The sequence below is a fragment of the Mustela lutreola genome, chromosome 9, assembly GCF_030435805.1.
Source record: "Mustela lutreola isolate mMusLut2 chromosome 9, mMusLut2.pri, whole genome shotgun sequence".
Taxonomy (NCBI): Eukaryota; Metazoa; Chordata; class Mammalia; order Carnivora; family Mustelidae; genus Mustela; species Mustela lutreola.
In genome coordinates this window covers 68,906,095-70,036,416 of record NC_081298.1, presented here as the reverse complement: position 1 = coordinate 70,036,416, position 1,130,322 = coordinate 68,906,095, and the positions used below count along the sequence as shown (strand labels likewise).

General features: G+C 43.9%; 11 protein-coding genes, 11 long non-coding RNA genes, 2 other non-coding genes and 1 pseudogene across 57 annotated transcripts; 13 read left to right on the top strand and 12 right to left on the bottom strand.

The window, feature by feature from the left end:
• The first annotated feature begins 9,859 nt into the window (after positions 1-9,859).
• Positions 9,860-53,201, top strand: KANSL3 (KAT8 regulatory NSL complex subunit 3). Of its 12 annotated transcripts, none has more exons than XM_059134633.1 (22): positions 9,860-9,951; positions 10,971-11,235; positions 14,513-14,683; positions 23,671-23,761; positions 23,904-24,089; positions 31,347-31,478; positions 31,724-31,840; positions 32,088-32,189; positions 32,292-32,363; positions 33,624-33,698; positions 33,876-34,033; positions 36,287-36,350; positions 36,746-36,946; positions 37,169-37,325; positions 38,840-38,917; positions 40,475-40,525; positions 41,324-41,408; positions 41,816-41,943; positions 42,800-42,909; positions 43,329-43,551; positions 43,884-44,017; positions 50,648-53,201. In XM_059134633.1, exons 2-22 carry the CDS (start codon positions 11,021-11,023, stop codon positions 50,666-50,668), a joined length of 2,571 nt encoding a protein of 856 aa, XP_058990616.1. In that variant the 5' UTR covers positions 9,860-9,951; positions 10,971-11,020; the 3' UTR covers positions 50,669-53,201. The 12 variants fall into 12 exon arrangements, with proteins under 12 accessions (XP_058990616.1, XP_058990613.1, XP_058990618.1 ...); XM_059134630.1 differs by having other exon boundaries at positions 40,334-40,525; XM_059134636.1 differs by having other exon boundaries at positions 9,873-9,951; positions 11,093-11,235; positions 40,334-40,525.
• A 4,265-nt stretch (positions 53,202-57,466) lies between these two features.
• On the bottom strand, positions 57,467-59,203 carry OXER1 (oxoeicosanoid receptor 1). The gene has a single exon (XM_059134629.1). The coding sequence runs from the start codon at positions 59,008-59,010 to the stop codon at positions 57,883-57,885; it is 1,128 nt and encodes a 375-aa protein (XP_058990612.1). The 5' UTR covers positions 59,011-59,203; the 3' UTR covers positions 57,467-57,882.
• A 2,160-nt stretch (positions 59,204-61,363) lies between these two features.
• On the bottom strand, positions 61,364-73,574 carry HAAO (3-hydroxyanthranilate 3,4-dioxygenase). Its single transcript, XM_059134627.1, has 10 exons — positions 73,416-73,574; positions 70,696-70,774; positions 68,997-69,080; positions 68,595-68,701; positions 64,623-64,712; positions 64,271-64,314; positions 63,856-64,001; positions 62,163-62,235; positions 61,875-61,953; positions 61,364-61,769 (listed from the first exon to the last, which is right to left on the bottom strand). Exons 1-10 carry the CDS (start codon positions 73,493-73,495, stop codon positions 61,691-61,693), a joined length of 861 nt encoding a protein of 286 aa, XP_058990610.1. The 5' UTR covers positions 73,496-73,574; the 3' UTR covers positions 61,364-61,690.
• A 22,797-nt stretch (positions 73,575-96,371) lies between these two features.
• On the top strand, positions 96,372-99,710 carry LOC131808371 (H/ACA ribonucleoprotein complex subunit 1-like; annotated as a pseudogene).
• A 3,558-nt stretch (positions 99,711-103,268) lies between these two features.
• Positions 103,269-105,364, bottom strand: LOC131808544 (uncharacterized). Its single transcript, XR_009344820.1, has 2 exons — positions 103,989-105,364; positions 103,269-103,449 (listed from the first exon to the last, which is right to left on the bottom strand). It is a non-coding gene; the product is annotated as an uncharacterized LOC131808544 (long non-coding RNA).
• On the top strand, positions 104,359-104,451 carry TRNAI-UAU (transfer RNA isoleucine (anticodon UAU)). Its single transcript is given in 2 exon segments — positions 104,359-104,396; positions 104,416-104,451. It is a non-coding gene; the product is annotated as a tRNA-Ile (tRNA).
• A 21,608-nt stretch (positions 105,365-126,972) lies between the features above and the next one.
• Positions 126,973-128,182, top strand: LOC131808549 (uncharacterized). The gene is made up of 2 exons (XR_009344824.1): positions 126,973-127,488; positions 127,619-128,182. It is a non-coding gene; the product is annotated as an uncharacterized LOC131808549 (long non-coding RNA).
• A 50,071-nt stretch (positions 128,183-178,253) lies between these two features.
• LOC131808548 (uncharacterized) lies at positions 178,254-209,963 on the top strand. The gene is made up of 3 exons (XR_009344823.1): positions 178,254-178,819; positions 178,933-178,997; positions 208,664-209,963. It is a non-coding gene; the product is annotated as an uncharacterized LOC131808548 (long non-coding RNA).
• Positions 209,964-226,840: 16,877 nt separating this feature from the next.
• On the bottom strand, positions 226,841-236,260 carry LOC131808551 (uncharacterized). Of its 2 annotated transcripts, none has more exons than XR_009344826.1 (3): positions 236,149-236,260; positions 235,384-235,521; positions 226,841-227,165 (listed from the first exon to the last, which is right to left on the bottom strand). It is a non-coding gene; the product is annotated as an uncharacterized LOC131808551 (long non-coding RNA). The 2 variants fall into 2 exon arrangements; XR_009344827.1 differs by having other exon boundaries at positions 235,405-235,521.
• Positions 229,403-238,588, top strand: LOC131808545 (uncharacterized). The gene is made up of 2 exons (XR_009344821.1): positions 229,403-231,067; positions 238,263-238,588. It is a non-coding gene; the product is annotated as an uncharacterized LOC131808545 (long non-coding RNA).
• A 24,582-nt stretch (positions 238,589-263,170) lies between these two features.
• Positions 263,171-263,274, bottom strand: LOC131808654 (U6 spliceosomal RNA). The gene has a single exon (XR_009344864.1). It is a non-coding gene; the product is annotated as a U6 spliceosomal RNA (small nuclear RNA).
• A 21,118-nt stretch (positions 263,275-284,392) lies between these two features.
• On the top strand, positions 284,393-286,666 carry LOC131808553 (uncharacterized). The gene is made up of 2 exons (XR_009344828.1): positions 284,393-284,706; positions 286,610-286,666. It is a non-coding gene; the product is annotated as an uncharacterized LOC131808553 (long non-coding RNA).
• Positions 286,667-339,092: 52,426 nt separating this feature from the next.
• LOC131808550 (uncharacterized) lies at positions 339,093-343,024 on the bottom strand. Its single transcript, XR_009344825.1, has 3 exons — positions 341,818-343,024; positions 340,109-340,325; positions 339,093-339,606 (listed from the first exon to the last, which is right to left on the bottom strand). It is a non-coding gene; the product is annotated as an uncharacterized LOC131808550 (long non-coding RNA).
• A 60,954-nt stretch (positions 343,025-403,978) lies between these two features.
• Positions 403,979-421,581, bottom strand: LOC131808547 (uncharacterized). Its single transcript, XR_009344822.1, has 3 exons — positions 417,561-421,581; positions 404,999-405,178; positions 403,979-404,459 (listed from the first exon to the last, which is right to left on the bottom strand). It is a non-coding gene; the product is annotated as an uncharacterized LOC131808547 (long non-coding RNA).
• Positions 421,582-426,946: 5,365 nt separating this feature from the next.
• ZFP36L2 (ZFP36 ring finger protein like 2) lies at positions 426,947-431,288 on the bottom strand. The gene is made up of 2 exons (XM_059134626.1): positions 430,918-431,288; positions 426,947-430,401 (listed from the first exon to the last, which is right to left on the bottom strand). Exons 1-2 carry the CDS (start codon positions 430,966-430,968, stop codon positions 428,950-428,952), a joined length of 1,503 nt encoding a protein of 500 aa, XP_058990609.1. The 5' UTR covers positions 430,969-431,288; the 3' UTR covers positions 426,947-428,949.
• Positions 431,289-434,822: 3,534 nt separating this feature from the next.
• THADA (THADA armadillo repeat containing) lies at positions 434,823-764,273 on the bottom strand. 8 transcript variants are annotated; one of them, XM_059134619.1, is made up of 39 exons: positions 764,129-764,273; positions 762,351-762,472; positions 761,813-761,907; positions 761,221-761,315; positions 760,342-760,472; positions 755,656-755,804; positions 755,511-755,543; positions 755,204-755,252; positions 753,067-753,254; positions 749,580-749,674; positions 747,890-748,110; positions 745,648-746,354; positions 743,167-743,318; positions 739,817-739,972; positions 738,759-738,881; positions 734,493-734,616; positions 728,274-728,425; positions 724,961-725,174; positions 720,622-720,757; positions 720,235-720,371; positions 716,640-716,801; positions 714,931-715,088; positions 706,553-706,662; positions 687,929-688,061; positions 685,604-685,717; positions 679,497-679,619; positions 667,705-667,796; positions 624,699-624,788; positions 623,279-623,410; positions 591,730-591,898; positions 542,145-542,260; positions 521,698-521,792; positions 491,987-492,366; positions 491,262-491,380; positions 490,845-490,917; positions 487,768-487,921; positions 484,751-484,882; positions 446,649-446,818; positions 434,823-435,915 (listed from the first exon to the last, which is right to left on the bottom strand). In XM_059134619.1, the coding sequence occupies exons 3-39, from the start codon at positions 761,886-761,888 to the stop codon at positions 435,523-435,525; spliced, it is 5,853 nt and encodes a 1,950-aa protein (XP_058990602.1). In that variant the 5' UTR covers positions 761,889-761,907; positions 762,351-762,472; positions 764,129-764,273; the 3' UTR covers positions 434,823-435,522. The 8 variants fall into 8 exon arrangements, 7 of the variants coding, with proteins under 7 accessions (XP_058990602.1, XP_058990603.1, XP_058990601.1 ...); XM_059134620.1 differs by having other exon boundaries at positions 762,351-762,469; XM_059134618.1 differs by lacking the exon at positions 762,351-762,472.
• On the top strand, positions 449,472-451,637 carry LOC131808542 (uncharacterized). The gene is made up of 2 exons (XR_009344819.1): positions 449,472-449,642; positions 449,866-451,637. It is a non-coding gene; the product is annotated as an uncharacterized LOC131808542 (long non-coding RNA).
• LOC131808541 (uncharacterized) lies at positions 585,627-592,242 on the top strand. The gene is made up of 5 exons (XR_009344818.1): positions 585,627-586,153; positions 586,258-586,334; positions 588,591-589,890; positions 591,229-591,320; positions 592,132-592,242. It is a non-coding gene; the product is annotated as an uncharacterized LOC131808541 (long non-coding RNA).
• Positions 764,274-772,883: 8,610 nt separating the features above from the next.
• Positions 772,884-790,354, top strand: LOC131808538 (uncharacterized). Of its 2 annotated transcripts, XR_009344816.1 has the most exons (5): positions 772,884-773,113; positions 779,028-779,210; positions 784,668-784,790; positions 785,494-785,678; positions 786,573-790,354. It is a non-coding gene; the product is annotated as an uncharacterized LOC131808538 (long non-coding RNA). The 2 variants fall into 2 exon arrangements; XR_009344815.1 differs by lacking the exon at positions 786,573-790,354 and having other exon boundaries at positions 785,494-786,281.
• Positions 790,355-792,493: 2,139 nt separating this feature from the next.
• Positions 792,494-916,605, top strand: PLEKHH2 (pleckstrin homology, MyTH4 and FERM domain containing H2). Of its 5 annotated transcripts, none has more exons than XM_059134613.1 (30): positions 792,494-792,625; positions 799,267-799,396; positions 828,700-828,762; positions 839,797-839,946; positions 841,365-841,448; positions 842,075-842,156; positions 845,837-846,022; positions 848,005-848,966; positions 851,735-851,810; positions 852,975-853,069; positions 853,697-853,838; positions 856,906-857,042; positions 857,150-857,260; positions 857,415-857,501; positions 859,492-859,650; positions 868,848-868,928; positions 872,550-872,729; positions 879,296-879,404; positions 880,259-880,371; positions 885,974-886,153; positions 888,058-888,155; positions 890,189-890,366; positions 891,680-891,835; positions 893,922-894,019; positions 901,511-901,652; positions 906,432-906,577; positions 907,699-907,828; positions 910,265-910,351; positions 913,391-913,528; positions 914,505-916,605. In XM_059134613.1, the coding sequence occupies exons 2-30, from the start codon at positions 799,274-799,276 to the stop codon at positions 914,688-914,690; spliced, it is 4,479 nt and encodes a 1,492-aa protein (XP_058990596.1). In that variant the 5' UTR covers positions 792,494-792,625; positions 799,267-799,273; the 3' UTR covers positions 914,691-916,605. The 5 variants fall into 5 exon arrangements, 4 of the variants coding, with proteins under 4 accessions (XP_058990596.1, XP_058990595.1, XP_058990597.1 ...); XM_059134612.1 differs by having other exon boundaries at positions 853,694-853,838; XM_059134614.1 differs by lacking the exon at positions 845,837-846,022 and having other exon boundaries at positions 853,694-853,838.
• C1GALT1C1L (C1GALT1 specific chaperone 1 like) lies at positions 826,749-827,618 on the bottom strand. Its single transcript, XM_059134617.1, is given in 5 exon segments — positions 826,749-826,807; positions 826,810-827,115; positions 827,118-827,431; positions 827,433-827,579; positions 827,581-827,618. Coding segments are annotated over 5 exon segments (864 nt in total).
• Positions 916,606-922,750: 6,145 nt separating the features above from the next.
• Positions 922,751-992,503, top strand: DYNC2LI1 (dynein cytoplasmic 2 light intermediate chain 1). Of its 5 annotated transcripts, XR_009344813.1 has the most exons (15): positions 922,751-922,910; positions 924,818-924,935; positions 937,109-937,143; positions 939,506-939,575; positions 941,428-941,516; positions 945,962-946,148; positions 947,073-947,141; positions 947,759-947,836; positions 951,779-951,855; positions 952,477-952,547; positions 955,686-955,783; positions 956,185-956,277; positions 964,661-964,775; positions 985,046-985,177; positions 989,024-992,503. XR_009344813.1 is itself a non-coding variant. In XM_059134609.1 (13 exons), the coding sequence occupies exons 1-13, from the start codon at positions 922,903-922,905 to the stop codon at positions 964,721-964,723; spliced, it is 1,056 nt and encodes a 351-aa protein (XP_058990592.1). In that variant the 5' UTR covers positions 922,751-922,902; the 3' UTR covers positions 964,724-964,952. The 5 variants fall into 5 exon arrangements, 3 of the variants coding, with proteins under 3 accessions (XP_058990592.1, XP_058990593.1, XP_058990594.1); XR_009344812.1 differs by having other exon boundaries at positions 985,046-992,503; XM_059134609.1 differs by lacking the exons at positions 985,046-985,177; positions 989,024-992,503 and having other exon boundaries at positions 964,661-964,952.
• ABCG5 (ATP binding cassette subfamily G member 5) lies at positions 941,547-997,918 on the bottom strand. Of its 4 annotated transcripts, none has more exons than XR_009344810.1 (15): positions 997,629-997,918; positions 996,878-996,999; positions 990,808-990,944; positions 990,625-990,723; positions 985,450-985,582; positions 981,853-981,992; positions 981,161-981,290; positions 980,260-980,473; positions 979,972-980,177; positions 979,045-979,183; positions 975,284-975,469; positions 970,927-971,039; positions 969,671-969,788; positions 963,035-963,184; positions 941,547-941,754 (listed from the first exon to the last, which is right to left on the bottom strand). XR_009344810.1 is itself a non-coding variant. In XM_059134608.1 (13 exons), exons 1-13 carry the CDS (start codon positions 997,772-997,774, stop codon positions 969,595-969,597), a joined length of 1,959 nt encoding a protein of 652 aa, XP_058990591.1. In that variant the 5' UTR covers positions 997,775-997,918; the 3' UTR covers positions 969,355-969,594. The 4 variants fall into 4 exon arrangements, 1 of the variants encoding a protein (XP_058990591.1); XR_009344809.1 differs by lacking the exon at positions 941,547-941,754 and adding an exon at positions 956,793-957,324; XR_009344811.1 differs by lacking the exons at positions 941,547-941,754; positions 996,878-996,999 and adding an exon at positions 956,793-957,324 and having other exon boundaries at positions 997,629-997,760.
• Positions 997,919-998,005: 87 nt separating this feature from the next.
• ABCG8 (ATP binding cassette subfamily G member 8) lies at positions 998,006-1,016,426 on the top strand. 3 transcript variants are annotated; one of them, XM_059134606.1, is made up of 13 exons: positions 998,006-998,232; positions 1,002,645-1,002,743; positions 1,004,186-1,004,336; positions 1,007,750-1,007,988; positions 1,008,727-1,008,859; positions 1,008,955-1,009,224; positions 1,011,640-1,011,802; positions 1,011,912-1,011,995; positions 1,012,868-1,013,067; positions 1,013,499-1,013,575; positions 1,014,326-1,014,593; positions 1,015,545-1,015,672; positions 1,015,755-1,016,426. In XM_059134606.1, exons 1-13 carry the CDS (start codon positions 998,170-998,172, stop codon positions 1,015,890-1,015,892), a joined length of 2,013 nt encoding a protein of 670 aa, XP_058990589.1. In that variant the 5' UTR covers positions 998,006-998,169; the 3' UTR covers positions 1,015,893-1,016,426. The 3 variants fall into 3 exon arrangements, with proteins under 3 accessions (XP_058990589.1, XP_058990588.1, XP_058990590.1); XM_059134605.1 differs by having other exon boundaries at positions 1,002,642-1,002,743; XM_059134607.1 differs by lacking the exon at positions 998,006-998,232 and having other exon boundaries at positions 1,002,695-1,002,819.
• Positions 1,016,427-1,024,476: 8,050 nt separating this feature from the next.
• On the bottom strand, positions 1,024,477-1,129,552 carry LRPPRC (leucine rich pentatricopeptide repeat containing). Its single transcript, XM_059134604.1, has 38 exons — positions 1,129,353-1,129,552; positions 1,115,169-1,115,368; positions 1,113,572-1,113,694; positions 1,110,311-1,110,432; positions 1,110,139-1,110,197; positions 1,109,024-1,109,110; positions 1,108,304-1,108,430; positions 1,107,798-1,107,942; positions 1,107,157-1,107,302; positions 1,106,800-1,106,905; positions 1,106,611-1,106,718; positions 1,100,106-1,100,224; positions 1,098,532-1,098,625; positions 1,095,727-1,095,793; positions 1,083,227-1,083,254; positions 1,081,426-1,081,483; positions 1,080,230-1,080,336; positions 1,079,928-1,080,005; positions 1,079,539-1,079,583; positions 1,079,083-1,079,196; positions 1,077,939-1,078,069; positions 1,077,150-1,077,235; positions 1,075,535-1,075,742; positions 1,066,270-1,066,394; positions 1,065,686-1,065,792; positions 1,055,298-1,055,366; positions 1,054,379-1,054,469; positions 1,049,316-1,049,458; positions 1,049,073-1,049,181; positions 1,045,233-1,045,359; positions 1,039,290-1,039,378; positions 1,035,659-1,035,863; positions 1,033,313-1,033,452; positions 1,033,082-1,033,197; positions 1,030,541-1,030,615; positions 1,029,312-1,029,396; positions 1,027,037-1,027,179; positions 1,024,477-1,024,636 (listed from the first exon to the last, which is right to left on the bottom strand). The coding sequence occupies exons 1-38, from the start codon at positions 1,129,499-1,129,501 to the stop codon at positions 1,024,580-1,024,582; spliced, it is 4,188 nt and encodes a 1,395-aa protein (XP_058990587.1). The 5' UTR covers positions 1,129,502-1,129,552; the 3' UTR covers positions 1,024,477-1,024,579.
• Between the last annotated feature and the right edge of the window lie 770 nt (positions 1,129,553-1,130,322).

The following is a 1,130,322-nucleotide window of genomic DNA, read 5'->3' as shown; positions in this document are numbered from 1 at the left end:
TAAATAAGCAAGTTATCTGGAGTGAATCATTGCCAAAGTCCCACAATTTAGATAAAAAAAATAAGAGAGGTGAGGTGATGTGAGGAAAGGAATAAGGAAATCAAAGACCATTTCAAGGACAATTCAGGAAAAGCTAATGCATAAGCAAACATGTAGGCCTCTTTTTTTTTTTTTTTTGAAGATTTATTTATTTATGTGAGAGAGAGAGAGAGAGTGAGCAGGGGTTTGGGGCAGAGGGGGAGAGAGAGAGTCTTAAGCAGACTTCATGCTGAGCATGGAGCCTGACAGAGGGCTCGATCTCATGACCCTGAGATCATGGCCTGAGCTAAAACCCAGAGTTGGACACTAATACCACTGAGCTCCCCAGGCCCCCCAGGCCTCCTTTTTCCTAAAGGAAGCCTAGGTCCAAATAGGAGTCTGTCTTTAACAAAGGGAAATGAATTTTTAATTGATGGGCTTTTATGCCAACTAATTTTAAGGTTTTAAAAAAATCTCAAGGTCAATACAATTTTGCTGTGGTATCTTGATAGCTCTCAAGACCCCTCATCATGGGGATGGAGCTGGGTCACTTGTTTTTGTCTCATCTACACTAAGGGTTTTTTTGTTTTGTTTTGCTTCAGTTTTTAATATTGTATAAATTACATCTTCTCCAATAGCAGGAAGATTAGCGGATGTTTTATTTTTTATTTTTTTTAAAGATTTTATTTATTCATCAGAGAGAGAGAGAGCGAGCACAGGCAGACAGAGGCAGAGGGAGAAGCAGGCTCCCTGCCAAGCAAGGAGCCCGATGCGGGACTCGATCCCAGGATGCTGGGATCATGACCTGAGCCCAAGGCAGCTGCTTAACCAACTGAGCCACCCAGGCATCCCTAGTGAATGTTTTAAAAATGTATATTAGTTGATGAAACAACAGAACAGTAAGCTTATTATGCCGCCTTTTTTTTTTTTTTTTTTTAAAGATTTTATTTATTTGAGAGGGAGAGAGACAGAGTGAAAGCACAAGCAGAGTGAGGGGCAGGGAGAGAAGCAGACTCCCCACTGAGCAGGGAGCCCAATCCAATGTCTGATGCAGGGCCCAAACCCAGGATCCCAGGATTATGACTTTAGCTGAAGGTAGACGCTTAACTGACTGAGCCACCTAGGTGCTCCACTTTTTATGCCTTCTAAAAGAAACATGGTCTTTAAAGAGCAAAAAGCCATCTCGGGATCTTGGTGGTACAGTTGCTTTCTGGTGCGGCAGATATAACAAGAAAATGCTCTCTCTGACAGTTTTTCTCAAAATCTAAACACAATACAAAGTTTTTGCTTTTGTTCATGATTTTCCAAACTAAGCATTATGACATAAAAGGCAAACTCTGGAAAGGGAACGGCTGATAGATTTGACTGCAGAATATTTAAAATTTTTGTGCAGAAAAATATACCTTTAAAGATAATACCAAAGTAGGGAACATATACCACATACCTAATGTCCAGAATATTAGCATTTTTAAAGTGAGAATTTTTTAAAAAGAAATTTTAAAAGCTTTTATCTATCTATCTATCTATCTTTTTTGGGAAGGGGGGGCAGAGGGAGAGGGAGAGAGAGTCTCAAGCTGTCTGTAAGCTTAGCACAGAGCCTGACACCAGTCTCAGTCCCACGACCCTGAGATCATGACCTGAACTGAAATCAAGAGTTGGACACTCAACCAACTGTGCCACACAGGTTCCCCTAAGATTTTATTTTTTTAAAGTAATCTCTATATCTAACACAGGGCTTGAATTTACAACCCCGAGATCAAGAGTTGCATGTTCTGCCGACTGAGCCAGCAAGGTGCCCCAACCACGAGCTTTTATAATTTAGAAAGGAAAAGATTAATAGTCTCAAGAAAGATGAGGGAAAGTTTATAACAGGTGAATGCTCAAATGGACAAACAAAATGAAAAAAAATCAGTTTCTTTAATAATCAAAGAAATTCAGCAAGATACAATTGATCACTTTGCCAAAATGGATTTAAAACCAAAAAAAGAAAAAAAAAAAAGTTAGAGACGGGCGCCTGGGTGGCTCAGTGGGTTAAGCCTCTGCCTTTGGCTTGGGTCATGATCTCAGGGTCCTGGGCGCTCTGCTCAGCGGGGAACCTGCTTCCCCCCCTCCCCACTCTCTGCCTGCCTCTCTGCCTACTTGTGATCTCTGTCTGTCAAATAAATAAAATCTTTTAAAAGAGAGAGAGAGAGAGATTAAATAAAAAATTCAAGTCCATTAATAAAGAAATGGGGGCGCCTGGGTGGCTCAGTTGTTAAGCATCTGCCTTTGGCTCAGTTCATAGTTCCAGGGTCCTGGATTGAGCTCCACATTGGGGCTCTCTGCTCAGCGAAGAGCCTGCTTCTCGCTCTCCCACTCCCCCTCCTTGTGTTCCCTCTTTGGCTGTCTCTCTCTGTCAAATAAATAAATAAAATCTTAAAAAACATAATCAAAGAAATGCAAGAAGATATCATTTATCCCCTCCCAAATAGAGAAGAATGAAAAATGGTAAGAGTGATGTGCTAAGGAAGGAACAGGGGCAGAGGGAAATTATGAATTCTTACAAAGCACTGATGGGAGAATAAATAGAAAAAGAACAGAAGCTTGGCTCGGGATATGTGCCAGAGAGAGAGAATAGACATTGGGATACATGTGGCAGGCACTCCTCATTCTGGGTCATTTCTTCTGGTATTAATCTCTGTTTCTAAACAGCATCCCTTGAATTTTGCAACTTCAGACACTGGCTCTTAAGTCAGCTCTTACCCCGTCCCTCCCTCCTTCCTGCCCCCCAGCTTCTCTCTCTCCAAATTCCCAATTCATCACTTTCAGACATTGCTACTGCTGTTTATTATGCACGTGGGGAGTTTAGCTTTCTCATACTCTGCCTTTGCCGCATCCTCTTCTCCCAGTACAATTACCCCTCATCTGGAGACTAAAACTACACTCAGTCTTTTCATTATGATGATGATGTATACTGTTTCACTGCAGATCAAGGAATATACAGTTGACCTCTGAACAACAGGGGTTTCTTTTCCCCTCCATGAAAAATTATTGTTCTTGTTCATACATGTCAAATTTCAACTTCCTTTTTTTTTTTTAAGATTATATTTATTTATTTGACAGAGATCACAAGTACGCAGAGAGGCAGGCAGAGAGAGAGGAGGAAGCAGGCTCCCCGCTGAGCAGAAAGCCCGATGTGGGGCTCAATCCCAGGACCCTGGGATCATGACCTGAGTGGAAGGCAGAGGCTTTAACCCACTGAGCCACCCAGGTGCCCCAAATTTCAACTTTCAATAATAAAATTCAATAAATCTGATTCCTCAATCATACAAACTTGCTTTACACATTTTTTTACATGTTGTCGAAGTCTGTAGCCACACAAAACATCACAAGGATTTGACTCTCTGCATGGTACCATCACACAGAAGGGAACTGATCAAACAACATACATTCAAAGATTAAACTGTAGGTACACGCAGTGTATTTGGCCCTTTTCTTTAACATTATAACACTTTCCTCTGAGAGACAGGTATTCTTTTTCCTTTATATTTTAAGAGAGAGAGAGAGAGTGGAGGTAGAGAGAGAGAGAGAGAGAATCATAAGCAGGCTCCATACTATGGAGCCTGTTGTAGGGCTTGATCTCAAGCCCTGAATCAGGACCTGAGCTGAAATCAAGAACTGAGCCACCCAGGCACACTGAGATAGGTACTCTTAAGCTACAGTATACCAGAATTTTGCTATTCTCATTATAAGAAGCTTTCAAACTTTGTGGTAACAGTGATCAATTTAAAGAAACAAGATACAACCAGAGTTGGGAATGGAATTAAAATACTTCAACTTTTTTCTGTGCTCCGGCTGCCATTTTTTTTTTTTTAAGATTTTATTTGTTTATTTGACAGAAAGAGATCACAAGTAGGCAGAGAGGCAGGCAGAGAGAAAGGGGGAAGTGGGCTCCCCTCTGAGCAGAGAGCCCGATGTGGGGCTCAATCCCAGGACCCTGAGATCATAACCTGAGCCGAAGGCAGAGGCTTAACCCACTAAGCCACCCAGGCATCCCCAGGCTGCCATTCTTTTGTAAATTTTTTTTTTTTTAAGATTTTATTTATTTGTCAGAGAGAGAGAGAGAGCGCGAGCACAGGCAGACAGAGTGGCAGAGGGAGAAGCAGGCTCCCTACAGAACAAGGAGCTTGATGTGGGACTCGATCCCAGGACGCTGGGATCATGACCTGAGCCGAAGGCAGCCGCCTAATGAACTGAGCCACCCAGGCGTCCCCCAGGCTGCCATTCTTAAAGTCAGTTTAATTGTATAATTTTTCCATTGTGAGCAACACAGGTTTGAACTGCATGGGTCCACTTGTATGTAGATTTTTTTCAATAAATACAGTGCAGTACTGTAAACTTATTTTCTCTTCATTATTTTCTTTTCTTCTTTTAAAGATTTATTTATTTGGGAGAGAGAAAGCATGCACAAGAGAGCATGAGCAGGGCAGGAGGAGCAGAGGGAAAGGGAGAAGCAGACTCCCCACTGAGCAGGGAGCCTGAAACAGGACTCTATCTCAGGACCCTGAGATCATGACCTGAGCTGAAGGCAGATGCTTAACTAACTGAGCCACCTAGATGTCCCAATCCTATGATTTTTTTTTTTTAACACCTTCTTTCCTCTAGTTTACTTTATTGTAAGACTATAGTTATATAACACATATAGAAAGTAAGAGTTAATTGACCATTTATGTTATTGGTAAGACTTCCGGTCAATAGTAGACTCTTAGTAGGTAAGTTTTGGGGAAGTCAAAAGTTATACATGGATTTTCTGACTGTGCAAAGTGGGGTGGTCGATGTCCCTGATCCCCGTGTTTTTCAAGGGTCAACTATACTCTAATTCCATATCCTTTCTCTCTCTCTCTTTTAATTTATTTATTTGAGAGAGAGAGAGCGAGAGCAAACATGTGTGAGTGGGCGGAGGGGCAGAGGGAGAGAATCTTCAAGTGGATTCCTCACTGAGCATGGAGCCCAACCTGGGGCTCCATCTCACCACCCATGAGATCACAATGTGAACTGAAACCAAGAGTCGGATGTTTAACCAACTGAGCCACCTGGGTGCCCCCATATCCTTTTTTCTGTAAGTTTGTGTTTTCCTCTAAGTTAAGATTTGCTTTGTTTTTTCTTTTGCTTGCATATCTTGGAATTCTGACCACATCTTCCGTCATCCTTCAGTAGCTCTGTGATATACCTGTTTTTTTTTTAACGTTTATTTCTTTATTTTTTTAGTAATCTCCTCACCCAACATGGGGCTCAATTTACAATCCCAAGATCAAGCTCTTCTGACTGAGCCAGCCAGGGTCTCTTACCATGTTTTTGGTGTCACCACTGAGTTTTTAGCCATCCTAGTGGATGTGAAGTGGCAAAGATTTATTTTTCATCTTGAACCATGTCTCTTGCCTTGGTGTCCTGATATCAGTCTACTAATCTATCAGTCATCAATCAGTCAATACAGAAACTACCCCCTATATCCTGGGCTATGTTCTCTGAAGGATACAAAGAAGGTTAATGCCCCTGACTTTGAGGATCTACTCTTTACCAAATACAGGAAAGTTAAGATAAGCAATCTATGGTCAGTACCAAAATTTATACTGGGACATATAGGGCCCTATAGGCTCTGGCTTATGTCTCTTTCTCTTCTTTCAACTTGCTGACCCACTGTTTCCTAATTACACTATTTTTCCTATTTTTTTTTTTAATGTTATCAAGCTTCTTTCTGTCTCTCAGGACATCCCCCCACCCCCGCCATTCCTTCTCCTAGAGATCTTCTCTCTCAGGGTCTACCATGTTACTTCTTTCTCCTCGTGGTTTCAGTTTCATATGTCACCTTCGCAGGCACATCTACTCTATCACCTAAGCCAAGGCTGGCTCACTGTTCTGTATGCTCATCAACTCGCCCTTTAACTAATCACAGTAGGTATGGTGGGGCGTAGAGTTGTGAGCAGTCAAATGCCTAGGTTCTGGAGCCAGACTGGTTTCCAGTTCTGCCTTTGATATTTACTAGCTATGTAACCCTGGGCAAAATACTTTTCCTCTCTGGATATAATAAAACCTACCATGTAAAGCCATTCAGAGTGTTAAATGAAGTAGGTCATTTATGTCCCTTAGAACTTGTTTGGCATTCTCTAAATGTTAGCCCTTATTTTCACAATTATAAATTAAACAATTATTAGATCAAAAAGAAGCGAGCCTCATCAGAGCTGTATCCTCAGGACCTAGCCAGTATTTATTGCATAGTAGGAATTGAAGACATATTTGTGAATGAATGAATACCAGGTGTATCCTCCAGGATATCAGAGGAAGGAAAGGGATTTTAGAAAGGAGATGGCCAAATCTAATCAATTGGTGGTGACAGCCTAGAGTCCTGTGTGGAGAAAATGATTTTGAAGTTGCATCTGGGGTCAGTGGACTGTGATTGATTAATCACGTCTGCCAAGACACTGGAAAAACCCCTGCAAAGCTAGCACTAAGGGTTTGACATCTCTGCTATAGAAAAGGCTCACTATCCTGTTGGAAGCAGTCCAGAATTGTGAAATGACCAGTTTACCTCCTTTCTCTCTTCTGCCTCCCCACTCCCCAAACTCCCATCTTTCTTCTGGGCACCAGGGGACTCTGTTGCATTGCACAGGCCCTCTGAAGTATTGTGTTTGTTTCTTTGGGCTAGTCTCTGCACCTACTTCTATCAGCATTATTTCAGTTGTCTCACTCCTGCCCTGAGAGGCAACCAAAATGAGTTGAAACAACTGACTAATCACCCTAGAATGACTGGACTTGACTCTTGATTTTGTTTTCCACCCCAGGAACACCGATGGTTACATCTAGCCTGGGGGTGGGGTGTGTGTGAATGTTTGTGGTATAGGGCTGGGTAATGAATCAAATGCCAGGGGGGCCAAGGATGCCTAGTGAAGGTGGCCAGAGTAAGGGGATAGGCAGCCCCCATGCCTACCACGCTGGAAGTCATACGCTGCCACAGCCTCCAACTTCTTAAGAGTGTCCAGAAATCTGGGTTTTTACATGAAATCACCCTAGCTTAAAAATGTTTGCAGGAGGGGCGCCTGGGTGGCTCAGTGGGTTAAAGCCTCTGCCTTCGGCTCAGGTCAGGATCCCAGGGTCCTGGGATCAAGCCTCGCATCAGGCTCTCTGCTCAGCAGGGAGCCTGCTTCCTCCTCTCTCTCTGTCTACTTGTGATCTTTTAAATCCTTTAAATCTTTTAAGATTTAAATAAAATCTTAAAAAAAAAAAGTTTGCTGGGATGCCTGGGTGGCTCAGTTGTACCTGCCTCTCTCTCCACCTCTGCCTGCCACTCTACCTGCTTGTGCGCGTACTCTTTCTCTCTCTCTGACAAATAAATAAATAAATAATAAATAAAATCTTTTAAAAAAAAGTTTACAATTAGGGGAACCTTGATGGCTCAGTCTGTTAAGTACCCAACTCTTGATTTTGGCTCAGGTCATGCCCTCAGGGTCTTGAGATCAAGCCCTGCCTGGTATCTGTGCCCAGCTGTGAGTCTGCTTAAGATTCTCTCTCCCTACAAATAATCCTAAAATCTATACGGAACCAGAAAAGACCCTGAATAGCCAAGGAATGTTGAAAAAGAAAACGAAAGTTGGTGGCATCACAATTTCAGACTTCAGGCTCTATTACAAAGCTGTCATCATCAAGACAGTATGGTACTGGCACAAAAACAGACACATAGATCAATGGAACAGAATAGAGAGCCCAGAAATGGAGCCTCAATTCTATGGTCAACTAATCTTTGACAAAGTAAGAAAGAATGTCCAATAGAAAAAAGATAGTCTCTTCAACAAATGGTGTTGGGAAAATTGGACAGCCACATGCAGAAGAATGAAGCTGGACAATTTCCTTACATTACATACAAAAATAGACTCAAAATGGATGAGAGAACTCAATGTGAGATAGGAATCCATCAAAATCCTTGAAGAGAACACAGGCAGCAAATTTTTCGACCTCAGCCGCAGCAACTTCTTCCTAGAAACACCACCAAAGGCAAGGGAAGCAAGGGCAAAAATGAACTATTGGGACTTCATCAATATCAAAAACTTGCGCAGCAAAGGAAACAGTCAACAAAACCAAAAGACAAGTGACGGAATGGAAGAAGATAATTGCAAAGGACATATCAGATAAAGGGCTAGCATCCAAAATCTATAAAGACTTTATCAAACTCAACACCCAAAGAACAAAGAATCTAATCAAGAAATGGGCAGAGGACATGAACAGACATTTCTGCAAAGAAGACATCCAGATGGCCAACAGACACATGAAAAAGTGCTCTATATCACTCGGCATCAGGGAAATACAAATCAAAACCACAATGAGATACCACCTCACACCAGTCAAAATGGCTAAAATTAACAAGTCAGGAAACGACAGGTGCTGGTGAGGATGCAGAGAAAGGGGAACCCTCCTACACTGTTGGTGGGAATGCAAGCTGGTGCAGCCACTCTGGAAAACACTATGGCCATTCATCAAAAATTTGAAAATAGAGCTACCCTACAACCCAGCAATCGCACTACCGGGTATTTACCCTAAAGATACAAACGTAGTGATCTGAAGGGGCACATGCACCCAAATGTTTTTAGCAGCAATGTCCACAATAGCCAAACTATGGAAAGAACCTAGATGTCCATCAGCAGATGAATGGATAAAGAAGAAGTAGTATATATATGTGTGTGTATGTACACACACACATATATATACATACACACATATACATACAATGGAATACTATGCAGACATCAAAAGTGAAATCTTGCCATTTGCAACCACGTGGATGGAACTAGAGGCTATTATGCTGAGTGAAATAAGTCAATCAGAGAAAGACAATTATCATATGATCTCTCTGACATGAGGAATTTTAGAGGCAGGGCGGGGACTTTGTGGGGTATGGAGGGAAAAAATGAAACAAGATGGGATTGGGAGGGAGACAAACCATGAGAGACTCTCAATCTCAGGAAAGAAACTGAGAGTTGCTGGGGGTGGGGGAGTAGGGATAGGGTGGTTGGGTGATGGACATTGGGGAGGATATGTGATATGGTAAGTGCTGTGAAATGTGTAAGACTGAGAATTCACAGACCTGTACCCCTGGGGCTAATAATACATTATATGTTAGTTAAAAAAAAAAAAATTCTGTCCCTCTCCCTCTGCCCCATGCCCCCGTGCGCACACACACTCTCTCTCTTTCTCTCTCAAAAAAAAAAAAAAAAAAAAAAAAAAGTTTGTAATTAATATTTTAAGAAAGCAGTGGGTAGACCAAAGAAAATGGTGTAGGGTTGTACTTGGCCTATTGGCTATCCCTATCTGGGTCCTTACTAACCTTTCCAATCCCTCTGTAATGACCTGGTCCTTCACAGACCAACCTTAGGTGACTCCCCCTTCATGAGAGCAACTCAGTCCCTTTGTGGTACATCTTTTTTCTTGTAGGACACTCTGGGGGTCCCTCATGGTAATGACCATCCTGAGATCTATTCGTGCTCCCATCAGGTCCCAGAATTATCCATTTCATTCTCTCAGCCGCCCGGTGAAGTATTGGCACATTTAGAGATGAGGGGTGGACGCTGAGATCTCGCTGGGGTCATAAAGCCGTGGAGTTATGCGTTGGAGCAGAAACTCCAACCCGCCAAGTCCGATCTCAACCTTGAGCTGTGCTGCCTCCTTAAACTCCTCAGCAGCAGCACGGTGATCTCAACTCTGGACTTAATGCTGACTTTCTACTCTCCTGTCGCTCCTCCTCCTGCCTTTGTGGTCGCAGCCACACCCTTTCCGGGTTTTGCCGCTCACCGCCCTCCACAGGAGATAATCCGCTTCCGCGTTTTGCGGGGCACCGGGCGTGGAGGCGGTAACGCGCACGCGCGCAGGGATCCGGCCCGGGCCGAGCGCGCGGCCGGGCGATTGCGGGTGAGGGAAGGCCGGCCCCGGCGCGGTGGCGGGTCCGACGGGTCGTGGCCCGGGTCGGGGCGAGCGGGGGTCTCGGGGAGGGATTCGGGACTCCCGGGGCATGCGGGGATCAGGGGCTGGAGTCCGGGGCCAGGGCAGCTGGGGTCGGACGGGCGCGTTGGGCCGGGGACGGACCTGGGCCGCCGTGACGCGGGAGCCGGGTCGGGCCGGGCCCGTGACGCGGGCGGGAGCCGGGTGCGAGGCGGCTCCTCGTCACGAACTCACCGTGACCTTGGCCAAGTCACTTCATCTCCCCCTGAGCAGGCGCCTCAGTCCGTACAGTGCGAATTATAAGCCCTGCTACTAGATGGGCGTTTCGAGGCTCAGTGGCGAGACCTCGGGATGGGTACGTGGAGGACGGGGCGGTTTGCGGGGGAATGCCCACCCTGGCGCGGGGAGAGGGGGCTTCCTGGAACAGCATTTTGCTGCAGCCTTTGGGCTGGAGCTCTCATTTGGACATTTTAAGGACTCCAGAATATTAAGAAGTAGTTGCAAAACTTTTAACATAAGAGTCATAAAGGGCTTCTTAGAGGCCCACGTCGCGCTGTTACTGGGGTGCTCCCGCTCTTAGGGAATGGTGTGAAGCAATGGAGCAAGGGACCCTCTTAGCTTTGGAAGAATGAATGTTTGTCATTCCTGTTTACCAAAACCTTCCTTGCCTGTATAGGAATTTGTGGTGCTGGCCAGGCAAGTTTTGTATGTGCCCATGTGAGGCCTTTGTGAAGAACAGTGGAATCAATCAGCTGTCCAGGAAACTTTTGTAGGCCTTGAGTATGGAGGAGCCTTTGGTGTCAGTAGCGTTTTTTGGGGGGTGGTGTGGGATCTCAGGAGCCCTTCCTATGGTGGGCAGGGGTCTGCGGTGTAATGGATACTCAATTATGAATGATAGAACGTCACAAAAGTAAGCGTATTCGATATTATTCTAGGTTGGAAGAAATTAAGATCTTTGAATTGACTTAAACCGGAACTTTTTACTGCAGGTGACTAGCATGCAGATACCCATTCTCTGACTTGCTGGTCCTCTACTGACATGGCCCACCGGGGTGGGGAGAGGGACTTCCAGACTTCAGCGCGGCGCATGGGCACCTCGCTGCTCTTTCAGCTTTCAGTGCACGAGCGGGAGCTGGACCTGGTTTTTCTGGATCATAGCTATGCCAAGCCATGGAGTGCCCACCCAGATGCCAGTAGTGCTCGCCCCACACGCATGCTCTTTGTTACTCCCCGGAGGCAACACGAAAGTACCATGTGAGTTTGGGCTTCTCTCTTAAGGGTTGCCCTTGCCCTCTAACTGCACAGTAATCAAGTGTGGGGATTAGAAAGGACTTTATTGTGGGAGATTGTATGGGGGCCTGGGATATTTACTTTCGGCATCTCTGTTAAGCAGTGTGAGGTTATCCCACCTATATGTTGACATCTGCATTCGAGACATCTAACAAGTTAGGAAAGCAGACAACATATTCCACATAGTTAATAGGACTTGTGTGGAAAGAGGATTCTTTAGCTGGTGATGAAAAAAGAAGAATTGATTTTTAAAAATTGCCTCTCAGGATTAGACTCATTTCCTTTACTCTGGTGCTCTGGCTTGCTCCAACACTGGCGATGATTTGAGGTAATGTGATTTCCTTTTCCTGGCTTCACGCAGTAACGTTTAGAAGCATATTGCAAGACATATTCTACCTTGCTTTCTCTCTTAGTTTGTCACCCATGGGTTGATATAAACCATTCCTAGGTCTAATTGTATTTTCAACTGGCCTACATTATAGGGGAAGGAATTTTTTCATAAACTTACTATGTAATATGTGATATAATTACATTTGGCCTAAATAAACTTGTTTAGTAGTTCTTTTGAGCTTTAAGGTATGCTAATTTTGTATCAGGATTGGTTGATATATTCTATTTTTTTTTTTTTTTAAGATTTATTTATTTATTTGACAGAGAGAGATTACAAGTAGGCAGAGAGGCAGGCAGAGAGAGAGAGGAGGAAGCAGGCTCCCTGCTGAGCAGAGAGCCCGATGCGGGACTCGATCCCAGGACCCTGAGATCATGACCTGAGCCGAAGGCAGCAGCTTAACCCACTGAGCCACCCAGGCGCCCGATATATTCTATTTTGATGATCGCATCATACCCTTAATTTTGTAAACTTTTTTTAGGGAGGGAAGAGATTTTTGTTTGTTGTTTGTTTTAATCTAATCAAATGTCTGATCTTTCCTCTAGGACAGGTTTTAGGTTTGTTGAATAGAGATCTTGTATTTTGTTTCTTTGCATCTCTCATTGAGCCTTAATGAGCTAGAGGTACCATGATGTGTGTTTAAACAGGAATATAATAGGGGGTTTTATTTCCTTTCCCAGTGAGGGCAGCATTTTGTTGGATGTTTTAGTTGTAACAGGGTGGGGATTATGACCTTTAAGGACAATCTTGATGCCTCTGGCCTGGGGCATAACTCCTAAGAGCTCCTTTAAAGCTTCTTGCTAACTTTTTTTTTTTTTTTTAAGATTTTATTTATTTATTTGACAGAGATCACAAGTAGGCAGAGAGGCAAGCAGGGAGAGAGAAAGGGAAGCAGGCTCCCTGCTGAGCAGAGAGCCTGAGGCTCCATCCCAGAACCCTGGGATCACGACCTGAGTTGAAGGCAGAGGCCCCAACCCACTGAGCCACCCAGGTGCCCCAGCTTCTTCCTAACTTTGAAACTCCTTTGTTCAGATCTTACGGTATCTTCTTAAAGTGAGATTCTGTGGACTTGCTCATTTCAGCACTTAGAAAATCATTTCCTTTTATACATTGTCACATATAGGTCCTAAAAGTGGGGATTAGCATGTTCTAGGGACTCTCTGTTGGTGGTTGTGTCAGGAATATTGTTGTAGTGAGGGTGTTAGTGGGAGCTAGGGAAGAAGTTAGTGGAGGCTGCCTTATGTAGGAATTTGATGCTAACTAAGAGTCATTGAAGGATTTTAAACTAGAGATTGAGTTTATATTTTTAAAAGATCACTTTGAATTTCTGTTGAATAGAGTTCAAGAGTGGAAATAGAAGACCTGCTAGGAGACCATTATAGTAGTGGGGGTCAGAGATCGCGATAGGTTGAGTAGAGGCGGGAATAGTACAGATGAAGAAAAAGGATGACCTTGATACACATTTCATAGGTGGAGCCAACGGCACCTTCTGTGATGAATTGGGAACACAGGCCAGGGTTAAAGGAAAAGGTGAAATTAGGATGAGTCAAATTATTGGCTTGAGTAGCTTAGTGGTACCTTGTCTTGAGGAAGACTGGGGATGGGGCGGTAGGGGGTAGGTTAGGAATGGTGAAATCTGGAGTTCTCTTTTAGGCATATAAGTCTAAATGCTGAGCCCAGTGTCTGGTCCAGAGAAGATAATTAGCTCTTTCACTCACCACCAAATCTAGCCACACATATTTCACTTCATTTCATAATGATGTAATTATTCCAGCCATTAGGAATAGATGCATTAAGATCATCATCAGGATCAAAAAGTTAAAGCAATGTTTGATAGATAGCCAGTAGACCATTTTGATTGGCATATTATTTTGAGTGACTAATTTGGTGCAGTGAAAACCCTTACGGCAGTAGGATTTCATTAATAACATTTTAAAATATGAAAGATCCATCACATATCCATTTCTGTTTGTTTCTGTTCTAGGCTTCTTATACAGTGAGTTAAATAACTAAGGTGTCTACATTCCAGGTGATCTGTCTTAGACAATCATAGGCTTTTATAGCATATAATTAGCTACCAGTTGACTTGCTAATGAAAGGAAAAGTTTGTGTGAATAATTTAAAACTAGCACTGAGTCCCAACAGAACTCTTTGCAATAAGAAAAACATACTGTATCTGTGCTGTCTAATATGGTAGCTGCTAGCCACATGTCTGTTGAGCACTTAAAATGTGGCTGAATTTTTAATTCTGCTTAATTTTTATGAATTTTAGGGCGCCTGGGTGGCTCAGTGGGTTAAGCCGCTGCCTTCGGCTCAGGTCATGATCTCAGAGTCCTGGGATCGAGTCCCACATCGGGCTCTCTGCTCAGTGGAGAGCCTGCTTCCCTCTCTCTCTCTCTCTGCCTGCCTCTCCATCTACTTGTGATTTCTCTCTGTCAAATAAATAAATAAATAAAAATCTTTAAAAAAAAAAAAAAAAAAAAAATTTTATGAATTTTAGCAGTTGCATGTGGCTTATAGTTACTGTATTGGAAAGTACATGTAGGCAGCCAGCTGTTTTCTAATGGAATTTTTTTTTTTTTTTGAAGAAAAATAGCTGTCATTTTTTATATGGACACATTTTAAAATGACTTTGTGTTCCCCCAGCACATAACAGCATGTCAAAGGGCAGAGATCTAGACAAGTGTTGGAAAGATGATTTTGGATCATAATTTTCTTGTGGGTATAATGTGCTTATGCATACTTTCAAGCTGATTATATTAAAGAGTCATTTTTTGGCAACCAGATGATCGTTAAACACCTGTGTTGTGTGAAGTACGTGTGGCCTGGTCCTATTTCCTCACCTGTTTACAGTGAATCAGACGTCCCAATAGATGTGGAGACAGTCACATCAACCCCTGTGCCGCTCTATGACAATCAGAAGGCACGCAGCGTGATGAATGAGTGTGAACGGCATGTCATCTTCGCCAGGACTGATGCAGATGCCCCTCCTCCACCAGAGGACTGGGAGGAGCATGTCAACAGGTAGGCCGCTGCTCAGGAGGACTGGTCACTATAGGGTTAATGGTCATTGCATTGTAAATATTTTGTATCATCATCTTCATTGAAACACGTCTGTTAGAAGTTTATTTCATTTGCAGCCATAGGAGTCAGAATGTTTTCTTAACTCTGTTATAACTCTCAGCCCAGGATGCAGTGAGATGCTTGAGAGGAGGGCTTGTCTCTCAGCCATCTTTGCATCCCTGACAACTGGGACACTGCCTGGCACATAGTAGGTATATAATAAATGTTTATTGAATAAGTAAATGAATTAAATATGATAGGTATGACTAGTTCTGTATCCTCTATATTGCAGGCTGTGCTATCAGAGTTACTCAGACTACAAACAAACAAGCCATTAAATAAGAGTACATTTGTAAGATACTGTGTTTATATAGTCTATAACTAGAGTAGTGAAAATGTTTTGGAGTTGCTTGGAAAGCTAACAGATGTTTAATTTGAGTGGGTTTTAAAAATAGATTTGCAGTCTGTGGGTTTTGAGGAAGTTTTCATGACTTTGTTGGCTGATTTTTTTCCCATGTTTCCTATTGACCCAGGGGACTCCATTCCTCTCCTCTCTGGCGCATTTGTCATTGTTGCTTTAGCATACGTTTATTTATCTTTTACTTACTGCATAGCAACTCCATGAAGGTAAACTTTACATGCCATGCAGTTTACCTGTTTAATGTGTACAGTCAGTGGTTTTTAGTATATGCACCACCACAATCAATTTAATGAGCATTTTTGTCCTCCACAAAAGAAACCCCGAACCCATTAGCAGTCATTTCCCATTTCCTGCTAACCCCTTCATCCCCTGGCAACCACCAGTCTACTTTCTATCTCTCTAAATTAGCTTATTCTGGACATTTCATTTAAATGGAATCATAAAAATATGTGGCCTTTTGTTTCTGGCTTTTTTTACCTAGCATAGTGTTTTCAAAGTTCATTCATACTGTAGCATGAGTCAGTACTTCATTCCCTTTTATTACTGAAATTCCATTGTGTGGATATACCACTTTTGTTTATCCATTCATCCATTAATGGATATTTGGGTTGCTAACACTCTTTGGCTACTTTGGATAATGTTGCTATGAACATTCATGTACTGATTTTTTTGTGGACATGTGTTTTCAGTTCTCTTGCATATATACCTAGGAGTGGAATTGCTGGGTCATATGGTAACTGTTTAACTTTTGAGGAATTTCCAGTTGCTTTCTACAAGGGCTTCACCATTCTACATTCCTCGTAGCAGTGTATGAGAGTTCCGGTTTTTCCACATCTTTGCCAACACTTGTTATTGTCTGCCTCTTTTTAAATTTTTACCATTCTAGTGGATGCAGAGTGACTTTTGATTGTGGCTTTAATTTGCATTTCCCTGATGGCTCATTTCTCTCTATCTGCTGTGCATAAGGGAATGTTAAAATCTTCACATCAGGAGTGTGTAGGTGATAAACTTGCCATACTTTTGGAGAGCTCTTGTTTTATAATAATGGAAGAGGTAATAAGATATAAAGAAGTGTAGGAAGGTTTGAGGCAGTTGGCCTGGTTTTTGAGTCTGGTCAGAAGGAGGGAATGAGATTGAACAGATCTGCTTGTGTGAATAAGGTAGTAGCTATGGAAGGAGGAGCAGTTCTGCAGCTGGGTCAAGAGCTTGTGAAGAAGTTGTTTGGGGGTCTTGAGTTGGAATTGCTGTTGTGCCCTAAGAAGGGGAAACGCTTTCCAGAGTTTCAGCTAAAGAGGGAAACTTCTGCTGTGAGTGAGGATCAACTACTAGAGTAGTCCCGGTGTCAGTGAATGCAGCAAAAATGGTTTCCTGCCATTGTAGCAGTTAATAATAATTAAAAAATGTGACAGTGCTAGTACCAAAAAAGAACTACCATTTGTTGAGTGCTTTCTAGGTGCCAGGCACTGTGCCACACGCTTCATATGCATTTTTTCTTTTAATCCTCACAATAACTCTCTGAGTTACATCCTTTCTTCGTCTCTGTTTTGTAAGATAAAGAAGCTGAGTTCGGGGAGATTAAGAAACCTTAGTTTAACAAGTCATGGAGCAGGAATTTGTTCAAAGCAAGCTGTCTGACTCCCAGAGCTCAGTGTTCTTGGCTATGTACCCTCTCTTGAAGGGCACATCTTTCAAAGAGGGACCAGCTAGTGGTAGCAGAACAAGGCGGCCTCACACCATTACGTGTCCCTTTGTGGTGTTACCAGTTGCCTTGCCACCAGTTTGCAATTTCCGAAACTGTGTGGGAGAACTGCATGAAGTTCTTTTTATCTGTTCACCCATGGTCATGATCAGGAGGTTTTTAGGGGCTCTTCATACTTAAGCAAAGTCATCGGAGACTTAATGCATATGAATATCTGATTCTTAATTTATAAGAAGAAAAATAACCTGTAAGACAGTTAAGACACTGGGGTGGCCTGGCCAGAGCATCAGTTATCAGTAGGAGAGTCTAGGAAGCTGTTCTGTTCCAGAAGTGGGTGGTGAGTGGACAGTCTGCCCTGGAGGCACCCTCCTTCAACAAGGCAGCTTGCTTCCTCAAAGCAAGATGGGCCCACAGAGTAGGCCGGGGCACACCATCACCTGCCCAGTCCTACAGAGAAATACCAACAGAGTCTTATCTTTGGCTTGTCTTTCTCCATGTGGACCTCCATCCTTCTGTTATGACATTGCCACAGATTGATATGATTAATTAGCGCTCAGTTTATCTCAGATTATTTGTTTTTTAGTGTCTGATGAGATTTTGGAGGAGTCCTCTCATTAGCAACAGGCTTACAAACCATCTCTTCAGGTAGGTCACGTTTGCACACAGCTAATTTCATTATTTGATGATACTTACTGGCTTCAATTTCAGAGGTCACCATTTTATGACCTTGTCCCTGAATTCTGGATATGTAGCCTGTGTAGAGCTTGCAGTTAGTTCCCTATGCTCTGATTGTAATCATCCTGTTGCCGTTCTTTCCCTTGACTTGATTGTTAAATTGCTGCTTCTTGTCTTCCTGTATAAAATCCTGTAAAATTACAGTTTCCCACATCAAGAGCTCATGGGCTATAGGACAGTGCCCTAGAAATCTGCTTTTCCTCAGAGCTTACTGATCTTTCAGTAGAGTCAGAAACTTAATTTTCTTTGTTAGAACCCTTTCCCCCCCTTCTTGAATTATTTCAGTAGAAACTGCCTTTAGATAGCTTTCTGTGTATAGATAATGAAGGCCCCCTCCTAATCCCAACTGACTCTGACTTTCTCTGGTAATGCCTGATATTTTGTGAAACAGTTTAAATATCCCTCTCTGCCTGATTTAATTGCCTAGATCAGGGGTTGGCAAACTATGGCCAATGTGCCAGCTTTGACCCATTGCTTGTTTTTGTATGGCCCATGAGCTAAGAAATGTTTTTACATTTTATTAGGTTGAAAAAAAGTCAGAAAACATGAAATCAGATTTCACTGTCCATAAATGTAGTTTCTTTGGAACGCAGCCATGCACATTACTTAGGTATTGTCCATGTCTGCTTTTGCTCTGTATGCATAGAGTTGTATAGTTGTGACCCAGACCATGAAGCCCACAAACTGAAATATATGCTATCCAGACTATGAAAGAAATAGTTTGCTGACCTCTGGTTTAGATCATGCTCTTGTGTCTGCATGTCAAAGTCATGTTGCTTATAGAGCCTTTGAAAATAATTTACATTTGCTGGTATGCACTGTTGTCCTGAGGAAGTTGGACCGGCTCCCCCGCCCCCAACCGATGTTTTATCAAATACCAAGTTTAATTAGGTACACAGCTTTTGAAAGAGATTTAACAAAATACTCCTGGCACATGGTATTTCTCAGCATGGTCAAATGGATTTAAGGGTATTTCCAATGTTTCAGTGAAAGAATCTAGTGTCTTTAAGCAGGTTGTTTTATCTTGAAATTTAGAACTTCTGAATTCAGCCAAAAGAAGTTTATTCTCCATTTTAAAATTTGCTCTAATTATACCTCTCAGTATTATATATACCTATCTGTGTATTAATCTTAGTTTGGATGTTTGAAATTTTGATCCCAAGATCTTTGAATTATTTTTCCCTCCCCCCACTTCTCTTTCCTCTTCTTTCTTCCTTTCTCTTAATGTCTAAGCAAAGAATTTTTATAATCTGAAAAAAATAAGTGTGGCCTACTCAGTCTCTGTGATGTTCTTTATCTCTCCCTGTCAGACTTCTGGTTAAAAAAATCCTTTAGACATTTTAATATTGAATTAGTCTCCCTTAAAACAGTATCAGAGAAAGTATAATTACCTTTGAAATCATGAGGCTTTTCTGGGACCAGTGTGACTTTGGCTGCTTTGGATAAGATGAGCCAGAGGTCAGACATCAGTTAGGTTCTATCAAAGTATGGGGAATATGAGATTATCTGATTTCATCAAAGAAATGAAGAAAAGGCACTTTTGCACTCATGAAAATTGAATTGGTTTAGGTAGGAGGAGCACATTGACTCACCACAGTTCCCATCAGCTATTTGACTGTTTAGACTTGTATTTAAATTCTGTCTCCTGTTTTTAAAATTTTCCTTAATTATATCTTTTGCATGCTCTTTATCTTAATCTCGGGTTAGATCATTTTTTCTCTGCCCACTTAATTTTCCAACCTCCCACGAAGCTGACAAAATATAGGGAACATGTTTGAGTTCTTGGAATCGCTTTGTTACCTATCCAGCAACAATCCTAAGAACTTTTTCTGGGATTTTAGACTCTCAACATTGTGGTTTTTCAGTTTAATTTCAGCTGTCGTTGGTGTATGGTAGTAATTTCTAAGTAGCTTTCTAGTCCCCTCCTCCCCTCCCGTTTTGTTCACATCATTTTTTCTTGCTTCCATCATTTTGGGTTTCAGAATAAATATAGAGTAAGAAAAACAAATAGAGAAAACATCCTGTTACATAATAAAGAACAGGATAATTTTGGAAATGCTGTTGGTGCCTTGTAAATAAATTATACCTCATTCTATGTCTTTGGAATTAAAGTTTGCAACATGACTGATAGACTTTGAGAAAACACAAGAGATTGTTGAACATGAAGAAATTGTATTCATTGCTTACCCTGTGTGATTAAAAGTGAGCAATATTACCTGGGATGAGACTACAGTGTAATTCCACTTTTGATGTTTTGCAGTTCTTTCGTTTTTTGTTCTTTGTTTTTTTCTCAGTTCAAGGTTAATAGAAACAACAGAAGATCAAAAGTGTTGCCCTACTACTGTACATCACAGTTGGCCTGCCCTGTAACACAGTTCAGGCCATTCTCTCCAGAGGAAGAAAGGCTGGACTCCCCAACCCCTGCAGTAAAGGCCTGTCCCATCCCATACCACATCTGCACAAAGTCTAAAGTCTTGTGTTTTAAGCATAACAATAGTACAAAAGAGATTTTGTTTTCATGGCCACCCACTACAGCCCAGCCCTAAAATGGCCCTGCGCTCACTTCTGCTTAGAGAAATACTCTTTGCTCTTCTGGACATCAGGCTTGATGGTATCACTGCCAGGCTTCCAGCCAGCTGGTTACACTTCCCCATGCTTGTCGGTAAACTGGAAGGCCTGAACCAGTCGCAGAGTCTCATCCACAGAGTGCAGTTTTTTTTTTTTACAGATAATACTTTCACAGAACTGGAAGTTGAAATTTTTGAGAGAAAGCTTTTGATCTTTCATTTCCACTTGAAGAAATTTATCTTACAGAGATGTTTGCATTCCTGTATAAAGATGTAGAAGATGTGTGTATTGGTATGGAAAGGAAGGGTGGTCACTGCAACTGTTCGTAATAGCAATAAAAGAGACACATCCTGAATGTCCACCAGTAGGGTAGAACCAGCCACTAAAAACAAGAGATGTAGGGCACCTGGGTGGCTCAGGTCATGATCCCAGGGATCGGTGCTGCATCGAGCTTGCTTGATGGGAAGCCTGCTTCTCCCTCTCCTACTCCTCCTGCTTGTGTTCCCTCTCTCGCTGTGTCTCTTTCTGTCAAATAAATGGATAAAATCTTTAAAAAATAAAATAAAACCAAAGAGATTTGTTGATCCAAGTTCACCCAAGAATTGCTATACATAAAAAAGTGACTTCTCATGTGAATGTACTTTGCGTTTAAATAATGTGGAGGAAAATGAGATTGTGAACCAATGGGCTGGAGCTGCTTTCCCACAAGCCTTCCTGGTCCCAAGGTATCCTGAGTTCCAAGGTTGAGTTGAAGTCTCTCCCCACCTCCCAAGTCAAAAATTTCTGAAATATCAAACCACAACAAAAACTGACTGGATCCTGATAAACTAGCAGGAATTAAGCCAAAAGAACTAGGGGGAAATAAAGGACAATTCCACAAAACCCAAGACGTCTTTTAGTACCCCACAAGGCGGTTATGGAGGAGTGGGAGGCTTGGGAAGTTAAGGGATTCAGCTGTAGCAAGGATAGCTGCTGAAGATAGAGGGTGCTTCTGAATTCTCCATCATGGATGTCAGCTGTTACCTTACAACTTGTGTTTCCATCAGTAATCATAGCTGAGTTTTGGTTGCTAGAAGCAGCCTTGGAGGCTGAGTAGTCCCCATCTATTTTATTGTCAAGGAGACTGAGGACACACAGCCAGCTCTGTATTGCGGAGCTGGTTAGAGTCCTTACTCCTAGTTAGTGTTCTCTTGGACTGTGTATACCTGTAGTCAGTTGTGAAACTGGAGATGTGGTAGGTGGAGATTTTATTTTACAGAAGAAATGAAGGCCCATAATTTTCTCCCTTTCTAGAAGGTATTTAAGGATAGTAAGATCATTGTAGAAAGCTAGTAACAAAGGGCAGTTTGTCCTCCATCTGCATATTTATTGGGCCTTGTTACAGTATTCTTAGATGACCTATAGAAAATAGGGTGTCTTGCTGGTGGTGTATGATGGAAAAGGTACTAGTTTGTTATAAAGTGAAAGGAATTGAGATTGTTGGAGTCGTTTCAAGCCCACCCAGGTATGACCCCCCACTCAGTTTACAGTTGAGCCTGAATCATGTCTCAGCGTTCCTCTCCTGCTCAGTGCTCAGTGTGTTGGGGAGTGTAGGGGTTGGTATTTGCACTCGGCTGTTCACAGGACTTGGAATGTAGTATACCTGCAGTTCATCCATTTATTCAGCAGATGTTCCAGTAGCTCTTGTGTGTCAGACACTGTTTTACATGCTGGGATATAACACTTAAGCAAAACTGACCAAAATCCCTGCCATGTTGCCCTTTACAGTCTAGCTGAGGGAGACACATTAAACAAAGAAGTAAAATGGGTAGAGCACAAGGTGGAGATATGGCTGGAAAGGGAACTAGGGATTCTGGGTGGGTATTGGTAGTTTTAAATAAGGGTGAGTCAGGGGAAGCATCAGTAGAACATAACGTTTGAGCAATGACCTGAAGGAGATTGGAGAGGGAGCCGTTGTGTCTGGTATATGGAATGGATGACCAGGGCCCAGTCTGTGATGTGGGAGCATGGAGGGTGTGTGTGTCAGGTGGGCTGGGGCAAATGTGGTGAAGCCCAATAAGTCAGGAGCAGTCATGTTATGATTTTCATTTGAATGTGTGATTTTGGAGGGAGTTGACTCCTTTTTTGCGTGAACTGCCTTTTCATGTTCTTTGCCCATTGTTTTTGTTTTGAGTATCTTATCATTTTCTTGCAAATTTTCTGGAGGTTTTTTTAATTTAATGAAATGACAGTTATTTTTCCATTGTGTTTTGACTTTAGGATATAGTTTAGTTTTTTCCTTTATAGAAGTTTGAAATTTTTATCTTTATATCTTTAATATTTATTTCTTTTGTAGCTTCTAGGTCTTAGGTCTTATTTATTTATTTATTTTTAAGATTTTATTTATTTTTTGACAGAGAGAGACACAGTGAGAGAGGGAATACAAGCAGGGGGAATGGGAGAAGGAGAAGCAGGCTTCCCGCGAAGCAAGGAGCCAGATGCAGGGCTCGATCCCAGAACTCCGGGATCATGACCCGAGCCGAAGGCAGATGCTCAAGGACTGAGCCACCCAGGTGCCCCTTAGGCCATATTTAGAAAGGTCCATATATATGTGTGTGTGCGTGCCAGGGAGAGTTGATAAATTACTAATTGGGCATCGTCTGTTACCTTTCTCTTAGTCTCTTTAGGAAGGTTACAGGCCAGAGTTGGAATATCAGAATCATTAAGATGCCAGGAATGGACTGAGGGGGGACTTAAATAAGCTCCTGGCCACTGTGCTGGGTATGATGTGGGAACAGCAACAGTAGGACTAGTTTCTAATTGTAGGAGTTTATTGCCGGAGTTGGAGGAGGACACACTAAGCCTTCCTTAATCAAAGTAAACGTGTGTATACCAGTGTCATATGGGGATGGTACAGCGTCAACTCATATGGAACAGACCATTCAAAAGGAAACTTGCTAATTGTGTAGTATACAGAAAAACGTAAAAAGTATACATGGAAAAGGGAGAGCGAGAGTGTGGGATGCAATATTGGGGAAAATTCATTTGTTATATTCCTGTTATAATCCTAAAGGTAATTTAAATAGGTCTCTTACCTTAGTCTGAGGTTTTAGTATACTGAAACACTTGCTCATTCTGTCTTTTTTTTTTTTTTTTTTTTTTTAAGATTTTATTTATTTGACAGAGATGACAAGTAGGCAGAGAGGCAGGTAGAGAGAGAGAGGAAGGCTTGATGAGCAGAGAGCCCGATGTCGGGCTCCATCCCAGGACCCTGGGATCATGACCTGAGCCAAAGGCAGAGGCTTTAACTCACTGAGCCACCTAGGTGCCCAGCTTGAGTGTATATATTAATACAAATGTATGCTGAGGTGACTTATGGGCAGTTTTGGAACCAGGTCTTGTGCTTTAGCTCAGTGGTCTTTAAACTGCTTTGAGTTATATTGTTTCATAGGGTGGACAAAAAACATGGCATAGTCTTTGTACAGTGTACATGCATGAGGAGTGTCCCCAGCGTTTGACTTTAATTCCTTGGAGTTTCTCTTATAGGACTGGCTGGACAATGGCCCAGAACAAGCTATTTAACAAGATCCTCAAAGCCCTGCAGTCTGACCGGCTTGCCCGTTTGGCCAATGAAGGGGTAAGACTCTAGAAATTGGCCCATTGATATTCTCTTCCTAGTACAGCCTTACTAGCTGACTAACTTTTTGGTCCCCATCCTACCTGCCCCATTTGCTAACATGGTGCCCCTCTTGTGTTATCACTTCACTTATATCTTCCAGGCTTGCAATGAGCCAGTGTTGCGCCGTGTTGCTGTGGACAAGTGTGCGAGGAGAGTGCGCCAGGCTCTGGCAAGTGTGAGCTGGGACACCAAGCTGATCCAGTGGCTGCATACCACCCTGGTGGAGACCTTGAGTCTGCCCATGCTGGCTGCCTATCTGGATGCTTTGCAGACACTGAAAGGGAAGGTGAGGCTATGACTGGCGTCTCCCCTGTCCTTGGTTGGCCAGCCTCTGCTGCGGGTTTAGGAAGTGGGGTTGGGCAGGGTCACTGCCTGGTCAGCCTGGAGGACATGACTGAAGAAAACAAGTTTGTTATTAAAAATGGGAGACATGGTATCATTTCACGTTTTGTCTGGTATCAACATCTTTATCCCTGCTATCTCCAGGATGAACTGTGAGACCTGAAAACCAGAATGTACTTTTAGCCTCTCCAGCCCTGCAGGTTGTGGTTTGAGTCACCTCTGAGGTGAGGTGAGAAAAGAATTACCATGGGGAAGACGAAGGGTTTACCAGGGAGATGTGCTGAGGAGGCAAGAAGCAGATTCGGGTGTTTGGAGTGGGGGGCTATGGAGTGGGGAAGAGTGCTGTCCATTCTAGGCTTGTGCTCTTAGCAGTGGTTTTTCTACTGACAGGCTCTTATTTTCTTAGACTGTCAGGATCGCAGTGTATACTTTGATTGTTTCTCTCTAAAACTTTTTGAATTTTTAAAAATTTTTATTATTTAAGAATAGTCAAGATACAGTGTTATGTTACTTTCCATATACGACGTAGTGATTTAACAAATCTGTACTATTACTCAGTGCTCACCATAGTAAGTGTAGTCACCATCTGTCACCAGAGAATTTTATTGCAATAATACTGACTGCTCCCTATTCTGTGCTTTTCATATCTGTGACTTACTTATTTTATAATTAGAAGTTTGTATCTCTTTACTGCCCTTTACTTATTTCACCCATCCCCAACCCTCTTTCTTCTGGTAACCACCAGTTTTTTTCTCTGAATTTATGGGTCTCTTTCTGTTTTTTAGTTTGTTCATTTATTTTATTTTTTAGATTCCTCATATAAGTGGAATCATGGTAATTTGTTTTTCTCTGACTTCATTCACTTAGCATAATATCCTCTAGGTTCATCTGTTTTGTTGCAAATGGTAGGGATTTCATTCTTTTTTGTGGCTGAGTAATATTCCTTTTTTTAAAAAGATTTTGTTTATTTGATAGAGACAGTGAAAGAGGGAACACAAGCAGGGGGAGTGGAGAGGGAGAAGAAGGCTTCCTGCTGAGCAGGGAACACAATGCAAGGCTCAATCCCAAGACCCCAGGATCATGACCTGAGCTGAAGGCAAACGCTTAACGACTGAGCCATTCATGTGCCCCACTGAGTAATATTCTGATTCCAATATTCACTAGTATTCTAATTCACTGTTCTATTCTAATTCACTAGTATTCACTAGTATTCTAATATTCACTAGTAATATTCTGTGTATATATACCACATCATCTTTATCCATTTATCTATGGATGGACACTTAGTTACTTCTGTATTTTAGCTATTATAAATAATGCTGCAATGAACATAGGGTGCATATATCTTTTTCAGATTTCTTTGGGTAAATGTTCTGTAGTGAGTTACTGGATCATATGGTAATTCTATTTTTAATTTTTTGAGGAACCGCCATACTTTTTCCCCAGTGGTTGCATTACATTCCCACCAAGAGTGCACAAGGGTTCCCTTATCTCCGTGTCCTCTCTGGTGCTTGATATTTCTTGTCTTTTTTATTTTAGCCATTCTGACTGGTATAAGGTGATAACTCCTTGTGGTTTTGATTTGCATTTCCCTGATGGTTAGTGATGTTGAGCGTCTTATCATGTGTCTATTGATTGTCTGTATGCCCTCTTGGGAAAAGTGTCTTTTCAGGTCCTCTGCACATTTTTTAAATTGGATTATTAATTTTTTGGTGTTGAGTGGCATAAGTTCTTTATATAATTTTAGATATTAACTCCTTATCAGATATATCATTGCAAATATCTTCTCCCATTCAGGAGGTTGCCTTTTCATTTTGCTGATAGTTTCCTTTGCTGTGCAAAAGCTTTTTGGTGTAGTCCCAATAGTCCTAATTTATTTTTGCTTTTGTTTCCCTTGCCCTAGGGAATAGATCCATAAACATATTGCCTAAGGCCAATGTCCAGGAGGTTACTGCATATGTTTTCTTTTAGGAGTTTTATGGTTTCAGATACCACATTTAGGTCTTTAATCCATTTTAAACTTTTTTATTTTTTTTTAAAGATTTTTTATTTATTTATTTGACAGAGAGAGAGATCACAAATAGGCAGAGAGACAGACAGAGAGATGAGGAGAGGCAGGCTCCCTGCTGAGCAGAGAGCCCAGTGCGGGACTCGATCCCAGGCCCCTGGGATCATGACCTGAGCCGAAGGCAGAGGCTTAACCCACTGAGCCACCCAGGCGCCCCCTAATCCATTTTAAATTTATTTTTGTGTATGGTGTAAGAAAGTGGTCCAGTTTTATTCTGTTGCATGTGGCTGTCCAGTTTTCCCAACACCCATTTTTTAAAGAGACTGTCCTTTCCCTGTTGTATATTCTTGCCTCCTTTGTCATGGATTAATTGACCATGTAAATGTGGGTTTATTTCTGGGTTTTCTATTCTGTTCCATTGATTTTTGTGTCTGTTTTTATGTTAGTACCATACTATTTGGATTACTGAAGCTTTGTAGTATATCTTGAAGTCTGAGATGGTGATATGTCCAGCTTTGTTCTTTCTCAAGATTGCTTTGGCTATTTGGGGTCTTTTGTGGTTCCATACAAATTTTTGGATTACTTGTTCTAGTTCTCTGAAAAATGGTATTGTAATTTTGATAGGGATTGCATTGAATCCGTAGATTGCTCTTGGTAGTATGGACATTTTAACAATATTAATTTTTCTAATCCATAAGCATGGAATATCTATTTCTTTGTGTCATCTTCAGTTCCTTTCATTAATGCCTTACAGTTTTTAAAGTAAAGGTCTTTTACCTCCTTTTAGTGTACCTGTTGGATGGAAATACAGGTGAATGGGATCATCTCTTGGCCCAGCTACTTTCAGCATTAGAGCCATTGTGAAGAGAGCAGAGAAGGTATACACCCTAGTCTCTGAATATTCTGTTGGGAGTGATGCAGTGTTGGAAAGACCGGCTAGGCTTGGTTGGCAGAGAAGTTGGTTACTGATTAATTATTTCTAAGTCTATATTGACAGTGATTTTCAAGGCTTTGTCGTTTCAGAGTTGTACTCTACTGCCAGATAAAAGCTTTTATTTATTTTTTAAATTAAATTTAAAAATTTTTTAAAGATTTTATTTATTCATTTAACAGAGAGAGAGAGAGAGCACAAGCAGGGAGAGAGGCAGAGGGAGAGGAAGAAGCAGGCTCCCTGCAAAGCAGGGGAAGCCAGATGTGGGACTCTATTCCAGGACTCGGGGATCATGACCTGAGGTGAAGGCTGTGGCTTACCCAACTGAGCCACCCAGGCATCCCCAGATAAAAGCTTTCAGAATTTTTTCGGATCAGATCCTCTGCCTCAAGGTGTTGAGTGGCTTGTAGTTACAGAGTAAGTTACAAAGAAATGGCCGTTTTGTAGTGAAGATCTTTTGCCTTTGTTACTGTCCTTATGTTCTCCCTGCTTCCATACTCAAATCCCTGACTCAGGTCATCTGTCTCTAGAATAGGCCCTACAGAGTCTTGCTTCTGTCTGGTGTCACTGATTGGAAAGCATTTTTCCCACGTTCTGTTGGAATTCGGCAGAACACATCTCACTTCACTTGCTACATCCTCAGATGAAAATTGCCTCGACTTCCTTCTCTATTGGATGATTTGAATCAGTAGTGTTGGGTTTCTTTATTTTTCTAGCAGTTATAAATAGCCTCTTTTGTTATTTGTGTGTTTGTCTTCCGTACCCCTTGTAGGTGCCTTGTAACTAACTGCAGCTGTGGCATAAACATTTGTTTCCTGAGTTAAACTGATACAGTCTCATGGTATATTCCCCTAATTTCTCAGGCAGAAATCTTAGTTTTGCTTTTTTAAAATTAGTGATACTGGGCGCCTGGGTGGCTCAGTGGGTTAAAGCCTCTGCCTTCAGCTCAGGTCATGATCCCAGGATCCTGGGATCAAGCCCTGCATCGAGCTTTCTGCTCAGCAGGGAGCCTGCTTCCTCCTCTCTCTCTGCCTGTCTCTCTGCCTACTTGTGATCACTGTCTGTCAAATAAATAAAAAATCTTTAAATAAATAAATAAATAAAATAAAATTAGTGATACTGTCCATGCTTGTCATTGCCTGATGCAGCGTATTTTCTTGTGTTGTCTTTGAACTTTGTGACTTACTTTATTAGTTTCAGCTGTACAGCATGATTTGATATTTGTATGTAATGTAAAATGATCACAGTAAGTTAATATGTGTTGTCATGCATAGTTACAAAATTCTTTTTCTTGTGATGAGAACTTTTAAGATCTACTCCCAACAGTTTTCAGATAGACAGTGCAGTATTAACTATAGTCACCATGCTGAACATTATATCCCCATGACTTAGTATTTTAGAACTATAAGATTGTACTTTTTGATCCCCTTCACCTATTTTGTCCACACCCAGTCCTCTGCCTCGCAGCCACCAATCTATTATCTATATCTGTGAGCTTTTTTTGTTGTTATTGTTTTGGTTTTTGCTTTGGATTCTACACATAAGTGAGATCATACAGTGTTTGTCTTTCTCTTAATCATTTCACTTAGCATAATGCTCTCAGGGTCCATCCATGTTGTGCCAAATGGCAAGATTTCCTTCCTTCTTTATGACTGATTTTGAGTTAGTGTTTTTATTTTCTTTGGGTAAATACCCATAAGTATAATTGCTGGATCATATAGTAGTTCTATTTTTAATATTTTGAGGAATCTCCATACTGTTTTCCATCGTGGCTGCACCAGTTTACATTCCCACCAGCGGTGCACAAGTGTTCCCATATCTCACATACTTGCCAACACTTGGTATTTGTCTTTTTCCTAATAGCCATTCTAACAGAGGTAAGATGATTTCTCACTGTAGTTTTGGTTTGCATTTCCCTAATGATGAGTGATGTTGAGCATCTTTTCATGTGTCTGTTGGCTGTCAGTATGTCTTCCTTGGAAAAATGTCTATTCTTCCTTGGAAAAATGTCTACACTTTAATTGGATTATTTTTTGCTATTGAGTTGTAAGAGTTCTTTATATATTTTAGATATTAACCCCTTATTGGATATATCATTTGTAGATATCTTCTGTTCAGTAGGTTACCTTTTCATTTTATTATTGTTTCCTTTGAAAAGACCCTGGGATTATGACCTGGGCCAAAGGCAGACGCTTAAGCCACTGAGCCACCCAGGCGTTCCTTCCCAAGGGATTCCCCTTCTGAGAACTGGAATATGTCATCTGCAAATAATGTCAGTTTTACTTGTTTTTAATTTGGATTCCTTTTACTTTCTTATCTAATTGCTCTAGCTAGGTCTAATAGTAATACAGTGTTGAATAGAAGTGGTAAGAGGGGCCATCCTTATCTTGTTCCTGAACTCAGAGGAAAAGCTCTTAGCTTTTCACTCTTGGGTATGGTGTTAGTTGTAGGCTGACTTTACAACCTGCATCACCATCGTACTTCTTATTTTCTGGTTTTTCAGAATGTTTTTGTTCTTGTTTTAAAGATTTTTCTTTCTCCAAGAGAGAGAAATCACGAGCAAGGGGGCAGGGTAGAGGGAGAAGCAGACTCTCTGCTGAACAGGGAGCCCAATGTGGGGCTCGATCCTAGGACCCTGCTATCACAACCTGAGCTGAAGGCAGATGCTTAACCATTTGAGCCACCCAAGTGCTCTGTGTTTGTTTTTTCTGAAGAGTACCTTTAACATTCAAAAATATTTCCTTTCCCCTAGGTCATTTTGACCTTTTGTGGGTAAGGTGGAATTCACAGAGGTACTTCTCAGTGTGAGCAATAGCATGTCCCAAACCTACACTTACACATCTGAGAGGTCACATTTCCTGGTGAATAGTGAAAAATAGGACATGGTATAAATCACAATATACACAACACATGTGTTACATTATTTGGGGCACAATTTTTTTAAATTTATAAAATCAACTGATGTTCATTGAGGAAGTTAGAACAAACAGAAATTTAAGGAAAAAAAATCTAAGAAAAAAGCTGTCCAGGGGCACCTGGGTGGCTCAGTGGGTTAAGCCGCTGCCTTCGGCTCAGGTCATGATCTCAGGGTCCTGGGATGGAGTCCTGCATCGGGCTCTCTGCTCAGCAGGGAGCCTGCTTCCCTCTCTCTCTCTGCCTGCCTCTCTGTCTACTGTGATCTCTCTCTGTCAAATAAATAAATAAAATCTTTAAAAAAAAAAAAAAAAGCTGTCCATAACTCCATAAAGATAATTGTTAATATTTTGGCATATTTTCTAATAGCATTTTTCTTAGTGGAGGTAATTTTTTATATTTTCTATTTTTTCTTTAGCATTTTAGTAGTTACTTCCTTATTACAAATTCTTTAAAATTTTTTTTTTTTAAGATTTTTTTATTTATTCATTTGACAGAGATCACAAGCAGGCTGAGAGGCAGGCAGAGAGAGGGGGGTAGGCAGGCTCCATGCTGAGCAGAGAGCCCAATGTGGGGCTTGATCCCAGGACCCTGGGACCATGACCTGAGCCGAAGGCAGAGGCCTTAACCCACTGAGCTACCCAGGCACCCCAAATTCTTTTAAATATTTTAAATTAACCCTTAATATCTAGTTATTTGGATAATTTGCTTAATCATTCTCTTATAGACATATTTAGTTTATTTCTTCTTTAAATCATTATCGAGAATGAATTTGTCTTTTATACATAACCCCCACCCTCACAAACACCATGTGTGTGTTTGTGTTTTTGATACATTTTGTTAGAAGTTTTCAGAAGTAGAATCCTTTGGGAAGGAATGCCTGGGTGGCTTGGTGGGTTAAGTGTCTGCCTTCAGCTCAGGTATGATCCCAGGGTCCTGGGATCAAGTCCCACACCGGGCTACTGGCTCAGCAGTATGCCTACTTCTGCCTCTCCCTCAGCCTGCTGCTCCCTGTGCTTGTGCTCGTTCACTGTCTCTGTCAATAAATTTAAAAACCTTAAAAAAAAAAAAAAAAGAATCCTTTGGGAAGGGGATAAGAATAAATTTAAGTCTCTTAATGCATTTCACCAAGTTTTCCCAAAGGATCGTACTTATTTACCTTTAATGATGGGAGGCATACTTTTCAGCCATCCTTTTATTTTTGCTTTTGCCCAAGTAACGTTTGAGAGGCTTAATTCAAGTCTGCCTGTGGCTCAGAGTTGGGGGGGTGGTTCTTTCTTCCCACCTGAATCCTGCTAGTGTGCAGGTCCCCTGCTTCACACTGGAGGGATCTTTGCTTTTGCTTCTAGATCCCTACTTTGATCGACCGGATGCTTGTGTCATCTAACACGAAGACTGGGGCTGCAGGAGCTGAGGCCTTGTCCCTCCTGCTGAAGAGGCCCTGGGATCCTGCTGTGGGGGTACTTTCTCATAACAAACCAGTAAGTCAGAGCAGCTCAAGACTTAACTATGACCCACAAAATTTTTAGAATCCACTCTCAGAACCTTAGCAAGAGGGTAATAAATGACTTAACTTTCCCAGTAATAACTGGTTGTGTATAGTGCTTAGCAGAGTTTCATAAAGAAATTGGCAGTGGCGGGGATTAAAAAAGGTATTATGATACTTGAGATTCTGTGGAGTGACATCTCACCCTCACTGGTTCTCTCTGGGGTTCTTCCTCCTTAGAGCAAGCTCCCCGGCTCTCCTCTCATTCTCATTGCCTCCTCTGGGCCTTCTAGCTCTGTGTTCCCCACGTCACGCCGCCACCGCTTCTGGCAGTCTCAGCTCTCCTGCTTAGGCAAGGTATGTGTGGGGCTAAGAGGAACTGTCTCCTGGATTGGAATAGAGTCTTGGAAGACTGAGCAGACAGAATGTGGGAGGGAGTCAAAATAGAGGACTTAAATGTTCGGCATTCCCCCACTGTCTTTTTGTTTTTAATTCTAAAGGTGCTTATCCAAGGTTGAAGGGATTTAGGGTAGGTTAAGCAGAATTGAGAGAAGATTTGAAACTTAAATCTCTGCTGGCATGACTGCCACTTTCTTTCCTTCAGGTCATCCCTGTAGCAACCCATCTGCTGAACAACGGTAGTGGGGTAGGAGTTCTGCAGTGTCTGGAGCATATGATTGGGGCAGTGAGAAGCAAAGTACTGGAGGTGAGAGTACCCTTGTTTCGGGTCGCTGTGGCACCCCCAGCATGCTGGGCTTGCTTTTGGCCCAGACTCCTGTCTTACTGTCTTCTTTCTCCTCCCACAAAGATTCACAGCCATTTCCCCCACAAACCCATTATCTTGATTGGCTGGAATACAGGAGCGCTGGTGGCCTGTCATGTAAGTAATTGCCATCTCATTTGGAGGCTGTCTTGGGATAGAATACTGATGCTGTTACTGCTGATTGCTACCATTGAGTCCTTTTTTTATGTTCTAGACACCGTGCTAGGTGATCTGCCTACATATATGCATTTTAAGGTATAGAAGACTAATTTTATTGTGGAAATTTTAAACAGAAAATTAAAGGGAGAACAGACCGATAATAAATCCTGTGGACTCCTCACAGTGATTTACCAGTGATTTACTCATGGTCAGACTTTTTCATCTTACCCCTGTCCACTTTCTGTCTTCTCCAATTATCTTGAAGAAAATCCCAAATATTGTTATCATTTGTGATATATATATATATATGTAATGTATATATATCACTTATGATAGATATGTAATATGTGTGTGTATATATATGAGTGTGTATATATATATGCATATGTACACACACACACACACACACATATATATATATATCAGTATGTATTTCTGAAAAAAAAATTTCCTCCCCCACCCCCAAATGTAAGTACTGTTCTCCACCTTAAAAAAAATACTAGCAGGCATAAATTTTAATAGCTTTGGAATTTGATGTTGTGTTGTGTTGATGTTGTGTTCATAGTCTGTCCCTTTGTAAACATTAAGGAATCTTCTGTTTATTATTTTACATACATTTGTGTGTACATTAGTTTATGTAAGTGTCCCTGACCTGCCCAAAGCCCCAGTTCTCAAGTGGATCAAATAAGTTGAGTCTCTGCTGCTTCGTGTGGTCTGGTCAGGTGTGACATCTAGGGCTGATAGAGGAAGGAGGCTGTCTCCTGACACTCCCTGGTCCTGGGAATGACAGAATTCAGTCAGCAACTGCTCAAACAAGTTTGAAGTGCCTGGGAGCTAAACATTAGATTCAAAAGGGAGAGATTTTCTTTGCTTATGGATGAAGAGCGACATTTGTGTCTTTCTGATTGTATTTGCTATTTGTGGAGGAGAAAGTGAATAGGAAAACTCAAGTTTGGGGAATTAATAGGATGAAAGCACTGAGTTTCCCGTCCTGTGGTTCAGCCCTCTGCTGCGGTTCTCTCAGGGCTCCATTTTGTGTGCTGGGATCTTGTGTCTTACGATCTTACTGCCGCCACTATAGCTGGTACTCCTATGGATTAGGACTGGGGAGATAGAGATGGGACAAGCTGGTAGATCTGGACCACCTCTGGACTCTGGGTAGGGTGTAGCTGCAGTAAAGTCAGTTGACCTTGAGACAAACTGTTGTATTATTTCCAGGTGTCAGTGATGGAGTATGTCACTGCAGTTGTCTGCCTTGGGTTTCCTTTACTTACCGTGGATGGTCCCAGAGGGGTAAGCATGGGGTGCAGCTGATTGCTGGGTCACAGGCTGGTGAGAATAAGGGGGTGCATGCATTACCCAAACTGGCACTCAGCGACTAGTTGCCCAGTTGACTCTGCTCAGCGGACTTGACAAGTCAGTCCTCAGTGAGTAGTAACTGGCTGATTATAAAACCTGTTCATGTTTTAGGATGTGGATGATCCCCTCTTGGATATGAAGACTCCAGTCCTCTTTGTCATTGGGCAGAATTCCTTGCAGTGTCATCCCGAAGCCATGGAAGATTTCCGGGAGAAGATTCGGGCTGAGAACAGCTTGGTGGTGGTTGGGGGAGCTGACGATAATCTCAGGTGTGTGTGGCTTCCCCCAGAGCTGTGAGAGAGTCAAGTTGTAGTGTTGGAGAGAGGCCTGCGAGGTGGTGATGTAACTACAGACTAAATCTGCTTCTGTGAAAGGGGGAACCATTTTACATTTTAAACTAGTTCAGATTTATAAAAAGTTGCAAAAATAGTACAGAAATTTCTTAAAGACTCTGAACTCAGATTTCCCAAATGTGAACATCTTAAATAACCAGAATATGATTATCAAAATGAGGACATTAATGTTGTATGATACTATTTTCTAATGTACAGTTGCAGATATTGTCAGTTGGCTCACTAATGTCCTTTTCCTGTCTGGTGTCCAGTCCTGAATCACGTGTAATATATTAGTTGCCTGTCTCGTCAGTCTCCTTGAGTTTGATAGTATTCTTTCGTCTTTCATGACCTTGACATTTTGAAGACTTCCAGCCACTTATTTTGTAGGCTGTCCCTCAATTTAGGTTTTTAACGTTTTTTGTGATTAGGTTGAGCATATGCATTTTTGGCAGGGCTACCAGTTGGTAAGCCCTCAGTGCATCCTCCCTGGGCCTACATGATGATGTTGATGTGTCTTATCACTGGTGACCTTAACCTTGACCACCTGGTGAAGGTGGCATCTTCCAGGTTTCTCTACTGTGAAGTTACTGTTTCCCTTTGCGATTAGTAGTTACCCAGTGGGAGGGAGATAATTTGAGACTCGGTGAATGCAGTCTTGGTCATTGTGCTTTGACTGGGGTAGACACTTCTTATATTTTGTTTCTTACTAAGGATGTACGTGAATGTAGATTTTATTTGTATTAACATCCTTTAATATATTTTGGAGTAAAAACAGCTGGAGTTTGGAAGGGGCACCTTAGCTCATTGAGATGGCCACTTCTCCCTTAAAAGACTGGCTGCTTATAAGGCCTTTAATTAGGCTTTCTTGAAATGTCCTGAAAAAGAGGTGTGTCATTTGTTGGGCTTCCTTTTTTTTTTTTTTTTAAATATTTTATTTATTAATTTGACAGAGAGAAATCACAAGTAGACAGAGAGGCAGCCAGAGAGAGAGAGAGAGGGAAGCAGGCTCCCTGCTGAGCAGAGAGCCCGATGCGGGACTCGATCCCAGGACCCTGAGATCATGACCTGAGCCGAAGGCAGTGGCTTAACCCACTGAGCCACCCAGGCGCCCCAGCTAGTTAGTTTAAAACAAGTACCTGCTCCCACCGGTCTTGTCAGTTTCTTAACCAGTGATGTTTTAGAGAGGTCCTTCTGGTTTTGTCATTTGGCTGTTTCTTGTGGGTCTAGAATCTAATCCTCTGGTGCTCAAAGCAATATTTTCTTGTAAATACATTTTGTTTGTTGGTTATTCAGACATTCTTATCTATAGGAGGGTAGCATGTATGTGGGGCTGTGTGTGTGTGTTGAGTAGCAGTGAGGAAACACAAAAGATAGGAACACTTCAGTGGGAGTTAAGTTGTGAGGCTGCTTTTGAGATGTGTTTGCAAAGTCCTCAAGTATTGGCCGGAGAATCAGGTGACTCAGTTCAGTCTTGGTTGCTTTGCTAAGAACCTTGGGTTAACTGCTTAACTTCTGGGACCCACTGTCCTCATATGTAAGATGAGGGTGCTACATAGGGTCAGAGGTCAATAGCCAGTAAATTGGGGTTCTCAGGATTTGGAAGTCCAGAATATTGTTCTCCACCCTGTCATTCGGAGTCTCTGCTGAGACCCTCAGTCAGAAGCCAGGGGTTTTAAAACTGGCTTCCAAAGAAGGGAATGTAGCCAGGTGACTATTTTCTCTTACCTTTATAGAAGTAACTTATGACCACCTTTTGTCTACTACTGATCTCATGCAACAGCATCCAGTAATCTCAGGGTTTGGGCCTTTATTGGGGGACTTCTAGATGAGGTCATAGAAGTCAGAGTTTATCTGGGAAGCCATAAGTGTAGGACTTTAGGAATGTACAGTCCTAGGCAATTTTCATATGTTCTCTGTTCTTTACATATATTATTTTTGTAATCCTCACAAGTCCATGAGCGAGGTATTATGATTCCATTTTTGCAGAACATGAGGTTTAGAGAAGTGGTGGAACATGAGGAACATGAGAAACATGAGGTTTAGAGAAGTGGTGATACCTGCCTGAGGGCTAACGTGGTCCTCCTTCCTGGGCTCAGAAAATAGCCAACACAGAAGAGAAATACATTCTCGCTTCCATATGATGCCATGGAATGTTTAAAATAAACATTTTTCCTCTCTGTCTTCTAGAATAAGCAAAGCAAAGAAGAAATCAGAGGGGCTGACTCAGAGCATGGTGGACAGATGCATTCAGGTATGCAGTTGCTTCATGTGTTTTTCTCAATGAGGCTTGTCTTTCTATAAGCTTTTAGGCTTGATCTTATTGACAGTAGTGTCTTTGGCTCTGAAGGGTGAAGGAGTGTCCAGTGGAGCCTCTGATAGAACTAAATCATAAGGAAAGGGGAAAGAGAGAGGGGAGGAAGCGGACATGTGTATGGAGGAGTGGGGTGCCATGCCACCCTACAGAGGCATCAGGGAGCAGGCTTCTGCTGGTCTTTGGCTGAGGCTGGGGTTTGTGCTTGGCTCGTAGTGCATGGAGAAGGACACATCCGATGCCAAAGCCGAGTTAGTTGAATTAACTTGAACCTGCCAGGGAGGTTCCTGTTCCCTAGACTGAGGACTGAGTGGCCTGGGCCCTCTTCACACTAGGATGAGATTGTGGACTTTCTGACTGGAGTGCTCACTCGTGCTGATGGGCACATGGGCTCTGAGCCTCGGGATCAGGATGCTGAGAAGAAGAAGAAGCCTCGGGATGCAGCCCGAAGAGACCTGGCCTTTGAGGTCCCCGAGCGGGGCAGTCGGCCTGCCTCACCAGCTGCCAAGCTGCCTGCCTCACCGTCAGGCTCGGAGGTAATGTAGGAAGGTGGGGAACAGAGGGAGCACTTCGGTTGGGTATGTAGGACTGTGGAGTTGGTTCCTTCACTTCTGGGGGTGCTTGTCTGCTTTGCCAGTGCTGTAGACCATTGAGTTCCTATGAGGAGAATTCCTGGGCAGGGAATTCCAGGGGGACGTGATCATTGGTGATCAGATCCAAGCAGCTGGCTCAGCTCTTACCCTTCTTGCCCTGCTTAGGATCTTTCCAGTGTGTCTAGCAGCCCCACTTCCAGTCCCAAGACCAAAGTGACTACAGTGACCTCTGTCCAGAAGTCCAGTCAGATCGGGAGCGCTCAGCTCCTGAAGAGACACGTGCAGCGGACGGAAGCTGTGCTGACCCACAAACAAGCTCAAGGTATCGGCTTCTTGGCCCAGTGGCCTCTTGGTTTATCTTTTGGAGTGAGGTCATGTGGGATTTGAGAAGTATTGGTATCTGTAGCTTCCTCTGGGGCATGCGAGAGGCACCCTTTCCCACATTTCTGTCCAGACAGAATTAGGTTGAAATGAATACCAGAGATTGTTTTCAAGGGTGAGACATCACAAAAGGTCGTGCATTAGTGGAGCTATATAGTTCCAGTAATTACAGCTTTGCTTTGGTGTTCTGGGGAGGTTAGGTTTTATGAGCTGATTATGTGTGTATTTGCCTCAAAATTTTTTCTGATTCCCAATTGGGGAAGCTACTTGTTCTGTTCTTCGCGCTGCCCAACCACTCCTGCAGTCAGGGCACTCTTCAGATCATGTGGACGAGGTGATGAGCTTTTTTCCTCAGATTCCAGGGCAGTGCAGCTGGCATCATGCCCTTTCTTTGTTTTGCCCTTGAAGAGTTAAGGTTCCCACACTGGGACCTTTCCGTGAGGTTTATTGGGGTTTCTGCAGATAGGCTTTAGATTAGGCTGGGAAATGTTTGTATGTACAATCTGGAGAACAGTGAGTGCTACTGTAGCTTATAGAAAAGGCATAGTGTTTTGGGTAGGGAGAAAAGAAACAGTGGCTTGTCCCCTGCCCCCACTTCAATCTGGTTGGGCAGCCCCAAGGTAAGGCTTTTTGCACATTGTGTTTGATGACGTATCCAAGAACATGTATTATCTGAAGTCTTGGGTACTTGGGAGGAGGCAGCACCAGAGCTGACTGTCAAGTGGAGAGACGCAGAGGTGACAGTGGGCTGATCTGCTCACTTCCCCTGTGTTTCTTTAGTGGAGCCAAAGGGTCAGGACTTAAACTCAGGCCTCTTATGAGGGTACCCTTAAGGAACATGTGTGAGTGATTGGTGAAGGCAAAAAGACAAAAAAGAAAAAACAAGCCAGGCCCCCTGGGGCCACATGGATGGTCTGTAACCTTATCTTAAGTGGTGGCCAGAGCCAAATTCTGGGTTGGTGGTGTTTGCTTAGGCTTTTGATGAAGAGAGAACCAGTGGTTGGCTGTGCTTCTGGAGGGGATAATTAGTTGAGAGTCTAGGGAGTTCTGGAAGGCTGATTGGTGATCTGGGTTTGAAATGGGCCCCAGAATATCATGGCACTGAGCAGCAGCCATCGCACCCTGGCTTTGGCAGGGCCTCATAGGCAAGAGGAAATGATTATAGATAAATTTTATGGAACCCTGACTATGTGTCATGCTGTTTTCCTGGCATTTGACTTGCTGTTGCTCACTGAATCTTGGCAATGGCCCATGAGGCAGGTACATTTATTATTTTCAGTTTATAGATGATTCCAGGAAGCTGCTAGGAGTCAGGTGTCAAACACATGCAGTAGTTCTGGAAAAAGCCCTTACCGACCATTTTCTAGAACATTTTCATATCTTTTTCTTACTCCCTCTCCTTTTTTCCTTTCTCTGGCTGGCTGTGATTCTGTAATTCTTTCTGATTCATTCCAGCACAGTTTGCTGCTTTTCTGAAACAAAATATGCTGGTGAGGAAAGCTCTTCCTCCCGGCACCTCCTCCTGTCTCTTTGGTGAGTATTGCTCTTCCTCTCACCTTTTCATGCTCTGCTCTCTGCTTCTCTCCATGTCTCCCTTGTTTTATTCCCGATCCTGCCTCTCTCTTTTGTCTCTGATTTCCTGCTGTTCTTTTCTCTCTTCCTTTTTCTGTCTCCTGATTCTTTCCTTGGTTGACTCCTTTCGCTTACTCCTCCATAGTATAGTGTTGGCTTTTTCTCCATACTTTCTGTTGGTTACTCTCATGGTTTTTCCTTTTTTGTCTCTTGTGATTCTTGGCTCTGCTTCTCCTATGTGTGCCTGTGGCCCATTGCCTGTGAACCTGAGTTTCCTTGTGTGTTTTTCTCCCTGCTTCTGGATTCCTGCTTCCATCCTGGCCGCTACAAGCACACCAGCCACTATCAGCATAAAACCTTTTGTCTCCTTTCCCTTTTACCATCCTTCCTATTCTGATTTTAGTCAATGCATTTATCCCCTCAGCGATCCTTCTAGCTGGTTATGTCCTGTGGCCCAGGCCAGCACCCCCATTCCTGCCTGCCTTCCTCATAGGACCACTGCTTTCCTCCCCATCCTGCCCCTGATTACCTATGCTAAGAAGAGGACCTGGGGTGGGCTTTTGTTTTAAAGAGAAGGGAATCTCTGAGGAAGTGTGAAAGGTAACTTCAGAGTCCAAGAGGTTTGGCCATGTGTAGGATGAGTCTGTTTGATTCAGCAGAGGGGGAATCCCATGTGTGAACAGGTGATCTTTCTCTGTACCTAGTACAAAGGACGTGGGGACTAGTTGTGACATGGGCTACTATTGCCCTTTTGCTTTTGGGCAGGAGCAGTTAAGTTGTCTTGGCTGAAATGCTTCCTTGCCTAGTAGCTACTCAAAGCCAGCCTTGATTCCGGCAATAAACCTTGTTGCCTTCATTTGGCAAGCAAACCTTCAACCCTGAGCTCTTAGGATATTTGGATGCTCAGAGCCTTGTGAAATTCTCCGTTTTAGAGAGAACTGCGTAGTGTGGTCCTTTACTGCTTCTTTGTGGAATGTTTACTGTCCCCCAGTGATGTGAGGGTGGGCTTAAGACAGGAGAATTATGACATTGAGTGCAGGAAGCACTGCTTAGATCCATTGTAGTGAATCCTCTGTTTTTTTGGTTGGCCTTTGCTAGGCAGGGTCAGGGTGTCATCTTTGTTTTTATTCCTACCAACTCAGAGCCCCCTTCCTTCTAACTCCAGAACAGGGTAAGGGCTGGGGATGGACCCATTCTCTGAGAGGGCAGGGAGGCCTTCTAACCACAGGTGGGACCTGAGTGAGATGGGACTGAAGCACTAGCAGTTGCCTTTGAGGTCTGACTTTGTGTATGACACAGTCATGCCAGTGCTGGTGCTGTCAGTGTCTCTCGGGCCGTTTTGGATTATGGAAGACCTTACCTCTGCTCCATCTTTAGTTCCCATTTCATCAGAACAAACAGAAGAGGCAGAGAAAGAGGATCTTAGGGTCCAGCTGAAGCGCCACCATCCTTCCAGTCCTCTTCCTGGCAGTAAGACCTCCAAGCGACCAAAAATTAAGGTGTCCCTTATTTCCCAAGGGGACCCAGCTGGAGGGCCTTGTACTCCTTCCCAAGGAGGAGCTCCAGAAGGTGAGTTTTTCTTAGCCTGTTTAAATAAAAACTGAGCTCTCTCAGACCACATAACATTGCTCTCTTGGTGACTACTTGCTGTACAGCTCAGTCTCTAATGCAAGGTGTGCCTGGCGCAAAGAGGGCACACGGTAGCACATTGGGCAGAAGTGGGCCATGACCTGATCTGAACCAGGAGCAAGGAGGCAGGATGAGGATCTGAGGGAGCTATGGGGTCACTCAAAGCATCATCACATTTTGTTCTTTTTTTTTCTTTTTTTTTTCTTTTTTTTTAAAGATTTTATTTATTTATTTGATAGACAGAGATGACAAGCAGGCAGAGAGACAGGAGGAAGCAGGCACTCCATGGAGCAGAGAGCCCGATGCGGGGCTCGATCCCAGGACCCTGGGATCATGACCTGAGCCGAAGGCAGAGGCTTTAACCCACTGAGCCACCCAGGCGCCCCACATTTCTTATCTTTAATTTCAATTAAAGATAAGAAATATTCCAGGGATGCCTGGCTGGCTCAGTCAGTAGAGCACGACTCTTGGTCTCAGGATTATGAGTGTGAACCCCATGTTGGATATAGAGACTACTTAAAAATAAAACCTTTAAAAAAAAAAAAAAAGGTAAAATATTCCAGAAAGTTTAAAAAATAGAAGAAAAGAATAATTCCCTATTCTGCTATACTTACTCTTTGTTTTTCTTCTTCGTCCAGTCTTTGTCCATAATATTTTGCATTTAGCCTGGGCTGTAAAACCCTGAAAAGTGTGGCCAGGCAGGACTGACCACTGGCCTTGGGGTTTTCTGTTTTGCAGCTGCAGGAGGGAAGCCCATCACCATGACACTGGGGCAGGCTTCAGCAGGGGCCAAGGAGCTCACAGGGCTTCTCACCACTACCAAGTGAGTCTTTTTCTTGGCTTTTCTAGCTCTGCTCCTTTCTTTTTCTTTACCTTTTCTCTGGTCCATTTAGTGCTTTGGAAAGATAGTCTAGATTCTGTCAGTTTTGTGAATATGACTTCTTTCTGAGTGGGATCTTTGTCTTTTTTGGGGTGGGGGTGGGTCAGTTCAGAGTTCTTTTTTAAAGTTCGCAAAGCATCCCATAGCTCTTGCTTCAGGGTTTGAAGTCTATTTTAGGACTGACCTTCAGAAGTACTAGAGGCCAGATTCAGAAGATGAGACAAAGAAACTCTAGATTCTAGTATCCATTGCTGAAAGCATTGCTGGGCCCCACCACGGACCCTCCCTGTGTTGCCAGGGTCTGCTGCCCTCTGACCTTTGGATAATAGAGCTCCTATCTTTGTCTCCAGGTCAAATGCTTCTGAAGGGGGTGTCTCGGCCAGCCCAGTGTCCTCAGTGTCCAGCAGCACCACACCCAGTGCCTTGCACACACTCCAGAGCCGTCTGGTGGCCACCTCTCCTGGCAACTCCCTCCCAGGTATCTGTACCCCAGCATTCCCCACCTCCCAGCAAAGTCTCTTTTGGGCTGCTGCTGGAAAGTGGTCCCAGGAAAGCAGCTGACTCTGGGGGATGCTCCTCTGAGTTGCAGGCTTTCATTGAGGCTTGATGGGAAGCTGGAATTAGCTTTGAGGTGAGGGAGTTTCTGGTCTCAGTATCTATAGTGAGTAAATATCCCAGTCTGCAGGTAGTGTCTCTTGTACTAGAAGGAGGAGAAATAGCTGGTGGAAGATGTGGGTATTGTGTTTTTGAACACATCTGATTGCAGGAAACTGGGAGGGAGATTGTGCTGTATGTACTAGCATTAGCAAAACGAGGCACCTTTCTGCCTCTGCTTATCTCTTCACTTTGGCCAGTCCACCCTGCATGGGAGAGCTGGTTGCCTGAGCCCAGCAGGCAAGGCTCTGCAGGTGTCCTCCTTCAGGAGGACCTCCCTCTTTGCTTTGTGGCCAAATATATATCAGGTATTTGGAATTATTTTTGCTTAATAAGCGTCCCTTTTCCCTGAAAAGGATGGAATTTAGATTTCTGAAAAGTGGGGTGGGATTGAAGCTCTCTTTGGTTTTCCTAAAACTTCAAAATGTAAGGTAGGTGGTTTGGAGCAGGTTGGGATATGTGGAACAAATCCAAGACAGTGTGTCTAGCAGAGTACCTTCCTCGTGTGAGCATGCAGCGTGCATGCTCGGGGAGCCCTTCCTGGCATCTTTCCAAGAGCACTGGGAATGTTCCAGGGAAAGAACATTGGCATTTTAGCTGGTTGTTGAGGGTAGATGGATTTGGCTGCTCTTGGGATAAGGGATTGGGCCTGTGCTGACATCTGTTCTACCCTCTCCTAGGGGCTACATCAGCCAGCAGCCTCCTTCAAGGCCTCAGCTTCAGCTTGCAGGATATCAGCAGCAAGACCTCTGGCCTCCCAGCAAATCCTTCCCCAGGGCCAGCCCCACAGGTGTACATCTGCCTTCCACTGGGCTGGGCAGCTTCGGGGAGGAGGCCCTCTCAGTTTAGTTGGTTTTGGCGGGGAAATTGGGTCTGGAGTCTGGGTCATGACAGACTGCTTTCTGACTTCATGCCTAGGAGCTACCAGAGGTTAAAGCTCCATCACTTAGAGTGTGGCCTTGGGCAAGTTTTTTTGACCTCTCTGTATCTTTGTTTCCTTGTCTGTAAAATTAGGATAATGATAGTATTTCTCTTAAAGGGTTGTTTTAGTATTAAATAAGATAGTATATAGAAAATGCATGGAAGAGTACCTTGCATGTAGTGGCTGTGCAGTACATGGTAGCCTTTAATGCTCTGGGTCCTCCATACTTGAACATTGCTTGCTGTTGGGCAGTAGCTTCTGATCACCTGGTCTTGTGTGTCCCACAGGCCACCAGTATGAAGTTACCCACCCCCATGCAGAGCCTGAGTGCCATCACCACGGGCACCAGCACCATTGTCCGTACCATTCCTGTGGCCACCACTCTCTCCTCCTTGGGTGCCACTCCTGGTGGGAAACCCACAGCCATCCACCAGCTGCTGACCAATGGGGGCCTTGCTAAGTTGGCAAGCAGCCTCCCTGGCCTGGCTCAGATCTCTAACCAAGCATCAGGTGAGTCTCTCATGACCGCTGTGGGGACTCTTAGGGGATCTTTCCCCAGGACCTTCCCTTCTCACATGAACAAGGGATATGGTTGAACCCAACTCAACAGGGTCCTGGTATTGACCCTCAAGGATTCATTTGTGTGGGTCCATCCACTGGTGAGGTCAGAAGAGCACAGCTATTTTCCTGTTTCTTTTACAATGACTGATAGGGGAGCTGACCCAGTTGGGAAGGGTACTGAGGTGGGAGGCTGAGGGGCTGGTGTGTGATGTGAAGAAAATCTTCGGGTGGAGACAGTGGAGGCTGTAACAAACAACCCTCCTTCCTCCTTTCTCTGTCAGGCTTGAAGGTCCCTACCACCATCACTTTGACACTGCGTGGCCAACCAAGCCGAATCACAACACTGAGCCCCATGGGCTCGGGAGCAGCCCCATCAGAGGAGCCCAGCTCCCAGCCTCTGCTGTCCAGCTCACAGGTGAGTACTGCCTGGGAAGACCGAGGACACAGGCTCTGATACTGGGAACTTTGGGGCTGGCCCACTGGCCTATTGGAGGAGCTGCCAGTGCGCTGGACTTTAGGCAGACTAGATTCAAATCCAGACCTGAGGCTTTGTCACTTTGTAACTTTGAGCAAGTCATGGACCTCTTTGAGTCTCCTCTTCGTAGCACTCACTGGGTTGTCTTGGGAATTAAATACATAACTGTGTTTGGGTGTGTAGCGTCCTTGGTGTTCCAAGTTTGTTTATGTTCCCTTTCCATTTGTTTTCTTTTCCCATTCTTGGCTTCAGCAATTGGAGATTGTGGTAGAGGCTAGTTAATTGATTAACACCCTTTCTTTGCTCAGCTTTCCAGCATTGTGCCATTCGAGCTCTTGGCATTCATTGTCATCTTTTTAGGACACACTAGGTTTCTATAGCTTTTACCCACGAAGTCACCACCCGTTCCTTGTAGCCAATCTGATTTCCATCATGCGCTTTTCATGTAAAACGTTTCTAATCTTAAATGGTCATCTGAGAGCCACTCAGAGATCAGAGGTGAAAAAAAAAAGTTGGGGGTCCAGTTTTGTTTGTGCTTTCCTTCACTGTGCACTGTTTCAGCCACAGCCTTCCTTGTGGGGGCTAAGATGCTGTGCAGACTGCCGTGCCTAAGGGACTGACCCTGTTCCCATCACTCCCACCACACCAATCCTGCCTGGGACCTGGAGGGCAGGCTCCTCCTTATTGGCACTTGACGATTCCCAACTGTTCCAAACCAACTTCTGCCTCCCCCTCTAGAGGGAAATACTGCAGGGATTGTTAACCTGGTATTCATTGGGATCATGGTTGGCCTTCCTGCCTTTTTTTTTTTTCTCCCAGAAAAGTGGAGGTGTTTTTATTTCTTTTATTCCTTTTTTTTTTTTTAAATTAGAAAAGTGATTGTGCTTGAATAATTCAAACATTACAGAAATACTGTAATTTATTTATTTATTTATTTATTTATTTTATTTTTAAAGATTTTATTTATTTATTTGACAGAGAGAGATCACAAGTAGGCAGAGAGGCAGGCAGAGAGAGAGAGAGGAGGAAACAGGCTCCCCGCCGAGCAGAGAGCCCGATGTGGGACTCGATCCCAGGACCCTGAGATCATGACCTGAGCCGAAGGCAGCGGCTTAACCCACTGAGCCACCCAGGCGCCCTTATTTATTTATTTTTAAAGAGTTTATTTATTTATTTGACAGAGAGAGATCACAAGTAGGTAGAGAGGCAGGCAGAGAGAGGAGGAAGCAGGCTCCCTGCCAAGCAGAGAACCCGATGCGGGACTCGATCCCAGGACCCTGATATCATGACCCGAGCTGAAGGCAGAGGCTTAACCCACTGAGCCACCCAGGCACCCCAGAAATGCTGTAATTTAGAAACTGAAAATTTCCCATGATACCACTTCCAGAGATGTGCAATATACATTCTTCTAGATCTTTCTTGCTATACTACGTACATTATTTTATTTTACTTTTTTTTTTTTTTACAAAAATGGAATCACAGAATGTGGACCATTTTTTAACTAGTCTTTGTTTACAACAGATGTTGTGACATGTTTCCTCATGAGTTATGTAGAGACTTACCTTGTCAGTCGCTGCCTCATGTTTTGCTGGGTGGATGTACGAAAGCATATTTCACCATCTTCTGTCAGAGAGTTGGGCTGTTTTGTTTTTGATACAGAAAATAGTGTTTCAGTGACAGCCTTGTTCCTGAGTTTTGTGTGCCTCCAGAGACCAGTAAGTGGAGGGTACGTGCGTCTGACATCTGGCTAAGTACTGGCTAATTGCCCTTTGAGGTTCGGCCAGTTTACACTTCAATCCATAGCAATGGTAATAGCTGTTCTCTCATGTTTTTGTCAGGTATGGAAATCAGTGTTCTAAAATGTTATTAATTAATGAGTAAAAAATGAAATTGTTTATGTTTTTTAAGATTTTATTTATTTGTCAGAGAGAGCAAACACAAGCAGGGCCAGTGGTAGGCAGAGGGAGTAAGTGAGGAGTCCAACACAGGACTCTATCCCAGGACCCTCGGGATCATGACCTTAGCCAAAAGCAGATGCTTAACCAACTGAGCCACTCAGGTGTCTCAGTGGAATTGTTTATGTGTGTGTTTTCCTGATTACTTATGAGATTGTATGTCTTTTTTTTTTTTTTTTTAAGATTTTATTTATTTATTTGACAGAGAGAGATCACAAGTAGGCAGAGAGGCAGGCAGAGAGAGAGGAGGAAGCAGGCTCTCTGCTGAGCAGAGAGCCTGATGTGGGACTCAATCCTAGGACCCTGAGATCATGACCTGAGCCAAAGGCAGCGGCTTAACCCACTGAGCCACCCAGGCGCCCCCCCCCCTTTTTTAAAAATATTTTATTTATTTGACAGAGAGAGAGATCACAACTAGGCCGAGAGGCAGGCAGAGAGAGAGAGGAGGAAGCAAGCTCCCCATGGAGCAGAGAGCCCGATGTGGGGCTTGATCCCAGGACCCTGGGATCATGACCTGAGCCAAAGGCAAAGGCTTTAACCCACTGAGCCACCTAGGAGCCCCCAAGGTTCATATTCTTGATGATTGCACACACTTGGGCCTTTTTTGTCCCCGTGACCATCTGTTCTCACATTAGTTTTATATAATTGTTTGATAATGTCAAGTATGTTTCTAGTTAACATGTTAAGATCATTGTTATTATTTTCATTTTTCTTGATAAGTAATGGGTTTTGAATTTTGTTCATAGCTTTTCTGAAATCAAATGAGATGAGTGAGCATAAGCATTTCTTCTGAATCCGTTAAATGATTAATTATTTTAATAATTCCTAATTATTTATTATATCCTAATTATTTGTTATTTCCGAATGTCAGATCGTCTAAATTCCAGATTCAGTAGCTTGTTCAGTATGTCCTATTCTCTCTTTTTTTTTCATATGCCCCAGTTTATTTGAATTGTGCACCCATAGAAAAGACCCAATCAAAAGAGAACAAAACAAAGAAGAAAGAAGCCAAGTGTTTCAGAGGGAAAGCACATTTACTCTTTCGATTTGCTTTTATTTTTACTTAGGATCTTGGCTTCTGTCTATTAGTGAAATTGGTATGTAGTTTTCCTCCCCATCCTCCCCTGCTTTTGTGTGTGTGCTTTCCTTGTCCATTTGTCTTGTCTATAAGGGTAGACCTTTCCTTGTAGAAAATTGTATTTATATAGACAATACTGTATTATTCATTTGTCTTGTCTATAAGGGTAGACCTTTCTTTGTAGACAATTGTATTTATATAGAAATACTGTATTATTCTATAGACCGTATGTCCAATGTCTATATCCTATAGACAATACAATTAATGCTATTGTAATTGAATTGTATCGTATTCTTATAGAATGAGATGGAGGCATTTTTTTTCTCATATTCTGAAACATACAGCACAGAAATTATGAGCTCCTTGATAGTTTGGTGGAAATTATCTATGAAGCCATTTGGGTCTATTTTCAGGCAGTCTTAACCTTTGCTGATACCATATTGATGCCCAGACAGAACGCATATCTCTACTGTGTGATGAAACCTATCTCCTCTATTAATCACCCTTTTCAGCTTGCTACAGCCTGGGGGAACTAGTTCATGCTGAGGAGAGGCTAGATAGAGCTCACCCGAGAATTGTTTTACAGGGCTAAATTGGAGCACAAAATAAAGATCAAGATCTAACTTCTGATCTGATGGTATTAACTTGAGAGGTTAGTTTTTATCTTAGTAAAATGAGTGTATAATTACTAGAAGGATTCTAGTGGTGATTGTTTCATTACAGAGCAAGGATGCATTGTTAGATTAAGACTTGCTGACTTGAAAGCTTCTAATGGTTACCTCAGTGTTCACACTTCCAGACAGTGTGGTATCAGGGAAGGGAGTGGGCTCTGGGGTTGGGCCCTTTGTCTTCAGCCCACTGTGTGATCCTGAGCAAAATCACCTAACCTTTCTCAATTTTGGTTTTCTTATCTGGTCTAGTGAGGAGGTTGGCCTAAGTTGGTGATTATTGGTAGGATTGATTAGTAGGGGCTGTCTCAGAATCTCCTCAGATTTTGGGAAGTTGAACTTTTATTTTATTTTTATTTTTAAGTAATCTCTACACCCATCGTGGGCCTCGAATTCACAATCCCAAGATCAAGAGTTGCATGCTCTTCCAACTGAGCCAGCCAGTCACTCTGGGAAGTTGAATTTTTGAATGTTCAGAAACAAACTGATGAAGTCCCAGAACCTAAGTCAGGTTCGGTGGGGTGAGGTTCGGAGCTGACGACTAAAGAAAGAATTCTTAAGACATCTTTGGTGCAAAATGGTGGTTTATTAAAGCACGGGGACAGGACCCGTGGGCAGGAAGAGCTGCTGCCCCGGGTTGTGAGGAGTGGCTGGTTATATACACAGGAGTTGGGTAGGTGAGGACAAAGGGGTGTTCAGAAGGACTATTGGGGCAAAGAATACTATCAGGATATTGAAGGCCTGGTTACTATCAAGTAAAGACAATTGAGAGTCTCCTGGTGGAATGTTACATTCCTGCTATCAAGCATCCTTGTTAATGAGATTTAGGTTTAGAAGAAATTTAACTTTATTTACTTTTCCTTCTACTTCCACCTCCTTTGGTTTTTTTATGGAGGGGAGGGTGACATTAGGCTTGAGGAACTGAGTTCTGTGTCTTTGGAAATTGGGCTATTGATAAGGTAACTTCTTTGTTGTAATCTCAAGGACATTTGCAAACCAAGGGAGACTCCTGTCTTGCAGGATTGTGATCTCAGCAAGTTAACTATTTATCATTTTATGGCAGTCAGGGGTACCTGAGGAATGCTACACATATGGAGGGGAGCGGATGAAAGGGGGTGCAAGGCGCCAGCTTTTGTTTTGTCCTCAGCCAGCCTCCTGCTCCCTCATCAAAACCACCCATTTATGATGTTTATGAAACAGTTGGAAATATAAACAGTGGGTAATTGCCAATATTAAGGAATTGTTAACTTTTTTTTTTTTAAAGATTTTATTTATTTATTTGACAGAGAGAAATCACAAGTAGGCAGAGAGGCAGGCAGAGAGAGAGAGAGGGAAGCAGGCTCCCTGCTGAGCAGAAAGCCCAATGCAGGACTCGATCCCAGGACCCTGAGATCATGACCTGAGCCGAAGGCAGCGGCTTAACCCACTGAGCCACCCAGGCGCCCCGGAATTGTTAACTTTTTTATGAGTGGTAATGATGTTTACATTGGAAAAAATAATACTTTTTTAGTTTTGGGTTTCGTACTACAATAGTTATGGATAGAATGAAAAAGAAAAAGATCGTAAACACTGGCTAGGCTTCTCTAAGGTCTGTGCAAGTACTTAATGATCTGTTTTGTTTCTGGCACTGATAAATATTAACTGTGAGTTTCTTTTATGGAACTGGACTCTTATGTACTCTTTACAGCTGAAAAGCTGTCAGAGGAAGAGGAGATACAGAGACCGTATTGTGCCCTGCATCAGAGTCCTGAGAATGGATTCCTTGCCTGTGGTCACAAGGTCTTTCTCCTCTCTGAGCCACACTGTGGTCTGCCCAGTGATCTGCCTAGCCAGGGGGCATCCTTACAACCCTCTCAGGGGCCCCTGGGTATAAAGACTCACTCTCTCAGTTGTATTCCTAATCAGGCCAGAGTAATCCTCTGTACACAGCCCTGCCTTTGGGCACGGTGAGCAAATGTAGGCAGATACTTTTAAGTTTTTTATTTTTTTTTTTTAAGATTTTATTTATTTATTTGACAGAGAGAGATTGCAAGTAGGCAGAGAGGAAGGCTCCCTGCTGAGCAGAGAGCCCGACCTGGAGCTCAATCCCAGGACCCTGGGATCATGACCTGAGCCGAAGGCAGAGGCCTTAACCCACTGAGCCACCCAGGTGCCCCCCTTTTAAGTTTTGATTGTCAAACCCTTCTTCATATCCCCTCTCCTATGCCTTCCACCTTCCCACGTTTTCTGCATCTCAGGGAACTCCTAGGAGTTTTCCAGAGGTGAAATCTATAAAAGTAGGGAAACCATGGTGAAAAAAAGGCCAACTCTTCTGCCTTGCTTTTTTCTTCCTAAGCTGCAAAGCTCAACAGTTTGTGGCATCCATCTTCATAACTAAAAAATGGTTAAGACCTGAAAACATGTATTGTCAGAACGATCATGGAAAACTTCCTTCAACTCTGTCACCCTTAATGTTCAGGCTTTCCTTTTCCCTGCTTTCCTTTCCTGCCCTTATGCATAATAATAAGAGCTAAGCTTTGTAGTTGAACTCCTTATACTGGAAGTACTTTACATACATTGTCTCATTTAATCTCACAGCATCCCTGGAGAGCAGGGGCTGTCAGTGTGTTTTACAGAGGAGGAAAAGAGGACTCAGAGAGCATTCATCACTTGCTCTAAAAAGTGGTTGAGGTGGGTCTCTGACTGCACAGTCCATATTCTGATAACCACTTGGCTGCTAGAACACATGCTCTTGTCCATCTAGCATTTTCCCCTATCAAGAATTAATTTTTTGGAATAAATTCTCAGGAGTTGGGGCAATTCGGTCAGAGGGTTGGGTATGTTAACCTGGCAAAGTTTTAACCCTTGCTCACTTGCTCTTCTGCCATAGCGTCTGCCTCCAGCACCCTGAAGATGCTGAGTGATATGTCCTCCTTCACCGGGTTGGTGATGGCTGCCATGCAGTGAGTCCTGGGCACACATGCTCTCCTGCTGAGCTGTCCACTTATCTGAAGACCTCTTAAGATCGCCATTTTTGCCTCCCTGCCAGCTGTCTTCAGAATGGGCCTCTGTGTTTTTGAAACCATTAGACTAGGTGATATGGCACCAGCAAGAGGAACGTTGTCCTCTGGCATCTATGGGTCTGGTTCCTGGACTCCCCAGGTTCCTCAGCAGATCTGGCTCTACCTGAATCAGAGACATTTCTTCTCCAGCATTAACTATGACTTGACCCAAGTAGCCATGTTGGACTACTCACTGCATTTAGTAAAGGAGTTCCTTTTGGAAGTCTCTGCTGCCCCTGCCAGTTTGGGAGGAGACGTCCATACGTCTTGGGCTTGTTAGGGAGTTAGGATTGAGAGCCTTTTGCTGAGGACTGGGATCATCCTGGCCTACCAACAGTTGTGCAGTGCCAGAGGGCTGGTTTTGGACATTGCTGTTGCTTTCACTTAGCAGTTATGGGAGAGCTGTTGCTTTCACTGAGCAGTTATGGGAGAGCATGTCCCATGCAACTCCTCCCTACTAAGAACCACATCGAATAATGAGTAGCCTGCTGAGACCTGGGAACTCCTAAGTTCAAACCCATGATAGGGTAAAGAGGACTGGGCTGTCATCTTTCAGTCCCTTTGGCCATTATAGATGGCAGGGAGCATCTGTTAACCAGGAGGTGAAAGCTGGCCCCTTTCTTTTTTTCATCCTGCTTCGGGCAGTTCCTGTATCCAGAAAATCCAAAAAGGCCAGAAAGGCCAAAGAAGAGGAATGGAACAAATGAAGTGGTTTGTTCGAAGGATGTGCCAGTAAGTCCTGTGGAGAAAATAATTTGCACCTATTACCTAAGGAACTGTTGATTTGACATGGAGATCTGAAGAATTTGCCAAATCACAGGGAAGAAACCCCAATACCCGAAATGTCAATTTCCAGTGCTTGGAAGTGAAACAGGGATAACCAGCTAAGTTAACATCTTGGCCGTCCCAGGAAGCTTAGGCATCAAGATGATGAAGAAGTTTGCTTCAGTGTTTGTATTTCCATTCCACGCAACTTCTGGTCTTCTTGCTTAGAATGGAAGGTTACTGGCATTGACTCTACTGTGTGGGGCTCTTGGTACCAACCCAAGCTCTGGAGCAGTGATCGCTGAAGACGGAGCTCTGAGCCCTTCCTTATGTCCTCACAATACTTGTGTGCCATGGTAGTTTTAGATTTGATGTCCTACCTGCCCTCCAGATCAGGTCCCTATCTTTCCATATGCTAGAATATTTCCAGCCAAGGTGACAATAAATAGAGCAACCCAGAGGTGACTCTGGCTCTGTTCAGTATCTATAGGCAGGAGGGTATACAGCATTCCGTGGCTGTGGTCCAGGGTCCTGACCCATGGTACAGCATAGATCCAAGTCAGGCTACCTGTCTGTAGTCAAGGAGCCTCGCCTGCCAGTCTAACTGGCAGCCAGGAGGGGGGTACCTAGTGTGTAGGAGTCTGAGACAAGGCAGAAAGGGGTGCTGTGGGCAGAGAGGGGGGCATGTGTGATAGGTATAGAGAGAGTATCTTGAACCCTAGGCCCTCCCTCCCTGACTTCCTGCAGAGCTGGTCTCAGCAGTGATTTGCACAGAATGAGGCTTCCTTCCTGAATTAGCTTGTAGGTAACTGCTTTTGGAAATTCATTTAGTAAGTTTGAGGAAGATATGAAATCTGAAAGAGGCATCCATAGGTCAGGGGTTTGGTAACTTTATAGGTAGGATTATATACCAATAGGCCCGAGGACAGTAAGACTGAGACTGTATATGAAGCTTTTAGGAATCGTTTAGGACAGGCAGAGAGTCCTGAACAACCCACTCGTGACTTACGAGTATGGCTTAGGCAGGGCTGGAGTGGTTGCTCCTAAAAGATGCTGGCCCAGTGTATGTTGGGGTCAAAGGAAAAACTGATACATTGTCCTGTGTTTGTGCAAACCCTAGTATGCTTCATGGTTGTACACCTTGAAGAAAGCCAAACCTGGAAAGGGGAGTTTCGAGAACACTGACTCTTTTTCACCTTGGAGGGACAGGCTAAAGGGGGGAGGTGGCTGAAGTCCTTAGAGTCATGTCCTTCAACTCCAGACTTCTGCCACCACTCTTCTCAAAATTTGGAAGGAAGCTTTCCTCTACCTATCACGTTATCAGACCTGGAGTCCATAACCTTAGAAGGCAATACTACCGGCTGAGAATGTAGAAGGATCAAGAAGGCTTTGGTTAAATTCTTGACATTCAACATGACAGGTGCATGTTGATGCTCTATAGAAGATGTCCTTGTGCTTGAAGAAGAGGTCACTAATGGAGGAAGATCATCTACCTGTTCTTGGCCCCACCACCGGAACAGTCTTGGGCTGGGTGGGTTATAGAGCTGAGCCGCTGTCACGGTTCTGTTCTTACATTAGCAAAAACAATTAAATAAAAGCAACTTTGGATTTCTTTAACTTTGTTTTTCCTGTCTATTCTGATAACCACTCAGTGAAAATAGCACAGAAAATAAAAGCTCAGATACTGTGGTAACGCTGGTGATTATCTCACTGATGCCCGGTGCCATGAGGTGGGTACTGTAATTCTGTCTTTACAGGTGAGGAAACAGAGGCACCGAGAAGTCAAACAGCAGGAAGTGGTAGAAGTAGGACTAGAACCAGGCAGTCTGCTGCCACTGTTCTCTGGACTGTGCTGGGGTTCTGAGATGGGACACAGGAGTGGACATTAGCCCAGGAGGTGAGATGATGGCTTTTCCTTCATGTGATCTTACTCTGTTCACTTCCCAACAAGCCAGAAGTGATCACTGCAGCCCCAGGTGGGGCTCTTGACTGGGACTGAGTCAGTAGGTGGGGTTTCTTGCCCTTGGTCCTGAGAGGTTGAAATCCTTTGCACATCCTGTACCTCCATCTGCTCTGATAAATAAAGACTTAGAGGTGAATGAATTCCAACATCCAGATTATTTGTGAACTTGTATCCATGAGGACCTTCCTTCCTGTCCTTGAATTCCAGGTCCCTCCATTTAGCACCGGGACCCTCTATAGGTGGAAGCCGTAGTTCTGGTAGACTACTTGGAGTATCCTAGTACATGTGAGCTTATCTTGCTACCAACCTTTGTAGAGACCAGGTGCATTCTTCCCCTTCCTGGTCTTCCGGTTTCAGTGACTTGGGAGAGTCAGAGGAAGTAAGAGACAAAGAGATTGTTCAAATGATAACTGTCAAATTTCAGAGGAGTATAGGAACCAGGGTCATAGCAAAATATACTGCAGAAGTATTTTCATTACGTTTTTATCTCCCTAAAGCATATGTTTTTGTCAGGATCAATGGATGCAAGAAGCAGAAACCATTCACCACCATCATTAGTTCTAAAGACCTCATATTATTTTCCTTTTGGTTTGAGAGAGAGAGAGAATGAGCAGAGAGGAAGGGCAGAGGGAAAAGGAGAAGCAGACTCCCCCCTGAGCAGGGAGCCTGATGTGGGACTCAGTCCCAGGACCCTGGAATCATGACCAGAGCCAAAGGCAGATGCTAAACAACTGAGCCACCCAGATGTTCAGCATCATACTCTTTCAATAGGCATTCTTAACAGGGAGCCTGACAGATCCTGCTACTTGCCTTGTGACCTCAACTGCTGTGCACCTGCCAGGGGCTGGTTTTGATCCTGCCACCACAGGATTTTGCAGCTGTGGAACCCTCTGTGGATGGCCAGTCCCTATCTTTTGGGTCATATTCTGAATGTGGTGAGCCTAGTTGGCTCAGCCTGTCTTCCCGCCTGTCCCCAACTCTGCCTAGGCCACCTCCGCTCACCTGAGCGACCTTATCCTTCCCTCCATGGCAGCTCTTCTCACAGTGCTGTGCCTTGTGCCAGAAATGCCGTTCCCTTTGCTGCTTTTCTCATCCTCCAGGCTTGAGCTTACATGCATCACTTCGCTGACACCAGGCAGTTAGCTTTTCTGTGCCCCCAGCCCTGCACTACTACTACCCAAACCTTAAATTATACTGGCTTGGGTTGCATTTGGTCCACTTGTAGATCAAACCTCTCCCAGACTTGGCCTGGAGGTCAGAGCCCGATCATCTGCCTGTGTAGCTTAGTGTGTGGCCCCCAATGGGAGCCCAGTAAATGCTGGATATGAGTGGCTATGGCGGGTCAGCCCAGCCGTTTCTGCTCTCCCCCAGCACAGAAGTCCACAGAGTGAAGTCAGGGATCCCATTTGCTGTCTTTTGGGATATTAGGAGAAAGAAGACAAAGCTCTGCTCCAGATTCACACTAAATAGTGTAACTCACGCAAAGGACCAAAATGCTGTTTGGAACCCAAATGTAGGAAACAGTGTCTTTACTCAACCCGCCTCCAGCCTACCATATATTGCCATGGGTGCCGCCCCCCCTACTCTCCTGGGTGTAGGGGGACAGTTCAACCAGTTTGCCTTCCTCTCCTCCCCCTGCATCCCGTTTCATTCCTTCTCCCCCTCCCTCACCATGTAAATAACTACCTTACTCAGCACTCTGGCATCTTCAGTTATTTCCATCTACACCTCTGGAGTTGGGTGAGAGCCTAATCACTGTTCCTATTTCACAGATGGAGAACGAGGGACCAAGATTAGGACCAGGGAGGCCTTCCATGCAGGGAGAATGTGGAGGCAGCCTAAGTCCCCACTTCTCTCCCCTGAGGGACATCCAGACTCCCTGTAGAGAGGGCTTTGTGAAGGGAGGGGTGGCCCAGCTTCTTGGAGAGGGGGCAGTCCTCAACATCAAGACGAGGGGCAAAGAGGATCCTGGGCAGGATAGGAGTGGGCGCAAACTGTGGCTAGTCTCTAGGACTCCTCAAGGGGAGGGGCAACACTGCACAGAAGCCATGGGAACCATTTAGGGAAATGGGGGCAAGGCAAGTGAGCCCAGTTGCTGAGAGAGTGGGTGGACATGATGGTGTGGTAGATGAGAAGGGGCCAGTGTAGAGAGAAGACGGAGGAAATGGTATATGGAACCCCATTTGCCCACAGAGCCACCCTGAGCCCACAAAAATGGGAAGAGATGGTACCAGATGGAACGTGCCTGACATTTGGCCCACAGTGCATTGTAGAGCCCTGGGGGTGGGGCTGCATGAGAAAGTGCTCAGTTCCCAGCCTCCAGTCTTACTTGGCATTATTGATCTCAGGCTGAGGGTGGGCTGGCCCAGACTTGGCCCACTCCTCCTCATGGCAGAGGGTGGAGAAGTGGGGAGTCTCTAGGAATGGCTCTACCAGAGTCAAAGAGTTAGCAACAAGAAGGGAGGCATGGAGCAGGGGGCCATGGAGGGCAGAGGCATGAGGAAGCTCCTTGCAGGGGCCCAGGCAGCACACCCTTGCTTTGAGAGAAGCTGGGGAGTTTTCAGAAAAGGAAAGCAGGCTGGAGACACACCCGGGAGATGGTTTCCAGTATCTGTTCAACCTATTGTCTCCCAGGCCACCTCCCTCCACCTGACGTGTTTTCCATCTCCCACCCCAACATCTGCACTACTTCTGAGTGCTTTCCTCCCAGGGCACCGGTGATTCCTAGGCCTTGGTCTCCATTCCTAAGAATTTTTAACAGAGGGAGAGTGTCCCTGTCTATGATATGAGAGGATTGGACTTGGATTCAAACTCCGAAGGGAGTTGGGGAAAGGGAATTTGGTCCTCTCATCAGACCCTGTACCTGAGGTCTAGAGGCCTGTGGCTGAGAGGATGAGTGGAGAACTAGTTCCAGCCTCTTCTGTCCTGCCAGTGGGGAAGGTATGTGTGTTCATTCTCCCGAGTTGGCACATGGGGTTCAAGTGGTGCTTATACAGGGCCTTACTAACCTCTTAGTAGCCCTTTGAAAAGCCTTGAAGGCTATACCAAACCCTCTCCCAACCCAGATTAGAAAACTTCTTGTTTTCCCAGGATACACTTAGGAGATTGGAGTAGAAAATACAGATTAGGTCTGCACAAATATTTAAGAAATCTGTCCTAAAAGAAGTTACCAGTCAGTGACTTCCCCTGTGGACAGAAGGACTAACCACTACCCCTTTGCCCCCAGGCCCCTCCCAACAAAAAACCCCCAAATTCATGTCAGGTATACACCTTGTGCCTGGGGGACCCAAGCCAACAGATGGGTTAACCTAGATGGTTGGACACTGACCACAGGCATACCGAGCAGAACAAAGGAATAGAGGTGGACAAGATGGCTTTGGTCCTGGGAGAGGGCTATGAGCCAGCCCTGTGACTCTGAGGCTCCTGTCCTTAGCTGGGGTCCTGTCCTGGTTAGGTTAACAGTCACCACAGGTTCCAAAGCCAGGGAAGGGTACTTGGGGCTGAGGAAAGCTATGGGTAGGATCCCGAGCTGAGCCAGGAGCCTGAGCTGGATGGAGCAGTTAACTTCCAAGGTGCAAGATCTCCTCATTATCCTAGGGGAGGGTGGGCCTGAGCCCTTGATGCACTGGGCAAGACCTCAAGGACTGCAGAAGGGGAGCTAAAGACCAGAACGGAGCCAGGGTCACCCAGGGATCCAGATGAGCTGCCCTCCTATGACCCAGAGAAGCATTTTTTCTGCCTAGAAGGATACTGCAGGGCTCCAGGAGCAATGTGGAAGGATGGTGTCCTGGGGGGCTTCCTTGCTCTGTCCCCAGAGTCTCCCTTCATCTTGGGGTACTCACTTGGAACCCTATTGACCCCAGGGCCAGATGAGCCAAAAGACATTTGTTTAGTTTTCCTTAGAACAGCTGAGGCAAACTTGCATTTTCAAAAGGCAGTTTATTAGCATTGAAAGGGACAAGCTGGAGATGACAAAAATGTGCACTGTCCAACCTCCAAAGCAAGACTTGTGCTTTCCCCCTGGACTGGGCAGCCGTATGGCCCTTTGTCTGGAGGGGAGCTGCTACAGCCTCTGTCTTGTCTCCACCCGCCATCAGTCTCTTTCCTGCACTCTGGGGATGTCATCTGGGACACACTGCTCTGGAAGGTCGAGACCCTTTCCTTCCCCTGCCACCCACCTGGCTCCTGCCAACATCCAGTTGGTTGAGGCACCTTATGCTGGCAACTTTCTCCCTCCAGGTCAGAGCCCAGCCGTCCTTCCTCTTGCAGCCTGGGGAACCCCTAGTCCCGAAAGGGACCTTCTTACTTGAGCAGGCCCTCCAGCGAGACCTCGGTCTACAGTTTCTCCACAGCCTGCATCTTCCGAGTGGCCTCCCGGCGCCGGGCAGATGGCTGGTAGGAACTCTCGTCACTGGCTGAGCCCTGCCGGCCCTCGGTGAGGCCCAGCAGGGCCCGGACCTGGCGGAGGAAGCTAGGGCTCGAGAAGCAGTAGAGCACAGGGTCTAGGGCGCTGTTGAGGTAGGTGAAGGCCAGGGAGCCATGGAAGAGCTGCGTGCAGAGGTCAAGGGCGGGGCAGGCACCCAGGCGGAAGGCCACTAAGGAAGCCATGCCGAAGACAACACTGGGCAAGAAGCAGACTGTGTAGACAGTCACCACCACGGCCAGCACGCGCACAGCTCTCCGCGGGCCCGCCTGCCCCCCAAGGCCACGACGTTGGATCTTGAGCCCGATGCTCACGATGGCAAATACGATGAGTGCCAGTGGTAGGAAGAACTCCAGCACGAACAGGGCCTGGTGCCAGCGGAGCAAAGCCGAGGGCTTGACCCCCAGCCTGTAGCTGAGGCAGGAGCCATCGGGATAGGCGGCCAGGAGCAGGTGTCCGTTGAGGAGCAGGATGCTGGCCCAGAGCCCCCCGGCCACCCAGGTGACCGCCCTCACGGAGGCCCGGCTCAGCGCGTGGTGGGGCCGCACCACCTTCAGGTAGCGGTGGAGGGCGATGGCCGTGAGGAAGACCACGCTGGCTGAGCGGTTGGTGGACAGCATGAAGAGGTTGAGCTTGCAGACGGTGGCCCCGAAACGCCAGCGCTCGTGCAGGAAGTAGTAATCCACACGAAAGGGCAGGTTGACGATCAGGAGAAAGTCGGCCACCACCAGGCTGACCAGGAGCACTGTGTTCGACATCCAGGGCCGCGTGCGGAAGCAGAAGATGAAGAGCGCCAAGCTGTTCCCTGCCAGCCCCAGGACAAACTCTATACCCAGGATCGGTGCCAGGAAGGCGGACACGGTCAGGGAGGAGGCTGGGAAGCAGGAACCTGAGGCCTCTCCTGCAGCGCCTGAATCTGTGGTGAAGGCCCAAGGAGAGGAGGAGAGGGTGGGAGGGAGGGAGGTGAGGAGGGAGCCAGGGAGAGCCGAAGGAGGGAGAGAAAGGAGGGGAGGGGAAGAGCTCAGGTTGTGAGATTCCATGGGCTGCTTGGGCCATGGACCTGAGAGAAGTCTCTATGCTTTCTACCCCTGAGAGAGTGTTTGGGGCAGGAGGAACGATGTTCACTGCCCGCTGGCCACCACGATGACTCAATATCCTGGTGTTCTCATCAGCACCCTTGTGGCCACTGAGAGACACCCAGCCAAAGCGGAACTCTGTAGCCTTCCCTCCTCTCCCCCTCCCCCCACACCAAGTGACCTGGCTGCAAGTTCTCTGAAGAAGGGTGGGGAGTCTGGGCCACCCCTGGCATGGGGAAGAGAGCAGGGCTCAGTAAGGGTGAGACAGAAGCCCAGGGAGACCCTGACGTGGGAGGAAGGCCCAGCTGGGGTGAGGAGGAGAAGAGTGTCTGCAGCCTTGAGGGCTCAGACGTTTGCTTGCCTGAAGGCCAGAGCTGGTCCTGGCAACCCATGGCTCTCAGATTCACGCAGACCACCCTGCACCCCACCCCCCCATTATCTGTACAGACTGGATAGCTGCCTCCCTGTCCCCATCAGCTCCGGCAGCAGGGAGTGTGGTGCCAACAGGATGTTGTTTCTGGAGAGGGAGGTGGGGAGTCTAGCTGATACCTTGACCACATGCTCATGGCCTTGTGGAATAAGCCTGTTTGTACCCCACGATCCCCGATTCCAGAGTGTCCAAAGTCCTTGTACCCTATGAACTACCTCCTACACGCAGAGGGCTCCCCTGCCAGTTTCTCCTGCCCTGGGACCTGGGGCTCCTCCCCCAGACAGAACAATACAGTAAGCCTTCAAGATGCCCTGTCCACTGTGTGCCCCATGCCATCCTGACTCTGCATTCACCACAGACGGGGCAGTAGAGGCCAGAGCTGTCCTCAGGCAAGGCGCAAGTCCTGTTCTACCTCTGCATGGTGTTCGCAGGGGTGCCTGGGGCCTCAGGCTCCTCATGACCTGGGACAGGGCCAAGGGAGGCTGTGGTTCTAGATGCCTGCCCTGGCCGTCTGGCTGCGGTCAGCAGTGGGCTAGGCACGCCCACTCGGCCAAGGCCTCAGGGCTTTCAGACACAGTGGCTGTTGGCCTCTCTCTCTCAAAGCCTCCAGGTCCCTCTCTCCTCTGTCCCAGGCTCCCATCTGGCCAAGGCTGAGGTAGACGGGCTCAAATAGGCTGTGACCAAGGGGTGCCAGGTGGCCTGAGCCTTGAATGCAGACAGGCCTTGTTTAGAACCAGAGCTGCTTGTTTGCTAAACCTCTTAGGGAGTTCCCTAGCACGGAGTCAATGTTCAGAAAAACAGATCTAATTTGCATTATTTTCTCAGAGTAGGTTTGCCCTGGGCACTAGGGGAAAGCTTGTCTTCTCCTAGCCCCCTGGCTCTGTGCAGGGGACATCCTTGGGACATTCCCCATGTCCTCTCCTCAGTTCCTGCAGAGTGCAAGGCTGTGCTGTAGCCCATGGTCACGCCAGCCTCTGCCTTCACCTCCTGGACTGTATGAGTTTGTAGGGGGAGGCAGCAGTGTTTCTTCTTGGCCTGTGGGAGAGGAAAGCCTTAGAGGTAGAGATGGGCACAGTCTCTGACATTCCTCGGGGGTGGAAACCCTTTTCAGCAAAGCCAGGTTCCCATCTGCCCTGCAGCATAGTGAATCCAAGGAGTGGGCTGCCAGGCCGCAGTGGGGGCAGGCAGGGTTGAGACCCCCTGTTTGAGGAAGCTATGACTCTCTCACCAGGAACCTGTTCCATCTAGATCCCACTTCACTTACGCCACCCGCAACCCCTTCTGGATTTCTCGCTGAAGTCCCAGGAAACTGAGTTCTGATCTCTGCTGTAGGTTCTGGGTTTTGTCTCTACCCACAGCTGCTTCTAGGGTTCCCAGCACTCCAGAACCCTGCAGAGCACCCAGGAGCCTTCTGGGTCTTTGGACATGGTGCCTGTACATAGCCGGGGAGCAGATACCGGCCCACTGCCAAGTTCCTGATATCACTTTGGTTACCATGACCGTCATGTGTTAACTGTGGTTTACTCCAGGTGGTGGATCCTGTGTTTTTAAGTATTTTTGCTTTCTACAATTAGTATACATCACTTGTTACTAGAGAGGAAAAAACCCAACAGATGCTGTTTTTAAAAGTCATCTGAAAATAAGTGGGAAAGACTAAGAGGCAGAGGGACAATAAGAGCTATGTCCCCGGGACGAGCCCCAGAACTGAATGGATGGGCCACACACACAGTGAAGTGAGCCCCTTTACAAGTAAGAACACACACTAACAGACTGTCCATACACCTACTTCACCTGGTGCCCCCCACACATCAGACAGACAGACACAGTCTCAGGAGCACAGGGGGCGGCCATCAATGATAGCCCGTGTGCTTGCAGACATACAGGCACTTGTCCACCAGGAAGCCTTTATTGAGGGCCCTCGGGGTGGCAGGCGAGTGCTGTCCTGAGCCTGGGAGGACAGAGGGATGGAGAGGCAGCCCGGCCTCAATCATGGAGCAGACTATGTAGGGCAGTGGGCAGAGGAATGATAGAAGAGAAGGGGTATGACTGTCCCCCCAAGAGCCTGGCTGAGAGGAGGAGGAGTCTGGATGGCAGTGTCCAGGACCCTGCTCCAGGGACACGCAGTATCTCGGCAGCAGTACACGCAGAAGCAGAGAGGGGAATTGGGTGGGGGAGGGAGGCACTGTGGCTCCTTGGGGGGCAGCAACCAGAGGATCAGCCCAGGGGCTTCTTGCGGGCGGGGTCCTGGGTCACAGCCAGGGCCACAGAGTCCCGTCCTCGGTCCCAGGTGTACCTGCGGAGACACAGGTGGGTGGGGGTCAGACAGGTGGGTCCTGAGCATCCCAGGGGAAGGAGGATGGTCCCGCAGCTTGAGGGCAAAGTCCTCCCATGTACTCACGCATTCCCAGCTGGCACCAGAAGGCTGTCATCCGGGGCCAGGCTCAGGTGCTCGTCCCCCATTGTCACCACAGAGGAACCTTCCTGGGAACGAGGAGCAGGAGAACAGGAATGGAGGCCGTTGGGCCTCGACACCTATCTAGGTGTCCCTGAGTCTGCCTTGGCAGGGAGGCCCTGGGAGCCATTTCTGGTTCTGGGCATCCAAGGCCCAGCAGCAGCCTGGTCCCCGGGGGCGAGAGGATGTCAGGATGTCATCCCCCCCCCTTCACCCCACCGTCAGGGGCCCCACTTGCCAATTGCCACAGCCACACATCCACGTCCTGTCTCGGGCCCTTGCTGCTGCCTTGTCCATGGACAATCACCTGGCAGGAAGCAACACACATCTTTCTGGTGCTTCTGCCCCACACAGGAGATGGCCTTGAACCTGCTCCCCAGACTGGGCCCACAGCAACAGGCATAGCCTTATCTTCATGTTTAGAGTCTAGACCAGGACTTAGAGAGGAAGGCTGCCAGGCCGAGGGCCTCCCCACTGCCTCCACAAGGAAAAGTGCTGCCTACCTGCTGTCCAGGATCACGCCAGCTTGCCCTTCACACATACACGTGCACATCGGATTCCTCAGCTGCCCATCCCCACAACTGCTGACCCGTATGAAGGCCTGACTGCCAGGGTACACTCGGCACCCAGGCACTCATGCACACACGGCTTAATGTGGACTCACATATCACACACATAGTTCCACAAACAGGGCCCACCTGCCTTCTTCCATGAGATTCTGGCCTGAGGAGGAGGAGAGGGGAGGGGACCAGCCTCTTTGACCTGCATCAGCCTGGCGGCTACTGGGCAAGCCTTGCTCCTGCTGGCCCAGAGCAGGACTCAGTAGATATTCTTTTGGCATAAACTGAAGCAGGGGGGAAGCAGGCGTGTGCATGAGGCAGAAGGCAGGACCGTGAGGCCAGCTTGGTAGCAAATGCCATTGCCGTGATGGGCTGGGAGGGGCTTCGTGGTGTGCGTCTGCTTGCAGGCCATAACTTTCGGGGCAGGTGTGCACCCAGGGAGCTTCCCTCCACGAGGGTGTCTGATCCAAACTGCGAGGGATGTGCCAGGGGCAAATTATAAAGCCCAAGCAAGCCCAAGCCTGGCACCTTGTCTAGCCCAGGATACCTGATAGGACCTGGGCACTGCCTGCTCCTCCTGGCATCCAGTCCTGGTGCCTGCAGCCCTCATTCCCCTAGCAGTGCCAGGCTATTTCAAGCTTCTACACCTTTACCTATGCTTCTCCCTTACTGGTAATGCTCTCTCAGCCTCCCTTTCTTCCTTTGACAAGCTCCTATATTTGCTTTAAAAAAATGTAGCTTACACATCACCTCCTCCAGGAAGTCTTTCCTGACTTCCCTCCAGCCTGGGTTTGTCCTTCATTGTCCTATGGCTTCCTGAAGCTTCTCTACCAAATAACATATCACCTGATTGTGGTAATTTTTGATTAACTTGTCTGTTTATCAGACCATACACTCTTTGAGGCAGTGACTCTTATCTTTTTTTCTACCAAAGCCTGAATCATAATAGCCATTCAATAAATGTTGAATGAAAGAAAGGCAGCTTTATTTGGGTGGGTCTGTCTCTGCCTCTCTCCATCCCCAGGCACTTCTCTTCCATCTGGCCCCCCAGGCTGAGACTGTCCAAAAGTTCAGGAATTCCTAGTAGAAAGATAACACTAGGCCCCTAGGAATCAGTCAGTGGATGGGGCAACCCCCTACTCTGAAGGCAAAGAAAGACTTGAGACCGTGTAGCCTCCACTCCTCACAGAGCCGTCACTCTCTGAGTCAGGGAGGAAACAGGAAGGCCTTTGTTTATGTCACAACTTCTGAAACTCTGTGTGTGTGTGTGTGTGCGCGCGCGCGCGCTCGTGTGTATGTGTGGGTGATTAGTTCCCATTTCCCAGGGCTGCTGGGTAGATGCCCTGGGTGGCACAGGGCCTCATTACCTGTGTCTCAAAGGAGTCCCCAAACAGGCTGAGGGGTGTGCCTGCCTGCAGCTGCCTGCGGTGCCCATCCAGCCAGGCCTCCAGGGACATGGGCTCCATGACAGATCGCGTGCTCAGGAGGAATGGTGGTTTCTGTCGCAGCTGGTCTGCACCCACAGCAGAGCTATGTCAGTGGCCTCCGGCACGCCCTGCCCAGAACCCCTGCAGGCCCAGGGGTCTCAGCTCTGAGTCACCAGAATGGGCTCTGGATCCAGCTTGAGGACCAAGCAGCCACATGGGGGACACTATTTGGGGCCATCATCTCATGCCTTTAGTACTGGCAAGAGTACTCAAAAGGAGACTGGTATTCTGAGGCAAGACCCATTCTACTCTGGGAAAGCAGAGAAGGGAGAAAGGCAGTTCCCAGGGGGCTCACCAGGGATGGGCTTTCCTGTTTTGTATTGCTCAGAGCTGAAGAACCTGCAGGGAGAAAGGGGGAGGACAAGTGGCCAGCATTCCCGAATGAGCAGTCCAGGGAGACACACAGATACACACACACTCATATGCTCTCGGGTGCAGGAGCCCACACACTCATCCGGTCCCTATACAATTCCATGTAGGTCCACCCTCCCCTCCCTTACCAGCCCAGGCCCTCCCCTCTGGAAGAGGCAGACATCCCCCTCCCCCGACACCCCAGGCACGCTGGCTCCAGCGCGGTGGGGACTGCTGGGTGGGTCAGAGCAAGGGGCCTCAGAGAACAAGGGGCGGGGACTGGGCTGAGGGCTCACTCCTGGATGATGGGAGCCAACTGTGTGCCAAGGTCCTCGCAGTAGAACCACTTCTCGAACAGGACGTCCGTAGTGTCCTCCACATAGTACCTGCCAGAGCAAAGGACAGGTAACCCAGCTCCCCACCTGGGCAGCCTGGGGGGGGGGGGGGAGCTACCTGTGGAGGTCTGGACAATGGCTAACCCTGGCCTCCAGAGCTGGATGCTTCTTCACCCCGTTTGCACAACCTAGTGGCTGATGCTCACTCGCCCACCCCTGGCTCTCCCAGAAGCATTATATGCCCCAAAGTCTGGTGGCGGGGTGGAGAGTGGGGGGAGCAGTGGCTATTATCGAATCTATTTGCATTCCTGATTGCCCAAGTTTGACCATTTAAGATGCTAGAACTCTGGGGCTCGGAGAAGGTGGGTAACTTGGCAGGGATTCCACAGCCTGTAAGTGGCAGGAACTGGACAGACTCGAGGCAGTCTTAGAAACACAGACAACATCAATAACAAGGGTCTTCATTTTCCCAGACAGGAAGCTGAAGCTGATCCTGAATACAGGGCCTGTGGCTGGGGAGTCTAGATCAGCTACAGCTCTAGATCAGAGTGCATGGAACCTTATGGAACCGACATGCAGGAGATACCCCCGGATGAGGTGTTCTTGGGGTCATGGATGCCTTTGAGAATTGGAGCAAAGGGCTGGGCCTCTTTTCCAGAGGCAAGACCACGTACGTGTACACCTAGCCTCTCCAAGACCAGTCCACCAAGCCTCAGACAGGCTCAGTGTGCTCCTCCGCTGGCTGATGGCGGTCGTGCCTCAGGCCCCTGGTGTGTGCTGTGCTTTTGTTGACCTAATGTCTAATTCTCAGGCTCTACTACTCCCAGGGCCAGGCCTGGTTCGTCCTTTCCAGCTCCTCCTGAGAAAGAGAAGTGGTCTTGCTTATGGGACATGGTTTATAGACACAGAGCTCATCTTACCTTCAATCCTGGGCTGGAGCTGGCCACCAGAAATCTTGCCTTCAGAGTAGCATTTGAATGCTGAGCCCCTAGCTTTTTTTTTTTTTTTTCTTAAGACTTTATTTTTCCATTTGAAAGAGAGAGTGAGGGAGCACAGCAGAAGCAGGGGAGGAGCAGGGGGAAGAACAGAGGGAGGAACAGGGGGAGGAGCAGACTTGCCACTGAGCTGGGAGCCCCATGCAGGAATTGATCCTAGGACTTCAGGATCATGACCTGAGCCGAAGGCAGACACTTAACCCACTGAGCCACCCAAGCTTCCCTTAAAAAATAAAGTCTAAAAAAAAAAAAAAAAAATTCAAAACAGGAAGATGAAATCTCTTATTGTAAAAATGTTATTGAAGATGGGGTGCCTGCGTGGTTCAGTCACCCGACTGAATCAACCGGCTCTTGATTTTAGCTCAGGTCATGATCTCAGGGTTGGGGAGATAGGGCCCTGCATTTGGCTCTGTGCTCAGTGTGGAGTCTGTCTCTCTCTCTTTGCCTCTTCCCCAACTCGCATGAGTGCAAGCTCGCTCTCTCTCTCAAATAAATAAACAAATAATTTTAAAAATGTTATTGAGGACACTATCCACTCTGTCACTAAAGACTTCTTTCATAAAGCCCGGTGAAAGATGTCTTTTGGAATCAAAGGACAGACCTCTGTTGCTGTAACAGTTGGTTAATATATCATTGTGTTTTTGAAAAGCATTGAATGGTATAAAGAAGGCTTATGAGTTTCTTAAGTAACAAAATCAAAACTCAACCCCATGCTTGCTAAGACTGCAATGCTGAAAGGTGTAGATATGAAAGAGGCAAGACAGAAGGTGAACAGCTTTGTGAGGTTTAACTGACGACAGGTTTGTTTGTTTGTTTGTTTTCTCTTTATTATTGTCCATTTGGTGTTACGGAGACATCATTCACATTCCATAACATTTTCCCTCTTCCTGAAAAAGTTTTAACTTTGTTTTCTTGCCTCCTTTTACTTTTCCTGACTTCAAGCCTGAATGTGTAGGACTTGGCTGATTAGAAAAAGGGGAAGTGGGGCACCTGGGTGGCTCAGTGGGTTAAAGCCTCTGCCTTCAGCTCAGGTTATGCTCCCAGGATCCTGGGATAGAGCCCCACCCTGCATCGGGCTCTCTGCTCAGCAGGGAACATGCTTCCCTTCCACTCTCCCTGCCTGCCTCGCTGCCTACTTGGGATCTCTGTCTGTCAAATAAATAAATAAAATCTTTTAAAAAGGGGGAGGAGTATTGGGTGCCTGGGTGGCTCAGTGGGTTAAGCCGCTGCCTTCGGCTCAGGTCATGATCTCAGAGTACTGGGATGGAGCCCTGCATCGGGCTCTCTGCTCCGCGGGGAGCCTGCTTCCTCCTCTCTCTCTCTCTGCCTGCCTCTCTGCCTACTTGTGATCTCTCTCTGTCAAATAAAAAATTAAAAAAAGGGGGGGTAGTATTAAAAAATACCATTGTGGGGGCGCCTGGGTGGCTCAGTGGGTTGGGTCGCTGCCTTCGGCTCAGGTCATGATCTCAGGGTCCTGGGATCGAGTCCCGCATCGGGCTCTCTGCTAAGCAGGGAGCCTGCTTCCTCCTCTCTCTCTCTCTGCCTGCCTCTCTGCCTACTTGTGATCTCTCTCTGTCAAATAAATAATAAAATCTTTAAAAAAAAAAATTAAAAAAAAAATAAATAAAAAATACCATTGTAACAGGAGATGGGGGGCAAAGGATCCCAATCTCAGGAACTTGGGGAGAAAGTGTCATTTTCTTATTTAAAAAAATACAGAAAAATAGTTTAGCTTTTGGAAAAACCTGTGTCCCTCAGAACCACAGGCTGCATCAGATAATAGATGGGTGACTGACTGGCGCCCACTGGGAGCTCAGCTCTGGAAAGAGTGGCTGCCCCCCACCCCACCCCAGTGTTTGTCTCCTCCTCTGTGCTGACTCACAGTCTTATCTAGATTGACCTGACCCTAATTTCCTATTTCTCTGTAATGCCCGCTCTGCTGCCTTCTAGCAAACTCAACTCCCCTGTGTCCACTCTTCTTCTTCTTCTTCTTTTTTTTAAGAAGATTTTATTTATTTATTTGACAGACAGAGATCGCCCCCCCCTCTTCAAGTAGGCAGAGAGGCAGGCAGAGAGAGAGGAGGAAGCAGGCTCCCCGTCAAGCAAAGAGCCTGATGCGGGGCTTGATCCCAGGACCCTGGGATCATGACCTGAGCCGAAGGGAGAGGCTTTAACCCACTGAGCCACCCAGGCGCCCCTTCTTTTTTTTTTTTTTTTAAGATTTTATTTATTTATTTGACAGAGAGAGGTCACAAATAGGCAGAGAGGCAGGCAGAGATAGAGGTGGAAGCAGGCTCACCGCTGAGCAGAGAGCCGGATGTGGGGCTCGATCCCAGGACCCTGGGATCATGACCTGAGCCGAAGACAGAGGCTTAACCCACTGAGACACCCAAGCGCTCCTGTGCCCAGTCTTCTTATCTGTAAAGTGGAGATGACAGCAGCCCCTGCCTCTCAGGATCTCCGGGCGGGTGAGATGGATAGATACACCTCAAGCATCTATCGGAGGCCCTAGCCAGTGTCATATGCATGTCAGCCCTGGCTGTGAAATGAGTTGGGGGAACAGAAACAAGCCGAGGCTGAAGGAGGGCATCGCTGGGAGGAGTGGCAGTGTTCCTGGCCGCCCACGCCAGGAAGGAAGGGCTGACTTTGGCATCCCCCCTACCCCCAACCCCCCGAAGACCTCGGTGCGGGAAGCGCAGGTTCTGGTCTTCAGGCTGAGTGGGCTCCCAGGGGGTCACAGAGGACATCTTTCCTAACCCCCATCATCAGACTCCCTCTCCCACTGCCTCTAACTCATCCCGTGAGCCAGCAAACACAGGATCTGCACTGCTTCTAACCCTCTCCGTGGTCAGCAAGCACTTCCCCGAGTCTATCTAGGGTCTTTCCTCTGCTGCTTGCCCCCATCTCCGCCCTGGATGCCTGGACGAGGCCCATTTACCTGAGCCCATCCAGCTCCGTTTGCAGCCGTGTCCGTTCAATGACCAGTCCCACGGTGTTGGCAAACCTCTGTGGAGAGTGGGGTACCCCGGCGGGAAGCAGGAATATCTGCAGTGGGGGAGACAAGGTGTCGCAAGGCAGCAACCCCCTCTGGAGACCTGGGCGCTCCCCCTGTAATGGCCTCCCCCGCTGGCCCACGGGGTCCAGCAACGCCCCCCCCCCTCTCTTCAAGCCTCCAGCCCGGAGCGGAGGCCTTGCTGAAGATGGGCAGCTCACAGGAGGAAAAGCCCAAGGTCTGGGAAGGGAGGCAGGACAAGGCAGGGAGGACACACTCCCAAAGCCAGAGCTCCCAAAGCCAGCACAAGAGGACCTTGGGTTCCTGCTCCTTGGAGCCCCGGCTCACCTCTCCCTGCCGAATGGTCACAGCCCGGTGTTTCCCTCGCTCCAGGACCTGGAGAACCATGTCGCCCTCTAGCTGGTAGAACACCTATGGGACAGGACAGCAGTCAGGCTCTGTCCCTGCCTCCTTCCTCTTCCAGGTGCTTGGCCTGAGTTCTGATCTGAACACCCGAGAAACTTCCTGAAGGCCTTTATGAGCAGTTCTGTCACTCCAGCTTTGAGGCCCCAGCCTCCCCTGACACGTGCTACAGACTGGAGCGCTGGAGCCGCCAGACGAACTATATCCCAGCTCAGGCAGATGTTAAATTAAATCTGGCCTCCAAGGCCTTACAGGGGCACAAACCCACTTCTAGTCAAATTCCTCCCAGCCACCTGAGTATCTGTCTTTCCTGAGAGGGACCACCTACCTGCTCAGACCAGCCCTCCTCATCTGTCAGCCACCAGCTGAGTCACTGCTTGGCCTGGGCCCCTCAGTGGACAGACACCCATCCACACTACCAGACAAGCTTGGGGAGGCCCAAAAGTGGGGTGTGGGGCAGAGACGCTCGGGGCCAAGGGAAGGAAAGAGGGAATGAGACAGGAAAGGTGGGCACTGACACCAGGGCTAACAGAGTGGAAGCCTCTGGAAGGCAAGCGGAGGGGCCTACGGTTGACTGAGGCAAGCAGAGAAAGCTGAAACCAGTCTAGTGTACCACTGTGCTCAGTGGCCATCCCTATCCAACCTGGTCTTCTCTCTGTGGCTTTGGATATTCCTGCTGATTTTTGCCACAGAGGAAAACGGTCTCCCGTGAGGTGCAGTGAGAATCTGGTGGCTGGGAGAGATGTGAGGGGTTATCTGGCCTATTCTGGGAGGCTGCTCCCTGTTGGCCTGGGGTCCTCACTCCTCTGCCTTGCCCCCTTCACCCCCAACTAGGTGCTCTGTAAATATTTGTTGAGTGAGTGATTCTCCTATGCTTCCTCCAGGCCCTGGCTGTGGCTGGGAGGCCTGGGGTGGCGGTGGAGGCTGGACTCTGGACCTTGAACCCTTGCATCAGGCCCCCCATGATCATCTTTTGTCACCAGAGATCCTGAAAGCTGGAAATCCACCAATGTCCCTCCTTCAAGGGGCCCACCTTTTTCTTTTTAATCCTACTTTTGTTTATTTACCTTGGGCTAGGGGAAGTACAGAGATGGTTCAAAATCCGAGTTACAAGAGGGTATTCAGTGCAAATTACCCCACCCACCCTCCCCCTCCATCAAACAGCCCCCAGGAACTCCTGTGTCTTGGGCCCTCTAGATAAGGAGGGAGCCTCTCCGTCCCAAACATCTCCGGAGAACTCAACTCCGGAGACCAGAGTAGAGCACCCAGGTCCCTGTCAGCATTTGGGGCTCATTTGGGAGGCCAGTCTTCCATATTCATATTTGAGGGGGAGGGAACCAAGCCATCGCACCTGGCACAGGATGCCCAAGGAATGATATGCAGCAGCTGGAGCCTCCCTCTCATACCCACAGAGCCTGGGCTCTTTCCTAGGGCCTCCCCCACAGAGCTGGAGGATGGAGCCATCCCTGTGCACCCACAATGTGCAGGCAGCCGTTCTGCCCTGGAATTTCATCCATCAGCCACCTGGCCACCCCCCACCCCTCCTGTCCACCGGCTCTGGCTCTTGCTTGGGCAGTTCCCCCTCCTCCAAGGCTATTAAAGAAGTGGGCAGTAGCAGGCGTACCTCCTCACCCTCCTCAATGTGGTAGTCCTTCCTGATGTTGGGGCCCCCGACAAACATGACTTTGAGCTGCTCCTGGTGCCTGCAATAGACAAAGGGGAAGAGGTCCTGAACCAGCTCACGGGACAAGACAGGAGGGGTGCAGGGGCCCATGGGGGGCCTGGAAGGAGACTGGCTACACTTGGGAGAGGTGACAGGGTTGTTTCTGTATCGTTGTCCCTACAGTCTTTACATTTCCTCCCTTCCCCTCTCATCTCAGTATAGTTGTGCCCATCCAAGTGTGTGTGCGCGTGCGTGTGTGTGTGTGTGTGTGTGTCTGAGACTATTTGTATACCTGTAGACTCTTTTTGTACCTGTATCTCAGTGGATTTGTGTGTGTGTCCCCAACATCCTCTGACCTAGTAGTGGGGGACTTACCGCTTCATCAACCAGGATCCCTGGTCCTGTTCAAGGTCTCCAATTACTTTTTTTTTTTTTTTTAGATTTTATTTATTTATTTGACAGACAGAGATCACAAGTAGGCAGAGAGGCAGGCAGAGAGGGGAAGAAGCAGACTCCCTGCTAAGCAGAAAGCCCAATGCGGGACTTGATCCCAGGACCCTGGGATCATGACCTGAGCTGAAGGCAGAGGCTTTAACCCACTGAGCCACCCAGGCGCCCCCATATGGAAAGTTCTTGAATGAGCCCACTCCATAACTATTTCCAGCCATTAACTGGAGTACCTCAGCCAGACCATGTCCCTCTTCTTCTGCTCACCCCTCCCCACTACAGTTTCACGTAACCCCCTCACCCCCAAATTCATATGTTGATGTCCTACCCCCAGGACCTCAGAATGTGATCCAATTTGGAAATCGAGTAATCGAAGACGTATGTAACTGGTTAAGCCATAGTGAAGTCACACTAATCCTTAGTAAAAGGGGAAATATAGGAGAACCTGGGTGGTCCAGTCATAAGCGTCTGCCTTTGGCTCAGGTCATGATCCTGGGGTCCTGGGATGGAGCCCCACATCAGGCTCCCTGTTCTACAGAGAGTTTGCTTCTCCCTCTCCCTCTGTACCACCCCCACTGTGCATGTTCTCTCTCTCACTCTCTCTCAAATAGATAAATAAAGAATTTTTTTAAAGGGGGGGGGTGGAATTTAGACCCAAACACACTGACAGGGAGAGTGCCCTGTGAAATGAGGACAGAGATCAGGTTGATGCAGCAGAAACCAAGGAAGGTCAAGATTGCCACCAAGCCCCCAGGAACTAGGAGAGGCCGGGGGCAGACTGTCCTTGGCAGCCCTAGCCAACAGGAGGTGGGGGGCCACAGCTCTGTTCCGTCCAAAGGCCCATTATGCTGGCCTGCCTCCACTCCGTGTCTCTTTTTCTATGTATTGGCCTCCTCCTCTCACCCAAATGTTAGCTCCCCAAGGAAGGGACTGTCAGCTTGTTTTCTGCTGTATCTCCAGTGTCCAGAACAGTGTCTGGCATGTACTGAGAGCTCAGCAAACACCTGCTGAATGAACAAAAGGCAGGGCCTGCATTTTGTGACCGTTATTATTGGGGCTGAGCCAGAGGCTTGGGTGGGGGGGCCTGGAGGCAGGGGCAGCCCACACCACCCAGGCTGGTGGTGACAACGGTGGCCGCAGAGCAGTGGCCAGAGGGCTGGAGAGGAGCAGAGTGATTCGAGATGCGGTTGGGGCCCCTTGGGGGACCGAGAACCAGCTGCACAGGGATGAAGAGGAGGAAAGGGTGAGGGCCACAATAGTGGTAGAATACAGGAAGCTCTGGGATGGGCGTAGGGGTTTGGCTGTGACTGGTGGTGGCAGTGCCACACGGTGACCAAGGGTGTGGACTTGCGAGTCACACTCTTACATGGTCTGGAGTCTAGACCAGGACTCATGCTAGCTTGTGGGACACTGGGAGAGTCCCTATTAGATTCCCACCTTAAGCAGCTAGTATGAGGACTAAGCCTTTGGCTTGTCAACGTGTGCCAGTACTGCTGTGTGGTTTGGGGTGCCAGGTCACCGGGAATGTTCTGCAGATATGACAATGTGAACCAGGAGCTGGGGAGCACACGAGGCCCAGCCATGGGGTAGAGGGCAGGGGAGGGAGGTGAAGGGGCCACGGAGGAGGCCCCAGGTCTGCTGGAGAAAGACTGGTGTGGAACACTATTGGCCCTGCTGGGTGCTGTGGGCAGTGGTGGCTAGGTGCCTCCTGGTGGGAGTGTGTATGCACACTTGTAAGGAGGGGCCTGGGGAAGGCACAAAATCGAGATCCTCCCGCAGGAGGTGACCTTCCGACTTGACACTCTAGCGTCAGGTTCTACTGCAATTCTGGGGCATCATTAAAACCACAGTCCCCAGACTTCTGAGAATCACTGGGGGGGTGGGGGCGTGGGAGAGCTATTTCTAAGTCCTGGGGACAGGGCGGTGACCTGCCATCTGTATCTCCACTAGTCTCAGTCACCCAACCATCTTCAGAAATAAAGGTCAAAATCTCCAGGGCAGAGTCTCGAAAGAGGAACAAATGAGGGTGGGGGAATCCAGAACAGCCTGCCCTCCCCCTCCCCCGCCGAAGGCACAAGAGGATGGCAGGCCCCTTCTTCAAATTCCTGGGTGAAGGAGCTGGGGGCTGGAGGGTGAGGGGTGAGGGGTGAGGAGGGCTGGAGGGTGAGGGGTGCGGACGGAGGAAGGGAGGTGGGGGCAGAAGACAGGAGGAGGGCAGCGTGCGTGGGACTCACAGGAGCTTGTTGCAAACCGGGGGCAGGAAGGAGGCCCGGTTCTCCTCCACCCAAGTCTTCACCCTCAAGGGACGCTCCATGGTAGCCCGGGAGCCGGCTCTGGAGCCTGTTGCCCTGGCGGGTGTAGAAGGGGTGCGGCTCCGCCCAGCCGCCCATTGGCCGCCTAGCGAATCCGCAACCCTGGGTGGGGGCAAAGGGCGAGGCAACGCCCCCCCCCGGCCCCCTGCCGCCTCCCGCTGCCCCCTGCCGCCCCCCGCCGCCCCCCGCCGCCCCCCGCCGCCCCCACGGCTGGGCAGTTGGCTGGGCTGCGGACCTCGAGGTAGCCCTTCCCGGACTTTGGTCCCGGGCTGCCCCTGATCAGCAGGGCGGCCTCCGCGCGCAGGAAGCGGGGGGGCGGGATGGGGGCGCCCCTCCTCTCCGCGGGGTTCGGGCTCAGCGCCCCTGCACATGCTTGGGCTCCCCGCAAACGTGCGTGGTCCCCTGTCCCCAGACTCTGCGCCCTGCACCCCGGGTGAGGCTCCAGAAGACGGACTGCGATGAGAGGAAGGCGAGTTTGGAAATCAGCACGTGCGTATGAGGTGCTGGCCCTGGAGGGAAGCCTCAGTGTCCTCATGCGAGAAATGGGAATGTCTACACAGCCATCCCAGGGTTGCACAGCGGCCGCCATCGGCCCCCAGATGGCTGTCAGTTCCTATCCGCGGAAGAGGACGGCGGTCAGGCGGGTGTCCCCAGGTTTAGCGAGGGTCGCTCGCCTGGCTCCGCCTCGGAGGGGACGGAGCACGACACGGGGACCCTGGCCCTCGCCTCCATTCGCAGGGGGCAGAGCACCGACGACGTAGCGCCCAGCGCTGTCTGAGCTCCTGATGTGTCTTAGGGACCTACTCAAGTCACACGACACTTGGGTGAGAGTTTTACCGACGAAGAACCAGGCACTCGGTATGCCAGCCCTCGGGGTTCCGGGGGTGAGGCGGGCTGCCACGCCTGTGCCCGCGCTTCCAGCCGGGTTACCCTGGGGTGAGTGGGGGCGACTGTGAAATCGGAGAACCGGGTGGGGGCGCGGAGGAGGGCAAGACTACCCGACACCTGTTTTCTTCTCTTCCTTCCGGACTCAGAATTCTTAGGAAAAATGTGGGTGTGTTGTTGGAGGGTCGGGTGGGGAGAAGGTAAACAGCTCGGGCTCTGACGCTGGAATCCAGACCACAGAGTTTGAGAAATTCAGCTCCCCCAACTCCTGCCCTCCCAGTCCCTCTTTCCCCTTCCCCGCTGCCCGGGGTGGGCTGGTTTTCTCAGCGCCTTCCCACACACAGACCCGCGCCCCCTCGCTCCCCCCACAACCCTGGGCAAGTCAGAATCCAGTCAGAGAGGCGAGAAGATTGCCACCCACCTCTGCTAGGACGACCCTCCTGTTTCCTCTCCACCCCCACCTCTATCCCCCCTTTCGCCAGGCCTTCGTTTTCTTTTTCCTTATTTATTTCCGACTTGTTCTGCGGAGTATTTCTTTCTGGAATATTGTTTGGCACCAAAACAACTCAAACCATATTCTTTGTAAGTAATCTAGAGGAGAGGTAAACAGCGACTGGTGAAGGAACAAAGATCCATGATAGCCTAGGTGTGTTTTGGGTGTTTGTTACCTGGTTGGATGGGTAGGTGGGTGGATGGAAGCATGAACGATGTTCCCTTACACAGTACAAAGGAAAGGATAGTTACATGTATTTTAATGTATGCAGTCAAATAGCGGGAGGAATTGAGGCCACAAGTAGGATGTTTGGGGTCTGAATTATCCAGGCAAACCCTAAGCACAGGCTAAATAATCTGCTGTCTGGTCGCTGTCTAATATGCCCTCTGGTTTTTGTTTAGATAAAAAAATCACATCTGTCCAACTGGCACCCTTCCTGGGTTGAGTGTCAGGCACCCTTTGACGTCAGTGTTCAGAAAAATGACAGTTCCCCTTTTATCCCAGTGTTTGGCCTCATTTAGTCACAGCCAACTGGAATCCTACACATGGAGCTATGGGCTCTTTCCAGTTTCTATAGTCCCCCTGCAGTAGCCTCCTCTGCCCTGGTGATGAAGTTCTAGAACCTAGGTGAGGTTTGGTGGGCTGAGGTCCGGAGCCGATGACCAAGAAAGAATTCTTGAGACATCTTTGGTGCAAAATGGTGGTTTATTAGAGCACGGGGACAGGGCCCGTGGGCAGGCAGAGATGCGGCTGCCCTGGGTTGTGAGGGGTGGTTGGTTATATACGCAGGAGTTGGGTAGGTGAGGACAACGGGGTATTCAGAAGGGCTATTGGGGCAAAGAATACTATCAGGATATTGAAGGCTTAGTTACTATCAAGTAAAGACAATTGAGAGTCTCCTGGTGGAATGTTACATTCCTGCCATCAAGCATCCTTGTTAATGAGATTTAGGTTTAGAAGAAATTTAACTTTATTTACTTTTCCTTCTACCTCCACCTCCTTCGGTTTTTATGGAGGGGAGGGTGACATTAGGCTTGAGAAACTGAGTTCTGTGTCTTTGGAATTTGGGCTATTGATAAGGTAACTTCTTTGTTTGTAAATCTCAAGGACATTTGCAAACCAAGGGAGACTCCTGTCTTGTAGGATTGTGATCTTAGCAAGTTAACTATTTATCATTTTATGGCAGTCAGGGGTGCCTGAGGAATGCTACACCTATGGAGGGGAGCGGATGAAAGGGGGGGTGCAAGGCGCCAGCTCTTGCTTTGTCCTCAGCCAGCCTCCTGCTCCCTCATCACTGGTGCCTTGCTCTGGCCTCCCCTGGATGGCAGTGACTCCCCTAAGTCACTCAGTTCAGTAGATGCTTGGAGGTTTTGGTGAACCTGAATGGTGAGAACTGTCAGATCCCTATAATCTCGCCATACCCAGAACACATTGGTTCAGCCAATCCCTTTCCCTGAGCTTCTGGGTCTGTCTTTGCCTCCCTGATTCTCCCCTTTCCCCGCACTTTGATGTAATTCAGCAAGTATTTAAGAGCAGATAGCTTTAGATGAGTAAGAGGGCTAGGTTATGAACTGAACTGGTTACTTGGAAATCTCTGCTTTGGTCCTGCTATCTCTTGAATTATTTAGAAGTCTGTTTTGAAATTTCTAGACATATGGTCTGTTTATTTTTGTTGTTGGTGTTGTTTGGCTATCATTGTGTTTTTCATTTCTAATTTTATTGCACTTTGGTGAGTGAAGATGGTCTGAGTATTATTTTTGGGTGGAGGGATATATTAATCCCTGAGACTTTGGTCGACTTTGTGAATGTGTATTCTTTCAGAATGTAGTTCTAAATGTTTCTGTTAGATCAACCTGTGCTGTCACCCAAATTATTGTTATTGTTATTTGAGAGATAGAGCAACTGAGCAGGGTGGTGGGTACAGAGGGAGAGGGAGAGAGAATCTTAGGCTCCCTGCCCAGCATGAAGCCAAGTGCAGGGCTCAATTTTATGACCCTGAGATCATGACCTGAGCCAAAATTAAGAGATGGTTGCTTAACCACCTGAGCCGCCCAGATGCCCCATCATTATTCTGATCTTAAAAAACTGATTAATATCTTGGTTTCTGAGAGTAACATGTTTTTGAGTCTCCACTGTAATTTTTGGTCAGTTTCTCCCTATTCTTTGAGCAGATTTCATTTTACATATTTTAAGTCTACATTTGCCGCTTCCAGTCGGCGACGGCGACGAGAGAAGAATTAGGCACAAACAAGTCAGCTGCAAAAGACTGGGAGCAGGGGACAACGGTCGAAAAAGACTGCTGCCCCAAGCAACTCCACAGTCTCACTTTTATTAGATAGAAAACAATAGCCAACAGAAGGATTGATGAAGGTCACAGTTAGTCACATCTTGCAGGTCAGCAAGGCGGAGGGTAATGTTTATAGTTAACCAAGCACATTCAAAGGACTCATCTAACAACGAGCACTTCTGGGAAGAGAAAGGAGCGATCACGAAAAAGGGAATCAGGCGGTTTTCGTTCCACCCTGAGCTGACCAGGCGTTCCCGGGTGCGCTCGGCTTTCCTGAAGCAGGTGGCGTTCCGCCCTGAGTGAGCCGGGCATCCCCAGCTGCCCAGCTTCTGTGAAGGGGTGGCATTCCCGCCCTGAGCGAGCCGGGCATCCCCAGCTGCCCAGCTTCACGGTCGTACATCGTCCTTCTCCCCAAAGACCTGTTGTCAGTATCAGTGTTTCTTTTTTTTTTTTTTTTTTTTTTTCTCTTCAAGATTTTATTTATTTATTTGACAGAGAGAAATCACAAGTAGATGGAGAGGCAGGCAGAGAGAGAGAGAGAGAGGGAAACAGGCTCCCTGCTGAGCAGAGAGCCCGATGTGGGACTCGATCCCAGGACCCCGAGATCATGACCCGAGCCGAAGGCAGCGGCCCAACCCACTGAGCCACCCAGGCGCCCAGTATCAGTGTTTCTTAAGGCCATATCTAAATGTGCTTGGCAACTAGTAAAATCCTCCAGGGGTTACAGTTTAAGTAACAAATTGTTCCGAGGGGCAGCAGCATACATTGTTAGATGTAAAAAGCCTCATGACTATTTTACCTTCTTGTTATAGTGTCTCTTGATCAATATGAGCTATTTCTTCTTTGGTTCTTTTCATCTTGACTTTGACAGCAATATTGCTATACCTTTGTGTGTTTGTTTATTTTCCAGGTGTTGTAAGTTGATCAAAAAGATGCCACGGGGCTCCTGGCTGGCTCAGTTAGTAGAGCATGCGGCTCTTGAGTTCAGGGTTGTGAATTTGAGCCCCATGTTGGGGGTAGAGATGACCTGAAAATAAAATCTTAAAAAAAAAAAAAAAAAGTCACAATAACTCCTCTTCTCAAATCCATATACTTTGCAGTGTGACTTTGCCACTCGTCCCATCAAAGGTGAGTGTGTTTCCACAACCATGGCACTGAAGGACCCCAGGTCAGAATTATACTATAGCCTATAAGTTTTAACATTCTTTTTATAACCAGCTTATGCTAACTGAGAAACTGTAGCTAGCTGATGATAGATAAGGGAGTCAGCAAGCAGCATAACAGGATAACGAATAGCGAAAATCTGTGTTTAACCCGGCTGTTTCTGGCTTCTGTATAATAATGCTTCTAATGCTTTGCTAAGAAATGAAAAATTGCTTAAACCCTCAACTCTAAGGAGCAAGAGGCTGGCTGAGGACAAAGCAAAAGCTGGCGCCTTGCACCCCCCCCTTCACCCGCTCCCCTCCATATGTGTAGCATTATAAATAGTTAACTTGCAGAAATCACAGTCCTGCAGGGTAGGAGTCTCCCTTGGTTTGCAAATGTCCTTGAGATTTACAACAAAGAAGTTACCTTACGTTTGATAGCAGGAATGTAACATTTCACCAGGAGAGACTCCCAATTGTCTTTATGTTAGGACCTCATTAAAGGGAAAATGGCCTTGGCTTGATAGTAACCAGGCCTTCAATATCCTGATAGTGCTTTCATTCGCATGCGTGGGCTAACCGGCCAGTTCTGCTTCTGTAAGATTGCTTTGTCTGCTTTCGCACGTGGGTCCCCTGATCCACTCCACTGACGCCAAGTATGCCTGTTCAAACTATCAATCAGTCAGCTCAGCCCCTCCCGAAACTTGTTTGTCCATAAAAATCCTGCACTACCCCAGCCTGGTGTGCTCAGCTAGCAGGAGCTGCTGACCACCCGCAGGCGCCTGCGGAAACAATAAAGAACCTCTTGCTCTTTGCATCCTGTGGCAGTGTTGAATTCTTGGGTAAGGGGATCTGCAGGTCTTTCATTTGGAGGTCCCACCGAGATCATCGGACTCCTGCCCAAGGATCCAACCGACTCCCACCGGGAGGTAAGCTGGCCAGCATTTAAGCTTTAATAACTGTGTTTTTGTCTTCTATCTCATGTTTTCGTCTGTCTTGCCTATACGCCTGTATAGGATTGTACAACAGCGTGCGTTGTTGCTTCGTATTTTGGGCAGCTTGAGAAGGAGTTGACGAATTCGGACTTCTCCCCTGCCACCCTGGGGGACGCCCCAGGGATTAGAGGGGCCCGCTTTTTCGGGGCCCCACAAGTATCCGAGGGATACATTTGTTTGTCCGCCACAGGGGAGCCTCTTGGTTCCCCTGGGCGGGTTTTGTCCACCACAGGGAGACCTCGAGGCTCCCTTGGGCCGGTTGAATTTGTACTTTCGGTTTTGTACCAAAATCGCGCAGCGTCCTTCTTGTTAATTGTTTTGTGTGTCTTACTTATTGTCCTTGGTGTTTTCTTTGACTCTAAAATGGGGCAAACACTTACCACCTTGGAGGCCAACAATGTATGTCTTCATGTATGTCTCCATGTTATGCCTTTAAATGTGGGTATATGTTCCTTGTACTGGTCATGAAGGTTACATTCTGTTTAATGGGAGGGTGTCTAACCCGTTTGAATCTGAGGAATGCCTGACTGTATGAATGTGTGTTTGTGTGGCTCCACCGCCTTCGGCTACGGAGTCTGTGTGGGCTGCACCCTGAGTCTCCCGGAGCGTCATACGGCATAACGGTCATCTACTCCATGGAGTAGCCTGGTCCGGGGTTTATACGGATAGACCTTAGCTAAGACGCTCCTAAGTTCCCGCGAGGGACGCGAGCAGGACAGCACCTGAAAGATCCCCCTCCCCTTGTCTGCAACATCGTACATATCGGGAGGGAATATAAGAGATAGGTATTAAGAGCTAAAACCAGATTCAATGAGTCAGCTAGTAAATTTCCTCCTGACATATTGGATGATAATTACGTAAATAAGCCTTCTTCTAGTAAACCCAGGTTGCTGGGCCATCCCTAGCAAAGGGGACTCTGGCTTTATTTCTCTCTGTTTCTCCTAATAGATGTGGGGGCTTCTCCCTCACTCACTTCCCGTGTAAATGGCTATAACTGGAGCCAACTGGGGTTGGTCTAACTCGAGACAGAGACTATAAGGAATATTCCCAAGCAGCTGCCGAAACTCTCTTTGTTTCGGGGAAGTTTCCCTGTGTTCTCTGGCCTGACTTGGACTGCATAACCCCTCCCCCCTCGCTGATGGGAAAGCATGGCATCTGCTCCTCTGTTGGGGCTTAGGAGCTCCAAAACTGGGAATCCTTTCTCTGCCTCCTGGCAGCACTTTGTTTCTTCTGTTTCCCTCTTCTCCTATTTCTGTACCAACGTGTGTGCAGCCTGCATGACTGGCCTCTAGATTATACACCACAGCTCCTTCTCTCTTCACTGTCAAGGAGCAAGAAGAACACCCCCTGGACCTAACACCCCCCCCTCCAGATCTTCCCAACCATGTCTCAGGTAAACATTAAAAGTGGAGTGGGTCCAGGTGGAACGTAAATCAGTGTTGGAACTAAGTTAAGTTTGTTGGTTTAATTAAGATAAGACCTGTCTTTTAAGTTATCAGCAGTAAATGTGAAACTTCGAAGTTTACTGAAGGTCAAATAAGCTCATGTTATTTATTAAAATTTGTTAGCAAAGAAATAACTAAACTGATGGTTAATTGTCTGTCTCAAAGTTCTAATGGGTAATTGCTGAAGTAACTTTCAAAGTCTTTGGTAACCTGAAAGTTTTAAAGTTTTGCTTGGATGACAAATGGAATTAAATTGTGGACATCTAGGTCCTAACCAAACAGGATAAAATGCTAAGTCATTAATTACTGGATGTAGGTTTGTGCTTTTGACTTCTTACTGTAAAGAAACTAAGAGTATTTAAATCTGTTGGTAAACTTGTTTGCCACTTAACTGATTCATAAATTTGCCACCTGAAGAATTCTGTTGTAACAGTTAATTGGTTAATAACTAAAGGTGTTTCTAAGAGTACAAGGTTCTGCTTAGTGTAACTAAGACTGATGGAAATAAAGGGAAACTTTATGTAGGAAAGTAGGAGATATGTAAGAAAGATTTAAGGAATGGGAATACATTTTGTTGAAGGTAAGGGAAGGTAATTTTGTCCTAAATGAGATGGTTGTTTGGAAGGAAATAGCTTGGGACAAAACCTGAATGCAAAGGAAAGTTGTAGAAGGTTTGTGAACGGAAATCTTCACAAAATAAATTTTAGATATGGTCAGGACAGACTAAAAAAAGAAAGAAAAACAGCCTCCAAGGTAATTTAGCACTCTCCTGACCTGCCTCCACACAGATTATACTTCCTAGTATAAGGGCCATTTGGCCTTGAGAGATTAAGGAAACAGCCCAACCTTGAGGGACTGCGAAACCACCCGGTTACCATCCTCCATTGCCTGTAACCATAGAAACTCACTCTAATCTGTAAAGAGTGAAACGGGAGTGATCACCTCCCATTAGCCAGAGATGCCCAAAAGGGGAAAGATCCCCCTCCTTTGTCTGCAACATCATTCATGATGGGAGGGAAACCCAGAAAACTCCTATCTTAAGACTGCACACTTAGAAATAAAATAAAAAAAGGGAAAGACACTGGTATAAAAAGCTGGTTTTCTTTCTGTTTAAAAGGGGCAAAGTTTTCTTAGCTAATTGATCTGTTAAAAAATGTAAATGGTTTCTCTTTGCCTGCCCGAAAAATTCAGTTCCTATGTTTTGTGTTATCAGGTGTTTAACATCCCTAATTATATTTAGGCATGTGTTTTTAAACTTTCTAAGGTTTTAGCAAATGTTGACAAGATTTAAATTGTAAATCTCTTTTAACTCAGGCTTTTCCTTGATACATGAAGTTGCTCATGAAGTACTACTGAACCAGTGATAAACCTTGGGTTACATTTGGGAAAATACTATAACTATTCTAGAGATTCTACGCACTTCCTAAAGTTTTAACGTTTTGAGAGATCATCGCTTGATACTGTAATTACCTGATTTCCTTGCAGCTAAATTGTAAATTCCCATGTCTCTTTAGCTCTAACCATATCCATTCTGAGTTTTTGTCATTTATAATTGTTTTAATTCTCTTGTAAAATGAGTTTTATCTTCAAGGAGATTCCTATAAAGGACTTTCAGGACAAATACAGATATTTGATATACTTGAAAATCCTAAAACTGAAATGGGTAAGAATTTCCAAAACTGACTAAAGCTGCAATTCACCAGAATTAGTAACATGGGACTAAATGGACTAAAAGATTATAGTGTTGTGTCTCTTAATGTTTTGTCTTGTTTTAGACATTGCTAGTTCTTTAATGTTTGCTCTTCCAGACTAGGGATACTTTTTCTTAAGTTATCTGTAACTTACAGAGATGTAAAAGTGCTCAAAGCATTCAAGCTTTTCTCTCTATCTGAACCCTCTGAAACCAAAAGGTCTCAGTAAGTATTCTTTCTTCCATGGCAATCAGTCATTTGCATAAGTTCAATAAGAATCTGTTCTCCTTTAACAGGACACCATTGAGAACTGGTTATTTTACCAAGGCTTTGACTGGGATGTCATATTTGAAAAGACTCAGATATGACCAGACAGTTTAAAGGAACTAAGGTTGACTTTATGAAACCTGGAGCCATAAAGCCCCTTGGGACTGTTGGCCTGATACCTTGCTTACAGAGTTCCCAGCAGCCTCACCAGGTGAGTAAAGAATGTCACTCTTTGGTAGGTGAGGAAACTCAGAAGAGGAGATCGCCCAAATCAACAGGTATTGCAGGCATGCCTGATGGCAAGTACAGGGCTTGGCTTCTGGCCCGGAGAGGCTACTAAAAGTTCAACCTAGAGATTCCTTATAAGAAGTTCCAGCAAAGCAGATTCTAAAAGATCTATATGATCACACTCAACTGTTCTTGCTGAGCTTATGTAAATAATGGGCCAAGTTTGTTAAAACTGGATTTGTTTCACAAGTGAATTAGTCCTGATTTGGCTATCTCTGTAAATGAGGGTTATTTTAGAGAGAAAAATTGTTTTAGTAACACACCTTTATGGATGTTAAATTCTAGATTTGATTGTCTTTAAATGTTTACCTAAGCTAAACAATTTGAGGTAAACTTCAGAGAAGTTGTACAATAGCTTCTTTAGTTGATCTTACTGTTTTGTGGGGATATTCACAGACCCCACGGCACATGATGAAACAACTGGAATAATGAAATTGCCTAAAAGCCAGCATACCGCACTCCATAGGATTAACTATGGACTTGTGGAGATAATGGATGACCCCACTTTCTTTATGAGTGGATTGTATGATGCATGGGGGACTCCCCTTATCTCTTGACAAGTTCTCCCACTTGACAATGATCCTCTGTAATCAGGATATTGTTAAGGCTGGACCACTCAAAGGTCTTCTTATTGGTTTCATCCCTTAGTCATATTTATCCTAAAGGCCACCTCTGTTGAGGTGCGATTGCAAACAGATGCTTTAGCTAAGCATAGAACTGCCCTCATAAAAGGAGCCTCAAAGCTCACTATGGAACAGTCCCTGACTGTAATGACTTAACATCAGGTCCAGATTTGTCTTAGAAGCCAAAGGCCACCAATGGATGATAGAGGCCAACTAATTAAATATTGGACTATACTTATAGATATGCCAGAATTAATACTTAAAACTTGTCAGACTTTAAACCTAGTTACCTGTATGCCTGAACCTGACCACTGTACTTCTTTCTCTATAGAGCAGAAAAGGTTATTGATCTTGCTTACTTTATTTGTCCAGATTTAAGATGCCCCTGTTAAAAATACGAATGACAGTTGGTTTTCTGATGACAGTAGTTTTCATAGAAAAAAAAATAATAAGAGAAGCTAGGTGTGCCATAGTGCTCACTAGCACTTTGCAATTGCCAAAGCCTAAGAATTAACATTTATACTGACTCCAAATGTGCTTTCCTGGTACTACATGCCCATGGAGCTATTTGGAAGAAAGGGGATTGCTATCAAGCCATAACTCCCCAATCAAATATGGGCCTAAGTTCCAAAACCCTCCTTATCGCTATACTAAGGATGGCATATATCAAATCTGAGATACATATCTGTGGCTTACACCCACGATTGGACAGCTCAGTCAGCAGGCAGTTTTATGCTGGGAACAAAGGAATCATACGAGTGGTACTCGGGCAAATAACACACGATGTCTAGAATGGCTCACTAGAAATGTGTTCCCAAGTAATAGTACTCCAGGCTACTGACTGGTTTGCTACTGACTGGGCAAGGCGACCTGGCATTAGATGGCCAGCTCCAAACGGAACCCACTGGATATGTGGAGCCAACCTGTGACCCTGGCTTCCTCCAGGGTGGATAGGACGCTGTACTTTAGGATTTTCCTGGATTCATGGGCATATTACTAAAACCATTACAACTCCAGCTAATCTCCCCAACTTGAAACAAAGATGGACGCGATCTGTTCTTAAATGGTATGATCACTTAGCATCCATCTTTGTTCCATCTGCGGGAATGTCATGTGGCATGTAGAAGCCCTTAATAAATATACTACAAAGGCACTCAATGATTCACTAAATGGCATCTCCCAGCTTAATACCGAAGTGTCACAGATACGCAAGGCAGTCCTACAAAATAGGTTGGCTTTAGATGTCCGGACAGCAGCCCAGGGTGGCACATGTGCAATTATCAAGACAGAATGTTGTGTGTACATCCCAGACTATCACAAAAATATCACAGGACTAATAAAGGATATGAATGCCCAGATTAAGGCTCTACAAGGTCCCTCTCTCTCTTTTAGTGATTGGTTAAGTTCCTGGTTTGAAGGAGGACTATGGCCAAATTTCCTTCTCGGGCTTCTCATTTTTATCGCCTCATTAACCTTAATATGTTGCTTTGTTCAGTGTTTCTCTACTTGGTGCCGAGACTCCATTGCTGCAATGACTTCACCACGACAGACGATCCTTGTCGCGTGAGAGGACGCCTCTTCACTGTCAGCGCTGGATTCAGCTGCCTCCGCCTTTCGTAACTCCCCTATACATTCCTCCACTGATCAATATTGACCCCAGTAGGTAGGGACAGCTCTACGCCCCTATTCAGCACGAAGAAGTTACAGAAGATGAGACCTTCCACCTTCAACCACCTTAAAGATTTAAGAGTCAAAATTGTTCAGGGGGAAATGATGAGCGAGCAGGAGGCTGGCTGAGGATGGAGAAGGGGCTGATGCCTTGCACCCCCTCTCCACCCACTCCCCTTGATAATATGTGTGACATTCCACAGGCACCCCTGACTGCCTTAAAAAAGAATGTTGCTTTTATGCAGATCAAACTGGAGTAGTCAGAGAAACTATGGATATACTCAGAGAAAGACTTGCTCAAAGAAAAAGGGATTTTCAGTCCTAGCAGGGATGGTTCAAAAACTGGTTCAACAGATCGCCTTGGCTTACTACTTTGTTGTCATCTATAACAGGCCCTCTCATCATTCTGTTATTAATTCTAACTTTTGGTCCTTGTGTCTTAAACAGGTTAGTACAGTTCATTAAAGATCGCCTGTCTGTTGTTCAGACTATGGTCTTGACTCAGCAATACCAACTACTTAAACAAGTAGAGTCCCAAAAGGACTCAGTTGAAGAACAAAACAGATGGATATAAGATTATATCCATGTTAAAGAAAAAGGGGAGAATGAAGGACCCCAGGTCAGAATTATACTATAGCCTATAAGTTTTAACATTCTTTTTATAACCAGCTTATGCTAACTGAGAAACTGTAGCTAGCTGACGATAGATAAGGGAGTCAGCAAGCAGCATAACAGGATAACAAATAGCGAACATCTGTGTTTAACCCAGCTGTTTCTGGCTTCTGTATAATAATGCTTCTAATGCTTTGCTAAGAAATGAAAAATTGCTTAAACCCTCAACTCTAAGGAGCAAGAGGCTGGCTGAGGACAAAGCAAAAGCTGGCGCCTTGCACCCCCCCCTTCACCCGCTCCCCTCCATATGTGTAGCATTATAAATAGTTAACTTGCAGAAATCACAGTCCTGCAGGGTAGGAGTCTCCCTTGGTTTGCAAATGTCCTTGAGATTTACAACAAAGAAGTTACCTTACGTTTGATAGCAGGAATGTAACATTTCACCAGGAGAGACTCCCAATTGTCTTTATGTTAGGACCTCATTAAAGGGAAAATGGCCTTGGCTTGATAGTAACCAGGCCTTCAATATCCTGATAGTGCTTTCATTCGCATGCGTGGGCTAACCGGCCAGTTCTGCTTCTGTAAGATTGCTTTGTCTGCTTTCGCACATGGGTCCCCTGATCCACTCCACTGACGCCAAGTATGCCTGTTCAAACTATCAATCAGTCAGCTCAGCCCCTCCCGAAACTTGTTTGTCCATAAAAATCCTGCACTACCCCAGCCTGGTGTGCTCAGCTAGCAGGAGCTGCTGACCACCCGCAGGCGCCTGCGGAAACAATAAAGAACCTCTTGCTCTTTGCATCCTGTGGCAGTGTTGAATTCTTGGGTAAGGGGATCCGCAGGTCTTTCAGCACATAGCTGGAGTTTGAAAATCTCCACTCTGAGAGCCCCTGTTTTTGAAAAAGAGATCAAGTCTTTTATGTTTCTGTAACTATTGCTATGTTAATACATACTCCTGACATCTTATTACCAATTTTCTTTTTTTTTTTTTTTAAAGATTTTATTTATTTATTTGACAGAGAGAGATTACAAGTAGACAGAGAGGCAGGCAGAGAGAGAGAGAGAGAGAGAGAGAGCCAAGCAGGCTCCCTGCTGAGCAGAGAGCCCGATGCGGGACTCGATCCCAGGACGCTGAGATCATGACCTGAGCCGAAGGCAGCGGCTTAACCCACTGAGCCACCCAGGCGCCCCTTATTACCAATTTTCTAATTGGCACGCTGTGTTAGTTCCCTATTGCTGTTAAAACAAATTACTACAAACTTAGCAGGGCTTACAATGACGTTTGTTATACTTCTGTCTGTCAGAAGTCTGAATGGGTCTTTCTGGCTAAAGTATTGTCTTCTGGGGGCTCGAGGAAAGAACCTGTTTTTCTTGTGTTTCCCAGCTTCTAGAAGCCACCTGCGTTCTTTAGGTCAAGTCCCTTCCTCCATTGCTTAAGGGCACCCCTCTTTATCACACTTCTCTCCTGCCTCCCTCTTTCCCTTATACGAACATTTGTGATTACATTGGGCCCATCTCTAATCAGGATATCCTTTCCTCTCTAAACTCTTAGTATAATCACACAGCACAAGTCCCTTTTATCATGTTAGGGTGACATAGTCACAGATTCTGGGGATTAGGACATGGAGGTCTTTGGAAAGGGGAGTGGATGGGCGGGCGCGGCATTATTCTGTCTACACACATCCCTCCTCCTTGTTTTCTTCTTTTTTTTCCTCCCTCTTTATTTCCGAGCCAGGATGCTCATGGCTATGAGTAACAGAAACCCCAGTTAAACAGTGGCTTAACCAATAGAAAGTTACAGGCTCGTTTACCTGGATATCTGATGGGAGAATGGTCCCTGATGGGACCAACCGTCTCATCATGGACTCTGATTCTTCCCATCCTCCAGATCTGCTATCTGCAGCATCAGCTTTATCCCAAGGCTGCTTCTTTGAGGGGTCAAGGGATGTAAAGTATCCGTAGCTTTTTCCTGTAGACCAGGGGTTCCTGACCTTGACACCCCTGATTTTGGGGGCTGAATGGTTTTTGCGGGAGGCTGTCCTTTGCATTCTAGGATATTTAGCACATCCATGGTTCCTCTCCCTTGGATGCCAGAGTTCTTTTCCATTTTGGACAATTGAAAATGTCTCCAGACATTGCCCAATGTCTGTGGGGGTCAAAATTGTTCCCCAGGGGATTCCTGGGTGGCTCAGCAGTTAAGCATCTGCCTTTGGCTCAGGTCATGATTCCAGCATCCTGGGATCGAGTCCCACATCAGGCTCCTTGCTTGGCTGGGAGCCTGCTTCTTCCTCTGCCTCTGCCTGCCACTCTGTCTGCCTGTGTTCTCTCTCTCTCTCTCTGACAAATACATAGATAAAATCTTTTTTTTTTTTTTTTTTTTTTTTTTTTTAGATTTATTTATTTGACAGAGAGAAATCACAAGTAGACAGAGAGGCAGCCAGAGAGAGAGAGAGAGAGGGAAGCAGGCTCCCCGCTGAGCAGAGAGCCCGATGCGGGACTCGATCCCAGGACCCTGAGATCATGACCTGAGCCGAAGGTGGCGGCTTAATCCACTGAGCCACCCAGGCGCCCTACATAGATAAAATCTTAAAAAAAAAAAAAAATTGCTCACCAAGTGAGAACTGGGTGCGTTTACTGGCAATTTAAGGCTCACATGACCATACCCGAACCAGTTATTGGGGCAAAGAGGGTGGGCCAATCTGATTTAGTCAAATTAAGATTTGTACTTGAAGCTGGAGGTGGGGTCGGTTTCTCCCAAAGTCTGTGGCCACGGAGAAGGAGTGAGATCCTTACACAAAACCCTGGCTCATGACTGGGAGGTAGGAAATGTTGTCTGGGAGGTAGCTAGTCATGTCCAGTATACCTGGCTTTTGATTACATTTTCTTTGATCCATTTTTCCTGCTGTATTCTATTCCCATGTATCTAGGGGCTATTCTCTAAACATATGCATCTATTTAAATTTGTACATTTCTAATAATGTGTATTGTTAAACAACATCTATATCCAGCCCTAGAACTTAAAGCAAGAACAAAGGAATGTGGGCAAGCTTTAGCTTCCTTCTGGAATCCCCTACTGACAACTTCCATATTGATTTTGTTTAGATTATTATTTAAAAATTTTATATGGGCAATACTTAGATATCTTCATATGTTTCCCTAATGTATTAACTTGCAATTACTTTTTTTTTTTAAGATTTTATTTATTTACTTGACAGGCAGAGAGATCACAAGTAGGCAGAGAGGCAGGCAGAGAGAGTGGGTGGAAGCAGGCTCCCTGCTGAGCAGAGAGCGCGATGTGGGGCTTGATTCCAGGACCCTGAGATCACGACCTGAGCCGAAGGCAGAGGCTTTAACCCACTGAGCCGCCCAGGCGCCCCTAACATGTAATTACTTCTTATATTCCATACATTTTGGGGGAATTATTCTGTGAGTCTGTGTGTGTCTTTCTTCGGATCCTGGAAATTCTTGGTTTTTATAAAAAAAATTGTTTCTCATCTATTCTATTATCTACTTCTAAAAAAAATTTTTTTTTTGATGGTTGCTAGAATTTTTAGATCTTATCGCATGTCATTGAACTTGCCTTTCTTTTCCCCATCTCTCTTTGCCCTGCCTTCTGGGACTATTCTTCGGCCTCATCTTCCAGCTTATCATTTTTCCACTGAGTTCAAGTCTTCTACGGTTCAGCCCATCTGATGAAGTCCCAGAACCTAAGTCAGGTTCTGTGGGGTGAGGAGGTTTGGAGCCGACGACTAAAGAAAGAATTCTTAAGACGTCGTTGGTGCAAAAGGTGATTTATTAGAGCACGGGGACAGGGCCGGTGGGCAGGCGGAGATGTGGCTGCCCCGGGTTGTGAGGAGTGGCTGGTTATATACACAGGAGTTGGGTAGGTGAGGATAAAGGGGTGTTCAGAAGGACTATTGGGGCAAAGAATACTATCAGGATATTGAAGGCCTGGTTACTATCAAGTAAAGACAATTGGGATTCTCCTGGTGGAATGTTACATTCCTGCTATCAAGCATCCTTGTTAATGAGATTTAGGTTTAGAAGAAATTTAACTTTATTTACTTTTCCTTCTACCTCCGCCTCCTTTGGTTTTTTATGGAGGGGAGGGTGGTTCAGCCAGCCTCCTGTTCCCTCATCACATCTACTGGGTTTTAAATGTCAGTGGTATCATATTTTTATTTATAAAGACTTTAATTGGCATCCTCCTACAACTGGTTGTCTTCATTTCATGGATGTGATACTCACCCTTATTTCTTTGAGGAAACTGTTGTCAGGTGTGAACTCTCTATCAGTGAAGGTAATATTAGTTGCTGTAACAGGTAAAGCCCACCCTAGAGTCAGTGGCTTAACACAATGACGGTTCATTCCTCATTCCTATGAGGCTCAGCCAGGGAGGCTGTTCTACCGCACACATTTGTGGATCTGATTTGACAGAATTTGACACAGGACCTTGCCTCCTTCATCAGGTAGCTGCTTCTCCATTTACAGGTTAGAAGGTTGAAGCTGAGAGTCTTAACTTGGGCCCCCCAAGGTGCACAGCTAGTAAGTAGAGGCACCTGAATATAATGAACTGGCATCAAGCCCCGTGCTTTTTCTTCCCTGCATAGTCTTTCTTTAAGATTTTACTTATTTAGAGAGAGAGAGAGCGCACGCATGAATGGGGGGGAAGGAGAAGAAGACTCCCCACTTCTTAAAGAGTTCTGCCTCTGATCCACTCCAGTGGGGATGGGGTATGGTGATGTTGAGGGGATTTGGTTCTAAAACTAGTAAGGCAAAAGTTGCATATGGGTAAAATCAAATTAGAGTATTTTTTATATCCCTTATAAAGCACAGTATGCGGTAATTCTTAGACATGAAAGCTTGGGAACCACTTAGCTAGAACCACCAAAGGGAGTCACAGAAGGAAAATCAATATGGCAGATGCTTGGACCTTTAGTCTCTTCTGCTCTTAAGATAACCCCTGTCTTTCTGAGTGAACAGAGGGTGGGTTGTTCTCAAACCGTTCCTGTTTGCCTGCAGGGTTACTCCATTCTTTGTGATAATGAAGCCCTTTGTGCCAGTAATTTAGTTATTGTCTCCCAGCTCCAAAAGCATGGTTTATATTCTGCATTGTGTTGCCAACTCTGCTGAAGCTTCCCCGCTGGTTCTACTGGGCCCTGCCAGTTGAGGTACGGGAGGGAGTCTGCAATGATGGGGCTGGGTTGTGTAAGGGGCTGGCTCCTCCCTTCTTGTTTTCTATCGTTGCCCTGCCTCCCTGTGGCTCCTGGGTGCTTCCCTTAGCTTCCCTGTCCTGTCCTCTGCAACTTGCAGTTTCCCTGTTCTTGCAGAATCAGCTTTAATATGACCGCATCAGAGATGTCAGCGAAGCTGTTGTGCCCCTTTGGAGGTCAGAGTGTCAATTCTGCACAAGTCCTCCCGGACCTGCCAAGTTTTTGTAATTGTTTCTTCTTTGATTCCCCTCAGCCCTAGGGGTGGTAGCTGCTGCTTCCAGCTTCTATGGCTTCTATGGTGGTGTCTGATACTGCAGAACTTTCTTTTCTTTTTTTTTTTTTTAAAGATTTTATTTATTTATTTGACAGAGAGAGAGAGTGTCACCAGAGAGAGGGGGGAAGCAGGCTCCCCGCTGACCCGCTGAGCGGAGAGCCTGATGCGGGGCTCGATCCCAGGACCCTGAGATCATGACCTGAGCCAAAGGCAGAGGCCACCGAGCCACCCAGGCGACCCCTGCAGAACGCTTTCTTTTTTTTGGCTTTTCAGTTACTTAGTTAACAGTTCTCTGTAATAGACTCTTTGTTAAGTAACTGACTTGGTTTCTGTCTACCAACTGGTATATTTTTATATGCTTAATTTTACATATTAAAAAAATTACTTGGGGAACCTGGGTGACTCACTTGGTTAGGCATCCAACCCTTGATTTTGGCCCAGGTCATGATCTTAGGGTCATGAGATCGAACCCTTCCCTGGGCTCTGCACTGTGTGAAGCCTGCTTAAGATTCTCTCTTCCTCTGCCTCTGCTTTTTGTTTATGGTTGTGATTTGTAACCCAGGGAGGGTTAGGTCTTAAAATTAGGGCATCAAATAATAAAAGTGGTTGGCCCTCCCATATATTGCCTCTAATATGATCATAGTTGGCTGTTGGCCCTGGGATGGAGCCGTCTGTGACCTCTGCTGATACCCTACCAGATAGTGCAGGGCAGGTTAGGAGAAAGCCCTTTGCACTGTGGTTACTGTTTGCTTTCCAGAGCTCTGTAAATAGAACAGGAAGCTTATGTCTCCCTGCTCCTCAGAGGTGGGAGATCCTTGGGGATATACTCATACTCATAGGCTAGCTCTGCTTTCAGTTTAGCTTATATATCTGCTCCATTTCCATTTTCTCTGGCTCCAGGGCCAGTGGGCTCTCCCCTACTCTTTCTTCCCTCCTCCCTCCCATGAAGATAGTCTACAGCTTCTCTTTGCCAGGGGCCACTGAATGCTCCCTCCCTTCAAATCACTGGTAGACACTCCCCACCACCTCAACCCTCCACCTCCCAAAAGCCTGTGGCATTCCCTTAATTTTTCCTGGCATGGGTCCTACATGCTTTGGGTGAGAGTGGGGACCCTTAAGAATTCTAGGACACTGTAGACAGTGGCCAACCGAGGCATTTCTTGTAGTACATGTGTCCTGGAGGAATTCACACCTGCTACCCACAGAGGAAGAAACTGAGATATAATCAGTGACTCCTACAACTTAAAGAATAGACCCAAACCATGCCCTCCAAAAAAGCCAACAGAGTGATGGGTGAAAGATTTGAACAAACATTTCACAAATAGCCAATAGGTATGATGAGGGAGCAGGAGACTGCCTGAAGACAAAGCAAAAGCTGGTGCCTTGCACCCCCCTCACCATTCGCTCCCCCTCAGTCATATGTGTAGCATCTCTCAGGCAGCCCTGAATGCCATGAACAATAAGCAAATAGTTAACTTGCAGAGCTCACAATCCTGCTAGACAGGAGTCTCCCTTGGCTTACAAATGTCCTAAATCTCACTAACAAAGACGATTGATAGCAGGATTGTGACACCCCACCAAAAAGTCTCCCAACTATCTTAATGTTAATGGCTGGTCTAAAGACAACATTGATCCAGCAGTAGGCCTGGGACTTCCTGGCACCTTGTAGGCCCTCTTTAGCATATGAAAACTCCGTTGAAACCTTCCTTCCCCTCCCCTTCCCCCCCAGCCGCAGGGTACATAACCTGCCATCCCTCACAACCCGGGGCAGCAGCTCTTCCTGCCCACGGGTCCTGTCCCCGTGCTTTAATAAACCACCATTTTGCACCAGAGATATCTCAAGAATTCTTTCTTGGTCATCGGCTCCAGACCTTAGCCCACCGAACCTCACCTAGGTTCTAGAACTTCATCAGGTACATCTAAAATGCTCAACACTGGGGCGCCTGGATGGCTCAGTGGGTTGAGCCTCTGCCTTTGCCTCAGGTCCTGATCTCAGGGTCCTGAGATCACGCCCTGCATCAGACTCTGCTCTGCGGGGAGCCTGCTTACCCCCCACCCCCCCGCCTGCCTCTCTGCCTACTTGTCATCTCTCTCTATATATCAAATAAATAAAAATAAAATCTTTTAAAAAAATGCTCAACACCGTTAGTCATCAAGGATATACAAATTAAATCTACAAAGAGATGATGTTAGCTATTACATACCTAGCAGAATGAATACAGTTAAAGACTAACAATATGAAGCACTGACAAGAATGTAGAGATTAGAAGATCCGACATCGCTGGTGAGAGTGTAAAATGGCACGACTACTTTGAAAATAAGGGTCTGGAAGTTTCTCATAAAATATAGAACTTCATCAAAGTTAAAAACTTTTGCCCATCAAAGCTCACTATCAAGAGAGGGAAAAGGCAACCCACAAAACGGAGAAAATATTTACAAATCATATTATCAAGTAAAGGATTACTATCCATATGTAAAGAACTCTTAAAACTCAACAGGGGCAAAGGATTTGAAGAACATTCTCCAAGGATAAACAAATGGCCCATCAGCACATGAAAAGATGCTCAATACCACTGATTAAGGAAAAGCAGATCAAGACCATATGAGGTACTACCTAATGCCCATTGGAATAACTCTCACTAAAAAACACCCAAATAGGAAATCTGTATTTGTGGGGAAACTGAAAGTCTTGTGCATTACTTGTGGGAATGTAAATGGTGCAGCTGCTGATAAAAACAGTATGGTAGTTTCTCAAAAAATTCAACAGAATTGGAATGCCTGGGTGGCTTAGTAGGTTAAGCATCTGCCTTCAGGTCAGATCATAATCTCAGGGTTCTGGGATTGAGTCCTGGGATCAAGCTCCAGGTTCTGGGATCGAGTGCTGGGAGAGAACTCTAGGACTGAGCCCCAGGATTGAATCCCAAATGGGGCTCCCTGCTCAGCGGTCTGCTTCTCCCTCTGCCCCTCCTCCCACTCATGCTTACACTCTCTCTCTGAAGTAAATAAAATATGTTTAAAAATTTAAACAGAATTATAATTCAGCAATTGCACTTCTGGGTGTAGATCTAAAAGTGAAATTAGGAACTTGAACAGATACCTGTGCACTTTTGTTCATAGTAGTAGTATTTGCAGCAACCCAAAGGTGGAAGCGACCTAAGTTTCCATTGACTGAAGAATGGATAAAGAAAATGTGACCTAGATACCACGTTTTATTTATATATATATAATCATATATATGATTATATATATATCATATATTAATATATATGATATATATATCTATATATCTATCTATGATGGGATATTACACTAACAAAAGGAATGAAATTTTGACACATGCTGTAATACGGATAAACCTTGAAAACATTATGCTAACTGAAATAAGCCAGACACCAAAGGACAAATTTAAAATTATTCCACTTATGAGATACCTAGAATAGTCAAGTTTGTAGAGATAGGAGGTAGAATAATGGTTGCTAGGGCCTGTGGAGAGGGGGAAGAGGTATTCTTTTTTTAACAGGCACAGATTTTCAGTTTAGGATAATGAAGAAGTTCTGGAGATGGATAGTGGTGACGGTTGTATAATGGTATAAATGTAATTAATGCCACTGAATTGTGCACTTAAAAATAGCTAAAATGGCAAATTTTATGTTTGTAAGTTTTGATATAAAAATTGCTTTTACGGGGTGCCTGGGTGGCTCATTTGGTTAAGTGTCTGCCTTTGGCTCAGGTCATGATCTTGGGGTCCTAGAATCGAGCCCCATGTCAGGCTCCCTGCTTAGCGGGGAGTCTATTTCTCCCTCTCCCTCTGCTGCTCCCCCAGCTTGTACTCTCCTTCTGTCCGTGTCAAATGAATAAATAAAATCTTTTTTAAAAATTTTTTTAAAAAATTCTTGGGGCGCCTGGGTGGCTCAGTGGGTTAAGCCGCTGCCTTCGGCTCAGGTCATGATCTCAGGGTCCTGGGATCGAGTCCCGCATCGGGCTCTCTGATCAGAAGGGAGCCTGCTTCCTCCTCTCTCTCTCTGCCTGCCTCTCTGCCTACTTGTAATCTCTCTCTCTGTCAAATAAACAAATAAAATCTTTAAAAAAAAAATTATTTTACAAAAACTATACATAATCCTACCCTATGATCCAGCAATTTCACTCCTGTATTTACCCGAAAGGAATGAAAACGAAAAGACGTGCACAAGAATGCTCTTGGCAGTTCTACTTATGAAAGCTCCAAGCCAGAAATAACCCGATACCTATTTATTTATTATTCTTTCCAAGATGTCCATTAATAGGAGAATGGCAAAATCATGGGTTGTTAACCTTCCAAGTAAAAATTGCCAGTTTATTTTATCAGCAAAAGATGGGTTTATTCAAGAATAAAAGAGAATAGCAATCTGGGATAAACAAGCTGGGACAAAACCGGAGACAAGTCTGGGGAACAAAGGAGAGGTACAAAGTTGCAAATTCAGAAACCATGACTGTGGATAAGAGTCTTATCAGCTAGTAGTTCAGATAAAAGACTTTTGTGAATTCTGAAACTTCTAGCCCTTCAGAAATACTCACAGGATCACAATGTGGTTGTTTCTGAAAAGGTCATAATCAGAGGAGGTTTCCTCCTTTTGCAAGGGATTGGGAAACGCAGACAAAGGGCATTTTCTTTCCCCAGTAGAGACGGAGAAGCAATGGACCTGATGCCTGGTCTGGACATCTTGGGAAAGCTGTCTGCTCAGATGTTCTCTGTTTCAGTTCCCAGAAATCTTTACTTTTAGGTCATCAGACGGTGTGCAGGTGCAGCCAGGGTGCCGCGCTTTCTTCAGATATGTCATGCGGATCCAAGGGTCTAGTCCCTTATTTATGATGTACATGTGTATAGCAGTGCCAAGAGGGTGGGGATTAGGATCCCCGTGTGTTCTGGTGTCCACGACAGTCACAGGTCATGGTCATTGATCCAGTATTATTGACAGTGCCCCTCTTGCTCTCAGAAACATCCCTGTTTGGAGGATGACTTACAGGATCATGTGCAAACTCTTGATGTATCTGAGGCAGTCTGGGTGTCAAGGGGCCACGATTCAGGGAGAAGAGAAGTGCCCTGAGGTAAGTGTGACACGAGGAGTGCAGTTCCTCCCTGATGAGTTGGCCCATAGGTAAGTGGGAGGGACAACGAGGAGGAAAAGCTGGGCAGAGAGTAGTACTTCTCAAGAGTAATATATGATTTAAAAAATACGTCTTTGGGTGGCTGGGTGGCTCAGTGGGTTAAAGCCTCTGCCTTCGGCTCGGGTGATGGTCCCAGGGTCCTGGGATCGAGCCCCACATCGGGCTCTCTGCTCTGTGGGGAGCCTGCTTCCTCCTCTCTCTGCCTGCCTCTCTGCCTAGTTGTGGTCTCTCTCTGTCAAATAAATAAATAAAATAAATTAAAAAATTAAAAAATTAAAAAATACTTCTGAGTCTAAAAGAGCATTTAAAAAAAAAGAGATTTTATTTATTTACGTGACAGACAGAGAGAGAGAGAGAGCACACAAGCAGGGGGAAACAACAGGCAGAGAGAGACAGGGAAGCAGTCTCTCTTGGAGCAGGGAGCCCAATTAGGGGCTCGATCCCAGGGCCCTGGAATCATGACCTGAGCTGAAGGCAGAGCTTAACTGACTGAGCCACCCAGGCATCTCTAAAAGAGCTTTTTAAATAAATTTATAATAAAAAGTCTAAGTAATATGAAAAGCACAGCATCATAGTTAAAATGGCAGCTATTTTTCTATCTTAATGGTACATAAAATAATGTATATTTCCCAGTTTAGGGATCTTAGAGTTGTTAAATATGGTATATTTGTTCTCATGTAGGAGTGTCTCTAAAGAACAGATTCTTAGAACCTGCTGGGTCAGAGGATAAGTGCATTGGACAGATTCTGCTGGCCTGTCTTAGAAACAAAGAACAACAGTGTCTGATTCCCCCACTCTTACGAGCATTGGGTGTTAGCAGTCTTTTAAGTTTCTCCTCATCTGATGGGGTCTTACCAGATCTTCATTTCGGCTTCAGTCCAGTGTGAAGGGATCTGTGTTTCCCCAAATTATCCTATCCTATCCTGAGTGTAGTCGGTTCAGTCCGCATCACATTTTCCTGGAGGTTAGGCCTTGGGACCCACACATCTTTCTCCTCCTTGAGGGAAAATAGAGGGTCATTTCTCCCACGTGGTGCTGGAGAGGACTGTGGACTAAATAGCATAGGAGGGGATTTCAGATGCTGCCTGATCCCGGGGGTTCTGAAAGGCATTCGAGGTGGTGCACCCTGTTACAGATGGCAGTGGTATCTTTCAAACTTCTAGTTTGAAAAAAGTAATGAAAGTAATTCTTCAGACAGCCTCTTGCTCTGTGAACATGGGATCCCTCTGGGAGCCTCCCATGCATTTCCCAGCACCCACAGTGGCACCCGGGTGTGTGCATAGGACTCAGGTTCTCCCCTGGATCCTCTGTGGGTTTTGATTACTCTATGGCAACTTTTTTTAGTCCTATACTGGTTAATATATGCTCACAACAGAATGCTGGCTAAAAATATAAAATGTGAAAAGTTTGCTGAAATAAAGCAAATGAAGACCGTAACATGAAAATTCTACACGATGACTTAAGATGATCTTCATTCAATAGGTGTGCAAATTGCCTTCAGCTGATCAAAATGTTTATCTGGCTAGTCCTGATATCTCTTCCATGTCAGATACCAAAGCCAAAAAAGAGAAAATAGAGAGGCCATTCTATCCAATATAGTCTTTCTTTATTAGAAATAAACATGAGCGAGATCCACTTCATATTATTTGCAGAATGATGTTTGCACAAAGCAGCCTGAACCCTTCTGTTTTATCTCATTGTTTGGACACAAAAACATGAAAGTAATAAAAATAGACCAGTTTTTTTTTTTTTTTTAAGGTGCAAAAAGCACAAATCCCAAGCATTCATTTAGAAAAGTGGTTTTTGTCTATTTTTTTTTTTAAGATTTTTATTTATCTATTTGATAGACAGAGAGAGATCACAAGAAGGCAGAGAGGCAGGGGGAAGCAGGCTCCCCGCTGAGCAGAGAGCCTGATGTGGGGCTTGATCCCAGGACCCTGAGATCATGACCTGAGCCGAAGGCAGAGGCTTAAACCACTGAGCCACCCAGGCGCCCCTGTCTATTTTTGATACTGTCAAGAGTCATTAAATTTCATACACTTTATCATACATTTGTCCCAATACCAAATATGATCAATGTTCTTTTTTAAAGATTTTATTTATTTATTTGACAGACAGAGATCACAAGTAGGCAGAGAGGCAGGCAGAGAGAGAGGAGAAAGCAGGCTCCTCATTGAGCAGAGAGCCGGATGCGGGGCTCGATCCCAGGACCCTGGGATCATGACCTGAGCTGAAGGCAGAGGCTTTAATCCACTGAGCTACCAAGGCGCCCCTGATCAATGTTCTTTTAAAAGTTATTTGTTAATAGCACTGTTGATGGGAATGCAAACTGGTGCAGCCACTCTGGAAAACAGTGTGGAAGTTCCTCAAGAAAATATTAAAAATAGAGAGGTGGCAGTGGCGGCCGAGGAGGATTTGGACGAGGAGGTGGCCGCGGAGGCTTTAACAAAGGCCAGGACCAAGGACCTCTGGAACATGTAGTTTTATTAGGAGAGTTCCTGCATCCCTGTGAAGATGACATAGTTTGTAAATGTACTGCAGATGAAAATAAGGTGCCTTCTTTCAATGCTCCAGTTTATTTAGAGAACAAAGAACAGATTGGTAAAGTGAATGAAATATTTGGACAACTTAGAGATTTTTATTTTTCTGTTAAATTGTCAGAAAATATGAAGGCATCTTCCTTTAAAAAACTGCAGAAATTTTATATACACCCATATAAACTGTTACCACTGCAGAGGTTTTTACCTCGACCTCCAGGTGAGAAGGGCCCTCCAAGAGGTGGTGGCAGGGGCGGTTGAGGAGGAGGAAGAGGCGGTGGTTTCAGAGGTGGAAGAGGAGGTGGAGGCTTCAGAGGAGGAAGGGGGGTGGTGGTTTCAGAGGGAGAGGACATTAAGTAGAACAGTTGGCAGAGAAACTTTCTACATGAACTACTTCTATGGATCAGAAACTTGTTTCTTGAGCAAGTCTTGAAGAACTGGTCGTTTTCTGACAGTGGAATTAAAATGTCAATGCCATGCAAAAATGAGTGCAACAGAATAGGTGATTTTGCTCTAAAAGAGTATGAACAAATGTTTTAATGTTTTGTACAATGCTTGGAACTCTGTGGGTGCTTAATAAACGGGCAGTTTCCATTTGAAGCATACTTGGAGTTTTTAAAATAAAATGTTTTATTTCTTTAAGTTGTAACAGAGCAGCTGTGTTTATTAAAACAGGGCTATTTTTGAAGCTAAAAGGTACAACTAAGCTTAAACTTAGTGGATTTCAGATAGAAAAAATTATTTGTTTACATATGTAATTGATCTTTAAAAAAGTAGGTTAGTGGAACAGTACTTTAATGTTTTTTATAAATTAACACCCCCTTTCAAAATCTTTGCCTTTTGTTTGTGAAAACAATACCTTTTATTGCATTTCACTTGTGTATGTAAGAGTTACTAAAGCATTTTCTTTAATTATGATTAATAATTGATTAGCAAATTTTTATTTTGATTATGAATCTATTAAAGTTGGAACAGCTCCGTTCACGTGAGAACTGAAGTTCAAGAAATTTCTGGAGACGTGTTCAGTTCTCATTCAACATAGAGGAATCTTGAAAGTTTTACTGAATGTTTTTGTTTTACATTTTAAAAGAAACTCTAAAGGTTTAAGATGTTATTTATCATTAAAAAAAAGATGTTATTCATTATATAAAAAAAGAAAATATTAAAAATAAAACTACCCTACGATTCAGCAATTCACCACTCCGTACTTACCCAAAGAAAACAAAAATACTAATTCAAAGGTTTACATGCACTCTGATGTTTATAGCAGCAATAACTACAATAGCTAAATTATGGAAACAGGGCGCCTGGGTGGCTCAGTGGGTTAAGCCACTGCCTTCGGCTCAGGTCATGATCTCAGGGTCTTGGGATAGAGTCCTGCATCAGGCTCTCTGCTCAGCAGGGAGCCTGCTTCCCTCTCTCTCTGTCTCTGCCTGCCTCTCCATCTACTTGTGATTTCTCTCTGTCAAATAAATAAATAAAATATTTAAATTATGGAAACAGCCCAAATGTCTATCAACTGATGAATGGATAAGGAAGATGCATGGTGTGTACAGACACACACACAAATATTACTCAGGCATAAACGAGAATGAAATTTTGCCATTTGCAATGACATGGCTGGAGCTAGAGAGTATTAGGCTAAGTGAAATAAGTCAGGCAGAGAAAGACAAATACCCACATGATTTCACTCATATGTGGAACTTAAGAAATAAAACAAATGAGCAAAGGGGAGGAAAAAAGGCGGGGGGGCAGAATCTTAACTACAGAGAACAAATTGATGGTTGCCAGAGGGGAGGCGGATGTGGGGATGGGTTAAAATAAGAGATGGGGTTTAAGGTTTGCACTTGCTTGATGAAAACCAGGTGTGGTATAGTGTTGAATCACTATCTTGTACACCTGAAACTAATATTACACTGTATTATGTTAACTAACTGGAATTTAAATAAAATTTAAAAAAATTTATTTGTTAACAAAGCACGATTTTCCCTTGCGTAAATAAAGTTAATGAAACATTCTGGACTACATGGTAAATGGAAATAGGTTGAGATTAGTCTTTATATTTTAGGCATTACTGGAGATTGTTTTAAAATTATACATATATCTAAAATAACTTTATTTTTAGAATTATTTACTTACTTTTTAAAAAAAGATTTTATTTATTTGATAGAGACACAGCAAGAGAGGGAGCACAAGCAGGGAGAGTGGGAGAGGGAGAGGCAAGCCTCTCACCAAGCAGGGAGCCCAATGCGGGGCTCAATCCCAGGACCCTGGGATCATGACCTGAGCCGAAGGCAGATGCTTAATGACTGAGCCACCCAGGAGCCCCAATAACTTTATTTTTAAAGTGACTTATACACATCATGAAAATTATTATGTGATTCAGTAATCTCAAGATGTTGGCAAGTATATACACGATGAAAAGAGTTCTCCAGGGGCTCCTGGGTGGCTCAGTGGGTTAAGCCGCTGCCTTCGGCTCCGGTCATGATCTCAGGGTCCTAGGATCGAGTCCTGCATCGGGCTCTCTGCTCCGCGGGGAGCCTGCTTCCCTCTCTCTCTCTGCCTGCCTCTCTGCCTACTTGTGATCTCTCTCTGTCAAATAAATAAATAAAATCTTTAAAAAAAAAAAGAAAAGAGTTCTCCAGTCAAGATAGGCGAGAGAGCTCTTATTTGGTCTCGATCCCTCAGATTATAGATGAAGAAGCTGACCTCCAGAGAGGGTAAGAGATTTACTTAAGGTCACACAACCAGGAAGAGTCACAGCTCAGACTCTTAATTCATGGCTCTTTAAAGGCAGTCCATATGAATTGATTGAAGGTCTTAGGAGACTTCTTGCTGGAAAATTCTCTCTGGTAGCAGAGGTTCTGACACTGTGCAACGCCTTCTCCCCCCCCCCCCCCCCCCAACATGTTCAGCATTGCCTTTAACCGGGTCCTTCCTTTTAGAGCCCTGTTTTCCTTGGGGACTAAGCTATTTTAGTTCTCCGTCTGTAGGGGATGCTGCCTTCCCCTCCCATGCAACCAGATGAGTTAATATCTCCACAACCAATGAAAGAGTAAATCCAGGATGGGAGGAGTGAGAGGGAAGTGGACCACCAGGGGCCAGCCTTGCTGCTCAGGGTTCACCAGGTGCGTTCTACCTGAGGGACTTGGAGGAAGAGCAGGCTCTGGAGATGCTACTGGATTTGAGACGACACTATATATAGGTCCACCATTTACTTTCTTGTTCATCAGGAAATAACCCCTTTCAATTTAAAATTTAAAAATTTGGGGGGCCTGGCGAACTCCGTTGGTGTAGCATGCAAGTCTTGATCTCATGCTTTGAGTTCAAGCCTCACACTGGGTGTAGAGATTACTCAAAAATAAGATCTTAAAGAAAAATCAAACCTTTAAAAATAAACATAAAAATTTTAAAAAGTATTACCATCTCAGAGAAACCATGTGATGACATTAGCAGCCTGTTCCAACTTATTTGTTTTAAAGTCTCATTCTCTGCTGCCCTCGAAGTACCCTGCACTTGGCCACGCATGCTCCAGGGAGCCCCAATCCTGGCGTGCTTGATGGGACCTTGCAGGGGTGTGTTGACCGTCCCCTTTTCTGAGTTCTTGCTCTGGGCTTATGTCTCTTACAGTTCAAAACTATCTGGAGAGTCTCACTTATTTCTTTTTCTGGGTGGATAACCCAGTAGGCACAGGGCACTGAGCTTCCTAAAAACACCATCTTTGGGAGCCCCCCTGCCTTCCTGCTACTGTCTCCTCATTGCCTGATCAGTCTAATCAATTCTGCTTTTATTTCAAGGCTTTATACAATCCTGCTGCTTGATACTGTCACCGTAACGCAATCTGTTACTTTGAGCAGTCACCATCAAAGTGACCACATACAGGACATTTTTTTCTGCCTCCCATCACTTGCTCATAGTTGTTCCCCCAAACTATTATCATATTGTTCTGTTGTTCGCTCTCCTGGCTCTGGTCAACCAAACGGTGACCAACAGACGTAGGGAAGCCCAGGAGCCTATGGAGAGAGGCAACCTGGAGGAAGACACTCAGTGTGGTGGGTAATTTGTGGAGTGGCCTGCAGCTAACCTTCCCTGGAGAGGCAGGTTCTGGGTGGTTACCAAGTGGGTACAGTAGGCACAGTGCCTAGAGCCCCCCAGAATGTTCACATTTTAAATTCTTCATAATCAGAAGAAAAAGTAAGTACGATAGTCATGTTGTCCCAATAAATCCAGCCTGGATTATATCTTTATTTTGCAGGAATAAAATACCATTAATTTTCTTTTCTTCTTCTTCTTCTTCTTTTTTTTAATGGAGGAGGGGGTCCACGAAGACAAAAGTGCCTGGGGCACCGGACAGTTACAATTTGGCCCAAAGTAGAGTGTGACATTGCCTGGTTTAAAAAAAAAAAAAAAAGAAAAGAAAAGAAAGAAAAAGAAAAAAAGAAAAAGAAATGGATATCCAGATATTTGTATGAAACTTCTTGATTTTAAATACCAGGAACTAGTTTTTTTAAAATTAAGCCAAACAAACATGTTGTGGCCCAACAAAACACGCGGGCTTAGCCGGCACTTTCTCGAAGGCCCGCGGCTTGACATGACTTCGGGGCCATGCCTTGTGCCTGCGCTCAGGACCGACGAGGGGCCCTCCGGGCTCCGATGCTGAAGTCCCCGCCCTGTCCGGTCCCGGAGGCCCGGCCGGGGGAGGCCACCCTCGGTCCGCCTCCGGCCCCGGGCGCCGCCTGGCTGCTCCACTGGACGGCTCCGCGGACATCTAGAGCGGCGCTGGGAGTCTAGGCCCGGGCCTCTCGCTCGCTGGTCACGCGGGGCGCGGGCAGGGGGCGGCCGCCGGCCAAGTGCGGCCGGTGAGCCGAGGCCAGCCCGCTCTGCCCCACCGCTCGGCCCCACCCCTCGGCCCGCGTCACCACCGCACCGAGGCCCACCTGCCGTCCGCCGCCCGCCCGACTCCTCGCGCTTCCGGCTCCCCAGACGAAACTCCCGAAGGACGCCGAACGCGGCGGCCGAGGCTCCTCCTCCCGCGCTGCTTGGGGAGGCGGGCTGCGCTCTTCTCAACGCCCCAGCGACCAGCCCATCACGGCCCTGCCAACCGGCCCTTCATCCCCGGGCGAGACCCTCGCAGGACGCCCCGCTCAGTCTTCCGGGGGTCGCGGGGCAGAGGCAGGCGACGCGGGGCCGGGATCCAGTCCCGCAGAGCCCGGAACCGCCAGTGCGCATGCTCCTCCGAAGCCCGCACCGGGCCTGGGTGAACCCTGATAGAGCCATCGCGAGGCCGGCTAAGCGGAGCTCCAGTGGCGCAATCGGTTAGCGCGCGGTACTTATACAGCAGTACATGCAGAGCAATGCCGAGGTTGTGAGTTCGAGCCTCACCTGGAGCACGACCCTTTTGGACATCCGCGGCCCCCTTTTATCTCCTTACCAAAGGAACCGGTTAGTCTCTCTTTAGCGTTCTCAGTTCCTGTCGCTGACTGCCTGCCTGCGCTTGTCGCTCCGCCGCTGGCAGGAAGCAGCTCGCCCCGGAGCTTCTTACCCGCTGTGCAAGCTACTTGTTGCACCCAGCCACTCGAATCCGGACCTCTTCATAAGGCTTCCGCTACTTCTCTTCCCAGGCCTTTCCTTTACCCGCATCCAGTCCCCGGCCACAAGTACCCGCTAGGTAGAAGAGAGATCCCGGCGCGCCGCACCGGTGGAGGGGCGCCGCCTGGGCTTAGACGTCGAAAACCTACCCGGTGTGCCCCAGCTCCCGGAGCCGGGACGAGGTCTGGCTTCCCGTCCACGGCCCCTAGCCCAGAGCCGCGTGGGGCGTGGCGCGGCGCAGCGCTCTGTAGGTGGCGGGTCGCCAGCCGGACGACCACTCCGGGGAGTTGCGGCCAAGGGGCTCAGCGCAGGGCGAAAGTGGAGCAGCTGCTCCCCTCCGTCCGAACTGCGGACACCCTGACACCGCGGGCCCTTCTCCCCTCTCCAGGCACACTGGCCTCCCTGGGCCGACGCACAGAGTTTGGGAAATGTGCGCGGGGCGTTTTCCTCTCCCCATCTTGCGCCTCCTCTCCCCGGGGTCGGTGTGCGGTGGTGCCAGTCGCCAGTAGACCCGGGAGCAGACGTTTTCTAGTGATGCCGAGTGGCGGCTGTCCTTTCACGCATGCCACAAATGCCAGGTTCAGAAGTCCTCCCGGGGCGAGGAGTAGGGGTGGGGGTTGTGGGGGGCAGGAAATCTGGTTTTTGCAGCCAGCACGGGAACACTTCTCTGAAGCGTGGGGGCTGCTTTGCCATGGGGGTGGATGGGTGCCCCACATCCCCAGGAGCTGTGGGCGGAGCAGGAAACAAGTTTAGTCAGGCGAGAGTCGTCCCCAACGCGTTGTCCACGAAGAGTGGTTTCTGCTGGTTTTTTTTGGACAGGGTGGTAGTAAAACCCTGGGATAGAATCTACCTGGAGCGCTGAGAAGCAAGATCTGGAAGGATTAGAGAAAGTGGAACCCCAGACCCAGACTGAGGTTGGAGAGCCTCAAGCCCACCCACCGAAGTGGAAGTCTGCCCTCCTCACCTAACCCGAGGCCAGGCCCTCCCCCAGTTAGAGCCTTTTGCTCACAGGCCCATACTCAGTGGATGCTGAGAAATCTAGCTCAGGCCTGGAGACAAGTGTCTATCCATTAAAATAATAATAGTAATAATAGTAAAGTAATAGTAAAGTTAAATAGTTAAAATAGTAAAGTTAAAAAGTTAAAATAGTAAAAAATAATAGTAAAGTTTGCCTAAGTTAAAAAAACAATTTTAAGAAATAATTCACATATCATTTTAAGGTGTACAATTCAGTGGGTTTTAGTATATTTATTTTATATATATATATATATATATATATATATATATAAAATACTATATATAGTTAGTATATCACCAAGGTATGTGACCATCACTAGTTTAATTTTAGAAAATTTTCAGCACCGCATCAAGAAACCCCATATCCTCTAGCTATCACTGACCTAACTCCCCAGTCCAGCCCTAAGCAACCACTAATCTACTTTCTCTATATAATCTACTTTGCTTCTGTATATTTCCCTACTGGGGACTCTCATCTGAATGGAATCATACAACTTATGTATGGTCTTTTGTGACTGGCTTCTTTTCCTTAATGCTTTCAAGATTTCCACATGTCCAACCCTGTATCAGTACCTGATTTCTTTTTATGGCTGATTAATATTCCATTGTATGGATTCTTCATTTTTGAGCAAGGTGAAACATTTGGCCTTTTTTTTTTTTCAAAGATTTTATTTATTTATTTGAAACAGAGAGATGACAAACAGGCAGAGAGGCAGGCAGAGAGAGAGGAGGAAGCAGGCTCCCTGCTGAGCGGAGAGCCCCATGCGGGGCTCCATCCCAGGACCCTGAGATCATGACCTGAGCCGAAGGCAGCGGCTTAACCCACTGAGCCACCCAGGCGCCCCACATTTGCCCTTTTTAAAGGAAAATTCACCAAAAACGTTTTTAAAATACACAAAGCATAAAATGATCAGACTTGCCAAGTGAATGTTTCTGACTGTCCGAGGGTACTGACTCCAAGAACTGGTCAGAAACTTCTGAGAGCTGAGCACAGAGCAGGTTCCCCACATGGACAGAAATAAATGAAGGTAGGATCATTCTGCACAACTTCACATCCATGTTGGAAACCCTTCTAGAAAACCCTAGCTCTTATTTGAAGACTTGTGGCACCAAAACGTGTTTTCACAAGGCAACCCGTTCCACTTCCTCTCAACTCTCAAGGCTAGAACTTTGTCTTAAACATTGCTTTTGTCCCTGTTGGGTATTGCTGGAGTGGTGGTGGTTTGGGGACCTATTTTTCTGGTTAAATGGTGAGGTGGGAGGGAAGGAAGTGAAATGAGTTGTCCTTTTTCTATTTACTCTAGAAATCCCCTGTTGGGAAATTAGGAGTGGGTTAGACACAAACAATAGACTAAAGATTTGTAGCCCCACATTTTAATGTGACACTGATTGGATTTTTCAAGATGGTGAGAGGTGACAAGGATCAACTCACGATATTATGGGAGAATGCTCTAAAAACCAAAGAGTACCATGCAGATAGGAGAAGGTGGCATTATTGAGGCCACGATAGGTGGATTAGGCCTGTGTATGGCGTAGGATGGCTTTAAGAAGGCAAATGTGTAAATACAAGGTAGATGAACTTGGAAGGGAGGGGTGAAGTTATGGGTGAACAGTTAGAGTTCTGTAGCAGAGAGAACCCTGACATACCCCAGGCTGACATTAGCTTTGTAGTTACTCTGGATGAAGACAGGCTTATTGTGCACCATACAAAATTGGACGGGAGTGCAAGTTCAATAGAATTTGGAGGACAAGCAGAGACAATCCAGAGACAAATGATTCTGACAACTGACAATATACAATTCGACAGAGATAATCTTGTGCCTGTGTTCAGTTCAGAGTTCAGTGTGGGGGGATGCCTGGCTTGACAGCTGTTTGCATGTAAAGGATCTGGTTGTTTCAGATGTATGCAGCCTCACTTGTCCCAGCGTGTGACCCAACCGGTAAAAATGTCAACAATTACTAATGCATCTCAGCTCTGTATAATGCATTACATGGTGTGGTGTCAGAGATCACAAAACAGCAGTCTGTGGAACAAATCTAGCCTCCTGAAAGGTTTTGTTTAGCTTTCTAGCACTGATTGGCCAAGTGTTTGAAACATTTGCAATAATTTGCCTACATCTTGGGAGATCTTACTGAACTGTCCAGATTTCAACTTTCTATGGAAAAATAAGAGAAGCTGGCCATCTGGGACCCTTATTCCCACATGGCAACATTAGCTGCCCCCTTTGGACTGGACATGGGATCTTTGGGTCATTAGGGTCCCCCCACTCCCCATGAATCCACAGCACGGAGGTACATGCCAGCTGCTGCTCCTTCCACCTGTTCGCTTTGCTGTTTTCTTAACCCCTGACTCATTTCTCTCCCGTGCGCCCCGCAGACACTGAGCATGTGGTCTCCGTGTGAATCAGGGAGGGAAAACTCTCCATAGGTCAGACCTCAGCTGGGATCTGTATGGATACAGCCTATTTAAAATTCAACAGAACAAAACCCCAGTTCTTTATTGCAGAAGATATATCCCAAAGTAGGGGAGATCGTATATTTACCCCAACCCTGTCTATCCATCCATTATTACTTCTTAAACTTGCCAGTGCTGTTTTGTCTATGCATTTCCACATTTTCCCCTACCCCTACACCGTGGTCACTGGACTGTTTTAAAGGAAAGTCAAGGTATGGTTTAGTATATATATCCAACAGCTAACCACTTAAAAAAAAAAAAAAAGCATAATCACGGTATCATTATTATACCTTGTAAGATTAGTAATAATAATGCTCCTGCTTCACCTCATTCCTAGACCATGTTCAAAATTCCACACTTACCCCTGAAAAGTATTTTTGCAGTTGGTTTGCTTGAATTTAGATGGAAACAAAGTCTACCCATTGCATTTGACCAACATATCTTTTAATTTTCTCTTAAGGTATACCCATTCATTCTTTCCTCACTCCCTTTTATGATATTTATTTATTTATTTATTTTAAAGATTTTGTTTATTTGACACAGAGAGAGAAATCACAAGTAGGCAGAGAGGCAGGCAGAGAGAGAGAGAGGAGGAAGCAGGCTCCCCACGGAGCAGAGAGCCCGATGTGGGGCTGGATCCCAGGACCCTGGGATCATGACCTGAGCCGAAGGCAGAGGCTTTAACCCACTGAGCCACCCAGGCGCCCCTATGATATTTATTTTTTGATCTGTATAATTTCCCAGAGAATTTGGCAAGCTGTACCCTCAAAACACCCCATAACAAGTTCTTTGATCCCTCCTGATAATACACTCTAGAAGCTTGATGATATTGATTCAATTTTTTTTGCAAAATTATGTTCTAGGTGGTACTATGTGCTATTGTATCATAGGAGAAAGTACATAATGTTCCACATTTCACGATATTAATTTTTTTTTTTTTAAAAGATTTTATTTATTTACTTGACAGAGAGAAATCACAAGTAGATGGAGAGGCAGGCAGAGAGAGCGAGGGAAGCAGGCTCCCTGCTGAGCAGAGAGCCCGATGCGGGCCTCGATCCCAGGACCCTGAGATCATGACCTGAGCCGAAGGCAGCGGCTTAACCCACTGAGCCACCCAGGCGCCCCACGATATTAATTTTATTGGTGACTTCAAATATAGTCAACCTAATCCATCCTTTATTAAATTCCACATCAGCCTCTAACCTAATGGTTTCAGCAACCATGGATGCTCTTTGTCTAGATTTATTATTTTATTAAGGATTACTCAATAGTGATTTTCTAATTCTGTTATTCGTTCCACATTAATGACTGTGATTCTAAGAAAAAGAAACCTTTTTCTTTTCTTTTTTAAAAAGATTTTATTTATTTATTTGGTAGAGAGAGAACAACACAAGCAGGGGGAGTGGGTGAGGGAGAAGCAGGCTTCCCGCCGAGCAGGGAGCCCAGTGCTCCAGGGCTCCAGCCCAGGACCCTGGGATCATGACCCTCATCGAAGGTAGCGCTTAACAACTGAGCCATCAAGGCGCCCCTCTTTATTTTTTTTTCCTATTGACTATTTGGTTCTCTAAAGCACAATTCACTTTAGAAAAGCCCGGATAATACTGTTTGATTCTTTTCCTTTTTCTACTAATCTTTAAGAATAATGAGTTGATATCCTCACAATTCCCAAAGGTGATCAATTAGTTTTTTATTTTACAGGGTTTTTTTTTTTTGAGCAATAATTTACATATAGTGAATTACATAATGGTATTGAGTAGCCTTTTGAGTACTTATTAAACATTCATATATCTTCTTTGTTGAATTGTCCATTCAAATCTTTTGCCATTTGTGTGTGTGTGTGTGTGGGGGGGTTGTTTGTCTCTTCATTATTTTTATTTATTTATCTTTTTAGGAGAGAGAGTGTGCTGAGGTGGGGGAGGGGCAAAAGTAGAGGGACAGAGAATCTCAGAGAATCTCAGTGAGATTCTCAGGACGCTGGGCTCCATCTTGCAACCCTGAGATCAGGACCTGAGCAGAAATCAGGAGTTGGACACTTAATCAACCAAGGAACCAGGCACCCCTGTCTTTTCATTTTTGAGTTGCAGATATAATTTCTTTATTGGATATATGCTTTGTAAATAGTTTCTCCTTTTTTTGGTGGCTTGGGTTTTCTTCTTCTTCTTCTTCTTTTTTTTAAAGTAAACTCCTTGGGGCGCCTGGGTGGCTCAGTGGGTTAAAGCCTCTGCCTTCGGCTTAGGTCATGATCCCAGGGTCCTGGGATCGAGCCCCATGTCGGGCTCTCTGCTCTGCAGGGAGCCTGCTACCTCCTCTCTCTCTCTGCCTGCCTCTCTGCCTACTTGTGATCTCTGTCTGTCAAATTAAAAAAAAAAAAAAAAAAAAAAAAAAGTAGACTCCTTGCCCCAGATGGGGCTTGAACTCTATACCCTGAGATCAAGAGTCACATGTTCCCCTGACTGAAGCAGCCACCTGCCTGGGTTTTTATTTTCTTAATGAAGTCTCCTCAAGAGGAAACTTTTAATATTTTTATGATATTCAATCTATCCATTTTTTTTTCCATTATGGATGGTAGTTTTGGTGTCATATCTGAGAAATTTTTGCCTAACTTGAGATCACCAAGATTTTATGCTGTTTTAGCTCTTACATTTAGGAGTTAATCTTTGTGTATGATGTAAGTAGAGGTCTAATTTGTGTGTGTGTGTGTGTGTGTGTATGGACATTTAATTCTGAAACCATTTATTGATATATTTATATAATATATAATATATGTATATGATATTATGACATAATACATTATAATATATATTATATTATATTATCCTTTCCTGATTAAATTGCTTTGACACTTTGTCAAAAGTGAATTGACCATAACAATGTGTTGGTCTTTTGCTGGACTATCATTCTGTTCTGTTGACCTATATGTCAGTGTGATGTTATGCCAATAACACAGCGTGTTGGTTACTCTAAGTTTGGAAACCAGACAGTGTAAGTCCTCCAGTTTTGTTCTTTTTCAAAACTGTTTAGGCCATTCTTGGTCCTTTACCTTTCCATATAAACTTTAGGATCGGCTTGAAAATTTTCTATGAAAATGTCCTGGGATTTCTACAAGAATTCCATTGAATTTGTTGATCAACTTGAGGAAAATTGTCCACTTAACAATATCGAGTCTTTGGATTCCATAAACAAAGTACATCTCTCCACTTATTTAGTCCTTTAATTCTTTCTTTCCTTCCTCTCTCCCTCCCTCCTTCCTATTTCTCCCTCCCTCCCTGTTTCTTTTTTCTTTTTAAAGATTTATTTATTTATTTGACAGAGAGAGAGATCACAAGTAGGCAGAGAGGCAGGCAGAGAGAGAGGGGAAAGCAGGCTCCCTGCTGAGCAGAGAGCCCGATGTGGGGCTCAATCCCTGGATGGTGAGATCACGACCAACCAACCGGAGCAGAAGGCATTGGCCCAACCCACTGAGCCACCCAGGTGCTTTCCTCACTCCCTCCCTCCTCCCTCCCTTTCTTTTTCTTTCTGTCTTTCTTTTTTTTTTTTTTTTTAAAGATTTTATTTATTTATTTGACAGAGAGAAATCACAAGTAGGCAGAGAGGCAGGCAGAGAGAGGGAAGGAGGCTCCCCGCTGAGCAGAGAGCCCGATGCGGGACTCGATCCCAGGACCCTGAGATCCTGACCTGAGCCGAAGGCAGCGGCTTAATCCACTGAGCCACCCAGGCGCCCCTCTTTCTGTCTTTCTTTTTCTTGCTCTCTCTCTCTCCTCCCTCCCCCCTTTCTTTCTTTCTATTTATTCATTTATTTGAGGAGGGGAGGGGCAGAGGGAGAGAGAAACTCAAGTAGACCTGTGCTGTGTATGGAGCCCCACAAGGGGCTCAGTCTCGTGACCCAGAGATCATGATCTGACCTGAAACCAAGAATTGGATGCTTAATCGACTGCTGCCCAGGTGCCTCTAGGCCTTGAATTTATTTCAGCAATGTTTTGTAGTTTTCAGAGTGTAAGTCCTGTATTATCACTTTGTTAAATATTTGGCAAAAGTCACTAGTAAAGTACTGTGGGTCTGCAGTTTTCTTTGTGGGAAGTTTTTTTTTTTTTAAACCTTATAAATTCAATTTATTTAGTAGATATGAGGTTATTCAAGTGAACTGTTCTTGAGTGACCTTTGCTATTTTGTGTTTTTCAAGAAATTTGTCTTTTTTGTTAAATTTGTTCAATTGATTGGCATCAAGTTATGCATAATATTCTCTTCTTGTCTTTAGGCTCTGTACTGATGTCTTTAAAATTCCCGATACTGGTAATTTCTGTCTTTTTTTCTTTTTCTTTCTGATCAGTCTGATAAGAGGTTTTTCATTTTCATTTATCTTTTTCAAATATGCAGTTTTCAGTTTCATTTCATTTCAGTTTCATTTCACTTTCTCTGTTGTTTTCGTGCTTTTCATTTGCTTTTTTACGGAGGTGAAGAGAGTGTGTATTGTGCTGTTGTCGGCCAGAGTGTTCTGTCAAGGTCGATGATATCAGGTTGGTTTCTAGTGTTGCTCAAAGCTTTAATAGCTTTGATTTTCTCTCTCCTTGTTCTGTTCTTGAGAGAAGGTTATGAAAATAACCAAATATAATCATAGATTTTTCAGTTTCTCCTTTTAGTTCTGCCTTTTCCTGCTTCGTGTAGTTTGTAGCTCTGATTTTTGGCTGCATCGGTGTTTAGGACCGTTACATTCTCATGGTTCATTAGCCCTGCTGTCACTGTTGATGCTTGATCTGTCTCGTGTTTGGCCAGAGAAAGTGCCATCAAGTTGGCTCGTGGGTCTTTCTGACATAATCTTAGATCTATGACAGTCTTCTTGTTCCTGCCATAACGAGATATTCCAGAACATTTTGTATTTTTCTCTCTTCAATCCTGGAATATGCCATTTCTCCTATGAGCCTGGTTCTAAAAGAACCAGAGAAATATTGTTATTTAGGAGATCACCTCCTCTGTGTGCTAGAGCAGATGATGGCTCCTCTATGGTTATCTTATTTCAAGGTCTTTTCAGGAGACAGAACTAGGAAATGCATACTTTTTAAAAAGAAAAAAATAAAGTCTGAGTTTATAGTGATATTTCCATTTCAAATTTAAAATTATAAAATTTATGCCATTAAATTTTATATTTGGATATCTTTTTTTCTTTTCTGAAAAGATTAGTTCTTTACAACTGTTACATAATTACTCAATTTACTCAGTCAGTTATATATCCAACTCCTGATTTTGGCTCAGGTCATGATCTCAGGGTTATGAGATGAAGCCCTGAATCATGCTCCACGCTGGGCATGAAGACTGCTTAAGATTTGCTCTCTCCCTCATCCTCTGCCCTTCTCATCCCCCCTCATTGTGCGCTCTCTCTCTCTAAAAAAAAAAAAAAAAAAAAAAAAAATTCTAACAATAAGATTATTAATTGCAGTTTAAGATTCCTTTGTGATTGATTCCTTTTGTCCTCAATTTATATTCCAAATGCAGTATTCAAAGTATTGAGTTTTAAAGTCAAAGTAATTTTTCCGTTATGGCTGTGTTACCAACTTTATAAATGGTGAGGGCCCTTTGATTCAGTTTGTTTTACATTTTCAGGGATCCTTTTCTTTTTCTTTTTCATTTATTTATCTAAAAAAATTTACCTGCTTCCAAAGTCAAAACTACAAAACAAGGTTTATTCAAAGAAGTCCCGCTTATCCAGGTTGTCCCTTAATCCTGTTTCCTCCTCCTCTCTATAGGTAGTAATTTAAAAATTACTTTTTTGGTTATCCTTGTATTGTTTCTCTTAAAAAAAGGTCAGCATATACACACGTATGCTTGTGTTACCCTTCCTTTCCTTCTTATTCAAAAGCTGTGCTATTCCTTACTGACCTACTAACAGTAGGTTAGGTTGTTTTTCTTTCTTATTTTAAGTGGGCTCTACACCCAACGTGGGGCTTGAACTCCAGACCTTGCGCTTGGAGAGTCACGGGCTCCACTGACTTAGCCAGGCAGCGAACCCTTAGTAACAGCATATTCTGAAGATCATTTTGCTGTGGCAGAGAGCACTCCTCCTCCTTGCTTAGTACAGCACATCCTCAACTTGCGTGGGTGTACCACTCCTCTACTGATGAACACTCGGATGGTTTTTAGCCTTCCAGTTGCAGAGATAGTGCTGCAATGAAGAGATTTGTTCACCTTGCTCTGAATTTTTGGCCAGTATACCTTTGAGATAGATTCTGGAGTGGGATTGCTGGTCCAAGGGGTAGATATGCATCTCTAAAGTATATACAATCATGTACATAATAATTTATATATGAGATAAGGTGATATATAATTTATGATGTTATATAGCATACCATTATATATAACATATTAGATATCTAGAAATATCTAATATTTCTGTATTTTATATACATGAAAATTTTGCAGCTGTGTGGAATTGCCTGTGAAGAGGGTTTCTGAGGTGGCAGTCCATGGGCGCAAGGCCTCTAGAATCCACCTCCCGCAGGCAGGCGCTGAGGGGCCTGGGTTGACTGAAGCTGATGGGGCATGTGCTTATTCTCCAGTTCCAGGGGAGGCCCCTGAGTGTTTTTCCTCAGTGGTGCTTCGAGGAGGGAGCATTTCCTGGGGGCGCTGACAAAAGGCATGGCTGGCACTTGTAGGGGTGACCTGAGGCAAGCCCAGACTCAGCAGAAGCCCAGGAGACTCCCCAGTCGGCCCTGCCTGGTGCTTCCCGTGCTTGACTCTGTCCTGTTGCCTTCAGCTTCACCTTCTAACCTTATAATGTTTAAAGTCACTTAAAAATATTTTTATTTAACTGATCGTTATTTTATTACCTGAATATTCCCTAATTATTCTTTTTTTTTTTTTTTTTTTTTTTTTTTTTTTTAAGATTTTATTTATTTATTTGTCAGAGAGAGAGAGAGTGAAAGCGAGCACAGGCAGACAGAGTGGAAGGCAGAGTGGAAGGCAGAGGCAGAGGGAGAAGCAGGCTCCCTGCGGAGCAAGGAGCCCGATGTGGGACTCGATCCCAGGACGCTGGGATCATGACCTGAGCCGAAGGCAGCTGCTTAACCAACTGAGCCACCCAGGCGTCCCTCCCTAATTATTCTTAATGTTTTAAAATTTTGTTCTGTCATAACCATTTCATTCCTTTACGCACCCTTTTGTTGATGAGGATGTGCTTTCCCTTTAAAACTGTGATACCACCTTTCCCTCTGTGGTTCTTTTATTTTCCTCCGAGCCTTCTTTTAATGTTGTCTTCTGAATTTATTTTTATCTCATCTATTTTCTTCTTCCTAACGTAAATGGTGAAACTGGATTCTCTTTAAGTGTTTTTATGCTGCCGCCTGACTAGGGGGCCCCTTTCCTCCCTACGTTTGTCCCCTGCATTTCCCCATCATGTCCTTGGTTCAACCAATCCTGGGCTCAGGGATCTGGGGGGATTAGATGACCCTCCTACTCCCGTCACAATGAGCCATCTGGGAAGACTATGTGGGAACCTCCAAGGAATCTGAATCCTGGAGAAGAGCGGGCTGGAGAAGGATGTATGTGCTGCTTTCAAATATCTGTGAAAGGAGTAGACGTACTCATGACTGACCTAGAGGAAAGAACAGGAAGTTCCAGAGTTACAGCCCAAGGGTGATGACAAGGAAGAACTTTTATTTTTGAAAGGATCAGCGCCATTGAGAAATGGGGTGGGTTGCCTGGTGAAAGACTAAGGGCCCCGCAGCAGGAGCTTGAAAGTTGTGTTGGTCGGGACAGGGCTGAGGCTTCCAAGATCTGTTTTGGCTAGAAGATTCTGTGGCTGTAAGATTCTGAGTTCTGTTTTCAGAAAAGCGACATTGTCCAATAAATCCTGTTCTTTATTACTTGGTTTCAAAGATACTGCGTCTCCAGGCACAGGCTGAGCACAAGCACAACTGCACGCTGGTTGGTTCAGAGATGACATGTGACCCCAAATGACCCAATCAGAGTTTCTATCTCCAGAGGGTTTTTTTTTTTTTTTTTTTTTAGAGGGAGCCAGCACCTGAACGTACTCAAACAGTGAGGAGGGGCAGAGGGAGAAGCATGGTCCCTGCTAGCAGGAAGCCCATGGGACTGGATCACGGGATCCTGACATCACGACTTGAGGTGAAGGCAGATACTTAACCGACTGAGACACCTGGCACCCTTCTCTCTTGCATTATGTGGGAAGAGTCCTTTCCTCTTTTTGTTTAGAAACATACAAAAGTATACGTCTAGAGCTTCTTGCTGTCCCCGGCAGGTCTCTTTTTAGTAGGCATCTTTCTAGCTGAGGATCTGGCCTGGGAGAATGAAGGCTACCTACCTGGAGAGGAGATAAAGAGGTCTGGAAGTGTTTGTGTCTCTGATTTTTTTTTTTTTTTTTGCTTTAGTTTTTATTTTTTAATAAACATATAATGTATTTTTATCCCCAGGGGTACAGGTCTGTGAATCATCTGGTTTACACACTTCACAGCACTCACCATAGCACATACCCTCTCCAATGTTCATAACCCCACCACCCTCTCCTGACCCTCCTCCCCCAGCAACCCTCAATTTGTTTTGTGAGATTAAAAGTCTTTTTTTTTTTTTTTTAAGATTTTATTTATTTATTTGACAGAGATCACAAGTAGCCAGAGAGGCAGGCAGAGAGAGAGGAGGAAGCAGGCTCTCCGCCGCGCAGAGAGCCCGACTCGGGGCTCATCCCAGGACCCTGGGACCATGACCTGAGCTGAAGGCAGAGGCTTTAACCCACTGAGCCACCTAGGTGCCCCAGATTAAGAGTCTTTTATGGTTTGTCTGTGTCTCTGATTCTTAAGATTAGCTTCACAAGTTCTCCTTCTGTGGTTTGATTGTGTGTGCCAGAAAAGTGCCTCCCCTTTCAAAGAGTATTCTTTTATTTATTTATTTTTTTATTATCATTATTATTTTTAGTTTTATTTATTTATTTGAAAGGGAGAGCAGGAGTGAGTGAGGGAGGGGCAGAGGAAGAAGGAGAGAGAGAATCCCAAGCAGACTTCACTGCAGAGCGGGGAGCTGGATGTGGGGTTCTGTTCCATGACCCTGAGATCATACCCAGAGCAGAAACCAAGAGTCCTGTGCTTAACCAACTGAGCCACACTGGTGTCCTGAAAAGTGTCCTTTTGCATTAGTCTGTCAGACTTGGGTTTCTGTCACTTGTAACCAAAAGGGGTTTTGACTGATGCCGTTGTTATTGTACAAAACATCATTTTACATTGATGGCCAATTCTTCAAATTTCTCTCTTTTTTTTAAAAAGATTTTATTTATTAATTTGACAGAGAGAAATCACAAGTAGATGGAGAGGCAGCCAGAGAGAGAGAGAGAGGGAAGCAGGCTCCCTGCCGAGCAGAGAGCCCGATGCGGGACTCAATCCCAGGACCCTGAGATCATGACCTGATCCGAAGACAGCGGCTTAACCCACTGAGCCACCCAGGTGCCCTTCTTCAAATTTCTTAATGAGAGTTCCTTTCAGAAGGGAAAGGCAGCATCTATTTCTAGCTGAATTAAAAATTACTGTAATCTTTCACATTATAAATCTGGCCTGGGGTAGAGTTAATAGATGTTTCCCCGTGTCTTTGTACAAAGCCCAGCCATCAGCACACTGGTTTCCTCCACTAAGATGACTCATTCAAAGCACAGCACAGGAGTTTTCCCCTCCCAAACCTGCTCCTCCCCTAGTCTTTCTTGTCCCACAAAATGCCTCTTTCATCCATTCACCTGGGTTTTAAGTGAAACACTTAGGAGGCAGTCTTCCTTGTTCCCGTTTGCTCCCCTATATATAATTCACCAGCAGGTCCTGTATCTCCCTCCAGCACTTCTGTCCATCTGCACTTCCTGCCATCTCCTGCTTGGACTATTGCAGTAGTCTCTTAACTGACTCCCTATTTCCACTTTTTTTTTTTTTTTTTTTTTTTTTTTTAGATTTTATTTATTTGTTAGAGAGAGAGAGAGGTGAAGAAGACAGAGGGAGAAGCAAATTCCCCACTGAGCAGGGAGGGACTCTAAGATCATGACCTGAGCCAAAGGCCCTCCCTACTTCCACTTTTTGTCCCTCTCCAGTCCCTTCTTTACACAGAAGCTCAAGTGAGCTTTTATTTTATTTTTAAAGAAAAATAAAATCTTAAAGATTTTTATTTTTTATTATTATTTTTTTAAGATTTTATTTATTTATCAGAGAGAGAGGGAGAGATCGAGCGCAGGCAGACAGAATGGCAGGCAGAGGCAGAGGGAGAAGCAGGCTCCCTGCCGAGCAAGGAGCCCGATGTGGGACTCGATCCCAGGACGCTGGGATCATGACCTGAGCCGAAGGCAGCTGCTTAACCAACTGAGCCACCCAGGCGTCCCAAGATTTTTATTTTTTAAGTAATCTCTACACCCAACATGGGTCTTGAACTCACAACCCCAAGATCAAGAGTCGCACACTCCACTGACCACCGTTTTCTTGCTTAAAATCACTGACAGTTTTCCATTGCATGCAGAATAAAATGCAAAGACCTGCAGTGGTCCAGAAGGACCCACATGCCTGAACTGGCCCCTGCACAACCCTTCCCCACCAGTCCTCAGCTCCTGTCTCTCTGTGCCTGCTTGCTACTCGCCAGTCACTGTAGTCTTTCTGTTCCTTGTTTCTGCTTCAGGGCTCTTCCTTCTCCTGGAATATCTTTGTCCAGATATCTAGGGGTGGCTAGCTCCTTATCCTTCAGGGCTCAGTCAGATATCATCTTCTCAGAGATGGCTTTGAATATTGTATAGTACAATTTACTATATATAGTATTTACTACTGCTAATTACTATCTAAAATTATTGTGCTTGTGCAAGTGGCTGATGCTTCTTTCCCACCACTAAGCAGGCCAACAGGTGCTCAACAAATCCTTAGTGAATGAATGGAAGGATCACAGAGGAACAACAAACAGGTGCAGCCTGTGAAGCTGAGTAGGAATGGGTTCTGCTCGTGTGATTTGCAGATCCAGGTCCAGAGCCTGGTTTCTAGGAAGTTCTTTGGAGTTTTTCCAAGGTCTTGTCACTGTGTGTCTGTCGTGCCTCAGGTGACTTCCTGTCTAGCTGGCGAGTAGTGTTCCCGCTGGAAGCCGATGTGAAAACAGAGAGAGCTGGGGTGGCCCCTGGTGTGGACAGCATCACCATGAGGAGTGTTAAAATGCAGATCCCTGGGGCGCCTGGGTGGCTCAGTGGGTTAGGCCTCTGCCTTCGGCTCAGGTCATGATCTCAGGATCCTGGGATCAAGCCCCGTATCGGGCCCTCTGCTCGGCAGGGACCCTGCTTCCCCTGCTCTCTCTGCCTACCTCTCTATTTTTTATTTTTTAAAGATTTTATGTATTTATTTGACAGAGAGAAATCGCAAGTAGATGGAGAGGCAGGCAGAGAGAGAGAGGGAAGCAGGCTCCCTGCTGAGCAGAGAGCCCGATGTGGGACTCGATCCCAGGACCCTGAGATCATGACCTGAGCCGAAGGCAGCGGCTTAACCCACTGAGCCACCCAGGCGCCCCATACCTCTCTGTCTGTTAATGATCTCTGTAAAATAAACAAATAAAATCTTTAAAAAAAACAATGCAGGTCCCTGGGCCTAGCCAACTGGACTGTGAAGAAAGGTAAGGAGGCGGCTACTGACTCATCCAGGTTGAACGAGGACATCCCCACCTTTAATGCTGACTGTCCCTCACTCTGAAAACCCCTAGCCTCTGGCAATGACCAGGCGGCTTGGTCACCCTAAACAAGGTGCTCAGAGAGAGGCAAAGAGCGTAAGACAAAGTAGCTCGGAATGGTTTTTTGAAGATGCTGAGGGGGAATCATTTCCTATCCTAGGCTTTGGGTTTTGGCTGTCCCCTCAACCCTGCCTTTGAGTAAGTCTGTGTTCTCTAGGTGCCAAGCCCGGACAGAAGGGAAAGGATTCTCGAACCCTTGCAGAGGGCCAGCTGCAGCTCTAGGGCCTTTATTAGCTAATACATTCCTTGGCAGCCTTTTTCCCCACTCCCATTTTAGAGGCTGGATAATGAGGCTCGTGAGGGTATGTAAGGCTTGTGAGGGTATGCACTTACAGTGCATCAGTCTGATGCCTGAGCTCAGACATCTGCCAAACAGGACACGGGAGCACCTGGTCTTTCTGACACATAAACCCAGGCCCTTTCTAGCTGTTTTGCTTTGTGTATGGGGGCGTGCATGTCAGAGGTGTGTCTGGGACCTCAGCTTGGCAGTTGTCCCTTAATTTTCAGGGATGGGGCTCTTCTGGGACCTAGGGAATACCCCAAGAACTGGAGTGAAATAGAAGACACCTATGGAGGAAGGTTCTTTGAGGCCGGGCTGCATGTGTGGCTGTCTACCACGAGGTGGCACTGTGGCTCTGCCTTAGAAGGCTCCCTCCGGCATATGGCTGGTGTGGGGCCAGCCATGGGACCAGCCACTGAGCCTTATTTAATCTTGCAGCCTGCAGGAGACCTGGGGTCTGTTTGTAGCTTTCTGCCTTGTCCGGACTCCAGCAGGCCAAGAAGAGAGGGGAGAAAAGGTCAGGAGGTCGATCAGGAGAGGAGGAGGCTTGGGCCAATGGAGAATCTTGGCAGTGAGGGTGACCGATGAGGACAGCTGTCAGAGGAGGGGTACAGACTGCTGTTACTGGAACTAATGGGTTTATAACACCAGCCTGAATCATCTCCCGGTGTGCACAAAACACATCAGGACAAGTGGACTCGCTCCCCCATGGTGGGAGTCGGAGGTGGGGCTTGGGCAGAGAAGAGGCACCTTTTCTGTCCTACGAACTGTTTTGACCAAGGGAAGCCCTCAGCTGGTAGGGCTGGGAGGCAGAGATGACCTGGGTGTCCCCAAGCTGGGGGCCTTCTCGGCCAGTCATCTGTCTATCTGCCCTCTGCTGACCACAGGACATCCTCAGTGGGGGCAGCCATAGCAACAGACCCCATCTGTCCTCCAGGAGCCCTTACTATTGGGGAAAATGGCTTCGAAGATGCTGGCCCTTCGAGGACGCTCATTACCTATTTTGTATATGAGGGGACTCAGGCTTTCTAGATCCTCATAAAAAAATGTTACCACAATAAACTTTTCACTTTCTTTCAAAGCCTGTGATCGCTCCAGGTGGTGACTTGCTGTGTGTGGACTGCCTAACAGTGGGCTTGGCCTGCGTGCTGATGTTGGCATGTGATATGGTGTCTGCTCGGTGAGGCCACGGATGTGTCCTCAGCACCTTGGCATGGGGGAGCTGAGCAAAGCTCACCCAAGGGCATGAGCAGAGCACCACTGTGGTGAGGGGGAGAGTGTGCAGGATGGCTTTAGGAGCAAGGGGTGCTTGGCAGTGAGATGGAAGCAGAGAGTGGGAGCTGCTAGATACAAATGTAGTTAGTTTTACAATTTTGCCTTTCTCTGGTCTCTGGGCTGAACACTGTGACAGAAATTCCCCTCGGGAATTTTTTTTTTTTTATATTAAATTTTCATTCGTCAGCTCTTCACATGGAATCAATTAAAATATTTTGTTTCATTTATATTTATAGTGCATTCCCCCTTCCTTTTATTTCGGTAGGTAATATACTCATAGATTCAAAATTCAGAGGGTTCAAAAGAAGTAACCTTTTCCTTTTTTTTTTTTTTTTAAAGATTTTATTTATTTATTTGACAGACAAAGATCACAAGTAGGCAGAGACAGGCAGAGAGAGGAGGAAGCAGGTTCCCTGCTGAGCAGAGAGCCCAATGCAGGGCTCGATTCCAAGACCCTGGAATCATGACCTGAGCCAAAGGCAGAGGCTTTAACCCACTGAGCCACCCAGGAGCCCAACCTTTTCCTTTATAACATAGAAAGAAACAGCCTGATCTTCCCAACAGAAAAGCAGCAAGGACATGAAAAGCAAGGAGAAAAAATGTGGTTAGGTGTTAACCTTATTGTCACAAAATTTCTTCCCCCAGCTCTGTTTGCCTTTGATTTCGAGATCTTTCTGACCTACAGAAGTTTCAACTTTTTGTTAGGCCATGTCTTTCCCTGTCTAATTGATTCTGTGCGTGGAAAAGTCCATGCCCATCCTGAGAGGAGTTAGACAGTCTTTTTTTTTTTTTTTTTTAATTTTTTTTATTTTTACTGTTCTTGGCTTCATGGTTTGCTCTCCGACCCCCTCAGAGCTGCTTCTCTTAGTGAATGCAATTATGAGGCAGAGAGGAGGTTTGGCATGGCTGCCTGAGGGTGGGACCTTTGGAGGCCTGTTGGCCTCAGACTCCAGCCCTGGGTCTGAACCCACTGTCATCTCCCCATGTGGCAGTTTTTCATGATGGGACGAGCAGGCTGCAACTGGGCGGCCTCTGAAAGTGGACCTTCCTCCTAAAGAAGAGGAGGAGCCTGGAGCTGACCTTACATGGGGACTTTGGATGGGGCAGACTCTGGGCACTTTCTAAGTGCTCTTGTCAGCTGTCTCTGGGCACAGGGAGCTGAATGTGGGCAATTCTGGAGGACAGCTTGTGACTTGAGGAGTCCTGCCCACCAGGATGCAGGGCAGAGCTGCAATCTGGGCCCTGGAGACTCAGGAAACAAGGAGGCCATAGCCTGAGAACCCTGAACAGGGACCAACGTAGGCAGGGGAGTGGGTTGGGCAGTCTGGGGGATGGAGGAGCCCTGTGAATCAGGACAGGCGTTGCTCAGGGTTGCCCTGCCCTGCCCTCCCTGCTCTTGTGGCATTTCAGAAAACAGAGCCAAAGCAGCCGAAATGATCTGTGCGGTAATGTATGTGTGAATCCTTCGGAAACAGAAGCACTATGGGCATATGTCAGGCCCCAGGGCAACTGCAGGGTTGCCATTACTGCCTGATATGTTGGTCCTAGCAGGAAGCGGTACATGCCCCCTCCCTCCCTCCTACCTTCTCCCTGGAGGTTGGAGATAGCCTCCTCAACCTTGTTCATACCGGGGCCCCTCTTGTTTCCTGGGGCATCCTAGTCTGAGCACTGAGAAGGGGACACAGCTCTTGGTTGGGAGGCCAGAGACCAAATGCCATCCTGGTCATGTGACTTCAGATGGCATTTGGCTCTCTCTTGGGCATCAGTTCCCTCATCTGTAAAATGGGATGGCGATCTTGTTCCAACCTGTAAACCAAATGGCTAAATGGAGGACTAGGTGGGATGCTGTTCTGGAAAAAGGAAGCAAATCATTTGACTGCAAGATTCAAGAGCTGGTTCCACAAGGCCCAGGGAACCTGGCTGCACAGCTGGACTGTCTCTCTCTTGGGCTCCAGCAGGTGGCAGCATTGCCCTCCCCATGTGTGGATCCCTTCTCCCCTGTCTGCCCCAACACCCACCCCAACACCTGGCACCCTTGGACCTCACTAAATTCACACCCCAAAGCCCCACCTCCCCCCACCTCCCCGGGGGAAGGAGGAATCTGAGCAACCTCTGAGACAGTGGCCCCGACGTGGAAGCCCAAATGCCACGGACAGGAAGGACCTGGAAAGAGAATTAGAAACTTCTTTCCCTCAAAAAAAAGCACAGATAAGCCAGGAGGAGGGGAGCTGGTGTGCATGAGCCCAGAAGGCTGATGGGTGCACTTGGGTGGAAGGGCGACCTTGTCCTGCTCTGCCATGACCCGTTCCACATGAGGCAACTTAGGATCCAGGGTCCAGGGCTTGTCATCTGCCTGGGTCATTGTTTTCAGCTGGAAAGGCCAATGGCAGAGCTGGGCGGCTCCTCTATTTTTGTGTGTGTCACAGGGTTGAAAATTTAACTCACACTTCAGTTCATCTGGGCGGAAAAGAAATAATTTATTTATTCATCTCTAATGAATTTGGCCTTTCTCCCAACACCTACCTGATGATTAGTGAGAAAACCAATGAAAGAGTCAACTTGATTTTTACCAGGACTTGATGGTTTAGCTTGTCCTGTTCGTTGGTGGTTTGTTTCTCTTGGAGAAAGTGCTCAGTTCTCAGACCACCTTCCCTAGCTTCTCCCGCTAAGACAGTGTCAGGGGCCATCCTTTGTGTCAAGGTGTATGGGCACACAAGGGAAGTTTGTGTGAGCTGCACCCAGGCCCCAGACATGTGTGGTCTGGGGAGCAGATTGTTTCCAGCGCAGGCCTGAAGAATTGAGACATAGGTGTGATCCTAGCCACACACCTCTGGCTCTCCTGGTCTTCAAGGAGACCCACAACTCCCACCACATCCTCAACTCAACCTCTCTGTCCCCTAGTCTCTTCTTCCCACTTGACACTTTGAGTGAAAATGTGCACAGATCTTTCCCACCTTAGTTTTGCAAAGAAAAAATGAAGGTTTTTCAGATATAATTCTTGGAAGGAAACTATGGGATAAAAAGGAAGCATAATTACCACTGTAAAAATGATTGGATGTAGAAAGCATGAATCTCAGATACTTGTTAGTAGAAAACTCTGACTCAGTTTGACTCTAGATCTCTCCTGGCCTAGCACTAGGCCCTGGGCCTGGATCTGGGGGCCTGGGAAGGATGGGAGGAACTCTAGAACAAGTCAGGTTTCGGGACAACTCTGGGGATGGGTTTAGCTCTGTGGTGTTCCCACACCTGGTCCTAGGTCAGGCCAGGCCATTTAAGTTTGGCCAATGGAGCAGTGATTGGCTCTGGAGATGGGGCAGGTGGGTTTCCCGGCACTGCACTTCACCCCACCCCACCTTACGCCTGCACCATGCTCATTTCTGGTCTTTTCTGGGGTGGTTGCTCAGGTGTTCCTTCTGGCCGAGTTAAGAATCCAAGTTCCCTTCTGGCTATAGCAGTACCTCTGATCACTCCCTCTTTTTTTTTTTTTTTTTTTTTTTAAAGATTTTATTTATTAATTTGACAGAGAGAAATCACAAGTAGACAGAGAGGCAGCCAGAGAGAGAGAGAGAGGGAAGCAGGCTCCCTGCTGAGCAGAGAGCCCGATGCGGGACTCGATCCCAGGACCCTGAGATCACGACCTGAGCCGAAGGCAGTGGCTAAACCCACTGAGCCACCCAGGCGCCCTGATCACTCCCTCTTGATCAGATACCTGTTATATTGGTTCTAGTGATATCCACTCCTGGGGGGAGGGGTGTAAGTATAGGTCCACAGATCATATGTCTAAATATTTAAAAGTTGTAAGTCAAGCTAACAAACTGTTTTCATTAGAGTATGTTCTATCCCTCAACCTTGACGAGTTTAAATTCAAATGATAAAATTGAAACTACATATATAGTTATGACTTTTATATGACTGAAAGTTTGCAAAATATTGAAGACAACCAAATTGAATTATTGTTGACTACATTAGGGGTTCTGTGGATGGGCTAGTGATGTTTGGGTGAATAATACAATAAAGACATTCACAATTAACAAATTAACATGTATTTATTCTGTGAAATTTATTTTCTTGTCTTAATTTCAGCAGAATCAGTCATCATGTTTTTATTTATTTATTTTTTTAAGATTTTATTTATTTATTTGACAGACATAGAGCACAAGTAGACAGAGAGGCAGGCAGAGAGAGAGGGAAGCAGGCTCCCTGCCCGAGCAGAGAGCCTGATGTGGGGCTCCATCCCAGGATCCTGGGATCACGACCTGAGCGGAAGACAGCAGCTTAACCCACGGAACCACCCAGGTGCCCAGTCATTATGCTTTTATAAGAGAGAACTCATAGTTTGTGTTCTAGGGAACAGTAATGACCTATAGGATTAAAAACAAAGTGTGATTGTATTCAAAGTTGTTTTAGCTAGCTATTGCCATGTAACAAAACACTCCAAAGCTTGGTGGTTTAAGCAATATTAAAGATGATTTTATTATCTCTCATGGTCTGTGGGTTGACCAGGCAGAGCTGAGTATCTCCTCTGCTGCTTTGCTTGGATATTCTCATGTGGTTGTGGCTGGCTGGTAGATGGGGCAGGAGTCATTAAGGGCTCCATTTGGGTGCTGGGACAGCTTGTCCTTTCCTTCTTTTCATATAATCCTTGGGTCCTTCTCTGTCCACGTGATCTCTCTACTAGGGTAACTAGATGTCCCAGATGGTAGCAGGATTCCCAGAAGCAAGTATTCCAAAAAAAAAGTGGAAGGGGAAGCTCAAGTCTATGTCTAAAACTTAGGCAACATATATTTACTGTGTCCCATGTATTAGCATGAGTCATAGCCATGCTTCAGTGTGGAGGGGACCACACAGGGTCCATAGACCACATAAATACCAGGAGGTTTGTTCATTGGGGCCTTCTTTGAAGACCAACTACCGCAGTGTGGGAAGGAAGTGTTGTAACAAAAACTTAAAACCTGTGGCATTTGCTTTGGGACAGAAAGCAAATGGGGAGCAGAAGCTGATGAACCTTGGGGAGAGTGTTATGGAAGTTTTGAAACACAGTAAGGAGATTGTTATTGGAGGCTGGAAAAATAGATAAAATAGGAAAAGGTCAAAATGAACGAAAGAAGTTTTGGAGCAAAATTAGTAAATCTAAGGAGGCCAGGTCTATATTCCAACCAGCAAAAAAGCTCAAAAATCAATGACTGGCCTCAGGGCAAAGAAAATCCAGGTGCAGCCAGTACAGTGTGGTAGAGTCAAGGGTATGGCTGTAAGACCCTTTGTGAAGGCCTCATATTTAAGGGCCTGTCTTTAGGCCCTTTGTGTACATACCAGGACTTCTAAGAATGTAAGTGTGTACCTCTTAGGTCCTCTCTGGAGACTGAGAATCTCACTGCAACCTCACAGGTGGCTTCAGGTGAGAGGGGCCTTTTCTCTCATGGAGTAGGCTTAATTTGGTATATAAGACACCCACATATTTAAAAAAATTTTTTTCAGCTTAGATTGAAAGGGGCAGAGACTGTTCAAAATGAAGAGTCCTTTTTTTTTTTTTATTTGACACAGAAGTAGGGGGGAGAGAGCACAAGCAGGGGGAGTGACAGGCAGAGAGAGAAGCAGGCTGCCCGCTGAGCAGGACCCTGGGATCATGACCTGAGCCAAAGGAAGATGCTTAATGGACTGAGCCACTCGGGCGCCCCTGAAGAATCCTTTATTATGGGCAAGAAAGAGGTTGAGAAGTCAATTTGGCCACAAACACTGACCATTTCTTCTAGAGAATGAAGGCTAACTCAGAGTAGGGCCAAGAACCACAGAGACCAACTTCCAGAGAATAGGATTAAGCGCTAATTAAGGAATTGGCTTGGTACCAGAATTGCTTTCTGCACTGGTTTCATCCCCTTTTTGAACGAGAGCATCTAATGCAGTTATCCTGTGCCTACCTCCTTACTATCTGTGGGGTTTGGAGGGGATGACAACTTGTCTCTTTTAGTCACAGACCTTTAATTAAGACAAGAAGGACCCTCTCAAAGCAACCACACCCAAGGGGCCTCCTCTTCTCAGGACCTGATGTAGATACTGAGGGCCTGGCCAAGACTTCAGGGGCCTTGGAGGGTGAGTGTACAGTCATTCGGATGTGTGAGGGACGTGACTCATTGGGGGGCCAGAGGGCAGCCTGTGGGAGCTAGTCTTCAAAGCTAGCCCGCAGTAAACCACCTCTCGTGGTGTTTATGATCTCGTGCAGGCCTTTGTCTGGAATCTGAGCTGTCCCTGTGACCCACTTTGGCCCACAGAAAGCAGTGACAGTGATACTGTGTGATTCCTGAGGAGAGGGCCCAGGGAGCCTTTCAGCCTCCACCTGGGTCTGTTACAACACTTGCTCTAGAACAAGGCAACCATCATGTAAGAAGCTGGATTCCTCTGAGACTGAGATGCTATGGAGAGGCCAAGCTAGCCATGGGGAAAATTCACAGGAGAAAGCAAGACAGTCAGCCAGACTGGGATTGTTCTTGCCATCCCAGCTGATACCAGCTATGAGGGTCAAGATGCTGCCATCTTGTTTGTACAAATGAACCTGCATTTGACTCTCGCCCTTTCCACCTTTTGACGGTAGCCATGTGAGACCCCTTCCACCGGCCACCAAGTGACCCCTGAGCCAGTCAATCCACAGAACTGTAATAAATAAAAAATGATTTCTTTTCGACAACTGAAATTTGGGCTTTGTTATACAGCAACAGATAACCGAAACGTAAAAAACATTGTGTGTTTTAATTTAAAAAAGTGCAAATTAAAATGTAAAAGATCAAAACTCTCATATAAGTTTTTGACAAGTTACTTTTCTTTTTTTTTTTTTTTTAACATTTTATTTATTAATTTGACAGAGAGAGAGAGAGATCATAAGTAGGCATAGAGGCAGGCAGAGAAGTGGGGGAAGCAGGCTCCGGGCTGAACAGAGAGCCTGACTCGGGGCTCGATCCCAGGACCCTGGGATCATGATCTGAGCCAAAGGCAGAGGCTTTAACCCACTGAGCCACCCAGGTGCCTGACAAGTTACTTTTCTTTAAAATATTCAAAATTATCTCTTAGAATTAAAAGGCACATATTAACCAGTAATATAGCCTATACATTTTATCTAATACTAAAATCTCAATTAAATATTTAAACAAAGCTGAATTTTTTAAAAAAAATTTTTAAAGATTTTTATTTATTTATTTGACAGATAGAGATCACAGGTAGGCAGAGAAGCAGGCAGAGAGAGGAGGAAGCAGGCTCCCTGCTGAGCAGAGAGCCCAATATGGGGCTCCATCCCAGGACCCTGGGATCATGACCCGAGCCAAAGGCAGAGGCTTAACCGATTGAGCCACCCAGGCGCTCCAAAGCTGAATTTTTAATTTAAGTCTTGCCAATTTATTAGATCTGATAAAAATTTTTATAAAAATAAAATCCTATAGTTGTTCCACATCTGTCTCATTGCCAATGTAAAGAATCAGGCTCACACTTTATACATGCTGTATCTTGACCTGCATAGGACCTGCAAATGTGGGAGAATTATGAGTGATTTACACTGGAAAGTGTTCTGTGGCTGCCCCACATACACCTGTAGCATTGCTAATTGGGGAGTACTACTGGAACCACAAAGAGAAGCAAGAAAATGCATGTTTGCTGCCCTCCTTCTATTGCCTTCTTGCTCTGCGAGAGGAAGGACTTAGTGAATTCATCTGGCTTCCCCCAAGTGCTTCCACCCCTCCGTCCTCCAGGGCGCAGGGCCCTGTCTGTGTCAGTAGCGACACGACCCGCATGTGTTTATAGCATTTGAACACAGTCTCCTCTTGATGCAAGGATGCAACTCAAACGTTGTGGAGAAGCATTTCCCTGGGGCCTGGACGGCGTTACCCATGAGCGTGGATGTTCAGGGTTAGAGATCATATTGTGCTCACGCTGAGGGCCCTCTCCACAAGGACTAGGGCCGTCATGTGTTTAACTGTGCATGTGTGTGCGTGTGTGCATTCGTGAGTGTGCGTGTGTGTGCATTTGTGTGTGTGTGTGTGTGTATGTGTGTGTGAGAAATGTGGGTCTCCTGAAGAGTGGGGCTCAGAACAGAGGTGGGTCGTGTCCACCTTTAAGGGTGCTACCGCTTCTGGCCGTCCTCTGCGGGTCTGGCAGCTGCCTCTATGTCTCTCTCCTGAAGTCCTATGGAACCCCGACCCTTGGGTGCCTCGTTCTTATTCTGATTTAGTTCTTTGGTTTGAAATGTTCCCTAGTCCATAATTAGTCTGGTGTATCAGCTGAGACATTAGCAGCAGCAAGCAACAGAAGACCAATCCAGGGGCACCTGGGTCGCTCAGTAGGTTAAGCCTCTGCCTTTGGCTCGGGTCATGATCTTAGGGTCCTGGGATGGAGCCCCGTATCGGGCTCTGTGCTCAGCGGGGTGCCTGCTTCTCCCCACCCCCCACTCCCCGGCTGCCTCTCTGCCTACTTGTGATCTCTCTCCGTGTGTCAAATAAATAAATAAAATCTTTAGAAGAAAATAAGACCAATCCAAATGGGCTTAAACAGAAAGGGAATATGGGGGCTCCCACAGTGAAGTCCAAGGGCACAGAGAGAGGGCTCAAACTTCGTTTTTAGGGGTGAGGCTTGGGGAAGAGCCCTGTGATGGACAAAGAACCCACTGGGACATCTAGTGCTGGGAGGATCGGGGACGCGTGCCCTGTTTCCCCAAGGATGGGAAGTCACCAGAATGCACCATGCCCTCCACACCTGGTTATAACCTTTTGCGAAATTCAGTTTTCCGTCTGTTGTACTGGGCACCTGGGGCTGATTTCTCAAGCAGCCCAGGTGGTAGGCACGGTTTTCCTGACACACACTGCTGCCTGAAGCAGATTCTTCTTTTTTTTTTTTTTAATATTTTAAAAAAAGATTTTATTTATTTATTTGACAGAGATCACAAGCAGACGGAGAGGCAGGCAGAGAGGGAGATAGAGGGAAGCAGGCTCCCTGCTGAGCAGAGAGCCCGATGTGGGACTCGATCCCAGGACCCCAAGATCATGACCTGAGCTGAAGGCAGCGGCTTAACCCACTGAGCCACCCAGCGCCCCTGAAGCAGATTCTTTACCCGCTGCTGATGCAAAGCTTTCCATCCCTGGCCAGGCCGCCGTGGAGGTGTGACCGCCCCAGCAGAGCACAAGTGACTGGGCCCAGTGAGGGCAGAGGCTTTCGGGGTGTAGATCCCCTTTTCCTCGGGTCTGCCTGAACACTCAGGGATTCCCTCAAGGATGGCTCCCCCAGAATCGTACCCCTGCAGTTGTGCATAGTAGAAACGCCTGCACAATAAAACATCAGAGATACCATTGCTGCCAGGCAGTTGGTGGGGGCGTTCCTCTCTCCCAGAGCCCTACTGACAGGCTCTCCATGGCTGGAGAGCCGGGGGACGGGCTCTCATGACATTTCACTTCACACCGCCATTCCTCCAGTGGAATCCCCCAGAATCCTGGTGAGTAGGACAGGTCACCCTTCCCAAGGCCCCAGAGGGGCCCATCCGCCTTGATTCGCTTTCCTCTCACCCTCCCAGCTGAATGTGGCTTCTGCCCCCTCCTCCCCGATCCCAGTGTTCTCTGACACCCGCTCTCATTGCTTCTTGGGGGCAGCTTCCCGCCCACCCGGAGAGCGAAACAAGGAAGGGCTGGGCGGCGGGGCTTCAGGGCTGGGCGGCAGGGCTTCGAGGCCCCTCACTCAACTCCAAACGGCAAGCTGTTAGCAGTGTGTCTGTGGTTGTGTGGGGGTCACGCCTGGGGCCAAGACCTCCTGGCCCCCTTGCTCTGGGCTGGTCCTCTTCCATCTTCTCTATCTCCCTCTCCTTTTCTCCTTTCTCCTTCTTACATCTCCTGCCTCTGCCCTTCTCTCTCCCTGAGCACACTCTTTCTCTCTGCAGACCAAATGAGGCCGATTGAACAAACCTTAGTACATCCAGACTATGAATATCGTAAACCAGATGATTTTATTATTTTTTAAAATTATTTATTTATTTATTTTTTTAAAGCTTTAAAAAAAATTTTTTTTTATTTGACAGACAGAGATCACAAGTAGGCAGAGAGGCAGGCAGAGAGAGAGGAAGAAGCAGGCTCCCCGCTGAGCAGAGAGCCCAATGCCGGGCTCCATTCCAGGACCCTGGGAACATGACCTGAGCTGAAGGCAGAGGCTTTAACCCACTGAGCCACCCAGGCGCCCCTATTTTTTATTTTTTAAAGATTTTATTTATTTATTTGACACAGAGAGAGAACACAAGCAGGCAGAGCTGCAGGCAGAGAGAGAAGGAGAAGCAGGTTCCCCAATGAGCCGGGAGCCCGAAGAGGGGCTTGATCCCAGAACCTCAGGATCATGACCCGAGCCGAAGGCAGACGCTTAACTGACTGAGCCAACCAAGCACCCCCAGATGATGTTTTTAAGAACGTTTGTTGGTAGTGACGGGTGGTGGGGGTGCATCTGGGTGTCTGAGTCCGTTAAGCGTCCAACTCTTGGTTTCAGCTCAGGTCATGATCTCTGGGTCTTGAGATCAAGCCCTGCGTTGGGCTGCATGCTGGGCATGGAGTCTGCTTCTCTCCCTCTGCCTTCCCCCGCTTCATGTAGGCATGCACACACACTTTCTCTCTCTCTCAAAAAAATAAATAAATCTTTAAAAAACAAGTTCTTTGGATGAGACTACCTGCGATATACTGTGCACAGAAAATCTCAAGGGTGTTTTACAGTCAGTATGAGCTCAGTTGTCCGATCTCCACACCCGGTCCCCAAAGATGGTACAAATCACTCAACACAGAGTCATCCATATAACACCGTAGTGTCCACTTCCTTTCACCGCTGTCCTTTGGGGTGTAGGCCCTGTCCCTGGGTCAAAGCCCTTTGAAGACCCACGGAATGGCAGGTCGGGCCAGAGCCAAGAATGCGTTTCAAAGGCTGGCCCATGGCTCCTCCCTCTTGCCCCAGTACGGTGTTTGTTACTTCCTCCCGTTGGGAGTATCCGGAGGCCCTGGCCTAGGGGAGAGATGAAGGCAGAATTGTTGGATCAAAGTCCAAACACATAATAAAGGCATCTCCCTGCCCCACCTAAGGACATGATAATGTGGGTTTACTTACACACAAACCCAGAGCAGCAGGGCTGGCCCGCCATAAACCTTCTCTTATTACAAAGCCGGAATCTTTTCCATCTGTGTTTGACTTGCAGCCTATGAAATAATGTCTATAAAAATAAGATTGGAAGCGAAAATATCGAATGCAATAAATTATGGCTACACTGTGTTCCCTCCCGAGGGATGTCCTGGCCAAGAAGCCTTCAATATTTCTATCTAGGGCTGTGCTTTGTATTTTCTCATAAAGCATTCCATTTGTTGATGGGAAGAAAGAGCCTGGACTGCTGAGCTCGATTCAATAGAGCGATGGTGTTTGGCTGTCTTTACCTGCCTGGCATCTTAATTTCTCTTCCAAAGCAACAACAGCTCTGTTCTTTGTGGAGCAGCAGAATGAAAGCCAAAAGGGAGGCTGCCCGGGGTGGATTTGTTGGCCAATTTCCATCACATACCCCCACCGCCATCACGACCACGAATCTAGACGCCGTCCCCATCTTCCTTCATGGATTTAACACATCTACCATGTCCCAGGCGCTGGTGAGGGCCTGGAAGGGTGGGAAACCTGAAGGATTAATAGGACACAGATCTGAAGGTTTAACTTCTTGTGGCAGATGGGCCAGACAGACCAATAACTTAGAAGAAGAGGGAAACTCAGCAACAAGGAACAGAGAAAATTCTCCCAGAGGTCAAAGGAGGGAGACCTAAAGAGGCGTTTCAGTTGAGTCTGGAAGGGTGGGCTGGAGTTGGACTTGCAGGACTGGAAAGAAAGGCTTTCATGGAAGAGCCACCGAGGTACAAGAAAGCACAAAATTCTAACACAGGGTTGAGGAGGGGAGGGATGAACTTGTCTGGCTGGACCACAAGGTGCATGAGGGTCAGTGAGGGAAGTCAAGTTGAAGGCTGGATGGATCCAGGTCAAGAAATAGGAGGGCTGAGGCGCCTGGGTGGCTCAGTGGGTTAAGCCTCTGCCTTCGGCTCAGGTCATGATCTCAGGATCAAGCCCCACATCAGGCTTTCTGCTCAGCGGGGCTCAGCGGGGATCCTGCTTCTCCCTCTCTCTCTGCCTGCCTCTCTGCCTACCTGTGATCTCTCTGTCAAATAAATAAATAAATAAATAAAATCTAAAAAAAAAGAAATAGGAGGGCTATAGGAGAAGGCTACTCAATCTAAGGATTTGGGCCTTTTATATGGTGGGATGTGAAGGATCAACAGGAAGTTACTGAGATGTGGTAGTGGAGCTGGTTTCGAAGCTAATCATTGTAGTGCCGTCTCGGAGCCAGTGGACATTCTCTTCTTTCTCTCCACACTCGCTTCCCTGAAAAGATCGCAATTCCTCCCCCTTCTTGGCTGATTCAAAAGTTCAGCAAAGATGATGAGTGTTAGCTATTTGCTTTAAATCCAGCCACTTCACACTCTGTCCCTCTGCCTTGAGCATCTGTGGCAGAGAAGAGAGGGGGAGGGATGAGAAGGGAGCACAGAGAGTGTTACTCATACCTCAGGACGAGTGAGTTAGTGCTTTGGATCCTTTCTAGAAAGTGGATTTGGCTTGGGAGAGGCATGATGGATGAGGGTACCAGGTGCTTGTTGGGTTGGCAGGTACCATAAGAGGAGTGGAGAGGACAGACGTGAGTCCACTCACATGGCCCGCTCTGCCCTAGATGTGGCTCTGAAGTGTTCGGCTCAGAGGAGAGAACCCCAGGGTGCGAGACAAGGACCAAGAGACCGTGGGAGGAAGCCCAGACTCTGCTTGTGGATGGTTGGACGAGGCAGGGGCCACTCTCTGTGGCCTATGTTCTTGGAGTTGGGGTGACGCTTCCCTCATCCCACTTTTCTGACGATTCTGATGGGCTCCAGGGGAGTCGTACTCAGTGGGCATTTCTGTACTTTCTAAATTCCTCACTTGGCTTTAGTGAATTCCTCACTCGGCCCCCAGGGCAATTATATCCCTTTATTCTCTTCTCTTCTTCTAGTCTGTGTAGAGGGAGGAAAGTGGACCGGTTGTCCCACTGGGGCTGGCCCTCGATTCTCATCCTCTGGCCCATGTTGACGATGGGGGCTTAGATCTCTCTTTCTACCCCACGGCACACGAGCATGAGTCTGAGGAGCTGGGACTGTGGGAGAAGAGGCGCCTGGGACCAGCCTCCGCCTCGCTGCCATATTGTGCTCTGAGGAAGAGGGGGGAGGGCTCTTCCAGGCCGCACTGGCAGCCGGGCCAGCGCTTGTGGTAGGCGGTGTTTATGAGAACGCACAAATGTTTATGCGAGATTGCCAACTGGTTATTTATGAGTCTCTCGGCCTTTCCCCAATAAAAGCTGTTCCCTCAATGTTCTGACAGGCCTTGCATCTGTAACTAATGTGTCACTCGCTCAGCTAATGCAGTTCACTTGTGTTTATTTTTGCAGAAAAGCAATTTATCCAGCCACTCTGGAAAAAAAAAAACAAAAAAACCCGGCTTGTCAGGAGCCTTCTTTGGAGCAGAGTGTTTTTCCTCAAAAGAAACCCCAAATGTCTCTTAGCACAGGGCAGACTTTTGGTGCGTCAGTGTGTCCGTGGGTCTGTCCTGTATGGGAGAGTGTGTGGCGTGGCTGGCGTGGGCCCCAGCTCTGTCCCTAGGATCCAGAGGTGTGTCTTTGTGCCTCCATCTGTCCGGGCCTGGGTGGGCTTGAGATAATTTTTTAAAAAGGTGCTGGGAGTGGGGCTGGATCTCACTATGCATTCCCTCTGGTGGAGATAAATCAAAGCTGGGAGAGTAGGTTGTTGGCCGTTGAAGGGCCTGGAGTTGGCAGTTGGGGGAAGGCTGGGAAGAGGGAGAAGGTTAAAAGGGAGGCTGGCTGGCTTCATGGCGGACAGAGCGTTAGCGCTGGCAGGCCAGGCTGGTGACTGTAAAGCCGCAGAGGAAGGCTGTCTTCCCGAGGTCGTTCATTTTCTCATTCCCACTCTGCTTTCCTTCAGGATTGGCAGTAAACCTTCGGAGGAGAAAGCCTGCTCTCCGGGCTTGTGTGGGATGTTGTGAGAAAGGGAGCCTGAGAGGTCATTTCCAGCTGCCCAAGCGGATTTCTGGAAAAAGGACCAGGAAGTGGAGTGTGTGTGTGTGTGTGTGTGTGACACACAGACACCCAGGGGACAGGAGTCTGGCTGAGCTGGTGGGGTCTGCGAGGAGGAAACAGGGACACCCACTTGGGCCAGGGAAGGTCCTGTCTATCTCTGTGGTCCTCATTATCATCCCATAGATTGTTCTTCTGACTCTGGCCTGTCAATGACCCAGCTTGGGCTGGGCGGGAGAGTCCAGAAGGCTCCTGGCAGACCCTGCCGGAGGCTGGATGAGCTCCTGGCTGCCTGTGGCCCGCCACGGCCGGTCGGCAGGAATGACGGCATACTAGGACGGTGGGGCCTGCGCCCTGCACCAGAGGGGACTTGGCACTTGAGAGCCCAAATAAGATGTCTTCTCACAGCTTAGACGAAATCTTCGCTGCCTCGTCCTGATTTGCAGGAAAATATGAAGTACATGGCTCAAAGTTTTCTCAACCTTGAGTTTTCTGCCAGTAAATTTTCATTAAACCTTTGGTGCCCGCCGAGTGATAAATCAGTCGACGTTTGTATACCCACCGAAAAATGGAGAGTTGTGCTCTGCCTGAAGCCTGTTTTTTACAGTCCTGGGTTTGTGGCAGTAGTAGTTCTGTCTGGCGTCCATAACCTGGCTGTGAAGTGGGACCCTACTCAAGGTTTCATTGGCTAGGTGACGTCCACATCACCCCTTTGTGTCTCTGTGACCAGAGTGAATTTGACTAAGGAGTCTGCTTTTCATTTTGGCAGTGGTGTGTGCTTGTAGGAGAAAAGTGAGGGGCGGAAAGATGTCAGGGCTGTACTCTAGTTTCCAGGGAGGGAATTCAAAGGGGACAGACAGAGTTGGTGGTCTGGGTAGTCGTGGAGGCAGTTGGACGGTTGGATTTGCTCTTTTGATCTTTCCATCTCCTTGTCCCTCGAGAAGCCCCCTGCCCCTCCCTTCAGGGCCCCCAGAGGGCATGTGCCCTTGGCCCCTGTCCCTAGAGAGGCCCCCTACCCCTGCCTTTCTTCTGCTTCAGCTTCCTCCCTCCCTCTGGTCACCATGGGGCTGAAAGCTCCTTGCCGCTGAAGTCCTTCCCACACTGGTGGCCTTTTCTCAGTGGTGAGCTGGAGATCTCTGGGGTGGGTGCAGGCATCAGTCCCACCCACACCTTTCCTGTCCGGTGGCACAGCCAATAGGTGGGGGGAACTCTGAGTCGGGGGGTGGGGACAGAAGGACCGAGCGGATGCTCTTGTACTAGGGAAAAGAACCTTGCTTTAGAATCTGTCAAGGAAAACACAAGCCCCCAATCCCCCTGGTTTGAGGGTCACCTCCCCTTCTAGCACAGCAGTCTGTTGGGCTCCCTGAGGCTCTCCCTCCTGCTCCACTGCAGGCTGTATGACAAAGCTGTCTTTTCTGCCGTGGCCCTCTCTTCTATCCCAGGCGGGCTGGCACCTTCCACCTTGGCTACTGCAGGCCAGGGATGGGCTGTCCTGTGAACAGACACATCATGGAGCCGTGTTAGTCCACGAGTAAGGTTATTCTCAGGTCCTAAAATGAGGATTCACCAACTCCAGCGTGCACAGGGACCCAGGAGGAAATGCAAGGGGAGGAGAGACAGGCCCCAGAACGAAGGTAAGGGCCCTGGGCCTGGCGGTTGGGAAGCAGGGGCAGTGGTAGGCACCGCAGCTACGGTGCTCCATGCACAGTGGCGACCCCGTCTGCAGCAGGGGGTGCTGCAGGGGGGCCATGACCACCCAGGGAAGCCGGCGGTCCTATTTTCAAATCTGGACTTTAAAGATTTTTTTTTTTTTTAATTTATTTATCAGAGAGAGAGAGGGGGAGAGAGCGAGCATAGGCAGGCAGAGGCAGAGGGAGAAGCAGGCTCTCCGCTGAGCAAGGAGCCCGATGTGGGACTCGATCCCAGGACGCTGGGATCATGACCCGAGCCGAAGGCAGCTGCTTAACCAACTGAGCCACCCAGGCGTCCCTCAAATCTGGACTTTAGTGTGAACTGTCCGAATGTTGTGTAGACAACAAACTTCAAACTAAAATGTGGTGTCGGCCCAGCAGTATGGGCCTCATGCCTGCTGGCTGGCTGTGGCTAGTCCTCCTCTCTGCTGTTGTGAAATAGGGCAGAGCTGTCATTCTGGGTGTTTTGAGATGTGTGCCCTGACTCCCCGGTCCTTGCCCCAAGCTAATTTCGGGATGCCTGCTTCAGGGAGCTACGACAGCTCGAGAGTTGAACACAGAGCTGGTTTGCTGAGAGCAGAGCTTTAACCGAAGCTGTCCTCTTTGGGGGACATAGGCTTGCTTTTTCTCCAGGCGGGGACACAGACCCCTGTTCTTTCACTGAGTATGATCCTATGGAAGGCCCTTTTGGACCTGGCCTCTGGGGAGCCGGGGGCAGGGAGGGCAGGCAATGGTCATCCTGGGTTAGGGCACCTTATCTGAGCAGGTGACAGATGGAGTGTCAAGGACGGTTTCTAGTTTGGGCGGTGGGGGATGTGGCACTTCCCCAGAGAGGGAATGCTAGAGAATCTCTGGGTTTGCGGGGGAAGATCTGGACATCTCTGGATTCTGCCCTGTCTTCCTAGTTTGGAAGTGGGGGAAGTGTGGGGCTTTTGGCCTCAGATGTGACATTGGAAGTATGGCCATATGGAGCCCTGGCTGGGGAACACGTTCTGGGCTCAGCTGGGCTCCCTAAGGACACAGCCTGGCAATGACCACCAAGCTCAGGAGGTCCACTCTTATTGGCCCCAGGGTCACTGGGGCTTCTGGGATCCTCTAGCGGCATGGAAAGTGTTCAGGTCTCAGCTCTGCACTTTCGAATGTGACCTTGGGAAATGATGTCACTTCCTGGATGTCCGTCCCTTGTCTGTAGAGGATCTGGCTGGATGATCTCCAGCATCCAAGCAGCCTGCAAGTTCTCTGACAATTACTCTGTTGCTGGCTGCTACCATAGCTCAATCTGGCCCATCTTTCAGAGTGAGGATGCTCACACCGCAGTCAGTGTCCTGCAAGGCACAAGGTAATAGGGGCTTAATGTATGTGGAATGAATGAGCAAGTGAGCTCCTTGGCAGCAGGGAGCTAATCCTGCACACAGGAAATAAGCAAGCAGGTGACCCCTGGGGCAGATATATTCTTACTGTGATTTCATCCTGGCTCCTGGTGGCCAGGGAGGGTGAGGGCACTATAGGCTGAGGGCCACTCAGGCCTTGAGGCTGGGGCCTGTCTCTCAGTCCAGCAATTTCTACAGACTGGCTGGTGGGTCCTGGGCCGCCCTACCCCAGAATTGCCTTTCCAAATCCTTCCATGTCTCCAGATTTTCAAAGCTTTTTTTTTTTTTTTTTTTTTAATGCTCATGTTTGGCAATGTCATGGGGGACCAGGCTGGTGTATTTGAAGATGAGGCAGCCTCTGGGCCACACCCGTGGCCAGTTCTGCTGCCGGAGGGCAGGAAGGGAGCCGGACCTAGGCCCAGACTCCTAGTTCTCAGAGGAGATGGAGCAGAAGCAGAAGCTGGGTCCATCTGTGTGGCTATGGGATTTGTGGCTGCAGCTGTGGCCCAGGCCTGACTAGACCCCTGTTTGGAGGAAGGGGAGAGTCTAGGGTGGGTGAGAGTTGGGCCATCTGGGAGAATCAGTCTACAGGGTGACAGCAGAGCTTTTGGAACTCAGGCAGGAATCTTGGGGTACATCCCTTCACCCTGGCCTTGAGCACATTGGGCGCTTTGTGATTGCTTGCTATCACCCCTCTGAGTGCCCTAGCCCCACTCCGGGGCAGCCAGAGGTCTCCCCCAAGTGCCTCACGAACCTCATCTCTGGGTGATGTAGGAGTGAAGTGAGGGATCCAGGTTTGGCTGTGGATGGAGGGCCCTAAGTATTTCCAGATCCCCTGGCACCAGGATCACTGGAGGGTTGGGGACGCTTGTGCAGCCAGGTGGGGGCCAGGTCTGTTAGTCGCCATTTTCAGGACCTCACTTGTCCCCCATCCTGATGGGTTTATTTGGAGAAAATCTCCAAATCTGTCTTGAGGATTAGTGTAACTGAGGAAGGGGCTCTGGGAGCTGGGGCTGACACTGACCCGGTGACTGAAAAAACAGATGTATTTGCTCAGGGTTCCAGAGGCTGGAAGTCCAAAGTCCAACTGCAGAGCTGGTTTCCTCAGAGGCCTCTCTCCTTGGCCCGCAGGCGGCCACCCTCTTGCTTCTCTTGCTGTCTTCTTCACGTGGCAGTCCCTCTATGCGTGCACCCCTGGTGTCTCCCTGTGTGTCAGAGTCTCCTCTTCCTGTCAGGACACCTGTCCCATTGGATTAGGGATCATCTAACAGCCTCATTTTACTTTAATCACCTCTTTAAGACCTCATCTCTGAATATAGCCATCTTCTAAGGTACCAGAAGTTGGGGCTTCAGTGTATGGATTTGGGGGGCACACAGTTCAGCCCATACTAGGGGGGATGGAGACCACAAGCAGGGCCAAGCACAAGATTGCACGAGGGCACTATAGTTAAGGGAGCGCTCTTCATATCATAGATACTGTTATTATTTGGAAATCTTTTTCATCTTTTTACAGTAATCATGTTAGCTCCGAAGGTGGTCAGTGTGTAATGCTTACTGCAGATTTCCTGCAGGTGGCAGTAGAGTGCCTGTTCTAACACGATCTGTATGTTACAAAAATTTCCTGACTAATAGAAATATTGAAGAAGGAGCACAGTTTTCTACATAGACATGTATGTTTGGACAGGTAGTGGCCAGGTCGCATGACTGTCCAGGGTTCCGGGGTGGCTTGTCCAGGGTTCCTCAGTTAGCCATACCGATTGAGTCTGAGCAGGGTCCTAAGAGTATCATGGTTCCATGGATTAAGTTTAAGGAGGGAGGTCATGTGACTCCAACCGCCTTATAGACTGGGCTAGTCACAAGACTACGGCTTCTCTTGATCTCATAATGACCCTGTTTCTTCAAATATCGATAGAATCTACTCTCAGAGCCTATGGAGGAAATATGGGTGGTCTTAAACTATCCCCATTCTCACCACCCAGGAGCAGTCTGGGACCCTTGTAGCCAAAGTTGGCATGACTACCCAATCCTCTTCACTGAAGGCTTCTGGGAGCCCCCTCCTTCTGTCTGAGAGCTCTGTCTCATGGCTCTGTGCACAGGGGGTTCCTGAGATTTCCCAAATGCAGGTCTGACTCAATCACATTTAGGCTCAAACACATACTCAGGCCTGATGTGATTCCCCAGACCACCATGCTCAATCCCCATAGCTTTCCTGTGAGCTGGATTCTAGCATCCTCTTTTCATGGACATGCAAACAAAGGCCTAGGGCGTTAGGTGGCTTGCTCCAGGTCTCATGGCCAAGTGGCAGAGCAAGATCGAGAGCCAGGTCCTTCTGATCCCAAAGCTGAGAGCAAGGCTGTTTGCTTGGTTCTGCACAGACAGAGCATATGTGACAAGTGTGACCATAATAACTGAGGGTGTCCCTGCTGCCCTGTGCCCTGGCCCCTCACTGGGACTGCTGGCCGCAGGGTGGTAGACAAAAGGGTCCTCCCACCTCTCTTCTGGTTCTCCCCTCTCCTGCTGTCCCGGGAGACAGCACCCCAACATTTTTAGCTCCAAGACTGGCATCTTTGAATCTATCTAACCAGCAGACAAGGTCAGGCTGCCGTCTCCATGTTCCAGAAGCCTGGAGATGTGTGGCAGCTTGACCTCTCCATTCCTTCCCTTCCCCACTCCCAGGTCTGTTTCCCCCACTGCAATCAGCCATAGGTGGGACTGGTGTGATGGGAACTCTTCTCTTTTGTCTTTGCTAACAGACACTCTGTCTCTGGGGCTGAGGCTCTTAGAGCATGAAAATAATCTCGCCATGCTTTGGATCATATTTTTGCCCTTTCTTGATGCTGTTTTGGGAAGAGGAAGGATGGGCTTTGGACAGAGGCCCAGCCTTGTGAGGGTGGCCAGGCTGCCCAGCCCACCTGTGGGGCCGTTGCGGAGGCAACATGTGTGTGTGTGTGTATGTCTCTGTATTTGCATCTAGGTGCATGTGTGCACCCTAGGTGTCCTGCAGGCTGGACACTAGGCGTGATGCTGTTGAGAGTAGAGTCTCAGGCTTTGTGTCCATTTTTCTCAGTGATCCTGGATGTGACCTTTCATCCTCCCCTGTGGCTGTTGGGGTCTTTGCCTTGAGACCAGAGAATTTTCCTTTGGAACCAAGTGGGCCTCGCTACCCTGGGGAGGGCAAAAAGTTACTTTCAAAAGCAAATGGGGGGCGCCTGGGTGGCTCAGTGGGTTAAGCCGCTGCCTTCGGCTCAGGTCATGATCCCAGCATCCTGGGATCGAGTCCCACATTGGGCTCTCTGCTCAGCGGGGAGCCTGCTTCCTCCTCTCTCTCTGCCTGCCTCTCCATCTACTTGTGATTTCTGTCTGTCAAATAAATAAATAAAATCTTAAAAAAAAAAAAAAAAAAAAGCAAATGGGAACATGGTGTTGCTGGGAGCCTGGAGCTGATGGGACCTTGTTTAATTCTGAAGGAATGTGCGCGGGTTCTGGCCCAGCAGAGCAGGCCCTGGCCTGACTGGGAGCCACAAAGCCCCTGGCCAGTGGGGGCTGCCTCTGGAACAGGGAGTTTGGTTGGTCAGAGGCAAGCTGTTACGGAGATGACAATCATACGATCAGGTATGGCTGGAATGGGCCAGGGCTGAGAGAAGCCCATGGTGCCTTCCTCAGAGCCTCTGGGTAAGTGTACCTAGCTCCGTGCTGGGGAGAAAAAGCAGGGAAGTTTGTACCTGTCCCCTCACAGCCCATTTCTACCCTTGAGGGAGTGTAGCATTTAGTAAAGAAGAGCAAAGCCCCCAACACGGTAAGAGGTGTATCAGGGACAGGGGTGGGGCAGCATATGGTGTAGAGAGGAGGAGAGAGGAACAATTTCTGTGGATTCTGATCATCAGGGAAGACTTCTTGGAGGAGGTGAAGGTTTAGCTGGGCCCTGAAGGATGGTGAGGATTTGGTGGTGGGGGGGGGGGAGGACATTCCAGGAATAGGAGAGGACTTTGCAAAAGATGCAGAGATGGAAAAGGGCAAGAACTTCTTGGAATAACGGTGCCCACATTGGCCTAGAGAGGGTCTGGGAAGAGAGGAGTGGCAGACGAACAGGAAGGTCAGTTCTGGTATATCAAGGGAGCTCTGGGTGCCAGCCAGAGTTCATCCTCAGGCGACAGGGAGCTACTGAAGGTTCTTGAGAGGAGTGACCTAATGAAAGGAGTGAGTTGTGTAGGAAGAGAGAGATGGGTGGGGTGATCAGGTCAGCTGCTGGGTGGGGGATGGAAGCTGCCAAGAGCAGAAAAGGGGAAGGCAGGGGCTATTTGGGATGAGGAAATGTAGGGCTAATGAGGGGTCAATAGCTGAGACCTGGGGAGCAAAGGGGGCAGAACGGAATTTACTCTGCATTTTATGACCCTTGGACATTCTTCAGGTCCCGTTTCTGCGTTGGGATCCCCCTGAGCAGACAACGTCATGTCAGCCTGAGACGGCTCCTTGCTCACAGGCCTGCGGAACCAGATGAGCCTGGGAGACCGAGACAGAGGCCGGGCCCTAACCCAGCCCACGACCCGGCCCATCCTTTGTCGTCTTGCCCAGAGTGGCCCTGGCCTCAGCAGTGGGCTTCTCGTATCTCATCCACTGACAACAACGAGCAGCATCTGTCACTGGAAGCCCGTGTTAATCCACAGGGGAGGAAGGGAGCCCTAGAGCGTGTGCATGCTGCAGGAGTGTGATCTCTGTTTAGGCCTTGGGGGGAGTTGGGGTGCAGGATATGGCCCAGCCTGGGTGTGTGCATACTGTGGTCTGTGTCCATCCAGCGCAGCGTGAGGGCACATGCAGTCTGGTTCTGCTGGCCCCAGGGCCTGGCCTATAGTGTGTGTCTGTTTGTTGAGGGAATAAGAGTGAACGTAGGCCCAACTGAGGCCCCTGGTGCAGATGGCCTTCCAGAAACGGCAGCCATAAACAGCTAAAGGTGTCCTCCCTAGAGGCCTGGGTCTCTTCAGTGTATCGACACCATCTTAGCTGTCACTCCCACCCTGCCCCAAACACCCAGGGCAAGCCTGATGGTGTCTGGCTGTGCCTGTGACTCCACCCTGTCCCTCCCCCATGTCCTTGGCCTCTGCAGGCTGGAACCGCAGCTCCCTTTGCCTATTCTGAGCTCAGTGCTTCCTGCGGTTATGAAGTAAAGCCTTGAGAACATCCCCGGAAAATGGGCTTGTCCTGGAGGTGGGGGCAGCTCCTGGCCTTGGGAAGGTCCTGGGTGATGGGGCAGGAGTCTGGCTAAGCAGATAGGCTTCCCTTCTGGAGGTGAAGGTGATTATAGTCTTGTGGAGTCAGCATTATCTGCTAGTTTGGAGTTTTCCAAGCTGGGGATAGTAAACCTCTCTGGCAGGCATGATGTCAGGGTCCCCAGTGACTGGCTGTGCCTGCAGGAGCCAGAGGCCTGATGAATCATGTGGACCAGGATCTGGGCTCCTACACTCATGGGCCAGGCTGTGGGGCTCCTTGGCCAGGGCCCGAGTGGGCTTGGGGGTACTGCTTGCCCTATGCCCTCCCCCAGCCTCTATATCCACTCCCTCACCCGTCTGCCTCTCCCTCCCTGGGCGCCCACACAGGCAGCTCTGCTTGTGCTTTCCCAGGTTCTGGAAGCTTTCTGGGCCCATCAGGGGACCTGAGCTCCTGTCTCCGATGGGTTTGCTGCACCCAAATAACTCGAGCCCCAGCAAAACGTACTGTTTGGCTGGTGGCAGTCTTCCTCAGAATGCCCTGAGCCGTACACCCCTTCATCCTCCTGGCACATTTGAGGAGTACCTTCCTTCCCGTGATTTCATCCTCACACATCCTCACACAGACCTAAAGCAATGCTGGGCCCCTCCACACTGCAGCCTGAGGCAAAAGGGAGCATCAGTAAGACCGGTCCTCTATTTAAAAATCTCGTATTTCCTTCAGCCATTATCAATATTTTGTGTGAGTTTTCATTTTAAAAAATATTGCATTCAAATCTGATTTTCTTGCCTGCTGAAGCCTCAGGTGAGCGCTTGGAGATCGACTCTGCTGCCGGTGTGAAACACCCCCCACATTTGCGCTCCTGCCAGTTTGGGGCCCCCCTTTGCTGCGAATGGCAGTTTCCCGCCCCTTGTCACATTCCATCTTCTGGCACAGCCTTCTGGAGTGCATTAGCCATCACTGGTTTCTCCTTCCCACAGCTGGGGAGCTGAAGCAGAAAGGTGAGACTTGTGTGAGGTGTTCCCTGTGTAGTCCCAGGAGGTGGCTGGACTGTCCCTAACCTGGGCCTCCTGAGACGCTCCCCTGCCCCCTCCCCCGCCCCCGGTGCTGGAGCCTGGGGCTGGGAGTCCCTTTGCTGGGATCCCAACCCTCAATGGGCTGTTTGCCTGCACGGTGGAACCCCTCTCCAGGCCCCTGGCTGCACACAGTCTTCCTTGTGGGGGTGGTCTTGCCCACCTCCTCAGGGACTCTGCAGGGTGAGTATAACATGTTCCCGCCTGGGGCCGAAGGAGGGGGCAGATTTCAACGGTGTGCCTCCTGGAAACCACATCAAATGGGGTAGCTAGGAATTAATAAATAAATTTGGGAGACAAGTCAATTACCCTCCCCTTGTGCCCCGTCCCTGGGGGCAAACAGCAGCCTGTGGTTCTCGGCCCGAACACGCCTTCCTGGGGGTAGGCCCAGTGAGCCAGGCAGCTGGCTTCTGTCAGATTAGCTGGGCGAGATGTGACAGGCCTCTGTCCTCTGGGGAAATGGCTCCCTTCCTGGGAGGCGGTGAGGACATTCCCAGGTTGCTATGTTCCTGCCCTCTCCCTGTACCCCTCCCTCTCTCCCTCCCCTCCTGGGTGGGTGTCCATATCGCAGCCCCTCCCACAGTCTCTTGCCCAGTTAGTCACAGGCCCCAAGTCCCACAGTGATAGCTGTCAGGTGTGGTTGCCATGGCTTCAGGAGATGCCTGCAAAATTCACGGACCAGCCGGAGCGCTGTCTCGTTAGTCTCTTCCAGACACATGGGCACTATTATTTCAAAGACGGGACTACTCATTGCCTCAGAAAACATTTATTCAGTCTGCAAATATTTTTAAATGCCATGCTTTGGGGCGGTATTTGCTACGTTGTGGAGATAGAGAAAAGAGACACACACTTGCCCTCTAGGAGCTTAGAGTTGTGCGAGGAGGTCAGACCCTGCATGGACAATCCACCATGCAGGGCACCAGGGGGGTACCTAGCCCAGCCTAGGGGGTGTCCCGGGGAGGGTTCCTGAGTAGATGGCACCTGGGCTACCTCCTAGAGGATGAGTTGTCATCCAGGAAAGAGGATGTAGAGTGCTGTTCCAGAAGGAGGGAACAGCATTTGCTAAGTCTCAGAGGCAGGGGAGGGCTGTGAGCTGCACGGTAGCATGTGGAGGGGCCAGGGAGAAGGGCCCAGTAGAGAGGCTGACTCAGGTGCGGCCTTGAGCTACACTTATTTGTGAACAAGGTTGCATGGGGCAGGGAGGGATGGCCTGTCAACTTTCTTCTTTCAGTCTTTTAAAAAGTGATTGGGTTATGAATTCTTTTCAGCTTTCTTTGTGCCTTGGGCAGGTCGGGTACTGGGTATTTTTCCTATTTAGGAACAACACACGACTCCATAGAACCCAGCAGACTGCAAAGAGAAAGGAATGATCCCCAAAATATGAGAGCAGTACCTTGAAAAAATGAGTCTCCCTTCAGACATACACTGCCCCGGAATGTTCTATGGTTGACTTATGGAGGCGTGCTCTATAGATGAAGGATTCTCAAGTCAAGATTTAGTAGGCACGATGATCGCTCGGAAAATTTATTAAAAGTGTGGGTGTTTGGGATCTGACTCAGTGGGGGTTCAGCGGTGTGCGTTTTTAGTAAACTTCGTGGTAAATCAGATGCAGTCAGAAGAACATGCTTTGAAAAACCCATTCCTAGAATCTGGAAGATTTTGTCCTGGGGAATTTGCTTGCAATTCAGAAGGATGCCACCAGATGGCAGTGGTATTCTGCAATGGCTCTATGCTAAGACCGCCCCTCCCTTTTTTTTCCATTGAGGCTATTGCCGGAGACACAGTTCTTTACCACAAAAATGTATCAATAACAGATAATTATTTTAGGTAATTTCTAGGACTATTGGTCACGAAATCTGAAATTTCACAGCTTAGTTTTAGATTTAAATGGACGCTTCAAACATTAGAGCTGCACTTTTGCAATTACAGTGGCCACTGGCCTCTTGTGGCTTTGAGCACCTGAAATGTGCTTAGTCTGAACGAGGATGTGCTGAAAATGTAAGAAACACACTGAATTCCAAAGACCAAAAAAAAAAACAACAACGAATGTATACATATATAACTAATAATTTCTATCATGATTACATGTTGAAGGTACACTATTTTGAGTTAAATAAAATTTTATTATTAAAATTAATTTCATTGTTTCTCTTTACTTTTTCAAAGGGAATACTAGAAGATGTAAAATTATATAGGTGGCACACGTTCTATTTCCGTTGGGCAGCACTGCCTTAGAAAAGGCCCAGACTTGAAGTCCAAAGACCTCCATTTAAGTTCCAGGCACTCATTGCGTGCCTTTGGGCAAGTCGTGTACCTTCACTTAGTCCCCATTTCATCATCTGTAAAAAAAGGCGTAATTACAGCAGGCCTACTTACTTAAAAGAGTTATTTAAAAGACCGAGTGAGATAATGGGACCGAAGGAGCTTGTGTAAACTCTAGAGCATCACAAAGGAATCAAATTACTATTGTGTGGTTACTGATAAACAGGAGAATCCGGGTCAGACCCTTCACCAAGGTTACTGGATTGGGCACTTCCGGATTCTTGAGAGTTTACGACCCACCCACCAAGTTAAGGAGTTACCGTATGCCCTTTTGAAATGCAAAATAACAATATAGGGTTAGAATATGATTCAAGTTAAGTAATGGGAAGCAACACAAGGCGTACAAATCTTCCTGGACTTAGGTCCTGATAAACCCATCATAAGTTTAAAATAGTAAATCAAAATACGTTGAATATGCTTCACCTCCTCAAGATGATAGCTTATGCCAGCCGACCTTACATGTGCTCAGAACACTTACGTTGGCCTATGGTTAGGTAAAATCCTCTAACACAAAGCTTGTTTTACAACAGTGTTGCCCATCTCATGTAACGGATCAGATACTCTCCTGAAAGTGAGACTCAAGCTTATTGCAGGGGTGTGGAGTGGATGTAAGGCAGTGGTCTGCTGACCTGGGTGATTCTCGAGGCTGCCTGGGAGTTGGGGCTGCCACTGCCCAGCGCCTCGAGAGAGGGTCGGACCGCATATTGCTAGCCTGGGAAAAGGTCCAAATTCCAAATTCCAAGTTTGGTTTCTACTGAATGGGCATTGCTTTTGCACCATCATCAAGTCAAAAACCAAAACCAAAACAAAACAAAAACATGAGCTGAACCACCATAAGTTAGGGACCATCTGTCTATAGTTAATAGTGAGTCATTTCTTTTTCTACTTGAAAATGCGCATTTATTGAACTGGGACTGTAGGATTGGAAGGTTGGGTTGGAGGGGAGAGTAGCGTTTTGTCTCTGTCTGCGAAGGGGTTTATCATCTGAGGGAACAGACACAGATGATAAGAAAGAGAGTGGAGACAACCGTGGAAGCCACCAGCCTGGGGGCCAGTAAAGGGAACATTGGTGTTAGGAATAAGAGACAGGACACCCAACTAACTCTCCCTTTTCTTCTCTTCCTTACTAACTAGAATCTTGACTTTTGCGGGGTTGGCAATTGGCCTAGCTTAAATACTACCTTTTGGGGCCTCTTTCGAAACTAGGCATCGCCACACAGTTTAGTTCTGGACAATGACCTATAAGCAGAAGTTGGATTGGGCTTCCACGAAATCTCTATAAAAGGGAGAGACATTCATCCAGGGTGCACACAAGAGCCTTTGGCCCTCCTTGCCCGGTCTGTGGGTGTGATGGTGGCGACTCCGGCAACCATTTTGTGATCGTGAATTTAAAAGTCTCACCCTCCAGTAGCAGAGGAGAAAGCTAGAATGAGCCTGGGACCTGGCTGACATCGTACGGATGCTAGACTGCTCTGAATTTCCAACCTTTGCTGTTCTTATTATGTGAGAGAGATGCTTCTCTCTCATTGTTTAGGCCACTGTTGTTGGGGTTTTCTGTTCTACGTGGCCAACCTGACTGCTGAATGAGCATCTCAGTGTTTATGTCAGTGCTCCCCGGCTCCATTCGCCTATGATTTTGTTGCAGTCTGGGGCCAGAAGGGCACATGGCACAGAGGGCCATTTTTAAGCCCTATTGTAGCAATCTGGGTGGTAGTGAAGTATCCTTTCCCTCTTCAGGAGGACTAAGAACCCCAGAGAAGGAGAAAAAAAGAAATACCATAAAGAGTCACATTTAATGGGTGCCTGGGTGGCTCAGTGGGTTAAGTCTCTGCCTTCAGCTGGGGTCATGATCTCGGGGTCCTGGGATCGAGTCCTGTGTCGGGCTCTCTGCTATGTGGGGAGCCCGCTTCCCCCTCTCTCTCTGCCTGCGTCTTTGCCTGCTTGTGACTTCTCTCTCTGTTAAATAAATAAATAAATAAAATCTTTTTTTTTTTTTTTTAAAGAGCCACATTTAAGAGAAGGGGATATTCAGGTGCTGACTGGTACCAGCCCACTCTATTTCATAATTGAAAAGTGTAAGGGGAAAATTAATCGGCAAAAGAGAGTTGAATCTGAACTTATATAAAAACAATTATAAAAACACATGGGGCGCCTGAGTGGCACAGTTGGTTGAACATCTAACTCTTGGTTTCAGCTCAGGTCATGCTCTGGGGTTGTGGGATCGAGCCCTATGTCAGGCTCCATGCTCAGTGTGGAATCTGCTTAAGATTCTCTCTCCCTCTCCCTCTGCCCCTCTGGCTCATGCTCTCTCTCTAATGAATGAATAAATCTTAAAAAAAAAAACCCCAAAACACATAATAGAAAACTTACCATCCTAACCCTTTGAACTGATTTCTTTTTAACCTTTTTTCCTACAGGTTTTCCTGCAGCTCCCACCTCAGAAGACCAGCCGTAGGAAAGAGGTAGGTTATCTTTGGTTTGGGGCTCAAGCTGACTGTCTTGACCTCTTTATTGAGATGACGGTCTGGACATCGAGGCTTTGCAGAAACGGAGTGTTTGTTAAAAGACCTTCCTTTAACATGTGTGGGGACAGGCTTGGTGGATTACATAGCAGAGTTTACCACTACCTGGATGGGAAGGGCTCAGGTAATCACAAAGAAGAGATTGAGAGCCACCCTTTCCAAGCCCAGGGCTGTGGAGGAAGCATAGTAGGAATAGCAAGGAGGGGGAGGTGTGTGCTCTGATGCTCCCCCTGCGATCCCCGCAACCCCGCCGTCAGCTCTTGCTAGGTAAGGCTGCAGTAACAAACAGCCCCACAGCTCTTTGTCTCAAAACAGCAGTGTCTCAGGGTGCCTGGGTGGCTCAGTCAGTTGAGTGTCTGCCTTTGGCTCAGGTCATGATCCCAGGGTCCTGGGATAGAGCCCTATATCGGTTTCCCTGCTCAGTAGGGAACCTGTGTCTCCCTCACCCTCTGCGATCTCTCTTGCTTTTGCTCTCTCTCAAATAAATAAATAAAATCTTAAAAACAGAACAGTGGCGTTTCTGTCATTCATGTCCCACGTTGATGGCTGTGGTCAGCTGGGCTCTGTCCTATGTCTTCTCAGTCTGGGGCCCTGACTGAAAGGATAGCCCCAGCGTGGAGCACACAGTTCTCAGGGCTGGAGAAACAGCAAGGGAGCTGGCAGACTCTGACACGAGCTCTCAGCACATCTGCTTGAAGGGAGCCCATGTCCTGCGTTCTCATGCCACTGGCCACGCCAGTTGCGTGGTGGCCACGTTGGTGGGGTGGGGAAGGAGGGTCCTCCCACTGAAGTCCCTAAAAGCTGCTCGGCCACGAATGGTGGGGTGACACCCTCTTTCAGGTGTCATTGCCTCTGCTGGCAGGATGGACCCATTGCAGGACGAAAGGGCTAATGGAGACCAGGCCATGGCAGAGAAAAGCAGTCGTGTCTTCCGTTCACCTGCGATCACAGCAGGACAGGCGGCTGCCCTCACAGACCGGGGCTTCCCTGTCACCCCTGCCCCCCTCCAAGAGAATGTAAACACAGACGCCCACCGACCTTTCTTTGGGGCAGGAGTTGTTTTCCTGAATCAGATGGGATCAACCTGTTCTGTGCTTCAGACCTGTTTTTTTTTTTTTTTTAAAGATTTTATTTATTTATTTGACAGAGGGAGAGAGATCACAAGTAGACAGAGAGACAGGCACAGAGAGGGGGGGAAGCAGGCTCCCTGCTGAGCAGAGAGCCCGATGCGGGACTCAATCCCAGGACCCTGAGATCATGACTTGAGCGGAAGGCAGAGGCTTTAACCCACTGAGCCACCCAGGCGCCCCTGGGACCTGTTTTTAAAAGGACTTTCCTGTTTGTTTGTTCCTTTTCTTTCTTGGATTGTCGAATGTTTTTATAACATACTTTGCACACAATCAACACAACCTAGGAAAACAGTTATTAAAGAGCCAGAAAAGGCTTTCTTCACACTTGTCCTCTTTTATTTCTTCCTCCTTCTGATAGGTTGCTCCTGGGTGGGGCTGTGGCCGGTGGGTGAACCTGGGGGAGTGAGCTGTGAATTCGGGACAGGACATCCAACAAGGGGCCTGGGGTTCACCCTACTTCTAAAGGACCTGGGACACCCCTTCCCTGAGCCCTCCAGGCAAATTCTTGCTCAGCCCCATTTTGTTAATTTACAGGCTGCAGAGCTCTCCCTTTTCAGCTCTTGGGGCTGCTGGGCTGGGCTGGTTTGACAACAGGGGCAAGTGGTGGCCACGCTCAGGGGACATGAGGGGAGAGGGAAGGCCTCTTTCCCATCACTTCAGATCCACCGTGTCGTCCTCGGCACCCCTTCCGAGGTGCCTAATACTCCATGTTGGAACTCCTGCCCTTGTGCCCAGCGCTGACATCAGGAAGGTCCCACGTTAAGCTGCGAAGGCCTCAGCACAATAAGTCCCTGGGGACCCCCAGAGCCAGGGCTGTAGGAAGGTCGTCGGGAACTCTGGGAAGCGAGTAGAAGTTCTTGAGGGGGGATGGGAGCTCAGAAAGGGGTGGAAAGAGGGACCCAGGTAAGAGACCTACCCGCATAGCTAGAAGCCACTTCTGTCTCCAGCTGGCCTTGGCTGCCACGGCAGGAAATGGAGGAATCAGCCTGGCTTATGTCCATGGGTGGGTGGAGAACAGGCATGGGAGCACCTGGGGGACAAGCGGGGTGTCCGTCCTCCCATCCCTCTGTGGACGGGTGGGGTTTCTGCACTGCTCCTATAAGGTGTCCCTGGTGTGGGCCCCGTGGTCAGCGGAAGGGCCCCAGGCGGCTCGACATGGGTGAGTGAGTGGGGCTGGGGATGTCTGGGGGACAGGAGAGCTCTTCCCTACTCTCTCTGTCAGCCCACTTCCCAGAACCCTCAGAGCGTGGAATCAAAAGGAAGGTGGCCAGGGGCGCCTGAAGACACCATTTTGACGATCTCCTGGGTGAAGTATCCTGTGGTGTTTGTGGAGGTGGGCCCTGGCCCCCTTCTGCTGTTAACTCTCCCCGCAGCCCTGGGTGTCTGATGGGCTCATTGGCTGGGAGGAACTCACGGCTGATACCGGTTAGAGGTGTGTCCCCTCCCAGGGGCATCTGGCCTTTACTAAAGAGGAAAGACGCAACTAGAGGCTGGATCACCAAGGGAAGAAAGGACAGGGAGATAATTTGAAGCAGGGAGTGCTTCTGCTCTCTCTTGTCATGACGGTAATACTGGACATCACTCATATTGGTAGAATATACTACAGTTTGCGAAGCCCTTTCACATATGGTGGCTTACTTGTGGCTCCATCAGCTGACAGAGGTAGGTATTTGTAAACGAAGACACTGAGGCCCAGGGAGATCAGGGATGTGTCTGTCCAAGGCCACACAGCCGCACGCTGGCAGAGCTGGGACAGGGAGTGGATTCTTCCCCTCTGATCTAGGTCCTCTCTGGGGTGACGGCCTGCAGGGGCTCTGCCTGGGAACAGGGGTGTGAAGACGGTAAAGCCCCAAGAGGCTCGTGGAGGTACTGGTGAGTGAGAGATTTGGACTCACAGGACCTGCCTTAGGATCCGAATTCCATCTCTTTCTCAGAAGTTACCTAACGGCCCGGAGCCTCAATTTCCTTACTAGTAAAGTGGGGGTACACCCCCTCCTCCAGCTTCCCCTGCCAGGGTTACTGTGAGGACCAGCAGTGAGATCCCGTGATTGAAGAATGGTTGCAAATGGCAAAGGGCCGCCCTCACGCTCGATTCCAGGAAGTGAGGGCTGGACTCTCTTTGCGCTGTTCACACCCTTCCTTTTGGGGGAAGCAGAAGGCTCAGAAATAGCCTTTGCTTCTGTCCTCCCTGCATCCCCGCCCCCCGGGAATTGGGGCTGAATGTTTTCTTCTTGAAATACAAAAAAATCAAAGCAGATGCAGAAAAACCAAAAGCTCATTCCTGCTTCCCCTCAGCTGCCCTTCTGCTCTCTGGGGCCAAGAAGAGAGGATGCTGCTGGAGGCCTGGATAGAGCTCGAGCCTTCCAGAGTCCTCCCTGCCCGGCAAGGGCTCCCGGCAGAGACCTGGGCACTGTTTGTCATCTGTCCGGAGCCTAGTGCTGGTGGACCCTGGTCTTCCTTGGGAGGTGGGGCACTGAGAGAGGAGCCTAGCTTTCTCAGACCAGGCTGGTCTTGCCTGAGAGCACCAAGGAGCCACCTGGACACACCAGAGAAATGGGTCCTGTCCTCCTAACCCAAAATAATGGACACCTTTTTGGCCATTTGCACACTGGTGTTCAGAATTCTGTGAGTCTCTTTTCCCCTCTGATGATCAGTGGATGAGTTTTCAGGGCATGTTTGTCTTTTTCTAGAAACAGGGAGAGACCAGTTGCAGCATACACATTGTGTGGGACAGCTAGATGACCAGTCCCAAATGGGAGAGGGCCACAGAGTGGGGGCTGCTGACACGCCCTCCCGCCCCAGACCAAGGGGCTTGCCCTGAGATGGTTAGGAGGGCTCACTGGTCTACCTGTGTCTCCTCAGCTGTATCTGACGGGGATCATTAATCAGAACTTGGTAACGGCAGCAAAAGGGATTCGCTGAGAGGAAGGTAACCTCTATACAGATGAGCCGTAAGACAGACAAGCTGTTTTCTAGACAGGCAGTCCTATCTGTGGCAATCTCAGACAATATGAGGTTTGTGTCTGGTGTTAAGTGCCAATCCCTCTTTAACAGGAGACTGAGAAAGGAATGTTCCAGGCCACATTCTCAATCAGGTTTCCAGCAGGTCCGGGTTCTGAACTTTCTTCTGGCCCTCCTCTTGCTCCAAACCATTCTGAATTTCTCTTGGTTCCATGCCAGCGGCTCCCTTTCTTCTTAGGGCTTACAGCCTAGGAAACTGTTAGTTTCCCTAACTTCTCAGCATTGGATTTACAATACAGAGTTCAGCAGGCCTATTTTCATAGCTCTGTTTTTTTGCTGTCTGTTCTCCCACAGGCTTACCCAGAGACTGGGGATGGTGGGTGGGGCTCCGGGCCAGCACACAGTCTGCTAACGAAGGGGGCTGTGCCTTTGAAGAATTTATTTATTCATCTGACACACAGAGAGAGAGAGATCACAAGTAGACAGAGAGGCAGGCAGAGAGAGAGGGGGGAGGCAGACTCCCCGCAGAGCAGAGAGACCGATGTGGGCCTCGGTCCCAGGACCCTGAGATCATGACCTGAGCCAAAGGCAGAGGCTTAACCCACTGAGCCACCCAGGTGACCCAACACAGGTAAAATCTTAAAAGTAGGCAGAGAGGGGTGCCTGGGTGGCTCAGTGGGTTAAGCCGATGCCTTCGCCAGGTCAGGATCTCAGGGTCCTGGGATCCAGCCCCACATCGGGCTCTCTGCTTGGCAGGGTGTCTGCTTCCCCCCCCCCCTCTGTCTGCCTCTCTGCCTACTTGTGATCTCTGTCTGTCAACTAAATAAATAAAAACATTTTAAAAAAAAAAAGGCAGGCAGAGAGAAAAGACCCAACAGACTGGCTACAGACTTCTCAATGAAACAGTGGGAGCCAGAAGGCAATAGAAAGATGTCTTCAAAGCTCTGAAAGAAATTAACTACCAAGTAGAAGCCTACGGATCACAACTATCCTTCCAAAATAAAGGGGAAATCAGGACACTTTTAGAGAAGCAGTATTTGACCAATCTCATCACCAGCTGATTTGCCCTAAAGGAAATACTAAACAGTATTCTTTAGGCAGAAGGAATTTTTATTTATTTTTTTTTAATTTTTTAAAATTTATTTTCAACATAACAGTATTCATTATTTTTGCACCATACCCAGTGCTCCATGCAATCTGTGCCCTCTCTAATACCCACCACCTGGTTCCCCCAACCACCCCCCCCCATAGGCAGAAGGAATTTAAACTCCAATGTAATCTGGGAGATGCAGGAAGGAATGAAGAATAGTAAAGGTAAATACATGTGTAAATGTAAATGAATATTGGCTACCTTTACAATAATGATGATATCTTGTGGAGTTTTAAATAGGTAGCAAATTAAAATACCTGAAATAACATAAATAACATTTGTTAGGGGATGATGGGAGAGGTCCTTGCATTATCCAAGAAAAAAAAGGGGTAGAAGTACTAATTTGTGGGGCACCTGGGTGGCTCAGTGGGTTAAGCATCTATCTGCCTTCGGCTCAGGTCATGATCTTAAGGTCCTGGGATCGAGTCGCACATTGGGCTGTCTGCTCAGCAGGGAGCCTGCTCCCCCCCCCCCCGCCTGCTGCTCTGCTTACTTGTGATTTCTTTGTGTCAAATAAATAAAAAAAACGTAAAAAAAAAGAAGTACTAATTTGTTATCACTTTGATTAGTCAAAGATAGATGTTGTAACCGTATGACATAAAATTTTAAAAAAGCAACAACACCCACTTGAAAGAGTGAGTCAGGTTGGCACTATAAAAATATCAAGTTGATAAAAAAGGGGCCAGAAAAGGATCATACAACAGGCAGGGCAAGTAGAAGGCAAAGAAGATGGGAGACTAAAACCCAATATAATAGTAATAACAATCAATATGGGGCACCTGGGTGGCTCAGTCGTTAAGCATCTGCCTTCAACTCAGGTCATGATTCCAGGGTCCTGGGATCGAGCCCCACATCGGGATCCTTGCTCAGCCAGAAGCCTACTTCTCCCTCTCCCACTCCCCCTGCTGGTGTTCCCTCTCTTGCTGTGTCTCTCTCTGTCAAATAAATAAGTACAATCTTTTTTTTTTTTTTTTTAAATTTTATTTGTTTATTTGACAGACAGAAATCACAAGTAGGCAGAGAGGCAGGCAGAGAGAGAAGGGGAGGCAGGCTCCCTGCTGAGCGGAGAGCCTGATGGGGGCTTGATCCCAGGACCCTGAGATCATGACCCGAGCTGAAGGCAGAGGCTTAACCCGCTGAGCCACCCAGGCGCCCCAATAAATACAATCTTTAAAAAACACAAAACAAAAAACAATCAATATAAGAAGGATTAAACACTCCACTTAAAATACATCATTGTCAGAGCAAATAACAAAACCAGACCTAACTACATCCTGTTTACAAGAGACATACTTTAAATATAAGTATACAGAAAGATAGGAAGGGAAAAAGTGATAAGCTGCACAAAGAAGTTAGGATAGCTACATTTATATCAGACGAAATCGATTTTAAGGCAAAAAGCTATTAGTAGAGTTAATGATACTCCATAATAATACAAGGTACAATTAAGTAGGAAGCTTAAGCAATTCTATAGTTGTATGAATATAATATATTATCCCCCAAGTAACCAAAGCAAAAATGAAAGAACTGAAGGAGAAATAGAGAAGCCACAGTCATATACTGGGGAGACGTTTTTTGGCCATCTCTCTTGGTTATTGATATCAAACAGAAAAATATGCAGTAAGGACACAGAAAATTTGAACAAGATGATTAATAAATTTGAATTAACTGATATAAACAGAAGACAGCTTTCAAACAACTTCAAATATACATTATTTGCAAGTGCAGATGGAATCTTTAAAAAAACTGGCCCAATGTGACACCACAAAGCAAGTCTCAACAAGTTTCACAAGATGAAATGAATATGTTGACTGAGTACACTGGAATTAAGTTTAAAATCAGCAACAACAACAAAAAACTTACTAAATCCTCAAATGTTTGGAAATTAAGCAATATTTTTCCTAAATAACTGATGGTCAAAGAAGAAATCACAATGGAAATTGGGAAATTTTTTAAACTAAATGATAGTAAAAAGAGTACATTGCAAAACGTGTATGATGTAGTTAATTCCAGACTTAGAAAAAAATATTTATTTATTTATTTATTTTTATCTTTTTTTTTTTTCCAGACTTAGAAGAAAATTTATAGCCTTACATGCTTAAATTAGAAAAGAAGGGCTGAAAACCAATGATTCAAACATCCAGCTCAAGAGGTTAGAAAAAGAAATTCAACCCAAATAAACAACACCCAAAGGAAATTAAACCCAAAGAAAGTAGAATGGTAAAAATAATGAAGATGTGAGCACGGATTAATAAAATAGAAAACAGACAAGCGATAGAAAGGAACCACAAATTTGGCCTTATGAAAATACCAGTAAAATGAACAAGCCCTTGGCAGATTCAATCATGGAGGGAGGAGGGGGGAGAGCGAGAGAGGGAGAGGGGCGGGGTGGGGGTGGGGGTAGAGGGAGAGAGAGAGAGAGGAAGGTGGAGGGAGAGGAAGAAAGAATGAATAACTGATACCAAAAATGAGGTAGGGAATTCAGATTCTATAATAATGGAATAATAATTCTATTATTAGACAGGAAGAAGATATGATGGACAATTTATGCCGATGTGTTTGGTAACTTAGATGAAATGGACCAATTGCTTGAAAAAACTACAATTGAAATTTCCCACAAGTAGAAATTCTGGAAACTCAAAACCCTTAGAGAAATTGAATCTTTAGGGGTACCTGGGTGGCTCAGTTGGTTAATTGTCTGCCTATCGCTCAGGTCATGATCTTGGGGGTCCTGGAATCTAGCCCATTGTCGGGCTCCCTGCTCAGTAGGGAGCCTGCTTCTGCCTCTCCCTCTGCCTGCCACTACCCCGATTGTGCTTTCTCTCTTTCTGTCAAGTAAATGAATAAATGAAATCTTTAAAAAGAGAGAGAGAGAGAAATTGAATCCTTACTCAATCCAATATGTGCTTTCTGCAAAGGGAACTCTAGACCCAAACACCTTCAGTAGCGAATCTTACCAAACATTAAAGGAAGAAATAATGGCAGGATTACACGATCTTTTGCAGAGAATAGGAAAAGGGGAAACATTTCTTAACCTGTTTTCTGAATCTCATAAACCCTTGCCACCTGACAAGGACATTACAAGAAGGAAAATTTTCAGGCCTATTTGTCTCATGAATACAGATGCAGAGTCCCCTAAAGAAATATTAACAAACCAAATCCAGAAGTAGACAAAAGATATTAGATTGTGACTAAATTTGGCTTATTACGGAAATGCAAGTTCGGTTTAGCATTGGAAAAACATTCAGTTTGGTTTATCGCATTAATGGGATAAAGGGAAAAAGCATAACATCATCCTAATTGGTGCAGGAACATTATTTAATAAAACTTGACATACATTAATTGAAAGCACTCTTAGGCAAGAAGAAACAGAACCATCAGGATATGTGTGTGTGTGTGTGTGTGTTTATGTGCGTGTGCATGTGTGTGCATAAAGAGAGAGAGAGATTTTAAGCAACTGGCGCATGGGTTCATGCAATTATGGAGGCTGATGCAACCCCAGTTTGTAGAGCAGACCAGCAGCTGGAGACCCGGGAGGAGCCGACGACATGTGGGGACTGGTAATGCGGAGCACAGGCGAGGACATGATGCTCCGAGAGCTCTTAAACATTGCTGATGGCGGCATAAGTTGAAAACTGTACGAACACGTGCATACCCTAGGCCCCAGCCAGCCCACACTTAGCTATACACCCCCTAGAAATGCATTCATAGGAATTCCAAAGACATGTATGACAATGGCCTTTGGGGCTTGATTTCAGATCCCGAAACCAAATGTCCATCATCAATAGAATGGCTAATACTAGTCAGCAATGAGAATGGTTATTTATTCCTGTCAAACAACACGGGTGAAACTCACAAACACACTATCGAGCAAAGAAGCCAGACACATGAGTATATGCAGCACGATTCAGATTATAGAATGCTGGACACCGGGCAAAACTCATGTACAGTGTCAGAGGTCAGGATGATGACATTTGGGAAGGTGGGAGAGGCTAGTGTTTGCAAAGGGCGTGGAGAGGGCTTCGGGGTTATTGCTTATGTGTTTCTGCTTTGTGGGAGGGTTGGCTGCATGACACAGCGTCTTTGGGAAATCCATCGTGTTTACATTAAAAAAATTAAAAAGCCAGAAAGAACAGGGGGACGTGATCTGGAGATTGCACGGAGAGACAGCTCTTTCCAGAAAGTTTGCTTTCAGGGTAAAAGGGGAGGCGAGTGGGCAAAAGGGATTTTTTTCGCTTCCATCTGGCTTTGGAATGCCGATGTGTTTGTGCAGTGGTGGAAATAAAGCGATCAAGGCTGGAGCATGGATGAAGATGGAGGGGGTCCTTGAGCCGTGAGGGTACAGGAGGAGAGCAGAGGCCAGAGGCACAGACTGCCCAGGCCCTCTGATCACCCTGTGAGGTGTGCAGGGAACTCACACACAGGCCCCTCCTTCCCAGGGCACCTCTTGTCCTCTTGCCCCGGCTTCCGGTCCTGCAGGGGGCCTGCCCCAAACTCACACCACCCAAGTGGAGTCTCTGCTTCCTGAAAGGGAGACAGGGACCGGAGGGTGCAAGCTAGTGGCCAGCAGCCTTTGGACAAGGTGCAGGAGGAGCTTATGGCTGTGCAGGAGGTGAAGGTCCCAGCCCAAAAGGGGCTTTGAGGGGTATTCTGCGGATTTCTGCCTCAGGAGCTCCTGTCCTGATTGGCTGGTTCTGGGTAACCCAGGGGCTGGCCACCAGGCCCTGGCCACCTGCGTCTCTGCCCTCTGTCCCATTCCTGACCTGCTTGGGGCAGTGGCTGTCTGGCCACTCACCACTTTCAGAGGACCCCAGGGCTCTCCCAGCAAGCAGGGGGAGGGAACCTTGGCTTCAGGAAGGACAGGAAGTCAGCTTGAAAAAGCACATTCCTTGGCAGGTTAAAAAACATTTTTTTTTTTTTTTTAAAGTGTAAAGGCTTAACCTTTGCTAGGAAATGGTTGTGGTATTTTCTTTAAATGAAAAGAGACCATTGTAAGTGGAACTTTGGAAAATATACAACGTCTTGGTGCCTTTCTTCAGGGCGGTCCTGGGCAATCCTTGTCAGGCCAACTCTGGCCTTTCCTCCAGATGGTCTCTCCTCGTACTGTGTGAAGAGCCTGGACCTGCAGACTGGTCCCTGGAAAGGCCACTGGAATGCCGAGCCGGCAGGAGACCCCACGCAGAAGGGGCTTCTTGCTTCCTGCAGTGGCCTCCACTCCGGGCCACGTGTTAATGTGTAGGCCAAGTGCAAAATAAAAATGCAGGGCCCCTGGTTCAAAAATGATTAAGACCTTTAGGCTGGTGACAGCGGAGCATTACATGGAGTGCAGACCCTTCTAGTGAAGGACCACTTGTGACCCCCAGGTCTAGGAGCCTAGCCTCCACTGGACTCTGATGGATCATATCACTCTCATTCCGTAGGCCAACTTGAGTTTTTGAAACTTGTCTCTTAGGGGGTACCCCCAGGGCCAGACAGGGATGCCAGAGAACACAGGGCAGGGCTCAGGGCTTTCTTCCGGGGTCCCACCCCCACTCCCTGCTTCCACATACCGCAGCTGGCAACAATTTCCCAAGCTGGCACCCTGCTCAGATTTCTTTTACATTTCATAAACTGCGTTCCTGGGTCGTGAGAACATTCTGGATTGAATCTGCACTTGCTGGTAACCTGGGAGTCTGGGATAATGGGGGAACACAACCAGCTGCATCCCATGAGTTCTGGGTTCCTTGATGCTCCTTGAACTGTTTGCAAGCCTTCCTACAGGGCCTATCGTAAATAGGAAAGGGCAAACACATGCCGACCTTGCTGCAAATGAAAACCATCTACTGCTTTCCCTGAATTTTAACACATACTCGTCTGTGTTGGTAGAGAAGGTATTACCTTGTATGCCACTTACAGACTTGTGTAGCTCTTGATGAGGTCAGGCCTAAGCATCTGGGTCTTCCTGGGTCTGGGAGACCCACCGTGCCCTACAGCCTGGTTCCCAGGGGTTGGGTTGACCTATAAGCCCAGACCCTCACCAGAGCTTCCCTGCCCTATGCAGTGGCCAGGAGCCACTCGTGGCTCCAGACCACTTAAAACGTGGCTAGCTTGAATTGAGATATATCATTCATGTACAATAGATAAAGGCTTAGTTCAAAAAAAAAAGGATGTAAGATGACTTGTTACTAATTTTTTTACATTGATTATATGTTGAACTTATTAAGATGACTTATATGATGGATAACGCAAATACGTTATTAAAGTTAATTTTGCATGTTTCTTTTTCCTTTTTTTTTTTTTTTTTTTTTTTTTTTTTTTTTTTTTTTAAAGATTTTATTTATTTATCTGACAGAGAGAAATTACAAGTACATTGAGAGGCAGGCAGAGAGAGAGAGAGAGAAGGAAGCAGGCTCCCTGCTGAGCAGAGAGCCCGATGCGGGACTCGATCCCAGGACCCTGAGATCATGGCCTGAGCCGAAGGCAGCGGCTTAACCCACTGAGCCACCCAGGCGCCCTCTTTTTCCTTTTTTAATGTAACTACTAGAGAATTTTAAATGATATTTGTGGCTTGCATGGTATTTCTATAGGCCAGTGCTTTTCTGAAGCCTCTTCTTGTGTATTTCTATATCCCAGTATATGCGAATTCCATACGCACACACCCCTGATCAATTGACAGAATCTTGGAAGGAGAACCAGGCCCAGTGAGAAGATGTTGGCCTGAGTGCTGCCTCCTCCAGGAAGACCTCTCAGAATGTCCTAGGGCCACATAACACTACGGAGCCAGGGGCCTTTATCTGGCCATGGGTGATCTGTCTGCCTTTTTCCATCATCCAACACACATCTATTGAACACCTACAGTTGTGAGGCCCTACAGCACAATGACATCAATGTGTAGGCTCTGGAGTCTACATGACCTGGATTCAAGGCCTGGCCCTATCACCTTTGAGCTGTGTGCCCTTGAATGAGTTACTTACCACTTCATGCCTTGGTCTTCTCATCTGTGAAATGAAACTTAGAGCATTGATGCAGAATCAGGATGGTGATCCAGGTGTCTCCCTCACAGGCTCCCTGGGAGGATGAATTAGAACAAGGCACAGAGAGAGCCATGGACCCATCTGGCACCTGGACTTTCCCAGGGCTCAGCTAACTCTGAGGAAGGAAGGGACAGGAGTGAGGGCTTCGGGTAAGAGTGGCACCTTTGATCCTGGTGAGGCTCTGAGGCAGAGCAGAGAGACCCTGCAGTGGCCAGGATGTGGTGCAAAAGGTGGAAATCCGGGGAGGCGTCTACCCAGGATGCCCACCTAGAGGGCCTAGCATAGGCAGGCTTTGGGTGGAGGGCTGGGTTGATGATGGGGAGCTGGAATGTGAGTGAGGAGTGGATAGTCCTGAATGCAGATCATTCCCCCAGCTGGAGTCAAGCTAATGGGCAGGGCTAAGGGAGTGGCCCCAGATCACACTCCAAATCCCACACTGGCAGATCTGTGGTGTTGAACCCCTCTTTTCCTTGCAGTCTTGCTCTTCTTAATTTGGCTAACTTAATTTGGGTAATGCTCATTGATAAAACTCATCTGAAAACATCAGTAGCTGATTGCAGTAAACTTTAACATCCCCCCACAAGGGGCTGAGGGGGTTGTTTGTGCTGGCTGGCAGGAGGCCTTCCATGCAGTGATTCGGGGATCTAGGCTCTGTGCGTCTGGTGGCTCTGCCCTTCCTTACGTCCCCAAGTTCTCTGCAGCTGTCCAATGGGCAGACAGGGAGGGGCAGGTGCAGCGATTGTGACCTCTTCTAATCAACCTGGCCTGATGGGACCACTCATGCTTCCACTCCAGCCCCGAGAACAAGTCACGCGGCCCCTCCTGGATGCAAGAAGGGCTGGAAAGTGAAGGCTCTACATGATGGAAGAGAGAGCCTCGGTTTCTGGTGGCCATCTCTGCCAGCTCCCACTCTGGGGAGAGCCAAGCCACGGGCCTCCTTTCCCCCCACCAGACCCCCACCCTTCTGCCACCTGCCAGTTGCTGTAGCTGAGTCCTGAGAGGGCTCCCAAAAAAGAGTAGAGGAAAATAACCTCGACCCTCTCTAGAGAGTGACCCAGGGAGACACACTCGAAGGGACAGTGCACCATGGGCTTATACTTAGCCCACTCCAACCAGCCAGGCTTGGCCTGGAGGAATAGAGCTCAGTGTGTAAGCCAGGCCTGCAGTCTGGATCTGGAGAGAGTGTGGGGAGATGGACCAGCTAAGGCTTCCTGGAGCTGAGAGTGATCTCAGAGGGATGTTGCAGGGTCCTGTGGACAGCTCTCCCCATGTGCCTCATCACTATGCTGGTGAAACCCAAAGTCCCTGATGATTAGGACTGGACTGAGGGAAAGAGGCATGGGTGGGACTGGGGCAGGACATGTCTTATTATCTGACCAGGCTTCTTTACACACCTGCTGGCCACTGAGGAAGATATGAAGGAGAACAAGGCCAGCTGGGCCTCAAGATATTTGTGAGTTTATGGAGAAAATGATCAAACTTCTGTACTTCGGTCTGAAGCAGGATATGCATCATGCCCTTCCAAGAGGAGGGGTAGATGGTGAAGGTCAGAGGGGAGGGGCTCACATGAGCAAGTCAGGCCTTCCCTTTGGGGCAATCGCAGAAGGCTTCCTAGAGGCTGAGGCTTGAAGGATGCAGACGGAAGAAATAGTGTTCCCACATGTGTGGTGCTTTATTATTTCCAAAGCCACAGAGGAAGGCAAGGTAGAGAGGGTGGCAGGGACAATGCCTTCTATTTGACAGGGGAAGAAGCAGAAGACCAGAGAGGCTAAGCTCTTGGCCTAAAGTTGCACAGGAGGTGATGAATGAGAAGGCAGGTGTCGGCCTAGCGGCTCTGGGCTTTTTACATGAGTCTGATAAGCACGTTTCTCCCTCAAGGCTGGTCAGGCTCGGTCTTCAGGTGTGGCTGGGCAACTCCCAAGCAGGGAGCCGATCCTCCCTGGGGGCTTCTCAGGGCTGGGTGCTCAGCCTCCCCTACAGAACATGTGTTTCCTGTTTTCCTTTTCCCCCTGGCTTAGGACAGAGAACAGGGTTTTCCTGAGCGGAAGACCCTCAGAGACCTGGCCTGCTACCAGCTAGCTCCGGCTGAACGGCTTGCTCATGGTTCTCATTACTCAGAATGTTGAACCCCCTCACCCTCCCTCCCAACGGTCTGTGTGGCCATTATGTACCCTCCCCTGCCCCACTCCCAAACTCCCAAGACCTGGAATTCAAATCCAGAGCGGGGACTCTCCCCTTTGTATTCTCAGAAGACCCTTCGCTGATCAGCCGAGTTTCTTGGGGAGACCTGGGGATTGCGCTGCTTTGGAACCTAGGAGCGGGAGCTCTGGGGCAGGGCTTGGCCCTGGGGTTTGGGCACTGAGCCAGGACTCTGGCCAATCCTACAGCCATTAGAAGTTCAGAGCCCCAAGAGCTCTCCCAACTCCTCACCCCCACACTGTTTCCCACTGTCCTGGGGCAGAGGCTAGGGCCAGTGGGTGACATGACCCAGCTGTCCAGCCTGTGTCACGTGAGGCGAGGCGGGGGAGACCTAGGGCTCACTCTGCTGAATCAGACTCGGCATCTTGTCCCACAGTAGGGTTCAGGGTGCCCCCCTGCTCCTCAGATGCAAGAGGGGTGCAGGATGAAAGCGGGAAGGGCAAGAGCACATTCCAGATCTGCAGAGCCTTGGCCCCTGGATGTGGGCGTGAGCTGTGAAGAAGAAAGGCAGGGTTTCACAGAAGCAGAATGCAATGCTGGCTACCATTCTGTTGGGAGGAGAAGCAAATGGGGGGGTGCGGGATGTAGGTCAAAGGGAACACTATTTTCAGTGATAAGAAGAGTAAGTTCTGAGGATCTAAGGTAGGGCAAGGTGATTAGTTCATAACATGGTTTTGCAGACTAGAAAGTTGCTGAGAGTAGATCCAAGTGTTCTTATCACACGAGCAGGAGTTCACTTACCTGTGCAAGGCCACGGCTTTATTAACTCTCTTGATCTTAGTACTAGCCCTACAATGTACATGTGTAACAAATCATCACATTGTATACCTTAAATCGATACAATTATGGTTGTCAAGTATTTCTCAATAAAGTTAAAAAAAAAAAAATCGGTATCGGCTACACTCCCCAGCATGGCTCCCACCCTGCCTCAGAGAAGAGGAGGAGAGGGTCTTCCCATTTCCTCGCCTGCCCCACCCACCCCACCTCACCCCTGTGCCTCCCCTACTCAGCACCACCTGCCCCTGCCCCTGCTGCTGCCCCTCAATCCCAGGAGACCCTGGTCCTGTGTTTGAGAATGGCTCTTGGGGAAGGTGGTGTGTGTTTCTTTCAGATGAGGTGCTGGGTTTGAGAGGACTTTAGGGGGGCAAAGGCGGGTCTGGGTACGTGGCTCAGTGTGGGTGCCTGTGGGGGCTGGTGAGATGTGACAGCCAGGCCCTGCCTTGGCCTATAGCTGGCAGTGGGGAAAACTGCCTCTGATGACCCGGCCTTGGGGCTTTGAAATCCCCCTTCCTCACCAGGGCTTTAGGCTCGTGGACAGCCCGGTTTATTAGGGACAGGTTTATCTGGGGCTGACTTAGCTTGTTAAGATAATTGTGGCAGAGGGAGGCTGCAGCCCTGGGGGCCCCGCCTCGGATAATTACTGTCCTTTCTCTTTCATCTCTGAGGGCTGTGCCCCTTCGTGCTTCCTGGGCCCTTTCGCTGGGGTCCCTCCAAGGCCTCAGGAGGGGCCCTGGAGATGCTTTCGTGTGGTCTCATGTTTTTGTTACACTTGCAAAAGCACGTTATTGCGACTACAGTCACCGGAGGCTGCTGTTCCTTTTCATCCCGACATCCCCTCTGTCCCGTGCTCCCTCCTGTCCCAGGGAGTGGGGTAACTGGTGGCATCTTGGGGACTCTTAGGGAACCTGGAGTTGGGGACGCATTTGAAGCAGGCCCAGGGCCTGTAAGTGTGTGGATGCAGCCCACGTGTGTGATAGTTCACGACGGAGGCTGTGGGTCCCTGCTGGGTAATGTGAAGGTTATTTGAGGAGGAATGGTTTCCAGGAACTCTCAGATGACCCCCAGTGCTAGCCCAGCTGCCGACGTGGGGCCTGGGTGGGTCCTATGGCTCTCAAGAGGGGAAGCATGTGGGAAGCGCTAGAGAAACAAGATTTGAAGTGTCCAGAGCCGGAAGCGAGTCCCTGGGGGAAGTTCTTTTCATCTTGCAACACATATGAAACCTGTTAAGGGTTTACCCCCAACTGACACCAATCTTAAGAATTCACACGACATCAGTCTTGAGGCTGAAACAAACTTTTCTAAACTCTGCATGACAAAGCACATATTTCCCTCAGCCATGGTAGAGAAAAGGCCATTCTGTACTCTCCATGGAAAATGGCATGAAATTGCGGGCATGTGGTGAGCCCATCAGAGAACACACAGCCAAAAATATAAAAGAGCATTGTAAAAGTGTGTCAGGGAGTTAATTTATTAAAATATTATTTTTCTCAGGTGCCTGGGTGGCTCAGTCCGATTAAGCATCTGCCTTCAGCTCAGGTCATGATCCTAGAGTTCTAGGATTGAGCCCTGCTTGGGGTTCCCTGCTCAGCGGGGAGCCTGCTTCTCTCTCTCCCTCTGCTGCTCCCACTGCTTATTTATTAAATAAATAAAATCTTTGAAAATAGATAGGGAGGGGTACCTGGGCGCCTCAGTCAGTAAGTAGCTGCCTTTGGGTCAGGTCATGATCCCAGAGTCCTGGGATCAAGTCCTGAGTTGGGCTCCTTGATCAGTGGGCGGCCCTCTTCTCGCTCTCCCTTTGCCTGCCACTCTGCCTGCTTGTTCTTTCTTTCTCTCTGTGTCAAATATATTAAAATATTTTAAAAAATAAATAAAAATAAATAGATAAAATATTATTTTTCTGGTGTTTGCTTATTTGTCACCTTTTAAAAATGAAGGAGTTGATGTGACTTCTAGAAAAGAATGAGAAGCATTTTAAAGAAATAAATGTTCACTTTAAAAAAAATTTTAAGAGGGAGTAAAAAAAAAAAAAAAAAAATTTTAAGAGAGGGAGAGAGAGAGAGAGAGATGGGGCGGGGCAGAGGGAGAGGGAGAGAGAGAATCCTAAGCAGGACCCATGCCCAGTGTAAAGCCGGGTGGTGGACTCGATCCCACGACTCTGAGATCATGATCAGAGCCCAAATCAAGAGTTGGATGCTTAACCCACTGAACCACCCTGGTACGTGCTCCATGAATGTTCACTTTTTAACCTAGTTTTGTAATTTTGTGTTTGACTTCTTAAGGAAAGCCCCCTAAACTGGGTAAGTTTCTGGCCCCACAAAACTTGGGTCCACCCTGGTACTGCCACCGTTTGTCTGTGGGATGAGGTGAGGGAAGGTGGGTTGCCTTGAGATTCCCCTGAGGGTGCCCTGAGTCAGAGAGGCAGGCATGAGGAAGGGCCTATTGAACTTGGCCATTGCCTACATACTCTCCATGGCCCCGGAGGACATGCTCAGACAGCTGGGCTCCTTTGCAAGGCCCCTTGGGCAGTGAGAATTTCCAGAAGGGAAGATCTGGTATCCTAAAGGCTCTTAGATTTCACTTCTTATGTATATGGAGGACCGCACAGAAAGGAAGGGCGTTTTTACCCATTGTCAAGTTCAACGGAGTGATTATTTTATCATGTTCATCTCTCCTACTACACTGTAAGCTCCTTGAGGACAGGGCTCTTGTTTGTCTCACTCACCACTGTATCCCCAGCACCTAGCACAACGGCATAGAGTGGTGCTTAATAAACCTCTAGCAAAACGATGCATTGAATAAATTAATAAATGCACCAGGGGAGAGGCACGCAGCCAGGCAGGACCCTCTCTCATCTCTAAGCCCCGAGCCACAGGAAGCCCTCTGCAGACTTGCAGATGGTGTCTATGTGTCCCTGAACGCATCCTTCTTGGGGATGTCTGTGCCCCCGATGGGGACTGTAGGGGCTGCAGCAGGTAGGGTCCAGGGGTGAGGCTTGATCAGTGCTGATGAGGAAGGAGGAGGGGTGAGGTGGTGAGGATGGATGGGAGAGCTAGCCATTGTCATGGAATCAGAGCCCTCACCCTAGAAACCAGGAGGAACTGAGAGGTTTTGATAAGGTTGGCATGAGCCCTGTGGCCAGAGTGACTGAGCCAGGACTTGCCTGACCTCGTTGAAGTTCAGAGCTGGAAAGCGCCCGGAGTTCACCTGGAATGCTGAGTTCCTGTCCACCAGAGCCCTTCAGGTATCACCCCCTCCTGTGTTAATGTGCATGAGTGTGTCTGTGGGACAGGGTCGTCTAAGGGAGGAGGAGAGTAGGGCCCTTGGTTCAAAAGGCCCGCTTTTGCTGGTATTCTGTATTCTAGTCCCTCAGTAGAGTGTCCCAACAGCAGAAAAGACTTGGAAACCACTTCCCTAGAACAAGTCATCTTGTTCTAATAAAGCCAGTTTTTGTTAGTCTCTGTGTTTTTAAGATATCACACATCTACAGTTTTTAGTGTCATACTGTTGGTTCATATTTTTAAGAATCTAATATCAGAGTCAGTTCTGTTTTGAAACCACCCAGGTAAGTAATATGCCACATTGCAATTTCAACTAGAACAAAGGGACACTCATTTAGAAAGCTTTGTGTGTGTTTCCATACTTCTCAAGAGGGGTAAGAAAATGCCAATCAGCATAGCAAACCTTCTTCTGAAGCTCTAGTTCTAGTTCAAAGAACCCAAGAGCATTGAGATGGACACAACCAATGGTGTGGCAGTCTCTGCCCATCACTGGTGAGCGTAAAGAAGGCTTTTATTAAAACAAATAAAAAATAAATGTTTACTATCAGTTAAAAGGTCTCATTCTTTGTCCACTTCTGCCAGAAAAAAAATTTGAAAAGCTTTTCTCAAACTTATTAAACAAGAGATAGATTCCTCCCCACCATGGTCATGGTGTCAAAAGAACATATTTGCTGTTAGTTTATAACTATCTCCGTGTACTGTTGCCCCAAATGGTATAGAGTCAGAAAAAGTTTGCAGTGGGAAAACTTTGCATGCAAATTGTTAATGTTCAGTTGTTAATGACATAACAAGGACATCTTCAATTTTTTTTTTTTTAGAGTAGTACTAAATGTTAGTAGTACTAACATTTAATTTTCACAGTTAATTACTTTATCCTGTTATCTTTTGAATAAGTCCTGTGAATAATTGTTTGGATAATTATTTAAAAGTTTTTGTCTCCTAATCATTTGTTCTGATATATTAAGTTTAATGTTTATATTTCTTCGAATGTTTCACTTAATGTTTTATATGTTCATTAATTTTTGAAATGAAGATAAATGTAACGTTTGGTTTCACTGATTTAAAAATGTATTAGTAATCTGAGCACTTAAAATACACATGTTCACTCAGTGTTTTGGGGTTATGCGAAAGCTAAGGACCGTTCATATTGTGATCACTATGTGAAAAATAGCCCTGTTGCACGCAAAGGACAGCACCAGTATTCAGAGAAATTAAGGGGACTTACTTCAAGGTCACAGGCCTCTTTAGTGAGTGGCAGAGGATGGCATACGAATCCAGCTCTTCCCATGCTAAGTCTCTAGTTTTTTTTTTTTTTTTTTTTAAAGATTTTATTTATTTATTTGACAGAGAGAAATCACAAGTAGGCAGAGAGGCAGGCAGAGAGAGAGAGAGGAGGAAGCAGGTTCCCTGCTGAGCAGAGAGCCCGATGCGGGACTCGATCCCAGGACCCTGAGATCATGACCTGAGCCGAAGGCAGCGGCTTAACCACTGAGCCACCCAGGCGCCCCTAAGTCTCTAGTTTTTGTCTGCCTCACTCTGCCTCTGACCCAGGAGAAACGGTGCAGGTTCTCCTCATCTGTGTCCTTGGTCATGTCTCTGTTGAAACCTCAACCCTCAGGTAGGAATGTGAGGCTGGTCCCACGGCTGTTAGAGATGCCGAAACCATAGGACCCAGTACCCACTCTCTTTTGCTCCCAGGGACTCTAAAGGCCACATGGAAGGGGGAAATGGCAGGGCCCAAGAAGAAGGAGAAAAGGGGGCTAAGATCCAGTAAGTCAGAGAGGCAGCCTTTGGCCTTGAGGGAGGAGGCCATGCACAAGCAGGTGGTCTCTGGTCTCCCCGCACATTGGAGTGTGTTTGTGGTTGTATCCCACACTCTGCTTGCTGTGGTCTTTGCTATGGGGTGAGGTGTTGCAGGGAGTGGAAGCCATCGCTCACTGCCCAGATCCTGGGCAGCATTGTGTGTCATGAGTGTCATGTGAAGGCCCCGCTTAGGATACTTTCCCAGAGAGACCTCAGGGTCCGTTCTGGGGACCCTGATACAGCCCATAGCTGCACACTGCGTCTGACTTGCTCACAAACATCTCGCCTTCCCCATCGGAAAGCGGAGGGCCCCACTCCTGGGCAGGCCCAGCTGCTGACCGCTCTGCTAATTAATGACTGCTGATTGGCTTGAGAGGCGCACTCATTATGCCCAGTAGAGATCAAAGCCAGGCCCAATAATCTGCTAAACGAGATGTCAGATTAGGGCATTCTTCTGGGCTATTAGAAAGATTTTTCTCCTTGGGTAAAGGCCTGTCAGGGTGTATGACCCCGTCACCCACCAGGAGCCAAGCCTCAGGGAAGCTCTGCAGCCTCCCTGCTCCTCTTACTTTGAATGTGGCCATTTAATGGGACAGTCCCCCACCCCTCCCCAGGGTCCTAGGGATGATCCCAGGGGGATGTCACAAAATGGGGAGCCGTCCCCCTAGGAAAGTCATGTTTGGGCACAGTCACTTCTGCTTCTTTGTCCTTGGGGGTTTTGGGTGATTAGGAAGGTCTAGCCCTCCTTGGGTCCCTGCCTTCAGCTGTATTAAGACATGCTACCTCAGTTTGCCTCCCAGGACTAGGCGGCTGGGGGTTGAGTTTTGTGTTGATGCCACCCCTTTTCCTCGGAAACCAGTCCCCAAGAACCCCAACCCAAATTTCTCACCCCAGGGGTGGGAATGGAGCCCTGCTTTTCAGGGTTAGTGCTAACAGCCATTCATACCTCCCACTGATAAATGCAGGGTTGACCACTGAGCTAAGTGAGTAAATACTAATTTTATTGACCGCCTGAAAGTATTACAAGTTAGGTATATTAACATCCTCTACAATATATGCGCAGAGAAGGCAACTCTGTAATCGTCCAATTTAATTTAACAACAGCTCCAGAGGGGAGTCCTGATTGGCTGAAGTCAATCGGCATGTTGATTGGGCTAGAGACAAACACATGACCTATTTTTGGCCAATGAGAGAACACTAAATGCTAGACTTGTAAAGGAGGCCTGGAGGGAAGGAGCTCTTTTTCTCCCTGGGGGTGTGGGTGAGAATGGAACGTGTGGAACTGATAAAGCCATTTCTCTTACCAGAGAAGAATCTGGAGCTGTTGGAGAGATGGGTAGCATAAGACCACATGGGGCCAATATTGTGCATCTTTGGAGCCATAATTGAAGTTGTGGGTTAGAATAAAGCTAAATGAGGGACTGTGTTTTCTTTATGGTTTAAACCAGTTTGAGGTGGCTTCCTGGAACTTGCAAACACAAGCCAGATTCCACATCACCTGTCCCAGAGGAACCAGACCTCCCCACTGGGTCTGGCCTCCACAAGATGAGCCCATTTGGAAAGCCAGGAGACTGTTGAAAGTAGTCAGGGCACTGGCTGCAGTCACCACTTCTCCTCCTGGCTACCGTCCAACCTGCCACCTCAGCCCAGCCTGGCTGTGACCTCACCTGTCATTTGTGCTTCTCAGAGACAGCTTCACCTGATCACCCATGAGACAGGCTCTCCTCCCTATCCCTCACCAACCTCATCCTGCCTGGCATAGTTGAGATGACCAGACACGTCCATGCCCAGCCTAGCCCTCTGGGTTGGTTGGGAATAGTTTCCATTGTGAGAAACAGACACCCAGAGTGACAGTGGCTTAAACAAGATAGAAGGCTATCTCTTTCCCACCTAACATTCTGGATACAGGGTCCACCACTGGTGTGGCAACTTGGTTCCACTAGTGTTCATTTGTACCTTCACTTTTTTTATGTTGATCAACTTTCCCAGAGAGTTATCTACTTTGTCAGTCTTTTCAAGGAACCAGTTTTTGCTTTTATTGATGCTCGCTATGCCCATTTTCTATTAGTGTCTGTCCTCATCTTTATTGCTTTCCTTCTACTTTACTTGGGTTTACTTTGTTGTTTCTCTCCTCTCTAATCTCTTGAGCTGATCACTTAATTCTTTATAGGTTGTGATGTTTACATCTGCTCTTACAGGAGCCATAAATGAAAATGGATTTTTCTCTTTAACATTCTTGTACCTGCATCAAGAAACTTCGAGATGTTGTTATTTTTAATTGTTAGGTTCTAAATATTTTCTCATTTCTCATTTCCTTATAATTTTTTCTTTAACGCATGAGTTATTAGGGGTGCATTTATAACTTGAAAGTATTTTTGCTATCATTTTCTAATTTCTAATTTGTGCATAACACATCGTCGGTTTTTATATATGTTCCAAGGGAAAAATATGAATACTACAATGACTGAGTGAAGGGCTCTATATTTGCCCATTAGACTAAGACTGTCAATTTAAGTCATTTCTAATTACATCTCCTTGATATGTCAGTTACAGAGAAATCTGCTATGATTGTGGAACTATCAGTTATTAGGGGTGAACTTTATATATTTCAAAGTCAAGTTATTAGTTATCTAAATGTTACAGATTTTCATCTCTTTCTGGAGAGTTTCCTTTCATACTATGTATTGAAACTCTATCTCTAATGATGCCTTTTGCCTTAAAGCCTATTTTCTCTATTACTGATACCACTTTTCTTTCAATTTTTATTTTTCTTGCTCTATCTAACTCCATCCTTTTACTTCACTTTTTCTGGGTCCTTGTATTTCAGTGTGTCTCTTATAAATAGCATATAGTTAGACTAAAAAATCTGATTTAACCATCTCTGGCTAAATTGGCTCATACACATTTATTGTGAGTTCTGTTGGATTTGTTTATCTGGGAATATCTTAATTTCTCTTTCAATTTTGAAGGATTGTCTTAATGGATATGAAATTCTTGATTGCCAGTTTCTTGTATATGATGAGTTATTTTTCTCTTGCTTCTTTCAATATTTTCTCCTTGCCTTTCAACAATTTGACTATGATGTAAATAATACAATGTGATAAGTCTGGAAATCAGATTCTCCTCTCCTTAAGGGGGTTATTGTTTTATTGTTGTGTCATTGCTGCTTTTTCTGTTTAGTGACTTTGCTGGACTAATTGTGTAAAGCCTGTATTCCCTGTATGCAACCACTGAAGTCTCTGCTTGGTCAGCCTAGTGCTCAAGTAATGATGGGTCAGAGATTTCCATATATGCTTTTTTTTTTTAAAGATTTTATTTATTTATTTGACAGACAGAGATCACAAGCAGGCAGAGAGGCAGGCAGAGAGAGAGGGGAGGAAACAGGCTCCCTGCTGAGCAGAGAGCCTGATGCGGGGCTTGATCCCAGGAACCCGGGATCATGACCTGAGCCGAAAGCAGAGGCTTAACCCACTGAGCCACCCAGGCACCCCTCCTTATATGCTTTGAACAGAGCTTTCTAGATTTTTCCACATTGATACACAAAGCTCTAGTACATTCACCTCCACCTATGTGTAATATTCCATTGTATGGATATATATCTCAATTTATGCATCCTTTTATCTGTTAGTGGACATTTAGGTCATTTCTAATTTTTGACATTACATAGAGAGTGGCATTGAATGTCTGGTTCATGTGTAAGAGGTTTTTTGGTTTGTTTTTTACCATGTATACTTGGATGTATAATTGCTGGGTGATGGAATGCATATCTTCAACCATAGGAGATCTTGCCATACTGTTTTCCAAATAACTGTTCTCATTCATGTATCCGTTATCATTGTAGCCTATTTGGTGTTTTGTTTTCTTAAATTAGCTTTAAAGGTTACCTCAAAAATCTCCTTCATAAAGCCTCTTGGGGTTTCTAGCTACAAGTAATCTTATTCTTTTGCACCAGTTCTGTTCCCTCTGTTCTTCACTTTACCTTGTGCCATTGTTAGTATGGGTGCTACCTCTCAACAACAAGATTCAATTTTCTGGGACCACATGGAGCCTGGCTGGATCCTCAGAGCATGTACCCCAGGAATCCCTGAACTGAAATATTCACGATTTCAATACCTGATTTCTGGATCTGATACAGGACCCGTCCCACAGGGGAGCCTTCAGCTCTTCCCCTTTCTCCCCTGCATAGTTCATCTCAGCTAAGTTCATCCACTATCGTTGAGCGCCAAAGTCTGGGGACGCTCCCTCTGAGATGGGCTGGGGCTGGGATCAAGGTTGCCTCCACGTGGAAGTTTTGGCTAAACTCCTCCTCCAGGCTTCCTTGTGAGGAAGTCTTTGCTGCCTACCACTCAGGCAAACATATTTGATTGTGAGGAACTATTCATCTGAGATTTGGAGTAATTTGGACAGGGCTGGGAGGAAGTTAGTCTTGGCTTAGGCAATCTGTCCTCATGGAAGTACAGAAAGATAGTGAGAAAACAATGTGGGGAGAGATACTCAAATAGGACATTTAAAATCACAGACACTCACCCATTCATGTATAAACAACTACTTTGCTGGTTAGAACTTATTCTTAGCTAGTTTTTGAAGCTGCTCCCCCATGGACCTCTCCTGGTCACACCTGGTTCCCATTACTGTATCTACTTGAAAGCAGTAAAGCTGCCTTTTCTTCGAAAGTACCGTGAAGCACGGTAATTCGCTCTGACCTGCCCCGGGGTTGTCCAGAGCGGCTCTTCTGACACTTTCATGGGATCGGTTATCCACAGCTCCTCATTGAGGCAACGTCTGTCTGTCCAGACGGAAACAAGGAATTGGCCCCCCAGTTGAAAATGCCATCGGGATTCAGCACATTGCGCCGTGGGCTTTCCACCTGCCCAGCACACTTGGTGGGCGGTCTTACCTCGTGCACCATGCTCTGTACGCGGCCGCTTTCGCCTTGGGCACAAATGAAGCTGTTCGTCCTTGCCTGGGCTCCTGGATGGAAGTCCCACACCCTCGGTCAATAAAAAAGGACCGGGGAGAGCTGGGGGTGGGTATGCAGCTCTCATAAAGAAAGGGGCTGTTCTTTCCCTTCCAATGGAGAAGAGAAGGCAGCTCTTTCTTGTCCTGAAAGCCTAAGGAGGGGGAAACCGAGTGGTCTGTTCTTATCCATGTTTCCTTGTTCATAGATCATTTGCTCACATTTGAGTCTCTTGCAAAAGTTAAAAAAAAAAAAATCTTTTGAAGGTACTTGCAAAATGCTTTTTAGATTTTGAAGGGGAAATGGGAGGACGGACTTGCTGGTGTGCCTTGTGTGAGCCGAGCAGGAGAGAGGAGACAGAGAGAATGCTGGCAGAATGGAGAGGAAGCAGCCCCTCTCCCCCAGTTTGGTAAGGCCAGGGCTCATGCGTTTTCTGTGGGTGGAGTGGATGCCGGATCAGGTAGCTGGAGTTGAGTCCCCTTGCGGTTAGCCCTCTTCCCGTCCCCTTCCTTCCTTCTTCCTATCCCTCCCCATACGAGTCTGCTGCCCACTGGGAGAGGCACCAGTGGTAGGAGGCCCTAGAGTCAACAGACTTGGGTCCTTGCAGGGCCCTTCTGAGGCACCCAGACCTGCACCATGGGGGCGCCAGCCCGTGGATGTCTGCCCCACCGAGGACACCAAAGGCCATTGGGCTTAACCAAATAATGAGCTGTAGCAACCACCCCTGAAAAGATTTCATTCTAGGTTAGAAGATGTTTGCCTTTCTCTCTGTCCGTCATCTTTGGGATGAGCTAGCCCTGGAGGGAGTGGTGGGAAGAAAGTATGTGAAGATTCGATCAGATTCCTTCTCCAGCTCGAGCCACCACAGCTCTGGCCTCTCCTGGGAAAGGAGGGAGAACAAACAAATTAATAAACAAGCAGAACTGAGTCCTAGATTGTGCTAGAAACTCAAGGAAATAGACAGTACGGACCGGGCCATGATGTAGACAAGGGGACTTTTAACCAAGGGTAAAAGGAACTTGTCATAGTATAGACAGGGGAAGAGAAAAGAAGTAAAACCATTTTTATGTTTATTTCCTATGGAGATTCTACAATAAACCAGCTGGATTAGGGAATTCTTTAAGGATCAGCCCCCAATTCTATTGATTCATCAGCCCCCGACTTGTTAACGGAGCCACAGAGGTGGAATACAGCCGAGAGTCAGGACAGTTTAGGGCTACACTTTAAAGATAAAGCTTCCAAAAGGAGACTTTGGACTGGGGAAACGATTTTTGAACCAGGAAACATGGATGCAACGAGACCGTTCGCAGTGCGCACTCCAGCAGAAATTGTCATCATTGTGGCAAAGGGCCAACGAGATGCTGCGGTGGTCACGGAAGGCTGTGGGCTACAGACATGGGTGCAAAGGAGCGGGAATGCCGAAGCACGAAGGAAACGAGGGGGTGAGTGGGAGGAAGAGGACATGACACGGAGGACAGCAAAGGTGTCTGGGAAGGAGGCTGGTCGCTGCGCCACATTCTTTCCGTCATCCACCCTGGCAAGGGGAATGCCCACAAAACAGTGACTCATGTGGTCCAGGCTCAGCGGCGCTGGTTCAAAAGAACAGAGTTTGGAAGCCAAATGTTATGTCATTATAACATTATAACTTCAGTTCTTTCTTTGCGTTTCTCAGTCATGAGACAGGGTACTTTCTAGCCTGCCCCCCGTTTCTCTAGCGGCCTGTGTGCCTTCCCCGGCGCGCAGTTCTCCTTTCTCCTCTGCCCGTAATTTCTCCTCACAGCTACCCCAGGCCTAGCCCAGTGCCTCTTGGATCTTCCTCTCTTCTCCCTTTTACTTCCAATTCTGCTTGTCAAAGTCCCAAAGAACCACTTTGCAGGCAGGGGTGTCCTCAAGGGTGGGAAGGAAAAGCAAAGACATGGGCCAGCGGGACCCCCCCACTAGCAGGAAAGGGGACGGGGGAGGCTTGGAACAGTCACTGGTGAGTTATTTTATCCTGTTAAACAATAAGTGTGTAGGTTCTTTACAGACAAATGACCTTGATGAGGACACTGTGAGACCCAGACTGAGTTATTTAACCTCTCTGAGCTGCAGGTTCTTTTAGATTCCTCTGGGTGTGATGATTTCTGCCTCATGGGGGTAGCTGGGAGAGTTGAATGGATGACCCGTGAGAAACACAGTGTCCCTTTGAACCCAGTGGCTAACCACATCTCTCTGTGGACCCCTGGGAACATGGGAGAACAGAGCCTACAGCTCAGGAGATATGATTTCCTCAGAGACCCCTAGGATTACGGGCTCCTCTAGGGCTATGGCCTTCTCTCAGCTCTCTCTCTGTGGGCTCTCTCTGACTCCCTGCTCTGCCCTCAAAACCTGCTCAGCTGTCAGGGGGCTTCTGTTTTCCTCTGACGTCAGAGGAAGCCTCCATTTTATCTGATTTCCTGGTTAGTGTGATTTGGTAACCAATGTGTGCACACTGAGCCTCAGACCTTGCTAGGGGAACCTCTGGCATTATTTTAGAGGTGTTGGTCTGGGGGGCTGATTGGGCAACATTCCTTCTTGGACACCCAGGCAGAAGGGCTTCCCTGTTTGGGCCAGCACCCTAAATCTCCAAGCCAACGCCCCTCTCTGGGCCCAGAGTCTCTTTACTTGCCTCATTCCCTTTTGCTGCTCTGACTGGGCTGAGTCCCCTGGGTCCTCTCAGATGGCTGAGACCTTCCCTCCTGCCCAGGATGGGGTTCCCAAGGCCAGCAGTCCTCCCCGCTTGCTCCTTCCCTCGGATTGTGTGGAAATGTGGTGTTGCGGACCAAAGGTGGACATCTGAGGGAAGGCAGGTGGACAAGATGGGGGTCTCTGCTCCGTCACTGTGGGCTGTGACATGAGGGGCCCCGAATTCTGTCCATGACAGGCAAGCACAGTGCTTGACACATAGTGAATGCTCCACAAAAGTGTGTCAGGTGGCTGTTGATCTACCATGTTGGGCTTTCTTCAGCCCTGGGAGTCACAAGGGGGAAAAGGCCTGCCTCACCTGCCTCCTTTGCTCTGTGACAGGCTGGGCACAACTGCGAGATAAACAGTCAAGGCTCAATGTCTCTGTGGGCGCTTACCCAGCCTGGGGGGGGCTGTTCTGACAGGGGGGGTAAGGGACATCGAGTCACCTGTCCATTATCTGTGGACAAAGCTGGGCCAGTGTCCACAGGACGGGAAGGGCTGAGGAGTGGGGAGGGAGAAGCTCTCTAACACACTTAGCCAGTCTGCTGCTTGGAAACACAAACAAATAACGACTGGCTTAATTACTAATGATAACAAGGTTCGAGGGTTTTCAGCACGTATCGGTTATTTCCTTCAGGTCTCCTGGCAGCCTGCCTGGGAGATGGGACCAGCATTTCTCCTGGATAAGTGGACTACGAGGCAGAGAGGTGGGGGAACCTGTGTAGGTTTAGCCAGCTGAACTCAGATCCAAACCCGGGCCTGAGTGTCACCACCTCCAGGCAGATTGCCCTTGTCCCTGCCCCGTTGGCTCCCTCCAGGATGGTGTGGGCCAGTGAGGAAGCTGGCGGTCACTCAGCGTGTCACTTTCTCCTGCTGGTAGAGAGGGGACCACACTCTTGGCACCTGTGGGAGGAGAGACTTGCCCCAGTTCTCTGAATTCCTCACTCTGGCCCTGGACAGGCCCTTTGGGCCCAGGAGACATTCTGCCTGCGAACTGGGAAGTGGGATGGGGTAGGGCAGGGGCATGGGCCTTGGAATGCGGTGGTGCTGGGGTTTCAAACCCAGGCACTAACATGCTGTGACTTCAGACAGATCATCTATATGCCTGGACTTCATTTCCTCCAACTGTAAGCAGGGGGTGGCGGACGGCTGGGGAGGGGCAAAAAAATTCTAATTTTTATTTGTGCTGTGAGTTTCTTATACTTGCCCTATATATGTTCTTCTATCTCTGTGGACACAGAAACCCCTCAAGACCAGCCAGGAAGAGGCCGTGCAGAGTGGGGGAGGCCTTACGGCCAATGGCAGGTGGGAGACATGACAAGGGGACTGGGGGTTGGAAAGGGACTAGTTTCTCGGCAGCCTCTGTGGCCACAGGCCTCTTGTATACTTCTAGAGGCCTTTGCAGTCTTCTGAGCACTCTACACACCTAACCATGGGGGTTGGCACCCCATTTTACGGCTGGCGAAGCTGAGGTCTGGAGGAGAAAGGAATGCTACTGAATTCCTAGTCCCTGCCCAGTTTGCTCAAGGCACTCTCGCGCCTTTTTTGCCCAATACAAACCCTATGGAGTCATCACGACTGTACCCATTCGCTGCTGAGGTAACTGAGGCTCCAAGAGCAGTAACTAGACCACAGTCATGCAGCTCCAAGGAGGCAGAACTAGGCTGATCCCTTGGGGGGATCTGATTACAACGCTTGTGCTTTGCTCACCACGAGGCCAGGCCAGGCACCTGCTCAAGGCCAGCCTCTGGACTCCCAGCCCAGTGCCCTTTCCTTGGCCTGCATTCCCCTTTTGCTCTGAGCCTTCAGGGGACGCTGTTAGGAGCTAGTAGCTCTGGGTTTGCCATCCGGTTCCTGTTGGTTCCCACTGGGCGCTGGCTTGGCTTCTTGGAAAGAGAGACCCGTGGGAAGTCCATGCCTGAGATCTGCCCTCGGGGCCGCTGAACTCCACCTTCCTCCTTCCCTTTTGGAAGAACCAGGTCCTGTTTGCATAGTCCTGCTTCCTGCCCAGGCGTCCTTGCCGTGGCAAGTGCTGTCAGGCTGGAGGACCCCGTATGGCACTGGGACTTACACCGGTGCAGGAGGCTCCCGACCTGTCCAGCCTGCCTGGGGAGGCCACGTGTCCCTCAGGGCCTGAGAGCCCCTTCTCCAAGGGGTGAAGTTGTTGCTTCCCTCGTCGGTCCCATGGTTCAGTGCTTATGTCTGTGGTCCGGGAAGCAGGGGGTGGTGGACAAAGGAGTAAGCAAGGGTTAACTTAATTTTGGCTGTTATTCCTCTTTGGCCTCTGCAAGTCAGCTTAATAGGATCTCAGCTTTCCTGTTGCCTCACCAATGAAACAGAAACCAGACCACAAGGGGGTCTGGAGATGGTTAAACGGCAATGCCTGCCGGTGGGCTGCTGGGCCTCCTTGGAGATATGGCTAGGAAATGACTGCTCCCCTGTTGGCAGGGTGAGCGAAGGGGCAGGGAGGTGGGGGCTCCCGTCAGAGGGAAGGAAGGTCGGTGTTGGGTCCACAGACCTCTACTGGGGCCCCCGGTCCACCACCTTGACATCTATGAGTCTCAGCATGCCTCTTGGGATTCCGTGTGTAAAAAAGTACTATGCTTGGTACAAAATCCACCTAACTCAATAATTGTCAGCCCTACTGAACTCCTGATTTTTCTCTCTCCCACTCCCCTACTTCCTGGGCCTTTGTAGTTCCTCTTCTTGCTTCCTGAAACAACCTTCCTTCTGCTCATTTCCCGGACAGCTCCCCCTTCAGGTATCAGTCCAAATGTCGCTTCCTCCAGGAAGCCCTCTGAAACTGGGCCTCATGGTGCCTGAACTTGCCCTTGGAGTCTCATCCCGGGCCCTCCCCGCCTGCATCACATGTCTCTCGTTTCCTCAGGGGGCCCGGTCATATGTGGCTCCTTCATCTTGGAGCCCTGGCAGTGGGCCCTGCGGAGGGTCTGAACCATTCACCAGCTTGAGAGGAAAAGAGGAATGGGCAGGGATTGGGGAGGGACAGGTCACCAGGGCTCTGACCCACTGGGGAGCCCTCTGGGAACCACGAGCAAGGGGATTTAGCCAATCCCGAGGTCGGTACTCTCCTGCCAGGATCGTATTGCTCTCCACAGTGGTTTTCATTATTTTTCATTTCCAGACTATTTTGGAAGCTGGCTGCCATGGGAACTGAGTCTTTGGAAAGCCCCAGCCTCTTTTCCCCTCCTGCCCCCACCCCTCCTTCTAGCTCCATTCCCTCTTAATTGGGTTTTAGTTCCCTGGCTTTCAGGCTGGTCTGTTTATTTTGATTGCAACTCCACAGAACAAATCTTTAATGAAGCAGGTTGTGGGGAGAGCCATTAGCAGCTGCCTGCCCCCAGGGAGCGGGGGAGTTGCGGGGGGGTGTGGCGGGGGGGAGGCAGCCTTGGCAGCCCAGGGAGGAGGCAGTGGCCAGGCGTGGGTGGCAGTGGGCGTTTGGGGCTGAGGATTCCTCCGGGTGTAGTCCGGAGATGAAGGGACAGATCTTGCTCTCTCCAGGCTGTCTGTAGCTTTAGCCAGGAGGACCCCACAGCCCTTCTCAACAACCCAGGGGCCTTCACAGGGCTCCCCCAGTCCTCCCAATGGGCCCAAGGGGGTGCACTCAGGGGATGCACTCTACAGATAAGGGGAGAGTGTTCAGATAGAATGAGAGACCCGGGTCACCTCTCGTCACGCCTATGGCTTTTTCCCTTGGAGACCCCCAGTTTCTAAGAAGTGGCACTCATCCTTACACCCGACTGGCAGCTGTGGTCCAGACCTGGGTTTTGTGGGACAAATGTCTCCTTGATTTGTGCCTTGGTTTCCCCATCGCTATGGCTCTAGTGTAGAGCAGTTTGGGCTTTTGACTACTTATAGGGCTGTTTCTGGGACTGGATGAGATCATGTGTGCCCAAGAGCCTGGCAGACAGGAAAACTTCACATAAATGTGAGTGGCTATTAGGAGCGCAGTGTAGAACAGTCCATATAGTTTTCTGAGCTGTAGCAAGCCCAGAGGAAGCCCCTGGGGCTTTGAGTGGCCTCATCTTCAATATGGCCTCCATGGACATAGGTAGTTTTCCCTTTCTCATTGACCTCATCCTGCCATTCATCTTAGAAGCAGAGACCGATGGGATGCTAGGGGGAAAGCCGCCTTAGAACCCAAGCCCAGTGTTTTCATACTGGTGGATTCTGTGACTGGGACTCTGAAGATGATAGGGCGGGGCTCCAGCCCTCTCCACATCCTTAACTTCAGCCCAAAACCCTCTGCCTTTATCTGCTCGGTATCATGGGGTTTCGGTAGCAAGGAGGGCTCCCTTTCTGTACTGGTCATGGTTGGCTCTGCAAAGTACGCTCCCAGCAGGTGGTGATCCTATTGTCCTTTTTGGTGACGGCTTGGAAATAAACACTTCTGGCCAATAAGAGGTAAAGGGAAATCTGATAGGGAAATGTGGGGAAATTTCCTTGTTCCTAAAAATGAAACAACAGAAAGATGGATTCTTGGGGCACTTGGGTGGCTCAGTGGTTAAGCGTTTGCCTTCAGCTCAGGTCATGATCTTGGGGTCCTGGGATCGAGTCCCACGTGGGACTCTCTGCTCAGCGGGGAGCCTGCTTTTCCCTTTGTCTCTGCCTAACTCCCTTGTGCATGTGTGTGCTCTCTTCTCTCTCTCTCTCTCTGTGTCATCGACCAATCAATCAAATCTTAGAAAGAAAGAAAGGTAGAAAGAAAGAAAGAAAGAAAGAAAGATGGATTCTTTTTGTTCTTGGCTGGTAGTGCGCCTGGTTATAATGACTTATACTGGGGTAGTCATCCCTGTGCCCCTGCAGGAAGTCAGAATGAGGACAAAACGAATCCCTGGAGAACTGCAGGGTATCTGATGACATGAGTGAGTGGCTGACCATACCATCCCTGGAATGGTCTCGACTTCCTTATTGTTGAAACCATTTGAATCTGCTCTTTTTGTGTTTTGTTGGTTTTCTCTTTTATAGCTTAACACAAGCTAATTTGATATACTGGCTCAGTCTCCCCATTTTATTTTATTTATTTTTTAAAGATTTTATTTATTTATTAGAGAGAGAGAGAGAGAGCATAAGAGGGAAGAAGGTCAGAGGGAGAAGCAGACTCCCTGCAGAGCTGGGAGCCCAATGTGGGACTCGATCCCAGGACTCTGGGATCATCGTCTGAGCCAAAGGCAGTCATTTAACCAACTGAGCCACCCAGGTGCCCAATCTCCCTATTTTAAAGAAGGGGTGACTAAAGTCCCGGGGGGAGTGGGGAATGACTGGGTCAGGGTCGTGCCCTGATTAGTAACAGAGGTCATCCTCCAGGGCCCCAGGACTCTTGATGGCTGGTCTAGGGCTCCTTCTTGGATTCATAGCTGGAGATCTGGTATGCTGGGCTTGTGCCAGCTGGCATTGCCCGCCGGTGTCTGGAGGGTCCAGGCAAGCCAGAGAAGCTTGCAAGCCTGAGAGAGTTGGAACCAACCAGGTAGTATAACCTGAGGGCATCTTTAGATGTTCCTGGGGGGCAGCCTCTGAAAAGCATGTAACAGATGCATTATTCATTCATGCACCAGGTTGTGGGACCATAGAAAGAGGGGGAAACTGAGCTATTCAGGTTGCCACATATACCTGTTAGAATTACACTGGGCTTCTTAAAATAAACCTTGAACAAGTAGGGGGTATTTTTCTCACATAATAAGGAGTCTGGAGAGAGGCAGTATGGGTTGGTAAGGGAGAAATTAAGAAATAAGTTTCTTGCTGTCTTCCTGCTCTGCCATCCTTGACCTGAAGCTTTTGTATTCACGGTCACAAACAGCTGTGCCACTTCCAGCCATCACATCTGAGTTCCAGGCCAGAATAAGGGAGTAGGGAAAAAGTTTGGCCTGCTGAACTTAAGTATCTTTTTATCAAGAAAACAATACCTTTGAAGAAGCCTCGCTATGAAATTCTTTGCACACCTCATTGACCAGAAATGGATTACATGGACATCTTTAGCTAGGTTTGGGGGAGGTGAATATTTTCAGCAGGGAATTTTGCTGCTCTAGATAAACTCCAGATTTTGTTAGAAAAGAGAGAGGGGGGAAAATGGGTTTTAGGAGGCAAGCAGCGGTCTTTTGTGGCCTGCCATGGATTTACACAGTCTTTACTTAGCAGGGCAACCAAAAGCCAGGAATAAAACTCAGAGGGTGTGAGCCCCTCTCTGAAGGATCTGAAGCCACTCATGTCTCTCAGTTTGCTGCTTCCAAGGTCTTGTTCTTCCCTCTCACGGATGCCAGAGTCATCTTCCCACTGCTCCTCAATGTGATCCAAATTCCTTAACCTGGTATTTATGGTGTAGTTTTTGAATATAGGTGAGGTTTGGTCGGGTCTGGAGCCCACCTCTTACACATAGAGAGTGCTTGACAAATATTCACTTTCCTTCAGAATGATTCATCTTGGGCAGTCTCAAGCCAGGGGTTCCAGGAGTGCCCTTGGGTTGATCATGGGTGGAGTTCCAAACACAGAGTGAGAATGTGCTCACCGTTATGCTCATGGTGACTTAGAAAGTTGACAAGTATGAGTTGGCTTGAATGGCTGTGCCCATTTGAGAGCCAGGGATCCTATCTGTCTTGTCCACCACGGGGTCCCCAGCTTACAGCATGGTCCCTGCGCCTCAGAGGCACTGAGCAAGTACCTGTTGGAAATGACGTAAGGAGGCATTTCAGAACAATTCACAATTGGATCAAATGTACTAGCTTCCTATTCTCCCCCCAGGACCTGTTCTGTAGCCTGGAAAAAGCTCTCTCATGTCTCAGTCCTAATGGGGGAGTTGAAAAAACAAACCCTCAAGGACAAGTCCTTTAGGAGAGGCCATCCAAGGTCTCTCTCTTGGTCCCAGCAGTTGTCCAGAATCAGAGTTCCAAGGATGACACTGCAATGTCCCCCAAAACACAAGTGCCCTCCCGTGCTTCTGTTCTCCCATCTTCCACACTCCCAAGGGTCACACACTCTTGCTCCAGCAACTGGAGAGGCTGGGAAGTCACAAAAGTGGTGTATTCAGCGGCAGTGGAAAGCAAAGAAGCAGGACGCATGACTTTGGAGTAGACCGTGACTAGCACCTGCTTCCATTCTCTTTGGAGATAAATGAATAGGAGTTTGGAGACATAAAGTGACTTGCCCAGTGCTCTGTCACAGATAAGCAGCAGATCTGGGGTCTGTCTGATTTTAAAGTCCTGTTACTACCAGACAATGACTTTGATGGTGCAAGACAAAGGTGGGTGCTGCAGAGTATGTGTGAGGCTGGGTAGGTTGATCAGACACTAGGAACCTCCACCCTAGGGACCGTGAGTATGGCATTTCTAACACAGTCCCTCTGGATTCATAACTCCTTCTCTTTGAAAATGGACCTTAATGGGATGCTAAGGAGGCGTTATATAAATTTATCTTTTTAAAACTTCTATAAGTATAATATACATTCAGAATAGCACACAAATTATATAAGAGTGCAGCTCAATTAATTTTTGTGAAGGGAACATACTTGTATTCAGCACCTAGATCAAGAAACAGAGCATTACCAGTACTTCACAAAACCTCTTCTTGTCTTTCCCAGTCTTTACAAGGCCCTGCTAAGGATACACAATATCTTGATCAAAACTGTTTTGATTGTCTGGGTACCTCTTATAAATGAAGTCATCCCATGCATATTCTTGTGTGTGAATTCTTTGTTCACAATTCTACACTTGACCTTAGCCAAAAGTCTGAGAAACAGTTTGTTCACTCTTCGGTTTGAGATTCAACCATGTGTTATGTGAGTTGTGGTTCATTTTCATTACTGCATATTCCATTTTGTGGGTATAGGGCAATGTATTTCTCCATTTTTACTGATGATGTGTATTTGGGGTAACTATTTTTAATTTTTAATTTTTTAAAGATTTTATTTACTTATTTGACACAGAGAGAGAGAGAGATCACAAGTAGGCAGAGAGGCAGGCAGAGAGAGAGAGGGGAAGCAGGATCCCTGCTGAGCAGAGAGCCTGACTCGGGGCTCAATCCCAGGACCTTAAGACCATGACCTGAGCTGAAGGCAGAGGCTTAATTCACTGAGCCACTCAGGCACCCACCTAGTAACTTTAAGTTTTTACTGCTCACAAATGGTTCTACTATGAACATTTTGAGCATATAGCCAGTTCTGTTGGAAATACATCTGGGAAGGTATGTATTTCATCTTAGCAGATGTTGCTAAAGAGTTTCCAAAGTGGTTATACCAATACACATCCCCACCATCTCATGAGTTCCAGTTGCTTCAAATTCTTGCCGACATTTGATTTTATCTGTGCTTTTAGTTTGAGCTCTTCTGTCTGCTTGGTATGTAATGGCGTCTCATTATGGTTTGGTATGCATCTGCATTTCTTGCTTGATTAATAAAATTGAGCACATTTTAGTGTATTTATTAGTCACCTACGTGTTTTTATTGTTTAACTTTGAGTGAGGAAGGTGAGAAATGGGGAGAGGCCTCTTGAATATGAAGGTGTGTGGGGATGGTCGAGGGGGACATCTCTGCTGTGTGCAGACCAAGTAGAAAGGGAATCCTGGGAACAAAGGCTGACGTGTCCACAGAGTGACAGTGCTAAGAGGAGCAGTGAGATGCTGATGTGAGAAAAGACAAGCTTTGGCTAAGGCATTTAGTAGCTGACACATTTGGGTAAGATCCCCAATGTCCACCTCTGTCAAATGGAAAGAAGAAGAATACAGACTAGATGGTGTTGCTGTGGAGGTTTAAACGAGAGCAAATGTGAACAGTGTCTGGCACATGGGTACGCAGAGATAAATTGTCTTCAGTGCCTGCCTGATAAGTGACAGCCATTATTCCTCTGATGGGGTAGTGAGGACCAGTACAAGTGCTCCATAGTTGTGGGAACAACAGCAGAACACCCAGTGACTTGTACAAGACTTGGTTCTTGCTGAGAATTCTTACATCTCATACATGGGCCCTCACCTTAAGAAATTAGCCAGTTTAGTGTTTGCCCTCTTCTGCTCTCCTGCCCTAAGAACTTGCGAACCCCACAAGGACGAATAAAATAAAAAGCATTCATTTCTCCTAATGATGTTATTAAAAAGAATGGTCAGTTTTGTGTTGTCCCATGCTTCTCTAAGTCATTAAGAGTCAGTTTTACTATAACAGCTTTCTCTAACTGAGCTGGGGCTTTTCCACAATTTAGATGTTATTCATCTAATCTCCCCTTGTCTTTTCCTGTTGTGTCATGAACTTTATTTGTCTGTAACAGGGGGGAAATGGACATAAAGTAATCAGCAGATGAATACCAATAAGGCCATGGCAAAAACCAGCCTCAAGGACCAACCAGTTTTAGGTCTGGCTTCGCTGGTGGCCTTCAGAGGATGAATTTTATCTGAAAACTTTACAAGCTCTGTTTTTCCTCTGTCCTGATTTTGTCAACCCAGAGAGTTGACTTGAGAGACACAATCTCCAAAACGGCTTTTGCTGAAGACTGCAGTTGTAGACAGTAACCTCTGATTGGGAGCCCAAGACAGGAGGTGCAGAAGCAACACGGGAGACCAACTGGGATCAACTTGCATGGGGTCACCTCGGTCCAAATCTACCCCTCACCAGACCGGTGGCCCACTCTTTTGTAGGATATTCACTGTAACCCAACTTCTTAGGCATACTTTGCAAAATGGCGTAACTCCACAGAGAATAGTCTGGATTTACAGTGGCCAGGTCGGGGAACTTTCAGCATGACCAAATGCCTTAGACTGGGGATTGACAAACATTTTCTGTAAAGAGCCAGATAGTCAATGTTTTAGGATCTGTGGGTCTCACAGTCTCTGTTGCAACTCTTCCTCTGTGCTGCTGGGTTGTAAAAGCAGTGATAGTCAGAACATAAACAAACAGGCATGACTGTGTTCCAGGAAAAACTTATTTACAAAAAGAGTCCACGAGCCAGATTTGGCCTGTGGGCTGTAGTTCACTGAACCTTGCTCTAGTGTATACCTCACCTGCCAACAATAAAATCTTGGCAAAACAGTAAAGACGGGGCATGGATGGGAATCAAGACCTCAAGGCCCATTTGAAAACCTCCAAATGAATGTTATACAATTATCCCCTGTGAGGGACTATGAATATATTTGGCTGTTTTTGTTTTTGTTTGTTGTTGGATTTTCTTGCATGGTTCCCCCCTACCAGGTTTGTTGAAGTCTTTTATTGTTGAAGAGCATTAAAACAAGCCATTCAATTTTACGTTTCTTACTGGAGCCCCAATCTACTGCTATAATGATGAGTAACCTTATTTTACTGAGAAGATCATTAAGGGGCTCTGTCCATGCCACCCAGATCCTTCACACAAAATAGAAGGGATGGATGCAATTTTCAAATTAAACCTAGCCCAGCTTTCAGAAACACTAGAATCTCCCTGGTCCCAAATCATTCCCTGGCCAGTTGCCATTCTCCTTTGAGAATATGTCGGTTCTCTACTCATGAGGGTAACGAGCCTACCCAAGCACCTAGGAATTTACCTCTCATCCTAGATTCTGCCCTGTTAGAAGCAATAATAAGCACATACCATAAGCGATCCATTCAATCTGCTAGTTTAATCCTTAATATCCTCCTAATCCATCCTTGTACAACCTACGACTTGGTTTTCTAGAAGAGATGTCCTGGAGAGACAGCCCATGGACCATGATGGAAAAAGACTTTATCAGTTATTGTTGACACCCAGTAAAGGAGTGAAACTTAAGGAGTTTGATTTTTTTGGATTTATGCTTCTCAATTAAAGGAACGCAAATCATCCCTGGCAACTGGAAGGCCATCCCAAACAGAAATTTCCCAGTGAGGACTCTTAAGAATCCTCCAGAAGCAGAAGATCATCAGGAGACTCTAGCCTGAGACCCTCATAAGCAGAAGACAGCATGGCATGGAGAGTTTATTCTTCCAAGTCTTCAGAAGAAGGGAGTCCAGATATCTCTGGAGCCACAGATGAACATATCCTCCTTTGTCTAATGCTCTTACTTTAATTTTTGCCTATTTCTTTCTACTTTACAGTCATGTTTCCCTGAGAGCATCACTGCTGCTCTGTAATGTAGGTCTTAGTGAGGATATGTCTTTGGTCACTGTCATGTCTTTTGTTCTTCTTCCCAAAGAGACTCTTTCGATCCACACCTACACCTTCAAGGCAGTCTATACTCCACTGGGGTACTATTTTTTTCTAATGTGGAAATCAAGCCTTAACATGTTCAAAATGTGTAGGTATTTAAGATCTCAACACCCTCCGTGAAACATATCTCACTGAAACATGCCTCCAGGAACTTACAAAATGAAACCACATAGGCTATTCTAGAAAATTACCTGGAGGAAATATTCTTTCACTTTTTATGTGGAACATCTAAATGGTGATTTCTATAATGAGGGCTATGCCATTGGAAAAGGATGAGAGAGATGTATTATTAATCTTAGCTGAAGTTATAAATAATCTCCCAAAGCTTTTGAGGTTTATCAGACAAATCTAAACTCTTTGGCCCAGTTGGAAATTGACAATCAGATAGCTTTAGATTTTCTGTCAGCTACTCAGGGAGTTATCTGTGCTGTTGCCAACATTTTGTGTGTTAGCCTTGGATAAATCTTTCTGACCAGATATGACAATCTCTTTCAAAGCTGAAAGAGATGGCCACTTTTCTCTCTGAGGTATATCCTAATGGACTCTGGAACACGATTTTTAACTTGGGTTCAGTGATGTGGGATCCTACAAAGTCTGAACATCACCCCGATTTTCATCTTCATGTGCATAATGGCTGCCAAGTGTAAGCTGTCCAGAGTCAGGAATGTGGGTACACAGGTACAGTCATATCACATGACTCAACAACCCATCACTTGACAGAGGGAACAGGGAGGCCAGGTTAGTCCAGCTCCAGACTGTTGTTTCTAAGATGAGATAATTCACCTAGAATTCTGACAATTATTTAGAGGCTGCCTTCGTGGCCTTTAGTTTGGCTAGGGAATGGCCGAAGAGGGAAGGGCCAGGAGGATAAGAACCCATGCTCCACCCGCACTCCCCCGCCCCGCCTCGCCCTGTCGCATCAACTGTGCAGTCCCCATCACAGCAGTCTTTGACTCCCCTAGCATTCGGTTCTTTTGCTCATCACCTTACCGCACTGGAATTGACCTTTGCCTTAAGAAACTAACTGGGCCAAGGACTGGCTCCAATTCTAATGTCTACCCTCTACTAGAACGTTAAAAGCCATGGCCTCATTTCTCCCAGTGGGACATCATGTCAGGGACCTCCATGTGGTGTCCTCCCCCATTGCAGTAAGTCAGGAAAATGCCGTTGGCTCATGTCAGCATGGGTTACTTTCCATGGAGGAGGCTTTTCATACGAGTGATGTTGGACCCATTTTAATATCGTACACATTTACCAATATCTGGCCTAGAGTCCTCCGAAAAAATTCACATTAGATGTTCTTAGAATAGAAATACATTTGAAAAGAGCTATTTGAATCCTTTTAGAGACCCAGCATGCATGTCCTTGTAACTGGTTAATTAATTCACCCATTTATTCAACAACCATTTTGGGTATCTGTTATGTCCAAGAACCCATGCTAGGTGACAGGAATAGCAGCAGTGAGCAGGACAGATGTGAAGCCACACTTGGGTAGCTCGCAAAGGTATTTCTCAAAGGCATGAGTAGCATTTGGCTTCCCTCATCAGTTCTGCCAGCTCTGCCCCACCTATGGCCCAAGATTACCTGAGGAGAATAGTCAGTATTTCATAGAATTAAGGAGCTAGAAGGGAACTTGGACATGGTCATCCAACCTTTTATTATGTAAATTATATTTACTATGTAAATTAATAAACTGAGGCCCAGAGATATTGAGAAACTTGTCCGGAATCACAGTGTGTGTGTGTGTGTGTGTGTGTGTGTGTGTGTGTGTGTGTGTATGAGAGAGAGAGAGAGAGAGAGAGAGAGAAAGATTGTGTGTAAAAAAGGGGCATAAACATCATATATTTTAAATAAAAAAGAGTCAGAATTAAGGCCTTTAAAAATGAGCTTTCTGGGGCACTTGGGTGGCTCAGTGGGTTAAAGCCTCTGCCTTCGGCTCAGGTCATGATCTTAGGGTGCTGGGATCAAGCCCCGCATCGGGCTCCTTGCTCAACAGGGAGCCTGCTTCCCCCTCTTCCTCTCTGCTTGCCTCTCTGCCTACTTGTAATCTCTGTCTGTCAAATAAATAAGTAAAATCTTTTTTTTACAAAAAAGGGCTTTCTGAGAGAACCGCCATTCATTATGAACTCTAAGAACTTTATTTTAAAAACAAAAGATTGTTCTGTTTGAATATTGAAGTATCGGTGTTTCCTCTGTTTTGGAACATCAGGATTTTTAAAACTTGGATTAAAAAATATCACATAAAGAGGTGCCTGGGTGGCTCAGTCGGTTAAGTGTCTGACTCTTGATTTCAGCTCATATCATGCTCTCAGGGTGGTGAGATCAAGGTCTGTGCTCAGTGGGAAGTCTGCTTGGGATTCTCTTTCCCTCGTCCCCTGCACCATACCCCTGCTCATGCACACACATGCCCTCTCTCTAAAATAAATAAGTAAGGGCTCCTGGTGGCTCAGCTGGTTAAGCAACTGTCTTCAGCTCAGGTCATGATCCCGGAGTCCCTGGATCGAGTCCCGTGTTGGACTCCTAGCTCCATGGGGAGTCTTATTCTCCCTCTGACCTTCTTGACTCTCTCATACTCTCTCTCAATTAAGTAAGTAAAATCTTTTTTAAAAAATAAAGTAAATAAGATCTTTTTTAAAAAATTGCATAAATTTCTCAAAAATTGCTCATCCACTCTTTATGTAAACATTCCCATCACTGCAGGAATCTTCTATTGCCATCAGTAGAAATGGCACCTTATAGCCCAAAGCTGGTTTCCTGGGTAGAGAGAGTAAGACCCTTTTGAGAAGCAGCAGCCCTATTTCCTGGGGCAGACAGACAGGCAATCCTGAGACAGAGGGGTCACTCAGAAACGGGGATCTCTCTGCCTACCTCTCCAGTGTGGAGCTGGGCTCTGTCCTCCCAGACTTGCTGACCTCTGTGTGACCCTTCCAAATCCACATAATCCTGTAAAGGTCAGCCCACAGACCCACCACCTGCTGCTCCATCATAGCCTGAAAACTTACTGGGCTGGGATGAGGGGACGCCGGGGCCCTTTGAAACCGTCCCCACTCCTTGCCAGTAGAGATGGTGTTTTAGGTCTGATGTGAGGGTCCCACACTCCAGGCCAGGAGTCAGGAGGCTCTCCTTTTCCTTCCCAAGCAGGAACTGTTGAAGGAAGAGGGAATTCAGTTAAAACAAGATTTGCTTTGTTCTCCTGGGATCTCTTCTGCTTTGCAAAGGTGTTCCAGGGGGACTGTTGAGCAGGATGCGAGGGGGTAATGGAAAGGGAATGGCATAGGGGGCAGATAAACCCGAGGGAATCTGAAGCTGGTTCCCAGACAGGAGAGTTGACCGGAGGGGGATCAACAGAGACAAACTTAATCCCTGTCCTCAGAGAGACCTGTGGACCAGGCTTTAGCAAAAGCTTTTTTTCTGTTCCTGGAGAATTTAGACAAAATAGCCCTGAGCCCCATGAGGCAGGGGAGCAAAAGGCCCTCCCCAAGCCGGATTGGGGCCTTCAGGGTTCTGATGAGTTCTGTGTCTGGAGTGACTGAGTGGGGCTGGCAACTGGGAACAGAGCCTAGTGTGGGAAGGAGACCTCAGTGTCTTCAGAGCTGGGGAGACTCTTAGGGATCCTCTAATTCAATTCCTTCTTTTGGGGGATGGACAATGATTAACAGAGAGGGAGCAAGATCAGCCCAGGTCACACAGCACCTGTTGCATTTCAAATGCGGAACTCCTGACTCCCAGTCTAACTCCTCCTGGATCCTTCGACCGAGTGGGAGTTCAGGCTGTGTCGTTCATTCATTCATTGGTTCGGTTCTTCGGCTTTGTGCCTTGCCTTGTGGAAGAGTCCGAGGAAACTCACCATATTATCTTTGCACTGCATGAACTTGAACTAGAAACACACATGCACACACACACACCTGCATGGGAACAGTTCATTGGAAATAGAGAGCAGTCCATAGTCTTTTCTGTATTGAACCACATGGACAGAAAGAGTTAGAGGAGATCAAAGCATGAGGAACTGGGGTGCCGAGGTGAGGCCACTCTAATTCTTAAAGAATTCTTACCCTCCACCTCAGTGACTGGCTGCCCACCTCCCCAGGCTTTGACTGGGACAGCGTCAGAATTGCTGGGATGCCATCGAATTGATTTGAATTGAGCTGACATGGGTCTTGTTTGGGGCAGAACTGGTTCTTTGTAGGTACGGGGCGAAGGCCATGGGGCCCTCTCTGCCTGATGCCTTGGAATTCAGGTTCTGCCTAGAAGGCTGAGGGCTTCCTCTGGGGCCCCCAGGCCCTGGTGAGCTTCTGGAGGGACTGAAAGATACAAATCCAACGGCGCCAATCTCTGTTCCCCCATGGTGGCGGGGCATCCAGCGATGGGTTTCTCCAGAGCACGGCAGAGCAGTAGGGGGGGAACAGGAAGTCCCTGCCCAGCCATCTGCAAGGTTCCCTTCCTGTTTGCCAAGTGCTTACTGAGCCCCGGGTCTCTCACGGAGCCCCGAGTACAGGAGGCAGATTTATTTCCCAGCTGGAAAGACAAAGACACCGTATCTGGCAGAGAAAGAGCAAGTTGGAGCTAACTCATGAAAAGAGCTTTGGCTTAGGGCATGGGCTGTGTGGAAGGTCAGTTGCAGCTCGACTTTTTGGCCAGAATGAGGTCATCTGCCTAGACTGACCACGGAGGAGCCACCAGGGATGTGGCCACCTCTTTACACAGTTTGGGACTCACCTTGGGGACTTGCCTTTTGAGACTCAGTGCACCCTTTCTCTAAAAAAAAAAAAAATATCTATCTATCTATCTCTATATCTCTATCTCTATCTATCTATCTATCTATATCTATCTATCTATATCTCAGAAAGAGAGAGAGCACAAGCAGGGGAAGCAGCAGAGAGAGGGAGAAGCAGGCTTCTTGTTGAGCAAGGAGCCAGATATGGGGCACAATCCCAGGACCCTGAGATCATGACCTGAGCAGAAGGCAGAAGCTTAACCAATGGAGCCACCCAGGTGCCCCAAGTCTCAGCATGCTCTTTTGATGATTCTCAGGGGAGCAAATCTCTACCATTTGTGGATGAATAAGATTTCTGGAAATAATAAAAAGTCACTCCACATAATGTAGAGAGAAATTTAATCATGACGTGGTACCCCAGAAACTGTCAACTGTAACTGTTGTGGGTCAACTCTACTCCAGGAAAAAAATTAAAAGGGAAAAAGTCATCCATTGTTGATGCTGGACATTCCATTCAGTTTAGTTCTATTCAACCAATGTTTCCTGGGTGTCTGCAGCCGGCAAGGCTCTGTACTAGGCTCTGGGAATTAGATAAACCCCAACCTTGCCCTCCCCTGCCTGGGAGCTGACAGCTTAGCGGGCAAGAGAGACACTAAATTTAAAGACAAATAATGACTGGGGTAGTGAGTGCATCAAAAAGGAGGTGGGGAAAGCACATCAGTAGGTGGGAAAGGGTAGCATTCTGGGCTGAAGGAACAGCAGAAAGGATTATAATATTAGCCATCATTTCTTGAGCCCCGGCTACGCATCAGACACTATACGAAGTAGTTTATATGGATGATCTCATTTAATTCCTAGAACAAAGGTCTGTGGTGGGTGCCATCATTATCCCCAAATTATAGATGTGAAAACAGGCATAGCCAGAATAAATAGCTTTCTCAATTAGTAAATAGCAGAGCCAACTCTGAACTGCTAAGCGAGAGAGCCTGTGTATGTTCAGACGGGCTGGCATTGTTTGAATAAAAAATAACAAGAATTCTCAAGAGGACGGGAGGGGAGAGCTTTGCAAACATAAATCGGGACAATCTCAGCAAAATGATGTGGCAACATGTGTCTAGAGAGTGTTAAGTTGTGCATTCTCTTGGTCTCCACATTCTGTCATCTAGAAACCTAGTCAAAGGAAATAATCAGGAATGTGCATAAAGGTGTACCAGGAGAAATAACTGAAATGGTCTTCCACAGGGATCGCTTAAATAAATTACAGCACAATTAGTGCAATAAAATATTACACAGAGTTTAGGGCACCTGGGTGGCTCGGTCGGCTAAGCATCTGCTTTTGGCTCAGGTTATGATCCCGGGGTCCTGGGATCGAGCTCGAGTTGGGGGATCCGTCCTCAGTGAGGAGTCTGCTTCTCTCTCTGCCTGTGTCCCTTCCCCTTGTTCATGCTCTTTCTCTCTCTCTCGCACACACACAAATAAATAAATAAAATCTTTTAAAAAATATTTCACATAGTTTAAACATTCAAAATTTTGTTTGTTCCTCTTGTTTGATCTCTTCAAGGTGCTTTGAAGAAGTGTGAGAGAAGTCTGCAAAAAGATGGAGTGGGTGGGCCCCTCTGTCCCGATAGCAAGGAACTGTAGCTGGGACCCCTGGGTAGTTCTGGAGGAATCAGGGAGGCCAGGCCGAGGTGAAGCCTGCTGGAGGGGAAGTGAGACTTGGCTCCGAGTAACCGTGACCCAGGGGAGGGGGTGCGGCCAGCCGGCGGCCTGCCTGAGTCCTGGCACTGGCTCCAGGCTCGGGGTTTAAAGAGCTTTAAAAGCTTATTAAAAAGGTTCCTTAGACATCAAATGGCTCTTAAAAATCAATATTTTGATGATTTAAGTGCAAGAGAATCAGAAACATATGGATTAAATTGCCCTCAAATTATACACACTTAAAAAAAAAATGTGTTGGTCTTTAGCAAGCCCCAAATATTTGAAAAACAGATAGAGATGTTTTCCTCATCTTCAGACAGAGCTCTGCTAGGTCAGCTTGAAGAGTCCAAAGAGGAGGTAAGTGGGAACGGGGCAGGGCTCAGAGGCCGACGTAAGGAAATGTCCCCAGCCAGAGTCTTCTCCTGTAGGCCGGGCTGTGCAGGGGTAATGAGGGATGGACTGCTTGTGTACGTGCCTGTGTGCATAGGCGTGTAAGGGAGAATGCAGGTGCACATTCTCCTCTGGGCCTGCTTGGACCCTCCTGAGCCCACTTCCCCCAGCCAGCCTCGTTCCTCTGTGTCCTGGGCATATGGATCTGGGTGTTCAGTGCTGCAGTCCATCCGAGGTTCAAGGGGAAGGTCCTTTGTTTCCACCCGCCCTCCATCCCCCAGCAGCCTGGGCCCTCCTGCAGCGGGTGCAGTGTGGCCCAGCCCTGGAAGGTTCGAGCGGGGATGGATGCAGGCATCACCCAGCCCAGACATGATCAAACTTTTCTCAGCTCTGGGCTTGTTCTTCAAATGAAACCTTAGGAATGAAGCCCCTGAATGAAGGCTGAAGACAGGGTGGCTCCTGAGGGTGGCTCTGAGCCCTGCCCCATCCCCTCAGGTGGCTCCTGAGGGGTGGGGGTAGCTGGTTCCTCCAGTGCCTCCAGTCTGTGATTAGGTTTCTGCCTTGCAGGTGCTGTCCCCCAACCTCTTCCCCACAACACTGTCCGAGGCAGAGTCTGGGTTTGCTGCCTGTAGGGCGGGTGAGAGATCAGTGCTTTGGAAGGGATGGTCGTGACTCAGAAGGCCCCTATGGGCGTCTCTTGGGCACCCCAACTCCCTGACAAGACCCATTTCTGGGCTGGGAGTTGACCTCTCTCCGTGCCTCCATTGCTCTCTCTCCAGGGAACATGCTGGGGGCCAGGCCTTGTGTCACCTCTGAAGGACAAGGGCTACTAATTCTTATTTCAGCCCCAAGAACAGCTTGGGGATCCCCGGCCTTTCTCTGGGTTCCTCACTGGCCCATGGAGCTGGCTCTGTTGTCTCCCTCCTATTCCTTTCACCCCCCGCCAGTGGCCTCCAAGGAGGGTTGTTAATTACCACAGTGATTTCCACCTCAATGGGCAGGTCTCAGTGGCCAGAATGGAGCTGTGGACACTCTTCCCACCCCATAGATGCAGGGGCAGGAGTATCAGAGGTGGGAATGAGGGTGAGGTGGATGGGGTGGGCAAGGGTCCCATGGGGCCCTCTGCTGGCATCGGAGGTTGGCTGGGCACAGGTCCCTGGGACAGAGGGGACCGCTAGTGGCTGGCCCCTGGCAACGTTGCTGTCATTAAGAGAGCCAGAGGAGAAAAACTGGCATGTCTGCTGGTCTTAAGTATTCTTCCCAGCCCTGTCCTCTGGGCCTTCTTCAGGGAGAGCCTGAGCCAGAGTGGGGGGACCAGGTAAAAGGTGGGGACACACTGGAGTCTGGATAGAGTGGGGGAGTAGGGAGTGAGCTGGGGTCCCAAGGCCTCACTTGACCTCAGGGAAAGGGGCCGAGGGCTGGTGAGGGATTCCTGAAGACCACGGCCACCTTGGCTGGGATAAGCTGGCGTGCAGCCCACCAAAGGCAGAGCGGAAAACGAGAAGGGAAGTAAAGCTCTCTCTTCAACACCACAGAAAGGGAAGGGAGTGGAAAATGACGCCCAGCTCAAGGTTCCTATTTCCGCATGTGCTGCTCCCTGTCACCTCAGTGTTTGGTCCCTGGAGATGTCCCATGGGAAGAAACAAGAGACTGGAGATCCCGCACCCTGAGTTGGACCAGGCAGGCCCTGGGCTAATAGTACCCTGGTGAGGCACTGACCCCACAGCCTCTGGCCACTAGGTCAGGTCGGGCTGGGTCTGTCCCCACCCGGAACCAAGGGAAACCACTGCAAGCATCCAGCCCCTGCACCTGGGATTCCCAGTGGGCTGCTGGGCCCTAGTTAGGCCTGGACCAGGGAGATACCTGTCTGGAACCTGGGCCTCATCCTGCCTCTGCCCCTTCGTTCCCCCACCTGAGGCCCTCCCTCTGTCTTAATCTGTTGCCCTCCCCCAGGCTGTCCCTAGCCAGCTCTCTCACACAAAGGATGGGTGGGAAGACAGGAAGTGGGTCTGGAGGGACCCTGAGCTTTGATCTGGCCCCAAGGCAGGGGCAGCTGTCTTTGGTCCTCTTTTCCTATTTGGCCCAATTTCCTTGCCTCATCCTCTACCTCTGTATATGGATGTCTGGGTTCAGACAGTTCCAGGGGCGCCTGGGTGGCTCATTTGGTTAAGTGTCTGCCTTCAGCTCAGGTCGTGATCCCAGAGTCCTGGGATCGAGCCCCACATTGGGCTCCCTGCTCAGAGGGGAGTCTGCTTCTCCTTCTGCCCCTCCTCCCGGCTCATGTTCTCTCTCACTGTCTTGATCTTGAGTTCTCTCTCTCTTTTTCAAATAAATAAACAAAATCTTAAGAAAGAAAGAAAGGAAGAAAGGAAGGAAGGAAGAAAGAAAAGAGAAGGCTCTAGGGCTCTAGGCCAGCACTTCCCCCCACCCTCCCTCTCCACACCCAGTCCCTAGTGGCCCATCAGGCACATGGCAAGGCCAGTACATCATCCTGTCCCCCAGATTTACTGCCTGACCCCTCCACCCAGCTGAGGAAACTAGAATCCTGGGGCTCACCTTTGACAACCCCTGTGCCCTTGGCTCCTCATGTCACTTCATCATAAGCCTCTCCCACTCCTCCCTAAATAGCTCTCACATCTGTCCCCTCACCTCTCTTCCTGCCCCCAACCCCCGGCCACTTGTGTGTTCACCTGGACGGTGGCCACAGCCCCTCAGCCTGCCCAGTTTTACTTCCCACCAGCCCTCTCCACAGGTCCCATAGAGCGAGCTTTCTAAAATGCAAAGCTGCTCACGTCTTTCCCTTCTTAGAAAACCGGGTGGGCTCCCATTGCCTATCCAGTGAAGCCCTGGTTTATTGCGCCAGCAGACCTTGCCCATTCCTCCCCAGCTCCTTCCCGGGCGCCTCCCTGCCTGAACCTTCTGATCCAAGCCTAGGGAACTCCTCATGTGTCCCAGGCCCACTAGGCACTCCCTTACTGCTGTGGCTTTGTGGATTCTATTCCTGGTGTCTGCCATGCCCATCCTGGTCAGTCCCTCTCTCAGCCCACACCTGATCTCCTCATGACATTGTCCCTGACCTCTCCAGCCCTGCTGTGACTCCTGGGGCCTCTCATGCTGGGCTGGGGCTGAGCACCATTCCTCAGTATTGTTCTTTGGTAGCTGGAAAATTCTAGGTGCTCTGAGGGCGGGCACGTGTCTCAGAATCCAGCTCAGCACCTGGTGGAAGTCCACGGACGGGAGGAGTGAACGAGCATGTCCAAATGGAACCCAACAGCCAGCCCCTGTCTGGCCCTCCTTCTGGGGGAGGCCCCATGGGGGTACAGGCCTCTGGCACCCTCTATGCCCCAGGTATATCTGGTCCTTGCAGAAGCAATATTCAGACCAGCTGTGGAATCAGATTTTTTTTTTTCCTTTTTAAAGTTTAAGCTGTTTTAGATACAGCCCCAGTGTGGAGGGGAGAGGCTCTGTGCCTCCCGCTCACCTCCACCCTTGAGGCAGTTGGAGAGAGGGAGAGAGGGAGAGAGACACAAATCCGAGGGGGGCCTAGACGTTGATCTGGCTCTACCTCCCTGACCTCAGAGCCACCCGCTTCTGTATTCATTCCACAAATGTTAACTGAGTACCTACTGTGTGTTCAGCACTCTCCCAGGTGCCGGGATATACGCAGTAAATAAAAGAGCCCATGTCCTTCCCTCCAGGAGTCAACAGTCTGTTGGGAGGAGAGACCTCAAAGAAACACATTTGGAACTGGCATGTTCCCTAGGCGGAAGGGACCAGACATGCTTCAGACATGGGTCAGACGGGCCCTCTCAGAGGGGCGAGGTTTAAGCTGAAATCTCAAAAATGAGAATAATCTTTTAAAAAGGTGGTGAGGGGGGGCATCTGGATGGCTCAGTGGGTTAAAGCCTCTGCCTTCGGCCCAGGTCATGATCCCAGGGTCCTGGGATCGAGCCCGCATCGGGCTCTCTGCTCAGCAGGGAGCCTGCTTCCTCCTCTCTCTCTCTCTGCCTGCCTCTCTGCCTACCTGTGATCTCTGTCTGTCAAATAAAAAAAAAAATAAAAAATAAAAAATAAAAAGGTGGTGGGGAGGTGTATGGGTGGCTCAGGCAGTAAAGGGTCTGCCTTTGGCCCAGGTCATGATCCTGGTGTCCTGAGACTGAGCCCCTCATCAAGCTCCCTGCTCAGAGGGGAGTCTGCTTGCCCCTCCTCCCCGCTCCTGGCTTGTGCTCTCTCTCTCAAATAAATAAATAAAATCTTAAAAAAAAAAAAAAGGAAATGAGTTGCTGGCTCGGAATGCTGAGGAGAGAGATCTAGGGAGGAGGCAGTCCAGGCAACGGCCTGAATGGGTCCCTGAATCCTTCTCCAGGCCTCAGTTTCCTTCTTTGTGGTGGGAAGCCTTCTTTCTCCCAGGGCTTTGTTGGGAATCAAAGGAGAGGGATGTGTTCAGACAGACTTCAGAGGCCATTTGATTCTATTCCTGTGTTTACAGCAAGATGGCTGCCCCCTCCTGTTCTTCCTCAGTGAGGCCCCACCACCTTTACCCTCCTCAAAAAGTACCTCACCCTGGCAGGGTCTGCTTCAGCCTTATCAGCCTCCTCATATCTCAGTGTGAATCCAATAATCAGACTCTATGAGGAGAGTGCTAGGATTTGAGACCGAGATGGGTAGAAGACACCACAGAGAGGGGTCCATGGGGAGACGAGGGCTTCCTGACCATGAGCCCCTCAAGGATAAGCCCAGAGCCTGACATGGTGCTCGGAGCACAGCAGGGACTCCTCCAGGTTTGCTGAGTGAGTCAACAAACGTCCAACCTCATCGTAGATGGGAACCTTTAGGGTAATGAGTTCTCTGGGCTGTGTTTCCTACCACAGTCCCCTTGCTTGCTTCCATTCTTCTTTCCAGCCTCCCCTGCTTGTCCTCCAGGCTTTGGGGGTATAAATGTTCTCACTTTCCCAGTGGACATTTGGCAGAGCCAGTGGGACCGCGTGTGCATGTGGGGGGAGGCATGCGGGCTGTGAGGGGGCTGGAGACAAAGGCCCTGGAGTGAGATTCAGGGCACAGCTGAACTGCCCTGAACTTTTCCTTTTTGTTTTCAAGGAAACGAATAATCCAAGAACCACCCACGGGCCTGGCGGGCCCTGCTAAGCAGGGTTGGAATGTGCTGCCTTTCCCGTTAGTAATTGTTTTTTCTGGTCAGCCTGTAACCCTTCCCCTGCCATTCCCCTGCCACTGGGGAGAGGTCCTCCCTTCAGGGCATCAGTGGAGCTGGGGAGGACACGGAGGCTGGTGTCCCCAAGGTTTCCCTGCACTTTCCCACTAGGCTGCCGCAGGGCATGGCCAGTGGGCTTCTGGATCTGACCTTGACATTGCATCACAGACCGTCTGCCTGCACCGTGATTCTTAACCCCACTCGGCTGTCAGCCTCTGCTCTCGCAAGAGGCACTGGGGGCTGCCAAGGACTGGGGTACGCCAGAAGGTGCCCAGTCTGGCATGGGTCCTGTAGGCCTTTGTTAGGGTGTCTGTGTCTGACTGTTGCTGCGTCTGTGACTGTGAACGGGGGTCAGCACGAGCCTGTGTTGGAATGTGATCTGGGACACTGAGGACCCATTTGTGGCCTCAGTGTGTGTGTGTGTGTGTACGCGCATGGGTGTGTACACAGTCAAGTGTGTCCTGGGAGGGAAAAGAGTCTTGTTCCTGAGCTGACTCAGCACCTCTCTCTTCCGCCCCACCTCCCTCAGCCGCACCCAGTTGAGGGCCTGAGCCTTTGCTCCATGGAGGAGGCAACACCCTCTGCCGCCATGTTTCTGTCATTGGCTGCCCATCCCCACCAACAGGAGGGAGCAAACATGGCACCCCGGGCCCTGTCCCAGTTAAACTCCTTGTCTTTAATCCATAGGAATTCAAGAGGTCAGAGGTTTGGACTATTTCCTGACACTCCCCCTACCAGCCCCCAGCCAGGCCCTATATTCTCCGGTTTTGGGGGGAATAATCTGGAGCACTCTGGTTACATTTCCTGGGGCGGCTGTAGCTCAAGGCAGGCTTAGGTTCAGATGGAGATGATTTCAGCAGAGTCAGGAGGAGCCCTGGGGGTGTCCCTCACTGTCCCTCTACATCACCCTCTCTCCACGTGGACCACAGCTGCCTCAGCCTCAGATAGGCCTGAGATGCAGCCTTTAGTTCTTAGAGTGAGTGCAGCCTCCCTGGTCAGGGAGTGGGTGCTGGGTGGGCTGGGTGCCCCCTTCTCTCAGGGAGGGGCCGGGAACTCAGGAGCCGGGGAGAGCCACTGGGCCTGCTGCCCCAGCCTCAGCTGACAAAGCTCTGGGTCCCAGGCTCCGGGGCAGAGGCCTGCCTATGTCCTGAGCAGTTGGCAAAAGAGGCCGTGCCAAGGCCCGGTCCAGTGTGGCCACTGAACATTTGGTGTGAATCAAAGGCTTTTCCAGCCTGGAGAGGAATGCTGCCGAGTGGGGTCTGGGAATGGGCCTGGCAGGGCAAACACTGCCCTAATTGAGGCCCTTCTAGACTTTTAATTACAAGCAGTGTTTTCCCAAGCTTCCTAAATTGACCGTGGAGACCTGCTGGTGTTATTGCCCATGCCAGGGACAGGAAAAAAAAATTGTTGTGAAAGCTTTTTCAGTAAGGTTTATTTTAGCCATGTTTTGAGGTGGAAAAGCTCACACAGTGGAGGCCGGAGCCATTTTCCTCTGAGGGCCTCCTTCAGACACAGCCATGGTCAGACGCTCAGCTCGAACACAGATAGACAGCTGCAGAGAAGGACACATGCACATCAGACACGGTCGTGGACGCGGCTGCCGGTGCTGTAAACAGCAGGCTGGAAACCCAGCCCAAGCCCCCGGAATGTTTTAGAGAGGAAAACAGGCCCTTGCCGGCTCCCCTCCTCCACCCATTATGCCCTTCAGAAAGGCTGGGCCCAGGGCCTGCTTCGGAGCCCCTGTCCCCTTCACAAGGCCTGTTCACAAGGCCCAGGACAGATTTCAACCCCCCAGCTAGGAGTTTCTTATGGCAGAAACCTTTGTCCTGCTCTTGTCCCAATCCCTGGGGAACGCGACTGTCTGGGAAGGAAGGCCATGCCCTTGTCTGTGGAAGAAAAGGCCCTGACGTTTGGCACCCCAGCTGAATCCTTGGGGGCCCTTTCTGACAGAAACTCCATAGGGTTCTGGGGAGTGGTTAGGGTACAGAGGCAGCAACCTGAGGTGTCTCTGGATGTCTGAGCACTGAGCCCTGCTTGTCCGTGAAAATCACCTGGATTCCAGGACTCTCTAAGGGCAAGAAAATCTGGATCCCCATGGCTTGGGCCCTGGGGTGTGTATGTCATACCACTGCTCACCGTTGTAGCTGGAACGCTGGAAGCACTCAGCACACGTTTGTTGAATCAGTGGGTGTTTAATGGCAGACTCTGGGCGCCCCATGCCTGCCCCCCACAGCTCTGAAAGACTGCAGTTTCCCCTCTTTTCCTCTTTCCCTTCCCTTGGTGCTCAGCGCCTGTGGATCCAGACACCCAGGCAGTGTCCAGAACCCTTACCCTGTGTCCAGCTGGGACCCAGGAATGGTGCACAGTAGAAATGGGCAGGGAGGGAGGCCAGACACAAGAATGCCTGCTCTGCCATTTGGCCAAGGGTTCCTTGGGCTTGGGCAGGACCCAGACTCAGAGCAGGAGACCAGAGGAGCTTGGGCAGGGTGAGCCTTGGTGGCCGTTACTGGCCGTTGCTATCATCCCTTATCTGGGGCTCCTGGCTCTTACACCACGTCCCTAACCGCCCCTGGAATCGGGGCCCCTGCTGCTCCCTCCCCAAACAGACCGTTACTGGGTTTCCGTTGTGTGGGGAGGGTGTGAGGGGCTGTCTGCTTAATTAATCATTTCAGGCCACCCTGGGAAACTCATTAAGCCACCTCACAGGGCTGGGAGCCGGATGCCACTCTCTGAGTTGGAACTTTCTGGTCTGCCACACTGGGGTCCATGTTTCCCTCCACCCATGTGCACACATGTGCATAAGAATGTGTGTGTGTGTGTGTGTGTGTGTGTGTCAGAGAGAGAGAGAGAAAGCGTGCGCGCCGTGCCCTCGTGTCTATGATTGTGTGTGTGTTTGCGTTTCCTAGATTCTGCAAGGAACTTCCCCTGATTCTTCTTAATTACCAGCCTAGAAGAAATCCAAGATGCTTAGAGCAAAGGTCAGACTCCACCTGTTTTCCCTGCACTTCATTTTCTGGCAGTTCCCACAATAGTACAGATAAGTACAAGATTCAGGCAATCTTTTCTAATTAAAGTAATTAAAAACCGGCGATGATTGCACCTTTCATCTGAACGGGAAAATATTTACTCATCCAAACTGCAGGCCCTTCAAAGCATTCAGGAGGTCTATTTTGACAAACAGATCCTCCCCCTCCCCCAGACCATTCTCTCTCCTCCAGGACACACACACACAAAGGCTGGTTTATTTGGCAAGAGATGGCTGCATGAGGCCCCGTGGAAGACGTGCGGGAGAGTGGGAGCCTGTGACAGGTTTTGAGCAAGTGCACACACTTCAGCCTAGTCCCTGCCAGGCCCTCCTGAGAGGGTTTCTGGGGCCTTTGGGATTTTGATTTGACCAGTGGATGCTTTGCTGTTGCTCTTTCTCCTTCTCCCAGGGCGCTCCCCCCAAGGACCCCCTGCCTTGCTGGTACAGCTCCCCTCTCTTTAGGCCTTGCCCTCTGAACCGGCTGGCATAGAACGTCAAATGGAAGAACGTGTTGGAGGCTCAGATCTAGCCCGTCCCACTGCCCATCTTCCCAGGCTTTGACCCAACTCACTCGTGTTAGGTTGCTATTTTGCAAAAGCCCGTGTGCTGGATACAAAAGCCCTTCATCAATGCTGAAAACCATTCTAAGAGCGTGGGGTACGGCCCCCTCCCCTCAAGAAACACAGTCACACAAACTTCTCGACAAACTGCCCTTGGCTCCCCCCGGGGAAATCAGACAGAATGCAGACTGCGCTATTTCACTTTGAACACTGGAGGCAAGTCTAATCACCCAGTTTCCTGGCAAATGGGGTTTGGTGTCACAAACTGCAACTTTTCCCTAACGAGGAGTTCCTCCTGTGACCCCTACCAGAGGTGCCCTGACATTCCAGGGCCAGGAGTCCAGGGGTTGGAGTCTTTGAGGGGGTGGGGGGTGTGAAGGCACAAAAGCCTGAGTGCCCAGTCCCATGGCCCGGAGCTGACCTGATCTCTGTCCCATATCACCCCCATCCCTGTCCCCACTGCCAGGAGACAGGACATGCTTTGGAGCTGGTGCAGCTAGAGCTTGAAGCAGTCTCAATGGGATTATCCACTTAGAGGCTGTTCCCAAATCCTCAGAATATGACATGAAGGAAAATTCTAGGAAACAGTTCCAGGAACACCCTGGCCCAGCTATCCCCCGAGAAGGGCCTGGTTGCCTCTGCCTGCCTAGGCCAGGCTGGACAGTGTCCTCATGATGACCCAGAGCCCTCAGCTGTCCTCCCTGCAGAGCCGTGGCCTCAAAGAGCCAGTGTGGGCAGATCTGTATCTGTAGGAAGCATGCTGTTCTAGGGGCTGGGTAAGAAAGAACAGTCAGCGTGGGTGCTGTGTGCTGGCCTGTTGGTAGATGGATGGGCTTACTCTGCGCCCAGAACAGCCTCATCAGAGAGTGGGGGTGAGCCTACGGGGTTCTCCCAGTCTGCAAGCTCACTCCGAGTCAACCATGTTTGGACTCTGGACTCCGGCAGAGCCATCCCCAAAACCCCTCCTTCCCAGCCTTGCCTCTCCAGTCCCCGGCTCTAGAGCCATAGTTCTCATCTGGGCCACTCCCAGAAACACACTGGCACAGCTAAAGCAAAGGGTCCCCGAGGCCCACCTCATATCTCAGGGGTCTTGATTCAGGCCTGACCCCTATTGGACTCTTCTTGCTGGTCCCAAACACTCTGGGAGGCCTGAAAGAAGCCATGGGACCGGGGGATTTGCCCCCAGTAACTCTATCAACCTGTGTGCGCTTGTGCCTGGCACACAAGGGCTCAAGTAGCCAGGGTTCCTGGGGTCCAGAAGCTCCTAGCCAGAGCCCAGGTGGGGAGCTTCCATCCCCCAGATGACCCACACCCTGTCCTCCTTCCAAGCTCAGTCTAACCCTCCTGCCCAGGAGGCCTGAGCCTGCAGGTGGCCCTCAGTGGGCCTGTGCTCCCTCAGTTGTACTCAGAGAATTGTGTTTGATCAAACCTAAGCATTGGGTGATTAACTTGCTTGGTGGAAACAGTCCCCAGGGGACTGGAACCCTTGTTGCAAAAATAAATTTTCCCTCTGGACCTAACTAGCTTTTGTAATCTTGCTTTCCTTTGCATTCTAGCTCCTTTTTTTTTTTTTTTTTTTTTTTTGTTCTTTCTAGTATCCCAACCGGCTTTTATCTTCTTCCTTTCCTCCCACGGAGACCCAAACAAACAGTCCCAGTAAACAAACTTTCAGGCCATGCTCTTAAAGAGACATTGCATGCTTATTGCCAGCTGGACTGTTCCCCCACCCCCGGGCTTGGGGGTGTCAAAGATCACCATGGGACACTCACAGGAAGAAGCTGGCTTAAGGCAGTTTACCAAAAAAATTTCCCTAGGAGACATTGCTCCTTTCCCACACCTCATTAGAAGACAGAACAAGAGGGAACACTTGGGTTTAGCAGAGGTCTCTGAGTGGTACTGGTGAGGTATGACTATGAGACTATTACTTTCTTTTGTCTCTAGAATCCGAAAGGATTTCTTTCTTTCCAAGCATGATTCAAAAAAAAAAAAAAAAAAAGGATTTTCCTGCCAAACTTCCTGCTCCCCCCACTACCAAGCCAACACATCTCCGAAGTGATAATATCGAACAAAAGGAAAATATGAGCCGAATCTAGTTTGCACACAACTTTCCTGGAACTTGGCTTCTTGTGACTCGGAGAGACTCTGGTCTTAATTTGTATTGTTTGTGCACAGCTGGGCTGATGCACTGAAGTCACTGTGGGGTGGGGGTAAGTGTGTGCGTGAGTCTACCCGTGTGCCAGGCTGCTGGCTGGAGGGTCTCTGCCTTGATGGGGGGGGTGGTCCTCCACAGCACTGCGTATGTGGACAAGGTGAGGACGTGGGTCACTTCCCACTTGAATCGTCTGGATTGAAAGGATCCGCAGTTCTTGGAGGGGCTGCGGGATGCTCTGGTCATGTCCATCCCCAAAGTGGCCCAGTCCAGCAAGGTGTGCGTCTAGGCCAGGATTCCACGCAAGGCAGGAGGCACCGCGGCTCTGGCTCTGCGTCTGTAATAGGTCCCTGGAATGCTGAACCGCTGCTCCCAAGCCAGGTCTGAACCAGGCGTGTGTGCGAGAGGGCTGTGGTCCTGCTGCCTGCCGTGAAGACAGGGCCCCCTGCACCCTTGCCTTGTCCCTGCTTCGAGGGCTGGCCTCCACCTGGCGCAGGCAGAACCCCCAACACCCCCAAACCACTGACTTCTGTGGAACAAAGCCTAACTAAGGTGGCTTTTCCCCTTTAAGAGAATACATTCCTCAGCGGGATAGTGGCCCCTGGGGCTCTCTCCCACTCCCACTTGGAAGCCAGGCAGAAAAATTGCCTGGTGGGCAGGATTATGGGATTAGTCAACTTTCCCAAAACAGGCCCAGAGGCTCTGGGTCCGAAATGAGTTTTGGTCTGAGCCTTTCCCTGTGATTAGTGACAGATGTGTCAGTGGGCCCTCCCTCCTCCCTCTGCCAGTCTCGCTTCTTCCCTCAGTGCTAGTAACACACTGTGTTACCTTAATCACAGGCTCCAGAAATCTGGGGAAAGCATGTTTCAGTGAAAATGAGCCCCATGGTTCAATGGCTCCAGGACCCAAAGAGGAAGATACTACTGACTGGACTGACAGTCTCTTTGCCAGTCCTTCCCTATCGCCGCCAGAGAGCAGTCCCCCAAGCCAGGCTGAGCTAGAGGAGCTGGAGCCAAGGGGGGTGGTTGGGCCTCGGTGGTCTGTAACCCCGTCTAGCTTCTGCCTCCCATTCCTGCTGGCCCTCTGTCCCCACCAGCTCTTTGGGCCCAGCTCCCAGGGTCCCCCTACACTCTGAGACAAGCTGCCTCCGAACACCCCGGCCCTCCTTGACCTAGGCCTGCCCTTCAGTCCATCTGTGAGCCGGCCTGCACTGTTTCCAGAGCTAGTGTGTCCCAGGAAACAAGCTCCAAAAGGCCAGTCAGTGGAGGCCACCATGTTGGGACAGTGGGATGTCCAAGGACGTCTCTGTGGCAGAAGCAGAGCCCGGGATCTAAGCTGGGGAGGGGTGCTCGTAACTCCCCCAGGGACCCCCATGGCCTTGCCTGCATTAGGAAGGTCCTTGCAGAGAAACTATATGCTGACAGCTGCTGTCCCTCTTTGGGGCACTCTCCCTGGGGCTTTAAGCTCTGTAAAGGCTAGATGTAAGGAAATCGAATTTTGGTTCTTTCACTGATGCCAACGGTCTCTAGAGCTTGCCTCAAAAACCTCCTGGTGGAGCTCACCTGGTGGTCTGGAGGTGAGCCTTTCCTGCCCTGTGCCAGCTGCTGGGGGCTGCCTGGCCTTGGCTTCTCTGGGTGGCTAACAGCCAGGCCACACCCGGGATCCAGAGTTCAGAGCCTGGGGCAGATTCCAGAGCACAAAAGGACCCAGGGCGGAGTTCCAGCGGAGCCCAGAGCTTGGGCAATGCTAACCCCTGACCAGACTGGAATGGGCAACAAGTCTGAGCTCTCCGTCTTTCTCAAAAGAAAGGCTGCCCCTTCTTTCAAGGGTATACTATAACCTGTGAATAGTTCTCCTGGGTAAAAGAAGTATGGCTCAGGAAAATGTTAGAGCAGACCGACATATATAGACCTAACATCAGTGGTCCCTGAGTCACAGATTTCTGGGTCCTGCCCAAGAGCCTCTGATCTAGTAGGGGTGGTGCCTGAGAATTTATATTCTCAGCTAGTTCTCAAGTGCTGCTGCTGCTGAAGGTAACACACTTTAGAACTGCGGTAATAGTCCTTCTGTCCCATTTTACAGATGCAGAAACTGAGGCCGATGGGAAGAATCAGCTTGAGGGAGGTCAGGATGATGGTGTCCCTGAGAGCGAAGGTCTCCTCTCTCCCTGGCAAGAGAACTTCCACTCTCCAGCCCTGCCTCGTGGCTGTAAGCCCAGGGCCACACAACTGGGAGCTGGCCCTCTCTGCTGGCTGCTGTGGCCCACTGGGCACAGTTCAGTGCTGGCTGTGACTTAGAAAATGTGCCTGTGGCCCCCCGTGGGTGCTGGAAATGGAAGTGGCATGTTTTGGCGTGTCTTGGCCTCCGGGCTGAAAACTGTTTATTTGGACTATTAAGAATACAACTTCAGCTGAACCACAAAATCAGCGGAAACCTTTATCTTGGGTGGCACGCTCTGGGCTTCCTCCCACTCTCCTGCGGGCTTGCAGAGTGGGGCCACATTGGACAAGGTGCCTCTGGGAATGATTCCAGGGCCTCTTAGTCTCTGCTCCAGAGAGATTAGTCAAGTGTATGGGGGGCTACTCTTCTCGGTTGCCTCTGTGCTGATGATGGGAAGGGAGGTATTAGGAGAGGACCCGAACTCTTTAATCAGAGACTGCAGGGCCTTTGGGGTCTCTTGAGTTGAGGGTGGGGCTTCTTCTGTAATTGGCCAAGACATATCTTCTGGGCCATCTTCTGCTACCCCAATGATCACTGTCTCAAATTATCTCCTTGTCCTTCTCCAGCCAAGAAATGGGTGAGTTCACAACACCCACTGCCCAGTCCAGCACACTGAGGGCTTGGCTCTGACACCACCCGATTACCCCTTTAGTCCTTACCCCTCTGGGCCTTCCTGGGCCTCCATAGTGGTAGTAGATAAATCAGGTGTGTGCTTATAACCCTCCTTGAAGTTTAAGCTTCTTGCCACACAAAACCCAAGCCTCGGCTTCCTCAAGTAGCTCCAAGAGGAGCCAGCCCTCTTGGCCTTAGCTGGTCATGGCTGGTCACTGTGTTGAGAAACGATCTCATGATTGGGTGCTCGGATGACCAAGATCACTCTTTCCTCCAGCTGCTCTCCCTCACCCACTCCCTGCATGGTTGCTGAACAGGCCCTGCTCTCACACCTTCCAGGGCTCTGCCAAGACACCCACTGGGCCCCTGCAAACACTGATAAGACCCGTTTCTAGAACCTCAGATTTTAAAATTCTACATCTTATTTTGTTTCTGAACGATTCCAGTTGGCAATCTTGTCTCCCTAGCTACACACTATAGACACTTATTGGGGTAGGAACTGAGTTTTCTGCCAATCACAAGCCCCCCACCCCCACCCCTGCCCCCATGACCCACCAGGAGTCTGGGTTGGAGCTGATGAGTGATTTTGGCATTCACCACCTTGGCTAATGACCTTGTCACAGAGTGTGCATACATAAGGGCGGGAGGAAGGGAGGCACTGGGACACATCTGACTTCCTTTGTCTGCCTCAGCAGCTACCTTGGGATGCACCCCTGACTCCAGCGGGACCCCCCCATCCCCAACACACACTGGAAATGGGGTGAAAGGGCCAAATGCCCAGGAGGCAAGCGGGTGATGTCTCCTTTTGGGAAATGCCTTCTCATACTCTGCCCAGAGTGGATTCTAGCAAAGGGGGTGGGTGGCCAGAGTGTCAATGGAAACTGAAATCTCTAATCTGTTTCTCCATCCTGGCTCCAATCCTTTTTTTTTTTTTTTTTTAAGGATGTACAGCAAAGAAAATAAACCTGCCTGGGACTGAGCTGGGGGTGGGAGAGGTCGGCAGTCCAGGGAGTTAAAAATTAACCAAGAGCATGAAGAATTCTACATCGTTTCACAATTGGTCCCTTGTTCCCGCATTCATATAGACCAGTAAAGAGGATGGGGAAAGCGGGATTATAATGATAGAGAAACAGCAGCAAAACACAACGTGAAGCTGGGGAGGAAGCTGGGGAGGACGCCGTGGGTTACCCATTAGCCTGCCAGGCCAGTGGCTCAGGGAGGCGAGGGCCCTGGCTACTCCGTCGCAGGCCTGCTGGTCCAGGTGGCCTGCCTCCAGCTCCACCTGGGCCGCTGGAAGTTTCTAACTGGGAGCAGGCCCTTTCCCGGGTTGGGCCCTCACTGGGCCCCGTTTCCTGGAGAGGCTGCAGCGGTTTTCTAAGCTGCTAGTTGGGGGGCCTGGGGCGATGAGGGAGGCCTGCGAGTGGAGGCTGCTCTTCCAGGCTGGGGAGGGAGGGCCTGGGGCTGAGGAAGGAGACAAATTGAGGGAGGTGGCTCAGCAGTTCTTGTCCTGGGACCTCACACTCAGCAGACATTGCTTTTCTCTCTATAGAACCGGGAACTGTCCCAGACCAAGGAGTTTGCTCAGGGTCACACAGTTCTTAATGGGTTGAGCTGGAGGTTGATGGAAAAGCCTTGCTCCCCAGGTCTCTGTGAGGCCACTGGGCCCCGGTTCTCCTGGGAGATGTGGCCTGCCTCACGGAGCCCAGGACAGACTGGGGCGCAGGATTGCCAGAGGCTTTGCCTCCATGTCTCCGGGTGGTGTGGAGGGGGTGGCCCCGGCTCAGAGGGTTGCCTGGCCTCCTTCAGTGGGTATTGCTGCTCCCCACAGAGCTGAGCCCACACGCTAATCATCTGGGCAGGCCTGACTCCTCACCAGAGGTGTGAACATGCCCCAATGTCGGGACCAGAATGAGGCACTTTCATAGACAAGTTGGAATCCGTCTGTGAGTAATAAATTGCTCTAGTCCCTGGGGCCATTTTCCATCGTAAATCTGAATGATTTGACGCTGCAGATCCTCTGGGCTGGAGCCATTTCCAGGGCTGGAGCCATTTCCAGGGCAACAAGAAAGCTTGTGGGGACTCTCCCAGGGCAGGGCCAGCAGGGAGCTGAACCCCTCATCTACCTCCTGCTCTCCTGTCCCCACCAGTTTTGGCAGCGGGGGTCCTGCCTTCCTCTTTGAGAGTCTGTTCTGGTCTTCCAGGATGTGCACATGCCTGGCTATCCTCAGATCCCTTAACCGGCTGCCTCCCAGCTCCTGGCTACTCCTTCTGTGGCTTCCTAGCAGGTTCTGGGCAAGGGTCTCTCCCGACGTGTCCTCTGTGCCCACAGCTTCAGGGAGCACACCGTGAATCTGACCTCAGAGCTGTGTTTCTAGTTCAGGCTACTTTTCCATGTTTCTGCTGGAAAGATTCTCCACCAGCATGTCCCAGGGGCCCCTCAAACTCATGCTGTCCAACCAGAACTCATCTTTCCCCTGTCCCCTACTCCACCCTCCCAGAAGGCACAGAATCTCTCTGGAATTGCCTTTGGCATCTCTCTCTCCTTCGTAACCCAGGCACCCCCGAGGTCTGCTTCTTGACCCCAAGAAGTCACATCTCCATCTTCCCTTCCCTAACACTCTTGAAATTCCATGTATTGGATTGTTTATTGTAGGAGACTCCCGACTGTCTTCCCCCTTCCAGTCACGTAGCTCATATTCCTGAGCCATCATCCCAAAGCCAGGCCCAGAGCATGTTCCTTCCTGATTCCAACACCCTCAATGGCTCCCCAGTGCCACCAAAATAACCCAAACTCTTTAGCATAGACTCACAGTCTCCACCCTGAACTGACTCTCAACCCCGCTTTCCAGTCTGGTTGCCCACTGTTGCTCCTTAGAAGCTATGTGTTACAACTGTTCCAGACCTCTCCCTCACCCCAAATCAGCCTTGCACTTACTGATGTGCCATGATGTGCCTGTCATGTGCCTTCTGCTTGGTGTGATCAGTCCTGCCTCTGCCCCACACAAAATCCTGCCCTTTGTTCAAGACTCAGCCCAGACACTGAACACCGAAACCCAAATGATGGTTAAGACCCTGGGAGCCCAACCCAGACTGACTGGGAAAATATGCACTTCTATTAATTCTAGTGTTGGACTTTTTGTCACTTAACCCCTTTGTGCCTTGGTTTGCCCATCTGTGAAATGGGTATAATAGCAGTAGTGGCTGCCTCATTGGGCATTGGAGGACTAAGTGAGACTATGTATAAAGCGGAAGAGTGTCTGGCATGTGGCCAGCACTTTATGTGTCTAGGAATAGCTACAATACCCCAGACTGTGAAGCTTCCTCTGATAGCCTAGGCCAGATCTCCAATCTTCATAGCATTTCCTTGACACTGGTAGCAGCACTTACCACATTTGGTTGTTGTGGAGTCAGAATCCTTTGATGTCAGGGACTCCTGGATGGCTCAGTCGGTTAAGTGTCTGCCTTCCGCTCAGGTCATAACCCCTGGGGGTCCTGGGATTGAGCCCCGCGTCTGGCTCCTTGCTCAGCGGGAAGTCTGCTTCTCCCTCCGCCCCTCCCTGCTGTGCACATGTGCGTGTGTATGTACAAATAAAATCTCTCACACATAAATAAATAAAATCTTAAAAAAAAAAACCTTTGATAACAATTGGGCAATTGTCAGAAACTGACAAGGGAACAAGGGAACTTTTATCACAGGCTTTGGGATGGGTCTTATAGCACCAAGGGATGGGTCACATTAGACAGAATTATTGCTGGGGTGCTTCACCATGGAAGAGGTAATGGAATTATGGGGATTCATACCACGAACTTCAAATTGGTCCCCCGAACCTGTTTCCCCACATTTCTTAGTCATACAACTCCCAATTTTTTTGCTGTCATGAATAAAGACTACATTTCCCAGCTTCTCCTGCAGCTGGATATGGTCACTTGACTAAGTTCTGGCCGAAGTGTCATTAAAGGGTAGGGAATGCCCTTCCTTGCTAGTAGCCGGATTCTGGAGCTAGACTGAGTTGAAATCCTGGCCCTGCCACCTGCCACCTAGTTGTGTGACCTTGGGCAAGTTACTTAATCCTCTCATGCCACAGCTTTTTTAGCAGTAAAACAGAAATGAAAATAATATTGACATAATAGGGCTATTGTCAGGATTCTAGAATTAATATTTGAAGAGTGATTTGAATGGCTCCTGGCACATGGTGTGTGCTCTCTAAGTGTGGCTCTGATGAAGAGAAAGGTGGCCAGACTTGAGGACCACGCGGGGCGATGAGGGAGACCCCTCCACTGGGGGCTCCCCGAACCCTTAACACTTAGTGGGCCTCCAAACCAGCCTGGAGTGCTTGTCTCTGACCGTGTTTATGGGCGAGAACAAGGAACTTCTGCCTTGGTGAAGCTACTGTCACTCAGGGTGATTCAGTTATTTGCTGCCGAATGGAATCCTAAATGATACGAGGCCATGTAGGTCCAGCATACAGCTCTGTCCACTGTTCCAAGTTGAAGTCTCTTGAGACTGTGTCTTTTTGTGCCCATTGAGGTACATCCTTTCAAGACAGGAGAGCTTTCTGTGCTATGCTAGTGTTTATATGTCTTGTAAAGTCCTACTCATGATAAGTGCTCAGTAAGTAAGTACGGAATGATGGGGAAAATGAAGCTAAAAAGTGTTGTTCTGGCTAGGCAGTCTTCGTCATAGTCTGAAACCTCCAAGGGAATCTTTGTTGGCTAGTTGCAGAAAATCGTGGTAATAAGGAAGAATAGTGCTTGATTTTTTACGGAGAAGTGCATTATATTGTTTAACCTGTATGACCACCCTGTGGAATAAGTCCTCCCATCAGCCTCACTTTACAAACGAGGAAACTGGGCTTCAGAGACATGGGGATCAAGGTCTCAGATCCAGACAGGAGAGCCAGGACTCAAACTCAGGCAGTTTCACTCCAGAGACTGGGATCTTAGCAATTCTGCCATGAAAGTGTCTCCAGGGCTTTTCTCTGTTGAGCCCTTTGTCGAGGAAGTTGAGATCACCGGGAACCCTTGCTTCTCTTTCTGCTTTGGAGGTTTGTCTGGAGGGTTGAGCTTCTAGGTGAAAAGGTCAGCATTTTCCTGAGGTCAGTGGGTGTGAAGATCCACACAGACCCTGACCCCCTACATGAACCCAACCTCTCTCTCTTCCCTTCTGTTTTTTTGTTTTTGTTTTTTTTTGTGGCCATGACCATGACCAACGGCCGGTCTGACCAGCTGATCTTTGGCAAATGGTGACAGTGATCGCTTGCTTCATTCTGCTCCTGCCTATTGTGTGATTTTCAGCGTCTTACGTGCTATTAGGCCCTTTCATGTTGTCTTGGCAAGAAAAGCTTCATTTTGAAAGATAAAAATAAAGAATGAAAGACTCTGTCTCCCCAAATGAAAATTTCAAGGTGAGATTTTAGGCAACAGAGATTTTGGGGTTGGAGAATTTCCTGCTCCCTCTCAAATCACTCCTTCTGCTTTCCCTCCTCCTCTTCCTCTTCCTCTCCTGGTCCTTCTTCTTCTTCTTCTTTTTTTTTTTTTAAAGATTTCATCCATCCATTTGACAGAGAGAGATCACAAGTAGGCAGAGAGGCAGAGAGAGAGAGAGAGAGAGGAGGAAGCAGGCTCCCCACCAAGCAGAGAGCCCGATGCTCTCTCGATCCCGGGACCCTGAGATCATGACAGGAGCCGAAGGCAGAGGCCTAACCCACTGAGCCACCCAGGCGCCCCCTCCTCCTCCTCCTCCTTGTTCTAACCACTTCACATTCCCCTCTCTTTTTTCCTGATCCCAGAGCCCACATGTCCTTCATGGCCCAATTTTAATCTCTGGTTCAGGAGGACCTCCCTGCTGGTTCCCATGCCTGTGGGCCACCCTGTGTCACTCAGGCCACCCCTGGCTCAGGGTCCCCTGGCACTTACAGTCTGGGCTGTTCACTTTAGCACTTCTTCATACACTGGACCAGTCCTCCAACTGCTGCTTATGTTTTTAGTTTTCTTACACAGCTTGCTCTCAGAGGACCAAGGTCACATTGAATTTAAATTTCCAAGGATATTGTTGCAGGAATTTCTCCCTTGGGAAGTCTTCTTCAGTCTCAGGGAAGTTCCATGACCTCTTCAGTCTCTTCCTGTCCTGAGTTTGAAAGATTCTCTATGCTTCTTTACATTCCTCCCTGGTGCCTGATTCAGTGCTGGGTAACAGGTGTTTAGGAAGGAATTACTGAGCTGTCTTCCTCTTCCTGGAAGCAAATGCAAAGGGCCATTGAGCAATGGTGCAAAAGCTCTCCTGCTTTCAAAGATCTCCCAACGAGGAGGTGACACAATTTCAGGCTTCGGGGATCAGTGCTTTTTTGAGACCACTTGGTCACGCTTGGTCATGCACCCACTGAAGCATCACCCCTCTGGTCTGGGCAGCCTTGACTGACATGCCTCTGGTCCAGTTTTTAGGCTGGAAACCACAGGTGGCCCTTCCTGAAAATGACTCAACAACCAACTTGGACTTAGCACCAGCCCCCTCCCTGGGCTCCAGGTAATGAGTCCCATAGGACCAGGCCAGGACTATAGAGGTCCCACCTTTTCTCAGAAAGATCCCATTGCCAACCAGAGACAGCCATGGCAAAAATTTGGCAAAATTCGAGCCCATGCACTTTTAAGCCACAGCTTCGTGGCTTCCTGTCGCCGTGGCCTCATTCCACCACACTTCATGGTACCCAGAGGGAGGGAGTTCATCTCAGACAGAAATATCTGTTTCCCCCAGTGACTTTGTCCAGGACTCAGGTCTACAGTACCCAGGAACCTTCTTGGAAAGGGGCTAAGAGAGGTGTATCTTACCCTGCTCGAACCTGGACCCCTGGAAAATGTGGCCCAACACAAGCCCATTCTAGACAAAGCCAGAGGAGGCATTTGGGCTTGGCTTTGAGTTTGCACTGTGACCAAGTGTTCAGAGGCCCTCTGACACCCTTAGAAATGGCACCCATGTTCCCAGCATTCAGCTCAGTACTTTCTTGCCTGCCTCTTTCTTTCCCGTAACACTCTGGGTCACAGGGTAGAATGAATGGAGTTGTGACTGAAGGCACAAGTGGGAACAAAGACCCTTTCCTTCACATTGCTTGAGACCCCAAGACTTTTGCATCTTGTCAAGCCTGAGTTAGCTGTCCCTAGGCCCTTTGTATCCACTCCTGGAATGGCCTTAACACCCTCACCACATCCACATGCTCCCCAACCGTCAGGGTGTGATTCAGTTCTGCCTTCACTACCTTCCTTTCTTCCTTCAGAGATCTCTTTTCATCCTTTGAACTCTTAACTCTTGACATGAGCACCACTCTTGAGTGGCATTCAACATTGTGACATTGTTTATTGCCTCATGTGGCTATGAAGTGTGTTGTGAGTTTATTTTCCATCCACTCTCTGCACACTTTAAACCAGCTCTGTCTAACAGACATATAAGGTAAGCTCCATATGTGACTTTAAAATATCCAGTAATCACTTTTAAAAAGTACAAAGAAACAGACCAAATTAGTTCTGATAATGTATTTTATTTAACTCAATGTATCAAAAATAAGTGGGGCCAATATAAAAAAAAAAATATTAATGAGATATTTTACCTTTTTCTGGTACAAACTCTTCAGAATCTGGTATGTATTTTATACACATAGCACATGTTAATTTAGCTGCTCTATTTCCACGGAAAACTCTTTATCTGTATTTAGATTTAATGATGACCTCTCCTCTTCCATTTGCCCAATATGGAACCAGGGACTCATCTTGGCAGCTCTAAGATGGAGCCATACAACCAAAGGAATTCTGGGAATTGTAGTTCCCAGCCTCTCTTGGTGAGACTGATGAGAACGGAGAAAAGGATGGTGGTGATACCTGAACGGACAATGGGCAATCTTTATTCCTTGGATGAGCACTCCTAGGAGTGAGTGGGAAGAGTTGCCAGTTGGGAGGAGCAGCAGCAGCAGATCAAACCCTGGGAGGGAAGGCAGTAAATCCAGAAGGGCTCCTGATTAAGCCCAGAGGAGAGGAGTCTCTGGTATTTGGGGGAGGGGGGAGCAGAGAAGGAGGAAAATGGAAGGAGAACAGTGGGCTTCTGGGAGGCTGTGAAAGTGTTCTGGGCATCCTGATACTCCACGGTCACAAGGTGGTCGGGGTTCTAGCTCACTGACATCCACAATGGGGGCTTTCACGTTTGTCTCTCTGCATGACTCTGGGCACTAAGATTTGCTGGGACAAAGGTGTACTCCCAAGGTCTCAGAAACTATGAATTCAGAGGCTGTGTGTATCCCCCTCCTCCAGGGAGGCTTCCCAGTTAACAACCCCCTTAGTCTGAACCCCTTATTTTGACACTTGCTCACCCACACAGTGCCATGGCTTGTTTTTGTGCACGTGCCGTGTCCCTCCAGGTAGCCCTTTGGGGACAGAGGCCCAGCCTATCTTCCGTATCCCACCCATCCTGGAATGTGCTCCACACAGTGGTGCTGGCCTGAGCTGGGGCAGAGGCCAGCAGGGAAGAACTCTGGCATCACCAGAGTCCCCAGGGCTGCTCCTGTCACCAATGGGCAAGGGTCTGGAAGAAGGGACAAAAGTCCATCGAAAGCCACTTTCCTTTATCCCGGGGCAGCCAATCTGACTGAAGACTTGGAGGAGCAAACTTGACTGAAGGAAACTAGAGAGTACTGGAATCAACCCTCAGGCTATTGAAAGGAGTAAGGCAAACAAAACCTGGGTGTGTTGGGGGTGGGGCCCAGTTGCCATGACACTGAGGGCACTGGGCCATAGTCACCAAGGCTGGGCCAAGCAGGGGTGAGGCTCTGTGGGGGAATCTCCCCTCAGCCACCAAGTCGTCTAGGGGAGGCTGGCAAAGCATTAGAACAACTACCTCATAAAGAGGAGACCCCCAAGTGAGGACACCAGCTTCTGACCAGTGAATGAGCCACTCACCTCTCTTCCTGGGCATCAACTCCAGATATTGGAAACATAGTAACTATGACCTTTCCGTTCCTTCTTAAGAACTTTAGGGCTGGGCTCAAGAGGGGCTAGAATCCATGTAGTCAGGGCCCTGATCTTGTGGATGAGGAAACCGAAGTGAATTTGCGATGAGGCTGGAGTTGGGGTTTAGTCTCCTGGCTCCTCCCCGAATGCTTTTCCTTCTTCCCTTCGTCCTTTCTACTTGCCTCACCTCAGATAGTCTCTCTTTTGTCCTCCCTCAGGACTGGGATCTTTTTTCTGATACTTCATCTTCTGAAGAAGAGATAGCATTCTCCATGTTGTTGATTTCAGAGCAAGCTTTGAGGGCCCGGTGCATTTGAGGACGTTATAAACGGTTCGTCAGTTCTCATCTAGTGATCTGGAGGCAGAAAGTCAAACCCCACGGGGCTGTTGAGGAATCCAGACAGCAAAAGTCAGATCATAGTGCTTTAAGCAACGAAACACGGAGGATTTGACAAGACTTGTCTTCAGAGACTCCCCACACTCTGAAACTAGCCATACTTTGTGCTTGCAATTCCAGTGTCTGGCACCAGATGGCAGTATTGTTCTGTTAGGAATTTAAGACAATTTGCTAGTCTGAGATAGGTTTTCAATTTCATCCGTTCCCTTCCGTTGGTTCCTTCGTTCATTCATTCATTCGACAATTATTTACTGAGTGCTTTCAATATGACAAGCACTTTCTAGGTACTGGGAATACAGCAGTGAACTAACAAAAAGCTGTGACCTCTTGGCCTTTATATTCTGGTACAGGCAGGGGATGAATAAATGAGAAAAGCAGTTGGTATATCATAGGTGCTATGAAGAAAGATAAAGCAGAGAAGGGGAAAGGAGGGCTTGGATGGGAGTACATTGTGAAGTTAAAGGGAAGGTCAGAGACGATAAGAGCGATAAGAGCGTAGAGACTGATAGCTGGGAAATGCTATGGGGCTTTTAGGCAGCAGGTGAAAGGCAGAAGCAGAAAACGTTTGCATAGGAAGGGGCTGTAGAGGGGGTTGTGTTATATTTGACAGATGGGGAGACTGAGGCTCAGAGAGGAAACCCAAGGACAGTCTGGAGGGCAGAGGCTGGCAGCCTTGGCTCCCAGGCCCCTCATACTCTTCCCTCCCTTCTCAAAACCAGTCCTGGTCCTATGGGAGCCTGCCCTCAATTTGGCAGAGACGATGAACTCATGAACTCACCAAATGCTGTTTGCTTCTCTTCCTGAGAACATTTTCCAGCCTACTTTACAGTTACCAAGTTCTGGTCAATGCATACTGGGCAGGGGTGATAAACACCAATTCCTGTGGACTTCCTGCGTGATCTTCCACGTGCTCCTCTCTCCCCATCTGTGCAGCTAGAAGCACAGGAGTCCAGAGCCTTGGAGGATGAGAAAGTCACTAAAAGGAGGGAGACTTGGGGGGCCTGGGTGGCCCAGCTGGTTAAGCATCTGCCTTCAGCTCAGGTCGTGACCTTAGGGTCCTGGGATTGAGCCCCGCATCAGTGGGGAGTCTGTTTCTCTCTCTCTCCCTCTGCCTGCCCCCCACCAAATAAATAAATAAAATCTTTAAAGATAAATAAAAAAAAGAAGGGAGACTGGGCCCCTGGATGACTGCATGAAGCCATGGCTGGATAACCCTGTTTTGGACTGTGGCATGAGCGAGTTTTGTGTGGACATCACCAGGGACAACCATGGACTGACAAGCCATTGAGATGTGGGGGTTGTTTGTTACAGCAGCGGGCTTACCCTAACTATTACACCCTCACGATTGAATTTAACTGAATATACGTCCCTCCCACCGTAGCTTCCTATGTTTTCCATAGGAGCCACCTTGCTATTTCTGCCTGCCTGTGCAGAGCCCTTTTCTCTCTGTTCATAGCTCCCATTTTCATCAGAGGAGCCATCCCTCTTCTTGGTGAAGCTTTCTCTCATGGAGCCTCTCTACCATCACCCTGAGGGCAACATGGGACCCAAGTGACCATTCCGAGTACACGGTCCTCTTGGCCAAGTAATTGGTTCAGGGGCAGATACATAATATGATAAATCTTGCCTGAGATGCAAACCATGGATGCTGGAAAGAGGGTCTCTCCTCCACTACGGTACTGAACAATGGGAGCCAAGAAAGCCCAAAGCTGCTGGAGCTGTTTGTTGTCCAAGGACACAATAAAGAAGCCAATGGAAGATGAAACCAACATAGAAAAAAAGAAGGCCAAAGAGCCAGAGAGAAAATCTGACTCAACCACATGATTCCAATCTTGCCAGAAGTCCTGCCGACCTTCAGTTTTCCTGGTTACAAGAGCCAATTACCTTAAATAAACAAACAATCAAAACACCCCCCAAAAACCCCAAAACTGATCAAGTTTTTATTTCTGTCACTTAGCACAGAAAGAGCACTGATTAATAAGTAATTATAGAATGAAGATGTATTGGGACCACTGCTCATGTTCAGAGCTACAGACTACGATCAGGTGGCAGGTAAGTCAACACCGGCCACGAGGACCTCCTGGTTCCACATACAGATGTATGTGGCAGGTGGGCTCGAAGTCTATGTGAAGAGCAGAAAGACCAGTTGACAAGCTGGGTCTTGTTTGTCCGCATTTGAGGTTGCTGGCTTATCAGGATATAAGAGGAAATGTGCACCTTTTCCTTTAACCTTCTGGAAAAGCTGGCTTTTCAGTTCTTGAGGTCTGAGCTTTCCTTATCATTGCGAGGGAAGTAACAGTCTTTGGTCTGTGTTTCCGGCCAAATGGAGAAGCTGTCAGGCAGGGGTGGGCTGCCCTGAGATTTGGGGGGCCCGTGCCCATCTGGTGGTTTAACAAGGTGTCTATCAGGAGGCCCAGGAGAGAAATAGGGCTTCGAGGGGACCAAAGGCGAGAAGTGTTGGAGATTCTATGGGGCCGGGGACATGGACAGCAGAGATTGGCCCCCATAGGATTGCTGAGGTGGGCAGGGGCTGCTCTGTGCCTGTGAGAATTGGACCGCAAGAGTGCAGGCTCAGAAACCTGGAGGAAGGTCTGCAGGTCAAGACCATGTCAGAGTAGAGGCTCCCCCTCAGCCTGGACCACGTGGGCAGTGCCAGGCTCTGGCACTGGGGTAGGTGGGTAGGCACTGTCCACACCAGAGAATTTAGAAGAACAATTCGTTAACTCAGTAAGAATGCAGGGGAAAGTCCTGACACCCCAAACATTGGATTTTTAACATTTTCACTTTTGTTGATTATTAAAATGCACGCTTAGTGGCAAAACACAAGAATATTGAGAAGGTGGGTGAAGAAAATGAAAACACCCAGAGTATAGACGAGACCCTGAGAGTTAGGGACTTGTCTGAAGCATCCTGACATGGAAAGGCATGCTTTCTGGGGGTAGCTGGGTGAAGAGTGGGCACGGGCGTGGGTGAGACTGAGGATGATCTAGAACACAGGAAAGGAGCAGGGAGCTTGAGGGCAGGGGAGCTTGTGGCCCGAGGAGTCACAGGGCGGGTTTGGGGCCCTTTGGCCAGAAAGTATGCATGCAGATTCACAGGCGAAACAACAAAGGGCAGCTGGCCTTCCAGCAGGGCCTTCCTCGTGCTGTCTCCAGACAGCCTGCAGGAAGGAAGGAAAGGCAGTGGCTAGGATTCAGTGTAGACCAAAAGGACCTAAATTTAGATCAGACGTCCAGGGAGGCGCTAGGAAATGCACTGGAGATTGTCTCGCCCTCTGCAGCATGGTCTTCCAGAAGCACATCCAGGAACAGCATCTTATGTGACACCCCCCACCCCCACCCCCAGGAGGCCTTGATGGTAGGCAGGGGTGAGAACATGTCATTTACAGGTGAGGCACCCAGGGCACAAAGCCATTCCTGGAGTAAAGTCTAGAACTCTGGTCTCCTGGGCCCTGATCTCAGCCATGTCTCCGGGAGGGGAAAGAAAAGTAGCATGGGCGAGTCTCCACATTATGAATGCTTCCCCTGTGGCTGATTTTGCCACAGCTCCCTGCCCCTGTTCCCTACCCACTAACTTGGTTCAGGCCCACAGGCCCCTCTTTCTGATGGCAGGCCGGCCCCTTTCCTGTCCTGCCCTCGGCTGTGGTGTTCCAGCTGTTGGCCCACAACCTGGGGCCGCCCATGTGTGTCCCTGACCTCATGTCTGGTTTGCCAACTCTGCTTTCCCCTAATCCTGAACCCAAATTCCTGTCCCTGGCCCCTGTGGGTAACCTGCTGGATGGTTTGTCATGGAACCCATTCCCCCCTACCTCAGCCACAGCTCCCCCTTGTCATTGCCAGCCCGTCTGGGCCTCATACTGGGGATGACAGCTGACCCCACAAGCTGGAAGTGGGCATCTGGATAAAAGGGGCCTGGACACTCACTCTGAATTTCTTCCATCTTCCAAATGTCACACCTTTCCCTCACAGGGCTCAGAGACCCTTTCAAAGCCTGAATTCCATCCTGTCCTCCTAAATTCACTTTCTCTCCTTCACTGAGCAAAAACACATGCCTCCAGTTGACCCACGGCTCCTCCGGCTCTGTCCTTCCAACCACTGCCCTGGATCCTGATGAGCTGGCTGGTGTCTGCTGCTTCTTCTGTTCTGTGCCTAAAACCTACTCCTCCACGCCATCTCTCTGCCTTCTATGAACGTCTTATCACTGTCGTACGATGCAACCCTAACCCCCAATGCCACAGTCGAGGTCAAGGCTCACCCTCCCACCCCTGATGTCTCCCTGCACTTCCGGCTGAGCTTCTCAGCCAGTGTGAGTATTACTTCCTCCAGGAAGCCTTCCCTGATCTCCACTCCCCTTTTTCTCAGGATTGCCAGTCTTATTGTTCTGCATCTAGAGAAAACCTTGATTGCAACACTCCTCCCACTGTGTTAGAGCTGTGTGTTTACTTGCTGGTCACACCCATTAGGCCCTGGTCTCTTGGGGAGAAGGAATAATGTCGTTCTGTCCTGGAGCCCAAAGGGTGCCTGGCAGGTGGCAGGTACCTGTAAACACAGGTTGCTCTGATGACTTTGGTGGCCATTTCTTGAGGATCATTCTAAAAGCACTTCCTGTTGGAGGGGCTCTCAGCTCCTCTACTAGACTGGAGGTTTCTGAAGGCTGGGAACCTGTCCTGTTCCTTGCGGTCCCTCTCAACACGGAGCTGCTGGCAGGTCCTGTGACTGGAACACAATACGGACTCGGAGGAGGACTGTGGGCAGAATGAGATGTGTGCCTCGTGTTTCTTCAGGCACACTCAGCTGTTGACTAATGTGTCCCCACAGGCAATTAAGTTTACGAGAGAGGTTTTTCACCTGCTTGCAAATCGTGACTACAAAGACCCTTGGAGAGTCCGGGGGCCGTGAGCTATCCGTGGAAGCTGGGGGGCCAGAGAGCCACTGTGAATGAAGGCAGAGGGCTGGGTGCTCAGCAGGTCAGTTTCCAAAGAACCCACTCCTGTCCTGTCCTGGAAGGCCAGAGGAGTGTCTGAATTCATCCGGGGGACTGGGGATGGTTCATGAGGGTGGGACAAACCCTCTACTCCACCGCTTTACCCACATGCCAGCCTCCTGAGCAGGGAATATGGACTCCGGCTCCCATCTGGAACCCCACTAGCAGAAATGTTCTTTTGGTTTTCCTGTTGGAATCCTTGGAGCAGGAATGTTCTCGTGGTTTTCCTGTTGGAATCCTTGGAGCAGGAATGTTCTCGTGGGTTTCCTGTTGGAATTCCATGAAAAGCGCTTTTATTCTTCCAGCCTCGTGCCCTTGAAGTTTCAGGGGCGCAGGGTCCTGGGGGATTCCCAGGCCTGGCCGCTCCAAAGCTTTGCCCGCAGTCTCTGGGCATCTAATTAGCATGGAAGCGTCCCAGAGGAGAGACTCTTTGCCCGAATGCAATGCCGCTGCTAGGCTTTCTGAGTTAAGCTCCGGTCATTGCTGTTCTGCTAATAAACAGAGTCCAGGCAAGAGGGCCGGCCCTGATGTGGGGTGGTGAGGATGACGGCGTTGTACTTGGATGGAGCCTCGCTGCCTGGGTCTGGATGGTGGCTCTTCCTCGGCTCGCTAAGGAATTATCCCAAACTCTCTGGGCGTCAGGGTCCTCAGCTGGATGGTAACCCAGTCTACGTCATGGAGTTGTTGTCAGGGCGGTAAAGGAGATGACCCTCCCCCTTTCCCTTCACAGAGCCTGGGACCTGGTCACCTTTGCTACAGCCTTGGCGTGGTCCAGCCACCCCGACTTTGCAGGGCAGAATCGCTCCTTTTCTTCTGCCCCATCTCACAACGCTGCATTCCTTGGGCCCCTTCCAGCTCTCAACAGCTCTGGCCAGATGTCAGGGGTCACACACAGGTCCCCATGGCCCTGCCCTTGGCCCCACCCATTTGTAGCCACCTCCCCTGTAGCCCTCGAAACCCTCTAGCAGGCTGAGGGGCCTCCTTTGCACCTGGGTGTGTAAGGAAAGAGTACAAGGCCAAGGCCAGAGTACATTGTCCAGGTGCCATGTTTAACTTTACTGAAGCTCAGCTCCTGGGACAATTGCTCTGTGATTCTCCTACGGAGCCCACGCAGGAATGAGTGACAGGGAGAGACCCCCCTATCCACCTCCTGTCCTCTTTATTCTGCTTCTTTCTCCTCCTCTTCTTTCTCTTCCTTCTCCTCATCCCAGCCTCTTTCTGTCTCGGGACATTTGCACATTCACTTTCTCTCTGAATCCCTACAGACCTTAGAAGGCAGGTGGAACATAGGACTCCATTCCTCACTTCGGAATGAAGTTCAGACAGAATAACAATATTAGTAGCTCCCGTTGCTCATGTTAACTAACGATTTTTTGGAATAAGAATTCGCTCACATGGTTGATGAATCAGAGTTATATGGCATGTGTAGTCAGAAGCCCTGCCCCACTGCATCCCCTCTCAGCTTCTCCCTTACAAGGTAACCCCGCTTACCAGTTTCTTAGGCATCTTTTCAGAATATTCTTAGGTAAATGCCAAGCAAATAGGGCACCTCGTCTGATTTCCCCACTCCTTGCCCAGATAGTAGCATGGGACACGGACTGTCATGCCATGCTTTCCTACTCAGCATGGATCTGGGCAGTTTCTCCCCCTCGGTTCCTGGACAGTCTTCCCATTGCACAGCACCTGCGCTGAGCATTTGTTGGAGCTGGGCCTTGTGCGAGAGGATCTGTGTGGCTCAATTTAATCATCACATCAAACTATATGCCTGGTGTGCTCTTATCATCCCCCGTTTACAGATAGGAGAACGGAGGTGGGCAGAGTTAACCTAGTCCGTCTGGTTCTCAGTCACGGTGCTGCCTCAAGGTTCTAGAAGACTCTAGAAGGGCCATCTTCTTGATTTTATCCACCCCTCCTTCAAGTGAGGGGTTTGAATGAAACGTTCACTGGTTCTGCTGGAAGCCATGGGCTAAGCTGCCAACAGAACACACTCGTGTGTGCTGTTCTCCCACCCATGAAGGGAACAGGTCTGAATGTCCTTCAAGTGGTTATATAGGTGCCATTTTCTTGTGGAGCCCCCACATGTACAAATTAGTATTCCCATTTTCTGGATGAGGAGACTGACGCTCTAAGAGTTCGAGGTTGACTTCTGTAAAGGACTCAAAGCCAGGATTACGGCTCAGGCCTCTGGGCTTCCTACCAGCAGCCCACACAGTCCAGGGCCCCTCTCTGGGATGGAGATGGGGGCTGCACCTGGCCCCCAAAATGACAGCTGTGGAGGCAGAGCAGGCTCTGGGCCATCCCAAGGGATGGAGAGGAGGTGCTTCCTGAAGACGGGTGAAAGGGAGGGAGCCCTGTCTTCTCAGTCCAACCTGAGTCTCCAGAGACAGAAGGACCAGATCCCATCCAGTGGTGCTGGGGGTGGCTAACACAGCTGCAGAGAGCAATTCTTCCCAAGGAGCTGGCTTCTCTGAGGAACCCAGGATGATGGCTTATCCTGTTGTATGTGTTGGGGGGCCAGTCTAGGTCCCGAGTCCCAGACTATTGGCCTATCTGGGTGCTTCTGTTCCTCTGCGCTCTTGGCTTTCCCAGATGTCACATTCAAGGAAAGACATGCCAGGGCAGGGCTGTTAGAGTTCAGTGGGAGGCTGAGCTGCTCTCATAGTGGGGGCCTGGAACCCAGGAAACGTGGCTGTCAGCAGCCCCCATCACAGGCCCTTCGTGGTGTTCCTGGTGGCTTCTGCTCCATGAGGCGCCCCTGCTGGGCCAAGGTCTCAAGGCCCATCCTGCTGGGGGCCTGTGCTTCTGTCAGCTCTGCACTGCCTTCCTCTGGCTCCTTCTTGCTACACTCTTCGCCCTCCCCCTCCTGCCTGCCCCTCTGCTCTCCTTCCCGGCATCTCCAGCCCTACTTCACCCCGAATATTAGCAACAGCAGCCAACGTTTACTGACTACACCCCACAATCATTTGAGATGCCCCTCACCACGTGCCTGGGGTAGGCACACAGCGTTTTACACACACGGTCAATTCATCTCCGCAGTACCCAACTGAGGAAGGTACAGTTACGATCTCCATTTTATTTAGATGAGAGAACAGAGGAAGAGACCCTTCCGAGGTCACTGGGTCAGCCCAGTGAGTGCAGGCAAGGCCTGTGTGGCTCGAGGCTGGCTCGTGCGGTATGGGCTGAGCCCAGAGCTTCACTTGTGCGGAAGGAGAGAGGTCACTAGGGCTGACGTCCGGGCAGCTGGAGGCCTTCCCCACTCTCTCGCCCGCCTTCAGGCCCTGGGCCATGGGGCTGATGGAGAAAAGAAATGGCTTGCTGTGGGTGTCCCTCTATTCTGGTCCTCTTGAGTGGTCACCCCTCCTTCTGTCCTGAGACCTGTGGGCTCTTATGGGATCAACAAAGAACCTTCTCAGTCTTCTTCCCACTTTGTGTTTCTGTCTCTCCGCACCTTTACGCTTTGGTTTCCTTCATCTCACTCACATCTCACTCACTCTCTCTCTCTTTCTCTCTCCATCCATGCGTCCAACCATTCAACCATCGAGTCATGCAACCAGCCAGCCATCTCTCTCTCTTTGTCCTGGCAGGAGGCCGGGGAGGCCTTTGAAGCCCAGGTACAGTCCTATCCTCATAGCTGAAAGCCTTTAGAAGTCCCGAGAACAGAAAATCTCCTGTTATTACAGTTAGACTCTTTCAGCCCAGAGTCCAGGCTCTTCCCCAGCCTGGGCAGACTTACCTGGGGGCTTCCTCTTAGCCCCTGGACACATCCATTGCATGCTTCCCAACTCATGGATTTGGGGATCTGCATGGTTATTGGGAAGCTGGTTTCTCTATGTGTGACTTTTCACCTTTTCCCATGAGGGGCCCCATCGCCCCGTGACACTGGCCCCCCAGGGCAGGTCCTGTGTCTCCCTCACCTGTTGGGGGGACCCTAGCCCTCCCTGATCGTAGCTCTCTCTCTTTCTCTCTCTCTTGCTCTTTCCTGTTTCAGTGGCTCTTCTTTGAGATCTCTGGGCCTAATTCCACTTGCCTGAGCCCTAGGCCTAGGGGTCTGTGCTAGCTTCCAACAGGCACTGAGCAGTGGGGGGGTTCCTTTCCCAGACACACCCGAGAGAGTATTCCCTGTAGGGCAGGAGGGTAAGCCAACCAAGCTTCACCCTTGGAGAGCATTGCTTTTTTGGCTTTTCTGGAAGTTTCAAAAATGTAGCTTTGTCTGAGCAAGTTTAAAAAAAAAAAAAAAAAAATCAATGCCACCTCCCACAAACGATACCATTTCTCAGGCCTGTGGAGCAGCGTTTGGTAGACAAATAAGACATTAAAAATAGCCTTGTGTTTCCCAATCTTAAGGCCTCTGGGGGCTGCAGGGAGAGGCCCATTGTCTGCCTGCCCTGTGTTAGGGGTGGGCGTGGGGGCTGTTTGTGAGGGAGGTAATTCCCGGTCAGAGAAGGGAGGAGAGGCCGTTCTTGGCCAGGATGAGCAAGATAGCGCCCACTTGAATGGAGTAGCTGTTTGGTGTTTATTTTTCCTTTCCCAGGCCAAGAAATAGAGCACACTCCATTTGGAACTTTGGTTTCCACCAACTTTTTTTTTCCCCTTCTGCTTTTTCTTTTTTTCAAAAGTGTGCAGGGGAGACTGAGATACAAGGTCTTATTTCCATCTGGGCTCTGGCCCAAGAGCCTCGACCAAAGAGTTATTAAGTCATATTTCCATCCTCTGCAGATGGCCGGGTATTTATTTCTCACCAAAGTAAAATCCCAAATGGACTGCAGATATATGCACAACTCAAAACTGCTTCCTCCTGGCAGGGCTGGGATGGGGCTTTGATCCTTCTGAGAAAACAGAAATGTTGGCCTCAACCTGGCAGCATTTGGGATTCCCAGAAGTACCCCAGAGCTTGGCCCTGACGGGGTGGGATGGGGGCCCTGGGGGCCCCAGGGGCCCTATACCAGAGATGGGTGCAGGAGTTTCAAGATGCAAAGAGGGCAGGAGTCAGAGCAGGTAGGGTCACGGAGCAGGTGACTGGCCCAGAATAACCCTCTGGGGGATGGCAGCCACCATACGAACTCTGTAAGCACAACTGTACGCAAAGGGAAAGGCAAACTGTGGAAAGTTACTCCGGGAGAAACTGCCACTCTTGGACACAGAGCCCTGCTGCTAGGCCTGTGTCAACTGGCCCCCATCTCTTTCTTTGCTCTCTCGGCCCCAGGGTGCTGAGCCGGGCATGGTAGCTTCCAACAGGCACTGAGCAGTGGGGGAGCTGCCCCTGTGGCCTGAGTGCCTGGCTGGTTCAGCCCTGGGTCTGAAGGGCCAGGAGGTGGCCACCACTGTGCATTATAAACCGTGGGTATGTCCCCAGGGCCATGTGAGGGTGGGCCTTCGAGTCCCAGGTGGGAGTGGAAGGCTCTGTAGAGGGACAGAGCTTAACCTGAAGGAGGCAGAAGATCTGCGAGTGCCTTCCTTTGTACCACTTCCAGAACTTTCCCGGCTGCCTCAGGGCTGTCCTTCACTCCACCCTTAGCCTAGGCCCATACCACATGGTCGTGGCCTGGGCACTCTTGGCACCACACGCTTCGGAGGCCTGAGCAGGACCACGTGCCCCAAGCTCTAACCTTTCTGGGGACACTGAGCACCCCTGCCCAGGGGGCTGGGCCTCAGGCCTCCACTTTGATTCTTCCCAGCTCATTTCTCTGGCTCCCTTGGGCTCCCCTCAGTCCTAGTCAGTCGCCGGGCCCATCCCCCTCCCTGAATCCTACCCCCCCACCACCCCAAACTTGGCTCAGCGCTCTGTTTTCCTTTGAGACTTTCTTTCAACAGAGCGCGGTGTTGGCCATCATAGTCTCTGGCCTGGCCCACCTCGAAGACTGACCCTGACTCATAATCCCGGGTCCCGACAGGACGTGGTTCACACTGGTTTAAAAAACTCTGGACGGCAAAGTCACAAGCCATCTGCACCCTCTTCTTCCGCTGGAGACGTTATTTATGTGTGTGGCTTTGTACTCGTTGCTAAATGCAGCCTGTGTGAAGGCTGTTAATTAACCCTTCGAGAAATGAGCTTCCCATCAGGGCAGGGACAGGAACCAGGAACGTGTTTGTAATCAAGTAGTTAAACGTGGAAGATTTATCCTTCTTCGGATTAACGAAGCCAGAGGGTAGAGGAGATACCCTCCGAAGTGGTTTAAAGAAAGCCCGTTTTGTGCACGTAGATTGTCAGAAGGGCAGGAAATTCTAAATCATCTGGGCTCCTGGGACTTGGTGAGGAGACAGGAGGTGTGGACGGAGGGATTGGGGGTGGCAGCCACCAAAGCCCGCCTGGGTGAGGTGTGGTGGCAGCAGCTGGCTGTCAGGAGACGCGGGGACAGGAGCTCCCCCAAGGGTGAATTGTGTGGCCACTTCCTCTGTTTGACCCTCTGTGAAATGGGAGCATGTCTTGCCTTCCCTTCCTCAAGGGACACTTGTGGAAGGGAGGGGATGAAGAAAAGTTAGAGGTGTTACCCAAACATAAGTAGCCATCCAAAGGGTCCTTATGTCGTGGCGCCATCCTGGGGGAGTGTCGTGGCGGGTGACAAAGTAGGAGGTGGGATTTTTGTTCCCGGTTGCGGGGGGTTTGTGTGGGAAGAGCACATTCAGAAATTTTCCACAGGGGGCCTCTATTCCCTCATCTGTGAAATGAGGGTCATTCTAGAATCTTCACAGCTGGCTATGTGATTATGGTTTCCCAATGCTGAAAACAGTCCTTCTCCCGAAAATAGGAGAGGCTAGGTTTTGGGTTTCACTCATCCTTAGTTTGCCAACTCAGGGTCCATAGTTCCCCACCCTTCCCAGATGAGCGAGGGCGGTGCTGGCTGGGGTCAGGGGGAGGTGGGATGTCCTGGCTGGGTGGCTGGGTGTGGGGCTTGGGGACTGAGTGGGCCACTAAGGCCTGTCAGTGTTTGTAACTGCGACTCTTTACATCCCGTGTAAAGGCATGCCTAAAAATCACCATTGAACGCCAGAGTTCAGCGGCCCGCACTCAGCCGAGCTTCCTGTCAAAGCCGAAGGAGCCCAGAAAACCAGAAAAAAAATTAAAAAAAGTATTCACAGCTCTGAGCCTTCCCCTCTTCCCAGGCTGATTTTGTTGGAAAATATTCGGAGTTGGAGAGAGGGAAAGAAAGAGAAACGGAGTGCAGCCTGGGTGTTTCGAGATCCCGTGTCCGCTGTGGGGTTGTTTAACTTCTTGGAGCCGCATATCCACACAACTTAGAAGGGCGTCATGAGGGTAGATGAGATAACGCACAGAAAGAACAACCTCGGTAAGGAGAAGCCCCCAAAGTGCTCCCTCCGTGCCCCTCCTCCTGCTTCCCTCTCCTCCCTCCTCCCCCACCCAGTCTTTCCCGGGGCTTGCCAGGTCCCCCTTCCGCTGCATCCTTTAAAACGTGCCTACCTGAAACCAAGCCAGCCTCTTTCAGTGATTTGAGCCAGATGGCCCCAAATGATAATGAACCTGAAGGTGAACAGAGCTCAAACACCTATGTTTCAACCTGACCTATAGACAGAGTAAATATGGACATGTGTAGAGTGTTCACTGAGTCAGCTGTGCTTAAGCAGGCTTCCAGGTGCTTCTGAGTAGGCTAGTTTGAAAGCCATTATTCTAGAGAGTGCGCGTGCTCCCCAACCCGGGATGTGAGGCAGGAAGGAGGGGTGACACATTAGTCTTCAGGAGCCCTTTTCTAAAGGAAGGGTACCTGCTTTGGCCACTGCCTTCCTCTTCTGGGGCCCAGAAGCCTGTGCTCCGCTGGGGACGTGGCTCCTCGCCCAGTGAAGTTTGGTTCCTGACTCCCCTTTATGGTGGGAGTTTGGTTTCTGGGCCCCCTTTATGGCTGGCCTGCCTTACTCGTGAAGTCCAGAGAGATTGAGAGTGCTTCTCAAACATTCCCTGTCCATGGCCCTCTCCCCCACCTCCCCACTGGGGGTCCCTAAAGGTACCTGTGTTCCCAGAACTCTGGCCTTCCCAGCTGGCAGGCACATCTCAACAGACCTTTAAATCAATCTGTATTGGTGCAGACGTTCTAGATTGGTGCTGTCCAATATGGCAGCCACAAGCTACGTGTTGCTCTTGAGTATGTGAGATGTGGCTAGAGTGGCCGAGGAACTAAACGCATGATTTTTCCTTCTTAAATGAATTTAGATTTAAATGGCCGCTGTACAGTGGAGTTCTAGAATCCCTTTCAATGCCTTGGTCTCTGAGATCTACCTTCCATGCACCTTTGGCATCTGTGCCAGCCCTACAGAATCCTGTCTTATGATGCAGAGGGACACTGAGGCCCAGGGGCAGGGGAGGGTCCTCTGCGATGCCTAGGAATCCATCCCTCGTCTGCCTTCCAGCCCCGGCCTTTGGCCAGCAGCTCCATCGGACCCTGGCCTCTGGCCGAGGTGTGGGAGGTTGAATGTGATGAAACCTTAGCCCCCTTGGCAGACACCCAGCTGTGGTTTCACACTTGAGCTGCCCAGCTGGGCGGAGGCGGCTAGAGAGAACCGTCAGAGGATGGGAATTTGAGTGGCCTGGCCAACAGGCCCTGGGAGCAGGAGCTGTCCCGAGGGGGTTTCCAGGGCAAGTCCACTTTCAGATTCTGTTGGTACATCCTGGTGGCTGAGGGCCTGTGGGACCCAAGGCGTCCCGGATGTCCTACTATGGGCAGGGACAGAGAGGGGGTAGTGGAGAAACAGGAAGTTTGTATGGCCAAGTGTAGTGAGTGGGGGTGAGCACGGTGGTGGTGGTACCAACATTTCTAAGGGAGGAAACCAGCCAGGTAGTACCTTCTCCACCCTGGCCGCAGGCTGGGTAGTTTGTGGGACCCAGGGCAAAATGAAAAGGCAGTGCCCCCTGTTTAAAACTTATCAAGAACTGCAAGGAGGTGACATCAGAGCCTTAAACCTTTCTGAGCTGAGGGCCTCGAGTGACTGCACAGGTTGTAAACTCATGAAGCTGGCCTTGCCACCAGTGCCTGAGACAGACCTGTGAAAGTCTCAAGAGAACAGAAGACCTGTGTTCTCCGGGCCAGGATTAGGGCAAAAGCTAGCCCATTCCTCTGTCCCCAGCCTTGCTGGGGTTTCTGGAAGCAGACCGAGGACTTTAAGCCTCCTCCAGCACTCTATCACACTTTCTCAAGTCTCCTTGTATGTGGGCTGGCTTCAGAGAGACCATCTTCTGATCAGTGCCTGTCCCCATCCATGCCTCAGCCCCCAGGAGAGGACCGGGTGGCAAGATGCCATAGGAGACCATGAAAGCAATGTATTTGCTCATCTTTATCAGGTGCTTGCTTCATGCCAGGCGCCTTGCAGAGTACCTTGCTGGTATCATCTCATTTGATTCTCCTAACACACCAGCAAGCAGAAATTCCTGCTTGCCCCTCTCACAGGTGGGAGAACCAAGCACAGAACCAGAAGGTTTCTGCAGTGCAGAAAATAGTTCTAGATCTCAACGCTGCATGCATGTGTGTATCTGTCAAAATTCATCAATCTAGCACTTAACCTGTGCGTTTATTTCTTGTAAATTATCACTCAGTGTGATTTAAAAAAACTCTAATTTAAAAAACCGAGGCACAGAGACTTGGAGAAGTTGCCCAAGGTCATACTGCTAGTAAGTGACAGAGCTAGAATTTTTCACCACAGGACTCAGGAAGACCACCATGCTGGGGCAGAGATCACAGGCTCAGGACGGTGAGGTTTCAGACCCACTGGCTGGTTCTTGAGCAAATTACAAAGTCTCTCTGAGCATCAGGAGCTCATCTGTAAAATGGGCTAACCCCGGTGCTGTCAGGGGTATGTCGGCAGGGTGAGGATCCCACAATGTCCCCAGAAGCTGCATGCAGTGCTCTTGTCCTGGGGATTGGGGGCAAAGCTAAGGGGCGTCTGTCAAGCCAGGCACCTTCTTTTTGTCTCCACCAGCCCTGCATGGCTTTCTGCTCAGGCCCGATTGCTTGGAAGCAGGAGGCATGGTAGGGCATGGCTTGTGCACGGCGAAGGTGGCAGGGTGGCACCAGGTGGCAGGGTGGCACCAGGGGTCTCTGAGCACCTCCCTCCATGGGGAGGTGTGTAGACCTCCCTCTGCTCGTCTCTGACAAGCTCCCACGGGGGAACGGATTGGAGGCTTAGAAATGTGGAAGATGAGAAATGGTGTCTGGAGGGTGTGTGCTAAGTTCCTTTTCTTTGTCAGAAGGAAGATGGAGTGTGTTGTAGGTTTTGTCAGAAAAAAAGTATCAAATTAAGAATGCCTTAAAAATTGGGGCGCCTGAGTGCCTCAGTCATTAAGCATCTGCCTTTGGCTCAGGTCATGATCCCAGGATCCTGGGATCAAGCCCTACATGGGGCTCTCTGCTCTGCAGGAAACCTGCCTCTCCCTCTCCCACTCCCCCAGCTTGTGTTCCCTCTCTGGTCGTCTGTCTCCCTGTCAAATAAGGAAATAAAATCTTCAAGGGGAGAAAAAAAAAAAGGAATGCCTTAAAAATTAAAGGTCTCCACTAAAAGACTAGAAATAGTATGTGTTACTTCTGGCCTCAGGCTGCACTCTGTCTACACCCACTCCACTGTGCTGGGCTGAAGTCCTGTTTATCACTTTGGTCTCCTGACCCCTGCTGGGGTCTGGACACATACTAGGGAGCTGCTGAGAGATGGAGGGCTGAGAACAGGGCTAAGACATGCCCCTGTGAGGACTGAGGTCCAAATTCTACCAAACCACAGACGGGAGGGCTCCACCCATCGCTCAGGGAGGAAAGTGGCTCCGGGTCCCCACCAGCTTCCTGACGTAGGCCAGTTCCCTGTCAGTTCTCTCTTCACGAAAATTCTGTTATTTCTGTCTCCAAAGAGCCACCTTAGTCCCCAAATCCTAACAATGCCTCCATCAATAGAGTGGATATGTCAATAGACGTTCCATGTCTTCCTCATGAGAAAGCAGAGAAAGCTGAGGCTCAGAGAGGCGAGGAGCTCCTCTAAGGACACAGAGCGAGGTCTTGACTGGGGCCAACCCAAGCACACAGGCCTCCCAGGTCCCATCCAGCCCCACAGCATACCATGCCGCCTCTAATGCTCTCTCAGCCTCCACCCCCACCCCAGTAATGGAACCCGGCTGGGTGGGGTTGGCCACTGAGAAGCTCCAGGCTTGGCTTGGGCCAGCGGCTCATGGAAATTGGGCCATTTTCCTGGGCCGGAAATGAGAAGCAGATGTGGTTCGGGAGCTGGGGTGCAGACTCATGCGGTGTCAGGGAGCTCAGGTTACATGAAGAATCACGTGACTATGGTTACAAAAGCAGCCTGAAACCCCCCATGCGAATGGGGGGGGGGTCCAGCTCAGGCCTGGGGAACCAAGCCCCACCCCCGACCCAGCACCTCCTTGGGAGCCCCTGAGATTCTGGAAGGGACAGGGTGAACCTGGAGGAGCCGGGGGCGAGCAGGTCCCTGGCTGCTATGCCTTCCCTCTTGCACGAGAAATGTGTGGAGTTTGGTTTCTGCTCTCAGCTCAGAGCCCTGCCCTTAGGAGGCTGCCCAGGCAGGACAAGGGGCCCTCTCCAGGGCGCTGAGACAGTCTTCTGCCCAGGGTGGGCCTGATACCCCCACCCAGGCCTGCAAATACCTTTACAGCCACACACCACACCTGATCCTCATCGCTCTGCTTCCTCTGTCCTTTGGGTGAAGGGATTGGCCCCTGGCGGCGACGCCCACCTTTTCCTGGGAAGCATCTGTTCTCACACACTGTTCAGACAGCAATCACCTGAGTGGAGATTAACCAATCAACTCCTTCCAAAGAGACAGCGACTGGAGGGAGGGAGATCCTGGCACAGGCGAGGAGCCGGGGAACAGTTTGGCAATGGCTGTGGCTGTGTGTGGAGGGGGGTCTCCCATCTGCTCAGGTCTCTGATTTTATACAATGGGCTGGGCCACATTCATTCATTCATTCATTCATTCATTCATAGGATAAATGGTTCTTGCCCACCCACTGTGGTCCCAGGGCAATGTGGGGGCTTGTGTCAGGAAGTGAGCCTGGAGGAGGAACTCGAAGCTGGCAAGGGAGATGAGAATGGGAATCTGGGGAGCGTCCAGAGGCCCAGAAGCAGGGGGCAGCCAAGGTATTCAGGGTCCCCGGGAAGGAGGCCAATGTGGCTCAGGCAGAGTGGGAGCAGAGTCCCGCAGGTAAGGGGCCTGGGCCAGGAAGATCGCATAGACCTCTGTGGGGTTGCAGCTTTTCCCGTGAGTGATTTGGGAAGTGCTGAAGGATTTTGAGCAGACAGATGTGTTATGATCAGCCTTATCAGATGGTCACTGGGCCGTTGTGTCCACAGCGGCCTGGAAGGGACAAGGACGAGGGCAAGGGCAAGGGGACCAGTTGGGAGACACGTACCGCTGTCCAGGTGGAGGGGCCGTGGTGCTGCAGCAGGGCGATGGCTGTGGAAGATAGGAGAAGCGCCCAGAAAGGAACCTGAATAGGAACCACAGTGACTCGGAGAAGGGAGTGATTAACTCTGACTAAGGATGCTTTCCCAGGGGAGGTGACTCAAGCAGGGTCTTGAAAAAAAATGAGCAGCTCAGTAGGCTCTGGAGGGTTGGAGTATTTTCCAGCATTGTGTGTGACAGGGGCCAAGCGAGCAAGCCAGGCCATCTGGGGAGCCGTGAAGTAGCCGAAGGAGCAGAAGGCCTGGGATGGCCAGGTGGGCCAGGCCAGATCAGAAAGGAGCTGGTCGCTCTGCCGTAGGGTGTCATCCTGTGGGCACTGGGAGGCTCTGAGGGCTTCCCAGCCAGGGCTGGGAATTCGTAATGCCCAATTTCTGGTTAAGAAAGGTCCTGCAGTGACCAGGAGGGGTTGGAGGGAGGTGGGGGAAGGAGGCCCAGGTGGGAAGTGGAGGCTCATGCCTGGTGCTCTGGGAGGAAGGGAGGGATGAGAGATGTTTAGGGAGAATGGAAGACAGTGCATGTCTGGCGAGGGAAGGGGGAGCAGGCCATCTGAGGAGGAGGAGGGGTCTGTCTGGGAAGTCACACAGAGAAGCCCCAGAGAGGCTGATGGAGCGGCTTGGAGCCTCCGGTTGTCCATCTGAGAGCCCTCGAGGGGCAGGAGACAGTTTTTGTCTACCAGCCTAAGTTTATCTCCAGATTTTTGTCCTTAGAAAGATCCGAGTAGGGGATCTTTGAGTGGCTCAGTGGGTTTAAGTCTCTGCCTTTGGCTCAGGTCATGATCCCAGGGTCCTGGGATTGAGCCCCGCATTGGGCTCTCTGCTCAGCAGGGAGCCTGCTTCCTCCTCTCTCTCTGCCTGCTTCTCTGCCTACTTGTGATCTCTGTCTGTCAAATAAATAAATAAAATCTTAAAAAAAAAATATATATATATATATATATAAAAGATCCGAGTAGAGGCATAGCTCCCTCCTCTTTGCCTCTCTCCCAAGGCCTTTGAGGGATAGGTTTAGAAAAATAATCTTGGGAGGGAAGAGAGAGGAAGCAGGAGGGGTATGTCCCCCTTAACCCCCCGCAAATGTTGGGAAATCACGGATGAGTTCTCCCTGAGCATGCACCCGTTCTCCCCCAGCGGGGGTCTTGTGGTGTATCAGCCTGTCTGTCTGCCTCTGTCTGCAGATGTACGAGGTTGGGGGGGGGCGGGGGGGGGAATCTTTCCTCCTCCCTGCGGTTCTCCTTCTCCTGCAGTCCCTTCCAGTAAAGTCTAAGGGTTGGCATAGGGCCCAGCGAAGTGGAGGGTGGATTTAAAGTAAGGCATCAAGGAGAGATGAAGTAAGATGGGATGTTCTCTGCTCTTGCAATAGGGCAGTAGGACAGGAATGGGGGCTCAGAGAAGAGGGAAGATGAGAACCGAAAAGGCAGTGCCATCCTTCACCCAGCCGGGGGGCCTTGGCAGGCCAGGTTTGGGAAGCCCCTGTCAGGTCCAAGGGGCTTGGACCAACTGTCATGGCCATGGGGCAAGTGGGGCTTGACTCTCAGATCGCAGCTGTGGGAAATGTTAGCGAATCCCCTTAGGAGAGCAGAGATTCAGGGCAGTGCCAGTGCAGTGAGGTGCTGGCCAGGTAAGGGGGTCTGGAATCGGCTACAGAGAACCCTGCCTCTTCTGGGGTGGCTGGGGAGAAGGAGGCTGGGTGGTCCCAGGTCCTCGGGGTCACAGCGGGGGAGACCTGCCCCAGCAGTCATGTTCAGGGACCACGTACTTCAGCAATACCTACTGCCTTCTCGCCAGCGAGCCTCAGGGGCCAGGCGGGACCAGCCCTGTCCCACGCATGTGTGTGGAAGAATGCAGAGACCTCCACACAGACCTTGGACCCCCTCCACAAGGTCACACGCACGTCTCTCTGGACCAGGAAATTATCTGGACTAGGAGGAGGGGCAGGAGGTGAGAAAACCCTGGAAAACTAAGCATCTAGGGCTCTAGGGAGACTAAGTTAACATTCAGAAATGGAGACATCGCTAATGGGCCAGTTAAAGATTTGTTTCTTTTCTTTTCCTTTCTTTCCTTCTAGTTTCTTTTCCTCCCTCCCTCCCTCTCTTCCTTCCTACCTTCATTGCTGCTCCCAGGAGGAGCATCTCATCAGATCTCATCAGATCAAGAAGAGAACAATACAAGAACCATCTGGAAAGATGCCGCTGTCTCCCATCTGAGTTGTAGCCCAGATTTCAACCTGGGCACACGTGTGTCTGTGCAACTTTGCCTGGACGGCTGGGGACTTTTGATTCTGGTTTTCAGACCTTTCTTCAAGATTCTACATTTTGCCTTGACCAGGATCAAAAAAATCATCAAAGCTGTATTAATTATCTATTGCTGCATATTAAATTTCTCCCAAACTTAGCAGCTGAAAACACATATTCTTTCACATGCTTTCTGAGGGTTAAACCTTTGGAGATGGTTTAGCAGGGGGTTTCTGGCTCAGAGCGTCTCACGAGGTTGTGGTCAAGACATCAGGGGGCACTGTGGGCATCTGAAGGCCCGACTGGGGCTGGTGGGGCTGATGCCAAGGCATGCCTGCCAGGCTGGTGCTGGTTATTGGCGGAGGTCTCCGTGCCTCACCTCAAGGATCTCTCTACTGCTCGAGTGTCCTCCTCACACCGGGGGGGCTTCCTCCGGAAGAATGTTTTTATAGTATCCTGGCCTCAGAAATCGTACTTTCCCAGGTGGTCCTCACTCTCAAAAAGGTTATGGTATCACAGGGTAGATGAAACACACCTACCAAAAAAAAATGTTTACACAAAGTGATCCGGCTTTCTGAGGACACAAAGAGTGACCTAGTCTGGCAGCAAGAGGATTCCTGAGAACCGGCAGAAAAACCCCCGTCCACAGTGGCTTCCCTATGGAAGGAAGCCTGCTGCCTGGGGACTGGTCGGATGTGAAAGCCTTTAGGGGCTCAGCCAAGTGAAGGGGCTAATCCCTGCCCACTGAACAACCTGGGGTATGTGGAGGCGGCTCTCCGAGACCGAGGAGAGGATGCCAGGGAACTTCTGTGGGGTAGGCAGGATAGGGCCCCTGAGGGACTTAGAGGTGAGGTGAGGAAGAGGGTGGTCAAGTGAGGGCCAGGGCTGGGGGGTGAGGCAGGGAACCCAGGGCTAGCCCACATGGTCCTTTTCCTGAAGTCTATGTCCTCTGGCCACAAACAGCCTGTGATCCTCCACCCCAAATTCTCAAACACCCTCAGTGGAGTTACCTATGCTGTTCTCTCCCCACAGCAGGTGGCGCCATCGTTCTGGGATTGGTGACAGGGGGCCAGAAAACCCAGCCAGAGCAGGAGAAGCCAGGAGGCATCACCCCACTGCAGTCCTACCTTCCGGAGGACCCTGGGCTCCTCCCTCGTTCCTACCTCTTCCATTCCCTCCTTGCCACCGGTTGGCCTCATCCCAGTCTCTTCCCATCTCTCCCCTCTGTCCCTGTTCCCCTTGCCATCTGCCTCCCCACCATTCCTGCTTTTTGCTGGGGTCCACTCTGAGGCAGCAGGGCAAGATGAGGGAACTCCAGGTCCAGGCCAGGGTAGTGCGTGTGGCAATGGGACTGTCACCTTGGGGGTCTAGTCTGAGTGGCTCCCAAAGTCTTGCCTACCTCTCACACCTTTAGGAAGTATTCCACACACCACCCCCCAACGCCCCCCGCTAGGGGAGATCCCAGTGGGGTCCCAGGAACATCTGGTAGTGACAAGAGGGGCAGGGTGGAGGGAGTATTTGCTCTGACAAAAGAAAATACAGCAGCTCCCAGGGTGGTGAGAACCCTTACTCCCCTAATCTGAGGACCTCAGTCAACCAGAAAAACCAGAGGATCCCCTTCTCTCCCCACTTCTTCCTTTCCTGGCCTTGGGCAGGTGGCCCACTCATGGCAGGGTGAATGACAGCTGGCCCAGGTGGGCTCCAGCGGGAAGTGGGCCACAGAAGCAGGATTCCCTTCTGAAGGAGCAAGTGAGGGCAGGCTGGCCCCCCAGGGAAACCCCCGAGGGACCCCGAGTCCCTAGGCTGAGGGTGTCAGGGCACAAGGGCCTGGGGGAGAAGAGCAGGAAGAGGAAGCACCCCCCCCCCCCCCCGGCCAATCTTCCCTGCATAGTCCCCAACTGGCCACTTCCTCAGCCTAGATTTTTAATGGATGGCTGCTGTGTCTTTTCAGATTCTAAATTGATGTATTGATTTGGTAAGGGTGAGGATACCTGGGAGATAGCAGGGCAGAATAATTTAAGGAAGAGCTACATGGTACCAAGAGGTGCCTGCTCTCTGGGCCTGCCTTGGACACCACCACTCCCCTGGCTGTCATCCCGGTCCTTACTTCCACTGGAGGTCCCTACATCCGGTTCTATTTCAGCCTTAAAAAAAAAAAAGCCAGTTTGCCATCTTCAGTCTTCCCAAGGATGGGGTACCCTCTCTAATCACTTCTGGTTCCCCTTGCACTTTGAGGTGGTTGGTGTGGTGGAGAGGGGAGTGAGGAGAGGGTATCTGAGAGGGGAGGCCTGCCAGGAAGGAGCCATGGTCACTGCTTGCGAGAGGATATGCACAGCATCTGGGGCAGTGGCCACGGGCCGTCGCGGGGAGGAAAGGGCCGGGAGGTGGTAGAGACTGCTCTAGAGGCTGGATTGGGTGGGCAGCCACAGGGTCAGCAGGAAATGTCCTCATCCACTCCAAAACCAGCGAGAGAGCGCACTGGGCTGGAAGTGGGGGAGGGAGGGGATGATGATCTGAGCCGTGGGCAGCGGCTGGGGGAGGTCTGGGCTGGCAAGGACGACTTTGGGAACTCCAATGCGTGTCTGGAATTTTCCGACTGATGTAGACGTTGTCTCCTTCCTTGTTGCTCGGCAAGAAAGTAACTTCTTGCTTGATTTGCGGCTGGAGGCAGTATTGATGAGAAACCTGCTAATTCTCCTCAGGGCCCACGGTGGGGGGAGGGGGACGTCAGGGTTCCTGGGCCCCAGAGAGCTCACGTTGCAGGTGGTGCAGCTGGTGAGATAAGCAGCAGCTGAGGAGCATCAGAGTAGGAGGGGGTGGGAAGGATGAGATCAGGGCCGGTTCCAGGAGGACTTCTTGGAGGGGGAATGAGATTCAGATGGGGAGAGGGGAAGTGTTTCTGAGATTGTAGCTGTGCCAACAAAGGCACGGAGAAGGGGTAGAAGTTTGGGTGGATGCGGAGAGTTGAGGGGACACCGAAGAAGGACCCGGCATACAGTAAATGACACTCAGATTTTTTAAAGAAGGAACGGAAGGTGGGGGGAGTGGATGGGGAGGAAGGAAAAAGGAGGGGCTGAGAGCTGCTCTAAGAGGCAGGCCCTCCCAGCCCATCGCTCTGTGGCAGACAGCTACAAAAGCACCCTACTTAGACGGCCCTAGGGCAGACCCTCATTTTACCAGCTCCCCTCCTGGGCTTGCTGGGAACATGAAGCTGAGGCTTATGAACAGGCATGTGGCCAAACCCCACCCGGGGGCCTCCTCCTATCTCCACCCCATTTCTTGCTGAGCCGCAGCTCCTCTAGTGTCCTGCTGGAGGCGCAGGTGTTTGTCACCCCCGGGGGTGACTGACCGGCCAGTAACCCCCCTACCAAGATGGCAGCTTAGCAAGACAGCAGGGCCTTTGTCTGGTCCTGACCCTGCTGGGAGGCCCGGCCAGCCTGAGTTTGCTCAGTGTTAATTATTGACCAGGTGCCCAGGGACAGTGCCCCTCTGGCCAGCTGGATGGAGGGTACTCAGGGGCTGAGGCCTTGGCCTCCCACAGAATCAGGTGGAGCTCACCTGGGTCCAGGGGAGGAGAGGACCTTGGCCTTGGAGGAGGATCGAGGAAACCCGAATGTTTCCCCCATGGCTCCCAGGGCCCAGTAGCAGGAAGGGCCCAGTCCAGAGTGGCTGAAAACTCCGTGTGTGGAACTTCCTTGCTCTGACCCTTCAGAAGGACAGGAGAGGATGGTAGAAACACCTTTACCCCCAGCAGATAGGAAACGGAGAGCGGATAGAGGGTGAAGGTGTGAAGTTCTCTGAGGAGGACATAACGGGGACCCTTCCACCCAGCGGCTCCTCCCGGGGCAGTGCATGACCACAGACCCTCTGATTGGAACCACTGGCCTGACAGTGTTTGGGGAGTTGATGCATTCTGGGCCAGAGGGAGGAGGGCTAAGGACCCCAGCCCTGGCTCCCAGAGTGAGAAAGGAGCATAGCCCTGGTGGTCTGGGCCCCTGGGGTGGAAGTGGGTGGGAATCCGGCTCTCCCCAGGAGAAGGAGGCCCCAGGCGGCTGTCCCCTGGGTATCAGGCAAGTGTGTCTCAGGCCCTGAAAGGAAAGGGCCACCAGCCTCACCCCCTCCTCAACCCCACCTCTCTTTCCCCTTCGGCTTCACCTGCGAGAAGTCAATATTGATGTTTTATGACCCAGGATAAACACACATTTTTTCCTCTCATGGAGGGGTTATCTGGTCTGGAGGGTTAATCAGTGACCGCTGGGGGTGGGGGAAGCACCTTTCCTCTCTGAGAAGAAAGCACCTATTCAATTCAATCCCTTCAGCGGGGGCTCCTTCCCCCCACCCCCCAGCCTTCCCCTTTCACCCTGCCCCTCCCATGCCCAGGGACTGACCCGGCCCAGCCAGTGGGGCCGGACAGGGCTTTTGGAGATCTGAGGCTGGAGTCTGAGTTTCAGGGGGTACCATTAGGTAGGGTGCGACCAAGGAGAGCATCGTTGATGGTGTTTGCCCTGAGCATGGTGATTTTCATGACGATGACCGTTTTAGTCTGTTGGCAGGACAGGAGGTACCTGCACGTGGCTGCCATGGGCCCAGACAGGTCAGGTGCTGTGAGAGGAAGCGAGCCCTGTCTCTTGGGAACTGCACAGAGGAAATACAGCCCATGTTGCAGAGCCCATAGAGATGACCCAAGATGGTGCTGTCTGCTTCCCAGTGTGCGCACCAGCCCTGATTCACCTGTGGAGGCTGGGTTGACTCCTCTGGGCCCCAGGTGCCTCACCTCTCTTTCCGAGCAGGGACGGCTGTTCAAAGATCAACTGAGACCCCATACTTAGAGTGGGGAGAAAATAAAGTGACTGTAATTCAAGCGGGTTGGAGCCTTCTCGCCTTCTACCCTGAGGGAGTAATTTACCTCTGGGTGTGATGGTCCTTTGGCTTAGGGAACTATCTCTTTTTTGGGGTGGGGGAAGTATCTCTTGATAGGCCCTTTGGGTTTGGAAGATGTAATGCCCCCTGAATATAGCCTGAGGGGCAAGCCGAGAGGAAGCAAGCCTGAACTGGCTGGTGAAACGTGAGGGGAGAGGAGTTGCTGTGGCAAAGGACAGCGGGGTACCCCTGGTACCCGGAAGGGGCAAGAATAGAGACAGCTGGCCACTTTCACAAGAAAGGTGAAAACCTCCATGTAGGGCAGACTAGGAAGGAAGGAGGCACACCTCTGAGGAGACATTCCTAGTGGCGGGGAACGACCAGCACACTCTGAGGAGGTACTACGTGACCTTCGATGGGAAGCCATTTTCCACCCTGTGCTGTCATCACTGACCATTAGTCCTGAACTTAAAGAACATCTGCCACCCACCCGAGCCTTGGTTCTTGGGACCCTGGGAGGGAGGAAGGAGACCAGCATAAGCTCAGCGCGATAGTTCTGAGAGGGGATGGCAGGCACAGGGCTGAGGACCATAAGACCTTGGAGAAGAGAAAGAAATTGCTGACCTGGAAAGCCCTCGGGAGCATGGGCACAGGAGATGATTGCACAAAGCTGGAGAGCTTGAAGACACACAAGTTAGGCATACCTGGGTCACACTGGCAAAGATGTCTTTTAAACAAAAATCATGCCATATATGTACCTTATGATGGGACAGGTCTGTGGTCTGGGAAAAGACAAGCAGAACCTATCTAGTCACTGGCCCTGGGCTCAGTACTTCGCTGGGCCTGTGGAGGATGAAGGTGGAGAGATAAGTTCCTTGCCCCTCAAAGAGTTCTCTCAAAGGAAGACGGGCTGTGATAGAGGGGAATAATTGCCCCCCTCTGTCACTTCTTCCTCTTCTCTCTCGCTGTGAGAGAGCTCTCTAGTTTTTAGCTGGGCACGTGGCAGCCCAGTAAAGCCCGCGTTTCTCAGCCTCACTTACAGCCAGACATAGCCAATGTCCCCACAGAGAGGCAGACTTTTAGACTGCATATTGCCCTGACCCTTTCCCTCTTCTGGGCCACTGGAAAGAGATGTTGGGGGGCAAGCCAGGTTGGACTGTGTGGATGGGGACACCCTCCCAGGATGGCAGAATAAGACTAAAGAAAGCCCAGCACCCTGATGACTTCGCAGAGCCGAGCCATCACACCTGCTCTCAGAAGAGAAGGATGTACTTCCATATTGCTTAAGCCGCTGTTAGATTAGTTAAGAGCTGCCAAAATCTATTCCTTGACTAAAATTGAGGCTACCCGGGATGTAGAGTAGTGTCATAGAAAATATTCATGTGCAGGCCACTGGCTTTCCAGTTAGGCGGTGCTGATGCAGATCTGCAGACTGGAAAGCTGGCGCCCCTTGCAAGGCTCTGGTAGACCAGTCTATGAGCGATACCGTGCTAGGAAGAGCACATGCGCCCTCTGAATGTTTGAGTGCTTATTGCTTCTTGCTTCTTTCTGCAGATTCCCAGAAAAGACAGATGGGCCTTTTCTGACTCAAAGTGACTTAGTTGGTAAGCAGCGATGGAACGCAGTACTAGTCTGTTAAGGGGGCCCCTCCTGCCTACTGCCTGCAGTCTGCGTTTGCTAACTTGGAGCCCTACAGAGTGCTGAAAGCTAACTGCTTCTCTACCCCAAATGGAAGGGGTGACCTAAGTTGGCTTTGAAAAGACAGCCTTAGTAGGAGTTAAGACTATGGCCCTGAGCCTTTCCCAAGCTTTTCTGGTGAAGAACTTGCACTCCGCCAGGCGATGGGAGCCTGCCCAGCAGCCAAGATCAGATTAAGGGTGTTCCCTTCCCACCCAAGCCTATTGTCTCAGATGGCCTGAAGATAGCAACCATTAAGCTAAGAGAGGGGTCTGGGCAGAGCCCAGAAGCCAGTAAAAATACAGCCAGAGTCTTCAGCCTGACAAACTCTGTCGGGACAAGACCTTTGGCTGGAGTTACCTGCACATGGAACCAACTAGAAGCAAATAGTCTGGAAACCTGAGAGAGGCATATTCTTTAATGCCCACTTCGGATGTGATGATGGAAGATTATGACCCTAGTAAGAGCCTTCCAGAGGGCACAGCCAGGAGCCAAGGAAGACAGTGACAAAGGGGGTTACTTCTAGAAAACAAGAAGTGTGGGAAGTCTTTATAATTTCTCACTGGCTTCGTTTGCTAATTGCTATGGACTCGTGCCATCTGCATAGTTTCCATTATTTTCTTTTCTGAGTAAGAGTTATTATTTTTTTTTTCTTTAATTGTGGTATGTGGTTCTTGTCCCACCATCGTGTATTGGAAGAGGCGGGGAGGGGGACAGGTAACTTTTTTTTGGTGTCGGGGCTGCAGGTAACCTCATCCAGACCTGATTGGGGTGCTGGGTGCAGGACAGCAGGGTACTTGGGGTTGTTGAACTCGAAAGGTGGGGTTTGAGTTTTTTATGTGAAGGAGAGGGTAATGACAAATAGTTGGGTTGCTAAAGGGGTGGACTGTGGCAGAGGTTGCCAGTGGAGCCCAAGACCCATTTTCCTTTTCCCTCTCATCATTACATAACACCTGACTTGTAGTGAAGCACATGGCCACTCAGGATAAAACTGTGTTTCCCAGTCTTGCTTGAAGTTACATGTGACAAAGCAACTAAGTTGTGGCCAATGGGATGTGAGTAGAGCATTGTACAAGTTCCAGGTGATACCGTGAGAGGCCGAAGGTGCTTTCCCCTCCATTTCCCCTGTCTGGTGGCTGGAAGGCAGAGACATTAGGCAGCCATGTTGGTCCACACACAGTTGGGCGGAACTTGAAGGGCGAGGGAACAAGAAGACAGCAAAAGCTTGGATCCCAACACTGGAGAGCTGAGCTGGCATGCCAGTTAAGACTTTTATGTGAGAGAGAAATAAACTTGCTCAAACCACTGGTATTTGGGTGGGGAAGGGGGGGGTTGGTTCTGTTTCTGTTTATTTGTTTTTGTTAGAGCAGTGGAGCCTCTAAGCTACTATGAATGCCCCTCAATCATTGCAGGACAATGGGATAAGTGATCCAGTAGAGGCAAGTGTAAGATGCCGTGACAGCGCAGTGGCAAAAGTCCTTATTTCTGTTTGGGGGAAATCTGGGAAGACTCCCAAGAGGGGGTGGTTGAAACAAGTCTTGAAGGATGACAGACTTTTTTGGATGCACGAGTGAGATGAAAGAGAAGGATATCCTTGGTAGTTGGACAGTTTGAGCAAAGGCTCAAAGTAGTGAAAGCACCAGACAAATGGTTCAGATATGTAAAGAGCGGGGAAATCTAGGGAGATGGGGCTGGTGAGGTAGATGGGGACAGCTGTGAAGGACCTTGAAAGCCAAGACGTCCTGAGGGTTTTAACAGGGAAGTACCACGATCTAATTTTTGTTTTGTTTTCAAAAAAAGATAAATCTGGCAACAGTATGTAAGATGGATTTAGAATAGAGAGCTTGGGGGCAGAAGGGAGGAACTTTGTAAATATAAATCAATTCTGATTTTCCCACAGAAACAGTATTATAATGGAGGATTATGCTCCTGGCCGAGGGCCTGATATACAAATTTTTATAGAACTGACTACAAGACCAAACGCAAATAGTGATAATGGTATACCCATAATCTGTACATTACCAGTTTCTAAATAGCCTAGGAAAAATTAAATAGGGCCGCACACTAACCGACCACATAGATGTGTACATATAATACAATGCAACGTCCTCAGTCTCATTTCTGCCTTTTAAGAAATTTATTGCGCCACAAAAGCAATCTCTGTTTATTTTTTAATGGATTTATTGAGGTATAATTGACTTGTGATAAACTGCACATTTTCAAAGTGTACAATGAGTTAAGTTTTGACATGTTTATATCCCCCTTGAAACCATCGCCATAATCAAGAAGACAAACATTTCTAACACTCTAGAAGCTTCCTCGTTTGTAATTCCTTCCTCCCACCCCTTCTCCATCTCCTCCATCCTTAGGAAATTGCCGATCTGCTTTCTGTCACTAGAGATTAGCTTGCATTCTTTGGAATTTTATATAAATGGAATCATACAATATGTCCTCTTTTTCTATCTCCTTTCTCTGAGCATAACTGAGACTTATCCATATTACAGTGTGTATCAATAGTGAATCCTTTCTTAATGCTGAGTCATGTTCCATTGTATAGATATACCACAGTTTATCTGCGCCCCTAGTGGTGGACATTTGACTATTACAAATAAAGCTGCTGTGTGCATTCATGAATAAGTCTTTGTATGGAACATGCTTTCATTCCTCTGGGTAAATATCTAGGAGTGGAACCGCTGAATCCCACGATAGGTGTATGTTTAACTTCTTAAGAAACTGCCAGCAAGTTTTCCTAGGTAGCTGTGCCATTCTGTATTCCCCACCAGCAGTGCAGGAAAGGTCCAGATGCCTGACATCTTGCTTAGCTGTTGGTGTTTGCAGCCATTCTAACTGGTACATAGTGGTGACTTTTTCGGGGTTTTTATTTGCATTTCCCTGATAACTAATGAGGTTGAGAATCATTTATGAGTTTACTTATTATCCATGTATCTTCTTTGATGATGAGTCTGTTCAAATTTTTGGCCTGTTTTTAAATTGGGCTGTTTATCTTCTTGCTAATGAGTCGTAAAAGTTTTCTATAAACTTTACCAGGGACTGTTCCCAGTACTGCTTTCATATTTGCTTTGCAAATGTTGACGAATTTAATTTTCTCAACACCCAGAGGATGTAGGAACTGTGATTTTCCTTTACTTACAGAGGAGAAAGCCATGGCACAAGAAGGCTGAATCACTGGCCCCAAGTTTGCTTCACCGGAAATTGATCTCCAGGATTGATCTTTGAGACTGACCTCTGAGAGTCTGACCCCAGAATAGCTGTGCTTTTGCTGTGATGTTTCACTGCCTCTCTATGTGCATATCCTGTTCTTGCTTTAGTCCCTCCATGATTCATAAGGTGTGAGATTACTACACCAGAGTGGTGGCATTTGGAAGTCCTCTTCTGGGCAGATTGTCATGGTGAACTTTTGAAGAGATTTTGAGGCCATGAGTCCCCATTGCTGGGTTGATGCACAGGCCCAGGCACACTGTCAAGGTTCTTTCAACTAAAATGCTCACTACTCTGTCTAACTGAATGCATTCCATTTTAAATCTTTTTTAATACTTTGTGATACAGCAATCTGAATGTCTACTCCAATTCATTTTGAGTCTTGGTATTCATGATGGCCATAGCTATAAGACATGACTACGAAGTGATGGGCATGCATCATGGGTCGTGGACATGAAATGACGACATTTATTGTTCACTCCTGTCCATCAATGGTGCAATTTAATTGACATTTGGCTGGTAAATTTCCACCTTTCCCAATATGAAACAGTTACTCTTGCAAAATAATTGGAAGGTTTTGTGTTTTCCTATTTGTAACAAACAGATTCAAAATTCTCTTAAATTCTTTATTTGAAAAATTTTCCAAACCTATTTCTTTAACTGTGTAGAGCGAATTTTTAATAGGTGACATATTTACAGAGTTTTCAGGAAAACATATGGTGGAAACCTTATGATGGAAACATTTCCATGCAATTATTTTCAAAGCACCCTCTTCTTAGCATACATTTGATTTGAAAAGCAGTTCCTCTCTTACTTACCGTTTAAATATTCCCTAAAGCTTGTTAGGGTGGATTAATGTTGTCTGAAATATCTGCTGAGGTCCCACATTACTAGTAGTCGCTTATGGTAGAAAAGGTCAGAGAAGCTAGGACCCACTCATATTTCTGTAAGAGAAAAGTGCCCAAGTCATCCTTAAATTTGATTCCCAGAAGACCTGTGGGCTAAGGAAGAATTTCCTATTTATACCCCTCTCACTTACAAGTATGCAAATATTCTTGTCTAAGGCATTGTTTTTATAAAACCAACCACGCTGATGAGGTGCGGGAGCACATACACAGTAATAAATGAAACCATTCATTGAACGTGGGCCCAAGGGGAAATGTGTCCCCAGACCCCCCACGCAGAGGCATTTGCCCTCATCCCCAGGATTCTTAGACAACCTTCCAGGACTCGGAACAGCATGAAACTGGGACTGAGGGAGGGCATTGTGTCAATCTACTTATTAAATATTTGATAAGTCTTAAATTTCCAGATTAAAAAAAAAAAACAAAAATACTTGACTCAGTATGTCTATGACTCACTTAAAGGATCGAATTGCACGCTTTCCTTTGGAGAACAAGATATAGGGAAGGAGTTTGCATGGGACCATCTGAAAGGTGCCTGCCTGCAGGTTGGACTGTGAAGGCAGGAGGGGCCCCTTCAAGGGACTCACAGCTTCTCCTTTGAATTAGAAGGAAAGCCCAGGCTCCCAAATTCCTTGACCCCCAGTGTCCCCTAATAGGGGCAGAGATCACCTTGTCCCCTGCCTCCTCCTTCTCTGGTGAGGAGAGATCACCAGGGGTGGGAAGGGGCTGCATGTGCTGTGGGGCATTTTCTCTGGGGGATTCCTGGGTGCACCTCTCCCCCCGAGGGGCCCCCAGTTCATGGCCAGGTGAGGGGTTTGGACTGAGCTGCAGGCAGCAGCTACGAGTGTTGATAGAGAGCAGAGCCCTATTGTGGGGCCTCATCGTGCTGAACCTGGAGCCAGCCCAGGAGGCAGGACTTGGCAAAGGGCTTCCGTCCACTGTGGCCAGCTCTGCAGAGCCTTGTACTTGGACGATCCTCTGTAAATATTTGTTGGATTTACTCGAATGGAGCTAAAATCTCATTTCCTGATTCCAGCAAGAATGGAAGTGCAGGCTGGGTGGGCTGGGCTCTGATTCTTGGGAGGTTGTGTTGTGGGGGGAGGGACGCAAGGCCCCTGGGGCAGCTAAGCCCTGGCGGGGGTGGGGGGCTGTTGGTGGGGGGCGGTGGTGTGTGTCCCAAATCTGGAAGAGCTTCAGCCATTCCTTCCTTTTGTTTGCCTTTGCTTGTCTGAGGGTGCCCAGCCCAGATGAGGGTCCCAAGTCATCTTGGACAGGGAAGCAGCAGGAGGGAGAGGCTGGGAGGATCAGGGAGGAGCCAAGTGAAGGGGACAGACATGCCCAGAGCCCTAGGGCACACCTGCGTGTGTGCGGAAGCTGAATTTCCACCAGACAGTCTTGGTCCCATCTTCCAGCATTCTCTTCCAGAGGAAGCTTCACAGCTGGTTCTGCCCTCCTTGGCCCTGTGCTTGGGGCAGGCACCCTATTTTGACAACGAGGGAGACCTAGGCACGTGTGCTCCTGCGTGCTCGGAAGCCTTACCTGCACTCCTGCACATACCTGCATCCATACTTGCAGACTTGCCCAGCCAGCCCCACCCCAGGCACATGTGAGTTACCACGTGCAGACATACACGCACACACGCCTGTCTGCACTCAGTCAGACCCACTGGTGTGAACACATGTATGCACACCTCCAGAGAGGGCCACCCCACAGGTCCCACTTGCAGGGCCATGAAACAGACGGGGTCCCCCGGGGCTGTGTGCTTCTCCCAGGCCGGTGTCCACCACAGTCAGAGCCACATACAGCTGCTGGCGTGACACAGGCTCCCATTGTGTGCCCAGGCTCAGGGGGACAATGAGGGCCTGTTTCCTCCAGCTCCCCACAACACTGCCTGGCAGCCAGGGTCCTTGGAGCCCAGCCGCCTGTCCCAGAGGCTTAGGGAAACTCCCCAGAGGCCATGTCCTGCAGGAAGACTTCTTAGGGAACCCCAGGCTGAGGGATGAGATGTAACCCCTGCCCTTGGGGACTTAGAGTGGGAAGGGAGATTTGGGATTTGCACTTGACCTGTCAGAGGTGGGGCACAGACCCTTGCATTTCCAGGAGGGGAGTTCCAATTGTAAAGTTCCAATTTTCTTCAGATCAGGATCTGGCCACTCTGTGTGAGTCCGAGTTTTGAGGGTGCGGAGGCTGCTGCTGCCTGCGGGCCACTGGATTCCCCCCAACCCTAAGGTCCCCATGACCAAAGCCACTGTCATCATTGCATTTTTGTTCGGACATCTTCATTACTTTTTCTGGCACTTCCTACCCCCCACCCCCAACAGGTATCCATCCATCCAGTCTCTCACCCCTGACGGAGTACTTCCCCAGGCACAAGGCCCTTCTCTGAGCACCTGGGCGCAGAGCTTCTCTCCTTTTAGCCTCTGTGATGTATTTGCAAAAGTCTTACATTCCCAGGCAGACTGATTTTTTTTTTTTTGAAATGTTTATTTTTTTAAAATTTTTTATTTTTTATAAACATATAATATATTTTTATCCCCAGGGGTACAGGTCTGTGAATTGCCAGGTTTACACACTTCACAGCACTCACCATAGCACATACCCTCCCCAATGTCCATAACCCCACCCCCCTTCTCCCAACCCCGCCCCCCAACAACCCTCAGTTTGTTTTGTCAGATTAAGAGTCACTTATGGGAGCGCCTGGGTGGCTCAGTGGGTTAAGCCGCTGCCTTCGGCTCAGGTCATGATCTCGGGGTCCTGGGATTGAGCCCCGCATCAGGCTCTCTGCTCAGTGGGGAGCCTACTTCCCTCTCTCTCTCTGCCTGCCTCTCTGCCTACTTGTGATCTCTACCTGTCAAATAAATAAATAAATAAAATCCTAAAAAAAAAAAAAAGAGTCACTTACGGTTTGTCTCCCTCCCAATCCCATCTTGTTTCATTTATTCTTCTCCTACCCCCTTAACCCCCCATGTTGCATCTCCACTTCCTCATATCAGGGAGATCATATGAGAGTTGCCTTTCTCTGCTTGACTTATTTCGCTAAGCATCATGCCCTCTAGTTCCATCCACGTCATCACCAATGGCAACATTTCATTTCTTTTGATGACTTCATAGTATTCCATTGTGTGTATATACCACATCTTCTTGATCCATTCCTCTGTTGACGGACATCTAGGTTCTTTCCATAGTTTGGCTATTGTGGACATTGCTGCTATAAACATTTGGGTACATGTGCCCCTTCGGATCACTACGTTTGTATCTTTAGGGTAAATACCCAGTAGTGCAATTGCTGGGTCATAGGGTAGTTCTATTTTCAACATTTTGAGGAACCTCCATGCTGTTTTCCAGAGTGGTTGCACCAGCTTGCATTCCCACCAACAGTGTAGGAGGGTTCCCCTTTCTCCGCATCCTCGCCAGCATCTGTCATTTCCTGACTTGGTAATAGCCATTCCCCAGGCAGACTGATTTTTTCTTGCTTTCTTGCAAGTACAATGCCTTTTCTTTTCTCCCTGCCTTTTGCTTATTCACATACTAACGAATGCAACAAAAACCTACAGAGGTTAGAGTTACAGACAAAATAATGCAGAATTCTTATTCATTATTATTAATACTCATTGTTTATCTGAAATTCACATTTAACCGGGCATACTGAATGTTTATTGGCTGAATTTGGGAACCCTACACGAGCACCAGCTGTGAGCCAAATCTGGGGTCTGCTCTCAGGGAGCTCCCTGTCTAACAGGGAAGACTGACAAGTAACACATCCATACCACAAGGAAGGGCGGAGCTCTCACAGGGAGATTTCAGGCTACCGTGGGTGCTCAGGGAAGGGGGACCCATCTGGCTTTGCGAGGTCCGAGAAGGCTTCCTGGAGGAAGGGCACTTGAATTAAATCTGTCTCAGTTCGTTCAGGCTGCTATAACAGAATACCAGAGACTGGGTGGTTTACACACAAGAGAAGTTTATTTCTTCCATTTCTAGAGGTGGGAAGTCCAAGCACGAGGCACCTGCAGGTTCGTGTCTGGTGACAGTCCCCTTGCTGGTTCATAAATGGCCATCTTCTTGCTGTGTCTTCACATGACAAGGGAGCTTTCTGGGCTCTCTTTTATTACAATTATAATAAAAGTATAAACTATAAATTATTACCCATATATAAATATGGGTACTAATCCCCTTTATGATGGCTCCATCCTCATGACCTAATCACGCCAGAGGCCCCGCCTCCTAATACCATCACTCTGGGGTTAGAATTTCAACATATGAATTTTGGAGGGACACAAACATCTGGTCTATAACAATTCTTAAAAATTAAGTGGGGAGAAAGCCACAGTGAGCCCCACAATGTGAGAGATGAGGCCCTATTCTGGGAAGTGGCCCAAGAAGACCCACCTTTCAATGGGCATCTACTGGGTATGGCCAACTGAGAACGGGCTGAAGGAGTCTGGAGGAGCCACAGTCAAGGCCAGCATGCCAGTGTGTAGGCCGGCGTGTGGTGCCTCCACTTTCTAGGAAAGCCTGAGGCAAAGGAGGACCCGTGCAGACAGATTGAGTGCTTGGTGCTAGGAAGGAGAAAGGGCATGTGTCACTTTGACCTTGGGCCAGGGACATCCTCCCTTCCACCGGATGTTTGGGTTTGCAGGGACTCCGGGCGTCAGCTTTGGAAACACCCGAATTTGAATCCTGACTCTGTTGCTTACTTAGCTGGATGATCTCCACAGAGTTCTGTAACCTCTGTGAGACTCAGCTTCCCTCTTCGTAAAATGGGGACAACTCCCCCTAACCTTACTTTAAAGCAAAACAAGCCAATGCTTTAACGGCACTTGGCTGATTTTGCAAGGTTGGTAAGATGAAATGACATGAGGTATATAAAAATCCAGGCGTGTAACCCATAAAGTTTTGATTTTCTTCCCCTCCTAGCACCACACCTGCTAAGTCACACAGCAGACACAGACGAATGACTACCACAACAACATTTATATAATGTAAACAGACTGGTGAAGATCTTCTGAGCTATTCTTCATTAAAAGACCCAATATGGTACTCTATTTTTCTATCTCCATGAGCTTTTTTTGTGATTACAGCTTTTCCTAAAAAACAAAACAGAACGGTTTTTCCTAAATGAGGAAGCGTGAAGACTTGTTACTCACTAGTGTTTAAGATTTACAGAAGTACAAATAAAATTAATTAATTAGCTAATTAATTAATTTTTTAAAAAGCAAACAAATACAAAGATCTGGGCACAGTCAGCATTTCCATCACGAAGTTTCTTCAGATAACCGATAACCACAGAAGCTCTTTCGCTTGTTCTGATGGAAGCCCTTCCCTGGGCACTGTGGTCCAAGACCCCAGGAAGCGGTGGGCCCTCTGTAGCTCCTCCCCGGCCTTCCACCTGAATTACCTGAAGAGGAGAACTGAACGTGGGAATCGGTTCTTCTAACCATAGGTAAACCTGGTTTCCCCGTGCACTTGCCCCTGCTCTGCACACTAACGACGTCCTCTGTTACAGACTCAAAGTTAGGGCCCCCCAAAATCACACACTGAAGCCCCTACCACCGGCTGTGGCTGTCCTTGGCAATGGGCCCCCTGAGGAAGGAATTAAGGTTCGGTGAGATCACCAGGGTGGGGCCCTCACCCAATAGGACTGATGTCCTTGCGAGAAGAGGCAGAGACGTCAGAGATGGATTTCTCCTGTTCGGTCCCTGCCCGGAGGAAAGACCACGCAGGCCGTGGTGCACGAGCCATGAAGGGAGCCTCTCTCAGTAGGAGCCGAATCAGCTGGCACCTTGATCTTGGATTTCCAGCCTCCAGAACGGGCAGAGATAAATGGCTGTTGTTCGAGCCACCCAGTGTGTTGGTGTTCTGTTCTGACGGCCGGAGGCGATTAATGAGCCTCTCTGTTTCTCCCCAGCCTCGCCCGCTTACAGCAGCTCCGTTTCAGGCCTGCGCAGGCGCACGGCATACATGCCTGGGACAGGAGTTCACCTCGCGGCCCTTTCTAATCAGTGGGTCTCCCCGGCCACCGGCCTCTGATCCTCGCTGAATGGGTTTCTTTACTCATTGCTCTGAGGACCTCAGATTCTACGAATTAACATTTTCTAGGGACTTTTCATCCTCAAACTGCTCTTTTCTTCCAAATCTCTATTTTAAGGCATGCCCCAAATGGCAGTTTCTATGGTGATCCCGGTTACCGCCTTATAATGGGGGAGATGGGGACGACGCCGCGGACCATCTCGCCCCGGGCAGTCTCCTCTGGGTGGCTGCTCCTTCGCTCACGCTCCTCCTCTGGCGCTGCCTTCCTGCCCGATCCTGACCTGCTAACCCAATCCTGGCCCACCACCCCTGCTTAGGCCCGTCCCACCTTTTCCTCGCCACCTACCCCGTTGGACAGCAGCCCCACCTGTGTGGCCGGGGGAACAAGGGCTCACTCTGTGCTCAGCACCTACCCTCCTTTTCTCTTTCCATCCTCAGTGGTAACCCCTTTGGGTAGTTTCTCTCATCATCCCCAGTTTTCAGGTGAGTAAACTGTGGCTCACCAAGAAAAAGTTCCTCTCCCAGAACCAGCCAGCAGAGGAAGGAGCTGGGTTCACACCAGGTCTCCTGCTAAAATCTGCGTCACTCCTCACCAGACCCCCGAGTGGTGCCTAGCCCTCTGTGCCTCTCCCGACCCATCACCCCAGAGCCATCTCCCCCTTGCTCTGTCTGGCCCACCATTTGCTTCCCTGGCTCCCGGTCTTCTGGACCCTTCATTTTCATTCCACAAGGACATCACCCGGGGAATCCCCAGCACCTACAGAAAGCCTGCACTCAAATATTTTCGGTGAAGAAATGAACTGTTTCAGGGCACCTGGGTTGGCTCTGTCCATTAACCATCCAACTCTTAATTTCACCTCGGGTCAGGATCTCAGGGTTGTGAGATCCAGCCCTACGCAGGGCTCTGAGCTGAATGTGGAACCTGCTTAAGATTCTCTCCCTCCTTCTCCCTCTGCCCCTTCCTCTCTTAAAAAAAAAAAATAAATAAAAAGAAGAAGAAGAAGAAGAAGAAAAGATAAGAAAAGAAAAGAAAAGACAACAACAATAAAAAAGAAATGAACTAGGAATTTCCCAACTAGGAAGCAGACTGTTCATGCCTGGCTTTGTCCCTACCCCACAACACCCAGCATGGGCCTGGGCACACTGTGGGACCTCCTCCCAACCCACTGGACACTCCGGAGGGTCCCACTCCTGCCTCCAGCTGCTTGTTACAAAACCCAGAGCTGACTCCCACTCCTGCTGCCGAGACTGACTTTTGCCGTGTTTGTTAATACTCCATTCCTTTTTTCCTTGGAATCAACACTAGCTTTGCTAGCTCCTGTCCCTGGGCCTGATAAGGATGGGCTAACAGCATCTGGACAAACTTGGGTGTGCTTTTCTCGCCTTGTCAGAACAGCAGCTCCTATCTAGCTGGCAATGGGCTGGGAGCCAGACCCCAACAATGGAGGCCTTGTGAGCTGGCCCCGGGGGTACACTGGGAGACCGCGGTTTAGCACACACACAACCCTTCCTGGTGCCGCCTTCTTATCTCCTGCCACCGAGCCCTTGCCAATGCCAAGGCTGCAACCCCACCCCTGGAATTGCGTGTCCCGATAAAGTATTCCTGGGCTCCGGCCACCGCTAAACATTGACCTAGGATGGGGGGGGGCAGTCACCACAGACTATGGGGGCTCTTAACTGGGGGCTCCCGCCTGGGTGTCCAACACTTCTCCTCCCAGGGGTCCTGGGTTGACTGAGAAAGCTTCAGCATGAGGCAGGTGGCCTTGGGTTCCCATACTTCTGAGTGAGTGTGTTGTGGGAGCCCCCGGAACCCATTCGGAAAGGAAGGTCCCCCCCTCCCCTTTCTTTCTTAGGCTCCCTCCCTACTTGGGCCCACCCTCTCTTCCCATCTTCCTCTTTCTCCCTGGGTCTTGTCCCATGGGGGGAGCTCAGGGGGAGGCTCTGCGGTCCCCTTCCCATCTAGGACTTATCCTCTCTGGGAAAGCTAAGGTGTGGTAGGGGAAGCCAGCAGCCCCAAACCCACTCCCACCTGTTCCAAGAGCACCCTCCTGGTTTCACCAGCCACCCCCCCCCCACCCCAGGGCTGTGTGCCCCAGACGGCAGCAAGGACTTGCTGGGATATGTAACTGGCAGACCCCTGCTATCCCAGGGCTTCCAGTTTAGAGGAGGACACAGGTACTCAACAAGCCTTCTGGTGGCCAGTGTCGTGGTAAGTGATGGGGGAGGGCTGATATGGGACTCACTCAGTGGGAATAAACATTGGATACTTTGCAGTGGGGCCCATTTGTTCCATGTACACCTCTGATCATTGTGTTATACGCTGCTTGCCTCTGCTTGCCGTGTGCAAAGGAGCAGCAGGAGGGAGAGTGAACACATTGAGCCGGGGCTGGGAGGGAGGTGGTGGTATCCTCCGAATAGCACAGAAAGAGGTGATGGGGGGGGCGCGCAACAGGCTAGCAGAGGAGACGATGGAGAAAAGGAACTGATTCCAAGTTGACTGGTTGGTGGACTCTGAAGGTGAGGGTAGGGAGGCTGGGTGGAAAGGGAGGAGGTTTCTGGCCTGAGCTGCAATATGGGAAGAGGGGAGACAGTACATCTTTGGGGAAGCCAAGGTGGAGGAAGCCAGGGGCTCGGGAGGGACAACCAAAGGGGACAATGGCCAGAGAGGGACATGGAATCAAGGGATATGTGCCCAGAACTCGCAAATGATTCCAATATTCTCTTTTGTTTTCTTTCTCGAGTTTTTAGCTGGGCACATGGCCCTTCCAGGTTAAGTGTTAACCCTTCCAGGTTAAGTGTAACCACGAGGCTAAGTCTGGTTGAAGAGACGTGCACACGAGTGTTGTGGGGCTCTCCATGGCCACTGGATGGTGAGAGACTTTGGAGCTCCAGTGCCCAGCATGGCAGTGGACACCGGTGGAGCCTACCCAGTACCCGGTCCAAAACCAAAACACCTCCTCCCCCATCACCAAGAGTGTTGTCTGCTCACACACAGTTCAGTTGAGTCTTTCCCTAGAAAGCACTTTGTCCAAATTTATGCCTCCTCCCTGAGGGACCCAATGGGGGTCTGCATCCAATGGGGTGGGATGACAAGCCCAGCTCTTGGCCTCTATGGAGGCATCCCAACTCCAAGTGCTCCCGAGAGGCTGGCTGGCTCCTGTGCTGGGGCTGCATCACCTTCGCCCAGTCTTGCTTCCATCCTCCCTTCCACGAGGGTTCATCCCAAGATCATCCCTAAAACACCTGTCTGCAAATGTCTGCCTCAGAGTCTGCTCCTGAGCAATCCAACTCAGGGTAGAAGCTGTCTTATGCTGTGATGGGAGCAGCCTGGGGACCACAGTGACGTGAATAGTACAAGAAGCCTGAGTTCTCCAAATCCACTAACGACTATGTTAGCCCTGAACCCTCAACTCCCACCGTACAGAAACAAACCTGCAGTGGAGTTTGAACTCTTTACCGTCTAAACACGTTCTGAGGACGTAGAATTCGTTATTAAGACGTAGAATGTTGACATGGCAAAACTGTGAGCACAAGGCACTGGGCAGCTGGCCGATACCTCAGGTGGCAAAGCTGAGGACCGTGTCATGCAGAACAACTGGAAACACCATCTTCTGTGGTCCAGTCACGTGTCTACAGAGCCTCTCATCCTAGAGCGAAGGGGTTGGAAAAGGTGCAAAGGCCGGTGGGGAGAGTCTTCCCCGCACATTTAGCAAGGCCTTTGTGAGACATGGGCTCAGAATAGAGACAGCCGTCTGCCAGCAGAGGGGAAAGGGGATGAAGCTCTGTTCATGCAGACCTGTCCTGCCTGTGGCTGGGTGTCTAAGCTGGTGAAGATACTGGAGTATTGGAAGCTTCCATGTGCTGAGAAAGCCAACTGCTCTTGTACCCCGAACTGCAGCGATGACATGAGGGGCCCCTCAAGAGGCGGCTTCCCCAGGAGATAAGACTGTGGTCTGAGCCTTTCCCGAGCAGCTCAGTGAAGAACGCCCCTCCAGATGAGAGCCAGTCCAGTGGTCCAGATCCCATGAAAGGTGCTGCTTCTCCCCTTGGGCCTACTGTGTTCAGTAACCCCATGAACCACCATTAAGTTAAGAGAGGGTAGGATGCACTTGGTGTGCCGGCTGGTAAGTAAAGATGCAGAAATGTGTCTTCAGGCTTAAGAACTGGGTCTAGATCAGCTTTCTGGGCGGGATTACGGGTGCATGGAACAGACTGGAACTAAACTAATTTTCTTAAAATAGTTTTATTGAGATCCAATTTATATGTGATAAAGTTCACCGTTTTGAAGTGTACAATTCAGTGGCTTTTAGTATATTCACAGAGTTGTGCAACCATCACCACCAGCTAGTTCTAGAACATTCCTATCCCTCCCAAAAGAAACCCTGTACCCACTGGCAGACATCCCCATTCCTCTCTCCCCCAAGTGCTGGCAACCACTAATCTACTTTCTGTCTCCATGGATCTGCCTATTTCTGGACGTTTCATGTAAACAGAAATCATACAAGATGTGGCCATTTGTGTCTGGCTTCTTTCAGTTAGCGTAATGTTTTCTAGTTTCAGCCAACCAGTAACACGTACCAGTATTTCATTCTTTTTTGTGTCACTATATAGATATATCACATTTTGTTTATCCATTCAACTACTGATAGAATTTTAGGTTGTTTCCACCTTTTGGCTATTATAAATAATCTTGCTATAAATATCCATGTGCAAAATTTTATGTAGATGTATATTTTCAGTTCTCTCTCATACATATCTAGTAGTGGAATTGCAGGGTCACAAGGTAATCCTGTATTTAAATTTTTGAAAAACTGCCAAACTGTTTTTCAACCATAGTATCTCACTGTGGTTTTATTTGAATGTCCTCCTCGTCTAATTATGTTGGGTTCTTTTTCATGCGCTTATTGGCCATTTGTATGTCTTCTTTAAAGAAATATCTATTCAAATTCTTTTTCCACTTTTAAATCAGATTATTTGTTCTTATTGTTGAATTGTAAGAGTTCTATATATATTCTAAATTCAAGTCCCTTATCAAATATAGAATCTGCCAACATTTTTTCTTCCAATCTATGGGATGTCTTTTTACTTTCTTGGTAGTGTTCTCTGAAACACAAAGGTTTTTGTTTTTGTTTTTTAAGATTTTATTTTTTTATTTGAGAGAGAGAGATCACATAGGTGGAGAGGCAGGCAGAGAGAGAGGAGGAAGCAGGCTTCCCGCTGAGCAGAGAGCCCGATGCGAGACTCGATCCCCGGACCCTGAGATCATGACCTGAGCCGAAGGCAGAGGCTTTAACCCACTGAGCCACCCAGGCACCCCTGAAACACAAAGGTTTTAATGTTGATGAAAGCCAATGATTTTCTTTCTTTCTTCCTCCCTCCCTCCCTCCTTCTCTCTTCTTTCTTTCTTTCCTTTTAAGATCTTTATTTATTTATTTGACAAAGAGAGTCAGAGAGCACAAGCTGGGGGAATTGCAGAGGGAAAGGAAGAAGCAGGCTCCCCACTGAGCAGGGACCCTGACTCAGGACTCAATCCCAGACCCCCAGGACCATAATCTGAACCTAAGGCTAATGCTTAAATGACTAAGCCACCCAGCCACCCCATCTTTCTTTCTCATTCTTTCTTTCTCTTTCTCTGTCTCTCTCTTTCTTCCTTTCTTCCTTTTTTTTTTTTTTTAAAGATTTTTTAATTTTTTATTTGACAGACAGAGATCACAAGTAGGCAGAGAGGCAGGCAGAGAGAGAGGGGGAAGCAGGTTCCCCAATGAGCAGAGAGCCCAATGCGGGGCTCAATCCCAGGACCCTGGGATCATGACCTGAGCCAAAGGCAGAGGCTTTAACCCACTGAGCCACCCAGGCGCCCCTCTTCCTTCCTTTTTTCCTTCTTTCCTTCCTTCTCCCCCCCTTTCCCTCCCTCCCTCCCTTCCATCCTTATTTCTTCTTCCTTCCTTCCTTCCTTCCTGTGCTCTTGGTGTCATATCTAAAACAAATAAACAAAAAGAAAAAGACCCTGAGATCATGACCTGAGCCAAAACCAAGAGTCAGACAGCTAATCAACTGAGCCGCCCAGATGCCCCTGGTCTTCTTTAATTTATTTTAAAGATATTTTGTAGTTTTCAATGTACAAGCCTGGAACTTCTTTTGTTCAATGTACTCCTATTTTATACTATTATATATGATTGTAAACAAAATTATTTTCTGTATTTTATTTTTGTAGTGTTACAATAAGGTTTTGCAAGGAATTAATTGACCAACATCTGCAAGCCTACTCTGTGCAACTTTGGGATTGCTCAATGCGTAAATAATACCATGAGCTCCCAAACCTGCAGCCCCAGGAAATGTTGTGAAAGCTATATCCTCACTTCCCCCCAGAAGAACATATTCCCCAAGGCCCTCTTCAGATGAGGCCCTAGAGACAAGGAAGGAACTTGCAGAAGGCAAAGCCAGGGGCCACGGAGAATAATAGATATAGGAATTAGTTTCAGGTAATCAGTAAGAAGGATCATACTCCTCAGGGATGCAGGAACCTTTGGAATTCTTGCCCCGGGGGAATCTACTAATTGCTATGCTCCTGCTTCGAGTTTTCTAATTTTTCCTTTCCACCAGGCAGTTTTAATTGTAGTTCTCCTGTTCTTACCTCCTCTTGCATATGCATCTTGCTGGTGGAAGGAGCAAACAGGTAACTTGCTTTTTGTTTATATGTCACTAGACTGATACCTGAATTTCATACCAAGATCTGACAGTCACCAAGAGGGCCTGGGCTCTGAGCGGGTTGCAATAAGGGACAGGACTGGGGTGCCTAGGTGGCTCAAGTCATGGTCACAGTCTTGGAGTCCTGGGATCAAACCCTGAGTCAGGCACTTGCTCAGCAGGAAGTCTGCTTCTCCCTCTCCCTCTATGCCTGCCCACCACTCGTGCTTTTTCTGTCTCTCTCTCAAATAAATAAACATCTTTAAAAAAATGGATGGGACCTAATGGGTCTAGGGCATGGGCAGGAGATTAACATGTTCTGTGTGGGGAAAAGAGTTTATTGTGTTTACTTGTGTGGCCAGAGATGCAGGCTATGGCAGGGAACGATAGCTTTTCTTTGACAGTCACTCTCCTCTTCTTGAATAGTAATGGGATGTTTATGTGGACACATTGCTGCCCAGCAAAAGACTATACTTCCTAACTTCCTTTGCAACTTGGTGTGCATTTTGATCAAGTCTGAGGGCAATGCAATGTGAATGGACATGATGCATGGCACTTTCAGGCTGTGCCCTTCAGTGGAATTGGGACTCTCTTCTCCTTCCCCTTTTCCCTCTCCTTCCAGCTGGGAGGTTGCAGTGCTGACAAGCCCCAGAGCCTCCATCCTGAGGGGGAACTGGGACTTAAGGATGGCAGAGCTACAGTGGGGCAGAGCGACCATATCTCCCCTACCCTGCCTTCCTAGCCTTTTCATGCAGGAGTGAAACTTCTCCTTACTTGATACACCATCTTTGGGGACTTCTTTGTTATAGCAGCCTAACAGTTAACCTGACTAATACAGGAAGTTTGTCTGGTTTTTTTTTTAATTTTTAAAATTTATTTTCAGCATAACAGTATTCATTGTTTTTGCACCACACCCAGTGCTCCATGCAATCCGTGCCCTCTCCAATACCCACCACCTGGTTCCCCCAACCTCCCACCCCCTGCCCCTTTAGACCCCTCAGATTGTTTTTCAGAGTCCATAGTCTCTCATGGTTCACCTCCCCTTCCAATTTCCCTCAACTCCCTTCTCTCTAACTCCCCTTGTCCTCCATGCTATTTGTTATGCTCCACAAATAAGTGAAACCATATTATAATTGACTCTCTCTGCTTGACTTATTTCACTCAGCATAAGCTCTTCCAGTCCCGTCCATGTTGATACAAAAGTTGGGTATTCATCCTTTCTGATGGAGGCATAATACTCCATAGTGTATATGGACCACATCGTCCTTATCCATTCGTCCGTTGAAGGGGATCTTGGTTCTTTCCACAGTTTGGCAACCATGGCCATTGCTGCTATAAACATTGGGGTACATATGGCCCTTCTTTTAAAAAATATGGAACGCTCCACGAATTTGTGTGTCATCCTTGCGCAGGGGCCATGCTAATCTTCTCTGTATCATTCCAATTTTATTTATTTTTTTTTTTTTAAAGATTTATTTATTTATTTGACAGAGAGAGAGATTACAGGCAGGCAGAGAGAGAGAGGAGGAAGCAGGCTCCCCGCTGAGCAGAGAGCCCGATATGGGGCTCGATCCCAGGACCCTGAGATCATGACCCGAGCCGAAGGCAGCGGCTCAACCCACTGAGCCACCCAGGCGCCCTGTATCATTCCAATTTTAGTATATGTGCTGCCGAAGCGAGCACAGTTTGTCTGTTTTTAAGATGGGAGAGACTACAGGATGTTTCTATGCTCCTGGAAATGACCGATTCGCGACAGGGATTGATAAGCAGAGACTGGGGGTTTAGCCAAGGAGCAAAATCCTTGAGGAGATGAGAAGGGACAGGATCTGGGGAATAGGGGATGAGATTCTTCTTGGGCGAAAGAAGCTGGGATGCTTGTTCCATTGTGACAGGAGGAATAAGAAAAATTGGTGTAGACCCAGAGATCTTTGTGGATTCGGTGGTGGGAGGATGAGAGAGATTCAATATATTTGCAAGCAAGTAATGTCATGATAACACATGGAATCTTTATTTTATTGGATTTATTGGCTCCACACAGCACTGGTTCCCTGACACACTCACCAAAGATCCACGCATGGTTTATTTTTATTTAATTAGTTATTTGGAATGATGTAATAGGCACCTGCAATATCACCACCCGAACAAAAGCCTTGGCAATGACCCACATCCTACATATGGTTCCTCTCCCTATCCCATCCCCCTGCCGCCCCTACCCACAGTCACTATCATCCTGAATCCTGTATACCACATTCTCTTGCTTTCCTTTTTATATAGTTTTATTATGCCTGTGTATATTTCCAAATATGATATACATATATTTTCTATTAACTGTAACCTCAATAAAAAATTATCATTCTCTATGTGATCTCTGGGGATTAACATTTTTCAGTTAATTGTGTATTGCTAAGATGTATCCATTTGCTTTATGTTGCCGTGGCTCTTTACTTACTGCTGTATGATATTCCATTGTGTGAATATACCACAGTTTATTCATCCACGAGCCAGGGAATCTGGGAAAAGAAAGTGAAGGCACTAGGGGACTACAGATTAATAGAGAGAAAGTGAAGGAATTGGCAAACTGGAGAGTTCTCTGAAGCCAGAGAACTATTTAGGGGCTCTTGGGCCAGGGAGCTGAGAGGCTCAGAGATGATGAGGGAGAGTGGGAGGTAGAATTTCTGATTTCAGAAGTGGTGAGGCTTTGGGCGACCATAAAGTCTTCAGGGATAAATGTGATGGAGAACAAAGGCAGCAATTATTGGAGATGAAGGTGAAGGAAGCGAGAGGTCAGGGTGTGGATATGTTTGAGGTTGCTGATGAGGATAATGGCAGGCTGGGGAGTGGAGAAAAAGATGAAGAAGTTGGACCTGGGGGTCTTCCAGGGGTGAGGGAGCACACCAAGAGTCTGGGAGATGACAAGGATGAGGAGGGAGGAGGGTGAAACTGGGAGCAGAAGGGCCCAAGGTGCAGGGTTTTTTGAGGGGCTGGAAATGACCATGAGGAATAATAAAGACAGACTCCACCTGTCAGCCCTCAGGTGCAGAGAATATGAGAATAAACAGCCTCCCTTGAGAGGGCTGCAGGGAGATCGTGGCTCAAGACCAGAAGAGGAGGAAACCTTCCAAGAAGAGTTTGAAAGCAGGGGAGTGTGCTGACTGGTGCAAGGGCTCCAGAGCATGCTGTTCAAGAGAAGAGGAGGGGGATGGCAGGCGAGGCCAGCAGGCAGGCGGGGCTCTAGGGAGACAGGCAAGCTGTGGTGGGAAGGGAGACCCTAGCTCTCACGGAAGGCCAGCCTTGGCTATCCCTCCCAAGCTAGGAGGAGGGTCATTGCTCAGCCTCATGCCCCCCATGCCACTGTGTCATCAGTCCTGTTTGTCCCTCAATCTTGATGTACCTCATGGGGGTGGTGATGGGGAACCAAAAGTTAGTATTTTTCCTTGGGTCCAATGCCGGGGTCAGGAGAAACCAGTGTGAACACCCTGGATTAGGATGTGGGACCAGAAGTCTTGCTTCCGCCTGTAAGGGGGTCCAGAGATGCAGCCTGAAGACCTCAAACCATCTTCCTGCCTGTTCATGTAGAGTCTGCTGGTTCCCATGCCCAGGGCTAGTCCAACTTGCCCTATGAGAAGTTTTCTGACCTAGTATGATGGTAGAGACTCCATCTTGGCTTTCAGGGAGGCCTCTCTGAGGGAGGAGGTTTGGAGGAAAGGAAGAAGGGGTAAAGCCAGCCGCTTGGGAGCCAACGACCGCTGTGAGAAAGACATGGGCCTGCCCGCCATTGTTCTTAAGCATAATCAGTACAGAAGAAAGTGAAAGAGCCCAGCCCAGCCCCTGCCTGTTTCTCTATAGTCTGAGACAGTGTTTCCTTCTGGACTTCCCACAATGGCTCACCTCCATTATCCTTCAAGTATAAAAGCTTGGCATGAGGGTGGGGGATCGTCAGACACAAAGTCCTCTGATTATTTTCTGTGCCTCAGCTCCTACCTTAACCTCAAATATGACCAGCTACTACCTCTTCGCCATCACAGAAGCCCAGAACCCTCCAAACTGATGCTTTCTTTTCCCTCCCTTGGGACCATGGGCTATTGGAGTTCCAAGTAGGAGCCCAAGGATGGAACGCTCCCATGTGGAAGGAGAGGAGGCAGTTAGGGGCAGTTTTTCCTGTGCCTCCATTGGTTTGCTCTCAGTAACTCTGTGCCCCCAGTTCTCCACCTCAGGGGGACATGGGCTATCTGCTGTTCTCACCCACCCTAAAGCAGGGCCGCAGCTCCAAGGAGACAGGGAGAGGCAGTGACTATATTTATCTGTGACTCTAGCTCTCAGAAGCCCCCAGTCTGATGAGGGAGCCATAACCTCCCCTCTATAGGAACCCCCTGGGCCAACACATTCTGGTCTAACCCACATGCAAAACACTTTGGAACATGGCCCTTGAAAATGGAGTCAGACTCTAGGGAGAAATAAAAAATAACTTTGTAGGCAGGAAGAGCAGATCTGGCCCCACAATGTGTCTTGTCACATTCTCAGCAAAGTATGGGCTGGTCACAGGCAATGTTTTTCTGGGTTTGGATGGAAGAATCTAGGTCAGGGGAAAAATTCAGTGCTGGACCCAGTGTGGGTACCAAGAAAAGGTCCGAAGACACGTTACTTCAAATACTTAGATGTTAACAGAGACTCAAAATAAGAGCAGCTCAAACAGGATAGATGTTCGTTTCCTCTTATGTAGCAGTCCAGGCGTAAACAGTTTTGGGCCAAAATTGTACTAAGGATTCAGGCTCCTCCTAACTAACTTGCTATGGTGCCGTCTCTATCGTCCTGTTCTCGCCAGAGGATCCAAGGTGGTTCACCAGCACAAGAGCTTCCAGAATATGGGAAGTAGCAGGGGAAAGGATCAAGAGGGACTGCTCCCATCTTTTTAAGAACAGCCTCTGGAAGTACCCACCTTGCTTTGCTCACACCCTACTGGTCAGAGCTCTTGGATAGTGGCTAGCCTTTGCTGCAAGGGAGCCTGGGAAATGTAGTTTTTATTACAGGCAGCCATGTATCCAGTATACATTTTTTGTTCTATTGGAGAAAAGGAAAATATTGTGATGGGGAGCCAACTAGCAGTTCTGCCACATGAGACCCCAAGTGCACGGTATTCCTATGTCTGTCTGTCCTGTCCCTGGTCACAGGGTTAGGCGAGTGACTCAGTCTGAGAAAATCATAGTAATGCATCACCCTGGCCTCAGCCATTGGTCCAAGACTGGGCACATGACTCAAGCAGAGCCAATCAGAGTTCTTCCTTGGGACTTTTTCCTATCCAAATCTGGTAGAAGGGTGCAATTTTCTTTCTGGTGGTGAGACCATGAGAAAGCAATCCTGAGCTGCCCAAGGAGAGCAAGGCGAAGCCTGTCTGCTGAAGAAATGGGGCCGCCAGCCTCTGAGAGACACAGGGAGGAGAGAATCACTGGGCAGGGGGATTGGGCCTTCTTCTAGACTTCCCTGGGGCCTACCTTTCATCCTTGCCCTGATGGAGCTGGCTGGTCATATACCACCTTTTCTTCAAGCTAATTCAATGTGGGTTTGGGCCATCTGCAACCCAGGGTCCTGACTTATCACAGTTCTGAAAGTGATGTTGGTTTTTTTTTTTTTTTTTTCCCTCCCTGGGAGGGATGGAAGGTAGACACAACTGAGATTGACAACCTGGAAGAAAAGTATGCGGTCTCCAGACAAGCCCTATCTTTCTCCTGCACATTTGCCTTAAAGCATCTTAAAGTTCTCACATAGCACCTCACAGCATTGGCTGCTGGGTTTCTTTGCATTTTCCAGTCAGTCCTGTTTCCTGTAAGGAGCCCGTGCAGCTGTGAGGAGGGGGCCTCAGGAGGGCAACCCTCACAAAGGGCCCTTTCTCAGCTGGTCTGGGCTGTTATCAGCCAAACCTAAACTCTGAATCACCTGAGTCTGTGGGCAGCGCCGTGGGTGGGGCTGATGAATCCCCCTCTGGGTCTTCCTGCGTCAGGACCTGTGAGTGGGGGCGGACTCTCAATAAAGGTTCATTGTTTTCTGTCCCTTCATGCTATCAAGGTTCTGTCCAAGACCTTCCTGAGCGCCCCCCCTTCTCTTCACTCATCCCCTGGCCCTGGTCCCTCTGGGCACTCACCCACCCCCACCCCACCTTGTAGACCAGCATTGACTCCTCAGGCCAGATGGGGTGGAGGCTGAGGAAGGACAGGAATGTGGATGAGGACCAAATCTGAGAATGCCTTGTGTTTCTGAACCTGTGACACGACCACCCTCTCCCGCCCCCAGTTCCCTGGGTCTCCTGAGTCCCCTACCCCTCAACAGACAGCAACAAAGCTGTCCTGGGCCTGTGGTGTCACCTGGTGGCCAGCCTCGGAACTGTCGGGCTCCCCACCTCTCCTCCACTTCCTTTTTTTTCTTTTGGGGGTTTTGTGGTGATAGGGACACATAAGGTGCCCTAATCTCCATTTTTCTCTCTGCTTTTGTTCTTTGGGGGTGTTTCTTTGTTTGTTTCTTTGTTTGTTTTGTTTTTACCACAGTTCAGTTCAGCTCATTTTCCCTCAGGCCTTCCTGAAAACCCAAATCACACACCCTTGAATCTGTTTCTTTCATCTCCTTTCTAACAGCTCTACCCCAGTTACCTCAGGAGCTCCTTTCCCTACCGTTTACTCTGTCTGCTCAAACAATCCCGGCTGAGTGTCAGGATGGAGCCAGGCCTGCCCCTGTGTCAAGAAAAAGGCAGACTGCCTGTCAGAAAGATTAATTAGAATGACGAAGAACAAAGGCTTTCAGCCTCTAAAGCCCTTGAAGTACAGCTCGAAGCTCCCTCAGAACGTCCCACCCATCTCCATATACTCCTGTTAAGAAACCTGCTTTCCCTCAAGCACCAGCTTTCAAGAGAAAATAAACAGACTTTTCTAGATCAGCATTATTGTTTTTCCATTTCTACCTACAGGTCTTGCAACAGTAGTCTTTTTTTTCTGCTTGTGGCAGCCCAGTTTTCTGATGGGCATTTACCACCTGACCTGGAAAACAGCCCTGTTCGTGCCTAAATCCTCAGTTTACTATTGGCTCATTGTCTGGAAAGCCATTCCATTTCACAGAAACGAAGTTTTGAAATTTAACTCATTGGTAAGCTGGGACTGCCTGATTGTAGACATTTAAGATCATGAGATACTTTCCAGGGCAAGATGGTGGCTGCTTACTATTGTTTTAGACAGGCTGATACAGGAGAAATATCTGATTTCCCAAGATATGGAAATCTTGACACCCGCCCCCCCCCCCAAGAAGCCTTGTGGCTTCCAGAGTGGGTTGGGCCAGTGGGTTACAGGAAAGGGTGTGGAGTGAAGAACTCAGCGATGCTGTGGGCACAAAGACCAGGTAGAGAGAATGTGAGAAGAGCTGAGCCGAGTGCAGGGTGCTGGAGAGAAGTCTTAAGACCGAGGACTGGAGAGACACACCCAACCAACACTTATCAAGCACCTGCCACACATCAGGAAGGACCCAGTGGGGAAACATGTGGGTGCCCCAAGCAGGCTATTAATTTTATGTCCCCTCAAAGTGATATTTTTTTTTTTACTATCAGTTCAATTTGAATGCAGTGGAATTGGCCTCTGCTTAGAAGAAGAGGGGCATGGACGGAGAAGGGGATCCCCGTTGGCAATACTCTATCTTCCCTGAGTGGTTCAGCTCTGACCCCAAACTTGCACGCTACAATTAGACCAAAAAAAAAAAAAAATCTTTTTAGAAACCCCACCCCACCCCCCTTAGGAAACAGCTTAGAGACCAACTGCTGTTATTCTAGCTTACTCTTTTTGAGGTCCACCCACCACCTCACTGAAGTAGCTCATTAAAACAGAGTATGCAACTATTCTTTAGAGGAGTTCCAGGCATGGTTTTCTTTGTCTCCTTACATTTCCAATGGTGTCTAGGTGCCTTGTAAAGATGGCACCCTAATTAGCTGCATGGCTGCCTGATCACCCCCCAACTTTTAAAAAAATTTTTATTTATTCATATGACAGAGATCACAAGTAGGCAGAGGCAGGCAGAGAGAAAGGGGAAAGCAGGCTCCCTGTTGAGCAGAGAGCCCGATGCGGGGCTCGATCCCAAGACCTGGAGATCATGACCTGAGCTGAAAGCAGAGGCTTAATCCACTGAGCCACCCAGGCGCCCCTACCCCCTCCCCAACTTTTTTGGAAAGATTATTTACTTATCTGTTTGTCAGAGAGAGACAGCACAAGCAGGGGGAGCTGCAGACAGAGGAAGGAGCAGGCTCCCTGCTGAGCAAGAAGCCCCATGAGGGAGTCCATCCCAGGATCCTGGGACCATGACCCAAGCTAAAGGCTGATGCTTAACTGACTGAGACACCTAGGCATCCCCCTGCCAGACTCCTTAAACCAACTCTAGTGCTGGATGCTGAGCATGCTCTCACCCTGCCATACAAGTCACATGATCTCCATTCTACCTGCCAAAACTGAGGCTGAGGGAGTTTAAGCCAGCCGCCCAAGATGCCCACAGCTGTAAGTCCCACCTTGGAGTTGAGATCTGAATTCAGGCTCACCCATGTTATTCCAAAGCCCAGATCTTCTTCACTTCCTCCCCTGCCCTAGGAGAAAATGGAAAGAAAAAGCCACTGAGAGCGAAGAATGGGCCCTCTGAGCAGAGTCAGGAGGCGGAGGTTTGAACAGGGAATTGTGAAAAGCAACCCAGTGGGTGCGAGGAAGCTGGGGGCCCAGCAGCACTGCCCGATGGCACAGGGTGGGGCGAGCACAGCCGGTGTGGGCTCCCAGGGTGGGAGAAGGTGAAGTAGGCTTGGGGGGGGGCGCGGGATGCAGCCAGACCAGGGTCTTTCCTGCACAGGCAGGCCCACTAGCACTGCCCACGGACAGGACAGAGCGAGCCTGGGGTCTGGAAGAAAGAGGCCAGAGCCCAGGGGGATTTTTTCAGGAGAAATCCCTCCTTCAGCCCTGTATCAGAGGCTGCAGAAGGTCATTTGATTCAAGTGGAGGTGAGATATCCAGCGCCCTGGGGCTGGCCCCCGTTGGTCCCTTTACCCCCCATCATTTCCCTTCCCTCCAAACCCCCAATGCAAGCGGGCACAGCTCCAGGACCTGGCAGTCTGTTCCTGGCCTCCCCAGCAGAGGGCTCCAGAGCAGAGCTCAGGAGGGTTGGGTGGGGAAGGGACTCTGGTCGCCCTCCCTTAACCAAGGTACAGGGAGCTCTGGGCCTTGCACTCTGCTCCAGGGCATCCAGGTGTCCATATCCGTGGGTGGTCTTTCCTTCTGCATGGCTGTGTCCGCACTTCTGTGCACCAGCGTGGGTGTCTGTAAGTGTGTCAAGGGCGTGTATCTGGGTTTGTATGTATCTGCCAAGGCGTGTGCACAAAAGCTTGTGTATATGTCTACTGCGTAGTTGGGTTATATGTGTGTGTTTGCTCATTTCCTTTTTGCACGTGCTGGCGCTGCACATGACCCCATGGGTCTGCAGGTGCACGTGTGATTTGTGCCTAGGTATCTACACTTGGTCTTGTAAGGAGAAAAGAGAAAAACAGGTGATGGGGATGTGCTGGGCAATCTCAACATTCTCTGGGACGGGGTGCCCTCTGTCCCATCCCAGTAGTCCCAGTGTGTCCACAGTCCCCTCTGGCTGGTGGAGTCCAGCCCTCCTCAGCTTTGCTCCCTGCCCAGGGAAAAATTAAAGAACCCCGGAGTAGGTGGGGTAGTTCATTTCTGTCTAGGACCCCCCAAGTCCATCCACATGGGTGCATGTACAGAACTGTGACTCTTTTTGGATAGAGATTGAGTTCTTTTTTCCTGAAGAGAAAAATGTTGACATGCCTTTGGAGAATCGTCTGCCCAGAAAATCCCCGGATGTAGGGGGAAGGCGTGTTCTTCCCGTCTCTCTAACACACACACACACACACACACACACACACACACACACCCCTCTCAGAGGCCTGGGATCTCACCAAGGGTGCTATTTGGGCCCCTCGCCGCCTCACCTGCACGGTTTGTCCAGTTCCGTCCAGAATGGGGCAAGGAATCCATAGAGCTGGGCCGCAGGAGGGGAGCACAGACTCAGTCATGTGTCTCCAGGCAAGCTTGATTTCCTGTGGTTGCTGGAACAAATCAACACAGACTAAGTGGCTTAAAACAAAACAAACGGATTCTCTTAGAGTTCTGTAGGTGAGATGTCCAGAATCAGTCTGAGCGGGGTAACTGTCAAGGGGTTGGCGGGGCCGGATTGTCCCAGAGGCTCTAGAAGACTCTCGGTCCCCTTGCCGAGCTCAGCTTTGAGAGGCTGCCTGCAACCTTTGGCTTGTGGCCCCTTCCTTCGTCTTCAGAGGGCCTCACTCTGGTCTCTGCTCTGTCAACACAAAGCTTTCTTCTGTTCTGAGCCTCCTGTGTCTCCTGTGCTTGTCATTACTTTGTGGCCCTCCTCCACCCCCCCTGGCTGAGCCCTTTCTCAGGAGCCTTAATTTCATCACACCTGCAAAGTTCCTCTTGCCGTAAGAGCATTCTCGGGTTCTGGGGATTACCTGGCCATGTTTGGGAGCCATTGTTCAGCATGTGGCCCTTAGTTGTAGCTCAGAGGGTCTGTCTCCATTGGCCTTTTTCACTCTGATGCCAGGACCGAGGCCTGGCCCACCTCTCCACTCATTCTTGAGTCTCTGGGACTTACTCTGTCTTGTCTGCTTTGTCAGAAAGGAAGCTCTGTCTACCCCACGTCTGGCAACCCAAGGGGATCTATACCTGAGGGCCATCCTTAACCCATGAAGAATTCCTCCAGCTCCAACGGAGTTTAAGATCTGAATTGTACCTTTCTGCAAGGCGGGGTCTTCGACTGTCCACCTGTGATGTGGAGACAAGAATCTTGGACCCAACTCAAGGACTCTGGGTCAGTTTCCAAAATGCCTGAGTGGTAGAGGCAGAGATGGGGGAACCCACCCCTTCCGTTGTCCTCACCGGACTCACCTCCCAGAGCTCAGGCCACCCCAGTCACAACCAGGACTTAAAAAGTTGAGAGAGGGACAAAGCTGAGCCAGCCCCAGCAGTCCCAGGGGACCCAGTGGGTCAGGCCAGTGCCCTCAGAGGCCTCCCAAGTGAAGTGCCACTTTGAGCCAGACCTTCCTTCCCTCCTTCCTTCCTTCCTTTCCCTGACATATGTCAGACACAAGATGCAGTGCTAGAAGTGGTCAGTCCCCCCTGCCTGTGAAAAGCCAGTGGGGAGACAGCCTTGCAAACACCCCCTTCCAAGTGGTGTGCTGGGCACTGGTGTCTGGAATTCCCCCCAGAGCCCTGGGGAAGCCAAAGGAGGCTGCCTAAAGTATCAGGAGAGCTTCTTGGGGCTGGTGGTGCTGCATTACACACCTCCAAACCCTGAGTCCCCCTGCACATACCAGGCACGGGAGAGGCAGCCACGGTTCGGCTCCTGCTATTCCCACTGCTTGCTATTTTTTTACTCCTCTCCTGGATAGCTGACTTAGGTGCCACCTCCTCCGGGAAGTCTTCTGTAAAGTCTGGGGAGGCTAAATCCCCTCCTTGATGCTCCCCACAGAGAGGCTTGTGGTATCTAGATGAAGGACTGATCTTATCCTATAGACAAGAAAAGGCCACTGCCCTAGAGGGGCTGAGAGTGGGAAAGGGACAGCATTAGGGAGATGGTGCTGGGCTCTGCAGACTGCTTTTGAAAAGCAGATGGGCCCCTACAGTTTGCCCAGTCCAGCCCTCTCTCTGCCGAGGGGATGCTGAGGCCACTTTCGCATTAGTAGGAGAGCAGGAGTAGAGTAGCGCTGGGAGTGGAAGTCCCCTCCCCTGCTTTTAGCTCAATGCTCTTTCCATGAGCCATCCTGTCCTGAGGGTGGTCATGTCGTGGCCCCCTCTGTGTCCACAAGGGCTTGGTGAACAGACACGAGGGAAAGAACACGGGGTACCTGATCCCACCAGACACAAGTGCCCAGAAAGCACATTGTGTTCATGTCACAGTTTAGTCTCATACTGGCCTAACTCCCAAGGGGGTGCCCATGTTTCCCAGGATTCCTTCCATGGCAGAGATGTTCAGAGAGAGATCTGGATCAGAGCCCTGGCTCTGCCTCTTCTGGAGCATATGACCTATGGAGCTCCCGTTTCCTCATCAGCAAAATGGGGACAGTAACCTGACTACCTTGGGTGATTCAGTCATTTAAGCATCTGCCTTCAGCTCAAGTCATGATCCTGGAGTCCTGGGATCAAGCCTCGCATCAGGATCCCCATTCAGTGAGGAGCCTGCTGCTACCTCTCCCTCTGCCCCTGCCCCTCACTCATGTTCTCTCTCTGTCTCAAATAAATAAATAAAATCTTCAGAAAAAAAATAAATAATTGGACATACCTTGTGGGTGTGTTTGGACCACTAAGTAAGATAACTGTGTGACAACGCTTTAGTGCCCTGGCTGGCACGCAGAGATCCCTGGGAATGGTGACTCTTCGTAGGATTCTCCATCATTGAACCCCCACCATTCCCTCACCATGCTCCCATTCTGTGGGTTCAGACTTTTGGACTGGAGGACAGTCTGATTAAACGGATTCCTGTGGTTTCTAGCCCGAGCCCAACCTAAAGAGATTCTGATTGATTAGGTCTGGGATGGATCCCCAAACTCATTATTTTAAACTAATCATTATTTTTTTTAATAAGCATCTGAGGTTTAGCCAAGTTTAGGCACCCATTAGAATAAGCAGTGATAGGATTTTATTTTAATAAAGCCCACACTGTGCCCTCGAAAATGGAGGGTTGGCTGAGAGATACTATCCCTGGCCCCTGGGACCCAGCAAGCGGGACAGTCTCCCTTCCCAGGGGTAGGGATGGCTCTTCTCCAGAGCAGCTCTGCTGGAAGGGGTGGGGACACGCCAGCTGTGTCCCCTCCTGCAGCTGTTCCAGTGCCCGGCCCAGTGGAAATGACTCTGAAATTCATTCTCCACGTCTCCTAGAGTTGAGCCAGGTGGCTTCCGGCTGGAGGGGCTGATCCCAGCTGACGAGAGAAACAGGCCCACCCCCCTCCACGTAGCCGGGCGCTCCCCCCCAAACTCTTCCTTCCCGGGCCAACAAGTGCCTTTTGTCCCAGATCAATCCATGCCTTCCCATGGGGAGACTCTCTTTACCCCATGTCCAGAAACACCCAGTCTTGCATTTCTGCAGGTTCCCTCATAACCATGTGGCTTTGGATGGCGTTTGTGCCTGGATCTCAATCCACCCTAGGGATGTCCTGAGGCCTGGGACAGAGCTAGCTGCTCTGGGAACGTGTGAAGGCAGGAGTGCTGCCTGTGAAGACGACAGTGGCCCCCACAGACTTGGCTCATTCCTGTGAGGGACAGCGAGGGACAGCGTGGGGGTGGCAGGGGGGAGCTCGCCTCGCGCTGGGGGAACTCAGCCTTCTTATTAGCTGTGGGGAGGTGCAGGAGCAAGGCTTTGGCCGAGGAAGAAGGGAAAGGCCCAGAATGAGAGCACTGTCCTCTGCCAAGGACACAGGACTGTTGACGTGGGAGAGATGGGTGCAGCCTCTGGATGGAGTCCATGGTGAGGAGGAAATGGTTTTCACTGAAAAACAAAGTTGAAAAACAGTTTACTAAAGGGAAGAGAAAGAGGAAAAAAAAAAAAAACCCTCAAACTGTCTGATCATCAAAATCACCTGGGTAGTTGGTTAAAAATATAAATTCCGAAACTGGTTCCAAGTCAATAAAATATTATTCTTGGTAGCTCTGCATTTCTTTTCCTTGTGGTTGAAAAATGTAGATCCCTTGTCAATGATCTCTCCGTCAAGCTGGGGAAAAAATGAAGTTACCCATAAAATCTGTAGAAGAACTAAAATCAGTTGCACAACAAGAAAACTTTTCAGAAGGCTGAATGGAAGGAGGAGGCTGGGAACGAAATCTTTACCTTTCTAAACTGGGCGTCGCTCCCTAAACTTGAACAATGCTGGTTGTAGGAAATACAAAGAGAACCAATCTTTTTATAAAGGTGGATTTCGACTCACGTAGCTTGGAAGGCACCATGGCAGGTGGGTGTCATGGTGAGGGGAAGCCATACTTTATAGAACTGACCATGTGAAGTACGTTTCTTAATCTCCCCATTGGGCTTGGGGGAGAAGGGAGGGAAGGAGACACAACAGGATCAGACAAAAATAAAATCCTAAAAGGAACTTGTCTCCAGCCAGGCTGGGTCTTCCTCTAGAAGCATCTGTCCTCCCCTCCTTCTAGTTCAAATTTCCCGCGTGTGTTGTCCCCCTCCTTCCCCAGTGCCCCCCTGCCTCACTGGCAGTGTGACTGTGTGCCCCAGCATCCTCTTCTCAATCTTCTCTTCCCATTGTCTGCTTTCCAGGACTGGTCCTGTCCCAGTGATAATCCCAAATCAAGGCCGTGGGCTCCACACCCCAATATCTAGGGGCCAGAGGGTCCCTCAGCAAGTCAGTATTTCTCTCTGAAGTGCATTTTTCACTTTCCCTGCCTGTTGACCACCTTTCATTTTTCAAGGCCCAGCTCAAATGTCACCTCCTCCAGGAAGTCTTCCCAGTCTGTCATGCCATATGCTTGATTTTTAGTTTCATTTTGCTTTTGATTAATGAACTTTATTCTTGAGAGTGGTTTTAGGTTCATAGCAAAATTAAGCTTAAAGTACAGAAAGTTCTTGTGTAGCACTTATTTTTCATAAAATGTTCTATGGGAGCACCTGGGTGGCTCAGTGAGTTAAAGCCTCTGCCTTCAGCTCAGGTCGTGATCCCAGGGTCCTGGGATTGAGCCCCGCATCGGGATCTCTGCTCAGTGGAGAGCCTGCTTCCTCCTCTCTCTCTCTCTGCCTGCCTCTCTGCCTACTTGTGACCTCTCTCTCTGTGTCAAAGAAATAAATAAAATCTTAAATAAAATAAAATGTTCTATGACCAGGTTTTATTATATTATTTATTTATATAAGATTTATTTATTTATTTGAGAGAGACCACAGGGACGGGCAGAGGGGGAGGGAGAGAGAAACTTTAGTAGACTCCTTGCTGAGCTCGGAGCCCAACATGGGGCTCGAGCTCATGACCCTGAGATCATGATCAGATGCTTGACTGTGCCACACCCCAACCAGCTTTTTTGGAAATCATCTTATTTCTTCTTCTCAACAACTCTGTGAGGTAGGGATGCAGTTTCTTGTCTTTTCTTTCTTTCCTTCTTTCTTCCTTTCTCCAGGTTTACTGAGATATAATTGAACAAATAAAAGTTACATATATTTAGGCATACAGTGTAATGTTTGCAGACGTGTAAACATTGTGAAACGATCGCAACAAAGCTAATTAACATATCCATCACCTCAAACAGTCTCCTTGTGTGTGTGTGTGTGAAAACAACTGAGATCTCCTCTCTTAGCAAATTTCAAGCATATGTCATATAGAATTATTAACTATAGTCACCAGGCTGTATGTTAGATCTCCAGAACCTATTCATCTTGCAACCAAATGTTAGTACCCTTTGACCGGCATCTCTCCATTTCCCTGCCCCACAGCCCTCGGCTTTTATGAGTTGGACTTTAACGATTCCACATCTAAGTAAGATCTGCAATATTTGTCTTCCTCGGCCTCTCTTATTTTACTTAGCATGTCGTCCTCCGGGTTGAGCTGTGTGGCCACAAGTGACGTGATTTCCTTGCCAGCTTGTTAGCTCCGCCCATCTGTTGGCCTCAGGAGTTTGTGACCCTCTAGGAGGCAGCGCTGTGCCCTGGTCAACCCTGGACACTCAGTACTCAGCACCGTGGGACAGAGCTCTAGAACGTACCCTCCTTCCTCACAGCCTTGAGAAGCCTGCCTTAGCCCTCTGCTATTCTCTCATCTTCCACCACAGCAAGGCCCCCCAACCTTGAAGGTCCATGACAAGAGATGACAGTTTCCTGCATAATGCCTGCGGCCCAGGGGGAGCTTCCGCAGCTAATGGGGACGCTGCTAGCTCTGTGGCCTCAGCCCCTACATTGTCCCTGGTTCACTCTGTTCCAGCCATATAAGCTTCTGATGTCTACTCAAAACATAACAATCTTTCTCCTGCCTCAGGACCTTTGTACTTGCTGTTCCCTCTGCCCCGAAGGGCTTCCTCCAGGTAACCCACAGGGCTTATTCCTTCTGTTCATTCAGGCCTTTGCTTAAATATCAACACAGAGAGATCTCTGTGGATTATCCTACCTCAAGGTCTCTCACCCTTCTGTGTCACTTTCTATCCATGTTAGCCTTCTTTGTTTTCTTCTCACCTCTTGACCCCATCGGACATGATTTTTGGGAGTTTATTACCTGTTTTCTCCACTAGCATGCTGTTTCTTGAGGGCAGTAGCTTTGCCTGTTGGGTTAATGCTATTTTCTCAGTGACTGATAGATACAAAAGAGATGCTCAATAAATCTTTGTTGAAAAGGATTCTAGCTCCTGCTAGAATTCTAGCTCCCAGCCTCCTTGCAAGGCATCCCTCCTTGGGATGCGCCCCAATGGGCAACATTGGTTGGTGGAGAGAGACCTAGAGCCATGTCTCCAAATCCCCAGTCCCGTCCTATCTCTTGCATCCTGCTGGCTTCTAGGCCTCAGAGGCCCCATATGAGGAGGGGGTGGGTGACCCTTACCCTGTATAATCCCCAGGGGACCATGGCAATGGGCCGAGAGGAAATGCTCAGAGAGGGGCTTTCTAGCGGTCGCCATCTGCTTGGCTTGTCAGGGATCCCCATGGGGTGTTTCTGAGATGCTGAGTAAAGTAACTGTGTAGCAGCAGCAGGGGCTGGGGCTAGCCAGGGAGCACCAAGGACCGCTCGCTTTAGCTCTGCTCGGGCTCCAAAGGACAGTCCCACAGGGTGGATGGAGGGAGTGCACCTGGCCCGCTGGAATCTTCCACTGGTCTCAGAACTTGTAGTGAACATGGTAAAATGCTGCTCTGGAGGGTTTTGTTTTTTTTTTTTTTTACTACTTTTGTTCCAATTCATGCGATTTAACAAGTATGCTTTGATTGGAGACACCAAGAACCCTGTAGACATTCACATCCTTGACTTGGCAATTCTATTCCTAGAAATGTATCCTAAAGAAATAACCAGAGGTGTATGCTAAGATATATGTATAATGATGTTATTTATTCTTTCTAATAGCAAACAATTTAGAAGTAACTTAAATATCAACAGGAGATTTGTTTGAGAATCTGTGTGCCAGTCAATGGGATAACATGAAGCCATTTAAAATTTGTTCTCAAAGACTACTTTATTTTTTTTTAAGATTTTTATTTATTTTACAGACAGATCACAAGTAGGCAGAGAGGCAGGCAGAGAGAGAGAGGAGGAGGAGGCAGGCTCCCTGCTGAGCCCAGGACCCTAGGATCATGACCTGAGCCGAAGGCAGAGGCTTTAACCACTGAGCCACCCAGGTGCCCCTCAAAGACTACTTTAATGATCCAGGAAAATTCTTAAAATGCAATTTAAATGGAATAAAATCAGAATTTTATATATTTATGTGTGTGCAAATGACTTTATATCTACATATAAAATCAGAATTTTATGTGTGTATATGAGTGTATATACACACATATACACACAATATTTTCCTGATTTTATTGAAATGTGTGTATATACCGCAATAATGTTTATTTCCATTCAGTGTGATGATTATGGGATATTCTAATTTTTAAATTTTTACATAGTTTTTATGATGAATCTATTCATATTACAAATGACTCTCCTAGAACACATTAAAAAAACAGATAAGCAAAATAAAATTAAAAACAAAAACCTAAAATTACCTTTTATCTTATAATCAGCCAGTGTTTTGGGGTATGATATTACAACATTTTTGATGAATCAATATATTTCCAAACCACATTATTTTATTTATTTATTTATTTATTTATTTATTTATTTATTAGCTTTTTATTTTTCTGCCTTCTATGCTATAGACTTATTTCCAAGTCCTGAAGTGTTCTTAAGCATCATTTTTTTTAATTAATTAATTTATATGAGGGAGTGTGCAAGGGATCAGGGGGTCAGAGGGAGAGGGAGAGGGAGACAGAATCCCAAGCCAACTCTGAACAGAGCACGGAGCCCAACAAGGGTGGTCAATCCCAGGACCCTGAGATCATGACCCAAGTCGAAATCAAGAGTAGGAGGCTCAAACATCTTAGCCACTCAGGCGCCCCTTAAGCATCCTCTTTTAAAGACTGCATTGTGTTTTATTTTCTGAATGGTTCAGAATTCATTTAACCAATCCCCTCTTATTGAACGTTTAAGTTGCTTCCAGTTTTTCAGGCTTATAAATAGCACAGAGCAGAGAAATACAACCCTATAGCTAAATCTTTACACATCCTTGTATATTTCCCCAGAATAAGCCTCAGAAATAGACTCCTTAAATTAAAGGATACTGGGTTTGGTTTCCATCCCTGTACACTCCCTGGGAAGGTGGGTCATTCTGAGGGTCTTAGGACTGAGCCTGGCACATCGAGCTCCAGGGCCCACTGGCCACCAAGTCTGCATGTCCCACGTGGGGACTGTCTGCATCTACCTCTCTCCGCTCCCCACCCCATCCCCAGGCTTGAGGCTCACCCCAGAGGATGAATGACACCTCCCTGCCAGACGTTGAGGCCATTTGTCTTGTGCTCCGGAATCCTGAAGAGATAAAATCTGGGCAGAGCACATTTATTTATTCAATGTAGTCTGGGCAGGTGAGCCCTACCCTTGGGGATCCCCTCCAGCTCGGGGTTAAGAGTTTACAGGGAGAAAGAGCAGGTCACGGGATACAGACTAGCTCCAGGGTATGCCCTATATGGCCCCGAGGAGGCCCCATTCCCCACCTGGGGCCCACCCTAATCCCAGCTCCAACCACTCAAATGGCCCCCTTGAGACCCCACAAAGATCCAAGTTCTCTTGTCTTCAGACAACCAGAGCACACGTCCTCATCACATCCCCTGCCCCCCGAACTGTGTGACATATCTCAGACTCTCCTCAGCTGTGGTGTCTCCCCAGATAGTGTGCAGAGCATACCTCTTCTATGCCAGGGCTCCTGACCCCTGACCCCCACCAGATCACCAGGGGAGCTGGGTAAATATTCAGATTCTGCAGGGCCGGAGAGGTGCCCAGGAACCTATATTCTCACAAAAACTGGTTCTCCCGACTCTTTCCACAGAGCTGTCTTCTTATCCCTCATCTCTGCTGATGTGAGGAGACAGGGCATTTGGCCCCTGGGTCAGGCAGGCCCCCGGCCTGCGAAGCAAGGGGAAACAGATGGCTTCAAGGCTGCTTTCTCAGGTAACATAAGTTCAGGAGGCTTGGCAGCCAAACTGGCCTCTCCTGGCAGGGAGACTTGGCAGGGCCAACCTGAATGGCCTCACAAAGCCATCCTCACAACCTCTCTGGCCATGAGTCCCCAGGCACTTGCTTGCTGGGATGCACAGGCACGTCTCTGGCCGGACAGGCCTGCAGGGGTTTGTGGCCAGAGAATCCAAGTATAGTCTCGGGCTCCTGTGGACGCTTCCTCTAGAACGTGCTGGCCGCAACAGCACACCAGGTCTGAGGAGAAAGGGCCTCTGTAGGCCAAAGGTGGGTCTGTTTAGACAGAAGCCCACACACGCCACCGCCTTCCTGGGCTCTGGGTCTCGTGGGCCAGCCTAGCGGACTCGGGAGGGTCAGACCCTTTCCCACCACCACTTCTCTTCCCCATACCAGACGCAAGAAGGTAAGCCTCCCTCTTTCTGTACCAGGGCCTCTTGGGAGCCCCTAGGCCTGCGGTGGGTGGTGTGATGAACCAGAGGTCCCTGTGGGCAGGGACCCGACAGATGCCCTGCTCAGTTCCAGCCATTCCCAATTCCTGGACTTTCATAATAAAAGCAATCTGTTAAATGTACAACAAAATGCATTCTTCGTCTCAGTCTGTGGTGACTTCAGCCCTTCTGTCGCTCTGACCAAAACCTCGGAGTGGTCCCTATGCCTTTTCTCTTAGATCCTATGCCCCATCATCCAGAGAATCCTGTCAGCTGGATTCCAACTTATTCTAGAACCCAACCACCTCTCTCAGCACAGGGGCCTGACAGGACCAGGTGGCGATGGGGCGGGACTGGTCTGGGGTCAAGCTACTGTCACTGACCTGCATATGTGCTCCGCCCTCTTCTGTCCGGACTCAATTTCATCATGACTATTCTTAGCAAGAAAAGCAGTTCTTCTGTCATATAGAAAATGTGGATTTTCTGTGTGTGTGTGTGTGTGTGTCTTTAATATGGTATCACAATCCCCCAAATTCTTCTTCAAATCTCTTGTCTGGTTGCAAAGTTCTCATGGAGCATACAGAGCCAGATTAAGACACCCAAATATCTGGGATCCCCTCTGAGATGCTGAGGCCAGGGCCAGTGGAGCCCCAACCCCACAGCAGCCTGCCCTGCTTGGACTCTGCCGTGGGACGATTCTGCCACCACCACAGATACGATGATGCGACAGATACGCACGGATGACATGGAAAGTTGGGTCCCATCCCCCAGGGGACACTTCTTTTTTTTTTTTTTTTTTTTTTTAAAGATTTTATTTATTTATTTGACAGACAGAAATCACAAGTAGGCAGAGAGGCAGGCAGAGAGAGAGAAGGAAGCAGGCTCCCTGCTGAGCAGAGAGCCCGATGTGGGGCTCGATCCCAGGACTCTGGGATCATGACCTGAGCCGAAGGCAGAGGCTTTAACCCACTGAGCCACCCAGGCGCCCCAACCCAGGGGACACTTCTGCCTCGCTCTGTCAGCAGGAGAGGGGTCCTCCCTGGAGCACGTGTCGGAACCTGTCTTCCCGTGGGACCCCAGGCTCAGCGCTGGGTGAGACGGACAGACATGGGTTTTCCTTGGGAATTGAGGGTGTGTGGGGTGTATGTGTGTGACGACACATGCTGTGCTGCCCACTCCCCCCAGCTCCTCCGGCCTGGAGAGGACAGTAACCAGGCACAGCCTCCCCCAGTCCCTCTCCTATCCCAGCCCCATTGCCATTCCAGGTCAGGGCCTCCAGTGGGCCTTAGGTGGCAGTTCTCCCAGACCGGCTTCTGCTGAGCCTTGCTTTGCAGGCTACCACCATCGGACTGGACTCCCCAAGTGCGGCCGAGTAGCCCCACTCAGGGCTTAGAGGAGCCGGCCAATCCTGTCCAAGTGAGGACTGGAGCCTCAGAAAGGAGGAGGCCCCCAGCCCATGTCACCCGGCAGGTCCACAGCAGAAGCTGAATGGAAGCCAGATGGGCTTCTTCAGCTGAGAAAGGGGACAGGCCCAGGAAGGAAGGAGGAGCAGGCTGCTCCCAGGCCTGGATGCTAGAGCCAGGAGCTCTCCTCAGCCCCAGCTCAGCCCTGAGGCCTATCCAAGCCCACTCACTTCCAGCCTGGCCTCCTCTGTCTTCCTGAGCCCCCAAGGTCAGCCAGAGGCTTCTCCCCTTCTGCAGCTTTCTGTCCATCTTCCGGCTCCTTCTTCGGTCTTGCTGCTTTGGTAGACTCCAGGCAAGGGAGCAAAGCTGGTTGAGGAGAAGGGGGTCTGTGCCTGACTCAGCCAGACTCCCTTCCAGCCAGTCAGGCTGCCCTCCCCTTGACAGGCTGCCAAAAGGCTCCCTGCCCCATAACCTTCCCTCACCCTCGCCCCCATGCTCTCCCTACCTCCATGGCCCCCAGGCCTGACTCAGCCCATAAATTACCTGGAGATGGTCACTGACTCAGCCAGGAAGCCCAGAGCCCTGCTCCTCACCCCCAGGCCTCAACTCCACAGCTGGCTCTCATTCCGGAATGCTTGGTCCCCTCCCCTCAGGAAATTCCTGGAAAATATCAGCCTTCTTCTAGGGGAGATCTCCTAACCACAGCCACAGCGGGGAAGGGAGCCACGACAGCCTCATCCATCATTCTGCCGTGCTGGCCCTCCTCCCCAACTGCTATGTTTGTGTGGGGCTGAGCATGGAGGTGTCGGTCCCCACGAAGTGACAGGCACATGGCCACAGAGGGACCGCAGGGCAGGGAAGAGGGAGGAGAGGTCAGCGTGGGGTGGGGCAGTCAGGGCAGGCTGCTGGGAGGCAGGACCAGTCCTGGGCTAGGAAGGACAGTGACAACTGGTTAAGTAGAGGGATGGAACGGGTGCTCCAGGCTCAGGAAAACACCTGAGCCAAGGTGAGGCACGGACAAGAAGCCTGGTATGTACATGGGGTCGCAGGGAGTCGGAGAATTACAGGCCTGAAGGGACACTGATCCCTGTAACATCATGAGACCTTCCTTGGGCTCTTCAGGGCTGCTCAGGCCTGGGGGATGGGGCAGGGTCTCTGCACCATCGTGCTCCAGTCAGAGGGTAGCAGCATCTTTTTTTTTTTTTTTTTTTGGCTGCTTCCCCTCAGACAATAACAACTTTTTTTTTTTTTTTTTTTTAATTTGACAGAGAGATAGAGAGAGAGAGAGTACACAAGCAGATAGAGCAGCAGGCAAAGGGAGAGGGAGGAGCAGGCTCTTCACTGAGCAGGGAGCCCGATTCGGGGCTCGATCCCAGGACTCTGGGATCATGACCTGAGCCAAAGGCAGATGATTAACCAACTGAGCCACCCAGGCATCCCAGACAATAACAACTTTTTTAAAATTCGAAAACTCCTGCTCAACTTCCCCTAAGGAAGGATGGCTGAGTGATGTGGCTGTAGCCATAGTAACAAGGGCACCAAAAAGAGAAACAAAGTAAGCCAGCGGACCTACTGGGTGGGGAGTAGGGGCGGCTGCCCTGAGGCCCTAGGCCCTAGGGGCAGATGGTCCTTCATTCCCAGTCCAAACTAGACCTTTCCACAGCCTCCGTGCCCGTCAAAGCCTGAAGAGGTTTCATCAACATTCTCAAAATTGTGTGTTGGACCACCTGACTGGACTCTAGACCCCCAGAGACAGATCTGCCCACAGACCCACCCCTTGCTGTCTGTTCAAGGTATGAAAGGAAGAGGAAAAAACTGTGGGAGAGAGATTCGGCAGACCCACTGTGGGATTCTGCCTCTGGAGAGACGCTCCAGTGCACCAGCCCCTGCTTCCCAGCCCTGTGCAGGGGTCTGTCCTGTTCCCACGAGCCCAAGGTGGGGCTGGGCAGGCAGGGAGGCTTACATCTGTGAGCCCCAGCCCTGGGAGGGGCTCTTGCCTGCTGGGCTGGGCTGGTAAGGGGGATGGGCATCCTGCCTCATTGTCACCGGCCCAGCCGCACTTCCAGAAATTCTTCCTGCCAGTAAGAAGAGGAAAGAAAAGCCTGGGCAGCCTTTTGGGCTGCCGGGAAGGGGGTGGGCAAGTGGGAACCAGGTTTCCCATAGCTCTCACGGGCGAAGCCAGAGCTCTGGGGCCTGCTGCCTGGACCAAAGGGCCAGCTCAGCCCTGGGACAAAAGTGGGCCCCAGTATGAGGTGTCAAAAGAACTGACCAGTGAAACAGGGCCTCACCCAAGTCCATGCCCAGGCAGGCTGTGTTTGTGGCTGCAGAACAGAGATGGGAAGAAAGAAGGCCTGGAAATTGCTGGGTTTCCCACAGGTCTTTTCTAAATGGCGGGGTGGTGGGCGGGGGCGGGGGTCAGAAAAGACTAAAGCTCGTATTCAATCCAAAGTAATAATTGCCTCTCCTCTTACTTTAGTGTCTAGTCTTATAGATCTTGAAGGGGGACATAGGAAAAATTACTGTTATTATTACTATTATCCAGTATAGCATTTTCCTGGTGTGTTCTACACAACACCAGCCTACAGGGATAATTCTTTTTTTTTTTTTTTTAAGATTTTATTTATTTATTTGTTAAAGAGAGAACAAGCAGAGGGAGCAGCAGGCAGAGGGAGAGAGAGACTCCCCACTGAGCAGAGATCCTGATGTAGGGCTCGATCCCAGGACCCCAGGGTCATGACCTGGGCCAAAGGCAGACACTTAATAGACTGAGCCACACAGGCGCCCCTACGGGGTAATTCTTGGATAAAATGGTAGTTTTGCAGAACTCAGCACATCAGTTACCCTCTTTAAGACTCCTAGGGCTCAGTGTAAGTGTTAAATTCTCAAAGAAATCTTTCAGAGACTCAATGTGCTTTGGTTAATCCAGTGTTTCTCAAATGTATTCAACCACAGAACCCCTTTGTCATGGGACACTATGAAGTAGGGTTCCCAGATACACATTTTGGGGAATGCCGCTTTAAAGCTTTTGAGGGTGGTTTTCTAACTTTGTTCCAGCCATGGTGCCACAGGGGTGGTATGAGGGAAAGGGGGAAATGAGTCAGCTGAACTCTGGGTCTCCATCCCACCCCACCCACCCCAATTCAACCAGCGGTTCCTTTATTCTGCTGGAACTGGGTCTCCAACAATATATTCTTATTTGATGAAAGGCCTCTGCTGCTAAAACTAGATCTGAGAGCCAACACTTTATGGTTCTTCATGAATATACGCTTTTACTTTTTTTTTTTAAGATTTAATTTACTTATTTGACAAAGAGAGAGAGAAAGAGTACACACAAGCTAGGGGAGCAGCAAAGGGAGAGGGAGAAGCAGGCTCCCCACTGAGCAGAGAGCCTGATTCTAGGACCTTGAGATCATGACCTGAGTTGAAGGCAGACGCTTAACTGACTGAACCACCCAGGCGCCCTTTCTTTTTTTTTTTTTAATTTTTACTTTTTTTTTTTTTTCCCATGAATATATGAAGAAAAAGAAAAGAAGAGGCAGAATTGACCAGGGGTGGGGGGTAGAATCTAGAAATAAAAATAGTGGCATTAAAATGCTATTATAGATTAAACAGAACAGGGACACAGTGTGGGAGGAAATCACCCCACATGTAAATCTCAGAATGCCCTGTCCAAGTATTTCTAATTCCATTTTACAGATGAAGAAACTGAGACAGGAGGAGTTGAGCCATGGGCCCAGGACTATCTCCGACTAGGTATTTTGCCATCCTTCCCCAGGACTGGGGTTCGGGGAAGGGCTCCCACCTTCAGAAAGCTCCCAGGTTCATGGTTGAGGCAAAACTTGCCCACCAAAGAATGGTGAGTGGAAGCAGTACCAGTGCAAATGCAAAGTCACAGTGGTTCGGCCTGTCAGAGAGCAGAAGAGAAGGATTTGGGAAGCAAGGAGCTCAGGAAGGCTTCTCTTTATGACCTGGAGTTGCCCCGTGCTATGCCCCAGAGCTTGGTGTGATTCTGCTCTATGAAAACTCACTTCTGTCTTCAGTTCTAGAATTCCTTAGCCATCGTCTCTCTGAATATTGCCCCTCATTCTTTCCAATCTCTCTTCCTGGGATTCTACTTGGCATCGGTTAGACCTTCTCCTTCTATCCTCTCTCCCTCTCCCTATTTTCCACTATTTACCTCTTTGTGCTGCATTCTGGGTAAATTCTCAGATCTCCTTCTCTGGCTCTGTTTATCCCACTGAGTTTTAAATTTCAATGATCACTTTTTTTTTTTTAAAGATTTTATTTATTTATTTGACAGACAGAGATCACAAGTAAACAGAGAGGCAGGCAGAGGGAGAGGGGGAAGCAGGCTCCCCGCTGAGCAAAGAGCCCAATGCGGGGCTCGATCCCAGGACCCTGAGATCATGACCTGAACCAAAGACAGAGGTTCAACCCACTGAGCCACCCAGGCACCCCCCAACGATCACTTCTTATTTTGGAAGTCCTATAGTCTGGCTTATGAAACTCAAAATCCAAGAAGTCTAGCCTATTCCCTGAGGCACCAATGCTATGAGGTCAGGGCCAGGCTTCCCACCTGGAGTCCTAAAGCTGATAGTCATTGGGTCCCCTCAGTAAACCCAGGGGCCACGCAAATTCTCCGTATGAGTCTCAAGGCAAACTAGTTACAAGAAGTGGGCAGAGCTAAGGAGTACAATAAGATATTGGGTAAAGTCTAGTTTGCAACATATTATCTCATAATGTGGTCGATATTACTTCTACCATAATTCTGATGATCCTTATTATTCTGCACCATCCGTGTAACCTTGGGAACGTCCTCCTCCCTCCCCAAACCTTGGCTTCTCACCTGAGGCTGCACCAGATCAGCCCATTCTGACTGTGATTCTTTCCCACATCAGTCCCTGAAGCTTCCCCTTCCTACTCTGCCTTGTCCTTCCCCTTTTCCTGGTCCAATGAAAGATCTAGGCGAGCAGAGGCCAGGCACTGATAACAGCTGAACAATGACAGCAGAAGCTCCCCAACTGAGGGCGTGGGAACCAGCTGAGATTCTGGGAGAGGGGCCGGAAAAGAGGAGGGGAGAAATCCAACAGCTGGACAAGCGGTCCCGTCCACCCCCAGCCCTGCCCTGGAAGCTCTGCTTGGCAATGGGGGGAAACCAGGCTGTTTCTCTTGGATGCTCACCTCCTGGGCCACTCATTCATTCAATAGCTATCTACTGGACACCTACTAGGTAGCAGGCCCTGTGCCAGGAACAACCTTGCCCCTAGGGACTGTCCCTTCCACTCAGCAGAAACATTCATGACTGTTGTTACAGGACTCACAGCACAGTCCTATGGAGCAGGAAGGGCTCTGCTCCATAAATCTTCTTTTTTTTTAATTTTTAATTTTTTATTAACATATAATGTATTATTATCCTCAGGGGTATGGGTCTGTGAATCTTCAGGCTTACACACTTCACAGCACTTACCATAGCACATACCCTCCCCAGTGTCCATAACCTCTGGCAACCCTCAGTTTGTTTCATGAGATTAAGAGTCTCTTATGGTTTGTCTCCCTCCCAATCCCATCTTGTTTCCTCTTTTCCTTCCCTGCCCCGCAAGCCCCCCACATTGCCTCCCAAATTCCTCATATCAGGGAGATCATATGATAATTGTCTTTCTCTGATTGACTTATTTCATTCAGCATAATACCCTCTGGTTCCACCCACATCGTCACAAATGGCAAGATTTCATTTCTTTTGATGGCTGCATAGTATTCCATTATATATATATCTATATATATGCAATATATTATCATGTATGTATATATATATGCATTATATATATATATATCTTTCTCTCTATATATATATGTGAGATATACATATATATTTATATCTCACATCTTCTTTATCCATTTATCTGTTGATGGACATCTAGGTTCTTTCCATAGTGTGGCTATTGTTGGACGTTGCTGCTATAAACATTCGGGTGTAGGTGTCCCTTCGGATCACTACATTTCTATCCATAACCCTTCTTGATGTGAAGGTGCCTTTACTTTTGCAAGGGCACAAGGGAAAGGGGTCTTTACTCCCCACTCTGCTCCTACCCACCCCCCCCAGACCTGAGGGAATGAAATCCTCTGGGACGTTTGCCTGAATACAGTCAAAAGAAATAGATTGGCTGCATTTTGTGGCCTCCAATATGCTGGGGGACACACGACCCTTGCTATCAACAGTTGTGCAGAAAGCTCTAGATGTCTGTTAACCTTCCCTTTGCTACCCCAGGATTTACTTCTTTAAAGGGGGGGAAATAGTGTCCCAAATTCATCATGGAAATTGCTCGATTTCCCTCAGAAAAGGCCACTGGGAACCCTTTCCAATCTTTGTTAAAGGGGAGAAAAAGTCTGAAAAGTTTGGTGAACAATTTTTTTTGGAAACTGCGAACGGTAAGCTTTTTAAGCCCACCTTCTTGAGCTGGCCACTGGGTTTCCCCGGGACTACAGTCACTTTTCTGATCATCTGGATTTCAGTAGGTAAAACAGGCCCCAGCAATTCCCAATTTCCTCTCGGAAGAGCAAACACCAAAAAAGACTCATGATTTTTGGCTCTCAGTCTCTGTTGGGCTCCACAGGGAGGTATTTCAAACTCTGATGTTACGTGACATCATCAACAAACCCTGCTCAAGGCCAGCATGTCCCAGAGCAAGAATGCCATGTGCTTACCTGGCATGCACGTGTCATGGGTCCCGCACACATATATGACATACACATACCCTACCCACATATACACCATTCTGAGATCTACTGTATTCAGTATGCACACAGCATAATTCCTCACACAGCACAGACACAGAATACAAACATACATTTCTATGCTCTACAGACATCCCTACTGCACAGACACATGCATGCACACACACACATACACACACACACTATACACAGATCTGTGCCACATTTATATCACACATGTGAAATACATGCACTGCACACATATGCCACATTCACAAATGTATGAATGCTAACATACACAAGGATGTGACCAACATATCCTATTTTCTGATTAAAGTTCTCAAGATTTTAGTTTCTTTGTAAGCCCAATTATATAACCCATCAACTTTTCCTGGTCTCTTCTTTCCTTTCTTGACAATATTTATGGATTTCTTTTTTCTCTTTCAGCAAAAAACAAAGCAACAACAGTGACGGAAATTTTCTTCATATTGGCTGTACAGAAATGCAACCAGGTGCAAATTTATCCAAAATTCCAGAAAAACAAATGAGCCAGTAAATCAGATTTGGGCTTGTTTACCCTCTCTCTTCTTGCTTACAAAACTGTGGTCATGCTTTTGTCTGTTCACAGACAAGTGGGAGATGCTTGGGGACACCTGTCTTCTTCTAGATGTTTGCCCTGGGGGAACACACACAAGAGTTGTCACAAATCCTTGGAGAACTACTTCTCACAGAAGGTTGGTTCTCTTCCCCACCTCTCTGCACACCCCCCCCCCCCATTAAAACATGGCCATTGAGATAGTAAAGACGGGAGGTAGGAAGGCATGTGTACTATCGCCAACACCAGGAGACCACAGCAGACATTACTGATGGATCAAGGCATTACTGATGGATCAAGACATTACTGATAGATCAAGACATTACTAATGGATCAATCCCTCCCAGCCTGGACTTGGGGTCACAATCCTCCAGAGCCTTACCAGGTAACCAGAGCTGGCAACTAAGGTGGGAACGACGTGAGATCCCACAGAGCCCAAGCCCCTCAGTGTATAGATGACAACACCAACAGTCCAAGAACGGGGAGTGATTCATGTGAGATCACACGGCACAATTCCTAGCAAAATGAGCCCTCTGCTCAGCTCTGTGCTCCAACAGATGTGACTGATACGGGGACGAGGGCCTCCCCTGAGGCTGAAGAAGAAGGGCCAGAGGAAGGTGAGGCCAGGCTTGAGTTTCCCTGGAGGCACCAACCTGTTTCCCTGGTCTAAGCCCTGTGCACCCTCACTAGCACGAGCCGAGGGTCCCTGCTCTCTCGGTGACAGCACAACCGTGCCCCCCAGCCCTGCGCCTTGGGCCTTCAGGATCAAGGCAGCGAGTGGAGAACCTTCCAGGGTTCGTGAATGTCATCTTCCCTTCTCCCCCATCTCAGCCGTCCCCTCCTGCCTGAAGCCTTCAGCCCCACTACCTCTTACCAAGGCCCCCTCCCCAGAATCACTGCCACTCACAAACAGATGTCCATCCATATGCTGGCCTCACCAAGGGTCCCACAGCTAAACTGGAAGTGCCTTCTCCCAATGGCCACTCTTGCTCTTGCTATGCCTTTTCCAGAAGCCCTTTCCACCCTCCCTGCTGCCTCCGGCCCATCCTTGAAGGCCAGTTGCAGATGTCCCCTGCCTTCCCCAAAACACACATGGGCTTACTCTAAGTCACCCAAACTGTGTTTCTGGGCTTTTCTCATCACTCTGATACGAGAGTGAAAGGTGTCTGGGTTTTATCCCCTTAGTGCAATGGACTTTGGACCTTTCATTCCCACAGCACTCTTCTCCAGAAGAAGCCCTTCCTCCCAGATAGCACAGGCCTCCTGTGGAAACTTCACTTGTTCACACTCAAGCTCCTTGGCATGACCCCAGCTCCCGGCACATTGTGGGTGCTGAGGACATATCTGTTGAGGGGGCACAAGGGACGCATAGGTGATGGAGCGCAGGCCTCCATGGGGGGAGGTTCCTGGCCAACCCCTCTCCCCTCAACAGAGCACGAGGCAAAACAGAGCAAGTTTCCCATGGACTGGTTCCCCGGCCTCCAGGCACTTCCTCTCAGGCCAGTCCTGTCTCAGGGCGACAGCTGCTGCAGGCAGCACTAATGGGGGACCCTGGAGGGGAGGCTTCTCCTGGGCGGCCCTGTCACAGGGCCAGTTGGACACAGTGTCCCCACCTGTGCTGCGGCTTCCAGCCTGGGGCGGGCATTGTGGCTGCCAGGGACATTCTTTCCCAGGGGTCGGGATACAGCTGCTGAGAGCTAGGGAGGGCTAGAGAGGGCCTATGAGCCTCAGCATTTGAGTCACATCACAGCCAGATGGACAGATGCCTACACCGACCAATGTGCCACCACACATTCTCATCACATACACGCGCTGCCCCCTCCCCCACCCCACCATGAGATGACAAACAGCATAATGGCGCCCCTGGCACAGCCACGGCCACCAGGGGGGTTGCAGAAATCCAACACAGAGAGGCTAAAATGACTGCAGACAAGGAAGGAAGAAAATAGAGCAACCAAAGGCAGAAGTGGAAAAAAGGTGCTTTATTGGTGGGAAAAGCCTCAGGTCCTGTTGCTTCCACCTGGCTCAACCCCAGAGACTGGAAGGACTGTCTTGGTCTTTTGCGGACCCCAGAGCCCACAGAGCGCAGAGCTCAGCCTGGTCAGCCTCACGGCAGCCCCCAGGAGGCATGTGGTGGGAAAAATGTGGGATGGGGACCCAGGAAGTCTGGGTCGCCAAGTTCAGCCAGGACCAGCTGAACGACCTTGGACCAGTCCTTGGACTTTTCAGCTTTCTGGTCTGTGCATAAAGGGCAGCTCCAAGGTCCTTTAAGCTGTGAAAGTATGTGAGAGGAGGTGGGGTAGGGTGAACCGGGGTAGGGGGCCAAGGGGGATGGGGGCTTAGGGAGGGGAACCCTCTGACTGTGGATTCTGGGAATCTGGGAGCCCAGCACAGATAGCCCCTTCAAGGTTTCCCAGAGAGAGGGCAGGAGGGACAGCATGGAGCCACAGTGAGGGGATGGGGAGGCGGTGGGGCTGCAGAGAACTAGCCTGGAAGGGAGGCCGGGAGGTTTGACCCTCCCTCCAGTAGCTAAGAGGCCCCTCCCTGAGGCCAGCGTCCCCTCCCCACCCTTGCAACCCTACAGGGCTGAATTGGCTTGTCCATGCTTCTAGCGGGCAGGCCCCTGTCTGAGAACGAGGCTCCCCGGCTTGTGATGATGATTCAAAGAGACAGCATGTGGAAAGGACTCAGGAGTGCACCTGGAGTGCTAATGTCGGTGGTTGTACAGTTGTCCTCACACCGATTAATGCATGTCTCTCTGTCCTCATCCTAGGTGGAGACTCTCCTCAGGCAAGCACCATCCTCTTGTTCTTTGGCAATTTACCAACATATTTCTAATCATTTGCTTCATTGATTCTGCGAGCAACCTAGCATGGCAGGTGTTAGCAGTCCCATCTCGCAGGTGATGAATCTATGACTCAGAGAGGACAAGTGACGGTCCCAAGGTCATCCTTCCACGAGGTGGCAGCGTCAGGACCAGGACCCCAACCTGAGTTCAAATTATGTCCTCCTTCTTGCTGCCAAGAATCTCATCCACGGAAAAGAGAAAAAGAAACAAGTTTCCCTGTTAGAACTGCCTAGAGAAGGAGGAAGAGGAGGAAGAGGAAGAAGAAAGGAAGAAAGGAAGGAAGGAGTTTCTTTGAGGTTCACCCATGTAGCTATAGATCATTCTTTTTCATCGCTATGTATATTTCTACCTTATAAATATGCCCCACTTTGTTATCCATTTTTCTGTTGACATATATTCAGAAATGCAGATTAAAGCTCCAACGCAACCCCTTTTCATATGCATTAGAGAAGCTCACACGAAGCAGGCCAAGGAGGCCAACAAGCAGGCTGACAATAATAAGTGTTGGTGAAGGACCACTGGGGCTCCCAGGCACTGGTGGTGGAGATGAAACGTGCTAGAACCTTCCCTCCCTGTTCAGCAACATCAGCTCGGGTTGTACATACTCATATCCTCTGAGCCAGCAAACTACCCTGGGTATATACCTGAAAGAAAGGTGTGCTCATGTCTAGGGCCTGTCCTACAATGATCATGGCAGCTATACTGATGGTTCCGTCACTGTGTACGTTGCTGCCAGGCTCTCCACTGTGTGATTGTACCATCTCCCATCAGCTGGTATCAGTTGTAAGCAGGGCTGACGGGAGTGTCCTTAGGCACATGCCTCGTGTGAACTTTCCATTACTTCCTGACCACCGTTTCCCAGCAGTAGATTGCTGGGTCAGAAGCATGTCCGTCTTCAAGCTGTGAGAGCCACGTCGCTAGGCTCTCTCCCCAGAAGAGCTGCCCCGTCTTCCCCTTCCACTGACCCTATGTGCCGGTGGCTTTGAGGCTTTCACCAACCTAGAAGTCACTCCCTGTTCAAACGCACGCCACCACCCCCTCCTGGGAGCCCAGAGAGCCAAGGCTTTCCAGACTCCTGGCAGCAAGAGGAAGGAAGGTTTGGGGTAAACACGCTGGAAGCACAATGGCCGCAGCTCTCAGGGCCAGGCCACCGGAGGCCGTGGGGCCACCAGCCTCCTTCCGCCAGCTGAGCCCAGGCTTATCAGAGCGGCCGTTGGGGCCAGTGTGTCTGCTGGTGCTGGTGGCGCCCAGCTGCACCACCACCACCCCCCAACCCCCGCCAGCCCCAGGCAGAACACCAGAAGTAAGGGACCGGGGGCCACTGGCCCAGGAACACCGAGGAGGCCTGGTCTAACATGGGAGCTTCCGTGGGTGAGGACAGCACCCAGCACTTCCTCCTCCTCCTCAGCCCTTCAGCTGGGCGCTGGCTTCTCTCTGAATGGCTTCCAGATTTCCCTTCCCTAAATGCCCAGGGGCTGTCTCCATGTGGAGGTAGGCAGGGGTGGATGCAGCGGCTTGGGGGAGGAGGCGAGAATGGCCCGGGTGTCCAGGCCCTCCCTCCTCTTTGAGATCAGGCAGGGTTTCCCTGAAGTGATGGGGGGGAGCCCCAAGAAGTCCCCCGCTTGGCCAACAAGCAGGGCCTGAAATGCCCCCATTTGTATTCAGTGCCTTTGTATTCAGTGCTGGCCCACCTGCCCATCCACCCAGGGAGTGGCAGGCAGCCCGAGGGAGGGAGGTGATGAGACCCATTCCTCCCAGCAGGGAAGGGGAAGGAAGGTTGCAGGAAGCCCACTTCCCCAGCTTCACAATTCAGCTGCCAGCTGCATGGGTCAGGCCAGCTGTTCCAGCCATTCCCACACAGTCAAGCCCTTTCTCCACGCCAGGGGGAGACCCAGCCCTCTATTTCTCCTGGGTTCTTTCCTGCCAAGGGTCCGGCCTGTGCCAACCGCCAGGGCAGAGACTAGGCGTCTGCAGGGGATAGTGAGCTGGACATGGGCTCTGGCGTGGGCAGAGGACCCAGCTTCCCTGAGACAAAGGCCTAGAGAAGAGGGGACTCTCTGGTCTCAGCTGCCACATCTATAAGACAGGACTAACAATATGTGGCTCCTAGAGGCCAAGCTCAGGATGGGGCCAAGGGAAGAAAAAAGGTAGTATGAGCAGCCCTCACCATGGCCTGCCTCGGCACCCAGACTGGAGCCCCCAGCTCCTGAGTTCCCCACACCTTCCCACCGTCTGCTCTGAGCTCCTGCCGCTAAGGACCACCCTGCCTGACCAGCTTCGTTCCCATGCCACACAGCCAAAGGCTCCGGGCACCTGGTGCCCTCAGAGTTGATGTAGGCCAGGCCTCTGTCACTCGTTAGTTTCCTGCAAGTAGAGCCTGAAATGGGGACCCCTGTGGAAAGGTTTAACGGGGAGCATTCTCAGGAGCCAGGCGATGAGGAAAGCAGGATGGGGAGGGGGTGGAACGAAAGCCAGGATGTAGCCTCTAGCTCCTGCTGGATCCCAGGAATCCCACAGGAGCTGTGGAGCTGGGACATGCAGGCAGCATTAGCTTGGCGTGTACCATCCTGCTTTAGTCAGTGGCCGCAGGCCGGAGCTGGGGGCCGACTCTCAGAGAGGGGTACCCCGGTGGCTGGGCTGGCACCGTTCTCCAGAGAAGCGGGCAGCGTTGAGCCTCAGCAGTCAAGTCTCACAGCCCCCCGGGGAAAGGGATCTGGACGGGACACCCGCAGCCGCCCCCACACCCACCCCATTCAGGTGGGGAGCCCCCAGGACACAGTCAGTTTTCCTCTAGTTCCCGTCTGGGAAGCGAAAGATCCTGGTCTCCACATGAGCACATGGAGGCCCAGGGAAGAGGTCATGAAAGGGCAGCAGAGAGCCAGGGCCAGACCCCAAGCTGAATACCCCCACTTCTAGAGCAGGGGCCTCTAACGAGGGGTCACAGACCTGTGCCTCCCCCGAATTTCATGCTGTCTGTGCTACGTAGCTAAGTGGGTATTTCAGGAAAGAGAGTATTATGGAGTCTCCAAGGCAAGGAATCTAAGCATGGTTGCCAGCCTCACTTGGTTGTTCCGTCCAGTGCATCACTGACAGAGGGGTGGGACAGGGATTCTGGGCTCAGGAAATGCCTAGGGGAGCTGAGAGATGCCGCAAAGGGCCATCTACTTTGTCCTCCCCTCCTGGGCTCAGCGAGGGGCACTGCACCGGCTTGGAGTCTGCGAGGACAAGCTGCTGCTTCCTCTCCTCATCTTGGGGTTGGGGCTGGGCCAGAGTCATAGGGCTGAACCCCACAAATTGCCAGAAGGCAGTACCCAAACCAGGCTAACATATCTGACACTGTGGTGAAAATTTTTTAAAAAAACACCGTCACCAGAAGAGACCAAAAAATACCCCTTCTAAGGCGCTGCATTTCGGAAACAGCCCCTTGGTCATGGTGGGCTTGCTCGGGCTCCCACCCCTTATGCCTTGCCCGGTTCTGCAGGGCTTCTCCACACCTCAGCCAACAAGACCCGGGAGGTGAGCTCCTAGGGGACAAGCCTGCTGTCCTCTCTGGGTCCCCAGAGACAGAGACTTGTTTCCAGGGTGAGAGAGAAAGCAGGAAAAGGCCAGAGTGTGTGCCTTAAGGCTCAGCAATCCTGAACTAGGGCAGAGCTGGGGCAGCATGTCAATGAAGCTGCCGACAGATTCTGGGCCTCCAGCCAGCGGCACACCAGACCCGTGAGGGAGACCAGGGCCACCTGGCCACCATGGCCGCGGAGGGACCCGGAAGGCCTTGGAGGCTGAGGGCCACAAGGGTCCTGGGATGCAGAAGCCTGCCCCTCCGTTCAATGTCGTGCCATCAGCCTGGGTCAAGGACTGCTGAATTGATCATTAGTGCTGAAAGAGACTTCTCTCTCCAGAAAGGGCTCTGAGATCCATTAGATGTGGGGAATGTGTCCTATTCTCACTCCTCTTGGTGACTCCACGGGACACACTGACACAGCAAAGAACTTTCCAAGCAAAAAAAAAAAAAAAAAAAAAAAATCTTTGCTCTGGAAACGGTGGTGTGGTGGTGGCGGTATGTGTGTGCATGAGTGTGCAATACGGTCCCTGTTCTATAAATGGGACTCGAAGAGGCTAAGGAATCTGCCTGACGTTATCGCCACAGTCAGTGGCCCAGTGCCAACCCAGACTCGGGGTTCTCCCACACATCGCCCCTATTCAACACATCCTGATCGCCTCCAGAAATGGGACTCTTGGCAGTTCCTTCCTGGGGGAGGCAGATGGTCCCAGGTAGAACTCTAGCAGACTACTTTGCACAGCCACCTTCCCCAGCTGGGCCTGTCTCTCCCTGCAGTCAGACCCAGTCCTGCTGGAAACCAGGAGCCTCTTGCTTCCCGTCTAGCCTGTCCGAGAGCGGAGCAAGCCGAACCCATCTTGCCTGTGGGGAGTGCTCGGCGGCCCCCCCGCATGCACCCAGACCCTCTTCCTCCGGAGCAGGCTCTCAATCCTCCCCACTCTTTGTCTCCCCTGAGGGCATGGAGGGAGGGTTACAGCTTCCAAATTCCATTCCTGCAGGTCCACATCATCAACAGGACTCTCCAGGTATTAAGAAGTGGGTCCCTCTTCCAGGCACCATGGTGGAATTAAAGGCCCCAGGGAAGGCTCAGTAGGAGATGTGCTGAAGGGTCACATGATCATCCTTAAGTAGGGCATTAGGACCAGCAAGTTCTAGAATTCAGGCTGCTTTTCCTGTGCCCTATCAAATCCCTGCTCCCTGCTCCTATGGCTGGGGCAGCAATGCCTCTTTTCAAAGGAATTTCAAAGAAATTTCCCTGCACTCCAGGCAAGTTTCAAACCCTCCCTCAGTGCCCACCTTGGTCTGAAAAGCTCTAATGAAGGAGCCTTTGCATTCCTGCCGCGGAGGGAGCTCCTGGAACTAGTGTCATGTGAGTCCTGGGACGCCACCAGGAGGACACAAAGCATTTCCAGGTTCTCAGAACCTACATGAAGATATATGTGAGAAAGCCATGTTCGCTTTTCTCTGGCTAAATTTAATTAAGACAAAACAGTAGCCTCCTCCGGAGTCTGCTGCCTGCCATCAGGCAGTTCCAGAGAAAGACTTGGTGAAAGAAAACTGGCTGGCTGCGGCAAGGTTCACCCACATTGTGTCCCATTCTGTCTGGACTTATTTCAGCATCAGATCAATGTCTTCCTGTGAGATGCGCGGACGATACGCTTCTGTTTCCAAGTGACGCTTATCAACTAAAGACTTTCGCCGTCAGTATGTCATCCCCACCTCCGATTGTGGGGGACTCTATATGCTCCTGACAGCTCTTTCTTATTCCCTCAACAGCCCAGCCAAAAGCAGGCACTCGGAATCAGAAAGGTGTAGGAAGAACCAGGCAACCAGGACAGCTAGGTTCCAAATGCCATTAGAGTGAGCATGGCATAGACAGAGCAAGAACTCATGGTCCAGAAGGACAGTCTGGTGGCACCTGTGAAGTCTGGCTGGGACCCAAGTGGCCAGGCAAGAATGACTTTGAACAATAAGCCTCCAAAGTAGGGAGGAGGTCTGGCATCTCATGTTGGTGGCATAATCGTGCCATGTGCTTTTCTTTGGGTTTTATGCTTATTTGATCTTTACGTCTACTGTCACTATCCCCATTTTACAGATGAAGTAACTGAGGCACAGAGAGTGAGTAACTTGCCAAGAGTCACACAACTGGTATGTGGTAGAGTCAGGATTTGAACTCAGGCAGTCTGGTTCCAGAGTCTATGTACTAGACTGCCACACCACACCCAACTCTCAGGGAGGAAGGTCCGGTTATTGGATATTGAGGTTATTATGGTTGTGCAATACACAAAGTTAGAGGCTTAAAGCAGCACCAACCAGCTATCTAGCCCACGAATCTACAGTCTGGGCAGGGCGTGGTGGGAAAGGGTCAGATGCTGTTCCACAAGGTGGACACTCAGGACCGAAGGATCCCTTAGTCCCATGACTCACATGGTTAGCAAGTGAGAGCTGGCTGCTGGCTGGGAGGCCAGCCAGACAGAGAGCCAGGGGCCGTGTTCCTTTTTGTATGGGCCCCTCCATGGCCATTCAGGCTTCCTTACAGCATGGTGGCTAGGTTCCAAGAGTGAGAGTTGCAAGAAACCGGAAGTAGAAACTGACAGGTGTTTTTGTTTTTTTTTTTAAGATTTTATTTATTTATTTGAGAGAGAGAGAGCACATGAGCAGAGGGAAATGCAGAAGGAGAAGCAGGCTCCCCACTGAGCAAGGAACCTGATGTGGGACTCAATCCCAGGACACTGGAATCATTACCTGAGCCGAAGGCAGACGCTTAACTGATTGAGCCACCATCAAGCCCAAGTTTCTTAAAGTCTAGACCCAGAAACTGGCATGGCCTCACTTCCACCACTGTCTGTTGGCTGAAGCAGCCATCCATCCTTTCCAGGTGCAAGAGGAGAGGACAGAAACCTCATCTCCAAATGGAAGGATTTGGGGATCTTGTTTTAAAACTGTCACTTTGGGTCTGGCATCCAGTGGAAGGACAGGATCCTAGGAATGAAAGAGAAGCTGTTGACTGTTAACTTTTGCTCAGGGCAGATCAGAGGGAAGGCAAATGGACCACAGCACATGAACCAGTGAAGTCTCCAGTGTGCACCAGCTCTTGGCCCTCCTGGGCGTTATCTCAATTTCCCTTTCACACATTTTCTCACCGCTCATTATAGATGAGCACTCTCATCTATATGTATCTATAAGCGCTCTCATCTCAGTGACAGAGCTTCTCTGATTCCAGAGCTGAACCATTCACTCCTCTGGTGGGCTGCCCCCGGGAGAGCGGGGCTGGACTCAGAAGTACGACGAGGTCAGCTGGGAAGTGGTAGGAGGACAAGGGGCCAGGCTTTCACTCCTCACCCTCTCATCTTCTCCAGAAGCCCCGCCAGATCAGGGCAGGGCTCCAAAACACCTCATCCCAAGGTATCCTCTCCTTCCGGGGCCTCCTCTCAGGCTGGGACCTGTACAGACCTTCCTCACAGCCCTGCCTCCCAAGCTGTCTCTCAACCCTGGCCAGTTCCCGAAATCCTCCCTGTACTTCCTAGAAACCTTCCCAGAGGCATTCTCTCAATTCCACCTATCTCAGCTGAAAGCTGGGAATACTTACCTGCACCACACCTTCGATTTTTTTTTTTTTAATTTTATTTATTTGTTTGACACCGAGATCACAAGCAGGCAGAGAAGCAGCAGAGAGAGAGAAGAGGAAGCAGGCTCCCTGCTGTGCAGAGAGCCTGATGCGGGGCGCGATCCAGGACCCTGGGATCATGACCCAAGCTGAAGGCAGAGGCTTTAACCCACAGAGCCACCCAGGCGCCCCACAATTTTTTTTTTTAAGATTTTACTTATTTATTTGACAGACAGAGATCACAAGTAGGCAGAGAGGCAGGCAGAGAGAGAGAGAGAGAGAGAGGAGGAAGCAGGCTCCCTGCTAAACAGAGAGCACGATGCGGGGCTCGATCCCAGGACCCTGGGATCATGACCTGAGCTGAAGGCAGAGACTTTAACCCACTGAGCCACCCAGGCGCCCCCCGTCAATTTTTTTTTAAGCAAAATTTTTATTTTCGAATACTTTGAGATGCAGAAAAAGTATGAAGATAACACCGAGTTCCCATATTCTCCACCCCCGATTTCCCCTATTACCATCATCTTGTGTGGGGATGGGATGTTTGTCACAAAGAAGAAACCAATACTGATACATTATTATTAACCTTACAATATCGCTGATGTTATCATTAAAGTATAAGTCCATACTTTCTTTAGGTTTCCTTACTTTTTTTTTTCCTTCTAACATCCTTTTTCTTTTCCAGGACACCACATTATGGTGTCTCCTGGTGGTGACAGTTCTTCAGACTTGCCTTGCTTTTGATCATCTGGACAGTTTTGAGGAGTATGTGTCAGGCACTTTGTAGAACATCTCTCAACTGGGACTTGTCCAGTCCCACATTAGACTGGAGTTACGGGTCTAGGGGAAGAAGACCCGAGAGATAAAGTGCCATTTTGATCCCATTGCATCCTGGGTAGGTTCTACTGACATTTCTTACCACTGTCCGTGCCTACCACGGTCACCTGCCCAAGGCGGTGTTTCCAGAACGCCCTGTCTGGAAGGACGATACCATGCCTAGCCCATGTTTGAAGAGCAGGGAGCTATGCTCTTCCTTGAGGACAAAGGGTCCACACCAATCACTTGAAATTCTTCTGCACTGGAGTTTTGCCTCACTCCCCCCAACACCCATTCATGAATATTTATTTTCTACTTTGGATAATAATCAGATACTACTGTATTAATTTTATTGTTCAAATTGTTCCAGCTTTGGTTACTGCAGCTCTTTCAGTTGGCTCCACGTCCCTCTGATTTTTTTTTTTTTTTTTTTTAAGGAAAGATGCTCTGGGTTCATCTTGTGTATGTCTTGCCTCCATCCTAGCATCAGACATCTCTGCAAGGAACTCTGGTTCCTTTTATCAGAAAAGGGTATTAGAAACCAAGATCTGGGCATGGAGTGTGCTTGTTGTTCCCAGGGTATCCTTGCTTCCAGGCCCTCCCAGGTGATAGAACAGGGAAATATATGTGAGCTCCCTCACCTGTGTGTCCATCATACTATCAGATACACATAAATCTGTATTTTTATGTGTAACCACCTGTGTCTATATTAAGGTAAGTCTGACTTTATACTAATGTCTACAACTCCTATCCATTTTCATGAGGGTCATTTTAGCCTTCTCCCTTCGCTTGTCTGTAACCTCCTGCTACCCACTCCTTCAGTGAGAGGCATGGCTCTTACCACCCACCATCCATTTACCTACTTGTCCAATTCCAATATACATGAAATCACAAATGCTTTTGTATTCCATTCCATGGTTTATGGCAGTGTTTTTCTTTTTTTTTTTTTCTTTCTTTTTTTTTTTTTCTTTTTTTTTTTTTTTAAAGATTTTATTTATTTATTTGACAGAGAGAGAGATCACAAGTAGGTGGAGAGTCAGGCAGAGAGAGAGAGAGAAGCAGGCTCCCGCTGAGCAAAGAGCCCGATGCGGGGCTCGATCCCAGGACACTGAGATCATGACCTGAGCTGAAGGCAGCGGCTTAATCCACTGAGCCACCCAGGTGCCCCTATGGCAGTGTTTTTCAAACTTAATTTGAGACCCAAGGGGTCATGACTTGACACCTTTCATTTTTTTAACTTTTTAAAATAAATCTTTTTTGGTTTTTTTGTTGTTGTTGTTGTTCTTTGTTTGTTTGTTTGTTTTGAGAGAGAGAGAGAGAGAGAGAGAGGCAAGGAGGGGCAGGGGAAGAAGCAGAGAGAAAATCTTAAGAAAATCCACAGCCAGCATGGAGCCCAATGTGGGGCTCAATCTCATGACCCGGAGACGACGACCTGAGCCGAAATGAAGAGTTGGATGCTTAACTGGATGAGCCACCCTGGCGCCCCGACTTACAACCATTTAAAAATAGAATGAAATAATGTAAGATAGAACAGATCAATGCATTCAACAAAATAAGGGAAGAATAAACTTTTGTTTCAATACTCGTGTGGGTAATGGGTCAAAATGAAAATATATGGATCTAGAAAGCATGGAAGTTGCTAGCTGACAGTACATTGGCATCCTCACTTCATTTTATCTTTACTGTAACCCTATAAGGAGGGGTTATTATTAACCCCACTTTCCCAGTGAGGAAGCTAAGGCCCAGAGAGGTCCAATAGTGCACTCACGGCCTCCCAGTTAGTGAGGGGCAGGTTATGAAGAAACCTCCTGGCTCCCAGTCTTAGCTGGGTTTTCCTGCACTTGATCCTGCCTCCTTCCAAAGTCCAGAGCAACATGGCCCATGGGAAGGAGGTCCAGGGTGGACAGTATTTGGGTCCCTAAACCTGGCCAGCCCCACTTTGGTTTGGTGGAAAGAGGGGTTGTTCACCATCCACCGACCATTGCCCCCCACTCGAAAAGCTGACTCAGTGGGAGTTCAGCCAGGACCAGGCTCTGCCAGGGTGGACAATTCATGTGGGCATGGGTGAGCAGGTAGGAGAGGCTGAGAAGGGTCATACAGGCCTTCTCCCTCCAGGCAGATGCCACACACACACCACATATACCACATTTTGCAAACACACTCACAAAAGCATGCTCTAGCTGGGGCTCCAGACTCCCTCAGGGGCCGAGTTCCCAGCTGTGAGCAACTGTGGGTCCTACAGTATATCTGTCTGTCCTGCCTCTCCTCCACAGGTTCTCCTTCTTTGGCTGAGACCAACATGAGTCCCCTGGGGGCATTTTCCCCACCTTTTCTTCTTTCTTATCCCCCTGATCTGAATACCCACAACACTGTGTCGTCCTGTAATTTATGAGCTCCCAAAACGCACTCATCCCTTTTCCTTAATTACTGGGATGTAAAGAAGGCCTTGGTTTTTCAGCAGACAGGCGGGCCCTCCTTTTCCCTGGGATACAGCCCACCAGGCCCTGGCCAGGATCCCTCCCATGGGGCTGTGTGGTTTATCTGTGGTCTGTTCATTCAAAGGTCACCATTGTCAAGAAACCCCTAACAGTGGTGAGAACAAGGCAAGAGAAACGAGGAACAGTAATAACTTTTCTGTAGCATATATCCTCCAGCCAGGCCCTTCCCAACCACTGTCCCCTGGTGAGCTGGGTACCTCCACCAGGAGACAGTGGGTCTCAGCATCTCTCAGTGAGGGGTACTGAAGGCAGGGGAAGCGTCCCCTGGCATCTGTGGCAGGAACTTATCAGCAAGCCCAGCAGCACTTTGACCTCACTTCAAGTCTCTGCTCAAGTGCTATCAACTCCCGGAGGCCTCCTCTGCTCCCCCTATTCCTAGCTCCCAGTGCACCTTCCTGGTTTAGCATTTTTCCATAGCCATTCCTGCCATCTGACAGCTATCCGTTTTCATTATTTGTTTACCTGCAGCCTACCCCAACAGAATGTAGCACAAGATCTTTATTTTATTCACCACGTTCTCCCTTGTGGCCTAGAACAGTTTCTGGCACACTGTAAGCACTCAATAAATCTTTGTCGAATGAATGAATGAATGAATGAATTTCTTGGGCCTTAATTCCTTTTGGCCCACATTCCGTGGCCTGCCCAGAACCCTTTGGACATGTACTCCCAACAAATTCTTGAAGAGCAGTTGTCCACACTGGCTGGTCCAGACCCATGCCAAGGACAACCTAGACCCTCTCTGCAGTCAACCCCACTGGGGATGGTGGCTGCGCCTAAGGCTAGGGTTGCTTCAGAATTGCTCTGTCTTGGTGGCAAAGCACCCTGGGTCCACTCAGCAACCCCTCCTCACACAAAGCTGTAGGAGCCGCACCACACCTTCCCTGGTCCAGTACTGGGCAGGTCCTAAGTTTCTCACTGTCTTGGAGCTGCCTCCCACCAGAAAGAGCCCAGAGCTCCCCCCACACCATGCAAGAGCCATGGCTTGGGCCCAGAACATCCTTGGTCTCCTTACACTTGAAAGGGCCAGGACTGAGGGTCCCCAGGAAGGAGAGAAGAGAAGGCTTGAGGCAGCTGCGGCCCCCAGTAGACCCAAGGTGAGCAGACACGTTGAACCCTGGCGTGGAGGAGATACAGGGAGCAGAGAAACAGCCAGAAGGCCTCCGAGGGGACAGGCAGAGGGGGAGACAGAGAGGCAGAGACCCACGGAGGAAGACAGAGGACAGAGAAAGGGCCCGAGAGCCAGCCCCGGACGACAGGCGGAGAGAGCCAGGGGACGAGAGCGAAGACGCCGCAGCGAGGGGGCGGCGGAGGGGCGCGGGCCTGCGGCTGAATCGGCCTCTGTTCTGGCGCCGCACTGAGGGGCTTTCTTCGCGGCCGTGGGAAAGCGGTGGGCGAGCGCGCGCAGCCGCCATGTGGACGGTAATTAGCCGGATTAGGGCGGGAGCCCCGCGGCCCCTGCGGGCGGCCGGGGAACAAAAGGCCCCTCTTTGCCCGCGCGAACGCAGGGTCACGGGGTCAGCGGGCAGGGTCCCCCAGAGGGGCGAGGGGCGTCCGGAGAATGGGGCCTCTGTGCACCTGGCGGGCCGGCTTTGGGGTCCAGCCTCGGGTGCGGGAAGAGAGCGGGGGGAGGCGGAGGGGAGAGGCCAGAGGGAACAAGACTCCCCAGAGGGCAGGGAGCTGACCGGCCTTAGGAGTAGTAGCACCTTGGACATGGATAACATTGATTGAGCGCTTCCTGTATACCAAGTCCGTGCCAGGACAGCATCGTGTCATTTCGTCTTCCTAAGAGCACTGAGGGCAAAAGCTAGAATGACCTGACTTTACACACAGGGGCCGCCAGTGAGGAGATAGTGACTTGCTCAGGGTCACACAGTCTGAAGTCGTGCCTCACACATTTGCTGGCCCTGAGTGGGCACTCCACAAGTATGAGTCCAATGAATGAATGGATGGATAGATGGATGAATGACAAAGTTGGCCCTGACCTCCCCCGAGCGGTCACCCTCCACCTGAGAGGTTTGGGAAGTGCAGACCCCCAGCCTGACCTGGAGGTCCACTCCCATCAGGAAAGCTGTTCTGGGACATTCATGCAGGGTTGTGTCAGTACTGACAACCAGCTCCCCCACTCCACCCCACCTCCCCGCCCCAGACAGTGCAGGAGACTGGTCACTAAAGTCAGGAATTCGAATAGCGGAAAATGAGACCATTTGGTTTCTTTTCCAGCAGCCCCCTCCTGCCCCAGAATGGTACCTCCCTTAGGGATCTACACTCGCAGCCCCCAGGCCCCCCTGCAATGCTCAGGGCAGCATGTGGGGCTGAGAGTGACCCGTGGGGACAGGAAGAGGAGGACCTGGAATCTTCCCCTGTCACCTTGCTCTCACTAGCCACTCCAGAGAGTAGAAAGTGCTCCAATTTTAAATGAAGAGCCCTCTCTGGGCAGTCGGTGTCGTGCTCCAGCTGACCAAACGGCTCGCATCATGGGAGATGCAGTCAGAGCGCACACTCTGCCGGCAGCTGATGGGAATGGGAGAAGTAGACAGGTGGACCTGGGGTGAGGCATTAAGGGCAGCGGCGACTGTGGCAAAACCTGCTGTAAATGTGGCTGCAATTGCTTACTCTGGCCTATTAGTGTCTTATGGGCCGAACTGGTCGGGCCTGAGCTTTTCAAGAAAAATAAATTCAGCTTTTTAGGTGGGTTTTCCAGGTTTTTAAGTACGCTGGGGGCCACACCATCATAGGTAAGGTCCAGATCCAGCCCATGGCTTGGCAGTTCACAGCCTCCTTCCTATGAGTAGCACTGGAAATGCTCCGGGGACTCTGAGCCACAGGAAGAAGGAATACGTCATCCCTTTCCCCAAACTCCTCTCCCTCTGGCTTCTCCAGAGTCAGTGATGGAGGAAGGGGTTAGAGATGGGTATTGGAGGGTCCCCAGCCCTGTCCAGATCTCTGTGTCCTGAACCAGGCTGTCTCCATGATGGAGAGGGCTGAGGCAGGAAGTCTCCAGGGTCATTGAGATCTGGGTGACCAGGCACATGGCCAGGAGACAGAGGTTGTCACACCCAGCTCTGCCGGGGGAAGCCCAGTGAACCATTAAATGAGAGTTTTCTCTTGGGACAGCAGCACTTGCCTGAGAACTGCTGGCATAGAAGGAGGAAATGCCTGTTTCTGTCCAGCTCTTCGTCACATCCCCACCTCCACTCGCCCTCACAAACTCCTTGTCAAGTACAGGAGTACTGTTATCCCATTTCTCAGAGGAAGAAACTGAGGCACAAAGGGCTGGAGTATTTGTCTGAAGGGAGTAGAGAATGAACATCTGAGAGTCAGAGCTTAAAGGGGGCTCCAAGTTTAAGCTTCGTTTGAAATGTGTTTCCTTAAAAATTAATGTGAACGATGCTTCCTGCTTCATAACATACGTGGCTATTTCGATAGAAAAATGGTGATTGTTTTTCCTTCCATAATCTGGTAAACCTGACCTTGTGAAGATGAGTCGTGTTTATCCTGTCGCCTCTCAAACCCCTGGCACTTCACTAGGCAGTCTATCCACAAGAGAGAGAAGCCCTCCAAAGACAGCTCACGACGTAAGGCCCTGACTTTCATAAAGAAGGTTTGGTTGCTGTTCATGTCTCTCCTCAGCTCCCCATTTCCACCTCATGGAAAACTGAGGTGAGAGGCCTCTCCTGTCTCCTTGGGACAGGCACAGCCTGGGCTCGGAGCCGCGTGCCTGAGGCCCACTTGTGTAGCTGCGGATCCCTACACCCACAAAGCCTGATGCCGTCTCCGTTTTCCTCCTCCCTCAGCTACATCGGTGTTCTCTCCTTTTCACAGACCAAAACTTCTGCTGCCGCAGGAGCTGCTGCCTCTCGCTCCTGACAGGGGCAGGCCTGGATGGCACAGTGCTCCCAGACTCTGGGCTGAAGTGTCGGGAGGGCGTCTGCCCCCCTCAAGGAATGGCTAAGAGGTGACCACTCTCACTCCTGCGCCTGTAAGAGCACAAGTCAGGGAGCCGGAGGCCACAGGGGTGGCAGTCAGAGAGAGAGGGGTCAGTCCTGAGACAGCTGCCCTCAAGGAGCATGAGACAGTTCCACAGGGCTGACGGACGACCTGAACCCAGGGAAGAAGCTCCAGAACCAGAAATGGGAAGAACTGCCTGCTTTCCCAGGAATACCCAGCACTGCACCTCGCCAGCCCAGTGGAGTGCTCTGGGGGTGCTGCGGGGGGTGGGGGTCCTTCCACCTCTTCCCCAACACCCACCCACCTTTCCCTTCAGGCAGCTGCTGGTGGTTTCAGAGACCCACCTGGCCAGAACACCTAAGGCATGGAAACGCTTGCTTCCTGACCCCACCCGCACCATTAGATTGGCAGACACGCTTAAAATCCTTAGAAGGATCCTCAGAAGAATCCCCAGTTCCCGTAAGAAAGCCCTGTGAGAAATGTGGGAAGTGTCTGGCATTCTACACTCTCCGATCAAATTTCCAAGCTCTGTCTTGGCCAGGTCCCCAACACTGAAGTCACCAAAGCCCCCTCTCTTTCGCTTTTTCCCCACATCGCCTGTAACCAGCTCAGGGGCCCGAGTTTTCCCTTAGGAAGCCCAAGGCTCAGCCCCCTCCACCAGGGGGGAAGGAGGAATTTCATTCCAAGGCTTCTGGCTAATTGTGTTGGCCTCTTATTGGAGCCTCTTTCTTTCCTTGAGGAAAACCGAATTCTCACAAGTGTCCCCCCTCCCTCTCCCCTCCCTCCACCTCCCCCCACTCATCTTCTGGGTCACAAACATGGACGTAAGTCTCCTGCCCGCCTAGATATTGGAGAGGGCCAACGGCAGCATGGAGGCTGAGGCAGGCCGGGACCTCAGGAGGGGAAGCCCTCAGGGGACAGGCCTTGTGGCCCATGGCAGCGAGGAGAGCGCTTCCTATCTAGCTTGGGCCTGGCCCCTTCACCATGTTTGTCAGGGATGAGGCTGTGGGTGGGAGAATTCTCCAATCTGCAGACCATCCCAGCTGAGCAGCATAGGAAATACGCGGAATAATAAAATCCAAAAGTTTGCTCTGGCTGGATGGAAAGGACACATTTAAGAGGTGAGTGTGAAGAGAGTTTAGTGTTAGGATCTATTTTGGGGGGTCCAAAAAACCACCTGCCTAGGGGCGTGCAAAAAACTGTAGGGTTTCGGGTACTTAGCCTAATGCCAGTCAGCTGTGTCATGAATCAAAGCAAGACAGTGGTGTGAGCTTCAGGTGCATTAAGGAAAGGCTTGTTTTGGGATTTCTGTGTCCCAGAAAACCCATTTGGGGATTTCTTGTTAGTCCACTGACCACTCACATCAAAACCTTTAGGGCTTGCTTAAAAATTCAGATTTCCAGGCACACCCAGATTGTTCAATCAGATGCTATAGGGAAGGAGACCGGAATATGCATTTTCAACAACCTCCCAGGTGATTTTTAGACCATTTCATCCCTATCTCCCTCTTTAGCCCACCATGGGCTCTCACCAGGACTGTCCTACCTCTTAGCAAATAGGAAGCCCTGTCCCCAGCAAAACTTTCCACTACACAAGCAATTCCACTCCTGGAGCTTTGCTCCTTTGGGTTAGGACACTGCCCCTACAAATGGCCTTGTCAGTGAGTATTTTAAAAGATGAAGACAGCTGGTTTATAGCAAAACTGTGGTGGGGGCCCTGCTGGGGATGCAGGCTGAACTTCCAGACAAAGAACAAGGCTGAATCATCCTGCTGGAGGGTCATGATCCAGCTCAGCCTGAAGCTGTGGAGAGACTGAGAAATAAGCCATTTGTTCCTCACTGACGTGGGAAGCGCTCCGGCTCTGGAGAAGCAGGCTGACCTGAGTGTAAATTCGGCACAGGCCCTCAGCAGCTGTGTGACCCTGAACACGGACTTTGACTTCTCTGAGGTTCAGATTCCCCCTTGGAGGTAATGAGGCGTTCCTCACCCAGATGCTCTGAGGTGCAGACGAATAGCATAGGTTATGTGAAGGTGCGTGGTGTGGCTTGTTGAATGCATGAATGAGTGAATAAATAGCAGATGGATAGACGGGTGGATGGGGTGGATGGATGGACGGAGGGGCGGATGGATGGATGGATAGACAGACGGCCTCTGAAATTTTTCTTTCTTTCCAGCAATCAGCCTCTGCCTCTGAATCGATTCTCAGCAGTTCCCCCACCCCAGCATCATTCCCGATGTCTCCCAGACATTTTGATTTAGGGTCTAAGTCATGCCTCCTAGGAAAATCCCTCTCCTTTTCCTGCCGTGTCCCCGCTAGATGCCCATCTCTCAGCCCCAGTCCAGCGGCCAAGGCGTTCTTAGTGGCACTGGGTCTTAAATTCACAACTGTTCTGTTTCCCCCTGAGAGAGCAGGCTACTGAGTTTGGCTCAGTTCACCTTTCCGGCCAGCCTCCAGGAGCAGCCCACCTTCAAGCTGGCCGGGACTTGTAGGAGAAAATCAGCGTTGTCCAGCACAAAGCCTGCTCCTCCTGGAACGTGGACGCAGGGAGGAAAAATAGGAGACAGTTGGAAGGTGGTAACTGCTGAGGGGAAAGAAATGCTTCCAGCCAGCCGAATTAGGGAAGATTTCACAGAGGCATACATTTGGATCTTAAAGGATGCATAGTTCTGGACATGTCAGCTTGGGGAAAGAGCATTCCAAAGAGATGCACCAGCCTACGCGAAGGCCACAGAGGGCAGAGTAGGGGAGGCTCTGCCTGGCAGGAACACAGGGAAAGGTAGAGGAGGGGATCCAAGCCACTGGATGGGGGAAGGCGACGTGCAAGGCTGGGAAAGCCAGCCAAGATGTCTCCTCAACTCTCCACTTGTGGATTCAGGCAGAAGCAGGCGCTGTGGTCTGGGTGTGACCCCTCTCCTTCTCCCCTCTAGGCTCTAACCCACAGCCTCTTTCTGTACTCTGCTATGTGCTCTTCTTGCAGGTATCGGTGGGCTCTGGCCTGGGTGCCTTCAGTAACTCATGGCGGCCTGGTGGGCCACCCCCAATTCCACCAACCCTTCCCATCCCTCCTCCTGAAGGAACGAGTGGAGGAGTTCAGGCCTTGGGTGGGCTGGTGGGGCTCTCCTGATGCCCATGCAAGGTTGAGAAACTTCTCAGCCCTAGACACAAGCAGCTGCCCTTTTGGTTATAGGTCACCCTGCTCCACCCCTGCCCTGCAGCCTGCAAGTGGCGGGTCTCACCCCTGTACTTTCCCCCAGCTAATCCAAGCCACACAGAGAGCTGCAGCCTGCCAGCGGGTCTTGTTTCACTGGAATGTTGGCATCGAACTTGAGATCGGAAATGAACTCATTATCTGATTGTTTTTATTTATGAAAATGTAACTGCTCTGGGAAAGGTCTTTCTTGAACAGTCTTCTGAGTGGATGAGTAATTCTCTCCCCTTCATATACACATGCTCAGACACATATGTCCAGGCACAGACACACACACACACACACACACACACACACACATGCAGAGGCAATTACATTTTCCAGCAGATACACACCTTTAGGTATACACAGAATCACTTGGAGATATCTGTTCCTTTGAGGAAGGGGACCTTGTCTCTTTTATTCATTGCAGAGTGCCTAAAGGCACATAATAAGCCATCAGTAACTACTGACTGAATGAATGGTAATAGTAGATGGACACACACACACACACACACATGCACACACACCCAGCCTCTCTTCTTCTTGGAGAACAACAAAGTCAGAGAATACCTAATTCCAAAGCTTGAAGTCACCACACCATGAACCACACCCTGTACTGGAACCTGCCAATGGAGATGGCCATTGTCAGTTCCCAGGAAGCCAGGGCAGCCCTTCTTCTGACCTGCCAAGGCCTCAGCAGATGCCCAAAGCCATCCCACCAGCCTTGCTAACCTCAGCCCTAATACGCTGTGCTGGCCAAGAAAGCCAGAGATGATTCTGCTGGGCAAACGGTTTACCAGGAATGTTCTCTGGGAGCTGCCCCCACTCACCCACAGATGGCTCAGCTGCAGGTCCTGGCACAGGGTCTTGGGCAATGCCAGCCCCCAGGCTCTGTCTGTCTTTCCTTCAGCCCATGGCTATGACTCAGGCAATGCAAGGCCTGTGAATGTCTTCCTGGGAAGAGATTGGGCCAGAGGCAGGGCGGGTTGGCAAGCAGGGGAAGCCCAAGAAAGGGTTGCTTGAGTCGGATCTCAGGGTGGAGCACTCAGAAGCACCATGACCCTGATCCTGAATGTCCCTAAATGCCTCCCCCATAGAGAAGGCAGCCTGCTGTGGTCGCCAAGAGCTCTGGGCTGAAGTGAAGCCCAAATGGGTTGACAACCCTCCTAGCCGAATACTGTCTATGTGACTTTGGACAGGTGGCTAACCTTGGAGCTTGACTTCTCCTGGCACCTTGGGTAATGCAATCACATCCTTCCTGCCTGGCTGCCTGAGACCCCACCCTTTCCTGACCTCCTTTCCAGCCTCCAGTCCGCTATGCCCTCTACAGCACTGAAACCCTCTTCATGTGACTCTTCAAAGGTCAGAGCCCTTTGGGTGGCTCATCCAGTTCCTCATGCCTGACAGTGCATAAGACCTTCCCAAGAATCAGCATGAGGGAGGTGGGAGGGCACTGGGAGAAAGGACAGCCTATTTGGTTAACACTGCTGTGTCCCATGGCCTCGCCACTTGGAAGTAAGGACTGTGATCTCTCAAAACTCTCAAAAACCACCCAGCAAGTCTGCTCCTGGCTCTCCACCCGGGAGACTAGAGGGCACTTGTCTATGAATACACATGCTCATGAATGCTTAATTCACAGCACTTCGAATTGGACAACCCAACTATCCCCCAATAGGATAATACCGAGACAGACTGCAAGGTGCTCAGGTGAGGGAACACTTACATGGGGAGAAAACCCAACAAAGAACTTCTGCTCCACACAGCAGCATGGACGGATCTCCCAAGCATTGAGTAAAATAAGCCAGACACAAAAAGGCCATATGGTACCACTGATCGAAGGGGAGGAACAGGCTAACTGATTCTATAGGGATAGAAGGTAGACTACTGGTCACCTCTAGGGGTGGTATGTACTGACGAGGGACATGAGAGATCTTCCGTGGAACTATGATGTTGAATACCTTAATCTGGTGGTTTTGTGGGCACAGACACATATGTGGCAGTCCACCCAACTGTTCCCCTAAGCTCTCTTGACTCTACTGTGTTATACAAGGGGAGTGGCCCAAGTCATAAGGAGTCTCAGCCACACCAGAAGGAGGTGTTCTGAAGGGAGCTCACAGGGTTTGCAGGAGGAAGGTCAGGCATGAGACCTTGCAAGAAGACCATGAAGCCAATAGTGGAAAAGAGAAGGCCTAGAGCATTCTCTCCAGAAAAACCGAGAGACCTGACTGAGGATGGGTTGCCATTAAGCAGCAGGGAGTGAACTACCCCACATGTGCCAGACCAGGTCAGCGTACCCTTCTGTGGGTCTGTGTACAGGGGTAATGCCCATGCACTTGGTTTGGGACCCAAGGTGGAAGCCAGTCTCGGATCACCTATCTTCCCCACATTTCTGCCCTTCCAACAGCTTTGGGGCAAAGAAGGGACTGAGCACCGAACCTCTATTTTAGTCCTAGTGAATAGTATGGATGAATCTTTCAGGTGTGCTTAGCTAAAAGGTATAAGGAGAGAGCTAACTTGTTGTGCCTTGCTTTATCATAAACTAAACTCCGAGAAAGAATCTCTTAAAAAGCATTCCAGGCCGCCTGGGTGGCTCAGTGGGTTAGGCCTCTCTGCCTTCGGCTTTGGTCGTAATCTCAGGGTCCTGGGATCAAGGTCTGCTTCCCCATCTCTCTCTGCTTGCCTCTCTGCCTGCTTGTGATCTCTCTCTCTCTGTCAAATAAATTTAAAAAACTGCATGCTGGCCCCCCACCCGCCTCCTGATGCTGGTCCGTGGGTCTGTGAGTGTGCCAGAACCTGCGTCTAGGTGTGCATCTGTCTCTGCATGTTGTGTTTCCTTGTCAGAGAGTCCTCTGGTTTGACCTTCATAGACCCCAGCCCCTCCTCATTCTTCTCTCTTGCTCCTGTTCAGCACCCCCACACCCCTCCTTACGGATAGCCTGGTCTTCCTGCCCAGACAGCGGGCAGCTGGTTATCTTTTCACAGTGGTGTGGAGAAGCTAAGTCCTTGTCCTCCGCAGACCTTTTTTAAAGAAACCCTGAAAAGGCAACACTTAACCTTAAGACACTGCTTTCAAGCACCGTGACAGGCAACTCAAAATCTCGTCACACTGCGGGCCTTAAAGACTGACCACGGGCAGCTGGTGGCTTTTTCAGGACCTAGGAATCAAAGGGCATGGCCCCCTCCTACCACTGGAGCCCCAGCATCCATGTGAGTGACTTGGTAGGTCAGTAAAGACAGTTGCCAAACCTTGGGCAGCTCTGGACACGTATGCCACATTGGGCTCTCTGGAAGAATGGAGGACACCAGGGACCAATGGCCCCAAGCACTGGGGCTCCCCCATCCTCCAGGCTCAGCCCCTGTCCCCTTCTCCTTTCCTAGACAGTGCCTACTCCAGTCATCTCCTTACATAGCTCACAGCAAGCCACCTGCAATCCTCCTCCTCAATCCCCACCCCACGGCAGACATGGGGAGCCCACTTACTGCACAGCTCTCGGACGCTGTGCCAAGCAAGTCAGGTGCCCACGAGGTAGGTGGTGTCACTAGGCTCACCCCACAGAGGAGAAAACCTTTGGTGAGGAATCAAGGGGATTCCCTGAAGTCACACAGCTGGTAATGGGTGGAGGCGGAATTTGAACTCAGACAGGCAGACTGCACAGCCCAGCCTGACCAGCCCCTCTCTGTTAACTCCTCTCAGGAGCCCAGTCCAATTCCCTTCACCATCACTTCACCAGAGGCCGTAGAGGGTGGTGGTGGAAGAATCAGACCAAGGAATCTGACCACCGGGTTGATGTCCCAGCTCCTCCTCATCCTATGGGGACCTCACCCCTCTGTACCTCGATGCCCTCACCCTGTCCTCTGGCTGGGGATTGGACTGGGTGGGGCAGCTGTTCCTGCCTGCCCAGAGCTCTCACATCAGCTACCTCTCTCAAGGCTGTCTTTGGCTCTGGCCCCATGCTCTGTCCAGTCCATGCAGGCCAAGAGCAGGGAATGGTACAACCCAGGGCGACCCTGTGTAGGGCCTGCTCCCAACACAGCCATGGAGCCCAAGGCTCGGTAAGAGAACTCACCCTTCTGGCTATCAGGGACCCCTGTCCAACACAGAGGCCAGCATGTATGAAGCCCCTTGCCAGGGACCCTGGAGCTCACTGTCTGTGCTCTTCCAGCCCCTCCAAGTTCCCAGCCCTGCTCCCAGCACCCCCAACACCCTCATCAGCTTCACACCCAAGAGGACTCTGGTGAATGCTTTCCCCGGAAAGCGAATTTTGTTACCCCAGCTAGTCTGTGACAGCAAGAACTCTCTTTTCCCTGGCTTCCATCCCCTGACAGCTCAGACACAGGCCTGGGCAGACACCGGGTACTCAAAACACACTTGAAATGGATGGAATTGGGTGGAGGGTGTAGACACTACAATCTTGGAGTTGCTGGTTATTTAGTCCAACTAGAGGTGGAAAAAGAAATAGTACGGGGTGGGGTGGTGTGACAGGGGACTGAAATGCAAATGAATGAAAACCGTTCTGCAGTGATATGCAGATGCGCATGTTAGATTTGTGGGAAGCAGTCCCACAGCTTCAGAATCCTCATTCTGGTGGGCTCTGCCATCCCAGGGATGCCATGCCTGCTGGAGATCTTGTGTGGCAACGTGGGGAGCAGACCTCCATGTGAGTCTCCAGCACCAGTGGAAACCAGCTGGGGGGTTGGAGGGTGCTGCAACCACCCACCAGGGCAGAGGCCTGTCCTGGGAAAGGGCTGGAAGTGTAGCCAGAGCTGGGGATCCCTGGGATCTGCAGACGTAGCTCTGGGAGAGCACAAAAGGCTGGGCCAGGAAGGAAGGACTAACTTGGTGTCACTTCCAGGTTTTCAGACTGACCCAGCTCTCTGACGTGACCACCGCTGGGGAGCCCCTGGCTGCCTGCCATTCACCACTGCCACTCCCAGCCCTACGCTGGGCTGCCCACCAACCCTCAGCCCATACCCCAAGTGAGTTGGCAGGCATGGGCAACTGGGGCATCTAGGGGCTTCCTAGGGGCCAGGCCCTGTGACTATGACTGTCATGGTCAAGGGCGCTGAGGCCCAGAGAGGTTGTGAGTTACCCAAGCCACACAGTGGGTCAGGGCAGACCCAGATCGGAACCTACCTCTCTCCAGTGGGGGGTGGGAAGTGGGTGCAAGGGCAGTCGGCATGGGCGGGGCCCCCGTGGCAATCCCAGCCCAGAGGGCCGCCTCCTTCAGGGGAGTTGTTGCCAGGAGGCTGAACTAGAAGGAGAGAATGAGCACAGGGCCAGAGAGAGCTAGGCTGGACCAGCAACTGCGAATCTTCAGGGGGTTTGCAGGGCAGCCTAAAGCTGGGGTTCCCACAGCGGCAGGTGGGCACCCAGGAGGCCAGGCCCAACAGGCCTGGCACCCACTCTAGCGGGGCTGGAGATGCCAGCTCTCATCCGCCAGCCGGCCTGCCAGCTGGGGAAGCTTCATTAGAATTCCTCAGCCCTCTAACCCATTTCCTTCCTGGTGAACGGGACAGCTAATGGCCCCCATCGCCTGCTGCCAGGGCGAGGTGGGCTGGGCTGGCAGCCTCGGGGTGGACTGGGGGGTGGGGATGACCTAACAAGCTCAGGAAGTGAGCCTCTCCCTGGCCCGGAGTACAGAAAGATGACCCTAAATTTCCCCAAGTCAGAGACCATCTGCCTGTCTGTCTATCCATCCCCCCAGGGCCCAGGGGGCTGGTGAGTGTGGACAGACAGACACAGGCTGTGGGAAGCTTCAGTGATTAATGGGTGATGAAAACCAGACTCCGTCAGGATGGGGGTGGGAACAGAGAGGCGGAGAGAGGCTGTCTGTTTTATGCTTGGCTCAGCTTTGAGCCCACAGCCGGGGGGGGAGGAGGGCGGAGGCAGCTGAGGGCAGTGCCTGGCCCCAGCCTCGGTATCCCAGCCTGGGCAGCCGGCCCCACGTCACCGAGGCCCACCTGGCACGTCTTCAGCAGGAAAGAATGAACACGGTCACCCCACTCCTCCATCCCTTGATATTCCTCCCTGTCCTGGGGGCCAAGGGTCCCAGGCCCAGACCCTGAAGCTCCTCTTACCTCTCGTCCCCTCCCAAACATGTGACAAGCCCGTGCTCTGTTCTCAGGACCTGCTCAGCCCTCACAATGGAAACTTTTCAAAGTTTCAATGGAGCAGATTTTCCCCCTGGAGATTCCTTGACAGCAAAACCTACATCTAAGAAGATTTAGATCAAATCTCCAAACTCCAAACATGCCGTTGAGAGAAACCAAGCAGGAAGAAGCCTTGCCTAACCAATCCTCATAGTCACCACCAGACAGACATCTGGAGGGACCTGGCAGCACTTCCACCCCACCCCAAAGTGTCCTCCAGCTGCCCGTCTTTCCCCCATGCCTGGGATTCCACCATTAGATGGATCCCCGCAAGGTGAGAGATTGCCCTCCCTCCCAAATACTGAACTGTGAGAGTTTTTCAAAGGCTTCTCAGTGTGTCCACCCCCAGGTCCCTGGAATCTGGCCAGGCAGAGCCCGAAAGAAGGAAACGGGATACAGATCGAGGAAGTGGCTTGGAGAAGGCGGAGTACACAGGCAAACTTTGCTGACAGAAGATTTTTGCTGCTGGCCGACCAGGCCTGCCTGTCATCAGAACAAAAAATATCTTCTAGTTGTCAAAAAATATTTCCAAGGGAGCTATCGTGTTGTGGTAAAGCCACAGATAAGGAAAGCAATGCTGACTCGTTCCTTCTCGTGTGTATTTGCGGGCCCACTGCGTCTCAGAAACGGTCTCTCTGAAGAAACCAAGGCCTGCGTGCGAGGTTGCCTGCCCCCCACCCTCCCCTCAGGTGGGGAAGTGACAGAACTGAGATCCCATGTCTGCCAGACCCAAAACCCCCACTTTCAAAGCCCCACCCTGCCAGTGGCTTTGGGGAAGGAGCTGGACACCCCTGGGAAGAATCAGAGATTTTTAGAAAAGGCCTCATGTGAAAATGAGAAAACCTTCATTAGGGCTTTTTAGCAGAAACATAACCTTCCTTCTTGCAAATATTTCTGGGCTCCCGGGGGTCCCCAATTATGGGTCCAACAAATGATTAAGAAAGGAAGGATAAAATTTAAAAGTCCCCACACCAGTTAATCAGAGAATGTTCTTTTGGGGGTGGGGAGGGGCGCAACCAAACTCTATGGCTCCTTGTGTCCCAGCCCCTGTCTCTTGCCTTGACAGAGCCCAGACTTGTCATCTGAGACGCAGGGGGAGGGGGAGGTCATGGCCCTTCTCTTGTTTCTGCCGGAGCTCTGCTCTTCTGCGGGGAATGCAGGGCTGGGACAGCTTGGCAGCCTGGGTACTTCTGTAAAGTGAAGTGGAAGAGGCAGCCCTCTTCCTCTGTCTTGAGTGGGAGGATGAGACCCCGTTGGCCAAGGCTGAGTGCCCGAGGTTCGGTGGAGCACAGACTTGAGCTCCAGTCTGGACACGTGCAAACAGAGCGGCTCACCCAGCCAGCCCCGTCTGCAAGAGGGGGTCATCCTACCCTCCTCATGGACTTTCTTGGATGAAACAAGAAAGGGACAGTGGCTTCGTTCTCTCTTGCTTCATAACAAATTAGCACAAAGTCAGCAGCTTAAAACAGACCCTGTTTATCATCTCACAGTTCCAAAGATCGGAATTCGAGAAGGGCTCTGCTGGATTCTCTGCTTGGGGTCTCACAAGGCCCAAATCAAGGCCCGCGTCTAGAAGCCCTGGGGAAGCATCTGCTCCTGAGCTCATTCCAGTTTGAGCAGAACTCTGCTCCGGCAGCTGCTTGTCCCCTGAGCCCCTCTAGGATCCTAGAAGCTGCCGGGCCCTTCCCTTCCACATGGTCCCCTGCACCTTTAAGTCATCAGTGGTGCACGGAATCCCCTCTTACACTTAAAATCCATGACCTCCTCTCCTGCCACCAGCCAGAGAAAACTCTCCGCTTCTAAAGGGCTCGTGTGATTAGATCAGGTACACCCCACTCCCCAGAAAATCTCCCTTTTGATTAACCCCAAGTCAAGGGATCCAGAACCTTAATTAGGTCTTCAAATCCCTTTGCCATATAATGTTATAGAATCAGGCGCCTGGTATTTCATCCTGCTCAGAGATTAGGGTGGGAAACCGGGGTGGGGGGGGCAAGTTTGTAGTTCTCCCTACCACAGGGAGCAAAAGCATGATGGCATTTTTTGTCCAAGTGCTGGATGAGACTCCTTCCTTCCGCTCCCCACGCTCAGAGGAAAGAGCGTCTCCCCCTTCCTATTCTTGGACTAGCCTCTGGGGCTTTTCAAGACCTGAGAAGGGATTCCTGCCTCAGGACCTCTGGGAATTTGCTGGTGTCCCCTTCTCCCTTCCAGATACTCAGCTGCCCTGTGCCTGTGCTCTGCCTCTCCCTTCTCCTGCCTCTGCTCTGCCCCACCATGTGTGATCTATGGTAATGTCCACACTTGCCTCCTCTCTGCCCACCAGAATCTGCTGTCTACCACTCCCCGCCCCCTTAACCTGGAGACCTTCCAGGCCCTATCTCCCAGGTCTTATTACAAGGGCGAGAGGGAGTCTGTTTTATATACCCTTTGTGTTCCCAATGCCAGCAGTATAATAGACTCTCTGCACACATTTGATGTGGTTTCTCCAGGTTCAAGTTTCTGTGGGGTCCATTTACTAAAGTGCTGCTCTTCCTGCCCCAGAGCCCAACACTCACCCCTGCAGCAAATGAAGCCCCATGTCACACTCTCCCTCAGCCCAAGGGCAGTGAGCAAAGTGAGGGGCGAGCATGTGAGACCCTCAGAATGAAATGCCACCACCAATCCCATTCTATCTCTCGCACGCACGCACGCATGCACACACGCACGTGCCAGAAACTGCAACTTCCTTGCCCCGTGACTGGCAGGTCAAGAGTCACCACCCACAGGCTTCCAGCCCTCACCAAACCCAGGCCTCAGCTCGGGTGATCTCTCTAGGAGTTTACTTATGCTGGCCTTAATCTTTTTTCATCCTGCCCCTGAATTTGGGCCTGTGTTCTCATCCCCCAGGGACCCCCCCACTTCCTCTTGGGATTCCAGCCGAGGACAGTGTGGTTTGAAGAACGTTCTAATCCCAGCCCCAGAGCTCTGAGAGAAAAAAATGACTAAAAGCCCTGGAATGTGGAGCCTGCTGCTTCCTGCAAAGCATTTTGAATGAACCACATAACCAGCAGCTGCAGCGCAGAGAATGGAAACTCGGGGGGACGTCATGGCTCCAGGTCCTCAAATAGCAAGCTTATGAGCAGAACAAGCTCTCTATTTCGGCCCCACTTGGACGCCCTCAGTACCAACTCTCCCCCCATTTCCTTCCAGGAACCAGGCCCATCGTGCCAAGGACATTCTCCCCTTACTCATTTTTTCTGAAAATGCTGTGGCCCACCCAAAGGCCCAGATTCTTTGTAGGGGGGTTGAAAGACCCCCTTCCCACTCACCAGCCCCCAACGGCTCATAGGATCCCACAGCCCAGCCCTCTCCAGAGCAGGAGGTTAGCACGGTGTCCCAGTCCCATCCTGGAATCAGCCCCAGACCAAGCATGGCAGTGGCCCCCATCATGCAAGGCGCTAGGACAGTGTTAGCCAAGGCTGCTGTCCGGGGAGGACTTGGGGTGAAGAGGGAAGGACAGCCAGCCCCAAGGGATATACTGCGCTGGTTTCAAACATGGGTCAAATTTGTTGACATATTTCCTATCGAGAAATGGAAGAGATGTCCCCTCCTTCTGTACCCGGTAAGCCTTTGTGACTGCCTTAACAGAGTTTCGTAAAAATGACATTGCGGGACTTCCAAGGCTGGGTTAGAAAAGGGAACATGGCTTCTGTCTTGCTCTCTCTCAGGACATGTGGCTTTAGATCCCTGAATTGATAGGAGAAGTCTGGCTGTTCCGAAGCTGCCATATTGCCGATCTCACATGGAGAGGCCACACAGAGAGAGATGCTCGAGGAACCCCAGCTACGTGAGTGACAAAGACTTTACCTCAGACACAGCCTGACTGCAACCTCATGAGACCCCAAGCTTGGGGTCAGGTATGTAGTAAATACATTTTTTATTTAAAGATTTTATCTTCAAAATACCCAACATGGGGCTCAACACCCAACATGGAGCTCAAACCCACAACCCTGAGATCAGAAGTCGCACACTCCTACCGACCGAGCCAGCCAGGTGCCCTATGTGGTAAGCACTTTTTGAACATTACTTACCCTTCACAGAGCTTCTCGGTGGTTGCTTTCCCACAGCAAACAAAAGGGACATGTTGTTTCAGTGTACTCTATTCAAGAAGGAACCGTGTGCTTGACAGAGAATATTTGTTGAATAAAGGAAAAAGGGAAAAGGATTTTTTCGGTGGTAGCTAGTCTCCAAAGATGGCCGCAGGAAGCCATGGCTCCTGAGACCTATTCCCTTGCAGAGTGCCCTCCCATGCTGAATCTCGTCCAGGACTGTAAGTCACCCCAGCCAGCAGAACATGGCCAAAGTGATGGTGTACCAGTGCAGGCATTCTTCTCACATGCAGCACACACTTACGCTCTTCCAGCGAGTCCCAAAAGTCTAATCTATGATGGCGTCGGACTGAAGCGAGAGAACTGGGATGCCACCATCTAAACCAGTAATGGAAAAGTTTCCTCAAATGCAATTTCTCAGCACAGCTGCTTGAGCACTGCCCCTCTTTATTTAAAGACTTGTCAACTAAGAAAAAAGTTATCTGTTCCATATACACCCAACACTGGTCAGGGTCTAGGACAATCACTGTACACATTCCCTTTCAAATGTCATGGGGGAGGAACACAGGAGTCACCAGTCCATGGTCACTGTGAAATCCAAACAGGCACATAGTGCCATTTTTTCTGGATAGGGTTCAGTCCTATTGCCTGGGAATGTCTCCCAGTGGTTCTGTTTTCTGGGCTCTTGGTTCTACCTTCTGAATCACCCTTCCTTTGCTATAAAAACCTGCTGGTGTTTACAACTGAGTAGCTTTCTCAGCATGCTTCCTTCTTGGGGGTCCAAAGTCCAAAAAATTATGGAGCTTTTTTCATTTTGTTCTACTCTGTACCATTCAGTCCAAGCTGATGGTGCTTCTGACAATACAATTAGTTTTAAGACTTTGTAGGTTTTCTATGGATCCTATTGAGCTTTGCTCCATGAACCAAAAGCTATAGTACAAACCTCATCAAAATCAGCTCTTCTCGGGGCACCTGGGTGGCCCAGTGGGTTAAAGCCTCTGCCTTCAGCTCAGGTCATAATCCCAGGGTCCTGGGATTGAGCCCCGAGTCAGGCTCTCTGCTCAGCAGGGAGCCTGCTTCCCTTCCTCTCTCTGCCTGCCTCTCTGCCTACTTGTGATCTAGCTGTCAAATAAACAAATAAATAAAAAATTAAAAAAAAAAAATAAAAAGATCTGCTCTTCTCAGGGCAACCTGGGTGGCTCAGCTCTTGATCCCAGGGTCCTGGAATCAAGCCCCGCATCGGGCTCCCAGCTCAGCAGGAAGCCTGCTTCCCCTCTACCTCTCCTATTCCCCCCCCTGCTTGTGTTCCCTCTCTCACTGTGTCTGTCTCTGTCAAATAAATAAATAAAATCTTTTTAAAAAATCAGCTCTTCTCTACCATGGGCCTTTGGTGAAGTTGTTGAGGGACAGTCCCCTTAAAATCCTTAGAAGCCTGGTTATTTAGTAAACAGAATCTGTGAGGCATGCTCTTAAAATACTCAGTGGTCTTTGTCTACCTGAAAGATTTTATGAAGCATCTGATTTTCTGAGGTTTTAACAAAGGCTCTTATAGTCCCACCCTGGATTTTGTCTTTGTTTTGAGGACCTTTCAGACTTTGAGAATTTTTTGCCATTTAGGGAGGCTGAGAATGAGAAACCATATTTACTTTCAAACCCAGAAAAATCCCTGGCTTTCTAATATTTTCTATACAATTTCTATACAATTTAATATTTTCTATATAATTTCTATACAATTCAATACAATTTTAATAATTTCTATACAATATTTTATATACAATCTATATAATTGCTTGAAAACTAAATGTTCCTTTTTTTAATTTTAAAAATTTTATTTATTTATTTGACAGACAGAGATTACAAGTAGGCAGAGAGGCAGGCGGAGAAAGGAAGGGAAGCAGGCTCCCCGCTGAGCTGAGAGCCCCATGCAGGGCTCGATCCCAGGACCCTGAGATCATGACTGGAACTGAAGGTAGAGGCTTAACCCACTGAGCCACTCAGGCACCCCCCAAATTTTCCTTTTTTGAAAAAGGCATTTCCTTTTTCAGAGAGGGGGCTCAAGCATGAGTGGGGGCAGGGGCAGAGGGAGAGGGAGAGAGAGAATCTTAAGCAGGCTCCACACCCAGTAGACGAGCCTGACTTGGGGATCTATGTCATGACACTGAGATCATGACCTGAGCTGAAATCAAAAGCAGACACTCAACTGACTGAACCACCCAGGGGTCCCCAAACTTTCCTCTTTAACTCATCTTTCTCTATCTTCATCATATACATCTAAAATAATCCAACTGGCATTTTTGATATTCTGCTTAAAAATCTCCTTAGCCCAAACCATGAGGTTATTAGGTACCTTCTCTGTTGTCTACATCACTCCAAGTGACAGTGCAGCTAAATTTCCCTCCCCTGCATCATAAGGGTCCCCTTGGCTCCTGCTTCCAATATCGTCCTCACGAGTAACCTCTTTAGGGGCCATCAGGCTTCCCCTTCCAATATCTTCAAACCCTTACAATTTCTGCCCACCTCCCAGTTCTAAGCCAGAGATTTGGGTTCTCTTATGGCAGCTGTCCCCCTCCAGGTCAGGAAAAGCCTGGATCAGCTGTCTACTGCATTATAACCATCCATCCCAATACAATGACCCCAAACTAATAACAAGCATTTATTTTGCTCATGAATTTGGGAGCTGACTGCAAATAAGCCAGGCAGCTCTCACTCGGGACCTCTCCATGAGTTTTCAGGCCCTTCTGGGGCTCCTCACGGCTCTCTTTCTGTGCTTGAAGTCTTTCCACAAGCAAACTCAGGGTGGCTGGATTTTGTTATAAATGAAATCTGAAGGCTCCCAGCATAAGTGTCCCAAAAGGAGACATCAGAAGCTGCATGGTCTTTTCTAATCCAGCCCCGGAAATGACACATGTCACTTTTGCTGCACTCTGTTTGTCTAGGCACTCCCAAGCCTCTACCCAGGTTCAAGGGGCAGGGGTGTAAACTCCAGGGATGGGAGCGAGGGGAGGAGAATCAAAGGATTGTGGGCATGTTTTGAAACCATCATCAAGAGGTTGAGTAACCTGTCTAAGGTCACACAGCTGGAAAATGACAGAGTTGAAGTTTGAACCCAGGCATTCTGAGTCCAGACTCACATTCTTAACTGCTAGTCTACACTGCCTGCTCTACTCGTAAACATGGCAGCTGACGGCACAGTCTCCAGGAGTGGTTAGGTGCCCTGTCCTGGGAAAGCTCCTGACATGTTTTCTATACTCAGCTTGCTCTCAGAAAGGTCATGGGACTCATGTCACATACAGGATGGCTGGATGAAAATGAATAAGCAAATCAGAGCTGGGGCAGCCTCTCTTCAAGGCATTGTCTCCTCCCGGAAATGGCTGGCTTCCTGTGGCCACCGGTGCCTTGTGGTTTCCATGTCACTCCTGCCACAGCTCTAGACACCTCCTTGACCACTAGCTCCTATGCACTTGATCTTGCTAAGTGCATTCCCATGGGGGAAAGAGAAGTGCCCCTTGACATTTCAAGAATATCTGCCAGGCTGTTTGGTGGAAGGTCTGTGCAGATTACTCATCAAAGAAGATGAGGCTTCTGTTGACTTTACCAGGCCATGGAGTATTCCTAAATTTTCTTTAAGGCTTGACTTTCTATAGATTTCAACACAGAGAGATTAAAAATGATATTTTGGATCATGAGCATTAAAGTCCTAAATAGGGCTTACATGATAGACCAACATTTCCAATAAATCTTATCTGAAGCAACGTTTCATACTGTTAATGACACCTTTGGTGCAGAGGACAAATCAGCCAGGATACAAACGGTGGGCAGGCAGGTAGGGCCACAGCAAATGGTTATGTAGTCTTTATGTTGCTCCAAGGGGCCTTGTAACCCAGCCCCACATTCCACTGGCCGAACATTTCACCCCAGTGAGGGACTATAGCTGCCTGGAGCAAACAACAGCCTTTTCTAATTTGTCTGTCCAGCGGGGCACCTTTTTCTAACTTAATAAAGTTACCATATGTATTAGAAGCAGCACTAGGAGACAGCTGGAAGATATAATAAAATATTATATTAACCTACTCCATAGGACAAGTAATAGACATCAACCCTGGCAAATAATAATAATAATAAACGTATTAAATTTCAAGAAAGGATTGAACAACTTAGCCTCAGGAAAGACCAGAGGCAGGACGGTTCCAAGGACCTCAGCATCTGGAGTCAATGAACATCCTCCTTAGAACACCTCCATTAAAGCAGCCTCATCCCCACAGCGGCCAGTCTCTACCTCTTGGTTCAAAATCCTGGAATCTTAAGAGAAAGAATCTGATTGACCCAGCTGGATTCAGCTATTCCCTCCAGACCCATAGCTATGGCCGGGGATGGGAACAGTCATCAAGTCTAGGCTATAGCATAGATTGAGTTGCTGAGCTCCTCACTGTTTTGGGGAGTTCCCAGAGCCCAGGCCTTAACTTTGAGCCACACAGCCCTCCCAGAGTCACCTGCGGCAGCTCTGTACAATGACAAGCTAGGATTTGCCATCCCCAAGGTCAATGGCTGATCGGTCCAACCATTCCAAAACAAAGGTTCCTGTGGCTGCTCGCTCCATGCATTGCAGGCAAGGGCATTCTCCGTTCACGAAGATCTTATTTACGAGCACTTTTAGCTTTTAAAATCAATTCTTCATGTTCTTCTCCTTATTGGGACTTGGGTCACTGACAGACCAGAACAGCTAAACAGCTCTATAAAACCATTCAGTGGCCAGTCTAGGCAAAAGTCACAAAATTATCTTCCGTGTCTTGCACAACAACTTCTTAAAAAAATTTTTTTAAATTATCACACATTTTAAAATAATCAAATGCAGGTGCCTGGGTGGCTCTGTGGGTTAAATGCCTGGCTCTTGATGTCAGCTCAGGTCTTGATCTCAGGGTTGTGAGTTCAAGCCCCACGTTGGACTCCATGCTGGGCATTGAGCCTACATACATACAGACATAAAATCAAACAGAGTGGTATTGGCTGGCTCAATCAGTAGAGCATGGGACTCTTGATCTTAGGGTTGTGAGCTCAAGCCCTACCTTGAGTGAGGTGCTTACTTAAAATAATAATAATTGAACAGAAATTCACATAACCACTCCCCAGTTCAACAGATGTTAACAGTTTGCCATTTTGCTTCAGATTTCCTTACCTTTTTTAAAGAAATATAGCATTACTGCTACAGCTAAATCCCTGCCCATATTCCTGCTCCCTCATGCACGCGCAGATATGAATGCCATCCTAAAGTTGGGAGGATCATTTCCAAGAGTGATTTTAGTTTTGACTTTTCTTTCTGTCTGGACCTCGGTGCACAAGTTGAGCCAATCATTCTCTCAATGGCACACTCTTGTCACTGTTCCTTCTGCACAAAGGCCCTCTTTCGTTCTATTCTATCCCTCCGATCCTTGTTCACTACCCCAGTGCACCCACCCCTTAAGGCAACCACATTAAAGTCTTTGTATGTGTTCTTCTAGAGCATACATTGCCCTTCTGTGCACATGTATTTTTAGTTGAGGGTTGTTGTTGGTGTTGTTTTAGCTTCGAAGCACTTTATTATAAAAGTCTGGTACTTATATCCATAAACTAATAAGAACTTAAAAGCCATCATACATTTCCTTCATTCTTTAGTTTGACCTTCTAATAAATTGTTAGCTTTATTGATTGGGACTGCTATTTAAGAGATCCTCCCTTGTCTGGGAGCATCATGGAAATTTTAAAATATCCTTTGTCAATGAGTATCTCATTTGTTTCCTTTATTGCTTATAATTATACTCAGTACTAATGCTGTTTCCCATTTTGCAATTTGGGGTTCAAATCGACCTCTGTAATAGCCACTGCTGACAGCAGATTCTGGTAGATTTTGAGAAATATTTTGTTTGAGGCTCCACATGCTCCATGGCTGGCAAAACAGAACAGCCTGCAAATTCTGCAGCTTCCATGGCTGGGTGGGCCGTGGCCCCAGCTCGGCTCCCCCCACCTCCACGAGCTCAAAGGCCACAGCCACCATCTCCACAGCTCTCCCAGCAAGAAGAGCAGTGACCCCCAGCAGGCACTGTGTATTTGTAGCTCACAGAAATGACATGGTGCTGGGGATTTTATTCTGTTTCTTGCTTTCTTGGCCAACACTATGCTTTTAAGTTTCACTCGTGTCGCCGGGTGTCCATTTAGCTGTCTGGGCACCCACTCCACGTGACTTCTCCCATTCCTCCGGCAAGATGGAGGAGAAAGGAGATGGTTAGGACCAGGCTTGTCCTCGAGACACTATCCCCAGAGAGAGATGTGTCAATGCATGCCTGTGCAAGCACACACGCGTGCACGCGTGCACGCGTGCACACACACACACACACACCCCACTTCAGCAGGGGCCCCAGCGAGTGGAGGTGGGGGGGAGAGCAAGCCGAGAGTCCTATCAAAGGAGGACTTGTTTCAGAGCTCTGCTCTTACATCTAAGGCCTTGCCCTCTCCAGGAAGCCAGCCCTGACCACCGAATTCCATGCAGGTCTCTCCCCATTCTGGGGACTGTGACTCTCATTTAACCATACACTAGTTTCTTCTAGTCTTTCTCTTACTCTTTCCTTCATTAAACTGAAATCCTCTGGAAATAAAGACCATCTCTTGTCCTTTTTGTCTCTCTTGCTTGAGGTCTGGCCCTGAAGAAAGGAGAGCAGGGAGTGGGAAGCAGAATGGTGACTTCCTTAATTCAGGCCCCGCTCCCTCCCGTGCCATTTTTCAGCAAACACTTCGGCTCTTAGAAGTCCAGAGAGGAAACATATGCCGTTCCAGCTCTCAGGAAGCCATTTACGGGGGATGCAAACATCCAGACGTGAAGTCATAGGACAGCACTGGGAAGGCTAGGATGAGCAGGTATACTGAGGGAGCTGAGGACGAAATCCCAGGGTAGCTCAGAGGGAGGTGAGGGTGGGGGAAGAGGTAAATTGAGAATTGGGAGTAGGGCACGGGGATCATGAAATAAGATTGAGAGGATACAAGGAACACCAGTGCTGTGTGCTTTCCAGCTATTGTGGCCACACAGCAAACAACTACTTATTATGTTTGCAGAGTCTCTGGGTCAGGAATCTGGACAGGACACAGCAGGAAGAGCTTGTCTCTGTCCTGTGTTGTCTGGGGCCTCAGCCCCAAGCATCCAGAAGCATCCACGTCAGGGCTTTGAACTCACTGAAGGCTCACTCACTTGCAAATCTGGTGACTGGTGCTGACTCTAGTTTGGGTCCTAAGTGCCTCTCCACGTGGTTTTCTCATTGGTCTCTCCAAGCCGGCTGGTTTGGGCTTCTTATATAGCAAGGGGGGGGGGGGTTTCCATCTTTTTGGGTGAGCATCTCCCCAAAGAGAGAAAGCCAGGTGAGAGTACTATGACTCAGTATCCCCAAAGCTTCTCGTCTGCCATACCCTACTGGCCGGCAGAGTCACAACTCACTGGCCCAGAGTCAGGATTTTATTTATTTATTTGACACACAGAGATCACAAGTAGGCAGAGAGAGAGAGGAGGAAAGAGGCTCTCCGTGGAGCAGACAGCCCAATGCAGCACTCAATCCCAGGACCCTGGGATCATGACCTGAGCCGAAGGCAGAGGCTTTAACCCACTGAGCCACCCAGGCGCCCCTAAACAAAATCTTAAAAAAAAAAAAAAAAAAAAAGGTGGAAGGCGAACAATGGATGGGTAGGCATCCAACACTGCTGGAGCATGAGATGTAAAAAGGAAGCAACCTAATATAGGGCTACAAGGCTAGGTCAGGCCAAGTGCTGGAGGGTCTTAAAAATCACCTTTAGGAGAATGTTTACAGGTAAAGAAAGATTTTGGAAGCCCAGGACTCCTTCCTCCTCGTTCCTGTCACCCAGCACCTCCTCTGTGCCTGATCAGAAAATACCTAAGCCTCTCTATGGCTGACCAAAGCAAAGGAACTCTCAGGATTGGTCTGTGCCCTTGAAGTCAGTGTCCAGGACAGCTAGATTCCAGCCTCTACCCTTGTCCCTGGGTGTGCATGCGTCTACACCTACCTGGGCCCAGTTTCTTGGCTCCTGAGTCCCACGGATGCTACTACTTGGGTAGCAGAGAGAAACCCTTCAGAAATGCCCTTCCAAGGGCACCTGGCTGGCTCAGTCAGAAGAGCATGGTACTCTTGATCTCAGGCTTGTGAGTTCAAACTCTACCCTGAGTGCAGAGATTACTAAAAAATAAATAAACATGAAAAGAAAAGAAAAGCCCTTCCACATCCTTTCGGAATGGTCCTGGGCAGAACAAGACCCACACTTCACACACACGCACAGAAGCACACATGCACAGGCCCACTAGGTGTAAGCCAAGGGGACAGCATCATAGCAAGAAGAGAGCATTTGCTTGGTAATTAGGAGTCCTGTGTAATCATCTGGTCTCTGCCCAATGAGCAATGGGCTTGGGGGTCATTTACCCTCTGGTACTCGCCAGCAAGGGCAAGAACTACACCAGACAGGAGTTTTCCCCCCAAGTGTGGTCACAGGAGATCGACAATTAAAATCCCCTTGCTTGGAAACTACCATGAGCTATCAGCACACACACCAACAGAAGGGCTCTGATGACAAAGATGGGCAACACCAAGCGCTGACTGGGAAGGAGAGCAACTGGAACTCTCAGACTTTGTTGGTGGGGATGCAAAATTGTATGCCCACTTTAGAAAGTCTTTTGGGAGTACCCACTAAAGCTAAGTCCCTCCCCTATGACCTGGCAATTCCACTCCTAGATATCTACTACCCAGACATAAAACATATGTCCACAAAAGGGACTCCTACCAAATGATCATAGCAGCTTTATTTATAACAACCCCAAATTGGAAGCAGTCCAGGTGTCCATCAACAGGTGAACCGATAAACACAAAGAAACCAAACTACTGATACAGGCAACATTGGTGGACATCAAAAACATTTAGGCTGAGCGAGAGGTCAGAAACAGGAATGAATGCCATATGACTCCACTTATCACAATCTCCAAGCAGGTGAAACTTAACATGATGACAAAAGTCAGAACAGTGGTCTCTTGGAGGCCAGGGACAGGTGCCGGGCGGCAGGAGGGAGCCTCGGAAAGAGGATCCATGGAAGTTTCTCGAATGTTAGATTTGCACTATAATTTCATAGGATGTAGGTTACGTTTGTCAAAACGCATAAACCCGCAACAGGTAAGATCTGGGCACTTATTATTCTACTTCAATTAAAAAAAAAAAAAATCAGATCATCTGGACTGCCTGTTAAAATGCAGCCTGGGCACCCAGACCGACTGAGTCAGGGAGGCCTCTGGAGTGGAGCCCGAGAATCTGCATTCTCCACAGCCTCTAGCTTCAGCGAGAGCCTTCGATTGGAGACCCATGTCCCCAGGGCCGATTCCCCCCCACCCCAAGCGCCCCAGCCGCCCGCGATCCCACCCAAGTCTCCCGCTCTCCCCAAACCCCCGGCCCTCTGCCCAGTCGCCCCTGGTAACCAAAAAAGGGCTTGAAAACCCTCAAAGTGCAGCCGCCCGGGGAGGGCCGTCCGCAGTGTCAGCGAGACAAGGGCAAATACAAAATGCGGGGTAATTGGCGGTTTTCTGATTCTCGGCCCTTTGTGCGGCCGCGCGGAGCCGGGGCCGGGCTCCCAAGCCCGGGCCTTTCAGCCGCCGGGGGCCGGGCCTCCGCGCTGCCCGCGCTCCGCAGCGCATAATTAATCGGGTTTCACAGGGCCCCGGACAAAGGCGCCCATTCACCCCGCCGCTCCTCCCCCCCGGGGATATTGTTATTTCTAAAAACTGCAGCCAGCTGGGCCGCAGAGAAACGTCAGCTCTGTGGGAGAGTGAGCGCCCAGGCCTCGAGGAGAGAGGGAGCTCTGTCTCTGCGCCCCGAGCGAGCGGGATTAGAGCCGGCCAGCTAGCCTGGGGTGGGCAGGGGGCCCGGGGTCTTTTCTGAAGTCTGCACAAGTCCTCAGAAAGCCTCTGAGATTTCCATGGGGCCCTGGAGAAGGGCGCCATGGAAATGGTAATGGGTGCATTGAGACTAGTTCTTAGGGAAGGAGAAGGGGGTGCGTTCTGGCGCCTCCTGAGCGTGGCACATCTCCCGAGTGGGAGGGGCCGGTGGCTGGCTGGCTGGCCGGCGGGGGGGGGGGGGGGCTTGGGGGGTGGGGGGGGGCAGGGTGCCCCCACCTGTACTAGGCCATCCCAGATAACAGGCAGAATGAGTCCATGAAATAAAGGCCCGCATCTTCCTCTGCCGAGCCTGAGGTGAAGTCAGGGAGCTCGGATGTGAAGACCCCCTGGTCACCTGGCTTCCCTTCCAGGCACCACCGGGGAGCTCACTCCAAACAATACCTAGGCCTGGGCCGGGGCTACTTTTCCTAAGTCTCCGAGCACCTCGGAAGCCCACCCATGCCGGATTCCCTCTCAGCATGCCCCGGGGAGCCAGTGCAATCGCCCCACTTCCCATTTCACAGAGAAGGAAACAGGCCCAAGGAGGTAAACCGGCTCGTCCGCGATGACAGAGCAGGGCTGGAACTGGGTGTGCTGGCTGTGTGCAAAAGCAGAACAGAAGGGAGAGGCAGCTGGAAAGGGAGGATTTACCTCCTCCCCAGAGCGGTTCTTGACTGTGCAGGCCCCGTCTGTTCTCTCCTTTCTCTGGCCTCTCCTTGCATGAGACTGATCTGCCTCATTGAATGCCTCCAACATGCTCTGTTTCATGGGTTCACTGAGGTTTCTCCAACCCACTCCATCCCAGGCACGCTTGAGTGCTGGTCCAGAGATCACATTGGTTTTGTGTCTAGGCCCAGGGTCGGTAGAGCTCCAGCCAAGGCTCACTGGACGTGAGTAGCTTCTCATGACTCCAGGGGTGAGCCCTTTGTTCCCCCTCAAAGCTCAGCGCCCTCCCCAGGCCTCTCAGAGGGCCTGGTCCCCAGCTCAGCAGTGCTGGGCTTCCCCTTTGCCACCAGCCACCATGTGCCAACACGCCCCCGTTCATTCCTCCTCCCGAAGCCGAGAGCAGTCATGAACAACCAGCATGGATTTCCAAAACCTCAGCATCCTGAACACCTCCCAGAACAAGCAGGGCCTTTCCAGAGCCCTGCCCATCCCAGTCCACCTCATGGAGACGTTCTGTCCCTCAGCTGTTCTTTGGAAAATGTTCTCTGAGCCTAAGACTGCCAGTCCTGAGCAGGGCCACAGACCAAGCCATAGGGCCTTGTCCTGCGAAGGAGGGAAAGGAAGCCTCCCTGTATTTGCAGAAGAGCCCGGGCTGGCCTCCAAGGCCCGGAGGGGGTGCCCAACCAAGCTCCCTCCGCTTCCGCGGGGCCATGTTGCACACTAGAAAGCCAGTGTCCTCCAGTGTTCACATCTGTGGCTGGGAGAATGTACAGAAAACTCAAAAGCAAAGTGAAGGAGAAGAGAGCAGCTCAGCCAAGACCTGGCCAGGCCTCTCAGGGGACTGACAGGCTATCTGGTTGCAGGTCAACTCAGGCATGGCCAGTAGACCTTCCCTGGGGGCCCTGTGACTGAGGCAGCCCTGACCGGCCAGACCACCAGCAGGGGCACCAAGCAGAAAAAGAGGCTGTCTGCCATTCAGTAATCCAATGGGGTCTGGGTGTAGAGTGATCCGATGGGGTCTGGAAATAAGGCTCAGCCATAAGGGAACCACTAGCTGTCAAACAATGTCCTTGAAATACACACTGAAGTATTGAAGGACAAAGGAGCAAACATGCCTCTGACGCGTTCTCAGATGAGTCCACAAAATGTAAATAATCGGTGAGAAAAGGCTTACAGAAATTACTTGTAACATTCTTATAATTTCTCTGAAGTTTGAGATTTAAGCGCGCACACACAGCACAGCATCTGTATTTCAAATTCCATACCCAGGGCTTGGCGTCAAGTCTCCTGTGGTTCCCGCTCCCACTCAGGTGCATGACAAGTGGCTTTCACTATCTTCCGTTATAGTGGTTTGTGAACCCAAGTTGGTTTGAAAAGTCCTTAAGGGTAAGGCCTGTGCTCTGTATAATCCAACTGCAGCTAGCACCGGGCTTTGTGAACCATAAGCATTCAGCCAAACCTGGCGTCTGCCCATTGGCCATGGAAGGTTTCCAGCTCTGAGTGCAATGGTAGGAGAAAGAGAGGGGCTGGCCAAGGGAAAGAAAAGACAGGAAAGATGGCCGAGTCCAGACAAACTTCCCAGGCCAGCACACTCATGTGATTTTTTTCAAGGTCAGCAGTCAGACCCCCCTAATCAGATTTTTCCATCCTTCTATAAAGCTTGGAAAGTGCCTCACCTCCAGTGGGGCAGCCTGGTAGGGTCCACCCAGAGCACATACATACACGGCCTAAACTTGGCCATGTACAATTCAATGTGTGGTTAGAAGAAACAGGATTGCATCTATTTTGACGGTGCCTTGTTCTCTGAGTATTTCATGTGGGTGACTCTTGTCTCTTGTCTCCAATAAGACCACAGGGGGAAGGGCCGAGCCCCCTTCTCCTTCCCCCAGTGGGTGCCTTCATGGGCTCAGGAGGAGCACGGACCCACATGGGCCCTTCTCAAGTGCCTGTGCCCTGGACTGTGTCTGGTTTGCACTCTCCCACATCCCTAGCGTTTAGCACAGTGGAGTGCCCAAATCTGGTGCTCTAGACACCCATGAAACACTCACTAAAAGTCTTGTTGAGCTGAGTCAAGTTGCCTGCTGTGCCAAGGGCATACTGAGCAAACTCTTTGAGAGTTGTGCTTCTGACCTTGGATGCTCACCATCAAGACAGCAGAGTTCCCCCGGGGGACCCTGTGACTTAGGCTGCCCCTATCGGCTCCCCCTTTCCACCCATCCTCAAAGCCAGTCCCTCAGGCTGCTGACTCTGCCGTGTCCCTGAAAAGGCATTGGCACTGTCTCTGTGGCCTGTGTGACATGGTCTGTGTTAAGACGGAGAGTCTCTGCTGCTGAGTCCTCTTCTCATGGTCCCATCAGTTGGAGTCACTTGGGACAAGAAGCTTTGTTCGACAAATTTCCTGTGGGGGCAGGACCTTCTGTAAGAGAACTCTGGGCCAAAGTCGGAGCCCCCCAACCCCACCCCCTCGCTGCAGCTTCACATACACACATGGACAAGGCAGCGTGGGGACAGCAGAGTGTGGCATCCTGAGGGTGCCAGAGATTGAGAGGGAACAGCGGGCTTGGTGGGGGCAGGGGGAGTATGACCAGAATGGTCATCGGGAGCTCTGGTTTTCTTCCTGGTTTCTGGGGTTGGGACACTCGTTACTGGATAGTGGGACTACTAGCAGGGACAGAAAGCCAAGGCCCTGGAACTCTTCCAGGAGTCCAAGCCTGGGGCTGGGAGCCTTGTGCAGTATTGTTCCTGCTGCTGCCATGGAGCCGGTCAGTCCAGGGAGGGGTCAGATGCATTCCTGGCCTCAGGGACCGAAGGACTCAAGCTGCCCAGAGATCTCTACGCACCTTGGGGGGAGCGGGGAGCATACCCCACTGTGGGGCTGAGCCATCTTGACAAAGCTTCTCTCTCTGTCTCTGCACTTCTCACCATCTCCCTGTAGCCCTTTAGAGGAAACCATTCACTGGGCCTTGGGGGCAGGGCTGGCCATGCTCCCAGCACACTCAGTGTTTGCTTCCAATCTAAGAAAGAGCCAGACTCCCGGGCTGGGAATTCATTCTCCCCGCCCCCTCCTTTTCTTTTCTTTTCTTTTCTTTTTTCTTTTCTTTCCTTTTTCTGTCTCCTTCGCTTTATCCCCAACTACCCCCCCCAACCCCCAAAGCTTCCAAAGTGACACCATGTGGGCCCAAATCAAACCCTTGTCTTCAGGCCCTTGCTGGCATCTCTCCCAGATCACCCACCTTCCTCCTCCCGCTCTGCAACGCAGCCACCCTCCTCACCCCCACCCCCGCCATTCCTCTTTGTGGACAACTTTCTAAATGCAGCCAAACTTCCCCTTTCAGTCCATGGGCCCCACAAAACAGCTGCAAAAAGTCAGCAGCTCTGCAAAAGTTCTCTTGCAAATCGAGGCTGAGAGCAACACCCTTTGGCTCTAGCCATTGCTTCCCCCACCCAGGCTCTGGAAGGCTAGCCTCCTCCCCCAGTAAACAGTGGGGAGACCCACTGGTACTCGCTCTCAGGGACACAATCTCCCCGAAGGTCTAATCTAGAGAGAACTTCCTGAGGGGCCCTGCGGAGTGTAATCAGTGGGAGGAGACAGCCCAATCCTTGCCTGCAGATCTGACCTGGCAGAGCCCCGTGGGACCCCTGGCCGTCCACTTACACACTGCCCCCACATGTCCACACACAGAGGCTTCAGGTTTCTAGAATGAAAGGATGCATTGGCTGGTTTTCTGGGCCCCTTCCGAGTCTAAAATGCCATAGATCTGTCATCTCTCCTTGGGGTACTCTTGCCCGAGAGAGAAGGGGCTTTGCCCAGGGACACAAGGCTGGCTGAGGGCTGTCTGACTGGGACCCAGATCTCCTAAACTCCATCCCGTGCTCTCTCTCTGACACTCAACCCTCACTAAAACAGTGGCTTTCACTCCTGGTCACTCATCAGAATCATATGGGGAGATTTCACATCATATCAGTCACCAGGCCTCGCTCCAGAACAAGGAGATCAGAATCTCAGGTCGGATCCTGGTTATTCGACTGTTTGGAAAGTTACCCAGGCAATTCTGACCCAGCAGTCAGTTTAGAATCATTGCAGACAAGTCTTCTAGAAACTGAAGATGAAGCTCTAAGCCAGAAGCACCTTCCTGCTCCCTTCCAGGTCCCCCGAGGCCTCCACATGCACTCCAGGGCACACGGCCCCCAGGACCGCAGTCCAGGAACTGGAAACCAACCTCAGTCAGAGGCAGGGGGCCCCAGGGGGGGGCTGCTCCAGCCCTCTGAGGGCTTTGTGTGAATTGAGAAAAGAAAAACAGAGAAGGGAAACTGTAGCAGAGCCGAATGCAGTGAAGGAGAAAGACAAGAGAAAGGGGAAGAGCCCTGAGGTCAGAGTCATGTGAATGGCATTTAGGGAACAAAGCCCCTCCACCGTGCCCTCTGTCCCCCCTTCATCAATCATCGGAGGGGGCCTGGTAAAATGTGCTCTTCCTCCGGCACTCAAGGCACGGAGGGTATCACATAGAGACCCGGGACGGTAAGTGCACAGCCAGAAATTTGCCCCTTCCGAGTCTGTGAGCCCTGCCAATCCTCTCCACAGGCAGAGCTAGCAAAGAGCCCTCGCTGTACCTGCTCCACTCACCAGAGCCGGTGGCTCCTGTCAGACATTTAGGCAACATCACTTGGCCATTTCTAGACCCGAATAAAGGCCAATCCAACATCCAAGACACTTGGCATCCCATCAAAGGGGTCCAGGTGGCGCCATGTGACCTCCAGCAAGCCACCTCCCTGCCCACGCTGGGCTTCTGTGCCAGATCTGCAGGCACATTCAGGAAGAGGCATAGGCATATTCAGAAAGAAGGGATATGGCTGGAGGCAGGATGGGGGGGGGGGGGCGTTCAACGGCCTGGGCTCCAGGGCCAGAGGCCTGGGCTAGTGTCCTAGGTCCTCTGCCACACACTAGCATCCTACACTCTGGGCCTGCGAGTCCTCAGTTGCACGGTGACAGCTGACAAAAAGGGATAAGGTCACAGAAGTCGAAACCAACATGGCGCTGACACCTGGAATGTGCAAGGACTGCCCTCTGCTAGTCAGAAGCAGATGGCGACCCCAAGAGAAAAGTGGGCCCAGAAGGTGAGCAGGCATTGAACAGAGCGGCAGGAAGAAGCACAAACTGGATACGGAGTCGGGACACCAGAGAGGTTTCTGTCCAGGACGGATGTCAGCGAGGAATGGCGGAAGGGATGGCCATTCCCAGCCCGGGGTCAGTGCCCTGCCATCTCTACTAGGGGACATTTGGCAACGTCTGGAGACCTTTTTGACTGTCACGGGGTGGAGGCTGCTCCTGGCATCCAGCGGGCAGAAGCCAAGCATGCTGCCAGCTATCCTACAAGGCACAGGACAGGCCCCACAGCAAAGAGTTTCTGCCCCTCCCCCTCACATCAATAGCACGGGAGCTGAGAAGCCTGTCCGAGATAGACACGCAAACAGGTTAGGTGAGGGGGTCTGGCCGAGACAGCACGGGAAATGTGCCACCAGCTGCTGCGGCACAGAACCCCCGAACATAAATCAGATAAATGACGGTCATGTCGGTTCCTAAATGTGTGGCTCAGCGTAGAGCGTTCAGTTAGTGTTGGCTTTCCCACGGGGGGTCCAAAGTCCTCGCCGCCTCTGTTTGCTCCAGCAGCAGCACAGCCACAGTAGGACCCGGGGAGGGACCGAGGACCGTGGTCACTGGAGAGGGGGCAAGGAAGGGAACGGGAAAAGGCGGTGGGAGGGCCTCGGGTAGGGAGGGAAGAGGAAGAGAAAGGAGACACTGCCAGTTTCAGTGTTTCACAACATCACAGAAATACCCAGAAAGCCAGAGGGGGCTTCGGGGAGAACTTCAAATTGAGCAAGGGCTGCAGTTCTCTTCTCAAATTCATGGAAAAATCCCTATTCGCACCCTCTGGTTCAGGAAGACCAGACCTCCCTCACCTCCACGGCGGCCTAGAAACCACTTTCCCCCCCGCCCCCCGCCGCCGCCAAGCTTGTGCCATTTTCAGACTTTTGTGTCCTCCTTCCTGGTGCTTCTCCCACCCACCCCAACCAGCTCTCCCTGTGTTGCTTTCCAGGAACTCCGGTCCCACTCTGGTCCCACTCAAGCCGGAAGCAACGAACGAGACACATACGAAACAATCATAGTAACTCCTGACAATCCCATCTGTCAGAAATCAGTGTCTGGATAGAAGTCATCTCCCTTGCGTCCCAGGTCAAGAGATCCCTGAGGGTTCTTCTAGTTGAACCCCGCATCCGAGCTTCCAGGCAGCCCAAGTAAAATGAGAATGGGGGTCCGTTTCCCAAGTCCCCTTGCCCAGAGGTCAGAAGCCCACCGATTGCTCTGAGGATACAGAGCTTTGCCAGGAACGAGGACCTAAAATATATTTCCCTCTAGGTCTTACAGAGAGCACGGACTGGGGCAGCAGGAACTAGCGACAGCAGCATCCCAAAATAAACGCAGCAGCCTGCCTCCTCCAGCCATTTTTCCACAAAGCCCCATCATAAGGGAGGGACATAATAAAGATTTTGTGGCAGCTAAATCATGTGGTCCAAGAGCAACTCAGCTTCATGAGAGCCCGACTCGATTCAGGGATAAGTCTCATCTGGAAGAATGGATGGAATGCATGGCCTTTAAATAACCCCCATGAACTTTATTTCTCTCAACTGAGCTTTTGATAAAACTCGGGCAGCGGGAGGCAGCTGCTGGTTGTAACCGCTGACAAGGGTCTGGCAGGCAGACTCTGGCGCTGGGCGAGGATGGGGCGGTCGGGTCCTGGCACCTGCAGAAGAATCATTCACAGATTCAGCCACTCGAAGACTCCCCCAGAGGCCCGGAACGCGCACAGCTTTCCCATTTTGCTCTGGCCCAACGTGGAACTGGACTGAGAGGCTGGTGGAAAGAGGGGCAGGATTCGGAGCCCGCAGGGATGCGCACCAGCCCTGAGCCCTGCCTCGCTGGGAGTTATGATTAAGGACAAGGATAGCTTTGCATGATCGTGGGTCCAGGCACGAAGTCATACCCTAGTTCATCGTCACAGCTGAGCTCCTGGGGAGATACTATGACTGTGCTCATTTTACAGATGAAAAAACTGAAGCCCAGAGAGCTTCTCGAGGAAGAATGGAAGCTCTGATGCCCACTCAGGTCTGTCCGGTTCCAGAGCTCACGGGTTTTGTAACCACTACACCGTGAGCCCCTGCACACAGGATAAGGGATGAAAAGTGAAATGGCGATTAATTTGTGGCATGAGAGCACAGGAAACCCATGACTCTCAGAATGCGATTTTGGAGAAAGCTGGAAGCCTATAGCAACGTGCTGAATTTAAGGCTGTAGGGCTTCTCGAAGCCCTCTCAAGTCCATGGGCTGCTGGGTTGTAAACATCAGCTGTACCCAAGTTCCTGTACAAGTCGGGGGCGGGGGAGGCAGAGGTGTTGCAGGGAAGGGCCCAGATTAAACAAAGCCTGCCACAACCACGCTCAAGGCACCACCACCCCCCCCGCCGCCCCGCAAAGCCACTGGGGATCCCACCCACAAGCCAGTGAGCGAGCAGTGCAGAGCCCAGCAGTGTGGGAGCCCAGGGCCAGACTGCTTGGGGCCCAGGATCCCTGCTGGACACAGCTCTCTGTGTATCCTGTCACATCTGGGGAAGTCAGCAGGTGGGAACATCCAGGAAAAAATAGAACCCGTGAAGCTGTCTTCCCAGCAGGTAGGTCTGTGAGCTCAGGGAGGGAAAGCCCCATCTCCTTCCACTGGACACACTGACCTTCTTTAGAAGGTCTCTTTAGACTGGAGTCAGGAGTGTCTAGACCACAGGAAAGCTTTTCCCATCAGTGAGCAACATGCTGACAAGCAGGGCTTCGGCTCAGCCCCGTGAAATCTGATGACTCAGGAGGACGTGCTGTCTCTCCACAGGCTTGTTTGCTGGGCGCTGGCACTGGGCCCTCTCCGGGCCAGGTGTGAGGCTAGGGAGAGAAGCCAGGCCCAGGCCTTACCCTCAAAGGGTGTACAGTCTAGAAGAGGGCACGGATGTGGAAACACCTCAGTGTGTCTTCATGAGAAAACTGAAAAAAGGAAGGAAGTGAGGTAAGGAGGGATAAGCATACAAAATAGATCAAGAATCTAACCACTTCTCCCCCTGCCCCTGCTCACTGTCACCACCTTTGTCTCTCGTTTAGCCCAGATTATTGCAGCGGGGTCCTCAACACTGCAGGCCTGCTCCTACCACAGGGGGTTGGGACTTGCTGCTCCCGTTGCCCTCGGACAGGTGTCCTTATGATTCAGCATCTTTGCGTCTCTGTCCAAATGTCCCTTCTCAGGGAGGCTTCCCTCTCGTCAAGGCCGCCCAGTTACAGTTCACAAGGTTCCTCTCTCTGCCAGCCCACAAATGCTGTGGTAGGTGCAGTCCAGGTGGTTTCTCTCACAAACTCCTCACAGCCTGCTCTCCTGAGGCCTTCAGGACAGGTTTCCCGTTGGCCTCGGCTAGAGACAGTTTTCATAGCCCTTAACCTTGCTAATGGTCAGCCAGTGCCCTGGAATCAATCCTGCTTCCTTCAACTTACTTACCTGGAGCTGGTCCGCGTGGGAAATTCCAGCAGAGCCTGGGTGCACCCTGCCCCCTTGACTGAGCTTAGCCCTGACCTACTGTAGCAGGCCTGGGTAACTGGTCACCAAACTCATGTCCTCCTCTTCCTGGGCACCGAGCTGGACTACACTTCCACCTCCTTCGTCATCAAGGGCGGCCAACGGAGTGTGAGCCGAAGCCATGCGTCTCTCCTGTGGGCTGAGGACATGAAGAAACACATGTGCCTCATCTACCTCTCTTTCCCCTGCTGCCGCGATCACGTGGCCTAGGAGATGGCGGAATCCTGGGGACAGAAGGAGCTGGAGTGCCCAGATCTCCCCTTAGAGGCAGGCTTCTTGCCAGTCAGAGTACCCACCTTGGACTTCATGTGAGTAAAGACTAAACCTTGTGACCAGCCTGCGTGTTGGAGTTTGGCTCCTCTATGAATTTAGTGTTTAACGGCCTGTCTCTCTAGGGACTGTGGGCCTGCCCTCACGACAGCGCTCCCTCATCCCCTTTCCCCCACCCCCCCTTTTCCCACCTGAACTTTCTCCTCTCTTCCTGCCCCATCCCAGGCTTCCAGGGATGACAGCTGCTGATGAGTGCACGCTTTCTGCTCCGGAGATCTGCGTGCTGCTATGGAAAGCAGCCTGGCAATGCAGGAAGGCTCTTCCCATGACCTTTCTGGAAGCCTGGATCCAACAGTGTGTGACTTTGGGCGAGACTCCAGCCTTACCGAGATTCAGTTTCCCCATCCTTAAAATGGGAACAGTAGCCTCTGGCCAGGCCACCTCACAGAGGGAAAGGCGGGAAGCCCCAACCTACAGGAGCGGCTACGCTGAGCGGGTCTCTTCATACATTACCTCACGTTTAGTACTGAGGTAGGGAAACTGAGGCACACAGAGGTTTCAAAGTAACCTGCTTAAGTTCACCCAATTAGGTAAGTAGTTGCCTCCACTCCTGACTTGGTCCTCCCCATCTTCTCTCCCTTGTGAGTGGCACCACCACCCACCCAGGAGCTCAAATCCGAGAACTCAGGTTATGGCTGACTCCTTGCTTGCCCACATCTCCCAAAGCCCAGTTACTTTACCCCTCGCCTCCCCAGACAGCTGCCCAATCCAGCCCTTCCTTCCATGTCTGTAGCCACCAGTCTGGTCCAAGACCTCTGCACACCTCTCCGGGACTTCTGCGTTAACCCCCTCAGCGGTCTCACCCTCCACAAGCATCTTCTAGAAATGCAAATCTGACCATGCCAAATCCCAGGTTAAGAGAGATCAGTGGCTTCCTACTGCTCCTGTGACAAAACCTTGCTGTGGTCCAGCCAGCAGGAGAGAGCCAGCCTCATCTTGGATGCCATCTGCCCACCCGTCTCCTCTCCATTCCAGGCAGGGCAGAATTCTCCTTGGTCCCTGAACGCTCACCAACTCCCTCCTTGGTGGGAGCGGCCTTTGCATATGCTGTTCCTTCTGTGTGCGATACTTTTCCTTCCCCACTTCACCTAGTGTAGTCTTGATCACCCTTCATGTCTCAGGTCCAGCGTCACTTCTTTGAAAACTTGTCCCTGACCACCTTGACGAGGTGACATCCCCTTACAGTCCTCAACACCGTTACTAATCTCTCTCTATTTGAGCTGTTATTTGGTGAACATGCGTCTCCTTTCCATGACTTTCTTAAGCTCTGTGAGGACAGGAAGGGCGACCATTTTGCTCACCATTGAAGCCAGTGCCTGCACCATGTCTGACCCATAGCAGAACTTCTGTATTGGCCGAGTGAGGCAATCCATGAAAGTGGAACTTGAAATCCAAGTGCGCCTGGCTCCTCCCTCACCAAAGTTGTGAGGAATTGTATTCGTCTGCTCAGCCCACCATGGCAAGAGACCATAGACTGGGTGGCTTAATCAACAGGAATGTATTCTGTCATAGTTCTAGAGGCTGAAAGGCCCAAGTTAAGGTGCTGGCAGATGTGGCTTCCAGTGAGACCTGTCTCCTCAGCTTGCAAACACACATTCTTGCTGGGCCCTCATGTAGCCTTCCCTGTGTGCACCCAAGGAGAGAGAGGGAGAAATCTGTTGTCCTTTCTTATAAAGGCACCAGGAGGGGCATCCAGGTGGTTCAGTTGTTAGGCATCTGCCTTCGGCTCAAGTCATGATCCCAGGATTCTGGGATCCGACCCCACATCCAGCTCCCTGCTCAGCGGAAAGCCTGCTTCTCCCTCTCCCACTCCGTTTGCTTGTGTTCCCTCTCTATTGCTGTGTCTCTGTCAAATAAATAAATAAATAAATACTCTTTAAAAAAAACCAAAAAACAAAGATACCAGTACTGTTAGAGAAGGCCCACCCTTGTGACCCCATTTAATCTTTACTCCTTCAAGGCCCCATCTCAAATACAGTCCCATGGTTAGTTAAGTCTTCAATTTAGGGGGACACAATTCAGTTCATAACATTCTGCCATCTTGCTCCCCAAATTCACATCGTTCTCCCGTGCAAAATACATTCACTCTGCAATGCCTGGGTGGCTCAGTTGTTGGGCGTCTGCCTTCGGCTCAGGTCATGATCCCAGGGTCCGGGGATCAAGTCCAGCATCAGGCTTCCTGCTCAGCGGGGAGTTTGCTTCTCCCTCTGCCTGCTGCTCCCCCTGCTTGTGCTCTCTCTCTCTCTCTGACAAATAAAAAATAAATAAAATCTTTAAAAAATACACCATTCAACAGCCCCAGAGTCAACCCGTCCATCACCAAGTCAGAAGTCTCCCTAAACGTCATCTAAATCAGGGCTGGGTGAGGCTGGAGGTATGATTCATCCCAAAGCAGAATTCCTCTCTAGCTTCGAACCTGTGAGACCAGACATGTTCTGTGCTTCTGGATCACAATGGCGGGACAGGCAAAAGACAGACATTCCCACCCAAAAGGGAGAATTGAGAAGAAGGAAGGGTACTAAGCAAGTCTTAAGGCGGGACAGGCAAAAGACAGACATTCCCACCCAAAAGGGAGAATTGAGAAGAAGGAAGGGTACTAAGCAAGTCTTAAGGCTCCAGGTCAAACTTGTTTAGTTTAGTGCTCTGCCCTCTGTGCCCCCTGGGGCAGCAGCATTACCTCTGTGGCCCTCAGCAATGACCCTGCCCCCTCCGCTCTGGGCGGGCCTCCTGTCCCCCTCACTCTGAGGAGGGACCCCTCACCCTGAAGCCAAGAGATAGTGGCATCCCCTGGACCTATGGTAAGAGTGACAGCTCTTATGATCTCTAAATAGCTTTCATGGTCACTTTTCGTCTTCTGGAAGGACAACCATGTTCGAGATCGGATCCTCTAGTGCCCTGTCCTGTAGATCAGAAATCTGAGCGGCTTCCTTCATTCCATTTCCTCTGGCCCCTTCTGTCCCCACAGGCTGTGCCTTGCTGCCATAGTCCCAATCCTATTTCTGGCTTCAGCAGAGGCAGCTGATTAATTCGTGGGTCATCTTTACAGAATAATCATCCAGCCAAATCTTTGGTGTTTCTCCAGAACACACTTTCTCATGTTTTGCAATATGGATAGGCTGAGGATTTTCCAAATCTTCAAGTTCTGGTTTCCTTTTGCTGAAAATATTCTTTCAATTCCTCCCCCTCACCCCCCATCCCCATCTCTCACATTTTTTTATCAGTGGTAAGGAAGGATCAGGCCGCCCTTCTAACACTTTGCTTAGAAAAAAAATGCTCTGGGTGACACAAGATCTGCCTTCCGCAAAACCCTGGAACATAAGTCAGTCAAATCCTTTGCTACTTTATAACAAGGATTGCCTTTCCTTCTGCTTCCAAGAGCACCTTGGGCATTTCCACCTGAGATCTTACCAGAAGCATCTCTACTAGTCATACTCCATCAACATGCTAGTTACCACAATGCTATATTCTCTGCAGTTTTTCCCCTTCCAAAGCCCTCGTCAGAATGGACTTTGATGTCCATATTCCTGCCAAATGTCCCCTCAAGGTGATTAGGATTTTTCAAGCACAGGTCTCAAAACTCTTTCAGCCTTTCCTTATCACCCAGTTCTAACATTGTGTCCACATTTTTAGCTATTTGTTATAGCAACACCTGTTCTTGCTATTGCACTTTCCACGATTCTCAAAAACAACAACAGCAACAACAAAACAAAACAAAACCAAAAAACAAACCTAATAGGATCTATCTAACTATATCTACCCCTAAAGAAATATATTATAAGGAATCAACTTACAGAGAGACTAGCAAGTCTAGAACCTGCAGAGCTGCTGTCCTTGTTCAAGTCTGAAGGCCCAGCAAGCTGGCATAGAAGCAGGAAAAGCCAATGCCCCACTTCCAAAACTGTCAGGCAAGAGAATTCTCTCCTCCTCTGGGGAAGGTCAACCTTCGGTTCTATGTAAGTCTTCCACTGACTGGTCCCCCCTCCCCACTATGGAGGACAATCTACTTTACTGGTCTACCGATTTCATTCAAAAATACTGTTATAGAAACACCCAGAATAATGTTTGACCTACCATCTGGGGATCCCATGGCCTCCAGTCAAATGGATACATATAATTAGTCATTCCAAGAATTAGTCATTCCAAGATCACAAGGTGGTATGTGTGATCAAGGTTTCATGAGTGTATAGGACCAGTGCAAAGGACTACCACCAGAGCCAACACTGTGGTTTGCCATTCCCTCATTCCATACCCATTTATTACACACCTACTATAAGCATCTCAGTTATCTATTGCCATGTAACAAACTACCCCAAAACTTGGTGGCTGAAAACTGCAACAGTTTATTTATTTCTCATGATTTTATGGGTCAGAATTTGGTCCAGGCTCTGTGGGATGGTTCTTCTCAGCTGGCCTCAACTGGAAAGTTCAAGAAGACCCTCTATAGAGTCTGGTGCCTCAGCTCCTCCACGAGGCTGCTCTCTCTCCAAGTGCTGTACCATCATCTATCTGTCTACCCACGCTTCTTTACAACTGGATGGCTAGCTTCCCCAAGAATGTTCCAAGAGTGGGGCGCCTGGGTGGCTCAGTTGGTTAAGCGATGGCCTTCGGCTCAAGAGAACAAGCCCCAAGAGGAGAAGCAAGCATTGGTCAGATCTATGCTTGCATCACACTTCTAATGTCACATGGGCCAAAGCAAGTCACATGCTCGAGCAAGTCACATGTGGGGTCCCCCAATGTCACAGTCTACCAACACAGGAGAGAACACCAGTCCTGACTCTTGTCCTCAAAGATCTCACCATCCAGCACTGCTTATTGTGACAAGCAAGCCCCGGAGGGAATTCCTGGCATCTCTGAGTAGAGAGAGCCTCATTTTGTACTGGTTAATGCAACAAAACAAAACAAAACAAAACAAACCCAATAGGATCTATCTAACTATATCTACCCCTAAAGAAATATATTATAAGGAATCAACTTACAGAGAGACTAGCAAGTCTAGAACCTGCAGAGCTGCCGTCCTTGTTCAAGTCTGAAGGCCCAGCAAGCTGGCGTAGAAGCAAGCATCATATGATGCTAAGAGCATTCATAATTTCATCACTTTTCATGCACATTTTTTCCAAATGCATTTTATAGGAAAATATTGCTAATTTTGTATGTTTGTGGGAAGATGTTTTATTACATTCCTTGACATACTAATGTTGTCAAAAAACAGTTTTGGAAATGCTGGCCTGGTGACTCCCAGTAGGGAGGCCCACAGACACAGGTAGGGGGCCCATGGTGGATTGGAGACAGCATGTGCCAGAGGGCGAGAAGGCCCAGGTTTTCTGTGGGACCATCTGTTTCGCGTCTGTGGCCATGAGTGATGGGAGGAAAGGGTTCAGGGAGCATCATTCCTGTAGCACTCAAATATGGGCTGGAACACCACCTTTCAGGTGACTCCAGCGTGTCCTACTGGGTCGCCCTGTGCCCTCAGTACACCTGGCACCAGAGGGGGGTCACATGTTTCACACACCGAACAACACCCATTCCATTACATGTGACCTCACTTCAGAATGACTGAAACATTAGGTGGCAGTTCTCGAGAGCTCGAAAGTTCCATTGCAGAGGCTGGTCTCCGAAGCAGTGTGTGAGAGAGGCTCCCAGCACCCACCAGAGCGAGTGGGGCCACTGGCTAGCAGACCGAACTTGCTCAGGTTGTCTGCAACTTCAGGGCTTCTAGAAAATTCCAGTGTATTCAGCTGGAAGGAAGCCCAGGAATCTGCAATCTTAACCTCCACCATGGGTCATGGGGTGCTGGTCCCTCACCCGATTTAGAGTTGCCCTGTGGTTATTTCTGAAAAGTCCCCATGGGGTGGGAACAGGAGAGATCCGCCAACCCCAAGATGGGGCCCTTGCTGGTTTCTATTGCAGGCAGGACACAGGTGGCCGGCAGCCAGAAGTTCAAGTGGCCTCACACACCACATGGACTTTTTATTTTCAGATGTTCGAGATATATATATATTTCTCTTGTGAGTTCAGAGACAACTTGCCTCTACAGGTTTCCTTCTCAGAACAATCCCCAGAGATTAAATCTGTTTTGAGTTGTATTTTGAGAAAAAGAGGAAATTGGATCCTGGCTTTTGGTGGGAGGAGGGGTGAGGGGAGGAGAAGGGAAGTTCAGAAAGAAGGCAAAAGGCACAGATTTCCAGAAAGTTCCTCATGCTTCCCCCTCCCTCACCCCTGCCTTTTCTCCTTAAGCACTCTTGTCCTATCTAAGACAAAGCCTGGCTCTGGCTTAGACACACCCTCCTCCTTCCCAACCTCCCTCCAAAGGTGCCCACAGCTCTCAGAACTAGGGCCCGGCAGAGAAAGCCACACAGAGAAAGACAAACACTGCATGGTCTCACTTATAGGTAGAATCTGAAGAAAAACAAACAAAACAAAACCAGAACTCATAGAAACATGGGAGAGATTGTTCTTACCACAAGAAAAAAAAAATATGCAGCTATGTAAGGTAATGAATATCAACTAGCCCTATTGTCATAGCCATTCTGCAATCTCTCCAGATTTCAAATCATTGGGTGCACCTTAAACTTAAACACAGCGTGAAGCTAATACAATTATATCTCACTCAAACTGGAGAAAAATAAAAATAATAAAAGCGTCGATTCACAGGGAGTTCAAGATTAATTCTAGAATCAAATATCTGGAATGTAGATATTCTGGATTAGCTCAGCCTTATGTTTTAACAATCAGTCTAACTGGGGCTAGCATTGATATCTTCTGAGAAGGCCTCATTTATGAATTCCAAACTGTCCTCATGATAATGTCCTAATTCCTGTGACAATACTCTTATCAAGTTGCTTATGTACCTTCACATCTGCGTTTGTGTTTGTATTGGGTGAGTCCTTCCCACACTTAAATTAAAAAAAAAAAAAAAAAGAAAGAAAGAAAGAACCAGGGCTTCCAGCTCAGCAGTTCCCAGCTCCGCCTGCAGCCCTCCCCTCGGACCTTCTGCCCAGAACCCAGGCCCTAGGCCCCAGGGCCCCTGGTCTGACCACACACTCCACACTATCGGAGAAGGACATCAGAGGGTAATGTTTAACCTAAGAGCTAAGAGGTGGTTCAGGACGTGTGGGTGGGACCACACTTGGGGGGAGGTGTCCTCCCAAGGGGTCCCAAGGCAGACACAGCCCACCCAGGCACTGACCCACAGCCCATCATGTTTCTACCTGTTTTCTCCCCAGTTCTGACGCTGTTGTCTCTACAGACGTTTTTTGCTCCTCAGCACCTCAGTCTTCTGACCTGTAAATGGGCATAATAACAGCAGCTACCTGATGGGTGGCTTTGAGGGTTGAATGAGGTGGTGTCAGCAAGGCACGGAGCACACAGTCCCTGGGGGTAGTTAGCACGCACTCAGTGCTGGCGATCGAGGCTGTCGCTGCCACCACCACCATCATGGCTATCACCCTTGGGGGTGACAGCTCTCCCGAACCTAGCCGTCGGGTAATCGGTTGCATTAGCCAGATGGGAAGAAACAAAAATCTTTGGGAATGCTTTCAGGGCAGTCGTTGGGTGTTTTTTTAGCCACCGGTGGAAGCACAGTTGGGAGAAATTTTCGCAGAACTGCCTGGGACATCTGGGGCTCAGGATGAGCACCCAGATACAGCAGGGCCGGGGGTGCAGCTGAAATTGGCTGTGTCCCCTCTGCCTTGAGCCAGTGAGCCTGATTTGCGCTCAGCTGGGTGTGTGTGTGGCCTGCGGTGTGTACGCTGGGCGGGGCTGCTGAGTGCAACGTTTTCATGGTGGAAAGTCCTGAAGGGCTGCTGTCTGGCAGAGGTTTCAAGTTAGTTTTGGTTCCTGCTTGTTGTCCTCAAAGACCAAGCCTTTTCCTGACAGGTTTGGATCCTTGTGAGGCAGATCTGTGAGCTCTGGGGAGACACTCGCTCAGGGGCCCCTTTCTCCCCACTCACCAGATGCCCAGAGGCCCTGTGGGATGAAGGGGGCTGGAAGGGATGACTTGGCCCACCCCCCCTTGTGGACCCCTGTCCCAGGGAATCAGACTCGGGCTGCTCCTGTGAAAGAACTCTTCATGAGAGGAAAGCTGCCACCCCTCAAAGGCCAAGGGCCATGGGTCACCTAAGCCCACCCAGGAGGGTACAGAGAAGGACCCCGAAGAGCTTCTAGAGAGGCCTGCCTCGGGGTAACCAGTCTTGGGACATTCTTAACCCCACCAAAGTCAGGGGCACCTTTCATAGCCTCTACCTCTGCATGGGGGCCTGGATAACAGCTGTTCCCAGCTGAAGGCTCCTGCATGCCCCCCACCCAGGCAGTCCCCAGGCGATATGGAGCAGCTTTGATGAAGCCTATCAAAGCATTCTTGTGCTTACAGCTGTTTCCTGGGAGGGCAATTAAAGCCACAATACCCCCCCAATCTGTTTAAGGGGCTGATGGCTGGTACTCCACCCTCAGCCCTGAGGGAGGTCTCTTGCCGGGCAGCATGGGGGGCGGGGCGGGGGTGCTGCAGGGAAGGACTTGTGCAAAGCCAGAGGCAGTTGAGAACCTCTGATCATTAGGACTGGAAGGGAACACTCATCCGCATTTTATAGATAACTAACCTGAGACCAAGCTACCCCTTGCTCCCAAAGGGTTTCCCCACACAGCACCCACTTCCCCATGGGTCCTCTAGACAGGCTCCAGCTCCTCCTCCTCTGGCTAAGATCAGCCTCCTCTTACAGAAGGCTTGACCAAGCAGTAGGGAGGCTCAGGGGACTGAAAAGGCCACGTGGAGGGGAGGCTGTTCTGAAATGCCAGCTCTGTCCCCTTCCCCTACTGCCATTACCCACTTTGTGGCCACTATTTTAATACCTAGTCTGTGAATTCATTTAAATCAGGGTTTCTCAACCTCAACACTATTGACATTTTAGGCTGGCTATTTCTTTGCCACGGGGCTGTCATGGGGCTGTTGCGGGGCTGTGTTGTAGGTTGGTTTGCAGGATCCCTGGTCTCTACCCACCAGACACACCAGTGGCACCCTCCTCTAGTCATGACAACCAGAATTATCTCCAGACATTGCCAAATGTTTCCTGGGGGCAAAACCATGCCTGGCGGAGAACCACTGGTTTATGTGGGCTTCAAGGAGCAGGTATGATCTTGTCAGCGGTACAGGGAAAGAGGTGACATAAGTATTTCCTGGAGCACCTGTGGGGCAGATAGAACAGCAAATGTACCCAGGACAAAGTGGATTGTACACAAGGTTGACATCAGCGGGGCGGGGGAATTGAAGCTGGGATCCATCCAGGAAGGCTTCCTGGAGGAGGAATGCCATCTTGACCTTATATAGGCAGTCTGGGAAGATCACAGTTTGAGAGAAAAGTCTTAAAAAGAGTGAGCAGAATCCAGGGTGGGGAGTGGGGGAGAATTTCCAGGGAGAGGTGGCCACAGCCTGTTGGATCTCAATCTGGGGGACGTTATGGAGGGCTGCCTTCCTCCAGAGCGGGCCCTCAAGGACCAAGCAGGGAAGATGCTGGCAAGGAAGGGGCAGGGGCAGATGTGGGAAACAGTGGCATGTCTGTTCTGGAAGGCCAGTGAGGGGGTTGCTTCTCCGTGAGTCGGCAGCACCCATCACAGAATCAGGCAAAGGAGATGCTGAGACAAGGAAGCTGCTGCTGGGGAGATAAGGCCTGGTAAGAAGGCGGGCAGCCGTGGGCTCTGCAGTGCTGGGAGGACTGTGTCTGGATGGTGAGGCTGCTGATGAGGGGTCCAGCCCAAGTGCAAGTAGGGGACCAGCGCCCCTCTTTGTCTCTCAGCGTCTACCCTCCACTGAAGTGTCCCCAGAGGGTCCATGGTTGGAGGTAGCGGGCGGTGGGAGGGAGCCTTAATCAAGGGCTAGGGGCGGGGCTTTGAACACACCATTTCCGACTCGCTGCCGAACTGCCGACCTTTCTCTCCTGAAGAGATTTCGGTGATTTAATGGGAGAAGAATGGCGAATTCACTGGCCTAGGAAGCTCCCTTCTCAGACAGAGGCGCTGGCTCCCCACCACCAGCCTGGGCTTCCTGAGCCATGGGTGCATGTTGACCCTCAGCCTGAGCTCCCTGAGGACAGAGGCCAGGCAATCCTGGTGGTCACCTTAGGGAAAAGCCCAAGGGTGGGGCTGGTGCTGCCCACAGGGAGCTTCTGGGATGACTCGCCAGCAGGGGGCACTGTGGACTCAGGCACAGGTGTAGGACCGCTGGAAAGGTGCAGGCGGAACCTACCTCCCTCACCTCCTGTTGTGTCCCAGTGCCCTACCACCCAAACACCTCAGCCAGGCTTGCCTGCCTTGAGCACAGCAGGATCTCCAGCTCCTCACATCTTCCCAGGCTGACCCCATTCTTCTCCCTTCCTCCAGATGACGAAGAAGGAGAAGGAATTATTGTGCCCATTTTGCTGATGAGGAAGCTGAGCCATACAGAGGCAAGAAAGACAGGAAGGGACGGGGGCAGGGCTTGGTACAGATGACCCGCTGTACCAGCCTGCCGGTTCAGCACAGCATTCCCTGTGTGGCTGGGGGCACATTTCCGGGGCCTTGTTAAACAAGCCACGGCACCTGCAGTACGGGACGTGAACGGAGCAGGCCACGCTGAGAAAGGGCTGACAATAGTCTGACACTGAGCACTGCAGCCCCGTGTGGACAGCACTGGGCAGTGGCCGGGGGATGGGGGTGGGAGGAAGGGACTGTCCTGGGAGGAACCGTGGGGAAAAGGGGACCAGGCAACCTTGCCCAAGACCTTGTCAAGGTGGGGAGAGCAGACAGCCAGAAAGGGGATGAGCAGAGGCGTGGGGCTGAGCTAAAGGAGAACTCTAGGGAAGGGATGGGAGGGCTGAGTTGTCAGCACTTTTTCCCTTGTCCTGCTAATTAGTAACAACAGTGGAAACCATCTGTACCATTTGCTACACGGTTATGGTGTGCCAGGCTCTGGGCCAAGCAATGACTGACTCAGTGACCCATCCTGAGAAGCCCGTAATGGTATTAATCCATTTGACAGATAAGGGAAGGAAAGTTCAGAGATAAATAACTGTCTGAAGTCCCCAGTGGGAAAGGGGCAGAACCAAATACCACCCAGGCCTGCCTGGCACGTGTTCTCTTGGTGGAATCAGGGTCCAGGAAGAGAGAGGATCAAGATGAGTCTGTGGTTGGGGAGCACTGCAGGGCGGTGCACACTCACTATGCAATGAACAGAGTAGAGCTGGGCACTGGGGAAGGAGCAACCCACATGTACATGTGCAGTCTGGGAGGCTTCCTGGAGGAGGAGGTTACTCTCTAGGCTGACAAGGAAGCGAAGGGCATTATCAGCAGCTTGAGCAAACCTAACTAAGCAAGCACTTCCCAAAATCCACACGTCTGTCCTGTCGGTCCATATCCCGCAGTGCGGGGGCCTGAAGCCAGGAAGACTGGCAGGTGCCACGGCGGAGGGAAGGGTTCCACTGCATCAGCAGAGCCCCCCGCCCCGTGGCATCCATGGGGAGGATGGCCCAGGAGGTGTGACTGATTCTACTGCCTGTTCTTAAGGGAAGAGATGAGTATCTAAACTAGTACAGAAATGGGGCAGAAGAGGGGAAGAGGAAAAACTCAAGATACCAAAGTGTTAGAATCTACCAGATGAGAGACCTAATCAGATGTGGTGGACAGAAGGCAGCGGTCAAGGATGACTAAGCCTCCGGCTTGCGTGGTGAGGAGTCTGACCGTGAACTACGATTTAGCACCCAAGCGGAGAGAGGGCTACTGAGAAAGACAAGTTGTCTAGCATAAATGAGTCTGAGATATGTATGGATATGTAAGTGGAAGTGAGCTTCGGGTTCAGGATTAAAGAGGGTACAACCTCATGCTACAGCCAGAATCAGGCCGTACTCTCCAACTGAGGAAAGCAGTCTCAGTTGACTAGAATCTAAGCTCACACTGTGGCCTAGGAGGGAAGGACTACCGCAGAACACCCAATAGACTGCACTGAGGCTTCTGTATTCTCAAACTTAAAAAAGGATCCGGGGGTCTTAGGTGACTACAGGCTAAGTTCAGCAGTGGTACCCATCACTCTCAAGGTGTGCAATTACCTGACAGCATGAATAAGAACTCAACTCAAGGCTTAAAGGGAAGCTAAAAGATTTGAGAGCAGATGGAGTCAACCGATTTAATGTTCTTAAATTATTGAGGTGTGGCCTCTTCTCTGAAACTCTTCCTGACTCCATTTTCCCTTCTCTGCAGGACTTCCCACCCCCACCCACCTCTTGGCTGGCTAGTGAACACTGCTAAGCACTTTCACATTTATTATCTCATTGAGTCCTCAATGGTTTCCTCCATTTGACAGGTGGGGAAAGGTCCAAAGAAACTGGGGTGCGTAGGGCTGAGCCTGGGCTTGCTCCTCCGTGCCTCCCTCTGGGCTCACCCCTTCTTACTTGGAACAGCCAGTGCTTGGGTGTGGAACAGCCAGGTCAACTAATGGCCTTGTGTCCACGAGGATGAGTCGGGGAGAGCCAGCCATGGCCCAGGTATGCTATCTGCTCTCAGGATCTGCTCAGCAGCAGCTGGGGGTAAGAGGAATGACCTCAGTGGTAGGTTTTGGGGTTTTCTGTTTGTTTTTCCTTTTTCCTTCTAAGAACGTTCATTTTGGTCACCCAGCTAGCATAAGAGAGACTGGTGTTGAGCAACCTCCCCCTCCCCCTGCCCTGGCCTCAGGCAGTGACATTTGGGGACTGTCTCCTGGGGCCACAGAGGATGCTGCTTGGGCAGTTCAAAGGGCCTGCCTGGCCCCACCCACTTCCCCACACTGCCTCCCTCCCTGCCAAGCTCGGGCAGCATCCCATCAAGGACTGAGGTCCTGCCCCTGAGGCCTGAGCAGAGAGACTCCGGCACCTCCCTGCCTAACCCTTCTCACCCCTGGACTATCCACCTCAGATGGTGGGGAGGGGCCAGTGGGTGGCCGGACCCAACCCTTCCTTTTCAGCACCCACTGGCCAGCGGAGACCAGGCTGAGGCTGACACAAAACAGCCTGTGTCTCTGGTCCTCCCTGCTAGGACTCTGCCGACTCCAAGGCTCCTTCCTTGTGCCACTGAGCACAGGGAGGCCCTGAGAAGGGTGACAGAGAAGGGAGGCCAGAGAGAATACTAGGCAGGGATAGAGGAGGAGGAAGGGGAGGAGGAAGACAGGCTTCTGCTCCCAGGAGGCAGCCCCCCTGGGTGGGATTGGGGCAGCAGCAAGGAGCCAAGGTTTCCAAGGGAGCTGGGTCCCAGGACAGAGGGTCTGGACAGGGAGGCAGGAAGAAGGCCAGCAGGGCAACCTAGTGGAGCCCTGGAGAGCCTGGGAACCCAAAGACCCATCATGGAGGCTCGGAGGCAGAGAGCCCTGCAGGAGACAGAACTTAGAAACACATGCCTGAGCCAGCAGAGGGCTGGACTGGGGGACCACACCCCAAGGATACAGACTCAAGAGAGTATTTCCTAAGAGGTAAACTAAGGCCCCTGCCCAGCGAATCAAGAAACTAGGACAAGCACCTTGAGGCTAATAGCCACGTGACTGAGGGTCCTGATTTACCCGCTCTTGTAGCTTCTGGCAAGAGACCTTCACCGCCTTCCCTTCCAGGATGTGCCAGCCCGCGGGCTGCAGTGCCGAGAAGGAGACAGGGCGGTGGTGATGTCAACCAGGGAATTAAGTAAGCATCAGGGCCGATAACATCACCCCAAAAGGTTTGCTGTGGGCAAGGTGACTCATCAAGGACAGGCCCCACAATCACGGGGTGATTGTTGTTGTGCCCAGTCTGTACGACTGGGGAGGAAGAAGGCGGCCGGGACAGGCTCTTCACCGAGTCCTCTGCTCAATGGAGAAGTCTCAGAACACAATGTCCTCCGCCTTCAGAGTTCACTGCTGGCTCAGGAAACAGCCCTCCCTCCCTCCCTCCCGCTATTGTGATCATCTCTGTCCGCAGCCTTTGGTGTGTGCTTGTGGGGTGTGTCGGGGTGATTTCCCCACGCGTGTCCCCCTGGGTCCTCCAGGTACTAGAGATTGCTAACAGCAGAACAATCGCTCCCGCACTACCCACACCCCCCCAACTATCTGTGGAGACAATGCCACCGGATGGCAAACTGTTAACCGCGACCACGTGGCGTCCTCATGCTGGGTACAGCCTGTTCCTCCTGCGGCAGGCACCTGTAGAGCTGCCTCGACTCATCACTCCCTCACCCCCTTGGGTCTGCTGAGGGGGCCAAAACTTTTGTGTTCTTCCCACCCCCAGGGTCGTCATGTATTGTTGTCCAAGTTGAGAACTGCACAACTGGGGAGGGGGTTCTCCCCACTTTACAGCGTGTGTGCCAAACCTTGTATCCGTACATGCTGGCCTGCCCCTTCTCTTCTCTAAATTACTTCTCACTCCCTTCTTGCATCTAGAATTACGTATCTAGTTTGCCTTTAATAAGTTCATCTTCACACCAAACTTTCCCCCATAAAACAGAAGCATCTTTCTGAGCCACCTGACTCCGTTCATTCATTCACTCCTCACAAAAATTGTTGAGTTTGCGCCAGGTACTACTGTCCCATGCATGGGAACAAGACAGACCCTCTCCAAGCTCAAGGAGCTCACATTCTAATTGGGGGAGGGGTGAGAGAACAAGAAATAAATAATGTGATTCATAAAACTGCAAGGGACAGTAAGTGCCATGAAGAAAAATGAAGCCAGGCCAGTAGGTAAAGGATGATAGAAACTTCCTTCATCTAGGACTGTCTGGAAAGACTTCTCTAAGGAGTTGGCCTCTGAGGGGAGATCTGGAGGCGGTGAAGGAAGAAGCTTTCCTGGCAGAGCCCCTCCCACCAGGCATCCAATGCCAAAAGAAAGTTCCCCAATCCTGCCTGGTTCTGCCAGCAGCAGCCTCGGGCACTGCCTAAGGCACTCACTTCCCAATGCTGGGTGTCCACTTCCTCCTTGACAAACAAGAGACCTAGCTGCACTGGCCTTCCAAGGGCTTCTCCAGCATGAAGTCTGTCACCTGTAGGCATAGGGAACTTCATGACAGGAGCCTGCCTTGGAAGGCCAGCTGGGTCACCTACAAGCTGTGTGACCTCAGGCAGGTTACTTGGCCTCTCTGACCTGTTTTCCTTATCCATAAAATATTCACTTCAGGGTATTGTGAAGGATTAAATGAGCTTGTGGAGATGAAACCCCCTTGTATACAGTAGGTGCTTAATAGATATCTTCCAGGGCCACACTTGAGAGATGTGAGGCAGTGTTGGGGAGTAAAGAGGTGCTGTTGACGGGGTTGCCCTTCATTAAATGAGACTGGAGAAAGCAATGCAGACCTGAAGACATGAGGCTCTGTTGGCTACCCAGCTGTGCAGAGAATACCTGTGGGAGCCCCCAGGCTGGGACCCTACCTCACAGATCCAGGGCCTGAGTGGGGGACGGGTGGGGGCAGCAGGCAGGGTCTTGGACTCCCCACCAATGTCAGTCAGCAGGGGAGGCGGCGGGGCGGGGAGCTGTGGTATGGTGCGGGCCCTTGAACTGTCAACTTCCTCTGGGGCCCAGGGTGTACTCAGCCAGTCCTCTCTTCCTTCCTCCTTCAGTGAAGCTCCGTTTGGGGTGAGCACCGACCCTAAGGCTTCAGGCATCAGGACCCCTTGGTCAGTTCCCAGGACTCCCAGTTCCTTCCAGCCCCCACTCAGCAAGAACTTCTCATGAGGCCTGCCGTGAGTCGGGGTTCCTGGACACCTCTGGGAGCCCGGCAAAAGCAGGACCTGCCAGCCAGGGGAGGTAGCTGTGACTGGCTGCCAGGGCCATGCACTCTGCATCCATGACCTCCCCTGACATTCAACCCCTGGTGTAGTTTTATCCCCTCTCCTGCTTGAGGAGCCTAAGGCCCTGGGAAGCTGGAGCCGTAGGGGCTCAGAGAGCAGGTTGACAGGCATTCCTACTGCGGGAGATAGCCTGAGGGGCGCCCTCCAAGGCCAGGGGGCTTAGAGAACGGGGGGGGGGGGGGGGGGGGGAGGGGGGGGAGGCCGCTGGGGGCGATAAGCCTGAGGGTGGGAGATTGGGGAATTGCTGTCCTCCGGGTGGCTGCAGGCTGAGGTGTGAGCCCCTTTCCCAGGCCCAGCTGCTGCCTGGCCCTCTAGCGTCTCCAACAAGCTCCTGGTGGGTCTGAAAGCCACTGGCTCAGTCTGGGGCGCCAGCCCTGGGTCACAAGTCCCAACCCAGGCCATTTCTCAGGCCCTCCTGGCTCCAAGGCAGGAAACCATCAGAGCATAGCTCACATCTGACGACTTCCCTGCACAACAGGTGCTGGGCTAAGCACTTTGCATATATGAACCTACTTCATCTTTACAACAGCTCTGCCAGGGAGGAAATTGGGGCTCAGAGAGCTGAAGTGACTTGCCTAAGGTCTTACAGAGCTAACATTCAACCCAGGAGGCCTGGTTCTGGAGGCCACACTCATCTCCCCCTCCCAGTGGGGATTCCTAGAGCAGCAAAGGTGCAGGTGCACAGAGGGTGGGAGGTTGGGGGGTGGTGGGGAGAGGGTGCTGGACCTGGCAGGTGCTGGGGGACCATGGCAGTCTAGCCACTGTGGGTGTTATGGAGCCCAAGAGCAACACCCCACAAAGTGATGAATGCAGGCCCCTGCTCCAGGGATGTGGTTTTGACAGGAGAAGCCAAAAGAGGTTCTTTTCTTTCCCCAAAAGAAAGAACTGGTGAATGTGGCTGCGTAGCCAGGCTGGGTGGGCACAAAGCATTAAAGGTTGCAGCTCCCATGTGGGGGAGGGAGCTCTCAGCCTCTTCCTCTGACCCCTCTCCCCAGCTGCAACAGGGCCGGGTGCAAGGTCTGGTGCTGAGACCTAAGAGCAGCCCGTCTACTGGGCCACCTGGCCGTCCCCTGTGTGTGTGTCCCCGCGTGTGCATGGGTGTGGAGGAAGGGGAGGACAAGGGGCCTCTGCGTGTGCTTGTTTGCAGGGGAGCCTGTCCCCCACCCCCACCTGCCTCTGCAACCGCAGAAAACAGGACACTGTCTCTAATCTGCACCTCTGGGGCCTCAAAACCGCAGCCACGTCAGCGGGTGGTAGGTGGTGGGGCCACAGAGGCCGGCTGTGCAATTGTATGCCAATACGCATGTCTGGGGCCAGCATGGGCGGGGGTGGGGGGTGGGGGGGCTCCTTGGCCCAGTGGCCTCCCCTGTCCCAGGAAGGTGGATGGGGTAGAGGGAGCTGGATCTTCCCCACTGGGCAGGCACAGAGTCCAGCCCTCTGACCATAGGCCCTGGGGGAGGAGCAGCCACTTCTCCCACAAGTTCTTTTTGCTCTCAGCAGCCATGCCACCAACCACAGCAAGTGTCTGTGGAGCACCTCAGATGGCCCCACATGGTTCCAGGCACTTGGGAAATAATGGGGAATACCACAGAGATCCCTGCCCTCCCAGGGCCAACATTCTCAGAGGGGACACTCAGTAGACAGCATAGACTCTGTTGTGTGCAAGCAGGTGATGGGTGTGATGAGACCTCGAGGAGGCAGAGCAGGGCCAGGAGATGGTCAGGAGGGTGCTAGGAGGTGGGGATGGGTGGGTGGTGCCTGCTCACAGGCCACAGTATGAGATTGGGTGGACCAGGTAGGCCCCATTGGCAAGATGATAGGTTGACAAATGCTTAGAGAGGGAAAAGCCAAGCAGGTCTGGGGAAAAACATTCCAGACGGAAGAAAGGACTAGAATAAAGACCCCGAGGCTGGAGTGTGCCTGGGACAGGGCCAGGGAACGGAAGGCTGACCTGGAGGATGGAAGTGACCCCATGCCTCTAGGCACCTCCTCACCTTGCTCCAGGCAAGGGTCCAGTTTCCAGTGAGTTAAAGAAAAGGATCATCTGGTACCTGTAGGAGAAGCCAAAGGGCTCTCCGAGGAGCCAATGTCTGGGGAAGAAGGGATCAGAAAAGGAAAAGGGCTTAGACCAGGAGGAGCGTAGGAATGCCCTGAGGCGGGAGCTATGGAGGAGGCCTGAGGACCCTGGGGTTCCTAAAGGGAGAGTGGGAGCAGAAGAGGCCAACTTGCCCTGGGGCCCACAGGCCTCCCTAAGTGCGGACAAGTCTTTGGGGTCCCAAGGCTCCAACCAGTGGCCCCTGCGAGAGCACTGAAAGAATGTAGTGCGGACTTCCAGCTTCCCACCGGGAGGGTCAGTGGGCCACCCTCAGGGCAGAAGGAAGCCTGAGGGTGCAATCACTCTGCCCCACCTGCCTCGGCCAGCTGGAGGCCACCAGGCCCTCTGGCCAGACGCTTCGGAGGTCAGTGTCCCTCCCTCCATTAAAGAAACCCGAAGGGGAGGTGGAGGGAGGGGCCCAGTGATCTGGGGGAGAACAGCTGAAGGTTGACTAAGGCAGGGGTACGCACACAGGCGCACCCTGCCCCGAAGTCTAGGAAATGGATTCCCCTCTAAAACAGGCGGACCACCAGCAGAGGACTGGAGCCTGGAGCGCTCCTGCGGGGCAGTGGGAGGCTGGCAATCAGTGAGGGGAGGAGGTGGGCATGGCCTGTGTGTTTTAGGATGGGAGCAAAACTGAATGGGTGGAGGGGAGAGAGAACACCTCCATGTGCACATGTGTGTGTTTGCACACACACCTGTGCACCTCACATGCTCACACACACTCAGGCCCCGCAGCCCCCACTCACTTAGGTTCTGAGAGCCAGGGACACGCATGGACACTCTCACACAGCCAAAGTAACACTCAGACACCGGGGACATTCACGGTCACGTAAGGCACGTGAGCATGACAAGAGTCTCACACAAACTCACACTCTCTCATAGACACGGATTGGTTCCCCTGGGCACCGGAAGTACATGGGCCCTTTGGAAATGGGGGGGGGTGCAGGATGAAGATGTGTCTAAGAGACATAAAGAGAACACAGAACGAAAGGTGGCAGTGGGTCACAGATGGAGATCAAGGGACAATTAGGAAGACCCAGAGAGAGGCACCTGGGTGGCTCAGTTGGTTAAGAGCTCCGTTCTTGATTTTAGCTCAGGTCATGATCTCCTGGTCAGTAGATTGAGCCCCGTGGCCGTGCTCTGCACTGGACCCTGCTTAAGATTCTCTCTCTCGGGATGCCTGGGTGGCTCAGTGGGTTAAAGCCTCTGCTTTCGGCTCAGGTCGTGATCCCAGGGTTCTGGGATTGAGCCCCGCATCGGGCTCTCTGCTCAGCAGGGAGCCTGCTTCTCCTCATCTCTCTCTCTGTCTGTCTCTCTGCCTATTTGTGATCTCTCTCTCTGTCAAATAAATAAATAAAATCTTAAAAAAAAAATACTAAAATAGAAAGCTCTCCTTTCTTCCATAGTGTCTCCCTCAAATCATCATGGTATTCTTAAATTTTTTTATTTAAATTCAATTTAATTAACATGTAGTGTATTATTAGTTTCAGAGGTAGAGGTCAGTGATTCATCAGTCTCATAGAACACCCAGCGCTTGTTACATCACGTGCCCTCCTTAATGCCCATCACCCTGTTAGCCCATCCCCCCACACCCTCCCAACATCATGGAATTTTTTATTTGCTACTTAATGTTGTTCTAAGAAAAAAAAATTTTAATTTACATATTAGCATGAATTTTAATGTTCAGCTTTACATTATTGTCAATTTCAAATGCAAATGTAAGAGCATTTAGCTCATATGTGGAATCACGAATATTATGCAATTCATAGTCCATGGCTCATATGCATATATGTACTTGGTTGTTACCAGATCTCTGGAAACACTGCACAAAATACTGCATAAAACTAACTCAGCTTTAGTTCTTTTTTTTTTAATGTCTTTATTTTATTTGCATTTATTTTATGTTCAACTTATTCTCAGTCATAAGCCTTTGTCTCTTCAGTTTCTTTTGGGATAGCTTTTTCTTCTGTGCAGTCTCCTCTCCTGCTTTGGGAGAAATCTGATCCTGCATTTATTTACAGAGCAGCACACACTGTTTCTGTAAGTGACATCTTTCATACACACGATGAGTTTTCACAAATGCATATCCAGGATGGCCTGGGCAGTTTCTCGAATGTTCTTGATTTGAGAGATCTGACTCTCCCCATTTATGTGATTTTGTGGAGTTTTCTGGGTCAAGCCAATAGGGGACCATTTTCAGAGATCACTGCAGGCTCCTTATGGGAAGGGCTTCTCTTCGTGGCATGTACACATGCCACCAACATCTTCTACCTTCAACTAGCTGATGAGTGAGGAAGAACTGAAAGGAAAAGGGAAAGAGTCCACATAGGGACAGGGAAGCAGAGAACAGGGCAGACACATGAATTGTACAGGTCTCCTTCACTTGTGTGTATGCTGCATTGTCCCATCTGACTTCACTTCCAAAACACACACTATGTGGAGAACAAATGAGCTGTCCCACCAAGCCCAGCCCAAATTTAGAACTATGAGCAAATAAACAGGTACTGTTTTAAGCCACTGAGTTTTTTGCGGTGGCTTGTTACACGGCGGCTGTTGACCGATACAATGGTTGCAATCATTCCATTAGTGTGATTCGGGACTGCGGTTGAACCCACATCAGTCTGCTTCTCAAATGCATATTCCTCTGTGTCCCACCCAGGCTTCCTTACAAATGTTTCATAATATAACTCCTATTTTTCTCCTTGGAGAGTTTAGGTTTGAGGTGGGGGGGCAAAGGTTACTTAACTGCAACAAATCAAAATTATTATTAGAGCTTGGAAGAAGCCACATCTGGACTCGATATGGGGAACAGGGAACTGGTGGGTGGGTCAGGACTGAGAACAGGCCTAGCCTCTGTCCAGGGTGAGCCTGGGCCCAGTGGGGTGCTTGGACATCTGTTTTCCATCCTGATTCAGTAAATAAAACTGCTTTCCTCTGCTGACCCTACAGGAAATGGGAGTCAGAAGTTCAGCTGGCCAGGAGTGGACCTCTCCTCTGATAGAAGCCCTCCCACATGCCTGGACAAGATGCAGAATGCAGGGCCTATGCAATTCATGTTGCAGAGAAAGAAAGACATTCTAGGATCTCTTGTGGTCAAGAAATCAGACTTTCCTCATTTCACCAATGGCTGTTGTCCCTGACATCAGCTATAACCATATTGTATTATTATGTCAGGTGTTTATTCTTTTGATTCCACGGTTCATGTACTAGTAAAGATGTTTTTGGTGGCCAGAAACAGAATTTTTATTCAGTTGGCTTAGACAATAAGGAAAGTGTATTATCTCACAGAAGAAAAATTCCAGAGGAAGGGTAACTTCAGCAGAGCTGCAGCTCAACATCATCATCAAGGACTCAGGCTATTTCCTCTTTTCCTTCCCCTCTGCCATTCTCAGCATATTGCCTTGTCCTTGGCTAGCTCTCCTCATGGTCACAAGATGGCTGCCACTACCCCAGACATCACATTGTCACACAATGTCCATAACGGTAAAACAAATTAAAACAAACAAACAAAAAAACAAGCCAAACTCAGGATACACCTCACCCTCTGTCCCCTTTTAAGACTCAGGAAAAATTTTCCCTGAAGCTCCTAAGAGAGTGGTCCCTCACTGCTCACTGGCCAGAATTGAGCCACATCTCATGCCTGAATCTAACCCAAGAAAGGGGGATAGTTCCACTATTAGTGCCACAGTACTAACCCTGAGTCCAGAATGAGATGGACAAACACCTAGAACAAACCTGAGCTCAGGGTGTACTGGTGGGGGGGGGAGGGGAGCAGGAGGCGACGGGGCAGCTGGGAGGCAACCACAACCAAGCCTGAGTGCTGCAGCTCATTTTTTTGGATCTGAATTTCTTTTCCTGGTGGGGGAGGAGGGGAGGATTGGTGTTTACGAACTGAACCAGGCCCCCAGATTCCATTACTTGTCCAAACTCCCTCACAAAGTACTTACAAGGAGTATATGTTACTTAAAGTACATGCCGGAAACATATAAAAACTCAGGGACAGAGGCAGAGGCATTGGTCCCTCATCTGAGCATCTGTTTAGTTTCTTAAGAGCCTCATTGTTAGAGTTAGGCCCAGGTGTAAATTCTGGCTCTGTCCCCTTCTGTTTTTCTGATCTCGTACCAATTAATTCATCTTTCTCTATACGTACAATGAGGATAACAATATCCACCCCCAGACTGTTTTATTAACCAATACACTGTGTGACATATCCAAGCAGGTCAAAAAATATCGTGGGTGGATGGAACCGTATGACCCAGCTTAGCTCTCTCCTCCTACAAAGGCATTCCCACCCTCCTTGAGCTCATCTCCCTCCTCCCAGCCCCTTTCTCAGGCTCCAGGCTCTCTGCTCTCACAGTCCTAAGGCCCCTCACCCACAGCACTGCCTGCCTGGACTGTCCCACCTGATACCTAGACAGGGTGTCCCATCCACATTCCTGATCAGGAAACCGGATTCCTCCATGGCTGCCTATCTCCACGGGATCACGGCCCAAGTCCCGATGTGTCCACACTCCAGGTTTCAGCACCTTTCCATTCCCATGAGACTGACTTATCCGTATTTACTGGTCAGGGCTCCTGCTTGCGAGCAATGGAAAGCGCAGGGACTCCTCAAGCCTGCTGCAGAGCCAAGTGCAGGAGTCGGGGGGGGGGGGGGCGGGGGCTGGACTGCAGCCAGAACCTCAGCCCAAATCACAGCTCCAGGCCAGAGCAGGGAGGACCACAAGGGCACTAGCTCTGTGGCTCCACTGCCCCCTGAAAACTCTTCCTGCTGCCGCTGCCACCCCCAATTCTGTCAGATACATCGTATCACTGATGCTTTGCATCACCTGCTTGAGAGTCAGAGTTCATGGGAGGGTGTATCTGATTGGCCGAACCTGGTCACATGGCTGCAGTGCAGCCGCAAAGGAGGCTGGGAGGGTGAGCTCTGGTTTCTGGACCCAGAGGACGGCTCTGCCTCCCGTGCTGGGCTCCCAAGTTACGGGATGCTCCATACAGATGCCGGAGAGCCACAAAAAGGGGAAAGGTGCACTCTGCTGAGTGAGAGCATTTGCTCCGGAGGGATAGGGCCTGGGGTTGTCTATCATATGCTGGCTTCCAGAGTTGGGAGCGGCTGTGCTCTCAGCTGGGCTCCAGGGAAAGTCTCTGGTGATCTGACTCACCTGGAATCAAGGAGCATTAGCCCTGGTGGGGGAACCACACCTTGGGATCCCTGCAAAAGAAAGCGAAGGACTAGCAGAAGATCGCCCATTTCTTATTTTGCCAAGTAAGAATCTCAGAAGCAAGTAACAGCCCACTCTCTGCTATCACCATCATTAAGAGGGGGCAGCCTAAGCACCAGTAAAAGCAAAACCGCAGGGGAGAGCCTGATTTTAGAGGTAAGCACAGTCCTCAAAGCTAAATACATGTTGGCTTTAAGAAAAACTCGTCCAGGGGCATCTGGGTGGCTCAATGGGTTAAACCTCTGCCTTTGGCTCAGGTCATGATCTCAGGGTCCTGGGATCAAGCCCTGCATCGGGCTCTCTGCTCTGAAGGGAGCCTGCTTCCTCCTCTCTCTCTCTACCTGCCTGTCTGCCTGCATGTGATCTCTGTCTGTCAAATAAATAAATAAGATCTTTTAAAAAAAGGAAGAAAGAAAAAAAGAAAGAAAGAAAAAGAAAAACTTGTCCAGATTTTCCTATTTTGGCTCGAAACCTATGAAAAGTCTGACACAATTGACTTTGAACATGGACCCAGTGGTTGGGGATAACAGGGTTGTAGCAATGTTGAGTTTCCTGATTTTGTTAACTGCAGGAGTTTTATAAGTCCCACACTGGAAGAGAGCATCCTTGTTCTTGAGAAATGCACCCTGAAGCCTTGAGAGGTAAAACAGCATAAGACCTGCACTTCACTCTCACATAGTTTGGGAAGAAATTGTAGACACACACACACACACACACACACACACACAGGGATTCAGACAGAGAAAAGAGCAACAAAGGGATAAAATGTTAACAAGTGATAAATCTGAGGAAAAGGTCTACCAGAATCTTTGCACTCTTCTTGTGACTATTTATACATTTGAAATTATATCAGAATTAAAAGTGACCGAAAAAAAAAAGTTAGCAGTGATTTTTCAGAAGTGTTGGTTTTGAACTTGCACAAATACATGTGACGCTTGCAATCAGAAAGAATGAAACACAAATGACAGAAATTAAAGAGAAAAAGGAAAGGCCACGGCAGACTCTGTCCAGCATTTTGGCACTCGCTGACTTGGCCTAAGCACCCGTTCTACAGAGAAGGAAATCGAGGCTCAGGCAGGAGCTGGGGCTTGCTACTAGCACACTGTGGCTATCATCAGAGTCAGGACTTGACAAGGGCTCCCACTCCCTGCACGGGTTCCTTTTGTTCCAGGATATTGCTCCCTATGCTAAATAAAAGGCCCAAAGATGTGGAAGGCAAAGCAGAACTGGGCAGAAAGTGAGGACTTGTCCCCTCAGAGAGTGCCATATCCCACAAGGATGCATTCCCTCAAACTTTTATCCCCATGAGCTTCTCCTTACACATGTACTCATTTCTTAGGTGGGAAACTGAGACCCAGAAGTGTTCTGGAACTTGCCCAAGATTACAGGGCAAACTCCAAACTCTGTAGTTGAGGAACAGAGTAATTGGCCAGATTTGGCTAAGTCACCTTAAACTCAAATAAGAGAGGAAAAAAGGAAGGGAGGGGCCTTAGGAATTGGAGGGGGATGTGGGGGAGAAAACCCTGTAGTGCCTGGATTAGAAGAGTCCCCACCCCTTTCCTCTCCTACTCTCAGTGTGCTTTCAGTTCCCCTGGGTTTGAAAGAAGAAAAAGTGTTTTGCAGGTACACCATGTCCTGTAACTTCAGAAGGCATTACTCATGTGCCAGTCTATGAAAATGGCTCTTCCTGGAGTTGTGCAGTGGGCAGCTTGCACATCAGTACACAGCAGCTCCACGAGAATCATTTGCTATTGTTGTTGTTCAGTGGCAAAGAGGTGTTTGGGGAAGAGACAGGAATGACTAACACTGTGGTCTAGAGATTAACCAACAAGTGATTCCATCCATTCAGTCAACCACTATTTATTGTCACAGATTATATGCCAGGCATCATCTAAGGGCTGGGACTTCCCAGGCTTGAAATAAATGTAGTCTCTAGGGAGGAGCTGGGGGGTAGTGACAGGGATAGAGAGGCAGCCCTCCCAGGACAAAAGACAACCTACCCCCACCTCCTCCCCATCTGTCCAACCTTTTCCATCCTTCAGGCCCTCCTGGAGGAGACCTCCAGACCCCTCCTCTCCCCCACCTCCCTCTGCAGAATAGACTGGGGTTTTCTGCCTTTTCTGTGGGTCTCCTTCACTGGGTGGCCAAAGCCCCTGGGGCTCCAGGCTACAGGGCAATTCCTTCCTCCATGTAACTTAGAATTTATTCATTCATGTCTTTGTTTGTTTTACTTCATTTATTCCACAGGCATCTGTCTGTAAACTAGATTATTTTTCAATTAAAAAAAGAGAAAATGTACCAATTATTTAAAAAAAACAAAAACAAAAAACATTGAACGTAGGGGTGCCTGGTGGGCTCAGTGGGTGGAGTGTGCCCTCTTGATCTTGGGGTTGTGAGTTCGAGCCCCACGTCTGGTGTACATTGGGTATAGAGACATGGGGCTTGAACTCACAACCCCAGTATCAAGAGTCACATTCTCTGCTGATGGAGCCAGCCAGGTGCCCCCCAAATAAAATCTTTAAGAAAAGATTAAACAGGGCAGGGATGCCTGAGTGGCTCAGTCAGTCAAGCATCTGCCTTTGGCTCAGGTCATGATCCCAGGGTCCTGGGATGGAGCTCCATTTTGGGCTCCTTGTACAGCGGGGAGTCTGCTTCTCACTCTGCCTGCCTCTCCCTCTGCTTATGCTCTCTCTCTGACAAATAAATAAAATCTTAAAAAATTATAAATAAATAAAAATTAAACATAGCATAAGCAAAAAACAACTCTCCCTCCATCCTCCAAGTTCCCCTCTCAGAAACAATCATTCTTCCCAGTCTCCTTCCAGTAATTCCTAGGTGCTTCCTAGTGTATAAATCCACGTATATATATATTGTTTGCCTTCTTACACACACAAAAATAATGCACCTACACACCGTTCTGCACCCTGATTTCTTTTTCCTCAACATTGTGCTGAGGTTTTTGCTCTGATCAATACTTCCATGCATTCTTCCACGACTGTAAACAGTTCCAGGATGGAGCCATCCTACCATTTTTATCAGTCCTCTGTCCGTTGACCTCTAGTCCCTTCCCAGTCTTTCATGGCCACAGAAGTATTTCTCCATATAGCTTCGTATATTAAGGACCCAGATTCCCTGAAGCATAATTCCTGGGCGAAGAGGCTGTGCACTTTGCATTTGGATAGATATCAGCCAGCAGTCCTCAAAAAAATTGCACCAACTTGTATCAAAACACTTTCCGATGGGGCGCCCAGCTGGCTCTTGAGCTCAGAGTTCTGGATTTAAGCCGCACATTGGGTACAGAGATTACTTAAAAACAAAATCTTAGCAAAACCAAACAAAACATTGCTTTTTGGTCTTTGCCAATCTAAAGGATGATTTTTATTTATTTATTTGACACACAGAGAGAGATCACAAGTAGGCAGAGAGGCAGGCAGAGAGAGAGAGGGGAAAGCAGGCTCCCTGCTGAGCAGAGAGCCCATGGTGGGGGCCTTAATCCCAGGACCCTGGGATCATGACCTGAGCCGAAGGCAGAGACTTTAACCCACTGAGCCACCCAAGGGCCCCCAAAATAATATCTCTTTTTAATTTGCTGTCTTCATTATGTTTCCAAACCATTGTATTCCTTTCACTTACTTCTCTCCAACAGTATTTAAGGAGCTAATGGGCCCAAGGCTGCCCATCCTTGCAGTCACATAAGCAAAGTGTCTGGGACCTACAAAATGTCTTCAGGGCCTACAGAAAGGTTTGGGATCTGGGGTGGGAGCATGTATTGGCTTCAAAATACTTTTTTTTTTTTTTTTTACAATTTTATTTATTTATGTGTGAGAGAGAGAAAGCATGAGGAGGGGAGCATCAAGGGAGAAGTAGAAGGGAGCCCACTGTGGGGCTCCATCCCAGAACCCTGAGATCATGACCTGAACTGAAGGCAGGTGCTTAACCAACTGAGCCACCCAGGCACCTGGCTTCAAAATATTTTTTAAAAGCTAGAAAATGGAAACTCTAATGATATTATTTAATGTCACCCAAACAAAATCTTATGGCAAACTTGTTAGCTGGAAAACCTGGAACACGGGAACATTTCATTACATTTAAAAGCAATTTGTTGATTTAGATGTTCTCATTACAAAGAATTTCCAAGTATGCTTGATGCTTTTGAAGAAATTAGAGTTGGTTTTATTTTTATTTTGTTTTTAAAGATTTTATTTCTTTATTTGCCAGAGAGAAACACAGCTAGAGAGGGAACATAAGCAGGGCGAGTGGGAGAGGGAGAAGCAGGCTTCCTACCAAGCAGGGAGTGCAATATGGGGCTCAATCCCAGAACCCCGGGACCACGACCTGAGCCGAAAGCACAAACTTAATGACTGAGCCACCCAGGAACCCCTAAAGTCAGTTTTAAATTAAATGCATGGACTCTGGTTGGATAATTTCACAATCATAATCATTTCAATATACTTTTTTAAAAATGCCCATAGAGCACCTGGGTGGGTCAGTCAGTTAAGCATCTGCCTTCAGCTCAGGTCATGATCCCAGAGTCTTGGGATGGAGCCCTGCATGGGGCTCCCTGCTCAGCAGGGGGTCTGCTTCTCCCTCTGCCTGCTGCTTCCCCTGCTTGTGTTCTCTCTGGCTCTCTCCCTCTCTCTCTCTCAAATAAATAAATAAAATCATTTTTTTTTTAATGTCCTTAAAATTACATTTGGTGTGGGATCAGTGTGAATCTTAGTATGTTTCCTCTGAATTCGGTGGGATCTCCAGAAGTAAGGATGAATTTAATTTGAATTTAAAAAGCCTGCCAGCCCTGGGTGGCTCAGTGGGTTAAGCCTCTGCCTTCAGCTCAGGTCATGATCTCAGGGTCCTAGGATTGAGCCCCACATCTGGCTCTCTGCTCAGCGGGGAGCATGCTTTCCTGGCCCTTTTGCCTGCCTCTCTGCCTGCTTGTAATCTCTCTCTGTCAAATAAATAAATAAAATCTTAAAAAAAAAAAAAAAAAAAAAGAATCTGCAGGCCTGTGAACCAGACAGGCAAGGTCTCTGTCCTTGTGGAGTTAGACAGTAGAGGGGGTCAGATCTGAGTCTTGGGCTAGTCAGGAAACTATCTCCTGAGTCACCCCCGGCCCTAGCCTAGGGCCTCAGCATTAGAGCTGGGATTTTAGAAAGCCAAGGAGGTAGTAGAACCCGGGTGGGAAGGATGGGGTGAGGCGATGCAATCTGTGGTCCCAGGACCAGCCTGGGGTGGGGGTGGAGGAATGGGGGGACAGAGATAGTAAGAAAAAAGGACAAATTGTCCCCAAATGACTTCTTGAAACATCAGAACAAAATGTGTTTTTTTCTTTCCTACTCTTACCCCCTTTTAAAGGGAAATAGAGCTCATTCCTTGAAAGGGACCAACTGGGTGTCTAAGTCATAAGTGTGAAGGTTTTAAGACTGGGAGGTGAGCAATTCAACACCTCTCCCCTCCTCCCCGTCTGCCCCCTGTGCGTGTGTTTGTGTGTATGTCCCCTCCCCTAATACTGTCTCCAGTTGCTGGCGTAGGATTTTGTGCTCTTACCCCCAGTAAGGATCTTTTACATTCCAGTTGAACCGAATGGCCCAGTGGAGACAGATAAGCAGTTTTGAATCCCACTCGTACTGGGACTGCTCTGCGCCTTGAGCAAAGTGCTGCCCTCCTCCGAGCTCTGTCTGGCAGGAAAACCTAGCTCACAGGGACATTACACAGATGGGATGAAATGAAGTGAGTAAGACACTCAGTTCTGAACATGGCCTTTTCATTCATGCCCTTTAGCTGCCCTGGAGGGAAAGCAGAGTGCACAGAAGCCGGAGGCAGAGCCGGAGCCTAGTTGAGAGGGTGTTTCTGGGGGAGTTGGAGATGGTTGTAGTGCAGGAAAGACTGTGCACCAGCCTGGAAGAACTTTGAGCTTGCCCTGGTAAGTAGGAAGCCACTGAAGGTAGTAGCTGGGGAGGGCCCAGAACAAGCATGGGAGGTGGTACCAAGGGGAGGATGAGGAGTCATCAGAGGCAGGGAGAGGGACACCGAGGCAGCACCTTCTACCCGCAGGCCTGGAAAGAAGCCCGTTGGAGGGAAGAGGTGTTAGAGGGCCCCACCTGACTTCCCTCTTCTCCCCCCACTTTCAGCCCAGCCTGGCCCACCTTTCATGGTGACTGTGCAGGGCATGGTAGGCCAGCAGCGTTCTGGAGGGTTCCAGAGCTGGGCCTCCTGCAAAGGAGGGCAGAGGTGGGGCATTCCTGGGAGCTGGGAGGTGGGGCCACCTGTGTAGGGCTTGGGGAATGTGATTCCCCATCAACTGTCAGAGCCCCAGGCCCAGCCCACCCTGTTGAACTACAGGCCAGAGGCTGCTCAGTTTGAAGCACGGGCCGGTGTGGGTGGTGCTGGCTGAGACAGGTTCTCTCCCCAACAGGCCAGCTGGGCCCTCCCTGGCGGCTGGGCACCTGAGCAGGTGTGCAGAGGGATCTATAAGCTGTCACTTCTAAAATTAGAGCCCCGAAGCCTGGGAGTCAGCCAGGTGTGGCTGGTGTGTGTGTACACGCGCCAGTTCCGGGCCTGCATGGACACATGCCAGCTGCCAAGCCCAGACCCCAGGGGACCACAGATATCCCCAAAGGCACACACTCTAGTTCACATGCACACGTACTTGCTTGGGCCTGACCCTAATCCCTTATAGACCCCTTATTCACACACACACACACACACACACACACACACGCTGTTACCACCCTCACAGCCCCACCACTCTCTGACACTGCCCCAGCAGCTCGTGGGTCTCCCCTTCTAGAACACCAGCCTCCCAAGGGCAGTACCCCAGTCGGTCTTATCCCCAGCTCTTTCTTCAATGCCTGCAACACTGGGCGGCACACTCCAGGAGCTCAGGGAGTGTCTTCTCTCTATGAATGCATGTGTGCACGCACACACACACGCATTTACACACATATTCTATAACTGATAAACCCCACCTTTACCTCATCCCCCTCCCAGTGTTCTAGTTCTACTAGGTTCTGGAAAGAGCAGCACCATGAAGCTGGTCCTTCCCTGGCCGGGCCAATGCACCCCACCCACAGTCTGGGCCAGGGGGAGAACTCAGGCCTGAGGAGGGTGGTGGAACCAGGGAAGCAGCGTCTAAGGACCCTGTTCTGAAGGGTGTAAGAATCCCCATTCTCTATAGGAGAGACCTCCCGGGGGGAGCCCTAGCACTGTGCTGGGGTTCAGGGTTGGGGAGGTCTGGCTAGACCACATCCAGGGAAATCCCTGGGGCAGGGGACATGGGACCTGCCCCATGGCCCTCCCCCATCCCCTGCACCAAGGGAGCGCCCCATTTTAGGCTGCCCCCTCTCGATCTGGGAGCTCTCGGCTCTGCTCCCTCAAGGCTCTGGCCAGGCTCCCCACAGCCTGCACATGGCTGAGGCAGAGGAAGGCCTGAGGGACCAGGAGCAGAGCAACGTGCTCAGAGAAGACTCCCTAGAGGAGAGGAGGCTTGTGTAGGCCAGTGATGGGAGAACCTTCTGGAAAGAGGGCTGGAGGGGGCGTCTGTGCATCTCTGCTTCCAGGACTGGCAAGTGCCATGTCTGTGCTGGGACCTTGTGACACCTGCAGGGTGAAGTGGAGGCCAGCTGAGCAGGCCATGCACCCAGGGTGAGGAGAGTGTGCTGTGACCCCAAGAGCTAGCAAAGGTCAAGGTGAGGCTTGCCTGCATCAGAGGAATTGAGAGTGAGGTACCTGAGGGAAGCAGGCTGATCTGAGGGGAGAACCAAGAACACACAGATGGCCAATGGATGGACAAATGGACAGCTTAGCCGATGAACCGAAAGACATGGGAGGTTGGATAGCCTAATGGAAAGCTAGAAATGGGCAGGTGGCCACTGGACATCCCTCACTCAGTCTCTCTGAAGCCCCCGAAGAGACACACCCCACTGCCCCCTTCCTTGTCTCCTCCCCATGCCAGGCTCTTAGGGAGGCCAACACCTGCTTGGCTTGATGCCCAGAGACACACCTTCCAGCGAGATACAAGCCCAGATGTGGAATCACCTCCAGGTGTTCTCACCTGAGCAGGTGTTCTCACCTGCGGAAGCCGTCTCTACCGGCTAACACCTCCAAAAATAGCCCCCCAGCTGCTGGATAGCACCCCAGTCATGGTATGTACACACGTGCGTGCACACACGTGCACACACACACATGGCTGCAGGCTATATCACATCCCACAGGCACATGCTGATTCAGACACAGGTAAGCACCCATTCACCGACACCCAGACACCATGCCCCCAGATGTCACAGGGCCACTGCGTTGCACAACTCCAAATGTGGCACTTGTGTGGTCTGCAGCCTACAAGGCAACCTGTAGCCCCCACCACACGCCGATGCTACACTGTCATTAATGGGCAAAGAGTCCTTGAACAGCTCCAGGACCCAACCCTGGGGGATGTCAGGAACACCTCCTCACCCTCTGGACATTTGAAGTCTTGCCTTCAATGGCTGTTTCCAGAGAAAGCCGGGAACCCCAGGGCCTTTCCTGTCCTCACCCTCCCTCCAGCCATATGGCACAGCTCAATCTCAAGTCTCTTGGTCTGATAAACCTTGGTCCACACTGTTCCTGCAACCAGGAACCCCTTTCCCCACTCGATCCTGGACCCCATGTACGGGTCCTGGCATCCAAGACAGAGATCTCTGTATCCCTGAAGTTCACTGGTGTGACACCCAGCGGGACCCTGGTAAGTGCCATTGGTGGACTGCCTGTGTAGTTGGATGAAATCATCAGGAATACAAGGCAGCTAAGAATTATTTCCGGATGGGCTGCTGTGGACTTGCTGGTATGGAATTCTAGTCAGAGTATGGCAGCACCCAGGGGCTATAGGGCTGTGAGCCCCTCTAAGCACACATTTGTCACCCCAGGCCCCATGGAGTGAGTCCTGAACCCTCGGAACTTCCCCTTCCCATAGACAAGACGCCCGACTGACCCATCGGCCAGTCCCAGCCCTACAACAAGGCCAGGACAGGTCAGCAATCCAGGGATGGAGTCTTCAGCCAAGGCCTGGGCTCAGTCCTCTGTCCCCTCCACCCATGGACACCTTGGGAAGCCCCGGGCACTTTTCTAGGTCTTTCTTCAGGGCCAGGGAGTGCCAGGGCAGGCTCTCTGCCAGCTCAGCAGGTCTGGGAACTTTGGATGTGCTGACACGGGCCACCCTGCCCCACCCTGTGTGGGCCCAGCTGGTCAGAGCTCAGCACTGGCCTGGATCTGGGCCTGACGTTGATGGACTGGCATGGGGTTTCACTTCTTCGGCAAGCACCAAACCTGGGTACATGTGCAGTCTGTGTAAGGCCAATTCCAAAGCACTTTATTGATTTTTGCTCACTTCATCTTTGCAGTGACTCTCTGAGATAAGATACAATTCTGATGCCAATTTTACAGTTGTGGAAACAGAGACACAGAGACGGATAAACCAACTTACCTGAAATCATAGCAGCTTGGAGGGGGCAGCATGGCCCAGGTTCAAACCCTGGCTGTCTGGCCCAGGCCATGCTCTCCACCACGGAGCTATACTTTGTCTCCTCTTAAAGGTATTTTTTAAAAAGAGTTTATTTATTTAGTTGAGAGAGAGAAAGAGCACGAGCAGAGGGAAGGACAGATGGAGAGGGAGAAGCAGACTCCCGGCTGAGCAGGACCAATGCAACGGAGCCCAATGCAATGTCCCAGGACCCCGGGACCACAACCCCAGCTGAAGGCAGACGCTTAACCAACTAAGCCATCCAGGCATCCCTAAACTTATTTTTAAAAAAATAAAAGATGAGGGGTGCCTAGACTGGGTGGCTCAGTCAGTTGAGAGCCTGTCTTCAGCTGGGGTCATGATCTTGAGGTCCTGGGATTGAGCCCTACATCTGCATTGGGCTTCCTGCTGAGTGGGAGCCTGCTTCTTCCTCTCTGTTTACTGCTCCCCTGCTTGTATTCTGTGGAATAAATAAATAAAATATTTTTAAAAATAAATAAAAATAAAAGATGATAGGGTACCTGGCTGACTCAGTCAGTAGAGCATGGAACTCTCGATTCAGGGCCATGAGTTTGAGCCCCACATTGGGGGTAGAGTTTATTTAAAAAAAATAATAAATTTTTTTTAAAAAAAGAAAGGAGATTACTTGGTCTAGGCTGCCTTTGGCATTAGGGTCCTGAACATGGGACATTTCAGGTCATTCCCAGCCCTGTCTGTCTGTCTCTCTCTTCCCCCTTCCCCCCTTCACACACACATACGCACACACAGCCAGCCTTGTCCTGGTGCCACCAGGCACATCCCTGTGACCTCCCGTTTCCTTTATGGCCAGCCTTCAGGCCCGTGGGAACACGATGCTCTTGGGTTTGGGTCCAAATCTATTCTGGAACATAACCACCCCATGCCCCTCCTCTCCCCTCACCCCAGTTCCACCCCAGGCCAACATTCCTGGAAAGCTCCAAGATGGCTTCCTTTAGGGGAGATTTTTCCATGGGGCTTCTGTGGCTGCATTTGGGATAAACTGAGAAGGGTCCCACCCACAGCCTACAGAGGCTGCATCTTGGGCCCAGGAAGCGTGGAGTGGCCCTGGTGCATCAGGGCTATTCCTCGTCCCGTCTCCATGGCAGGGGCTTCGTCAGACATGAGATACAGAGAGCGCCCTTCCCTCTCCCTGTGTGTCTCCCGGGCTTGCTTCTGGATGCTCAGAGGAGCTCTGGCCTCCAGTACTTGGTTTTCACTAGCTCTACTCAGTCTCACCCCATTAGCAGAGGGCCGGGATACCGCAGAGCCCAGCCCTGATGGGCAGCCATAGCCTTCCCACGCGTGGTGGGCAACACGGTCGGCTGTCAGCCCTGGCTTCACTTCCAGGATGTCCTGCTGCTGCTGCTGCTACTCAGGGCTCCTCCGGATCCCATCCTCGCCTGTGTCCTGACCCTTGGCCTCAGCCCTGGAGATTGTTTCAGGGGCAGGAAAGCCCAGCAACGCTGCCCCCAGCCTGGGGCTGCATGGGGCCTGTCACTCAGCAGATGACTCCCTGGGCCCCTCCTTGGCGCAGCACTCCCAGCCCCTCCTCCTCGCCAGCCTGAGTCAGAGGCCTGTCAGCTCCGGCTGCCCCCAAGGCCCAGTAGATTTGGGTGGGAAGGAGCTGCCTGGGTGCCAAGGTCTGAGGAGATGGGCCAGGCCCTTGATCCGCACTGACCTGACCTTTAGGTTCTAAGTGTTCTTTGGTCTAGAAATCCCACATGTACACACACACACACACTATGACACACTATGACACATAGCCACACTATGACCGAAGGTGAAACAGTGCAGGTGTGAGGCCGAGGCCAGCCTGTGAGCATTGGGCTAGGCTGGTATGCCAGAAGCCTGAGCGCCTCATGCTACTGGAGAGCAGAGCAGCCCAGTGTGGGGGAGGGGCCCATGCTTCTTGATCCTTCCCCAGTATGGTCACAGCTTCTTGCTGCCTGGGGACCTTGATCCATAGCATATGCCCTCAACCCTACAGCTCTAACTCTCTCTCCCTCTCTCCGTCCCTCCGTCCCTCCATCCCTCCCCCCTCCTCTAAAAACCCCTCCCCAACACTAGCCTTGGATGGAAAGAGTATCCAAGCCCCACAAAGCCATGGGCCCCTGACTCAAGCCCTGGAAGGTAAGACCAGGCCTAATGGTCCAGTCTGGGGATTTCCCCTTCTGGGTCTGCCCCCTTGGGCCCCACTGTCCTCTGGCTAGACTAAGCAACAGTTGCAGTGGCCAGGCCCACGCCCTCCCTGTCCCCACTCCTGCCCCAGCACACAGAGGTCCTTGTGTGACTCCACAAAGCCCCCCAGGACGGCCGGCTTGTTTAGGTTCCGGGCCTTTTGTTCTCTTCTGTTTCTGCCCCCATATCCATGCCCCAAATGCCCTCCTTCTTTATCTTCCTGACCATAAAGTCAGCAGTCAACACTTAAGTATTAGCCAGGCCCTACTGTAAGGCTTCCCGTCCTTTCAGTCACTTGATGCTCCCAAGAAAGTGCCATAAGTGATACCCATTGTTCAGATGAGAAAACTGCAGCTGAGAGAGGTTGAGGAATGCTGCCTTCCCGCCCATCTTTCAAGGTTCACCTTGGTACCTTCCCCTGCCCTCCTTACCACACCCCAGGGCAGGAGAAGCCACTCCCAGCCGAGAGCCACTGTCCCTGTAGTGACTTCTGGCCCCCTCAGGCATTGTTGTTTGCCCTTCTCCTCTGCCCTGACCCCACTGAGGGTCTCAGTTAGTCCCCTGCCTCGACGTCCAGCACTGAGCCTGATGAGGGGCAGCACAGGCAACTCTCTGCTGCCTGGAGAAGGATAGCTGGTCAGGAACCCCCTCATCTTCCTCCCAGCCCCTGTCTGCCCCCTGTCTTCACCCCTGCATTTACCCCTGTGCAACCCTGTCTGCACCTCTTCCACCAGTTTCCAGGGAAAATGGCAGCTCCCTGCCCTGCTCTCAGGCTGGGCTTTGCTGGTGGGAAACAGAAACTGTGTGGTCTGCGCCTTGGAGAGCAGTGGGACCCCAGCAACTCCACCAGCTGGAGGGGAGAGCTCAGCACCCTGTGACACCTCCCAAGTGGCTCTGAGCAGCCACTTCAGAGTGTGTGTGTGTGTGTGTGTGTGTGTGTGTACGGTGGTGGGAGGGCAGGGAGTGGAATGAAGCATTGGGCCCAGTGCCACATTTATTTACGGGGCACCAAGTTAAAAATAGACTCCAAGTGCCCCGCTGAGCGCAGGCAGCAGGCACGCCGACCTCTAGCTCCGATAGGCAGAGGGATTCCAGGAGCCCTGAGAACTGTCCACAACTTGCAGCCCTCCGCACGGCTCCCCTTCTGCAGATAGATTTGTGATTCTGTCGAGTGTCACCCACACCCGGGCGTTGCTGGGTGGCACCTGTGATGTTTTCTGCACTCCGCAGATTACAGTGTTTGTGGCCGAAGAGAATGAACTTTAGACTGAGAGGGGACCCTAGCAGGGGATTACTGGATAACTGCCCTCTTTCTACTCCCCATTTTATAAAGGGGACTGACTTAAGTTCCAAGAGAAATGACACTGGGGCACCTGGCTGACTCAGTCGGTAGAGAGTGTGACTCTTGGCCTCAGCGTTGCGCACTGAAGGCCCACGTTGGGTATAGAGATTACGTTTTATTTTTATTTTATTTTATTTTATTAACGTTTTTTGAGAGAGAGACAAGAAGTTGGGGGCTAATGGCAGAGGGAGAGGGAGAGAGAATCTCAGGCAGGCTCCAAACCCAGCAGGGAGCTCCATGCAGGGCTTGATCCCAGGACCCTGAGATCATGACCTGTGTTGAAACCAAGAGTCGGATGCTCAACTGACTGAGCCACCCAGGTGCTCCAAGATTACTTTAAAAAATAAAATCTTAAAAAAAAAAAAAAAAACCCACAACACTCCAGCTTATACAGAGCATGGATCAAATGAGGTCTCCCAGCTCCCAGTTCAAGACTCTTTCCACTGTGACATCATGCTGATCGTGTTATATTGCACAATGTTCAAATAGATTTTGTTCTTTTGTGTTATGTAATATCATGTAAGCAGGGGTTGGGGAGGGTAGTCGTTAGAAGGAGAAGGGAACAAAAAAGGTCATTAGGCTGAGGTCCAGGCAGGGGCCCATATCCTCCCTGACCCAGATGGAGCGCCCCTACCTGAGCCTTCTCCCCACGTCAGGTGCAGTGGGTGTGGCTCGGCTCCCAGCGCCCTAATTAGCACCTGTTGACAGTTTCTGGTTTGTGTGTTATCACCTTGGGTCCACTTATCTTTATCAGAGCCAAAGGTTGATTGGAGCATTTTGGCGAGGGCTCAAAGCAACTCCACTCTGATTCCACGAAGCATTTATGATCACTGTTATGGATAACAGCCCTTTTCCCTCCAGATAGCAACCCAAATGTCAGCTTGTCTGAGAGTTGTCCTCTGGAGTCATGGTTTGATCTCTACCATGCCCACCAAGAAGACAGTGCAGGGTTCTCCCCTCTGTCGGGGAAGGAGAGTGCTACCAGGATGAGGAAGGCTGCAGGAACCCAGACCTCCCTATCTCCAGCCTGGATCTCCAGCCTCATGCACCCGCAGGGATGCCCTAGCCACCTGCCGTGCCAGAACCCTCTCTACCAGAGGTCGAAACCCCTTCCTCTCCAGCCTCTCTATCTGGGACAAAGTTCCAAGAGGCAGTTCCCAAGAGGCAGGATGTTAACTGGGCTGCCCATGCTCCAGCCCTGCCCCCTCACAGCCCGCCATCCCTCCTGAAGGGTGGGTATGTGGACCCATCAGGACAGCAGGCCCTGCAGGGCCCCCCAAGGGGCTCATCCTTGGTCTCTCCACAACAGGAGCCTCAGGGTGACCCCAATCCTTTTCTGACACCTGACATTCACAACTGTTACCCCTTGGTCTGGTCATAACAGAGACGACCTGGGTCCTACCTCTGACTCGGTGGCTGTCTCTTTCCTCGGGACCCGGGGCAAGGCACTGCGTACCCAGACTTCAACTGCCACACCTGTGGGATGGTAATGGACTTAAATCTGTTCTAGGATACCCTCATTCCCACTGGCACCTGGTCCCTAAGTCTGACCACGCCACCCCCCTCTTGCATACACCTGCCTGGGACAAGCTCCAAGGCTCTGAAGGCAGCTCTTTTGTGTCTTGCAGCTCACTGGGCCCCACATACAGCCACCCATACCCCCTTCGCTTCTGGGCCAAGTCTCCAGGGACCACCCAGGGAAGACGAAGATACCCTGCATAGACATTCACAGAGATCTCTGGCAGAGACAGGTGCCTATGTGTGTGTGTGCGCGCATGCGCACTCATGCAACCACACTCCCCGGGCATTGTCTGGAGGGGGCATTGTCCAGAGAGCTGGGCGGTTGCCTTTATGACCAGGCATAAAAGGTAATCATTGACCACATCAATGCCGCCCTGCGCGTCAGTGCCCGCCCAGGCTCGACCCTGCCAGAGCCTGGATTACTTTACAGTCACATAAAAGGAGCCTCCAGACTGGCCTCTGGGGACTTTGGCCCTTAAGTGAGGATCAGGAGGGAGCCCTTCCCTGGAGACTGCTTTTTCTTATAACATTTATTTGGCCAAAGAGCCCCCAGCTTTTATCAAACACCCCTGGGATTGTCTCAGCCCAGCCTGCCTATGCCACAGAGTCATCCCTCCACCCCTCCCTCCTCCATCTCTCCTATCAGGACCCACCAACAGCTCGGATGCAGCCAGCAGTGGCCTAGAAACAAAGATAATCCCCATTTTACAGACAAGATCACTAGGGCTCAGAAAAGTCAAGTAACTTTCCTAAGCCACACAGCGGGTACATGGCAAACCTCCACAATTTCTCATAGCCTCTGTGACAGCAATCTCCAAGCCTGTTTGACCATCTACTGCTATCAGTAAAACAGAACTCCAGGCACACACCTTTGATATATTTATACACACCCAAACCTCATTTACACATACTACTAAAAATCTACATAAAATAGTAGCAAATACCTGCAGCCCAAGGGAACCATCTTTTCTCATCCCAACATTCAAATCAGATCAAGTCAGCTTCAGAGCTGCTCCCTAAGGCTTGATTCTAGCAAGAGCCCCTGGGGCAGAGAGAGAAGGTAGGCAGTATGCTGAACTGTGAAGGAAAAGTAGGCCTTAGGCAAGTGAATATATTGGGGAAGGACACTCCAGACTAATGCTGGAGCAAGATCCAAGAGGCAGAAAATGGCAGGAAATGTTCAGACACGGAGAAGAGCTCTGGGAACAGCCAGAGACAATGCTGGAAAGATCAGGAGGGGCTCAAAGCAGCTGGCCACACTGCAGCCCTTGTCCGGAAGGCAGTGGGGAGGGGTGCCTATCAGGTGGATGGGTGTCTGCCTTCAGCTCAGGTCATGATCCCGGGGTCCTAGGATGAGTCCCGAATCAGGCTCCCTGCTCAGCCAGCCAGGGAGACTGCTTCTCCCTCTCCCTCTGTCCCTCCTCCTGTTGTACTCATTCACTTGCTCTTGCTTTCTCTCTCTCGCTCTTAAAGCAAGCAAGCAAGCAGGCAGGCAAGCAGTGGGTTCATGAGCAGCTGTATGACTTTGCCAGAGCTGTGTTTTGGAAATGTCTCGCAGGCCACAGAGTGGAGTATGGATTACATTCTTATAACACTGTCCTTGGAGTGTATCCTGTGGCTCTTTGAGAGGCACTAAACTGAAGGCCAATTAAGAGTCACCACACCTCTTCATCCTTGTACACACTCTGCCCGACTTGGGCACCCTCGCTGGCCTTGATTTTCTAATCTGTAAAATGGACATATAATAGCACACACACCATGGGTGTTATTGTCACTCTGACAGTAGGGCCGGTGTGCCCGATTCAGTGTCTGGCGCATCCCAGACAAGGGCAGAGGTTCTCACAGTTAGAACATTACCTTATTCCCTTTCCTTGGCCCAAAGAAATCAAACACCCCCCACCCCAAATCAGACCTTACTTTTGAGAAGGTCAATAAACCTATTACTCCCTCCCCTGGGCTCACCGAGCTTGGGACTCCTGGCAGTGCAGCAGGTGACAGTTCCCTGCATAGATACTTGTCACCCCATTCCAGACACTTAGTGGGTCGGACTCAACTGCTGTGACTTGGTGCAAAGCATAAAAAGGGAAATAACAGCAGAAGAGGAAGCGGAGCACGACGAGGAAGAAGAGGGGGCAGCATGCTGGGGGGCACTGTGCTAAGCTCTTGGCGTATATTGTTTTCTGAATCCCCTCATCAACCCTATAAGGCAGGTCCATTATCAAGAGTCGATCAGCTACTTTGTGCTGTAGTAACAAACACCCCAACATTTCAGTGGTTTAACACAGTAAACATGTTTTTCTCTCAGGCCAAGTGACTGTCGCAGGTCACCTGAGGTGTTCTGGAGGGTGTCTTCCTCACTCCAGGTTCCCCCTTCCCACCTGCCACCGCAACACCACCGTTCACCATTAACCATGGTGGGCCAGAAGGGGAGAGTTCACCTCAGCTTTCATTCTTGTCACCTGGAAGTGACAGGTGTCAGTTCTACTTACATTTCATTGGCCAAAGAAAGTCAGTTAGCCACACTCACCTTCAAGGATTAGTTTAGTGCAGTCCTGCCAGCCTGTTCCCTCCACCTTGCCTCTGCTCTGGAACCCCCTCCCCCCATTACACCCACACACAAGAATCTGGGTCAGTCTTTATCTTCCAGCTAAAATGAACTTCAGTGAGGAATCAGCTTTGACTTTGGTTAGGCACGAAAATCGCAACCACATTTCACATCTGACACTGAGGCACTGTGGGTCTGGCAAGCAGCAGAGGAGAGAGGGGGAAAAAAGAAAAAAAAAAAAAAAAACAAAACAGGGACAGCTGGCTTGGGGTTGGAATTCAATTTCTTACCAAATAATTACATGCTATCTGTGGGCTGGGATCACACACTTGAGTCTGTGCCATAAGGAGTCAGTCCCATGCATTTCCCAGAGCCCATTACCTGTTTTTTTTCCCCATCATCATTTAGAACAGGGATTGTGTAGGCTCTGGGGAGGCAAGTCGGCTATGGTGTGTTTGTGTGTATGTGTGTGTACAAGACAGCATGCCAGAAAGGAAGCTACAAGCAGACAGGGAGCGTCTCTTACGAGCACTGTCCCTGCTGGTACCGAGAAAGGAGACAGGTCTCTGTCTAGCTTCCCGTCCAGACTTCAGAAAAACCTTCCTCACTGAAGTGTGCGTGCTGAGCCTGGCTCCCAGTGAGATCGAGATCATAAAGAAACACCCTCAATCAGGGGGCCCACGTCATTCCCCCCCCCCCCGGCAAGTTAGAGGAGACACACTCAGGCAAAGGGGTGGGAGCTTAGGGGAAAGATAAGGGAAGAAACAGGCAGCGTTTCAGGCAGTCAAAGCAGAGCCAAAAGTTCAAGGTCAGAGACCAGCAACATTCAGAGGGCAAACTGGGGACAGAGGCTGGACTGCTGAGGGGCAGGAAGGTATTGTGAGGGGGGGGAGGGCAGAGGCTCCAGGGCTCTGCTGTTTACCAGCTGGGTGGCCAGGGAAACTCCCCAGCTCCTAGAAGCCTCAGTAAGCAGAGGCTAATGAGAGCCCCCATGTCACAGTGCTAAACAGGCGTGCAGCAGATGAGGCCCTGGATCCGGAAGTGGGGTTCCCGGTGAGAAATCCTCCCTCTTCACTCCCAGCAGAATGGAGCGCTGGCCAGGAGAATCAAGTCCAGAGCGAAACCGGTTACCTTGTTGGGCAGAGGTCCTTGTCTTTCGACCCTTCTTCCACCCCCTTCCACCATGGCTCAAGGCCTTGCTGGGCCCCTGCTGCTGTCCAGGGCCCCCCTGGTTGGGGGTGGGGACAGGGTTCTGGAGGCAGAAGAAACTCCAGAGCCTGATCTTTAGGAACTCATAGTCTGACTGGGAGGAGGAGGTGGTTCACTAGCTCCCAACTAGGACTAGAAACCATGGTTTGCAGCAGGAAGAGCTCAGGGCTGGGAGGCAGCATCACGGAAGAAGTTGGGGCCTCAAGGATGGCGGTGAGGAGTACGGGAGCACCGAGGGGCATGGCAGGCAGCAGACATACCTGGAAGACACGTCTGGAGGGACTCGTGGGGTGCAATTGGGTGGCGAATGTGGGATCCTAGTGACAGGAACTGTAGGCCCGGCTGTTGATTAGGGATGGCTGAGCCCCGGAGCTGCGGTGCAGACACAGAAGGCTCTGGGGTTTTGTTTGGTCAGGGATGGGGAAGAAGGGTACTGGAGACAAGCCAGGTGTTGGGGATGTGGGATGTGGAGTTCACGCCCCCCCTCCCCCGCAGGCCCAGGTGCAGACAGAGGAAGAGCCATCCTCTCTGGATGGTGTCCCACCTCCTCTGTCCGGCAGGATAGGACCTCACTTTATGGCCCCACAACCAAGCAGAGCCTGGATTGACAAATGGGTCCCTCCCCTCCACCATCCTCCCACCCCCCACACACAACACCCCCCGCCGTCTGGAGGGGCTGAGATGTAGCATTGTTACAGCTGGAAGTGAGTCACAAAGCTTTTCCTTCCTTCTCTTCCTCTCCACTTTTCTCACCTGACACCTTGTGCCTTCTCTCTCTCGCGCACACACACACCTTTCAAAACCCATGCACTGTAAATAAGCTGTCCATCTGCACAAGCCCCCAATCCAGCCTTCCAGCACTGGGGGGAACGTGAGAGGCTTGGCTTGGGGTTCCGTTCCACGTGTGTATGTACAGAGCACGTGCTGAGGCGTGTGAGCACACAGGTGCTGCAGACTCTGATGTGCTCGGTGTCTGAATTTGTGAGCTCATCTGTGTGGTTGAGGTCAAGAAAGGGTATCTGCGAGAAAGCACAGCATGCCTGTGTCTGTGAGGTTGTGGTTGGAGGAAATTTCCATGGGGGCAGGACTCTGGGCTCCTGGGCTATGAGCCATGCACAGGTGTCTGTGCTCTAAGTCTCTACCACTGAGGGGCAGGGCGTGGGTGGGGAGAGTGTATTTGTGCCTGAGGTGTGTCCGCATGGATATCCGTGTTGTGAAGGGGGTGGGTGCTGGGCGTGGAGGAAGTGTTTCTGTCTGTGTTTGTGTGGGCGTTGAGGGTGTCTGTGCCTGGACCTCCTGACTTGTCTCTGGTCCTGCAGGACGTGAAGGGACTTTAGGACTTGGGTTTGTGACTGAGGCTGGTGTCATACTCTTCAGGTACATTTCCCTCTGCCTGGTCAGAGGGCCAGAGAGAAACCCAAGGTCAGCACTCGTGGCCATGGCGGTGGCGAGGTCCCATTCACAGAGGCTATTCCGGGGGTAGGGAAGTTTATCAACCTGAGCATTTGGCCTCTGAGAAGAGAGAAGGCAGGGCCTTGCCCTCTCACTCCTTCCTGCCGTCCCTCACCTGGGCCCAGCCAGAGAGAAGGGGGCACCAAAAGCACAGCCCCCCTCCCCCGCCCCGGCCACCAGCAGAAGGACTCAGCTCAGGCACTGCAGAGAAGGTGCCCCTCCCCCAGCATGCAGCTCTGTCCCCCACCGACGAGCCCCTCCCATCTGAACCTGCTCCAAGCAGATTTCGAGCCCCACAAGGGAGGACTTCTGTCTCCTGAGCATCCCCCTACATAGAAGAGACACAGTGGTATCTACAGAAAGGGGTTATCTGTACCCCAGGTAAGCCTGGAGTGTGGCCATAGGAAATAGGGCTCAGCATCCACGCTCCCTTGTCCTGTCCCGCACACCCTGCACTCTCGAGAAATAGTTCAGTTGGCTCCTCCCCCAACACCAGGGGTGGAAAGGTGGGGAGTGTGTGAAGATTCTTGGGCCGTCTCTAGGGGGCGCTGACAGGCAGGCAGCACCTGCCTGCACTAGTCAATGGATCAAATGAGCAAAAAGACAGGGCAGGCGGGGGAGGGGGCTTGAGGAGCTGTGAGTGGGGGAGAGAAGTTCAGTGGGGCCTGACTGAAGGGCCTGTCTGTGGGATGTGTGACTTCTGTCACCCACTGGCAGCAGGAAGAGCACCGGGGCGCCTCAGAGGATTCGATCCCAGCCTCACATGGACTGGGCTCTTTGGAAGAGGTGCCCAGATTGTCCTGGACCCTCAATGACATCCCGCTCGCTCACTGGTCCTGGGATGGATGAGGGAGGGTGAGGAGGGATAACCATGGTGTGCCTTCCTTCCCTCTCCTCTGGAGGCCTCCCTTGGGCACACTCTCCCTCTAGACCTCTCAAGGACATGAAAATCCCTTACTTCAGCCCCAGGGCGTGGCAGCAGGAAGGATGTAGGGACCATCACACACGCGCACACGCACACACAGGGCATGGGCCCCGGAGGGGAGCGTCCCTGAGGAACCCTTGACCTTCCAAACCTGGCTGCCTTTTCCTGGGATGTACCCCCATGACTGGCTGTGGGGGCAAAGCCATGCCCCTCTGTCCCCCACAACCAGGCTCCCCACGAGCCTGCATCAGCAGGAGGGAGGCAGCTCCAGGGTCAATTCTGAATTCTGGGGGGGTGGTTCTGGTCCAAGGAGGTGCCGTCTTCCTCTAGCACAGCCATCCATAAAGGGCATTTGTGCCCAGGCTATACCGCCCACCTGGGGCTGGGGGGCAGGGGCGGCTTCAAACACAGCCCCACAGTGAAAGCGGGACAAACGCGCCTGTGTGCACCCTGGCCGAGGTGCCAGAGGAAGCGCGGTCAGGGCCCAAGTGTTAGTGGGCCTCCTTCCTGCCCTGCCCAGGCCAGCTCCTCGGTGCTCATCCCTCTCCCCTGAAACAGCCGCTTCCGCTCAGTCTCTGCACACTCACTCCACGTCCCCGGCCACAGACCTGTCCCACTTTAACAAACATCCCTCTCAGGCTTCGATTTTATGGCTTTTCCTCGCACCTTCCCTCATGTGGTCTGGAACCAACGCTCCCTGTCCTCAGAGCAGAGGCCAGGCCTGGGGTGGAAGGGGCTGGGGCTGGCCTTGGGGGCTGGGCTGGGCAAAGCTACAGAAGGGGAGGCCTGGCCAGGCAGCCACACAGGGGGGATGAGCTCTGTCCTGAAGGAGGTTGGGCCGGGGAGAGGGGGTGCGGCAAGGCAACTGCAAGAGCCAGGACGGTCCCCTGAGAGGACAGGGAGACCACCATCCCTGAAGGGGACAGCACCAGCCCAAACAATGGCAAGTGACAACTGCAAGAAAGTGATCAGTGGTACTTGTGGGCTTTGTTTTTATTTGTTTTTAAATGGAACATTTCTTCAGCACCAACTGTGCCGGGGCTGGGGAGCCCTGGGCTTGATAATCTCACTTCATTTTTACAGAAACTCACCAGTACTGTCAGCCCCATTTTACAGGTGACATACTGGGGCCCAGAGGGGCAAAGTAGCATGTGCCCAAGTCCCAGAGCTGGCTAATTAGTGGCAGAGAGAGGATTCCAGCCCAGGCAGCATCTACACGTGGAAGAAAAGCCACAACACAATGGGCCTTCTGGTCGGACACTGTTGGGCTTTTGCGTCTGGGCCTGCGACGGCCTGCTAGGTAGGTGTCCCGGGGTCTCTGGGTCAGACTCAAGAGGGCCAACGAGGCAGCATTCAACCCCAGGCCTGTCTGTGCCCTCGCACACTGGAGCCTCAAGCTCCCGCACATGTCAACATCCTCTTACATGCTAGCATTTCCCACATTAAGGGGCCACATTTTTGAACGTGTGTAGAAGCTGTTAAATAAAACATGCATTCATTTAAAAGCGAGACCAAATGTATACCAAATGTATACTTAGTAAATCCTAAGGAGGGACAAAGAGGAAATAAAAGGGAAAGGGACAAAGAGGAAATAAAAACACCCAAGGTCATTTCTATTTTTTTCTTCAGTCGGAGGATTTTAAAAGTACCACTGCCATCACAGGCAGCAGGGAAACGGTCTGCAAAATGTTTCAGTTCTCTGAAAGAACGCTTGTGTTCAAAAAATTCAGAAACCACTTTACAGATTGAGACACCAGTGCCCAGAGAGGTGGCACATCCTGGGCAAGTTTCAGAGCAAACTAGGGCCCAGGGCCCTACTAAGTGGGGTGAGGCACTCCTTTTATCAGGGCAGCACCCCACATCTCACCAAAGAAGGAGGGCTGAGCTGCAGGGGCTGGACCCCTGAGGATCCAAACGCGGGGGCGGGGGGGGGGGCGGACTTTTCCAGTGGGGAAGGTCCCGGTTTTCCACACTACTGGACCAAAGGAAAAGATCCCTCCAACTGTAACTATGGAAGGAAGCAAAGGAAAACATTTCTGGGGCATTTACCATGTGTCTGGGACTGTGTTTTTGCGAGTTAGTATTTTCTTTTGTTTTTAATCTCAACAGTCCCACAAAGCGGATCTGACAATTCCCGTTTCTACAGTCACACTTCAGAGAGGCTAAAGGCTATTAAAAGGCAGAACCAGCACCTAAACTTGACACCACGTGGTTCTAGGGGCTCAGAGCTGGGGCAGAGAGGCCTGGGGTGGGGGGGGGCGGAGGAGGAAGGGGTCTGAGGCCCAACCCCCACAGTCCTGGCCCCACGAACATCCTCTCTGCTTGCCTTTGTTCACAAAACCGAAAAAAGTGATGATGGTTTTCCTTCCTCTCTTTAAGAAAACAACAGAATCAAAACAAACAGAGAAGGGGAACTCCCCTCCTGTAGCTTTTGCCAGAAATAAAAGGAAGAAACAGTCCCCTGTCATGCTCTGGGCAGCCCTGCTACTCGGACAGGGCCTGGAAGGGGAAGAGAGAGCACTCCTCGTGAAACTAAAAGCTTCAGCCTCCCTGTCTCATGGTCCTGCTCGGCGCGCCTCGGCCTCACTCCTGCAACCCTTCCCCATTCGTGGCCTCACTACCCCATTCTGACACACACAGCTGAAGCAGCTAAAACTTTCCAGAGGGCTTCAGTAAATCCTAAGGAGGGACAAAGAGGAAATAAAAACACCCAAGTCCAAGAAATAAAAAGCAGCTCCCAGGATGCACACTGGCACTGTCGACCCGCACAGTCAGCTCCCACTTAGGGCCCCCAGGCCCTGCCCCATTTCCAACTCCTGAGCTTCCGGCCCTGTGGTTCCCCACTGAGGCGGTGTTAGCCTCACTGGGTCGCTCCCTTAAGAGTCAAAAACCTCTGTAACTCAGCAGCCACAAGCTTCAAAATTGGGAGAAGCCTGGGGTTGCAGGTCCTGCAGGATGCCTACCCCATCCTGGCCAGGGCCCTTCCATTCACACCCAATGCAGAAGCCAGTTCCAGATGTCTTGGAACTGGCTCCCTTGGGGTGACCGACAGCTTCAAAGATCCGACCCCTGCGTGTCAGTCCGCGGCCTTAAAGGCTCAGCAATGCTATCAGGAACCAAAGGCTCTGGCCTCACCGAAGCGGCAGGTCAGCCAGCCTCACACTCGCACAGGGCCTCTGGAGCCAGTGGGACCATTTGAACATTGCCGGGGTCGATTAAGGAATTTGCGGTCTGGGTTCAAGATTCAAGGTCCGACTGTAGCTGGAGAATGGTTTCTTCCCATTGAGACCAGCCTCTGCAAACACGAAATGAGCACTTAGTCATGTACTCAGTAATGTATCTCGTCCTGGGGGGGAATGCATGAAAACAGACGAGTCTCAAGAGTGTCCCAGGGACCAGGGAGAGACAGCGGTGGCAGACGGTTGTTCTAAACAGTTACAAGAGACTCTCGATGGGGGTGCCTGGGTGGCTCAGTGGGTTAAGCCTCTGCCTTCGGCTCAGGTCATAATCCCAGGGTCTTGGGATCGAGCCCCACATCAGGCTCTCTGCTCAGCAGGGAGCCTGCTTCCTCCTCTCTCTCTCTCTCTCTCTCTGCCTGCCTCTGCCTACTTGTGATCTGTCTGTCAAATAAAGAAATAATCTTTGGGAAAAAAGAGAGAGAGAGAGAGACTCTCGATGGGAACTCCTCCCTTCTTGGAGCTGTGGGAGGTCAGAGGGAGAAATGTGCAGGTGACATTGCCGACTGTGGATTCCTGAGCCTCCTGGCTCCGGGCTTCCTCGTGTACCCCAGGGCCGTTGACAGTTCCTGTACTTAGTAGGTAGGTGTTCAGTTGGCGGCTGTGGATGAACAGCCACTGTCTAGGGGTGGTGTGGGTTAAATGAGGTGCACCCTGCGTAGGGACACATAGCACTTGCTGGCTTTCCTCAGCTTTATGATGATGGTAGTGTGTCTTCCCACAGGCCCAGGAAGCTTTTGGAGGGCAGGCACCTTGTAACAGCTACCCCGCATCCTCTCCCAGGTCCCAGCTCGGCGTTTCGCCGCTGGAAGAGCTCAGTAACGCTGGTAGACCAGCACTGAAGGATTTGGTTTCTTCACAGCCCAGAATACCCTCCTCTGTCCCGAGCACACTCTTACTGTCTCTAATGCCCGTTCTATCTGCCTCCTCCAGGAAGTCTTCCTGGTCACTGAGCTTGGGTCAGAACCCTCTGCCACCCCGCTGTGTGCATGGCCCATAAGTCTGGATCAACGCATTATGATAGAGCCGTTTCTGGTTTGGCCTCCAGGAGAGTGCACCCCGCCCCCTTACCGGGTCTCTGCGGAGCCTGGCTCAGCAGCACCCCAGCAAGATTTTGATGAATGAATTCCTGAATTTACCCTGTGATCTTCAGCAAATTCCCTCTGTCCCCTTCTAACAAGGAGAAAACACTGTCTTTCTTGGATAAGCAGGAGAAAAGGGTCTGGAGGCGAAGGAGGCAGGGCCAGAAGGAGAATGGAGCGGCTTGTGACATCCACCATGGGAAGATGGGATCTGAAAGGGGCTCCTCCAGTGAGAGCCGAGGCAGAAATGGCCCCACACTCGATGTGCCCCGGGTGGGGGCTCTTCTCACATAGGGATGGAAGGGCGTGGTCCCTTGGCAGAGCCCACTTTAAAAAAAAGATCTATGTCTCCAGGCTTTTCCCATCAGGTAACCTGGTTCCCGAGACCTTCCCGTGGGATCTGTCCCACCCTCCTGGCCGTCAGCACCAGGTGTGACCTTGAGTCGGTCACCACTCACCCCTAGTCTTCCTAGTTCTCCTCTCTCCTGAGCAGGGCTTAAAAAGCCACCATGCGCAGGTGCCTGGGAAGGAGCCCAGGGATGGGACCCTGGCTGGCTGACCACCCCCCAGTGGGGTGTTGGCCCAGGCCCAAGGGTTTCAGGTTTCAGCTTTCAGAGTGTTTTCCTGTCTAGGGCACTTTCTATTTTTCAATACTTTTCCTATCACAGCCAAACAACAAAAAAGGAAACTGGTGAACCTTCTAAGGCCTGGGAGACTGGGGGTGGGCAGAACCCACCATGGGAAAGGCCAGAGGCAGGCCTGGAGGGGGAGAGGCCCCTCTACCCCCATCCCCCCAGCCTACCACTCCCCTCCCCACAGGGCTGACTCATTGTTTTGCAACAAACAGCAGACAGCCAAACCCTGGCAATTTCTCGAAGTCCAGGCTGGGTTCAATCCCGGCCCTCCCAACGGCCAGGCCCGCCCCAAAAGATTGGGTTATCTTCCCCCGCATCCCTTTTGTTTGGGGGCAGCCACTTGCTCCCCCGAGGTAAACAAACTCTGGGCAAGTGAGAAAAGGAGGCACCCATTTATCTCCTGAGGCCACGGAGGCCTGGTGGGGTGCGAGATACTCCCCTCCCCCAGAGAGACTCCCCACTGGAGGGGAGGGATTTCAGAGCATGACATCCAGAGCCCAGTGCTTGGGTTCAGATCCCAGCTCTGCCACTTACTGCTGGTGACCTTGGGCACTGATCCTACCTGCTTCCACCTCCCTGTTTGCAGAATGTTGGGATAACTGAATCTACCTGATAGAGTTGTTGTGAGCAGTGACGAGTTCATATATATAAAGAGTTATATAAATAATGTTGATTTTTTAAGAGTTAAATATAAGAGGTGTTAACTGGGTTGGGAAGGTGGTCTGTAAGTAATGTTACATAAAATATGCCCAACACCCAAGGCCAGGCTCTGAGAGAATTTCCCAGCCCCAGCCCCACTTCCTCCAGCAGGCCAGCTCCCTCACTCTGCATCCCTGAGCTGAGGGCATTGATGGGCCCCAGCAGGATAGGCACTAAGACCCCAAGCTCCTTTTCAAATGGAAGCTGTAGGGGGGTGGAAATCCTTGGGGAAGGTAGGCGCCAGCCAGGGAGGGTCTGACCACCTGAGGGGTTGGTTACACAGTGAGGCTTCTTGGTTTCTTGCAAGAGCTTTTGGAATTTCATAAAGATACCTGCAGGGATGGAGAGCCCACGGCGGGGCGGGGGGGGGGGGGGGGGGGGGGGAGGTGTTGGTGTGAAGGGATGGGGCGGGGAGGGCTGCAAGCTCTCCCTGAAATCCCAGCAGTCCTACGTGGGACCTGTCCTACCATTTTCTTTTCTGGGCTGATTTTCCGCAAGGGCTTACTTCTTGGGCTCAGTTTCCAGATTCAGATCTTGATTCTGACACTTACTAGCTGGGAGACTTTGGGCAAGTTACTTCCTCTCCTCTAAAGCTCCATTTCCTTGTCTATAACAAGAGATAATAATCCTGCCTTGTATGGCCAGCAGGGGTCCAATGAGGCAACACAGGCAAAGCTCGTAGTGAGGTGCCTGGGTGCAGAACCAGGGCTCCATCAGTGGGGCACTGGTAACCCACCCTCCACCCCTGTCCTTATCTGGGACCTGAGAATCTCCTTACCTCCAGTCTGACTCCATTTGGCAGTGGATGCCCACCTCCACCCTTGACCCCACCCTGCTTCCTGCATCCTTTCCCATGAGTCTAAGGGCCCAAGGCTGGCTTCTTAGCCTCTTCCTTCCTGGTTCCCTAGTGCTGCCAATATTGCAGTGTTAATAGTGCCCAAGAGATTGGGGCTGACATCCACTCTCCTCTATCACCAGCACTAGGACGCTTGGTCACAAGTCATGGGTCTTCTCCAAGCCTCTGTCATTCAGTCACTCATTCAGCAAATATCCCTGAGCACCTGCTCTGTGCCAGACACTGTATGGGGTGCCGCAGGTACACAATGGAATGGAATAAAGAGTCATAGTCTAGCTAGAGAGGCAACTATTAAATGTATATCCAAACCTATTCTTATTGAGTGCTACAGAAGAATGAAGGGTGCTATGAACTAATATTTTCTGGAGGACTCAAGAGAAGGTATTCCTGAGATTTAAGCCAAGACATGAAGGATATCTAAGAATGAAAAGAACTGGAGAGGTAGAGGGAGGAAACCATGTATAAACAGCAGAAATAGCACAAGTACAAAGGCCCTGAGGTCACAAGATTTTGGTACCTGAAAGGAGTCCTCAAACTGAAGTTGGAGGGTAGAAACAACCAGGTCTGATGGGACCACACAGGTTTTGGGAAAGGTTTTGGACTAGAGCCTAGTCTTTAAGTAGGACTAGGATGAAAACCTAGTAGTTTTAAGGAATGGGCGTGATAAGAGCACCTTGAAAAATGTCTCCAGCAGCTGATTGGATATTGGAAGCACATTCTGGGAGATCAGGGAAGAGGCTATCTTTCAAGAGAGAGCTGGATGAGAGAGAGCAGAGGTGGAGAAGAGGGGGGCACAGCCGGGGTTTAAGGAGTAGATAGAATAGGAATTGGCGATAGGGGAGGTGTGGAGGCTGAAGGAAAATATGTCAAAAAAAGGACTCTCAGGTTTCTGTCATGGGAAGCTGGTGGAGGTTAAGGCTAGTTCCAGAAAGAGGAGGTCCCAGGGAAGAGGCAGATTTGAGGGGAGGGAAGAAAGCAGGAGTTTAATTTTAGATATCTATGTCTAAAAGACATTTAAAATTTGTTTTAATTAAAAATATTTCTTGGGGCACCTCGGTGGCTCAGTGGGCCAAACCTCTGCCTTCGGTTCTGGTCATGGTCTCAGAGTCCTGGGATGGAGACCCATGTCGGGCTCTCTGCTCAGTGGGGAGCCTGCTTCCCAGTTTCTCTCTGCCTGCCTCTCTGCCTACTTGAGATCTCTGTCTTTCCATCAAATAAATAAATAAATAAAATCTTTAAAAAATATATTTCTTTAAAGATTTTAAAAATTTCATTTATTTGACAGAGAGAGCATGACTGGGGTGGGGGGAAGGGCAGAGGGAGAAAGACAAGCAGTCTCCCTGCTGAGGGGAGCCCAACACTGGGCTCCATCCATCCCAGGACCCCGAGATCATGACCTGAGCCAAAGTCAAATGTTTAACCGGCTGAACTACCCAGGCACCCCTAAACATAAAAAATTTTTAAAAGGGGTGCTTGACTGGGTCAGTCTGTAAAACCTGTGGCTCTTAATCTCAGGGTCATGAATTCGAATCCCACGTTGGGCGTAGAGATTACTTAAAAAAAAAAAAAAAAAAAGGAAGAAAGAAATAGAAATAGAAATATCTGTATCAAGTAGGCAGCTAGATACATCAGTCTTAAGTTCCAGATTGAGAAGTTGTGGGCATGGGATCATTCCGACCCGGGAATGGACAGGATTGCCTAGAAGAGAGGAATCTATGCTAGTCAAAGAGCACCAAGCCTAAGGCCTGAGGGGCGCCCAGTTAAGCGTCGGGGAAACTGGAGCCTCCGTTTGATCAGCTCCAAAATGGAACAGGGGCTGCTGCTCCCAGCAGGACTGGGGATTGTATATTAAGCAACGGATGCCGGCACTTACAGCCAGCACCCCAGCATATGGTAATGATGGGTGGGAAAGCTATGAGAACACATTCAGCGGCGATTCTCTTCATTTGCAAGTGATAGAAACTCAGAGAAGTTGAAGAACAAGAGGAGCTTATTCAAAAGGATTCAGGATATCTCTGACAGACAGAGGAAGAGGGGACTCTCCCAGCCCGCACAAAGGCCAGGATGCGGTCCTTTGGGGGACTCCCTGAGCCTCACCTCTCAGCTTCCGGTTAAGTAACTTCTTTTTTCATGGATCCTCTGACTTCCCTTATGTGACAGGGAACACGGCTCTGAGGCTTGTGTCCTGATGTTTCCGCCACCACAGAGGGACTTACTCGTATTCTCTCTGATCCCAAGTTAACAGCAGCTCAGGGAAGAGCTCTCAGCAGCTCAGCCTCGTTGGGGAGCCCGCCCCTGCACAACTCAGCTCGAGGCAGCAAAGGGACTGGCACCTACAGCGACGTGAGGGGGCCTTATGGGGCGGGGGAAGGCCTGCTACTAGCAATCAGTAGGTGGCCCCCTCAAATTAACCTGGAAATGCACTTGGACTCAAGAAAGGGGCTAATTGGGGCGCCTGGGTGGCTCAGACAGTTAAGCATTGCCTTCTGCTCAGGTCATGATCTCGTGGTTCTGGAATGGAATCCCGCCTTGGGCTCCCTGCTCAGCGGGAAGTCTGCTTCTCCCTCTGCCATTGCCGGCATGTGCTCCCTCTCTCTCAAATAAATCTTAAAAAAAAAAAAAAAAAAAGAAGAAGAAGAAGAAGAAGAAGAAGAAGAAGAAGAAGAAGAAGAAGAAGAAGAAGAAGAAGAAGAAGAAGAAGAAGAAGAAGAAGAAGAAGAAGAAGAAGAAGAAGAAGAAGAAGAAGAAGAAGAAGAAGAAGAAGAAGAAGAAGAAGAAGAAGAAGAAGAAGAAGAAGAAGAAGAAGAAGAAGAAGAAGAAGAAGAAGAAGAAGAAGAAGAAGAAGAAGAAGAAGAAGAAGAAGAAGAAGAAGAAGAAGAAGAAGAAGAAAGAAAGAAAGGAAGGAAGAAGGAAAGAAAAGAAAGGGGCTAATTTGGTCCCTACTGGTGATTAAAAACAAAACACAACCGCCTATTGATCTGACACTCCCCTCAGAAGCAGCCCTTTCCCAGTCGCCAGGACTTACCAGTCACTCCATCACCCGCCTCCCATGCCCATGGTGTTTGCCCACAGACCGTTCCCCCCAACTCAAGCAGGCCTTGCAGGCGGACCAGCTGCCCTTGAAGGGTCCCCTCTTCAGAGCCTTCAGCGGCCATCCTGGACCCTAGGACTGGGACCAGTTTCCCAGCCTGATCTCTCAACCTTTCGCCTCCTTCTACAATCATACTTCTCCTATCAGCCAAGGCCCAGCTAACCCCAGACCTCCTCCAGGAAGGATCCCTGACCTTTCCAGCCTCACGATCCCCTCCCACTGACCTCCAAGGGCCTGCTGCCATATTCACTGCTTACATTTCAAGAGCACCTGCTGCCTGTCAGTCACTGAGATTAGGAAGTGGCCTTCCATACTTCTTCAAGCACCACCCCCATTACACAGAGAGGAAGCAGGCTCCTTGAGATTCAGTGACTTGCCTGGAGTTACACCGTTGGTAACCAGGTAACCAGATAACCAGGGCTTGAATCTGACCAATGACCCACCTCAAAACCCTTGCTCTACACCGGGGGTCAGCCAACTGGTGGCCCCCACCGGTCAAATTCTGCCAAGATCAAAGCTTCTGAGCAGCTTCAGAACTACGAGGGTTTTTATGTGGCTGGGAAAAAAGATCGCCAAAAAGGGTAAAAATTTTGGCACGTGGGAAAACCACACAAAATTAAAATTTCATCATCCATCAATAAAGTTTTATTGGAACACCGTCACACCCATTCGTGTAGATACTGTCTATGGCTTGTTTTCTCACTGCAGTGGCTGAGCTGAGGAGTTATGAAAGAGACCAGCCTAAAATTTTTACTATTTGTCTCTTGGTAGAAGTTTTGCCAACCCCTGCTTGCCTTAAAAGGCACCACCAGCCTGCCTTATTTTGTTGTTACCTTACCTTACAGCTCCAGGAGTCCTAAACACCTGCCTGCCTCTAGGGCTTGCCATCTTTCTGTTAGGCTGAGCCTGCCATGGAATCTTCGAGGGAAAGCAAGGTGGGTTTTGGCCCTCTCTCATCCCCCAGGCACCCAAGACTTGCCCCAGATGGGACTGAAATTTCAAGGCCCGAGAACATCCAGAAAATCTCCCTCAGCCAACCTCTACTGGCATCCCCCAGGGCTGAGCCAAGCTGTCCATCCCAGGGTGGGCCTCAGGAGACCTTTGTTCCAACAGGATCTGACTCATCTGGAGTATGCTTGGGTCTTATTTGATTTTGCAAGGAACCAGCTTCAAGGAAAGAAGCAGAAGGAATGGTTCTTATCCAGAAGAATGAGTCCAAGAGTTGTCCTAGGAACTAAATGGAATCATGAAAGAAACCACTAACCCTAAAGACTGGCATGTGCTTGATGATCTGAGGCTCTTGGGAGGAGGAAGAGGAGTGAAATGGGGAATTCTGGAGACTCCCAGCTTTTGCTGGCCGGTGTGGGTCTTTCATGTAAATTAGAAAAAGGCTCCCCTACCTCTAGTGCATGGGACTCTGCCCACACCAGGACACCCCTGGTGAGTGGAGTAAGAGCTACACTTCAGCCCTCACTCCCACCTCAGGCCAGGCACCTTTGTGCAGTGCACATACTTCACAACTGTCTGTGGCAGCCCTGCTGGACCTAGAGTAGGGAGGCCCTGAATGGGGTTTTCTGAATTCCTCCTTCTTCCCTCACAATTCTGGTCACTACCTCCACAAACCCACTTGGGCTTCAGTTTCCTCTTTTATATAATGAGGATGCTAGTCCTGTTTTCCTCAGGCAATTCTGAGGACGAAATGAGGGAGCAGATGTGGAAATCAAGTGTGGAAGGTTTTGATGTTAACCGAATGACCAAATGGAAACCTGCCATTTGGGGTCCTCTAGAAGCTGCTATTTACAGAAAGTGCTTTGTTTGTTGACATTTTTAGAAATTATATGTTGTATAAAGTTTAGAAAGCAGAGGGCTATATTGCCCATAACCTCCCATGGTTAATACCATTTCTATACTTTATCTTGCTTTTGGGGGGAAGGAAGGTGGGGGAGATCTGAAAAGGGGAAGATACTAGAGCAGTTCTCAAACTTCTCTTGGGGAGGTTGTTGAAAAGCATTCTGATCCAGTAGGTCTGGGATGCAGCCCGAGAGTCTGCATTTCTAAGGAGCTCTCAGATGATGCCCATCTGGGGGCTGCACTCTGACACCAGGGCCTAGAAGGCCCTAGAGCATCCTGCAAAGGCAAAACCACAGTTTCTTTGCTCCAAGGGCACAGTGGGAGCAGTGAGAGTTTCTACCAGCCCAGCAGACCTGCTTCCGGAAGTGAGAGGCAGGGACAGTCTCCCAGGACCCCAGGGATCAGCTTGGAAGGCCGAAGATCTGGAAAGTGGGACTGAGAGCCCCCAAGGCCCCCCACCCTCAGCGGGGGGACTGAAGCTGAGGAGACCAGGAAGGGCTGGGTTTCCCCAGATCAAAGCAGGTTCTCCAGCCTTTGATTCGCAAACAAGCACCCTCTTTGGAGGCTGACTGGAGTTTGGGGCTGGCTGGCCTTGGGGGCCTGGGGTGAGTGGTCAGAGGCCCCAGCCCCCTCTCTTTTTGCATAACAGCTTGGCTGCCTAACAAAAGGGCGGTCCTTGAAAGGCCGTATGGGGCTGTTAAAAGTTTCCGGCAATGGTTTAATTGGGGGCGATTAAAGTGTCCTCCCCAGGAAGACCTGCCCTTCAAAGGCCAATGAGGCCTGGCTCCCCGGCCCTCAGCACCTTTCCCCTTGGCCACGCCGCCCTGTGGTAGCCCTACCCGCCTCTGTTCCACCGGCTTCGACCCCCCCACTTCCCTGCGGCTCCCTGCAGACCTCACAAGTCAGCGACTGGCCCCTTTGGCCAGCCTGTCTGGGAAGATTCCGTCGCAGCCCCGGGACCATCAGCACCATTTGCTCACACAGTTTGGTCTCGTGGTGGAGTCTGACGTGGGTGGGAGGGGAGAGCTGAGTTAGAGACACAAAGGGCTCCGAATGGGCCCACCCTGCACACTGTTGCTGTCCCCCCCCCCCCAACACCTAGACTGGCCTCTGGGCCCCTCCTCGAGCCCCCGCCTGTCAGGAACTTCATGGTCACCGTTGCGGGTCCCCGGGCCTACCACACATTCACCTTCCAGACATCTGCAGAGTGCGCTACCTGGGAGGCCTTGGTGGTTCAGAGGTTATCAGACAGGGACCATGATAGGGATGGGGGCTGGGGTGGCCTCTGTGTAAGTGAACAGGCCAAAGTGATCCTGTGTGATAATGAGGTAAAATGAGGCAGGGAAGACTCCAGAAGCAACAGAGCCTAGAGTTAGAACGTGGTCAGCTGATGTGGCCCATTTACCCTGATGTCAATCGCAAGACCACAGCTGGCTCCACTGACAGACTTCGCCCCACAAAAAACCCGGGATCCCTGAAAGGGGAGGCGGGGTAGACTTTCTTTCAAGTCTCGAAATAGTTGCTCTGGGAGCATCTGGTACAGACATTTCCCCAAAGCCCAGTGGAGTCTCTCAGTTACCTTCTTTGGCTGAGTCAACCTTCAGGGAGCTCTGTGAAGGGATGCCTCCGAGGCTATTTTCCTCTCTTATCCCTTTACACCCATCCCCCAAGGTCCAAGGCCTTTCCCTTCAGGATGCTCTGGCCTGGGCTTTGGCCCTATTTTGACTGGCCAGAGCCCTTCCGAGGACAGGTGTGTTGGGCAAAAGGGTCTCTGGGATTTCCATATCCCAGGTATGGAAAGTTCTTCCTTTTTCCAGGGTGAGTGTGGGATAAAACCAAGCCTAAGACTGAATGGCAAGCTGCGGGATATCCCTGTCCTGCCTTGAGACCTCTCTGTGGGGGTGTCCCTAATTATTCCCCCACACACCTGACAGCTTTCTTGTCCTGTGCCCAGAATGTGCTCTGGCCCTCAGAAACCCGTGCAGGAGAGGCCAAGTTAGCAGGGGTACTGAAAGTGGGGAGAGGGCTGAGGCTCTGAGCAGAGCCTTCTGACTTGACCCCAAAACCAGGTGCCCTCCCTTTGGTTTTCAGCAATTTCTGACTTCAGAGATCCGACGCCTGCTTATGCCTGTAGTGCTGTACTGGCGATCAGCAGTGAGTGGTTCTGGGCCCCAACTCCACCTCTGAAGCTCCTCGCAGAGCAGCAGACCTCAAAGATTGTCGTTCAAACTCTCTTCCCAGGCCTCCCTCTGCTTGGTGAAGAGGCCGTCTAGTGAAGCGGTTCTGCCGGACTCATGGACTCGAGGTCAGACCTCAGGGGCATCCTCGACAGGCGTGTGTGCTGAGGATGAAGAGAGGCAGCTACGAAACGGGCCTCTGGGCCCCCAGGGAAAGAGCTGTGTGCTCCCCCACCGGAGCCGCGCACCTGACTCTCTCCTTCTCTCCCAGGTGGCCGACTCTCCCCGTTTCCTGGAGGTTTCCCAGAATAAGGAACTTTCAGTTTTAAGAACCTGAAGAGTCCCAGGCAAACCATCTAGACTGAGGGAATTTCCCAGGACAGGCTTTTGATGTCAAAACTGGAAAGGCCCTGGGCAAGTTAGTCACCCAACTTGTCCCCTACTTCCAGCCCCACCCCCACCCCCAGCCTGGCCTCTGTCCCCATCAGTCCCATGAAACACATACAAAGGCCACCACCAAACTTCAAATGCCAGTTCCCGTGGCCTCTTCTCCCTCCTCCTGCCCCACTGGGGCGGGGGGGGGGGGTGGTCAGGATGGCGGAAGACTAGGGCCAAACCCCTGGGCTGGAGGGGGCCGTGGGGGTGGGGCGAGGGTCAGGCCAGTGACAGCCTTGCTTGTCCCACCCTCTCTAAGCCAGTTGCTGGCCTTGCACCCTTTATCACGCCCATACACTATCTGGACACTGAAGGAGTATCTCCTCCTAGCCCACCCCTGCCCTGCCCAGACTCAGATAAACTGAGAGGCCACCCCAGGAAGACAGAGGTAAAGCCATGGCCTGGGTCCTTCCCTGCCCAACTCCTCTGCCCGACCCATGGCCCAACCTTGGCCAGAAAAGCAGCAGCCCTCTCCTTGGGGTCACATACTCCATCGGGAGGGTGAGTTCCTAGGATCATTTGCAGATGAAAATAAAATGGAGGCAAGAGAAATGAAGTGACCTGCCCAAGGTCACTGAGAGCATGACCAAAGGCTCCTGTGCCACAAACCCAAGGAGGCTGTGTTTATAGTCTCTCCCAGGGGAGAAAGACCCATGGATGGAGATTTAGCCCTTCTACTCCCCTGCTGACCTCAGGCCAGCCTCCCAGACTACCCAAGCACAGGGCCCCTTTCCTGCAGAAGGCCTTCTGCCTGGGCTTATCCTCACCACCCAGGCCAGCTCTTTGCTGCCAAAGCTCAGCCTTGGTGCTGTTTTTCCCATTATTCCAGGGTGTCCTGACCTTCTAAACCTTCCCCAACTACTCCCGGACCCCAACCCCACTTCTATCCTCAGACAGTGGCTGAGGCCACATGGAATTCCTCGTGGTTCCAAAACATGTTTGTCTCTGTCGGGAATGTACACCTGTCCTTCACCTGGATCTGTGGAAGCTGGTCCTTCAAGGGCCTGCTTACATGTCTCCTCCTCCAGGAAGCTTCGCTGAATGTGTGAGTCCAAAACACATTTGAAGAAGGAGACCCTTCTTCAAATTGCTTCAGCGTTTATCCTGTGCCAGGCACTGTACTGGGCCCTGCCTCACTTAACCCTTACCACAACCACAAACAGCAAGTACTTTACTATTATTATCCCCACGCTATAGAAAAGAAGCTGAGGCACAGAGAGGTTAGGTAACAGGCCCAAGGTCACACAGCTGGAAAAGGACAGAGTCAAGATGTGACAGTTTGGATACATAGCCTGGGCTCTGTACACCACCAATGGTCGGCCCCTAGTGGTGTTTATATCTCTGTTAGGGTTCCCTCATACACTGGGTGGCACTGAATCTTTTATGTCCTGTTCTAGCTAGACTAGACTAGAAGTCCCTCAGTGGCAGTGACCACGGATCAGGACTGGCTTCCTAGGGAAGTCTTACTCTGTGCTTAGAGAACACAGAGAAGGACCCTTACCTCAGACCCCTACATAGCTCTAGAGGCCCCTCTGGGAGGGAGCACAGGGATGCATAGAGTTCTGTTTCTGTTAGCTCTCAACCTAATTTCTCAGGAGTTTCTGCCTGGTTTCTTTTTGGCTCCAGGGGCCTGGGCCCAGCCTGAGCATGAGATATGGGTGGGGCAGCCAGAGGGGCTGCTGGGAGAGACCCCACCCCAGGACCTCTCTCTATCCTCTAGTCCCTCCCTCCTGAAGGCCAGCTCCATTCCCACCACCCTAAGAAGCCATGCCTGCTGTTCTCAGGCCTGCATGAGACTAATCCTTCGGTCCCCTTCCCACCTGTTTCCTGTCCCCTCTGGGGGATGTGTCTGGATCCCCATCCCGACCCTCACAAGCACATGGAGCTCCCGCTGCACCTGGTGGGGAAGAGGGAGGGAAGGAGGGAACCAGAGGGAATGGGAAAAGCAACTGTGCTTTGGAGTGGACCCTGGGGTTTCTTGATGAACTGGGTGTCAGCAGGGCTCAGGGCTGGGGCCGGGGGAGGAGGCTCATTCCGGCCTGAGGGTGCATGCATGTGTGTATGTGTGTGTGCACGTGTGTGTGTGTGTGTGTGTGTGTGTGTGTGTGTGTGTGTGTGTGTGAAAGAGAGAGAGAGAGAGAGTGTGTGATTCAGGGATGCTCTCCCACAGTCTGCTTATGTGCTTGAATGCTCCCAGCTACGTGGGAGAACCCATGCAGGAGAGCCCCCTTCCCCAGCAACCCTGACTCCTGCTCATCCCTCAGGGTGCTCCCCTGCCCAGCCTCACCCCTGAAACCTGCCTGCTCTGGCCCTCCAGCTCATGCTGTCCTCTCCCCACCAGCTCCCGGAGCGTCCTGCAGCCCTGACCTACTGACCTACATGACAAACACTACCCATCTCATTCTGGTTCAGGCCTGGAGTTTGGTCACCCTTGCTCCCTGAAGGCAAGGCTAACTCCTTTTCAAATCACCCCAGAAACCCAGGTGAGGGCGGGGAACCCAGGCTTCCCTGTACACACTCACAGACCTGGATCAAAACCACGGTGTTGAAAGGAACGGCATTTAAGTGAATAGAAGCCAGAGCTTGCTAGCTTTTCTCTTTCAACTTTTTTTTTTTTTTTTTTAAGATTGTATTTATTTATTTGAGAGAGTGAGTGAGAGAGAGAGAGCATGAGTGGTGGGGAGGGGCAGAGGGAGAGGGAGAATCAGACTCCCCATTGAGCAGGGAGCCTGAAGTGGGGCTCCATCCCAGGACCGAGGCAGACATTTAACGGACTGAGGCACCCAGGAGCCCCTCATCTTTAAATTCTTCTACTCTACCTTTCTACCTGTACTTTGCTAATTTGTTCGCTGTCCCAATCTTCCTCTTATACAATACTTCCCTGTATACCCATATCTCATTCGAATCTCTTCAAGATAAGAATATTTCGCCTCCTGGCACTGATGAGGAAACTGAGGCTCAGGGAGGTGACAGGATTCACTCAAGGTCACACAGCCAGGAAGCAGGGCCTGCCATCCTCATGCTTGAATGAACACCGCTCCCCACCCAGAAGTGCCTCCAGGGTCGGAGGGCGATCCAGACCCAGACGGGGTTCTTCCTGACCTTCTCATACCCTCTTCATGTCTTGAGGTCACCTCGGGCAGGACACGAACCAGGGCCCCTAGGGCCAGGGGTGACCCCACCCAGCCAGCACTCCCAGAGGCAGAGGCCATGAGATCTGTGGACATTGTTCCCGGGCCATGGTTACTGATTTGACAACAGTCTCGTTCCTCCTGAGCCAGCCTTGGAGTTAATGATTAAGGAAGGGATTAAATATTAACCACCTGTCGGCCCATGGCGTAATGTCTCTGTCTGCACCTGAGCCTACCTAAAAATACCTCCCACCTGCTGGGGGCTAGACCCATGCCCGGCTCTAAGCCCCTTGCTTCTGGCCTCCACCTCCCCATGTACCCACCCCCGCCCCAGCCCGTCTTTTCCAGACCCATGACCACCCGATTATACCCTCCCATACCCACAGCACAGACCCAAAAAGGTTTTCTACAGCTTGGCATCTGCGAACCTCACCACTGGGAGCACTCCTGGTGGGCTTTCTGGACGAGGAAGACTTGCCCGCCACTAACCACTGGGTGTTCCTGGGACTTGGAGGACAGCCTGGGTCAGTAGGTTACATTCCTACATGTGATCTCATTTATCAGTGTTTTTATCTCCTCTCCCAACTCCTTCCTCTGCCTAAAGATCTCTCTGGATCTACAGATACCAGGCCCCAGCACCTGGGGCTACAGAGGTTGAGTTCGTGGAAGAATCACGAAGGAGTGGCACCCTCCCCACCCAACCCATTTTTCTCTCTGAGCAGTCAGAATCTGGGGGCCGCCTCCAGGAAGCCTGTCCGACTAACCTGGCCCTAAGCACTGTGTGGCCCTGCTCCTCCAGCTCTCCTCTGCCCTGGGTGATTCAGAACTGGTGTGGGCTGTTGTACAGCTGCAGGAAGCGGGCTGCGTCTGTTAGAACGGCCCTTTGAAGTTCAACGTGTAGCCCATGTGGCTCTCCCCGGGCTGGGGGCAGGGACAACTCAATCACACCCAAGCCTGAGGCCTGCCCTCTGGTGAGCAAGCCCATGGTCAGCTTCCCCACTGCAAGAACCACAGATCTATGACGCATAGCTCGCTGCGTCTTTTTCTAGAAAAACTGAATTCTTGGTTCAAGTAACAACTCCACTGAAAAGCTCTCAGTTTCTGCTCACGGGGAACCCCCGAGCGAGCGTGCCTGCCAAGCACCACATGGACTTCAATTACCCTTCCCATGTGTCCTGTGGACCTGCATTCCGACTGCAAGCCTGGGGACAGGCATCATCATCCCCAATGGTCGGATGGCCAAACTGAGGCCGGGTAAGGTAAAGGGACTCAGCCAGGTTCAAACCACCAGAAGATGGCAGAGGCTGGCCCAGGTGACCCCACATTTGTGTAAAATTTAGAAGAACCTCGGATGCTGCTCTTCTTACAGCTGCCAGAACCTGGCATCCAGCTCTTCAAATCATTTACTGACGGCCTGTTTCCTTTCTCCTTTTAACTTTCTCCCACCTACATCGGTACTTGTATTCTTAATCTCACAGGGACACCTCTGTGTGGGACTCTCCCAGGCAAAGGGCTCCCTGTCTCCTCAGGGTCGAGGATGTGACCCAAGGAGCCTCCACATGGGGACTCAGGAGCTCTGAATGGGGATTTCCAAGTCCGTTCTAAAACGGGGCTCACCCCTTTAAGATGTTTTGGTAACGCTTTTCACAGAGACTTCTAGAAGGACCCACAGCCTTCCTTCTTTCTGCAGGTTATAAATCATCTTACCAGACCCGGACTGCTTACACTCAACATTGCACAATGGTTTCCTCACACCGTGGCTGGTGTTTACAGATGAGGAAACCCAGGCCCCCAGAGGTCAAGTGCCTTGTTGGCTGTGTGGCTCCCACATGAGTTCCTCAGGACAGTGGGATTGCAGAATGCCGGGATGGCCTCTAGTTTGCACCAGTGGGGACTTCCAGGCCAACACCTGGGAGGTCTCCTTTGGGGGCAGCAGCCTGTGTCTTAGGCTCCAAGCTGAGCCACCCCGGGCTCACCCAGGCAGCTGCAAGCTGTTCCCCTTTGCGCCCCTCCCTAGGCCACCGCTCCTCAGACTCTTGCCTTCGCCCATCTTGGACAGTGACCCTGAAGTTTTCCCAGAGGCTTGGAAGCCCCCATGCACATCACAGCCATAAAATACCATCCTTTGGGGGCGCCTGGGTGGCTCAGTTGGTTAAGAGACTGCCTTCGGCTTGGGTCGTGATCCCAGAATCCTGGGATCGAGCCCCACATCGGGCTCCCTGCTCAGTGTGGAGCCTGCTTCTCCCTCTCCCTCTGCTGCTCTGTCTGCCTGTGTCTCTCACTTTCTCTGTCAAATAAATAAATAAAATCTTTAAAACAAAACAAAACCATCCTTTGATTCAGGCCTCCCTTGCACCTTCCCTCCGGCTCAGAGACACAGATCCCCAGCCCCCAGTCCCCAGGCTGGGCCCCTCCGCAATGTCTTTTGGCTCTGCATTCTGACTCTCCCTCTCACATCGCAGCCTGGTCACAGACACACACTCACAAACATAAACATAGCAAACTGTGCAGGGAGGAGGCCAGCTGCATCCAGTGTCCACCCTGGTATTAAATGGGAGGTGACACTCTATTTTAATTTGCATCTCTTTTGCATATATTTGTATGGGCTGCTTTGGAAGGTCTCCATTTTCCCAAAGAACACAGAAAAGTAACGGGTTTGCAGGCCCAGGGAGCACAGGCCTCAGTGAGGTTCCCAAATGCCTTGGGTGGGTCTCAGGGTGTGGGTCCCGAGTTCAGGAGAGTAGAGAGAGGGCAGAGCATTGAGCTGAGGGGCGGGGAGAGACAGTGTAGAGGGAGTAGGTGGGGAAGCAGCCGTCTACAAGACCTCATAGACCTTGACTGCTTTGCTGTGGCAGGGACACCTGCCCTGTGCATCCCTCCGTGTGTGCTGCTTGGCCAGGCCCGGGGCTAGCGGGTTCTGAGTCTCCGAAAGTCCAGGTGCATGGTGAGGCCTACTCCTGGAGGCCAGATATGGTAGGTGGGAAGAAACAAGAGGATGGACACTGAGAAAGGGGAAATTTTAAGAGTCACTAAGGCAGGACCAGAGGAAAGTGGTACCCAAGGGAGTATGGCCCCAGGACTGAGGGTGTTGGGGAAGATGGATCCTGCCTTTCAGGTGAAACAGACATTGGTGGCCTGCCACAATCTGCCCTTCTACCCTGCACATCACATGTGTTTCCCACAGAACCCCAAAACAGGTTCTAGGTGAGCCAGAGTCCTGGCCTGACTGCAACCCTGGCTGGGTGACCTTGGGTCGGCCTCTGTCCCTCCCTGGGCTTTAGGTTTCCTCTTCAGCAAATCATCCATGAGCAGATGATTTCCATGCCCCCCCCCCCTCCCAAGTTATGATATTCTCTTCCACCCTGCCCCTCCCGGTTCCCTGTGGCTCAGGAAACATCTATCTCTAGGATCAAGTTCAAATCCGACGGTTCAGGATCCTTATGAATCCGGTACCATCTCAAGTAATCCGCCTCCCCTTTCCCTCTTTTCAACATACCAGCAGGCCCAGTTCCTCCAAGCCCCTTGGATGCTTGCTCCAGCCTCTTGTCCTTTCCCCCACGAAGTGCCCCCTCCTGGAACGTCCGGTCCTCCCACAGGCCAGGTTCATGGACACATGTCTTGACAGGGCATAGAAGGGCCCCGTGCATCATTGGTTGAATGTTCTGTCAATGCCATCCTGAAATTTAAAAAAAATTTTTTTAAAGATTTTATTTATTTGTCAGAGACAGAGGGAGAGAGAGCGAGCGAGCACAGGCAGACAGATAGGCAGGCAGAGGCAGAGGGAGAAGCAGGCTCTCTGCCGAGCAAGGAGCCCGATGCGGGACTCGATCCCAGGACGCTGGGATCATGACCTGAGCCGAAGGCAGCTGCTTAACCACCTGAGCCACCCAGGCGTCCCTGAAATTTAAAATTTTAAGCAAGGAGCCCTGAATTTTCGTTTTACACTGAGTTTCCCAGATGTGCTACCTGGTCCTGCCTTCCTGTCCTCTCACCTGCCCCCCTCTGTCACGCCTCTCTTGGGAGCCCTCTCTGACCCTGGAGAAGGTCTGGGCTGGGAGGGCTAGAACAACTGGCTCACGAGGAAGCATAGGAGATCCTTTGCACCTCACCGGGCAAGGCCTTATGTCCCCTGGGAAAATGGCTCAGTGAGGGGGAGGGAGCCTGAAGAACAGAAGGAGGCAGAACCTCTGGCTCTGTATGAGAAGGAAACCTGGCTTCTATTTCAGAAGGCCCTAATCTGATGGGGGAGGCCAAGCCTCTGGCTCAGGAAGACCTTAATCTCACTAGGGAGTTTGTAGTCAGGGCAGAGTGGGGGTGGGGCAAGCCCGCATTTTTGAATCTCACTTTTGTCCTCCTTTCAACCCTTGCTGGGAACAAGAGAGGAGGAGATTTGGGGTGCTTCAGGGGTGGGAAGAGGGGTACCTATCTTTTCTCTGGCCAGAGGCCCCTCCCAGGCCCCCAGGCCCCACCCTGTTGAGCTCTCTCTGCAAAGGCATCTCTCCTTGCATGTCCAAGAGAAGCCTCTACCTACATGCCCCATTGAGGGGTCTGGGGCAGCACCTTTTTGTCTGCAAACAGTCTCACTGAATGGGCTGAGTATGTCCCTTTGGCTGAAGGAGCCTGGACGGGCAGTCTTCCTGCTCCCCTTCCCTGGCCTAAGGACCTGTGGTCTGACCTCCCCAGGGCCTTATGAGTCAAGCCCCACCCCTCCCTGAAGCAGGGGGCAGGGCCAGAAGGAGCCCAATTGCTATGTATGTGGACATGGGGCCAGAAGGCCCTGCAGGAGCCTGGGGTCCTCCTGAAGCCCCAGGACAGTCTTGGGCCCCAGAGACTAGAGGAGAGGAGGTGGCTGGAGCAGGCTAGACAGCCCCAGCCTACCTCTGCCTCTCCTCCCAGCACCATCTTCCACCACAACCCTGCCCACATCAGGTAGCTGCCTGCCTCTGGGCCTCTGCTCCTGGAAATACCATCCTGCTTTTCTTTGCCAGGCAACTCATCCTTGAACTTCTGACATGAGAGTCTCTTTTCCCAGGAAATCTTAGGATCCCTGATCTGCAGGACCCCCTGGCCTTCCCCATGCTGTTCTGCTGAAAGTACTTGCCTCAGTATGCTTCTAGCCTCATCTGTTGGGCTGGGGGGCGCTTCCCGAGGATGGGGCTGTGACCTTGGCAGGCCTGCAGCTGGAGTCATGCTCATGGGTGTGGCAGGGCAGCCAGCCTGGGGCAGAAGGTGAAGGGCAGGTAGGAGCTTGAGACAAGGTGGGATTTCTTCCCTTCCAACATGTGCCTTGCAACTTCTGAACGAATGCATTGTCGGAGTGGGCATTCACAGGTGACGAAGCTGGGCCTCGTCTGGGTAAGTGGCCTGCTTGAGTCACACAGTGAGAAGGTCCGCCTGCGTGGGCTGGATTTGGGCCCAGCAATGGTGGAGACCTCTGCCGTCTGGCCCAGTATGTCCTGTACCAAGGCAGGGGGCTGAGCTAACTGACCTCTCAGAGGCCTCCAGGTCATAAGCTGAGTATCCAAGAGACCACAAGCAGAGGCTCCAACCGACTCACAGCAGCCCCACTCCAAGCCTGCCACCCCCCCCCCCGCCCCCCGACCTGCACCCTGGCAAGACAAAAGACAAATATCTTTCCTCCCACCAGCCCAACCAGCTCCCAGTTCAGCTGCACAAACGGCCCAAACGCCTCTCTGGAACCCAAACAGGAAGCTGGGGAGAAGAGGGCCAACGGCTGGGGATCTCTGAGGCTCCTCCAGGAAACATGTGGGGAGGAGGGAGGGACAGAGACAGGCCTGCTCACCCCACCGCCTGGCTCTGGAGCCCACCACAGGCCCAGTCCTCCTGCCTCAGTGTCCTATGGGAGACACTGTGGAGAGGGTATTTTGCCCCTCTCACACCTGGGTCACTCTTTTCCCTTTTTAAGAGACTTTATTTATTTCTTCATTAAAAAGATTTTATTTATTTATTTGACAGAGACATAGCGAAAGAGGGAACAGAAGCAGGGGGAGTGGGAGAGGGAGAAGCAGGCTTCCCGCTGAGCAGGGAGTCTGATGTGGGCCTCAATCCCAGGACCCCAGGATCATGACCTGAGCTGAAGGCAGATGCTTAATATCTGAGCCACCCAGATGCCCCTTACTTTTATTTTTTTAAGATTTTATTTATTTGTCAGAGAGAGAGTGAGCGAGCATGCACAAGCAGGGGGAAGGGGCAGAGGGAGAAAGAGAGAAGCAGGTTCCCTGCTGAGCAGAGAGCCTGATGGGGGACTCCATCCCAGGACCCTGATGACCTGAGCCGAAGGCAGATGCTTAACCAACTGGGCTACACGGGTGCCCCACAGGCTTTATTTTTTAGAGCAGTTTTAGGTTCACAGCAAAATTGAGCGGTAAGTACAGACTTTTCCCATCTACCCCTTTCTCCCCCACTATTAACATCCCCCACCAGAGGGGTACATTTTTTTTTTTTTTTTTAAGATTTTATTTGTTTATTTGACAGAGAAACAGAGAGCACAAGTAGGCAGAGGCAGAGGGAGAAGGCGGCTCTCCACTGAGCAGGGAGACCAACTTGGGGCTGGAGCCTGACTTGGGGTTGGAGCCCAACTTAGTTTAGGGCTTAATCCCCTGAGCCACCCAGGCGTCCTTGAGTGGTACATTTGTCACAAGGAAAGAGCCTACACTGATACATCGTTATTAACGTGGGTCCATAGTTCACAGGAGTGCTCATTCTTGGTGCTGTATATTCTGCCCCTCTAGCCTCCCTCTGCCCGCCAATCCTCCGTGCTCTGCCCATTCATCCTTCTGTCTTCCTTGTACCCAGGCAACCACAGATTTTTTTTTTTTAACCGTTGCCATAATTTTGCCTTTTCCAGAATGTCAAATGGTTGGAATTAAATGGTATGTGGGCTTTTCACACACTCTTCTGTCTTTGCATCCATGTCTTTTCATGGCTTGAGAGATTTTTCTTTTAAGCACTATGTCATTGTCTAGATGTGCCACAGCTTACTTCCCCATTCACCTACCGAAGGACATCACGGTTGCTTCCAAGCTACGGCAAGCTGCAGTAAACATCCATGTGCAGCTTTTTGTGCAGACAGAAGTTTTCAATTCCTTTGGGTAAATACCAAGGAATGCAACTGCTATATCATAAACAGTATGTTTGTTTAGTTTCGTAAAAAGCGGCCAAACTGCGTTCCAAAGTAGCTGTACCATTTTGCATTCCCACCAGCAATGAATGAGAGTTATTGTTTCTCTGTATCCTCGCCAGCATTTGGTGTTGCCAGTATTTTGGATTTTCTCCATTCTAACAGGTGTGCGGTGGTATCTCGTTGTTTAAATCCACAATTCCCTCCTAACATATGATGTTGAGATGGGTCACTTGAAAGACAGATCTTTCTTTAAATAATCCTGAGATCATATTAAATTCCTTTTTTTCCTTTTTTTCAGCTCATCCTAAAGGGTTGAGCACCCAGGATTGGAGATAGGCCTTAATCTCAGGCTCTGTTATGTCACTAGCTTGCCATCGGCCTTGGCAAGTCACTTAACCAACCTGGACCTCAGTTTCTCAGGCTATGAAATGGAGCTCACGGCATTCTTCCCACTTGAGGGAGGTATGGGCCGGGGATGGGGGGAGGGTCTCTGCCCTCTAGGATGTGGGTAATGGCTTGGCATGGCAGTCAGTGGTGAGTAAAACCAGGTGCTGAGCCAGCTGTGATTGCAAAGTAGGGAGCAGAGAGCTCCTGGCTACAGATCACACTGCACTTCCAACTTTGGGATGGGGTGGGGGTGGGGGAACTAGGACCAGAGGTTCAGAAAGTAGGACAGGCTGTGGTGCCTCATGCAAATTGCAGGCAAAACCCAGACAAACAGACAAAGGTCCTGGTTCTTGTCCCCACAGAAAAGGATTTTTTGCACTTGAAAGCATTAGCTCAAACAACAGGAGAGAGGGCTCCAAAGCATCAAGTGCTGGCCTGGACCCCTCAAAGTCCTCCTGAGCCAGCTGGGAGTGGAAAGGGAGAGTCGGTCAGCAGAGTCCCCTCCCACCCTCCTCTTTCTGGGGTCCATGGGCCCTTCAGCCTCTTGCTCCCAGCCAGGCCCTGCCCTCCACAGCCAAGACCCCATACAACACTACTCCCTCCCAACTCTCAGTATATATATATATATATATATATATATATATATATTTTTAAGATTTTATTTATCTATTTGACAGACATAGATCACAAGCAGGCAGAGGCAGGCAGAGAGAGAGGGAGGAAGCAGGCTCCCTGCTGAGCAGAGAGCCGACGCGGGGCTCGATCCCAGGACCCTGAGATCATGACCTGAGCCAAAGACAGAGGCTTAACCCCCTGAGCCACCCAGGCGCCCCAGTATATATATATTTTTGACACTCCAGACAAAGAGCAGAATGGTTCATATCCCAAGTGCTCCGATCACATCTGTTGGATTAAAAAACTAATTTAAAAAATGAATAACATATGCATGTGGTGGGTAAGTCAAACAAAGGAGAAACATTTAAAATAAAACACGCCCTCCCTTCATCTTCTTCCCAGCCTCTGTCTGAAAGCAACCAGGTAACAGACAAAAAGGTTTCGTCCACTCTAGCACGTATAAGCAGGTGTGTCTGTTAAAGAGAATGTGCAGGAAAGAAGGCTGAACTGTCACGTGGATCTTCCCTTGCTCTTTTAACTTAAGTTCACAGCTCAATATCTCTGATCAACATGCGTGGCCCCGGCCCATTCTTGGGCCATGTGTAACATACCACCTCATAGATGCATGGGGTGGGGGGCAAGTTTTCTTTGAATAGGCCTCTACGCAGTGTCCAGTCTCTTGTTAGCGCATCTGAAATGTTCACTCACCTCTTTTCTAATCATCCCTGGGCCAGAACCTCTGTTCCCCATCTCAGAACCCAGAATTCAGAGTTGCAATGAGCCCAACATAGGCAGAGAAGCTCCTGGAGGCAGAGAGGCCGGATGGCCCTGGGTGAGGCTGTCTGCTTTCTCTGAAACTCAATTTTTGTCTCTTTAACATGGGGCGGACCCTCTCTTAAGGTGGAGGTGGAGATTTTTAAAAGGTGGCACGGTCTGAAGAATGGGCCTCCTATAGGCCCTGCTGGAAAACTGATGCTATTTGATGAGACAAAACTTCCCTGGGACCTTCAGGGGACAGGAGAATAATAGATGAGGAAACAGAGGCACAGAGGGATTGAGGAACTTGCCCCAGGTCACACAGCTGGTAAGAGGGAAAACTGGGCTGGCACGAGTCAGTCGGGCTCCAGAAGCTGTGCCCGGAAATAGCGGGTGAACAGCGATTTGCTTCTGGAGGGCATGACCATGATGGAGTGTCCATGGGTTACCCACCTCCATCCCAGGCCAGGGCGGGGGGGTCTCAAGACCCTCGGCATTCCTCCTCCTCCATGGCGCCCCAGTGCCAGGGGGACTCTCTGTGGACTTGCTAGAAGGAGTGACCACAGGAAGGCTTGTAGGGACAGTTCCCAAGGAGGGCCCAGAGGAGGCCCCGATATTATTTAGCATCATTGTGTGCCAGGTGTGGTATATTTTATGCATTTAATTCTCATACAACAGACAACTTTACTGCTGGGCCATGGACATCCTGTCCCCCAAGGGTGGGTGACTGCATGGTCCCAGCATTCTAGGGGAACAGAGGGAAGCAGGAGAGGAGATCCTGGGTCCTTGGGCCCTCAAGGGCCAGGAGGAGTGGGCAGGAGGCTTCTGCTGTGGGGTGGGGGAGTGGGGGGGCCAGCCGTCGGCCCCTCGCCTTCACTTGGGCTCCCCCTTCCTTCCTGCTGCCCTGCCCTGTCTTTCACTTCGGCCAGTATCATCACTGTCTCCTGAGTCATCTTTGCTTTCTAGCTTTCTGGTTTTTACTCACCTGGTGCCCTGGTGTGAGTTTCTACCTTAGTGAAGATAATTTTCTCTTTCCCCTCCCTTCAGGGCATTCACAAGGACACACAGCCGGCTTGGTGACAACTTTTCCAAAGGGTTCTTAGGGAAGGACCCCAAGGTCAGTAGGGCCCTGAACCTCCCAGCCCACTGGAAGCCCACTGGAAACCTCCAGCCCACTGGAGCCTTGGCGGTAGGGTCTGAGTCAGAAGCTGGCTTTCCGGGAGCTGACCAGCCCACCCAGGTTACCAGCTCCCTCCTCCAACCGAGTGCTCTCCTGCCACAGACCTGGCTGGGTTGATCTTGGAGCAAAAGGCCCTGAAGGTCAAAAGACAAAGATACAGGCCTTATCTCGTGTGCCTGGGCAAAGTCAGTGGTATCAGGAGTCCCGGCCTCCCAAGACTCACTGAGACCATCCATACCTGCTTCTGCCATGACTCCTGCCCACATTTCCCAAAGGGCCTGAAGCTCAATTGAGTCAGGATGGGAGGATGGCCCATTCTAGTGGCCCCTTGCCCAGTTAGAGCCAGGCTCCGTCTCTACCACCAGAGAAAAATTCAGCACAGACAGAGCCTTACGGAGGCCCAGGTCAAAAGCACCTCCAAGTAACTGCAGCCTGTGCCCATGGCATCTTCCTCCTTTAAGGGATAGTGTTGGTCTGAAGTCCACCTCTTCCTGGAAGCCCTCCTTGGTTAACCTCTTCCCTCATTGGAGTGGAAAAATGAGAATGCACATTTTTCCTAGAGGACACTGCCCTTGAGCTGAAATTTCTTTAAAGTCTAGAAAGATGGGTTGCCTGGGTGGCTCAATCACTGTGTGTCTGCCTTCTGCTCGGGTCATGGTCGGGGAGTCCTGGGATAGAGCTCCACATCAGGCTCCCTGCTGAGCCTGCTTCTCCCTCTCATACTCCCCCTGCTTCTGGTTCCCTCTCTTGCTATCTCTCTCTGTCAAGTAAATAAATGAAATCTTAAAAAAAAAAAAAAAGTCCAGAAAGATATCTTCACAACCTCTCCCCACACAGACCTGGATGAAAAATGCTGGTCTGTCTCTTCAATGGGTCTGGGCCAGGAATCTTTTTTTTTTTTCATTTGCAATCCAGCCCCTCCAATATCTGAGCAAAGCTGTCTCTCTGGGCCTCAGTTCTTCACCTGTACAATGGGGGAAAGAGGCTTGCCCCTGCAGTACTGGCAGCTGGTGTCTGCAGACCACTAAACACAGGTCAGGCGCAGAGCGAGGCCCCCCCGCACGTACAAGCTTGCAGGTGGGACAGCACCACATGTAATCCTCTCTGTAACCTTGCATGAAGGCATGATGGCCGTTCCTGTTCTTCAGATGAGAAAAGTGGGGCTTACGAGGGTTCGTGCATTGTGTAAAGTCACAGGTTTGTGTGATTCCAGAAAAACCCTGCTCTGAACATATCAGGCCCCATAGTTCCGAGGAAAAGATTCCATTCCGTTCGTTCTATGCAGCCAGTTACTCAGTCAGCAAGCAGTTAAAGACACTGGTGACATGGCAGCCACAGAGGAAAGCCCCAGTCTTTATTTGAGCATCTTGTGGGTGCCCAGCCGGCTTTCTGCTGGGGGAGGTAGGAGGCAGAACAGGTTCCCACGTGACGTTGGTCAGATGCCACCTTCTAGGGCTGATGTGAGGGTGACCTCGTCATAACAAGGGCACCTTAAGGGACTAGGTTTGGCAGAGAATGTGCTGCATAAATTGTGACCATTAATATTAAAGTGAACAGCCAGAGAACAATGTGGGGATGACTGTGCGTGGCCGGATGTCAGGTTGTATGTCCAGAGGCACCTCAGGATCTCAGAGCAGGAAGAGAGGACCATGGCCGGTAGCAGGCAGGGAAGGCTTCCTGGAAGAGGGGGCCTCGGTGTGGTGCAGAAGGGCTGAGCTGCTGGGACCCAGCTGGAAGGCAGGTGTCTGGCCTGGGTGAGGTGTTGAAGGCAGGGAGAGATGCATCTTTGCGTGTACGTGAGAGACAGACAGGCAGAGACGGCTGGCTCAGAGGACAGAGTGTGAGCATGCACGTGAGTGGTGAGTCTGCTGGTGAGTCTGCACTGGCTCACTGCAGGGCAAGGGGCTCTACTGCCGGGCAGAGGCCTCTGGGACGCGGAGAGCCTCCAAAGGCCTTAAAGAGAAAGCAACTCTGGGGGTAAGGAAGGCAGCATGCCTCATTTGTGGGGGACGCATGGCCTGTGACAGACCCAGGACAGACCCCTGGTCTGGGCTCCTCAGCCTCCATTATCACCCCCTCCCAGGCCAGCCCCCAGGGCTACAGCAGCAGGGATGGAGGGCAGGAAGAACCATTCTGTCAGGGCCTGTTCGTGGCAGGCGAGGGAAAGGCCCAGAATGGTGTTTACATTTTCCCTCCTTTCCTTCTGGTGGCCTGGCCTGCCGGCGGTTATACCACTGCGGTTTGTTGGCCCCAGGGAGGGCCTCCATTACATAACACCTCACACAACTGCCCCTAAAACACACACTCACACTGGCACGGAGTGAGGTGTGCACACACACTCACCCACACGCTCTCGAAGAGACATACCTGCAGTCTGACACCCTCAGCTGGCAAGACTGTTGTTTCGGGGCACTTTTTGCTGTCTCCACCAACAAACCCGCCAGTGGGGCCTCCCCCCATCCCTGGTTTAAGGGGAGAGTTTTCCCAGCTCCTGGCGCTCAAGCCCCAGTGGGACTGACCCAGGCCTGCTCCGAGGCTCCTGGGAGCGGGGAAGCTTCAGTCTTTAGCATCAGCCCCAGAGCGGGACCAGTCACAGGTTGCCCTCTAAGAGCCTGGAGGTGTGGGGAGATGGGGAGACAGAGAGAAACCGGACCCCAGCGGCAGCCTCTGTCATGGAGAACTCCAGAAATCTGGAACAGGCACACTGGGAGCAAAGGGGTGGAAATGGCCTCCGAGGCATAGCGTGATGGGAGATCAACTCAGCTGTGCTGCCCTTCAGGGTTCATCTGATGGAGATACACAAGGGTCTGAGTAGAAGGAGGTTTGTGCTGCCATCGTCCACAGAACTGCACTCATGTGGAATCTTGGCGGCCATCACTAGGGCTCTTGTGCCATGGAGGACCGTGTCACCGTGGAGAGAAGATGTTGGCCCACTGAGTGTGGAGAGTGGGCCAATGGATAGGAGGCCCAGCAAGACCTGATTCTGGGAACTGACACAATGCATGAACGTGTGAGTCAGTATTTATAGCTATAAGCTCACAATCAAGTCTCTGGAGCTCCTCACGCAAAGACCTTACAGAGTAGTCAGCTGTACTGACGAGGAAGGTGAGAAGGGACTTTTCCAGATGCCAAAAGGGCTGGGGCACCCGTGGGGAAGGAGTGGGAGTGGAGTGGCATCACGGCCCCACCATTCAGGAGCTGGTTGACCTTGAGCGATGGTCTCCATTTCCCAGAGCTGTGTTTTTCTCATCTGTCAAGTGGGAGAGAACAGCGCCACTCTCACAGGGGCCTCTGCCTGTGCCGCAGTTACTGAGGCCTTTCTAGAAGCCAGGCTGGAACATGCAACGAGGAACATGATGACACTCGCGCTCCGAAGGAACTTCCAGGCTAGAGAGCCCACAGGGCCCTAACCAGCTGGTGTGGGACAGTATGCTCTGTAATCCAGCAAAGGTTTTTTCAGGGCCCCGAGGAGCTGGGATGGATGGTGGAGGGGCCAGATCTGAGGCTGAGACTTAGGGAAGGCAGAGGAAGTCGAGGGACCTTGCAGTGTTTTCCAGGCAGCCAGACAGCAGCATGGGCAGAGGGGAGGCCCATTAGCAATCATCAGCCACCAGCACTCACCAGCAGGTGAGGGAGACCCAGGGCAGGTGAGGGGCAGCCAGCGTCAAGGCAGAGACTCACAAAGCGCGTTTGGAAGCCTGGATTTGAACTGGGGGTGAGGGTGCCCTGCAGGGACTTAGGGCAGGAGGGGCACAATTGCCTGATTTATTTTTTTTTAAAAGATTTTATTTATTTATTTGAGAGAGAGCGAGCAAGCCCAAGCAGGGGGAGTGGGAGAGGGAGAAGCAGACTCTCTGCTGAGCAGAGAGCCTAATATGGGGCTCGATCCCAGGACCCAGGGATCATGATCTGAGCTGAAGGCAGACGCTTAACTGACTGAGCCACCCAGGCGTCCCTATTTTATTTTTAAATATTTATTGAGGGAAAGAGAGAGAGGAGCAGAGGGAGAGGGAGAGACTCTCAAGCGGACTCTGTTGAGCAGGGAGCCCAATGTGGGGCTCAATCCCATGACCCCTGAGATCATGACCTGAGCCAAAACCAAGAGTCAGATGCTTAACTGACTGAGCCACCCAGGCTACGTGTTTGAGAAGCTGACTCAGAACAATGAATGGTGGCTAGGAGAAGGAGCAGTGGGGGCGGGCGGGGCAGGGTGGGGGTGGGGGAACGCTCCAGCTTCATCGCTGTCCAGGCGAGAGGAGGAGCCTGAGCTGCCAAGGCAGTAAAGATAAGAGAGAGGGGTCAGTGTCTGGCTCTGGTGAGAAAGCAGAGTCATGAGCTTCAAGCAACCGATGAGGAAAGGGGTGGAGGGAACTAGAGAAAGACCCCAGCAGGACACTAAGTTCTGGCATCAGTGACTGGATGGGTGGGGTGTCACCGCTGTGGAGACAGGGACCACTGGAGGGGTCCATGTCCCTGGGGTGTCTGAGAGGAGGCATGTGCCAGGCTGTAAGGGAGGGCGGTGAGATGCCACACGCAGCGAGTGGTCCCTTCATTTCTTCTCCACTGGCACAGGTAGTCTACTGGACAGAGAGGTAGTTTTAGAATATTCTGGACTCTTGGCTGACGGAGAACTCTCAAGGGCATCATGGGTATGTTCCAGGACTGGCTTTGGAAAAGCCTGTGGCTGTCGGGCACTTGAAATGTGACTAGTCGACTGAGGAAGTGAGCTTTAAATTTTCATTAATGTATAGAAATTAAATTTAAGTAGTCATATGTGGCTAGTGCCTGCCATTTTGGACAGGACAGATGTATCTAGAATTTCTGAAGAAAGGCAGTTACCGCTCTTATCTTAAGGCTTGTGTGGTTGGGAGAGTTTGGCAGAGGCATACTAAGGGGCCTTCCTGACCCCCCCTCAGATTTGGTGCCTATTGTTTAAGTGTGGAAAAAACTAAGAGATTCAGTAACAATTTGTTACATTGCATTTATGTAGGTATGTATGTATATAGTATGTATGTATTCAATTGGGTATCAGAAGTCTAGTTGACACACAATGCTACATTAGTTTCAGGTGTACAACATAGTGATCTCTGTATGTTATACTCTGCTTACAAGTGTAACTACCATATGTCACCACAAGACATAGTTACGATACTGTTGACTATATTCCCTTTTATACCCTGACATATTCATTCCATAACTGGAAGCTTGTACCTCTCGCCCCTGTTCACCCATTTTGCTCGCCTCGCCACCCCCCTCCCTGACGTCGCATTTTTGGTGTGCCAGGTTCTCTTCTCACTACAGGAGCCGACTCACGTAAGCTTCATGAGAGCCCTGGGAAATAGGCCCGATATTTTGTAAACGATGACATCAAGCACAGAGAGCCTTGGCAGCCGGCTCCTGGTCTCACAATGGGCAGCAGCAAAGCTTGGCTTTGAACCAACCAGGCAGCCCGGATTGGGGACCACTCTGCTCGTTGTCACAGTTTCACTGGGGGGACCCTGAACCAGGCCCTCTCCTAGACACTTTACATGTGGAATCGTATTTGACGCTTGCCCAGGCTTTGCGCCGCAGGATTGTGCCATCATTCCCATTTCACAGATGAGGTGACTGAGGCTCAGAGGTCTGCTCAGGATTCCACAGGGAGGGAGTGGCAGTGGGATGAAGTTTGAAGGGAGGTCTGTGGGAGCCTCTGCTTGTAACCCCATGTCACTAGACCCCTCGCAGAGTGGTGGTGACAGTTGCCTGGAGCCTTCCCTTGTCCTAGCCCCTGAGGCAGCTCTGGGCTCACAGGGCTGTGCTTTGTAAGCTCTTGGCCACGGCCACCCCATGGATCCTCAGGCCTTCCCTGAGAGCTGGAGGGACAGAACATCCAGAAACCAGCTGCTCCCAGCCTCTCAGCCCAGAGCGATTTAGGTCTGCTTTGATGAGAGTTGATATTTACATTTTTACCAACAGCCCTACTGGTACAGAACATACCTAGGGAGGACAGTGTCCTGGGTGGTTTCTTTATCCAGGGCTCTTGTGGAAAGCCAGAAATTGGAAAGTCTCCAGAGGGTCCCCCACCTGTAAGCCTTAGTTTTCTCATCTGTGGAATGAAAGGGATACACTAAGTCATGAGTAGGTTTTTTTTTTAAGGTTTTATTTATTTATTTGACAGAGATCACAGGTAGGCAGAGAGGCAGGCAGAGAGAGAGGAAGGGAAGCAGGCTCCCTGCTGAGCAGAGAGCCGGATGGATGGATGGATGGATGGATGGATGTGGGGCTCGATCCCAGAACCCTGGGATCAGGACTTCAGCCTAAGGCAGAGGCTTTAACCCACTGAGCCACCCAGGTGCCCCTAAGTCATGAGTTTTTAAATCTTTTTAGCATTATAAATGTTTTTGTAAGTTATTTATATATATATATATATATATATATATATATATATATATATATATATTTTTTTTTTTTTTTTTTTTTTTTTCCCAGTCTACTTTCCACGCAAGGGAAATCCTTTAAAAATGTGGATGTGGTTGGGGAACCCGATAGGCTCAGTTGGTAAAGCATGTGACTCTTGATTTTGGGGTTGTGAGTTTAAGCCCCACATTTGATGTAGAGATTATAAATGAGTGAACTTAAAAAAAATGTGAATGTGGTTCTCTTACTCCCTAGCTTAAAATCCTTCAGGGTTTCCCCTGCTCTGGGGACAATGTCTGCCTTCATGAAGCTTCGAGTCAGAAAAGGAAGGACAGTATGTTCATAAACAATGGCATTTAAAGTATATCAAAGGATGACAAATGCTAGGGAAAATATAAAACCAGATGAGAGGGAAGGAATGCCAGATGGGCTGTTGTTTTAGGGTGGTCTGGGCGGCCCTCTGAAAAGGTGACGGCAGAAAACTGAAGGAAATGTGTTATGTGGAAGAGCATGGGTGGAGGGAACAGCAAGTGCAAAGGCCCTGAGACAGAGAGCAGGCGCAGCATGATTGAGGACCAGCCAGGAGGCTTGTGTGGTTGGTGCAGGATGAGGGTAAGGGAGAGCATAGACCAGAAAGTAAAGGGGTCAGGGAAGGGAGCTGGTGGGGAGGGATGGATAATGGAGGACCTTGAAGCCTCCTTGAGATTGAGATTTTATTCTGAGTGCGGATTTTGAGCTGAAGGGTGACTTGAACTAACAGTGTTTTAAAAGCACAGGTGAGGCAGGATACAGTCTTCTTGGAAATACGGGTTCATAGGCAGTATGAGAAAAGACAGGTAGAGAGGAGTCAGAGAAGTAGCCCCAGGTGATATGAAGGAGCAACAGTTTAGATTCTTTAGAATTCTGCTCCAGCCTTCCCAGTTTCAGGCATATGACGATTCCTCTGAGCTCAGTTTTCTCCTCTGCGAAATGGGAATAGTAACAGTACCTCGTCTTGGGTAGATATAAAGGACTGTCTTTAACATATGTAAAGCTTTAGTATATGACAGAAGCTCCATAAATAGTAACTACTAGAATCTTTAAGGCATTCCTACCAGGAGACCTGCGGGCCGGGCCTGAGAAGGGGAGGAGGCAAAACAGAAGGTGATGAAGCATGATGGTAATACGGTGGCCCCCCTCTTATTGCAGGGGATATGTTCCAAGACCCTCAGAGATGTCTGAAACCACAAATCATACCCTGCATATACTATGTTTTTTCCTATTTATACATACATATGATAAAGTTTCACTTATGAATTAGGCACACTAAGAGATGAACAATAACGAATAGTAAGATAGAACAATTATAACACTAAACTGTAATAAAAGTTACATGAACGTGGTCTCTCAAAATATCCTCCTATACTGTACTCAGTCTTGTGATGGGAGATGATAAAACATCCCCGTAATGAGATGAATGGAAGTGAATGATACAGGCATTGTGAAGTGCATTAGGATAATATGAGAAAACACGAGTGTAGAAATCATTGAACCAAAAATATGTTGTCCTAATAGAGGAATTGGTGGGAAGCAGAAAGCAGGCAAGATCTTCTGAGGGCTGAGCCCACTGCCCCAGCCCCAGCCTGTGCCACCTCCCTCTGTTCTCTACCCCCTAGAACCATATCCTTCTTTCCTTCCCTCTCTGGAACAATGTTCCCTCTAACCACAGGGCCTTTGCACTAACTCCTTTTACTTGGAAACTCTTTCACTGGCCCCCTTTACCTTATTAAGTGTTACTTACCCTTTGCCCTTCTTACATTTGTAAGGGCTTCCTGGACCCTAAGTGAGGTTGGTTTCCCTGATTGAGGCTTTCTTCCTGTCCTTTCCTTTTGCAGCCTCGATTTCAGCTTGTGGGTATACACTTTCTAAAAGCAAAGATATCATTCACATACACTAAAGCTCACCAGTTTAAATATACACCCACACAAATTTTAATATGTCCATGAGGCTGTGTAACCGTCATCATTATCATCATTCTGGAATATCTCCATCAACCCCAAAAGAAACACATCTACCAGCAGTCATTCCCCATTGGTCCCCTGGCTCCTGGCCACTGCCAGCCTACTTTCTGTCTCTATAGTTTTGCCTATTCTGAAAATTTCATGTAAGTGAACTCATACAATGTACGGCTTTTTGTGTCTGACTCCTTTCACTAAACATTATATTGTTGTTGTTTTAAAGATTTTATTAATTTGAGAGAGAGAGGAGAATGAGCAGTGGGAAGAGGCAAAGGGAGGGGAAGAAGCAGGTTCCCCGCTAAGCAGGGAGCTGGACATGGGACTCTATCCCAGGACCCTGGGATCATGACCTGAGCTGAAGGCAGACGCTTAATGGACTGAGCCATCCAGGCACCCTGAATATATTGTTTGTAAGGTGCATCCATGTGTCAGTACTTCATTCTTTTCTATGACTAAATACTGTTCTAAGGATTGGCCATATTTTGTTGACTTACTTATCTGTTGATGGACATTTGGGTTGTTTCCATTTCTGGCTATTGTGAACAGTGTACAAGTTTTTTTATGTGGACCTCATGAAGGCTGCATGAGGTTGAGAGGGGGAAACTAACATGAATAAAACAGTTCCGGGGGCACCTGGGTGGCTCAGTTGGTTAGGTGTCAACCTTTGGCTCAAGTCATGATCTCAGGGTCCTGGGATTGAGCCCCAAGTCAGGCTCCTTGCTCAGGGAGTCTGCTTCTCCCTCTGCTTTTGCTCCTCCCCTCCACTCCTGTTTGAGCTTGCATTCTCTCTCTTTCTCTCTCTCTCTAGTAAATAAATATAAATCTTAAAAAAAAAAATCTTAAAAAAAAAAAAAAACAGTTCAGAAAACCAATGTATCACTTTGGAAAATAGTACAACAGTTCCTCAAAAAGTTAAACATAGAGTAACTATATGATCTGGCAATTCTACTTCTAGGTATATAATGCAAAGAACTGCAAACATGTTCACACACACACATACACACAGAGACAGACTTGGACACAGGTGACAGTAGCAGCATTATTTAACAAGAGGCAAGAAGCTGGAACCACTCAAATGTCTATCAACTGATTAGGGGAGAACCCAAGAGTGGCAGATCCATATAAGATAAGATGTTATCCTGTTCTACGAAGGAATGAAAGCTGGTTCATGCTACTTCAGAAACGAACCTGAAAGGTGGGGACACTCCACAAAGGCAGGAGACGACATCGGTCAGCCCATCTCTGTTACCCCAGGGTAGGCATTTACTAGACAATCCACCTGTGGGACAGTTGAAGGGTCTCAGCCAGCAGCCCCAGCGCCCCAGCCCTCTGATGTCTGGACTGGATCTCAGGGCAGTGAGGGGACAGACTTGCTGGCTGAATTTGCCTCCCACCCGATCTGGTCCTTGGTGACACCTGCTCACTGGTGACCTGGGTTTCAGCTTCATAACATGCTGCCTTGGGAGTCTGGGGACCCTATAGGTACCCAGTAAAGTCCTGGCACTCTGGCCTGACTGGACTGGAAACTTCACCAGCAGTCGGGCCAGGAAGCTGCCACCAGTTAGTGCAGGACCACCTGCCACATCCATCAGCCCAGCGTCCCCGCCGCCTGTGCTCCGTGTTGCAGGCAGACAAACAGCTTCCCAATGACCCTACGCCTTCTTCTCAGGGGGTGCAGGGCTCAGAGACAGCCTTGCAAGCAGCCTCTCACCTGTCCCTGTGAGGGTGCTGGGATTTGGTAATATAAGGCCCTGGACCTGCATTTCCAAGCACCCCTCTCTCCCATAAAACTGACCCAGGGGAGGGGTCCCAGGTCATCCCACTGCTTAGCCAGGCCTCTTGAAAAAGGGTCTTTGGGAATTCTGTGTCTCATCAAATATTGCTGGGCTATGGAGTTTTATTTAAAAATAATTTTAATTAGCTGGAAACTAGGAGTTTAATAAATGGAAAACAGAGAAATTTCCAAGGCCACGGCTGGGAAACACTTGCTTTTAAAAAAAAATTCCGCCTGGCTTCACAGGCCAGCTAAGCACCCTGACACAAGGGCCCGATTGCCAGAGGAATCCACAAGGAAAACAAAGCTTATTTTTAGAGAAATATTTTAAACTCGGTTTCAGCGAGCTCAGGAGTTTTCTTGTCTAAAATCCTTAATATCTTTCCTTCTATTTCAGAGCTGCCTCTCACCACAGAGGGCTCCAGAACTCCTATCTGATGAGAGCTATTTCTGTACTGAGGAAAATAAAGGGGTCCCCACCCCCTCCAACTAGAGAATGGTTTCTAAATATGTCCCCGCAGTGAGGCTCAGGCGGCCTGTCCTTGGCAGGTGTGCAATGCAGTAAGGAGGGTCTGGGGTCCCTGCCGACTTGGAGGCCTGTCTGCCACCTTCCCAGCTCAGCCCTGTTCCGCCCAGCGCCCCAGAGGAAACAGATGACAGCTTGGCCACCATTTCCGGGTTTTGAAAGCAGTTTTTAACTTGAAGGAGGCCTGCTAAAAAGGGCTGCATTTCCTCTGTAGGTGTTGTTAACACCCTCACCCCCACACATGCTTGTCCAGACCCAAACATACAGCAACACCCACGGAATCTTCCTCACGCCCCACAGAGCCACATACCTAACCACACAGCAACAGCTCGCAGACACACTCACCCACAGCAACAGACACACCCTCACCCACAAACACACACACACACACACACACACACAGCAGCAGACACACCAAACCAGACCTCTACCCATACACAGACCCTTGAACGTACCTACACACACATGCACGCGCACAAACACACATACCTACACACAGAGCAACGGACACCCCCCTACCCCCACATAACCCTCCACACCACCACACACAAACTCACACACACACACTTACACATACCCCCCCACCCCTACACACCCACAGCAACAGACACACCAAACCCAGACCTCTACCCATACAGACCCTTGAACATACCTACACACATGCACTCACACAAACACCCCCCCCACATACCTACACATACACACAGCAACAGACACACCCACATCAACACATACTCTCCACATATCCATACACAAAAAGACACCCACACATACCTACACACACACACAGAGCAACAGACACACTAAACCCAGACCTCTACCCATACACAGACCTTTGAACATACCTACACACATGCACACACACAGCAAGACACACCCGTATCCCCCCACACCTACAAACACCTCTACCCACACATACCTACACACACACACACACACACACACACACACACGCAGCAACAAACACACCTAAACCCATACCCACACTCAGACTCTACGGACATACATACGCCACGCACGTAGCAGCCCTGCTAGCCAGTACTCCCTGCGGCAAGAGTACACAAACACAGACCCCAGAACACCCACATACAGAATGATTCCGTCGAACATGAGCACACCTAGCTAGCCATGCAAGGACACAGATATGCACACACATACTCTACCTCCATATGGACCCCCAGACCTCTCTCCACACACAGACACACCCTTAGACACAGACACACTCATGTGCTTTCCAGGTTTAGCAACATGGTCAGAAGAGGTTGGAGAACCCACCTAGGTGGAGTGGAGAGCTGGGGAGAGGGGAGTGGTGTGGGGTTGGGGAACCCTGGAGGGGCTGAGGGCTTCCTGCTGCGGGGCCCCTCACCCAGCTCCTGCCCACGGGGCTCCTCCTGGGCCCCCTCCGCAGCCCCTCCCTTTTTTCCTCCCTTCCTCCTGGGCCTTGCCAACCCCAGGGAACTGGAACTGTCCTGGATGGTCACAGCTCAGCACAACCCGCAGTGTGCATGGCAAAAACCAAACAATGAAATGGGGTAACAACAATGGACAGTGGCTCCGGTCTTCTGACAGAAGGGGACCCTGGCTGTGGCTCAGCCTCCAGGGGCCCACTTAACTTAGCTGCCCCAAGTCACCAGGCCAAGGACTTGGCTAGTCACCATCAGCAAAACTGGGGGACAGCAAGTGCCCGGGGATGGTTCTCCTTGTTCAAATGCTCTCTAGGGTTTCCTCCTTGAACAAGTCCAGCCCAAGGTGGGGGGGGGTGTTCTTGGACCCCAAGCAGATTTTAATACCCAGCATCCTCTTGCTGGGACAGACCTGGGGCCAAGAGCTGTGCCTCTCTGTCCTTCCTTCTCTGGGCCCTCCCAGGCCTGGACCTTTCATCCAGGCTCCTGAGCTATGGTGGGGGACTTGCAACCCCTGCTGCCCACAGTTTCTTCCCACCGGTGGGTGCTGGGCTTTGGCTTTTTCAGTCTTTCTGTGTGTGTTGTTATTGTTTTTCCCTTTGTATACTCAGTAGTAGATTTGGACTGAGTGAGGAGCAGCAAGTATGTCCATGTATGCATTCCTTCTCTGAAATAATCTAGAAGGTGGCACATACTAATTGGGCTGCTTGAAAAAATATCTTTGTTTTCAAGCAGCCAGTGGCAAAGCCACTACTGAGACATTCTTTTTTTAAAAAGAATTTATTTATCTGACAGCGAGACTGAGACAGAGAGATCATGAGCAGGGGGTAAGTGTAGAGGGAGAAGGAGATTCCCCACTGAGCAGGGAGCCCAACACAGGGCTCGATCCCAGGACCCTGGGATCATAACCTGAGCCGAAGGCAGATGATTAACCCACTGAGCCACCAGGCGTCCCCACTATTAAGACATTCTCAGGACCCCTGGGTGGTTCAGTGGGTTAAGCATCTGCCTTCAGCTCGGGTCATGATCTCAGGGTCCTGGATCGAGCCCTGCATTGGGCTCCCTGCTCAGCAGGGAGTCTGCTCCCCCCACCCCGCCAGCTTGTGCTCTCTCTCTCATCACTCTAATACATAAACAAAGTCTTAAGAAAAAAAAAATAATAGAGAAGACATGTTCAACTCCCTCCCATCCTGGGCTCATTTTCACAACTGGCTGCGAAAGAATTTTATCTTGAGTGTGACACAGACTTGGACCCAGTAAGCTTCAGTTCTGCTCCCCAGCCCGTGACAGGAATCCCGGCTTGTCCTTACTTGCTTGCAATTTTTACTTCTAGTCTCCTTCCCTTACAAGAAGACTTTCCTAAGGGTGATCAAGCAATAGCAGAAGAGTTTTGTGTGCTGCTCATTCCAGCTGCTGCAGAAAGACAATGACCTATATATACCCTCCATACCCTCCATTGATCTGCAGCAAGAGGAAATTTCTGAATGATCCCCCCCCCCCCCCCCCAGCTTGCCATGCTCCACTGGGTCTCAAACACAAAACATCAGATCCTAGCACTTGGGCTTTCAAACAAACCAATTTTTAAAAAATGAATGTGGCTTACCCCAACAAGTCTGACATTCCAGCTGATCAACAGTACTTGTTTAGAAAAATAAGTTTTGGAATGAGGTGGAAACAAGGCCTTTGAAATGCAGCTTGGCCTAAATAGCACTGCATTTCAGACTTTTCCTCCCCACTGCACATTCTTTATGGTGGAGAGGCCCTGGAAGCCCTCCTGGGCTCCAGGCTTCCCCTCCCCCACGGCCCAGGCCTTTAGCCAGGGGCCCGGCATCTGGGAGAACTTTGAAACTGTTCCCCATCGCCTTCGGCAGCCAAGCACCAAAACGCTCCAGTTAACACCAGCGCAATCATCGCTAACGCGAAACAGCTGCCCGAGGCCCGAGGCCCCGCAGGCTCCAGACCCCACCCCAACCCCCCACCCGCACGACTCAGCTGGGAGACGCAGGAGACCCCGCAGTGAGGAGCAAGCAGTGGTTGATAGGGCCCAGCTGTTGTAGATAAGAAAACAAACTATTGCTAAATCTTTTACCTACTTTGGAAAAAAGTGTCTGAACTGGGGGTTGTGGGGGGAGCATGGGAGAAGGGAAAAACATGAGTTGATTTATGAACCTGATTTTGAAGTCTTGAAAGTGATGGTAGGAAAAAAAAGCAAAAACAAAAACCCCAAACCATACCAAGGTTTTGTTCATTTGTGCCAACCGGCAGACAAATTGGTGCTGTTTCTTTTTTTCTTCCTTCTTCTGGAGGCCTGGGTTGCATTTACTTTCTGGCCACTTAACAGTCGCCCGAAGCAGACACTAATCCTCCTGCATAAATACCTAGTGCGCTCACTCCCAGAGGAAGCTGTCCGCATAAACAAACATTACCCAGATAGCCCAGATGTAAGCTTGACCTGTTTCATCTTCCTCCCTTTTCCTTCCTCTCCAGACAAGGACACAGAACCAGGCTTCCCGAAGTCCAGGCCAAACTCTTCCTTTTCCAGCCCGAAAAAGGCTGGGCCTCTTTTGCAGTGGAGCATTCTAGAGGCCTGCAGGCCTGGGGCTGGCGATACCCTCCTGCTTTCCCCACCCCTAGCCGGACCGTTCCCCGGCGTCCCAACAGGGAAAAAAAAATGGGAACTTCAGCTGCCACTGCAAACACGTGACCCACTTGGTGACTCACAGGCGGGCCACACCCCTCCAGAGCTTCAGCCAGGGCCTGCCACCAGCCGGTCAGCCAACAGGGGGATGCATCTTATTACCAAGGGGAACAGCTAACTAATGCCCTTGACAGTACAAATAATTACTTTCGGCTAAAGAACTTGCACTAAAATACATAGGGGCAGGCCCTTCTGAACCCTAACTTTGCCAGCTCCCCAGATCTTAGCCCCACCGCCCCCCACCCCTCTGAGGGCTCGGCGTTGCCTGACCAAGTGACAAGGAGTGAAAACACTTGATGTTTAAAAAAAAAAAAAAGTAAAGAGAAATTGATCTTTTTTTTTTTTTTTTTAAAGATTTTATTTATTTATTTGACAGAGAGAGATCACAAGTAGGCAGAGACGCAGGCAGAGAGAGAGAGAGAGAGAGAGAGGAGGAAGCAGGCTCCCTGCTGAGCAGAGAGCCCGATGTGGGAATCGATCCCTGGACCCTGAGATCATGACCTGAGCCAAAGGCAGCGGCTTAACCCACTGAGCCACCCAGGCGCCCAAGAGAAATTGATCTTACATATTTGTTTTTTCCCAAAAATTTTATTGGGGGAAAACTACAAAACATTTACAGTACAATGTTTACAGTCACAATTTGTAGTGAACTGATTCCCCAAAATATATTACAACTCAAGTTGACTTATCTTGTTACATTCAAAAACCTACTTCTGTCAAAGTAGTCCCGAGTACATACATACATAGTGCTCCAACTGTACCTACGTACAAACTAAAGCTACTGCTCATTCATCCGCTGTCCAGGAAAGCATTCCTGCCTTTCTACACACGCAAAAAAAAAAAAAAAAAAAAAAAAAAAAGTACAACTTTTGGAATTTTCTGTAATGAAAAAACAAGGCATATTCATGTACTACATACCATTCTTAGCACTAAGAGGTGGCCTTTTCACTTTAGATCTTATGTAAGCAAGTGGTAAATATTTTCTCCTTTTGTGCAGTTGAACCCATCCTACATTCAAATGCTCTCAAGCACTGATAGAAAAATACTTATTTGGTTGAGGAAGATTTAAGGCAAGTTCTGGCCCTTTCCAAAGGCACTGTGAGACTAACCCCCCCCCACCCCATTATTGCTACATGTCTTTAAACGCAGAGTATGTCACAGTAGAATTGGTGGGATAAACAAAAACAAAATTTTTCTTCTTGCTAATTTAAAAAGCTGGAATGACAAAAAGCATGCCACATTTAAGCCTGCTTGCAAAGTATGTGGTCAACTTTTCTTTCTTTAAAAGTTGGATGGGCTACAACCATTATACATTCTAAGAAAACTCATAAGATATTCCTCAAACTACTTCCACAGCATCAGGATAGATTTCTATAAAGAAATCATGCAATCTTTCAAAATTTACGTAAACAAGGAAAGAAATTAATGAAATAAATATTACATACAATCTCTTAAATTAAGATTTTTTTTACTCATTTACAATAAAATAACCAAGTGAAGTTACAAAAGGCATATATTACTGTGAAAAGAACATACACTCCACATTTTGCCGATTAATAATGGCAATTATAATTTAACATAATAAAAGAATATATATCTATTGCTTTTCATCATACTTGATAAATACAGTATGAACAAAAATTTCAATGTATACTTTTCACAAGATAATAAATAAGTTAAATAGTTTTTTCATATTGAGTTGTGGTGCAGTGGTGCGAAATCAACTCAAAACAGCTAAAAATTCAGCAGTTATTCCCCCAAACGATTAGGAACTAAGCTCTGCCCAAGGCTTCCAGAAAGAGCAGACAAAATGGTTTTAAAATTAAACATCCACTAAGTGGTGGCAACAAAACCAGTAACCAGTAGGAAACTTTGGAATGCAGGTTTTTTTTCCAGACATAAAGAACTTTGTGTCAAACAAAAACCTATGGAGCGGAGGACTACAGTCAAGGCATATTCCTGGTAGAATATTGGATTCCAGAAGCTTAGAGGTTTAGCAAGGTGGTGGCTGGCTGTTTGTTTACACTGGTCTGAAGACAAACGACAATTAAGAACTTCTCTCATGTTCACATAAGAGTTCCCACATCTGGACTGTAACTAATGCTTTTCAAGTGAAGATACGGAATGGTGGTTGGTAGCTGCTGGTGTTGGGTTGATTTTTTTTTTTTCCCCTAAAGTCCCAAACTCCTAGGAGACCTAAAAAAGTTTTAAGTGTTTGGTTTTTTGTTCTGTTCGCATCACAACTGCCCTGTTGTGAGTATTTTGTTCATCAAATACAAAAGTTCGTTGGCTTTTTTTTTTGCTCAACAAGAATGAAACTTCATAATAATAATAAAAATAATAAAAACAAGAAACAAAAAGAGGAAACCGAAAGGGGAGGGTGGGGTCCCTCCCGGCACACAAGTTCGAGTCCAAGTGCTCGGTGCGGCCCGCAGTCTCTGCTCATGGACTGTCAGCCCCCAGAGCTCCCGCGCCCCTCCCTGCTCTTAACAGGGCTCCAGGTGGCAGGGGCGCCCTCCAACCCCCAGAACAGCCTTCCCCCTTCCTCCTCCTCGCTGGCGCCCTCTTGCCTCAATCGTCAGAGATGGAGAGGCGGCTGAAGATGGGCAGGCGGCGGCCAGGGTCGAGGCTGGGGGACTCCGAGCCGCTGAGACTGCCCGAGCTCAATGAGCCGCTCAAGTAGCTGTCACGGTCCGACAGCGAGTCCGGGGTGCTAGGGGGCGCGTCGAAGACCGGCGAATCGGACAGGCGGCGCGGCAGCTGGAAATTGAAGGGTGGCGAGGGCGGCGCGGTGGCACTGGCAGGGAGGGGCGCGCTGGGCGGCGCCGGGGGCTGCGCGGGGGGCGTCAGGCCCTGTTGCTGCTGCTGCTGCTGCTGCTGCTGCTGGCTGCGATAGTAGGCGGCGGCCACGGCGGCGAAGTTGTGGGTCTGGATGGCAAGCGGCGTGATTAGGCTGCTCAGCTCCGGGCCGAACGCAAAGGCGTTGTTGGCGCACGAGGCAGACGAGCAGGCAGCGCACGGGGCGCCGGGCGCCAGCAGGTCCTCGGCGCCCCCTGTGCCGTACAGCAGCGCCGCCGCGGCCGCAGCCGCAGCCGAGGCACAGCACGTCGGAGCGCCAGAGGGCGTGGAGGCTGCGGAGGCGGACGAGCAGGACGAAGCGGAAGAGGAGCAGGACGAGGCCGAGGAGCAAGAGGGTGGCGGCGGCGGCGTGCGCGACGTGGGGCTGTCGAGCAGCAGCGGCGACTCGAGGCCCCCCGGGGGCTGGTGGTGGCCCGACGGGAAGCCCGAGAAGCTGAGGCTGTGATGCAGCTTGGGCCGCGGCTCCCGGGGGAAGCCCAGGTGCAGCGCGTCCCGCGCGCTGAAGGCGCGCAGGTCCCCAGAGGCGCCCCCAGACGGCGCGGGCCTCCGCTCGTCTGCGTTATGGATGAAGTGGCAGCGTGGCCCGTAGGGGCAGAAGCCGATGGTGTGGAAGGTGCGGCACAGCTCGGTCTTGTACTTGGGGTGCCGGGTCAGGCTGCGTAGCTCGTGGAAGCCGTGCGCGAACTGGCACTTCTCGCCATACTTGCACGTGCCACTCTCCTCGAAGGGCCGGCACAGCTCAGTCTTGTAGCGCGTGGAGTTGATCTGGGAGCCGCCGCCCCCCTTCTGCTGCTGCTGCTGCTGCTGCAGGTGCAAGAGGTGCTGGCTGCGCTCGCCGTTCTCGCTGAACGAGCGGTCCCGAAATTTGTTCTCCTTGTTCAGCAGGGCCGTCCCTCCGCCCCCTGACGGCTCCTTGAGGGTGCCATAGGAGGTCGGGCCGCCCGCCGCCCCGCTGCCACAGCTGCTGCTGTTAGCCGCGCCCGGGAACTTAGGCGAGCAGCTGCCCGGGCTGGGCGCGGGGTGGGCGAGCGCGTGCAGGTTGCTGGCCGAGTGCCGTCGGAGAAAGCCCGGCGTGAAGCCCGAGCTAGGGGCGTTGGCCACGGGCGTCCCCACCGCCTTCTTGTCCAGCATGTTCAGATTGAGGTTGGCCAGGGATTTCTCCGTCTGCCAAAAGGAGGGGGGCGAGGACGGGATGAAATATGTAAAGGAAGAGTTGGGGCGAGCTGCAGAACTTCAGCCTTCTGATTCTTCTTCCTTTCTGCAGATTTCGATCCGGCCCCCACCCTCCACCCGTACACGCGCGAAAAGAATCAAGTTCGCGTTGGGAGGAGCCGACTCCCACCCCAGGCCGCGCTCGGTTTCGACATGTGATCCTCAGCCCGTGGGCCGCCAGCTTGGGCGGCGCAAAGCCGGTCCGGGAAGCCCCGGGCAGCGTGGCCGCGGTCGGCGCGGGAGAAACTAAACAGCGACAGCGACTCCCTCCTGCCCGCCCTCCCTCCCTGCTCCCCTTCTCCCCGCCCACAAGGCACGAGCACACACCACTGCGAACTCCAGGACTTTTCCCGACCCCAAAGTCAAGGTGGGGAAGGGTGCCCCAAAGGCGGAAGGCAGAGGCAAAGCCTGAAAACTCGAGGGGCTTCCTGCCTGCCCGCCTTCCTCCCTCCTTGCTCCCGCGCGTACCTTGCACAAGAAGTCGATATCGTAGAAGGCGGACAGAAGTGTGGTCGACATGTTTCTGGATCCTGAAATGGTCGGAGTTGCAGGCAGGGAGGTCCGGAGGAGCCCTCGGGGAAGCAAGGCCGGGCTCGAGCCACGACGAATAACGGGTGACCGGCGGGGGAGGGACCGCAAGTTTGCCGGGGGACGAGACAAGAGGAAAAGGGAAGCAGTGCGGCCTGGCTTGAGGGTGCCCGGGAGTGCGGAGTGGGGGGAAAGACGACAGAGAAGCAAACAGTGCTCCTCCGCGTCCCGGGGGTGCCCGGCCCGCCCCCCCCCCCCTTGCGCGGAGCCGGCGACAGCTCGCAGACTGCTGGAACTCGGCGGCCTGCGAGCGCGCGCCCTATATAGGGCGGGCGAGCGCGGCAGCGGCCGCGAGGGCGTGTCGGGGGAGGGGACAGAACGCTGACCCCGCCGGGGTCTCCAGGCAACGCCGCCCGCCGGCTCGCGGACGTCAAGCTCCTTCGTGGCCTCCCATTGGCCGCCGCCAATTTTTTTTTCCTCCGGAGGAGGGGGCGGGAGGCCTCTGGACGGGGCAGGCTGCTGTAGCGCCTGCGGCGGCGTGGAGAGCTGGTCCTCGATGGGTGCTGCTGGTTGGCGGCGGGAAGATAAGGCTCCCCTTCTCTGGGGCTGCACTGTTGGAAATCCCCTGCACATTGAACGTGGCCAGGATTCTGCAGCCCTGGACGTGTCTCTCCCCGCCCGATCCTGCTAGGCGAAATTGCGGAGCTTTAATCTCTTACTCTCGGTTCTAGACTGGGCGCGGGAATTGCAAAATGCGAGAATATTGCAACCATCCGCGCAGCCGGCTGGCTCGCAAAGAGTGCTCTGGCCGGCGGGTGGGTAGCGGGGGCTCAAGGCCTGCGTCCGGTGGGTGGTGGCTCCGTCCCGACTGCACGTGGAGACGCGGTGGGGGTGGGGGTGGGGGCGGGAGTGGCCACGCGGGCGGCTGCCGCGGCAGTCTCACCCGGAGGAGCCTGGGCCCGTTTCTCCGCCCCCCTCTCCGCCCAGGCTGCAGTAAACAGGGATTCAGCGCCGGGGCCTGCCGAGCTGGGCTGAGTGAGGACAAGGCGCTGGCTTTGCTAATCACATCACAAGATCTTGAGCTAGGGCCAAAGGCGCGGAATGGCGCGGAGCGTCCCGGGCGGGGGAGCCGGCTGGGAGGACGGGAGGAAAGGCCGGGAGAGCTGCGCAAGCATGGAGGCGACTTCCCGCCACCCCGTTCGTCCGCTCGGCGGCCCGGCCTTCCCCAGCCCTCCCGGGGGATGGGGTGCAGCTGCCGGCTGAGGCTGCCCGCCCACCTTGGCCCGGCGCGCCATCCAGGTCCCTTCTCTCCCAGTCCGTTAGGGGCGCCGCGCCCTGCCTTAGTTCGTTGTGCGCCGCAGGCTGTGGCTGAGGCAGGCCAGCGGCCAGGCAGGTCTGGGCACAGAGGACGCTCGGGGTGGGCTCGCCCCACTTTACTCCTCTCACCAGTCCCACACCCCAAAAAGTCTGCGCTAGGAAAGTCTTCGCTAACAGGCACCCTCTGGGTGCGGGGCAGACACCCCCCCCTAGCGCCCAGTTAGGCTAAAGCGGCTGACACCCCCTTTCGGAGAGATCTGGGGGGCTGGTCCAGGGCATTTTATCACTCCGCATTTAAACACGCTGCCAAAAAGCTGGAGCGGACGTGATTTCGCACACCTGGCAGCCTCAGTAGCAATTGGGTGTAAGTTGGAAGGCTCAGTTCCCTCTAGGGAAGGAAGCAACCTACGCGCCTTTCCAAAATTGATCTTATTTCTTGTTTCCTCGTGGTCATTTCCACACGTTAACCTGGAAGGAAAGGAGCCAGGCCTGTCACTCATGAAACTGACCCTTCAGAGCTCAGTTTGCACGCAGTTCCCCTTGCTGAAACTCCCACCACCCACCAGGAGAGCTTGAGCGACCCCCCCCCCCCCCCCCCCCCGGTAGGGCTGCAAGGCCTCTAAGATCTAAAACACAGGGCTCGAGTTCAAGCCCTGCCCCTTCCAAGCCCTGTGATCCTGGGCAAATCACATAATCTCTTTGGTACTTGTTTCCTTGTAAAACTAAGATAATTCCTGCTTTAATCACCTCTCCCCTTTGTCAAGGCGCACAGGAGTTATCTGTTAAGGTGTATAAAAGATGAGTAAGTATAACCCCTATTATTTATTAAAACAAGTTGACAAAGCATAAAAAGGGGTTGTGGCTGGATGGGAAGGGAAATCACCGAATCATGCCTGCAGACCTGAGGGGCACCGAATCTTGGACAGAAGAGGTGACACCTTCTCTCTGGGGATGGCTGCACCCAGTGCTACACTGGTCCCCAGGCAGCTCTGGGCAACGGGTGGCTGACACTCACAGCCCAAGACCCCCAACTGTTCTGTTTTGTTCTTTGTTGAAATGACCCCAAACACAGGAGTTCCAGGGTAGCTCCCCCTGCCCCCATAACAGTACTCTAAGATTCCCCTGGGAATGCATCAGGCAAGTGTGAACTGCCATTTCCTTAGCCACCACTATTGTAGGTCAGTAACAAGATTTCGGATTTGAAACCAGGAGAAATATCTATCCTTCCTGTCCTCCCAGGCTGGCCACAGCCAGCCAGTATAAAAATCTGGGGTAATTCCCAGTCGGGAGCTATGAGAGCACCCATTTTGCAGGCTGGGTAGAAGGATCTTGGAGATAACATGTAATAAATACACCATGCTTATGTGCTTTGGTATGGAGTACCTGCTAGTAGAAAGTATTTCTTATTATATAACTGCTTTTATTTCATTTAAATGGAGAAAAAAGGAATGCTGGGCTTTTCCAGTGAGCTTGGCTTTGCCGGGGTCAGTTTCACAGTTACTGAACCATGGTCATCACTGCATCATGCCAACGATTCCCTGACTTCTCACCCAGTCAGGTCGCCTTTCTCAGAACAAAAAGAAATGTTAGACTGGCCACTTTCCCTCATGTGTGGGCTACACAGATGCCCAACCAGATAATTAATTCAGGATCACAAAAAACACACGTTGAGCTGAATAGTGCAAAACCACCCAGAGAATTTCCTCTTCTCTTTAGGACAAAGTTTTGGACTCTAAGTTTAATTCATTCCCTGCCTTTTCCCTATGGGTCCTTTCTCTATACTTCTAGTATGGCTGTGTTTTTAGTGTTAGGTGGTTTCCTTTTTTAAAAAAAATATTTATTTATTTATTTATTTGACAGAGATCACAATTAGGCAGAGAGAGAGCGAGAGGAGGAAGCAGCCTCCCTGCTTGAGCAGAGAGCCCGATGTGGGGCTCGAGACCAGGACCCCAAGACCATGACCTGCTGAAGGCAGAGGCTTTAACCCACTGAGCCACCCAGGCGCCCCAAGGTGGTTTACTTTTAAAGAGAAACAAATTTGGATAGGAGCCTTTCTGCAGGAAAAAATGACATCAAACCCTCTCACCTCTAAGCTGCCCCTTTAACGTATTTCCAAGTGACTGTTATATCTGAGAAGTATTTAAAAATATTTACAGACCCTAAAACCTAGACCAACTTTACATACTACTACTAAAATGGCTTTTTCGGATAACCAGGATGAAAAACGAATATGGATGAGCCTATGACCAATCCAAACTATGAATTTCAAGACAGCCGTCTGTGGGCAACGCATATTCTGAGATTATTGGTAGAAAATGGCAAGCCATGGAAAGGCTGGACTAGTAGCAAAATGTGTGCAAGAGCGACACCTGCTGGGTATCAGAGGAAGAGGGCTGCACGGGTCTTCCCTAAGGCAGAAAACCCGTTAAGGTAGGTCTAGATTCAAACACTGAAGTGGATAAATGTGTTTTCTGACATCTTAAATGAGAATCTTATTATTGCCACTGAGAAAATGACAGTGAACAGTGTAGGAAGTGAATAAATCATTTATTCTGGTTTTACCTTCTCTGGGCTTCCTTCTGACAGCCAAGGGTCTGTGCTTTTAGTGGGTGGCAAAATCAGGTTTCCTGGCATTAGTTTAAACACTTTTGGTAGGTAGGAGCTCTTTTAATAATTCAAACGGCATGTGCAGGTCACTGCAGGACTCGCACATGTAAATAGCAAAAACAAAACTATTTCTTTGCAGTTGATCTAGAATTCTCCCCGTATCCAACATTTGGAACCTACTTCTGCCTTAGCTAAAATAGAATAAAATTTGGAATTCTGACACATAAGCTGTTTGCCAACGAATCCGGCTCTTCTATCCAATGGAAAAAAGGAAAGAAAAATCACGAGTTACGAACCAGTTTTGTACAGTTAACAGAAAATGCCGGCTGGCTATGCCTGGACGTTAGAGGTCATGGAAGAAGACAAAAGTGAATTCAGGTCTGCAGGTGGCCTGCACCTGGGAACAGAGTCAATATTCAATGTGGTAGCCTCACTTCCTACAGTAGCTGCCATAAACTGGGCTGCCCTGAATGGGGGAACTGAAGAAAAATTCCTCTGTAGGAAGGGACAGAAGACTAGCTTCACCAAGGGAAGGAAATATTTGCATTGATGTTCAACGTGTTCCCTGCAGATGCAGTGGGGAAACCGTCCACCCTTAGCCCACCCCCAAGTCTTCTTTCTTCAACAAGCCGTTTCTGTTCTTGCAAGAGTGAACTGATTTGCTTCTGCAGGAGAGTCGGAAGCACCGAGAATGGGGCTGTCTTCCCTTCCCTTTCCTTCCACAAGAGCCAGAAGCCTCAGGCAAGCCAAAGTCCTTTCCTCCTGAATGCGCAGTCTCGTGAATTCCACTGTCTTCAAAAATTGAGCAGCTGGTGGCAGCTCTCTGAAGAGCCGGGAGAGGAGGTGGCCCTGCTCTGACGCTGTCCTACGAAGATGCTGGAGGCTTTCAGGGCTGAGGGGATGGCAGCTGGACTTGGAGAGGAGCCGGAAGAGGTGCTCAGAGAGGTATTTCACGAAGATTAGGGTCTCAGCCCAAAAGTTGACCTCTGCTTTTTCAAACAGGTAGTCTTCCACCTAAATCAAATGACAAAGCTCAGGGTCAACATTGCAGGGAATGTCGAAAAGCTCCCATCCAGACCAGAGTCCTGCTGGATATGGAGGAGGGGTGTCCCCTCCCCCTCTCTGGGGAGGGCCCACTCTCACCTGTCAGCACCCACATACACTTGCCACTGGCAGTCTGGAAGGTCACCTTCTATTTTTATTTGCTGTACTTCTCTACTGGGGAGGGATTTTCTTCCCCAGACTTAACATGACCTTTGATAAAGATGTGTCTGCGGTTCTGAGCCAAGATTTCTGGGTGCCTGCTGCTGAAAAGGGAACCTCAACATGGGTGTGGCCCCTGGACCCAAAGGTGCATCTAGAAACCAGAGGGTGGGGGCGGGAAGGAAGAGAAATCTCAGTGGCAGAGCAAAGAGCAAAAAAGAATTACCAAACGCGAGACCCTGCTGAGTACGAAACCAAACTGCTATAATGCCAGGAGTTTTCAAGGTTATTTTATCACAGACAATTTATCTTGTCTCCAAATTTCCCATAAACAGGCTGCTTTTTGAACTCTTGGCTTGCTGGGTATGTCAGAGAGAACCAGCTGAGTCAGACACTGGTGGATGGAAACAAATTTCAGTTGACGAGATGCTTCTGCTGCTAGTCTTGGTCCTCAGTTTTCCTGTCTGTTGACTGTAAGCAGCAAATACCCTGGTAGGATCCTGATTCTCTGGGAATGTTTCACCTTCCGACTTAACCATGGGGAACCTGTAGCCCTTCCAGTGCGGACTAATAAGCATTCTCCATAATTAAACCGTCAACTTCCAAGGGGCCTCTTTCTTTTTCTTTTCTATTGAGGTATCACTGATATACAATATTATACTAGTCTCAGGTGTACAACATTTGTATCCATTGTGAAATGATCACCACACTTAGTTACCATCTGTCGCCTTACAAAGTTAATATAACCGTATTGCATATAGTCCACATGCTATACATTCGTCCCCATGACTTATTCATCTTATAACTGGGAGTCTGTTCTTCTTGATATCCCTTACCCATTTCACATGACCTTAACCACCCCCTCTCCTCCAGAAACCACTAAACTGTTCTCTGTGAGTCTGGATTAGGTTTAATTTTGCTTGTTTGTTTTTTAGATTCCATATATTAAGTGAAATCAGGTGCTATTTGTCTTTCTCTGACTTATTTCTCTTAGTATTATACCATTGAGTTCTATTTGTGTTGTCTCAAATGGTAACAGTCCATTCTTCTTCATGGCTGAGTAGTATTCCTGTACATAGATAACACACACATAATATACACACAATGCATGCATGTGTACACACACACACACACCTTTATGTACTCATCCATTGAAGGACATGTTAAATTGATTCCATGTCTTGGCTACTGGAAATAAAGCTGCTGTGAACACAGTGGTGCATGTATCTTTTCAAATTAGTGTTTCCTTTTTCTTTGGATAGAGCCCAGGCTATGAAATTGCTAGATCTCCTGTTCTATTTTTAATTTTATGAGGAACCTTCATACTGTTTTCCATAGTGGCTGCACAGATTTACATTCCCACCAACAAGACATGAGAGTTCTTCCTCTATATCCTCACTAACACCTACTTCTTGTCTTTTTGATACTAGATATTCTGACTGGTGTTAGGTGATACTTCATTGTGGCTTTGGTTTGCATTTCCCTGATGATTAGTGATGTTGAGCGTCTTTCCAGGTGCCTGTTGTCCATCTGTATGTCTCCTTTGGGAAAATGTCTATTCAGATCCTCTGCCCATTTTTATTTTTATTTTTTTTAAAGATTTTATTTATTTATTTGACAGAGAGAGATCACAAGTAGGCAGAGAGGCAGGCAGAGAGAGAGAGAGAGGAGGAGGAAGCAGGCTCCCTGCTGAGCAGAGAGCCCGATGTGGGACTCGATCCCAGGACCCTGAGATCATGACCTGAGCCGAAGGCAGCGGCTTAACCCACTGAGCCACCCAGGCGCCCCTCTGCCCATTTTTAAATCAGATTTCTCTGGTATTATTGGGTTGTATGAGTTCTCTATATTTTTTGGATATTAACCCCTTATTGGACATATAAATCATACGCAAATATCTTCTCCCACTAGGTAGGTTGTTTTCTTTTTCTTTTTTTTAAATTATTTATTTGAGAGAGAGAGCAGAAGCAGAGGGAAAAGACAGAGGGAGAAGCAGCCTCCCCACTGAGCCAGCAGCCCGATGTGGGACTCAATCCCAGGACCCTGGGATCATGACCCAAACCAAAGACAGAGGCCCACCAACTGAGCCACCCAGTCACCCTTCAGTAGGTTCTGTTTTCATTTTGTTGATGGTTTCCTTCAGTGCACAGAGGCTTTTTAGTTTGATTTAGTCCCACTTGTTTATTTTTGCTTTGTTTCCCTTACCTTTGGAGTCAGATGCACAAAAACATCACTAGGACTGATGTCAAGGAGCTTACCATCTATGTTTTCTTCTAGAAGTTTTATAGTTTCAGGTCTTACATTCAAGGCTTTAAGCCATTTCGAGTTAATATTTGTAAATGGCGTAAGAAAGTGGTCCAGGTTTATTCTTTTGCATGTAACTTTCCAGTTTTCCCAATACCATTTATAGAAGAGACTATTAATTCCTCATTGTATATTCTTGCTTCCTTTGTCAAAAATTAATTGACCATATATATATGTGGGTTTACTTCTGGGCTCTCTATTCGGTTCCACTGATCTCTATATCTGTTTTTGTGTCAATGACATACTGTTTAGATTACTATAGCTTTGTAGTATAGTTTGAAGTCAAGACACATTATACCTCTGACTTTGTTGTTCTTTCTCAAGACCATTTTGGCTGTTTGGGGTATTTTCTTTTTCTTTTTCTTTTTTTTTTTTTTTTAAGATTTTATTTATTTGACAGACAGAGATCACATGTAGGCAGAGGGGCAGGCAGAGAGAGAGGAAGGGAAGCAGGCTCCCCTCTGAGCAGAGAGCCTGATGCGGGGCTCGATCCCAGGACCCCAGGATCCCGACCTGAGTGAAGGCAGAGGCTTTAACCCACTGAGCCTTCCAGGCGCCCCTGTTTGGGGTCTTTGGTGATTCCATATAAATTTTAGAATAAATGTTCTAGTTCTGTGAAAAATACCATTGGAATTTTAATAGGATTTGCATTGAATCTATAGACTTCTTTGGACAGATGGATATATATATATATTTTTTAATACAGTTTTTTTTTTTAAAGATGTTATTTATTTATTTGACAGAGATCACAAGTAGGCAGAGAGGCAGGCAGAGAGAGAGAAGGAAGCAGGCTCCCTGTCTAGCAAAGAGCCGGATGCGGGGCTCGATCCCAGGACCCCGAGATCATGACCTGAGCCGAAGGCAGAGGCTTTAACCCACTGAGCCACCCAGGTGCCCCTGGACAGATGGATATTTTAACAATATCAATTCTTCCAATCCAAGATCAGGGAATATCTTTCCATTTATTTGTGTCTTCTTTAATTTCTTTCATCAGTATCTCACAGTTTAATAAGGTCTTTTGCTTCCTTAGTTAAGTATATTCCTAGGGTTTTAATTTTTTATTTTTTATGCAACTATAGTTAGGACTGTTTTCTTGATTTCATTTTCTAACAGTTTGTTATTTATGTATAGAAATGCACCAGATTTTTGTACATTGATTTTTTATCCTGCAACTTTATTGCTGAATTCATTTATTAGTTCTAAAAGGCTTTTTGGTAGAGTCTTTAGGGTTTTCTAAATATAGTGTCATGTCATCCGCAAATAGTGACAATTTTACTTCTTCCTTTCCAATTTATATGCCTTTTATTTCTTTTTCTTGCATAATTGCTGTGGCTAGCATTTTCAAGACTCTGTTGCATAAAAGTGGTGAGAGTAGGGATCTTTGTCTTGTTCCTGATCTTAGAGGAAAAGCTTCCAGCTTTTATCCACTGAGTATTTTCAGCTTTTATCCATTGGGGTTGTCATATATGGCTTTCATTATGTTAAGATATGTACCGTCTACACTCACTTCATTAAGGGTTTTGTTTTTACCATAAATGGATGTTGAATTTTGTCAAATGCTTTTCTGCATCTATTGTGATGATCATGATTGTCTTTCATTTTGTTAATACTGTATATCACATTGACTGATTTGTAGATGTTGAACCATCCTTGCATTCCTGGAATAAATACTGTGTATCACATTGACTGATTTGTAGATGTTGAATCATCCTTGCATTCCTGGAATAAATCCCACTGAATTATGGTATATGATACTTTTAATGTGTTGTTGAACTCAATTTGCTAATAGCTTGTTGAGGATTTTGCATCTATGTTCACCAGGGATATTGGCCTATAATTTTCTTTCATTCTTTCTTTTCTTTCTTTCTTTCTTTCTTTCTTTTTTTTTTTTTTTTTTGGTGGTGTCCTTACCTGGTTTTGGTATCAGGGTAGTGCTAGCTTTATAAATCAATTTGGAAGCATTCCCTCCTCTTCAATTTTTTGGAAGAGTTTGGAAGGGTAGCTATTAAATCCTTGAATGTTTTGTAGAATTTACCAGCGAAGACTTCTGGTCTTGGATTTTTATTGTGTGTGGCTTGCCCCCCTTTTATTTTTTATTTATTGGGTGTCGCCCTCGGCCCGCAAGGACGACAATGAGCCTGGTATGGTGTTAATGCTTCATTTCCGTTTATTTAATCAACTTCCTTAGCTTATATACAGCAGGGTGACCAATAAGGGGTCAAGCAATGGGGAGAGCCAATGAGAGTCCTGTTACTATGCTGATTAAATTTGATACAGCCAATAACTATGTCCTCCTTTAGGCGGGCTTCACCAGAAAGTTCATCGTATACTTGCAGCGTACTTTGCTAGCAGTGAGCCAAGCACCTTCTTGTAATGGCGGGGACTTTCCCGGCTGGAGGCAGTCCCCGACAATTGGGAGGGTTTTTTTTTTTTTAAGATTTTATTTATTTATTTGACAGACAGAGATCACAAGTCAGCTGAGAGGCAGGCAGAGAGAAAGAGAGGGAAGCAGGCTCCCTGCTGAGCAGAGAGCCTGATGTGGGGCTTGATCCCAGGGCCTTGGGATCATGACCTGAGCCGAAGGCAGAGGCTTTAACCCGCTGAGCCACCCTGGTGCCCCTACTGGGAGGTTTTTAATTGACTCCCAGTAACTGGTCTATTCAGATTTTCTATTTCTTTATGAATCGGTCTTGGAAGATTATAAGTTTTTAGAAATTTATCCATTCTTTTTTGGTCATCCAGTTTGTTGGCATATAATTGCTCACAGTAGTCTCTCTCTCTTTTTTTTAATCCTTCACAAATTTATTTCTCTCTAAATTCATTACAAATAAGAAATAGCTTAGAAATACCTTCCAGTATTTCAGAAAAAATGGATTTGAATAATAGTACTCTAGTAACATTCACCAACCATTCATTCATTCATTTATTAAGCATCCACCATGAGCAAAGCACTGTGTTAGGTATTGGTCAACACAGTGATAAATGAGTAGCCCCTGTCCTCTTAAGGCTCAGTTTAACAGAGGAGAAAATGTAAAGAAATTCCCCTAAAGCCTCCGTTTTATCAACCAGTTTTTAGAATCATAATATTTTTTTTTCAAAGGTGTTTCTCCATAACCTTTACACACAAAAAACACACTAATTGCTAATCAACTGCATTCACTGACCAAGTAGGTAGGTCCACGGGAGAGCGGTTCTTATACCGCAAGTTGTAACCTTTAAGAGGTCATGAAATCAATATAGATTACAACCAGTTAAAAATAAGACAAAGGTTCAGAAACATCAGCACCATGTGTTAGAAAGTATTATTTAGTGAAATGTTTGTTTCAGAAGTACAGAGTGAGAGGGAAGTGCTTCCCTGTCTTCCTATATACACCTCCTATCCTCCTTCCACCTGCCCCAAGACACAACCTTAGCATAGACATCCAATTCACAGTAGTCTCTTCTGATCTTTGTATTTCTGTGGTATCAGTTGTAACCTCTCCTCTTCATTTCACATTTTGTTTACTTGAGCCCTCTTTTTCTTAGTCAGTCTAGCTAAAGTGTTGTCTATTTTATGTTTCAAAGAACAAGATTTTAACTTCATTGATGTTTTCTATTTTCTTTTTAGTTTCTATTTCATTTATTTCCACTGTGATCTTTATTCTTTCTTTCCTCCTCCTAATTTTGGATCTTGTTTGTTCTTCTTTTTCTGATTCCTTGAGGTAGAAAGTTAGGTTGTTGAGATTTCTCTTGTTTCTTGATAATGGGCAATTATCACTTGAACTTCCATCTTAGAACTACTTTTTCTGCATCCCATTGATTTTGGTATGTTCTGTTTCTGTTTTCATTTGTTTCTGGGTGTTTAAATTTCTCCTTTGATTTCTTCTATGACCCAACAGTTGTTCAGAACATATTGCTTAATTTCCATGTATTTTTAGTTTTTCCAGTTTTCTTCTTGTATTTATTGAGACTTGTTTTGTGGCCTAACATGTGTTCTATCCTGGAGAATGTTCCATGCACATTTGAGAAGAATGTGTATTCTCCTGCTTTAGATGGGATGTTCTGTATATATCTATTAAAATCCATATGATCTATTGTATTGTGTAAGGCCAACATTCCCTTATTTATTTATTTTGATTGGATGACCCATCCATTCATGTAAGTGGGATATTAAAGTCCCTTACTATTACTACATTACTCATAATTTCTCCCTTTAGGTCTGTTGGGTGTATAAATTCATAAATGTCATATATTCTTGTTGGATTGACCCTTTTATCAATATGGTGGCCCTCTTTCTCTTTTATTGCGGTTTTTGTTCTAAAGTCTATTTTGTCTGATAGGATTATAGCTATAGCAGCTTTCTTTTTGTTTCCATTTGCATGGAATGTAATTCTCTATTGCTTCACTTTTGGGCTGCATGTGTCCTTACTTCTGATGTCTCTTGCAGGCAGTATACAAATGTATCTTTTTTTTAAAAATTAATTTAGCCACTCTATGTCTTTTTTTTTAAACACTTAAAAAAAAAAGATTTTATTTATTTATTTGACAGAGATCACAAGTAGGCAGAGAGGCAGGCAGAGAGAGAGGGTTAAGCAGGCTCCCTGCTGAGCAGAGAGCCCAATGCAGGGCTTGATCTCAGGACCCTGGGATCATGACCTGAGCTGAAGGCAGATGCTTAACTCACTGAGCCACCCAGGTACCTCCACTCTATGTCTTTTGATTGGAGAATTAGTCCATTTACATTTAAAGTAATTATTGATAGGTATCTGCTTATTGCCATTTTGTTAACTATTTGCTGGCTATTTTGTAGGGCCTGCATGTTCCTTTCTTCTTCTCTTGTGATTTGATGACTTTTTCAGTGTTTAGATTCCTTTCTCATTTTCTGTGTTTATAGTAAGTTTTTGCTTTGTGTTTATTATAAGGTTCACATGTTATCCTATATATATAACAGTCTATTTTAATTGATAGCATCTTCAATTTGAACATATCCCAGAATACAAATTATTACTCCCTCTATTTTTTTAAAATTAATTTCTCCTCAAAGATTTTATCTATTTATTTGACAGACAGAGACCACAAGTAGGCAGAGAGGCAGAGAGAGGGGGGACAGCAGGCTCCCTGCTGAGCAGAAAGCCTGATGTGGAGCTCGATCCCAGAACCCTGAGATCATGACCCGAGCCAAAGGCAGAGGCTTAACCCACTGAGCCACCCAGGTGCCCCCTCTATTTTTTGTTTTTGATGTCACATTTTACATCTTTTCACACTTCCCTTAATTATTTAGTTTTAGTACATTTTACTAAATTTTTTCTTTTTAACCTTCAAAGTAGCTTTGTAAGTGATTTATCTACTACCTTTATTATACATTTACCTTTTCCAGTGGGATTTTTACTTTCATATGTTTTCTTGTTATTATTTAGTAACATTTCTTTTCTTTCTTTCTTTCTTTTTTTTTTGGTGGGCAGCAAAGCAAGGTTTATTGACCAATGGCAAAGTGATAGTTACAAAGCTCCCAAGGAAGAAGGGGACCTAAGGGGGTTGCCACTGGAGTTTCTAAGTCTAGGGGTTTTTATGGGATTGTTAGTATGCTAACATGCTAGTATGTTTTAATCCAATTAACCCTCCTGCTTGTCATCTAGTCAGATTTTTGTCACCTGTCTTATCATATGCAAATGGTGGAGGGCTCCTTCCAGGGTAGTATAAAATTCTTTTAAGGGTGCTTTCCTCTTAGGGCTGGGGGTGGGGTGGGGGTTGTCCCTGTCTGCCTGCTTTCCAGCTGTCCTTCATCATTCTCCCTTTGAAGAAGTAACCCTAACTGCTTTTAGGGAAGAAGGGTGACTACCCTTCTATCATAGCTACCTCCTATTGGTCACAGGTGTTGGATGGGGCTGCAGTCAGGGTTCCTCTTATCCCATCTTCATTTGTGACATTTTTTTTTCAACTTAAATGAGTCCTTGAACATTTCTAAGCCCAGGTTAGTGGTGACGAGCTCCTTTAGTTTTTGCTTGTCTGGGAAACTTTTTATTTTTCCTTCCTTTCTGAATGATAACCTTGCCAGGTACAGTATTCTTGTTTGGAAGGTTTTGAGTAAGTCATGCCACTCCCTTCTGGCCTGCAAAATAATTGCTCAGAAACCTGCCCATAGCCATACAGGGATTCCCCTGTACATAATAATTTGTTTTTCTCTTGCCACTTTTAAGATTCTCTCTTTAACTTCTGACATTTTAACTATGATGTGTCTTGGTGTGGATCTCTTTAGGTTCATCTTCTTTGGAATTCTTTGGGCTTTCCCGGGCCTGGATTTGTTTCCTTTTCCAGGCTAGGGAAGTTTTCAGCCATTGTTTCTTCAATTTAGTTTTCTGCCCCTTTCTCTCTTCTCCTCCTGGGACCCCTATGGTGTGAATGTCATTCCACCTGATGCTGTCCAATAGCTCTCTTAAGCTAACTTCTTTTTATTTTTATTTATTTATTTTTAAAATATTTTATTTATTTATTTGACAGACAGAGATCACAAGTAGGCAGAGAGGCAGGCAGAGAGAGAGGAAGGGAAGCAGGCTCCCTGCTGAGCAGAGAGCCTGATGCGGGGCTCAATCCTAGGACCCTGGGATCATGACCTGAGCCGAAGGCAGAGACTTCAACCCAAGCCACCCAGGCACCCCTAACTTCTTTATAAAATTTGCTTTCCTTTTTGCTGCTCTGTCTGGATGAGCTCCATTGCTTTGTCTTCCAGCTCACTGAGCCATTCTTCTGTTTCATCCAGTCTGCTATTGAGCCCTTCTAATGTTTCTTAGGTCAGTTATTGTATTTTTTGGCTCTGTGCCTTCTATTTGGTATTTATGTATATTTCCTCCTTGTTGCAGTTCTCACTGTGTCCATCCTTTCTTTTCCCAAGTTCAGTGAACTTTTTTTTTTTTTAAAGATTTTATTTATTTATTTGAGAGAGAGGGAGAGTACAAAGGGAGAGTGAGAGGAAGAAGCAGACTCCACGCTGAGCAGAGAGCCCGATGTGGGGCTTGATCCCAGTACCCTGAGAGCATGACCTGAGCTGAAGGCAGACACTTAACTGACTGAGTCACCCAGGAGCCCCAGTGAGCTTCTTTATGGACACTACTTTGAATTCTTTATCAGATAGATTCCTTACCTCCATTACCATTAAGGTCTTTTTCTGGAACATATTTCTGTTTCCTCATTTTGCTTGACTCTGTGTTTGCTTTGTGTATTAGGCAAAGAAGCCACCTCTCTTGGTCTCTTGGCCTAATGGGTGATGAAACTTCTCCTTCAACTTTGCCCTAGCTCTTGGTTGTCTCTTGAACCCTTCTGATTGTCTGAACAGCCTGATTTATTCTTAATATGGCTCCATTGTTGAGGATGTGCCAAGACCTGTCTGTGTCCCAAGGGGAGGAATCTCATTTAGCACCTGCTTTCAGGCTGATTGGAAGCCAGATCCTTTGGCAGCAGCTTTTAAAATATATATAATACTGTGGGATGGCAATTGTAATCCTTCCTGGCCTCCAGACCAGGAGATCTTAAGGTGTCCCTTGGGCAACTGTTGCAAAAATTGGGGCTCCGGATCAATGTATTAGGTTTTTGGGGAGAGGTCTCATGGAGCCGTAGCAAGGCCAAGGGGAGCATGCAAGGATGTCACCTTCTGCTTATGTTTCCTAGGAACACCTCCTGTGCCTCTAGATGTGCGGGAAACCGGAAGCCTATCTCTCAGGCTGAGGATCCAGGCTAAGTAAACAGCCTTTTTCCCATGAAGACTGGGGTTGTGTTTCAGTCCACTGTCTGTGCAGGGCCCTGGGATGGTAGACTGCCGAGAACGGTCTTCCTGATCACCACCTTCCTGCGGAGTTCAGGATGACAGCTCCCTTGGCCACCAGGGCCAGGCAATCAAGGGGTGTCCTGGGTGTGGAACAGCCAAGGCTATTGGCTTTAGCTAGGCCGTCGGATAGTGAAGGCAGTGGGGTCTGCCCATGGGCTTCAGAAACCCAGGAGGCTCTTTCAAAGTCCTTTCCCCTTGTGATCTCAAGACTTACCACTGGAACCTCAAAAGTAAGCATAAGAGCTATCCCCTCTCCCCCAGTAGCATCTAGCCAGCTGCTGTGGTCATTTGGAGACTTTCCTAATTGGTTATTGATCTGTATGTGAGCACTCAGAAGCACACTTTCAGCAGCCACTGGAAGCTGCAGCAAGCCTGCCGCGCTGATCTAGTGGATTTGGGCCACCGCTCTGATCCCACCGCCATGGCCCTGAGACCCTGGGGTTACCTGATGGGTGCTTTCCACATGGAACGCAGAATCATCACCCTCTCCCAATAGCCATCCAAGCAGGACTGGGAGTCCAGGGGCCAGCTGATCCCACTGCTGGAGCATGTCACACAGCACAGCCAGGGCCAGAGTCAGTGCAATTGAAGCATCCACCTGACAGAAGGCAAATTCTGTGGAAACGAGAAAAAGAGAGAGAGAGAGAGAGAGAGAGGCGAGCGGTCAATGTGCTGCTCAGGGCCATCCTGGGGAGGCTCTGCAGGACTCCAGGAACATTAAGGGTCTCAGGTCAAATCACTGCTACCAGCCTGCAGGGAGGTGTCTAGGCTCCTCAGAGGTCATTAGTCCATTTCATTCTGCTGGAAGGAGTCAGAGGCCCGAACCTCACCATTTTCATGCCCCCCCCATCCCTGTGTGATCAGAAGCAATTCCACCTGTAGGATGAGACATTTAGCTCCCGTCAGTCCATCTACTGTAACTGGAAGGACCTCAGGACAGCTTCCCACCCTGTGTCTCTTCTGCAGGCCTGTCACAATGCCTGAATGCCACTGGTCTGCCCCTCCCTCTGAAAGCAAATCCCGCTGGCCATGTGACACATAAACCTCTTGCCATTTTACCATTTTAGAGAAGGGCATCAGCAAACTTTTTCTTTTTTCTTAAAGATTTTATTTATTTATATGACAGACAGAGATCACAAGTAGCCAGAGAGCCTGGCAGAGAGAGAGAAAGGAAGAAGCAGGCTCCTTGCAGAGCAGAGAGCCCGATGTTGGGCTCGATCCTAGGACCCCGGGATCATGACCTGAGCTGGAGGCAGAGGCTTTAACCCACTGAGCCACTCAGGAGCCCCAGCAAACTTTTTCTTAACAGGTCAGAGAATAAATATTTTAGACTCTGGGGGGTCTTCAGGTCCCTTTCACAACTCCTCAACTCTGCTGAAAGCAGACACAGGCAATAGGGAAACTTTATTTAAGTTCCAGTAAAATTTGAATTTCATGTATTTTTCACTTGTCATAAAATATTCTTCTTTTGATTTTCTCCCCACAACCATTTACTAAAAAGTGCTAAAAAGTACTTGTAGGGGTGCCTGGGTGGCTCAGTGGGTTAAGCCTCTGCCTTCGGCTTGGGTCATGATCTCAGGGTCCTGGGATGGAGTCCCACATTGGGCTCTCTGCTCAGCAGGGAGCCTGCTTCCCTCTCTCTCTCCACCCACATCTCTGCCTACTTGTAATCTCTCTCTCTGTCAAATAAATAAATGAAATCTTTAAAAAAAAAAAACCACTTGTAGTTCATAGGCTGTATGGCAGCAGGTGGCAAGCTGGATTTGGCTCATATCTGCTACCCTCTTGTCTTCGAATTCATTTTTCAGATCCTTGTCTTACTCGCTGGCTAGGAAAGGGTGCGGAAAGAGTAGAATGGGGTGCAGAAAGAGGAAGCGGGTGCCTTGGGGAAACCATTGCTTACTTCATCATTTGCCTTAGACGGTCCTAAATATAGGTTTGAAGAGAGGCTCTGGGTGTTGACACTTCCGCTAACAACTGGAGGCCTCCTACCTGCAACCTGGAAGAGGTCTGAGACATAGGACTGCAATACTACCACCAAATGAACCTCTTTGGATCCCTCCATGCACCAAGGCCTGCCTTTTGATGACCCACTTCTACTGAAGCTTCATTGTTCCCTAATCCCCATCTCCAGCACACAGACCTGGCCTGGACCACTGGCCCTCACAGAGACTTGCTCAGCACACAGAGAGAAGGCTCAGAGTCTGGACTGAAAGCTTGAGCTCTCAGGGTACTGAACCGGTCCAAGTAGGATGCCCCTGCCCCCACCCCAGGGCCCATTATGTGCCAGGCCCTAACCAACTACTTTCTATCCACTCCTTTGACATTCCATGGGCTGGGTATTGTCATCCCTACTTCACAGGTGCAGAACCCTGGGCTCAGATTAAGTTACTTGTATATAGTCCCAGTGCTTTGAGTGACTATAAATACTCAGAATGGGCACAATGTTTCATGGTACCTCCAGAGCAGATTTGAATTAGCATCAACATTCCAGACATACAGGTCTCCCCAGTGAGATAAGCCGGGCTAGTGACCCTGAAGCGGGCCCAGTACTACCTGAAGCCCACCCAGCAGAGCCTGGACTCATGGAAGCAGCCCCAAGATTGATGTCACCATCCCCGAATCAATCTTCCAGGACTCTGCCCCTTGGTGCCTCTGCTCCCCAGCCTGCTGCCTCTTGCTTCCTGGAACCAGGATTTAACCCAAGCAACAGAGAAAGAAGAGAGGGATGAGAGAGAAGCAGCGAGCAAATGTGCATTTTGGCTCTCGGTCTGGGGCACGTGTTAGTCCGGCCCTTACCTACAGTATAATCTCTATTTTTATCTCTACCTAACTCCTCTGTGTAGTTCTCAGATCGTTTAGAATCTGTATGGGGAGATGGTACAATTAATTAGCATCTTTCACACCTAAAAGAATTGAAAATATACATGAAGATTAGCATAGGATTAAACACATAGCAGATGCTCAGAACATTCTAGTGTGTGGCTCCGGAGATCATGAAATCTTTTCCTTTGCCCCCAATTTGACTTAATTTGAACACTAACATAGGGACTGCCATAAAGAAAGCATTCACTAAATGGTTACCTAGGGTTACTGGTGATAATAATGAACACTGGCCTATCTAACCCTTATTGCTCCCACACGAGCAGGGAGGTATCCTTATTTAACCAATGAGGAAGCTATGCTCATGGGGAATGGATCCAAGTTTGCACAGTCAGCAGTGGCAGCAGTGAGCTAAGTCTGCCTCAGCCCAGACGCTGCCCCCACCCCATGGGGAAGCCATGCAGAAACAGCCCATGGAGATGAAGAAGTCACACTTGGCTTTATCACTTGTACTCATGATGCCACCAGGAAGGCCTGCTGCACTTGCCCCACCTGCCAGAACAGATGTCTCCCATCCTGTACCAATTTGTCATGAATTGTGCTTAGGAAGTGGCAGGTGAGTGACGGGCATGACAGAGACACAGAGGAGTGTTGGTGTGACTTGGCTAGGAGTAGATCCAGAGAGAATTAGAGCCATCCAAATACTGATTCTGCCAGATGAAAAAGGAAGGGGAAAGAAAGCGGGATGGGGAAGGGGGTAATAAGTTCTATTTAAATCTACTTGAGGGGCCAGATGCACCCCACCAAGTTTCCTCTTTTATTACTTTGCCTTGAACTAGGATGGCTTGGCTAGAACAACCCAGATCGCTACTGGCCACATGCCCTGTGAAGGGAGGCAGAAGAGTAGGAGAGGAGTCTTTTTTTAGCTCAGCACACAAGCCAACTAGGCTCTCATGCGCTGGCCAGTCCATCAGCGAAACAAGAAAGCAAGTGACCAAACCACCAGTGTGTCTGAAGAATCTGTTGCATGTCCAGAACAGCTAAACAGTTTGGAAAAACACAACAGAACTGGAAGACTCACACTTCCCGATTTTAAAACCTAACTACAAAGTGACAGTAATCAAGACAGTGTGGTGCTGGCATAAGGACAAATATACAAATCCACGGAATAGAACTGAGAGTCCAGAAATAAACCCTCACACTTACATTCCATTGTTTTTTTGTTTTTTGGCAAGAGTGCCAAAACAATTAACGGTAGGGAAAGAACAGTTTTTTCAATCAATGGAGGTAGGACACCTGGGTATTCATCCACAGGCAAAACAATGAACTTGGGCCTACTTTACAGCAGGTACAACAACGGACTCAAGATGGATCATTAAGAGCTAAAACTATAAAACACGTAGAAGAGGGGCGCCTGGGTGGCTCAGTGGGTTAAGCCTCTGCCTTTGGCTCAGGTCATGATCTCAGGGTCCTGGGATCGAGTCCCACATCAGGCTCTCTGCTTGGCAGGGAGCCTGCTTCCTCCTCTCTCTCTCTCTGCCTGCCTCTCTGCCTACTTGTGATCTCTCTCTGTCAAATAAATAAATCTTAAAACACATAGAAGAAAATACTGAAGTGAAGCTCTAAGATCTTGGATTAGGCAGTAATTTCTTAAGTAAGATATCAGAAGCCCAAGCAAGAAAAGAAAGGTCAGACTCCACCAGAACCGTAAACTTTTGTGCTCCAAAGGATATCATTAATAAAGAGAAGACAACTCACGGAGATGGAGAATATATCTGCAAACCCCATATCTGACAAGGGACATATATTTAGAATACATAAAGCACTTTTAAAATGAAATAATAAAAAGATAACCCAATGAAAACATGTGCAAAGGATCTGAATAGACATTTCTCCAGAGGAGATCCACAAATGACCAATAAAAACAGGAAAAGATACTCAGCACCATTAACCATCAGGAAAATACAAATCAAAACCACAGCGAGATACCGCTTCATAACCATTAGACCCACAATACAAAAGACAGATAAAAAGTTTTGGTGAAAATGTGGAGAAGTTGGAATTCTCAGACACTGCTGGTTGGGATGTAAAATGGTGCAGCCAGTTTGGGAAACAGTTTCGAAGTTTTGCTCACTCCTAGGCACATACACTGAAGAGAAATAAAAACCGTATGTCCACACAAACATTTGTATTTGTGAATTTTCATACTAGCCAATACGCAGAAGCAGTCAAGACATCTATCAACCAAGGGATGGATAAATAAAATGTATAACCGTACAGTGGAATATTACTTAGCTGTAAAATGGAATGAAGTACAGATACATGCTACACCACAGACAAACCTTGGAAACATGCTGAGTGAAAAGAAGCCAGACACAAAAGACCATGTATTGTATAATTCCACCTATGTGAAATATCCAGATCAGGTGAATCACAGAGACAAAAAGTGGATTAATGGCTGCTAGAGGTTGGAGAATGGGGAGATGGAGGAATGACTGCTGATAGAAACAGCGCTTCTTTTTTGGGTTGACAAAAATGTTCTGGAATTACACAGTGGTGATGGCTGGATAACCCTGTGATATACTAAAATGTGTATATCTGTAGGCTTTAATTTGGTGAATTTTGTGGCATGTGAATTATCTTGGGCCAGGGGGAAGGGGGAATGTGGCAGGCTGAAAAATGGCTCCTGGCCTCTGGAACCTGTGAATGTTACCTTATTTGGAAAAAGTCTTTGCAGATGTGATTTAGTTAATGGTCCTGAGATGAGGAAATTGTCTTAGATGATCTGGGTGGTGCCTAGATGCCATCACGAATGTCCTAAAGAGAGCGAGCAGAAAGACACCGGAAACCTATGGAGGAGAAGGTGACGTGAAGCTAGAAGACTGGAGGGATGAAGCCTCTGGAAGCAATGAGACATCCGGTGCTCAATGGAGTGGTGTGGATCCCAAGAGCTGCAGGAATCAGGGGAGGGAGGAAGTCAGTGTGCTCGAATAAATCATTGCCTGCCAATCGCTACTGGCTAAGGCTAGAGTGAAATACACCCTAGACCCCTGTGAGTGGGCTTCAGGTGAGTGAGGAGTGCTGGTACATACTCTTGTCTGTGCTAGGCCTACACAAGGGGGATTAGCATTCGGTCAATAGGAAGTGAGTTGGAAACCCAACGAATCTGCATTTAGAACTAGTTAATCCTTGACGTCTCCCCTTGTGAATGGATCACCTGGGTGGTAGGGCTTCGGGGCCGATACAGTGTGGACATCCTCTTGCTACTGTCCCCCACCCCCCAGCATGGGGCTCTTCTGCCAAGGCAGATACCTGGCTGCCAGAAGATACAGGCTGAGACTCCTGAGGCGAGCATGGGGAGTCTCACAGCCCTGCCGCCCATGTTCTTTCCCACTTCTGTGACGAGGCCCCCCTTGGGGTTGGCAGTTAGAGGCAAGCTCCACACAGGGCTGGGCACACCTCAAGTCCCAGGCTTTGAGGTTGTCTTCAATCACACTGATGAAAATAAAAATGCCAATGTCGACTTGTTCTGGGTGCCAACCTTGAGCTTGAGACTATGGATTCAAAATGCAATGTCTGACTCTAGAGTTATTATGGGAGAGAGGCCTTCTAGACCAAGGCCATTGGTCAAGTCTCCTTTCCAAGAGGGGCCAAGTCAGCACAGTAAATGCTGAGGAAATGGAGATGGGTTGAGTATTTCCTGCCCCTAGCTCAGGAGCATCCTGTTCTAGGCATCTGTGGAACTCCCTCAAACTCGCCATCCCACCATCTCCCTGTCCACACACTCACCCATCAATTCAAGCTTCTATCTGCCCATGGTACTTATTGTCACCTGCTGTGTGTGTGTGTGTGGAGGGGAGAGCGGTACTATGAGAAACACGAGGAAAACTCCAGTCCCTTCTCTCTGAGAGAGGAGAGTGTGGTCAGTGGTGAGCTGACACAAACGAAGGGTCAGGAAATAATCCAAGACGGTGTATGACAGGGACTGATAATATCATGAGTAGCAGTAATGAATGAGCAGAAAAGGAAAAAAAATGTGGGGAATGGGAGGTGGGAGCTTTATGGAGGGAAAATGGGCAGGCCGAGGATAAGGGGCTTCGCAGAGCTGGGACAAAAGGGAGGAGCAGGGAGCTCGGGCCTGCCTCTGAGGAGGGGCTCCTGCCAGAGGAACTGGAGGTGAAGCTGGAGGGCCCGACAGGCTGGAGCAGGCCCAGGGAGGCAAAGGCAGTGTCTGAATAAGGTAGTATTACTGGGTCTTCTTTTTTGCTGAGAGAAAATATTTTAAGGTTACACTAGGCTGCTTCCGGACAACTTCATTATTTTTGGTCTTCTCCACAGACTTCTTCACTTCCCCTCAGCAGAGCAAGAGACTGTATTTTATTTGGTCATGAGAAACAAGTGTAGACGGCCGCTTGGTTCAGCTGCTGACTGCCGTTTGCCTCTTCCTGAGGCTGCCAGGGCCCCTCTGCCCCCTGCCTTTCCCGGAGCCCATGGCTCTCCGCTCCTCAGGGCCAGCACAGTCAGGACTCAGAGGTGGGATTTCCTGGCATGGCAATCAGTGCCAGGACTTCAGGTTCTCCCAAAGGTCACTGCCCTAAGGAAAGAAAAGGGGTGGCTTCTCCAGTTTTGAAGAACACAGAAGCAAGGCTGGGCAGGGGAACATGGTATTCATGATATTAGTCTCTGTTCTTTGGCTGAGTATTTAAAAAAATTTTGTCCAAGAACCAAATGCTCTGGTCAGTGCTCTTAAAGGGCAGCTCCAGCCTCAGTCTCCGCGGACACTGGCTCAGATGCCGGGGCGCTGACAGCACTGAGCCTTGGGCCCACCCACTCAGAGCTCCAAGCCAGTGCCTCTGGGCTGTCCTTCCCTCCTGCTCCCTAACCTATCAGCGCTGTTAGGTCTGGAGGGGAACTCCGACTTCACCTGGCTCAGGTGAACCCCTCCTTTTCCTTCTTCTTCTACTTCTTCTTTTTTAAAGCCCTGGGAGCTATTGCTTAAAAATAAGTACGCAGGAGGCAGAACCCAACCAAACACACAGCTCAAGGATTCTAAGGCCCCAGAGGGCCCCTCAGAAACATCTGTCTCCAAATGGATTGTTGGGTCTGCACACAAGTCTGCTATGGCTTGCATGGTTTTTTAAAAGTCAGAAGATTTCTCGGGACGCCTGGTGGCTCAGGTGTTAAACATCTGCCTTCGGTTCAGGTCATGATCCCAGGGTCCTGGGATCGAGCCCCACACTGGGCTCCCTGCTTAGCCAGGAGCCTGCTTCTCCTTCTCCCACTCCCCCTGCCTGTGTTCCCTCTCTTGCTGTGTCTCTCTCTGTCAAATAAATACAATCTTCAAAAAAAAAAAAAAAAGTCAGGAGATTTCTCATAAGAATCCACATTTCTAGCATCTTTTGAAAATTCAGAGAATTAGTACCTGGTGTCCCAGGGATGCACTCTGGCATGTTAATAGATGCCTGGAGCCAAGCAGTGGCCATGCCCTGTAGGAGGCATAGATGTATCCTACTGCCTCCGACCTCACTCCTATAGCCGTTTGAGTTTATGACTCCTACACCCGAATACTGAGGAAGGCGACAGTGGGTGGGAGGGAAGAGAGCACCAAGACCCTTTACCAAAGCTGTCTGATCACCAGTCTCCCCCTGGAGCTCTCTCTGGGCCTTCTCCTTCCCTCCAATTCTTTTTTTTTTTTTTTTTTTTTTAAGATTTTTATTTATTTATGTGACAGAGAGATAGAGAGCACAAGTAGGCAGGATGGCAGGCCAAGGGAGAGGGAGAAGCACCCTCCCCACTGAGCAGGGAGCCTGATGCGGGGCTTAATCCCAGGACCTCGAGACCATGACCTGAGATGAAGGCAGATGCTTAACCAATGGAGCCACCCAGGTGCCAACTTCCCTCCAAGTCTTACAGCTCCAGGTTACTCACCATCCCTACCACCTGACAGTTCCTGTCTTCATGACTTAGCCAGGCCTACTCATCCCTCAGGGCCCAACTCAGTCCTGTGGTCTAGATTTTTCCAGCCCGCTATGACCTTTCTCTGCTCATACCTGCACAGCACTCAGTGTGCTGACAGACGGTGAGAGACGGCATTCTGTGGTGGAGCCCTATGTCTTTGCTTTTCCCAGCATTGTCCATAAAACAGCACTGGGCATGCAGCTGATACCATCTACTTGGTTAAAGCCACGTACTGAGCAGTCAACTAGGATGTGTTTCCCCAGTAGGAAACCTCCAAGATTGCAAGCCTCAGGTCACATGTAGACAGAATTATTGCTGTCCTTCTGCACCTGAGGTTACTGAGGGTTAGAGAAGTCACTCGTTCAATATCACACAGGTGAAGTGGTAGGGGCCGCACAGAAGCCTACATTCTTGACCATTGCGCGGAGCTGCCCATACAGGTTGGATGATCACACAGACGGATGAGCAGACCGATTGTTTGTCTTTGTGCCTTCATCCATTCTTTGTCCTTCTGCACCCTACTCAGTGCCCCTGGCGCTGACCCTGATGGCCTGTGCCACACAGGTTCCCTGTCACCCGGTTTCCAGCAGGCTTCATCTAACGGGGAGGGAATGCTGAGAATCTGGAGGACAGAAAGAGAGAGAAGCTGAATACTTCTTTGCTGAACCTCCCCTGTGAGTCGCCAAGGTTCTGGCCATGGCTGCGCCACCCCATTCAGTTCTCCCTGGGTGCAGGAAACCCCATTCCCTCTGCTCTCAGCTAGTCTCTGGGGCCCCAACATCACGTCGGCTTCCCTTCACCTGATGGTTCCCAACCTCAACCAGAGATAATACTGCCCTGCAGATGTCAACATCTGGACACATTTCTGGATGTCACGAGTCAGAGGAGGCCAGGCTGCTGGGATGGAGTGGGTGGAGGCCCGGGGTGCTGTGAACCACCTTACAAGGCACACGATACCTCCCCCAAATGTCAACAGGGCTGACACGGAGGAGCCCTGTCTTACCCCTGAAACAGTCCGCAACCTTACACAACTGTATGAAGTCCCTGCAGTGAAGTCCTTGCCAAGCAACAGTTTGGAAGGTAGATGGATGGACTCCTCAGCTCATAGGCCCCGGCAATAGGGGCCTATGTCTCTAATTGGGGCAGAAGAGAAGAAGCGTATCTCCTCTCAACGTTTTTCTGCAAGGCAATCCCTAGCTCCCTGCCTCCTCCTCAGCTCTCTGGGCAGAGAGGTGGCAACAGGTGACAAACAGCCACTTGAGGTAGACAGCTAACCACAGAGCCCTTTCTGTCTGGAGGTGCAAACATTCTTCCAAGTCTGAAGGGAAAGGATAAAAACACCACTTGAATTCTAAAAATAGTCTGGGGAAAACCTTTCAAATATTAGTAATTTGCTTTTCCTTAGTTTTCTAGCCCTTTTCATAGGAACAAGTGGCCTGGATTCCCCAAAGTTCCTGTGGACCCAACTCCCCAAGATGGAGTCAGGGGAGTCTATGACGTAGTCAGATGCCCAACGTCAACATTTTCCTGGTGACCCATCATGAAACCAGAAAACATCCGGTGGAGCTTTTGTTTTCATTTTAAAGAAAAGATATATTTAAAAAAATTATTTTTAAGGTTAAAAAAGCTATGATTTAAAAAATGTGGGCCCACCTCAAATCACTGGGTAAATAGATGTAGATTTTCCACTAATTTTAAAAATGGATACAGCTAACATGAATAATAACATGTTAATAGGAGTTAAAAGTGTGCACTTCTCACTTGGGAGGGCCACACTTCACTGAAAAGGGGGCAATCGAATAAATTACAGCTGGTGAGTAGCACATTCAGCTCCAGGCTTATAAAAATGCTTGCAACTGTTCACTTCCAACCACACCAAAGAATGAGGAATGGATCAAAATCGACGTCACTCTCAGGCAACAATGGCGGTGAAAAAACCCGGGTTCTCCTGGGCCATTGAGCCTGGGGAGAAGAGGAGCACCTCCCACCTACTTAGACCTTTCAGGGTTCTCAGTTGTTCTGGTTTTGTGTGCAACTCACTGTCCTGTTCCTTGTGGCTACCTCCGAAGCCCAGCGGGGAAGGGTAAGGTGCACGTGAGCTTTGTTCATGGCTACTCCATGGCAGGCTAACAAAGGCCTGGTGTGTGACGAGGTCACAGGGGAAGGAGTGAGTTGGGTTCAGACTGGAGATGCTCTGGACAACAGCATCTGGCCCTCCGTGATGCCCTCATGCAAGGTGCAAAGTCAGCCCCTCCCCGCAGATGAGCCCTATGCTCTCCAGCATATCCTCCCTGCGCTCTGCCCTGCTCCCGGGTGATCTCGCTCTGCCAAGCCTCCCCAAGTGTTCAGTTACCTCCTCCTCTTCATGGATGGTAAGCACCTTGTACTTATTCCTTTCTGCTAGGTCACCCACCCCAAAGCACTCCTCCTGGAAGGGGCAATCAGAGCCCTTTCCCCACATCTTCCTGAACCTGCCAATGAGCCAGTGTAATGGGGTAAAATGGGGGTGCCTACAGACTGAGAAGCCCTCCTGGGGGTGGGAGGTGGGCAGCTGGGCAACTTGATGTCTCCTGCCATCAGCCTCTTCTTCCTCTGCCTGGGCAGAGTTCAAGGGCTCTACATTCTACGTTCCTTAGTGACCAGCTTGGATCTTAGCATTTCTCTTTCCCCTTTCCTTGAAGTCATTCCAGTTTTCTTTAGTTTATTCCACTTCTTTCTCTTAGAAGAAATTTCTCCTCCACCTGAGCTCTGAAAACTGACTAGCTCCTTCAGAATTGTTCCTAAGTTTCTCTGACCCTCAGAGCCACTACCCACCTGCCTTAATCCTCCCCTACCCCCACCCCGACCTCCAACCCCTGCTCCTGTTCTCAACCCTCTCAGTTTATTTGGGGCTTTAGGTGGTGGAGAGGAAGAAACCAAATGACTGATTCATTTCAGCAAAGCTGTCGTGAGCATGAAGTGCTGTGCCAGCCAGAAGCCAGGACTCCCCAGAACAGTCGTTCACGTAATGCATGAGACACACGATACAGAGCACAAGATGGGGGTTTGCTGGGCTCTGCCAACACACTAGTGTACTATGGAAGATAGTGGTATGGATGGTCCTGAAGTATACCTGAAGACTAGAAATTAGGAGTCAGGGAAATGAAGAAAGATAATTCTGTCACACAAGGAGACAAGGAATTCAATTGGCTTGACAGAGTTACAAATAATTTCTTGATGAAAATTAATTAGTGTTGGTATAATCCAGACAAAAACTGTATTATTTGGCTAGCATTTCAGACTTCAGTCATCTGTCAAGAAGGGGTAGCCTGGTCTGCTTCCCCAACCTCCCTGTCTCTAGACTCACCCCTCCCGCCTCTTCCCTGACTGGATTCTGCGGCGGGAGCAGTGCTCTGGAGCTCCTGGGCATCTCGGCAGCCCCCCCCCCCCGGGCTACTGGCTGCCCTGTCTTCTCAGAAGCATCTGGTCCTCGGCTGCCTGGATGATGGCACTCCGCCTCTTCCTCTGCACTGCCACTTCCTAGGGACCACCCTCACCAGTCTTCCTTCAAGAGCAATGGTAACCTTCTAACCACCCTTCCTGGCTCTAGTTTTGTCTTCCTCCCCTCCAAGCCACCCTCCACCCTGTAGTCAGGGTGATCCTTCTAAAGCCTCCTCTCATAAAAGCCCTTCGATGGACCCTCGAGGCTGAGTGCCCTAACTGCTCAGCCTGAAGGGCTCTTTCTGCCCAGCTCCACTGCCCCATCACTACAAGGATAAACCAGTCTATAACTCCCTTCCGTCACTCCTCTATCACCAGGGGAGTGACCCTACCAGCCACGGGGGGTTTTAGATTCACGCCTTCCTTTATTCTGGGCAACTGAGTTCCCTTCTCACTAAATTCTTCCCCTGCTTTAGTCCAATCTTCTAGTGGCCCTCAAAACCCTTAGCACCTAATCCCTTCCCCAGACTGTCTTTCTTCTGATTACCAGCATCTCTTTGGTGACCTTATTCACTTCGAGAGAGACTCCGGGCTCCTCAGTCTTATTCCTTCAGTTTCTTTCCAGAGGTAGCAGAATGAGGTCAACATGTCTTGAGGGCTGGGGCTGGGTGGTATATACCTACTATTCCTTGACAGAGTGGACCTAGGAGATTGCCCTTTGAGAAGGGACTTCTAGGGACACCCGGATGGCTTATAACTACAGCATGTGACTCTTGATCTTGAGAGTCACAAGTTCAAGGCCCACGTTGGACAGAAAGCTTACTTTAAAAAAAGAAAAAGAAAAAGAAGAAAAGCCCTCCAGTTCCTCAAAAAGCTCAACGCAGAATTACCACATAATCCAGCAATTCCACTCCTAGGTATAGATCCAGAAGAAGTGAAACCAGGTATTCAAACAAAGACCTGTACATCCGTGTTCACAGCAGCACTGTACACCACAGCCAAAAGGTGGAAACAACCCAATGTCCATCAACAGATGAGGGATCAACCCAATACGGCACAGCCGTATAACAGAGTTATTACTGAGTCGTAAGTTATTACACGTTACCACATACCCCACGGAGGAACCTTGTGGACTCTACACCTAACGAAAAAGGCCAGGCACACCAATATCCTATGCTCCCATTGACACAAAATACCCAAAATGGGAAGAGTGAGAGACAAAGAGCAGACTGGTGGTTGCCAGGGGCTGGGAGGGAAAAGGAAGGCAGCCAGTGCCTCCTTAATGGACATGGGTGTTCTTAGGGGGTGAGGGAGCATGAGGAAAATGCTCTGGAACTATGATGGAGGGGGACGGTTGCACAATACTATGAATGTACCAAACACCACTGACTTTATCCCTAGGATGGTTAATTTTATGTTAAGTGAATGTCACCTCAGTACAAAACAGAAATCCAAACAAGAAAGGATTTCCTTGGGGTTGGAGCCAGAGAGCGTGCCGAGAACACAAGATGGCAGATAATTCGATTCTGTGCCCCTGTGGCTTGGAGCAAAGAGGGTAGGTAAGAATGGGCCTCCTAAAAAAAAAAAAAAAAAAAATGGGCCTCTTCAGTGAGTAGTGTTGCCTGGCACACACTTCCCCAAGACTGACCCTGAGCAGGGGTGTGAGGGGTGCACGGATAAAGGCACACATGGGGGTTAAAGGAAGTGTACGTGGGACTGGCCTCCCTCCCACTGCTGGAGCTGGGCTCATACGAAGATGAGAGATTTAGGACCTGGGGTACTAGAAAGGTGACAAGCCTAGGAGGGTGGTCTGAACAGCCACTGAGGAGGAAGCCCTTGCTTCCCTGCTCATTTGGTAATAAAGCAAGACATATGTCTGAAAGCACCTGCAAGGTAAGACGCCTATGTAAGTGGACGCCGTGAAATGGAATTTTATGCAGAGAGCAGGGATCAGATCACAAAGCCATAAGGGGAAATCTCTTTACCCAAATTACACAGACCCACTTGTCTGGTTTCCATTTCATTGCCCGAGTCTGTTTTATAGTTGTGCTTTTTCATGAGCGCTTTTAAGGAAGGCCATTCCCTGACGTCATGCAAAAAAAATGTCCGAATACAATTACAGTACTGAGAGGTGCTTTTGGAAGAAAAGGCAGCCACGGAGCTTGCTGGTGTCCTGTTCCCCTCCCTTGAAAGCCATTTGTCTGCTCTCTGAAAGCAGGGGCTCCGAATCCCAGTTTTCCCAGTCCTCTGCCCTCAGAGCACCTAGCAGCACCCACACAGGGCACTGCATGCCCATGGAGCTGGAGAAGTGGGTGGGGGGGGGCGGACAGGTGGGTGGCTGGTTGGGATGTGCCTAGCACCAGCACACAGCCCTAAGCCTTTGTGTCTGAGGCTGCACATCCTACAGTCAAGGTGAGGGAGCAGAGCCCCCATCTACCGGCTTTTCCGGGAATCTACTCCCAAACCTCCTTCCCACGTCCTCCCTTAGCTCAAGCCCTCTTCAGATTTGCCCTCAGGCTTGGAGAATGGATTTTCTTAAAAGCTTTATGAAAAACATCTCTTCTCAATCAAAATCTGTTCTCTGTGAGCCAATTCTCCACTTTTTTCATTCTTGGCTCCTTTCTTGATCCTCCTGGCAGAATACTACTCACTTTTCAGTAGGCTATTCCCTTTCCCTTGGTCTCTGACTCAGACAGATCAGCACCTCCTTCCACCACTTCTAGACATGGCTCTCTCCTCTCAAGAATCTCTCTTGCCTTAAAGCCCATAGGTTGCTACGTCCCCATTTTTGTTAATGTCAGCTAGAGACCTGGACTTTCTCAGTGACGCAGGGTTTCACCAGCGCACTGCTGACCTCCACGCCCATAAACATGCCCCTCCCAGAATCTGGGTTCACATTCTTCAGCCTCCTCAATTCCATTACTTTCAATCTCCAATTTCACTCCCAACAAGCATGATGGCATCTGAAAACCTGGCATTACTCAGAATTGTTTCAACTTCAAGATCTCAAGTTCTTTTTTTTTTTTTTTTTTTTTTTAAGGATTATTTATTTATCTATTTATTTGAGAGAGACAGCGTGCAAGCAATGGAGTCGAATGCAGGGCTCAATCCCAGGACTCTAGGATCATGACCTGAGCCAAAGGCAGATGCTTAACCAACTGGGCTTAACCGCCCAGAGGCCCCTCAACATCTCAAGTTCTAAGCCTTCTCATCACTTTTTGTTTGTTTTGTATTTCTTTCAAGATTTATTATTTGAGAGAGAGAGAGAATGAGAGAGAGTGAGAGGGGGCAGAGAGAGAGAGAAGCTTCAAGTCGACTCAAGGTTGATCTCATGACCCATGAGACCATGATCTGAGCTGAAACCTAGAGTCAGACATTCAACTGACTCACCCACCCATGTGCCCCTGCTTTTTTTTCTTTTTAATTATTTTTATTAACATAAAATGTATTATTTGCCCCAGGGGTACAGCTCTGTGAATCATCAGGCTTACACATTTCACAGCACTCACTATCCTGCTTTGTTTTTTAAAGTAGGCTCCACGCACAGCATGGAGCCTGACGAGGGGCTTGAATTCATGACCCTGAGATCAAGACCTGAGCTGAGATCAAGAGTCAGATACTTAATGGACTGAGCTGCCCAGGTGCCCCCTTTTCCATCTCTTTTAAACAAACATCCCCATCGCCAACATTCACTGAGCACTTACTACACACAGGCACTATCCTAAGTACTTCATATGTATTAATTACAATGGCCTTTTGAGATTTTTTGAGCCTCACTTTATAAACAAGGCAAGTGGAGACACAGGTTAGGATGTGTTAAATCACATAGTCTACACACCACGTCATACACCATATGGCCTCTCTAATATCCCCAACCTAACTGTTGAACCTTCTACTTCTTCTCTGGGACAATCCCCTGACATGAATCCTGACCACATCTTTGACCCTACCTTTTCTCTTAGACCATCACTTGCCTTTCTTTATATACCCTGGGCTCTCTGGGTCTGAGATGCTCTTCTAGCCCCCAACCTCCATGTCAACTTGACCTGAGACCAGGCTGAACAGTGCTTCATAACCACCTCTCCTCAAACCCAATCCACCACTCTACTCCGGGCCACTGATTTCAGTCGAAGAGAGGCAGTATGCTGATCAGGCTCTCCATAAACTTAAGCTATTCCATCTTAGCTGGCCTCCCACTGGCCCCTGAAAATTCTTTGATTCATCTTTTGGTGACCCCCAACTGAACCTTAAATGAACTGTTCCAACCCTTTCTCTGTCCCTATATCCCACTCCCTAACCACTCATTCTTACAGATAATCTTGTCTTCCACAAAGGATATTCAACCTAAGCTCAAACTTCTGTCCTCCCCAATTTCAAAATTTCTCTAATGGTTCTTTTGAAACATGAACTTAAGGCAGAACAGGGCCTAAGAAATATCATCTTAGGACAAGAGAGTAATGTCAATATTTATATGAGAGATAGCCCTGAAGAGGGAGGAGAGCCTAAAGACACATGAGAGAAAAGGACATCATGGCTGGATAAAGGTCATAGGGATGGCATCAGGTGCTTTGTGAAGAATGTATGGAGGTGAATGAGGTTTTTTTGTTGTTGTTGTTGGGCTTTGTTTTTTTTTTTTTGCTGAGTTTGGAGCCAGAAGGGGAGTGGGGGAAGAGAAGGTGGATGATGTTATACGTAGCTTCTTACTTCTGAACTCCTTGAAGTTGGCTTCTGACCGTCCTACTGGACCTCCTCTTTCAATTCTGCCTTCTGATATTTTCTCAGTCCCCATCCTCCTTTCCCTGGCCTTTTGATGGTATTTGGCATGACTCACCAACCTTGTCCTCCTGATAGCTTTTCCTTCTGTGGCTTTCATGACAACAGAACCTCTTGATTTTCTTGATCAGTCTTCGTTAGTTTCTTTGCTAGCTCCCCTTTGAAACTATTACAATAGCCTCCTACAATGACATTTCTCTCTTTCCCCATCCCCAATCCATCCATTTATCTCCCTCATTCAATGCAGATTTATTGAGATCTTACCATGGGCCAAGCACATGGCAATTATTAAACTGTAGTTGGATTAATCTTAATGCATAGTTCTGATCACTGTTTTGTTCAGAAATTTTTACTGGTTCTCTCCTGCAAATGAAATCCAGATTCTCTGGATTGGTACTCCAGGTTTTAGTGGATATCTGTCGTTTTTGTGGCCTAGCTTCCATTAATCCCCAGAGAACTGGACCCCACTCTTCCTCTAGAGCCAGCCCCTCCATATCTTTTAGTCTGTGTGGTTCCGCTGGGGCCAGTCCTACTCTCAACTCCAGGCATGGGTACCTGCCCCAGTTCTAAGCCAATCAGGGCACCATGTTCCCTGACTCAGAGATTAATTCCAGGATGTGCCTGGGACCCAACTGAACCATTAAGAAAGCATTTAAAAGTAAAGGGACTGTTTGACACATGCCTTAAATAGATGATGTGAAGGCTAGAGCTGCTGCGCCCATCTTACAACTCCAAGGGCAGTGAGAGCTTACCTGATAATAGAACCAACCAAAGAACAGAGGGGAGAAATGGCAAGAAACCAGGTCCTTGGGCCACTGTTTAAACCCCTGAATGACAGCACATCGGAATCCAGCCCTAGCCCCAGAATTCTCAGTTATAATATGACTCAATATGCCCCCGGGTACTGAAGGGGGTTGGGTCAGACTCTGTTTGACCTTTGCATGTGAAAGAGACCTACTTGATCCAGGGGTCCTGCACTGTATCCCAGCCCCATCTGACCCCACCCTATCTGTGCACTTGAGGCTTGTACTATACTCATGTCTTCTTTTTCTGAGCAGACCTCATACTTGGCCGCCCCTGTCTTTCTGGAACGTTCCCCATCTTTCCTCACTGAAATCATACCCACCCTTTAAGGTTCACTTCTAATGAAGCTTCCTCCAAAAGGCCTCTCTTCTTCAATTTCTCCCAATGACAAATGTTTGTTGAATATACAACCAAACGAACAAAAAAATGACATGGAGAAACAGGGCCCAGTCAGGGTCGGGTGCTCCAAACTGAGGTACAGAGCTGGGTTCCAGCCATCACATCCATCAACCCTCAGGGTTTGGGATTTGTACCCCCCCAACACCTCCCCTCCCCCAGTCTAAAATCCCTGCTTCTGATGGACCCTCCTTTGCCTATCCTTTGCCCAAACATTTTTCTTAGGAAACTGGCTTTTTAGAATGCTAAGAGATACTGAAAACAAAATGAAACAGAAAAATTCCAAACTCCAAAACCAACCAAAGGTTAAAAGAAAAGATCTGGCTATTAAGTAAGTTTGGAAAATTCTGGGTTAAACAAAGGTTTTTTTGGCTCTTGTTGTTAGTTCGTTTGAGATGCGGGCAGTGGGGACTAGAGCAGGGCATGTAGACCTTCTCCTACTTACTGGGGAAACAGGTACCCCAGTGCAGAAGGGAGCGCCACACTCTTTCCCGCAGACATGCTTCCGGGTTTAAGGCTGTGTGGGTTATTTTACATACACATATAAATACCCTCTCTGTTGTTCAAGGTGCCTATTTGCTCTGCACAGTGACTGTTATGAACACAGAGGGCTGTTCATTGTTAAATACGGCATGCTAAGTGGTTTTGCTTTCTGGCAAATCTCCAAACCATAATTATTAAGGGACTCGAGGTGCTGAGGAATTCTTGGGTTACAAGAGGCTTTGATCCTGCTCCTGCCTTTTCTCCCTGACCTGCACTTCCACGGGCGTGGCTGATATGTATTGTTTCTCACCCCTGTGGGGTAGCGAGCTTCGGTGAGGACTGCACAGAACTCCCAGGTGACCGGGGGTTCCGGCCCCACAGCAACGGAGACAAGGCTCTGGGTAAATCTCTGCCTTTCGGAGCCCCACATGGCTGTAACCAAGGGAATGCACAAGGTCTAGCCAAGTATCGGAGTCGGAATGCTGTGGCCTCTCCTATTCAGTTTCCCACACATTCTGGGAAGCCCAGATTCTTCGGTCTCCCTCATTACCAGGTTTCCAGCTGGGATAAAATACCTCCGAACTAGAGGGCTGACAGGATTTTGCTCAGCAAAAGGCAACAGGCTTCGGGGTGGGTGAGGCTTTGTTATTTTATTTCCATCAAAGCAGAGAGATCTGATCCAAAATTCTTTGGGCCGCCATTTGGCCAGCATCAACCTCCCACTCGTGCAGCTGCCTCCTCCACAGACGAAAAGACACCTCCACTCGGTCTTGAACTGTTAGGGCAAATTTTTCCAAGAGCCAGACTCCTTTCTACTGAAATATATGATGAAATGGCAACAGATCTATTCCTTTAGCTTCTTTTAAATTTTCCCCTGCCTGAAAGGGGAGATAGGAAAGAACATCCAGATGTTTATGAGTCCAAGACAGAAGGAATAAAAAGACACCTTCCAAATGAAATGCTGAGGTTCTCTAATCGGATGAATGAAAAGGATTCTATAGCCAACAGTGAGTTACTGGCTTTCCAGCATTGAGAAAATATCACTTAGCATTTGGATTGGGGACGGAAACTTGCTCACTTTTTGACATTCACTGTATTCCTATTTTAAAAGGTTTTTTTAAAAAAAGATTTTATTTATTTATTTGACAGATAGAGATCACAAGTAGGTAGAGTGGCAGGCAGAGAGAGAGAGAGAGAGAGAGGAGGAAGCAGGTTCTCTGCTAAGCAGAGCGCCCAATGTGGGGTTCGATGCCAGGACCCTGGGATCATGACCTGAGCCAAAGGCAGAGGCTTTAACCCCCTGAGCCACCCAGGCGCCCCTGTATTCATATTTTAATACAGCTTTTCTGTGAGACATGTGATCACTCCCATTTTACAGATGACAAAACTGAGGCCAAGTGAGTAGAAGCAACTAGTTCAGGATAGAGGCCATTCCCTGACTACCAGATCACTATTCTCTCTCCCAAATGGCACTGTCATTTACAGGTCTGCTTCCCACATAGGAAGGCACCTTCCAGGTCATGCTGGGTGGGGGAGAGCAGGGTTAGGGGAGAGTAGGGATAGAGAAACAAGGGCAGGGAGAGAATGGGAGAAATATAGACATCAGAGGAGCCCAGAGCTGTGACTAGAAAACAGGTTCTGACTTGGTGGAAGCTCAGAGAATTGCCCCACCCCCAAACTGTTTTGGGGAGGAAACCAGAATGAGGTTGCCTTCAAGAGTATGCTTCATCGGGAGAGGCAGGGAATGGAAGCAGAAGGCCACTGGGGCCCTAGTTATTAGCTGCAAACCATGGTCTTCGCTATCAGAGGTGGCCTCTTGCTGGGAATGAGTCCCGTGATCAGTCACAAAGAGGAGAGAGCCCTCCTCTGCTCTGTACGCTGCTCAGGGCAACTGGACCCAATGCCAAAGGCTAAGCTTTAGGCAAGTACAAGAGACTTCTGAGCTCCTTCTCCACTGACTGGGTCAATTTCACAGGATTCCTTTGGTCCCTACTTCAGTCTCTCCCACTCCCGCCTTCCCTGCTGGCTTCTATCTTAGGAAGATGCATGTGAATTCATTCTGGAAATGGGAGAGCTTTTTTCTCACTCAAGGTGAATGAAGGTCAATGATTCACACAGTTAAAAATGAACTTAAGGCCACCTATCACTAAAAGGAAAATGAAAAACACACAGTTAAATTCACCTGCTATTTAAATTACAGCAAGGAACATAAAACCTTATTTAGTCATTATAACCAACACTCAAATACGTAAACTTTAATGACATGTTATGGGCCAGCGAGAGCAAAATGAGGAAGAAAGGGGGAGAAGTGAGGGCAGGGGAAAGCCACAGACTAAAAGAGAGGAAGACAGGAGGCAGGAAGGGAGGTGAAGCTCAGAAGCAGGGCAGCGAATGAGAGGAGGGAGAGGCACAAACAGGGGGATGGGGGCGTTTAGGAGGTTCTGGGTGTGAGGGGACTTGTAGGTACCGATTACTTAAACTCCTGCTGATATTTATCCTTAAACTTGCAGACGCCCCGTCTTGGAATGTGCAAAAGCCCACTGGAGGAAACCCAGTTAAATTTGAACTTTAGATAAATAATGGATAACTTTTTATCATAAGTATATCCCAAATATTACATGGGGCATACTTACACAGAAAATAGCATTTGTGGTCCATCTGAAATTCAGATTTATGAATTTGAGTATTTATCTGCTAAATCTGGGAATCCTACACTGGAGGTCAAACCACTCTTTGGACCAAAGCCCCACTGGCCAGGCTAGTATTTAAACTGAGAGTAAGGGTGGGGAAATAAAGTTGAAGACCACTTTTAAAAATGAGCAGTGAAGCAGCATAGAGGTTTTGCTAGTAGGATAGAAATTGGCAACTGGAAGATATCAATCCTTAAGCTTTCTCCTCCTTGAGTTATTTCTTGCTAGTCTTCTCCTCCAGTACATCTGAGGCTGTTGGCCCCTCTCCCTGCCAAGGGTTACAGAGACTAAAAAGAGTACCTCTACATAGAGATACATTGGGATTGTGGGTAACATGGCCGGTGTGGGGACTTCTGAGGGTTCTGGAAGATTCTGGAGGTCCTTAGGTGAAGCGCAAGTTTGCAGACACTAAGGAACAAGTAAAACCAAAACAAAACATAGTCTAACAGTTCTGGATGCTAAAAAAAGAAGAAAAAAAGCCTTTTTTTTTTTTTTTTTTTTTTTTTTTTTAAGTAGGGCTTGAACTCACAACCCTATCAGAACCTGAGCTGAGATCAAGAGTGGGACACTTAACCAATGGAGCCACCCAGGTGTCCCCTAAGAATAAAATCTTAAGCTCAATTTTAATCACTGTAACTTTCCGAATGACAGGACTGAGCCCATGCCACCAGGTTCATGGGACAGGGGTAATGAGACTGCCCTGGACCAGACCAGAAGCTCCAGGTTCACACAACGCTTGTTACGAGGACGCAGGGTGATGTTGGCGGGGGCTATCGCTGCTGCCCTTGCAAAGGGGCCGAGAGGTCATCTCAGGGTTGAAGCAGAAAGAGTTGCCAAGCCTGAGTCCTGATCCAGGGCCTCTGGGCAGGTGGCGACAAGGTTACAAATCACAACTGAGAAGGCACGTGCTCTTTCACTCACTACAGCCCCTGCTCTTTACTGAGATTGTGCACCCAGCAGACTCACTCACTTCTGCCCCATGCCAGGGCCCTGTGGCCCAGAGACTGCAATTCATAACATATGGCCACCTAGACTTAAAAAAATTATGTATTTATTTAAAATAATAATTATTTTTTCAGATAATGCCATGCCATGGGTCCCTTTCACCTCAGCTCACACAGATCTACTCCATTATTTATAACCGCCTCATGGTGTGTGCGTGTATCAAGGTTTCTTTAATCCTTCGAGTTGTTCACATATTTTTGCCCATGTGTGCATAGTACTGGAAGATAAATTCCTCTGGAATTACCTGAATCAACTGGCAAAAACATTAAAAAATCTCTAAAGAGTCCATTAAGCTCCCTCCAAAAATGCCCCAATTTATGGCCGCAGGAAGACGTGGGGAGAACGACCAGATGCTGTTGTTGGTTGGTGTTTCTTTATCATTAGCCAGGATGAGCATGTTCTGTCCTAAGTGTACTATTCTCCACTGTGTTTAATTCCACAAAGTGCTGGGTTTTTATCTCTTGCCTCTATTTCCACTATCTTCACTTAATTGATTTTGAGAGATTTGCCTGTATATTATTATTATTTTTTAAGATTTTTATTTATTTTGTGTGTGTGTGTGTGAGAGAGAGAGAGAGAGTACTCAAGCAGGAGAGATGCAGACAGAGGGAGAAGCAGGCTCCCCACCAAGCAAGGAACCTGATGTGGGGCTTGATCCTAGGACTCTGGGATCATGAAATGAGCCCAAGGCAGCCGCTTAATCAACTGAGCCACCCAGGCGTCCCTTTCTGTATATTATAGAGGACACTCTGCTTGTCTAAGATACTGCAAGGATGTCCTCTGAGGACAGGTTCATCTGCTCAAACACTGACAGCCTTTTCATCTGTTTGGGTCTGAAAGGAGTCTTTTAATTTTTGTTCTGTCACTGGCAGAACTTATTTAAATTGTGTATAAATATCCAAGTGGTGCTTTTGTTGTTATATTTTTATTTTAAATGTCTAGTTTGCTTGCAATTTGGTTAGAATATGACCTAAAAGATTCCTACCTTTTGGAACTGAGATTTTTCTTAGGGGCCCAAGATGTAATCCATTTTTGTACATGTTTTATACCTATTTGAAATGGATGCTCTGTCTGCAGAGTGACACACATTTAAGCTTTTAAATATGGCATTCATGTCCTTTATAACCTTATTTATGTTTGGTCTGCTTGGCCTCATAAATCTGGGAAAGGTAGGTTCAGGTATCCCACTACAGTGGTAATGTTAACAATTTCCCCCTAATATGTCTTACAGTGTTTTTTGGAGGTGGGAGGGCAGGTTTGGATGTTATTGGCCTGCTGTACAAAGGTTCATACCTGTCACATGTTCTTTGTGGATCATACCCTTTCATCACCATCACTGTCCAATCCTCCCCTTTCTGTACAGCTTTCTACTTTTTTGTCCAAAATTTTAGTCTGCCCAATTCTCCTACTGCCATCTCTTTCTTTTTGTTGTAATTCGCCTGGCATAGTTCTGTTTGTCCCTTTGTTTTCGACCATTCCTATCATTTCAGGTGTAACTCTTGTATCAATGTGGCAGGTAGCTTAGATGAGCTCCTTCCTTAGTAGGAGAACTCTAGGTGATGTGCCCTCGCCAAGAGAACACATTTCTTGGCACATCTTGCAGCTAAACAGGACCACGTCACTAAGCTGTAGCCAGGGACAGGAATACAGAAGTGCACTGTGGGACTTTGGGAGGGCCTCCTCAAAGGGAGAGGGTTGGAGCTCTTCACTGCTCTCTTTTCTTCCCCTTCTTCTCATGGGTATTGAGGATGGGCTGGTGAATGCTTCTAGCAGCCACCTGGGATCAGGGGGTGTCCTTGAGCATAGAAGCCGCATGTCAGGATAGCGAAGCAGAGATTCACAGGAAGCCTGGGCCGGGGGCCTAATGACTGAGAGCCTCTGATTAGCCTGACTCCTCCTTAGAGACTACATAAAATTGAGAGAGAGAAACTTCCTCTATTTTGGCTTTTCTGGTACCTATAGACACCAGGACTCCCAAAAGATACATCAGATTTTGCTCCCCACACTTTGTGGGAAAAGCTCAATTTAAGTTATGGTCATTTTTCCTTAAATATTTGGGTCTCAATTCCTATTACAGTGTTATTAGTCATCGCATTAAAATGCTTAACAAACACATGTGGGCATTTGTCTCTCTCTTTCTCTTTTTTAAAGACTCTACCCTTACATAATTTCTATACCTAACACGGGGCTTGAACTCACAGCTCTGAGATGAAGAGTCTCGTGCTCCTCTGACTGAACCAGCCAGGTAGCTCTGTGCAATTATTTCTGAAGAGATTTCCTTTAGGGTCTTTCTGCTCTGGGTCGGGTCCTTTGACCAGCTGCATCGACATCATCTGGGAGCTGGTAAGAGATGCAGAATCTCGTGCCCTTTCTAAACGTATTGAATCCAAAGCTCATGTCATGAGATCCGCAGATGTCCTCATGTCATGAGACTGGAGTGTGGGACACCAGTGGTGTCCCTTCCCCTCCTCTGGGTGATGTGTGGTGATCTGGATTCTTACTAATGGCCAAGTCCTCAGCAGGCATTTCAGGCCCGTGAAGTGGCTGGCCCTCACCTCTCCAGTTTTGCTCTCCTTCTACCTGCCTCCCACTCCCATTCTCCACTCCTTCTGAGGGCTGCTTCCATAGTTCCTCAGGCATGTCACGGCACGCCCTGGGCACACACTCAGCCCTCTCGTGGTAGCCACCTCTCTCCCTTAGCATAAGTCCAGTTTTATCCCGGGAGCCGTGCCTGCGCTCGGAGGTGATGGGTCTAGCCCCTTCTCATACCTTTGTAGCCCAGATGGCCACCTACACAGACCAGGCCGAGGAGATGTACAGAGCTGGGCTTTAGAGGACATTTTTTCTTCCTGGATGAAAATTAGCTTGAGATAAGAGAATTTTATGTTCTTCCTCCTTCTTCCTACCTAGAATGTTAGGGTGATGACTGAATGAGGAACCATAATCTTGTAACCATGAGAACAAGCATGAGGTCAAATGCCAACTTGTTGAGCATGACAAAGTAGAAAGAAAGAGCCGGGCTTTGGAAATCTGTTTCTTTGTCCCCTCTACCTCCTTTCTCTTCTCATCTGCTCCAAACAGACCCTTCCCTTCAGCTCTCTTCTAGCTGATATCACGTGGAATTAAAGTATATTTTAGCCCATTAGCTATATTATACTCTATTCCTTATTTTTAATTTATAGTGACAGCTACATTAGGCCTTTCCTTATAAATATCACCCATCTTCCCAGATCTCCCTACCCACCGAATCCACCACTCAAGAATGAGAACAGTGGACTTTCAGTTCTCTGAGACTTGGAAATTATTAGCTCTGATCTAGGCCAATCTCCCCTCCCTCTCCCATCCCCAGGTGGCCAGCCCTCATTCTTATAAGCTAATGTCAGGGGGCACTTTGCCTGTTGGGACTGGTATTTTTAAATTTCTGTGGTTTCTGGGGAGTAGATGTCATAAAATGGAGTGAAAAGAAATGGAAGTTTGAAATTTGGTGAACTTTCCCCTGCCCTGTACATGTGAATAATGACTTGCTGATAGAAGCGGCTTTTTCAAAGATGAGAAACCATCTAAGATTTATGGACGAGTCTATTCAAAAAGAACCAGTGCTGCTCGCAGCCAAGGTGGAAATGTCAGGAGATTCCTAGATCTATTCTGGTTGGAGGAAGGGAAGGGCAGAGAGGAGCCTGAAGGAAAAGAAGGAAAAAAGATAACAGAAGGGGCTGGAATTGGCCAGGGAAGAACATGAGGAGGAAGTCAGCACTTGGAAAGACTTTTTATGCCTGTTGTGTAAGTTCCACGGTAACAAGAATGTGATGACCATTTCCACCGAACGGGGGCAATCAAATAAACATGGCTGCTTTGCCGGCACTGTTTTTACGTGCCTTCGCCAATGGTGAGGGACGATAGGGGCCGGGACAACTGTACACAAGGAGATGAATGAACCCTTTACAGGAACCTGGGAATTCTGCTTCGCAGTGTTCTGACCTCTTATTGTGTGTGTGCTTGGGAAGCCACTAGAAAAACAGTCCTGACAGTTTCTCAGGGTCAAATCTACAAATCTTGGGCAGATTTCTGCTCCTTACCGGACCAGTGACTTACAGCAAATGCTGTCCCCGATCATTCCCATCCCTCCCGTCCCTCCCGGAGAGGCCAGGGGTGGTGGCAGAGCCCTACTGGGAGCAGTCCCCACACTGTGCATCTGGATAGCCTCCTGTGTCTTGTGGGTGCAGAGCCAACATTTCTGAGTGTATACTTTATAACCGCAGTTTCAAAGTACAAAAATAGAGTGTGAAAAATAAAAACAGAACGCAGAAGCAGAGCCTCGGCCACCCCGCTGGTTAGAGAGGTTAGAGAAATAATAAAACGAGAGCAACCCAATTGAAAACTTGAAGAGGGCTCACTTGCCCTGGCAAGGAGAATTCCAGAGCCAGACTTGTGCACACCCCCCTGTGCTGAAGGCAGCTCGGCTCCCACTTAAAACGTCTGTTATCACTCCTGTCTCCCCTGGAGAGTTATTTATGAAGCAAGGTTTCCTGGCCACGCTGCCAAGCAAGGCATCTTTCACAGGCACCAGCCCAGGAAGGAGGAGCTGAATGAAAAGTCCACAAAGGCTGTGGGTCGAGGTGCTGCTCACTTCTGCTTCTTCAAACACACCCAAGCTGTAACTCAAAACCCAAAAACAACCCGAATCCTTTTCCAAACAAAAACCAAATCTTTTATGTCAGGTTCCATATATTTTCCTACCTCCAGTCCCCATGCAAGCTTCCCTCCACAGCAGAAATCAATTTGCTCAACAGAGTAAGTCCTGCAGAGTTTTCCTTCTCAAAGCTCTCATTTGGAACAGATTAAGGAGGACGGGGCAAGAATATGATTTTTTTTTTCTTCTACTTTTGAAACAAATTAACGCACTTGAGACTTGGAGGCAGACCACTGTGTTCTTATGACAGGCTTTTATTTTTTTTTATTTTTATTTTTTTTAAAGATTTTATTTATTTATTTGACAGAGAAATCACAAGTAGATGTGAAAAACAAGTAGATGGAGAGGCAGACAGAGAGAGAGAGAGAGAGGGAAGCAGGCTCCCTGCTGAGCAGAGAGCCCGATGCGGGACTCGATCCCAGGACTCTGAGATCATGACCTGAGCCGAAGGCAGCGGCTTAACCCACTGAGCCACCCAGGCGCCCCGTGACAGGCTTTTAAAAGAAGAGGCGAATTTCATTTTCTGGTATAATGGGACCGCATTGCTTGGGGAGCCCCTGCCAACCCATCCTAATTAATTAATGATTTATTATTTTTTTAAGCAGGCTCAATGTCCAGTGGGGCTTGAACTCACAACCCTGAGATCAAGCACTAAGCTGAAATCAAGAGTCGGATGCTCAACTGACTGAGCCACCCAGGTGTCCCCAACCCATCCCAATTTAGCCTGACTCTGAAGGCCCAGAGCTGGATCACTGGGCACTCTGGGGGCTCCCCATGAGGCTGGGCAGGGGCCTCCCACCCAAACGTAGCTGCTCACCTCAAATCCCAGGCACACATCCATCCAAAACCATGCTTTAAGAGCAATAGGTCAGCCTGACGTGAGTTAGCCGAGAATTTAACACATCCAGCTTCACTGTGATGGAGAACCAGCCTTTCAGATTACAGTGTGGGTGGGATCCTAACCAAGAAACAGCAGAAGAGCTAAACAGTGTGGATCTGACCAAAAGATAGATAGAGAGACAGAGACAGAGAGAGACAAAGGCCTGGAGGCTTTGTGAGAAAAGAGGGCCTGGGGGCCGCTTGGGGGCCGGGCCTCTGGAATGAGCAACATTTCTGTTAAGTAGATGACACATTAGGCACAGGGCCAATATGGGTTGAAGCACAGAGAGAGAAGGCGCAGGGAGTGTGGGAAGAGATGGCCTCGGGGCTCTCTCCTCCGCGGTCCCGTTCTTGGGTCTCTTCTAAGTGTGCTCTCCCCCACCTCCCCATTAAATAGGTATCTTTCTAGTAACTTCTGGCTCTGGGTAATGCAACCGCAAAGCCTGGTGTCTTGTTTTCTAATGAAGTTTTTTGTTTTCTGTGTGTGTTTTTTTGCATTTTGGGTGTTGTGTGTGGTCTGAAGAAACGTAATGGGGATAAGCAACTAAACTTGTCAAGTTGGTAAACAAATGGGAATGAAAATTCTTATTGTTGACTACCAACTACTGCCTTTTCTTATAAAATGGTTCTGAGAGCTACTAAAAATAATATGGATGTCAATAAAGGGAAACCTGTTGACTTTAGCTGGGATAAAAGCTGAGAGGGCAGAGGCCCAACAGCTAAGGCCAGAGGCTCTACTGGATTTATCCGAGTCCCCAGCTGTTAGCAAGCAGCCAAAACTCTCCAGAAACTCACTAATGAGTGCCTGTGTGAAAGTAAGAAGGTGGGAAATGGCTAGAAGTGAAGGTCCTATCTCCCCCAATCCATTCGTCCCTCCTTGCACAGAAAATAGATCTCTCGGCTGCATACATGTCCACTTAGCTCCCATCCGTGAGCTTCCTTTGCTGAGCATTGTGGCCCGTGACTAAGCCCTGGGTGATGAGACACCCCCGGAGCTGGTATCTGTAATGTCTAGGTGGGCGTTCCCTTCCCTCCTCCCCACTCACTGGACTGCGGCTTTGCAGTGGAAGGGCAACTGCCAACTCGGATCCTGAGGGGGACGGAGCCACCCGAAAATGGCAGAACACCAAGAAAGAAGGTGGGGGGGTTCCCTGGTGATTGCAGACCACCACAGCAGCATACTGAGCCTTTTCTTTTTTTTGAGAGAGAGAACCTGCATGCGCCAGTGGGAGTAGGGGGTGGGAGGGGCAGAGGGAGCAGGAGAGAGAGGGAATCTTAAGCAGGCTCCAAGCTGAGTGTGGAGCCTGATGTGGGGCTTGATCTCATGACCCTGAGATCATGACTTGAGCTGCAACCAAGAGTCGGTGCTTAACTGATGGAGGCCCCCGGGCACCTCATGAGCCTTTTATGTGAGGAGGGCGAAAGAAGCTGCTACCTCTTTTTTTTTTTTTTTTTTTTTAAGATTTATTTATTTATTTGACAGAGAGAGAGATCATGAGTAGGCAGAGGCAGGCAGTGGAGGGACAAGCAGGCTCCCCGCTGAGCAGAGAGCCCGATGCGGGGCTTAATCCCAGGACCCTGAGATCATGACCTGAGCTGAAGGCAGAAGCTCAACCCACTGAGCCACCCAGGTGCCCCAAGCTGCTACCTCCTTTAAACCACTTTTAACTTGGGTCTCCAAGTCTTTCAGGTGCCAGATCTATACCCTGACTAAAAACACCAGCGGCTTCATGCTTGAGATCCCAAGAAAATACTTCAGAAAGTCTATCTTAAGATAAGACTCCAAAGTAAGACCCTTGGTGGTACTCTATTAACTTGAGTATTTTGGCTGGAGGTGGGGGTGAGTGGTGAAGGGGAGTGTAGGGGGAGGCAAGCTGCAGTCAAGGCCAACCTTTGTCTCCAATTCTCACTTGATGCTCTCTGCCTTTGCTTTCCCAGACCAGCTTTACAAGAAACCACTTTTCAACACCTGGATTACCAAACAACACAAGGATTTCGCACTCAGTTAGATGATGTCTGAATGACCGGCCAAAGCGTATCTCCTCGCAATCCCATCTCCTCATGACATCGGTGTACATGTTCACATCCAAACTGCTTCTGCGTCTTCTTTACAGAGAGCCCCCCTGAAAGGCGTCCAGATTTACAACACACCGGCCCACACGTGTATCCAAAGGTACTCACACACATTGCACGTGTGCAGGTAAGACTACTTCCTGTCACCACCAGAGCCACCTCCCATTCTGTTCTGCCTGCAGGAGCTTCTGCCCGGTGGATTCCTGTGCTCAAAGGAGAGCCGCTGGAGCAAGGAAGCCTGGGCAGTCAAGCTCAGAGACTTGAGAACCAAACTTTGGGGTTTCGTGGGCAGAATGAGAGCTTTCCTCTGATGTTACCCTTTGTTTCTCTTGGGATCACAGCAGGATGCTGAAGAATGAAGGGCTGCTACAGTGCCCAGATGTACTTACTTGGGCAGTTAGGTCTGACCCTCATTTGGTTTTGGGGACCAGAGGAAGAAGGAGGTCATCCTCTGGCCAGTCTGCAGGTGACTAGATCTGGGCGGGAAAAGGGGTCATGTGCCCGGGTTGGTGTGGATGAAAGGTGTGGAGGGAGGGCACTCCCTGAGGAGGTGGGGTGGGAAGAAGGAGGTGCGGCTGGCCGGTCTGGGGATGAAGATGGGGATCCATCTGGTCACCCTGACACAGAGGTAATGCTAACTCCTGAGACTGGCTTAGGGTCCAAAAGGACGACTGTTTGCAACCATTGGAAAAGGAATCCTGCACCGTGGTGGGGCCTGAGGAAAATTTAGGCCCCTGATGTTGGAAAAGGAAAGCACAGAGATCAGAACTGAGGCCAGACCAGCAGAATAAGGATGGCCAGGCTCTGGGCTTGCCCTGACAAAGCACATCAGTGTCAGAGGGCCTAAGCCTCAGACTGTGGGCTTATCATCACCCTCTGGGTCAGTCACCTTGGGCCCAGGGAGCTTGGCTTTCAGGAGCAGCAACAGTGGAGGCAAAATGATGCAGAACTGACCCTCATTTCCTCGAGAGAAACCCACTGTTGTCTCTCTGGGCTTAGTCATCGGGAGGTCATGGAAACAATCCCATCACCCCAGCAACCAGGCCTGGCCAGGGTACTCAGCGGCGGGGGCAACCTGCTCCCAGATTTAAGACAGGAGCATAAGACAGGAGCATTAGCATCTGCGTTTGCACGTCAGGGGCCAGCTGCCAGTGACGCATTCGCCAGGATGCAGGTGAACGTCACGACCAGGCTTCCAGGGACGCAGTGACGGGGAAGGCATTTTGGTGTGTGGTGAGTGAGGCTGCGCTGGGAGAAGAGAGAACCGGCTCCTGACAGCCTCCCTCCTCCAACAGCTGTTTCCCTGTTTCCCTTCACCCTCCGCTGGCGAGCTGCCAGGGGTTCACCTGGGAGTTAAAACTGCAGTTCCCACCTTGTTGTGTTTCCTCCCCTACTGACAATACGGATGGACACCCAGAGGCCTTGAGAGGGAGGCCCAGGAGAAAGCAAGGCTGAGGGGTCAGGGCTCACTGCAGGGTGTGGTTTTACTGCTGGGAGATGCCTGGTTTCGTAGAACACTCTGTTCTTCCCACCCCTCTGATGCTGGAGTTCCTCCAGGCCCTCTTTCCAAGGCAGCGTTCCCTCTCCTCTGTGCCTACTGCACAGCTCCTACCTCATCCCCTGACCCCATCCCGGCAGTCCAGATTATTCTCAAGGGTGCCCCCACATTTCTGTCACTTCTCGAAGTTGAGGCCTGAGGAGCAGTAGAAAGGAGCGCTGCTCTGTGTCTCAGTGAACCTGGGTTCACTTTTTCTCACTAATTATGTGACACTTGGGAAATAATTTACCTTCCCTCGCCTTTGGTTTCCACATCTAAAACCCTCAAGTCCCGCGATCTCCTCCCTTGAGGATCCTTGGGAAGGGGGTACAAATCAGCCTTGAAGTAGGACCTCCTGCTACCTCCCACAGTCCCACCCTCACCACCCCTACTCCCACTGCCCTCCTCAGGGCAAGCTTTATCTGAGCTCTTGGGTCCCCAAGACATTTTCCTGGGTTGATTCTCATGTCTTCTTTTCAAACACAACAGTGAATTTAGAAGACCTTCAGCATCCCTCTTCAGTTAATTTCTCAGCTCTAAACCTAGAGGGCTGGGTTTTGAGTCCCCTTCTTGTGTCAGAGGAAGTGCTGAATGTTCAAGGCCTTTGTCCCTCTGGACCCTGGGCTCCATCACCGCTCGACACTTGTCTTCCATGGGACCCGGGGTCCACTGCTTCAAGTCCCTGACCTTCAGCTGATTTGTATTTAAAATGGAGGCAAAAGTAAAATATCTCAGAGTGGCTGTGAGAATTGGAAGAAGCCAAGAGTGCCCTGCTGGGTGATATTCTGCATCACCCTCGTCCTGCCACTGGAGGAGACCACCAGAAGAGGCCCCAGGAGGAAGGGGCCTCTGTCCTCAGAGAGGCTGCCACCAACTCTAGGCATTCCAGATGGTTCCATTTGGCACTGGCACCCGTCCCCTGACGGGGGTCAGGCAGGCCCCTGACAGGCCCGAGGATCAACTAGCACTCTCCCCTGGCTGGTCACATCCCTGCCTCAGCAGGTGCTCCATCCATTCCTTATTAAATTACTGTCTCTGGGAAGACCTGGGGCCTGAGGTACCAGACGAGCTCGCAGCAACAAGGACCCGCCACCTCGAGGCAATTTCATCACAAAGAGAATCCAAAGAGCTCTACCTCCCTTGTCTTAGGTTGATTCTAAAAACACTGATCTCTCTACTGTGTTTAACTACTGTGAAGAACACATTCGTTCATTCCTTCATCCAACTGATCATCCCAGCAGTGATTTTTTTGCGGCGCATCTGTTACGTGCCAGGTTCTGGGAATATAGCAGCAAGCAGAAGAGACAAAAATCTTGCCCTCTTGGAGCTTCTATTCTGGTAGAGGGCCACTAAGAACAAAGTAAACAGACAGTAAAATAAGACTGTGAAAGGACTACACGGAGTGTTAAACCAGCAGATGAATGAATGGGTGGCTACTCTAAGCTGGGTGGTCAGGCCGGCTCTCTGCGGAGATGACACTAAAACAGAGATTGAAACCACAGGAAGGTTAGCTGGGTGGGACCAGGGAAAACCATTCCAAGAGGTGGAAGTGGCTAGTGCAAAGGGCCTAAGGCTGGCATGAGCCTGGCAAGTTAAAAAAACCTGAGGGAAGCTGGAGTGGCTGGAGCAGAGAAAGATAGGGAGCGAGCACAGCAGATGGGGTTGGAGAGGCAGGGATGAGGTCTGATACAGCTTTATATGTCACTTTAGGAGCTGGCTTTTATTCTGAGAAAGAAGGGAAGCCAAGGGAGAGCTCTCAGTGTGATGGCAATGTCATCTGACTTACTCCCTGAAAAGAGCCCATTACTGGCCTCCTGGGCAAGGGATGGCAGGTAGGTAAGAGCAGAGGCAGGAAGGCCTAGAGGGTCGTTTTGCAGAAGTCCAGGAGAGAGCTAATGGCGGCTTACACCAGCGCATGAAACAAGCCTGGAGGACAGGCAATTTATAACTATTTCTTAAACAAATATGCTTGATGTCACCAGTTTTGCCCTCATACTTAAACGGTAAGAGAAAAAGCTGTGGACCATCTAGGCAGGCATGAAAGGGGGATTGAGAAAAACAATTCAGAATTTTAAAACAGCCCAAAAGCAATGATAGAGGCAGGTCAAGCCTGGAGAAGGTGTGCAAGTTCATTCTCCTGTAGTGGTTCTCTAATTTGGGCCATTCTGCTCCAGAAAAATGTCCTTGGTACATACACATCAGGTGACACTCGCGGAGCAGAAAGACCTCTACGTGGGACAGGCTCTGGCACCACAGCACGGGAGACACAGTGTGGGGACAGTGCCTGTGGCCAGGTTAGGAAGAAGCTGGAGGGAGGCAGAGGGAAGAGGGAGGCCATTCTGAGGGCTCATCTTCCAGGACCACCTGGGAATTCCCAAGAGCACAGCTCAAGCCCCACGGCTCTGGGGCTTTGCTGACCAGCCGTCACTGCAGGGCCACTGTGTAATGTCAAAGTGACCCAGCCTCCCTCCCGGCTTGCTCAAGGCTTGGAACCTCTGAGATGTGTCAGCGCTGTCGTGCCAACTCCTGGGCTCTGCATGGGAAGCAGCTGTGCATGGATGCATGTGTGCGAGCAGGCAGGGGTATGGGTGCTGGGGGATGAACATGGTTTGGGGGAAATGGGGCAGACGTTAGGTCTTCTCCACCGTGCCTTAGGCCAGATGACTTGTAATTCTGCCCATCAAACTACCCGCCAATAGCCCTATACTCTAACGTCTGAGTCTCAACTTTTCTACCTTCTGCTCCTGTCCCGCTCTTTCGCTTCCCTGGTAAGCTCTGCTGTGAATCTGGCGTCTCCGGGGGTCCCTGTGCCGAGCATAGACACTCTTGCCATACCGATGGGTGTGGGGTCTGAAGCCCTTCACATTTCTCCCCTGCTGCTTTTACCCAGAACTCTGTCAGCCTAACTTGAGAATCATACAAATTTAGTGACTTAAATGTACATATTGTCCAGGTTGGTCCCCTACACCACCACCCCACGCCCAATGGAAGCCTGAGTGGAACCCAACGGGAATCCTGATGTGAACGGGACCGACGTAAGTGAGCTGCTTGGGTAAGAGTCAGGAGCCCAGCAAAGCAGGGGCCGCTGAGCTGATGTCTCCTGCTCTGGCAAGGACAGTAAGGTCAGGACAGGGAAAGGAGAAGGGGGAGCCCCACCTGAGACCTGCCTGTACCCTTTCTTGTCCTAGCTGCAAATTTCAGTCCCCCATTCCTGAGTCCAGAAAAGCCATTTCTGCTGTCCCTCTCGGTGGCTGACCTAGGAGTAGGGAGGTGGGGTAGGTCGTGCTTGCAAAGCTGAGGAAGCCTTGGGGGTGCCTGAGAATCACTGATGGGCTGCGGGTTTCTCCTTCCAGGTGACTGGGTGGGATGAAGCACATGCACGAGGTCAGCAGGCAAAAAATGTGGACAACAAATCCACCGTCACGAGGGCTACTGAGGCACGGGGCTGTCTCCAGGCAGCCCAGAATCATTACCCAATGGATGCCACAAATCCATAGCTGAAGCCAGCTGCGCACAAAGTGACATGCTGGGGACACAGTCTGAACGACTGGTTTGACGCTTGCCCCTTCCGTGTTTTCTAGTACTGGAGCTGTGGCCCAGGGTCACTGAGCAGTGTGCTGGGCAGGCCAGTGCATTCTGCTCCCACAGCAGAGGAAGGCCCCCTTTAGTCTTCTCATTTCCATTACCTAGTTCCCCATGGCCTAAGGAAGTCTCTGTCCCTGATCACAGTGCCCTGTGGCCTCTAAGCATGCTTCCTGACTCTTGGTAGTTTCACTTCCTAGAAGGTGAGGCTCAACTGTTACATTGGTGCCAGAGGCACGACTAGGCATTTCTCCAGTTACCTCGCAGGTCTGAGGCCTTGAAGCCTTCTCTGCTTTCCCTTCTCTCCCACCTCCCACCAGCACCCACAGTCTGCCTGCCATCCTGTCTCTACTGCCAGTGGCTTGCGACCCAGTCCCGGCTGGTCTCTGCGCCAAGATCTCCCTCCCTCCCCTGACCCAGGCCATCATACACACTGCTGCTGGGAAAAGCCCCTCAAACTTGCGGCCCGAAAACACTGCTCCCCCATTTAAAAACCTCTCCAGCCTCCCATCACCTACAGAAGGAGGTCCTTAACTTGGGGTTCAGAATCACCCCAAGAGTGCATGCCCCTGCCTTTCCAGCTTTATCTTCCACCCCATTCCCCTGGCCTCAGGGTCCCCTGTGTTCTGGCCCCTCAGACCCCCAGGCAGCTCCCAAGTTCTCCCTGACTCCAAGTTCCTGCTCTAGCTGCTTCTTCTGCATTGAAATGCTCCCATCTGTGCCCCATTTACCCCGCCTTTTGGGCCAACTCCACTCTCAGGGACCTCCTTAGACCACATAAATCAAGATGCACCTTGCATGTCCCCACACACCCAGCACACTATCAGATAACGTACATGCAAAGCTCTCTGGCCACATCCAGCCCTTGTTTATAGGATGGGGTCGATGGGGTCTCAGAAGCAGGGAGTCCTTGTGTTTTATTATATTCTTAGGAGGAAAAGTGAGAATTATTATTTTTTTTTTTTTTACAATATTTAGCCTTCTCAAAGAAGACATTGAATATTACCACGATTTAATAGTAATATTTTACCATGGCATTCATTAGGCCATTGATGTGGGGACAAAATTAAGGACTTGTATTTTCGAGCTATTCAAGACTCCATAGTCATAACTTTGAACACCACAGAGCAAGCCATTAGTAATACAGTCTACCAAATCCCTGCGTGCTGGAGGAACGAGAAAAGTTACCACCAGTGGCTTGATATCCTCAAGAAATGTCAAAACAAGACAATATTGTTCTCAGCTGGCTGAACTTCTGAATAAAGTAAAAAATCAGAGGTGTACCTCTACCTTCAGCTACTTTTCAGTCCCAGATAGAAAGATGTGTATTTTTCGCTTGAGCAAATCAAGCTGTATTAGGGATTTCTGCCCCAGCGTTGCTACCAAGCCGAACAAGGAACCCATGAGGAAGTGCTGAGTGAGTGACATTACGTTGCTGAAACCTTTGAGGAACCTGGCTTGGGTTTGATTTTTGGGGACGTGAAAATTCACTCAAAATGAGTTAAAATGGGCAGGATGTTTTCATATAACTTAGGGGAGAGGAGTCACAGCAGGGGCTGAATTGTTGGGAAATCAGTTAGATGGTCTGGCAATATATCCTGTGTTGCTGTTTTCAAGTGGTGGAATTGGATTTAAAAAAACAACAACAACAAACTTTTTTTAAATTCTGAAAGAATTTCAAATATACAGAAAAGATGCAAGTACAGTAACTCCATATCTGGGTTTACTATTGACACTCACACGATTATTTTTCCTGAACGATTGAAGAGTATGTAGCAGGGGGCATCCCCCTTTGGTCCCTTAATATTTCAGTTCTGTATTTCCAGAGAACAAAATATTCTCTTACAAAACACAGTACAGTTATCAAATTCAGGAAATTTAATATTGATTTTAGTCTACAGATAATATTTCAATATTGTCAGTTGTTCCAGAAATTTCCTGTAGGGCTTTTCATCTCTCTGGCACAGGAACTCTGGTCCAGGGTAACACACTACATTTCACTGTTGTAGAATCCTTGTCTTTTTCACACCTTAGATCCTCTTTCTATAGGCCAAAGTGGGGAATACAAAAACAGGTAGCCTTTTATATTTATTTCCCTCAGAGGCTTTTACACACGGATTTTTACATGTGAAAGGCATTCCATATGTAATTACTAGTTTGTATTTCTTGAGGAAAAATTCAAACTAGAAGGAGGAAGACCATGGTAATATACTTTTACTGTAAGTGAACTTGGAGAAATCCTGAAAGAAAGAAAAGTAGTCGGGTAACAACTCTCAAGATTAGGAGGGAATAAGTCCATTGGTGAATTCCGGTATGCTGTCCCCCTTCCCATGTTTGGTGCAGAGGGTCCTAGAGAAATCTCGTGAGTACTGTATTCTACCACCAAATATTTACTGAGCACTTGCTGGGCATTCTGTGTGTCCTTCTAAGGGAAACACGCAATTGGAAAAAGGAATGAATCACTCCTGGCAGAATTACAGATCCAGGAACTCTGACAGGCCAGGAAGGTGGAGGTGGGGGGCGGGGGGAGAGGGCTTCTTGCACATGACTCCCAGAATCAAGCTGTATGTCTTCCCACGAGAGGCAAAGCAGGTCCCAACCAAACCTGCTTTGGAGCAGCATCACCAAGAGATTATTAAAAATTCAGCTTCTTGCACCTACGCCATGACAACAGAGGACTCTAGAATGAGGAAGTTCATATTCCAAGGGGAGCCTCCAGGACCCCCAGCCACTGGGACGAGGAGCCCCGAGTCAGTTACAAACCCTGTATGGCTCCTCCCACTCCTATTTTGCGGTCTAGTGTGCTCAGCCTGGGATCTCTTGCCTCCAGGTGGTGTTCTGGCTTCTCTTTGGGATGGCTGACCCAAAAGTCCTTCCGACAACCCGAGTGCAGAGAATCCACGTCCACCAGAGCAGACAACCTCCCAGCTGGCTACTTGTCCAGAGGTGTGACCCTGCTTCTCCTCCCAGCTAACGTGACTCACAGTCATCTGTTTCTGTCACATGTGAAAACTAACAGAAGTAGAAAATGCTGGATCTATGATTCCCAGGTTATGTAACCACACAGATAATCACGACTGAGCCTTATTTAAAACGGATGACAATGTAATCAGCTAACAACACTGCTTATTAGATTTCTATCTTTGAAGACGATTTTCCTCCATGACGTCCTAGGCGTCAGAGGTCAGCAAACTATGGCTAGCAGATCAAATCTGGACAGCTGCCTGTTCTTGTCCATAAAGTTTTATCAGAACACAGTCACGCCCATGTTTACCTAGTGTTTAGGGCTGTTTTCCCACTAAAACAGCAGAGAGGAGACAGAAACCGAATGGCCAACAACGGCTAAAATATTCACTCTCTGGCTATGCACAGAAAAAGCATACAGGTACTGTCCAAGAGCCATAAGGCATAGCCGAACAGTAAGAGCGCCATACCTGTTGCTTGACAGGTGTTTCCCTGTGACATGGCGGTTACCACCGTTCCCGTGGCTGCATCTCTGACGGCCGGCTCCTCACTCTGCAGGAGGTTGAGGACACATCTCCAGAGAGTAAGAGTATCCTGCAATCCTGAGAAGACCAAAAGGAATTCAAATTACCTACGGTTCAATTTACAAGCAGGTACAGATACTGCTTTAAATCCTGGGGCTGGGGGTGAGGGGCGCCTGGGTGGCTCAGTTGGTCAAGCGTCTGCCTTTGGCTCAAGTCATGATCTCGGGGTCCTGGGATTGAGTCCCAGGTCAAACTCCCTGCTCAGCGGGGAGCCCGCTTCTCTCTCTCTCCATCTGTCTCTCCTCCATGTTCATGCTCTGTCTCAAACACAAATAAATAAAAATCTTTAAAAATCAATCAATCAATCCGTGATGGACGAGAGCAGTGGTTAATGAGCAAAAGCCATTTCTTTCTTCGTGGGTATTTCAAGAGAGGAAGACTTGGTTGGCAGTCAGACTAACACTGGAAGAGAGAGGGCCCTAAGGGGTCAGGTTTGGAAATGTCTTTTGGGATGCAGGGGGAAGGCTTCTGGAGGCAAGCAGCCCTAGGCAAGGCCCACTGGAAGGTGTGGCCCAGCTGACTAAGCTGTCCACAACGGGCCCAGCTGTCCACAGTGACTCACGATTCTCAGGAATGAAACTGTATGCATCAAGAATGCTTTGGGGAAATGAGCCCAGTGTTGATTTGAGTGACTGCTTGAGCTTATAAATTCTGAAAGCAAAGTTTCAATCAAGATTACACTTTATGGGGGTGGGGGGAGTAGGTTCTGAAAAGGGCAGGGAACCACGTGGAATAGCCCATGCCACGTCCATGTGAGGGCCACCCTCTGACCACCATCTGTCCTGGCAGGAGCTTTGTGTGGTCCTAGGCGCTGCTGTGGACAATGGGACAGGAAAAGACAGTACATGTGCCTGAACAACAGCAAGGAATATCAAGTCGAAGACACAAGGCAAGGAGGAGTCAGGGGCAGAAATGGCCGGCTGTGCCTCACAGCAGGGAAAGATCATAGTGGACCAGTGTGTCAGAGGCAGACTTCAGGAGGGAGGGGACAGGTAGGCAGGGCCTCATAGAAAGCATGTGTGCTGTACAGGGGATGGGCCCAGGCTTGGGCAGGGGCACAGTGGGAGGCCCACAGAAGACCACCACTCACCACCCCTAGCCTTTCAATGGGGGACCTGCCCTGTCCTAAGAACTCCCCTTTGACTGTCCTCTCCCTCGTCTGCTCACAGAGAACCTGGGACCAGAGACACAGATGCATTAGTCATACCAGGAACAGCAACATTCTCTCTGGGGTTTCGCTTTCTCTTTTCTGTTATAAATCTGGCTTTACATTTTACGCAGTCTTTCAGAGACTGTCCATTCTAATTGTTCTCTAGGGTTGAATATTTTCCTTTTTTAGTATTTTCTTCCTTAACTTGGGTCATTTATACCCCTTGAGCTCCTCAATCTTCCCTCTTTAGTCTATTTTGATTTCTCTTTTTCCTTAAATGACTTCGCTCTGTCCTTGGTTTGTCCCCATGAACTTTTATGTCCATTGTCTCTCAGTTCTGTACCTTCTCTTCACAGCCACCAGCCACCACTGACCTCTTTCCTTATTGCCTAGAATGCTGTAACCAGCTCCAGAAATTAATCAGGAACCAATGGCTTTTACCCAGTACTCCATTTTACTCAGTATTCTAGGTTATTCCACACACGTTTTGCCTGCTGTGAGCTAGTGTTATAGTAGTCAGAGTCACCCAGAAAATGCCGCAAATGATATTCTCACGAGAGAAGCTTCACCAAAGTTTTTGGTGAAGTTTTGCTCTTACCCCTCTGGGTCAGGTGATTAAGTCACCATCACCGAAGGCCCTTCCAGTCCTCCTTTGGGCACAAGAAAAATGCTTGGAAGTCGCTTAGAAGAAAGAATTAAAAGGATTATCAAAGACAACTTTGGGGCGCCTGGGTGGCTCAGTGGATTAAGCCGCTGCCTTCGGCTCAGGTCATGATCTCAGGGTCCTGGGATTGAGTCCCGCATCGGGCTCTCTGCTCAGCGGGGAGCCTGCTTCTCTCTCTCTCTCTGCCTGCCTCTCCATCTACTTGTGATCTCTCTCTGTCAAATAAATAAATAAAATCTTTAAAAAAAAAAAAAGACAACTTTGTTTCCCAGAGGAATCCAGGCGCACGAGACATTTAATTGGTCTGAACTGTGCTAATGCTTAAAATGTGAAGCTCACCACCTACAAAAACAGTTCTCTCCTTCATTCTGTAAATCCTTTCCCCACAACTCTACCGATAGCTCTGTGGATGCAGGGACCACGGCTTATTCTTATTTGTTGAATCTTCCTTTCATGTTAACTTCCAAGTCTTATTGATTTACTTCCTAAACACCTTTTGAGCCTGTCCTTTCTTCTTCTCCAATGCCCTGGCTTCAGCCTGTCCCATCCCTTTCTCACCAAGATCAACGGAACAGGCTTCCTAGAAGAGGGGATAGTTAGGCTGAGTCTTGAAAGACAAACAGAAGTCATTCAAGCAGCAGTCTGTTTCGAGAACTGTTCCCCACCAAGCATGCATGGAGCCTTGTGCTGGGGAGTGGTGGTTGAGGAGCAGGGAGGGCTGGGCAGGGCACAGAGCCATATGAAAGGGGGTTTTGATTTTATCCTGAAGGCAACGGAAACCCACTCAAAGGCTTTAAGCAGTGGTGTGAAATGATCACTTCTGTATTTCAGAAAGACCACACAGGCTTTTGGAAGCTTAAGGAGAATGGCTTTGGGGGTAAGATGGAAAGAAAGGAGGCCAGTTAAGAGGCTGTTGTGAAAAAGGAGGAATTGGGAGGGTTGGGGGAAGACATTTGAGAAATGCAAAGGTACAGAGCACATGGTCAGTTTTCACCTTCCCCCAGTTTTTATCCTGGAGTAATCTATTCATGCTTTTAGCTCCCTGGGCTCAATGGACCTTGGACTGCTCCCTGGGCTCGGTGCACTTACCAAGAACAGGACGGGGGCTGGTAAGCAAGAACGGTGCGGTGCTAGTGAGGGCTTCAGCAGCGGCCAGCCTGGAGTCTGTGGGAAGGTACTCTCCACAGGAGGTGGCAACCAGCTGAACCCATCGCTTCAGTGTGGGGGTCACCAAGTCCTTGGTCTGAAAGCACAAAGCGTATGGCAGGTCCGCGATGCAGTTAGGGGCTGACATGGAATTAGGTCCGAGCCACCTACACCACACTGGATGTGCAAATTAGTTCTTAGCACAGGGGAAGAAAAGTTTTTTAGTTGCTTTTCCAACCCAGCTAGGGAGAAATAAACAAGCCCAGGGAAGAAAGTGCGACCAGTCTTTCAGTAATACTGAGTCACTAGAACTAGCAAGAAAGTTCCTGGAGTCTTTGTGATGCACATCAGAATATCAGAAGGTTGGTGTGTTGGACAGCTTCAGTAAAGACAAGCCTTTTGTGCAAACGGTACGGCAGCAAATAATACTGTTGTCTCCCAGAGCCAGATGCCCCTTCTATTTCTAGTAACAGAACCTCAAATTTTGGGCTGGGCATATAGACTACATTTCCCAGGCCCCTTTGCACTTGGGAGTAATACTGGTTAAGTTCTGACTAACGGTGTATTATTTTTGGGTCATGCCTTAGAAAACAAGTGTGACCTTTACTTCCCGAGTCGCTCTTTCCTGCTAGCTGAATAAGGACAAGATGGTGGAAGTCAGAGCAACCATTTGGGACCATAAGATTGAAGCCAGTTTGAAAACAGCAGAATAAGGTACAAAGGTCTAGGGACCCAATACTGTCATGTCATCATTATCTGCTTTGACTGCTGTGATCTAGTTTAAGCCACTGTATTGATAGTTTCACTAAAACATTTAAAGCAGCACTCTAACATTATCGTTCAAAGAAAGTTCTATTTTTTTATAGTAACAGTTTTTTTTTTTTTGAGATACAATTCACACACCACACAATTCACCCATGTAAAGTACATAGTCGAGTTTTTAGTATGTTCACAGGTTTGTACAACCATCACCACAGTCAATTTTAGAACATTTTCATCACCAAGAAGAGAACTCCTGTCCCCTTTAGTTACCAGCGCCCCACCCCCAGCCCTAAACCACTTACCTACTTTCTGCCTCTACGGATTTGCCTATTCTCGACATTCCACAGAAACTGAACTACGCAGTATGTGGTCTTTAATGACTGGCTTGTTTCATTCAGCAGGTTTGTAAGGTTCGTGCATGCTACAGACTTAGCAGCATCAGTATTCTTTGTGACTAATATTTTCTTGAATGGACATACATTTTGTTTACCTATTCCTCAGTTGAAGGACATCTGGACTGTTTTCTGTCTTTCAAACCCTGGCTTTCTATGTATTCTAGAAAGGGGATTATTGTTCCAAATGTACTTTCCTTCCCCTATCGAAGAAGCCTCTTTAATTGTTCAAAATAACCACTGATAGGCCTCTGTGGAACTGAACTGAGGAGCAGCTGGGACCCTGAGGAAGAGGCCAACTCCCAGGTCTTCCTGGTCTTTTATGCACTTCTCTATGGTTTTGTTACTTTTCCTCTCCCTAGAAAATTCCTAATTTTTATCAAATACTGCTTCATTCAAGTACCAAGCAGTGCCTTTAAGATGAACATGACTAGTGGTTAAGACACACCTGTAGATGAGAAAGACATCTTTCAGCGGATGGGATAGGCTTCCCTAAGACTGCTTTATTGGAATTGTTTCTTTCCAATAAAGAAACTGGGCTGCAGTTTTTTTCAGCAAATCCTCTCCCTTCCTATAAATCTCTCCCCTTCAAGCCCCTGGCGCACACCACTGGCTTTTTTTCTGGCTCTTGTTTCTCCTAGTGACCAGCCAGCTTCGGGCGCCCCTGCCTGCCTCTGAATGATCCACGGCAACTGTGCATCTGCTGAGCTCTCACCCTCTGTCCCCTCTGCCCAGCCGCCACTCTCTGAATACGACGACCTCCTCTGTGAAGTCTTCTCCTTAGCAGCTCCACACTCCCTTCCTCCTCTGGATTTCTCTGGTCTCCTCCACAGTGGGGCATTTAACGTCACTGTCTAATGCTCCTCCTTGCTTGTGACACTGTCCCTCCATCTCTGTTCCTCTCCCGGTCTCCCACACCTCTGATAGTGCTGCTTCACCATAAGGAATTGGAACCCGGGATGTCACGCTGTCACCATCACAGCGATGGCACGTATAACCAAGAGCGTCCGGTAACTTTACTGTAGTACCGATTGCCTTCTACTTCTTTTTTTTTTTTTTTTTTTTTTTTTTTTAAATCTTTTTTTTTTTTTTTTTTTTTTTTAAGATTTTATTTATTTATTCGACAGAGAGAAATCACAAGTAGATAGAGAGGCAGGCAGAGAGAGAGAGGGAAGCAGGCTCTCCGCTGAGCAGAGAGCCCGATGCGGGACTCGATCCCAGGACTCTGAGATCATGACCTGAGCTGAAGGCAGCGGCCTTCTACTTCTAATAATTCTCTGCTGGGGGCAGCTTTCTCATATGCCCCAAGTGCACTTGTATTTTTCCTAAGGCATCTTCCCAGAAGCTGTCTCGGTTACTTTGGTTCCACCTCTCCCCCAAAGGACACATGAGATGAAGGGGTACATCCGGGTCTCCATACAAAGCCAGCTGGGCCATGTTCCAGGGGGAACACTGAAGCCTTAGGGATGTATTTCATACTTCGTTGCCCAAGATGCAACCCTAGTGACTTGCTCACTCACTTTTTTTTGAAAAAGAGTCTAGCTAGAAAAATAGGAAAAAACAAAGGGTTTGGGTGTGTGTGTGTGTGTTTGTGTGTGTGTGTATTATAGGAGAAGAGGTTGTGTTTCCCTCATGGACTCAAATCAAGCGTGCCCAGAACAAGAGAAAAGAAATGCTGATGGTGGTGCTCAGAAAATTCTACAGAAGTTATACCCAAAGTGAAACATCCACAGGAATAACACTTTTGCAGAGGGGACACATCCAGCCCTACTGATTCTGCTTGCTGAGACAGTTCACTTTCACTGACACCTTCCTGGTAAACAAGAACACAAAGACCCCAGATCTTGGCCCACAGGCCACCCTTACCTCCTCACATGTCTGCAGCTGGTGGGTGATCACTCTGGAGGCAAGTCTCAGAGCTACACTTTGAATTTCAGACCTAGGAAAAGTAAGCCAAAAACACACAGAAAATAAAACCAAGTGTACTTTGCATACGGATGGGTTCTTGTTGATAGTCTGTAATCCATGCCATTGTGAATGGTGGAAATGCTCATGTCAAGGCCATACAGATGCTTCCAGAAGTAATTACCTCTTGGTTATTAATGTGAAAACTCTGACCTCATTCTATAGCTTGAGCTAAGAACATGCTCCTAGGCTGAGATTTAGAAGGAAACACAGGACCTAAGCCCTTAGGTAAGGACTATGCCTCAGTCCACTATTTAACTGACTGCTGGGAAGGACCACATGTCGGCGAAGGCTGCAGAGGGAGCAAAGGGGGCAAACCTTTCATTGGAAGCAATATCCATTGTCCAGATCAGGAACTCCTTTGGGGTGAGGTGGATACAGTGCTCGGTCTGGGGAAGCCACTCACTGGGGTCTACGCAATGGAGAATTTTCAGTATCTGTGCGTGTCAGATCCATGGGAAAAAAAAAAATACTCAGGAAAAAGTCTCCAGAAGCCAAATAATCATCACTTGTACCAAGAAAGGGGTGTAGCTTTCAGAAAGCTTCATTGACTTCTTATTTCTCCCTTAATATTTTTGGGAACCAAGACAGGGTGGAGCAGTGACAAACCCAAGGGAACTTATTGACCTGGGATCAAAGTTTGGGTGCCCTGATTCCTCGGCCAGTGCCTTTTCCTTTTGATGATGCTTTCCAGGTGGCCACCTGTCCCCACACACCCATGTTGACAAAGACTACCCTCTGCCACGTTCTACAGCCAATTTTCAGTGCTGCGTTTCTTGAAGTGCTGAGTGGCTTACTCTCAGTCTTTATCTTGGCTTACTGCCATCATTGTTACCATTGTCATGACCGTTTTTAGTGCCCTTCCGTGCACAAAGCCATGAAAAGCACTGTATGAAGAGAGTCCTTGCCCACTGGATGTGGCATCTCCTTACTACTGCTCCTGGGGAAGCCCAACCCAATCCCGCCTACGTGATCTTGCTACTGTCAGCTTGCCAAAGAGTGTGGGGAGTGGAAGGGAAGGGTCCGCACACCAGAGACTTTACCTTGCAGAAGCATTCTGGGTGCTTTTCCTTCATAGCCAATGTCAAGAATGTCCCTCCCACATTGCACAGCAAGGGTGGCAGTCCCTTCTCTCCTAATCCAGAGCCTGCTGTCGAGAACCTTTCTAGCAGGGCATCCAATGTCAGCAGGCGCACTTCAGGGAAAGAGGACTCCAGCAGCTGAGAGAAGGAGATGGGAATGGCCTCTGCCTGCTCTCCAGCCTGGGCTGCCACCGCCCACACTGTGGCGATGGCCAATTTGGTGAGGCTCTGCAGGTACTGGGGCAGGCCCGGTGCCGTGAAGGAATAGGGGAATCCCGTTATCAGCTCAGATTGTGAGATGATCCTCCTGACGTCCTCCCAGAAGCCAAGACGCTCCACAGCTGAAAAAGCAAACAAGTAAGGGAAAGAGGTGATCACTTCAAAGTCCCACAAAAGGGCAGTGAAGAATGCAAGGCGCTGGGTATGCGGATGGGGACCACCAGATGCCTTTCCTGAGCAGATTTCACGGGAATGATGCGGTAAGTGACCAGTCCACACAGCTTCAGAAGCTGAAGGCATGAACCAGAAGTCTGAACCTAAATGGGCTAGTCACTTACTACATTTGCCCAGAAGCAATTTCTATTCAGTAATTCATAATGTTTCCCCTGGAGGGACAAAAGGCTTTGCTATCAGGAAAAGTGCTCCTGGCACCCGTCCCCAGCACTTCATAGGTATGAACTCAGGGACCTCCTGAATCACTTAGCCTCAGAGTTGAGCAGGATAAAAGGACATCTAGTCCAAACTTCCTTTAGGGGCTCAGATCCCTCTACAGCACCCTTCCTTGAAGGTTCCTGTTCTGCCCTTACAGTGACTTGGAGCTCACAAGACAGATTGCCTATTCCATTGTTAGGCTATCTAAGTGTCACCACCCTCTTTTGAGACAATCTACTCATTGGCCTAATTCTGCATTTGGAGGTTCTCAGTGAGCCTAGGCATGATAGCCCCCATCTTCTCCAGATGAAACACCCCTACTTCCTCCAACAATTCCCCATATGGTGGGGTTTGTCTTCTCTCGATATTCTAGCTGCCCTCCTTTGGATATCCTTCCCCCCTCTTAGGGTCCGGTGCCATAGAGTGGAACATGACTCTCCCGCGTGGTATGACCACAGGATGATGACTTTCCCTGTTCTGACACTGGGTGACTGGAGTTGCATCACACTGTTGACTCATGGAGCTTAAAGTCAACTGAAACCACAGTCTTTCTTTTTTTACATGGTCTACTGAGCGTGGTGAGTCATCTTCCTCCCACCTTGTACTCAGTCCTTAGATCGGGACTTGTTTTCTTTGTTTGCTTGTTTTAAACCCAAGTAAAACCGCTGTTAAATTTTATCTCCCTGTTAAGTTTTATGGTTTCCCTTTTAGATTGCCAAGATCTTTTCATATTCTCACTTGGGATCAAAACAACACATTTCCTGCTTACTATGTCCTGGGAGCTAAACAAAATGAGAACGCTGTCCTTAAGGAGTTTCTAGTCTAGTCTGAGAGTGAGAAATGAGCAGGTAATTCCAATACAGTGTGGTAAACAATAATCTGAGTCTTTAAGGGGAAAGGAGGGGACAATGTGTTGGAGCCACCAAAGGCAGAGCAAAGGTCCAAAGGCATGAACCAGAATGGACTATGTGGGGAGTGACAGGCAATCTGACAGGACTATAGCATGGAGTTCAAGGTGGGGAACAGCAGGAGATGAAGCTAGAGAAGCATTGTGGCCAGGGCATTCAGAACCTCCTAGGTCATGCGTAGGGGCCTAGACGTTCTTCTGGAGGCAAGGGAATGCTACTGGGGGGGTTACTTCAAGCAACAAGGTCAGGCAGTAGTCTAGGAGAGAAATGATGAGGGAAGGAAGGGATAGGGAGAAGAAGATGGATTTGAGAAGCCAGTGAGGGAGTAAAATGGGCAGTACTGGGTAACTAACCAGGGAAGGAGTCTTGAGCACCTCCCAGAACCCATACAACCATACAACCAACATATTCATCATCCAACAGAAGTTGTGTAAACCTCAATGTGACAAGCATGTCGTAAATGCCTGTAATCAAGTACTTACTGAAACTGTGCACTGGGCCAGTGTGGAGGGCAGAAGGCGTCGCTGAATGTTAGAAGCAGCAGAAGCAGTTAGAAGAAGCCCCATCCCCTGCCTATTCCAAACTCTCACCAATTCATTACCAGTTACAAATCCTCCTAACTTGACCGTCTGTGCATGGAATTTCATCTACAAAAACATCATAATAGACCTCATCAGAGGCCTTGCTGAAATTTACATATCTCATAACTCGGTGAACACTACTGCCTTCTAGAAAACTATCATAAACATAACAGAAATGTAAAAGATAATGGTAATAAAAAAAACTTACTTGAAATTGCAAAATCTCATAGGCTTGCAATAGTCCAGGAATCAAAAACATAGAATATTCATGTTACACATCAAATTGTTACAAAAGAAGTTTGCCCTAAGAGGCAAGGTGGGGGCTCATGCTCCAGTACGACTGGGCACCCTGGAGGACCCCATCCACCATCTGCCGACTGTGGCTGCAGACGCACTTCTGCTCTTAACTCAGAGTTTGCGGAAGTCTAAGTTCAAGTAGGAGGGCAGCTATTTTTACAAAGAAGCAAGGAAGCCCCAGATAGTTGGGGTCCTCAACCTCTGCGTCACCTGTCCCAGTACAATTTAGTAATGACACCATGACACCATGTGGTCTCCACGTACCACTTCCTACTCTTCCTATCCATTGCTGCCTCAAGATAACACTGCCTTAAGTAGGAATTTCATTTGTTTGGCAAGGAGTCAGAAACATGGCTCAGAGATCTGTTCTTCAGAATGTTATGACAAACAGGAAGAACTGTCTAGGCCATTCTGGATGATTTTCAGAGGAACCTGTTATCTAAAAATATTCCAGGCAGAGGGCATTATTTGCTGAACTCAAGAGCCAGGCACCCAGACCCATCTTCTTCCTCTAGGGCCTTGAGGAAGGATGACATCATCAAGAACCCAGGGACTGAAGGTATTGGCCCAAAGAAAGATGGGGGACAGGCTTGGGAAGGGCTCCTTTGGGACTTCTTAGCCTACATTGCCAGTGGAGCTCAGCACAATGTCATAAGCATTTACTGAGCATACGTTAGGTACTTTGGGAGAAGGAGATTCAGAGTTGAGAAAAAAAAATTACTTGCTATCAAAAAGCTTTAAAACAAACCTTTTTGGGAGGATAAAGACAGCTACAAAAGTGCAAAATGCTTAGGGCCCTAAAATTGTTAGTGAGAAAAGCTAGGTTTATGTGCTGTGCACTACAGAATGTTGTATACCCATTATTCAGTGCTAGGAACGATTACTTCTAGAATTTTTTAAGATTTTATTTATTTATTTAAGATTTTATTTATCTATTTGACAGACAGAGATCACAAGTAGGCAGAAAGGCAAGGCAGAGAGAGAAGAGGAAGCAGGCTCCCCATGGAGCAGAGAGCCCAATGCGGGGCTCGATCCCAGGACCCGGGATCATGACCCAAGCTGAAGGCAGAGGCCTTAACCCACTGAGCCACCCAGGTGCCCCGATTACTTCTAGAATTGACACTTGAGTACTATTCTAAGCACCTCAACAAGTGTTAACCTCATTTGAAGAAGTAGGTACTAGTAGTATTTCCATTTTACAGACAAGAGAACAGAGAGGTTAAGTTATCTGCCCAAGGGTGCAGGGGATGGGAGGTAAAGAGAATACATGAGCCATAAGAAGGACCGAAATGAATGTGATAGGCACTTATTTTTTCTATGGGAAAAGACAAAATAAAAGCTTTCAGGAGGGAAAAAATTTAAGATGGGTCCTGCAGACTGCCCAGTGGTGCCTGACCGGGGGAGGAATCAGCAAATGCTCCAGGGAAATTTAAGAGACAAAGAGTAGGGCGCTTGGTGGCCCAGTTGGTTCAGTGTCTGCCTTTGGCTCAGGTCATGATCCCGAAGTCCTGGGATCAAACCCTCTTCTCCCTCTCTCCCTCTGCTCCCCCCCCAGCTTGTGCTCTCACTCTCTAATAAATAAATTACATCTTAAGAAAAAAAGAGAGAGTCAAAAATTGACCAGCGGAAAAGTTTGCGGATTAGTGTGAATTAGCAGAGGAGCTGTGAGGTCAGAGCTGTCAGAGCTACAAGCTAAGAAATAATCAAATGACACGCATTTAGACACTTTCTCCTAACTGCTGCTTAGACCCAAAGAGATGACCTAAAGCAGAGGCTCTGAAACTGGAGTGAGCCTCAGGCTCACCTGGAGGCCTTGCTAACCCACAGACCACTGCCCAGGCCTCACCCTCCACGTGTCTGATTCAGCAGGCCTGGGGAGGAGAGGCTGAGTTTGCATTTCTACTAAGCTCCCAGGTGCTGCTGCCGCTGCTGGGCCAAGGATGTTTGGTAATCAGAGCTTCTTAAAACCACACACACCTGAATCCCATGCTTGCATACTCGGAGTCAGTTGGCTTGAGGTGGGCACAGACACCTGTAGTCTTAAGAAGCCAACAGCTAATTCTGCTCTGTACCTCAGCTGAGAACCAGGCTCCTAAGACATGACCTTCAAAGGCGCTTGTAGGGTTTCTGGAGCTAGGGGTTTGCAATCCCAAGTAGAGCACAGCTGATTCCAGCCCCGTGGTTCATTATCGTGAAGAACTAGAAAACTCCCCTACATCCCTTTTCTCTTACAAATAAAAAGGTCAGAGGAGGAAAAAACCAAGAAGAATTGAAAAGAATGAATAAGCCCTAGAATAAAGGCACCTGGCAGGCAGTCAGGCCTCAAGGCTAACTCCCTAGGCGCAGGCTCTGTTCTCGGTTTAGGATGTGGCAGTGAAACTGACCAGGCTCCGTTCCCATGGACGCAGGGACCACAGAGCACCTTTCCTCCTGAGCCTATAGCAAGGGGCTCTCGAGCCGGAACAGGAGGCTGCAGTCAGAGGTAACCAACACTTTCACACGAGCAGCTGCAGTGACTAGAGCTTCAGAAAAGCAACTATGGCAAGGGACACTGGACAGCAAGTTTGGGGTGAGCCTGGTTTTAAAGGACCGGGTGATTCTAGTGTGATTCTCCTGGGCTTGACAGCCATTGCTTTACCAGCAGCCGGTAGACAGAGTTCACCAAATGGTTTTCACTATCCGGACTTCTTCCTGGCCAAGCACTGTTTTGGGTCTTGCCCTACCAAATGCATTTCCAAGTCCAGATCAACATGGGGTGTTTATTTCCATTTCCCTCAGTAACTTGTCTATGGCATGCAAAAAAACTGAAATCAGGTCTTCTATGGGGCTCCCTAGTCTGAGGTTTAGAACCTCTTTTCTCTGGAAGATAACATTTCTGTTTGCAATTTCAGTTTCCATTGCTTTGGGTTTCTTCTTTCCCATCTTTCTTGGAAAGCCAAGTGTTCCAATGAAAGAATCAAGTCCCTCCTTTAATGGCCTCATCTTATTTTTCAGGAATTAGATGATTTTTTCAAACTTATTGATTGGAATTTCTTCTCATCCGTGTGGTCATTTTAGTTACCCAAGTAAGTATGAATGATTTAAAACATTAATTTGATTTCATTTTTTAAATTAACTTTTTGTTTCTTTAGAGTGTGTTTCCAGCCTTCAAAGGAATGGCTTAATGGCTGAGTTCACTTGGAAGGACAATACCTCCTACTATGTTAAGTCCTCATTCAATGGAGAAATAGTTTGGAATCCAAGGACCACAAAAATGTCAAAAGCACTGAGACAGAATGTGACACGTTGCCAACTTTTTATCTTGTCAAGGAAGTATGTTAAAAACCCACCATCTATTATCATTTTCATGAAAGAAAGGCTATCTTTACACCAAAAAAGGTAGTAAATCCATAGTGTTATCCTAAAAGCGTAATTCTTTAAAGACATCTGGCTTTAAGAAGTCTGCCATAGTACCATTGGGTAATAGTTTGACTGTGAAAGCGTCACCAGGGACTGGCATAAGGGAACTGCAGTTTTGGGGAAGCTGGTAACAGTTTCCTGAGTGTGCTCTGGTTGGACAACACGACTACCCCGAACAGAGGTCTTCTACAGAAGAACCGCAGGGACTCCTCTGGGTCCCTCGGGGCAGTGAGCAGAGTGTCTGTGTGAAGGACTACACTGGCCCATTCACACGGTTCCCTCCCATAATCTTGAATGTACTATTTTAGCAGTTCTTGGTTTTCTGGCGAGCTGCAGATTGCAGTGTTAATGTCTGCAACCTGAACGGTGATTGCTAAACTAACTGATTTTTCAAAGCCGCCACTCCCTAACCAACCAATGTACAGTGTGAACATCAACCCAGCTGCTGAAAAAGGATTTAAAAGCCGCACATGTTTGGAGCAGGGGCAGCGTCCTATGTCACAAATCCTGTTTTATTACTTAGGGAAGTCCGTCTTCTCCCCAGAGGAGGAGCACAGCCCCAAAGGGCAGGCCTGTGGGTCATTCATCGTTGATTTTCTGAGCTTGTCATATAGATGGGTTAAAATTTCTTCTTTTTAAAAAAAGCAAGCAAACAAACATAATCTTAAAAGATGCATGTTAATCTATCTAGCCTTAATAAGGACATTCTGGGGTGGGGGGAAAAGTAGGATGAGATCATTGCCACACAATTATGGATACAGTGGAGTTTCGTTGTTAAGAGCGTTTAATTTAGGGGCGCCTGGGTGGCTCAGTGGGTTAAGCCTCTGCCTTTGGCTCAGGTCATGGTCTCAGGGTCCTGGGATCGAGCCTCGCATCGGGCTGTCTGCTCAGCAGGGAGTCTACTTCCCCATTTCTCCGCCTGCTTCTCTGTCTACTTGTGATTCCTATCTGTCCAATAAAAAAAAAAATTTAAAAAAATTATAAAAAAAAGAGCGTTTAATTTAGGTGAATTTAACTTGAGGTACTCAGCATGAGAGAGATAGGAAAATAACAATTAAAAGAGAGGGCAGTTTCACCCGGCACCGTCATCACCGAGCATATTTATAGAAGGGCAGTTGTGCTGCTATCTCAGACCAGAGGGGCTCAGACTTGAGTGTGCTCTCTTGCAGAGGTCCAAATTCAGTGGGTCTGGGGCAGGGCCCCCCAGATCACATTTCTAACAGACTCCCAGGTGATGCTGAGGCCGCTAACAGGAATCGCATTTTAAGACCCTCCTGAGCCCACCTGAGTGCCTCTGTGCTCCTGGCAGTGTAAACGCTTTGCTGTGTGGCATGTGTGTGACTCTAGGGGTTAGTGGTGTTCGTCTCTATACATCACAGCCCCTAATCATAAAGTCAACCCCTTCATCTAGTGTTCATCCAAAAGCTCCTGGCCTTCGCTATTAAGTCATGAATCCAGAGAGCCTGATTTTGTGCTGAACTGGACAAGAGGGAGTAAGTGTGCAGGCCCAAAGACAGCATTTTCTTGGCTCCACAGAGGTGGCTACAGGGGAAGCCAAAGTCCCAGGCATCACCATGAAGTTGTTCAACTTCTAAGTAGCAGTGGGTACCCACAAAGAGGGGGAAGGATCCTTCCCAGGACTGAAAAGTCCAGCCAAACAGAAAAGGATAGTTCCCCTGCTATGGACTAAGTCACTTGCTAGGATGCTGTGTAAATGGCCATGATATTGATCATGCTCACTTGCCACTGAGAGTCAGCCTAAGCTTCTCCATCCTGCCTGACCTTGCACATGCTCCCTCTGCCTCAACTGAATGAATGAATGAATGAATGAACAAATGGTTGCATTTCTCTTTCACATATTCAAAAGGCTCTGAATTGTCTGACACCAGTAGGTCAAGAAAACTTTGCAGATGTAATTGTTCTGAAGTTTCCTGGATCCCCTCCCTTTCTCCCAGAATCTCAACCCTCCTTAAAAGAGTACGGGATGAGAAAATATAAAGCAGATCTCACTTTTAATGCAGAGCTAAGTAGCCAGTTTTTTCTGTTTCAAAGAAGTGTAGCTCCAGTCAGAGAGATCTGTAATCAGATCCAACAAAAGTTCTTAGCTCAAACAGTTGATAAACTGGTTCTAAAAATAATCACGGATGATAATTTGTTCGCTCTGTGAATATTAATGTCCTGTTATGCAATTTGTCAGTAGAAAAAAATATACTTGGGGAGAAAAGGAAACCATAGGAACTTCAACAACAACAACAACAAATCAACTGATTTAATAAATGTTGGCTTCTCCTTATCGAAGGGAAATTCCATTCTTCTATTTAATCCTCTGTCCCTCCCAATACACTGTAATCCTGACCCCAGGTGCCCCTCCAACAACAAACATGTAGGATGACCTGGTGGAAGGATCTGGAAACTAACTGCCTTGAGAAGCATGCTGAACTGGTGTTGGCTGCTTATTTCTTGCCTCCTTCTGTTTCCAGGGCTCTGCACCCCTTCGTGCCCTGTGGCCCCGATACACTTCCCTTGGAAAATATTCCTTCTTTCCCTTGCCCCCAGCGTATTCTCAAAGGCGTGTATTTTTCAAGCACAGAATTCCTTATCTGCTGCTGATGAAGGAGGATGAGCTTCTGAGAAGACCCTCTGAAAACCATCTTGTCACCCCAAGAAATAACATAGTCCCTGGGCTTGGGAGCCTGCTCTGGGTGGGAGCCCTGAAAGGATTTGGGCCGGCTAAAAATGAGCTCACCAGGCACCGGGTGGGGCCAGCTTTTACTTCTGGACTCCACCCACCGTCCCATCCTGGTCTCTGTCCAACACAGGGGGGACGTCAGGAAATACTTGAGGATAAACACATGAAAACACGAAGACACAAACATAAAGTTACTTCTGAGCAAATAGTGCTTCTGGTTTTCTGTCAGTGACAGGCTATTCAGGATGAGATTGGGAAATCAGGAATTTCCGTAGCACCACACCGTAGATACCCCTGTTTAGATTTGCCTTTCCCCCCAGAAGCCCTAAGGGGGGCTACCCTTAGGCGATGAGATTCAGCTGTGAAACCAACGTGAGAGGTCAGAGCTGGCTGGGAGCACTCCTTTAAATACCTGGGGCTTACCCCTGTGATAAGAGAGAAGCGAGGAGCACCCGTCTCAGTCCCCTGGGGCACTACAGGTTACAGTTGCGGCAGAGACTGACTGAAAGGCTGCGGAGCTTTCCGGCACTACTGGACTCACACTAACACCTGTAGGAATGATGCTGCGAGGTGCAGTATGTAGTTGGCCAACCCAACAGAACCTGGGGAATGCTATTTCAGGTGGAATGCAGCCCTGGCATGGAGGGAGGAGTTAAGTACCTTGTGCCAGAGGAGCCCTGGAGGTCAGCCCGGAAGTGAGGGTACCTGTCCGTGGGACCAGCAGGAGCTCTGTCTCTTGCTCTGGATGAGAGGACCACTCACTTCCTTGTTTTTGCTATCAATTTTAACCCCTGCTAGCTGCTTTCCTTCCAAAGTTGGATTTTTCCTATCTTGGAAACGTGACTTTCCAAGTTTTAATTAAAAAAAAAAATTTTTTTTTATTTGTTTTTTGAGACAGAGAAAGAGAACACAAGCGGGGAGGGAGGGGGGTAGACGCAATCCCAGGACCCCGAGATCATAGCCTGCCAAAGGCAAGAGCTTAACCGACTGAGCCACCCAGGCACCCCTGGAAGTGATTTTCTATTGACTGAGCCAGTCAGGTGCTCCCCAAGTCCAACATTTTAAAGGAATAAAAGAAATCCAATGCTCAACAACATAAAATTATTATTGTCTGGCACCTAATAAAAAAAATTATCAGCATCCAAAAAGGAGGGAAATTAGGACTCATAAGTAGGAGAAAAATTAATAAAAAGACCCCAAAATAACAAGAATAATGGAAGCAGAGACAAGGATATAATAACAGCTGCTATAAACATGCTATGTTTGGTCAAGAATCTAGAGGAAAATGGAACATGATGAAGAGAAATATGAAAGATATTAGAGGGACACAAATCAAATTTACAGAGATGAATAAGATAACACCTGGCTTTAAAAAAATACACTAGATGAAATTAGCAGCAGATTAGACACTGCAAAAGATTAGTGAATTTAGAGACATAGATTAGAAGCTACCAAAAAATGACACACAGGGGTGCCTGGGTGGCTCAGTGGGTTAAGCCTCTGCCTTCGGCTCAGGTCATGATCCCAGGGTCCTGGGATCGATCCAGCCCTGCATCAGACTCTCTGCTCAGCAGGGAGCCTTCTTTCTCCTCTCTCTCTGCCTGCCCCTCTGCCTATGTGCGATCTTTGTCTGTCAAATAAATAAATCTTAAAAAATAAAATAAAATGCCGCCTGCTACCTTGTCTGAGGAAAGCAGCTGCATTCTAAAAAAAAAAAAAGACACACAGATAGAAAAAAAAAAACCCAGAATGTCAGTGATGTGTGGGACAACTTCTAGTCACCTAATATACATAGAGCGAAATCCCAGAAAGAGAAGAAAAAGGGAAAGGGCTGGAAAAAATATTTGAAGAAATACTAGGGCTGGAATAATTGGTTGTTTGTATGGAAGAAATGAAAAAGAGAACTTCAACCTTGTGAGATACATGAAAATTAGCCTAATGTCAAAGATATAAATGTAAAACCTTAATTATAAAATTGTAGAAGAAGACATCTTTGTGATCTTGGGATAGGGAAGAATTTCTTTATTAAAGCACAAGAAGCATAAAATAAAGAAAAAATTGATAAATTGGACTTCATCAAAATTAAAAATGTTTGTTCTTCAGAAGACATTGTTAAGAAAATGAAAAGATAAACAAAAGGTAGAAAATATCTGCAAAGTATTTCTTTGCATAAAGGACTATACCCAGGGGTGCCAGGTGGCTCAGTGGGTTAAAGCCTCTGCCTTCTACTCGGGTCATGATCCCAAGGTCCTGGGATGCAGGGAGCCTGCTTCCTCCCCACCCTGCCTGCCTCTCTGCCTACTTGTGATCTCTGTCTGTCAAATAAATAATAAAATAAAATCTTAAAAAAAACCCCACCTCACATTAAAAAAATAATAATAATAAAGGACTATACACAGAATAAAGCACTTTCAATAATAAGACTCAACAATAAGATAAACAACTCACTTTCTCTTTTTAAAAAAGATTTTATTTATTTATTTGAGAAAGAGAGACAGAGAGAGCACATGAGTGGTGGGGAGGGACAGAGGGAGAGGGAGAAGCAGGCTTCCTGCTGGCCAGGGAGACCAATGCAGGGCTCAATCCCAGGACCCTGGGATCATGACCGGAGCCGAAGGCAGATGTTTAACTGACTGAACACCCCAGGTGCCTCCCAACACCTCAATTTTAAAAGGAAATGTGCAAGAGATCTGAATAAACACTTTACCCAAAATATATACGTACAGCAAATATGGTAATTGAAAAGATGCTCAATATAACTAGTCACTCGGGAAATGCAAATTAAAATCACAATGAGGGGCACTTGGGTGGCTCAGTGGGTTAAGCCACTGCCTTCGGCTCAGGTCATGATCTCAGGGTCCTGCATCGGGCTCTCTGCTCCACAGGGAGCCTGCTTCCCTCTCTCTCTGCCTGCCTCTCCATCTACTTGTGATCTCTCTCTATCAAATAAATAAATAAAATCTTTAAAAAAAAAATCACGGCACAGCGCCCCGGCGGAGGAAGCGCGGCCGGTGTGTTCGCTCCGGTGAGGCGGACGGGGAGCCTGACGCCGGGGAAGCTGACGGTGATCAGAGACTAAGGGAAGAGCTGATGTTGGACAACTGAGTTTAATCCAAGGGAGAGAGCACGCAAGCTGGGGGAGCAACAGAGGGAGAGAGAGAAGCAGGCTCTCTGGAAAAAAAAAAGGTCAAGAAATTATAGAACCTTCATACAGAACTGGTGAGAATATAAAATATAAAGAGAATATAAATATAAAGAGAATATGAGATCAGGGAGTCAAGATGGCGGAGAAGTAGCAAGCTGAGACTGCTTCAGCTAGCCGGAGATCAGCTAGATAGCTTATCTAAAGATTGCAAACACCTGAAAATCCATCGGCAGATCGAAGAGAAGAAGAACAGCAATTCTGGAAACAGAAAAACAACCACTTTCTGAAAGGTAGGACCGGCGGAGAAGTGAATCCAAAGCGACGGGAAGATAGACCCCGGGGGGAGGGGCCGGCTCCCGGCAAGCGGCGGAGCAACCGCGCACAAAATCAGGACTTTTAAAAGTCTGTTCCGCTGAGGGACATCGCTCCACAGGCTAAACCGGGGCGAAGCCCACGCGGGGTCAGCGTGGCCTCAGGTCCCGCAGGGTCACAGAAGGATCGGGGGTGTCTGAGTGTCGCAGAGCTTGCGGGTATTGGAACGGGAAAGCCGGACAGAGCCGACAGTAAGCTCGCAGCTCCGTGTTACCTTGAACCGGTCGCAGGCTCGGTGAGCTCGGAGCGCGGCCGGAGGTCAGGCAGACGGGAGTAACTGGGCGCTGTTCTCTGAGGGCGCACTGAGGAGTGGGGCCCTGGGCTCTCGGCTCCTCCGGGCCGGAGACCAGGAGGCCGCCATTTGTATTCCCGTCCTCCGGAACTCTACGGAAAGCGCTCAGGGAACAAAAGCTCCTGAAAGCAAACCCGAGCGGATTACTCACCCCGGCCCCGGGTAAGGGCGGTGTAATTCCGCCTGGGGCAAAGACACTTGAGAATCACTATAACAGGCCCCTCCCCCAGAAGATCAACAAGAAATCCAGCCGAGACCAAGTTCACCTACCAAGGAGTGCAGTTTCAATACCAAGGAGAGCAGCAGAATTCCAGAGGAGGAGAAAGCCAAGCACGGAACTCATGGCTTTTTTCCTGTGATTTGTTTTAGTCTTGCAGTTAATTTAATTTTTTCTTTTTCATTTTTTTTTTCTTTTCTTTTTTCTTGCCTTCGGGTAAAATTTTTTTTTTTTAACTGTTACCTTTTTCTTTTTTAACGAATTTTTACTAGTTTATCTAATATATATATATATATATTTTTACATTTTTCTTAGGTGTTTTCTTTTTTAAAAAAAATTCTTTTCTTTTCTTTTCTTTTTTTTTTTTTTTTCTTTTTTCTTTCTTCCTTTTTGAACCTCTTTTTATCCCCTTTCTCCCCACTCACGATTTTGGATCTCTTCTAATTTGGCTAAAGCATATTTTCCTGGGGTTGTTGCCACCCTTTTAGTATTTTACTTGCCCCTTCATTTACTCTTATCTGGACAAAATGACAAGACGTAAAAATTCACCACAAAAAAAAGAACAAGAGGCAGTACCGAAGGCTAGGGACCTAATCAATACAGACATCGGTAATATGTCAGATCTAGAGTTCAGAATGACAATTCTCAAGGTTCTAGCCGGGCTCGAAAAAGGCATGGAAGATATTAGAGAAACCCTCTCGAGAGATATAAAAGCCCTTTCTGGAGAAATAAAAGAACTAAAATCTAACCAAGTTGAAATCAAAAAAGCTATTAATGAGGTGCAATCAAAAATGGAGGCTCTCACTGCTAGGATAAATGAGGCAGAAGAAAGAATTAGTGATATAGAAGACCAAATGACAGAGAATAAAGAAGCTGATCAAAAGAGGGACAAACAGCTACTGGACCACGAGGGGAGAATTCGAGAAATAAGTGACACCATAAGACGAAACAACATTAGAATAATTGGGATTCCAGAAGAAGAAGAAAGTGAGAGGGGAGCAGAAGGTATACTGGAGAGAATTATTGGGGAGAATTTCCCCAATATGGCAAAGGGAACGAGCATCAAAATTCAGGAGGTTCAGAGAATGCCCCTCAAAATCAATAAGAATAGGCCCACACCCCGTCACCTAATAGTAAAATTTACAAGTCTCAATGACAAAGAGAAAATCCTGAAAGCAGCCCGGGAAAAGAAGTGTGTAACATACAATGGTAAAAATATTAGATTGGCAGCTGACTTATCCACAGAGACCTGGCAGGCCAGAAAGAGCTGGCATGATATTTTCAGAGCACTAAACGAGAAAAACATGCAGCCAAGAATACTATATCCAGCTAGGCTATCATTGAAAATAGAAGGAGAGATTAAAAGCTTCCAGGACAAACAACAACTGAAAGAATTTGCAAATACCAAACCAGCTCTACAGGAAATATTGAAAGGGGTCCTCTAAGCAAAGAGAGAGCCTACAAGTGGTAGATCAGAAAGGAACAGAGACCATATACAATAACAGTCACCTTACAGGCAATACAATGGCACTAAATTCATATCTCTCAATACTTACCCTGAATGTGAATGGGCTAAATGCCCCTGTCAAAAGACACAGGGTATCAGAATGGATAAAAAAACAAAACCCATCTATATGTTGCCTCCAAGAAACACATTTTAAGCCCGAAGACACCTCCAGATTTAAAGTGAGGGGGTGGAAAAGAATTTACCATGCTAATGGACATCAGAAGAAAGCAGGAGTGGCAATCCTTATATCAGATCAATTAGATTTTAAGCCAAAGACTGTAATAAGAGATGAGGAAGGACACTATATCATACTCAAAGGGTCTGTCCAACAAGAAGATTTAACAATTTTAAATATCTATGCCCCCAACGTGGGAGCAGCCAACTATATAAACCAATTAATAACAAAATCAAAGAAACACATCAACAACAATACAATAATAGTAGGGGACTTTAACACTCCCCTCACTGAAATGGACAGGTCATCCAAGCAAAAGATCAGCAAGGAAATAAAGGCCTTAAATGACACACTGGACCAGATGGACATCACAGATATATTCAGAATATTTCATCCCAAAGCAACAGAATACACATTCTTCTCTAGTGCACATGGAACATTCTCCAGAATAGATCACATCCTCGGTCCTAAATCAGGACTCAACCGGTATCAAAAGATTGGGATCATTCCCTGCATATTTTCAGACCACAATGCTCTAAAGCTAGAACTCAACCACAAAAGGAAGTTTGGAAAGAACCCAAATACATGGAGACTAAACAGTATCCTTCTAAAGAATTAATGGGTCAACCGGGAAATTAAAGAAGAATTGAAAAAAATCATGGAAACAAATGATAATGAAAATACAACGGTTCAAAATCTGTGGGACACAACAAAGGCAGTCCTGAGAGGAAAATATATAGCGGTACAAGCCTTTCTCAAGAAACAAGAAAGGTCTCAGGTACACAACCTAACCCTACACCTAAAGGAGCTGGAGAAAGAACAAGAAAGAAACCCTAAGCCCAGCAGGAGAAGAGAAATCATAAAGATCAGAGCAGAAATCAATGAAATAGAAACCAAAAAAACAATAGAACAAATCAACGAAACTAGGAGCTGGTTCTTTGAAAGAATTAATAAAATTGATAAACCCCTGGCCCGACTTATCAAAAAGAAAAGAGAAAGGACCCAAATAAATAAAATCATGAATGAAAGAGGAGAGATCACAACTAACACCAAGGAAATACAAACTATTATAAGAACATACTATGAGCAACTCTACGGCAATAAATTTGACAATCTGGAAGAAATGGATGCATTCCTAGAAACATATAAACTACCACAACTGAACCATGAAGAAATAGAAAGCCTGAACAGACCCATAACCAGTAAGGAGATTGAAACAGTCATTAAAAATCTCCAAACAAACAAAAGCCCAGGGCCAGACGGCTTCCCGGGGGAATTCTACCAAACATTTAAAGAAGAACTAATTCCTATTCTCCTGAAACTGTTCCAAAAAATAGAAATGGAAGGAAAACTTCCAAACTCATTTTGAGGCCAGCATCACCTTGATCCCAAAACCAGACAAGGATCCCACCAAAAAAGAGAGCTATAGACCGATATCCTTGATGAACACAGATGCGAAAATACTCAACAAAATACTAGCCAATCGGATTCAACAGTACATTAAAAAGATTATTCACCACGACCAAGTGGGATTTATTCCAGGGCTGCAAGGTTGGTTCAACATCCGCAAATCAGTCAATGTGATACAACACATCAATAAAAATAAGAACAAGAACCATATGATACTCTCAATAGATGCTGAAAAAGCATTTGACAAAGTACAACATCCCTTCCTGATCAAAATTCTTCAAAGTGTAGGGATAGAGGGCACATACCTCAATATCATCAAAGCCATCTATGAAAAACCCACCGCAAATATCATTCTCAATGGAGAAAAACTGAAAGCTTTTCCGCTAAGGTCAGGAACACGGCAGGGATGTCCATTATCACCACTGCTATTCAACATCGTACTAGAGGTCCTAGCCTCAGCAATCAGACAACAAAAGGAAATTAAAGGCATCCAAATCGGCAAAGAAGAAGTCAAATTATCACTCTTCGCAGATGATATGATACTATATGTGGAAAACCCAAAAGACTCCACTCCAAAACTGCTAGAACTTATACAGGAATTCAGTAAAGTGTCAGGATATAAAATCAATGCACAGAAATCAGTTGCATTTCTCTACACCAAGAGCAAGACAGAAGAAAGAGATATTAAGGAGTCAATCCCATTTACAATTGCATCCAAAACCATAAGATACCTAGGAATAAACCTAACCAAAGAGACACAGAATCTATACTCAGAAAACTATAAAGTACTCATGAAAGAAATTGAGGAAGACACAAAGAAATGGAAAAATGTTCCATGCTCCTGGATTGGAAGAATAAATATTGTGAAAATGTCTATGCTACCTAAAGCAATCTACACATTTAATGCAATTCCTATCAAAGTACCATCCATCTTTTTCAAAGAAATGGAACAAATAATTCTAAAATTTATATGGAACCAGAAAAGACCTCGAATAGCCAAAGGGATATTGAAAAAGAAAGCCAACGTTGGTGGCATCACAATTCCGGACTTCAAGCTCTATTACAAAGCTGTCATCATCAAGACAGCATGGTACTGGCACAAAAACAGACACATAGATCAATGGAACAGAATAGAGAGCCCAGAAATAGACCCTCAAATCTATGGTCAACTAATCTTCGACAAAGCAGGAAAGAATGTCCAATGGAAAAAAGACAGCCTTTTCAATAAATGGTGCTGGGAAAATTGGACAGCCACATGCAGAAAAATGAAATTGGACCATTTCCTTACACCACACACAAAAATAGACTCAAAATGGATGAAGGACCTCAATGTACGAAAGGAATCCATCAAAATCCTTGAGGAGAACACGGGCAGCAACCTCTTCGACCTCTGCCGCAGCAACATCTTCCTAGGAACAAAGCAAAAGGCAAGGGAAGCAAGGGAAAAAATGAACTACTGGGATTTCATCAAGATCAAAAGCTTTTGCACAGCAAAGGAAACAGTTAACAAAATCAAAAGACAACTGACAGAATGGGAGAAGATATTTGCAAACGACATATCAGATAAAGGACTAGTGTCCAGAATCTATAAAGAACTTAGCAAACTCAACACCCAAAGAACAAATAATCCAATCAAGAAATGGGCAGAAGACATGAACAGACATTTCTGCAAAGAAGACATCCAGATGGCGAACAGACACATGAAAAAGTGCTCCATATCACTCGGCATCAGGGAAATACAAATCAAAACCACAATGAGATATCACCTCACACCAGTCAGAATGGCTAAAATCAACAAGTCAGGAAGTGACAGATGCTGGCGAGGATGCGGAGAAAGGGGAACCCTCCTACACTGTTGGTGGGAATGCAAGCTGGTGCAGCCACTCTGGAAAACAGCATGGAGGTTCCTCAAAATGTTGAAAATAGAACTGCCCTATGACCCAGCAATTGCACTATTGGGTATTTACCCTAAAGATACAAATGTAGTGATCCAAAGGGGCACATGCACCCGAATGTTTATAGCAGCAATGTCCACAATAGCCAAACTATGGAAAGAACCTAGATGTCCATCAACAGATGAATGGATCAAGAAGATGTGGTATATATACACAATGGAATACTATGCAGCCATCAAAAGAAATGAAATCTTGCCATTTGCAACAACGTGGATGGAACTAGAGCGTATCATGCTTAGCGAAATAAGTCAAGCAGAGAAAGACAACTATCATATGATCTCCCTGATATGAGGAAGTGGTGATGCAACATGGAGGCTTAAGTGGGTAGAAGAATAAATGAAACAAGATGGGATTGGGAGGGAGACAAACCATAAATGACTCTTAATCTCACAAAACAAACTGAGGGTTGCCGGGGGGAGGGGGTTGGGGAGAAGGGGGTGGGATTATGGACATTGGGGAGGGTATGTGATTTGGTGAGTGCTGTGAAGTGTGTAAACCTGGTGATTCACAGACCTGGGGATAAAAATATATGTATATAAAAAATATATGTTTATAAAAAATAAAAAATTTAAAAAAAAAAAAAAAGTAGGAAAAAAAAATAAATAAAAAAAAAATCACAATGAGATTCCGCTACACTCACTTGAATAGCTACTAGAGGGACAGCACCAAGTCTAGGTGAGGATATAGCACAACTAGATCTCTTATTACAGCACTGGTGGGGATGCAAAGTGGTAAGCCCCTTTGGAAAACAGGTTTAGGAATTCCTTGTAATCCTTATCCTATGACCCAGTGATCACTTTTTTAGGCTTTACTTAAGAGGTATAAAAACATGACCACACAAACACTTCAGTAAGAATGCTCAGAGCCATACAGTCACAATCTCTAAAAAGTAGAAAAGCCCAAATGTATTTCAACTGATGAGTTAATAAAAACAAACCATGTATATAATGGAATACTACAGAGCAATAAAAAGTAATGGGTCATATCATGTGAATAAAGGCAACCCCCCCCACATGATCATCATAATAGATACAGAAAAAGAAGACGACAAAATCTAACACCCTTTCACAGTAAAAACACTCAACAAACTAGAAATAAGGAAACTTCTACAACCTGATAAAGAGTATCTATGAAAAACCCACACAGCTGACGATATACTGGATGGTGAAAGATGGAAACTACTCTCCAGAAGATCAAGAAAAAGACAAGAATGTCTGCTCTTGCCATTTTTATTTAACACTGTACAGGAGGTTCTAGCCAGGGTAATTAGGCAATTGGAAAAATAAATAAAAAGCAGCCAGATTGGAAAGGAAGAAGTACAAACTATGTTGCATATGACATGATCTCATATATAGAAAATCCCCAGGAGTCCACAAAAAACCCCTAATAAATGACTTCAGTAAGGTTGCAGGATAGAAGATTAATATACAAATATCAATTGTACTTCTATATAGTAGCAACAAACCACCCAAACCACCAAATTAAGAAAATAATTTCATTTACACCAGCATCAGAAAGAATAAAATAGGAATAAATTGTTTAATGAAAGATGTTCATGCTGTGTACACTGAAAACTAGAAAACAGATCTAAATAAATGGAAGGACATCCTGTGTTCTCATCTGAATTCCTGAAAACATAATATTGTTATAATGACAATGCTCCTTAAATTGACCTACAGATTTAATACAATACCTATCATGATCCTAGCTGGCTTTTCTTTCCTCTTTGCAGTAGTTGACAAACTGTTCTTAAGATTTGTATGACAATATAAGCAACCTAGCCAAAATCATCTTGAAATAGAACAACAGAGTTGGAGGGTTTACGATCTAATTTCAAAAGCTACTAGAAAGCTATGATAATCAAGATAGTATGGTTCTGGCATAAGGACAGTCATAGAGGTCAAATAAATCCATATATTTATGGTCAGTTGATTATTTGACCAGGATACTAAGACTGTTCAACAAGGAAAGCATAATTATTTCCAACAAATAGTGCTGGGACAAATGCATTAGGCACATGCAAAAGGATGAGGTTGGATCTGTACCTCACACCAAATACAAAAATTCACTCAAAATGGATCAGAAATTGGGGTGCCACAGTCAGTTGAGTGTCCGACACTAGATTTTGGCTCAGGTTGTGAGATCAAGCCCTGTGTCAGGCTCTGTGCTCAGCTCGGAGTCTGCTTGAGACTCTCTTCCTCTGCCCCTCCCCACCACACCTTCTCCCTCTCAAATAAATAAATAAATAAATCTTTAAAAACTGGATCAGAGGGGCACCTGGGTGGCTCAGTGGGTTAAGCCGCTGCCTTCAGCTAAGGTCAAGATCTCAGGGTCCTGGGATCGAGCCCCGCATCAGGCTCTCTGCTCAGCAGGGAGCCTGCTTCTCCCTCTCCCTGCCTGCCTCTCTGCCTACTTGTGATCTCTCTCTCTCTCTCTCTCTCTCTCTGTCAAATAAATAAATAAATAATCCTTTAAAAATTAGGGCCTATTTATAGTCTCAGTTTAAAAAAAAAAAACTGGATCAGAAACCTAAATGTTAAGAGATAAAACTACAAAAAACATGTGTACCAATCTTTGTGACCTTGTATTAGGCAATGGTTTCTTAGATTTGATGTCAAAAGCATAAGCAACAAAAGAGAAAGATAAACTGGATGTAAGCAAAACTAAAAACTCCTATACATCAAAAGACATTATCAAGAAGGTGAGAAGACAACCCACAGAATGGGAGAAAATAGTTGTATATTATATATCTGATAAGGTATTAATATCCAGAATATTTAAAGATCTCTTATAACTCACGAATGAAAAAAATATATAACCCAAGTTAAAAATGGGCAAAGGATCTGAACAGACATTTCCCTAAAGATGATATATAAACAAAGGGCCAGTTAGCAGTAGAACAGATGTTTGACATCACTAGCCATAAGGGAAACACAAGTCAAAAAGCACAATGCAATACTGCTTCATGCCCAACAGGATGGCAATAAAAAATAAAGATGGGCAATTAACAAATGCTGTCTAGGATGTGGAGAAATTGGAATCCTCATACATTGCTGGTAGGAATGCCAAATGATGCAGTCTATTTGGAAATAGTCTGCCACTTCCTCAAAAAGTTCGACCTAGGTTTGGCATATACCCAGCAATTCTACTCCTAGGTCAATACCCAAGAACTCAAAACCTACATCGCCACAAACACTTGTCCATGAATCCTTATGATGGTATTATTCATAACAGCCCAAAAGTAGAAACAACACAAATGTCCATCAACTGATGAATAAATAAAAGGTGGTATATTGATCCAATGGACTACTATTCTGCCATAAAAAAGAACAGAGCATTGATTCATGATACAAGGATGAACCTTGAAAACATTAAGTGAAAGAAGCCAGACATGGAAGGCCACACATTGTAGGATTCCATTTATTTGAGATGTCTAGAATAAGCTTTCTAAAACAACTTGCTTAACTAATTTAATTGACACGGGTAACTAGTTTCAGATTATCTGTGTTGAGGACTGCTAGAGTGGGGCAAGACAAAACACAGAGAAAAACCGAAATCACAGATGTTCTGAGATCCCAGTATTGGGATCATGAAATACTGAATAGTATTTTACTCCTGGGGTGGAAATGTGGGTAAGCCAGTTTCATGACATGGTTCCTTTATAGATCCAGACACTTGGCCCAACTTATATTGCTAGAGGCTCTTAATTTTGGTCATGGAAATAAGCAATGGACCAGGAGCCAAGGAAGCTTGACTACTTCACTTACCAGCTGTGTGACCTTGCTATCGTTTCCATTCTACCTACTGATTACATGGTCTCTAACTTCTACAATTCTAAGAACTGTAGGCCTATGTCCTCAGCAGCAGGCTTGTAAACACCACACAAACCTAGCAATCTAATAACACATCCTGTATTATTCTAACTTCCGAAAGGCAGCTAGAATCATCTGCTTATTTTGGGCGCTCACTGTTCCCTGGGAAAGACACTTTTGGCAAAAGCAACCATTCAGATGACAGTCTCAGTGTTTTGGAGAAAAGCAACTAATTTATTGACAACAAAGCCTGTTTTTTTTTCCTTGAAATTTCATAGCTGCGGGCCCAGAAATAAAAAGTCCCCAGAAGACTCTAAAAATATGTTCTCAATTCCCTTTTATCTTCCACCCAGAGCTGAGAGAACAGCATCTACCATGTCATATTAAACACATCTGCATCCAACACCGATAAAAGTACATGACCAAGGGAACAGATAAGAATTGTTTTCAATTTGTTCAGATGGGATTGGTTAAATTTAACCTAATTAGACCAAATAATCAAAGCAGGTGTTTGTAAGTTGCCAATGTTTTCATTCTCTGTAACTAACTGTATTTCCCAGGAACTTAGGTAAAGGAAGTTAGTATGTCATAAAAATCATTGACCTTATATTTATTCATGTCACACATATATTATTCATGTTCAAGGCAGTACAAACACAAGGCATTGTTGGATACTTGTCCCAGGTTTTACCATTTAACCATCATCAACATCGGAGCTGGCCTTTGGGAGTGTTTCTATTACCTAACTTCCATTATATAAATACGAGTGTAATAAATGAGAGCCTGTCTTCTAATCTGAGACTGATCTACAGAGCACATTGACTTGGCATTCCAACTGTTTAGGGATTCTGACTTCACGCTCTCAAGTTGGTCACTCACGTTTAAGGCACTGAGAAGAAAAATAATAACAATAATAGCTACATTCTAGTAAAACAGAATGTTTATTGCACTTGGCAGAATGATGAGATCTGAACTATAAATTCCAGCTAATGAAGAAACCACAAAACGCAGCCGCCAGCAGCTTAGTACCGGGAAGTATTTTGTGCCATGGCCGTGGGTCCACCTGCAAAGAGAGAAAGGGCAGGCGGCTGCCTGGGAGCAGTCAGGCGCTCTCTTTCTAGTAACTGCTTCTGTCCCAGGTCCATGCTCATGCTGTTCCACACTCTGGGGCACAGGAGACAGAAATGCAGGCAAGAAAGTGCCCCATGAAAACATGTGGTCTGGAAGGCTCCTCTGAAGGGGATCCTGCTCTGAGGGCTGGGGGTTCTATAGGAGAGGAAGAGCAATGGGAAGTTGGAACAACCAAGAGGGTTCTAGGGCACCCTCCCCGAGGTAGTGGTTTTCCGGATTCTGGCCTTGATTGTGCTCTGGGGCCATGGGGTACGTGCCCAGAGAGCTCAGCCTCTGCTCTCCTATTATGCATGTGACACTTGGTCAGTTGTCTCCTTGCCTTGGGTTTCCTCCCATCTGACATGCGGGACCATAAGAACCTCCCTTACTGATGCATGCAAAATGCTTGGCACAATGCTTGCCATGGACTTATTTTAACAGTGCTCAGTTAACTGTCGGTCATAATTACTATGACCCCTACAAGGAAGAGGGTATTGAACATGTTTCTTGAGAAGGAGAGTATGCTGGGCACCCTATATACATTTCAGGGGCAGGGAAAAAGCCTTTTGAGATCACTTGTACGCTGTGGAGTCGGATGGAACGTGTCCAAGCTGAGAGCGACAAAGGGTAGGCGGGCCTCCAATGAGAGGGAAAGCTCTGTGTCTCCAGGTCCCTGCCCAGGCCTGCAAGGCAGCCCTAGAGTGCTCGTGCTGTTAGGTCTCCTCTTCCTCATCCCCCAACTCCACTCAGAGACTATAATTTTCTTTCCAGCAGGAAACTGATGTATATGAACGATGACAGCTGGATTCAGAAGAGGAAAAAAAATACAGGGGACAGAGAGTCCTGCGGGTTTAAATCACTTTGGAACTCAAAACAAAACCCCCAGATCTGGAATTTGTAAAACCTAGTTAATGGCTCAGGAAACCTCAAAGGATAAGGAAGCACTAAGATAAAAGTCTGAATCACACAAAACACATCATTATCTTAAGCTTTTCTAATCATCTTCCCTGCCTTTCCACTCCACTGTTTTTCTCCTTATTTCCCTAGCCCCTCAACGTGATTCTGAGACAGTTTAGACGGGGAAACAGCCTTCCAAGGTCACAAACAGAACAGTGTTTGAGAGGAGATGGACCAATCCTCCTTCAACCAAAAATGTTTCCCTGAAATGGATACTACTTCTTTTAGAATAATGAATCACCTTCGAGATTCATAGTTAGATCCATTCACTGTTGAAGTATACATACGTACTCCCATATGAATAAAACAGAATTATGGTGTTTAAGATCTGTAAAATGGAAGAAAGAGGAGGACACCCCCATGATGGCACCATTAGAAGACAGCTATTTTTAGCATTCTGCTGCCTTTATCTTCAGTCTGGTTCTCTACTCCCCACTCCCACCTGCCAGACCCCCAGGGCTGACAATCACAATGTCTGGACAAATCCCCCTGACATTCCATAAATGGATTTTCTGTTACATTCTTTTTTGGCGACCATGGGAACTTAGTTCCTAAGGTTCTAAGAATTCTACGAGGGTGAGGGCATAGAAGGAAATGTCACCTTGTCTTAAAAACCACATGGTGTGACTCTCTGTCTTATATCCTTTAATAACCTGCTTTGTCTACGAGGTCAAGTACACGCTCCTTGAATTGGCCTTGGAGGTCCTTCATGATTGAGTTCCTGCTTCTGTGACTGTCACACCTGCCTGGTCTTGAACCCGACACTGGTCACTGCCCTTGCTCTCTGAAGGCTGTGCTGACTTGTGCCTCTGTGCCTCTGGCCATGCTCCTCCCTCTCTCTATGATGCCCACCTTCACCTTGCCTATGTGCTGAATCTCTACTCAGCCTCAAAACTCTGCTCAACCACCTTCTCCTCTATGAAGCCGTCCTGTCTTCCCAAGTAGAAATGACCTTCAATGTATCCCATAAACATTTCCTTTACGGCACCTGTAATCCCTTACTCCCCTACTTATAAGCCCAAAACCCATGTATGTGTGTCTCCAGCTATAGGTGCTCAATGTGTCTGATGTTAGCATGTCATTTCTGATGAATGAAAAAATAGACGAACAACAAAAATGATCCTTTTTTGGAATCAGTCAGAGAGGCAGGAGAATCCTTAATCAAATGGATTTCCTGACATTCCATGACAGCTATGCCATCTTTCAGTATTTTCCTAGGAAAGCAGACATTTCTTCTTTCTTGAAGATGTTTGAAGAGAATTATGAATGTGTGGGGTTGCAGGGGACTGGATTAGATGCCTGGTTTCTAGCTAATGATAATGAGGATAATAATAATATTAATAGTACCTAATATTTACTGAGCACTTACTCTGTGCGATGCAAAGCACGTCCCTTATGTAGGAATTTACACAAATTCGTCAACAACCACTCTAAGATACAGATCCTGTCATCACTCCCAATTACAATTGAGAAAAACTGTCTCTGAAAGGTTCAATGAATTGCCTGAGGTCACAGAGCTAAACGGCAGATCTGGGATTCAAAATGAGGGTTATGGCTTTGAGCCTGAATGATACACTCCCTATTCTGAGTTTTGTGAGCTAATAATGGAGATGGACATTTTGTTACCATGGTTTGTGTGGATGCATTATATGATTGTATAACATTCATACAGATAGACACACATATATGTGGTTTATATGGGCAAATCCTGAAGGACGGGATAACATCCTTACTTGTCTGATAGGAAGAGAATATGAGCCACATATATAATTTTTTATTTTCCAGCAGCCACACTTTAAAAAAATACAAAGAAATAGGTGAAGTTCATTTTAATAATATATTTCATTTAATGTGATATATCAAAAATAATCATTCCAACATGTAATCAACATAAAAAGTGAGTGAGAAATTGTTTTCATACTAACTCTTTGAAATTGGGTGTGTATTTTATCCTTCCAAAACATTCCCATTTGGATCGGCCACATCCCAAGAGCCTGGGAGCCACACGTGGCTAGTGACTGCCACACTGGGCAGGGTGCGATAAAGTATTTCAAGTGATGGCTGTCATACTAGAATAAAGGCAAGAGCACCCACTCTGTCGCATCCTCCTCGGCAGAGTAAAGACTCTGTAAGAGGGGCACCTGGGTGGCTCAGTGGGTTAAGCCTCTGCCTTCAGCTCAGGTCATGATCTCAGGGTCCTGGGATCGAGCCCCGCATCGGGCTCTCTGTTTGGCGGGCAGCCTGCTTCCCTCTCTCTCTCTGCCTGCCTCTCTGCCTACTTGTGATCTCTCTCTCTGTCAAATATATAAATAAAATCTTAAAAAAAAAAAAAAAGACTCTGTAAGAGGAATGATGCATTGATGCAAGTACAACACAGCTGAGCAAAATAAATGACAGCTGTATCCACTTTTAACTGGGGTACAAAGTCTTCTGTAACACAAGACTTTGGAAGAAAGGATGGTTCAAAAAGGCCAACGTCTTCACGGAGGAGCCCAAGCATCAGTAAAGGGCAGGTGGCTGGAGAACAGAGAATCCACCAAACATGCCTTTTGCCCACAACACTCAAGGGTTAACTCCTCTGGACAAGGAATAAAGGTACTAGTACGTTAAGGAAAACTTGGTTCAAATAAATTGATGATTACGTTCAACCACACAACTCTGAGAGGATCCCAAAGCCGGGACTCATGAGTCGTGAGCAACTCTTTCCAGGCCAAAGTCCTTTAGCTACTAAGCAGAGAAGTACTGTCAAGCTATAGAGAATTTGGAATTGAAATACAAAAATAGAGGAAACCTGAACTAACCTCCCTGGTAAACCTGATTAAAAAAAAATTTTTTTTTAAAGATTTTATTTATTTATTTGAAAGCACAAGTCGGCAGAGAGGCAGGCAGAGAGAGATGAGGAAGCAGGCTCCCTGCTGAGCAGAGAGCCCGATGTGGGGCTCGATCCCAGGACCCTGGAATCATGACATGAGCCGAAGGCAGAGGCTTTAACCCACTGAGCCACCACCCAGTAACACCTCCATACCCCAGTTAGTTCAAGTGTAAAATACAGTGGCGCTACCCTGAGGTCCCTTACAGTGGGGGTGATCTATAATGGGGGAGCAAACCTGGACACTTCCAAGGGTAAAGGGGAACACTATTAGTAATTAGGCTGGGATGAGGCATAAACTAGGACCGTTTGACAGCTACAAAACTATATGAACTTATTCTACCAAATGGATACAATGGCCGCCCTCTGCAAGGCTGGGGAGCTGATGAAAGTCTAGGTGTGTTCTTCTTACCTCTGCGTGGCCACAGGGGCTCTGTGGGCTAATAGTCATCGATCCGGGTGAGGTGGTTTCGCACCTCCCCCTCAAAGCACTTTAAATTGGTTTGAATTTGGGAACAGGGTTCCATATGGACAGAGCTGGACTCTGACAGCCTGAATATATTTACTGAAGACAACAAATCATTGACAGACTAAATGTAACAGGGGAAAGGCCTGGCCTGCTTGTACTCAGAATGTGACTTTGTAATTGTAGCCTCCTTTCGACAGGCCTAATCAATTAGAAGAGCCTGATTTTAACCAGTTGCAGCCTCATTACCCTGCATTCCAGTTTGTGTTGCTGAAAATCAGTTTCAGTCTGTGGCCTGGAGCTCATGTATAGCACTTCCTGCAGCCTCTTATATAAACACATTAAAAAAAAAATTTTTTTTTAAATTTGAAGTTGCCCTTTTCCATTTGAAGAAAATCACTCTGTGAAATCAGTTGCATTTCTATACACCAACAGCAAGAAGGAAGAAAGAGAAATTAAGGAGTTGATCCCATTTATAGTTGTACCCCAAACCATAAGATACCTAGGAATAAACCTAACCAAAGAGGCAAAGAATCTGTACTCAGAAAACTATGAAGTACTCATGAAAGAAACGAGGAAGGCACAAAGAAATGGAAAAATGTTCCATGCTCATGGATTGGAAGAACAAATATTGTGAAAATGTCTATGCTACCTAAAGCAATCTACACATTCAGTGCAATCCCCATCAAAATACCATCAATTTTTTTCAAAGAAATGGAAGGAATAATCCTAAAATTTATATGGAACCAGAAAACACCCTGAATAGCCAGAGGAGTGTTGAAAAAGAAAACCAAAGTTGGCAGCATCACAATTCCAGACTTCAAGCTCTATCACAAAGCTGTCATCATCAAGACCGTATGGTACTGGTCCCAAAACAGACACATAGGTCAATGGAATAGTACAGAGAGCCCAGAAATGGACCCTCAGCTCTATGGTCAACTAATATTTGACAAGCAGGAAAGAATATCCAATGGAAAAAAGACAGTCTTCTTCAACAAATGGTGTCGGGAAAATTGGATAGCCACATGCAGAAGAATGAAACTGGACCATCTCCTTACACCACACACAAAAATAGACTCAAAATGGCTGAAAGACCTAAATATGAGATAGGAATCCATCAAAATCCTTGAGGAGAACACAGGCAGCAACTTCTTCAACCTCAGTTGCAGCAACATCTTCCTAGAAATGTCACCAAAGGCAAGGGAAGCAAGGGCAAAAATGAACTATTGGGACTTCATCAAGATCAAAAGCTTTTGCACAGCAAGAAAAACAGTCAATAAAACCAAAGACAACTGACAGAATGGGAGAAGATATTTGCAAATGATGTATCAGATAGAGGGTTAGTATCTAAAATCTATAAAGAACTTATCAAACTCAACACCCAAAGAACAAATAATCCAATCAAGAAATGGGCAGAAGACATAACAGACATTTCTGCAAAGAAGACATCCAGATGGTTGCCAGTCACATGAAAAAGTGCTCCACATCACTTGGCATCAGGGAAATACAAATCAAGACCAAAGTGAGATACTACCCTATACCATTCAGAATGGCTAAAATTAACAAGTCAGGAAATGACAGATGTTGGCGAGGATGGGGAAAAAGTGGAACCTTCCTACACTGTTGGTGGGAATGCAAGCTGGTGCAGCCATTCTGGAAAACAGTATAGAGGTTCCTCAAAAAGTTGAAAATAGAGCTACTGTATGACCCAGCAATTGTACTACTGGGTATTTACCCTAAAGATACAAATACAGTGATCCGAAGGGGCCACATGCACCCGAATGTTTAAAGCAGCAATGTCCACAATAGTCAAACTATGGAAAGAACCTAAATGTCCATCAACAGATGAATGGATAAAGATGTGGTGTATATATATATGTGTGTGGGGTGTGTGTGTGTGTGTGTGTGTGTGTGTATATACACAAAATGGAATACTACACAGCCATCAAAAACTGAAATCTTGCCATTTGCAGTGATGTGGATGGAACTAGAGGGTATTATGCTGAGGAAATAAGTCAATCAGAGAAGGACAATTATCATATGATCTTTCTGATATGAGGAATTTGAGAGGCAGGGTGGGGGTTTGTAGGGGGAAAGGAGGGAAAAAATGAAACAAGATGGGATCAGGAGAGAGACAAACCATAAGAGACTCTTAATCTCAGGAAACAAACTGAGGGTTGCTGGGGGTTGGGGGGTTAGGGATTAGGTGGCTGGGTGATGGACATTGGGGAGGGCATGTGCTATGGTGAGTGCTGTGAATTGTTTAAGACTGATGAATCACAGACCTGTACCCCTGAAACAAATAATACATTATATGTTAATAATAAAAATACTCTGTGAATCATCATTAAAATAGAACAATTATATATGGATTTGGCGGCCCATACCGGAAACGCGTATGACCAAGGAACGAATCTCAAGACAGAGCTTAAGGCAGTGAGGGCGGATTTGGGACTGAGTCTTTGGTATCCAGACTCCAGGATCAAATGAGCCCAGTTCAGTTGGCTCTGCGGAATAAAGCAGAATGGACTCTCTGCTTTCTTTGAATTTTAAAGAAAATGAATGGAAGAGGAAAAAAGCCAAGGTCTCTGAAACACAGAGGGTATTTGAGTACTCAGAGTCCAAACTCCCTCCTGAACGACGAAACAGAAAATAAATGGCAAACTTCCAACTTAACAAGGATAAGTTTCCTTGAAAAGCGTGCATGAAGGAACTGTATGACACCATGCTGAATTCTGATGTGTGGTTAGATTTACAAAAGTAGAAGCTTGGGGGAGTGTGTGGCAGACCCACTCAAAGCCCCACCTATAGTTCAGAGATCCATAATCATTCCAAAATATGATATAACTATGAAACATACCTGGCTGGGTGCCTTTCGTGGGCTTGTCAAGGCAGCGAGGCAACAGGAAGAGAATGTCAATATATACAGCTCTGGTCACCAAACACGGATTTTGCCTAGAAAGGTAAAGAACAGGAGATAAGCTGGTATTTTTCTCTCCCTGAGGTCTGGGTCACAGATGAGAAAAAGGTGTCTCATGAGGCTTAGGGAGTTATGGCCAATGCTAAAAAAGACAGATAATCGCCAATAGTAGAAACACGTCAGTAAGTCAAATGAGGAAATGAAATCCTAGAGCACAAGGTGGAGGTTGGGGATACACATGCACAAAAACAGATAAAACTCTATGCTCTGGTTCCAAATAAAACAAACTGAATACAAACAAAACTCGGTATCCTATCCCAGTTATTTGAAAACGAGGAGATTGGTGGGGGGAGTTAAGGTTCTATTATTTTTCCTCTTTAGTGGACAGATCTGGCGGGGTGGAGGTGATCTTGGGTTACAAGTGTCACTCACTGAGCATTCTAGAGGAGAATTGCACTGGCGTAGGACAAACCATACCTACAGACTGAAAAAAACGGTGGAAAAACCAAACACACGGGAGTGCTAACAAGCCTGGCGACAGACATTCCTTTCCCAATAAGTGCAAGTTTTTCTTTTTTCAATAAATGGAGTTCACTTTACTCTTTGAACCACATGCTGGAAAAAGTAAGTGGGCTTGGATTTAGGGTTCTGGATAAAAAAAGGAAGAATGAAGACTTTCTTTGGAAAACGGTGCTGAAGGTCCCCCTGGCTTTGAGCCTTGGGTCACACGGACTGACTGAAAGGGGCCCCACCCTCCCTGATGTGCACGTAGTAAAAGAGGACAAGCAGTAAAAAGAGAAGGGACATTTTGGATTTGAATCTTGGCTTTGCCGCTTATTTCTGTGACCTGAGTCCTATTCCTGATTGGGACAATGGAAACCCTAATTATGGCATGGTGAGTCACGGTGACTTCTGATGTGGCACAAGTGGAATGCGCACCTCGCTTATGGGCCACGGCAGACGCCCCATCAGGTGTTCGCTCCCTGCCTTCTCTGCTTCCTGCCTAAGATGAGGGAATGGCACAAATGTTCTGGCTGGTGACATTCCATTTACTTGACCCCTAAGCCCATCCTCTTCATTCCCTGCATTTGAACAGTCTTATTACCATTTCCCTTAAGTTTATTCCTATTCTATCCTGAACTGGCCATATTGAGGCCCGGCATATGCTCTCGTATGAAAAGGAAATCAGATACTTTTGACTTAAAAGAAAACACAAAATTGCCATGTGTCTAGGTCTCTCTCTTGCTGACCCGCCTCATTTCTGTCCTGCTGACTTGCTTCCTCTCTAGTCACTTGCTTGCTTCAACTCCTACCCTACCGTAACTCCTGGTTTATACACATACCTCATGTTTGGCCCAATTTCATACCTGCACCTAGTTATTTTTTTTTTAAATAAGCTTTAAAAAATAGGTAACATGTGCACATGGTATAAAAATAAGTCCGTACAAAAGGGCATGCTGTGAGAATGGAGTTCTCACTGCCCTCTGTTCACCTTCTGTTCCCGGAGGCCACTACTATTACTACTTCTCAGTATGGCCTTCCAGACACATTCTGTTCATTTACAAGCATCTATCTATAGCTACCCACTTGCTTATTTTTACCCAAAGAGTAGTTTACTATATACTAAGTTCTAGGCATTACTTTTTCTCACTTACACGTTTTTGACATCATGCCATTAAAAACAGATCTGCCTCTCTTTCAAAGATTGTAGACTGTTCCATGCCACGGAGGTACCAATCCCCTTTTGAAAGAATTCAGATTATTTAAGATATTTAGCTAAAAACAATAAAGAATGTACATATACATCAGTTTTTTGCATATAAATGAGTACTCAGGGGAGAAATTCCTAGAAGCTGAATAGACAGATCAAGGTATTTGCAAACAATTATGATTGTTTTTAACAAGATGCTCTCCAAAGAGATAATACATTTTCACCAACAGCATGCCAAAGAATTCCAGTCTCCCACAACCTGACCAACACAGTGTACTATTAAACTTTTTGACTTTTATCAAAATGATAGGTGAAAAACAGTATCTTATCATTTTTATGTTGTGATTATTTTGTTATAAGTGAGGTTGATCATCACTTCATATGCTTTTCACAAAAGATACCTCAACTTCCTTCTCTGTGAAATGTATTCAGTTCCCCTGTCCATTAACATTGTTGGTCTTTTTCTTATTGATTTGTGGGAGCTCTCTGTATATTAAGGAAATCTACTCTTTGTCACATGTGCTACAAATATTTTTGCAGTCTATTTTTTATTACTTATTTATTTATTTTAAAAAGATTTTATTTATTTGACAGAGAGAGACACAATGAGAGAGGGAACACAAGCAGGGGGAGTGGGAGAGAGAGAAGCAGACTTCCCACAGAGCAGGGAGCTGGATGCGGGGCTCAAATCCAGGACCCTGTGATCATGACCTGAGCCAAAGGCAGACGCTTAATGACTGAGCCATCCAGCTTCTCCTTTTATTTATTTGTTTTTAATATTTTTGCAGTTTATCATTTGTCTTTCAACTTTATAAATTTTTTACAAGTCAAAAATGCTTAGTTCAATGCAGCCAAATACACTGGTATTTTTATTTGTGTCTCCTGGATTTTGTATCATGCTTACAAAGTCTATACCTTCTTCAAGATTTTATATATATATATATATATATATATATATATATATATAAACATAAATATAAATATATAATATATATATAAATATAAAATATATAAAAAATTGTACATTATATGTAAATGTAAATTATATGTTAAATATATGTAAATGATATGTAAATATAATATATAATTGTAAAAATTATATATATAATTGTAGTTTTAAAAAAATATATATAATTATAATTCCATTTTGTTGTTGCTTAAAACTTTCATCTATTTGGAATTTTTCTTCCCAAACCTACCCTTATTTTTCATTTCTATCTCATTTTCCCCAGGTCTCACAACCCTAACTCCCTGTCCTTATCTGTCTACTCCCTATGAAAGGTCCACACTTTATGAAAACTTCTTTAATGATATAATTTGCAATTCTGGCATTTTTACTGTGTAACAGGTAGGACTTCCCTCTGCCAAAGGAAGGGCCACTCAAGCAAGAATGCGAGAAAAGCCAGTGTTGCGGGGTTCATGAACTGTCAGCAATCCAGCACGGAGCTGAGTAAGTGGCTTGCGAAGAGCAGACGGAACCCCTTGAGCACCCAGCTCTGAGCTAAGTGCTGGGAAATGAGGTCCATGAGATGATTTCTGACCTCAGAGAATTCTATGCAGTTATGGAGACAAAAATAAGGGCAAACCTCGGGACAGGATGTAAGGAGTGAAGAGGTGGGACTGGAGCGATGGGAAAGGTTTATGGAGATGTAATTCCAACTGGGCCGTGAATGATGGGAAGATTTTAGCCACACAAAGTTGATAGGGCAGGGCGTTTTGAGAGGGGTCAATAAAATATGGGAATGAATCAGTTTGGCCTGACTATGGACCTAGGGAGATCAGGAGGGGAAGATGAGAGAATGTGCTGAAAAGTAGCAACAAGAAGAAGGCAGGCCAGGCCTTCAGGAGATGGGCTGCCTCATGCTAACTGGGTGCTGCTTAGTGTAAAAATGCACTGTCTGCTCCCATGTGGCCTCAGAGTCATAGCCTCACCCTGGATGTTTTCCTGTTGGTAGAGCCATACAGAACCATAAAGGGAAGTTTTGGGGAAGCTGGTTTGACTATCAACTCTGAGGAGGAGCCTAGTTTCCATGAGATTTTTAGCTAAGTTAGCATATTTTTTAGGATTTCTAAATCAATCAAGGAAAGGTTGGCAATCTTAAGAGACCCCTGCCTGGCTGAAGGGTTCTGCATCTCTTTTTGGATCTGGCATAGGCTGGTGACCTTGTTGGCCTCCTGCGACACTCTGAGGCCCACTTTGACTACCCCCATAATGGAGAGGCTCTGGGCTAAGTCTGATGCAGTCAAGGAGACTGTGGGATTCTCCCTCGAGGGCTGCTGTTCTTGAGTCCAGGAAACAGAGGATCTGGGGCCATAGAGGACTCCATCTGCGGCTTCTCCTCTGAGACCAACCAAGCCAGAAATCCTGGCTTGAAGCCCACTGTTCATGGCTCTACCCTCAAGGACGGCTACAGCCAGAGCCATGGCCACAGCCACATAACCACCCTGTCTGGAGTCAGAGTTGGGCCTCACTCTAAACTGGCTTCTAGGTCAGGAAAATCATTTTGTTCTCTTTCTTTCTTTCTCACCATTATTTGATGTTTGTTCAGACTTGGAAATGGTACACTGTGAGTTCAGGGTGAGCCAGAGGTTTGTTCTTGGTCTGTCAAGCTACTTTGATGAGGGGAATAAAATCCTGGGGAACAGCATGCCAGCTGGACAGGAAACCAACCCACGGGGTTTTGGTGGGCTTGGGAATTTTTTTTTCCTACCCCCTAATGGAAAAATCCTGGCATGGGGCACAGTATAATAGAGATCTAGAGTGTTCAAAGAAAAAAAAAGTCCAAAGTGGTCAGGGTCTTACAGATGGGCTGAAAAACGGCAGAACCACAGCCATAGAAAGAGCAGCAAGTATTCAGTTACTAGGAGGACAAAGTTTACACATATAAAATCAAACAAAAGGCTTGTTAAGAATCTTGCTTTCTTCCATATTTTTTTAAACATTCGTCCCTTGACAAATGTCCACCTGAGAACCTGATGAATCCACTGCTGCCTTGGGAAATCTCCGAACTTCATTAAACCTCCTGCCCTCTCTCCTGGGGAACTGGGAGGAGGGAGAAGGCAGGGCAGAGAGTAGGGCTTCCCAGACACATCCTCAATGGCCCTAGTGTCTGGAGGACAGCAGGAGTTCCTGGGAAGTCTGTGATAAATTATTCACTTCTCCCGTCCCTTCCGGAATCCCAGTGGCTGTAGAGCTGCTTAACTGAGGTCCATTCATTCGGAAAACATTTACTGAGAGGCTACTGAGAGCTAGGAATAGTGCCAGAGTTTAGAAATATGAAGATAAAATGATTCAGTGACATAGTCACTGCCCTCAAGGAACTTAGAGTCCTGAATAGTGTTTTTTCAAACCGCAGGTTATGACCCATTTTGTTGACTATGAAATCAACTAGTGAGTGGTGACCAGCGTAACAGAGAGAAAGGAATGGAGGGGAAGGAGAGGAGGAGGGAGGTGGTGGTGGGGAACACAGAGGATCTGGGGCCACAAAGGAGGGAGGGAACAGAGGAGGAAAAGAAAGGCAGAGAGAGGGAGGAAGAGAGGAAGGTGAGGAGGGAGGGAGGAGGAAAATAGAATCAGAGGCATCAAAGTGGTAAAGGGAAGCACTGTTTCCTTTACTTGTTGCTATAAAGTCCTTGCCCAGGATCAAGTTTTCATAAATTATCTTTAATAAATTATTTTTAATAAATTATCTTGTTAGAGGCAAATAATTTATGAAATGCAATGATTTTAAGCAAAAACATTGGTAGATTTGTTCTAACTCCTTTCTTTTTCTTTTCCAGGTAATAAGCCAGCCTGCTCTATACTGAATGGTATTACCAGGGCTATGCTTGGTATCCAAAGTGATGGTGGATATACTAAAAGCAAACATTCCTGAAATTAAATGTGCTACAACTTGAGTAAATTCCCCTATTGCACTTTTTCTTATAGACTGTTCATATCTTATACAGATAGTATCACCATTCCAAACTGGGCAAGACTTCACATGTGTGTACATATATACACACAGACAGCACACACACATATTTTACATAGGTCATATGTAAAATATTTGTTTCGAGTGGCTGTCAAAAAATCTTGAAAGCCGGCAAGTTAGCAGGAGAAACATGCAAGCAATTATACCAGAGTATGAGGGGCGGCCCAAAGGAGGGGTTCGACAGGCTAAAAATTAAGCATGGTTGAAGAGGGACCTGCTAAGTTAGGAAGTGACTTGGCAAAGAGCGGGAGAGTGAGGAGTGTGGGATACAGAACATGGGCAGAGTGACCCCAGCAGAAGCAGCAGCATGTCCAAAGAGCAGGGCACATGACACATCTGGAAAATAATAATTGCAAAGGGGACGTGGGAGGGGAACGACAACAGGAAATGACAGCAGATGAGTGAAACACCCAAAGGGAGAGCTTCAGAGTGACCTTCAAGAGTTCAAAAGCTCCAAAGGGTTGAAGCCACCAGTGGGACTCCACCAGCCCAATCCATACAGGAAAGCTAGGATCCCCACACACTAGAGTGTGAAGTGTTGGTGGGCTCCCTAGAAGGGTCAGAGAGTTCACTCTGGACACACTATATTCTTCCAGAAGCATTCATTGCCGATTTCAGAGGGCTGGAAACAGCTGTTGTGGTTTTAGGCAGCTAGTGTCTGTTAAGGTCTCTAAGTCAAGAGACTGTATCTGGACTTCAACAAGTCAGGGTCTGAGGTCTCTCTAATCCTCAGGGAACTACTCCCCCCCCAGAAGCCTAATTAGACTCATGGCTTAACTTTATTAAGCTAAACACCTTTACTGAGCACCATGGGGGAACATCCTACTTGGGACAGAACAGGAGGGAGAGGGAGAATGTTCTGGCCTTGCAAAGCCTATGGCCTTGTTTTGTAAGTGTATGCTGGAGAGTGTACATGAGAGAAAAACAAAATGTACACAAAACAGTGAGAGGGAATGTCATGGAGTAGGGGTCTGGAGACACCGAAGGATTTAGCCAGTGAAGGGAAAGAAGGAATCCAGTCAGGAGAGCTCCGTAAAGCAGATACGATGGCGAAAACATGCTTGCTACATGCAGGGACCAATGAAGACCAGGAAATCAAACGGGTGCCGCTGACGAGCTTGATGGCTGAGAATGACTGGGGAGCTCGAGTCCTAGCAGGGGCTCTAATCCTGGCTTCGACCAGGCTCACTCCTCCTCGGACCACTTCTGTTCTCAACCACGTCACTGAGCAAAAAGTACTAATAGCCTCGTACCAGGGAGCCAGCAGTAAAGTGAATAAAGTGATATCCCAGGGACTACCACCAGACCTAGAATAGGCTGTTAAGAAGAAAACCAGAAAAAGAGAAGGAAAGTAGGTGGGGAGCAAGGGAAGAGAAGACAGGTAAGAAGTGGGGGGAGGGGCAAGAGAAGAATGAGAGAGGGAAGGTGGTGGGAGAAGGAGAGGGGGAAAACAGTCTAGAACATGTTCCCATTTTCTGCCACGGACCCCAGACTTGGCACATGTCCAGCCACACCATGTTCTTTATTGGACGTTCATTTCAGAGCCTGTCCTCTAGGAAAACCTTCCCTGACTAACCATCAGAAAACAGCCTCCGAGGGCCATTTGAAAGGGCCATTTGAATGGCCGGCTCGACACAGCGTATTTTGTTGACCTCCCTGGGTCTCCCAGAGATCCCGACGGCCATCTTTGCAAACCCAGGCAGTTCCCATCTCTGCAATGGTAGCTGCCCACAGAACCAGAGTTGCCTCTCTTCACATGTGGATACAAAAGGAAGAGCTCTTGCGGGTTAGGAGCTAGGAGGTACTTCTTTGATGCCGGCCACATTAAGTTATGTAAATGTAGAAGTGTAAATTAAATAAAAAAGAACCCCTCTCTCCCTTCTGATTTCCATTTTTTACCACAGCCCCCAGCCAAGCAACCATCACATGACATTCTTGGAGCAACAATAGGGGATTTGTTTAAACCAAGATGCCAAATGGTCATGAATTGCAGAATATATATTTTTAAACAAGTGATTTCCCCCCACAGTAACATCCAGAATTTAGCTCTACGCTGCAGGCCAGCTGGCAGCGGCATGCGGGGTCTGGCTGGCTCCCCAGGACTGCTCATTTACCTTGCCCTCCCCTGAGGGGGTGTGACGGCAGAGCTGCATTTTTATGGTATGCTCCAACTTCCATCCAGCCTTCCTTGGTCTGGAGCTTTGCAAGTGTTTATACTCACACCCACACGCAGAAGCTGCCCCGTAGCACTCCTCCTTGAATTTTCCTTTTAAAGTGGAGCCATCTTTGTGCCCTGCTCTGGTGGCTGACCAGTTTATAGGGAATTGACTGAGTTGCCTATGGCCAAAGCAAGAGACCAGGAGCTGTGAGTCTGTCCACAAAGGGGCCAAGGGTCCCCACCATGCCTACAGAGCACATGGGGTTTCCCCTGGAAAAGCAGCTTTTGTTCCGGGGAATGAAATCTGTGAAAACAGGGCCCCAGCCACCTTACTAGGGTTCTGGGTAGGGACTCGGTGAGGCCCAGACGGTGTGTAGACATCAGGGCACTTGGCAGGTCAGGGCCCAGGCCATGGCCGCCTTGGCTTCCCTGGTAAAACCGCTACTCAAGAGGAAACCCACAACCTCAAGGCCAAGGTTTTGCCTTTTCCCAACATTAAGTTTCACCTGCCTTTTCAGAGGACCCCCAGGGAGCCTCCCACACCCCCCAGAGGCCCTCATATTTTTCCATCTTTCTATTAGGCATCTTTTTCTCATTAATGTACTAACACTCAAGTTATGTGCAGAGAATAAGGAAAAAGAGACCTTGTGTGGGGCTTGGGATTTGTTCAAAGCCTGGGGAAATCGTTTTAGAGGGTGTATGTTTTTTATTCCTTTTATGAGAGATGCATGTTTCCCCCCCTCTGTGACTTGTTTAAAAGTAAAGTTTAATATGCTGCCAGAGAAATTGCTGGTTAATAACTTAATAAGCTATGTGCTAGGAATTATGGGAGAAAAGTAGTATCCAAGAAAACTTTTATTGTACAGTTTGGGGCTTGGAGGATATATAGCTTCAGTTATTATACAAAATGCTAACAGAAGTCCCCTTTCTTTTCAAATCCCACTTTCTCCCCAGTATTATAAAAAAGGGATAAATAAGTGAGGTGAATGAAAACTTCTGGAAGCTGCATGAGAAGTCTGTATGCAGATCACAAGGTGAGAATTTCCAACAGCCACAGTCAACACAACTGTGCTAATGTGAACTTGGCAGAGCACACACTTGGAAATTAGCCCTGGCAAGAATAGTAATACTGATGATAATAATATCAACTTTCTTTTATGAAAAGTTTTGTCTTAAAAAAATATGCCTACCTTATCTTTATAAAATTCTTAAGAGGGAAGAAAAATAGGCATTATTATTCCCATTTCTTACAAGTCAACAAAATAGCTTATGTAGCTCAAGTGACCCACCCAAGATTAGGGCAAAAACCAAGAATAGATTCAAGGTTTTCTTGACAAATTGTATCTCTGTGTCCCAAACACAATCAGATGCAAAATGAGACTCAGTGCCAAACAATGAGAGTATTTTGGTTTGTGGCCACATGCCCTGGTGTTGTGTCCTGCAGCCAGTCTGGTGAAAAGTGAGGCTCAGAGCACAGCTACTCCTGCGAGGGCCCACATAAAGGCCTGTTTTCAACATGGCTGATGACGTTGATAAAGACTTAATCATCTGACAGTGGATATTTCCTCTATTTGTTTAGCTCTCCTATGCTTTCACACTCATTTCACACCAAGTTCTTCCTTGCCCACATTGGTTTCTCACCGTCATTTTACAGGGTCCCATTTTACAGATAAAAACAGAGTCCCAAAGAGAAGGCTGGCCCCACAGGGTTGGTTACAGCTGAACAGGGACCCTAGAACCCAGACCTGCTAACCTCTGCCTTTCCTCAACTCCAGCAGGACGCATAAACAGGACAGAGGCTTTTCCATCTGCCAAGTCGCTCCCAAAGTGCCCCTCCTCTGGTCACCCAGAAACACAGGGCGTTTGGGTTCAGGCAGGGAGCCCTGGAGTAAAATCCTGATACTGCACGGGAAAGTGTTATTTCCAGAGGTGTGTAGGCCAATTCTATCACCAAAGAAGCCTGGGTATCGCAGGCAGCTGAGAAGGAGGAAGGAAAGAGAGTGGGGGCTCTGGAGGGTTCTTCTTAAAGCTGTTCCCTCGGTCCATTTATGTAAGACCAGTCTACAGATCCCCAAAGCCCTCGGGGAGACGGCAGAAGTCTGGCCACAAGGGACAAACGTACCCTGGCTGAGTCAGCTCAGTATGAGGGCACACAAGCAGGAGGCCAACTGAGGCATAAAGAAGCACTCCAGTCAGGTCTATGCCTTGCCCAAAAGCCTGCCTTCAGAGTTGCTGACACCAGTTAAGAGTACTGTCTCCAAAGATCACTACTGAAAAAACAGTTGTATGATCCAGGAGAATTAACTTGTTTACATGTTAGAACTTAGTAAGATGTTAGCATGAGTCGCTGCTCAGATCAAGTGGCAGTGGCAGTCAGCTAGCTGAGAATAGATTTCTAAGGCGAGAGGACTTTGAATAGCTAAACGTTGGACGGCAAGAAGGTATAGAGCATGTGTCCCTGTCCAAGGAGGGCAGTTCCTGAGAGAGGGTGCTGGGACAGCCCACGGGCATGGGGTGGCAGGATTTGCTACAAGGATGATCAGGCCATAGTAGAAGAAGGAAGTGGATCAAGAGGCAAAAAGCAAATTTGCTATTTATGCCCAACTTGGGCCACCTCCAGAGTCAGCCACATCTGTCAAGTAGGAAGAAGTTACCTGCCCTCTTGTGCCCAATTCCTCATCTACAAATACTAGTTTGGATTAGATTCCTATTTTGAAATAGGAAGTCAGGATGCTCCTTTTTGTCCCTTTCAGAGCCCCCAGTGGGTGAGAGCCATGCAGGTGGGTCCCCAGGCCCCCATCCTACCGTGTGTCAGTCCTACTATCTTCAACATGTTGAATTTCCTCTTTTTTTTTTTTTTTAAGATTTTATTTATTTGACAGACAAAAATCACAAGTACGCAGAGAGGCAGGCAGAGAGAGAGGAAGGGAAGCAGGCTCCCTGCTGAGCAGAGAGCCCAGATGCGGAGCTGGATCCCAGGACCCTGAGATCATGACCTGAACTGAAGGCAGAGGCTTAACTCTGAGCCACCCAGGCGCCCCTTGAACTTACTCTTAAGCTTCTATTTGAAGAAAGGATTCCACGGGACTAGAAGATCTCTAAATTCCCTTCCTGCTATAAATTCTGTGGCTCAGTGGTCCTCTTGGCACTGTTGAGAAGACAACAGGCAGGTGGTCTAAAATGCATACAACCAGCATCTCTACTCCCCTCACCAGCGGCCCAGGCAGGGAACAGGGGCTTCCAAGAGACAGAGATCTGGTTGATGGTTACTGGGGAGCTTTTGCTTACCACCAGGAGGGGCTGCAAATTGTGTTGATCACTGGGAGGGGCTGCAAAGATTTAATATACTCCTCAGTGTATCTCGTGTGCGTGGAGACAGCAGTGTACTTACCAGTATAAGCCTGAGCTTACTGACTTCCTTTTAACTCTTGGATCAAATCCAAATTCCTCTGGCTGACATTTAAGGCCTGCCACAACTGGTCTCTTATCAAGTCTTGTACTGCTCTCCAAAACATAGCGTGTCTCCTACAGCCCTCTGCCCTCACAGGTACCCAATATATCCCAGGCATTCCCTTCGGTGTGTCCTTGCACATGCTGTCCACAATCCTGACACGCTCTTTTCTCACCATATTTGGTGTTTCCAAATCACACCAATGCGCCAGGACCCATCTCGAATATTTAACTCTCCAAGAAAGCAAAGCCTTCCCTGACTATTCCAGTCCACACTGTTCCCCGAGTTCTTGTACTTATTCTACGTACTACAGAATTACAGCTTCTTCATGGACGTCACCGTTGGTTGTTTCACATGGATAAGCTCTCTTTTCAACTAGACTAAACCATTACTAAGCTCTGACAATAGAGACTCCATGATAAATGCCTAAAGTGGTTCCCATGATGTTGAACGCTGTGCTAAGATTCCTTCCTTTGTACTTGGGCAGTGAGACCTTCACAATTTATTTAGCAACACGGGCTTTCTATCAGTCTAAACTCAGTCATTCTCCAATCTAAGAAAATTAACCTTATCTAATAATTCCATCTCACCCAGCCTTTAAAGACGTTTCCCTGCTCCTAGAAGACTTCCTTCGGCAGCCTGGCCCCACAAGCCAGCTCCTGTAACACACTCTGACCTCATTTCGGAATTGACCAGATTCTTGTTTACAGTTAATTAAATCCATACCTGTCTTATTTACGTGGTTTTTGAAATAGGGACCATATCATTCATTTCTCTACTCCCTACTGTGTCCACGACACTGCTTTGTACTATTTGTGAAACTGAACTGGCTCCAATTCCTTGGGAATGGATCCATGTGTTGACTTACCCAAAAGACGGAGCATGTTACCTGCTAAAGGAAAAAAAATAAGCCACTATGTTAGTGTTTTACACAATATTACGAAAATGTGTTGAGGACACTTAAAGCCTGCAGTCCTTTGCAAGCCGGGCAATGACAGCATCGCCCAAATCTTCCAACAGCAATAACTCCATGAGCCAACAGCTACAAGTGGGGCAAAACAGACATTTCTGAGTCCTTTATCAAATTAATTGCCATTTCCAGGTTAGGTCTGCAGGTTTCTATATTTAAGAAGTAGAAAGCACCAGCAGTTGGCAGTGGAATTCTTGATGTGTAGTTGCATGAAAGGACTATTTTTATTTTTCACTGTAATATGGAGAAGCTTTGATCTTGGGCACCTTGCTCAAAGGCTCAGTTCCATATACTGATCTCTTGTGACTCCTTTTACCTGACTGGTTTCCATAAGCCCAGCCTGTCAACAAGAAATACCTCATATATTCTCAAGCTTCACTTCTTCTCAGACACCTTATTCCTTCAAGTCTTGACATATTTTTAAAAGGAATAGCTAATGAAGAAAATCTCTGGCACCCTGTCCATCGGTTTGGGTTGAAATGCGCTAACTTAATGGTTCTTTGTTTTTACAAAATACAAACAGGATCTTATCCCGAGATATCTTGACCTTAAATTTTTCTGAGAAGTCTGAAAGAGAAGCGGACACATGTCAACAAGCTTGGGTCTGAAAGACACCAACTTCATTTCTCTCATCTTTCAAATATGCATGAGGCACAAGGAGACTTGAAGGAGGCTGAGCTGAAGGACTCAGAGTGGTCCTAATGGGAATCTCTCTCCCCCATAAAATCTGGGGGTGGAAAGAAAAGCAATGTTGAAAAAGAGGGGATGCAAAGGGAGAAGTGGGAAAACTTTTATATTTAAAAAAAAAAAAAAAAAAAAGGGAAGAAAGAGAGTGAAGAAGAAACAAACCAAAAAAGCAAAAATCCAACCCCCAGCAATGCCTGGAAACTTGCTATGTAACTAACCATCCCTGTTCAGACTTGTCTCCCTTACAGTTTTGGCAGGGACCACACATGATAGCCTTAAAATGCCACATGAGCATCAGAATATTTTAACAATCCTTCTCGACTGGACGCTTTTCTATGGGCATGGGAGTGAAACAGCAACCTGCAGCTGTGGCAAAGGGCTGAGGTCTCTCTTCATTTCAAGCAGTTGCGAAAGGAGGACTCTTCTCCCTTTAGGGAGGGGAGCGACCCAGGAGGCGTGTGGGGTTTGGGAAGGGCGAAGGAATGGTGGGAAATGGTGTTTCTGCCTGGGAGGTGCAGGCACTTGTGCGAATCAATCTGGTGGTTAGGACATAGATGCTGTCTTCAGCTGTGAAGCAAAACAGAGTCCCAAACCAGCAATTCTGCAGCTGGCCACAGGTCCCCACACCCCTGGGGCAGGACTGGGATCGTTGTACAAACGCCAGTCCCAGCTCTGCTCTAGAAACCTATTTTCCTCACACATTTAAGTCCAAGGCCTTCAAGGAGCTTACCACTCTGCTTAGCTGGGCCTAGGAACTTAGAGAGAAAATAGGGAGAACGATGAGAGTACAGACCAAGGTGGTGGACAGGGACGGAGATGCACAAGTGGCTGGAGGCATGTACTGGAGAGATGGAGATGTGGACGAGGAGACCACAGAAGAGGGAAAAGGTGGGTGTCAGGAGCACTGATGGAGAGTGGAGAGTGGAGAGATCATAGAGCTGAAACTTTTTGCAAGTGAGAATCAACTTGAGGTAACAAATCATTAGGTCTAGTACAAAGGGTGGTCCTCAACAAACATTAGTGCCCTCCAACATTTCTTCTCCCCGTCAGGATGGTTTTACTCAAAACTTATTGCCCGAGCTTGCTTTCCTCATAGCCTTGGGATGTGTTCTTGTATTCCTGAGACCCTGTTTTTCTCACCAGAATATCAGGCTGTTGTTTTCAAAATGATAATACTCTCTGCGTGTCAACAAGCACTGGTCCTACCCTCAGCACTGAGGCCACTGGGATGGCTGCCTGGGGAAGGGAGTGTGGGCTCCCCATAGAAAGTGCTGGGGCCATGCAGCCCCTCCACGCAGGGCAACCCAGGGGGATGGGGAAAGAATTTCAGGCTGACACCTTTAGTGGTCTTAGCCTTTTCCTGTGTCCCCAAGCTCTAGCCTTTGAGAACAAGGGTGTGAAGGGGGAGTATTTCAAACAGGTGTGGTCCTGATGACCACAGTGAACCCTGGCCTTCAAATACATACTGTGTCCTGCGACCAGCAGCAGCAGAACTGCACGAGAACTCGTCAGATCATGCAGGATCTTGGGCACCAGCCCAGACCTACTGAATGAGAGTCTGCACGTTAAGGAGTTCCCGGGGTGATTCACATGCACATTAGGGTCTGAGGAGCACTGTTCTTGAAAATGCTTAACCTTTTGACATTCAGAAGTCTTGACATAAAAACACTGGACAGATGGAGGCAAGGGCAGGGGGGTGGGAGGGGCAGCAGAAGGAGCCCCACAAGGAGCAGGGAACTAAGTCCGTAGGATCTTACCTTTGCCCCGGTAGGCTGTGTGACAACAAATTCTCCAACTGCTCTGGGCAGCACTTTCCCATATATATGGGGATGGGAGTGGACTGCAAGCAACTTCAGGATTCCCTCTAGTTCTAAAGTGTGAGGTCCATGATTCCATTTGACAAGACTCTGTTTTGTTGCCCTCTCTACGCTGAAGTTTGGTTTTAATAGGTAGTTGCAGTATTTAATACAGCTTGGCTTATAGCAGGGCTCAGTAAGTATTTGTTGAAAGAAGTGATACAAATACGAGTCTATTCTCTTCAAGCTACTCCTCAAAAAACAAAAAGGAGCCGTAAGCTTCCAAGACAGTATACCACCCCAGAGTACCAGTATAGGCACTTCTCAGGGCAACGGACATAAGTTAAAATATCTTGCTAAGGCAGCTTTTAAGTAATCTATCTGGGAAATTCACTCGTATATGAAACTACACAGTGGCGTGGCCCCACATTCTGGAACATCTGTGGAACGAAAGTGTTAACAATTGTTATCTCCTGGGTAGCAGGCTGGAGTGATGGTCATTCCATTTTTCTTGAATGAGTCTATGGCCTCCCAAGAAAAGTCCAGGTGCCCTGTAACACGACTACAATTTCACTCAACACTCATCCTTCATCTTCTTTCTCAAGGCGATGGGAGACACAAGGATGCACAAAACCACATCGGTAGTTCTCCATCTGACTGCATTTTAGAATCTCCTGGAGAGTTTTAAAACTACCAGTACCTGGCTCACGCTCTCAATCAAAAAAATAAAAAATTCTGGAGGTGGAACCTGGCATCAAGTTTTAACACTTCTCTAGATGATTCTAATATGCAGCCATCAGCATGAGGAACTACTGACTGGAGTAAAAACTCACCATCAGCCAATCTGCACACTTCATAAATGCCAATACCCAGAGTCACAAACTCCAGAACTCTTTCCATCTTGTGAAAGTACAACTCTAGGCCCATTCAACACGATCTCCTCATTCCCTTTCCCCTAGCCCCTGTCAACCACCATTCTATTTTGTCTCCATGAATGTGACCACTGTCGGTATCTTACAGAAGTGGAATTATACGGCATTTGTCTTTCTGTGACTAGCTTCTTGCACTTAGCATGATGTCCTCAAAGTCCATCCATGTTGTAGCCTGTATCAGGATTTCCTTTCTTGTAAAGGCTGAATAATAACATTGTCCATATACACTGCATTGTTGATCCCTTCATCCATCAATGGACACTTAGGTTACATCTTCCTTTTGGCTGTTGTGTATACTGCTGCTGTGATCACGGGTGTACAAATATCTCTTCAAGACTCTGCTTTCAATTCATTTGGGTCTATACCCAACTGAATTGAACTGCTAGGTCATATGGTAATGCTATATTTAATTTTTTGAGGAAACGCCATGCTATTTTTCTTCATAGTGGCTATACCATAAAGAGTTTAAAAAAATAATAATAATAGCAGGGGCGCCTGGGTGGCTCAGTGGGTTAAAGCCTCTGCCTTTGGCTGAGGTCATGATCTCAGGGTCCTGGGATTGAGCCCCGCATCTGGCTCTCTGCTCAGTGGGGAGTCTGCTTCCCTTTCTCTGCCTGCCTCTCTGCCTACTTGTGATCTCTGTCAAATAAATAAATCTTAAAAAAATAATAATAATAGCAAATACTTTCATGATACTGTTATGTAAAAAAAGTGAAGCTCTAACTTATATATATAGTCAAGCCACAACTATGTTAAAAAAAAAAAAAGGCCCAGGAGCAAAGATGAAGTAAGTATATATAGAAAACCGTGAACTAACAATAGTGGCTTCCACTGGATGTTGGTAAGAGCAGACTGACAGTCTCCTCTTTTCCAAATTTCATACTTGCCTAACCTTCTATGATAAGCATACGCTACACTGATGATGAAGAAAAAAAAAGTGGAAAAACATTTCGTAGGGCATATTTTTCCTGCCGGTCATCATGTCATCCATTGCACTGAGCCTGACGGTTCAGTGAGTTCACCACATTTGTATGAAGGGAAACACACACACAATACCTCTTCCTTTTAAAACCAAATTGATTTCTGAAAAATTTTAAGCCCAATATAGTAATAATTCTAACTCTCGATCAAAATAGTAAGTCTTTTCTCCTCTTAGGCCTCTCTGACAGGGCTTTCAGAAAATCCTTCCTATTTAGGCAGGGCCTGTGGTCCAGCTGGGGCCGCAGAGCTGGGGCCGGCCGTTAGCCTCCCCAGGGCACTGCTGAGTGCCCTCCAGGGGTACCCGCGGCCAGCCTCTCCAGGCCCGTCAGCTACCCCAATGTGCACTCCGCTTGCAGCCTAGGTCGGCTTCCCTTTCCTTCAGTAGCTGAGGAACGGTGCTCACACCGTGAGAGAGACACTGACCTGGCGGAGAAGGGAGGCCTGGAGGCAAAAGGGGAAGGAACGTGAAGGATTAACGAGCTGACTTCCATAAAGATTTTGACATCTTGGAATGAAAAGCGGCCTGTAAGAGCAGAAGCCCAGGCCTCTACTCAGGCCACGTTGCCAGCTGGCTGTTCATCACCAAAAATTCCCCACAACTCCATGGCTATTGCTTAACCACCTCATATAAATCCCAATTAATCTTGCAAAGTCAAAACATAAATATATGACAAAAGTCTTTATTTTATGTGCCCTCAATTTCAGGGTCAAAATTTACAAAACCGAATTGATTATCCAGTGGCTCCAATACTTTTTTGTTTTTTTAAACTTTCTTTGGGAATAAAAAGACAAATAAGTGACACCCTCACTAATGCGTATGTACTTAGCGGACTGAAGGAACTCAGGCTAATAAATTGTAGAAGAAAAAAGGTGTCGGTGCTAAAATTTAAACTAGCTTTCTTTTTTTTTTTTTGGCAGTAACATTAATGTTTCATAGCTTATACTCAAAAGATACAGAAAAGCCTTAGTAGGCACAAAGGAACATTTATTCGTCTTTCATATGTAAATTGCTAGGGACAGAAAGAGCCTCTTGAGCAGGGGAACTGGGAATACTCCACATTGCAATGTCTTTCATGGGAAAGGCAGGTGATAATGTGAAATGGTGGTCGGCTTCGAGAAGGGCCCATCAGGACCCAGAATGGGCTCCTGTGAGCATGGAGGTATTAGTGCACGCACTCACCTCCCAGGGCAATGACCTCAAAGGACCTCAGGGACAAGGCAGGCATGTCTCACAGGACAGGCTGAAACTTCGTCATTTACGTTCAGTGTTCTCCTTTCCTGTTCAGGAACCTCAAGGTTATCATGCTAATGACGTGGATAATACAGAGAAACTGATACATGGCTTTAGAAGGGATGGTGCTCTGCCAGTGTGTTTTCCACCCAAACTTTATTTCAGGTTCTGAACACATCCTGATTAACACAGTAAAAGTGCGTGGGGAGCAAGAGGAAGCCTGGTGTTAGGAACCACCTACAGACTACCCACAAAGTATAAAGTTCACACTTGGATCATAAAGAGTGGACTGTACTGGAAACATAAAAGTGGCTTTCCTGGACTCTGGGCAAGGAAGTTCGTGGAAACACAGTGAACTGCGGTGATTCATGCTTTTGTTTTCTAGGGCTGAAAAAATCATGGAGAAAAATAAGAGAAGGTGTGTGTGTGTGTGTGTGTGTTGGGGGTGGGGTAGTGATGATGCTGAAAGCCTCACAGGAAAATTGCAATAGGGACCAGAGGGAAAGTTAAAAGAGGACAGGAGGACCCCTCCAGCTGAAGAGGAGGCTGATGGCAGCTTGGTCATCCATCTTCAGGCACTGACCCCATAGCATGAAGGTCCATTCAGAGGGTTGGCCTGTGACACCATTTCCTCCTTTCCGTCCAACAAGAAGGGAGAAGCCAGTAGAGGTTGAATTTCTATGAAACCCATGAAGGGGCAGCAGTCTAAGGGGCAGAAATGCCTATAAAGCACTTGCAGAACAGGAAATTTAGGATTCTGTCTTGGGGTGAGCCTGGCTAAAAGCAGAGGTTTCATTCAATAGCATGGCTCCTGGAGAGCCCTGACTTCCTGATCCCTACACACAAAACCTAGGAGGACCTGGCCGGCTACTGATAAACAGAAGAGAGCACAAATGTGATCACAGTTCCCTATTCTCCCAAGAAAGGCAGCCTAGGGGAGTTACCTCCCCTAGCCACACAGAAGGCAATGATACTAGCTCAGTCAGAGAATCAGTTTATGGCCAGTCAACTCCTGTTCTCTACATGAGAGAGAGAAAACACAGACTGGTCTAAAAAACGAGAGCTAACCATCTCTCCATCAGTATCTGTCCAGAGCTATAGGTGCTTAGACAATACGTGGAGACTCACACAACCACACACCGAGAAATCCTTCAATGGCTCCCTTTCACCAAGAGGTTTCCTTGAGGAGCTTTCACTGTGTGGCCTCCGTGGATTTCCGTAGCCTCGTGTACCTTCTACTAGGTTCCAGAAGAGCTGACTTGTTTACCACTCTCCATGTTTGCCATGCCATGTCACACAGCCACATCTTTGCTGCTGACATTACCAGAGCCCAGAATGCCTTCCGTGCCCTGGCCACTTGCCGAAATGTTGCTCATCTCTGGAAGGCCCTTTGCTGCCCCTCCTCTGGGCTACTCCTGGGCTCACTACACACACTTTTTATTTCCCTTGCCATATGTGATGACAATTATTTATTTACACATCTTTCTCACCTCCTGGATTTGAGTTTCTTGAAACCAGAGCTAGTTTTTCTCTCTCTTTGCATCCCTTCCATCTCCTAACACAAAGGTCAGTGTGCAGCTGGTGTTGGACAAGACTTTGTTGGATTACAGTGACTTGTGGGCCTGTACTGCCTGTTTCCTGCCTTCGCATATAAGGTGGAGAACCAACAAAAGTGAGCGAAGGGACATTTTTTGAAAAACGAAAAGGCTGGTACGTTAGACAATCAATACATTGATTTCTAATCGAATGCAAGATACTTTGGCATGGAATGTGGTGGCCTGTGGGCCTCTTGTGCTGGAATGTACAGAGGACATACAGGGGGCCCTTGCAGTAACAATGTGCAACCAATATCAGAGTCTTGCAACATGGGTTTGACCATATTGTTACAAAGAGAACTCCCTGTGTTTTGAATGAAAGATTCTTTTTATTCCCTCTTTCACATAGTAAATGTCCTAAGTTCTAGAATAAATGAAGAACAGCGAGAATGAAAAAACAAATGTCCCCACCCTCCTTTGCCTCGATCATTCAAGCTATTCTCCTGCCTACCTAGAAAGAGGGCAATCTGTACGTCTTTTTCTTGTTCATGCTGTACTGGTCTCTCTGTACCTGTTCAAGTCTTACCCCAATCTCTAATCTATGAACTGCCGTGGCACCTAAGAGTTTGCACCACATGATTGAGTCAATTACTGCCTTTTACCGCCATGATATTTGACACAGGGCTGGGCACATGGCAGGTATTAATAAAAACAAGCTGATCGGTGGACTGATAAAAGGCCATATTACAAGTCCCACAGCCATATAGCCGTTTCAGAAAAACTGTCAAGAAAATATTTTTCTTTCTTTCCCACAACCCAAAGTTCTAAAAAGATAAATACTCCAATAAGTTTAGAAAACTCATGCCAATAACTTTTTAAAACTCCCACAACTAGAAACAGCCATTCTCCAATGTATCCCTAACCCCTGATAACTCCTTACTCATGTGGGGTTTTAACATACCTCTTGGCCAGCCAGAGTTTGGCTCTGGTACAGACAGCAACGTCAGCCAGCTCCTGCTGAAAGTCTGTATTCAGTCTGTACTTGGAGTCTGTGCAGGCTTGTAACAAATGAAAAACCTAAACCAAAAAGGAGAAAAAAGCAACATCCTGCTGTGAAAATATATTTTTCCTAAATGTTCAGTTCCTCCCCATTAGGTTTCCTCAAAATATTCCCCTCAAAGGAAATAGACACCTGCAGAATGGGGCTCTGGTCTCCACGCAGGAAGCAAGCTGGTTTGGGAGGACGTAGCAAGTGGCAGGAAACCTAAGCCCTCCGTCCCTACCTCTGCTCTGGGTCCCCCTGCGCAATTCCAAACAAGGGTGACTACTCAGTGACCAAACACTCATTTGATATAAGAGCTTATTAGTTCCAACAGCCTATCAAGTGATTTTAGCAAAGAAAGGCAAACACCTTGCTCTCTGTGACCTGTCTAACATGAAAAAAATGTGCGTTGTCAAGTCAAAATCTCACGGCAGAGGAAAAATCAACAGTCTCACAGTCCAAACTGGTTTGTGGGTTGGGTTTATCAGAACAGTCTTGGCCAAAGAAGCAGGCCACGACGATGCATGCCTTTGCAAACACGAATGGTGATATCTATAAACGATCTTGATTTTTTTCCACAGTTTTTCACCAAGACATGGAGTGAAAGCAGCAAAACAGACACAAGCTACTCTCACTCTGACACGACATGATGTAGGAGAACTGGGCAGAGAAGGACAGATCATCTAGTTGCCTCCACTTAGAATGAAGGCCGCAGATTCAGCAAACACATGACCGTGTGTGTATTTGTGTGCACGGCTCATGTAAGCATGTCTGGGTTCACACTCAGTGATGACACCAACAACACTCTGTGAGGAGTCCAAAGCTGCAGCAGAGAGAGAGGACTAAGGCACAGATAAGCTCCTCTGACCTTAGCCAGGGCCAAGGAGTGTGAGGACGCATGTCAGAGAGCTCCTTTGGTCTCCTCATCTCAACCAAGCGGAATCAGTGAGCGGAGCAAAGCCAGTACGCATAAACACGCCGAGAACTTGGAAAGTCCATTTTAATAATCAGTTTGCTTCCCTTCCCTATTGCATCCTTCACCGGAGCTACAGGTGACTCTTTCAAAGCGACGAGATTTAGCTTTTTCTTCTCTTCCTCTCCAGCCGATGAGGAGTCTAAGCGAGAGTTAAATAGGGAGGCAAATAATGAGAAGAAGCAAGAGGCCAAGACAAAAGAGATCCAGAATCATCAGAGCCTGAACAAGAATGAGCTAGCAGTTTTCCTGGATCAGGCGTCTGCAGTCACCAACAACAAATTGTGTAGAGAATTTTTTTTTTTAATTGTGATTACTTTACTATATGTAAGTACTTTTTTTGGGGGGGTGGGGTCTAAACAGACCTAATTGTGTAGGAGAATGCACACAAGTCCCAATGTAGAGACTGAAAATGCTTTCTCTAATAATGGATCTGTTATTTCAGAGGCAACAGATCAAGTATCACTACTTCACCACACCCCCGCAGGGACCCAAACCGCCCGTCGTGAAGTCTGGAGAAATGGGTCTGGCTGGGGCTTCTGTTCTTCTGTGGTGACTGCCAGAGTGAAAAAAACAGCTCCTTCTGCCCGAATCCCCGCTCTCCTGACAGAGCTGGCAAAGTCACTGGGCCTTGCTTTACTTTCCTCCACAGCTGCACAAAACCAACCACCAGGGCTTTTCATGGTGTCACAGAATCGTAATTAATCAGCAGACACCAGCAAAATACATGACTGTGGAATTTACTTGTAAAGAAACCTGTGAGATTTTCGAATGCCTCTCATTTAGAAGCAATCACCTCAAAAATAACTCCTGATGGATGTTTAAACTTAGTCCTATATTTGCTCACCTTGCTTGGCAAAAACAAGGCTGTTTTTGAAACGCTTGGTAGCTCTGGTTTATGAAAATCAGCCTCCAGGTCCATCAATTCTGTCACCTTGGGCACAACCCAGACAACAATTGTGATCCTGGTTATTCACCAGGAACAGAGAGCGATCTATTTACACAGGGCAACTGCAGAGGGAGGTACACTTACGAGAACCACGGTGGAAGGAAGCATGGAGGAGAGACAGGGCGAGGAAGTGGAAGGCAGGGCACAGAAGTCAAGGGAAAAGTGGGCAAGAAGGGGAGGAAGGGGAGAAGACGGAGGGAGGGGAGGAAAGGACGGTCTTGTAGGTCTAGGTGTGGAACAGGTTACTGTGTTTGAGATCATTTTTTTTCTTCAAGAAAATTAATGACTATATTTGAATACACGGCTATCTTCCCCTGACATTTAGAGGGTCTGTTTTAATTTGTCCAAGAAAAATGAGGCCATCCTTTGGTGTGAAGTCCAGACATGGGGCCAGGCCTCTGGAAATATGGTCCAAGGTCAGGTCCAGGAGCCCCAGGCAGCTCCCAGGAAGGGTTATCTGCCCATCAGTCGGAAAAGACTACGAGGGCAATTCCTCCTGCGTTCCCCCTTCTCCGAAAGTTCTGCGCCAGGAGAACCTCTGGGCTAGGAGCGTGGACTAGGCCAGGCCTGGAATAACTTGCAGTACAGGACCACACTGAACCAAACAGAGATACTGAAACTGTGCGACCAACTGAATGCATGTGAGAGCTCCGAGAAGGGAAGTGTCATTTTAGGTCTCCCAAATTTGCAATATGATTCAAATATTCAGTCCACAGATATTTACTAAACAACTACCAGGCATGGTCCTAGGAGTGTCAGCACAGAACACACGAGCACCTGTTCCCCGCAGCTTACACTCTAGTCACGGGTAAGTGGAAAATCCATAGCTTCCTCGCCCCTGCCTGGTCTGGATGTACGACCTACATGGCAGCATCACCATCCCCATCCTCTTCTGCTTGACCTCACCCTTGACCAAGCTCGGCACACAGCAGGAATGCAACAAGCGTCTGCTGAATTGACGTCGCGCTGCGGTGCCTCTTCGTATACCAACGCTGCCTGTAGGACACGTGCCCTTGGGTTTGGTGAGCTCCTGCAACCCCGACTAAGGAGTGGAAACACCACTGCACTCTTTGCTGCAGTAGGGAGAGCAGGGAGGCTAGGTCAGTAGTGGAAATGCAGCCCTACAGGGTGAGCAGCAGGTGGCACAGGCTTGGGAGCCAGGTGGACATGGTGTAGAACCAGTTACTAGCTATGGGGCTTGGGGCAACTTATTTAACCTCTGCTTCCTCGGTAAACAGTATATAACAGTCTCTGTTATAGGGCTATAGAGAGATTTAAAGGAATATATGGTACTTGGCACCCATTAGGCACCTGATAAAAATGTTAGTTCTCTTCCTTTTTCTGTCTGCCCCTTCCCTTCTAGCCCCCATTCCAAAAATAAACATTCAGAGAAGGCTTTGCAGAAAAAGTCATATTCCTATTTGGCCCTTAAACAAATCTGGTCAGAATCCAGGGAAGACCACGCAAGCAGAGAGGAAACTGAATTATAAAAAAAAAATATTAAAGGGTATTAAAATATCAGTATTGCCAACAAAAACAACAAACCTTAATGTAAATTGTGGACTTTAGTTAATAATGATGGGTCAATACTGGTTCATTGATTGTAACAAACATACCCTTCTAATGCAAGATATTAAAACAGGAGAAAACTAGGGAGGAAAAGGAGTATGTGGGAACTCTCTGCTCAGTTTTTCTGTAAATCCCGAAATTGTTCTTAAAACATCCTATGAATGGAAAGAAAATATTAGGACTGCTCGGGGACAGCAAGTAGTTGTGTATGGCGAGAGCAAAGTCAAGGGTGTGCAAGGCGGTAGGAGACACAGCTGCAAAGAGGGGTCAGGTTGGAATGAGGATCTAAAAAGCACCACCAAGGGACCTCTGTTCTGCAGGCGGCACAGGCCTCTTTAGAGACAGTGCTCACATAATCAGATCTGGAATTTGGAAAGGAAAGGTCAGGGCATTGTGGAGGCTGGATAAAAAGGGGCAGGATGACCAAGATTGCTATCAGTCTAGACTACAGGTGGTCAGGGTCAAAGCCAGAGGCTGAAAGCCAAGGATGGCAGTGGGCCCAAAGTGGCTGCAGATGTTTTCTTCAACCTGCACAGTATTATTTTTAAACTGCCACTTATGAACTGGGAGATTTCACACCAAAATCATCCTGATTTCCAACTTCTTCTGAAACATTAGAAGACCTGGGGACCGCAGGCCCATGCTCCTACACGGTAACAGGCATCTGTGGGGGTGGGTTCACTGCCATGCCACAACTGCCTGTTACTCATGGGACTAAGGTGGAGTATCAGTGTCATTTATCACTGCTTTCTTGCCTTTTTTTTTTTTTTTTTTTTAACTTTTGGAGAATCAAGAAGGAGGAAAGTTAAGTATTTATTGAACCCAAATATCTATCAAAACTTTAAAAACAAAGGATTGGACCAAGAGGGCTGTGTGTTTATGACAGCCCCCCTCATTCACTCATCTGCTTGGTGCTGATAGGACTCTGATTTTGTGAAAGCCCCAATCTAGATGGTAAGAAGAATGGAATGGAGAGGAAAAGGATACACTTGAGAGCCATTTGAGAAGCTAGGGGTGCCTGGGTGGCTCAGTGGGCTAAGCCTCTACCTTTGGTTCAGGTCATGATCTCAGGGTCCTGGGATGGAGCCTGGCATCGGGCTCTCTGCTCAGTGGGGAGACTGCTTCCCCCTTCCCTTCTGCCTACTTGTGATCTCTCTCTGTCAAATCAATCAATCAATCAATCATTAAAAAAAAAAAAAAAAAAGGAAGAAGAAGAAGCTGGAGAAGCAGGATTTGGCAACTTGGCATTTAGACGTGGAGTTGAAGGTCAGAAAAGAGCCTCTTCACTCAGGCAGTCGGTGATGGAAAGCCATCGTCCAAGACAGGGACGACAAGGGAACATGCAGGTTTGGGAATGAGGGAAGGGGAACTCAGGAGTTTGGTTAGGAACACCCGTGTGGTGACTGCTCTAGTCAGTGGTAACTTATCTCACACAGCAAGAAATCTTTCGAGAGTGAAAAGAAGCTCTATGAATGAACACCATGGGACGCGACGAAGCAAGGCAGAGGGTTGCCTCTGGCCTCTGCAGGCCCTTGGAGAAAGACTAGAGCGGACTTAGAGATGTCTTCAGCAAAAGCAGCAGCAGAAAGCTTTGCTGACCTAAGGCGGTTGTGAGACGGAGAAAAAGAAAGCACATGTCAACAACTAGGCACACACCAGCAGCCCTGCCCATGACTGTCGTGGGCAACGGGACCACGAGGGGTGCCCTCAGAGGGGAGGCCGGGCAGCAGAGGGGAGTGGGCTAGCGTTCTTGCCCGAGATGCAAGCCCTGATGAATCTCTGGAGGACTGAAGGAAAATCTAGAGAACCTGCAAGCAGTTCCTCTTTGCCCACTCCAACCACAGAGAGAATCGGGGCAGCCCCCAAGCATGTGTGTAAAGCACAGGGCCCATTTGGGCAACTCTAAATCTTAAAAGCGACTTCACAAGAGCAAATATAATGCTCTTTGAATAAATGCCACAGGACTGAAAAGGGTCATGAGGCAGATCCCTGAAAAAACTTGCACCGCACCAGTAAAATATGTCTGGTTTACGCTGCTAGACTAAAATAGTGACCTGTGTTAGACAAGATCAAGATGATATATGGCTGTTTGGGAATGCAACGCTGAGATGGGTTTTCCTCTTCACCAAGCATGGCTTCTAGGCAATTTTCCCCCTTATAAAATCAACAGCAGCTGAGCTCCAGAAACAGCAGGATCCAGCAATAACAGGCCCAGGTTAGGCAGGCTGTGAAAAAGGACAACTCCAAAGAGAAAAGAGGCGTTCATTTCAGAGGTCAGATACAAATCAGCTTCTGTGTACTGTAATCATTAACAATCTCAAACTCTGCGGATCGACGAATCTATCCACTTTCTGCAGCTGTATTTTTCTAAAAACATATCCTCTTCTTCATTTGCAGCATGCAGACTTCGGGAGAACGCTTTTGTCCCTATCACACTCAGCCAAGTATAAAATTTCTGGATCTGCCATTTTTGCCTAGGCTTCTTTCTGCGCTGCTCCAACCCCCACAGCTAAGTCAGAGCCACATTTTTCCAACCCCAGTGTTTACACAGGATTTTATTTCGGCTGGTAAAACATCTGTATTTTTTCAGGGACTTAAATAAATGATCTATGCCGGGAATGTACAGTATAGGGTGATGTCAGGCCCCCTTTTTCTCTCGACTCACTGGGCAGAACAGGCAAACATTGTTTCGGCCTGTAGCTGGGAATGTGAATATTTATCCTGTCGACTTAATTCATACAAACAGAACGAAAGGCAGGCAGGCAGAAGTATTTTATGGCTTTAAGTCAGGCTGAAAGTGGGGAAGGGTGTGAGAAGGGGGTGACAGAGGGAGGAATCTCAACTTTCTAATTCACAGAAACACACTTAATCATGTAAATGCGGAGAAAGAGATACAGCAAAAATTATTTAAAAGGTGGACTGCATTAGTATGTGTTTATAGGTGGTGGGGGGGGTAGGAGATGGGAAAGTGAGAGACAGAAGAGTTTTCTAACTTCTATTTCCTTCCTAATCATTACAGTAAGGGTTAGGATATAACTGTTTTCTGCTTCAGGCCTATTAATCTTATCCCCATCCAGACCACAGGCTTCTCAGGGCATCCCTCTTAGCCTCTGACTTCCACCCAGCAGGCAATGGTGCTCATTGGGTATCTGCCTATGTCATCTATACAGACAGCTCGGCATCTTTTTCTTTTCTTTCTTCTTCTTCTTTTTTTTTAATCAACAGCCCCATGGACGGGAGGCATGACCCTGGGACACTTGAGCTACTCAACCTGGTCATCCCTACAAGAAAGGGCTTGGTGGGCATGTGCCACCCACAGTTACCCACCAATGCTAGAGGACAGGCTGGGAAGCATTTCAAGTGGTTGCGCCTCCAAACCTCAACTTGTTTATCAGATGAGAACACATCCTTCAGAAGGTCTTGGTAAGTTCCCAAAAGGTGATACTTGGCTGTGTTGTGCTGTTGCTGCCAGGAAAAGGGTGCTAATTCTGAAGCGTGATTACTTCCTAGCTGACACTGGCTCGGGGAAGAGAATTGCAGTAAACAGGCCCCTGAATCTCTTTAAGGACTAAAATGTACAAAAACACAAAGTGTGTAGGGGCCTGAAAAGTCACTTTGTGTGTCAATGCTTTCCCTCCTTTCTATTAACACTCCCCTGTTCTAGTACAAGAACCAAAGATCCTATGCCTAGAAGATGAAAACAACTCATTGGTCCCTACCTCCAAAGCTTATTTTACACATGGCTGCAGAGAAACTTCCTTAAAGCCCTGATTGTATCACTCCCAAGTTCCAAATCCTTCAACAACTTCCAACCGCCTAAAGAATTTGCTAGGCACTGAAGTCTTGACCTACCTTTCTGGTTTTTACCTCCTTTTTCCTCCACTTCACATACCTATTTTGTGGCTAAATGGGACAATTTCCCATTCCTGACAACTTACAAATGTTTTTCTGTCCAGAATGTTCCTTCTGTTTCTCCCTCCACCACCCTCTCCAATTCTACCTATTGAAATTCCTTTCATACTGTAAAGGCTCAGCGAACACCACCCCCTCCATAAAACCTTCCTCAGCTTTCATCAACCGCCATCTCTCTCCCCGCCACCAACACATACTCTTTTCTTACTCAGAACCCAATAGCTCATTTCATTTGATTAAAAAAAAAAATTTTTTTTTTTAATCTTGTCATCATGGTTCTCAACCTACAATTGAGAAGTACAGCTTTCCCAAAGTACAGCTCTTTGAAGGCAAGGACTATGTCCTGTTCTTCACAGTCCCTGGGGCCCCAAGGATATGTAGCTTTGTCTGGTGGAGAGAGGGGCTCCATGAATGGAGCATTTATTGATTTGGAATTGTTCCATGCCTCCTTGCCATGGGTGGCAGGGGCAGAGCCTATGTTCACAGCAGCAGCCAGGTACTAAACCTGACCTCTCTACACGTGCCCCACGCAAAGGCACTGGGAGTACACAGTATTAATAAGAGAGTGAGTATTCATTTGTCTTAGATTATCTCTAGCCTGGTGCTCCAAATTTTACAGTGCAATTAGGGATCCCCTCACCCAGAAGAAGCATCAAGGGTCCCAAGCTACTGGGTAAGAGTGAGGTTTAGAAAGAGATGTCAAAGGTATTCAGTGATAACCCAACATCCCAACAAAAGCTTGCATATAAAGCATTAATTTATTAGGGCACCTGGCTGGCTCAGTCAGTGGAGCATGCGACTGTTGATCTTAGCGTTGTGAGTCTGAGCCCCACACTGGGTGCAGAGATTGATTAAAAATAAAATCTTTAAAGAAAAACAAACAATTTACTAAACACGGATATAATATCTGCTCTAATCAAAGAGTTACTAACTTTGGAACACAGATACCTTTCTGTAAAGCTACATACAAAGTATTTTTTTTTTTTTAAGATTTTATTTATTTATTTGACAGACAGAGATCACAAGTAAGCAGAGAGGCAGGCAGAGAGAGAGGGGGAAGCAGGCTCCCTGCTGAGGAGAGAGCCCGATGTGGGGCTTGATTCCAGGACCCTGAGGTCATGACCTGAGCCGAAGGCAGAGGCTTAACCCACTGAGCCACCCAGATACCCCAAAGCTACATATAAAATGTTTTAAATGACAAATTATTTATTTGTAAAATAAACCCCAGTTTAACTTATTTAGGAAGCTTTATTATACTTGCCAATTTATCTTTTCTATCTATCTGGATCTTCAACTATTGAGTTTCCTTAAAGACAATACTGAGATCAATAAGCATCTCTTTGAGGTACGAAAACTTATTACTGCAAAATAACATGGATAATTTGTTCACTCAAGACAGTTAACTTTAGCAATACAGGAGGAAGGAAGCTGGTAGTGGAGTAAATGAAACAATATTAGTTATAAATCAATAACTGTTCAAGCTGAGTGACGGGTACAGGAGATTCATTATATTATTCTGTCTACATCTGTGTATATTCAAATTTTTCCATAATAAAAGTTTTAGAAAAAGGCTTTAGGAGAGAAGGAGGGAAAGAGAAAAGAAAACAGCTACAGGACATAGAGATGCAATAAGTTTAAAAAGCTTATAATCCAGTATAGGAAGTAAGTTATGTACATAAATAAATAAAATGCATAAAATCCAAGAGAGAACACTAAGCACTGTAAGGGAGAGGACTGAGGGTCCAGAAATAAATTTGCAGAAATAGATTCAGAGAATGGTAAAAGTGACATTTAAACAGTAGTGAAGAAACAGACTTATTAACAAAGAGTCTAAGACAACCAACTGGGGGAACCCTCTTACACTGTTGGTGGTAATGCAAGCTGGTGCAGTCACTTTAGAAAACAATACGGAGGTTCCTCACAAAGTTAAAAATAGAGCTATCCTATGATCCAGCAACTGCACTACTGGGTATTTACCCCAAAGACACAGAAGTAATGAAAAGAAGGGGCACATGCACCCTAATGTTCATAGCAGCAACGCCCACAATAGCCAAAATGTGGAAAGAGCTGAGATGCCCTTCAACAGATGAATGGATAAAGAAGATGTGGTGCATATATATAATGGAATATTACTCAGCCATCAGAAAGGATGACTACTCAACTTTTATATCAACATGGATGGAACTACTTATTCTAAGTGAAGTAAGTAGAGAAAGTCAATTATCATATGGTTTCACTTATTTGTGGAACATAAGGAATAGCATGGAGGACATCAGAAGAAGGAAGGGAAAAATGAAGGGGAACAGAAATCAGAGGGGGAGACAAACCATGAGACTATGGACTCTGGGAAACCAATGGAGGGTTTGTTTGAGAGGAGAGGGGTGGGGGGATGGGTTAGCCTGGTGATGGGTATTAAGGAGCACACATATTGCATGGAACACTGGGTATTATATGCAAACAATGAATCATGGTACACTACATCAAAAACAAACGATGTGGGGAGCCTGGGTGGCTCAGTGGGTTAAGCCTCTGCCTTTGGCTCAGGTCATGACCTCAGGGTCCTGGGATCCAGCCCTGCATCAGGCTCCTGCTTGGCAGGGAGCCTGCTTCCCCCTCTCTCTCTGCCTGCCTCTCTGACTACTTGTGATCTCTATCAAATAAATAAATAAAATCTTTAATAAAAAATAAACTAACGATGTACTGTATGTGAAAAAACTAATGATGTACTGTATGGTGACCAATATTTTTTTTTAAAGATTTTATTTATTTATTTGACAGAGATCACAAGTAGGTGGAGAGGCAGGCAGAGAGAGGAGGAAGCAGGCTCCCTGCTGAGCAGAGAGCCCGATGTGGGGCTCTATCCCAGGACCCTGAGATCATGACCTGAGCCGAAGGCAGAGGCTTAACCACTGAGCCACCGAGGCGCCCCAGACCAACATTAAAAAAAAAAAAAAAAAAAAAAGGTGGCAAACTGAGAAAAAAAAGACAACTAACTAGGTCTTATGGAAATAATACAGCTGGATCCTTACCCAAAGCCTTGCACTGAAATAAATTCTGGATGGAGGAGTTAATCAAACATAAAAAAGAAAAGAAAAAAAAGAAAGTAAACTATAAAAGTGCTAGAAGAAAACAAGAAAATATTGTATAATCATAAGGCAAAAACAGGCTTTCTAAGAATGAAACAAAGTCACACACACACACACACAAAAGACGTATAATGTCAACATAACAACTGAAATCTTTTGTATACCAAAAATTACTAGAAATTTTTGAAAGTGAAAAACAAGGGGTAAAACATTTGCTAATTCCTTTAAAGAATAAACCTCTTTCAAATCAGTAACAAAAATGAAAGTAATGGAATGAAATATGATGGAATTACAAGCTTTCACCATTCATAGCACCCTTACACCTCAATAATTTTTTCATGGTGCCTCTAGGCCAAAATAAATACCTAATAGTTCCATTTACTAAGTAGTAAGATCCAAACAACCTAATAAATATTTATGCCATAACAACTTAGAAACTGAAAAAATAATATACATACGTTGAAAGAAAAAATACTCTGATTTCATTCTTTAATAACCACGATTACTTACTAATGATATGTGTGTGACTGCTGGGTACTTCACAACTTCCCAACCCTCGGAATCACTGGACTCCACCACCCATATTCCTGGTCCATACTGATTTTCCCATGGTGCTTGCTTTCTACCACAGCAACTCTCAAATACTCAACTTTACAAAGATATATGGAATCATCAGAAGGAGTGCAGTGTGAGCTAATGTTGATAACTGTAAATTATTTCAAGCCAGTAGTTCACACAGTTTCTCACAGATGGCAAGTGTCACTGGGCTGCTCACAAAAATTTAAAATATCCCATAGCACTTTGGCACACACTTTGGGAACTGCAAATATTTATCAAGGAATATAAATAAGCAATTCACAGATGAAATACAAATAGCCAATAAACACATGAAGAAACGTTTAATTTTATTAATCGTTAAGGAAATGCAATTAAAATAATTTTTTTAAGGGTAGGACCCAATTAATTACTGGGTAAAACAACAGACACTCTCATTCATCATTGGTGGGAGTATAAATCATCACACTCTTCTGGGGGGTTAATCACCAGGGCCATTTTGTTGCACATACAAGGTATTCTGTATAAATGGTAACCCCCAGAGCTGGACAAAGCAGCAACTTGGAAGTCTGGTGGTTGCTATCAAAATGGAAAACAGGTACTTTCCCAGTCTTGCAATGCCCACTTCTAGGAATTTAGTTCACAGAAACACTATGGGCAAAGATACAGATGCCCAAGGATGATCTTCAGCAGCACTGACTGGAACCGGAAAATTTAGAAACAGCAAGTAGAGGATCAGTTGAAAAAATTATGGGGTATTTCTTTAAGTATCCCATCATATATGGTGAAGAGAAAGAGGCATTAAAAGTAAGTTACAGGGGCGCCTGGGTGGCTCAGTGGGTTAAGCCGCTGCCTTCAGCTCAGGTCATGATCTCAGGGTCCTGGGATCGAGTCCCACATCGGGCTCTCTGCTCAGCGGGGAGCCTGCTTCCTCCTCTCTCTCTGTCTGCCTCTCTGCCTACTTGTGATCTCTCTCTGTCAAATAAATAAATAAAATCTTAAAAAAAAAAAGTAAGTTACAAATTTATTTGGACTGACATGAAATCATCTCCAAGACATACTGATAAGTGAAAAAGCAAGCTGCAAACATAGTATGATCCTATTTTTATTGATGTCAAATTGTTAACAGTGGGGGTAGAATTTTTATATTCAATATCACATATTTCTAGAATTTGGAAGATGTTACAGTAAGAACGCATTACTTTTCTCTGACTTTTCATTTTGAAGTAATTAGAGCCTTGCAACAATTGCAAAAATGGTAGAGTTGGTGTGCCCTTCACTCGGCTTCCCCCAACTGTGACATCTTAGATGACTGTAGTATTGTCTCAAAGCCAGAACACTGACATTGGCATTGCTGTTCACAAGACCACACCTTATTCAGTTTCTGCCAGTTCTGACATGTACTCATGTGTGTGGCTGTGGTGGGGGGCAGTTTCACCCCATGCACACATGTTTTGTATAAATGGTAACCCCCAGACACACATGTTGTGTAGCCAACACCACAACTAAGATACAGGACTGTTCTAGCACCACAAAGAAAGAATGCATTATTTTTGGAGTCAGAAATAGTACAACAATACTCTTTTTATCATGTATCCCTCAACGCCATACTCAATATGAAAATTCACCCGCTACATTACTGGGGCAGGTGGCTGGGTAGCATTTCTCACCAAGAGACAGAAATCAAAGAAAAGGAACTTTTCAAAGCATGAGAAAGAAGATGTTAGGACCTTCCCAAGGCTATTCCTGCTCTCCCAGGGCTTTTCACATCTGTACCCAATGTGGGTGGAAGAGCAGCTCACATTGAGGAGAGACTCACTGAGGGTAGAGAAGGCTGGCCTCATCAGGTGGGGGTGACAACGGGGGTGGAGTTTGGGGGGCAACAGCATTCCTGAGCGTTCTCTCTCTAGGGCTGGCTCCCTGGCAAGAGCAAAGGAAATACAAAGTATTCTATTAATTTGCATCTCCCAGATTTTAGAGCTGTAAAATTTGCCTTATAAAAACAGCCGACCCTTGGGACGCCTGGGTGGCTCAGTGGGTTAAAGCTTCTGCCTTCAGCTCGGGTCATGATCTCAGGGTCCTGGGATTGAGCCCCGCATCGAGCTCTCTGCTCAGCAGGGAGCCTGCTTCCTCTTCTCTCTCTCTGCCTACCTCAAATAAATAAATAAAGTCTTAAAAAAAAAAAAAAAAAGAGCCGACCCACAGAAAAAGGCCTTTTGCATGCTCTTAGGCTGCGAATGCACATTACTCCGAGCTGCCCAGTGAGGAGGTTTGGGGCAGAAGGCCTTGGGGAGCCTGGGCCTGGGTGAGAGCCAGCCTTGGGAGTCTGCTGGCTTCTAGCACACTGTGGTAACAGAGACTCCTCTTTATGAAAAATGAAGATGGAAAAAAATTTTTTTTGAGTCTTTGGTTGCAGCTTATTTCAAAGGTCATCAAAGTAAACAAAAGGAAAAGACTGTGAATCTTTATAAGTCAGAAAGTGACAACTGTTTATAAAGCAACTGTTTATATTTTCACTTGGAGGAAGGAGAAAAAGGATTCCTCTAAGCCCCTAGGAATGGAGATTCAGGTGGCTCCTCCCCGCCAGCCCCGTTTGTTTGTTCCTTTGCCACTCAACACCTCCTGCAGTGAGCACAGGAACATCTGCCGTGTCCATTTTATGCAGAATTATGAAAGCCCCCTTGAGGGGTGGCTGGGTGGCTCAGTGGGTTGAGCCTCTGCCTTCGGCTCAGGTCATGATCTCGGGGTCCTGGGATCGAGCCCCGCATTGGGCTCTCTGCTCAGCGGGGAGCCTGCTCCCCGCCCCCACCCCCATCTGCCTCTCTGCCCACTTGTGATCTCTCTCTCTGTCAAATAAATAAATAAAATCTTAAAAAAAAAAAGTCTCCTAGATGGCTGGGGATTCAAGGAATAAACCAAGCAGTGTCTTGAGAAGCAAAAACCTCTGTCACCCATGTTGATAACTGCCTCCCACCATCCTGTGGGGTATATGTAATGCCCAAAGCCATACACACGGGTTGCAGTAAGGTCTCTCCAAATCTGGAGCCCCGTTTCCTATGAGGGCACCTTTCTTCAGAGAAGGGTGATTCGGTGAGTCTATTGGAAGCAAAGGGTCAGTGAAACCAATCCTTACGAACTTCCTCTAACCCCTGAGAAAAGCAAAAACGCTTCTCGCTCGGGAGTTTTCCTGACAATGAACTCTGGACAGTTACCATGGATGAAGTCTCTAAATGGATTTCATATCTGCTATTAGACATTTCCCCAAATAATGAGACTAGATGGTATTAAAACAAGCATCTAAAACGTACTGTTTTTTACCTGAGGCGGGGCGGGGTGGGGGGGCTGTGTGATTCCCCAGTTCATTATACAGATTTCATATTCTTTCCACCTACCCACTAAGGCTCAGCTCATTGGCCCCCTTGGTGCAGTTCTCCCCAACAATTCTAGGTAGTGCAATCTCCCCATCCTCCCATTCCACTGTATTATCTGAACCACTCATTTGGCACCTAAGTTATGTTGCCTTGATTGCTATTTATCTTTCTGTGTAAACCATGTCGTTTTATCTCCTACAGAGCCTTACTGGAATGCGAAAGTTTGTTGATTTGATTTTAAATTTAAGGCAATTACCATGTGGGCTGAGATAAACAGTACTTTCAAGGCAATAGTTAACCCAATAGTGAAAGTAAACACCAAGACTGCTTGCGAATATTGCTGGCTTACAGAGTGAAACAACCGGTGAATGCAAGTCCTCTGGCCGGCGTGTTTATGGCCTGGGCCATCAGCCCGCTGGCTACTCTCAGCCTACCAACATGTTGTGTTCTCTACATGAATTCATCATTCCCCAAGCTCATCTCCAGGAAGCTCGATCTTCCCTCTCAACCTTCTTCAGCTCAAACACTGGTGCCTCTATGAAACTGTTCTCCCAGGAACTGTTAGGTTTATTTGCTGAGTAACCAGCTGAATGAGACAAGGGCTCTTTCTAAGTAACTCTCCATAATCTATTTTGGCCAGTCCCCTTTCCCTGTGTTGCCGGAAGGTTGTGAGAAGCAAGTTTAGGAGATGCTGTTATGCATTTCCCCAATAAACAAGCCTTCGGGGCCAGGTACAAGGCTGATTGCGATGGGACAACAGGACATTCCTCTTGGTTCCCACTGGGTTCCTACTGAGGAACTTGGGTCTTCAGGCCAGTGATTCTAAATGTGGGGTGATTTTGCCCCCGTGAGACATTTGGCAATGTCTAGAAACATGTTTTGGTTGCCACGACTGAAAAGGGGCGTGAGTAGAGGTGAGAGATGCTGCTAAACATCCTATGGTGGGTGCAAAGGACAGCCCCCTGAGACCAAGAATCATTCAGCCCCAAGTGTCAATAGTGCAAAAGTTGAGAAACACTGGCCTGCTGTAAGAGCACAGGCTTTGCAGCCAGTCAAGACCTAGCTGGTGACCTCAGGGAAAATGATTTAACCTCTCTGGGCCTTAGTTTCCTCATCTATAACATGGAGCTAATAATACAAATCATCTCATGAGGCTCTTGTGAAGTCTAAAAGATAACTGATGGGAAAAGTACTTTGTAATTACTCCTTAAAAAACTAGGTATTCTTATTAATGGATAGCATGCCTGTGTGTGATTTTAATTTCGCTGTACACTTCAGGCATGGCTAGGTGTTGGGTGTGGAAAGGAAATTCATCTCACCCTCTCCATCCATCTAGGGTATCCACATTCTCCAGACTCTGTATTATTAAGTCGCTTTCTTAATTCCTCTGTGGTACTCACTTATATTCTTTTTATTCAGCAATTGTTTTTGCTTGGCCACTGGACTTCTGTCTCGTGCAGTATTATTCCTCAGCAATACTTATCTTAGTTGTCTCTGATGATATTCCCAGAAACAGAGCTCTCTGACTAATCATCTTACTACAGCTCATAATAATGACCAAGTGTACGGCAAGAATGAATTAATGATCGTCCCTCAGGATAATCATTTGAGAAGTTTAAGTATAGCACTTATTATCAAGTTTGCCCTTTTGTTATAAGCTACATTTTCTACATTTGTGATTTATATATAAGAGCAAGTTGTGCCATTCAGTGTCTCAGAAGAATAATTTGGTGACTCTTGAAGATATTAGCTCTATTAGTTATGATCCTCAAGAGGCTTATCCTTGATACTTTCCCAACAGAGCACGCTCCATAAATTCACATATCCAGAGGAACAATTTCCAGCTCCTCTGACCTGCTTCAGAGAGGCAAACACTTTAAAATAAGCTAAGTAAGCACATTCTTATTTTCCTAAGTATTTCCTGAATGACCCAAATCAGGTAACATTTTAACGAATACGAATACTTTAGCCTCCACCCAACTCATTTCCTGGGTGAATCTGGCCAGTTTGTTTTCATTTTATTCAAAGGAAGCAAAGCACTTTTCCTGTGTCTATTTGTCTCACAATGTGGATCTCTGGATATTTATACAGCAAAGCCTACAGTCTTACACTGTAGTCTTATTTGTGTATGCATATGCCTGTATGTACTTAAAATTCTATAAAACCCTAGGGATGCCTGGGTGGCTCAGTCGTTAAGCATCCACCTTCAGATCAGGTCATGATCTCATGGTCCTGGGATCAAGCTCTGCATTGGGCTTCCTGCTTGGCAGGAAGCCTGCTTCTCCCTCTCTCACTCCCCACTGCTTGTGTTCCCTCTCTCACTGTGTCTCTCTCTGTCAAATAAACAAAATCTTTAAAAAACTTAAATTATAATTAAATTCTATAGAATCCTGATGTTTTTCTTTAAAAAACGCAATATAGTGATTAGTTCCAATCTTCTTGAAATTAATGGTGACTCTTAGTAGAATAAATCATTGTCTCCGTAACTGGCAGAATCTTAGCTATCATGAAAAAGATGTTTACTCACAAATCTTTGAAATGGGAGAGGGGGAAGATTTCTCACCTGGACCAGAGGGTTGCCTTTAACTTTGGAGAATAGTGGGCATTTTATCATTAGAAGAACAAATGGAAACGCTGAACTTATGTTAGTATTATGAGGAAGTTGAGCCTCCTCAGGTAGAATGAAGAGAATGTACCAAGGCCCTGGGGCAGGACAATGCTAGCGCATTAGAAGAAGATTCACGAGGTTAGGGTTGAAAGAAAGGAGGAAAGCAGCCTGAGATGAGGTTGGAGAAGCAGGGCCGGTCAGGTCATTTTGGCACTTATAAACTATTTTAAGAAGTCTGGATTTATTTAGTGTGATGGAAAATGACTACTGGATTTTAAGCAGAGAATTAAGTTAATCTCATCTGTGTTTTAAAAAGGTCCTTCTGTCCTACACAAAGAGATTAAAGGGGGCAAGATTAGAAGCAGAGACAAATGCCATTGTCTAAGCAAAAGATGAGTGTGGCTTGGACAAGGGTGGTGGTACAGAGATGAAAAGCAGAGAAGCAGATGATCCTGGTGGATTAGATGTCGAGCCAAAGAAAAGGAAGGAATCAAAACTTGATCCCCAGATTCCACCTTGAAAAACTGAGTGAATGGTAGGGCCACTGACTGAGAACATGAAGATCAGCAGAGGGCCAGGCTTGTAAGGCTTGGTCAGAGGATGGAGCAGAATTCTCATTTGCTCAGATGAAAAGGCATCATCTCCTGGCCCAACATGGGTGCAAGTTATGGTAATTTCTACTCCTTTGGAGTCTATGATTTATTTGAGGAGACAGCATTCAAGTACAATATCGTCACATCCTTGGTGGGAGTAGGTTCTAAAGCTAGAGGTTAAGGTGAACGTTGCGTACAGTAAAAATTGCCTTGAATCATATCCAGCATAGCCAGAGACACTAAAGAGATCATACATTTCCAACTTACATCTCACTGTTCCCTCCAGGACACATGCCCACTGAGAGAAAATGCAATATTTAATAGGCAGTTCTCAAGCAGTTTTTTACTCTTTTATTTCTTAGCTTGGCACAGATTTAGCAAGTCAGGTGGGTTCTAGATAACTATATTAAATAAAAGATAAAATCAATTTTACTTAAAAAGCAAAACACCAACAAATGAAAATTACTGTCTAGTAAACTATAAACACAGAGATTCAGTTAATAAAAGATCTAAGTAAGGTGGGGTGAAACAAAGGCTCATTTTCTGAAGAATGTGAGGTTTCAATAAGGAGAAACCCACAGATAACAAAATTTGGAGTTGCATCCATAGTTGGGAGTTATCCTCTGTGACTACCTGGGTCTTCCTACTTCTAATGTCTCCCAAAAAATTTCAGTGAAAAACAGATGATTTAATTGTTTTACTAGAACTGGGTATACGGGTGGGTAGGGAGGGAAGATACCCACGACACAGTGGAGGAATGTCAATGAGAAAGTATAAAGTTTATGGCCACTAGTTCTTAATATTAGAGGAAAATGAGGCCCAGAAACAGACCATCAAGGTACCCAGTGAAGTTCCTTACTGTCTAATTAAAACTAGAAATTAAGATTCTGTACATTACTTCTATTTTCAGGATTTTATTTATTTGACGCAGATAAAAAGAGAGAGAGAGTGAGAATAGGGGGAGTAGCAGACAGAGAGAGAGGGGGAAGCAGACTCCTTGATGAGCAGAGAGTCTGCTGGCGCATTAGAAGAAGAAGATCCCAGGACCCTGAGATCATGACCTGAGCCGAAGGAAGCCGCTTAACAGACTGAGCCACCCAGGTGCCCCAGATTCTGTACATTTCAATGGGAAAAAAAGTACTGAAGTCCCTCCAAAAACTGAACATTGAATTTCTTAAAATATATGATCTAGCAATTCTACTTCTGGATATATACTTAAAAGAACTGAAAGGAAGGTCTCAAAGAGGTATTTGTGCACCCATATTCGTAGCAGCATTGTTCACAACAAAAGGTGGAAGCAGCCTGAGTGTTCAATGGCCAATGAATGGATAGTGGATGCATATCCATACAATGGAATATTACTCAGCCATAAAAAGGAAGGAACTCCTGACTCAGGCTACAACATGGATGAATACTGAGGATACTATGAAAAGAGAAATAAGCGTCACTAAAAAACAAATAGCATTTGATTTCATTTATATGAGCTGTTAAGAGTAGTCAAACTCAGACAGCGGGGAAGGGAGAAGTAGGGAGTTGTTTTACGGCGTATGAAGCTTCAATTTTTGCAAATTTTGCAAAATGAGAAAGTTCTGGAGGTTACTTGCACAACAATGTGAACAGACTTACTGAACAGAACACATAAAAATGTTTAAGATGGTGTTAATAAAAAATAATAATAAAAATTTAAAAAATGGTTAAGATGGTAAACTTCATGTGTATATTATCACAAAAATTTAAGAAACAAATTTTTAAAAGATTCCCTATATTCAAGTCCCTGATATTCAATATTATTGTATTATAGTCATGTTATTCCTGGGATATGTTGTAAATTCTCTGATTAGAGAGTTCCTAATCTATTAAAAAGCCTTGTTGGGTGAATTACACATTTACTTTCAAGTACCGATTAGTATTGTGAGCTTGCATTAATTAGATACTCTTAGAACCACATTTTGATTCCTTGTAATCCTTTAAAAAATTAGCATCAGGTGCTAATTAGAAATAGCTAAATGTATCCTTCGAGGCGAGCTATAAGGTTACACTACCTGTAAAGGAATGATTCTCAAGGAACACTGAGACACCGGACGTATGAGCAGATAGTAAAGATCTGTTTTGCTGCCTTCCTAGTGTCTGCTGTTTTCCTAGTCTCTCTACCACTATGGAGAAGGGAAAAGGCCACCACCATAGACTAATTCTGAGACAAAGTTTCATTTTTACTTTCTCCACTGCAAACTATTTTTCAAGTATTATGCTTCTTAGGGAAAATGTAGTTGAGACGATTACAATGGTCAGCACAGCATGCCATCTGTATGTCCCCTGAAGGAGACACAAACATCTTTTCTGTTCACACACTTGTGAACCATCACCTCAGTTTCTCATTCAACAGTTCCTTTCTCTGCTCACAGCTGAAAAACTTCCCAACATTTTCAGCCCCCTTTCGGTATCCCCACTGACCACCTTTTTTAACTTTTTGATAACTTTTTTCCCCACTTCCCAATGCTGAGATCCGTTCACCAACTCAAATCAACAAGATTGTCTTTTCCTGCTCTTCTCCAACCCCCCAATTCTTACCCAACCTAACACCACAGGACAGAAAATCTATTGGCTCTGGTTCTTACTTTCTTCTCTAGTTCACTACCTGGGACAAAGCCTCCGGCAACACCTGGGCTCTAGATGTAAAACTGAAACAATATAACCAACCTCCCTCTATTGCTCTGGGTGAGGACCTCGCAAGGAGGACCCAGGGTTAGTGTGCACGGCTGACCTCCTTGACACTTAGAAGATGTGTCCCATGCGCAGTTATTAGTGTTATCTCTGCCCTGGTTTCCCACAACCCTTACTTCACACCCCTTGATCTTGACCAAAAAACACTGTGTTACCACATAGCTCCCTTGGTCTCCTGCTTCCTCCATTCCTGCCTTTGGGCAGTCTTGCCAGCTGCCCTTTAAACTTGGAAGAGTCTCTCCTCACATCTGCCAAGCTACTATTTCAAACGCTTCCTCCTTACTCATGTCTGCCTTCCTGCTCCCACATGAATGACCAGGAGAAGCACCCCTTCTAGAGCCGAACTGGTTTGGGGTACAAATAAGTGATGCAATGAAATGCAGAACACTTCTGGCCCATTAAAATAGTTGACCTTAGAAATTTCAAGATTTTCTTACTGCTCTTCACAGTCCTTTGATCTCAGTGGCAAATCCCCCAGTAACATCTAATAGCCATCACTGGGGCATAAATCTGTTACTGCCTCGACCCGACACAAGAATCACTCGTCTCTTATATTAACTCAGTTTTGGCCATTGGACCCCGAACTACTCTCAACCCAATGGTTTCCCAACTTGGCTGATCATAAGAATCACTTGTGCCACACATTAAAAAGGCAGACTCTGGGGTCCTGTCTCAGATCCACACACTAAACCTTTTCATGACAAGAGACCGGGAACCTATATTTTAAATAGTGCTCCAGTAACTCCTCTGTCAGGTAAAATTGAGAAACGTGTGACAGCCTGTCAGATCCTGGACTTTTTTGTTTGTTTGTTTGTTTTTGTTTTTATCAATGTCCTAATAGCCAGAGGTCAGAAGACACAGTAGCCAGATGACCTAAATTATTAAGAGTTTAGTTATGAAGTTTCTACCTACTTAAATTTACTGATAATGTTACTTAAAATTAAATACTGTGTGATTCTGCATGCCAAACTGTTGGTTTCAGATTTTGTATTTTGTCGGTCACACTGCAAGATTCTGGGGATGAAGTTACACTGTTATATTATAGTCTCCCAATGCTTAATTACCACAGTATGGAGCATGTAATTAGAACTTAATTAAAACTTTACCGATTGATCAGTAAAGGCACCACCCAACTCAAAGAAAAACAAAACAAAACCCTAAAAACTGCGTGTCTTAGAGTCTACCTGGATAGTATTGAATCCTTCCCTCATCATCAGGTTAATGAGAATGAGAATGCAAACTTAGGGTTTGCCTCTTGACCTGAAAGAGGAAGGCAATTATTCAGCGATTTGGTCAGATTTCTTGACACTATTGTTATGCTTTGTCTGACTGCCTAGATTTCTCCTAACAGAGTCAACTTCCTTTCAGGATTACTGCTTTGACCCTGTGTTCTTTCCGCCGTCATGCTGGGGAGATCTCAGAGTTGATGATTTGCACCTGATAGTGCAGCGTAAAAATTCGAGCAGCAGGCCTACTTTCAGGCGAGGACACACAGGAATACTTCTCAGAAACTAACAGAAGTTTCACACTGCAAATGGTGAGGGGTGCTTCTTTCAAAACATACTTCTTTATTTACTCATTTTTTTTTTTAATTTTAAAGATTTTATTTATTTATTTGACAGAGAGAAATCACAAGTAGATGGAGAGGCAGGCAGAGAGAGAGAGGGAAGCAGGCTCTCCGCTGAGCAGAGAGCCCGATGCGGGACTCGATCCCAGGACTCTGAGATCATGACCTGAGCCGAAGGCAGCGGCTTAACCCACTGAGCCACCCAGGCGCCCCTCAAAACATACTTCTTCAGGGGCGCCTGGGTGGCTCAGTTGGTTGGACGACTGCCTTCAGTTCAGGTCATGATCCTGGATCATGCCTGGGATCGAGTCCCGCATCGGGCTCCCAGCTCCATGGGGAGTCTGCTTTTCCCTCTGACCTTCTCCTCGCTCATGCTCTCTCTCACTGTCTCTCTCTCAAATAAATAAAATCTTTAAAAAAAAATACTTCTTCAAAACATGAAAGCCATTCTAGGTTAAAATATAAATTATAGCAAATAGAAGAGAATGTAGGGCCTTTTCAGAAAAGTGCAAGATTACTATTTGTATGATATCCAGAAAAATAAAGTTGAACAAACAATATGGAGCCAATTTATTCAAGAAGTTAACACTGAAAACAGCAATTTTAGTGGGGGTGTAATCACAGCTACGTTCGTTTGGTATTACATTTTTCAAAGGGATGAATCCATCCTCTGTGAAATAAAAAACTTCAAAGGTAAACAATGAATGGTCCGTATGATGAGATCTATCCCTGAAACTGAGCAGATTTCTAAATCAGTGCATAGACCAGGCTATTTATAAACTCGACTTCCCATCAACCTTAGCAGGATGTCAACTAACAATAACAAGTTAATGTTTTCCAGTCATCTTCACTGGGCCACTTAGCTGCCAGCACTCGGGCCAAGGTAAACTCGACAGTAACAAAAGAGCTAACATCACAATCAAAGGATAGGATTAATGAATCCTGCATTTCTGCTTTGAAGTGAACACTGAAAATCATGACCATAACATACTCTTTTCAGCCACTGGACTTCAATCGTGCCTACTGGTCTATATAGAGATTTGAAGACGGAGTTTATAAAGATTCTCCCTGTTTGTAATGAACCACAAACTTCAGTCCCTGGAGGAACTTTCCAAAATGAAGAACATCCTCTCCATAAAATTATAAAGTATGTAACTCCCCAAATTATCACATACAATTCCTAAACCCTGACCACTATGCCTAATCAAGTTTTTTTTAATAACTGAAATACAACTTAAAAGTGCCAAGTCTGAAGTGTAAAGCTTATGAATTTTTATATCTGGCTTAATTATAGCTTTTACTTATAAGATTGCTCAACAAATGATTCATTATTTAAGATTATTATAAATTATCACATTTGTTCTAAAAAATCCCTTATAACATTCCTCTGCATTGGTGGTTAAATGATAGAATTCCCATCTCCCACACTAACTTAAACATTAAGAGCAGATCTGAGTGTTCAGAATACAACAAACAGCAGCACTTACTTTTTGTAGAGGGAGGAGAACCTCTAGAAATATAAATAATTTGCCATTTTATATTAAAAAATATACGGTAAAAATGGTCTTACAAAAATTTAGACAATAAACGACCAAAATATACATCTTTTGGTATAAAGGAGAAACAACAGCATTGACTCCGATTTTCAAACTCTTTTGATTCTTTTTTTAACTCAATCCTGAACACATCAATCCTTCAGTAAACAAAATGAATTAAACCTTTACAGTTTTTCCAACTAAAACTGTTTTACTGACTGTGGACCAAATCACTTCAGTCTGTTTTCCAAACCTCCACAATTTTTTGGTCACTTAATTGCTAAAAAGGTCCACTATGATTCCTTTTCCTGGTACCCTAAGAAATCACTTGTCATTTTAGCAGCTATGTTTATGTGCTAACTCTCTCCATTGTTTAAATATCTACCACCCAAGCCAGTGATGGATTATAAAACCCAGGCCCAGGATATACAACTCATCCTGGATTTCTGATGGTTGAGATAACTCGTCCCTAGGTGTTAGGTTTTTGTCACCACTCATCCAAACACATTCTCCCACCTTTTAACTGCCTGGTATCACCTCCTCATCATATACACTTCTTCCCTGGTAGGCTACAATGGTGATGTGCTCAGTTAAACAAAAGTGTACATATCAATGGCAAATATCTCAAACAGCAACACTTCCTGCATACAAAATAATTGGGAAAAGACCAGTCTGAACGCAGGAGAAATCTGTTTAAATAACAACAGTTTTTTAAAGAGTTGCTGGTCTATTATTTAATCTTGTCAGTAACATGAACTATACTGAACACAAATAAATGTCAAATAGTGTTAACTGTTAAGATGACCCTGAATAAACTCAGAAGATTAATTTGTTACGGACATTCATGGAGAAAAATAAATTTATGTGTAGTCATGTAAGAATTACAAAAAACAAAACTCTAAAATAGTGAAATCCAAATTAACGAGGCTTCTTCCGTAATCGAGAAAGTCTCACTTTTTTAATGGATAAACTGAGAAGTGATGCAGCCATTAAACCTGGAGTTCCAAAGTCAGGAGTTTCTAACCTCTCTGAGAATTTTACATTGCAGGGGTGCAGGTCCTCAGTCTCCACCAAGTCAATATAGCTGACAGAGGGAAGCTTCCTTGTTCTGCTGAAGCTTCCTTGTTCCTTGTAGCTTATCACAAAAAAATGGCCATCCAAACTTTACCTCAAAGTCTTAGAAAGTTCAGCCTCCAATCTGACAATATGATGAAAAGTAGAACATTAGTCTAATAAGTATTTAAAATCTTTAGATAACCCCAGAAACTCCCGTTTCCAAAGCTACCAGTAGGAAAATATGGAAGAAAAGAGGAAACACTATCATATCCTTTGGATTTTTGAAAAACAACATTAATCTAGTTCATTTATGCAACAAACCTCTATTGAGGGTTTAAGGTCAAATGCTATGGAAGTGAACGAGATAACCCCCTGACATGTCTGCGTGGTTATTTAAAGTACATTATACATGTATAGTTTAAATCACACATGGTGATTCGAAGAGTAAAATAAAAGCCCAACATTTTCAGAATCCCTATGAAAACTGTGACCTTTACAGTACTAATAGAACCTTTACAATATACCTTTCATATATATGAGGGTCTGTTTCTCCATTTTGTCCTCTGATCTTTCTTTGTAATGATGAGTTAGGTACTATACTATTTATTAATGTACAATGATTATAAATATTAATGTACCCTTATATTGTGTTTTATGCTTATGTGGCAAGTTGATCTTTCTTAAAAAAATTTTTCTAGACATAAAAATCCTTAATAAAATGTTAGCAGTCAAACCAAATAATTAAGAAAAAGGATAGTACATCAAGAAGAAATGGGTTTATAACTCGGCAATGCAAGGTTTGTTCAGTATTGAAAATCAATGTAATTTGCCATATCAACCCATTTAAAAAAAATCTGATTCTCTCAATGGAGGCACTAAAAACATTTGACAAAGTTCAACATCTACTCCTGGTAAAAATTTTTAGTAAAGTAGAGATAGAAGGAAATTCCTTAACTTGATAAAGCACATCTAGAAAAAAACCTATAGCTAATATCCTATGCGATAATAGGCTGAATGCTTTCCCCCCTTGGTTGGAAAAAATTAAGAATGTCCATTCTCATTACTTCTACTCAACTTATATTGGAGGTCCTAGCCAATTCAATAAAGCAAAAACATATAAGACATGCCAACTGGAAAGACAAATAAAATTGTTTTATTTCAAGATGACGATTATCAATGCAGCAAAACAAAACACTGAAGAGTCTATTTTACAGAGCTATAAAACTAGCAGGTTTAGCAAGGTCTCAGAATATGAGGTCAATATATGAAAATTAACTGTATTTTCTAAATACTATCAATGAATACTTAGAATTCAAAATTTTCCATCATTTTTAATAGTATCAAAAACATGAAATATCTTGGGATAAGCCTCACAAAATATGTGTAAGGTGCATTATCCAAATGTTGTGGAGCCCTGTATTTAGTAAACATTTCTGTATGGGGCCAGAGCATAAATATAACAGGCTTTCTGGGTCATTCGATCTCTGTGTAGCCACTCAACTGTGGCATTATAGTATAAAAGCAACCACAAAAAATATGTAAACAAATGGGCGTGGCTTAATTTATGAAACGTAGGGAGGGGTAAGGATGGATTTCTCCTTTTTTGCTACTGATTAAAGGTCCTAGACTTAGTGAAGTTACTTGTGAATTTGTAGGCTTTTGTGAGGTGGAGACAAAAATGATTTCTCTCTGGGGCACCTGGCTGGCTCAGTTGGTAGAGTATCTGACGCATGTGATCTCAGGGTTGCGAGTGCAAGCCGGCACGTTGGGCATGCAGCCTACTTAAAACAACAACAACAACAACAACAACAACAAACAATAATAATAATTTCTCTCTAGTGGAACAGATGACCCCAAAGATTTATGATCTGCTGGACACTAAACTGTCTCATATCTAATTAGCAATCTTACTCTAACATTCTGTTAAATTGCCTATAAATATCCTAGTTTGTTAGCTGTTCTTTGAACTGATTATATCTCTTTCTTGTCCCCTGATTAATTAATGGGTTCAATAATTTATTTTATACATGTTTATTTTATACTTGCCTTCAAGTGATGATTTTACCTTCATGAAAATTATACTTTAACAGTGTCAATTCTCCCCTAGGTTGCTCTAAAGATTCAATATAATCCCAATTAGAAAAGATTTTGTCCATTCTCTTAACTATTTGGTCTTTCATATGAATTTAATTGCATTGTCAAGTGAAAATTTTATTGGAATGCATTAAAGCCATGTTTAAATTTGGAGAAAGAACTGACATCTCTGTGATTCTCAGTCCTATCACTATCCCCAATATCTTTGGGGAAAACTCAAGAGATTCAACAGAAAAGATATTACAAAGGAGGCTTCCAAATGATGTTATTACAAATGAGGGTTAGGTGACTGAGTACAGTCTAGTCTGGAACTTATAGGAGTGCGGGCTCTCAAAAACCCTTTATCTGCCACTTGCTAGCATTGTGACTCTGGGTAAGTTACTTCACTTCTCTGAGCTTCAGTTTCTCATTGTAAAAGAGCACTCACTTTCCAGGACTGTTCTGAGGATTTAATAAATAAATATATGAAGTACATAAAACAGTGTTTGACACAGACTCTGCACAATATAAGTGATGCCAAACAGTATTATTAAAAGTGCATGTGTGGAAATTAGTCACTTTCAAAAATAAAAAGAGCACAAGTCAGAAGATAAAACATAAGGGAAGTGGTCATAATAACAATCATAAGAAATATAAAACTAGAACATAAACTCTACTTGAAAAAAGGCTTTAAAATACGATGCTAGTGAGGAACATAAAAGACAAATGAATGGAAAGGCATACAACGTTGTGAAACTGGACAGTAGCATAATAAAGATGTATGTATAGTTAATAAGGGGGTGTATAAATCTAATGTGATCCCAGCAAAAAATACAAATAATCAACAGAATGGAAGATGGGAGAATTAGACACGCTGACTTAAAGTTCGCAGGGTACTGAACAAGTAATGAATGGCAATTAGTCTCCAACAAACAAAAGACATGTTATATAGGGCTACTATGGGCAACTGGTGTATAAGGGGACACAGTTTTCAATGGAACAGACTAAAAATCTAGAAAATAAAAGCAGCTGCATACCGAAACTTAGCATATGACAAAGACAGTTTCTTTGTCAGGAGAGATAAGATGTACTTTTCAACAAATAAATCTGGGACCATAAAACCAAATGTTCAAACAAAAACAAAACCCTGTACAAGAGCTTTTCATTTATTTTTTTATTCTCCTCAGTGACATTAAGTTATCTGCATAACATAGTTTTAAACTTAGAGTTATAAATGACACCATTTATTAAGAAACTACATTATGACAATTTGGGAATTTGTGCCTATAACATCTCTATTCTTTATGCCGACCTTGCAAATTACGTGTTATGATTATTATTATTATTTTTAAGATTTTATTTATTTGACAGAGACAGAGAGAGACAGTGAGAGAGTAAATACAAATAGGGCAGGGAGAGAGGGAGAAGCAGGTTTCCCACTGAGCGGAGAGGTGGTGCGGGGCTCGATCCCAGAACCCTGGGATTATGACCTGAGCCAAAGGCCGACACTTAACAACTGAGCCACCCAGGAGCCTGTGATACCGTTATTTTAACAAATGGTTAAGCTTCAGTTTAGAATTTAAGTGATTTGTCCTAGGTCAAATATCTAGAAAATGGAGGAGTATGTTAAGCCAGGTCTGCCTCGATCCCAACCCTCCTTCCATATACCATCCCCTCTCCACACAATAATCCAGTATGTCAATGAGACTCTAAGAACCAAGCAATACAAACAGTGCGTGGGGCACCTGGGGGGCTCAGTTGGCTAAGCATTTGATTCTTGATCTCAGGGTCATGAGTTCAAGTACCATGTTGGGCTCTATGCTGGGCATCTAACCTACTTAATAACAAACAAACAAACAAACAACAACAACAAACCCACACGAGATTACACCTGTATATACCAACCAGGAATGAAGTATCTATAAGAAAACACAGTATCTTGTCTTTATGCTTTTTAGTTTTAAGATGGTAAACACACTGGGGTCCGTGTCTTATTTATACTCTTATCATGGTCACCTGGTACTTCAGTCACTGGAAGACATCCAAGGTGAATCCACCATATAGCCCATTCTTTCCGATAGGGAAGAGAGTTAAAAGGACGCCTGAGTGGCTCAGTTGGTTAAGTGTCTGCCTTGGGCTCGGGTTATGATTCCAGGGTCCTGGGATCGAGTCCCATATCGGGCGCCTTGCTCAGGAGGGAGCCCGTTTCTCCCTCTGCCTGCTGTTCCCCCTGCTTGTGCGCTCTCTCTCTGACAAATAAATAAATCTTAAAAAGAGAGAGAGAGAGAAAGAGTTAAAGTTAATTGAGTGAGCATCAACGGAATCTGACACTGAGGAAAATGTAACTGTTTTCATTTTCTATGTACCAGGTCCCAACGTGGGAAACTGGAAATCTGTATGCCAAAAGAATATAATGCTGGTTATTTTGACTTCCCTCTGCTGGGCAGTAAACCTCTTGAACTTCTGTCTATTTTGGGGAATTGAGGTATCCCTTTAATCCTGTTACAGAACTGCTGACGGCAGTAAGACAGCAGAGGAAAATCGGCACAGGGCCTGTGCCAGGAAGGTCTCCAAGAACAAGGACGAAATAAAGCACAAGCAAGCAAAAGCATTTTGCAAGAGTTTTGTGAAATCCGTGTCAGTGTTCACAACCCAACAAGAGAAACACCACCCAACTGCAAGCCATTGCAGACTCAAAAGGGCCCCTGACACTGGAGGGACGTTGTGAAACTCCCCCCAGAGCCAATATTGACGGCAGGGTTAAAGTTGTACTTGCAGAAAACAGAACAGCCCTTCTCTCCGCCTGTCCTCTCCGAGGACTCGAAACACAACCCGCGGGGCTCTCTTCCGCTTTACTTGGTGTGTGTAAAGATACCGTTCAGGGAGCGCAGACCTGCTGTTTAGACTGCCAAGGACACAGACCCTGGTGCGTATACTCCTAAAGAGTCCCCCCTGTTTAAAAAAGATCCTTCTGATGATGGTTTGTGTTCTACACGCACCTGAAACAGTTGAGCCAACTTTTTTTTTTTTTTTTTAAGTGAAAGCCACCTCATCTTCAAAATCTGTCTCCAATTAGTTCAGTTCATTTTCAATGTTCTCTAGGATTCTACAGCTGAATGAATGCACACAGACTAATGTCTCTTTCCCCAAAATGAATCTGGTGCTAGGGATTTACGAGGATGCCCCCAAGTCAATGACAAAGATCCATACTCTAAACATGCAGTCTCAGTCACTGAAGGCCGCGTGTTAAATGAATGAAGCCTAATTTTACCCCACTTAGAAGCAAAATAACTAACACTGCTCGGAGTCAACAGTAAGGGTTCTGACCAAGGCCTGAGTAACACACTAGAATGAAGCCCGATGTCAGTTATTATTGACATCCAGCACAGAGGCTCTGGCGATCTAGAGGACACAGCATGCTTACCTCTACCCATCACTGTATTGTATGAGAAAAGCTGCTCTTCCAACGGAGAGCACTAGAAAGTGATGTACTACAGTGAGTTTTATTTATTTTTATTTTTTTAAAGATTTTATTTATGTGTGTGTGTGAGAGAGAGAGAGAGAGAGTGAGCACAAGCAGGGGGAGTGGAAGAGGGAGAAAAGCAGGGAGCCTGATGCAGTGCCCCGACATCATGACCGAAGCTGAAGGCAAACACTTAACCAACTGGACCACCCAGGCGCCCTAGCAGTGGGTTTTAGATGTAACAAAATTCCAGTCCATCCCTCACACAATTCCCCTATTGCTACCACCTTACATTACCATGATATATTTGTCACAACTAAGGAAGTAGGTGGTATACTCCTGTTAACTGAACTCCACATACTTTATTCAGATTTCACTAGTTTTTAGCTAATGTCCCCTTTTTGTTCTAGGATCCCATCCAGGCTACCACATTACATTTAATTATCCTATCTCTTTAGTCTCCTCTGGTCTGTAGCAGCTTCTCAGATGAAAATTTTCCTTGTTTTTGATGATCTTAATAGTTTTAAGAAGTACCAATCAGATATTTTGTAATAAGTCCCTCAATTCCCCCCCCCCCCAACCCCCTGTGGGTTAGACAATGATTATAGCTTTTGGGGAGGAAGACCACTGAGGTGACATGCCATTCTCCCTGCATCATAACTAGGGTACATTACACGAACTCATCATGACTTATCACTGCTGAAGTTACGCTGATCACAGAGCTCAGAGGTGGTATTTGCTAGACTTCCCCATGGTGGAATTATTTTTCTCACCTCCCTCTTCCCACACCATCTGTGGAAGCAAGTCACCTTGTGCAGCCCACACTCAAGGGATGAGGGAAGGGAAGTGAAGTCTCACTTTCCGGAGAAAGGCTTGTGGGAAGACGAGCAGCTACGTGAAATTATCTGGAATTCTTCTGCATGGGAGATTTGTCTCTTCTCCCATATTTATTTATTTGTTACGGATAATTATTTTACACTTTGGGTTATAGGCCCACTACAAAATCCTGGAAAACCCTTATTTCAACTAGTACTTCTTAAACTTTAATGAGCGTATGAGTTGAACTGGGGAACTCTTGAAAATGCAGATTTTGATTTGGGCTATCGGGCCGTGGCCACATCCATGTGGCTGGTCTGGTGTTGCCCTTGAGCGACAAGGCTCTCTAGCCTGGGCTTGACCTCTAAGATTGAGTGCTCATTCCACTCCACAGCAACCTGCTCCACCTTTCAAAGTTCAACCAGGGATGAAAAAGTAACATGAAAATGTGTCAGTCCTCAAACCTATACCCAAAGAATGAAACATACTCATTTCAAGACAACTCTGAGGAGGACTTTTTGGTGTTCTGCTTGTTTCTGTTTTACATTAAACTGCAGATGTTTTTAGGCCTCCACTACCCACCCCCCCAACACACATACAGGCCACCTCTACCTTCTCTGTGTGAATTTAGAAATGATTAGACTTGTGACCGATGCAGTGATAGCTGAGATTTGACTAGACATCTGGGAGCTGAGCATCTCTATCCTGCTGTTCTTCAGGAGGGAGAAAGAGCAAACATTAGAGAAACCACAAAGAAGAAAAAGCTAGGACAAAGGGAGATTAACAAAGTAAATCATACATTTCATTCCCAATAGAAGAAGTGAATCTTAAAGACACATTTTCAGGGGGGCGCCTGGGTGGCTCAGTGGGTTAAGGCGCTGCCTTCGGCTCAGGTCATGATCTCAGGGTCCTGGGATCGAGTCCCGCATCGGGCTCTCTGCTCAGCGGGGAGCCCGCTTCCTCCTCTCTCTCTCTCTGCCTGCCTCTCTGCCTACTTGTAATCTGTCTCTGTCAAATAAATAAAATCTTAAAAAAAAAAAAAAAGGAAAAAAATAAAAGACACATTTGCAAAACACTATGGTCCTTCTTCTTTTTCTAATAAGCCTCTGGAGTCTGGAGGAGAAGTGCCAGCCTGAGCAAGAGCCTTGGCACTGCTTAGATATTATACAATGAAGGGCACTGATACTGATTTTCTTCAGAAATCTACCACCTGGTAACTCTTGATTCAGTGGCCGTGGATTATATGACATCTGTAATTTACTATCAGGGTTTTCTTTGAAGAACATGGACCTGAGTCTCTAGCACCTTAATTCTGAGTGCATATACACACACACATGCAAGCATATGTTCAATCATAAATTTTAAAACAAATGACTGCCTTGTATCTCTGTTCTCTAAATACACATCAAACCTGATGGCAGAATTTTCTCTCAAATAGACTGATCAGTGATCAATGAATATTGCTTTTCAGTATGAAAAAAACAGCTTGCTAACTGGATTAGGAAGTGTCTCACATCCTTGAAAAAAATCAATTATAAAACAAGAAACTGCAGTTCAGAAACAATGTGTTAGATATAAAAATTACTATATATCCTGTAGTAGAAGAAAGGAAAAGCATAAAGTCTATCTGCTATAAACTGACTTAAACTTACAAGTAAAATCTGTCTTACCATCTGTGTGAAATAAAGATACTTTTTAAAGGCTTAAGTAGTGAATAAGGAGAAAAACGTCAAAAAGCACATTTAAGATGTTAATTATACTGATTTCTTTGAAGATTAACAAAGGTGATGGAATTTTCTGACACTTATAAATTTTTCAAAGTCACAATTTTAAAAACCTGTTAAATCCATTGGATATAAAAAAAATAACTACACAACTTTAGATCTTTTTTTGGAAATGTAATTCTCAGAAAGTTAATGAAAGCTATCCCCCTCATGAGAAAGTTTACTTTATTAAGATTAACAAGGCATCTCAAATAGGAGATTGACCAAGATCCTAAAGAAAACAGAGGATTACCTATTGTTATGAACATGGGTACGAATTAAAATCTGATACCTGTATATACCTAACAACTGCTCCAGAGTGCCATTAATTCAAGTATATAACATACATCTCCTTCACTAATTAAGAAAAAAAGTGGAATAAAGAAAAAAAGCAGGAAGACAATAGTCTACCTCATTTAGCTAAATAGACAAAAAAACAAAATAAAACCAACAACAACAACAACAACAAAAACCCCAATCCAAACCAAAACAAAAAACCCCAAACAAAAAATAACACACATGGAGACTGAGACTTGCTTGGAATTCCCTGCAGCAGACTAAATTCAAGAGAGATCCGAGAACTCACTCACCCTTGCACAGAGGGACCCCTGAACTCAGTGCATACAGAGGCTATGACTAAGGAGGCTTTAGAAAACAGTTTCAGAAGATCCCCTTCGTGCCTAAAAAATATTCTTCCCTGCTCTTTCCTGGAGATAGAAGATCTGGCCATTAGTCACTCCATTTTATCTCACTTTTGGTTTTTAAACTATCCCCCCAAAACTACTTGTTTCTATATTTTACAGAGAACAAAACAAAGGCTGAGAAATCTAAGCTGTCCATGGAACCAGGACATGAATCCAGATAATTTTAACTCCAGAGCCTTCTCTCTCAATAACTATTACATTAGGGGCGCCTGGGTGGCTCAGTGGTTTAAAGCCTCTGTCTTCAGCTCAGGTCATGATCCCAGGGTCCTGGGATCGAGTCCCACATCGGGCTCTCTGCTCTGTAGGGAGTCTGCTTCCTCTTCTCTCTCTGCCGGCCTCTTTGCCTACTTGTGATCTCTGTCTGTCAAATAAATAAATAAAATGTTTAAAAAAATAACTATTACATTAAAAAGGACTACTAATTTGGAAAGGAAAGACAAATGAAGCAAAAGAGCAAAGGTTAAACTTAATAGTCTAAGAGCAAAGGCTTGTGTATGGGACATGGAGGAGGGGGTTCAGGGTAGCCAGGGAGACAGAACTCCCCTAGGAGCTGGATGATTTTGTTGAATAAATGCATTGCATTATCTGAGGGTCTGGTGGAACACAGGAATAAACACAGCAAAGAAATATGAAAGGCATTTCTAGCTACAACTATATGGCAGCAAACTGGACAACCTAGAAGAAATGGATAAATTCCTAGAAACATGCCTAGAAACCCACCAAGACCGAATGAGGAAGCAGGAACTCTGAACAGTAATAATGAGTAAGGAGATTGAATAAGTGATCAAAAACCTCCCAACTCAACAAAGAAAAGCCCAGGACAGATTGTTTCACTGGTGAATTCTACCAAACATTTAAAAAAAAGAATTAATGCCAATCCTTCCAACTCCTCCTAAAAATCGAAGAGGAGGAAACACTCCCAAACTCATTTTACAAGGCCAGCACTACTTTGATACCAAAGCTAGATAAGAACACTACAAGAACACTACAGGTCAATATCCCTGATATAGATGTAAAACTATTTAACAAAATACTAACAAGCCAAATTCAACAGCACATTAAAAAGATTTACACCTGGGGCACCTGGGTGGCTCAGTGGCTTAAAGCTTCTGCCCTCAGCTCAGGTCATGATCCCAGGGTCCTGAGATGGAGCCCCACATTGGGCTCTCTCCTCAGCAGGAAGCCTGCTTCCTTCTCTCTCTCTCTCTCTTTTTCTCTCTCTCTCTGCCTGCCTCTCCACCTACTTGTGATCTCTGTCAAAATAAACAAATAAAATCTTAAAAAAAAAAAAAAGATTTACACCATAATCAAGTGGGATTCATCCCTCAGATGCAAGGATGGCTCAATATGTGCAAATCATCAACAAGATACATCACATTAATAGAATGGGTGATAAAAACCATATGATCTTCTTGACAGACATAGAAAAAAATCTGACAAAATTCAACATCCATTCATGACAAAAATGCTCAATGAACTGGATACAGAATGACCATATCTCAACATTATAAAGCCCATATATGACAAGCCCATAGCTAATATCATACTTAGAGTAAAAGGTTGAAAGCTTTTCCCTTAGAATTAGAAGTAAGATAAGGGTGCCAACTTAGCACTCCTATTCAACATAGTACTAAAAGTACTAGGCAGAGCAATCAGGCAAGAAAAAGAAACAAAAGGCATATGAATTGGAAAAGAAGTAAAATTGTGCCTATTTGCAGATGACATGATCTTATAGATAGACAATCCTAAGGATTTTGCTAAAAAACTATTAGAACTTAAATGAATCCAGTAAAGTTTCAAGACAGAAAATCAAGATACAAAAATTGGTTGAATTTCTATACTCTAACAATGAATTATCTGAAAAAGAAAAAAGAAAACAACCCTCTTTACAATAGCATCAAAAACAATAAAATACTTAAGAATAAACTTAACTGAGGAGATGAAAGGCCTGTACACTGAAAACTATAAGACACTGATGAAAGAAACTGAAGATGACACAAATAGATGGAAAGATACCCTGTGTTCATAGATTGGAAGAAATGGTATTATTAAAAGTCATTAATTAATTAATATTGCTAAAAACCCAAAGCCATCTCTATAGATTCAACATAATCCCTCAAGATTCTAATGGTATTTTTTTATAGAAATAGAAAAAATAATCCTAAAATTGTAGTGCCACAAAAGACCCCAAACAAAGCAATCCTGAAAAAGAAAAACTGTAGATATCACACTTCCTGATGTAAAACTATATTACAAAGCTACTGTAATCAAACCAGTATGGTACTGACATTAAAAACAGACACACAGATCAATAGAACAGACTGAAGAGCCCAGAAATCAACCCATGCATATTTAAAAAAGGAAGCCATGAGTACTTAATGGAGAAAAGATGTTCTATTCAATAATGGTGCTGTGAAAACTGAATTTGAACATGCAAAAGAATGAAAATAGATCCCTATCTTATACCACTCACGAAAATGAACTCAAAACGTATTAAAGGCTTAAACATAAGACCTGAAACCATAAAACTCCTAGGAGAATAAGCTTCTTGACACTGATCTCAGCTATGTTTTACGGATAGGACAAAGGTTCAAGCAACCAAAGGAAAAATAAACCAGTGGGACTACATCAAATTAAAAAGCTCTTCGCAGCAAAGGATACAATCAAAAAAATGTAATGGGAGAAAATAATTGCAAACCACATATCTGACTAGGGGTTAATATCCAAAATATATAAGGAACGCGTACAATTCAATAGCAAAAAAAAAAAAAAAAAAAACCAAAAAACAAAAACCCTCAAAACAAAAAACCCCCAACAAAACAATGAACAAACAAATAATCCAACTGAAAAATGGGCAAAGGAGTTCAGTGAACATTTTCTCCAAAGAAGACATTCAAATGACCAACAGGTACATGAAAAGGTGTTCTACACTGCCAATTACGGAGGAAATGCAAATCAAAAACCACAATCAGATAGTATCTTCACACTTGTCAGAATGGCTGTTATCAAAAAGATAACAAAGTGCCCATGAGAATTTGAAGAAAAGGGAAGCCTTGTGCACTGATGGTAGGAATGTAAATTGGTGCAGCCACTATGGAAAACACTATGGAGCTACCTCAAAAAATTAAAAATAAGCCTGGCTAGCTCAGTCGGTAGAATGTGCAACCTCTTGATCTCAGGCCTGTGAATTCAAGCCCTATGCTGGGTGTCGAGATTACTTTATTAAATTAAAATTAAAAATAGAACTATATATGATCTAGAAATTCCACTTCTGGGAACATATCTGAAAAAAATACAATCACTAAGTTTAAGACATATCTGCACTCTCGTGTTCACTGCAGAATTATTTACAATAGCCAAGACTATTTTCATAACAACTTAAGTGTCCGCTGATGGATGAATGGATAAAGAAAATGTGCCATATACACATGTCCGCACACATACATGAATATTCTTTAGCCCCTAAGAAGAAGGCAACTCTGCCATTTGCAACAACATGGATGGACCCTGACGGCATTAAGCTAAGTAAGATAACTCAGACAGGGAAAGGCAAATATGGGATTACCTCCATTACACATGGACTCTAAAAATAAACCAAACTCACAGAAAGAGAAAGCAGAGTAGTGGTTGCAGGAGAGGGGGGAATAGGTAAAGGTGGTCAAAGGGTAGGAACTTTTAGTTATAATATGCATATGGCCTGGAGAAGTAAGAGCATGGTGACTATACTTAACAATACTGTATTGCACTGTATATTTAAAAGTTGCTAACAGAGTAGATCTTAAAAGTTCTTGCCACAAAAACAAAATTGTAATCAAGGTGACAGATGTGCTAACTAACCTTAATATGGTAATTATTTCGCAATATATACATACATCAAACTACTACATTGCACACAAACTTAATGTTATATATGCCAATTGTATCTTAATAAAGCTGAAAAAAAAGTAAGTATACAAAAGATGGATTAATTTTTTCTTCTTACCAATTTAGACAGGAAAAACGCTTATGGATAACTTTGCTAGAATTCATTATCCAAAGGTAGCTTTCCAGAGTCATAGACATATGGGAAATGGAGGTCAGTGAATGTGTATTTCAATGGAAACAGGAATTCAACAGTGGTGAAAGGGTTTCTTAATAAAATGGGGAAAAGAATACCTCTGCCCCTATGTTTGCCCTAAGAAGTATCATTAGCTTGGTTCAGTACTCTTACTAATTCTTTGTATTTTGATGTCAAGATGTATAATTAACTTATTAATAGGGTGACTGATAAATTAACCATGCAAACATCAGAAGAAAAAAAATAAAAAAGATTTACCAAAACATTCAGAACATCCACATTCCCTTGATGTGACGAGAAGGCACAGAAAATTCTTGTTATTAACATTAACACGAGAAATTCAATTAAGATTTAATTTGCTTATTTTTTTCAAACACTGCTTTCTAATAATAACAGAAAGTAAGGCTTCATTTTAACATCTATAGCTATCCTTTTTTTATTTTTTATTTTTTTTTAAAGAGGGGTTGAGAGAGGGGTTAGGGGAGCAGAAGGAGAGGGACAAAGAGAATCTTAAGCAGGCTCCATGCCCAGCATGGAGTGTGACCAAGGGCTCAATCCCACCACCATGAAATCACGACTCCAGCTGAAATCAGGAGTCAGACACTTAACCGACTGAGCCACCCAGGTACCCCTGTAGCTATCCTTTTAGACAAAAAAAAGCACACATAAGAATTCTTTAAGAATTTCTAAAAGAGGTATTAAGGGTGTGTTTTAAAAAATTCTTATTTTTTATATATTGTAACATTTTTGACAGTGAAGTCACAAATTTACTACTCATTTGCACATCTGGGGCACACACAATTTTTAAGAGCTTTTTGAAAATAAAGCGAATAGAATCACTGTATTTTTAGCATTCTCATCTACTTTTATCCTCCAGTTTTCCTTTTTAAGGTCTGTATCTGCGGATCTGGAGAAAGCTTTATGTTTAACTCAAAATTAAAATTCTGACGTTCTAGGTTTAGTTTTCAGCTGAACCTCTGTTCCTAGAGAAGATCTTTCCTCACAGTCTGTTGCCTCTAGCCTGAGAGAGAATCGATGAAACAGACAGCCAGTGTACTCAGTAATAAAAATTCACCAGCATTTCAAAAAAACAGAAGTGAGAAAATTCTAATTATGTGTTATTTTCCAAGGCTCCCCTATGTAAATAGAACCTAGAAGTTCATTATGCTCCTTGAGTTTGGGGAGGGCAGAAATAAGTTTCAACTCCACATTATGCAAGTGGATCAGAGGCAGGTTGGGAAAGGGACAAGAAACAAACCATACAAAGCTAGGATCTGAAAGCGAGTTGGCTTACACATTAATAACCCTTTTCTAGCAGAGAGAAAGAGAGACCAAGAGAAGAAAGGTGCTTCCTTTGAGATTTCTAGCCTGAGTTTTATGTTGCCCCTCCTCTTCTCTTATTCCCACGCACAGCTCACTGCAGTCTAGGGACCCACAATTTGTTCACGGGTCAGGAATGGTTTCTTCCGTGGCCACTGGTATTTAAAGGAGCTATAGCACACCATGTCCACTCAGAATGATGGCGAAAATCCACAGGTACCATGCAAAGAAGGTTCTCAACCATGGACGATTCTGCTCCCTCCAGGAGACAGGCGGAAATGTCTGCAGACACTTTTGCTGTCATAGCTGGGAGGGTGGGTACTCCAGGCGAGCTACTGGGGAGATGCTACCACACATATGACAATGCACGGCACAGTCCTCTCAACGAAGAATTACCAGCTGATGTCGAGAGACCTGCCACAGAAGGACAGGGTAGAGAGGACAGAGGTATGCAGTGCAGAGAAACAGAAGAATGTCATGAACAATAATATGGCTTAAAATAGGAAGAGTTTTATTACTTATTTATACTTTCCTTTAGGCCCATGAGCTGATTTTACTTCAGCCTTCTTGGGCAGCTGCCAAACTGGCTATAGTCAGCCACAGTGCTTTGAAACAGCCAGCTCAGTCCTCAGTAGCTAAAGCATGCTAGGTGCTCTAAATAAGTCCCAGGGCGATGCCACAAGCACATGTGCTCTGCAATCTTAAAAAGGCTTCCCCGATAAAAGCAATAAGGTATTCCTATTTGATTGGCACGGCTGCAAGCAAACAACAAATGATACTACTTTCATGGGATGGAGACCTACCAAGCAAGTCACAGCACGTAAGAGGATCACATACCATCAGATATTTTATAGGGATTCTGGGAAATGACAGACACCTGGTGGTGGGTCCACCGTGTGATGTTTTGTCACATTGTGTTTTTAAAGTATGTTCAGAATTCTCGTTAGTCATAAAAAGTCCCCAACTCTAATGCTAGGTGAGGATGGAAACTGCATCTTCTGAGATGAAAAATGAACTTAGAAAAGTGCTCGATTAATCTATCTAGGAGGATCCTATATCCGCTTTTCACTTTATGAACTTCAATTTCCCCCTGTGAGTGGGGAAAGCCTCCTTTGTCTGGGACAGTGTGATGGTGCTCCCTTCCTGACTCATCAGGTTTGTGATGGGGTCTGCGAGAGGGGCTGTAATTCAAAACAAAACAGGTGCAAGGAATAACAACTCGATAGGCAGGAACTTGACCCTTAAAAATCCGAACTAATCTTAGCTCTTATAGTCTTTGATCTGACCTACAGATAGGTAGAGCACACTGACAGGCCCAAGGAAGCTCTCTGTGAAGCATGAGAACACAATCAAGACTGCTGAAAATCAACTTACCTTCTCTCCTATGTACACGCTCACATATCAGCAGGAATCCTCACCTTGTTAACGACATTAGTTCAATGTACAACACTCATTTTTCTCAAACACAGCTTTTCTGAGGGCAAAATCTTTCCCTCACCATCTACAACAACGGTCTTTGCGTTTTGGGTTCATCGACCCCTTCTGGGGCCAGCTTTGACGGTGGTGACAGCAGCAGCAGCAGCAGCAGCAAGCAGGAACCGCGACAGCTAACGTTCACCGACCGCCTACCATACGCCAGAGGCCATGGCGAGCACCGCTCGTGTCTGAATTCATTTAACCTCCCCCACAACCAACCCATGAGAAAGTGGTATCTTCCCATTTACTGAGGCGGATGTGGAGGCACAGAAATCAACTTACCTGAAACAACACAGCTAGCAAGCAGCAGGGCTAGGATCTATGTGGCGACAAACTGGTTCCAGAGGCCATGTTCCCGCTTATGTGGTATAACCTCTTCAAGCATATGCGTGCAGCTTTTACATACTTACTTCTTTGGAAATTACATACTACCCTATTGATATGTACATTACTATACATCTGATATACAAAAGCAGTGGAAAGGATGAGAGAGACAGATAACGTGCCAAACTATTCTTCCACACACATTACCATCTTGCACACCTCACTTTGAAGGCCATGGCCTGACACAGGCCATAGCCCGACACCATGCAGATGGCTTGGCCTGGCGTTAGTGGGCTCTGAGGGCTGACCTGTGCCCACCTCTCCAACATGCTCCAGGCCTGACAGGCTTACCCACTGTCGCCCGCAGACACCTTCAGCATGACCCCCCTCTGAGCTGTGGCTCATGTCAAGTCCCTATGCCAACAAGAGAAAATTCTTTAAAGGTTTATCCCAGACCCAATATCCCCACGAGGCTTTCTCTGAGCTCTCCTCTCGGCTGTGTGCTCTCAGCCACATGCCGGGCCCACACCACGGCCATGCATTTTTGTGTAGTTGTTTGTGGTGTGGATGGCTTGTTCTCTGCCTCAGCTTATAAGCCTCTTGAGGGTAAAGAACGTGTTCCACATTACCTTTTCTTTGTATCTTCCATGGCATCTGGCATACTCTTATGCTCTTAATTAGCACTCAGTGTTTGCTAAATAAAAGAACAAGTACACATTCTCTCTGTTTACTGCACATCTCTAAGGCCCAAGTCCAGAGAGTTACAGAAAAGATCATCCTGGAAAACAGGAGATACGATTAGATGCTTTCCTCTTTACCTAAGCTCATGGGATCCAAGATAGACTGACTGGCTTATATTGGGAAATGACTTCCCACAGTCCCCAGTAATCTGCTTGTATAGCATGGAGACTTCATAGAACATTCTAGTTTCTAAAGTAAAAGCATCCTTCCTGGCCTTGTTTATTCACTACTCACTGCCTCCTCTGTTAGCATGTCCTTAGAGTTAAAGGTAATCTTGAATGTACAGACATGTGTAACAAACCTAGTTTCAGGAGAAAAGAAGTTTATGTTTTACTTAAAAAAAAAAAAAAAAAAGGTTTTCCTTGTCTCTTAATGGGATTTGCTCAAATGTTACCTTTTCAACAATGACTATTCTGACACCTCATTTAATAGTGCCATCTGCATTCCTCTCTAATCACCTCCTGATTCACTTTATCCTACTCTGCTTGTTCTTTTTGTCCATATTAGTTATTACCTTCTAATAAATGATATAATTTACCATAACAAATTAGAATAAATTCTATTATAATATCATTTACTCTTTGGTCTGTCTCCCTACCTCCTGCATACAAGGTCTGTGAGGAGAGATCTTTGCGAGCAAGGATCTATCTCCTTTGTTCCCTGATGTATTCCAAGTATCTAGAACAGTGTTTGGCATGTGGTTGGTACTCAGTCAGCAGAATGCACAGATAAGTAGACGATGTCAACTTCCATTTCATTCCACACCTTGAAGGCCTCAGACAGTGTCACTTTAGCCTTAGAATGTTCCTTCTCTCATCCGGAGAAGTGGTAGAACATGGCAGTTAACCACACAAGCTTGAAAGCTTTGAATCCCAGCTGTGCTTTTGCTAAATTATCCCTGCATAGCTTTAGTGAAGGGTTTAGTCAAACCCTTCCTGCCCTCAGTTTTCTCATTAGTACAATGGGTATAATACCAATCACTCAGAGGCGCCTCCACAGGCACTCAAAATATGCGCGCGCGCACGCACACACACACACACTATATATGGACTCAGTAACTGGCACGTGCGTGTGTGTATATATATATTCTTTTCATTATTACTTCCCCCACTGTAATCCCAAACAGTGACAAAAGCCTGGGGTCACGTCTTCAGATAAATCTAAAAATTCTGCATATCAGGAGTACAGAGCACTACAAAAAGCAGTAGCACTTTTGGCTGGGACAGTGACAGTGCACTACAGTCAATGCTCCAGACCTGGCAGCTAAAAGCTGTCTCCTCCACCCAGAGAAAGCTCCCTAAGTAACACATACCAAATAAAAGCCTTTCGATATGTATAAGGAAAGGATTAATTCATCTTCAGAAGTAGCATTTTAATTAAAAATGACTTTTCTGGGCTTAGATCCAGAAAGGAATATATTGCCAAAAGGTAAGATTTAACAAGGTTTAGCTCTTCTTTCCTTTTTTTTTTTTTTTTTTTAAATTAAAGTGCTTCCCAATCCCTTTCACGTCAAGGCACACACAGAAAATAATCTTTCTTTGGCACCCCAGGACAAACAGATGCCACGGCTCCCAGCTGCAGGTGACTGCCTAGAACTTCCAGCCCCGCTCAGCCCCACTCAGACTTGCTGAGAGTTAAAGGAATCAATAAACACTTGGCACATTCGCGAGCACACCATTGGAGGATTGCTGCCTTAGCCCTTCTTGGACTGGAGACCTTCCTAGCAACTTAAGATTTTTCTCCCTTCACATGAACACCAGTCCTCGGGAAGAGAGAGAGAATGAATCTGGCCACTAGTGACCAGAGCGAGCATTTTCTTTATGACTCGGTCCAGAAAAAAAGCACACTGACCAGCAATCCATTTATAACTTACAACATCAGCGTAATTTCATGCTTTTGTTTTTACTTTCCATTCTGAAATTTTATTTTCTGTGTATAAAATAAACAATGGACGTAGGCCAACCTTAAGTCACCAAATGGAATCTATCAAGCAGTGTTCTATTTCTGGGCTGCTGGAGCATTCTACTTTATGTTTCACAATTTTGTACTTGTAAGAAATGTGAAAAAGATAGAATTTCTCAAGCAAAAGGTGTGGTCTTACATGGTCACTTTTTTAAAGATGGAATCGATCATTCTTTTAAATTCAACTCTATGTTTTGGGGCAGCACCTAGTAAAAAATACATTTTCTAAAAACATTCATTTCCTGATATTAAGAAAATGCCGACAGAATTTATACTTAAGACTACCTCTATCATTGATTTTCTTTTTGTTTCCACTACTCTCTGCCACAGAGAGTTAAGGAAGGTTGGTCTTATCCCTGTTTTCCTGAACTTGAAGAAATTTTTCCTTCAGAAAAGTAGCTGGCTGAATTGACCTGACTTTCTTTCTTTCCTGGTTTTCTGCTTTTGTTTTCCACAAAGGTAATGCCAAGACCTGCCTCTAATTTTGTCCTCCTGCTGTCCTGCCCAGCCCAGCTGTTCCCACCCCCATAAAGATCCTAACTCTATGCCTGACACAGAACATTCTAGACTAAAACAGACTGTTATCTTAGTCTCCGTTTCCTTTCATGCCTGTTGCCCTATCTGGCAGCTCTATCTTTTGCCTCATCTTCTTTTCTGTTATTCATATGCTCCCTGGTCCCTGAGGGTTCAGCTGGCTCACTTGGCTTCTAACCCACAGCTCCCCAGACTCGGAGGTAAGAGCCTTAAAGGCAAACTCATGTCTTCACCTGTACCTAGAACTGGGTCTGAGTCTGCTGAATTGAATGCAATCTTGACCTCTTTTTCATGTTCCCAGCAGCTCCCAGGCCCAGAGCCCACAATTCCTGTGGGTGTCCATGTTTGAGAGGTTTTGTCACACCCTTAAGGATGACGCAGGTATGGCAACTTCAAACTTGGCTACAACATAGGTCCCAATGGAGGATTCTGTATTTTTAGGTTCAGAATATTAAATAAGAGACCAAACAGAAATGATGAGAAAGAGATGAGTGGAGAGAAGGAAGGTGCAATGCTGTAGTGGAATCTAAAAAACAAAAACCACAAATGAGTAAACAAATAAAAAGCAGAATCAGACCTGTAAATACAGAGACTGATCACGGCCAGAGGGGAGGGGGTGGAAAGATGGGCACAATGGGTGAAGGAGAGTGGGAGGTACAGGCTTCCAGTTATGGAATGAGGAAGTCATGGGAATAAAAGACACAGCACAGGGAACATAATAATTTCCTAATGGCGATGTAATGGGACAGATGGGAGCTATGCTTGTGCTGAGCATACAATCACCTGTAGAGCTGGTGAGTCACTACATTGTACACCTGAGACTAATGCAACACTGTGTGTCAACTACACTAAAAAACAGAAAGTCTTGGGGCGCCTGGGTGGCTCAGTGGTTAAAGCCTCTGCCTTCAGCTCTGGTCATGATCCCAGGGTTCTGGGAATGAGCCCCACGTCGGGCTCTCTACTCCGAGGGGAGCTTGCTTCCTCCTCTCTCTCTGCCTGCCTCTCTGCCTACTTGTGATATCTGTCAAATAAATAAATAAAATATTTAAAAAAAAAAAAAAAAACCAGAAAGTCTTTTACTACTTGTAGCCCCTTAGGGCTTCACTGACTTCCTCTGTCCCTCTGTTTTTATAACACTGATTTACTTTGTTTCTAGCATCGAATCAGGTTTTCAGAACTGAGCGACAAGGGATTAAAAACAGAGTGGAGATGGGATTCTTTGTCTGGTTTCCCGAGGCAGAAAAAATTGTTATTCACATCAACTATCAGGAGTGATTTCTCAACACCTGGCAGGATTGCTGAGAGTTTTAATGAAATCGCACACGCAATTTACATGTGTGATTTATATTCTACAGGAGGTGCTCAAAAATGTTAATTTTACTTCTCTTATCGCAAACTCACCAAATGCGTGGGCCTAGGCTGTCTGAAATCCATGCTGGCTAATATTTCCTGTCAACCCAAGTGTGCAGTACCGCCACTCAGCTTCATGGCCAGAAAAGTGATTTAGGATTCTCCAAGTGCAAAAATCAAGGCTCCAAATTTGGGTAGTAGGGGAAGGAGGTGGAGAAGTAAGAGAATTAAACAAGGTGTTCAACAGATGATGCTGGCAAAACCTGAGAAAATTTAATACCGGCAAAGGGATATTTAGAACTGTGGGTATTATGTGGATTAACTGGTGAAAAAAAGAATACCTTTGCCTAGAAGTTTCATATAAATGCAAAAGTGGTTTTTCTGCTTCAATAGAAGCCAAATTACCTTGACTGTCCTCTTTATTCACAGAAGAGCTTCAGTAAAGAAACAGCAGGGACCACCTCTTACAGGTTTATATCATGAGAAAAAGAAGTAAAACAGAAAATGAAAAAAACCTCAAAATTCAAGTTTCTATTTAAAATGGTCTCTATTTCCTTATGAAACACCAAAATGTGAGCTAAGTACCCTAGAATCAGAATAAATCTTGCCTTGTAATTGTTGACCAAAATGCTTCCTCAACATAAGAGAACTTTTTGAATGCCAATATGATTTCTTAGGAGTGATAAGTAACCTAGTAATAATGTTAAGGCCCCAACATGAAGAATTTTGGCAACAAAAACAGACGGTTAATTCTACTTAAAAGACAGGGTAGCCCTGCCAGCCAGTGTTGTTCCCAAATGAGGTAATGTCCATGGCTCTTATTTAGCCTTTATGGAGATTTAATGTCATTTACCATTGGCTCTTACCAACGGGCTGCATAATCTCACCTTTTCTCATGTGTGTTACTTCTATCCCTGTCAGCATTGCAATTAGAAACCTCTGGTTTTTAAAATGATTAAGAAACTGATTCCCACATGTCTTCTTTTGATGCATGTCCTATAATTTGAGTCTTGCTTCAACCGTTCCAGAAAATTCAGAGATCAGTATAGTTCTCATTTTCAAGGTATCTTAGAGAAATACTCTGAGGTTTGATATATTTATGTAAATATTTTTCAAAGAAGCCAAAATGTGTAATTCAAGAAAAAGTTCTGTGAAAGAACTTGCTTTCACAAAATGATTTCCTCCTTTCAGAAAAAAGGGAGGGGGGCTATTTTATATTTATTTAGCTGGCTCTGAAAGTCCCATGGAGATTCTCATGCCTTTCAATCCCTAACACCTCTTTTCCAGGTGCAGCCTTTTATCGGTTTCAAAGGTGGCTTTATGTGGAGAAGGAATCCAAAAGCTGTAGAAAGGAAAGAGAAAAAAAGCCCTCCCCATCTTAACCCCTTAAGCTTTCCTCACAAAGAACAACAGAGTGAAACCGAACTATTACGACACAGACGAGACACCGAAATGGGACACGACAGAAGGGTTTTCACATGCCTTTGACTTCCTTTTTTCACCCAGGGTACAGACCAATCTTGGTAAAGACAGGAATCTGTTTGACAAACATGAACATGACACCTAACACCCAACGCCCATATTGTTCTGCTCTGTTTTCAACAAGCCCTTCACCTCCCAACACTCAGGAACAAAAGCAACAGCCACAACCAATCTGGAGTTACAGGGCTTTTACCTTTCTGGGGAGTTTCGCACTTTGGGTCCCAGGAAAGTCAATTTGAGATATCAGAGGCAGCCCAGAGACAGAGCAGAAGACCATGCTTTGTTGCCGGGCAGACTGGTGAGACAAAGGCCTGACCTGTTAGGGCTGCGTGTGGGAAACCAGGCTGGGAGGCCCATTTGTACAAGTGGCAAGACAGCCAAAGAAGCAATTCCAGCCTTACCGCTTCTGACAAAATTTAGCCAAGAGTTGATCTGCAGGGAAGAAAATCCGCTGGCTGATCCCCACTCCTTCCTTGACAATCTGAGCCCCCTTCTAACTCAGCTGCAGAATCTAGACATCTTTGAAAAGCCTGTTCTTTGTTACTCATTACCACCAGCTCCTAACCTTCAAAGCACCAGAACTGGACAGAATCAAGTCACCTAACTTGTATGTGCCTCAGGATCCCACGTTTAAAACCAAGATAATACCACCCCGTCTCCTCTTCATCACTGAGATATACTGAGGACCAAGAGAGGCGAGTGCCTGAGGGTCTTCCCCGAAGAGACCACCAAAGGCCCACAGTGTATACAACACAGACCAGAGGGTCTGCCCTGGGACCCTTGGGGGGTCACCACGCTCTTTTCAGATCTGCAAGATCAAACTCTTTCCAAAACACCACTAGGCCACTCCTTCTCGTGCAGTACACAGTGGAGTCTGCTGGGGCCACAAGGTGTGTGATGATGTCATCACTCTAATAATGACTAATAGAATGTGTGCTTGTGAGTTCTTGTGCTGTAAGATTTTCAGTTTTAGAGTCTAGTTAAGTATTGGTAGACAAAAGCTCTTTGGAATCTTCAATAACTTGCCCGTGGTTAAAGAGGCCCTGAGACCAGTGCAAGACCAGCCAATCCGGAACTTGGTCCCACTGAAGCATGCAGTTCCCAGGTGGGTCAACTTCTCACCCACCCTGAGCCTTGCCATGTGCTGTTCTCTCTGCAGAAGGATTCCCCCTCCCTCTTCGGCCTGGTTAGTTTTTTTCTGCTCTTTACTTAGATGTTGCTTTCTCTGGGACACTTTCCTTGGCTTCCCCAAAATGAGTCAGATGGCCTTGCCGTGTGCACGCTACACTGCCCAAGTTCAGGCCTTTTTTTGGCCTTTGACTCCTTTAATGCAACAACTGTTCTGACAGACACAGCAGTATGTTGGAGGCATTCCACAACTACAGTGACCAAGGAAGGAAGGAAGGCAAGAAGATAGGTCTCTCTTGCATTCATTCTCACCTAGAGGGAATCAGTTACTAAAAATATTAGTGTCCATTATAGAACAGGCTCACTAAAGCTAGGATAATAATAACAAAAGTAACTATATACCATATTATGTACCTGGTGCTATTCTATGCACTTGATATGCATTAGTTCATTTAATCTTCACAAAATCCATAACAGGTATACATTACTATTATCCTTATTTCAAAAATGAAGACACAGCATTATAGGTTAACTATACTGTAATTAAAATTTAAAAACTTAATAAAAACAATGAAGAGACAGAAGTGTAGGCAGTGAGTAGTAGATCAGAAATGGATGCCAAGCCTGTCTGGTTCCAGAGTCCCATACTCTGAATCACTCTAGCCTCTCGTGTCGGCAGTGCAGACCTCAAGCTTAGAGCATATATTGAGATCCCAAGGCCATCTCTCAACTCTGCTCACAAACCAGGCACAAGATTTGATACTTAAATCCCCCTCCAATGCCGACCCATCATGAGTGACCCCGGCAGACACGTGAGCAGATCTCACCAGTACCATCTGTTTCCTAGGTAAGAGGTAGGGCTTAAGATAGACAATTTCAGGGGTGCCTGGGTGGCTCAGTGGGTTGGGGCCTCTGCCTTTGGCTTTGGCCATGATCCCAGGTTCCTGGGATCGAGCCCCACACCGGGCTCTCTGCTCAGCGAGGAGCCTGCTTCCTCCTCTCTCTCTGCCTGCCTTTCTGACTACTTGTGATCTCTGTCAAATAAATAAATAAAATCTTAAAAAAAAAAAAAAACAATTTCAGTAAGAAGTCTATTTCTCATTCATTTGTTGTACTTTAGTCCTTTCTAGAGGAAATGTTAAAAGTGATAAATATATTTGTATATTTATTAAAAATAGAAAGTCTTTCTTGTAGCACAGAGAAAACAGAAAAGTGGGATTGACCTTTCCATGTGCTATGGTGTTACACTGCTGGGGAAATTCCCGGTGATGTGTATAACTCTCCTTCTGTGTCTTGTACTAACTTCTCTTTCAAGGAATGCCCACAGCTTCACCCTGAACAGGGAGTGGCCCAGAACGTTCTGCAGGCACTTGATGGAAAAGACAAAACTCTAAGTGGTTCAGAGCGGTAAGTCCGAATGGGAAAGCTTGCTATGTAAAACAGGATTTATTGCAAAAGATGATCTGACTGAATCACAGTGTGATGCTGTATTTAAATGTTTTTTAATGAAAAACAAAAACAAAAAAACCTAGGAAATACCTTTTCTTTCAGCAATAGAAAAAAGTTCTACAGATAAAGTTAAAAGCTTGTGTATCTTGGGTGATGGACATTGGGAAAGGTATGTGTTATGTTGGTGCTATGAAGTGTAAACCTGGTGATTCACAGACCTGTACCCATGGGGCTAATAATACATTATATGTTAATTTAAAAAAAAAAAAAAAAAGCAAAAGCTTGTGTATCAAATCTTAACCTGCTAATAGTACATGAGAAATCAAACTTTATCCTGTGCTGTTTGACACAGAGTAACTGTATTTACCTGGAGAAGTGTCCCGTGAATATGGTTCTGCCGGAAACACTGGTCAGTGTTGTTGGGGAGTTGGGCCAACAGAGTTTGGATGGTAGCAGGGATTTCATCTACCATAACAAACGGGACCAAGGCACGAGCTGCCATTTCACGGGACCGGTAGACAGGCGAGTGACCGCATCTGGGGAGACAAAAACACAAGGTCATTCAATACTCATTTCCACATTCGTGCCTTTGTATATGCTAATGTTCTATCTAGTTCCAGATGGGACGACTGAGCTGGGGGAGATAGGAGTTCCCAGTGTTTTTTTATACTTCCCTTATGCCAATGATTGTATGTGTGGGTTATTGTTAGCTCTACAGGTGATTTTCCTTTTCACGTAAATACCATTAATATCTGTGGTTTTATCACAGGCATAAATGCAGATCGGCTCTGGGAATGATTCAATAAACAGGTAGTAGCAAAAACAGCTTCCTCCTCAACAATCAACAACTATTCGTTGGGAACTCAAAATGAACAAACGATAAGTGCCAAGAGAAATAAAACAGTCATTGTGAGGGAGCCTATACTCTGGTTGGCAAGATGAGCTGTACATTTGAGAAGATGACCAAAAGCGCAAGACCGTTCTGGGAAACTGATAAGCAAGTGATTGTCATATTATGGCTACGTGAGGATAAGACTGTAGGTCGTGGTATCGAGAAGGATAGAACTCAGGAAAGCAAGCATAATTCTAAGAAGGCCGAAACCAGGAAGTTGTTTCAGCCAGAAACAGTGAGATAAAGAAAGGGTATAAATGCTCAAGGGACAGGTAGATGTGCTCTGACTAAAGCAGAGGCTCCGAAATAACATTGGAACTTCAGGCTGAGAAATGGGTCTGGCTAGACTGGGTAGTGCCACAAATGACAGAATATATGATCTTGAACTTATTGTCAAGAGAAGAGTTGGACCCTTAAGTCACTGAATCCTAGCCTCTGGGATGACTCACACCCAAAGAGCTTGAATAAAAGCCAGTTCTTAAATCAGTGAAAGTCAGAGACAAGTGGTATTTTTAGATTCTACAGAGGTCATTGGAAAGGCAGGTCATCTAAGGGCCTCTTAACTTTGTAAACACTCAGAATCTGAGAGCCCACAACCATTTTGTTGAAACTGTGCACTTGAGAGCCTTCACAGAGATAGTGTTATTTGAGGGGAAGGCCCAATACGGTAGGTCTTGGCTTAAATAAGTTCTTATCTAGAACTCACAAGGCTTCCTGATCTTTTACCCAATTTAAAAAGTAACTCAACTCATAGAAATATCTTACACTCAGAGACAAGGATGGGGAAGATTAGAAGATAGTAGACTCTGTGAAAGAAAGAGACAATCTCTTGCTTTGTTTTCAAAATTACTTAGTATTCCAAAAAGAATTACTGGTAGGATCTGGGCCATGGTAGGCTTAGCATGTGGAGGGACAAAGCCTATGACTGAAATGTTTCTAATACCCAGAGTATCACTGACATTTATCTTAGTATGATAATAAAAGAACAGGCACAATTTCTATACAATTTCTGTTTGGAATGAGCCAAACAATTTCATTATGGGGAGTGGTAAGTCAAGCACTGTGTCATTTTTTTCCTCCTACAAGTGTAGGTCTGTGAGATAAGTCAATCACCACACACTTTACGGATGGGGAAGAGCTTACCTTACATGGTACTGTAAAATGCTGAGAGCTAATGTTACAGTGGGTAGCTAGAGATTTCCCAGTGGTCTTTGACTAGGTTCTGCCAAATCACCCATTTTTTACTTATTTTTCCTTTAAAATGATTAAATGTTTAATCTTTAATTGGCAAATACATTGAAATGTTTGCTTTGGCTCATGGTGGGTGGGTGGGGGTGGAGATTGAGAAAACTTCACTTGACAGAGAAAAGAAAATACTCTGAAAATGCTTTGAGATTTAATTAGCAAATGACCTCACTCAGCCCAGTCATTTGTCGGAAGCTTCCCCATCTGTCTGTCCCCAACCCCTCCAACACACACACTATGAGTTAGTGTGTATTTTATGTTACCGAACTGGGCTCTTGTATAAAAATGTTTCTTTTCAAATACAAATAACTCTGACATGGTTACAGATGTTTAGTTTCTAATTAGCAGTAACTGTACACTAAAGAATGCCCCTCCTTTTGCTCCTGACCTTTAGCAAATGATGATTTCCCAAAGGAATCTGGCATCCATACAGGAGAAAGAATGGAAAGTGGGAAAAGTGCCAGAATTTTCTGTTTTCGGATACCCTGTGCTAGGGTACTTTCCAAATGCACACAATCAGGTTAAAGAGCAAAACAAAATCTCCCCTTAGAAAAGTAATGCAATTACAGAAAAAAAGAGCTTACTTTAAAAGTAATATTTAATTATCACTCATTGTGAAATGATGATTAAATGTAATTTTAAACTCCTCTCACTGCACATTGTTAAAATGGAAGAATAGATTATAGTCAACACACACACACACACGCACACACACACACATTAAGCAAAATACATTTCCAGGTTACTGTTTTGTTAATTACTGGGGGGCAGGGAGGGATCTGATGACATTTAGCTTTTCTCCAGGTCTATGTGGCCTGGAGTGTGAGGGGATATAAAAACAGTCTTTTTAGCCCTGAGCAGAATATATCTTAAGCTAAAATCTATCTTTCCCATGGGTAGAATCTCCTAGTTTGATCCAGTAAATGTGCCGGAATCAAGCACAGTTGCATTTTGGTGACAGAGACTCTAGTGGCTATTCAAAATGGAAAATCAGAACACCCGGATCTCCATCCTGCTTTTGGACACTCTTTTATAACCTGGACAAGTCACAGTAACCTCTCTGGGCCTCAGCTGAGCCAGCAGTGGTAGCAATAATCGATATTCAGTGTTCTCACCTGTCTATGAGAACATTCCAAAGATGCTTTGGAGATACAAAGTTTCCCTAGTGCAATGTGCCTGTGTCCAGCACAGCATCAGCATGTTCTAAGGATCCCAAGCCTCTGAAGGGCTTCAATGAGAGAATTAAGACTGTGGTGTGAATGTTGACCCATTTTTAAGAAGAAAAGACAACAAATTGATGATATAAGGCAATGAGTTTTGTTTTGGGCTTTCTCTCTCTCTCTCTCTTTGTGTTTTTTTTTTTTTTTTTTTGTTGTTGTTGTTGTTTTTTTGTCTCCATTAAAAGTAAAGAGGAGGACACTCAAGCCCTTCTGAAAAGAAGTAGGAGTGCTTCTGTCTCTCTAAGCTTCAGTTTCTTCTGGAAAATAAAGCAAATGGATTTGGAATCTCAATGGTCATTTTACTTTTACTATTGTTTGAAAACCATGTCGTCAGCAGCCCCAGCTGTGTTCTAAGCCTGAACACAAGGTCCTTCCACAGGATGTACAGACCATGCTGACACCTGAACCTTGAAACCTTTCACTCCAATTAACCCTTTCCACATTCATTTTAATCTCATCTTTACTGAGCACCTACTGCACTCTCAGCACTGCGCACCATGAGAAATGACACATTTGGGGGATGCCTGGGTGGCTCAGTGGGTTAAAGCCTCTGCCTTCAGCTCAGGTCATGATCTCAGGGTCCTGGGATAGAGCCCCGCATCGGGCTCTCTGCTCAGCAGGGAGCCTGCTTCCCCACCCCCTGCCTGCCTCTCTGCCTATCTGTGATCTCGGTCAAATAAATAAATAAAATCTTTAAAAAAAAAAAAAAAGAAATGACACATTTGTCAGCATAAAGCTTGCATCCTGCAGTCAATAGCCTGGGCAACTAATAAAACACCTGCACACCCCTATTTCTTTATCATGCAATATTTCTGCAGCACATGAGGGCATTATAAACCCAAATTAACAGATGAAGCATACAACAAAGCTCAGAAGAGCGAGGTGGACCCTCCAGCATATATAAGCAATAGCACCCAAGCCAGGGCCATATCCATGGCTCCAAGATGGAGCCTGTGGGCTATTCCAAGCTGTACCTCAGACCTGGAAATCCAGGGAGCATAAAGATATCTCCCAGCTAATTAAAACACAAGCTTTACAAGTATGTAGAAAATCCCTAAATGAGTGTGGTTTTGGTTTTTGTTTCTAATATTTGCATGATCATGAAAACATTTCAGGATCACATGTATACTGTAGACTCTCTCAAAAGAGAAACGGATTTACAAACATATACAGACAATTTCCCATATAATTTCAGGGGTTCATGACACACACCCAAAACCCCTGGCGCAGGGCTTCCCAGACCCTGGCCGAGAATCTCCAGTTGCTCCTTTGCACACAGTGTGACTGTCAGGTCTGTGCTCTGTTTAGAGACGGTGACAGAGAACAGGACTCTGGCTCACAGGAAATCACTGATCTGGAGGGAAGCCAGACCGATAACCCTATAATCACAGACCAGGGGTACCATGGAGGCGCACACACGGCTGTGAGCAGCACAGAGAAGCTAAGCAGGAGGTGGAGTTGGAATGGCTTTCTGGAGGGAAGAAAGGACCTTCAAGTGAGGATGATACACACCACGGGACTTCAGGAAGCCCGGAGAACCCTGAAGAGTTTAGAACGTGGTGTTCTGAGGAGGCAACAGGTCTTCTGAGATCTTCCCCATGCTTCACCCTGTTTCCTAGAGTGATGGCTGAGCTTTAACAGGTGTTTCCCTCTTTATATTTACCCTCAGAATCTGTTCCAATTTTCTTGGAAGGTTTCACAGGTAAGTGGCTGGACATCACCCAAACTGTCTCTGCTCACCCGAACTTCCTAAAGGAGGCATGGAGACATCTACTGAGAGCCTAGCACAAGCACACGCTGGGATAGGTACCAGGAAATCAGAAAGAAAAGCCACACTCAGGCCACAGGAACCTACAGGGAATAGGAAAGACAGGCCGATCAGCCAATGCTTCTTAGGGCTCTAGGAAGTAACCATAGGCTGTTACGAAGAGCTAAGGGGAGACATGCAGAGAGGAGGGTGGGTGGTCTGGGAAATATGGTCCGGCTGGGATGCAATGGGGGCCAGCAGAAATGGGTTTGACCTGTGTCTTTCCCGACATGAACCTAAACTGCCCTTCTGTGTGCCCAGACAGAAGGAAGGGAACTGAGGTTTACTGAATGCCTACTGTGTGTGGGCGCTGACCATGTAGTCTAGACACTCTAGTTCATTTACTTCACTAAATCTTCATTCTAATGTCATTATCATCATCCCTATTTTAAGATGAGGAAAGTGAGGTTTCCCAACATACTTCAGATCATAAAACTAGCAAGTGGCAGATCCTGCATTCCAGTTAGGGTTATCTGCAAAATCTAGTCTCTCTCTCTCTCTTTAAAGATTTTATTTGTCAGAGAGAGAGAGAGCACAAGCAGGGGAAACAGCAGGCAGATAGAGAGGGAGAAGCGGTCTCCCCACTGAGCAGGGAGCCCAAAGCAGGGATCGATCCCAGGCTCTAGGATCATGATCTGAGCCAAAAGCAGACGCTTAACTGACTGAGCCACCCAGGCGCCAAGCAAAATCTGCTCTTTCTAAGATCTGATGAAGCAACTGCCTCGAAATCCTCAGTCTGGATAAGCTTTGGAAAAGTTCAGCCTAGTCACGCTGAAGTGCGACTCGCTATTGGAGCCATTAAGTCTCTCACTGGTTAAAGGTGAAGCAACAACAATGAAGATGATGCTGGTAACAGTGAACACTTACTGAGCACCTACAGAGGGCCAGACTTAATGTTAAAATCTTTGCGTGTATTACACTATTTAATCCTTATAACAAGACAGAATAGCTGAGAGAACCTTCTCAGGCAATGCGAGGGAGGTATTTTTGATAGGACTTCATAAGGTCCACTGACCTTGTGTGAGTGCCTCATTTCACAAGAATCAGAGTGCAAGTGTTCAGAGAAGTCTCAGAATGACTTCACCGTCCAGCTAATAGCCCCTTCCACTCTCCCTTACTGACATAACCAAGGCTCCCCCAGTTCCTCTGTATTCCCGGACCCAGCTCCAGTCCTCTCCTCACTTGCCGCAGGTCAAGCAGTACCTTGTACCAAACAGAAGCCCTGAAACCTCTCCTGCTGATAAAAAAAGGCTGGTGAGCCTTCTCTAGATGTGCCTACCTAACTTGGCAGTTGGCATCTTGAGAGCTGGGTCGAGTTTAAAGAAGCTGTATGAGATTTACTCCCAAGTCCTTCACCAGATTTACTCAAGAAAGCCCCGCCATCATGGCACGTTTCTCATACCGCAAGGCTATCTGCTTTTGGGCAACGGTCATCCATTGATCAAAGGTGCTATAACCCTACCTTGCAGGTTATCTCTGCAGTCTGGGTGAGAAGGCAGAGACCTAACCCTACACTATTTTAAAAGAAAAATCTTGCTATAAAGTTGACCCTTGCATTACATGGGCTTGGACGGCTCGGGCCCAGTTATATGTAGATTTTTTTCAATAAATACATGGGGGAAAAATTGGGGGGAGATTTGTGTCAATTTGAAAAAGTCACAGAGGAACTATGTAGCCTAGAAATACTAAAAATTTTAAGAAAAAGTTAGGCGTTATTGTAAGAATACAGAATACAATCCATATAACATACAAAATATGGGTCAATCAACTTTGTTATCAAGACAAAGCTTCCAGCCAACAGGAGGCTATCAGTTAAACTTTGGGGGAGTCAAAATACGCAGATTTTCAATGGTATGGGGTGGGAGGATCAGAGCCCCTAACCCCCTGAGTTGTCCAAGGGTCAACTGCATATGTTCTGTCAAACCAACCATTGTTTCATTCTTAGCACCTCTGCCTACATAATTCACTCTCACTGGCATGAATGTCCTTTCACCCTCTACACTTGGGGAACCCCTCTTCTTCTGACCTCTGCTCAGGTATCACTTCTTTTGCAAAATCTTACTGCACCCCTTCTGGTGGGAAGCAATCACTTCCTTTCCCATCCCCTGCCCCTGCAATGGCACATTTAGATTATCAGAGCCCGGGGGCACACCTCCTCTGCCTTCCCCACAACAGCCTCAAGGGTCATGGTGGCCAAACCAAAATGATTTGGAGAGCAGAAACAGGGTCTTTCTTTCTTTCTTTTTAAATTCGAGGGTAGTTAACAGAAACAGGGTCTCATACTTCTGAATAATACAGCACATTGGACAGGAGATAAAAACTTATTCTGGAATCCAGAAGACCTTCGTTTAAATCTAGGTCCTGCTAGTGTGTGACCTTGGACAGATCAGTGAACCTCTTAAATTTTTATCTTCTCTAAAATGGGCAAGAGAAATGACCTCACGGCGCTGTTGTGAAGCCTAAACGAGATAAAGCACAAGAGACGCAATGCCTTCAAGTTAGCGATCGGTCAGCATAACTGTTATTAAAGCGAACAGGTGGATACCTTTCAAACGTAAGAGCTTTATCCACATGCACAAACTCTCTAGTGTTCTCTGTTTCAAACACTGGCTGAGGACACAGAGCCTTGCTTGTACCAAACAGGCTTCAAGGGCTCCCAAGGGCTACCCTTCCCTCTCCCCACCAGCAGAGCTGGAAGAGACAGATGGAAGATTGAGTTTCTTTGGGGCAACTGGCTAGTTTACGTGAGGCCTACTGCCTTTATTCTTCAGGTCCAGGGCCCAAATTTCATTCCAATCCTGTTTCTAATGCTGTTCACCAAAGAGTTCTTTTTTGTTTTCGTTGGGTATGACGAGGCCGCTCCCAATGATGAAGAGGCGACAGCCCTGATGACACAGACTCTGCTCCCCATGACGCCACTCTAACAGGGCTTTCGAATCTTGCTTTCAGGAAACATGTACGTGTGTGTGTGGGTACCTGTATGTGCACATAAGAGAGAAACCCCTGAGGGGGGAAAAAAAAGCTGTACCAGAGTTTGAAAAACTCTGTGTGTCCTGTGACTGTAAGTATGTTTTTGTTGTAAATGCAGCATTCCCGAAGCCCTTCTCCCCCATTCTCAGGTGAGTTCAGTGCCCGGCAGGGTTGCCAGATTCTCTACTTGTCCTTCCTATACCAATTTTCAGTTCATGAAAGGCCCTACCACCACCCAACCTCCTTGTTCCTTTCCCTGCAACTCAAACCGCCAGCACTTAAAAGCTGCGTTTCCTGTAATCTCGCCCTCTGAACAGCTCATGGATTTCTTTACTCAAATATGTTTCTTGGAAGGATAATGGGTTCAGGACTTTTGAAGTTTGATTTTTTAAAATCCTTGGTTTGGGCAGTGAGAGAGAAATAAGAGCCTAGACAGTAGCTAAACTAGAAATTGCACATTGCCAGCTTTCCTTTACAAAATATATATATATCTGCAGGCAGAACGCTTAGTTTAAATGTTTATCTGCTGGGCAGCTCAAAGCAGTAACTGCTCTTTGCAAACTGACTCCAAACAACATGGTAGAACCTTTTTGAAAAAAAAAGAAAATGTTTTTATGAAGAAATGCTGACAATAATGAACCACAAGAGAACATCTGAAAACGGTAGTGTGTAACCACCTGGGACAGCTCAACCACAGAGCTCAGCCATGGGAGACATGTTCTCTGAAGATCACCTTCATTCGGCCTCCAAGTTACCAAAGTTCTGCGCAGGCTGATCAGTGACACGCTGTTAACCCCTGAGTGGTGAAAATGGCAGCTGCCAGGAGCTGGGAATTAACCTCTATCACAGTGACACCTGTCCAGGCCCTGCAAGAGCTGGGCACCGCACTGGGCCATGTATGTGGCAAAAACACGGGGGCATGGGTGCAATGACAATAGCTACTTGCATCCGCACCATTCCTTTTGGTGCTAGGAAATAGAGCGAGGGAATTTTCCAACAAGGACAGAGAAAGGTGTCTAGTGTGGTGCTTACTTCAAAGAGCTGCTTGAATGGTGCTCCTTAATTATTTGGAACTACAAATGTGACTTAAATAAATGAAAGGGTGCCTGATTGCTGAATGCAAATCCCTGGTTACTTGTTGATATCAAAATATATAGACAAAATATGAAAATTCTTATTTCATCTGAAATTTCATTTTATTCTTTCATTATTTTTTGCCTTGATGAATTCAACTGGAAACGGAATTTTTCAGATTCCAACCAAATGGTCTAGACAGTTGGAAAGAAGGGGTTTTACTCTCTAGAGCAATGAGATGTGGTGTACCTTTACTTAACAATGATTCTTTCCTGACTCTGGGAAAAACATGAAAAAGACTTTATAGCAACATAAATACAAAGACTTTGGAAGCCCTAGAGATTAAAACGGAATCATTATTTTCAGTCTTTCCCCCAAATAAAATGGAATATTATAAAGGGGAAAAATATAGATATTTAACACAAACAGTATAAAACTTCCCTAACAAAGCAAATAATCAGTAGATTTAGTTTGAAATCTTGGCATAGTCTTCCCTCCCTGGGCATGTGTGAGGGTTCCCTTGGACTCTGAATCAGTAAGCCGCACACTGGTCTACTGGTCTCCCCGTGGACAGCTGGAAAATCTGTCTGGATATACCCTCAGGGCTCCCGGGTATGATAAGCTGTGTGCGGGGCAGGAGCTGAGGGCGGCAGTTCATGCAGACAGAGGGAAAGAGCTGCACATTCCTTTGAATAGCAAAAGTCCTCACATTGTTTCTACTCTGGTTCTACAAAAAGCTGAGAGATGAGCCCATTCAGGCAGCCAGTGATTTCTAAAGGGGTTGAATGTAATACCTGGCTCCAGCTCGTCTTGCTTCTTTTCTTGTAGATAGTAAGTGGCTCACAGAAAACAGTCCTGAACACACAGGGTCTCTGTGGGATAATAGTCACTACTCAAAGGCCAATTTCTTGAAGCAAATCCCATTCTAGTTGTAAGTCACTCCATTAAACTTTACAGCGTGTGGTTCCATATTTACCATGAGTGGTTTCCAGTTCCCAAACACAGGACTGGGTGGGCAACTCAATGGACTACACAAAAGAATTTACCTTCTTTTAAATCTAATATACATACTTAGGGGGAAGGTTCAGAAAGGAATGTTCATGGTCTGGTTGAAAAAGTTTGTTTTTAGCTTTCCAAAGTTTCAGAACCCGTGATAGCTCTCTATCGCCACATTAAATACAAGTTTCTCATTCTGGCATTCCAAGCATCCTCAATCTGGCCCAAGACTGGCGGAGCAAATTATAGGTGCCGAGTGAATCTTTCTCAAACCAACAGAACCTGACTTTTCAGGTGACTATATCTGAAAAGATATTAAAATCTCATAAAATCTAAACATCCTGTGAGTCAAGTAAGGGCTCAGCAAACACTGATGATAATTTCTAAAGAAACACTTTTAAATGTGTACAGTTTTATTAACTTGTGTGTCTGCTAGATGTCGGGCAAGATGCTAGGTATTTTTGAATATTTTATCACATTTTTAGTACTCATATAAACCCTTTAAAATAACTATATAATACTGTATAAACATATGTAGGTTTTGCTCTAGATGGCCTAAGTGGGAACATGTACAGAATGATGAGTTACCCAATGAAATGTAACCACAATCAAATAAATTGCATTGTGCCAATTTCTTTCAGTTATGGTAAAGCATGTGTAATCCTTTGTAAGCAATTTATCCCACTAATTCCAATAGCTGGAACTCATATTTGCAGACCCTGTACATAATGAATTGGCGGCCTAGGAATGTTTCCTACTGCTCTAACTAGTGTTTTTCAAAACAAAACCTAAAGCTTTATAATATATGATCTTTTTTAAAAAAAGATTTTTATTTATTTGACAGAGAGAGAGAGCAAGCGAGCACAAGCAGGGAGAGCGGCAGGCAGAGGGAGAGGGAGAAGCAGCAAGGAGCCTCATACGGGGCTCGATCGCAGGACTGTGGGATCATGATGTGAAACATAAGGCAGATGCTTAACTGACTGAGCCACCCAGGTGCCCCTATATTATCTTTAAGAAAGGCAAATTAGTCACCAGGAGGACATAATAACTGACCCAAAGTCATCCACCAAATTATGGTCCTTGTAGCACAGCCATCAACCAGAAGTTAATGAAGAACCCCATATCAAGCTGCGACAGGCACCCCAAGGTTGTGGCAGTGTCCTCTGCTGACCTCGATGGACACTGATTACCTCTGGTCAAATCAACTATAGTCACTGAAGGTACAGCATTCATATAGAGACAAGTTCTGAATGTCAAAGAAGAGAAATCGTTAACATTTTTAATGATAAGAAGCGACACATACAGGTCAGTACTTTGGCTTGGAAAAAAATAATATACGTGATCATCAGCTCTAAGTGACTATTTTGGTGGCGTGAAAGCTGCTGTGAAGTAGAAACTCTCACATGGGCCCCTTGGTGTCTCTGGAGAGAGGCTACTTTTAAAAACATCCTTAGAGTAAAATATTAGCATCTAGCAATGTGGCCACAGGCAAATTACAAAATGTCTTTTCACAGCCTCACTTGCAAAAGGAGATTAGAGTAAGGGACCTCTAAGGTCCCCTTCAATAGCCAAATCCTGTAATTCAATGGACATTTCAACATCCCAGGCAGAGAGCTATATTTTTGTTTTAAAATATCTTTATGACCTCTCTTGACTTGCTCCATTGCTTAACCTCACAATAATACTGATGCCAATAATAAAAGGTGTATGTCTAATACTACCCACACTCAATCTTTCTATACTTGGAGCCAATTTTCTCTAGTTTGAATCTCTCTGGAGTTGGAGAACAAATGACCAGTGTCTTCGACACACAGGAAAACCCTTCATTAGTTGTATTGGAATCCTGTCATTAAATCACCCCTTGCTCTTCCCTTCCGCAGACTAAAACCACTCAACTCCTTTAATCATGTAGAACCTCTTCTCTAGAACCTAGCTAATTATTTTGCCTCTACAAAGAGTTAAATGAATCTTCCCAATACTATCAGCTAAAACAATGATTTGTGCTAGAGTTGGATGAGGGAAATTTGAGCATTTCTTTGGATTTAATTACTCTCCAGAGATTGTAATTTGTTTTTGCTAAAGCTAATTAATGCCCCTAAATGACCTTCCTCTGTTTTGCAGCATCATTTCGAGCTAAAAATCAGAGAGAATGGATTTTTAAAAAACCATGAAGTACATGGAAAGTTTTGAAAAATTCCAAGAAATTGCATATTTTTGGCCTGAAAAAAGAGCAGAAAAAAGCAAGGAATACTGAGATGTTAGCAACAGACCCACCCCATGGAAGATTCTTTCCTCAAATGAAGACCACAATTAGGTAAACTGAGTCACACATCAGCAAGCCTACAGCATCCAAACAGCCGTATTTTTAAATACAGCTGTATTTTTAAATACCTTCAGGGAAAGTTTTGCATCCTCCTATGGTTGCCCCAATGCCCATGTTAGTGTCACAGCCAGAAAGTACTTAAGTATAATTATACTTTTTCCTGCTTCAACTTAATTTCTTTTTGCTGATTCTATATGCCAGGCAAATAGGAATCTGGGTCAAATTCTGAACTCACATGCCAACAAAGACAATACATGGATGGCAAATAAACACATGTAAAGATGCTCAGCATCCTTGGTCATTAGGGAAGTTCAAGTTAAAACCACAATGAGATACTACTACACACTCACTAGAAAGACTAAAATGTTAAAGGCTGAGCATACCAAGAGTTGCCTGGGATATGGAACAACTGCAACTCTCATCCTTTGCTGGTGGGAATGTAAAAGGGTACAATCACCTTGGAAAACATTTGACATCAAAAGTGAAACATACGCCATCCACACACCCCACTCATTCCACTCCTAGGTGTTTATGCTAGAGAAATGAAAACATATGTCAGTGCAAAGACTTGTACAGGACTATTCCTAGCACCTTTATTTGAAATAATCAAAACTAGACATAGCACAAATGTCCAGCAAGAGGTGAGCCTATAAAAAACTTGTGATACATCTGTGCAATAAAATATATTCAGTGATAAGAGGGAGCAGAAACACATAATAACACGGATGACTCTCAAAATTAACACCGCTGAGTGATAAAGGCAGACACAATAGAAGGCATAATGGGGGATTCCATTTATATGAATGGAAACGACATAAACACAAATTAATTTATGGTTCCAGAACACGGAATAGCTGTTGCCAGGTAATGGGAGCAGGGTGGCTGGAGATCACAAAGAGGCACAAGGCAACTTTTATAGGTGATGGGTATGTTTCACTATCTTGAAGGGGCGATGGTTTTATGGGTGTATAAACTTACCAAATAGTACACATTAAACGTGCACTTTATTTTATACCAATTATACCTACATAAGGCTGGGTTTAAAGAATAACCTTTCACATACTTTAGAAAAGTTGCTATGCTATGGACAGCCCATCTGGTTTCCCCTTCTCTGCCTCCAGCCCCACCCACACAACATCCCAAGTCTTCCCTTCCTCAGATCAAACAGGCACAGCTATTTCCTTTGAACTTTTATGACTAGAATTAACTTTTCCTTGTGCTCTCTTAAAGAATCAAATCAATAAACACTGGAATCCTAACGATTAATCATGTAAGAGCCAAAACACAAAAACTGGTGTCCCCCCCCCCCCCCCCGGGACAATGTTCCAAATCAACATGCTGTTCTAGGACAGGCTTAGGGAGATTAAGTGACTTGCCCAAGCTCAAAACAGGAGTGAATGAACAAGCTGAGATTCAAAGTCAGGTCTGTCTGCCTCGATTGCCTGTGCTAGTTGCAAAAACCAGTGTGCCTCAACTATGAGGCTTTGTACCACCATAGGACTGAACAGCAGTAACATATGTTAAAAGAAGTTCAATTTCGTTACACTTACGCACACTTGACAACTCAAACCATTCAACTGAGCAACGCCAGATTTGTTGGGCCAGCTTTAATAAACACATCTGCATTTAGCAGTAGGATTTTCCATGTGGTTATTAAGGTTAAACAGATTTTTCCCCCATCTTGAGTAGATTAAACTGCTTCCTAATATCTTTTATTTTTGCTTATTCCATAGCAAAAAGGCAAATTTCAACTTATCCCAGTTTGAATCATGCCAAATACTGAGAAAACAGAAGCCAAGTTAGTACACTGTTGTTTAATATAGTCCAAATGAATTCACAATGGAGACCACTGTGCAGAGTTTAAAAATGAAACAAAACTGATCACACAGACACACAGACACACACACACACACACACACACACACCCTACCACTAATTAAAAATATATTAGCGTTACAACTATACAATTTCAGGGGTGGTGTTATCTTTGTTTGGAAGCAAGGTACACTACTTTACGACTGAAGCCCTTCAGCATTTAATTAGGTTACTAATTATAAGGAGAATCACATTACCTTTAAGTCCTTCCCTGGATTGTGACTGAGGCCTAATACATTAATTTCATGGTGATTGTATTTTAAGATGGGGAACATGTCAATAAAGAATTCTGGCCACATCCTCCAACAAGTACATGGGACTGAAGGTTTGGGCTATGACACAGTTTGATACATTTTCTGGAAAAAAAATAAAAATCACTAATTCCCACTGCTAACTTTAGTGGCAAGAGATATTTTATATTGCATTTTAAGCAAAAGCAGCATTCCAAGGAATCTTTACAGAAGGTATATACCTGGTTATAAAAAGAAACAAGAAAATTATTGACATTTATTTATCTCCATTTGAATTTAATGAATTTAGCCTCAGTCTCATCTTACTTCTCAGCTTCCCTCCTTGCCTATCAAAAACAAAAGCCCCCCGCCAAAAAAAGAAAGAAAAAGAAAAAAAGTCAGTGCAAATTATGAGTCATTCTTCAATCATGCCAAGGATATAACCTTCAACCTAAGATTAAAATACAGTGCTATGTGTGAAATTCAATACTGTTTAACTTTTGGGTGCTAAGATCTAATAAGTACATTTCAAAGGAAAATTAAACAATCTGGATCACTTCCATTCATCATCATGATTTCATTAGATTTCTATGGCTTTGGCGACATTTGCTGTATTTGGATCCTGGGTAAACTGGTGGAATTTGCCATCGTTTAGTTTATAATCTGTATCACCAGTTCGTACAAGGCACAGAAAAGTTCTCCACTCCCTTAGATACTTCAAAGCATCTCACTTATTATTTAAATGATTATTCTGACAAAACCACTAGTTAAGAAGAAAGCAAAGAAAATTTATTTTTGAAAGTGGAGATTTTTAAAGATGTGTCTTTCATACCAGACTGTTTTGACCACCCATGCTATTTCTGGCAAAATCTTTCACATCCTAAAAGAATACTTTTTTAAAAAATTCCAATTTTTCTTACCTATAAGAACTGGTCAGGGCTTATTTTGGCTGCTTTCACTCAAAATGAGCTTTTATTTGAGTTTAAATTTTCTATAAATTTAATTTCTATAAATTTATAGAAAATTTAAACTTACTTTAACGTCCTCTTGGATTCCTATATTTTCTTGCCTTCTCTACGGAAAATACTAAATCTGAGAAAAGTACTGCTGAAACCTTGATGACTATCTCACAACTTCTTCAAAGAATGTCAGGCCAAGTGCATAAGCACCACTTGCACACGGAAAAAAGAAGCATCTTTTAGTCAGGGTTCTGAGTTTAGGACTTCTGGGTTAACAAGAAAAAAAGTTTCAGATTTAGAATAGGGTTATATTCCTATTTCTTTCTTTTTTTCTACCCTGAAATTCACACTGCAGCTAGTTAGCCAGGGAACATGTTTGCAGGGCTTAAGAAGTTTCTTGGTCTAATTGAAAAAAAAAAAAAAGGCAACAGTGCAGTCCTCAAAAAGAACCCCATCACCAGGAAAGCTGAAAGAATTGGCTAAGTCACAGGTCAAGAGCCTTCCAACAAAAATGGGTTGGGCTGAGGACAGAACCTAACAGGAAAGCACAAGGTTAGATGTGAGTTTAATTTGGTGAAGAAACATGTGCTTGACCACTTAATGGCTGCTAGATACCAAGAGGAGGTTAATTTACCTAATCCTCCCTCTGGTCCTGGAGCATTTCAGAGCCACTCTTTGAGCACCAGAGCAAGAGATGCTACTATTCTAGCCTTCGAGAGACCTTATTCCCCTCCTTTTTTACATCTGTGGAAGGAGAGTGGCTGTCGTGGTTTAGAATCCATCATTTTCAAGAAAGGGCTCTTGCAGTCCCCAGATTTCCCAGTACGTCCATATGATGGCGGCCAAACAGTTTCTTTATCTTGTGTTTGTTGAGGTGTTCGGGGCTCACAGCCTGATGGCTCTTAGAAGGGCCAGTAATGCCTTACATGCAACAACAATTCCATTCAAAATAAAGCAGACCATGCAGCCTGACCCTTTGGTATTTAAAGTAATGGAGCTGCCAGGAAGCAAGCATTATATAATCATTAATTAATTTATTTTTATTGTGATAAAATAAAAATAGCATAAAACTTACACAATCTTAAGTGTACAGTTCAGTGGCATTAAGTGTGTCTTCCAAGCACCAGTTTTAGGACATTTTAGACTCTGGCCTCAATGTCTAGATACTCTGTCATTCACTGGCTGATACTCATGGCTCCACAGAGGTAAATGTCATTCTGTTTCCAGGTAACTTCTTGGCTAAGTATTCAAAGTCAGACTTCATTCAACACACCAGGGTTTGCCTGCTTGAGGTGAAGAATGAACCACCAAATCCACGCATTTATCTATTTCCTTCCAGATGGAAGACAGAAACTCTGATATTCTCCTCCCTGCCATTAAGCCTTTCGGAAAATAAGGAACCCACTATTCCCTGACCTTTGGGATTTTTGCAACCATCAGACTGCAGTTCAGAACACAGACAAGAAACTGTCCAAGGAAAACATGCCCCCGAATGAACAGGATATAAACAGAGCTGTAACTAGGTAATTAATGGTAGGGCCCTGACTCCCCTCACTTCACTTCTCTGATAACAATCTGCCATTTTATCAGCAGGGTCTTTTATCTGGAAGGATTCACTGTGTTCTGCTGCCTGGAACTATTCTGGGAAGGGACAAAGACAAGCTTTCATCTTGGAAAGGAAATGGAACCACATCTAGAAGGGATAAAGAAGAGTCAAAGCTGTAAAAAAACAAAACAAAACAAGAAAACCTCTCAGTCTTTCCCTGCCAGAAGGGAGAGGTAAATATAATAAGATGTCCCCTTTCACTGAACGCACAGGAATAAAATCCTGGTCGGGAAGAAGTCACTGCAGTCCTCACCCTGGCCACATGTCTGAGGGTGGCAACTTACTTTCTGCCTATGTTCCAAGCTCTGCATCCTCTCTCCCCACCAGCCTTATCCCTTAACACTTCACTCAACCCAAGCCTTCCATTTCTCTTCCCGTCAAAACCCAAGAATCTTAAACTAAATCATACTGTGGTAAAACTGACTGAAAATCACTTAAAAGTAATATGCCTCACAGTGGGATTTCCATTTTAGAAGGGATCAAAACCATACACTTAAATAATGAAAATCTACCTGTGAAACTTCCAAGTTCAGCTCAAACTGGAGAAGGCATGTGAGAAAACTGGGTGGCTAGAAGGCACTGTGTAGGACTTCTGAAATCATTGCAGATAGGTTTCAACTACCCTAGGAGTAAAGCTGGTCCGAATGTATGACTACAGTGGGGTTAGAATCTGACCCTGTGAGTGGCTGCATTCCTAAGAGCAAAGGGGCTGCCAGGGAGTTCAGATGAATTAGCAGTAGAAAGCATTCCCTTACTTGCCCTCCACATATGGCCATTCCACCCAGACCTCATAACATGTCATGGACTGTGGTTGTGGAAGGACTCCGGAAAAGCAGGGCTTTGAATTCCCCAACGTACTTAGAACTGGGAATATTTACCCAGAGTTGAGGCAGGGTGGCTGGTGTGTTCCAAGACCCACAGCCTCGGGCTTATAATCCCAGAGCACAGCTTGCCTTGTGACACTGCTGCCCTTCTGTTAGGCTGTGAAGCAATTCTGCGGAGGCCCAGTTGTATTCAGGGCACTTGTGACAGTTCACAGAGCGCAGACAAGGGGACGGTGTAGAGGACACCTCTCTGTTGGCCACTGTTCAACAGGGAATTCTATCAGAACACAGCATTCGAAAGCTGCTCCTTTTGGGACGTGTTCAACCATGCAGCAGGAGGCAAATCCCCCTCTAGCCTTTTCAAGTTTTCCCTAAGTCCAGTTTTTATTCTGGCCATGAATTAAATTCTGATGTCTTAAATCATGCAGAAAAAAGAAAAGTGGGCAAGAAGTGATTGAATTATACTAATTGTATAGCACTGAAGCTCAGCTAGAAAACAAGAATTACATTTCTGAAGTTTCTCTTCACTAGACTTATGCAGGTTATAATTAGTATTAAATGAATTTCACTTTTCATTTCATCCCAGCTGAAAAGATGCTGAGCCTTAAATTCTGGCTTTACAGGATAAAGATTCTTCGGGGGGGGGGGGTGAGAATAAACAGTCAAGCAAAAAACAAACCCACATTACTTACGCATCACCCAAAAGGACAGCCTTAAGGGACTAACTTGTTTAGCGTTCGAAAATATTTTCAACCCACTGCTTTGTAAATTATTTTCTTGTCTGTGTGACACATCCTTCTGAAACAATTCAGCTTTTCCTTGACTGCCTAGATATATTTCCATAGTTTCTACCCAAACAGATGGCCTTTTCCTGTACGATTGCAATAATCAATAGGAGATGCTTATTTACACAACAGCCTTCACACAAACATATATTTTTGTTAATGCTCTGGACATTATAGGGAAGAGAAAAATCTCATTCACGTGGGCCCGCCTCGTTTTGGTTCTGTGATTATTTTGACTGAGGCCAAGCCAAAGTTTACCTCTGGGACTGAGAGCTTTCATTTAAAGTTAGGAGACATGTGGCCATCTCTTGGGGACTGGTGGCCAGGACAAGAACATCCCAGGCCAAGAATTCTCTGCTACAAAAGAAAAAAAAAGCAACCCAGGGGGCACATCTAGCTCTCAGTGTGCCTCCTAGAGCGTTTTGGCTAGAGTCTTTGGTTAATGAAGGAGGGAGGTGGGACTGTGTGGGCGAAGAAAGCAAAAATAAGGCGGGGGGCAGCAGATTTCAACCCACCTCAGTGGCCTTGTGTGGTGGGTTATCAACTACTATATAGTAACCAGATGAGACTGGTATCCCTCATCAGAACAGTGCCCCAAAGTTACTATATGCAGTTTGGAGTAACGAAACTTTCATTTCATAATAGGCCATCATCAGAACACTTCACTGATTCAGACTGGCCGTTTTTTCCAGAGAAGTTTAGGATTATCACAGAAGAAAACATTGACAAGTTAAAAAAATTTCAACATGAACTGACAGTCTTGGATTCTGTCTTCTTTCTAAGAGGATAAAAAGAGGGTGATCAAGTAAGCTACTGTGTGTCAAAGTCTTTCATAAATATCTGTTGTCATTTTTTTCTTTTTCTTTCAACAACTCTGAAGGTTTGAGAAGTTCTGTGAAGTTTTGCCCGTGGAAACGTAAGATGGTAGAGACAGATGAAAAATATACTCTCTAGAGGCGCCTGGGTGGCTCTGTGGGTTAAAGCCTCTGCCTTCGGCTCAGGTCATGAACCCAGGGTCCTGGGCTCAAGCCCCGCATCGGGCTCTCTGCTCCAAGCCTGCTTCCTCCTCTCTCTCTGCCTGCCTCTCTGCCTACTTGTGATCTCTGTCAAATAAATAAATAAAATCTTAAAAAAAAATTTATATATATATATATATATATATACTCTCTAATACTTTAAAAGTGATGCAGAAGGAGAAGCCCACAAATAATCTCATTAAGACTTTATGCTCCTTGGGCCTCAAGACACATCTTCTCTTTGCTAAGACACTAGCAACTGTGCAATGACCCATGATTTCCTGTCAAAAGGAAAATTTCTTTTGTAAGAAATTCTCAGTATTTCTCAAGAATCTCAGAACTTCAGCTGAGCCAGTTTTATTCAGCAACCTGTCACAACCACTTGGGCTTACCTGTGAGCTTTTTCTTCCTTTGCTACTGATTTCAGATTAGAAAATGTGACTACTGCAAGGCAATGCCCAAGGCAGGTGGAGGGAGGAAAGCTCAAGAAAGCACGGTAAAGTCCAAATGTGTGTTTGTTTGTTTTTTTTAAGATTTTATTTGTTTATTTGTCAAACAGAGATCACAAGAGACAGGCAGAGAGAGGGAAGGAAGCAGGCTCCCCGTGGAGCAGAGAGCCTGAGGTGGGGCTCGATCCCTGACCCTGAGATCATGACCTGAGCTGAAGGCAGAGGCTTTAATCCACTGAGCCACCCAGGCGCCCCCAAATGTGTGTTCTTTAAAATCGTAGGTTAATTTTGGCATGCTGAGAACTAGCTTATCATGGAGCATCACAAACAGATGAGTAGAAAGCCATACTGTGGTGTTAAGGACTAGTGTAGCCACGGAGTGGCAAAGAGGTTAAGTCCTAGAGCCAGGCTGCCTGGTTCCAATCCCAGCTTTATCACTTCCCAGGAGTATGACCTACGGTACCTAAACTTTCTACTGCCCAACCTGTCCTCTCTGTAGGATGGGTGTATAACATTATAGACCTCACAGTGTTGTCATGGTGATTAAATGAGTCAGTATGTATCAAGTCCTAAAACAGTGCCTGGCCCATAGTTAAGTATTTGCTCATAATTATCTTTTATCACTAATGTGATGGAAAAAATCAGAGCAAAGACAAGGAGCAAGAAGCAGCATACCACAAGGGATATCCCATTACACCAAAAACCTTATCTGTCTGGTAGGCCACTGTGTTTGCATACAACCGGGGTTTGCAGTAAATATCTGTTGTGTAAATGAATACACAAATCAATCCTTACAGACTGACTCCTTAAGGAATCACATTTTTATTGTGGACACAGGATGCTTACTCCTTTTGGACCTTGGCTTTTCCAATGCCAAAGAAAGGTACCAACACCTGTTACTTGCTATCTCAAATTGATGATCATCAATACAAGAGAAAAAGCAAATCATTTCAGTTACTGGAGAAATAGCAAAGCAAATCATTTCAAATTTACTGGAGGGATATCAAAAGTCATTTACTTTTTAAACCAATGTTTGTCTGTTACTGAATACGCATGAACACAGTCAATGACATCAGGAGGACCCTTGTGATACCTTGACTCCTGATTCGAACATGTTTCAAGAGGTCCTATGATTATAGCTGGCCAGGTGGAATGTGATGTTAGATGTGGTTGGCCCTAAGAGATGGATGTCCAAGTCTTAGGGTGCGGAGGAATTACCTGGCAGCTTGTTTTGAAATTGCTAACTTTCAGGTGTCTATGGGACAGGCAGAAGGAGCTGGCCAACAAAACACTGAATCTATGGTTCTGGACAAGTTCTAGATCTAGGACATCACTGTATGTGAGGAGCAACCCCAGAGAGTGCTTGCAAAGTGGAGATGAAGAGAGCAGAGGGTAGGGCAAAGAGGCACACCAATATCTGGGAGGCAGCAGGAGGAAGGGGTCCTACCAGAGAGGGAAGAGGTAACAGCCAAAGACAGCCACAGAGGAAAGAGGGCCACAAAGAAGGGAGTGTGCTTTAAGAGTGTCAAATTTCAGAGAAAGGTGAAGAAAGATGAGCACTGAAAAGTATCTGGTGGCTTCTGGGACTAGGTCACTTCTACTGCATCTTTGTAGGCGCAGCCACAGAGTGGGCGCCTCTATGGAGAGTCTAGGCCTCTTGGCCTCTATTCTCTCTCGTGAAGGGGAAGTGATGAAAATAAGGGCATTAGGTTGGGACAACGACACAAAGTAGGCCCTGCAAATATATTTAAGGGACAGTTGAGCTGGTGATGAAGAGCTCTCGCAACAGAAAGTAGAGAACAAGAATAAACGGCGAAGAAGGGAATACCTGTAACTCGCTCGCGTGGAGGGGAGGCAAGAGGGGCCCTCCAGACTCTCAATGCTCAAGGGGAATGAGGGAAATAAAATATGAAGGAAAAAGCAAACAGATATGAGGGTGAATGCATCTTGTGCAGCTGATGTGACTAATGCAGCTTGTTTTAACTAGAAGATTATAAATAGACCGGTAAGGGTCAAGGCCCAGAGGAGAGGGAGGAAAAAAGCTGTGCCAGTCAGGGAAAGCTATTCCAAACACGCTGGGTCATTATTTCCCCCTGTCCTCATTTTAAGCCTACTATAATTCATCTTTGCCTTCCTACTCTATTCCCTAATTCGCATTTGCTGCCTGAAGAGAAAGACATAGATTTTTTTATCTTAAAATGTTCCCCACTACGTAGGATAAGACGACTACCTATCCATTGGCATTTGGGGCTTGCTCCCGTCAAAGCCTTCAATTCAGCATTAAAAATGCCTGCTGAGCACTTTGGCTACAATTCTTGCTAAAGTAATTAAGACCAAGGGAATAAAATCTCCTTAGGGAAAGAGATCATTAAAATATTTTTAAATTTAAATATTATTATGTTTGTAATAGTTTTCCTATAACTTTTATTATTTCCATAAGCTTTAAATGTATAACCTGGAGCAAATACTGTCCTTTTTAAAATTAGCGTAGAGTCTCTATCATTGGTTTCTCTTTTTGGGCAGCAAACCACGTATTTTGTAAATTTCCTGGGTCACCCTTGATTCAAGTGAAAGCAAAGCTCTTTATGATGACTTCCAAGTTATGAATCATAAAACTCTCTTTCTCTTGTTAGATCCAACCATCTACAGAGTAGACAGCCTGACTTTTCTCTCATCTTGCCTGAGCTGCTAATCACTATGGGGGATTTCTAAAGGTCCTCAAGATAGCAGACTGAATTCTCTTATTCTTTTCCCCTTGCTACTTGGGAAAGCTTTCTGAACTTCTCCAAGAGCCCCGGTGCTGTTCCCCTTGTTTATAGGCCCTTGGTCCTGAGTGTGTCACATAATTCGGCGGCTAAAATTCAGTATGTTTTATCTTACTAACTAGATTGCAAGTTCTTCCGAGGATGAAGACCTTCTTTCTTCACTTTGCATCTTACCAAGACCTAACACTAGCTAGGTATGCAATGGATGTTTAACAACTACTTCATCAATCTATTAACTAATTGGATTCTAACTTTTAGAGTGGATGGCAGCAACAGGCCATGGATTATCATCATTGTCAAAAATTTCACCTAAGAATGAAGCTGTTTGCAGATCAAATCACTTGTTCTAACATGACCTGCATTGGCCTGTTGAAGTAACAGATAACATTGAAGAAAAGCTGGTCCATACAAGTTTTGTTTTTTTAGCTTGCTTTGTCAATGCATTCCGTAAGAGGTGAATTCCTCATTCCTTTTGCTCAAAAACATATTTAGAAAATGGTCTTAAAGAGATCTGGCACCAGAGATGAAGTTGGCCAGGCTCTTCGCTAGGAACTAAGAGATAAAAATCAGTGACAGATGACAGAGTATCCTTTATACCAGTTCTCTTTGCAAAAAAGCCACACAATGCAGGAAACATGATTTCATTCCACATGCTGAATCTTAGCTACCCTTGGGTAGAAGTCAGAAATTCAGAAGGCGGTGAGCACAATGCTTCCCGTAAAGCACTAGGCAGGCAGGCAGGGCCATGGTAGAAAGGAGACAGAGTACGTAGCTGCCCGAACTGATTTCACAGCATTAGGAAACAACCTTCCCATGTCTCCCCTGTGGAAGGCCCCAAACTCCAAAACCAACTTTCATTGCTGTATTTCAAAATGTATGTCTAATACAACAAACAGCCCCAAGGAAGGTAATGACTAGGGTCATTTACACATCTGTATGAAAGGAAGAAGTGGGCACAGGTCTGGCTTAAATGCAAAGAGGATAATGGAGCAGCTGGAAAACCCCTGAGCAGAACTGAACATGTGCACCTTGATGATCCTGCCCAAAGCCTGACCTGGTATCAGAGTCACACTAGTAAAACCAGAGGTCAGAGTTTCCACACACTGATGGGACGGCAGTTCCCTTCTTTATCCAACCATAGCTGGGAGATCAGGAAGGTATAGGGACATTCCTAACCTTTAATCCCAATCTCCCAGGCTCACAGAATTTAGCAGTAACCACAGGAGGGGTGGAGTTCTGGATGTTTCTGAGCGCCAGGTTGGGAAACAAGTCCTACATTAACAGCACCGGCAAAGACCTATTCTCAGTTGTCTCTTCTTGTCATGGGCTAGGCTCGGGGGCTCCTGTGTTCTCTCTATAGGCATCTCTGTTCAAAGAAGAGCCTTCAGGAAGTTTGGACAACAAAGAGTTATCTATTTTAATCACGTTTCAGAAAAGCATCTCTCTGACTTTTCTCAAAGACTCAGATGTTCCTTGTACTCGTCGGAAAACAAATGTGGTTTCAGCCAACATCTGGAATGGAGAAAAATATAGCAACCACAAAAAAGATAATTAAATTAATAAGGAATGCTTTTCAGACATAACATCCCATAGGCCAAAAAAATGTTTTCAGAACTCTCCAGAACGAAATTATAGAAGTTACTTAGAAGCTAAACTTAAGTGAATTAACTGCTGGAGGGCACCATATGGGAGCAGACCTCTGTGACCCTATGGACCTTGCTAAGAATGGCACCCCAACTTCTTTTCTTTGTGTGACAGAGGAGCCCATAATAAAAATGTTCAAGTAACATGTTATCATTTTGGAGGCAGGCTTGTCATTTCCTTCACTGTACATTTGCAATCTACATCTAGGTTGTGCAGCTGTTCCAAAATAAGACATCTCAAAAAGATGCCCTGCTGGTTATCTCACTCAACCTCAGACATCCTGCAGAAAGCCCAGCATGTGATCAGTTTTCCTTGAATACTTTCAATGACCGGCAGCTCAGTGTTACAGAAATCTATCCATTCCCTTGATGGAGCATGCTAACTTTCACAAAACTCTTCTTTATATTAAATCTGAAATCTACCTCTCAGTTTCCCCTTGGGAGTGCAAGAAAGAAATTATGTGCCTTCTTCCATATGGCAGCCTCTCAAGAATGTAAAGACTACTACCATGTTGCCTCTAAGTCTTTTCCAGTCGAACTGTTTCCAGATGTTTAGCTTCCTCCTCATCTTGGTTATCTCCTCTGGATAAATATTAGTTTATCAGTGACCCTCTTAAAATGGGAAGCCCAGCACAGAATAACAGAAGCAGCACAATGATGTAGGTTTCATCTGACCAGCAGAGTTCAGGGGGTCTACAGTCTTCATTATCTGGAAACAGCAACTGTGTCACACTACTTCCACAGGACTCACCAGGAAATGCCATTTCCCAAGACTTTCTTCATAAAAACTGCTAGCGAGCCAGGCAGCTCTCATCCTGTATGTACATAATTTTGACTTTTCTTTAGAAAATCAGAATATGACACATATCTCTATTAAAAGACACCTTGATCATCTCGGCCCATCCATCCAGGCTTCCAAGGCTATTCTGAATCTTATTTTTAAAATCATGGACAATGTCAGACCTATCAAATAATAAAGAGTATACAGAATAATACAACAATCAACCACTTGCCCAGAATCTAGCTTTAGAACCCATCACAAATAAAACGGAAGCTCCTAGTATTTGTATTTGCTTTCTCCATTTTAACCCCTCCTTCACCAGCCACACTGAAATAATGCCCACTGGCCTGAATTTGTGTTTGTCACTCACATGCTTAAAGACTGTTTTGAATGTTGATTCCATCACCACTTATATTTATGTTATATACAAACCCTGATAAGCATGCCTCTAGTCCGGGTTCATTTAGGTAGGTAATTCAAATGTCGACTAAAGCGGCATTGTCCTTGTCTATCAGCCTGGTAATCCCGTCAAAACAGGGAGGTGACTCAGGCATGACTTACTCTTAGGGAATCCTTCTCCACCTCAGCAAACAAACTTTTGCAAATAATACCCTGAATGATCCCAGTCTAAAACAGTCAGTATCAATACAATTGTTTGGTCACTGGTAAAATAGGCCTTGTCCCTTCTCTTTCGAAAATCCTTCTGCAAGCTCCCAGCAGAACACCCGCCATCCCACATTTCCCCCAAATCACTGACATGGTTCTAGGCTCACATGTGCCTGAGGCTGTAAATTGCCTGGGTCCAGGGATTTGCCTTCATCAGCAGGCCAACACAGTAGCCTTTTTTTAAAATCTGCTCCCCTACATCTGGCTTCAGGGCCTTCCTTCCAGTTAATTGGTTGGGATAAGCCAAAACAGGTGTTTAAAAAGTCTGCCCTCTTTCTATCATCATCAACCCCTTCTTCTCTCTAGAACTTTTCTTAAAAACTAAATCAAAGGGCCTTTTATCTGCTATTTAAGTATTTATGTAAGTATTTTTATGTAAGTAAGTATTTTTTGTAAGTAAATATTTATGTAAATATTTAAGTATTTAAGCAAGCAGTATTAGCCCCATATACAGAGTGGCAGCCTGAAGCATCCAGGGGCCCTCCTCTTGCATGCCATAAAAATCTGTAAGGCTTGTATATAGATAGTTCTAGGACTTTCGGCAGAAAAATGACATCTGCCCCCTTCCCCGCTTCCATCCTTCCCTCCTTCTTCCATTCTTATCAATCCAGGCCTCTAATTCGGTGCTAACGCCGGCAGCAGGGTAGCTGTGGGAGGGGCTTCCAGAGCAGTTTGCAGGATAGCAGTCAGGGCAAAAGGGTTCAGGGGCCAGGAAGGACTCAGCTCACAGGCCCCTGAAGCCAGAGAGCACCCAGACAATATCCAATACTCAAATCTGACCGATAAGGAAACAGAGGGTCAGTGAGGTGAAGTCAAAATAAAGGTAAATGTGAAAGCTCAGACTGGAACACAAGACTCCTGAAAGGCTAGTAAAACACAACACCCAGATGAGCTTCCTCTACCTAACCAGTAACTGGTGGGATATGAAACATGGCTCCTAGTGTAGGACCAGGAGGCTGTACTACTTCACAGACCCGCAGATCTGCTAAGACACAAAATGTCTCAATTTGCAAATACTTTCACTTCTAGGTTAATAACTCATTCTCTGTGCCCAAACCTGGGTGAGGCAGAGAAGGGGACCAAAGAACAAAAACCAACCAAAAAACCCAGAGTGGCTTCTGCATGGAAAGAGGCTAAGATTTGTTTGGAGAGAATAAGCACCAAGCTACAAATTACAGTTATTTATGATCCCGCAGTGATGAATGGAAGGATAAGAGGTTAAAGTAACAAATGCTATATAGCCTTTCAGAGGGAGAGACAAGCCAGAGCTCAAGTGAAGAGAAAGGGAGGAGGGCATGTCTTCCTTCCCACCAATGTCTCAGCCGCTCTCTCTGCCTGTTTATCTCTCTGTGAGGCAAAGCTGATCCTCTAACTTATCTACAAGGATTCTGGGAAGACAGAGCAGATAGAAATGGGCCATGCAGCCTTGAAGAGGAGTTCCTGGTATTATAATCACAAACAAAGGGAGAAGCCATCTATTGCCTACCCCAAAAACCTCAGCTCTACACCATGGAAAACCAGTTCCTTCAGCTCCACAACCTGGGCAAGGAGTAAAGTGGTAATCCTTGAATTATGTAACTATCAAGGATAAGAAAACAAGGGCCAATATTATTTCTCAATATCACAGGGTTAAAAGGCCTAACTGAGTTTTTGAACCTCCTACCCTTCCTCCCTTTTTAAGACTGGTACAATCCAAAGGTTCCATGAAATGTTTTTTAAATGTATAAAAAAATTTTTTTTGATTCCTGGCTAAATATTTCAATATCTCAACGACAGAAGTGTCCACAGGATGGGTCCCTAGGGGTGATTTCCACTGCCACGTATTTAATTGTGTTACTAGCACCTCAACATTTTTCAGAGTAAACAAGAGCAGATCTCACTGAAAAGTTTTCTAAGGTGAACAATGAATGATTTGAGGAAAGATGTACTCAAAGTCATTTGTAACGAAAATAAGCCCCCAAACGGGTGGGGCTGGGGATGAGGGTTGAGAGACTCTTTTAAAACCACCCAAAAGAATGGTTAAAAGGCAGTGAAAGGGTTTCCCCCACAGGTAGTAATTCAATGCTGAGATCTGCTGTCAGTAACAGCCTTCTCTCTCCGTGGATATCCTTACATACGTGGGTACCATGCTGGTTCCGAGAGGGTAGAGAGTCTTGTCCAAGAATCACAGCTAGTCAGTGAGTGGCAGAGCTTAGACAGAACTGGGTCTCTTAAACCCAGCACCTTTGTTCTATCCAAGACACCACGCTGTGGCCCAGGTTTGGGGCATATCTAGTTTTCTGTAGTTCTTCAATTCAAACTTGAAACTCCACTGTAAAAGGGAATTCAAAGATACGTGTAGAGGAATATTCTGGTCTCTAGAAAGCCCTAGACAAGGAAAGTATATTCAGGGAGCCAGCTGGGGTTGGTGGTATCTGAACTGAAGGGTAAGCGGTCTGAAACTGAAGGCATCACACTGGTATGGTAAGGGGCCATGAATCTGGATGGAGCACAGCATTGGGTACATAACACACACTGGATTAAAAAAAAACTTGTCAACAAAACACTATGATGAACATTATCATTTCTGTTCCAAGACGCTGCAACTGCACACATGCCTAACTTTGGAGAACCCAAATCAGAACTTCTAAGATTTCAGTCAACAAAGTAGATCAATAGAGATAGAAGTTTCTACTCCCAAATGCTGGATGAGGAACAAAAAGACAAACAATACTCACAAACATCTTACACAGAGGAAGGAAATGGCAGGTAAGTATACACAGATCAGAGGGAAATAAAAAGCTGTCACTGGGGCTTTTAATCTTCTGGTTGTGCAATTCACTTCAGCACGGTCAGAGCAACCCTCATGCTACCCTCACCAGCTGAAAAATTTCTATTTAACTAAACTCAGAATATCCAAGAGCCTGATTAGACTCTTCCAAGTACATAAATTAACACTGGCAATGTTATAGAAATAAAGCACCGCCCACCCACTTGTGCATACCTCCATCTTTTCAGCTATTAACCCAACTCAAAACAGCCCAATCTTTACCATCTCTAGCACCGCAAATATTGCCTGGAATGACAGGTTTTATGATCAATCCTTCACTTCCTTCATGAATAATTTTCTCCCAAGTAATGTAAATCAAGCGTGTACAGTTTTACAAATTCACTACTTTTATGGTTCATCTGCCCAGAGTGATTGTGAACATTTTAGGGTAGCACAGGGTTTTCAGTTAAGCCAGGCTTCCTACATAGCTGGTCACAGACCAACCCTGATATCTCAGGCAATGATCCTGCAGAGACAAGCCCAAGAGAATGGCTGCTTCCAATCAAGTCATTCTCACTACTAGAAAAGCAAAGCAGGGGCAGATCCCACTGCTGGTGGGGACATGACTTCCACATTCTGAAAACAGCACTTGGGTCCACCAACTCTGGAGATGAGCTCCTTCTTACTCCAAACTTCATCAATATCATGGCCCACCAGCCTACTCAGTGTAGCCACTGCTCTTGGCTGCATAAAAGGAAGCTGGTTATTTTGGTGTAATGGAAAGAGTTCCCCCAATACTCTTGACAGGCCTATGCTCTCAGGTTCATATTCTAGCTCTATAACTGACTCGCTCTCTGAACCTCAATTTCCTCAACAGGAAAGTGGGGGTGATAACACCTCCTCTCTAAGTCGTTGTAAGCAAGACGGCCAGTTCAGTGTCAGGCAAATAGTCAAAGCTCAAAAAACGCTGGTGTGCTTCCTACCAACATCTCTGCTCAGAGTACTTTTTTGTTGTTCTCTGCATTCCTGGGTCAAAATCTATTTCTTATAAACCCCTAGAATGGCCTAACCAAGTACCAAGTATGACCAACACTACTACTGCCTAGTTTGTTAAAATCCTCTGTGCAGTTGAGGGGTGGGGAGGGTTCTGATTATGTTTAAAATCCCAAATTTAATCCTGGTACTCAGAGTATAATCTACAGACCAGCAGGATCAGCATTACCTGGAAGTCTGTTTGAAAGGCAGACCCCTTGGGCCCCACTCCAGACCTAATGAATCCAAGTTTATGAGATTCCCCAAGTGATAGGGTTACCTCTTGAAGATTGAGAAACACTGTTCTATACCACAAATGAACTGGGGTATAGAAGAATAAAGAGAGCCTACTGACATTCTAAGGAAGCAATCGTGGCACTTGTGCTGTTGGTGGGACTCTATGAATGTTTATTCGGGTAGAAAGCAACTACTGACCAAGGCATTTTCCTTGGAAGGACAGTATAATGGACACCTTGTGCCTTTTGAGTTTAAAACAAAACAACAAAAATGATACACAAAGGACACTGGCTTTATGGCAATATTTAAATCTTCTACATTAATGCAATCTTTGTTATATAATGAGGGCTCTGCATGTAATTAGTAATACGAGCACTCTGATTATATGTAGACTCTAAATAACCGGAAGGATACTTTCAATGCAGTAATTTCTGGTTTCTAGGATGCAACACATAACAGACTGATTAGTAATAAGCTTCCACAGAGTGAATGTTCTCAACACAGGATGATGAAGTTCTAAAGCATGTCCTTCTGTAATGCTGAGCATGTGTCTTTCCTTCCCCACCCCAACAACCTTCTCAAACATTTTTTAGTTCTTTCCAGTTATATGTGAAAGTACAATTTTTAAATGCTCCTGAAAGTAAAATTTACAACCCAAATTCCTAAAATGAATCACCCTATGCCGGATCCAGGAGACTGGTAACTTTGTGTATCAGGAAACAAAAACCCCATCCGAGTGAGTCATCTCTGTGATCAGAGATAACACAGCCCCAGCCAGAGCTCCGGGCAAACAAATGGCCACAGCAATCACATGCCAGCATCTTGTGTTTAATGGTTTTTTACATTAAAATGCATCAGTCAGCTCTGTGAAACCAGGAAGTGGAACCTGGGACGCCACATAAATAACAAACACATTCTTCTGAGTTTGGCAAATCTTGACGTTCTGCTCTAAGTCTATCTCCATTTCTGGTACATAAATAAAAATGAAAATGCTGCTTTACCAAGATGAGAGCAGGATGTCAAGAGCTAACTAATATGACTGGGCTTCTGAAATGTTCCATAAGAAAATTTTTAAGACTTCTTAAACGTCTATTTATTGAGGATTTTGATCGAAAGTGAAAAAGGTGATCTGATCAGAAGTTGGCAAATACTTCAAGAACTGCAACAGAGGAAGTGGCTCTTAGGCTCTAGAGCACCAAAGCCTGTTATCATCTGATTCCAAAATCTGTATGCACGGCTTTTTCTCAGGTGCTCCAGTGTTGAAAGAGAAGATGAGCAGGAAGGGAACTTGTGCCACATAGCATGGCCTTGCACTAGCAAACTCCTCCAGAAGGGCAAATGTCCTCTTCAACCCTTGGACAGGGGATATAATGCCAGGACCAAGCCTGCCTCAGGCTGCCTAGGCTCAACACAGGGACAGCGCAAATTCCCAGGCTATGCTTTTCAACAGCAGGCATCTCCTCTATCAACACCACACATCCATTAGCAGGCAGAGTGCCTAGGGCACATGACTTCAGCAGTGGCTTATGGCTATGGGCTTCTGCGCCCACGGTAGAAGCGCTTTCTTCTGAAACACTGGAGACCAGTTGGGGACAATGGCAACAAACCCCAGGCCCTTGCTTTCATCAAGACCTCTCCCAAAGCAAACCAAACAAACAACAAAAACAAAAACAAAAACAAAACAAAACAAAAAACAATGATAGTGGAAACAAGTTAAAATACCCCATAGTGCCCCCATGCCCACCCCATTATTTCTGCGAAGCACACACTACCTCATAATGAAGGGAATGAAAGGCGCCATGCTGAGAGAAGAATAGGCGCCGTCCATCGGGGAAGGGTAGAGTCTCCCCAGCACCAAAAGTAAGAGAAACATGCTTGGATGGCGGTTGAGTTCTCCTGTGTCACTGGAAAAAAAAAAAAAAAAGTTACTGCATGTAAAAGACTTATAATTTAAGAGGCAAAGTGTTACCTGCAAACATTTTTCTCATTAAATGATTATGAATATAAAGTGAGATGCTCTATGATTGGAAGATCGTTCCCCTTTTCTCGTTTTTTTCCCCTCCATTCATTTCATATATTCCTAATGCACAAATAAGGAAGAGCTACTGGCCAAGCATGGATTGGGCTCCAGCACACGAGTCTCTTCTCAAAGCTAATTGTTAATTTGTGTCTGTGTTTTGATTTGAGCCATTCATACAGCAGAAAGGAGTCCCACAGTATGAAATGTGAAACTTTTCAACAGCCAAATGCACTTAGGAAAGCTTGAACGGTCAATTTGGGGGCCAGAAAAGCCTGTCTGTACAAATTAATCTTATGTGAGAGAATGTATCATGAACAGAAGTAAAATTCATTGATGTTAATTTTACCTCCCCGTTACAGATAATGAGTATAAATTCCTATCAAGTGCAAATGTGGCTAGAAGAATAAAAAAGCACATGTTCTAAAAATTCCACTATCAGCACAGGATGTGATTGAAAGGGTAGTGATAAACTTTTCTATGTGCCCTGATCAGACGGGAAGCTCTCTGAATGGCTTTCTTTTCTGTTTCTAGGGTCAAGCATGCCAGTGCTTCTTCCAGACCAACCAGCTATTTGCTTACTCTCGTAATGGTCAACTCTAACAGGTCAGTAAGAAAACAATGGCTGGTGTCTGTGACAGCAAACTCAGTATGCAAACACAGAGATTTTTAAATATCATGGGAAGAAAATGCTTTTCAGAAGCTGTGTTTCTAAGAAGCTGTTTTCTGAAATATGTTTCCTGCAAACAGAATGCGAAAAAACAATCTAAAACAGGATTTTAAAAATATAAAAAATATCATAAAAACAGGGTATTAGGGGTTCCTGGGTGGCTCAATCAGTTAAGTGTCTGACTCTTGCTTTTAGCTCAGGTCATGATCTCTGAGGCATAAGTGCCCCGCGTCTGGCTCTGTGCTTTAAGATCTCTCTCTCCCTCTTGTTCCCCACTCCACCTCTATACAAAAACAAAAATAAAACAGGATTTTACGCAACTTTTCAGGTACAAATCTACTGTAGAGAGTCAGGCAACAGGATGTAATAAAAAAGCACTTAAAAAAATCCATCTAAGTTATAAGGAAGGAGTTGATTAAAAACTGTTGCCTGGAGGGAAAAATCTCGATTAATGAAGTAATTAACTTCCTTGATTTCACTGTGTCCCACCCTTTTCTCTTCTTACCTGTCCACAGTATTAGCTACAGTTTCCAACTGTTGGAGAAGAAAGGGATAGAGTTCCGGGAAACGAGAAAAAAACTCGCTGCCTGTCATTCTGTAAAGGGAAGAAAAACAAATTACTATCATTTATTTCCTTTGATCTAATAATAAAGCCTTTTAATTTTATTTAAAGGAAGATAGCCAAGGTCATTTGCTTGAATATTTAATGAAAAAAAGTTAAGAACAAACCTCACCTTAAAAATTTAACAATCAGTCAAAACAAAACATTTAATTTTGATTTGGGAAGTCCTCTTAACACATGGAAATTTTATCTAAAAATTTAAGATTATGTGTATTTACAAATATTTGATATTAAGTTCTGTTGGGGAAGAAATATGTAATCTGTGCAAATGCCAAGTTTTCTACAATTGATTTGGACTACACATATAGTCAACATCTGGTTGGCTAAGGCTGACAGCTTCTGTAACAAGGGAAGGTCTAGAACAGGTTTCTCCAAGTTGGCACCACTGATATTTTGGACTAGACCATTTTTTGTTGTGGGCGGTGTCATATGACTGTAGAATGTTTAGCAGCCTCCAACGAATCTACCCATCAAATGCCAGTAATATCCCCACCCTTTCGTGTCATGACAATCAAAAATGTCTCTGGGGGAAAAAAAAATGTTTCTGGACATTGCCAAATGTATCCCGAGGGGTAAAATGGTCCCAGCCGAAAACCACTGGGCTAGAGTATGGTTATCAGAGGCACAGATTTGGTATTTACGGTTCTGGGCATCCGATAAATACTACTTTTGAATTCTGACAAGACCTATTCAGTTTTTACAAATGCTTACACTCATGTAACCCATTCCTATGAAGACTCAGAAAATTTCCATCATCCAGAGAGTTTCCTCATACCCCTTCCCAGTCAACTCTACAATTTGGTTTTGTCTATTCTACAATTTCATATAAATGTAATAATACATTACATAATTTTTTGGGGTCTGGCTTTTTTCACGCAGCCTAAAGTTTATCCATGTTATCTGATGTATTAATAGTTTGATTCTTTTTTTGTGGGGTATTATTCCTCTGTATGAATATACAAGTTTGTTTATCCATTCTCCTCTTGACAGATATGGGCTGTTTCCATTTGTAGGCTATTATGAATAAAGCTGCTAGGAACGTTCTTACACAAGGTTTTTGTGGACATGTTTTCATTTCTTTTGAATAAGTATCCGAGAATAACATTTTAGTATGTTTAACATTTTAGGAAACTGACAGTTTCCCCCAAATCATGATGGCATTTTATACTCCCACCAGTATTAAATGAGAGTTTAGTGGTTCTGTGTTCTTTCCAGCATTTGCTGTTGTCTTTCTCTTTATTCACTTTAGCCAGCCTAGTGGTAGATTCCTGTGGTTTTGATTTGCATTTCCTTGATGACTAATGATGATATTAAACACTCTTTGTGCTTTGGTTATTGATACTGTCTTTTGCAAAGTAGCTATTCAAAATTTTTGCCTGTTTTCACATTAGGTTGCTTGCTTCCTTTGTCATATATATGCACTACATGTACCTTCTTTTTCTGTAGCTTGTCAATTTATTTTCCTAATAATGTCTTCTGATGAGCAGAAGTTTTTTTCTCTTTATGATTCATGTTTTCTGTAGCTTAAGAAATCTTTGCCTACCCCAACATCACAAAGATATTCTGTTTTCTTCTAGGAGTTTTATAGTTTTAGCTTTTATCTTGAGGTCCATGATCCATCTCAAATTAATTTTTGTGTATGTTGTGAGGTAGAGGCAAAGGTTTTCTTTTTCTTTTAAAAATTTATTATTTTTTTAATTGAAGTATAGTTGACACACAATGTTGCATTAGTTTCAGGTGTAAGATTCTTTTTCTTCTACACTCTACACTGTTGTGTCATAATTTTAACAGGGAGATGCCATAAGATATAGGCCTTAAATAGGAGAGATGTGCCACGTTCATGGATAAGAAGATTCAGTATTCTTTAAAAAAGATTCAATCTTATAAAGAAGAATTCTCACCAAATTCAATGCAATTCCATAAAAATAATAATTTATATATTCAACTACATCAGTTATTTTTAAAAAAAATTTTACACATACAAAAAAGCACAAATAAAAACAGAAAATAATACACATACAAAAAGTATTTTTGGCAGAGGAAGAGTATCAAACATTATGAAATAAAAAAGACTAAAAGGCTAAACACATTTGGGCCCCATTTGGATCCTGATTCTAACAAGCTAATTATAAAAAGACATTTCTAAGACAATTAGGAAAAGTTGAAGGTTATAGAGTTATTAACTTTGTTACACATGATAATAGCATGGTGCATTTCTTTTTAAACTCTCGTATCAAATCAGTCACGCAACCTGAAGTATTTATGGGAAAAGTGACATGATGCCTGCCTGTGACCTTGGGAGGACAAGAAATGGACAAAATAAGATTGGCAAAATGTTGGTAATTCTTGAAGTTCAGTGATGGATATGCAAGGGTTATACTATTCTCTTCACTCTTACATATGTTGAAAATTCCCATAATAAAAGGGTTCTAAAATGATGGAAGTAAACGTTTTTATTTGCCAAGCCCCAAACGGGGAGAAAATACGTAATGCATATAACTGAGGATTACATAATTAGTATGAGAATATATGAAGAACTCCAGTGATATCAATAAGTTGAATGACAAACAACTGAACATAAAAATGGATAAAACCTATTCAAATATAATCCACAGAAAATAAACATTAGTGACCAATAAATACAAGCTGCTCAATCATACTAAGAGACCATTTTATATCAGCTGGCAAAGACTGAAAAGTCTGACAATACCAAGTACTAGAACTCCTACTGTTGATGGAAACAAACATTACTAAAACAACTTTTAAAATAATCTGGCATTTTCTTGAAAGCCACAGATGTATTTAGCCAGTGATTCACAAGTGCTATTTCTAGTGGCCTAATAACGTGGGCACCGGAAGGCTTGTGCAACTGTACACACAGCAGCTATATGTCCTTCAGGAGTAGAGTGAACAACTCTACACTCACACAATGGCATACTGTAGAGCAGTAAGTGTGAATGAACTACCAGTGTATCAACAGAGATGTATTTCAGGAACATCATGTTAAGTGAAAAAAGTGTGTTAAAGAAGAATTTAATAATATAACCCTCTGCAAACAGAGTTTATAATAAAGCACCACTAAGTAATACATCACTTAGTGAAACAAATTTTAGTGATACAAAAATGAGAAGCAAAGGAATAAAAACAAAATTGGCAAAAGTAATCACTTCTCCAAGGGGGGGAAAGAAAGGAGATGGGATTAGGAAGGAATATATAAGGGGCTTCAAAAGAAATGTTGTTACTTAACCAGGTAGTAGATCTAAATGTATGTGTTGCACAGTTACTCTTTATACTTTACACACACTATATACATTTTCTTTTGTACTTATTTCACAGTAAAAGCGATTTCTTTTTAAGAAGAGAAAGTCCTTACTTCCTTTTAAATCAGATCTATTGAACATTTATTGAACATTTGTGCAAATGTTAAAAAACCCCACATACTAGATCTCCCAGTGCCCCATGCATAGACAACTACACAAAAGCATCTCAGCTTTCCTTGCAAAAAACTTGTTTATACAGGTACATACTCTCAGTTTAGCCCCTTTTCCCCACAAATATGCATATTATACATATGGTTGTGCCCCTTGACTTTATTTTTCATTTTAATTATATCTGAGTAATCATTCAATATCAGACACACCATTCTATTTCTTTCCACTTAATGGCTGCAGAGTAATCCACTGTTTGTTGAGTGTAATTGATTTAATCCCAAATGACAGGCCTTTTGGTCATTACCTTATTGTTACAAACAGTGACAAACCTGGGCTTTGCAAGTTCAGTGTTTTACAAAACACTGATCACAAAACCATTCCACTACAGACCATTGTTACATTCCTTAGCATCGCTAAGCAAAACTGGTCAGGAACATCAGTTTCCATTTTTAGCGGAGTCACTTAAAACCGTTATGAATTCAATACTGCAATCCCTGTGTATACTTGCCCATATAGAATCTCCCTGTTTATACCACAAAGCCTGGTGGTATGTCTTCTAGAGAAATCAGTATTTCCAGGGCAGTAAGTCACTCCTTAATGGTCCAATATCTCTTGGTGGTGTCAAAGGACATAAGCATTCTTATATAAGCAGGACATATGGTTGCATTACCATGGTCTAGAAATTGCCTTGATAAATAAAGGGCTCTGACGACCACAAATATACCAGAGAAAAGGGCTGTGGAGCTATCATCCTCAAATTAAAGTCACTGTCTTAATTGAATTGAAACTAATTGTCCCAAACAGTGAATTACCTCATTCAGTTACCTTAGCAGGTATTTACCAACTAGTTTATGTTGCAGAATATATGAAGAAGGTATGTCACTAGAAGTTATAGACATTTGGTGAATCTTTTTTTTTTCTTAAAGATTTTATTTATTTGTTTGACAGAGAGAGATCACAAGTAGACAGAGAGGAAGGCAGAGAGAAGGGGGGAAGCAGGCTCCCCGCTGAGCAGAGAGTCCCCATGGAGGGCTCGATCCCAGGACCCTGAGATCATGACCTGAGCCGAAGGCACAGAATTAACCCACTGAGCCACCCAGGTGCCCTGGTGAATCTTTTAAGTAATTGTTTTGTTCTTAATAATTCGGTGGGCTTTGACTACATCTTTAAAAAAAATATTCTGTTAAAATTATTGTGTCCATGCTTGATGGTGTAGGACTTTGAAGCATCAACTGTACATCTCTCAGGGTTTAAGAAAAACCAAAATTATTTCTAAGAAGAATTTTGACCTTGCTTAGGTACTCTGAGCACACCAGAATTGCTTTTCTATTCTAGCGTTCTCAGGCTCCTTGACACTGTTAAGAAAATATCAACTCGAAGAGATTCTTAACTGTAGAGAACAAACTGAGGGTTGATGGAGGGAGGATGGTGGGGGTTGGGTTGAATGGGTAATGGGTATTAAGGAGGGCACTTGTGATGAGCCTTGGTAATCATCGAGTGATCAATCACTAAATTCTACACCTGAAAACAATTTTTACCATATATGTTAATAAACTAGAATTTAAATAAAAAGCATCATCTCAAATCTGCATCAGCCAAGGGTTACTAAAGACTTGGCTAAATGTGTTACAGCAGAGTGCTGCCTGAAGGAGATTCAGTATTAACAATCCTTGCGTATTATCAAAAAGAGCCTCAAGAGGTAAAGCATAGGAGGATATCAGAATTATCTAAGAGTACTGAGACAAAAGACAAAAGGAGACCACCCGAGGAGGATATCAGAATCATCTATTCAAACTTCACTCACTCCTGATTCTTAGCTACAGCAGAAGGCCTACAGTTCATAGGCTGCTCATAGGTTTTGGGCTGCCCCTACAGGACTGGAATCCAAAGCTTTATTTTAAAAGGCGAAGAACATGGGACCATTTTAGTTCATACATGAGTCCTGGAACATGTGAATCTTACCTATCATTTCTACTTAATCAAAACTATAGCATGATCAGTTTTCTCAGGAAAACAGCAATTGTTTTAAAATACTTACATACTTCATGCTGAGCACAGTGCTAGATCCCATGGAAGACACTAACAATGAAACAGTCACAGCTCTTGGGGCTTAAGATCTGGTTAGGAAGACAAGGCACACACATGGACTAGGTAAGGCAAACCGCTTTAAGGGTCAAATAACTAAAGCTTCCAGGAACAGTGGAATTGGGAAAGATATCACTGGCAGCTGGAAAGGTTAGGGAACAGTTTGTGGCAAACATGGAAACCAAGATGTTTTGAAAAAATTGGGTAAAAATGGAGAGAAATGGATTAAAAGGGAGAGGAAATAGCATGCAGAGGGTGGGTAGTTACAGAAACCAACTGGGTAGATAAACCGGCTGGATGAAAAGAGGGCTTCCTGACAAGACAAGACAGAAAAGACATACAAGACAGAAAAGGCATACAAGTTTTTGGAAATTTCAATGCCAGACTAAGCAGCTTAGCCTGTATCTTAGAGGCATTGAAAGTTTCTGAACAGCAGAGAGGTGTGCCAAGAGCAGATGAACCAGACTAGAGGGAGGGTAGAAATACAGTGACCCAACATACATTCACTGAATGTCCCTTTGCACCTCAACTAGAGCGTAAATATCTATAGGTAAGGAACCACATTCACACTTCCTTGTATCACTTTTTTTTTTTTTTTTTAAAGATCTTATTCATTTATTTGACAGAGAGGGAGCACAAACAGGCATAGCAGCAGGCAGAGGAAGAGAGAGAACCAGGCTCTCTGCTGAGAACCCAAGGTAGGGCTCAATCCCAGGACCCTGGGACCATGAACCGAGCTGAAGGCAGACACCCAACCGAGTCACCCAGGTGCCCCTGTATCACTCTTGATACAAACCACAATTCTATATAAATGCTGGCTGACTGGTAAACATTCTGGCCATGAATGTATAAGATTAGTCAGAGAAGAAAAACATTCTACTATAGATGACCTCAACCAATGCCTTACGCCTTTTTTCTCTTCCCAGTGACTGGTTCCCATCCAACTGACACCACACCACCCATCTAGCTTCAACACAATTTCTCTTACAAGGATAAGAGGAGTTAGGACTAAGATGGTAACAAATTAAAACTTTCTCAACGTGAATCGTTAGCTGTATCGAAAGACATTCAAAATCCTGATTTGAATTAATAAACTGAGTATCCTGCCAGGACTTGAAATTTCTTAAATACAAATACAGAAATCTTGTCTCGCTGATTTACAAACAGTTCAATTTTAGTTCACCCATATAAGCAAACAGGCTGATATGTCACCTCCACAAATATAGCAAGCCCTGGGGGTAAATTCTCCAGTGACAGGGATTTCAAGCCTGTTTATCTATGCGGCCAAAAACTAGCCCTGCAACTTTATGGAAACAAAAGAAGTGATAACCAAAAAGGAAAAATGGAATCTCTGTCAATTCAAGCTTCTAGGAAGACAAAAGGAGACCACCAAATATTGTGAATGGGATAAAAGAGACAGACAAAAGTGAAAACAAACAAGCCGGGACAGGGAATGAAAATAAAGCAGCTTTAACCTTGGGGACTGTCAGACTCTACAAAACATGAGTTGATTCCCCAGTTCTATCCAGTAAGAACTATGTAGGCACAACCCATGGAGAGGCCCTTGGGGAAACACAGAAGCTCCTTGAAGGAATCCACTTGCCCCGCACCAGGAGCAGAGAGTGGCTTCCAGTCTCCCGCAGGGCACTCCTCTGCCTGATCCTTTCAGGGGTGGGCTCCCCCAGAACCCAGACAACGCCATGAACAAAGCTGGCAAGCAACAGAGATTGACTGAATGAATGAAAATGCCTGCCCAGCACCATTTGTTTTATTTTAAAAGCTATTTGTTTGTTTATTTATTTTAAAGCTTTTTTAAAAATTTCTCTAGCACTACTTGTTTACTGAGTAAAAATTAGATAATAAAGGACACTGCAAAGAAAAATCTCGAGTCCACCCCAAACTCACTACCTAAAGATGACTGCTAGTCTGCTCTGATGTCTGTCCATCTACACCTTTCTCCTCCTTATATATCCTTTTCTTATCTGCTTTTTACACTTAACACTGTAACAGGAACACTGTTCCATATCAGTCTAGACCCATTTGAATGCAGAAGCCTCAGTGTGGTACGCTCTCTGTGCCTCTCCCACATTTGAACATTTGAACCCAGACACCAGCCCAGAATGCCTCATTCCCATCCTGGCTAAGCCATGGGTGAAAGGCAGTCCCTACCCCAACCACATTCTGAGCTTCACTTGGTCTGCACATTCCACATCCAAGCTTGGTAACGCCGAAGTAATGGTAATGCTCTAGTTTTTTAGAGCATCTGAGCTTCCATTGTTTTGACTGTCTTTGAATCCCACCTGCCATCCACAACAGCCTAGGAAAATCTTCACTTGAATCAAGCTTCTATTCCTCTTAGAGACCCTGTCCTAAGATCTGCCACACATATGGAAATTGAAATGCTTCTGAGCTTAACAAAAGCATCTTGATAAAAAATGACTGTGCAATGAAAAGAGGCATTCAGTGAACCGTGTTACAAATTAAAATAAGGTATCCCACCCCCCAATTACTACATACAGATCCCCTATCATTCTGAATCATCTCAGGAACAGGGACCAAGAGAGTAATGTACAAAGGTATAAAGAGGGAAAGCTTGCCAAGGCAAACAAAAACATGCAGAAAAAGGAACTCCATAGTAAACAGCAGCGAAGGCATAGCTTGTGCCTGGTTTAAAAAAATAAAACAAAACAACAACAACAAAATGAGGACTTATTCACAGGCCATGGAGCAAACACCATAAACCTGGTTTCATTAGATGGAAACAAACACCGAAGGCTGGAGGTTTTCAGTCGGTTTTTCAAATGTGAACCCAATAAACTATTAAAACCTAGCTATCCCCAGATTCTGGCCTATAAAACCACTCTAGAGGAGAGAAACCAGCAAAGGCCTTAGTCTCCTTGCCACAGTGATTGCTGATAAAAAGAGCAAGCGCATCTTAAGAAAAAGTACCCCGAAATGGAAACAAACTTACAAAGAAGACAAAGTGCACACACACACACACATACACACACACACACACACACACACACACGTCAAAGGAGGAGCAAATGCAAACTAATAAAACAGAAACAACTAATAAAAAAGAAATCTGGGTTTGGAACCCCACCAGGAGGATCGCCCATCTCTGACTCTGTTCCTAGAATCCTCTCTCCACATCTGAGTGGGCCGGACACCAGCACTTCTCCCTCGCGTAATGGTAATTTAAAAAGAATGAGTGATTGGACTGAACAGATGTCAGAGGCCCCAGGGCCAGAATCTCACACTCAGCAAGCACTTGTGATCGCGGCCAGGGTCCCACCAGGAACGCCTGTTACTAAATGTCAGGCAAACCATGAAGGAAGTTAAAGGAAGAGTATCTTCTTCAGGGCCTCTCTTTGAAGGGTCTGGGTTCTGACCAGATCTCCTGCCAATCTCATCTCCCTTCCTATCCTCCATAGAGAGCCATGACATTCTTGGACTTACTGAAAGTTTTCCTAATCCTTCCCTTTGGGAGCTGATTTCCAGGTGGAGAATCTCCCAAATCACAAAATCAGTCATCACTATACTCTACCCATGGAGGGGAAGTGGAAACTCATTTGGTTCTGGAAGTGCCCTGCCATTCCCCTTGTAGAAATTACTGGCCTAAGGCTGGGCCTGGAAATACATTCCTCTTCATTCCACAGCCAGGCGGTCAGTAAACATACATCTCCCACATTCCTCATGTGCACAAGGTCGCATCTGGGCAGCTAATACAGATTTCTTTACATCAGAGATTTGTTTCTTAGAGAATGTGTCTTTCTAAATCCTGCCATCTATAAAATCTCAGAATCAGTCCGCCTCTAATAGTTAACTCAATGGTCATTTTTTAAAGAGTTTATGGCAGCCTACAAAGACGGCCAACAAGAATTCTGACTACCCTTGCTATATGTGCATGCCTCCCTCCCTTCAAGAGGCAGGATCTATTTTCTCTCCCCTGACTCTGGTCTAGTTTTTGACCTCTTTGATCCACAGAAGGTGGTGGAGCAATGCTGCACCAGTTCTGCCTTAGGCTTTGAGAGGTATGGCAGCTTCTGCATTCATGGTGTTTCAGACTTGACTAACTCTGCTGGGGAGAGGCCCCATGATCCCCCACCTCCGTTATTTATGCTCCCTGTTGAGGGTGCAGACATGTGAATGTGAAGCCCTCTTGGTCATTCCAGTCCTAGCTGAGGTCTCAGATATCTCAGCCATCTGAGTGATCCCAGATGACACCACATGGCGAAGCTGAACCAGCTGAACCCAGTCAACCCACAGAACTCTGAGAAATAATGAGTTGTGACTTTAAGCCATGAAATTTTAGGGTATTTGCCATATGCAGAAGCAGGTAACTAAACCACAGTCATGATATTCAAGGGACCGAGTTAGACTCTGTGGAAAAGGTAATATTAACTAAAAGGGATGCTGGTATCAAGGAACATACAATCTAACCTAACTACTCTATTTATTTTCTCCCAGCTCTGGAAGCCATAAATTGAAATTGGTATCAGGGGTCCAGGGGCACCTGGCTGGCTCAGTCAGTAGAGTTTGTGGCTCTTAATCTCTGAGCTGTAAATTCAAGCCCCACATTGGGTGTAGAGATTACTTAATTTTAAAGAAAGTCTTGGGGCACCTGGGTGGCTCACTTAAGTGTCTGACCCTTGATTTTGGCTCAGGTCATGGTCAGGGTTGGGTGGAGCCTGCGTAGGATTCTCTTCTTCTCCCTTAGTCCCTCCCCACTCTCTAAAAAATGTAAATAAAGTCTTAAAAAGTTATTAAAAAAAAAATCAATGGTCAAAAATCGAAGTGCCAATAAGGCACCTCCAGAGGTTCTAGAGGAGAACCTACTTCTTGCCCCTTCTAGCTTCTGGGGGCTGCTGGCCTTCCTAGGCCTGCAGCTGTGTGGCTCTAATCTCTGCCTCTGTGGTCACACTGAGTTCTCCTTTTCTGTCTCTCAGACCTCGCCCTGCCTTCCTCTTATCAGCCTTAGAGCCCACCCAAACAATCCAAGATAATCACCCCAGAGCAAAAGCTTTAATTTAATCACATCTATACAGACCTCTTGTCTTTACAAGGTAACATTTATAGGTTCCAGGGATTAGGACCTCCTGGCTGGTGGGGGGAGGCGGGATTATTGACTATCCATCTGAACTGCCAAAACACAAGCGCTAAGGCACTAAGGGGCAAGAATGAACATAACTGGTTTATTCCCAAGCAGTTGTTTTCCAAATCTTTAATACAACCAACAACTATTTTTTTCCCCAATATAATCCCAATATTTAAAACAAAACAAAACAAAGCCGGAACTGTTCTGGTTGAAGCGGGGTTGAGGGGAGTGATCTGCACCTGGCTGCCCTCTTCATCTTAGCAGGTATAGGCTGCGAGACACCTCCATGAACTCAAGAGGCACACTTTAGAGTCTGAAGGCTTTGCCAGACAAAGTTTACATTCCACACCTCCTTCCTTCCTATTATTCCCACTGCTCCAACCTCTCTAGCTAAAGAAGCACACACCATCCACCACCGCTCACCAATTCCCTACAATAATTGTTGTTTTATTAAATATGTTTCAGGTCTGCCTCCTCTCACTAGGAAGTTGCTCCTTGAAACCGAAGGCTGTCTTGCTTCTGCTCCAGCCCCAACACCTAGGACCGTGCCAGCACCTAGGAAGGCTTTGTAAACACCAGCTGCCTTCTTAATGATTTTCTTAGAACTCCCTCCACGAATCCTTCCCCAATTCACCACGGGCTATCTTCTTTCCAACCATAGGGGTCCTATCCTCATCAGCTTGACTCTACAAAGATATTACTTTACAAATTATTACTTAGTAATTCTAAAAAAGCATCGTGTAAGTAATAAACCCCTAGTTAAGCAAATCACTAAATATGCAAATAGTTCAAACAGAGCTAAACCTGCCTCATCCAGAACACTAGCAACAAATCACCTAGAAATTTCTTCCATGTGTCAATAACAAACTAATTTAGCATAAGCTCCAATATTTCAAAATAAGTGTTTTTGGTTTCTATCCCTGTAACTTTTGGTCAATGAACTCTTTCAGGATCCTCCTCCAAACCTTATAGACATTTTCACTAAGGATAATATTAATTTGCCAACTTGTATTATTAAAGCAAAAGAAAGGTGCCAATAGAGTCCCAGCCTTCAAGGAACATATTCGAACTAGGAAGACTTTCAGAGAAGTCTACTACTCTTTTCATTTAATTTCACAGACGAGGAAACTGAAACCCAGAGGAATTCAGGGAGTCTCCTAAGATCAAAATACAGGTTGAGGGGGCACCTGGGTGGCTCAGTGGGTTAAAGCCTCTGCCTTCGGCTCAGGTCATGATGCCAGGGTCCTGGGATCCAACCCCATGTCAGGGTCTCTGCTCGGCAGGGAGTCTGCTTCCCCCTCTCTCTCTGCCTGCCTCTCTGCCTACTTGTGATCTCTCTCTCTTTCTCTGTCGATAAATAAATAAAATCTTAAAAAAAAAAAAATACAGGTTGGGGGTAAGCTGCAAGCCTACAATGCAATTGTTTCCCAATCTAGCCACTAGACTTCTCGGGGTTTCTATTATGCAGGAACCCAGGCATCCCTGTGCGAGGCATCCACTTAATGAGCAGAGGACACTGTGGCCCAGACAGGCCAGTCTTCACAGGAGTGAGTGTCCCACGACTGGGTGGACAGCCATTTCTCCACTACTGCCAATCAGCCCGCTTAAGTTAGATTAAGGTTCCCAACCTGAGCTTCCACTCCCATGCACTGAGCCAGGCCCACCCACTGACTTGAAGGGGAATAGATGAGCAGGCGAACTGCCAGCCAAACTAATCTTTAAAAATATATCCATCTGCTCTTACAAAGTACATTTGGAGATCACAACCACAGATCTTCCACTGGGTCTAATAAGTTTCAAGTCCCTCCTGTATTCAAATTAAGACAATCTTACTAACTCATTATAACACCTCTAACCACCCTCCACACAGCACCCAAAACAAAAACAAAAATGAAAACCAAAACCCCTCTAACTCCCACGCAAATCAAATCAGAAGAGGGGGTATGGGCTAATTCTTATCTAGGCTCAAGGCTTCTTTCCCCCACAGTGAACCCATGTTTTCTGTAAGTTTGTGAACATTCAGGCCAAAGCTTACTCACAAGGAAAACAAAAACAAAAACACCAAAACAGTCACCAGGCAAATGTTACACTCCCAATTAACACAATGTTGTTCACAACTAGGTATGATGTGATGTGATGTCCAGTGTACATTTTCCCAAATGCACACCTAGAAGAAATGAAGTAAGACTCGGAATACAAAGTGTCACTTTCTTCTGCTGCAGAAGTATGGAAAAAAGCCTCCATTTGTGGCTGTCCATCTCAGACTGCAGGATTTAGTCTTCTCTCTGAACAACTGCCTGGAAGTACTCAAAAAAAAAGGGGGGGGGGTAATTTTCAACAGATTGGCTGGATCTCCAGACAGAGAGGAGAAGCCAGCACTTGGCAGAGTTGTGAAAGGAACATTTTGGACATCTTAGCCATTTGTTTTTTGGAGAGCCAGAAAACTAATCTGGAATAAGTATAACTCATTATTGTTATTATTATTAAAAACCTTAACCTCTGGCTCCTGGGGTTGGCAGCAGGAAGCATGTTGGTTTCTATAGAAATGCAAATGAAAGTTATTAAATTAGACATTCCAAGTTCAGGGTCTTGTGTTTGGTGTTGTCACGAATCCTGGTTTTTTAAAGTGCTCTGAAGTAAGTAGGCTGCCATCTCTTTGCAGACTCTGGAAAGCCATCTGCTTGGCCCTGAGAGTAGTCTGTACATTGAGATCACACAGAGGCAGACTTTCAACACGGCTGGGATCCATTCCCTTCCATGCGTGTTTCCCCTTTAACAGCCAGACCCAAAACCCTTCAAAGGCTGACGCTGTGTTTTCTACTTCAACTGTATCTCCTACAGCACCTAGAAGAGGAGACAGACATAGCATGGACTTCCTATATTTTAAAAAATAAATGAAGGAATAAGTCATGTCTCTTCACCCCCCTTTTAAGTTATATTCTATTGATTACAATTAATGTATACTCCTTTTTAAAAATTCAGATAATATACAGAATAAGCAGTAAAAGAAATTTCACCCTGCCCCATTCTGGACCTTTCCTATACACATATAAAATTGTTAAAATTATACACTCAAGATACACAGATGTTTTGGAGTGACAGACATGGGTGTGTTAAACAAATATTCAGAAACCTGCTTTTTACAAAATACTTAGGTGCCTTCACTCATTTGTGTTCTGGAAGTACAAAGAAAAAGATCTAGTTTTCCTTACCCTTAATTTTAAAAACTGTTTCGAATAAAAGTACATTCTAATGATTTTATCTCCACATTCTAATGATTTTAACTCCACATTATCTCCAATGGATCAATAGTCTGGCTAAATACCGAATAAGAAGAAGGAAATCACATGCCATCAGAATTTTGAAGGTAATGATCCATTAACTTCTAGCCTCTAAGTCTGTTGTCATTTTGATTCTTATGTATTCTTAATGTACGTTAACATTTTCGGGGTTTTTTTCCCTCTCTACAAAATTTCAGACATTGCATGATGATGTGTCTTGGTGTGGGTTGTTTTCCACTCATTGTACTGGAACTCACGTCCTTTACTTCTAGGAAAGTTTCCTGCACTATTATTTCTTTGACAATTTCCTGCCCTCAATTTTCTTAGCTCTTCCATAAGTGGATGTTGAACCACCTGAAATAGTCTTCTAATTTTCTTAATTTTTTTTCCCTCCCACATTCCATCCCTCTTGCTCTCTTTAGTTTTACCTCTGAAAGAGTTACTTACTCTGTCTTCCGTCCTGTGTACCAAAATTTTTACTTGGGTTATCACATTTTTTACATTTTGGAGTTCTTTCTTATTCTCTGGTTGTGCCTTTAAAGACGCCATCTTGTTCTTAGTTCATGGAGTTCATGTAATCAATTTCATCTTATTTTTCTGAGAATATTAACTTTCCTTTTTTAAGTTTTCTTCTGGTCCCTATATTATGTCTGCTTTTATTTCATCCCCCCCCCCTTTTTAAAGCTCTATTCTTTTTCTAATACTGATTGTAATTTTAGATGGCAGCTGTTTCTTGGAATGATTGTAGTACTTCTCTCCCTGTCACACAAATACACACACACACACACACACACACACATCAATGCAAAGAGTGGTTCTACCAGTTAAAAACAGAAACATGAAATTCTGTAATGCATTAAACATGGGTTACAGACAGGTCAACAAGAAGAAGGCACCAATGAAGACCATTCTGAATAAGCAACATAGCAGAAAGGTATTTTTATTCAAAGGACAGGTCTGGTTTGCACTCATTCACAGAGGCTTTTTATCACATGAATCTAAACACAAATTCTAAACACAAAATGTTCTACTTAAAAGATTTTCCCCTTCTTGCCAATTTGGCTACAACTCTTCAAAAAAAAAAAAAGAGACACACACAGAAAAGTTGTTAAGGAGGCAGGAAATCCTTTCAGCTAACCAACTTTTACATACTGTTCCTTAGGGTCAAAATGTTGACCACACTGTGGTAACTCTTTCTGACTTTATGACCTTATTACTAAGACCATCAATTATATTCAACATTATTTGAGCAGAGGAACTGCCTGAATGCCAAAAGACTACTCTACAGTGTTATTTAACCTTTCCCAACAGAGGCTCGTTGAAACTGGGAATTTGGTAAAATGTTTTACCTAACCTTACAAAGATACTTCCCAGTAAATATTTGAACTATATAAATACCTCCAAATAAAGTCTTAAAAATCGGTAAAACTCCTCAGCATTGAGTCAAATACCCATCTCAACGATATAATCACATTTAAAGTAAAATAACAGTGGGGCCTCTGGGTGGCTCCATTGGTTAAATGGCTGCCTTTGGCTCAGGTCATGATCTCTAGGTCCTGAGATCAAGCCCCACATTGGGCTCCATGCTCAATGGGGAATATTCTTCTCACTCTCTCCCTGCTGCTCCCCAGCTTGTGTGCTCTTGCTCACACAACATTCTCAAATAAATAAATAAATTCTTAAAAAAAAATAATGCCATGAGTTTTAACAAAGGTAATAATAAGCCACATAGACTAAGGCAGTTCAAATATACCTTTTTTTTTTTTTTTAAAGACTTATTTTCTTTATATAGAGAGAAAGAGTGGGAAAGGGGGAGGCAGAGGGACAGGGAGAGAGAGAACCTCGAGCAGACTCTCTGCTGGCAGAAAGCCAGGAGGACAAGGCACAGGGCTGGATCTCACCACCCTGAGACCATAACCCGAGCCAAAATCAAGAACTCAAGGCTTAACTGACTAAACCACCCAGGTACCCCAGTTCAAATATTAACTGCCTAAATTAAGCCTATTTCCAATGGCAACATATTTTTTTTTATAATATGCACAGCATAATATTTTAGAAAAGGCTGCATTCCATCATAGAGTAAAATTTGAAACCATGTCCCATTTATTATTTACTCTGTGGTGGAGTGGGAATGAAGAAACACAATATACAGAAAGAGCAAAGGTTTGAATCAGCCAGACCAGAGCAGTACTACTTAATAGGCAGTGTAGCTTTGAATTTGTCCAACCTTGTTAAGCACCTTTCTGTTTTGTTTTCTATAAAACAGAAATAATAGTTCCTATTCTGTGGAGTTCCTATGAGAAATGAGATAATAAGGGGTAAATCTAACACTGTACCTTCTCAACAAATTATAGGTGCATTGTTCTTTGGCCTTGGCTCCTACTACTCTACCTCTTTGTCTCTCTCCCCACTTTAAAAAGAGATGAAAGGAACAGAGAGGAGATCGGTATAAATTACCATTAAGGTCGACACACTCTGAGATTCTTAGATCCAAGAGCACCAGAGAACATAGGTCATCTTCATTCTTGCTACACAAATAGCCTTTAAAAATACATTAAGTGGGGGGCGCCTGGGTGGCTCAGTGGGTTAGGCCTCTGCCTTCAGCTCAGGTCATGATCTCAGGGTTCTGGGATCAAGTCCCACAACGGGCTCTCTGCTCGGCAGGGAGCCTGCTTCCTCCTCCCTCTCTCTCTGCCTGCCTCTCTGCCTACTTGTGATCTCTCTCTGTCAAATAAATAAAGTAAAAAAAAAAAAAAAAATACATTAAGTGGGAGCACTTGAAAATACAGATGAAATCTGAGTTTCACATAAAAAAATTTCTATGGTATTTTGAATATGTATATATTTTGCAGTAATTACACACTAAATTACCTATAAGAGCCAAAGAAGAAAGCTCTAAAATGAGATGGATGAATCCATACTGGTAGGAAAAAACGGTTCAAGTGTCTAAACAAACATTCTCCCTCTCTCTCTCTCACACACACACACACCTCCCCACACTCACACACCCACACCCACACACGAAGGATATGAGACCATGACAGTTCTCACACTCTTCCACTCATACATTGGAAGAAAACACTATTTGGTTTTGATGTGTCCATTCTAGTAGCAAAAAAAGACACTTCCATAACCAAACAGAACAGAAATAGCTGCAGATGCTTCATAAAAAGTGTATTTCATCCTTGGAAAAGAAAACCATATTTCTCATATAATCATTTGTGATTACAATAGACTGACTAGCAGTTGAGTCTGTACGGAAATAATTTAAAGTCACTCTAATAGTTTTCCAGAAAGTCTCCAAATTTGCCAGAAACCAGGGAGCCTACAAAATGATTGATATCAAGCCTAACTAAAAACAACTAATTGAAGGAACAGTTGGTGATAGTTTTCATATGTAAATTTTGGCATTCCACCTTCTTTTTAATTAATTCCATTAAATTGGTGTTTCATAGGTCAGAGGATTTTATGACTGTATACCAAAAATGTTGTTTATAAAGCCATTTACAGGGATCTACCCACAAATATGTTCCAATACATTTTTTCTTTTTGTTCAAATCAAATTGTTATTGCTTCATTTTCTCCTCCTTTAAGCCCAATTTTATTCTTTTTATTTATTTCCACTTCCTTTCTTTGCCCTTCAACAAGAAGCAGTCCCCTCTAAAGTCTATTCCAGTCTTTTTGGAATTTAGATGGCACCTAATTACTTTAATCTGCAAGTATATTAAGGAAGAAAAAGGGGAAAAAAAAACAGGTGGTAGGAGATAAATATCCTTACATACATACAGAGCTTCACCTCCTTACCGTTCCCCCTCCACAGAATCCCATAAATAGGGTGGCCAAGGCCTATTTATAGAAAGGACAAAGGGTAACACAGGATAAAAATGAAAATACGGCCAAAGAAGCCTCTTAGTCTCCTCTGGCCTAATTTAAATAGGGTTACTCAAGTTCATGGATCAGTAATGGATGATGCTGAGAAATAAGGATGGAAAAAGAGCCATCACTGAAACACTGTTTCATTCTGAGGATGGACTATATCATGTGTTTTGTCCTAAAAGACATGACTCACAGGGGGCCCATGATTCCTTTTCCTTTCTTCCCTGAAATTTGAGCCAACCAAATAGGGCAGGGTGGAGGAACCACACATCTTAGAGTCCCACTGCAATGGGCTGTCGTCAGATGCGAGTGAAGTAAGTCACTTACCTTCTGAGTCTCAGTTTCCTCATCTGTGAAGTGGGGATAATTATACCTCACCACCTGACATGGTTACCATCAGAATCAAATGAGGTAAATAAGAGCTCTGAAATCACCAAGTTCTACCAATCCTACCTCCTCTCAACTGTGGTCCCTTCTTCCAATCACCATCATCATTATTCTAACTCAGACCACCATTTTTTCCTAGGCTAGATTACTGGTTTATAAACACTGGATCACATATGTGCCCAATCATGAGGAAAATGGAAAAAAGAGAGAGGGGGGAAAAACAGAGCCATGTAGTAAATTTCTCATTAAGTGACATGTATTCCATTTAGATAGCTAACATTTATTTGAGATTCTCCTGTGTGTGTGGTGTGTGTGTATGTGTGTGTGTACTGGTGGACATGTATGTTAAAATGTCCTTTATTTTATGAAATGATTCTGACATGGTTTTCGGTTGTTTGTTTGTTTAATGTCTTTGCTGAACAAAATGAAAAGGTCAGCAATTCTATGATGCTGAGCCTCAGTATTTAAAAAAAATTTTCTTCCTGGTTCATGAAATCCAAAAGTCTGGGTACCACAAATCAGTTCCAACAAACTGATCTCCCAGTCTTCAGCTCTGATTTCCAATCCAGCGCCTACAATGTGTTCTCTATACCACAGTGAAAATGATCAAACCAGAATAAACCTAGTCCTGTCGTACCGGTGCTTAAAATGCTTTCCTTGCTCCCATGTCCTCGAGTTGCCTGACAATGTCCCTACCTCACCTCCTGCCCCCTTCTGTTGTACTCAGCACAGCAGTCATGTTTTGTGATGGCTGGTGTCACCCCCAGACTTCTGCACTGGAGCAGTGCCCCCCACCTCACCTCCCCTTTCCCAGCTAAATGCTGCACAGCCTTCAGCTCAGACATTCTCTATCTTGCTCTGGGGGGTCTTCATGAACCCCCCAGGCCGAGGTTACATGTATCCTCCATGTGCTCTTACAGCAACCCTTACTTCCCTTGTGGCATTACTTGATCCACACACCGAGAACTATTTACTGGGCTTCTGCTATGTGTCAGGCACTGCTGTCTGTGCTGGAGACCCAATAGTGAAGGACACGAAGACCCAGCCCCCAGAAGCTGACATGCGAGTCAGAGGAAACAGACTAGAAATAAAAATTCAAAAAGAATCAAGAAGTAAAATATCTGGTGGCTGCTCGCCATCAGATCCTATGAACCCAGTACAATGCCCAGCTCCGAGCTAATGCTCAAAAGACATTTATCAATGAGTAAGTTACAGAAGTGTCAAAAAGCGCGACACAAATATGAAGGACTGACCACTGTGTGCTCGGGTTCCTACCGGCATTTCAAAAACTCTTCTCCAAGTCTGGCCGGGGCTTTCAGAGCCTCAGAGCATGCTGTGTCAGTCACACCATGGCACTCACTATTCTAACCCTTGGTTTAATACTTGGCCAAAGGAGTAATTTTACCAGTAATTTTCAGATCAAATGAGTTAAGCGCTGAAGTCTCTCGAAAGTCGCAACTTGGCAGAGCATGCATCTTCCTCAAACTCAAAACACAAAATTAAAAGAAAGCCAGTTCCTTATATGGTTCAGACACTAGCATGCTGGCTTCATGCTGTATCTGAGAGGTTAATGCTGGAAAAGTCAATAACTACCATGAACGAGAACCTTGTCAGATCACTGTCAGCCCATAATCCCACCTGACTTATCACTTGCTAAAGTGAATTAAAGTCAAGAAAGTAAACATTTAATGAATATTCACTTGCCTTTGGTGCAAGAAAGGGCTTAGAAATCAGCTTTCCTTTAATTAAAAATAAGAGTAGCCCAGAAAGCTGAAATGAGATCTGAGGAACACCCAGCAGGGTCAGCTCAGTCAGCATAAGAAGGAGCCGGCAACGCAGGGCTCAGGCCGCTCCAGGGGGTGACGGTGACACCAGTCCGATGATGCAGATTTGGAAAATAGATTTTCTGGGCAGAACGAGACCTAACGTCTCCAATACCAAGCACAAGCCAAAAAATAAACCTGGTACAAAGGTACCTAGTGGTTCTGAAAATAGCCTGCTGTCTCTACAGGCTGCAAAAATGTCCAACCCTGGGCCCGCGACACGCATCCATCAGTCAACCCACTGACAAACACACAGCAAGTCCTGGGCTAAGTGCTCTGGAGGGCACTAGCACATGCGAGTTACAATTCTAAAGCCTCGCGGAACTTAAAAAATCAACTCTAAAAAACAAGACAGAAACGAATGGAAAAACAAAAACAAACTAGGATTGAAGGTGTGGTAGGAGCCAAAGAAGTGGCATAACTTTGCTGTGGAGGCCAAAGAAGATGGGAGAACCTACAGAGGGGTGTTCAGGGAGGGCCAGTTTCCCAAGAAGCATGGCAGCCAGGGGGCTGACAGATTTAGAAAAGCAGCGGAAGAGAAGTCCTGAACTAGTCTGAGTAAACCCTGGCCTTGGTCAGGATTCACTGTTCCTGGGGAGTAAGGTGGTTGAGGGAGGAGGAAGAGAGTACAGTGTGTATAGGAGAAGTGGATGGTATGAAGACACAGCTGAGGCAGGTATGTGTAAGGCCTGCCTGGGGCAATGGAAAGGGCTGGAACACCAAGTCTCCGCTGAAAGAGAACAGGCTGGTCTGTGGAAGGCCCTGAATGCCAAGCTAGTGAATTTAAGCCGTATTTTTCAAATACTGGAGAGTGGCTTGAAGTTTTGGCAAACGAGTAACGTGATGAATTGTGTTTGGGTCTGTCTTGAACATTTTCACATAAGGCTATGCTGCCCACACAGAAGAATTAAAAAGAGAATTCTTCTCTTTTTTTCTCTTGAAAGTTTAGAAAACAGCGTATTTCCCTGGATAGTTGGGTAAAATTGTATCACTGTGACTACGTTTTAGATCATTCAGTAAATCACTGATACCTGAGAAAACGCAGCAACCATTGAAAGGTCGGTTTTAAACAGCACTGAAAAGTGACTTTGAAAGGCAAATCCATTCCTAATTCCGCCTACTCCCTTACTTCACCCTCCCCAAACCTGACCAGGGTCTTTCTTTTGCTTTAAGTGTTACAGATTTCCTTATGTACCTGGAAGGAAGAGCTGTTAGTCTATCAATCTGGATGGTGTGCGTTAATAGGGTCTTTGTTCAGAAATTTTAATTACAGGTTTGAGCCTTGGATGAATGTAAAATGAAAACATCAGAGGGGACTTTCTCTTTGCTAATCTGCCAACTAAGCAGGACTGCAGACTTTCAAAATTGTCCCTGTGTGCATCCCTGGCGAGGCAGTTTCTGCACTGGTGTCGGGGGCACGGCTGACCCGAGGTAACTCCTACTTGCTTCTCTGGCCTGCTCTTGGGCTGCCCTGTACCACTCAGCTTCCAACTGAGGTTCTGTAATCAAAGGCCCAAAGATGCTCAAATGTAATTCTGGCGGTTTTATACCTCTCTGAGGTTCCTGTCTCAACAAAGGCAGTCTGACTGCACTCACTTGCGCTGGCTCCAGGCAACCTCGGGGCTTTACCACCTTTGACCCCCATAAGCTGGGTAAAGGGAACACTGAGTTTAAAGCCAAGCTTTAATCTGCCTGGAAGTTTACGAAAAGATCTTACTCTGGCAAGCGATCATCTGGGGGAAGGCGGCAGAACCAAAGGTATTTGGGGCTACATTTTATACTTCACCCTTTCCACTATAACCATTATCATACAGATGTTAGCATTTAAAAATTATAAACAAGGAACCAAATAGCAATAGTACCAGTTACAGACCCTCGGTGTTGAAAGTCTTCTGAGCAACAACAAAGCAAGGAGAAAACTCTGGTTAACAAAAGACCTGCTTTCCAAACTTTGGGACGCGTTCAGGTACCTTTCACACAAAATCTAAGATTCTTACCAGTGTCACAAGAGGGAAAGTTGCCGACCAAAAAAGTCAGTAAAATCAGTATGAAAAGTATAAACAGAATATCCCAGCAAAATAGGGTGAACAACTCTAAGAGCCTGAAACTCTCTAACTCAGTTCCCCCAAAAGCATTATAGAGTGATGGCAAAAATTTTAGTTCAAAAAAGGTAGAGGAAGCTTTTTAATTTCAAAGCAAAATAAAGTTAACAACATATTCAAATGTTCAGATTCCTAGAGAAAAGCAGTATGTAAACATAATATACATAACATTATTAAGGCAACATTTAATCGAAAGATGAAAGAAATTAAACTCAGTAGATCGTTTTGGAAACAAAACCAAAGGGACTTTGGTCTCTCTTAATTTCTGCCATTCTTTCATTCATTGAACCCTAATGCTATTAGAGGTACTGTGTCTGGCATTGTGGGGATACAAAGATAAATTTGGCTTTCAGTTCCCCTCAGTGCAGGGGAGAGGTGGGGGAGCAGGAACCCCAAATCAAAATCATAAAAACACACAACAAAAAGTCACCCTTTTTTTGAAACCTGTCTTAAACATTAAAAGGCATTTGCAGTGGAAAATGCAAAGGTAACTATTCCCACAGAGAGAGGATTATTTGGATAGAGACATGTGGTAAACATTTCCTAGGGAAGGAGCAAATGAAAAAAGGTCAAAGGTATAAGTCAACGGAGAGGAGCTGTAACATCTCAGCAATTTACAAATTTAAAGGAGAGTACCCTTTGAAGGGTGGGGATACACACACCACCTCCATTCATTATAAACAGACTTAAGAGAGAATCTTTTCCTTCTCTGGGGTGAATACCGTAACATCTGTTTCCTTGTCATAACAGCAACCAAGTTGATTCAAGAAAATAGTCTCTCTCTCTTTTTAAAGTTGTGGGTGCATAATTACATGATTTCTCTTGAGCCTTGGCTTCCTTAAGACGTGTTTATTCTGCACATCTGCTCTCCCCATACCTGATTACACAAAGGTATCATAAATAGCAAACCAACAGGTATAAAGAGACCAGCCCTCAAAACAGATCAAAGCAAACAGCCCGTGGAGTCCTTTGGAAATCTTGGCTGGCAGCTCTTGTAAATAAAAGTGCTTCTAAAGCAGAAAGCATTCAACTACCGTATTTATATAGGGCGTGATTGACAGGTCAGTTATTAACTGCATAAAAACACAGGCAATGTTAACTAGCAAGAATGTTTGTTCTAGCTGTTCTATCTGAAGGAAAATGAAATCCAAGATAGAATGGCCTGCTCTCTGTTTCTTTTAAGTATTTATTTTAGAACCGTGCAGTATAAAAGAATGTTTTTTCAAGTCAGTGAACTTAAGCTATTTTGCTTACTGTTCTGGAATTTAAGTATGTTGTTATAATTCTTTAGAAAACAAATGTTACATTTACTAAAAGGCAAATTCCAATGGTGCACCATGATCTTTTCAACCCCTCAAAAACATTTTATTCTTTTGAATTACCAAAATTAAAGAAATTTTACATTAATTAATGTCTCTTCCAGTAACTAAAGTATATCAAATCGGAGGATCAAAGAACAGGAAGGTTTCCTCCCACTGCTCCGGAAGAAGGCATGTGTTCCTTGAATTGCTTATGGTAGCAAGTCTAAAATTTGCCAAAAAGAGATAAGAATAAGCTGGTTTGTATTTTATTACTATTATTTTCTTTATTACTAATACATCCTATTATGGATGATCATTTATTTCAACATTACACAATGCGATATATTTTGTTTTAAAAAATGCTCTCAAAAAACGATGTTAGTTGCATATAGTTATATGTGGTCAGGAAATCCTCAAAATCCACTTGTGCATGCAACGGTTTTCATTCTTGAGGTTTACTACGGTTAGTGCCCACCCCCATCCCAGTGGAAAGTAGAAACGCCAGCCTATGTTTCTCCAGCTTGAAGAGCAACTTCTATAATAGCAGCTTTAAGCAACTATAAAGCAAAGAAATCTAAAACCTTATGTTTATCCAATCTATAATTTTACTTTTCCATAAAAATGACTTTTCAAAGGTAACAAGGAAGAAGTAGAAGAAAAAGTTAGAGGGGGAAAAAAAACCAAGTTTTGCTTTTCTGAATCAATCAGCCAATACTTTTAAGACTGAAATTATAGAAAGTTAGCATTTTCCAGTCAAATAAGTGCTTATGAAGTGGATCCTGTGTTTATGTGCATGACTGTTTGTTTATGTGCAGACAGTATCCTCAGTCTGAGTTTTTCCATGTAAACCTGAGTTTTGTTAAATATTTCTTGAATTAAATTAAAAAGCGTCTTTCTTACAAAAATGTTTCACTCTTAACAAAACTTGTCATCATATGAGCTGAATACTGAACACAAAAGCAAACCAAAAATCCCCTGAAAACCCATCCCTCCACATCAGTATATTTAATGTTCCACAATCTTGCTTCTTCTAGCATTCCTACAAGCAACAGTCTTTCAGAACACAGAATTCTTATGAAATAAATACACAGCCATAGAACATGCCCTGGCCTTCTCCACTATCCACCCCTCCCCCTTCCCCCGCAGGACCGTATTTTCAAACTAGAATATTTGTTTTGACAGACTTCTGCTTGCTTAATTCTCTGGCAAAGGATTTCTTGCTCACCCCTTGCCAGTAATGAACATTTTGCCAGAAATATGCAACTTCTGGCATGACAAGAATAGGAAAGAAAAAAAAAGAAAGAAAACCCTGCCGGCAGAGACTTCCAGAACTGAAGATAAAAGCAGGCACACTGGATGAACAGAATCCTTTCCCTTAACATATTATAATTTCCTCTTGTTTTCCCTGCTCCTGACTATCAGGAGGAAAACCTTCATTTGGCAGTTTCACATACCTTCCCTACATTATAGAAAGCAATGGGAAACTATTCCCTAAATCTTGGTTGCTAATTAAAGAACTACTTATCCAAATGAAAAATGTAGGTTAGCTAATCCTACTCAGAGAGTAAATCTCCAAAACAATTTCTTAATAACAGTTTATCAGGAAAATTAAAATCCATTGAACTTGTTTAATTCCAGTGGAATACTTCTCTTTCATTATTTCTCCAGTTACAGTTAAGAAGATAACACACTCACAAAACGAACAATGTAAGATAGTTCCACCTCCCCGCACTGAGCTCGGAAGGGTTAGGCAGGATACCACACAGCTCTCCTCAGAGAGCTTAGGGTGTGGGTGAAGTGCCTCTTTCTGCAACTACTTAGATTCTTGGGAGAAGGAGTAGCCCACAGAGTAGATTTCCTGCATGGGTGGAGTCAGGCACTTTCCAAAAAAACAAAACAAAACAAAATACTCATGGCTCACAGGGGAACTGACAAGCGTGTCCCAAAGAATACCAGATTGTTGAAATACTCCGTCTCTGCTGAGATCCTCTTCCTGCACAGGTCACCTAAACAGTGATGCCTCTGGGAGTCTACCTCACCCCTCTACGTTATGTCATTCACTCTCCAGGCACAAAATGCCATCTATACACAGCTGACTCCTTCATCCAGCCCAGGACTTGCTTCTATGCTCCAGAAGCAGTTTACTGAACTGCTTCATGAATATGTCCCATTGGATGTCCCTTAGGCATCTCGAAACACAGATCCAAAACTGAACTTGGCATCCATCAACTTCTCCCCACATCCTGCAAAATGCTTCTCCTCCTAAATCTTCGCCTCTGCAAATAGCACCATCAGCCGCAGACACTATCCCAAGCTAAAAATGAGCCCAATCATCCCACCATCTTTCTTCCTCCCCAGTGCTTTCATTTTTTAAGTCCTGTCGAATCTATTTGTCTTAACTCTAATCAATATCCCTCGCTCCATCCTCCTTGTTCACCCCATTTCTGACCTGAATTCATTTCTCACCACCCAGCACACCAAGGTTCCTCAAGTGTGTTCTTTAAAACATAGTCTTGCTAAGATACTCCATTAAAAAAAAAATTCTGTGAGTCAGTATTTTCCATGAGTGACTACACTGTGACTGCAGAGTCATAGAACATACCAGCATATTAAAGTCTTCAAGAACCCCTGGCCTGAAGAAACATGTTCATACCAACCTTTCACCACCATCATCACTTGCCCTGGCTCCCTGTCCGCAGCTGCTTTTCTTTACTTTGGCTAACTTCTTATCCTTCAAGCTCAGGCCCTGCCTCCTATAGGAAGGCCCCTGAGAGTAGAAACTCATCTCTATTCAGTGTGTCCACATCTCTCTTTGCATGCTTCTATACAGAACCTTCATGCTAATGGCATGTAGTTTGGACTTGGTTGTGAGACTCTGAAGGGCAAAGCTTCTGACTGACTTATCTTCCAAAGTCCAGCACACGACCTAGCATATGGCAGTGAATTAATAAACCCTACTGAGTAAAAGAATGCTAACGATACCTAGTTGTATTATCATTTACTCCGTGCCAGGCATCTGCTAATCTCTTTGCGTAACTCACCTGACCCACCCAAAGACCCTACAAGGTTAAGTGCTAGAATCTTCCTCATCTGACACATGGGGAAACTGAGGTAGGAGGAATGAATATGTTTCATTATTCCTCCAATACAATCTTGTTTTCTCATCTCCAGCCGTGTAAACGTGAGTAATTTTACCTCTCTTCTTAGGTAAGATGATGTGATTAAATCAATGGAAAGCTGTTTGGCAGAACCTTGTTACTTTTAGAAATACTATACGTTATAGAACACAAAGCTTTAATGTAACAGGAAAATAACTAGAATTAGGAGTCTTATCTGAATTTGAACACCAGGTCTTTTTCATAGTAGAAGATATGAAACACACAGCAAATTAATAATCTCAATTCCAACTGTGTTATTTAAAATGACAGTTATCTTATTCATATACTTACATGACGTAAGTATATGAAAGTCCTCTGTAGCCTTTAGGTTATAACGTTGGGAATACTGGTATTATTACTACCATGAACAATACAATGGAATGATGTCTGACCCTGCACCCACTAGCAAATATTTATAATTGGTAACTATATATTTCTGTTTTTATTTTCTTTATGGACAAACCAGCCCAAATAACTGGAAAAGCTTTCATATCTACATAGAGATTTCTACTGAAAGTTAAAAAGCTTTCTACTAAATTGAACCAATTGAACTACATCTGTTTTGAGGCTCACAGTATAAACTTGGAAATAAGGAAAAATCATTGAGTATTAATAAAAAAAACTTGACAAAAGTCTTAAAAATTTCAACAAAACCACGACCAGCACAACTGACTAAATTATCTATACTGTAGAGACTGTCTACACTCTCCTGTCATTAATGGAATCTTATATAATATAGCCAGTGCTCTCAGCCCTACAAACTATGAACAGTTCAGTAGATAAGTCTCAATAAGCCTCCACATCAAACAGACTGGAAGAAATCAAAAGACCGCTGAGCTAAGCCAGACCAAGCCGATATTTTGGTTTATTGGTTAACTGTTATGTTTGGAAAGGCATAAAGCTTAATTGCAAGGCTTGAGGTGTATGTCAAAAATGCCTGACTTAAGTAGAAATTCTGATCTTAGCATCTGTCACTCGTTAAAATACATGGAGATCTTTATCCAGGCTATTTTTTGTTGTTGTTGTTTATGTTTTCAATAAATGAAAATAACCTAGTCACATGGTGACTAAACATGAATCATTGTTACAGCTTTTTGAGAAGGTTTAGAAATCCCAGGTGCAAATTAGGGACTAACACTGTTGTTAATCCAAGTCATGTAAAAGTTAAAACGGGGAAAAATCTGGTTTAGTTTATGACTTCTTGTGGTATTAGCCATAGGTTTCTCACAAATACTAATGAATGCAACACTTTGAAACACTATATGGAAAAGTGAAATCTGGTGGTGTTATTTGGGTGTTTTTACCATTTTCTACTGAATAACTAACTCCATTTGGCTGAACAAGCAACAAAAGTAAACATTTCTTAAAAGGCCCTAGGAGAAAGCAATTTCTGCTAGTTAAAGGTCCAGTAAAGTTTCTATTTAAAGACGGCAAATGAGGTGTTCATCACTGCTACCAAAGCTAGTCCACACATTAGGATTTACTTGGTGCTTTAGGACATGCAACAAACCTAAAAGACAAGCCCTCTCCTTCAGAACTCGGCATTGGGTTCCGAGTCCATAAGTAATTCACAAGAAGCAACAGCAACACGAGAAAGAGAGGACACACCATCCGTGGTACACCAGGGAGAGTCCTAAAGAAAGGGAGCACAATGAGCGCTGGGATCACCCATCTGGATCGTTCAACTAACTGAAAGGCAGTTCTCACTAAATGCTCCCCAAGCATGACTGCACTAGGCCCTCTATAAGCACTGTGACATTTACTCCTTATAACAACTCTGGAGACAGGTCCTGTCACTATCTCCAATTTATGATGATGCTGAGAAAAAGAACTGAAGGCTCCAGGAACTAAATAACTAACCCAAAGTCTGAGCCGGAAGTTTGACCTAGACCTGTCTAACCCAACATGCACTTTCTGAGTGACGTCAGTCTATCACTTCTTTGCCCCCTACGTAAGGCAGACCCTTCACAAGACAGTGGGGCAAAAAGGGGCATCAGTCACAGGCCCTCCTCTCAAGAAACCCACAGTCAGGTCAGGGAAGGCTTTGGAAGACTTCTGGAGGAAAAAAGATTCAGGCTGAACCCCACAGGATGGGAAAAACCAGCAGACTGTAAGTAGAAGAGAGGGACAGGCACTTTTGGAGCAGAAAAAGCAGGAACAAAAGCAACAAAAAGGAAAATCACAACATATTCAAAGGAACAGTAGGGAGATTAGCTTGGTGGGAGTATATGTATTTGTTAGTAGTCTGTAAGACTTTAATAAATATTTGTGGGTTTGAATAATAGGAGATAAGGTGAAAAGGCCAAGTCCAAATTACATAGGGCCTTGAAAGCTAAGCTGAAGACAATACAGTTAACCAACGAATTATGTGGGCAAATATTCAACCTCACTACTAAAAAAAAGCAACAGAAATTGAAACAAATGGGTAATTTCCCCCCTCACATTCTCTTAATCTTGCATTAGAAATTAAGAATACCTACTACCAGGAAGATTACACGTGCTAGTGATTTTTTAAGTTGTATCTTCTTATTTAACAGAAGCCCGGCTATGTTTTCTGGAGTGTTAGCATTCTTGAACCTACTATTTCCATTTCTGATAATTTATCCCAAAGAAATAATCCAAAAACACATGCAAAGCTAAAATGCACGAGGATATGCCTTGCACCACTTTTTATAATGTGGAAAAATTAGATGGAATGTAAATGCTTGGTGTTAGGCAGTTGGTTAAAACAAAAAGGAAAAGCTTTAACAAAATGGGAAAGGCCAATTAAAGGGCTATGGGCTTTTGATCAGAGGCAACAGAGAGCTAGTGAAAATTCCTGAGCAGGAAGTTGAAACGGGAAACTGTTTTTCAAGAACATCAGTTTACCAAGGAATCTGAAAATACTCAAATAGAAACTAAAGATTAGTGATACCCTAATACCAAGAAATTACACCTAAGTGAATCTATCTGCAAGAAATAACCCTACATGTTAAAATACTTTGTAAATAAAGATACTCACCACTAATAATATGTATGTTTTAAAAACCTGGGGAGAAACTATATATTTAATAAGAGAAAGACTAAGTAAACTATGGTTTATCCGTTAAAGGAATGTTACTTTGATATTACACACAAAACCCTGATTATTACATTTCAATTTAGTGAGGTGCGGGAACAGGAAGAGATTTCTAGAGAAAGAAACCTCTGCCAGAAAATGCCATGGATCCCACGGAATTTAATTTTCATGGGTGAGCCAAAGAGTTTGGCAGCGCACACCAGCACAGTTCAGAAGGCAATGAGGGCTGAAAACAAGCAAGTATTTAAGAGTGGTATGTCCATCTGGGGAAAGGCCACAACTGATAAATGATCATATGCCGACTGGAATACATTCATCCCAAGACATAACTCCAAATACTTTCCCACTGAAACGTTATGCTTTCACAATGATAAAAAACTGAAGCCTCTGCTGTTGCGGAATTTGTAACTAATCAAAACAAGAGTACACACGCCACTGAGACAGAAACTCTGCTTTATTGCCCTTATGTGTTGAAGCTAATGGAAACGTTGGTTTAATGAAAGCATAAAGGAAAAAGAGATGAGGACCTGGGCTGTGTGTCTGGGGAACACTGGGTACTCACCGCCTTTAGTTTCTGTCAGTGACACTGTTTTTTGGTGCACAGAATTTTTGTTTCCAAATATAGACAGGAACATCAAATTGCTTTAATGTTTAATGTCGTGATCTGAATCACTGACTGTCATATAGATACGACAAAAGATGGCAGAGCAAGATACAAAAGTAATCAGGTGATATGTTCTTGACTAAATGGCAGAAGAACCGAGAAGAGGAGAGGGAGAAGGGTATATGAGGGCCACCTCTTTGAAGAGAATGAGGAGCTGGCAGAGGGGCCAGCGCATGGTGGCACTGGAAGGGAGGGGAGTGAGGAGGAGGAGGAGCCGGACAGACAGGCTCCTCCCTGAGGGAGGGGAAGGGAGTTAATAGTATTTAAGGTTTTCCACCTTGCATTACAGTTGAGTTGAGTCTTATCTCTTTGACTGTTATTCAGACTTTCAGAGCCTATTTTATAAAGTCTGTACTCCTCTCAGTGCTCAGAGCCTTGAACCTAGGAAGCATTTTTGTTGAATAAATAATGAAGAAAAAGAAACTGTTGGGTCACTGAAACAGGCCACCAGTTATAGCAAACCAATGGCTGAGGGGAACTTTGACTGCAGAGGGTGAAAGAGAGGATCAAGTCGGTTAACAGGGGGAGGAAGTATGTAACCAGCCATTTATATGTACCTAGATCAGCTGTCCACAGCCTGAGCGATCACAGAGATAAATACAAGAAGCACAAAGATGTACTCAAAGCAATGGCTGGCTCTATAATTTTGCTTATAGAATAGGAAACCCTAGTCCTCTAAGAGTCACAGGCTTAATGATCCTAATCAGACGTAGCTAGTCTGACTCCATCTTCTGTCCAGTCCAACTGGTTTGCCCTGACCCAGACAGCTTCATGGTCTACTCCTACAGAGGCAGTTTGTACAGAACAAGACAGTAACAGTTTGGAGGAGACAAAAGAAGGAAGCTTGGCAGATAGAGAAAATGAGACTGTTTAAAACAAACAGCCTAATTTAATCTCAGAGGCCAAAAAAAGTATATCAAAATATAACACATGATTTAAATGAAATAGGGATTTTTTTGGTTAATAAATGAAAATAATTAAGTACCAATTCCAATAAATTTAGAAAGAGCATTTGACTTCCCTCCAGTTGGCCTCACAATAACAACATCAATATTGTAATATAGAGGTCAAATTCCAAAATGAATTCGAGTTCCTAATAAAAAACAGTGTTGGCATTCTGTTAGCTTAATAGAGATTAGCCATGAACCAGGAAGACATTTCACATCTCAGAGTAGCATTTTCTGACTTAGAAGTTGATTATATTTTATTCAGAATCTCTATTTTTAATGCTCTATAAAACTTTTCTCTTGTGTAAAGACATACACATTGTTCTTGAGTAAAATTTTTATAATGCAAGCTTGCTTATAGTAATAAATTATATATAACCACATAGCCAGACACACTTATACTACTTCTTATCTTTTAAAATTACATGAAGGAATTGCATAAGTAAAGGGAAAAAAAACCCACATTTTCCTATGAGGCTAAAATACTACATATACTACTTATCTTCCTATTAAGCCGTTGTTCCTAATGAAAGCATTTTCAAAGCTTTTGATATAGCCTAGAAGAATGTAGCAGCAGACTTCATTAGTTGCCTACTAAAAATTCATTCCCCCACCCCATCTTTCCTTTTAACAGTGTTTGAGTTTGGTTTGGTTATATATCCTTTTCGAGTACACTTAATATGCTTGGATAGCTTTAGGGAAGACTGGCACCAATCCCAAACCCAACTGGAGAATCCTGATTAGTCTAAGATAATTATGGTGTATCCATTTCCCTTGTCAAGGATAAGTTGGGGCATGCTATGATGTTAACTCTGGCCAAAAAGATGTAAAGTAAAGAGAGTAAAGTGTGGGACTGAGAGCACGGGAATATATAGGAGGTGGTGTTGTCACACTTAAAAACAGAGAGGTACAAGGCCACTGGATATTGCGCCTAGACACTTTTGCATCTAGATGTGATGGCTGGAACTGCAGCCATCTCGCAACCATGAAGGAAGCTTGCCTGGGGCCAACATCGTCACATCAAGGATGACACAGCAGAAAAATGAAGAAAAAAAAAAAAAAAAACCCTGGGTCTTTGATGATGTTATCAAGCTGGAATGAATCAATCCCCCTTAAAACTTCTTGGTTATATGTGAGATAATAACTTCTCTTTATTCTTTAAATTTTGATTGCAGTTTTCTGTTACTTGCAGTCAAAAGCATTCTGTGGACAAGTCTGAATTATTTCAAGTTTCTGTTTAAATATTAACAAATGGAGCTATGAATTGGGAGATGAGAGACGACAACAGAATATGCTTCTTAATTTACTAGAAAGACATATAGTCCAAAGGTAGAAAACTCAGTTACAGGAGTAGATCCTAACGCCTTACCTATTATATTTCAAAGCTGGTTACTATTCTGTTGCCCTCTCCCCTCAGGAACATACCTCACACTCTAATGGTTTGAAGTTGACCTCCTCTCCATACCAATGATTTGGGAAAATGGACATCTTCTGACAAAATGGTAGAAGATTCTGATGTAGAATATAAAGTTCTCTCTCCCAAAGAGGTACTTTAAATATCATAAGATTTGAAACAGTCTAAGATTATGAAATTTTTATTGATTCATATTTATTCACTACCTACTATAAGTTAGGGTGCTATTTTGAATTTTTATCTGACAACTTGGGATAATTTACAGTATATTTAACTGCAACTAAAACTAATTTTTTCCTGTTCCTGATGAGATAAATCTTGAAATGATTATCTTTCCTTCTCACATATGGTGCTGCTCCTAATGATCAGAAACGTGCCTTCCACCTGCATTTATCAGTTACCCACAGCAGCCACCCTTAACTAGGTTGGATGGAACACAAGATGGTAATAGATGTTCTTTAAGGCCAGGCGGCGGTGGGGGGGGGGGGGGGGGGGAGGAGCGCCTGGGTGGCTCAGTGGGTTAAAGCCTCTGCCCTTAGCTCAGGTAGTGATCCCAGGGTCCTAGGATCGAGCCCCGCATTGGGCTCTCTGTTCAGCAGGGAGCCTGCTTCCCTGCCTCTCTGCTTACCTGTGATCTCTGTCAAATAAATAAATAAAATCTTAAAAAAAAAAAAAAAGAGAGAGAGAGAGAGATATCTGGGTGGCTCAGTGGATTCAGCATCTGACTCTCAGCTTCTGCTCAGGTCATGATCTTGGGATCATGAGAAAGAGCCCTGTGCTGGGCTCCAAGCTCAGCTTGGAGTCACTTGAGGTTCTCTCTCCCTCTCCTTCTGCCCCCCATCCTCCTCTCAAATAAAAAAAAAAAAAAAAAAACAAAAAAAAACACTAATCTTTAAAAAAAGAGAGAGAGAGGGTCACCGAGGTGGGTCAGTCATTAAGCATCTGCCTTCAGCTCGAGTCATGGTCCAGGGGTCCTGGGATTGAGCCCCGTGTCGGGCTCCCTGCATGGAACCTGTTTCTTTCTCTCTCTTCCATTCCCCTGCTTGTGCTCCCTCTCTCACTGTCTCTCTCTCTCTCTGTGTTAAATGAATGAATAAAATCTTTTTTAAAAAATAAAAATAAGGGGCGCCTGGGTGGCTCAGTGGGTTAGGGCCTCTGCCTTTGGCTCAGGTCGTGATCCTGGGTCCTGGGATCGAGCCCCGCATCGGGCTCTCGGCTCAGCGGAGAGCCTGCTTCCTCCTCTCTCTCTCTCTGCCTGCCTCTCTGCCTACTTGTGATCTCTGTCTGTCAAATAAATAAATAAAATCTTTTAAAAAATAAATAAATAAATAAGAATAAAAATAAAATGAGAGGGAGAGAAAGAGAGTTTTCCCTTTCAAATAATTTGGGGGAAATACTACATGTTATATCCCACTATTAAAGATTCACAAAATATATTATAGCATATGAACTGCCCTAAGAAATTCTGTCATAAAGACATTTTTATTTAATTCAATATTTCTGAAGCTTACTTGACTCTAGAATCTATTTTTCTTTTTCTTTTTTTTTAAAATTTTATTTATTTATTTGACAGAGAGAAAGAGACCACAAGTAGGCAGAGAGGCAGGCAGAGTAAGAGAGGAAAGCAGGCTCTCAGGTGAGCAGAGTCCGATGTGGAGCTCCATCCCCAGGACCCTGAGATCATGACCTGAGACAAAGGCAGAGGCTTAACCCACTGAGCCACCCAGGTGCCCCACAGAATCTATTTTTCCCTAAATAGCTTTTGGTATCTTGAGGAAATTAGTAATCCTTAAAACATAAGGCATAGTCCCTTCTAATTCCCTTCTACTCATTTAGAAATAACAAAAAGAATAAATGCCAAAATAACCACACCAAGTTAGAACTATGCTTTAACAATCTGCAGAGACTACAAGTTATTTTTAAGTAACTCTCTTCCAGGGTTTTGCATCATATTCTCCAATCCAACCTGCCAGGGACACAGAATGAAATCTCTTCTCAAATGATTCCAAAAACAATGCTTTTATTATGGAATACTACAATACAAAAACTTCTAAATGATTCCTAACGTAATGCACAATTCAAACCAGCCTCCCTGGCATATCTGTTTTACTCACTGATAAAACCCCAGAACGTAGTATGATGCTTATAAGAGTAGGTAGTCAGTAAATCCTTGCTCCAAGAATGAATGAATGAATGAATAAATATCTCCATCACATTCTCCTCCCCACCTGCCCAAATCTTTGCCATCCTTATTAAGCCCTGACTCCTGCATGGAGCTCAACCTCCTCCTCCTCTGATATCCTATCCCCAGACAGTACCAGTGAGTTTGATACTCATTATTCCTAAACTAGTTCATATGTCGGTCTTCTCTCTCAGTAAATGATGAACTCCTTGGAATCTGAGACCGTGTTATAAACTACTTCCTTATATGTTAGAGTGCCAAGATACAGTAGTAAGTATTCGGTGAAAAAAATGTATTCATTATATTAAAAAATTTGGTATGTAACAAGAATAACTGGAAATTCCTGGGATTTCTAAACCTATACATTACTAAATCAGTAGTTATAAGGACCAAGCTCTGAATAAAGAAAAAATGTTACCCAAGTTCTAAAGAAACAATTCCCTCTGGCTTTAACCTCTTTGACTCCATTTTCTCATTTGGAAAATAGCTCTGTGGTATTCCTCTACAGGTACTGAATGAGCAACAAATACTGCTTGTAAAACCCCTGATAAAGGAAGACTTTATCTCATAGTCCTGGAAGCAATCCTGACGTCTTAAATTATGTAATCCTGGTATTACATTATATTAGTCTGGTTCATATAAAATGTAAGCTACAAAAATACCAAAGCTAAGAAAAAATATTTACTCATGCTTTTACTAAGATGCAGAGAGAGGATGCATGCATTGCCAAAATTCCATAGAACATGCTCAAACTACAGCAACAATGCCTTAGTTATTAAAGAAGGCAATGGCCTGAAGCAGTACTTAGGAACGAAGAATACTTGGTCCACGCAAGAGTCAATATTTAAGAACACAATGACTAATTCCCACTTCAAGTTCATGAACATATTTCTTTTTAAGAGCTTCTTTTTTGGTTAAAATTTTTATTTGTGGTTTTCCTACCTATGATCCATGAACCTAAGAATGAACAAAAACTTGAAACATGAAACCCTCCAGTAGGCCAAAGTGTCAGTATAGACTTAAATTCTGATTTTAAGGACTTTTCAACAAAGGTTACATAAGACATGTACTTTTCTTCTCAGTCCCCCAAAATACTCATTTATCAACCCAGCCTAAAGAACCAGACTGAATGTTCTTGAACAACTGTGGAAAATGCATGAATGACACCTCCAGACCATATCAAAACACTGGGGCTCTTAATTTAAGGTCAAATTACTTGAATCTCAACTAGTATTATTGTTGCCAACAGAAACACCACTTATAAATAATCAGCTGGTTTTTAAAAAATGTTCTAGTTGAGCTTTGTGTGAACTAAAAGTAATCACTAAATTCATTTCTGGCACTACCTGTGTGACCTTCAGCGAATTGCTCAACTTTTCCATACCTCAGTTTTCACCTTAGGTCCTCTCAAAGATAAAAACTAGTAACAGCTATTATTATCATTTTTAAAAAGATTTTATTTATTTATTTGAGAGAGTACATGGCGGGAGGGAGGGAGTAGAACAAGCAAGTTCAAGTGGAGGGGAGGGGCTGAGGGAGAAGCAGACTCCACATGGAGCAGGGAGACCAACCCGGCACTCGATCCCAGCACCCTGGGATCAGAACCTGAGCCAAAGGCAGGCACTTCACCAACTGAGCTACCCAGGTGTCCCTATCATTTCTGTTAAAGATATGAATGAAAAGCACAGACTTGAAAAACATTAGGTTAAGCCTAGAAGACATCATACCTTAGACAAGGATCATCATCACAAAACCCCCAAATCTTCTCCCTATAGCACTAAACTATCATTGAACACAAGAGGTAAATGTCTTGTAGTCACACAGATATCCTGTTGAGGTAATTTAATTCATCGCCTACTTGCCAACCAGAAAACTAAGATTTCTACATTCCTAATGCTATAGTAGGACATTAGAAGCCTTGTGACATGCTCTTCCCTCACCTCTATCTGTAAGAAAACAGTGTTAAGTTCCCCAGGAAGAGAACATCCATGGGACAGAGGTATACAAAGTCTTCTGACATCCAAAGAAAGGGTCTCCTAGTTACCTCAGAACAAGTTTCTCCATTGGCCCCTCCCACCTTTCCTCCTAAAATCAACAGGCCATATGGGAGATGGGAGAGTCTTACTGTACACTGAGACCCTAGGTGAAGTGGCTCATTTCCCACGGTCTGACTACAAACGTAAAACCTAAAGCAGACTCTAAAAAGGTAACTCACTGCTCATGAGGGGCTAATGTGCACTGGTTTGTAAATCTGCATGCACTCTGCAAAAAGAACTTGACCTGTGTTCTAGTTCTGCTACTTGCTGGCTGTATGGCCTCAGGCAAATAACTACATCTGACTAACCTTAGTTTACTCCTCTGTGAAATTAGGATGACTCTCCACTTTGCAAGGCTATGGTGGAGGCTAAATTAGACACCCACAAAGGGTCCAGCCATGCCAAGCACACAAACAGGCACTGAAGGTATACACGCTTCCTTCTGCACCCATGTAACAGAGACCGCCCCGCAGCAGAGAACCATAGGTATTTGTGAGACGGCCGGTTTCCCCAGCACCAAGCGCATGTCTGATTCATCTTTGGATCTCAGTGCCTGGCAGAGGGCCTGGCCCAGAGGAAATGCATAATAAATATTTTTTAAATGGAGAAAATGAGAATCCTTTGGGTCTGAGGATGTTAAGATTATCCTGGCCACAGTCAAAGAAAATTTTGATTTTCAGTTTGGCCAAATAGGCGCTTGCTGCAAACTATTAAATAGTTCAAAGCAAATAAGCTATTCTGAATTTAATAATTACATTCTCTAAAATATAAAAACCCAATTGCCCTACAGCTCTCAATTTCAATTTTGAGAATCCAATTATTTCCTAAACAATGGAGTGGGTAACCACAGAAACTTGTGGAATCTCTTTTCCTAGAAAACATGAAGAACAGGAAAGAAGCCAGTTTGTCTGGAAACTGCTTCAAACTCCATCTATAAGCAGAGGATAGACTAGATCAGATGCCCCTCGGAGGATCCTTCCAGACCTATACAACTAAGATGTTAGGAGAAATAACTAAAATAATTGTCTCTAGTTTACACCCTGGCAAGTGAAATAAATACAATTCAACATCTCTTAACACAGTCATTAGAAATTATTTTACTTGGACTGGCTTTTATAAGCATATTTTTCTGAGACTGTGCTAAACCATCCCAAGCTATCAATTTAAAAATGAGCTTTCTCTAACAAGACAGAATAGAGACTATTATAACAACACAAAAAACAAGATTATTCTATTGTTCCATCTTTCAACCTACCTGTTTCCATGTACCCCAAATCTACTCATTCCCAAAGCTTTATAAGGAACACTACTTCCCCCGAATATTCCATGCAGCTCTCCCACTAATGATTTTCTAGTGCATCTAGTACTCATGTCACACTGTGCAGCCACTTATTACAACTTGTCTTCTACTTGCATCTTTTGCAAATAGCAATTTTTGTTCCTTTAGCTAAAATGTAAGTTCCTTAGGTGAGATCCAAGTGTTATACTTCTCATGTACTCCTTTAATGTGTCAGTAATGAGTTCATGACACATGCTTACAAATTCTCACTGACTAACTGATTTAAAATTAAGAGAGAGGGGCACGTGGGTGGCTCAACTGGTTAAGTGTCTGACTCTTCAATTTAGCCTAGGTCATACAGTCAGTGGCCTGAGATGCAGCACTGTGCTGGGCATGGAACCTGCTTAAGAATCTCTCTCTCCCTCCGCCCCTTCCCCCACTCACACGCATGCGCGCACACACACGCTCTCTCTTTCCCTCACAAATAAATGAATAAACAAATAGATAGATAAAAATAAAATACAATACAGAGAGAAAGCAAGCGCTACAGAATACTGTCTACACTGAGGGCCAAAATGAAACTTTGGCAAAATCTAAAATAAGGTTTTCAGACTGCTATATATTGACATTTGTCATTTACCTGAAACTAGAGTAGTTGAAGGTAATATAGCTGCAGAGGCTAAAGAGAAAGACCTAAAGATCACTGGTTTAGCTCCTGCCCTCTAAGGAACAAGGAACTATCGAGGGGCGGCCACTCATGACACTGCAGATGGAGGCCATTTTGGAACGCCTAGCACACTGCCCAGATCACAGAACTGTGCAGGTTCTGCTTCTGCATGGGATCAAAGATTCATTCTGTCAGGCCAAGTCAGTCAGGGAGAAATAAATAGAAAGGAAAAAAGACTTAGCCAATTAAAATGCTGTAACATTATTTTCAAAAAACCAAGTGAAACTTAAGTTTTCTCATTCTTCATAATCCGAGGAACACATCTAGAACAAGACTAAAGAGCTCTATAGTCCAGTCATTACCAGGGCTCCTTGTACCTACTACAAGGCAGGTACAGTTTGAGGAACTGGGGATAGAGCAGTTCACTAAACCCACAATTTTAGTAACAATTACATAAAGCCATAGCTTAGTATTTTATAAAAATAAGAGACCTCCAGGATGGTCCAAATCTCTTATCTTGGAGAAAACCAAGGCCCAGAGAGGTTAACTAATTTGTCTCAGTTGGTAATCGTGTCTATATGGCAACAAAGCAAGGAATAGAAACCAGGTTTCTTATCTCTCCTCTAGTAACAAAATTGACTTGCTCTTTAAGCAGCTATTTTTGTGTGCCTATTTTATGCCACACATATGGTAGGTACCAGGTATACAAATGGATAAGATACTGACTCTGTCCTCAAAAATTGCAGAGTAATTCTAAGGTGGGATGAGCACTTTAATAGAAGCGGTAACAGAAAAAAGTAAACTCTGTCTCTAATTGTGTAGGACTTCCAACATTTTATTTTTTAACATTTTATTTATTTATTTGAGAGAAAGCACATGTGAGGCAGGGGAAGAGCAGAGGGACAGGGACAAGCAGACTCTGTGCTGAGCTCAGAGCCCCACTTGGGGCTGGATCTCAGGACCCTGAGATCATGACCTGAACTGAAACCAGGAGTCAGACACCCAACTGACTGAACCACCCAGGACTACAACTTCCAACATTTAAAAAAAAAGCAAATGAACAGTTAATCATTTGTTTTATCCCCACCACGGCCCTACGAGTACAGAGCACCAATCTTATTATTCCTGTTACATAGATGGAGATATTGAAGTACAAAGAGAATAAGGGAGTTTACTAAAGTCATCTCTAGCGGCATCAAAATGCCTAGAAACCAAGTCTGTTTACTCCAAGATCGACATTTTTTTCCTCACTAGATGGGAAAGGCAGATGTTCTTTTTAATGACCAGTTCCCTTCTGACCAAGAGCATACATTTGCGAAACCGTGTGCAGAATAATCTGTGGCTGTGAAAGTAGACTTAACTGGCCTGTGGCGTCTCATCAGCTGAGCGTAGTTATTCGATAGTTGAGTAAACCATCAACAAGACCTCATTATTACTAGTATTCTTAACATACCCACTATATATCACAGAATAGATGGCAAAGTTTCTGCCCTCAGGGAGTTAATATTGTAGGGAACAGGGCTATAAACATTTTTTAAAAAGTGACATAATTAAACAAACTATGAATAGAATAACCACTACAAATAATAGCTAATTTAAGACATTAAAGGTTTTTTGTTTTTTTTTTAAAGATTTTATTTATTTATTTGACAGACAGAGATCACAAGTAGGCAGAGAGGCAGGCAGAGAGAGAGGAGGAAGCAGAATCCCTGCTGAGCAGAGAGCCCGATGCGGGGCTCGATCCCAGGACCCTGGGATCATGACCTGAGCCAAAGGCAGAGGCTTTAACCCACTGAGCCACCCAGGCGCCCCAGACACTAAAGGTTTTGAAGAGCAAATCTAGTGGATACTTCCAGGAAACTTCCATACTCTTTAAGAACTAAACAGAGAACAGAAGCCTTGTATACATAATGATATAGACCAATCTTCAGATTAATAAATGCTCTTTCTTACCAAGCATGTTCATCACATTAGAAAAAAAATTAGTAATTTCTTAATTCCTTCATTTCACCTTTCAACTTTACTCAAACAATTATATGAATATCCCATTTCCCTCTTTCTAGGAAAGTTACATATTTTGTAACCTTCCCCATCTAAGAAGAATGAATTTATAGTGGCAGCTCCCATCAGCATGCCTTTGGCAAAACGATTAAAGCTGTGTGGTTTCATTGTGTTAACCTTCTACCCTCCTTCAGATGTAACCTAAATGGAATGTATCTGATGATTTTCTCCTATACATAGTAAAATCTGTGTGCACATCTGAGATTCACTCACTTTCTAAAAAGTAAAAGGGAAAAAAGCATTTCTTCACTATCACGTTCAGTTTTAAATAATAACTTCACTGTTAATTATCTCATACTTTATTGATGCCATAAACCAAATTGTTTTTTTTTTTTAAAGATTTTATTTATTTATCAGAGAGAGAGGGAGAGAGAGAGAGCACAGGCAGACAGAATGGCAGGCAGAGGCAGAGGGAGAAGCAGGCTCCCCGCCGAGCAAGGAGCCCGATGTGGGACTCGATCCCAGAACGCTGGGATCATGACCCGAGCAGAAGGCAGCTGCTTAACCAACTGAGCCACCCAGGCGTCCCTGACCCAATTGTTTTAAACCTTAATACTTTTTAGAATTATTAACAAAATAAAGAAAGCTAAGGAGAAACAAGTATTAGTGATTTCAAACTACTGAGAGGAAGAACTTCTTTAGAAACTGGCTAAATAGTAAAAATTGTAATCATCCTTTCAAAGGAATAATGTTAGCATTATTTTAAAAATACAACTTGAGGGGCGCCTGGGTGGCTCAGTGGGTTAAAGCCTCTGCCTTACGCTCAGGTCATGGTCCCAGGGTCCTGGGATCGAGCCCTGCATCGGGCTCTCTGCTTGGCAGAGAGCCTGCTTCCTCCTCTCTCCTTGCCTGCCTCTCTGCCTACTTGTGATTGACTTGTCAAATAAATAAATAAAATCTTAAAAAAAAAAAAAAATACAACTTGATTAAAACAATAACAACTCTTCAGTATTTCCTGAATATACTCAGAAAATTCATCCTTAGAGCCCTTGGTTTCTTTTTAAATATTTGTTAAATTTCATAGGGTGATAAGTAGCAATTTAAATGACAATTCAGAACTATCAGTAAGTTTCATTAGAATTATCAACAGTGCATCATAAAATATATTTCATGACATTTTCCAATTCCTAAAACTCACCTCATCACAAGAAAATATTTTAACAAATAACAGCTTAAAACCTAAATTAAAAAGTGTGATTATTAGCCTTTTTAGGTAGGAGAAGAATAGGGCTTTAGTTACAGATCATTAAGAGAAAGTACGAGGCCTATTTGGATCCTAAATGAAATCAAGAAAGTAAGTAAACATGCAACGACAGTGACATCTAGTGTCAACTTTTGCAAGCCACTAGACTACCATCAAATCTTCCCAAGTACTGAAGAAACAACTATTCAAAACTTCTCTTCTTTAAAGACCAACAAAAGTAACTTGTGTTTTAGACCTAAAAATGATGCATCATTAAAGTATTTCAATAAATCTCCTCTCAGACATTAAAAAAGAAAACCTTAAAAACATCTTAAAGAAAACATCTTAAAGAAATACCATAATACTAAAAAAAAAAAAAAGAAAGAAAGAAATACCATAATACTGAAGACCTAAAAGTAAAAAAAAAAAACTTTGGTTATTCCGTGTGGCCAGCATCTATCTGTAACTGCTCCCCTTGGCTACAGAAAAAAGCAAAGATACTACACAAGCTAGTACTTGGTTAGCACATCAAGAAAAAGCAGTTTAAGACATTTCAGGAATACCTGAAAATGCAAAGAAAGAAAAAAACTTCAGCTGTTGCACTGAGAAACAAGCTCAACATTTCAGCCCTTGCTACCTTGCTGTATTTTTGTTGCTTTGAAAGGTCCACTTATTTAAACAGTATGTATTTTTGCCCAAGAGCTTAGAATTTGGCAGCCTAGGTTAATTTACCATATCATTTTAATAGTTTTATGCTCTAGATGAATCCATAAAAGTAAGCAAATTTCCAAAAATTATTTTTGGCCAGGACAATATTTTGTAAAAAGTAAAGTCAGCATTAGATGAAGCTTACCTATTTTTTTTGGAAAGTTCATCCTTTCCCCTTTTAACTCCAAATATTCTTGTGATCAAGGTACTAAAAAGAAGTGTGGATGAATTTCTCACCTAATGTAAAAATAATGCACAATAAGGGTTAAGAAATATACATGGCATGAAACCAACATTTACAATGTTCAAACTTGACATTCAAAGTCCTTACCCAATTGGCTAATGTGGGGCTAAAGCAAATATGGTTTGTGTTCATGAAATAATTTTCAAAAACTGTATAGTAACTGACTCAATGACTTCCTCTTACACTAAGCTCTGTAATCCAACCACATGCACACAACACAGCTCTTTCCTGTACTTCTAACATTACCACCAACTATTTTATTTTTTTGTCCTTGAGTCATCAAATAACCTTATTTTTTTTTAAATTCATTTTCCTGTATTGTTTCTGACAAGGAATATCCCTTGATATTGAAAGAGCTCAGCTCTTTCTACTTATTTTTTATAATCATTTACCTATGGGAAATATTTATAAGACCTTACTCAATCCACATTAATTAATACAGCCAAGAAAATATTCAATATCCAAAATGTTGTTTATTAACTCCACAATGTAGTAATTTAATGAATTTTAGCCCTATAGTCATATGAGACAACTGGTTAAGAAAAATAAGAGGGAACTATCATTAATAAACATAAATCATTTCTTCAAAATAATAATAATGATGATGATGATGATGATGATGATGATGCCTGGGGCACTCAGTTGGTTAAGCATCAACCTTCAGCTCATGTCATGATCCCAGGCTCCCAGGATCCAGTCCCACATCAGGATCCTTGCTCAGCAGGGGAGCCTGCTTCTCCTTCTGCCTGACTCTCCCCTGCTTGTGCATGCTCTCTCTCTCTCTGACAAGCAAGTAAATAAAACCTTTTTTAAAAATGTAATAATGGAGATACATATTTCCAAACTAATGTGTCAAGATGTTTTGTTCTATCATAAAACTGTCTGGAATGCCATGGCCGATTGGGCCTCCTGGATTACCTTGCCAAATCAGAGCAGAGATGTACAAATACGTATTGAGTTTCCCACAGTGTATAAGAACGATACCAGCATCATGGAGAATATATAGAAGACACACTTACAGCCAACACAGAACCTATATGCTACTGAAATAGGGCTCATAATTATATGGTATGTTTAAACAGCAACATGAGAAGAAAGGTAATTAAAAGTAACAATGGAAGATTTATGTATAGTTGCCTGCAACCACTGCTCCAAGGGTCACAAACTCAAATGCCCACAGGGACCAGTGAGTGGCAGGGGCAGCACAGGACTGGGACTAATTCAGTCACCATTCAGCTTCAGCTGAGTCACAGGAGGGGATGTAAGCCCAGTGTTGCCAGATCTGCCTTTTCAAGAGAAGCCAGAAAACGCAGTTTTTATGTGAAATCTCACTATTTTGAAATGTTGGCAACAAATTAAAGGAAAAAACAACAACAACAACAAACACTGAGGAGGCCAAATAAAACATAGTTGTAGGCTAGATTTGACCTATCCATCACCAGTTTGCAACCTCTCCTCTAGAAGCCCAAGGCTGACTCAGTTCATGCATGGTTAACTCTAGGAGTGGACTACAATTCCTACCAAAGTGGAGTAATTCATACCAATATTACAATGAGACCTAAAATTGGACAAGTTCACATATGGTCATTCCACAATCAACAAACATTAATGAAGCACCTACCACATGCCCCAATATCCCTAAACAACGAATCAATCTATCCTGTTACACTGTGAACATGGCCTCGAGCCATGATCTAGATCATCCTCTAATCCAGATCTTGATTATCTCTCACCTGGTCTACTGACTTAGTGCCCAAAGATTTTGGGTTTAAGATGACTTGGTAAAGTCATACAAAAATCCTGCTCCCATCAGGTATCGCACAAAAACAAAAAAAGAAAAATAGAAACACAAATTCCATCCTGACCTAAACCAAACTTTCTAACAAAGGCTGCCAGATGCAGTCAAACTAAAATAGGAGTTCCAGGAGATGAAAGAGCACGAGTGCCAAGGCACCCCTTAATCAAAACTTAGAGGACTGCTTTACGAAGTGAATGGGAACGGCCAGAGAGAAAATCCCTTGTCTGATTCAATAAGCTGGAGGCAGGAGCCAGTCTTTCAGTAGTATTAAGAGAGATCCGAGGGTTCCAATAGTAGTAGTCTGATCCCTTCAGTATCAAGTTCCCACATGAGCAGCCAATAGTCATCATTGTCTGTTTCAGGAGGTGTAGCAACATGCTGATATTCTACCATTAATTAGTGACAACTTTCAGAAAGTAAACTTTCCCCTCATCTGCTCTTTAGTTACCCTGTTACTGGATTACTACACATAAATTTACCAGTTTGCAGAATAATGAGTTAATGCCATAGCAGCCCCCAAAGGCCACCAAATAATAATCTTTTAAGACATTAAAGAAAACTAATTTTCCTTTTCTTGAGATAAAATTCACATACCATAAAATTCACCATATTAAAGGGTACTGGTTGGTGGTTTTTACTATATTCACAAACCAGGAAACTACCACCACCTAATGCCACAATATTGTCATTACTCCAAAATAAAACCCTATACACATTATTAGTCATTATGCACCCTCCCCCAGCAGGCAAGCACTGATCTACTTTCTGTCTCTATGGACTTGCCCATTCTGGACATTTCATGTTCATAGGATCATACAATATGCAGCCCTTTTTGTCTGGCTTCTTTCACTTAGCTGTTCTCAAGGTTCACCCATGTTGCAGCATGTCTCAGTAGGACACTCCTTTACACAGCCAAATATTATGCCATTGCATGGATATAACACATTTTTATAATCCACTCGTCATTTGATGGACATCTGGGTTATTTCCATCTGGGGGCTACTATGGATAATGATGCTATGAACACTACAAGTTTTTGTGTGAACGTGTTTGTTTTCATTTCTTTTGGGTATACAGGAAGAAATGGTACAGCTGGGTCATATGGTAATGATAGAGTAGACAGTCAGACATGAGGTGGAGACAAAGGTGATGATAAAGAGGTGACACATTAAAAGCCTGGGGCACAACATCCTGACTTTGTGGCTTTTAACATCCTGGCCTCACAGCTTCCAACACGATAGGGCTAACAAACCAAGGGCCACAGGTACAGAACATGGGCTCTTCTCTTCAATCTCTGCCCCCAGAGTAACATTTATTAAAATATACTCACACTGTGGTCTCTTCAATCCACCCCTGATTTATCCCCATGGCAAAATATAGCCCTGACAGTTCTGGCAAGAACCTTGCAGGGTCAAAAACTCCCCCTCCCTAGGAGTCCCTTGGATGATTGGAAACAACCGCAGTTGGACACTGCCCTAGCTGTGACCTACAACCTATGCAAACATAAAAAGAAAAGATAGCCCTAATCCCAGTATAGCTGCCACCTCTGAGCCTGCCCAATCTCCCACCTTGAGAGTGTAACATCCTTGATAAACTGCTTTGTGCCTGCTACTTTCCTTCTGGCTGTCTTGATCCAAGTGTGGACCCTCATGTAAATCTTTCATGGAGAATCCAAGAACCAAGATCTCCATTTACACAATGCAGACTCTCCCCCTAGTAACAGTAACTGTACTTTTGAGGACCTGCCAAAGTGGTGGTACCATTTTACATTTGCACCAGCAATGTATGAGGGTTCCCATTTCACCAGTTCTCCAAGTGTTCCCCAATAATTGTTATTGTCCACCTTTTTTTATTATAACTATTCTAAATGGATGTGAAATGGTATCTCATTGTGGTTTTGATTTGCATCTCCATACTAAATAATGAGGTTAAGCACTTTTTCATGCGCTTATTGTATATTCACATATGTTTTCTGGAGAAATAATTTCAAATTCTTTGCCCATTTTTTTCCTGGGCTGAGGTAATTTCTCTCACTGAGTTTTAAGAATTCTTTATATATCCTGGGGCATCTGGGTGGCTTAGTCGGTTGAACATCCAACCTAATTTCATCAGTTCAGGTCTTGATCTCAGGGTCATGACTTCAAGCCCCATTTTGGGCTCCACACTGGGCATGGAGCCTACTTTAAAAAAAAAAAAAATGAGTTCTTCATATATTTTATATACTAACCAAATATCAGATACATGATTTGCAAATATTTTCATTTTCTTGATGGTATCCTTTGAAACACAGACATTTTAAATTTTGATCAAGTCTAATTTACCACTTTTCTTTTGCTGCTTGTGCTCTGGGTGTCATACCTAAGAAACTGTTACCTAATCCAAGGTCACAAAGATTGACAGTTAATTTCTTCTAAAAGCTTCACCATTTTAACTTTTACGTTTAGGAGTTTGATCCATTTTGAGTTATTTTTTAAATATGGTTTAAGACAGGAAACAAGCTGATTCTTCCACATGTAGTACATCCAGTTGTCCCAGTACCATTTGCTGAATGGACTATTCTTTCCACCACTGAATTGTCTTTTTTACTAAATGTTAGGTTTTACTTCTGGATGCTTACTTCTATTACATTGATTTATAAATGACTATTCTAATGCCAGTACCACACTATCTTGATTACTGTTGCCTTTGTCGTAAGTTTTGAAATTTGAGCATGTGAGTCCTCTTTTTTTCCTCCCAAGATTGTTTTGGCTTGTCTGAGTCCCTTGCATTTTCATCTGAATTTTAGAATGACTTTGTCAATGTCTTCAAAAAATTCAGATGAGATTTTAATATATATTGAATTTATATATTGATATATTTATATATATTAATATACTTAATATATATTGACTATAGATAGGTAGGTAGATAGAATCTGTAGATCAATTTGGGGAGTACTGTCGTCTTAATATTGTATTGTCATCTTAACAGTATTAATGAAGTCTTCTAGTCCATGAACATGAAGTTTTTTCCACTTCATTTAAGGCTTCTTCAATTTCTTTCCAAAAATATTCTGTAATTTTCAGCATATAAGTCTTATATTTCTTTTCTTAAATAGAATATTACTTTATTAAAGAGTACTTAGTATTCCTAAGTACTTTATTCCTTTTGACGCTATTACAAATGGAATCTTTTCTTAATTTCACTTGTGGATTCTTCATTGCTAGTGTGTAAAAATACAATCGATTTTTATATATTAATCTTGTATCCAACAACCTTGATGAACTTGTTAATGATTAATTATTTAATGGTTTTGTATGTGTGTGAGTAAGTGTGTGTGTTCCTCAAGATTTTCTATATAGGAGAGTGTCATTGAAAAATAGGTAAGTTATCTCCCTTTCTAATTTGGTTGATTTTTAGTTCTTATTCTTGCCTAACTGCCTTACCTACAACTTCTAGTATGATGTTGAATAGATATGGCAAGAGTTGATATCCTTGTCCTATTCCTGATCTTAGGAGGAAAGCTTTCAGTCTTTCACCATCAGCGTGTTGTTAGCTACAGGTTTTCCATTGATATCCTCTGTCAGGTTGAGAAAGTCCCCTTCCATTCCTAGTATATTGAGCATTTATAACACGAAATGGTGTTTGGATTTCTGCATCTGCTTAGATGCTCATGTGGTTTTGTCCTTTAGTCTATTCATATGGTGTATTATATTGATTTTCATATGTTGAAATATATACTCGTTATTTTAAATGTGTAGAAGTTATATAGCATAACATTAAAAACATGAATGTGAATATAGAGAAAATAACTAGCGTGGAAGACACTATTGGTTACTTAAGATAGGAGAGTGTCCCTCTGTTTTGCTACAATAGTGTAAATGGTTCCAGGACATCTGGTTAAAGTTCTCCTTTTTATTTTCTAATACTCCGTCCATATTTTTGTCCCCATCCATTATAAAGCTAATAAAGGAAGGAAATTATGTAGAAGTACAATTGGGAGAGAGGTGGAGACGGACTGACAAACTGCATTACCAATTCCTAAATCACTGATAGAAGATGGTAATATGAACCACTGAAACCCTATCAATGTGGGTAGGGTCACTACCAGCGCCCATATATCTTGAAAAACTCTTCACAGTAACAACAAGGAAAACATGCCCAGATTGGGAAGGATGGATCAAGGAGAAAACAAGTAGAAAGGAGAATAACTATAGGAAAAAATAGTAGTCAAGTGAAAAATGGACAGAATAGAATGGCTGCCAAATAACTCGTTATAATTAATTCTTATCATAAGGAAAATACCAGAAAATCTTCCTGTTTGCTTACCACCTTCTCCATCAAGCCCCCAATATATGGTTGATAAAGACTCGATACTCAGCTACAATGGTTATCAATTTTTTCCCTTCTATTCACTAAGTACATATATTTTTCTTTCTAGCATGAAAAAGCTAACCACACAGACTTGTGTAAAATATAGAAAGATTTGGTAAAAGAAATCAAAATTAGGTTTCACGAAGCAGTGTGTGTGTGTGTGTGTGTGTGTGTGTGTAGAAGTGTGTACACATGTGTATATGTATATGTGCAGATAATACATTTTTATTATGAGTGTATGGCTCTTCTTATATAACATAAATGCTCCCTTGACAAATAGTTTTAAATGGTAAAGCAGAACCTCTCATGAGCAATCACTATGTGGCATCGTCACTTATACACGTTACACCTTCACCCTTAACAGATGGTCACGTCCCTGAGAATGGATCTGCATGTAATAGGAAATATTTTGTCTAGTGTACACGGCGCCAGTTTACAGTAGAAAAAAATACTTTCTGAAAAAACTCAAGGAGATATGGATTCTTATTTGTCTTTCATCCCTTCTTAGCTATGTGACCTTGAAAAAGACACTTAAAACTTTAGGTCCCAAATCCCTCATCTGTAATCCAGCAAAGCTGTACTGGGATTGTAGTGTAATGAGTAGAGCAGGGCTAGATTTAAGCACCACACAGCCTTCAGCCTGGCCCCTTGGTGGCAAACGCACAACTACCCGAGACCCTGGACATGCTGGGGCCAACAGAGCATAGATACATGGCCGCGCTCCTGGGAATACGTAAAAGGCTCCTTTTCCTCCTCTGAAACCCACTGCATATTGTAGACCAGAGCTGGCCTGAGGGAAGAAACTAAAAACATACCAGATAGAAATATAAGCTCAGTGTGGATCTTAGTAGGATGTTAAAATGCATACTCAGTGGAGTTTCTGGGCAAGCAGGGAAGATGAGTTAGCTGCCTGTAATGAGGATGCAAGGAAAGAAGATCAGGTTTTCCAGTTGCTGAACAAAAAAAAAGGGATTGCCCAGAAGTATCTTAGTTCCCATATATGTACCTATAAATTACCCTTACATAATTTTTCTTTAAAGATTTTATTTATTTATTTCAGAGAGAAAGAGAGAGCATGAGTGAGGGACAGGGGCAGAAGAAGAGGGAGAAGCAGACTCCACACTAAGCAGGGAGCCCAGCCCAGCGCTCAATTCCAGGGCTCTGGGATCAGACATTTAACTGACTAAGCCACCCGGGTTCTTTAACTTAACTAGTTTCATCTCTAAAATACGTGTCAAAGGTCATCACATGTCACCATTCTTACTAATATTTTTCCATTCTGAGCCATCATCATCTCTTGGCAGAACTACTACAATAATTTCCAAATTAGTCTTCCACTTTCCCTATAAGTCTTGCCAGTTTTGAGTCTCCATTCTTAACTACAGTGATCAGATGCCTCTACTCCCCTATTTAGAAACTCTGTCATGAAGGGTTTTTCAACAGCAGTGAGAGCCACAGTTTCAAACCCCAGGTCTGTCCCAACTACACCCACAGAGGCTCTGGCTCATCCAGCCATTTTCAGACTCAGATGACACACTACATCACAGGGCATGGGAATTGCCTTCTCTCACACCTGTCCAAATGTTGTACCAACTCCTGCCCAAGTTGTGTTAATGCCCCAAGTGCTAACCTTTAATAGTAAGAGAGAGGAGATGGGACTGTTCCAAGAGGTGGTAGTTTCACGTGGCCTAGAAGATCTTTCACGTGACCAGACAATTAGCTCAGTTTTCTGGCAAGGTCAAGACCTGTTCAGCAATGACTTTCCTCCCTTGTCTCACCTCTTCTCTTTATTTCTTCATTCTTGCTGCTGTGGTTTGTACCATTCAATAAAACCTTAGCACCCAGATAATACTTCCAGTTTTGTTTTCTAAGGAACAAGACCAAAAGCTTACAAGGTAGGTAGGTGTGTTTACACCTTCTCTGTATTCCTGTAACAACACCAAAAACATTCCCTATAATATCACAGATTCTGGAGTCATACAGATAATAGCTGTATGTCCTTAGACAAAGTTGTTTTGCCTCTCTGAGGCTTGTCTTCCTTATCTGGGAACGGGGATTATAATAATAGAATCTACTTTACAAGTCTGTTCTAAGCATTAACTGAGATTTTCAAAATAAATGATGTCAGGCACACAGAAAATCTTCAACAAGACAGCCATTATGATGATTGTGTCTTATTTATCCATGTATTTCTTAGTGTTTACTGAAGTATCTGCAACACAATAGGTGTTCCTAATGCCTAATATGTTTACAACAATACCTTACCCCTATATTTTAAAAATGCCTAAGAGATGGCAGAGATTGAAAAACTTCTATGGTCTCAATAAAAAAGACTGAGGAATGTGTAAAAACAAATAAAATTGTATATGGATGCTTATTGGAAAAATGTTCCTTTACTACAAAATTAAGTTAATTTCATTTGTGTGTGTATAGTTTTTTTTTCCTCTCCAACATGGAAAAACAGGAAAGTCAGAAGTACAGATGTAGCGACCTTTAGGCCCAAGATCCATTCCTGAGAAGATACACACAAATTAGGTTTCTGTAAATTCAACCATATTTCACATGTGTTCAGAAAAAAATCATTCTCTAAATGACCTCAACAGAGAATCCTGTGGTAAGCTGCTTTAAACTGTTGTAAATGTTAATTGTTTTAAAATAAAGCCCTCTTCGCGTTCACGGACTATGTTGATTTATAATTCGGCCTATCTTAGATTAATTTTTTATAAGGAAAAAAACACAACAATCAATATACTAAAGACACAGGATTGGTCATTATGATGTTTATTTCCTCTAGTACAGCAAACTGAAAAGACCCAAAAAAATTCTTCAAAACCAGGGTTAATAGGGAAGAGTCCCGAAAATAAAACTACACATGAGCACTTACATGTACTTATGCAGTCTTCTGTGGATATATGTGTGTATCTGAGCACTACACATACATAGAACCCACATTAAAAGAAAGGCAGAAAATATATCAGAATGCTATACCTATAAGGTAGTTAAACAGGGGACTTTCACTTTTCTTCTTATGCTTTTCTTTATTTTCAAAATTTTTGCAGTAAACGTGTTACTGTCTTAAAAGGTCTCAAAAAAAAATTAAAAAAAAAAAAAACAGCCACTCATTTTTCATACTTTCAGTTTTGCTAAAATGTTGGAAAAGTCACCAGGTTTCATTCTCTGAAAGCATTTCTTTGTTCATCTTAAATTCACGGCTTAACGAAAACAATATTGATATTTCTGGCAATCAGTTTTATGATCTCTAGTTTTCCGGATGGTCAAGCCACATTCCTACCTCTATGACTCTACTTAAGGTACACAGGTACTGCTCTGTTTCCTGTAAATGCAGAGGATAAACACTGTGTCCTCGGGAGTAGTTAGGCAATGCTCCTAGACAGAATTTTAGACATTCATTATTCTTACAGGAAGATGCCCAATTTTCCAGGCGGAAGTTGGCAACCTTAAGGATTCCTCTTTACATTGGGAGTCTGTGTCTTTAGCTACACTACCACATGCTGACCTTCAATTAGAGGCTTATCGCAGAGTTATAAAATGGTTTGTGCAGATCACTGACTGGAAGCCCTGCCATTCTAGCAAACTCTCCATTCTGCAGGTAATGTATTAAGGTCTAGCTTCTTTCCTCCTCTCCCTTTGCCAGTCTTTTTTTTTTAAAGCAACATGTCAAACATAAGCCACAGGTTAGTCTCCTTTATTCTGGAAGGAAAACAGTAAATTCATGGTGCTTCTCCCAAGAATCAGGAAAGATGACCGTCTTAAATCCAACAACTACTATCCTGCGTATTGTCTACTATCTTTAGAGTTCTCAGTCTAAAAGTTTCTGGACAGTGATCATATCGCAAAAAAAAAAAGAAAAAAGGTAACTGAATATTTAACCTCCTCCGTTTTAATACTTAGGGGGTTTTTCCCTTTGTTTTTTCCGTCTGTTTTTTTTTTTTTTTTTTTTTAAGATTTTATTTATTTATTTGAGAGAGAGAGAGCACGGACAGGGCGGGTGGGGGGGTAGGAGGTGGGAGGAGGCAGAGGAAGAAGCAGGCTCCCCACTGTGCAAGGAGCCCAACTCAGGACTCAGTCTCAGGACCCTGAGATCATGACCTGAGCCAAAGATGCTACACTGACTGAGCCACCCAGTTTTTGTTGCTATTGTTGTTTTTTACCTTTTGATAGACTGTATTTATAGCACTTACTCAACACGCTGATACCCAGAGTCCACAGCATCCAAAAGAAAGATTAAGAGTTGTTCTGCTTCTAGCTCAACATCATTGACCAGCAGGAAAATGCAAATCAAAACCAGAATGAGATACTACTTCATACCCACTAGGATGGCTATTATCAAAAAACAAAGAAACGGAAGAGAAACTAACAAGTGTTGGCAAAGATGTTAGGAGAATGGAGCTCTTGAGCATTGCTGATGGAAGAATCAAATGGCATGGCTACTACAGAATACAGTTTGGCCGTTTCTCAAAAAGCTTAACATAGAATTACCATATGATAGATACAACAGAATTGAAATCAGAAACTCAGTAATACAATTACAGCACTATTCACAATAGCCAAAAAGAAACAACCTAAATGCCTATCAACAGATGACTGGGTAAACAGAATGTTAAATATATGCATAATGGAATATTACTCAGCCTTAAAAAGGAATGAAACTATGACACATACTATCTTGAAACCACTATGTTAAGTGAAACAATCCAGATACAAAAACTGAACAGGTTAGTAGGGGCAGCGGGAAGAGAGAGGAGGAGACACTGTTCAACAGACATAGAGCTCCTGTTTAGGATGATGAAAAAGCTCTGAACACGAATAGCAGGGATGACTGCACAACACTGCAAGTGCACTTCATGCCCCGAACTACACATTTTCAAATGGTTAAAATGGTAAATTTTAAAAAAGAAATAAATGACAATTTATACAAAAATAATAACAATGTAGTATGGGTTTATAATACACATAAAAGTGTATTTTATATATATAAAATATATATATATAAATATATGTACTTTATATATATACATATATGTATGTATATATATATAAAATGTGTAATAAAAGCACAAAGATTGGGGCACCTGGGTGACTCAGTCATTAAGAATCTGCCTTCGGCTCAGGTCATGATGCCAGGGTCCTGGGATCAAGTCCCACATCAGGCTCCCTTCTCAGGCAGGAGTCTGTTTCTCCCTCTACACTTCCCTCTAACCCTACCCTTTGTGATATCGGTCTCAGATAAATAAATAAAATCTTAAAAAAAAAAAAAAAGAGCACAAAGATTGGAAGGAGAGAAATAGAAGTATACATTAATAGGTTCTTACAAAATCTTATACTTCAACGGAGTGATATAATACCACTTGAGGGATGACTGTGATGCTTAAGATATATGCTAAAACTTCTAAAGCAATCACTTCAATAAGAAAACAAAGAGTTATGGCTAAAAAGCCAACAAAAAAGATAAATAACAGTTTATTAAAACCTACTCAGAAATATAATTAAGTCAATGAAAATAAATGGCAAAAGCACTTACCGCCCAGACTGGTGATGTAAAGCCTAGAATTGCAGCCTTAGCTCCGTCAGCAACATACGGAATAATATTTTCTCCCAGACGTGTATCTCTGAACAAGGCTCTAAGGATATTTAAAGCATGAACCTAGAATAAAAATCTGAAAATTAGTTGTGGGTCAAAGACCATGGTACTAAATCTGTACAGATCTAATAGTTAACCTCAAAAAAAAATTATTTAATTACAGTGAGAAATAGATAATCCGCAAATGAAAGAGCAGATTTTAATAAAACAACTAGTATCTGAGTCAATTTTTCTAAAGTAAGATTTGAACAATGCAATAAAAAAAGCTTGATCCAAGGGACATACACAAAATCCTGAACCTACCAAGTAGAGACAAAATGCTCTTTTAGAGTACACATGGAACATTTATTTTTTAAAAATGACTTCAAACCTAGCCACAAATAAAAATTTCAACAAATACCAAACAATTAAAATCTTAGAGATTATACTCTGATTACAGTGGAATTAAGTTAGACACTGATTTCTTTAAATATATTTAAAACTGATACTTTTTTAAAACACTGGTCAAAAAAAAACCCTTTTTTTAATATTTAGAGCTGAATAACAATGAAAATACTTCACATCAACATTTGGGAGATGCACTGTAAGTAGAACTTAAAACAAATGCATGCCTTACATGCTTCTATTTTAAAAAAAAAGACTAAAAATGAATATGCTAAGTGTCCAATAAAGATGATAAAGAACAATAAATTCAAAAGAGAAAAAATTTAAAAGAGCAGAAAATTTGAAAAAAGCAACCCAAAGCTGATACTTTGAAATAGAAACAAACTTCTAACTAACCAAGAAGAGAGAGAAGAAAATAAGCAGTATCATGAGAATACCAAGGATGACATGACTACAGATAGAGAATAAAGTAAAAGTAAGAATACCGCTATGAATAACACTACCCTAATCAATTCAGAAAATTAAGTAAAAATGAACACTTTTACAAGAAACAGAATTTATCAAAACAAATTCAAGGAGAAATTAAAAAGTTAGATAGATGTTAGTACTGCAAAAGGAAATCAATAGATAAATATCCTACCCAGAGACCAAAAACAAACAAAAAAAAAACCCAACCTAATAACTACAACAATTACCAAAAAATTAACCCACATGATTTTATGTATGAATTCTATCAAATATTCAAAGAATAGATAATCCTAATTTACATAAACTATTTAGAGAAGAAAAGACTCCCGAATTTATTTTGTCAGTCTAACATAGCCTGGCTATAAATACAAAGTAAGGACAACTATTTTGGGTAAATGGTAATACCTACCAAAGCTTAATATACAACACCCGATAATCACTCCTAGGTATCTACTAAACAGAAATGTACACATATATTCACCATTGGGCATGTATGAGAACATTTGTAATAGTACTACTCTTAATAACCCGAATTTAAAAACTAACCAAATGTTCATCAACAGAAGAATGAAGAAGTTATAAAATATTATAAAAAAATGAAAATGAATAAATCACAATTTGGATGGATACTATAAACATACCATTGGTCAAAAGAAACTATATCAAAAGAGCGTATAGTGTATGATTTGATTTATTTAAAATGAAAAAAAAAAAAAAACAGATAAAACTAAAACTGAAGTGTTAAAGTTAGGCTAGTGGTCACCCTTGGGGAAAAGGTAGCATGAGAAGAGAGCATGAGGAGGTTTTCAGGTACTAAAATTTAGTTCTGTCTCTTGCTACACACAAATGTGTTCACCTCGTGAACTCTACTGTGGTGTACACATGATATACACATGTCTTTGTAGTGTTATAATTCAATAAAAATTTTACATAAAAAATAAGGACAGGTACAACACAATAAAAGAAAACCACAGGTCAGTCTCACTTATGAATCCAGTGAAAATATGCAAAAATATTTTTAAAAAACTTTTAAGTGAATGTATAAAAAAATGTATAATGTATAAAATGTATTTAAAAAATGTCAAAGTTGTGGGTTGGCCTGTAGGCAAAGATGGTATTGTATGAAAAAAATCAATATCTTCATATTTGCAAATTCTAAAAAGAACCATTTATCTCAAAAGACACTTGAAAGCGTTCAATAAAATTTTATTTCCTCAATGAGATACAAGATAGATTTAAACCTATAGCAAATATTAGAAACAATAGAAGGCCGCCTGCTATCTCCATTTCTATACAAACCATACTACAGGGTCCAGCCAGAAGAATTAAGAAAAATGTCCTATGAATAAGAATTAGGAGGTAAAACATGTTTAGCATTACTCACTGAGGATATGTTTATCCATAAAGAAAATCTAAAAGAATTTACATCTAGTGGCGCCTGGGTGGCTCAGTGGGTTAAAGCCTCTGCCTTTGGCTCAGGTCATGATCCCAGGATCCTGGGATCGAGCCCTGCATCGGGCTGTCTGCTCCACAGGGAGTCTGCTTCCTCCCCTCTCTCTTTCTGTCTGCTTCTCTGCCTATTTGTGATCTCTCACTCTCTGTCAAATAAATAAAATCTTTAAAAAGAAAAAAAAAGAATTTACATCTAAGTCATTAATTGTAGTACAGCAATTGCTGACATGACTTCTTTTTTTATATTGAATTTTCCAATCCATGAGCATGGCTTTTTTTCCCATTTATTCAGATCTTCTTGTGTGTCTTCCATTATTTTTTAAAATAATTTTCTATAAGTCTTATAGACCTTTTGTGAGATTTAATTTTTCTAGTGACTAAAAATGATATTTTAGAGATTATATTGTACACTGCCAGTTTGTACAAGTGCAATTAATTTTTTTGGTTACTGTTGTGCTTATATTCAGTGCATTTTCCCCAAACAAATCAATAAATTTAAATTCCAACCAAAATTCTAAAAGGGGTTTTGTTGGGTTGCCTGGGTGGCTCAGTGGGTTAAGCCTCTGCCTTCGACTCAGGTCATGATCTCAGGGTCCTGGGATCGAGTCCCACATGGGGCTCTCTGCTCAGCAGGGAGCCTGCTCCCCCCAATCCCAGCCTGCCTCTTTGCCCGCTTGTGATCTATCTATCAAATAAATAAATAAAATCTTTTTTAAAAAAATAAAAAAAAATAAAAGGGGTTTTGTTGAACTTAACAAGCCAACTCTGTAGCTTTGAAAATGCAATGGAACAAATATAGTTAAGATAATTCTAAAGGGGAAAAAGGGAGATTCACCCTACCAGATACCAAAATTATTAAAAAGATAGTAACTTAAATAGCGATTTTGGCTCAGGGATAGACTAGGAGACCAATAAAACAGAGCACACGAACAGATATGCGTATCAATAAAAATAGTACATGAAAGATAAAAGGATGTTACAAATCATGGGGAAAAGATATCCTGTATCAAAAATGCTTGCATATTAATTATCCAAATGGAAAGTAATAAATTTTTTTCTTATTTTACACACAATCAAAAACAAATTATAGGTGGTGTAAAGATGAAATGTGAGAAGTAAAACTCTAAAACTTTAAAAAGAAAATGTAAAATATCATTCTGACCTTGGAGTATTCTAAACAAGATCCAAATGCACAAACCATAAAAGAAAAAGCTGACACACTCCACTTGATTTAAATTTAAAACTTCCAGCAATAACAGCGTAAGCAAAGTGAAAGAAGAAGCCACAGGTTGGGAGAAGGTATGTGTAACTCAAATAACCAAAAAGGAATATTGTTATTAGGAAGACCTTTTTTTAAAAGATTTTTCATTTATTTATTTGAGAGACAGAGCAGGAAAGGGGGAGTTGGTGTGCAGAGGGAGGTGGAGAAGCAGGCGCCCCCCTGAGCAGGGAGCCCAATGCAGAGCTTGATCCTAGGACCCTGAAATCATGACCTGAGCCAAAGGCAGATGCTTAACCAACTCAGCCACCCAGATGCCCCAGGAAAATCATTTGAAAACAGCCAAACCCCAATTCCTACATGACAAAGGCAAATAACCAAGTTGAAGGCAGCCGGAAAGTGGTTTTTTTTTTTTTTTAAGATTTTAAAATTTATTTATGTATTTATTTGTCAAAGAGAAGAGAGAGAGAGCGAGCACACAAGCAGGCAGAGAGGCAGGCAGGGGCAGAGAGAGAAGCAGGCTCCCTGCCGAGCAAGGAGCCCGATGCGGGACTCAGTTCCACGACCCTGGGATCATGACCTGAGTCAATGGCAGCAGCTTAACCAACTGAGCCACCCAGGCTTCCCCAGAAAGTGTTTGAATGGGCAGTTCACAGAAGTAATCCAGAAGACTAAAAATGAAACATGAAAATATGTTAAAGCTAGCCAGGTATTAGATAAATCTGAAATAAAACTGGAAAGAGCCATTTCACATGAAGCAGAAAGGCAGAAACTAAGTATAATGAAACACCATTCTGAAATTACAATGAAGTTGGGGCGCTTATGTGGTTCAGTCAATTGTCAAACTTCTGGTTTCAGCTCAGGCCATGATCTGCCATTGTGGAATCAAGCCCCAGCTTGGCCCTGAATCTACTTCAGATTCTTTCCCCCTTCCCCTTTCCCTCTCCCATGCCACCCTACTCACACTCTCTCTAAAACCAATCAATAAAAAAAAAAAGAGAGCGAGAAAGAAAGAAATTACAATGAACGAACTTACAGCTCACTCACCTTGAAAAATAATGTCTATTGGAAACACCCAAACTTTAAAAAGATGTATGGATAATACCATTTATGTTTATTTTTAAAAAGGTCATAAAATAATGAAAAATGTGCATAGCTGAGGAAGTGATTATAGCTGAGTGATTAGTGATTATAGCTGAGGAAGGGAGAAAGGGGTACAGGATGCAGAGAGGCCCACAACAATACAATTCTATCAGCAAGTTTTACTTTTTCAGGTTGACTTGGTTTCATGGATGTTCATTGTTCACTGCACATTTTTATATGCTGAAATGTTTCATAGATGCCTAATAAAAATAATAAGAAATATACCACAGAAGGGGAGAAGGAAAGCAAATTATCAATGAATGCCTAGAAGACTAGTCAGAGACAAAGTTTTTACATTTTATCAAGTTAATAAAAATGACCACTAAAATGCCATGAATGATCTTGAAGCAGAGTAGGACAATAATTATCCAACACTATTTAAAATCAATCTCCATTATCTTCAGATTTTCTCATAAAAAATAGTACTTTCTTTAAGTAGAAGTCTAGGAAAATGGAACCAAATTGTATTTTTCACATTTTGCTGGAAAAAAATCTAAGACTGATAACTTCTGAAAGGTGATCAGTAACACTTTAAAAGTTTGCAAGAAATAAGGATATTTCACATTTAATAGTCACAGGACAGAAAGTGCCATATGCAAATAAATACCATCCTTTTCCACTAATCACACTCTGGCCCATGGACTCCCTTTGACACCTCCCACAGGTTCTGAAATAAAACCACATGTACGAACGTATTGTACTTGATTGACGTGTCAGCTCTTCTGTTCCCTGACCTAGCCCGGGCCTCCTACCATTGGGGAGGAAAGTCTTACTATAAAGCATTTACTGAAAAAGCCTACACAAGATGGACTTGAAGGTATTTACTATTATGGAGTAGAGTGGAGCTGCAAGGATTACCTCCCCCAACTTCTCACTCATACACACACACACAGACACACTCATACACACTTAACCTAGCCGCAGCGGTGATTAAAAGAGACTAAATATTAGCTAAAATTAAAATATAAATATACCAAAGGATAGACATGTCCTTTTAGGGAAAGATCAGCTACTGAATTACAAAATGTGTTGTCAACTCAAAGAACACACAAAGAAATTTTAAAGTGATAGTACATTCATTTAAAAAATTTTAGATGCAAGGGCAGTATTGTAAAATATCTTATCTAAACTGGATGTTTTCACTAGAGTTTAAAAAGATTTCATTTTGGTTAATACATATCAACTACAGCAATGATTTATTTTATAGATGGGAAAGGCCAACAAAACAAAACAAATTCAGATCAAGCATCAGATGCCAGCGCCATTTTCAAGAATTCTGTATCTTCAGCAGATACCCTTTTTTTTTTTTTTTTTTTTTTTTGGTACATTAAAGATTTAAAATCACTGCCTTCTTAGCAGCCTTTGTATATTTCATTATTACCTGGGGGACTGTGCTCCGTGAGTCATCCGAAGGCCGAGCCAATGTGATTAACTCTTTCATTGTTATTTTCAACAAATCCATTTTGCCTTTCTTAGGTTCACATGCCAATAGTGCCTATGGAAAAACAAGGCAAAAATTAATGGGGCTCTGATTTTACATATACCTATTTGCTATTTCCCAGAATCAATCCCAAAATGCAAAATCCCCCTATAAAAATTCGTGGTGTCAGGGCGCCTGGGTGGCTCAGTGGGTTAAGCCTCTGCCTTCGGCTCAGGTCATGATCTCAGGGTCCTGGGATCAAGCCCCACATCAGGCTCTCTGCTCTGCGGGGAGCCTGCTTCCCCCTCTCTCTCTGCGTGCCTCTCTGCCTACTTGTGATCTCTCTCTGTCAAATAAATAAATAAAATCTTTAAAAAAAAAAAAAAAAGGGCCATAACTAGGTAGCAGGTCTCAGATACAATAAGCAAGCAGTTTTTATAACAAATTTACCAACAAGAAAATTCTCTTTACTTAAAAGACAAAAAAAGCCTGTGGATTAAATTTCTAGCAAGGATTTGGAAACTCCCTGGAGACTAGTCAGTTATTTAATTCTTTACTGAAGAGTCTCTAGCTGGAGGAGTATCAAATTGTAGCACTGGAAACTCCATGCAGCAAAAGAAAATACTATAAACTCCAAAGGGGTCCTACTCTTGAATTTTCAAGAGCTGCTCATTTACTTTGTGTCTAACATTTTGCTAATACACAATAAACATAAAAATAGGATATCAAACTACCTGAGGCAATAAAAAGGAATGAGGTACTGATATTTGCTACGACATGGATGGATTCTGAAACATGCTAAGTGAAAAGAAGCCAGACAGGAAGGCCACACATTATATGATTCCATTTACATGAAATGTCCAGAATAGGCAAATCTATAGAAGCAGAAAACAGATTAGTGGTTGTGTAGGACTAGGAGTGGCAGGGATTATTTCATTTGTACGAGCTACTAGCTCTTAAGAGTGAAAGTTTCAAGCTACTCAGCTTCTTCAGAAATACTTATAATCCATAAAAGAGGAAGAGCCAAAATAGGTAAGTTTAAAAGAAAAATTTATCATAGTATATCTATGCTCAGAAAACACATATATATTATTTTTCTAATGACCACTCAAAAAAATTTCATATCTGTTTGCACAAAAGTTAAGTTCATAAACTAAGGAGGGCAGTTTTTCTCCATAGTCAACACTAAATAAAGTTTTCCATGAGAACATAACTTATTAGTAAATTATGCTATGAGGAATGGGACATCTTTGAGCAGATTCTCTTAATAATTTAGATTTTCCTCAACTAACATAAATAAGAAAGTTATATGCAATTACTGAAATGTCTCCTTGGAACCATGGCTTTTGTTCCATCAAGAGCTACAGGCATAATTACAACACTCTCCCCAAGGATGGGCTAAGAAATCGCATGTCCTGATTGCTCTGTCACTGTGACCACTATTTAGTACTGGAGGGGAACCACGGGTGGAATAAGCACACAGCACAAACAGGCAACTAGACCTTGCTGTTGTGTTAACATTTGTCCTCAGAGAGACGAATGAGGCAAAAACACACTGGGTCAGAATGAATTACAGACAGGAGACGAACCCAACTGATGTGGAATGGGTAGATCAGAGAGGAGTTCATTTTTGAAGGTTACCAAAATTCATCCAGCAGAACAACCTCGAAGATCTCTGTATCAAATCAACAGCCTCTGCAAGTGGGATCCACTGTCGTCACACAATGATGACGTTGGAAATTTGGGGAAGGAATAAGAAAGAGAAGGGAAAAATGCAGGTAGGGACACTAAAAAAATTTTTGTCTCACTGATTTTCATTGCTTTTATTATACCACCCCCCTTCCTGGACTGACTTACTGAATATCAAACAAAGACATATATTTTATGGAAGGATTCAGAAGAAACTGCTACTGCTTATTACTTACAGAGAGTCTTAAGGGTCTTGAAATAACAGGAAGACTATTTTTTCTAATTCAAAAAGAAAAAGGTAACACGTACACTTCCTAGAAGTAAGCAGTGAGGACTGCCTACTTCATACCCAGGCGGAAATCTATACCACCCTCTGTTCACATGACAAGACTGACCTCGTGGAGGGTTTGTTCCAAGAACAGATCTGTCACGGGAACACACCGTCCACATATACAACAAAGTCACGAGTGCTACAGTACTTAAGAGAGACAGAATTGTCCCTTATGCAATATGCTTACTCACATGTCAAGGGAATTGTCAGAAGACAAATAAAACAAATTATCAGAGGACAAACAGCTATGTCCTGTGGATAAGTACCTGTATGTAGAAAGGAATTCCGGCACTGCGCCTTGTAGCACAGAGTTTAGATGAAGGATCACTGCATTTAATTTCTTCTAAAACATTCCATAACCACTGTTCTGGTAGCTTTTGCAGACTCACATTGGGGCACCTGAAAGGCATATATAAAGCAAACATTTGGAATAACCAAGTACCAAAAGGTAATAGTACAAACTATGGATACACATCAACATTGTTAGAAAAGAATAAATATTCTTACATTTGGAAGGAGGGAAACTAAAAACTGTCTCCCTTTCTACTTTTCACTTATTTTCCTCTTTATTATGGGTCTTAAGGTTTGAAACTATTAAAGAGTCCACTTCTTACAAAAGCCTAGGAAACATGTGTCTTGTCTGCAAAATAAGGTTTTTTTTTTTTTAAGATTTTATTTATTTATTTGACAGAGAGAGATCACAAGTAGGCAGAGAGGCAGGCAAAGAGAGAGAGGAGGAAGCAGGCTCCCTGCTGAGCAGAGAGCCAGATGCGGGACTCGATCCCAGGACCCCGAGATCATGACCTGAGCCGAAGGCAGCGGCTTATCCCACTGAGCCACCCAGGTGCCCTGCAAAATAAGTTTTAATACCATGGCTTACGCCCACAGTCAAAATGTTCTGATCTTTTGACATTAATGAAATTCCTACAGATAATCTATCTACAAAACTCAAGATTTCTAACAAAGGAAATAAACTTTAATATAATTTATGTTCTACCTTTATAAAGATTATTTACATTCAAAGAAAACACATATTAAGGTGTATTTTTAAGGTATATTTTAATAATCATTTTCGTGTCTTTCAAAATGTGGTCTACCACAAAATTTTCAACCAAATCCAATGGAGAATTGATGAAGCAAGTTGGCATAAAGCTTTCGAGGTTATTTGGACATTACTGTTAGTGAGATTCTGTTCTATTATACTGTTACTCTAGAGTGCTTAAGAAAATTTTATTTAGGGTGCCTGGGTGGCTCATTGGTTTAAGCCTCTGCCTTTGGCTCAGGTCATGATCTCGGGGTCCTGGGATCGAGCCCCACATCGGGCTCTCTGCTCAGCAGGGAGCCTGCTTCCCCCTCTCTCTCTGCCTGCCTCTCTGCCTACTTGTGATCTCTGTCTATCAAATAAATAAATAAAAATCTTTAAAAAAAAAAAAAAGAAAATTTTATTTAAAAAGCTTATTTTTAAGATTTTATTTATTTGAGAGAGCGAGAGAAAGAGAATGGGCACATGAGTAGGGGGAGGGGCAGAGGGAGAAGCAGACTCCCCACTAAGCAGGGAGCCCAACCAGACTCAATCCCAGGGCCCGGAGATCATGACCTGAGCAGAAGTAAGATGCTTAACTGACTTGAGCCACCCAGGTGCCCCCCAAATTTTTTAACCTTATACTTTATCAGATTATATAACATTTTCTTAAGAAATAGTACATTCAGTGGTAGACAATTATTTTAGGAGGATTGTAACTGGATTTAACTAAAAACACATGAAAATAAAGGGATGAAGTCCAAAGAAAAAATATTTTTTACACTGAGGAAGACATTCTGTAGAAAGATAACCTACTTCTTTTTTTTTCCCCCAAAGGTTTTATTTATTTATTTGAGAGAGAGAAATAGCAAGAGAGAGAAGTAGGAAGAGGCAGGTAGGAAATGGAAGAAGCAGGACCCTGGGATCATGACCTGAACCAAAGGCAAATGCTTAACTGACTGAGCCACCCAAATGCTCCAAGATAACTGATTTCTAATTTGCAGTAAGAATTGACCTCTTAGAATCACATGTGGGATGTTTTTTCTTTAGTCTGATCTCAGATCGACAACTTTAGTTTCTAATTAACTATTTCAAACAGCAACTCAAATTTAGTTGTTTAGGTCTTGCATAAAACAAAATATGTGTAAATAATACTACTCTAAAGCAGAAGTTTTTTAAAAAGGTTTTTAAAAGTTTAACATGGGGCTAAAAATGTACTAGAGATTATAGGACACCAAGGATGTGTATTTATAGGATGTGTCAGGGGCACTATGAACATGGAAGCAATGTCCATATTGTTTAGAGACGCATACTGAAGTACACAGGTGTAAAAATAACAAATCAGAAATGTACTTTTTAATACTTCAGCAGTCCCTAATGAAAGGTACAGATGAAGCAAGAGTAGCAAAACTCTGATAAATGTTGAATATGGGTGATGGGTAAAGGCAGTTCATTTCATTATGCTCTCCAGTTTTATAAACATATGCCTGAAATTTTTATATGCTTTATATGTTTATATATTATATGTTTAAAATTCACATTTGAAACTCCTCATAATAAAAATAATCCATTCGTGTAATGTTTGAAATTTTCATAATAAAAGTAACCCTCCCACACTTTTATAAGAACTGAAGTTACTTCCCATCACTGGATTTATATCTTTTAAAAATTAAGATAAGGGGTGCCTGGGTGGCTCAGTGGGTTAAAGCCTCTGCCTTCAGCTCAGGTCATGATCCCAGGGTCCTGGAATCGAGCCCCACATTGGGCTCTCTGCTCAGCAGGGAGCCTGCTTCCTCCTCTTTCTCTGCCTGCCTCTCTGCCTGCTTGTGATCTCTGTCAAGTAAATAAATAAAATCTTTTAAAAATAATTAAGATAAATGCCTTTAATTTCATGGCATCATTTTCTAGTTTATTATTAACAATGCCAGCTTGATATAATCCTCCCACAGTTACCCAATCAAACACTTAAATCCAAACTTCCCAGAGATGTTAAGTGCTAATGATACAGTTACAGATTATGGTCTTCCTTTGCTCATTCTTCACAGTTTTTTAAGTATGTTTGGATTAATTTACTCCACAGTGGGTGAGCAGGGAAGAGGAAAAAAAAAATCGATGCAAAAGTCATCTTTTGTGGTCTAATCATCCAAAAAAACTGGAGTCACAGAGGTGAATACAGTAAAAACTACTTGACCTAAGATTACATGTAGATTTCATTTAGTTCTCTTCCCCATCACAGTGCAATGTAGGACTTGCTTATAAATGGCGATGTAGGACTTGCTCATAAAAAATGCTACAGTCTAAGGTCAAGTCTCCTGTAGGGACTCAATATAAAATAATTGAGGAAAAGGAACTGTAAGAGATGAGGTATTTTCCTATTTCCTTATTTTCCTTTCAAGTGCACTGAAATACAAGAATGATAAATATTAACTTGTAATGTTCCTCAACACCGTCCATGCACCTCTCTTGAGCCTCCCTGACCTGGCATACAGAGGTTCTAGCAAAACCAACCAATTTGAAAAGGGCAGGCAGGTCCGAGACAAGAGCAGGCCACCTCACCATGCATCATCCCTCCTTGCCTGAATTTAGAAGGGCTCGAGACTGTTAACAATCTTGATCTAATTCCTTTTCCATCTTAATCAAATATTCCAGCTTGATTCTAACCTTAAAAAATTTTCCACATGTCTATAGACTTTCTGTTATAGTGAGGTTGTGCACTTTGCTGATTCCCATTCTAACATACATGCCACACACACAGACACACATGCACATATACGTACTCTCTCCATATTCCCAAATAAGCATTTGTTTATGATTTCCACACTTTTCCTAGTCATACAAATTAGTAAAACGTCCTCTAAACGTTACATCTCACAAGACCCTTTCCTTTCTCAAAGTTTCTACGGTACGAGGAACTGCTAGGCACAAAGTGTACAGGAGGTCAGTACGGTGCCACGGACAGGGTGGACTCTAGGCTGGGCTTGGAGGAGGTGCAGGCAGAATGGTGGAAGGCCCATACGTGTGGGCTTGAGGGAGCAAGAGATGAGATGACTGAGGAAATAGTTTAAGGCCCCAGGGGCAATTCCCTAATTTAGATTCTTGGCTATTATAATTATAAACAGTAAACCAGGCCTATTGATTCCCTTGAGTGGCACATACTAAGACTAAATGCTCCTTGTTAATTTGGGGAATTTGAAAATAATGGTTAAAGAATATTCAACGAGGTAAAGGCTGGCAAAGTGCCCTCCCCAGCCCTCTCTGGCCCACTGCCAAGGATCCAGGAACCTCAGGAGCTCTGGGAAATGTTCAAGGCACTAGCTCCTCCCATCTGTCCACACGGTCCTCTGCTCTGGAATTCCCCAGGATCACACTGGCTTTTCTGTAGAACGCTTCAGTTGTCTGGTTTTCAATATGGACTTTGCACTGGACCTTATTTCTCTGATTCTCTAGCTTCCTAGCTCTGTATCTCTCCCAGGCTAGTCCTGCCCCCATAGGCACACAAGAAAATTAGTCCAATAATAGAATTCCTACTCTTCTTAATAAAATGAAACATGCTATATTTTAAACAAAATAAACTTAGAAGTGTTGTTTAAATTATCACACTCAAAATATATTTGCCTGCCACGAAGGAAAGAAAAATAAACATGTATTGAATGTCTATTATACATCAGATACAACACTAGACTTTTCACATCTTATCTTACTTTGCAACAAACAAGTCTATGAAAGGTGGGAGAGCACATGATAGTGCTTAGGAGGAAAGACTAGAGAACTGAGTTATTTAGTTTAGAATCCTTGCTCTGTCACCTATTAGTGGTGTGATCTAGGACAAGTTAAGAAACCTCCCCATTTGTCCCTTTCCTCCTCTACGAAATCAAAGTGTTGGGGAGGATTAAATGAGTTTGTCCTGATTAAGTGTTTAATGTGTTCTTAAACAGGTTGTTTTCTAAAATTATTATCTACTATTGGGGCACCTGGCTGGCTCAGTCAGCAGAGCATGTGACTCTTGATCTTGGGGTTGTAAGTTCGAGTCCCACTTGGGATGTGAAGATTACTTTAAAAAAGTAAAATCTTTAAAAAATAAAAGTATTATCTATTAGTATAAGAAAAGCAAGCTTTAAAGAGTTTCAACTGAACAGAGAAAGATGGAACAGGTGGTTTACAGACAAGCCATACCCCAACACATATTAATAATAACCAAAATATGCAAATAGAATCCACAAACCAAGTGAGCTCAAAAACAAGATAATTATCTGGTAAAACAGAATAGAAACGCAAAGTAGCAAGAGTGCTGAGACCAGAGATCTGCTGGGTTATAGCTCCAGAAGCAGCAATGATGGCTAGGAAATCAGTTCCTGATGAGTAACTCACCTCACTCCCAGGAAACAGGAAATTTCAGGGGCTTCCTCTCCCATGAAAGGAAGTTGGAAAGGGGCTACTGCCAGAGCTGCAGCAGTAGGAAAAGTCATGGGCCCAGAGAAACCCCAAATCAGGCTGACTACTAACTTAGTGATCAGATCTGTAATACCCCCAGTATTACTTTGGGTGGGAGACCCAAAATGCCACTTATCTAATCTAGTTTCTCTGATAGAGAGGAATGAGCCAAAGAAGAATAAATAGAAACAAAAAAGACTCCTAATCATATAGTCAGCAAATGAAAACTCAAAACACAGAGATGTTTTCTATTTAGAAAAGCTATCTTAAAAAGCAATCATTTGACAATAAAGTCATTTATATGAAACTTAATTTTATGAAGCAGTGTGACAAAGACCTTAAAATAACTGTTTAGAATACTCAAGAGATAAGGAATAACTTCTATTTAAAAAGAGGAAGAAATTATGAAAAACAGCATTGGGGGATGCCTGAGTGGCTCAGTTGGTTAAGCATCTGACTCTTGATTTCAGTTCAAGTAATGATCTCAGGGTCGAGAGATGGAGCCCAGAGTCAGACTCAGTGCAGAGACTGCTCGAGATTCTCTCTTCCTCTCTTCTGCCCCTCCTCCAACTCACATCTGTGCACTAAATAAATATATAAATCTCTCTCTAAATAAATAAAATCTTGGGGCACCTGGGTGGCTCAGTGGGTTAAGCCTCTGCCTTCAGCTCAGGTCATAATCCCAGGGTCCTGGGATCGAGCCCCGAATCGGGCTCTCTGCTCAGTGGGGAGCCTGCTTCCCTGCCTCTCTGCCTACTTATGATCTCTGTCTGTCAAATAAATAAATACAATCTTAAAATTAATTAATTAATTAATTAATTAAAGTCTTAAAAAAAAAGAAAACAAAGATAATAATGGAAACACTAGAAATAAAAATGTACTTTCAAAAATTTTTAAAAAGTAACAGATGAGATGAATTCTAGAGCATTAGAGTCTCAGACAACAGTTTTCTGGGAAATGTACCCAAAACAATACATAGAAAGAACACAAAAACACAAAGTATATACATGCACACATGTATCTGTGTGTGTATGTGTGCACATACATACGTACAAAAAATTGAGAGAAACCAATATAATCTAAGAGGAGTTACATAAAGCAGGAATAAAATGTCTAGGAGAAAAATCTCAAAGACATATCTAGACAATTTCCAGAACTGAAGAAAGTCACAAGGCCTCAGATTCAACGTGTATTCCAAGTATCCACTCCAAATAAATAAACCCATACCTAGGCATATCACAGTGAAATTGTGATTAAGAGAAAACCTTAATAGACACAGGAGATGAAAGAAAAAACAAATTACCTTAGAAAGGAAACCAATTATAACAAAGGCAAGTTTCTCACTTGCAATAATAAAAAACACAGGATCTTCAAAGCACTGAGGGAAAATAACTGTTAGCCAGAATTCTATATCCAGTTAAACTACATTCAAAAGTGGAGGTAAGATAAAAACAACTTGAGACAAACAGTAAGTTGGCCTCCCAAAGATCTCATGAAAAGAAACTCTAAAGAACATGCTTCTGCAAAGTTAAGTCAACCCAGAGCAATCTCAGTGTGGTATCTCTTAGACACCTCAAACTCAACATACCCCAGACTAAACTGATGGCCTTCCTCTAAAAATCTCCTCTGCCCACAGTCTTCCCCATCGTAGCATACAAAAGATACATCTTGGGCCAAAAATTTTGGAATTGTCCTTTCTCTCAAATACCACAATCAGTCAACATACCTGTCTGTTCTACCTTCAAATTACCTCCAGCTTCAGATCACTGTTTACTATCTCCACCACTCTTCAAGCCATCATCTCTTTCCTGAATTGCAATAATATTGTAACCTCCTAACCGGTCTCTCTGCTTTTACTATTATAGACTATTCTCAACAGAGCAGTCAAGGTAATCTTTTTATTTATTTATTTATTAAAGATTTTATCCATTTATTTAACAGAGCACAAGAGCAGGGGGAGCAGCACAGAGGGAGGGAGAAGCAGGCTCCTCACTGAGCAGGGAGCCTGATGTGGGACTCGATCCCAGGACAGAGGGAGAATGACCTGAGCCAAAGGCAGACCCTTAACCCCTTAACTGACTGAACCACCCAGGCACCCTTAAAGTAATCCTTTTAAAAGGCTAGATCATAACATTCCTCTATTCACAAACCCTCCAATGGCTCCCTGTCTTACTCAGAATAAAAGCAAAAGTCTTCATTGCATCTTATAGTATCTAGTCCTCATCAAGTCCCCATCAAGGCCTTTCAAGACCTTGGCACCTGGACTTCTCTCTACCTGAAACAGTCTTACTCCAGGAATACAACTGTTGATTATAGTGTTCACTAGACTTACCAATATGTTCAAATCTTTAAAGATAGTTTTTTAAACTCAAGTTTAAAAAAAGAGAAATTGAGTAATTTCCCCAACATTTTAAAGTTTGTGAATGACAGAGGGAGAATTAAAATGTAGACTAACACCATAGCTCTTGCTTAAGAAAAAGGCATTATTTAAAGGTGCTTGTCCTAGTTTCTGTTTCACATCTGGCCTGATCTGCTCATCATAGATATATTATCAATTCTATTCTTTGCTTCAGTGGACTTCATTCATTCATTTGGGAAAAAAAAAAAAAAAAAAGATCTATTAACTATCTAGTAGTTTGCTTGGCACCCTAGGAAATGGAGAAAGAATAAAAATTCCAAATAACACATAATTCAGAAAGCAAGTTACTGTGGCTTGGGAATGTATTACCAGAGTATATTGGTTTTAAGAAATTTACCTTCCTAATCATTTTATTCAGGTTATTCTTCAGATTGATTTCGATCCCTGACTATATACCAGGGTAGGAGTTAGAGTAGCTTTTAAACAAATTGAGTGATGTGGATGGTAAGCTAGTTGGAGAATTAAAACATCCCACAAAAATGGAACTAGAGGGTATCATGCTTAGCAAAATAAGTCAAGCGGAGAAAGACAACTATCATATGATCTCTCTGATATGAGGAAGTGGAGATGCTACAGGGGGGCTTAAGGGGGTAGGAGAAGAATAAATGAAACAAGATGGGATTGGGAGGGAGACAAACCATAAGTGACTCTTAATCTCACAAAACAAACTGAGGGTTGCTGGGCAGAAGGGGGCTGGGGGAAGGGGGGTGGGGGTATGGACATTGGGGAGGGTATGTGCTATGGTGAGTGCTGTGAAGTGTGTAAACCTGGTGATTCACATATCTGTACCCCGGGGGATAAAAATATATGTTTATAAAAAATAAAAAATTTAATTTAAAAAAAATCCCACAAAAAAACCACTCAGCAGATAACTGTCTACTTGTAACTGACTTGATGTGAACTGTGTCTCATTCATTCTAGAAGTATTCCAACCCTTGACCAACTGGGAACATTTATGACTGTTAATAAACTTTCCTGTATTAATTGAATGACTCACCACTGGCCTAAAGAAATTATTTCGCCTCCAAACACAAAGCAACTAATTTCACTTTTTATTTTATTTTACTTTATTTATTTATTTATCTATTTGCTTGACACAGAGAGAGAAACCACAAGCAGGGGGAGGGCAGGCAAAGGGAGAGGAAGAAGCAGGCTTCCAGTTGAACAGAGAGACTGATACGAGGCTCAATCCCAGGACCCAGAATAGTGACCTAAGCTGAAGGCAGACGCTTTACCACTGAGTCATCCAGGTGCCTTAATTTCACATTTTAAATGCAAAGTACATTTAAATCCAATATACAAAACACAATTCCCAGAAAATTATCAAAACTAAATTGCCAGGAAACTAATTATGTGTAACTCAACTGAGTAAATATTAAGCCTTTGACAATATCTTCATTTCCCAAATAATAGTTTATTTACTAAGCTGTTACCACTAAGGGTACAAGAAGGAAGAAAATCGTTTTCTTTTCCCATAAATACAGACTCATTTTGCCAGGTGTAACAGCAAATCCAAATGAAAATTCATTCAATTAAATAAGTTACTGGGTTGAGAAAAACGAGTACCAATGAAAGTAAAGCTATTTATTCGTTGACTCTTAAACTTTTACCCTACCATGTTCCTTATATCACTTACCTTATTTTTCATTTGCTAGTAATTTCAGTAAGTCTAAATAATGCAAAAAAAAAAAATTTGTTTTGAGGGTCAGAACCAGAATCTTTCCCCAATCCTGATGCAAAACCAATGATGCACGTTTACTCAAACTCAACACCATCAGTCATCACCATCATCACCTGGGTGAAAACAGCGATGGCCTGGCTGTTGAGGATAGCACACTTAGAACCCTAAAACATTGCGTATCACATCAGAGTAAATGACACACAAGCAACCAAGAGGGGATAATTGGTACTGATCTGATATCCAAAGCAAAGACATAAGACTTTGCTTCTTTCATACAGATAAAAACAGAGGAAACTGAAAAACATTTTACCCAGTAAAATAAACAAAGTGCAAGAAAGTAGAAGAAAGATAATCTAGTAATTTAAGAATCATCTCTAAACATCTACCATATTAATGCTGTTATGAGGAATTCCAGTTCTCTCAGTCATCCAAGCTCAAAGTCTTATAAAGCAAAGCTTTAGTTGCCTACAACATAAAAAAAACAAGCCAGACTATTGTCTTTGAACGGGAGCGGGGTGTCTATACCCTTATCCGTGGGGCACCATACCGTTTTGAAGAGAAAAATTTAGAAGAGAAAAATTACCCACAATGTAACAAGCTTTCACAAGCTACATGCTTTAAATATTCCACGCCCTAACCGAAAATCATCTGATAATAGTGAGCAAAAGATTCCAAGTACCGGTAAGGCAAGAGTCAAGAGGAGAATAAAAACAGTGTGGAGGGATACAGTCCACTTTCTGGGAACAAAACTTTACCTCCATTTATTTTACACATTCATATAGTTTCTCAGATGTCCTATCTAGCTCCTCTGCCCCTCTTCTATATAACTCTATAACACACATATATGTACCTTATTTGCTGATGATCTTAAAACTATTTACTGGGATCCATTCATTGTTAATGTTCATAGAGTTCTCAAAATACCTTTTGTTTTTACATTCATTTGGTTGGAGACTCTCAGGAAAAAAATATCCAGGGAGTAGAAAATCCAGAATCCTTATCCCAGGACTCTCCAAGTCCTACATATTTGGAGAATCTCATTTGGCTTCACCTTACTGCTTAGAAAGCTTCCCAGAAAAAGGTGCTGTTGCTTCAAGCCTTGGCTTACTTTAGCATAAAGGAAGGAGAGATTTTTTTCCTTACCACCAAACTTTATCACATCAAACTACATATCACTATATGATAATTTCTTATTATTTTCTAAACGTCCCGTAGAAACATGCAGTTATATAAACTCCATGATCCAGGGACATGTTCTGTCCTATCCACTTCCCTCTTCCCAGCACCTTGTAACAGGGCCTGCCACACAATCAGGAGCTCAACAACTACCTGTTGAATAAATGAGCATTCCCTAACTTAGCAACTCTGCTAAGAGTGCCATTCTAAAAAACAAAAACAAACAAACAAAAAAACCAGCTTGACAAAGAGGGGTATGATAACTGGAAAAGAAAGTATGAACAAAAGTGCTTTCTAATGACAACAGGTGCCACCATTAGAGCCAGCAGGTGGCATTAATTATTCCTCCCATCCCCTTAGACAGAAAGCCCAGGAAGTGTAAAGTTTTCTTGGTCCTGTCATTTCCACCTTGTAAATTACCTTACTTTCCTAATTCCAAAGATTAGAATGCTGGGCTCAAAGTTCCTCTAAGAACAAGAACCATTTCTTACCACTATTTTTTCTATGAGGCCTACCGATCACAATTTCTTATACATAACAGGTGATCAATAAGCTTTTGTTGAACTGTTAATCTCTGAAGCAGTAGGAAGTTTCAAAAAAACACTGGATTCTGGTGCCAGCTTGGTTACTAACTAGTTGTGCGGCTACAGAAAAATCACTTGATTTCTTAGTGCCTAAGAAGGAAAATAAAATAATTACAAAACTGCTTTGAAATTCAATGAGACATTATTACCTGGGTTACTGTTCTAAATAAAGAACACGGAGACCTTAAATTACATAAGTACCCAAAGCTCCTGATAAGAACATCTCCACAAAACAATGAGCCCATCATGGCCTTAGTCTTTTGTTCAGGTCCTCACATGCCCCTCTTAGTGCTACAGAGTTAAATGTTTCAAATTCAGATCCTAGTAATTTTCTCTAGGTTCACAGCAGCTCTCTGGCCTATCAGCTCATACTCTCCATGGTCAGTCAGAGCATTTCTAACATAGCATCTGGCACACAGGAGATGTTCAAGAAATCTTGCATTGAATGATTAAACAAGAACAGCTAGTGTGGGTGATGGGGGCTGCACAGTAGCTGTGCCTTTGGTTAGGCAGATAATTGGAAACAAAACAAAATAAACGGGTGTATTAAAGGAGGGCTGGAACTTTAAGGCTTCTCAACGGTGAAGCCACTGTGCCTATAAAAACACAATAGCCTAATCTAGCGTTCTGACAAGTCAGTGAACCTTCTGTCTCCTCCCCAGCAAGGAAAGATTACTTTTTAAGGAAGTGATTTCAAAACTCCTCTGAGTTGCTGGTCCTTATGATAATGAAGGAATTAAGAGGTAAAAATGGAACCCTGCAAGGCTCCCAAGAACAATGCAGCCACTCTGGTTGGTTGTTTTGGTTCCTCATCACACCATCCAGAGGTCAGCAAGGAAAAGGGAAAGGTTCCTGAGTGGAGCAGTCCTTGGTTCTCTCTGCCAATTCTGTGTGGTCACCAACCTAGGCCATGGGGAATTCCAACCCTGCCAGTGCTAGTGAGGGCCACGCCACTAAACGAGCAGACATCCTCCTTGTCTGAAGGACTGGTTGTTTTCCCTCACTCCCATGTCAACCTAATACAAAATCTACCGTGTCTTTAGTCTCCGAGGACATCATACAAATTATAAATTTCTTACATGGGATTCAAGGTTCTTCATAAGAAACTCTCACTAAAAGTTATTAATCCACAAAATACTCCTAAGAGATGGTTTATCAGTTCTAAAGGAAGTTTACTAAAAATGATCCAGCTCCCCTCAATCTTTCATGCACCCAATCCCCAGGTTTTCTCAGCCAGAGACGCGAAAGCAGCCATGTACGATGAGCAGGAGGCTCAGAGCTGAAAGAGGCCCGGGGAGCTGAACCCACTCCCTTCCTCAGAGAGGCAGCAGCACCCAGAAGCTTAAATGGCTTTCCTCTTGTTAATAAGGCTGGTAGACCGAGCTCAGCTCTACTTCATACCTCAGTATCCTTTCCTCTAAACACTGAGGGAGGTGATGGTGGGTGAGGGTGGGGAGTGGGAGGAATCAGACCATTCTGACTCTCCTGTTCAACAGTCAAAAAAAAAAAAAAAAAAAAGGCTGACTTGGGTGGGGGTGTTTTTTGGTTTTTGTCTTTCCCTATTAAGTGCTACAGCTTGAATCTCTGCTAAAAGTAACAGAAATTAACTGCAGACCATTGCTGTTGTTCAGGCCTTTGTGTTGTCTAGAGCAAATCCCTGGAGCAAATTACTGTTTCATAAGCAGATTAGTCCACTTTCTAGCCACAAAGTTATCTCCCTCATAGTGGGTAAGTATTCTAAGATAAGCGAAAAAACCCGCAGACTGAAATCAAATTACATCTGCTGTATACCCAACTAATTGGTCATTAGACTATTTTGTGCCAGTAAATCAGGTTCCCTGACTACAAAGTGGCTTTCCAGTGGCTTCGTCCATCCACCTAAGTGTGGTCACACAGGGCTATTTTTTTGTTGAGTTCTGATTAGTTTTATTACTATTGTTTATTGAGAAATGTTATCTTCATTTCCTCCAACTCTTTCAGTATGGTTACTTTTCCTAACTTAGAGATTTTCCCAATCTCCCAATTATTTCATAAACTACAGTCTCCACTCCATTCATTCTCTGGTCAAGTATTATGTTTATTTTTTCAAGGTTCATGTTGATTATTTCAATTAAACTAAACAGTGACAGATGTGCGTGAAGACTGGGTGCATGCGCATGCACATTTTAAAAAGGTAACATGACCCTGAAGCATGGAGAAATTTTAAGCCTGAAAAATGATTTGCCCAAATGAGAGCCAGTGACAAAGCGGCATATCAGCAGAAGTCATCTTCACTCCCTCTCCACCATCAAATACTGTGTAGGTTTACTGCAGGCTCAAACATCAGGGGGCTATTCTGAAGCCTGAGCTGCAGGCACAGGCAGTAACAACAATGACCAAATCTAAATTGAATTGCCAAAAGAAGGCCATAGGGAAAGGGCAAAATACAGTGGATTTTAAAAAGTAGTTAAAAGGGCAGATTAGATGGTTGGGTCTCTCAGTATTTAATATAACCATTCCCTGTGCTCAAGGAGAAAAATTAATATTGAAAACTTTGGGACTTTGCTAGCAGAACTGACATAGTGGTTGATCACGGAGAACAAGAGTCCTCTGGTATTGTCTAAATGACTCAGTCTTACTATGAGAACTTTAAAAGTAAGTATTCAAAGTTCAGGAAAGAAAAGTAATACCTGACTCAACTATGCAGTGGGCTTAAAAATAACAATTTAGGGGCCAGAAACCAACAACACCAAGACTCAGAATTTAATATTACAACATTCTAGTTTTCCACAAATCCTTTCAATCTGCTACAGAAATGGGGAATTCTTTTTTTTTAAAGATTTTATTTATTTGACAGACAGAGATCACAAGTAGACGGAGAGGCAGGCAGAGAGAGAGAGGGAAGCAGGCTCCCTGCTGAGCAGAGAGGCCAATGCGGGACTCGATCCCAGGACCCTGAGATTATGACCCGAGCCGAAGGCAGCGGCTTAACCCACTGTGCCACGCAGGCGCCCCAGAAATGGGGAATTTAAAGGATTTCCTCTATGGCTTCCCGGAGTGGATCATCAGTTATTCTTTATTTAATTATTAAGGTTTTAAATAAAATTCACAGGACACTCAGAAATAAAAGTGTCTTATTAGACACATTTGCCAAAGCAGGCAGGAATAAAGGTTTAGACAAGATTGTATTTTATATTATTAAGAGTTAATGACTTTTTCCCCAAATCTCATACATTACATTCCACACTTATTTCTTGCTCAATCGCACATTCTTTAGAGACTTGGTCTTTCATTCTCTAATAAAGCAGAGGAAATTATTTTTTCATTATTGTAATTCAATTGTTCATAAGAAGTCTTCTATTGAATTTAGATTGTAGTGGCTGTAATTAACTGATGAAATTTTCAATACATATTTAAACTACTTCTGTCTACCATCACTGTTGACATCCACGAGTCAGCACTAGCATTTTAGGACAAAAACTGCTAAATGTCAGCAATTCATTTTTTCAGGTCAATAACTGAAAATGATTCTACTTATTGCAATCAATAGCTGAGATTAAGTTATATTTCAATAAGCAGAAAAATTCAAATAGATGCAGAATAAGACAGTATTATGCATTCACGAACCTCCCTTCTACATTTAGAACTGAAATCAACAATTTAGTCCCCTTATAGTTAAGATTAATTCATGGTTGTACAAATGAAAGCTAGAGTCTCTGGCCTAACACCCTACTTTTAAGATTCTGTTGCTTTTCACTGAAAGAACAACTTAAAATACTAGGGTCATAAAGGGTAAACAAGCAAATATAAATTTCACCAGAAACCTGAGTTTTGAATTATGACTTCAAAGTACCTAATCACTTCAATCAAATGCTTAGGCACGTACTTGTGTTTTTTGAAGAGAGTATGCATGTTTCATCAAATCTAGATAAAAAGCACCATATAAGAAAATCGTATTTTGAAAAACTAACTCAACATACTATGTGTGTGTGTGTGTTTGTACATAAGTGTCGCTTTCAAAAAATGCCCAGAAAAAAGAACAGCATCTCCCACTTCTATTTATTCTTAGGTGATTGTTTAATAGCAAAGTTAGTTTACATTTGAAGACATTTTGAATAATCTTATTAAAAACCAATTCTAACAATTTGGCTCATGTTTAACTCTTCAGTTATTTATCCATTAATCTCTTTAAGTGCCTCCTTCCCTAGCACAGCTGTAATTCAAGGGGTAGCCAGCAGTTGGCCTCCATTTCAGTGGATTTTCATGAAAGCCCAGATTTCTTTCTGCAAACTTTTTAAAAAGTTGTATGAAAAATAACTTTTTCATAACTTAAGGGCTTATAAAAAACTTTCAAAAGGATCCAAAAGAAACACATTTTCTATTAAAAATAAAAACCAAACAAAAGGAAGCCACACACATTGTAAAGATGTTCCCTCCAAAACATTCTGTTCAGCAGATCTGAAATGTCTCCAAAGGGACAAGAACCACTTGGTTTGGAAGCAACAAATGAGAACCCATAACAGGTTGGTTAAAAGCCAACAGCGACAACCGTGAGATTTTTAAAGCAGATTAGGAGTGGCTGAGATACCAGGCATGGGCCTTACCTAGTCTCCCTGCTCCACGTACTTGGCATACTTTCAACTGTAGCATTCAACCACCTAGTATAGCTGTTCAAAAGCCTCTGTCCTTGGTCCTCTCTTCTTTTCTCCTTTTACGTTGTCCCCTGAAGACTGCAATCCTACTAACTACAGTGGTTATGATGACAACTCCTAAACCTACGTCCCTGTTTCTGTTATATCTCCCAAACTTAATGCCCCTATCTCCAAGTCTGACGTACGTATTTCCAAGATATGCTATCATCATCTCACACATAACACATACAAAACAAATGTATTCATCTTTATCAAACTAATTCCCTCTTTCAGTTTCCCTGCCTGGTAACATTAATCCCGTTGTTCTGGTCACCAAGAATTAAACCACAGGAACAATCCATCCCACATGTATTTCTACAGGATGATCTTGCCACTTCACCAACAAACACGTAATGGAGTCTAATTCCTCTCTCGAATGTGAACTAGCCTTAAGACTCACTTATAACTGGAAGAATATGACTGAAGCAATACTATGAGACTTCAGGGACTAGGTTAGAAAGACCATGAGGAAGGAAGGAAGGTAGGGAGAGAGGGAGGGAGGGAGGGAGGGTAGGAAAAAAGACCACGAAGCTCCTGCCTGATTCTCTCGGAACTCTTTCTGGTGAAAGCCAGCTGCCATACATGAATGTCAACTACCTTAAGACTCCTATGCTAAGAGACAACATGTAGTCCCAACCTGGCCCAATCTTCCAGTTTTCTTACCAAGTTGCCATAATATGAATATGAATATAAGCTGTCCTGGATCCTCTTGACCAATTCATCTGCCAACTTAATGCCACCAACTGTACTTAGTAAATACACTGAGAAGAATCACCCAGCTGAGCCTTGCCCTAATTCTCAACACATAAAATCATGAAACATATTATATAAGTAGAATAAAATCCACAGCTTCCTTCTAAGCATTTAATATGTTGTAAGTGGAGTTGTTACTATGTGGAGCTGAATGTTAACTGACATGCCACTTCTTTCCGTCCTCCATTCCCAGGGCCATCAACAGAGGAAGAAGCTCTCATCACCTTAGATCTAGATCATTATAACTGGTTCCAGAGCCTCCTCACTATAATCTGCCATTACAATCTATCTAACCTAATAGTTTCGACCTAAAAACTACTTTTGCATACCAACACTACAATCAACACCAGTCTCATTGATGGTTTCCATTTGTAGAAAGTTTTATAATGCAAACTTGATTATACAACAACTGCCAGAGATCTGTCAATATGGCAAATATTCTTTTCCTTACTTTAGGGATGAGAAGATCAGAGTCAAGGAGATTAATGTTTGTATAATAAAATTATCACCACACCATCACCACACCATCATCAACATCACCACCAACATCTCCACCACCATCACCACCATAACCACCACCATTACCACCATCACCACCATCACCACCAATATCACCACTATCACCATCACCACCACCACTACTACAGTAAGGATGACTTATTTACTCACCTAACAATATGCCATTCTGATTCTAGCCTCTGAACATCTGCTCACAAAATTTCCTCCTTTCTCCTGCTATCTACTTAAACCTTGCTCATACATTAGTGTAAATGCTACCTCCTCTCCAGCCTATCTCTGTTGCTTTCTTTCCATTATTCCTACAGAATTAATAAATTTTATCCAAAATATAACACTGGATTGTTTATCTTGCTCAAGTATGTTGGTCTCACTTTCCAGGCTGGCATTCAGCTAACACACATCCATACGTACAGCAATGTTGAGTGCTCACAACCAGTGTCTGTTCTGACCAGTCAGTACTCATGACATACTGTCTATTAAATATTTTGAATTTCATCTCTGCTTATTTCCTACACTAAACAATAAGCTCTTTAAGAACAGGACCCTTGTCTTATAAAGAAGTACTATATCCTCTGAACCAAACACAGTACTAAGCACACAACTAGTATTCAATATATATTTGATAACTGATTTGAAGGTAGTAAAGTGTGTTGTGTTACGACAAAAAAAAAAAATCCCTAAGTCATGTCTACACTGGAAAGAGAGTTGAAAAGATAATAAAATATTTTCAAGATCAGCATTTTAATGTCAGGGACATTTTATAATTTATCATTTACAGATATTCTGTGCAGCCCACAACTGCAAAATGTGCTATAAATGTTTTTACCAGGAGTGTGAAAAAAATGTTTCAAAAATATTCAAGGAGTAGATGTCTTACCAGCCCAAAATAAAATGTTTGCTGAGGCTACAAGACTGGCAGAACTCTGCTTCATTTCAAAAAGTTTCCAGGCAATGGAAATGTTTTCCTGGAAAATACTACCTTTTATTTAGAGAACACTTGCCATGAACACTTAGTCATTAAGTAATTTAAGGTTTCCTTACAAGCTCTTTGGAGGAAATCTATTATATGAATGAATGAAATTATCACCACCTATAATGTCAAAAAAACACATTTGGCTAAATATATGAAATCTACCTAAGTATTCTTCCAGGTAAGGGTGGGGGAAATCTTTGATACTTTTTGGTCGATTTACTGTTCTTTTAAAATTTTCTATAAGATAACATTACGAAGAAAAACACAAAATCCTTAAGTGTTTCTCTGTCTGTAACGTACACAAATCCAGAAAACTGGAAGGCTTATTTTTTCCTGAATGCCAAGTAATTTTCAAACAGACAAAACAGTCATTTCATTCAATGAAAAGAAATGGTAACTCCAAAGCTATTTTTAGCAAAATCTTTTTTGAGTTTGCTACAAATCACCTTTCAATGGGAGAACAACTTGGTTTGGACATTTCACTCAATCATCTGCAGTAAATCGTACAATGAAACCTAAGAAAACAATTTCTTCCAAGAGTTTGAAGCCAACTAAGTCTTATTCTTTTAAACATCAAAAGGCACAAGTAAATTTCACTTTGAGCACATAGTTTGTACACTTAGTCTTTTAAAAATGTACACAGAGGATATTTGTTTTGTTTACCTGTTTAGTATTTCAGTAAGTTTCACAAAGCCAGTGTAAGCAAGTTCAAATGCTCCTCTGTGCCTGGACTGTAAGAGGTGATGTTTGAAGTAATCTCCTACTTCTTTTACCTTTAAAACAAAATAAAAAAATAAATGTGTGATTTATGCTTACTTACATTTACAGATCCATTTATGTCAGTATCACCATTAAGAGCTCAGAACTAGATCTTTATCCATTTAGCATTGACTTTGTGACAGGTCGTATTTTAAGTGTTTTTATAATATCATATTTAATCCTCAAAGCAATTCCATGAAATAAGTACTATTATCATCTCTACTTTCCAATAGGGAAGAGGCCCAGAAAGGCCAAGTAACTTATTCAAGGTAACACAGCAAGTAAGTAGTAGAGCCAGTACATAAACGCAGTCTGGCGCCAGTGGATGTCTTTAACTATTAAACTAGAACTGCCTCCCTATGCCAGTTCATATCATTCAACACCAACAGCAAATTGCACAAGGTGACAAGCCTCACACACCTAGGCCTGGGTGAAATAATTATCTTTTTCTGTTATTTTTTTAATACATACATAAATAAATAAATAAATAAATTTTTCTACTGTGGTTAAAATATATATAATACAAACTTTACCATTTTTTAAAAAAGGTTTTATTTATTCATTTGAGAGAGAAAGAGCACAAGCCAGGGACAGAGGCAGAGGGAGAAGCAGCAGACGCCCCACTGAGCAGGGAGTTTGATCCTAGGCTCCATCTCAGAATGCTGGGATCATTATGGGAGTTGAGGGCAGACATTTAACCAACTAGCCACCCAGGAGCCCCGAAAATTTACCATTTTTTAATGTGTACAGTTCCATGGCACTCAGTCTGTTCATGCTGTTGTGTGACCATCAGCACCACCCATCTACAGAACTTCCCAAACTGAAACTCCAGTCCATTAAATAGTAAAACTCCCAATAATTACCATTTAGAGATAAACAATTATTAGTGGCAATGCAAGACTTGTGCAAAGGGAGTCCTGAAAATTGAAAACTGACAGGCTTCACTCGGAGGTAGAGCCACGGCATTTTCCAGAATGCTGCCAAATCACTTTCCTACATGTTGCCTTTCTGCATGCAAGTTTGGACAAATAACAAATATCACTATTTTGAAGAAGGCAAGACTAACAATTAGTTGTTGATGAGGTTTTGTGCAGAATTAACCGGTAAATTGGGCTAGTTTTATACTAAAATCATTTGGTGGCTATCAATTTTAGAAAATTCAAATTTTGTATAAGGCTCAGGACCAAAGCTATCCTTGGCTCTCTTGATCCAAGTCTCCCCAGTAGATCACAGTATGGTGGAAAGGCAAGCTGTCCCAAGATAGCTCGGATATGCTCACCTAAAACACCTTCTATCTCAGCACAGTGATTAGATTCGTGCTCTGCACACATGTGAGATAACAGTACAAGGTGTAATTAAACATTTGACCATGGGCAAGTTTCCTCATCTATAAACTGGGGGTAACAATAATACTTGCTTCAAAGGTTGTATATTAAAATAAGTTAATAAACCTAAAAGTTCAGAATAGGCCCATAACCTATAATCCATTTCAGCTCTGGGTTTCCAAATAGAGGAAAAGTAAAGATGTACTCCATACTTAAAATATATCTGATCACAGAGAGATAACAAGCAATATATTTAGAGAAATAAGAAGCAGATATATAATAAAGAACCAGAAAACCAATATATAATAGGACTTTTTCAATTTTAACACTTTAATAACCCAAGAGTGACAGGTCATGTTCTTCAGCTGAAGTTTTCAGGTATAGATCTGATGATATGCTTAATTTTTAAAATTTTTAAAGAGCACATACTGCCTGTCAAGACCAGTCAGGATAAGCTTTATCATTTTCTCTTCAATACAGTAATTTCAGAGTATATTTTGACCAGAATTCTCAAGCCTTTAACCTGAACTTAACCCCAAGATAGATCTAAAGCTCAATAATCCCACAAAATGAGGGCCAGAAGAAACTCCACTTAGCTAACTTGTTATGACTATCACTTCCATTATTAGAGAAATAAAAGATTTCTAAGAATAGGTAATAGGTTTATTAAGAAAATTTAAAACAGCAAGTCATAAAGATGGAATCTAACTTTTTTTTTTTCTAAAATGTTACAGATAGTAAAACATACTTCAGGAAAACAAAAATGTTAACTGTTCAAGTGCTTCTCTGTGAACTTAGAATAGTTCACCATCTAGATCTTAGGCAAAAATTTGATTTTCAGCTTCCTTTACTGTTTAAAGAAACCTAACCAACAAGCATAGAACAAAATAAAAAATCTCAGAAGTGTGACAAACAGATGGTCTTCTCAAGGGTTGACCTCAATTTTAGGTAATCCTGGCCTCAGGAAACAGATTGAGGTGCTAAGGACACAAGTGAGAAGTAGAGTTTTCCTTCATTTCATTTTGAACATAATCTCCCAACAAACTCGCCTAGGTAATACTATGAATTTTTGCCTTTGAAGAGAGTATACAAGGTCTGCTAATCAGTAAATATTTCTTTAGCACCCAGTCAAATACTTAGCAGCTTAGTGCTAGGGTAGACAGGGAGGGGCAAAACAAGACATCTGTCCTCAAGAGGCTTTCAGTTCAGACAAAACCGATTTGCTGAATGGTACACATCATCAGACGCCTCAGAGCTCCAAGAAATGAAAGATCCTTCTGCTCTGGAATAAATTATTACAAGAAGCTTCATGTTTAGACTTTGAACTAGATATACTTGGGGAGACCAAAATGGAAGAGGGTAACGAACATGGGAAGAGGCTGGGGGACTAGAAGGTATGAATAAACATTTATTAAGTCCCTGCTACTGCCCAGACACTTTACTGGATCTTTCTATATGAATGAACACAGAATATATAAGTGAACATCAGCAGACCTGGCTGCATGACCTTAAGGTTTCATACTAGAAAACAGTAGAAGATAGGGCTGCAAGCTGGACATGGATTCCACTACCAAGGGTAGGAGGAGTCCAGGCAGTGTGGTCTACGAGCAAATGGACAGGGGAAAAGGCCATGCTGACACCCCCCCATTGGATAATCAAACACAAACAACAGATTTTACCCAAACAACTTAGAATATTAATGACAACAGCCAGAATCAGAAATAGAATTTTTAAATTTATTTTAAAAATGCAAAAGTCCTCTGAAAGCTCTGATCCAATTGTCCTTTTATTAGATACTACTAAGGTCCTATCTAAAGTTCACAAAAACACTGATGATGTCTTCATGTGTTATTTTCTTAATGAATAACATGCGTCTCGAGATTTTTTTTTAAGGGAATTAAGGTAAAAGAGAAAAAAAAGGTGGGGGAGGCACACTGATTTCTAGACTTAAAATTAAATTCTGGTCACTACCTTTTTAAATTGAGCAGATCCTGGTTCTAAATTTTCATAAAACCCATTTCTACAGGCCAATTAACATGCTTTTCTGGGTTTATAGGATATAAATTTCCAAAGGGGAAAACAGCTACGTGCCATGTCTTAAGGCATCTACAATTCACGAGTGGACAAATTAGGGGTGCTAAATGCTCATCTAGAGCCTAAAACCCACAAAGGGCAAATCTAAATACATTTTTTAAAAATTTGTCCTCTATTTATAGAGAAAGACAGCTGAAAAATCGAGGCTAATTCCACTTATTATAAAGCAGATAAGCCAAAGAGGATTTAAGTACTGGAGGAACATTTCTACAAAAACCATATGTGGTGGTTCAGCTGTGATACCCTGGAGCCAGGAGGGCTGAGTTCAGGAACCCTATCCAGCCTCCTTGCCAGTAGAACATAATGAAGCAGTTCATTCATTCACCTGTGAAGTGGGGCTACAACTAGAACCTACTTCACAGGGTTATTCTGAGAAATAAGTCAGATTACACATATAAGCATTTAGCAGAGCACCTGGTAGACTAGCAAACAGTAAATGTCTGTTTTGCTTTCATTTTGTATCATCAAATAGTGAGATTTAAGCCCTTAATTTTAACTTTGATTTTATGATACAGCTACTTCGTATAACCTTAGGAATGTCATTAATTCTACTTAGGTTAAATAGAACAGTTTATAAAAGTCTAGCAGACAGTAAGATAATTAATGTTTTAAACTGCACATCCACTACTATAGAGATTTCTTACTAACGGTGGGAAATCTTCAAAGCCCAAATATTGCTCCCCTACATAATAACAACAAAGATAATAGTTTTCTGGTACTTAGGGGCACCTCGGTGGTTCAGTCTGTTAAGCTTCTGCTTTTGGCTCAGGTCATGATCTTGAGGTCCTGGGATCAAGCTCCCCATCAGGCTACCTGCTCAGTGGGGAGTCTGTTTCTTCTTTTCCCTCTCCCAGGCCCCTCCAGCTCACGCATGAGCACATGCACACACACTCTCTCAAGTAAATAAAATCTTTATAAAAAAAAAAAGTTTTCTGGCATTTAGACATCTTCTCACCAGCAATTTACTCTTTGCTTTCTAGCAAATTCTTAACCATGTGCCATTTTAACTGGTGTCCTTCAGTCTAACTTTTTAAAATGAATTTATCTTATATCCCTATTACATTTCTAAGCCTTTCGGTCAGAGAAACACATATTACATTTATTTATGTTCCCACAACACTCTTGTGTTGACGGACTATGGCAATCAATAAACAGGTGAATAAAAGACATGTCTAACTCCATTTCACAGCTTAAAAATTGTAACCTGTATCCAGTACAACTCAATGAATACTTATTCATAATTTCTAAAAAAATCAACTTTGGCAAAATACAAAAGGCAATTTCTTTAAGACTCACAGGTGCTAATAAAAATATATCCCCTGTTGTAGTCCAGAATGGACAATCCAACATAGTAACATAAGACACTGAGAAAAATGTGTAAACCCATTTAGCCATCCTAAAAATCACAACAGACTCTACCTTAGGAAGTTTTTAAAAAGTAGCTAATTTCTAATTGTTGGCAATTATTTTTATTCAGGTGATTTCTGTGGCGATAATTACAGGAAGGAGAAAGCAGGTATGACAAATCTACCCCAAAGCTTCTTTTTAGGAATACTAAGGAAAAGTATAATATATAAATAGAAATATTATATATATAAGTATATATAATATAATTGAAATATAAAAATATATGAATTAAAATATATTATATAATATATAATATAATTGAAATATATAAATATATGAATTTATATATAGGAAATATATGAACATATGAATTGATACTCCAGAAAGAGGAAGTTATTTAAAAAAAAAAAATCAGCAGGCACTGCGTATCCAACATCCCTTGGAAAGAGGACCAACAAAATGCATTAAGCATAAGCTCTACATCAGCAAAACACCCAGCTTGAAACCTAGACACACACCAGCCAGGAAGCTGTGAGATAAGGTTGTGTGTAAAGCCCACTCTTTAAGGGTCTCGACTTACATCCCTCCAAGTTGGTTTTATCTCTGCCTCTTGTACAGGGACATTATGAAAGAACCTTTCATTAGGTGATTACCTTGCAGGAGGAAAGTCAGACATGCCTCTGAATGAACCCATTTTCCTCTTGCTAAAGCCGTGGAGGACACACGGCTTCACAAGAAGTAATTTAGGGAAATGAATCATTTGCTAAAAAGCTCAGTAGCAAGTTGCCTTACCGTCCTCTTGCTTGTTAAAGTCTGGTTGGGTAGGGGGAAAAGGGAAAATCAAATTTAAAGAAAAAATCAAATGAGCAGATCAGAACAAAGGCAGCACTGTGCCGTGTCCGAACGCAGGCTGGAAAGGACAGCTGGGTTCCTGTCCCACAACTGCCACAAACCAGCTTTGTGATCTTGGGCAAACCAGGTAACGCCCAAGGGCTTCAGTTTGCCCTGGTGCAAGAGGGTTGGATTCTATCATCCCCGTGATCCTTCCAGCTCTAATAGTCTGTGAATATAGCACTGAATACTCAGTCACAAATGGGCACCGGTCTTTCTCGTTCCACAGTAAACTGTAATCTTCAAAATGTATCTCACTGTCTGCTAGCTGCTTAGAAACTACCTTCGTGAATGCAGGATTTCAGAGGCCACCACTTCAACAAATGGCCCTCAAATGAGGATGGGATTGAAGGCACTGGGCTATAGAAATCCTCCCTGTTGCCTGCATTTGAAGCATCACATTTTAAATTACAATAGAATCATCCTACTTTTTCAAGAGTAAAGGGCAAATGGAGAGTAAAAGAAACATTGGGTTGAGTGTCAGTATTTTAGGTTGTATGGAACAGCCTCCTTCATCCCTCGAGAGAAAAGCAGAGCACCGTTGTTAATTATTATTCTTAGGAATAAGAAATCCAAGTCCCAGGTTCTCCCCCAAAGTGACTCCTACCTACAAGTCACTTCCCTGCCCCTGTCTGTGCACATCTGTTATGGTCACCCTCACCTAAGGTACTGACTTTTAAATTCTTAGTTTTGCTGCTAGATGCACAAAAGATGTCATGTTGTAATGGTGACTGTGCCCTCAGAAGGAAGGTGGACCTCAGGCATGGCCCAGCCACTGCAAAGGAAATTTCCTTCTTCTCCATCATGGACATATTTTTAACTCTCAAAAGCTTTAAGTACATGGTTTTATTTTTAATTTAGAAGAATTTCATGGAGCAGAATTTGATGTTTCAAAGTAGGAATATTCTAGCAATATGAATAATGCTAATTTCCTGATGACTTTGATTTTCATTGACTAAATGTTCCTAAACTAAGGCAATTCGTCTAGTTAAAGACACCAGAATCAAGAAAAGTCTTCCACAGGGAGCAGGGTTTCAAGGTTGGAACAGTATTATTCCATACATTCTTGATTGCTCGTTCAGTAGCTAGTTTCTCCTCAAACCAAAAATGTGATGTCACCATGTGAACAGTGACATGGGAAAATGACTGAATCTCACTAGAGTAGAAACTAATATTTTACAGAAAAATAAGACTCTATGTCTTATTCAAGAAAACAGTCATTACAAGAGTTCTTTGCTTTATAAGAGCCTCTCTGTTATTGTTTCTGCTGTTTTGCAGGGGGTTGGTTTTTGTTTTACAAACATCTCTTTTATTTCATATGAATTCTCAGTTCCAACATGGCTCTCCCACATAAATTAAATTCAAAAGATTTGGGTGCTCTGGAAAAGATGTCAAGGCCAGACAGTTTTCACTGGAAGCTTTCAGGTCTTTCTCAACTACAGTAAAAGCAAAATCTGTTTCCCTGAATTTTTTTTTTCAAATGCTATCCAACACAGCCCCCAAAACTAGATGTTTTAACTTGTCCTTGAAAAGAGGAGATGAACAGTGAAGAGACTTCAGCACATGTTTACTTCTTAGTAAGACGGTGAACATCTGTGAAGTAATCATTAATCATAGCTGGATTCCTCAGCAAAGATGTTGGCACTGGCACTCCAGCTGGTCACCAGCAATGACTACAAGTAACTCTAGAACACTGACGCCTATTTGATTTGGAAGAGAATAAGGAAAACAATGATGCCGACAGTGTACTGTTCCCCTCGGCTGGTCTCCATCTCAGGGCCTTGCAACATCACAGGCCCAGCTGTTAACCAGATGCAAGCACATGGCCACAGAGTGTGAGAATAAAAATATTAGCATTATTTCCATGGAACTAGTCACATGGTTATTATAGAAATAATCAGCATTTAGTGTACTACAATATTTGTTTTGTTCTTAAATGTTGTAACACCCTAAGGGGAAAAAATTATCTTTATTTGAAAAAGGTTAAAAATGAAAGTACGTGGTATATATCTTTGCTGGAAAACGGTGGGAAATAGATTTGTTGAAACCATATGGAAAGGAAGAGGGAATCAATTAAAAACAGAAATCTAATAAATCTAAAATATTTCCAAATGAAATGCTTGTGGTAAGCTAATTTCTTGTAAACACTGCACTCCCGTCACTTGAACAGTCCCAGATGGTGAACTGATTTTGTGGTCTTAAAATAAAAGTCAGCCAAAAAACCAAAGTGACTACAACTTTATTATCAGTGTAGTGGGAAACAAGAGATCTATAATCAACCAATACATTACTTTTTTCCTTCATGAAATTTAAGAGGTTTGTGGAGTTTTACTAAACAGACAATTTCATTTAAATTTATACGTGTTAAATGGAAGAATAAAAACTAAAATGCAATACTGAAGTTAGAAGGTAAAACCTACAGTTATTTCTAACTTAGAAAAATAAAATTATTTCCAAAAATGCCACAGTTTTGAAATATACTGCAAGGTCTAATTTCTATACTACCATGAATTTCCTTCAGTTGACATCTGTATGATTTTATTCAAGAAAAGTTCAAAACTCATCTTTTTTATATTGAGTTATATAACCAGAAATTATGCCAGGTGGAATAAATATCTACCCTACCTGCTCCACCGTTAATAATCCATTGGAAGATTCTGGCACAGACTGCATAGGGAGAAGCTGGCACAGTGTGCCTAAAAGTAAAGCAACTTCCTTCATACTTCGCCAACAACATACCAGCACCATCTGAGCAGTTACATCACATGTTTTTCTTTCTTTACCTTAAAAAAAAAAAAAAAAGGATCAATTGCAACACTAGACACTTGATTACTCACATCCCAGGTTTCTTAGAATAAGATTATTCATCATTTCCCCAAGAATAATCTACATGAACAAATCAATCGTTTTATTTATTCATAATAAAACAACTAACATTTGTTGAGCATGTGCTCTAAGATTCATGCTAAGTATTTTCTAATGTACTATTTTCAAAATAAATTTTTTAAGATTTTATTTATTTTTCTGACAGAGAGAGAGAGCACAAGTAGGGAGAGTAGAAGAGAGAGAAGCACGCTCTCTGCTGAGCAGAGAACCTGAGGCGGGCCTCGATCCCAGGACCCTGAAGATCATGACCCGAGCCAAAGGCAGTCACCCGACCAACTGAGCCACCCAGGTGCCCCTCAAAATAAATTTTAAAATAAAACACAATACCATTTCAAAAATTAAGTCTAACTTTCAGAAATGAATGAAACAAATTCCGACTATAAATACATTTCATTACTCATCTTGGTGAGGGTAGCTCACCAAGGGGCAGGATAAAACTTTTAAAATCAAAGGAAAATATAAATTTTCTTTCAAACTATATTTAAATTCCATAGCCAATAAACACCAATTATGCTTCCTCTCTTTTTCTAGTTTTTAGAGTATTTTAGTATTAACATTAAAGAAAAATCCAAGGCAAGTTACAAAGCAACCCATTTGTGTTTTTTAAATGCCCACTAAACTAAAAGAGTAAATGCATATACCCATCAATATACAGAATAAATCTAAAAGCAAATACACTTCAAAGAGAAGAAGTGGCTTGGGGGAGTCAATGAAGATCTTTAATTTTGTTTGTTGTTCTTTTTTTTAAGGTAAAATGTAAACACTGAATTGAAATTTTAATTAAGGTTTTAAGTTGTTTTTAATTCAAATTTCCCTCGCTATTGCCTCAAACTATTACAACAAGCATGTATTTAGATGTTATGTTGTGTAGTTTAAAAAATGACGAGAAATTTTTATAAGAGAATATCTCCACCTAGTGGAGAAAGTAGAATATGTACTAAGTCACTAAGCTATTACTGTTGATGACACTTTACAGCATTATAGAAAATGATAAAATAACAACTAAAGAGAAAACAAGCAGTAGAATACAACTTTCAGAGGCTTGATACAATAAAGCAGCTCATGCTTTACTGAGTAATAAGGCTGATTTCCCTTCAGAAATCAAAGGACATGATTTCTTGACCGTAAGGACTCTCACTGCAGAGAACCACAGCACTGTGGCCCAAACCCAAGTTGACTGAACACCACCTGGCTGCCAAGACAGGTGTTCCCACTCAAAGGCTTTCTGTTGTAGCCCCTTATATATTAATGTCCTGGGGTGCACCATTTTCTGGTAAAAGTCTTAGATACAGATTCTCCAAAATAAATCACGGACAAGCTCCAAGACTTTAATTATCTAGAAATGTTCTGCAAACCTATGCATCCTGATTTCCTATGTAAAAAGAACATTTTGTATATGATGTCACTGAACACCAATTACAGTAATACAATATTGATTTTATACGTGCTACCTTTGGTCTCTGCAGAAGCACCAAGATTTGGCACACTGGCATTCAAGTCCTCAAAATCAAAGCTATCACGTTCTTTGAGAATTTTGGCTTGAGTGAAGTAATCATTAGTATCTCGTGGTTGAATCTCACTCAGAATCGTCTGTAAGCGGCTTGCTGACTCTGAGGGAGAGAGAAGGGAGTGCATAAACCACAGTTTTGCAGCCCATGCAGATTTCCCTTGAGAGTATTTGCCCTCAATTTTTTAAATTTTATTTTTGAGAGAGAGAGAGCGAGCGTGAGCGAGTGCGAGGCTGTGCGTGCATGCATATGAATGAGCAGGGGTGGGAGGGGGAAGAGCAGAGGGAGAGGGAGAGAATCTTAAGCAAGCTCCATGCTCAGTGGAGAGGCTCAATCTCATGACCCTGACATCATGACACGACCCAAAATCAAGAGTGCCACACTTAACCGACTGAGCCACCCAGGTGCACCAAATTTTAAAATTTTGAATACTTAAAAATCAGCTCTATTACAAGGGACTTATGGGGTAGATAATGTAAAAATTATTAAGGTCTTCATGACACTTGAGTGTGCTTTTAAAATACGGCAAAAATTTTAAATTGGTTGAAAACAAGACAAAACAACACAACAAAAACTCTCCACAGGACAAAGACCACTCTCTCATTTACATCACTTTACTTTCTTTTTCTCTTTACACTGCTTTCCTTAGTGTTGTCTAAGGATCGCAAATACGGTGCTCAGTCATGTGAGAAAAGAAAACTAAACTTCAGGCAATTTGATTTTAAGAGGTAAGAAACCACAACAACAAAACAATCTTTAACACAATATTGTATTGTCAACTGTACTTCAATTAAAAATAAAGAAAAAAACCTTTTATAGCTCAGGAATATTATGAAGACACCTTAGCTATCTTCAAAATGCATTAGGTAATATACTGCTTTCTAAGTATGATTTACAGTCCTTGTATTATACTGAACTTCATTTTTATTCTTAAGCACTCAATGAATTAGGAAAAGTAAGCTTTATGAATGCGACACTTTATTCACGCTGAGTCTCCACCTACAACAGGAACCAGCTCATAGCAGAGGCTCAGTAACACGGGTTAAAGGAATGAACAGATGATGATGTAATGAAGAGCTAGGCAGGCTCACAGAGTTTAAGAAAAAAAATAACAACAGCTAGTAACTTGAAACCAATTTTTAAAAAAATCAAACAACAGGTATTTTATAAATCTATTAGATACTTTTTTTAGATACTTACTTTTTTTTTAGAAGATTTTATTTATTTGTCAGAGAGAAAGAACATGCACAAGCCAGGGGAAGGGCAGGCAAAGGGAGAAGCAGGCTCCCTACTGAGCAAGGGGCCCATCTAGGGACTCAGTCCCAGGACCCTGTGATCATGACCCAAGCCAGAGGCAAATGCTCAACCAACTGAGCCACCCAGGAGTCCCTAGATACACTTACATTTTAGGTCTTATAGGAGATACAAAGACCCTACGCGCTGTCAAAATGACTCAAACACCTTATGTTCACTTAGGGCTTCCATGAAAATATTGCCAAAACATATTTTGACAATCATGAAAAAGTAACACTGGCTCCAAAGAGAAACCATGGAAGAATAAAAGGATGAGCAGAATAAAATTTTACCCATTAGTTTTTATGGCTTTCAGAGGAAACATTTTCAAGGAATTCAGAATGCATGGTAGATAATGCAGGACAGAAATAGGAATAATGGAGACAACCCGAGGTAAAAAGAAAAGGCAAAACCAAGGAAAAGTCTAAGGGGCACAGACTATTTTTGAGACCAAAAGACATTCTAAAACTTTAATAATAGAATTTTGGCATATGCTATAGGCCCCACCCATGACGGATGACAAGTATTCAAGATTTCTCATCCAGAATATACTGATATTTGCCTGACCCAAATACTTTAAGATTGGATGTTTCTTATTCCCACATGTTGTTTTAGTAGGAAAACTAAAACATCAAGTTTTGGTAGACTACCAGCCAAAATAAACAAATAACTGTGTCTTACTATCATAAACCGTCACCAATCTGCCAATTCATTTATTTTTATTTTTTTATTTTTTTTAAGATTTTATTTATTTATTTGACAGAGAGAGATCACAAGTAGGCAGAGAGGCAGGCAGAGAGAGAGAGAGGAGGAAGCAGGCTTCCTGCTGAGCAGAGAGCCCGATGCGGGACTCGATCCCAGGACCCTGAGATCATGACCCGAGCCGAAGGCAGCGGCTTAACCCACTGAGCCACCCAGGCGCCCCACTGTCAATTCATTTTTAGTAAAGAACAAAACCCAACATTTTCTATGCAAACGTGCAACTCCAAGTTACTTTAATTGGGTGTTTATGATACACTCAGTGTGTTCTTAGTACAAGCCTCTCGTGTGCACTCCTCAAATGCATTCACAAACTTTATTTTAACACTAAACGTACACCTTTCCCAGACAATCCCTTCTGGCTGTTACAGGACAGGTATATATATGCCACCTACAGCATCCCACGCACTGGGTTTAGTTCCTATCCTTTCTGGAACTGCTCACCCATTGATTTTTCATGGTAACAAATATTTATTGTATACCTACTTCTACCAGGCACTTGCTAAGAACAACAGAGGAAAGTATCCCTCTTAAACCACAATAAATCCATGAAGAACACTTTGGGAAGAAAAAGGGATAAGTAAGACCCACAAGGTTGCAGGAGCCCAACTACTACAGGACCTGGTCTGAGGTCGCTCAAGTATTTTAAACAAATGGAGTGGGGCAGAGCACAAGGGTTAAGCAGAGATTATGGGAAGCATGATGAATGACATGAGTAGGAAAGATTGCTGGGGATATAGTATAAAAAGAAAATGGAAGGAGCTGATAAGAGTAGATGGGGGTGAAACCAGCTGGGAGATCCCTAGAGTCATCCAAACAAGAGAGATAAAGGCCTAGGAGAAGGTAAGAGGGTGGCAGATAAAAACAAAAGAGATTTGAAAATATTTAAGGGGTACCACTGAAAGAACATGAAGTCAAGCAAGATATGTAAGGAACAGAAGAGAGACAACAAGCACTGCTAGGCTCCTGACTTGCACAAACAGACCTTTGTTAGGGCCATTTGCAAAGACACAGGGCTTGGGAGGGAAAAGGCAGATGAAAGTTCATGAGTTCAATTTGGGGCATTTTGAGTATCTCCTCCTATTTTTTATTTTAATTAAACGGTCTCTGTGTGTCAAATGCCCTTTGCCCATTCCTGATTCCTAATAAGCTTCCATCTCTGACTAAACCCCACCTCCTGATTTATTGCTCACTCTCCTAGCCCCAGCAGCTACCTGGTAGGTGGTGCTCTGAAACGACAATATTAGAATATCTGATTTACCCCAGAAGAGGAAGTATCTTGTTCATCACCCGGTTCATTTATTTGTTTTGGTTATTTTTTAAGAGTTAAAGACATTACTAAAATGGCAGAAGATATTACTAACCATAATAAATAGCTTCTTGACCCACCTATTAGTTTCTGTATCTTCCCAAAGAAATGATTTGGCAGGGAGAGGCACAATGAGCAAAAATACAGGAATTCTAGCTTTTTTCATTTGCTGACCTGAATCAGTGTCCATTGGGATAAGGCCCTCTGGGGAGGAGCTCTGAATGACAGGAGACACCACAGCAGAAAGCCTGTAAGACATCAAAAGGAGCTTCTCTACCACAGGTGTCCATTCGCTCACCAACCGCAGGCTGCTGCAACGAGGACGGTAAGGAAATTTACACTAAAAGCAAAATTCAAAATTTTCAAATGGAAATTACATAAAGGAATCTATTTTAAAATTGTGCAATCTATGAAATGTTTAAGATATAAAAATAAGTGTACATTTTTAAAATCTAATTTTTAATTATCTTTAAGACAACATACTCCTTTCCCAGGACACAATCCAATAAGGGTTTAAAGTTCAGACACGCATGCTCAGGAGAGAGCTGTGGCTACACTTACTTTAGAGATAACCTCTGCAAAGCTCCGGTGATACAGTGAACTCGCCCATACAGTGGAAATGATGCTGCTGCCTGAAGGAGAGAATTTTCCGCCTGAGATACTTCTTCCTCAAGATTTTCCAACAAGCATTTGATGACTAGAAAAAGCAAACAAAAAACCAAAGTAATGCCCGCTTAAAAACACATTTATAAATTTGTGAATAGCTTAACAGTCCCCACAGAAAAATCCAGCTCAACTCAACTGTGTTAGAGGTTTTATATTAAAAAAGAAATTTTCCCTCCCAATCCCATCTTGTTTCATTTATTCTTCTACCCACTTAAGCCTCCATGTTGCATCACCACTTCCTCATATCAGGGAGATCATATGATAGTTGTCTTTCTCTGCTTGACTTATTTCGCTAAGCATGATACGCTCTAGTTCCATCCACGTTGTTGCAAATGGCAAGATTTCATTTCTTTTGATGGCTGCATAGTATTCCATTGTGTATATATACCACATCTTCTTGATCCATTCATCTGTTGATGGACATCTAGGTTCTTTCCATAGTTTAAAATATATGTTTATAAAAAATAAAAAATTAAAAAAATAAAATAAAATAAAAAAAAAAAAAGAAATTTTCAAAGTGATCCAGCCTGCTATGCATTTCCAGTCAAGAAAGCAGAACTGGGTCTTTCCCTAAGTTCCTGGATCTATTTTCAGCAATGACTCTGAATAATTCCTCCTAGACATCCTCTATCTAGGGAACCAGACCCCAGGCCCATGTACCATGGGCTACTTGAACAGTTGTTGTTTTGTGGTTTTTTTAAACAATGCCTTTTTTGAGGTATAATTCACATACCACACAATTTACACATTTCAAGTATATAAGTCAGTGGTTTTTAGTATATTCACAGATATGTGCAATCATCGCTACAGTGAATTTTAGAACATTTTAATCCTCCCCCAAAAAAACCCTTACCCATTATCAGTCACTCCCCTCCTTGCATCTCTCACCATCCCCAGCCCTAAGCAAAAACTTATCTATTTTCTAAGTCTACAGATTTGCCTATTCTGAACATACATAAACAGAATCATAAAATATGGGGCTTCTTCCACTTAGCAGTGTTTTCAAAGTTCATCCACACTGGATCATACAAGTATTTCATTCCTTTTTATGGCTGAAAAACAGTCCCTTGTATGAACACACCACATTTTATTTATCCATTTATCAGTTAATAGACATGGGAGCTGTTCCTATGTTTTGCCTATTAAGAATAATTCTGTGAACATTCACATACAAGTCTTTGTTTGGGCATAGTTTTCATTTCTCTCAATGTATGTCCAGTATGGACTAAATGTTTACATGCTTCCCCAAATTTCTATTTGAAGCCCCAAGTCTCATATTTGAAAATGGGAGTCTTTAAGAGGAAATTAGGTTTAGATGAGATTGTGAGAGTGGGACCCCCATGACGAGATTAGAGTCCTTCTAAGAAGGGGAAGAGAGACCAGAGCTGGCTTCCTCTCCTCCATGTGAGCACAGAGCAAGAAGGGTGCTGTCTGAAGCAAGGGAGAGGGTTCTCATCAAGAACTGAAACTGCTCACACCTTAATCTTGAACTTCCCAGCCTCCAGAACCATGAGAGCTAAATGTTTGTTGTTGAAGCCACCCAGGCTATGGTATCCTGTTACAGCAGCCTCAGTGTGGAACTGTAGGATCATATGGTAATGCCATGTTTAACTTTCTAAGGAATTGCCAGACTGTTTTCCAATGTAGCTGTACCATTTTATATTCCTGCCAGCAGCGTGTAAGGGCTCTGCTTTTATTTTGTTTATAGCCACCCTACTGGGTGTGAAGTGCTTCCTCATTGTAATTTGGATTTGCATTTTCCTACCAGCTAATGATGTGGAGCATCTTTTCATGTGATTATTTTTCACATTTATCTTTTATGGAGAAATGTCTATTCAGATTCTTTGTCCATTTTTAAATTTGGTTATATCATTTTACTAGGGAGTTGTAAAAATTCCTTATATATTCTAGATATAAGTCCTTTCTCAGATAAAGGAACCCCAAATATGCTTCCCATTCTACATGTTGTCTTTTCACTTTCTTAAGGACATCCTTGACACGTTTCAAATTTTCATTAAGTCCAATTTATCTATTTTTTCTTTGCTTGTGCTGTGAGTGCCAGATCTAAGAAACCACTACCTAATCTAAGATTACAAAGATTTACCTCGTGTTTTCTTCTAAGAGTTTTGTTCTTTTTAGTTTTTGTATTTAGGTCTTTGATCCATTTTAAACTAATTTTTGCATATGGTATAAAGAAGTAGATCCAGCTTCATTCTTCTGCATGTAACTACCCAGTTATCCCAGCACAGACAGTATCTCCTCTAACCCCTCTAGAGTTATACTTTAAATTTTAAAGCTGTGTATAACAAGTAAATTATTAACATTTAAAATACACAAAGAAGTCCTAAAAAAATCAATAGGAGAAAGACAAACAGCCCTACAGAAAACTAAAGAACACGAACAGGAATTTCACAGAAGGGGAGAAGTGAATTGTTATAAACATGTAAAAAGATGCTCAGTTGCATTAGCAACCAGAAAAATGCAAGATGAAACCACAAGATACCACTTTATATTCCATAAACCTCTAAAATCTGACAATAGCAAGTTATAGTGATGATGTAATACACAACTCTTCAAAATTTATTGGTGGTAATGTATTTTAAAAATCTATTTGCCATCACCTAGTTAAGTTGAAGATGCACATACTTTATAACAAGGCTATTCTACTTTTTTGTTTACCATAGTATCTCAGACCTGTCCATTAGAAGAGATATTTATGAGAATGTTCACATCAGCATGATATATTTAGAAAAAAGAAGTCCCTCAACAGGAGAATGCATTAATAAAATGTAGTAAATTTGTATAATACATATGGTACTATTTATATAAAATTTAAAATCATGTCAAAGTAAATAATATATTGCTTAATGATATATACATGGGTGGTAAAATTTTGGTAAAAACAAGATGAAAGACTGATATAAAACACAGAAGAGTTATTATGTGGCCGGGGAGGGAGCTAGGATAGAAGAGAAGCTTTAAAGGTATGGATGCTATTGAGTGTAATTACCTAGCTTGGGAATAAAACTTATGACATTTTTATACAATTACTATTTATAGCCTATATCTATATTTAAATATTTTTATATGCTTGAAATATCTCATAGTTTTTTTAAATGACTTGAATTTGAAAGCCTGTACATGAACAGTTTGCCCCAAGTACAAACTTCTTCCTGTCGTGTATTAAGGTCTCCTTTTGAGTCCAGCCCTGAAGCAACTAGAGTGGACAGGTGCTATCTTCCATGGCACTTGTCCCTTCCTTATCCCCACAGCCTCCTAATTTTCTCCCATTATTAGTTCCCTTTCTTGGGGCATTTTTTACCATCGTGGAGACAACAGTTTTTAACACTCTTCCTACATCTGACCTCACTCTCTCTCTCTCTTTTATTTTTTTTAAATAAAAATCCGTATCTGTCCTTATTTACAAGTCCAAATGAAGATTTATTAGCACAAAATTAAGCACATGAATCCCCAAGAAATATTTATTGGGAATCACTAGACCTAAACCAGTCAGCTAGGTTTTAGAACTGGCTATATGGGAAGAGTAAAAGGCAGGGGTCTGACACTCAGTTAAAACATAAACTTGATAGACAAAGGAACTCTGCTCTTTATAGAAAGAGCAAAGATGATCTAGCTATAGTCATAGTAAAATTTCTGCCACCAAAAAAGTACATTTTTTATAAAGATGTCCTATTTAAATAAGAGCTCTATTAGTGTCCATTTGCATAATCTACAAATAAGTAGATTATTTAAACATGAATTTAAACATGAATCCTCTGTTTAGAAACAGTGTTACAGCTGAGTAAATTATTTATTTGCAAAAGAGAAATTCGCAGTATTCTTATATGCTAGTAAACTCTTCAATAAAAAAAAACAAACAAAACAACAAACAAACCAAAAAAAACACCCCAAAACAAAACACAAAATAGGGGCTCTTAGGTGGCTCAGATCATGATCTCAGGATCCTGGGATCAAGCTCCAAGTTAGGCTCCCAGCTTAGCAGGAAGCCTGCTTCTCCCTCTTCCTCTGCTATTCCCTGCTGTTTGTGTTCTTAATCTCTCTCTTCCTCATTCTCTCTCTCAAATAAATTTTAAAAACCTTTTAAAAATTTTTTTAAAATGTAAAAAACACAAAATAAATGTTTGCCACTAGCTACGCTAACTAAATGAATAGAGAGAAAGTAAGATACTGGTTTTGATAAGCAACAGCAAAAGGACATTTATTCAATACAAACCCATTAATGTGTTCCTCTCCACCATAATGGCAGACTTATCTTCAGCTCCACATGTAGCCTGCTGAGTTTTTAAGTAGGCAGACAGAGATGAGGGCAGGGCATCCTGCCAGATTAAGAAGTTCAGCAGGTAGGAAGCTGTCACACAGTCATATGGTTTAGTGCTTGAGCTGAGCTCCAATGCTGCCTGGAATAAGCCTTGCAGTTTCTCTGAATCCTGGAATAAAGAACAGACTCAGTAACTGTCACTGAAACATTTCTTTAATTTGAAGGAATTTAGAATCAGGGCCTGCCACATAACTGAAACTTGATATAAATATTAATTCAATTCCCTTTTCCCCAGAATATAGGTTAGACATTTTTATTACTGATTATTATTATTACTCAGCTCTAGTGATGAGGATCTTGAAAATAATGTGATTGGGAAATTGACACTAATAAAGCTTTTTTTTTAGTAACTCTTTCTCCAGCAGAAGCATACTTTTTCTTGTAAAAATTCTGCGATGACTATAATCAGAAATCTTTTTATTTCCATATAGACCAGAGGGTTTTTTTTTTGTATGCTGAAGTCTGTTTTACCTGAGCAGCATACTCCTACACTCCCCGCCAACCCCCTCCCCATTCAGCAAATTCAATGGAAAAAAATAGAAATTCACACAAAAGTACACAAAAGTACAAATCCACAGGACTGTTCCTGGCAAAGATCCATATATATACATAGATATGGATTTGCTATATATATATATATATATATATGGCAAATAAAGTGATCGTATCAAATAAAGTGCTATATATATATATATATGGCAAATAAAGTGATCGTATCAGCCTCAGAAATTCTCCATCAGAGCTCCCACACCTGTATGTCATAGAAACATCCACTGACATGTCCTAAAGAAGAGAATAAAGGACAGTTCACTGTAATCTGTATGGAAAGGCACTGGGCTGAGGTCAAGAGACATGGGTCCTCAACCCAGCTCCATGGCTGGCATATTCACTACACTGAGTCTCAGGGTTTCACTGCTCAATAGTATTAATTCTACTAGGATTACTCCATAATTGTCTAATGCAAGGGAAACAAATCATTACAAGATTAACTTTTAATTTGGCTATAGGTACACCAATATTTACTTTAATTGGAAATCTATTAATTTACAATAGATATCAAACATATTGATTCAAATACCAGTTTCTTTCAGTTTAAATTCTTTATCATTTGATAAGTTTAATTTTCTGTGACCTAAAAAATTTAGAGTGGCCAAAAGCTCAAATCAAAATAAATACTAAAAAAAACCAATTAAGCATCTAAGCCATTATTTTTTTATAATGAACAATTAGGTCCCTGAATTGCTTAACTGACAAGTAAGAAACACAATAAATAGCCTTTGGAGTCTAAAATATCTTTGCTCCAGGGCACCTGGAACATCTGCCTTCAGTTCAGGTCATGATCCCAGGATCCTGGGGAGTCAGCTTCTCCCTCTCACTCTGCTGCTCCTGTTGCTTGTGCTGTCTCATTTGCGCGCGCATGTGCTCTCTCTCTCTCTCTCTCTCAAATAAATAAATAAAATCTTAAAATAAATAAAATACCTTTGTTCTATCATCTAAAGTCAGTAAAAATATAAAGACCTTGGATATGTAGCTCTACAAGAAAAAAGGGCAACAGACAATGTGAGTAATAAAGTCATACACTACAAAAATATGCCATCAAAAAAATATATACATAGGTCCTTAGAGAAATTAGTTTGGATTCAAAAACATTTTAAAGTTATCTCAAAGGACCAACCAAGTCTTTCATATAGGTGCTATATATATACACACAACCCCCCCGCCCCGACTTGAGATAGTTTCAAAATATTTGCCAAGAATGAGTCATAGGTATATATGTATGATATATAAATGACACACATATATCATACATAATAAAACGCTTCAGTGTGATGAATGGTAAGGGACAAGGAGAATGAGCAGGTGGGAGAGAAGAAAGGAAGAGAAAGCACCTCCTTTAAAAACTCCATTTGGTACAAAACTTAGAAGCCCAAGCATCAAAAGAAGCTTCTGCTTACCAAGGCACCTGAAAGATCACAAAGATAAATGGACACTGGAGAACCACTCCTAATACAGACCCAAGTTAGAAAAGATGCTCTAGGATCTTGCAATGCCATCTTGAAGCCAATGAAACAGATACCTTGTGCTCTCTGACATGAGCTCCTACAGAATGCCACTGAATCTCAGGGTGCCTGGGTGGCTCAGTGGGTTAAACATCTGCCTTTGGCTCAGGTCATGACCACAGGGTCCTAGGATCAAGCCCCACACTAGGCTTCCTGCTCAGTGGGAACATCTTTCTCCCTCTCCCACTATCCCTCCCCCTGCTCTCGTGCTCTTTCTCTGATAAATAAATAAAATCTTAAAAAAAAAAAAAAAGAAGAAGAAGAAGAAGAATCCACTGTATCTACAAGCTGTCCTGCCCTAGCTAGAGCCTAATAGCCAGAGAACAGAGAACAGCACCAGCCCTGGTAGACGCCTTTGGCTTCTATATAGCTCTAACAGAAAGCCAGAGCAAAGCCCTAGAGCCAGTAAACCCACGGATGCCGGTGATCTCACAGCCCCAGAACACACTCCAAGGGCACAGCCAAGCACCTCGGTTGGAGTGTCCCCTGCAGACCCATCCCCATGCTGTGCCCTCACTCTCAAGCCCCCCCTTTTCTTCCCACTCCAAGTTTGGCAGTGCCTGCTGTCAGGAAGAGAATGGGGGCTGGGATGGGGTAGAAGGCCAGGGGAGAAAACTGCTGTTAACCTCAAGTACTGAGTTTCAGTCTCAGTTTAGCTATTGCTTGTTGGAAGATCAGAAACACGTTCTCTGCCTCACTTACACTCAGCTTCCCAGTCAACTTAGCAAGAATGTTATCTCAAAAAACGCAAGTTACTGTAAGTGATGTGTTTTGACAGAATATTAACATGTCCACGGGAACTGGGGAGACCACAGTTAACTGAAATCTACGAATACTCCTGTGAGCAAGAAAACCTACCACTTCTTACACATCCTTTTTTTACCAAAACAATAAAAGAAGCAAAACTCAAGGATCTGCAGTTCATTTTCTCTCATGGTATTTCCTTTCTTCACACCATCCATCCCTACCTCCTCCAACATCCCTACCACCCTGCAACACTAGGAGTATTAATAATAACTGAAGGATCAGAAGATGTGAGAAGGCAGACGCAAAAAGCCTGCATAATCCACAGACTGCTTTATTTGCTGCTAAAATAAAGTCTTCATGCATACACCACATTCACATTCACACAGGAAAGGTCCGAATACCTGAAACTGTATAACTGTTTTTGGTAACTTCATCAGAAGATCAAATGCTAAAATCTTGACTTCTTCAAAAGTGCTGGTAAAACATTCCATTAGTGTGTGGAAGCGACTAATATCAATATCATGGCTCAGCTGATACACTGTTTGGACTTGACCTAAAAATAGAAAAAGATTTAAAAGTGAATAATAAGAGGGGGCGCCTAGCTGGCTCACTTGGTAGAGCATGGGACTCTTGATCTAAGACTCGTGAGTTCAAGACCCACATTGGGCATGAAGCCTACTTAAATAAATATATATTTTTTTAAGTTAATAAAAGAAAAAGGAAATCAACACGTTGAAGTTATCTGACCAAATTTATAGAAAATTGGTGCAAATATTCACATTCACAGTTTACCCATAACAGCACAAAAGAATAATTTTTCCTTATTTCCTAAAATGATAAAATAAATATTAAAGTTCCCCAAATAAAAAGCACTTCTTAAAATTTTGTTTAAAACCAATTCATTCTAGGAAGACCTGGGTGGCTCAGTGGGTTAAGCCTCTGCCTTCAGCTTAGGCCTCCTGGGATCAAGTTCCTCATCAGGCTCCCTGAGGCTTCTCCCTCTGACTCTGCCTGTCTCTCTCTCTTTGTCTCTCATGAATAAATGAATTTTTTAAGTCTTTAAAAATATATAAATAAACAAAACCACTTCATTCTTTTTCAAAAGGATATACTGTATATAAAAGATTCCTAAGTTAGTTTTTAAATAAATAAAAAAAATAATAAATTTAGGAATGACTTCTAAAAAATCTTTGTAAAATGTCTTAACCTAGAATCCAAAGTCCTACCATGTCTTAGTTAAACCAACACAGAATAATTGATATGATGATGTATCCTACTAGAATTGCCAGGCATCAAAGATAGCGAAGGAGTCTTCTGGCTATTCAGGCACAAAAGCTCAATTTATCTCCAAAATGGGACAACATTAACTCTTCACCTTAGCAACATGTAGTGCTAGAAGACTGTGGAGCAACATCCTCAGAGAAAGGTGTGGTGAAAAATTATACATCAACATCCTACTCCAGGAGCGTCAAGTGGGTCAGATGGTTAAGCATCCAAGTCCTGGTTTGGGCTCAGGTCATGATCTCAGTGTCTCAAGATTCAGTACTGCACTGGGCTCCACACTCAGGGCGGAGTCTGCTTGAGGATTCACTCTCTCCGTCTGCCCCTCCCCTATGCTCTCTCTGTCTCTCTTGAATAATAAATAAATAAATCTTAAAAAAAAAAAAAATCCTACTCCAGCATCAGGAACAATGTCAATAGAAGCATTTTTGAATGTTTAAGAAATTAAGAACTATATTTCCCCAATAACTCTTCTCAAAATAAAAGTGAAATGCAGCCAACCAAGAAATGAACAGAAAAACTATCACCAAAAAATAATGGTAGTCACCAAATCCACTTAACTCTGAGATTAAGACTAAACAACTGTGGCAATAAAAGGTTTCACAAAATGCAAAGAACATTAACAAGATTTAACATACTACCCACTCTGATAACACCTGAAAACATGAAGATGTTCAATATGATGCGCATTTCTTTTTATTTATTTTTTTAAATGTGCATTTCTTTTTTATTTATTTATTTTTTAAAAATGATTTTATTTATTTATTTGACAGAGAGAGATCACAAGTAGAAAGAGAGGCAAGCAGTTGGGGGAGGGAAGCAGGCTCTCTGCTGAGTGGACAACCCGATGCAGGGCTCGATCCCAGGACCCATAACCCAAGCCGAAGGCAGAGGGTTAACCCACTGAACCACCCAGGCGCCCCCGCATTTCTTTTTTAATCTTAATTCACAAGTTAGTGCAAACCTGTGAAATTCCTAAAGCAAGTGAATGGAGTTTTTGTCATTTCATTCATGTCTGATTAAATTTGCTTCTTTTCGAACTCAGATGCTTTTAATTCCTTTTTCTTGCCTTGCTGCTCTGGTTGAAGTTTGCAGTACAATGGTGACACCAGTGGGCAAATGAGCATCTGTGTCTTGTTCCTGATCACAAAGGAAAGACTTTCTTTCAGTCTTTTACCATTGAGTTTCGTGTTAAGTGTGGGTTTTTCATGAATGTCCTTTAACCTACTGAGGAAGCTCCTTTCTATTCCTAGTTTCTTGAGTGTTTATTTATCATATCAGGATGCTGAATTTTGTCAACAGTTTTTCTGTATCAATTGAGATTATCATAGGATTTTCCCCCCATCATTTTAATGTGGTATATTACATCGACTATTTTTTTCTTACATTGAACCACCCCTGCATTCCTGGGATAAATTCCACTTTGATTAGTCATGGGTATAATACTTTTAATATGGTGTTGGGTTTGGTTTGCTAGTATTCTCTTGAGAATTTTTGCATTTATGCTCATAAGGGCATAGTTTTCTTGTGGTATCTTATAGTTTTTTCTTGTGGTATCTTATAGTTTTCTTGTGGTATCTCCATCTGCCTTTCGTACTATGGTGATGCTGGCTTCATAGAATGAGTTTGGAAATGTTCCCTCCTGTCTAATCTTTTAGAAGAGTTTGAGAAGAACTGGCACTAATTCTTTAAATGTTCGGTAGAATTCACCAGTAAAGCCACTCCCTCTGGACTTTCCTTTACTGAGAGGCTTTTAATTACTGACCTGACCTCTTATTTGCTACAGATAACAAATTTTCTATTTGTTAAGTCAGCAATTTGTCTGTTTCTAAGAATCTGTCCATTTCATCTAAGCTACCTAATTTATTGAAAATTATTTCTGTAAGGCCAGTACAAATGTCCCTGCTTGTATTTCTGATCTTTGTTATTTGCACCTTCTTTTGTTTTATTCTTAGTAAAGCTAAAATTTTGTCAATTTTGTTGACCTTTTAAAGAAACAAATGTTTGTTTTCATTGATTCTCTATAATGTTTTCCTATTCCCCATGTTGTTTGTCTTTGTTCTAATCTTCATTTCCTTCCTTCTACCAAATTTGGGTTAGGTTTGCTCTTCTCTTTCTCATTCCTTGAGGTGTAAAGTTAGCTTATTGATTTGAGATCTTTTCTCGTTTTTAGCATTTACAGCTCTAAATCTCCCTAACAGCACTGCTTTTGCTTCATCCCATAAGTTCTGATAATTATGCTCTTTTTTCCTTCCTCTCAAAGTATTTTCTAATTTCCCTTATGATTTCTTCTTTGATCCACTGGCTATTTAGGAGCTCTGCTCAAATCTGAAATCTTCTCTGACACCATTGTATAAAACAGCTCCCCACCCTCCTAAACTCTATATCCCCCCAACTTTCCTTCCTAAAATATTTTTTCATAATACTTATCTCCATCTGATATTCTATGTGTTACTTGTGAATCTATTGTCATCTCCCTTCACTAAAATATCTAAGCTCAAGAATAGGAAGCATTTTGTTTTGTACACCGCATATCCTTAGCTGTTTGACATATATAATAAGCATTAAATAAATATTTGCTGGGAAAACCCTTTTAATATAATTGTGAAATCCAATTTTTCACCACGAATACTGTGACATTTATTCTAAGTGAAAAAGGTACATGTGGCTTATTCTTCTTGAACTAGGATATACTCAAGGAAAGGCAGAAACCATTTTGACTAATCCTAAATCACAGTTCTTCAAAAAAATAATATAAAAACCCACATTCAAGTTCGTGAAGAAAGGTAAAGAATGAATTCGTGTTTTCCACCCTGTAATTCATGGTTGTGCCTCTTTAGCCCCCTTTAAAGTTCATGGCTAAAGGGGCGCCTGGGTGGCTCAGTTGCTTAAGTGTCCAGACTCTTGATTTCAGCTCAGGTCATGATCTCAGGGTCATGAAATCCAGGCCTGCATCAGGCTCTGCTCTGGGCATGAAAGCTGCTTAAGATTCTCCCCACCCCCTCTTCCTCTCTGCTTCTACACTTCCCACCCCCTCACCCTCTCTAGAAAGAAAGAAAGAGGAAAGATAGTTAATGGGTAAAGTATGGCTTGCTCCATTTGCATTACCTCCCAATTGTTTAATTAACATAATTACTGTGATATCAGTCACTGCCCAATTATATGTGACTCATTCATTAGGAAGATGACTCAGGTTATTCACTTTTTAAAGTACACTTAAATATATTAAACACTCTCTCAATTAAAAAATTACCAGTGCAATTCAGGCTAGTGTTCTTTCTCAACACCTAGGTACAACCATAACTATATTAAACATACAGAAAAATTTTTGTTAAATGGGTAATCAAATCACTCTCAAGAAAAACCTTATTTTCTAAATTCAGTTGCAGTACCATTGAAATTCCCTTAACTGATAGATACCACTGTATTCATTTTCTGTCATGTTGTAACACATTACCATAAACCTGGTGGCTCAAAACCACAAACATATATTTTTTCACAGTACTGGAAGCCATTTTGTTTAATGTCCAATTAGTCTGATAGAAGGTGCTGGTGGGGGCATGCGTAGTCTAGAGGTTCTAAGGGAAAACTCATGCCTTGCTTTGTTCCACTTCTGGAGGCTGCCAGCATTCTATGGTTTGAAGTCATATACTCCAATCTCCACATCCACTATCATAGTAACTCCTCCTATTCTGTGTGTCATATCTCCCTCTGTTCCTCTAACAACAGCTGTGGTGGCATTTAGGCCCATCCAGATAATCCAGAAATTATCTCATTTTAAGATACTTAATTTATCATATCTACAAAGGCCCCTTTTTTACGTAAGGTTCACATTCACAGGTTCTAAAGATTTAATGATATCCTTTGTGGGTTGCTTTTCAGCCTACCACTTATTATCCTAATCAGGTGATCAAATTTATCATCATGAGTAACAGGACAAACCAAACTCATGTACCTCCTGATACGATGCCCTGGGAAGAACATCACCTTACCTGTGCAATATTCTTACCCAAAATGCACAACCTAATCAATCATGAGGAAACAGTAAGGCAAACCCAAATGCAGACACATTCTCCCAAAATGTTAAGGTCGCAAAATAAAAAACTTTCCATATTGAAGGAAGCTAAAGAGGCATAACAACAAAATGCACTGTGTAATCTTGGATAGTTTCCCAGATCACAGCAAAAACTTACCTTTTCTAAAAAAAGTCACTTAACGGGATAACTGGCAAATTTTGTTATGGATTATATATTAGATAACAGCATCATGTCAACATTAAATATCCTGAACTTGATCATTGTGTCATGGCTAGAAAATAAATGAGATGGAGCTAAACCAAATACAGCAAAATATTAACAACTGATGAATCGAGGGAGCGGGTACACGGCTGTTCATGAACTATTCCTGAAACTTTGCTGTGGTGGTTTGAATCTTTTCATAATAAAAACTTGAAAAAAAAAAATGGTGTCCTTCAAATGAAGCAAGGCTGTATTAGCGGCAAAATCCGTCCTCCTCCCTGCCGAAAAATTATACTTTGTTGACAAATTTAAACTAAAAATAATAATACTAAATACTACTACTGCTACTAATAAAAATAATAAGGCAACTATACTATACAGCTCCCTGGTCCTCTGGCCATTCTCTCCAATAGAACAGCTGAGCAGGATATTTTTCTATTTGATCACAGTTAAGGAAGACTGAGCACAAACAAGAAATCCACATCAAAACATACACACTCAAGTACAGAGATAAAAAGAAATACTGATTGTCAAAAAGGAAAAAAACTGACTCAGAAGGAAGCTAAATGTTCATCCTCTTGAGTGCCCCACAGGAGAAATAAAGGCTATCACTAAACCAGAATGCCTGGAAATGACATCTTCATGTTGCGTTTCTGAAACCAGATCAAGACTTAATGAAACTGACAGCATATAAGGGAAACCACATTTTAACCAAAAAGACTCACTGAGGAATGCTATATATAAAGAAACCATTATTTTGTTCTAATTTTTAAAACTTAAAGAACAGATGGTACACTATCTTCAAATAGCAACACATGAATTGGAGGTTGAGAGAAGCAACTCTTCTCATAATAAGCGTAATCCATGAGAACTGGAGTTTTGGGTTGGGAAATAAAGACCACTGAAAACAACTTCTCAGCCTTACATCCTTTACTGGCGAATTCAATTATGTCCAAGTAAGAATTACAGACTAAGCGTAAAAACCTCCCCTAAGAACCTAAACACAAGACAAAAAAAGCTAAATCTTAAAATAAAACAAAATGTTAATAAAGCGTGTTTTGCAAGAAAAAATACTTTCCCGCAACATTATTGAAAGCTTACCTTCTGGGACAGGAAAAACTTCAGCTATTGAGCCTAAAATGGTTAAAGCTGAAAATCTAGTTGGGTAGGAAGACCCAGGAAACAGTGCTTCGAAAAGACGGTTGCAAATGGATGACATGAAATTCTAAAAGAAAAAAAAAATTACAGTAAGTATAATCTTTAACTCATAATAGGTTATTTTCAAAGAAACACCTTTAAGAGTGGGGTTCTTCTTTAATTAACAGGGAAAAGATTTTTAGTAACAATGCTATTTACTGCGCTTGACAGTTCAGATTGGTACCCTTGACCGTAAGCTATATCATGACTTCAATGAACCCCACTTTGGTAGGGTCAACAAGAAGTATAATTTCTATTGTAGTCCACACAAGAAAATCCAATACCCAGCACCCATTTTTGGTGAAAGCAAGTTCTGAGCTAAAGCTATACAAATATTGGTTTTCTTCATAAGAGATGTTCAGGCATCAAAGTTATGTATATTTTTTAAAAGTTTTTAAATAACCAAAAAAAAAAAAAATCCAATACAAACTACTTGATAAATATGGTAAGTACAATACTTGATAAATGTGGCTATAATGACACAATTCATAAATAGATCCAACTATCCCATTGTCTTCTATACTCCCCTTTGAGACACTTGCTCTGCCATTCTGTATACATACATGATAAAAAAATGGAAATTTTCAGTAAAATACAATTTTCAAAAAATGGGAAATAGTTCATCCAAGATAAAGTCTTCTTTCTCTGGTTAAAATAATAATTATTATCCATCTATGTATAAGATGGAATAGAAAACCATAAAACTTAAAAGGAAGGAAGGGGTCCCTGGGTGGCTCAGTGGGTTAAAGCCTCTGCCTTCCGCTCAGGTCATGACCCCAGACTCCTGGGATCAAGCCCTGCATGGGCTCCCTGCTCAGTAGGGAGCCTGCTTCCCCCTTTCTTTCTACCTGCTTCTCTGCCTACTGTGATCTCTGTCTGTCAAAAAAAAAAAAATCTTAAAAAAAAAATCTTAAAAGGAAAAGCCGTGATTCTCAAGCATCTCACATATACCACTATGCCCTAACAATGTATATTTGTAACTGAGAAGCACATAAGCAGTTCTAGTCCCAACTGATTCCAGAAAAGATCTCAGCGTTCATTTCTTTGGTCAATGATGTACAATCTGGGGATTTATCCTATAGGCCCTTGCAAGACCTAAGTAAGAGTTTGCTAGTTTTTTTAAATCTACTGGGTTTCAAGGGAACGAAGTAGTTATTGAAAATATCCTGGGGAAAAAAAAAAGAAAAAAGAAAAGAAAATATCCTGGAGCGCCTGGGTGGCTCAGTGGGTTAAGCCTCTGCCTTCGGCTCAGGTCATGATCCTAGGGTCCTGGGATCAAGCCCTGCATCAGGCTCTCTGCTCAGCAGGAAGGCTGCTTCCCCTTCTCTCTCTGCCTGCCTCTCTGCCTACTTGTGATCTCTCTCTGTGTCAAATAAATAAATAAAATCTTAAAAAAAAAAAAGAAAGAAAGAAAATATCCTAAGCTCATTTTAATTATAAATGAGTAGTACGGTATTCATGTTAAAGGGTAACAAGTTCATCGGATAGGAATGATCTTATCTTAACTGTAGTACCATTTATATTTTTAAAAATAGATTCTTTCCTTCAACCACACTATAACCATAGTGGAGGCATGACCACAGTTTATATATTTATATCCCTAGTTCTAAGCATATTGTCCTAAACATATAGAACAGCCTTGATATAGGCTCTTGTCACTTTTAACAGCCTCCAAATACCTTAGCCTAGCACTCAAAAATCTCTTTAGGTTATGCAGGCATCTTCCCTACTTGCCTTTAAGGCTTCTTGCCATGTTATATAGCTAAGGCTATTGAAAAGCGACATTAAAATTGTTAAAAGCGATAGATTTCAAATTGCAAATACCCATACAATGCTAAATTCTGCTACACTGTCAAACACAAGAGATGAAACAATTAGGTTATTAGAGCGGGAAACCAACTGCAGCTATGAAATTGGTTTGTACTTCCAGCTTTGTCACTTGTTAGTTGTGTAATTACAAAATGAAATTCCTGAACCTCCACAGCAGCTTCCTCATAGATAAAAATAAAAATAGTTTACTTGTATTCCTAAGGAAACAAAGAAACTTTATTTGTACATATACACATGTGTTAGTTAAGCTCTGTTTTGATTATTAGAGCAAACAACAAAAAACATCCTATACCCAGCCCCAACTTCATTTTCGAACTCATCTCCTGTTATGTCTCTTTTGTTGCTCCAAGCATCTTACATGTCATTCATTCCCAAGAGTGTATTCACCATTCCCCAAATTCTCCCTGTACTTTCTTATCTCCAAGCTTTCAATTAAGCAGGTGCTAGGGGGAAAACTATTCAGATTTTTAGAAGCGAGAGCAGATGTGCATGGGGGTCTGGCTCTAACACTTAGTAACTGAGGGACCTTGGGCAGGTTATTCAACTTCTCCAAGGTTCTGTTTTTCATTTTCTTTTCAATTAAGCTCTACGCCCAATCTGGGGCTCAAACTCATAACCCAGAGATAAAGAGTTGCACGCTCTACTGACTGAGCCAGCCAGGCACCCGAGTTTTCGCATTTGTTAAGGGAGGATAATAATGCCTATCTCACAGCTTTGTTATTAAATGAGAATGTGGGTACAAAGCACTGTGTAAACTTAAAAGTTTTTAAGTTCATAATATTAGTTATTTAGGCATGAAATAATCTCCTTCCCTAGACTAGAAGACATCTTTTCCAACTAACAGCCTCCTCTTCTCTCCCGTACGTAATTTATTGATTGGCAAAGCCTACCATACACCATGCGTGACACCTGCTATTATAAAGACAATGATAAGTAATTTAGGGCCAAAGTCACAATCTCCGAAAGCCACAGATGACTATAATTGGGAGGAAATATTAGAACCTGAGAATGACTCAGATTACGACGCTGAAGAGCTAAGTTTCCAAAAACACATATATTTACAAGGTCAAACTATGAAACCATGCATATGTGAAAATTCAGAATGTCAATCCACAACTGTACAGGTTTTGCATTTTAAGTACTTAACTCAGTTTTCACAAATGTCACTTTATCCCTTGAAAAAGAACCAAAAGAGCTGTGTTTTCTTAGAACATCTAGCAATGATAAGAAAGGCTTACCTGTCCACACACAAAGCAAGTGCTCAGAATACACTCTAGTCACTTTTAATGACTCCCAGCATTAGGGTGGGAGGCTTTTTAGGGTGATTTAGAATTTACAAAGAGCTTTCTTATTTAATCCTCAAAGCCAGCCTTTTCAGAGAGGTTACTCAGCCCACTTACAGTCAAACAGACTCATCAAGTAAGCCAACTAATCAGCGGCAGAAATGGGACTAAACGCATGTCCTTCAAGTTTAGGTTGTCACTGTCCCATCTTCACTCTTGGGATTTTACAAAGATGAAGCTCACATCAGCCTTGGTACAGCAATATTCCTCTTTAGATGATTTTTTACCTTTCAAATATAAAATAGAAAGCTAAGGCCCATCCATACTAATCCTTAGAGTAGGTAGTGAGTGTATCATGGCTCCAATGTATCATTAATTTACTGTAATTGTTTTCCTATATGCAATACAATCGATGAGCTCTGTCCTCTATCTAGGTCTTAAAGACAGGAGGATTCCTGCTTCTGAGAGGCTAGATCTGAAGTAAGAAACCAGTAATAAACTCATTCTGTTCTGATGGACAGACATATAAGGTTGTCAAACTGAGCCCTGGCCCAGACTAGAGCTGCTGTATCTGGGGTTCCATCCATATCATTAACACAGGGCCCCAAAACCTAGCCCTACCCTTCATGCTCCCTCCCAAATGGGATGGAACACCGACCAGGAGGCACCAATATCAAGCCACTGTAAGTCATATTAGTCTAAAGGGGAAGCAGGCCCAGATACAGCAATCTTCTACCCTGGGATCGAGTGGAGGAGTTCAGGGCCAGCAATTAGTTTTTTGTTGAAGTACCACATTCACATGGCCCACATTAAGCTGTAAAGGATTGAGGTTAACACATTACTATTATTCTGTTACAGGCCTCAAGTCTATCACGGGTTCCATGACTCAGGGTACCTCAAGAGAAAAAGCACCAGAAGGAATATGTAAAACCAGCTTGAAGGAAAGAAACACAGAAATACCATTCACCATGAGACTTCCATGTACTTCCCTTTAATGTTTATTCATAATTATTCTAGGTTTCTTAAATACCCGTATGTTTAGAAATAGATCACCTACCTTATATTGCTGTAAAGAAACAGAAGGGGGCTGTGTGGTTAACTCATTCTCTGGTTCATGTTTGGATCTACTTTGTTCCAGTTTATAAAGCACCTGAGAACTTTCCTGTATCCTACAGAACAACTTTTAAGAAAAAGAAAAATGAAGCATATATAAGCCACATTAATCTTAAATATCAGTCAAAAAAAGGCAAAGGACAAATTTTCTAAATTCTTTATACTAAAACTTCAAGAGAGGGGAATACTGGTTTCTAACTCTTAATTAAATTCATAGAGTTTCCTTCTGACAGAAAATTAACATATATTTTAAAAACCAAAATCAAAATACTACTGCAAACCAGAATATACAGTCATTAAATCCCCCATAGTTTTATTTCCTTTAGGTTGACATGAAACTAAAGATATACTCACTTCTGTACTCTCCCAATTGTTCATCCCATAAATGAGGCATGTAATTAAGTTGAGTCGGATTAGTCAACAATGACCATTTCATGAGGCCCTTAAAATGATAAAATTACAAGGGCATCTTTCTTCTTTTCACCAAATTTTCCTAAAATACCTTTCATCCAGAAAGATCCATCACATTTTTCTTCTTTCCAAAAAAAAGAGCTCAAGTTGACTTATTTTGCACCAAAATGAAAGGACTTTACACCTTGGATTTGAATCTCAAACGTAAACTCTGTGGAATCACAGAATGGTCCACAGATAGGCCATGAAGGGATGTTCACAGGCAGTCCAATCACATGACCATTATTCTCGCACTCTCCCAAAATCCGAGCTCTTTCAAACATGATTTGCAGAGCAGGTTCACCACTTTCCTATACTCTCTGATGAGAAACTCTACCTCTTTTTTTTTTTTTAAGATTTTATTTATTTATTTATTTGACAGAGAGAGAGAGATCACAAATAGGCAGAGAGGCAGGCAGAGAGAGGGGGAAGCAGGCTCACTGCTGAGCAAAAAGCCCGATGCAGGGCTTGATCCCAGGATCCTGAGATCATGACCTGAGCCGAAGGCAGAGGCTTAACCCACTGAGCCACCCAGGCGCCCTGAAACTCTACCTTTTTAAGAAGAGAACAAATCTGCTGCCGCACTCCTGGAGACTGACTGTTAAGATTGTATGTGATAAAGAATTCAATCCACTCCATTTCTTCCGTGGACACCATTTCTGTGCTTCGATTACTTTCACAAAGCAAGCCTAATGTATCTATCCGTACCTAAAACAAATGAGAAGCAATAAAATGTTAATTTTTCAGTGAAATAAGCAAATTGTAGACTACCTGACATGTTTATTTACATAAGCTACCAAGAGGGGGGGAACCAGTAAACCTCAGTTTACCCATGTATACACCAGAAAGGTTCCCTCATCCCAAAGATCCTGGGGCTGTAACTCATATAAAATTATTTTATTAAATGTGTCAATTGGTATTTGTAAGTCAACAATCTTAAAGATTCTTATTCCATGCTAATGTTCAACTTCATTTTTTTTTCTCTACTTTACCCCAGGACCTCATCACCTCACTCTTGGGTTACCATCAGGCACATCTAACAAGGCTTCTGGTTTCTTTTTGCTCTCTCACTGGAAATTCATCTCTGCTGCCATTAATTCTACTTCCTTGCTAAAGGCAGAATGGCTCTGGTTCCCAGTTTCCAACTGAATGAAATCTGAAGTCTTCAACCTCGCATTGGAGGCCTCCAAAAAATGGACCAAACCCTCTAATCCTGCCAAACATCCTGACTCATCCTCCAGAACTTGTTTTGGGTTCTTCCATTTTAGTATTTATTATGTGGGGTTTTTAAAAATCATTTTGTTTACTTTTTCTTCATCATAGTAAGTGTACTCTTAAATTCCCACCCCCTATTTCCCCCATCCCCCCAACCACCTCCCCTCTGGTAACTATCTGTTTGTTCTCTATAGTTAAGGGTCTGTTTCTTTATGTCTTTCTTTTTTCCTTTGTTCATTTGTTTCCTAAATTCCACAGGAGTGAAATCACATGGTATTTGTCTTTCTCTGACTTATTTCACTTAGTTATATCCATGTTATTGCAAATGGCCAAGATTTCATTCTTTTTTGTAGCTGAGTAATATTCCATTGTATGTATGTGCCTGTATACATATTTAATCACCTCTTCTTTATCCATTCATGTATCCATGGACACTACAGCTGTTTCCATAGTTTAGCTATTATAAATAATATTGTATGTATCCCTTTGAATTAGCGTTTTCAGATTTTGGGGGGTAAAAACACAGTAGTGTAATTACTGGACCACCGGGGTAGTTCTATTTCTAACTTTTTGAGGAATCTCCATACTGTTTTCCACAGTGGCTATAGTAGTTTGCATTCCTACCAATAGTTCACAAGGGCTCCTTTTTCTCCACATCCTTGACAACACTTGTTGTTTCTTATGGTATTGACTTCAGCCATTCTGATAGGCATGAGGTGTTACCCCACTGTAGTTCTGATTTACAGTTCCCTGATGATGAGTGATGTTGAGCATCTTTTCATGCATCTGTTGCCATCTAACTGTGTTCCTTAGAGAAATGTCTGTTCATATCCTCTGCCTATTTTTAAATTGGATTATTTATTCTTTGTGTATTAAGTTGTATCAGTTCTTTATATATTTTGGATACTAACCCTTTATTGGCTTTGTCATTTGCAAATATCTTCTCTCATTCAGTAGGCTGCCTTTTAGTTTTCTTATTTCCTTTGCTATGCAGAAGCTTTTTATTTTTATGTAGTCCCAATAGTTTATTTTTGCTTTTGTTTCCCTTGCCTCAGGAGACAGATCTAGAAAAATGCTGCTACAGCTAATGTCAGAGAGATTACTGCCAGTGCTCTCTTCAAGGATTTTTATGGTTTTAGGTCTCACATTTAGGTCCTTAATGCATTTTGGGTTTATTTTTGTGTACAGTGAAAGAAAGTGGTCCAGTTTCATTCTTTTGCATGTGGCTGTCCAGTTTTCCCAGCACCATATTTTTCCTATTGTATATTTATCCCTCCTTTGTCAAAGATTAATTGACCATATAATTGTGGGTTTATTTCTGGGTTTTCTGTTCTAGTCCATTGATCTCTGTGTCTGTTTTTATACCAGCACCATACTGTTTTAATTACTACTACTCTTTAATATAACTTGAAATGTAGAATTGTGATACCTCCTGTTTTATTTTTCTTTCTCCAGATTGCTTTGGCTAGGGATGCCTGGGTGACTCAGTTGGTTAAGCATCTGCTTCAGCTTAGGTCACGATCCCAGAGTCCTGGGATCAAGCCCGGCATCAGGCTCCCTGCTCAGTAGGGAGTCTGCTTCTCCCTCTGCAACTCCCATACCCTCACCCCTATTCATGCTTGTGCACTCTGTCTCTTGCTCTCCCTCTCCCTGAAATAAATACTTAAAAAAAAAAAAAAAAAAAAAAAAAAAAGATTATTTTGGCTATTTGCGGTCTTTCGTAGGGTTCCATACAAATTTTAGGATTGTTTGTTCTAGTTCTATGGGAAAAGCCATTGGTATTTTGATAGGGACTACGTTAAATGTGTAGATTGCTTTGGGTAGTACAGATATTGTAACAGTATTTGTTCTTCCAACCCATGAGCAGAAATGTCTTTCCCTTTCTTTGCATTGTCTTGAATTCCTTTCATCAATGTTTTATAGTTTTCAGAACACAGGTCTTTCATCTCCTTGGTTATATTTATTCCTAGATATTTTATTGGTTTTGGCGCTATAACTGTAAATAGTATTGCTTTCTTAATTTCACTTCCTGCTGCTTCATTATTAGTATATAGGAATGCAAAAAATTTCTGTACATTGATTTTCTACCTTGTAACTTTACTGAATTTACTTATCAGTTCTGGTGTTCTCCCATTTTGTGTGCTGGCTCAATGCTTCTTCTCCTTTAATCCCATTTAACATGTTCCTAATCAACCACTACCTACCCTGTTCTAAGCCCCTCAAGTCCTTATGCATAAAGGAGCACTTATATCTATGTTATTTTCTAAGAGTTTCCAGTTGTTTTATGCAGGTTTTCTCATTCCTTCAACTAAAATTTAAATAGCCTGAAAAGTCAACACTTTTCACTTTTCTTTTTAAGACTTTTTTTTATTTTAGAGGGAGACAGAGTGAGAGAAAGCACAAGCAGGAGGAGCGGCAGGCAGAGGGAGAAGCAGGCTCCCCGCTGAGTAGCACCCTCCCCCCCAACCCTGCCGCCGCCAACTAAGGGCTCAATCCCAGGACCTGAGCCAAAGGCAGACTGAGCCATCCAGTTGCCCCTACGCTTTTCACTTTCAATTCATCCTCCTTACAGATCCCTTAAAACAGTGCTGGGCTCAACATGGGGGCCTCTATATTGGACTGCTAACTGAATAAATAAATCAGGGATCTACTGCATGTATGAAATTCCAGATATTTTGTTTACTTACTTGGCAGTGCTGATGAATTAAGCCTTGTTTTATTCTTGCACTGGACACAAGGTTCCTCCAGGCATCAGTTGCAGACTGAAGATGTCCATGAGCTCTAGCTGTTCGCAGACATGCCATCAAAGCTCCCAGAGCCCCTCTACTATTAAAAGACCCTAAGGATGGTAAAGATCGTTCTTGTCTCAAAAGCACAATAACACAGACAACTACTGTACTATGCAACAACTGCCACAACTTTCATTTTGCAATTATAATTTCAAGAAATAAAAATAATATTATAAATTCTAACATGAATTAAAGTTACTATGATAAAATAATCATTATTGAAAAGAACTTGATTGTTCTTGTGTCAATAATTTGAAGTAAGCATAATCTGCTTATGTAAACTTAAAGAAATCATTATTTTTTGCTATTTTTAGCTTTTCCTTTACACCTAGAAATGAACCAAAGTGATTCGGGGGGGGGAAAATCAAGTAGACAAATTATTTAAAACAATAAGAACAACTAAAATGACTTTCAGCCACAATTGGGAAAAACACTTTAGTGGCTAAATACCATTATTTTTCTAAAAACAAACACTAAGCCTCTGTACATATTTTGGAGTTACTGTTTCTCCCTAGTAAAAAAGATAAAAGGAGGATTACAAGGAGCCTGATCCTTTTAGAGGCTAGGACATCAGTCATTATTAACAGAACAAGGAACCCTGGCTCAAAGGGAACACTGATTAAAAAAAAAAAAAAAATAGAGACTGCCTTACTTCAGAACAGATTCATGAATCTTGAATTTTAGATGGCTTCTCAAAAAGGCAAGAACAATTGGTTGTTTAAAACTACAAATAACGAAAAATAAACCAACTACAAATAACGGCTTTTTTTGTGTATGGGAATCAGATTTTTCCAGCTATCTCATGGTCACTTTTTTTTTTTTTTAAGATTTTATTTATTTCTTTGAGAGAGAGACAGTGAGAGAGAGCATGAGCAAGGAGAAGGTCAGAGGGAGAAGCAGACTCCCCATGGAGCTGGGAGCCCGATGCGGGACTCGATCCTGGGACTCCGGGATCATGACCTGAGACGAAGGCAGATGTCCAACCAACTGAGCCACCCAGGCGTCCCTCATGGTCACTCTTTGAAGTATTGAAAGTTTTCTATTATTTTCAGTTGTAATTTTTTTTTTTTTTTTTTTTTTTTTTTTGAGAGAGAGAGAGGGCCTGTGCAGTGGGGGTCAGGGGAGGAGGAGAGGGAGACAAAGAGAGGGAATCTTTTTTCTTTTTTTTTTAAGATTTTTTATTTATTTATTTGACAGACAGAGATCACAAGTAGGCAGAGAGGCAGGCAGAGAGAAAGGGGGAAGCAGGCTCCCTGCCGAGCAAAGAGCCCAATGTGGGGCTCGATCCCAGGATCCTGGGATCATGACCTGAGCCGAAGGCAGAGGCTTCAACCCACTGAGCCACCCACGCACCCCTAAAGAAAGGGAATCTTAAGCAGACTCCACGCTCAGCACAGAGCCCAATGTGAGACTCAATCTCATGACCCTGAGATCATGACCTGAGCTGAAATCAAGAGTTGGATGCTAGGGTGCATGGATGGCTTAGTCAGTTAAGCACCTGCCTTCAGCTCAAGTCATAATCCCAGTGTCCTTGGATGGAGCCCCACATCGGGCTCCCTGCTCAGCAGGGAGTCTACTTCTCCCTTTCCTTCTGCCTCTCCCCCTGCTTGCGCTTCCTCTCTCTTTCTCTCTAGCACTCTCTCTCAAATAAATAAAACCTCTAAAAAAAAAATAAAAAGAGTTGGATGCTTAGCCAACTGAGCCACCCAGGCATCCCTTGTAAATATTCTTAAATTATAATGTAGAGTATCATATTCCTGCTTTGCTAAGCAGAATACAGTAATTTTAAGATTCAAACAATAAAGTCAGGATCATCATTTACATATTAATTACTTAACTATGCTTTAATGCAGTGATTCCTTCTGGGTTACCAAATTTCTGTGGAATGTTTACCCTCTATCCTAAATGACCAAAGAGAGTTGTTTCTTGAGGTCACCACATCTACATTTTTTGTCTCTTCCCCAGAGATTAAAAACTGCTACTGCCAGTTTACCTATCTTGATCCTTGCCAGAAACAATTTTTAATTACTGTTTCAAGCACTAGCATAAGCAACTTATATAAAATACTCCAACTGTTATGAGTGTTACATACATCTGACAACCTAACAAATAAGTACTTGGTAAATGGATTAAAACTAGTATAAAAGGGAACATAACTGGAATCAATCCTTAGCTTATAGAAATGACTTCAGCCAAAAAAACTCTACTCCACTCTGGACAGGAACATTAGCCTCAATCTGAAATCTCTATCGTTAATAGCCTCTTCTACTATTTATGTAAGCAGTAATATTTAAATCTGGATATGGTCCACATCTGCCCAGATACCTAACCTTAAACATCTTAACTAGAAATTCCTAAAAGAATGATTCCTTTTCTTACCAGTGTTAGCATCAGCAGAAGTTTGAAGAATCTTTACCATGTAGCTTAAGCTTTCGGGGCTGCAATTCAATAATTTTGGCAAGTAATAATCAATCACATAAGATTTTTGATCCAGATTTCCTTCACACAGTATAAAAAGGAGAGGAGAAACCCAAGTCTCGTGCCACTCATCAATCCAAGTAGTGTCAACAGCCTGGGACTTCAAATGACTCTTGTGATTTCTGAACATGGTTTCTAAAAGGTCACTTGCATAAGGTACCAAGGACTGGTCTCCCATCACCTCTAAGATTTGTGATGGAATAGTTTTAGCTAGTGCCAAAATATGTCCAATTCCTATGTAATCTACTAAACAACCAAGACATGCATACTTCCCTTTCACATGCCATTCCAATTGCAGAATATTCTCGGTCAGATCACAGATGAAACGATCGGCAGCCAAACCTGACGCTTCGGAGTCTGACTTTTCTTTAGTGAGCTGGTGCATGTGGAGAATACTTCTGAATATAATTTTGGTTTGGTGTCTCAAAGCATCCAGTGGATGTTCCCAGTGGGTATAGACATATTCCAAAAGTCTCCCAACTACACTTGAATTCCCATTCAGACTGTCCTTTAGGCTTGGGGAACTTGATTCAAGGACATGTATGGCTGAATTGGCCCAGGATGCCAAAATTCTAGACAGAAACAATTCCAGAGTTGATTCCTTGATCCTGAAGAAAAATGAGCCATGTTATTATAAAATGACTAGTAATAAATTTCATTCAATAATCATCTAGATTTTAAAAATATAAAAGACAAAGATCAGATTTCTCATTAGAAAATGATCAGAAAATTCAATAATTATTAAATTTACAATGCCAAAATATAAGTCAAATTATAAATGAATCTTTTCATCTTAGAGAAATAATCCAAAAAGGGACACAATAAAATTTTGGGAGTGGTGGAAATGTTCATTATTTTTATTTTGATAATGGTTTCACACGTGTTTTAAAACATATTGAGAGGGGCGCCTAGGTGGCTTAGTTGGTTAAGTGACCAACTCTTGGTTTTGGCTCAGGTCATGATCTCAAGGTCACGAGATAAAGCTCTGCACTGGGCTCTGCACTGGGCGTGGAGACTGCTTATGATTCTTTCTCCCTCTCCTTCTGCCCCTTCCCGCCACCCCTTCGCTAAAAAATAAATAAATAAATAAATGATTTTTACATTCCTTTAAAATATGCACAATTTTTACTTATATATAAACTGAAAAACATGAAAAATTTATTTTAGAACACAGTACTTTTCTTCCTTTACCTTCATGTCCATTACTATCAAGGTGTATCTATGGTTTGACATTTATTTTTTTTTTTAAGATTTTATTTATTTGACAGACACAGATCACAAGTAGGCAGAAAGGCAGGCAGAGAGATGGGGGCAAGCAGGCTCCCCACTAAGCAGAAAGCCCGATGCAGGGCTCAATCCCAGGACCCTTGAGATCATGACCCGAGCCAAAGGCAGAGGCTTTAACCCAGTGAGCCACCCAGGCGCCCCTGGCTTGACATTTTAAACACATGATCACTTTCAAGTGTTATGAAAAAAATACCCCCCCCCAAAAAAAAACCCCACAAACACAATCCAATGAAGTCAAATGAGCTGGTTGCAGTGCAGTTCTGGCTCAGTTGCTTATTAGCAATACACTCTTAAGTTTGAGCATTTACTTTTCTAACTTCACTTTACCTACTCAATACATTAGATTTCCTATCTTATCTATCAGACATGTGAGGCTTATATTGAATTACCTAAGTTGACGTTGTTCATAAACTAAAATGCAGCATTTGAAAAGTTCAGTACAGGTTCACCTATACCAATATCTGCAAATACCCCCCCTTCATCTTACCTTCTCTTATTCTATTTTCATACTCATTTCATTGCCTACATGTTATCTTCCCTTTTTAAGGTTTTATTTATTTATTTGACAGAGAGAGTGCATGTACAAGCAGGGGGAGCAGAACGCAGAGGGAGAAGCAGGCTCCCCACTGAGCAAGAAGCCCAATGTGGGACCCGATCCCAGGATCCTGGGATCATGACCTGAGCCGAAGGCAGCCACTTTTCCGACTGAGCCACCCAGGCGTCCCTGTTATCTTCCTTTTAATTCAGGATTACCCTGTGTACTTTTCATGGAATTACTAAATATGCTAGTTCAGTTGCCATCTTTGAAATGTCTGACAAGCAAAACAGAGTAGGAGACAGTAGCCTGAAAACTCACTGTGAACTCAAGGTGAACAAGACATGCACGATATTCAAGAGGAGGGCCTCCCCACTCGCGCCCATACTCCCATTCTGCCAGTTCAACATGGTGAGTGTCCCCTGACACAGGAATAAGAGAGTTGATTGCGAGACATCAGTACAACAAAGGCTCCTGCAGCAGTTCAAAAACCAGTCGGGCATGCTGGCGCAGTCCACTGAACGGAGAAGCAAACTACTAATCTGGAAGAACATAACACAGCTAACATGTTATAAAGCTTCGAAAACTTTTCAGATATTTCAAAATGTAAATGCAAAATTCCCTTTCCCCCGAAACATCCTAGGAAAAATAACTGAACCTAAAGACAAAAAGCCACAAGTGCTGAAATTATTATATCAAAGGGGGAAAAAAATTCAATCTAAATACATGAACCATTTTGCTGGTTTGAATGGACCAGCAGAGCAAAACATATTGCTACCTGCAGGTGGATGAGCTTAATGCTTTTAAGTGGTGATTTTAGAAATCAAATTGTTAAATTTTATCCAGTGATACCTTGTGCGATCTCACAGAAGAGTACACAACTATTTTGCGAACAGTGAAGTAAATAGCTAAAAGAAATTTCTAGATAATATAGTAAGAAAGAAAAAAACCTGCTAGTACTGAATATAAGAATTATAGCCCAATTATCAACTATACTTTGCATCTGACCAAATACACTGAAAAATCAATCCTAACATACTTCCCATCTAAAGTGTAATATTTGGGGGACGCCTGGATGGCATGGTCAGTTGGGAATCTGACTCCTGGTTTCAGATCAGGTCATGATCTCAAGGTCATGGGATCCAGCGCTGAGCCCACATGGGATTCTCCCCATCTCCCTCTGCTCCTCGTGCTTGTGCTCACTCTCTTGCTCTCTCTCTCTCAAATAAATAAGTCTTTTATAAATGAATAAATAAATAAAAACAAAGTACAATATTTCGGTTATTCTTTTTTTTAGCAGGCTCCACACGCAGAGCCCAACACAGGGCTTGAACTCACGAACCCAAGACCAAGACCTGAGCTGAAATCAAGAGTTTGACGCTTATCTGACTGAGCCACCCAGGTACCCCTGGGTTATTCTTTTTTTTTTTTTTTTTTTAAGATTCTTTTATTTGAGAGAGAGAGAGAGTGAGCGAGAGCATGAGAGGGGAGAAGGTCAGAGGGAGAAGCAGACTCCCATAGAGCTGGGAGCCCAATGCGGGACTTGATCCCACGACTCCAGGATCATGACCTGAGCCAAAGGCAGTTGCTTAACAAACAGAGGCACCCAGGTGCCTGGCCCCCTGGGTTATTCTTAATAAAAAGGACATATTTATCAAAAAGTAATAACTCTATGTATCTATACATTAACTCCTGCAAACTTTCAACATTATAAGTATCTCTCGTAATACTGAGAGATGGAACTGAACAAACAGCACTAGAAACAAACTAGGATATATCGAAAATAATGTTGATAGTGATAATCTTTGTGAGATGGATTAATAGGTGACTGCTATTGTCTTCTCTCTGCTTTTTCTGCATTTTTGGACTGTCTCTTACTATAAGAGAAAATGATCACCAGAAAGATTCTGATTATGCAGAAATAAATTTTTAATTCACTTCTTTAAAAATATTTTTAAAACATGTGTCTAATTATCCATCAAATACAATTCTATAAAGGAGACGCACTCACCAAATCAGGAATCTTTTCAGGTGGATGAAACATAGCCTTAATAAAAAGAATAACAGCTAATCCAGACGTACTCTGAATTGTCTGTAAGAGGTCATCTATTTGGCAAAAAAGTAGACAGCATGTATTAAATGACAATGGATGTTTTGGTCCAGTGGAAAAAGTACATGGTGCAGGGTCAGATAATCCTAGATGCAATTTCTAGCACAATTCCCAGGTCAAATAGACCTTGAGTAAGTTATTTAACCTCCTAGGGACCCAGCTTTCTCTTCTGTAAAATGAGAAACTGTAACTTCTGACAATTAATTATAAGGTTTAAATGCATAACTAACATAAGGTTTTTATGTCCAGCACATAAATGCTTAATCCAATGTGATTCTCTCTCCTCTAACTCCCACGCTCTCTTCCTCTCCCTGAAGTATATCTAGCAGCAATACCATTTGTCTGCACTGATGCCTTGAATCCCAACCCCCACATATATTACTTTTCCTTAACATGGTTTCAGGGCTGTGTAAAGTGCCTGCATCAGTGCTAACTGCAAACTCCGCCGTCACTGGCACTATACCCAATGCAACCAATTTTGGCCTGCTGTCTCCTCCCTGTTTCCTATCAACCTCTGGTTTGTGAGAAAGTTTACCAAATTTGGTAAATTATTCAACCTGGGTTAAGAATCATAAATGCCTACCATGAACTACCTCATAAATACCCATTTTGCCCTTTATTCCTGCTAACAGAACTGTGACTTTGACTGGAGCATCCATGTCCTCAGCCAAAGGAAGGACACTTGCTGCTTCTATCTTCCTCACAGCTCAAGGTAGATATGAGGGTTCAGGCCACTGGGATGTAAGCAAGTACCTGGGTACTTCTGTTTTTCCTGATTAAAGAAAGGCAAAGATGCAACTGGCCTTCCTTCCTGCCTTATACACAGACATAATGTCTGGAGCTGCAGCAGTCAAATGGCAACCATGAGGCAACAAACGTGGCAATGAAAGCCAACATGCTGAAGATAGCAAAGCAGAAAGGCAGAAATGTTTGGGTCCTAGACTGCATACAGCGTTCAGGATCACCTGCCTCTGAACTTCCTATGATGTGGAAATGAGGGGAGGGACATCCGCTGAAGTCCCCGAAATGTAGTTTTCTGTTACCTGCAGCCGAACACTTGACTGATAAGTGAAGATTTAAAACCCTGGGGAGGGACGCCTGGTTGGCTCAGTGGGTTAAGCCTCTACCTTCAGCCCAGGTCATGATCTCAGGGTCCTGGGACTGAGCCCCACGTCAGGCTCTCTGCTCAGCAAGGAGCCTGCTTCCCCATCTCTCTCTGCCTGCCTCTCTGCCTATTTGTGATCTCTTTCTCTCTGTTAAATAAACAAATAAGTAAATCTTTAAACAAAAAAAAAAAATTAAAACCCTGGGGAAGAACGGCGCTGGAGAGACCCTACCAACTGCTCAGAAAAGAGGCTGCCTTGTATTGAAATCAGGTCTTCCCTGCATTTCACCAGGCTTTTTTTTTTTAAGAAGAACAAAGTCCTCTTCTAAAAAGCAAATGTTCTCTGAAAATATGTCTGTAAATTGCATCTCAAAGTAACTTTCCTTTCAATAACTGAGATACTAGCCAAAATTAATTAATTAGTTAATTAATTATTTTTTTAAGATTATTTATTTATTTATTTGAGAGAGAGACAGTGAGAGAGAGCATGAGCAAGGAGAAGGTCAGAGAGAGAAGCAGACTCCCCATGGAGCTGGGAGCCCGATGCGGGACTCGATCAGGGTCCTGGGATCATGACCTGAGCCGAAGGCAGTCGTCTAACCAACTGAGCCACCCAGGCATCCCAGTTAATTAATTAATTTTAAAAAACTATCTGGACAAGACAGCTAGCACTTTCACTAGTTATCAGGATTCAAAACATACAAACAGTGACATACTATGTTTTCTCCCATTAGTCTAGCAAAACCAGAGTCAGTTACTGCTCTTTACAAACAAAAACTCTAAACTAACCCCAATAATTTTTTAATAAGTTAATATACATGCATGCATGACCATACAGAATGTGAGGTCAAGGGTAAAAAGGTAATTAACTTTTTGTAAATACTTTATGTGTTACATATCATTTTTTTATTAATCTTTTTTTTTTTAAAGATTGTATTTATTTGTCAGAGAGAGCGCACAAGCAGGCAGAATGGCAGGGGGAGAGAGAGAAGCAGGCTCCCCGATGAGCAAAGAGCCCAATGCGGGACTTGATCCCAGAATTCTGGGATCATGACCTGAGCCAAAGGCAGTGGCTTAACCAACTGAGCCACCCAGGTGTCCCTAATTTTATATTATCTTGTAACACACTGATATAGGAAAACACCCAAAACAAGTGTAGTGCTTAATAAATTATTTGAAGGTAAACACTCTTGTACCCAGTGTTCAAGGTGAGAAATCAAACTCAGGCACCCAGCGCAGAAGGCTCCTCCAAGTGCCTCATCCCAGCCACACCCCCTTTTCTCACCCTGAGTAAGGATTATCATGACTTCCAAAGTAATGGCTTCCTGATTTTCAAATGATTTTATTCATCAAATGTGTATCCCTAGACACTGCAGTTTAGGCCTGTCCATTTTTTTAAAAAATCTGATATATCTTTTAAGTGCCTTTTAATCTCCAGGTGCCCTCTCTACCCTTCATTTCGTTACAATTTCTCTGTTCAAGAGCTCTGGCCTTTGATCTGCAGTTTCCCCACAATCTGGATGTGGGGTCGCCTCATCCTAATGCACTTCAACACACTCTTCTGTCTTTTGTAATTCCTGTAAATGGGCAAGTGACCTAGAGATCAGTCTCAAGTTCAGTCACTCTGGGAAGAGTATGGGTGGTAAAAGCAAGCCTCTAAGGGAGACATGTTGTCTGGCTGTCTGTTCCGTAAAGTTAGCAGTTGCCGATGCTTACTGCCTGCATCCATTCCTCAGGTTACAAAATGGTGATATTCTACCATTTCATTTTATTTTGTTATTTGATATACTTTTACAAGAGAGACTTCCTCTCATTAACTATTTGGCTTCCCAGTAACACAGTTTATATGGATAGAAGCAACATACGAGAGACATAAGAGGTCATGATGACCACCCCCAATAAGGACTACCATCATCACTTGAAGAGAAATGTATGGGTTATGTTCTCCTTTCCAGATCGTCCACTCAGATCTGGAAATCTCTTCTTATCAAGAATTTCTTTTGTCATTTAAAGTCTGTGGCTTTTCAACACTAAGGCTGTTAGGTTTTCTTCTTCGCAATATACACACACACATTTAGAAAAGTCCTTCAACATTATCCCTTGCAGAACGGGTACATTTGAAAGAAAAAGCATTAAAACCTCATAATCTGGGCCATTTCCCCATTTTAAGGGGCTGGAAGAGAGGTTCTACAACTCGACTAAGTATCAAACATTTCATATCATTATTAGCACAAGCTGAATGACACTCAATTATAATCATCATTTTCATGGTTTTACACTTACCATCACTTAAAAACTTGGCGAAAATACTCAGCAATCCACACATACTTTGCCATATGGGAGAAGTAGAAGCCTTCAAATGAATTCTCTGGAAGTCTTGTATTTTCTGCACTAACATCACTGAAACTCTAGTGCCTACCAACAAGTCATTCATCAGTTGCGTTTGAACTATATGATTTCCAGCAAATTTTCTATAACGAAGAAAAGACATTATTACAAAAGAAAAGTCACATAAAAATGCCCCCATTTTTATCCCTCTGAAAGAAATATTCCTCAATCAAAGGGCCAAAATTCGTTTTAGATTATACTAGACATTTATGACTCTCTCCTCCACTCCCATAAACATTCCAATTATGGGGACATATACTGTAAACTTTCAACATTCTTACCTCAACATTTTCCTCCTCCTCAGCTAATGACTAATCTTGCTTCTCTTTTTTTACAGTAAAAATAACAGAGCAAGAATGAATGCCACAATCTTTTTTTTTTTTTAAGATTTTTTAGATTTATTTATTTATTTATTTGTTTGTCAGAGAGAAAGAGTGTGCGTGCACATAAGCAAGGGAAGTGGCAGAGGGAGAAGCAAGCTCCCCACTGAGCAGGGAGCCCGATGAGGGACTCAATCCCAGGGCCCTGGGATCATGACCTGACTTGAAGACAGACACTTAACCAACTGAGCCACCCAGGGGTTCCTAGAATGCCACAATTTCTAAACTTGAACACTCCCCCTCAACCCTGATACACTTTCTTCACTTGACTTCCAAGACACCAGGCTCTCCTCCATTTTCTCCTACTTCACCATTGTTCCTTCCTAGACACCTTAGCTAACTTATCCTCTTTTCCCTAAGCTCTTTACAGCTTTCCACAACTCAGTCTTTACTCTCCCTCTTTGGTTCAGCTACTTTGTTCCCTTGATGTGATCACATCTAGCTTATAAACTTTAAATTATGATCTATATGCTGATGATTCCCAAATTTGTATCTCCAGCCTGAATCTCTCTTGCTAATCCCAGACTTGCATATGCAACTTCTTATCGATATCGGCACTTGGATGTCTAACAGACATATTAAACTACATGAACTCATCTTCAACTCCAAACCTGCTCTACCTGCTGTGATCTCTACCCTACAAAAACTTGGTCATCATCCTTGACTTCTATCTTTCCTACCCCATCTCTAAGAAAATCCTGTTGGTCCTACCTTCAAAATACACACAGAATTAGACCACCTTCACTGCCACTCCTGGCCTAAGTCACTCTCATCTTCTCCCTGGGATTATTGCCATGACCTCCTAACTGGTCTCCCAGCTTCTATCCTTGCCACCCCTTTCAGTCTATTCTCAACACAGCAGAAAACAGGAAAACTGGCTACTGGCTACAACTGGCTTACCTCTAGAGAAGGTAAAACAACATGCACAGATAAGCCTGGAACACCATATTGCAAACAAGAGAATTAGGTAACTATATGAACAATGAATGCCAAATGCCACAGCCTAATCTTTCTTCACTCCCTCAGCGGCCAGAATATTCAGCCAATGGTTTGATTCCATGGAGACTCTGTTACCCATGCAAAAAGACCTAGTGATATTGATATCAGAGATTTCCCAAAGCAATAGCCTAGCTAAATTAGCCTACAATAAAACCTGCAATCAACCCCACCCATATGCACAGATTCAAATCAACTCTCAGTACCCCATCCTTAAATATGGGCACTTGGCCAAAAATCACCAGATTTCTGATGAGAGCATCTAGCAAAGTGAAAGCATCAAACAGAAAAAAAGCAACTTAGAAGAAACAAGACTATATAAAGATAAGAAACTATTTTAAAAAACTATCATTAATATCCTCAGAAAGATAACAATATATTTCACTCATAAAACAAGAACAGAATGCTATCAGAAAGGAACACTTGGGGAGGAAGAAGCTCATTCTCATATTCTCCTAAGAATTTATTTGATTGGTTAAATTAAATATCAAACTTCTGAAAGATAAATTTCAATAATCAGGACTCATATTAACAGAGAGGGATGGAATGAAGCACATTCTAGAATACTTTTTAAAATTTCCCTTGTACAAAGACAATACACAACTACAAGTGTACATACACATAGACGCACAAGCATGTGAACACATAATACTCACCTATTTTCTTCTGAGATTTCAATTAAACTCTTCTGCAGAAAATGGAGCACTGAAACAAAAAGAATACATAATGACAAAGCAGAACCTAAAATTGTAAAGTGTCATGTCAGTATAAGAAAATATTTTAAGTTAGTGTTACCTATAATAATATCATGTTATAGAGGTAGAAACTTAAAAGGAAGGGGCATGATGTACTCTAGTAATCTGCAAGACTCTGCCCATTGCCAAGAAAGAGAAAAGAACCAGTTCCAAAATGACTCATACAAGCAGTTACCCCCTCAAAATAAAATAAAATAATAGGACTTACCATTTTTAAGAAGATTATTAACTCCTGTTCTACCTGTGGGGATAAAAAAAATCAATACTGGTAATGAGCTCCAGGGCCAAAATCTAATGTCATTTAAAAACAACGATGTAATGGTAGAAAAAATACTACACAAGAGCTGGCTTACCCAAGTCAAAGTTCTCCATACAGGAAGATATATTATCAATTACTTTCCTGTAAGAGTATAGATCAGTAGTATTCAATTCTTCCTGAAGACGAGAAGTAAAACTTTGTACAGCTTCAGTTAGGAAAAATTCAGGTAGGCCATTTAGTGAGCTAGAAAAAGAACTGAGTATTAAATATTTCATAACTATGTAGCAAGTGGATATACAGAGTGGGGAGGAAATCATACAAATGAAGGAATACTGAACTACACCTTCAAAATAAGGTAGAAAATTTTAACTTCATGCCACAATCACTGGAACGCTTTGCTTCCATCTCATTTCCCTCCTCAAAAGAGTAGCCAGAGTAATACTATAAAAACACCATATTAGTCCTCTGCCTAAAATCATCCAACAATGTCCTTCTCAAATTAGTTGCCATAGTGGTGACAATGACTTACAAGACTACACACTCTAATGCCACCATTATCTCATCTTAATCCATGTTCACTTAGCTCTAGCTACATAGCCTTCCTTGTTGCGAAGATATACCAAAGCCTTTGCTCTTGCTATTTTCTCCACCTAACATGCTTCCCTCAAATAGACCCAATAATCATTCCCTCATCCCTTGCAGGTCAATCTCAAGTATCACCTTAACAATGACATTTGAGCCAAGACATTTGAAGTGACCTCCATATTTTAAATTGTAACCTTCACCCCAGCATTAGTATTCCCATTCCCCCTTGATGCTTTATTTTTCTCCATAGCATTCATTTCATCTAATCCTATATATTTGGATTATTTATTTTGATTATTTTCAATCTTGTTCTTAGAACATAACTTCCAGGGGTGCCATGGTCAAGCTTCCAACTCTTGATTTCAGCTCAGGTCATGATCTCAGGGTCAAGGGATGGAGCCCAGCACCAGGCTCCTGGCTCAGCAGGAAGTCTGCTTGAGATTCTCTCTCCCTCTCCCTCTGCCCCTTCTTCCCCAAATGTTCACTCTCTCTCTCTAAAATAAATAAATCTTGGGGTGCCTGGGTGGCTCAGTGGGTTAAGCCTCTGCCTTCAGCTCAGGTCATGATCTCGGGGTCCTGGGCTCGAACCCCGCATTGGGCTTTTTGCTCAGTGGGGAGCCTGCTTCCCCCTCGCCCTCTGTCTGCCCCTCTGCCTACTTGTGATCTCTCTCTCTGTCAAATAAATAAAATCTTTTTTTTAATCTTTAAAATAAATAAATCTTAAAAAAAAAAAAGTATCTAACCTCTATTCTAAAATGTTTTATTCATTATAACCTCAATGCCTGGAATACTTATTTGACATATAGTAGACAAGCAAAAAAATTTACTTAATAGATAAATTCAATTTAGTGTCAATTTTACTTCAATTAATCTATATCAAAACCAGTAGGCACTTTTTTAAAAATATGTCTGAACAGTTCTAAAGCTCTTCTGGAAGAGAAAGAATTTAGAAATAGGAATAGTCTGAAGAAGTCGTCCCCAGAGGGTGACTTGTTCCAGCATATAATCAAACTACCTCATCAAACTATAGTAAATAAAAGTATGATGTTGGTGAGTAAACAAACAGACCCAAGTCTAAAATCAAATCTGTTTTTATACAGGAACACAAAACATAATAAAATGGCATTCCAGATACATGGGAAAGATGGACTATTCAAAAGTTTGCGAATAAGTGGGTCCCCATTATCAAAAACTAAATTGGATCTCTAACTTACATTCCACTCAAAGTTTAATTCCAGATGAAGCATTTTAATAAAGACAAGCAAGTAATTTTATATGATCTTATAGTAGAGAAAGCATACATTAAGGAAGGCATGAAACTCAGAAATCTATTCAAAGAAAAATATTAGTGGGTTTGATTACCAAGAAAAATATTCTAATTTTTGTAAGGCAAATACACCATAAAGAAAGTTTAAATATATGTAATAAAATAAAGGAATATCTAGTACATAATCTAGATAGAGATCTCATACCCAAGCCCTTCTTATTTTTTTTTTTTTAAGATTTTATTTATTTATTTGACAGACAGAGATCACAAGTAGGCAGAGAGTGAGAGGGAGAGAAGTAGTCTCCCTGCTGAGCAGAGAGCCCAATGCAGGGCTCGATCCCAGGACCCTGGGATCATGACCTGAGCCGAAGGCAGAGGCTTTAACCCACTGAGCCACCCAGGTACCTCCCAAGCCCTTCTTTAGTGGCAAAACCCACCTCCCACTATAGAAACCAAAGGTGTGAGAGTCTTGCTTCCCAGCCATTCTTACAACCAGAAGGTGGGTATATGACCCAATCTTGACAACAGAAAGTGATAGGAAGTCTCCTGGAACCTTCTGTAAAATGTTTCTCTCTCCAATAAAAAGAGAAGGAGAAAAGGAAATTTCCTTTTTTCATTTGTGGATGCTGTCATGTCTATATAAAGTGGCTACAACTCCCACAGCTCCGTAATTCTGAGGGAAGATATGGCCAACAAATGGGAGAAAAATGGAAAACATCAAGATCTTTGATGACACTGTTGACTACTTCCCCAAAACCCTAGAACTCGCCAGTATCTGATCATTTCCTTTATTTTTTTTTTCCTTTAAAGATTTTTTTTTTTTTTTTTTTTTTTTAAATTTGAGACAGAGAGAGAGTGAGAGAGACTGCATGAGCCAGGGGGCAGAAGGACAGGGAAAAGCAGGCGCCCCACTGAGAAGGGAGCCTGATTCGGGACTTGATCCCAGGACCCTGGGATCATGACCTGAACCAAAGGCAGATGCTTAACTAACTGAGTCACCCAGGCACCCTTGACCATTTGCTTTTTGACACATTAAATAAATTTACTTACATAAAAAGAAAAGACATTCTAACAAGGAAACATACAAAAGACATATAATCACAAATAGTCAAACTCCACATATTAAAAAATGTTCAATCTCACTAATAATCTTACTGAAAAGTAAAAAAAAGTATTTTTTTTTATCTGTTAGATTTTAAATGGTTTAAAGATTGGTATTACCCAGTGTTAGAAGATATGAAGATACTGGCACTCTCGTTCACTGTTAATAGGAGTATAAACTGGAATACCTTTGGGGGAGTACAGGTTAGCAATGGTTTTGGTAAAGAAATTCCATTTACAGGAATTTATCTCAGGTAAATACACAGAACACTTATATACATAATTAAGAATATAACTGTATCATTGTTGGAATCATGAAAACAAAACAAACTAAATATCAATGGAAAGTGATTTCATAATATGTAACTCAGTACATAAAAATTTCGGTATATCCATATTACAGAAATTTTAGCTGTAAGAAAATATAAGGACTTGGGGTGTCTGAGTGGCTCGGTTGTTAAGCGTCTTCTTTTGGCTCAGGTCATGATCCCAGGGTCCTAAGATCAAGTCCTGCATTGGGCTCCCTGCTCTGTGGGAAGCCTGCTTCTCCCTCTCCCATACCCCCTGCTTGTGTTCCCTCTCTCACTGTGTCTCTCTGTCAAATAAATAAAATCTTGAAAGAAAGAAAGAGAGAGAATAAGGACCTTTGGTGGGAGCATAAAATAGTGCAGACACTATGAAAAACAATATGGAGGTTCCTCAGAAAATTAAAAATATAATCACCATATGATCCAGTAATCCCACCTTTGGGTAAATATCCAAAAGAACTGAAAGCAGGATCTCAAAGAGATATTTAAATACCCATGTTCACAGAAGCATTGTTCATAATAGCCAAGAGGAGGAAGCAACCCAGATGTCTATCAGCTGATGAATGAATGAATACCATGTGGTACACATGGATGATGGAATATAATTCAGCCTTAGGAAGGACAAAAATCCTGCCACATGCTACCACGAGGATGAACCTTGAGAACATTATGCTAAGTAAAATAAGCCAATCAAAAAAAAAAAAAAAAAAAAAGACAAATACAAATATTCCACTCATATGAGGTAAATAAGGTAATCAAATTCATAAAAACAGGACGTAGAATTGTGGTAGGGGTTAGGGGGAGGAGGAAATGGGGATTTACTATTTAATGTATATAGTTTCAATTTTGCAAGATGAAAAACTCTGTGGAGATCCACTGTACAACAATGTAAATATACTTACCACTCAAAAATGGTTAAGATGGCTAATTTTATGTTGTGTGTTTTTTCACACAATTAAAAAAAGAATACGGACTATGCTGACTTGAAACTATCTCTAAAACATTCTTTAGTGAAAAAACAAGCTACAGAACACACACAAGAAAAGGTCTAAAGAGTTAGATACCAAAATGTTAACTGATGACCTTTATTAAAAAAGGTAAGATAAGCCAGGAAGAGTGAAACAGAAGGCTCATTTCTTATTTCTTTCACTCCTAAATTCTTGTATTACCTGTGTAATTACAAATATGTTTAAACTAAGAACAAATGGTAAAAACATAGGAAAAAGAAATAGCAAGATGACAGATTAAACTTAACCAATAATTGCATTAACATAAATGGACTAAATTAGGAGTCAGCAAACTATATCCCATAGCCTATTTTATTAAAGCCTATGACCTAAAAGCCAGTCTACATTTTTAAAAAGTTGTCATAAGTAAACAAAGCAGAGACCATATAAAAGAAATTGTTAGTGATGTACTGCAGTTCAGTTTTACCAAACCAGGAGAATTTTAGGTACTGTTTACTTTTGGTCAAACTGAACATTTATAATGCTTAACTTCCTTTCCTTTTCCTCCTTACCTTGCCAAAACTTTCTTCAAGGGATTCTTTACACTCAAAGAAAGATAAATGCCGGCTAAAATATCCAAACAACTTCGAATAGTGGGATCACATGCGCCATTTTTATCTGCCTTCTCCAGTAAAGGCACAATCTACAATCCAAAAAATTCAAAGGCATAGTAATTTTTTCTATTATCAAGTATATATAGCAAAGTAATAAAGTTTCAAATACTCTTTGAAGTCTCAATTATGGCATGTAATGTTTTCTACAATGCACTGTTAAAGGATACCGATTTAAACACCTAGTTTAGTATTTTTTAACCTTTTTAACCCATATCCCCAACTCCCAGTTTACCCTCCAGACCTACCTCTATTAAGAATTAGACTTGTTAATGGCTTAAGGTATAGGAATTCTATAGCTCTATTGAAAAACCAGTAATATATTTAATTGCTTTCCAAAAAAATTATGCAAGTTCAAATGGTAAATCCTAACACAGAAATACTGGTTAGGACAGTCTTTACATTTTAAATTAACTTCTTAATGTGTCTGCTGAAGAGTTTTAAGGTTTCAAATTACTAGAAATAATTTTTTAAAATTTCTCTTCACAAGAAAGGTATGTACAAAAAAAAAGAAAAAAGAAAAAGAGAAAGGTATGCACAGTTGTCTCACTGTCCTATCCTTTTACAGCTCCAATGCTGGTGGAGGCCCGAGTATGGCTTCTACCAACACTCTGAATAAAATGAGATGATACAACAAACAGAAAAGGAAAAAAAAACACTATTCCTTAATGATACATTTATATTAAATAATTGGAAGCCAAAAGCTGTCAGTTAATTTTAGAAGTCCATAACAGCATGATATTCTTCAAGATGTATCCAGGAATATCAATGCAGTCTTACCTGTTTAACATAATGGATTTGTGACACTCCATCCCTGAGCTGTACACAATGTAACAGCAAAGAAGCTAGATTCTTTCCTTCCACATCAGCCAAAGCTAGAAAACACACACAAAAAATTTCTTTAAGGATTTAACAGTGTATGCGTATGAGTTTGCCTTTGTTATGCATTATCAAAAATCTAAGTACTTATAAACCAAAAAAAAAAAGCAGACAGAGCTTAGTCCAGAGACAACATTTTTCGGAAACCATTTTACATGTAAAACTGAATGCAAAGAACATGGAAAAAGTACATAGCAAGAGTTTGAACATCATGTGATAGTGAGTCTCAGAGACAGAAATACTCTATAACCCAGAAAAGAGGCAAACAAATTAGGGATGCCTGGGTGGCTCAGTGGGTTAAAGCCTCTGCCTTCGAAGTGGGTCACGATCTCAGGGTCCTCGGATGAAGCCCTGCCTTGGGCTCTCCACTCAGCAGGGAGCCTGCTTCCTCCTCTCTCTCTGCCTGTCTCTCTGCCTATTTGTGATCTCTATCAAATAAATAAAATCTTTAAAACAAAAAAAAAGCAAAAAAATTAAGTCAAAAATCACTTACATCTCAAAGTTTCAAGGTCTTGATGGCAAATGGTCAGTGCAGTTACTTGCATTTCTTTCTTCTTTTTTACACCCATTTAAACAGAATAGCAGTCGCTGCAAAAAAGAAGAGTTTAAAGGATTGTCTAATTCAGGATTTCTGAGCCTCAGCACTAGTGGCATTTGGGGCCAGATAATTTTTTGTTATGCAGTGCTGTTCTGTGTATTGTAGGATGTTTAACAGGTTCCTGGCCTCTACCCATTAGATGCCAGTAACATCCCCTTTCCCTCAAGTTATGCCAACCAAAAAATATCTCCAGATATTGCCAAATGTCTCCTGGAGAGCAAAGTGGCCTCAGGTGGAGAACCACTGGTCAAAGAATTTCTGCTTCATAAAAGAAAAACATTTTTTAAGCTCAACAAAAGTTTATTATTGTCTAAAGTTATTCTTACCTTTTATGGCCCAGTCTTTGTATTTTAAAATACAGCCAACCTTCTTTTTAGTAATAACAATAACAAACCAGCATCTTTTTTCCAAAAGTAAACTGGGCCCAACTAACCTCAGTGCCTTTCCACTTAACCAAAGGTGTTTGTCCTGGAGGAAAGAGGACAGGACAAGTGCTACAGAGCAGCTGCAGTTGTTGGAGGACCGTCAGAAAAAGAGGAGATGTATTCTATCCTGCTACAGAATGAGGAAAAGTCAGTGCAAGTTTCAGTGAGGCAGATTCCAGCCCAATACAAAGGAAGAACTCTCTGGTCCAACTGTAAAATGGACTTCCTTGTAAACAGAGAATTGCCCCAACCCTGGAAATAGCCCAGCAGAAGCTGAATGATCCCTTTGCATCTGGACTCCTGCAACAGACCCACAACTGGTCTCCTCTCCTCTCCCTTGTTTCTGAGGAGTCCCCTCTTTTCACCATCATCAGAGCAATCTTTTTAAAACTTTAATCAAATCTAATTACTCTCCTGCTTAAAACTTTCCAAGGGCTTCCAGTTACACTTAAAATAAAATCCAACTTGAGACCCTGGCCCTCAAGGCCACAGGTAATCTGGTCCTGCCTTCCTCTGCATTTTCATCACAAATCAATCTTCTCTTCACCATCTAAGGCACTTTGCCCTTCTTCATACCTCTGCCAGTTAATGCTTGTTCCACGAGATGTTTGCAAGGTCTTTTCCCCATATTTCAAGTTTCTTTTCAAACAACACCTCCTATGAGAAGCCCTCCATGACCACTCTACCCGTCTAAAATGCCACAGATCATTTCCATTACTTTACTTCCTTCATAGTACTACTAGTACCTAAAACTGCAATAACTCGTTTATTTGTATATTGTCTGTCTCCCCTAGTAATAAACTCCACGAAGGAAGCAACTTAAATCTGTTTTATCCACTGTTTTAATTCTCAATTCTTAAAACAGTACCTGGCATATAATGAGTGCTTAATAAATATTTGGTGAATAAACAAATAAGTTAACAAAAATTGTCAAGAGATGTATGCTTTCAACAACAGAAAAGTGCACTACCTGGTATGTATATTCCGTACCTAAGTGACAAGCTAGTCCTGACACTGAAGAAACCTACCGCCTATCTGAAAAGTAAGAAATCGATACAGCGATGGCACGTGAAAAAACACTTAACAGAAAATGATAATAAAAATGGACACAGATAATGGCAAGACAAGGTAAAAATGTGAAAAGTGACATGATTAGATCTAGGGTAATTACTGGGGATCATTTCCTAGCAAAGTAACCAATACACAAACTTAAGGGATAGGGACATAACTAGGGAGACTATTCTCTGGTGAATGGTGAGTAAGTTTACAGCAGGGTTTGATCGTGGAACCCTCAAGACTATACAAAAATTGGTTCGGTGCTTATGTGTGCTCAACGGAGGCCTAAACGTTTGTCTTGATGAACTGGGTCTCCCCAGTTGGGTGAAACCCCGTGCCCACCCTACAACACTACTCCAGCGTCCAGAAGATAGGACAGCAAGTTGTACTGCTAAGTCCCACCGGCTGCTTCCCTTTTGACCGCTGCTTCACTGCCATCTACACCTTTCTGGCTGACGCCCACAAACAATCTCTAGGTAATTTTCGAACCACGTGGAATTCGGAGAGCTACAGGTGACCCCCAAAACAAAAACACACTGCTGAAAGTGCTGTCTCCATGGAGACCTAAGCGACCGGAAATCGGTAAAGCCACCGCCAAATTCTCGCGATAGGAAAGGACGAGAATTGGTGCGAATCACCCGGCTGCCCTAGCAAAGTGACGGAGCCAAGCCGTGAAGAGTCGCGCGCGCGCAACCACGCGTGTGGCAGACAGGACGCCTGGGAGCCAAACCTCGTGCCCGTGAGCGTCTAAGAAGAGTCGCAGCCGTCTAGACGAGTACAGGAGCTGGTCTAGTTCTGCAAGGTCCCCGTGGCTCGCAACGTGGTCTGTTGACTACCGGGTCGGAGCGATGGGAGGGAAGCAAGGGGACCGGGTACAGGAGTCATCGCGAGAACTGAGTGACTGCGCTCTTCCAATAAGGAGTTCGGAGCGGGGGTGATGTCATCGGGAGCGGGTGTTAGTGGATTTGGGTCGGTTCCGACTTGAGAGTGTGCGCAGCTTGGAGGTTTACCGGCTTCTTTCGCCTTAGGGCAGTCTAGACCTGGAGTACGGGGGAGCCCCTGTGCCTCAATCCAGACATTCCACCCTTCTCCCACGCTTTTTACCCAGCGCGGAGAAGGAGAGAAAACTGCCTCCGGGCTGCGAGAACCAGCGACCGTAGAGCCTGCGAGGTGGGGTCGTTCGGGCCTTGAGCAGAAGCCACTCTTGAGAATTTAACTAAAATGAGAAGGGTCGAAATAAACTGACGTATCCTCGAGTGCGTTTGTTGGTTCAGCAAATAGTTCCTGAGCACTAACTTTCTGGGGATTGCCAGCCTGGAAAGTTCCACCCTATTTGGAATATGTATTTTACGCAGAAAATTAAAATCATCGGATGATTCGTTCACTTAGAAATAAATAACTAGGTCCCGAGCACTACGCTAGGAGCTGGGACAGAGGGTGGGGGTGGGGGTGGGGTGGTTAGATCCGGACACAGAGGCGGATGCTCTCTGCAAGTTGGCTGGTGTGGCTGGAGCCACATGAGTTAAGAGGGTAGGTTGTAGGGAACGGGACAAGGGGAGTTAAATGATGTAAAGCCCGATTCCCCATTGTAAGGACTTTTACTTCCAGTGAAAGAGGAATCTCTCAGTGAAATGGGAGTTGTTTTGAGCAGAAGAGTAATTGGGTTATCTACATAGAGTCATTGGTGATACTACTTTGTAGTGGAAGATGGACGGCCAGTGAGTGAGGAAGCTACTCTTGTAAACTAGGCTAGCAAGATGCTAGTGGCTCAGACCAGGGTGGTAGCAATGCAAAGAAAGTGTGAGGCGTAGACAGATTCTGGATTGTGATCTGGAAGTAAGCTAACGGTTTTTTTCTGAAGGATAAGCTAGGGGGGTATGGAAAAAAAAAGGAGTCAAGATGGTCCCAAGATTTCTGGCTTGAGGAAGGGAGGAGGATGAAATTGTTTATAGTGATGGGGCAAAAGTTTGGAGTGGATTAGAGTGGGTTTAAAACAGGCTGGGAGAAGAAATGGCAAGATCAAGTAGAAATAAATCTAGTACTTCCATTACACAGGGTGAAATAAATGGAGCGGTAACTAAGGGAAGTAGAGGCAATGACGGTTTAGGTTTTAAAGATTCTAATATTATATGTTTAGAGAAGATACCCCATTGTTTTTATAGCCACCTGGCACTACCAGCTTGAAACCACCTTAAATTCTCCGAGGTTTTCTAGAATACACCATGAGAATTTGGGCCATGAACTTTTTTTTTAAGTAGCTATTTATTTTATTTGTAAAAATGTATTCCAAATGAATTTTTAAAGACTCCGTAATCCCTAGTATTACGGATTTTATGTGGACTACATAAAATCATGAAAAATAATATATCCATGTTTTGTTTTGTGTAGTTTAGCTTTGGAAATACATACCTGTTTGGAGCAGCATTTTCCCCTCAATTAGGGAATGGATTTTTTTTAATGCTTATTTAATGACATATTTTCACACATAATGATTTTTTAAAATCTTGGACATTTGAATAATTGAAATCTGATTTCTAAAAACCACAAACAAAGGCCTTAATTGCATACTTATTTAATACTTGTTCATAAAAGTCTCTATACAAGCCATAATTCATACTGATCCAAGCTAAGTTTCTCCTATAAGTATTGCTTTGCATAAATGAAAAGCATAATAGTCTGTCAGTTTTATAGGTCCATTACCTCCTAAAAAAATACAGTTTGTGGTAATCTGCCAGCTGTACATGATGATTGACATAATTAAAGAATCCCTCTAAAAAGCCTTATTGCATAGTTTCATGTCTAAAATGAAGTCCAAAAGCATCTACTAGAGCTATGAACATGAACATTGTGTCATTTTTTAATATAAGATGAACTCTTGTTAATAAAATAATTTTTTTTCCCCAAGATTTGTTTTACTTATTTGAGAGAGAAAGCATGAACTGCAGTTAGAGGGAGAGGGAGAGCAAACTCCCCACTGAGTGGGGCTCAATCCCAGGACACCAAGATCACAACCTGAGCCGAAGGCAAATGCTTCAATGACTGAGCCACCCAGGTGCCCCTAAATTTGTTATTTGTTAGTATATTTATCCCTCAGTCAATGAAAGAAAGCAAAGTTCTTCGGTTATTTGTATTGGTGCATCATAAATTACCCCCAAAACTAATGTCTTAAAACACTACATTTTCACTCTCACAGTTTCTATGGGTCAGAAATTTAGCCATGTATGTAGCTCAGTACTTCTGGCTAGGAGTCTTTCATGAGACTGCAGTCATTGGAAAATCTGGCTGGGGCAGGAAGAACCACTGACTTAGTCCAGCGGCTCTGGTTGTTTAAAGGAGGCCTCAATTCCTTCCATGTGGGCCTCTCCCAGACTGCTTAAACATTCTTACAGAATGGTGAGCCGGTGACAATAAGGTAGAAGCTTCAATGGCTTTGATGGCCCAGCCACAGAAGTTACACACCATTTCAACAACGTTCTCTTAGTCACAAAGTTTAGCTCTATTCATTGTAAGAAGGACGACACAGAAATGTGAATATCAGGAGGCCAATAGAATTGGGAGTGCCATTTTGGAGGCTAGCTACCCCAATATTGTAGCACATCTGCTGGGTATCCCTCAATGATTAAAACATACTAACTAAGGAATCACAACTACAGAATGATTGATTTAAGAGTGGTTTGAGTGTGATTTCCACAGCATATCTAAAGGAGACATTAATGCTCATGTTTTCTTACAAAGTTGTTTGCCTTTAATGACATACATTTTCACAGAAGATGCCACAGAATTTAAACATAAAGCTAGTTTTATTGGGAGGAAGGAAATTTTAGATGTTCTTCAAACTCTCTCTTCCAAAGCCAGTCTGATCCCTTCCCTACTTAAGAGTTAGTGGCTTGTCTTCTATGTGACACTCCTGTCTTCCTTCCCCATACACAGGGCTCCAGCTTGAGTGACCTTCTTAATAGTCCCTGAAAGCACTGCCCTTTTGATGTGCTATCCTCTGCTCTATGCTGGGAGGGTCTTACATTCTTACATATTCCCACCTGAGAAACTTCAGCACACTTGAAGACCCTTCTCAAATGTCACCTCCTCTGTGAAACCTGGCAAGAAATCCCTTGTTCTGTCATACTTAGATTTTTGTCTCAGTTAGAACATTACCATTTTGTCACTTATTTGTATGCTTGTTAGTCTTCCTCCAAGTCCTTCCAAGACAGGGATCATCTTTAGATTCCCTAGTACCTAGTGCAGTGCTGAGCATAAGTAGCTTGGCAAATATTTGTTGGGTTAGGGCAATGGCTCACAAGTTCTTTACAGTGTTCATGGGCAGTGATGCTTACTTTACCACTATGTGGCAGCAAACTACGGAATTATTTCCTCCTTGGGAGTTCAGCCAGGATGAATATTCACCAAATTGTACTCAGTGGTGTTTTCAGGAGTGGAATTATAGGAGGCCTTCATTTTCCATGGTATTTCTGCATTGTCTGAATAATAACGTTTTTTCCTGTGCATAGAGAAAAGTACAGTAAATGGTTATAAAGAAGTTTCAGCTTCTTAACTTCCTATCCAAAAGTATGTTAGAATAACTTGTTAATATCCTATGAAATATAACATTCAAATAGAAGGCTATGAAAATTGCTCGTATTGTGTTTATTGTGTTTTGTTCAATATTATCCTAGCTCTGTGAAAAATGTTGGTATTTTGATAGGGTTTGCATTAAATCTGTAGATTGCTTTGGGTAGTATGGACATTTTAATTATTTTGGTTCTTCCAATCCATGAGCATAGAATACCTATTTATTTGTGTCCTCTTCAATTTCTTTCATCAGTGTTTTATTGTTTTTGGAGTATAGGTCTTTCCTTAGTTAAGTTTATTCCTACTATTTTATTATTTTTGGTGCAATTGTAGGGATTGTTTTCAGTGTTGTGTTTTTAAAATTCAGCATCATTGCTACTTATACTTTTTACATCAAAAAATCAAATCTTGGGGCACCTGGGTGGCTCAGTGGGTTAAGCAGCTGCCTTCGGCTCAGGTCATGATCCCAGCGTCCTGGGATTGAGTCCCACATCGGGCTCCTTGCTCGGCAGGGAGCCTGCTTCTCCCTCTGTCTCTGCCTACCACTCTGTCTGCCTATGCTCTCTCTCTCTCCGTCTCTCTCTCTGACAAATAAAAATAAAATCTTAAAAAAAAAAAAAATCAAATCTTTAGGGCACTTGGGTGGCTCAGTGGGTTAAGCTGCTGCCTTCGGCTCAGGTCGTGATCTCATGGTCCTGGGATCGAATCCCGCATTGGGCTCTCTGCCCAGCAGGGAGCTTGCTTCCCTCTCTCTCTCTGCCTGCCTCTCTGTCTGCTTGTAATCTCTCTCTGTCAAGTAAATAAATATAAAATCAAATCTTTAAAGAAAATTTAAGTAATTCAAAAATTAAGTAATAAGGAAAAATATTTATAAAATAATATGACCCGAAAATATTGGAACAGAGAAATACATATACATATTTCATAAAAATACAGGTACGATGAAAAAGGGTTGGATGAGAATGTGTTTGGAAAAGTAGTTTATCAGGCTATTTAGATTGAGTGAACATTTTTTCTTCTTCAACTGTTTTTAATGTAAATCTGGGTTAATAAACTTTTGTTTTAGGGCCTGTTTTTGTAATCACCAAAAAGTTAACATTTTTTACTATTTGAATTATGTTACTGTCATTTTATTTTATTTTATTTTACTTTATTTGAGACAGAGAGGGAGGGAGGGAGTGCTTGTGTCACGTGAGCCAAGAAGTGGGCCGAGAGAATGGAGCAGAAGAGAAGGGAGAGGGACGAGCAGACTCTGCTCTGAGTGTGGGGCCTGACATGGGGCTCCATCTCATAACCGTGAGGTTATACCTGAGCTGAAATCAAGAGTCAGCTGCTTAACTGACTGAGCCACCCAGGTATCCCATAACTGTCATTTTAAAGAAAGGCAACAGTTGTGTAGGACACAGATGGAAAAACATAAAAATTTTAAAATACGTAGCACCATCCTTGATTAAAATGCTTTTGAAAATAAATGTTTTTCATTTTTGTTTTAAAAAGCAATCTCATTTCCCAGACATTACTCTGACACCCAAAACCAGACAATCATTTGGGAGCCCACATATGGACTTTATCTAGGAGGACAAATGAGGAAGTTTTGCATCACCCTGTCAGATGACAGTCCCCATTCTCAGCCCTCCTCATGAAAGGGACTAGCAGATGCCTACTGTCATTTCTTTGGGACATCTGAGCAAACCTGGGACAGGAAGAGATGGAAAGCTTGATATGAACTTTACAGAGTAGGTCTCTACTATACTGGGTACTACAAGGGGAGAAAAGAGTTTATAAAACATTGTTCTAATTTATTGGAATAGGAAAGATTGTGTTGAGTTTTTGATACCCATATTTATTAATATTATCCTAGTTTCATGCTTTAGGCTTCTGAATGGATTATTCTTTTTCTAATATCTACACTGTTGCTTTCTAGGAGCTGCCATGATACCTTTCTTTTTCCGTGAGTTATAAGCAAGACACACCCGTGAGGGTTGCTAGCTAATCCAATATTGGTGATTTCGGTTTAATGCATATATTAGGGACAGAAGAATTCCAGTGACAGTAATACCAAATGGGCATGAGCAACCTCATTCTGGGCTATCTGCTCACAGCTGGCTCTCAGCAAGCACCTGCATATATAGGGAAGAGGGCCTGGCCACTAGGGTGAACAGTGTGCCAAGTGAATGATAGGCAGGGCTCCAGATCAGGAATCTAGGCTCATAAAGCAGTAGCCCAGTGGAAGTAAAGACTGCTTCTCAGTAAACAGGCAAGGGAACCCAAAACTCACTCCAACAACCAGGTAACAGTTTATCTTAAATCCCAGCATGGCCCAGCCACAAAAGGAATAGATACCAACTTTCCAAATGGTGTGCTTAGCAGACTGGTGGTGTTACAAAATGGTCAATGATACACCAAAGTCATGATCCCTCAGCCTTCAGATCAGCCAGGCCACAGCTAGGGACCACTGCACATACCATCTCTCCGTTCATCCTTGGGCTAGTCCGCATTCTCATTTTCTATGTCTGTAATGAGAAGCCCAGAACAAGTTGTTTGTACCTTGAAGACATGAGCCGTCTGGCCAGTTTGGGGTCAATTTTTGGAGATACAAAGTTCAATAACCCAACTACTCGTCTTCAACTGCTGTACTGGTGGGCTCTAGACGTGAAAGGTACCTAAGTGGTTTGAAAAGATGATTAAGAGGCTTGGTCCACAGAACTCAGTAACTAATTAAGGGCCAGCAATAAATGAAAGGCAAGAGGGTGGTTTCTAGGATTGTGGTGGAATGAAGACACTCATGGTGGCCTTGGGGTTCTGGCAGCACTGAGTAGAGAGCAAGTGGAATAGCTGTGGTGGACATTTTGGGGTATGAGTTAACGTAGTCCATACCCTTGCCCCTTTCAGATAAAATTCAGTTCACTTCTGTGGGCACTTCTGGAGAAAGGTGACAAAATAGGACCATTCAACTTAATTTTAAAATAATACACAAAATATTACACAAAAAAATAGTATTTCTTCATCTGAATGCTCTGCCTTAGTATTTCATGGTACCTGCTCCGTGGCAGCATTCTGATTTAGAGCTCACAGAGCTCTGCTGGCCTGGAGCTACTCTGTTAGGGCTTCTGCCTACCTTGGTCAGAATTGGCTTAGAATTGGGTGAGGCTGTGCCTGTTGGAAAGAGAAGGAAGCACTTGAGCTGGGAGGGACTGGGGCAGGTGAGGGATAACAGCTGTCACTCCTGGGGCACTCACCAGGAGCCATACCATCTCTCCAGCCCTTCACTCGTGTCAGCTTAGTTAATTCTCACACAAACCTATGGCTAGTTACTATTTCCATTTCACAAATGAGAAAACTAGAGATTAAGGGAAAAGATTGATTTGGAGAGACCCAAGTGTGAAGCTTCACCACTGATGAGTAAACTATTTAACCTCTCTGAGCCTCAATTTTCTCATCTTTTAAAAAATAGCTGTAGAGGGGCGCCTGGGTGGTTCAGTCATTAAGCATCTGCTTTCAGCTCAGGTCAGGATCCCAGGGTCCTAGGATTGAGCCTGGTTCTGGGATTAAACCCTGCATCGGGCTCCCTGTTCAGAAGGAAGCCTGCTTCTCCCTCTCCCACTCCCCCTGCTTGTGTTCCCTCTCTCATAGTGTCTCTGTCAAATAAATAAAATCTTTAAAAATAAATAAAAATAAATAAAAACAGCTGTAGGGGCACCTGGCAGGGGGCTCAGGTCATGATCTCAGGGTTCTGGGATCGATCTCCAGATCTGGCTCCCAGTTAGCAGGCAATCTGCTCATCCCTCTCCTACCCCCACTGCCCCGCTTGTGCTCTGTCTCTCAAGTCAATAAAATCTCAAAAAAATCAAAAACAGTTGTAATAATACCTACTTTGCTACATTGCTGTGAGAATTTAATAAGATACCACATGTAAGATGCCTGTCATAGTTTCTGGAACATAACACATGTTCAACAAGTGGTCTGCTATTTTTCTCATTCACACTTGACCCTACTCTTGTAAGCCCTCTTCAACTCACTCCCCAGTTTTCAGAACTCCCTATGCAGTCTCCCTATGGTAGACTGCATCAAGTCTTTCCAAAGATTCCCATGTGGGAATACAGGGACCAGTGCATGTTACCTTACATGGCTAAAGGGGTTTAGCAGATGTGATTAAGGATTTTGAGGTGAGATTATCCTGGGCTACCTGGGTGGTCCATCACAGGGGTCCTTATAAGAGGCAGGAGGACCAGCATCGGAAAAGGAGATGTGGTAACAGAAGCAGGAATTAGAGGTGTGCTCTGAAGATGGAGGGAGGGGCCACCAGCCAAAAAATGCAGGCAGACTCTAAAAAAACCGCAAAGACAAGGAACACAGCCCAGTTGACCCCTTGATTTCTAACCAGGTAAGTCCCATTTGCACCTTCTGAGCTCCAGAGCTACAGTATAATAAATGTACATTTTAAGCTACTAAGTTTGTGGTATCTGTTACAGCAGAAATAAGAAATTAATACTTTCCCTAACTGCAAAAGGAGAGAGCAGACACCAGGCACACCCCTACTGACCTCAGTGTCCATGCCAGCCAGTCACCAGTACTGGTGTGGGGCCTGACATGGGGCTCCATCTGCCGGGGGTTTTGAGTTTTGGGGTTTTTTGAGGAGAGGGGAAACTTGGCACAGGGAATTTTGGAAATAGAAAACAAATACAAGCGCCGGCTATTTTGCTAGTTGTATTATTACCACGCAAACTGTTCCAGAGAACACACGATACGAACACCACAACACGGCTACATCTTCGGAATTTAGGCCACAGTCTTGTTTGGGGTGGGTCACTGGGTCCCTGGCCCAGGCCACTCTTTGACCCAGATTTGAACAGAAGAAGGACCACGTGGCCCCGGTGGGAGCGCGGAAGTGGTTGTGTTCGTGGTCACATGACTGCAGAAGCTCCTCCCCTCGGGGCAGGGGCCTCCTCTAGGTGGTACTTCCTCGCCCCCAAGCGACGGACTCCGGGAGTCCGGAAGCGTCTCGGACCGCGTCGGCCTCTTCGATCCCCGCCTTTCGGTGGCACGTGATTCGACCCTTGGCTGGCTCTGGGCGCTTCCCAAAGGCAACCACCGGTGCGGGAATGGGTGAATCCAGGCAGTGAGGCGACCTTCCCAGAGCTGTGAACAGGTCGGTCAAACTCCGCCCTCCTTTTCTGGTCTCACGGCTCACACATCCCGCAAGGGCAGAAGTTGGGGATTCTTGGAAGAAGTACACCAGGCTGTCCGTATCGCGGCGTGCAGGGTGGGAAGGAACTTCAGAGGCGCGCACAAGCCGAGGCGTGGCTGCTCTGCCGTGCCCAGGAGCCTGCCCCGGACTGGAGTGCGTGTGTCGGGAGCCAGGGCCTCCTTCAAGAGCCAACCCCTCGGTCCGGGAGCCAAGTCAAGTCCCTCCCCCCACTCCTCCATCCCGGGGCCGCACACGCAGAGGAGGAACACATGCGGTCCCTTCAACCAGCCCCCAGTATCTTTCATGTATTCCTCTCAAGAGACCTGTGAGGCGCGGTTCTCACTGTGCTGATGAAGAAACAGTTCGAATAGCGCAAACGGCCCGTGTGCAGTGGTTCTGGTGCTTCCTCAGTACAGGGCTCTTTCCTTTATATGCCGAACGCTCCTTTTTATATGCAAACGAGGCCAATTGTGTCGGTGACACTTTCCTACAAAATGAAACAATGCCATAATTACGAAGGCTTGGGAATTGATGGTATTAAATGGGTAATTTAGGTTTGATGTTACATCCTGGAGTATGTGACCTACGTCCAGAAGGAGTGCCTGTCCAAGTGTCACCTCTGCCATCTGCTGGTCAAATGACAATATAACTGAAGCAAGTGGGTATTGATATTATCATCACATAGAAGTCAAGCACGCCCCTGAGGCTGGGTGAATGATTTTAGTGTGGTCTCTGACTTTTAGGGCCGGAGATGACAAAGTAAAATGTTAAATATACAAATAAGGGTCAGGGGTTTTCCACAATAATCTCTGCTCAGGATGAGGAACCTCACAGTTTACAGTGGAAGGGCCCATTCATCCGTGTATTCAACAAATATTTATTAAATATTGTCTTGGGCTGTTTTCCAGGAAACAGATTCTAGACAGAGGTTTACAGAAGAGAGGGTTTCTGGGGAGTGCTCTTGAGAACACTCCCCAAGAAGGCTTGAGGGAAGCAGAAGTGAGAAAGGGTTGAACGGGGTTGATGGTGCCACAGTGGATTTAGTCGATCCTACTGGGAGCTCTGGAGTTGGCTTGGCAAAGAACTCTGTCCTTCTGCATCGACCAGTTATTTGATCAGTGAGCCAAATCAGCTTACACTAGCCACATCTAGGGGAATGAGGGCCTTGGTCCTGAAAGGGGAACCGGGAAACACACCACCTCATCACTACAGACCTCTACTACATCCTGGGCACTGTGCCATGGTCTAGGGAATGTGATATTGAGCAAAACAACATCTCTTCCTTCAAAGGCATCCAGGGGTACAGAGCCAAAAAGGAAACAAACAAATGTTTTAAAAACACAGGAACTAGGGGCGCCTGGGTGGCTCAGTGGGTTAAAGCCTCTGCCTTCGGCTCAGGTCATGATCTCAGGGTCCTGGGATCGAGTCCCTCATGGAGCTCTCTGCTCAATAGGGAGCCTGCTTCCCCTCTCCCCCTCTCTGCCTACTTGTGATCTCTGTCTGTCAAATAAATAAAATCTTTTTTAAAAATAAATAAATAAAAACAGAAACTAGAAGATTATCTTGTAGCTACAAAATGTGTGCCATTAGCTTAAATAAACAACAAAAGATAAATCCTTGCCTTTTATTGACGGCAATAAAGACGGTTGAAGTATTTAGGGTGAATCTGATGATGTGAAAATTGAAGATGATGGAAAGTTTGTCCCAAAACAGTTCTGGAGAAACTTGCCTATTAAACACGACTGGAGCATTTAGAGATCACTTTGGCCTCCTCTGTGATGGACGGCGGGTCCCTCCAGCTCTACCGAAGAATAGGTGATAGAGTTTTTCCTATATGCTGGGACCTGCAAGTGTTCTAAGCTATTGGTAAGAAGGCCGCCCAGAGGTAGATGTCATTGCTGGAGTCGGGGGTGTGCTGGCTGCTGATTTGGAGTGGTTCTCCGCAGACACAGCACCTTGGTACCATCAGGAAAGGCAGCTCCTTGGTTCCTGGTTAGGCGGAGCCAGGGTAGTGCTGAGAGCTCCTGTCTATTGGGTACCCGCCCCCCCATACTGTTGTCCCAGTCATCTCCGCCTCCTCCACATGCCCTTGTCCTTCCTCCTCCCCACTTGTGGCATCTTTATTTCATCTCAGAGAAAAAGGACTTGGACTTGCCTGTTATCCCAGGCTGCTACTCCAAACTGCTGTAGCATGACAATGCACTCTGTGCCCTGAGCTTGTGAGGGCTTCCATATTTGAAGTGCATAAGACTCTTTCTCTGCCATGAGTTTCAGGGAAATCACGTGAGACTTACAAAGTCAAAAAGTGTCTTCCTTGTCCCCTGGTTTGGTTGTGGTGGCCATTCTCTGAAGTGAGAGGGATGGAATTGTCTCAGAGGTTTGGGTAAAACAGAGGACCACAACGGGTACCGCTGACAGGTCTAGAACATCTCTTCAGAGCTTCAGGTGCTGGCCTTCAAACAGTGCCGTCTAATGTCCTGCCACAAACTCCTCACTCTGTTTGCCTCACTTCTACCTAACTAGCTCCTCCTCCTGAATTCTGTCTGCCAGCTCATGTCCTAAGTAAGCAAGAACACTGAGGGGGGTCATTCTTGCCCTCAAACTCTACTCCCTCCCAGGTGATTAATCATCAGATTCTAGATAGTTGCACATTTGTGGTAACTGCCCCAATTCAAGACACTGCTAAAACCTCCTTACTTGTCCCTGGGGAGCAGAGTTTCTTAACTTCAGCCTAGTGACATTTGGGACTGAATGGATCATTCCTTGTTGTGGAACGGCTGTCATTGGCGTTGGAAGATGTTGAGCCTCACCCCCGGCCTCTACCCACTAGATGTCAGTAGCAACCCTTAGTCATGGCAAAGTCTTCAGACCACTACAGGGCCAAGGGGAAAATGTGTGCCCTATGTACACCTATCAGAATGTCCTCCCATAGTTTGAGCCAAGTATAAAAAGTTAATGAAAGGTTTTGCAACAATAACTGCAAAAAGACTAAATTCACTCTATGCTGACGTAAAATTTAAAGGAGGGAAAACAAACAAAAAGACATCCAGAAACCATTAGAGAAGGATCTTTACAGGGCCCAGGACAAAGTGAAAATACAGAGCCCCTTCTTTAAAACCGATGAAGAATTTCAAAACAGTGACAGAAGAATGTTAAGCCAAGTGTGGAGCCTTTCTAAGTGTGGGGTCCTATTCAGCTGCACAGTTCTCATACCCATGAAGCTCACCCTGAACCCCATGTTATCCAATCTGCCTGATGGGGAATGTGACAGCTATGTGGGTCCTGGGAACCCCAAGCTGATTGGAAACAACTGTTCCCATTGCACAATAACACAGCATCCTAGAACAAACAGCACTGTGAATTTTTGGCATTAATTTTTATTTTAAAAATATTGCATTAAATATCTTGATTACTGGGGCGCCTGGGTGCCTCAGTTGGTTAAAGCCTCTACCTTTGGCTCAGGTCATGATCCCAGAGTCCTGGGATTGAGCCCCACATTGGGCTGTCTGCATGGCGAGAAGCCTGCTTCCCCCCTCTCTCTCTCTCTCTGCCTGCCTCTCTGCCTATTTGTGATCTCTGTCTGATAAATAAATAGAATCTTTTAAAAAGAATCTTGATTACTGAGGATTTTAAAAAATATTTATTTGAGGTGGGGGGCAAAGGGAGAAGGAAAATCTCAAGCAGGCTCCCCACTGAGCACAGAGGCCCCATGCAGGGCTTGATCTTACGACCCTGACGTCAGGACCCTGAGCTCATGACCCTAAGATCGGGACCCTGAGATTTTGGCAACCCTTTAAATTTTACACCTGAGGAGAGTTCCTCAATTGCTGTACCCTAATCTGAGACTTTGTCAAGTGTTCCCTGCTGAATTAGAGGAGTGGTTCTCAAACTTTGGCCAGTATCAAAATCACCCGGGGAGCTTAAGACATGGACAGATGGGCCCCAGTCCTGGTTTCTGATTCAGTCAGTCTGGCGTGGGGCCTGAGGGTGTGCATTTCTAACAAATCCCCAGATAATGTTAAAGCTGCTAGTCTGGGCCCATTGAGAACCACTGCTTTCAAGCCATCCTTCATGTGCCAGTGAGAATGACATTTCCAAAATACATGGCACTTCTCTGCTTAACTCTTCATGGTTCCCCATGGCCTATAGAAGACAGCAGGTGCTCCTTGGCATAGCAGGCATTACCCCAAAGGCCACCTTTCCAGTCCTTTCTGTGTATCCCTCATAGTGCTCTAGTACTATGCGACCAAATGACTCTGACTCAAATTATCTGTCATCATCCCCAGAAACCTTTCTAAAGCCTCTAGATCGAGCTAAATGCCTTTTCTTTGTCCTCCCACTGCCCTCTGAATATACCCCTCTGTTAGCATTTAATTTTGTACTGAAATGATCTATTTGTGTAAATGTCTACCCCCATCAGATTGTAGGATCCTGGAGGGATTTTCTTTATTCTTCTAGTCACTGTTTATCTTCTGTGACAGTGCTCCAATAGCATCTAATGAACTGAGCCCAACTGACCTGAACACCATTCTGTTACAGTGCAGTAAAAACAGAGAAAAAGAATACAATCTTTTTTTTTTTTAAGTTTGTTTGTTTGTTTGTTTGTTTGTCAGAGAGAGCACACAAGCAGGGGGAACAGCAGGGAGAGGGAGAAGGTAGCTCCCTGCTGAGCAGAGAGCCTGATGTAGGACTCGATTCCAGGACCCTGGGATCATGACCTGAGCCAAAGGCAGACACTTAATGGACTGAGGCATGCAGGTGTCCTGAAAGAATATGATCTTGAGTGACAGCTTGAGATGTAAGTACATAAGGGGAACACAGCTGAGTCTCAGGAGTCTTGAAGCTTAAGGCTCTGGCAGATAGTTTTTCAGTTGTTTGTAACAGTCTATTGCTTTTTAATGCAGAATTGACCCTTACTGTGTTACTGATGACCTCTAGATCCTGTTGATAGCAATATCCATATAAACCATGAAAGAAAGCAGCTAAGAAAGAAAAAATGTGAAGCACTGGTTAGAACCAGTAAGAAATGCAACCAGGAAGAAAGAGCAACAGTAGAATAGAATGGTCTAGGATGACACAGATAGAAAAACAGAGCACAAAAGAAAAAGTTCTTATAGTCAGAAGGAAAGTAGGTTGTTGGGGTTTTTTCCCTCCACTAAGGGGTAATTCTTATAATGAAGAATTTTAATTCTTCAATAGTACCTGTTATATTGAAAATGTTTCAAGAGATCAGTTGGTTTCATTGCTTTAAAATAGGTTTGAAGAATTATTTTATAATATGAAAGATTAACACTAAACTTCAAAGTACAGAGTCACCATATGAATCAGTTTAAGTGAAATTTGTTTGGATACTTGGCTCCTGATGTCATGGAAAAGGGATGGAAAATGTGAAATTCACAATACCTCAAAGGAGAGAATGATCTGCAATCTACCATGGAAATTTACTTTTGGGACAAAGTAAACCAAAATTCGGGGATAAAAGCATTGCCCACCAAAGTTTAAGAAAGCAAGCTACATGGCAATACTTCAAATTCCAATAATGTCTCTGAGAAAAATGAGAAGCCACACAGTATCTTTCCGACATACTGATTTCCATCATACATCTTTGTCACTTTCCACATCTTTTTAAATAGACACATTCTTGTTAGGGAAATTTGAATATAATCTACATCATTTGATATCGTGATAGGGTATTTAAGGAATAATACTGCAGTGGACCCAGAGGTCTTCAGGGAAGGACTTGCTGCCCAGGCTGCTCATAATTTGGTGACCAGCTGTCACTCCTATCAGGGTTTCCCTAAACTTTTGCCACGTCCAAGCACAGACCCTTCCATCCAACTATTGATAAACTGACAGCATTCTTGGTATATTTCAGGTCTCTGTGGGAGAACTCCAATTGAGCTCATATGTGCTCAAGGACTCCCTGTGGCATTTCCTGAGGCTTTGGGGAGCCTACATCACAGTTCTCTCTCCAATCCTGCATCCTCACATCCAACAGAAAAGTGGTCCCTGGGGCACCTGGCTGGCTCAGGTAGTTAAGTGGTTGCCTTCAGCTCAGGTAATGATCTCAGGGTCCTGGGATGGAGCCCTGCCTCAGGCTCCCTGCTCAGCCAGAAGCCTGCTTTCCTCACCCCTCTGTTCCTCCCCCCAACTCTTGCCCACGCTTGCTCTCTCTCTCTCTCTCAGCTCTCTCTACCAAATAAATAATCTTTTTTTTAAAAAAGGTGGTCCCTAATAAATATCCTGAATGTAAGCCCTGTCTCACAGAACACAGATGTTTTCACAGAACTGATGGAAGACATATATTAACAAGTTTATGGAATAAGACATATTTGTGGTTCTTCACCTCTTTTACTAGTTAAACAACAGCTAGAACATGGATAGATGGATGGATGAATGGATAGATAGATAGGCAGAATAGATATACCAATAGATCTTTGTCTATATTAATTTTCACTCTGCAGTCATTCCTTTTCATATGTAGGATGGTCATTGGATTTTCCAGTCATTACTCCTCAAAGTAACAGAATCAGGAAATGACATTCAGAAACAGAACTAATTATTCACTCATTCATTCATTCAACAAATATTTAGTGAGTGCATTACTCTCTGCCAGGCCCTTTACTGTGCCTACTGCTGAATGATACAAAGTACACTGAGACATGTTTTCTGTTCTCTAAGGAATTCCATCTAACATTGCCAAGGGTTGGAACAGAGGAAAACACTCACTGATTATAGGGATAGGACAAAGAAGAAAGTGATTATTTTGGCTTTTGTGAGGCAAGAGAAGCCACACAGCCAACGGTTTTTCAGGATTTAGAAGTGACTGTGTGGTAAATAGGTGGCATTCCAACCGTTCCCAGCAGAGGGAACAACACACGCAAAGACTTGAATACACGAAACAGATCAGAGCCTTTGGGGAGGGTGAGTCTTCAGCCTGGCAAATACTCTCACTATTCACCCTTTTCCAAGAATGAAACACTCTTGACTCTCCTCATTTCCCACCTGAGTTAACTCCTGTCTTTTGTGCCTTTGTTAGAACAGTATTTCCTCCAAGAAGCCTTCCCTGATTCCCTTGAAACTGGATCACATGAGTCTGCTATAGGGTCCCACCTGTCCCAAGTGTCCAGGACTTCCACCTTTCACAGCCTTCATTATCCTGTGCTTTAACGGTCAATTTACTTATCATTTGCCTCTGATTAGACTGTAACCTCACTGTGCATCATCAGATCGCAGCATAGGGCTTAAAAGAGAAAAGGTACCATTTGTTGAATGACTAAATCATACAAGTCTGGGAAGGTATATTTTATGTATTTAACAAACACTTATTCGATGCCAATTATGTACTAGACATCTGTAGGCACTGGAAATAATAATAATAATAATTCTACTGCAAAAAACAAGTAATAGACAAACTGCTATAAGGTAATACTAAGCAGGATGGGGAAGGAGAAGGTTCTCATTTATTTCATATAAGGTAATCACGAAAGACTTCACGCATGAGGTTATATTTGAGCAAAGTCCAAAAGGAAATGAAAGAATGAGCTATAAATATTTGACAAATAGGAGATACATTAGAAACATTCACAATTCTTGGGGCACCTGGGTGGCTCAGTGGGTTAAAGCCTCTGCCTTCAGCTCAGGTCATGATCCCAGGGTCGTGGGATCGAGCCCCGCATCGGGCTCTCTGCTCAGCGGGGAGCCTGCTTCCCCTCTCTCTCTGCCTGCCTCTCTGTTTACTTTGATTTCTGTCTCAAATAAATAAATAAAATCTTTAAAAAAAAAAAAAAAAAGAAAGAAACATTCACAATTCTTAAAATTACCCCACTGTTGCTGGCTTTATACCATGGCTAATTTCTCTCAGCTATTGTGAGTAATGCCATGAAGGATTTTGTTAAATTCTCCCTTTTATTGTGGCTATCTCTTTAGGCGCTACCTAAACATCTCAAGGTTCTTTCTTTCACAATCCATTTTATAAGGGTTCCTGTAGTGGTCAGGAGATCTCTTTGTTTCTAAAGCATTTTGAAATTATAGGCTAACCCAAACAATGTCCACTATCAGTTCAAATATTTTATGGTTTGTTTGTTGACAGGCTTGGGAAAGAGCAACAAATATGGCCACTGAACTTGTTTCATTTCTGGGAGAAGCTTGAATTTCCAGGGTCAATTCAAGTCTGTGATAGCCTCACCTCTTTGGCAATTTTTAGTTTAAGTATAAACAATTACAAAATTATGTCAGGGATATGCAAGGAAGTCTCTACAAGGTCTGTAAGGGACCAGGAAAGTTCTGTGGTAGGGATTAAGTCATCACAGGATTTTCTTTTTCCATGGAAAGGAAGGACAGTGGCTATGTTAGTGTTGCAGTGATATGGAAAGGGCAGCACAGTTTTGTTTTAAAAATTAGGTGGTGGGGCACCTGGGTGGTTCAGTGGGTTAAAGCCTCTGCCTTCGGCTCAGGTCATGATCTCAGGGTCCTGGGATCAAGCCCCACACCGGGCTCTCTGCTCAGCAGGGAGCCTGCTTCCCTTCCTCTCTCTCTGCCTGCCTCTCTGCCTACTTGTGATCTCTGTCTGTCAGATAAATAAAATCTTTAAAAAAAATTAGGTGGTGACCAGCTGAAAAGTGATGAACATTTTCTATCAATAGAAGAGTCTGGGGAAAAAAAAAAAGAAGAAGAGTTTGTATAGCATGGGAACCATTATGTTTAGTGGAGACCTTAAAACAAAATCAGTTGAAATTTGTACACATTTTGCTGTTGCTGTCACATTTTCAGACAAGGCAGTTATATTTTGGTTACTCAGTAAAAGACTGAAATAAGCAATAGGTCTTTGAAGATTACCAGGTATTTGAATTAATACTGCTAGTGTTTATTCAGACTTTGCATCAACAAAAAGGGAAATACAAATTGTGAATCTAGAATCCTGGAAAACACATTTCGATAGTTTTTATAACAGTCTTTATAAGAAAAACTTGAGAAGTATACAATCCTAGAAAGTACACAATTACATGTGTTTGTATTTAAGAAAGATATTTTACTTAAGTATAATTTGCCCAAGAAGATAAACTCTCTTTTTAGTGTCAGGTTTTTCTTTTTCATCCTAAGTCTGACAAAAAAAAAAGAATGAAAAAAAGAAAAAACCTCTCATACAGGTTACGAATTAAGTATAATTTGGAGAATTTTAGACAAACCTGTTTATTCCTATTTTCCTTTCTTTTATAGTGGGATGGAGCAACTCTTTCTCTTATTTAGGAATCTGAAAGAGTTCATCATAAAAGGCATCTTAGCAGTTTTATTATTCAGAATTTGAGGCTTGAATTTTAAAAGGCAACATCAAGAATGATTAAAAGAGACATATTAATAAATATCTGAAGGCTAACAATTTGCAGCAAAGTTGTGAAAACAAAGCAATAAATAATTTCTAGGAATTTTCCTTTTTTTAGAAGTAAGGACTCTTTTTTTTTTTTTTTTAAGATTTATTTTAAGTAGACTCCGAACCCAACGTGGGGCTTGAACTTATAACCTTAAGATCAAGAGTCACATGCTCTACTGACTGAGCCAACCAGGCACCCCAAAAGTAGGGACTCAAAAAGTGACTTATGACTACGTCAGGAAGCGCCAAGTGTGAGTAGAATAATTTGATGACCTCAATGATTTGTACATAAAACAAAGTACTCATTTTGTAGAAAAAAAGATCCAAATTCTAATATTACTCCTTTGATATTATTCACATAACAATCTGCAGTAAAGGACTTATTGATGCATCTTTATACGTACTCATTCCCACATTCATATACAAATATATGAATATGCAAATAGGTATTGACTTGAAGCATTTAACTATAGTTTTAAAATATAATTAACTTAGTAATAAAGTAAGTATATCATAGTAAATTTATCCTCTTAATAAACTATAACTTCCTTAAAAAAAGGAAAACATGGTGCACCTGGGTGGCTCAGTGAGTTAAGCAGCTGTCTTCCATTTGGGTCATGATCCCAGGGTCCTGGTATCAAGCTCCACATCAGGCTCAGTGGAGAGCCTGCTTCTCCCTCTACTTCTGCCTGCCATTCTGCCTACTTGTGCTCTCTACCTCTATCTCTCTGTCAAATAAGTAAATAAAAATCTTACAAAATAAAACCAGAAAAGCATATGCATTATCACTGCGCCTATTTATATTTTAAAATATTATTGTATCTAGTGTAATTAAACATCTATATGGTCACATTTAACCAAAGTAACCAACATTTCTTTTCTTCAGACACAAAAGAAAACTAGGGAATTGAAAACCAAATAGTTTATCTATTTTTTCTCCTTCAGTATTTCATATAATTTTAACAAATTTGAGGAGGTTTCACAGACCTGTACCCCAGAAACAAATAATACATTAAATGTTAATTAAAAAATAAAATAAAAAATTTAAGGGACGGGGCACCTGGGTGGCTCAGTGGTTTTAAGCTTCATGACCTGCCTTCAGCTCAGGTCATGATCCCAGGGTCCTGGGATCAAGACCTGCATCAGGTTCTCTGCTTGGTGAGGAATCTGCTTCTTCCTCTTTCTCTCTGCCTACTTGTGATCTGTCAAATAAATAAATAAATAAAATCTAAAAAAAAAAAAAAATTAAAGGGCAAAAATAAATTGTGTGTGTATCATCTAAAAATATTTGCATATTTTGTTAATCTAGTGTCAATTTAAGCAATAAAGGTAACTTAATATTATGTTTAGTGACCAACAGTTTGTATGTGTTTCTTCTTTTTTTATTTTTTAAAAATATTTTATTTAGAGGGGCACCTGGGTGGCTCAGTGGGTTAAAAATATTTTTATTTGAGAGAGAGAGAGCATAAACAGGGAGAAGGGCAAAGCAAGAGGGACAAGCAGACTCCCCGCTGAGCAGGGAGCCCAATGAGGGGCTCAGTCCCAGGACCCTGAAATCATGACCTGAGCTGAAGTCAGAGGCTTAACCCACTGGGCCACCCAGACACCCCTCTCTGTTTCTTCTTTTAGAAACTACCTGTTCATCCAGAGATTATTTATTAATCAAATTAATGATTTGCCTAAGATTTTAAAGTTAGTTAAAAATCTGGAAATGATAACATAGCTAACACATTAAATCCCTATCATTTGTAGTATTGTAAGAATTTCATAAAATTAAACCTTTTGAACAAACATTCATTATCATTCCATTTAGTTGAGTACAATTTTATAATATAACTTTTCACTTAAAGCGAGTTGTGGAAATGGTAATAATTAACTTAATTCATAAAACCAGGATAAAAAATTTAAGAAGTTTGAATCACAAGAAATTTAACCCTGGTCTTGAATAAAACAAACTGGTGGGCTGACATTTTTTATATGGTAAACTAATTTTTAAAGCCTCTCAAACATGACAAAAATTATTCTTTCATCTTAAAATTAAAGGCTTTTCTTCTTATCTCATAGCTGTTAAGCAGGTGAGTGTGTAAACATACTTTTTAGTGTCAACAAGAGGAAACAGTTTAATAATTTTTTTCCTTCTTTTAGATACTTTTGACTGCTTATCTGGGCTATATTCTTCGAGTGAGCACATAACCACCAAATGCATCTTTAAAATTAATTAATCTTTAAAGTCTCCCAAGAGAAGAAAAGAAACAGAAAAAACATGAGGTAACCAGCTTCAGTCAAATATGAAATTGTTCTCGTAAAAAGCTAATTATGTTCCCCGGCAAGGAGGGGAAAGAAAGTTTAGATAGAGAAAAAAATAAATGTTTGATATATACACGCACAAAAGAGAGTGATATGTAGTTGGTTTGGATGAAACTTGACTCCTTGACAACTTCAATAAGCCACAAATTAAAAACGTGTGGTCTCATTAATTCTTGAAGTCCAGAAACAAAGAAGGGGATATTTCTATGGTTAAACAGAATTTTCTGTCTCTTAACAATCGAGTCAATCTCCTCAAGAGATTTTCTTTTTGTTCTAAGGCACTTCTCAAATGAACAACCTCACTCATGTCAAAATTTCCCCCAAGCTGGCCACTGCATTCCAAACCTTCCCTGGTGAAATTATTGCCAGTTAGAGAAAGTTAGTTGTACAAGTTAGCAGGTAAAGAGAAAATACAAAGGCAGCAGATAAGTTGCTTGGAAGAGGTGCAGTTTTTACTGAGAAAAGCACGGGAGGATGGAATGGTCCGTAAGAATAAGGCTTGGCTAGTTTTGTGAACCTGGAGCTGGGCCAAATGCCAATTGTGCTAATCCAGAGCTGAACAGAATCTCCCAATTTAGTACAGACACAATTAGTGCATATTTGTGATTATACTAAAAGCCATAGAATTGCTATATTTTAAAAATTTTATTTATTTATTTGACAGAGAGAGACACAGCGAAAGAGGGAGTACAATCAGGGGGAGTGGGAGAGGGAGAGGAGCAGGCTTCCTGCAGAGCAGGGAGCCGGATGCTGGCCTCGATCCTAGGACCCTGGTATCCTGACCTGAGCCGAAGGCAGACGCTTAACAACTGAGCCACCCAGGCACCCCGAATTGTACATTTTAAATAGGTGAGTTGCATAGTGTATGAATTATATCTCAATAAAGCTGCCATGAACAAAGTCTTCCAAAAGACTATTGTATTTGAAAAATACAAGAGCATTGAAATAGTTTTTTTTTAAGAGTTCTTTCTTTCTTTTTTTTTTTTTTTTTTAAGATTTTATCTATTTATTTGACAGACAGAGATCACAAGTAGGCAGAGAGCAGGCAAAGAGAGAGGAGGAAGCAGGCTCCCCACGGAGCAGAGAGCCCGATGTGGGGCTCGATCCCAGGACGCTGGGATCGCTGGGATCATGACCTGAGCTGAAGGCAGAGGCTTAACCCACTGAGCCACCCAGGTGCCCCCTAGTTTTTTTGTTTTTATACTAGTGAAAAACTAGAAACAACCTAATTGTACATTAACAAGAGAATTGTTAAATACATTAAGGCATGATCCTTTGATGGAATGTTAGCTGGTCATTAAAAATGGTTTCAGATAATACATAACAACAAAGAAAATGCTCACAATAGGATCTCAAGTGTAAAAGCAAGAGAAAATGTGTGAATTCAGCATTATCTTCTAAGGAAATCTCATTAAGGGAAAACAGTGTATAGAAATAAACACTAAATGGAAAAACAACAGCATGATAGCCTTTATGAATGATGGATTGTGGTTAATTTGTTTTCTTTGTTCTCTTTATGTTTTCCAATGAAAATGAATTTATATCGCTTTTTAATCAGGAAACAAAATGTTGTAAAACAAAAATGGCTATGGGGAACTAAAAACATGTTTTTATGCTGATTGGAGCATTTAACGGGGTAACACAGCACTAAAGTTCAAAGTACAGGGTCACCGTATGAATTTGGTTAAGTGAAGTCACAGACTTCTGAAAACAAGGATATAAGTCATTACTTTTTCATTTCAGTTGTTACTCTGAAATGCTGCTGCCAAGTCATCTCACATGACTCCAACGAGGCTCAGAGCAAACCCACCCACCTCTTGAGTTCAACATGACATTGACCCTCTTCTGTCCCCACATATGGTTCTCTCATCTGTACATTTCTCTGACTTCATCTCCCTGCTTCTCCTCACTTTGACTTGGGATCTTCCTGCTGTGTATCTGCTATCCTTCAAATAAATGCTTCATGCGAGCTGACAATAGCTTGTGTGTTCTATAGTTGTAGATTTGATTCAGTTCAGTGCCAGTCAATACCTCTTCCATGGCCCTGCCGGGTTCTCTGAAACAGCCATGCTACATCCAATAGGCAACGGTAGAAGACACCTGGGGACAGGCACTTTGGATCACATTGTGGGTTGTCTGGCTCCTCAACATCTCAATGTTAGCTGTTACAATTACGCCATCAAGAGAGATGCCAAGCCTCTCTCCTTCCAGCTGGGCAGGCTCCTTTAACCTACCTCATGGATGCCTCATTCATTCATTCATTCATTCTTTCATTCATTCATATGCAGTTTATTCCTCCTGGGCTCAGGCAATTCACTCTCACCCCCCACAAGGAAGTCACCAGTTCTTTCTGATTCACCAAATCTTTCCCTAGCTCAAGCCCCACCTCCTAAGCATTCTCTACTTGCTACCGCCCTGTTCACCTTTGCTTTTTCCCACAGTCTTTTGAGGATCCTCTTTCATTTTACAATTATTACCTAGCACATAATAATGTCCTTGTTTTTTTTATTTTTTTTAACATTTTATTTATTTACTTGACAGAGAAAGACAAGAGTGGGAACAGAAGCAGGGGGAGTGTGAGAGGAAGAAGCAGGCTTCTCACTGAGCAGGAAGCCTGATGTGGGGCCTCCATCCCAGGACCCTGGGATCCTGGCCTGAGCCGAAGGCAGATGCTTAACAACTGAGTCACCCAGGCACCCCAACAATGTCCTTATAATGGGTCTTCTCTGTAGTTCTCTGTGTCAGGGGATGTTGTGGTCAGTTTTGCTGTGTTTTTTTGTTCCTTTACTTCTGGCTTAAGCTGTCCCTTTTTGCAGTAGAAAAAGAAAGGGGGGGGGGAGATTTTTCTTTCTTTTTAAAGATTTTATTTATCTATTTGAGAGAGAGAGAGAGAACATGAGAAGGAGAGGTCAGAGGGAGAAGTAGACTCCCTGCAGAGCTGGTAGCCCGATGTGGGACTCGATCCCAGGACTACAGGATCATGACCTGAGCCAAAGGCAGTCGCCCAACCAACTGAGTCACCCAGGCGCCTGAGAGGGGAGATTTTTTAGTTAGGAGCTGTGATACAGATCTGTACCAGAATGGCTGCCTCTGGCTGGTAAGTACTGACCCCCAAAAGAATAAATCATCAGTTCATATTTAATGCTTTTTCATACTGTCTGGGTCACTGTCTTCCTGTGTGACTCTCATGTGTGGTGTTTTTGTTTTTAACTTCATGGGTCCTGACCAAGTCATGGCTTACTACCTCTCAGTCTGCCTCAGTGGTTCTCTTCCTTTCATTTGCCCTAAAATAAGTGATCTGCAAAGCTCTGCCCCAGCATTTTTCTTTCTCCTTTGTATACACCTGTTCTTTCTCTGTGGTCTTACCAATGCCCACTAAACTCTTACCTCCACAAGTCCCGGCCTTGACAGGATCCCACTTGTGAGCTGCTCCCCACACCAGGCTGTGATAGTAGGGGCCCCGTTCACCTGATGGGGTGAGGTGAGGTTGAATGGGGTTCTGCTTTCATGGCAGACCCAAAATATTGAGCAGGCCATTACAACCTGGGTACTGGCGACACACCAGCAGGCCAGGCATCTACCTCCACTAGGAAGCTTACAGCCAGCTCCACTGGTGCTCAGAGTCTGGACATCTTAGGGTATCCCAGCCTATACCCCAGACTTGTATCCCAGTCAGCTGGGGAGAGCTTAATCCTGCCAGCCGTATTTCTTTTTCCCAATCTTCTTCCCCTTGTCTTTGATATATTTCCCCAGGTGCTGGGAATGCTAGTGTCAGAACTGGGGTTTCCACTCTACTCCGGCCACATGCTCCTTCAAGGTGGGGGTTAGTGTCTCCTCCCTCTGTTGGATGTTACTCGTGATCAGATTAAAGAGCCAGACCTGTCTTCCCAAGTCTTTACCCAGCTGCCTTATCCCTGCTTCCTCCGATCTCTCTGTCCTTGTTCCCAGTACACCAAGTGGCTGTGTGGTCGGCAATCATTCTGGAATTCACAAGAGTCCCCCCGCCATGCATATTACCTTGAAATGTACACCCAAACTCAGACCTTTCTCCCCAACCCAGCCTGACTCATCTGCTGCAGTCTCTCTTCTCAGGTTGTGCTTGACACATCTAAACCAAATCTCATTCTTTTCCAGTTAATGAATTCCTCTTCTCCTTGTTCCTCTACTTTGGTTAATCATTTCCCAGTGACACAAGCCTCCCAACCTTCAAATTAGTTGTTAGAATTTGTCGAATCAGTTTTTCAAAAGAAGTTGAGATGCCACATAGAGTAGCGGTTACTGTGACACCAGAATTCCCAACTCCATCACAAAATATCTGGGTAACCTGAGGATGGTGATGGAACTTCTCTGTGCCTGGGTTGTCCCATCTGTCAGATGGGAAAAACAACTCTCCCTGTATCATAAAACTGCCATATGCTAAAGTACTTGGAAGAATGCTCGTCGCATTGTGTCACCCTCCTACTATTTTTATCTATTTCCCCCCCAGAACCTTCGATTCCATGATGGCCATTCATTTCATTCCCCCTAGTTCATCTCTTCACAGAACTTGTTCCTTAGCTCCTGTTCCTTCCTCTCTCAGCTGTTCTTGCTGCATGCTGGATAGAGCTTTCTGAAGCAAGGCTTCAGTCACCACTGCTTTTCTCCATCACCTCTGGCTCTCACCAGGATGACGGAAATAGTTCCCCATCTGGTCGCATTGAATCTCCTTGTGTCTTTTCTAACCACCTCCATATTCTTGTCCCATCTGATCTCCTCATATCCCTGTTCAAAACACTGTGGTGGATTCCCAGCACTCCTGGAATAATTATAGCCCACAGCCTTGCTACTTCAAGTATGACCCTGGAGCTTGTTAGAAATGCAGAATCTTGGTTCCCATCCCAGACCTAGTACATCTGAATTCGCATTTTAACAAGATCTCTCCCATTAAAGTTTGAGAAGCCCTGCTCTTTGAGGCCTTAGATGGTCTGGTCTTCTTTCTTCAACAGCCTGTTCCTGCTCTACTTCTCCCCTTGCTCACTGAGCCTAATTGTGTTCCTGCCTTTCTGACCTCCTTTAGGTCCTTCCAATATCCCAGAATTCTCATTACCACAAGACCTGGTACCTATGCTTCCCACAACCCATGCTGTTCCCATCATCCTTTTGCTTTTGCCTGGCTACTTCCTTCAGGCCTCAGCTCAACTGTCATTTAATCAAAGAAGGCTTTTCTGACTCCTAAAACCAGGCCAGATCTCCTTATTATTCAGTTGTAGCATCTTGTGCTTTTCCTTTAGAACACCTAATGCAATTTGTAATCATACATTTATTTGCGTGAATATTTCATGAATGCTTATCTCTCCCCCTAGACCCCAACTCTATGAAGATAGAAACCCATGTTTGTTTTGCTTATCTTTGTATTCCTCAGATTCTAGTACAGTCCCTGGAATATTTTAAGTGCTTAATAAAATATATCTATTGCTGCCTTTGTTCATTCACATGAGATATGTTTTGTATACCTACTATATATCATCCACTAGATGCTGGGTGTATATTAGAAAGGAAAACCACATAGTTTCTGTTCTCATCACAGTCCAGTGGGGGGAAACAGGCAATCAAATAATCACAAATAAATATAAATATAATTTTACAACTGAGATAAATACTGTGAAGCAAAGATACAGAATGCCATGAACGTTCAGAAGGCTGGTCAGAGATATTTCCCAACTGTTGCTACTCAATACAAAACATAAAATTCAACATGTCTTTTCCTTTTTAGAATAGCTTTATTGAGGCTTAATTCATACATGATTCACTCATTTAAACTATACCTGTCAATGGTGTCTTGCATATTCATAGAGTTGTATAATCATCACCACAAATTTAAAGAATGTATTCATTTGCCCCAAAGAAACCCCTCTCCCCTTAGCCATCCTTCCCATCCTCCCCTGCCCTTTACCACTACTAATCTATTTCCTGGCTCTATGAATTTATCAATTCTGGACATTTCATGTAAGTGAGATCATATAAAATGTGATCTGTTGTGACTCACTTCTTTCACTTAGTATAAAACTTTCAAAATTTATCTATGCTGTAGCATTTATAAATACCTCATTTCTTTTTATTGCTAAATAATATTCTATTGTATCATGTGTTTTTCTTAGCACAGCCAGAAACAGGAAGCCATTCTACTGTATTTGCCATAGCCAAACAAATTCAGTTTGTCATGTTTCTAGAAAAAGGTGACAGTAAGTAAATGTTGGCTGAGATTTACAAGTGTGGCAGCCTTGTTTAGAACACTTCTTTTCATGAGTGACTTTATTCACTCAGCTCTCTTAGTCTGTTTAGTATTCTGACCCACAAACGGAAGTGATTCTATTTTGGCATTCTTTCTCTCTTTCTCCTGCACTTAGTTCTTTGGTCTCTACTGACTTGCTGCCTTAAATTATGCAAGTTACTTAAACTCTGTTTATTTAACTCCTGCATGCTCTGAAAAAATAGGCCCGGTCCAGCCTGCTTGTTTGCCAAAGCTGTTTGGAGACAATTTTTCATATGATATGCATCATCAGCTCCCACAGAAGGCAAAAGGAATTTGATGTGTGGGGGTAGTCTGGGATCCAGTCCAAAATTAGTGCTCATCTGGAAGAAATATGGAAGCCTGATACTTGCTCACTGGCCTTTTAGTTGTACTCACTGATTGCCTTGCCTCTAAGGAACTTTGTAAATCTTTATCTCTTTTATGTGTTTTCTATGTAAGGTGAGATAAGCTTTAAAAAAAAAAAAAGATGGTAATGGAAAAAGCCTTCTGACATTCTTTATTGGCCAACTGTGAACCAAAGAGAGTGATTTGTCTAACCTGGCTTTATGACCTACAGAATTACCCATGATATTCAGGATTCTGATTTTCCCCCTTGAGACTGTCCTTGCCAGACCCCATCTTGGGATGTAAAATCCAATTAGATTAAAATTCTCACTCATCCACTTATTCAGGGTTCTGCGCTGGGTGCCGAGGAGGCTGCAAAAAGAAAGAAAATGAATCCCTGGTTTCAAAGAGCTCACAATTTAACGGAGAGATTAGAAGCAGTACATGAGGCCGAATGAGCTAAGTGCCAAGAGGAGTAGAAACAAGAGAAGAGATTATTGCTAGGAGGGCTGACAGGAATGGTTACAAGGAGATTATTTGAGCTATGTCTCAGAGGACAGTTAGAATTTTTAAAGGGGACGTAGGAAATAGCAGGTAAACGTTCCAAATGGACTTCCCTGAGGTGTGTGAAGGGCAGCTCTAAAAAATTAAACCTGCATAAGTAGGACGGAGGCCTCGAATACTAGCCCAGGGAGTCAATTCTTGATAATTTAAGCAAAAGAAAGCCAAAGAAATCTTTAGCAGGGCGCACATCAAAAGTGCATTCCAGGACAGTTAACCCGGCAAGAGGGTAAAGGATAGATTGACAAGAACAGAGACTTCAGGCTGGGAGACCAAACAGGTGGGTGCTGAGCCGCGGCAGAGAGAAGGAGATGACCGCGACGACACCCTCTGAGCTGAACGTGTGGCGAAGACTGGGGGCAGAAAGTCCAGGACAGAACTCCCTCCTGAGGCAGGGCCTGAGAGGAGTCCAAATTATAGCCAGGTGACGCCAGAGGATCGTCTGCGATTCCGATTGGCTACTGCTACTGCCAGTCTTAGGAGAAGGCGGTGCCTGCCCCCCGCCCCCTCCCGGCCCTCTCCGGCTCCGAGCTGGGCTGGCGCCCACGGAGAACCCCGAGAACCCTGCGCCAGGCGCTGCCAGGACCTCGGGCACCGCAGCAGGGGGCCCGCAACAGAGGTAGGCAAATGGAGAGGGCCGTGAGCTTAGGGGCGATCCCAGCGGCTCAGATGCCGGGATCCCCGCCCCCTCGAGAGTGTGCAGTACCGGGGGGCTCGCCGCGCGGAGGCTCGGGGCGGCGGGCAGAGCTGGCGGGCGGGGACCGGGACAGTGGAGCGCGTTGACGCTGAATGGAGTGGGACTGGCCCCAGCGCCTCGGTACTCGGTGTTGCCCTACTCGCTGCCCCCAGGACTGGCCAGAATGTCAGAGTGCCCTTAGGTGACCTGCCGTGAAACTGCGCTGGCCCTGAAGTTATTAGACCTCTTCTTAAAAGACGGAGCGTTTGAGTCATCGATTTTGATGCGCGAAACTCCGTGGGAAGGGCAAGTCGGACGCTTCGCGCGTAAAAGCTTTGGTGCTGTGCTACCTGCAGGGTCCCTGTTTTCTTGCTGAAAACGCAAGTCCCAAGCCTCGACCGCGCCGCGGTGTGTGTCCCCGAGGAGCTGTGGAGTGGGGAGCACGGGGCTGCTTCGGGCAGTGCCACCGAAGGGCGGGCTTAGCCCAGGTGGAGCTGGTTGGTGGTCCCGAGGCTTCTCAAACAAGGCATGCCTCGGTGTGGTCTGTGTGGTGGTCGAGAAAGAGACCCTTTCTGCTTTGGAAAAGAAATAACACAATTACCTGGCCGAGTGAAGCCGTGCCTTACGAGGAGAGAATTAAAGAATGGGAGTGGCTAACCCGGAGTTTCATCAGGATAAGCCTAAATAGAGGAATTCTTTCTTTTCTTTCCTTTTCTCTTTTGGGATTTGGAAGAGAAACAGGAAGTCAGAGATTCGGAGAAAGGAGCATTCACTCCGTAATTGTAAACAGTTTATTTTGTGTCAGTAAATATTTCCCAAAGTCATGGGGCGGCGGGGAGGTGGGTGTTTGGAAAACCAAGACATCCTGTCCACCGCAGTTAAGATAGATTACTTTCAAATTCAAAATCTAGAAATGATACTTATTTAGCAGATGGTAAAAAGCCATACAGTTATTTTCTGTAAAGTCAGTGGTAATGGAAAACGATAAGGGATGTTGTTCAAAGTTAGAATCTTTACTCAAGATGGTGTATTAATACAACAGTTACTTTGTACTAACCGAAATTGCAGAATGAAATGAGGAAATCAGGTGTCTAGACCTCTGGGGGACCATGAGCCAACCAATCTGTAGTTTAGAATTTTTAAAAATTATGACCCTATTAATAGGGAATGCAGACATTAGATGCCAATGTAATAATATTCTTCAGGTTTCTCTACTTCATTGTAAAATACTTCATTGTAAAATATATAATGAGCATAACTAAAGATATGAATAGGTATGTTTTACTTAGAGTTTATTTATTGTGTCATTTTCATAGCAAAGTCGTCTTGGTTAGATATATGTATGAACTTGCCGTATTTGCGGTTAAAACATTTCCTCTAAATCATTTGAGTTAACGGTGGAATTCTTGGCAGGGATAACTACCAACAATGGATAATTAAATTTGTAAAAGCTGACCTACTAAACATCCATGTACACTGTTACTTTTTTAAATAATTATTTTTGTTTTTTAATTTTGGAGTGGAATATTCTACAGCATAAAACAAAGCCCAGAGTTCATGAAGAAAATGATTGTTACACTTTACTACATATTTAAATAAGATTTTTTTCTTTGTGTGTATTGCAAACAAGTTTTAAAAGACAACAGATGTGTGGGGAATAATTGTGTAAATAAATGTGTGACGAGAATGTTTGTATCTATATTACTTTCTTAAAAAAATATTTTTTTAAAGATTTTATTTATTTATTTGATAGAAAGATCACAGGTAGGCAGAGAAAGAGGGGGAAGCAGGCTCCCTGCTGAGCAGAGAGCCTGATGTGGGGCTCGATCCCAGGACCCTGAGATCATGACCTGAGCCGAAAGCAGAGGCTTAACCCACTGAGCCACCCAGGCACCCCTTAAAATATTATTTTTATTTGTGTATAGTTGACACATAATGTTACATTAGTTTCAGGTATAAAACATAGTGTTTTAACCGCTCTATACAACTGTTACTTTTTCTTTACTCATTTGTAAGTGAATGCTCTTTTTAAAATTGGGGTATAATTCATGAGCCATAAAATTTAGCTTTTTAAAAGTGCACAGGTCAGTGGCTGTTAGTATATTCATGAGGTTGTACAGCTATCAGCATTATCTAATTCTGGAATAATTTTGATAACTCCAAAAAGAAACCCCAAATTCATTAACTGTTGATCACCGTTGCCCTCTTCACAGCCTTTGGCAACCACTAACTTAATTTTTGTCTCTTTGATTTACCTATTTCATGTAAATGGAATCATATTATACATGGCCTTTTATGTCAGGCTTCTTTTACATGGCATCTGGGGTAACTGTCATTGCATGTATTAGTACTTTATTATTTTTTAGTACTTTATTCTTTTTTGTGGCTGAATAATATTCCAGTGTATGGATATACCACATTTTATTTATCCCTTCATCTGATGATGGACACTTGGATTACTTCCACTTTTTGGCTATTTGAAAAATGCTGCTATGAACATTTATATACAAGTTCTGGTGTAGACTTATGTATTCAGTTCTCTTGGGTATATACTTAGCATTGGTGTTGCTGTGTCATATGGTAACTTTATGTTAAAACTTTTGAGGAACTGTTAAACTATTTACCAAAGCACCTATACCATTTTTACATTCCCAATAGCAAATTATGAGGGTTCCAATTTCTCCACATCCTCACCCACACTTGTTATTATATGTCTTTATTACCATAACCATCCTATTTGTTGTGCAGTAATTGTCATGATTTTAATTTGCCTTTTCCTTTATGCCAATGATGTTGAGCATCTTTTCATGTGCTTATTAGCCATTTGTATATTTTCCTTAGAGAAAGGTCTGTTTAGATCCTTTGCCTACTTTTTATTGTTGAGTTGTAAGAGTTCTTTATATATTCTGGATAAAAGTCTCTTAGATATATGATTTGCAAATATTTTTCTCCCTTCTGTGGGTTATCTTTCCAATTTCTTGATGGTGTCCTTTGAAATAAAAGTTTTAAATTTTGATTAAGTCCAATTTATCTATTTTCTTTTTGATTACTTATGCTTTGGATATCAAATCTAAGCAAGTGTTGCCTAACTTATGGTCACAAAGATTTACCCCTATCTTTTGTTCTAAGAGTTCTTGAGCTTTGGCTCTTACATTAGATCTTTGATACATTTTAAGTTTGTTTCTGCATATGTTATGATGGAGGGGGGGTCCAAATTCATTCTTTTGCATGTGGATATCCACTTCTCTAGCACCATTGTTGAAAAGACTATTCTTTTCCAGTTGAATGGTTTTGGCACTCTTGTCAAAAATCAATCAACTATAAATGTGAGGTCTTATTTTTGGACTCTTGATTTTATTCCATTGATCATATGTCTGTCTTTATGGCAATAGCATACAGTTTTGACTACTGTAGCTTTGTAGTAATTTTTTGAAATTGGGACATAAAGAATCTCAAGATTGTTTTGACTATTTTGGACTTGAATTTTCATCTGAATTTCAGATCAACTTGCCAATTTTTACTAAAAAAATGCATTTGGAATTTTGAGAGGGATTGAATTGAATGTATGTGTCCATTTGCAAGTATTGGCATCTGCAAAAAGTCTTCCAATCCATGACATAGATGCCTTTCATTTAATTAAGTCTTCTTTAGTTTCTTTCAATGATCTTTTGTAGTTTTCAGAGTACAAGTTTTAACACTTCTTTTGTTAAATCAACTAAGTATTTTATTATTTTTGATACTATTATTTGTGGAATATATTCTTGATTTCATTTTTGGATTTTTTTTCTTGCTAATGCATAGAAAAACAATTGATACAATTGATTGTATTTTTTTAAAGATTTTATTTATTTATTTGACAGAGAGAGAGATCATAAGTAGGCAGAGGGAGAGGAGGAAGGAGGCTCCCTGCTGAGCAGAGACCTCGATGCGGGGCTCAATCCCAGCACCCTGGGATCATGACCTGAGCTGAAGACATAGGCTCAACCCACTGAGCCACCCAGGTGCCCCCAACTGATTGTATTTTGATCTGGCTTCCTGAAACCTTGCTGAACTCAAGTAGTTCGAATAGATTTTTAGTGAATTTCTTAGGATTTTCTATGTACGAGATGATGACATCTGAAAGGAGAGATAATTTAGTTTTCTTTTTCCTTTTTCCTTTCTTCTTTTTAGTTGAATGTCTTGTATGTGTGAGGCCCAGAGATAGATTTAGTTTTCAAACTGGATTTTTTTTAAATTTTCTGGCCCTGGCTAGAACCTCTAGTACGACATTGGCTAGAAGTGGTAAAAGGAGACATCCGTGTCTTATTCCTGGTCTTTGGCAGATCGGTCATTTATCATTAAGTATGATGATAGCTGTGGGCTTTTTGTAGGTGCTTTTTATCATGCTGAAGAAGTTCCCTTCTATAACGAGCTTATGGAATGATTTTATGTTGAATTTTGTCAAATGTTTTTCTCTGCATTGAATGAAATGATTATGTGGTTTTTGCCTACTACTCTATTAATATGGTTCACTGTATTGATTTTCATTTGTTGAAAAATATCTGCCTTTATGTTATTTTTTAAATAACATAAGTAGAACATATACAAGTTATTTTAAATATAGAGCAAAAAAAAAATTCACCAACATGAGTTAAACTCCTCTTGTTTAACAGTATCAGTATAATTCTGTGTAAAAATACAAGTGATTCGATACTTAACAGCATCTCTTTCAGGACTTTTTATTCTATAATATTTCATCCATATTTTCTTTCTGTGTCCACTCAAAAGCTAAGGAGAAAACAAACAAAGAAAAAGTTTGTGACTGACAAAGTTTGTCCATTATCTATTCCTACATCACTGATAGTAAAGGCTAAAGTGGGGAATGAGAAAGGCCATTAGCAAGGTTGATATCCTTAGAAGGAAGTCAGAAAACAATGGTGTGAGCCTCCTATAAAAACAAAGAAATGAAAAGGAAATGATTTCCAATTTACACTTAAAAGTTTCCTTGAAATTGTGGCTAGAATTTAGGAGCATATGGAGGTTTTGATATGGTTGGTGGTCTTAATAAAGTTGTAGCCTCTGTAAAACAACTCTACTTTTACTTATTTCTAAATTTTTGAATGTTAATGTCAGTATTAATGTGAAAATTGGTTTAAGCACAAAACAATATTTATACTAAGAATAATCATCTTTTGTGGGTTTTTAGCAACACTAAGTTTTTAAAAACTTGTGTAGGTCTAAGAGGACTATATTACACTAAATACTGAGAAAATCAACTTGGTTGATGTGTGAGGGACACATATTTTTGGAAAACAAAATAATGGTTCACTTCAGCTGCAGATCTATCCTGCAGTTCTCAGGGTTTTGCTGTCATGTATATGCCGAGACCAGGGCTTGGCTCCTTGTGGAAATCCACTCCTAATGCAAATTTTATTTGTTCAAAGGTAGGGCAATTCAGAAATATATCATCAAGCCATTTATTCTGACGGCCAAATGAAACATTAACATTTAAAACAGCGTTTATGAGTCCCAGAACCAGAAACAATGAAGTTATAGGTTTTTGCACCTTATAATTTCAAAACCAGTTCCCCTGTCTCCTGGCTTCCCTCTTACAGGGCTTTTCCCTGGAATTTACCTCCTCCAAAAGCAAATTATTATTATTATTTCCATTAATGTCATGGAAAACACTGATTCCAGATTTACTTAATGTAGGTGATTCCAAATTTTTTTTATAAACATATAATATATTTTTAACCCCCAGGGTACAGATATGTGAATCACCAGGTTTATACACTTCACAGCACTCACCATAGCACACACCCTCCCCAATGTCCATAACCCCACTCCCCTGGTGATTCCAAATTTTATATTTATATCTTTTCTTATGCCAGGAAAAAACCTATACAAGTATGTCCAAAGTCATAATACTTTGCCCAGTTAACTATGCCAAAGGATTTTTGGCTTGAAAGAGAGCTTGGACCAAGGTAAATTTAGGGTGATGGTAAGTAATGATTGCAATATAAATCTAACTTATAATTGTAGGGCTATTAATGAATTTTCTTTGATTATTCTATCATGCTACCAACTGAATCAAATTGAGATATTCCTGTAAATTTAGGAGTGTGGTGAAATTATGAGCTGAAAGTTTAAAGAATTATGAGCTGAAAGGTTAAAAAAATGTTTTATCTGTTGGGCAGAGTTAAAATAATGCCAATAATCTGTGTTTGGGTGGTGCTATTATTCTGTCCAAAGTAGTGTTACAAATAGCAGTATTTAATTTGTTCCCCCAATATACTCAGGGGGAATGACGGTTGGTTATTATCAGTGTCCTGCTTTTTCAAGATTGGTTAAACTGAGACATGGAAAGGATAACGTTACATAGAAAAGTTGAATAATAAACATATTGGGGCTCCAACCCTGGCCTCCTGTCTCCCACTAAGTTTTTTTCCATGAGCTATATAGCCAGTTCTGAAATTTATCTGAGAATGTATAAAATTTATACGTGGATATCATTAGATGATAACTAGAGTGTGTACATGGGATGATGTAATGAATTATCATGAATGCTAATGGGTATTATGTTGTTTGAATGCCTTCTTTTCTAGAATAAATATGGCAGAGCTTTCTGAGACAGAAGGACCAGTAGACTGGAAAGAACGATGTGTAGCTCTGGAGTCTCAGCTCATGAAATTTAGAGTTCAAGCAAGCAAGATAAGAGAGCTCTTAGCAGAGAAGGTAAGCTTTTCTCTCCAAACTTTGTTGTTCAACAGCGGCTGTTTGGGGCATATTTCACTTATATTATATAATCTCAGTATTTTGCGGGGGGGAAACATTTTTTAAATAAAGAACATAATTTAACTTTCTGTCAGGACTTTGAAGTTATTCTCGACATATCCTTTTGCCAGTTTCAGAGTGAGTTGGACATTAGCAAAAAGCATTTGTTGATACTAGTGGAATATGTAAGAATTGTGTGTATTTGATGAATGGGGAGTTCATTCATTCCAGAGAGAAAAGCTGTAATTTATTTGATTTTTATTAGAGGTGTGTGACAGCATTTTAATTTATTAAATGTTAAGGATAATCATGTTTAAAGTGATTATAGAAGAATATTCCCCCTTTGATAGTAAAACATGTTTATACTATATTTGAAAGTATGCATCTGTTTAGTAATTTGTATTGACTAACTCTATGTCACTAAACTATGGTCTGGGCTAGAATTGAGTTTAATATAATTATATGCTTCCCTTAATAGTTCTAGTCATGTAATTAAAATTTCATCTATGTCATAGGAATTTTTTCACATATATATGTGTAAAACTCATGGATTAATTCGTTCATTCATTTGTTCATTCATTCAACAAATATTCACTGAGGGCTCATTTTGAGTCATACACTCTTTTTTTTTTTTTTTTTTTTTTTTTTGGTGAAACCCAAAGTTTATTCTTTACAGACTGTGATAGTTTTTTTTTTAATTAATTTTTTTATTTTTTTATAAACATGTATTTTTATCCCCAGGGGTACAGGTCTGTGAATTGCCAGGTTTACACACTTCACAGCACTCACCAAAGCGCATACCCTCCCCAATGTCCATAACCCCACCCCCCCTTCTCCCAACCCCGCTCCCCCCAGCAACCCTCAGTTTGTTTTGTAAGATTAAGAGTCACTTATGGTTTGTCTCCCTCCCAATCCCATCTTGTTTCATTGATTCTTCTCCTACCCACTTAAGCCCCCATGTTGCATCACCACTTCCTCATATCAGGGAGATCATATGATAGTTGTCTTTCTCCGCTTGACTTATTTCGCTAAGCATGATACGCTCTAGTTCCATCCATGTTGTCGCAAATGGCAAGATTTCATTTCTTTTGATGGCTTCATAGTATTCCATTGTGTATATATACCACATCTTCTTGATCCATTCATCTGTTGATGGACATCTAGGTTCTTTCCATAGTTTAGCTATTGTGGACATTGCTGCTATAAACATTCGGGTGCACGTGCCCCTTTGGATCACTACGTTTGTATCTTTAGGGTAAATACCCAGTAGTGCAATTGCTGGGTCATAGGGCAGTTCTATTTTCAACATTTTGAGGAACCTCCATGCTGTTTTCCAGAGTGGCTGCACCAGCTTGCATTCCCACCAACAATGTAGGAGGGTTCCCCTTTCTCCGCATCCTCGCCAGCATCTGCCATTTCCTGACTTGTTGATTTTAGCCATTCGAGTCATACACTCTTCTTAATGCTATGCTTACATCTGTGAACAAGAAAACCCATACTCCTGTTTGCAGAGAACCTGGATTATCGACCTGTCCTGTCCAATACGGCAACCACTGGCCACAAGTGACTATTGAGCACTTGAAATGAAGCTAGTGCAAATTGACATGTGTTGCAAATGTAAAATACACCTCAATTTCAAAGATTTGGCATGAAAAAAATAATGTAAAATATCTTAGCAATAATTTTCATATTGATCACATGCTGAAATAACATTTTGGATATTAGATTCAATAGAAAAATACTAAGATTAATTATATCTATTTCTTTTTACTTTTTAAAGATAGTTACTAGAAAATTTTAAATTACATATGTAACTCACATTGTATTTCTTTTTTAAAAGATTTATTTATTTTTAAAAATTTTAAATTATTTTTTACATTCTAAATTCAGGGTAGTTAACATACAGTGCTGTATTAGTTTCAGGTGTACAATATAGTGATCCAACAGTTCCACATGTTACTTAATCCTCATCAAAGCCAAGTGCACTCCTAATCCCCTTCACCTGTTTCACCATCCTCCAACCACCTCCCCTCTGGGAACCATCTGTTTGTTCTCTATAGTTAAGAGTCAGCTTTTCATTTGTCTCTTTTTTTTCCCTTTGTTCTTTTGTCTTGTTTCTTAAATTCCACATATGAACGAGATCATATGGTATTTGTTTTTCTCTAACTTGTTTCACTTAGCATTATTCTCTCCAGACCCATCCAGTTGTTGCAAATGGCAAGATTTCATTCCTTTTTATGGTAGAATAATATTCCATTGCATATCTTTATCCATATTTCAGCTGCTTCCATAGTTTGGCGATAATGCTGCAGTAAACATAGGGATGCATGTATCTCTTCCAATTGGTGTTCTCATATTCTTTGGGTAAATCCCCAGTAGTGCAGTTATAGGATCATAGGCTTGTTCTATTTTTAATTCTTTGAGAAGTCTCCATACTATTTTCCACAGTGGCTATACCAGTTGATTTTCCACCAACAGTGAATGAGGGTTTCTTCTTCTCCCCATCCTTGCCAACACTTGTTTCTTATGATTTTGGTTTAGCCATTCTGACAGGATGGCTCACATTATATTTCCATTGGAAGGTGCTGTCTAGATGGATACATAAATGGTATTAATTGTAATTCCTAACTGATCAGAAGAATTTACAGGTGCTTTCTCAAGCACTTGTTTGCATAATCCTTTGGGATGGAGACTGGTACATACATCACATATTCAAAAAAGATTGTTAATCTTTTGATTAATTGATAGCTGACAATCTCTCTCTTTTTTTTTTTTAAAGATTTTATTTTTACGTAATCTCTACGTTCAGTATAGGACTCAAACTTACAACCCCAAGATTAAGAGTCTCATGCTCCACAGACCGAGTTAACCAGGTGCCCTGCTAGCTGAGACTCTGTTAGCACAAAAGTATGCTACTAAAACCCAGGAAAACATTATCTTACATTTTTGTGCTTTAACGTCTTTTAGGTGGAAAGATTAAAATCATTCTATTCACGTTGGGTCAAAGGATGACCTAGTAATAGACTTTGTGGAGTAAATCCCCAATATCAGTTGGCTTTTTATCACTATTAGAATAAAAGTTATAATCTGGGGGTACATGGGTGGCTCAGTGGGTTAAGACTCTGCCTTCGGCTCAGGTCATGATCTCAGGGTCCTGGAATCAAGCTCCACATTGGGTTCTCTGCTCAGCAGGGAGCCTGCTTCCCCCTCTCTCTCTGCCTGCCTCTCTGCTTGTGATCTCTGTCGGTCAAAAAAATAAATTAAATCTTTTTAAAAAAAGTTATGACCTGAAAAAAAAATCCCACTTTGAATATCCCCTAAGTTAAGGAAGCTTATTCTAACTCAGTTAGTGACTCATAATTAGTCTTTTGCTCCTCTCTCTATGAAAATCATTTCCCAGATTGTGCTGATTTTTCTAGTATTTTCCACAATCCCAGCCAGTCCATACAATGATTTTATTAGGATCATCAATTATCTGCTTGCTGCTATGCCTCATGGACAATTACTAGGTGTTGCCTTAGCCTTTTAGCAGTTAGCACACTGTTGGCCACAGCCTCCTTAAAATTTTCTTGGTTCCCTTGACTTCTGGATTTCTTTGTGGACTAAACAGGAGTTATGCTTACTTGGGTTTCAGTGAATTGACCTTTAAGTTCTAAATTTTATGACAACATTTGTTCTTCAGAAGGCATATTTCAACAGATTTCTTTATGAGTGCCCATTTTTCAGAATTTAAAAGTGTAATTTTCTCTGTAAGTGTATTTATTTAAAAAAGCTTTTTGATTGTTTATGTTTTTAGGTTTTTTTTTTTTTCTTTGCTGGTAAATGAATGGTGAGAGGTATATTATTTCAAAATTGCTATTGTAGGGGCGCCTGGGTGGCTCAGTTAATTAGGCGTCTGCCTTTCACTCAGGTCATGATCCTAGGGTCCTGGGATCTAGCCCCTCCTGCTTCTCCTTCTCCCTCTGCTTGCTGCTCCCCCTGCTTGTGCGAGCATGCTCCCTCTCTCTCTGCCAAAGAAATAAATAAAATCTTTAAAAAGAAATTGCTATTGTAGTTGTGGTTTCTTTGCTCCTCCTTCATTTTCTTCATCTTCTGTATTTTTTTATCTGTGACTTAGGTCCTGTGACAGATCTAAGAGATGGAATTATTCAGATGTGTTTTATACAGTGGAAAGTGGACAAGTATGCCAAGTTACTCATGGTTTTCCAGTAAATATATTCAACACTAAAATGAGAATAATGTTTTTCATGTTATTTTCTGTTATGTTCCCTTACGAAATATTTTTCCCTGGATTAAAATTATTTTTGGTGCCCACCCATGTTCTAATAAAAATACCAAATATTTGTTGATTTATTATGTGCTAAGCACTTTATAGATATAATTTATTTAATTCTTATAATAAGCTCTGAAATAAGACATTTTCTTTTTCCCATTTTATAGACTGGGAAACTGATGCTTATTATGTGCCAGGCAATCTTCTTTATATATACGTTGTTAGAGTTTTATAGATATAAAAAAGTTAATAAACACACACACACGTACACACACACGAATCTAGCTATATGTTATAAATAATATGTATAGAAATATATTAGATATTTATGTAATATGTAAGGTGCTTTATCCATATTGACTTTTTAATTCTTATAACAACCCTATGAGGTAGGTTCTAATATTACTCTTTTTTACCCAAGAGGAAACTTAGGCACATAAAAGTTCTTTAACTTGCCCAGGTTTATGCTAAAGAGTGAGTAATGGAGACAAGAACTGAAACTGAGCGTTCTGCTTTTAGAGCCTGACTGCTTAGCCCTCACCTCTATGGCTTCTCTAATCCAGTTTTATTACCACATTCCTTGCTTTCTCTGATATACTCAGCCACTCATCTATTCTGTCTTCTCCTCAGCCATGCAACATTTAAGTCCATCTCTGCTCGAGGGCAGGTATCTGTGTGTGTGTTAGGTATCTGTGTGTATGTATGTAGTAATAACAATTTACATAGCACTACATATTTTTGAAGAAAACCCTATTGCATTGCTTCTGCATGCCAACTTGAGTCAAATGTTGCATTCCAGAGGCCAGTCTGGTCCCATCCATAACCTTTGGTTTTGTGTTAGGACCAGTCTGCCCCAAGGCTTCTCCCGGATAATTCTACAGACCTTCCCCACAAATGGATGCAGGCCCAAGGCTGAAGATTCTTGAGAGAATACTAATTTGATTCTTCAGCTCTTTGCCAGGAATTCTGGCCAGTTTTTCTTTCCTGCAACAGTTCTGGTTGTTAGTTCTGTTTTATTGGCACTGGCTATAGGCAGCTAACACTAGGTGCCAACTATGGTTCCTAAGCCTTCGCTACAACAACCATTAGCTGATTTAAACCCTACATTAACCCCGTGAGGGAACTATTATTAATACTGAATGTCAGGATGCTGACATTAAGATTGAGAGTATTTGAGTAGTATGCCCAATATCATACAGCTAATGAATAAAAGAATGGGCATTAAACCTTTGATCTTTCATACTTTTTGTGATGCAGCTTAGAGTGCCAGGCACATAGAAGGAACTCATTATTTTCCTGTATCTTTTTAAAGAGACACACTTGTTAAATGTACAAGGAGATGACTTAAATGTAATTACGAATAATAAGAGACCTATTTCTCAATTTTTTTAAGAAAAAATACATGAGGTGATCTCAGAGTGTTTCGATAATTAAAGATGGATTTCAACTAATTACCCTTAATTTTTTTTAGAGAAGAAATAGGAGAATAAATGAGATTTTTAAAAAAGAACTATTTTTGCTCCATTTTTTTTTCCATCGCAATTTCCAACTTTGAATATTGTAGCTTGTGAAGAAAAAGGCCTTATTGAAGTCTTGGGTAAATACTGCTATAAGTGGGAGAGGTCTTTGGAGGAATTTAAGGAATGGTGTTGGAAATATCTCTAGTATGCCAAATATAAACTCTTCAGGGAAGCTAAGATTTAAGTAGTTTTCCTACTTTACAGTATTACTAGTTAGTGTTCTGAGTCACGGAGGGAAAGGGGCAAGATTTTTTTTTTTTAAGTTGAAATGAATGCTGTTTCCTATGGGGTAGGTTTTTCAGTTTAAAAAAAAAAGGATGAAAATATGAAGAATTTTCCTTTGGGCATCAACATGGCCCATGTAAAGCAATGCCTCAGTTACCTGATACAGTATCACTGTCTGGGATTTCCTGCCACTTGACCTTCCTCTATGAATATGATTCCGCTTTTGTTGTCTAGGATTCTCTCACGGGAATGAGGAGTCCCTGGATGGCATAGTATTTATCTTTATATAATGGTCCAGTACAACATTATGACCACCCTATTTTTTTTTCTAAAGATTTTATTCATTTATTTGAGATAGAGAGAGAGAGAGAACATGAGAAGGGAGAAAATCAGAGGGAGAAGCAGACTCTCTATGGAGCTGGGAGCCCGATGTGGGACTCAATCCCAGGACTCCAGGATCATGACCTGAGCTGAAGGCAGTCTCTTAACCACCCAGGCGTCCATGACCACCCTATTTAAATTACACATCCCCTCAATCACTCTGTTGCCTCACCTCATATTTCTCAGTACCTGACAAGAGTTACACATACACTGACATTGAGACTTGGGAGGCTAATTTAAATATCAGTTATTGGGCAACTGACTGAAGATATTACTTGTTATAACAAAATAAATAAAAATGGTGATAGTCTTTCATGGGTTCTGTTGGGGAAAATCATGAAGAGATACTTGGTGGGGAACTGCTGGCCATATCAGTGAGAGTGAAGGCCTTAAAGTAACCAATCTGTACACACACACACACACACACACACACACACAGAGGAATATTACTCAGCCATCAAAAAGGATGAAATCTTGCCATTTGCAATGATATGAATGTACCTAGAGGGTATAATGGTAAATGAAATCAAGCAGCTAGAGAAAGACAAATACCATATGATTTCACTCATATGTGGAATTTAAGAAACAAAACAGATGAACATAGGGAAAAGGGGAAAAAAGAGAGGGAAGCAAACCATAAGTTTCTTTCTTTTTTTTTTTTTTTAAGATTTTTATTTATTTATTTGACAGAGATCACAAGTAGGCAGAGAGGCAGGCAGAGAGCGAGTGAAGAGGAAGCAGGCTCCCCGCTGAGCAGAGAGCCAGATGTGGGGCTCAATCCCAGTACCCTGGGATCATGAGCCGAGCCAAAGGCAGAGGCTTTAACCCACTGAGCCACCCAGGCACCCCATAAGTTTCTTAACCATAGAGAACAATCTGAGGGTTGTGGGAGGAGCAGATGGGTAAGGGATAGGCTAAAGGGGTGGTGGGTTTTAAGGAGGTTACTTGTGATGAGCAGTGGTTGTTGTACCTAAGTGATGAATCACTAAATTCTTACCTGAAACAAATATTGCTCTCTATGTTAACTAACTGGAATTTATAAAAACTTGAAGTTAAAAAAAAGAAATACATACTACAGTGCAAAAAACTCCACCAAGTTTATTTGTATATGGTGCTTAGAACACCAAGTATTAAATGTGGTGGCGTTAGCATCCAAGGTCAATGGTGTATTGCTTTCTGCCACTTGATGCTATGTTGACTGTGGCTACAGAGGGCACTTTTATGGTAGTAAATCAAAGCACTAGGTTTAGAATTTGCTGCTTTATTTTGTTATTGTGTAAGTAGCTTGTTTGTAGAAATACCTGTTTTTGTCCAAAGCCTGACATAGGGCAGCAGATTATTTCAACTTTCTTTTAGTGACTTGGTAGGGACTGGTTGTGGACTTGACTCAAGATTTACATTATAGTATATATTGTGAAAGTAAAAACTTGCTTGAATATTCTCCACATTGCTTTTTTTTTTCTATTTTGCAAAGTTATTTTCCAGCTTGAGTGAGTATAAATACAATCACTCAAAATCAAAGTATTGCCTTTCCTAGTACTCTTATGTTTAAACTCTTATTAAAGTGTTCTAAACTTTGTTGGGCGTACTTAGTCTATGTTTACTTTATGCAATGTGAAGTTCTCAGTATTCATGATCTATAATACAGATTGTGAAAATGTAGTGATTTTCTTTTGTCAAGTTTATCCTTGCTTTTAAAATAATTTTTTTGGAAAGAGTTGAAACTTTCATCCATTCATTTATTTCTTCAATATACATTTACTGAATTTCTCTTATGTGGTATTCAGTACCCCTGCCTCGGCCAATGTTATGTAAGTAAAGACTACATGCAGAATCTGGGGGGACACTTCTTAGTTTATTTACTATGTAGTGGTAGAATTACATAAAAATCTCAAATTCCAAATTTAGCCTTAGTCATAACCTCTGTCCCTGTGCTTCGTTCTGTGATATGTTCCATGAGAACCTGCAATTTAAAATTCTTCCTCCTACGGCAGAAGCGTGCTGGGCCCATAAAATTCTTCCTCCTACGAATATTAATATCACTTTAAATTCCCAAGAAAAGATATGTAGGCTAAAAGAATAGCATACATGGGATAGAAATAAAGATGAATGCTTTCCAACTAAGAATTTTGTGGCCTCATGTATTGGGAACGTGTTTTCATATGGTTCTGTGTAACTATACACTGTGTGGAGTTTATAAATACCAAAGCAGCTGTGGTTCAACTAAAAGACCACTAGGGAATCGGACCATGAAGACTCAAATCCCAGCCATGTCACTGGCTGGGATCCTAAGCTTATACAAGGCATACTCATTCTGAACATCAACTTCCTGATCTTCATGATGAGAGTAACAATTTTTGTCCTATGGTATGGCTATGAAATAATGTAGTGGAAAGTTTCTGGTTCTTAAACACTAACTAGAATTTTTTTTTTAAAGTTTTCTTCTATTCCCTGAGTTATTTTTCTTTCCTCTGAGATAATTGCCCACTTTTATGTCTGTTTGTTTGTTTCAGGTTGTAAACTTTTCTCAAATCTCTGATGATTTTTGATGGTCCCTTCATATTTAAGAATAGGGCATCTGAAAAGTTGACCAGCAATTGTGTGTAAATAGTCAATGCTGGTCAACTGTCAATCTTTGTTTTAGAATGAGTTAGGGGGGAGGGGGAACTGCCTATTACACCATGAACCCATAAATGCCACAGTTGTTGGACTGGTGCCCTCCAAACAGTTTATTCAGTTTTGTAAGAGAAGAACATTTCCATTTTCAACAGGAAATAAATGCTTAGCTGCTGGACATTTGGCACATGGGGAGAAGTAACAAGATTTCACGGAGTTCCTTGACTCTAAGTGCTACATATTTTCCATTAATACCCACTATTTTCATCCTGCCCCCTTCACTCCTGCTCTAGGTCTTTACAAGATTCTGTGAGGATATTAACTCGCAGGAGAAACCCAGGACCCTCCAGTCCTTATTCTTTGACTATACTTTCTGCTTTATCAAAAACAAGGGGATTAGGGGCGCCTGGGTGGCTCAGTGGTTTAAGGCCTCTACCTTCAGCTCAGGTCATGATCTTGGGGGCCTGGGATTGAGTCCTGCATCGGGCTCTCTGCTCAGCAGGGAACCCGCTTCCCCCTATTTCTCTGCCTGCCTCTCTGCCTACTTGTGGTCTCTGTCTGTCAAATAAATAAATAAAATCTTTAAAAAAAAATGGATTAAATGAATATATGCACACTTAATGGTGAGCTTATCTCCCCACTTCCAACCTTCCTCTCTGACATGGCTCCTAAGATGCTGGCAGACAAACATTTATCCAATGGGGAAGACTGAAAGTCTCTGGCAAATCTCATCAGCCCAAGAAGAAAGAAGAAATAATACTGACAATCAGTGGTTCCCCAACAGAAAGCCCAGCCAGATCACCTAATGTTAAAGTTCATGGTCAACAAGCCCCACATATTTGCTAAAGCATCTGGACAGCTTTTTAGTCCCTGAACATTAAACATAAGTAGGCATCTCTTGAATGACCAGACATCTGAGGAAAGCCTCTAACATGAAAGATAGAGAACAAACAGACAACAAAACAAAACAAAACACAATATTGCCTATGCAGGGAAAAAGAAAGAAAACAGAACAAGCAAAATCCTATCATTTAATATTCTAAGAGAGAAAAGATATTACGGAGAATGAGTAAGAACTCTTGAAAATCAAAAACATGGTAGAAGAGGGGCACCTGGGTAGCTCAGTTGGTTAAGTATCTGCCTTTGGCTGGAGCCATGATCCCGGAGTCCTGGGATCGAGCCTCACATCAGGCTCCCTGCTCAGTGGGGGTCTACTTCTCCCTCTCCCTCTGCCCCCTCCCCGGCTCATATGCTCTCTCTCCCTCTCAAATAAATAAAATCTTTTTTTAAATGGTAGAAGAAATAGTAAACTTAATAGAAGGGTTGGAATATAAACTTAAGGTAAATACCTGGGAAATAGAGAAAAATGTTAAAAGGATGGAAGACAGGAGAGAAAAGATTAGAAATTTAGGGGACTAGTCCAGCATGTCCAAGACCAGGGTGGTAGGAAGTCTGGTGTGGACAAAAGCAATGAAACAAGCCACAAAAATTTCTCCTAGAATTGAAGGACACAAGATTCTCTCTTGGAAGGTCTGCCAAATACTTAATACAATAGATAAAAAATAGTTTCGTCCAAAAGCACATCATCATGAAAGTTTACTACAGACCAAAGAAAAGATTCTGCAAGCTTTCAGAGGGAACCAAAAAAAAGCCTAAACAGGTTATATGCAAACAGTTAGGAATTAGAATGGATTTTTAAGACTTGAAAGTTCCCACATAACCTTCTTGAAGAATCTCCAAAAGGATGTGTTCCATTAAAAGGGCGAAAGAATGAAAGAGAGGAAGGCAAAAGATAAAGGAAACAGGAGCTCCAATGTGGGGAAAAGTGGAAGGGTCTTCCCAAGAAGACAGCTGTGTCCTGGCAAGAGGGGTGTCAGTCCAGATGGGTACAGGTCCGAAGCTCTGGAAGTGGCTTCAAGAAGATAAAATTGGTAGAAAATCAGGTGTGAATGAACATCTTGAGAGATAATTCAATGTGGAGTTGAATTATTGATGAGTTCATAGAAAGCTGGATAAAAAAAAGAACAAGACATTTAACTCTAGGGAGAAAAGTTAGGTAGCACGGAAAAAAGTAACCATAGTTTACTCTGTGGTACATCTCTGAGTATCATACAGAGTCACAGTAATACTAATACCAAATAGTGAATTAACCAAAGGGAAGAAAGAAACATATTGGAAGAGTATATTTATGTTGATGGTGAGATCAAAGAGCTAAATCCTCATTCTCCATAAAGGAAGTAAGTAGGAATTCACTAAACTGAAAAAAAAAAGAAAAAGAAAAAGTCAACAAAAAGGAAGCATGTTATTTAGAACATGAAAGTAAAATATTGAGAGAATTGGCTAAAAGAGGGTAATAATTTTTATTAACAAATCTTATGGTACTAGCTGATACTTTATGTGCATTTGTGACTTGGATAAACATAAAAACAAAAGAAAAATTAAATCGAATTATAAAGTAAATGGACTTGCCTTTTGAGAGGAAATCTTCGTATTATAATAGGGTGTTTCTATGGAAGTCACCATCCAAACAAAATAACCTATTTTGAGTTTTCAGGATATATCAAAAAGAATCAAATGTTCTGGGTTATGTAGTTGAAGTTAGGTGCATTCAGGATCAGGATTGTTACATGTCCCATTTATAATTAGGAATTATCAATTAGGAATTGCCTATTTATAATTATCAACACTCTTTTGCTAATAAAACTTTTGGCATTAAAGTCTCTTTTGTCTGATTTTGATATTGCTTTTAGGTAGCACTTACTTGGAATACTTTTCAATCTCTTAGCATCATTTTAAAGTATGCCCTTTTAAATACAATATAGAAAGACTTACGTCTTTATCTGACTAGTGAGATAATCTCTTTAAATATATCTGAAATCATAATAAATGCATTCTGTTTCTACACATCTTGTTGTTGAAGTTTTCTTTATCTTCCCTGTTCCATGCTTTTTCCCTACCCTGTGATGCTTTGGAAGCTATAGACTGAATTTCTATTATGTGGTTATCCTTAACTCCTTTTAAAAAGAAAGGCCAGAGTGGCGCCTGGGTGGTTTAGTCAGTTAAGCATCCTACTCTTGGTTTTGGTTCAGGTCATGATCTCAGGGTTGTGAGATCGAGCCCTGCATCAGGCTCCATGCTCAGCACAGAGTATGCTTGGGGATTTCTCTCCTCTCCCCCTACACCCCTGCTCCTGCTACTGTTCATGCTTACTCACACTCTCATGCTCTCTAAAATAAATAAATAAAATCTTAAAAAAAGAAAAGAAAGGCCATTACACATACTTTATATTGTAATAACAGAACTTGAAAACTGAACGTGGTTAGGGAAAGGACATGTTAGGGAGTTGGTGATATTCAAAAATATATATATAACTATATAGGGCAACATTGTGGTTGGGGGGGTTGGTGAGAGAAAGGATGGGAAACCCGTAGCAATGAGAGCTGAGCATCAAAACAGCAAGTGCCAAAACTGTTAGGATGGCCAGCACTGACTCTTCTTTAGAAAACAGTCTTTAGAAACAATGGCACCTTCAGTTTAAACGTTGAATTAAGCTCTTGTAATTTAGGTCATCATTCAGCTTTGATGGATACTAGGAGATGGTTAATGTTGTATAAATCCTTTAGAAGCCATAGAATGGAAAAATGTCAGGCAACCAGAAAGACTTCAATTATCCTATCTTTTTTTTTTTTTTTTTTTTTTTTTTAAAGATTTTATTTATTTATTTGAGAGAGAGACAGTGAGAGAGAACATGAGCGAGGAGAAGGTCAGAGGGAGAAGCAGACTCCCCATGGAGCTGGGAGCCTGATGTGGGACTCGATCCCGGGACTCCAGGATCATGACCTGAGCCGAAGGCAGTCGTCCAACCAACTGAGCCACCCAGGCGCCCCAATTATCCTATCTTGTCCTAGAGAGAGAACTAGTAGTTTGTTCATCATTATTGCAAAATTACCCTTAGAAAGCCTGAGGTGGGGTGGGGGATGGGCTGGATTAGGGTGGATTGCCAAAATTACATTTTGGGTAGGATGTTTAATGTTACTGAAGGAGATCTTTGACTTTGGAGAATAATTTAGCCCTCAACAACTTCTTAGTCTGCCATGACTTTGCAACAACTTCTAATTCGTAATATAGGTGTGTTTTCATAAAAAGAAAAAATAGTTTTGAAATCTATGCCCAAAATGGGACTGTGTCCTTTCACTACATTCTGTGGGTCACAGCAAGTCACAAAGTCATCCCAGAGTCAAAAGGAGGAATAATGGATCTCACCTCTCAATGGGAAAAGTGGCATGTGCATATAGGGAGGGAAGGAATTGGTGGTGCCCTGTTTGGTGGCTATCTAAGCCTAACTAGTTACTTTAATTCACTCAGACTCTTGCATTTCAGCATATGTCCCTGCTTCCCTCCAGTAAAGCTGACCTCACAAAGGTCTCCAATGGCCTAACTAGCATATATTTGCATGTATTATTTATACTACATATCATTTACAGGTATCATTCAGTATGTTACTTATATTTAAATTTTTGTGAGAAAATTTTCAAACAAGTAAAATTTTCAAAAAAGTAAGCAGAATATTATAATGGATCCCCATATACACATTACCCAGCATTAATGATTATTAACCTCAGGACCAATCCTGTTTCATCTATACCCTGATCCACTTCTCCTTTCTTACTTTATATTGAAGCAAATTCCAAGCATATTATTTCATCAATCTGTGTACATTTTAATGACTGTACGGTTATCTACTTATATATTTAGACAATTCTGGTTTTGGACATTTGTGGCTTTTATTTTTATCATTCAGATTATAATCACTGCAGGGGCTCCTGGGTGGCTTAGTCAGTTAAGCTTCTCCCTTTGACTGAGGTCATGATCCCAGTGTCCTGGGATTGAGTCCTGCATCAGGCTGCCTGCTCAGTGGGGAGCCTGCTTCTCCCTCTCCCTCTGTGACTCCCCCTGCTTGTGTTCTCTCCCTGTCAAATAAATAAAATCTTGGGGAGAAAGTATAACACTGTAATCATTACCACGTATTTTTTTTTAAATATTTTATTTATTTATTTGACAGAGATCACAAGCAGGCAGAGAGGCAGGCAGAGAGAGAGAGGAGGAAGCAGGCTCCCTGCTGAGCAGAGAGCCCGATGCGGGACTCGATCCCAGGACCCTGAGATCACGACCTGAGCCGAAGGCAGAGGCTTTAACCCACTGAGCCACCCAGGTGCCCCTACCATGTATTTTTAATAAAGGAAATACCAACAGCTTTTTCCCATCACTTTGACACGTTTTCTTATTTTTATCCTCACAGTTTCCTATAAGGTAGGTAGAGCAGTTATATTATCCCTATTTTATACATAAGAATTTTAAAGTGCAGGGCGCATGGGTGGTTCAGGGGGTTAAGCCTCTGCCTTCGGCTCAGGTCCTGATCTCAGGCCCCACATTGGGCTCTCTGCTCAGCAGGGAGGCTGTTCTCCACCCCCCCCACCCCCGCCTGCCTCTCTGCTTACTTGTGATCTCTCTCTCTCTGTCAAATAAATAAAAATCTTAAAAAAAAAAAAAAAGAATTTTGAAGTGCAGTATCAAGCTGTTGAGTCATAGAGTAAGAATTAGAAACCAGATCTCTTGAATCTACTCCGTTCATTTTAAAGATTTTATTTATTTATTTATTTTTTTGTCAGAGAGAGAGAGAGCGAGAGTGCAAGCGCACAGGCAGACAGAGTGGTAGAGGGAGAAGCGGGCTCCCTACGGAACAAGGAGCCCGATGCGGGACTCGATCCTAGGACGCTAGGATCATGACCTGAGCCGAAGGCAGCTGCTCAACGAACTGAGCCACCCAGGCGTTCCTACTCCGTTCATTTTAAACTAAACCTTGCTAACTTAAAGTTATTCATAAAACTAATGCATGTGTATGATAGAAATGCGCTGCTGTGTAAATATCCATTGAACATCCATTAAGTCTTAGATACAATGATAGACATGCTCCTGTTTAATCTTCATGTCAATACTGTGAGATAAATTTTAATCTCTTTTACAAATGAGGAATGGAAACTCTGAGAAGTTAAATGACTTATTCATAATTACATTGCTCATAAGTAGTGGAACTGGATTCTGATTTCAGTCTTCTTGCTTCTAACATTAGTACTCTTTCCACTTTTCTCTACATTGATATTTCAAGGGCTACTTTTCTTTTTTTAAGATTTTTTTATTGGGGTGCCTGGGTGGCTCAGTTAGTTGCCTTCAGCTTGGGTCATGATTCTAGGACCCTGGGATTGAGCCCCACATTAGGGTCCCTGCTGAGGGGAGAGTTTGCTTCTCCCTCTGCCCCCCTCTTGTGCTTGCTCTGCCTCTCCCTTGCTAGTGCTCTCCCTCTCTTTCAAATAAATAAAATATAAAATAAAACCTTTTTAAAAAATCTCAGGGATTCCTGATGGTGCCTACTCTTTCTATATATAGATATAGATATGTATATACATACTATATATATTATAGTATATACATACTATATATATACTATATAGTATATAGTGTATATCTATATCTATATCTATATCTATATATAGAAAGAGACAGTGGTGGGGAGGGGCAGAGAGTAAGGCAGAGAGAATCCCAAACTCCACACTGAGCGCAGAGCCCAACAGGGGGCTTGATCCCACAACCCCAAGATCATGACCTGAGCCAAAACCAAGAGTCAGATGCTTAACCAACTGTGCCACCCAGGTGCCCTATACTTTTTTTATTAAAAAAGAAAAAATGACTTTTTGAATAGGTCTTTATTTAACTTGTATTCAAAGTCATAAACATATAATGTTTTCTTTCAGCACATTTAGCCCGCTTATCTATAACCTTATATCCCCAGTGTTGTGAAATAGTGTGTGTGTGTGTGTGTGTGTGTGTGTTAGGTGTGGGGCTTTTTATAATGGAACTAATGTTTTGTTTTGTTTTTTAATGAGGTTATTGCTTGCTACCAAGCTTTTAAAATTTGAACTGTATGGCTGGTATGTGCAAGATGTTAAGGAAGATATAAAGGGTCCTCACACATGAAGTCTGTCTTCAAGAAACTTGTAGTGTAGTTGGGAAAATAGTAGAAGGAAGAGAGTCAATGCCATAGGAGTGGAAGAAACATTATTTTGCCAGCAGTAAAAATACTATCCTATTCATATATGCATAATGCTTTACAACATAATTTCATTCAGTAATTTATAATATATTGAATATTCACTGCATATAAAGACGTGCATTAGGGTATGTAACAGTGAGGCAAAGACACAAGGCTTCTGCTCTGTTAACACTAGAAACCAAACTTCAGAAAGAGAATTCTTACCAGATATTTGTATAGTCCTTATCTTAGTTTGTTCTACTATAACTAAATGTTATAGACTGTGTAACTTCTAAACAATGGAAGTTTATCATAGTTCTGGAGGTTGGAGATCTAAGATCAGGGTGTCAGTTAAGTCAGGTGAGGGTTCTCTTCAGAGCTGCAGAGTTCTCACTGTATCTTCACACAGTGGAAGGGGCTAGGGAGCACTGTGGGCTCTCTTTGGTAAGGGCACTGATCCCATTCATGAGGGCCCCCTCATGACCTCATCACCTCCCAAATACCTCTCCTCCTAACCCCACCACAGGGGGTGTTAGGATTCTAACATGTGAATTTTCAGGGGGACACAAACATTTAGACCATAGCATTCATTCCATCCCTGGCCTCCCCAAATCATGTCTTTCTTACATTCATTCTATCCCAACAGCTGTAAAAGTCTACGAAGTGTGGAGTCTCATCTAAATCAGTTATGGATGAGACTCGAGGTATGGATCATTCTGAAGAAATCCCTGCCAGCTGTGAATCTGTGAAATCAAACAAATTATAAGTTTCTAAAATACAGTGGTGGGACAGACATAGGATATTTTCATTCCAAAAGGAAGAGATAGGAGAAAAAGAAGGGTAACAATTCCTAAGCAAGTTTAAAGCCCCACAAGGCAACTAACATTAAGTCTTAAGGGTTGAGAATAATTTTCTTTAACTAGATGTTCAGCTCTCTGGTATGGAGGTCCTACCTTCTGGATTAATTCAGGAGGGAGATAAGGGGGAGCAGGAGTCTCACCTTCTGGACCCTCAGGGCCATTTGCAGCCTTATGGCTTTGCAGGGCAGCTCTCATGGGTTGAAGTTGCATTGTGATGGTTCTACCAGTCTGGGATCCCAGGGGTGGCCCCACTCCCATGGCTTCATTGGGAATTGCCCAGGTTGGGGCTCTCTGGTGGCCTTGCCCCAGAGGTGGCACCGTGTTTGGGTTGTACGCCCACAGGTCTGGGTGGCTTCAACATTCCAAATCTAGGTGGAGGTAGGCCCATACTTCCATAACTCTCCCGGGTAGAAGTTGGCCCCCCATGGCTTTGGGTGGCACCACTTTGGTTTGGGTAGATATTGTGTAGCCTGTAGAAACTCAAGAAATGCCCCGCCCTGGCCTGTGAAACTGAGGAGCAGCTCCGATGAGCTGGGGTCCTTCTTCTTTGTCTTGAAGAATAGCCCAATATCACAGCCATGGCTCTAAGATCCCATCCTGTGAAATCCAAGTCCAACAGCTAGCCTCATTCCTTCCTCTTCAGTTCACACAGACTTTTCTTTCTTCAGTTGCTACCTAACTCTCAAACCCATACTCAAACCCATACCTAGCTCTCAAACCCATACTGACCCCTTAATCAAAAGGTGGTTTGGCCACCCCCTGTCCTCTCCTGAACAAGATTTCCCAATTTTTCCAACATGGACATGCTGAATTTTTAGGTTCCACTTCCTCTTTGATTAACAATCTATCTTTAAATCATTTTCTCTTCTTGAATTGTACTATAAGCATTCAAGAAGAATTAGGCTGCTCCTTCAACACCTCAATTAGGCCGCCTTGGAAATTTCCTCAGCCAAATATCCAGTTTTGCCGCTCACAAGTTCTGCCTTCCACAAAACCCCAAGAGGAGAATCCAATTCAGTAAAGCTGTTTGCTGCTTTGAAACAAGGATCACCCTTCCTCTCGTTTCCAGTAACATGTTCCTCATTTCCATCTGAGACTTCATCAGAATGTCCTTTACCATCCATCACATTTCCACTGACACTCTGCTCACAACTTGGGTGCTCTCTAAGAAGACTGGGGCTTTCTCTATAGCTTTCTTTCCCATTTGCCTTGTGAGTTCTCACCAGAATTGCTTTAAATGATCTGTTCATGGGAATATCGTTTTTTTCTATCACAGACCCCAAAATTCTTCAAGCTTCTACCAATTACTCAATTCCACAGTCACTTCCACATTTTTAGGTATTTGTTACAGCAGCACTCCACTCTCAGCGCCAATTTCTGTCTTGGTCCATTTGTGCTGCTATAACAAAATGTGACAAGCCACATAGCTTATGAACAATAGAAATTTATTTCTCACAATTCTGTTGGCTGGAAGTCTGAGATTAGGGGGCCAACAAGGTCAGGTTCTGGGTCTTAGACTTCTTGTATTTTCACTTGGCAGAAGAGGCTAGGGAGCTCGGTGGGATCTCTATTATAAAAGCACTAATCCAGGGCACCTGCATGGCTCAGTGGGTTAAGCCTCTCTCTGCCTTCGGCTCGGGTCATGGTCTCAGGGTCCTGAGTTCCGCATTGGACTCTCTGCTTGGTGGGGAGTCTGCTTCCCCTCTCTCTCTGCCTACTTGTGATCTCTCTCTGTGTCCAATAAATAAATAAAAATCTTTAAAAAATAAATAAAAGTACTAATCCCATTCATGAGAGTCCCACCCTCAGGACTTAATCACCATCACATTGGGTGTAAAGATTCCAGTGTGAATTTGGAGGAGAGGGGCATAAACCTGCAGACCATAGCAATCCTCTTAAGAAACCATTCAGTCTTGAGGTTTCTGGGTGGCTCAGTGGGTTAAAGCCTCTGCCTTCGGCTCAGGTCATGATCCCAGGGTCCTGGGATCGAGCCCCACATCGGGCTCTCTGCTCAGCAGGGAGCCTGCTTCCTCCTCTCTCTCTGCCTGCTTCTCTGCCTACTTGTGATCTCTGTCTGTCAAATAAATAAATAAAATCTTAAAAAAAAAGAAATATTTAGTCTTTTTTAAGACTTTATTTTTTAGAGTAGTTTAGGGTTCACAAAAAAAGTAGGGTGGTACAGAAGTGTCTCATATATTCCCAGCTCCTACACATGCATAACTTCCCTTGTTATCAACATTCCCCCTTGTTATCAACATTCCCTTGTTATCAACATTCCCCACCAGAGTGGTAAATTTGTCACAATTGATGAACCTACATTGACACGTTATAAAAGCCCAAAGTCCATAGTTTCACTCTTGGTGTACATTCCATGGATTTGGACAAAGGTATAGTGATATGTATCCATCATTATGGTATCATACAGAGTTTTTTCACTGCTCTGAAAAACTTTTGTGCCTTGTTTATCCCCAGCCTCAGCTGGAATCATACAATATGCAGTCTTTTCAAACTGGCTTTTTTCACTTAATAATATGTGTTTAAGTTTCCTCCATGTCTTTTCATGGCTTCATGGCCCATTTCCTTTTAGTGCCAAATAATAGGTCATTCTCTGGATGTACCATGGTTTATTTATCCATTTACCTACTGAAGGACATCTTGATTGCTTCCAAGTTTTGGCAGTTATGAATACAGCTAATGTGAATATCTGTATGCAAAGTTTTGTGTTGACATAAATTTTCAGCTCCTTTGTATAAATATCCAAGAGCATGACTGCTAGATCATAAGGTAAGAGTATGTTTAGTTTTATAAGAAACTGCCAAACTGTCTTCCAAAGTTGTTGTACCATTTTGAATTCCCATGAGCAATGAATGAAAGTTCCTGTTTCTCCATGTCCTTGTCAGCATTTGGTGTTGTCAATGCTCCTGATTTTGGCCCCTGGAATAGGTGTGTCAGTACTCTATATATATTTTTTTTTCATGAGCAGAATTTTACAGATCATCCACTTGTTTGTGGATTTTCCTGGCAACCTAAACAATATTCAAAAGTGAGGCTAAGGCTCCACAAGCAAAATTTCTCCTAATAACATAAGTAGTTACATTGTAGAGGCGACAATTATCAGCATATTGCCAGTAGAAGAAGAATACAGTGTTGGCATGTGCCTGCCAGTTGCCTTTTTGGTTTAAAGAATATCCTACACAGGAGACAGTTCTTGTCCCAATGGCTTCTACACAGTGCCATAACCTATACAGTAACTCAATAAAATATTTTAGACAACAGTCCTGGCTTATTAAACATTTGAAATATTTTCACAAAAATTAATGATTATATCAGGTCCAAAAAAAACCACTTAGGAAATATTTATTTATATACCCAAATATTTGAAGCCTCTTCTAGAAGCTAGATACCTTCAATAAACGGTCTTAAAAAATGCTGCTGTGTGGACAGGCAGTTAAATTGCCATTTATGGTGACAATGGAATATTTTACACTTCTGTTATCCAATAGAGATATAATATGAGACACAAATGTACTTTAAAAATTTCTATTAAGCGGGGAGGAGTCAAGATGGTGGAGAAGTAGCAGGCTGAGACTACTTCAGGTAGCAGAAGATCAGCTAGATAGCTTATCTAAAGATTGCAAACACCTACAAATCCAATGGCAGATCGAAGAGAAGAAGAACAGCAATTCTAGAAACAGAAAATCAACCACTTTCTGAAAGGTAGGACTGGCGGAGAAGTGAATCCAAAGCGACCAGAAGATAGACCCCAGGGGGAGGGGTCGGCTCCCGGCAAGTGGCGGAGCAATGGAGCACAAATCAGGACATTTAAAAGTCTGTTCTGCTGAGGGACATCGCTCCAGAGGCTAAACCAGGGCGAAGCCCACGCGGGGTCAGCATGGCCTCAGGTCCCGCAGGGTCACAGAAGGATCGGGGGTGTCTGAGTGTCGCAGAGCTTGCGGGTATTAGAACAGGGAAGTCAGCTTCAGAGACAGAGCCAAGGAGTGAGCTCTCAGCTCGGGATTACCTTGAACTGGTCGCAGGCTCGGTGAGCTCGAAGCGCGGCCAGAGGCCACGGAGACGGGAGTAATTGGGCACTGTTCTCTGAGGGCGCACTGAGGAGTGTGGCCCCGGGCTCTCGGCTCCTCTGGGCCAGAGACCAGGAGGCCGCCATTTTCACTCCCATCCTCCAGAACTCTACGGAAAGCACTCAGGGAACAAAAGCTCCTGAAAGCAAACCCGAGCGGATTACTCAGCCCGGCCCCTGGTAAGGGGGGGTGCAATTCTGCCTGGGGCAAAGACACTTGAGAATCATTACAAGAGGCCCCTCCCCCAGAAGATCAACAAGAAATCCAGCCAGGACCGAGTTCACCTGCCAAAGAGTGCAGTTTCAATACCAAGGAGAGCAGCGGAATTCCAGAAGAGGAGAAAGCAAAGCACGGAACTCATGGTTTTCTCCCCATGATTCTTTAGTCTTGTAGTTAATTTAATTTTTTTTCTTTTTCAATTTTTTTTACTCTTCTTCTGCTAAATTTTTTTAACTTTTACCCTTTTCTTTTTTAACGTTTTTAAACTAGTTTATCTAATATATATATTTTTTTCTTTTTTATACTTTTTCTTTATTCGTTTTCTTTTCTTAATTGTTTCTTTTCTTTCTTTCTTTCTTTTTTTTCTTTCTGAACCTCTTTTTATCCCCTTTCTTCCCCCTCATGATTTGGGATCTCTTCTGATTTGGTTAAAGCATATTTTCCTGGGGTTCTTGCCACCCTTTTAGTATTTTACTTGCTCCTTCATATACTCTTATCTGGACAAAATGACAAGGCGGAAAAATTCACCACAAAAAAAAGAACAAGAGGCAGTACCGAAGGCTAGGGACCTAATCAATACAGACATTGGTAATATGTCAGATCTAGAGTTCAGAATGACGATTCTCAAGGTTTTAGCCGGGCTCAAAAAAGACATGGAAGATATTAGAGAAACCCTCTCGGGAGATATTAAAGCCCTTTCTGGAGAAATAAAAGAACTAAAATCTAACCAAGTTGAAATTTAAAAAGCTATTAATGAGGAGCAATCAAAAATGGAGGCTCTGACTGCTAGGATAAAAGGGGCAGAAGAAAGAATTAGTGATATAGAAGACCAAATGACAGAGAATAAAGAAGCTGAGCAAAAGAGAGACAAACAGCTACTGGACCACAAGGGCAGAATTCGAGAGATAAGTCAAACCATAGGACAAAACAACATTAGAATAATTGGGATTCCAGAAGAAGAAGGAAGAGAGAGGGGAGCAGAAGGTATACTGGAGAGAATTTCCCCAATATGGCAAAGGAAACAAGCATCAAAATCCAGGAGGTGCAGAGAACCCTCCTCAAAATCAATAAGAATAGATCCACACCCCGTCACCTAATAGTAAAGTTTACAAGTCTTAGTGACAAAGAGAAAATCCTGAAAGCAGCCCGGGAAAAGAAGTCTGTAACATACAATGGTAAAAATATTAGATTGGCAGCAGACTTATCCACAGAGACCTGGCAGGCCAGAAAGAGCTGGCATGATATATTCAGAGCACTAAACAAGAAAAACATGCAGCCAAGAATACTATATCCAGCTAGGCTATCATTGAAAATAGAAGGAGAGATTAAAAGCGTCCAGGACAAACAAAAACTGAAAGAATTTGCAAACACCAAACCAGCTCTACAGGAAATATTGAAAGTGGTCCTCTAAGCAAATAGAGAAAAAAAGTAGTAGATCAGAAAGGAACAGAGGCAATCTATAGTTACAGCCACCTTACAGGCAATACAATGGCACTAAATTCATATCTCTCAATAGTTACCCTGAATATTAATGGGCTAAATGCCCCAATCAAAAGACACAGGTTATCAGAATGGATAAAAAAAAAATCTATATGTTGCCTACAAGAAACTCATTTTAAACCCAAAGACACCTCCAGATTTAAAGTGAGGTGGTGGAAAAGAATTTACCATGCTAATGGACATCAGAAGAAAGCAGGAGTGGCAATCCTTATATCAGATCAATTAGATTTTAAGCCAAAGACTATAGTAAGAGATGAGGAAGGACACTATATCATACTCAAAGGACCTGTCCAACAAAAAGATCGAACAATTTTAAATATCTATGCCCCCAACGTGGGAGCAGCCAACTATATAAACCAATTAATAACAAAATCAAAGAAACACATCGACAATAATACAATAATAGTAGGGGACTTTAACACTCCCCTCACTGAAATGGACAGATCCAAGCAAAAGATCAACAAGGAAATAAAGGCCTTAAATGGCACACTGGACCAGATGGACATCACAGATATATTCAGAACATTTCATCCCAAAGCAGCAGAATACACATTCTTCTCTAGTGCACATGGAACATTCTCCAGAATAGATCACATCCTGGGTCCTAAGTCAGGTCTCAACCAGTATCAAAAGATTGGAATCATTCCCTGCATATTTTCAGACCACAATGCTCTGAAGCTAGAACTCAATCACAAGAGGAAATTTGGAAAGAATCCAAATACATGGAGACTAAACAGCATCCTTCTAAAGAATGAATGGGTCAACCAGGAAATTAAAGGAGAATTGAAAAAATTCATGGAAACAAATGATAATGAAAACACAACGGTTCAAAATCTGTGGGACACAACAAAGGCAGTCCTGAGAGGAAAATATATAGTGATACAAGCCTTTCTCAAGAAACAAGAAAGGTCTCAGGTACACAACCTAACCCTACACCTAAAGGAGCTTGAGAAAGAACAAGAAAGAAACCCTAAACCCAGCAGGAGAAGAGAAATCATAAAGATCAGAGCAGAAATCAATGAAATAGAAACCACAAACAAAAAACAAAACAAAACAAAACAAAAAAAAAACCAAAACACAGTATAACAAATCAACGAAACTAGGAGATGGTTCTTTGAAAGAATTAATAATATTGATAAACCCCTGGCTAGACTTATCAAAAAGAAAAGAGAAAGGACCCTAATAAATAAAATCATGAATGAAAGAGGAGAAATCACAACTAACACCATAGAAATACAAACAATTATAAGAACATACTATGAGTAACTCTACGCCAACAAATTTGACAATCTGGAAGTAATGGATGCATTCCTAGAGACATATAAACTACCACAACTGAACCAGGAAGAAATAGAAAGCCTGAACAGGGCCATAACCAGTAAGTAGATTGAAACAGTCATCAAAAATCTCCAAACAAACAAAAGCCCAGGACCAGACGGCTTCCCAGGGGAATTCTACCAAACATTTAAAGAATTCCTATTCTCCTGAAACTGTTCCAAAAAAATAGAAATGGAAGGAAGACTTCCAAACTCATTTTATGAGACCAGCATCACTTTGATCCCAAAACCAGACAAGTATCCCATCAAAAAAGAGAACTACAGACCAATATCCTTGATGAACACAGATGCGAAAATTCTCACCAAAGTACTAGCCAATAGGATTCAACAGTACATTAAAAGGATCATTCGCCACGACCAAGTGGGAATTATTCCAGGGCTGCAAGTTTGGTTCAACATCCACAAATCAATGTGATATAACACATTAATAAAAGAAAGAAGAAGAACCATATGATACTCTCAATAGATGCTGAAAAAGCATTTGACAAAGTACATCATCCCTTCCTGATCAAAACTCTTCAAAGTGTAGGGATAGAGAACACATACCTCAATATTATCAAAGCCATCCATGAAAAACCCACCACAAATATCGTTCTCAATGGAGAAAAACTGGAAGCTTTTCTGCTAAGGTCAGGAACACGGCAGGGATGTCCATTATCACCACTGCTATTCAAATAGTACTAGAAGTCCTAGCCTCAGCAATCAGACAACAAAAAGAAATTAAAGACAACCAAATCGGCAAAGAAGAAGTCAAACTATCACTCTTTGCAGATGATATGATACTATATGTGGAAAACCAAAAAGACTCCACTCCAAAACTGCTAGAACTTAGACAGGAATTCAGCAAAGTGTCAGGATATAAAATCCATGCACAGAAATCAGTTGCATTTCTCTACACCAACAACAAGACAGAAGAAAGAGAAATTAAGGAGTCAATCCCATTTACAATTGCACCCAAAACTAAGATATCTAGGAATAAACCTAACCAAAGAGGCACAGAATCTATACTCAGAAAACTATAAAGTACTCATGAAAGAAATTGAGGAAGACACAAAGAAATGGAAAAATGTTCCATGCTCCTGGATTGAAGAATAAACATTGTGAAAATGTCTATGCTACCTAAAGTAATCTATACATTTAATGCAATTCCTATCAAAGTACCATCCATTTTCTTCAAAGAAATGGATCAAATAATCCTAAAATTTATATGGAACCAGAAAAGACCTCAAATAGCCAAAGGAATATTGAAAAAGAAAGCCAAAGTTGGTGGCATCACAATTCCGGACTTCAAGCTCTATTACAAAGCTGTCATCATCAAGACAGCATGGTACTGGCACAAAAACAGACACATAGATCAATGGAACAGAATAGAGAGCCCAGAAATAGACCCTCAACTTTATGGTCAACTAGTCTTCAACAAAGCAGGAAAGAATGTCCAATGGAAAAAAGACAGCCTCTTCAATAAATGGTGTTGGGAAAATTGGACAGCCACATGCAGAAAAATGAAATTGGACCATTTCCTTACACCACACATGAAAATAGACTCAAAATGGATGAAGGACCTCAATGTGAGAAAGGAATCCATCAAAATCCTTGAGGAGAACACAGGCAGCAACCTCTTTGACCTCAGCCGCAGCAACATCTTCCTAGGAACATCGCCAAAGGCAAGGAAAGCAAGGGCAAAAATGAACTATTGGGATTTTATCAAGATCAAAAGCTTTTGCACAGCAAAGGAAACAGTTAACAAAACCAAAAGACAACTGGCAGAATGGGAGAAGATATTTGCAAACGACATATCAGATAAAGGGCTAGTGTCCAAAATCTATAAAGAACTTAGCAAACCAACACCCAAAAAACAAATAATCCAATCAAGAAATCCAATCAAGAAGACATGAACAGGGCGCCTGGGTGGCTCAGTGGGTTAAGCCACTGCCTTCGGCTCAGGTCATGATCTCAGGGTCCTGGGATCGAGTCCCACATCGGGCTCTCTGCCCATCGGGGAGCCTGCTTCCTCCTCTCTCTCTCTGCCTACTTGTAATCTCTATCAAATAAATAAATAAAATCTTAAAAAAAAAAAAAAAAAAAAGAAGACATGAACAGACATTTCTGCAAAGAAGACATCCAGATGGCCAACAGACACATGAAAAAGTGCTCCATATCACTCGGCATCAGGGAAATACAAATCAAAACCACAATGAGATATCACCTCACACCAGCCAGAATGGCTAAAATTAACAAGTCAGGAAATGACAAATGCTGGCAAGGATGTGGAGAAAGGGGAACCCTCCTACACTGTTGGTGGAAATGCAAGCTGATGCAACCACTCTGGAAAACAACATGGAGGTTCCTCAAAATGTTGAAAATACAACTACTCTATGACCCAGCAATTGCACTACTGGGTATTTACCCTAAAGATACAAACGTAGTGATCCAAAGGGGCACGTGCACCCAAATGTTTATTGCAGCAATGTCTACAATAGCCAAACTATGGAAAGAACCTAAATGTCCATCAACAGACGAATGGATAAAGAAGATGTGGCATATATACACAATGGAATACTATGCAGCCATCAAAAGAAATGAAATCTTGCCATTTGCGACAACGTGGATGGAACTAGAGGGTATCCTGCTTAGCAAAATAAGTCAAGCGGAGAAAGACAACTATCATATGATCTCCCTGATTTGAGGAACTGGAGATGCAACATGGGGGGTTAAGGGGGTAGGAGAAGAATAAATGAAACAAGATGGGATTGGGAGGGAGACAAACCATAAGTGACTTTTAATCCCAGAAAACAAACTGACGGTTGCTGGGAGGAGGGTGGTTGGGAGAATAGGTTTGGGGTTATGGACACTGGGGAGGGTATGTGCTATGGTGAGTGCTGTGAAGTGTGTAAACGTGGTGATTCACAGACCTGTACCCCTGGGGATAAAAATATATGTTTATAAAAAATTAAAAATTAAAAAAATTTCTATTAAGCAAATTGATAAAATGAAAAATAATTTTATGTTTATTGCAACATATTGAGAATATTTCAATGTGAGGCAATATAAAAAATTACTGAGATAATTTATACTTTTCATATAAGGTTTTCAAATAATGTATGTGTTATGGAGTTAAGAGTGTATTTTACACTTACATATCTCAATTCACACTTCAACTGGATCCACATTTCAAGTGCTTTTACATGGCACAATTCTATTATCCCTCAGCCTTCAGTCATTTTCTGAACCATTTGGAGGTAAGAAAACCAGTGTACTGTTGAAATAATGAATGCCCTGAGCTAGTGCACACCATGCATCATTACTATCATCTTTCTGGGAGCTGGTCCATTAAGAGTAATAGCCATACCTGAAGAGCAGCCTTCTACTACTTGCTGAGGATTATTACACATTGTCCCTTGAATAAGATGTGCAAATGGTTTTGTATTAAATACAACTCTTCCTTCAAAATCCTCTGCATTTTCTGCAAGAACTCCAGCTTATTTGAGGCTGAGTGCCAGCTGAATGTCTTCAGATAACTTCCAAATCACACTTCGATCTGCACACTTCTCAGACTTGCCGAGAAGGCTGTCTTTCAAACTCTGTACTTGACAATTTCTCCTTCCACAATCAGGTATGGAAGGTCGCCATTTATAGTGAGGCCCAGATGGAAAAGTTGTGATAAAGCCCTAGCAGGCAACAGGTACTTTTTTGTTAATGACAGCAAATGTAGTGGGACGTACAAGAACCAGTTGTAGTTGTCACCATGCTTTTCACAGACAGAATTGTAAGTTGTCCTCATCTGTAACCACATGTCATTTTTAAAAATTATTAAACAATCATTTTTAGTACTGTAGGGCTCTTTGTCACAGTGTTTGGTCCGAGTCTCTTTTAGCACAACCCAGTAATGCTCATTTGGATTCTCCAAGGCTGATACAGTCAACATGGCTACTGTTATTAATATCCATGCACTGCACTCCTGAAATGTTTAATAAATCTTTTCTGTTTGGTGGACGAAGGTGATGGTGATCATGATCGTTACCTCTGTTGAATGGTAATTGGCTACATAGTTATTAAAACAGAGTAAATGCTCCCAAGCACCATACTGGTAACAAAAAAAAACAACAACATGCACACGCACACACACACACACACACACACACTCACACAGGTAAAACAAAACAAAACAAAACCACACAGACACACACACACACTGGTAAAAGAAAAAAAAACACGCATGCACACATTTCAACACTCAGAAAAAGGAATTTAAAATTGGGGTTTACATCACAATTGTGTATTCAGTACCTGGTACACATCTCTTTTGTTAATTTACATCGGGTCCTTTTTAAGCTTTTCTTTATTTTATTTATAATCGTCATTTTAGTATTTTACTTTAGATCTCCAAACTTTTTATTCCCTACAGAACTTTAAAAAAAATTTAGCGAGATATTTTTTGATTCTTTGAGCCCAACGTGTTTGTGGACGTGCACATATGTGTTAAGAGTCTCTTCTGTACTCTACTACAATGTATAACAAGAATTAAAACTACCCAGAGTTTTGATTTAAATATACCAACTATGGAGCTTATGAGAATACACCACTTTGTGATATCATTGTGACTTTCTGATCAATTAATCAAATATTACATTTGAGGTCTTACTCTTTTCTTAGATTTAAATTACGGTTCTTGGGGCCCCTGGGTGGCTCAGAGGGTTAAAGCCTCTGCCTTCGGCTCAGGTCATGATCCCAGGGTCCTGGGATCGAGTCCCGCATCGGGCTTTCTCCTTGGCGGGGAGCCTGCTTCCTCCTCTCTTTGTCTGTCTGCCTCTCTGCCTACTTGTGAACTCTTGTCGAAGAAATAAATAAAATATTTTTGAAAAAATTATGGTTCTTAATATGTGTTGGCCAGTAGTTTATAGTTCAATGAAGAAAATTCTATGGATGTGTACTCATGTAGTATGTATTATATTGTACTAAAAGTATGAAACCTTTGGTATGTTCTTTGATCAATTTTTAAATATGCACTGAAAGAGCCTTTAATGTAACAGATTGTATGTAATTCATATTCTTTAAACTACTTTAAATATCCTTAAAGAATTTGATGGCATTGCAAGATTTTTAAGTCATTTTCCTAAGTGAAATATGAACTTTTATATTTTCTCTGTTTTTCCTCACTTTACAGATGCAGCAGCTTGAGAGACAGGTTATTGATGCTGAACGTCAAGCAGAAAAAGCTTTTCAACAGGTAGAGTATAATTCTAGTTCAATTTTCTTTTCTTAGCTGCCTGGGTGGCTCAGTCGATTAAGGGTCTGACTTCGGCTCAGGTCATGATCTCGGGGTCCTGGGATCGAGCCTCAGGAGGGGCTCCACACTTGGCCAGGAGTCTGCTTCTCCCTCTCCCTCTACCCATCACCCCACTTATGTGTGCTTTCTCTCAAATAAATAAATAAATAAAATCTTATAAAAAATTTTTTCCCTCTCTACCAATATAAACCTTGTTTTGCCCAAAACAATCCTCAAAATAGTCTTCAACCCTTCTCTACATCCTATCACTCTGACTGCTCTCTGACCTGGATCCATAGGGACAGTGGAGAATCTAATTTTATTTTGCTCCTTAACAGATTTCCATAATATGAAAATGCTTCCATTAGAAGGTTTATCTTCTGAAAAAATCAGATATGATTTTTATGGAAATCCTAACCATAATGATGTTGTAAATACAAATATGTTCATAACATTGTCTTTTTAAAATTATTGTTATGTTAGTCACCATACAGTACATCATTAGTTTTTGATGTAGTGTTCCATGATTAATTGTTTGCGTGTAACACTGAGTGCTCCATACAATACATGCCCTCCTTAATACCCATCACCAGGTTAACCCATTCCCCCACCCTCCCTGCCCTCTAAAACCCTCAGTTTGTTTCTCAGAGTCCATAGTCTCTCATGATTCGTCTCCCCCTTGGAATTCCCCTGCTTCATTTTTCCCTTCCTTCTCCAAATGTCCTCCATGCTATTCCTTATGTTCCAACAATAAGGGAAGCCATATGATAATTGACTTTCTCTGTTTGATTTATTTCACTCAGCATAATCTCCTCCAGTCCCATCCATGCTGATGCAAAAGTTGGGTGTTCATCCTTTCTGATGGCTGAGTAATATTCCATTATATATATGGACCATATCTTCTTTATCTATTCTTCTGTTGAAGAGCATCTCTTTCTACATTTTAGCTATTGTGGACATTGCTGCTAGGAACATTGGGGTGCATATGCCCTTCTTTTCACTACATCTGTATCTTTGGGGTAAATACCCAGTACTGCAGTTGCTGGGTCATAGGGTAATTCTATTTCTAATTTTTTGAGGAAGTTCCCCATTGTTTTCCAAAGTGGCTGTACCAACTTGCATTTCCACTAATAGTGTAAGAGGGTTCCCCTTTCTTCACAATCTCTCCAACACTTGTTGTTTCTTGCCTTGTCAATTTTTGCCATTCTAACTGATGTGAGATTGTATCTCATTGTGGGTTTGATTTAAATTTTCCTAGTAGCTAATGATGATTAACATTTTTTCATGACTGTTAGCCATTTGTATGTCTTCTTTTGAAGTGTCTGTTCATGTCTTCTGCCCATTTTTTGACTTGATTATTTGTTTTTTGGAAGTTGAGTTTGAGAAGTTCTTTATAGTTCTTGGATATCAACCCTTTGTAGAGTCATTTGCAAATATCTTCTCCCATTCTGTGGGTTGCCTGTTTTGTTGGCTGTTTCCTTTGCTGTGCAGAAGTTGTTTTATCTTGATGAAGTCCCAAAATTCATTTTTGCTTTTGTTTCTCTTGACTTTGGAGACATTTTTTGAAAAAAGTTGCTGTGGCTGATGTCGAAGAAGTTACTGCCTATGTTCTACTCTAGGATTTTGGTGGATTCCTATCTCACACTGAGGTATTTCTTCCATTTTGAGTTTATCTTTGTGTATGGTGTAAGAGAATGGTCAGGTTTCATTCTTCTGTATATACTTGTCCAATTTCCCCAGCACCCTTTATTGAAGAGACTGTCTTTTTTCCATTGGATACTTTTTTCTGCTTTCTTGAAGATTGTTTGACTGTAGAGTTGAGGGTCCATATCTGGGCTCTCTCTTCTGTTCCATTGGTCTATGTGTCTGTTTTTGTGCCAGTACCATGCTGTCTTGGTGATCACAGCCTTGTAATATACCTTGAAATCAGGCAACATGATGCCCCCAGCTTTGGGTTTTGTCTTTTTGTGTATTGTTTTTTCCCCCCAACATTTCCTTGGTGATTTGAGGTATTTTCTAGTCCATACACATTTATGATTGTTTGTTCCAGCACTTCGAAAAATGCTGTTGTTATTTTGACCCAGATGGTGTTGGAAATATAGATTGCCCTGGGAAGCATCGACATTTTAACAGTGTTTATTCATCCGATCCATGAACATGGAATGTATCGCCCTCGCCCCGCAAGGACAAGAACCCTGGTTCGGATGCATCTTCTCTCTCCTTATTTCCGCAAGTCTACACACTTATATACGCTTACATGACCAATCAGCGAGCAGGGTACAGGAAGGAGCGAATCAGGCTGTGCACCTAAACGAACAACTTCGCTAGCAACCAATGCTGTTTACTTCCTCTTTGGGCGTTCTGCTTAGTCTCACGAGGCAATCCTAACCTGGCAACTAGCCAGGTGCCATCTTTTAATGGCGGAGGCCGCCCTGGCCAGGGGCCTGCCTCCGACAGAATGTTTTCCCATCTTTTTGTGTCTTCTTCAATTTCTTTCATGAGTGTTTTGTAGTTTTTAGAGTACAGATCTTTTACCTCTTTGTTTAGGTTTATTTCAAGGTACCGATGCTATTGTAAATGAAATCAATTCTCTAATTTCTCTTTCTACAGTTACATTGTTAGTGTATAAGAAAGCAACTGATTTCTGTGCATTGTTTTTGTATCCTGCCACATTACTGAATTGCTGTATGAGTTCTGGTAATTTGGAGGTAGAGTCTTTTGGGTTTTCCACATAAAGTATTGTGTCATCTGCGAAGAGTAGCAGTGTCTTTCATAGAAATAAAGATTTGGAAATAATATGAATGTCATATTATAAGAGAATGAATAAGTGTACTATATTTATTCCATGAAATATTAAGCAACCATTAAAAATAATTATTACAAAAGGCATACTAATACAGAAAAATGCTTAGAGTTATATCAGGAAAACTATGTACAAATCGTACTTAGCATTAATAGGCATGTGGGGGAAGAGTAAAATTTGATATGTCACTTAACTCAATCTGGGCCTTGCCAACATTAAAATGAGTGTTTTGGATGAGCCCACGAGCCTTAAAGTTTGTCTAATGGTCCTCATTCCATAGCTTCACATTTTATGAAAAGATCTTTGTCAGATTCAGGCAAGTCAGGATTTTCAAAATTATAATTTTTTCTAAAAAATGTATACATATTTCTTATTCTTGCTCTAGATTTGTAATTTTTCTTCTCTTCAATTTGAGTACTACCAAATCTTATTTTCACCTAAAAGATTTGATTTTATACAGCAGATTCAGTAGATTGATTTAGTGGCTTGATAAATTTCCAAACAAACCCAATCTAAGGTAATCTCTGAATTTCTTAATTATACTTAAAAGAAATTCCTAAAATTTTATTATGCCAAATTTCAACCAGTGCAAGAATAGAGAAAATAGCATCATGAACCCTCATCACTAGCTTTAACAATTAGTCTACTCAATGCTAATCAATACCTTCATTCACTTTATTCTCCACCCCCACACCAGGTTATTTTGAAACAACTTCTAGACATCATATCATTTCACCCATGAGTATTTCAGCAACTAATCTGAAAATAGGATTTAAAAATCGGAACTATAGTATCATCACACCAGCAATTCTTTAAAACCTCAAATTTAGGTATTGGTAGAAGTTTGAATAGTAATTGTAAAGATCTATGCTGTGCTTGATTTTTTTTTTTAAAGATTTCTTATTTATTTGACAGAGAGAGAGAGATAACAAGCAGGCAGAGAGGCAGGCAGAGACAGAGAGAGGGGGAAGCAGGCTCCCCGCTGAGCAGAGAGCCCGGTACGGGGCTCGATCCCAGGACTCTGGGATCATGACCTGAGCTGAAGGCAGAGGCTTTAACCCACTGAGCCAACCAGTCACCCCGCTGTGCTTGATTTTTTTTTTTTAATGTTCTTTAGCTAATAATACCAAATAGTTTTATTTCTATTTGTAGCTCTAAAAATCCAATAATTAACAGTAAACTCATCAAAGGTCACTTATATTCTATGAAAGACTCCCATGTTTATGTCCCTTTTCGCCATTGTATACTAAATGTCCTTGTCCTTGTCTTTGTCTATTGTGGGCTCTGTATGCATGTCCCTGTTTAGTCCCACACCTAGTAACACACATTCAGCAGTTTGTCCTTCTTATCTCTCTCTTTATCTATCCCTTTCTGACTTTGGCCTTTCCTTGGTGACATCTCTCTTTACCTCTTTCCCCATGGTTATCTATCTCTCTCTCTTCTTCCCTATTTTTACCTTCCCTTTCTTTTTTCCCTTTAACACCTCTTAGTATAGAGGAAAAAAGAAAGAAATGAAGGATGGTTTTGTTTTGCCTTTTCTTAAGTTAAATTAAAATCCTTTTTTAAAAATTATTTATTTATTTATTTGTCAGAGACACACACAGAAGCAGAGAACCCATGAGCTGGGGGAGTGGCAGGTTTCCTACTGAGCAGGGAACCAGACATGGGACTCAGTCCCAGGACTCTGGGGTCATGACCTGAGCTGAAGGCCCACGTTTAACCGGCTGAGCCACCCAGGCATGCTTTAAATTAAAATTCTTAATTTATATGTGCAGCGTATGGTTAACTCTGAAAAGTAAATTAATATGTCTTTCTTATTTGTGATTTTCAGGGTTTTCTTTTGTGATTCACTAGATCTTAAGAGCAAAAAAAGAATCGCCATTCCCAATTCAAGGGAAACAAGCCATGGCTGTTTGTAGCTATTAGGACCCAACCACTGATCTTGATAAGCTAGCAGGAAGAATTTCTTATTTGAGGTTATTCTTTGAGGATATCGGGTATAAAGTTATTTAATTCTGTGTGCTACATTTTATTTATTTAAAGATTTTATTTATCTTATTTGACAGAGAGAAACAGAAAGAGGGAAGGCAAGCAGGGAAGTAGGAGAGAGAGAAGCACACTTCCTGCTGAGCAGGGAGCCCAGTGGGGGGCTCGATCCCAGGACCTTGGGATCATGACCTGAGCCCAAGACATATGCTTAACAACGGAGTCGCCCAGGCACCCTGTGTGCTACATTTTAAAGCAAAAAGTCATCATGATTGGCTAAATGGCCTTAAATCAAACCCCTCCTCCCATAAAGAGTGAGTGATAATTGCAAATCTCCCTGAGTTTCTGTGTAATTTAGCAAATCCAAAGTATTTGGTTTTGTCACACTTTAAATTTGTTTAGTACCTGTTTTGTTATGCTTCACAAGGGATTTTTTTCCTTATGTAATCGTACATTTTATTATATATTATTATACATATACATATTATACATTATATACATATTACGTATTATTCACAGTATTAGATACATAATGATTCTGAAAGGTTTTTTTATTTTTACTTTTTAAAGATTTTATTTATTTATTTGATAGACAGAGATCACAAGTAGGCAGAGAGGCAGGTAGAGAGAGGGGGAAGCAAGCTCCCCTCTGAACAGGGAGCCCAAAGCGGAGCTCAGTCCCAGGACCCTGGGACCACAATCTGAGCCGAAGGCAGAGGCTTTAACCCACTGAGCCACCCAGGTGCCCTGATTCTGAAAGTTTATAGGAAATATAAAGAGAGCAAATGAATTCTGATGTACCAATTATATTACCTTCTTGTGGCCTTCACATGACTAAGTAAATGTTATTAACATAGAGTAACCACATCCTTTGCTATCTTTAGCAGTGTCCATGGGACTGTGCCCTATCTGCTGTTTATGTTGCTAAAATTCAGCTTGTCCTTTGTCATTGAGTCATATCCTAATATTTAAACTGTATTTATATTAACCAAAAAGGAACATTTCACCACTAAAAGCAGTAGTCAGCGCAAACTGACTCAACTTTGTACTTGAGCTTTTTTCATTTTTCCCCTTGTTTTTAATGAGTGGCATTATCTTACCGGTACAACCATTAAATAAGTTGGCTGTAGAGAAGAAATTGTACATTTTTCCAGAGAAATCTTGGCGATCATTATGCTGTAGTACATTTTTATTGTAGTGGTTCAGAGTTTGGAAAGCAGTATGTGCACATTAATCCCGAATTACTTATGAGTATTCCTGTGAGATAGAAAAACTGCAGATTGCACATGTGGGAGATACTGATAAACAGGATTCATTCTTTATCTGATTAGGTGTATATTACAATCTATTACACTGATTTATGCTAACCAGGGCCACCTGGGTGGCTTAGTCAGTTAAGCAGCTGCCTTTGGCTCAGGTCATGGTCCCAGGGTCCTGGAATCAAGTCCTGCATCAGGCTTCTTGCTCAGCCGGGAGCCTGCTTCTCCTTCTACGGGCCACTCCCCCTGGTTGTGTGCATGCTCTCTTGCTCTCTCTCTCTGGCAAATAAATAAATAAAATCTTTGATTTATGCTAACCAAAAGGGAGTACAATAATTTCCCCTATAGAAATTTGTGTTTTCATTCTGTCCTTCTGTTTTCAATCCCTTGCCTGTGTTGGGTGCAGACTTGGTAAGATTTTAAAGTTCTCTCTGACCATTCTAATATGTGGACTAATCTGCCTCCTGTGAAGTTGGTTTTTAGATTCCAAGTCACTTGTGGTTCTTAATAAGTGACAACTACTCAGTCATGCTATTATCCAGGACCTTGTAATGATTTACTTCATTACAGGGAAACCTACTTTATCCAGTGCTACTCCTTTTCTTCTCCAGTAAGAATTGTTCCAGTCTTACTACATAAATTCTGGAGCACTATTTGCAAAATAATTGTGTTTAAGATGCGAAAGAATAATTACTTAATTTGCAGTAAATTTTAAGTAACTGGTAAATGGTCTGGAATTCAAAATAGCCTTATAATTCCTTTCTTCATTCTATTTTGGAATGATCAGGTATTTTTATCATGCCATTGCAACACATATAGGGAAAAAGAAACTTTCAACCCCCCCCCCCGAAAATATAGTCACATCTTAATTACCTGTAGTGGGGTAGGTAGGGATGGGGTTAGAAAAGGGAAGAGTATGGGCAGGAAAATTGGAAACAGCATTGGGAGTTGTGTCAGTCCCCATGACTTTCCTCAAGGTTTGATGATTCCCCAGAAGAACTCACAGAACTCAGAAAAGCTGTTATACTCACGGTTATGTTTTATTACAGTGAAAGCTTACAGATTAAAATCAGCAAAGGAAAAATGCACATAGAGCAGAGTCCAGGAGAAACCAGATGTGAGCTTCCAGTTGTCCTCTCTCACTGGAGTTACACAGGGATGCACTTAATTCTCCCATCAGCGATATGTGACAACATACAAAGTATTGCTGACTAGGGAAATTCATCTGAGCCTTGGTGTCCAGAATTTTTATTGGCAGGGAGTGGGGCTGGTAGTGTCAGTCTTGTAGGCATGGAGTGCATGTGTGATTGACCTTAGCTATTCAGTTTCCAACTTTGCACAGGTCAAAATGATACAGTGTGGTCCAGGACCCAAGGTGAATGGGGAAAAGAAGAGGCTTTCACCATAAATTACACTATTGGCATAAACTATCGGGTGTGGCCCAATTTCTCAAGTGTATAGAGTCTTATCAGGCAAGATATTACAAGGGCACAGAAGTTATTTTTTTTCCAGGAGCTAGGCAAATGCCAGTTCTTTTTCTGGAATGTGCAGGGTTCCAGCACCCCCAAGTCTGCTGAGTTAATCCTTTACTACAAAATAGCTTAGGGAGCTCAGAAGCAATAAAGGTTTTGGGGAAATGGCTGAGATACATGGGTGCAACCAGAGGCTCTCCTAGAAGAAAAGGAAAAAGGTAGCCTAAAAGTGCAAAGCATTCTTCCCCAAAGAAGATCCATATAATTGCAAGTTTCTTTCATGAGCAATTTGAATTCATAGGTGTTTGTTATTGGTCAGTCTCTGAGTAGTTGAAATTCTTATATGGTTCAGACCATATAAGACCTGGAGAAAGAACTGGGCTGTTTTCTGTGTACTTGAAGTGAGATATTTTAAAAGGCTCCTTGGTGTTTCTGTAGGCCCTTTTCTTTTCTGTAGACATATTATTCGTGTGAATTACAAAGGAAGGCTGGTGGATCCTGTGGAACTTGGTCCTAACAGGAGCACTTGGCAAGTAGATTGCCTGTAACTATTTTGTGAGCTCTCTCCCTAAGAGATTTTGCTGTTCTTGCCTGTATTTTTCTTGCCCGGGAAGGTTTTGTTTAGCTAAAAGTAATGGTCAAATTAAACAGTCATACATAGCAAAAATGCATCCAAGGAGCTCTGACTGTAGCTTCCAGTCATAAAAGGAGAATACCTTTTAAATGGAACACATTTTTCAGGGGATAAGAGTACTCCCAAATCAGGGGCTCCAGGCTGGGTCGGTCAGTTGAGCGTCTGCCTTTGGCTCTGGTCAGGATCAAGCTCGCTGTCAGGCTCCCTGCTCTGTACAGAGTCTGTCTCTCTCTCTCCCTTTGCCTTCCTCCCCCCATGCTCTCTGTCTTACTCTCTCTCAAATAAATACATAAAAATCTTAAAAAAAAAAAAAAGGGAGTACTCCCAAATCATAGTTTTCTAGAACTGTAGACCTTTCCTAGCAATAATAGGACAATTTTATGTGGTAGTCCAGTGTTTGTAGGGTGGCTTGCTCTGACTTAATAAAAGGAGATTATAGATATAGATCTGGTAATATTTATTTATATTCTTATTCAGTTTTTTTTTTTTTTAGGTTTACAGGGCAGAAATATTTCTTCCCTTCTAAGTTCTTTGGCTTGTCTAATAATTAAATTGGCATAAGCTAGATTAATAGGAGAAAAACAAGTTTAATTTCATACACACGGGAGCTCCATAAAAATAAGGGACTCAAAGAAGTGACCATAGCAGGCAAATTTTATACCATTTAGACAAAAAAAAACAGTACATTTGTGAAGAGTTGACAAGACAAAGGGGCTTGGGCTTAGGGTAGTAAATTAGTGAAGAAATAACAAGGTTTGTTTACACAGCCTTTTCAGCCCTAAATTCCCTGTCTCTGATGATAAGGGTGTCTTCTTCCCTCCTGGTACAGGAGGAGGATTTATTTCTAGTTTTCAGGGGGACAAAAGAGGGTCGGGGTGTTCTTACACCAGCTGTTTCTTAGGTAACTTGAATTCAGAATAATCAATATGCCAAAGTGGCGTATTTGGGGCTGGCACATTCTGCTCCCCTACAGGCCTGTCATCTATTACTCTGTCCCCGAAGAACTAGCATTGTGAACTTGGTCTCTGCCCTTCTTTCTCTGCTTCCACACTATAGAATGTCCTGTGTAGAACTGACTGAACCATCTTAAGAATGATCCTTGGTATTTATTGTTCAGCTTTCTGTCCTCCTCTGACTGTTTTTCATGGTAGCATTTCTGATGTAGACCTTTGTCCTTGACTTCTTGGTCTGCCATTCCTGCAGAAAACCTGCTATATTATGTTTAAAAATATAAATCTTAAGATAACTTAAAATTATCGCTTGGGTAGTGGAATGCAGGATTTTTCTCCAACTTTTAAAATCTACTTTTATTTTTATTGTTTTCAGACATCTGGGTGGTATTTAAGTAGGACACTTTGGCATCGGAGTTGAGTTTACATTTCTCTGGTGAACCCACAGATGACACCTTGTATTCACAGTTAAAAAAACAGAACCAAACTAACCTTAACACCCTCCTTCCAGAAACCCTCATTTGTCAAGTATTTTTGAACTCTAAATCGATTCATCATGATTTTTCAGAGGTATTTTTAACAGTTTAAGATGTTTCATTGTAATTTTCAATAATTTCTCAAATGCTTTTGCATATTTTTCTTCTTTGCCCCCTACAATCTAAAACATTACAAAAACTACATTCTTGCCTGTTTGGAGTATATGGAGTAGAAGTCTTAATATACAGTGCCCAGTACTTTCTTTCTTACTGTCATTAACATCTCACACATTCCTTCATATGCCCAAATGTGTTTTGCAAAAGATTCAAGCAGAGCCAGTGTATCTTAGGTATTAAAGCGTCACACAACCCCAGGTCACACACCAGTGTCTTTTTATCTTGCTCTACATTTTCCTACTGCCTTTACCTCCTTGTATGGCATACTGTATGATTTTTACATCTTATATTTGTGATCTGTCTTACCCACTAGAATGTAATTTCTATGCGGACAGAGATTTTGGGTCCATTTTATTCACTGATGTCTTCCCAGGGCCTGGCACTTGGCAACTATTCACTGTGTTTGTTAAATGAATGAATCTATAAACCCTCACTGAACATACTCCCTTACCTACATCTTGATTCTCATAGTTTTTTATTTTTTATATTCCATCATTTGGGTCTTTAAAGCTTTTTTGTTTTCCTTTTCCTTTCCATTGTGTGTGTTTGTTTTTCACCCAAGTTCAATTTTTTTTTTTCCCCAAAATGTGCTATTACACCTGGTCATCCAATCTGATCTTTTCTCACTACTCACTTCTTTACTTTATATTCCTCCTTCCTTTAAAATATGAAAAAATGAGGGCTGCAAACTTTCTGATTCTATACTAACATGGAATATTTCACATATTATCATTGTTCTAGTAAATATGTGCATTACATTATAGCAAAATTCTGACAATCTCTTCTGTGCCCTTATGTACCTCAAAGGTAAACACCACTTGGCAAAATAGTCTCCAGACCTTATAATTGTTAAATACAGTAGTCTTCTGACTTTATAAGTGTTAAATTATTAAAACATGCTATACATAAAATCTTAAAAAAAAAAAAAAAAAGGGCGCCTGGGTAGCTCAGTGGGTTAAGCCTCTGCCTTCAGCTCAGGTCATGATCTCAGGGTCCTCTCTGCTCAGCAGGGGGCCTGCTTCCCTTCCTCTCTATCTGCCTGCTTCTGTCTACTTGTGTTCTCTGTCTGTCAAATAAATAAATAAAATATTTTTAAAAAACACAACATGCTATACAATATTTTGTTTTTATGATGATACCTTTGAGGAATGTATTTAACATTAAAGTAAAATGCTAAGTTTAATACTGTGATAAATTAATTACATGCATAATATTAATTTTCTAACCTCTGAATTCAGGTACAAGTTATGGAAGAGAAATTAAAAGCAGCTAATATTCAAACCAGTGAATCAGAAACAAGGCTGTATAAAAAGTGTCAAGATCTGGAGACTCTAATACAAGAAAAAGATGACATCATTCAAAACCTGGAACTGCAGCTTGAAGAACAGGTTAGGAAGAACTGGATCATCACAGTCTAAATACATGCATTTATTTATGCATAATCACAAAGATTAAAGAGGGGGCCCACACTTCTAAATTTGGGTCAGAAATCTCACTATTTGGTCAGCTCCTGGAGTCTAAGCACATTTACTGGTGAAAGGTACAAATAAAATGGTATTCTCTTTAAGTCTGGGTGATTCCAAAGCCATATCTAACACTTTTTGGATGCAACCGTGCTCCTTAACTTTCAGACTTTTCAGAGTATGATGTAGTTTTCAGCTTCAAAACATTTGGTTGTCAGCAGGCATTTCTCTCTGTAAAATTTTTGAGATAGATCTTTGCTTTAGATTTTTAGGGTGTTGGAAATACTTATGGAACATTGTGTTTTAAAAGTACGTTTGATGTGAACCCTTCTGTTAAAAATGTATACACTGTCTTTAAACCACTTAGTTTTTAGTTTATTTTAAAATTTTCTTAGGAATATTTATTTATTTATTTAGGGGAAAAAATTGCATTAAGGTCATTTGCTTAAATCATCATTTAGCATCACATGGGGCGCCTGGGTGGCTCAGTGGGTTGGGGCCTCTGCCTTCAGCTAGGGTCATGATCCCAGAGGTCCTGGGGTCGAGCCCTGCATCGGGCTCTCTGCTCGGCGGGAAGCCTGCTTCCTCCTCTCTCTCTGCCTACTTGTGATCTCTGTCTCTCCAATAAATAAATTTTTAAAAAATCATCATTTAGCATCACTTAAGGATGACCACTATGAAATTAATAAATCTGCTAAATTGTTTTTTATCTTCAGAATATTTTTTTCCATTACTCTGGGAATTCGTATTTCTTTAGGTCAGTGGTTTCCAACTTTTCACCACCCCCAGCGATTTATATGACAGTCACATTCTCCTAGTTTTGTGAACATAACCAGGTTTCAAGGTTGGTAAATGTGAGCTACAGTTTTTTATTTCATTTTTGCTGAATTTTAAAAAACTTGCATGTAAAAATAAAATAAAATAAAATATATGAGAAATAAAAACTTGTATTTGAGGGGAAAACAAACCATGTTCCAGAAGAGATTCTGATTCTCTTCTCCCTAACCTGGTTGACCCCTCTCCTACAGTTATAAACCCTAGATCATTTCCAGAAATCATTTATTTTGTTGATAAATTCAGTACTTGGATTTCAGTATAAGATCTTTCTGAGAAAGAGAATTTAACAGTTATTCAAACTAGTAATATTTTCATATGCTTTATGGTTTATTATTATGTCTGTTGGACGATGGTTCTCGTTTTTTTTACTCTATTTGATGATTTGAAGGTAGGTGTATTAACTTGGAAATGAGTTTTAAGTGGATTGGTCCTTTATATTTATGATGTAATGTTTCCAGACCAGTGAGCCTATGTTTGAACTAAATGCACTGCTAATGTTATTTCAGAAACAAATAAGGATACAAGAAGCTAAAATAATAGAAGAGAAAGCAGCTAAGATCAAAGAATGGGTAACACTTAAATTAAATGAGGTATTTATTCCTATATTTTGCCTTTTCTTTATCTTTTACTTGATTTGAATAGATAAGTCATCAGAGTATCTGATCATTTGGAATGAAACAAAATTCTGATCAGTTGGTGGTGCTGCTGTCTTTTGGTAAATGTGAGATAGGCAGCTTTCATTCTTATGTCCAATGTATTTCTGAAATTAAAAATATTGATAGACTCCTAGTAAACAGTGTAAGTAGCCTCATTCTAGGTAGTTGATTTTAGTTCTAATTAGCTAATTTCAAATAATTGTAGAACATATGTATATATCACAAAATTAATGTGTTCAGTATCTTGAGAAGTACACATTGGTTTATATGGCAGATTAAATGCTGAAATAGTTTGATTTAAAACAATTTTACAGTGGGAAAGGCATGAAAATGCCCTGGGGTTAAAATATTTGAACTCTCAGTTCTGGAAAAAATAAATATCAGAGCCCTAATTACCTAGGTTGATAATTATGCTGATAAATTCATCTGCTATTTGGTCATCATTTCTTTTGTATTTTGCTTACATGTAATTAGGTATTAACATTTTAAAATATTATGATTTGCTAGTACATTTTAGAAGTATTATTCCTGTATAAAAGGATACCATTATGTCCTTTCAGCTGGAATTAGAAAATCAGAATCTTCGTTTGATCAACCAAAACCAAACTGAAGAGATAAGAACATTACAGTCAAAACTACAAGGTATGAGTATTTTGACTAAGATAGCTTAGTTGTGTTTATTAGGCTATACAGAATTTTAGTGTTGAACATTTGAAATATGCCTAGCACAACCAAGGAGCTGAATTTTTACATTTTATTAATTTGAATAGATTTTAATTTAAAGAGCCACATGTCTATATTAGCACAGCTAGACAATTTTGTAAATAACCCAAAGGGGGTTAATACTAATTTGAATGTTTAATTTCAGGTATGTTTGCTTTAAAAAAATCAGTTATTTTCTATTTTCACTTGTGTTGTGGTGATCAATAGTGAGTGAAATTCTTACAGCCTGAATATTTTCATCAGAATTTTATAATATGAATAATAAACTCTTTGCATTTTCCAATGCTTAGGGTTACTTTCTTTTTAGCATGAAAGCCTAAAGATGGGTGGTAGAGTTAGAGATAGATATTTACTTATTATAATTGCTATGATGAGCACCAGTCAAGTACACATTGAGCTGAGGACAAGGTGAATCCGCAGGGTTATTAGATCCTGGCCTACCACAGTGGTTTTCAACCTTATTTAGCAACAGAACTCCTTTTAAAACAGTACCAAAAAAACCCAAAAAACAAAAACAAAAAACCCCAAACAGTATTTTTTTTTTTCTGTAGAATCTCAAGAGATAAAACAGGTGAAAGCAGTGTTGGTTGATGGGCCCAGAGTTCTGCAGACTCAGCTTTACCCATACCTCTTCTTATATCCATTGTGACATTTCCACAAATGGAGTTCACAGAATGCATTGGGAAAATGCTGGCACAGTAGCAAAAGCATGGACTTTGAAGTCAACCTTAATGCCCATGATTTAATAACTGTTATATTGCTGAATTTTTTTTTCTTTTACATCAGTAAAATGGTAATGGTACTAGTGCCTTCCTGGTTTCATGGGTATTTGTTGATTTTATAAAACGTGTGAAACCATTTTGTCTACTGCATGTTCATACTTATTGCGGTCGTTTTGTTAAAGAAAAAGCTCCTGTTTTCCTTTTCTCTCAATACCTCTGACACCGGACATGTGTGAGTTGTTTTTCTGTTTTTTTGTTTAATTTATTCGACAGACAGAAATCACAAATAGGCAGAGAGGCAGGCGGGGGTGGGGAGAGGCTCCCTGCTGAGCAGAGATCCCAAAGTGGGGCTCAATCCCAGGACCCTGAGATCATGACCTGAGCTGAAGGCAGAGGCTTAACCCACTGAGCCACCCAGGTGCCCCTGTGTATGAGTTTTTCCACACAAAGCAATTCTCCAATTCCCAGAGGATACCGACTCGCTGTCCTTCAAACCCAATTCTGACATTATCTACTTAAAGTTAGCATCAGATCCCACAGGTTACAGGTTTGATCCCACAAAACTACCCCCCCACACCACTTCATACATCACTTCGAACACAATTGTAAATATCAGTTCTCAACCCTGCTTCTGGCCCACTGGATATAAATCAAAGGTTCCCATGACCCTCCCAGGTTTGATATTTTGCTACAGCCACTCACAGAACTCAGGCAAACAGTTTACTTACTAGATTGCTGGTTTATTACAAAAAACAAAACTCAGGAACAGCCACGATGAATGAGATGCAGAGGGTGTGAGGTATGGAGAAGGGGCACAGAGCTTCCATGTTCTCTTCAAGCACACCACCCTCCCAGTACCTCCACGCATTCACCAACCTGGAAGTCCATTCTTTTGGGTTTTTATGGAGACTTCATTATGTAGGCTTGACTGACTAAAATCATTGGCCATTGGTGGTTAAGTCAGTTTTCAACCCTCCCCTCCCCTGAGGTCAGAGGTAGGGAGTCATAGAGGTTGAGGCCGAAAGTTCCAGTCTTCTAATCACATAGTTGGTTCCCCTGACAACCAGCTCCCATCCTGGGGCTGTCTAGTGGCTTTCCAAAAATCACCTCATCAACATAAGCTCAGATGTGGTTGAAAGGGTTTGTTATGAATACAAAAGATAACTTTTATTGCTCTTACCACTTGGGAAATTCCAAAGGTTTTAGAAGCCCAGAACCATGGATGAAGACCAGCATAGTTCTTATATCACACACTTCCTCCAACGATATGATGGGAAGTTGGTGTCCATGTGGTTGATCTAGAATTCCATGTTCACCTATAAAACCATTGACATGGATTGAATGTACTAAGCCTAGCTCTGAAAAGGCTGTTATTTTATCTGATATTCTTAGCTTGCAATTCTAGTCTTCATTGGCAGTCTGCTGGGTCTTGTAGACGAAGGGGTGTGAATCCTAGGAGCCTCGACTTAGACTGAAGAAGAATAGATACAATTAAGTAGATATAATATAGTACCTTAAAAATGTATGTGCATGTCTGTGGTTATTAAAATACTGTGGATTGGTTCTGTGAGACATATTCAACATGAAAATAATAAAAGATATACCTAAAGGAATACACTATAAAAGATATTTTTCTTTTTTTCAATTTTTTAAAAAAGATATTTTTCTTATGCTCCAGTCAGTTCTCAGCTGCTATTTAATTTACACCTTTGGTGTTCTTCCAGAGTTAATTAAAAATTTAATTTTGGGGGGAATCTTTTCTTACTGTCACTAGGATCTCTATGCTTTTAAAGATTTTATTTATTTATTTTAGGAAGAGAAAGAGAATGGGGGCAGGCGAAAGAAGAGGGAGGCAAGAATCTTAAGAAGATTGCTTTTTTTTAAGGGTTTATTTATTTATGCGACACAGAGATCACAAGTGCGCAGAGAGGCAGGCAGAGAGAGAGAGAAGGAGAAGCAGACTCCCTGCTGAGCAGAGAGCCCGATGTGGGGCTTGATCCCAGGACCCTGAGATCATGACCTGAGCTGAAGACAGAGGCTTAAACCACTGAGCCATCCAGGTGCCCCTTAAGCAGATTCCTTAAGTCTGCCTGATGTGGGGCTCAATCCCAGGACTCAGATCATGACTGAGCCACAATAAGAGTTGGACACTTACCGACTGCACCACCCGGGCGCCCCTCTCCATGCTTTTAATCTTGCAAGCAGGGAGGTTATAACTTCTAGAAGATGGATTAACTCGTGATTAATTACTCCTCAAGCTATCTAAATTCTCTATCTAGAAACTGTCCCCTCCCCCCTTTTTTCCTCTAAAGAAGTGATGAGGACCCTCCATATTGTGGTCATCATAGATCAAGCCCCTACATCTGCTCTTTTGGGAAAAGCGAACTGGAAACTAAGATAGCAAAAGTTAGTACAATGGCCATGTGATATTTGCCCCAACTGATGATCTGAATTTCTTTGGTTGTCCTGGCAACGACGACCTCAGTCCCTCTTCCCTCACCATTAGTAGCATTACTGCCCAATCAAATTTTACCAGTTTTTGACTGCTATTTACCAGTACCATGATTTTGCAAGATGCTATAACCCTCTCCTTGTCTACAGTCTGTTTTTTTGTTTGTGGTTTTGTTTCTGTTTAAGAACTACTTTTAAAGGGATTAGAGTTTCTCCCTACAGTTAAAAAACGTTTAGAACATTCAAAATGTAAAAATAGATTTAAACATTAGCATGTGATACTAGACATTGAGGGGTCTATGTTACTAGACTAGGCTTTTTTCTGGTATAAGGAGTGATTTGTCCAGACTTTTAAATGCTTTGGTTCTGTGTTTAATAAACTGTCATAAAAAATTCAGATCTTGATTTTGATTAATGATCTTGCAGAAGTTCAAGGGAAGAAGTCATCTACTCTCTCTACACCAAAGCTTTCAGAAGGCCAGCGCCTAAGCAGTTTGACCTTTGGGTGCTTTTTATCCCAAGCAAGGAGTCCTCCTCAAGTAGTAAAATCTGAGGAAATGAGCAAGATATCATTTAAAGAGCCCGAGTTCACAGAGGGAAAAGACGTAGAAGGTATTTATGGACTAGAGAAATTTACTTTGACTTTTTTTTTAAAAAAGGAAAAATAATTTGCTAGGATTCATCCAAATATAACTTAAATTTCCTTGTGTTTTTTTTTTTCTTGACAAGTTGATGTTGTATGAAAATATTTTTAAAGAGCAATCCAGCCTTTAATTTGTATACCTAGTTATCTTGTGTGGGTTTTTTTTTTTGGAGTCTTTGACAAAGATGCATAGAAGAGACTGATTTTCCCCTCTTGATACTTTCTCCTGCTGTAGGTAGCAGTGATATTTAAAATTAAAAAGCTCACTGTTGTACCTACAAGGTACTTGTTTTAGCTGAGTTTCACATTAGAACTATGAACTTTCTATTATTTACTTAAAATATTTAAAAATTACCTGATATTAAATATGAAGTTAAATATGGCATAGCAAACTTATAAAGAAAAAGAACATCAGGGGACAATTTAGTAAGTGCTTTGATTTTCCCTTACCCATTTTGCTTCAAAGAGAAAAATATTTGCTTTGATTTTTGCCTTTTCCGTTTTGCTTCAAAGAGGAAAATATTTGCATAGATGTTTAAGTCCTGGACCTGTGTGCAGGTTTCTACCCTTCTTTTATTTGTAAAGCCCCTTTAAAATTTTGCTCTGTTGTGCCGCTGCTGGCTTTGCCACCTGTAGTGTGACTTTGCCCAAATATTTTAGAAAGCCTTGAATGTGCATCGTCTGTGTTTTCAGTTCCCGCTTCCTTCCTCCAAAGGAGAAAAAATATAGCCCTAAAAGCCGGCTCTGTACTTGGTCATGAAATCCTGACAACAACATAATGTTTTTCCAAGCAGAATTGTCCTTTGCTACTTGCTTTTATGCTGTTGCCTGCAATTTATTTTTCTTTTCTGAGCAGTCATGTTAATTTTCCTTCCACTTTCAAATAGTCAGTTGAGTATTGCTTGGTATACCTGAGGTTGGCTGGCCTGAAGCTCTTGCCCACTTGCAAATTTAACAATTTGCTTTATATCAAATCATCAAGTTTGGGGTGCCTGGGTGGCTCAGTGGGTTGAGCCTCTGCCTTGGCCACAGGTCATGATCCCAGGGTCCTGGGATCAAGCCCTGCATTGGGCTCTCTGCTCAGCAGGGAGCCTGCTCCCCCCGCACTCTCTCTCTGCCTGCCTCTCTGCCTACTTATGATCTCTGTCAAATAAATAAATAAAATCTTTTAAAAAAATCATCAAGTTTATTTGTTCAGCCTCTAGTTCCTTGTTATGAAAGTCATGTCTATGTTTTAAAAGTTTCTCTTGTGCTCTTTATAAATTGTACAAATGTTTAGTTTGGTGTTTATGAAGCCAGTGGTTCCTTCTGTTAATTATATTCAAAACAAAAATAAGCCACGTCGAAAGACATTGTTAAACAGCATTATTCTTGTTATAAAAACACATTTGGAGTTATGAATAAACCCAAAGTAGAGCCAGGAAGGCTTTTCTGTGTTTATGTTTCTTCATGGCTTTGCATATTCCATGTATTGAAGCTTGGGAACAAAGTTTGTGTTTTTTTTTTAACTATAACTTTATATTTATTATGTTTAAATTTTCTTATGATAATTTTAAAATTTAGTTGAAAGAGTGTCGTCCTTTGCTTTGCTTTAAAATAGGATTAGTGGTATCCTTTGGTGGCTGCTTTCTTTGATAGTCAGAGTTGCCCTGTTTCACATTTTGCTTCTTTCATTTTAAACCGTTGTCAGTATCCTTTTTCCCCAATGTGTTTCTTTGTAAAAAGCAGTTTAATTTCAATACTCTTCTATTGAAGTGTTAGGGCTCATATTTTACCTTAAAGCTTACAGTTTTCAAAGTGGGGTTTAAACAAGACAACTAAAAAAGGATCATGTAAATTAGCTTTAGTCATATGAAAATTCCAGTTTTTACAATGTAGTTTCATAAAGCTAACTGTACAGAAAGATTACATTATCAAAGACAACATGCTGATATGATATATATTTTTCTAGAAATGGAAATTCCAGAAAAGTCAGGCGAGAAGCAAATTCAAGAAAACAACCGGGGTCAGAGAACGTTGCCTCAAACCCCCTATGTCCCGGAACAGAATCGGAAAACAAGAACGAGCTTTGCAACAGATGGTGGCACATCCCAGAATTCTGGAGCCCCAGGGAGCGACTGGAGTTCTGATGAGGAAGACGGGAGCAAAGGAAGGTCCAAGTGCAGATACACGTCCACCCTTTCCAGTCACACATCAGAGGAAGGGGTCCACTGTAGCAGAATGTGCAGCGAGGCATACCTGACAGCATCTGATGACAGCAGTTCTATATTTGAAGAAGAGACTTTTGGCATAAAGAGACCAGAACACAAGAAGCTGTATTCTTGGCAACAGGAGGCCCAGTGGAAAGCTCAGAACTGTCCTCTTGTAAAGGGAAATTCTGAATCAAGTAAAAAGGAGCAGGACAGTTCGTCAGATGAACTGAATAAAAAATTTCAGTCTCAGAGACTGGATTATTCATCGTCATCAAGTGAGGCCAACACCCCCAGCCCTATTTTGACCCCAGCTTTGACGCCCAAGCATCCTAACCCACTGCCTGGAAAATGTATGCAATTAGTGCCTTCATCAAACCTGCCGCCCCCAAAGTTACGGATTCCTAACGTGTTCAGCATAAGTGTGGCCCTAGCCAAAAGGCACTTAAGCCAACCACAGTTAAGTTCCGACAGGATGTTTGGTACCAACAGGAATGCCATAAGCATGATCCGACCGCTCAGACCTCAGGAAACAGACCTTGATCTGGTTGATGATGACAGTACAGAAATTTTAGAGAATATGGACACCAGTTGTGATGATGGATTATTTTCCCATGACTCCCTGGAATCCCCGTGCTCCGACGACCAGGAACCCAGTGACTCGGCCAAGAAGCTGGCGTGTGGCAAACCGCCCACCCCACCCCTGCACCGCTTTCCCTCTTGGGTAAATGAGATTGCTGTGTGCGACGCGTGCATGCTGGTTTTTAACTAACACCCATTTTCAGGTTTTACTTTACTTCTTTTCTTGTTTTTTTTTTAACGATCCAGATTGTTCTGAAACATCTCACTTTTCAGAATACTGTTTCCCCTCCTTTTTTCACACTGAGTTGTGTGTCAATGGAGAAATAAGAAAAAGTGAAGACATGTGGGAGATCAAAATATTACCTTTATTACTGAGAAAACTGATTTTAGAGTAATCAGGGCAGATGAGCTTTCCAATACTGAACTTGGAATTCTCTAGATTTATAAGCCCAGTCCCAGGTAGCCCTGGACCTCCAGAGGCTTCTTCAGGGGAGGGTCACCTCTCCAAAGTAGCTTGCAGCCCAGAGAAAGAACAAGTGGTATTTCCTGAGCTATTACTTCTCCAGAGAAAGGAGAGAGACAGGTGGCTGTCCACTTTTTCCTTCTAAGCTTGCCAGTCACGTTAAGCCATTCCTCCTCCTTGGGAGGGAGAAATGAATGGTTGGAGAGGAATCCGGAATGTTACTGGAGTTCCCTCCCCCGGAAGGAAACATCAAGGGTGTGGAAGAAGGGTTCCTCCTACCTGTGTAATACTTTGGGCAAATTCGGAACTAGGATACTTAACTCTTGGTGGTCATTAGTTTTTGAACTTAATCATTACTTGATTAACTTTAAGAGAAATTTAACTTTTCTCTTCATGAGCTTATAAATCCATTGCTTTAACCAAAAGTATCTTACTGTGTATCTAGAATAGATTGAAATTTCTTCCATTGAAAACACTGAATATTAATACAATAGGTAAACCACCATTGTGTGATTCTTTATAGAAATATCTATATCACTCAATTTTAAAAATCATTCTTATCTTTGAAACAAATTATCTGTCTTGCAGATTTAACTTCTCCTTCACATATTGACGTAGTTTAAATTTAGGCCTCCAGAGAAGCATTAGGGTTGCAGGATTTTGAGGGTTTGGGGATCACATTCCATTGTTATTATTTATTTAGTGACCAATGTGATTTTAAGAAAATTAAGGTAGCCAAGTTTTCCTACTGTAAATTCAGACCTTAAGATGTATCTGGTCTTACTTACTTTCAAAAGAACATTTCTTTCTGGGGCCTACATGAAACCGTCTGCAGTTCATTATTAAACTCTGGATAGCACATAAAAAAGTAGACATTATTGGCATGTGAATCGCTGGAATTTCAATTATGTTATCCTTTAGGCAGTGAGGATTTGAAATTTTTGCTTCTTTTATTATGTTGAGATTTTCAGAGATTTAGGTTAGGTTTTTCAAGTTCGTTTTATTTGGCAAACCATTTTCCTCCTCTGTTGCCTTTCTCTCTTCAATTTGTCTTCTGAAGCTATTCAATCCTGAAAAAGTAGTATTGCTTTTCAAAAGCCTAGTAGCAGGCTGGCCAAGTTTGAAGTTTTATTTTGGTATTTGTTAGGTATTTTCAGGTTTCAAGAAAAAGAGACGTATTCCAGTTACCTCAATTTATGAGGGTTCATTTTAAGGATTTTTAAGAGGTTATTTGAAGGCATAGCCCATCCTTAACAGAATTGGAATATCTTTCAAAATACAATAGTCACCGTAGTGGGAAAACGTGAGGATTCAGCAGCACCTCTAATTGTCAACTCCTTAGAACAGGTGACATCCAGTGTCCCTGGACCCGTGGCTTAGCCTCACCTCTCCTGTCTGCAGTGACTCTGCTTGTCTCACTACTGCTAACTCATCTCCTCCACTCCGTCATGCTTTCAGCGGCCTCTCCTGCTTTCTCCCGTGTTTACATATCTTCCTGTTCCGCCGGCTCTACTGTTCATCTCTGTGTGCGTATCTCACAACCCCGTTCGCAAAGAAACGGCATCTGGTTCATTCACTCAGCCGCTCTTCAAATGAAAAGGTCTCAGACAATGAGGATCCCATGCCCGTTACCTTGCAGGCCACTGGCTGGCACAGTCCTGAAGAGGACTGCCTTAACCACCTGGTATGCCCTGTCCAGGCAACTGTGTCCAGTTAGATGCAGTAGAGAATTCAGGACATGATGATTATGTATTAAGAACTACCTGGAATCCCTTTTCTTGCAGAGGGCAGGGCTAATAACCTTTCCAATACCCATTTCAGAGATTTCTTTCAAAGAAGAGAAAAGAAGTAAGAAAATATTATAAATTCCATTGCCATTCTCAAATTCATTTTTTATTTGGCCTACGTTTTTCCTTCTACTTCACTGAAATGTACATTGAAATAAGGAGTTGATAGCACTTAATGCTACTCTGTGATTTCTGACTTCCAGATTTCTCTCCTCTCTTTCACCGTATTCTAGAAGAGTAGGATATTAAAGGTATTGTTTATGTGTAGTCAATGATTGTGAATGGTATCTAACCTCATATTACAGCCATTCAAGGTCTTATGCTTTTTTTTTTTTTCTCTTTAATCCTGTCTAGAATGGTAGGATACTAAAGGTGGTGTTTATGAGCAGTCAGTGATTATAAGTTTTCTCTTACTTTTTTTCTATCTCTTCAAAAGAACGTAAAATACCAAGCAAAAACTAGGGAACAAAGATAAATAATGGAATGACTAATGGATGGAAAATGTCTGCAGTGCTGTCCACGGTGGCATATTTGAGTTGGCACTGATGATAATTTTATAATAATGCTCTGCTCTGGTGTATATTAAATGAAGAACATGTGTATTGAAAGTAATCATTTCTTTGCTTTAAACATCCAGTTTAAATCTCTCTTTCACATTAGGAGAGCAGAATTTATGCTGTAGCCAAATCAGGTATTCGAATGTCTGAGGCCTTCAATATGGAGAATGTTAATAAAAGTAAGTGATTTTGCATGCGTAGAAACAGAAAGTGGAATGCTGGTGTCTAGGGGCTGGGTGGGGGTAGGGAGGGGATGTCATTGTTTAATGGGTATAGAGTTTCAGATTTGCAAGATAAAAGAGTTCTGGAGACCTGATTCATAACAGTGTGCATATAATTACCACTAACTGAACTGCACATTTGGAAATGGTTAAGGTGATAAATTTTATGTTATGTGTTTCTTACTACAGTAAAACTTGTTTCAAAAAATAAGTGATGTTGTATTGCCATTTCACTAGCCAGCAACTTCCTAAACGTCTAAGCACATTGGAGTAGATAGAATTATGCAAAACTTTTAGAAAATGATTTCTAAGGTTGCCAATTTACATTTAAAGTTGAAATTCACTGTTATCCAATATAGGGGCACAACCACCTATGTTCAACTAGAAGCTGTGGAGTTTCAGCTGTTTAAAACCGCAAAAATATCAGTCTCTATGTCCTTTTTTTCAGAGTTTAAAACACATCCCTTCTTTCTTTCTTCAAAAAATTTTTGAAGAAGCAGATGCATTCCCATTATACAAAGTAAAATCAAACAACAGTGAACAGCATCTGGAATAAAAAGAGAAATTTTCCAACGGTTCCTTCTCCTTCTCCTAGCCCCCTCCCTATCCAACACTAAACCAAATCTTAGAGGCAATCATTGATGTTCTGTTTCTTCAAAGTGATCTTCTGTTCTTACCATTGGGGAAATTATATTTTAAGCTTTCAACATGAGGTTCACCTGATAAAGTCTTAAGCATGCTGGTGTTTTAACACCTTATCACTATTAGAATTATGAGGAATCGGAGAATATCTTCATAGGATAGTGGTCGCTGAATTAGCAGGTGCTTATGCTATTTCTGCTCAGCCGAGCAGAAATAAAAGCTATGCCGAAGAAATAAAAGCTATGATCCTTACTCTCAAAGAACTTACAGTCTAGTTGGGGAAGTAGCACATGTAAGGCAATAATGAGCCATGGACAAGAGTGCATGTTTCTTACAGCAGACCATAGAACAGTCCTGCGTGTTCATCCAACTTCTCTTTAACTGGAAATTTTGCTAGCTCACATCCATAAGAAATAGACCTAAGTGCTAGAGAGAAGGTGGTGTTGTTGTTGTTTTAAATCACTTTGTTTCCTGTTTCAGATTCTGTTGCTCTGCTGTCCTATACCACATCAGGACTCTATACCTCTCTGATATACAAGAATATGACAACTCCAGTGTATACAACTTTGAAGGGGGTAAGTCATTACTGATACTGCTGAGCATGTGGCTCTCTTCATGGTGGACCGGGAAAACTGTTTATTCAAGCTCCGGGTTCCATTCTTGACATTTTACTCTGACTTTCCCTTTATAGGGAGTTGTAGACGTTCACACTAATATATCATAAAAAGAGAAGAAATGGAAAGATCTAGAGAAGATATTTACATTTCTCAGAGTTTTAGAAGTCTGGGCCCATTTTTATTATACCCCATGTGCTTTTCCACAGCCTTCCCCACCCCGGTGGTTAATTGTTTAAAGGAAATATCACTATTAATGATGTAGCAAAGATTCCTAATTTGGAAAGATTTTTCTGTCACTGCCAGGGTTCCCTTCCCTTGCTTGAAGTACTTAATTGCTTAAAACAATACTTAAAATAAGTATTGTTAAGTATTAACAGCCTTATGTTTTCAGGAAACTTTTATATTTGACAAATGCCTTGCTAATGAGAATTTGGGATTTAACAACATGACTTCGATAATGCCAAAATATATTCTTGTATTAAAAAAAAATCTTATTCCATGTCTTCTGCTAAAGCATTTCATATCTAAAAAGAGAGGTGACTTTAGAGATGGACACTTCTAGGCTGTCGTCCTTTTCTTTAGAAGGCAACACAAATAAGCAGCAGCCCGTTCCTGGATGACTCCTCTGGGTCAGAGGAAGAAGATAGCTCCAGATCCAGCTCCCGGACTTCAGAGTCAGACACGCGCAACCGGAGTGGACCAGGCAGCCCCAGAGCCATGAAACGCGGTGAGGCAAAGTCTCAGGCATATGAGACAACTCCATGTAATTCAGGATATTTAATAGGAATTTTATCTCCATAATAGGACTTTTTAAAAACAATCGAAGTACTTGTTTTTACCTGAAGTGAGAAGAGAATTAGCCAGGACTAAGATGCTTATATTTTAATTCTTTCTGTGATTCCACCCAAGCCACATGATCTTTTTATTTTTTTTTTTATTTTTTTTTAAACAATTTTTTTTTAAGATTTTATTTATTTATTTGACAGAGAGAAATCACAAGTAGACGGAGAGGCAGGCAGAGAGAGAGGAAGGGAAGCAGGCTCCCTGCTGAGCAGAGAGCCCCATGCGGGACTCGATCCCAGGACCTTGAGATCATGACCTGAGCCGAAGGCAGCGGCTTAACCCACTGAGCCACCCAGGCGCCCCATGATCTTTTTATTTTAACCTTATCTCTAAGAGAGCAATCAATTTATTATGGGAATAGAGTGCAATAACTGGCCAAAACAAGGTTTCTCTTTTATAGTTAGTGTGTGGCATTTTGGATAATTTATGGGATGGACTTATTTCAGCTCAATTTGTTATGCTAAGTGGCAGAAAATATATCTAAAAACTTGGTGGTTAATGTGATTCTAGGATGGAAATGAAAACTTTACTTTGGGCATGTCTAAGAGTTTTAGTGGATTTTGAAGAAATATTTGGTATAGGTATAGGTGACAGAGAGACATAATCACACTAAACGACACCTGTATTTTATGAAAGCCTTTAATGCAGTGTGCTCTATAGGTTTTCAAATTATGTTCCGTGGAACTCCTAGGTAATTCCCTCAGCTTCTGGAGCTGCTCAACTTTGATAGGCTTAGTATTTTGGGCTTCCACCAGCCTCTTTACTTCTACCTTGACCCCCAAAAGCAGTATCAGGTTACATCACACTATTGCTCAAAATACTGCAAAGACTCGTAACGGTTATAAGGTGTTCCGTGTCTCTCATGTCTTCGATCTTATATCCTTTCTCCTTCCTTGCTCAGCTCAAGTCACACCAACCCTCTTGCTGTTCCTGAAATGTGCCAGCATGCTTTGATTTCAGGACCTCCACACTGATTGTTTCCTCTATCTGGTATTCTTTCCCCCCAATGACTATCAGGCTAACTCTGGCACCTGCTACAGTGCTTTGCTCAAACACTGTCTTCTCAGTGAGATCCATCCTGAGCATACCATTCAAATTGCAATCCCTTGCTCTACTCCAATCACTTTTAATTCCCTCTAGTCTGCTCTATGTTATATCTTTTCCTAGCACTTACTGCCAATATTTTGTCTGTCTCTATTCTGTCTCTGACTAGAATCTATGTCCAATGAAGGCAGAAATTTTTCTTTTGTCGTCCGCTCTGTCCCTAGCACCTAGGGGAGTGCCTAGCACACTGGCCCTGGGGCTGACCACCTGAGATTTGCACTCTACCGTTGTTCCTGCCTGGCTGTTTGACTTTGAACAAATGTTTTGATTTAATCTCTGGACCTTAGTCTCCTTAGAGAATGAAGGCATTAATCAAGATGATCTCTGAGGTCCCTTATAAATCTAAATTTTTATTGTTCTATGAAAAATAAAGACATTATTGTCATGACTGTTACTTGTCTTAGTCAAATAAACAATAATAATGATATAGTGACGTCCTAACAAGTCCCTTAAATGTTAATAAACACTTTAAAAAATTGTCAGATACTGCAATGAATAATGATTTAAAGTCCTTGATTTTATTATATTGAAAATCTCCAATTGTAGGGACCCTGCAAATGTGGCTTGCAACCTGCAAGTAATTTTCTTAAAAAAAGCAAATGAATTATTGTGGAAATGTTCCCTTGAATTTTACTTTGTAACTGCTAGCAAATGAAATAGTTTGTTTATATCTTTAAGTCTTATTTCTTTTCTTTTACAAAAAGATTTAAAAATTTTTTATAAACTGGTAATATTCAACTTATATGGAAAATACTACTGATGCTGATACTGATACTAATACTTCTTTTGGATGTGAATTACTTTAAAAGTGATTACAGGGGCGCTTGGGTGGCTCAGTGGGTTAAAGCCTCTGCCTTCAGCTCGGATCATGATCCCAGAGTCCTGGGATCTCTGCTCAGCAGGAAGCCTGCCTCCTCCTCTCTCTCTCTGCCTGCCTCTCTGCCTGCTTGTGATCTCTATCTGTCAAATAAATAAATAAAATATTTTTTAAAAAATGACTACAAAAACTAAGTGGTTTAAAATGTAATTGTAGGGACGCCTGGGTGGCTCAGTTGGTTGGACGACTGCCTTCGGCTCAGGTCATGATCCCGGAATCCCGGGATCGAGTCCCCCATCAGGCTCCCAGCTCCATGGAGAGTCTGCTTCTCCCTCTGACCTTCTCCTCGCTCATGCTCTCTCTCACTGTCTCTCTCTCAAGTAAATAAATAAAATCTTTAAAAAAAAAATGTAATTGTAGGAGTGCCTGGTTGTCTGTCAGTTAAGCATCTGCCTTGAGCTCAGGTCTTGATCCTGGGGTCCTGGGATTGAGCCCCACATAGGCTCCCTGCTTGGTGGGGAGCCTGCTTCTCCCTCTCCCACTCCCCTCCTTGTGCTCTCTCTCTCTCTCTCTCTGTGTCAAAATAAATAAATAAAATCTTTCTAAAAAATAAAATGTGTTTGTACAAATCTTGATAAATTAAAATCAAACATTTGTTTGCCTGTATATATGTAATACATACAATGTAAATATGTGAATATACATTTTTAATCCTTAATGAAAGATACATCAGTATCCTTGCATATATCTTATATATGTATATATATGTTGCACAGTTTATGTAAAATTTGCTGTGCCTATAATCATACCAACATGTTCATGTTCCTGTGACTTCCTTGAAGGTTTATATCATAATCCTTTAGTTCTGTTTTCTGCTTTAAAATTTCTTTATGGCAAAGATATGAGAATAAATCTAGTCTAGGAAGGCTTGTGATTTTGGAATAGCTATATTCCTTAGGAGAACTCACAGCTAGCATTTGGGCCACCTTATTATTAAATATTGACTTAATTTATTTCTTTATTCATCTAGGTGTGTCTCTGTCTTCAGTGGCTTCTGAAAGTGATTATGCCATTCCCCCAGATGCTTACTCCACAGACACAGAATACTCCCAGCCAGAGCAGAAGCTCCCTAAAACCTGCTCATCATCCAGTGATAACGGGAAAAATGTAAACACTGAATCAGTTTTTTTTTTAAAGAAAGAAAATAGTAATGAATCTTGTTAGATTGAGGCTCCAAAGGGAAACTTAAATTTTTAAAATTTCTTTTTAATTAGGAACCACTGGAAAAATCTGGCTACTTATTAAAAATGAGTGGTAGAGTCAAGACTTGGAAGAGGAGGTGGTTTGTTCTTAAAGGTGGTGAATTACTTTACTATAAATCTCCGGTGAGTGGGAAGTGCTTGCTTTTTAGAATTGACTTCCTCAAACTCCTGGTTGATTTTCTTCCCTGTAATGCAATTAATGATACAAAGCATTTCTTACTACTACTGTTAACAGGTAATCAATCACTCTTCCTTCGGTTTTCTTCCTTTCCTACAGAGTGATGTAATTAGAAAACCCCAGGGCCATATTGAACTTAGTGCATCCTGCGGCATTTTAAGAGGAGATAACAAACAAACAGTTCAGGTACTTTTTTTTTTAACCTTTTTTTTTAAATTTTTCTTTTTTGTATCATGCAAAACTCAGTTCTTAATGATCCAAGCTAACAGAAAGGAGATTGGATGATTCAGTGTTTCTTTATTCGTTTTGTGTTAAGTGTAGTGCCTCAAAAAACATGTGAAACCCTAGACCTTCTCAGTTAAAAATATAACATCAGTTGGGTTTATGTTGAGTACCTGTCCACAGCACCTCCTTTGCCCTTTATCCCTACACGCTTCTTTCCCTCTACCTGATCTCACAGCTCTCCCAGCTCTCAAACTGTCTAGCTATTTTAGGGAAGGCTTATATGAGAAATGAATTCCCAATATTATTAGTTTTATGTTCTGCTAACTTCAGGAGAGCTTGCATTTTGATATAGAACCAGAAAATGGCATTTCTTCTATGAACTTCAGCTGCTATAACAACAGTGGGAAACCACAAGTGGGAAGAATATTGGTCACACCCTAGACATAGTTGCTGCCCATTAACCCACACAATAAGGCCAGTCTTGCTAGAAGCCTACTAAATGTAAAACATACACTCTTGAGATAGTTTGATAAATGTGATTGAAATTCAGATACTTTATTTCTGAAATACCTTCAATAAATACTATATTCTTATCTTGCTCCTTTGGAGAGTGGAATAAGCCTCATTTTCAATGTTTTCTGGGGATAATAACCTGAAAACTGCCCAAAAACGTAGAAGGGAGAATCGGGAAAAATTTCATCTTGAAGCAAAGCAGATAAGAATCTGGGTGGCACAGTCAGTGAAAGCAGTCAAATCTTGGTTTTGGCTCAGGTCATGATCTCAGGGTACTGGGATTGAGCCCCACATCAGGGTCCAAGCTCAGCGTGGAGTCGGCTTAAGATTCTCTTCTTCCTTGGGACACCTGGGTGGCTCAGTTGGTTAAGCAGCTGCCTTTGGCTCAGGTCATGATCCCAGTGTCCTGGGATCGAGTCCCGCGTTGGGCTCCCTGCTGAGCAAGGAGCCTGCTTCTCCCTCTGCCTCTGCCTGCCATTCTGTCTGCCTGTGCTCGCTCTCTCCCCCCTCTCTCTCTCTGATAAATGGATAAAATCTTAAAAAAAAAAAAAAAGATTCTCTTCTTCCTCTGCCCGTTCCCCTCCATGTATACGCTCTCTTTCTGTCTCTCCTTTTCTCTCTCGACCTCTAAAATAAATAAATACATAAAATCTTAAAAAAAAAAAAAAGAATCAGCTACAAGCTTCTGAAATATTTGAAAATTTTCAAATGTGGTTAATTTAAGACTGAGAAATTGTGAGTTCGTAATATCTTATATGTTATAAGAATTGCTCTTCTTCCAAACACTTCTTGTTTTAGTTATAATTGATTTCTTCACTTCTATAACAAATAACTCTTTGTTTGCTAAAAAATATCTTATTACAACCTCCAGTCATGCTGCTGCTCACTTCAACAGGCAGGAACCTGTAGCACATTTAAGGGAGAAAAAGAAATGGTAATGATTAGATGAGATAAAAAACCATAACTCAAAAGCTTAATACTCTGAGGCGCCTCGGTGGCTCAGTGGGTTAAGCCTCTGCCTTCGGCTCAGGTCATGATCCCAGGGTCCTGGGATCAAGCCCCACATCGGGCTCTCTGCTCCGTGGAGAGCCTGCTTCCTCCTCTCTCTCTGCCTGCCTCTCTGCCTACTTGTGATCTCTCTCTGTCAAATAAATAAATAAAATCTTAAAAAAAAAAAAAAAAGCTTAATACTCTGAAAATTTTTAAAGTAAATGGAAGTGAAAAAATTATTTCAGCACCAAGTTAATTATTGTAATTCTCACAAAGTGGTGAAACTACTCTAAATTATGTATGCAATCATTTATTTAGCAACTAGGATTCAAGGTATGGCATGTTTGTTTCTATGGTAATTAATGATGTTTTTAGACTAGACAGAGAACTGCTAATAATCCTAAATCTTCAGAGTTTCCGTTCCTATCTCTTTCTCATCCCATTTTAGTTGACCACTGAAAAACACACATACTATCTGACCGCAGATTCTCCCAATATATTAGAAGAATGGATTAAAGTGTTACAGAATGTTCTTCGAGTACAAGCTGCCAGCCCTCTTTTTCTGCAGCCTGAGGGCAAACCAACGGTGAAGGGATTGCTCACCAAGGTAAGACCTTTATGTGCATAGCAGTGTCTGAGGCAACTGGGGAGGTAGCCCCACGATCAGAAGTGGGTGTCAGAGAATATGTGTATTTATATTGTCTTGGGTGGGAAGTGTGTTTTACTTTGGATACCAAATGTTCTTACCATCAAAAATTTCCTAACCAAGGGCACCTGGGTGGCTCAGTGGGTTAAAGCCTCTGCCTTCGGCTCAGGTCATGATCCCAGGGTCCTGGGATCGAGCCCCACATTGGGCTCTCTGCTCAGTAGGGAGCCTGCTTCCTCTTCTCTCTCTGCCTGCCTCTCTGCCTACTTGTGATCTCTGTTTGTCAAATAAATAAATAAAATCTTAAAAAAAAAAAAATTCCTAACCAGAATTTTTAAAAGGAGGTTGAAAAGCTTGGGTAAGTGTTTGAAACATGTGAAAAACAAGCTTTTCCTTGTTAGTAAGTAAAGGATAAATATCAGTGGGGGAAAAAGAACAAAGGACACACTGGGAAAGAAGTAGAGTTGGTAGACCTAAAAAATACAAGCGATATTTTTAAAAAATCTGGCCAATTGGGTAGCTCAGTTGGTTTGGTGTCTGACTCTTGATTTCAGCTTGGATCTTGATCTCAGGGTCGTGAGTTCAAGCCCAATGTTGGGCTTGGGCATGGAGTTTACTTTAAAAAAAATTAAGTAAATAAAATGCAGATCTTAAGTATAGAGTTTGGTGGGTTTTGACAGATATTTGCTATCAGTCTATCAACATTTAGAACATTTCAATTGCCCCAGAAAGATTACTTGCATGGCATAGTTTACAATGAAGAAAAATTGGCATCAACTTAAATGTAGAGTAAGGGATAGTTTAAACAAGTATATATAATCAGATAATGATTTACTATACAGCCATTTTAAATAAAAGAATATTTAGTGCTTAGAAATATGTTATGATGCATTGTTAGTTGATAAAGTAGACAGCATTATTATATTATTATCCCATTTTATTATATATGTATAGAAAATGTCTGAATATGAAATATGCCAAGATATATTATAACTGTGATTTCATTCTTGCTTAATTCAGTTTTCTCATTTTTTTAGAATGAGGAAGAATTGATTTATGCTAAGATAAATATTATTTTTAAATTTAAAAAGTCCTATTGATCACTTTAAGAAAAATATAATAAAACATTCACACATAAGTTATCACACACAAAAATAACCTCTAAATAATCATTCATCATTCATGTGCCTTGTTTATGTAAGAAGTTAAAAATTTAGATTTAGACAAGCTATGTCACCATGTAATTTATACTTAGCATGAATATGGGAACATATTGACCAGCTCCACCTAAATATATTCAACAAAGAATTGAACTGTGTTTTTTCCAAAATGTTACATTACCAGGAAAATGTTTTTTCAGTTACCAATGACTTAGAGACTCCCTGGTATTATGCAAATATATATTTTCCAGTGAACACAATGCTACTTTAAATCATATTCTTACTATAATTCATAATAACTAGCTGTCCTCTGATTTCAAGGACCATGTGTTTTAAACCCTTAGACTTTAATATGATCCTGTGGCTAAGGGTTTGTTACGTCTCCCACAATCTGTTTGTTTGATTGTTTTTTCTTTATCCACATGGCACTGTCAGTTCCTGCACATTACATTTCTGCTACTCCCTGCCTCCCATCTCACAGTTGCATTTTAAATGAAGATAAGTAGATGTGATTATCAGATGACTAAACCACTTGGGTTTATAGACAGGCTACTTATTAGGTTTCCTTCCTACCATTTTTCATGTCCACCCCTATATTTTCACCCTGAGAGCCTTGAAAGAGAAAAACTTCCCTCAGTTATTCTGAGCGATTTGTTCTGAGCTCACATTCAGGCTACAATTTAAGCTACTGTAGAACAGCACTTGAATACTTTGGAAGGGAGGAGGTGTTTTTCAGGTTGTCACGGTTGTTATTAAGTACAGAAATATGTCGGTCGATATTAAGAACTTGACTAATTTTGATTCTGGATTAGTCACTCTTGCAACTTTCATTTTAATACTTAAGAAAAACATTTTCTGTATAAAAAGTCATTTATTTAAAAAACAAAAATTTAGCGGTGCCTGGGTGGCTCAGTGGGTTAAGCCTCTACCTTTGGCTCAGGTCATGATCTCAGGGTCCTGGGATCGAGCCCTGCATCAGGCTCTCTGCTTAGCGGAGAGCCTGCTTCCTCCTCTCTCTCTGCCTGCCTGTCTGCCTACTTGTGATCTCTGTCAAATAAATAAGTAAAATCTTTAAAAAAAAAAATTTATTGAACAGTTACCACATGCCAGGCAATGGGCTGAAGGACATCAAGATAATTAGGCCACTGCCCCATCCCTCAGAGAACCTCATGACCTATTGGGAAAGAAAAGGAAATAGCATATTATAATGACATGTACTAAGCACAGTTACGAGACACATGGTAAGGTCACAGCGAAATCTAATTTAGGCTGTGGGATCAGGAACAACTTCTGAGAGAAGAATTGTTTGTGCTGAGTCTTCAGAGAGATGAAGGAATAGTTACACCAAATGAAAATGGGCAAGGAAGGTTTCCCAAGCTGGGAGACAGGGAGAACAAAGACAGAGTATCTCAAAGCCAGAGTGCTACCTCCACTGAAGACAAGTCCTTTGGAGAACAAGCTGGAGGGTCCTGATCATCCTGATCATGGACGGCTTTTTTGTTTAATTAAGGACTTTATTCTGCACCCTGAAGGTGGTGTAAACCCTTCGGGCTGGTAACAGGAGTGGGGGCACGTTCGTGTTGTTAACAGATCGTTCTGCTGAGAGGAAGGCGGATTTGTCGGAGGCAAGCTGGGGGTGCTAAGAACAGACAGCAGAAGTGGTTCTTGGGAAGAGGATGAGACTCTGAACTGGTCATAAGCAAAGAGAGGAGAGAGTGAATATAGATAATGGTAGGACATAAAATCTTTGGTTAGATTTTTTTGAATTCAGGGTCCAGAAATAGGAAAGACAAGATTGGCTGGGTGAAAGATGAGAGAGCTCGGGGTGGGGCACCTGCATGGCTCAGTCACTCGGGTTAAGTGTCCCACTCTTGATCTCAGCTCAGGTCTTGATCTCATAGTCATGCTTGAGTCCTGTGTAGGGCTCCATGCTGGGTGTGGAGCCTACTTAAAAATAAAAAATAAAATAAATGAAAAGAGAGCTCAGGGAGGAGGAGTGGTTTTAGGATGATTCAAAGGCTATTTGGGACCATGCCAATTTTTAGAACTTTGAGGATACTTGAGTTAAGGATTAAGAAGTCCAGCAGGCAGTGGCAACACCAGGCTACATCAGAGGAGGGGGCTGGGTTGGAGAGAAGGATTTGGGGAATCCTCACTATGTATTTGGTGGTTGAATTCTTGACAGTGAGAGAAGTCACCCAGGGACATGTGTGTTGCAGCCGAGCCGCGGACTGCTGCTGGAACACTGGGTTTTACAATAGCTGAGAGCACATAAAGGAAGTGTATGAAGAGACCTTGGGAAGCAAGTCATGGGGGCCAGGGAGTAGAGTGGTGACAGGAGCGAGTGGTCTGCAGTATCAGATGCTGTGTGGAGTGCTTAGCAAGAAAGGCAGACTGCAGTGTGTTGGAAGATGAAAGGGAGATGAGTAAGTGCCGTATTTGACTTTGAAGAGCTGTCTGCCCAGTCCACCGTGTCAGAAGGAATGAAGCTGAAAGGAGCATGGTATTAGGAGAAGCATTTTTAGGATGGCAAAGACATACCTTGAGTTTGTGAGATGAGCGGAAGAAGCCAAGAGAGAGGTAAAGTGGGAAACAAAGAACAAAGCTCAGAAGTGGGTGGGTGGGCATGGGGGGGCAGCATGGTGGGGGGGCATGGTGGGTGGGCTGGGCTGGCAGGAAGGTGAGGAAGGACAACTATCTAAGTTTGTGGGGCATAGAATGAGATCACATCGGATATCCTGTTTTCTTGACGAAGATTACTCCACAACTAAGCTATTTAGTGAGAATGAGGGAAAGGACTGAGAACAATCAGGGACATAGGGAAATACTTGAGGGCAGATAGGAAGATTGGCAAGTATTCTCAGGGCCCACCTGACTTTGGTGATTTGAGTTCATATTGGTTATTTTTCTCTCACATCTTCCAGATGCTCAGAAATAGGAGCAGAATTTACATTATAGTGATGTGAGAGTAGTCATTTTTTTCTTTTTCTTTTTCTTTTTCTTTTTTTAAAGATTTTATTTATTTATCTGACAGACAGAGATCACAAGTAGGCAGAGAGGCAGGCAGAAAGAGAGGAGGAAGCAGGCTCCCTGCCGAGCAGAGAGCTCCATGTGGGGCTCGATCCCAGGACCCTGGGATCATGACCCGATCCAAAGGCAGAGGCTTCAACCCACTGAGCCACCCAGGCGCCCCCTAACATTTTATTATGTAAATTTTCAAATATGCAGAAAAGTTAGAAGACTATTTTACAGTGAACATCCATATTCCTACCACCTAGATTCTACAATTAACATTTTACTTGCTCTGTACATACCTAGCAAGATGATGATTTAAAATAAATGTTTTCTATGGGCATTTTCAAACATGTGAAGTAGAAGAAATAATAGAATGAACCCTCAGGTGCCTGGGTGGCTCAGTTGGTTAAGTGTTTTTGTTCAACTCAGGTCATGATCCCAGGGTCCTGGGATCAAGCCCCACATTGGGCTTCCTGCTCAGTGGAGAGTCTGCTTCTCCTTCTGCCCTTCCCACTGCTCGTGCTGTCTCTCTCATGCACACATTCTCTCTCTATCAAATACATAAATGAAATCTTTAAAAAAAATGAACTCTCATATATTTATCACCCAATTTAAGTTATCTGCTATAGCTAAAATTATGTCTACAAACCCCTCATTACCTTCCCTCTCTCTTCCCGCACTCTCCCCTGGATGACCTAAAAGAAAAGGGAGGTGGAATTTTCTTGAGGGGGTATGTTAGAAGCAGAGGATATAACACAGTCCCATGCTTTGGAGCAAGAGTTGTTTTGTGACCAAAATCAGGACCCAAGGTTGGTAGGGAAGGAAGAGAGGCCAGGAGAGAAGTGAGAAACTGAAATAAAATAGAAGAACCAGAGGACTAAACATTTGGAATGAGGTCAAAGAACAGGAGTGGTGCCAGTAATGAGCGAAGGAGGGAGAAAAGGTTGAGATCAGAGAATAGAATGTCAACTTCAGAAGTGGAGCCGTGTCCAGTAAAGAAAGGTTGAGGGTATGAGGAAGGGGACAAAGGTCATTGGAAAGGAAGAAGGCACAAAACTGTGAAGTAAGGATGTAGAGAGGCAGTGTGGCAGAGGCTAGGTAGGGCAAGAGCACAGGCCCAAGTCCTGGCTCTGCCACTTGCTCGTGTGTGACCGTGAATAGGCAGCTTGCAAGCTCTGTGCCTTACTGTCCTCATCTGTTAAGTTGGGGAATTAACCATAGTGCCAGCCTCACAAGGTATTGGGAGGATGAAATGAATTATTTAAGCATATAAAGTGCTTTAGAACAGTGCCTGCCACATAAACACTCCCTAAATGCTAGCTATTATTCTCACAAGATTTTTACCCACATATGGACGTCAGCAAGGCTGGGTGATAGGATTTGTGGTGGGGAGGCTTTAGGCATGAGAATTTGGGAGAGGAGAGATGACGGTGGGAGCCTCTACTTTGTGTAATGACAGAGGCTAATCATATGATATACCGTGTCTTCAGAGTTTCAGGCAGAATCGATAGGCAGGTCCTTTTTACGGTTTCAAGGTAAAAAACAATGTTTTCCAATTATTTCATTCACCAAAGCCTGGGGATTTGAGGTTGTCTTTAAATTTTTACAAGGATTCTTCTAGCCTAATTTGCTTTATTATGAATTTTCCAGAATAGTTCAGAGTTTTAAGAAATCCTGATAAAATCAGATGTACTCATAAAGACAGATTGTGCTTTTAAAACAACTTTTACATGTGAATTTTTGTTAACTTGTAGTTCTTCAAAGGTACACCTTGTTCTGTTTTTTGTTTTTTTTTTTTTAAGATTTTATTTATTTGTCAGAGAGAGCGAGCGAGAGCGAGCACAGGCAGACAGAGTGGAAGGCAGAGTCAGAGGGAGAAGCAGGCTCCCTGCGGAGCAAGGAGCCCGATGTGGGACTCGATCCCAGGATGCTGGGATCATGACCTGAGCCGAAGGCAGCTGCTTAACCAACTGAGCCACCCAGGCGTCCCCACCTTGTTCTGTTTTAAAGATAAATCATTTCAAAAGTATGCTCTCTACAGCCAGATGCATTATACTCCAGTTTTGCTGAGAGGCTCTTCTGGATTTTGTTTAAAAGAAGAAGAAAGAAAGAAAGAAAGGAAACGAAACCTGGGTGACACAAACTATTTAAAGCTTCCAGGATATTTGTCTATAAATATGTTTCTAAATTTAATTAAACTGAAACAAGTCTTGCCAAATGAAACATTTTTTGTTTTTGCTCAAGCAGGATTTCAAATCCATCCTACTTAGATGGTGGTATTTGCTTAAACTGCAGTTTTGAAAGCCCAAAGCCTGGCTGCATGTGTGGGTTTAAATGACATGTGTTTTATCTCTCCTTATTCATAGTGAAGAAGGAAGCATTTATTGAGTAACTACTATTTTCCTTTATTTACATGTTCTCCCTTGGTCATCACATCAGTCCAATAAGATACACAATAATTACACATTATGGACAAAATGGCTGGGGCGCCTGGGTGGCTGATTGGGTTAAGACTCTGCCTTCGGCTTGGATCATGAGCTCAGGGTCCTGGGATCGAGCCCCACATCTGACTCTGCTCAGCGGAAGCGGGCTTCCCTCTCTCTCTCTGCCTGCCTCTCTGCCTACTTGTGATCTCTCCCTGTCAAATGAATGAATGAATGAATGAATGAATAAATAAAATATTTTGGGGGGAAAAAAAAGGCTGAAAGGTTAAGTCAGTCACCTGAGGACCTCCATCTAGCATGAGGCAGAACTGGAATTTTTTTTTTTTTTTTAAATATTTTATTTTTATTTATTTGACAGAGAGAGATCACAAGTAGGCAGAGAGGCAGGCAGAGAGAGGAAGGAAAGCAGGCTCCCTGCTGAGCAAAGAGCCCGATGCGGGGCTCGATCCCAGGACCCTGAGATCATGACCTGAGCTGAAGGCAGAGGCTTTAACCCACTGAGCCACTCAGGCGCCCCCAGAACTGGAATTTAAATGTTGTGTCCTTTGACTTCAAAACCCAGGCCTTTTCTACTACAGTGACTTGCCTCCCATAAAATCTGTTGCAGCAGTTATTTTTCTTCTCAGTGTACTACTATCAGAACAGGCCATTTCAGTGTAAGTCATCCCAAGGGCCCTGCAAAACATATATACCTCCTACCCTCGCCCCTCATGTCCCTTCCCCAGTGACCTCTCTCCTATCCCCGCACTGCTCAGTCTCAGACACACCATCCCCGGGCCTTCCCATTTACCTGTTTTGTCCAGAGTGTTCTTCCCTCAGATGACTGCCTGGCTCATCTACCTCCTTCAGGACCTGCCTTGATACCAGGGAAGCCTTCCTGAGCCCCTTCTTTTAAACTGTGAAACACACTTCCTCCCCCCCTCTCCCCCAGCCCTTCCTCCCTCTCTTCTGTATTAGTTTTCTCCTTAATACTTATCACCATGGGCAAATGTGACAACAGCATGTCGGGCTTTAGTTCTACTGGCCAGTGTCTTGGTTTCTAGAAGGTAGACCTCTCCAGATTGAAGCCCATTCTGTTGCAGGAGAGGCGCTGGCTTCAAGGCTTGGCAGGGCTGCCAGGGAAGGAGGACTCTAGGGCAGGTGCAACCAGACAGGCCACATTCTAGGTCTGGAGCACTAGGGCTTATTGGAAATCTTGCCCACTGGCGAGAATGGAGTTCTTGGTGCTTTTCTAGGCTTGACAGTGTAGCTGGGTCTCTCCGGCAAAGATCTTCAATGTCGGTACCTAGGCAGGACTGGGCCAGGGAGGAACTCACAGTAAGGATCTTCATAAAGCCACCAAATGATGAAAAACCTACAATATTCAGTAAAAAGTTTAAGTAAATGTCTTCCACATGAAACAGATATAAATGTAAATATTTTGTGTTGTTTTAAAAGATTTTATTTATTTATTTATCAGATGGAGAGAGCACACAAGCAGGGGCAATGGCAGGCAGAGCAGGCAGAGGCGGAAGCAGACTGAACAAGGAGCCCGATGCAGGACTTGATCCCAGGACCCTGGAATCATGACCTAAGCCAAAGGCAGCTGCTTAACCAACTGAGCCAGGCTTCCCACATTTTGTGGTCTTAGTGATGATATACAGCATACTGTTGATTTCATTGTCTACCTTGCAAGGTTGTGATCTCCTTCTTTAAAGAGCCTGTGTCTTGTTCATATGCCTATTCCCAGGCCCTAGAGCAGTCTCTAACCATTCAAAATCAAGAGCTAGATTCAAATTCTGTCCCCCTCACTTAACATAGTTCCTGACATATAGGCAGTATTTAGTATATAGTTATTATATATATATATATTTTTAATATTTTATTTGTTTATTTGACAAGAGAGATCATAAGTAGGCAGAGAGGCAGGCAGAGAGAGAGGGGGAAACGGGCCCCATGCTGAGCAAAGAGCCTGATGTAGGACTCGATCCCAGGACCCTGAGATTATGACCTGAGCCGAAGGCAGTGCCTTAACCCACTGAGCCGCCCAGGCACCACTATAGTTATTATATTAATATTATTTTCTTGTTGTGTATGAATCCTTCTAGAGGAGGCACCAAATGTTTTTAATGAGTGAATCTTTAACATAGGGGAAAGCACTAGATTTTGTAGATTTTAATCTTCTCTTTCTAACATTATTAGGGGTTAACCCAGAGAGCCACAAGGTTACTGAAAACCTAGGAAATACAGTAACTATGAAATACACTTACTTATAAAATACGCATTTTGTTTTATCTGTCTCTGAATTCTCAGGCCTAGGCATAGTCCTTGACATACAGCAAACATTTTTTAAGCATTAAGTGGTGAACACCGAAGCTAGACATGCCCTGGTACTGCTAGAACAGGTCAATCTTAAACCTCATTTGCACAGTCTACTTGTAATATCAGTTAACCTTGAACAAACTGGATACATACAGAGTTTCTGGCAGAGTGCATATGCTATACTTAAACATGTCCAAGTTCTGAGCTACATTTGTAATTCTTTGAAATGTGATTTCAGGTAAAGCATGGCTATTCCAAGAGAGTCTGGTGTACACTTATAGGAAAAACATTATATTATTTTCGTAGTCAAGAAGATAAGGTATGTATGTATTTTTAATAAGCTAATGTTGGTTTTAGCTCAGTGTTCTCTTTCACGCTTCCACTACTAGCTAAAACTTTAGAATTTTTGATAAAGTTGCAGTCTTGCATTAAATTTATTATTGAGGTAATCACATACCTACAGGGGTCTTGATTCTTAATTAGAAGTCTTAGCAATTTTTAAGAAATGCATCTTGGTCTTAGAAGTCTCCTCCACTCCCAGCTGTCAATTTCTCTTATTTTCCCAGGTTCTAACAGACTAGGAAAGGTTGAAGGAAGGGGACAGCAAGAGAGGAAAGGAAAGTCTGGGGAGGGAAAGAATCCAGCCCTATCCCAGGCCCTCAAATCCCTTGATACCACTTATCTATCCACTGATCTATTCATCTTCTACCCATTTGTATCTTTATATTCATCTTTAAATGAATCTCCTCCCAAAAAGAACTTGAGTTGTCTTCACTCTCAGAGGCAAAACGTGGGATAGCTTTCAAAGGTGAAATGTATGCCCAGTTATCATTATGGGTACTCTGCATCACCTTTGGATTCCTGAAACTAAAAATTGAACCAACATGGGCCAAAAGTACTTGCACAAAATGATGCCAGCTCCACAGAATGGTCTGTGACTGATTATTGTGTTAATGAGATCAGGCTTCTTCGTCCGGTGACCATGTAGGTCATGTCAGCCTGTTATTATTTCTCTGTTCCATTTTCAGATGGCACGGTCAGTTCTGACCAGTATGTATTTAAGATGCATACCATTATTAGTATTGCTCATGGGATGGAAATTAACACAGTCGGCTATGAAAAACGATACCTCTGAGGTCATGTGGGAAGATACTAACATAAAAATGCAACATGGATAAGCCCAGTACAAAATCTTGCATTCAGTATAATCCCAACTAATTTTAATCAGGAAAACAGAAGACACTCTATGTATCCCAGGTCTGGCAGTTCTAATATAGAATTAGGAACATCCATCACTTTTAGAAAAGTTCTATAATGTTTAGAAAGGTTGAGGGAACAGAGGCCAGGGAAGCTGCCGCTGGATATCTGAGTCCAAAGCACGGAGGCAGCTGGTCCTCAACAGCTTAGCAGAAAGCTCTGTGACGCTCCCATCAGCCCATGCATCAGACTACAAGTGTCTCGAGAGAGTTACAGCTTCTCCTTCACCCTTACCTTCCGCAACTTGTGTAGGTTTTCTCAGAAGCAGGCTCTGAGAACCCTGGAGAGAAGGGGATTCTAACAAGGTTCCCAAATTCTTGTCTGCAATTACCAGGAGATTTTAGAAGAGGATGGTTGGGATGGAGAATTTCTAATTCTCATGCCGGCCTATCCGTGTAAAAAAAAAAAAAAAAAAATCGGAAAGAACCATACAAAGAAAGGGGTGCCTGGCTGGCTCAGTCGGTGGAGCGTGTGACTCTTGATCTTGGGGTTGTGAGTTCAGGCCCCACACTGGGTGTAGAGCTTACTTAAAAATAAAATCTTAAAAGAGAACTATATCAAAATGTTGAATAATTATCTGTAATGGAAGAATTTATAAGTGATTTTTTCCTTCTCTTATACCTTTCTGTATTTCCTATAATAAGTATATGTTTCATAAAGAGGACATTATTTAATTTGCTAAGAGAGTAGAACTTAAATATTCTCACTAATAATAATAATGTAATAAAAATGGGTAACATTGGTCACAGAAGGAACAAGTCAGAAGGATGTAGATGGATAAGTAGAAATCCATTATAACTAACCACTGGAAGGTATTGAGGATGCACGTGAATCTGGATAGACCTACTTCATCTCATGTAATAGATATTTCAGAAACAATTTGTTTTTATCTGGATCGGTGTCCTTTTTTATTCAGTCAAAATATGTAAAAATACTAGGTCTATTTACTGTTTTTTGGAATAGTGAAGTAGCAAATCCTTTGGTAAAATGAATAATCATCTTTAAATGCTGGGGTGCGTGGACTCTTGATTTTCATATAATTGGATATGCCTAATCAGGATAGTATTGTCATATATTATCACCATAGAATTAGTTTTCTTTATCCCATTTTTAAAAGCTTGCTACCTATGTATTATGATAAATATAATTATATTCAATAAATAAAATTTTATTTATTTAATAAGTAAAACATATTATTCATTATTTATTTATTTGGCTTTTGTTTTCCTGCCTTTCTTTTTCTGAAAGCATGTGGATAAGTTAATTTTGCTCTTTTTTCCCTTCAGAAGTAAATTTTCTTCTTTCAGTACCCAGAAGAATGCTTTGCACATAGTGACTACTGAGAAAATAGTTATTAATTTAATGGGGGAAAAGTCATGTTTCCCATGCAAGACAATACATTTAATTAAATGATTTAATTTCTACTATTAATCAGCTATTAGACAGATAATAATTCCGCTTAGGTAAGATATTCAGGTAAAACCTTACTGAGAAGGTGACATTTTAATTAGGTCTGAAGGAAGTAAAAGAGCTGCCATGTGGATATTTCAGGCAATAGCCTGCCAGGCAGAGGGAATAGCAAGTGCAAAGGGCCTGAGGCAGGAGTGTGCCTGGTGTGTTTGAGGACTAGTGAGGAGGTCAGTATTGATGCCAGGGATTGGGGCTAAACAGAAAAATTATGTTGCCAGCAACTGAAATAGAAAAGACTGGGCAGAGCAAGTTGTTTGAGATGCTATTAGACAGTTATATAGAGAAAGTGAATCTGGAGTTACAAATGTGAGAGTAGCTGATATATGCCAGTACTAAAGCCATGAGCTTGGATGAGATCACCTGGAGACTGAGAGTAGATGGGAAAAAAATCCAAGCACTGAGCCCTGAACCTGAGCATGCAAATAGGTGACGGCAAATATCCTTGAGGTTAGAACGAACATTTCAGACTGCAATTGCAAACCTGATAAAATATTTTAGAAGCTGTAAATTTGAAGCAGACCATGTATTTTGCTAGAATAAATGTACTTGATTAAAGCAAAAGTTTTGAAACAAATATGCTAAATATTCAACATAGTAGATTGGATTGCTTTTGACAATAAAGTAGGTAAAACTCAATATAAATCAGCTTTAGGAAGTAGGAAGTTTTTCTTACTCTTAAAGTAAGATGGAAGAATCATGACATTGTCTTGTGATACATGTGTTAATAAATACCCTCAAAACACTTCTCATTGGGATTTAGGGTGATAGATAATCACACTTCTTTGTATCAGCTGCCTAGCCTCGTCACTCTATGAATTGTATTGAGACTTTGTCTATATGCGTTCTTTTGATCCAGTACCTTAATCTAATGAATTCTGTGGGGGGCAGGGAGGAGGAAATCAAATGATTATTTTGACTGAATTACGTAATTACTTGACTAGGTAATGGGTCATTTTAGTGTAAGGAATAATCTGCACAGAAGTAGCTTCTTGGCTAGTAGTTGAACTCTTCGTTTCTATTACAATTGGGCATTTTAGTTGGGGCTACTCTTTTGTAACGATGTGGATAATCCAACTGCCTTTAGGCATTCATTTAAAAAGAAAGATATGCTAAGATATGCTTTATAAATGTAAGCATGAAAGGGACTATAAAAAATTTTAGTGGGAAAAGATCTAAAAAGTGCCTTCCTCATAATCACTAACATTCACTTTAGTTTCCTTTAGGTCAGATCAAACTCTGGGAGGCTAAAGTTGAAGAGGTTGATAGATCCTGCGATTCAGATGAAGATTATGAAGCCAGTGGGAGAAGTCTGTTATCTACACATTATACCATTGTGATCCACCCAAAAGACCAAGGTCCAACTTACCTCCTGATTGGATCCAAACATGAAAAGGTACCTAGGGACTTACTGGTTGATTTTGAATGGTGTACATTTGTGTCATTAAGTACTGGTAATAATCATCAAATCAACTTTAGGGACAGGAAGAAAAGAGCTTTGTTAAAGATCTTCAGCTCTATTTTCAGAGATTCTTCATGTCCCTCGAAAGTAGCTTTGTTCACATGTCATTTTTCTATCTTCTCATCAGAAGTGATCTCAAGGCTGAAATTAGTACATGAAGGCAGAAGACAAAGGGAGCTTATGTTCAAAACGTGTATCTCGGGGCTGGGTGGCTCAGTGGGTTAAGCCTCTCCCTTCAGCTCAGGTCATGATCTCAGGGTCCTGGGATCGAGCCCTGCATCAGGCTCTCTGCTCAGTGGGGAGCCTGCTTCCTCCTTGTTCTCTGCCTGCCTCCCTGCCTACTTGTGATCTCTCTCTCTGTCAAATAAATAAAATCTTTATTTAAAAAAACCTGTATCTCTTAGACTATTTTGAGGTGACTCCAAGGCCTCCCCCTTATATTTTTTACTCATTTCCAACAAAATTTTGGTTTAGATATAATTAAAAATGAGTCATTATATGTATTATATGTATGTGTAATAAGTAAACAATATAAAAGTTAATATAATTTAAAATAAATATATCTAATTTGTGATAAAAGAAGCATCACAGATTAAGGGGGAGGAGGCAATGGATTATTCAATACATTATATACTGAGGAAATGGGCTATTTAGGAAAACATTAGTTTTTCATCTCACACATATAGTAAAATAGTTCTAAATGAATGTAAAGAGTTAAATGAAATTATTTTTTCAAAGAAACTTTATCTGATCTCTGAGTAGAAGGTACTTTCTTTTTTCCATTTTTTTAAAGATTTTATTTATTAATTTGACAGAGAGAGGGAGAGATCACAAGCAGTCAGAAAGGCAGGCAGAGAGAGAGAGGGAAGCAGGCTCCCCATGGAGCAGAGAGCCCGATGCAGGGCTCAATCCCAGGACCCTGAGATCATGACCTGAGCCGAAGGCAGAGGCTTAACTCACTGAGCCACCCAGGTGCCCCAGAAGGCATTTTCTAAAAAGAAAAAACAATGTAAGAAATCACAGTAGAAATGGGTGATATATTCGACTACAAAAAATTGAGGGGTGCCTGGGTGTCTCAGTTAAGCATCTGCCTTTGACTGAGGTCAGGATCCCGGGGTCCTGGGATCAAGCCCCATATTGGGCTCCCTGTTCAGCAGGAGCCTGCTTCTCCCTCTCCCTCTGACCTTCCACTCAGCTAATGTTCTCTCTCTCTCTCAAATGAATTTAAAAAAAACAAAAAACTTTAAAAAAAAACTGATATGCTTGTCTGTATGGAATAAAATCACAAGCAGAACCAAAAGGATAATACAAAAAATAAAATATTTCATGGATGGCTACTATATCTTTAACATATAAACATATATGTAATATATTTTATATTAATATTGTAATATTAATATATATTTATATATAATATATTAATTTATAATTACATTTGGATAACATATAATTTATATATGTTTTTATATAATATATAATTTATGTATTATATTTATATATTAATATTATATTTATTATATATTAAATCTATAATAGATATTATATATTTATATATAAACAACTTTTATAAATTACTTTCTTTTTTATGGTGTGGTATTGCATTGTATGTATATACCACATTTACTTTATTTATTTATTTATTTATTTATTTTTTAAAGATTTTATTTATTTATTTGACAGAGAGAGATCACAAGTAGGCAGAGAGGCGGGCAGAGAGAGGGAGAGAGAGAGAGAGAGAGAGGAAAGCAGGCTCTCCGCTGAGCAGAGAGCCCGATGCGGGACTCGATCCCAGGACCCTGAAATCATGACCTGAGCCGAAGGCAGTGGCTCAACCCACTGAGCCACCCAGGCACCCTACCACATTTACTTTAGCCATTCATCTGTCAGTGGACATTTAGTCTGCTTTCAGTTCTTGGCTATTGTGACTAATGCTGCAGATAAACATGTGAGTTCAGATATCTCTTCGTGATCCTGATTTCAATTTGTCTGGATATGTACCCAGATGTACAATTTTTTTTTTCTAAGTATAATTTTTTATTTTTTATAAACATATATTTTTATCCCCAGGGGTACAGGTCTGTGAATCACCAGGTTTACACACTTCACAGCACTCACCAAAGCACATACCCTCCCCAATGTCCATAACCCCATCCTCTTCTCCCAAACCCCCTCCCCCCAGCAACCCTCAGTTTGTTTTGTGAGATTAAGAGTCACTTATGGTTTGTCTCCCTCCCAATCCCATTTTCTTTCATTTATTCTTCTCGTACCCACTTAAGTCCCCATGTTGCATCACCACTTCCTCATATCAGGGAGATCATATGATAGTTGTCTTTCTCCGCTTGACTTATTTCGCTAAGCATGATACGCTCTAGTTCCATCCATGTTGTCGCAAATGGCAAGATTTCATTTCTTTTGATGGCTGCATAGTATTCCATTGTGTATATATACCACATCTTCTTGATCCATTCATCTGTTGATGGACATCTAGGTTCTTTCCATAGTTTGGCTATTGTGGACATTGCTGCTATAAACATTCGGGTACACATGCCCCTTTGGATCACTACGTTTGTATCTTTAGGGTAAATACCCAATAGTGCAATTGCTGGGTCATAGGGCAGTTCTATTTTCAACATTTTGAGGAACCTCCATGCTGTTTTCCAGAGAGGTTGCACCAGCTTGCATTCCCACCAACAGTGTAGGAGGGTTCCCCTTTTTCCGCATCCTCGCCAGCATCTGTCATTTCCTGACTTGTTGATTTTAGCCATTCTGACTGGTGTGAGGTGATATCGCATTGTGGTTTTGATTTGTATTTCCCTGATGCCGAGTGATATGGAGCACTTTTTCATGTGTCTGTTGGCCATCTGGATGTCTTCTTTGCAGAAATGTCTGTTCATGTCCTCTGCCCATTTCTTGATTGGATTATTTGTTCTTTGGGTGTTGAGTTTGCTAAGTTCTTTATAGATTCTGGACACTAGTCCTTTATCTGATATGTTGCTTGCAAATATCTTCTCCCATTCTGTCAGTTGTCTTTTGATTTTGTTAACTGTTTCCTTTGCTGTGCAAAAGCTTTTGATCTTGATGAAATCCCAATAGTTCATTTTTGCCCTTGCTTCCCTTGCCTTTGGCGTTGTTCCTAGGAAGATGTTGCTGCGGCTGAGGTCGAAGAGGTTGCTGCCTGTGTCTTCCTCAAGGATTTTGATGGATTCCTTTCGCACATTGAGGTCCTTCATCCATTTTGAGTCTATTTTTGTGTGTGGTGTAAGGAAATGGTCCAATTTCATTTTTCTGCATGTGGCTGTCCAATTTTCCCAGCACCATTTATTGAAGAGGCTGTCTTTTTTTTTCCATTGGACATTCTTTCCTGCTTTGTCGAAGATGAGTTGACCATAGAGTTGAGGGTCTATTTCTGGGCTCTCTTTTCTGTTCCATTGATCTATGTGTCTGTTTTTGTGCCAGTACCATGCTGTCTTGATGATGACAGCTTTGTAATAGAGCTTGAAGTCCGGAATTGTGATGCCACCAATGTTGGCTTTCTTTTTCAATATCCCTTTGGCTATTCGAGGTCTTTTCTGGTTCCATATAAATTTTAGAATTATTTGTTCCATTTCTTTGAAAAAGATGGATGGTACTTTGATAGGAATTGCAACACAATAAAGGCCATATAAGAAAAGCCCACAGCTAATATACTCAATGGTGAAAAACTGAAAGCTTTTCCTTCAAGATGTGGAACAAAGCAAGGATGCCCTCTCTTGCTAGTCTATTCAATATAGCACTGGAAGTCCTAGCCAGAGCAATAAGGTAACAAAAAGAAATAAAAGGCATCCGAATTGGGAAGGAAGAAGTAAAGTGTCAGGATATAAAATCAATGCACAGAAATCAGTTGCATTTCTCTACACCAACAGCAAGACAGAAGAAAGGGAAATTAAGGAGTCCATCCCATTTACAATTGCACCCAAAACCATAAGATACCTAGGAATAAACCTAACCAGAGACACAGAATCTATACTCAGAAAACTATAAAGTACTCATGAAAGAAATTGAGGAAGACACAAAGAAATGGAAAAATGTTCCATGCTCCTGGATTGGAAGAATAAATATTGTGAAAATGTCTATGCTACCTAAAGCAATACAATGGCACTAAATTCATATCTCTCAATAGTTACCCTGAATGTGAATGGGCTAAATGCCCCTGTCAAAAGACACAGGGTATCAGAATGGATAAAAAAAACAAAACCCATCTATATGTTGCCTCCAAGAAACTCATTTTAAGCCCGAAGACACCTCCAGATTTAATGTGAGGGGGTGGAAAAGAATTTACCATGCTAATGGACATCAGAAGAAAGCAGGAGTGGCAATCCTTATATCAGATCAATTAGATTTTAAGCCAAAGACTATAATAAGAGATGAGGAAGGACACTATATCATACTCAAAGGGTCTGTCCAACAAGAAGATTTAACAATTTTAGGGGCGCCTGGGTGGCTCAGTGGGTTAAGCCGCTGCCTTTGGCTCAGGTCATGATCTCAGGGTCCTGGGATCGAGTCCCGCATCGGGCTCTCTGCTCAGCAGGGAGCCTGCTTCCCTCTCTCTCTCTCTCTCTGCCTGCCTCTCCATCTACTTGTGATTTCTCTCTGTCAAATAAATAAATAAAATTTAAAAAAAAAAAAAAAAAGAAGATTTAACAATTTTAAATATCTATGCCCCCAACGTGGGAGCAGCCAACTATATAAACCAATTAATAACAAAATCAAAGAAACACATCCTTTGCTTATTTTTAATTGGGCTAATTGTTTTCTTTACTATTGAGTTGTAGGAGTTTCTTATATATTTTGGATATTAACCCTTTATCAAATAAATGATTCTCAAATATTTTCTCCCATTTCATAAGTTGCCTTTCATTTTATTGATTGTTTCCTTTGCTGTGCAAGTTTTTAGTTTAGTATAATTACACTTTTCTGTTTTTACTTTTGTTGCCTATGCTTCTAGTATCAAATCTAAGCCGTCATCACCAAGGTCATTGTCCAAAAGCTTTGTCCCTATGTTTTCTTCTAGGACTTTTGTTGTTTCAGGTTTTATGTTTAAGTCTTTATTCCATTTTTGAGTTGATTTTTGTGTGTGGTATAAAATAAGGTTCAATTTCATTGTTTTGCATATGGATATCCGGTTTTTCCAACAGTGTTTATTTAGGAGACTATCCTTTCCCCATTATGTATTCTTGGCAGTCTTGCCAAAGATAAGTTGACCATCTATGCATGGGTTTTTTTCCAGGCTCTCTGTTCTGTTCCACTGGCCTATATGCTTGTTTTCATGCCATACCAAGCTGTTTTGATTATTTAACTTTGTAATATATTTTGAATCAGAAGTATGATGCCGCCAGCTTTGTTGTTCTTGCTCAAAATTGCTGTGGCTATTCAGGATCTTTCGTGGCTCCTTAGGATTGGTTTTCTATTTCTGTTAAAAATTCCATTGGAATTTTTATAGGAATTGCACTGAATCTGGAGGTGTTTTAGGTAGTGAGGATTTGTTAATAATACTAATTCTACCAATCCATGGATACTAAATATCTTTCCATTTATTTGTGTCTGTTTTAATTTATTTCATCAGTATTTTATAGTTTTTTGGTATACAAGTCTTTCAGCTGGTTTGTTAGGTTTATCCCTAAGTATTTTATTCTTTTTGATGCCATTGTAAATGGGATTATTTTCTTCATTTTCCTGTTGGATAATTCATTATTAGTGTAAAGAAATGCAACTAACTAACTTATGTATGTTGATTTTGTATCCTGCAGCTTTGCTGAATTCATTTATTAGTTCTAACAATATTTTTTGGGAACCTTTAAGGTTTTCTGTGTATAAAATCATGTCATCTGCAAAGAGAGATCATTTTACTTCTTCCTTCCCAATTCGGATGCCTTTTATTTCTTTTTGTTACCTTGTTGCTCTGGCTAGGACTTCCAGTGCTATATTGAATAGACTAGCAAGAGAGGGCATCCTTGCTTTGTTCCACATCTTGAAGGAAAAGCTTTCAGTTTTTCACCATTGAGTATATTAGCTGTGGGCTTTTCTTATATGGCCTTTCTTGTGTTGAGGTAAGTTCTTTCTGGGTATTATTTTCTTCTTTAAATTTTCTGGATTTCCCAAGTATTTTGAATGTGTTATTCATATGTATTCAGAGTCAGATTTTAAATTTGATGGACTTTATTATGTTTCTTAAAAGAATATGAACTGGTTGCATTTATCCTAGTTTTTCGACATCATATTAACTTCCTTAATTTTATCATGCTTTTCTAGGAAGCATGTGAACAATGGGAAAAAGCACTATGAGCATAATTCAAGTGAGCTTGCTTCAGATCTGTTTGACTAGATGACTTTGGGTTATTATTTAAAAACTAAAGAATTTTTTCAGTGTCAAAGTTCTCTACTGTTTATACAGTTGTTTTTTCTTTAAGTCATCAAAAATTATATCTTGGTTAACATCTCTGTTAATGTGTTTTGATTTTAAGGACACTTGGCTTTATCATCTGACTGTTGCAGCAGGAAGTAACAATGTCAATGTTGGATCAGAATTTGAACAACTTGTTTGCAAACTGCTAAATATTGAAGGAGAACCTTGTAAGTTCATAACATATAAGGCTTTATAGTTTATGAAATGGACCCAACTCCCTTAGCCTAATTGAGTTTTTACTTTGTGAGTTCATCTGTTCATTGGCTTTGTTTGTCACGGGCCAGGTTTCTCACTGTGGTGAGAAACCATATCAGTCCCTGATATGCCATGTCCTGTAATTTTTCTATCTTCACTCACATTACTCCGTCTGCCTGAAATTTCCCCTTCCTTCACATTTCTCACTAACCTGATAAAATCCTACCTACCATAGGAACTCCCCCCACTAGCAAGCCCACTCCACATCAGCCTCTGGCTTATAAAAGGTGCTTAATAAACGTTAAAAGTATGTCCCAATGCCCTGTGCACTTAACTCTTTTATAGCATTTGTTGCTGTTCATTGAAATTATTTTTTATGGCTCAGGTGTCCCCATTGAGAATATAGATTCTATGCTATACATAATACAGAGATCATATTTGTAGTATCTAGCATAGGAATTTAACAAATGTTGATTTTAGGAAAGACTTCAAGTTTCTCTTTACCTTTCTATCTCCCTCTACTTTGGCTTCTCTTCCTCTGTCTCTCACCAGCTCCTTCTCAGAGGCATCTCCTACCTGGGTCACCAATCTTTAGCACATTTCAGCAATGTGATAGTGCTCTCCTAGATTAGTTTATTTAAAACAGAAACATGAAAATCCCACTGGCCTGGAAACAAGTAAGATAACATTGCCAAAGGCTTCTTGTGACCTGTATGAATTAAGGTTGTGAGCTAGGCCTGAATTAGCTCATTTCTAGAGGGCTAATTAATGGGAGGCCAAAAAAGTGATTCTTCTGTTTTCTGTTCACACTTTATTGTGTGTTTAGCTTCTCAGATATGGAGACACCCTACTTTGTGTCACAGCAAAGAAGGAATCATTTCCCCACTGACAACACTACCTTCTGAAGCTCTACAGACAGAAGCGATTAAATTATTTAAGGTAAAACTTTATATGGGCTTAAACATTGTTAAATTTTTAATTGGAAAAAATAAAAGTAAAGAATTTAGGTTGTAAACTTTCATTCTCTTCCCCCAAATTAAAAATATGATCGTCACCATCATTTTTTTATCATAAAATTTTTAAAATTATTTTTATTAACATATAATGTATTATTTGCCCCAGGGGTACAGATCTGCGAATCATCAGGTTTACACATTTCACAGCACTCACCATAGCACATACCCTCCCCAATGTCCATAACCCAGCCACCCTAGCCCTACCTCCCCAACACCCCACAACTGATCATTTTTATTATTAAGAAAATCTACTGAAATAAAATTAGGTGAATTTAATATACATTCTGATTGAGGATTTGGGGTTTACTTAAATAAACTATGAATTGGGGGGGGGCACCTGGATGGCTCAGTCATTGTGCATCTCCTTTGCCTCAGGTCATGATCCCAGGGTTCTGGGATCGAGCCCCGTGTCAGACTCCCTGCTTGGTGGGAAGCCTGCTTCTCCCTCTCCAACTCCCCCTGCTTCTGTTCCCTCTCTTGCTGTGTGTGTGTGTCTCTCTCTGTCAAATAAATAAATAAATAAAATCTTTAAAAATAAATAAATAAACCGTGAATGGTTCAAGCAGTGTAAAACCCTTCATATCAGAAGAATCATTTTCCTTTCAACGTCTCAAAAGGAGGGATTTCTCACACCATACCGCCCTCAATATTGGAGGAGCCGGGTCAGCACCCTCTTCTCCAGTGCTATTCTCCAATCCTTACTACTCAATTTCTATTAGAAATCCCTGATCACTTGAAACTTATGCCATTCAACGATATCACTCTTTATCCCCCTCATCTTTGCATTAGTCATTTTCTGGTAACTCTTCGAATCTCATTAAGGATCTTAGCTCCCAATTCACACTCTTTCTTTCCACCTCAGATTTTGCTGTTATGTTGAACGACTTTATTTTCATTTCACTTACCAGTGCATGGTCTTAAGACTCCTGACCTTCTTGGGGCACCTGGGTGGCTCAGTGGGTTAAAGCCTTTGCCTTCGGCTCAGGTCATGATCCCAGAGTCCTAGGATCGAGCCCTGCATCTGGCTCTCTGCACAGCTGGGAGTCTTCTTCCTCCTCTCTCTCTGCCTACTTATGATTTTGCTCTATCAAATAAAAAAAAAAAAAAAAAAAGAGTCCGACCTTCTTAATGCCAGGAAGCTTCACCTGTAGTCAGCTTCACCTTCCCATTCTCCATGTCCATATCCTGACCCCACCATTCCTTATAAGTATACTACCTCTAAAAGCTTCAATTCTTTTTTTAAATAATTTTTTATTTTTTATTAACATATAATGTATTATTAGCCCCAGGGGAACAGGTCTGTGAACCACCAGGCTTATACACTTCACAGCACTCCCCAAAGTACATACCTTCCCCAATGTCCATAACCCAACCGCCCTCTCCCTCTACACCCCCCGCCCCACAACCCTCAGTTTGTTTTGTGAGATTAAGAGTCTCTTATGGTTTGTCTTCCCCCGATCCCATCTTGTTTCATTTGTTCAAAAAGCTTCAATTCTAATATCTCTTTCTATAACCGTTATCTCTTAGCCTACAAGTTCTCTTATTTTCTTATTCTCCCATTTTTCATCCTAAGATCATGTTTTGAGCCATTCACTTTTTTTGTTTTCCAACCACGTGTGGACTGGAGTCAGTATAAATCTGTGGTCTTTATTCTTTGGGGCTGACTTACTCTTCTTTTGCTTCTCTTTGGTGACACCCCCCCACCAAACTCCCTATTCAATAATGTTCTTCACATCAAACTTACCTTCTATTTCATCAAGAAAATTAGAGAGCATCAGACATGAACGCCTCAAATCTCACTCCCCAATAGACATTCTTTCATTTATTTTCCTTCTCTTCCTTTCCTCCAGTCTCAGAATCTTGTGTACCTTCTGTGGATTCAGGTCTTCAATCCACACCAGGACCTTGGTATTTCATTTTGCCCCAGTTTCTTAGAGTCTCAATTTTTATCTTTCTTTTGGCTTCTTGCCTACATTTCTCCTATCTCAAAAAAAAAATTATCTGTTTATTAGATAACATAAATTATTATTAATTTGGTGTTATGATATGATGGTCATGGAAAAATCCTTTATCACTTAGAGATCCATAGTGAGCTATTTATTGATAAAATAAGATGATGTATATTAAGATATTCCAGAAAAAAGGTGGAAGGTGGTTTGAATGAAACAAGTTTGGCAAAATGCTGATGATTGTAACACTGAGTAATGGGTACATGTGTGATCGATACACTGTTCTCTTTATTTTTGCTCATGTTTTAAAACTACCATAATGGGGGCACTTGGTGGCTCAGTTGGTTAAGCATCTGCCTTTGGTTCAGGTCATGATCCTGGGGTCCTGGAATCAAACCCTGAATCAAACTCTCTGCTTAGCAGGAAGCCTGCTTCTCCGTCTCCCTCTGCCTTCCTCTCCCTCTCTTTCTGTGTCAAATAAACAAATAAAATCATAAAAATTTAAAAAAATTTAAAAAGCCTCCTGTAGAATACACAAATACCCCAAACAAGAAAGATTCCATACAAATATGTTGGAAAATCTGGATGAAGTAATAAATGAAGTGTAAATGGCCCAAATTGAATGGAGAATGAAATTTAAGTAGGGGGATTTGCCAAACTATATAAGAATAGATCATTTCAATCCTGTTTAAATGTCTAAAAGCATGGAAAAGGAAGGAAATTACCCCAATTCTGGGGTGTTTTTTTACTTTTTATTTCAGAAAAATTTGTTATTCCTTATGCATAATCCACTCCAGCCTTCTCCATGTTGATGCAAAAGTTGGGTATTCATCCTTTCTGATGGCTGAGTAATATTCCATTGTGTGTATGGACCACATCTTTATCCATTTGTCTATTGACAGGCATATCGGCTTCTTCCACAGTTTAACTCTTGTGGACATTGCTGCTATGAGCATTGGGATGCAGATGGCCCTTCTTTTCACTATATCTGTATCTTTGGGGTAAATAACCAGTAGTACAGTTGCCAAGTCACAGGGTAGCAGCCTGGTGGTAGGTATTAAGGAGGGCACGTATTGCGTGGAGTACTGGGTGTTATACGTAAACAATAAATCTTGGAACACTACACCAAAAACTAATGATACATGGTATGGTGACTAACATCACACACACACACACACACACACACACACACACACACACAAAGAAAATTTCAGGAGTGCCTGGGTGGCTCAGTGGGTTAAAGCCTCTCCCTTCGGCTCGGGTCATGATCTCAGGATCCTGGGATCGAGCCCCCATCGGGCTCTCTGCTCAGCAGGGAGCCTGCTTCCCTTCCTCTCTCTCTGCCTGCTTGTGATCTGTCTGTCAAATAAATAAATAAAATCTTAAAGAAAAAAGAAAGAAAATTTCAAACCTATGTAACAGTAGAGAAAATATTGTGAGGTCCAAGGCACTTGTCATTGAGCTGCATAGTTGTCAGCACATAGCCAGTTTTTTTTTTGTTTTTGTTTTTTTAAAGATTTTATTTATTTATTTATTTGACAGAGAGAAATTACAAGTACACTGAGAGGCAGGCAGAGAGAGAGAGAGAAGGAAGCAGGCTCCCTGCTGAGCAGAGAGCCCGATGCGGGACTCGATCCCAGGACCCTGAGATCATGACCTGAGCCGAAGGCAGCGGCTTAACCCACTGAGCCACCCAGGCGCCCAGCACATAGCCAGTTTTGTTTTCATCTCCCCACTCTTATTGCTCCCCAACACTGGATTACCCTGAAGCAATTCTCAGTCATCATATTACCTGATTCTTTTTGTGAAATATTGCTTTGATACAAAACCCCAGAAAAGCTTGTACAAAACAGAGCATTTCATGCAAAAACTAATAAAATCTTAGTAAACAAAAACCAGCATCACTTTATTTTTTTTTAAGATTTTATTTATTTATTTGACAGAGCGAGATCATAGGTAGGCAGAGAGGCAGGCAGAGAGAGAGAGGAGGAAGCAAGCTCCCCGCCAAGCAGAGAGCCCGATGCAGGACTCAATCCCAGGACCCTGAGATCACGACCTGAGCCAAAGGCAGAGGCTTAACCCACTGAGCCACCAGGCACCCCAGCATCACTTTAAAAGAATACCAAATGGTGACTGAAAGAGAATTACTCCAAGAAACCAAGGATGGCTAAATATTAGGGTGCCTCTTACTATTATATATTATCATAGACCATCATCTCTATAGATGCTGAAAAGGCATTTGGCAAATTCAACATCCATAAGATAATGATAGATACTTCCTTACTATGATGAAATTGACTGGTGGAAATCTTTTTTTCATTCCATATTTCATGTAATGCTTGGGTGCAGTGCTTTCGATTAGAGAGGCAATTTATTTGATTATATTCTATTCTCAGAAGGAGTAAAGACTACCTACTGTATTTAACAACATGGTAGTTAAAGCCAACCATTTGTGTTTATGCACTTCCCTTTAACCTTTCTTAATATATACTATATTTAATCAGATTTTAAATGTATTAATTTGGGGTGCCTGGGTGGCTCAGTTGTTAAGCATCTGCCTTCGGCTCAGGTCATGATCCTGGGGTCCTGAGATTGAGCCCCGCATTGGGCTCCCTCCTCTGCGGGAAGCCTGCTTCTCCCTCTCTCATTCCCCCTGCTTATGTTCCTTTTCTCACTGTGTCTCTCTCTATCAAATAAATAAAATCTCTAAAAATAAATAAATAAATGCATTAATTCATTAAACATTTACTGTGTCACTCTATGCTGTGTAGTGAATACAAAGATAAATAAAGCAAAGTCACTGTTCATACAAAGTTTATAGTCTTGTGGATGACAGATTATTAATGTTCTGTATACTTTTTAAACGAATGCATATGGTGCTCTTGCGTGGTGTTCTATAAATGTCAATTAGGTCAAGTTGGTTAATAGTGTCGTTGCAGTTTTCTAAATCCTTAATAATTTTCTGTCTACTTGTCCTCTCAATTATTATGAAAGGGATATTGAAATCTCCAACTATAATTGTGGATTTGTCTGTTTCTCCTTGCAATCCTATCAGGCTTTGCTCCATATATTTGGAAGCTGTGTTATAAAGCACATAAACATTTTTTTAAAGGTTTTTTATTTTTTTAAGATTTTATTTATTTATTTGATAGAGATCACAAGTAGGCAGAGAGGCAGGCAAAGAGAGGAGATGGGAAGCAGGCTCCCCACTGAGCAGAGAGCTCATGTGGGGCTGGGTCCCAGGACCCTGAGATCATGACCTGAGCTGAAGGCAGAGGCTTTCAGGCTCCCCAAGCACGTAAACATTTGGGATTGTTATGTCCTCTATCAGAAATGACCCCATTGTCATTATAAAATAATCCTCTTTATCTCTCGAAGAATTCCTTGCTCTGAAATCTACTTGGTCTGATTTTAATGTAGCCACTGCAGGTAGCTTCGGTTAGTGTTATCTTACTATGTCTCATTCTGGCCTTTTAAACAAAAACTGTTGCTATGAAGAAAATCAATATAATTCATGCAGAATAAATCTAATCATTTCTCACCTTGAATATATCTTTCCTTTTTTGTTTAATTCAGACATGCCAGCTTTTTATAAATGCAGCAGTTGACTCCCCTGCGATTGATTACCATGTATCTCTAGCCCAGAGTGCTTTGCAAATCTGTCTGACACATCCTGAGCTCCAGAATGAAATTTGTTGTCAGCTCATTAAACAGACAAGACGGAGACAGCCACAGAATCAACCAGGACCGCTGCAGGTATCTACTGATACATACACATGCAATTTAAAATGATGTTGTTTTCCTCACTGTAAGGATGATACATATTCAATCTAGACATTTGAAAAATGTGAAAAGAATGAAAAGGGAAAAATAGCTATTAATATTTTGATGTATATTCTTTCAGTTTATCTCTACGTTTATATGTTTCTGTATAAATGTGTATGTGTATGTACTTATGCACACTCACTGTTTCCATGTCACCAGAACTGCAGTGTGCATGCTACTTTTTTAAAACTGTAGGACATAACATTTCCCCTGTATCCATCACCATTCTTCAGAAACATTAATGGTGCATTAAGATCAACCACTACACATTTAGGTTCTTCCAATCATTCTTCTTATGATAAGTACCACCACAATAGACCACTCTGAGCCTAAACCCTGTGTACAAGTCCAGCGAATTTCTTTGAATCCATTTCTAGAATTTCCGTATCTTTTTGACAATGTTCAATGTAATTCTGCTTTTAAATTCTTTCCAGGTAAAGAGTGGTATGCCAGTAGTGATTTAGGATGCATTTCTTTAACCATTAGTGTAGCCAAATATATTTTCTGGTGGCTTTTGACCACGGATGTTTACTCTTTGGTGAATGATTTTAATCTTTGCTTATTAACTGCCTATTAACTGCAGGATGAAACTGGAAAGTTCTTAGTCTAGCAAATAATACTTTCAGGGGATTCAGGTTTCATGGGGCTTGAAGCTTATACAATTTAAGCTTATACTATTACTGATGGGTTATATTTTCGTAAGTATGCTACTTTCACACATTTTAAAAGAACACAGGATGATGTAAACACAGTTGATAGGGCCTTTCCCGGGCCTTGGAGGGCCTGTGCATGAGCGATATTGGAGGCTTAAGCTTCATTTACATTAAGGACCCTTCATAATCTAGCTCCAAAGGCCTCCCCTTTCTCCACTTAGTTTTGTGCATCCTGCACCCAGCATACGCGAAGGAACAAACACACCCCGTTCTTCAGACGCACTGCGCCTGCACATTATCCTTCCTTGTGCACCTGCTGTTCCTCCTGCTCCCTGGATCCCCTTCTCTCTTCCCACCTATAGACTTGATAGTTGGCCCAGGCAACATATCTCCTGTAATTCTTCCCTGACTGGTACAACAATTAATTATTTCCTCCGTTGGTTATACTAAAAAAAAAAAAAAAAAAAAAAAATGATTATGACATGGTATTGACCATGTTTTATTGTAAATTACTGTTAAAATATACAATTCTCCTAGACTGTAGGTAACTCAAGAGTAGAGACGGTGCCTTTTCCCCCTCCTTTTTCATATAACATTTGCAAAATGATTGAAGTTATACTTACTTACTTAAAAACAATAAGATGAAAAGAGGATACAAAACAGAGCAAAGGAAAAACAAAAATCACATATGATCCCATTACCTAGAGATAACCTCTGCTAATACCATTATACTTGCCCCTTGTTTAGATATGTATATATGTGTGTATGTGTGGGTAGATTGGCTCTGGTTTGGCGCATTTGATTTTTTTCCTGTTTTTCAGTCTGCCTTTCCTCAAAGCCATGACTTCCACCTCAGCAAATGAGTAAATACCTAAGTGGACAAAAGCAATGCCCCTCATCTTTTGAGAGTGATGTCAAAAGGACTACCATATCTACATGACCTTGGGTACCTTATTGTAGACAGTAGGGTATACAACTAGATGGATTATGGAACATGGAATGTTTTTATGTATTATAAATACTCGAACAGATAGTATTTATGTGGGAGAAGCAAACACCTGTGGGGGCTGAGAAGGACCATCCTCATTCCCTTTCCTCTCAGCCTCCGTCAGTCACACTGGCTCTCACTTGGATCTCTGACTGCCAGGTGGTGTCTAACCCGTGGTGCTTCTCTTTGCCCAGGGCTGGCAGCTCTTGGCTCTCTGTGTTGGGCTCTTCCTTCCCCACCATCCTTTCCTGTGGCTCCTCAGGCTCCACCTAAAGAGGAATGCAGATTCCAGGTGTGCAGAGAACTAGCCGGTCGAACCGTTTACGTGGCTCTGAAAGTCGACAATAAGTCATAAGTATTTAGTAACCTGCCAGGTACATTTGCGGGAGAAGGTGTGAAACAAATGTTGATGCAGGAAGCCTTTGGTTCTCCTTTATGTGAGGCTTGAAAAATATTTCCTTTGTTGTGTTAAATCTCTTACAGAAGATTGCAATAAGAGCTTAAAAAACTGGCAAAGAATTTTTTTTTTTTAGATTTTTTGTTTATTTATTTGACAGAGATCACAAGTAGGCAGAGAGGCAGGCAAAGACAGAAGGGGAAGCAGGCTCCCTGCTGAGCAGAGAGCCCGATGTGGGGCTCAATCCCAGGACCCTGAGACCATGACCTGAGCTGAAGGCAGTGGCTTAACCCACTGAGCCACCCAGGCGTCCCTGCAAAGAATATTTTTAAGTGAAAAGTCTTTGTACATTTTAGGGGTGGATGACTTAGCAAGAGTGGGTGCTCATTCCATAAAAGCAACTGTTTTGTTTCCTTTGTTTTCCCTGATATTTTCCTCTACATTGAATTCTTTAATGTGGGAAAACTTCCCGGAGGGCCTTCCCTCCTTTTATACCTGTGTGTATTTGAATTGCTTCAGAATTGTTACTCCCTTCAAAAAGACATTCAAAATCCAAGCGTCAATATGGCTTTCTTAACAGTGGGACCTAGGGCACCCAGCCAGGGGCTACCACGATCATTCTGTGTAACAAGTTCATCTTCCAGGACTTAAATAGACCCTGGCTCTAAAACAAACAAAACAAACACAATGAAACACAAAACAACTTGGAAATAGTAGGAAAATACTCCTCGATGTGTATTATATTTCAGGGACTCCGTGATCAGAGTCATGCAATTTTACTTAATTATTTATTTATTTATTTATTTATATTTTTACGTAATCTCTATACTCAATATGGGGCTTAAACTCATGATCCTGAGATCAAGAGTCCCATGCTCTCCTGACAAAGCCAGCCAGGGGCCCCAAGGGCACATCATTTTTAGTTACAGTCACTGAAAAGCCCCTAAACAAAGGGTGGCATTTAAAGATTTATATATTTGAGAGAGAAAGGGAAAGAGAGAGAGTGAGCATGCACAGAGAGGGGAGAGGGAGAGAGAGTACTAAGCAGATTCTGGGCTTAGTGCAGAGCCCGACACAGGGCTCGATCTCATGACCCTGAGATCACGACCTGAACTGAAACCAGGAGTCAGATGCTTATGCAGATGCATCATCCACGTGCCCCAAAGGGAGGCATTTTAAAGATTTCATTTCTAGGTAATCTCTACACCTATCGTGGGTTTTGAACTCACAACTCTGAGATCAAGAGTCACATGCTCTACTGATTGAGCCAGCCAAGCACCTCTAAAGGGTGACATTTTAAGGTCTGCCTAGAAGACACTTTATAGTACAAACATATTAGGAGGTATTAGCAGTTTGCTTTTATAAAAATTGTATATAACAAATGAGGGCAAATAAGATCTCTGTCCAGTTTTTGCATTTATTTACTCCAGTGGTTTTCTTTAATGCTTAAGATTTTTTAAGAAGTGCATGTTTTATGGGGTAAAGAAGGAAAATGCGTGTATTTTGTTTGTTTGTTTGAAGGTATTTTCTTACCTAGTTTAGCAGTCAAGCACTAACTGCCATGTTCCTCCAAAGAGAACTCGGCCACATCATATGTTTCCTAAGTTAGTCTATCCTATTTTTATACCGTTGTTTCCTTTGTATTTGTTAATATAATTACTCTCTATTGACTATATAATGACTGGTAAATATAAATTGATTTTGTGTCTACAATAATGAAATAAAGAGGAAGAAGTTCTTTGTATGGAAGGTTAATTCAGTCAGTTGCAAAAGTAAAACTAGGATTTGAGAAAAGGTGTAGCAGTTTAATATTATTCAAAAAGAAGAATTACTGTCAAAATTAGCATAAGACATGGTAATGTACAGCAACTAATGTATTAGGTGTCTTAAATTTATTCCTAGGCTTTATCTTAAGTTGTGTATTATAGGACAGAATTTGGAAAATATGCCATTTATTGCCAGCGATGTGTAGAAAGAACACAACAAAACGGAGATCGAGAAGCAAGACCCTCAAGAATGGAAATTCTTTCAACCCTTCTTCGAAACCCTTACCATCATTCTTTGCCCTTCAGTATCCCCGTGCACTTCATGAATGGGATATATCAGGTGGGTTACACTTTCTGTCCTGCTGAAAGCATGCTTGCCCCACCTTGAATCCTACATGTCGCCTCTGTGGGATAGGGACACAAGACTGTCCACCTGCCTTTATTAGCAACTGAGAGTGATCATAAACGTGCAAATATATCAAGTCTTCTAACACAACAGCTGAGTTTTGAAATAGTTTGCTAAGAAGGAGTCACACTGAAATCCAAATTGAGCAAAATAAGGGAGTTTTACTGCTCTTATAATTCTGATAGAGAAAATCAAAAATACTTTGGTTGAGGCCTTTCCCACCAGCACTTGCTAGGTGACAAAATAATTACTGATAGTGGGTGTGTACAGTGGCTGTGTAGTTTTTTCAAAGTCTCCAAATCTCAGGAATTATCTGGGAAAACTCCTCCAGGTCTTCCAGCTCTCATATCTAAGTGTTCACTTATTTTTTAATAGATTTTAAATTTATTTGAGAGAAAGAGAGAGAGCACGATCAAGGAGAAAAGCAGAAGAGAAAGCAGGGAGCCCGACATGGGGCTCGATCCCAGGACCCCAAGATCATGACCTGAGCTGAAGGCAGACACTTAACTGGCTAAGCCACCCAGATGCCCCTAGATGTTCACTTTTTAACTGAAGCAAACATATTCCAAAGCTGGCAGCTAATCTTTGCAGCCATAGCTTTTTATCATGGAGTTCAGATATGTAACTGCGTATTAAAGAAACAAACATTATTTATTTTTATTTATTTATGCATTTTAAATTGAAGTGTTGACACACAATGTTAACACTACTTTCAGGTGTACAACGTGGTGATCCTACATTTTTATACATTACGAAATGATCACAATGATAAGTCTGGTTACCATTTGTCACCATACAAAGTGATTACAAGATTATTGACTATGTTCCCTATGCTCCTCTTTACATCCTCATGACTGTTTAAGTGTATTTCTTATTTACTTTTTTCCATTAGCTTAAAGATTGCATATTGTACTGTAGTTCTTGCTTTGCTTTTAATGGCTAAGCATGACATCTCTGCAAGATGTTTATGGCTGTCACATGATTTTGGTTTTTCTGAATTCATGTCTGTTGGCTGAAGCCAAGATTTCTGAATTCTTACAGCAACCTAGCAATTAAGGTGACATTAATTTTCTCCAGTGGAGCTTTGGTATGGGAGAAGTTAAAGCACCTAGATAAATACATGTTATCATTAATCATGCATCAAATGTGCCCTGTTTCTCCCCCACCCCCCGAAATCCTTCTTGAAATTTAAGTTTGAAATGTACGTAGTTTTTAATTAAGAAAACAACTTTGTTATTCCTGCGTAGGTAGTTGGATTTGATGCATCTACCACAGTGGAAGAATTTTTGAACACTTTGAACCAGGACACAGGAATGAGGAAGCCAACACAGTCCGGCTTTGCATTATTCACGGATGATCCTTCTGGCAGGGATTTAGAGCACTGTCTTCAAGGAAACATTAAGGTGAAGCCAACTCCTTTTAAGAAAGCAGACCCAGCAGACAGCCAAGAAGCTACCTTTTGCTATTTGCAAAAAATCAGTTCAGGAGGTCTCAAAAATTTTAAGTTACCTAATCTGTACAATAAAAAAAAAATTGCTAAAAGCATAGAATGCTTAAACACAATCTGCACACACACATGCTCCGTGTTAAGACGGGAGAGAGATAATAGGAATACTACTCTCACTAGTAGGGTAATAAGAGAAGAGGTATGGAAACTCTAATAGAATCGTTTTTATTGTATTCATTCACTAGGCAGTACTCATTCACCCATCGTAGGAGCTGGGCTGGACCTTGAGGGGAATGCAAAGAAGGACCAGAAGTAGTCCCTGTCCACAGTGAACTTATAATTTTCTTTGGGGAACAGCAGCCATATACACTGAAAAACTTAAGCCAGAATTGAAAGTGATAAATGATTCAAGAGTCCTGGGAATGTTCCACAGATGGAGAGATTAAGTTCAGTGCTGGAAAATAGGGAGGAGCTGAACTGGACTTTGAAGGATGGGTGGAAAATGGGCCTGGGGAAATAAAGAGGAAATTGCAAACACAAGGAAAATCATGAACAAAGATGGACAACTGGAAGATTTTTTAAAAAAATCTTTTCTAGGTCATGGTCAAATGACTTTAATAAAGTTTCCATCTAGCAATGGTAAGAGAAATACAGAATGCAGAACCCTAGGAACCTTACAGAAATAGCCCTCTTATTTGATAATGAGGAAGCAATAGACGGTTTACACCTGATCACACAACTAGAACTGGGTCTGGGCCCTTTCCTGACACGATATGGTCCTTGATTGCTTTTGGGAATAAGAGCCTTGTAGTGAGGTGAAGGTATTTCTGTGATTTGAAGATGAAGGAATTGAGGCAGACTAGAAGGAATAAGATCAGAAGTAACAGATCCCACAGGTTTAGAGGATGTGAAATGTCAGTACTTTACGCTGAACTACCAAAGCCCAGCTTCACCTGCAGATCAGCCTGTTGGGGCTGGAAGGGGTTACAGAGAACACTATTGAAGCTCATTAAGAATGTTGGTACCAGGGCGCCTGGGTGGCTCAGTGGGTTAAGCCTCTGCCTTCGGCTCAGGTCATGATCTCAGAGTCCTATAATGGAGCCCGAGCCCTGCATCCGGACTCTCTGCTTGGCGGGGAGCCTGCTTCCCCCTCCCCCTCAGCCAGCCTCTCTGCCAACTTGTGATCTCTCTCTGTGTGTGTCAAATAAATAAACAAAATCTTAAAAAAAAGAAAAAGAAAAAAAAAGAATGTTGGTTCCTAGGTGTGCTACCCACCTCTCTTCCCCCCTACCCCCCTGCATGTGTGGCTGCATTTTGAGAAATCTAGATAAAGGAGTGCCCTTTTCTCCCCAGCGCCAGGTATATCCTATTCAGTTCAGCACATTAAAATGTAAATTTTTGAGACACACATTCCTAGAGCACTATTGTTAATAATTAGTCAAGAAGAAAAGCTCGTCTTTTTGGTTGACTTGAGCTGAGTAAATGCTGGGGGTTTTGCTGAGTAACTGCTTACCACATATTTTTGAAAACTCTTATTTATAATTCTCTAGATGACCTGTTAAAAAAACAAGCAAACATTTACTTGATACCTGAAGATTTTTTTTTCTTTCCCAATGAAAGAATCTTAAGATTATATTTCAGGATTTTTAAGATAACTTCAGTTATCCAGATAACTTAGTAATTCTACTCTTTAGAAACTCAGAAGGTGGAAATGTTGCTTCTTCTGTGACTAAATTATGGAAGAATTCTTGGAACAGTCTTGTTTTCAGTCTCATGCAGTCTTTCATTAAGATTCCTTTTTGAGTAAAAAATTCATGGCCACAGTCCAAAGTTAATGGGTGTCCAAGAGGATAAGTGGACCAAAGAGCAATTTATAATTAAGTCTAAAACCAGGAGTGCACAGAAGCTTAAAACAAAAGGCTTCAGTCTGTCTGGTTTGACCATGTTGATTAGAAATTTTTCAGTGTGTAGACATGCTTGTCTTCAAAAAAATGCTGATTTGAGAATTGCTCTAAATTTCCATTTTTCCACTTGTCTTCTAGATATGTGACATTATTTCTAAATGGGAGCAGGCCTCCAAAGAACAGCAGCCTGGGAAATGGGAAGGTACGAGAACTGTTCGACTAACTTATAAAAACAGGTGTGTAGGGGTGCCTGGGTGGCTCAGTGGGTTGGGCCTCTGCCTTCAGCTCTGGTCATGATCTCAGGGTCCTGGGATCAAGCCCTGCATCGGGCTCCCTGCTCAGCTGGGGAGCCTGCTCCCCCCGCCTCTCTGCCTACTTGTGATTTCTCTATCAAAGAATTAAATAAAATCTTAAAAAACAAACAAACAGGTGTGTAATGCTGTATCCAAACAGCAAAGAGTGAGTGTACTGTTATGCTAGAACCATGCGCCAGTGGTTTCCTATTGAATAACCTTGCCAGTTATAGCATTTATTTGTTTGTTCTTCTATAAAAGAAACTTCTTACTTCTCTAAGAAGAAACTGTCACATAAAATTTGGTTGTGGTTCTAGTCTCTTCAAGTCATGAATGGGTATATTTTATAAAAATACAGATTTGGACAAAGATTAGGAAAAAGATATAAGAAAGAATAGCTGCTCTCTTAAGGTGGTCGCTACATGGGTGAATTTTTTTCACTTTCAAAAATTTCTTTTGCATTACGTTTTTCATGAAGACTAAATACTCAAATACCCTACTGAAGATCTGTAGTAGGAAGAAATATTTCTGGGGGCACATGGCTGGCTCAGAAGAGCACGTGGCTCTTGATATCCGGGTCATGAGTTTGAGCCCCATGTTGGGCACGGAGATTACTTAAATAAACAAAACCTGGGTGCCTGGGTGGCTCAGTAAGTTAAGCATGTCCCTTACGCTCAGGTCAGGATCCCAGGGTCCCTGCTCCATGGGGAGCTTGCTTCTCCCTCTCTCTTCTGCCTCTCTCTGCCTGCCACTCCCCTGCTTGTGCTCTCTCTCTCTCTCTTTCTCTCTCTCTCTCTGTGTCAAATAAATAAATAAATAAATTCTTTGAAAAATAATAAAAAATAATAATATAAAATAATAAAATAAGCCAAACTTTAAAAAAGAAAGGAAATAATTCAAGTCTTTTAGAAGTCACATATTCATATTTATTCTCATTCTTTCATATTCTCTCTCTGTAATTATTGAACTTCAGCTATGAGCCAGGTACTCAGCGAGACGCTCTGGATAAATGGATAAAAAAAATCCAGATACTCTGGATAAGAGCAGACACGGACACAGTCCCTGAACTTTTGAATTTACAGGCTAGTAATTCTAATGAACACATAATTAATACATTAAGTTCTCTGACATAAAAGAGTTTGGTTCTAGAAGAGCACATAGGAAAAAGCCTGACCTAGGCTAGAGGCATCACAAGCCTTGTGATTATTCCCTTGAGGGAATAATGCTCATGCCAGGATCAGAAAGTGGCTGAAAGTGGACCGTGGAAATGAATAGAAAAGGGCGTTCCAGAGCCTGTAGAGGTAAGTTGCTCAGAGGATTCAGGAACTCAGAAAAATCCAGTGAGCCTGGAGCACATATCTTCCCAACGGATACATTTTTAATATACTTTGGCATATCATCAGAAACCAGATTTTCTTTGTTTCTGTTTTTTCAAATATCTTCTGCTCTTCCATGTATTAGCAGAAGGTAGTACTTAGTAAAAAGTGTTCACTGACCAGTGAACATTTGTACATTAACTGTACAAAAAAAAGGTATTTTGCTAATTTTTTGTGGATCCCATACCCCATAAAATAAGAAATCTAAGATATGAAACCAGAGAATTACTGATGGAATGATTGATTTAAGAGTTACTTCTTTCAGAGGTCAACTTTTAGAAGATGTTCATAGACCTAAAACTGGAGTGTAAGAAGTAAAGACACTGCATAACGTAAGGAGTCTGATAGCCTTGATCCAGTTGGGGATTTCTTTTTCTAATGATCTGTCCCACAGAAATACCCACGTATGTGAACGAGAGTATTATAGTACATCCCAGTATCTTCTTTGCCGTGTATTTTATAACAGTGAAAAGTAGGTGTTGGGAGGGACTCCACATGTTTTTTAGTAGGGGAATGGTAAAACAAATATGGTGCGTTCGTATTGTGGCCTCCTCTCAGACAGCCAGCCATTCAAGGCCACCCACTGTTTGAATGTTTGAACAGTTTCCTTTGATCTGAATAAATGGTGGTCATGAGCCACTGGAGCTTCTCTATACAGGGGCTCATGAACTGTGATTTGCAAGGATTCTGAGTAATAGGAAGGTGAAGGTTAAGCTTTGGTATCTCAGGTTTTTAAAATCATGCTTCCTGGAGATAAGCAGGATGACTTAGATAATGGAGATCTAGTAGGTTCTGCACCTGGAGGAACCTGCTGTCCACTGATGGTAGCCTTTATCTGTGCTCCTTTGGTGATAGGCAGGGACAGCAGGATGGAAGACTTGGTCCTTCCAGATGATTTTGTTCTGTGATTGCTGGAGCGGAGCGCAAAGTGCAGGCCTGGACTTGCAGCTTCAGGATTCCGTAGAAATACATTAGAAGTGCAAATTAGAGGCACCTGTGTGGCTCAGTGGGTTAAGTGTCTGACTCTTGATTTTGGCTCAGGTCATGATCTCAGAGTCCTGGGATCAAATCCGGCGTGGGGCCCTGTACTCAGTGGAGTCTGCTTGTCCCTCTCTCTCATTCAAATAAATAAATAAATAAATACATCTTAAAAAAAAAAGAAATGCAAATTATTAGGCCCACTTCAGACCTACTGAGTCCAACAGAACCTCTGAGCATAAGGAGTCTGCGTTTTAACAATTTTCCAGGTGATTCTTACGTGTGCTGAGTTCCAAGAAGCACTACCTAGAGGTCCCCATTGCTGCTGTCTTTCAATCTTACCTTTTGTGGAAGAAAGCCAACTCTCGGACCTGACCTGCCATCTGTCAATATGGAGAGAGGGTCAGGAATTTGACGTTTTGTTGGAACTAAATAGAATTATTTCCATGTCTAAGACAACTCCTGATCATAATTTACAAACGCTTAATACATGCTAATTCTGTCGTGATGGCTATGGTTGGAACCCAAATCGAATTTGGATGAAATGGAGAAAGGTAGTCTGAAACACAGATAAGAATAATACTCCAAGTCTAGCAAATGCCATTAGAAAGGACAAAGAGAGTTTGTTGCATAATAAAGATTGCCTTGTCCAAAAAAAAGAAAAAAGCCCCATGACAATATCTGACAGTAGGAAAAAAAGCAAGCAACTCAACCAAAAGGTTTAATTTTTAACACAGGTTTGAAATGGCTGGGTAGCCACAGCTCTGAGAGTGTACTATGTTTCTGAATATGGTCACACTTTGCATGTATGTATAAATAGCTTAGACAATGAGTCCTAATTTCCAGTGACACAGTGAGGAGGGGAACGGGCTGTGGCCTATCATGCGGCCAAGGACTTGAGTCTCCATCTGTCAAGCAGCACTGTAATAAGCGAAACTGGACACCAGCTCTCTATCATGGAATTTGTACTTAATATTTAGTAAGTTAATGGAATTTTAATTATTTAGATTTATAGGTTAAAGTTCCAATTAATAGCACTTGAACTTGTTTTCGTAGGCAGCCACTTGGAAACTAATGTTTAAATTCTGTTTATGTTTAAGCTGCTTATTCAGTTTGGTTTCTTAGTGCATGTTTGAAACCGCCAAAGTCAAGACACGTTTTTCACAGAACAAAACTGGCAAGGGTCCTTCCCTGAAGAAGACAACTCTTTCTACCTCCCCCACCCTATGAAATGGAAGTTATTTTCAGTAGTCCTTTGTGACTGTTATTTTTCTGGAGCACAGATGAACATTTCCATCTCTGCTGTCTTTAGCACCTGGATCCATTGGCTCCTAAGCCAAGAAGCATCTTGACAGGTCATCTAGTTTATCCCATTTCTTCCAGGTGTGTTCACACTAAAAAAGTTTCCAGAATGGCTTTTTGGTAGACGGAGACAGAGTAGGTCTTTGGAGCTGCCCCCCCGAAGCTGGGGCTGTCATGTCCCCTCTTCTTCCAGCTCCCATTACAAACAATAAAGGTCATTGGTACTGTTAAAAAAAAAAAATCCAGAGTGAAGAGAGTATTGTGATTCCAAAGACCACTAGAGAAGAATCCTAATAATAATACTAACAGTAATAATAATAACCAACATGTATTGACCACTTACCACACTCTAGACCCTGATCTGAGCTCCTTGTATGCATCTTGTGATGTAGTCCCAACAGCACCCCAGTGAGACAGGTGTTCAAATTATCCCCATCTGAACAGATGAGGAAACTGAAGCTTTAGAGTGCTAGGTCACTTACCCAAGGCTATAGAAGGGGACTTTCCAGGCTTTTTTGGCAAATAATTCCTATATTTAGTGATTCTAACTACCCATTCCTTTACCCACTCATGCCGTAAACATCTGTTCACTGTGCACCAGGTCCAGGGCCTGTCGAAGCCCTGGGACTCAAAGGTGAAAAGAACTCTTCTACTCTTCAGAATCTTACAGCTTACAGGGAAAGACAGACAGACATGAAATATTAGCAATGTAATCAATCCTGTAACAGGAACACTAGAGCAGAGAAGTGAAGAACAGGGGCTCTGGAGAGACACCACCTGGGTTACAGTCCTGGCTGTCCTACTCACTGTGTGGCCTTGAGCTAGTCGCTTACCATCTCTGTGCCTCAGGTACCATCTACATGAAATGGAAATGCAAACAGTATCTACTGGGGTTTCTGAAGGACTAAGTTGGGCAAATGTAAATCCGGACTGGAGCCAGCCACACAGTAAATTCCCATCCATATTGGCTCTTACTATGAATATAACGTGTATATGTATGTGCAGGACACTGTCAGAATATGGAAGAAGGCTTTGCAGAATGGTATCTTCTGAGCAGATGACTTGAGGCGGTCGCCGTAGAGGCAGCAGGCAAGGGGGGTCACGACTACTGTTCAGTAGTGTCATCAGTGGACCATGGCAGACAGAAGAGGGAAGGGGAGGTAAATGGAGAATGAAGGAAGTAAGTGAACAAGAGGAGGAGAAAGACAACAGCAGGAAATACATGCTTCTAGGAATGAAATATGGAGCCAGTTGGAGGCAAACAAAGGGTCCGTCAGCAGTCCTGAGAGCTCTTCCACATCGAGGTAGCGGAACTGGGCCTCGTAGTGATGACATTTCCATCCCACAGCATTCCACTTCCTGGTGTCATGTGAGAAGGTGGACATTTGCAAGTACCCCTGCTGTCTGACCTGGGCCCTGCCTGCAGGACAGAAGCCCACTTCCTCTGCTGCAGGCCCCTTTAGGACTGAGGGTGCCTGGAAGCTGGTCATATTGGAGACATTCACATCATATTCTGCTGGCACCTTGTCTGTTCAAGACCGTGGATTTGAGTTTCTGACTCTTGATCATTTTTGTGACTCTCTGGTTCCTTTTCACATTCTGTCCAAGTCCCTCTTCATGTCCGGGATTCCTTTTTTCCTATAGAGCTCCATTTCCCCTTCCCAGATTCCTTCTTCTAGGCATGCCAGAAAGAATAGAAAATGCACTTTAGCTCTTCTTGCCTGTAGCCATTTGCACATTTGGTTCTTTTCCCCCTCCTAGCTATAGTATCAATTCAAATTTTCATTAAGAACTTAGTGAAACCCGAGTGGATTGTGGATTACAGTGACGGGTAATACATAGTTCTTTTGTGTGTGTGTGTGTGTGTGTGTGTGTGTTATTTTTTTTTAACATCTTAATTTTAATTTTTTCAGTGTTCCAAGATTCATTGTTTATGTACCCCATCCAGTGCTCCATGCAATACGTGCCCTCCTTAATACCCACGATTAGGCTCACCCATCCTTTCACACCCTCCCCTCCAAAACCCTCAGTTTGTTTCTAAGAGTCCACAGTCTCTCATGCTTCATCTCCCCCTCTGATTTACCCCAATTCACTTTTCCTTTCCTTCTCCTAATGTCCTCCATGCCATTCCTTATGCTCCACAAGTAAGTGAAACCATTATAATTGACTTTCTCTGCTTGACTCCAGTCCCATCCATGTTGATACAAAACGTGGGTATTCATCCTTTCTGGTGGCTGCATAATATTCCATTATATATTTGTACTATATTTTCTTTATCCATTCATCTCCTGAAGGGCATCTTGGCTCTTTCCACAGTTTGGCGATTGTGGCCATTGCTGCTATGAACATTGGGCTACAGATGGCCCTTCTTCTCACTACCTCTGTATCTTTGGGGTAAATACCCAGTAATGCAATTGCAGGGTCATAAGGTAGCTCTATTTTTAATTTTTTGAGGAATCTCCACACCATTTTTCCAAAGTAGCTACACCAACTTGCATTCCCACCAACAGTGTAAGAGGGTTCCCCTTTCTCCCCATTCTCTCCAACACTTGTTGTTTCCTGTCCCATCGTGTTAATTTTGGTCATTCTAACTGGTGTAAGGTGATATGTCAATATGGTTTTGACTTGAATTTCCCTGATGGGTAATGATGATGAACATTTTTTCGTGTGTTTGTTCGCCATTTGTATGTCTCCTTTTGAGAAATGTCTGTTCATATGTTCTGCCCATTTTTTGATATGATCATCTGTTTTTGGGGTATTGAGTTTGAGGAATTCTTTATAGATCTTGGATATCAGCTCTTTGTCTGTAGTGTCATTTGCAAATACTTCTCCCATTCCGTAGGTTTCCTCTTTGTTTTGTTGACTGTTTCCTTTGTTGTGCAGAAGTTTTTTATCTTGATGAAGTTCCAAAAGTTCATTTTCGCTTTTGTTTCCTTTGCCTTTGGAGACGTGTCTTGAAAGAAGTTGCTGTGGCTGATATAAGACATAGTTCTTAACTTCAAGGGGAGATATAAACTATTCCAAACAGAGAGGGCTTTCATCTTAAAATCTTTATTCTCTTAGTTTTATATCACTTTGCTGATCGCATTGAATTTAGAATCTGTTTCTGTTGCCAGCCATTGTCTTCTATGAGTTAACAATTTGTCATCACGGAGTCACAGATGAGGAGGGCTTAGGATTTGTTTTTTCCAGAGACAACGCTGAATGACTGCCTGGCCAGTGATTCTGAAATGTGGTGGGTGAGAAGAATTATCAGAATCATGAGAAGGAAGGGCTTTTCAGAGTACACTTACCATGCTTCCCAGAGATTCTGACCTGCCGCCCTTTCAGTCCCTGCAGTGGAAATAATTAGTGCAAAAGATGTTATAACTGATGCTATTGTGCCCTCTCCTGCAGGCATATAGGGCAAAAAAGGGCTGAAAATCCACTTAAAGCCAATTGGGCATACACCTCGCACATCCTGGACTGAAATTTCTCTTTTCCTGCCACTCTGTAGTCTTGCCGATATTAAAGTATGGCAACGAGGAAAATCTAATGATTTGGTGTTTTAGGACATTAAAAAAAATAGCATAGAAGCATTCCTCAACCTCAAAGCAGCTTTTCCTCTGCAAAAATGTTGCATGAAACAGAGACAGAGATTACTGACAAATAGTAAGGGTCTAAGTTTGTATCACTTGGGGAACTACATTAGAATAACCCCTTATCAGTCCTCTGGATTCATCTTGACTTTCTTCCTTTGTAAGAATACCATTTAATGAAAAATTTTTGCTTTTTTTAGACTGTATTTCTCAGTGCAAGCTCGTGGAGAGACTGATAGAGAAAAGTTGCTGTTAATGTATCAGACAAATGATCAAATAATAAATGGACTTTTTCCTCTGAACAAGGACCTGGCATTAGAAATGGCAGCTCTTTTAGCTCAGGTAAGTTCCGTGTTATATAGAGTCAAATTTAGTTAAGGTAAAATACTAATTTCTACACTGATTTAAATGTATCAAAACAGTGTATAATGTAATTTTTTAAATTCACCCGGCTATGATAGACACTTTAAAACTTATGGGCATTGTAATTGCAGTTTGACTCAGAATTGCTGAATACTGAGACAGTATTCCTCATGGAACCTAGTTTCTTAATTACCTTGAAAGGATCCCTCTAGGCTGTGCATTTAATAAAGGAGTTTGAATGCAGAGCTGCAGGGCTGAGGGTGCCATACTGAAATCATTCAATAATCTAATAAGAACCAGCTTTGAAAAGGCTAGTGCACTTTCTCTGGTTTACCTATTGTAATAATAGGATTAAGTTCAGCATTTTATAAGCACACACACAGAAATTAATAATGACTTAATCCAAATAGAAGTATATTTGTCTCTCAAGTGCCTATCAAAGAGATAGGCATGCTGGCATCTCAACAGAGTCATCAGAAGCATGGACTTTATCCTTGCTCTCCATCCTTCTTCCCATAGCATGTCCTCTTCATGGTCCTGGAGAGCTGCTAGAGCTCCAGCTATTACATCAGTGTTCCAGGCATCATGATGGAGGAAGATCTGAAGCAGGGCGTACCTTCCTGTCTTTGAGAAACTTTCTGGAAGTTACATAGAACAATTGCATTTGCGTCTCCTTGGTTGAAATTTGTTCATATGGACTTGCCAGCCTACAAGGGAGATGCGCAAATGTGACCTTAGCTGGGTGGCAAGGAGCACAGCTAAAGTCAAGGTTTTTATTACTCAGAAGGAAGGAGAGAATAGTCATTAGAGGCAACTGACAGTCTCCACTGCGCCTGAGTCTGTGCAGAGGTTAATTAAAGAAAAATGTTAAGCCAACTTTATGATACATCATTGAGACAAAGGCTTAGATTCCCCAAGGTTTTTGGTCCTTGCACTTTGCACACTATCCCAGGACATCTCTTTATCTACCAGCTGTCATTGATACCCATGATACCCAAATCCTTTCTCTCCAGTTCACTTCTTTCGTGGGCTCCTTAAATTCAACATAGCAAAAACTGAACCAATTGTCTTCTCTCCTTCTCCTTCACATTCTCTGTCTTCACTGTGCTACTGTCTCTGCACAGACCCCCATGCAAGCTTTGAGTCCAAGAATCCTCTTTGACTGTCCTCCTTTTCACCTGGTCCGACAGGGCACAGTGTCCCCCCATTTTAAGTTTTAGATAGATGCTCCTCTTCACTCATCTGCACACTGGCCATCATTGCTGTGGTTTGGACCACCATCATGTCCTACCAGCCCTCCTGCGGCAGACTTCTGACTCGTGATCCTTTCTCTGGCCTGGTCCCCTACAGATTTGTCCTCCACCCAGATGCTAGAGAGATCATTTCAGTTATCTACTGCCACATAAGCAATAACTCCAAGACTCTGTCACTTAAAATACTAGTTTGGGCAGAGATGAGTAAGGACAGCTTGTCTGTGCTGCATATGGCACCAGCTCGCCTAACTCGAAGGCCAGCTGCAACTCTGTGGCTGCAGGCTGGAGTCCACCCATGTGAACGAAGACTCGTCCACGTACACAGTGGGTGTCTGATGCCAGCTATTAGCTGGGACTTCTCCTGGGGCTGTAGGCAACAACACCCGCATATAGCTTCTTCATGGGGCTGTGTGTGCTTCCTCACAGAATGGTGGTTGGATGGCAGAGCAATGTCCCAAAAGAGAGACAAGGAATGGAGGCTGCCATTTTCTTTTTCCTTTCCTTTTCTTTTTTTTTTTTTTAAGATTTTATTTATTTATTTGACAGAGAGAAAGAGATCACAAGCAGGCAGAGCAGAAGGTGGGGCGGGGGGTGGGGAGCAGGCTCTCGGCTCAGCAGAAAGCCCAATGTGGGACTCGATCCCAGACCCTGAGATCATGACTTGAGCTGAAGGCAGAGGCTAACCCACTGAGCCACCAAGGTGCCCCGGAGGCTGCCATCTTCTTAAGGCCTTGGCCTGGAAGCTGTGCCATGGTAATTTGTGTGGTAACACTAAGAACTGGGGTGGATATCTAGCAAACACATGTCTCTAGCTAGCTCTCTCCTGCCCTCATTTACACAGAAGGACATCCATCTCTAGATTCTGCCTACCTCTCCCGCATCATCTGTTAATATTCCCTGCCTTGACATTTATGCTCCAACAAAGCATAAATGGTGGTTCCCTGCACAATTTCCTGACTTGCATTCGGCTCACTTATTCTTACCTCTTAGGTTTACCTGTTTGTGTGCTCCGCCCTGGAACATCTCTATCCCCATTCCTTCACTTGTTAATTTCAGTGTAATCTTTCATTCTCATCTTGGGTGTCACTTATTCCAGGAAACCTTCCTGAAGACGTGGGGGTTTCGTCCTGTCCTGCCCAGTACTGTCTTTACCTCACTGTCTTATTATTATTGATTTGTTTTGGCTTTGTACCACTGACTGTAGACTCCCTGAGGGAAAGGGCTGTCCCTGTTAATCTTTGTACCTAGCACAGTGCCTTACACGTCATCCATTCTCCACTGGATGAATGAGTAGTTGATTGTTTAGTTCACTTTTGTAACAAGTTTATGTTCATCCAAAATTTAAAGCATCTGTGCTACACTAAGGGTCCTCTTTTTTTGCAAGTAATGAAAAGCTGAAGAAAAGAAAAATAGGCCATATATTTTCTTGGTGTTAGGATTAGGTATAATTTCCTATCACTTGTCATTCTTGTCCCTATCCTCTAAAATCACAGAGTCTCTGTTAAAGCCACTCTCATTTTTGCTAAAATTTAAGTTGGTCTTCTTGTTTCAACTTTTAATTTTGTCAGGAAGTTTCTCCAAGAAAAATTATAATATACTTTGGAGACATAGACTTCTAACATGTTTTAGAGGAAGGAGTGGAGAGGTAAGACTATATGTATACCTAGAAAATTCTGAATATGTTACTAACTAAAGAGTATAATTTCTCCATCCATGAAAGGAAATTTAGGTAATACCACTTTCCCATTTCCTTAGAGTACTCTCTGTGAAGACAAATGAAATGTACTCATCTGAGATCTGTAGAAGAAAAGTTATTCCTGTTGTAGATTTGAATTTCTGTAGGTCCTTGTCAATATTCTCCATCTTGGGAAATTCTTGGAGCTAACCGTGAATCATTGTACATAGTGTCTGGTAGGGCGTAATGTTGATGTGAGTCATATTGGGAATCCCCTGAGCTGCTTTTCTGTTATTCTGCAAACATGTATGTGCTCATTCTAAGCCACACGGTATGCCAGGTGCCAGAGAGGGGACGCTGAGCTTGCAAAGTCCACTATAGGGTTCCTTAAGAGGAAATGTTGCCCCGAATGGCCAATTTTTGTAACGATTGTTTGTCCAATTCCCATCTCCCTGGGGGTGACATTTTGCTTTTAGGTTTCACAGGTACCTGTACTGAGTATGACCTGGTGGTCGGTGAGGACAGTAAAAAGCTTGCTCGGGGGGGGAAGGATTTTAGTATGTTTAAACAGCAGATGAACAGCTTGTATTTGGTGTGAGTAAATTAGGGAAGGAGGTAGGAGATGAGGATGAGAGCTGAATAGCAGGGCCAAGCCAAGAAACCAACAAGTAAGAAACTGGGTCAGAGACCTAGTTAGCTAGAACACACTATAAGGATAAGGTTCAGATGAGGAATTTAGACCGCAGTGGGTCAGATTAAGAGCTAGAAAAGAGAAGCAACAGAGGTCAGAGTCTCAGAGGCTGGTTGTGCTAACAGCTTACCTGGAGGCAGAGGGCTCTCTTAAGATGGAGACCCCGCCAAGTCTGGAAGGATCCCTCCATCTGCTTGTTGGGGAGTGCTGTGCATGAGGATCTGAATGTTCAGTAGGATAGTCATCTGAAGGCCCCATTCCATCTCCCTCCTGGAGCCCTCTGCGGTACCCAGTGTAAGGCACATGACACAAGTCATTAGAAGTATAAACAAGTTCAGTCTCCTCTACTAGACCACAAACTCCATGAAGGTAGAAACTGTGCTCAGCTGTTTTTGTTGTTGTTGTTTTTTAATCTCACCTCACCTACTACAACGCCTGACGCGTAATGGAGACTCATCATAGGTTTGGATGAATGAGTGGATGGATGAGTGGATGGAGAGATGGATGGGTCGGTAGAGAATGGCATCTGTTTAGCCTCACTAATAGAGGTAATGATTGAACATTCTTTCATTCAGGGAGAAAGAGGAATAGACGGCTCTATTCCCAGAATAACAGAATAAGGGGATGGATACAGAATGATTTATGCAGAAAATCTAGGAGGAAAGTAATGAGAATATAGCTCTTACTCCATTATATTCAATAGAGACCCTTAGGAAGTGTAAATAATACTTTTTAAGATTTCTCATAGCTTAAAAATATTTTTTGTCTTTTATTTTTAGCCTCCATTTTGCCTTGTTATTATTGATTAAAATAGTATCTTAAAAATGAGAAATTGCCCTCTACCATTATGGGCAATAATATTAGTGACCATTAGGAAATGCTACTAGATGACAGCATTAACTAAGAGTGGTTTGCATAGAAATGGAGTGGAAATGTTTGAATTACAGATTTTTTTTTCAAAATTAGAATTCAAATGCCATTTAGATCTTACCAATTATACTTATATATGATTATAAATTCCATAATCACCATAATCAAGACAAATAGATTTATATAATATAAAGAATGTTTAGAAGAATAAACCCAATTTTTAAAAAACTCTTCAATAGCCTGTATTTTCTCTTTGGATTTCCAATTAGGTGGAGATCGGAGATTTTGAAAGGCCCTTTTCAACTCCAGCAGGGCATGTTACTAATCAGTGCAAAACAAATCAAACTCTAAAACAAGTCATAGAAAAATTTTATCCTAAAAGATACAGAGACGGCTCTTCTGAAGAGCAGTTAAGGTAAGCAACTACTCGTGATTTTTTTTTTTTTAAGATTTTATTTATTTGACAGAGAGAGATCACAAGTAGGCAGAGAGGCAGGCAGAGAGAGGAGGAAGCAGGCTCCCTGCTGAGCAGAGAGCCCCATGCGGGACTCGATCCCAGGACCCTGAGATCATGACCTGAGCTGAAGGCAGCGGCTTAACCCACTAAGCCACCCAGGCGACCCAAGATGAAAATTCTTTTACATGACAGTTTTCTTAAGATTTTTTTAATGCTGTTGAATCCCAAGAGGTTATAGATCTTTTCATTTAAGATGGGCCTAGAAACTTGAGAGTCTATTTTTAAAGTATTTTTAAGGAAAAAGTTTTTACCTTAATTAAGAAGATCTCCTTTTCATTTGATCTCATTCATTCTTGCCCAAATTAACCCTTCTAATAAAAAAGGGGGAAATGGCCAGTACTGCGTTTATAATTTTATGAAGTGTACCAAAACATTTTATCTCTTAGGGTATTCCATTTTTTAAATATAAATTTTTAATTAAATTCAACTGGTTTAGAATTTTGGTTTTAGAGAATATATAAAGATAAGCTGATTCAACCGAGAAATAGAGGCAAATCCAATTCACCGTGAGTTTTCCAAAATGGAAACATTTAAGATCAGTCTTGGTTTATATAGAGTAAGAGGTTGCCATGTGATTTATTTAAGGCATCTTCCCCACAGCCAGCATCTCTCCAAGCCAGGGAGTGGCAGCATCTAAAATTCCACCGTTGAGACCACCGTTGAGGATCCATTCTTTGGTCTCAATGTTCTGTACTTTTCTTTTAAAATGAAAGTTATTACCATGAGAAGTTACCTTTGTAGTCTAATTTACTCTAAGGTTTGATGTTAGTGTAGCAGAAAATTTTTAACTTTGCCTGACTGGGGGCGGGGAAGGGGGGGAACGTAAGTCATGCTGAGAGCCCTAATAGTATGAGAATTCAGTTGAAAGGACAAGGGGTGGACAGTGGCAAGATGGGAACCACAAAATAACTGTGCCTCCTGGGTGACACCTGGGTGTCCCGGTCATGCCTGCGATTGGCTCAAGCAGAGCTTTGCCCTGGGAGGCCAATACACTGCTGATGTTTTTGTTCTCTTCTTAGGCAGCTCTGCCAGCGACTGTCAACCAGATGGATGGCTCTCCGGGGACACAGCGTTGCTGACTGTGTGCGCATTTATTTGACAGTAGCCAGGAAGTGGCCATTCTTTGGAGCCAAGTTGTTTCTTGCAAAAGTAAGAAAGGACGGGAGGGAGATGCTGAATGAAAACCTCCTCATGTGTAGTTGACTCTCTTCAGTTCAGTGAAGCCAAACGGTGACCACAGTCCCCCCCCAAGTGTAATAGATTTGGCTTCCAAAAAGGGAGTAAGGAAATTCCCAACCATGGAAAGAAAACAATGAAGGGACCCTAAGAAGGGCAGGGGAGTCAGCAGCTTCTCCATCTGTGCCCTCTGCCCCACTACCTTCCCTGCCCCGTCCCTGGTCCCCAGCCCCTCACGTAAGTCACTCACACTCCATAGGCTCACCAGCAGACTGAAGGCAACCACCTTTCTACTCTTCAGCCAGGCAGCCTCTCACCTACTTGTCCTTCACTCTGTCACTCATTTGCTCAAGTATTTAGTATTTAGTGACTTCTGTTTGCCAAACATTATGTACCTAGTGATCCAGAGGCCCATGATTTCAGATGGGTTATACCCAAACTTCTAGGAACTCACAGTCCCGTGTTACAACAGGTTGGAAAACAAGCACTATGGGTGAACAGGGTTAAGAGGGACAGGGACGGAGCACTGTGGGGACACTGAGGAAGGAGAGGTGGATCCTGCTGGCAGTGGGGCAGGGGGGCAGCCCAGGACCCCAGAAAGAACTGTACTTTTAAATTCTGCTTCTTCCTACTGAACCATGTCACTTTATACTCTCTCAGGCTCCTGAAAGGGTTGTGGTCTTGTGTTTGATCTGTGCGCACGCTTGGTCTGTCCTCACTAATAAGGGATACACGTTTTGAGTGGTCCTCACTAATAGGTGGTACACAGGTCTCACTGACCCTGAAATCCTCCTCTCGTGCTCACCGTTAGGCTTTGCACATAAGTATCACTGAATAAATGTTTGCTGAATCACTGTGCCACTTTGGGCATGTGAGTTAGCCTCCTGGGACCTCAGTCTCGTCATCTATGCATGATTGTTTGGACTGGAAGCGTAAACTCTAGGTTATCGTATGGCTTCCAGTTTGGACTGGAAGCGTAAACTCTAGGCTATCCTGGCTTCCATGAGTGACTGTACCATTGAAAGGTAAGAAATGATTTGCTTCTGGCCCTGGAAGCTGTATACTAAGTAAATGGGCATTAACATCAGTACGCTTAAACGTCTCTAAAATTAATATATTGGCAAGGAGTTGAACATAGGTCTTCTAAAAATATAACAACTAGATTTGAACTGTGGAGCAGCATTTTGCAATGAATTTTAATTCTGATTTCAGCATTGGAAGAAATATTAAATATCCATCTTTGATCATATGTTCAGTGCTTTTAGCACAGAAATATTACTAAATAATATGTAGCATTTGCATTTTATATGAGAAGCATCTTTTCTTTGCTCACTTTTCTTCCTTTTTGCTATGAAGACATCTCCTTGCTTAACAACATCCCTTTGAGGGGAGATAAATATATATAACATCAAATATGCCATTTTAACCATTTTTAAGTGTACATTTCTATGCCATTAAGTACATTCACATTTTTATGCTACCCTCAGCACCATCCATCATTGGGGGATGAGGCATAGAGCAGAGGGAGAAGCAGACTCCCCACTGAGCAGGGAGCCCAGTGCGGGCCAATCCCAGGACCCTGAGATCAGGACCTGACCCAGAGGCAGACACTTAACTGACTGAGCTGCCCAGGTGCCCCTGTAGTCTCAACTTCTTTTATAAGGTTTAAGAGAAGTAGTTAAGTTTTTGTTAGAATTTCGGTTCTTGTTCAATTCTGTTATTGTTAAGCAGTCATTGTAAAATGCTCAAAAACATTCATGGGTTTTAATTGGAGGTTCGTGGTGAGATCCTCTTTATTAATATAATTTCATTGCTTTTTTACCATAGGAAATTTAGGGGAAATTTACATTCATCACACAGTTTCATATTTTCTTTTTATTCTATTGTTATTAGTCATTGAATATCAGATTTAATAAACTTTCAAAAAAGTGTGGATTTGTAATCCTAACCCTTCACCAATGTAAAGCACTACATGCACCTTAGAAAATACATCGGCGTTTTTTGTTTCATTAGGATTTTGGTCACCGTAGAAACCCTACTAGTTTATCAACTATTAGCCTCTTAAAGTAAAAGAAAAATAAAATTAAACATTGTTGTCCCCATGCTAAAGATGAGAACATTGAGCCTCAGGTAACTTGTCCAAATGCACAGCTAATAAATGTCAGATCTGGACATCAGACCCACATCTCCTGGTAACAGATTCACTGCTCTTTCCATTACGTGATACTGCCTCCGCCCCAAGAAAGATTATTTCACCCCAAGTTTTATTTCCTTCTTTTTTTCCTCCACCCCAAAGAGATTTTTAATATGAAATTGTTGTTGTAAATGTGGCATTGCATTTTGACGGAAAAATGTTTTCTGTGATTTTGCTTAGAGTTTATGATATGGTGTATTTGCTCCTCTTCACAGCCTGTAACTCCATCGGCACTTGGGAGCACTTTCACGTGGCTGGCGATCCATGAGGATGGTTTAAGCCTCTTAGAGTACAACTCCATGGTAAGATGAAGTTTCACACTGCTCGGGGTACCATCCACTCTCTTCATAGGATTTTTCTCATCCACAGATAACATGTTTCCTAATGCTGTGTATCGAATAGCCATTTTACAAATGCAACTGCAATTGTAATTTAATCTTTTAAAACAAGACCAGACAGGTTTTATAGTGTGTTATGAAGAAAATATTAAGATACCATGACTTAACGGCAACCGCAGTTGTATTTGTTTTTGGTTTTTTGAGGTTTTTTTTTTTTTTTTTTAAGATTTTACCCATTTGTTTGTCTGTTTATTTTAGAAAGAGAGAGAGTGTGCGTGGTGGGGGGGCGGGGGCCAAAGGGAGAGGGAGAGAGAGAGTTGCAGGGATACTCTGAGCTCAGCGCGGAGCCCAATTCGAGGCTCAGTGTCATGACACTGAGATCATGACCTGAGCCAAAACCAAAAGTCGGACGCTAAACCAACTCAGCTTCCCAGACTCTCCAAACACAGATGAATTTGCAAACCAACTCTTCATTTATCCTGTTAGGAAGATTGCTTCCTGTGTAAAAGGAAAGTCTTGAAGATAACATTAATGTAGAAACTGTATTTACCAAAGTTTAAGTTCGGTGTCCCTAACACTTCTGTGACAATTTCTGTAACTTTCTGTAATATTACTTACCAGTTCACTTGTACGTATGTGGTATTTTAGAGCTTTTTACATGATTAAACTTGAAGTCAAACAGCTTTCTCCAGGTTTATATATCCATCTGAAATTTGCTTTACTTTCTATCCTATTTCATATGTTCTTTCTTTTGTTTTTAAACCCGGCAGACAGGAATTGTTCAATTCTCCTGGTAGGTGTAAAGGGCTCTTCTATGCCCGGCTATAGTCAGGGATCACCAAGAATTTCTTGGAAACCAAACTATTCTTTAGTGTTACAGTAGTCTCTCTTTATAATTGCTTTAAAAAAAAAGAATCTTTTTGAAGGGCTTTATATTTCCTGAATGCTTTTTAGTTCTTGAATGGGTAACTTGAAGATAGTTTATAAAATCAGTGACCTAAAGTCAACAAAAAATTGTAGACCAGGGGCACCTGGGTGGCTCAGTGGGTTAAGCCTCTGCCTTCAGCTCAGGTCATGATCTCAGGGTCCTGGGATCAAGCCCCACATGGGGCTGTCTGCTTGGCAGGGAGCCTGCTTCCCCCTCTCTCTGCCTGACTCTCTGCCTACTTGTGATCTCTCTCTCTCTCTCTCAAATAAATAAACAAAATCTTAAAAAAAAAAAATTGTAGACCAGTATTGAGTTACCTTAAGTAAGTAGGCCAGTTTCCTAGATCCTGGGGGATGGACATCGAGGCCAGGAGGTGGACACTGGTCAGCTGCAGCTTGTGGGGGTTCAGTTCTGGAATTGCCTGCTCACAGTCTTGCCAGCAAATCCTTAGATATGTAGATTGATTCCTTTACCTATAGGCTTTACATTTCTTGATTTTTTAAAATTGTTTTAGCTACAGAAAGGGAAAAATATTTGCAGCACATACGGCAAAGGGTTAATATCCTTACGAAACGATAAGGAAATGATAAACATACCAGTAGATGAATGAGCCAAGCTCTTCAAAGAAGAAATACAAATGTATTTTTAAATGTTAATTTCGCTAGTAATCAAATACATTCAATTTAAAACAGTGAGATTCTACTTTTCACTAGTCAGGTTGGCAGAGATTTAAAAGAGTGATTGTATCTAGTGTCAGCAAGACTGCAGTGCTGGGAATGTAACTGGGTGTAACTTTTCCAGAGAGGTTAGAAATATTCTCAAAATAGTCCTTACTTTTTTCAGGTAGCAATTCTGGTTATTGAGATGTATAACTAAAGAAATAATTAGGTTTGGGTATTATGAAATGTATCAAAAAATATGCACTGAAGTATTATTTAAGATAGTAACAAATAAAAAATGATTTAAATCTCCTGCAATAGGAGATTGGTTAAAAAAAGGATTATCTATCATATCACTTAAAATGATGTTATACAAGGACATCTGTTGTCATGAAAAGATATTCATGATTCGTTATTACATTTAAAAAGAAGTGGAGGGTGCCTGGGTGGCTCAGGGGGTTAAGCCACTGCCTTCGGCTCAGGTCATGATCTCAGGGTCCTGGGATTGAGTCCCGCATCAGGCTCTCTGCTCAGCGGGGAGCCTTCTTCCCTTCCTCTCTCTGCCTGCTTCTCTGTCTACTTGTGATCTCTCTCTGTAAAATAAATAAATAAAATCTTTTAAAAAAATAAAAAGAAGTGGAATCCTAAACAATATACATGATACTATTTCTGTTTATATTAAAATCTGTATATCAAGTTGAACCATATGGATTTGCCAATATTTGACCATTTTTTACCTTAAAAAGTATCAGTTTCATATGGTTCAACCTAATATAGATACATATGGAGAGAAATTTTATTTTATTTTATTTTTTTTAATATTTTATTTATTTATTTGACAGAGAGAGAGATCACAAGTAGATGGAGAGGCAGGCAGAGAGAGAGAGAGGGAAGCAGGCTCCCTGCTGAGCAGAGAGCCCGATGCGGGCCTCGATCCCAGGACCCTGAGATCATGACCTGAGCCGAAGGCAGCGGCCTAACCCACCGAGCCACCCAGGCGCCCTGGAGAGAAATTTTAAAGGGCACATACGAAGTATTAATAGGGATTTTCCACTGGATGCCGGGATATGGGTGCTTTTTATTTTCTTTTTGTATTTTCTTTTTGTATTTTTCCACAGTGAGTTATTAGTATCAGAGTCAAACTGTATTCTAATTACAAAGGTAAATGTGGCTACACAGATGTGGCTACATAAAACTAGTATATTACTATTTTGAATCATAAGATTTTATATTAGAAAATAATTTTTATTATATATAATTAATAACAGCATTTTTCTTTTTTAGCGAAGTATAGATAGCCCATAATGTTACATTAGTTTCATTAATATCAGCATTTTAATGGAAATGTTATTAATCATTTCTCATCTTTCTTTGAAAGGAGAAGTATATGATATTAACTTTTTCTTCTCTTTGAAGAGGTTAATAGTCAGCTATGTGTACAAGAGTCTAATGACCTTTGGAGGTCATCAAGATGATTTTATGATAGTAATTAACAATACACATTCAAAGGACAAACCAACAGAGAAGTTACTTTTTGCCATGGCAAAACCCAAGGTGAGTAGAAGACTTTCTAGTAACTTTTTTATACTAGTTTTTTCCATGTTAAAACATGTATGTGCAATAACTAAGTTGCAGATGGGAAAACAGATTTACTTATAATCAAACAATTCTAGATCCAAATTCTGGCTTACCTCATCTTGCTAAGCTTTGGTTTCTTCACCTAAAAAATTATATGATGCTACCTACTTTTTTTTGGCTTAAGAATTAAATGCTGCAATTGTTAAAATCTTTAGCCCAGTGCCGGTATACAGAAGTTCAAAGTAAGTGGTCTTCATGTAAGTTGTTGTCAGGTGCTCTATACATATTATCTTATTTACATGGGATAATTCATGTTATAGACTTCTTAGTGAGAAGAATAAGGTTTTATAATTAAGATGTTACTTGTTCTTAATTTTAATGTCTGTAAGCAAAAACCATAAACACAAGGGCTACATTTTAGTATGTATTTCCAGCTTTAATAAAAAGAATGAGAAACTGAGTTTCCTAAAACTTTGTCTTAAAATTGTCAACCAAAAAAGACTACTTTTTTTTTTAGAGCCGGCAACTTTTTTCAAATGGCAGACATTCAAGTGAAGGCAGTTAGCCAGTAAGCACTGAACACTGAGACATACTTAGAACTTTATTTAAATAAAAAAATTGATACGATGCCGTAGACTTCTTAATTCACTTATACACAGATGTGGCTTTAAAATAATCAATAGACTTGCACTATCATCACATTTTTTAATATTGCCACTAAATTTGATTGTTTTTTAAGACTCATTCTTTTTTTTTTTTTGGTTGAAGCAGCCAAAAAATATGTCAGTGCCTTGATGTGCTGAACATGTAAGCACTTCACTGATCTGGAGAGAAGGGAATTCTGGAAGCCTGGGCACTTGCAAATGGAGACTACCTGTGGCCAGCCCCTTACTCTTTTGGAAGTGACAAGAACTTCTCTGGAGCACTAACAGTTCTATTTTTCTTGTTTTAGATTCTTGAAATCACTCTTTTGATCGCCAGTTACATAAACAACTTCCATCAGCAAAAGGCAACATTTCACCACCTCTCTGCTCCAGCGCTGCTCTCAGCCCAGACACGGGGACCGGAAGCCAGGGCGATGGGAAGCCAGCCCCTTCTGTCAAGTAGCAGACCGACTAAAGGACCCACTTTACTTTGAAAGCTCGGGAGCCTGAACATTCACTCCTGTCCTCTGGGCAATGGCTGCATCAGCTGCAAATAAGTTCATTTATACCTGGTGACATGGCACCCACACACTGGTATTCCAAACTTTTAAAATATGTGGGTGTCTTTCATTTGATTCTTAAATAGTCACGTGACTAACGAAACATAAACACAAAATTTGCCCACACGCTGATTTTCTCTTAGACTACATGGGTTAAAATTCAGTCATTTTTTTCCCACCTCCTCTGTGCCTTGCCAGCAGACACATCTTACAAGATGTCGTTTTTTTCTGTCTTAAAAAAAAAAATGTTCTGGCAAAGGGAGATTCCAAACTCTCATTTGGCAAGCCAGTTGATTATTTGGAAATGCTCACTGCCAAAAAATCAAGTACTGTAATTAAATGTGTGCTTAATTAATGATATGGGTCTGGAAAGAATTAGAGCATACAGTGTTAGAAACAGCTGCAGGAGGCTGTTTCGGGGTACATTTTTAGAGCAAGTGCAGTAAACCCAGCACTGTGAGTCATGGTGAGAAAATGGAAGTAACCAGAACCTCCTGTGTAGTATTAGAAAGTATACTCTGTCACCTTTTCAGATCCCTGGAGTGTAAAGTTCAAAACAAGACAGTGATTCCCCACATTCCTTGGCTATTACTGGAGAGCCCGAGTTCACTGGAATATTGCCCACATTTCACTGCATTTGGTGCTGGGTCATCTTGACCTTACTTTGTTAAATAATATCTTTGAAAGCAAAGACAATTCTTCCATTGTGCCCTCCCATAGGCCTTTTTCGTTATAGTTTTAACATAAATTCTCAAAATATTTTTTAAAGGAAAAGAGAAATCTTCTGTTGAAGGAGGTAGAATTTTAGTTGAGAAAGTCTAGAAATGTACTACTTTGCTAGGTTACATAAGTGGGCAGTTCATTCCAGTATGTGTCAAAACAAAGTAGTTAGTATTCATGATAAAAATGAAACTGTGATAAGACATGAAAATTATATTGTAAAACTGTTTAATTGCAATAGTAATCATGAGTATACTTAATTTTATTTATGTATAGAAAATTTGTATTTATTTTTTGCACATGTATTTATCACTTTGTGTGTGGTACTTTTTTAACCAATTTGAAAAAAAATATTAGCTGCTGAATTAATTTGTTGGCAGAGCCTTCATATTTTCTTCTTTGCTGCTTTCACCCTATGGCAATGTACTGTTGTCACACTAAGCCTTTTGAAAATAATCCCATCTCATATTAGCATCCTTAGAAAGGGCAGAGCCAAGAAGTCCAGTGCTCAGCTAAGATTTGGCTTTATTGGCAATGACAAAAAAAGGTCAAAAAAACCTCATAGAAGTAGATCTCCATTTACTGTTTCCTCTAAATCCTTTGAGCCACAACTACTCACTGCAAAAGCAGGTTGGTTTTTGAGAATAAACTGGCTACCAGTTTGGGATGACTCTTGGGAGTTTTTAAGCTGGGATACAACAGAGTTTCTTGGTTCCCAGAAAACTGTTCAATAATCACGAGCTGGTGAGCAGAGGCATGGCACAGCTTACATATGTGTGCGGGCTTTATTCTCAGGCAGTAGTTAGTTCACCATCTGGTAAGCACACACCCCTCCAGATCTTCTAATTGGAGCAAGTAGTGAAGGCTTAGCTCACATGGTGGTACCTTATACTTGGCATTTATTTTTGATAGAACAGAGATAAAATATTTTGATGGAAAGAAATCAATTTTCTGTAACTGATGATGTGAAAATTTTATTTTCTGGGAAATTGCTTATATAGCCATTTAAAAAATTCAAAGTATGTTATTATGATTGGTTACAAGAGAATAATGTTCCATGTTTAATTGTAATATTTGTCTCCTATCATTTTCTTCCCTTTCAATCATAATAAATGATTTACAAAACCCATTTTGAGCATTATCTCTTGAACAGTCTTCAAGAAGTACCTAGTGTTTTCATTGTCAAAGCTGAGGTGTGCTACTCGTGAAAATGGCAGTTATTACCTCCTTCTCTTGCATTCATGCTTTGTCTTCGGTGTTGCTTTGTTTTATCCATATAAAAGGAAGCCGTTTGGCAAATTGTAATTTTAAGATCATGTATGCATGTTGACATATACAATATGTATAAATCATGGGAGAAATAAGTCCCGTAAGTAGCTTATTTCATACAGGAGGGTCAATGGACTGTGTTCTAAAAATTTATTTTATATGTTCTGGATTTTTTATGTGTGTGTCCTTAAAGTCAAATAGTGTCCTAGCCTGGAGATGAATTTAACTCTCAATTTACAAGAAAAGTTAGTCGCCACTTAGAGTCTTTTGTTTGAAATGTGCTTATTAATTGATTGTTTGGAAATTTTTGCCAAAGAAAAAAGTAAGTAGTGGCCAGGTTCCTAGAATAATGCACTTACCCAATTGTATTGTAGTATAATCCTGAAGAATTAGCCACCACAGATAATCTAATTTTGCTAGACAAAGACTTGAAGTGTTCCTGGGATGCCGAGAACACATTTCACCTGTCCACCTACTCCTAGCCGCCATGGAATTCGGACTCCCCCCCACCACCACCCCCGGGCAGAGTCTCTAGGCTGATTGCTGTGGACCAAAGGCTCCAGGAATGTGGGGACTGAGGGAAGGGAAGTGAGGGGCAGGAACAACAAGGTAGCTTCTCTGCTAACTAGTTCATAGAGAAATGGAATCTCCTCTTGCTTTTCCCTATTCTCCTTTACCTGAAAGAAGAAAGGGATCTTACTGCTACAGGATTAACTTTAAACTCCAAATGAAGGGGAGTCTGGCTGGCTCAGATGGTGAAGCATTTGCTTCAGCTTAGGTCATGATCTCAGGATCCTGGGATTCAGCCTGAGTCTTTGCTCAGCAGGGAGTCTGCTTCTCCCTGTCTCTGCTCCTCCCCCCACTTGTGTGCCCTCACTCTCTGTCAAATAAATAAATAAAATCTTTATAAAAAAAAAACCTACAAATTAGAGTGCACACATAGATATTTAACATGAAGTAAGATTCATCCTTATCCCGGTGGGACCAAGACTCAGGCTTCTCTTGGACACTTAAGTGGGAAGGTGGGTGCTATAGAGAAGAGATGGATCGTCCTGGATGGAAGCTGGGTTTAAGAGATGAAATACACACGTGCTGTATGCCGTAATTTTACCTGTTGAACTTAATTTTACCTGTATCAAACATAGTCACAGTGATTCTGGAGGCATGTTGATAATCAACATCAATCTGAAGTCTTCATTGTATCCTTTATAAGTAATTTTAGGTCCAGTAATAGTCAAGAAACAAAAACTTGCTCACCAGGATAACATCCATTAGCGAATAATTCCAGAACGAGATGCACATATTCACCACAATGCTTTATACAGAGTTCCCTTCCTTCCAGCACTTTGCTAACAATCTACTCAGTGGGAGTGGTGGGTGAATGGAGGTTGGCAACCCTTTCTGAAGGTAGATTACATTGGTGGCTTGATTAAATCAGACAACTCTTCAAAAGCACAGGTAACAAAGTAAAAAAAAAAAAAAAAAATAGACAAATGGGACAACTCCAAACTTCACAACTTCTGCACATCAAAAGAAACAACAGAGGCATCCTGTAGAATGGGAAAAAATAGAATGGGAAAATATAATTGCAAGTCATTGCAATAATTGCAAGTCATATATCTGATAAAGGGGTTAATATCCAGGATACATAAGGAACTTATCGACAAAACAGCTTCTTCAGCAGAAAACATGACAATTTCCTCCAGAGGGGGAATGACTTGAGTTTCCTAATTCCAGTTTGAACAATCCAAGAGAAAGGCTCTTCTGGGCCCAACTCTGGTGTTTTCTCTGAACCACTTCAAATGCTCAATATGAAGGGCACCTGGGCAACACAGTTGATTAAGCATCCGGCTGTTGATTCTGGCTCAGGTCATGACGTAGAGGTCGTGAGATCAAGCCCGAGTCCAGCTCCAAGCTGAGCGAGGAGCCCACTTAAGATTCTCTCAGCCCCTCTCCTTCTGCTCCTCCCTTATCTGCCCCTCCCCCATGCAGCATGTGTGCTCGCTCTCTCTCTCAAAAAATGAAAATTTGAAAAAAGCTCAGTGAGGAGAATGCTTAAATAAATTATGAGAAACCTGTATAGTGGGATATTATACAGCCATCAAAGTTGTGTTTATGATGGATTTTTAAAAATTGAGATGGAAAACACGTGTTAAAATCAGAATGTTAATTAACTCTCTAGTTACTATGCGGACAGATTAGGTGAAATACACCAAAATGTTTAATAGTTATTGCTTCTAGGGTGTGTTCTTTCACCCTCTTCCTTTTTTTTTTTTTTTTCTTTTTCTTTTTTTAAGGGAGAGAGTATAGATTCGGTGCTTATAAACGGGCAGTTCACAAACATGAAGCCTGGAAATCACTGAAATAAACGAACGAGCAAACCTAAGCACTTAAACTTTACAACAAAAGGAAAGTTACGTTTACAATTGCTTAAACTGAAGTTTCATCGTAATCACTCCCACTTTTTCTTTGCAGTTTCGAGCCGGTTTTAAACAGGATTGAGATTTTTGGATTGCCCGATCACTCGCTCATTACCAAAACCCTGGGCCTCCCCTACCCCCCTGCCGCCGTTCCCGGCTTGAGGACAGGTAAAGGAGCCTCAAAGGTGCTTACAGCAATGTTTGCCTCTTCTCTCTCCGGAGACTCTTTTGAGGAGCAAATCGCTAGGTGAACAAGAGTACACTATAGACACTTGAGGGTTTGCACCGAGATAGTTCCATGAAGGCAGCGCTCCCGCGGCAAGGGCCGGCCCCGGAGCGTCCTCCCACACCTGGAGGTAATGGGTGGAGGCCACCCTCTTCCTTTTTTTTCCATATACTAGTTTTTCCTACCATAAGCTTATATAACTTGGAAAACAAGGGGGAAAATGTGAAAACTATGTCACTGTCTAGGCTATTGTTAATAGCCTCCATGTGGACCTCCAGACTCCAAAACATCCTTCAAACATCTGCAAAAAATTACCTCACTGAAACTCAGGTCCAGCCATGGAGCACCCCTATTTTAAAATCATATTTGAGGGGCGCCTGGGTGGCTCAGTGGGTTAAGCCACTGCCTTCGGCTCGGGTCATGATCTCAGGGTCTTGGGATCAAGTCCCGCATGGGGCTCTCTGCTCAGCGGGGGGCCTGCTTCCCTTCCTCTCTCTCTGCCTGTGATCTCTCTCTGTCAAATAAATAAATAAAATCTTTAAAAAAAATAAAATAAAATCATATTTGATTTCTCACAACAACACAGTAAAATCCAGACTGCAGGATCCCTCCACGAAGCCCATTCTACCCGCCCGGCCTGGGTTGCTCTCCCACTGTAGCCACCCCAGACCCTTTAAATGCTTCTGCCTCAACCATTCACAATTCCCCAAACACACTCTGCATACATCTTTATTCTTCTGCACTGTTGTTGTTGTTAAGATTTTACTTATTTACTTATTTGACAGAGAAAGACACAGCGAGAGAGGGAACACAAGCAGGGGGAGTGGGAGAGGAAGAAAGAGGTTCCCCACTGAGCTGGGGGGGCGGGGGGGCTTGATCCCAGGACTCTGGGATCATGACCTGAACTGAAGGCAGACGCTTAACGACTGAGCCACCCAGGCGTCCGTCTGCACTGTTGTTTATTTCACCCAACAAGCATCATAAAATTTTCCTCTCCTGTATCACTACTATTGAAATCCTTGAGTCTTTTAGGGGTGATCCAGTAGGGGAGCTCAAATCTTTATATATTCCTACCTTAAGAACAATTTTCATCTACCCAGGAAGGCCACTTATTTTGTCCATATATGAAGCCTCAGGAGGCATAAGGGTAGGAAAAGGGAGCTCATCTGCTCAATGAGATCAGCAGAATCCACTGATTGACCTCTGAACCAGTGCTGGTGACCAGGGCCTAGCCAGACAACTTCTACCTTCTTTGCTACCAGGCTTCTTTCTTCCACTTTCCATCCCAGTTATCCAAACAATTATACCTTTAAGATGCTAGTACTGTGCCTGGCACATAGCAAGCAAATGGCTTAGGTACTTTTGGTATTCATATCAACAGGGCTTCCTAATTAACATTCAAAAGTTCCAGAACTCAAATTATTATAATTCATTACCCTCTGTCCCACACCAGTTTGTGAGCTTATAGGCAGGCTAGCTCCAGTGATTAGATGCTGATTCAGTGACAGATGAACTCCCTTGCGATCATCCTCTCTCTATTGAACTGGTCTCCCATTACATCCCATGACATAGTCTGCTATGTCTTCAAAATGCACCTAGGTGTTGGAAGGATTTTGTTCCCAAAGATTTTATGACATGAATGCCTTTCTTCTTTCCTTAAAAAAATGTTTTGTGTCATTTCCAGGAATGTGATCTTTGTGTTTCTTTGTTCAAAGTTGCTGATCAGTAGCTTACAACATGATAATAACAAGCACAAAGAACTTACAATGTGTCAGCCACACCTAATTCATGTGTCACATATATTTATTTCATTTCAAATTCATACATTTCCCTTGCTTTACATGAGGCTCAGAGATACTGAGAGTTTTACCCACTGTGGCAATGAGGCAACTTAGCCAGTGTGGCTGAATCAGAACAGAAATCTAAGTCCATCTAAAGCCCATCTTCTTGAACATCACACCATTACACCAAGCCAAACGGCAGAAAGGTGTAAGGAGAGTATCTCCTTGGATACTCAAGACACCTTGGGCCAGAGAGGCTGGGTCTATGGAGCATTCAAAATAGATCAAATACGGTCTTGCCCTGAAGGTTTCAATAACCCTCTTTGGCATAATTACTTATTTTTTTTTAAAGATTTCATTTATTTGGGGGCGCCTGGGTGGCTCAGTGTGTTGGACTGCTGCCTTCGGCTCGGGTCATGATCTCAGGGTCCTGGGATCGAGTCCTGCGTCGGGCTCTCTGCTCAGCAGGGAGCCTGCATCCTCCTCTCTCTCTCTCTCTCAGCCTGCCTCTCTGCCTGCTTGTGATCTCTCTCTGTCAAATAAATGAATAAAATCTTTTAAAAAATTTTTTTAAAAAGATTTTATTCATTTATTTGACAGAGACCACAAGCAGACAGAGAAGTAGGCAGAGAGAGAGAGGAAGGGAAACAGACTCCCCGCTGAGCAGAGAGCCCGATGCGGGGCTTGATCTCAGGACCCTGAGATCATGACCTGAGCCAAAGACAGAGGATTAACCCACTGAGCCACCCAGGAGCCCCAATAATTTCTTATTCTTATGATGTGATTTTTTGGTACCGCTCTAGAATAGTAAGTAGCAAGCACTGGCTTTCTTTGGGTTATTATACTTAGTTGTGTGCAGGGATCTTGACTTTCTCCCCTCTTCATTCCATACTCTGTGTAGCACTCTCGCATATAGTAATAACTATTGATTCAGAGATAAAGTAAATGAAGCATCATGGAGATGCGTTTGGCTTATTAATTTATTAATAAGTGATGCGCTATTGCAAAAACCCCAAAACAACTAAACAAGCAGAAAGTTGGAAAATACTAAAATCACAAATATTCTTTGCCTCTAGTAAATCACTAGAAAACAGCTCTGGAGTTTGTTTCGCCCTCCATTCCCAGAGCATTGCTACTGGGGAGGAAAAAGACACTGAAGAGAGAGCAGACTTCCCTGGCATATAGTTGAACTTTAAAAATTTTTATTTTATTATTTATTTATTTATTTATTTATTTTAGATTTTATGTATTTATTTGACAGAGAGAAACAGCAAGAGAGTGAACACAAGCAGGGAGATGGAGAGGGAGAAGCATGCGTCCTGCTGAGCAGGGAGGCGGATGTGCGGTTGCAGGGCTGGATCCCAAGATTCCAGGATCATGACCTGAGCCGAAGGCAGATGCTTAACGACTGAGCCCCCCAGGCGCCCCCCAGTAGAATACTTTCTAAGTAAAAGAACACTTCCAGCCCAGAGCTTTTAGATTCCAGGTTTGTCAGACAAGTCACCTCATTCTCTCACATAGAGGATGAGGCATTGAGCCAGAGTCGAAAAGGAACGCTGAGAACTACATTTCCCATGATGCCCATCTTTCCAACGCAACGCAGCCTGCGACGTCGCTCCCATGGCAACTGAAGAGTTCGCACCAGCCGGCTGGTCTCAGAGCTTGCTGGCGTCTTGGTTTCAAGGTGGCCTCTAACGCTGAGCCCACGACGCTGGCGCGGTCGAGCCACGATGCCCAGGTATTTCCGCAGCCTTGCTTGCCCCCGGCTTCCTCTTTTCTCGAGAGTGTGGCTTTATCCCCTTTCCCACCCCAGCCTGGAAGGGGCAAGGGAGGGAGGGCCGCTCCGCTGGGACTATATTCAGGGAGAGGAGCCCAGGCGGGACCGGCCTGTGGAAGAAAATTCTGGATCTTTTCTTCTTGAAACCGCTGTCTGGATGGTCAGGGTTCCCTGGGAACTACCCCCTGAGCGTATGGATTCGGTCACAAGCAGGTAGAAAAGTTACCCAGGTGGAAAACTAAGTTTTTGTTAAGATCATTAAACTCCAGTTGTTCACTTACTAAGTAAAAATTTATTGCAGGCCAAGGAATGTTCTAGAAGCAGGGGTTCAGTCTGTGAATTAGACCACAAAGCCACTTCGTCAGGGTTCCCCGCATCTCCCCTCCTGGTGCAGGGCTCAGGACAACAGTAAATAAGAAAAAACTTGAGAAAGCTATGTGAAAGTGTAAAATGCAGTTGGGGGATGGGGGCGCTGTAAAATATATTTTAGCTCTTCAGTTCTGTGATGTCAGTTTTAATATCCTCTAAGTCACACTAAACCTTCTCTGAACAACTTAATAAGGACTTAGAGGGGTTCTGGGGTCCATTACAGAGCAGGATAAATCTGTTTTTCTCACCTGTGGATCATGGCCGGATCTCTGTTGAATTTATGAACCTTAATGAGAAAAATTGTCAGCTTCCTTCCCATCGAGGTATAATTGGTTGCAGTTACAAAGTTATGGTTATAGTGACAAATTGCCACCAGGGGCACCTCATGCTCTCCTCTCTGCTGGGAGCTTGGAAAACAGATAATCACATTTTGAAAGAATGGTGTGTAAATGAAGAGCAGATAGGCCTGGACTGAGTTCCAGGGGGTTCACCTGTGAAATAAATACATACATTTTAGTGTAAACATTTAGGGACACCTCTATTGGTCTTTTATAGCCCCTTCATCCCTGTTTCTTGAATAATAATTATTATAAGCTGTCAATAATTTTAGATAATTATATGTAGGTCAAGCCCTAAATGAAATGAATTAGCACATTTTAACAATCAATCATGACATTCTTAGAAGGTGGGTATTCTTTATTGGCATTTTAGAGATGGAGAAACAGAAGTGAGCCTGCGGAAAAGCACAAAAGCTTACATATATTAGGTCTCAATAAATATTTGTTGAATTAATAAAGGAATGAAGAATCCAGAGAGGCTGGGTAATTTGCCCAAGTTGGTATATACAGAAAGTTGCAGAGTCAGGCTTGGAACACCTCAAATCTTGTCTATTTTTTTCAGTTTAATACTCCATTTTTCATTTCAGCTTTAAAAAAGGGCATAATCTTATTTGTGAAAAAGTACAAATGTTTGTAGAGAGGTGAATGAAAAGATGATTTTCAAAATGTGATTTTAGATTATTTTTTTCTTTCACTATATTTCATACATTAAAACAGGGAATCTTGAGCCAGAAATATAATTTAAAAACAAAAAAGAAAAATTTCAGAAAACAAAGATTGTTTGGTGTGCTGGTTTTACATGCTTCCCATTATCCCGGATGTTGGTGGATTTCAAGTTGTAGATTTCCAGAATTCTTAGTACATTAAGTTACATGCCTGAGAAACTAACACACACAGCTTTCAACCTTGGCTGGAAGTCCCAAAATAAGGCAACCTCAAATCCTAGTGACAAAGGCTCTGCTTATCATTTTCAGCTTTCTTCTATGAACCAGGACAAAGAAAATGAATAATCCTCAGAAGTTTTATCCACCACTTATCTCCCAGGAAATAATGTTGATTTGTTTTATAAATTTAACTGAAATAAAACGTCTCTGAGCTTGAAATAAATATTGAAAAGGGTTCCCTTTGATTCTCTGAATTTTGTTTTTCTGCCTCTCCTAGTGAAACTCTCTGGGAAATTGCAAAAGCCGAAGTGGAAAAACATGGAAGTAGTGGAGGTGATGGTGATGGGCTTGAAATTGGAGAAAAATCTGTTTTCTTCATTGGCAGTAAAAATGGGGTAATGAATTTCTTTTTCTTACTTTTTTCCCCCCAATGACAATGATTTAACAACCAGTGGTAAAATTCATTTTAATACTTTGGTAAAAATTTGGATACTTCAATTCTTTAGCCAGTTAACCAGTCTCTGGCCTGCTGGTTATGTTGGAGCTGGTTGTGCCTTGTATGAGGGTGGCCTATGCATGGTGAGTGGGGACTAAATTCCAGCCTGGGCACATCTTTTGTCAGGTGGTGTGCTCCAATCTGGGCCACAGCAGCCTGGAGGAAGGAGCATACTTTTCTTTTCTTTTTTTTTTTTTTTTAAGATTTTATTTATTTGACAGAAAGAGATCACAAGTAGGCAAAGAGGCAGGCAGAGAGAGAGAGGGGAAAGCACGCTCCCCACTGAGCAGAGAGCCTGGTGTGAGGCTCGATCCCAGGACCCTGGGATCATGACCTGAGCTGAAGGCAGAGGCTTACCCTACTGAGCCATCCAGCCACCCACCCAGCATACATTTCAAATTAAATTACCTGGCAGAGGATTCCTCTTTCCCCAAAGCACCATAGATGCTAATCCAATGGCCACAGTTTTGGTAACTTGTACAATTGAAACAAACTTATAGATGACAGAAACTGAACCAGACAGAACATGATACATTTACCCTTCACTTCTCCTGACTAGAGTCACAGAAACCGAAGGAAACCTGGAGATACTCTAGTCATCTACTCTGGGGTCCATGGGGTATGTCTTAGGGCCAGTAAACTCTGGATGTGTATGCAGAATTGTGTGTGATTGTGCATCACTGTGTTGTTGTTGTTTACGGGAGATAGGTTCTCCCAGCATTCTAGCCCCTTTGAAGAAGTTAAGAGCCACTATGAACAGTGGTTGTATACTTCAGGTTTGACTATCTCTAACAATGGAGGCGTTGTCTTCCATAAGGCAGCCTGGTTCCATTTGCCTTAATTGCTAGTTAAGAAGAAAACCTGAGTTTCATTGTAACTTCCAGTGTTCCTAATTCTGACCTGTAGAATTATACAAATACTTGGTATTCCTAATTCCAAAGTCCTAATTCCTGGTCCTAATCCTGACTTGAAACAATAGAGGAATAAGTCTGATTTTTCTTCTGCTTTTTAAATTTTCAATTCTTTTAAAAATGCCCTTCGAATAATTAACAGCAGCCGCTTTGTCTCCCTGAGTATGTTTCAGCTTTAATATCTTCATTACTTTTGGTCATGCCTTCTGTGTCATGGATTCCGTATCAGTCATGGATTTTTCTGTTATAATTTTATTAACTCTCAGTTGTCATTATACTAATGTGTAATTTTCAGGAGGGAACAGAAATTTGGAGGTTTTGCTTCATTGCAGTAGACTAGAAGGTCTGCCAGCTTCTCTTTTTCTAGACGTTACACTCCTGTTATTGTATAGAAAGATTCTAATAATCCCATAACCCTGTTCACTAAGTTTGAGCGTGAGATCTGCCTTTCTCATATGTGCCGTTTTGTCCTTAATTTTCTTAGATTGGGTCCTTTGTTACAGTCTGTTTGTATTTTTAATTTTATTAAACTGATTCACATGTGTGGTTTAAAAGGTGAATAAAGTAAATTACTAGACCTCTCTACGTTTTCAGGGTCTCTCCTTAAAGCAGCCTTTTTTAATATCTTTTACTGTTTTTTCAAAAATAATTTACTTCTTTATTTATGAAATGACTTATAGGCTATTTTTAGATTTAAAATGTTAGACACTATCTTGAATCTTTGATAATATTAGAAAAGGATTTAGTTCTAGCTCTTTTTCTATGTTTTGTTTTGTTTTGTTTTTAAGTAGTCGCTACACCTAACATGGGGGTCAAACTTACAGCCCGGAGATCAGGAGTTGCAAGCTCTACTGACTGAGCTAGCAAGGTGCCCCTAGTTCTTTCTCTTTTAAACGCTCATTTCTAGCCCAGCCCTCGTCTGCAACCTAATTGTTGTTATAATGTAGGGCGAAATCAGTATTCAGTGTGAATTTATTATATCTAAAACTTATTTGCTGCTGAGCCAAATGGGTTACTTTCTCTTTCTCTCTCACTTTCTCTCTTTTTGTTTCTTTCCTTCTTCCCTTCCTCCCCTTTTTTTTTCTTTTAAGACTGTATTATTTGACAAAGAACACAAGCAGGGGGAGCAGCAGGAGAGAGAGAAGCACAAAGTCCAGGGCAGGGCTCAGCCCCAGGACCCTAGAATCATGACCTGAGCCAAAGGCAGATGCTTAGTCAACTGAGCGACCCAGGCTCCCCTCTATTTTTTTTTTTTTTTTTTTTTAGATTTTGTTTATTTATTTGAGAGAAGGAGAGAGGACCCTGGAGGGGATGCTGGAGAGAGCATCCCAAGACCCTGAGACCATGACCCAAGCTGAAGTCAGATGCTTAACTGACTAAGCTACCCAGGCACCCCTCCATTTTGGGGGGGTTCTTTTTTTAAGATTTTATTTATTAAAGTGCATATGCACAGTTAGGGGGGGTGGCAGAGGAAGAAGAGGAGAGAGAATCTCAAGCCGACTCCATGCCCAGCACAGAGCCCAACTTGGGGCTCAGTCTCATAACCCCAAGATCCTGACCTGAACCAAAATTGAGAGTTGGATGCTCAACTAACTGAGCCATCTAGGCACCCCACTTTCTTTTCTTGAATAAATTTTTCAGGAGTTTAAAAAGGCCTTGTTTTTTAAATTTGCTTAGCTTTTATGTGTACCTGAGTTTTTATATGCATTAGTTATTTGTTGCTACTTAATAAATTACCCTAAAACACAGCAGCGTTTAAAATGGCAGACATTACTATGAGGGCCAGGAGTCTGAGAGCAGCTGAGTTTTGTGGTTCTTGCTCAGCGTCTTTCGTGAAGTTGTAGTCAAGATGTCATCTGGGACTAAAGACATGTCACAGCTCAACTGAAGAGTAAGTTTCCAGGTTGTTGACATGGTTGTGGCAAGAGGCCCGAGTTCCTTGATGGCCATAAGCCACGCTTCAGTTCTTCACATATACACCTCTCCATAGGGCTGCTTACAACCTGGTGGCTTGCTTTCCCCAGAGCAAGAGATCCAAAAGAGAGCAGGTGCCTGGAATAGAAGCCGCAGCCTTTTATAACCTAATCTCGGAACTGACATGCCATCACTTCCGCCGTGGCTATTGATCACAAAGACAAAGTCCAGTACAGTGTGAGGGACCACACTTGGGTGTGAATACCAGCAAGGGGGATCTTGAAGCTGGCTCCCCAGCTATGTGTTGTTAATTCTTTCCACAATCCCCAGCAGGCATTCAGTAGAATCTTCATCTAGACCGTTGTATCAGATCATCTGAAAGTTCCCATTTCCACGCAGAGTCCTGCCACCTTTTTGACCCACTGTGCTAGTCTGTGCTGTGGTTCACAGGAGTGGCTACATAGCTACCATCTTGCCCCAGCATCTTGGAAATTCCCTTTGCCTCTTTCTTGAGTTGGAACTTTAATTTCCTGGATCCTGTGTCTTCCCTGTTCTTGGTTTACTCACTTATCTTGGTGGAGAACATTGTTTTGTCATTTTCTGGGAAAGCATTACATGGGAAGTAAAATTTATGAGACCCTGTATGTCTAAAAATTTCTTTATTTTCCCTCACTCTGGGTTGAATGTCTATCTGGGTATAAAATCCTACATTAGAAGAGTTCCTTAACCTCTTTCTGATCCTACTTTCTGTTTGAGTCTGGATTGTTTACTTTGGGAGGGACGGAAAACTGAATTCAAACTGATGTAGGCCCTCTTTTGAATAGTTGGTATCCTCTTCACCATTAGGCTTTAGCTGTATTCCTCAGTGATGTGTACACGAGATACCATATATTAATTCATTTCATATGGTCAGGCAACAGTCTACCATCACAACATTATATCTGTTCTGCTCTTTATTTTCATCCAACTGCACCCTTCTTGCATGTTTATGAATTTCCATATAAATACACAAAGTGGTTCTGTATTTTCTTTCCCTTTTTGTCTCTCTTTATCCCTTTACACCATATATTGCACTCGCAAGTCTCATGCCACAAGTTCTGGTAATTCATATGAGGTCGTTTTGCTTCTCTGTGATAATACTGCACTTATTACTCCCCACACTGTTGTGTATCTGTAGCTGTAAAAATTCTTTCCAGGCTTTGTCACAGCTGTTTTCTCTTGTGAATTACTTGGACCCTCTTCCATTATCATCTTAAAGTTTTTCTTAATGGGATACCTAATGACATCTCAATTTATTTGGACTTTTTTCTCTCATTCTCTCCATTCTGATTTAGATTGTCGAGTCTCTCTTCGTGGTCTTATCATCCTCTTGACATAGGTTTCCTCTCTTATCAAGTGATAAATTATTCAGTACCTTAGGGTATGGGCCAGAAAACTTAGTCATTAACTAGCCTTTTACTTCCCAGAGCTTCTGTTCTCATCCCATACCTCATCCTCTAGATAGAAGAAAAGTGGGAAGGAAATGTCTTGACTTGTAAATTTTTCTTTCTCCAGTTTTCCACAGTGTATCATCTGATTGTGAGACGATGCTTCCCAGTGTTCCTTAAGAGATAGCAGATACTAGTTACAGTCTTCCACATACAGTCTTACTGGTCATGGCACCCTTTTCTACTGAGCCTGAAGATGAAATCTAATCCAGCATTCCAGGAAGGTGTTGACAATTCAGATAAAATTGGTTTGTCATCTCTGGCTCTAGTAATGTTTTTTATCACCACACAATTAGGAGAAGTCAGCTAGAATCTGTGGGTTGATATGTGCACAAACCTTCAGATCGACAGAGAGCTGATTTCATGTGGAATACCACATTCTGTCACTTGAGGTCTTAAGAATTACGCACCGTAAGGAAGAAGTCAGTTAAATAATTTTGGGGGCACCTGGGTGACTCAGTTGGTTGAGCACTGCCTTCAGCTTGGGTCATGATCCCAGGGTCCTGGGATCAAGCCCCACTTTGGGCTCTCTGCCCAGCGGGGAGCCTGCTTCTCCCTCTCCGTCTGCCTGCTGCTCCCCTGTTTGTGCTCTCTCCCTCTCAAATAATAAAGAAAGAAATAAGGAAAAGAATAAGAAGCAATTTTGATTAACATATGAATATTCTGACTGAAATGTAATTGAAAAATATTCAGATGAAAGAATGTTAACAAATAATTATTTTATTGTCTAATGTTATAACTACATTTAAAAAATAATATTTAGACATTTTACTCAAATTCATGGTCATGGAGCCATTGAATTTGAAGTTGGTAAACTAACTTTGTACTTAGCTAATACCATATTTAACAGGAATTAGAAAGTACTTATTGAACTAGGAAAAATTATAAGGGTAAACAAAATATTTAAGAAATGTTTTAACTTGGTTTTTATTTCATAAGTTGAAAACAATCAGGTCTTCTACTTCATTTCAGTATGAAAGCCAGGGTTTATTTAGATAAGTCAGGAAAAATAAATAATAAATATCTAAGCATGTAGGTTAATAAGTCAGTGTCTTAATAATATTCATATTTTGGATTTAGGTACTTTTAGGCTTATCATTTAGGAATAATTGGATCATGTGAATGATGTTTGTCATAGGGTTATTTGCTACTGTGGAAAGCCTGAGGAAAACACAGCCTCGCATCCCCAGGACCACTGATTGGTAGGAAGAGACCTCTCCCCGCTCATTTTCTGTTTTATTTAGCCAAGGAGACAAAAAGTTTTTGGAAGTGACCATACGGAGCAGAAACAGATGTATCATGTCTTCATGCAGCTTTGCTTGACCCGTAGCAGTTCTTGCCAGGAAGGCAGAACTCCTGGTGACACTGTCTGAAAGAGGTCGAGGCTTGCAGATCCAAGATGCTGGAATTTATTTGGCATGATAGTTCATTTCTTTTTTTCTTTTTTTAAAATTATTATTATTTTTTTATTTGACAGACGGAGATCACAAGCAGACAGAGAGGCAGGCAGAGAGAGAGGGAAGCAGGCTCCCGGCTGAGCAGAGAGCCCGATGTGGGGCTCGATCCCAGGACCCTGGGATCATGACCTGAGCCGAAGGCAGAGGCTTTAACCCACTGAGCCACCCAGGTGTCCCTGATAGTTCATTTCTATCTGGGCTTCCTATTACTCTTCTGCTTTTGTGCTTCATGCTACCACATAAGGACATGTTGACAGTGAAACTTTCTGGAACTAAGCTCTGCATCAGCGAGGCTACCTCTTTACCAGGTGATATCAGTGGCCAGGTAGCCAGAGGACTCCCCTGTCTTGGGCTGTGTCCCAGAAGGCCCCTCCCCCCGCCAACAACTGGACATCCATCATTGGGAGATAACATACAGAACATTAATATTCTACATATTGGAGGGTAATATTATACAACCATAAAAGAATTGTTAGTAATGAAAGGAAGGAATATGAAGTTAATTGAAAAAAGCAGGACAGAAATTTTTATATACAGTATGACTGTATGTCTATAAAAATGCAAAGATTGGGCGCCTAGGTGGCTCAGTGGGTTAAGCCGCTGCCTTCGGCTCAGGTTATGATCTCAGGGTCCTGGGATCGAGTCCCGCGTCGGGCTCTCTGCTCAGCGGGAAGCCTGCTTTTCTCTCTCTCTCTCTCTGCCTGCCTCTCTGTTTACTTGTGATCTCTCTGTCAAATAAATAAATAAATAAATCTTAAAAAATAAAAAATGCAAAGATTAAGAAATAGAAATATATATGGCAAAATTTTACTCACTGTTTTTATTTTGTTTTTAATTTCTGTATTTTGCAAAGATATTTTATTGGCCCACTTTTTAAAATCTGAACTTAATTGTGCAAATAAAATTTTCATAGGGATCACTTATATTTAAAAATTTTAACCCAACTCTAGTATACGCACGCGTCATTTCATGAGTTTATTGTTGTGAGGAGAGTGATTTTTGCATTGGATACAGTACTTTTCCAGTTTCCCACTTACTACTATATAGTAGTAAGTATTAAAAACAATGAGTAAATAACTAGTGCTAGTGTTACGGCACAAGTAAATTTCTATTACAAAGAGTATTCTGTGTGGGGCACCTGTGGCTCAGTGGGTTAAGCCTCTGCCTTCGGCTTAGGTCATGATCTCAGGGTCCTGGGATCGAGCCCCACATTGGGCTCTGCTCAGCGGGGAGCCTGCTTCCCTTCCCCTCTCTCTGCTACCTCTCTGCCTATTTGTGATCTCTCTCTCTGTCAAATAAATAAAAAAACTAAAAAACAACAAGAACAACAAAGAGTATTCTGCGGAAGAAGCCATCTTGCAGGTGGCTTATCCTAATAGTACTGATTAGGGACACAAATTTTAGCACACAAATGCTTGAAAGACCCCCTCTCCCCTTGCTAGGGGGTCTTTCATGCTCACACCTGAAATGTCCCACCAGCATCCCCAGTAGTCACTCTCTGTTAACAGTTGTTCTAAACTTTGTTGTTGTGACAACCTAGTCCTGTTTTATTTGTTGTTTGTGAAGCCACCCTTTTCTTTTAAAGAGTAGTATGTGGCCTATTCAAGCCGGGTATTTATTTTCATTTATGTAAATCAAAACTAATTTTGCTTTTGAAGATTGGCAAACTCTCTTGACATAGGTAGAACTTTTGAGGATATTGTTCTCCCTTTTTTGGTCATTAAATGTATATTTTAATGTTCAATTTTACTCACAATCAAGGGAATACAAATTAAAATACAGTAGCATGTTCATCTACCAGATCTGAATTGGCTGTTTTCCCTTCATAAGCACTACCTCATTAAGGAAGGGACTACCTTACAATGGTTCCCAGCAGCTGAGGCTCCCGAGCTCGCTCACTCTGCAGCAGACCAGCCTGGGCTGGCTATCATGGCGAGGGGTGGAGAGAGAATGGAAACACATGGGCATCTTGAGGCCCTACCTCAGAACTGGCACCCCAGAGGATATTGGTTTTTTTTTTTTTTTTTGAGGCAGCTGTTCTTTCAAGTATCTGAGTCCATGCTTTATGCAGAACAATATTTTGAAAAATAAAGAGAAGCAAGCAATTAATGCTTCTATTCTTCAGCTAATCATAATCACCCTTTACCAGAGAAACTAACTGCCTTGCTGCCTCCTCTCTCTTTGCGTACTTCTATTCATCCATTCAGTAGACAGCTCTTGAACATCTTCTGTGTGCCAGGCATCCTGCCCAATAGAAATGAAAGATTTGTACTCTGCTGTGTGGGAACTTGCTTGTTAGTACTTGTACAGCATCGCACCAGACAGATGCTGTGATGGAAACCAGGGCTCTCACTTCAGCCAAAGAGGCTGGATGACTGGGAAAGCCCCCTGAAGAGAGGGTGATGTCCAGAGCTTAAAGAGTAGGAAGCAAGGAAAAAGAGTCATTCAGGTGAAGAGGAGAGAATCAAGAAAAACCTATGAAATAGCAGTTGCAATAAATGGGAGAGAGAACATACTAGACAAACGTGATAGGATTGTCTGTCATTGCTGACTGCTGTTTTGATGATGGGGATTGAGAATTTAGGTGACAGCGTTCTGCACAGCATGTATAATTTTTTGCTGTCATCACTCACTCAACGTGGATACAGCATGAGGAAAGGAGTTGATTGAGTTTATCAGGGTTGGTTTTTGCCAAGTGGGTGCAGTACAGAGCTAGAAAGCTTGGGGAGGGGGTGATATTTGCAAGGGTAATTGTAATGATAAACTATGGACTGTAGGATGGAAAAGGAGAGATGTGGAGGTAGGAGGGAGTCGATGGAGAAGGAGAAATGTTGATTGGTCAGTGGACTTTGGAGGCCTCTTACTAGGGCCAAAGAGTTGTTACTTTCGGGATTCCTGAAAAAGTAGTTGGAGAATGTGTTGGCATGTGTGATTTTGGACATAGTTTCCAGTGGTGACATGATTGAAGATGTAACCTTGGAAGTGATGTATGGCAGAAGTGGAGTGAAGGGAAGAGTCTATGTGAGGAGGCAGAGGCACTGAGACGTCTGCATGTTCGGTGGGTTGCCCATGCCTATGTGGGTCTGAAGTTAACAAGGCTAATGACAGTAGCTGGGAGAGAAAGGGAGACTGAGCCAGAGAAGATGACGACAACCATCACAGTAGACTGGTACAAACCTCTAAGGCTTTTGCAAAAGGAGGGAAGTAGAATAATTATTTGAAGGGGGTCGGGGGGTGGGGGCATGTGGATGGCTCAGTCACTTGTGCCTCTGACTCTTGGTTTCACCTCAGGTGATGATCTCATGGGTTGTGGGATGGATCCCATGTTAGTTCCATGCTCAGTGGGGAGCCTGCCTGAGGACTCTCTCCCCCTGCCTCTCCATCCACTCACGCTCCCTGTCCTTTCTGTCTCTCTCAAATAAATCTTTAAAAAAAAATAATAAAGGTGACATTGGGGAGGAAGGAGAGCCCTGAAGTACATAAGGTGTAGAAAAGAATAGCCTTCTTTAACAGGATTGCAGAGGAAGTGGTCCAGAGGCAGCCGTATTTTAGGTAAGACCAGCAGGTGGAGAGCACATTCTGAAGAAGTTGAGTTTACTGGGGAGTTCGCTAATCATGGAGCTGGAGCTGTAGAGTGGAAGGATGTTGGAAGAAGGGAGGGGTTTATTGTGCCTGATGAAGGGATGCATAGAGGATTATGGAATTAGAGCTTCAGAGAAAAAGACTGGACTTCCAATGTCACTGAGGTAATGGGAGGAAAGACAGGATTCATTCTGGTATCTCTAAGTGAACTTGTATTAGGTCAGAGTTTACTGAACCAGGAGAGCTAGGAGTCTCTGGATCTACTCTCAGAGGACACTAAGTTCACTAGTGATTTTAAAAAATTTGGATCATGGGGCGCCTGGGTGGCTCAGTTGGTTGGACGACTGCCTTCGGCTCAGGTCATGATCCTGGAGTCCCGGGATCGAGTCCCACATCGGGCTCCCAGCTCCATGGGGAGTCTGCTTCTCCCTCTGACCTTCTCCTTGCTCATGTTCTCTCTCACTGTCTCTCTCTCAAATGAATAAATAAAATCTTTAAAAAAAAAAAAATTTGGATCATATTTTAATGATAATCTAAAAGTTTGTTTCAGTGCCCAGAATTGAGTTTATGTTTATTTGGAATTACCACCACATAATACTACACATTTACATGAAATTTAAATCAATATTTAAATCAACATTATAGGACCATGAGAATTTGAGAAAATTGGCTAATTATATCTAAGATTCCTTCTAATTCTAAAATACATTCGTTCTGATTCTGTGTTTTCTTGTACATAGAGTACATTAGTTTTTAGGTGTAGTGGTCTCCCCCTGTCTGCAAGGGATATGTTCCAAGACCCCCCAGTGAATCTCTGAAACTGCAGATAGTACTGAACATAGTATATACTATGTTTTTTTCTATACTTACTTACCTATGATAAAATTTAATTTATAAATTAGGCATAGTAAGAGATTAACAACAATAACAAAATTAAACAATTATAACAATATAATACAAGTTGAATGTGGTTTGTCATTCAAAATACCTTACTACACTGTGCTCACCCTTCTTGTGGTGATCTGAGATGATAAAATGCCCATGTGATGAGGTGAAGTGACGGGAATGACATAGCATCTGCCTTTGGCTCTAGTCATGATCCTGGGGTCCAGGGACCAAGCACACATAGGGCTCCCTGCTCAATGGGGATTCTGCTTCTCCCTCAGCCCTTTGCCGTTGCTTATGCTCGCTCTCTCAAATGAATGAATAAATCTTTCAAAATAAATAAATAATCTGCAAATCCATCACCTAGAAGCATTCACGATTAGCTTAGCAGTACCCCTCTGGATCTGTTTATTTTTGTGTAAGTGTTTCTGTGCTTCTTTCTGGATCTGTTTATGTGTATGTGTAGGTATGTAGATCTCAAAAAAAGCAGGAAAAGATACTTTAAAAATTGAAAACAGGGTTATGCTAATCTATTATAAATGTTTTACGATGTCAGTAAATATGTTCCTATATCACCATTCCTAACAGCTGCGTGTTACTCCATACAAGGATTGTCGTAATTAATTTAGCCCATCCCCTGTTTGGGGACATTTAGGTGGCTTTTAGTTTTTCACTTTGATGTAATACCTGTCAATAAACATCCTCCAATAATTTACATTTTTGGTCCTATTTCAATTATTTATGTTTCCCATTATAAAAAAGTAATAAACTTGATCATATCCCAGATATAATCTAGAGTAATTTATTTGTGATCATACTTTTTTTGGTTAAAAAAAAATTACAGGTTTTTAAGGACAACACATATCTAGTCAAATGTTCTTTGTTTTTGTCATTCTGGGATTTTCCAAACTATTTTCCTTGGAACCCAAAAGCTTCTTCCATTGGAACTTCACCTGCTGCTCCTCTTGTATCTCTTTTCTTGTAAGAGAATTTTTTTTTTTAAAGTTTTACTATTAAGAAAAAAAATCAGGGGTTCCTGGGAGGCTCATTCATTAAGCATCCACTTTAGGCTCAGGTCACGATCCCAAGGTCCTGGGATTGAGCTCCACATTGGGCTCCCTGCTTGGTGGGAAGCCTGCTTCTCCCTCTCCTACTCCCCCTGCTTGTGTTCCCTCCCTCTCTTGCTGTCTCTCTCTCAAATAAATAAATAAAATCTTAAAAAAAAAAAAAAAGTCAATGATTAAGCCACTAAGCCAATCCCTAAGATGTAAAGCTAAGTTTCATGATTAGTGGCAGAGATGACCAGAGCCTATATGTTCTGACTCCTAACAAGAAACTTAGAATAAGTTTATTTTCTAAAAATAAAGTGATAAACAAGAAATACTCTAACCCAGTATCTGGATTGCTTACTTTGAACATATTTGCAGCATGTCCTTTATTTGTAATCTTTCTTCTTTATTTCCACTTCAACAATTGGAATTAAAAACATTTTAGAAGACACTAATCATCTGCTTAACCAGTAATTAGCATTGATGAATAGAGGGAAAATTTCAGACAGCTGCCAAGTTGACCACTAAAGTGAGGTATGATTTGCTAGTATTTGTCATCTGCAGGACTTTATAATTATAATAATAGCAGTGTAGTTACACTGTGATGGAAAGTTGACAGTTAACTTTTTCCACTTATCAAACTTAGGAACAATTCTGAAAGTTTCTAGTTTCCAGGTAATTTATCATTCAAGTGATTAAAATCTATTTTTGGCCACAATTATGAACAATAACAAAATTTTACATGTGGATGACATTAACACAGTATTCTTTCTTCTTTAATTTCCAGGGAAAGACTACTATTATTCTAAGGTGTCTTGACAGGTAAGTGTTATGTTAACCTTTAGACTACATTTTCTGTTTATTCTAGTTGTACAGGGCACGTTAGATTCTAAAAGGCATATGGAAGGAGAACAATTTTGAGGCCCAAATAGTATTAATTCTTAGTGAATTCTTAATATGGTCATTAAGAGCTTCTTTAAAGACAAAAACAACAATAAGCAAATAAAATGTATATACATATTTTTTGGTATATATACACACATATACATATATATAAATATGCAATTTGTAGATATAAACACACACAGGATTAGTGTTGAATTTTCCTATTTGGGGAAGAAATGAACATAACTGTGATACTACTTACCTGCTTTTTGGCTGTGCTACTCTGATACTTGGTTTATTATTTTACCTAGCCCATGATTATTGAACATTAATTCTAATCTTTAAATTGTCCATGGAAGCATTTTTGAAGCATAATGTTGGTCTTCAAACTGTACCTTTTACCATTTGTTTTTTATACTTCCTAACCTTCTGTATGGCCATCAGATTAAGATTTGGGTTTATGATCAGTGGGCATTGCAGGAAATGAGAAGTAAAGTCTTCAACTGATTTTGGAAGAGATCCCTTCATTCTAATACCTATGTCTTAAAACTTCTCCAAAAACATCAACATAGATGGAATTTTCTCTTAAGGTTACATTAAAGAAACATCATCCATTTGAAAAATAAAGAATTCAAATAATAGAATCCTGACTTTGTGTAATTTCCTTTCACCAACAGAATTGTTTCTTGGAAGAACCATCCATACTGACACCTGTATCATCTTTCCATCCCCAGGAATGATGGCTCTTTCTAGACCATATGTGTTTCTTTTTACAAATAAGTCGTCTGACACAATATCAGCTTAGGCTGAAATATGACACTAAACTGAATTTCAGTTCCTTGGTAGTCTACTTAGAAAAAAAGACAGTTCTGCCTATTATATGCTAAATACCAGAGCTTATAAATTTTGTCTTAAAAGTGGCAGTCTGTTTTGTAAAAGAAAATTGGTAACTTTTAGGAAATACAACCGAGGGGCGCCTTGGGTGGCTTAGTGGGTTAAGCTTCTGGCTTCAACTCAAGTCATGATCCCAGAGTCCTGGGATGGAGCCCCGCATCGGGCTCTCTGCTCAGCAGGTAGCCTGCTTCCTCCTCTCTCTACCTGCTTCTCTGCCTGCTTGTAATCTCTCTCCCTGTCTAATTAATTAATTAATTAATTAATTTTTAAAAAGGATATACAACCGAACATTTTACTATATATGTATCCAAAAAAGATATATGTAGGGATGATATGCAAAGTACCTAATAAAGATAAATATATAAATCACAAATTTAAAAAGGATTTCTCTTTGTTCTCCAAATTTAAAAAGATATATACCAATACTGTTCACCCTTAAAAAGGAAGAAAGTTCTGATGCATGCTACAGCATAGGTGAACCTTGAGACCATTATACTAAGTGAAATAAGTCACAAAAAGACAAATACTGTATGATTCCACTTCTGTGAGGCGTCTCACAGCAGTCACATTCACAGAAGCAGAAGGTAGAATGGGAATGGTATTTGCCAGAGTCTGGAGCGGGAGGGGAAAATAGTGAGTTATTGTTTAATGGGTATACAGTTTCAGTTTTGTAAGATGAAGAAGGTCGAGAGTTTGTGCAGCAGTGTGAATACACTTAACATTACTGATCTGTACACGTAAAAATGGTTAAGAAGTAAGTTTATCTTGTGTGTTTTTCACTACAATAAGAAATCAGTAAGTAAGTAGATATATTCTGTAAAACTGCTTACCAAGCAGTATTAGCTGCTATGCCAGTAATTCGTCAATTCATTTGTCTGTTTTTAGGACTTGATGTAATTTGTTAGTTTGCAGCTCTCACTAGTTAAATGATGTCTGTGTTTGAGATATGAGTTCAGATAGAGAAGTACATTAAATCTTCCATTGATGTCTTCAGTGAATCGATAATCATTCGATTCCCAGCTCCCCACGTCAGGGCCAAGCACACATCTGGTTTCTGCGCTTCCCCTGTGACCCGAACGCCGAGAGCTGTGCCCTGACATGGCGCCTGCCCTGGGCAGCCACACCACCTTCTCTGCTTGCCCTGACAGAGCCCGTGAGGGCTACCGCGTCGTGCACGTACCATTTTTCGTCTCTACAGCTGTGAATAAAATCCTCGAAGGTGATTTTGTGAAGGCTTGTTTATTTTTTATATAAAATTTTTAGCAGCTTTACCTCAGTGCTATTCCACAAATTAACTTCTCTCCCTAATAGAACAAGTTTTTAAGAGGAAGCAAAAATGAATTGGGTAAAATAGGTTAGCATAAGGGAACACATGATGGTAACACTGTCTGTCTTTATCATGCAGGGATGAGCCACCAAAACCAACATTAGCTTTGGAATATACATATGGAAGAAGAGCAAAAGGGCATAATATAGTGAGTGGTTTTTTAAGTGATATTGCTGTGTCTGTAGATGGAGAATTAATAATGCCAACTTTGTTTTAGATTTTTGTCTTATCTATAATCAGTAAACATAGCCAGTTGTACATTTCATCGCTATGTGCTTTTAGACTTCAAATGCACCTTTGCAGATGTGAAGCCAACCCAAACTGTGAAAATAATTTAGCCTTCTTCTGGGTTGTGCCTTAGAATGCTGGAGTAAGTTTCCCTTGTAACTTTTTTGTACAGTTTTTGGACACATATTAATTGTGTTAATGTGACTTTTTCTTCTTTAAAGTGGGAATAATATTGTTACATCCTGTCACCCCCCAAAATCTGCTAAAAATACGAGTTTGACCTGTAGAATATTTTTTAAAATATATTATTCAAGGTCCAAATTATTAGCATTTTTACAAGTATATCTTGAAGTTAGTAAAACTACTTGAGACCTAAGGCCATAATTGGTTACAATCCTATTTTCACTTGTTTCGACTCAAAGGAAAGTTGGAGATTAGTTAGGACAGGAGAGTTTATGGCATATGTTAGAAGGATAAAAAAAAATCTGAAATAGAATCCTCATGTGGAGTTCTCCCATGAAAAAAGGTCATTTCTTAGAGTTAGGCGTATGGAAGAACAATCATACTGCGCTTCTCCCATAAGAGACAAATTCTTACAGATTGATCTAGTCCAAATGTTAGATCATTAGTTAAAACTGCCTGTTGCTAGATTTGCCAGTGAAGATTGGTTATTAAGACTGTGATATTAAAAAGAAAAGAAACAACATAATATAGTGAGATGTGGGAAAACCTTCTTTTTGTGACTCACATGAATTTTAATATGAACGAAGACAGAGAAATGGGATTATCATTTTCATTGGAAACTTTGAAATAACTTTCATAGCTTCACTTTTGAGAAGAGCTCTAAAAACTTCCCTTGGTCAAATTGTGATTCAAGGGAGATTTTGCAGTGAAAAATTATTTCCCCCATAAACATTAGTGATTAATATATTAACAGCAAATATTCAAATATCAATAGCAAAACAATCTTAGTGATTATGAGATGATAATTTGTCAAAAATACTCACCTAAAGCGTGCTTTTTAAAAATTTTTTAAATTTTTTTTTATTAACGTATAATGTATTATTAGCCCCAGGGGTACAGGTCTGTGAATCGTCAGGCTTACACACTTCACAGCACTCACCATAGCACATATCTTCCCCAGTGTTCATAACCCAGCCACCCTCTCTAAAACTTGCTTTAACGACTGTCTGTCTCTTCCAGGTTAATGGCAATAGATATATGAAAACTCATGTGACTTTCTTTTTCCCCTAAACTTTGTGTTGGCAAGTTGGGCTTTTCCATATTCGTTTTGGAAGATTGAATGTCTTTCTCAAATTTAATGTTTCTTAAGAGTTCCAAATGGAAGCAGTGTGTCTGCTCCTCACACAGACATGGTATCCCAAAGTCTCCTGAGCAACCAGGAGGAAGCAGAGAAGCCATTAGTTAGTAGTCAAAGACGGTTGTCACGGAATAGATGCTCTTACTCCCGAGCTGCATGGCTGCCTTGCCGTTAAAATCCCCCAGTGCTTAGGAGTCCTTTGAAAGGGAATTAGTTTTTCTGTCTCTTCTTGTTCTCCACCTACCATGTTAAGGTTTCATCCTTGTTTTTTTGGAATAGATGTCTCAGTGCATTTTGGAAAGAGAAAGAGGGAAGCTTTGAATGCCAAGAAAAGGTTTATTGAGGACTATAATATTTTGTATCCATAATTATTACTGGCTGATGCTATGAACTTAAGTAGTATTGAAAAATAAAATAATAATAATAACATGAAAAATACCTGTTTTTTCAGCCGAAAGATATTGCTCACTTCTGGGAACTAGGTGGAGGAACGTCTTTATTGGACTTAATCAGCATCCCCATCACAAGTGATACCTTACGGTAAGTGAGCCCAACCCAGGAACAGTTGTTCGTCACGTACCCAGTAGTGTCCACGAATGAATATGCCTGGGCTGTTGGGAGTCAGAATTTGAGGGGGCAGTTTTATGTTGCTGAAGGGTTACACTCCCTTCCTTTCTGTGCTCTTCAAGTGTCGTGCTTTTCCAAGAGATGTTTAAAAAAACCAGGGTTTGGTTTGTGCTGACAGCTGGCATTCCAACTGGTAACGTATTTTGTAAGCCTGCAAGCAAACAAACAAGATATGTCAAATAAGTCAAATAACACTTGAGCAATGAATTCACTTGGCAAACATAAATTTGAAAACCTTGGTTCTTTTGAGTACCTGCCCAAGTGTGAGCTAATTCAGCCCTGTGCATTTTCTTCAGCTGGATATTTAAATCTACCTTCGAATTTAATGCTAATTAGTACCCCAGAAGCTTTACCCAAGGGAACAGTGACTTAGAGGAGGGACAAAGTCTCTCTATTTGCTGACCTTAAATAGGAACTTGAGGAAAACCTCAAACTCTTTGGTTGTGTTTCCTGACAATGACTCCCACATGTTGGCCAAATCAGACATGGAAAATTGTGACATTTCTCGCAGTGTTCCTGGGAATGCGTCTTAGCCAAGGAAAACATGCATTTTTAAATCTGAAATATCTTACTCTTGTCAGAGTTAACAGAAACCATTGCTGCTGCCTGGACCAGATACAAAGGGCTTGACAGTTACTTGTTACATTTCAGCTGTTAAGATCTTTAGGGTATGGACTGATTTCTCTTGAACAGAACAATTGTTTTTCCATAAGCTAGCTGGTTGCTGATAATGTTGGCTTTATTTGTCCAGTGTTATTTCCTTCTTTTAAAGAAATTTCATAAGCTGTCTTTTACTTGTTATAAAAGTAGTATATGCTCATGTAGAGATCTTGGGAAAACACTGAAAGGTAGGAAGAAGGTAAGAGTACCCATAATCACCTGAAAATAACTCTTGTTAACATGCCAAGGTATTTCTTTCAGTGTCCTCAGCCTTTATAAATGTACTTTGTACAGTTTAGGGATGTTTTCTATGTGTGTTTAGATCTTGCTTTTTCACGTTTAACCACCATTTCCCCCTGACATTATGTTTCAGCAACATGGAATTTTACCGCTATATAGATTTTCATTTGTCCTCCTTTAACAGAGACAAATCATGGAGGGCCCCCTGGGAATGAGGGCCACTCCTAGTGGTGTGGTTGAGAGAAGGCAGGACGGGAGAGATGCTGAGGAACCAGAGCTGCCAGGCATTGTGGCCTGAGGTGGAAAGAAGAGCAAATGGCTGGGAGCTGCTCTTACTGGGCTGGGAGCTGGCTCCAGTTCTGGCCATGACTCTGCTGCCATCACCCTGTCAAATGATCTCACTCCCCTCCTCTGGTCCAAGAGGCTCCAGGCCTGATGGCCTTGTGGAAATTCTGCTTTCTGCAGGAAGCCACATTCTCCCACAGCTTCTTTAATGTCTCACTTTGTGAGTTCTTGGGTCTTCGTTCCCTGGAAGCCCAGGGCAGCCGTGGCTTGCTTTACGAGGGGAGGTCAGGGTTCTGATAAACACACAGAAGGGAAGCTGGAGGCCTGCATCCAAAGTAGTTTGCTGAGTGCTTAAGGAATTCATGAAAAACATTTCATGCCTAATGTTGTTGCAGATCTTAGAGTGTTTTGTGACTGGAATCAATTTGACACATAATTAATTTCCTTGTGTTGGACAAAGCCCAGCAACTTGTGAAAAATAATATTGCCAAATGCTATTAGATACTGTTTATCTTTCATACAGTGATTATAAGTGCATTAAACAGACTTTACATAATTTGTAATGGAGCATTTCCTGTGGTTTCATTCCCTGTTTAAAGAGGTGGTTGTGTTTAAAAAAAAAAAAAAAAAAAAAAGTTTGTTTTTTTTTTAATAGGAGATCATGCCATTTGAGACAACATGGATGGGCCTACAGGGTACTGTGCTACATGAAATAAGTAAGAATGAGGAAGACAGATACCATAGGATTCCACTTATAAATGGAATCTAAAAAAAAAAGAAACCAAAAGCAGAATCAGACACGTAAATACAGAGAGCACACTGATGGCTGCCGGAGGGAGGGGGTGGAGGGATGCGCACAGTGGATGAAGGGGAGCGGGAGACACGGGCTTCTGGTTATGAGTAAGTTACAGGGATAAGAGGCACAGCATAAGGAATACAGTCAGTGATATCGTAATAGTGATGTAATGGGACAGACGGCAGCCACACTCACAGTGGGGACAGCATCGTGTATAAACTTGTCAATCACTAAGTTATACACCTGAAACTAATGTGACAGTCTGTCAACTATACTCAAAAATTATTTTGCTGTTATTTGCTATGAAGGAAAAATACACAGGTGTGTACAGTGCAATGGAAATACAAACTTTAATTTTGGAAAAAGGTTGAGTATTCTGTTATGTTTTCACCTCAAGTTACTTTTTATTTGGAAAAATAATAGATTTTTGGTTACATAACATTTTACCACAGTAAAAAAAGTAAAACCATAATCAGTGTGTTTTTTAAACAACCATACTAACCCCCTACAATAAATTTAATTTCTTATAAAGATATATATTATTTATTATTATAGTCAAGTAAAGCTATTATGGGTTTATTAAAATGATGTAGATCTGATTAGCTATACAACTTAATGACGTGCTGATTTTATAGCAAACCTCGATAATTACTGTATAAAAGACTATTTTCTGAAGTTAGACCTATAGTATAGAATTTAGTTACCGTTTCGCTTGAATTACACAAAATAGCTGGTTTTTCTCTAACCAAAAGAACTGATATAATTATAAAATGACTAACATGTACTTGTAATTCCTTGCTATATCTAACAGAATGGTTGCCCTGTTGATCAGGGGGAACATACTGGCTTGTGATTATGGCTCTTCATACTTACTCTGACCATGTTCTGAAATACTCCTTTTGTTTTTTGTTTTGATAAAATGTCCTCACATTTTATCCCTTGCCACTTTTAAGTGTACATGTATCTACTCCTTATGCAGCCATCACCACTATCTCCAGATTTTTTTTCATTCTTCCCAGCTTCCATTCTCTGTCCCCATGAAACACTGATTCCCTACAGTCCCCTTCCCTGGCCCTTGGCAGCCACCTTCATACGCACTATGAATTTCTGTGAATCCGACTACTCTAGGGCTCTCCTGTTCATGGAGCGGTGCGGTACTTGTCCTTTGAGTCTGGCTTCTTTCACGCCACAGAATGTCTTCAGGTTCACCCGTGTCAGAATTTCCTTCCATTGGTATTCTGCTGGGTGGATATACTGCATTTTGTTGAAGAATTCAGCCATGGATGGATATTTGGGTCATTCCCACCTTTTGGCTATTGTGAATAGTGCTGCCATGAGCGTTAGTGTAGAGATACCTGTTCGAGTCCCTGATCTCAAATACTGGAAGTGGAATTGCTGGATCATATGGTAATTGCTTAATTTTTTGAGGAACCAGCATACTGTTTAACACAGTAGGAATTTCACATTTTACATTCTCCCCAGCAATGCTCAAGGATTCTGATTTCTCTGTTTTCCTACCAGCACTTGTTATTGGTGTTTTGTTCTGTTTTTGTCTTACCATAGCTATCCTAAGGAGTATGTTAGTAATCCTTATGTTACTGTAAGGATTAGGGATATTGGGCATCTTTTCATATATTAATGGCCGTTTGTAGATCTTCTTGGGAGAAATGTCTGTTGGTGTCTTTTGCCCATTTTTTTGTGGGTTTGTTGTTGATGAGTTTGATTTGTTTGAGTGACAGGAACACGAGTACACATTCATGTGATGATGGCAGTGGTGTGCATGGTCACCAGGGGTGTGCATTCAGAGAGGCCCCATCGTAGAGCAGGACGTGTGGCTCTGGATCTACGGCTCTACAGTTTACTAGTTCTATAAATCTGCGCCTCGGACTTCTAATCCATATGATGGGCATCATAACATCTTCTCGGAAGGGTTGTTGCAAAGATTTAGTAAAGGAGATAGTCCCCTGCCTGGGGCCATCCGTACATCTGTTCTCTGTGACCTAATTGTCATGTTGTTGCTTGTGCTCTCATTCTTTGTTTCCATTCTCTAGAGGATACAGTAAAATTGGATTGGATCATCACATTGTTGGACCTGATCGCTTGCAGATTATTTGAATTGGATTATTATTAGTACAAACAAAACCTTCAGTGCCACTGTTGGTTATAACACTTAAATATCACTAGAGTAAATTGCTGGAATAAATAAGGCTATAACTTTGGGCTGTCTCTGTGTGTGTTTTGTCTTAGAAAAGTGCTATATGTTTTGTTTGATCTTTAAGCAATAGTGTTATTCTTAGAGAATAAATTTCAGTATAATAAAGTTTCAAGACTGTAATTACTTTGAGTCTTTTTTAAGAAATGTTTTTATTTTTTTTAGGACATTTTCTCTTGTTCTTGTTTTGGATCTTTCGAAACCTAATGACCTTTGGCCCACCATGGAAAATCTGTTGCAAGCCACAAAAAGCCATGTGGATAAAATGATAATGAAACTGGGCAAGACCAATTCTAAAGCAGCTTCTGAAATGAGACAGAAGATATGGAGTAATATGCAGAAGGACCATCCAGTGAGTTACTGTTGGGATTATTCCCGGAATCCTTAGCCCCATACATAGTTAAAGATAACATCACAAACAGCTTCCTTAGATTTTTATGCATGATTTGAAATTCATTTGATGTAGATGAACTTGTTCACTGGAAAATTATAGCAATTTAATAAAACCTCAGTGAGAGCAAAACAAGGAAAATGATTTCTCATGTCTTCTTGTTAGACATTCACTGTGATTGTTATGGCATATTATACCAATCAAAAGAAATAGAGTTTTGAAGTAGTAGTTTGATATTGATTTTATAACCTCTGTAAAATGAAGATAAAAAACGGACTGTACAAAAGTCACCTGGCAAAAAGCAGATGAAGCTACAAGTTTAAGCAATGAGTAGAGTTTTCACAGCCTTCATTGTCACTCTGTACTTTACATTCATTTAGTGTCTGTCATATATTCAATATCTTTTGATTATCTGACAACTAACTAAATTGAAAAGTTGCAGCGATGGTAACACAGGTCTTTCAGTACAACCATGAATATTATTTTCTAGAAAACCTGCAGCACTATCTTACGTTGCCCAGCTTTATAGGGAATATGAGGATGAAACTGATAGTTTATGGTTTCCATCCGTGCAGTGTAAATGCTACTGCAACAAAAGCTAATACCAAATAGTAAATAATAAAAACAGGCCGATTACATGTTATTTAAGAAAATGGGACAGAATATAACAAATAAATAAATATGGTAATTTAGGAATTGCCATTTCTTGTTTTATTCTTGAGGTATATAATTTAGCAAGTGAAAGTTAAAAATTCAGACAACCTCTATGTCAAGCCAAATCAACATTTCTAAAAAGACTAAAATGGTATATTTTTAGAAGTAAATAGAATTTTCTGAATACATAGTACTAAGCAATTTATAATAATCAATAAAATATGTTAACAGGATCGTGAATTAATCGACCCATTTCTAATACCTCTGGTCATAATTGGAAGTAAATACGATATTTTTCAGGTAAGCTTTTCCACTTCTAGTTAAGGTGGTGGTTTATGCTTACCCAGGCTTTATGGTAGAGGAACAAAAATTATAGTGATATGAGAAAAATGACTCTGAGGGAGAAATCAAGGAGTCACACATCTTAAGGATTTTGGAAAAGAAGACATAGTGGGGAAAGAAAATATGTAAAGAACAATACATACAGTGGAGTGGGGATAAGGCAGTCAGGGGGGATGGGTGGATTGAGAAACTGAATCTTTCACTGAGTCACTGAAGGATAGGGCTGATTTCCTAACTTTCAAATTGAAGAAAGTGGAAAATTGGTTTCTTCTTATCTTTGCTTGTCAGAGAATCCCTAGGGTATTCCACACTGTAAAATGTGTGCTCATATCTAAATTCTATTGAGCTAAGTGTTTAAACAAGAAAAGATCTGATAGCTATAGTTCTAGAAGGCTGCAGCTACTGTTCAACTCTCTATAGGAACAAATATCAGGGTAATGGAGTCCTACTCCTCAGGGTATGTTCCAAAAAAAAAAAAAAATCATATATTTCTATACTTGATAATTTTCACCTTCCTGCTACAAGAATTTAATTTTCTCAACTTGCTTTTTCTTTTTAAAAACCTATTTCTTCAGGATTTTGACTCTGAGAAGAGGAAGGTTATATGCAAGACCCTTCGATTTGTTGCACATTATTATGGAGCATCATTAATGGTTCGTACATTTCTTATACTTTGGCTTGAGTGTGGGCAGCACCAAACTTAGAAAGATTAGCAATTTGATGCACAGTTGCAAATACTAATGTTTTTACTAGTACACATAGTTCCATCCTTCCCTTTCCTACTGCCTCCAAATCCTCTTGTTATAGAATGTTTGATAATGTATTTCTAGAACATACTCTGCTAGATGGCCAACCATGTCTTCAGAGCAATTGCTTATGTCCATAAACCCCGGTCAGAATCTTGGGCAGATTCTCTGCCGAACATGGAGCCTAATCTGGAGGGGCGCCTGGGTGGCTCAGTGAGTTAAAGCCTCTGCCTTCGGCTCAGATCATGATCCCAGGGTCCTGGGGTTGAGCCCCACATCAGGCTCTCTGCTTGGTGGGGAGTCTGCTTCTCCCCCCAACCCCTGCCTACTTGTGATCTCTGTCAAATAAATGAAGAAAATCTTAGGGGCACCTGGATGGCTCAGTGGGTTGAGCCTCTGCCTTTGGCTCGGGTCATGGTCTCAGGGTCCCAGGATCGAGCCCCACATCGGGCTCTCTGCTCAGCCTCTCTGCCTGCCTCTCTCTGCCTGCCTCTCTGCCTACTTGTGATCTTTGTCTGTCAAATAAATAAATAAAATCCTTAAAAAAAAAAAAAAAAAAAAAGAATTAGAACCTGGGGGCCCCTGGGTGGCTTAGTTGGTTAAGCGGCTGCCTTTGGCTTAGGTCATGATCCCAGGGTCCTGAGATCGAGCCCCACATTAGGCTCCCTGCTCAGCGGAGAGCCTGCTTCTCCCTCTTCCTCTGCCTGCTGCTCTGTGTACTTGTGCTCTCTTTCTCTCTGTCGAATAAATAATAAAAGTCTTAAAAAAAAAAAAAGAATTAGAATCTGTCTTCTCCTAAGAGAAAAGAGAAAAAAAACCCTTTAACAATGTGTTCTTTTTTTAAACTTCAAAACAGAACAAAACACTGTTTTGTGTTAGGGGTTAAAACCATGAACTTGAGAGTCATGCTGTCTGGGTTCAAATGTCAGGACAGCCATTTATCAGATGAGTGATCTCAGGCCATGTCGTCTCACTCAAGCCCCAATCTCCTCCAGGGTAAAATGGACAAAACCCAGTGCCTTCTTCATAGGGTTGTTGTGAAAGTAAGTGAGAGAGTAAGGTATGTGCTCACCACAGGGCCTGAAACAGTATTCCTTAGTAAATGTTGCTTATTATAATAACTGTTACCCTTACCTTCCATAGCAGGAATAAGGGATTAAGGGTATTCTTTAATGCAGTAAGATATAAAAGCACTTTTATTTAAAAGAAATACTATCTCCCCATTTGAATGGTTTCTTTTTCCTGGTACATTAAGTGCTCGGAGGAAGCTGGAGACAACACGGTCTATCCATGGCCTTCATGGCTAGGATATTATGACTAAAACTGATGAATATGATCTATATTTAAAATTTTTATACTTCTGAAGACTCCAAATTGCATTGTGTATTTTTCTAAAAATCAATACCTTTTATGTTTATACTCTATCTCTTTGTATATTAAATTGACAGAGTGCTTTGGAAATACTTTTTTTTTAACTGTTTCAAAGAGATATGGGGAGTTTAAAATGAATGTATCTAGAATACAGAAGCAAAGACCATGGATCTTGTAGTTTCTTATTTTTACTGTAAGATAGTTCTGGTTGCTTAGCTGAGGGAACACTCTATCTTTTTAGGAACAGATCACGTTTATGACCAGTTGGAATCTAGTCTAGTGGACAAATATTAGATCAGCCCAGACCTCAGCAGGTCTAGAAGGTCCTACGAGATCAGGGTCTTCTAGGGAATGGATTTGAGAAAAGCTTCATCTCAGCTTTCAGCAAGCTAGAGGGATGAGAGGTTGGGTTAGAGGAGCCCTTCTGGATCAGGAGAACCATAACGATTGTATAGCTGCCCAGACCAGGAAGAGAGTTACAAAGCCCCCTCCTTCCATTTGACTTCTCGTCTTCCCCACTCCCCCATTCAAGAGAATCCGTTTGGTGCTGCTTGAAAAGATAGATGGATACTCAACAGTTATTTTTTTAGCCCTTTAGTTGATCCTTTCTAATTCGGTCAAGAAGATGGACTCACCATTATGAGTTAATAAAAATTTAAAAATAGAAAGACATGGATAGGGGTGCCTGGGTGGCTTAGTTAAGTGTCTGCCTTCTCCTCAGGTCATGGTCCCAGCATCCCGAGATTGAGCTCCACGTTAGGCTCTCTGCTCAGCAGGAAGCCTCCTTCTCCCTCTGCCTCTATCTGCTGCTCCCCCTGTTTGTGCTCCATCAAATAAATAAATAAAATCTTTAAACAAAAAAAGAAAAGAAAACATTGATAAGTAGGACCAGATTCAGTGGAGATCTGCCAGGATGGTATGAGACTTAAAAATGTGATGTGTGGGGGTGTCTGGGTGGCTCAGTGGGTTGGGCCTCTGCCTTTGGCTCAGGTCATGATCTCAGAGTCCTGAGATCGAGCCCTGCATTGGGCTCTCTCCTCAGCAGGGAGCCTGCTTCCCCCCTTTCTCTGCCTGCTTCTCTGCCTACATATGATCTCTCTCTGTCAAATAAATAAATAAATGAAATCTTTTTTTAAAAATGTGATATATGAGGAGGAGTATAAAATTATGTTTTGTCATCAAGAATGTGATAATGCTCTTTAAATATTCAAAGGATAGGTATTGGAAGGAATCCAAAAGGATTAGGGATTAGATATTCTTTGCTCTCTCAGAGTCAAGAACAAGGAATCAGTGGAGCAGAGTTTATCTCAAAATAAGAAAGAACTTTCTAATACTACCATTATCTGAAAATGGAATGAGTTGCTTTGGGAGATGATGGGTTTCCGTTGAGTTTATCCAAGCAGAAGCTGTATAGCTATTTGTGGAGGATGTTTCAAGGCAATTGATGTGACAGATTTGAGGTGGGGGGGGGGGTCAGAAAGTTTCTCATGTCCTCCCAGCCCTTCTGTGAAATGACATTTGTGATGAGGTATTTTCCTTTCCACATAGGAAACATAAATAATAATACTAATAAAGTTGTGTTTTAAAAATTTAGTTAGTTTTTTTTATACTTTTAAGCCTCAAAAGAAGTATTTAAAAATGTTTCAATTTTCAAAAGTCAATGTATTAAATTTAATATATTCACGTGAGTAAATACTTTGCCTGGGATCCTGTCCTTAATCCAGAATGAATCTTACCCTGAAAACTGATTTCTTTGCCTTATAAAATTACTTTTCATTTTGCTGCAGGGTTGTTTTTCCCACTTTCATACATCTTAGCCATTCTGATTTGGCTGAGTAACTTCTGGTATTTCCAAAAATCCAAAATCAAGTCTTAAAAGATTTGTAGGGTAAGCACATGTCCTGATGTTCACCTGAGGTCTCAGCTTAATTATTAATAATATCACCCGCTTTAATTCTCTGGAGTGTTCTGGTTATGGTCACCCTAGTTGCATACCACCCCTGAGAATGTTTAGTAGCTTCCTTTGCAGACTTAAGGGCAATTCTGAAGAGAAGTTAAAATATCTTTTTAATGAGTATCAGTATTGTTGAACTAGTCTGTAGTTTCCCTGCTTGCTTTTTGGAAGACAGTAATATGCCCGTGGATGGAAAAGTTGTTTATGATGTATACCTCCTATTTTCTACCAACCAGACTGTATTTTGAAAATAATTATGATCCATATGTGGGAGTAGCTGAAATGATTAGTACATACACATGTCCCTTCAGTATTGTGCACTCAGGAAGCTTGAAGAATGAGTTAAAACAAATTTATTGAGATTATTTTCCTTTTTTCAGGTTGCTGTCTGCTCTAACACAAGTGTGTGTTGGGCAAATAAATAATTCTGTCTGCAATTTGTACTTTTTCAGAGCCATATTGTATTTTACCTGTTTCTGTGATTTGAAAGCACAGCATATATTCTCCTGATTTTATTTTTTTAGTTTACCAGTAAATCAGAAGCTCTATTACTAAAAATACGTGGAGTTATCAACCAGTTAGCATTTGGCATTAACAAAAGGTACTGTTAAACTATACTTTTTGTATCTTTTTAATTTTTTTTGCCAATAATCTCATCTGATTATTGTTCTCAACTCATTATTGTTTCTTCGAAGAAAGTGTCCCCAGGTGGCTATTCTTAGAGAAATAATTCCATATTATTTCCTATTTCTTGTATTGTTTAAATATTATCTCAAATTGAAAAAAAAATTATCTCAAATTGTACAACTAAAATGTTATATAACACTTAAGAGACTAGAATAAAATAGTAATATTACAGTTATTTCACTGATTTCTTCTACTTCTCTCATTTTAGTAGCTTTCCTTGTGTTACATTTTCTTATATTGATTAGGAACCGAACTGATCATTGTAGTATGTATATTTTTCTTAACATTGCTACTTTTCTTGGTTTTCATTTAAGGTAATTTGGGTCTGTCACTGTTTTTTCCCCTATAAAACTTTATTGATGCCAGACTTTTAGTTTTTGAAAAAGGTTAAGTAGATATTCACTCACTCATTTGGGGACAGTGCTCTCTCACCGGTAGCTAGATATAAAACTTGGCTCTTGTATTTACAGTAGAGCATGGCAGGATATTTGATTGCTAAACTAAATTAGACTCTCTTTTCTTCTTACCCATGTAGCAAATCAATATGTGTGGATCAGAATAAACCACTGTTTATCACAGCAGGATTGGATTCTTTAAGTCAAATAGGTTGGTGAACTTATTAAGATTGTTCAGTCTTTTTTTAATTGCTTATTGATTTCATCCTAGCCTGTGTTCACTTCATCTCCAGTATACCACCATTTCTGAGTTCATTATCATTGCTGTTATTTATGTATTTATTTGTATATACAGTATTGATGCAGCATGCATCACATTGACATATTTGTAATGGAAGGAATGTTGCCACATAAGAAACTGATTTTGGATCTCTCTTTCACTAGAAAATTTTGCATGTATTTCTTTTCCCTCACTGATTTCCTGGTACTTTTAAATTTTAGCTTGTGGGGTTAAAAGAAAACCAGAAACACAAGAGTGGGCGGGAAAGTGAAAGCTATATATTACAGGCCTTGATGAAAAAAGTGATGGACTAAACCAAAAAAGAACAGTTGTACTAATTATGTATGCTTTAATTCTTCATTATGAAAATAGTTTGCTTCAGATGATGGGATGTATTTCCTAAACTTATGGACATTTTAGGCTTGTGAGCAGAAAGAATTTGAAAGCTTTGTATAATCAAGTTCCTTATCTTCCCACAGAAACTACTTTCATTGTGGAGGTTTGGGGCCTAGCAACTCCTTCTACTCAGAGGCTGACATAGTTTGGTTTTAATGCTCTAGTAGATAGTAGTTTTGTTCTTTATTTCTTATCCATAATTACTATTACATGCTAAAGTTGACTGGACTTCAAATGTAAATCTTTGTAATGAGATTATAGATTGAATTGGAATGAAAAGAGTAGAGGTTGTTAATGAGTGGTCACAAAGACTGGTTTTATGTTATAACTGTCATTAATACCAACTTAATTTCATTAGCTATGAGAATCACTGTGTGTACCGATAGATAATGCCCCTGAAAATAGCTGGAGGTCAAAAAGGAATGAGAATTAATGAATTTAAAAACCATGGAGCTTAGACCTCATCAAAATTAAAAACTTTTGCTCTTGATAGTCCATTTGAAAAGAATAAGAGGACATGCTACATGATGGGAGAAAATATTTTCAACTGCATATCTAACAAAGGACTATAGATATCTAGAATATATAAAGAAATTAACAGTAAAAACAAAATCCCATTAGAAAACAGCCAAAAGACAAGCATTTCACCAAGGATATACAAATGGCAAATAAGCATATGAAAAGATGTTTAATATCTTTAATCACTAGGGAAATGCAAATTGAAACCACAGTGAGGTCATCAGAATAGCTAACAAAAAATAGCAACAACACCAAATGCTGGCAAGAATATGGAGAAACTAGATACTCCTACATTGCTGGTGGGAATGTAAAATGATAACAGCCTCTCTTGAAGACAGTTTGACAGTTTTTTTTATTTTTATAAAACTAAACATACTATTATATGATCTGGAAATGCATTATTGGGTATTTATCTCAGAGAAATTAAAAGTTACGTTCACATGAAAATCTCTACACAAATGTTCATGGTGGCTTCATTTGTAATAGTCCCAAACTTGAACAACCAGATGTTGTTTAAAACTCTGTACTATGGTATGGTATGTCCACACTGTAGAATACTACAGAGCAATAAAAAGGAACAAACTATTGGTACACGCAGTAACTTGGATGAATCACCAGGGAATTATACTGAGTGAAGAAAAGCCAATCAGAAAAGATTATATACAATATGATTCTATTTATGTAAAATTTTTGTGATGAAAAATTTTAGAAATGGGAGGAAAGATTAATGGTTATCAGAGGTTAAGGACAGGACTGTAGGTGGGGAGGTGTAGGAGAAGAGATTCGGAAGGGGTGGTGTGGATATAAAAGGGCAGAGCAAGGGATCCTTGAGACAGTGGCATTGTGCAGTATCTTGTCTGTGGGGGTGGATACATTTACCTACAAAGGTGATAAAACTTGTATAGAACTTAATACACACACACACACACACACACACAAATGAGGACAAGTAAAAAACTTGGGAAAGCTGAGTAAGATTGGTGGATTGCATCACTATCTTTCCCACCAAAGTAGTAAGGAGGTCCTGAAAGAGCAACATTATAAATACTAGAAAAGAAAGAATGAGAAATCTCAGATTATAGATTGACTATTGCCAAGAAGTGGCAAAGTTTTTTTCAAATTAAATTACACAATCCGTACATAAAGATACTCTCATTATAAAATGTTAGAATAGTTCATCCAAGGATCAAGTTTGATGTGCATACTTCCAGACTATTTTCTATACATGGGAAGTAGAAAAACCTACTTGTTTGAACATAACTGGATCATTCTGTAGCTAGCATTTTGAAAGTTTCCCTTTCTACTCAGTATGTCTTAGTGGTTTTCCGTGTTATTGCTGTAGTTGGATTTGGTGTTTTGACTGCTGTAGGGTTACAAAGCATAGCTGTGCATAGTGATTTGGTTCACTATACCCTCACTGATGGACAGTTTGTGGCCAGTTTTTCACTAATAAAAATGATGCTGCAGTGTGAAATCATTAATATCTGTGTGCAGGTGTTTCTGGATTATACACCAAAAATGGGGGTTTCTGGGTAATAGCGTATAACCTTTTTCCATATTTGTATGTCAGTTAGTAGTGCCAAATTAGCTTCTAAATTAGTTGTCCCAATTTGTACTCTAATGAGTAGCACATAAGAGTGTTTCCTTACAGGGCGCCTGGGTGGCTCAGTGGGTTAAGCCGCTGCCTTCGGCTCAGGTCATGATCTCAGAGTCCTGGGATCGAGTCCCGCATCGGGCTCTCTGCTCAGCAGGGAGCCTGCTTCCCTCTCTCTCTCTCTCTGTCTGCCTCTCCATCTACTTGTGATTTCTCTGTCAAATAAATAAATAAAATCTTTAAAAAAAAAAAAAAAAAAAAAAAAAAAGAGTGTTTCCTTACAAATTCACAAACACATGAGAATATCAAACTTAGTAGTTCACCAGATGGCAACATAAGTATGGGGAAAGAGAATCACAACTCTTTACTCTGTCTCTTCTTCCTCTAGTACTAGATAATCTGTGGCCTTGCTACACTGGGTTGGTGTAAATGTTGAGAGTGGCTGTATTAGGGAAAAGGGAAATGAGTGATCTTGGATTTCTATTTTTCTGAGTGTCCTGTTTTATTGATTGTCAGGTTTTAATCAGTGTAGTCATTTTGTGTACAATTTCCAATTTTAGGATCTCCTCCTGTTCCTGATAATGATATTGGAAAACTTCATGCCCATTCACCAATGGAGTTGTGGAAGAAAGTGTATGAAAGGGTCTTTCCACCAAAGGTAAAGATTTCTAATTCTTTTAAAGCAAGAATTTTTTTGCATTATTCAATTTATTAGAAAATGTTCCAGTGAGCCTATTATAATTACTTTGTTTTCTACTCTTGCATGCTCAAAAATCAATTAAATATGTGCCAAAAAACTATTATACATGAGGCACTGTGGGTTTTAAAAGATGAGCAAGACACAGCTCTTGCTCCACTTTCAAATTCAGCTCCCAGGGTGCCGGAGAAGGGAGAGACAGCAACTGGAAGGAGAGGGTGGGAGAGGGCCTGGTGGCATCTGAAATGGGCCACAGTGGTGATGATAAAACCTCAAAAGACCATAGACAGTCTGGCTGAGGCAGATGGTAGTCATGGACGGTTTGGGGGAATGGGCATAAATGACTTGAAGTGTAATTTCAGAGTATCAACACACTAAAAGATATCAAGGACCCTGCAAGAGACCCTCAGTATGCGGAAAGTGAAGTTGATGAAATGAGAATTCAGAAGGATCAGGTAGTATCTTTATCATTTATTTTATCTCGAGTTTTATCACAAAATATCTCTAGAATTTCATAGATTTTTCTCAATTTATTTTCTTTTTCTTTTTTTACTTTTAAAATTATCAAAGGGGTGCCTGGCTGGCTCGGTTGTTAGATTGTGCAACTCTTGATGTTTGGGATCATGAGTTCGAGCTCCATGGTTGGTGTAGAGAGTACTTAAAAATAAAATCTTAAAAATATATATAATTGAAATAGTACATCGTCACTATATAAAAGAAATTCTGATGTGCATAAAGAAGGAATTTAGGGCACCTGGGTGGCTTAGTGGGTTAAGCCTCTGCCTTCAGCTCAGGTCATGATCTCCGGGTCCTGGGATCGAGTCCCACATCGGGCTCCCTGCTCAGCAGGGAGCCTGCTTCCTCCTCTCTCTGCCTGACTCTCTGCCTACTAGTGATCTCTGTCTATCAAATAAATAAATAAAATATTAAAAAAAAAAAAGAAGGATTTTAAACCATTCCATCACCCAGAGATGACATAATGTTCACGTATCCTTTTTGGGTTTTCCAGTTTATGTTGAAGATGGATAGTGATTCTTACCTTGCTAGGGAGAGAATGTCACAATATTCTTTTGTTTGTGGATTTATTTAGAAAATTCAGATAAACTTTTCTTGTACCAGAAAAATACAGGACTACCCAGTATGAAAGGATGCAAACACAGGATCTCTTAGGAAAGTGGTTAAAAATGGACTGTGTTCCACAGATGCCCAGCTAGTGCCATTTGTGATACAAAAGTCTGATATAAGAATGCAAGAGCTGGTAAATTCATCATAACCTGAAACTTAAAATTTTCTCAGATCTTTGAAATGAGACACTGTGCAGAACCCAAATTTTATATCAGCAAGCATTATAAACTGAATGCCCTGACAGCCCCTCCGGTGGGATTTGTAGAGCTCTGGCACTTGGGCCGTCACATTGTTGTAAGGGTAACCTGAACACAGCCATCCACAGGAGCAGTGACTAGGGTATTTTTCTCAGCACTAATTTTTCACCTTCAGGGACCCTAGAATAAGAAAACAAAACATCCTATTTAAACATAGGCCAGAAGACTTTTGAAAACTATGTCATGAATATTTAAAGGGTTCTGTTGCTGTCGCAAAGTGAGAGGCATGTTGTCAGAACAGTAATATGGCCTCACATGACCTTTATTATGTGTGCAGCTTAGCTAAGGATTAGCTGGAAGCCATCTCTGAATTAATATTTACCGAGGAGTCAATGACTACCTGCCATTGTTGATAAGAATATCTGTTTATATTGCATAGTGACCCCTTTTATTAGTACATACAGGTATTATGAAGGGGCTAGGGTGTTTTTCAGCACCATGATTTTACACATTCAAATCCATATTCCATAACCTAAAACTAGGAATTTTAACCTAAAAATAGGAATTTGGATTGAAACTGGAAAGCGACCCCAAGATACCTGTCATTCTTCACTGTAAACTATTAACACAGCTTATGCAAGAATTCATCTGTGTTCCATGAAATTCTAGCCAGCTGTCTGTAGCTCTTCACATTGCCTGTTTTTTTTTGTCTTTTTTATTTTTTTAGATTATTTATTTCTTTATCTGAGAGACAGCATGAGCAGGGGTAGAGGAAGAGGGAGAAAGAGACTCCCCACTGAGCAGGGAGCCCGACACAGGGCTGGGGTCCAGGGATCATGACCTGAGCTGAGGACAGCAGCTTAATGAACAGAGCCACCTAGATGCCCCTCTTTTTGATCTTCTAATATCATTATTGCCACATAATATTTTTCAGTGAAAGCAGCATTTTGATCTTTAGATTTGATTTCATTTGCCATTTGGAACAATAATACTCATTTAAAAGAAATGTCTCACTCAGGGTTCTCCATAATTACATGAAAGTCTGCCCTTACTTAAAAACCATCTGTAAATGCTTAGAGAAGCTCATACTGTGTGCCATTTGTCTGCATACCTTTAACCCAGATACTTCTGATTTTGGTGCTACTTGGGAGGACAGTTGCATATGAGTGGAGGGCTGGCCCTGAGTCCATCGGAGACCACATGTGATCCCTCCTCTCGATTCCCTCCCCGTCCACAAGCCCCATTATTAGTGGCTTAAATAAGCATCAGGAAAAAAAAAAACAAAAAGTTTGGGGACTTAATCTTTGGCAGTGAAATCAGAGCATGTCACTTCTAAGATGAAGAGTCTCGCTCATGAGTTGCATTCAGTTCCTCCAACTCTGGAGCCACTGAAAAGGCTCAGGTCATATAAAGTCATTAGGCAAGAAGGATGTATTCATCCCCGGGCCTCAGAAGAACTGCGTTTGAACCACATCTCAATTTAGTAATCCTCCTGGTGGCATGGAAGCACCAAGCCCCCCCAAATTCTGTAATACCCATTACAAGTCCTTGGTAGTAAAATGTGTCATTTATGATACTTCTCCAGACTCCTCCTTACTCCATCTCCACAGCTGCATGTAGATCCTCACAGGGACTGAAATCAGTCCTCACAGGTTTGAGGATTAGCTTTAAGGCCCCTTTCACCTTTCCTGAAGACTGTCTTTGCTTAATTAGCTCTCTTTTCTCTGCTCAGTTCTTTGTTTTGCCATGCTTCACATGGACACTAGAAAATATTACCTCATAGTCACTTGTCATCTGCAAAGAGGGAGAGTTTGACTTCTTCTTTGCCGATTCAGATGCCTTTTCTTTTTGTTGTCTGACTGCTGAGGCTAGGACTTCTAGGACTATGTTGAACAGCAGTTGTGAGAGTGGACATCCCTTACATATTCCTGATCTTAGGGGAAAAGCTCTGTTTTTCCCCATTGAGAAGGATAGCCACTGGGCTTGTCATAGATGGCTTTTATGATGTTGAGGTATGTGCCCTCTATCCCTGCACTGTGAAGAGTGTTAATCAAGAAAGGATGCTGTACTTTGTTGCATGCTTTTTATGCATTTCTTGAGAGGATCATATAGTTCTTGTCCTTTTATTTTTAATTAATGTATTGTGTCACATTAATTGGTTTGCAGATGTTCAGGAAAAATCCCACTTGGTCGTGGTGAATAATCCTTTTAATGTACTATTGGATCCTATTGGCTGGTATTTTGGTGAGAATTTTGGCATCCATGTTCATCAGGGATATTGGTCTGTAAATCTCTTTATTGACGAGGTCTTTGGTTTGAGATCAAGGTTATGCTGGCCTCACAGAGTTTGGAAGTTTTCCTTCCATTTCAGTTTTTTGCAACAGCTTCAGAAGAAGAGGTATGAATTCTTTTTTAAATGTTGGGATCGATTCCCGCATCAGGCTCTCTAATCAGCAGGGGACCTGCTTCCCTCTCTCTGCCTGCCTTTCTATCTACTTATGATTTCTAATTGCTAGATATAAAATCTAGCAGGATATAAAATCAATGCACAGAAATCAGTTGGGTCTATACACCGACAATGAGACAGAAGAAAGAGAAATAAAGGACTTGCTCCCATATATAATCACACCCAAAACCATTAGGATACCTAGGAATAAACCTAACCAAAGAGGCAAAGGATCTATTCAGGAAACTATAGAATACTCATGAAAGAAATTGAGGAAGGCACAAAGAAATGGAAAAAAGTTCCATGCTCATGGAACTTTTCACAATTCAAGTATTGTGAAAAGGTCTATGCTACCTAGAGCAATCTGCACATTTAGTGCAATCCCTATCAAAATACCATCAACTTTTTTCACAGAACTGGAACAAATAATCCTAAAATTTGTACAGAACTAGAAAAGACCCCAAATAGCCCAAGGAATGTTGAAAAAGAAAAGCAAAAACTGGTGGCATCACCATTCCAGACTTCAGGCTCCATTACAAAGCTGTAACCATCAAGACAGTATGGTACTGGCACAAAAACAGATCAATAGAACAGAATAGAGAGCCCAGAAATGACCCTCAACTCTATGGTCAACTAATCTTTGACAAAGCAGGAAGGAATATCCAACGGAAAAATGTCTCTTCAACAAATGGTGTTGGGAAAATTGGACAGCTACATGCAAAAGAATGAAACTGGACCATTTCCTTACACCACACACAAAAATAGGCCAAAATGGATGAAAGACCTAAATACGAGATAGGAATCCATCAAAATCCTAGAGGAGAACACAGGCAGCAACCTCTTCAACCTTGGCTGCAACAGCTTCTTTCTAGACACCTCTCCAAAGGCAAGGGAAACAAAGGCAAAAATGAATACTGAGACTTCATCAGGATAAAAAGTTTTGTACAGGGCGCCTGGGTGGCTCAGTGGGTTAAGCCGCTGCCTTCGGCTCAGGTCATGATCTCAGGGTCCTGGGATCGAGTCCCGCATCGGGCTCTCTGCTCGGCGGGGAGCCTGCTTCCCTCTCTCTCTCTCTGCCTGCCTCTCTGTCTACTGTGATCTCTCTCTCTGTCAAATAAATAAATAAAATCTTTAAAAAAAGAAAAAAAAAAAAAAAAGTTTTGTACAGGGAGCCCCCTCCCTCCCTTTCCCCCTTAAGCACAGAGGGGAGAGGGGCCAGGGAAGTGGGCGCCTCCTCCCCTCCCACCCCACCCCATTGTAGCCCCTCCTGCCCCCTCCCCGTCCAGGGGCTGTGTATTATTGTGAGCGAATAAACAGAGAGACGCTAAAAAAAAAAAAAAAAAAAAAAGTTTTGTACAGCAAAGGAAGGTCATCAAAACCAAAAGACAGTTGAAAGACTGGGAGAAGATATTTGCCAGTGATGTATCAGATAAAGGGCTAGTATCCAAAATCCCAAACACCCAAAGAGCAAATAACCCAATCAAGAAATGGGCAGAAGACATAAACAGACATTTCTCCAAAGACCTCCAAATGGCCAACAAAGACATGAAAAAATCCTCAGCTTCACTCAGCATCAGCGAAATACAAATCAAAACCACAATGAGATACTACCCCACACCAGTCAGAATGACTAAAATTAACAAGTCAGGAAACAACAGAAGTTGGCAAGGATGCAGAGAAAAGGGAACCCTCCTACAACTGTTGGTGGGAAGGCAAGCTGGTGCAGCCACTCTGGAAAACTGAATGGAGGTTCCTCAAAAAGTTGAAAATAGAGCTACCGTATCACCTAGCAATCACACTACTGGGTTATTTACCCCAAAGATACAAATATAGTGATCTGAAGGGGCACCTGCACCCTAATGTTTATAGTACCAATGTCCACAATAGCCAAACTATGGAAAGAGCCGAGATGTCCATTGATAGATGAATGGATAAAGATGTGGTGTATATATACAATGGAATATTACACAACCATCCAAAAAAAAATGAAAATTTGCCATTTGCAATGATGTGGATGGAACTAGAGGGTATTATGCTAAATGAAATAACTCAATCAGAGAAAGATAATTATCATATGATCTCACTGATATGTGGAATTTAAGAAACAAGGCAGAGGATCATAGAGGAAGAGAGGAAATAATGTAACAAGGCAAACCAGAGAAGGAGACAAACTATAAGAGACTCTTAAATCATAGGAAACTGAGTTTCCTGGAGGGGAGAGGGGTAGAGGGACGGGGTTAACTGGGTGATGGGCATTGGGGAAGGTATGTGTTGTAGAGAGCATTGGGTATTATATAAGACTGATGAATCACAGACCTGCATCCCTGAAATGAGTAATACATTGTATGTTAATTAACTGAGTTTAAATTAAAAAGATACTTCCTCAGGTTTTGCTAATTTTTAAAAGCCCTCTAGTTTTAATGTTTCCTTTTTAAAAAAATTCCAATGTAGTTAATAGTATTCTATTAGTTTCAGGTGTACAAAATAGCAATTTACCAGTTCTATACATTACTTAGTGCTCATCATAAGTGTACTCAGTCCCCATCACCTGCTCCCACCCACCTCCGCTCTGATGACTATCGGTTTGTTCTCTAAAGCTGAGTCTGGTTTTTGTTTCTTTTTCCTCTGCTCATTTGTTTCTTAAATCCCACATATGAGTGAAATCATATGGTAATTGTCTCTGACTTATTTCACTTAGCATAATACCCTGTAGATCCATCCATGTTGTTGCAAATGGCAAGATCTTGCTATTGTGGCTAATATTCCATTGTGTATGTACACATCTTCTTTTTCCCTTCATCTATCGATGGACACTTAGGTTGCTTCCATAATTTAAGAAATCCTCTAGTTTTAAAGCATTCCTGATTTTAAGGGGACATATGTTTAGAAAGTATTTGGTGAATACTTCTACCTCTTTTCTATATTTTTATTGCCAAAGAAAGCAAAAAAAAAAGTTTGGTTGAACAATATTTTTAAGGTCGTCTTGGCCAGCCACATACATCTATTTTGAATCCGTTTTAAAAAATCAACTTGTCTTTAATCCCTAAGCCTAATAATTTAAACTCATAAAACACACTGATTTACATGTTTAGGGAAAAATGTTCTTACTGTCCTTTATTGAAAATGCTATTTCAAGCATTTTAAGACTGTGGTCCACTTATGGTTGAAAACTTTAGAAATTCTTAAGAGGCAAGGTAGAAACCTTAGTTTGCATTCACTTTCTCAGTGGGTTAAGCCTCTGCCTTCAGCTCAGGTCCTGGTCTCAGGGTCCTGGGATCAAGCCCCACATTGGGCTCTCTGCTCAGCAGGGAGCCTGCTTCCTCCCTCTCTCTGCCTGCCTCTCTGCCTACTTGTGATCTCTGTCAAATAAATAAAATCTTTAAAAAATAAAATAGCTCTCTAAAACAACAATGAAGAATTGCAGTATAAAGAAAATCCTCTTACCTACTCTTCCTTTAGAGAATTAAATCATATTATTTTGACTTCCCATGACAGGCGTATTGAAGGTCTAGTGGTCATCGTGAGTTCTTTATCACACCAGTCATTCTTTGTGATATGACCTGTGTGACCAGCCCTGTTCTCTCGGTTTGCTCTCTGCAGAAGGGAGACAGATATCTTTAGCAAAGAATCTCAAAGCAATGTCCTCACCCTTATCATTGATAAAAATAATACAGTGCTTCCAATTAAAAGCAAGATAAATGATTACTGTTTATTCCTTAGGAGTTAACAGTATTTGAAACCCTATGTGGGAGATGACAGGTGAACTGAATTAACATCACTTAAAAAAAAAAAAACGAGCTGCAAAGACTACTTTGGAGTTACTATACAAAAACTTCCAAAGTCTGTCTTCAGTTTTAAAACTTTTAACATTTAAACTTAAGTAACTTGAATACAGGTATAAAAGAGACAATCCACAATTTTTCTGAAAATGATAATGCAATTTTCTTTTCATAACAACTATGAACTTCAATTATGTTAGCCAGAGAACAGTGATTGCCTTATCTTGCAGAGTAACCACTTTCAGCTTATCTGAAATAATATACTTTGTACAATTACTGTGACACTGAACAACATGTAAGAAGCCAGGAGGCAATCCCCTGTGATAATCCCTTTACATATGAGTCACTTCATGCAGGGTTTCCACCCATACTAGAATTTATCTTATGAATTGTAAAAGTAACATATGCTCATCACAAAAAAAAAAAAAACCCTCAAAAGATACACAAGTATATGAAGTAGAAAGTGAAGGTATCCTGTCCTCTCTCCACCCAATTGTTTCTTTCATGTGGCACAGAAGACTGCTGTTTTTGCTGGCTGCCCCTGGGCATTGATGTCTTTAATAACATCCTTACTAGGAGATAGCAAAGTTGTTTCTCATCCTGCCCCAGTATACACAATGAATATCCTATTTATATCCTTGCACTCTTCTCTATTATTCTATGAGACACATTTTGGAAGGCATAATCACTGGGTCAAAAGAATATATACATTTTAAATATTGATAATTTGACAACTTCAACCTAGTTTTGGCAAGAGCTGAACAGGAAACAAAAATAATATCACTTTTGGGGCACCTGGGTGGCTCATTGGGTTAAAGCCTCTGCCTTTGGCTCAGGTCATGGTCTCAGGGTCCTGGGATCGAGCCCCACATCGGGCTCTCTGCTCAGCAGGGAGCCTGCTTCCCTTCCTGTCTCTGCCTGCCTCTCTGCCTACTTGTAATCTCTATCTTCAAATAAATAAATAAAATCTTTAAACAAAAATAATATCACTTTTAAATAAAGTATGACAAATGCATTTAAGAATAGAAAGAATCTGTACATATATGTAGTATATAATTTCATCTTTAATAAGTGCCTAAGTGTTACTTAGGCTACACAGAAACTCTGAAGACTCTACATTTCTAGAAAATAAATCAATTTTTAAAATTTACAGAATAATTGTCTAGAAATTTTGAGGATGGTAATACCATAAAGGATGTACTGTCATACCCCATAAATGCTTAGACCGTTTTAAGGTGCCTAGTTTAATTTTTAAAGTTTTTTCCTTAAGTAACGTGTATTTTTGTTTTAGGAACTGGAACAATACAAAAGAAGTTCTTCCAAGTCTTGGAAACAAATTGAGCTTGATTCTTGAACCTCATTCAACTATACTGTATTTATTTCTTCTCCCCCCCCACCAAAAGTAAGTTTATTTTATTAATTAGTTATAATGGTAATAAGTGAAGGACGCCGTGTAATTTGTTAAAGGAAAAGTGGCTTTTCTTGTATTAGTGCAACACTCTGGATACTTTTAAGTCTTTTACAAGGGGAAAAAGTAATTACATGCAATTTTTTTTTTTTAAATAAAAATCTTCTTTCTCTAATATGTTTAACTAGTATATACTCAGTTCAGCATTTGTAAGTTTCTGCTTATATCATTTCAGGATTATGAAAGCAAGAGCCTTTAGTAACAGTTACCAGTGGAGTTTAAGCATTTATATTAGATTCCTTCTCGAAGGAGCTCTTGGGTGGGTCACTTGCCCAAGTACCATTATTTGACTCTAAAACACAGGCACAACAGGCACCTCAAGAACCCATTTAAAATGCATATTCCTGGGGCACCTGGGTGGCTCAGTGTGTTAAAGCCTCTGCCTTTGGCTCAGGTCATGATCTCAGATCTCAAGGTCCTCGGATCGAGCCCTGCATTGGGCTCTTTCCTCGTCGGGGAGCCTGCTTCCCCCTCTCTGTCTGCCTCTCTGCCTACCTGTGATCTCTGTCTGTCAAATAAATAAATAAAATCTTTAAAAACAAAAAAACAAGAGGATTAAATGAATATTCACTTAAAAGCATTCACTTTTAAAATAGCTCTCTAGGGGCACCTGGGTGGCTCAGTGGGTTAAGCCTCTGCCTTCAGCTGAGGTCCTGGTCTCAGGGTCCCAGGATCGAGCCCCACATCGGGCTCTCTGCTCAGCAGGAACTCTGCTTCCCTCTCTCTCTGCCTGCCTCTCTGCCTACTTGTGATCTCGGTCAAATAAATAAATAAAATCCTTTTTAAAAATGCACATTCCTAGGTGCCTCCTTCCATGGCAGGCAGTGCATCAGTTTCATAAAATGCACTTTCCTGGGGCTTGTGGGTGGCTCACTCATTAAGTGTCTGCCTTCAGCTCAGGTCATGATCCCAGAGTCCTGGGTTTGAGCCCCACATCAAGCTCCCTGCTCTGCAAGAAGCCAGGTTTTCCCTTTCCCACTCCCCCTGCTTGTATTCCTTCCCTTGCTGCCTTGTCAAATAAATAAATAAAATCTTTTTAAAAATAAAGTAAAATGCACATTCTTGAGTCCCCACACCCAGAGATCCTGAATCAGGCCCACAGTAATCTGCATTTTTAATTAGCACCTCTGATGATTGTGACATAATTAATTTGAGCATAACTTTTTTTTAAAGATTTTATTTATTTAGGGGTGCCTGGGTGGCTCAGTGGGTTAAAGCCTCTGCCTTCGGCTCAGGTCATGATCCCAGGGTCCTGGGGTCGAGCCCCAAATCAGGCTCTCTGCTCAGCAGGGAGCCTGCTCCCCCTCTGCCCCGCCTGCACCTCTGCCTACTTGTGATCTCTGTCAAATAAATAAATAAAAATCTTAGGGAAAAAAAAAAAGATTTTATTTATCTGAGAGAGAACGTGAGGGTGGGAGGGGCGAGGGGTAAAAGGAGAAGCAGACTCCCCACTGAGCAGGGCCCTGATGCAGGTCTTGATCCCAGGACCCTGAGATCAAGACCTGAGCCAAAGGCAGATGCTTAGCGACTGAGCCACCCAGGTGCCCAGCGTAACTTTTTGAAGAACAGGTAAATTTAAGGATATAATCTATCAATAAGCAGGCCCAAACTTCATGAATTGGTAATAATGAAAGATCATTTCTAAAGGGAAATAGCTTTTAATTAAGAAGCCTTCTTGATCTTATGAGTTTGTGTACCTGCTAGCCAAATTCAATCTGGAATAAGCATAATTATTGTCATTGACCAAGAAAGTAATTTACTCTGTGTTCTTCCATTTCCATTACAAAATATGCTCATTCTAATACACTATACACCCAGCTTCAAATAAGCACATTTAGTAAACCCAGAACACCAAAACCGTTGAGTGGTATCTGAGTGGAGAACAAACTACCTGATCACTGCAGTGAAATAAGACTTCATAAACAACTTGGGGCACCTGGGTAGCTCAGTCAGTTAAGCATCTGCCTTCAGCTCAGGTCATGATCCTAGTGTCCGGGGATCCAGGCCCACACCAGGCCCTCTGCTCAGCAGGAAGCCTGCTTCTCCCTCTCCTCTACCTGCTGCTCCCAGTGCTTGTGCTCTATCAAATTAATAAAATCTTTTTTTGTTGTTGTTTAATGTTCCTCATTTTTAAAAAAAGACTTCAGGATGCCTGGGTGCTCAGTGGGTCAGGCCTCTGCCTTTGGCTCAGGTCATGATCTCAGGGTCTTAGGATCGAGCCCACATCAGGCTTCCTGCTCAGCAGGGATCCTGCTTCCCCCTTTCTGTCTGCCTGCCTCTTTGCCTACCTGTGATCTCTTTCTCCCTCTGTCACATAAATAAAATCTTTAAAAAAAAAAAAAAAGACTTCATAAACTACTTGCAGTCCATGTGATTCCAGCACTCTTGACAACAGGAGTTTCAGCATGTTTCCAAAGATCCTCAGTCTTAGGTGCAGGCACCCTGCCCAAGTGCTATGGAGAAAGAGCTCCCTTTAAATTAATAGTGAACAATAATCTCAGAAACATCTACTGACTTGGGAAGAAACAGCCTGTTCCACAACAGTAATAGAAATTTCTATTATATAATTTGATTGTCTTACACATCACTGTCCATTTTTACTTGAGACACAGACTGTCACATGTTGAAAGTCATTGTGTTTTTCTAAGATGGTATCAGTTAACATTTAATAGCTTGAAGTCACATGCTATGTCAATTTTCCAAATGTTTCTGAGCTAGAATGAAATTCATCTGCATATGAATAGTAGAAATGTTTCCACTTACAGTGCACACCCATATTTTTAGTAAGTTGAAATCAGCAATTTCAAAAGAGGTTCCTGTGGGACTCTCTTTGAACTACTTTAAGAGATTATCATCTGCAGAATTGTCTATAACTGATGTGACATATATAATCTGTAAGGCATTATGTAACTATTACACCATAATCATCAGTGTCAGAGACCTTTTATAAAAATTGACAATACTATTCTGGTAACTTGCCAATGCCTGCAGATCCTTAAATACAGTTCTAAGAAATAGAATTTTACCATGGTTTCCTTAATGAAATGATCTTTTCTGCTATAATATGAGACATTTCAAATGCTATAATTTATCATTCTTTACAAGTTAGGTCACAGCAGCTGAACAAGTTCATGTACTAAGATGTTCTCCCTCAGCATTACCATGGTAACACTGAGACAGGGTCTTTTCAGACTTGTACATGAATTACCTGAAGATCAATCAGAAAGATAATCAGTCATTTAGTATAGAACCCATTTTTAATCATCTATATACATCATTTCATCCCTAAAAATATGTAATACAGGTATCTCTATTTATCAGCATTATTTCTCTTTATGATTCAAGATCCCGAGTTTTGTGTGTGTAACTTGGTTTTTCTTAGTGTAAATACCATGTCAGTTGAACAGCTTTTTTGTATGGACTTAAATAACGCCTCCTATCTAGCCTTAAGGATGTCACTTCTCAGTGCATACACTTTAGCTAGTAACATTCACTTTTGATTTTATAAGGAAACTCGGTGAAAAGTGGAAAAATAGTAAACTAATCTTTTTTTTCTTTTTAAAGATTTTATTTATTTATTTGACAGAGAGAGATCACAAGTAGGCAGAGAGGCAGGCAGAGAGAGAGGAGGAAGCAGGCTCCCTGCTGAGCAGAGAGCCTGATGTGGGACTCAATCCCAGGACCCTGAGATCATGACCTGAGCCAAAGGCAGCAGCTTAACCCACTGAGCCACCCAGGCGCCCCAGTAAACTAAACTTTAAAGACATTACCTGAGGTCTGTCTTGTATGCTGTGATCTCAGCTCAGCCCATTCCCACAGGTTTTCACTTTATCTCCCAAAAAATCACCAGGTGCTCTGTGTCAGGGGTCGTCTTCATCCGGCATCTGTCAACATCCTTTCAGTGTGACTGGGTAACTCAGACCCTCATGTGGACGTGCACACATAAATATGGGCTTTTCAGTGATAATGAAAGCATTGCCATCAACCGCCCAATTTTGCAGGATGTTTTGCTTCACTCAAACCCACAACTCTTTTTTGTTACTTACAGTCAGTAACCACTCAAATGTCTTCTTATCAAGCCTTTTATCAAATAGAAGCATAATTTTAAAAATTTATCTTTAAGTAGTCTCTACACCTAATATGGGGTTCAAACTCACAACCCTGAGATCAAGAGTCACATGCTCCACTGACAGAGCCAGTCAGGTGCCCTGTAAGCATAATTTTTTAACTGACTTATTTTGCTATCTAAAACAGCAAAATTTTGGGGCGCCTGGGTGGCTCAGTGGGTTAAGCTGCTGCCTTCGGCTTCAGGTCGTGATTTCAGGGTCCTGGGATCGAGTCCCGCATCGGGCTCTCTGCTCCGCGGGGAGCCTGCTTCCCTCTCTCTCTCTCTCTGCCTGCCTCTCTACTTACCTGTGATCTCTCTCTGTCAAATAAATAAATAAAATCTTTAAAAAAAATAAAATAAAATAAAACAGCAAAATTTTTTTGTGCCTAAAACAAAGAAAACAGTCACACTAGTCTCCCATAACTTTATGAATTATTACTATTTACATTTTTGGACCAGCTCACTCTCCAAATAACATGTGTCCCTGCAAGTCAGAATATCATTCAAAGCCTGCATGGTCTCTGAGTCACAGATGAAGTTACAAGACTTAAGATGTACTATCAAGAAACAAGTGGCTTTCTTTTTTCAGACATTCAAAGTAGTCCTGCACGTCTGGGTCTTAAGGTCATTTTCACAGCCATGTTCTTTACTATCTGCTAATGAGATGATCCCTTATTTTAAAAACAACTATTCCTAGGATGACAAGAACTGGGATAAAGGCATACAGAGCCAGAAAGTTTGTTGTGAATCTGGATGTTGCACCCGGACAGATTCTCTCAATAAATGTAATTCCTTGAGTGAAGACACACATTGGATTAGTTGTCACAGAACCATTTGAGCTGCCTGCAGAGAAAAAATGGACAGTGTCAGATGTGATGCTTCCCAGGTACTTTCATCAACAAGTATTTACCAACGACCCAATAAGTACACTTCATCATGGACGATATAGGACATTTAAGAGACCCTGGAATTCATTTTTAGATGAAGCAATAGTGAGTGTTCTGGGCCCTGGCTTCATTTGAAGATAGAAATGGGTTTGTTTCCATTTGGGGTATAAACTCATTACCATACTACTGATAAAGATCATGATCACTTATGATCATCTAGTACTGAATATCCTAAGGTTACTGCTGTTACCACCTAAAAATGTTTAAAACAATTACTAAATTATGCCAATTCTTTAATTGCCTTCAGGGAGTGGCCTGGGATTTTCATGGCCAGAAGGACCTTGTTATGCTCCCACTGCCTCTAATGGGATAGGGGAACAGACTTTTGCCAAAAATGGCTTTACTCAGCTATACTCTACATACATTTTTAGGGAACAAGAAGCCACTGCAACCTGCTTCAACCTGTTCTGTTCAGTCGGTATAAAAACTGATTCTAGGGGTGCCTGGGTGGTGGCTCAGTCAGTTAAGCATCTGACTCTTGGTTTCAGGTGAGGTCTTGATCTCACAATCATGGGATTGAGCACCGTGTAGGGCTCTGTGCTCAGTGCAAAGTCTGCTCTAGGTTCTCTCCTTCTGCCCCCCTGCCACTCACGTGCACACAGACTCTCTCTCAAGTAAATAAAATCTTTAAAAACAAACAAACAAAAAAACCTGATTCCACCCAGAGTATACCTCAGTGTACTTAGGCCTGTCATTTTTCTTCAAAGATTTTATTTAAGTAATTTCTACCCCCAACGTGGAGCTCAAACTCAACCCCAAGATCAAGAGTCACATGCTCTTCCAACTGAACCAGCCAGGCGCCCCAAGTCTACAGTTTTCTGAGAAAATCAGAGTGGCCTTAAGCTGATGGCCTTTGACAGGTGACTAACTTGCCTTTTACTCAAAATCAGAAGAACTGTTAGACTTTTATTTCAAAACAGTGTTTTAAATCTATTATAAAATATAACTTGTATTTAAAAAATACATTTCCTCCAAGGAATCACTTCCTCAGAGTACTATGTAAAAAAAATAATATTCCAAAATAGAGTACTTACCACAAGTGAAATTCTGTCCATAGAACTCATTGACTATAAGAATCTCAGAGCAGTATTTTTGGAATGTAAAATAACTGAAGATTTTTAAAGGAATGGACATTTCTTCTGTGTTTCTGAAGAAAAAAAAGAGAGCAAGCTGAAATTCAGTAGGCTCTGATAATAGTCCTATTAGATGAAAAGAAAGGCAACCCTCAACCCTCATTTTTTTTTTTTTAAGATTTTATTTATTTATTTGACAGAGAGAGATCACAAGTAGGCAGAGAGGCAGGCAGAGAGAGAGAGAGAAGCAGGCTTCCCGCGGAGCAGAGAGCCCGACGCGGGGCTCGATCCCAGGACCCTGAGATCATGACCCGAGCCGAAGGCAGCAGCCCAAACCACTGAGCCACCCAGGCACCCCTCAACCCTCATTTTATGTTTCCCATTTTGAAGATAGTTTTTATCTCTCATGAAAATTGTGCTCACTGTGAAAAACAATTCTGAGAAGTACAAAGATAAACCACTGCCCAGAAATAACTGTGGTTAATATTTTGGTGATATGTGTAACATGTATTATAAAATTGTACGTAAGTGGAATCACACTCTTCATGCTCTTTTCTAACCTTTTTTTCAACTAAACATATGTGTCAGGCAGCCTTCGAAGTCAGTAAGCATAGCACTCCATCACTTTTAATTATAGCTCAGTGGTCCATTATAGTAGAAATCTTAATTTAACACTCCCCCGATGATGGATTGGTGTCTAATTTTTTTTTTATAAGCATCATTGATATAAACAAACACACACATAACTCATCACTTTAGAGGGTATTTGTGATTAAACAGAGATTTGGTGGATCTAGTATGTGAAGTGAGAATTAACTATGATACAAGGGGAGAGGATGGAGAGAGCAAGCAGACAGACGTCCATTGTAAAAATGAACTCTGTCCCCTCTTCAGTCTTTTTGCTGAACTTACGGCCTCCTCTGTCCACTATGTAACTTATATCAGTCAACAAATATGTATTAAATTCTATTTGTGAGGCACTAGTTCTAAGTGTTTGAGGAAGTCAAAAGAAGTGTCCTACCCCTAGAGAACTCACAGTGTAATCGGAGACATAGAATATATATCCTTAAGACTATAAAAATACATAGTGGTAAACAATTTGTACCAAGTATAATAATCCAGCACATGTCCATGACATTGTTGTACTTAGTATTTATGGTTTTTACCTATTCCCAGGTGACCCCCCAAACCCCATGACTTTCAGTTACTGGCAATATTCTAAGGCACAAAATTCAGTCAGCCCATTGAGAGGCTGCTAACTGGAAAGGACAGGTAGGAACCCGGGTAGGAAGGAAAGAAGGGGAAGGACATTCTAGGAAGGAAGGACGGTATGAGCACAGGCATGTCAAGGACTGCATATAGGAGTGAATAGGCCAGAAGGGCTGGAACAGAGGACCTGAAGCTGAGTTTGGAATGCCAGCCAAGAACCTGCTGTTTTGGACCCTTGCAGTGGGTTGATATTGAAAGACCATAAAAGCAGTGTTTTAGGAAAATCAGTGTGGCACCAGCAAGCAGAGGGATCATTAGAAGGGCAGATAAAGAAAAGCAGGAAAGCAAAAGGGAGCAGGTGACGGCAGCAGCTCAAGGATTAGATGACAAAGGATGATGCCCATGAGAGTGTGGCTGCCCAGCTGGCCAGAAGGGTACCCCCTTAAGCAGGAACCACACACCTTCATCTTGCAGTGCACCCCACAGGGTGGAATACTACAGGTAAAGGCCTCACATGTATTTGTGGCGAGACAGCAATGAAAAACCCCAACAGAAGCTGGGGACTATTCCAATGCAAGGGCCATCCAGGGGAAGAGTGTAGTCATTCATTCACTCAATTCAGTAGATATTTTCTGCAAACCTACTTGGTTCAAAGCCTTGGGCCAGCCACTAAGAAGAACTATAATGATGAATGAGGCATAGCTGCTGGCCTCAAGTCTGCCATCCTTGGAAAGGAAGGCTGCAACAGAAGTGGCAGGCTTTCAGAGAGCTGATCTATCCAAGGGAACAGCAGGCAGGTTTCGTGCGGGTGGCAAAGGGATACAAACAGGTTCATGAAAGACACAGGACGACAATCAGGCTAAATCACAGAAATCCTTGGAGTATTTCAGAGAGGAATGAACTAAAGATCTAAATTTATTGACTGTCTACATTATATCATTAAATGCACACTTAACTCCTTCACAATAGTACAATCTCATTTTCATTAAAGATTATATAAGAGTCTAGCAAGATACACAACAAAATTTAAGTTTGTGAGACTTCAGTAACTTTAACTTTCTTCCTTATACACTACCATATTGTGTACAGTTTTTCCCCCAAAGAACCTGCATTATTTTGTATGTAGAAAGAACAAAGCTATTTCTGTTTGTGTTTAGAGGAGGAGGCAGCCAAAAATGCAAATGTTGCAGGCACGCAGTCAGGAAAGGCAATGACTTGAGGGAAGAATGTGAACTTTATGATGAGGAGGTCAATGGGGCTGGCCCCTGAAGAGCAGAGCTTCAATTCAGTGACGGGAGCAGAACCCAGGTGAAGCCCAGATGTTGAGGTTTTGCAAAAAAAAAAAAACAGGAGACTTTGGTAATGCTGGCCACTGCCTGCCTTTTCAGAACAATAAATTTCCTTTTTCTACAAACCAAATACACAAAATAGTGCCAGACTGACTGGAACAAGTAATGATTGCAATATTTAAGAGATGGGGTGCCTGGGTGGCTCAGTGGGTTAAGCCTCTGCCTTTGGCTCAGGTCATGATCTCAGGGTCCTGGGATTGAGCCCTGCACTGGGCTCTCTGCTTGGCGGGGAGTCTGCTTCCTCTCTCTCTGCCTGCCTCTCTGCCTACTTGTGATATCTCTCTCTCTCTCTCTGTCAAATAAATAAATAAAATATTTAGTAGGAAAAAAAAATATTCAAGAGGTGATCCTGCCCAACGTTGGATCTGTACCTTGCTGGCTTGATTTGATTTGTGCATTTTTTATAGAGGCTAACAATCATTTAAGCAACACAAATACAGTGCAATAATGGCGTCATAAACAAGGTCCTCCTGGATTAATCAAAACCAGCTCACTTTGCTTTGTGATATTTCACCTTTCTATAACTCACTACAGCTTATGAAGTGCTTCTGATTATCTCATTTGCTTCTCATGTTTCCCTTGTGGCAGAAGGGACCAGATCACGAGCACCCTTTTATAAATGAGAAAACTAATTTAGATAGAAAAGGGACTTGCCCGCGGTCATGTGGCAGATACAAGGCAGAGGAAGTCTCTGACTCCTGGGTCAGTCCTCTCTCCAGGGAGCCACGTGCAGCCTGGGAGTCTTCACAGTGGCTTGAGTGGAGCAAAGTCAAGTCCAACCTGAGTTTTCTTACCCAAACATGAATTGTTCTGAGAGTGAAATAATTAAATATATAAATATAATAATTTTATCTGTAGATGCTCTGGAGCTTTTTTAAATTAAAGAACCAGCCACCTTCACATTTCCTCAGGGAACCACCGCTCACATCACTCACCTGGGACCACTGTCACCCTTCTAAAATTTTCCATCCTTTCTGCTGCTTTTTAATTTTTTTTTTAGAGATTTTATTTATTTATTTGACAGAGCAAGAGAACACAAGCGGGCAGAACAGTAGGAGAGGGAGAAGCAGGGTCCCCACTGAGCAGGGAGCCCGATGTGGGGCTCGATCCCAGGACCCTGGGATCATGACCTGAGCTGAAGGCAGAGGCTTAACCCACTGAGCCACCCAGGCTCCCCTGCTTTTTTAAAATATATGTGTGTGTATATATATTTTTTTCTCTTGCTTATTTATAAAGTGCTTTTTATAGAAATTCACAAAACAAAAATATGAAGAAAAAACTAAATTACCCAGAGATAATTACTATTAACATTTGTTAACATTTGTGTCCTTCTAGTCCTGATACTTTCTTGATCTTTTATCATGCAAGCTCTTATCTGACTGTTCTTACTTCCTAAAAGAAAACAGGGAAATAGAGAACCAGAACAGAGACAGTGCCAGGGCGGAAATGAATTAAATGCATGCAATTTGCTTATAGTAAGAGGCTGTGAGTTTTTCCAGAGAATGGATTGATTTTCTTCCTCCTGTTACAACATGTGAATCATATGAATAACACACCTAAATTGTCATTTCCTGATTCTCAGTGTGAAGACATTTTACTGAATAAATGGTAAATAGATCAAGGTCTAAATAATGATAAGCAAGCACTATAAACTCCCCAGACCCTTTAGCCCGTGTCACATAGCTTTCCTCTTAATTTGTTATCGAGTGATCATTAACCACAAATCATCAATGAAAATCCTCTGAATTGTTATATCTTACCTTACTAATCCAGAGCCCACAAGTATCCCAGCAATGCAGAGCAGAGCCACTATGCTGTTGACCACATTTGGGTTTTGGACCATACCAAGTAGCACAAGAGTTAGAAATTCACCAATTAAGTGGGGGGCCAAGAGAGCAGCAGAGAAATATCCAAATCTGGCAACCTCGGGATATAAGCCCAGAGTCCTGGAAAAACATAGGGTCTTTAGTTTCCTCTCCAAGGATTATTTAAGAAAAACACCACACGTGCCTTTCATGAATAAGTCCATGGTGGTTAGTCGGTGGGAAGAGTTTGTGGGGTAAGCCACACTCCCCTCTGAGAGGCCTTTTCGGAACAGAGCCAAACTTGGAGACCATTTAGTAGCACTACAGTTGTTTCTCCAGCTTCATGTACCACCTGTTCCCTTTCACAGCTTCTTCAGTTCTCAGAGGAAAATATTAACACGTGTTGCACCTGGGTAGCTTAGTTGGTTAAAAGTTGCCTTCAGCTTAGGTCATGGTCCTGGCGTCCTGGGATAGAGTCCCGCTTCAGACTCCCTGCTTGTGGGGAGCTTGCTTCTCCCTCTTCTTCTGCCATTCCCCCTCACCCTGACCTGGCTTGTGCTTTCTGGCTCTATCAAATAAGTAAATAAAATCTTTAAAAATATATATTAACGCTTGAACAGTGATCACAACTGGAGCAATTAGTAGAGTGGTTGAACTCCCCAGGCTTCTCCAAAAATAACCACGTTCTGCCTATGCTGGCACTGCTCCTGTCCTAGCTAGCCTACTCTCCCAGTGTTAAGGGCTCACTCAGCCTACTTCTCTGCTCCTCCATCCCGGTTATGTGGGGTTGCTGCCAGTGTGAAAACCCTTCACTGCTGCCATCCTCTGGTGAATTAGCTCTCCCAGGTCTGTTCCATTCCATTCTTGTCTTTTATTCTACCAGCCCCTTCCATTGATTTGATCTTCATTTTCTTGTAAACAGACTTTCCTACATCCATGCCCCTTAACTCTTAAACTCCTTTCACTAAATACACTTCCTAGATAATAGTATGTCCTCAACAACCATTAGTTATGGCTGTTCTCTCTTCCATCTGTAGAGTAAGGAAAAGGAGTTGGCATGTCTCGTACGCATGCCTCCTGACCACTCTCCAAATCATGAAATTTGCTTGTACTGTTCTCTTTCTCAGTGCAATCCTTTGTGGCTTTTATGACATTCTCTCACCTTTGATGATCTTATGATATCTGTACCAGGGTCAGTCTTTGCATTCCCATCCACCCTCATTATCCTCAAGGTCTTTTTAACCTTCCTGATTAGCCATCAACATCAACACTTCCTAATTAGGTATCCTGATCTGTTCCAGTGGCCCCATCCACCTAAGCTTCATCACTCACCAAATCTTGGACTTAAATTTTACTCAGAATTATTCCATTTTCCCAAGATTTCAGATTCTAAAAGTGCTCTGATTATGGTGTCCCTCCGGCCTCCTATTTCCCCCAATCCCAAGCTACCTCAGGTCCTTACTGCCCCCACCCCCTGCTATTCTTTGCCTGAGCAGTGCCCACACCGTGGAAGCCCTGTTCTTTAACTTAAATTCTCTCCCTGAAGGTGTGCTGAACAAGGCATATTGCTATACTAATCAGATCCACTCTCCTTCACCTGACCCCCAGATCCCTAATTTTTTCTCATTGTAGCACCATCTGTTCACTCCTCTTTATGGAGTCTTCTGTCGTACATAATATGGTGCCTAGCACTTAGTAGGCATTCAACAATTATTTCTGTCATTTAATTGAAGTATTTGCTACAGTAACAGCTGTGCTGCTACTGGAAATGATTGACTTTTTTTTTTTTTTAATTTTTTATTTTTTATAAACATATATTTTTTATAAACATATATTTTTATCCCCAGGTCTGTGAATCACCAGGTTTACACACTTCACAGCACTCACCAAATCACATACCCTCCCCAATGTCCATAATCCCACCCCCTTCTCCCCAACCCCCTCCCCCCGGCAACCCTCAGTTTGTTTTGTGAGATTAAGAGTCACTTATGGTTTGTCTCCCTCCCAATCCCATCTTGTTTCATTTATTCTTCTACCCATTTAAATGATTGACTTTTTATGCCTGACTTTTTATCAAAAATAGTCATGACCTGTATGCTTACTCTGAACCTAGTTTAAAACTGCCATTTTCTCAAATCTTTTTTTTTTTTTAAGATTTTATTTATTTATTTCACAGCTCACAAATAGGCAGGGAAGCAGGCTCCCCGCTGAGCAGAGAGCCCAATGGGGACTCAATCCCAGGACCCTGGGATCATGACCTGAGCCGAAGGCAGAAGCTTTAACCACTGAGCCACCCCGGGTCCCCTGTTTTCTCAAATCTTAAAAGTACTTTCTTTCTCATGCACAGTTTTTCGTGCTTCACAAATTCTAAAGTGCATAGGACCCACCTGGGGCATCCTTTTAAACACCGAACCCAATTCAGTAGCTGGACCGGCGATTCTGCATGTTAGTCAAGCTCCAAAGTACGGCTGATGCTGGTCCATGGGCCATACTGAGTGGCAAGAGTCTAAATTAGCAAGGTCTTCAATTTTCAGCAACCTTGATTTACTCAAAAATAACTGGATTTTTAAAAATCTGCTGGATTTTTAAGTCCATGCATCATGCAGCCTGATCTAGACAGGTCTGTGCTTTACATCATAGATTAGAAATTCAACATGCTCTCAAGTGTCAAAGAACAAGGAGGCTTCATCAGGGCCAGCAGGAAGGCCCTGTGGTCCTTGCCATTATCCTCAGTGAAGAGCCCAGCCTCCTGCTAACTTAGAGCAAGTTAGCACTCGCCAGAATGATGCCAATTTCTAATCACCTGCACCAAGACCCTCCCACTCTTCATCTGGAAGCTCAAACTTATTAGGTGCTGGTTTGTCTTTAAGTTATGTATCACTTAGTTCATAGTAATTTTTCATCTCACATATCATGGGTCTATACACTGGCTATGTTAGGAGCACCTGCTTATGAATCCCATGGCTCTAAGAAAGACAATATCTCAAGAACTGCCTGAAGTTCTCTTGAGACAACAAGCTAGGTACCATTACTCTACTAGAGGCTCAGAATACCAGGTACTACCCCCATCTTAAGGGAAAGCCGTGGGAATTAGAGAAGATACTTCTCCCTAGGATGACAAATCCTACAAATAACTACCCATTTTTGGACTTCTATTTTTTAAAAGCTCTAAGAAACAAATAGCAGCATTGTCTATAAGCCATCACTCACAACCTAAGAGCATCAGGGATACTTCATGGTTTCCCAGTGCCTCTTCCCATAGCCCCTCTCCTGTCACTCAGGCCCACTCACACCAGCCCAACTCTGATGTCACAGGTGGGTTGGTGGAACCTCAGGCCGAGTTGCTGCTCCAGCTGACAGGAGCCATGCTTCATCAAGATGCAGCAGCTAGTTGTTGTCCCTACACCTGGATCCCAAAGACTTCAGGGCAGTTTTCTCTGCCCAGGCCCCGCAAAGGATGTGGGACATGCCAGTCCCTGGCACCATGTAGTCCTGTGGTTCTGCTCTCAGGTCCCATGTGACTCCAGCCGGGTTCTTTTATTTGTCTTGAAGCAAAAGACACTGTACTGGTCATTGATGGCCAAAGACAGACCTCCAGGGCCAAGAAGAGGGAGTTCTTCACCCTGGAACTCCTCCTTCATCAGTCCCAGTGACCATGTGGAACTTGCCAGGAGGCCTGACCCAGAAGGACTGAACACCTTTGAACACCCCCTTACCAGTAGCATACACTGCTGAATATCATGGTGGCAAGGACACTGAAGGGGAGCGCATGCAGCACATAAGCCAGCAGCATCTGCCACTTCTGGTACAAGCCATCTTGGCTCTCCTGGTCGCTGACAGTTCGCAGCACAGGAACTGGAAACAGAAGGCAGGTTTCAGAATAGCCAGTCACGACACAGCTCAAACTGAACTTGAGTTGTCAGGGCTGGGTGGTGGGGACCAGCTGGGACTTCCTAGTCTTGGAAAGTGGGGACTGCTGTCAATAGAACTTTAAGTACTTCCCACCACAGAACTCTACCCTACCTGAATTACAGTATGGTTGCATAAGCTGTCAAAGTTTCTTTCTTTCTCTCTAAAGTCAATGGAGGGTTGTCACAAATTCAAGAATATATGTGCATAAGGGTCATAAATGACGTGAGGTAGTTTGTCCTCTTTTTGTGCAGGGTCTTGGCACAGAACATCAGGCAATTAGGCACTGCTGCTGGATTCTCACTGAGTTTGAAAATTAAGTGCTAGCTGTGCTAAAATCGGCTCCAAAAAGAATAGAATAATGCCAAGTTGGCAGGTATCTGGGCCTCCAGGGCCTGTACATCCTAATGGCAAAGATAGGAATACCAGGAATGATCTTTTAAAAAACTCTTCCCGAACCCTGCCCCATCAGCAGCTTCTAACTTCTCGTTTCTCTGGATCCTTAGACCCTTAGCGAGATCTACTTGGTGAACTAATTCACACTATAAGGTTAGTAACTCCGTACTTAATCCTTCCCCAGGGGGAGAATCTGGAGAGAGCCAAGTTTAGCTCAGTGAAATACCCTTATAATAGTGGAATCTTGCAAGATGCCAGCTGGAGAGGAGAGATCATCCGGAAGAGGGGAAGTGCCCTCCCCGCCCCCAAGGGGGCACCTCCTGGGCATGGGCACTCACACAGATTGACAGCGTTCAGCATGCCTGTGTATGGGGTGGCACCCACTAACTGGTACAGGAGCCCCACGCGGTCCTGGACAGCGCCCTTCAGCACATCGCTTGGCACCCGCAGAAGGTAGAAGATGAGGAACAAACCCATGATCAGATTCTGAACAAGACGCATCATCACCGCCAGCTTATTTCTCATTAAGTTCCTTGTCACTCTCCTGAAAGCCAAACAACCTCGCTTTAATTCTCTTTCTCTTATTGGTGGATGTCTAACCACCTAAAACAGGGTGAAGTTCTTACCTCAAGAGAACATCCAGTTTAGAGAGAGCTCCAGGAGAATCTTTGGTTTTGAAAGGAACCATTGGTAATGTTTTCAGGTGTTTTGTTCTTTCAATATTTTCCAAGGTTTTGCGATAAATTGCTGATTCTTTGTAGACAGATTCAATCATTTGAACTCTCTTGTAGGTTTCTATTTCCCGTTCTTTGCTTTGGGTATCCACTGATGTCAGGTCCACTAATTTTTTTTTTCCCCAAAAGAAATGACCCATGTGTTTTTAAATGCATACATATGCACAATGGCTCATAATGTATGTTTTTTTTTTTTTTTAAAGATTTTTTATTTATTTATTTATTTGACAGAGAGAAACCACAAGCAGATGGAGAGGCAGGCAGAGAGAGAGAGGGAGGGAAGCAGGCTCCCTGCCGAGCAGAGAGCCCGATGCGGGACTCGATCCCAGGACCCTGAGATCATGACCCGAGCCGAAGGCAGCGGCCCAACCCACTGAGCCACCCAGGCGCCCCTCATAATGTATGTTTTATCATTGATTCAGGAGTACTAGCTAGTACCTCATCCCATCAGAATAATACCTGGTGATCATGCCCACCTGTAAAATCAGAATATTTTAAACCTATCAGCTAGGCCTTGAGGATTCAACTGGGGCTGTCTGGGAGAATTTAGAAGCTGTGCTGATTCTTCTCTGACAAAGCGAACATGCAGCGATTTAAGAGAGGCCCCCACCTCATTCTGATAGGTCATCTATGGCAAGTTATCTGATCTAGCCAAGTTAACTCCTTAAAGAGTGAAATTACCAAAACAAAAGCAAGAATAAAATCCACTAGTGCTGTTGACATCTAGGCAGAAATCTGAGATGACAAAATTGAATGATCATTCATCATGGGAAATGTGGGGGAAAAAACTTACTATAAAAGTCAAAAGGGTTTGAATGTTCGGGACAAGGGTAACTGCAACCACTGAAGAAATCAAGCATTTCTGCTGGTGTCCCACAGAAAACCAGCTCTCCGTAGCTCAGAATGGCGATTTTATCAAAGAGCTGGTGGGAGAATCGATGGCATTAGTGTATATCAGGTCACCATATCCTTCTGGAGAATAAATTTCCAAGCAGTCAGTCCCTGTTGATCTCACCCATGCATCGGGATTCTTACTGTGCCCACTGGAGACACACAAAGCATGTTCCTATTTTTTTAAATCTGCGTTGCCAGTGTGTATCGTGCTGCATCTGGCCTGGGCCCAGATGAACTCCTGGACCTGGCCAGTGGTCCTAGGTTTGAGGGCCAGCCATGTTCCTGAGTGAGTGACCTTGGACCAGATGTTTGTTTGACCTCAGACCCTTGATTCAATTTCGCATCATTTCTAAGTCTCCCTCTTTTCTGTAAAGTGGCAGTACTGATACCCACGTCATAGGATTGTTGTGTGGACCAAAGAACTAGTGCAGAGAAAGTATTTGGTACATGGTAGGTGCCCTTCCCATATCAGGAGCTATTGGCCCCAAGAGCCCTGGTTGACGAGTACTAATCTCTACCTCACGATCCCCAGCTCAACACGTACATCTACCCACCCTTGATGAGTTAAGCAGGAACAAGAGTCACCCTCACCTGGAAGAGCTCAGAGCGTGGCTGATGGATGGTGACAATCACAATGCGGTCCCTGTGAGCCAGCTCTGCCAGGAGGAGGATGATTTGATTTGCTGTCATGCAGTCCAGGCCTGTGGTAGGCTCATCAAACAGCATGAACTCTGCAGGCAAGAAGGGTCAGGTTTCTGAGTCACTGACGAGACTGGGCTCTGGACTCTAAGCTCAGAATTTTGAATTACTGAGGCATCTTACCCCATCCCATCTTAACCTATCCACACAGTGCACCGTGAGAAGTACCTACATGTAAATGGCTTTCAGCCTGAGTCCAAATGAGGGAACCTTACTTCAGAGACGCAGCTCCAGAGCACATCTTGGCCTTAATCATTAAAGGGTACAGGGCAGCAACAAGATCACGCCTCTCAAATGTACTATGGATTGCTTGGGCTCTGTCCAGAGGACCATGACAAAGAACAAGGGCTGACGAGTGGGCACCAAGTTGTTTTCAAAAGGCTAGCTAAGAGAAGGCTGGTTAAAAAGACATAACCTCAGGGCACCTGGGTGACTCAATCATTAAGCCTCTGCCTTCAGCTTGGGTCATGGTTCCCAGGGTCCTGAGATCGAGTCCCACATCGGGCTGCCTGCTTGGCAGGAAGCCTGCTTCTCCGTCTCCCACTCCCCCTGCTTGTGTTTCTCCTCTCGCTGCGTCTCTCTTTAATAAATGAAGAAAATCTTAAAAAAAAAAAAAAAAAGACATAACCTCACTTCATGTGAAGCACTTTCGAACGTTGACAGGGTCTTTGCACAGCAAAAAACTGCCTGATAAAGTCTGAGCTGGGATAGGCATTAAATTCTTTAGAAGGTTTAACTGCAGCTATCTACCCAGAAAGTGAGAAGGGCTCTTAAGAATGTCTCTCTTGGGGCACCTGGGTGGCTCAGTGGGTTAAAGCCTCTGCCTTCGGCTCAGGTCATGATCTCAGGGTCCTGGGATCGAGCCCTGCCTCAGGCTCTCTGCTCAGCAGGGAGCCTGCTTCCTCCTTTCCTCTCTCTGGCTGCCTCTGCCTACTTGTGATCTCTGTCTGTCAAATAAATAAATAAAATCTTTTTTTTTTTAAGATTTTATTTATTTATTTGACAGAGAGAGATCACAAGTAGATGGAGAGGCAGGCAGAGAGAGAGAGAGAGAGAGAGAAGTAGGCTCCCTGCTGAGCAGAGAGCCCGATGTGGGACTCGATCCCAGGACCCTGAGATCATGACCTGAGCTGAAGGCAGCAGCTTAACCCACTGAGCCACCCAGGCGCCCCTAAATAAATAAAATCTTTAAAAAAAAAAAAAAAAAAAAAAAAAGAACGTCTCTCTTCTTTGCCTTCTAGTGACCAACCATCTGAAGAGCAGGCAGTCTTAGTGGGCCCCTGTGGAGTATCCAGGTGCAGCATGTCCTCTTCCAAGTGCTTATAAGAGCTGAGAGTTCCCCAGTAATGAGGAGAATAACCAAACCCAGCAGGAAAGGCAGGTGACTGGCTACCCCATCTTGATAGCTCCTCCCTTCAAAATACACACTTTTTTGTGTATCATTGAAAGTCCTGCTTTAATTCCTGCCATTTAATATGTTCTTTTAGGCACACCAAAACTCATTGACTTTCTATAGCCACCACCTCCACCAGAGCTGCTACTCTAATAACAAGGGACGGGCCAGAGTCCTGTGCTCACGGAAGACCCTAACTGAACATTAAAACACAGATGCAGTGCTTCTAAGTCCAAGAGCTATTTTGTACTTGGATAGCATAACATCAAGAACTATGTAGTATTTCCATTCTGTGGGTTGCCTCTTTGTTTTGTTGACTGTTTCCTTTGCTGTGCAGAAGTTTTTGATCTTGATGAAGTCCCAAAAGTTCTTTTTCGCTTTTCTTTCCTTTGCCTTTGGAGACATGTCTTGAAAGAGGCTGCTGTGGTTGATGTCAAAGAGGTTACTGCCTATGTTCTCTTTTAGGATTTTGATAGATTCCTGCCTCACATTGAGGTCTTTTATCCATTTCAAATTTATCTTTGTGTATGGTGTAAGAGAATGATCGAGTTTCATTCTTCAACACATTGCTGTCCAATTTTCCCAGCACCATTTATTGAAGAGACTGTCTTTTTTCCACTGTGTATTTTTTCCTGCTTTGTCGAAGATTATTTGACCGCAGAGTTGAGGGTCGGTATCTGGGCTCTCTATTCTGTTCCACCCATCTATGTGTCTGTTTTTGTGCCAGTACCATGCTGTCTTGGTGATCACAGCTTTGTAGTAAAGGAGAAGATATTTGCAAATGACACTACAGACAAAGGGCTGATATCCAAGATCTATGAAGAACTCCTCAAACTCAACACAAATAAAACAGATAATCCTGTCAAAAAATGGGCAGAAGAGGGGCACCTGGGTGGCTCAGTGGGTTGGGCCTCTGCCTTCAGCTCGGTTCCTTATACAGTCCTGGGATCGAGCCCCACATTGGGCTCTCTGCTCGGCAGGGAGCCTGTTTCCCCCCTCTCTCTGCCTGGTTCTCTGCCCACTTGTGATATCTGTCAAATAAGTAAATAAAATCTTTAAAAAAAAATGGGCAGAAGATATAAACAGACACGTCTCCAATGAAGACATACAAATGGCTAACAGACACATGAAAAAATGCTCATCATCATTAGCCATCAGGGAGATTCAAATCAAAATCAAATCATTAGCCATCAGGAAGATTCAAATTGAGATTATCACCAGTTAGAATGGCCAAAATTAACAAGACAGTAAATAACAAGTGTTGGAGAGGATGTGGAGAAAGGGGAACCCTCTCACACTGTTGGTGGGAATGCAAGTTGGTATAGCCACTTTGGAAAACAGTGTGGAGATCCCCTAAGAAACTAAAAATAGAGCTACCCTAGGACTCTGCAATTGCACTGCTGGGTATTTACCCCAAAGGTACAAATGTAGTGAAAAGGGCCATCTGTACCCCAATGTTCATAGCAGCAATGGCCACAGTTGCCAAACTGTGGAAAGAACCAAGAGGCCTTTCAACGGACAAATGGACAAAGAAGATATGGTCCATATACACTATGGAGTATTATGCCTCCATCAGAAAGGATGAATACCCAGCTTTTGTATCAGCATGGATAGGACTAGAAAAGGTTATGCTGAGTGAAATAAGTCAAGCCGAGAGAGTCAATTATCATATGGTTTCACTTACTTGCAGAGCATAAGGAATAATATGGAAGACATCGGGAGATGGAGAGAAGTGAGTTGAGAGAAGTCGGAGGGGGAGACAAACCATGAGACACTGTGAACTCCGAGAAACAAACTGAGGGTTTTGGAAAGGGGGGTGGGGAGGTGAGCCTGGTGGTGAGTATTATGGAAGGCACAAATTGCATGGAGCACTGGGTGTGATGCATAAACAATGAATTTTGGAAGACTGAAAAAAATTAAAAAGAACTATGTAGTATTTCCAAAGAAACTGGATCCCCAGTCTAAAGAACCTCAGTGATGTCCGTTCCACACAAACCCCTTTCCAAATGGAGACTGTAAAAAAAGGACTGAAAATGTCTGCAGACCCATGGAAGACACCCAGGCAGCAGCTAGTAGCAGTTCTGGGTCCCACTTACTGGGATCCTGGAGGAGCTGGGCTGCAATGGAGACCCGGCGCCGCTCGCCATTGGAAATTCCCCCAAGATTGCAGGTGCCAATCAGTCGATCTGCCACATGGCTCAGACTCAATTCCACCATAACTGCGTCCACCTTCAGGAAACACAAATCCAGGAAGGCTGGTCATTGCTGGGCTATTGCTCCAATTCATGGAGTTCTGATGGCATGGGAGAGGCAACATACTTCCCTTGAGTGCTCGGGCCACTTTCAGACTCACCACACACTAGGGAAAACATGCCTACTATGATAAAATCCAATTTGCTCTAAGTCATAATATAGTACATGTGTCAGGTTAAAATAAATTAATATAACTGTTTTTTCAAAAGTCTCTAGAGCAGCAAAAACTATATTCATTTCAGGGAAATTCACCAGGAAACAAGGAAAGGTCACTGGACTCATATTTTCAGATGCTGCATTAAGTCCAGCATACAGAAAAATCCCCTAAAGGCATAGGGACAATGCAGTTTCTTTTAATGTTTGGTTTTTGAAATTTTATTGTGTTTTTTTTTTAAGATTTTATTTATTTGACAGAGATCACAAGTAGGCAGAGGCAGGCAGAGAGAGAGAAGGGGAAGCAGGCTCCCTGCTGAGTAGAGAGCCTAATGTGGGGCTCAATCCCAAAGCCCCCCGGATCATGACCTGAGCCGAAGGCAGAGGCTTTAACCCACTGAGCCACCCAGGCGCCCCTGAAATTTTATTGTGTTTTATATGTGTTAAAAAAAAAAAAAAAAAAAAAAGTCCTGATTTGGTTTGAACGAACCTTGGCTACCTTATGTAACCCAAATAAGTCCTGGAGTCCTGTGTGGTCCAATCTCAGTGTGATTTTGCATCAAATATAATCAAGCTACCAAAAGTAATTAAAAATGATGCCAATATTTATTTTACTCTCATTAAAAATTTTCCAGGGGACCCAGTTTATAACCTGCATCCACACTTAATATCCTGTCCCACAGTTCTCCTCGCTGTATTTATCTTGGACTCTGCCGCACCCTGAAACCATCTCCTTAGTCTTCCTCAACTCCCCTACAACAATAACAACTAGAAAAGTTCTTGACTGACTTTCTAATCAAGAAAGTTGGGCTTTCTCTTCCCCTCCTTCTTTCCTTCCTCAGCTTAGCCCATCTCCAGAGACCCTTTCAAAAATCTCTACTTCTGACCCTGCCTTGCTGATTACCCCTATCTGCATAGGGCCCTGGGGAAAGCAGCTAGAAACAGACTGAAAATACTTATATATATGGTAGTGAGTTTGATTCCCATATACCTCTAATGAGATTGTGTTACTTTTATAATGAAAAAAGAAACAAAACACTGCATAAAAAATAACAACAAATAGGCTGGAGTAAAAGAGGGGATGATCTGTGGGACAAAGTTCCCGTGGAGCCAGGGGATGAGATCAGCAGCATGGAGGAAAGGTTTGACCAAAAGAAGGAACACATATGAAATAAACCTAAAGGAATAACGAGGTTAAAATGCATAAATAAACCAGTATGATTTATTCTGGAAAAAAGAAGGTCCTCCTTTTGCCATCAGAATTGAAGGATTCTGGAATTGAGTTTTGCTTGGTATAGCCAGGTTGAGGTGCTCACCAGCCAGGGCAGATTCCTGAGCATCCCTTTCATCTGCTCTGCAACTCCAAGAAAGGAGTAAAGCTTGCCCCTCCCGGCTCGGAAGGGATGGACATGTATTTAACCTGTTTCACAGGACCCAAAGCCTTTCCCGTGTTTAGCAAACGTTGCGAAACTACTGGGGATGGAATGTACAGTGTCTTAGAAGAAACCCTTGGGATCATTGGGATGCACTGGGATCATCAACCTCTACGCTGTATGTTCTCAGATAAAACTGACTCATTCCTCACATCAACTCCAAGAGAGACACATTATTATCTATTTATTACAGAGGAGAAGATAGATCCTCAGAGAGGTGCATAATTTGCCCGAGGTCAAACTATTTTGCCTGAGGTCAGACTGTTAGCAAGTGGCAGAGCTGGGGCTGAAAGACCTGTCTGTGTTCTCTCAAATGGTCCATGAAGCTCAAGGATTTGCCAACAGTCCAGCAGACACAGCCTGCCCATGTCAAGCACAGCTTTATGTTCAGGTTCCTCAGAGGAGAGATCAGCTGTGCTCTGTCCTGTATTATCACCACCACTTCCTTCTCACTAAATTACTTTATCAGGATTTTATACCCTATGGACTAGATTTGCTCAGAAAGTACTTTCCAGCAGAGAGAACTTTCACAGGACTTTGAGGGACTGCCAGTGCCAGAGGAACATTTACTGGAGGGATTTTTTTTTTTTTTTTTAAAGATTTGAGAGAAAGAGCACAAGCAAGGGAGCAGCAGAGGGAAAGGGAGAAGCAGGGTCCCTGCTGAGCAGGGAGCTCGATGTGGGGCTGGATCCCAGGACCCTGAAATCACAACCTGAGCTGAAGGCAGATGCTTAACTGACTGAGCCACCCAGGCACCCTCAGGGGGAAAGTTTTTTGCCATCAATCGATTTCAAGGCATCCATGAATTTTCTGAATATTTATGTGAGCATGAGCATTTTCTGGAGACGAGCTCAGTGGCATTCTTAGTTTCACTCTTTCTGTGGGATATGTGATATAAGTGGATCACCAACTCAGAAGCATCTGTTTATGATGGCATTCCTGCCACCCAAATACAAATAGGATCTTCTCCTGCCCCTTTTAGAGACAGAAATACTAAAGCAAGCAGAAAGTCTGCAGATGAACTCCTCTATCACTCACAGTCAGGGCTACTGTGAACATGCCTGTACTTCAATGTGGGCTGAAGACAACCTCCATTTCCTCTCATCGCAATGGGATTCAGGAGATCCCAGAGCTCAGGAAGACATGATGGGAGCTAGAGGGCCTGGGTTCGCATTCCAGCTCTGCCCTTCCCAACTGTCTGATCTTAATCTCGTATTTCAGGAGATATGCCTCCCACATAGGGTTGATGCCAGGATACGGTGAAATACTGTACATGAGCAAAGCCTGACTGATGCCAGCCAACTAGGAGAGTTCAGAGTACACACACACCTTGTTTAATTGCACTTTACTTTACTGCATTCACAGATAACGCATTCTCTACGAACTGATGGTTTGTACCAACCCTGTACTAAACAAGTCTACTCACCCCATTTTTTCAATAGGATTTGCTCACTTCATGTCTGTGTCAGTAAAGTATTTTTAAATTAAAGTAAGTATATTGGGTTTTGGGTCACCTGGGTGGCTCAGTGGGTTATGCATGATCTTCAGCTCAGGTCATGATCTCAGGGTCCTGGGATCAAGCCCCACATGGGGTTCTCTACTCAGCAGGGAGCCTGCTTCTCCCTCTCTCTCTGCCTGCTGCTCTATCTGTGATCTCTGTGAAATAAATAAAAATTTTTAAAGAAAAAAAATTTTTAAGTATATTGGGTTTCTTTTAGACATAATGCTACTGTACACCTCACAGACTGGAGTATTAGTATAAATGTAACTTATATGCACTGGGAAACCAAAAAACTCATCGGACTTTATTTTGATATTTGCTTTGTTGCAGTGGTCTGGAGCCAAACCTGTAGTATCTCTGAGGTATGCCTGTATAACCCAGTTGAATGGTAAGAGCCTTGCAATGCCTTCTGAGCACTCTACGGTAACCTCCAGGAAGGAATGAGAGCTAGGCATCCCTGTGAGGCTGATGGTCTTTCTTGAGGGCCACACTCCTTGCTAAGACTCCTCTGGAATAAAAGCTATCCTTCAGCACTGTCTAGGACTCTCAAACAAAAAAATGCCCTTTACCCACCTGGGCATTATATCAAACAAATCTTCTGGTACTTGGGACACAGCTTAGACCTAATATCACTCTCCAAGCCCTGTCTTAAAGTCCAGTGCCAAGGACAGATTGAGCAAGTCCCTAGTGACAGACGCTGCAATGCCTGATAAAAATGGTGTACCCTCAGCTGATATGGACGACTTCCTTGGAGCCTCAATGGCATTAAAAAAGGCCGGCCTGGAGCCTGAACTGCAGATATAATTTGTGTGCCCACGTGGAGCCTCACCACTGTGGCTTCGCTGAAGCCTCTGAGGCTGATGTTGCTGGTCTCCCCCCGTGACTCTGAGGGTTCCCCAGGGAACTGTACCTGCTTTGGAAGTGGCACATCTCTGTATCCTTAGTTCCCTGTTTTCAGTCCAGACAGAAATGAGGCAACAATTCCAGGTAAGGTCCCCACAGGCTTACCTATGACTACTGCCAAATTAGATACATTTAAAGCAATAGATTGAATCCTCAGAAGAGGAGACAAGTCAATAGTTACTTCCTTTGTTAACTTAATCTAGTTTGGATGAGACACATTCAAAAGGCCTCAAAGAAAGTTGAGAAAAATCTCAATAGGGCAAAGTACAGTGAGGAAAACAACCATTATTATTCAAACACAGAGCTCCTAAAACAGCACCATCTAATAGAAATATAATATAAGCCACATAGAATTTAAATATTTTAGTAGTCACATTTTAAAAAGAAACAAGTGAAATTAATTTTAATATATTTAACCTGGTGCAGCCAAAATACACCATTTCAAACTTGTTAACCAATATTGTTTTATGAGATGTAGCAAATGCAATTTTAATTAGGGATGTAATTAAATGCAATTTATTTATTTAGTTTTTTTTTATTTCAATCTTTTATTATTATTATTAATAATTTATTTATTTTCAGAAAAACAGTATTATTTTTTCACCACACCAGTGCTCCATGCAATCCGTGCCCTCTATAATACCCACCACCTGGTACCCTAACCTCCCACCACCCCGCCACTTCAAACCCCTCAGGTTGTTTTTCAGAGTCCATAGTCTCTCATGATTCACCTCCCCTTCCAATTTACCCCAACTTTTAAAAATTAATAAGATATTTCACATTCTCTTTTTTCAGACTAAGTTTCTAAAATTCTGTGTGTACTTCCCATTCATAGCACATCTCAGGCCCAGCCACGTGTCAAGCGCTCAAAGCCACAGGTGACCAGTGGCTGCCATACTGGACAACACAGGTCTAGACTAAAGGGATGAAGACTGAAGGGGAGAAATGGGCAAGTAGACAGAAGCAGGAGTGTGAAGCCCCATAGGCTGATACCCTAAGAGGGCCGCAGGAGGCCCAAGGCTACCCACCTTTCTCTGGAAAAACCCCGGGGAGCCCTGGCGCACAGCCAGCAGTGCCGCATAGCGTAGAGTCTCCCGCACGGTCAGGTTGCTCAGCAGTGTGTCACTCTGCGAGAGAGGGAGGCAGGAGGCATCAGCATGGCTGAGACCGGGCTGTGGGTGGCTGTGGCAGGGTCCCCAGAAAGCACCCACCTGCTGGACATAGGAGAAGCAGTCCTGGAACTGCTCCCTGCGCAATGGCTGGCCGTTAACAAACACGTCCCCAAGGAAGGTCCCTGTGCGCCGCAGCCTCCCGGACATGGCATCCAGCAGCGTGGTTTTCCCTGAGCCTGTGAGACAAGAAAATAAGGCCAGAGAGGACTCCCTCCATGAGGCATTGCTGGGCTGTCCCCAGATACTCAGTTGGTCTAGCACCAACTTGCTCTTTCCTAACCCCCCTGGGTCAAACTCTACCAATGAGCCTTTCTGGCTTGTCTCCTGAGTCAGAGAGGGACAAGCCAGTCAGGACTGGAGGAACTTTGCCTGTTTATGGGTTTTTACAGCTGTTTTGAGTTGAAAAAGAAAATATAGGCAGTTTCTTTCCCCTGGTTTGGTTTTTCTTGGGTCAGAAATTAGGTGATACCATTAGGACAAGGCACCAGCCAGTCCCTTCTGTTCATAGTGGACACAAACCTACATGAGCCCAGAGTGTCAATGGAGACAGGAACCAGCATTGGCAGGCTACTAAAAAGTTAAATTAACAGAGGAAATAGGCAGAAGGTTCTGAACTGTCTGAAAAGATAGCAAGAGAATTCTACCAAGGATATGATGACTTGTGCAAAACGAAGAGAAGATCTTTTGTTCAAATATTATAAAGAAACTGCCTCTTGCCATGAGGGATACAAAGATGAAGCCAAGCTCCTATGCAGTGGTTTTCTTAACTAACCCATGGCTGACCAAGCTCAGGTTTAGCTCCAGCATCTTCAACAGGGTGGGAAGAGAGGAGGGGGACTGTAAAGAAATGAAATGTGGTATCATTCGAGCTGTCTTTCAAAACATGTTCTGAAACTTCCTGGTCATTATCCTAGGCCTTGTATGTGGTTCTGAATAGAATCTTCCTTGCCTTCCCTTTCTGGGATCCAATCTCCACTCTGACGAAAGGTCCAAATGTCCTGGAGCCTGGATCCCCTCACAATATCAAAACTGACCTGGCTGAGGTCATCAAGGTTGCTTCCTTGTTGCCACATCTGGTGGGCACCTTCCTGTGTGCTGACCTCTCAACAGCATTTATACCATTGCTTGCCTTTCTCTGTAAAACTCTGTCCTCTGGCTTTGATGCTACTTCATCCTCTTGGTTTTATCCCTCTGTTCTGGCTGCTTCTTCCCAGCATCCTCTGGGTGACACTCAGGGTTCTTTCTTAGGCCTTCTGGTTCCCATGTGACACATTCTCACTGAGCAACAGAGCCCCAACTTGCTAGCCAGCATGCAAGGGAGACACCTTGGAGGTAGATTCTCCAGCCCTGCTCAAGCCTTCAGATGACTATAGCCCAGCAGACTTCTCACTACTACCTCAAGAGATACCCCAGATAGAACTATCCAACAACATCACTTCCAAATTTCTGACTCATAGAAATCCTGAGAGGTAATAATGATTTTTATTGTTTTAAGCCACTTAGTTCTGGGATGCTTTTGACATAGACACAGATGGCTTGGGGCGCCTAGGTGGGTCAGTCAGTCAAGTGTCCACTCTTGATTTTTGGCTCAGGTCGTGACCTCGGGGTTGTGAAATCAAGCTGTGTGTTGGGCTTGTGCTCCACACACAATCTTCTTGTCTCTCTCCCTCTGATCCTCTCCCCACTGTGCACACTCTCTTGCTCTCTACAATAAATAAAACCTTAAAAAAAAAAAGGTCTCTTTTTGTAAGATATTTCAACTATTTATTAACTCGTTAATGAAAGGACCAGCAGAGTGAAAAAGCTCATTCAAAAAAAGAATACAAGGAGAAAAAGGATACAAGAAACTAACATGTATAATCGATGGAAAATAAACCGTCAAAAATATGATGCAAAGTTAGACATGCAAATAGTTAATGCCCTAGAGTATCACATGAAAAGGTACAGGTAATGAAAGAAAAATAGACAAACTGAACTTCATGGAAGTTTTAAAATTTTGTGCCTCAAAAGACACTATCCCCAAGGATGCCTGGCTGGCTTGGTTAGAGAAGTGTGTGACTCTTGATCTTGGGGTCATGAATTTGAGCCCCACACTGGGTATAGAGATTACTTAAATAAATAAACTTATAAAAGGAAAAGGGACACTGTCCCCAGTATAAAAAGACAACACACAGGATGCTGGTGGAAATACTTGCAAATCACTTATCTGGTATTAATTAATATCAGATTAATATCTGAATGTATAGAGTGCTTCCAAAATTCAGCAACAACCAAAAAAACCCCAATTAACCCAATTCAAGATTGGGTGAAGAACTTAAACAGACATTTCTCCAAAGAAGATATATGAATAGCCAATAAGCACATAAGCTTTAGGGAACTGCAAATTAAAACTGGAATGAGGGCACCTGGGTGTCTCAGTCTGTTAGGTGTCTGCATTCAGCTCAGTTCATGATTCCAGGATCCTGGGATGGATCCCTGTATTGGGCTCCCAGCTCAGTGGGGAATCTGCCCTCTGCTTGCCCCTCTCATGCATGCGCATTCTCCCCCAAAAATAAATAAAATCTAAAAAAAGAAGACAAAACTGCATGAGATACTACCTTGCACCCTTTAGGATGGCTACTATCAAAAAACTGGAAAATAACAAGTGTTGGTGAGGATGCAGAGAAATTGGAATTCTTATGCACTGTTGATGGGAATACAGTATAGAGAGGTTCCTCAAAAATTTAAAAACAGAATTACTATATGACCCAGCAATTCCACTTCTTGGTATATCCACTAAAGAACTGAAAACAAGGGACGCCTGGGTGGCTCAGTTGGTTAAGCAGCTGCCTTCGGCTCAGGTCATGATCCCAGCGTCCTGGGATCGAGTCCCACATCGGGCTCCTTGCTCCGCAGGGAGCCTGCTTCTCCCTCTGACTCTGCCTTCCACTCTGTCTGCCTGTGCTCGCTCTCGCTTGCTCTCTCTCTGACAGATAAATAAATAAAATCTTTAAAAAAAAAAAAAAAGAACTGAAAACAAGCTTTCAAACAGGTATTTGTCCACCCATCTTCATTTCATTATTCACAATAGGTAAAATGGGGAAGCAACTTAGGTGTCCATTAATGGAGAACAGATAAGCAAGTATGGTACATATATCAATGGAATATCTATTCATTCTGCTTTAAAAGGGAAGGAAATTCTGACATAGACTACAACATGGATCAACCCTGAGGTCATTATGGTAAGTGAAATAAGCCAGGCACAAAAAGACATACAATATGATTCCACTTATATGAGACAGTAATCAATCATAGAGACAGAAAGTATAATGGTGAGGCAAGAAGAAAGGGGACTTAGTGCTTAATGAATGTAGAGCTTCAATTTTACAAGATGAAGAGCTAAGAGGATAGATGGTGGAGAGGGTTGCACAACAATGTGAATGTATTTAACACCACGGACCTGTACACTTAAAAATGGTTAAGTGGTGGGGCGCCTGGGTGGCTCAGTGGGTTTAGCCGCTGCCTTCGGCTCAGGTCATGATCTCAGAGTCCTGGGATCGAGTCCTGCATCGGGCTCTCTGCTCAGCGGAGAGCCTGCTTCCCTCTCTCTCTCTCTGCCTGCCTCTCCATCTACTTGTGATTTCTCTCTGTCAAATAAATAAATAAAATCTTTTAAAAAAAATAGTTAAGTGGTAAGTTTGATGTGTATTCTACCACAATAAAAAAAGAAAAAATAAATCAAAAGGTTAATGCCCTGAAGGGTAATAAAACCATGACCTTTGGGGTTATTTTCCCTGAAAGGACAGAAATTCTAACTAAATAGTCCTCTGCAAAGGAGAAAGCAGCCCAGAGTCTAGGTCCCAACTGATAGTAAATATTGAGTTAAATATAGTTACCCTCCCCTGGAGTGTTGGGTGACCATAGGCAGACTTGCATTGCACCATTTTGTCAGGTACCTGAGTCTTTTACCTCACTGATAAAGATTTCAGAAATAGTCTTGTATTAGGTAGGACACCAATGAAATCATCATTTTGTGAAACACTAACAGTAATTCATAGAATTGATTTGTTCACTCAGTGATTCAACAAATATTTACCAATTCTATGTGGCCAGACCTGTTCTAGCTGTTGAGACTACACCAGGGAAAAAAAACAAAAACAACAAAAAAACAAAGACAAAGCCCCCCCACCACTTGGGGAACTTACAGTCTACTATGAATCCATGGTCAGTATCCAAAATGATAGATGTTGTCATAAAGCCATGATTAGGCATCATCAGAATCCAGCCCAAGAGCTCCCAGATCAAGACCTCTAACCCACTGTCCTAAGATGTGCATGAAGCATGACACTGGCTTGTGGGACACCATTCTGAGAAAGTGAGTTCATTCTTTGTTGTGTGCAATAATACCATCCTAATCCTACAGAAGGCAACAAACAAATCACAGGAATAACTCAGCTTTTCTCCTTCTTAAAGGAAAATTAGTATGGCCCTGGATATTATGGTACATATATATATTAGAAATGGTTTGGGGGCACCTGGGTGGCTCAGTCAGTTAAATGTCCAACTTGTGGTTTTGGCTCAAATCACGATCTGAGGGCCATGTTGGGCTCCAAGCTCAGCAGGAAGTCTGCTTGAGATTCTCTCCCTCTGCCCTTCTCCCACCCCCAATAAAAATTGAAAAAAAAAAGAAAGAAAGAAAGAAAGAAAAACTAGAAATAGGAACAGAAAATCTCAGCAAAGTATAACAGTTTTAGTCAAAGAATTCCTTCTCATTTAATCTTAATGTTACTACTGTCACCCAGTTTTCACCTGCTATAGCAGGGGAAAGGCTAGGGATTTAACTCTCCAGGTCAAACGAGGCTGTCCATGCTTGACTTTTGTCATAGACTTGTGTTACACACTGATAGTCAAGAGAATAATGCAAGTGGGTAATGCCAGTAAATGTCAACAATATCAGTGCAAGCAAGAACTCAATCAGAAAGCACCTCTGAAGCCAATTTGTAAGAATCTTTCATCCTTAAATTGTGCAGGATAACTTACAGCAGTGGACCCAGTGGTGTCCACACAGAGCCTCTCATCAGACTCAATGCACCCATCCTCCAGGTGCTGAGGATTCACAGCTGTGACGCCTATGGAGCACTGCCCTCTGACACAAAGGGCTTCCTCTCTGGAGGCTAGACCCTCCTAGGACAATAACTGGCTAATACAGTGACACAAAGACAAACTGTAATTCAGTCTCAAGTGTAGATATCCCAGGAAAAGAGGAGATGGGAAATGGGCACACAGATGGCCTCGTGGAGTCTGTAATATTTAGTTCCTTAAAAACAAAAAGGATCTGAAAAATAAATAAAAAACAAACAAAAACCAAAAGGATCTGAAGCAATTATGGTGTAATGTTAAGATCTGACAAAGCCTTACAGGGTATTTTAACTAAGTTGATGTATATTTTTTTTTGAAGATTTTTTATTTATTTGAGAGCAAGAGTGAGAGAGCACAAACAGGATGAGGGGCAGAGGGAGAAGCAGGCTCTCCACTGAGCAGAGAGCCAGATTCGGGACTCCATCCCAAGACCCTGGGATCATGACCTGAGCTGGTCAGACACTTAACCAACTGAGCCACCCAGGTACCCCTAAGTTGAATTCAAATAAAAAATTTTTTAAAAGATTTGATAAAACCGGGTATTATTATATAAACATTCTTTATATTATTTCCTATTCTTGCTTATTGGAAATACATCGTAATTTTTTTTTAAATAATGAATACAAATGGGCATGCAACCTTGTGGCTTACTTAATTCCTTATCCTACCTCTTGGCAGGGTAGAGATCAGGGGAATTGTGTTTACTGAGCACCCTACGTGCCAGGCACCAAGCTGAGTACTTTCTATACTGAAATAGGAATTATCTGACATATTAGGCAAGATTTTATTCTTTTCCAAGGATCTCTCTAAAGGCTTCACATTAGTTCCAGATTCTATTCAGGAAGACATGTCATTTGGTTTCATTCTAATATCAAACTTCTAACTTTCTTGCCACAACTTAAACTTATTTCCTTAATGTTCAAAGCAAGCGAAAGCCTTTTCTGAATGCTCATTGAGGATGTAAATTTAAAGAACTCTTTCCCAAGCTTACCTGAGCTCCCTAAGATGCACAGGATCTGCCCACTCTCGACGTACAAGGAGACATCTTTGAGGATCTGCCTGTCCCACCGCTGCCGGCAAGATGTGAAGTCCCACCAGGGCCCAGCTTGGTGGCTTTAAAGGGAAGACAGTGTGGGGCTCCAGAAGGGACCCGACCCTTGTCCCTCCAGCACTGATCCTAGCTGTCTCTGGACAGGTTCCTAAATATGGTTGGGGCTCAGCGTCCTTCTCTGCAGACACTGGCAGGTAGCGACCAAGAAATATCATCTATGTAAAGCCCCTGTCCAGGAGCTGCTCTGAATGCCAGCTCTCTGGCAGTGTGGGAGATAAAATATACAGGACATGGTTTATTCCTTCAGTTGACCACGCATTCCTTCGCCAGGCTTCACTACACTCTGGGCTACCCCAAGCCCTCTCCATCCCCATGGCGCAGCTGTACACAGAGAACACAACAGGAAGGGATTAAGGGGCACAAGGCAGAGCACAGCTGCCTCACTAGCATAGCTTCCAGGACTTCCCATGGGCAAGAGAAGGACCGTTTGCCACTGCTCCTCATTTACTACTGGCAGCCTTTTCCCTCCATTCTCTCCACCCTGATCCACTAAGGAGGGAGCCCAGAGCCTCCACACATTGCCCTCATTAGTGAAAAAAGCCAGCAGAGACCCACCTACCTCGGATCACCACCACAACTCAAACAAAGCCCAGCTTCAAACTCCTAGTAGGCTAAAGAAGCATGGACTTACCTGACATGGTAGGAGACATGGAGAATGCCCAGGCTGTGTCGAGGCTTTGAAGCAACTATGGGAACCTCCTCTGGGGAGTTCTGGGGGTCTCTGTTTACTTGGGTCCCCAAGGACCCCATAGGGGTCAAAGATGGAAATTCATTCATGGCCAAGAAACATCAGAAACAGGTAAATTTTGGGGTGGCCTGACTCTCCCCGGAGAAGCCTCAGTAAAGGAGCCAGGAACACACTGCCCCGCCTGCTCCTCACCGTGCTCTGGTATCCCTCCCCAGACCTTTCCAACAGCGGGACTGGAGTTTGGCCACGGATGCCATTATCTGATGTACCTTTACCCAGAGTGTGTGTGCTATCTTGGCAGTGGGCAGAACACACAGCCTGTGTTTGTAGGAGGGCCAGCCTGGGAGGAGTGCTAGGAGAGAGGCATACTGAACCAAGGCCAGAGACTACCCAGCCCTGAGAAAGACAATACACTGGTGCTGTCTGGTAGCCACTGAGGTGGAAAGGAAGCTGCCGCAGAGGGGCACAGACACCACGGGGCCCCATGGCTGAGAAGGCCTCAGAGAAGAGAGGACTGTGGAACAGGGCTGCTCCCCAGGATGCCTCTGTGAGTGATGGGCAGTCACCTCAGTCATGGGGGGCGGGAGCAAATGGGACCTTTCTTTCCTCCCTCAGGAACTTTGTTTTAACTCCACCAGCACCACAAGGAGAGGGAGAACATGGCAGCAGGACTCTATTTCCTGGGCATCAAAGGGCTGAGGGGAAGGGATTTAGGGGATAGGGTGGGTAAGGGGCCTCTGAGGTCACTTCCTACATGAAGAAACACTCCTACAAGGAAATGATGTTCCTGTTTGTGACTTGGGCTGATGTAGCTTTTTCTGAATGAGACTCCAAAGCAGAAATGTTTTCACACATACCAGGGACTCTGCAGTGTCTCCTTCATCTGTGTGTCTGTCAAGCTCAGAGTCCGCTGCTGTAAACTGCTGAGATAGGATGGCAGGTGACTTCTATGGGAACATGAGAATTTATGCACAAAACATGGCTACAACAGGCAAACATAAGACCCCAGAGAGAGCGAAGGGACAGAGGGCAGCCAGGGGGACAAGAGGTTGGGGCACAAGTTCTCCACCCTTATCTTACATGAGAAATGTTTACTTGAGAAATGGCCTTTGGCTAAAATCAGGGTGTGGGTTGGATTTGAAGCAGGATGCTAAATTGGAAGATGGAAATAGAGCAGAGCCCACCCTCTATCTCCACCTCACCCCAGACCAGCTTGCTGTCTTTGCCTGCCATGGAGAGGAGGGAAAGACGAGAAGGTCTAAGGACTCCACACCCAACAGGGAAGGCCACAGGTCACCTAGTCTGGCCCTGAGTTGCTAGGATGTGACTTCTACCCAGCACGTTCCTAGTTCACTCTGCAGCCATGACAAACAGCCACTTCTGATGTGCAAACACAGCCGGTCCTTGCCAAGAAATGACTCCTAGGGCTGAGACTGCAGTGTTCATGGCCTGAATATGATATAAAGTCAGCGGTGGCTTTGGGGACACTTTCTGCCGAAAAGGTCTAACAATTCGGCCACCACAGCATGGAATGCAAACAAATGCCCAAATCCAACATCCAGGAATGCCTACTGTTTCCAGTTTCCTTTTCTCCAATCCTCTTACTCAAGGTTCCAAGTGACAATCTACCCCCAACATTTAAGGCATCTGGAACAACAGAATGAGGGCTACATATCTTATGTCTAGAGGTTTTAAAATTATCAATCAAGCTAAGCACTTGAAAACAGTTTCTGTCTTCTTGACATACCTTCCTCACATCCTGAAAGATCAGGTGTAAATTCAGAAATTCTAGGAAATTGTGGAGCAGCAGTTATAATGTGCAGGCATAGGGGTGCCAGCTCCCAGCCCAAGCTACAGCCTGTTCCCCCTTCTCTGCCCAACCCTAGCTCTACTCATGACTCACACACCCCTATGTGGTCATACCATCCTGCCTACCCATAGACAACTGGCCCTCTGGCCTGGGGTGCCTGGAGTGGCAAGTGTCCTTGGCCCACAGACTCCTCAGTCCCTGGGCAGAAGCAGAGCCCAAGAGGGCCCCAGTCCTCAGGGCAAAGATATGTGAGATCTGGTCTGACCATTTTAGTAAAGGCCCAGGCTCACCCTCTCAACCAGGAATAAACCCTGCATGTTTCTACCAGGCATAGAGTCCTCAGCGCCATCACTACTCAAGGGCATGGATTCCTCAACTTAGAATAAGGAACTTGGGCTCTGTGCTCCCAGAGTTCCTTTCTAATCTATGCTTCTGACTCGGGAATTTGATCAGAAGTTAATACAAGGAGAAATTACAATGTAGCCCAGCAGGAGCCAAGCAGGTTACCTACAAATAAAACTGCTTTTGCTTTTTTTGGGTGTCACCTGTCAGAAATTCAAGTGATGTTCTGACAGTTATACTGATTAAGATGTCAGCTGAATAGATATTTAAGTATTTGAAAAATACAGAGGATTTGTCAAAACCTCAGGAAGAGTCTAATAAATCCTTCCTGGGGCCAAGGAAATGTTTCAAAATGGAACAGAGGCTGCCCCCAACCCAGCAACGAATTCTTCCTCTGAAATTTTTCCTGCCTGTGCAGCTCCAGGAAGGTAGTCTCTAGATGGCTGGTGCAGAGCTGAACCTTCCTGGAATGCAGCACCTTTCTCAGCTGCCCTCAATCTCCCCCAAGAGAGATCTCCTTCTCCATCTTTGAGGTCACAGACCCTGGGCCCTCCTCCATCTCCACGGCCAGCTCCTGCCTTAGATGTACTGACAACTAAGAGGCAAGGTGGCAGAAGTATTCTGGAGTTCTACTTGCTCTCTCACTCTCACTTGGAAAACATATTTTAAAATGTTTCAGACACATCAGAATATAGAATAATGAACCCTCACGTACGCACCACTAATTACCAAGAGCTCTGAAGCTCGCTCTCTTCGCCTTTCTCTGTAACCTTCTCTCCTGCATTCTTCTCTGTTCCCCAGAGATAGCCCTTCTGCTAAATGAGGCATTCATCTTTCCCATTTTTTTCCTGTATAAATTAGGATCTTTATGGTAATAGTTCTAACATCAGACAAGATAAGTAGCTATGGTCTGTTGTTTCCATACTGCCGTCGAACTCTAGGGACTACTTACTCAGAGGCTGCTGCCATAGACTATCGCCTATACTGATTTCCCTCCTTTCTCTTGGGGCTGGAACATCCTTTCAGAGGACCTCTGACCTCCACTACTACAGCGAAGTCTGACAGAGACTTTTGGATGTTATTTTCACATAAGTCATAAGTCAGTTTATTTTCACACAAAGCACAGGTAGGCATTGTGTACACAGTGTAAATATACCCTGAATGGGTACCCTGAATGGATGCTTGAGGTCAGCTTGCCTCTATACCTAGCCTGTCATGCTCCATCCTAACCACCTGTCCCATTCATTAAAACCTAAGCTTCTTTGCATGGTGACAGATGGTGACTAGATATAGTGTACTGACCATTTTGCAGTGTACACAAATTTGGAATTGTTGTGCTGTATACCTGAACTAATATAATGTTATATACCAATTTTACCTCAATTAAAAAGAAAAAAAGCTAAGCTTCTCAGAAACCATCTTTGTCACATCCAAACCCAAGACTGAAAAGAGTGATATGGGCTCCCAGTAAGTACTGGACGCTTGATTGAAGAACACGTCAGTATGAGAAGAGCAGCTCTTGGGAAAAAGATCGGAGTCAACTGGAACTTGTTAATAAATACGCTTTATCCTGCACTAAAAAAAGAAAGAAAAATGTTATGCATTTAAAAATAGAAAAATAGGGGCACCTGGGTGGCTCAGTGGGTTAAAGCCTCTGCTTTCGGCTCAGGTCATGATCTCAAGGTCTTGGGATCAAGCCCCATATCGGGCTCTCTGCTCAGCAGGAAGCCTGCTTCCCTCTCTCTCTCTTCCTGCCTCTCTGCCTTCTTGTGATCTCTGTCAAATAAATAAATAAAATCTTTAAAAATAAATAAATAAATAAAAATAGAAAAATAGAAACCTTTCGGGACGGCTGGGTGGTTCGGTTGGCTCGGATCATATTCCCAGGGTCCTGGGATTGAGTCCCACATCAGGCTCCTTGCTCCGCGGGAAGCCTGCTTCTCCCTCTGCTTCTGCCTGCCATTCTGCCTGCCTGTGCTCTTTCTCTCTCACTCTAACAAATAAATAAATAAAATCTTAAAAAATAGAAACTTTTCTAGACAGGTTGTTCTTTTGGGGGACCTCAATGATTTAAATGATTGAACTGATAAAATAGAAGGAATTCAGATCTGCTGATGGCTAATACCAAAGATATCAGCTGATACCATGAAACACTGATTTAACTGATATACAAATATAGGATCACTCCAACAACAGCAAGATGATGATGATGACCATGACAATGACAGGGACTTCTTCTGAAACCTCCCAATAGCATTCTGAATGGCTGTATTGTGCTAAACTCATCATTAGAATAAAATGCAACTTTTCCAAGGATGGTGTCTTCCAAATATTGAGCATTAGCTTTTTGATATCTATTTCCTCTCACATGTCGGGTACATGGGATTCTGTTTGGCATTAGGAGATAATAAGCCAGACGCAGGAAAGAAAAATTTTAGGCCAGCCCCCAGCTCAGGTGCCCCCAGAGCACAGAAGCTCACAAAGCTCTCTCCAGTCCAGAGTCTGAGTCTTGTCCATCATAGGCTGCCTGGGTCCAGGCTCCACCAATCTTGAGACTGAGTTTTCTAGAGCCAGGAGCTGTGCTGGAGAGAAGTCCCAAAACACCCTCTGCAGGGAAGGACAAATTCGCCCTCACGGATGCTCCTATTTTCTCATAGCCCTTGGGATCCACCTGCCTAAATGCATGTTTTCCAGTTCTCAATCTCAACCACACTAGTTGCTGCTCTCACCTCCTGGGTCTCCTCCGTTTTCTCTTAAGTGCTCAGCAGCTTTTGAAGGAACCCCTCACCTGTCATGTCTTCCAGCAGGGCCTCCAGGACAGCTTGTTCTCCGAAAGTGACAACAGCCTATACTTCACCTACAGTGGCCAGTCCAACACCTTGGAGGTCCAAGATCTCAGCTACCAGGTAGAAGCACACCTGAGGAGAAGTGGGAGGAGTAGGGCAGGGAAGGCCAAATGATCCTCAAAGTGAGAACCGAAGGGTGAGCCCATGCGGGCCTTGTTAATGCCTCATATGTTGAGTGAATGTACAGGAACGCCCTCAACTACACATAACATAGCTGGAGGTTGATAGGCTAAGAGAACGAGACCTTTGTTAAAACATGAATTATGTGAGGAGCGCCTAGGTGGCTCAGTGGGTTGAAGCCTCTGCCTTTGGCTCAGGTCATGATCTCAGCGTCCTGGGATCGAGCCCCACATCGGGCTCTCTGCTCAGCGGGGAGCCTGCTTCCCCCTCTCTCTCTGCCTGCCTCTTTGCCTGTGTGATCTCTGTCTGTCAAATAAATAAATAAAATCTTTAAAAAAAAAACATAAATTATGTGAACTGTGGGGGAGAAAAAAACTTCAAACTTTTTTTAACTTCAGATTTTGGAATAATTTTAGACTTTACAAAAATAGTAAAGAAGGACCCCTGGGTGGCTCAGTGGGTTAAGCCTCTGCTTTCAGCTCAGGTCATGATCTCAGGGTCCTGGGATTGAGCCCCGCATCGGGCTTTCTTCTCAGCGGGGAGCCTGCTTCCCCCCTCTCTCTGCCTGCCTCTATGACTACTTGTGATCTGCCTGTCAAATAAATAAATAAAATCTTTAAAAAATGGTAAAGAGTTTCCATATACCCTTTGCCCAACTTCCCCTAATATGTTAACATCTTGCATTACCCAGTGGAAAACAAACAAAACTAAGAAATTAACAATACCATGACACCATTCTACAGACTTCAGGTTTCACCACTTTACATTTTATTATTATTTGTTTGCAAAATATACTGTCCCTTGAACTAATAAGACATCCAGAATGCAAGGACTGCTGGCCTTTCAGTGTACCTCTGGTCAGATTCAAGACTTCCATTTCCCAGACCCACCTGGGGGCAGACCCCAGTTGGTCCAAATGGAACATGCAGGGGGATGCAATACTGAACCTCAGAGGTCCAACCCAGGCTTCCTGTAAATATATGTTAGAACAAGCTAATGAGGCACACCATAACCTTTCTCTGCTCTGCCACTCATTAGCTGTGTGAACTTGAAAGAGATTTACACAATGCCTTGTACATGGTAAACCCTTAATAAATCATTAATAAATTATTATCCTTAAGTGAAGACATCATTTTGCTTTATGTTGTATTTTCCTTTCTGTTCTGCTGTTGTACTTGCTTCCCATGTCTCAATTTCAGACTTGGAAGTAGAAGCTTCAGGTTCTCAGCACAGGGTCTCGGCAGAGGCGCCAAACTCATGCTTGATAGAACCTGGGCATGGGACCCTCAACCTGTTGTGTATCCTATATAGAGGTGAATAGAAGTTGCTGAAACCCTCTGACCACTCAGCTCTCTGAGGAACCTTCCAATGTTTCCCCACAGGTCGATATGGACTCCCAGGTGCCCTGGTTTAAGAAGCTGGCTCAGTTCAAGATGCCTTGGACATCTCACAAGGATTCTTGTGATCTGGGCATCCAAAACCTGAGCTTCAAAGTGAGAAGTGGGCAGATGCTGGCCATCATAGGGAGCTCAGGTACCACTAAGGGCAAATAGTGAGGCAATGGGTTTGGTCTCTCCTGGAAAGCAGACCAGTCCCTCAGAAAGATGGATGCTCCTCACAGAACCCTTGCTGATGAGTAGAACAGCAGAGCAGAGTGGGTGAGAGCACAGGTTCTGGGTCAGACAAACCTGGATTCAAATCCCAGTTCCTCCATTTACTATCTCTCAGGCAGTTGCCATCATTATGAATCACAAATATGCCTCTTGAAGCAGTAGCCAGGGCCTGGTCCCTAGTTAACACCCATATTGAGACAAAGCAACAACCTTTCCAAGATCATCAGTCAGCTCCAGAATTCAATGTTCTTGTCAGGGGACTCCTCCACCACCAGGGACATTCACTCACTGTTGCCCTACGACCGGGTAGGCACAGCCCCTGCTGCAATTCCCACTTCTCAGAGAGGCTCTCTAAGTCTTAGTGTAGGCTTCAAACACTTGCAAAGATCCAGATTCTTGGAGTGCCTCAGAGTCACTTCCACAGGATAAACTTAAACTTATACAATGCCAAAGGTGAATGGAGCCTTGGAGAACAAAGTTTACTCTCTCCAGTGTATTCTATCTTTCTTTCTCCTTACCAGTTTGGAAGCCTCTTTAAAGGAAGGTTTTTAAATTATCAGTATTTTCAGTCATCAATATCTCTAGAGTATCCTCCTGTCTCCCCTCAACACATGCACACCTTCATTTGACAAATAGGCAGACTAAAGTCTAGAAAAGGTGAGTGATTCACCTAAGAACATATATTTCATGCAGAGTTGGAACTAGAACTTTGATCTTCTGATTCCCAGATCAGGGCATTTCTCTCTTACATGGTGTGAGAACATGTTATACCTTTTAATTAATCATTTCCAGAAGTAAAGATTACTGAACTTTTGAACATCTCCAAATTTTTAGTCTTCTGATAGGGAAATTCTATTTATTATCTAACCCAAGATCAAATAAGATAATGTGTGCCAATGCACTTTGTAACTTAAATAACACCCACAGGTCAAGTCCTGCCCACTTTTGGCCCTGCCTCTGTAAGTCTGATCTGAACAAGAAAACAAGAGACACTTCATAGGCCAATTTTATTTTGGTAACTCCTGGTAGTTTTTATGTCCTATATGCTTTTTCCTTCATGAACTGAGAATCTGGGGAATATGTGGGCCCTGTGGAGGCACTTCCACTAAGCCTCAGAGTCATCACAATTAATACTCACTACACTTGCCCTGAGAGCTGTTAGCATCCCTTAGGAAAGTGAAGTTCAGAGAAACTGAGTAGTCTCCAGGACTTCTGACTCTAGACTCAATGTTATTTAGCTTCAGGTTTATTTGACTGAAATTATTTAAGTGATTTCTTCTTAAGATTTATTTATTTGAGAGAGAGGGGAGGGGGGAGGAACCTCAAATAAACTCTCCACTGAGTGTGAAACCTGCTGCCAAGGGGCTCAATCTCAGGACCCTGAGAACATAACCTGAACCAAAAAAATCAATAGTTGGTTGCTTAACCAACTGAGCCACCCAGATCCCCCTAAATGATTTCTTAGAAATATTTATCAATTATACATCCTGTGGCTCTTACTCCGCTTAAGAAATTAAGAATGAAACAAAGAATGGATGAATGCTCAGCATATTTTATAATAAATAAAAACGTTGCTCCAGATACTTTGGCTGCTTCTGCAGAATCAGTAGTAGTAACAAATGTGTTTTCCAATGAATTAATATATTTAATTGGAGACTCCTGCTATTTTATAAGGCCCTTGAATGCCTTTGGTGCTGTCTTCTGGTCTGCAGGTCTGCCCAGTTTCACTAGGCAATCTCCACTGGAAAGGCCACTCATACCTCTCATAAAATGTTTATGAAATGTGGTCTTTGAACTCCTGATTGGGAATCTCATTTTACCTATGAATGTTGACAAAGTCCCCAGCTATCTCTGATCCTGCATCTAATATCTGAGGCTGGATAGGGAGCAGGACCAGAGCACTCCACTCTGGTTTCTCTGAATATTTTACTCTACTTATGTTCTCAGGGACCTTGAATGAGGTGTAACTTGGAGGTGGCATGCAAGTCCCTTTCTACTGTGAGAACCTCTGATCAGTAAGCGTAAGGATTAGTGGGGAGGCTTCTTGAGTTTTGTTTTTTTGCATGGAGGCATGGGGCTTCTTGCAAGAAGCATGTGTGTATGGCAAGGAGATGTGGTTACATTTGTGTATTGGCTCTTCCCTGTTTGAAAACAAGTTGCAAAATTTGCTGAGGGGCACCTGGGTGGCTCAGTAGGTTGAGTGTCTGATTTTGGCTTGGGTCATGGTCCCAGGGTCCTGGGATGGAGCCCCATGTTGGGGTCCCTGCTCAGCTTGTGCTCTCTCTCTCAAAAAAATAAGAACTTTTTTTTTAAATTGCTCTCTGAAAGAAACTGATAGTAAAGAAACCAAACCCTCATATGGGGGAAATGGGGCAGAGCGTCATCCCTAGCTGTCTGCAGTGTTCTCACAGCTACAGCCCAACTGGCATTCACAGCTTAAATGGCTGTCAAAGAGTCTCATCAAACGCTTCTGGAAACCTGATCCAATCAGACACTTCCCCAAATCAATAGCAATCACTGTCACTCAGAGGGGGATGGTGTTAACTTAGGGCAACAGATCACTTTTTCTAGAGAGTAAAAAGTACCACAGATTAAAACAGGAGAAAGACAAATATAGAGAAATACACGTGTATTAGTTTTAGAATCATGTCCTCATCTATTATTCCTCTATTTTTTTCCTCCTTATTTCTGAAAGTAAGTTCCAGTTTTGCATTTTTAAAAAACACCCTATTTGTGAGGTCAAGACCCATGCTGGGTTCCTCTCTCAGCTGAGAGTCTGCTTGAGATTCCCTCCCTCTCCCCCTGCCCTCCCGCCCACTCGTTCTCTCCCTCTAAAATAAACAAATATTTTTTTTAAAACACCCTATTAATTCTCCAAAATTAGTCTTTCCCACAAAGCCAGCTTCTGAGCCAAAGGTTGCTGGCACTTTTACCACCCAAAAATGGCTAAGCTTCATGGGGCAATTAACACTAGTACTACTTGATAAAGAAATGGGCTTATTAGAGGTGGAAAGAGGCATCTACTTCAGAGCAGCCAGGGCCAGGACTCCAGCCCTCTCCTGCCATGCAGCCCCTGGCTAAATGGCTTGAACCCCCAGCGTCCATGTGCCTCCAGCGCCTCAACGGTATCAAATTGGCTGCAGGTGAGAGGCCTGGAGCTCCAGGTGTTGGGACTGCCCCATTCGGGTCCGAAAGCTGTGCCACTTTCCCTGGGGGCTGGTCACTGCTGCAAGGACAGAGCAGTCCAGGGTGGCTGGAGAGTGTGTGGGCTGCCGTGGCTTCCAGGTTGGCCCCCACAGCTCTGCTCTCAGAATGTCTATGGTGGCTTCACAGGCTGTGGGAGCGCCTCTTTGCTGGACGTGATCACCGGGAGGGACTACGGCGGCAAAATTAAGTCAGGCCAAATCTGGATCAATGGGCAGCCCAGCACATCTCAGCTGGTGAGGAAGCATGTGGCCCACGTGCGCCAGCACGACCAGCTGCTCCCTAACCTAACCGTCCGTGAGACCCTGGCTTTTGTTGCCCAGCTACGCCTGCCCAGAACCTTCTCCCAGGCTCAGCGCGACGAAAGGGTAACTACCTGATCCTGGTGACCCCAAGTAATCATGACATCCTTCCCCTCTCCCACTCTCCCTCCCTGCCTCAGGGCCCAGCTCCAGGTCGACTTCGAGCCTCCCAGCTCACCATCCTTCCAACCGTTCGCTCAGCCTGGCCCTCAGGCTACCTTTAAACCCCCACAACCCCTCTGTAAGCCGCCCGGGCCCTGGCCAGTTCCCTCCATGGCACAGGGAAGAATGTGTGAGGCGTCTCTATCTACCTGTTCTCCTGTCCTCCGGGTGGGCAGGGAGCCCAGCTGTCCTGTCCCCAGGGCGCGGCCACATTTCCAACATGGCGCCACGGCCTGCACGTGGGATCCTCTCAGGACAAGCGGAAAGAATGCGGGAACAAACACAGCGTGGGCCAGTGAAGGCTGGCGCACAAACCCATTCAGAAGGGCAGGCGCTTTGCGCTGGAGGACAACACCCACGTGGCCCCGAGCCAGGCGCACCGCGGGGCGTCTAAAAGCCAGCCATTCGGGGCGCCTGGGTGGCTCAGGTGGTTAAGCCGCTGCCTTCGGCTCAGGTCATGATCTCAGGGTCCTGGAATCGAGTCCCACATCGGGCTCTCTGCTCAGCAGGGGGCCTGCTTCCCTTCCTCTCTCTGTGATCTCTTCCCTTCCTCTCTCCTACTGTGATCTCTCTCTGTCAAATAAATAAAATCTTTAAAAAAAATAAAATAAAATAAAAATAGAAGCCACCCATTCTCCGCAGGTGGACGACGTGATCGCCGAGCTGCGCCTGCGCCAGTGCGCCAACACGCGTGTGGGCAACGCGTACGTGAGGGGCGTGTCGGGCGGCGAGCGGCGCAGAGTCAGCATCGGGGTGCAGCTGCTGTGGAATCCAGGTGAGCGCGCGAGGTGGGGCCGCGGCGCCCCCCGGGCTCGGGCCCGGCCAGCGGGAGTCCCACTGGCTCACGAGGCCCCTCTCTCCGATGGAAAGGAATCCTCATCCTGGATGAGCCCACCTCCGGGCTCGACAGCTTCACGGCCCACAACCTGGTGAAAACCCTGTCCCGGCTGGCCAAAGGCAACCGGTTGGTGCTCATCTCCCTCCACCAGCCTCGGTCGGACATCTTCAGGCTGTTTGATTTGGTCCTCCTGATGACGTCCGGCAGCACCATCTACTTCGGGGCAGCCCAGCACATGGTGCAGTACTTCACAGCCATCGGCCACCCCTGTCCTCGCTACAGCAACCCTGCCGACTTCTACGGTGAGTTGCCGGGCAGCGCCTCCGCCCACCGAACCCCGCCAGGGTCTGGTGGAGAGATTCCGGGAGGGAAGCTCAGAGGCTTCAGGGGAGCAGGGCCTAGGAGCGGGGCGGGCACAGCGGCTATAGAACGTGTGTCCCTTTGCCAAGTATCAAATGCTAGAAACAAAAGGCCCAAATAAAGCAGATTTCTCCTCGGGCGCCTGGGTGGCTCAGGTGGTTAAGCCGCTGCCTTCGGCTCAGGTCATGACCTCAGGGTCCTGGGATCGAATCCCGCATCGGGCTCTCCGCTCAGCGGGGAGCCTGCTTCCTCCTCTCTCTCTCTCTCTGCCTGCCTCTCTGCTACTTGTGATCTCTGTCTGTCAAATAAAAATAAATAAAATCTTTAAAAAAAAAAAAAAAAGCAGATTTCTCCTGCGCACAATGGATAAGAAGCCTAGGAGAATTCCAGTGGCTGGAGGAGATAGAATCCAGGAAGGTTTGGACCAGTTTCTAGAATTGTGGTCTTTATTCAGACTCTGTAGGGAAACTTAGGGTTCCCAAGGTCAGGAGGCCACCAGGAAATCTTAAAGCCGTGCCCTGGTGCCCTCACAGAGGCAGAGAGCCTGAAGGCACTGGGTGGGAGAGAGGGGCCCAGGGAACAGGAGCTCAAAGCCATTTGGAGGTCCTGGTCAGTGAATCTCTGGGTAGGAAAATTGTTGGGTCAACCCAGAGAGGCCTTTCTGCTTGGGGTTCTGAGCTCTCAGCATAGGGTAAGCCAATTCCTTCATTCCTGGGGAGGCAGTTGTCTTTATAGGTGCCTGACCTGAAAGCAGATGCCTGGATCCTGAATGCTGAGGAGTGTCATGGCTGCTGGCCAGGCCACACAACTTCACCAGCACCGGGGGACACGGGAGCTGTGGCTTGTCTAATTTGTCACCTGGAGCTCCTAGCTTCCTCCCAAGATAGTGTGGCAAGGGCGTCACCAATAACCATGACAACAGGGACCATGTCCTTAAGGGTAGACACTGGTCCCAAAGGCACCAAGCTCCAGAGGGTTTCCCTTGGACTCTCACAGCCCTGCCAGGGTCATCTCCGTCCTTACAAATGAGAAGATCAAAGCCTGAAAAGTTAAACCCCTTGCAGAGAACTTGTAAGGCGCAAAATTGGGACTCATAGCCAGTGTATCTGGCCTCCCATCCTAACTCCTGGCCCTTGGCCCACATCCTCCTCCCAGCATCCAACATCCATCCCCCCCCCCCCCCCAGGAGGACAGGCCACTCTCTCCAGCCTGCAGCCCTTGTGCACTCACACTGTGTGAACTCACAGGGCACCTGTCATCCTGGCCAAAGGGAGCAATGTGTAGTAACCCCAGAGAGGGGTTACTAGAAGCCAAATGTCCACAACAGACCTGAAAAAAACCTTTTTCTTTATACTGTTATCATTTGGGGAGGGGGGGCTCTTGCCTACCACCTACCAATCTGGGGTACAGGGCCTAGTAGTACCCAAAGAGTCTGGTGTTCTGAGCTACAGGCCTACACACTAAGGAGAATATTGCATTTTACAAGACTCCTCCTAGACATTATCCTGCCCTAGGACATGTCATGAAAATGGCAGGAAGGAAGAGACAGAGGTTAAGAGGGGGAATAGTGGGAGGTAAGCCACACTCCGGCCTGGAGTAAAACTGGGCTCAGGAGGGCCCTGGTTATGTTTGGGTGGTGTGCCTTTCTGACATACAGGAGCCCCATGAGAGTAGAGCTGTGGCTGGGGTTCCCAGATGCTCCCCAGAAATAGTACGGAGGTGGGTGTTGAGCAGCCTTCAGAGCAGCAACAGCTCTACTTAGAATTGTCCAGACTTGGACACCCTCTGGCCAAAACACTCTTCCCTTTTAGACAGCTTCCTGATGGAGCCAAATTACTAATTTACAGTGAGAACTAGAACTTCCTGGTTCCCAGAGTGCCCAACTGTCTCATGGCCAGCCCACCTTCTCCCCATGGGCAGGAACACCGGGGAGGCTGAGTCCTCATCTCAAGTTTCTTAAATGGCTGGAGTTGGAGCCAGGACATAATTGTGCCATGACCTTTGGCTCCAAAGGTCCAGTGCTTTCCGTTCTTTTCTAGGGATGTCTCCATAATGAGCCTGGGTGTTGGGATGGGGGCCAGGACCCACAGGGCCTCTGGTGTTACCTTTCCCCTGCAACAGGCTTTCCCCTGAATTGGATGTGGCCAGGCCCAGCAGGGTGGGAGGCCAGCCCTGGGTGCCTCTCTGCATCTCTCTGCTCTGCTTATCACTTCATGGTCCACTCTCAGAGAGTGGAGAGCATGTCCTGGAGCCCCCAAAGGCTGACCAGCATTGTGAACTGGCCTTGCGTCAAGCTCCTCACCTGTGAACAGGTACAGAGACCCAGCCACCCATGGCCCCGCATCCTCTCCTTACAGTGGACTTGACTAGCATCGACAGGCAAAGCAGAGAGCAGGAAGTGGCCACCAGAGAGAAGGCTCAGTCCCTTGCGGCCTTGTTTCGAGAAAAAGTTCGTGGCTTTGATGACTTTCTGTGGAGAGCCGAGGCAAGGGAGCTGGGTGAGGGCACTTGCCCAGAGAGGTAAGGAAAGCCAGGGTGGCTCTGGGTGGAGCTATATAAGCTATATAAAGTGGCTCCTTATAGAAGGCAGTCACGCCCTCACCCCATGTCACACCCTTCTTCTTGACAGCCGGGCCCTCCCCCAGGACACCGACCAGCCCCCAACTCCCATTGAGCTGCCTGGCTCTATGCAGCAGTTCACCGTGCTGATCCGGTAATTATCTGCCATTTCACTCCACTACCACCAACCCTGTCCCACAAGCCCTTTCTATCTAAAGTGAATTTGGAGGAAAAAGCAACAAGTAGCATCATTTTTAAAAACCACTGTCACCAAGACCACCACTAATGCTCTTTGCAACTTTTATTCTTTAAGCAAAATTAAAATGTCCTTACTGGAGGGCAGTAAGATGATTGGAAAAATTTCATAGGATTGTGGTGAAAAATTCAGACAATACAGGAGAAACTCAAGTGGAAAGGAAAGGTTACTGTCACATCAGCCCTCAGAAAAAACTAGACCCACATGTTTGGTGTGTTTCTTTCCAGATACTCCCGTGCATGCAGCATTTTAATACATAAATGTGGTCATAGTTTGCATACTGTTCTGTAACCATTTTTTTTGTTTTTGGCCTCATATTGAATAGGTGTCTACCTTTCATCTGACTAGGTCTTCTTCAGCATTCCAATATTCGCATTCCATAATTCACTTCCCCGCTAAGAACATAGTCATGTTCCTTTTTTTTTTTTTTTTAGGCTTTTGCTATGACAAGTAATGCTGTGACAACAATCCTTGTACATATCTCTTTACACACCTGATTGGTTATTTCCTTAAGATAATGTCTTTAAGTAAAATTGCACAGTTGATACGTTGATAGTAAGTTGATAGTTGATAAAGTAAATTATTGTGTACCTAGTGTGAGACAGATGCTTTCACCAATGATCTCATTTGAGTCTCACAGTCCTTGTGAGGGGGTAGTGCTATTCCCATTCTACAGATGAGAAAAGAGAGACTTACAGAGATTAAATGACATTGCCAGTGTGACAGGGCTGGTATATATTGTTCCCTTGGCACCTCTTTTGTCTTCTAAGTCGTCAGATTTTCAACGACTTCCGAGACCTGCCAACTCTCCTCATCCATGGAGCAGAGGCCTGCCTGATGTCCCTGGTCATTGGGTTCCTCTATTATGGCCACGGGGCCATCAAGCTCTCCTTCATGGACACAGCTGCCCTCTTGTTCATGATTGGAGCTCTCATCCCTTTCAACGTGGTCCTGGATGTCATTGCCAAATGTGAGTGTTGCTTGCTCTCTTGTGACCCACACCTGAAAGAGCCAGAAGACACGGTGTTGTTCATTCCTCTGAGCTGGCCTATATTCCTCCACACTCCTGGGGAGAATGGGTTTGCTGAACAGTTTCACCATGATTGCAAAACAAAAGGTGATGATTGTTTTTAATGTTCACACATTAATATTAGTATGCAAATGAAAGCAGATTATCCAGGAGTCTTAGGCATTCCTATTATAGCAGGAATTACACTTGACAGCAATGCACAAGTCACAGAATTACAAACATCTAAATTAGGATGGCTTAACTCTGCCTGCTTTTTAAAAATAGAAGACATTTAGTCAATGTGACTATTTATAATTATACTAAGAGAGATTAAAAAACAGAAACACTGAAAATTAATGTCACTTTCATTCTCCTTTTCTACCCCTTTTTAGGTCACTCAGAGAGGGCAATGCTTTACTATGAACTAGAAGATGGTCTCTACACTCCTGGTCCCTATTTCTTTACTAAGGTGACTGGTCAGGGCTGAGAGCAAGTGACCAGGTTGGGGGCGGGGTCTGAGAAAGCTACATTGCATTGTACAAAAACTCCAGAGAAGTATTTTGCTGAACTAGAGGGCTGTGCCTCATCTGGGGTTAAAGATGTCACATTTGCTAGGGGACTTTCAGAGGCATGTTGTTTTTAAAACATTTACCAGAAGACCGGTACTGTGGGACTAGGAATGACACTTTTCTGGTCAGCAGAAACCTTAGGGAAAAAAAGGGTGGGGGGTGGGGGAGGAAGGAAGGAGAAAAAGAGAGAAAGAAAGAGAAAAAGAAAGAAACTACCAGCATACTTCACCTCTCTGATTTCACAACATCTCCAGGAAGCAGACTGGCTGTTACTATACTTATTTCCAGGAAGTGGAGGCTCAGAGAAGTTATGCAGTCTCAAAGCCCCATAGCTGTTAGGTCTGGGCAGGCAGGGTGGGGACTTGAAACAGAACAGATGCCTGACTGCCATTTGTCACCAGGCCACATGGCCTCCCTGGGGGAAACTGCTCTGAAGTGTCCCAGATGGCAAACATGGCATCTGCGGAGGGAAACCAGCAGGGAATTCACATTTCAGGGTCCCACACCCGCACCCACGGGCCCTCCTGCTACCGCCTGATGGTCAGCGGGAGGGGAGGTTGGCATCATTGAGGGTTATTATCTTTAAACGTTTAAAAACAATGACAGTGAAGGCACCAGCTGCACACCCTCGCAAGGGCTACTCTTTGCAGATTCTAGGGGAGCTTCCGGAGCATTGCGTCTACATCATCATTTATGCGATACCCACCTACTGGCTGGCCAACCTGCACCTGAGCCTCGAGCCCTTTCTGCTACACTTCCTGCTCGTGTGGCTGGTGGTCTTCTGCTGTAGGATCATGGCGCTGGGTGCCGCCGCCCTGCTCCCCACATTCCATACATCCTCCTTCTTTGGCAACGCTCTCTACAACTCCTTCTACCTCACTGGGGGCTTCATGATAAGCTTGGACAATCTGTGGACAGGTAAGACCTGCTCCCCTCCCTTGCTCAAGCTTTTTGAGGCCTTCTAGGTCTGGATGAAGCCTGCTTTCACCTGGGGATGAGAACTCACCATTTAGAGCCAAGTGGAGCCTGGTTTTTCTGGGAGCCAACTGTTCTGCTTGTCAAAGAATGACTCCATGAGAGGGTGCAGATGGCACCTTCTATCCCCCAGCTGATACCTGGAGGTCACCCTTGATTCTCTCTCACTCTCCACATTCTCTAGTGAGTCAGATCAGTTCTGCCTCTCACATCTTTCTGAAATGTCCACTTGCCTGATCCCCCAGGCTGGCCTTATTGTCGGGTCTCAGACCACCACAGTGGTCCCTGTGACCCTGGTCCTTCTGTGTCCCTCTTGACCCTCTCCCATGCAGAGGACACTTTGTAAGGTTCAAATCCATGTCACTGCTCTTCTCAGGCCCTCTGGGGGTCTAGCTCCATGTTGCCCCCACCTTGCTCTTCTGAAGTCCCCAGCACACTTCATGCACTCACATCTGAGTATGTGTGGCTCTTCTCTGTAGGGCACTGTCTGCCCCTGCCCACATCTCCATGGCTGCTCTCTTCTCCAGACCAGCCAGGCTGGGCTTGTTCCTTCCTCTCGCTCCTGGCTCAGTACATCATGGCATCAGGGCATGGACTCAAGATTCTCAGCTCTGCCTTCATGAAGCTGAGCCCATGCTGGGACACCTCATAAATGACTCTTTGAAATTGTTACTTATCCAACATGTGGGGACGCATCCTCAGCTACGTGGCCCCCTCCACCCCACCCCATATCCCAAGCTGTCACTCTGGCCCTTTCGGCCTCTCCCCGCCCTCCTTCCAACTCAGAGACCTTGCTTTCCTTGGGGCAGAGCCTCCAGAGCCCCGTGTTCATGAGTCCTTCCCAGGGAGCACGTGGCCAGCCTGTGTGAGTAACATAGCTCTCCCTGTCTTCAGTGCCTGCTTGGATTTCCAAAGTCTCCTTTCTCCGCTGGTGTTTTGAAGGCCTGATGCAGATTCAGTTCAAAGGGCACACTTACCACTTGGGGGTCGGCAACTTTACCATCCCTATCCCAGGAGACCTAGTAAGTAGCTAAGGCCTTTGAAAAATAGATAACACCCGTCGGAATGTTTTCTCAGGGAGCTCACTGATGTCTGTGTCCCCAGATCCTCAGTTCCATGGGCCTGAACTCACACCCGCTCTACGCCATCTACCTCATCCTCATTGGCATTGGTGGTGCCTTCATGATCCTGTACTACGTGGCCCTAAGGTTCATCAAACAGAAATCAGATCAAGACTGGTGATTCATGTCCAGGCTTCTGCCTCTTGGTGGGGACTAGAGAAGACCCTTCAACTGCACTACTTGCCTTCCTCCCAAGGAGCCCCATGGGGCACCAGGAGGACCACACAGCAAGCTCAGCTACACTGGCCCTCAGCATTGCAGTGGCACAGGTCGGCCACAGGATGGCAGTAGAATAAAGACAGTAGAAAGGGATTGCAGATCAATGGCCAGAGTTTGCAGTGCCTGGGAAAGTGAAAACTGAACCTGGGGACACCTACAGTGTTGCTAATTTATTTCCTTTTCATATATATTTATATAGGCGACTCAGTGCAGGATGGGAGCAAGTTAGGTATGAATGGAATAGGCTATGCAAGAACTGGATCCAGAGGAAACAATATTGCCTAGCGAAATGTTTGACCTCATCTTCTGGGACCCCCGAACTCTGTGTTAAGTCACTCTCAGTACAGAAAATGACCTGAGACATCCTTTCTTTTGGTGTGTCATGGGTTCCAAAAGCCAAACAGAACAATTAAAAATTTATTGAACATCTACTGTATACCAGGTATAGCTCAAAATGCTTTATTTATGTGGATCAGAGTATACAATTCTCAACCCTTTGAGGTGGGTGGTATCCCATTTCATAGACAAGGAAACAGGTAAAAAGTCAGTTTGCTAATAAGTAAGGTTACATTGGTACCATGTGGTGGAATCACATGTGGGGGTCAGAAAGCTTTGGAAGCCCTAGGAGTTGGAGGGCAAAAGGTAAGTGCTGAGCCAGTGCACGGCTTGGAATTCTAGGAAGCCTCCAGAAGATGAAGATTGTTGTTGAGGCTGTGCCAGCTCAGCCAGGCCTCCTAGACTTGCATCCCACTGGCCCTGACTGGGCCTTGAACCTTTCACAGTGGCCAGGGTATGGGTTAGATCACACCCAATATCGTGCTTCATTGCATGAGCACTGAAGACCATCTGACCCAAAACTGGTATGCAGAGGGGAGCCAGTTGCTCCCAGAGGGAACCCCAGAGTCTGGGGCCAAAAAGGGAGGAAGTTGTGTTTTTGGGGGGCAAACAGTAAATGATCACCCCAGGTTCCCTAAACTCTTAACTGTTACTGTCCCAGACAGGCAGCGTGGGCCTTACCTGGAAGCTGGTTAGACAGGCAGAATCTCACACTCCACCCAGACCAGCTGAATCTGAGTCTGCATTTTTAAAAGATCTGCAGGTGATCTGTGTACCTGAGTTTGAGAAGTAGCACTTCAGCACACTGCCCTTTTACAGTGCACCAGCAAACTCAGGGTACTTACACTGTGACCTTACACCATGGTGTATTACAACACTGTTACATTGCCACCATCCAAGGGGCAGGCCCAGTTCAAGATGCACTGATTGTTCTGGCGAGGTCCTTCACAGCAAAAGGAGCAAGCAGATCAGGTTGGCAGTTCTCTTTGGTCTCCTTCAGTTTAGAACAGCCCTCAGCTTTCCTTTACTTTTGTGACCTTGACACTTGAAGAGTTTGCAGGATAGCTCTGAACTTGAGTTTAGTGTATATATATATATTTTTAAGATTTTATTTATTTATTTGACACAGAGAGAGAGACTTCACAAGTAGGCAGGGAGGCAGGCAGAGGGAGAGGGGAAAGCAGGCTTCCTACCAAGCAGAGAGCCCGACGCAGGGCCGGATCCCAGGGTCTTGAGACTGTGACCTGAGCCGAAGGAAGAGGCTTAACCCACTGAGCCATCCAGGCGCCCCAAGTTTGGTATATTTTCATGATGAAATTCAGACCATGAATTTAATGGGATAGCACAGGGATTTCCTTTGGCAGAGATGTCACAGAAGTGACACACCCTTCTCACTGTATCCTGTTGCCAGTGAAGTTGCAGTGAAGATACACACTTGGATCACTTGAGCACGGGGGTGTCTGCCAGGCTTCTTCCCAGCCGAGTTCCTTCTTTGGTAATTGATAAGCATTTTGTTGGTAGGTGCTTTGAAACTAAGTTATCTGTTGCTCATTATGCTTTTCATTTATCCATTTTTCAATTTCTATGAATATAAACTTATAGTTTCCTGTTTTATTCAATGGCTTATGACCCCATAGTATCATCATTTATTTTTATGTTCAGACCATCCTGGATTTGGCCCTGGAAGCCCATTCAAGCAGGCTTCTACATCCTTCTGATCTGTCCCCATCATTGTGTGAACACTTCTTTTCACAAGAAAGTGTTTCAGGCTTGCTTTTCCACCATCAGTCCTTAGACCCAGTGCTTAGAAAGCAGAAATCTTCCTAAAAAATCTTGGTGCCCTTGAGTGGTAAATGGTATCTAGAAGCCAAGATCTGAGTGGTAAGTCCGCGCATTGCTACTTGGGCATCACTGCCCCCAGACCCTTTGAGGAGGCAAAGTTAGGAATGCATATACGTGTACACAGGTCTGTATATGTGTGTGTGTGTGCAAGTGAGCACAAACATATACACACCTACCTGTACATTAATATATCCAGTTCCCAAATTCTAGTACACCAGAGTTGATTATAATATTCTTCTTTTCTGTGTTTATAACTCTCCTTTCCAATTGCAAGAAACCTGGATTCCACTGGCCTTCATATTTTCATTCATTTTGTTAATTCTCTATATGTAAACCAATCTCCCATCCACACGGCATTTTTTTCGGGTGTGGGTGTGGGGATACTCTCCTCACCCTGCTGGGACTGTATCTCCCCCATCAACTGTCCCCTAGTCCACACAGATGCCGTCCTCATCCTAGTCCAGCCCACCCCGGTTCCTCATTGCATACCCATACTGTGGTCACCTAAAGGCTTTAGGTCTGAAGGGAGAAGGAGGAAGAGAACATGGGGCTTTTTCATTAACTCTCGAGTGATTCTAAAGTTCATGAGGGCGACAGCCCTCCATCATCTACCACTCAGTTTACAAGGAACCTTAAGAACTCAGTGGGCTCTGGTGCGCAGAGCTGTGGGGGAAAGGGGCAAAGTGCCAATGCCGGAGAATGGGAGAAACTCCAGCAGCTGCCATTTCCTTTTTTGCTAGAGGATCCTGCTTTTCCACCCTGGTTGTCCTCCCTGGAGCTTTAGCAAAAACCCACTGTGGACCCACCCTGAGATTCTGATTTCACTGGTTTTGTTTCTGAAACAAACCAACCAACCAAAAAACTGCTCCTCCCCACTGTGTGCAGGTGGTCTCCTCAGCCCTTCCCTGCCCTGGAAGGGGGAGAGGCCTGCCTGTGAATAATTTTCAGAAGCAAGGGTTGCAAACCCTTTCTGTTAAGGGTCAAATGGTTGCAAGCTTTGAGGGTCATTCAACTCTGTTGCAGTGTGATAGCCACCACAGACAACTCTTTTTTTTTTTTTTTAAAGATTTTATTTATTTATTTGACAGAGATCACAAGTAGGCAGAGAGGCAAGCAGAGGGAGAGAGAGGAGGAAGCAGGCTCCCCGTGGTGCAGAGAGCCCGATGCGGGGCTCTATTCCAGGACCCTGGGATCATGACCTGAGCCGAAGGCAGAGGCTTTAACCCACTGAACCACCCAGGCGCCCCCACCACAGACAATTCTAAAGCACGCGTGGCACGCTGCGTCCCAGTGAGACAGTGTTTACAAAAGCAGGCAGCACACTGGATTTGTCGCAAAGGTTTTTAAATTTGCAGTTTAAGACCCTCAATTTCAAATTGTGCTATTTACAGGAAAATTTTAATTAAGCAGAAAGTAATGACCTGTGTTGACTCAAATATTTTTTTTCTTTCTCTTTTTTTACGTAGGCACCACACTTAGTGGGGAGCTCAACACAGGGCTTGAACTCATAACCCTGAGATCAAGACCTGAGCAGAGACCAAGAGTCAGATGCTTAACTGACAGAGCCACCCAGGCGCCCAACTTAGTTTTTCATTTTTTAGTTTTTCAACTTAGTTTTTCACTTTTTCCTGCTCTTGTTCTATAAAAATGATTTAAGACCTAATCTTGCCCTGGGTCAAGCGGGTCTCATCAGTCAGCTTCACAAAGAGAGATCTTGCACTTTTCTTTCTCCCTTAGGACCTCATTTCAATTCCAGATTAAATAGCCAGCAGTAGGGGTACTTAAATGGCTGCCAAATCCAGATGCTAATCACAGACCTGGAAGACAAGACTCAAGTGTTAGTCACTTAGTAGAGGCCCCTTCCCTCATCCCAGCACTGGGCCTGGAGCGCCCATCAGACTCTTGAGGGAGAGAGCAAGGGACTGACAGGGAAGCCGACAGTGAGGAAGCCTCTCCCTGGCTGACCTGTTATTTGGAAAATACAGCCGTTGCTCATGCCTGAAAGTAGACACCCCTATTTTCATAGTCAACTAGATCATTCAAATCTCAAGTTGTCCATTTGTTTTTGATAATAGGATTGCTTCTTCCTTCCAAGTGGCTGGGGACAGAGGAGTATCCTGATCGCTCTCACACCAAGACCCCTCTGGCAGGGGAGGCAGCAGGCCGTTTTCTGCCAGCAGCACATGGGCTGTGAGCAGCTAACACTTAGAACAGTAATATTTGAAGCAAGGGGTTGAGATATTTTTAACACACACCAACTCAGAGGCCGGATAACACTTCTCGGCTGCCCACGTTCACGGCCTGTGTTTACTGTTTTCTGTGAAGTTGGAGCTATTTCTCGTTTCCCCAAACTGTGAAAACGCTCTACTGCCCCCGTTACAAGTGAACCTCTTTATTTTTGTTGATCCCACTCTTGCACCGAAGTGGCTTCCGTTAAAAGCTCTCCTCCTCCTTTCAGTAAACTGGAACGTGTTTTCATGTAGGAACATGGGTTTTAAATGACTTCTTGGGCCTCAACTCCCACTCTCCTAGCTCTGAGCTTCAAAGTGACATTTTTTATCTCTTCGGAGGACAAGTGTGTGAGGAAACTCTCCATTGCATGTATACAAGTAATCTCTGCTCAGGTCTTGATCTCAGGGTTATGAGTTCAAGGCCTGTGTTGAGCTCCACACTAAGTGTGGTGCCTAAGTTTAAAAAAAAATTTTTTTTTGAGTCAACACAGGTCATTACTTTCTGCTTAAACCTCAGAAAGCACAGGACTTGCAAAGCAGGACAGGAGCTGGGCTCATTGTTCGTTCGAGGATGCTTACTGGATGCCAACCAGGGCCAGGTTCTGTTCTAATTGGTGAATAGGAGAGGAAAAGACATAAGCAAGTAAATAAATTTAGAGTTTCAGCATGTGCATGCCTGGGGCAGAGTTGGTGAAGATACTACTTTCAAGAGATCTCTGTAAGCACAGATCCCAAAGGCCAGCCATTATCCAAATGTTGAGGGACACGAAGTATGAAGTCGCTTAAATGTTTTTGCTCTGCCTGAACTGGATTTTGTTTCTTTTCTTCTGACGTTTCTTTTCTTTGTGCAAAAAAGAAAAAGATAAGTGCTTATTTTGAATTTGCAAATGCAGCCATTTCCTTTATTTGTACTAAGGCTGCATAATGTGAGCTTTGTAAAGTCCGCAGGTCTGAAAGCAGGATACATTCCTAATGGAAAACAGCAAAGTGATAAATTACCATGATTGTGTACCCCCTGCAGCTATTAGCTCGACCATACTTCAGGAATGTTGCTTTCACTTTACAGAAACTCTACAAATATTGGTTTGTCAGAAAGACAAATATTAAATGGGAAAATTGTGCTCAAACACATGAGAAAACATATGCAGAACACACATTGCAGACTTGGGGAATAAATTGTACAGGAAGAACAATTTGCAATATAAGGCTTGCTTAATAATTTACTGGAATTCACAAACTTAGCATTTATGCCAGGCACTGGGTATTTGACTAAATGGAAGAAAACCTTACAATGTAAGGCTGTCCGAACTGGAAACATTTGTTTTAATATGAAAGCTTGCTTTCCTAGAGAAACACCCAAACAGTTCAGAGGTTCTAATTTGACTTTTAACTGAATTTAAAATTTAACTGGATTGTTTTTGGGAAGTTAGAGTCCTAGCCATGTGATAAATCACTGTTGATTCTGATCACCCTGGGGGAATTAACTGCTGTAAGCCTGAATGTTTCTCAACTTGAATGTGAGGGAAGACGGGTGCCCGATGCACAGTAGCGGGTGCCCATGGTTAGCCCCGCAGAACTCACAGACCTGACAACAGCAGATGGGGGCTCTGCGGCCAGAACTGTGCAAGGTCTGGGCTTACAGACATGACACAAAGAACCAGGCCCTGGGGAGTTCACAAGCTGTGGGGTACCTGCTCTTTTAAGTGGCTGTGGGAGTCCTGGAGAGACAAGAGGCTAGGTGGGGAGATGGGCCAAGAAGACACAGAGAGTAGCATTCCCCCCTCTGCTGGCCACCACAATCTCACCCCCACTCCCCAGGAAGGAACAAGGGGATAAGGCAAAGGGGAATGGGGAGTATGCAAGGGACAGCTCTGCAGCTGTCGGACGCTCGTTCTGACACTTAATATAAAGATAAAACCCCTTCATTTTCAGCGTCCATTTACCATATATCCTCCTCTACTAATTAATTCTCGCCAACTTTGTATCTCAGGGATCTCAAATTAAGTATCTGTTTGTCCTTGTAACAGAGAAGCTGTGATACTATCAGTTCTCTATACACAAACTACACCATTTAGCAAAGAAATTCTGGCCGCAAGAGGGGCTACCACACAATTTTTAACTTAAAATTTTAACACTAAAGTCCTTGCAATGATAAAAGTGATTATGTAAAAATTTGATAAGACCAAAAATGAAGAAGCTTACAGGTTTTTGGAGTATAATTTATTCAAAGCATTTCACATTAAAATTATATTAGGTTGAAACACATGAACATAACAATCACATGTAAAACATGATACTTTCCAAAAGTTTACAATGACATTTACTTTTTTTAAGAGCTGTTTGTTTATAATTTTAGTCTAAAACATATTATTGAGTGCTATAATTGTGTTTGTTCTCTGTTTCTATTTGTTTCAATTTGGCTATCAGATATTTAGAAAGCATTTCTTAGCCCACCTAGAATATACAATTACATTGTAAATATTTAAATTCAAAAGGGGAAACCAGTCGAGCCGTTAAGAATGTTAGATGAGGGGGGTTTGTACTCAATTTTCTCTGCACTACACCTTGCATTTTACCAGTGTCAATATAGAAGGCTGGCTTAGAGTCACTTCATGAGAATAAGACTGTACTGTCTCTGGAGGAGACACCTCCTCTGAGACCTCTTTCAATGAACACCAATAAACTGTTGCTCCTAACTGAGGGTTGGCATAACTGCAAAAAAATAAGGTCTGCTTCAGTGGAATCACTAATGGGAGTGAGGTTCATGGCCAACCAGACAATACAGGTACATACACAATAGCTCCAGTTTCTGCCCCTGGGGAGCAAACAAAGGAGAGCTTCATTAATTCCTCGAGGCTGGGACTTGGCACTGGCCAAGGCCTCTGAACCCCTAGGTCTAATTACACATAAAAGAGATAAAGGAAAGCATGGCCAATCCCACCATGTTTACTTCTTGGCTTCGCTCCATCAACCCCTCCCTTTCATGCCACCTGCAGGCTCTAGATGAAGGATGGGTGGGTGCCCAACTCAGGTCAGCTGCACAACCAGCACGAGGCCAGCTTACTTCCCACAAGGCAAGGGCTCTCCTCATGGGAATAGCGGGAACCACTGATTTCAAATGGATAAGGAAAACACCAAAATGAGGATAAACCTCAAATAAAATATTTTCAATGTTTTGGATAATTAATTACCTAATCCTCAGCTAGGTCACTGTTACATATTAAGATACTTTTGTAATGGTAAAGTGTTTCACAACCCAGCCTGAATTCTTTTATAGTAGCAACAGATAATATATATGTTAATAGGCATGAAAGACAATTTGGGGATAGCTTTGATAAAACTGAAAACAAACCACAATTTCCTTCATATATAAAATCACACATTCAAGGGATAAGTATGAAGTAACAAGAGCCTGGTGTAGGGGTATACTTGTGCCAACAAACCTGAAACCGAGACAAGAGGAAATGCACTGCTCTCTGCTTCAGGATCAACGTCACGGCTAGGACTCGGTCCTAGAGATGTCTATGAACAGAGCCTCTCAGAAGCCTCCACGGGAGAAGAGCAAACATGGCGGGGAGCATCCAGGCATTGCCAAAGAGCACCCTGACCACGGGCAAGCAACAGTCTCTGAGTTTCTGTTTCTCACCGGAAAATGAGTGCTAGGTGTGACGACTTACAATATGCCTGCCAGTGCCAGCAATTTACAAAACTGGAATATTATGCAGGGTTTCACACATGAAGAGAATTCCTATCATGGAATAGTAAAGCCTTAGAAAGCTCACTGAGCATCATTTTGTCTATGTCCACAATTTTCAGATAAATAATATTAACAAGAAAGTCTTAAATAAAGGAATAACATTTTTATGAAAATAATGAACAAAACAGAACAGGGGACCTGAAGAGTCACTGGGAGAAGACCCTGAAAACTTACAGCTTCAAACATCAGAAGCTGTGAAAAAAATGCTGTAGATTTATGCTGTAGGTGAAACCCCCAAAACTCTAGTGACTAACTGCACACAGCTCTTGTTAATAAAGTGTTGGACATATACACATTATGAATAAAAAAAATACACAAAGTAACTTTTCATTTATTTATTCTGTCCTCTCAAATGTATTTAAAAAATAGCATTTTAGACACTGAATCACAAATACGCACAAAATAAAGTAGTGCCTGCTTGCTTCACAAAGGGTTTTCCCTTGATTCCTTCAACTGCTTTGCATAAAATTCAAAGCTTTCCTGTTAAGGAGACAAAAAGGGAGGGAAGTTACAGTTACCAGCAAGAACTCCTGGGACAAAACTCGAAAGTCATATAAAACAAAACAAAGCCCTCAAATGTTACAAAGTGCTGTAAACTGAGAGCAAAGACCGCCAGGCCCGTGGCAACTGCTCTCCCCTCAAGCCTCAGCACTCCTTTCTGTTCATGAAGTTGTAAGGGCCTGCTTAGCCAGAGCGAGCCATTTTGTTGTTTATGCAGTAAACTTAGATTGACCCCGCCCCCCTCAGAGGAACTTAGAAACAAGTCGGGGAAACCAGAAAAATACGACTGACCAGCCCCTGATAACGGAGCCCAGATACAAGGACGTGTCCGGCCAGGTGGAAACGTCCAATCAGTGAAAGCGCACGTATTACCTCCCTACCCGCCAAGGATGAGCCAAGCCAGGTGGAGACATCCAATCAGGAAAGCACCTCCCTAACCACCCAAGACTGTGGGCCCTGCCTTTTGGGCGCCAATTCTGACCAGAGTGATAGGCTAGTTCAAATTAACTACTATAGGGTAAATTGTAATTCAATTGGCCACCTGTGTGTGGCCAGGCTCAACCACATGGCCTTTACTCTATAAAAGTTAGTCTGTGAGGCTGGGAGGGGTCGCCTCTTTGCAAGAGACGGACGGCCCTGGCCGGTCAGCTTGATTCTCGATGCTTGGCGTGAAATAAAGCCCTGCTTAACTTTCGCTTTGTATCAGTCTCGTCCTTTTGTCCATGGACCCTTTCAAAGTCACTAGTTGAAGGGCTGCAAGTCCAGAGTGAAAACTTTACCAAGAGCCTCTGCTGTGTGTGCGCATGTGCAGGCAGGCCTTTACGCCTGGCTATGGGAGGCTCAAATAAACGTGTACTGACTCGCAGCTTAATGACACAATAAAAACGAATTTTGCATGAATGATTTCTCTTATTAAAATAGAACAGAACAAAACAAAATTTCCTGGGCAACTGATTAAAAATGGGCAGAGGATTTGAAGAGACATTTTTCCCTGGAAGACATCCAGATGGCAAAGAGATACATGAAAAGATGCTCAACACCACTCCTTACCACAGAAATGCAAATTAAAAACACAGCGAGGTAGGTAGCACCTCATATCTATCAGAATGGCTAGGATACAAAAGATAAGAAATAACAAGTGCTGGCAAGGATGTGGAGAAAAGGGAACCCTCCTGCACTGCTGGTGGGAATGTGAAGTGCAGCCACTGTGGAAACAGTATGGAGATTCCTCAAAAAACTAAAAAATGGAAAGAGCACATGATTCAGCAAGTCCACTAATGGATATCCACCAAAAGAAACCCCCCGCATGTTTACTGCAGTATTATTTACAGTAGCCAAGACATAGAAACAATTTAAGTGTGCATCAATGGATGAATAAAGAAAACGTGCTATGATATCCACAGAATATTATTCAGCCATAAAAAAACCTAAAATCTTGCCACCTACAACAACATGGATCGTCCTTGAGGACTTTAAGCAAAATGTAATAAATCATACACAAAAAGACAAATATCATGTATCTCACTTATGTAGGAATCTAAACAAAACAAAAATCAAAAATCAAATAAACAAAAAGCCCCAAGCTCACAGGTGGTAGAGAATAGACTGGGGGTTGCCTCAGGTGGGGGGCAAAAAGGATGGAGGGAGTCGAGAGGTATGAATTTCCAGTTATAAAATGATTAAGTCATTGGGATAGAATATGCAGCATGATGGCTCTAGTCAGTAACACTGTACTGCATATGGGAAAGTAGCTGGGAGAACATCTTGAATGTTCTCATCACAAGAAAAAAATCCGTAACGTGTGGTGATGGATGTTAATGGATTTACTGTGGTGATCCTTTTGCCATACACAAATACGGAATCATCACATTGCACACCTGAAACTATTAGAAGGTTATGTCAATTCTACCTCAATTAAAAAAAATAAAACAATCCAGGGAGCCTGGGTGGCTCAGTGGGGGTTAAAAAAATAAAACAATCCTTCCTCCATGAAAAAATAAAAACCAACTTGCATAAAATAAACAAGTAGTTCATGGGGAGACAATGAGCTTGGCTATTGAAATACAGGCCATTTTAAATCCTATTTCAAGTTGAAATGATGAGAGAACTGCCCCAAGGACATTTGATAAATCCATACCTATAGCTGAAGGTCTGAGACTGACCTTGTATTTCAAACCTCAGCCCCACGGGGCTATGTTCTCCCACAGCCAAACCTGCCGGCCAAATGCTCAGTTCCTGAAGCCCTCCTCTGAGGCTTCTTCACAGAGATCTAATCCTTATGTAATTAAGTATTCAACTTTTTTTTTTTTTAACACATTAATAGGAAGCATACATGAATCTGTAGAGTTATCTACCCCCCCTTAATTAAGAAATACTCACAGGGGGTTCGGTAAAGGGGACAGGCTCTCCAGCATTCTTCAGCAAAAATGCGTAACGCTTTAGAAACAGATTGTTCAATTTTACATTCCTTGCCATCAGATGTTCATATAGCGCTTTAGCAGATACAACATCCTTGTCTGAGACTGGAAAAAAGATATTAATCACAGATAAATCACTATAAATACCTTCCTCTTTTCCCAACAACAGTTAGCCATTCAGGGACTCCTGAATCCCTTTATTCCAAGACAAATGAATACTTAACTACTTTCAGCAAAAAGCCACATCCAGAGTCTACCAGCTCCCTCACTCCTCCCCACATCTCTCATTCAGCATTATTCAGGATAAAAGAGAAGGAAGATGACAAATGAGGCTATTAAAAGACCCGTAATAGTTAAAGTGACCACAAACCAAAGTCCTCAATCATGGAGTAAACACACACCATTCAACCCTCTTCTGCTTAAAACCACACTTGAAATCAAGCTGATTCAAGGACTGTTGTGGTGACGGTCTTATAAAATACGTGGAAATCTAGACCTCCATCGAGATACAGATCATCAACTAAACAATACCAAAAAGACTGGCAGTACATTCTGCTGTAAAATAAGCAAATATGAGGAACATATTTGGCTACTGTAACAAAAAATATTCTAAATACATTATCTGCATAAGAAAACTATACACATCGACCTAATATTAACAAGTTATACTAATATTTATTTCACTTCAATGACTGATGAAATAGCCCAGGGGCTAAATTCAGCTGGCTCTCTGGTCGTGGCTGCCGGTATGGGGATTTCACTTCCAGGTTTACCATTGAGATTACAAGGGCTCTACTAGCAATTACTGCTGGTAGTTCAACTCTTTAATTTCGCATTAAATTGTCAACACCAACAATCCCCTACCCTACAACAGTGCTGCAGGACCAATCCCAACTCTAGCAGCGCCAGGGCGAGCCCCCAATATGGATGCAAAAGAAGTCAATCCAAGGATCAATCCAACAAGCCAAGATCTCCCAAAAGGGAGCAAGCATGGATGCCTCATCAGTTCTCACTGGACTTCAACAGATGTCTGCTGTTTGGGTAAAGTCAATTTCCTGTCTATAGGAAAACTGGTACCTGTAGGGGCCAAAACCTTTCCTGCACCTTCATGGTCTCCTTGCTCCTCCCCATCCCAATTCCCAAGGGGGATTATACAATTTAGTTAGCAGTTTTATACTGTTTTGACACTATTTTATGGTTATTTACTCATTATTTAACATCTCCCAAACCCCCTAATGGAACTTTGAGAAGTTTTACAATTATTGCCTCTATTTTGAAATGTATCACTGTCCCCTCGTAAGGATGGAAAAGGGAGAACCAAGTTACTAATTCCGAATGTAGTTTGCTGTCCTGACAACAATAAAATCAATAAAGCAATACTTTGTTTATCCCTTGCCTCACATGAGCAAATCAGTGAGTGGCAGATGGACAGATGATCATAAGTAGGAAGCGAAATGCTCCCATTTATCTTGATTACCGAGAAAACTTTAGCCTGGCTTCCTTTTATGTGTGATGAGCTGGCAGTCGGGGTACAAACTGCTTAAAGACTGAAATTTCAAGTGTGATTTAAAGTAAAATCTTGGGGCCTGCCTTTTTTTTTTTTTTAAAGATTTTATTTATTTACTTGACAAACAGAGATTACAAGTAGGCAGAGAGGCAGGCAGACAGAGGGGAGGGGAAGCAGGCTCCCCACTGAGCACAGAGCCCAATGTAGGACTCGATCCCAGGACCCTGAGATCATGACCTGAGCTGAAAGCAGAGGCTTAACCCAATGAACCACCCAGGCGCCCCTTGGGGCCCACTTTTTAATTAAGGGGTCTGTTATTTCAAAAGTGTAGGCAGGTTGGAAGGGTACTGAAGGAGCAAGAAGGCAAGTCACGTGACAGTCTTAAATATGTACCTATTTCATGTTATGTTTCAGGTGGCCTTGGGGAGACTGGATTCCTTCCCCAGTATATACACCCAAGGGGACCTCCAAGTCTTTCCGGGAGCCTGGGGTCCTATTCAACATAACTGGGCCTTGCTGAAGATGCTCATGATACTTCTTTATGTTAAAGTTATATGCATAATTATATATTTTTCTTAAATATAGTTTTAAAACATTTTCTAAAGCTAAATCGATTATTCGTATCATAGTTCTCTGATATTTAGGATTACTGTCTTTGAGTGGAAGACTTAGTTGACTATACTACAAATATCTAAATCACTTAAATAAAAAGTCAGATTAAACTTATTACCATAGCTTTTCATGACTGAAGTATATGCTTCTTCCTTTTCAATTAATTCAGGAATCAATTCTAACAAAGATTTCAGAGTTGATGCCTAGTAAATTAAATATAGGAAATGTTAGCATAACTTGAAAGAAGAATGAAATAAAACACTGATATGTGGATACTATATCAGGAAATCTTCACAACTACAACACAACCATCTACTGAATTTAATAAACTTTTTTTCCTTCTGTATATTTTAATATTTACTATTCATTTAATAATTTACAGCTAAAACAAGCATTTTTCCAAAGTTAATGAAATTCCATTCACACTTCCATAAATATTTTTCCAAAATATCTTTTGTCAATTGGCAACCTTACCAAGGAAGTTACAAGATTCCAAAGAGTAGAAAGAGATATTATTAACTGTATCTTCAGGTGGCAAGATTTTTAAATAAAATGTGAAGAACTGGGTCAAACATTCTGAAGTTTTCCCTGCTTTGTATATACAGAAGATTTCCAGATCTCACTGGAATATTTACTCCATGACTTTCAGAGGTCATTTGGACACAACAATGGGTTTACTTCCAGTCGTGAATACAGACCTGCTAACCTAGTGATAACCAAACACACGATACTGCCAGATGAATCAAGGATGGATTTCATAAACCTTTATGCCATGTTCCCATCTCACGAAGGAAACATCTGGCTTACTTATTCTGTCAAACAGCTAGACACTGTAACTGCAATTTTTAAAAAATTCTAATTCACTTTTTACACATTTATTCAGTCAATCTATGTAAGTGGACCCGCATCTTTCCAGGACTTCCTACAATTCAGTCTCCCGGGAGGAATGTTCTCAGTAGATAGATTACTGTACGCTCCCTTTCCATCTCCCGAGCAAGTCAGTAGGCCTATGCCTAAATGCAGAGTGACAAGTGCTTTTTAGAATTCTTAATATTTTTTTATCTCAAATTTAAAAAAACAGTCTCTTTGAAAAGCTGCTTGCTGTAAATAAATATGAGTCAGAGATAAAAAGTTCAATTAGGTAAATAAAACACACACACACAAAACAGTGTGCTAGTGTGGGGGAAATTAAGGAGAACTAGACCTCTCAGATTGGAAACCGAAATGTTTCAGTCTCTCTAGTGCTTTTAGGTACGGCACTGAACCAAAGCTCTTAGGTGAAACTCAGTACACTGAACAAGACTGGCTTCTAGCATCCCTGATCTGCCAGTAAGTCAAGCACAGTACCTTTCCTGGTCTCTGAGAGCTCCTCATACAGAACACCAAGAAGATTGAAGTTTGTTCAGCAATTGCGCCACATCTCTAAAAATTGAAACATCATTCAGTCAATGAATGTTTTTGATAAACAAGTTAGACCAAGGTGAGTATTTCCAGTTAACAAAGTTCACAATAATACAGTAATATATCATGACCAATGGGAAGGACTAATCGTCAACCGGTTTTTGTATGGTAAGAAAACAGAAAACAAACGTGAGCTACTCTGAGCTTTTGTGAATTATGTCGCCCTTGGCGCTGCGAGTATAAAGTTTGTTTAAAAAGAAAAGGGAAAAATTAAACTAATGCTTCAACAACCACAGAATAAGGTTTAGGCCTGCAAAGAAAGAGGAAAAAAAGAAGCACTATTCCTCTCCAATTATTCTGCCAAGCATTCACAAGTGAGCTAGGGATCATAAGGTTAATTATACATTTAATAAGGTGTCAGGGAGATAACTGCTCGTTTCTTTATAAAAATTAAAATGTACAAAGCAAGTTCTCTTTAAAGTATAATTACCTACACTTATGCATACAAAAGGACTGATTTCAATCTCTCTATTTTATAAAAGGCTTTCATTGCAACAGACAGCCAGTGCTTGAGAAAGAGACAAAAGTTAAACTCAAAAAAAAAAGTTTATATGACAGACCAGATAAATCAAGTGTCTATCCAATCTTAGATGCTATAGTGAAATCAAATATGGCAAGACAATATTTTAGTTTACACTCATCACAGATGTCATTCTCTTAAGTTTCTCAAAGCACATAGTGCTTTCAAAGCTTTAAAACATTGTCAATACTAAAACGAATAGCATAAAAAGAACTTTTGGGGACACACAGAACATTTACATTATAAACTGATGTTTTCGACATCTTTGAATAAAGTATTCTTTGCTGCAGCAAGAATAATCTTTTACTGTTTGACAAGCAGGTAAAGGATGGATAAAGGGTTTATCAGCGGAAGCCTCCATCTACTGAAGGGATGACAACGAAAAGACCGCGGCTGCCGCATCAGCACACAGCTGTCACTGGGAGCCCCTGACAGGCCACTGTGTGAGTGCGGCTCCGAGGGCCCAGGCAGAAGCCCCACCGCCTCCCGGCCGAGGCTGCTATCAGCATGCACTCTAGCCAGCGTCCCCGACGATGATGGCTCAGGACAAGCTGGCAGATGAACCGTCAAGTGCCGCCTTCTAAAGAACCATGAAAATAGTGTGTTAAAATGGAACGAGGACGATCACGTGTATAATGAGAGATGCACAGCCCCTAGTAGGCACACTTCGAAATGTACACACCAAGATAAGGCCTCAGAGTTTATTTCTTTCAGATGCAACCTCTAACATTAAAGGCAGCAAGGTAAGACAATGGAAAAGATTCCGAGAATCCCTCTATAACATAAACTGCCTTTTCTGTTAAAAAAAGGGGGGGGGGTGAAGGAAGGAAGATGAGGGAAGAAAAAAAAAGGCAGGAGGGAATCAAATCAAACCAGACAAGAACATTCCCAATTAGCTGGAGTTTATCTCTGTCCAGGAACAAAAAGTGAAAAAGCCTTAGACACAAGCGCCGATTTCCACCTTTTACAAAACCATTCACATAGAGAAACTTCTCAAGAACTCCTTTTAAAAATGGTTTGGTTCTGTCCAACTAGATGGACTTTAAGGATCGAAACCAGAGCTCCAGCACAGGGGTGCAGTTTCACCCCACTTAACTACCACTGAATGTGCTTTGCAGCTCATACAAATGGAACTGAATCTAATACTATTTACTATCAGAAATTGGTCCCAGGCCTCATTCTGACACAGGGAGTCTACACAAACACAGCCGTTGGCGGGATCACGGTGACTGTTTGACTGCCACCTGCTGGGAAGGGCTCCCCAGCGGTGCCTGTTTGTGTACACTGCCAGTGGCAGCTCCGATCACCCACCGTTCTGTCGGCACTTGGCACAGCTTTATATTTAGTGCTGTTAAAATGGCATGAATGCAGTTGTCTCCTTCCCTGAAGATTGCTAATTTAACTGAGAGTGCGGGCCACAGAGACCTGCATTTGTCATTTAATGTGTCTGTGACACACAACTGAATAGAAAGCAAATTCAACTCTTACTAAACCTTGAATAAGGCACTGAGAATGTTTGAGTATTCAAGTGAGAAGCTGTACTTGAAAAGCAAACATTTCCTACTTTTTGTTTGCAAACTGTGTTGCCATGGTGATGCTCGGTCTTTAGAGCATTAGAGAAATTAAAGTAGGAAACCAAAGGAATGGTTTTGCATTACCTATCTGCACAGAAACATTTGTCTTTAAATCTGCCAGCAAAACACGTCTTCCCTCACTCCCCTTTAAACCACAGAGTGTTTCTAGCCTGGACTGGCATCTTTACTTATAATCCAGTCCTTGTCACGAGGCTGTGATCCACACTGCACATAAAAGTACTGGAAGCACCATGCATTTTACCCCACAACTAGGTCTAGTGATTTCTCAATTTACTTCTCACAAGCCCCAAGCCCCACTCCAGGTGTCATTACCTGTAGGAGAGCTCTGGCATCATCCACTTTGCCTGATTCCAGAAGCTGAAGGAAAAGATCAGTGACGGGTTTGTAAACTGCAAACTGATTGGCCAGTCTCTCTGCCATGATGCTTACTGAAAAAGTAACAGGTAAGAGAAAGCTTTTAACTCATCCACAAACGACATCAGGTCCAGCCTCACCAGAGAGAAAATGTGCTTCTGTGTTCTTTAGCAAGAACAGCTCACTTACTCTTTTCAACTGCTGGTTCCAACTGCTCCTCTATTACTTTTCTGAATAAGTATGCCAAGCCAAAGTACTGGGGTTCCACAGTTCGATTCTCTGAAGTAAGCATATTCTCAATGTTTTCTATTGCAACATCTATGTTATTGCTGCAAGACAGAGTAACATATATTGTTAAAAAAAAAAAAGTCTCTGCTTTTGTATTAATATTGCGGGTAGTTTTAGCATGAGAACTTACTTTGAGATTCACATATACAAATACTTTAGGATGAAATGGAAATATAAATACGACTAACCAGATAAAAACCACTATGAAATTGGAATCAATCACATGGAGGTGGCAAAGACAATCACTAGGCAGTTCATGCTACAATAATTGAAATAGCTACTTTTGGTAAAACACTGCTCTGAAGACAAGACTAAACACTTAACATATAGAAGAATCAATGACAATAACTTAAGAAAACAGCTTAAATATCTAATTTGATTTTGCAGCTCTCTGGGTATAAAATGAAAACTTATTTAAGAGCTATAACTTTGGCTTTATGACCTACAACTGCTCCCTACTATATGAGGTGAAGATCACGTATAACACTTCAGGATTCCTAAAGATGCTAATGATGTCTTCAAAGGTCTACTTGCAGGTCTTTCAACCACAGTCACATGAATTTGTTTTTGTTGGTTATCACACAACATTTGAAAAATAATCCATTTACACTTAAATTCTCGGAAAAAGGTATCTTTACAGTTTACATTAAAAAAATCAATGACATTAATCTCACAAAACAAACTGAGGATTGCTGGGGGGAGGGGCGTTGGGAGATGGGTGTGGGGTTATGGACATTGGGGAGGGTATGTGCTTTGGTGAGTGCTGTGAAGTGTGTAAACCTGGCGATTCACAGACCTGTACCCCTGGGGATAAAAATATGTTTATAAAAAATAAAAAATTAAAAAAAAATCAATGACATAGCTTTACATAACAAGTTATGATAAAAATGATCTGCATGATTAGGTTTCTGGTTAAGGTACTCCTTGATATATACTTTACAGTTATGATACGCCACTCTGAAGCCAAATAATCAATTTTGTTGGAATTCTTACCTAACACATAAGAATTCTCTAATAAAAAATGAATACCCTGTTATAATACATTTTTCTTATGGGTTTTAGTGAGATAATTATTTAATAGTGAATAAAAACACATTCTCCATATCATATAAAATTGTTTAATATGGTAACATTCTAAAATTCATCCAGCTCTTCTTACTCGGATAACTTCCCTAATCTTCTGGCTTAACAGATCTACATTTTCTTATTAAGGGAAAAATTTAAAGTTCTATCTGGAGGGAAACAGTTTTAAAAGGGAAAAAAATAAAACTTCTCAGCCCAGAGAAATGGAAACAAACAAAACCCCCCACAAAAACAAACTAATAAATTTTAATGATCAAACCCATTAGCTGCATGTGAGGTTAACTACTAAAGAACACCTAAAAGCATGAAGAGTGTCAATTTCATAATCATCCCATGAATCTTTAACTTGGGCAATGTACTCTACTAGCCAGGCTAATAAAAATCAAGTATTTATTTATTTCTATACAGTGGAAAGTCTATGCAAGGAATCTACAGATGGTAGTAAGAGAATCGCCTCTAAACACCTTTTTATGGATATGTGTTGACAGGCGGGGAAGGGTAGGACGGTGGGGAAAACAGACATGCACATTTTTAACAAGCTTGTGTGTGCCTCTGCTTCCACAATGTTCTGGTAGAGCATCACCCTCAAGTGTTGCTGACAATGAAATTAATTCATTTTCCACATTTGTGTCAGTATTCAACAACAGGGGCCTGACACGTATGAGTGAGAAAAGTTATCAACCATGGAAAAAGTTTCATGGATTTAAAATTTTGATAAATGTCATTTCAAGGTCTAATTTAAAGCTAAAACACATTTCACAACATATAATTATTCCCTAATAGTTAGAGAACAACCAGCAACTGGCATCAATTATTTCCTCTGCAATTGATATGGTTTCTAACAGCCTAAGAAAGGTTTTATTTTTTTTTTTTTTTTTTTTTTTTTTTTTTTTTTTTTTTGTTAAAGATTTTTTATTTATTTATTTGACAGAGAGAAATTACAAGTAAGCAGAGAGGCAGGCAGAGAGAGGAGGAAGCAGGCTCCCTGCTGAGCAGAGAGCCCGATGCGGGACTCGATCCCAGGACCCTGAGATCATGACCTGAGCCGAAGGCAGCGGCTTAACCCACTGAGCCACCCAGGCGCCCTAAGAAAGGTTTTAAAAGGTGGTATTTGAGATAATGCTCCTTCCAGTATCCGACAAAGGAAAAGTTGAAAATACTCACTTCTTTATTTGTGCCAAAGCAATATTATTGATGAAAACCATATTTGAAAGTCCAATTGAATGTTCGAGTCCATCTACCATCTTCTGAATCGCCTGAATGCTTTCTACATCACCCTTCAAGGCACATGCCTGAATAAGGCGGGTCACTGCCAGTCTAGAAGGTATCTGCTCCAGATCCAAGGCTGCTTTTAGTGTTGTTAGAGCCTCTACAAAGAAGAGCAGGTGACAGAGTTTTTCTTTTATGAACTATACTGCCTAATGCATTTTGAAAACTAGCTCTTAAATATGAACACCAAATGGCTACACAAAAAGCTATGAATAATTTATTCTAGATTACAGAAAATATTAATACTTTATGATAAAACTAAAAAAAAATAATGATTTATTTGAGTATAAAATATCAGAGACCAGAGAATTTCTTCTTTAAGTAAATCAGAGAGAAAATAAAATGCTACTGACAGAATGTGGGTTCCCTTCAGGGATAACATTCAGTGTTATTCAGCGATTTCAAGGAAATTGGCAAATTTAGAAAAATATAAACCAGAATCTTAAAAATCAGAGTCTCTCAAAATATTGTAACTTCTACCACATTCATACTTTCCCAGATTTTATATGTGATTATCAAAATCTTCTAATATCCCAGAGATTCTTCCTTGAAAACAATGTCTTTCTAGTCTAAACAGGATGGATTAGGCGGCAGCAGCCACATGGGGCCATTCAACTACCACACTATCAAATTCATTTTACATGACTGAACACTTAGTAGGTATTTGTGTGCACTTTTTTCAAAGAAAACAATGATCATCAGATTCCCAAGGGTACAGCCACAGTTTTTTTTTTTTTAAAATAAGTACCTGATTATGGATAAATATGGAATATTCTTTCACTATAGGGACTCATGTGCCAGTATAACGAAATCATTAAAGATAAAGTGGCAGACTGGAGGGAAAATTTAATACTCAGAATAACAATCACCACTACCGCTACCAAAAAAAAACTTCATGGCTTTTTCAGAATTAAAGCAATGTAACCCAGAAAACACTAAGATTCTGAAGGCAGCTCCCAAATGAGAACAACCTATCTTCTACCCAAGAAATGGGGAAAGGGTAATAATTAAGCAGTCTATTAAAAGTGCTACAGTAAAAAACAATGCGTTCAGTGTTTATTACTGAGTCAACAATTTTTAAATACTCCATATCTACAATCTAAATCAGTGATTCTCAAATGGGAAAAGAGAAAAAAGAAGGTAGTTTAGAGGTACATTCACCAAAATTTTATAAATACATGTGTATCTAAGAAACAAAAATGTTACTTATATTATTTTAGTAATATCATCTATTTTTTAAAAACCTTGATAAAATCTTCTTAACTGGTAGTCATAACCAAATAATCAACTTAAAAACATTCCTTTAGCCAAGAGTACTATCCGAAGGATGTTCTCACCACCGGAATTAAAAGAGTTACAAAAACAAGATAATGACAGTGATGATAGTAACCAGCATCCACTGGACCTCTTCTACCTTTGCTGAACATTTACTACAGGCAGACACAGTAGTAAGCAGCTACACTCACAAGTGCCCTTCTGAGGTAAGTACCGATTTTGTAGGTAAGAAACTGAGAGCGTTTCAATAATTTGCCCAAGGTCATACTGCTAGACACGAATCCAAGAATCCAACACCTAGAGCCTGCATCTATAGGCATATGTGTAAGTGAGAGAGAAAGAAAGACTGGGAGAGTTGATCATTTTACATCTACCTGAAGGGGAACATGGGACCTTAGAACCTAAATCAAATTCCCGTAACAGGACTCGCCTTCTGAAGTTTAGGACCTAAGGTACACCCTGAGTCTTTTTCAGTCACCTTAATTTCCTAGTAATACTGATTATGTTGCAAAGGTGCCACAAATCAGCTATTCGCATTCTAGAACAGGATTTGCTTATAAAATCATGTTAAGATTGAACTGGTTTTATTTTTGTTTTAGATGGGACGGTGAAAAAGAAACCTGAAAAGGAGAAGAGGATTTCACAAACCGGGAACTCTAGTCAGCCATGGAGCAAGAGAAGGAGCCAGAGACTGTGCCAACACCATTTCCATCCTTGCCGACGGTCACTACATTAACGATCGGTGGCAGTGTCACAGCTCCTGCTCCTGCTTTCAAGCCAACCTCTGGCTGAACTCAACAGCTAAGAAGAAAAGATGTGAAATCAATCACATCATCAAGTTTCTAGTAGTTTCCACATGGCACATTCTTCTACAAGTGAAGGACAGTAGTCAAGTTAAACAAATTCAGTTCAGATTCAGCTCAAAAATTAATCCTTTGAAATGAAAAAAAGTGGATCTTTATTTCCACGTCTATAGAAATACAAGCTTCTTTATATGGGGAACAACTTTAACTTTTCATGTTTTAAAACGGTTTATCATTTTTAAAGTATCAACTTGACAAAAAGGCTTTTTTTTTTTTTTTTTTAAATAAAAAAATAAGATGAAAGCTTTTAAAGTTTTAGTAACAAGCTCTGCCCAAAAGGCTGTCTGGATGGACTGGCCCTGCCTGGGGAGTGCTGAGGTAGAATACTGCAAAAAGAGAAACCACCACTTACATACTCAGTCCTAATCAATTAGGAGGACCTCTAAAGACCAGCAAATTTAGGTATTATAGGTAACAGTAAAGGTGCACAATTAGCAACTTCTTCTCAGGGATGTGAAATTATTTTATAAACATGCCAAGTGAGGAATAACATTATTAAAGTCCAAGGAAGAAAAGAGATAGTTAGTTAGTTTTTCCCTTCAAGATTTTCTGCGTGGGTTTTGTTGTATTGGCAACACTGTGGTTTTAACAGTTTTACTGTATTGATTAAAATTCAAATGTAAAGCCCAAGGAGAAACGATGCTTACCTAAATTTAAGAGAGTCATCATCTTTCCCCTTGGGAGCTCATTCCTAAGACCTCGGATTCACAAAAACCCTCCACTGAACAAATGGCCCCCTTCCCAGTCCTCCCCGAAGTCGTCTCTGCAGCCTTCTTGGGTTATCTTCTTAACATTAATTGAAAAACGCTAAATTCCAAACTCCAAACAAACACTGTATTTTATTGCTGTTGGTATTATGAACTATTGAAAAAGTATTAGATTAAGTTTGAAAAATCAATATTATAATCATTTGGTGCACAGTCCCACACATTTAACACTCAATTTAACTCATTTGCTATCTCACACACAACCAACACAATATGCAAGAAACAACTGCTGGGAATTGTTTCAGATGCTCTCTAAAGTATGTTAATTTCCAAAGCAAAATGACTTGTGCTGTGAATTTTAACGCACTTGAAAGCCTGTACTTTCTCTCGTTCTGGAACACAAATTTTGCATGTCTGAAGAGCTGTGATTCATCTTAAGAAAACCCATCTTGTGTTAAATGGAATGGAAACTGGACTAAGTGGTCAAATGACAAGTACATTCATATTCAAGCTGTATTATAAATGCATGTACAGTAATTTACGTCTCTCAGCTACCACAAAAGGCTCTTGATAAGCAGGTAATTTGCTAAATGGACTCCTTTATCCAAGTATTCGAAGGGCGTTACAAGAAAAATCTGCAGAGGCATTAATGTGACGTAAAGGTCAAGCATTGTGACATACCTTTCAAATAATCCCGCCTAACTTGCGTTATGATGAGGAGGCTGTTGGCAGCATCGTTCAGTGTGAAGCCCTTGATGTGGGTCTCAGCGCTAAAAGAAGCAGACATTTAGAAAGGAATTACTGACATGCTTCTGATACGATAATAAATGGTTGAGCACCAAGGTGAAATTATAAAAACTACTGTTCGTATGTTAAAAATATTGCTGCAAAATATCGACCTGGAGACAGCTTTTGTGTTATCCTGTCAATGGTTATAGAAGGATAATTTTTTTTTGCATTCTGACAGATGACAAAGTTGGAAATGAGCAACAAAAGAAACAAAGTACAAGATTTTTTTTAAACAATCGGTTCAGATTCTTGAATGCTGACATATTAGATGATAAAATAACTGCGTGCCCTGCATTGTTCTGCTGTATCCTAAGCTGGATACTTTTTCCTCTTTTCTCTACATTCATCATAATTATAAAATGTAAAACTATTCTTTCAGCAACAAAAATGAACATTTATTTTCAGCACAGTATATTTTAAATATAAACGAAAGCATATTACTAACTAACACCGTATCATTTGGTTGATTAATTTTCAAATTTCTGTCATCTAGCTACATACAGTTTTTAAAGGTGAGCAAGCGTACTGCTGAACTAAAACCATTGTTACCTTAAAATTAAAAATCTCACACAACAATCTTGTCCCAGCCATTTCATTTGAAACAAAACCCTCCAACTCCTTAAAACTCGAGAGCAAAATTCGGTTTACTTATGGCTAAAACCTACATGATTAAAAAACAACCCTAGCCTGAGATGACTTCTGTTCGCTACACTGTTTGCACATGTCCTGTGATGAAATTTCAGCCTCCTTAATGCCCCTAGGGTTCATCTCCCGATTAGGAAATCTCCACAGGTCACAAGGAGCAAAAGCAATTGCCGCCATTTGCCTTATCAAGCTCAGCGATGATCCTTCTGCCAACAACCTCGGCCTGCCGACATGAACATCTAAGCCCACGAGATTGTGAGAAAAGCAGGGTCACTGCTAAATTATTCTCATCAATCCCCAAGAAAATCCTCCAAAGACACTGTGACGTGCCCATTCTCTCAGTCACTTCCAGCCTCAGAAATTCACCCCTGCAGTCCCCAGGCACAGGATTTTCTTACCCCACCCCCTCAACCCAATCCTCTTAATCCCACCAAAGCACCCATTGCTCAGTTTGACTTTTTTTCCTTTGTCCCCATCTGTCAAAGCTCTTAAATCAACAACCCGTGCATGAGACCATAAACGGCATAAAATAAAGGATTTACTTTCTCAATCTTAAGCATGATTAAGTAAACAGAAAACACTATTAAAATTAAACTCACTTAAGTCATCATTACATATATTATACCATATTTACATGTAAATATTACCTAAAATTCATTGAATCCATGCGGTAACAAAACCTCCGTTTTGACTGACACCGAGTGTGAACCGTTCACCTTTTAAAAACCTCAAACACAGAACATTTTCTTTCCATGATCTAAGCTGCCCATTCAATACAAATACAAAAGCGGGAATTAACAGGAGACAGAAACTCTCCCAGTATTCAGTATTATATACTGAACACTCTATCTTATATATGCACAAACTGACCCATCAGAACCAAAATATATTCCAAAATGAAAAAGGAGAAAAACGACAAAAAGTTACTTGCAGAGGTCTCCGTGTTCAACAATAAAAGAAGTTTCTGCTTCTGACCCATACTATGGATGTGACCTTTTATAAGGAAAAAAAATATCTAGTCCAGAGCTGTCAAATTAAACTTTCTGTGGCGATAGGAATATTCATTATCCATGTTGTCCAACAGGGTAGTCGCTGGCCACATGTAGTGACTGTGATGGAGGAATAGAAATCGCAATTTCCTAAAAATACAGTTTAGTGTTATCAGAGATCTAAAAAAATAATCTCCTTTACTGCTCTTCTTCGAATAAGCAGTTCCCCTCCCTCAAAAGAGTTCCCTACATCTAAATTTTGATTTTGAAACATGACGAAATGTAACTAACTCTAAAAATTTAAGAGAGTTGGCTAATCTTTTAAAGGCTGCGGTTACTGTTACTTTTGAGGTTCCATAACTTGGGAGAAAAGTTTAAATATTCTTGTTGATGACACTCTCCTAAGTAAGGGTGCTTCATTTTAACCAACAAATCAGAGACAGTGAAGGTAGAACAAAAACAAAGACTGCGTTCTTTAGTTTACAGAGAAAACTATTGCTCTTAAGACTTAGCAGGTAAAAACACGGACTGAAACAACAAACAGACTGCTCTTCTGGACTGACAGCAGAGGGCCAAAATTTGAGGGGGGTACTGCTACTTGCTATAGTGACTCATGTGGTCATACCATATTACAATAAACGTGGCCACTAAATAAAGCAAAATTCTCTTTTACTCAGAGCACAGATATACAACTGAAGAAGAGATGACCCTGTTAATTAGAAACGTGAACTTCAACTACCAGTTCTGAATTTCTAGCCAAGAGTTACTTTCAAAATAACCCAGTGTAGATCTAACCCAAGATACATTTTTTTAGATTTATTTCTTTGAAGGAGAGGAGAGAGAGAGAGATCGCACACGCAACACCTCAAGCAGCCCCATGCTGAGTGCAGGGCCCAAACGGGGCTTGATCTCAAGACCCTTGAGATCATGACCTGGGCTGAAACCAAGAGTCAGATGATCAACCCACTGAGCCACCCAGGCACTTTACCAAGATACAATTTTTTGTAGTTAGATGTAACATTTTTCTGGTTCAAGGGAAAGCATGTGCATCTAATCCCCAGTGAGGTGCCTATAGGCATGGTAAGGCTTTGCATCCAGGATTTTCGTAGGCCCACCCAGCTACAAGTGAAAGGCAGCCACAAAATACTCCTGGAAGAGTAACATAATTAAGATAGAAGTGCCCTCAAGAGTACAGAAAGGCTTTATGAAGATCTAGAGAAGGAGGGAAAGAAAAATCATGCTACATTTTACACATCGCAGACAGAAGGGGAAATGGAAGCGTTGTGCTTGCAAACATCCAGATCAGTAGCTTTCCCACTTGTGTGAGCAAGATCCACAGTCACACAAAGAAGAAACATTTCATACTACCTCTCAGTGCAAATACCAATACAACTCACAAAACAATCTTTACCATACGAAGTGCTTCGATATTTTCTATTCTATTTTAAAAAATGCTGGTTCTGATCCACTAAAGAGATTCCGTGACCCAAGTGCTGGCTGCAACTGTAGTTTGAAAAACCACCTGTCGGTGAGCCATCCTCAGTGAAAGGTATGCACAATGCAAGAACACTCTAGGGTAAGGCAAGAAAATGTTGAAGCTTCTGTTTTTACATCTTATTATCCTCTGAAAAATTTCTATTTTATGAGTATGTTTTAAAATATACTTAACAGGGACGCCTGGGTGGCTCAGTTGGTTAAGCAGCTGCCTTCGGCTCAGGTCATGATCCCAGCGTCCTGGGATCGAGTCCCACATCGGGCTCCTTGCTCGGCGGGGAGCCTGCTTCTCCCTCTGCCTCTGCCTGCCACTCTGTCTGCCTGTGCTTGCTCTCTCCACCTCTCTCTCTCTGATAAATAAATAAAATCTTTAAAAAAAAAAAAATATATACTTAACATATGCTACTTTGGTACAATTCACTATTAATGGTATCTGATCAAAATGTTTACAACATACAATTATTGAATCACTTGGGTATTAAATGCAGATCCCTGGGCCCCATACCAGATCAAATGAATCAAAACCTTTGGGGTGGGCTGTGAGGAATCTTCTCAAGCTACAAGAGTATGAGGCTCCAGGGGGCGGGGGGAGAAGGAAAGGAAATAAAAGAATGTGTGGCTCTGCATTCTAGGACAAGTCCAATTAAAATGGGGGAAAAAAAAGGTAATCTATATTTTGGGGGAAGTATTTCAGGATCAACCTCAGGATTAAGAATTTAAAAAAAACCTTCCTTCTCTGCTTCTATCCCCTCACTTAATTATACCCAGTTCTCAACACAAGAGGCTCCTCTTTTCTCTGTCCCTGCTCCTCCCAAATCACTGTTGCTTTAGAATGCCTTTGATTACAACAAGTAGTGTTAGGAGAAGGGTTTAGGTAATAATTTCCTGAGAAAAGTAATTTTAGGAAAAACTCCCACCCCCTTGATGACTCCAATGATTACAGATGAAGGAACGCTGTTCAATGTCAAATTTTCCAAGTCACTAATTTAGCATCTCTTGGGTATTTTAGAGATATGTAATTTAATTAGCAACTGAGCAAATACACAAATGAGATACAGAATACATGAAAGACTTATGTTTGAGAAGCCTTAGTGTGACTATTCTTGCTATAGGACATACAAGATGATTCAAGACTATAGGTATACAGACGATGTGCATATGTGTATACATACATGTTGTACTTGTATACAGATGGATCTATACACTCACTGTACATACATATACACTGTCCATGTTTATATGTATTTCCACAGACAAGTACAGTCATATACTTTTTCCAAAATATAATGAAACACAAGCAGTAAATATGGCCCAATGGTGCATAACTTTAACATAACATTGGTATTAAGAGCAGTTCTTCCAGCAAACTGCAAGAATGGTACTTTCTAGTCAGGATTCTAATATTCCAAAAACACTGTGACTTAAAAGCTCTGAAGGTCAAAGTTGAGCCAAGAGAGATCATTTCAGAACTTGTAATACATTAGGAAAAGGCTGACCCTTGCCATTGAAAATAAGGCTACTAACACATCACCAGGACAGGTCTACATCACAGAGGTCACTGCACTCCACTCCATTCTAAGCCTTCTCTGGTATCTCCTTTGGGATAAGACAACAGAATCTATTAACTGACACACCAGGTAGGAAAGCTTTCTTGTTCTGATTAATTTTACTCTCAGGAACTATCCAGAGGAAAAAAAACCCTACCACAACCACCCAACAGATTTTTTTTTTTAATTCAAAATCAAATAAAAAACAACAGAAAGTTAAAAAGAAAAGGCATTTAAAATGTATTGAGCACCTCTATTTTCTCCACTTCACTCTATGTTCTTCAACACCTAAAAGGGACCTTTCTTTTTTTTTTTTTTTTTTTAAAGATTTTATTTATTTATTTGACAGAGGAGAGAGATCACAGTAGGAGAGAGGAAGGGAAGCAGGCCCCCTGCCGAGCAGAGAGAGCCCGATGTGGGACTCGATCCCAGGACCCTGAGATCATGACCTGAGCCGAAGGCAGCGGCTTAACCCACTGAGCCACCCAGGCGCCCTAAAAGGGATCTTTCAAGTAAGTCTTATCATCTTAGCATCCACTCATCATCATAAGAAGAAATGAGGTTCACAGAGGGGATAATTTCTCCAATAGAAACTCAAGTAAGATTCGAATCCCTGCCTAAGTTCAAAGCCCTTCGGCTATTTTCACTTTATCAGGCTCCTTCTACCACAAAAGGCTCAGAGAGCTAGACACTAAGTAAGAAAAAGAGTATGATAAAGGGAAAAATATTATTTTTCAGTATATGGACTTCATAAATGAGTGGAAGCTTTATTAGGGGAAGAAAGTGTACTGCACTGTGGAAGGCCAGTAAAACTTATATTTTTATAGATTAAAAAAAGCCCATAAAATTAGAAAACCAGGGGTGCCTAAGAGGCTCAGATGGTTGAGCATCTGCCTTCGGCTCAGGTCATGATCTCAAGGTTCTAGGATCAAGCCCTATGTCAGGTTCCCTGCTCAGTGGAGAGTCTGCTTCTCCCTCCTCCTCTGCCTCTTCCCCTGCTCATGCTCTAAAAAAAAAAAAATTAGAAAACCATTTCATAGGATTTTTGTATGTAGTTGAGGATAATTAAGCAGCTGCTACTACAACAAATCATTAGGAAAATCCTAATGATAGGTGATACTTTTTTAAATGACAGGTTTAATAAATGGACTAATACTTACAATTCTTTCACTTGCACTGCTTCTATGAAACTATCCTTCTCCAACAGTAATTTTATAAGATTGCTGTAAGTCTCACTGTTGAAAATAATGTTTTGCTTTTGTGCCTTCAGGAAAATAGTATATGCATCTACGAAGGAAAAAAAGCAAAAAATGAGATGATGTTATTCTGTAATGTCAAAAAGAAGGAAAACCCCCTAGAGCAAAGCCTCAAAGCCATATACGTGTTTGTTTTCATGTTCACCCACCACAGCACTCTCCAGAGACACACACACTGACCAAAACAACAGATACAGTCACACTCCTCATCTTGATAAAAACAAAGTCACAGTTTTGAACAATCTACTTAAGCCATGTGGCTGGTACCTGAAAGGACTTCCTTATAAAATTACTTTTCTTTTCTTTCTTTTTTAAGAGAGAGAGAGAGAGAGCAAGCGCACAAGCAGGGACAGACACAGAAGGAGAGGGAGAAGCAGGCTCCCTGGAGAGCAGGGATGGGGAACTCGATGTAGGACTCGATCCCAGGGCTCTAGGATCATGACCTAAGCCGAAGGCAGTGGCTTAACCAACTGAGCCACCCAGGCGCCCCTGAAATTACTTTTTATACTAGCTCTCTAAAGTCAATAAATTATTTTCATGCCAATAAAAATGAGAAGTAGCTCTTCTCAATTTGTCAAAAGATGATACCATTTTCAAAATCAATTGCAAAATGTGTGGTAAAGTCCAAATAAACCACAGGTATAATTTAAATTGAGGGGAGCAAAAGATGCATTTTAAAGCAATCTTTAATCTATAAGTGGGTGGTTACAATGGTTAACATTTCAACACAATAGCATTAAAGTGAATATAGCCTATAATTCTAAAATTAGGAGATCAAATTATTTGGCTACGACAGGACTTATACAAAAACATACAATTTTCAAATATACAGGTATCTAACAAGTAAACTAAGCAACATTTGTTTGACTGATTAACAGTTTTATTTCACTTGTTCACAATAACTGTCAGTGAATGAAAAGATGTTACCAAAAGAGAAGTATCTACACTTTTCAGTCACTTACTTTTCTGAAATAAAATTGCCTGGCTATAAACATCCAACTGAAACTATAATCCACTCTCTGGTGTGTATAAACAAATCACAATAGAGATGGGGCACCGTGAACGATCATGTACGACCTTCGGTGGGTATAAAGCTCAATATAAGAAAATACAATACATGCAACTAGGAGTGAGCAAGATATTAGTGCTCTGAAGAACATTCTGAACTACTTCAGAGGTTTCTGAACAAGCAGATGTTATATCTGTATTCCAAGGTTAGGGCAGTTTGCAAGAGCCCTTCAATTAAACTGAAGTGACAATGTCAGAAACTTACTCTTTCGTGCTAAACTCAGAGAAAACTAGAGAGAAAAGGTATGACATTAATATCTGCATCTTAACCAAGGAGAACAGATAAAATCCATCATTCAGTCGACAATGTTCCCTTTTAAGGAAGCTGAGAAGTCAAATGCAGTGCAATTATAGTCTACTCCCCAACAATCATCGTTTGCTCAATGAAAATATACAGGAGGTACAATTAGAATATTTAAGATTAACAAAATAATCAGGAAATCTTACTAGTTGTTTTCTAAAGTTGTAGTTTAAAGATTAGAGAGTGAGCATGCGTGTGGGCACACACACGTGAGCAAGGGGAGGGGCAGAGAGAGAGGAAGCGGACTATTGAGCGTGGAGCCCAACACATGGCTTGACCTGAGATCCTGCAATCTGTGAGATCACAACCTGAGCTGAAATCCAGAGTCAGACGCTTAACCAATGAGACACAGGCGCCCCTAAAATTACAGTCTTTGTGTGAAATTGCTATGGCTGTTTATTATTCTCTATTAGTTAGAAAAAAGAAAGAAAGAAAGAAAGAGGCAATCACTGTAATGCCCCAAACTCATTTGCCACAGGTTTCTGGTGTGAAAGTCAGTAAGTATACTAAACTATCAGAAATTCGATAAAGTACTAATGTTAACAATCAATTTTCAAACTATTCATGTTTTGCTAGGCATTCAAATCCTGGAATAGACAAAAGACTAGAAACTCTGAAGAACAGGATAAAACCAGTTAAATAAATATAAATTGTATATTAAAGCTAGAATAGGGGTATGTTTATAATAACAAACACTGCATTATATTTATTAACTGATTTTTACTTAAATGAAAATAATTTTTAAAAAGGTGACATATGAAGGGGTACTAGTCTTGCAGCAGTTAACTATACACTAATTTTATATTCCTTTCGATCTAATTAAAATTCCACTATTGGAATAGTACCCATAGTCATAATTTTGTATTTAGGTTTAACATATATATGGTGAAGACTCAAGGATGTATACACTGAATATGCCACAAAGGAAAATGACCCAAAGGATAAAGTCACTATTCATGATTGAGAAAATATAAGAGCTTAGCTTATTCTTTCCTCATATACTTCATGTCAGTGTCACAAAATTCTAATTAAGTCAAGAAATTATGAGGTTCTGTAAATTTCTAAATTGATTCTTTTCTACTGAACAGAGTTCAAAACTGTCAATATTAAAATTTTAAAAAAATCTGCTGCATATTGGTTAAAGTATCATAAAGCATACTTGAAAATCCACACAGTATCGAAGGAATTAAAGATGATGCTAGCATGCTATGGAGAAAAATTAACCAAAGTGAAGGATACAATAGTAAGATATGATTTTGAAAGAGTACAATGAAGTCTAAATAGAAATGTCTATCATGTAATAGGCAAGCTGATACCAGAGGGTTCAAGATGGTCATAAAAATTTTAAAGCACTCATAGTAGTGGTAGGCATGCCACTTCAAGAAAGTCTACCACGAGAGAAAAGGAAGTGCAAGACACAGACCTCATGTCCTGCCTCCAACCCTGAAATAGTGCTTGATCAATTCAACATACACAAGAACGGTGCTTAATTGCCCTAATCATTTTCTGCTTTCAAATAAAAGCGAAATACATAATAAATACATCTGCCAAAAAACACTCATGATCATGCTATTTTCAAAGTATACTTTTTAATAAAATGTATGCCTATTTTAGTTCTTATTATAAGAGATTTCAAATGTACAGAAAAATATAGACCCTTCCATATGCCCATCACCTACATCTAACAACTATTACCATTTTGCCATTCTTGCTTTATCTTTGTTCCTTATGGCTTAGCTATTTTAAAATTTATTATAGATAATCTTGATTTTTTTCCATCTTTTAGTACTTCAGTAAGATCTCAAAAGTTAAGGACACTGTCTGATAGATCTTAACACCACTATTGTATCTAATAAAAATAAGACAGGGGCACCTGGCTGGCTGAGTCAGAAGAGCATGAAACTCCTGATCTCAGGGTCATGAGTTAAAGCCCCATGTTGGGTGCAAAGATTACTAAAAAAAATTATAAGCTTAAAAAAAAAGAGAGAGAGAAATAGTTCCTGAATATTATCTACTACTCAGTTGATGTTTACGTTTTCCCAACTACCCCAAAATGTGTTTGTTAATTTAAACTTTTTTTTTTTTTTAAAGATTCTATTCATTCATTTGACAGACAGAGATCACAAGCAGGCAGAGAGAGAGGAGGAAGAAGGCTCCCGCTGAGCAGAGCCCGATGCAGGGCTCAATCCCAGGACCCCGAGATCATGACCCGAGCCGAAGGCAGAGGCCTTAACCCACTGAGCCACCCCGGCACCCCACATTAAAGAACCAAAGAAAATAATTAATACATGTAAGTTCCATCTCCATCCTAGAGCACTACTAATTTGTTAGAAGGACTTAGATCCCCTGTTGCTATTAGAAGCATACAGATTTACCTTTGCTTCTCTTTTGTTGGCAGGCATTCAACAGATCTTTCTGGATATTACTTTCTGTATGTGAGGGTGATGAAAAATTCAGGGAGTGCTTTTCATCTTCATACCACAACTGGAAGAAAGAAGTATTCAGTTAAACAAAACCTGGTATACAGAGTGATCTTTTTAGAATGAAACTGGGCTAATTATGCCCTACAGTTATACTGACAACAAAACCTGTTAGGTTTACAGTTAAAAAAAAATTACCTCGGGTACGTCAAACGGAACCTCTTGATTACTGTTTCTAAGGATTTCTGCTAATAATCTTAATGTCTTTGCACGTGGAATAATATTTTCTTCTTGCATTTTATTCCACACAGCATCAGCTTTTTGCCAGTCACCATTTACTTCTGCAAAATTTTGAATAAGCAGAAATTAATGAACATACTAAGTACAATTCTTAAAAATGTTTAGAATATTTTCCCTATTTAATGTTAAAGTAAGCATTATTCCAAATATTGCCTCCAGGGAAAAGAACAGGATGATTGTGGACCCAAGGCAAAAAGACTTCCTTCTGTATGTCTTTAGAGTTTTCAACAATGGAAATTCCTTACCTAATAAAAAACAACAACCCCCATCCCACTTTACTACACACTTTGATGTGAATAAAAAGTCTGTCTTTCTAAGGTAACCTGAGAAACCCACTGCTGAAATCAGAATCAGAAATAGGTAACAATTCAACTATGCCCGTGAGATTTTGGAAAGATAATGTGTACATGTATATAGTGTAATACACAGCTGGAGGTCTGAAGTGATTCAAAGTGCACAAATGTATGATTTTCTTCAAAAGTGTCAAATCAACAAATCCCTTTCACTTAATAGAATAGGGAGAATTCTGTCTCTTCTGCTGACTTGAAGAATGTCTATGATATTATGTGATAGATTTTTTTATCCCACTAATGCCATCAGACTAAGTATTATAGGGCAAGGAAATAGGCAGACTCCTTCACATTGAAAAACTGAGTTCCTGTTATGTGTAACCTAATCTTCACAAATAGCAAAAACTTAATAATCAAGACTTAATTTTTAAACATTCTAACAGGTTTTGAAAAGAGAAACGGTCAAGTCATTTAATATAATAAACTTACGCTTGTGAAAAACCAGACCAATATATTAAAAATATCATGACACTAATTAAGTTCAGTGAAAGTATTACACACAAAGAAATACTATTTCAACTGTGGTTTTTGAAATTTTCATATATGAATAATGAGTATCTTCATTCTGTATAGTCAACTCTAGGAAGGGGGCTGTTTCAGAGCACAAATGTTCTAAAAAACATACATAAATATGTTTCTCAAAAATAGCAAAATACTGAAAGTGATGGGATTTTCCTAGATTCCCCCACACCTGTCCAACTGAAAAGCTACTTTTTTTTGGTAACCAATGACTCCTGGAAGTAAAAAACTCAAAAGAACAAAAACAAAACACACTTATGCTCCATCAGAAACCTACAACAAGGGGCGCCTGAGTGGCTCAGTCATTAAGCATCTGCCTTCGGTTCAGGTCATGATCCCAGGGTCCTAGAATTGAGCCCCACATCAGGGGGAGTCTGCTTCTCCCTCCCCCACTCCCCCTGCTTATATTCCCCCTCTCGCAGTCTCTCTATCAAATAAATAAATAAAATCTTTAAAAAAAAAAAAAAAACCTACAACAAAGAAAAAGGTAATAGTAAGAAAATTTCCCCAGGTCATACACAGATTGTAATGATTTTCTACATACTTTGGTAATAAAAGCAGTCCCATATAAAACCCTTAAATTTACAATCTCTTTTCCCAAAACAAGACTCTCATAAGCTAATTATGCTTTTCCTTCATTAAAATGTTCTCATGTAATATAAAATTCAAAAGTAACTTCTCAAGTATGTGAGTATATAAAACTAACTGGACTAAACAAATGAAAAACAAAACCCCAAGTTCCAGTATCTTTAACTCTACAGAAGAGAAAAGGTGGAACATTCTGTCCCCTGCCAAAAGGTATACCTGTGGATTGTGGAAGACATAGTTAGGGAAGGTTTCCAAGAACTGGTAACAGCACCGCTAAGGTGGTTTTTACAGAGATTCATTTTTAAGATAACATGAACACTGAAGAGAAGATGGATGGAAGATGGACAACTCTGTCTTCAACTATAGGAACTCTATGAAAGTAATTTTCTTCTTCTAAAAAAGGCACACATATATGAAAGCTTCCACTTTAGGAGGACAAAGATATTACAGAGATGCAGCTTTAATTAAAATGGACTAGCAACTTAAAAAAAAAATCTCAGAGTGCCTGGGTGGCTCGGTCAGTTAAATGTCTGCCTTTGGCTCAAGTCATGAGCCCAAGGTCCTGGGACAGTGCCCTGGATCAGGCTCTCTGCTTAGCAGGGAGCCTGCTTCTCCCTCTTCCCCCCATGCCCAATGCTCTCTTTCTCTCAAATGAATAAATAAAATCTTTAAAAAAAAAAAAAAAAAAAAAGAAATAAAGAAAGAAAGAATGAGCTCATAAAAAGTTCTACCAGGCCAAACATTTTCTCAGGTATTCACAATCCAAAATACAAATTTTTCAAGTACAATAGGACCACATTTCATATATTATCCCATATCATATGTTCCTTTTCAAATAAAATGGAGTCCATGGTGCTTTAATAAATTATTTAACTTCTTCAAATAATGGTCCAAGGGGAAAACGGAAAGAGGGGGCCACAAAGGAGAGGCTGGTTGAGAAAGGGGAGGATCAGGGTCATCACAACCACATTATCAACTTACAGCACCACAAAGGCATGAAGTATACAACCTGGGTTATAAAGTATACTTCATGATAATAATTCCTGACTTCCAGCCTTACAAGAGGCCACCCTCACCTTACAGGGATCTTCAGACTACTGGCTCAAACACAGAGCAAGAAAACTGAAGAAGGTGTCCAATACAGCCAAGAAAGGGGATGAAGGAGAAAAAAATGGTAATAAACCTCAAAGACTATTTATTCCTAAATGAAATTTTAAGATGAACCTACGGGTTGTTTTCTTTTCTTTCTTTTTAAAGAAAGCATCAGCAAAAGGTCATCTATATAGGAAAAAGAGGTTTGTGAGGCTGGCTACCTCCACCTTCCCTAGACTACCCCTGCTCCTCGTACATCCTTCCAGTTTTTTTTTTTCCACTCCATATTCTTAATCTTGGTTATAGGCCTAACTGCACAAAGCACTACCCTATCTGCTGCGTCCTCCCCAATATCTAGCATAGTTAGGGATTATGGTCCTCTGTGGGGACTACTTTAACTGCTAAGACTCATTTGGATACATTCAGGGTTTTTCTTTTTTTCTGAAGTTGGTATAAAATTAGAATTTAAGCATGAAATAGTTCCTCAAAATAAAGGGGTGGGGAAGGACAAGAATTAGCACTTGAATAATACAGGTTATAACCCACCAATTAAGGACTACACTCCTAAAACCTAAGTTTGCTAACTGCGTATATTCAATAACAACCTCAGTATTGTGTGCCAGAATTTAACCATTAAACCAAAGAACTGAATTTCAAGAATTTTAAGAGTTTTAAAAATTACATAGCAAAGTGTGCATTTCAATGCAACCAACAACTGAAATATAAATTTTACAGCAAGTCTTATTTATACCATTAACATAGAAGATAACTTTTTTTTCTTAAAGATTTTATTTATTTGACAGAGAAAACACAAGCAGGCAGAGAGGCAGGCAGAGGGAGAGGGAGAAGCAGACTCCCCACCAAGCAGAGAGCCCCGATTTAGGACTCAATCCCAAGACCCTAGGATCATGACCTGAGCCAAAGGCAGATGCTTAACTGACTGAGTTGCCCAGGTGTCCCAAAGATAAAGCTTCTAATGATAATAAATACAAATTCAAAAAGACAAATGAATTAAGTTATTCACTGCTGTCTATGTTTGGTGAAGGTAAATTTCCCATGAGAAAAACAAAATAATCTGATCAAATGTCTGGGGGAGTGGAAGGATGAAGGGATGAAGAGAGGGTGGGGCAAGAGGAAGAAAGGAAGAAGGAAGGAAGGAAGGTAGGTTAGTTACTGACTTGTCTAAGAGTTGCTCTTCTCCACCCAAATACCCTAAAAGAGACTGCAAAGTTCCCAGATGTATAAACTGGAACTGACATACTAGAACACTGTTTGGTAATAAAGATCAAGTGTTTCGGAACACAAATACAAATCCAGCCTAAGGAAACAACTATGGGCGTGAACAAAGATTAAGGCACAAAGATAGCACAAATACAGCACTGTTTTATAATGTGTAAAATGAATTTCTAGTCACATGTCTAGCATAAGGAGATTGGCTGGATAAATTCTAGTACAGCCATGCAACGTAGTCATTTATAGGTAAGAAAATGTTTATAATATAAATTCAGTCAAAACTATATTAGAATATAATCACATTTTAAAAAACTGTTTAGCAATGAGTCTGTGTATCAATATGCATTTTTCTGGAAAAAGATTTTTTTTTTAAGATTTTATTTATTCATTTGACAGAGAGATACAACAAGAGAGGGAATAAGAGCGGGGGCAAACGAAGAGGGAGAAGCAGACACTCTGCCAAGCAGGGAGCCTGATGTGGGGCTCCATCCCAGGATCCCAGGATCCCAGGATCATGATCTAAGCTGAAGGCAGAGCATAATGACTGAGCCACCCAGGCACGCCTGGAAAAAGATCTTATACACATGAATAAACATGGTAGTGATTATGTGATGTATCGGAGTGACTGGTAAGTCTACCAGAGGACTTAAATAAAAAGAAAAAATTAGGGGCGCCTGGGTGCTCAGTGGATTAAAACCTCTGCCTCAGCTCAGGTCATGATCTCAGGGCCCTGGGATCCAGCCCTGTATCTCTCTGCTCAGTGGGGAACCTGCTTCCCCCTCTCCCTTTGCCTGCCTCTCTGCCTACTTGTGATCTCTCTCTCTGTCAAATAAATAAATTAAATCCTTAAAAAAGAAAGAAAGAAATAAAGAAAGAGGAAAAGAAAAAAAAAAATTGGTCTCTCCTCGAAAAGTTCTATTAAATTCTGTGGCCCTGATGAAGATTTTTCTTACCTTTTCATTACTGCAGTAAGACTGCCAGAAACTATGAAACTTGTCTGGTGTCTAGTGATACAATAAAACAATCTGTGATAAAATTCAATCTGGCCTCTACTTAAAACTCTGTTGAAGACCACACATTTGACAATCACTAGACCTTCCCAATATTCCTTTCTTGCACCTGCCTTCAACAGAATTAATGTCTGAAGATGAAAACATGACGAACAGTCAGATTACTTACTATACAATTTTAGTAGACTGTAGTACAGCTGGTCTCTATCACATTCAAACAACTTCTGTGTCAGCTCCACTAATTTTTCTAGAACTTCAACCTTAAAAATAAGATTAACAGATGGATCTAGAATGTGTAAAGGACATATTTTATAGCTGACAAATCTCAGTTTAATAATCCTTCCACCAAGCTTTACCCAAAGGGCAGATTAACTTCACTTCAAAAGTTAAAGAGCCGAGCACACCAATGTGAATGGACTTACTGCCACTGAAGTGAACACTTACAAATGGTTAAAATGATAAATTTTATGTTATATATGTAGTTTACCACAATTAAAAATGACTTTTTTTTAAGCTAAAAAGCTGAAGAAGGACTCTGTAGTCAAGAACAAAACATGAACAATCATCTGGCTGAGGAAACCTCATGAAGATACATTCTGAGAATTCAAAGACACTGCTGGAAAAAGATCCAGTGAATACACTCTCCAGTTAATAAGAACACTCCTACACCCAAGTGTTATACTCCTCTTCCCCTGTGGCTTCCACTTGGCGGGATATGAAAAGATATCTGCACTGGAGGAGACGTAAAGTAGAAATTCCACTGGGCTACCCTAAGTGACTCCTCTGGTCACTGAGGACTGAGGCAGATTTAAATTGCAAAAGAAACAAGGTTAGCCTGCTCAAGCCAACAACTTAGGATAAAGCAGGCTAAAATCTTCAGGGCCCAAATTAAAAATTTTAGGGATTCTACTGCACCTCAGGAACAAGAATTAAGCTACTACTTATTTGGAAAACCACCAAAGATAATGCTGCTTCCATTAATAATGCTCTATGTCCCAAAATCCCCGAATGCTCATACGACATGTAGGAAGGACACTTGCTTTCTACTCACAGTTTTAGGTGGTCGAGACCAGAAATTAAACACAAACCTGATTACTTGAAATACATCTTTCACAAAACCACTGAAGTCTTGTGGATCGAGCTCTAATGCCTGGAGTCTATAAAATAAAATCATCAGAGAACGTGTGAGGTAAGGCTCAGCTAAATGTGAATTTTCCCTCAAAGACAATAGTTTTCATCTAATCCACTGCCTCCTTCCTAAACAAATATAAAAAAAGAAACCTATAACTTAATACCAGTTACCAAAGACTTTTAGGATTAAAACAGAGCATAAATAGGAACCTATATTTAACCAGTATCTAGAATATTTGGGTTATGTCAAAATATTGCTTTGCAGGTCAATTTTCATTCAACAGATCTTTAAACATTAAGATGGTTAAACTTTCTTTACTATACAAAGGAACCTTGACTCAGTGTACTAAATCAATTCTAAAAGATGTCAAATTAAACACACACACACTTCAGAGATCCCAATGGATTCAGGAAGCAAAAATTAATGTACACATACTTATGAACCATCATCACAACAATAAACCAATGGCTTTCACTTTTAAAAGTATTGTGACGGCCACAAATGTTTGCCTATTATCTAAAACTAAATGTGTAGAGAGCGAGGTACTTAAGCAAGCTAAGTACTTAAAATTAGTTCATAGTCTTGGTTTATTTCAATTACTGAGATATATGTTATATCCTCAATCAGAAATTACTAGGGTTTAGTCAATAACTCTGGTGGCAAAGCAGTTCTTTTTTAATTTTGGATACTGGAATAAAAGGCAAACTAATTCACACATAATTCTAAGGATTTGTCACTCTAACTACAATATTCTCATCATGTCTAAGAGGGTTTCCCCATTAAATAGTACATTTCAATCACAGCATTATGATAAGAAAACTACATACTCATTAGCCCTGGCTGCTCCAGCTTAGAGGAGGTACCTCCACTGATTTCTCCGCTCAGCTTTGTTGACTAAACCACGGATCCCTCAAATCTGATCTCTTATTTAGAAGTCCTCATGATTTTTTATTCCTTCAAGTAATACTGTACAATGTTAAATTAAGAACTGAAGCAGACAGTAACATCTCAGAGCTCTGGTAGGATGACAGAGAAACAGGCACAGCAGAAGTTGTAAAAGTATTCTCATTCTGACTGTGCAAGTATATGCATTCTGGGATAGAAGAAAGAAATGCTGAATAGATCAACTGCTGAAATATATTCTCAAATACATTAATATTTACATCTCCACACAATTTCTACTCAAGGATTTTCTCACATTACCTCTTTGATTTCATAGGCATTACTCTGAAAATGAAACCAATAAAAATGAAACCAAATGAAATCAAATGTATACAAAAAGCCCTTCCAAAAATACTAGACTATCCTCTTTAGAAGAAGGCAAAATCCAAGGCATACAATCAATTATAGCTTCAACTGACTGCTGATGCAAAACCAATGATCTTAATAGCACAACTTTTATGTTTGTAAACGCTTCTTTTTGGTGGCTGATTAATCTGCTTGTCACGAGCAGGACAGCTGACTTTATAGAGCAGATAGTCCTAGGTTTCATTTTGAAATTGAGAACTGTTTTCACATTGTAAATCTCTATCATCAAAAGAACATCTAGGTCAGATTAACTAAATCTCCTAGGCTTCTATAATAGTCTACATTTCTGTATCTCTTAACATCTTACTGAATTTTAAACACAAGTTGAAAGCAAAAATAGAAAATATAATAAAACTTTGGAGAACAGAATTCTAATTGGGATGTTATATATATCAAAAACCAATTAATTAGAACAGTTTAATTAAAACAATAAACTTACCTAACTTTTTCTGTTTTTGCTACATACAGTCTAATTAATGAACACTGAGAATAAATTAATTACTCTAATAAAACATCTGGCAAGTTTGTTTCCACCGAGGTTACTGTGCTCTAAAATATTCTTTGTGAAGTTCCAATTTAGCACCAGGTTCACTTGTATAAGAATAACAGTAATGCAAAATACAAAATAATTTCTATTTGTTACATTACTCTGATGTAAATTTGTTGTTACCATAATAGGCTTCAATATATACTAGTAAAAAGACCTATCAGGTAATTATTATCTTTAAAGTGGAAAGAAATGAAGATTCTTCAGAAAGAAAAACCACCTTAAATTTGACCCAAACAGAAGTTTTTACCTGTTTGATTTTTCCTGCTGTTAGTGTTAGAAACATGAAATGGAAAACAAATGAACAACTATCCCAGCCTCATATCCTCTATTCAACATAGCGGGGAAAAAAATGAAGTGCATGAGAGGTAGTGGACAAGTAAAAACAAGAACCCAACTATTTATCTTTATAGCTAGAATAGCAAGGGGAGAAAAAAGTATCATGGAACTTGTTAAATCTTTCAATTATCTGTCTTTTTCTCTAAAATCTTCAGGGATGGGGTGACTGGGTGGCGCAGTAAGTTAAGTGTCCAACTCTTGGTTTCAGTTCGGGTTGTGATCTCAGGGTCAGGAGATCAAGCCCCACATCAGGCTTCACTTAGCATGGAGTCCGCTTGAGACTCTCTCTCCCCTCCTCTGACCCTCCCACTATGTGTGCATGCTCTTTCTCTCAAATAAAAGGACATCTTAAAAAAAAATCTTTGGAGACAGACTTAAAGACCATGTCTAGAATAAGGAGGAAAATATGATTGAGCAAACATGACCCACTTAACCACATGTTACCGGAGATATTAATAAGTAAACTAACTCATGGGTATGAACTGACACGAGAACTGACATCTCTTGAAATTTGGGAGGTCAGGGGAAAAAATATCTCTAAAAATCCTTCTGTATCTATAAGATCCATTCTGGCTTATTAAAGAAGGCAAATTAAGATGAGACCTTGCATGTGATCTAGCAAAGAGCAAAGGTAAAAGCCACAAAGACTGTCACTATAATCCAAACTTTTGGTCCTAAACACAAAACCATAAAAAGAGTTTTGCCCCTGAGTAGACTCTGGCTACCATATAATGGAAGGGTAACAGCAGATAAGAGGAGAAAAAAAAAATCAAGAAAGAATAATTCTGAAAAAGGGTAAGTTCTTTTGGTGGTTCAGATACTGAGGGGTCAGGGGATCATGGAGATTATACTGCAATGTATATACAAATGCATCAAACCAAAACACTGCATACTTTAAACTTGCACGATGCTATAACTTATCTCAATTTTTTTTTTTAAGATTTAATTTATTTGAGAAAGAGACAATGAGAGAGAGCATGAGTGAGGAGAAGGTCAGAGGGAGAAGCAGACTCCCCGTGGAGCTGGGAGCCAGATGTGGGACTGGATCCGAGAACTCTAGGATCATGACCTGAGCTGAAGGCAGTCATCCAACCAACTGAGCCACCCAGGCGTCCCACTTATCTCAATTTTTAAAAAAGATTTTATTTATTTGAAATAGAAAGTGCGCATAGTTTATGCCCGTACGAGTGGGGTGAAGGGCAGAGGGAAGAAGACACCCTGCTGAGCAGAGAGCCCAATGCTGGGCTTAATGCCAGGACCCCAGGATCCCGACTCGAGCTAAAGGCAGGTGCTTAATTGACTGAGTCACCCAGGCACCTCCATCTTATCTCAATTTTAAAAAGACAGCGAGATCACAGAGGTAAGAATGAAGAACAAAAAGAAAAAGTGAAATCAGGACCCAATTTCAAATTCCATGACTACCACTAACTAAACAAACTCCATACTAATACTCTGAACTAAAGATTCCTGCTTTAATTACTTCTCAGAGTTGTTTTGTGAGCCTCATATAAAACTGTACATGAAAATTAATTGAAAGTGTAAAAGTGTAACTAATATTACTTATATTGTTTAGCTTGTAATCTAAATTTGAACCTCAAAGGAAAAGGCTGAAATGAGAAATGCTAACCAAAATTAAAGCAGACTCTGTGTTTCTACCTAGAAAACTCAGCAGCCCCTGGCACATGGCAGGCATGAAGTTTGTGATCACTGAACTGCTCAAAGGGATAAGAATAAACATAAGTATTTCTTTACAGAAACCTTTAGTGTAGTTATTTAACCTTTCAAATAATAATTTAACTTTTCTCATACTTGTATGTAACACCCCTCCCTGGACTTAATGTCCTGTCTTAAAACACAAAATGAAGTACCCAAACAATATTAATTCATTAAATGACCTTGCAATACTTCCATCCTGGGAGGTGACTTAAGTACCTTAAAAAATACTTTACTGGGGCGCCTGGGTGCCTCAGTGGGTTAAGCCGCTGCCTTCGGCTCAGGTCATGATCTCAGGGTCCTGGGATCGAGTCCCGCATCGGGCTCTCTGCTCGGAAGGGAGCCTGCTTCCCTCTCTCTCTCTCTCTGCCTGCCTCTCCATCTACTTGTGAGTTCTCTCTGTCAAATAAATAAATAAAATCTTTAAAAAAAAAAAAAAAACTTTACTGATGGGGCGCCTGGGTGGCTCAGTCTTAGTTAAGCATCTGCCTTCAGCTCAGGTCATGATTCCAGAGTCCTGGGATCAAGACCTGCATTGGGCTCCCTGTCTAGCAGGAAGCCTGCTTCTCCCTCTCCCACTCCGTCTGCTTGTATCCTCTCTCTCGTCATCTCTCTCTGTGTCAAATAAATAAATAAAATCTTAAAAAAAAAAAACAAAACCTGACTGAAAAAATGAAGTCCTTTCTTAGTGAGAAAATACCATCTTAATATATGCCAACAAACTGGACAACCAAGAAGAAACAGATAAATTCCTAGAAACATTTAACTTTCCAAAACTGAATCAGGAAGAAATAAAAAATTTGAAAAGATCAGTTGCTAGCAATGAAACTAAATCAGTAATCAAAGTCCTCCCAAAAAAGAAAAGTTCAGGACCAGCTTTACAGATGAATTCTACCACACCTTTAAAGAGGAATGAACACCTATTCTTCGCAAACTATTCAAAAAAACAGAAGAGAAAGGAAGACTTCCAAATTCATTCTATGAGACCAGAATTACCATGATTAAGGGGGGAAAAAAATGAATTAATGAAAGGAAAAAAGAAAAGATCATCTTATTTTATCATAACTTCTAGCAGAAGAGCAAGGGAGGCCTGGGCTTTAGACCAAATCTGCTATGATGACCACAGAAGAGGTATCACTTATAAGGATAGAACAAAATTTCTGTATTTATGCGTCAGGGGCTTTAACAGTAATGCATTTCACTTACTTCTAAGAAATAATCCTAAGTAAATCATCTGAAAACCAAATATACCTATACCTATACCTATAGATTAAGATGTGCATTATGATGATTTCTTTTAAAAGTAAATAATTTTCTCAGAAGACAAATGGGCAAATGAACTTTAGTTCACTCACACTATGGGGTGACGTGGTCATTAAAAATAATGATCAGAAGAGTTCTTAATTACGCATGCGTCGAATGCAGAAACAGTGATGTAGGATAAAACTATGGTTCTATGATTCTATTGATAAACATTATCAATTTACTTCAATTATGTACAAAAGAAATATGTGTTAACTAAAGGACAGAAAAACCACAGAAATGACTAGCTGAGTAATGGGATTAACAGTGCGTCTTCATACTTGGCCTATTTTAAAAAGGAATCATATGTAAATTTTATTTGAATCTATTCACAGGGGAAAAAGTCATATCGATCATCATCACTGGTGCAACACGGACTACAAAATACTGACTGGTATTATTAGATAGGTTTGTAAAAATAATTTGTGAACATGTCCCCAAGTTCATTCCAGAATGTGCCAGAAGAACATTGAGAGGATCTAGGGATAGTTACCCTGCAGATGAGACTGCAGGAGACTAAAGAGTTGACTTCAATACAGGAAACTGTCGCACAGAAGGAAGGGAATAAAAGTTAACACTTACTATTTAATAATGGACCAAACACTCTTTTGAGTGTTATCTGATAAGAGCCCTAAGAGACAACACAAAGACAAAAGATGGAGGCACTTTCCTGCCTCAGGGTCTTTGCACAGGGAGTTCCCTCTACCTGAAATGCTTTTTTTTTTTTAAAAAACATTTTTTTTTTTAAGATTTTATTTATTTATTTGTCAGAGAGAAAGCGAGCGAGATCGAGCACAGGCAGACAAAGTGGAAGGCAGAGTCAGAGGGAGAAGCAGGCTCCCTGCGGAGCAAGGAGCCCGATGTGGGACTCGATCCCAGGACGCTGGGATCATGACCTGAGCCGAAGGCAGCTGCTTAACCAACTGAGCCACCCAGGCGTCCCTACCTGAAATGCTTTTGCCTCCACTCTGTGTGGCTGGCCCCCCTGGCATCCTTTAGTTCTTATGCCAAACATGACTTCCTCAGAAAGACAGAGTCTGTGGTATATCCTTCTATAGCAATTACTGCATTATACAGATTCATTTTTAAAGATCTTTCTCTAGGACGAACATCTTTCTCAAGATGTCATTGATATTATTTATTATTGGGACGCATAGATGGTTCAGTTGGTTAAGCGTGTGCCTTTGGCTCAAGTCACGATCCCAGGATTCTGGGATCAAGCCCTTTGTCGGGTTCCCTGCTCAGTGGGGAGTCGGCTTCTCCCTCTGCCCCTCCCACCACTCATGCTCTCTTCTCTCTCTCACTCTGACATAAATACATAAAATCTTTTAAAGAAAGTATTTATTATTGATATGATGAAGGGAGAGAGGGAAGAAAGACAGGGAGGGAAAGAGGAAAGGAGAAAAGAAGGGAATAAGGGAGACAGGGTAAACTGGTCAAACAGGATGGACCTCAAGGGCACTATGCCAAGTGAAATATGTGAGGCAGAGAAAGACAGAGAGTATGATCTCACAAATATGTTGACTGTAAAACAACCGAACTTCTAGAATGGTGTTTGCCAGGGGCTCAGGAGAAATGGGGAAACATTGGTTAAAGGGTACAAACTTCCCTTGTAAGATGAACAGGTTCTGGGGACCTAATGTAGTGCATGGTGACTGTAGTTAACAATACTACAGGGACGCCTGGCTGGCTCAACAGAGGTGTGTGTGACTCTTGATCTCAGGGTCTGGAGTCTGAGCCCCACACTGGGTATAAAGATTACTTAAATAAATAAAACTTTAAAAAAAATGTTTTTAATAAAAAAGAGAAACAATACTGTATATCTATATATGTTTATGTATAATCTATATATGTTCATGTATATATACACCCATATCTAGCTACATTTTTTTAAAGTAGGCTCCACGCCCAATGTGGAGCCCAATGGAGGGCTTAAACTCCTGATCCTGAAATCAAGACCTGATCTGAAATCAAGAGTCAGACACTTAACCGACTGAGCCACCCAGATGCCCCACTAAGACAGTAAATCTTAAATGTTCTCATCACAAAAAAGAAACTGTAATTATGTGCAATGACAGAGGTGTTAACTAACGCTACTGTGGTCATCATTTTGTAAAATGTAAGTAATCAAATTAACATGCTGTACACCTTGAACAGACACAATGTTACATGCTAATTATATATTAATAAAGCTGGGGAAAAAGAATTTTTTAGAGATTTCCCCTTTCCACCTTTTTGCTTGACCTCTAATATGTGTTAACAGCTTCATCAAACTCTCAGATGTTGAAGAATACCATATGCATCAACCCCTCACCTCATGCTGCATTTCCTCCAGAAAGTCTTGCCTAATTTCCTTCACTGGGGGTAAGTTCCATCCTTGAACTCTCAGAAGTATTCATACTTTTCTTATGGCAGTTAATACTTTTCAGTCTCAAATCATAATTATTCTCATACATTAATCTCACATTCAAGGAGTGGCACATTAGTTCTTAATAAATCTTCATCTGATTCTCTCACTCTTCTTCTTTTGGAAGAACACACTTTTTGTGAGTGTAAGAATTTATATGCTCATTATAGAAAATGCAGGAAATTCAGAAAAGTATAAAACAGAATAGCAGCTGTTAAGTCCACTCTCCTGTAATAATCCATGTATGGAAATAAAATGTAAGACAATATTAAAATGTACTGTATAGAATACATGATATATGTACCCCAGTTCATTTAAAAAACAACATGAATCCTATTACACATTGAATTCTGCCTCTTCTTTCTTTATTTAATGTGAACATTTTTATGACTGGCTTATCTTCTCTCCCACAGTGCTTGAACTATAAAGAAGCTTCACTGTATACTTTGCTTTGAAATCTTAACCCTAGCAAATCTACCCATTGATAAGACACTAATGCATTTTGGGGAATGATTAAAAAAAAAATATTGCTCAGTATTTATAATACTCTTTCACACGCTGATACAGTCACAATTTATTATTTTCTATTACTTTCTATATTCTCAATAATCCTTAGAACACTATAAGAGAAAATTCCAGATCTTGAATTTTAGTAGTGAAAAAAGCAAGTTCCCATTTTAATTCAAACCCAGCTAATCATTAATTAAAAAAAAAAAAGAAACTAGAAATGTGCTTCGGAATATTCCCATGTTTCACACACCTGCTGTCCTACCCTAAAATACCACAGGGGTTCTGTAAAGCCATTCTTTATCCTTTAAGCAATTTTGTACACATCCACTATGAAAATTCTGTCATCAGTAGACAGCATCCCTAAATGATTACACTCAATGATGCTGTATTTGGCAAAGCTTTAAAGTAATTAAGAGGCAGTTTTCTATTCATGTGACAACATGTACCTTTATGCTAAACATCATACTGTGAATTAAGTGGGGTAAAGCAGATAACGCAATCCCTACTTTTAAGGGGCAAAGAGAATTAATATTATTGATTACTACCATAATCCAGAAACATGCAAGCTGCTTTACATACATTATGTGATTGAATCTTAAAGATACTATACTCCCTTTTATAGAAGAGGAAGCTTAAGAAGGTTTAGTAACTGCCCATTACCGCACTAGCAAGTAGATGGCAAAAGGAGAACTCGTGATTTTGGCTCTTCTATTATGTCTTGATTATTACGTAAAGAGACACACGAGTTCCTATGATAGAGCCTCTCAGTCACTATTATCTGAATACCTGAGCTTCATTTTCCCTCTGATCAGTGCCCTGCTAATACTGATATCAGGCACACAGAGCAGCAGAACTCAAAAGGCAGACAGCTTCCTGCATTTTCAGACACACCAGACTTTTTTTTTCTTTTTTTAAAAGATTTATTTGAGAGAGAGAGAGAGAGAGAGAATCAGCTGGTGAGGGTCAGAGGGAGAAGCAGACTCCCTGCTGAGCAGGGAGCCTGATATGGGACTGGATCCTGGGACTCCAGGATCATGACCTGAGCTGAAGGCAGACACTTAACCAACTGAGTCACCCAGGTGCCCCCACCAGGCACTGTTATTGAAAGAATTTATACTATTTTCTAGAAAATACAAGTGAACTACTTGAGCTACCGAAGAATCTGCCCAAAATAGCATGTCCCACTTCCCTCTGACAGAAGGACAGATGGAGTTGTAAGACAAACTAAGAACGTTCTGAATCAACTGAACAGTCTTCCCTTTCCATACTTTTCTCTTCTTCGAAAAATATCAAGACAAACTATAATTTTCAGGGTTGTATGCCTCCATTTTCAACTTCATGATAAGCAGTCATCAATATACAAATAAGAAGGCCAAACACCACCCTGTGTCCCATCTGCCACGGGAACTTTTGGGAAAAGACATGGAGTCATGACAACGTATGATCTGACAGAAACAGGATTACTGATTTTATTTATTTCACATTAAGTAATTTTTCTTAAGGTAATGGGTCTATCCTCTGTGGAATGTTTTATTTAGAGGAAACAGAACTGCTTAATAGTGAAGTTAATTGTAATTTGGACAGACTTTATAGTTGCCCTTTGACTTACCAATTTCAGTAAGCAAAATTTCAATCAAGCCTAGATAAAATACACTAATCCTAAATAGGCCAGGTTTGTCACCTACCATTTCCCATAAGCTGCTTACCATAGTTTAAAAAAAGAGAAAAGGAGAAGAAGAGGAAGAAATTTTAAATTAAATGCCAAACAGTTGCAGACAGCACTTGTTTGGCTGATTAACTTGTAGACAAGCATTACAAATAAATCTGAGCATGGTCTGCAGCAAATTAAATTCCACCGCTTTTAAGAACAAAGAATTCCTTGGCAAAGAGGATTAGCAACTTTACACCCAGGAATGTCAGTTTAATTTAATTGTTCCACAATCCAAGATTTAATATGCAAATATCATTCTGATACATAACATTGAATTTAACAAAGTGAGGAAACAAATTCAATATACAACCAGGCTGCCTTTACTGAGCTGTAATTATATACAATAAAGAAGCTGGCCGAGCAACCCCCCCCCAGCCCCCATTATTGGGACTGAATTATATTAACATGAATCAGAACAACGGTAATTAAAGGTTAAAAATTTTAAACATATTCCAATTAAGAGTATAAACAGCTGTACCATTAGAATCCTGTAGTTAAAAACCATACCTCAATGATCTTCTTGGCCTCTTTGTAATTTCCTGTTTGTAGGAAGGCAAAGAAGAGATCATACAGCATCGTCATTTCACCTTGTTCTTGGCTCACAAAGTTCATCGCTAGAGAGTAGAAGAAAAAAATATACAAAGAAACAAATTATCACTTGAAGTTCTGGACAAATAAAAGAAAACTTTAAAACAAATATTTACAGTAACTTGAAAACTAGCACTGTATCAACCAATTTTCCATCACATTCCTTACCTGACAGCATACATTTACAACAGTTAAGTACCTACGACTAGCTTCAAAGAGAACTGGTGAGGATAAGTGGGAACAACTCCTCAGAAAAGGCAGATCACCAAGAAGCAGAGCAAAAAATAACAGAGAGGCAACTATGCAAAATGAGTAGTTATTAAAATCAAGGATATTGACAACACTGAAAATCTAGCTGATCCTGTCCTTTTTATTTTAGAAGACTAACAAAGTTTCCCTGGATGTGCTTCCCTTCCTGTTAAATTTTCTCTTCACAGCAATTCATTGAGATTAAATAGCAAGAGGGGGAAAACAACTACAGCAAGATATTGGAGGTGACCAACCTTTCTGAATTAGATCAGTCTCGCCCTTCTCTATCAGTTTACATAAGATATCATGAATCCTTGGTAATACTTTATATTTTTCATAGCAGTCGATGGCGACTTCCAGAGCAGCACCTAAGTCATCCCTTGGAAACATCAAAATATGAACAATGAATAAAATATATCTAGACTCACAACCATGAGCAGTCAAAATGTATCCATTTGAGCTTTAAAAAAGGCAAAATGGAATAAGAGAGAAACAATCCTTATATAGTATAAATAAATGTTCTGAGTACAGACATCAGTAAGTTACTTTCTCTATTTTCTTTCCTTCACCTTTCATTATTTCATTTGCAAAATAGCAGTCTTTTTATTTTTATTTTAAGTTGGGCATGGAGCCCAACATGGGGTTTGAACTCCTGACTCTGAGATCAAGACCTGAGTTAAGATCAAGAATCAGATGCTTACCCAGGCCCCCCTAAATAGCACTCTTTTCAAAAAAGTACAAATAAATGAAGGGATACTCTGAGATTATTATAAATAAAATCTGATTTCAGGGCACGTGGGTGGCTCAGTCGTTAAGTGTCTGCTTTTGGCTCAGGGTCATGATCCCAGGGTTCTGGGAAAGAGCTCGGCAGAGCTCCCTGCTCTGCCCCTACCGGCAGCCTGCTTCTCCCTTTCCTACTCCCCCACCCCCGCTTGTGTTCCCTCTCTCGCTGAGTGTCTCTCTCTCTTTCAAATAAATAAAATTTAATAAATAATAAACAATAAAATCTGATTTCAGGGGCGCCAGGGTGGCTCAGTCGGTTGGGGGTCTAACTCAGTTTCAGCTCAGGTCATGATCTCAGGGTCCTGGGATCGAGCCCCCACACCAGGATCCACACTCAGCAGGGAGTCCGCCTGTCCCTCTGCACCCCTCACGCTCACACACCCATGTCCTCACTCCTGCTCTTTAAATACATAAATAAATAAATTCTTTTTTTAAAAATCTGATTTCATCTATTAAGTTGCCATAAAAATACATTATTTCTAAAAACAAGGACTACTATCAAATATTTTTTCTAACTACTTACATGTATTTACTATCCTCAAAAATTCTAGATTTAGGAAACATTAAGAAATATCTATCAGCAGTTACCAAGAAATTTTCAAGTATTTACAACTCTATCATCCTATTTTTAGTACTGCCACCTCTCCAGACAGGAGAGGGAGAAAATAACTTCAGGATTCATATATACAGAAACTTACTGTGGCTAAAAACTCAGACATTCTTAAGATCAGTGAATTCTAGGAGAACCCTCATTTGAAGGGAAGCTTTTAAAAATTATTTCCAGGGGCACCTGGCTGGCTCAGTCAATGGAGCATGAGACTCTTGATTTCAGGGTTGTGAGTCTGAGCCCCATGTTGAGATTACTTAAAAATAAAATCTTTAAAAGAAAAAATCATTTCCCGTTGTAAAGTCAAGGTTTCTCTTCTGTGGTAACAAACAAAAAAATTATCTTTCAATATTTTCATTAAGTCAGAATTTCTTAAGAGTGGAAATGCAGTCTTTTGAGTCCCCCAAAACTACTTTTTCCTTTAAAAGGAAAATGACAGTATGAGAAATATGTAAGACTTCGGAAAAACTGTAGAAATTATGTGATCCAATTCTACATGCCACCCTCCTTTATTTTTAAACAGATGAGGAAATTAAAGCATGTAAAGACTGAATGATTTGGCCCAAGGTTACTAGGGTAAACAGAGGAAGGCACTGCCTTCCCACTTCCCACTTTCCGCTGACTACATCTACTCGCACTTTATGCTCCAGTGACAACACTGCTGCCTGTTTAACCTAATAAGGTGGTGCAATGTGGAATAAGAAATTAAAAATTTTTGAAAAGAAAGTATGAAATATAGAGAGATATGTGGTTAGTGACAGTTCTTGACAGGCTCCGTGGAAAAAACACCTTTCTCTCACATGCCATAGTTTTCAAAAGGAGGAAAGCATTTTTAAAATTTCTGCTGAAGCCCTAACATTTTGGTCCATTATATAAATGTTATGTTGCCCGAGACTGAATTACTATTTTATCTAGATTAAGATTTTAAGCTGTACTAAAAGGAAAATACCAGGAAGAAGTGCTAATTTTATTGCAATAATACTTGACACAGTGAAAGCCAGCCGATCCTGCCAGAGCTCTCTACCTTATCCCCTTCCCAAGCCCTGTTTACAGTGCATCTTCCGGCACCCCACAGAGTCATTTGAATTTTTGTCATTTGGGGTGAAGACTAAATTACAGGTTAATTTCAAAACCGCAAGTAGATGTTGCAGGCTAGATTACTGTCATACAAGAGAAATGCTACAGAAGCTACCACATATGATATAAACCTTTATATAATCAGTATTTCCCCTTTGCTTCAGATACAGGTTCAGTTATTAGCCTTCTACAATTCCATTTAATGAAAAACTACTAAGATGTTTTCAAGAGAACTAACACATACTGATTTTTTTAATGATCCACTTTCTCAGATCAATTCCCAAACTAGAACAGTGTGTCTCAACTGTATTTCCCCTACATTAGGTCAAAGCTATCAATAAATGAATGAATAATTGTTCTGTCAATCAAAGAGACATGTTAATAGCCTTTGGTCTCCAAATACATGCTTCTGAAGATTATACATCCTCAGAACAACAACAGAAACGACAAGAATAGCAAAATGGAAATAATTCATATATTTGTTAGTGATTTTAAGTACCAATGTCACTGCTCTCAGGTTGCCAACAAAATGAGTTAGAAATCTATAATGAAACATTTCATATAAGTGGACTGATGACAGAAATGAACTACTGAACTGGGGAGGGAAAAAAAAAAAGAAATGAACTAATAATTAGTCCGTTCTTCTCACAATCCCTATCATTTACATTCTGACTCGTGCTTGAATCACATATTAAAAAGAGAGAAAAATGTTCATCTCTCATATAATATGATGTCATCATTAATCTTTCCTACTAAAGCTTAAAAACCTGGGTGATAAAAATGAAAAACATTAAAAAGTATCTAAAATTGACACTGCTACGAAAACAGTTATATACTCACAGGACTTTTGAATCTCAATCCCACTTATTAAGTCCTGGCTCGGCTATAGCCATGTGATAAATTTCCAGAAGTGGTGATGAAAAGCAGATTATCACAATGGCTGAACTCAAGGAACCTGTGGGTTCCCTCCCAGTTCGAATTCTCTGATTAGAGAGGTTCTATGTATTGGAGCTTATGAGATTTCAACTCAAATGTATCACACTGGCAGAAAAAATCATCACGCTAAAGTACCATTTCTTCTAGGCAAGATGAAGTCAGCAAGAACAGCAAAATATCCAAAGGAAAAAAGTGGATACTGCTTTATACCTGAGATGTGGGACAGCACTTTACCACTCTGTGTACTTCTAGGTACTGTGATCTAAGATGATTCTGAGACTTCCTTGGTATACTTTAATAAACTACAGTAGATTTAAAACCCTACTCTAAAAAAACAGTAATGTTTTGAAGAAATCTTATTGGTAACATTAATTCTGGATGCAAAACAACTTGTGGTTCTATGCTTACTTCAGTATGTATTCATAATTCTGAAAGCTTTATATATAAACGTGTTACAAATTTTTAAGCCCATTCCTGATAAAAATTTAGCCTCTGCTTTCACACACTTCAAATAATGCTAAAGGAAAGCCAACTCTATAACATACTTATATCTCTTAAAAAAAAAAAAAAGGCAAACCCACTACAACTTTCTTTCAATTAGATCCTCCTCAAAATACTTCAATGAAGTACATAAAACAATCTTCATGAATGAAACTGTATGTCAATAAGTAAGCAATAATTTTAAAAAATCTGATTGATGCAAATTAATATAAGCTTTATCAAAATTCTGTAAGTCCATGAAAGAAGAACAGGAAAAAGAAAGATTCTATAATTCTAAATTTTAAGAACAAATATATACCAGAGGCTGAGTCCAGTAGGTAATTAGAACAGTTAAAAGAGAGTTTTATTTATTGGGGTGCCTGGGTGGCTCAGTTGGTTAAGTGTCTGACTCGTTTTTTTTTTTTTTTTAAGATTTTATTTATTTATTTCACAGACAAGAGATCACAAATAGGCAGAGAGGCAGGCAGAGACAGAGGGGGAAGCAGGCTCCCCACCAAGCAGAGAGCCGGATGTGGGGCTCGATCCCTGGACCCTGGGATCATGACCTGAGCCAAAGGCAGAGGCTTTAACCCACTGAGCCACCCAGGCGCCCCCCAACTCAGTTTTTAACTCAGGTCATACTCTCAGGGTTATGAGATCAAGCTCCGCATCAGGATCTACGCTCAGCACAGAGTCTGCTTGAGATTCTCTCCTCTCCCTCCACCCAGACCTATGTGTACATGGCTCGCACTCTCTCAAATAAATCTTTTTAAAAAAGATTTACTACTAAGAGTTTTACTTATTAACTTCGATGTACTTGGCCCATATTAAAGTATACTCCAGACTCTCCAACTCACTTTTTTAAGGGCACATGGCCCTATACTCCACACTACAAACTGTAACTTTGCATTATTTCATGGAGGAACTTCTAAAACTGTAAGCTTTTGAAGCCCATATGGCAAATCTGATACCACCTTTAGTTTTACTCAGTATTAATGGAATTAAAGTATGCTCTACTGTCACTGACAAAAAAACAAATACTCGATATACATTCATATGAGGCATCCACTGATCATAAAAATAACCAAACAACGATACCAGGAAACAAAGCACTCCTAAGTCAAATTCCTCACCATTCCTAACTGTAAAAATTGTAAATGCATTTCACACAATCCCGTACTGTTAGAACAAGAATGACTAGTGGCAACTATCTATATTCACCTATCAACTTCAAACTTAATCTCTTTATAGTAACTTACTTTCCAATTCAGAGAGGATACTTACTTTAAACCACCAAAAAAAAATGACAAATATTAATTTTTAATTGGAATAAAGTGCTTCAACATTATGCATAAAGTGTTAGTGAAGTGGCAATTTACCTAAAGGGATTACTGACTTGAAAAGCTCTCAAAATCTGAAATCAGTAGAGAAAAGGGGAGTTTATGGGAGGAAAAAAGTTTAAAACAAGGCAAAAAAACACTTCAACACTCTAAAAACAAACTATTCTGTAAATCTTAAGCAGTTGTTCAGTGTAAAGAGAAATCAATTCAAGAGAAAGCATCTTCGTAAAAATTATTGTTAAGAGAACCAGCCTTTGAAAGAGCTAAATGTTTTTTTTTTCCTGTTCATCATCTATAAATGAGGAATCTTCAAGGAGACTGGTGTTGCAATTACAACTAATCCTCCCCAAAAAATTAACTGTGTTGAAGGCTTTGTAATTTCCCTAGGTACAATTTAGCTGTCACTTACTTTAAAATTTACTCAAACATGCGTTCCGAACAGCACTAACTTCACATGTCAAGTGCTTTCCAGCCAATTGAGTCTAAACTGGAAGTCGGTGTTAAACAACTGAATGATTAGACAAGATAGCTCATTTCCCTGCTCTTTTGTTCAGAATAAAATGCCACATTTACATTATCAGGCTCAACAGGATTTTCTGACAGAGGCAGAAAAAAACCCTACTGAACACTGTCCGTACTAAGCACATGAAGCCTGTCATTTACCAATCATCCTTCAAAAAGCAATAGCCATGAATGTAACTTAATTACGACCCAATGATCCTTGACGAAAAATCATCTTATCACTGTCCTGTCCCCCTAGGGCAAATGAACCACTTTTGTCCTTTGGCACTGATGATGCTAAATTCTTAATTGCAATAATGGAGTAAAAGAGCCAAACCTCCTTAATTTCCTTTCAGCACATAAAGAGTTTTACTCTCCAAGGCAAGCATTCCCATAAATAATAAAAGTATCCAGTACAAATGAAGATGCTAAAATTGAAGGGGAGTGTATATGACAGAATAACCAGCATTTTAAAAAGTGTATTTCCCACTTACATAACATTTTAAAGTGCTACAGTGAGTTTTAAAACTTTTATGATTATAGGTTCATCTTACAGAAATTGTGACCTTTATGAAGAACTCAAGATTAACTTAGCAAGAGTTCTGGGAGGATTAAATATACTAAGTCTATGATTCGCTTAAATGAAATGCATGTGGGCACATACAGATTATAGGCACAAATCAGCACAGAAAAGTTCTTAATGGAAAGCAGAAATTAAAGCTTCTTTGATCATCTGCACTAAATAATCCAGTTAAACAGCTTCAGATATTTTTCATATGCAATGAAACCAAAACAGATAAGCTATAAAACAAGTGAATCTGAAACTATATCATACCAATTTTTATACTTTTAAACCTAATGGCCCAGCTTTTATTAATTTCATTTCCTTTACCAGCACATGAAAACTAACCAAAAGGTCTTTTAACCTATTTTAAAGCGTTTTTTTCCTTCCTTAATACGGAAGACCCAGATTATCTTCCAGAATCAGGTAGGATTTCAGTAAAAAAAAATTTTTTAAGTAGTTACCAAAAAAATGTTTAAAATAACATTCATCTGGACTACACACAGAGATGTGGCTTATAAAATAATTCTAACGAAACGAAACACATGAAAGTTTTGTTCAACTCTGCATTATCTTTCCATTTTGATAATACAGAAACAGATTAGTTTACCAACTTCTTAACAATTGTGCAAACCTGTTATTTTGTATTTTCCTTTGCAAATAAACAGAAACAAAATGTTTTTTCCTCACACCCATAAAGTTTTTTATACATTTTCCAAATCACAAATTGACACAGGATTACTTTCTCCTGTTTTTTTTTACTGCTATTAAAGTCAGCCTCAAAATTAAGATCTTACTGAATCTTAAAGATCATCTTTCTGAAAAGCCCAATTTCATGGATTTGTTCTAGAATTACAATATTTAAGGGACAGTCTCTTTAGAGTCTTTGCAGTGACATTCCAAAAAGATGCTTGTCTTTGAATGAAAAGATGAAGATTTTGTATGATGTTCTGAAATGAATTTCATACTTTTATCTCAAATCTGAATAAAAAAGGCTCATTCTCCAAATGAGCTCACACTTGCTGAGGTCAATTACATGATATTACTGAAGATAAAACATATTTAATCAAATCAAATACATGTGGACTTTTTGGCAAGCTAGTGTAGTTAATCCTTGTACTGTACTTGTCATGATTCTGAATTAGTTATCTTCCATCAGTTCGGGAAAACACAACTGCAAAGAAGTTTTCAAAGATAATTTTTTCCCCAACTTATCACAGACTAGAGGTGCTACTACTGTTTTCTGCTACTTTATAAACATGAAATTTCCTTTATCTCTTCCTCATTATTCTCATGACTCTAACAGTCAACAAAAACCTTTTTATTACAATGAACTGAAAGATCCTGCCATGGAGACTGCCTCTGCAAAGCAAAGATAGCAAAAAAAGACTAGGCAAATCAAAATAGTAGGTAATAATTTCTTGATATATCTGAAAGTAGTTAAGAAATCATAAAAGAAAAGATACTAATTCAGATTTCTCTAGCCCAATTAACAGGGACAGCCACATTTTACTGAGACATACAAATCTCCGACTGTACCCTGCAATCAGAAACACAGATGATGCTCCAGGTTAACATCTGAATCCCATGGTATTTCCATTTTCCTATGAGTAAGCTCTCCTTGGTTCATGAGCCCCATCTGCAGACCTCTTTCAGAAAACTTTCATGTCTTCTCTGTCTTCAAAGTATTTCTATTTGTAAGATACTTTTCTACCATGGCCTCATTTTCATTATAAATTATTTTATTTTTGCCCAATAGAGGAGGAGGGCCTAATTCTTCTGGGCACAGGGCCCATTTCTTTCAAATCCCTATGCAAAGCTCCACATGCAATTTGCAGAGATGGGTCTTTCAAATAATCAAAAAAATTCTAGTAGGAAGCATATTAATTATAGGATTTCTATATAAAGTTGGCTGTGAACATGAGAACTCAGTAACACGGTAATTGTTTGAATCACTATTTCTTTAAAAGGATGTAATGCTGAGATTGTAGAGGTTAAGATCTGGCCAATCACCTAACTCGATAAACTATTTTTCGATTGGATGGCAAAGAAATTATTTCATCAAACATATATGTGGAATTATCTGTGTGTGTATAAATATGTATACCCCCATTTCCAAACATGGAGCTGAGATAATTTTGATTCCCCATTTTAAATTCAATACTGAATCATTCATTATATCCAATTAATTATACCCTCTAATAAATAAAGAAAAACCATCATAAATTTGGGAAGAATATAAGAACTATTAAGATGTATCTTTTAATTTTTCTCCTGGCATTGACAGGGCCACATCCATACCAAAATCAGAAAAATCCCATACATTTATCATGATGAGCCCTGAGCAATATAAGGAAGTGTTGAATCACTATACTGTACACTTGAAACTAATATAACTCCATGTTAACTACACTGGAATGAAAATGAAATAAATAAAATCAGGAATTCCCGATCACAAAATAGGCAGATTAAAAACTGCATTAAGCCATGAAAAAGACGACAAAGAAGAAAGATCTAGGAAATTTTTTAAAAAAGGAAAACAAACATGAAAAGAAAACAAGATAATAAAGGATGCTTAATGGTTTTACTAAATGTTTCACTTACAAGAATGTAAGGTTGATTTTAATGATTTGCATTGCAAATAATATCTTAAATTGGGCACCAACTTCAGCATTTCAAATGTAAAAAATTTCAAACTCCAGAAACCTCACCATATCAACAAAATTCACCTTCCTCCTCCCCACCCCCCTCAAGACACAGAGACATCCTCTACAGTATTAATGGAAGCTACAGTCACTGTATTGGCACATGCTATTAAAATCAAATACCACATGGAGAAAAGGAGAACTGAAGAGATGCTGCTACATTATTACCTGAATGACAGTCACGATGCATAATCAAAAGCCCCAGAGAATCCTTCCTTCTTATATTAATAATTAAGACCTATAAGGCTCAAAACTGGGAAAAATTAGATTCAATTTCATGTACTGTCATCACACGCCCCACAAAAAAAAATCACCACAGACCATTCCATGGAGAAGCAACCCACAGGACACAGACAGGGCTGCTGGTCATTTTAAAGGTCAACCAGTCCATATTAAGTCCTCTCATTCCATGGCAAACACCCCCCAAGGCTTCCAAGGAGCACAAAGTACTGACAAAACATAATCCCCAAATAATCAGACTCATTATTTTAATGCCAACATTTAAAATTCAAAATTCAATTAACTTACTTTTCCAGATACAGAGTGACCAATGGGGAACTTAAGGCTGAGGATGGTTTCGCTAACCCTAGTGTCATGATGGCTTCATGCAACCGTTTCACTGTTTCAGTTTCACCTCTTAGAGCTGCACCATTTAGGATGTGGAAAAAGGACAAGACTGTTGCATCTTTGATAAGAACATCCTTCTCTTTCATCTCCTTTAGAATGTTAATAGCATCTACAATGAAGTAACACAAAAGACCCTTAGGTAATTTCATGTAGGGAAAACAAACTGCTATTAAAACAGCATTTCAAGCCCAGCAGGAATGTAAATTCTAGTGTATAATGCCGATTTCAAGTTAATTACTACTTGCATTTCTAAACGAGACTACAATTATAAATCCACAATAGCATGGTTTTATCATTTCCCTGCAACTTTGACTACAAATTATAGATAGGGACTGTGTGCCCACTCTGCACCACATAACCCTGTACGGTCTGCCCTATAGCTGTAAGATCCTCCTAAATGGATGCTTTTATCGTTCAGAGCTAACATCTGCTAAATCACATCATTGTTTCTTCAGCAGATGGCTTGTCAGGAGGCCAGATAATAAAGATGTGTTTACACTGTATATACAGCCAGACTAATGGTCTGATACCGATAGGGCCTGTTTGCTATGTCGATACTAATTAGCCAAGCAGAGCCAATGAAAGCTTTCCAAAAGACTGCATGTTAATACATTAGATTCATTAAGCTTCATTAGGAAGGCAGAAACAAACATTTTAGGATATGGAATAAGTGCATTTTTATAATGTTGTTTTTAATTATTGCACAGACAAAATGTTTTGACCGCTTCACGAAAAGTGATTTTAGAAAAGCAGACTAAACCTTATAAAGAGTTTTCTGTTAGAAAGACTTCCTAAAAAAAAAAAAATCCAACATTCAAATCAAGTATTTTCTCCACACATTTTTTCACTATAAAAAATTTTTAGAAAACATTCTCTAGAAATAAAAGGGAAGAAAGGAAGGCTAAAATAGGAATAAAACCCAATGAGAAATATAAGAAACAAGTAACAGTAAGAAGATATGATCAAGTGTAAGTAATTAGGCTTAGCATTATCTCAACAATGAGCAAATTAGAGAATGCATATCAGCTATACAATCAATGAGGTTTTCTCTGCAAACTTCTAAATAAAAACTTACTAAAGTATGTATTTTTGATAATGTTATTAAAAGTTAAGACAAAGACTACAGCAAAATTCATATTCTTAAATAAAGGTTATGTTTATAGGTTTTATGTTCAGCCTTCAGATGTTCTTAAGCAAAAACAAAGCCATTAGTGCAGGCATATCAGCAAATTGTGCCATAAGTCATGATCTTCAAACTCAATCCAAACAGCAATGCTAATAAAAACTAGCTGTAGAAATGCAAAAAGCACTGAGCTGTGCAAATGTAAATGACAAGCTTGCCAATCCATTAAAACTAATGGCCTACACTGTCCATGCAGCTCTGGATGGATTCACATGCAAATTTGTATGCAAAGTGTTCAAGCACTTTGCAGGACATGATATACCATTAATATCAATTCGCATGTTATTCCAGTGGCAAGATACTTGCATCACACATTTCCTTTATGTGACTTACCTTGGAGCTTGCCATGTTTTCCCAATACTTTTACAAGGCCTACGTACTTGCCGGTGTCAAGGACAGCAGATGAATCTAAACGGTCACTAGAAATTAAAGGCACATTTTAAAAGTTGACTGTGAAAAGAACTGCAATAGCCATTTTATCCTTTTCAAAAATGCATCAGTTGTTCTGAATTATTATTAACATAGGCCTCTACATTTCAGTGAAGGTGTATTTTTGAAGCCATATTCAAATGCACATACCATTATATTCAAAGTGACAAAAGAAGTAAAAATCTACCACTACACATATATTGCATCACCCCATCTGCAAATGATAAAAATGAAGGAATTCTTTTGCTTCACAGCACTTTAGGTGATTCTAACTTTGTCATAAACGTTGAAATACTCCAAAGGACATATTTTTAATTAGTAACTCTATAATGATGGGAAACTAAAGATACCTGAGAAATGGACAGAATGTTGTTCACACTATAGAGAAAGGGAAATGTTAAGCCTTATAAAATAGTTACCATCATCCCTTGTGTGATCTGCAGTTATATAGTCAATGGGGAAAAAACCTTGGCTTTAAGGGACAAGATGTCTTATCATACTTAAACAAAGACTCCTTGCTGAAAACAAGCCATAATTAATCAAAGGGAGGCATATTATGAAATTCTAAAAACACGGACAAAAAGAATTTTTAAAAATTACATTCTGTAGGAGTAATATTCAATTTACATGATCCATCAAGTACTGTCTATCAGCATAAATGCTGATGATTTGCTTCAGTGCCACGGTACTCACAATTCTTGTTTCAGGTTCAATGCATCTTCTGCATTATCATGGCGACAGCACAAATTTATTAAAGCAGCATAGCCACCAACAACCATGTCGGATTCATATTTTGCTTTCAATTCAAGAGCTTTTTGCATGTTCTAAAATAAAGGACAGAAGTAAAAAAGAAGTAAGAAATGACACAAAAGTAAAAATGAACAACCTCTAGGTTTAGCATTCAGAGTACAGAAAAGTTAATAGCGCTTTAAAAACAAATGGATCTATGTTATTAACTTCATCTTCCTCCTTTGTATTTTTATTCACCTTTCAAAAAGCAGGCAAAATACGTCTATAGGGTTTAAAAGATTTGTTACATGTAATGCAAAAGAAGTTGCTGTGCCAAATTTGATATTTTAGCTTTGTAGGTATTATAAAAAAGATGTCCAAATTAAATATGTACAAAGCCAGCCCCCCACTCACAGTCCAATTGCCATACACAGAAATAAGTATCATGGCAAAGTTTCTCAGAGTCTAGTTTAATATCCAAGCAAAGTGAAAAAATCTTTTAGAATTCAACAGTACTATGTTATAATCTTAAAGTCAGTTATGTTTTTTTCCCCTAAAAACACAGGCATACGACCAAATCATATTGAACCAGAAACTGAAAAAGTCTAGTGAAATACCGCAAATTGCAGGCATACACTAAAATGAACACAAAGTACAGCTGGACGCCTGCTGAAAAAAGGCAAGAGACCCTTTATCTCAGAAAGAGCTTTTTTCCAGCAGGAAAATGGAATTTCAATCCCTGCATTAACAACCCAGTAATATTTGACTTGCAAATGACTACTGCATGTATCAGTTGCTTGACAATCTAGATATAAGAGACCGGAGCCATGGCTTGAAAGGACATTTGGCATGTATGATAAACCTATCACGGCTGTTACTATCATTCACTTTGCAGATTATCGTAAACAAACTACAGCAACCCGAAAACATGCCATTCAAGGTGTAGCTGAAATTAGTTAACCTTTCATTTAATTGCATTCTTCACACACATGCCATATAATAATCAATTGTGAAAATCATAAATATTGTATTTGGCTTTGCTTACTTTTATCTATGAAGAATTTTTTTTACCTTAATAGCACATTTGAAATATTTAAACAATTGTTACCTCTTCTGAACAAAGCGCTAGTATGAGCTGCTTTAGGACATCTCCTATAGGTTGATTTGCAGCTTTTAGTTTTTCAAGTGTAGACTCCAAAACAGATGATGGCAACTGCACAGTCTACAGGAACAGAAAGAAAAGGAAAGAAATTTACTACAAAAAGAAAATGCACCCCTTGTCACTCTTCAAGCTGACCTTTCCTAGGTATCATAAATGCTCTCAAGTACATTAATCTGGGGATCTGTGGATGAACTCCAGGGATTTTTGAAGCTCCTGGGTACATACACAAATTTCTTAGATACCACTGATTTGTCTGAGATAGGGAACGGAATAGCTGTTACCAGCTTCTTAGATGTACCCTGATGAAAAAATGTTAAGAACCACTGGTTTTATAAGGACACAACCTAGAATTCTCTTTAAATGTGGTTATAGCATGCAGAATCTACTCAAAAACCTACTTACTTTTCGAGAGTCTATCTTCTCTCTTTCAACCAATATATTAACATCCTAAAATTGAGATTTAAATAAGAATTAGAAAATACATGGAAAAATATATTAGCAAATGTCAAAAGTGAATTTTAAAACTTTCAGCTCATATTACTATTTTTCCATCTTCTCAAAATCTTTCAGAAATTTTATTCATACTTCATTAACCGTGGTAATAAGTATTTAAAACATATCCTTCAATATATAAACAGTATTTATGAACCATCAATGAAAAGCTAGCGTTTAATGGTTGTCATTTAAGTAAACTGTTTTTGGCCAAAAAGCATCATAGTTAAATACAATTTTAACACGCTTTTAAATACAAATTAAGCATTTTAAAAAGTTGATTACTATTCCACACACACCTTAATCAATTCAGGAACATGGTAGCTATCCAGTAGATTACGAATGCCTCTGTAGATATTTTCAGGAATTTTTACATTCTGTGCAAAGGGAAAGGAGGAAAAACAAAAAAACAAAAACAGGCTGAGTTTTAGACAACCAAACTGAAATTTGTCTAACAGAAATTATCCCAGACATAATTTAAGTCTCCAACTCGTGTATGTCATTGAGAAGTGGTCTGGTTGTACTTAAAAGCAGCAATTTCAAATCTAATAGATACATGTCAGACAGGACAGGCATTATATAGCAAAAAATGAAATGGTACCATCTCCTTCAGCTGATGGAAGTATTGTCTCAAACGCTCCTCCTTGGCCTGTACCTCTGAGTCACTCATGCTGTCAATCAAGTTATAAAGAAAATAGCCAACAGCTTCTGTGGAAAAAAACAAGAGAAAGCATTCCACTAAAATTACTGAGACTGTCATGTTATCAAGATTAATTTATAAGAAATCATTTTGGTGTGAGATGTCACCCTGATGAGAGGCTCTGAAATGGCAACACTGATCACTGAGGCATAGAGATTATGTGGTTTGGGAGCACATATCTAACTGGTGAGTGAAAGGAATATTAATTATTTTCAGACCGAGTGACAGCTTTTCAGTACTGAATCTTACTTCAATCTATTTTTTTCCACCACTCTGTGACAGAAGTGGTCCTGCCCAAGGCCTTACCCATTTCCTGTCCAAATCACGAGTAGGAAGAATAAATAAATGCTTTGTATACATTTCTGCACTAATTTTTTTGTGGGCAATATTTAGGGAACACATAAAATTAGAAACAACTGTCAAATGTTGAGTACAGAAAGTTAAATAATTTTAATAAGCAGATACAGTAATCCTGTGGAGAGCTGCCTATTAGCCAATGAAAAACCAAGATTAACAAAGATGTTTTGTAACAACAGTAATTTTCCTATGCGTTCAAGCATAAAATGTATAGGGCCATGTGTTAATACCTAGGATAGAAAATCTGAACTTTCAAGAAGGGTGCCTTCTTAAAGAAAGCCATGTATTATTCTAGGCCTCATTATATGGAAAACAAAAATCATTAAATGTCAAAATAATGTATTTTGGATAATAAATTATACTTAAGTGGGAAAAAACTAAAGATCTCCTTTACTATTTTATACATTTAAAATTAACTATACCTCAAAAACATTAAAATAACAAACACTAAGAATGACTGGTCTTTAAGCCTATTTTCACACGCGCTGTAAGAAGCATTTCGTCAGTGTCTAACCAGAAAAAAGCCTCCAACCCTGTCTTTAAAAACAATTTACAGTGATAAAACCGAACACCTCAGAGGTCTCAAAATGTTGTGGTTATCAATATAAAGATTTATAACCAAATGTTTTCAAATTTCACTTTCAAAAAGAAAATGTTTACTGCTGTAATCCTTCTAGCCCATCATTACACAGAAGAATGGATTTGTGGATAAGTTACAATCATCGAAATTGAAACGCTACCCGTTGGTCCTGGAGGCTCCTGGCAATAACGTCCATCCTTATACAACAGTTCTGTTATCTGGTAAGACAGAAAATGCACGCATTGCAGCAAGAGAAGCAAACAAGAACAAATACAATCTGAAATTGAATTCTTGAAATAATAAAGCCTCTCCCCAGTAAGGTATTATTCTATATCACAGTAATTCAGCAATACCCCCACCTGCCAAGGAAATTGTTTCATTTTTAAACAATAGGTTTGTCTTTAAAAACAAAAACAAAACAAACCCATGTTGAAGGAAAACTCAATGTTTCATGAAATATCCCTAAGAAACCCTCTAAATGCATTTGTTTATAGATTGTTTTAAATAAACTGTTATAAACGGGAAATAGCTTTTAGGAATTATCAATCAGTATTATTTCTCATCGTGTTGTTTTTAGTCTTCCTGAAACTGGACCAGTTTCCTCCTTTTAAATAAAGTATTACAGAAATAATAAAGTAAAACTGGTTGGATCATTAAACAGCTTAATTTTTTTTTTTTAGTTTTTTTTTCCCCCCAATGACATTTTCCCAGTTATTTTAAAGGCATTAAAATCAAAGGGGTGAAAAGCTCTCATGTGCTTGTTCTCAGATTCCTATCAGTTGAATGCACAAATACTAAGACATACATAACACATATTCTTCAACATTAATTCTGCTGGCAAAATTTTAACTGAAGAAATCCAAATATGTATTTTGTGATGAAAATGATTATAAAACCAACAGTACTGGACTGTAACTTTTGAACACAGTATCTGACATCCTTAGTCTGAAGACAGTAATAATGGAAACATATGGCTCTTTTCCAAAGTCACATGAGTTAGGAATGCTGAACTACTTTATGTATATTCTATGATTGCACTTGCTCTTAAAATTGTGCCTAGCACATATTTAAAGTGTTAACAGCTCAAAATGCAATTACTTCTACTACTATTAATTTGCTAATACAGAAAATTAGGCAAAATTGACCATATCCCACTTCACTCCACCATGAAAATCATGCTGGACTTAATGACAATTCAAAGGATAGTTAAGGTAGAAATTACTCAAAAACAAAGCAAAAATGGAAAAATTCTCATTTACAAACTGTTTTTTAACCAACACAGATATGTTTAGAAAGTGGAAAATACATCATACCAGAAGTTACAACCATACAATAGATCCAAGATAGCTACATTTAATACCAAATTTTGAATGAAAACACATTTTATGAATAAACCAATAAAAAAAAAATTTAGTAAAAAAAAAAAAAAAAAAAACCACTTCTAAATACACATTTCCCAATCATAAATTATAACTGTGTAGTTTGGCAGTGTAATACTTAAAACAGAATTCAGTGAAATTTAGATCTTAAAAAATATTTAAATTGGGAATTCCAGTTAATAATGTACATTTATTTTCTTTAGCTACAACTATGTCTTGCAATTCAGCAGTAAGGGTAATTGTACTTCCTGCATAAAGGCAGTTAATATCTTAAAAAAACAGCAGTTTAAAATTGATCTATATTTCATTTATACAGAGACAAATATGTGTGTGTATATGTTTTTTAAATTAGTTATTAGATCTGTAAATCAAATTTCAGTGCAATAATGTTAACAGCTTATGAAGAAGGATCACTTCAATAATAAATCTCATGCTCTAGGAAGACAGTTTTAAAACTACCAATTTCAAAATCTAAAGTCATTAATTTATAACAGCACGTCATAAATGTATGAGTATTACAACTTTGGCTCTCAATAGCTTTTTATACATCACCTTAGGAACTGCAGAATTAGTAGTACTTACCTTGCTCCAAAGATTTATATCCATAGACCTGCAGAGGGCAGCAAAGGATTAAAAATAAATACAGAGGTTTTAAAAACCATCTTAAGTTAAAACACACTAGCAATGATTATTTGCAATGCATACAGATCCAACTCAAAAATAAGTAAGAAAATGTTTCCAAAGTTAAGCTGAATTTTTAGGACAAGATACTTTGGAAAGGCTGATTCTTACTTTGAACCATCAAAATTAAAGATTAGTATGGACAGGAATTAGTAAGAACCCTATCTTTGGGTCCAAGTTTGACAGAGCAGGATACGTATATACCCTAAAGCATCTGCTCAGAGACGGATTATTATTTCTAATGGTAAAGATAGAGCCCATAAAATGGATTGAACAACATCTTCACTAGGTGATCAGAATTAATATCACTAATGAGACACTGATGAACACTGTTTTTTTTTTTTTTTTTAGATTTAACTCCCTGAGGACAGAATATCTATCACTGCTATGGTATTCCAGGTAGTAATGGACTTAATCAAGGGGAACCATCGTAAGGAACATACTATAAACTAACTGGCCTATATTCCCCCAAAATGTTAATGTCATAAAAGACAAAAGCTGAAAAAGTGTTTCATACTAGAGAAAATTAAAGCTAAAGGACAACTAACTTCCTTCCCTAAAGTAGATTTCAGAGAGGGGAGGAAACACACACACACAAAAAAAAATTGATAAAGTTAGAACAAAAATCTATAGAAGGCAAAAATGTTCCATCAATGCTAAATTTCCTGAATTTGTTAACTGTACTGTGGTTGTATAAGAATATCCTTGTTCTGTAGTGGAGCCTCTGGCTGGCTCAGTAGAGCATGGAACTGTTCTAAGTTCAATTCCCAGGTTTGGGGTACAGATTACTTAAAAATAAAACCTTAAAAAGTTAAAAAAAAAAAAAAAAAAAGAATATCCTTGTTCTATAGAATTGCATACCGCCATATTTAAAGGAAAAGGTTCATTATACATGCAGCCTAAGCCCAGAGAGTTAAAAAAAAATTATTATGTGCATGTGTATATATGGAATGATAGATGGGTAGATTCATTCATTAAGAGTGATGTGCCAAAATGCTAAAAGTTAGTAAATGGCATCTTTTAGAGTTCTCTGTGCCACTCTTGTAATTTTCTGTAAATCTCAAAATTATTTCAAAGAAAGCAGAAAGAATGGCTCACCCAAATTGTTCCTATTTAAATGAAAAGCCACTTATAAAACAGGATAACCAGTGAACTCTGGTCTTCTACTACTTCCAAGCTTTGTAAATTTAATGTTAAGTTCTGTATATTTATTTATTTAGTATCTACTTATTTTGATTTGAGAGAGAGTGAGCTTGTGTGGATGGGGTGTGTGTGGGGGGGGCAATGAAGATAACTCCATGCAGAGCACAGAGCCTCACAAAGGGCTAGATCTCAGGACTCTGACATCACGACGTAAAGCCGAAACCAAGAGTCAGACTTTGAATCAACTATGACATCCGCGTACCCCATATAAGCTCTTTATTCAAATAGGTCACCTACTTTTTCGAAAGAGTATGTGTTTTGGAGTGACTGGGTGGCTCAGTAGTTAAGCGTCTGCCTTCGGCTCAGGTCATGGTCCCAGGGTCCTGGGATAGAGCCCCGCATCGGGCTCCAGGCCTAGGAGGGAAGCCTAATTCTCCATCTCCCACTCCCTCTGCTTGTGTTCACTCTCTCGCTATGTTTCCCTCTGTCAAATAAAATCTTAAAAAAAAAAAAAAAAAAAAGGCTATGTGTTTTAATGGTAATTTTATAATGTAAATGTAATATAACTGATTAAAACTTATAGAATAGGGGTGCCTGGGTGGCTCAGTGGGTTAAGCCTCTGCCTTTGGCTCAGGTAATGGTCTCAGGGTCCTGGGATTGAGCCCCGCATCGGGCTCTCTGCTTAGCAGGGAGCCTGCTTCCCTCTCTCTCTACCTACTTGTGATCTGTCAAATAAATAAATAAAATCGTTAAAAAAAACTTGTAAAATATACTACATATATTTATTTACATTATAAAATGTCCATAAAATCTATAAGCCTTTTTAAACCCGTACCCTTACAAGCCTTTATAGGCCTCATAGGCCTTTTAAAACTTGAGGTTGGGCAGCTTTGAGTGGACTGAATTTTGGTACAGTGAGTTAACAACGCACTTATTTTTATTTTAAATGGGGGTGCTTGGCTGGGTGAGTGGGCAGAACACACAACTCTTAATCTTGGTTTGGTAAATTTGAGCCCCATGTTGGGAGTAGAGATTAATTAAAAAAATTTTTTTTCAGAATGAACTACCAACACATGCAACAACTTGGATAGATTTCAGGGTCATTATGCTAAGTAAAAAAAAGGGCAGTCTTAAAACATGACATACTTTATGAGTCAAATTATAAATATCTTTGCAAAATAACAAAATCATATATATGGAAAATAAATTAAGTGGTTGCCACAGCTTAAAGGAGGAGTGGAGAAGGAGGAAGAATACAGGGGGTCACAAGGGGGGTATGTGTAGTGATAGAATAGCACTTTATCCTCACTGAGGTGGTATTACAAAGCTATACATGTAATAAAAGTCAGAACTACATACACACACCTTGTGCCAATGTAAAATTCCTGGTTCTGATAATGTACTATAGTTAAGTAATATGTAACCAGTGAAGGAAAACAGGACACAGAGGGTCTGGAAAACAGGACACAGAGGGTCTATGTGCTCTCCACCCATTTTTTCCTGTGATTTTATAATTATTTCAAAATAAAATGTTCCATGCCCCTGTGGAATCCTCTTCCTTATGATGAAATCATCCCTCCCACTGAGGCACATTAAGAAAAAGTTTTGAAAAAGAAGATGGATTCTTATCTATAGATAGGGAAAAAATGTTTACGAAACCCTATGCTTGGTATAGTGTTTATTTTGATTTGAGAAAAATTTTTTGAGAAATCAGTTAACAGAAGAAATGATGAACTGACCTAAAAAAAAATTACAGCTCTGAGCTTTGGCAGAAAACAATCTCTCAATTTTTACAAGCTTTCATCTCACCCATCTACTGATTACAGAGCAGACTCCTCTGACTACTTGACATTTCTATATGTAAAAATAAAAGAAAAAACCTTTTTTTTTTTAAATTTTGCCAAATAGTAAGTGAAAAGTGAGAACTCAAGATATGAGGATAAAATGCTATGCAGTGAACAGTAAGATACAATAAAAGTCTATATTGATAAAAAATAAGACATCTTTTTTGACCAGGCTAGGAACAGCTTTAATTCCAAGGAATTTTTTTTTAAAGATTTTATTTATTTATTTGACAGAGAGAGATCACAAGTATGCAGAGAAGCAGGCGGGGATGGGGAGGAAGCAGGATTCTTGCTGAACAGAACCCCCGATATGGAGCTCAATGCCAGGACCTTGGGATCATGACCTGAGCTAAAGGCATAGGCTTAACTGACTGAGCCACCTAGGCACCCCAATTCCGAGGAATCTTTTTTTTCCCAAGATTTTATTTATTTATTTTGACAGACAGAGATCACAAGTAGGCAGAGAGGCAGGCAGAGAGAGGAGGAAGCAGGCTCCCTGCTGAGCAGAGAGCCTGATGCAGGGCTCGATCCCAGAACCCTGGGATCATGACTTGAGCTGAAGGCAGAGGCTTTAACCCACTGAGCCATCCAGGTGCACTTCCAAGGAATCTTAATCTATAGGTGCCTACCAAATCTAAGAAATTGGGGGTGTGTGGGAGGAGAAGTGAAATCAGAGTTTGCAAGCAAGAGGCCAATGCCCAAAGTTCATAATATTAAGTGGCAAAACTTATACTGGTTTGTTAGCTTGTGGTATCATTAGGAAGGTGATCTTAATTACTGTTCATTCTGTCATATGTGATATTATAGTACTTATATTGTTATATTTAAAATAAGTTCTGGGGGCACCTGAGTGGCTTAGTCGGTTAAGCATCCAACTCCTGATTTCAGTCCAGATCATGATCTTAGGGCTGCTGAGACTGAGTTCCCCATCTGCCTGAGATTTTCCCTTTCCTTCTCCTTCTGCCCTTCCTCCCATCCCCCTCTAAAAAAATTAATAATAAAAAATAAATAGGGGTGCCTGGGTGGCTCAGTGGGTTAAAGCCTCTGCCTTCAGCTCAGGTCATAATCTCAGGGTCCTGGGATCGAGTCCCGCATCGGGCTCTCTGCTCAGCAGGGAGCCTGCTTCCTCCTCTCTCTCTCTGCCTACCTCTCTGCCTACTTGTGATCTCTGTCAAAGAAATAAATAAAATTAAAAAAAAAAAAATACACGCACACATATAAAAAAATAAAAATAAGGGGCACCTGGGTGGCTCAGGTGGTTGAGCATTCAGCTCTTGGTTTTGGCTCAAGTCATGATCTCAGGGTTGTGAGATGGAGCCCTGAGCTCAGTGGGAAGTTTCTTGAATATTCTCTCCTTCTACCCTTCCTCCAATTCACGTGCATGCCCTCTCTCAAATAAATCTTTAAAAAATAATAAAATAAAAAAATAAGTTCTGAGCTAAATTACTAAGTATTTATAGGTAGAATGACAAGAGATCTGTAATTTAAGCAGTCCATCCAGAGGTAGAAGAAGGGGTTGGGGAAGGGAAAAAAATGAAACAGGATGGCCAAAATCTTAACTACTGAAGCTGGCTGATGGATCCTTTCCAGAGTTCTACTTCTCAAATGTTTGAAAACTCCCATAGTAAAACACAAAGACATACCATCTCTGGTCTAAATGCTGCACCTCCACTCCAATTCTCAACATTAATCAGCTGGGTCTACTTTTTAAGAAAAGCTACAAAATCCTATCTCTCATCAAACAACCTCTAAAAAATAAAAAAAATATTAAGACTGTAAATTGCTCTCAAACCTGGCATTAAGTACCCAGGGAAGGCATGGAGATAAAACTTCATAGCTGTATATGCATCTAAAACAGCTGACAATGACTAAAAGCCCCATCTTTGAATGTGAACCTTCAGGACAGATGGCACAGGTTCAAAAAAAAAAAAAAAACAGAATCTTTTAGAATTAAGCTTTTGTATGAACAGTCAACACTTCACTGTACATTTACTCCTTAATTCAATGCAACCTAACTTCTGGCCCCAAACCTCCACTGAAAGTACTCTTGTTAAAATTACCACTAATCTCAACTCAAAATTCAACTCAAAATTCACTTTTTGGTCCCCTCTAAGGTTTGAGAATTGTGTTGCTGATCATTCTCTGCCAATCTCCCACTGATGCTACTCAATCCCTTTCAGAAATTCTCCTTCCTTCCTTATCCTTAAGTAATCCTCCTTACTAAGTTCTGAGTGCTTACATTCTTTTGTTTTTAAGACAATCCTGCATGTAGATATTTAAATTCCTTGTTTCACGGAAGAGGAAACAAACTTAGAACGGCTAAGGAGGGATGCCTGGCTAGCTCAGTCCGTACAGCACGTGACTCCTGAGCTCAGGGTTGTGGGTTCGAGCCCCACGATGAACATAAAGATTACTTAATGAACCGAGAACGAACAGGCTAAGTAAAGTATCTTCACCTGAAATTCCACAGGCACCTCAAAAGACCCCATAACTGATGATTATCCACCCTTACCTGCATCCTTTTCTCCCCTCTTTGAATAGCCATTGTCAGTCTTATGTCATTACACAAATCTTTCAATGGCTCAAAGTCCAAACCTCATGCCTTGGAATGAGATCATTCATGAAGGGCCCCAGGCTACCGTTCTGGTTTTATTTCTTGCCATTATTTCATAGTTTCTTGGGCTATCATTACATCAATCTACCTTCCGGTCCCCAGATGCACTGTTCTGTCAGCCTCAATTCCTTTGCCTAATGCCCTTCTTTCATGTTGGACAAATTCTTACTCACCCCTTGATACTCAGCCACAGCCCTTCTCTGCACACCTTGCCCTGACCCATTCCTCCCTTAATCTCGGCAGTACCTTCACCTCCACACACTTATAATTATCAAGATACCTCTGCAGTTCCTTTCTTATTTTCTGTTCTCCAACTATAACAACTTGGCGAAAAGAAGTTTCCTGTTCATCCTTGACTCCCCTATTATTTTGTGGTCCCAACCCTCGGCACACACAAAAAAGAGTTAATATTTCTGAGCACTCAAACTGTAATTCATTAGTTACTCCCCCTCCTCCTTTAAGAATATCATGAGTGGGAGCCTCACTGGTTGATTAAAAAGAGGAGTGTACCATCTGGCATTTAACTTGGTGAATTCAATAGGGCTAATATCAGAAATCTTATTTGTGCTTTCTTTTTTTAAACCTATGAAAAGCAGCACCACTTCAATGGCATAAAGCCCCACTTGCCAAATTCAGACTACTGCCATCCGGTCAGAGAATCCCTCCTTCAATCACAGGACTCTTCTGTGGCAAAAAAGATTTAAATGCCTGCCTGTCAATTCTGAAGCATTTATCCTTTTGTTATGTTATATCCCCAGCCAAGTTTTGAACTAGTTTCAGTGACATTTTGTCTCTCAGAAGTGACTCAGTATTTCTTGTGGTGGAGTTCTCAAAAATACACAGTATGTATACTGCCTTCTTTCTTATTTGAACTTTGCTCAGCTAGCACTATTGTTAGAAGGAAAGTCTTACTCATACTTAATATCATCCTTGGATCTGACATAAAAATTTACGAATTTTATCAGTCAGATCTAAAAATGCCCTTTAATGTATTCTTAAAAATTGCCTTATGTTTTAAAAAAGTTTAGAACTGGGATGCCTAATGGCTCAGTCAGTTAAGCGTCTGCCTTCGGCTCACATCATGATCCCAGGGTCCTGGGATCCAGTCCAAGTTGGGCTCCCCAATCAGCGGGAAGCCTGCTTCTCCCTCTGCCTCTGCCCGCTGCTCCCCATGCTTGTGCCTCTCTGTCAAACAAATAAATAAAAATCTTTTTTTTAAAAAGATTTTTATTTATTTGACAGATAGAGATCACAAGTAGGCAGAGAGGTAGGCAGAGAGAGAGAGAGAGGGAAGCAGGCTCCCCGCTGAGCAGAGAGCCCGATGCGGGACTTGATCCCAGGACCCTGAGATCATGACCTGAGCTGAAGCTGAAGGCAGCAGCCTAATCCACTGAGCCACCCAGGCACCCTAAATAAAAATCTTTAATAAATAAGTTCAGAAGCAAAAATTCTCTAGTAATCTTCAATAATCTCACCCTAACTAAGCAGTATTGAATTTAAATAGTATTCTACAGATGACTTTGTCTGCATATAATAACAATTTATAAATTGGAAAACTTCAGGAAGGCATATACTTGATTCGTAATTAATGACCATGTCTTGAGCTTATGAACTTACAGAAATACTAGCTCACCACTCAAACAGTACTCTTAAAAGACATGAAGAAAAATAGTATTAGTATTTCAAAAATATTGTGGGAGAGCATAAAGAGTTAATCTGGGCCTATAGGTAGGTTACAGAACACATGCTGGGAACTACTGACTCACAGACCCTGGACCTGCCACTTAGGAGGAAGTTTACTATGCCAAAATCACATGCCAATATTGAATGCATATCCAAGGTTCCCTTAGAATTAGCTAAAGTGACTGATAATCTCATTCAATGCTCTATAACTTCTTACATTGTGGATGATTATAAACAATTACTTTGGTAAGGAGTAACTAAGTGAATCTGTTCTGTGTTAATCCTTACAGGAGCTGCAGTTAATTTGGACTCTAGTGAGAATGCCAATCAGCACTCAGTTTTCTTCTACTCATTCAGCCAATTCTAAAGTTGCTAGAGTACAATGGGACTCTGGAGAAGCACACGATAGGTGACTGCATAGCTGTATTAAATGTCCTGCAAGGGGATTTTTAAAAAAAGATTTATTTACTTGAGAGAAAGAGAGAAACAGTGCAAGCACACAAATGTACTGGGTAGGGGCAGAGGGAGAGAAAAGATAGAAATTTAAGCAGGATGCGCTCAGCGCAGAGCCTGACATGGGGCTTGTTCTCACCACCCTGAGATTCCCCACCCAAAAGTCAGACTATTAATTGATTGTGCCACCCAGGTGCCCCCCCTTGCAAAAGGATTCTAAAATATACATATTATTTGATTCAGCATCAAATAAAAGAAGGCTACATTTTAACGCTAAGATACTGGATTACAACAACACTGATTATGTTCTTAATTTTTAATAGTTTATGAGGTGGGAGAGAATACATCACCTCTAGTCACAAATGTTTCAAAATTTGCACATATTCCTATGAATATTGCCAAATTACCACAGCCTGAAACTTTTCTATATCTACAGTAAGAAAAACTCACCAACATAATATAGTTTTAGAACCTACAGATTTAAAATACTTTCCCAGAAGGGACTAGTTACAACCTAACACAGAGCAGAATACCAGAGAGGAGAGACCCTTAAAGAGAGTTCTGGAGACCTACAGCTGTCTTTAGTGCAGTACTTACAATCATGTGGGAGTGAGGGAAGCCTAGGGAACTATCTGAGACCTTTCCAGAGACTGAAGAAGACAAAACCCACACAGGCATGGGAATAGCTCACATTCCCAATGATCTCAAAAATACATCATGAGGTAGGTACACCTGGTTGGCTCGGTCGGTGGAGCATATGACTCTTGATCTCAGGGCTGTGGGTTCAAGCCCCACATTGGGTGTAGAGAGTTCTTTAAAAAAAAAAAAAATTTAAAAACAAACAAAAAAAACCCCATGGGCTAGTGGACAGAATATTCAGAAGGACACTACCTCAGTAGTGGGGCTGAATTAATTTAGTGGGAATAATCCTAGACTTAAGGCTGCTCTAATCCTGTGTAACAAAGCAAAAAAGCAAGCACTAAGAAAAGAGTTCCAAGAAACTTCACTCAAGACATCAGAGCAGGGTGCCTGGGTGGCTCAGTGGGTTAAGCCGCTGCCTTCGGCTCAGGTCATGATCTCAGGGTCCTGGGATCGAGTCCCGCATCGGGTTCTCTGCTCAGCGGGGAGCCTGCTTCCTCCTCTCTCTCTCTCTGCCTACTTGTAATCTCTCTCTGTCAAATAAATAAATAAAATCTTTAAAAAAAAAAAAAAAGACATCAGAGCAAAGTTCAAAAATATTTAAAGGAATAATTAAAAATATATATATATCCACCTTCAGCAGAATAAATTCCACATCAGGCATCCAATCAGAAACTACCATGAAGCAAAAATGTATGATGTACAATGAAGGAAAAAAATTAACCAAAGAAACAGTCCCAGAAACAACACAAATGATAGAATTAATAGACAAAGACATCAAAACATCTATCAATAACATTTCCACACAGTCAAGAATGAAGAAAAAAGCATAATGAGTATGTTAAGGAGATATGGAAAATGTATTTTTAAAAATCCAAACTGAATTTTCAGAAATGAGAAATATATCTGGGATGTACTTCTGCCTCCAACAAGCCTCTACACTGCAAAAATTAGTCTACTTTACTCAAAATAAAGGCCATATGTTGTTTACCATATTTCAGTCTGATCCCAAACAGCATCTCCAAACTCTACAATAAATACTTGCTGAATTAAAGGCAATGCCTAAACACACAGGAATTCTGTAAAAAGGCCTCTGTAATTAGTTCAACAGTATCATTCATGTGCCAGGTATTAATCTAAGCACTGAAGATTGTGCAATAAACCAAACAAACACAGAGCTTATGTTCTAATCATCCAAACAGCTGCTACAAAATCTGTTATAAAATAGTAACAAAAGATACGAATGTTTTTATTTAAACCATTTATTTTCCCAAATTACCACATGTTAGGTTGCCTAATTTCCCAGCCCACGATAAATCAAAAACAGCAATTATTTAAGTGTGTGTAGGTTACTTACGGCAAATATACTGAAAGTTGTAACAGTGACAGCAAAAATTCTTACAAGCAATGTGATGACATAAAATTAAAAAGCAAAAACAAGAGAATGCAGCAAGCAGATGCATTTACTGGAGGGACAAGCAACTCTGCATACTTTAATCATTAAGGCACTTATGAGCTCAATGAATGACCCAGGTTTGTATCAGAATATACAACTTGTTCTTTTCCCATCACACCAGATCAACTTTACAGTCTAAGTACCTTGTTTAAGAAGTCTAGGAGACAAACCATAAGAGACTCTTAATCACAGAAAACAAACTGAGGGTTGCTGTAAGGTGGGGGAGGCGAGAGAGGTGCAGGGGTGGAGGGATGGGGTAACTGGGTGATTGACACTGGGGAGGGTATGTCTTGTATTGAGCAGTGGGTATTATATAAGATTGATGACTCAAAGACCTGTACCCCTGAAATAAATAACACATTATATGTTAATTTAAAAAAAAAAAAAAAAAAGGGCTAGGGCGCCCGGGTGGCTCAGTCGGTTGAGCGCCTGCCTTCAGCTCAGGTCGTAATCCCAGGGTCCTAGGATCAAGTCCCACATCAAGCTCCCTACATGGGGAAGAGCCTGCTTCTTCCTCTCCCACTCCTCCTGCTCATATTCCCTCTCTCACTGTATCTCTCTCTGTCAAATAAATAAACAAAATCTTAAAAAAGAAAAAAAAGCTAGGACATGTGAAATATGACAACTGCCATTCAAACGGACTAAAAAAGTATAACATAACGTTAATCGAGTTACAGAAGGAAATACACATGACCTGTAAGTTTATATGAAAAACCTTTCAAGACATTTGTCAAGGACAAATGACAATGTTACTATGCTTCACTTCATAATACATTATAGGAGCTTAATTATTTTTATGGGTTCTTTCTTAAAAATCCAGCTCTACTAGCATTTTTATCCAGCTGATTATGTATTCTGCATTTTCAAACTTTAGTTTTAAAGGCACAGTCCTTGGTTTGCTTGTTTGTTAACCTAACATAAAACTATCCCTGAAAAGAGCAGAACTGCACTGGCTAAAGAAAGGGAAGTAACAAGGAATCCCACTAACCTGTTCTACCTCTCCTTTCCTGCCATGGAGTATCTGGAGATGTCTAGAGAAAACCCTTCTCCCACCAACAAACAGGCTAAAAATTACTGAGCTTTTTAGTATCAGAAGTCATTAACATTAATACAAAAAGAATGACAAAATTAGAAACTCGTCTTTTTATAGCTACCAGTGTGAACAGCCAATTCAACAAGGTTACCAATGGCTGCTAAAACCGCTGAATCAAAGGTTCTAAGAAACAGGACAGACCCACTGTCTGTCACAAAGTATCATCCCATAGACTTCTTACTAATCACAAAGGGAATGCGGTTCCTTTGCAAGAGATATGGTGGCCACCAGCATAACCAAGTGATCACACTTAGCTGATGGCACCACCATTATATCTCCTGCTGCAGTAGGAGATGCCATCACCTATCAAATATTCTTGCTAAAAATATTCAACCTGAATCTGATACTGGGAAAAAACTAGATGAATACAAATCTACAGAGAAAGTAACCTGGACTCTTCAAAAAAGTCAAGGTCATAAAAACCAGAAAAAGGCAGGGGAATTATTCTAGATTAATAAAGAGACAGCCACCACATGCAATGCGTGTATTTACTGAATCCTCAATCAGAAAGTAAAACAGCCATAAAAGAGGTTTTTAGAAAACTATCTAAACATTAACTATGTATATTAGATGATATTAAATATTATTATTTTAGGAGTGACACTGGTATTATGATTATACAGATGATGACCTTATTCTTATGAGAGAGAAGCTGAAAGATCCAGTACCCTGATGTCGACAGCTCCAAGTGGTTCAGTAAGAAAGAAAAAAGTCTATATACATATGTGCTTGTGTGTATATATTAGAAAAAGTGTTTAGAGAAAGCAAATATGGCAAAATATAAAAAACAGTGAACCTACTTAAAGGGTATGTAGGGTTTTTCTTTAATATTCTTTCAACTCAAAATGTCTGAATATTTTCAAATCAACAAAATTGAGGGGTGCCTGGGTGGCTTAGTCTGTTAAGCATCTGCCTGCAGCTCAGGTCATGATCCCAGGGTCCTGGGATGGAGCCCTGCATCAGGCTCCCTGCTCAGTGGAGAGCCTACCTCCCCCTCTGCCCCCTCCCCATCTCTGTTCATGCGCACACATGCACATGCTTGCTCTCTCTCACTCTTCCTCTATCGCAAATAAATAAAAATAATCTTTTTAAAAAAATAACAAAATTGAGAGGGGAAAAGGTCACTAACACCCCTGAGCACAAAGAGGAAGACAGCAGTATTACACTGACTGAAGTTACCTTGAAATTAAATACTCAAAACAATCACACGTACAACTTTGTAACTCCAACCCACCATTTTCAAACAGTGCTTTCTTCTTTGAAACACAGATTTTGCCAAATTTGTGGGTATTTTTTGGAAAGATGATATAAAAGACTGCCTACATTCAAGTCAACTAGTTGGTAGGAAGAATAACACAGAAATGATTATTTTAGGCCGCTGGTATATTGGAAAATAAGAATATCTAAATCTTTCCTTATAAAGGTCACAAAAACAGGAGAAATCAGGTAAATAATATAATAAGGTAATCATCTTACCTCCTAAAGCCTAGACTTAGACTGCCTCTCAAAGAAGAGAATGACAAAGGCTGTGTATTTGATTCCACTGCAAAAGAAAGTGATCATAATTAAAACCCAGACCAAAACTCCCCAAATTATTACTTCTTTGGAAACACATAACCTTTTAATTTTCATTTTGGAAATTTTACTTTTAAAATGGAAATGTTCTTATACAAAATTAATTTGATAACAGTTATATATATATCTGCAATATAAGCTACTCTTTAAAAACATTTTTACTTAATTTTCATGAATATATACAACTACTGAATTTATAAATATTCTTTGGTATAAAGGGTAATATCTAATCATCTACCGGCACACTGAGAGTCGGTCTGGTACACATACCAAAGTGTATGTTATTAGACAACGTGGCACTATGAAGGAAGAGACTAACTACCCTATAGGACTTCGGTCCTTTAAAGGAGAAAAGTTCTTTTCCCAAAGCAGCAGTGGGTCTTACTGAACCATTCATACTTTGTCATTCCGCCGTCCACTATGATCAATGACTTCACTCATGTAGGAATGACAACCCAGAGTCATAATAAGTCTTTACCTCTGTTGTGTAACTGATTTAGTCACCTTTCACTTTTCTAAGTATCTGCCTGCTGTACTATTCATTTTGTCATTTAACAATCTCTATATTGTATGTTTCAAAGCTGACACTGTAAGCCTGATTTGCCTTACCACATAGGCCTGATTCATGTAACCCTTACCATAACTAGCAAGAGCAAAAATCAAAGTAGGCATCTCCTGATTTTATTTTTCCCTGTCATTGTATTAAAATGGTGCCATGTTAAAGTAACCGATTTAATCTCTTCACATGTCATATGACTATTAAACGATCCAAGATGCATAGAATTACAGAGGAGGTCATAGTACACATAAAATTCTGAAAACAGATTATAGTTTAGAAAAGATTAAAATACCTGGGTAACGTAAAACAATAACAACAAAACAACAACAAAAAACAGCTCAAGGAAAACATCACAGAGGATTTTAAGAGTATTTGTTCATCTCTCCTAAATATGAATAAAAATTTAACTCACACACATAAGGAGAGCTGTTTTAGATCAAGTGTTATATCCCTGAACAGAGAGGACAAGTTCTCAGCGGTTTTATGCAGCACTTGAAAATCTAAAAATCATTTTTTTAATGTTCAGCATTCACTCACTCAAGGAACTTTAAAGTAGACATGACTACGTGTCTTTCAGCAACCTCTACTCTGCTTAATCAAATTAATTTTCCATGCCTACAAACCCAAGTGGGAAAATGTTTCCTACTACCGCACAAACTGGATCAAGATAAGCCAGTACTCTTTTCTACCACCTGAAATTCCTTGTGAGGTAGGAACCAAAAGGGCCTACCTAGGAGCTGCCTCACAGTGAATATCAACAATTACAGAACTGTTCTTCAAAGACCTGTAACTCAAAGCAGGAGGGGACGGCACTGACATGAGTAGTCTGAAGTACTCTTTAGAGTTCCTGGAATTTTTCTTTCTCAAATTTAAAACATTATAATCTCTTAAAAAGTTATTTTTATACTATTCAAATTAGGATTTTTCAGAATACTGTCAAATTTTTAATCATTAAAAAGGTGACCAGAAACATCTCAGCAAGATGAAGGCTGCTGACAAAAAGCATCTAGTTTCCTTAGCAACAAACAATGCTGAAAAATCAAGGCTGACAACGAAGTGCAAAGGATGGTATGATAAAGGGAAAAGGCAGCTCTCGTGTATGCACCTTGTGCACCCGGATTCCTCTGCTAATGCCTCTGTTTTCATCCTGTCAGTAAGGCAAATCTATATATTATTCTGAGTGGAAGGCAAAATCAATACCCTCAGACAGCAGCTGGCATTAAAACCCAACCTTTAACTCAAATAACTGTAACCTCTAACAGTCACCATTTTTCAGATTGAACACTTCGCCCTTCCCTTACAATATTAAGATGAAACATTTTAAATACCAATAATAGGGTTTTTGCAATGCTTCCACCTATACAATTTGAGTACACATTAATCTGAGCTTAACTTCTAACATTTCAGGAGTTTGGAAACTGATGTTTGTGTGTTTTGTTTTTAAATGACATCTTTTTCACAAGATTAGAAAAATAGTCAAGTAATGTTATAGATGTATTCAAAAATGAAGACTTTAAGAAATGTCTTATTTAGTAAACTGTAGTAGGGGTGGAACAATAAGGTTAAAATTAGAAGACCTTGGTTCTCACTCAATCACTAACCTTGACCAAATCCTTTAACCTCTCTCTGCCCGTCTTCATCAGTGTAGCTAATTTTATTGACACGTGATGAGGACTATAAAGCACCACAGCATTTGTAAGTGTTTAGTAAATATCTGCTATGTTTTGGTTAATGAGGACTAGGATATGGGCTTCATGTAACAGTGGCTATAATAGGAATTAGTTTAGAAAACACTTTCAGAAACAATAGCTCAAATGTTTTCTTTTTTCCACAAGGACTCCCACAAGGTAGATAAGTAACTATCCCCATTTCATGAAACTGAAACAGAAAGACCCGTTCCAGGTCCCATAATCAGCGGCTAAACTGACTTTTAGTTAGGTCTTTTTAACTTTAAAATTATTTCCAAATTATCCACAAGTTCAACTCATCAACAGTCTTATCAGTCTAACTTAAGCAAAATATATAAAAACCACATAAAGTTACCTTGACCTTCCCTGAGGTAGGTGTCGAGAGCATGAACTACCCTGTATGCCCTTAGTAGTAACTGAAATCAATACCTGTCAGGTTTACTGCTGTTTCATACTTACAAAATGATAAAATAAAGGCTAAGTTCCCATTAATTGCTTCACTTCTCAATTCAGCTTGTGAAAATACATTACTTTCATGTAGACATCCATTTTCCTAGGGATAAAGCATATTTCAGTGATAATACACCTCAGCTACAAATATCCTGATATGCCAAATTACACGCTTTCCCATTTCTTTGTATCACCACATTCTTTGATAATCTGTCCTTTTTAAAAAAACCTAATTTTCTAGAACAATATGTAAACTGAATAACAGAACTTTAGCAAAAACTGTAAGATGGAGTTCCAACATTCCAAGTTAAATGCTTATCTTCAAATTCAGATAATATGCTACCCTTAGAATGCCTTCCCTCTAGGAAGTTAACTATTGAAGGCCCTAGAACAAATCTCTCATTCACAACAAACAGTGCACTGATCTAAAGTGATACTTCAGGACATACAGTGAGGTAAAGATCAATTTTAATTTTATTTAACTCCAAATGGTTAATCACATGTCCCAACATCATCACTTCTTTAATAACTTAAGTTTCTGAGCCAAAATTCAGTTCTAACACATTTACTGAAGCTGTATAATAGCACAATATTTAAAACCACCCAATCAATAGTAAGCAATAACTAAAAATAAATTATGGTATATCCATACAATAAAACAGCATGCAACCATAAAAAATAATTGGTGGAATTACATACTGTAATAGAAAGTGCCGAGTGAAAAAAAGCAGGTTTTGGGGAAAGAAGAATATGTGGGAAAATTACTCTTTTAAATATAATTTTTAACAGTAAAATATGTATAGCACAGGCTCAAAATACTCTAAGTACTTAGGGAAGAGAAGTAAAAGACACTCAAGACATATACTCTGCCTTTAAGAGGATTGTAATTATGTAATTATTTCAATGAAAGAAAAGAACACTCCAAAAATATTAGAAAAATCTAGGCATTATGTGAATAGCCACCTAGGAAACAGATCTTTTGAACAAAGCAGTTTTTATTAAAAGTGTTTGGTGCTCTGCCACATTGCTCCTAATTGTATAGCATTTTGTTTTCCAAGTGGAAAGTACAACCCTTGCTGATCCAATACATGCTCCAAGTCAGTTTCTTCCTGTGACCCTTCATAAATGCCTTGCCTATTCTGATGGGAACAGGAAATGCTGGGTAGGAAAATAATGCCTTGGAGTCAAACAAAAGAGTGTTTTAAAAAAAAATGAGTAGTACATATACTAAGAGTATATTATGAAAATTCATACACAAGTGAAAAGTAAAGACCAAAAAATGAAAACTGCAGTTACACTGCAGAGTGGGATTAAGGAACATCTATTGTTTTATTTACATTTTCCCCCGGTTATTGGCCTATCGTCTTTCAACACACAAGAAATGCTGCTTTACCTTTTAAAGTTTTTTAAGTTTAACCACTATAGACTTCACACTAACCAGTATTTTTACAAAACTTTAGAAAATTCTATATAGACAATGACCATTTTTTAGTAAGCTTAACGACTTTTTTTGGTTACCACTAATGAAAGAGGAAAGCACTCTCTTAAATTATGAAATTAAAACCACACCTGCTTATACTTACCTGCAGAACAGCACGAGCTGACCTCACACTATCAAAGGATGGAAACACATAATTTATATAGGTCTCTTGATCAGGACTTACTCCCATTTCACGCATTGCTTTGAGAACTTCAATTACACCTATAAGATTAAATTTAGAAGCACACAGATGAAGCACTTGAAATTAACAAAAGATCAGAAAGTTTAGTTCATTTACTTTCTGAATCACAACATAAGAAAAACTACTCATTTTGTTTGTCTAAAAAAGAAAGCAAAAAAGCAACATAAGTGGGAAATACGATAAATGAAATTAATTCCTCCTTTCTTCATCTATTAAGTAACAAGGCTAAGGAAATATTCTAGAAATGACAGCCATAAGAAAGTCTAAAATAATTAAGCAAAATGCCTCATGCTCTGTATCCCAAATGAACAGAGGCCATAAAACATCATTGTTATTACAGAGCAGTGATAGATTTTCTGACCTAAGAAAACTGGACCCAATAAATGCTGCAGAGGGCAGGATGAGCAGGGACTCAAATAAATAAAATCTTAAAAACAAAAAAACCCAAAGCTTCCCCCTGGAAGTCCCTATTTTTACCCTATCATAGCCCCCACAGAAAAACTGTATTTCTATAAACTTGTTACATAATGAGCTCTAGCACAAATACTTGATTGTAAAATTCCCGCTGCACACAGAAATACAGAGGCAAGTGTGACTACGTTATGAATATCTGAACATTTTTAAAGATAAAATTCAGATTATTATTCAGGGTAAACAGTTTATTATATTTAAAATCACCTAATGGGTCTTCAAAACCTTAGATGTTTAAATATATTTCTTAAGATATTAATACAGGAAAAAAAAAACCCTCAAAAGACAAAGCACATGCTTAGTGATAAATTTAGGAGAATATGCATATAAAGTTAGTCCAACAAGCCTAAGAATACTTGAAAGCAAAATTTAGTAAAAGTATTCTTCTAACAATTCACTAAAAATTACTAGTAATAACATAGGTAACTACTGTAAAAAATGGCAAATCAGACTGCACTCTTCTTCATATGCAAAGATTACTAAGTACTTGAGAGGAGGGCATATATGGTAGTTGTTTTTCAATGACCTGTAATAGACTTGTGTTTAATCTAATATCCTCGAAGTCCTTCCTCACCAATAATGACTGCTTTCATGACCACAGTATAAAGTAAGTAGCTATGTTTCTGGTAAGACTCTCCGGTGAAATACCCAAAACATAAATAAATAAATAAAATTTTAAAAATTAAAAAAAAAAAAAAAAAAAAGCTCAAAGTTTAATGAGACCTAGCTTTCAACCCTGTTCTAGCACTTAATGGCAATGCAAATGTGAACAAGTAATGTCACCTTTCTGAGCCGCAATTTCTTAGCTTACACATCTGAAACAGCAATATGGCAGAAATGTGCCGTCTAGATACTTTATCAAACAACATTTGGCTTGGGGCGCCTGTGTGGCTCAGTCATTAAGCGTCCGCCTTTGACTCAGGTCATGATCCCGGGGTGCCAGGATGGAGCCCAGCATCACGTTCTCTGCTTGGAGGGAACCCGGCTTCTCCCTCTCCCACTGCCCTTGTTTGTGTTCCCTCTCTTGCTCTCTCTGTCAAATAAATAAATAAAATCTTAAACACACACACACACACACACACACACACTACTTGGCTTAATCCTTCCTAACTGCCACTACTGTTAGATTAAGCAAATCAACCTGTGTCAAGTCAGTCAATGAATGGAACAATTTTCTGACCTATAAGGGTCTAGGCCTAGTGAAGGGACAGAAACAAAGTACCAACAATTATAAATATTACCCACAGGCAGAAATTCTTGTGGCCTAGGCCTAGAGGAAGGCTGAGGACAAGAGGAAAAACAGAACACACTGAACAAAAAGAATAGTAGTACCACCTTAGTTTTGATCAGTATCAACAGCTGACTCTTGAACACACAGGGGTTAGGAGTGCCAGCTCCAGTGCAATAGAAAAACTGCATGTAAATTCTGACCCCCTAAAAACTCACCTACTAATAGCCTACTGCTAACCAGAAGCCAGACCAATAACACAGTCGATTAACACTTATTTTGTATGTTCTATGTATTATATATTGTATTCTTAAAGTAAACTAGATTAAAAAAATGTTATTAAGAAAACTGTAGGGGCGCCTGGGTGGCTCCGTGGGTTAAAGCCTCTGCCTTTGGCTCAGGTCATGATCCCAGAATCCTGGGATCGAGCCCCGCACTGGGCTCTCTGCTCAGTGGGGAGCCTGCTTCCTCCTCTCTCTCTGCCTGCCACTCTGCCTACTTGTGATCTCTGTCAAATAAATAAATAAAATCTTAAAAAAAAAAAAAAAAACTGGAAGGAAGAGAAATATTTACAGTACTGTATTCATCCCAAAACAAACAAAAAAATTCCGTGTATAAGAGGAGCTGGGCAGTTCAAACCTGTGTTGTATAGGGGTCAACTGTATTAACAAGGCTTTCAAGTCAGTCTACCGGGGTGATATACTTCTCTATGTAATAAAGCAAGCCAGGAAGGTCTTAGGAGTCCAACAATCTTTATTTTAACAAAAGTGTTAAAGTGAGTGCTCCAAGACCAAAGGCATACCTTATATAAGAAACCAAGTCTCATAGCTGCTGGCAGGTGCTTGTAACATCACAAAATATGCAAAAACCTCTGCTTTTTCCTGGAATAAGAACCTGGGATCAAGTCCTTAATATGCCACCAAAAACTGGTTTTTAGCAGCTTCTTGTCCATAATATATGATGACAGTAAACCTCTCTATTTAGCTCTCGGGGTCATCATTTAAAGGAAAAAAAATGTGTGAAACCCTAAAAATACTAAATAAATGTTAATAATAACAATAATGACTTAATATCTTAGCTGTCTTAAAGTACCCTAATAATCTTTTATATTTCCTTAGATGATACAGAGAATAAATGTAGCATAGTAAGGTATATATTTGATTTTCTAATGTTTGATAATAGGCCAACAAATTGATTGTAAATAGAAGAGTCCTATTTCTGTACAAAACACTTCACCCCAATATTTATGCTTCAAATACATTTTATTCTCTTAATTCATCATTTTTCCAATGATGTGTATTAAAGGGAGGAGTGCATTCCGCTCATTTAGATGACCTGTACTGCCAGCATTTTTAACTTGTGTCTTTTTCTAACTGAAGCTAAAGCTGGTTTAGGAAAACCTAGGGTCCACACCTTCTAATCCAGTAAGTTCAGTCACTCCCTCAGGCATTCTGAAGGAGCATACAAGATATTTACTTCAAGAATTGGCTGAGTCATAGGCAGACAGAAACGTTTTATCAACAAGGAGAAAAAAACGTGATTGATCTCACATACTTACCTCCTCCTAAAAAATATAATTTGTGTTTCTTTTTAAAGAAAAAAGACTAAAATAATCATATATTAACTTAAATATAAACATGATCCCAAATTTCTGTGTATGTAGAAAACATAAACTAAGACTAAGCCATCTAACAGAAGTATTTCAAAGGCAGTCATGACAAAAGTTTATCAATCTAGAGGAAAGTCTCCATTCAAAAAGTTTTATAAGAACTGAAAAAATTGGGGCACCTGGGTGGCTCAGTGGGTTAAAGCCTCTGCCTTCGGCTCAGGTCATGATCTCAGGGTCCTGGGATTGAGCCCCACATCAGGCTCTCTGCTCAACGGGGAGTCTGCGTCCCCTCCCTCCCGCCCTGTCTCTCTGCCTACTTGTGATCTCTCTGTGTCAAATAAATAAATAAAATCTTAAAAAAAAAAAAAAAAAGAGAGAGAACTGAAAAATTGTGAACTTTTAGGAAAGATAAATGGTTTACCTCAACAATTTTCACCAACTGTAACTGTTTACTCCACATGACTTTACACTTGCTCGTAGCCAAAAGGCTGAGAAGCGATACTCCACATGACTTCAGGCTCTACCCAGGGCATGCACTCTATTAAATAGAGGCAATTCCTTATTTTGGAGAAGTAGTCTCTATTCAACCCCTTTACTCAACTGGCATTTAAGCTTTCATATTGGTCCTTCCTTCTATATTTTACCCCTTCCAAATATACCCAGAGATGTAAATCCTCAATCATTCTGGGTTATTTCCTCTCATTTGGGCCAATCTGCTAAAATTGTAAGTGGTGACTTTCCCATTTGTGCCCCAGAGAAAAATACTAGTAAGCCATGGGGAAGTCGCTCGGAGAATAGTTCTTAGGGCTTGGTGATGGCTGAACTGTTCGAGAACTCAATATGCTATCATCACAATGTTGCTGAAAACTCTTGGTTCAGTTTGATCTGACCTCTAAATACCTGTCTCTGATTTCCTGAAGGGTTTTATTTAGTCCTTACAAGAAACTCCTCTACAAGCTCCATCACGGCAGCCATTAATTTTCTTCTGTTCTTTCTACCAGTTTACATAGGACTTTTCCCGGATGAAGAAAAAAGCTCATTGCACTAATAAAAACGTGCCCTTCTTACCTTACCCCAAAGAAACCTTATAGAATATGTAGAACCATTTTATTATTACATGAAGGAAAATTGCAGAATACACACTTAACTATATTTCTGGGCCTCGGCAAAGGAGAAACTCGTTTTCAAAAACTACAACAAAACTGGCACTGTCTTGTACCTTTCTCAGTTTTTATGTTTTTCCAGATAAAACCTTCCCTGATTAAAAAACTCGACAGGACTTTTTAAAATGTCCTTAATGCAAAAACCAGCATCTAACTTACACTAGTTGAGACTTTTTATAAAGTAAATATAGCGTAACACTTAAAATGTTTAATGTGGAGGTGTTCCAGTATTATAAAAAAGTGTCTAAGAGAACAGAAATCCTCAGTTCTAATCCCAGCACAACTGAGAGCTAAGTGTGGAACCTAAGGTTGGTCATCAAATCTCTCTGCCCCTCTCAGTTGTTTCATTAATATGAAGTGAGCTTTCAACAAGGCACTCTAGAAATCTAAATGATAAGATTCCATGAAAGGATGGATTGAAAATAAAGCCCACTTGTCTATTAGTTCCAGCTACAACTATCGGAAGAAATTACCTGAATTCTTTCATGTTTACTAAGTTGCTAAAAAATGTGGTAACCAGCTGAAGTCTAGATATAGTTGTAAGGTTGAAGAACGCAAATTTTCCTGATGAACAGACAAATATTTCAACAGGGGGTGTTTTCGAAAGTATTTTCTCATCTGTGTAAAAATGGACAATATCAATATGCCCAGAGATTTCCATGGAATGATGTAAACTTTCTCTGGTTCAAAAATACTAGGTTAAAGGTTACTTCGTGGAGCTTTCAGAACTGGAAGATAAGCAAAGAGTTAATCGACTAGCATATTGTTTTGACAAAGATTTTTCTAAAAAGGATTTTGAGACTTTTATAGCCAGAAACAATTAGGGAATACTTGTTTCACTATTTCCTTTAGACCAGGAGACGACTATATATTTAAAATAAAATTGCAATATGAAAGTCTGCTAAAAGCACTTTTTTTGTTGTTTGTGCATTTTGTTTGTCACCCAATGTCATACTAACAACTCTGCATCTCATTCTAAAGCACATTATATTGCGAGATAAAATGAAAAAGACCATTTTTTGTTTCCCCAAGGGGGAAGTACTTCTGTTAAAAGCATCTTTTTATGAGACTACTCTTTCTGAATTACCAATAATGCAAACCAAAGAATTAGATACTGTACTCTAAAATTTAATATTTGTTCAATTCTTATTCATATCCTATAGGCATCCCATGTGTACAAGGGGAAAGTATGCTAAATGCTTAAACGTACTTAAGAACCTGAAAGATTGAACATTTCTGTCCTTCAATCAGCAGGCTGTCAGGTCATGAGCACTCATTTCACAAGAAAAAAGTTTTGCTGTCTTTCCTATTATTGTAAGTCGGCTCAGTTAAGGAGACTGGTCCACAAAGAAAATGGCTTGATTATGCATAACTTTATCTTGAATAAGGCTAGACAAACTAATTTCAAACAGTATATGCAAAATCAAGACTAAAGAGTTTTTCGAAAAATTTAAAAATAATGAACTTCTTAAAACTACACCCACAAGTTTGAATATCAAGATCAGAGATAAGTTAGTAGTGAAATTAGGATGAAAGAAATCCACTATGTTTTTAAAAATGCTTATGTGAGGGGCGCCTGAGTGGCTCAGTGGGGGTTAAGCCTCTGCCTTCAGCTCAGGTCATGATCTCGGGGGCCTGGGATCGAGCCCTCATTGGGCTCTCTGCTCTGTGGGGAGCCTGCTTCCCCCTCTCTCCCCGCCTGCCTCTTTGCCTCCTTGTGATCTCTCTCTCTCTCTCTCTCTGTTAAATAAATAAATAAAATATTTTTAAAAAATGCTTATGTGATTCCTGACTGTGATTTAAATCAATTCTATTTTCTCAGAAGATCTACTACTCAGAAATAAGTCTGCCTTCCCAAAGACTTCAATTAGATGTGTGCAGAAACCTATTCTGGACCTCTGAACCATTACAAATCTGTGAAAGGCAACACCTAACCTTGAACATCTTTCTCCTTCTGACGTCCCACTAGCAATGGCCAGAAATAATGAGTTCTGACAGGAAAACCTTCTTCCTTCAGAGCCTTCATCAGAGCTTTTGCCAAATCTGCAAGAGATACCATAAAATATTACATAGCTATCTCAGCAAAACTTATTTGTATCAGTTTTAATGATGAGAATATAGTACCAGTTTTATTGGCTAGTAAAGCGCTCTGAAGTGTGAACTGCAAAGGAGATGCGTGCATCTGGGACTCCTTTAACTTCTTGCAGTAGTCTTTCAGCTTCTCTGCAGGCTAGGAAAAAAAGACACCACATCAGCTGGATCCACAAATATCCTACCATTTGACCTTCTGCAAACATTCTGCCACTCCTGGGATGAAAAATTTGAACCTCTCATCCTCTTTCTACCTCATCAACTTACACACAGAAACAAAGTTTTCATAATGCTTATAATTGGTCTAATCTCATAATATGGTCTTACATTTTGTAGACTCTTACTTCACTGCCTATTACACTGTCTACAAAGTAAAAACAGACAGAATACCGTATCCATAGTCACGCAGTGTCGCAAAAAGAAACTGCCAAAATCACTCAGACTGCCTTCCCTTGATACAGGACATGCTAATAAAATTTGGAATGCTGTATCTTCCAATTTCTCGGTGACTAAAAGCAAAATGAGGTTCATTGCATCTGGGAAGAGAACAAAGATATTTTCTGTTACTGAACTGAATAATATTTTTATACTGCAATCACTATGAAAGACAAACTTATAAAGTACAAACACCAAAAGGACTATCTGCCTAAATAATAGTGAAATACTTCCAGGGGCGCCTGGGTGGCTCAGCTAGTTAAATGTCTGCCTTCAGCTCGGGTCATGATCCCAGGGTTCTGGGATCGAGTCCTACATTAGGCTCCCTCCTCAGACGAGAGCCTGCTTCTCCGACTCCCTTTGCCTTCTGCTCCCCTGCTTATGTTCTCTCTTTGTCAAATAAATAAAATCTTAAAAAAAAGGAAAGAAACACTTTCAAATCAAAACATTCTGACGTGCTCATTAACTCAAGCTATTTAGCTTATTACGCTGACTTTTAAAAGAGTCCTATGTTCATGTACAATAAATACCCTGATATTAAAGAACTATAATTCAGATTTTTAGAAAAATCATGAAAATAAATTTTTAGTAACTACCTGGAATATATCTTCTTTCGTATGTAATTTTTTCCAAAATTTCTGGGACATGTTGAGAATACCCAGCTTTACTGAAACTAAAAATAATTTGCAATAAATCACGGTCCATAAGGTAAAGATCAGACTTCTCCACCTTCTCCAGAGTCTGTAGGCAGTTCCAGAAATTAGAAGAACAAGTTAGAAACCAGTATTTTTAAATTAAAGCCAAATAAATTAAAATACCAAGATTTTAAAAATCAGGAACATATACCATCTAAAGGTTTAGGACTTCTCTTATAAAGCAGAAAATATTATATTTCGGCAATAACTGCTGAATCAACACCAAGGTACCAAACTATAAAAATTCTCTTTCAATACTAGTGTCTATAAGAAATACCTTTAAAAATAGATAGAAACTATACTTTTCTGCTTCATGCAAAATGAACACAAGTTTACATCAATGATTTTATTTTTTATACAAATGATTTTGATTTTAAGTATTTTTATTTATATGACATAAGTCATACCTGCTTAACATGGTCAATGTCACCCTTTTCAGCGTATGCATTCAATAATGCTAGGTATGTGTCTGGACCAGGCTCAATTCCAGCCTCTTTCATCACTGAGAAAATATTTTCTGCATTCTCTATATCTCTGGAAGTTATTCAAAGAATAGAGGTTAGATTACTACAATACTGCCCAATATAATATTATAATTCAACCTAAAATGTACGACCCTATTCTTAATAAAAATTCTTATGAACCACTGAGATGAGTTAGCAAAGGACATTAGAAAAGGGCAACTACATACTAAAATGCTTATAAGTCTCTGAAATAACAAAAATTAAAAAAACCTCAAAGTCTGACAGGCAACTTTTTCAAAAGAAAAACCAAATTGCATAATAATCACATAGACCTTAAATTAACATGTCCTTTTTAAATCAAGTATGCTATGACTCAAAGTTACTTTTCTAAGAATAACATTTAGGAAATTATCCTTCAAAAATGAAATTGTTTTCCACAGTATCAAGAGAGCTGTATAAGAGAACTGACTTTACAAAGTCAGTTACTTTTTAAAGTTGAAATTTTCTAAATCGAAGTTGTATTTAATAAGTCATTTAAAAGTTGCATGTTCTATCTCATACATTCAAAATTTTTGAGGGAGTAGATAAACATGGCTTAAAGATCTTCTAAAATTATTCTAATCTGAACCTTGCTTGAGAATAAAACCTTAGGTTGAACATTACCCGGCTCTTGCATGCCCTGTAACAAGGGCACTGAAAACTGCCTCTGTGACAGGCAGATCCTTAGTTTTCATGAATCCAAGAATTTTGCTGCAATAAAAGATAAATGAAAATATTTCCTTGGAAATATACATCAAAACCACTTTTTACAAAATAAGTACATAAGATCTCATTCCCTGAAATTATTTCCATTATATCAAATTATACAACTTGAACTACTCTTGGTAAAAATAGCAGGTAAGTTTTTAAAACCTGATTATTTCTTCTATACTACTAATTAACCTTAAAAAGCATAGAGTTTAGGCGATTCATAGACCTGTACGCCTGGGGCTAATAATACTTTATGTTTATAAAAAGTTTTTTAAATTATATTTATATTTTAAAAAAGCATAGTTTAATAAAATCCATTTAATTAAAACAGAATTATACATTTCAATTTATCCTTTCTTTCCTAAAACCTCCATCCAAAAGTAGCAGTAATTTTTACACAAAGAACTAAATGTCACAACTGATTTCATATGAATCAACAAGACAGAATATTGTCAGTTTTATAAATGAATACAGTTTAAATGGCTAAGTACATTTCCTTTAGAAGATACCAATTTACGAAGACTAAAGCTAACTCTATACACCTCAGCATCTTTAAACCTCTGCTCTGGTAATCAAATTTTTAATTAAAATAGCAAGGGGCGCCTGGGTGGCTCAGTGGGTTGGGCCGCTGCCTTCGGCTCAGGTCATGATCTCAGGGTCCTGGGATCGAGTCCCGCATCGGGCTCTCCGCTCAGCGGGGAGCCTGCTTCCTTCTCTCTCTCTCTCTGCCTGCCTCTCAGTGTACTTGTAGTTTCTCTCTGTCAAATAAATAAATAAAATCTTTAAAAAAAAAAAAAAAAAAAAAAATAGCAATATTCACTTGTCTTTCTCCTCCTACACAATTTTATATTTTATCAAAGTCATATTGCCAAATTTGCTATATTAAAATACTTCTGAAGTAATTTTCCTAAGAAGAAACTTTAATTAAAAAAAAAAAAAAAAAGAAAAGGAGTGAATACAGCGAATATATTCTAGGCTTACAAGATTTACAAATGCGTTCACTTAAACATATTTATAGAGCTCCATACCTGGCACCTTCAATATCTCCCACATTACAATACGCAGCAATCAACCTCTGATATGTTACCTGTCAATGAAATGGGCCAGTTAATATTTTTTAAATACTATTTCTTTCCTGGGATTAAAAAAAAAAAAAAAAAATGCCGTAACCAATGAACATTTAAAATAGCAACTACTTACTCGATTTGGTTGAATGTTTGCTTCCTCCATTTTTGCCAAGAAGTCAGTTGGTGAAAATTTATATTCATTTTGAAGATAGACTTTAAGTAAAGCATTGTAGTGACTTACATCATACACAGTACCTACAAATAAAATTTAAATCAAAATTTTAGAAAAGTACCTAAAATCAAACCCTTTATCACAACTAAAATATACATAAATTTAACAAACACAAAGGATAAAATGATCACGTCAGCATTTCACTCCATACTTAGACCCATCTATACAGAAACCCTATCAGAACAGAGCAAGCTAAGCATTTAAGACAGTAACTAACTGAATTACTATACAGTTACAAGTAACTGCTTATTCAGATGTTAAGAGGTCTCTTACCTATGAAGCACAGTATTCCCTTCCTGTTGGAAAATGTTGACAATACCTCTGTGTTTAAAGTGACAAAGATTTTTCAACAGAAAGCAGTTCTTGCCACAGTACAGACACACCAAGATGGACTAGGTCTTGTAGTTGTTTTACACAGGTAGGATGGTACTATCAACTTTGCTTATTTACTCAAAGTGTTTCTTTGAAGGCTCCACTTCCAGTTGCTGAACACCATTACTGGTCTGCTATTGTTAATTTACCCCTATTCCAAAACCCTTTGTTTTCTTTCCGGGTCCGTCTTGCCTAAGGCCCCATCAATCAAGTTTACCATTCAGCCTTCCTCAACCCGCTGATGATATTATGTCATCATGATGACATATGTTTTACTAAGTTTGTATGAATTAAATTTCATGTCTTTACTTAACTGCCAGTAGCACTACAGGCCTGTGGTAAGTATCTGGTGTTAGTTTGAGATTCTAGACAGCAGAGATCTATTCTATTAAATTAATGTTTATCTTACTAGACATGTAGAGTGCTTACTATGTTCCAGGAACAGTGCTAAGTGCTCTGCATCTAGATCCAGTCCCAGTTCCTCCTCACAACAGTTTTGAGACAGTTTCTCTCATCCCCAATCTTATTGATGAGGAAAACTGACTCTTCAACTTGCCCAAGGCAACATGGCTTTGAAAGTGACCACAGACTTGAATGCAGGTGGTCTGCCCTGAGTGCCAAACTGTTAACCATTATAATGGGTTATACAGGAGGGGAACCAATTGCAACTCAACATCTGCGATGCGATTATACAACATGGTTACCATAAAGTGTCTGGAAACTTCTAAAACATCATCAATTCAAGTTGAACTCTAATAATGGTTGGCTATAGCTCTAAAGGTGAAGGAAGGTACATATATTTCACAAATATTTCTCCCAGTTCCACATGTGTTTTTAAGTTACATGACTTATTGACATGTGGAAATTTCTTTTTATGAAATCAATTCTTTATCTTCAACTTTTCTGCTGCTCTTTTACTGAGAAAACTCTTCCCCATTCTGAAGTCCAATATTCATCTTTTCTTTTAAAAACTTTTAAAAAACAAACTTGTCATCAAGATTAATTCTAGATGAATTCAGAACTGAGGTGAGTCTGTGTTTACTCTGTAGACTTTTCCATAGATGTATAACATGTTTGTTGAAGGATATTCCTAGACATTTTACATATTTGTGACTAGGTATGTCACATGACATAAATTTATGCATTCTGCTTTCTAACTAGGAAAAGTTATAGATTATTGAACATTTAATATTTCCTATTACTTTATTATAAATTGATTTTCTGGGATTTTGCAGATAAATAAGCACATCATCTAAAAAACAGTAATTTCTGGGCACCTGGGTGACTCACTGGGTTAAAGCCTCTGCCTTCAGCTCAGGTCATGATCCCAGGATCCTGGGATTGAGCCCTGCATCAGGCTCTCTGCTCAGCAGGGAGCCTGCTTCCCTTCTTCTCTCTCTGCCTGCCTCTCTGCCTACTTGTGATCTGTCAAATAAATAATAAATAAAATTTTTAAAAAGCAAAACAAAACAAAAAACCAAAAAGTAATTTCAAAAGTAAATAAGTAAAATAAAAAACAGTAATTTCTAGTATTGTTTCCTGTCTTATTTCATTGTGAAATATCAATATCACATGACATTGATATCATGTGATCATGATCAATGATAAATATCATATGATATTGTTGGCTTTAAATTTCAACATGTTAAAGAAGCATCCTTCTATTCTTTGTTAAGACTAAGACTTCTTTTTTTTTTTTTTTTTTTATTAAGAGAGCTCCGCGTGATATATGAGCCAATGCAAGGCTCACACTCACAACCGCAGGATCAGGACACTCAACAAATTGAGTCACCCAGGTGCTCCTTTTTGTTAAGATTTTTAAAAATGAGGATTAAACACTGGATCTTTTCTAATGGTCTTTTTAATTATGTTATTTTCCCTGAGGGTTGCTGGGGAGTGGGTTATGGACACTGGGGAGGTTATGGTGAGCTATGGTGAGCATATGGAGTGCTATGGTGAGCAATGTGAATGGTTTAAGACTGATAAGTCACAGACCTATACCCCTGAAGCAAATAATACACAATATGTTAATGAAAAAAAAAGATAAATTATGTTATTTTCTGAACAGATACAATGTTCACAGCTCAAAATTCTAAAGGCATTAAAAGGTAGGGTGCAAAAATTGTATCTAGTATTTATTATCCTTCCAGAAATATTTTAATATTATATGGATATACAGATATAAACACTTTTCTTCAAAATGGTAGTATTCTATATATACTATTCCGCACCTTAATTTTTGTTTATATTGTGGAGAACACCCACATTAGTAAAGAAGAACTCCTTCTTTTTTTTTTTAACAAGTTGCACAGTATTCCATTTCATAAACCCACCATAATTTATTTAACCAATCCTAGCAAGACACCCTAGAGTTGGTTCCAATTTCTTACTATTACAAACAAGCTACAATAAAGGATATCCTTTTGCACATTTGAGTATACCTGTACTGTATTCTAACAAATGGAACTGCCTGGTCAAATGATATGTGCATTCCTAACTTTGACAAACCAACTGCCTTTTTTTTTTTTGTTCTTTTTTAACTTACCATAAAGAGTAATAATTGTATGAAAATTATTTCATTTTTTTCATTTGAGTATAGCTGACAGACAATACTACATTAGTAAATTATTTTATTCTTAATGCCCCTAGATGTCACTATAACTTACCAAATAAATATTACCAAGTAGCTCTTCTATAAAATCGAATTAGAACATTTATGTAAAGAAATTATTTACCAAAAGAAAAAAAACTACATCTTTTACATATACCCATATTTTTCAACAATCATACCCAATTTCTGAAGTTTGTCCCATATCCTATGAGCAAATTCTGTTCTCTCTGAGAGCTGTAGTTCAGGCAAGAGAGAACCACAGCTGCGCAAGAGAAGCAAGGCTTGATTACCACCTGGGCTACCTATGAAAAAAGAGAACAGATAATATTTAATGCAGTAGCAGTACCATACAGATAAATATCAAAACATAAACCAAGGGACGCCTGGGTGGCTCAGTTGGTTGAGCAGCTGCCTTCGGCTCAGGTCATGATCCCAGCGTCCTGGGATCGAGTCCCACATCGGGCTCCTTGCTCCGCAGGGAGCCTGCTTCTCCCTCTGACTCTGCCTTCCACTGTGTCTGCCTGTGCTTGCTCTTGCTCGCTCTCTCTCTGACAAATAAATAAATCTTTAAAAAAAAAAAAAAAAAAACATAAACCAAAATCTGTAAATACTCAAAAATCTCCTGCCTCAGACAGTATTAAAAGTACCCACAAGCTGGGAAAAAACCTTACCCAAATCTACAAGTATCATTTACAATGTTACTAAAAGTTATGTTTTTAAAATTAGTTTGTTTTCTAAGGGAAGCTAAGATTAGCAATCTATGTAATCTGCAAGACTCTATACCATATAAAAATACCCAGAACTGAATTTATAAGCAGTGCTTACTGCAATTCAAAGGCTAAGCTTCTTAGTATCTTAAGAAAATAGTACAATACAGTACAGTTAAAACTCATCAATACCAAATTTAGGTTTACAATCAATTACAAAACAATACAAACTTCCTTCTCCCTTTTTCCATGTATCTAACGTGTCCCTGAAAGCTGACTTTTAAACCAAACAAAACCAAAAATAAACCACTTACTATATGATTCCATTTAATAAAAGTATCCTTAATAAGTAAATCTGCAAGTCCAGAAAGTACGTTAGTTGTCGCCTAAGGCTGGAAAGGATGAGGGGTTAGGGGATAAAGGCTAAGGATTTGGGAGACTTCTTTTTGAGGAGATAGAAATGTCCTAAATGTAACTACGGTAATAGTCATACAACTGAATATATCAAAAAGAGAAAATAATACAATAGCCATTAAGTGCACATAATTAGAACGGATACGTCCTTTGATACCCCTCATCATTAGATTCCACAGCTTCTTAATGTGAATGAAATCCAGATGGGCTTTAGGAAGCTGGTACATGTTGTGTAACTAGATGCAAAATTATGAGTGTGTTTGCATGTGGGCTTGTGGGGGGGAGGGTGGTAAGAAGGTCCACAAGCTTCTACTGGATTATCAGAGTAAGTGGCTCAAACAGATCGTAAAACTAAGTGAAAATGAAAGGGAAATAAGAATTACCAGTCTTTCTGGAAATCCATCATGCATAAGCATCTTAAAGAAAGCGGACATTATACAATGGAAGGTAAGAAAAACAGTAACTGCCAAGACAATTTACCACTGAGAGTGACTCTCTTATAAACTAGGGAAAGGAAAAAGACCCATTTTTAGTTATGATCAAAAAAATAACAAACAAAATTGAAAATATCAAATAATGTGTTCTACAGTGAGCCTGCCCACAAACAGGTATTTATTAAGACATTCAACTTTTTGCACAGAAAATTTTCAAATACCTGAGTTACAGGTACTGTCAAAGACTTTTTGTAGAAGAGTCTTTGGGATGCGGCCAGTTCTTCGGACAGAATTATCCAGTCTCATTAGAGCCCAGTCAAACTGACTGGCAGTCCTTCTATGAGAAGAAGCAGGCTCCTCTTGAAGATAATTCTTTTTCTCAACAGCAATGGCATATCGCCTGGCTTGGTTCAGTAGCCCTCTATAAAATGAAACACAATTGGCAATTAACTAAGACAATTCCTCATATAAGAGAACTTATATTTGTTCTCTTCTTGAGCAAAATTTATACAAAGTTTATTGGTTACCAAATACCTAATTTGGCAGGTAAATATCAAATTAAATACTCCTAAATATCGAATACCTAAATTCTGGTGCAAAAGCAAAAATGCTCAGAATGTAAGAAAGAAGTTTTGCCTTTTGCTTCAAATAAAATCACATGTACACACAAGTATGCAAAGTAAATCCCTTAAATAATTGATTTGGTCTTGAAAACCTTCTGCACGGAATCATTTCAAACTAAGACAATAATATGGTATGCTTTAAGTGTTTGTTTTTTTTTTAATTTCCCTTAAGCAAAACCAGGTTAATGAAAGAAAATGAGGCAGTTTATGCTACAAAGCTCTTCTCATCTCTACAAATGAGACAAGAGATCTAAAATATATATATAATTCTGATAACTGCTTTCAAATGTTTTCTAGGTATAATCTCATTATGAATTTAATAAAAGACCAATGTCCAGGTTCAAATTATGCAGGGTTTTTTTAAAAGAATCATTCAGGACAAAAGAATTTCCAATCTGTCTAAATAAATTTGAAACATTTTATAGTAACAATGTTTCAGTTCCCAATTCATATCTGCTTTTCATCTGTCAAACTGCTAATTACATACTTTTCTACTTATTTTAACAACTACAATCATAAAAAATAAAACTGGTTATCTAGGGGCAGTGGGTGGCTCAGTCGGTTAAGCATCTGCCTTCAGCTCAGGTCGTGGGATTGAGCCCTACATCAGGCTCCTTGCTCAGTGGGGTGCTCAGTGGGGAGCCTTCTTCTCCCTCTGCCTGAGGCTCCCCCTGCTTGTACTCTGTGTCAAATAAATAAATTCAATCTTTAAAAGGATTTCTGGTATTAAACATTAATTTTCAGAAAGTAAAAAAAGGGTCTGTCTATTGGGTAACGTCAGACTAGTACATGTGTGTTTATAAAGAGCAAAAACCTTTAAACCATTCAGTATTTTAATACAGAGTTTAACACGTAAGCCAAATGCTTTAAAACAATGAAAGCAGAGGTATTCCACACTATAGAAATACAGGCTGTACCTGATTTACAAATATCAAACTTAAAAATAATCCTTATGTGTGAGGATAACCCTGTCATAAATCTTTGAATCAAATTTACATTTACTCTGTATTCCAACACCACTTTCTAACACAAATTTTCTGGGGTTTTCTTGGGTTTTGTTTTGTTTAAAGACGTTATTTTCGTGAGAGCCAGCATGAGCATACACATGAGCAGGGGGTGGGAAGATTGGTGGGTGGGGTTGCAGAGGGAGAAGCAGGCTTCCAGCTGAGCAGGGAGCCTGATGCAGGCCTTGATGCCAGGACCCTGGGATCATGACCCTGAGCCCAAGGCAGATGCTTAATCAACCACCTGAGCCACCCAGGCACCCTATCACAAAATTTCTAATGTGCAAAGATTTACACATTTATCCCAAAATACCTTAAACTTTCCAATAGCAGCCAATAAATATAACTAAGTAATATATACAAAGCACATATTAACGAAGTATGATGTAAAAATACTTACTAATCCAGGGATGCCTTTAGGATGATAACCCCATTTTTCTTGTATATGCACATCTTTACCACAAGTACCAAAAAAATATTTACAAAGTAGTGAGTTTAAAAATAAAACTGTTAGGATGCCTGGGTGGCTCAGTCAGTTAAGCTTCAGGCTCCTGCTCAGATCAAGATCCTGGGGTCCTGAGATGGAGACATCCTCCATCCTTAAACCCCTCCCCCCAATCAGGGCTCCCTGCCAGTGGACAATCTGCTTCTACCCTCTCCCTCTGCTCCTCCCCTCCTCCCCCACCCTGCTAGTGCTTTCTGTCTCTCTCAAATAAAAAAAAAAAAACTTTCCAAAAATAAATAAATAGGGATGGCTAGGTAGCTCAGTAGATTAAGAGGCTGCCTTTGGCTCAGGTCATGATCCCAAGGTCCTGGGATGGAGACCAACGTCTGGGCTCCATGCTCAACGTGAAGCCTGCTTCTCCCTCTGAAGCCTGCTTCTCCCTCTGCCTGCAGCTTCCCCTGCTTGTGTTCTCTTTCTCTCTGACAAATAAATAAATAAAATCTTAAATAAATAAGTAAAACTGTTGTTCTTAGCCTGGAAAACCAGTCACAAATTGAATAACTGAGTATGTGATGCTACAATAAAGAAAGCTATACCAAAAGTTTCACCACAAGATTATGTAAATCACAAAGGCAGTAACTTGATGCTAGACCAGAAACTCTACCAAATCACAAGCACTCTGGCCTTCAAGGATTCTATCTATGTAAACAAATTGGAAAACAATGGAAAAAATCAGGACACTAAGACAAAGTCTTCTTACTTTTACAAACCTAATGTTCAGTACATTATAGATGGCTAATTGATTAGTTTGTTAAAATAAGCTGAGTTAATTAAATGTTAACCACCTACAAACTACAGAAATATATACCACTCCTAAATATTTATCCTCTATTTTCAAAGGTTTTCTCTGGCCATGAACCTATATCTACTGGATCAGTTTTTACTGAACTATACCCTTGTTAGGCAAACACAAAATAACATTATTTTAAATCATCCAGAATATATGAAGTTCAGGTGAGTGTGCAATCAATAATATTGTTCTGGGACGCCTGGGTGGCTCAGTTGGTTAAGCAGCTGCCTTCAGCTCAGGTCATGATCCCAGCGCCCTGGGATCGAGTCCCTGGGATCGAGGCCCTGGGATCGAGTCCCGGGCTCCTTGCTCAGCAGGGAGCCTGCTTCTCCCTCTCCCTCTCCCTTCTCCCTCTCCCTCCCTCTCCCTCCTGCCATTCTGTCTGCCTGTGCTCGCTCTCTCCCCCTCTCTCTCTCTGATAAATAAAATCTTTAAAAAAAAAAAATATATTGTTCAACAACGAAAACTGATTAATATGTAAATTTCAGAACTGCAGGAGTGCCGGGCTGGCTCAGTTGGTGGTAAATGCAACTTGTCATCTCGGGGTTGTGAGTTCAAGCTCCATGTTGGGTGTAGAGATCACTTCAAAATAAAAAATGTTTAAAAAAGAGAAAGAAATTTCAAAGTTGTAGTGAAATATATTTGCCAAGTTTTTTTTTTAACACAACTCAAATCTTGTAAGCTGTGAAAAAGCGCAAAAGTAAAACTTTTGCTAAAATTCAGTTTTCGGGGCACCTGGGTGGCTCAGTGGGTTAAAGCCTCTGCCTTCAGCTCAGGTCATGATCTCAGGGTCCTGGGATGGAGCCCTGCATCCAGCTCTCTGCTCGGCAGGGAGCCTGCTTCTCCCTACCCCACCCCACCCCCGCCGTACCCCTCCCCCGTCTCTCTGCCTACTTGTGATCTCTGTCTGTCAAATAAATAAATAAAAATCTTTCTAAAATAAAAATAAAATAAAGTACAGTTTTAAAATGTAAGTTCTAACAAATACAAAATTTAGACAGAAGCCAGGTTAATAAACCAGAACTTTATTCTCAACATTTTAAAGCTAATTTTTCCTCACAAACAGATCTTTAATGAGGCCAAGTCTCCTTCGCACAAGTATACTTGACTTTAATTAGATATGCTGAACTATGAATCCACCATAGAATGAATGACGGTGAAGGGTTACATACTTAACTAAAGGATGCTTCACTCTTCAAAAGGAAGTCTCCAGTGCTTCCCTACATGGCAGTGCTTTCTACATTGATTATTTGGCCCAAAATTTATTTTTAAATTCCACAGAAACACACCCAGTAGGAAATTAGGAACTCCATGCCTGGAACAGTACGTATGTTATGACAGAAGTAAAGAAGAAGTCCAGGGGTGAAAGTACGTCCGTGTAGTGTAGCACCTACCTATCAGACTTGCACAAGCCAAATTCTGATGACCAAAACTGGTGTAACCATGTAAGGGAAAATTATTATTATTATTATTTCTAAGATTTTTATTTATTTATTTGACAGAGAGAGATCACAAGTAGGCAGAGAGGCAGGCAGAGAGAAAGAGAGGGAAGCAGGCTCCCCACTGAGCAGAGAGCCCCATGCGGGACTCTTAATCCCAGGACCCTGAGATCATGACCTGAGCCGAAGGCAGCGGCTTAACCCACTGAGCCACCCAGGCGCCTCATGTAAGGGAAAATTATTAACTTTTCATCAATGTGTCATAAATTGCTCCTTTGCATTTCTTTTTTTTTTTTTAAGATTTTATTTATTTATTAGAGAGAGAGCAAGCACAAGCAGGGGGTGCTGCAAGCAGAGGGAGAGGGAGAAGCAGGCTCCCCACAGAGCAGCGAGAGCCTTATTTGGGACGATCCTAGGACCCCGGGATCATGATCCGAGCAGAAGACAGTCGCTTAACCATCTGAGCCACCCAGAGGCCCTCCTTTGCATTTCTGAGTTAAACATCTTAGGTTCCCTCCAGAGACTCTGGCAATCACCACTGTATTCAGATAACCCTTTAACTTTCTCTGGCAAAATCTGGCATTGTTATTCTCAGTGTTGTTGTTGTTGTTTTAGTGCTGGTGGCAATTATTTTAACTCTTCAGTACAAAAAAAATAATGATTTTATGTTTGAATGTCCCTATTTCAAAAAGGCATGCAGTGCAGATTATTTTAAGCAAGCTTCCATGGGACTCCTCTCTTAAGTCTGTACTTTTTTCCAATATTTTACCTTTTCAAGGCATTTTTGGGTTTACAGAAAAACTGTGCAGTGAGTACAGTTCCTGTATATGCTCTTCCCCCTCCACCCAGTTTCCCCTATTTATATCTTGTATTACTGTGGTACATGTGTTATAAATAATAAACCAATCATGATACATTACAGCCCGTAGTTTACAAGAGGGTTCACTCTGTGTATGTACATACCTATGGGTTTTGACAAATGTATGACAAGCATTACAGTAGTCACCGAATTGTTTCACTGCCCTAAAATTGCCCTGTGCTCCACCTATTCTTCCCCTCCCCCATTCTCCTAAACCCCTACAACCACACTTCTCCTTCTCTATAGTTTTGCCTTTTCCATAAATCCCAGGACTCCAGGATCATGACCTGAGCTGAAGGCAGAAGCTTAACCCACTGAGCCACCCACGCACCCCACTCATTATTTTTTAGCTTCAAATGTGCACCAAACTAATTACACGTGTTCTCAAACTCTCCCTCCCAAGTTAACTCCGTTGCTCTTATGAGTCACTCTAGCATCTAACACTTTGGAGCTCCCAGAATTAAAAAAAAAAAAAAAAGGGGAGGGATACAGATATGTGATAGAGTGATAGAGTAGGTATAACCAGTAACTGACGTTTATCAAGCATTTAATGATGCATGCTAGGTAACAAAACTTATTACCATAATCCTCATTTTATTGATAAGAAAACTGAAACAACTTGCCCAAAGTCACAATAAAAGGTAGTTAATGACAGGATCCAAGTCCCAGATCTGTATTTAGGTAATCTCTCTGAAATGAGTTCAACATGGCAGAAAGGCATCAAGGAAACGAACATGGCTACAATAGGGGGTTCACACTAGAAGTAATGAAAATTAAAACTGGACTGTGAGGGTGAGACTAGAGGATGGAAAGCCTCCAATGGCTGAAAAGAAAGGCATTTAGATTTTATAACATGTCCAAAAATACAAGACTGATGTCCATAAAGCTGCTCTCCCCACTTATTTTGCTGTACTGTTCTGTAGACAATGGAGATCTCAAACTTATTTCATGGGCTCACACATCTCTCATTTTACCTATTCCGCTTGAGTTTCCCTTAGCCTGTTGGTATGTATGATTACATGGACTGATTTTCAAATGTTGAGTCAGCTTTGCACACGTGGAATAAACCCAACTTAGTCACAGTATGTAATTCTTCTTAAAAAGTTGCATACAGATACTGATTCCAGTTAAGTTTTAACATGTTAAAAACTCAAAAATATAATGCCTCCTTTTATTTATTTAAAGTATGCTCCATGCCCCATGTGGGACTTTAACTCACAACCATGAAATCAAGAGTTGTATGCTCTACCAACTAAGCCAGGCAGGTGCCGAATAATGCCTTTTATTTATTTTTAAAGATTTATTTATTTGAAAGAGAGACAGAGAGAGAATATACACATGCATGTGGGATTGGAGGGAAGTCAGAGGGAAAGGGAAAGAATCTTAAGCAGATTCCCCATAGAGCATGTCTCAGTGCTCAATCCTAAAATCCTGGGACCATGACATGAGCCAAAATTAAGCGTCAGACGATTAACCAACTGAGATGCCCAAGGTTAAGGTCAGGAATACATCTTAATTAAACCTGGACTGGGAAGGTGAGACTAAAGAATGGAAAGCCTCCACCAATTTTTTAGCTGAGCATTAAAAGCAGCAGCCATGCACAACAGAGAAGTACTCCAAGCAAGCCAGACAGTCAGCAGGCCAAGCAAGTGAGCAACACAGATGGGATGAGGTTGAAGAGGAAGACTGGGCTAGTGAGTGGGCTAGATCATGAAAACCTGTGACAATAGATGGTCTGGATTTTATTTTCAGTACAGATTTTATTTCAATTACAGAAATTGACGGTTTCTAAGCAGGGGATGTGGCGTGATCTATTTCCATTTTAGAAAGATTAGTCTAGCTGGGGAATGAAGAATAAATTAGAAGGTAGCAACAATTAAGAGAGAGATGCCATTTAGAAAACTATTGCAGTAGTCCAAGTAAAAAGCTGAGGGAAGTCTATACCAGAGTGGGTGTGGAAATGGGAAAGAAACACCTATCACCAAAGTTCCCTGACCATTTAACTGCAAATTCCAAGCAACAAGTCTCACCAATGCAATTTGTTCATTCTCACTTCCTTAAATATGATGAAGAAAATTTCATGTAAAAGTGCCTTAGAGGCTTACTTAATCCCCTTATACATCCTACCCCATTATGAACCATTTTCATGAACACTTAACAAGCACAATCTTAAGAGACAAAAATAGGGGCTCCTGGGTGGCTCAGTGGGTTGGGCTGCTGCCTTCGGCTCAGGTCATGCTCAGGGTCCTGGGATTTAGTCCCGCGTGGGGCTCTCTGCTCAGTAGGGAGCCTGCTTCCCTCTCTCTCTCTCTGCCTGCCTCTCCGTCTACTTGTGATCTCTCTCTGTCAAATAAATAAATAAAATCTTTAAAAAAAAAAAAAAGAGAGAGACGAAAATAGAAGGCTCCATGGCACTGCAGAAACACAGGAGCTCTGAGCTTTACGAGCACAAGACTGAGTCCTATAGACCAGCCTGACTTCAGGCTGTGCCATTTTATAAGATGGGTGGCCAAATTACTGCAACTCTAAGCCTGTAAAATCCGCAAGTTAACAGTATTTACCTCACGAGGCTATCACAAAGATTAACTGAGATACTGCAGTGTTTCCAAAAATATCACCCGTCTGCTAGGCAAGATGGTTTTAGGTAGTATTTAAACAAAAAATTTTCATTTCAGTCGTTTTATCTATTTTAATTAATATTTAAAAGTAACTATCACATCAAGCTCTTTATTTTACTAATATTTTTGCTTAAGATAAAATTAAGTTATAACATCAGTTTAAACCTAAAACCAGGGCGCCTGGGTGGCTCAGTGGGTTAAGCCTCTGCCTTCGGCTCAGGTCATGATCTCGGGGTCCTGGGATCGAGTCCCGCATCGGGCTCTCTGCTCATCGGAAAGCCTGCTTCCCTCTCTCTCTCTGCCTGCCTCTCTGACTACTTGTGATTTCTCTGTGTGTCAAATAAATAAATAAAATCTTTAAAAAAAAAAAAATAAATAAACCTAAAACCAATGTTAAGAAGAACATTAAATACAAGTAACAGTGTCAGTAGTACTTAGATCGGACCAAAAAATCTGAAGGCAGTACATAATCGCCGGAAGGTTGAGCAAAACTGAGAAAAGTATACACAGAGGACCCTGCAAAGTCAGCATAATAAATATTAACTGCACACTTCCCAGAGCACCTTCTTTTAAAAGTGTAATAGCAGAAAACACACTTATTTTTAAAGACCTAGTCAAATCTAAACTATGCCTATTTAACAACTATGTGACTCTGGTAAAAGTATTTGTTCTTTTTTTTTTTTTTTTTTTTTGAAGATTTTTTTTTTTTGTTTATTTATTTGACAGAGAGAGAGGAGAGGGATGACAAGTAGGCAGAGAGGCAGGCAGAGAGACAGAGGGGGAAGCAGGCTCCCTGCTTCCGAGCAGAGAGCCTGATGCGGAACTTGATCCCAGGACTCTGAGATCATGACCTGATCCGAAGGCAGAGGCTTAACCCACTGAGCCACTCAGGCGCCCCGTATTTGGTCTTTCTAATCATTAGTTACTTCCTCTGAAGAAAAGTACCTACCTTGCAAAGATCATATAAGGAAAAAATATATAAAATTCCTAACAAACAGGGCTCAAAAATAGCTTTTATTATAGAACAGACTTGGTAAGTGTCTGCTGAGTGACCTTTGAAGAAAATATTTTGTAAAGCTATCTCAATGACCTTTCTCATGCAACTATTTCACAAGACTTCAATTCTCCAAAAAGTCTTGTCCAGTTAAGCTGTCCCCTAAACAGACCAAAAATTTTAGACTAGAAAAGCCACTTACAACTCTTCCACACTTAAAAGTCTCCTGGCTTGAAACACCAATTCCTTTCCACCTATCCAGACATCCCCTCCCTCTCAAGGTCTTCCAGTCCAAAAGTATGTCTCCTTTGTCTCAGCTATGACAGGAAGTGATGAACAGTTACACATGTTGGGACCTATGATGTGACATGAACAAGACACTCTTTAGGCTCTATAAAGTGAGACAGGGATAGACAAGATTTACTCTCAAGATTCCTTCCAGAGTTTACATTCTCAGATCTTATGTGCTTAGTTATCTGTGATAGTCTTTAATTTCTAAATCTATAATGTATCATATCACCTTTTTAAAAAATGTCTTTATGTCCATAAGCAATCCCCTCAACACCTAAAGCACAATATTACTCAAAACACTTCAAAACTGGGCATCAGTGTCTACAGTTAAATCCCCAACTGGAGATCCCAGATAAATTACTTGACTCTTCTAAGCTTGTTCCCTAATTTGTAATATGAACCCATAGAAGATGAAATACATGTGTGATGTATTCATATAAACAACTTGAAAATGGAAAAGATCTAATCCGAAGGTACTACTATTTATCCTCATCTCCAAATCCAACCTGCCAACATGCTGACCAATCTCCTGTTCACTCCCTCTCAAGAAGAAAAGGAAGTGGTTTGTTTTTATTTTTGCTTCAGTTCTGCACCATCTAGCTGAAGTCCTATGAGCCCTGATCTGTGGATCAATGTTGCTCCTATTGGTCTTTCCATCCCCAGCCTCTATCTCTCCTGAGTCTATATAAACTTTGTCAATACCTGTACCTCTCAAAACCCTCCAATGGCTCTCAATCATCAAATAACCAGCTTCTAATCAACCTTAATAGCTAGAAGGAATCAACGGGCCTTGGTAATATCAACTTCCATGACACCTAACCCCACGTAGCCACACAGGATGGAAGTATGGTCTCCAAGTCCCTCCATGCTCTCCTCCCCTAGAGCACTCTGACTACTTATTACCATGTGTCCTCTTAAACTCAATTGAGCCCCTACCACAAACAAATGTGACTGCTCTTTTCTCTGAAAAACCACAGTATTACGCTCTTCTTTTATGGACAACATATAGGAGTGGGACATGTGCCTATCACAACCCTCTGTAACTGATAAATTTATAAACACACAGAAACCAGAGGCTGAATCATAACCCAGACAGATTCTTAATATTTGCTGAGAAAATCTTTTTCTCATTAAGAAATAAACAAGGGAAAGTTTTCTTTCCTTCCAACCTTAGAAGTCACATCATTCTGTCATAGGGCAGTATGTGCTCTTCACCCTTAAGCCAATCATCAATCTAGATCCACTTCCAAACAGATTTAATTCAAAGCTTATCTTTCTTCTGAAGCACAAGTCTGCAAACTCACAACAAAGTATAAGCAGCTTCTGATTCAGAAGTATGAGAAAAATTTTAAAAAAGTCTGGGGGAAAGCAATAGTATTTGCCCCTCAAACTTCCCACAGAAAATAAGGGAAGAGCTGGTTTTTAAGAAAAATTTGTTTAAAAAAAAGAAAAAAGTACTGACATAGGAATGAGAAGCAAGACTGAAGAATACAGAAGTATATACCTTCTGGCACTTCAAGTCTGAAAACAAATTAATAAAAGTAATTATATTTTTTAAGATTTTTTATTATTCATTTGACAGAGAGAGATCACAAGTAGGCAGAGAGACAGGCAGAGAGAGAGAGAGAGAGGAGGAAGCAGGCCCCCCGCTGAGCAGAGAGCCCGATGCGGGACTCGATCCCAGAACCCTGGGATCATGACCCGAGCCGAAGGCAGCAGCCCAACCCACTGAGCCACCCAGGCGCCCAATAAAATTAATTATTAATAAATTAATAATTCTAGAATTTGACTCAATAATCCTCATCTGTCTTTCATAAGACATACTTAGAAAGCAAGATCGGCATGAATTGCATGTAGTGCCACTGCACTACAGGCATGGATTAAATATCCCTTCAAATGTCTTTGCATGTCACAATATTCCTTCCTCAATGCCTAAGATTTTCAGTGATTTACTCAAAAAATATTTGATACCTATTATGTGCCACAAAGTCAGACACCAGGGGAGGGAAAAAGACAAAATCACTGCCTTCAAGGAACTTACAGCCAGGTCTGGAGGGCTGTTTGGTACATATAATAATGCTTAATGATTCAGGATCTAAGGGAAACACAAAACAGCAGAGGTCAAATGGGAGAAGCAATCAAGATTTAACAGAGAAAAGGAACACCTGAGTAGGGGAAAGGGGCGACACATCCCAAGAGTAAACACCACATTCAAAGGCAAAGAGATGTGCAACATGGACCCACAGAGCTCTGGACCAATAGTACCTTTACCATCTGGGGCTTGTTAGGAATGCAGAATCTCAGTTCCCCTGTCTAGACCTACAAAATCAGAATCTCCATTTTCATGACATCCCCAAGGAATTCTTCCCCCACCTCCCCCAAGGAATTCTTATGCTCATTAAAAAGCCCTGCTGTAGAGGACTCAGAAGTAGTAGTTTGGTATAGCTAGAATACAGAACACCATGGAAAGGAACCCTAAGAAGTGAGGCTCCGAGGCGCCTGCGTAGCTCAAGTCATGATTCCAGAGCCCTGGGCTCAATCACCACATCTGGTTCCCTGCTCAGCATAAAGCCGGTTTCTCCCTCTCCCACATATACATATACATATATATGTACACACGCATATACATATGTCAATGGCTGTCTCTGGGTGACAGAATTAAGGGTATCTTTTTTTGTTTCATTTATTTATTTAATATTTTATTTTTAAATAATCTCTGCACCCAACATGGGGCTCAAACTTAAAATTCCAAGACCAAGAGCCTCACACTCCACCAACTGAGCCAGCAAGGCACCTAAGGGTGATTCTTAATTTATTACTATTCTCTCTGTATTTTGCAATTGCTCTCCAAGGAACATGAGTTTTATAATTTAAAAATATAAAACAGAAGCACCTGAGTGGCTCGGTTGGTTAAGCGTCCAACTCTTTTTTTTTTTTTTTTTTTTTAAGATTTTATTTATTTATTTGACAGAGAGAGATCACAAGTAGGCAGAGAGGCAGACAGAGAGAGGAGGAAGCAGGCTCCCCACTGAGCAGAGAGCCCGATGCGGGACTCGATCCCAGGACCCTGAGATCATGACCCGAGCCGAAGGCAGCGGCTTAATCCACTGAGCCACCCAGGCGCCCAAGCGTCCAACTCTTGATCTCAGTTCAGGTGGCGCTCTCATGGTCACTAATTCAAGTCCTATGTCGGGCACCACGCTGGGTGTGAAACGTACTTATTAAGTAAATAATATAAAATAAAAATATTAATAAATAAAAAATTAATAAATAAAACAGTGTGACTGCAGTAGGTGGAAGAGTAAATATAAAGTGAGGAAATAAGGGAGACAGAAACAGGGACAGGGGGAGGGAAACTGACTCAGAGATGAGTCCAGAGTCCTAGGAAAGGGTTTGTTTTTTTCAGACGGGAAAGATCTTGGCATGCTTGCAGGCTGTGGGACAGGAGACTATATAAAAGGACTGTTAAGAGTACGAGAGAAAGAGGGAATACTCTTCTCATTGCTTGTTATGAGCTGAGCATAGTGGTGAGCAAGATAACGTTCTGCTCTTATGTAATTCACTTTTTCTACTGAGAAAACAAACAAAAAGCAGATTAATATTAGACAAGTCAAACACAGCATGATAAAACTAAAATAGGGTAGTTTTTACATTGAGTGCGGAGATAAACCTCTGAAGAAACAGCATTTAAGCTGAATCCTAAAGGACAAGAAACCATCTTTGCAAAGGAGAGAGAAAGGCCTTGTTATCTCTTGCTTTACAAATCATGAAACTGAGGATCAAAGAACTTAGGTAAGATTATACAGCAAGTAAATGGAATCCAGGTCTGATGAACACTCAGGCCAATACCCTTTCTGCGAGATTCTGTTCTACTGTTTTCCTCAAACACAACAGGAACGATGAGAGATACCATCCACCCTCCTCTGGCCTCACAGGGATAGTTAAGAACTAAAAAATAAGAGTAACTGACACAACTTTCTCCAAATAAAGTCTTTGAAAGAAGAGAAATGCTTTCTGAGAATGCAGAGGCATGGCTCCTGAAGGTTAACTGTTCAGACCTAAAAACAAAATCCAGGAAGGCGGTAAGTTACAAGTAGGCTACATTCCAAAGATCTATAACTGCGTGGTTAAGAAGTCATAAAACTTTTCCTCCATATAATTTTATGCAGAGAATAGGTTTCCAGGCTGCTCCACAAAGATCCATGTAATCATGGTTATTACTATTATTATAACTAATAAAGCACTTACTAGGTACCAGGCCTTATGCTAGGTGTTTTTTATAGATAATCTCATGCAGTACTACCAACGATATTACCACTCCATCTAACTAAGTAAACTGAGGCCTAGAAATGTTAACTTGTCCAACGGCAAATCCTTAGCTCTTAGTCCTAAATTGTCTCCCAAAGTACCTTTATTTATTAACAGTATTTCAAAATCAGTTTTTCTCCAATACTAAAACCTCAGTGCCCATCTCCCTTTCTCAGATGGTCAGAATACTACTCCAGTACTTTTTCACCAGACTTCCTTATCCCCTCTCCAAGTCTATGCCAGACCTACTTCCTGATAAACCTCAATCCATGAAGCATTTATTCATGCGCGTAACACCACTAAGCCCTTGGCATCCTTTTATCCCCACGAAGTGCCCGCACATGTTCCCTTATTCACTCACTGACACTAACATAGCCCTACTGTGACAATTCCCAACCCATACCACACCCCTGTAAATATCGAGGAAAACTCCACTCCAGAAAATGTAGGCAAAAGCCCAAGCTGATCACAATTAAACGTCCCTATCTAAACTATCCCTTGTTCACCCCAAATTCCCAACCTATCCCTTCCACCCCCCAAATATAAACTTATCGAAATCTAAGTTTTAGCTCGTTACTGATCACCGATAATGTTCGCACGTGGGCCAGCATCCAAGCCCGTGAATCCTAAAGAGAAGAGTAACATCAGATCCCAGCAGCAGCCTTCAAAGCCCCCCGCCCCTCACCCCCCCTTAACGGGTCGCCGGTAGCCCGAGGACAGGAAAACGCAGTCCCAAGCGAGAGCTAAATCCATGCCGGAAGCAAACCCAGCACACGGCCGTGACCTTCTCAAGTCGACTGACCCTGTCACCCGAAACCCCCGCTGGGAAGCGGGGTCCAAGACCCCGGGACGTTTGGCCTTAGGGCGAGCAAGAGGGCACAGAGAAAGACAGGCAGGCCCGGCCCCCGCCAGCACCATGACCCCGGGGGACGCCCGCGCTGCAGACAGGCAGCGGGTAGCGCGTGGGCACTCACCCTGCAAGGGGCCCGCCGCAGCCGGCGGGCAGACAAGGGACAGCGTGCGGCCGGCTCAGGCCTCCTGCGAGGAGGCGCAGGGAGAGCGGGAGGCGCGGGGCTGCCCCGGCTCGGAGGAGCCAGCGAGCTGGTCTCAGCAGGGCTGCCATGGCTCGGCCGTCCCCACCGCAGGATGCACGCTGGGCGAGAAGGACAGGGGGAGCACGTGACCGCGGGGTCGCCCGGCGCGGGAGAGCCCAAAGGCCGGACGCGCCAGACGTAGGGGGAGCCGCGCGTTGCTTTACGCTTAGAAGATAGACAAATAGATTTCTCCAAGGACATATGAGCCCCGTGTGATATGTTATTAACAACGTATCGTGCCTGATTATCTGAGCGGGATCCTCTTTTCATTTTCTAACCTTTCTCTCAGCATGTTCAATGCCTCCACCCCTTCACTTTCCAGTTGGTAGAGTCAGCAGAGGTCGACTCCTCCCAGGTTAGCGCAGGGGCTTGCGGGGGGCCAACTAGCAAGGACACCCGGGAACTCGCGAGAAGAGCCGACTATGAAGGTCCCAGCGTGTGGGACAGTTCGCGGTTGTGCGCGGTTTTTGTTGCCGGCTCAGCGCCGAAGTTGCCGAGCGGATGGCAACGTCCTGATCGGAAAGCTCTGAGAGGTGTGGGACTGAAAAACGTTGAGGACCTTTGCACTGTGCCAAAGTTAAATAGGATGTGGTTTGTGTTCCTGTGGGGCTTGAACATAGTGTGAAAATACGTGGGTCCAAGCCTAAATCAGTAAGCAGCGCCTCGCCTTAGTTCAGAGGTGGGTGCTAACCAGGGTCGTCTGGTTTTAAAGGTGGAACTGAATTCATTATCTTCCCCAACTCCCACCCCGCTTCTTCGTTCGATAAACGCACCAGTCACCGAGGTGAGATAACGATAAAGATAAGAGTCTGAAGCCAAATCTGGGAGAAAACCGGAAGCCCTTGCCTTC

Coding starts and splice junctions, on each gene's coding strand:
- KANSL3 (XM_059134630.1), top strand. CDS start 11,021: ATGGCCCACCGGGGTGGGGAGAGGGACTTCCAGACTTCAGCGCGGCGC. Junction 31,841..32,087: donor AGCTCTCCTGCTTAGGCAAG/GTATGTGTGGGG, acceptor TCTTTCCTTCAG/GTCATCCCTGTAGCAACCCA. Junction 43,552..43,883: donor GATCTCTAACCAAGCATCAG/GTGAGTCTCTCA, acceptor TTTCTCTGTCAG/GCTTGAAGGTCCCTACCACC.
- OXER1 (XM_059134629.1), bottom strand. CDS start 59,010: ATGGAATCTCACAACCTGAGCTCTTCCCCTCCCCTCCTTTCTCTCCCT.
- HAAO (XM_059134627.1), bottom strand. CDS start 73,495: ATGGAGCGTCCCTTGAGGGTGAAGACTTGGGTGGAGGAGAACCGGGCC. Junction 69,081..70,695: donor ACATTGAGGAGGGTGAGGAG/GTACGCCTGCTA, acceptor CCTGTCCCATAG/GTGTTCTACCAGCTAGAGGG. Junction 62,236..63,855: donor GGGACTCCTTTGAGACACAG/GTAATGAGGCCC, acceptor GCTTCCTGCCAG/GTGATTGTCCATGGACAAGG.
- ZFP36L2 (XM_059134626.1), bottom strand. CDS start 430,968: ATGTCGACCACACTTCTGTCCGCCTTCTACGATATCGACTTCTTGTGC. Junction 430,402..430,917: donor ATATCGACTTCTTGTGCAAG/GTACGCGCGGGA, acceptor TCCTTTTGGCAG/ACGGAGAAATCCCTGGCCAA.
- THADA (XM_059134619.1), bottom strand. CDS start 761,888: ATGGGTGTAAAAAAGAAGAAAGAAATGCAAGTAACTGCACTGACCATT. Junction 716,802..720,234: donor CCCAATGGACACTGATTCAG/GTCAGCAAATGA, acceptor TCTCTCCCTCAG/AGTCAGCAAGCCGCTTACAG. Junction 492,367..521,697: donor CACGAAAGGCACCCAGCCAG/GTATGTTTCATA, acceptor TTGCTTTTTCAG/CTGTGGAGCGTCTTGGCTTC.
- PLEKHH2 (XM_059134612.1), top strand. CDS start 799,274: ATGGCAGAGCTTTCTGAGACAGAAGGACCAGTAGACTGGAAAGAACGA. Junction 906,578..907,698: donor TCTTCTGAAGAGCAGTTAAG/GTAAGCAACTAC, acceptor TTCTCTTCTTAG/GCAGCTCTGCCAGCGACTGT. Junction 907,829..910,264: donor CCAAGTTGTTTCTTGCAAAA/GTAAGAAAGGAC, acceptor TCCTCTTCACAG/CCTGTAACTCCATCGGCACT.
- DYNC2LI1 (XM_059134609.1), top strand. Junction 941,517..945,961: donor ATCACAAGTGATACCTTACG/GTAAGTGAGCCC, acceptor TATTTTTTTTAG/GACATTTTCTCTTGTTCTTG. Junction 951,856..952,476: donor GCATTTGGCATTAACAAAAG/GTACTGTTAAAC, acceptor TTACCCATGTAG/CAAATCAATATGTGTGGATC.
- ABCG5 (XM_059134608.1), bottom strand. CDS start 997,774: ATGAATGAATTTCCATCTTTGACCCCTATGGGGTCCTTGGGGACCCAA. Junction 990,724..990,807: donor GCTTCTCCTATGTCCAGCAG/GTGGGTGCTTTC, acceptor CCTCTCTCGCAG/AGTGACACACTGCTGAGCAA. Junction 975,470..979,044: donor TTCAGCAGTGTATGCTACTG/GTAAGGGGGTGT, acceptor ATGTTTTTCCAG/GACTCTGGGCTTATATCCCG.
- ABCG8 (XM_059134605.1), top strand. CDS start 998,170: ATGGCTGAGAAGGCCTCAGAGAAGAGAGGACTGTGGAACAGGGCTGCT. Junction 998,233..1,002,641: donor CTGCTCCCCAGGATGCCTCT/GTGAGTGATGGG, acceptor CATGTCTTCCAG/CAGGGCCTCCAGGACAGCTT. Junction 1,014,594..1,015,544: donor CTTGGACAATCTGTGGACAG/GTAAGACCTGCT, acceptor CCCTGTCTTCAG/TGCCTGCTTGGATTTCCAAA.
- LRPPRC (XM_059134604.1), bottom strand. CDS start 1,129,501: ATGGCAGCCCTGCTGAGACCAGCTCGCTGGCTCCTCCGAGCCGGGGCA. Junction 1,106,719..1,106,799: donor TTTACTAGCCAATAAAACTG/GTACTATATTCT, acceptor TATCTCTTGCAG/ATTTGGCAAAAGCTCTGATG. Junction 1,098,626..1,100,105: donor CAGCTCGTGCTGTTCTGCAG/GTAAGTATAAGC, acceptor CTTTATCCCTAG/GAAAATGGATGTCTACATGA.